General features: G+C 38.7%; 1 protein-coding gene and 1 non-coding gene across 2 annotated transcripts; one reads left to right on the forward strand and one right to left on the reverse strand.

The window, feature by feature from the left end:
- Window positions 1–4,197: 4,197 nt before the first annotated feature.
- Window positions 4,198–886,061, reverse strand: ADGRB3 (adhesion G protein-coupled receptor B3). Its single transcript, XM_052651548.1, has 30 exons — window positions 885,305–886,061; window positions 551,659–551,769; window positions 545,712–545,873; window positions 539,214–539,378; window positions 518,849–519,013; window positions 518,236–518,400; window positions 501,670–501,771; window positions 501,229–501,335; window positions 473,385–473,579; window positions 449,557–449,625; window positions 444,381–444,489; window positions 410,021–410,170; window positions 408,908–408,983; window positions 387,780–387,882; window positions 374,699–374,742; window positions 177,461–177,587; window positions 175,741–175,844; window positions 171,760–171,862; window positions 70,687–70,837; window positions 67,956–68,025; window positions 64,985–65,051; window positions 62,390–62,475; window positions 55,102–55,200; window positions 54,613–54,784; window positions 39,881–39,976; window positions 38,058–38,097; window positions 31,978–32,621; window positions 21,535–21,570; window positions 11,239–11,343; window positions 4,198–4,386 (listed from the first exon to the last, which is right to left on the reverse strand). The coding sequence occupies exons 1-30, from the start codon at window positions 886,059–886,061 to the stop codon at window positions 4,198–4,200; spliced, it is 4,569 nt and encodes a 1,522-aa protein (XP_052507508.1).
- Window positions 886,062–1,012,116: 126,055 nt separating this feature from the next.
- On the forward strand, window positions 1,012,117–1,012,223 carry LOC128059682 (U6 spliceosomal RNA). Its single transcript, XR_008200611.1, has one exon. It is a non-coding gene; the product is annotated as a U6 spliceosomal RNA (small nuclear RNA).
- Window positions 1,012,224–1,153,433: the final 141,210 nt, after the last annotated feature.

A 1,153,433-nucleotide genomic window follows, 5' to 3' on the forward strand; every position in this document is an offset into this window, starting at 1 on the left:
AAGGTGATTTTTTCATCACTTAAAACTCTGTGTAGACTGACATGCCAGAGACATGTTTGTCCCATGTTCTTCAATGAAGTGCTCCAACATGATAGAATTTCATGAATTAATTTTGACATAGATACCTCTGGAAAATTAAAACTAATAAAGTTTTCCTAAGAAGCTGAGAATGATTCAAAATTTACAAGATGAATTTTCTGAAACAATGGCTTATTGACTACACCTTTAAAAAAGAAAAAGTTCTTGTGATTGTGTATTTTTACTAGGTGTCTGAATCCAGTCTAACTGGATTGGATTCTCTCTTCTAACTCCTGTTGCATGTGTCCAGGTAATAACACAATGAGAGGAAAACTAAACACATTTCAAGTGGGTTTGAGAAGTCAAGCAGGTGCAAGTAGAACCACACGATGGATTCTAGATCCAAATCTCTTTAAGACCACCTGTTGTTTTGGATCAGCCATGCTTTCCTGCTCCCAGAAGCTCCCAGTCTCAGCATCCCCAGGGCACCTAACACATGTTTTCAGTTCTCTGCCTCTGTGATTTGCCTGAAAAACATCTCCACTTACCATTGTTTGATTTGGGAACTTAGTAATCTAGAAGAAAAAACTGGAAACACTATGGCATCACAGGAGTGGTCCCAGAGCAGAAGTCAGAAGACCTGGGCCCTAATATTGGGTTGTATTTATTTATGGTGATCTTAGGTCACCTGCTAAGGTGGTCAGCTGCTTCTGAGCTGCATCTTGGATAATTAATTCTTTCCCATGTGGTAATCTGAAGGACAAAATGATAATATGGGGGTTATAGGAGCTTCTTAATATTTAAATAATATGAATACTTGTTTCACACGCGATCTCATATTTATTTATTTATTTATTTATTTTTGGTTGCACTAAGTCTTCATTGCTGCTTGTGGGCTTTCTCTAGTTGCAGCGAGTGGGGACTCCTCTTCATTGTGATGAGAGGGCTTCTCATTGTGGTGGCTTCTCTTGTTGCAGAGTGCATGCTCTAGGTGCAAGGACGTCAGTAGTTGTGGCTGTGGGCTCTGGAGAGCAGGCTCCGTAGTTAACACGGGCTTAGTTGCTCTGCAGCATGTGGAATCTTCCTGGGCCAGGGATAGAACCCTAAACAGAGTATAGACTTACAGAAATACACACATAGTGACTGTTCAGTAAACTTTTGGGGACATGTGACTTGATATGTGCAACTGTAAGCAATACTAAAATAAATTCCACAAATAATTCAACACATGTTTATTGTGTGCACATTATTGTGGTAGATCCCTTATGAGGTACAAAAATGCATCAGACATGAATCCTGCCCTCCAGGCACTTACAGTCCATCAGAGAATATCAGAAATGTGTATAAGTAACAAGGTAGAGGATCTAAATCTTAAAAGTCCCAGGAGAGGTACAGAAGCAGCGCCGTAAGAGTTCACAAGAGAAATTATTTTCTAGCTTGGTAAATCATGAAAAAGTTGGTGTGGATGAAATATAAGGTACAACTTGAAGTGAGAGTGTTAGTCGCTCAGCCGTGTCTAACTCTTTGTGACGCTATGGTCTGTAGCCCTCCAGGTTTCTCTGTCCAGGAATTTTCCAGGCAAGAATGCTGGAGTGGATAGCCATTTCCTTCTCCAGGGCTCTTCCCCACTCAGGGATCAAACCCTGGTCTCCCGCACTGCAGGCAGAAACGATACCATCTGTGCCACCAGGGAGGCCCCATAGGTCAAATCTGGTCATGAGGCAGGGACTGTCCAGTCCAAGGGCACCAGGACTCTGGCAGGTGCTGAGTGGGCTTTGAGGTACGTGCCCAGATTGTCAGGAGACCGCTGTACTCAGCACTGTGACTGAGTCCATGTATTTAAGGACAGTACACACTCAGAAGGCATGGACTGGAAGAGGGCTGCCTTAAAATTATGATTCCGTGATACTGACTGATTTGCATTTTCTTCTTACAGATTAAAAAACAAACAAAAGCACCACTATGACTTGGCATCCTTCTTAGAGTAACCAAAATATTTACCCTAACATTTTTAAGTATGCAATTTTTGGTTAGGTTTCATGTATTACTCTAGTATTTAGAATTATCAAAACTAGGGAAAAATGGTGAAAAAAAGTAAGTTTTTGTTTCATGCCCTTGAATATTATGATTTTAGAAGAAATATTAGTCTAATATATTGAATTTATGTTTTAAACATATAGAATTTTCAAACCTATACTTGTGGTTTTTTACTTTCCATCAATATTTTACGGTTTGGAATGGAGAACTGTGTATATGAATTTCATTCTCTCTAGAGGGTACTAAGATGGAGCTGAGTGTTATGGATTTTATATACATACACACACCTATGTATAGGTGTATATATGTATATGTGTATGTATATATGCACACATGCATATATGTGTGTGTTTATACATAATAAAGTGAGAGAAATTACTAAATATTATTCCTGTCACCAGAAAGTCACCTGATAAATTTAATAAGCATCAAATATTACAGTTACATTATAATTAGCATCAAGTTTATTTTATTAAAAAACAGTGCTTTGTTATATTATATGCATTTTAGCATGATTTTGTCCCTTTATTTTTAAAATCTGTTTAAAAATATACTTCTCACACCTGGAGCACAGGAAAGGTGTCTGACAGGAGTTGGGTTTTAAGGCTCGGCTCAGAGGCGCGCCTGAGATTGAAGCACCTTGGCGTCTGCCTCGTGGCCCGTGGGCTGGGGTCCCCTGGTCACTGGTAGCAGGAGCCCACCACGGAAGACCACGCAGTGCAGGCTTAACCAGCAAGCTAATCTGAATAAACATCCGAGAAGTTTTGAAGCCCCCAATCTCCTCCCCACTCCCTTTATTTTTCCCTCAGACTGTAAAGCACAATCTCCTCATCCCCTGAAAGGATGAAGAAATTGCCCGAATCCTCCCCACCCCAGGGCTCCCAGGTTCCTCTGGTGCCGCTCTGCAGGCTGGGGGGCATCACTGTGCAGCTCCAAAGCCAGACAGAACACCAGGAAGCCTTCTGCAGTTGGCTCATCTCAGACTCTTCACATCAGATAAAGCATCTGCCAAGTACATCCACTCCCCTTTCCTTCTGCTAGAGGATGTACAGATAGGAGGGTTTTTTTTTTAATCCCAAGTTAAGTTCATCTTCCCATATGCTCTGAAGAACAGCAGTACAAGTAGTTTCTTTTGTGGAACATGCAGTGAGCTTCATTACTGATAACAAACATTGTCTCTGCATTATTTTTTTGTATGGTAACTTACTGTTTTCTATTAGCAGTTGTCTTTTTTTTTTCCACAAGAATAGAAAAAACATGATATTTATGTAAGAGTATGATGCCAGCAGATTTCGGACAAGCCCCATGTACATGGTACATTGTTCCAAAGGGTGTTTGAGTAGAAAATACAGAAGCACTATACAAACCTACTATTACATTGGAGAAATCATAAGCCACAAAGGAGTAATAACGGTATGCTATTAAAACCATGAATACATTTTCAGTATCTGTAATGAAAAAAAAAACTTTATAAATATGTAAATTTCTGTTCAACACATCCAAAATAAAATGCACTAAAAAACTGATATGTAGACAAAAGTTTATTTACACCATACAACATTTTAAATATTTTATACACAGCTGCAGCAGAGAAAGCTACTCAGAGCTTTCTAGAGAAAACTGCAATAATAAAGATGTGAAATATATTATTCATATAAAAGTGAGATTATTACTTTATTGCATTTAAAGCAATGAAGAATGTAGCTCAACAAACATTCATTTAATGACAAAAACTTTGCTTTTATATTATAAAGTAAAAAGTGTAGTAATGGCCAAACAGACTGTTATAAACTTTAAAAACTGCATAAATATGTACATTGTGCTTCATGGTGAAGTTTTTTGAAAACTAAACCATATGAAGCGGTTACAACATGAATCGTTGCTTGAGGTTTATCTATAAAGATTACCTTACAAATCCATTCCACGGGTACTTACAACACAGGGCAGTCAGGACTGTACACCTGGGCCTCTCTCCATTTGCCTGACCAGGGAGAAGTTACCGAAACAAACACCACTGACATTTGGCACATGGAGGTGCTGACGTAGGAGAGTCGCATTGTCTGGAGAGAAATGTCAGGCTTCCCAAGTCTTAAGCGTCAGTGCAAATACATTTTGTCTCCACCACAGTCCATTTTGATTCTGTTAAACTTCTGTTTGAAAGTCCCCCTCCTGCACGTCCAGAGGCAAACTCAGACATTTCTCCCACTCTGCTGGTCTCAGTTCCAAAGCATCTTTTGCCTCTGTGTCTAAGACATTGATTGTGGTGTAATGTTGGTATTCACTGGGGTTTTTGAAAGTGTCCCATGGATTCTTGTTTGGTGCTGGGTTTTCCTGTCAAGAAGAGAGGGGAAGGGAATCATTTATTTGATGACTTGGGTGGCCACTTGTTGAAATTTCCAGGAAGAGAGCCAGTTTTAAGCTTAATCCAGTTTATGTGATTCAGAGATGACTGGAAATTGTGGCCAGCTGCAGGAAATGGTTTTGATTTCAGTTTTCTTTCATTGAACAAACTGATGAACACCTTCTTTGAGTTACCCTAAAATGTTCCAGCAATCACAGGAAGTGAATAGTGATATAGAAGGCAAGGTAGATCATGTTTTGTTTGGGAGCATGTTGTGAAGTGTCAGGATGGCTGTAGGTTCAGGTGGGAAGGAGCATTAACACAAAATGTAGAACACTTACATATTTTGGCAGAATCTTTGGTGTGATTTAAAAAAAAATTGAAGCTGTGTCATAGGGAATGTTGTGTAATGTTAAAAACTATAACCCAAACTAGCCTTATTTTATAAAATAAAATTTTAGATCTCTATCTTTGCTTGGTTTTTCAAGAAATTACCCTTTTTAGAATATGAAAATGCTATGTGTGATGTATTTTTTTCTGCTGTATATTGTTCACAATTTCCTATATACCTGTATGACACACTACCAAAAATCCTTTCAAAGAGCACAGCTTTTTGGAAGACATATCCAGCAATATAAGGGTTTAAAAAGAAATATCTACAAGCCATTTCTTCTGAAGTTTCATAGTCCACACCCTCTAATCACTTAAGATTTAAGATCTGCCTAATTATAACTCCACCAAGAACTTCAGTGTTGTAGGTGCTTGAGAAATGTATGAACAGACATCATTTGTGGTTTTTATATCCTGATATTGGCTAGAAGTTAGCAGTAAAATTGCTTTATTTTAACTGCTAACTTCTAGCCAATATATTGTAAAGTAATTAGCTTCTAATTAAAATAAATAAATTTATATTAAAAAATAAATAAACACTACAAAAAATGAAAAATAAATGTCATTTAAAGCTTTCTATAAAGTGAGGGGCTTTGGACAGGATTTACTAAACTGCGTAACATCGAAGACAAGAAGAGAATCATGACTGAAATCTCCTTAGGAAGAAGAAAACAGTTCATGGTTGCTGAATCCGTTCCTTACCCCTCCACACACAAATTCTGGCCTTCAACTAACTACAATCAATTAGCAGGGGAAATAGAAAACATGTACTTGAATAATTGTTTGGATTCCACTCAGTAGATTAAACATCATTCTCCAGTATAGTCAAAAGACACGGCTTATAGAAATATTTATAACTAGATTCTTTTTCTTTTTTTTTTAATTGCTTTATTTTTAACTGGAGGATAATTGCTTTACAATATTGTGTTGATTTCTGCCATTCATCAGCATGAATCAGCCATAGGTGTACATATGTCCCCTCCCTCTTAAACCTCCCTCTAGAACCTCCCACCCCATCCTACCGCCTAGGTCATCATGGAGCGCCAGTGTGAGCTCCTTGCATCATACAGCAAATTCCCACTGGTTACCTGTTTTATATATGGTAATACGTATATTTCCATTGTACTCTCTCGATTCATCTCACCTTCTCCTTCCCTCACTATGTCCACAAGTATGTTATCTATATTTGCATCTCCACTGCTGCCATCAGTACCATCTTTCTAGATTCCATATATATGCGTATAAGTAGAAATGACATTATTAAAATTCTCAATATGTTAGCTATTTCCAGCACTTGTTAGCCTTAATCATGAGGACATACAAGAAAAAAAATAGCTAATAGTAAAGATTTAATAAAAAGTAAAACTTTAGGGCATGTATAGGGGGTTAATTCTGATTTAGTGGAATACTCTAAAATCTCATGAATTATAGTCCTAGAACTCTCCCCTTCTCTCTCTTTTCTTTCCCTCTCTCCCTCTTTGCTTCCTTTCAATCCATGTTTATGTATCAGCTGCTCTATGCTGGCATCATGTTAGGTGCTCGGGAGAGAAAGGTGATACATCAAATATAGAAAAGCACATGGTCCACGAGGGAACATAGATTTAGAGCTCAGTACACACAGGTCCAAATTCCAGTTGCTCCATTCCATATGAACGTGACCTGCAACAACTGACTCCATTTCTCTGAACCTCAACTTTAACATTTGCAAAACAGGTATGCTTTGTCTTTTGGGCCCAAGGACTTGGCAAAAGGTGCAGCTCATCACCTAATTTATGGGTTGCAAAGATTAAAAAAAAAATGTGGAGAAGCTGAGCATAATATTTGATTTCAATAAATACTCACTAGATAGTAATTATACTTGTTATAAAGGTGTCGATAGTTAAGTGGAGGTATAAAATATATAGATATAAACATACCTACAATCCAGAAAAAGTACTGTGGGAGTTTGGAGGAGGGAGGCAATACAGCTTCCTTTTGTGGAGAGCACAGAGACCTTTTTGAGGAAAGTGACTTTAGGCCTGGCAGAGAAGGATGCACTTTGTCAGGAAGACATATGAGTGGCTGGAGGTCAGGTGGCTGGAAAAGTATGTGTACTAACTTCAAATCCAGACAGCGTAGAAATGGCCTCTTGGAACACAGACTAATTTATTTCAGTTGTAGTGAAAAAGATTATTAGAAAAATAAAAAAACAAGCAAAGATGACTGAAAGTCAGATCATAAGAGGCTTTGTCTGCCAGGCTACTTCTCAATTTGGAATTTATTTTGTAGGCAATGAGGAATGGTTGGACCTTTGGGGGCACTATAGGGATCAGAACCATCAGTCATCAATGGAAGGGTTCAAGGGCAGAAATTCTGCTGAATCAAGCCACGGGGTGGATTTATCCATCTTGGAGGAGGGCTGTCTCAAGGAGCTTTCAGGGAATCTTAAGTTTGACAGAGAGGTAATTAGTTCAATCATAAAAGAAGTCAAGATATGTAAAGTGCTAGTTTATTTGCTTTAAAAATGACTTTCATAAATATTGTATATTAACGCATATGTGTGGAATCTAGAAAAATGGTATAGATGATCTATTTGCAAAGCAGAAAGAGAGACACACATGTAGAGAACCAACATATGGACGCCACAGGGGAAGGGAGGGTGGGAAGAATTGGGAGATTAAAAGTGACATATATACCCTATTGATATTATGTATAAAATAACCAGTGAGAGCCTACTGTCTAGGACAGGGGACTCTACTCAGTGTTCTGTGATGACCTACACGAGAAGGAAATCTGAAAAAGAGGGGATAGATATATGTGTCTGTGTGTGCATAGCTGATTCACTTTTCTGTACCGCAGAAACTAACAACATTGCAACATTGTAAAGCAACGATACTCTAATAAATATAATTAAGCATTTCATCACGTTTAGAATAAGTGTGATTTTCCTTTTATGTTTTAAAGATCTAGCACTGTGGATACAGGAAATACAAACACTGTCAGAATGTCTTGTTTCTAATTTCAAAGAGTATTGTTGCCAGTACACAGATGATTGAATTTCTGAGTTAGGAATACATTAATGAATGAGGTTTATCTCCTCTGGCAACCTACAGCACTCCCTGCTGAGCTGCGGTTCCCACCACGGCTCATAAGCGTGCAGGGCAGAGAGCCGGAAGTGGGGGATAGCGCCCCTGGGCCACCTATCTTCCTCTGTGGTAGGCAGGTGATGGACTGTCATGGAGAGACGGTGACCTGTTCAATGGTCCAAGGAACGATCAACCCTGGAACAGCCTATGGGGGTTACTGAATTCAACAGGGAGAGCCACCTGGGCCAGGAAAGCTTTCAGTGGAGGCCTGAATCTTGATACAAAATTCAGAGTTAGAATAAGTTCCTGAATTGATGCAGTTGTATTACGTTTATGTTTTTGAGCTCAAGTGTAGAATGGAGATGTACTTAAACTGAAGCACGTGTGATAAAGGACTAATAAATTATAAACTCAATATAAGCCAACATGCATGAGGCTTCCAAAAATGCTAATGTGGTCTTAGGCTGTACAAATAGAAAGAGGACATTCATAGACTATGAGAATTCAGAGCCACCCGAAACATGCCTGTTTGTTTCCCCAAATTTCCTCACCAGGGCAGACAGGTAAGTAAGACAGATGGGTAAGTCCCTCTCGCCTCCATCCTTCCTTCTTTTCCCCCTTCACTGATCTTTTCTTCCCTCCCTCTCTTCTTTCTTTCCTTCTTCCAACCTTTTTTTCTGGGGGAAAAGTGAAAGACCCCTATACTTATTCTATATGATGATGGGGCTGTTAACCATACCTATTCCTTGTAGGAGATTCAGGTGCTGTCCTGCCTAGAGGCAGGGAGATAGAGAGGTCTTCTGGTTTCCCTTTTATTCCCCAGATTCTACATAATTACAGTCATTTGCATTGAAAGGCAGGTGTTGTGAGTTAGTAGCCAGAAAAAAAAAAAAAAGGAAACAGACTTTATTGAGGTTTGTGTTTTGAAAATCTCTTTCTTCACCTAATTAGGCACTGTTTCATTAGCAACATGCCACTATGAATTATAGGATAATAAACTCACTCACATGTTCCTTATTAATCAAAATGGAATAAGGGTGTTTTTTCCCTCTGTTCACATGTATTTAGGACAATAGTGAAGCAGCATTGACAACTATCCTCCCCACTCCTAACCTCCCAAATGATAAATATTTATAAATCTTTTCTAGAAAAGGCAGGCTGCTGCAGAGATGTGCTGTAATTAGGATGCTATTTTGGTTGTCAGGAAACTGAGATACAGATATTTGTGCCATTAATGATTTAATATCCAGGCCATACAAGGGGAAATTACAATCATATTATAGCAGTCAGCCAGCTGTATCTGTTGCCCAAGTCTTTCAAATTTGTAAGCATAACCTTCTCCTTTTAAAAAGAAAACAAGAACTTTCTTCAATTCATTTCAATGTTAGCTTTCAGGATTTCAAAATGAGTGGCTAATGAGGTTAGAGCTAATCTCAATGGTGCAATTTTCATTTTCCTGCTACCTAAAAATTGACAGTTTAATATTTGATGGTGTGTGTGTCGGGGGGGGGGGGGGGGGGATGAGAAAGAACCACTCACTACATACAGTGTTTTCTGTATGCTTCTTGTTGACAATTTCACATAATGCATGATTCTTGCTGTATGGAGGAAAATAGATTGATATACACAAGCTGTTTAGAGACCAGTGAAGAGTTAAAGTCTGTAATATTTCATTTAACAAATGCAGATTAAACTATGTGACACGTAAGAAATCAAGAGTGGCCATTTATTGATAACTTACCATGTATGGCCATCATGCTTTTTAGTACTAAGAGGAATACAAGCGAAACACAAAGACACATAAATTCTTCCTCTTGATAAGTGAATAGCATTAATTAGAAAGCCAGGACTAAGACTCATACATATATGAAAGAATTACTAGCATGAGAAGGTGACCAGAAACACCTCAAAGGATGTGTATTTCAGAACACCAGAGGTTGGGAGGAGGACAGCTGGCCAGGGTCTGCAAACGTGTGAAGCTGAGAAAAAGTGCCACACTTGGAGAGAAGAGTGGTCAGAGGGTGGGCCATCCCAGCTCTAATTCTCAGAGCTGAGTCAGAGAGTTAGCCAGTGGCTGGTAAGGCCACTCCGCTTTGTCAAGGTCCAAGGGGCACATTATCAGACTACTTTCTATGCTCAGTTTAGGAGAAAACTGAGCTTCAGAAATTGAGCTGGGTAACTTGCTCAAACTCAGATAGTTCTTGGCTGAGCTTTCTAGTACAGGTCTTCCTCAACTTACCATGGATAAATGGTAAGTTCATTCCCATGAATCTCATCACAGTTGAAAATAACACAAGCTCAAAGTGCATTCAGTACACCTAATCAACTGACCACCATAGCTTAGCCAGGCTTTGTTGTTGATCGGTCACTAAGTCATATCCAACTCTTTGCGAGCCCAGGGACTGTGGCACACTAGGCTTCCCTGTCCTTCACCATCTCATGTAATTTATGGAATACCGCACTGAAAGTGAAAAACAGGGGGGCTGTCTGGGTAGAGAACGGTTGTCAATGTGTGGTTGTTCATCCTTGTGGTCTCAGGGCTGACTGGGAGCTGTGGATTTCTGTCCCTGCCCAGCATCATGGAAGAATACTGGACCACACATCACTAGCCAAGGAACACACCAAAATTCAAAATGTAAAGTGTGACTTCTTCTGAATGCACATTGCTTTTGCACTATCATAAAACTGAAATATCTTGTTGAGACATCATACTGATTTCTAGACCCATGATCCAGTGCTCTCACAAATAATGACATAGCCTTCTCTGGAGCTCTGACCGTGCCACGCACATAGCAGTTGCCAAATATCATTGTATTTGATTAAGTCCTATGCTAGGATTATAGTTAGAAGAACTGAGTGAAGAGAGTGGTCAAAACCAATGATCAAAGCCCCCAGTGCTGATGTGTATCTGAAACTCTGGGAGAAAACCTACCTCTCGAGTTTCAGGTAATAACTCTCTTTCTACAGATAGGCGTGCTTATTATCTACATGTTATATATTTATAATACATCTTATTTATATTATATAGGTTATATACATTACATGTTATGACCTTAAAATGCCAGGCATTCAAATGAAAATATTTAATCAACTCTTTGGAAATTTGAATTAATTGGCTTTTAGCTCTGATTATAAAAGGGCCAGGTGAATCCAGCACATTTTTTAAAAAATATATAACTCATTTTTTAAAAAATATATAACTCATTCCAATTAGACCTTATACTTGAGAACATTTGAAATATGAACAAAAAACTTTAAAATTCTGTTATTCCTAATTTGCCTTTGAGTACAATTCAAAGCACTATCGGGGGATTTTTTTTTTTTTTCAATTTTCCATTCTTGTATTCCCAAGATAGCATCAGCACCAATGAAGCGATGTACACTCACCAGACTGCTTGTATTTGGTATATCCCGAAATCTGTCCAAAGTTTGAAATTTCTGATTGAGTTCCTGAAACAGCTCCATGTGCCTCTTCCTTGTATGCATAACCTTCTGCAAAAGAAAGTATGATGGCTCACATTTCTAATCTGATTTATGCATTTAAAAAAGAGATTTAATATTTTACTACACTAATAAGGGAGGGAAATCAAGTTTTGCAGGTACTAGGAGGTCCCATAAGATGCCACGAAGGCAAACGAGCTGCACCAAGCCCTTGTCTTATAGTCAGCACTTCTAGAACATGAAGAATTGGCTTTTTCTTCCACTTACAAGATTAGCAAAAAATAGTTTTCTCTTGTGGGTGAGTAAAAATGTAGCAGTCTTTTCTGTGTAAGATTTTCATCATTTAAAGTTAAAGCTGTTTTACAAAAATTGCTACAATATAAAGAATGTTTAAAAATTTCAGACTGTAAAGCACCAGAGTCTCTCAGTGTTTGTCATGGGAAATATTACTTTTTATGTTTCATTTCTATGAACACTAAAATCTTGGCTGGCTCTACTAAAGAGGGAGCAAAGTCCCAGGCTATGCCAATTAAAGCTAACTCAAAGCAATAAAGTGTCTGAAATATAATGTTAGAACTAAAAATCTTACACTTTCCCTGTGAATAATGACTGAGCTTCACAGAAGGAAAATCTGACCCAGAAGTTTCATATATTTGTTTACAAAATGGTACAGAATCTTAACAATCAGAATTCAGAGCATAAATTGTGTGGTTGATGAGGTTCTAAAACCACAGATATAAATACATTAATATTCTTCATCCCCAATTATATCCTTTCTTTCAACTTAATCACAACTCAACAAATAGAGTCAGAAATAAAAATGACCTTGGGGTAAGTATCATGAGCTGAATCTTTTTCTATTACAGAGCATTTAAAAGAGTACTAACAAAGGAGGGCTGGGTAAAAGTTCCCCTGTATTTATAAGTGTTATTTTAAAGGAGAAAATACCTCCCTCAATTGTGATATTTGAAAGTTTAAAATATCAAAGTTTTGGTGATTCTCCAAGATTATGCCCTCATGCTTACATAAGATTTTATAGTCTTTTTAAGCATGGGCTTCATAACTCACCATTTGCTCTTGCAGACTGAGTAGGTATACCATATTCATGTCTGAGCTATGATTTGAACATTTGGTCTATTGTTTTAATTACCAAATATTTTCAAAAGTAAGAATTTGTTTTGAAAAAGAAATGCAACTTTGGGGAAAGATTTACAATGCCCAATTTTGTTCTCAAAAGACACGTGTGTAGAAAACTTTATCTCCTGGAGAACAAAAAAGGCAAAAGAAAAATGCAAATGGTATCTTTAACATTTGAAAAAGGCCTGTTCTCTCTTAAGCCAACTTTAATTTCCTATATTTAATGAATCTGTGTTTAGGCAATGCTTTGTTTAGCTAATTTTTCTTTTTTCACTAGCCTACTTTACTATGAGAGTATTCGGCCGTTTTAAGCGTTGCTCTCCCGGATTATTTCCACCTCGGCTCCTCTGAGTTCCAGGAGTTTGCTGTTGATGAATCAGGTGGGGAGGATGGGAACATGGCATCATCACTCATGAAAGGAGCATAAACACAGCATGAAGCTGCAGGGTGATTTACCTCTCTTCAGTTTTGGGGAGAATACAAGAAACAGATCTGTAGGATTTGCAGAGAAACACTGGGCATACACCACCTGACTAGTGATGGCTGATGCAGATTGCTGTGAGGCGAGGATTTGCAAAAGCAACACAATGGAGGGATTCTGAGGACCAAGGAGCTGGCAAACAACGCTGTACATTCTATCCTGGGGAGGTAAATATTCCCAGGCAGCAGCTGGTCCTAAGACATTGTCTAAATTATGGGTCTGAGTTACAATGAGTGCTTTAAAACAAACAAACAAAAAAACCCCTACAGTTGTCAGTATACTGACTTCGGCTTGAACTACCATATAGTGCTTTTCATGATAATGAATCTTATCACACAGTTATTTTGTGTTAGGGTGCAGTAGGAGTGATGTCATAGTACCGACATTTCTCTAAAGAGATTTCATTCTGTCAGCTAATACATATTCATGACATCACATATTGAACTAGACACTGAAGTAACAATACTGTGCAAAATCTGGTAGAGTCGCTGCCCTGTTATAGCTTGCACTATAATGGGGGACACACTTCAATCACATAGTTTAATTAGACTATGGTGAGGAAAAATAAGACATGCTGTTATAGGAGTAAGTGATTGGGGAATTTGCTAAGAGCAATCCAAGTGACTCAGATTCCAAAATATTTACATATTAATTTTTTTTTAATTTGGCCATGCTACATGGCACATGGTATCTTAGTTACCTGACCAGGGATTGAAGCCACATCCCCTGCACTGGACGCATGGAGTCTTAACCACTGGATGGGCAGGGAAGTCCTACATATTCATTTTTAGGTTGCGAATTCTCAAATCAGTTATTCCTGCATTTTGGTTTTTTTTCTCCTGTTTTATAAAAGAGAATTCCTACTGCAATTTTTAATCTTATGCCCCAATCCCCTTTCCTCAGGGAGATCATTCCTTTCCGAAGAGGACTCATTCTCTTCTAAGATGGTTGATGTTATTGGTACCACTTGCCCGCTCTGAGGTGGCCCTGTGCTGAGTTGGTCTGGGCTGTCTCTTTCCACTCATGTTTTATCTCATGAGAGGGGTCTGACTTTGTTTTGGGAAACTGTCAATCAAGGTCATGACCATCCCCTGCCAAGAGGTGAATTTTTACGTATCCTTCCAACAAATTTCTCTTTTGTCTATCAGTCAAAGTCACTCTGTCTCTTGCAACCAGATATCTGTAACGGATAAAGCATCCGTTTAATAAAGCCAAGCATCAAATATATCCCATGGAAATAAGGATACTGATAGGCGTTTTTAAATCATATGCTCTGATGGAATGAGGAGCACCTTTTTCTGAATCGGGTGGATTTTGAAGAGTTGGATTGTTATGACATTCTTATGTATATGGTGGGCACCAATCTGATTGGTAACCAAAGTTTATGATGTTCTCCAGAAGCTCATAAAAGCTACTCTGAACAATAAAGCTCAAGGACCCTGAAATGAATATAAAATCAAATGAAAAATTTAGATGCTGAAATCTGGGCCCCTTCCTACCTAGAAAGATAACTGCAAAAACATCCTCAAGCCAGATCAGCCTCGTTTGAAACTGCCACCTTGTCACGGCCTGAAATCACCATAGCAGTGATGGCCTGCTGGTTCCGAGAAGAGTACCACATTACGGTTGCCAAGGGACAGCTCGTGTATCAGTCTCAGTCTCAGTGTGACCTTCCAGGCATGATTGTCTTGTTCAAAGACTCAAGTACATCTTTTCGCTTTTTTAGTGGGGAAAGATCCATTGACAGTAAAGCCAGCATCACAGTAAATACTGGGGAGTGTCTAACCCAGTGATGTTCTGGGATAAAAACTTAAGCTGCAGTTTTAGTTGTCACAGGTGATACGGGATTCGCCTTATTCGTTTGCCTAAATATTTAATTATTTGAAGCAGTTACAGCTCTGATGATTTTAATTACCTAATTATAGAGTTTCATACTTATAAATCTTACTGATCCATTTTGATGGCTCTTTCTGAATTTCGCTTTTTTGCTGTTGTTGTTCTTGGGGTTTTTTGTTTTTTTCTTTCTCGACTTTTACTGACCTTAGGGTTTATCCATTTACCTTTGTCATTCTTTTGTGAACCAAACATCTTGTGTTGCAAAGAAATTGATTTCTGTGACAAAACTGCAACTTAAATAAGTGGAGTATTTAAATAGTCAAATATATTCTAATTGGCAACACCACATAAAAATCAGTTCCTTTAGTTATAATGCCTGTCAGATATTACAGGCATCTTTTGCAATAAAGACAGCTACTAGACAAAGCTCACTTTCACGTAATTATCACTATTCCTTTTTTCAAAGCTGTGCTGCTCTCCCATTCTAAAAGGACCAGCCACCTAACTGCACAAACGTGGTGTCTCCCAAATAGCTTTTTTAATAGGACTTTTATCCTTCATTTATATCTTTGTAACTTAAGGAAGACAGTCTTTGTGGCCTTTTAATTTTGAAATTAGGGGGGAACTGATATGCTGTCAAGGACTTTCATGAAATTTCAGATATTTGAGAAAAATTAGGATGCAAATAAACTTCATGTCTTGAGGTCCTACTATATTCCAGGTGGTCTCCTTGATTAAATGCTTGTCAAAGCTAGTAGTTTTAGATCTGGACAAGCTTGGATTTGGGTCTTAGTTCCATGGCTTTCCAGTTGTATGGTAAGAGACAAAAAACTCAAATCTCCTTTAGCTAGAGTTTCAGTTGTCAGAATAACCTTGTAAGATTGCTTTGAAGATTTAAAAAGGGTTCTAAATCACTTATCACTGGAGCACACAGATAAGAGCCACTTAAGAAAAGGTAGCTGTTATTATCTTTCCTAATCCTCACAATAACACTGGGAGGTAGTGGTCATTATCTCACTTGACTGATTAGGAGATTTAACTTGAGAGGTCAGTAAAGCTTGCAGTTCACACAGGTGGTGGGAAGCTGAATCCATTCTGAATCCAAGTGAATTCTCTCTGCATGCTGCTGTCTTAGGTGGACCCCATGGATTCAGGGAGCATCCTTTATCAGACTATCCAAGTTTGTGATGATGCCATCTCATTTTTCAGATGAAAAAGAGATTAAAAAATTGAGGGTGGATGAGAGGGCTTCTGTTGAGAGCTCATGAACTCTGTGAATATCAATCACCCTGCAATGGTCTCATAGCAAGCACTGCAATTTTGGCTTGAAGGCTATTCTCCTCATCTTGTTCTCTGAACATCTTGTGGGCAGTAACTGAATCCCTGACACCCAGCACAGTGCTTGGCATTCAGCTGGTGCTCCACAGACAGGTACAGAATAAATTAAATGAATGAGGTGTCATAGATACATAGGTAGACAGACACAGAAGGCCATCACAAACCTCACCTTCGCTCCTGTTTGAAGGTTTTCTCTTCCAAATTCAGAGTCTAGAATTATAGAGTTGGAATCTCTTTAACTTTGAATTACAGATTAGGTATTACCACTGCATATATTAATTTTTTAGAAATGGAAGGAAATGATTAGAAAAAGTTGGAGAATCTCCCAACTATAAACTTTAGACTATGGGGCTGGGAAATCGTGTGCTGTTAGGAATTAGACACCACTTGGCCTTATAGAGCTCTTCTGCCATTGTCCATATAATTAGTATAAAATTAGGGTTATTTTTCTTCTTCTTGCTGCTTTGCATGTGAGGCTTTAATTCAGCTGCTGCTGCCGCTGTGGCTGCTGCTAAGTCGCTTCAGTCGTATCCGACTCTGTGCGACCCCATAGACGGCAGCCTACCAGGCTCCCCCGTCCCTGGGATTCTCCAGGCAAGAACACTGGAGTGGGTTGCCATTTCCCTCTCCAATGCATGCATGCAGGCAAAGTCACTTCAGTTGTGTCTGACTCTGTGCGACCCCATGGACAGCAGCCCTCCAGGCTCCTCTGTCCACAGGATTCTCCAAGCAAGAGTACTGGAGTGGGTTGCCGTTAATTCAGTGTGGGCTGTTGAATACTAGTCTGCAGTGGTGTTAAAACTCATGTGAAGGAAACAACACATACCACAGGAATTAAACTTGATTCTCAAAGTCATATTGTGGGAAGGGGATGACTTAAGTACCTTTCTTTGGTCAGAGTCCCAGTGTACCCATAAGACAGAATCTGTTGACCCTTGAAATGCCTGGCATTACAGTGTCAAATATGTTTCTATTTGAATAAATATGTACCCAGGGCTTAAAAGAAACCAGACAAAAAAATGAAAGAGGTGTGTGTATATATATATGCTGCTGCTGCTAAGTCGCTTCAGTCATGTCTGACTCTGTGCAACCCCAGAGACGACAGCCCACCAGGCTCCCCCATCCCTGGGATTCTCCAGGCAAGAACACTGGAGTGGGTTGCCATTTCCTTCTCCAATATATATATACATACATACAAATATATCTGAGTGACAGTTGCTATCACTCAGAGTATACTTGGTTACAGATAAATAATTTTGCAACAGTAGTTTGAATTTAGTAAGCTAGAAGAGAAGCATATAGCCAAGTTTTCAGTGCACAAACTTTTCCTCCCAAAATATACTGATTGCATAACAGAAGGCACACATGGCTAGGGGTTGGGTCAAAGCATGAAGGGGTCTTTTGTGAATAAGACATTTCTAAGAAATCATATGCTTTCAATTTAGAAATTAATATAAATATTTTCTTTTATATCACAGCTTAGCTGCATTCATAAATAATACAAAATTAGTATAAAATAATATTTTATCTTACTTGACTATATTCCCCCAAATCTTCCAATAAAATCAAGTGCCCACCGAGACAGGTCACAATCACCCAAGGTCTGTGCTGTCTTGTGCCCTCTGCCAAGTGGGAGAAGCGTGGATTGACTGGGTGTGGGGACTCACCAGGAACTTCAAAGGCACATTCTAAGGTGTGTTTAAGAGGCTGCATGGTTCCCATGGAAGAATGTGACAAGGTTTATCCCCACATTTTTGCAAGAGAAGATACAAAAAAGACACCTCTCTCTATGTATTTTTAACATGGAAATGATAAATATATATATTACAGTTTCAGGAAGGGAGTGTATAATTGTATTCTTAAGAATTCTTTGAGCTTTGTCCTCACTCCAAGACAGACAGTTTAAACCACCTGCCAAATATTTTTAGTTTCACATAATATGAGGCGCCTTAATCCCCCAAGTATTAAAATACAACTCGTCCTAGCTAGATGTCTCCTTGGCTTCCCTGGATCTGTTTGTGCTACTAGCAGAAGCTCAGGCTCAGACCTGCAGAGCTGTCTTTCTTTGGCTTCGCTGCCCTTTGACCTTGACTCTTCAGTGTCCTTTTATCCTACCACCTCTGCCTTCCTGGGCTTCCCTGGTGGCTCAGAGGGTAAAGCATCTGCTTGCAATGTGGGAGACTTGGGTTCAATCCCCGGGTTGGGAAGACCCACTGGAGAAGGAAATGGCAGCCCACTCCAGTACCCTTGCCTGGAAAATCCCATGGATGGAGGAGCCTGGTGGGCCACAGTCCATGGGGTCACAAAGGGTAGCACATGACCGAGCAGCCTCACTTCTGCTTTCCTACCACCTCTAGGAGGTGGCTGCTCATTTCTTCTTTCCTTGATTAGTCACTCCCTAGTTTATATTTCAACTTCCTCCCTCACCACACTACCATCTCTCCTCCCTATTACTGCCATATTCATCTTTCCATAGCCCAGATCAGAGCTACAAAAATTCCTCATTAAAAGTAAACAAAACAAAATACAACAGAAAAAACTCAGGGACTTTTAGTCATGAATTAGGTAAAAATTGTTCCTAAGGTATACAAGCCCTTCACTAGATGGTTTATAAACTGCCGCCTCTTGTCTGCTCTTGTCTTCCATACGCTCCAGGTTACACTGAATTTTGACGTGCTTCTTGCTCGCTAAACATGCAAGGGCAACCTCCATGCCTTTTCCCCTTCTGGGGATTTCTATGTGACATTACTAGTTCCTTGAGTTATATATGACGTGGATATCTTTGAAGTCTAATGTGGCTATCTTTGAGGTGTTGCCTCCATTGTGGTCCATTTTCTATACTGCTCTCTGCTCCAACTCAGATGTAGTGTTTGACCATGTTTTATTAAAGTGGATCAGATTAAAACTTCAAGTTTTCATCACTCACGTGACAAACATTTACTGGAGGGTTACATATGTATTGTACCACCTCTCTGCTTAGAGTTGGGAATACAAATTTAATAGACTGTTTGGTCACAAAACATAAGGTCAATACTACAGCAATTTCTGTATACTTTCCAGAAAGTAAGACTCTATATTCTACAGTTTTATGACAAGTTAACTTGCCGTGTTCTTTGCTCAATGCTGTCTTGGAGATCAGCACTGTGAAACGGCTCCTCCCATGTGTGATACTTACCCACAGGGTTTTTTGGATATGTGAGTTAAGAGAATGTTGTTATCATGTGTGGATTCTGGGGAGTGAGTGAGGCCTTCACCTGAAGGAAAGATGCTTTTAGGCATCCAGGAGGCAAAGTTTGTCAGGCAGTGGTTTAAATGTCTGAGTTGGCCATTGCGTGGTAAAACTCGCAGGCTCAGGTGGGCGTTATCAGAAAGCTTGACATCAACATGTTTAATTTATCCAGCCTGAATTAAAACAGGGAGGAGACAACTTGGACTCATCCTCAAGGACTATCCATAGAGAACAGATAGATTGTATTAAAATTCATCAGCATTTAAATGCAGCAATAATTTCTCTGGACACAGTCCATGAAACATCTGTTATATAATTGTGGTTGCACATATACTAAGGGAACTAAGGGGAGCAGTATTAAACCATTCAAATCATACATCAAAGACATTTTCTGGCAAAACTTGACACCAACAGAAGTCATGCAAGAACCAAAGTAATTAGAGAGCACAGGAAAATATCCAGAGTTGCAGTGCTGCAACTTTTTGTTATCTTTTTGTTATCAGCAGATGTTTTGATAATAACCTGGTTATATGTTGGAATCCAAAGCACAGGAAGAAAGATCAGCTTAAGGAGTCTGTTACCAGTTGCCACAGAGAAAATTTAAAAAGAGAACAGTTTTTCTAATTTTCCAAAGGACATAGATTTCTTTTCAGTGCTGGCAATTACATAACTTTAGTTGGTTACACTAAGGCTTTTTTAGATCTAGATTTTTACTATATTTTATCGGTGATGCCTAGTGGGATAATCTCACTTCTTCCCTTCCCTACTAACACAACTAACTGCTTTCAGGAATATGTATATATGCAGACACACACACACACACACACACACACACACACACACAAATATATATATAAATATATACACACACATACATACATCAGGAACATATACAGGATGGTCCTCTCTTTTGGCTACCTGAAGAATTAATAGGAAAAAACCCTAAAATATCTGTTCCTTAAAAGGTACTAAAGAATCTAAAAGTGAAGAGTTCTGCTTATTTTCCCTTTGAGTTTACAGTCTTGATACTTTTATCTTAAAAATTTAGGCTATAAAGAAATATCCATCCTGTGCCAGTTTAATATTGATGCAATTGAGCCACATCATTACTAAAATTTGCCATATCATCATTGAAGTCAGACTCATCATCACTATCTTGTATCTTGTACAAATTCTACTAAAATATGTCTTTAAAAAGTCCAATTCTTCTTAGACTCTATTCAAGGTAAATTCTGGGCTTGCTCACCACTGTAGTAAACAGAAACTACTGTCTCCCTTTTGATACTTGATATGCATTGCTGGGTTACAATAGTCATCTACATAAATGAAATGACTGAATTATGAATTTCCATGTTCTGGGAGGCTTCTAAAATTTTAGGATATCAACTAAAGAGTATTAGGTTCTATGTAGGCATCACAACAGTACAAATATGCTGGAAAAATTGATAATGCTTTATATCCAATTATGTCAGCAGGCTATGAATCATATCCAATTATCAAGATGCATAAGTGCATTTTTTGTGATGCTCAAACATCATTAATTTTGTGCTTAGCACAAGCTGCTCAAATGGTATGATTTCAGTAATTTCTAGCATCAATATTACAGCATCAATATAAATTCAATGCAAATTGGAAAATGAACATCTTCATCTTGTTTATATCTGTGAAAAAGCATTTACCAAACAGAGGAGCACATTGAAACAACACTTGCTATTGGAAAAATGAGTCTGTAATGTACCACAGGGAGCCTGAGTCTGGCAAGTCAGTCCCAAGGAAACCTAGCTACTGAGCCAAACACCCCTCACAGGTGCTCTTCACATCATCACTGAAGTAGAACAAACATGACCATTTTAAATATGAAAAATATTTAGAATATCAAGGAGCTAAAATGCCTGCTTCCCAACAAACTGAGGGATTTAAACAAATTGACCAGATTCAACTCTCACCATAAGTAGCCCACGTGTCTTAGCATTATGAAATGGAATCTTTAATTGTATGTAATATCTCAGACTCAGCACACATTTAAAGCAATAAGAACTTACATTTTTTTTCTCTAAAACTAGTTATACATTATGGATTTTAATGAAAAACATTGGACTTCTCGTTTTAATTAAAAAATGTACAACTCTTACATAGCTGCACAGAGTAATATGCTTAAGTAATTCTACACCAATTTCAAATTCAAGTAATTAAAATAAAAACAAAAATAATTCTTACTTACCTCAAAGTCAAGGTCTGAATATCGTGATTTTCTTCTCTGTTAGATATTTTTTAAAAAGAAGAAAAACCAAAAAAGTATATTTAGTATTAAAATAAAAATGATTATTTTCAATCCCGTTTCTTTGTGATATAAACATTTCCTTCACAAAAGAATCTCAACATTTTTATGATCTCAATCTATGCCATCCACATTATTCCATTTTCACTTTGGATGTCCTTTAAAATTGAAGAATATAAATGTATAATATATTTCTTATCTTGGCCTCAAGTCTAATTTTTTTTTCAATACAGAGAAGTTTTTAAGGGAAAATTCACTTAAAAAGTTCAATCTTGAAGGGAACTTGAGGCCTACTACAGCAAAACTACTTTACAGACACAAAGGATTCAAAGCTGTGGAGGAAGAACATCCAGTCATCTCAACACTTTCCAGCCATCATTCCCCCCAACCTTCATTTCTACCAAATTCTACCTAACCTTCTGTCTACATGCCAAAATTCTCTATAGGTCTCATCCACAAATTTCTCCATATTTGGTAATCTTCCTGGACAGCACAATCTTTCTCAGAGCTAGGCATGAAAGTATTTGCTCTTATTTTTCTTGCCTGCAGAATCCCCACAGAGGAACTTGACAGGATGCAGTCCATGGGGTTGCAAAGAGTTGTACACGACTGAGCAACTAAGCACAGCACAATAAAACAAGAACAAACAGTCTACACCCCCACAGAACACAGGTGTAGACGCAGATACCTCACTATGCCTCAGAATCTGTTAAACACTTCCTGAATCTAGCTATAGATAAATGTCTTGATAAAATCAGGAAACATGGTTAAAATGAAATTAATGTGATTATTTAATGTTAATATAGGGCAGGTATTCTTAACATCTTCTCTAAAGCATTCACTGAATTCTTAGAATTATTAGATATAGAAGGAGCTATCTGATAAATATAGAAAATGTCCACCAAATTATTGGAGCTCAAAAGTTTCCAATACAGGCTTCTTTTGTTTGTTTGAGAAAGTAGGAATGAAAAACAGAGGAAATTAATAAATATTAAAAAGATGAACTATCCAGGCAGTAGGGAAGATATATAAAATTTCTTTTTTTTTTTTTCTTTCCTCTTCTCCTATCCTAATAGCTATAGTGTGAAATTCAATAACCTGAGGGAGTCATGTCCAAGATAAGGGAGAGATTCCTGTAACTGTTGAATATTAGGAGAGAAAGAAAGGAACTAATGCAGCTCATTGGAAAACATGACTAAATTTCTGCAGCCAGAGTTAAAATTGTTCCTATACACCCTGAACATTCCCTGATAACCAACTTTCCAAAGCATGTTGCAGTAAACGGAAGGTGATGTAACCAAAGGAAGATTATGTTTTAAAAAAAAAAAAAGGTTTAAAAGTTCTGAAATAATTTAATTTTGGTGAGCTGCTTAAGATTGAGTATCAAATCCTTCAGTACAGTCAAAGAGAGGCAGAGAAGGAACTGCTTTATTCAAAGGAAAGTCACCTTGCTGACCCAGCTCTGCTCTGTGTCCCAGTTCTGGGGGCATTCTGGAAGGAGAGGTGTGTGGGGGAAGCCGTGTAACCCAGGCTTCCTTGGCCAACCCCCACCGCTGTTTCAGCTGCCCGTGATGTATGAGCCAGGCCGCAGCGCCCTGCATCCACTTTGCTCTGAGATGTTAGACCAAAGGTCAGGGCATCCCTCCTGTTGTTGGGCGCTTTGCCTTCTCGGTACTGTGACTCACCAGGACACTTTTGCAACTGAACATTAAGCAAATTTCTTTCCTAATACAGCAAAATTCAAGCATGGAAACACTTAGTGTTAAGCAATTACTACAGAACATTAGTCACGCGCTTTGGGTTTCATTTAAAAATTAAATAGTGAGACCTGATGGAAAAGGTTCAATTATCCAGCAAAGAGGCCCTTCCACTGCATGGGCTGAGGGCTTCTCTGTTGCAAAGATCCTAACAGCTATATGCTATTCTCTTGTTTCTGAATGCAACGGTGTGTTGCCTAAGAACCGGAAATGCGGATGGATACATATTGCTGTAAGCTCCAGATTTCAGGCCCAACAACAAAAGATGGGAACCCAGAGGAGCAGCAGAGAGGGGTTCTCCCTGAGAGAGCAGGTGCCGGTTATGCGGCTGTGAAATATGGGAAAGAAAATGGATATACATCCATAAATAAGTTTCTCTCTGTTTCATTTCATTAAAATCACATTATAATGTAAAGGTGTAACAGAACTAGCAACTTTGAGGGATTAGGCTAAGAAATGAGTACGTGAAGCAGACTTCAATTAAATAAGTTCAAAAGATAGTTGGGGGCAAGGGGGTAGGTAGGCTGGAAAATTCAGCAGTGAAGACTTGAAATTCAAGAGTTGAAAAAATGTGGCAGATTTTTAGAGCCCAAGGGTAATAAAATATCTGTAATATTGACCAAGTGTTTCAACCTTTTATAAAGTGCTTTCACGTTTGAACGTGCTAGCTGGCCTGTGGGTTGGTTAGGAAAGAATTATGCATTTTCCCTGTTGATGAATGAGGAAAGCTGAGGACCAGAGTTCAAATAACTCGCCTGCTTCACCAGGGTAGTAATCGCATGAGCTAGGATTCCCACTCACCTCTCTGACCGCAAAACCCTGTGTTTTTTCTCCACTGTTGCTCAGTGACTACCCCATGGTACAAGGTTCAGCCAAGATTCATATGATAGTTTGCTGACTTTACCTGGGACTCAGCAAGAATAACGTTATAGGATCCAGTCAACCCCAGGATGACAGCAGGAGAATGAGATGCTTTGCAAGCCTGAAGCAGAATCAAGCATATGAACTGCTACATGTCAATTATATTTTAAAAGAGAAAAAAGTCTGATAAAGTGATTCTAACGTGGGCTAGTTTATGAGCCAAGATGCAACAACACAGTGGCAGACTTCACTCCGTGATGGGTCTCCCATTGCAAAATCAATTTTATCTTAAGGAAGTATTTGCATTGGAAAATCTGTGATGGAATGGAAGGACCAGAGTGTTAACTTCTGTTCTTCACTTCCTCATGATAACACTCATCATCTCTCAGTCTGTTTTGCAGTGTGTGGAAGAGTCTTTCAAAGCACTGAAGTCTGTGGAAACTGTGACTGCCTTACATGCTTATTCAAATATACCTCTGAGCTCTCTGAGTGTTATTATAAGGTAGGAAAGTGGTTAGAAATAACTGTCACATGTTTAAAAGATGAGAATCAATGAAGAAAAGTGATCAAGTCCAAACACCTTTTCTGATATGTTGATAATTGAAGAAATGCTACATGTAAATTTAAAATAAGTCAGGATGTGGCTGCAGGCATACTCAGTCATGTCTGATTCCTTGCAACCAGATGGACTGTAGCCTGCCAAACTCCTCTGTCCATGGGATTTTCCAGGCAAGAATACTGGGGTGGGTTCCTATTTCTTACTCCAGGGAATCTTCCCAACCCAGAGACTGAAAAGTCAGGATGGTGCCAACATATTTTATGAAGATAAAAATACTCCTCTCTCTATGCCCCAAGTTCCCAAATAACTTGATACAAATTATCCTTTTTGCCATAGTAGATGATGTTTCTTCTATGCTCTTTCCTTTTCTTAATTTCCCACTTAGAACTCATCCCAACTTGTATTCTGTCCTCAATATTCCATTAAAATTCTTCTTATCGAGGTCTCAGAAGAGATCCATCTGGTCAATTTCCAAGGTTATTTTTCTCTCCTCATATTACTGGACTCTCAGAAGCTTTTGAGAGTTAATCACTTCCTCATTAAAGCACTCATCTGTCTCAGCTTTTCCATTTATTTTCTTTTCCTCCCTCTTATGTACTGCAGCTCAGCCAAGTCTCCACTGCTGGTTCTTTCTCATCGCCCTGCCTTCTAAATGGTGAGCTGCACAGCTGTCTTTTTTCTCATATTCTCTTTTGGATGAACTCATCCATTCCCATGGTTTTAAATACCATCTCTTAAGTTGCAAACACCTTTTATTCCCATGTCTTCCCATCACAGGAAATGTTGCCTATCTACTTTGTCGAGTGAGACTCTTTGGCATCACTCTTCACCCCTTCTTACTTCTCATCCTGCACATCAAATCCACCAGCAGACCCATCTGTTCTATGTTCAAAACACATCTTGATCTGCCCAATCTTCTCCACCTCTGCTTCTCTTGCATAGTTAAAGACATCCTTATCTCTCATCTGGATGACCTCAGTGGTCTCCTAACTGTCCTCCCGTTTTCTGTTCTACACCTTCTCCCATTGCCACGGGATCCTAATCCTCTCTCTTCCACACTATCAAAGTGATAGACAAATGACCAGGACAAATGCTTCTCTCTGTCTCATTTGCTTCTCTTCTTTTACAAGGCTCTAAAAAGTCTGGTCTCTTCTTCCTACTCCAACTCCATAAGAAGCTTGCCCCTCACTTCACAAGTCTTCTAACCCTATGAGAACATTCCAAGCTCTTTCCTACCTCAGAGCCTCTTCACTTGCAGTTTCTTTTTCTTGAAACATCACCTGATCCCTTAGCACCTCACAAACCATGTTCCTTCTTAACTTCACTTTTCACTCTATGGAGGTTTGGAAGCCTTCTCAGGGCTCCTCATCTAAAGAAGCCCCTCTCTCACACATTCCACGGTTGTTGCCCAGCACAGCACACTTTCAGATTATTCATTTGTTAACAGTTCACCTTCTATCTCTTCCACAGGGTTTATTCACCAAAGGGGCAGGATCCACATCTGTTTTGACCACTTTTATATCTCAAGCACCTTAGCCTAGGGCCTGGCACAGTAGTAGACATTCACAAAATTATTGCTGAAAAATTGAAGGAGCTACACTATGGAAGCCAAACAAATTCAAAAGAATGTGACCTGTTTTTTTGGTTTTATTTTTCTCAGGAAGACTCCAGGAGATTTTGTATAAGCAGGTGGACTATATACACAAAGGAAACCATTTTGAATAGATCAGCTGACAGCCAAGTGGATTAAGACCATTTAGAGGAGTGCAGGCCTATCACTAATAGAAGGAAACATTCTTTAGGATGAATTCTGAGTAAGAAAATGCCCACCAGTATGGGGCTACTCAGGGGAATAGAATGTGCACAGAGGTGTCTCTGCACAGTGAAATCTTGTAGAAAGATAAATAATTTCTCAAAGGGAATACTTCATTGTCTGTGTCTTTGCAGATTAAGCTGGACAAGATCCTAGAAGATTCACAGTGAGGAATAAATTCCATGGACTAATAAATGCCAATATGACTGCCATTAAAAGTTTCCATTACAGACTGAGCAATGAACTCACTCAAGTGAAAAAGCTTTGATGTCATATCCATTCAAAATATCTGAGGAAATGAAACTTGAGAATCATTCATTTTGAAAAATGACTTATTAGAGCTAATTTTGCTTGCCTAATTTTGTGTGCCTGCATAAAAGACAAAATCCCCTAACCCAGCAGCAAAAACAAAACACTGAAGAAGGAAAAGGCTTTCTTTCACCACAGCTACACGTGGGAAAAAAGGTTACATAAGAAAAAGGTGCTTCTGCCCAATGGTCAGTTCTATAATTGTTTCCGTAAGTGATGGGAGTCTCTAGTTCCCAAGCATGGCCATAATATTTTGTCTAATATCCTGAATATTGACTTAATTATAGCAATCAAGTTTCTGCAGCAATATTCAAGGTATAATGGTAATCAAATAATAACCACACAACCTTACATCTAAAGTGCTCCTTACAATTTTCAAAGGATTTTTCACATACATTATCCAATTTGATGTTCACTGCAGCCATAAGGGAGGCACCTATGATGTGACATTATAGCTAAAATGTTTTACCTTTCAAAACCATTATATTGAGATCTCCAGAATTCATGTCCAGAGGAAAACTGGCATATAAAAAGTTAGCACAGAATGCTGCCCCTTTTTACGCACTTATAAACTGAGAGAGATTTGGCTGAGCATGTTTTGAGATACATCATTAAATTTATACCTGAATACTCAGAAAACCTGGAGCAGCAAAACTTTGTTTAAAATAGCAATTGTACGATTGACCATCTAATTCTGTTTAGTTATGAGAAAAGCTTAGGTCAGATATGTCAAGAGAATAAGAGAAACCACTTAACGTGCTTACCCTGGAGCAAAGCATTTCACAGGAATTCAAGTGATGGAGGAGCCGAGAAGCCACATAAGGGGCCACAGAGGAACCCAGGGATTCACAGGAGAAGCAGCTAGTGCCCCCCTCCCACAGGGACAGACAAGGGAGATGGCACAGCGACCTGACCCCGGGGGCTGAGGCATCTAGCCAAGGCTGGAGGCACCACAGAACTGCAGATAAAGACACAAGGTGCTGCCCAAAGCAGAGTGAGGAGAAACACCTTGGCTTCCCTCTTCTAACCAGCCTCCAGCCTCACAGTGTTCCCTCACGGCCAGTCCTCTCACCTAGCCAGAAGCCTGCATCAACCCCCAAGAGACCCAGGGGCACGGAGGTCTCTTGACTTGGAGCCACACCCAAGTTGAGAAGAATTTTGAGTGAGGAAATATGTCCTATTTAGACATACCAGCTACCAGACACAGTGTAAAGAGCAGTGTGCCATGAGTCCAAACAAATACTGACTTATCTTCTTACACTGATATATCTATAATTAAAAAAAAAAAAAAAAATGGAGCCACAACCCAAGGTTTAAACTGTATCTCACAGTCCTCAATGGCTTGAGAATACAGACCCTTCTTTTCCTCGCTTGCTTCACGGTGCCTTGTAGTTGTCTATATACACACCATTCACTCGACACATTTTGTTCCTTAACTGAAAGGCAAGGACTTAAATCCTAATAATAACCTCATCTTTCTTAGCTTTAAGAAAAGCAACTAGATGATATCCAGGCCTGACGCCATCATGAGAAATTCTACCATGGGCATATTGCAATGAATCCGTAATTGTGGAAATTAAAAATTTTCAGAATTGCTTAACAAGTCCGTTCTGGGAATGGATACAGTTTGGAAAATGGCAGCTAACATATTTCGTGAAAGAAAGAAACCAGAAAGTATTAAGAGGGGAGAGAAGTTGGGTGTGCTTTTATGCCCCAAACAAAACAAAACAAAAACACAACTCGATGCATTTCTGAAACTTTCTGCATGGAATAATTGGAGGTTAGCTGCACAGGCTCCCCTGGCGGTCGAGCCTGCTCTGCGGGCACTGCCTTGGCTTTGGGGAGCCGCCCTCTCGCTTTGGTGCCTCCTCCTTACTTGAATAAACACTTCCACCCACTCTCCGGCTTTGTTTTCTCTCCTTTGCCTCTTGCTGATCCTCGCCTGCCCTTCTCCTCAGCAACACTGTATTCTGGGCAGCACTGGCAGCTTTCACCCTCTTCTCTTTTTTCCCCCCACCACTTCCCACCTCAGCAAATTGTGAACACCCACTCCTCTGGAGGCAACTTTCTGAATCACTGTGAACATCTTTTCGTGACACCCTTGAGAAGCTCCGGCGGCATCTGGCTGTCCTCTGCTGCCCCAGCTTCCCAGGCAAGAGGCCCCTGAGGCTGGGCCCTTCTTTCTCACTCCGGGAAGACTCAGACTGCGCCACAGCCTCATGCCAGTCGGAGGGCCGCTCCCTTCTGTCTTCATACGCTCTCCAGGGCTCAAGACACCTCCTGGCTACTACTGCTCCCCACGCTCCATGTTGATGCTCTAGGCATCTTTCCGCTTCTCCTCTAGCGTCAGAATATCATCTTTCCTGACGGCTGGCTACAGACAGTGTGGCAGTTAACCACTCACTCTGTCCTCAGAGGAAATCACACCAGACTGGACCTTCATTGCCACAGTCCTGTTCCCAAACTCTGCTATAGCTGTACACATCTACGCTTCATCCATTCCATGTCATTATTCCATATGACCAAGTGTCTGACCTGGGTTAAATGAACTTGGTAAAGTGACTCTCATGCTAACATTCAGGCACATGACTGTCTCTTTGAGTCAGTGTAAAATTGGTCAGGATAGAAAGATTCAGGTCCCGGCCTCTCTGTGCACTTGCATGGTAACCTTGAACAAATGACTTTACTTCAAGGATTAGAACAACTTATGCATTGTACAGAGATGTTGTGAAGATTAATTAATTCATATTTTAAGGTGATTTGATGATCAGCTAATGAAAGATGCTATATAAATGCTAATTTTATTATTCATTCCCACATCTATATATTCAGCTGCCTCCTAAAATGGTCACCCTAAGCAATTACTATTAAACTCTTTGAAAGAATGAAAATGAAAAGCAGAATTTTCATTCTGAATCCTGAATTTTCTTCCTTTTCAAGATGTGAGCCTTGTGATTTCTAAGTCATTTAAATGCAGAGCTTTTGGCTGAATCATACTTATACATGATGCTTATATTTAATACAGAGATTTGGAAAAACTACCATGGAACAAAGCAGCACTTGGAAACCCAGTCTATTGTTCAAGCACACACAATCTATACAATATCAAACCCAGAAAGGTTTTTAGGCTTTTAGACATAAAACATTTTTAGGAAAAGCAAAATATTGTAATGTTTCCATTCTAACCCCTCTAGCACACTTTAAAGAGTCATTCTATGCAGAAAAACCTCATATGGTCATTATGATTATTTATGGCGTTATGTTCTTATATTCATAATCACTGATATTCTTTGAGAAACTTTTCTGACTTTGAATAAATGTTATGTGGTTTGTGTTTACGTGGTCATTATTGTCACAGACCTGCGACTGTCGGGGATATGCCAGTGAGAGACAGCACAGCAGCCCTTCTGCTAGTTCAGAATGATGGCCTGTTTTGGTCTTGAGGGAGCTCTAGCCACTCAGGACTCAACTTGGACTCACCGCCCCTGTGCCTATGGTTCCAAGGAATGACTTTCCTCAGAAACTGTATTTTGTTTAACACTGATTTAGAATTTAGGGATTTATCCTAGATCTCGTCTGCATGCCTATTTTGGTCTAGAATTTCCTCAACTCAGTTGGGAAGAACCTCAAAATTATACCACACAAGTTACTATAAACTTTCAGGATCTCTCTTCATCTTGACATAGTACAAGGCACAGCTTTGTGGGGAGAAGGGAGGGGTAATTTGCTCTGGGCACTTTTGAACACTAGAACCTAAGATTATCAGCAAACATCTGATAGAAAGAGCAGGCAACCAACTATAATGTAATGGGAAATAATTTGTTACGTTAAAACAATTGGAAATGCATATAAAATAATGCATGTATCGCACTGTATACTGAACATATGCAGTATATCAGTAGTGTCGTTGTTGTTGTTTAGTTGCTAAGTCATAACCAACTCTTTTGTGACACTGTGGACTGCAGCCCACCAGGCTCCTCTGTTCGTGGTACTTCCCAGGCAAGAATACTGGAGTGGGTTGCCATTTCCTTCTCCAGGAGATCTTTCTGACCCAAGGAATAAACTCATGTCTCTTGCATTGCAGGTGTATTCTTTACCACTGAGCCACCAGGGGAGCCCATATAAATAGTGGGTTTATAGAAAAATTTCAAGGTAAAGAATATAAAAGTCACATACAAAACAGTAACAGGGTATCTATCAAAGACTATTATACATGAGTTGTCTTATTTGACTTAGATATTACTTGATTAATTGTTATAAAATATGAGTGATATTGATACCTATTGACTACTCTTTGCATCACTTTGTGGGTAAGAAAGAAGCTGAGGGGGGCTTGCTTTATTGCAAAAGTCATGTGGTTGGACCTCAGAGTCCTGACTCTTGGCCTGCTTAATTTACATGCCTCCCAAGAGTTCACAGTTTAAGACCAAAACATTTAGTGGTCATAATTCTGCAAGAGCTAAAAGCAAAATACTTATTCTGAGAGATATCAATCTATGGTAATCATATGTTTATAATCAGTGTAATGGTAGACCTCATTGAGACATTCCAATTTTGTTATTTCAAGAGCTGCCATCACACAAGAAGTCCAGACCTTGGTTAAAGTCTTTAATGTCATCCAGAAACTACTTTAACCATCAAAGACCTCTGGTACCCAAGAAACATCAGGAGGGTTTTCCGTTTGTTCAGGAAGGCACTTATAGTTCCCACTATGACCCAATTATTACATATAAGTATCTTTTTAAAATAAAGAGGGTTTCTTTAAAAAAAATGTAGTCTTGATAAAGGGGATTCTGATGCTCTACTGGAAAAAAACAGAATTTTTATCCCAACATAGCAATACAAAATTGCAAAAGCTAAAGCTAAGGGTGCCACACTTCTCCCCAGTGCAGTGTCCCATGACTCAGTTTATCTAGCTATCTATATCTACCTATCATCTATCAATCAGTCTATCTACCAGTCTCTCTATTGATCTATCAATCTATTTATTGACCTATTTATTTATCTATCAGTCTATGAATCTATCAGTCAGACTATCAGTCTACCTGTCTTTCAAATATTAAGGGAAGACTTGGTCCATTGCTTACTTCTAAAGAACTCATCGATATTGTTGATCCAGTTTCACTTCTTGATAATCCTGCATTTTCATCCAACTCAGAGGCCATGAAGTTCTTCACAGCTGTGCGAGGCTCAAAGGGCAAATTCTGCATATGTTCCTGGGGTGCGAGATGTTGCTCTAAGTTCATATTGAACTGGTCCATGACAGGAGGATTCATGTTGAATTCAGGATTCACTTTGTAGTGCAATAACCTTTCATGGGGCAGGGTTTCCATGCCGATATTCATTTTGCTTTCTTCTTTCATTGATGGCTGGGTATTTACAGAACTTCTGGGCATCACAATATAGTCACTCTCCATCATTCTCTCTTGAGGATGGACGATGTCCATATCCGCCCCTCTCAAATTATCATCCGTACATAAGTACACAGTTCTCCGCAATTCACTGTTCTCTTTTTTCAAACATTGATTGCCTAGCTCATTCATACCCATGGGCATGTGTAGACCTGTGGGCTGCTGAATAATGACTTTGGAAATGACGTTTCCAGGCAATGTTGAATAGCTAAGTGCTTCAGTGTTTGTTCCTTTTTCTTCTTCATCATCATTCAGAGAAATCCTAGAGAGGGTGCCTGTTATTGTTGCTGCTCTGCAGGGACCAATATCCTTATGAAGAACTGTGAAATGGAACATAAAAGCAAAAAAAGAAAGTTAATGCATGCTTATCATTTATTATTATATTCTGTTGTTCCTCATTTTACTAAACATTTTCCTTAATAAAATAAAAATTATCAAAAATTACATTTCTATTTTTTGTACCCAGTCCAGAAAACTGAATCTTTGTACATTGATTCTGATATGCTCTGATTCTGATATGATAGATCTCAGGTGGCTAAAGCATGTCTGAAAACTGATAAACAGATTTTCAAAAATCTCAGTGCCCTAATCTTAAATAACTCTGCCTTACTTTCACAGGAAAGGAAGTTTCCCTGAGAAATTTTCTCCGTCAGCGTACTGCAAGGGCTTTATAAAATTATGGCTATATTCACAAGAGTTTGACCTTTTCTTAAAGGGTTCCCCTCTGAAGTATTCTATAAGTTCTGCTCATTAAAATACTTCTTGAAAGAGGTAATCAATGAGAATTTCATCCCACTGTGTCAGAAATACCTTCAAACTTTATGTATGTGGAAAACTAAGGAGTATTTATCTATGAAGTCCATATGGTCAAGTAGATACAGGGTTCAAATTATTCATAATTTTCAGTCCCATGAAAAGCCAGGTCTTTTCTTTTTACAAGATCAATCCATCCATATACTCCAATGCTCATGAGGGGGTATTAAAAGTGCCAACTGACTTTAAGCAGAAAAAACTGTATGAGCCTCTAAAACTTCCATTTTAAGACTGTGAAATAATGGCTTAGAAAAGTTAAAAATGCGTGATAGCTTGTAGTAAGAAAGAGAACAAAATGAAAACATAAACCACATCAAAGGAAAAACCATCAACAGAATAGTTCAGAATTGTTTATTAAAATAGATTTTAGTTGTTTCTCTTTCCTGCCTCTCTATAAAGGAGGAAGTCATATTTTATGTGTAATGGAGGCAGAATGACTTGAAGTCTGGTTAGTTGTGAACAGCTGTCAGTTTCAAAGTCTAAGAGAATGAAGTTCTGAAGAAATATTCTTGGTGATGGACATGTTGAAAACAGACAGACCAGCACTGTGTGCATATTGGTTCAACATGGACTTCCAGTCTGCCTTATCAACAGGCAGAGCCATTTTCACTGATTGTTTCGTTAGGCATAGATAACTAAAGTATTTGGTTTATTATCTCCTCGTGAAAAGTCTCAGATATATTCAGGGTTACCCATCATTATCAAGTTTTCAAATAGCATCCTAATTATTATGCATTAAAGCAAGGGTTCAGAGAAGGCAATGGCACCCCACTCCAGTACTCTTGCCTGGAAAATCCCATGGATGGAGGAGCCTGGTAGGCTGCAGTCTATGGGGTTGCAAAGAGTCGGACATGACTGAGCAACTTCACTTTCACTTTTATGCATTGGAGAAGGAAATGGCAACCCACTCTAGTGTTCTTGCCTAGAGAATCCCAAGGACGGCAGAGCCTGGTGGGCTGCTGTCTATGGGGTCGCACAGAGTCGGACACGACTGAAGCGACTTAGCAGCAGCAGCAAAGCAAGGGTTGAAAATAGAAAATTCTGAATGTCTTTCCCTAATACAAAGAAGAGACTCTTTCAAATTATTTCAAGACAGGTATCATTCACGTAATATCTTTTATCTTAGAGTTACTGTATGTAATTTTGCACTAGGTTTCTTTTTCTTTTTATATATTAAAGGTGTTATTTAATTATAGTCCAATAAAAGTATTTTAAAAGAGCAGAAAAAAAGCAAAAAACAAAACAAACAAAGATGTTAAATCTACATCGCATAGTTTTATTAATCCATAATTTGGTGTGACTTTTTATATTTAACTATTCTATTTAAGAATTAGAATAATTTCATTAAAAAAATTATTTCCAAACATCTTAATGTAATATATAGGTAATGAATTGGGATTGTCAGGAGCAATTTACATAAAAATATTCAGAGATAAAGTATGTTAAATTAATTCATTTAGTAATATTCCAAAAAGAAGCCTTAAAAATAATTCCAAATTCTGGCAAGAATATTTTAAATCTTTAACTGTAAGCAAATATTAATCCAAAATTTATAGCAATATAATTTAAAGGCTAGTCATGGGGACCTATTATATTTTATTAAGTACATATAGATAATTTTTTACTTTTGTGAGTACCTCATAAACAACAATTAAATCTTGGTACTGGATATTGATTTCATAATCTGCATTTCCCTGGTGTCTCAGTAAAGAATCTGCCTGCAGTCAAAGATACCCAGGTTCAATCCCTGGGTCAGGAAGATCTCCTGGAAAAGGAAATGGCAATCCACTGCAGTATTCTTGTCTAGGAAATCCCATGGACAGAGGAGCCAGGTGGGCTATACTCCATGGGGTCGCAAAGAGCTGGACACAACTGAGCGAATAACACTTTCAATTTCAATCTGGATTTGTAAAACATATATTTAGTTTGTATAAATATAATTTGTAGTTATAGTAGCACATTTTTATCAGTGATACAGCCATCTTTACTGAAAATTTGTATATCAAATATTTGGGGAAATACAATTCTTCTTATGAAGTAGTGTTGACTCTATATGAGAAATGTAACTATTTCTTTGACATGCTCAAAATGTGGATATCCAACTTTTGAATATACAATGTTTGTTTATAAATCGACACCACCTACACATACAGACACGATGCTGAAGTGATGAGACTTTTGAGAGAAATAAATCAAGTAGTGAAAGACAAAATGCAGACAAAACCAAAACAAAGCAAAAAGCACTTGAATATTTTGCATAATCAGATATATGCACCACTCTTTCAGAAAGCAAATTTCAACAAAACTTGGAGAAAGATTATTCAGAGACCAGGAATTGAGGCTTTGACACTGAACATACAACGTGGAAGGAAATCTTCAGAAAAACACAAGAGCAAGTTCTTGATAAGCTCAGTTAAAAAAGGGCACAGACTGAAAGTGAAAACATTAAAAGATATTTTTTCTAATAAAATAATGGTACCGGCCTAATATTAAGAATACTAAACCTCTGGATACAATGAATCTGGGAAAATGCATAATTTTAACAAAAGAGAACAAGATGAGTATCATTCCTTTATTTGTAAAGTTTGGAAGAAGGCTTATTTAGAAGGCATTCTTATCAAAGTTTCAATGGCCAAACAATTTCAAATGGATAGAATGGTAACTTACAACTGCTGCTAAGTCACTTCAGTCATGTCCAACTCTGTGCGACCCCACAGACAGCAGCCCACCAGGCTCCCCTGTCCCTGGGATTCTCCAGGCAAGAACACTGGAGTGGGTTGCCATTTCCTTCTCCAATGCATGAAAGTGAAAAGTGAAAGTTAAGTCGCTCAGTCGTGTCCGACCCTCAGCGATCCCATGGACTGCAGCCTTCCAGGCTCCTCCGTCCATGGGATTTTCCAGGCAAGAGTACTGGATTGGGGTGCCATTGCTTTCTCCGAACTTATAATTAATAAGATAATAGCAAATAGAGATAAATGCAAAGGCTAGTTTTTCTTTAAGGGAAAAAGAAAAAAAAAAGCAGAACCTTTACATAATCATAGACTAGGAAATCCCTGACAGCTACTACAAAAAGTCTTGGGGATTTTAAATGATAAGCAGTTGACATTATTATTTTACCAGCTGCTATGAAATCAGATGTGAATGTACACAACGTTGATATAAGGAAAAGAGGCAACTGTGATAAATGTTGGCTAAAATGGGCACCATAGTTAAAATTCGGGTACCATAGTTTTAAATGACTGACCCCAGAGGGAGGGTGCTGAGCAATGAGTGAAGGAACACAGTTTGCTTAATCTTAAAACAAACAAACAAACAAACAAACAAAAAAACCACAAAACCTGGATTGAGCTAAATAGTATTTGCTTTCTACCATCTGGATGAAGGTTAGGTGGATATTCACTCTTATTCTCAAAGGCGCCATTAGAACAAATGTATAAAAAATAAAAGAAAATATATTTTTTCCCAGTATAAAGAAGCATTATTCATCTGCTTTTGGTGGTGTCTACAGGCTGTATATTGTCACCCTGCTTATTTAACTTCTATGCAGAGTACATCATGAGAAATGCTGGGCTGGATGAAGCACAAGCTGGAATCAAGATTGCTGGGAAAAATATCAATAACCTCAGATATGCAGATGACTCCCTCTTTATGGCAGAAAGTGAAGAAGAATTAAAGAGCCTCTTGATGAAAGTGAAAGAGGAGAGTGAAAAAGTAGGCTTAAAGCTCAACATTCAGAAAACGAAGATCATGGCATCTGGTCCCATCACTTCATGGGAAACAGATGGAAAAACAGTGAAAATAGTGTCAGACTTTATTTTTTGGGGGCTTCAAAATCACTGCAGATGGTGACTGCAGCCATGAAATTAAAAGACGCTTACTCCTTGGAAGGAAAGTTATGACCAACCTAGACAGCATATTAAAAAGCAGAGACATTGCTTTGCAAACAAAGTTCCATCTAGTCAAAGCTATGGTTTTCCCAGTGGTCATGTATGGATGTGAGAGTTGGACAATAAAGAAACCTGAGCGCCGAAGAATTGATGCTTTTGAACTGCGGTGTTGGAGAAGACTCTTGAGAGTCCCTTGGACTGCAAGGAGATCCAACCAGTCCATCCTAAAGGAAATCAGTCCTGAATGTTCATTGGAAGGACTGATGAAGCTGAAACTCCAGTACTTTGCCCACCTGATGTGAAGAACTGACTCACTGGAGAGGACCTTGATGCTGGGAAAAGTTGAAGGCAGAAGAAGAAGGGGACGACAGAGGATGAGATGCTTGGATGGCATCACTGACTCAATGGACATGAGTTTGAGTAAACTCTGGGAGTTGGTGATGGACAGGGAGGCCTGGTGTGCTGCAGTCCATGGGGTCACAAAGAGTCTAACACGACTGAGCAACTGAAGTGACAGGATGGAGGGCAGCTATTGGGGACATGGTCACCAGGATCCAGGTCTCTAAGCAGGGCATGCGCATGCTCTGTCGTGGTCCCTTCTGCAAATACAGCAATAAAGCTATAGTGTGTACACACACACACACACACACACACACACACACACACACACACACACACACAATGGTGTTTCATCCTTCCAACATGGATGATGAACCTGAGGTACAGAGAGACATCAAACTGACTGGCCTTGCACATGACAACCAGTGAGAGATGGATGGAAGGCGTCTGTCTCCAAGTCAGTGCTTTCCTGGGATCTGTGCTCCCAGTCAACCATTTTCACCTCCTCCCATTCCCCGTTCATATTCTCTCTCTCTCATTCCCTCCTCCTCTCCCACATTTGCTATTACAGTGCTTCCATCTGACTCAATTTGCTCATCTATAGTAAGATATGATGTGTAAACTACAGCACTTTCTTTAAAACCAAAAAAAAACCCCACAAACATAAAAATGATTCAACATCTAATGATTGCATTTTAAAAATTCAAATATTCTTACCTGATCGACAAGCAATGTCTACATCCTTTTCAAAGTCTGTCTGTAACAAGAAATAATAAGATATAGAATCATCATTTAATGAAGGCCTCAAGCTTATACTGATCGGAGTATCTGAAGTTAACAAATATCTGACTAGGCAGTACCAGGATATTGTTAATACTTTGTTCAAAGGAAGTTTCTCAAGGAATAATCAAATTGCTTTCAAGAGTATTTTCTAGCAACCATATGTTGGGTAAAATCAGTTGGAAATATGTTGTACAGTTTTAATAAGGCAATACTGTACCTAATGGTCCTCTAACACCAGATATGAAAGAACAGAATTTTAAGGCAATTCCTTAATGAAATTAATTAAGGAATTTCAATTCCACGTGAAAATACTAGAATGTGAAATATTGTGAAGATACTTAAATAAATGTCCTTGTTATTTACATTTTTAAAAGTTCACTTTGAATATATTGTTAATAATGTAATATCTTATAGCTTTGTCAAATCTTCAACAATCAAACTAGGGTTTTCTGATGATCCCCTTTTATGCAAATCTGACAAAAGACTTAGGGTTAAGGGATTAAAGTTGAAGATTAAACAATACTAATCTGGCCCAGAACCTACTAGAGTTTAGTTCCATCCTCATATTTTCTCCAGACTTTTATTGTAAACAAATAGTTGTTGCTATTCAGTCACTAAGTTGTGTCCAACTCTATGCAACCCCATAAACTTCAGCATGCCAGGCTTTCCTGCTTCACTATCTCCTGGAGTTTGCTCAAACTCATGTCCATTGAGTCAGTGATGCCACCCAACCATCTCATCCTCTGTCACCCCCTTTTCCTTCTGCCCTTAATCATTCCCAGCATCAGGGTCTTTTCCAATGAGTCAGTGCTTCACATCAGGTGGCCAAAGTATTGGAGCTTCATCTTCAGCATTAGTCTTTCCAATGAATAATCAGGGTTGATTTCCTTTAGGATTGACTGTCACTATTTGATTAGTTTATTTTTAATGGTGAAATTATATTAGCCTGTTTTAATCAATGTTTAGATTCAAGATATCAGTATTTATCTCTTTATTTTTAAAAAGAAATTAATTACTCTTTCTCCTGTTTTAGTTACTAGCATATCATTTAGGCTATTTTTGTGTTGCTTAATACAAACACGTTGATAATAAATCAGGTATATTATGAAGAAAACTCTATTAAGCCTTGCTGTTAATGACACAGCTTAAAGCTCCCTTCATTTCTAAAACATAGAGAAGTGGTTATGTGTAAAGTATCTCTTATCCGAACAGCAGTCAGAACTCATGTACAGTGGTTGACTGTTCTGCTGGGAGCATGTTTGCCCTTCCTGCTTTTAGGGCAGTGGTCCTTGTAGTGGGTCTCCCCCCAGGCCAGGTCCCACCCCAGGGATCCTGGTTTCCTTGGTCTAGAGTGCAGCTCCTCTGAGGAGTTTGAAGGGCAGGCAAGGTGAGGACCACGGCAAGTCTGGCTTTCAGGCCAGAACTGCAGGTGCAGCATGCTTTGATCTGTAAACAAACATGATCCTACAGATATACTGCTAACCCTAATTCTGTGTGAGGATGAACATACCCCACCCCCACCCCCCGCCCGGTGTTGCCCAGAAACCCCACACTCAACACACCAGTCTGCCAGTAACACATCCAGGACTCCCAACCAGTCCGTACGCAACCATCATCTGGTATCAAAGCTCCAAGTCTGTGACTGAACTAGAGTTAAACTCAGAGAAATCTGACACTATTTTACTAGTAAGAATAATTGTTTATTCCCTTGAGAAACCATGACAGAATCAACACTCAGAGGGGAAGTTAAAGCTCACCATGATTTGAGCATGCCCATTAGGAAACGAACTGGAAGAATCAGCATTGATTGGGTCCTGACAGTTTCTTAATCGACATCTAAATGCATCCTGAACCTGTGAAAAAAGGACAAACGTTCATTTTCGTCTCTCTTGGTAATTACCAAATACAGTCTATATTGGCAATTGACTGAGAAAACTGTTATTGCTGTATTCATGATCTAACACACATTTTGTTTGCTGTTTTCTATGACCAGAGAATTCATCACTTGCCATCATCATAGACAGAGATGCTGGGGACTCCTGAGCTGTGCCTATGGCTGTGTCTGGCTCAATACTAATCATTCTTGCCAGAGGGCAGGCTTATTTCCATTGCTACAAATAATATGCCTGTCTTTCAAGGGGGCATTTACTATTTGGTATGGCATAATCTTCATAATGGCTTTAAACATTGTGAAAAACGAGATGATCTGTTGGCCAAAATTGATTTGGGATTTCCCTTTTGTTGCCTTATGTAAGACATACTGGGGAGACCCTTTCTCGTCTCCCTTCAAGTACTATATGCCCTGATGTCCAAAACAAACAAACATATAAACAATGACACACAAAGATAACAAAAATGACTGTTTCTGGTTGAGCCTCATTAAAAAAAGAAAGAAAGAAAGAAAAGAAAAAAAAGCACTTTAGCAAAACCAAACTTATTTACAACTGGATTCTGAGCAGAGAGCAAACACATTGAAAGGAAATGAAGATCGTTAAAGCCGTCATTAAACACAATGTGGGTAAACCTGAATAGATGAAAGCAAACACACAAATCAACGACAGCTACTCTGATCCCCTGGCGCCCCCTGGCCAGCCAGTCCTCTAGATCCTGTGACTCACCAGGTGGGTGGGCATGAGCATAGGCTGAGTCAAGGGCAAGGTCATTTTATGAACTTCTGGCTTTTCCAACCTCATACCATCAATATTTCCTCCTTGTTTATTATGATCTGTCTTTTGGGGTTACAAAACAAAGCACAGATGATGTGGCATTTTGCTTTCCTGAAGCACATGGTTGAGACCACACAGGGAAACACATGATGATGCCCAGTTTTGAGAAGCACTGGTATAAAATATCCTATCATGGTTTTGTGTGTGAGATGTGCAGAGCTTATCTATTGGCCATGGCAAACTCTGAGCCTATTGTTTTCAGCTTCTCTCATCCATTTCATAAATTGTGAGCAGCCTCCTTCCCAAATGGCAAGACTTGGAAAGTGATATGAAGCTTAGTCACCACTGAGCCCTGGCTGAGCTCCATCATGAGAGCTCCACCCACATGGATTTCACCCCTCGGGTTCTGATCCTGGTGATGCAACCACCGCGTGCGTACTCAGTCGCTCAGTCGTGTCCAGTTCTCTGTGACCCCCATGGACTGTGGCCCACTAGGCTCCTCTATCCTTGGAGTTTTCCAGGCAAGAATACTGGAGTGGGTTGCCATTTCCTCCTCCAGGGGATCGTCCCGACCCAGGGATCAAGCCCCTGTCTCTTTGTGTCTCCTGCATCACCAGGCGGATTCTTTACCACTGCACAACCTGGGAAGATGCTTACTTAATACATTGCTCTGTGTTATTACATTATAAGGCTTCCCGAATAGTTCAGCTGGTAAAGACTCTGCCTGCAATGCAGGAAACTCGGGTTTTATTCCTGGGTCAGGAAGATCCCCTGGAGGAAGGCATAGCAACCCACTCCAGTATTCTCACTTGGAGAATCCCATGGACAGAGGAGCCTGGCAGTTTACAGTCCATGGGGTTGCAAGAGTCGGACACGACTTAGCAATTATATTCTAAGGTGTCTGCTAATCAAATCATTTTGAAAAGCAAACTGAGTCACTGGCAGTACCAGCTATGATTTCATAGATATGGTTCAAACTTACATCTCCTGCTCTGGCAGGTAGATTCTTTACCACTGCCCTACCTGGGAAGCCAATGTAACCACTATAGCTGTGAATTAAGAAAGGTGGGGCTGGGCTCCAGATCCTCTGACCTCTCTTCCACTCTCTGATTCTAACTTTTCTTTTTTCAACCATTTTTAATTGAAGTACAGTTCATTTACAATGCTGGGTTAGTTTCAGGTGTACTGTGGGGTGATTCAGTCATATATCCCTATGTGTATACGTGTGTGTTAGTCACTCAGTCGTGTCCGACTCTTTGCGACCCCATGGATAGTAACCTGAAAGGCTTCTCTGCCCAAGGAATTCTGCAGGCAAGAATGCTAGAGTGGGTTGACATTTCCTTCTCCAGGGGATCTTCCCAATCCAGGAATTGAACCTGGGTCTCCTGTATTGCAGGCCGAGTCTCTACTGTCTGAACCACCAGGGAAGCCCATATTTATATATACTTTTTCAGGTTCTTTTCCATTATAGATTATTACAAGATATTAAGTATAGGTCTCTGTGCTATACAGTAGGTCCTTGTTCATCTATTAATATTTTATATATAGTAGTGCGTATATTCTAACAGTTTTTCCAGGTGGTATGCAGGAGACATAAGAGACCCTGGTTTGGTCCCTGTGTTGGGAAGATCCCCTGGAGGAGGGAATGTCAATCCACTCCAGTATTCTTGCCTGGAGAATCCTATGGACAGAGGACCCTGGCGGGCTACAGTCCATAGGGTCGCACAGAGTCAGACACGACTGCTGCGGCTTAGCATGCACACATATTCTAATGTTTCTAAATCTGGAATTTTCTGGAAAAAAAGAACAAGGAGTTGCCTCACCCAACCAGGTGAGGCAATTTCCCAGTCTCTTTCAGACACATCAACAGAAGTTTAGGCTCAGGGAAATTTAGCCTGAATGTGTTTTCCTGAAGAACTGGATAAACGTTGGGAAATAAATCATCCAGCTTCTCCTTTGAAGGAGACATCATGTGGACAACTAGACTCTTTAGAAGCAAATACTTCTTAGATTAAGAAGTCATAGCTGTAGGTCACAAAAAGATACCATTAATAAAAAGATCATTACACACTAGGGTAATGAGCCTACTGTTAGATGATCTGTGTTTCTGTTTCACAAAAATTTGCATTTGGGGGACAGCACTAAGAAAGTATACGTTTGTAGACGAAAAATTCTAAGTACTAATGTCAGAAAAATAGGCACTTGCTAATTTTCTGTTTGTGCCCCAAGGCAACTGTTAAAGAAAGACAACTTATAAAGGAAGTTAAGCAGTATGTTAGAAATGTTGCCTGCCAGGGGCTGGTCACATGAATATTTTTCAAGTCTGCTTCTAAACACCAGCATATATAAAATATGAAAGTGGCCCCTGGTGAAACAAAAATGATAATTTAACTCTTCCTCACCAGCCACTCTTAGGCCTTTGAAGTGCAGCTGTCAAATATATTTTTGTCTGACAATGAAACATGGAAAAGTAACTCCTCTAAGTTTCTCCTCAAAATCCACTCTCTGATTGCTTGAAGGAAATATAAAAGAAATCTCTTTTTCATAACACACATACAAAAACTCGATACCTTAAACTACCAAACTTTCAAATATGACAATGGATTAAGGGTATGTCTATCCTGGAGAATGATGTCAGCTGCATGAGTCAGTCAATGCTAGTCAGAAGAAATATAGAACAGAAAAGCATAAAAATTCTGCAGTAAATTCAAGGTTATTTTAATGGTCATATATCAATAAATGCCATGATTTAAGTGTTGAATTCTCTGACACTTTTAGTGCCTCTGTTCCTTTTAATTCAGAAAGATTTGTAGCAGAAATTCCTCTGATTTAAAAAAAAAAAAAATCTTAAGATTGCATTCAGGCAATCTAGATGAGCTAGCCTTAAATATTTCTTGAATACTGACAGGGAATCACACCACATACTTTATCACAGAAAAGGATGTTTCAAGCAAGACAGTACCTGGAAGATGCATCTGTAGTTATTTGGAAACATTTTGATAATTAAATGAACGTTCTATCAAGTAAGCAAAGAGACTTTTATCTTTGGTGAGTTAATTTAAATTGTTTTTGTGAAGAACAACTAAAAGTTTAAAAAAAAACAAGTCTCTGAGGACTTCAATTCCAAACAAGGAGAAAGCATAAAAACAAACAAAAGACAGAATTCAGATATGACTACTGCATGCTGAAATTAAAGTTTTCTGTGTCAAAAGTCATATTTACAAGACTGGACAATAGTCCTGACGTTTTTCCTGCCTCGTGATTAAGATGGAAGAAAAAGAATTATTGCTGCTGCTGCTGCTAAGTCGCTTCAGTCGTGTCCAACTTTGTGCGACCCCATAGATGGCAGCCCACCAGGCTCCTCTGTCTCTGGGATTCTCCAGGCAAGAACACTGGAGTGGGTTGCCATTTCCTTCTCCAATGCATGAAAATGAAAAGCGAAAGTGAAGTCGCTTAGTCATGCCCGACTCTTAGCGACTCCATGGACTGCAGCCTACCAGGCTCCTCCGTCCATGGGACTTTCCAGGCAAGAGTACTGGAGTGGGGTGCCATTGCCTTCTCTGAAAGAATTGTTAGAAGATTCATATTCACTATTTAAGCAGAGTCTTCCCTAGTGGCTCAGATGGTAGAGAATCCACCTGCCAATGCAGGAAACCCAGGTTTGATCCCTGGGTCAGAAAGATCCCCTGAAGAAGGGAATGGCAACCCATTCCAGTATTCTTGCCTGGAGAATCCCATGGACAGAGCGGGCGCCAGTCCATGGGGTCGCACAGAGTCTGACACGACTGAATGACTTTAACTTCACTTTACTCCTTAAGTTGACTATCTGTGGAGAACAAGTCACTTACTTTAGGTACCAATTTAAAGGTTCTTTTTAAATATTAAAAGCATTATACCTCTGAGTTCTTCCAATATCAATCAAGTTTTAAACTTATGTAGGATGAGTAAATATAATTCTTGAAACTGTCTAGAATAATTATTTAACACAAATTGTGGCACAGTTAATATCTAGATTTCAAAATGTCCTATTTTTATAATACTCTGCCACAGATATTTCACCTTAATTGACAGCCAGACAGAGGGTTAAAAAGCATCTGTGGTGCAGCAAAGAAGAGATATGTGAATAGCCTTGGAATATTTAGGGGACTTTACAGAAAGCTGACATCATGTTGTGAAATAAAAAAAGAAGTGTCAAGAAACATCTTCAAATATATAGTGAGGTGACCACAGCAAGGTATCAGGTGTCTTCTGAGGATCCGCCAGGCACAACCAAAGTTACCTTGGCCAGATCTTTCTGGGGGCGGCTCTAAGATCTCCTGAGAAAGCTATCCCCCCTTTTCCTGTGGATGGGTTCCTGGGAAAGAACAGTGTTCAGAGGTCTGCCGGGTGTATCTCGCTCCTGCCCCTCCCCTGGGGACAGTGACTCAGTTCATCTCAGCAGCAGCTAGCAAGAGCATCTCTGATGGTCCTTGCTCTGAAGACAGCGGGCAATGTCATCATGAAAGTCAGTGCCAGATTTAGAGTCTGCTGGGGAAGAACACGGAGCAGTGCTTGGCGGAGCTGCGATTTAGAGGGAGCTCCGGGAGAGAGCTGCACTGCTGGAGACTGGCTCTGTATTTAGCTACAGGCCCCAAATCTTCACCTTTTACGAAGACAGCTTTACCTCTGGGTTGTCTCCCTTACTTTCCAATTTCCGAGGATCATTTATTTGAGATTGTTAGACTAGAAGAGCTTAACTTTTTTTTTTTTCCTTTCTGAATCTAATATCAACTATTGTTTCTATTGATTCATAGTTGAACAAATGGCTTTTAAATTACATTAAATTTCATATCATTTCACGAGTAAATGAATGAGCATTGTCAGTTTCATGTGTATTATACCAGTTCACAGAATAACTACACATAATTAAAGTATTATTTGACCTCTCTGATAGGAAAGGAAATGAACAAACATGGTTAATCATTTCCTATATGTTGAAGGAAAAATATGGACTCTGGTCCCAGATTTCAGTCCTAATGACTTTCTATTGGAATTCTCTAACACTCAAGGGATTGTCACTTAGCCTCAAAATTGTTGCAGAGTTCTACGTTTCCTTGTATTGGATTTAAGGGTCACAGGAGCTGTCCTCAACAGCATTTCACATGTGTGATCTGAAAAAGTGTAACAGCATTTCTTCAGCACAGGAGGAGAAAAGAAGGAAAGGGAGTCACAAACCAGACACCTCCACCCACGCCTTCCCCAGAAGATACTTTGAGCTTCTTGCTGTCCATGTCAAGGCAGAAAACAAAAACTTTATTTGTGACCTCTTACTTCTTACATTTATTTTAAACCTTTATTCCAGATGTACTCAACTTCTCCTCACCGGTTTAACACTGTTGCAAGCTGGGGCTCTGCGGTCTGAAAGGAGAGAGAAGGGAGCTAGAAAGCCGTGGCTGGATGCTACCTGGCAGACATGCCAGAGTTTGCCAATCTCTGCCATGACCTCTGTGTCTTAACTTGTTCACTGATGCTATCCTGTGAGTCAACCTGGTTTCACCCTCTTGCGAAGCTCCCTGTATGGAGTTGGAGAACCAGAATGCGGATCAAGATGGACAGAAATATTCATGACAGAACTGAAAGTATGCTCCAATCAGAAAAACCGAACTTGGAATGAAAGATAAGACTAACAGTCTGCTGACTAAGAAATGGGATCACTCCTGAGTGCAGGGAGGCTGCTGATATCTGGGAGAAGGTCCTTGCTTGCTCCTGTCCACCTGCCTATTTAAAGGCATCTCTGTGTTTCCTACCCCTTGTTCCAACTAAAATCCGGCTTTATTGTGGTACCTTTAGCCATTCTCCCATTTCCAGACACACATTCTGTCTTATTAAAAACTAGACAAACAAAATAAATCTTTAAATGCATTTTTTTTTGAAGCTTCAATTCAACCTGACAAAGATGAAACTCTTAGCAACCCACCTCACTCTCTTTAACCCAACTCCCCTCCGAGCAAGAACCCTGACCCTCCCCACCCTGAGCTACTCACGCATTTTCTGAAATCTCTTCCTTGTGACATACAGTGGCCTCTTTTCAAGGCCTCTGCTCACCATAAAGAGAAAGCTCTAAAACACCATTTAGTGCTGTGCCCTTAAATGTTGACAGTTCTGTTTTTCTCTTGGTGCCACCCAGAGACATTAAAAAAAAAAAAAAAATCATCCTGATTTCCAGGATCATGTCATCACTTGCTTTATGCCTCCATGGGCCCCAGGTGGTCTCAGAGGAGAAGCAACTCTCTGCAACTCACCACAAGCTTCATTTCTAGGAAGCCGTACATCCATGACCCTCTCGATTTTCCTCCACGTGAAACTTTCACTTTCTTCCTCAGGACACCTTCAGGTTCTGAAGTCTTCTATCACCCGCCCCCTCATCTTCCAAGACCACTGAAGCCCCTGCCCTCCTTCCACAGGGGACTACGATGTACCTTTTTCTGTGGTACATGGGTCCTACCTAATTCCCCTGCAAATCAGTCTGGGAGAGTCATTCAACTCTCCATCTGAACTATATTATGCGCAATACACCTCTTTTCAAATTGCCATCAAGTACCACTACTGGTTTCATTTTTTAAAAAAATAATATATTTGGAAGAGAATATTCGTTTTAACTGAGATAGTTAAGGTGGCTTGTCTGCTTCATATATTCACTGTCATATGCTTGTAAATAACTTTGCTCATCTGTATTTTTATGAAAATAATAAGTCAAAATGAGAAGTTGACAGAAAAAAAACAGAAGGGGGACTGGGAGGGAGTTGGGAGAAAGAAAGAAAACCCTGTTCATGTTTATTTTAAGCATTTGCCTCAAAATCACTTCCCAGGTTTGGATGAAGCTTCTGGGACCTCATCTGGTGCAGCCCAGCCCTCCTGCCAGCAGCAGGGAAAGAAGAAAGACGGGCTTGGCCCTGCCACTGAAGCTTCGGAGCGGCCCCAGCATCCTCACACCCCGACACGACAAAATGATCCATTTAGGCACTCTCTGTTCCCCCTTCCTTTCAGCGAGAGGGTTTTATTGTAGCTTATTTCGTACCACAGTCTTGTTATTTTCCCCCTCTGCCATCAAGCTGTACGATTGTCTTAGATCCAGGCACAGCCAGAGACAGCAGCCATGAGAAGAATGTGCAGCACCAGGGAAGCGGTTTCCTAGCAACCGACACTATTTGAAAGCGTTCATGGCTCTGGTGTAGTTAGGCCTTCCATAGCAATGCAGAGAATAGTAAACAGTGGGTATGTCGTTATGTGCTTAATGCAAATGAATTCTAATCAAGAAAGCACACGGAACTCTCCTCCGTGCTCTGTGGCGACCTAAATGGGAAGGGAATCCAAAAAAGAGAGGATACATGTAAACATACAGCTGATTCACTTTGTTGTACATCAGAAACGAACACAACATTGTAAAGCAGCTCTACTCCAATAGAGATTAATACAAAACACTAAGATGGAAAAAAATGATGGGTAAATGAAGGAAACACCTCTTTTTTCTATTTTCTATTTTATCCTTATTATTTTCTATTAGATCCTTATCCTTATTAGGTATGACACATTAGCTTTCAAGATGTGGGTTTCTGAAAGTCATGTGTTGTGATCAGATGGTTTAATTTTTTAAAAATTCTCATTCCCTCTTTGCATTTTCTCTTTTGTCAGAGACATCTGCTAAAGCAATTTAAAAGAGAAAGGGGCTTCAGAAGAAGAAACCATACTTCAAGAATATACATGTTATGAAATTTAAACATTAAGATCTCAGTTTGGAGTCACAACCAACTACTAGGCAAATAATCAATCTGATTTATTTTTTAGAAAAGTGAAATATAATTAAGTTGAGATCATACCAGAATGATCCTTTCTCCTTTCTTTCTTGACTTGTAATAGTTTAGAAAAATTTGACCTCATTGAAAGCCGTGGTGCTTTAAAAATGAATGAAGAGACTCCCCACCCCCCCCACCCATGCCCCCCGCTTAACATTTAAAATGTCAGTGTTTTACAGTATTTTATTTCTTTTCTCCTTCTTAACCTGCAAAGCTCCCTTCCTCCCCTGTGCACACCCACCTGGTTCAGAGAAGACTGTGGAAATAAACATGGGGAAAGCATTTTGAATCATATTGGATGAAACATTAAGGACTAAAGACAACCAAATTATGTTAGCATATACCAAAATATGCAGACACAGAAATATGTTTATTTTTATCCAGCCTCTCTCTACATTGAAGGAAATATTCCTTAGTTTGCTCATATACTTTTTTTTTTGTTCTTAAAAACAGCTTTATTGGGATGGGATTTACATATCGTAAATGTCACCCATGTAAGGTGTATAAAGGCTCTTAGTAACCACCCTAGAATCCAATTTGAAAATATTTTCATCACCCTCAAAAGAAACCCAATGCCCACTGACAGTCGTCCTTTATTTTCTACCAATGTGCACCCCAGCTCTAGGCAACTACTGATGTCCTTTCTTACTATATACTTTTAAGAAAGAAGACGTCCAGGGAATTCCCTGGCTGTCCAGTGGTTAGGACTCTCTGCTTTTACTGCTAAGGGTCCAGGTTTGATGGCTGGTTGGGGAACTAAGACCTTATTAGCCATGTGACACAGTCAAACAAATAAATTAATTAAAAAATAAAAAAAAATAAACATCTAGCATAGGTGCTGGTGCATAGCAAGAACACCATAAATTTTAAAGAAATAAAAAAAACGAAGAGTACATATAAATTATTTTGAATTGTGAAGGAAATGTTTTAAAGTGAAAAAAAGCAGTAGATATAAAACTCCTATCAGATTATCAAGTAGAGTGATAGATCTGAGTCATTACCCAATATTTTACAGGTAGCTATTGAATTCATTTGCTCTGGTGTGTTTTTATGAAATGTTTGTTCACAGGAGACACTAAGGACATGGAAAGGTGCCTTGTTCTCCTGGACTGTGGTTAATGCTAGAGCTGTGTGTCCACACACAGCCAGATAGACACATTGCTAGTGTCTGGCAATACACATTTAGAAGGTCAAACAAACAAACAAACAAAAACTTCTATGAATTCAGTAAGATATGCTTATGATGCATTCTTTGGAATTTGCAAAATTTAAGAGGCTCTTTTGGTTTTCCAGTAACAATTTCCACTGAAGAATTCTGAAAGAGACTTGCCTATAACTGAAATATTCTCTGTGTATTTTAGCAATGTTACAGGGTATTTTTAAGGGTCAATGCAAAACTACTGAATGTGAAATTTATGATTTCAGTGTTAAAATGAGAGACATGATACTCTGTTATTAATTTATCAACAATAAATTATTCAATTTGAACTAATCATTGAAAATGCAACAACAGGGCCAAAAGTCCATATTTTGCTTCCTATTAATACAGAAAATATATATTTACAGACACGTATTTAACAGAAGTATTTATATATGATTTAATTTAATTACTCTTAAGAGAGTCACTTCGACAGTAAGGAGATCCAACCAGTCCATCCTAAAGGAAATCAGTCCTGAATATTCATTGGAAGGACTGATGCTGAAGCTGAAACTCCAATACTGTGGAGTTTCAGATGTGAAGAACTGACTCCTTGGAAAAGACCCTGATGCTGGGAAAGATTGAAGGTGGGAGGAGAAGGGGATGATAGACGATGAGATGCTTGGATGGCATCACCGACTCAATAGACATGAGTCTGAGTAAACTCCGGGAGTTGGTGATGGACAGGGAAGCCTGGCGTGATGCAGTCCATGGGGTCGCAAAGAGTCGGACATGATTGAGCAACTGAAACTGAACTCTTAATTCATGTTTTTGATAATTTTTAATCCAATTAGCAAGTATGGAAAAGTTCTGGTTGAACTGAATTTTTGTGCCAAGTATTTTTCTTCATGTAAGCAGCACAAATTTGATAATCAGCCAACAAAATATCTGTCACTTTAAAACCTGAATATTTTGATCATAGCCTAAGGCTTTTTAGAGAGCTTATTCTTGAAGAAAAATAAAGACTTAATTTAGAGATGGGACATTTTCTCCTCTTTAACACCTAAAGTATTAATATCTTCTGAAAATCTTATGCAGATAAATCATGTATCTTCCTTACAGCCCACATTGTTCATCCTGAATCATCAATCAAAAAAGTATAGTGTCCACACACTTAGAACAATTTTGTTACATAAACATTTTAGAGATAATATTAACACAGAAAACTCTCAGGATAGTGAGAGAGTCAATTCCTAGGCAGACTGATAAGAAGTCCAGGATCCCCAAGAAGGGGAAAGGGGTCTGGGGCTCTCGAAGTGGAGATGCGGCTGCTTCTGCTGCTGCTAAGTTGCTTCAATCGTGTTCGACTCTGTGCGACCCCATAGGCGGGGGCCCACCAGGCTCCCTGGGAGTGGAGATAGGGGTCTGGAATTCTCAAGGAGGAGAAAAGGACAAACTTTTTTTTTTCCCTCTATATTCCTCGCTGCTGCTGCTAAGTCGCTTCAGGCGTGTTCGGCTCCCCTGTCCCTGGGATTCTCCATAGTCTTAGTCAATTACACAACTCAATTTAAACTGTACTAGGGATTATAAAACAACAATGTATTGGGCTGGAGGACAGTTTCTCCTTCCTGAAAACCTGACTAATCCTGATATTTTACAAGGTATTATGGGAGTGGGTCCGGCAAGATCTATTGTTAAATCCTAATCTTGTCATCCTAAAATGTAAATTGTGGGAGTGGGTCTGGTGAAATTTTCACAAACTTGAGACATTCTTTTGATTCATTGTAATAACGAATTAAAAGGTATATAACTCCATTGCTAACACTAGCAAGAGGGTACTCTTTCCACCCCTTTGAATGTCTATGTCAGAAGCTTTCTCTGTCTCTTTCATACTTTAATAAAACTGTATTACACAAAAGCTCTGAGTGATCAAGCCTTGTCTCTGGCCCTGGATTGAATTCTTCTCCTCTGCAGACCAAGAATCCCGGCATCTTTTTGTGGTTCAGCAATAACCTTTTAATAGTTATGGTCGGAGAAGAACATTTTCATGCAACTTTGGTCTATGAAAAATTCAACACTTAAAATGTTTTTAATGCTGATATTCTAGGCAGTAATTTGTGATGTCCTGGCAATGGTGAGCTAGATCAGATCTTTTAAATGATGAAATTCCCTTTCCCCTTGAAATGTGAAGTCATTCTTCTGTTTTCCTTGTTTTTCATCATACAATGTTATTGGAATATACTTGTGGGTTTATGGCTGACACCTGTATTATACTAAAGGAGCTCAGAAACATTGTTCTCCTCATTTGGTAAATGAGGTAAAAACTTTGCTTACCTTCACACATCACTGTAAAAGCTATGGGATGTGTACTCAGATGCACATGCGTCATTTTGCAATATGCACATCATAATAAAGTTCTCATGAAAGCTAGATAATACAAATGACAGTGGATAATCTAGAGCCAGACATCTTGGAATGTGAAGTCAAGTGGGCCTTAGAAAGCATCACTACAAACAAAGCTAGTAGAGGTGATGGAATTCCAGTTGAGCTGTTTCAAATCCTGAAAGATGATGCTGTGAAAGCGCTGCACTCAATATGCCAGCAAATTTGGAAAACTCAGTAGTGGCCACAGGACTGGAAAAGGTCAGTTTTCATTTCAATCCCAAAGAAAGGCAATGCCATAGCATGCTCAAACTACTGCACAATTGCACTCATCTCACATGCTAGTAAAGTAATGCTCAAAATTCTCCAAGCCAGGCTTCAGCAATATGTGAACCGTGAACTCCCTGATGTTCAAGCTGCTTTTAGAAAAGGCAGAGGAACCAGAGATCAAATTGCCAACATCCGCTGGATCATGGAAAAAGCAAGAGAGTTCCAGAAAAACATCTATTTCTGCTTTATTGACTATGCCAAAGCCTTTGACTGTGTGGATTACAATAAACTGTGGAAAATTCTGAAAGAGATGGGAATACAAGACCACCTAACCTGCCTCTTGAGAAATCTGTATGCAGGTCAGGAAGCAACAGTTAGAACTGGACATGGAACAACAGACTGGTTCCAAATAGGAAAAGGAGTATGTCAAGGCTGTATATTGTCACCCTGCTTATTTAACTTCTATGCAGAGTACATCATGAGAAAAGCTGGACTGGAAGAAAGACAAGCTGGAATCAAGATTGCCGGGAGAAATATCAATATCTCAGATATGCAAATGACACCACCCTTATGGCAGAAAGTGAAGAGGAGCTAAAAAGCCTCTTGATGAAAGTGAAAGAGGAGAGCGAAAAAGTTGGCTAAAAGCTCAACATTCAGAAAACGAAGATCATAGCATCTGGTCCCATCACTTCATGGCAAATAGATGGGGAAACAGTGGAAACAGTGTCAGACTTTATTTTTTTGGGCTCCAAAATCACTGCAGATGGTGACTGCAGCCATGAAATTAAAAGACGCTTACTCCTTGGAAAGAATGTTATGAGCAACCTAGATAGTATATTCAAAAGCAGAGACATTACTTTGCTGACTAAGGTCCACCTAGTCAAGGCTATGTTTTTTCCTGTGGTCATCTATGGATGTGAGAGTTGGACTGTGAAGAAGGCTGAGTGCCGAAGAATTGATGCTTTTGAACTGTAGTGTTGGAGAAGACTCTTCAGAGTCCCTTGGACTGCAAGGAGATCCAACCAGTCCATTCTAAAGGAGATCAACCCTGGGATTTCTTTGGAAGGAGTGATGCCAAAGCTGAAGCTCCAGTACTTTGGCCACCTCACGCGAAGAGTTGACTCATTGGAAAAGACTCTGATGCTGGGAGGGATTGGGGGCAGGAGGAGAAGGGGATGACCGAGGATGAGATGGCTGGATGGCATCACCGACTCGATGGATGTGAGTCTGAGTGAACTCCGGGAGATGGTGATGGACAGGGAGGCCTGGCGTGCTGCGATTCATGGGGTCACAAACAGTTGAACACGACTGAGCGACTGAACTGAACTGAACCATCTTCTCAAAGTTACTAGCATGGCACTGTGTCACTGTGTGTTTTAGTCACCACCATCCCCAGAGTAAATGCTAAAATGACTCAGAAACCTTGTAAACACTGTGTCACTGCTTGCAAGCACTCAGAATAATTTTTGCACCAGTTGGAAAACAATATTTTATCCCTAAACAATTTAAGTGTGAACTCCATCACTCATCTGGATAGATTTGGTGCAAGTCAGTCTCAGTACATGAAGGATGACTTCCTTCTCTCAGTGCTACCAGCAAACCTCACCAGAACCTGGAGAAACGCTGTGATTATAGACCTACAGTCCTTGGGGACTGTCCATCATGCTCCACTGTGGCCATTTTTGGGGGTGCCTGTGTGTTTTCTAAGCACCAAATCCATATCGAAATCATCCCTTTTGAGTAACCTTAACCATACCTTAGTACAGAGACAAAAGAATTGCTCATTCATCTTCAAAATTTTCTATCTGAAACAAGATTAGTTAAGTATGAGGAATAGGGTTATGCCGTGTGTAGCAGCACAAGTTAGGGAACAGCTTTAAGAAACAGCACCATATTATCTTTTACAGATAGGCCGCCCACCCTCTTATCTATACCTGTGATTGTATCATAGCCTCTCTTGGCACCTCTGCTGGTGTTTCTCCTTGCTTGGTGCCATTTGTTTTAATCTGTCATTTTCAGAGTCCAAGGAGTCCCCTTTGCCTTACCCTTTTCCTTTAGCATTGATGCTCCAACAATTGTCTTTAGAGGAGACCGGCTTTAATCTCAAGATCCAGTCATTAAAAGAAAAGATCCTATTTATTAACATGGAAAATACTCTTCTAAGGATCATTCCTTACTCCTGCAAGAATGATCTTTCTCACCTCTCTTCGAAGAATGCAGTGGACCATGACTATCACAAAGCCTTGTAATGAATCAAACACAGCAAAAAGAATCTGAAACAGGATGGAGCGTTTGTCTGTCATGGCCAGAACTGCAGACATCCACGTCAGAGCCAGAAGGGGCAACACCACACAGGAGCTCCAGAGAGACGCCCTGTCGGAAGAGAAGAAGCAACATTATGTAGCTGCAAGTACGCCTCAGGCCATAACCTAATCCCCATTCAACAAAGCATTCTTGTATGTGGCACCAATATCTTAACTTGGAAGCCACAACGCAGATAAGATTTCACAGTTTTACTTATTTTTTGATAAGCAATCCCACAATAGTTATAAAAGCAGTTGCAAATTACAAACATTTACGTATGTTCTTAGTTCTAACGTTAGCGAATATGATTTATTTTCCATCATAGCATTTTCTCACATGCACGGTAAAACATTTGTAACAAGAAGATGTAAATGATTGGGACTAACATGGCATTACTGGCGGTGGTGGCTGATAAAGCTGTTGTTGAAACTACTCCACACTTGGCACATTTGAGCGTCAAACCGCTATGAGGCTCACTCATCTGACTGCAAACAAACAGAACACCCACAAAAAGAACAAAATATTGAATTGTCACCAAAAAAAGTTGCTGCTATAAGTTAGCTTTTAAATATGATTTCATGCAGAAAAGCATATTTATCAAAGAGGAATTCTCTCGGTCGTGTTTAAAGATGCATTTACACTACACATTATTTTTGTAACATTTACCTCTTAATAATATGGGCCTTTGTTACATGCAAAGCATATTTTGATCATTTATACCACAAATGGGCCTTGTATCTACAGGTCAAAGTTGCCCAATACACTGAGTTAAACGTAAGTATGTATTTGTGTGGACATACAGTGAAAACCCTTTATTCAGAACCTTGATAATCAAACAGGTTAAGGATTCCTAGTTTCAGAGATTTTCAATGTCATTTACAAGAGGAACATAATATCAATTAAAACCTTCTGAAATACACACAGGTATCTCAGAACTCCAACATAAGGACATACATATTATAAGCTTTTAGTCCTATGAGGAAGATGTAGCCTTTAACCAAACATATTTACATTTTGAAATTTCATTTAGCATCAATGAATTGATCCTATATTTTAGGATGATCTGAATATAGAGATTGATAAATTTGATGAAATTAGTTGCTAATAAACAGAGTGACAGTTTAACTTTAATAAGACACATTTAATATAGTTACTAAGTTCAAAACGTTCCTTCTGAACATTTGTCACAGACATAATATAATAGTTTTTAAATGGTATATTCAAGTCTAGAGGATTCTGCGGATAAATTCAGATACACGATGTAGAAAAACTTGACATATTTTTCTTTAGAAAAGAGTATTTTGTAAACGAATGGTTTAACACAACCTTACCCTCTTAGGAGAAACCAAAATGAAATTATTTGAATCAAACTTCAAAACACCTTGAAATGATCTTCTGTGGTCTCTCATCCATTACCATGTGATGTTTATGTGTAAAATACAGGCTTTCCCTGTATTTCGACATTTTAGGAATCAGTGAACTAAAATGTATTGGAATGGGTGAATTTAATTCAGATGACCATTTTATCTACTACTGTGGGCAAGAATCCCTTAGAAGAAATGGAATGGCTCTCATAGTCAACAAGAGTCTGAAATTCTGTACTTGCGTGCAGTCTCAAAAATGACAGAATGATCTCTGTTTGTTTCCAAGGCAAACCATTCAATATCACAGTAATCCAAGTCTATGTATGCCCTGACCAGTAATGCCAAAGAAGCTGAAGTTGAACGGTCCCATGAAGACCTACAAGACCTTCTAGACCTAATAGCAAAAGAAGATGTCCTTTTTATCATAGGGGACTGGAATAAAAAAGGAGGAAGTCAACAGATACCTGGAGTAACAGGCGAATTCGGTCTTGGAGTACAGAATGAAGCAGGGCAAAAGCTAACAGAGTTTTGCCAAGAGAACATACTGTCATAGCAAACACCCTCTTCCAATAACACAAGAGAGGACTCTAAACATGGACATCACTGATATCCATACTGAAATCAGACTCATTATATCTCGTCAGCCAAAGATGGAGAAGCTCCATACAGTCAGCAAAAACAAGACTGGGAGCTGACTGTGGCTCAGATCATGAACTCCTTATTGCCAAATTCAGACTTCAATTGAAGAAAGTAGGGAAAACCACTAAACCATTCAGGTATGACCTGAATCAAATCCCTTATGATTATACAGTGGAAGTGTGAAATCAAATCAAGGGACTAGATCTGCTAGACAGAGTGCCTGATGAACTATGGACGGAGGTTCAAGACATTGTACAGGAGGCAGTGATCTAGACCATCCCCAAGAAAAAAGAAATGCAAAAAGGCAAAATTGTTGTCTGAGGAGGCCTTACAAATAGCTGAGAAAAGAAGAGGAGTGAAAGGCAAAGGAGAAAAGGAAAGATACACCCATTTAATGCAGAGTTCCAAAGAACAGCAAAGAGAGATAAGAAAGCCTTCCTCAGCAATCAATGCAAAGAAGTAGAGGAAAATAATAAAATGGGAAAGACTAGAGATCTCTTCAAGAAAATTAGAGATACCAAGGGAACATTTCATGCAAAGATGGGCATAATAAAGGACAGAAATGGGATGGAGCTAACAGAAGCAGAAGATATTAAGAAGAGGTGGCAAGAATACACAGAAGATTTTCATGACCCAGATAACTATGATGGTGTGATCACTCACCTAGAGCCAGACATCCTGGAGTGTGAAGTCAAGTGGGCCTTAGGAAGTATCACTATGAACAAAGCTAGTGGAGGTGATGGAATGCCAGTTGAGCTATATCAAATCCTAAAAGGTGATGCTATGAAAGTGCTGTACTCAATATGCCAGCAAATTTGGAAAACTCAACAGTGGCCACAGGTCTGGAAAAGGTAGTTTTCATTCCAACTTAAAGAAAGGCAATGCCAAAGAATGTTAAACTACCACAAAATTGCACTCATCTCACATGATAGCAAAGTAATGCTCAAAATCCTCCCAGTGAGGTTTCAATAGTATGTGAACCAAGAACTTACAGATATTCAAGCTGGATTCAGAAAAGGCAAAGGAACCAGAGATCAAATTGCCAACATCTGCTGTATCATAAAAAAGTGAGAGAGCTCCAGAAGAACATCTACTTCTACTTTGTTGACTATGCCAAAGCCTTTGACTGTGTGGATCACAGCACACTGTGGAAAACTCTTCAAGAGATGGGAATACCAGACCACCTGATAAGCCTCCTGAGGAATCTGTATGCAGGTCAAGAAGCAACAGTTAGAACTGGACATGGAACTATGGACTGGTTCCAAATTGGGGAAGGGGTATGTCAAGGCTGTATATTGTCACCCAGCTTATTTAACTTATATGCAGAATACATCATGAGAAACGTTGGACAAGCTGGAATCAAGACTGCCGGGATAAAAATCAATAACCTCAGATATGCAGATGACACGACAATTATGGCAGAAAGAGAAGAACTAAAGAGCCTCTTGATGAAAGTTAAAGAGGAGAGTGAAAATGTTAGCTTAAAACTCATATTCAGAAAATTAAGATCATGGCATCTGGTCCCATCACTTCATGGCAAATATATGGGGAAACAGTGGAAACAGTGACAGACTTTATTTTTTTGGGCTCCAAAATCACTGCAGATGGTTACTGCCGCCATGAAATTAAAAGACACTTGCTCCTTGGAAGAAAAGTTATGATCAACCTAGACAGTATATTAAGAGCAAAGACATTACTTTGCCAACAAAGGTCCATCTAGTCAATGTTCTGTTTTTTCCAGTAGTCATGTATGGATATGAGAGTTGGACTGTAAAGAAAGCTGAGCAACAAACAATTTATGCTTTTGAACTGTGGTGTTGGAGAGGACTCCTGAGAGTCCCTTGGACTGCAAGGAGATCCAACCAGTCCATCCTAAAGGAAATCAGTCCTGAATATTCCTTGGAAGGACTGATGCGGAAGCTGAAACGCTAATACTCTGGCCACCTGATGTGAAGAACTGACTCATTTGAAAAGACCGTGATGCTGGGAAAGATTGAAGGCAGGAGGAGAAGGGGACGACAGAGGATGATATGGTTGGATGGCATCACCGACTCAATGAACATGAGTTTGAGTAAATTCCGGGAGTTGGTGATGGACAGGGAGGCCTGGTGTGCTGCAGTCCATGGGGTCACAAAGAGTTGGACTGAACTCAACTGATCAGGTTTTCCAAGTAGGTTTTTTAAAAGACTAGTATTGTGGTGGACCTGCAGTGCCATGTTTAAACTAAAAATGGTAGAACAGAGGAAGTGACAAGGGGCTCATAATTCAGAATGTCTGGTTTCTTTTAAAGAGGTGCCTTCATTGGTGAATCAAACTTTGATAAGATGATAAATATGAAAGTTATTAAGGAAGCAGATTAATCAGTAGACCCCACGAGAAAGATCAAAACTCTCAGAGTTAGATGTGGGGGTGGAGAATATGATTCTAAACTATTCACTTTACTAATTCAAAATAGGGCAAAGGTACTAGCCACAAGTATCCAGACTTTTCCAAGGAATAACTAATAACAGTCTACCCAGTTCGGTTCATGAATGGTTCAGTGGCCAGTGTGTTTGCATCTGCTTCCAGGAGAATGCCTAGACCAATATTCTTCACATTATATACTTCATAACAGTAGATAAGAAAGTTCCATTGCAGGAAAAAAGAAAATGAAATACCTTGTTTGAGATGTTCTAAAAAGACACATGTCATTTTATCTTATGTTCACTCTTTTCCAAATATCACTTAATATAAGATATGTTGATATTTGCAATAAATTCCCCCTTGGTAACTAACTATACTTTATGTATTAGAAAAAGTTATACTAGTTTGGGTATTATAAAACTTGTCAAATTATTGTATTATTGTTTTAATATTCAGTCACCCATTCTTTTATCAATCTTTATTGAGCATAAACTATTTGCTTGGCAATAATTGACGATGAAAAGAAGAAAGGAGATTAAGAAGTAGGTAAAATGGGGGGAGGAATATGTTGATACAATAGAACATGTCGCTCAGTCATGTCCGACTCTTTGCGACCTGTGGACTGCAGCCCACCAAGCTCCTCCGTCCATGGGATTCTCCAGGCAAGAGTACTGGAGTGAGTTGCTATTTCCTTCTCCATGTTGGTACTATATTTGATTCCAAATTATAATGTTTCAAAAGAAACACTTGGTGTATATATATATATATATATATATGTATATATACACATATATATACATATATATATATACACACACACATATGTATATTTGCATTTATGTAGGTGTATATATATATTCTAATAACCTGAAATGGTCTATATTTACAATTAGAGTATCAATTAAATTAATCAGTTAGCTTCTTGACTGATGTTTCTTTAGATAATTCTGATTATCTGTTCTTCACTGAAGTCTGTGTTATTGGCCTCACTGCTTCTCTGGGAACTAAAAATTCGCTGCAAATGTTCAGATCTGAAAAATTCATTCAGTCACACATTGGAATAGAGAGCAAATTTCAATCTTTAAGCTAAAATAGCATTTTCTATTATAAAAAATTAAGCCTAGAATCATTAATTTATTAATAATCTTTTTCTGCTTTGGACAGTAACCAACATTCTGCTGTTTTAACTTGTATTAACTTTATTTGTATTTCTCTAGTAGTGGCCTTTGAACAAGGAAAAAAAAAAAGAACTGTTTGACTCAGTTTTCCCAGTAAAACAGATGCAACTTCTATGACATTTTTAGAAACAGGGATTTTAAAATTACTATGTAGACTGAAATGGATAATTTCTATATTCATAAAGATAATGTCATTTCTCCTAAACCTATGTTCTGCCTTACAAAGAGTTACATGAATCAAACTGCATATTACATATAAAACAATCAAATGAGAAAAACAATACTGACTTTAATAAATCCTTAGCATTATGCTTATTCTGATAATCTCATCTCTTTTTCTTTTTTTTCATCTCTTTTTCTGATCTCAGTGTCATGAATAGTGGTATCATGGGTGCTTGCTTGACAGAAGTTCAGGGTCCTTTGCAAACAAGCTGTCTAGCCTGGCTTCTTCATCTCACCCATCATAACAAGAGTCACCAATGGTGAGTGAGTGCTTGCTTGCTATTTGCTAGATACTCTAGTGAATGCTTTATACACATTTTTTTTTCATATACTCTATCATGAAGCAGGAGTTACTACCCCCATTTTACAGGTAAGAAGACTGAGCTGTAGAAAGATGAAATAACATGCCCAAAGACACACAGAGCTAAGAAATTGCAGAGCTAAGCATGATTAGCTGATTTTCTGAGCATGATTTTCTCTTTTACTTCTAAGCTTTATCTTAACCACTAACCCACTCCACCCTCAATTTTAGCAAGTAATTATATAACTTTACACCACTAGTGGCAGAAATGAGCTTCTATATCTAGTACCCAGTATGAACAATTTATTTTAACATGATTAACCTAGGCAGAAATAACTGAAGTAGCTGTTGCTCCAATTTAACCACTTCAAACTATCAATTAATAGTGTGAAACTTTCTAATTTAAATGGCATAGGAAGCTCAGTGTCTATGCAAGCTCAAGTCTGCCTGTTTCAAGTTGCCTTAGAGACTTATCTGAAATGAAAGAGGTCTCCAGATGGGAAGTGATTCCCGCTCAGAAAGGAATCGCCAATTATGTGTTTATTACATCATTGCAGTTCTAATGTTTGATTTAAATGATATCTAACTTCATATTGAAAGCCACTAAACCTAATCTTTTAATAGGGGGAAAATGCCCAGCCTATCTTGTCTCTTAAATTCTTACATAGATTATAAACACACGAACGATTTAAAATTCCCACCAGCCAGTGATAAAATACTATGACCATTAAGGATACCATAGATTATTAAAGAAATGAGAACATCTGGGGTAAGCTTTGAATGGGGATACAGTTAAACAGAAAGAGGAAAGCTATAAACTTTTTATAAGAAAAGATTCAAAGGGGAATTCAAAAACATTACTATTTCATTCAAGGTTTTACAAATTTATGAGTCAATGATATAACGTTAAAAAGATGCTACCAACCTGCTTATAAAATGTTATTGTCATCAGATATGATGATATTATAATAACAGTAAAATTAAAGGAGATATTTTGCATTATTTTATAAGTGGTTAAAATGTACAAGTGAAAATTATGAGTAACTTTCTAGCAAGTTATAGTGAAAACATCATAAAAATGAATGTATGATAAAACTAGTGCTTCCTAATTATTTCGAGTGAAGAATTTTTCTGATATATACAACGAACAAATAAAATGCAATTTTTTGCCCTACTAAGGTTTGCTTGTCCTTATTCTGTCATGTTCCATACTGTAATTAGGTTCAATCTATCCTCCTGTCCTTTGGGACTAAAACTAGGAGGTCTTTGGAACTCTCACCCAAGAACAATTATTTCAAGTCTAGCCTTAATATTTAATCTTCTTATCTTACAAACAGGCAATACACACAAACAAATCCAGATTTTCTTAATGGACTCTTCAATTATTTTCAGATTTTGCTGACACCTCTTAAGAATAGCCCACTGGAAGCTCGAATGGCATAGTCCACCATACACACCAGTTTCTCAAGAACAAAATCCAAGGCCCAGTCAAATGCAGTCAGTGATCTGGGACTGGTGTATGGGACATGCTGTAAACACCCTTCAGAATCCACCAATTGCAGCTTACCCGGCTCTGTGTTTGAGCTTTTTATCTAGGATCCCATCTCTTGAAACAAGTTTATTAAATACCAAAATGCCAATCACCATGTTGACCTGTCAGACAGAAACAAAGGTTGAAGGGAATCAGGTCCCTGATTTTTCTTGAGAACCCACTTTTATCCATTCACAACCTTGGCAGAATTCTATACTCACAATGGTAGTGACCAGAAGCCCTTCTCAAATATTTTATAAGTGCATACAGGAAAACAGGGCAATTTACCAGTAGTGTTAGTGTCCATCTCTTAAAGGATTCCCGTGAGTTGGCTAGGTGGGTTACTTTAATGTTCTGAAGTATTTTCAGCCCATTTACTGTCCATGTTTTGCAGTTAACACTGAGGAAATTAATATTGCACGGCCTAACTTTTAAATTGCCATATTATGCCAATCTAGCATTCTTTTCTCTGAATCATCCCTGAATAAAACAAATGGACTAATGAGCTTTACACTATGTCTGGGTATCAGAAGATTTTGTCTTGCAAAGTGCAGCCAGGGTGAGTCCTGCCAGGCAAAGGTGCTAAGGTTTGTCATTGCCCGGAACTGGGAGAACAGAATGCCTCAGTTCTTCGTGCTGCGCAACTGTTTTCTCCCATGAGACTGGGGGCATTTTAGTGCACCTTGGTTTTCTGGACAAAGGGAAAAGGCTATTCAATTCACCAGCATCCTTTCAGACGGACACTTACACTAATTTTTATAATGTGCTCTATTGAACCAGTCTCAGCATCTCTAAGACTCTTCTATCCATTTAAAAGGTCTCTTGCATAACACAGCTGAGATGAAATCACACATATTCATCTTTCTCAAGTCAAACTGTAAAATGCTGTAGAGAGAGCTGTGGTCTAGTTGCAGCGGCTTTATTATAAGTGTGCTGGGTTCTCTAACCTACTGGCACTTCCTGATAAAGGAATCCAGTACAATGCTGAAACCAAGATAATCGAGGAAAAATATTTTCTCCTTTTTGCCTTCCTGTCCCTTACCCTCCACGGTCAAAAGAATCTTGGTGCGACACCCACTGCAAATGGTGAAGCCTGTATATTGCAACTAGTAGCTTGTGAAAAATATGTTTTAAATGAAGCAGGATGACTAGTTAACAAAAAAGAAACTTCTACTCCTCCAATATACTTTGAGCAGATGGAATATAAAGCTAGAGTCTGCTTAATGACTGGTGTAAAGAAGATCCAAAGAAACTGTTAGGTGAAGACTTAGAAGGGGCCACTCTTCATAGCTCCCTAACAAGATAGCATTTGATCAAGCGCAAGTCTGACTCATCTTCGTATATCTATATTTGAACTAAAAAAACTGTACTCTGTGGATTCTATTAATCTACAATTTAAACATGAGAGAATTCATCACCACTCCAAAGACCTTTTGTCTTTCAATTATACACATACTCATTGTTTCTTCACTTTAGGGTTATGTGTATATTAATCTAGAAGCCTAGGGAAGTAATTCAGTCGATTAAATAAAAATTCAATGCAGTGGCTAGAACTATGTCTGATAGTTTTAGTTTTCCTATGCTCTTCTAACACTCATGCCTAGATTGTTCTTGTAAATCACCAAGTTTCTGCTCCCTTTTATAATTTAGAGGAGGAAGAACAAACTTTAAAGAAAGAAAACCACATAGAGCTATTAAGAAAGATATCTCCAGCTTCCAACTTATTGAATGATTCAAGAATCGAAAAGGTAACTTTTCAATTAGAAATCTGATTGTACAGTGAAATGCATCTTTGTATTTAACTCAGATTGTTTCTTTTTTCTCTGACATTTTTCAAAGATTTATTAGATAAGAAAGATCTGTAATCAATAAATTCAGAGACACAGAGGAAAGGCAAGTTTGTGGAAAATTTTCATGTTCCTATAAATAAACATGCAAAGGAATTATTTTGTGATTCAAAAAAGAAAAATTTATAAAACTTCATGCATAAATATGGTAGGGGTTCTCAACTAGAGGGGGGTGACTTGTACCCTCAGTGAACACTGCAAAATCTCTGGAGACATTTTCTGATTATTACAACTTGAAGGGTACCATTGCTATTTAGCAGGTAGATGCCAGTGGTTCTGATAAATACACAGGACAGCCCCACAACAAAGAAATGTCCAGTTCTAAACATCTGTAGCAGTGAGGAGGAGAAACTTTGACACATGAACATACACTTTCTTGTTGATATTTGGTGTCAGCTCCAGACACCAAATTAAGAGATTTGAATAATTATGTAGATCATATTATGAAAGTATAAAGGTGTAATAGTGTAAAGGTGAAATAATAATAAATGAGGAAATTCTATATGTTAACAAGGAAGAATTTACTGAAACTTACTCACACTTCTTCACAAATGTGAAATTCCTGAAAGAGAAATCCCATACTCTCATACTTAGTATTCGTCAGGCTTCAAAATAAGAATATTTTAGTGTAATAAAGCACTGGATAGACATCAACATTAAAATTTAAGTAACAATTCATCAAACTTTAAAATTTCTGCACAATCAATACGAAAGTGTCACTCTAATGGAAGCAAAGTAGACTTTCTTTGTTAAGAAAAACAATTAAGCTGATTTTGGTGTTTACCAGGACAACAGCAGCTGCAGGTCCCACAAAGGCGTAGAGTAGACCTCCTTCAAGAGAGAGCCAGCAACTGGAAAGAACATCAGATAAAAACTAACACCAATTAGTGACATGTATTAGATCACTAACATGTGATACAAATAGCTTGGACTATGTGCTTAGTCTTGGAATTCTGGCATATTTCAAAGGTTCATAGTTTTTTAAAAAATACATGGAAGATATGACAAAAAGCTAAAATTAGCATACTTGGTGAGTAACATATACCACATACCTCTCACAGGAAAGAAACTCTGATTATAAGGCTTTACTGTCAGGCAGTTAAAACATTTTAGACAAATTACTGTTGCAGTGAGATTTTTACAGTGACTTTCAGTACAAACGTAACTATTAAGTTATGCAAAATGCTGCTTTATATCCATTATGGAATTTTTCAAGTATACTCTAAAGCAGGAACGGCGTGTTTTTAGAGACTTATACATGCCATTTACCTGTTCTTCCTTGAGGCCATTGAGATAGTGGAAGATATTGGTTTAAAAGCCATCATTGTAGGGAACAGATAATCTACATTTTGCAGGTTTTTTTTTTTTCTTTCTTCCAATTTTACTTTTTCCCAGACTGCTAAAAAATCACTAAAGATAAGCTTTTGAATGAAAATAAGTCTAGCTGTGTTTGTTTCAATTACTAGATTCCCCAAGAAGTGCAGGTTTTCATGGACAAAGACAGTAACCATTTAGGTACAAATGCTCATTCTGTCACAGCAAAGGATGTCAAGAGGTCTTCCGGATCAGAGTCATGTCTACCACTTCATGCACCTCTCCTTGACCTCTGACCCTTTCATATTAGCTCTCAGTCCCCTGAATCAGCATGCTGCCTCCAAAATGAACAGCAATCAACAATCAACAATACCTGGGGCTTCCTTGGTGGCTCAGTGGTAAAGAGTCCACCTGCCAACGCAGGAGACCCAGGTTCGATCCCTGACCCAGGAAGATCGCACAGGCCACAGTGCCACTAAGTCTGTGCGCCACCACTGTTAAGCCTGTCCTCAAGAGCCCGGGCGCTGCAACTATTGACCCCACGTGCTGAAACTACTGAAGCCATTGCTCCCTAGAGCCCATGTTACGAAACAAGAGAAGCTCCCCCAGTGAGAAGAACCACAGCTTGAGATGAGCTCCTGCTCACCGCCACCCGGGAAAAGCCCGTGAAGCAACAAAGACCCATCACAGCCAAAATAAATAAACCAACTTATTAAAAAGAATGCTTAACAATACTGTTCTCTCCTCTTCTAAGAACTTTTTTATATTGGCTGTGGTGGTGGTTACATGATTCATGCATTTGATAACTCACAGAATTATATACATTTAATAGTGGATGCTACCATGTAAGTCAGTGTGTATGTATGTGTATGTGTGTGTGTGTGTGTGTGTGTGTGTGTGTGTGTGTGTGTGTGTGTGTGTGTTTTCAAAGTCTGCATCTAGTTATTGCTCCTTGGTCATAACAGCAAATTAATAAAATTCTACTTTCCCACTTTGAGATCAACAATTTAATGTCTATTTTTAAAACAAAACACCTAGAGGAAAAGCCCTTAGGTATGACAGAACACTTCAGTTTGGCGTCTGCAAGACTGCTACTAAACTTCTGCAGTTTTGTGTAAATTCATCTTCAAATTGGTACTCTCCTGCTTGTACTGTATTCATTTTCAATCATACACTCCTTGAGAGCTGGAACTGTGCCATCTATAATCCTACTTCTTTCCATATCCCCACCACAGTGGCTTTCAAAAAGAGTCATGCTATTTCGAAACATAATAGATTAAAGATAACAGTGCTATAGGAAGAGAGCTCTACAGCATACACTATCAGTTCCATCCCGTAGGTTATATGAGAAAAGTGCTCTGATGATGTTAGTTCTTGCAATTCTTTGGAAGTTTCCTTGGGGTGGCAGGTCCAGTGGCGTCTCTTGGCACACTTTCTACTTAGATGAACCCACCAAGGGCCTAATTAGCCCCAAATCCTATCTCTAACCCGAGGATAATTAAATAGGATATCTCCTTTTAAGACTTACACTTCTAACAAGATGCCATCCTTCTCCCCATTCTCAGCTGTCTCCTCTACTTTAAAGAGCAGATGAAGCAAAATATGAGACTGTACTGCTTTACAGTTGAAATATTACATATAAACTTGACAAATTCTCCCACGGAATGTTCTCAGTATTACAGGTCTGATTAGGGTAGGCTGGTACCACATCCCCCTTTTACTCCCTTCTAATTTCTTCTGTAGCCTGGGCATTCTATAATGTGATCTACGGATCCCCTGGCCTTTGAATTTGAATACATATCTCCCTAATACAGTAACAAAACTTGAAGTAACATGATAAAATATGGTTGCTGCCAGTATATATTATCATCTGTGAAATCAGAAGCTCAGATCAGAGTCCTATTTTAAAATGTAAACGTGTCAAGATTTATCCAGGTCTTTAAAAATGCATCTGAGATGGAACATGCAAAGTAAATATAGAAATATTTTACAAATTATGATTCTACTTAATCATTAATACTGGAATGACCTATATGGGAATATAATATAAAAAAAGAGTGCAAATGTGTATATATATATATATATATATATATATATATATATATATATAACTGATTCACTTGTTATACAGCAGAAACTAACAGAACGTTGTAAATCAACTATATTCCAACAAAAATTAATTTCAAAGAAAGAAAGAAATTAAGACTCTGGTGTTACAAAGAAACGGGAAATTGAAAGAATTCTGAACAGCCCTGCAGCATTTAATGCCGAACTTTTGTGCATTTAAGGCACCTTACATCATTCCTCGTAATGTGACTTCAACCACTGTTAATGACTCAGTGACAGAGTACAAGCCATCAGCAGTGCCAGCCAAGACTAATGAAGCATATTTGACAGTTTACTTAATTATAAATAAGATTTGTCACCGTGGACGGACTTACTAGTGATCAGTGCCATATCCTTTTGTCCTGGTGAAGCCTACGGATGTGGCCACCACTAAAGCTGGTAAACCTGCAAGAAAAGCATTGTCACATTTCACATTTGGCTACCACCACTGTGCACACAGGCTCAAGCAAAGCCAGGAAAGACCTGGGACTCCAAAACTGGAGGAACTACCTATGGATGGATCACTTTACAAAGCAGTAGAAATTTTTTTCCAAGTACAAAAATATGAGCATGATAGCTGGGTTTTTAAGTCAGTGCATTTCTCTGATGTTGCTAGGTTACCACTGCATTTGACATGGGTTTAAAAGAAACTCATAACAGAGATTTAGTATATCTTTTTAAGTTATTTTTTCCCTAGGGGTTTACATTCCTATAAAGGAATTTATAGTTATAAAATCAGAAAGGCAAAAAAAAAAAAAAAGAAAACAATGGATGTTCTGGGGTGATGGAATATCACGGAAGTGGAATGTACAGTTGACCTCTTATTGATCCACATCAAGCTGTACTTGTAATAAGACAGAAAAAATATATCTCATCATTTAACTCTTTATGATTTACTTATACTAACAAGAATGTAGGAACAAGGTTAAGGGCCCTGAGGAATGGGCTTCCTACCCATCCTCTTTTCACAATCCTGATTGAAGGTCAGAGATTTATACCAATTTTTCTTCATGAACCTCTAGGTAGGTAACACTCCATGCCTTAGTCCCTCTTGGCATTCAAGTGCCAGCATCCCTGCAGCAACTCTGACCTGACATCTTTTACTTTATGCTTCTATGAATCATGCTTACCTTGCTCAAGTTCAACAGAAACTCCCTGTGTTTGGTGAGTGGGATTCAGTCTGACCTAAGCTGCTAACTTTTTTTTTTTAAAGTTCTAGAAGACCATGCTTTTTTTCAGGAAGCCCATGCTTGTTTTTTTCCAATTGAAAAGTTCATCTTCTGATCATCTACCTGTGTCCCCTCCACTCATCATTTTCCCTCCTATCATTTTTCCTTATTCTGGCTATTTTCTTCTGGAAATTTTCAAATGATACCACACCCCTTCACGAGGTTTAAATGATGGGAACCCCAAGGGACACAACATTTTTTTAAAACAAATACTGGTCTGTGTGTGTGTGTATATATAATATATACATATACACATACACATAATATATAAAGTATATGTGTGTGTATGTATATTTATACATGTGTATATATACACATGTGCATGCATGTGCGTGCACACACACATATGTAAAATATCTCCTCCCTTTTTCTTTTCTTCCTTCTGTCCTTCTCCTTTTCAATATAGTTGACTTTTTTGATTGACTAGACCAAGTTTGTCAGAAAAAAATTCTCTTCTTGGTCCTAAGCTGAAAAGCTAACAGTCTTCATTCCATATAATTCAGATTAATTTTTTTCTAAATGATTATGTTGTACTTTGCCATCATGAAACTCATATGCCACTATTCTGCCCACTCTCAGACTTCCTCACAGTCTAGAACCACTGGTTTAGCTTTTACACTACCCAGAATAGTTTAATATTAGCTGTAAACCTGGAGACCCTATAAAGCTGTACACCCTTCTCCTCAAGATCACCTTTGGTGATGATGCTAAATAATTTAGCTAAGGTTCCTGTAAATTGCTATTCTTCATACTGCAAGGGAAGCCTTCATTTCTCTACATACTGTAGTTCTTGGATCTAGTCAAACCCTGATTCAATACCATTCCAGCTTTAGATGGTCTTTATCATGAAATTCAGACAAAAATTGTTACACAGTGTAAGAATATTGCATTCTCCAGTATCTTCTTAATGGCTTTCCCACTTGCCTGTGCAGACACAGTAGCCCCTGGCTGAAATCTGATGGATAACCTTGGTGCTCTTGGTCTTGTGTTTTTCTAGAATGAATTATTCTGACATGGTAATAAGTCCACTTATTTGTGATTCTTCAGGCTACCTCTAGCATTCATTTGTTATATCTTTGGTCCAAATTTCCTCATTTTTTTTTAGTGCAAGTCTTTTGAAACTCAAAGACAAACGTGAAAAAATCCTGAGCTTTTCCTAAAACTAGTTCTTTAATTAATTAATTCTAATTAAAGTAAATGAATTCATTAATTCGAGTTAAACTTTAGAACTGGCCCTCTGAAATGTATAGGTCCTCCAGATTCCCATTTCATATGGCACTGTGCAAGGAACGTTTTCTAATGAAAAATTAATTCATCCTCATCCTGTCAGCAATTTTTGTGTTTCCTTTGAGAACTCCACGGACTAGCCATGTGGTTTCATTCATGGTCTAGATGGCTTTCTCTTGTGTCGTGAATAGCTCTCTTGAAATGGACTCTTCAAGGCTTTCTTGTGGGCAGTACAAGGTTAGTGTATAAGACAAGAACATCATGTTTTGAGCACTGAACTTCTTAAGACATTTTGCATTTTCAGAACCTATAGTAGAGAATAGTTCTGATTTCTTGCTTGTAGATACCTTAGATCTCATTTACTACCATGTGGGCACTATTGATTACCAACTGACCAGCTACGTGGCCATCCAGTATTCACTCTTTTTAAAGTTCCACAACCTCAAAGAATGTTCCAATGTGACTAATATACTATATTTCCACTTCGACATACTGAATTAGACACAAAGAAAAATAGCCTGGGGATAATCACAGTTTCCAACTTCATTCATTACAGCAGTGTTCAAAGTCATTTTAACAAGAGTACAAAAGGGAATAGCAATATGCTTACCCCATCCAAGGCACAAAAAGCGTTTCCTTATAAGCCGTGTTCTAATTTTTCCGGTTACAGCCATATATGATTGCCACGCTTCAGTCAAAACCCAACAGAATGAAGCCAGGAAGAAAAAGTGCAGAAATGCTGTGGTGGTCGTACAGATGCTCTGTGGAAACAGAAAAGACTCAGCTCAACACGGTGGAGGATCATGTGTCTTTCAGGGGGTTGTTAATCTCCAACTCATTGCTTTTACTTCAAATATCTACTTCTTTGTGACAGAATAATTGTTTACAGAAATTAGAAACCCTGGAGTCTTTAAGTATACAGTATCTTACAGAATAAAAGTTCTAATGTCATTCAATTCTTTATGAGAAGAAGCTTGAATGTAAATTTAAACTCAAGGGAGATTAAAATTACTACTTTCCTTGATGTTTTTTGTCTTGAATCATAATTATGGGGATGGTCCTTTCTTTGGTTTAATATAAGTTACAGACATCTTGCATAATTCTTTTGGCTACACTGTTCATCCCTCCTTTTAAACCAATAATGCTTTGCTGTTTTATCTGTTGATGTTCAGATTATCTCACCACAGTTTCTCAAAAGAAAAAAAATTACTTTGCTTTCATACAATGTGATATTCAAAGTATAAGAGCAAAGTACAAAATGAGGTTTGGCTAATAGCCTAGAACACAAATAACATACGTATTTTAAAGTACTCAATACATTGTGTGTGTGTGTGCACAGTCGTCAGTCATGTCCGACTCTTTGCATCGCCATGGACTGCAGCCCACCAGGCTCCTCTGTCCATGAAATTTTCCAGGCAAGAATACTGGACTGGGTTGCCATTCCCTTCTCTAGGGGATCTTCCCGACCCAGGGATCAAACCTCTGTCTCTTTGCGTCTCCTGCCTTGGCAGGTAGCTTCTACCATTGCACCACGGGGGAAGATACTTACTTAACACATTGCTCTGTGTTATTATACATTGCTCTGTGCTATTATATTATAAGGTGTGTCATGATCAAATCATTTTGAAAAACTAATCTAGTCACTGGCCATGATTTCATAGATATGTTTCTTTCTGTACTTAATCAATTAACTGTGTCACCATTAGTTACTTATGACTCATCTGCAAAGATGAGCAGCTTCATTTGGCTAAAGGCTGCTACTTGCTTCATTACTGGTATAATTTCTTTGTGTAAATCTTGTTAAAATGTAAGTCTTTGTAAACTTTCCTTTGTCGGTTTCAGTCTTGATTATTTCCAAAAATTGAAAAAAGGAAAACATGGAGCTACAAAAAAGATCACTTAAATCTCATAACAAAGAATTAAAAGTATTAATACAATCCCACCCTTCTCCCTCCACTCTGATCCACTGTCTTTAATACCTTAGCCCAAATTATTCATGTTTTTAATTCTTTCAAAATTCACCAGATGATCAGTCCTTCTTATCCTACAGAAAGACCTTGATCATGTTTATCTCATCAGGTTGTTTTAATGAGGAGGGATAATATACAGATGCTGAGTAGGACTATAGTAGGCACTCAGCAAGTGCTTAACCAATTATGACCACAGTCATCATTATTTTAAGTAGAACAAAAAAAGGGTGTTATCAGTTTTCAGCATGGGGTTCCTTATCGCATGTGGTACTAAATATACTTGGTGCTTAAGCTTATTCTTATAAAACTAATAATTTTCAGTCTGAGAAAGTCATGGATTTCCAGCATCCTCTTCCTCATCAGTTTACTCCTGTTTCAGCCAGAATGTAGGCGATTTACCCAACTCTGATTCCTTCTGTACTTGAGACACTGAGACTTTTTCCAAGTTGAAGTTTAAACGTCTGCAGGCTGCTTACTTTGCTCATTCCTGATCTGCAGTCTCTTGCAGATTTGAACTTCAAAGATAACTTTTCATTCCATTTCTGGACTAGTTGCATGTTATAATTTACGTGGCCTTTCTTTCCATCCTTTTGGATCACCTCAGTAGGTTGTGTTTATTGATTTATAAACTGTCAATACAGGGTTATCAAAAACAATGTAAAATCCTGAATTATTTAAATGCTAAGTTTTCACTTTCCTGCATTGGAGAAGGAAATGGCAACCCACTCCAGTGTTCTTGCCTGGAGAATCCCAGGGACGGGGGAGCCTGGTGGGCTGCCATCTATGGGGTCGCACAGAGTCGGACACGACTGAAGCAACTTGGCAGCAGCAGCAGCAGCAGCAGATGCATGGAAATTTTGTAAGAAATAATAAAATGCTCAAGATCTCAATACAGAGACTTTTAATTTGCTCTCTCTATATTATGTTTATTAGTTTGGGATTTCCTTTAATTCTGATACAAATTGACATACTACTAATAAAAATAATTTGGGGCTATTGACATTCATATTTTAATAATTCATGTCTCTCTTTACAAAGATATGGCCACAACATGTAGGGGAAATAAATAGTAACTAGAGAAGTAAGACCCTATGGGTGACTGCATTCTACTATGGTCAGGTGAATATTCATAAATGGCTAGAAAGTGCTCCAAGTATGGAGTTAAGCTGTCTCAACCTAAGCAAAGTGTATATGTGAATTGAGAGGTCTAAAGTCAAGGGTGCAGCAAAAACCCATGATGCTGGGAGAGAGAAGGAGCTACATTCTGCTTTATTATCATATGAAGGGTCAGTATAAAGTCAGATACCACACTTCACGAAACACACATTGATCTTTCTACTAGTATGGTGAGGGAGGAGGGAGGGGGGTTCAGGATGGGGAATACATGTATACCTGTGGTGGATTCATGTTGATATATGGCAAAACCAACAAAATATTGTAAAGTAAGTAACCTCCCATTAAAATAAATAAATTTATATTAAAAAAATAAAATAAAATGAACAAAAATATAAATAAAGTACAACTTTTATAAATAGCAATCTTCAAGTAAAGTCTGTTATTTGCACATTTGTTACATCAGTTTCCACAAAGTGGCTATTCTAAGTTTGGTGCTCAGGATTTTTTAATTTCTTCTCTGGTAGAACCTAAGTCCCACCTCGGTAACCCACAGAGATCAACCATCCTTTGGATCCTGCAGATTTTTCCACTTATAAAGTCAAACTTTGACGTTCCTTTTCTGCAGATGGCAAGTGTTGACATCTTGCCATCTGCTCACCTCTTCCTACCCAGATACACTAAGGTGACCTTTGCTCTCACACGGTCTTCTCATTCAGCCTGGGTGTCTGCTCTCAGCTCCACCGCAGCTGGGAGTTCACAGCTCACCACTCCGAACACAAGACCCACCGGCTCCTCCAGCTCCTCAGTCAACTTTTCGACTCCTCGCCAAACCTCAGTGTGGTCCTGCTCTGCAAATGACGAGTGTTGCTGACAAACATTAGAAAGCTTGGAACGGTACTTAAAGTGGAAAAATGATGGTGGTTTATACCATAGACTTCACATACACTCTTAATCCCAAATCCATAGGAATGATAGAAAATGTTTCATAAAATGACTGGAAAGAAAAATATGTAAACAGTGGTAGACTAACTACTACAAGGAGTGCCTGAAAAACAGAAAGCCAATGAAGGCAGGATGAATACCAGGGTTAAAGCCACCCATTAGGAGCAGAGATTAAGACGTGGAAAGTAGGAGATTTAAGATATATGGATGGCACAGAAGTTCAACATCTGTTTAAAAGTATTTTCAGAGGGGAGAAAAAGGGAATTCTGGGGAAATGGAGCATTTAAAGAAATCTTATGGGGAAATTTCTCAATAATATTAAAGATTCTTTAGCTGCAAGATAGCTAACACACACACACATACACCCACCCTAAGATATATTGCAATGAAATTTGTGAACATTGGTGGATTCATGTCAATGTATGGCAAAACCAATACAGTATTGTAAAGTAAAATAAAGTAAAAATAAAAGTTTAAAGTATGAAAAAAAAGAATAAAGAGAAAATCTTAAAAGCTGTCAGAATCCAAAGGAAGATCACTTACAAAAGGATAAGAATCAAAATGACATCAGACTCCTTGTGAGCAACCCAGGATACAAGAAGACAATAGACTATCTTTGATACTTTAAGGGAAAATAACTTTGTTGAATTCAACACATAGCAAAACTATTATTCAAGAAGAGGTAGAAATAAAGATATTTTTAGAATGATAAGGAACTTTGAAGTTTATTACCTTAAGATTCTCTCTGAAAGAATTGCTAGACAACATAAACCAATAATAATAAGAAATCCAGAAGTGCAGAATGAGACAAAAGCTAGTCTCATGAATATCAATATTAAAATATATTCAGTCTAAACAAATGCTTATTAAACAATAAAAAATATATTGATAACATAGCCACTTGGTTATAAAACTCAATTTATATCCAAAAATAAACTCAGTCTTATTTTATCTGCAGGAATATTTCAGATACTGATTAACTCTAGATTAGAAAAGGATGTTTGAACATCTATGTTAATAATGTTAAGGTTACCACAAAACGCAGGAACAAATAATACATTTGCAAAATAGTAGAAAAATAGAACTAAGAAAAATTTACCAGTCCAATTAAAGGTAAGCAAAAGGACAACTAGAAAATATAATAAACAGAAAAATCAAATGATGGTACAGAAATTTCCAATTATAGAAATCACAATAAATAGGAGTGCTTTAAATTCACTAGTTAAAAGTTAAGAATTTTTATCCTGGATAAAAAAATCCAGTAATGAATTTATAAGAGACCTCAAATGCAATGACATAGGAAGACTGAGAATAAAGAGATGAAAGAGCTATATTAAGCAAATGCTAATATGCAAAAATCAGATGTCACGATGTTAATATTGAAAAGAGCATTAAAAGAGATGAAGGACTTTTCATACTGACAAAAGGAGCAAGCCATAAAGAAGTTTCCAAAGTAACATATATCTATGAAACTCATAAAAATTTTCCAAAGTCAGTTCAGTTCAGTCGCTCAGTCGTGTCCGACTCTTTGCGACCCCATGAATCACAGCACACCAGGCCTCCCTGTCCATCACCAACTCCCAGAATTCACTCAGACTCACATCCATCGAGTCAGTGATGCCATCCAGCCATCTCATCCTCTGTCATCCCCTTCCAAAATATATGAAACAAATATACAGATATACTGAGAAAACTGCAAGGATAAATGTCAAACTAAGTTTAAAATGAAATACAACCTATAGCTCTCAGAAAGTCATGGAAAAAGTGGAGGAAAATAGTAATATGGAATACTATGACAATCATAAAAGTGATTAATCTTTTAAAAATATTATAGATAAGAAACAGAGCATGTGCAATTCTTTAAAATGCAAATAGAATATTTTCAGAAGTTAACTAGTCCTAGGACAGAAAGGAGAATAAGATAAACTTCAGAAGTTTGATAACACATAGAACATTTTTGCAAACTACAGTACAATGAATTTAGAAATCAACATTAAAATTCTGTACATCTTGGGGGGGGACTTTTAATAACTAATTATTTAAAGAGAAATTAATATCCAAATTACAAACTATTTAGAACTGAAAAACAAAAGAAAAATTTGTGCAATTTTGGTATGACAGTACTCAGGGTTGTAAAAGCTTTAGATAGAAAACAATACAAAATGAAAATAAATAGGCCACTTAAAGAAATCAGAAGGAATTTAACACAGGCAAAAGCAGAAATTACAAATGAAAAATCTTAAAGACAGTAAAATTGACCCATAAAATCTAAGCTGATTTGAGAGGCTGACAAAGCAGCTAAATCTTTGGCTATTGTGATTTTTTTTTTGAGGGTAGAGGAGAATGAAAAATAAGTGACACTGGGAATATAAAAAGTTTTTTAAATTATCATAAAAGAACAGCAGGCACTGTATATATAAAATTGAAAACCTACGTAAGATGGACATTCTTCAAGGAAAACATAAATGATCTAAATAAGACTGAGGGATGAAATATTAATCTTACATAAAATGGAAAGTTAATAAAATGTAATAAAAGAAATCTTCAAAAATGATAAAAATTGCAGAAAATTTTACAGGCAAATTCTAACAAATGTATATATAAGCCCCATTTTATAAAATATTACCAGGTCAAAAAAATAAGAAAAAGATTAGATGTACCTGACTCATTTGACAAGGCTAGTGTAACAATGACACCGAAATGAACAAGAAAAATATAAGCTTTGATACTTTCACTTATCTACATAAATGTGAAAATATTAAGTAAAAGATAAAATCTATAGATACAGAAAAAAGATAATAAATCACTATCAAGTAAAAGTGTGTTTACTAAACCAGGATGATTTCAATATTAAAAATGTCCTCAATATAATTTATTATATTAACAGACTAATGAAGACAAGTGATCATATCAATAAATGTGAAAGAATTTGATAAAATTCCAGTTATCACTCAAAATATCTTCATTACATATTATGAATAAAGGAGAACATTCATACTTCATAACTATTATCACTCCAAAACTATGATGAAAATTGTACTTAACAGTGAAATATCAGAAGCAGTCCCATCGCAAATAAAAGCAGTATGGCCAACATCACCTCAACTATTCTAAGTTGTTATACGAGGTCCTCACCAAAAGAATACAAGAGAAAGCAATGTGAAAGGAAGAAATCATGTTGTCATTATTTTATAAATATATCTCCTTACTAGAAAACACAAGAGGATCAATTTTTTTAAACAATGGAAACAATAAGGAGAATCAAGAATGTGGCTGGAAATGAGATCAGCAAAGTTGTGTTGTACAATGAGATCAATACAGAAAACTAACTTCCTAATGCACCAACAATGTCCACCGGAAAATGTAATATGAAATACATAATGAATCATGAAAGATTCATATCTCTTCTCCTTCCCACGCCGTGTTGAAATGACCAAGTTTCAAGCCCCAGGAAAAAAGAGACTAGGTTGAAGATAGGAGTGCTGACATTCAGAAGATGCTGAGCGAAGAAGGGGTGACTGACTTAGAGTGGCAGAGAGAGTTACATCCTAAGTGCTTGTAGGGGGTAGACAGCGGGGGTGGAAACGAAAACTGTAATGGAGCCAATTCACTCTGAAGACCTTCTGTGGGTTTAACACTTACACATAACACTTTACTCCTCCAGAAGCAGAAGGAGGACCTAGTTTTGCATGGGACTGAAAAAGAGCCAGGTTGGCTGAAAAATCTGCATACAGAAGAGCTGAAACTGTTCCCTTCCTGCTCAGGGCAGCCTAGTGTAGTCACAGTGAGGTTTAGTTTCCGGAAAATTCAGCGGCTGGGTTCTGAATCCAGACACCAGTTTCATTAGGGGTACAAGGCAGATACAAATGTCTGCATTAACTATTGGCTCCTCCCTCTAATTCTCCTTCATTTCTACTCTCAAATTGCCAGCAGGTCAGAGGTTAAATTTCTCCCCAAAAGGGGAAAATTCTTCATACTCTGGCTCATCTTTGATTAACATACTACACGACCTTTCAAAAAAAATCCATCGACCATAGTAGAGAGCTTCAAGTCACTTTTGAGGACCTTGCTTTTATATATAAATATACAGTCAAGGATAATCAGATAGCTGAGGTTATCTTCCAACATGAGAGGAAGAACAACAAAGCCAAGCAAAGAAAAAAAAAGAGGAGTGAGGAGAGAAAATAGGGGCAACCAAAAAATAAAAACTTCTAAAACAGATTGAGTTATTCAGAAGCCTGATAAAAGATATTGCACCAAAAACCAAAATCGCTAGGGAAAGATTATCAGATGAAAGAAAAATTCCTTATTCATATTAACAACTACAAAACACCTCAAATACATTTAAAAAAATGTACAGGAGGTTTACATAGAAAATTATAACATTTAATAGAAGAACATTAAACAAGACATTACTAGCATGTGAGATTAGTGCAATTGTGCGGTAGTTTGAGCATTCTTTGGCATTGCCTTTCTTTGGGATTGGAATGAAAACTGACCTTTTCCAGTCCTGTGGCCACTGCTGAGTTTTCCAAATTTGCTGGCATATTGAGTGCAGCACTTTCACAGCATCATCTTTCAGGATTTGAAATAGCTCCACTGGAATTCCATCACCTCCACTAGCTTTGTTTGTAGTGATGCTTTCTAAGGCCCACTTGACTTCACATTCCACGATGTCTGGCTCTAGGTGACTGATCACACCATCATGATTATCTTGGTCGTGAAGATCTTTTTTTGTATAGTTATCCTGTGTATTCTTGCCACCTCTTCTTAATATCTTCTGCTTCTGTTAGGTCCATACCATTTCTGTCCTTTATCGAGCCTATCTTTGCCTGAAATGTTCCCTTGGTATCTCTAATTTTCTTGAAGAGATCTCTAGTCTTTCCCATTCTGTTGTTTTCCTCTATTTCTTTGCATTGATCACTGAGGAAGCCATTCTTATCTCTCCTTGCTATTTTTTGGAACTCTGCATTCAGATGCTTATATCTTTCCTTTTCTCCTTTGCTTTTCATTTCTCTTCTTTTCACAGCTATTTCTAAGGCCTCCCCCAGACAGCCATTTTGCTTTTTTGCATTTCTTTTCCATGGGGATGGTCTTGATCCCTGTCTCCTGTACAATGTCACGAACCTCAGTCCATAGTTTATCAGGAACACTATGTATCAGATCTAGTCCCTTAAATATATTTCTCACTTCCACTGTATAATCATAAGGGATTTGATTTAGGTCACAGCTGAATGGTCTAGTGGTTTTCCCTACTTTCTTCAATTTGAGTCTGAATTTGGCAATAAGGAGTTCATGATCTGAGCCACAGTCAGCTCCCGGTCTTGTTTTTGAGAACTGTATAAAGCTTCTCCATCTTTGGCTGCAAAGAATATAATCAATATGATTTTGGTGTTGACCATATGGTGATGTCCACGTGTAGAGTCCTCTCCTGTGTTGTTGGAAGAGGGTGTTTGCTATGACCAGTGTGTTCTCTTGGCAAAACTCTATTAGCCTTTGCCCTGCTTTATTCCGTACGTATTCCAAGGCCAAATTTGCCTGTTACCCCAGGTGTTTCTTGACTTTCTACTTTTGCATTCCAGTCCCCTATAATGAAAAGGACATCTTTTTTTGGTGTTAGTTCTAAAAGGTCTTGTAGGTCTTCATAGAACTGTTCAACTTCAGCTTCTTCAGTGTTACTGGTTGGGCATAGGCTTGGATTACTGTGATATTGAATGGTTTGCCTTAGAAACGAACAGAGATCAAAGAATCCTCAAACTACTGCACAACTGCACTCATCTCACACGCTAGCAAAGTAATGCTCAAAATTCTACAAGCCAGGCTTCAGCAATACATGAACCATGAATTTCCAGATCTTCAAGTTGCTTTTAGAAAAGGCACAGGAACCAGAGATCAAATTGCCAACATCTGCTGGATCATCAAAGAAGCAAGAGAGTTCCAGAAAAAAACATCTACTTCTACTTTATTGACTATGTCAAAGCCTTTGATTGTGTGGATCACAATAAACTGTGGAAAATTCTGAAAGAGATGGGAATACCAGACCACCTGACCTGCCTCTTGAGAAACCTATATGCAGGTCAGGAAGCAACAGTCAGAACTGGACATGGAACAACAGACTGGTTCCAAATAGGAAAAGGAGTATGTCAAGGCTGTATATTGTCACCTTGCTTATTTAACTTATATGCAGAGTACATCATGAGAAACGCTGGGCTGGAAGAAGCACAAGCTGGAATCAAGACTGCCGGGAGAAATATCAATTACCTCAGATATGCAGATGACACCACCCTTATGGCAGAAAGTGAAGAGGAGTTAAAAAGCCTCTTGATGAAAGTGAAAGAAGAAAGCTCAACATTCAGAAAACTAAGATCATAGCATCTGGTCCCAGCACTTCATGGGAAATAGATGGGGAAACAGCGGAAACAGTGGCTGACTTTATTTTTCTGGGCTCCAAAATCACTGCAGATGGTGATTGCAGCCATGAAATTAAAAGATGCTTACTCCTTGGAAGGAAAGTTTTGACCAACCTAGACGGCATATTAAAAGGCAGAGACATTACTTTGCCAACAAAGGTCTGTCTAGTCAAGACTATGGTTTTTCCAGTGATCTTGTATGGATGTGAGAGTTGGACTATAAAGAAAGCTGAGTGCTGAAGAATCGATGCTTTTGAACTGTGGTGTTGGAGAAGACTCTTGAGAGTCCCTTGGACTGCGAGGAGATCCAACCAGTCCATTCTAAAGGAGATCAGTCCTGGGTGTTCATTGGAAGGACTGATGCTAAAGCTGAAATGCTAATACTTTGGCCACCGCATGCGAACAGTTGACTTATTGGAAAAGGCTCTGATGCTGGGAGGGATTAGGGGCAGGAGGAGAAGGGGACCACAGAGGATGAGATGGCTGGATGCCATCACCGACTCGATGTACATGCGCTTGAGTGAACTCCGGGAGTTGGTGATGGACAGGGAGGCCTGGCGTGCCCCGATTCATGGGGTTGCAAAGAGTCGGACACGACTGAGTGACTGAACTGAACTGAAACAAGACATAAATAGATGGAAAATATGTACATGAATTGGGAGCTTCAATGTCATGTAAATGCCAATCTTCCCCAAATTGATAAATATGCTCAGTGCAATTCCCATCAAAATTTGTTAAGCTTGGTAAGTCAATTTTAAGTTATGGAGAAAACCAGATATAAAGAATTGTCTAGAAGTCTAAAATGAAGAATAAAGCAGGATAGAGGTTTTCCTAAAGGCATAAAACAGAATAACATATAATCAGATGATTACCACCTGTACCAGGCACACAATGCTTTAGAGACACTAAATAACTTGGCCAATGTCTCATGGTTACGAAATGAGGAGGAGGGGTTAACACTGACTCTAGAGCTTGTGAAAATTGCTCAGTCTGTCTGATTCTTTGTGGACCCATGAGCTGTAGCCTGCCAGGCTCCTCTGTCCATGGAATACTCCAAGCAAGAATACTGGAAAGGGTAGCCATTCCCTTCTCCAGGGGTCCTTCCTGACCCAGGGATCAAACCCCAGTCTCCTGCATTACAGGCAGATTCTTTACCATCTGAGACAGCAGGGAAGCCCCCAGAGTTTGTGCACTTCCTCAACTACCATAAGTACACTGCCTTTAGATGATATTTTTTGCTCATTAATAGCCTAATCCTCAGTTTTTTTCATTCTTTTCAGGCCTCAATTTCCTCCTAACTCTTACATCAGATGAGTTTGCCTTCAACATTGCTGATGAGGTACAGACCACCAATAGTACTGACACTCTTCATATTCCCTGGGACCCTTAGCTTCCTCTACACCCTCCTCCTTTCCAGAGCTGATGTAATAGAGCTAAGACAAAGGTTCACACACTGCTTCGTTTACTGTAAAAATGAGGATACTGACAGCACCTACATTGTAGGATTGTTGCAAAGATTAAATTGATATGATCTATGTGAAGAGCTTGATACACAGTAATTACTCTGGAACTTACATCTGGTCAACTCTATACTCTCTCCCTTTAATTAACTCCTATATGCTTATAAACATAATCTCCTAGCCTACAAATCTGTTAAAATATTTATCTTCAACCAACAAACTAATCAATCAACCTTCTTTTTATTGCCTTTTTTTTGCACTGGTTCTCATTGGGTTGTTTTCTCTCTTTCCAACTGTCAAATTTCTTGAAAGGATAATCTATCTATCAATTTATGACCAGCTAATGCATTTTCTTCCTGTCATCCAGCATCAGCCCTGAATTGCCCTTCCACAAGAATCACCCACAACTTCCTAATTTCCAAAGCTCATGAATGAAATTTCTTTTCAGTTTGCCACAAAACTTTGGACCTCAACATTCTCCCTTGTGAATCATGAGATCTTTACTATATGACCCTTAAAGGCTTCCCTAGCTCTTAAATTCTACAGAATTATGAAACTCTCTAATGAAAGATTTTATCAAGATACTTCTTCTTGAACTAATGTAGTTCTTAATTAACTTTGGACATTTATGTTTTCCCAGTAAATTATTGGGACTTCCCTGGTGGCTCAGTAGTAAAGAATACATGTGCGAATGCAGGAGGCAAAAAAGATGTGGGTTTGATCCACATGAAGTTTCCTTGGAGTAAGAAACATCAACTCACTCCAGTATTCTTGCCTGTGAAGTCCTGTGGACAGAGGAGCCTGGCCGGCTTCAGTCCATGGGGTCACTAAAGAGTCAGACACGACTTAGTGGTTAAACAACAAATTATCCATTTCATATATATTTTCCAATGTCTTACTATCTGATTGTTTATAATGTTCTCATAAGTTTTAAGAAATACCATTTGTTTATTTCTAAGATTGCATATCTGTTACTTCTTACTAGGTTTATCAAAGATGTCTGTTTTACTAATTTATTTCAAACCTTAATGATTCTTTAATTCCAACTTGAAAAATTTTTTACATTATTACAGTGATGAATTTTTCAAAGTGTGAAATATAATTATTTACTCTCTTCATTTGGCAGATCTTCAAAAATTCTAAGAACAAAATACTGTGTTTACCTTATTTTCAACATTCAAATAAATCAGAGAGAAGGGTGTTAACTCTGAAAAGTAAGTAATCTTAGAAAATTATTTTACAAATGTTTCAAAAAGCTAACGAGAAAAAATGCTTTTGATGAGAGATACATGATATAATAAAACATCCATGGAATAGAGAATGCAGATAAACCTGATTTTGTTACAAACATGAAAAACAGAATATTAAGATGAAGCATTCCAGTAAAATACTTATAAACTCTCAAATGCTATCAATATCTCTATACTTTAATTGCAGTATTTATGGAAAAATCAAGAATTATTGCAGTGATCACATTTTAGCAACATTAGACAAAGTGAAATAATCTTTACTATAAACAAATTCTTGTTTGAATTGTTTTCACTTTCCTGTATTCACACACGGAATTGTCCATAATAAATGAATTATAAATATGTATACTTTGCTATTACCATGCAATAAAACATGTACAAGACACATACAATCTAATTTTTGGATGCACCTATAACTCTTTCCATATGAATATTGCTATGGAAAGAAATTACAGCTCATCACCATCATGATTTCCAAAGACAGTTCTTTCGAGGCTACACTAATAACTTCCTATTTATAGTATTCAGAAAGTGGTAGTTCTTAGACTAAAATGAATTATTGTGAGGATGAAATAAGATTATGGATAAAAAGGGTTTTACAAAAAGGAAATAAGTAACCACACATACAGTAAGTACACAATAAAATTCTAGGTGCTAATTTGGCAAAACAGACTTATATAAAGATGTTTTACTACATTGTAAAAGACGAAGAGAAAACTAACTTGTCAAGACTCTCCTCTGTCTTAAACATCAATTTTACAGCAATGCTACCGTGTCAATATTTATGACCAAATGAAGCCCCAGGAGGTTGCGTCTGTAGCTGCACAGGTAGCAGGTGAAGAAGCATGGGATCTTTTCATGCAATACACTGCCTTGTGCTGAAAAGGACCTGATTTCACTAATATTTATAAATATAAATATGGTGTTACCATATCATTTCAAGCCACCAAAAATTCTTTTTGAAATTAGTGTATAGGTTTTAAATAAACAGATGTTACTAGAAACTAACAAGATGATATTATATGATTTGTCCTCACTGTTCAAATCACTATCAACTCAAACAAAAAAATGCACCATTTAAAAGTATAACTTATCAGTAACAAACTTTGGTGAGGATGTAGAAGAGGGAACCCTAGGACACTCTTGGTGGGAACGTAAGTTGGCGCAGCCATTGTGGAAAACAATATGGCAGTCTCTCAAAAACCTAAAAGTAGAGCTGCCCTATGATTCGCCAATTCCACTCCTGAGTTTATGTCCAAAGAAGATGAAAACACTAATTCTGAAAGGTACATGCACCCCAATATTCACTGCAGCATTATCTACAATAGCCAAGATATGTAAGCAATCTAAGTTTCCCTCAACAGATGAATGGATAAATACTACTCAGCCATAAAAGCAAATGAAATGTTGCCACTTGCTATAACATGGATGGACCTGGGGTATCATGTTTAGTGAAATGTCAGATAGGTAAAGACAAATAATGTATATTACCACTTATGTGTGGAATGTAAAAAATAAAACTAAAGAATATATAAAAGAAAACACAAATAGACTCACATATATAGAGGACAATCTCGTGATTAAAAGTGGGGATAGTGCTGGGGCAGAAGCTGGGGACTAAGAGTTAGGCAAGCTAAAATCTTAGGTAAACTACAAGGACATATTGTACAGCACTGGGAATCCAGCCAATATTTTTAAGTGGAGTGTAATCTAGAAAAAGATTGCATCAGTATATTGTACACCTGAAACTAATACAGTAATGCAAGTGAAGTGAAGTGGCTCAGTCATGTCTGACTCTTTGCAACCCTATGGACTGTAGCCTACCAGGCTCCTCAGTCCATGGGATTTTCCAGGCAAGAGTCCTGGAGTGGGGTGCCATTTCCTTCTCCAGGGGATCTTCCCCACCCAGGGATCAAACCCAGGTCTCCCACATTGTAGGCAGATGCTTTACCATCTGAGCTACCAGGGAAGCCATAGTAATGTAAATCAGCTATATTTTAATCAAAAGAAAAAACTGCTGAGAGTAGATTTCATATTAAGTCCTCTATCAAACAAAACAACAACAAAGGGACACAGGCAACTTTGGAAAGCGTTTGGTGTATCCACTACCTTGATGGTGCTGATGGTGTCATGAGTATTTGTGTATCTTTAAACTCCTCATATTGTGCACATTAAGTATGTACAGTGCTTTATTTATCAGTTAGATCTCAATAAAGCTGTTCTATAAAAGCATAATTCTTGTTATACAGATTTCATTGACACATATGCAAATATTGAATGGGATGAATCAATAAAACCAGTAAGCACTATGGCCTTCAGTTCAGTTCAGTTCAGTTCAGTCGCTCAGTCATGTCCGACTCTTTGCGACCCCATGAATCGCAGCACGCCAGGCCTCCCTGTCCATCACCATCTCCCGGAGTTCACTCAGACTCACGTCCATCGAGTCCGTGATGCCATCCAGCCATCTCATCCTTGGTCGTCCCCTTCTCCTCCTGCCCCCAATCTCTCCCAGCATCAGAGTCTTTTTCAATGAGTCAACTCTTCGCATGAGGTGTCCAAAGTACTAGAGCTTCAGCTTTAGCATCATTCCTTCCTAAGAAATCCCAGAGCTGATCTCCTTCAGAATGGACTGGTTGGATCTCCCTGCAGTCCAAGGGACCCTCAAGAGTCCTCTCCAACACCACAGTTCAAAAGCATCAATTCTTCAGTGCTCAGCCTTCTTCACAGTCCAACTCTCACATCCATACATGACCACAGGAAAAACCATAGCCTTGACTAGGTGGACCGTAGTCGGCAAAGTAAAGTCTCTGCTTTTGAATATACTATCTAGGTTGGTCATAACTTTTCTTCCAAGGAGTAAGTGTCTTTTAATTTCATGGCTGCAGTCACCATCTGCAGTGATTTTGGAGCCCCCAAAAGTAAAGTCTGACACTGTTTCTACTGATTCCCCATCTATTTCCCATGAAGTGATGGGACCAGATGCCATGATCTTCGTTTTCTGAATGTTGAGCTTTTAGCCAACTTTTTCACTCTCCTCTTTCACTTTCATCAAGAGGCTTTTTAACTCCTCTTCACTTTCTGCCATAAGGGTGGTGTCATCTGCATATCTGAGGTTATTGATATTTCTCCCGGCAGTCTTGATTCCAGCTTGTGTTTCTTCCAGTCCAGCGTTTCTCATGATGTACTCTGCAGAGAAGTTAAATAAGCAGGATGACAATATACAGCCTTGACGTACTCCTTTTCCTATTTGGAACCAGTCTGTTGTTCCATGTCTAGTTCTAACTGTTGCTTCCTGACCTGCATACAGATTTCTCAAGAGGCAGGTTAGGTGGTCTTGTATTCCCATCTCTTTCAGAATTTTCCACAGTTTATTGTGATCCACACAGTCAAAGGCTTTGGCATAGTCAATAAAGCAGAAATAGATGTTTTTCTGGAACTCTCTTGCTTTTTCCATGATCCAGCGGATGTTGGCAATTTGATCTCTGGTTCCTCTGCCTTTTCTAAAACCAGCTTGAACATCCGGGAGTTCACTATGACCTTAAACATCATCATTTCACACAGTTAAATGAAAATTGTATAGTATTAAGGATTCAATCAGAAACTTTCTGTTAATGTCACTTTATTTGACCTCCCTCAATCTATAGTTGCTGTGACATGCTACATCAACAGCAATGCCACTTGTAAATAACAGACAAATGTCTCTCATAGTCCCAAATACTTAGATTATGCATTCTTCTCTTTTAGGCAATGGAAAATATCAACAGAAGAGATGTGATGCACTTCAGTTCTCTCTTGGAAACTCTTGGCTCACCATTAAAAGTTGTAATACCCACTTAAAACCAGTGGCACAAAACTACGATGAGGAAACATTATATTATTATCTCTCTGATTCATCATTTCTGACAAAACATTGAAGAACAGAAGACATTGCTAATAAAAGAAATTGCTGAATAGACATGTATGATATGCAATAGTTGATGAGTGCTGCTGCTGCTGCTGCTAAGTCACTTCAGTCGTGTCTGACTCTATGTGACCCCACAGATGGCAGCCCTCCAGGCTCCACCATCCTTGGGATTCTCCAGGCAAGAATATTGGAGTGGGTTGCCATTTCCTTCTCCAATGCATGCAAGTGACCCCACAGATGGCAGCCCACCAGGCTCCTGCGTCCCTGGGATTCTCCAGGCAAGAATACTGGAGTGGTTTGCCACTTCCTTCTCCAGTTAATGAGTAAAGGAACCATATCACAATTTGCTAAACATGAATACCCCAAACAATGGTAACTCTTATTTCCTAGATTTATATAATTTCATATTAAAATAAACCAGTACTATTAAAAAGAAAATAAATGCTAGATAGATGTCAGAGACAAAAGTCTATTCCACAGATGTCAAAAATATGGATCTTGCAAAAAATATGCTCATAATTTGCAGACCTTGGAAAGTTTGTCACATGTAACAGGGAAATCTGGTTCTTTGAAACATGTCCTTTGGGAATCCAAACATTTGTACATCACACACAGCAGATGCTTCATTATATACTGGTATCTCCAGGCTTAGGAAATAAAAATTTTATTCAAAATAAAATTTAATTAGGCCACTTACTAAATAAGGCCAAGAGTTCATCTAAATCTTTACTAATAACTTGAAATCTTCAAAATGTGTTATAATCTCTAGGATATCCTTAAAAATAACTCACATTATATTCTGTATCTGTAGAGGAAATCATTCATCAGTGAGTTTGCATCCTCTGGTGTAAGCAAGCACCATATACAGTTGCTCAAAAAGGGGTAATAGTAACTCAAGTGTAAAGTTGCCTTCAGTGTATAATAGCAGAGCAAATAAAACCCTATAGCCTTGTTGCTAAGGTTTCTATGTTTTGAAGACAGTTCTTCAATGACTTGGAAGGCAGAGGACAATGACAAGAAGACATTTTTATATCAAGAAGACATTTATTTATTTACTGCTTATCAAGTTTAATCAACAGTCTATTTTGGGTTATGAGACTATTTCAGTATGGACTGAAAACAATTTTTGATCCAGAGACACAAACCATGGTGTGAAAGGGTCCCAGATTTTGGAAGCAGGCCAGTATTTATCAACCTTGAGTGGACAGTGTTATCACCTAGGGAGCTCTGAAAAAAATATGCATCTATTAGTGCTATTCCCTAAGACTCTGATGTAATCAGTCTGGGGTATAACCTCACCATTTTAAAATTGCTAAGGCCCCCCTTATGATTCCAATATGCCTGTAATATAGTCAATAGCTCCAAACGTGACCCTGCACCAATTACTCAACCTCTCATAGCTTCAATCATCTTTCATCTGTCAGATAGAAGTGAAATATCCACTACATAGGTTTGTAAAATTACATATAACAGATGCAAAGTGCTTAGCTCTTTGTGGGTTCTAAAAAGGATTAGTGACAATGACTATCCATGAGAATTCTCAACCCATTACAGTAACTTATCTAATCTTAGTTGGTTCCTAAAATTCTAGAAAGACTAACAAAAATGGACCCCTCTGCTATGCATTCACGTTTTAATTTAGAATGCCATTAGAACTGATACACTTCTTTATAGAAACTCTTATGAAAAGAGAATCAAGCACCTACCAATGAACAGTGTGGAAAACAAAAACAAGCAGAGTAATGCTGTCCTTCGTGGTGTTGAGGCAGAAGACACACTCTGCAAATACCTGAGGGAAAAGGCCTGATGCTGAACAACAACCCTCACAGGTAAGTTGCACAGTTCACTCAACCAATTATGGGACTCTGGGAATGACAAGTTACAGAAATCCCAAAGAACTCCACAGGACCAGTTTTGATCTTGAGATTGATTGCATGGTTCCATTTGTGCTTGCTTTTTAGATATCTATTTCCTTATCTCTGAGCCATTCAGCTCCAGAGATTTGAAGTCCAGTACGTCTAAAAACAAACCCTTTTACCCTTCCTCTCTAGTTAGCTTCTCTTTCTGTGTTTGCTATCAGTGAAACAAAACCCTCATGCTCAAGTAGAAGTCTAGATATCATCCTTATAATACCACCACGTCCAACCAATTACCCATTCCTATTTGAATACATTCAATTGGGAATATCTTTCCCTTTCTTGCTTGCTTTTTTTTTTTTTTCCCTCAGCTATTTTTAAAGCATCCTCATACAACCACTTTGCCTTCTTACATTTCTTTTTCTTGGGGATGGTCTTGCTCCCTGTCTCCTGTACAATGTCACAATCCTCCATCCATAGGTCTTCAGGCACTCTGTCTACCAGATCTAATCCCTTGAATCTATTTGCCACCTCCATAGTATAATCAAAAGGGATTTGATTTAGGAGTTCCAGGGGATAGCAAGGAGAGATAACAAGGCCTTCTTCAATGTACAATGCTAAAAATTAGAGGAAACCAATAGAATGGGAAAGACTAGAGATCTCTTCAAGAAAGAGATCAAGGTAGCATTTCATGCAAGGATGGGCACAATTAAGGACAGAAATGGTATGGACCTAACAGAAGCAGAAGAGATTAAGAAGAGGTGGCAAGAATACACAGAACTATACAAAAAAGGTCTTAATGACCCAGATATCCATGATGGTGTGGTCACTCACCTAGAGCCAGATATCCTGGAGTGCAAAGTTAAGTGTGCCTTAGGACATGTTGCTACAAAAAAAAAAGCTAGTGTGGGTGATGGAATTCTAGCTGAGCTATTTATATCCTAAAAGATGATGCTGTTCAAGTGCTGCAATCAGTATGTCAGCATATTTGGAAAACTCAGCAGAGGCCACAGGACTGGAAAAGGTGGTTTCATTCCAATCTCAAAGAAGGGCAATGCCAAAGAATGTTCAACTACTGTGTCATTGTGCTCCTTTCACATGCTAGTGAAGTTATGCTCAATATATTTCAAACGAGGTTTCAACAGTACATGAACGGAGAACTTCCAGATGTATAAGATGGATTTAGAAACGGCAGAGGAACCAGAGCTCAAATTGTAACATGCGATGGATCATAGAACAAGCAAGAGAATTCCAGAAAAACATCTACTTCTGCTTCATTGATTAAGCTAAAGCCTTTAATTGTGCAGATCAAAAGAAACTGTGGAAAATTCTTAAAGAGATGGCAATATCAGACCATCTGAGAAACGTGTATGCAGGTCAAAAAACAATAGTTAGAACAGCGGACTGTTTCATAATTGAGAAAGGAGTACAACAAGAATATGTATCACCCTGCTTATTTAACTGCTATGCAGAGTATACCATGCAAACTGCCAAGCTGGATGAATCACAAGCTGGAATCAAGATTGCCAGGAGAAATATCAATAACCTCAGATATGCAGATAGTATCATTATATGATGGCAGAAATTGAAGAGGAACTAAAGAAGCTCTTGATGAGGATGAAAGAGGAAAGTGAAAAAGTGGGTTTAAAACTCAGCATTAAAAAAAAAAAAGACAAAGATCATGTCATCCAGTCCCATCACTTCCTGGCAATTAGAAGGGGAAAAAGTGACAGATTTTATTTTCTTGGGATCCTAAATCACTGTGGATGGTGACTCCAGCCATAAGACTAAAAGACACTTGCTTCTTAGGAAAAAAAGCTATGACAAAACCAGACAGTGTATTAAAAAGCAGAGACATCACTTTGCCAACAAAGGCCCATATAATCAAAGCTATGGTTTTTCCAGAAGTCATGTACCAATGTGAGAGTTGGACCATAAAGAAGGATGAGTGCAGAATTGATACCTTTGAACTGTAGTGCTAGGGAAGATTCTTTGAGAGTCCCTTGGGCAGCAAGGAGATCAAACCAGTCAACCCTAAAGGAAATCAACCCCGAATACTCATTGGAAGGACTGACTCTGAAGCTGGAGCTCTAACACTTTGGTCACCTGCTGCAAAGAGCCAACTCATTGGAAAAGACCCTGATGCTGGGAAAGACTCAAGGCAGGAGGAGAAGGTGGCAGCAGAGGATGAGATGGTGAGATAGCATTGCTGATTCAATGGACATGAATTTGAGTAAACTCCAGGAAACAGCGCAGAAAAGAAGAGACTGGTGTGCTACCGTCCATGGGGCCACAGACAGTCAGACACAAGCTAGCGACTGAACAACAACAAAAATTTGAATACATGAAATAACATATTGACTCCACTGACCTCTTTCTCCAACCTTAGCTGGAACCACTGTGCCCTCTCTCCTGAACTCCTAGTGATGGAGTGAGATTTCCCTGGAGAGAGCACCCTTCTGCTGGCTGCACCTCCAGCTCCTTCAGCAGCTCCAGAGTAACATCAGCAAGATACCCCTGTCCCCTCCCCTCAACAAATTAATCAAGGAAAGGTTTCAGGATATCCCGGGCAGGTACAAAGAGGAAAGATGAAGTCGAGTTCTCAGTACTTTCGTATTTGTTCGAAGGGGGTATGAAGACAAGATTTATTTTCACAATCAGAAATGCTAAATTCTGTGTGAATGTGATGTGAAGAATCCAATAGAGAGGGCAATTGTGAATCTGGAGTGAGAGAAAACTGATTACATCAAGTTTGGGAAAAAATTTGACAGAAATGCAATCTGAAGCACATGAGAAGAACAAACCTTTGAGAAGGTCCTGGTTTAAACCAGGGGAGAAGAAAGACTGAGTGAAATGTAGATAAGGTGGCATATTTGTGGTGGAAAGGTAAGATCATTCCTCTGTGATGGCTGGCAGGTTCTTTCTGGAGGAGGGGTTAAGACAGTTTAAGTAGGAAGGGGGTCAGAGGTTTGAGTACATTCAAAGAGTCAAATTCTCTCTGTTGAAAACTGGAGAGTGAGATAACATGGAATTGCTAGACAGCTTTGAAGTCTCTATCCCGCGGAAAGACCATGCATGTATCTGCTCATCACCACCAGAAAACCAAAGACCTAGAGCGCAGACCCCTGTCCAACTCTGAAACAAGAATTCCAGCCCCCTGCAAAGGATTCTTTCTGGGTATTTTATTGGGTTCCATCTTCTGTGTGTGGACCACCCAGTACATTCTGAAATCACACTGTATCAAACCCCTCATTCTGAAGCAGGATGAAGATGTGTCTCAAGCTGCTTATCTTTTAATAAAACAATTACTTTTGAAAGTTCGGAACCCTACCAGGCTAGGTTCTCAGCTTCTCAGCATGTGGGACAGGCAACTATGGTCAGAGTGCTGTAGTCCAGACTGGACAAAAATAACAGCTGGCAGAACAAACTATTTCTAGTATCATTACTTTTATAAGAAATGACTAGTATTTATGGAACACATTCATATATTGGGAAAAGATAGTTTAGCTCAGACAAAACCAAGGTAATCTTTTCTTTTTCTTAACCATGTCTTACTAGGCTTTCCTGTTGAGGAATTTAGGGTCAAATATTTCTTGAGGATCCAGTGTATGGAAAATCTTGTATTAGGCAAGTTATAAGCATTTTATACAAGAACATAAACATACAAATTATTTAAGTATAACATACACCTGCAAGCAGTTATTACATATGTGTGTATTTAGAAGGATTACTAAAAGGAGCAAGATCAAGACGGTAAGGACACTTCAAATACTGAATTTAAGTTGTTGGGGTTTTTTTGTATGTGAATAAAACACATTCTTAAAATCACTTAGTTTCTTTTGTCAATACAGAATAATAGCTAAATTTTATGAGGACAATTTACTTTTAAATCTGGAGCTCAAATGACACTAGCAAAAAGTTGATTGAAAAGAAGGAAGTAAAAACATTACTTTGCTTTATTTCCTGGGCATTAAAAATTAGCAGCATATTACATAATAGCCTCACATTTTTTTTTAGAAATGGTGACAGCTGAATCACAATGTTTCTGGGTTGGCCAAAGTTTTGTCATTAAGTTCCTTTGGTTTTAATATGACATGTCATACCTATACCATTTGCTTTTATCATAGTTAAATTTTTTATGTAAAACCAAAAAAGCAAAAAAGTGTCAACAGGAAAAGAAGCAAAATTCAAAAGGCCATTAAGTCAAAAATAGGTCTCACTAAATATTTTAAGTGTAGTCCTTTATTCTTATATCACGACTTTAAATTATACAGTTTAAAGCAACGTGGATGAGCTGAGAAACTCCCTGTGTTTACTGGCAAGGAAGAGCACACATGAGCGAGACACGGGCTCAAGGCTGAGGGGGAGAGTGTGAGGGGGGGAGGAGGAGGAGATGAAATGTGTTCCCAGTCTCCTCGAGAGAGCTATAATTTCATTCCCCTCATTCTGAGAGGGTAAAAACTGCTCCTCTCAGCCCACCTCCGACCTTGCCTCCTTCTATTCTGCTGCACGCATTTTGGCCTTCTTTGGAGAGGCATGGCAGCAAAGTTAGTATTGGAGGAAGAAAGAGAGAAGAAAGAAAACGCGCTTACATCCGGCAACCTGTCCTGCTCCTTTGACTACAACGTCTTAATGCCAGGATTCCTTAAGAAGAGAGCTTTGCTGCAGAATCAACTCAACTCCAAGAAACCAGATGTTATATAAATAATGGTATCATTTCAAATCCAGCTAATATTACATAAATAATATCTGTCCTTTCTAAGTACCTACTTATTTATCTTATTCAATTCAAAATGAATCACCAAAAAAAAAAAAAAAAACCAAAATGAATCACCAAGTGTATGTTTCTAAGAGAAATCAGATTATGATTCATATTCAGTTCTGAATTAAAGGCTCTCAGTGCTTGTAATATTCTCTTGTAGTAAATGAAGCATTTTCAGAGGAATACACATTCTTTCAGGTTTCTAGGATCCCATTTAATCCATGACTATAGCAAATAATGATTTTATCTCAGAATAACATAACACCTATGAATTGAAAATAACTTTTCTGTTGTTTATTATTGCATAATCTGCTGGAAACATATTTTTATGCCAATTTCATACATTATTGCTTCTAAGGATCAGGGAATTTTCATTTTTTTTTAATGTCCAGTAGAATATCTGGCCCATAGATTTTATCTACTAATTATTTGCAATATTAAAAAGTTAAGAAAATAGCTCTGTTATCAATAATTTTATTTATTTTTTAGGATTTTATTTTTATATGTTTTTATTTTTTACATATATTTTTTTACTTTACAATACTGTATTGGTTTTGCCATACATCAACATGAATCCGCCATGGGTGTACATGTGTTCCCAATCCTGAACCCCCCTCCCGCCTCCCTTCCCATACCATCTCTCTGGGTAATTTTAAAATTATTGGTCTGAATATTTAATCTGTTCCTTGGTGGTGATTAAGTGTGAGCAGTTACCTATCATTACTTTGTGGGGACGATAAGCTTCCTTTGATACTTGTTCATACCTTGCTTTCATAACAGAATCTCAAAAGCAAAACAACAACAACAAACCATGTGGGCACGCAGGGCTCCAGAATAAAGACTGAATTTCTCAATCCTTTAAGATTATATGATTAATCTTATAATTGTAAGGTTATGATTCTTGCCAATGGAAGATACATAAAAGTACTGTGGGAAAATAGTATGGGAAGTGTGGAAAATGTCTTTTTTTTTTTCCCCTTTTCCTTTTTGTTGTAAGATGGGAGGTTTACATCATGGTTAGAGCTGGAGCAGCCAGCTCCAACTCTAACATTGGGAGGAAGTTGCAATGACAAAAAGTAGTTGGTATGACAGAAAACAGTCTGAAGGAATTTGGTCCCTAATGACAAGGAGCTGCCTACACTTCTGTTAAATATGGAAAAACTTTTATGTCTTTTAAATCACTCTTGTTTTGGGTTTTCCCGTAACTTAGAGCCAAATTTAAGTCTAAATATTACATTTGGCTGTTGCTGTTCAGTCGCTCAGTCAGGTCTGACTCTTTGTGACCCCATGCACTGTAGCACTCCAGGCTTCCCTGTCCTTCACCAACACCCAAAGCTTGCTCAAACTAATGTCCATTGAGTCGGTGATGCCATCCAACCATCCACCCTGTCATCCCCTTCTCCTGCCTTCAGTCTTTCCCAGCATCAGGGTCTTTTCCAATGAGTCAGCCCTTTGCATCAGGTGGCAAAGTACTGGAGCTTCAGCTTCAGCGTCGATCCTTCCAATGAATAGTCAAGACTGATTTCCTTTAGGATTGCCTGGTTTGATCTCCTAGAAGTCCAAGGGGGTTTCAGGAGTCTTCTCCAACACCACAGTTCAAAAGCATAAATTCTTTGACGTCAATTTCTTTATGGTCTCACATCCACTCATGACTAGTGAAAAAACCACAGCTTTAACTATGCAGACTTTCGTTGGCACAGTAATGTCTCTGCTTTTTAAAACGCTATCTAGGTTTGTTGTAGCTTTTCTTACAAGTAGCAAGCATCTTTTAATGATATTTGGTATCAATATGTAAAAGAAAGACATATATTACCATGCTCTTAATTAATAAAATACTATATATTGCATTTAATGCAATCTGTGAACCAGTTGGAATGAATTTCACAAACTTGCCAAGCACTGAAGTAAATCCAAATATCTGCACCCCATTTAATGTACTCTGAATCATATCATCCTTGACTCCACTAAATCTCCCTTTCAGTTCAGTTCAGTCACTCAGTCACATCCGACTCTTTGCAACCCCATGAACTGCAGCACGCCAGGCCTCCCTGTCCATCACCATCTCCCGCAGTTCACTTAAACTCACCGACTCGAGTCGGTGATGCCATCCAGCCATCTCATCCTCTGTCGTCCCCTTCTCTTCCTGCCCCCAATTCCTCCCAGCATCAGAGTCTTTTCCAATGAGTCAACTCTTCGCATGAGGTGTCCAAAGTACTGGAGTTTCAGCTTTAGCATCATTCCTTCCAAAGAACACCCAGGGCTGATCTCCTTTAGAATGGACTGGTTGGATCTACAACACTACAGTTCGAAAGCATCAATTCTTCAGTGCTCAGCTTTCTTCACAGTCCAACTCTTGCATCCATACATGATCACTGGAAAAACCATAGCCATGACTAGATGGACCTTTGTTGGCAAAGTAATGTCTCTGCTTTTGAATATGCTATCTAGGTTGGTCATAACTTTCCTTCCAAGGAGTAAGCGTCTTTTAATTTCATGGCTGCAGTCACCATCTGCAGTGATTTTGGAGCCCCCAAAAATAAAGTCTGACACTGTTTCTACTGTTTCCCCATCTATTTCCCATGATGTGATGGGACCAGATGCCATGATCTTAGTTTTCTGAATGTTGAGCTTTAAGCCAACTTTTTCACTCTCCTCTTTACTTAGCAATAAATTATATTTGTGAAGTTTGGTAGGCTTTACATAGTACCTTAAAACCCAGTATCTGTATTCATGTACAGACGTAAGAGTTGGATCATATAGAAGGTTGAGTACTGAAGAATTTAATGCTTTGAAATTGTGGTGTTGGAGAAGACTCTTGAAAGCCCTTTGGAAAGCAAGGATATCAAATCAATCAATCTTAAAGGAAATCAACCCTGAATGTTCATTGGAAGGACTGATGCTGAAGCTGAAGGTCTGACACTTTGACCACCTGGTGCAAAGAACTGACTTACTGGAGAAGACCCTGATGCTGGGATAGATTGAGGGCAGGAGGAGAGGGAGCAACAGAGGATGAGGTGTTTGGAAAGTATCACCGACTCAATGGACATGAATTTGAGCAAACTTTGGAGGATGGTGAAGGACAGGGAATCCTGGCTTGCTCCAGTACATGGAAATGCAAAGAATCGGACATGACTTAGCAACTGAACAACATTTCCTTTGATTCTTTCACTTCACAGAAAAAGAAGATATACTTACTATAATTTTCATTTTTTTAAAAAAATAGAACTTGCCCAGTGAAACTGAGTGACTTTCCCAAAGTCACACAGTAGGGGCTAAGTGAGGATCCAAAGCCATGGCTTTTGATTTATTCCAGATCTCATTTGCTTTTCTGGATTTGTTTCAGTTGGAAATGACCAATATAATCTAAAATTTATACACTGGAGCAGATCCTAGACATCTAAAACTTCTTGCTAAGCAAAATTCTCACCTTGTTACTCCCTGCCTTTCTAGCAGATGGAAGTCAAGATTCCTGGGCTTCATATTTTTCCTAGTGTGATACTGCCACCAGAATTTACACATAGTTTCAAATTTAGTTCATAACTTGGGATGAATATTTTACCAATATATTTGAGACTGGGTTCTCTGTGGCAAAGAGAATAACATTTGTGCAGCCATATACCCCAACTATTCCCCCATCTGCAGGACCAGTGACCCGAGTTCTTCCAGTGGGGTGACCAGTTGGGTTGGACTATTGTAATGGATTAGAGCAGCTGGGTATGTGATCTTTATTACAGATCTCCAACCCAGAACTTGGTAGGTTCCTAACGAAAAAAGTTCTTACTTGCTTCAGCATATAAAGGCAGAACTAGGACAAACAGAGAATTTCCAAAAGGGTCAGGGAAGGGTGAAGAAGAGCCATCCAGAAGATGTGGTTACAATTCAAGCTCCCTTAAGCAATTAGTTTAAATAGGATGCTGCAGGAACTCAAAATGTATCAGTGTTCAGATTATTCAAAAACCAGAGATTATGATATTTGATACTTTTTTGACCCGGCTTATTTTTAATGTGGATTACTCAAGCATGAAGACATCTCTTAGCCTTGCTTAAAATGTAACACTTAAAAAAAAAAAAATGTAACACTTAGCACAAGTGTGACTCTGAAGTCCATTAGAAATTTAACTACCTTTTTAATCAGTTTCCATGTAATTGGTTCTTTAATATGACAACTTTACAGAAGATAATGACATTAAGAGAGTTTTGGAATCAAATCCATGCCGATGAAAAGGGGTAATTGCTGAGAATGCGATGAGACCGGGTTTAGAACTCCAGCTTGAATAGAGCAAGAGCACCATCAGGAAAGCAAGAAAGCTGTCAGTGGCATAAAACAGTGATATTTACAAATATGACCTATACAGCGCCTTGAGAACAAAGCACAGAGTAAGCAGAAGGAGTGGGTAGCACTGCCCTACAACGTGACAGGGCTGTAGCAAGAAGCTACAGTCTCGCAGTGAGTCGGAATGAATGAGATGGGAAACTGGGAAACCTCGCTGGATCTCCAAAGTCTACCACCTGTCTTTCTATGTTCCTAGGCCCCATCCTTTAGCATAAGCACCAAGGCGTTATCACAGCTTGTTTAATTTTCTGTCCACCCCTAGCCACATACACATTAAGATGACAGGACCATAGAAGGAGCTTCCGTTTGCTGTAATTTTACTGCTGTTCATCATGATTAGCCTAGAATCAAACCTAACCTGTGTTAAGAAATAAAGACCTGCAGTTGCTGAATGAATGAGTAAGTGAGTGAGTGAATCACTGAGTAAATGAGCACTTTCTCTCTTCCTGCTGCTGTTTCTAGCTGCTAAGGTGCCCGGCTTCTCTCCCTGGACACAAACCTCCTGAAGCAGCTCTGTCTCTAGTTCCCTTCTCTATATGTTCCTGAGTCTAGCATACAGGTTCTCAGTTGATGAACCCGTGATGAGAAGATATTCTTAGCTTTCCCATAACTGGGAAGAGGCAGCATTTTATGTTCTATGTTTGACAAAGACTGATGACTTTGGATAAAGGCAAAATGAAAGATAAGTGTTATTGGTCTTGCTTTTACAAAGAAATTATATGCTGGATGACAATACATCAAGACATCACTGAGCTTATGGAGATAATACTATGATGTGCTGGGTGATTACCAACACACTCCGGATTTCTATGGAATAAAAGAAAATGCATGGTGATTTACCAATCCCCATGCAAACAGCAACAAATAGTTAGAATCAATGAAAACAGACTATATGAGGAATTGAAGAGCAGGAAAAAGCTCTGTGGTCAAAGAAAAAGCCTGATAGAGATTACTCTGAGGTCAGGTGGACTATTAACCTGCAGCTCCACAAATGTGACCACAGCCCTAGGTCTGGTCCCCGTGTGGGCTGGTTGACTCTGTTTTACTCTCCCGCTGCTTCACACACTCTGATACACTTAAACTTGATGGGCCCAGAGTAACTATGAAGGAATTTATGTGTAGAAAAGTGTAAATCTAACCTGAGTTCTAGAAAAAAGATTAAAGTGACCTGGGAGCCTCTACTTTTCAGCAGAAGGGCTACAAGCAAAGAGAAATAAATGATGACCTGATCATTCCAACAGAAAAGTAACTCATCTTATATCAGCCAGTCATCTCTATTAACCAGGAAAAAAGCAGACTCTGGAGTTGTCAAAATTTGAACATCTTGTAGTTAATAATCAGTTCAGTTCAGTTCAGAAACTCAGTTGTGATGGAATAAATGATGTTACTTTGTCTTAGGATCAAATATATTTGGAATATGAATAAATTTAGGAATATTGTATCTTCATTAAATGCCTTTGTTTTATTTTTATTTTATTTCATTTTGAATGGCTGCTCTGGGCTTAGACTTTACAATGGTCCTTCAAGGAAGTATTATCACTTGTTATTATTATTACCATATACAGATGGGGATAGTGAGGTCAGACAGGTTAATCAACATGCTCAAAGTCCAGTAAAATGTAATGAGCCATGTTGAGATTCAAATCCAGACTCACAGAACTCCTTAGGCCATGCTCTTATATGACTATACTTCCTTTGAAGTATTTGAAAATTATGATTAATGTATGGTACACAACAGGCGTAGACACCAGAACATGCTATTAATTAGAACACCTCATTTGAAAGCCATTTTAGAAAATAGACTACTACATGCCTTCAAAACTGACAATGCTGATAAAAGAGCTACCCTTACTCTAGAGGCAGATAAACTGAGAAAAACAAAGAAATACTATACCTCCAAATATGCAACAAGCTAAAATAGGAGTATAATTCATTACCAACTTATGAATAGTCAACTGTAGCACTCAGTATGGCAAAAATGGAATAGTATAAGAAACAACTGTTTTGACATACAAAGACTGATCAATATAACTACCAAAGAAGAAAAAAATTAACTTTCACTTGAGTTTAAAGTAGCCAAGATTTCAAATCAATGGCCAGCTGGTTCCAGACTTATGGTTCAATTTACAATTTTTAAACTTTATAATGGCGTGAAAGTGACAGTATTCACTTCACTTTGAACCTTACCTCAAAGTTTGATTTTGATCTTTTTCTGGGCTACGGACATGTGGTCCGATACTCTTCCATGATGCTGGGCAGGGGCAGAGATCCATAGCTCCCAGTGAGACCCAAGGTCACGAAGGTGAACAACTGATACATTGACAACTATTCTGTGCCCAGAGAGCCATTCTGCTTTTCATTTTCAGTACAGTGCTCCAGAAATTGCATGAGATACTCAGCACTTTATTATAAAACCGACTTTTCATTACATGGTTTTGCTCAACTGTTATAAATGTCTGAGCATGTGTAAATTCAGCTGGGCTAAACGATGATGGTCGGTAGTTTAGGTGTATTCAGTGCACTGTCAGTTACAATATTTTCAATGTATGATGGGTTTTTCAGGACATAAGCCCATTTTAAGTCAAGGAAGACCTGCAGTTAAAACAGAAAGAAGACAGCTGCAGCATCTAAGATATTTATTAATAATTTCATTTTAAGCTCCAGGAGTTGTACTTGCACTCCCATATGAGTAGGAAAAGAGTCTAAGAAACAGACTGTCCAGGGAGAAGAGAGAACATTTGATTAAAAAAAAATTATTTGAAATCTTAATATCAGAGGATTGAATTTACTTAATATGTTCAAGCCACATGGATGATATATTTTTGTTTTGATTCAAAGTCTGGAGAAAACAAAGGTTTTCTATGAAGATTTAATAATGCACTAAATAAAAATTTGAGAAGAAAACCTACAACACTAATAACCCAAGGATTAAAAGTTTGAGTTGCTTTGCTATTCAGTTATGAAAGTGGTAAAAATGTGGTTAAACTTGGAAATTAGAAGTGTATAAACCCCTTTTCTTTAAACTTATGATTTGTCTAAAATGTTTTGATTAGAAGAATATTATTGAAAGGAAAAAAAAAACCAGAAAAGTCAAAATCATATAAAATTAAAAGTCTACAGTGGAGCTATAGCAGCATTTGAGCCTTGAGAACAATTACAGTGTAAGGAAAGTGCACTGAGGTCAAGGACAATGTCCTTCAGAGAAGACGCACAATTCATAGATTATAATTAAGCTAATGATGTGGTTCTAGTTTATGACTAATGCAAACACCAAAGTCTTGAAAAATAAAAGCTGTTATTCCTAGGGCTCCCACGAAACAAAGGTCATCTAGAGATAGGTCAGTTTTACAGATCATTTTAAAAATAATACTTTTTATTGCATAGGACAGAAGACCTAGAATGAAAGTCAACAAAACAAAACAACCAAGAAAAGCTGAAGAAAAAATGGACTCCAAAAGGATCAGATGATGTGAAAGGAAGTGAATAAAAGCCACAACTTTGTGAGATGGAAAAACGCTGAGTGTAAGGTGCCCAGGATACCCATGGTGAGAAGGATCACCAAGGTCTTCCCACCCTATCCTGGACTAAACTTGCTCTAACTGCAGGGAGGCCCACCTCCCTTTCCTTAGACCATTCACTTTAAAAAACTTGTAATTGCAACTGTTTCTCTGACTCCTGGAGATGTAAATCTTTTCTGCCACTCAGGAATGTCTTTCTCAAGGACCTGGGAGCCATGTCAGGAAGGCAGCACTTGCTCCCAGTCTCTGTGGGAAGAACAATTAACCTTCCCCACCATCCCCCAGGGCTTCTCCAGCCACTAACCCCAGTGTTCAACAATCCTCTCACTTTTTGACTCAGCAGAGTTGAGTCAATCTCTTTGTCCCGTTGCAAGTGCCCTTTTCCTCTATTTCAATAAAAAAGTCATCCTTGACATTTTTAATGACTGTCCAGTGCATTTCTTTCTTTCTCTTTTTAAAAATTTATTTATTTTAATTTACAAGAGGAAGAGACTTAGTGCCATGGACTGCCTTGTGTATGGTTTCATATGACTTACAACAGAAACTCCCTGAGGCCAAGTAACAAAACTGAACATACTTAATAAGTGGAGGAACAGGGTTTAAACCATGAGCTCTCTCTATAGAAGGCCAAAACTAATGGCAGGAAGGATATACATTTTTTAAAAAGTGATTTGACAGAAACTTACTTGGAATGAATCTTTCCTGTTAAAAACAGTATCATAAATAAGCAAAACTAAAATGCCTATTTCAACTGCAACTCAGAAAGGACCCCTCCTGTTCATTCGCTTGGCTCCTTCTCCTAAAAACCAGCTGGTGCCCTTCCTTCTGAGTCCATCTTATAGGATACATGAACCATCTCTTGCAAATGTGCAGTTCTCCTCTCATTTGAGGCCAAACCCAACATCCATCCTCCCTCTCTCTATACCAGCTTTAGCCAACTGACTGCTGCGGTGGGGGGAGATGTCAGAGCTTTTCCTTTGCCTTCCTCATGCCCTAGTGATAGGAAATGAATGAACTTTAAGTAACATAACCTTAAAAAGCATCCTCCAATAGAGTTTTCTTGAGGTAGAGGTTTCCATAAACTTTTAAAAGTGATCCATAGTATTTTATTAATTAAAAGCAGGCAAGAATTTACAGACAAATTTCCTTAGTATTTATTGGGCTGGAATATATTGGCTCTGTCAATGTCACATAATGAGAAACGCTGGACTGGATGAAGCACAAGCTGGAATCAAGACTGCCAGGAGAAATATCAATAACCTCAGATATGCAGATGACACCACACTTATAGCAGAAAGTGAAGAAGAACTAAAGAGCCTCTTGATGAAAGTGAAAGAGGAGAGTGAGAACCTTGGCTTAAAGCTCAACATTCAGAAAACTAAGATCATGGCATCCGGTCCCATCACTCCATGGCAACATGAAACATGGGGAAACAGTGGAAACAGTGGCTGACTTTATTTTATGGGGCTCGAAAATCACTGCAGATGGTGACTGCAGCCATGAAATTAAAAGACACTTACTCCTTGGAAGGAAAGTTATGACCAACCTAGACAGCATATTAAAAAGCAGAGACAAAGGTCCATGTAGTCAAGGCTAAGGTTTTTCCAGAGGTCATATATGGATGTGAGAGTTGGACTATAAAGAAACCTGAACAGTGAAGAATTGATGCTTTTGAACTGTGGTGTTGGAGAAGACTCTTGAGAGTCCCTTGGACTGTGAGGAGATCCAACCAGTCCATCCTAAAGTAGCTCAGTCCTAGGTGTTCATTGGAAGGACTGATGTTGAAGCTGAAACTCCAATACTTTGGCCACCTGAGGCAAAGAGCTGACTGTTTTGAAAAGACCCTGATGCTGGGAAAGATTGAGGGCAGGAGAAGGGGACGACAGAGGATGAGATGGTTGGATGGCATCACAATTCAATGGACATGGGTTTGGGTAAACTCCGGGAGTTGGTGATGGACAGGGAGGCCTGGCGTGCTGTGGTTCATGGGGTTGCAAAGAATGGGACATGACTGAGTGACTGAACTGAACTGAACTGAACATATTGACAAATAATCTCCATAATCTCTATTGGGGACAGCCATGATCTCCACTATCATCACCACAAAACTCAAAGTACCAAGTGTTGTTGACCAAACTTGTAGTTTCTATGGTTGATTCAGATGTGCATCAATCAGGTTGCATTTATCCCCAAGTAAAGGTCCAAAAAAGATGGGAGTTGGGCCAAATGTTGCTTCAATGTGGCAAGACAATAATCTAAGCCTGTGATAACCAGGTTTCCCGGGTGGTGCTAGTAGTAAAGAACCTGCCTGCCAATGCAGGAGCCGTAAGAGACGTGGGTTGAATCCTCTGGTTGGGAAGATCCCCTGGAGGAGGTCATGGCAGTCCACTTCAAGATACTTGCATAGAGAACCCCACAGACAGAGGTGCCTGGCCAGCTACAGTCCACAGGGTTGCAAAGAGTCAGACATGACTAAAGTGATGTAGCATTAAAGTGATGTAGCTTGTAGCATGCATGATATAACCAAACTCTGATTTTACTCTGTGGACATGCACTTGATATCCTCAGAACAACTTTTTAAAAGGTCACAACTTTTCACAATGAAGAATGTATATGAATGGGTCAATTGTAATACTAGTATGGGGTCTAATGAGCCGTGAAAGTGAAAGTGGAAGTGAAGGCGCTCAGTCGTGTCTGACTCTTAGCGACCCTGTGGACTGTAGCCTACCAGGCTCCTCTGTCCACGAGATTCTCCAGGCAAGAATACTGGAGTGGGTTGCCATTTCCTCTTCCAGGGAATCTTCCCAACCCAGGGATCGAACCCGGGTCTCCCGCATTGGAGGCAGATTCTTTAACCTCTGAGCCACCAGGGAAGCCTAATGAGCCATGAGGTCCCATGAAATTGAGGACAAATTGCAAGGTGGTTTCAGACTTTTCTCTTGAGGGTGCCATCAAGTATCATATCTTGGTCTCCTCTTCCTTATGAAGAAGGAGGACAGCACAGGTATGAGGAAAACACAATTCAAGGGTTTTTTTTTTTTTTTTTAAGCTTGGTAAGTAAGGGGAGTTATTTTTATTACTTTGAGAGTGGCCATCTGTTTTTGAGGAACTCAAGTGAGAATATGACCATTCACTTGACACGGAGTAATTTTCAGATAATAAATTTTCATCACCTTCTGTGCTGAAATGTTACTTGAGCTGAAAGATACTCTGTCTCATATTTCTCTGACATGTTGAGGGATCTAATTATTTTTAAGAAAGACATAAATTCCTATTAGAGCTTGAAAAATATTGCCATGTCCCAAAATGTGCATTTGGGAGAAGTGGGGTTAGCAAGAAGAAATAAAATAAGTAAGAAAATAATGATGAGACTGGAAATAATGCTGAATCTCTTGTTTGTAACATTATTATAGGAAATAAACATCTATGCTGGTTATTTAACATGACTAATCTTCATGAGTTCATTTAATTTCTTGAAATGTGTAGTGCAATTCTGTCGATTGTACTTATTACAGCTATTAACAATAATAACCTCATCTCACTTTGACAATTCATCAACTTAGTTAACATGGATATTATGACAGATGGTTCCATGTTTGGTGGGAGTCACCAACAAAGCCCAATTTATCAGTTGGCTTAAATGCCAACAGAAGTAGTGAGGGTAACACAGAAACTCAGACTAGCTGGAAGATATCATTAACACTCTACATATGCAAACATGATGCTACTAGTCCATCCAACAGGAAACACATTCTCTGATCCCCCACCAAGATGTCAACATGACTGCTGGCCAACATTTGGAACAGGACAAACAACTGGAGAAAATAAATATAAGCACACAACTCTTCATGATTTTGCAGTAGCTTATAAATTATTGATTTTCCTTCTTTGACTCCTTGAAGAATGGTCTAGTACTGTCAACAGTAAAGGTAGAATATTGCATATCTTTAACAGTTCAGGAGGAGGAAATGGCAACCCATTTCAGTGTCCTTGCCTGGGAAATCCCGTGGACAGGGGAGCCTGGTAGGCTGCTGTCCATGGGGTCACAAAGAGTTGGGCATGACTGAGTGACTATCACACACTTAATAGTTCAGATACAAGTGTTATGGAGCTCTGCTCCCTGCCCTGGTGTTGGCATGAGGAAGCATCTTCTCCCAGGATGGAAGAGTAACCATGGTGATGATTACAATCACCTCTTTTCTCTCTCTGCTGAGTGGTTTAAGGGGTTAAACATTATCGTTCCCATATGGTATGCCTTCTCTCAGCCTTGGGGGCAGGCTGCCCACTCTCAGATCACTCAGCCCTCTGGTGAGAAAACTCAGGCCCTCTCTCTGATCTGCCTGTGTGTCCAGGAGAGGAAGTTCAGTTTGGAGACGGTGCGGGGAGCAGGATTACTAGTCACCTAAAAATGAAGGCCCATTTCCTCAAGCCAGTTTTACCTGCCCCAGTCCTGACCTACAGCTTGATCTGTTTCTCAACCACAAGGCTCTGATGACTACTTCAGAAATCCTGACTAAAAAATACAGGAAAAGTCTGTGACTATTGATCACATGCAGCTCTAGTTGTTTTGTTTCTATTGTTGTTTGTTATTTATAGATTAGGTCTTGATTTCAAAGATCTTTTCATCTCCTAACACGGATAATTGAAAATTGGCTGCAGTTTTTAGTATTATCCAGCAGTCAAGCTGATTACTTTCCTTTCACCTCTACTGTCAAGTCTTGGCAGTGTCTGCCGGGTCAGCAGAGCATGCATGCTGCAGTGAGAAAGGGTTATGAGCAAAGACACAGAAGAGGAGAAACAGTACACGAAAAATAGATCATGATTTTTATCAGTAACTATGTTCCCAGTGATGATTTGGATATGGTGACATAGAATACAGAATAGAAGTTTTAGCACTCAAATTAGGATTTTTTAAAAATGTAAAATCTTATTCTTTAGTAAAAAAAAAAAAAAAGATCAGAAGTCAGATATATGTCAAATTCTTGTGCCTTCCAGGAAAAAACAAAGAACAACAAATCTAGGAACTGAATCATTATGTAATTCAGGCAGCATATCTCCTGAAGCGTTATCAAGAGAACAAATGTGAACATTTTCAGGCCCACTGCACAGGTTTTATTTCCATTATATAAGTACCATATGTGTAAGTCTTATTTTAAGAACTAGCAGTGCACTGCCCCAGTAGAATGACACGTGAAAGAGGGCCAATGTGGGAAGTGTCAGAGCGAGTTGCAGAGAACCCAAAGGCTGCTGCTCACCATCAAAGGCTCTATATTAGGTAAGAGGCAGCATTTAGTTGAATCACTACCACTTTCCCACCCCTCTGCCTGGCATGCTGAAATATCCCACTTCTATTTTTCTCCATCTGTCCTATTTACCTTGTAACTGCACAGCAAATTTAGGTACATCTAAATATATAATGCCTTCTGAAATATGAATTATGAAATGTGCATGTGTTGGTAAAAGATTTCAATTGTCAGAAAACATTTTATATCTCTGACTATCTCTATCAAGGGGCCTGTTCTCTTTAGTTCAGATACATGCACAGAATGACCAACTGTGCACAGAAAAGATCACTGCAATCTACACTTTTTAAAAAGCTTTTCAATGAGCTATATCAATGATAGTGCAGTCAGGAAAACAGAAAACTTTCTAAGTGTTTCAAATAGAAGTAATTCAGTACAGGGGACAGGTCAAACACGGGTGAGACGAGCTGAGGAGACCAGCAGAGGACAATGATGTGACCCAGATGGGACACGTGTGGGAAGCTGCCATCATCACCATCTGCAGGGGACTCCTCAAAGCCTTAGACCTGGGCAAAGTGAAAGCTGTTCTGGGCTCTTCACGTTATAAGGCCTCTCTCTGCTCCTCCTCAGTGATATTTCTTCCTAGCTGGAGAGAACTTTCCTACCTTTCAGAGGAAAAAAAAAAGAAAAAAAAAGACCTCTGAGTCAAGAAGACATACCTTCCCAGAGCACAAGCTTGCCCCTTTCTAGGCCATGTTCTAGGCAAACAGGTCCCGGCCTTCCCATCTGAATGGACACAGCTTGCTTCTAGGGCTGGAAAGGGTCTTTCGCCAGGGTCTGTTCTCCCTCAGATGGCACAGATCCCTGGAGCCAAGAGCAGGCAGTTATTCTCAAGAGAGGAGTTGCTGGTAGTGTTCGGCAGGGTGAGTGTGGGGTCTGCAGTATCCATGTAAGTGTCCCTGAAGCTCCTCACAGTGTGGACAGGAACCAAGAGAGACAGGGAAGGGGGTGGGTTGCAAGCTTGTGGCCTGAGAGTTCTGAACCTGAACCTGGCCTTCCAGCTCCAGGTTCCTCTGAGGAACATAAAGCGTCAGTGTCAATGTGATTAGGGGATTAGTGGACACCTGTGGGCAGATAATTCTTGGATTGGATTGGCTAGAGTAAGGCAAAATCTCCACTCACGGAATTCCCAGAGATCCTAGATGTAGAGAAGAGGAAGGACAGACATAAACTGTAGTGTGTGGGAAGTAAATGCCCCACCCAAAGGAGCAAGGAAAAAAGGGGTATTTATCCTATGGATTCCCAAGCAAATGATTTTATTTTTAAATCTGTCATCATACAGGTGTATTTGTCAAACAGGAAAGTGGGAAACGCTTTGAGCTTTTATTTGCTTCATATAACTATTGATTATTTGCCATATTTGGGGGCATCATTTTGCAGCCTCACCCTGGGTCCTGCAAATGTTGAGACAGGCTGGCCAAAGTCCATTGCTGGAGCCTTCCAGTTGGAGCTGAACACACGTGAGGGCTGCTGGGTGGGAAATGGGACAGCCCAATGCGAACCAGAATCCCAGAGGTGGGGCAGCCACTGTAAGCAGAGAAAGACTGTCTTCTCACCACCTCCTCTCTCTAATCCTCCTCCAGAGTGTCCCACGGGCCAGCCTGCCCAGGAGGCAGGAGGCAGTGGAGTGTGACAAGTACAGTTCCCTGAGATCTGGAGCAGAATAGAGTGGAACCAGGGGCAAGGAATGGAAGTGAGAGGTGACAAAGCATATCCCACAACACAAGCAAATAAACTAATGCATTCTGTTCAAGACTCCTTGATCTGCTTCAGAAACCTTCTGAGACCAAAATAGATACTATGTACACATTCTTTTCAAGTCTACATTGGAGCAGTCTCCAGGACAGATCACATGCTAGGCCACAAAACAAATCTCAACAAATTCGAGAAATTTAATCAAGCATTTTTTTTTCTGGCTACAATGGTAGGAAACTTGAACTCAGTTACAGAAAAAAGAGGAGAAGAGAAAATATCTGCAGACTAAACATGCCACTAAAAAACAATCGGTCAAGCACAAAATCAGAGAAGAAATCACTTATATGTGGCATTTAAAAGATAAAATGTATATAGCAAAACAGAAACAAAGTCAAAGAAAAAAACTACTGGTTACTAACCGTGAAGAGAGCAGGAAAGGGCAAGATGGGAGTACAAGATTAAGAGATATAAACTACTGTGTATAAAATAGATGAGCAACAAGGATATATTGTATTAATACAACACAGGAAATTACAGCCATAATCTTATAATAATAATTTAATGGAGTATAACCTGTAAAGATACTGAACTACTATGCTGTGTACTTGAAATTAATATATTATAAATCAACTATGCTTCAATAAACAAAAAGAACTGTACACACACACACACATACACACACACACACACACACACACACACACACACTATGTCTTCTGTATTTATTGTTTTCTAAACAAGGGAGAGAGTTGGGGTGACCTAGGGAACAATCTGCAACCTCTCTTAATAAGAAGCTTTCATTCTACTTCCACTATCTCTAGGAAATGTTTGCCATTAATTTAGGGGTTGCTATAGGCTTACCTCATTGAAGAAACTACAATCTATACAAAACTGGGGAATTTCTGTAAACTGGGCTTCATGTTAGAAAAATATGGAAAATATTGTGAGTCACTCCATTCTGAATATTAAAAAATAAATGCAGTTATTTAATTCTGATGGTACTAAGGAAGCTGAATTCATAATAACAATTAAGGAAATGTAAAATAAGAAGCAGCGGGAAAACTATGTATTTCTATGTTTGAATCCTAGTTCTGCTGCTTAACAGTGGGCATTGTATATCTTTCAATGAAATACTAAAACTCCTTTAGCCATTGTTCTCTACTCCTTCAAATAGGGTTAATAACATCCACCTGTTTAGTGACAAGTTATAATCCATGCATGTAAGCACACATCTGTTATGTAGCAGACACACTCAAATGATGGTTATTAATATCTATGATGATAAGAATCACATTCATAATAGAGATCATTGATAGAATTCTGAGGTTTATCACAAGGAAGACACATACCCACAGGCTAAAATAGCCTTCATTTCTATTTTCCAGAAAAGCAAACAAAGCCATTCTCACAAAAATGTGAGAAACATTAAGAAGAGGATGACTAAGTTTCCTTAGAAATCCATTTCCAGTGTTCAATATTTTATTTCTCATTGCTAATCTTAATGCTTCAGTCAAAGCTTTTTCTGTCTATACAATCAGTTTTGACTAAAGTGAAAGCTGAACATAAATGGAATATCTGCTATCATTCCAGTAAAGGTCATAAACTTTGGCTTAGAATTATCCTAGGGGAAGAAATACTAGATGTTTAGAAAATGTATTTTGAGTAAAGGTCAGCCTTTTTAGGAGCTTGCTTTAGATATTTTCATGTTAACGTTAACTTTAACATATCTTTGACAAAATTATATTATTTCCTTAATGGGTGTCACAGGATTTTGCTTGCGGAACTGATATATACGGTAAACACATATTTAGAAAATTCCTTAGCTAGGATTTTAGATTTTGCTATGAAATGTATTTACTTATTTGTTTGATATAAAGACTCTGTTTTTATTAGAACACTAATGCTTGTCAGAGAGTAAAAAGGAGATAGAGCTACATGAGTGTGTTTGAACATCACACACTTTTGAATTTAAGGAGCATTAGTTGTATACTGATGAATTAAAACCTTACTCAAGTCAGGGAGTGGTTATCCATATCTGCAGAGCAAGCAAAACGTGAATTGAAGCCACTAGTGACCTATGCTTGGGGTGTCCTAACTGTCTCCTGGGCTTTTTCCTCTGCATCTCCTGCCTTCAAGGGTTAATGTTTTGACAGCCTCACCACCAACCTTGTTACTAAGTATGCTGCAGCACTTCTGCTGGGTGTGATTGCTGCTTTCCTGTTTCTGCCACTCCCTTCTGTAATTAACCTTGCTATTTTTAGCCACAAAGCACAAATCTCGTGCCAGGCTCCTCCAGGATTCTATTTTCTATTTCACTGGCCTGTTCTGTCTGATTTTCTCCTGGGAAAGGATCTGTAATCACTCAGTTATATTAATGATCTTGCCCCATCACACCCTTTCACTCTGATAATCTTCCACACAATTCATCCTCTGAATTTACCAACTGGAACTGAATCGTTGACTTGCAGCCACAATTCTGGTCCTGAGGTGTGTGAGCATTAATAACTGGTGACAATTAAAGTGCCTACTAAGAAAATTCAGTGTTTCCGTGGGGTTTTAGCAGGTTTCTTTCCTGTTAACCAAGAAGATGAGGTCATTTTGCAATGGTGGTATCTTGCACAAGCGTGCGTCATGCAGCTGCTGACCTTCTGTAAATGAGGTGCACAGGACGCAGGGCAATTTGTTACAGACAGAAGCATACCTGAAGGCCAGGCCCTCTTCTGGGCTTGGGCTGCAAAGCCCTATTTGCAGTGGAGCCAACAGTGCATGGCCGGGGGTGATGTGGGAGGTTATGGGATGGAAAGGCACACCTGCATTTGTTGCAGATCCTATGCTGAGGCCTGGGGGAAGGGGCAACAAGACCATGCACACCTGGCAGAAAGTCTCTTTGGTGCCATGTGCACGTAAGTATCAGTGAGTCACAAAGAGGCTGTGTAAATGGGTAGCTGGGAGATACAGCTGCAAAGAAGTCTGAGGCAGAGCTACAAAGCTTGAAACAAATCTATTCTTACTGAATTACGAAGGGGAACAGGCAGTGAAAAACATCCCCCCCAACCCTTTTCTTTTTCCTTTTGGTCAGAGAAATATAAAAGTGCAAAGATGGAATTTTAGCGGTTTTGACAACTTGGGCCTTGACTGAGGTCCACCCTTGTCTAAGGAGTAGCAGCTCTGTCAGGGCTCTGGTGCCTGGAAGTATATTCAGGTGACTTAGGCTGCGAGGTGTGTGGCAGCTGAGGCTCTAACAGCTGGCAGCATCTGATTCCCTCCTTCCTCCGTGATTGGTTTAAAATTCACACAATTGAGGTCACACTCTTGGGGAGAAAACTGGGCTCTGTACTGGGAGGGAAGTCAACGATGGAGAGTCCTTGTCTTACTCGGGAGCCACAGGACAGACATGGTTCTCTCAAGCTATTTTCGTATTCATCAGCTACCTGCTTTTTCATTTGGTTGTTGTTTGAGGAGGTTGCAAACATACCACAAAGGAAATGAAGGTATGCTGGAGACGGTTTGCATTCGGAGTAGGGGTGCACATAGGGATGGAAGGCCATGGAAGTGAGGAGGAGGTCAAACAGCGTGGGCTCGACTGCAGGAGAGATGGCTCTGCTTGTACCAGCCATGGTGCCTCAACACAGTAAGAAAAGCAACTTGGTAGAAGACATTTTTTTCTACCATCCCACATACAGAGGTGCCATCATTATCAACAAAAATTGTGAAGCAGGTCTTTAATTTCAAACAAATAAATGAATAACCACAGTGGGAAAGGGATAACCACAAACTTGCCCAGAAAGTACACCAGTGTTTAAGCTAATGACTCCCTCGGGGAGATAAATCTGCAAGAATTGTCATTAGACTGTTGAACCTTAAGCCAATCCATCAAGATGTAATAATGGAAGAAGATTAGAGGGAAACTTCATTTCAGCCTGTAGAGAATGGTAACAGTGAACCTGAAGGAAAGCAAACATTTTCAGTCGCAATGTAAAAGGTACTGTCAGAAAACACATTGGACTGCTGCACACGGAGAATTCAAATATCCACCTTTTTTTTAAAAATGCTGTTTCTGAAAGTTGCCCTGTGTTTTAAAATAATTTACCCTAGACATTAGAAAACAAAATGATTGCCCTGAGACTTTTGGAGATATACTTTTGGGTGTTGCAATTACAGATTCACACAGAAATTCAGGCAATCATACAATTTACTTTGATCCACAGACCACAATTTGGTTTACTGGAGGAGAGACTGAGGCAAGTTAATATTCAGAGAGGAGTGTACAGTGGAAGAGAGTGTGGGCTTGGGGTCCAGGTGACAGGATTAAGCCTTGACTCTCACATGTATTCCCTCTGTGACCTTGGCCTTTATGAGCCTCAGTCTTCTCAAGAGGGGAAAAATGGGGCAATTACACTGTCACTGGGTTGTTGTGGAGTTTCAATAAATCAACACTTGCGAAGGTACTTGGCTCGATGCCCTCCACATAATCGCCTCATTTTTCTTTCCTACTGCAATAGTTTCTTCCACAAGAAATGGTGGTGAGTGCTGATGCAACTTATTTCATTTTTTAAACAGAATCCAGATGTAAAAATGTTCCCATTATCACCTCTGCTCAGAGGAAACTTTAATCCACTTGGAGACTAGAGTTTGTGGCCCTTCCTCACCTAGGGTCCTCTCTACTCTAGGGCAAGTGTCCAAGGCCAGACACAGCGCCCTCAGTCAGTGAGGACACAGCACAGCCAGAAAGAGCCTCCACACGTGCACCACACACACATCAAACCACACACACCACACACACGTCAAACCACACACCACAGACACACCACACCCTCCCACACATGCCTCATACCACACACACCACATAGTACACACACCACACACGCGTCAAACCACACACCACAGACACACCACACCCCCACACACATGCCTCATACCACACACACCACATAGTACACACACCACACATGCGTCAAACCACACACCACAGACACACCACACCCCCACACACATGCCTCATACCACACACACCACATAGTACACACACCACACACGCGTCAAACCACACACCACAGACACACCACACCCCCACACACATGCCTCATACCACACACACCACATAGTACACACACCACACACGCGTCAAACCACACACCACAGACACACCACACCCCCACACACATGCCTCATACCACACACACCACATAGTACACACACCACACACGCGTCAAACCACACACCACAGACACACCACACCCCCACACACATGCCTCATACCACACACACCACATAGTACACACACCACACAAGTGTCAAACCACACACCACAGACACACCACACCCCCACACACATGCCTCATACCACACACACCACAGACATACCACACACACACCACACCCCCACACACATGCCTCATACCATACATACCACACACACGTCAAACCACATACACCACAGACACACCACACAAACCACACCCCCACACACATGCCTCATTGCTTCACACTACACATACCACTCACCCACCCCCACACACATGCCTCATACCACACACACCACACACATACCACACACACACCACACCCCCACACACATGCCTCATACCATACACACCACACACGTCAAACCACATACACCACAGACACACCACACAAACCACACCCCCACACACATGCCTCATGCCTCACACTACACACACCACTCACCCACCCCCACACACATGCCTCATACCACACACACCACACACACATCAAACCACACACACCACAGACATACCACAGCCCCACATGCCTCATACCACACACCACATACCACACGCACTCCACCTACACCATACACACACCCCTCCCACACATACCACTCACACCACACACACCATACACATAAAGCCTCACACCACACACACTACAACACCCCACAAACCCCACACACACACCTCAAAGCACACATACCACACACATCCCCCACACACCCCCCAAAACCTCCCCACATACATAACCTCATACCACACACATACCTATACCACACACACTACACACCATACACACATCTCACATACCACACAACTTCCACATCCCACACACATCCCACAAACACCACACACACCTCAAATCACACAAACCAATACATACCCCACACACTCACACACCACATAACTCCCCCACACCCTGTATCTCACACACACACACACACATACCATATACACCTCTCACCAACACATGTACTGTACACACAAACATACTCAAAAACTACAGCCTTCAAAGCATTTTCATTTTTCTTTGAGAGCACCTAACGTTCATATATTATGAACAAAACATTCTGTGATGTGGGTATAAGATCTAAAGCTGCAGACTTTGAAATGGTTGCTCACGTGCAATGACTGAACAGACTTCACAGAAGCTGTATGCTACATGGGCTTGATAAACAGTAAGTTAAAGAAAAATGAGCAACATGTTAGTCATCCCAACTTTAATCTCATCAGAGAGGTTAACAGAGTTGGTCACTAACACTATGTATGTAATAGAACAGGTATTATATGGTCATTTAATTCCTGAGAAGACTGTGAAGATTTTACAGGAACTCGATTTGACCTCCATTTTTTGAGTTATATTTCTGATTCCTTTTGCTTATAATAAGTTACTCCCAAACTAACAGTAAAATGGATTCCATGGTAGATTTAAATATTAAGGCTTTGAAAATAAAGCATTTATCCACATTTCAGTTTTGAAAAGGCTCCAACACAATTTCTCCTGGTTTAATACTTGTAGGGACAATAACTGCCTCCTCCACTTGGATCCAAGGGTACTCGCTGGCAGCCCCTTTTCTGGATCATTCTACCTCACCTGACAGTCCAGTCCCCTGCACTGGGGGTGTCTGGCACACATGGCCGTGGTGACAGAGCTAAAAAGGGACAGGTCAGCAGCATCTCCTTTTCAGCTTGGGGCTCCCACAGTGCCATCAGAAATGAGCCCTTGTGACGAGGAGGAAAGAATATGCCCAGCATTAATCGTGGAAGAATTAGGATAAACAAGTCGGTGAGGAGATATTAAAGCAAAGGATTAAGAGAAAGAAAAAAAGATGTAAAGTGTATGAGCGACAGTGAGATCAGGCAAATGTTAAAGAGAGATGGGAAAATATAAGGTTTATAAATGAAGGGTATACTTCTGAAAGGTGTCTAGAACCAGAAGGAAAAAAATCATGATTAAGAATGAGGACTGCCAGGAAAAGCTAGCCAATGTCAGCCTTTCCTTGGAAAACCTTTGTTTGTTTGTTTGTTTATTTATCTACCCCCCTCCTTTTTTTGAGCAGCCTGTCTTGGAGAAGTACTAGTGGAACAAGAGTAGGCCAGGGTAACAGGGAGGCCCATGATTCAGAGGTGAGAAACCAAGTTTGGGCAGAAGCTTTATAAGGAAGCAGAAACATGATTCCTTTGCCTCCTTTCATCAGGGAAGAATTTAATCAACGTAAAGCTCTTGATTTGCTTGGGGAGACCAATGTTGGTGGTAGAACTAAGCTGGTGTCTGCCTCAAGATAACAAGCAAGCACACAGGCCCAAGTCCAGGAGAAGGTTCATGTAAGGAAGAAGTAAGAGGAAAGGCTGGACAGGGGAGCTGTGGATGGTGATGCAGAGTCTCAAAGCACAGAGAGAGGCTAGCAGGTGCTGTCACTGGTGCTTCTGGGGGAGGAGACCATCACATCGAAGCCCTACTTTAATAACCCAGGTGTTCATCGACAGAGGAGTCAATAAAGAAGATGTGGAACATAGATACAATCAAACTCAACATAAAAAAGAATGAAATCTTGGTATCTGTGACAACATGGATGGACCTAGAAATTATCATATTGAGTGAAGTAAGTCGGTCAGAAAAAGACAATATGATATCACTTATATGTGGAATCTAAAAAGTGATACAAATGAACTTATTTACAAATCTGAAAAAGACTCATACACATAAAGAAAAAAGCAACTTATGGTTAAAAAGGGAGAAAAATGGGAGAGGGCTAAACTAGGCATTTGAGATTAACAATATATGTTGCTGCTATGTCGCTTCAGTCGTGTCTGACTCTGTGAGACCCCATAGATAGCAGCCCACCAGGCTCCCCTGTCCCTGGGATTCTCCAGGCAAGAACACTGGAGTGGGCTGCCATTTCCTTCTCCAATGCATGAAAGTGAAAAGTGAAAGTTTAGTTGCTCAGTCGTGTCCGACTCTTCGCGACCCCATGGACGGCAGCCTACCAGGCTCCTCCTCCGTCCATGGGATTTTCCAGGCAAGAGTACTGGAGTGGGGTGCCATTGCCTTCTCCGAACAATATATCCACTACTATAAATAAAATAGGCAACCAACAGGGGCCTACTATATAGCACAGGGGACTAGACTCAGTATTTTTTGATAATCTATAAGAGGAAAGAACCTGAAAATTTTATACATTCAGTTCACATATATAAACTGAATCACTTTGCTGAACACTTTAAACTAACACAGCATTGTAAATCAACTACATTTCAATTAAAAAAAAAAAAAAAGATTGGGAAGTGAGTGGGGTGGAGGACTGTGTGGAAGCAGGGCTGTGTTGAGGCTGCTGCTGGAAGACGGGCCTGTGGAGATGCAGGTAAAGGAGCCAGGCCACAGATGAACTTGTGAGAGGAGGTTCACGTTCTCCTCCCTCACCACTCAGTCTCCAGAAGCAAAGTCACTTCTGTTTCCTTTGGCAGAATTTCTCTTTAGACTTCTAAATACTGGAAAGTGGTACCACCATCTCAGTCTCCATGGAATATTTTAACATTTATGCCTCTTGAGCAAACAGACCTAATTGAAGAACCCATAAATTGTAAAACTTTCTGTGAGTAGCTTATCACTCCCCAAGGTGTAAATTTTTTTATTATCAACTTTAATCATTTTTTTTTTCATTTTCAGTGAGTAACTATAATCTTAACGCTTTTTTCTCTGCAATTTCTTGCCAATTTCATTTATCAAATCCAACTTTTTATTTCCTTAGTGTTTTCCTTATAATTCTCCATTCTCTCGATTGGTTTTACACACCTATCACAAAGCCTTAATAATGATATTTTTTTTTCTTTTCTCCATGTTTTTAATGATTAAAGGTAAACTAAGTCACACTAAAAATTGGTACATACCCATGACTAGACATTTCAGGAAGCCCCTTTAGTCAGGTTAAGCGGCAAAGTTCAAATAAATCTAAATAAACCCAAGTTATTTTTGAAAGCAAGATACACAATGCCAAGAGAAAGTTCCACTTCAGTTTGCATTTCTGCTCCTTTAGAAAGATTCAGATAAAGGGCCAGATGTTGAAAAGCCATAACCAGGACTCTTTGCCCAATTTCATATGATGCCGACTCGGTCTTAGCTGGGTAAGCTATCTTCATTCTGACAGTTTGCAGCCCTCTCAAGTTGCCCGTGTGGGAATCATGATGCTGCTAGTTAAGCAGTTTAAGTCAGCTGGTATGATTCTATTCTCTGACCTTTACCAAGAATACAACAAGGATCAATTATTTTCATTACCCAGTAGAGTCCAGAGAAAAGCTGGACTACACACGTAGTGGAAAAATATGATGACTTTGCACAAATTATATGCCTAAAGGAAGTGGCCGGAGGAAAGAGGTGGAAAGCGGGAGCAGAATGGGGGCAGCCAAGGAAATCTCAGGACTCTATGCCAGGCCAGCACTGCCAGCTCAGGAGAGGGCAGATGGACCTTCAGTTCTGCTCTGCTGGACAAGGCTCCAAAGAGAAATCTTAAGAACAAAGGGGATTAGAGCTTCGTCACCTACGGATAACAGAAGCAAAAGTAGTCTTGGGTAGAAGAAGCATCATTCCAGCGCCCCTTTTTGTGGAATAAACCAGTAGCTGATGAGTCACTGTTATTTTTCTTTTCAGGGAAGAGATTACAGATTCTAGGAAGTGTATCATGCTCTGGATTTTAGCAGGGGAGTATATGTGAAGTTCAGCTGTTGCTTGACACCACTCTGCCGGAATATGCTTGCTTGGTCTACAGTGTCACAGTTCAAAACATGAAGGCCTTACCCACTTGGACTGAGACTTCTTTGGGATATCTGTGAATCTCTCGGAATCTGTATCAAATTAAGGAGAGTGCAGTAAACACTGAGAGTTCAGTAAATATTGGTTTACTGAAAAGGATATTCATGGACCCAATGTGAATTTACTGTCTATAGTTCCTACTTGTAGTCATAGTTGCTAGCTACTGACTTTTCTCCATACGCCAACCAATGTGCAAAACCTTCTGATCAGAAGAAAACTGAGATGTGAAGAGCTCTGTAACTTGCCCAAATTCAAACAGTCATGGTCTGTCTGAATATAGGCTCCACCATAAGAAACCAATACAAGGTCCAGCTTCTCCAGCAGGTCTTCCCTTGTGGGATGGAGAAGCCCCACTTCCTGCTGCACCTCGTCTGTCTGCACAGACACGGCAGCTGTTACACAAGCAGCTGGGTGGCATGATATTCATGCTCTGACCCCTGAGGAGAAGGCTGAAGCATGCATTGTCTAAGCACTAGGACTTGCCAGCTCTGTGCTGATATCATTGGTAGATCAATCTTGATTTTCATTATAGTCTCACCTCTTGCTCAAAGCATTTTCTAATTGTGTCACTACCCTGTTACCAGACAGAAGCAAAAAAAGATATATCTTTTAATATGTCTCCCAGTCCCCCTGGCAATCTTCTAGAGAGTAAAGTTCCAATAATTTTTCCAGGTGCATCTCTCTTTGTCCCGTTTCTGACACCCTGTGTCTGGAACAGCCACCAGACTGCTAACCATAGCTCTCTTCCTGCCTTGTTTTTCTCCTTTGCACATTTTCCTCATTCATCTACCTCAATATATTTATTTTCTGTCTACCCTTTCTTTGCTGGGTCACAGAATTTTACCTGAACTGCCCAGCTTCCATGTATCTTAAGATGATTTGAATTGCAATATCTCTTTGCATTTCTATGTTTAAGCCACTTTTTAAGTCAGATACTGACATCTGTCCCCTTTTCCAAGTGACTCTCATCCAGTGCCCTTTTGCTGGGAAAACTGAAGGGGAAGTAGAAGCAGGACCCTGCTGGGGGGTTGGGAGAGATGGATCGCCATCCTATGCCTCCGAGTTCCTAGTATTCAGGCAGGGTCTTGGTGTATCCATGTTGTGAACTGCCGTTGACGCCTTGTGAGCCCTGATTGCTGAAGGCAAGTCCCCTCAGTGAGCCCCTATTGAGCTTTGCTTGTTCCCTTTCCCAAGAACACATCTGGATAGAGACCTGAATAAATTCACAAGGAAGCTAGCTTACCCTCACCATCAGGGAATTTATGTTTTGTTTCAGGGATATGATCTGCCATGCAGAACACAACACATTTCACCCTTGGTCATAGCTTTCCATCATGTAGCTTTATTTGGCATACAACAGAGGGCAAGGCTTTTGTATTTGCCTAAGAGTGGATTCTCCCAAAAGGAAACCTCCCACACTGTGGGTGGGAATGTAAATTGGTGCAGCCACTATGGAGACAGCATGGAGCTTCTTTACAAAACTAAAAATAGAGCTACCACCTGATCCAGCAATCCCATTCCTGGGCGTATATCCAGAGAAAAGCATAATTTGAAAAGGTACACGCACCTCAATTTTTCACAGTAGCACTACTTACAAGAACCAAGTTATGGAAACAACCTAAGTGTTCATCGACAGACGAATGGATAAAGAGGTAGCACATAGACCCAATCAACTATTACTCAGCCCTGAAAAGAGTGAAATGATGCCATTTGCAGCAACATGGATGGACCTAGAGATTATTCTCGTAAGTGAAGTAAATCAGACAGAGGAAGACAAATACCATATGATCTCTCTTACATGTGGAATCTAAAAAATGATAAAAATGAAAATAGGTGCAAAACAGAAACTCACAGATTTCAAAAAACAAACTTATGGTCACCAAAGGGAATGGTAGAGGAGAGTGGAGATAAATTAGGAATTTGGGATTAACAGATAAACACTACTATATGTAAAAGAGGAAAACAACAGGACCTACTGTATAGCACGGGGACCTATACTCAGTATCTGTAGTAATCTATAATGGGAAAGAAACTGAAAAAGAATATATATATGTATATATGTGTGTGTGTGTGTGTGTGTGTGTGTGTGTGTGTGTGTGTGTGTAACTGAATGTTTGCTGTACACTTCAATAAAAAAGGAGTGGATTCTCCTAAAATGAGCCTTTCTCTGTGGCCCCCTTTATCTGGCCCTCTTTGGACCTGCTTTCTCATCCAAAGCAATTCTGGAGGGCCATGGGTGGTTCCTGTTTAGCGGAGCTTGGAGCTGGGCAGCACAGGCACTCTGAGAAGGCGCTACAGGGGCTTGTCGTCGCTAAGTCATGTCTGACTTCTTGCGACCCCTTGGACAGTAGCCCACCAGGCTTCTCTGTCCATGGGATTCTCCAGGAAAGTATACTGGAGTGGGTTGCCATTTCCTGCTCCAGCGGATTTTCCCGGCCCAGGGATCGAACCTGCGTCTCCTGTGTCTCCTGCATTGGCAGGCTGGATTTTTACCACTGAGCTACCAGGGAAGCCTACAGGGGCATGAACGCTTCCCAACCTGAGTTGGGCCGCTGGGGTCTGCAGAGAGGAGACCCCTCCATGCTGGTCGCAGCTCTTCTACGTGAAGTGCCCACAGCCACAACACATTCACTGTGGGTGCCATACTTTCAAGACACTCTTTTACCAGTTTCCTTCCTCAGTCCCCACATGCTCTACTACCTGTTTCTTGGAAAGTGCGTCAAAGCACTCATGCTCTGAGAATCAGTATATGGGTCTGAAAGTGGGTTCACTGTTGTTTAGTTGCCAAGTCATGCCTGACTCTTTGCGACCTTATGGACTAGCCTGCCAGGCTCCTCTGTCCATGGGATTCTCCAGGTAAGAATACTGGAGTCGGTTACCATTTCCTCCTCCAGGGGATTATCCCGCCCCAGGCATCCAACCTGTGTTTCCTGCATTGGCAGGCAGATACTTTACCTCTGAGCCACCGGGGAAGCCCATATCCCCTTGTAAGTAGATACCAGAGCCTGGTAGTAGATGCTGTTGGTCCCTCCGGGTGAGCAGAGAGCGCTAGGTAAGTGAAAAGCAGATCGGAGAAGGCCTGCCTTGGAGCCCACGCTCCAGTGGCCAAGGATGCTCTAAATTACTATCAATGCTCTTCCTTGGTCTATAGCTTAATTAAATGCTGCAAGGCTGCCTGAATTGCTCAGTTCTCCAGGTAGCATTGTCCTTTCCACTGAGCTTCATATTAATTAATTGGCCTGCTGCTGTATTTCAGGAGGGGATTCAGAAATGCTAGTTACTAGGACATTTTAGTTTGATAGAAAGGAGATCCCACTGAGATTCTGTTTCTTTTTACAGAGAATTCGGTTCCCCCCCTTCTCTTTCTTTTTTCCTTCATTTTCTTTCTTATACACTTTGGGCTTTTTTTCTGGTAGTCACAGAAACATGCAATTTTATTTTGCTATTAAAGCCTGCTGGGGTGTTTGCTGTTTGGAGATCACGGATAGCTTTGTCTTTGAGAACCAAGTTCGATAGTCATTGTGTGCCAGTCATCATGCTGGGTTCTTGGGATGAGAGAGATTGATTAAAATTTGCTGCTTTCCAAGAAAGTAACACAGACCCTTGGCTGGCACTTACTGTGTGCCAGGCACTCTTCTAAGTGCTTTTCACATATTAAGTCATTTCATCTTCACATTAATATTACATAGATATTATTCCCATTACAGATAGGTAGATGGATAGGTAGATAGGTAAACAGATGCATGGACAGACAGAAAGATAGATGGATAGATAGACAGACAAGGTAATTGGGCCTAGAGAGGTGAAAACACATGCCCAGGGTCACAATGGTCAGGGGTGACGGAGCCAGGATCCAAAACCAGGCATTCTGAGGCCAGAGTCCTCAATTTTAACCATAACACAATACTGCCTCTCAGGAAGACACAGAGAAACGAACATCTGTACAGCACTGACTTTGGTTCCTCAGTGGGGTGGGACCCCAAATGGGAGCTGAAGGGTCAGTTCTACCTGGCGAGGTCAGGAAAGGCTTTAAGATTTGTGAGCTACAAATGTGAAGTGTCTTGTGGCTTTGCCCATGAGATCCGTAGGTGATCTGGCCTCGGCCTCCTGTTATAAGGAAGACTATTGCTCTGCAGAAGCAGAATAGAGAGCCAAAGTGAAAACCAGGAATGCTTACTTCTAAAAGTCCCATATCTTGCCCCCGCTCCTTCTCTGGTCATCATCCGGCCCCCGAGGAAGGCATTTCCTGCCCATCTCTAGGGGGCCTGGCCAGGAACCAGGGGCACAGACACCCCACAACCATGGGAGGCTGGTGACTCAAGCAGCAAGGGACTTTTCTCTAATATATTTTTTCCTCCTTGGAGGTTTTGTGGAAGGACAAGATACAAAGTGGGAGTACTAGCTGCCAAGTATAAGAAGATGAGACACGAAGGTGGTTTTAGTAATGCAAGTGAACAGATCCTTCCCAACCTCACATGCTGCCCTTTAATTCTGGGCACAGGAAAAACTTAGTGTTTTTCCTTAAGAGGGCTGCATTTTATAGGCACTGCAATTTTACTATGTGGTCAAAGGGGTTCATATTCCAATTGAATTGGTTATGTTAGCAGGTATTAACCTTGACATTAGTAATGTCAAGATGAAGCCCGTTAATCACAAATTTCAAAATCAGTTGCCCTGGGAAGTACAGAAATATATATATATATATAAAACCAAAAGATCAGAATCAGAGTCAAATGTAGCAAGGGGACATTATTTGAGAAATAGCTAGATAAATATACACATATATTTTAAACGCCATGTGAGGTATCAAGGAATCAAGGAAGGGAAGTGAGAAGTGAATTCTTGGAATAGAATTCTTGTTATAGGACTGTGAAAATCAGAACACTGAAATAAAATGCTTTCATTTTCTTTCCTAAGAATTCCGTGAGAGTTCTTTACTTTGGAATCATATCTAAATGTGCTATTAGTGAGAGTTTAAATACAGTGAGTACTTTTCTCCATGCCAGGGACTGCTAGGTATTTTATATATCTCTTTGATTATCTTTAATCCTCCAATAACTCTATAAGACAGACAGTAGTAGTACCCCCACTTTACAAATGAGGAAATTGATACCAAATCAGAGTAGGAAAGCAAAGATACAGGAGTTTGAACCTGGAACCCACACTCTTCACTAGAATGCTGAGTTAGCTCTCATAGCTGACTATGAACACATGTTTACTAATTTTTGTAAATCTGGTTGTCATATCTTAAGTCCAAAAGAATTATAGATGCAAGAAGATTGATACAGGATTTATTAAATTCATGTTATGATTAGCTGTAAGTACTATTCTGCAAAAAAAAGATGGGATGAGGTAAAGAACAGTGCATGCGTGTGTGCATGCTGAGTCACTTCAGTCCTGTCCAGCTCTTTGCGACCATATGGTATGTAGCCCACTGGGCTCCTCTGTCCTTGGGCTCTCCAGGAAAGAATACTGGAGTGAATTTTACATGCCTTCCTCCGGGGGCTCTTCCTGACCCAGGGATCTAACCCACATCTCCTGAATCTCCTGTATTGCAGGCAGATTCTTTACTGCTGAGCCACCAGGGAAGCCCAAAGAGCAATACAAGGTATCAAACAATGAGGGGAACATAATTCATGAGATAACACAGGAACTGTAATACACCAATTGTCAAAACAAACTAATTCATCACTAATATTCTACTGTTTTGCATCATGAAGAATTTATCAAAGTTCACTAAATTCAAATGTGTGATGATTAACTCTTTTCTAAGACCTTGAAATGAGGAAGAAGTTACAGTGAAGTTACTTGCTTTCTCATAAAAGCAACTGATCATAAGGTATGAATAATTTTAATGCATGAATATATAAACTGCCTTTCCAGAATTCTACAGGGTTGGAAAATGTTAAACATCAGCCATTTTCCACAGTGTCTGCATGGTGCATTGACATTGGAATTCTGTGAAAGTGGTTATGAATTTTGTATTGCAAAACCCAATTATTTGAAGACACATCTTATTAAAATACATTATTATAAAATACATTTATTAAAATTATTAAATTATTACATTTATTAAATTATTAAAATACATCTTATTTTCCCTCAAAAACAAGTTCATCAAGCATCAATAAGAAAAAATGACATAGTGTGTGCAGAGCAGGATATTAGTAAAATGTAGCATGAATGTCTCCAAGGATAGAACATTATTCATGTTATATGATAAACAGCCATAAGAGTAGTCATTAACATCCATCAAATAAATTCCTGCCACATTCCAGATATGATTTAAGCACTTCATTGAACTATTTCATTTAGTACTTAACACTACTACAGATGAGTTCTATGATCACCTTCCTTTTACAGCTCCTGAAACTACAGAAAGGGTGACCAAGTAAGTCGCCCCAATTCTCACTGGGGCAGCCAGTGAGCCAGACGACTGGCTTTGTTTTTAATCATCATTGCTTCTGTTTCCTAATGATAATGATGGGGATGATGATGGTGGCGATCAGAGGTGAGAGGAGCATTAGCCCCCTGGAAGTCATCATTAGCAGACCACAAGTCTAAAGCGTGACAACTCATACCGTGGCAGTTTCTGAGATGACAGCGACAAACCCCTATGAAGTCCTTTGGAAAAGCTTACACTCCAAATCCACAGCCCCACTTGAACTGAGCCAGCTCCATGACAGGCCACACAATCTGATGTCCTCTCTCCATCAGTGCATAAAATGTGTTTATGCTGATACTGGACATGAAGGACAATGATCCATTCAGCTCATGAGAGGAACAGTGCAACCAGTTAAGAACAGTGTTCCAAAATCCATTCTGGGTGCACAGATGGAGCGGGGGTTTAAGACTATAGTCATGATTTTGTGTTCCTAAAGCATCCTATAAATAAGAAGGCGCCAGAAGGCCAGAAGGTCCTTAGGTGGATAGACGATGAGGGGAAAGCAGTGAGGTGAATTAATTCACATCATCTGCATATGAGCAATGAATTCCTCCTCAGAAAAGTCCTATTGATTCCCCACTGGTGGCTGATGAAAAGACCTGGAAAGTCTTCTATGGGCTCCAGAAGAGGAAAGGTTAAATATAATCTGTGGTTGCTGTTCACTCACTAACTCATGTCCAACGCTTTGCGACCTCATAGACTGTAGCACGCCAGCCTCCTCTGCCCTCCACTATTTCCTGGAGTTTGCTCAAACTCATGTCTACTGAGTCAGTGATGCTATCTAACCATTTCATCCCCTGCTGCCTTCTTTGGCTTTCATCTTTCCCAGCATCAGGGTTTTTCCAGTAAGTCCTCCCTTTGCGTTAGATGGCCAAAATATTGGAGCTTAGCTCCAACATCAGTCCTTCCAATGAATATTCAGGGTTGATATCATTTAGGATTAACTGGTTTGATCTCCTAGCAGTCCCAGGGACTCTCAAGAGTTTTCTTCAACACTGCAATTCGAAACCATCAGTTCCTTGGTTCTCAGCCTTCTTTATGACCCAATTCTTACGTTCATACTTGAAACTTGAAAAACTATAGCTTTGACTACAGGGATCTTTGTCAGCAAAGTGATGTCTCTGGTTTTTAATGTCTCTTCTTTTTATGATAAATGCTGTCTAGGTGTGTCATAGCTTTCATTCCAAGGAGCAAGCATCTTTTAATTTCATGGCTGCAGTCACTGTCCATAGTGATTTTAGAGCCCAAGAAAAGAAAATCTGTCACTGCTTCCACTCTTTCCCCTTCTATTTGTCATGAAGTGATAGGACCAGATGCCATGATCTTAGTTTTTATTTAATGTTGAGTTTCAAGTCAGCTTTTTCACTCTCCTCTTTCATCCTCCTCAACAGGCTCTTAAGTTCCTCTTCACTTTCCGCCATTAGGGTGATATCATCTGCATATCTGAGGTTGTTGATATTTCTCCCGCAATCTTGATTCTGGCTTGTGATTCATCCAGTGCAGCATCTCACATGATGTACTCTGCATATATACGGCCTTGTTGTAGTCCTTTTCCAATTTTGGACCAGTCAGTTCTTCAATGTAAGGCTTTTACTATTGCTTCTTGACCTGTGTACAGGTTTCTCATGAGACAGGTAAGGTGCTCTGGCATCCCCATACCTTTAAGAATATTCCACTGTTTGTTATGATCCACACAGTCAAAGGCCTCAGCAGAATCAATGAAGAAGAAGTAGAAATTTTCATGGAACTCCCTTGCTTTCTCCATGATCCAATGAATGTTTGGCAATTCAATCTCTGGTTCCTTTGCCTTTTCTAAACCCAGCTTGTACAACTAAAAGGTCTAGGTTCAGGAACTACTGAAGCCTAGCTTGAAGGATTTTGAGCAAAATCTTCCTAGCATGTAAAGTGAACGTAATTGTATGACAATTTGAACAATCTGTGGCATTATCCTTCTTTGGGATTGGAATGAAAACTGACCTTTTCCAGTTGTGAGACCACTGCTGAGTTGTCCAAATTTGCTGATATATTGAGTGCAGCACTTGAACAGCATCATCTTTTAGGATCTGAGAAAGCTCAAGTAGAATTCTATCACCGACACTAGCTTTGTTTGTAGTTAAGGCCCATTTGACTTTGCACTCCAGGACGTGTGGCTCTAGGTGAGTGATCACATCATTGTGGTTATCTGGATCATTCACATATTTTTTGTACGGTTCTTCTGTGTTTTCTTGCCACCTCTTCTTAACATCTTCTGCTTCTGTTAGGTCCTTACAGTATCTGTCCTTTATTGTGCCCATATTTGCATGAAATGCTCCCTTGATATCTTGGATTTTTCTGAAGAGATCTATAGTTTTTTCCACTCTTTCTTCCCTCAATTTCTTTGCATTGTTCATTTAAGACTATTATTTCTCCTTGCTGTTCTCTAGAACTCTGCATTCAGTTGACTATATCCTTCCCTGTCTCCCTTGTCTTTTGCTTCTCTTCTATTCTCAGCTATTTGTAAAGCCTCCTCAACCACTTTAGCAGTGTGTGTGTGTGTCCTAGTCGTGTCCAATTCTTTGGGACCCCAAGGACTGTAGCCTACAAGACTCCTCTCTCTGTGGGATTCTACAGGAAAGAATACTGGAGTGAGTTGCTAATTCCTCCTCCAGGGGATATTCTTGACCTAGGGATTGAGCCTGTGTCTCCTGTGTATTCTTCATTGAAAGCTGAATTCTTTACCACTGAGCCACCTGGGAAACCACGGACAATCACTCTGCCTTCTTGCATTTCTATTTATTTGGGATGATTTACTTTGGGATGTTTTGCCTCCTATACAATATTATGAAGCTCTATACAGTAAGCAAAAACAAGACTGGGAGCTGACTGTTGCTCAGATCATGAACTCCTTATTGCCAAATTCAGACTTAAGTTGAAGAAAGTAGGGAAAACCACTAGACCTTTCAAGTATGACTTAAATCAAATCCCTTATGATTATACAGTGGAAGTAACAAATAGATTAAAAGATTAGATCTGAAGAACTATGTGTTCTTCAGAACTCTCTGAAGAACTTCTTAGTGCCTAAGGAACTATGGGCAGAGGTTTACAACACTGTACAGGAGGCAGGGATCAAGACCATCCCCAAGAAAAAGAAATGCAAAAAGGCAAAATGGTTGTCTGAGGAGGCCTTACAAATAGATGACAAAAGAAGAGATGCTAAAGGCAAAGGAGAAAAGGAAAAATATAATGAATGCAGAGTTCCAAAGAATAGCAAGGAGAGAAAAGAAAGCCTTCCTCAGTGATCAGTGCAAAGAAATAAAGGAAAACAATAGAGTGGGAAAGACTAGAGAGCTCTTCAAGAAAATGAGAGATACCAAGGGAACATTTCATGCAAAGATGGGCTCAATAAAGCACAGAAATGGTATGGACCTAACAGAAGCAGAAGATGTTAAGAAGAGGTGGCAAGAAAACACAGAAGAACCATATAGAAAAGATATTAATGACCCAGATAACCACGATAGTGTGATCACTCACCTAGAGCCAGACATCCTGGAATGCAAAGTCAAGTGGGCTTTAGGACGTATCACTACAAACAAAGCTAGTGGTGGTGATCTAATTCCAGCTGAGCTATTTTAAATCTTAAAAGACGATGCTCTTCAAACACTGTACTCAATATATCAGCAAATCTGGAAAACTCAGCAGTGACCACAGGACTGGAAAAGGTCAGTTTTCATTACAATACCAAAGAAAGGCAATGCCAAAGAATGTTCGAATTGCTGCACAATTGCACCCATCTCACATGCTAGCAAAGTAATGCTCAAAATTCTCCAAGCCAGGCTTCAACAGTACAGGAACTGAGAACTTCCAGAAGTTCAAGTTGGATTTAGAAAAGGAAGAGGAACAAAAGATCAAATGGCCAACATCCACTGGATCATCAAAAAAGCAAGAGAGTTCCAGAAAAACATTTACTTCTACTTTATTGACCACACCAATACCTTTGACTGTGTGGATCACAACAAACTGTGGAAAATTCTTAGAGAGATGGGAATACCAGACCACCTGACCTGCCTCTTGGGAAATCTGTATGGAGGTCAAGAAACAACAGTTAGAACTGGACATGGAACAACAGACTGCTTATTTAATTTATATGAAGAGTACATCATGTGAGATACCAGGTTGGATGAGGCACAAGATGGAATCTAGATTGCCGGGAGAAATATCAATAACCTCAGATATGCAGATGACACCACCGTTTTGGCAGAAAGTGGAGAGGAACTAAAGAACCTTTTGATGAAAGGAAAACCGGAGAGTGAAAAAGCTGGCTTAAAACTCAGCATTCAAAAAACTAAGATCATGGCATCCAGTTCCATCACTTCATGGCAAATAGAAGGGGAAACAATGGAAACAGCGACAGACTTTATTTTCTTGGGCTCCAAAATCACTGCAGATGGTGACTGTAGCCATGAAATTAAAAGAAGCTTCCTCCTTGGAAGAAAACCTAATGCAAACCTAGAAAGCATATTAAAAAGCAGAGACATTACTTTGCCAACAAAGGTGTGTCCGGTAGTCATGTGTGGATGTGAGAATTGAACCATAAAGAAAGCTGAGCACTGACAAATTGATGTTTTTGAACTGTGGTGCTGGAGAAGACTTTCGAGAGTCTCTTGGACTGCAAGGAGATCCAACCAGTCAATCGTAAAAGAAATCAGTCCTGAATACTCACTGGAAAGACTGATGCTGAAGCTGAAGCTCCAATACTTTGGCCACGTGATGCCAAGTGCCAACTCTTTGGAAAAGACCCTGATGCTGGGAAAAACTGAAGGCAGGAGAAGGAGACAACAGGCGAGATGGTTACATGGCATCACTGACTCAATGGACATGAATTTGGGTAAGCTCCATGAGTTGGTGATATACAGGGAAGCCTGGCATGTTGCAGACCATGCAGTCACAAAGATTCAGACATGACTGAGTGACTGAACTGATATTGATACAATGTTATTAACCTCCATCCATAGTTCTTCAGGCACTCTGCCTACTGGAATCATCTATTTGTTACCTCCACTGTATAATCATAAGGAATTTATTTTAGGTCATACCTGAATGTCCTAGTAATTTCCCCTATTTTCTTCAATTTAAACCTGAATATTTCAAGAAGGAAATCATGATGAGTTACAGTGAGTGTCACGTCTTGTTTTTGCTAACTGTATAGAGCTTCTCCACTTTCATGTGCAAGAATATAATATACTCTGTCTCATTTTAGTGCTCACCATATGGGGATGTCCATTTGTAGAGTTGTCTCTTCTGTTGTTGTGAAAGGTTGTTTGCTATGACCCGTGTATTCTCTTTACAAAGCTCTGTTAAATGTTGCCCTGCTTCATTTTGTACTCCAAGGCAAAACTTGACTGTCATTTTGGGTATCTTTTGACTTTCTACTTTTGCATTCCAATCTCCTATGATGAAAAGGACATCTTCTTTTGGAGCTAGTTCTAGAAGGTATTGCAGGTCTTCATAGAATCGGTCATATAATATGATGTATGTTAAAAAAAAAAACAAAAAAACTTTGGTCATCATTAAAATGTCTACAAAGAACAAATACTGGCAGTTGTGGAGAAAAGGAACTCTCCTGTACTGTTTGTGGAAATATAAATTTGTGAAGCCACTATGGAGGTTCCTTAAGACACTAAAAATGAAGTTGCCATATGATCCAGAAATCCCACTTCTGGGCATACATCCAGACAAAACTATACTTTGAAAAGATACATGCACCCTTATGTTCATAAGCACTATTCACAATACCAAAGACATGGAAGCAACCTAAAAGTCCACTGACAGATGAGTGGATAAAGAAGCTGTGATATATATATTATTGAAGATATACTATCGACGATAACTGAACCATCAAAAAGAATGAAATAATGCCATTTGCAGTAACATAGATAGACCTAGAGATTGTCATACTAAGTGAGGTAAGTCAGAGGAGAAAGACAAATACCATATCGCATCACTTATATATGGATTCTAAAATATAGCAACAATGGTCAACAACAAAACAGCAATGAACCCACAGACATAGAGAACAAACTTGTGGTTGCCAAGAGGGAGGAAGGTGAGGGAGGAAGGTGAGGGAGGGAGGGCTGGGAGCTGGGGATTAGCAGACACAGACTACTATATATATAGGACGGATAAATAACAAGGTCCTCTTATATAGCATGGAGAACTGTATTCCATATCCTGTGATAAACCATATGGAAAAATATGAAAAATAATATTCATATATTGAGTCATATAACTGAGTCACTTTGCTGTATAGAAGAAATTAATACAACATTGTAAATCAACCCTACTTCAATAAAATTGAAAAAAAACAAAGCTTTGACAATAATTCAACCATCTTCCTCTTTTATAGAAACTCCCTTCCTCTCCACCCGCCTTGGAGTATTTTTATTTTGGATTAATTCAAATGTGAACTAATATATGCCTGAGAGGTTGTCTACTAGCTTCTTTTTTAACCTTGTTTGAATGCTACCTGATCACAACCCTGATTTAATAAGATAGCTTATTTCTTTTCTTCTCCTCCATTTGGCCCTTTGCTAATTTCTAGGTTTTCATGTCATTTGTGAACGTACTTAAAATGATTCCAGTTTTCCACTTCCTGATGGTGTCCACTGTCTTTCCTAAGTATAAATGAAGACATTTTATGGAAATAAGGTGAATACCAGATGTGCTAGAAATCTAGGGGAATCCTTTTCCAAATTACCATTATCTTTTTCTATGTGCTGACTACATTTTTTACCTTATGAGAATGTTCAGTGGGATACAAAATTTGAATGAAGGGATATTTTATTATTTAATACAATTCAGGGCCATGCAAAGGGCCACAACTAACACTTGACTACCATGAAGATGTTGCAATTCGAGTAAAAAGGAAGAATGGCTAGGACTTATTTACTTGGATTTGGTGAAATGATACTGAAAGAAATCTTGTAGCATATGTACTGAATATGCTTACCTCATTTTTTTTTTGTATTCTTCTTTCCTTTATAAAGTATTGACCACTGAAACTCAGGAGAAATTATTCCATTAACCTCAAAACACTCAGAGGTCACTATAAATAAGTATTTTCAAATAATTGCATGTGCTGAGAAAATGTCTGCACATCTGCTGAATTTTGTAGAGTTTCACCTAGCCCTGGACACTATTTGACTTACAATTATCATTTTTTATCTGAAAGGTCTTCTTTAACCACAATATATCAAAGATAAATGAAGGGATGGATCATGGCATATCTTTTACAGGAAGAGACTTTCTGACTGTGTTTCACAGTGGTAACTAGATCATACAGACCACAAACTCAGATCCTTCCCCTCCTTCCCCCAACCCTGAGAGACTGAAGTTTAAGAAGCACCCTACACAGAGGCTACTGTTGGGGTTTCCAGACCAACGAGGAATTATCATTACTTACATAGTGATATGTCTTCCTCCCCTTCCCCCTCTTTTTATTTATCATGCTAATTTTAGTCTCCTGAGCAGTTTTTTCCAAAAGAATTGCAGTTGAAGTAAAGATGGATGAGAAAGCTATAAAGTAGTGACAACTCAAGATCTGAAACTTTTGAGATTTTGAACAAGGATTTTGAATTTGATCTGTTCCACGTAGTGGTCAGTAGGATTCTGTAAAGAGGCAATATTGGTCAGATCTCAATGTTCTTGGCATGCTAGGTATACATTGCAACTTTGGGTTGCCTACTAGAAGCACAGGATGGTTAGTCTCTATAAGCCCATGACAGCCCAAAGTGTTCACTTTCTCTGTGAAGAACAACTCTCCTCCAAATCAAAGAGGACCGTGTGCGATCTCATTAGGGAGTCCACTGAATGGAGAATATAAGTGGGGAGGATTTGCACAGTGATACATTTCTAAGACTTGGTTTCATTCCTCAGTGAAGGGTTCCATTGATGTTTTACTGTGGCTCTTTCCAGACCCTCCTCAGTGAGTGCCATGTGGCTTCAGTCGTGCCCGACTGTGCAATCCTGTGGACTGCAGTCCACCAGTCTACTCTGTCCATGGGATTATCCAGGCAAGAATACTGGAATGGGCTGCCACTTCCTTTTCCAGGGGATCTTCCCGACCCAGGGATTAAACCTGGGTCTCTTACATCTACCTGCATTGGCAGGCAGATTCTTTACCACTAGTGCTACCTGGGAACCCTGCTCAGTAAGATGATACAAAAAGCATTCCCCTTCCTTTTTTTCTGATTGAATTCTATCTGTCCAGTTGGATTTAACTCCACAGTTCTTTGCTTCTTGGAATGAACATTGCAAGTCAGGTAGAAACGTTTAGCCACGTGTGACCTGGGGATGGAAGGGTAAAATCTCACAAAATTGGTTTGGCTTAGAACCCAAAGAGTTTTCCCAGAGGTGAAAGGTTTGTGTTCCAGCATCACAAACATTGATTTTTCTTTCTTTCTTCGAAGACATTTTAAAGTACAACTTGAAACTGTGAACATTTCAGGGTACGGATGTTTTCATCTCCTTCACCTTGTTTTGCTCAAAATGCCCATTTCAGCTCCTTTTAGGTTTAAATAGAAATTCGAGAACCTGGGATGTCTCTATTCACAATTTCACTCCAATGTCTAAAGAGACCCTCCAGCATCACACCTCCTAGCTGACTCCCACAGACACAGCTTAGAATCCAGAGCTGTCCTTCCTATTCTAACTCAATGCATCATCATCTGTATCACTGGGTAGCTGGTGAGTGATGTGAATTTACCCCAGGAAGAAATGGTTTTCCATAATCACAGTCCATATGGAGATAAAGTTCCATGGATCACGACCCTGTCCTTCACCAGAAATGGAACCGCATCACATCTGAAGTCTCTGTAAAACCTTCCACAACTACCTGAGGCTGTCTTCTTGATTTTCTTCAGCATTAGTGATTGCAGAGTCAGACAAAAAACCCTTGAAAGTCATCACATTATTTTTAAGTGTTTAACATGCAACATTTCCAAAATGGGCCACCAAAGAAAATGACCAAAACCAAGGGAAGAAACGGCTTCTGACGCTGTTTGCCCCTACACCCACTCACTGCCCAATTCTATCTTCTACACACTGACCCCAGCTGCTGGCCTGAGTCTTTGAATTCTTGGGTAACACCAACGGCCCAGATGAAGTATTTCCAGGTGTATAATAAAACCCACATAAAACTACACTTTCCATTTTTCTAACTACAAGCATTTATCTTTCTCATCATGCTGGATGTGGTCAATCAAATTGCAGTTCTAAGCGGCCTCCTTTTCTTTTAGAGAGAACTGAATGTGGTAAATGGGATTTATACACGTTCCCATAGGTAAACTGAAACTTGAATTAGCAGAACCCTGGTGGCTCAGACGGTAAAGAATCTGCCTGCAATCCAGGAGACCTGGGTTCAATATCTGGGTTGGGAAGATCTGGAGAAGGGCATGGCAACCCACTCCACTATTCTTGCCTGCAAGATTCTGTGGACAGAGGAGCCTGGTGGGCTACAGTCCACGGGGTCGCAAAGAGTCGGACACAACTGAGTGACTATGCACGTGAGGCACAGAAGTGGGTTTTGACAGAAAAAAAAATTTTTTTTAATGGTAATAAAGCAAATAATTATCAGGAATATAATAGAGGGGAAACCTGACTTATGAAATAACTGAAAATTATTTGCTCTGTGCCCACATCATACCAGACGCAGGGGAACGGGTGAGGGTCAGGATGATGGTGAATCTTTCCGTCCACTCCTCTACCCCCCAGGCACCCACCCCTCTAGCCGCTAGGCCTGGGGCTCATCTCTCACCTTCTGTGGCACAGGCCGCCCTTTCCTTACCCGTCTCTGCTCTCTTGACTCAAGCTCCTGCCACACACTGCAGCCAGCTTGGTTTCTCTCTAGCTCACTTCCCCCCTACATCTGTACCACAACACTGGGATCATGTGAACCTGGCTCCCCTCCTCCCCTCCAACACACGCTCTGGGTCCTGACTGCACTTCGATGCTGGGGAGTGTTTACTGTTTACCCCACTGTCCTTTCTTGTCAGGCAAATTGCCATCGATATATACCGGTTGAAAGCGTTAGTCGCTCCACTGTGTCCAACTCTTTGCCACCCCATCAACTGTAGCCCTTTAGGCTCCTCTGTCTATGAAATTATCCAGGCAAGAGTACTGGAGTGGGTAGCCATTCCTTTCTTCAGGAGATCTTCCTGACTTGGGGATCGAACCCAGGGCTCCTGCATTGCAGGCAAATTCTTTACAGCCTGAGCCACCAGGGAAGCCCCTTTGAAATGCCGAGTCCTTTGCTAATACCATGCCCTTCGTGGAGCGTTCCCTAACATCTTTCTCCTCCCCACTCCCGCTTGTGCTGTGCAGATTGACTTCCCATCTCTCTTGAGCTAGACAACAGCCACACTGTGTCCTAATTATCTGCTGACCAGCCTGTCTCCTCCAGGGCAGGAAGTAAACCCACTTGTTTCTGCACACTTAGGACCTGAGAGAAAGGAGAGCTAAAACAATAATTCTCGGCACATGTTCCAAGTTCAGATGGAAATTTCTACAACTATTTGGACCAGATTTTCCTGTACCTATCTACTGGCCAGGATGTGTGTATGTGTGTGCATGTGTGTGTGTGCACGTGCATGCCCACGCAAGTGTGCACGTACATGGGCATGATTGCTTTGGGTTTATACTGATTTTTCTTTACTTCTTTTTATTCTTAATTTGTTCAGAAATATTTTTGTGAGTCACTTTTCACCTTTCAGATAAAAAGAGATGTGTGGTATCTGCAACAATAAGAAATGCCACAATTTTGCTAATAAACAACGAAAGATTCAGATCTTCTTACTATACTGTGCTAAGTCAGGAATGAATTCTTATTTAAGAAAGCAAGTCCAAATAACAAGGCTGAAACAAAAAGCCTTTCTTATGAATCTGAAACCCTAATTATAATATTTTATCCCGATATTTGAAGGATGTGGGTTTACCTGAGCTTTCAAACAGGACAGATATTCAGCCATAGTAAGGAGAAGGGGTGAAGGGTGGGGAAGAGAGAGACATGGGGTGGGAGAGGCATGTTGGGGGAGAGAGATGAATTCATTTATATCCTTTCTGATCTGAAATAAGTTAGATAATATATTTTACATGATGCTTTGGCTTTAAATAGAAAACTAAACTTCAGAATAAAATGCCATACTGCTACAGAATTAAGGGAAAGCTGATGCTATCTTGTTGACTTATATTCTACCCCAAATATTATTTATAAACAGAAAAAGAATCTGGATGAATACATTTTTTAAAAAAATTATCTAACTTTTCGGACCTCTTGGCTTAATCTTAATCTGTGGTCTACAAAACAGTCTCATCACTGTGTAGTTCTCTCTTTTCATTCATTGACCCATTCATTCATGAATGTATTAGTAATGTAGCATGTACTTATGACCGAGCCACCCAACAGAAAAGACAGAACCTTTAAAATACTTTTTATATAGCCATCTGGTCATCTACCAACTGACCCCCCTTGGATCTTACCCTATGGTAACCAAATCTAAACACATGTTTACTGTGATCACTCTTTCCTTATTCAATTTTATTTTACTTCATATTAATACTTTCTCACATTTAATACCTCTTCTGTGGGTAAAGGATGCTCTTTCAGTTTTTACGACAAAAACTGAAGAATTCTTCCATTAATGACACAGTTTGTAGCTTTTCTGATTTAAGGCAAATTACACATGCCTTTATGATAACTTAGCATTTAAAGGCAATGGCACCCCACTCCAGTACTCTTGCCTGGAAAATCCCATGGACAGAGGCTCCTGGTAGGCTGCAGTCCATGGGGTCTCTAAGAGTTGGACATGGCTGAGTGACTTCACTTTCACTTTTCACTTGCATGCATTGGAGAAGGAAATGGCAACCCACTCCAGGGTTCTTGCCTGGAGAATCCCAGGGATGGGGGAGTCTGGTGGGCTGCCATCTATGGGGTCACACAGAGTCGGACATGACTGAAGCGACTTAGCAGCAGCAGCAGCAGTATTTGAAGGAGATTGCTGTCAACTGATCTAAAGCCAAGAAAGAGACTTCTCTCTGTGTCAGCCTTTCTTCTTGTTGCTGCGTAGCCAACAGAGTGCTCCTTTACCATTAATTCATTTAACTGGTGAACGTACTTGATGTTATGTACCTGAAACTCTAATCTGAAAAGCCTGGTGATCTAAAATCCAACTTTGACAAGAATTCACTGCTGGAAGTCTAATCTCAAAACGTCAGCCACAGTGGAGGAACCGTGCTCATTAAGAGTAGCAGGCCTGTCACAGACTCCAAAAGCTGTCATAATCAAGCATACAACTCTGATGAACCGAGATGTATAGAAAAGAAACAGTGTCTTTTATACCTTTGCATTCTAAAATACTGTCCCTTAATTAACAAAATTGCTCTCAAACCTTTAATTTTACATGCTACTTCTCATATTTAGAGAAAGGATTCTATAGGACATTGAAGTGTGATGTAGCTTCTAAAACACATCAGTTCTTTGTGTGAAGGGAGGAAGGAAGTTATTTCAGAGGGAAGTTATTATATAGAGAATCCTATTTAATAAATGTAAAGTACCAAGGATATGATATAGTAACTAAACGAAACATTTTAGTGATACAAATTTTACTTCTTGGACCATTTCTTAGTTCTTTTCCATAAAAATCACACAATACTACAAAATGATTATTCCTGTAAGCACAGCAATAATGAAAATTCTGGATTTGGTTGGAGATATAAATGATTTAATGCTAGTATTGACTATTTTAGAAATGTCAAAGCTAAACCTGTTTGATAGCTGTGCATTTATGCAATTCAAATTCTGATAAAGGAGAACCACTTGAAATATAACTAGTGTTGAATGAATGATTATAAGTGTAAACTACTTTGTCAAAATGTACATATCAGCTTATTTCAAATTACAGGAACAACTATCACTTTTAAGATGAATTTTTTACATTTAAACACATTTTTACATGATGGATCTTTTTAAAATTTTTTTTAATCCTCTTCAAATGAAATCTCAAGGAATATCTGCATTTGATGAAGATAATTTACAATACCGCATTTTTCTCTGTCTAATCTAACCAGCACCTTGGCATTCTGCTGTAGCTAGACAACTGTTCAGCTGTTTCTGGAGTTCCACAAACTTAAGTTTAATACTTGGTTCTGTCTGAACAGCTGTATGACCTTGGGAAAGATTGTTAAAATTTGTATGTTTCAGCATGTTTATTTATAAAAGGGGAAGGGATGAAAGAACCTATTTGAATGGCTAGTGGGAGGACAGAATGTGATGATTTCTGAAAATGCTTAGCATGGTGTGTCCCAGAAAGTAAATGCTAAACACATATTGGGTGTAATAACAATGCTTATGGTGATGATGACTGTAAGTAGCAGGAGTAGCAGACCAACTGCACATTCGAAATATCTGAACCAAAAGAACCTTTTGACCATCTGTTCATCTCCTTTTAGAAATGAAAACATCAAGACGCAGACAGCTTCAGCGACAACCCCACCTTGTCAGCCCTCGTGTGCTCTGTAGAGCGCTCTGTTAACTAACCAGCCAACCCCGTGCTAGTCTAATTGGTGGCTCAGGTGGTAAAGAATCTGCCTGCAATGAAGGAGACTACCTACCATGCAGCAGACCTGGGTTTGATCCCCGGGTCTGGAAGATCCCCTGGAGAAGGAAATGGCAACCCACTCCAGGATTCTTGCCTAGGAGATAGATGGAGGAGCCTGGCAGGCTACAGGCTATGGGGTCATGAGAGTGGGACATGACTTAGCAACTAAATGGTCACCAATGCAGGGAAATCAGCACTAATGTTAAGGTAACAATAGGCTTTACTCTAATGAACAAAGAGAGATCACGTATGATGGAAGAGCAAAGTTAAATCACTCCATAAATTGTTCAGAAAATCAACAGAAAGTTTCTCTCTAAAGAGCTGCTTCAGAGCTCAGAAAAAGAGGTCGCAAAATCTGAGTAAAAAGGGCACAGCACCCCCAGAACAGGATATGTCAACAGTTGCCATGGACGCCCACGATGCCCTGGGTGTCCGAGAGCAAACCAGCCCTCCGGCTGCTCTAAAATGTGGGGTCATCTTGTCAAAATGGTGATGGCTTAGAGAGAAGTCTAATAGGAACAGTAATAAATTCAACTTGATATAATGTCATAACCATTTAATGTAATACACTGGGCCTGACTTGGACTTCTTACTTAACCAAAAGGAAGCAGGCTCTTTGAGAATATAGCTCTTCTTCAGTTTATGATGGCATTACCTCCTGAGAAACACATCATAAGTTGAAAATACCGTAAGTCAAAATGCATCTAATACACCTCACCTACCAGCCATTATAGCTTAGCCTAGCCTATCTTGTACGTGCTCAGACACTTTTATCAGCTTATAGCTGGGCAAAACCATCTAACATGAAGCCTACTGTATAATAAAGTGTGGAATATCTTGTGTAATTTTTGAATACTGTACTGAAAGTGAAAAACAGAACGGCTGTCTCATTACATAATGGTTGTCAGCGAATCAACTGTTCAACCTCAGGATCTTGGGACTGACTGGGAGCTGCCCAGTATCATAAGAGATGATGGGACTGCACAGCACCAGCCCACGAAAATATCAAAATGCAAAGTACAGTTTCTACTGATTGCACATGGCTTTCACATCGTCTTAAAGCAGACGAATAGAAATTCAAAACTTTATAGTTGCGGACTGTCAATGCTTAGTTCAACACTCAAGAAACGAAGATACGGTCATTACCTTGGCTTTCAAATAAATCTACTCAGAAGTTGGATTTAAATATTAACAACTGGACATTAGGAAAATATAAAAATAGACTCTCACATTTAAAAACATAAAAATTATATAACACATCTTCAGCTACTTATCCAAATGCTATCACTGGACTATTCAAATTCTTGATGTCTGATTTTTAATGAGATTCAAAAAGCTGAAAAAAATAACACAAACACACATAGATATAAAAACATTCTAAAGGCTTTCCAGGGTCAGTTATTTTTAAAAAAGGGAATCTTCACATCTTCATATTTTTTTTACAAATTGAGAGAGTTGATTATGCTTTGGGTTTGTAAATAAATATTCTACATTCCTGAGTATTTTAATACAAATCAGAAACAGACAACAATAGTGAATCAGGATTTATTTACTGATGAATCAACCATCACACAAAAGTACCATTATTATCCTCAGGCCATAATTCTCAGAGCTACTGTCAAGGTTTTACAGTTAATCTAAAGGTGGCCGCAGCACTGCCAACCCTGCCAGCAGACTCACTGCTCAGTGGCCAGGCAGGGAGCGTCAGTGCTCAGTGCAGGGCGACCTGAGTTCCAAACCTAGTGAAAACTGCTTAACCTAAATCTCACTGACTAGTAAATGGAACGAAAATGAAGTTTTCAATTGTGTTAAACAACATTGATTTTATTACAGCAAGAGTTTTAAAGTCTCCAGTGGCTTCTACATAAAATAAGCATTTTATTTGATATTTCAAGTTATATGATTATATATAATTTATGCAAGTATACATATATAAATAAAATGTGGCTTTTACAAATAGTTTAATGGGAAAAAGATTATTGACTAGCTTACTGTTGAATAAAATGCGACATTGAAACTGGGGAACAGATTAATACCTGGACAAGTACAAATGACTCTTACGTTCTGTCTGTCACAATAAATCTTTTGTAGACTGAGATTAGCCTATTATGCCAAGATCGCCAGAGAAAATCATGTGCATTGGCCCTCAAGGAGGGATGTTCTATCTATATCTCAGTAATGCTCCCAGAGACTCTGGGCTGTTCCCCCACTGTTGCAAAGTGTACATAGTACTGAAAAACTAAAATAAGTACCCTTGAATTAAAAACAAGCAAATATGCAAACACATTCAGATTCTGCTTTCTTTTTCTTCAACACAAAACAAGGAACACCATTCACAGCCCTTTCACACACAGATATCTAATTATATTCTTTATCTATCCAGTAAATATTTCAAGTCAGTCAATAGCTCTGAACCATATTTGCCTTTTCAATTTCCTCTCTTTTCGAAATTATCAGGCAGAAAAATATAAACATAAAACTTATTGACATAAAAGTACTACTCTTTCAAAAAACTATTTCTGTAAACTCTCTTTTTCTTAATATATTTTTTGAAAAATTCAAGCAACTTGAAGAATTTTTTTATGTACATTTTTTAAAAAATGTAATTTTTTTCAGTTACTAAGCATGTAAATAATAGTCCATGGAATGAAGCAGGGAATGAGGTAAACAAGCTGCATTTGCCTTGAAGGAGTCATATGTCTTCTGTAGAAAAGCAGGTTATTTCCAAAAGGGAGGGCAATCCGTTTACTTCAGTCCATCACAGATTTGGGTTAAGCTAATTGAAAATGTGCTTCAGGACACATGTGGAGATAGCATTTGCAGAAAAGTGAAAGAAAGGAAGTGACCAGGAGCAATTTCTATTTTTAAAATTAACCAGTAAGCTCAGGTTTTTGAGATCTTGGACTAGAGAAATCATATTTGAGAGTTTTAAAAACATTTGGTCAAAATTATTTATTTTTGGAACGTGTAATTTGGTAATATTCATCTAAATCGGGGTTAGATTTAGAGATGTTTTCATAAGTAGGTTAAATTTTAATCAAACTTACAGATTTTCTTTTAAAGAAATACATCATGTTAGGCAGTTTTCTCCACCTGGAAAATGGGGGTTGTTGGAGGAATGAAATGTGAGAGGCCTTTCAGTCATGCTAAGGAAGATTTTCCTTGCGGAGGCTGGGTAGGTGCTGAGGGATGCTATGTGTGACTCTCTGGTCTATAGATAACTGACTATCCCATCCATGTCAATCATGCTTGTAACCTTACAGGGTCTGTTAATAAACTATGTGCCCCCCTGGCTGCAGAGCAGTAACACTTGTGATGCTTTGTACGGCCCTCATTCCCTGATCTCAGCCCCACAGGCTCTAATTTAGACAACTTCATGGATCAGTCCCAGGACTCCCAGCTTTAGAAAACTCAGTGAGTTAACTCCAAGGAGCAACCAGAGTTGAGAACCACTGTCAAAGGCAATGTTTCAGTTTATTTGTCCCTGCTGAAAGGCTATTATTTGGACTTTAGCAAGAAATAGAAAGAGGGAGAAAGAGAGAGTAGGAAGGCTAATTATATTTTGGATAGTGATCTTACAAAGAGAGAAACCAAAGGAACCATATTTCTTGAAAGTCACGATTGAATTTTCAGAAATTTAGTGCATCAATAGAACATAAAAAATGAATAAAAAGTTGAGAATGCTTTTGGACCTCTAGTTTATAAACAAGTGGATATTTTTCTGGCAACTAGGAGAAGATGTTTCATTTTCATGTTGGAAAGAACTCTCATTTCAGTCCATTGTTGTTACTTTACATCCTACAGGATAGCTTGGTGAGTGTATGAGGCGAGCTGTGATGCCTGCCACTAACAGGCACTTTTGAGAGAAGACCTAGGGAAAGGATGCTAGTAAGAGTTCATGCAGCAATCTGCAATAGAGCCGTAGCACCAAATGGGTTTTGTAGCAAAATATTCAAGTTATTTTATAAATCCCAAAGAAAGGGAAGAGGGAAGACACGCCTGTCTAGGGAGAAAGATGGTCACAGGACAAAGAAGAATAGAGAATTAAAAAGGTAAAAGATATACTAAGAAGATACAGTAATAAAAACAGAAGTGAGAAAGAACATATTTTTCAGACTGACAGTTCAAGTTAAGACTGATCACACTGAGAGTTTTTAACACAAGAAAGCAAAGCCCCGCTGGGCTTGAAATAGCCATGGTGGTTTCCAGGTATAAATTTCCTTAGTCTATGGATCACAGATGTACTACTTGTAATTTAACTTCTGTACTGCGAGTAAAATAAATTTCCCTAGAGAGATTTCCTCCTCACTTTGTAAATTGGTTTTTCCAAGAAATTTTAATTGGATATAGTTTTTGCATAATATCTTAGATTTGATTTAGAAAACGGGGAGAAGCAGTGAATAACGATATGTCCAATCCTGATGAGCACATTTCTGTGTCCAAGGATGTTGTTCCTGAGCCTTCAGTTTTGACTTCAGAGTTAAACTGGCTGCTATGAAACATAAGGACATCAATGGAGTGGGAGGAATATTTTATTTACACAGCAGATATCTAAGTGAGGTTCACCTGGTCAGCATACCAATGGAGGAAGATGAGTTTTTTTTTTCTTTTTCTGTTGCTGGTTATTTCCTTTGATCAACTATCTACCTCTCTGCTTACTCATTTGTAAAGTGAGGTGATTTGAGCAAAGTTAATCATTAAGACATTACAGTGAACCCTTGACGATGTGGGAGTGAGGGGTACTAAGCTTCCTCACTGCCGCAAACCTCTTATAATCAGCCCTCTGAACGTACAGTTCCTCCATATCGGGGATTCATCTGCAGGTTCATCTGACTGCACGGAGTAGTACTACAGTATTTACTACTGAAAAAAATTGCTTTATAAGTGGACTCAGGCAGTTCAACCCATGTTGTTCAAGGGGCAACTGTATGTAAATTCCTGTGAGACATCACATCTACTTCCTTTACCATTCAATATACCCAGAACCTCACTTTCCCATGAAGCTTCAAATTAATTAAAAAGCAGACAAGTGACCTGTCCACATTTTTAACATGAACTTGGAACTTTGAGGACTACAGTTCTTGAATTTAGCCTTAACTGATAAACATAAAGGTAACATACACAAAACTGACATATAGGCAGCTACAAAGCAAGTATCTCCGCTGGATCGTGTGGGGTCCAGAACGTGGTGCACAGAGAGGACCTGAGAATGCTGCTTAAGAGAAACTAGCTCAACCCAGGACTCATGCGACCACTCTGTGTCAAAATGCAAAAGTCCTTTAGCGGCCACTGTGCACAAATCTCCCTTATCATCATCATGATCTTAGAAAGAAAAACTTGAAGTTTTTTGGAAACATAATTATCAATCTTAAGTGTTAGTCACTCAGTTGTGTCCAACTCTTTGCGACCCCATGGACTGTAGCCTCTGTCCATGGAATTCTCCAGGCAAGAATAATGGAGTGGGCTGCCATTCCCTTCTCCAGGGGATCTTCCAGACCCAGGGTTCAAATCTGGGTCTCCCGCAATATAAGCAGATTCTTTACCATCTGAGGCACCAGGGAAGCCCACATCTATCTTAAATAACTCCTTAAATATCTTAAATTCCCCGGTGGCTCAGTTGTAAAGAATCTGTCTTAACTAGCTTAAATATCTTAAATTCCCCGGTGGCTCAGTTGTAAAGAATCTGTCTGCCAATGCAGGAGACACAGGTTTTGATCCCAGGGTTGGGAAAATCCCCTGGAGAAGGAAACAGTAACCCACTCCAATATTCTTGCCTGGGAAATCACATGGACAGAGGAGCCTGGCAGGCTACAGGGGTCCATGTGGTCCCCAAGAGTCAGGCATGACTTAGCAACTAAATAACATCAGTCTTAAATTCAGCAGATGCATGAGAATGAGGACTTGTGTCCCCTACAGGCATCAGTAGTAGCATAAAGAATACTCACTGAGTCAGTGACACATTACTGCGTAAAGACAGAGCCGCTTCCTTCCCTTGTGTCACAGTGAACTGAAGAAAGTCCCAGAAAAGTGATGTCCATAGCTTCCCAAGAGCTACTTTCCACTGAAGATAAATGATACTTGCAATTAACTCTAACTTTAGACTCTACTTTTGAATAAATAGATTTATTATACTTGAAATCTTTTCAGTTTACCAAATGGCTCCCTTTGGGGGGAATTTGACATCTGTATTTAGAAAATGCTATGTCTAAAGTCTCAGATACACTCAAAATAGCCTCAGATATACTTAAAACAGTTGTTGGAATTTTCATGTGAGACTGATGAGAAAAACTGAGGACCTGCCAATAAGCGATAATTTTTTTTTTGAAAGATAGTTAGAAGCAATTAAAAAGAACATGTCATGAAAACATCCTAATCACCCACAGAGAATATCATTTGAGTAAGGAAAGAACTGGTATTAATAAGAACAAGAATGAAAAATATATAAAAGTTCTCCTCCTTGAAATAAAAAAACAAAACTCATCTTTCATATGCTTTTAAGTCTGCTTATGCTTTCTACTGAAGACTTCTGATTTCTAAGGTACCAAAAATTTATATGTGTCTAGGGAAAAAATGAAATAAAATGAAGATTCCAGAATTAACACAATAATAAAATTATCCATGTTTCTTTAAGGTAGTTCTATGACCAACAATGAAATTCTAAAGAAGAGCACTCTATTCTATTCACCAGAATTCATGTATCTTGGACCACATCCAAAGTGTGATGCCTTACAGAACAGAAAGGACTGGTTATGTCTGACCCTCTATGACAAATTATGTTACCTTTCCTCTTACAAAAGTTACTTTTCCCCCTATGTATTCCTAGGAGATATGGAATGCCTTTGAAGACAAGGCATGCTAACACTGACTATAAATGATTATAGTCTATTAATACAGACCCTCTAATTTAATCTCAATTGTGTGATAAACATTCAATGACACTATATTTTTCTAACACTAACAAATAAATGCCAATGTACATAAGGAATTCACAGTCAGTCCTGGGTTCTTTCAATTCTGGTCATGTTTGATTGTATACTATCAAATCTTCCTTTATTCAAAACCAGTGCAATATTAGAAAGCAATTCCTCCAGTTTAAATAAATTAAATTTCAAAAAACTGTTAGAATGCTTTGGCCTTCATTGGTATTGTTCAATATGAGTGATTCAAATAAATTCTACATAATCTAAACCTGGGCTTCCCAGGTGGCGCTAGTGGTAAAGAACCCACTTGTCATGCCAGAGATGTAAAAAATGTGGGCTCAGTCCCAAAGTTGGGAAGATCCCTTGGAGGAAGGCATGGCAACCCACTCCAGTATTCCTTCTTGGAGAATCCAGGATTGAGGAACTTGGTGGATTACAGTCTATAGTGTCTCAAACAGTTGAACAGGACTGAGAGACTTAGCATGCTTGCATGAAATATAATCCTACCATTAACGACCAGTATAAAATGTCATTATATATAATGACTTGGAAAATCATTCCATCACATGAAACATGGATTCACATATATGCATGTGTTTATTCTTTTAGGGTTTTGTCATTTTACATGACACCTGAACAGAAGCATAAAAAGGTTCTTGAATAAAACACTTGAATGACTTAACTGAGACTCCACAATTTTCTAAAATATGAAATAAACATATAGAAATTGGCCTATTTATATAATAATTGGAGTTATCCTGGCAGCTCAGACAATAAAGAATCTGTCTGCAATGCAGGAGACCCATGTTCAATCCCATGGTCAGGAAGATCCCCTGGAGAAGGGAATGGCAGCCCACTCCAGTATTCTTGCCTAGAGAATTCCATGGATGGATTCAGCAGGCACTGAATCTATATTATGAGGTCAAATTTATTTTCAGATCCATACAACTGATAGTTCTTCATTCTAGATGAGCTTTGATTCCGAAAGAATATATTAAAAATTTTTTTCATTTCTGCTAATATAACATAAAAAAAGAGTCCAAAAATCAGTACTGGATGCAATCTCAAAAACGACAGAATGATCTCTGTTTGTTTCCAAGGCGACCCAATCAATATCACAGTAATCCAAATCTATGCCCCGACCAGTAACACTGAAAAAGCTGAAGTTGAATGGTTCTATGAAGACCTAAAAGATCTTCTAGAACTAACACCCCCCAAAGATGTCCTTCTCATTACAGAGGACTGGAATGCAAAAGTAGGAAGTCAAGAAACATCTAGAGTAACAGGCAAATTTGGCCTTGGAGTATGGAATGAAGCGGGACAAAGGCTAAAAATTTTGTCAAGAGAACGCACTGGTCATAGTAAACACCCTCTTCCAAAAACACAAGAGAAGACTCTACACATGGACATCAATAGATGGTCAATACCAAAATCAGATTGATTATATTCTTGCAGCTAAAGATTGAGAAGCTCTATACCGTCAGCAAAAACAAGACCAGATCATATCATGAACTCCTTATTGCAAAATTCAGACTTAAATAGAAGAAAGTAGGGAAAACCACTAGACCACTCAGGTATGACCTAAATCAAATCCCTTACAATTATACAGTGGAAGTGACAAATAGATTCAACGGATTAGATCTGATAGACAGAGTGCCTGAAAAATTATGGATGGAGGTTCATGACATTGTACAGGAGGCAGTGGTCAAGACCATCCCCAAGAAAAAGAAATGCAAAAAAGGCAAAACGACTGTCTGAGGAGGCCTACAAATAGCTGTGAAAAGAAGGGAAGTGAAAGGCAAAGGAGAAAAGGAAAGATGTACCCATTTGAATGCAGAGTTCCAAAGAATAGCAAGGAGAGATAAGAAAGCCTTCCTCAGTGATCAATGCAAAGAAACAGAGGAAAACAACAGAATGGGAAAGACTAGAGATCTCTTCAAGAAAATTAGAGATACCAAGGGAACATTTCATGCAAAGATGGGCTCGACAAAGGACAGAAATGGCATGGACCTAACAGAAGCAGAAGATGTTAAGAAGAGGTGGCAAGAATACACAGAAGAACTGTACAAAAAAGATCTTCATGACTGAGATAATCACGATGGTGTGATCACTTACCTAGAGCCAGACAGTGAAGACAAATGGGCCTTAGTAAGCATCATTACAAACAAAGCTAGTGGAGGTGATGGAATTCCAGTTGAGCTATTTCAAATCATAAAGGATGTGCTACACTCAATATGCCAGCAAATTTGGAAGCTCAGCAGTGGCCACGGGACTGGAAAAGGTCAGTTTTCATTTCAATCCCAAAGAAAAGTAATGACAAAGAATGTTCAAACTACCGCAAAATTTCACTCATCTCACATGCTAGCAAAGTAATGTTCAAAATTCTCTAAGCCAGGCATCAACAGTATGTGAACTGCGAACTTCCAGATGTTCAAGATGGATTCAGAAAAGGCAGAGGAGCCAGAGATCAAATTGCAAACATCTGCTGGATCATCAAAAAAGCAAGAGAAACTTCAAAAAAACATCTACTCTGCTTTACTGACTATGCCAAAGCCTTTGAACGTGTGGATCACAATAAACTGTGGAAAATTCTTAAAGAGATGGGAATATCAGACCACCTAATCTGCCTCCTGAGAAATTTTATGCAGGTCAAGAAGCAACAGTTAGAATTGGACATGGAACAACTGACTGGTTCCAAATCGAGAAAAGAGTACATCAAGGCTGTATACTGTCATCCTGCTTATTTAACTTATATGCAGAGTACATCTTGAGAAATGTTGGACTGGATGAAGCACAATCTGGGATCAAGATTGCTGGGAGAAATATCAATAATCTCAGGTATGCGTATGAAACCACACTTATGGCAGAGAGAGAAAAAGAACTAAAGAGCCTTTTGATGAACGTGAAAAAGGAAAGTGAAGAGGCTGGCTTAAAACTCAACATTCAGAAAACTAAGACCATGGCATCTGGTCCCATCACTTCATGGCAAATAGACAGGGAAACAATGGAAACGGTGAGACTTTATTTTTTGGGGCTCCAAAATCACTGCAGATGGTGACTGCAACCATGAAATTAAAAGACACTTGCTCCTTGGAAGTAAAGTTTTGACCAAACTAGACAGCATATTCAAAAGCAGAGACATTACTTTGCCAACAAAGGTCCGTCTAGTCAAAGCTTTGGTTTTTCCAGTAGTCATGTACGGATGTGAGAGTTGGACTATAAAGAAAGCTGAGCACTGAAGAACTGATGCTCTTGAACTGTGGTGTTGGAGAAGACTCTTGAGAGCCTTGGACTGCAAGGAGATCCAATCAGTCCATCCTAAAGGAAATCAGTCCTGAATATCGTTTGGAAGGATTCGTGCTGAAGCTCAAACTCCAATTACTTTGGCCACCTGATGGGAAGAACTGACTCATTGGAAAATACCCTGATGCTGGGAAAGACTGAATGTAGGAGGAGAAGGGGACGACAGTGGATAGTTGGATGGCATCACCGACTCTGTGGACATGAGTTTGAGTAGTATCTGGGTGTTGGTGAAGGACAGGGAAGCCTGGCGTGCTGCAGTCTATGAGGTCGCAAAGAGTTGGACACGACTGAGTGACTGAACTGAAATGAACTGAATAAAACCAAAAAATCTACTGCAAGCTGAACTTATGGCATTTCTGAAACTCTATCTGTTCTAACAGCTTGAGATTTTTGTGTTACAAAAACATGCATTTCCCTGCAGGGTTTTGAAAAGTTTCCCAGCAACATTCATTAGGAAAGGCCACAGCTATAGATTAGCTTTGCTGCTACTATTTCCTTTAAAAATAGACAATTTTCTATTCAGTTCTGCATCTGCATATTATTATTCAAATACAAAAGTCTGTTGTAGAAGAATGTGAAGATGATGTAAAACCACCAAAATCAAGTGAACTGCTATGACTTTAAGACACAATTTTGTCCTTCACTGTATTTACTGACAATTACCATTAGGAAAGATTTCTGTTTAAGAGAATAGGGCAGATTTGGTCCATATGCAGATAGACAATATTCCTAAATAAATTTTAGATTTAGGAACTGATTTCAGACGTATAAGAAACAAAATAATTTGGATCTCTAGTATGCTGATATATCATTACCAAGCTGTTAGGGAAATGAAATAGCAACTGCTAAAGTCCACATTTTAATACCAGGACACAAGGAAATTAGAATATATGAATAAAACATGCTAAGATGGAGTTTATAGAAATCACAATAAAAATGTTAGACAAAAAATCATTTTTGCTTCTAGGTAGGAATCCTAGACTCTTAGAGCCATAAAGAAATGAAAGGCAGCTTCCATTTAACCCCTCCAAGCAGAGTCCAACTCCCCCTTACTTCATCCTGGCCATCCAACCTTCACCAAACATACACACACATATTTCCATTTTGCTGTTAGGCAAACTGCTGTTGAGATGAGCTAGATTTGCCTAAGATCATCACTTGATGAGTGACATGGTTAAGATTTGGGACTGGGACCCCTTTTTGCTGTGCCAAGCCTACTGAGAAAGGACGTCTGGAAGGAGGTCTGAATACTAAGTAAGACAAGGCTAAAAGACATTTCTGCTCCCAATGAGTCAGGTCACTCCTTAGAGAAAGTCTGGTGAAACATATGGAAGTAAATGGCCTCACTATATAAAAACATAGACATGATGGACTATAGCCCACCAGACTTCTCTGTCTATGGAATTTTCCAGGCAAGGATACTGGAATGGGTTGCCATTTACTATTCCAAGGAGTCTTCCTGACTCAGGGATCAAACCCGTGTCTCCTGCATTGGCAGCCAGATTCTTCATCACTGAACCACCTGGGAAGCCCCTTACACACAAAACAATTCCCCTCAAATCTGCACTTATCCAGTCTGGTCTGCTATGTATTAAAAGAAAAAGATACTTTGAAATTTATTTTTAAGTTTAACTTTTCATATGTTCCTCCCTCACATCCTCTCTCCCTCTGTAATATAATTACCAAGAAAAAAATAAAACCCTATAACTCAGCACAAAGTATAGCACACATACATATATACATTCATGAATATTATTTTATTTAAAAATAGACTTTATATAAGGTATCCCAAGGAAGAGATGGTTTCTGTTCTCAAGAATTTGAGTTTAGAAAGATTAAGTTTTTTTTTAACTTCTAGTTAACTTTTCTCCAGTTGTCAACTATAATTTTTGTAGTCAGGAAAATATGGATTATCATAATCTAAAAGCAAATGATTACCTAGCTTAAAAAATTCTAGAACTTATTTTTATTCTCTGATATATTCAATGCCTTCTTATGTCTGATTTCAGAAGCATATATAATATTTATATGTGTATATAATATTTATATATTTGGACATTATTGAAAACAGATAGGTAGGGAGAAAAATCTACCAATATATTTTTGTTAAACTTTTCAAGGTGAAACTAAACATATGTTCCTGAACACAAGCACAGGAGAAATATTAATAATTGCAGTCAGAGGGCTGACAAAGTTGGCTGCAGCAAGGTTAGTCATAGAAGATGTCTAGCTTTTAGTTAAAATTATTCTCCATGTAGGCCCAGCTATTGTAGAGTCTCATTTGCTTGGAGCTTAAAACTTGCATTAATTTTCTGTGAAAGTACTGACTCACTTTCTTATTAAGCAAATTTGAAATGATAAGATATTTTTGGCTTTGCCGAATTCCTTTGTCTTAATACCTAGTGTTTTCTCCAGGAAGGTCAAAGAGTTAATATTAATCTTCATGACACTGCTGTGACATATTCTTATCCTTATCTGACACATGGTAAAGCTGAGGTCAGTAGAAGATTACACAGAATTGACCAAGACTGGAGAAGTACTAACAGCAGAACTTCAGCCTTGCATTTCTTACCCACCTTTCCATTTTCTTGTACAAGCTCTGAGACTAGTAATTCTGAACCAGGATGCTCATCAGAACCACCTGCAGGGTATTTTCAGTTTATTCACGACATCTTGAGGGCAAAGTTTGGGGAGGATTCAGGGACAGTGAAAACCCTCCATGTGGTTCTAAGTGCCTGAGCTCCTTCACCAGAGTTGACCGCCACTGCTGTCTCGGTAGTTCCCTAATATATGCACTTTGGTTATTTGCGATTGATATGTACATTCGTATATTTTAAATGGATAATCAACGAAGACCTACTGCATGGCACAGGAAACTCTGCTCAAAATTCTGTGACAGCTGAAACAGGAAAAGAATTTGAAAAAGTAATAGATACATGTAGATATATAAAGCCAAATCTCTTTGCTGTATATCTGAAACTAACATAACTGTTAATCAACTATACTTCAATATAAAAGTTTAAAAAACATATTTCCCTTTATAAATCATCCTTTAAATGCTTATTCCATTATGACAATTTAATAATTTCTACATTGGGACCCTGGATTATACACTGTTTAGTCTTTAGAAAAATGATTGTGAAATCTAATATTTTTGACATATAAAGGTAACTTATTTTTATTGACTTTGTAATATTCACTTAATTGAATGTATTAACTTTAATATTTTCATACTCTGCATAATTCTCAACCTTCTTCATTTCTATATACATGTGGATTCAACATGCAGGCATTCTGTATGTCGACAAGTTGTCTCTTTTGTGGCTCAGACTCAGTTGTGCCTGATTCTTTTCCTGACTCAGTTGTGTCTGAATCTTTTGCAATCCCATGGACTGCAGCCCACCAGCTCCTCTGTCCATAGGATTCTCCCAGCAAAAATACTGGAGTGGGTTGCCATTTCCTCCTTCAGAGGATCTTCTGGATCCAGGGATCGAACTCATGCCTTTTGCTTCTCCATCATTGGCAGGTGGATTCTTTACCACTAGTTCCACCTGGGAAGCCTGTCCCTTTAACTAGCATTCTGTGAAAAGGACTCCAGAATTATATCTTATTCATCTTCCCTTAAAGTTACAAGAATAAGAAATAAGCATGGCTGGGTGGGATTACTCTTTATATTTAAAAATATAAAAAAGCAATTCTTCTCTGTTAACAATATTTTCAACTCTGAAACTTGGTAGTTTTTCTGCAATCCTCAAGAAGTTCTTTACTGATCTTAGAATTCTCTCTACCAGCAGAAGCAGTTGTCTCTTTTCTCTCCTTCCTTGTGAATACAATTCCATTTCTGAAAATGGAGCCTTGAACATTTTCTTTATGTTGCTAGCTATGGAGATTTCATTCAAAGTCCGCTCTTTTCCAACAAATGGGCCCTGGAGGCTCAACTCGGATGCTTTTCATGACTGGACTTGAGGCTGGGGAAGAGGCGTAAACACACTCCAGCAATCTCCACCGTAGACTAATGACCACATCTCTAGAAATAGATAGATTTGCCAACAGGCATTAAGGATACTGTTTGAGTTGCCCTGTGTGAATCCCCAAAGAATCTCATTTCCCCTTGATGTGCATAGCTGAGCTCTATTATCACCACAAGAAATTACACGTGGGCATCCAAGAGAGAATGCATGCTGAAAATGCACTTTGCTCACAAAAATCACACCATCTCCTTTGGAGACACAAACGCAGACCAGTCAACTCAATCTTGAATATAAAAAGCAGACAAAAATGGAAAATAATTAACTTTTCCCCCATCTTTGGAATGCATTTTTGTCATTTGTTTTCAATCGAGTTTATCACTGCTTGCAAGTCGTGAAAATAGGTAAACAGTATTTTGTTTACTTCAGATGGCATTTGTTTTTTACTTACAACCAATAGTTAACAAACCCCAAAATGAGAGGACTGCTGGATGCAGGACTGCCAATGATGCACATGCGTGCAAGATGGAATCTATGCACATTTCAGGGAGAAAAAAACAAAACATATGTCCTTATTGAATAACAAAAAACATTCAGCAAAGAAAATCTGGGAAATAACTATAAGCTTTTTAGCTGTAGGATTTAATGATCAAAGAAAATGCATCACTTTTTCTTGACCATATAGAAAGCAAAAGGAAAAATGATAACATAGAAATAGCTATGCTACATATTCCTATTTCTCTATCTCTGAAACAGCCTCTCAGGGAAAAACAGAAAAGGCTTTCTCATAGTAAAACACAATTTATACTCCATGAGGTCCTTTCTAGTATTTGGGAAAAAATAGGCACACTCATGGTTGCACTTTATTTGGAAAAAAGGAGCAGGCCCTATTAATGATACATGGGTAACTGTCTTATTTTACCTCTTGAATAACAACATTCATTATGTTTGCATTAATAGGCAAAGAGTGGCTATTTTCAAATATGTGGATGCTGAGAAATTTACAGGAAGTCAGAGAACAAAATATTACCTACACTTCAAATAAAAAAGTCAGTGAAATTTGAAACATCAATGGTTTCCAGACAGAATAGTCACTTACTGGATTTTTAAGCTTATTCTCATTCATTGGAAATGAAGTCAAAGGTGGTGGTCTGCTTGGCACAGATTCTGTTTCTTATGCTCTTTTCTTCCCCTCAATCTGAGAACTGCTTTGCTCCCATGCAAAACTGTGCCTCTTACTCGCTGCAGGGGAACACAGCTGCTCACACTCTGATTCTCTGCAAAGACTTTTTGTGCCTAGTCATTAAAAGCATCAAAAGACAGGCCTGCATGCCTAAAGAGAAAGTGGTCTGTGAACTTTTGATCTTAAGACACAATTTTGCCTCAGATGGTAATTAACAAGCTCAGGAAATGTAAAGCAGATAAATTCAGTCTGTAATTGCATATGTTTTGATGAAAACAGATGCCACCTTGGAAGGAAAATGCTCCACATTTTAAAGGAAACATATGTAGGAAGTAATCAAGCGAAAAGTCCCCAAAGAGTGAAGGATTAAAAACAAAAGCAAGGGGAAAATTGGTTGCAGAAGAATATTTTCCCTAGAGCAGGACACAGATCCCCCGATGGACCTATGATTCCTCTCAAATGTTTCTCCTGTTGAAACAGGAACATTACATGAGACAAAACAACACTGCAGTTTATAACTCTATTTTCTTTCTCAACATCCTATCCAACTGGTCACAAAATCCCAATGATTCTACCTCATGAAGTCAATCCATACCCACTGCTACTAATTTAATAACAGCCACTAAAAGCAGATACCAGTTCTTTCCTACATTAACCAGTAGCGTCAGTGCAATGCCAGCAAAACAGCAAGCATTTTTGTTGCTGTTGTTGAAACTGACATGTTGATTTTAAAGTGTATTGGGATATTTAAAGCTTCTGGATTAGACAAATCTAGGAAAGGATCTAGATTAGATAACAATCTTGAGAAGGAATGAAATTCGGGAACTCAACCTTTGATTTCCAGACTTACTATAATTTTATTTTCTACAAAGTTACCAAAGTAATTCAAAGGCAAAAGAAAAGTCCCTTCAACAAACGGTGCCAGACAGTTGGGTATCCATATGGAATAAAACTGGACTCCAACCCCTATATGTACAAAATAATATAAAAACATTATTTTGTTATACCAAAGACCTACATAAAAGCTAAGACTATAAAGTTCACAGAAGCTAATTTAGAAGAATATCTTTATGACCTAGAGGAGTGAGTAAGGATCTCTTACAGAACACTCACAAAATAATAATTATGAAAGAAAAAAGGTGATAAACTAGACAACATTAAAAGCTACTTAGCAAAAGATGCCATCAGTAAAATACAATGGCAAGCCACAGACTGAGAGAAAATAATATGCATCTATATATATCATATATATGAAAAAAATATACCCAGGTCTCCTGCATTACAGGCAGATTCTTTACTATCTGAACCATCAAGAAAGTGCCAAAGTGAAAATGTTAGTCGCTCAGTCATATCCGACTCTTGGGACCCCATGGACCATAGCCTTCCAAGCTCCTCTGTCCATGGAGTTCTCCAGGCAAAATACTAAAGTGGCTATCCATTCCCTTCTCCAGGGGATCTTCCCCACCTGGGGATCAGACCTTGGTCTTCTGCACTGCAGGCAGATTCTTTACCATCTGAGCCACCAGGGAAGCCCATAAATGTGTGTGTGTGTGTATATATATATATATATATATGTATATATATATACACTTTCTGGTGGCTCAGATGGTAAAGCGTCTGCCCACAATGCAGGAGACTGGGTTCAATCCCTGGGTCAGGAAGATCTCCTGGAGAAGGAAATGGCAACCCAGTCCAGGATTCTTGCCTGGAAAATCCCATGGACAGAAGAGCCTGGTAGGCTACAGTCCATGGGGTTGCAAAAAGTCAGACACAACTGAGCGACTTTCTTTCTTTCATATATATATATGACTTGCATTTAGAATACTTTATTTTAAAAGCCCCTTCAAAGCAATAATAAAAAGACAATCCAAATTTTAAAAGGGAGGAAATACTTAGAGACTTCACAGAAGTGGCTCTAAAATGGCATACAAGCACATGAAAAAGAGCTAAAAGCTCTTAATAAGCTACTACTTATTAAGACGTAAATTTAAATGTTCACAAGGGTGAATATGAACTATCTTGACTGCTGGTACAAGTGTGAAACGGTACAACAATTTTTAAAAACTGTTCTGCAGTTTTGTTTTGTTAAAAAAGAAAACTATTAATATTCTGTGATAAACTGTATGAGAAAATAATCTGAAAAAATGGATAGATGTACTAACTTTGCTGCACACCTGAAATTAACAAAGCCTTGTAAATCAAATATACTTCAATAAAATTGAAAAAAATATAGTCTACTTCTTTTTAACCCAGCAATTCTACTCCTAGGTATTTAACCAAGAAAAATGAAAATACTTGTCTGTCCACAAACTTTTATAGGCAATTTAAAGCAGCTTTATTAAAAAAAAAATTAAAGCTGGGAATAATCCAAATGTCTCTTAATTGGAGAATGGATTAAAGAATCGTGGTACAGTCACACAATGGAATAACACTCAGCAACATAAAAGAACTAACTCCTAATAGACACAACACGCAGCTCAGAGACACTAAGACGAATGGAAAAGGGCTGAATGGAAGGCACTCATTCTTAGACTCCATTTACAGGAACTTTCAAAACAGACAAAACTAAGGTATGATGACAGAAACCAGACCAATGGCAGCCTCTGGGCGGAGGTGGTTGGAGGCAGGCAGAGAGCGTTCCAGGTGGGCGGAATGTTTCCAGTCTTGACTGTGGTGTTGCTTACTTGATGCGTGTCAGTAACAACACCCATTCCATCCTTCACTGTACCTTCCCCTGTATGTACACTGTACCTCAAGTAAAAGCTTGCTGTTTGCCAGACATTGTCTCAGGTATCATTTTATTTGATCCCCATAACGTCTCATCCCCAACTGTAGAAGGGAGTGCTAGACCTCCTTTTCATCCATTGAAGAACATTCGAGAGGTGTCTGCTGTTACGCTGCGGGCGCTATGCTGGCACTGATTACACAGCAGACAATGCCCCCTCCCTTCTTACAGCAAGATAAGATGACCAGTCACAGTGATTATGATGAAGAAAAATAATGAGCTCCTTCAAAAGAACACTGAGCAACTGCACTACAGTGAAGGAAAAAAATAAATGAGCAAGAAGAAAACGTGAGAGTGTTCTGGGTCGAGGAGTGGCATTCTAGGGAAGGTCTCTGAACAGGTTAGATGTGAGCTGTAGCCCTCTGTCAGTTCGCTCAGCTGGTCCAGGAGTGAGAGGCCGAGACAAAGGCAGGGACCCAGCCCCAAGATGGCAAGAGAGCATGGCCAGGCCCCACAGACAGAGGTGAACGCGTGTGAATGGCCTGCGGGCCACTGGGCCAGGACTGGAAGAGAAGCATCACTTCTTAGCCAAAGGATTTAAATCAGACAAGTTTCACAGTCTGATCTACAACTTTAAAACATCATGAGGCTGGTGTGTGGAGAAGGGTTAAGCAACTGGACAAAGGACACAGAGCCAGTGGGTGATAGAGCTTAAAGACTGTTCACTTGAGGATGAAGGAAGCTTCCACTCCACCTGCAGGGATGAGCCAACTCACAGCTCGTCCTCCATCCAGGCAGCCTCCAGATGACCGCGGCTCTCACATCTAACTGCAGCCCCAGGACAGAGGCTGAGCACAGTGGCCACTGAGGGAAAGTGAAAGTCACTCAGTTGTGTCCAACTCTTTGGGGCCCCATGGACTATACAGTCCATGGAATTTTCCAGGCCAGAATACTGGAGTGGGTAGCCTGTCCCTTCTCCAGGGGATCTTCCTGACCCAGGAATCAAACCAGAGTCTCCTGCATTGCAGGCAGATTCTTTACCAACTGAGCTATCAAGGAAGCCCGGCCCACTTACATCATACCCAAATCTGTGACTCAGAAACTGGGAGGAGGGCAAATAATTCTTTGTTTGTAGGGCCATTAAATTGGAGGGAATTTGTTTCACAGCAATTGATTAACCATTTCATCTGTACAAAAGGTTCTCTTCCTTTGATATACAGGATTAATTTTGTAGCTTTCTTTCAGAAATTATGGAAATATGTAATAAAAGTTTCTAAACAGGGAAACAGATGCTCTTATTTTTAACAAAAAGAAACAAAAGTAAGTATCTGTTTGAGTAAAAAAACAGAAAACCAGAACCAATTTAAAAAGTAATGTATGTCATTCTTTTCTATTAGGAAAAATCATTTAAAAATACAAATAGAATTTAATTAACAATAAGAATGTAAAATAGACACCGACAACATTCATTCAAAATTCTTTGTAGTCCTATGTGTCATCTACCACAGACACATTTATAGAGATATGCAAAAACTATGTGTATTATAGTTTGACATAGAACATATATCCAGGTCCTTATCATGAATATTTGTGAATTAAAATTTAATTTCACATATCATTTAATATTATATGTAATTAAAATGATCATTTTATCATACAGTTCTACTGTTTAAGCTAATGATTTCTTCTTTACATTATAGTTGAAACTTTAATCTTTTAGTTTGGTAGCAGCCTAGATAACTATAAATATTTTAATTTATGCACTTTGAATATCATAAATCTTAAATTTCATAGTTAGGACCTAAATGCAACTCAGTCATATGCCTAATTCATTTTTTTAAGGCTTAAGATTTTAAATGAGCCAACTAGCATCACAAAAGAAGTTTAATCTTCAAATGTGCTCATGTTTTTCTGGTAAGAGGCATTAGTGTTTGTGCTTTAGTTCTAAGTTTTGCTATAGTAATGCTTATGATCTAATATACATAATAATTATTCAATTTTTAGGCTAGAGTGAGGACCAGAGGCTGGGAGGTGAAAAAGGCCACTTATGGTTGAATTCAGTGGGATTAGCTGGACTCTGCCCCCTCCTTCCTGCATCAGCTGTTACCTTTATGCCCAAGACTATCGGATGAGAGACACTCTTTAAAAGGGGCTTTACTACTTATTGCTGTACTGTAAGAAGCTTTCTTTTACAAAAAAGCTAGTTTTGTTGCCTGATGCACTGGGCAACTGTTAGCTGCTTTCAGCTTCTTCAATTCATAAAAGGTCCTGGTTGGTTGAGAGTGATTTGATTCACATTTTATTCTAATTTTGTATATACTGGTAACCAACAGTCACCATATGTGAAGAAACTCTGTGTTTAGTCATTGTTCCAAAGAAGGAATTCAAAGTGCTTTCCCCTCTTTTATCTTTGCAGAAGCCTTTCCAAAAACTGTCAAAACTCTCCTGTTCTAGTTCTGCAGGATATAGAGACAAATCCTTGGGTGGAGATTCAGAACTGAAGGTCATTTTTACATAAAAGTATCAGCCTAAAAATGGATTGGCCTCAACTGACATTGTAGTTTTTCCATTTACTTGTACGGTAGATGGTTCTAGAAAACTCAAATTGCCCACAGTTGGCAAACAATGACTTCATGCCGAATCCAACCACATCCGTGTCCTAATGCACATGCTGATGTAGTTTTTGAGCTACAACAGCTATGCTGAGAGTTGTGATGGAGGATACATGGCCCACAAAGTCCCAAATATTTATCACGTGGCCCTTTATCTTCCAGACTTACAAACCTTTGAATTAGATTCTGAATTATTTACGAAAGGAGTTCTCTTTGGACACAAAGTTAGCATAGCAAACTATTGAAAAATTTGTTATCATCTTATCTCAAGGGACTTTCACTTTTGTGAGAATGTGATTTAAAACGGTTCATTTTAAGGGGTCTTTTTTCAGTATTTTAGGATGTATTCAGAATTCTCATAAACATTATGAGCCATAATTATACAACACAGTTCTCTTGTTGACATTAGACAAACTTCTAACCATTTCAAGTTATGTACCAAGAAGCAAGAAAGTGAAAAAATCATACATTGGGATAAATTTGTAATTCATCTGCTGGTTTGATTCTAGGAGACAAAAACAGACAATCTTTAACCTTTTGTCATACTCTTGGAAAATCATTCAACATCTCAAATTCTCTCTTAGATAACGCAGAATCAAGTTATAATCTGACTTAAGGTCATCATTAAAAACACCATAAATAACAAATGTTGCCAAGGATGGGAGGAAAGGAATCCTTGTACATGGTTGGTGGGAAAGCAAATTGCTACAGCCACTATGCAGAGCAGTATGGAGATCCCTCAGAAAACTAAAAGTAGAGTTACCATATGATCCAGCAATTCCACTTAATGGGCATATCTGGAGAAAAGATACAAGTACCACAATGTTCATAGCAGCACTATTTCTAATAGCCAAGATATGGAAGCAACCCCAGTGCTCGTCAACAGACGACTAACCTAAGAAGAGGCAGGATACACACACACACACACACACACACACACACACAATTACAAAAGAATGAAATAATGAAAAAGATATAAAAAGAATGAAATAATACCATTTGCAACAACATGGATGGACTTCGGAGGATATTATGCTAAGTGAAATGTTATACAGAGAAAGACAAATACTATATGTGGAATCTAAAGAATAAAACAAACCAATGACTATAACAAAATAGAAGCCGAGTCACAGATGTAGAAAACAAACTAGAGGTTACTACTGGAGAGAAGGAATGGGGGGGCAAAAAAAGGGGAGAGCACCTGAAGGTACAAACTGCAATGTATAAACTTAACTACAAGGGTACATTATACCACAAGGGGAATATAGCCAATATTTTATAATAACTGTAAATGCAGTATAATCTTCAATAATTGTGAACCAGTATGTTGAATGCCTAAAACTTTCCTAATACTGTATATCAACCATACTTAATTTCCAAGTAAGCACCCAAAAAAAAAAAAAAGACAGCAAACCACAGCACTATAAGCTGCCCCAATATTTTGCAAAATATTTTAGCTCTCTTTGGAGAGAGGACACTAGAGGAATGTGAAACCAAGTCATTTCTAAGTTTATTTGAGACTTAATCACAATCTCTTTCCTACTGTCTCACTATGCTCTAATCACTGGAGAACTTGGCACTGCTAATTGTAAATCATATGACATTTAAACCAAAAAGAGTAGATGAGATTCAGAATGTCATGGAACTCCCAAATTATTTATTTTCCATGTATGCAAGGCTAGTATATCAAGAGAATATACAACCCAGTACTATTAGCCATGATATGTCTCCCCCTCCAAAAAAAAAAAAAAAACCTCCAAAACTTATCAAAAACAAATTAAAAATTGAACAGAAAGCAGATGAAACCTGGAGTCAGATGCCCTACTGTTGAGTTACAAGGTCCTTAATATATGATTCAACTAATCATCTCTTATCAAAGAAAGGTCTCAGAACAAGCCTTTAGTATTTTTCTCAACTTTTTTCTCTTATCATAAAACAATAATAACACAAAAATTGATCTAGGCTGAAAGTATTCCAAATAAGCCCCCCAATGTACAAGTGACTTTACTGCTGTTATGCGACCCCTCATTTTATAGATAGAGCCACAGCTTCATTCATTCAACATTTATTGATTCCATAGCATGTTTCAGTTCAGTTCAGTTCAGTTGCTCAGTCATGTCCGACTCTTTGCTACCCCATGAATCGCAGCACATCAGACCTCCCTCTCCATCACCAACTCCCGGAGTTCACTCAGACTCACGGCCATCAAGTCAGTGATGCCATCCAGCCATCTCATTCTTTGTCGTCCCCTTCTCCTCCTGCCCCCAATCCCTCCCAGCATCAGAGTCTTTTCCAATGAGTCAACTCTTCGCATGAGGTGGCCAAAGTAGTAGAGCTTCAGCTTTAGCATCATTCCTTCCAAAGAAATCCCAGGGCTAATCTCCTTCAGAATGGACTGGTTGGATCTCCTTGCAGTCCAAGGGACTCTCAAGAGTCTTCTCCAACACCACACTTCAAAAGCATCAATTCTTTGGCACTCAGCCTTCTTCACAGTCCAACTCTCACATCCATACATGACCACAGGAAAAACCATATCCTTGACTAGACGGACCTTAGTCGGCAAAGTAATGTCTCTGCTTTTGAATATACTATCTAGGTTGGTCATAACTTTTCTTCCAAGGAGTAAGCGTCTTTTAATTTAATGGCTGCAATCACCACCTGCAGTGATTTTGGAGACCCCAAAAATAAAGTCTGACACTGTTTCCACTGTTTCCCCATCTATTTCCCATGAAGTGATGGGACCGGATGCCATGATCTTCATTTTCTGAATGCTGAGCTTTAGGCCAACTTTTTCACTCTCCACTTTCACTTTCATCAAGAGGGTTTTTAGTTCCTCTTCACTTTCTGCCATAAGGGTGGTGTCATCTGCATATCTGAGATTATTGATATTTCTCCCAGCAATCTTGATTCCAGCTTGTGTTTCTACTAATACTAGAGGTTTTACAACTTAAAATCAAAAAAAAAAAAAAAAAAAAAAACCACTCGAGAATCACAGTGAGTGGGCAAAGTTGATCAGTAAATGAAAGTTATAGAATAATGTTGTTGGTGCTAAATACAGAGGTATATACCACATGCTAGGGCTGCCCTTGTGGCTCAGAAGGTAAAGAATCTGCCTGCAGTGCAGGAGACCTGGGTTCAATCCGTAGGTCAGGAAGATGCCCTGGAGAAGGGATACGACTCCAGCGTTCTTGCCTGGAGAACTCCATGGACAGAGGAGGTGGGCACAGAGAGACTGACATGACTGAGTGACCAATATGTTCACTTACTTTCCAGCACATGCTATGGAGGTGTTGAAGGGCTACACAAGGATGATTTACCAACTTCCAGAGGGTGGTAGGAGTTTTATCAGGCGAAGTGAAAAGTAAGCACAGAGGCAAGGATGCGCCCAGTGCACATGGGCTAGGATGCTCCGGGAAGCACAGAAATGGGCCTGCAGAGTGGGCCAGAGAGCAGATGTAGGAGGCCAGATGCTCTGCTGGAGGCCAACTCAGCCTGGAGAGACATGAGTGCTTTCATAACTCATCAGCCCCGAAAGAGTGCCCTTTTTTATGTCCTGCAAATCCAGTTTACATACTAGAAGCAGCTCGGAATGTGGGAGATGTTCAGAATGTGGGGTAAACCTCATGAGTCCTACAGACCCACTGTAGAGTTAGGAGAAAGGCTTAATCAGGTGGGTGCTTGCTTTTCCCTTACATTTAGGAACTTTTGCACAGTAATATACTAATACAAACAAAGGCTAAGTGAGCAAACCAAAGCAGGAAGAATGTTCTGGCATTCTAGAACTAGAAATCACGAAAACCAAGTCTAAGGTGGGATGGCTGGGATAGACACCAGTGATTGGCCAATTTGAGGAGTTTCTAGGTTATCTGGAAAATATTTGTGTACAACTGCCTAAGAATAAATGAGCAGAAATAGCTGGAGTATGTTTGACACTCTCCAAAGCCCTGCTAGCACACAAGTCTCCCTGATTATTTCTTGGGGAGTTTTGTCCAGCTCTGGAGACTGACCCAAGCACACAAATTGAATGTCCAAACTGGCTTCCTTGTCCTTCAAGATTATCTGCTTCCTGATACTGCAACCATCTGAGTCACTCCTTATTGTCACATCATTCCTCTTTCATCTCCGTTGCTTGTTCTAAACCCATTCTTCACATTTATCTTTTGCTCTGTTTTGAAGTTGACTTCGATAATGTGATCCTTGGCTCATGCCACACAAAATTGGAACCATAGAGTCAGGGGGCAAGAAGGTTGAAGTGGGTCAAGAGAAAGTCTCTCTAATCCCACTGCCTCCACTCTGTGAGCCCCATGCCAACAGGATACAATAAACCTGACTGCCAGGAGCCAGAGGAAATCAGGAAACTAACCTACTCTTCAGTTCTGTGGTCTAATGGTTTTCAGGAGCCCAGGAGAACCCTGGTAGAGTGAGTAAGATATCTCAAAATGGACTCAAATGAATCACATGTAAGCTTACTACATCCAGATCCTTTTACAAACATCATAGCAAGTCAATAAATGGGATTCAAAAAAATCTAAATAAGAAGCTTCGACTTCAGCCACAGGGATCACAAACACATTTGAGACAAAATAGACCGGCATTTGGGACATTTCTGGCAGGAAGTGACTTCTATGAGTGAAATTATGAAAAAGCACATTTCTTTTGAAGGATGACAACATTATTTTACATGACTTCTCAAGTGAGAATATTCACATTTGTGGGCTTTCAGAGTTTCTTTAACTAAAACCCAGAAACGAGATTGCCTTTACAGCAAGTCATCAATCACTTGGAGCTTAAATCAGGTCTTAAGAAAATAGTCTTGATCACCATGTTGGCCTAGATTCTGTCTAGAGTTGGGGACCCAGATCCTCGTAAAACTAACCACAGCTTTTAGTTCCATAGATACGAGCCTAACTGATGAATTCAAATAAATGCATTTACTCATTCAACCTAGCCTTGCCCTAAGAAATGGATAGCCTGGTTGGAAACAGGTAATAGAGTACAAGACAGTAGTCTTGCACCAGGAATCACAGAGTCTCAGAGCTGGTGAACCTAAATGTGGAGGACAGTGAAGGGCTTCCCGCAGGAGGAAGAGTATCAGAGGATGAGTACGAGTCAGATGAAGATGTTTTGGAAATCGGATGGAGTGCAGGGGAGTAACACTGTTCTAAGTTGGGAGGAAGCAAGGAATAAGCGACCTCCATGATTCTGATGAACTATAAGTAGATTGGTATTGCTACTGTGATAAAACAAAAGTCAATAAAGTAGACCAAAAATGGAAAGGTCAGCCCAGGTCATGTTTAACATTTCTCAAGTTTCATAAACTGCAGAGCTATTTCTGAATACAATTTATTCCTGAGCCCCAATATATTAATGCAAGAAAATCAGTGACTAGAAGCCTTCATAGATAAATAAAACATGCTCACTTGTGTCTGAGCAGAGTTTGAACATCACTTCTGCAGTGAGTGAGACAATAACAGATGTTTGTCCAAGGGAGTGGAGCGGTCAGATTTCACTTTTAGCTCCATGACTTGTGTTACAAGGTAAAGAGTGGGGTTCATGATGCTGGAAGCAGGAGACTAGTGAACGTGATTCATAGCTGACGGAGGCAAAAATCTGGATTTGAGAAATAGGCGAGGGTACACCTGGCACAGGGCTGGCTTATTCAATTTACCAAGTGAGGGAGAAGGCGATAACTCTCTAGAGTTCCAACATATGTAGCTGGGTTGGAGAGGACAGAAAACACATTCAATTTATATTGTATAAGACACGGACATTTCTATATAATTTGTTTGAGTGTGGGGTGGAGACAAAAGGGGGGAATTTAGTGATGAACAGAAAATTTGACACAAGGATATCTGAATCTCAGATGCATGTCCATGAGGCATCGTCATCACCATCACTATGATCACAGCAACTGTTTAAGGAGGCTTATAAAGTGCCTCATATGTACTGTCATGTAACCTTGACAGCAATACTGTAAGGGAGATACTGAGAAGAAGCTAAGGTAGGGAGGCTGAGTATCAAGCCCAAGATCACACAAATAGAAAGCAGGAGAGGTAGGATGCTTGGGTCCCTCTGGCTTAAGATGCCTGATTTTTACTTTTACCCCCAAGAGATGGATGTCTCCAGGGAAACCTAGAGAGCTCTGACCTTCAAGAGATGGGCAGACTGTTTCAGAGGGTATCAGGAGAGACAGATGGGTGGATGAAAACACACAGTCAATACTTCTTCCCAGAAGCTGAACACTTATACATTCAGAGGCCAGGCATGGAAGCAAACGTGTAAAGAATGTGGGTCTCTGGCAAAAGGCGGCCATGGGAGAAACGGCTGAATTAGAGAGTGCTTCGCCCAGTGAAGTGACTTCCCTGGTGGCTCAGACGGTAAAGCGTCTGCCTACAATGCGGGAGACCTGGGTTCAATCCCTGGGTCGGGAAGATCTCCTGGAGAAGGAGATGGTAACCCACTCCAGTATTCTTGCCTGGAAAATCCCATGGACCGAGAAGCCTGGTAGGCTATAGGCCATGGGGTCAAAAAGAGTCGGACACGACTGAGCGACTTCACTTTCACTTTCGCCCAATGAAAGTATTCAAATTCAAGACTTTATTTTAGAAAAACACAATTCTGACAACGTAAAGACATCTTCCATTAGAATAATGACAGCCTTCTAGTTTGGCTCAGTTTTACTGATTATCTCTATACAAACTATGTTATAACAAAAATATGACAACATAGGAGTGCCAATGCCTTCTCTGGATAAAGATGAAGTAAGCACCAAATGTAGGAAGAAAACTGTGTACAGTTTGTGACTTTTAAAAACTGCTCCAACACAGTTTTTGTATTTTTTGCAACACTGAATTAAAAGACATGGCCTATGATATAATTCAGTGGTCTAAACATAAGGAACTATGAGAGAAATTCCTTCCAAAGAGTGATAGAGATGTGTCTGCATATCTGAAATAATTTGTGGAGCTTCCCTTGACTTGTCAATAAGAACTTCTGCTAGGTCTCCTAGATCTCCTGGGATTAAAGTTAGTATCTATCTTCACCCTCTCACATTTAACTATTATTTTTTAGAAAAAGGATGTCTATTCAGGATGTCTTTATTTTATAACACTTTGGTGTTCTTGGTATGATACTATATTGGTGCCTGTTATTTTAATCTTTAATTCTAGGAGCTGTCTAGGAATGCACAGAACAAGGTGTTCAGCTGGCCTTGTATTTGAAAGGGTCATACTCCTGAGTCTTGCAGAGTCAGCTGCAAGACCTTTTGATTTAGGTAGATCTATCTACAGTCAACCAGAGAAGGCAATGGCCCCCCACTCCAGTACTCTTGCCTGGAAAATCCATGGACAGAGGAGCCTGGGAGGCTGCAGTCCATGGGGTCGCTAAGAGTCGGACACGGGACTTAGCGACTTCACTTTCACTTTTTACTTTCATGCATTGGAGAAGGAAACGGTAACCCACTTCAGTGTTCTTGCCTGGAGAATCCCAGGGATGGGGAAGCCTGGTGGGCTGCCGTCTACGGGGTCGCACAGAGTCGGACACGACTAAAGCGACTTAGCAGCAGCAGCAGCATCCATAGTCAACACTTCAATTATGAGCTAAATACAAAAGATTGATCTTTACTGATAAACTAGTGTCTAGGCAATTATTATGGTGGATGTATCAATGGCTTCCCTTTGGTGAACATAAAGGTATTCAACATATGCAGATGAGATATTATAGCTAAACATGTCTTAATCTAAATGGACTGCATGGAAGATTCCATTGGCACCTATATCCCGTACTTTTTAGAGATGAGGCCCATAGTTTTATCCCCAGTTGTACTGAGTTCAGACACTGGGTTAGGAGGATTCCTGATTGAAAGATGCTGACTAAAGGCACAGATGCCTGCTTCTAGAGTGTTGCTCTGTCCACCTCAAATGAGTGTGCTTATAAGATGTGATCTAAGTATCTAAAATGACAGAGACCCACAGTTTCACTGTGTTTACAGAACAGGTTTTGCTCTTGATTTGCTCATAAATGTTTATCTAATAAATATCTGACTGTCTGATTCAAATTAGACTTGGCTTGCTTTCATTATAACCTGGTAGTGAGTTTGTGGTTGTGGGGAGAAGCTCTCTCTCAGAATCTTCTTGGGTGTTCACTGCTATCTAACCAAAAAAACAATTTCGCTAATTTTGGCTTCCATCAGCAAAAAGAATGCTATGGAATGGTTAATATGATAAATCATCTCAAAGCGTTCTGGAAAAAGATAGGTATACATTTTTGTGATAAAAAAAAACTATTCTCTGAAAATATGTTTCCAAAATACTAGGTCCAAAATAATCTACATGGCTCAACAGAAAACATTTGCATACTTTAAAGTACAAAGGAAATTCTAAAAATAAACAACATTTGAGTGATAAAAGAACATCCTGGTTGAAATTTAAAATGCACAAAGAAATCAAAGGGCAATGACATTTTATGAGATAGCTTGAAATACAACGAAGTCAGTATAATTACATTTTATCACTGCATTTTAAGAAGAGATATAAGGAATTGCATTTGATTTCTCTCTCTGCTGCCAGCAATTGAATCTATAGTTCAAAGATTTGAATACATCATATTTTAAACAATGGATCATTTCAGCTTGTTTCTATCCCAACTCAAAAGAAGGCAGAGATACTCAGTAGTGAGATAATTGGATCAATTATAATTCGGAAAGCAATTCAGAGAAAATTCAGTCTGACACTTCAAAACTATTCTAGACCTCAGCATCAAATACAGGTTTCTACAAAAACTACCCATGACACCTCTCAGAGGCAATACCAAAGAACCTGTTCATCAAGAAGCCCTCTCAGATGTTTCCAAGTATGGAATGGTAAAGCATTAGTCAGAGCTTATCAGGGGAATAAAAGATAGGAATTTGATCAATTACAAAACACCCAGGGCAGTGATGGGATCCTTCACACAACCTAAAAAACATACTGTACTCACTGATCATATATTACTTTTTAAAAATATTCTTTTGGAGTTTATATAGATCATAATTTCATACAGATATTTCATTTTGCATATTTTCTTTTTTTTTTAATCATTGATCTCGTAACAGTGAAGCAGGTACAGCTTTTCACAAACTGCTATTTCACATAAAAAATAAAGTAAGGTGTTTACTTTTTAAAAAATTTACAAGGCAATCACACTTGACCTAGCTAGATTAAGTTAAAAAAAATAAATAAAGTTTTCATAATAAAATTCAAAAAAAATAATAAAGTAAGGTCGATTAAATTGAATTCAGCACGTGTATCATAATCAAATATACAATTATTTCCCCTGGAAACCTGATATTGTTGAGAGTGATTACAAATAAAATCCTAGTGAGTTACATTTCTATTTCAAAGTCACTCCATAGTGGATTGTCCTAAGCTAAGAAGATCATTTATTCAGACTTAATAAAGCAAAATTAACATAACATGAGAAAAAAAACAATAATTTTTCATTTTCTTCATCATCACCACCACTTACCACCCGCTCCTCCCCACAAGCATAAACAACTGTAGGAGCAGAAATCAGCACAGTCTGTCTGGAACAGAACCACCAGGATCCCAAAACCACATAGAATCTATTCTGCAAAAACAAAACTATGCTGACTTTTTTTTAAAACCAAGCCCAATGTCAGTCATGCTGCATAATCAGAAATGAAAAGTAAAATTAGGCTTGTCTTATCTTGCCTTTGATGTCATAATAATCACAGATATCCAAAAGACATTCTAACTAAAAAAAGAAAAAACCAAAAACAGGACATTGAGAAACTGGAAAAGCCCAAGTGGGCAAGTAGAATGTAATTTCTCAAGACTACTCTAGTTTCTAAGTATTACTATGATTTAGACCTATTCAACATAGCACTCACTTGCTACATGTAGCCACTGAGCACTTGAAATTCACCTGGTTCAAACTGATATGTACTATAAGTATAAAATACAAACCAGATTCTAAAGACTTTATTTAAAAATGTTTTAAAATATTGTATTAACATCTGAAAATGTTACTTATGTTAAAATGGTCATCTTTTGGATATACTGAGTTAAATACATTATTAAAATTGATTTAGCTTATTTATTTTTACTTATTTTAAAGTGGCCACTAACATATCACTATCAGATATGTAGCAGGCATGTGTGGCCAACACTGTATTTGTATTGTTCAGCAATGATCCAAAAGAAATAGACAATAACCATTACAACATGTAGAAAACCTCGTGGGAAATTCTACTAGTCAAACCATTTGGCTCAGAACTTGTAAAAACTTTGGCACATAGTATAAAACAGTTTTTACAGCATATTTCCTACGGAAGACCATGATGTTGGGAAATAAGAGTGTTTGGAGGGTAAAACATGACAGAAAGGGAGGCTTTGGTGGGAAAAATCCCAACATCAACCACCAGCTAAAGCTAACTCTGGCTCAACTTTTTCTGGTGCCCAGATCCAGTAGGTGACTTCTGCTTTAGAGGGAAACTCTCTTTTTGCGGGGAGGTTCAAGGATGAAGAGTTAAAAGAATTATGACCAGGTGAGAACAAGTATAGGAGTTCTTCTAAGATCCTGCTCAGGGAACAGTAAGAACAGGGGTGAGGTGGGTGATGATTGCCTGATCAGCATTCTTGGGCTTCCCTAGAGGCTCAGCTGGTAAAGAATCCCCCCGCAAAGCGGGAGACCTGGGTTCAATCCCTGGGTTGGGAAGATCCCCTGGAGAAGGGAAAGGCTACCCACTCCAGCATTCTGGCCTGGAGAATTCCATGGACTAGTCCATGGGGTCGCAAAGAGTCGGGCATGACTGAGGACTTTCACCCCACTTCACTTCCAGGCCCCTGGGGGGTGGGTGTTTCCCACGCTACACCCGTACCCTTCCCCGTCACTGCCCCTCTCTCCTTTCCTCCCCAGCTAGTTTGAGCCCACCCCACTGCCCTGTGCCGCCCAGAGGCCCCTTGGCTGGCTGCTTCTCACACTTCTTTCTCCTCTCAGTTTCAACTGCACCTCCCTCACTCTGGCCTTTCTGTCTGACTTTCCTTTTCCCATGCATTTCTTTGCAAACTTATGTTAAACAGTCAGAAGGGGGATCTGAAATATATTTTAATAGACTTTGCATTTTCTTATCTCATCAAAGGAAAGAAATGGGGGGGGGGGCGGTTGGGAAACAAACCCTAGGCACTCAGATACATGAAAGGTGGATGCACCTTTTACTTCTGCAGGGCCCCTTGCTGAATGCTTACTTCTGTTCCCTGTTTTGTTTCTGTCTGACCCTTCACTGTCTCCCAGTCTTCCTGCAGCCCAAACAATACAGGTCAAAACAAATCTTCATGAGAATCATCTAAGTAGTTTTCCAGGACTCTCAAGACCTGAAATCAGTTCCTTTGGGTGGGAATCAGATTCTGAGGAGTGCAAGTTTAGTAAAATAATAAAACTATCCATAATTTTCTGATGTTGATATCTGTCCTACAAATACCTAATATATTAAAAGAACCAATTGAAAAGTATATTGGATGTTCCAAGAATGACAGGGTATAGGGAAAAAATTTCAATTATTGACCTTAGTATTTGAAAAAAATTAAGAACAGGCCCAAATTGACAGATATTATCAAAGCATTTTTCAACATGATTTCTTTGAGATTAGGGTCATTTAATTTAAGATTTCTATTAGTGGTTTCTTGGAATGTGTTTCAAAGTCATTTAGTAAAAAGACTGATAATCATTTCTCAAAACACACGGTTATTTAACTCAAGTCATATATTTTTACATTCTGCTGAAAGTGATTATTCAGTTAAAGAACTACAATACTGTTTAAGTATAAAACTACTTTTTGGTTAAGTTAAATTTTTTTGAAGGGCATAACATGTAGAGTCACTTTCACCTAATGTTCTCTTCGATTATTGTCTAAAAAGCTTTTTGGTGGATTTTCAAGAGCTATGTTACACTTGTTAGCAATTTACAGTTGAATTTAGGAATCAAAATGTTAATAAATTAGGCCAAAACACAGGAAATCTTATTACAATTAGGATAATGAATTAAAAATTCGTGCTTTTGATGTTTCAAAGTTTTGAACTCACAGAGCTTTGATATAATATTTAATAAACACATATTTCTACTATTATAAACAGCCTCTCAATCCCCAAGAAATTAAGTCAAAGGCACATATTTCTACACTGGAATACATAATACTTTTATTCAGAACAAGATATTTTTACTTTTAAAAATAATTTTGTCAGAAATTCCCCATTTTATTAAGAAAAAAACATTTAGATTATCAATAAGCAACTTTAGGTCACAACATAAACACAGAAAGAGAATCAAAATCATCACCAACCATACCTTATTATGTGTCTGAGTCTGTCCAACCAGGATGAGGATGTTGGATGAGATGATAGACAGGCAGAAGTTAATTAGAATTATGGACCTCTCAGAGCGGATGTACCTAACCAGACAGAGAAAGAGTGCCCAACTTTAAAGTTCAAAGGAAAGATAAAAAATTCTCTATTACACAAATTGGCGAAACTCATCCAGAAAAAGATACACTAAGCTGCAGGCTTTACATGAGAAAACACATAAAAAACAGTCATTTTTAAGAAAGATTATGGCAAAAACCACCACAATATTGTAAAATGATTAGGCTCCAATTAATATAAATAAATTAATTTTAAAAAAGAAAGATTATTCTTTGAGACTTAATTTTATAGTGACGTGATATCCAAAAGACCTTTAAATTTTCTTTTCTTTAGACCTTAGTGTAGACAACATGGCATTTCTGACAGAGGCTAAGTTGTACCTCTGTTATCACCATACATTTTTTTTTACTAGAAATAAAAAATTTCTTTGAACTACGTAAATTAGTATAAGAACTTTTACTACATATGTATATGTAATATGCTAATTATTACCAAACTCATCAATGGGTAAAACTCTAGAACCAAAAAGAAAACAAATCCACACAAATTCTGAAATATCCCCCCATCCTCGCACCATTTACTAGAAAGATGCCATTACTTTCATGAAACCACATTTTCATCCACTACGTCATTATCTCAAGTTTTTTTAAGTACTTAGGTTGTTACTCTTTACATTTTTCTTTTCCTGAGTAATTGTTCCAAACCAAAACAGAAAAGGAATCTTTATTGCTAAAAACTAACCCAGTCCACAAATTATTCATCATTAGGCTAGAAAATTACTTGGCGTCTGCCATATTTTACCCTTATGAAGAAGAGTTTATATACGGTCTGTCACATAATTTTTAAGTGCATCAAGAATGTTATTCATGGAGAAAACTGCTCAGAATCAAATGTTCTACCAGCTGTTTACCCTAACAGGGTAGAAGTTATTTTGCTTTCCTGTACCCAGTGGCAAATCACTGAGTGACAGTTAAAAAAAAAACAACAAAAACTAAGATGTATTTGGTCTTGCTGTGTATTAAGACTGTTCGATTTGTATTAGAACATGAAATCACTGTCCACAGCAGTCATGGGCTTCCCTGGGCAGGGTTACATGGGGGTGCGAGAGAGCGGGAGACACTTTAGAAAGTAAATCTATCAAAGTTCTTTCTCTCTGTTGTGAGGAATATGAAGGCAGAGGCCCTACATTCCACCACATAGTTCAGAAAAGAGTGCAGAACAGAAACAAGAGTAACAATAAAATATAAAAAGCAATTTTTAATATAAGAGAAACTTCCTTTCTTCACAGAACACAGAAGGAGCCTAAGGTGACTCTCAATTAAAAAGGAAAAATGGGCTCAAGAGTAGGTTAATCTTGTCCTTGCACCATCAGTATCTAAAAATATAATAAACCACACACTGGGATACTGAAAACATCATCAAATGTTAAGTTGCTTCTTATTTTGTGGGTGGGATATGTATCACAAAAAGTTTAAGGACTACGCAAAACTGACCCTTTATGTGATATTAAAGGCTTCCATGACACCACAAGTACATAGATATTATTTAAAAGTTTTCATTGATATTATTTAGTCAGTAAATAGAAGAATCAGGGTAATAAGGACCTAGACTGACCAACCTGCAGAGTTTTTCCATTTTCATTTCCATTGTAGTATTGTTGCCTTAAAATTGTATTAGCTATCTCACCTTTGAAAATTTTTTATGAAAATGTTTTATGTCTTAAAAAAAATTTGTGAATGCATCATTTCAATATATGGGCTGAAAGGACATGCTCAGTTACTCTTTGATGTAATAACATAACTCCACAGAATATATTTGTAGGTGGAGAGAATGTCACAGTGGATTCATTTTTTGATGAACATTTATAATAAGCTATATGAGATACCAACAAATTTCAAAGTAGTAATTATACATAAAATAATTCTGATATTCACACATTTTATATATCATTAGGAAAGCAAAAATTATAAATCTCTTAATTAAAAAAAAGGCAGTTGGATCCTGAGCATTCATGCTATGAGAGCCACTTAATATCAATAGTTTTTGAATCTTGAAACTTCTATCAAATTATCAATATTACTTCAATTCTTCTACCTGTAGACAATGAGCTGATGGCCACTGTTAGGAATTCAAATTTATGTTGTTTCTGGGTACTGTCTTTTATACTTCTAAGTGTCATGTCAAAATTAGGTAGATAATTTCGGTTGGTAATTCCTGGAAAACTCTTACAATAGGTGCTTTTCCTGGATTTTCTGTACTAGAAAACTTTACTAGGGACTAATTAATCCCATACTTCTTGGATAAACTTTTTATATCATTTATACCAGCAGTGTTTGTGCTAGCATTAGCCACATGTGTTGAGGTGTGAAGAAAAGGTGGAACTGGTGGTTTAACTCTATGCAATGAGAAATGAAACTTAGTCCTGAATATCTCAGTGAGTATGAATTATGATGCTACTGATGAACTGTGATACTATTACCTAGTATCCTGGCCTGTAAACACTGCCTCATTTCCTTAGAAGAACATTTTAGGCAACTGTGGGAGAAAAAGGCTTCTTTCCAGTCTTTGCCTGTCTTGCTCTTGTATTATCAGGACAATGCCTGATTGACTGAGCCCTGAACCCAGGATTCTACTGTCTACTATGCGATGCCTAGACCAAGCATCTCTTTCATTTCATGAGACTGATCATAGATTATTATATTGTCTTTCTTAGCATTTCACTACCCTTCATGGGAAGGCAGAACTTCTGTTACATATCTGCACCAACAGACCAAGAATGGATACATACTTCAGTTTTGTATGAAGCGTAAAAATTTTAATACCTTTGATAATATAATATCCTGGACAATTAACTTTTGTCTTCAAAAGAGTAAAAAATGCAACAGAAAACATTTTTTTTCCAAAAATAGATGTCAATCAAATGACCTTTCTTTAATAAATTATAATTAATTTTTAGACAGAATTTTTTTTATATTAAGTAAAAGATAAGTAAAGTACTATGGCTGGAAATCTTTACAATTTTAATATTTCAGATATTCAAACAATAATATGCAATTATGTATTTATTAATATAGCAACTGTTTTTAGAATAGTTTTAACTAATAAAAATGGATATAAAAATGTTTAACATTTAAAAATTTATTGGGAAGTTTTGTTACATACTAGCTAACAATATGTTAGTAGACATAATAAGCCTTACAAGTCTAATGTCCTCATTAATAGAATAAGAACAAATCTTAGGAAAATACTATATTTTTACATAATATCAAGCAGATGCAATTTCACATATGATAGAACAGTATTTTTCAATCACTTCCTCTTGTCCATGTATTTTTTCTGACTTTTTTTAATCAGTTTGTCAAAATCTGACTTATTGGAAACATTCAACCAAGAAACCTTTTCTAAAGCTTTATAGTATTTATTATGTTAATATATTAATACTATAGAAGATTTTACTCATTGTCTGGGACACATTGACTCTATGTGTTTAAAACAAGAATTTGTAGACCATATTTCTATAACAGAGAAATTAATTTGACTGTATCAATTAAACTCTCAAACTCAGTAGCAGTTGGGATAAATAGGAACCACTCATAGACTGAATTTGGGGTATGAAGAATACTTGGGGATAAGCAACTTGTTGAAGACTACCATCATTTGAATTGAGTGTGTGTGTATGCTTCGCTTCTTTTCTTATCATAGGAAAATATAGAGAAGAAAATTAAGTAAACACCTACTTAGCACTTTTGAGTTCATTTATTATAGTTCAATCAAAGCAATTATAGCTGTTTTAAAGGTACATTTTCCAGTAAATCAAGAAAACATGAGACATATAATAGTTATCATAGTCTCTGATTTAACTCTGAATAACAGCACTCCATTTGAAGTGTGTTAACTGATTACATACCTCCATAACGCTGCATAGACAACTGCTAGGGTGACCAAGGCCAAGCAAGAAAGGCCACTGCCTACGATCAGGGTAACTGAAGGTGTACTAGAGGATTCCATGATCTGCAAATTAAACAAAAGTAGCACACAAAAAAGAGAGAGAGAAAGAGGATTTTTAAAATAAATTAAAATAACTTCTCAACTCAACCAAACTACCATAACACTCAAAAATAGCCAATATAGTTGTTATAGTAACCAGATAATTACCCAGTAACCACTCTGTTCACATATTCTCAACCCCTAAAATGACTAATTCTAGCTACTCCCTCTCTCCCACTGTGAAGTAATGAAGGCCTTAGGAGTTTTCAGTGCTTGATTGTGGCATATACCCACTTATTGCTTTCTAAAATAAATCACTGAAGTTACAACTTGGTCAGCATTAATGTGTTAAATTTTCTCTAGCTGATATTTGAAGCAGTACTCATTTTTCTTCAACTAACAACAGTTCAGTTATTTCACAATATGCGTTTTTAGCAAAATGTACCTTGATCCTCCTATTTACAATGCATTATGTTATACAAATCTGGTAACTAGATATTGAAAAATGTTCAAACTTTCTGACTTTTGACAACTTTGCTTTAAGTCAAGTAACCTCTCATTTAATTTCAGTAGCTTGGCCTCCTAGAATATAGAGGAAAATCAAATTTCAGATGTAAGAGCTAGAATATATTTTGTGATTCTTTTTTCTGTGAACAAAATACACAGTTAATTTTCACAGTCAATATCATTCTCTAAATATATGACCTTGAAAAGTAAAACCTTATATATATTTTTAAAATGTATAAAGATCACAAGTAGTCACTGATTTGAGAGATTTCTTTCTTCAGACACTAACATGGTACTAACTAGTAAAATCTACTGTTTTTTCATATTTTTAGTATTGGAAGTTTAAAGAAATATACTTTAAGATCAAGTGTGTTCCAAATCTTAGATATGCACAATGAATTTTATAGATATTTTTGGTTATCAAAATAAGTAAGAGTGATGCATATTTAGGCCAGATTTAGACAGAAAGTCACACTATCTTAATAATTATTTCTTACCATTTCAATTTCTGAAATAATTTTTCAAAATACCTTTGATGAGGATATTGTTTTTCTTTCAGACAGTTTACACAGTTGCCTGTTTCAGAAACTAGTTCTGCAAACCTATATACTTCTAAGGAATGATTTTACAGTTTCTGATAGTCCATACTTTCACAAAAACTTCATTTAATGTTTTAAAAATAAATACCCAAGGACATCCCAGAAAACCTGTACTGAAAATATCCAATGCAGATATGCAATGTGTTTGGCTATAGTGTCTGGGGTCTTCATTCTACTACTAACAGTATCCTTACAAATCCCCCAGAACAGATTTTGAGTTCTAAAATAAACGTTAAGCTGACAATTATTTTTATTTGAAAGTTTGCAGCATATTAGCAATATGATTGGACTACATACTTAAAACTATACTGCAGAAATTTCAAGTTAGAAGACATAAAATTGAGTAGAATTTAGTTATAGCACACTAACTAGAATTCATTTCACCAAGCCACTGTAGCTAAGGAGGAGACGAACCCAATTTTGCCACCCTGCAACATTTTCCATTTCCCCATTTAAAATGCAGTTCCCTGGAGAAACACTCTCCACAACGTCCCTGCCTTTGCATTAAAGCCGTGTTTTCCCTTTGTTACTTACTATTTCTCTAGGTTGCTGAGCCAAAATGGCGAAGGTAGAGAGACGATCACATAAGCATTTCGTATGGGATGCATCGGTAAGCACAGTTTTACATCCCTGGGTGGACCACGTTCCCAAAGAATCGTTCCTGCAAAGTGTAGGGGGAAGATCGGGATAAATATGCCTGACGGCCAATTCCGTAAAGAAGAAAATGCAGTTTAATTGAGAGAATCGTCTACTGTAATTCCCGTTCAGGAAAAAGGGAAAAAAAAAAAAAATCTACTTGTTGTTGAATAGGACGTAATTTAGATGCATCTCCAGTAAGGCAAAGCGAGAGTGTTTGGAGGAAGCAGGCGGGCGGCGGTGCAGCGTGCAGAGAGCTGTCCAGCGCCGGAGGTGCTGAAACCGGGACTGACTCTGTCCAGCCCTCTGCGAGGAACGGCGGCAGCGGCGGCGGCACGAGCAGCCGCCAGAGCGTTGGCAGCCACTTCCTATGCTCATCGGATCGTTTCAAACACTCAGAGTGTAAAGAGCCTTTTCACATTTCATACCAGCTTTGATTCCCGTCCCGTATTTTTGGATCGTGAATGTTGGCTTTTAAAACGAGGATTTCTCTGAAAAGCCTGCCTAAAAGGTTAGATAGCTCGTGTTGGGTGATAGAATCTTCTCCGCTGTTGGTTAGGGATTTTTTTTTTCCTCCCCTTAGAATTAGCTGCTGTGAAAATTTCACCCTGGAAATGGGAAGCAGCAGCAGCAGCAGCGGCATCAGCTGGTTCCGACTCTCATTGCCTTTGCCTGGTATCCAGGGGAGGGGTGGGTCTCAGACAGAAGCTTCCCACTCCACACTTCACTCAGCCCAAGCTCTTCTGAAGCCCTTGACATTGCTCCCCCCATCCCCACCCACCTCTCTTCCCGGGGTGGGGCATTAAGCATTAAGCTAACCTGGAGTCTGCTACAACATTTAGCAGAATAACTCCACCTCAAAGTCTGGTAGGAAAGGGGAACGAGGGCCTGCTTCAATGTTCCCTTTGGTGTAGCCATTCAAAATTCTAAAGCATATGGTTTATTTCCCACCCCAGCAGAACAATAAAAATGGTATCAACCTACGTCTTCTTGAGGGGGTTAAAGATGGGGTGGAAGGATTCTCCCCCAACTACTCCACAAGAAGAGGAAGGAAAAAAAAAAAAAAAAGCTATGGAGTTCAACCAATCAACTTGATTACCATTACACGTGTTATATACTGAATGCACCAATTGTCACCTCCCCTCCCTCAGGCATGGAAACTCTCCGACTAGCAAACCTGTGTGTATGCGTGTGCTTAAATTTCAAACCAAGTTACTATCTATCTTAAAAATGACTCTAAAATTCCAGAAGCAGAACACATGGCTTGATGTTAATTTTGATCAGGTACTTTTTATTTCACCTACTCCATATCTCTGAATGCCTAAAGCTATTGGGCTAAATATGAATGCAGTCTATTTTGAAGCTATTTCAATGACAGAGGTTTCACTGTGATAGCTGGACCTCCAGGTTGAGTTGTAGAATATAATTCACACTCTCCCTATTTTGGTATTTAGATGCAACATCTGTTTAACATTCATTAATTTTATTTTAATATTGATTTGATATCATTAATATTCATTACTCAAAATACTGTTAGTTACAACTTTTTTTAAAAAGAAAGAATAGACTATATTTGGGAAGAGGCACATAAAAATTATAACTAAGGTTACCTGAGTACTTCTAAGTATTAGCCAGCTAATATGAGTCAGTTAAAAATTTGGTAGGTCTCTTTTCCTTCTCATGATGTCATAGAACCATATATATATATATAATTGACTGTCTGTCTCTTATATCTTATCTTCTTGTGACAAACAGTTAAGGCCAAATAAAAAAAATGTTTATCTCAGTAGATTAAAGTTTAAAGAAGAACAATACAGTTAAGAGAATCTGACAATTTTTAAAGCATAACATTGCATTATTCATCCTGGATAGCAGCTTATTCATCCTGGAAAGCAGTATTTCTACTCTCAAAATGGAGTCCAATACTTACACTTTTCACATTATGTAGCTATGACCAATAAAGCAAAACAAAGTCTTAACCAGGAAAGAAAACTTTACTGCAAATAAGACCTCAATGAGACAAAATGGCATGTTTATATTAAGGTAGCCGAAAGCTTGTTTACTCAAGAAAATGTTAGGTATCACTAGCCTTTGACTGTCAAATATAGTCTATGTTCAATATAATGTTGCTATACTCTGAAGATCATGTAAATTTTATATGACATCTTTAGAAAAGTAGGTCAATTTACTTTGCTCTGCATAATGATGTAGTGCTGACCTGATCCAGCCCCAGGCAAAACTGGGAAGTAAGTGACACTGGTTTCCATTTTTTAATCTTTCATACTCCCCAAGCATGAAATGTTTCTAATCTCACTGGGCCCCTTTTGATGGGTCCCCTCTTAGGGTTACATAACCTCTGTCCTTAGTTTTCTTTGGAATTATTATCCCTTTGTTGATGTTAGCTGATTAAACTAAGATAATAAAAATGACTGAGCACAGTTTGATGTGTTCTCTTCAGTTTAACACAGTCATAAAACACAAAATAATGCATCTGATGGCAGAACATCAGAATATGATCAGATGGGTAGGAGTGAAAATTTTGATAGGTGAGGGATAACTAGCAACTTCTATACTTGGTCACTTTCAAGAGTTGAGTAATAATAAGTGTGATGCCATCAGATGTTAAATTTTATACTGTTTCATAAAACCTCTTGATATTATAAAATCACTAGCATACACATTACTATTATTACAAAAACCATATGTGTCACCATATTTTCAAACAGTTCATAGCTATTCCGACTGTACAAAATTCTTTGAAAGAATGGCACATGTATCTGATTGATTTCAGGGAGACCTTGTAAAACAAATTGTTATGGTGGTAGAGATAATGTGAAGCAAAACAGCTTCCTTAGTCTGCACAGAACAAGATTTTAAAACACGTGGACTATTCCAGCAGTCACATTATTCTTCTAATTTCAGAGATTTGCATGCCATGATTAATGGTATAACTGTGAATTATTCTTAGTTATTAAGTGTACCTTGTCATCAATGGGGCAAGCAAATACAATGAAATATGTATGAACATTAAAGATATAATAAGACTAACAGACTGAGGATGTCAGAAACAAACACAAAATAGTGATACTGAAAAATTACATCTTTTTTCTTTTCATAGTGTCTTTTCTGGACACTAATTTCTTTTCAAATAGTTTTCAAAAATAACTAGGCCTGCACATATAACCAGCACATTCTTTGTTGGCTACACCTACATTCACCCATGTTAGCCATTAGCTGTCATCTGTACTTCTTTTCCTTCTTCCTATTATTAGGCTGGATAAAAGAAGAAAAGAGTCTGCCTGTCCCAAGTACTTGAAAATACAAACTCACAAGCACAGAATTCTGTGAAAATATAAGACCCCAAATCTATTACTTCCCAGCATACTATTTATTTGAGGCCTTTCCCAATTTTCTAAGAGTTTATATGATATTTCTCTGGATCTGAATTCATTGTTGGGTTCTTGATTTCATGGGAGAATTAAGTAATATAGCATACAATTATATTCTTTAGCATTTAAGATTAAAGAAAAAGATTATCCATTCACTCCAATGAAAAGTTGTTAGTAAAAAACTTGATAGCAAAAACTCACAGTGACACATTTTAAAACTGTGTCAAGAAAACAAACTTGTATCTTTTGAAATACCAATACAGCTAAATATTCCTCTCAAATCAGTCTTTGATAAACTGTTTATACTGCTTCATGGAACATCACTATGTAAAGTATTTATCATGAATAAGTGATACACTTTGGGAGGTTTATTATAAAATCTCAGGATTTTGATGGTCAGTTTATTCAAAATCAAAATAGCTACAATATCACTTCAATTGGCATGCTTCAATTCATGGGGCCGCAAAGAGTCGGACACGACTGAGCGACTGAACTGAACTGAATTGAAAAAATTAATACATAGCTTCTGAGTACACTGTCCTTAAAACGTATATGCACTGAAGGAACGTGTTTCCCAATAATGGTCATTAATGTCTAAGAACTAGGTGAATCTGTATCACTTTTAATGTATATGATACACTCAAATGTATGTCTCTTTGTATAAATTATTCTCATAATACAGAAATTTTGGAGTACAGATAAGGAAATGTTCTCAGTTTTGAGTAGAAACAGTCTTTGTGGGTATCTAGTTTCCAGGACATTGGAAATACTGAGAAATTTATCTCTAGCAACCATTACTATGTCAGAATACAATGAATCATAAAATTAGGAAGTTTTGTGAGAAGTAACCTTAGTGATCACCTAGCCCATTGGTTTTCAACATTTATTGTATATTAAAGCCATCTGGAGACCTTTAAAAATTAAAGTCTGAGGTGGGGCCTGGAATTATTTCTTTCCCCCAGATGATTCTAGTGTGCAGTCAGGGTTGAGAAGCACTGATCTATCCCAAAAATTTACTTTTACAGATGAGGAAACTGAAGCGCAGTGAATCTAGGAAGCTTGTTGAAGGCACAGAGTGAGACACAAGGTTGTCTTTCTCATTCCTAGAGATTTTTTTCAATATTAAATTTTAGATGTAATCTGTTTTAAAACAGAATTAATGAAACAGTCCTATGAAGTATAAGGTCTGCATGTCATGTTATCTACACTTGCAAATAACATGGCCCTTGTGTAGTGGTTTTTACCAAGAATGATTTATCAGTGGATGAAGACAGTTTATCAAATTGTTGTGTTCATCTGGTTTTTTAAGTGAAATATACTATGACATGTAACAAACACTATTTTATATCCAGTTTTTCATGACATAAAGCAACTTTCATATCTAGTGAGATCATTTATAGTTTTGGATGATATAAAAGTTGAAATTCCAAATACTGAAAACATGATAATAAGTAAAAGTAATAAGCTCCTTTTCTTTCTAAAAGTGATATCCTCTGTATTTAGGTTCAGTAGCAGATGATTTAAGATTTCATAAATTATCATAATGGCTGCATATAGTATTATATACTAGTATACACATACATATATAAATCATTTTTACTGTAAAAAGAATAAAAACAACATAAAACATTAATATTTCATTCACTGTCAAGAAATTTAGGAGTGAGTAAGGAAGAGCACTTATCATCCACTACTGAACCTGAAATTAGTAGTGACTTCTCCATACCTTAAATACCACCAGAATCCCAATTTTTCACCTCAGTTCAGTTCAATCGCTCAGTCATGTCTGACTCTTTGCAACACCATGGACTGCAGTATGCCAGACTTCCCTGTCCATCACCAACTCCTGGAGCTTACTCAAACTCATGTCCATTGAGGTGGTGATGACCTCCAACTAGTTCATCCCCTGTTGTCCCCTTCTCCTCCTGCATTCAATCTTTTCCAGCATCAGGGTCTTTTCCAAGGAGTCAGTTCTTTGCATCAAGTGGCCAAAGTATTGGAGTTTCAGCTTCAGCATGAATCCTTCCAATGAATATTCAGGAATGATTTCCTTTAGGATTGACTGGTTTGATCTTCTTGCAGTCCAAGGGACTCTCAAGAGTCTTCTCCAACATCACAGTTCAAAAGCATCAATTCTTCCGCGCTCAGCTTTATAATTAAACTCTCACATCCATACATGACTACTGGAAAAACCATAGCTTTTGACTAGACAGACCTTTGTTGGCAAAGTAATGTCTCTGCTTTTGAATATGCTGTCTAGGTGGGTCATAACTTTCCTTTCAAGGAGTAAGCGTCTTTTAATTTCATGGCTGCAGTCACCATCTGCAGTGATTTTGGAGCCCCCCCAAAATAAAGTCTCTCACTGTTTCCATTGTTTCCCCATCTATTTGCCATGAAGTGATGGGACTAGATGCCGTGCTCTTAGTTTTCTGAATGTTGAGTGTTAAGCCAACTTTTTCACTCTCCTCTTTCACTTTCATCAAGAGGCTTTTTAGCTCCTCTTCACTTTCTGCAATAAGGGTCGTGTCATCTGCATATCCAAGGTTATTGATATTTCTCCCAGCAATCTTGATTCCAGTTTGTGGTTCATCCAGTCCAGCATTTCTCATGATGTACTCTGCATACAAGTTAAATAAGCAGGGAGACAATATACAGCCTTGACATACTCCTTTTCCTATTTGGAACCAGTCTGTTGTTCCATGTCCAATTCTAACTGTTGCTTCTTGACCTGCATACAGATTTCTTAGCAGGCAGGTCAAGTGGTCTGGTATTCCTGTCTCTTTAAGAATGTTTCACCTAGATGTGAACTATTTCCAGGAACACCCTACAGTTAGATCTTCCCAACACTTCTCTGTGCCTATTCATGCTTTCTGTCCAACACTAGGATATTAGTTGATAAATTCACCTTACTTTATTTATAAAATTAACACTCTCCATGCCACAATAAAATATTAGTGCTTTTGAGAACTGTATCCTGTATGAATTTGAATCACTGACCGACCACTTTTCGCATGCTGCTGCTGCTGCTGCTGCTAAGTCACTTCAGTCGTGTCCGACTCTATGTGACCCCATAGATGGCAGACCACCAGGTTCCCCTATCCCCAGGATTCTTCAGGCAAGAATACTGGAGTGGGTTGCCAGTTCCTTCTCCAATTCATGAAAGTGAAAAGTGAAAGTGAAGTCGCTCAGTTGTGTCTGACTCCTAACGACCCCATGGTCTGCAGCCTACCAGCCTCCTCTGTCCATGGGATTTTCCAGGCAAGAGTACTGGAGTGGGATGCCATAGCTTTTCACTTAGTAAGGACTTAATGACAATTTTTTTGTTCAGTTAATTTAACAATCATTTATATTTCAAGGGATGGATTTTTAATACTTTTAGACCCAGACAGACTGTCTTAGCTCCAAATCATCTGCTGTCCTTCAGCATATCCTAGAAATGCAATCTGAAGACTCAATGAATCTTAATAGGCTTATCTATTTGCTTATGGTCGTTAAACATCATCCATTGATAAATTCCGAAAGATTTAGCATCTTGCAGTGATCATGCTCAATCCAGCAGTAAGGCCTAAGTCTTCACTAACTGGTCAGTAAGTATTTAGTGAGTGTTTTTCGAATACCAAAGTGGAAGACACATACAAAAAAACAGTCTAACATTTTCTTTCCTAGGAAAGTTGACCTTCTGGTTGGGAAGACTATACAATCCAAGAATGCTTTCTGTCTGATTAGTTTTACAAATTGTTCCAGAAAATGCTTCCAGTACTGCCCTTCTAATTTAAGGCACTATCATTTTCTCTTGAGATAATATTATTTATTATTGGGCTCCCTGTTCCTTCCTTGCTATCTACTCTCAAGTTCAATTTCAACACAGCAACCAGAGATACTATTGACACATATGTGATCTTTTGTCACTCTGTTAAAAACTCTCTCAATGGTTCTTCTCACCTCACATGGGGTGTAAGACATGCCTGTAAGCTTGTTGTTTCCTCACCATGGCATTTTTGTGCTGTGAATTCTCAGGGCCCAGAATGCATTCCTCAAAGACAGTCATGTTGCTGATTCTCTCACATCACATAGGTCTCTGCCTTTATGTCATCCTTCCAGAGATGTCACTGACTGTCCAGCTTAACATAGTAACTCCTCCTCTGTAGTAGGCTAAAATGAGCTCAACTCCTATACAGTTCTTGTCATCAAGAGGTGGAGGTTTTCCTTCCTCTTGCTGTGAATCGTGGTAAGCCTGTGACTTAATCTGGTCAGAAAAATGCAGTGTAAGTGGTCTGCTTGAGCGGAGGGCTCAAAAGTTCTTATGGTTTCCAGCCTCATCCTGAAAGTCAGCTTTCCTGTGGGGTGGCACAGCCTAGCTTCACTGAGGGTGACAAACCAGCACCAACCACCAGGTATGTGAGTGAGCCCAGATTAGGTCATCCACCCCTAAGCAGAGCTGTTAGTTTACTGTAGCCTCGTGAATGAGACCAGATGAAACTGCAGAAGAACCAACTAGCTGAACTCAGTCAAAGAGCTGAATCATGGAATTATGAACAACATGAAACTAAGCCACTAAGATTTGAGGTGATTTGTTATATAGGAAATGATGCATTACCCAATACTTTCCTACATGCCCTGTTCTTGACATTATTATTGATCTACTGTTGTCTGTAGCATTCACTACATCTAACACACTTATGTATGTACTTTTTAATTCACTTTTTCCTATCTTTGCTTACTAGAATGCAAACTTCCAGAGAATAGTGATATCTATACATTCATTTGTCTTCTTAGATCCTAAACAGAGCTTGACACACAGCAAGTGCTCAATAAATATTTGTTGAATGAATACCTGGTATAGATTTTGACCTAGAGTAGCTGGACTTTCTGACTTCATCACTTCATTTCTCAACAAATATTATTAATCTTCAAAGACATTCAAACACTGTGCTAGATTATTTTATGGCCGTACAGATTTCCACTTTGCCTTTTGGAGCTTGAGAGCTTCAGTGGTAATTATTTTGCAGGTGTAGTGTCATTGCCATTTTGTCATAAAATACACATTAAAATCAAGAATATGTTGCTCTTGAGGGTGACTGAATATCATTTACAAGAATGGTAGCACCAGTTTTATTTCCAGTAATGGTATTTGTTCATTTACTTACTTATGTTTAAAAGTGTGGTAAGAACAGTTGACATGCGAGGCACAGAATACACAGCTGACAATAGCCAGAATGTTGTACACAGATCTCTGGAACTTAATCATCTTGGATAACTGAAACTTTACCCCACAGAACAGAAACTCCATTTCCTCTTCTCCCAGCTGCTGGCAACCACCATTTCCAAAGTATAAGCAACAAAAGCAAAAAAAAAAAAGACAAGTAGATGATATAAACCAAAAAAAAAAAAAAAATCTGCTCAACAAAGGAAGCAAGAGAGTGAAGTGGCAGCCAACAAAATGGGAAAAAATACTCTTGAACCACATACATGATAAGGAGTTAATATGTAAAATATATAAGGAACTCTTGCAAATCCAGAGCAAAAAGCAAAACAATTAAAAATAGGCAAAGTAGTATCTTTTTTGTTATTTTGTAAACTGGAAGCACTAAGAGTAGAAAGGAGTATGGGAAGTGATACCATTAAAGGGAATCAATCTACTGGCTTATAAATATGTATAAATATCTTCACCATGATGTATTAATAACTAAAGGTTAAAATATGCAAGGTGCCATCATTAATTAGTCAATAGGCAAATAAAAATAATCATGCTAATGAAAATAACAGCTAACATTTATTGAGTGTCTATTCAATGTTAGGTGCCGTGGTGGATACTTTAAACACATTTACAAAAAAAAAAAAACCTAAAATGAAATATCAAGGTTGATAGTATTGACAAAGAGACTTAATGCCTCCATCCAGGATCATGAGGATCCTGGAGACAGAAAAAAAGCCTACAGTTGGAAGGTACCTGGATATCTCCATCTGCCTAGGATCCATGTAACCATGGAGGCTTACCTTTGTCCTTACTATATATGTTTAAAATAAATAAATGTCACCAAGAGATGCTGACATTCCTAACGCCATCCAGCTGGTGCAGAGCTACACCAGGAGCTAATACTGAGCCTGTATACCTTCAGAGCAGATTCCCAACCCTCAGTTCTCTCAGCGAGGGAGACACAGGGGAGTGCACAGCTTGAGCTAGGAACATTCAAGGGGGTACTCAGAAAGGACACCGTTTTGGGAACTGAAGTCTCAGATCACCATACTGAATGAAGTAATTCAGATGGAGAAAGAGAAATATCATACTGCATTACTTGTAGGTGGAATATTTAAAAAATGGTACAAATGAACTTATTTACAAAACAGAAATAGAGTCACAGATGTAGAAAACAAACTTAAGATTATCAAGAGGGAAGGAAGGAAGGAATATATTGGGAAAATCAGATTGACATATACACACTACTGTATATAAAATAGATAAATCAACAAAGACCTACTGTATAGCATAGGGAACTCGTTCCTTAATACTCTGAAGGGCCTATATGAGAAAATAATCTAAAAAAGAGTGGATATATGTGTGTGTCTAACTCGTCCACTTTGCTGTACAGCAGAAATTAATACAACACTGTAAAGCAATGGTCTCTGCTGTTGTTCAGTCACTAAGTTGTGTCAAATTTGTTGTGACCCCATGGACTGCAGCATGCCAGGCTTTCTTGAATTTCACCATCTCCTGAAGCTTGCTCAGACTCATGTCCATTGTGTCAGTGATGCCATCCAACCGTCTCGTCCTCTGTCGCCCCCTTCTTCTTCTGCCCTCAATTTTTTCCAAGCATTAAGGTCTTTCTCAATGAGTCGGCCAAAGTCGCATCAGGTGGCCAAAGTATTGGAGCTTCAGCTTCAGCATCAGTCCTTTCAATGAATATTCAGGACTGATTTCTTTTAGGATTGATCAGTTTGAGCTCCTTGCTGACCAAGCGTCTCTCACGAATCTTCTCCAGCACCACAGTGCAAAAGCATGAATTCTTTGGCACTCAGTCTTCTTTAAGGTCCTGCTCTCACATCTTACCAACCTACTGGAAAAATCATAACTTTGACTAGATGGGCCTTGTCAGAAAGTGATACCTCTGCTTTGTAATATGTTGTCTAGGTTTGTCATAGCTTTTCTTCTAAAGAGTAAATGTCTTTTAATTTCGTGGCTGCAGTTACTGTCTGCAGTGATTTTGGAGTCCAAGAAAATAAAATCTCTCACTGTTTCCACTTTCCCCCCATCTATTTGCCATGAAGTGATGGGACCAGATGCCATCATCTTAGTTTATTGAATGTTGAGTTTTAGGCCAGCTTTTTCACTCTCCTTTTTTACCCTCATCAAGAGGTTCTTTAGTTTCTCTTTCTGACATTAGAGTGGTATCATCTATATTTCTGTACTCCTAAATCAATTTAATTAAATTAATTTTTAAAAGTCTCACAGAAAACATGTGAGAAGGATTTCATGAAAAAGTGACTGGAAAGGGCAAATACTTAAGAGAATAAAAAGAATTGTGTTGAGAATGGTCACTGTGGGCACAGAGGCCAGTAAGAACATTTTAGAGAATGATTTTAGCAGAGGGCTCACATGGAGACTAGATTTCTGGAAGTTGAAAAAGGAAGCCTGTCATATCAAAGAGTTTAGCAATAGAAGAAAAAAGATTGCATGTGAGTCAACATATGAACATAAAATTTTATCAATTATGTTTTTACTTTGAGGTAGGACTAAATCTCCTAATGTCTTCCAACACAGACCATAACAGTTCAGTGAGAGATGATTCTGATAGGATGTAGCAATGGTGAAACAGTCACTCAGTCGTGTCCCACTCTGTGCGACCCCATAGATGGCAGCCCACCAGGCTCCGCTGTTCTTGGGATTCTCCAGGCAAGAACACTGGAGTGGGTCACCATTTCCTTCTCCATTTTAAAAGAAAAAAAAAGGAGAGAGTCAAAAACAGAAGCAATGGACAGAAGAAAAAAGAGAGAGAGAGAGTGAGGCCATTTGAGGGATATGGAGTTTTAATTTTGAATGTAACTAAAGGGGCCTGCTTTATATGTTGTAGTTTATAGATAAATTATGTAGGGTATGTCTACTAAAATGCAAAAAGACAATTTAGTTCTATCTATAACTAATATAAGACAGATTTCCAAAGTCATTCTAGGGTGTGGGTAAGGAAAGCTCCTAGAAATGATTGTTCTTTGCATTTCTTTCTAAAATACTTAAACATTCCTTGAACCACTGAGGGCGAGTTAACCTCAAAATCACAAAACAATTCATTCTATTTGGATATTTTCCTCCTTCAAAAAACAAAACAAAACACAACTGTTTATCTAGGCTAGTAACCAGTTTTTAGTCTGATATAATCTATAACAACTGAGTGTACAACCGTGAAACAGGAGTATTAATGAAATAAAATAGAGCAGATTTAAACATAAGTTCCTTTCCCCACTAGTTCTCAGATAATCTGGACACAAAGCAGTCCTGTGTATCCAACTAGATTGCTCATTTCCTGATTCTAATGGCTTTTGTTTCTTTTTGCAGAGGATTGGACTTCCCCGGTGGCTCAGACGGTAAAGCCGGTAGACTGTCTACAATGCCGGAGATCTGGGTTCTATACCTGGGTCGGGAAAATCCGCTGAAAAAGGAAATGGCAATCCACTCCAGCACCATTGCCTGGAAAATCCCATGGACAGAGAAGCCTGATAAGTTACAGTCCATGGGGTCACAAAGAGTCGGACACGACTGAGAGACTTCACAGATTTCACAATTCCAAATATGTAGAATACACATATAAAAAAGACTAAATGTATATTTGACAAATTAATTACAGTAGTTGCTTCAGGATATTGAATTATAAGTATTATTTATTGCTTCTTTATATTTTTTGTACCTTTGTATTTCTCCCATTACTATATTACCTCTATAATAGAAGAAAATTCTTTTGTAATTAAAAAAAATTATGTGAAATAAGAGGAAGCTAATATATTATTACCATAAGATTAATTCTTTCATAGTCTTTACTTGTAAAAAATGAATATTTCTTTGTAAGTACTTTTATAATTTGAACCAAAATAGTCCCCTTACCAGAAAGCTAAAAGAACAACTTTAAGAAAAATATATATATGTAGCTTTCAATATGTACATGTATTAATGTGTGACTCAGGAATATAAGAGTTTCAATATTAAATCGATTATCTAAGTCTTTTATTCTCAAGTCATTTTGTAGTATATAAATATTTTCTCTTAAACTAAAGTAGCATTATGGCACAATGAACTGAATTAATAATGACTGGGTTCATAAACCAATATTGAGTTTTATTACTTTTCACTATTTACCAAGGAGGTGTAATATAATGTAAACTTCTGCTGAAGTTATATAAATAATCTATCCAGGTTTATAGTGATAAAGCAGAGTTTGCAAATTGATATTTAACCACTGACTTACAATGGTCATCTTGGAGCTTTAGCCAGAACATCCAGTTATTACTATTTTGCAGAACATCCAGTAAAAAAGAGACAACTTATAAGAGAGCATGAAGTCCTGTGCTTGCAAGTGAAGGTCTACTGTTTATCCTGGAAATTTATGCTACATATTTTGGGATGAGATGATAAGTGTTGTGAATTCTTAGAGTTCCTAGCACCATGAAGTCAAATCACCATACTGTTAACAAATTATCAACCAAAAACAGTTCATAAAACATTGCAAAAGGTACAATAGTTTTCTATATGAGAAAATCCTGGTTAAAAAAAAAAAAAATTCAACAGCAGAATTACTGAGTAAGTGTCTAAGGCAGCTATTTGTATTGCATAACTTTTTTTTATTCTATTTTATTTGAGATTATAATTATGATATGGTTTGGCTGTAAACTGGTCTAGTCATGCTTTTGGCACTGGGTCACAGGTCAGCTGTTTTCCAAGTTAAAAACTGGAGTACATGCCTGCAATGTTAATCCAAATTGGAAGAGTTGTTCTCAAAAATTTACTGTTGAGACATGAAACTGAAGCACCACTTATGAGTGGGAGCTTAATTCACTCGAAAGTCTGATGCATTCATTCTGGAACAAAGCTAGAAATCTGTTTTTTAATATCAGAATTATCATTTCCAAGAAACAGAAATTTTAATTATCAGGTTAATCATACCTCAAAAATTATGATTCATCATTGATTGCCTACACAAAAAATGGAAAAAAAATGAGAATTCACTGAACATATATATATATAGATATACACACATATATAGTCAAAGTGACTATCTGGGTGGTACAATATTCTCAGAACTCTGAGAAAGGGAGCCCTGCATATTAGCGGACTGTTTCTCTGCTCACTTCCACAGTGTATTATGTGCAATTAGGGAACCTGGATATTAGTAGAGAGGAAATAGAAATTACTGGAGTGGCAGAACAAATTATTAATGTGTACAAACATGTGTCCATGAAATTACCTAGTCTCTGAAAAAACTGAAATCGATTAAAATATAAACTAAGAAAATAATCTGTTAACCTCAACCAAGTGGTTCCTGAAAAGTGAAAGTAAAGTCGCTCAGTAGTGTCCGACTCTTTGCAACCCCATGGACTGTAGTCTACCAGGTTCCTCTGTCCATGGGATTTTCCAGGCAAGAATACTATAGCGGGTTGCCATTGGTTCATGGTCATACATTTATTCAACCAACAGACTAATTTTGCATCAGCCCCCAATTCCACTCATTTGCAACTATTGAATTCTTTACAAACAAATCAATATCTCAGCATTGCAGTGTTTAAAGTGAAAAATCTCACTCAATGAAAACCAAGCTGCAAACGTTTTATGCCTACTTGATGACAGAGATGAGCTCTTATACCAAACCAAACTTTGTAATAATGGCTTCAGTAAATATTCTTTTCATCTGTTCTCTTCCCTTTCTAATTAAGATTACACTTAGAATTTACTTGTGATCAGTTTCAAAAGAGCTTGCCAGTTCTCCTCCCTTCTGTATCATTTATAGACTTAATTGGAAAACCAATGCCCTTGTCCTGCATAGTTGCACTGTTTTTGTTTTTTAAAGTCACAGATGTGGCAACAGGAATCATGGTTTCTGATTTCAGCACCACCATAGTCTTGTTATCTGGAGGAAATTTTTAGCCTAAATTGGGACTCAGTATCCTCACTGATAAAGTTAAACAATTGTATGTTCTATCTGTTTTGGGAGGATTGCTGCTGAAAACACAGAAGATAACAGACATCCTTGTCCTCAGTCTCTTCAGTTGTGTCCAGCTCTTTGCTACCCCATGGACCATAGCTTGCCAGACTCCTTTGTCCTCGGGGTTTTCCCAGCAAGAATACTAGAGTGGGTTGCTGTGCCCTCCTCCAGGGGATCTTCTTGACCCAGTGATTGAACCCGTGTTTCCTGCATCTCCTGTACTGCAGGTGGATTCTTTACCACTGAGCCATTTATTTAGTGGTTATATTGCCCAAGCATTATTAATGGGAACAAAAATACTTTTCTGAAAGTTAAACACTTTATATAAATGTTGTGTATCACCACAATGATGACATGTATCATTTTACCAACAAGAAAACCATATCAAAGGAGTCACGTGACATTAACAAGATTATCCATTAAGGATTACTGCTCTTGTTATAAAATTTCCAGGCTTCAGAGTCCTGGTTTGGAAGACCCAAAGTTAAAAGAAGTAAAGTCATTAATGTCCTCCATGAAGAGGAAAAGAGATGATATGAACTGATTTTTCATGAATTTTTTGATACTGTAAAGACCTTAAGAATTGAAAACAGAACCCTGAATTAGCAAATCTCTTTGTGATCACAGAATCAAACAGCCAACAGCTAAATTACATATTGTTTTTAAGTCTCGGGTGGCTAATGAAACATCAAGACAAAATATGTATATACAACCAGGGAAAGAAGCAATGTCAAATCCTTAAATGAAATGCAAAGGATGTGATCTTTCTATCTCCTACACACTGCCAAGAAATTATTAATGGAAACCTCCCATTCAAACTAGTCTCTCTGGAAAGTATGAATATTTAAAACAAATGCCCTCATAAGTATGATCAAGAAGAACAATGTGTAAAATTACAAAAATGTAGTAATTTCTACAAAATTCTGGCTTTATGGGAATTTGAAGATGGATCTCTTTTGTGCAAGGCCATAGATTACCCACCCCTCACAAAACAAAAGGATGTTAGGATAGAAGACTTCTACTGCTGACCAGAGTTCGCAGGGAAAGCGTTGTTCCCAAAACATCCTAGATCACCCACCTGGTCAGGCATTTGCCAAGCTGACCACTCCTGACTGTGTGTCAACATGACCAGAGAGAACCAATGGACGCCCGTGCTTAATTTCTCAGTCATAGCACAAGCGAAAGGACAGTAAAGAGGCAGGAATGGCTTTGCGTGAATTATGTAACGTGGCTTTTTAAAGTTCGGTGCTTAATGATGCTTAATATGTAAGCTGATTTTTAAATTCTGACATAAAATGTGAAAGAATGGTATTTTATGAATTCATGGGTAAGTGAAATTAAGGCTTTTTCAGTGCTGATTTAAACACCATAAAATACTGACTTTTGTAATTTAGAGAATATGAAATTCTTCTTTAACCTCACTCATTTGTAAATTTATATGAAATGTTTTAATGCCTTTTTTTGTGCTCTGCACAGTATAGGTTACAGAGATTTCAGAGACTGAAAGGTACACATGGTATAAAGTGAAGACAAACACGTAGCCTGTCCACTTGCATCCCCAGTTAAGAAAACTTCAAAACTCTGTAACCCAGTTAGAGTCTGTAATGGTATGGTGAGTGAGCTGGTGATAAAGGGGAAGAAGGGCATGAATTCATTTCTCCAAAGATTGGCATTTAAAGAAATATACTTAAATGTATATGTACTTAAATGTACTTAAATGCATATTCTTAAATAAGTGTGCACTATCTTTCTCTTGTGCGTGATTCTGCTGGTACTATGGCTTCTTTATACATTAATAGGTTGAGATGTGAAAATTCACAGTTGAAGGACAAGCCCTGAACCATCCATTGCATAATTAACATTTTAATGAGCAGTCAAGACCTTTCGTGTTTTGGATCTCAACCATTTGTCCCCTGAGTGGAACTCAATCTGTTGAGCTCAGAGCATGAAGTGATTCTGTCTTTGTGAGATTTTTAAACAAAAGTAGATCACACAGGCCACTGTTTTTGCTTGATACTGCTCTCTCCTTTGTCAGCAGAGCTCACTTATATTCAAAGGGGCCATGTCAGAATCCAACAACTAGTTTTCAGCTTAGCTTCTTTTCTAATAGGTTCAAAAACTGTATCTACCACACACATTTTGAAAGTGGCTAATTTTCAGTTACTGACCAACTAAATGCAGTTCTCTTCATTTGCAAAGTGCAGTGGGCAACTGCTATTTGGAAACCCCGGCAACTTGAAGAGGAAGCATTGGGTGATGCTTGTAATTTAATTATCTGAAAATCAAACTTTGCCTCACACATGAAAGGCAGTAAAATTCTTCATTGGAGACAAGTTTGAAGGTCATTAAAAAGCTATTTGGTTTGAGGTTTCAGAATACAAAGTAACTTAAAAATGTTCTAAAAAAATACTTTTACTCCTAGATAAAATCTTTCAAAAACATTAAAAAACCAATCTCCTGTTTTCATTACTAGGCAAAAAAAATGTTATGAGAAAAATTCCTGTGGGAAAGTTTCAAGCATCTGAAAAATGAAGCTTATAACAGGAAAGCCTTCTCTGTCATAATTAATACAATATCACTAATATAAAACTCAGGTTGCATCTCCTGTCTTCATATCTCATTTCTGACTACTGCAGACCCATAACTACAATGCATGTTACATGTATAGCACAATATTTGTTATATTATTATTCTTATTAGATAAAGGCTGCAGAATCTCAGGGAATTTTAACATTTATTTCTTAGTGACAAGAAAGCATAGCTCTTGTTATCTCTAAAGATGTGAACATTAATAATGCACATAGAAATTGAAGCAGTTCAACCACTGCTTTAAATTTCGCTTACTGATTCAGGCATAAAACCAAGGACACTATGCACATTTTACCCATGAGTTACATAATCGTTTAGCCAAGTTGCAGACTCCAGGTGTGTTCATTGTACCCTTCAGCTTTCCTTTTTTCCTTTAAACCACAGTCAAGGATATTAAAAATTAAATAAATAAATAAAAAACATAAATATAGAAATGTCTGCCATATTTAGTTGACTGATTTTATGAAGAATAGTTGTCACATGGTATCTGACACTGAAGAAATATCATCTGGAGAAGAAGACTCCAAGTTCTCAGAAGAGAACTTCAACATAATGCTCCACAATACGAACTACCTATTTTTGTAGCTGACTATCTAGGATACATAGAAGATTCCAGGAAAGCAGAATTGTTCCTATTGAGGATACAGTTGGGGAGACTGGTATGGAGACTGCTCATTCTCAGAATGGCACATAAAACTCACTTTGTGCAATTTCCAACACTGCAATTCTAAAACGAAGAGACAAATTACCTACATTCAAACTTCTCTAACTCAGGCCATTACATGGATCTTCATGTTCTAGGGTTTAACCGTGGCCACTCAGAGGGACAAACACAGGTTCAAACACAGCCCTAGAAAGTAGAATAAAGACAGTCTGGAGCAGTGGTTTTACATTAGTAAGGTGGTTTCTGGACACATGAGACAAACACTGATAGAAATACTGTCACTTCCAAGTAAGAGTAATGGTATTCCATGAATTGGTTTGGGAAAATATTTAAGGACTCAGTAAATGTACAGAAAATCTGTTGTGGGTGACCTTGCAAATTCCTGTAGACTCCAACTATACCTGCTGAGGGGTACCTCCTCCCCTTCCAGAGTTGTCTTCACTTAATTAGGCTTCTTTTGCTACCAGTCTTGCCAAACAAAGCCTCCTCTGAAGGCAACAGATTCTCCATGGAAAGTCAAGCCCAAAAGAAGAGGAAGGAGAGGGAGAACTTGCTTTTGGAATCCCATGTCTATATCCCAGGAATTTAGGATAATTTCTTTCAGGTTCTCAGTACAGACATCTTATGGTAACTTATTTATTCATATGCTTGTGAGTTCACTTTCTTCCATATCTTATACGAACTGTTCACTGCTACTCAGAGCCAAAATACAGATTAAACAGAGTCTTGTTCATATATATCTACTCCGGGATGCCAACTACCCAGAGCTGCAGTGTAAACAGAATGCTGTCACAAATGGGGCTTTAGAGATGGAAGAATATTACTAATGGATTCTGAGAATGGACTGTTATTTAAAATAAGAGCAACCCCCATTTGTACAGGACTCAGTCTTAATGTTAAGGGGTTCAAACATTCGAGGACATGTACTTACGGACCATTTTGGACAGAAGAGTTCATATTAATTTAACACGGCTGCTTCTTTTGCAATATAATACTTGAAAGACCTAGTTTGTTGTTGTTGTTGTTGTTGTTGTTGTTGTTTTTAGGAGATAAGCTTTTACAAGCACACCAAAAGATACTGAAGTTAAGTGCAGAAAGAACTGTCTCAGACTGTCTCCTAGCTATCAGAGGCCTTGAATCCCTATTTGAAACTAAATACCTGTGTACTCCAGGGCTTCCCTGGTGGCTCAGTTGGCAAAGAGTCTGCCTGTGTTCAGGGAACGCAGGTTCGATCCCTGGGTCAGGAAGATCCGGTGGAGAAGGAATGGCCACCACTCCAGTATTCTTCCCTGGAGAATCCCATGGACAGGGGAGGCTGGTGGGCTGCAGTCCACGGGGTCACAAAGAGTCAGACACGACTGAGCGACTAACACTAACTGACTAACTAAGCTATGTAGCTGCAAAGGGGCACATGGGGAAAAGGGCTAAGCCTTTGAATTTTTTAAATTAATTATTCTTAATTCTCCCAGATTCAAATCTCACTTTCAGATACTCCTCAGGGAAGACTCAAGGACGGAGAACTCTCTCCCACCTGATGGGCAAGGGAGCTGTGACAAGAAGCAAACTGGCTTTTGAATCAACTCAGCAGCACAAAGGAGGAAACATGCTAACGCCAAATTGCCCATGTTGCCAGGCCTCTTTCAGCCAAATCGAAGGCCCTTGCAGGGCCAATGCTGAGATCCATTCCTGCAGCTCACGGGTGCTGGGTGACACCTTGACTCCTTTGCCTTTCTGCCAGGCCACCATGGACATACCACTGCCTTCCTGCTGCATCACACAGCCTTCCTCACCAGCCATACTACTGGCTGGAGGTAATCTATGACTGCCACACTCAGGAGTAAGCGACAGGAAAAACAAAAACAAAAACAGATGCTCAAGGCTGGGTTTTCCCAGTTTTATTCTGTGTGTGCTCTATTGCTTCATGGAAACTTTTCCCCCTAAGTTTTAACTGCAACCACTGAGCAGATGTCTTTAAGAAAGTAGGTGTGAGGAGACCAGCCACTGTCACAGACTGGCCTTGGACACCTTGCTGACAAGCCTTTGCAGGCTGCCTGCAGCAATCATGCAGAGTCTCAGAGGCTTTGTCTGTGCTGATGAGGACCAAGTCTTTGGAAAGACCCTTGTGGATACAGTATCTATAGCCACTCGGGACTCAGAGAAGCTGAGGGCTGGCTGGATTGGATCCAGAGTGGCTGCAAGGAGGTGTGAAGATTGACATACCCCTCTTGTTCCAGGAAGAAAGACTTCTTGAGTGCTTTGATCTTTTCAATGAGGCCCTTCCTGGTTCCAGGACAAAACAGGCTGCGGCTTCCTTGTGAAGCTGGCTGTCCTGTGCCATCCCAACTCTAAACCTGAGGACCTGCAGTTCCTCTGTTGACTGACAACTGATTCCATCATCCCACTGAAGACCACTAAACATCGAAGCCCCTGGGATCCCCTGGGCCCGAAATTTAAACACAGTCACTTTCACTACTTTCAGGTGGACTCTTCCTGGTTATTCTGTCCACACAGATTCTTTATACATTGGGATTCCATGGAACCCTTCTAGGGCTTTCTAGGTTATTTTTCTATTGACGCAGAACTGGTATCCACAGGGGTTTCCTTTTATATGTGCTTGGAATTCCTTTGCTCAGAGTACTCCATATCCCAAGGTTTTCCTGTCCTCTGGTCTTTCACGGCGGACATTCATGCAGCCCTGGGCTCACCAGGCATTGCACACAGTGTTGGCAAAGCTCACCTACCTCTGCCTCCGTCTGGACAGCTGCAGCAGGCATGCATGATGGAGGGGGGCTGCACCACTGTAACCCCAAGTCCTGCTCTTCCCTCAACAAGGTGTTAAAATCCCTTCAAATCCCTTAGCCTCCTGATTGGAACCTTCATCTTGAAACAGAGGAAGCAAATTTTCTCACTACTTCCGGGTATTCAAATGCAAATGCCCCAGGCAGTAGTCTTTGAGGATGTAAAGTAGTTCTGTTTAGACCCATTAGCGCCTCTCAAAGAAGTCAATTCTTTGGCCTAGGGCATCCCATCCATCCATCCACTTAAATAAAGTGTCCACTATTGTCAGGGATTTACGAGAGTTTGGGGAAGATGAGAAAGATACTCTGTCACCAAAATCACCATAATACTTAAAGTAAGGTCAATATTTAGCAACAGCTTAAAAATATGATGGGTAGAATATACATTTATTTCTAATATAATTTCCTTTGCCAGTAGAATATTTTGCATATAATCTTTGTATTCTAGAAAGTCAAGACAGATAAATCAGTTCAGGAGATTTAAATGTATTTTAACAATCTAGGTCAACTGTGAAAAAGAATTAATGTGTAGGCAACATTCTGCTTGAGTATTACTGGGACCTAAGAAATTTATTTCAGTGTGTTGTAAAAGACAACTACCCACACGTCTCCTCTAATAAGAAATGAAAAAAATTTTGTTTTAATTCTGGGAGGAGGTCTTTAAATCAGTAACAAAACCCACCACTAATATATCCTATTATGATTTTTTTGCTTTTTTGTACTTTTTTTCCATAAGTCTTTAAAATGTTTAATGAGAGGATATATCAGGTCTCTTGTAGGTTCTATAATCCTTTGTTCAAGCAAAAAAGGCTTGAGTTTAGTGAGTATTTTCCTGAAAAGAAAATGCCTAACTTTTGAAAGCAACAGACATTTTATAAGATTAAAAAGTTGAACAAAATGTATATGTATGTGTATACATACACACACACACACACACACACACACACACACACACACACGCCATTTCCTCCTCCAGGGAATCTTCCTGACCCAGGGATCGAACCTGTGTCTCCTGCACAGGCAGGCAGATTCTTTACCACTGAACCACTTGGGAAACCCCGAAGCCAGGACTAAGAATAAAAAGAAATGGGAAGGATCATAGCTTATTTGTTCTCTCTCTTTAGCATTTTATTTTGAAATAATTTTAGACATAAAAAGTTGCAAAACAGTACACAGACTTCTTTTTTTTCCCCATAGAATTCCTGTTTCTCCTTCATCCAGCTTTGCCTAATAGGTTCATCTGACACAACCACACGAAATTAACCTGAATCATGAAATTAACATTAGAACATACTATTTCTATGCTACCAGAACATACTGGTCTGCAAAGCTTATTCCACACTCAGCACTTGTACCCCAGTGTCCTTTCTGTGATGGACCCTCCCGTCCAGGGTTCAGCCCTGCAATTAGTTATCCTGTCTCCCTCGTCTTTGGTCTGTGTCCGTTCTCATCCTTTGTCTTTGTGATCCAGACCACTGGGAGAGTACTGCCCACTGACTTTTCAGAATGTCCCTCAATTTAGATCTGTGTCCATTTTCTAAAGAGTAGGTTGAGGCTGTGCATTTTTGACAGGAATGTCATAGAAGTGATGTTTTGTCTAACTTGGTACACTGCTTCAGAAAAGTATGTGACGTATATAGGTCTTCTTACTGGTGAAGTTAACGCCGATCACTTGGTTCAGGTTGCATCTACCAGATTTCTCCACTTTTTCCATTTGTAATTAAGAAATATCGTTGAGGCAATATACTTTCTTTTGAGATATGTATGCCCTCTTTTTGAAATTAAAACATGGGTGATTCCAGGGCAACTTTTATAGGGAAAGGAAGCGTATTTCCTTTAACACCTAGCATGTCCCACAGTCATCCTTAAGGCTCACCGGAGAGTATTCGTCTTAATTTTAAACCTCAACAGATTTGGGAGTCAAGTCTGTAGAGCTAATGTCACCAGTCTGGCTGTCATTTCAGTCACTTTTTAGGTGACTGAATTTCTCTGGTGAATTTCTTTGCCAGAAATTCCTTCCACAAATACGGTGGAGCTCTGAAATAGAATCCATGGCTCAACAACATAAAGATAGTCTCTTTGGCCTAGCATGAAAATAAAATAGATCTGAATCAGGAGGAACTCAGTACCTAGTCAAGCAGTCAGTCGACAGTGTTCAGGGGCTGCTGAGAACCCAGATCAGGTACCAGACATGGTCATTTATTATCAAGCTAACACTCCAAGGCAATACTAGCCCCAACTGACAACTGGCACAAAAAGGGGAATTGAAGATTTTCAAATCCATTGCGTGCATGCATGTCTCTGTGCCTTTGCTAATGCTGTCCTTCCTTCTTCTCCCCTCTGTGTTGGTCAGATGACATCTCCTCTGGGAAACCTTCCTTGACCTCTCACCTCAAGGATGCTGGGACCCTCCACGTCTGGAGAGCATTTATATCAAGTCACATGCTGTACAGTGGTTGTTTACTGAAGCCTGTTTCACCCCTACTCAGCTTTCAGGTCCTTAGTATCAGAAACTGTATTATTCTACTTGGAACCACAATAAATAGCTTGGAACATATCAAGTGGTAAAGATGGAGAACTTAATTACAAACTTCAAAAACACTGAAACAGCAAGTCTTACACTTTTGCTAGGAATGAGGTCTAAATTAAGCCTTATGATAAATATGAAAAAAAAGTAGTTCAAAAAATGCCATGAAACCTAAGGAACCATCCTGTGCAGCTACAGAATGTTCTGTTTGATGATGCTATAAAAAATTAACAAACTGAAACCTGACTTAAATAGAGGGGGTAGACCAGAAGAGGAACTCTCACACTTTGTGATGATATCAGAGTCCCATAGGAAAGAGACAGTCTCTTCTTTCCTGGCAAGGACTCAGCCAATGCAAAGCCATAGACAATTTGTTCATTCCAGCCCTCTGACCTTCCTTTCCCCTCTATAAGAGGGTTTCTTTCTCCCACCATGACGGAACTTGCACATGTTTCACCGTGGTGGCAGACCCTGAATTGCAATATTCTGCTGATCCTGAATAAATTCATCTTTGCTGGAGAAATATTTGGCAGTCTATTTATTTTAGGTAAACAATTTCTTTACCCCAAAGTCAATATATGATAAATGTTAACTTTTAAAAACAAACACAAAAATAATCCTGTGTTTGTGTAAAGGTATTTAGAGACTGCAGGTCAAGGTTGGTGAAACAGTGCACACACCTGCCTCCCATTCACAATGATGATTTTGGAACAAGGCTTCCTGGAAACCAGACATAGGAATGTCACCCATGCTGCTGCTGCTGCTGCTAAGTCGCTTCAGTCGTGTCCAACTCTGTGCGACCACAGAGACCGCAGTGCACTAGGCTCCCCCGTCCCGGGGATTCTCCAGGCAGGAACACTGGAGTGTGTTGCCATTTCCTTCTTCATTGCATGAAAATGAAAAGTGTAAGTGAAGTCGCTCAGTCGTGTCCAACTCTTAGCTACTCCATGGACTGCAGCCTACAAGGCTCCTCCGTCCATGGGATTTTCCAGGCAAGAGAACTGGAGTCGGTTGCCACTGCCTTCTCCAATGTTGCTGCTGCTGCTGCTGCTAAGTCGCTTCAGTCGTGTCCGACTCTGTGCGACCCAATAGGCGGCAGCCTACCAGGCTCCCCCATCCCTGGGATCCTCCAGGCAAGAACACTGGAGTGGGTTGTCATTTCCTTCTCCAATGTATGAAAGTAAAAAGTGAAAGTGAAGTCGCTCAGCCGTGTCCGACTCTTAGCGACCCCATGGACTGCAGCCTACCAGGCTCCTCCGTCCATGTGAGTATTCAGGCAAGAGAACTGGAGTGGGGTGCCATTGCCTTCTCCAATGTTACTCATCAGTTCAGTTCAGTTCAGTCGCTCAGTCATGTCCGACTCTCTGCGACCCCATGAATCACAGCACGCCAGGCCTCCCTGTCCATCACCATCTCCCGGAGTTCACTTAGACTGACGTCCATCGAGTCCGTGATGCCATCCAGCCATCTCATCCTGGGTAGTCCCCTTCTTCTCCTGCCCCCAATCCCTCCCAGCATCAGAGTCTTTTCCAACGAGTCAACTCTTTGCATGAGGTGGCCAAAGTACTGGAGATTCAGCTTTAGCATCATTCCTTCCAAAGAAATCCCAGGGTTGATCTCCTTGCAGTCTAAGGGACTCTCAAGAGTCTTCTCCAACACCACAGTTCAAAAGCATCAATTCTTCAGTGCTCAGCCTTCTTCACAGTCCAACTCTCACATTCATACATGACCACAGGAAAAACCATAGCCTTGACTAGATGGACCTTAGTCAGCAAAGTAAAGTCTCTGCTTTTGAATATACTATCTAGGTTGGTCATAACTTTTCTTCCAAGGAGTAAACATCTTTTAATTTCATGGCTGCAGTCACCATCTACAGTGATTTTGGAGCCCAAAAAAATAAAGTCTGACACTGTTTCCACTGTTTCCCCATCTATTTCCCAAGAAGTGATGGGACCGGATGCCATGATCTTCGTTTTCTGAATGTTGAGCTTTAAGCCAACTTTTTCGCTCTCCTCTTTCACTTTCATCAATAGGCTTTTTAGCTCCTATTCACTTTCTGCCATAAGGGTGGTGTCATCTGCATATCTGAGGTTATTGATGTTTCTCCCAGCAATCTTGACTCCAGCTTGTCCTTCTTCCAGCCCAGCGTTTCTCATGATGGACTCTGCATAGAAGTTAAATAAGCAGGGTGACAATACACAGCCTTGACGTACTCCTTTTCCTATTTGGAACCAGTCTGTTGTTCCATGTCCAGTTCTAACTGTTGCTTCCTGGACTGCATATGGATTTCTCAAGAGGCAGGTCAGGTGGTCTGGTATTCCCATCTCTTTCAGAATTTTCCACAGTTTATTGTGATCCACACAGTCAAAGGCTTTGGCATAGTCAATAAAGCAGAAATAGATGTTTTTCTGGAACTCTCTTGCTTTTTTGATGATCCAGCGGATGTTGGCAATTTGATCTCTGGTTCCTCTGCCTTTTCTAAATCCAGCTTTAACATCAGGGAGTTCACCGTTCACGGATTGCTGAAGCCTGGCTTGGAGAATTTTGAGCATTACTTTACTAGCGTGTGAGATGAGTGCAATTGTGTGGTAGTTTGAGCATTCTTTGGCATTGCCTTTCTTTGGAATTGGAATGAAAACTGACCTTTTCCAGTCCTGTGGCCACTGCTGAGTTTTCCAAATTTGCTGGCATATTGAGAGCAGCACTTTCACAGCATCATCTTTCAGGATTTGAAACAGCTCAACTGGAATTCCATCACCTCCAGATGGTCAACACCAAAATCAGATTGATTATATTCTTTGCAGCCAAAGATGGAGAAGCTCTATACAGTCAACAAAAACAAGACCAGGAGCTGACTGTGGCTCAGATCATGAACTCCTTATTACCAAATTCAGACTCAGATTGAAGAAAGTAGGGAAAACCACTAGACCATTCAGGTATGACCTAAATCAAATCCCTTATGGTTATACAGTGGAAGTGAGAAATAGATTTAAGGGACTAGATCTGATAGATAGAGTGCCTGATGAACTATGGATGGAGGTTCGTGACATTGTACAGGAGACAGGGATCAAGACAAACCCCACGGAAAAGAAATGCAAAAAAGCAAAATGGCTGTCTGGGGAGGCCTTACAAATAGCTGTGAAATGAAGAGAGGCGAAAAGCAAAGGAGAAAAGGAAAGATATAAGCATCTGAATGCAGAGTTCCAAAGAATAGCAAGAAGAGATAAGAAAGCCTTCTTCAGCGATCCATGCAAAGAGATAGAGGAAAACAACAGAATGGGAAAGACTAGTGATCTCTTTAAGAAAATTAGAGATACCAAGGGAACATTTCAGGCAAAGATGGGCTCGATAAAGGACAGAAATGGTCTGGACCTAACAGAAGCAGAAGATATTAAGAAGAGGTGGCAAGAATATACGGAAGAACTGTACAAAAAAGATCTTCACGACCCAGATAATCATGATGATGTGATCACTAATCTAGAGCCAGACATCTTGGAAAGTGAAGTCAAGTGGGCCTTAGAAAGCATCACTACAAACAAAACATGTTACCCAGAAGTAAATGCAATATGAGAGTTAAAAGCAAAATGACTCTCTGGTTTGTTGGACTGTTCTCATTCCTAGAATAAGTATAAAGGGAAGAAAATTGTAAGCATTTGAGAGCTTTTTAAAAGTATGAGAGATATGAACAAACAGCATAATTTGTTTACATATGTTCATTTTAATCTTGTGCTAAATATTCACATTCATCACAATATAAAGTGATTTCTCTGTGAAATGAATGCTTACCTATAAGCTACTCAGGTATCTCATTAGATTCCTGGGTTAAAGTGGAACATTATTTCATCACACTAAGGAACATTTTTGTCAAGTTATATGTCAACTCTGTTACATACGATAATTTTTTCCTCACCTTTATAAATTTAAAACTAAAATAATGTCTGCTACCTCCTACCACCGATCTATTGCTGCAAAGAGGCATCTCAGGCCCACAGGTCAATGAGACATTTCTAAAACCAGCAAGATGAAACACTGGTTCAGACTTGCAGATAAAGGTTACTTGCAAAGACCCTCAATCAAACACTGACCACTCTTCTTTCCCAATCATTAAGTTTTCTTATCAAACTAGTGCTTTCATTGTCTGCAATGGGATCTGAAATATGGATAACTAGCCAATTAAATATTTCAAATATTCTGCTTACCAAATCAAGGAGAAGTACAGTCAAGGAGTATAATTTTACAAATGTTCATTAGTTTGGAGGAATAAAAGGGCTTATTTCAGTTTCTACTGGGGAGTCTTCCTTTTTCCCCTTCTTCAAATAAAACTTTTATGGAAACAGTTGTAAATTAGCCCTCTCTTGTTAGGCTACTTTTTGAAAAATTCGTTGCTCCACATAAAGTGAGAATTCAGAATAGTCTGGTCTGAATTACTCTTAAATACAAAGTCTAGCATTTCTTCCATTTCAGGCTGAGGATATCATGCATTGACTTAAATTTTTAAATGCAGCTACATGTGACTTATGCTTTCTCCTATTCAGCAAAATAACTGGAGGGCAATGCTGGAAAAGGCCAGCATCGAGCACATTTCACAGGCAAATAAGCAACAAGTAGGATGAGTTTTAATTTTCTTTTTAAGATGTTTTATTGTTCTCAGTGTGGTTACTTTGAACTTATTTGATTTTCTGCAAGTTTATTATGTTAATATTGGAAATTAATTGTTCTCTTACATCAGAATTTATACAAGTCAGAAAATATTAAACTTCGCAACTCCACTAAAGAGAATAATAAAAGATGGTCTTGGGTTTCTCTCTTCTTCTCTTGATACATCTCTCCAGATTATGTAATTTCTGAACATGTATCCTCAAATCAAAAAATGCTGAGATATGTAACATGTGCAGCCAAGTTGTAATGCACACAGAATTGGTCTCACAAAATCACAAGATGGAAAGTGATATAATTTGGTGGCTAAGTATTTGGTTTTTTAAGTCATGTACTCATATAAGCAACAAATACTGCTCCAGGCTCAGCTGTAGATTCTGAGGATATGGTAATGAACAAAGCAACATTCCTGACCATACATTTGAGTAGGAAGAAGATGACACTAAAAACTGATAAATATTTAGTACAATGTAAACCAGAGCAGGATATGAAATTAAAAGATACGTGCTCTTTCGAAAAGCTATGGGAAACCTAGAGAGCGTGTTAAAAAGCAGAGAAATCACTTTGCTGACCAAGTTCCATCTAGTCAAAGCTATAGGTTTTTCATAGTCATATATGGATGTGAGAGTTGGACCATAAAGAAGGCTGAGGGCCAAAGAACTGATGCTTTCAAATTGTGGTGTTGGACAAGACTCTTCGAGAGTGCCTTGGACAGCAAGGAGGTCAAACCAGTCAATCCTAAAGGAAATGAACCCCAAACATTCATTGGAAGGACTGATGCTGAAGCAGACGCTCCAATATTTTGGCCACCTGATGCAAAGTGCCAACTCATTTGAAAAGACCCTGATGCTGGGAAAGATTGGAGGCAGGAGGAGACGGGGACGACAGAGTGTGAGAGGGTTGGATGGCATCACTGACTCAATGGACATGAGTTTGAGCAAGCTCTGGGAGGTAGTGAAGGACAGGGAAGCCTGCATGCTGCAGTCCATGGGGTCGCAAGGAGTTGGACACGACTGAGCGACTGAACAACAACAAGAGCAGGGTAGGACCCAGTCACTGACAGAGGGTCCAGGCTTCTACATGGGTGAGACTGGCCTCTTTAACACAGTCCTCACATTGTTTATGATATGCCTACCTCGCAGGGTTGCTGTAACACATTAAATAACATAATCCAGGAAAATGTTTTGGCAGCACCTGGCACTTAGATGAACTGAAAATGTATACATATATTATAGACTTATAGGATTAGGTTTGGCAGAAAACCCCAGATAATATTCTTTTTCACTTACAAACTGATGGAAGGTCACCCAGGGCTATGTCAGGGACCCAAATCACTTCATCATGGGTGACCTCTGGTTCAGCACAAAGATCCAGCTACAGGCAGACCATCTCTGTTGCAGCCAGCATGAAAAAATAAGTGGAATCAGAATTTTCTCTTTTTCTTGAAGGGTATTTCCTCGGAGTCACACACATCACTTCTGCTTATGTCTTCTTGACTAGGATGTGTTCAGATTTAGGTGAAAGTGAGGCTGGGACATGTAGAATTTTCATTGTTGTTTGTTTTTAAAGCATAATATTGTGTTCCAGCTCAAAAGGAAATTGGCTATTTATCACAGAAAAGGGGAGAACAAGGGTAACAGTTAAAATATCAAATATGGGGGGACTCTATTACTGAAAACATTTTACGTAAGAACCCAGGCAAGAAGAGCATCTTCTTGAGCAGCTTGAGAACCTCCTAACATCTTAGAGAGTAGAGAAATGTTGTAACAATGAGGACCCCATACGGTGTGAGTTAAATAAAGCTTTATTGCATGGAGTGGACATTAGCTAACTATTTGATTCAGTGTTTTTATAGTAAGTGCACTGCGCAATCACCCATTATACAATGATGTTTCATTAAGGGCTATTTCAGGCTGGGTTTGCTGTAAAAATTACACAAATTATTTCCATTAACTTGAGGGATGTTTTAAATGAAGAAAATATTTGAACATATAATATGAAAACATAAAATCAAATGAATCCAGCTTTATTATACTAGATTTTGCTGAATATTACATTAGGTACATGTTAACAAGCACATCATAATTTTTAGAAATTGAAAATTCTATAAAGTATATGACATTTACTATCTACTTTTAGATGTTCTTAACTTTGTCCATTAGTACCAGAACTATAAAAGAAACTGGTGGTAATTTACAACAATTCCATAATTTTACAGTCTTAGAAACTAGGGGTCAGGGAGGTTAAAAGTCTTGCTCAAGGGAAAAACAACTAACGGTGGCAACTGGAGGGTAAATCTTCTGATTATTAGATTAGTTGTTTTGCCAAAATAATATATATATAAAGTAGAGAAAAAATAGACCAAGCAGATGAATTTCATGAGCCCAGTTCTTATCAGTTTCCTTAGAACACTTAATTCAAGAGCAGAGAGCACACAAGACATCCATTTATCAAACATATATACATAGACATGCATATATGTAGCTCAATTTCTTATGAATAGGTTGTTCAGATCTTTAAATACTTTGGGCTTTTCTTAAGTAAGAATTTAACCATTTTCATTAGTATTACAGGAAAAAAATATGATTTAAGTGCCAACTAAAAAATTTAATGTCCAGTGAAAATACTTTCACCTCATGAGAAAGGGAAAATATTTTGAGGGCTCTGGGCTTGTGTATTGTACACAGAATATTCAGGCTTGAGAGCCAAGATAAGATGTAGAGAGGCTTTGGAAGTTTAAGTTAATGTGTCCAAGATAAAGGACAGGCTTGTTCTTAGTGCACTACTGGATAGCCAGCCAGTTGGTCCAACACCATTTATCTAAACTGAGTATGTTTGGGGTGCAGCTTTGGAATGTTAAAAAAATATGAGAGTTCTGTTTCTCCTATCAGAACCATTAATTATTGTAAAGGTAACTGAGAAACTTCTCAAATGAAAAACCAGAGGCAACATATATATATAATTAGTAGCAATCCTCTTAGCCTCTGTAGGTAAGACCAGAGGGATCACTGGAATTTCTCAATACAAAATTTTGGCAGTGAACTGAAGACAATTAAACCATGAGATTGAAATGGATACATCTCACCGAAAGAGATTTCCAGGTCTTCAGAATGAGGCATAATGTTCAGTTTATGCAGAGTTGTGTGCAACAATACTGATATGACTGCTAGGTTAGAAGAAAGATGTGTGAGACATGAGAGGGTAGGGGTCTTAGAGAACAATGCAAGCGTGGGAAGTAGAAAGCACTGTCCTTGGAGAAGTGATCAGGGGCTAGTTGCTGAAGGAACTTAAGGGCCATATTTCTGAGACTGGCCACCTTTTAGATGACTGGTCAACACTGAGAGGTTTCAAAGGAGAAGGACATGACTTCTACCAACTCCAATAACTCCTATAACTCCTAACATGTGTGCAGTCCTAGTATACTTAATCATGGGTAGAATAAAGGGAAGGGTGAAGACAGAATATTTAAAAAAGTAACAGCAAAGACAAGAGAAAGGGCTCTGTCATTGTTTAGACTCTAAAGTCAAGGTCTCCACTCAGTCCTAACGATGCCTCCTTTTGCTGATAAATGATGTTGAGCAAAGTATAGTTGTTCAAAACCTACTCAAAGATAATAACGGTAAAACCACGGCACCAGAAAATGCCCTTGTATCCTCCCAGATTAGAGAATGACTTAAAACGGTCTCCACAATGTCTCTGCATAACGCAGTGCTAATTTCACAAGAAATTTTTGATGAAATACATGTTTCCTTAACTGAGCTCCTCTCAAGCCTCTGCACTCGCATCCTTCAGTGCTTGGGATCAATACGTTACATTACATGATTACTATCTGTCATGGTGTTAGTTTTCACATACTATTGGCTGTTAATGATTATTCACTAGCAGCTGGGAAGACTAATTTATTACTTGGCTATTTTCATTGAAGGTCATGTAACTCCAACATTCTGTCAAAGCATTTTATCACATCCTGCAGGCTCTGCCAGAGAAAGGTTTTCTTCTGGAACACCTCAGGTTTCTGTGGAATGTATCACTTTTTCAACCAGCAAAGTTAAACAAGTATGTACTTACTTCTGGTGGCTGTCAATAAAGTATCTGATTTCTCAAATGCCTCTGCTCTCATATGCAGCTTTTTCTTAATTCAATGAGTTGTAAGAAATGGGGTTTATAAAAATTCAGCTATCTATGCCCTCAACTTTTACCTATCAGTTGGAGACTACCTTAGATTTAAATATTATATGAAATCTCGACTAGTAAAATTCACTGTATTATTTCAGTACATAGAATACTTTCAACTCTGCCTAATAAAAAGTCTATTGATATTGCAAGTGTAAATTTTGGCTTATAGGATTTTGAGACAAGCAGAGAAAGGATTTATCTATCTACCTGCCTATATAAATAAATGGAATGGAAAGTACGGATTGGAATGTTGTAGAACTTAAGATAAGTGAAATAATGCAACTGGTTAAGTGTTCATGTTCTAGATGCAAAAGACAAAAACAAAATCAGAATCCACGTCAGGAGATGGAAAAAGTATAGAAGTTCTTGGGATCTGTCATAGAAACTATAGAAAATGTTGCAATTAGACATTAGTTCAATTTCAGAATTCCTAATATTGAAAAGCAGAAGATGACTCAAAAGCATCAATTTCATGAGACAGCTTTCCCATAAATATTAGGATATTTATAAATAAAACATGGCCTTACTAGATTAAATGTGTGAGATAACATAAGCAATATATCCTCAAAACAAGCCCAAGTTTAACTTCTGAATATAGAACCCTCATGAACCTGGCCTCATCTGGGTGAACCAGGCTGGAACGTCAGAGTCATGTCCTGCTGGCATACTTTGAACGGAGTTCAACACAAAAATAATATGTTTGTATTCAAAAAAACATACAACATACAAACATATAGTAGAATTCAGCTTTTACATTGAAAAGATATTTGATTAAGATGGTAGTGTCATATTTCTAGATACCTTATTTCTGTAATTTTAAATTAAAAGAAGACAATAGAAGACATATTGGTCCTGGGGTGGCTCAGAGGTTAAAGTGTCTGCCTCCAATGCGGGAGACCTGGGTTCAATCCCTGGGTCGGGAAGATCCCCTGGAGAAGGAAATGGCAATCCACTCCAGTATTCTTGCCTGGAGAATCCCATGGACGGAGAAGCCTAGTAGGTTACAGTCCACGGGGTCGCAAAGAGTCGGACACGACTGAGCGACTTCACCTTCACCTTCATACCTGGAGAAAACCATAATTTGGAAAAATACATGCACCCCAATGTTCATTGCAGCACTATTTACAATAGCAAAGGCATGGAAGCAACCCAAATGTTCATCAATAGAGTAATGGATATAGAAGATATGATATATATATACATTGGAATATCAGCTCAGTTCAGTCGCTCAGTCATGTCCGACTCTTTGCGACCCCATAAGTCGCAGCATGCCAGGCCTTCCTGTCCATCACCAACTCCTGGAGTTTACCCAAACTCATGTCCATAGGGTCGGTGATGCCATCCAGTTATCTCATCCTCTGTCTTCCCCTTCTCCTCCTGCCCCCAATCTTTCCCAGCATCTGGGTCTTTTCAAATGAACCAGCTCTTCGCATCAGGCGGCCTAAGTATTGGAGTTTCAACTTGAGCATCAGTCCTTCCAATGAACACCCAGGACTGATCTCCAGGTTGGATCTCCTTGCAGTCCAAGGGACTCTCAAGAGTCTTCTCCAACACCACAGTTCAAAAGCATCAATTCTTCGGCACTCAGCCTTCTTCACAGTCCAACTCTCACATCCATACATGACCACTGGAAAAACCAGAGCCTTGACTAGACGGACCTTTGCTTGCAAAGTAATGTCACTGCTTTTTAATATGCTATCTAGGTTGGTCATAACTAGTCAATCATAAAAAGAACAAAAGTATGCCATCTGTAGCAACATGGATGAACCAAGAGGTTGTCATGAGTAAAGTAAGCCAGACAAAGGATAAATATCACATGATATCACTTATATGTGAAATCCAGAAAAGGATGCAAATGAACTACTTTACAAAACAGAAATAGAGTCAATGGATTGGAGAGCAGTGGGAATATTATGAGGTGGATGAAATAGTCTGTTTGGGGAAAGAGTAGGCTCCAAGCAGGAACTCTGGTATATAAGGAATCTCATGGAAAGAGAGATACAGTATAGGGGGACCTGATGCTGATGTTATCTGTGTAGCTATAATCTAGAGTGGACAAGAGTGTGGTAATGCTGACAGTGATGGAGTTAAGAACACAGCATATAAAGAAGGCAAAAGGGTCTACTTCTGATAGTTTAAATCAATAAAGGAAAGATGTATAGAAGAGAATGAAGCCAAGAACAGAACCCCAGGAGACAGACACTTAGAGGAGTTAGAAAACAAAACAAAACAAAAATTGTAGCCATCAGAGAAAAAAAGGAGGAGGAAAGGATCAGAGAGAAAATACTATGAATGGGGCAAGAGGCACACAGATAGATGCAGACACAAAGGAGGCTGGGAAAAGGCAGCAGAGACTTTGAAGACCCGGTAGTCAACAGTTCTTACATGCCCCAGGGGAGGGTTCAGAAAGAAACAGCTGAGACCAGGCCCCCGGGGCTGGGCCCTCTAAGGAGTCAGAGGAGGAAGCGAGATCCAGCCAGGGTGGGGTCAGTGTGAAAGCAGCAGGTGTCAGACCATCCTGGGAAAACTGCTCAGGAAAGCCCTTTCAGAAATGGGGTGTTAGTTCACTAGGAGCCAGGGAAATGTTTTAATATAACTGAGAAACAATGAACGTGCTATGTATTGTTCATGTATTTCTTCAGAGGGAAAGAATGTGGAAGTGTGTTTAGAAACAGAATGATTTATGGGGCAAAGTCCTGTGAGGAAAGACTCAGTGGAGGCAAAGCAGTGATCTCTGTGTTAAAACTGCAAAGAGGCATGCTCTGTGAAGCATTTTTGTCATCTTACATCACATAAACAAATGTACATATTTCTCATTTCTTCAACAAACCAATAACCATAGGAAAGCATGGAAACTACACAGATACTGGGTTCTAGCTTTGGCTTAACAAAACTTCTCTTCCATTTCTTCATCCCTAACCGCTTTAAAAATTTCACTTTGGGCATATGGAACTGACTTCTTCTAGTTTTCCCAAAGCCACCTGCTTGCAGATTTGGGGGATCTCCCAGGAGATGCAGTGAAGCAGTCTTTCTGAGGCTGCCATAGATCCATCTTCAGCTGCTCTTCTTAGATCACAATGGCCACTTGCTTTTCTACAGATGCTTAGGTTTCCATTTTGAATAAAAACATTCTATCTTGAGTCAGAATTTTCAGCTGGACAAAAATTGCATTTAGACAGCATCTTTTTGGGAGCTTAGACTCTGACACAACCTTTTTATTTTTCAGGTGTCATCAGAGTTTCTGTTCTCAGGCCTCTGCGCCTTTCTACTCCACACGTGTTTCTGTTTAGTAATTTGATCTGTCAACGTGGGTTTAATTTCATTTGTATACTGATGACAACAGATTGATGTTATAAAATTAGCCTTAATGTTCTCTCTGCCACATCTGTGCTATATGCTTGCCAAACTAATGTCAAGGATAGGGTATCTAGAGATTGTCTTCAACTGATCACTACAAAAATAGTTGTTTTCATGAAATGCAGGCACATTCTCACTCCTTGGTTTCTCCTTCCCAGTTTCTTCAAACTTCATATTGTAAACCAACACTTTGAACATGAGAATACCAGGCCCAATTGAGTTTTCTCTTTTAATTTTTCTAGTTAAAAATTAATTTCTGGTTTAAAAAAGAAAAAAGCAGTATGCATAGAGCAGAAAACAGGTGACATCAAGTTTTAGCAATTCAAATATAAAAACAACACTTCATTCATATTTCAGAAAGCAAACACCAGGGGGTAAAGCCAAGATGGCAGAGTAGGAGGGCCCTAAGCTCACCTCCTCCCAGAGGCACACCAAAATTACAACTATTTGCAGAACAATTCTCTATGAGAAGGATCTGAAGACTAGCAGGAAATATTTCCCACAGCTAAAGACATAAAGGAGGAAAAACACAAGACGGGCAGGAGGAGCAGAGAGAGGCATGGTGTAGTCAAGGCTCATGCTCCTGGAAGCAGATGACTGGCCAGTGGGAGAGGAATCACAGTGAAGAACCCCGAGGAGTGAGGGACTCAAGGCTTACACAGGGCTCCCCAGCTCAGGAGTCCAGCACCAGAAAGGGGAGCCCCCAGGATGTCAGGCTTTGAAGGCCAGTGGGGCATGCATTTAGGAGAGCCAGACGGTGGTGGGAAACTGTGACTCTGCTCTGAAAGGGCACAAGGAAAATTTCACATGCCCCAAGTTCCACCGCTTGAAAGAAGCCTGGATCAGACCCATTCTCTGGCATTGGAGAGCCTTCCTGAAAGCCAGGAGGCAACAGAGACTCCTTCTGGAAACAACGATCCTAGTGGCAGATGTTTCTGGGAGCTTGTTCTGGGAGCATGAGGACACTGATACTGGAAAAGACCATTCTGGAGAACTCCCATCAACCTACAGTACTCCCTCCAGTAGGCCAGAACCAGCCCATGCCCTGCTAGCCCTACAGTCAGCTTCTGTGAGACTCAGCCCCATTAATCAGTGGGCTGGCAGGTACTGCACAAGTCACTCTGGCAACCAACTGGGCCAGGGGAAGATCCAGGCTACCAGGGCACCCACAGTAGTCAGTACCACCAACAGAAGGGCCCCTGCAGCCAACATGAGGGGCATCCTTAGAGCACAGATCTGGTAACCAGAGCAGAGGGTGCTTCTGGGCCCCATCAGATGTCTCCTGCATAGGGCTACTTCTCTAGGTTGAGAAATGTAACCAAGCTACCTCAAACATAGAAATAAACCCAGAAAATCAGGCAAAATGAGGGGAAAGAGTAACATGTTCTGAAGGAAAGAACAAGACAAAACTCCAGAAGAAGACCTAAGTGAAGTGGAGATAAGTAATCTGCATGACTGAGAGCTCAAGTAATGATCATAAAGATGCTCAACAAACTCAGAAGAATAATGTATACAGTGAGAATTTTTAACAGAGAGTTAGAAAATATAAAGAAGAACCAAACAGAGACTGAAAAATACAATAACTGAAATAAAAAATATACTAGAAGGAATCAACAGTTGATTAGATGACACAGAGTAGTGGAAGAATTATAACTGGAAGACAGAGTAATGGAAATCATCCAAGATACACTGAATAAAGAAAAAAGAATGAAAAAATGAAAATAGTTTAAGAGACCACTGGGACCATTTCAAGCACATTAACATCTGCATTATAGTGGTCCCAGAAGAAGAATAGAGAAAGGAGAAGGTAATTTATTTAATAAAATAATAGCTGATAAATGTCCTAACATGGAAAAAGAAACAAATACCAGTCACACAAAGAACAGAATATCCCAAATAAGATAAACCCAAACAAGTCCACATGAAGAAATACTACAATTATGAACATTAATTATAATTAATTAAAAATGAAAAATAAAGATTAAAGGAGAATATTAAATGCAGAAAGATAAAGTGAAAGTGAAGTCGTTCAGTTGTGTCTGGCTCTTTGTGACCCGTGGACTGTAGCCCACCAATCTCCTCCGTCCATGGGATTCTCCAGGCAAGAATACTGGAGTGGGTTGCCATTTCCTTCTCCAGGGGATCTTCCTGACTCAGAGATCGAACCCAGGTCTCCCACATTGCAGGCAGACGCTTTAACCTCTGCACCACCAGGGCAGCCCAAAAGATAAAAAGCAGAAAGATAAAAGTAACTAATTATCAATATATACAAGGCTACTCCCATAATGCTATCAGCTGACTTTTCAGCAGAAACTTTATAGGACAGAAGAGATCAGTTCAGTTCAGTTGCTCAGTCGTGTCCAACTCTTTGCAACCCCATGGACTGCAGTACATGGAGCTTCCCTGCCCATCACCAACTTCCAGAGTTTACCCAAACTCATGTCCATTGAGTTGGTGATGCCACCCAGCCATCTCATCCTCTATCGTCCCCTTCTCCTCCTGCCTTCAATCTTCCCCAGCATCAAGGCCTTTTCCAGAGTCAGTTCTTCCCATCAGGTGGCCAAAGTATTGGAGCTTAAGCTTCAGCATCAGTCCTTCCAATGAATATTCAGGACTCATTTCCTTTAGGATGGACTGGTTGGGATCTCCTTGCAGTCCAAGGGACAGAAGAGAGTGGCATGATGTATTTAAAGTGATGAACAGGAAACACAACCATGAATACCCTACCTGGCAAGGCTATCAGTCCTATTTGAAGGAAAGAAAAACAGAAGCTAAAAGAATTCAGTACGACTAAACCAGCATCACCAAAAAATGATACAGGGGTTTATCAAAGTAGAAAATAAATAATAACAACGAGAAATATAAAAATCATGAAAGGATTTTTCAGCTGCTAAAAGCAAATGTACGGTAGAGGTAGTAGAACATGCACGTACAAAATTGGTAGGAAAGCTAAAAGACAAAAGTAATAAAATCATCTATACACACAGTAAGTAGCAAAGGGAGTCACAAAACAAAAAAGATGCAGAACATTAACAACAAAGATAGTAATCAAATCACAAGAGGAAGAGAAGAAAAACGAATAACAAAGGAAACTACAGTAATCATCAGAAGAAAGTGAATAAAAAGACAGCAAGTATGTGCCTATCAATAATTACTCTAAATATAACTGGACTAAATGTTCCAATCAAAATACACAGCGTTGCTATATAAATAAAGAAATAAGACTCATATATGCTGTTTACAGGACATTTATTTCACATCTAAAGACACACATAGACTGAAAGTGAACAAACGGATAAATGGAAAAAGGTATTCTATGTAAATGAAAACAAAGAGAAAAGTGGGGTAGCAATAGTTTTTATATCAGACAAAATAGACTTTAAAACAAAGACTATAACAAGAAACAAACACTATAACAAAAAACAGAGATCAATGCATAACGATGAAGGGATCAAACCAATAAGAAGGTTTAACAACTGTAAGTGTATATGCACCCAACACAGGAACACCTAAATGCATAAAGCAAATGTTAACAGACATAAAGGGAGAAACTGATAGCAACACAATGATAGTACTGGATTTTAACACCCCACTTACATCAATGGACAGGTCATCCAGACAGAAAATAACAAAACTTTGGCCTTAAACGACACATTAGACTCAATGAACTTAATGGATTTATATAAAGCATTCTATCCTAAAGCAGGAGAGCACACATTCTCCGTAAGTGCACCAAGAACATTCTCCAGGATACATCACATGCTAGACCAGAAAACAAGGCTCAGTACATCTATAAGACTAAAATCATATCAAGTATCTTCTCTGACCACAATGCCATGAGACTAGAAATCACCTAAAGGAAAAAAATAAGTGCCGATAACGAACATTCGAAAACCAAACAAGCATCAGTCCTGATGGTTGCTGCTGAAGAAATCAAAATAGAAATTAAAGAATACAAATGAAAATGAAAACACGATCAAAAATCTATTGGATGAGGCAAAAGCACTTGTTAAGAAGGAAGTTTATAGTGATTTAAGTTTACCTCAGGGAATGAGAAAAGTCTCAAAAAATAAATAAATAAATAAATAACCTCACCTTCCATCTAATGAAACCAGAGAGAGAACAAAGTAGAAGGAGACAAATAAGAAAGATCAGAGTGAGAATAAATGAAATAGAGATAAGATAGCAAAAGAGACGATCGACAAAACCAAGAGCTGGCTCTTTGAAAAGATAGACAAAATTGTGCCCATCGATGGATGAGTAGATAAGGAAGATGTGGTAAATTATATGCAATAGAAAATTATTCAGCCATAGAAAAGGATAAAAACTTGCCGGTTGTGACAACATGAAGATGTGGTGATCTATATACAATATAATATTATTCAGCCATAGAACATAATAAAATCTAACCAGTTGTGATAAGATGTTTGGACTTACATTAAGTAGAGTAAGTCAGAGAAAGAAAGACAATTACTTCATGATTTCACTTCTATGTTGAATGTAAAAAGACAAAAAAAAAAAAAAAACACCAAAAAACCAACGAACAAACAAAAGAGAAACCAACTTATAAATACAGAGAACACACAGATAGTTGCCAGAAGGGAAGGGAGTGTGGGCTATGAATTAAGAGGAACAAACTTCCAGTTATAAAACAAATAAGTCAAAACACAGGAATATTGTCAGTAATACTGTAGTAACTTTGTATAATGACAAACAGTAGCTAGACTTACTGTGATATTCATTTGTAAAGTACGAAAATATTGTATCAATATGTTGGATGCCTGAAACTAATACACTATTGTAAGTCTATTATATTTCAATGAAAATAAAGAAAGCAAATGCCAGGACTGATTGACTATATACCTTCATCTTAAACTGTCTTTTGATCAATATAGAAATGCTCAAAAACTTTAAAAACAAAATAACTAACATTTGAATAAGGTTACAAAGATTTCCAAGGACACTGATGAAAATGCTCACTTTGACTTCATATAAAAACCTTGCAAGAGAGATGTTATTTTCACCCTCACTTTACAGCCAAAAACATGGAGAATAGAAAGGTCAGATAACCTCACAAGACCAACAATAGAGCAGGTCATTGATAAGGACCAAGTCCAGGATTTTCAGGTTCCAAGCTCGAGTTGCTTTTGTAAAAATCAGTGGAGATTTACATGGAGCATCTAATATACCACAGTTATTCCTTTTCCATGAAATAGCATGTCCAAGGATACATGTGTTTGTGCACACTTTCTTATCCGAAAGCCCAGAATTCAAGGTTTTCATTTAAGTCTATAACTGGGTAACTGAAAAATCCAAGTGTAAAATAAAAAAAAATCCTTAGAATAATGATCATAAGAAGAAAGAACTTCTGTTAACTACTCTTATTCTACACACAAGAATAATAAATAAGATGTTGGTAGGAACTTTTGGAGGTGATGGATATTTTTACGGCATGGATTATGGTGATGGTTTTAAAGGTTTATACTTATCTCCAAAATCATCAAGTTGTCTACATTCAATATGTGCAGTTTTTTGTGTATGTCAATCATACCTCAATAAAGTACTTTAAAAAAATAAAGCACATTGCTTTCAAAATTTAGACCAAACTTAAATCTAGTTACTCAATGTAATATGCATGTATATGCAACATTATAAGCAATTACCATTTGTAAAATACATGAGTTGGTATGTAACAACCAATACTGGAATTGGTGATGGACAAGGAAGCTGTGAAAGTGCTGCACTCAATATGCCAGCACATTTGGAAAACTCAGCAGTGGCCACAGGACTGGAAAAGGTCAGTTTTCATTCCAATTCCAAAGAAAGGTAATGCCAAAGAATGCTCAAACTACTGCACAACTGCACTCATCTCACATGCTAGTAAAGTAATGCTCAAAATTCTCCAAGCCAGGCTTCAGTAATACGTGAACCATGAACTTCCAGATGTTCAAGCTGGTTTTAGAAAAGGCAGAGGAACCAGAGATCAAATTGCCAACATCCACTGAATCATGGAAAAGGCAAGAGAGTTCCAGAAAAACATCTATTTCTGCTTTATTGACTATGCCAAAGCCTTTGACTGTGTGGATCACAATAAACTGTGGAAATTTCTGAAAGAGATGGGAATACCAGACCACCTGACCTGCCTCTTGAAAAACCTATATGCAGGTCAGGAAGCAACAGTTAGAACTGGACATGGAACAACAGACTGGTTCCAAATAGGAAAAGGAGTACGTCAAGGCTGTATATTGTCACCCTGCTTATTTAACTTCTATGCAGAGTCCATCATGAGAAACGCTGGGCTGGAAGAAGCACAAACTGGAATCAAGATTGCCGGGAGAAATATCAGTAACCTCAGATATGCAGATGACACCACTCTTGTGGCAGAAAGTGAAGAGGAACTAAAGAGCCTCTTGATGAAAGTGAAAGAGAAGAGTGAAAAAGTTGGCTTAAAGCTCAACATTCAGAAAACGAAGATCATGGCATCTGGTCCCATCGCTTCATGGGAAATGGATGGGGAAACAGTGAAAACAGTGTCAGAATTTATTTTTTTGGGCTCCAAAATCACTGCAGATGGTGACTGCAGCCGTGAAATTAAAAGACGCTTACTCCTTGGAAGAAAAGTTATGACCAACCTAGACAGCATATTGAAAAGCAGAGACATTACTTTGCCAACAAAGGTCCGTCTAGTCAATGCTCTGGTTTTTCCAGTGGTCATGTATGGATGTGAGATTTGGACTGTGAAGAAAGCTGAGTGCTGAAGAATTGATGCTTTTGAACTGTGGTGTTGGAGAAGACTCTTGAGAGTCCCTTGGACTGCAAGGAGATCCAACCAGTCCACTCTGAAGGAGATCAGCCCTGGGATTTCTTTGGAGGGAGTGATGCTGGAGCTGAAATTCTAGTACTTTGGACTCTTCATGCCAAGAGTTGACTCATTGGAAAAGACTCTGATGCTGGGAGGGATTCGGGGCAGGAGGAGAAAGGGATGACAGAGGATGAGATGGCTGGATGGCATCACTGATGATGGCCGTGAGTCTGAGTGAACTCCGGGAGTTGGTGATGGACAGGGAGGCTTGGCGTGCTGTGGTTCATGGGGTCGCACAGAGTGTGACACGACTGAGTGACTGAACTGAACTGAACTGAAGGAAGCCTGGCATGCTGCAGTCCATGGAGTCACAAAGAGTTGGACACAACTGAGTGACTGAACTGAAAATATATACATTTTAAATTAAAAATGCTTATATATTTTTGATTTGAAAAAGTAGCAATAAACTAGTTGAATAATAGCATCATTGAATATGAAAATAGAGAATTAATATTAAGTTGACCAGTAAAAGTTCAATTTACACCAAGACCAACTATCATAATTGTCATCTTTTATCTTCTGTCTTGCATTCAAAGGATCCCAGTGTATACAGTATTAACAGTATGACAAAAGAGGGTTAAGAGCAATTATTTCAAATTCTCATAGCAACCCAGCAGGACAGGAGTAGTCTCTCTGTTGTAGCTGAAATACTGGAGCTCTGAGAGATAAAATATTTGCCTGCATTCAAGTGCAGGTCCGTCTGATCCTAGAGTCTGTGCCTCTTTCATTCTCCCTTACTGCCTTTCATTAGATAAAAAAAATAACCATTTGGAAAAACCAAGGATTTCTCTTTTTTTAAGAGAAAAGGCATAAGGGATAGCAAATATGTATGAAGAATTTCTCTTGTGGCAAAGCCTTCCCCATGACTAGGGTGTAGACAATGAAAATCTTTCTTATATGCCAAAATAAAATGTTTGGGTTTTATTATATGTAGAGGGTTGTCATTGATCAGTGGCACCACCTCATCGGGATAGTTTGCAGGAGTTAGTGTTTGTGAGGTATTCAGAACAGAACTTGGCACCTAAAGCTGCGTATGAATTAAACAAACAAATCCTTCATCTTACGTTTTAACTATTTGCTAGAGGAACTCTCTTACACATGTTACTTTTTTCCTCTAGGAAATCTATCCAGCTAAATATAAAATAGTATGCCCACCTTCTGTAAAGACTTTAATTAGTTTAATCATGTGTAATTTGTTTTTATTGATGTATCATTGACCTATGACATATTTTTCTCAGGGATACAATGCAATGGCAATATTTGTATATATTGCAAAATGACCCCCACAGTAAATCTAGAGTATCTTTTTAAACAAAAACAATGGAACCACAGAAACCTCATTTGCTCTGCTCATCCATCATGCAAATGTTATGGACTGAATCTTTTACTCTCCAAATTCATATGTTGAAGTCCCAAACCCAAGTGTCTCAGAGTTTTAGTTGGAGAAAGACTTTCAATAGGTGACTAGGTCAAAACGAAGCCCTTATGGTGAGTCCCTGATCCAACAGAAGTAGAGCCCGTACAGGAGGAGTGAAGGCCACAAGAAAAAGGCCACAGGAAGAGACAGTGAGAGATGGGACTGTCTACTGGAGGAGGAACCAAATCTGTTTACACGTGGATCCGAGGCTCGCAGCACCCGGAACTCTGAGAAAACAAGCATCTGGATGTTTGAGCCACCCAGTTCACGTCGTTCTGTGACAGCGGCTCTAACAAACACCACCCAGCTAGTGTGGTTCTGTGATGGCAGCTCTAACAAACACCAGCAACAGAGTTAAACTGTGTGACATTTTATGAGGATCAACATGATGGATCTATTACTACCTGGAATGTGAGTTAGGACTTTGGTTCGACATTAGCAATGGAGAAGATCTTTGCTATGCAAAAGTTTAGGAGTTCACATGCTGGTGCTTACGCTATACGTGTCCCAAGAAGGGAAACTTCTGTTTAGCAGTGAATTGAGATTCTCTGGGCAGTGTGCAACTTTTATCAGAAGAATATTCATTTCTCCTTTAAAATCAATAGCTGTTTCCTAAACTCCAAATTTCTCAAGATAAATAAGACCCTGTGACATGTTTATACTTTTGTGAAGCATTTAAAAAGGAGCTGGTTTAGACTGGTGTTTAGAAAATTGGTCAAGGCCAGGGAGAGAGACAGGGACTGTATGTTCAGCCAGCATTGGCACAGTGCAGCCTTGTCTGGCCTTGTGTATGGAAAATCTGTTTGTGCACTAGTTGCTCCAAACGGAAACCAACTGGTGCAAAACGTACTTCCCTGGATCCAAGAAGCATGAAGAAGGGGTGGGAAGAAGAATGAGAGAAAGATAGGTGAGATCTGGGCTTTCAAATGCTTCATGCTGTATGAAGATCAGCCAGTCTCTTAAATTTTGAGGAGTACACTTTGCCATTTGTACAGTTTTGAAACAGTTCCACTAACAAAACTGAAACCTGAAAAAGTCTGATGTTTCCAAGTTCAGTTCAGTTCAGTCATTCAGTCATGTCCGACTCCTTGCGACCCCATGAACCTCAGCATGCTACGCCTCCCTGTCCATCACCAACTCCCGGAGTTCACCCAAACCCATGTCCATTGAGTCGGTGATGCCACCAACCATCTCATCCTCTGTCGTCCCCTTCTCCTCCTGCCCTCAATCTTTCCCAGCATCGGGGTCTTTTCAAATGAACCAGCTCTTTATATCAGGTGGCCAAAGTATTGGAGTTTCAGCTTCAACATCAGTCTTTCCAATGAACACCCAGGACTGATCTCCTTTAGGATGGACTGATTGTACCTCCTTGCAGTCCAAGGGACTCTCAAGAGTCTTCTCCAACATCACAGTTCAAAAGCATCAATTCTTCAGTACTCAGCTTTCTTTACAGTCCAACTCTCACATCCATACATGACCACTGGAAAAACCAGAGCCTTGACTAGATGGACCTTTGTTGGCAAAGTAATATCTCTGCTTTTCAATATGCTGTCTAGGTTGGTCATAACTTTCCTTCCAAGGAGTAAGCGTCTTCTAATTTCATGGCTGCAGTCACCATCTGCAGTGATTTTGGAGCCCCCAAAAATAAAGTCTGACACTGTTTCCCCATCCATTTCCCATGAAGTGATGGGACCAGATGCCATGATCTTAGTTTTCTGAATGTTGAGCTTTAAGCCAACTTTTTCGCTCTCCTCTTTCACTTTCATCATCTTTAGTTCCTCTTCACTTTCTGCCATAAGGGTGGTGTCATCTGCATATCTGAGGTTATTGATACTTTTCCTGGCGATCTTGAATCCAGGTTGTGCCTCTTCCAGCCCAGCATTTCTCCTGATGTACTCTGCATAGAAGTTAAATAAGCAGGGTGACAATATACAGCCTTGACGTACTCCTTTTCCTATTTGGAACCAGTCTGTTGTTCCATATCCAGTTCTAACTGTTGCTTCCTGACCTGCATACAGATTTCTCAAGAGGCAGGTCAGGTGGTCTGGTACTCCCATCTCTTTCAGAAATTTCCACAGTTTATTGTGATCCACATAGTCAAAGGCTTTGGCATAGTCAATAAAGCAGAAATAGATGTTTTTTTGGAACTCTCTTGCTTTTTCGATGATCCAGTGGATGTTTCCACGGATGCAGTGAAAAGTAGGTATAAGAGGGCAGGCTTGTCCCTTGATTCCTAGGACATCGAGATGTCTCTTTCTTCACCACTCAAGCAGAGTGGGGTCAAGGTGCCTGCCAGCACTAAGTTCTCCCCATAAAGAAGCACCCATCTCTGCAATGGAATCCAAGCCTTTGTCCACAGGATGAATGAGAAACATTAACAGCTAACATTTAACATTAACAGGCGGTGGTCCCAGCACTTTACACATAATAGCATGTTAACATCTCATAATCTTGTTAGTACATTATTACGATTACTCATTATATGATTGCTATTATGTATTATTATTACAACTCCCTGTTCAGAGATGAGAGAAACTAAGTGCCCGAGGTCACACAGCCAATAAGCACCGAGTTGGTCCCAGAACCAGGCAGTGTAGCCCCAGAGACTCTGCTCTTAAATATCAAGCTCTATAGACTCTAAGAGGGGCTACCCAGGTGGCACAAGTGATAAACAATATGCCTGCCAATGCAAGAGATGTAAAGAGATGTGGGTTTGATCCCTGGGTTGGGAAGATCCCCTGGAGGAGGAAATGGCAACCCACTACACTGTTCTTGTCTGGAGAATCCCATGGACAGAGAAGCCTAGAGGGCTGCAGTTTATGGGGTCACAAAGAGTTGGACACGACTGAAGTGACTCAACATACATGCAGACTCTAAGAATAGTGAAGTTCTATTTATGAGCACCCAAATCCCTCTAGTATGGTTGAGGGGTTATCCTAGCTAGGGATTAAGATATTTGATCACCATTACCTGGAACTGGATCTAGAAGCTAATACATCTCACACTCACTCCTTCTCACACAACCAAAAGCTGTTTTGGGCAAGAGGATGGAACTCAATGCTACTTCACCTCTTTGCCTTAAGCTGTCAAACCGTGCCCTTACTAAGAAGGAACCAGATGGGTATTAAGAAAGCCTGCCTATCTTCATTCTGGAACACCTGGAAAGGATGTAGTGACAACATCCAGGCCCAGAGAGAAAGGCCTCCTCAGCACTGATCCAACCCAGCCAGCATCTCCATCATGCCGGGTCCCCATGGGAGACAGGACGGAGCACCAAGTACTGCCACGCGCAGCCCCACGCTCTCAGTGCAGGTCTGCATGGAGATGCTCGTTCCCACCAAACTTGGGTTTGGATGAAACTTCCTTCCCCTTTTCTTCACCATCAGTCATATGCCTTATATGTCAAAGAATTAAAAGGGAATCCACGTTTCTTCTCTTGTAGACATTTACAGCGAATCCTCAGGGCTTCCCTGGGGGCTCAGATGGTAAAGCGTCTGTCTGCAAAGCAGGAGACCCGGGTTCGATCGCTGGGTTGGGAAGATCCCCTGGAGGAGGAAATGGCAGCCCGCTCCAGTGTTCTTGCCTGGAAAATCCCATGGACGGAGGAGCCTGGTAGGCTACAGTCCATGGGTTCGCAAAGAGTCAGACACGACTGAGCGACTTCACTCATATAGCGAGTCCTCAGGTAAATGGAGAAGCAAGAAGGAGAGAAAATCTAAAGTGGAATTCGTTGGCTTGAAGATTCACAGAGTGAGAAGGAAGAGAAAGACAGGGAGAAGAAAACATTCTGAAAATACAATGAATACAGTGGATGGAGGAGACGGATAAGGGATGTACTGGGAGCTGGAAGGACAGTGAGCACCAGGGGTCAAGGACCAGAACATGCTACAAATGGATCTCTTCCACTGGCTTTATTTTTCCCAACCAGACTTCACCCAGGTTTCCCATGGGTCAAGTTCTGAAAATGTGTCATCTTAATGTATGCTATATTTCATAGTTCACATGGACCTTCTCATTCCTTAATTCACAGAACAAATCTATGACATACTCAAAGTAGGTCATTATTTGACTTTCAGGGTAGAAAAGTAAGATCCAAAGGGTCAAGTAGTTTTACAAAGGTCACACGGCTGGTCTGCTGACCAGCTCAGTTATCCCACAGCCCAGGTATTCCACCCAGCTCAGGTTCTCTTTTCCAAAGGATGCTCCCTTGGGGTGGTACTCTTCCATGTGGTCTCACAATGTCAGGAAAGGTAACCAGCATCTCACTGTCTCCAATTGTCTCTGTCTCTCCTGATGCTGTATGTGATTGAGCTGAGAAGACAGAACTGAGAAAAAAGTACATATACCAAAGTGTACCTGCATCCACCAACTGAGCTATTCCTTCACAAAGTTCTCCGCTTCAGGACAACAAAGGTTAAGGGTCATAAAGTAAGCGAATACTTAATTCATTTCAGGCATTTTTTTTTCTTGCTGGTAGGTACCTACCATCTTGCCATCAAGCTGCTTTATCACACTCCTGCATACTCTGAGAGAAGAGGGAGCCACAGAAGTGGGGTTGCTGAGTTCAGGGGGAGCAAAAGGCCTATTCAAGGAATGCAGAAGGTAGGAGCAGGCAGAATGGGTCTCACAATAACCTTAAAGAGTCAATTCAAGTCTTGGTTTAAAAGTGAGAAGAAATCTAGTTTAAGGTAGCTTAACTTCACAGTTTGCTTGGACTCATGATATTGAAACATAACAAAAAGGATGATCATTAGCATCAATTCCCCATTTAAGTTCCAGGGAAATAATAGCTTAGCCAAGGATGTTTCCTCCCCCAAATAATGAATTCTCAGCAAAAACCTTGCAGTTGGCAGTGAAAAGTTATAAGCATCTGTAGACAAAAACTCTCAGTGGGTTGGGAACGTGTCTGTCTTGTTCATAGTTGCTTCAGTCCTACCAACATTAGTGCAGAATATAATGAGCTCTTGAAAATCTCTCTTTAATTAATAAAAATGAAAAAACAACTATGAAGGAAACAGAAAAAAATTTCAAAATATAAGCAAGATCTCATAAGTGGGAATCAGTACCATACACACAAAGAAATGGATAACCCAGCTTGGTCTTCTTTGAAATAAGAAAAACCAATCATTGAAAGACTTCAAGTCTTAGCATCATTTTACTGTTTCCTACTGTAGATGACAGAGGACTTGCAGGTCAGAATTCCTGAGGCTCAGATGAAAGCTAAGGATTATCAGGTTGCCAGGACCATGCTTGTCAAGTTGCCCTTCCCTTGATCCTCACAACCTAGTTTTAAATTTCCTCCTATAGACTTAGATAAGGAAATATTCAGTCACAATTCTCGCAAGAGTGCATGGAGCTTACTATACAGGCAACAAGGTGGGGTGGAAAAAACATTTAACTAGGAGTAGGAAGCCTAGATTCTTGTTGTAGTTTCACCACTACTGACTGTATAAATAGATATAAAATTCTTAATATTTGGAGGCCAGAAGTATTTCATTTCAAGGAAGTAGCAATATTTGTTGAGAGAAACACATGCAATTAAGTATATGAAAACATTCTGTAAATGCAAAAAGTACCATACAAATATAAAACACTATTATGATTATATTCGCAAAGGACCTCTCTATCTTAAAATAGGATCAGATGCCATTAGTAAATAAGATTAAATAAGTTGTATGTATCTTACAAAGTAAAGAGACCAGAATTTTATTGATGAGCAGTCTAAGGTCAACTGCTGACTCACTTTAGCAGAAATTGGCCTAAATTATAATAGATGTGTCTATTTATAATTCTGAGAGATTCCCTACAGAGTCTCATATTGAATAGAATGGCATTTTTACCAGACAGAATTCTTTTCCACAGAAATTAATTTGAATATTAATATGAGCTACTCTGGTGATAGTCACTTTAATAATTCCACAACATTTCTAACAAAGCAATAATAATAGATGTTTATGACTTTTCTCGTGCTAAGTCAAGATAAATCCTGAAATCATTCATTGCTGATGAAAAATCTTTAATATGAAACAACTCCATTGTGGACAAACAGTAGAAAGAATTCTATACATAAAAAGTGCTGGTGTAAAGGCAAGCATTAAAACATAGTTGGACCAGTAATTTTTAGGTGAATATTTCCCAAAGGGACTGACCCTTTGGTGGTCAATAATGAACCATTCAAGTCTTGTGACTTCATGAGAAAGACATTCTTGATAAATTTGACAGTTTCTGGCATTCCTGTATTATCCCCCATTGTGGAACCATAGTCATTCTTCTATTTCTATGTGTTTCTAAAGTACACACAGGGCAAAAATAAACAGAACATTATAAAGCAATTATCTTCCAATTGAAAAAAAAAAAAATAAAGTACACACAGTTCTCCAGAACAAATGATGTTAACTTCAATGGGCATCATTTCATGAGTGACCGTGAAGGAAGAATACAGACATTATTCCTGTCCCATTAAATTCAACAATTTACCTTTTACCATAAAATACCACAGAACATTTGTGATATGATTTTTATTTTATCTTACTATATGTACTTAATTATATTATATATGAAGAAGCATTGAAAATTAAATTTCACTTATTTGTGAAGTTCCGTAAAGATAAATGGAGGCAAATGGTTTATTCAGAGGTGCCCCTTGCAAATAAATTTTGTTATACTTTTAAAAAAATTTAAAATCCTTAATCTCGACCACATAGATAATTTTAGATGAGTTTTATGATTTTTGTTTTTAATATGGTTTGGACATACAATGGCACCCCAAAATGTACTTGTTGTGAAACATCATGAATCATAAAAAGAGACTCTGGGAGGGAGACATAATGAAAATGGCCTTCAAATATTTCATGGATAGTAATCCCCAGAGTAGAAGGCTTTTTTTTTTTTTTTTTTTGCTACACCTTGCAGCATGCAGTCTTAGTTCCCCAGCCAGGGATTGAACTTGTGCCCCCTGTAGTGGAAGTGGAGAGTCTGAGTCACTAGACCACCAGGGAAGTCTACAGTAGAAGGCACTTCATGGAGAATGCTCCTTGTTCTATCAGGGTAGAAAGCAAAAAACAGGAAAAAAAAAAAAAAAAAACCCTTAAAGTTTTATGAAAATAATAATTCACTGAATCTGAACCTCACTCCCTTCTGCAGCCACAGCCAGAACAAGGCAATATTGATCACTTAACCTTCCTGAGAACAGAAACAGAGAAAGACGGGAGTCTTACAAAAGAAATCACTTCTCGACAGGACTGCTGAAAAGAACCAGTCTGAGTGCCTTTGGTTTACCAGTACTTTGGTCATCACTTGGACAAGCCATAGAACAATTCATTTTCTGAGTGACCCCAAACTAAAGGGAGCCCACAGCCTCCAGCCTGCTTGCTTTTTGCTGATGTCAGGACTGTCCTGGCACAAGGAGCTTGGTGAGCGGCCAGGCTGGCTCATTCCGGGTCTCTCGCAGCTTTTCCCTTTCACATCTGCTATGCTCTCCTCTCAAGAGCCTGCTCTGCAAAGTTATGCAAGCCTCATAGAGAGGTGGGCTTGTGGGAGTGCCTACACGCAGAACATCTCCCTAGACGATGCTCTTCTTTGATTTGTGCGAGAAGTGATTTTCATTCTGCCTTGAAACTGGCTAAGTTCCAGGAAACCAAACTCATCGGGTATCAGCTTCAAAGGGGACGTGACGTCGCAATATGAAAATGTTATTGATGGCATATGACTGCCTAAACGTCGATACTACATGAGTCATGTAATTTCAGTTGACAATCGTTTTGTTGCTGTTTTATTAGGTCACTCATTTGAAGAATGACTTGAATGCCCAATGGAGCACTGGGCACCCAGCTTCCTTTATCCCTCTGACCAGGCTTTCCCCAACTCCCTCTGTAGAAGAAACCTCTGACAAAGCTAAGTGATTACCTTCTCCCCCATCAACACACATGCATGCACATTCACACACACACAGATTTACTCTGTGTATTTTAAAATCTAGCATTCTGATTTCCTTTCTCTGTTTGATCACTTTGGTCCTTCTGGCCTAGTATGATATGCTGTTACTAATAAAGGGACTTCTTACACAAAGATATTTTTTTGGAAATATAAATCCCAAATGCATCAGTTGCCAGATTCTTGTATAGGGCTGTCATTTAACATTTAGGAGTTCACAATATGCTAATTGGTTCTCAGATCATACAGAAGTCATCTGTATTCTTTGCATCCTAAGAGTCAATGGTAAGTAGGTTCTGCCTTTGAAAGATAAGGCACAGACACATATTTTATTTCTTTCAGTTACAGGAATAGAGCCCTAAATAGAGCCTCATGAAATAAGATCAACATATGCTTCTTGTAAAAGAAACGATAAGAACGAGTTAAGAGTTCAGGAAACTCTTCACTATTCAGGGGGTATAGACAGAACAGAGGGAGATAGAACGCAAGAAGCAATTCTGAGAGAGAGGACTCTGGTGCTTGTATCATTATGCCATGTTCTGTTCTGCACTGTGCTGAAAATGTTCCTGGATTGGTTTAACCTGATGCCTTAGCTGCATAGCAGTTTTTCTTTCATGAATGATGTGGGAGGGTTTATACACTCTCCTACCAGTCCTGTGGCCAAGCAGAGGTACAGTCCAAACTTTCAAACAATACATCAGTGAATAAAAATCTGTAAATCTATAAGAAGAGTTTCCATGCTGTATTCTTCTCTGTTCTGCATTTTGTTAATACTAGAGTTAGATGAGGCAGGTGACATGTACAGTACAATCATAGATTTTTGAATTTTCATTACACCCAACTTCCAAAATGGCTATACAATAAATTTTCTGCCCTGTTTTCCCATACATGTTGTTTTCCTCTAAAGAAGCATTGGGGGGCTAATTCCAATTTAGCACAAAATAAGAGAATTTATGTAATATTAAAAAATAAAACAATGAAGTGAGAATGTGAGTGCTTCAAGTCTATGAGTGTGTAGTGTTTGAATGGCTCCTGTGCTTAATTTAAAAGAAAACAATCTTTTTGCTAGACTGCATATGAAGAAAATAACTTAAAACTTCCAAATCATACATTTAAAAATTAAATCTCAAGTATTCTTCAATGGCATCTGGTCCCATCACTTCATGGTAAATAGATGAGGAAACTGGAAATAGTGACAGACTTTATTTTATTGGGCTCCAAAATCACTGCAGATGGTGGCTGCAGCCATGAAATTAAAAGATGCTTGCTCCTTGGAAGAAAAGTTGTGACCAACCTAGACAGCATATTAAAAAGCAGAGACAGTACTTTGCCCACAAAGGTCCATCTAGTCAAAGCTATGGTTTTTCCAGAAGTCATGTATGGATGTGAGAGTTGGACTGTAAAGAAAGCTGAGCGTTGAAGAATTGATACTTTTATTTATTTATTTTTTTTGAATTGATACTTTTGAACTGTGGTGTTGGAGAAGACTCTTGAGAATCCCCTGGATTTCAAGGAGATCCAACCATTCCATCCTAAAGGAAATCAGTCCTGACTATTTATTGGAAGGACTGATGCTGAAGCTGAAACTCCAATACTTTGGCTACCTGATGTCAAGAGCTGACTCATTTGAAAAAAGCCTGATGCTGGGAAAGAGTGAAAGTGGCAGAGGATGACATGGTTGGATGGCATCACTGACTCAATGCACATGAGTTTGAGCAAGCTCCGCGAGTTGGTGATGGACAGGGAGGCCTGGTATGCGGTAGTCCCTGGGGTTGCAAAGAGTCGGACACGACTGAGCAACTGAACTGACTGATTCTTCACATACCCCAAAAAATACATCCCATGTAAATTGTTAATTGAGAATGACAAGGGTATTTTCATTTACATTGTTTTCTCTTCCATCAGCAGTTTTTCTTCTGGGTTCATACGAAAGCATTTCTTATTCTTTCTACAGATCCATGTATGCATTTTTTAAAAGAAATCAATAAGATAGAAATATATCTTGAAAGGTCAAATTCTTCCAGCAAGGCAACAATGTCAGGCCAGTTTATAACATTAAACATAAAAATAATGCTTCTTTGAACTTGACAAATATTTTAGGATGGTAAATTCTACATGTGACAGAAAATTACAAAACTCCATGTGCAACTAAGGTACAATAGATTAATGATGTATTTGGCATAGGTTTTCTTTTTTTCTTGTACATTATTTTTAATTTGTTACAGTTTTTCTTGATGGTAGTAGAAGCTATGATGGCAACAGTCATTTTTATTTGGAATGGAGGAAAGAAAGATCACATTTGCATTTTTCCAAGTCGTATGAGAAAACTCAAACTGCCACATTCATTTTCCTGTTTCTTAGAGCACATAGGACATACACAAACAAATGACGAACATGACACTGAAAGCTGGCAGATAGGGACCCGTTTCTTTGTAATGGATGGACCTACACAGAGTCACTGGTTTCAATCATGGTTTGTTAAGGTTATTAGGATTCAAGAGTGCTTTGAAACGGCTGCATCCATTTCCTTATGGACAAACTGTCACAGCCACCAGCCTCAATTGTTATTTGATTTATGAAGAGTAAAATAGTGTTACTCCCTTTTGTCTACACGCCTAACATTTTCTAGAGTTATTGCACTAGCTTTTATTGAATTTATTTTTATTTCAACTGGAACAAGATGGCTATGTTAATTAATTTTCATAGTAATTTTATCATAGGAGCATGGAGGGTGGAAGGCACAATTTTTTACATTATCTATACTCATAAGGTGCAAGAAATAATATTAGGATATTTACTTCCATAAAATGAGTTTATTCAGACCTATGAAGTTTGTTTTCATTCCTATCTCTGCAAATCTATAGTATTTCATCCCCCTCCAGCAAGTGCTCAGTCATATTCAATTCTTTTGTGATCCCACGGACTATAGCCTGTCAGGCTCCTCTGTCATTTTCCCAGGCAAGAATACTGGAGGGTGTCGCCATTTCCTCCTCCAGGCGAACTTTCTAACCCAGGGAACGAACTCACATCTCCTGCATTGGCAGGCAGATTCTGAGCTACCTGGGAAGCCTGTAGTATTTCAGAAATATAAAACTTTATATCTCAAAGGATCAGAATTTAGGGATGTGAGTTAACATTAAAGATTGAAATTTGGATCTACTTTTATTTTTCACACATATCGTATAAGTTCTTAATTGCAGATTGAGGAAGAAAAGAAATTAGTAATGTGACCATGTCCTCAGAGAAGTAGCTGAAGGATTTTTAATGTGTAATACTTCTTTGGTAAGGAGCTCTGTACCAGAATTTTGAGTCTACCGCATTCAGCAATTTAAACTTACTGGAGCACTTCACAAATTGGAATTCCAATTTGAAAGAATGAAGGTCTCCTAAAACTCCAAAGCACTCCAGTAATTTTAAATTATTTTCTACTTCATAAGTTCAGAGTCCCTACTTCTTATAAAGAGGCACTCATAACGAAAAGGAAAGTACCACAATAATTTCAAATCACCATGTATGGTGTAGGACAATTTTAAGACTGAAGTACTTACAGGTTTTCCTGTTTCATTTGAAGACTTTCAATTTGAAAGTAAGTCAAGCAGTTTTTACAATGGAACAATGCAAAATACACTCAGTGATTTCAAACTGAAACAAAATCTATGGCAAAAAATAGAGTGCACAAGGTTATGGAAAAATATAAACATATCACGTATCCCTTGAAATACAAAGGAAACTTAAACTGCCTTATAAATTAATTGGTATAAAATAGTGGGAATTTGGGAGGGCAACATTCATCTAACAGAAATGTCATGTTTAAAGTGATAACTCAGAGGCAGCTACTGAATTTTATAATGAAGGATTAGAACAAGATCTATATGCCAAGGTTGAACGTTTGATCCAGTGCTGCGCTGGGATCAGCTCCTTCAGGCTCAGAAGAATTGACCATGCACACCTCTTCCTCATTCTGGGCTATTATGTAACATTATGTTGGTAGCTTGAAAGAAGGCATGATAGCAGTATTTATACAATGGAAATTGATAAAGGCTCTCAATGAGTTCCTTTTTCTCTGAAGAGTTAGTTGTTGGACATGTATCAACACATCACTGGTGCATTACATCCAATTCGTTTCTATGTTAGGCTCTTTCAAGTCACAGGAGCAGGGACCCATGCAGATTGCCTCAGATAATGGAAAGGATAACGGTGGTTATGTGAAGAACAAGGGGAAAATGACTCTCAGCCAACTGAAGAGTCCCAGGCCAACTGGGACAGAGTGACCCAAATAGTGAAGAATCAAGAACATCACACAAATAAGTGAAAGGTCCATAGCTAAGAATGCAGGGTAGCCTAGGAGCCTCAGCAGGTGCATCTTAGCTTAGTTTTCCTTGGCTAGATTTCTGTTTCTGTACGCAACTCCATGCTCATCTCCCCTCTATACCTGGTTTCTTCAGACGCTGCTTTGCAATTTTTCTCTATGTCATAATTTATGCTTACTCATGGTTTTGAATCGCTCACATCTCTGACATGTCTCTTCAAGACTCCTTATGTGTGTATCTATGTGTGTCTATCTTTTCATTATATGTCCTTGCTTCCTACCAAACATGATTATTTCTACATTTCCATGTCAAAATTACTGAGTTTGGAAATCTGTGAGCCAATTTCTGCCATGAATATCCTCTTACTAGAATCATGGAATTTTGTAGAAGTGAATTATTTATTGTATATCTTCTCTAGGTATTAATGGAAACACAATGCCCAGTAAGAATACCCTTAAGAGAAATTATCAATATTTTTGAATATAAAAATCTACTTGGCTAAAGAACTATAGTAAAATGTACATGTGATAAAATAGAAGAGATGCAAAGATAGTGCCCTGGACATTCTGAAGGCAGTTTTAAGGGAAATAGTTTAAATGATATTTGCAGATGGATAATTTGGAGTAGGAAACGGCAACCCACTCCAGTATTCTTGCCTGGTAAATTCCATGGACAGAGAAGCATGGTGGGCTGTGGTCTCTGGGGCCACAGTCAGAGATGAATGAGCACACACACAGATGGATAATTATTAATGACACAACGCTTCAGGAGATGGCATCCTAGGCAGAAGGAGGAATCTGTAAATTTTGGGGGTGAGTGCAATTCTCCATACGTCTGTCACATTTCTCCACACACTGGGAACAAATCACTGATGGCAATTTTTTCTGGAATCTGTTTCAAGATAGAGACAGAATCCCACTTTGGAGCAAGGGGTGGGGATTCCCCCTCTTCAGTGTAAAAACTATTGAAGCTTCCTAAGCTCGGGGTTGGTGCCTCTCCTGTAACACAACCCATCTTTACTGTCCCACTCTCTGTGCCGATCTATATAAAGTGGGGCTTGAGGAGTTAGCCCCCAAAATGCTGACACTCCGCATTTTTTCTGTGCTATATGAAGTGGGGCTTGAGGAGTTAGCCCCCACATGCTGACATTCTGCAATTTTTCGGCACTGAAACATCAGGCTTCCTTTGTTTCTCTTCCAAAGACTCATGGAACCCACCAGCACTTATGAAACTATAGTAGGCCACCTTACTTGGCTGCAACTGGGAGGGAATCTTGGATTCATTACAGTTCTTGACAGAAGCGTGATGTATAGGCCATGTTCCACGTACAGACTGGAACCTGCCTATGTATGCAGGAGACCTGGAAAAAAACACTGGACAATCCACCAGGAGCCCCTCTTCCTTTGACTGTCAGGATAAGGTGTTTGCATTCAGTCAAGTAGTTGGTGCTGAGCCACTGAGAGTTTTTTGAGAAATAGATGGTTTCAGAGACATAGCTGAGAAAGGTTAGTCTGAGACCAGTGTGCATATAGGACTGATTTGAGTGAGACGAGGAAGAATTAGGGAGTAGAGAAAAGAGACAGCTAAAGAATGAAGACACCCTTGTCTTTTAGGTCTCTACTGGACCGGTGGCAAGGTAAATAAAGAGGTGGCTTGGCTTGAGGCTCAGGGCAGAAGCAGGATTTACAAGAATTCATTCCCTATTGGCCAGACTTAAAAAGGAAGGAAGAACCCAGTCAATCCCAGGAGAGGCTTAACAGAGCCGACATGTTTGTAGTAATTCTTCTCTTGCAAATCAAACCTAAGGAAATAATTTTGAAGACAGAGGTTTATACAGAAAGATTGTACCTCAATAGTATTTATTACAGTGAAAGATCAAAAATAATTTAAATATTCAAGTTTTAGGAAGTAATAAGAGAATTATTTCATAACCATGCAACTAAAATAGTTACTAAAATATTCAAACTAAAATATTTTGTGAAATATATTTCCTTAATGAAATATTTTAAAAACATATTTACATGTAAACTATTTAAATATTAAAAGTATATTTATTTGATAATATATAGAAATAAAGGAAAAAATGGTACGATCTTGTATGTGCTGTGTGCTTAGTTGTTCAGTCATGCCTGACTCTTTGTGACCCAATGGACTGTACCCCGCCAGGCTACTCTGTCTGTGGGGATTCTCCAGGCAAGAATACTGGAGTGGGCAGCCTTTCCCTCCTCCAGGGGATCTTCCCAATCCAGGGACTGAACCCAGGTCTCCCGCACTGCAGGTGGATTCTTTGCTGTCTGAGTCATCAGGGAAGCCCATGAATACTGGACTGGGTAACCAGTCCCTTCTCCAGGGGATCTGCCTGACCCAGGAATCTAACCGGGGCCTCCTGAATTGGAGGCAGATTCTTTACCAGCTGAGCTACCAGGGAAGTCCTTCAATTGTATAAAACTCTTCAAAAACTTCTGAGGGAATTTAGCCTCTAGATAATGAAATTAAGAGTATTTTCAACTCTACACATCTTTACATCTTAGACATTTTTATAATGTATTTTCAATACCTTTATAAGCTTACAAAGTTATTTAAACCAAAAACTGAGTTTATGAATTCAACCTGTGTGACTGTCAAAATGTAGTCTTATCTGTTAAAGAGGTATACTATAAAGGAATAAAACATCAATAAACCTAAATGAACCATTTCATTTAAAATAATGAGAGTTTTACATATTATTTGTTTTCCAGTAAATGACAAAAAATCCTTTTCTTCAGTTGTCTGGATTCTGCAGCCTACCAGGTAAAGTATCTTCTGTGAGAAGGGGTTAGATAAAACATGGAAGTGAACAAATGCCCCTTCTCCCATGTCCACTCCCAGTTCAGTCAGTTCAGTCGCTCAGTTGTGTCTGGCTCTGCGATCCCATGAACCACAGCACACCAGGCCTCCCTGTCCATCATCAACTCCTGGAGTCCACCTATACTCATGTCCATTGGGTTGACGATGCCATCCAACCATCTCATCCTCTGTCGTCCCCTTCTCCTCCTGCCTTCAATCTTTCCCAGCATCGGGGTTTTTTTCCAATGAGTCAGCTCTTTGCATCAGGTGGCAAAGTATTGGAGTTTCAGCTTCAGCATCAGTCCTTCCAATGAACACCCAGGACTGATCTCCTTTAGGATGGACTGGTTGGATCTCCTTGCAGTCCAAGGGACTCTCAAGAGTCTTCTCTAACACCACAGTCCACCCGCATTTTCTGCTTTATCCTCTCTTCTCCTCCTGGCCACAAAACCCTCAGGGGTACTCCCAGCATCATTTCATTTGCCTCCCATCCTGAGGCTTTCTACTAGCAGTGCGGATTCACTTATTGTTCCACTTCATGACCTTATTTTAATCTACTTCCAATTATATTTTCAGTATTTCTGCTGCTCTTTCCAGGTCCTAATCTCTGTTAGGTAATGACAATGAATAGTAATGACTTGGATAGAAAAAAGAGAATCAATCCTATAAGATTAATGACCTATTGGAATATTTCTTCCATTTACCCAATATTTTCATTGTATGGAAATATATGTGTCCATAAACTTATGGTTACCAAAGGGGTGGGTGGATAAATTAGAGTTTGGAATTAGCATAGGCACACTACTATATAGACAAACTGTGCTGTGCTGTGCTTGTCAGTCAGTCGTGTGCAAATCTTTGCCACCCCATGGACTATAGCCCACCAGGCTCCTCTGTCCACGGGGATTCTCCAGGCAAGAACACTGGAGTGGGCTGCCATGCCCTCCTCCAGGGGATCTTCCCAACCCAGGGATCGAATCCAGGTCTCCCGCATTGCAGGTGGATTCTTTACCATCTGAGCCACCAGAGAAAACCAAGAATACTGGAGTGGGTAGCCTATTCCTTCTCTAGGGGATCTTCCACACCTGGGAATCAAACCAGGGTCTCCTGCATTGCAGGCAAGCTCTTCACCAGCTGAGCTACCAGGGAAGCCCATATAGACAAAAAACTATACATAAGATGATAACCTACAAGGGCCTACAGGGAACTGTACCTGTAGTAACCTGTAGTTTATAAGGGAACTACAATATCTTGAACTCAATATCTTGTAATAACCTATCAGGGAAAAAATCTAAAAAGAATAGTTATATATGTATAATTGGATCACTTTCCTTTTCATCTGAAACTAACACAATATTGTAAATCATCTATATTTCAATTAAAAAATAAAAGAAAAAAACATAAAAATAAGTAAATAGGGTTTTCCTTGGTAACCCAATGGCTAAGACTCTATACTCCCAAATCAGAGGGCCCAGGTTCAGTTCTTGGTCAGGGAGCTAGATCCCACACACAGCCGCCGTGAGCTCCCATGCCACAAGTGAAGATCTCTGTGCCGTAACTAAGATCAAAGATCCCATGCGCCTCAGTTAAGACCTGGCACAGACAACTAGATAAATAAACATTAAAAAAATTAAATAAGACTCAAAAAAAGAAGATACACGTGTCCATCTTTATCTCTGCCGCTTCCGTCTTAGTCCAAGATGTAGCTATTCTTCACTTTCTCCTACACATAGTTTTCTTACTCCTGTCTTATCCACTAAGTGATCCATCAAAGTATAAATTATAAGTAAATAAAAAGTTACTTTAAAAACTAGATCATTTATTCTTCTGTTTATAAGATTACTTAGTGGCTTCCCGGTTTCCTTAGGAAAGAATCTGAATAGCTTTCCTGACCTGGAGGCTAGATTTGGTCCATGCATTCCAGGCATACTCTTACGTGGTCTTCTCTCTACTGTGGTGGGCTCCCCATCGCTCTGCAAACCACTGCTCCCCATGGAGACCTCCCTAACTGTACCGAGCAGCCTTTTTCTGCTGTTAAAGTCTCTCTTGAGCTTGTTCACTTCTTATCTTTCTTTCGCCCAAAGTGGATCACGTTTGTGTGGGCCATTGCTGCCTGCCAGAGAAAGGGCATGGCTAAACGCAGGTGGAGCTGTTCTATAATGGAAAAGACTCGAAATATCAGTGGTTAAAGGAAAACAGATGTGTATCCCCTCTCCTGTAAAAGGAATGTGGTTACAAGTGATACGGAGGCTTAGGCAGTTAAGAGTGATACGGAGGTCCCAGGATCTCATCCGGAGCCCAAGCTCCGTGCTTTCTGCTCTGCTATCCTCAGCACACAGCCTCCAACCTCAAGGGCACATCACAGTCCAGAAGGCGGCTATAACTCAAGCTATGAAGTGTGAGACCTCCAAGAAGTCACAGGGGACATTCTTGCAGCTCACTGGCCAAACTGAGTCACACGGTCACATCTCTCTTCAAAGAGGACCTGGAAATGTAGTGTTAATTCTGTGTGGCCATGTGCCAGAATCAAACATCAACTTGTCTTTGTAACCTTGCCAAAAACCCCTGATCATCACTAACAACCTTCCTGACTCCCAATTAAGTAAAGATGCCCACTCCAGTAAATACCCTATAGCGTCCCAACCAGCCACTTAACACCAAACTTCCAGCAGGAATTTTCTTTGTCTTGACACTATAAAAATTGGCTATTAACCCATGAAAATGGTCAACTTCCCCCGGTCTGTCAGGAGGTTCACCCACTGTATTTGCAAGGCCCATTTTATCTTTGCTCTTTGCTCTTAATAAACTCACTGCCTTCTGGGAAAAAAAAAAACAAAAAACTTGTCCATAACTAACTAAAAAGAAGAAAATGGATCCATGGATCCAGGGTTATAATCTCTCGCATGGGATACAGAGTTAGACCAGGCTTATTGATGCAAGCAAGGCTTCTCTCTACGTTTTATCCAGGCTCGCTCCCTGAGTTGTTATAAGACAGCTGCTTAAAATCCCGTTGTTCACATTGAGAGAGAAACAGAGTTAGGGGAGAGAGTGAGGCATGCACCTCGGGCTGCTTTCTCAATAGACACAGGAAGCACCTTTCTTCTCCAGGCCAGGAAATATCTCCTCCAACCTCAGCAGTCACAACCAACAACTATATCCAGGGGAAGTGACTCAACACATTATTGTGGGACTAAGTCTTCTGCACCTTTCTATAGAACCAGATGTTGAATTACCAAGGCTCTAAGCAAATGGACTGTGGCTGGCAGCCGAACAATGAGAACAGTTACCTACAGCAGGAGAAGACGGTGAGCAGGCCATTTTGGGAGCTGCATGTATTTCTCAACCTATCACACAATATATACATGATGTGCATTATCTCTTATTTTTATTCAATTATTTCTTTATTTCTTGTCCTCATTAGTTAAAATCCTCTCAAGAACTACATTGTTTAATATGAGAGCCACCAGCCACATGTGATTGCAGGAACTGATATGTGTTCTGAGTGTAAGCTACATACTGGCTTTCAAAGACTTAGGGTGAGAAAAATAATGTAACTAAGTATCTCCTCAATAAATTTTACATTGATTGTGTGTGTTACAATTTTAGATCTATTGGGTTAAATGAAAATTATAATTAAAATTAATTTTACTTTTGAATGTAGTTACTAGAAAATGGCAAGTTACATAGGGGGCTCATGTTGTTCAGTTGCTCAGTTCTGCCGACTCTTTGCAACCCCATGAGCTGCAGTGCACCAGGCTTCCCTGTCCTTTACTATCTCCCAGAGTTTGCTCAGATTCCAGTCCACTGAGCAGGTGATGGTGGCTCATATTATATTTCAATTAGCATTCATCAAAAAGGTTTTCAATTGTCTTCTAAGACCCTGTCTTACTTGAGCTTTCCACCTGGACTTCCTCTGCCTTCAAGCAAACCAGAGTTACTTGCAGCTGACAGGCTCTAATTCCATACCTAAAACCCACTCCCTACTCACTTTTCAAGCTCTTTGCACCAAGGCCATGTCTTCCAGAAAGTGGTACCGTGATACCTTTCCAACTTTCTTCCCTTTCTCTGACTACCATCCAATTTACCTGTGCAGATTTATGTCAGGGAACACCACTTACTATCTATTACAGTGGATGGTTTACACGGTTCAGCACCTATATAGACATCACGCTTTCTTTTCTGGGCCAAAGTTTGGCTTCTAAACATTTGTATCGCCCCTTTAATCCCTTCCTTAGGCTCACAGGCTTCAGCACTTGCGCTAGGGAACTCTAGAGGTTGGGCTTGGCAGTTGTGGCGCAGGCGCTTAGCTGCCCCGCGGCATGTGGAGTCCTCCTGCAGCAGGGATCGAATCTATGTACCCTGCACTGGCAAGTGGATTCTTAACCACTGAATCACCAGGGAAGGTACTGCGAGTCCTACTCTTGAAGAAAAGCAGTGAAAATGTTAGTCGCTCAGTCATGGCTGACTTTTGGTGATCCCGTGGACTGTAGCCCGCCAGGCTCCTCTGTCCATGGGATTCTCCAGGTAAGAATACTGGAGTGGGTAGCTATTCTCTTCTCCAGGGGATCTCCCTGATCCAGGGATCAAACCCAGGTCTCCTGCATTATAGGAAGATTCTTTACCGTCTGAGCCAGGAGGGAAGACCACACTTGAAGAAAGGCTGAGAAATTCAAGAGTGATGCTAATGAAAAGCAAGGGCCTCGAGGGATTTTGAAAGCGATAAAGTACTAGTTATGTGGCTTAAAGGAAAAGCACTTCTTATGAAAGCTAAAAGTATGCAGTTAAGAATCCACATTATATGGAGCATACAGATCCAGATTTTCAGCCAAATGCCCTATTTTTCACATACACTTAGACTGAAAATGGTTCAAGGGAAAGAAATCATATACTTGGCCTTGTTATAAAAATTTGGAAAATTACTTTTGAGTGTCTCAAAGCAATTCAGTCTAAAATACTAGTAAAAATGTTCTGGGCCCCTTAAGAGCAAGGTAAAGAAAATCCATCCAAAGCTTCTCCTTTGGGTCAACTTTTGCTCATCAACGGTACTTAGAAACTGCTGTGTTCCCTGAAGTCTGAATGGTCTTCTTGAGCTGACTTTCTCGTAGAATTATCAGGTTTCAGAAGTGCACTAGAGAGCCTTCTAACCGATTCTAAATTTTTCTGCACTTAGTCAGTTAGGGACCCCAAGGCTGCTAAGACAGAATAGAAGCCGTGAGAAGCATGCAGCCCAAGGACAGGCTGTAAACTGTCATCTAATCAGGCCATAGCTGCCAGGAGAAAGTTCATGAGCCACACTGCATTAGACAAGGTTGAACCTCCCAGAGCTTTAAATTGGAAACCAATAGTTCTAAAATATCATCCTTCATTGTATTTTCCCCAAATCTTTATATTTAAGTTCAAAACTATCATTTGTAGCAGATAAGCAGGTAAGGTCCTTAATACCTATCGTATTTGACTTTTTTTTTTCATTTACAGCACACATGTTTTGAGATAGCTTACAGCATTGTACAATATAAATTTAAAATAAATAAGAGCAACAGGCAAAGAAAATAAGGGTAGCTAAACTATAGTAGACATCACATTGAGCACATTGTACATGCCAAGAAACCTGAAAGCGAAAGTCACTCAGTCTAGTCCGACTCTTGGCGACCCCATAGACTATACATCCATGGGATTCTCCAGGCCAGAATACTGCAGTGGGTAGCCTTTCCCTTCTCCATGGGATCTTCCCAACCCAGGGATCGAACCCAGGTCTCCCACACTGCAGGCAGATTCTTTATCATCTGAGCCACAAGGGAAACCCAAGAATACTGGAGTGGGTAGCCTATCCCTTCTCCAGGGGATCTTCCCTACCCAGGAATTAAACTGGGGTCTCCTGCATTGCAGGCAGATTCTTTACCAGCTGAGCTACCAGGGAAGCCCCTAAGAAACCTAGATAGTTGCTAAATGTGGGTGACATCTCAAAAGAATCTGCATTTCTAGTAGTCAGCTGTAAAATTGTATAATGAGGGTTTATGGTAAGTGAACAATTTCTACCAGTTCATCCATCTGATCTCGTTTCTCCCACAATAGCATTTCCTTCCTTTTAGGGTATATTTGTACCCTGGATAGAATGTCTGCAAACTAATTGTCTTTTTTCCTGCATAAACTTAGATGGAAGTTTATTCACTACAGCAGGTATACATTACAATATTAGAAAGAGCCAGTGAAACTGAACTCCTTTGAAACATATCAAATTTTCATGCTAAATATCACAAAACAAAAATATCAAGTTGAGATGTTATCTTACAGTAAAATAATTAATGATATGCTTTTTAAATAAATTTAATTTATAATTCAACTATATATCACTTCTTATAACCACTGTAGACTGAATTAGATACTGATTTTTCAAACAGAAAATTAAGATAGAGCAAAAGATATTTTGTCAATAATTCTGGTATGATATAAGCAATTCTGCAACTTTGCTCACAAAAACTTCATGAAATCAGATATTGCAAAATTTGAAATTTCAGTTTGTGATTGATTTGCATCAAAATTAAATTTTAAGTTAGATATTTAATATGTAATAACCAATGAGAGACTGACTTATTAAAAGGATCTGACTGTCCTGGTGCAGATAGACGCTACTGTGAAGTGGGCAGGTTGTTTCAATAGGGGCCAGTTTCATAGAACATGACTTTATTGAGGAACATTTTCCTTTAAGCAACCCATGGTTCTCTATCATCATCACCATAACTTGGGTACTCAGATGGTGACAATTTGGTAATTAGTATGCCCCAACATTAAATAGTCATTTAACTTCATTTGTTGCATCTCCATAGATTTTGCTCATTCATCCTAGAATTCTGCTTTTACTTCCACATTTAATTATTCTGATAACCATAGTCATCTTAGTCTGACACTGCATTTTAACTGGTGAAATCAAACTTGGCTTTTGCCTTGTGCTCTCCTAGTTGGTGCCATGCTATAACATTCCATTGATTAAACACCTTTCCTTGACAGTCGCTTGGTTGCAGTTTATTGGATTCTTAAGTGTGCATCAAGTCAGAGTTTCAGGACACATAGTGAGGTACAGACAATGTCAAACTTCCTGAATTTTCTAAGAATGACTTGTAATATGTGTCTTGATTCTGTATCCCTGCTCCAGGGATGAAAGTAGTCTTTAATGCGAGCAGATCATTCATTGTCTCGCACTCTGGACTGCAAGGTGATTCCAATCCAAGTCCCTACCAGTTATTTCTCTGACCCTTCTTGGGCAAAAACTCTGCTGCTGTGAGGACCTCTTCGAACTTAAACTCTGTCAGCACTAGGCACCCCGACCCCTTGCACTGGCAACTAAGAACTCTGGAGACTGTCTTAGACCCTCTGTCCAGCTCCTGTCCAGGGTGCCCAGCATTTCCATGGCACAGCCTTTGGACCTGCTGGGGGACAGAAGAACCCTGGGCTCTGGTTACTGTATTGGACTTTCTTTAGGAATATGGCCCATGTCCCTTCTGTTCACAAAGATATCTGAGGAGATGTATTCTCCTAGCCTGGAAGAGCTTATTTAAAATCAGAGGAAACCAGAAAAGCCCAAATTACTAAATCTAGATGGTTTGGTAAAGAAATCCAGGAAAAAAAAAAACAAACAGTCAACAATCCTAAACAAACTGCGATTGAGTTTTACACACTGGAAGGATAGAGGCATGAAACAGAAAGGACAATTAGCTTTAGAAAAAGAAAACGTATGTCTTGCATATCTGAGGTTTTGTCCTGAAATCTGTATCTTCTAAAAATTCATATCGCACTGTATCATTTGTTTTCTAAAACCAGCAATGACTTTCTCCAAATACAGACTGAAGTTCCTACACATATAGGTCCTCAGAATCCTCCTGACTTGGCCCAAAGCTACATTTTCAATCCATTCTCTCTGATTATAAGCTAGAAACACAATTATCTATTTGCCAATTTGCAAACATGTACAGAGCACAGTTCTACTCGAGCTTGTAATGCGTAGCCCCAGCAACAAAGGATGAAACACTTGGAAAGAAGGAAGTAAGGTTTCTGCCTTCCTGAGAGTTAAACTCTAAATATGCAACAGAACAGAGAAGGTATGCAAAAAAAACAAAAGAAAGAAAAAAAAAGAGAATGTCATAAGATCAAGACTTGAGTATAAACTAATTGTTAAAATAAGCATCCCTCAAGACAGAATTTCTTTTTTAGTATATATATTTTATTGATGTCCAGCTATACAATATGTACAAGATGTATAATACTATACGACTTACAGGTATTCAATTCGGTTCAGTCGCTCAGTCGTGTCTGACTCTTTGTGACCCCATGGACTGCAGCACACCAGGCCTCCCTGTCCATCACCAACTCCCAGAGTTTACTCAAACTCATGTCCATCGAGTCGGTGATGCCATCCAACCACCTCATCTTAGGTCCTCACTGTCTCCTCCTGCCTTCAACCTTTCCCAGCATCAGGGTCTTTTCCAATGAGTCAGTTCTTCACATCAGGTGGCCAAAGTATTGGAATTTCAACTTTAGCATCAGTCCTTCCAGTGAATATTCAGGACTGATACCTTTAGGATGGACTGGTTGGATCTCCTTGCAGTCCAAGGGACTCTCAAGAGTCTTCTCCAACACCACAGTTCAAAAGCATCAATTCTTCGGTGCTCAGCCTTCTTCACAGTCCAACTCTCACATCCATACATGACCACTGGGAAAACCATAGCCTTGACTAGACGGACCTTAGTCGGCAAAGTAATGTCTCTGCTTTTCAATATGCTGTCTAGGTTGGTCATAACTTTTCTTCCAAGGAGTAAGCGTCTTTTAATTTCATGGCTACAATCACCATCTGCAGTGATTTTGGAGCCCCCCAAATAAAGTTTGATACTGTTTCCACTGTTTCCCCATCTATTTCCCATGAAGTGATGGGACTGGATGCCATGATCTTCATTTTCTGAATGTTGAGCTTTAAGCCAACTTTTTCACTCTCCTCTTTCACTTTCATCAAGAGGCTTTTTAGTTCCTCTTCACTTTCTGCCATAAGGGTGGTGTCATCTGCATATCTGAGGTCATTGATATTTCTCCCGGCAATCTTGATTCCAGCTTGTGTTTCTTCCAGTCCAGCGTTTCTCATGATGTACTCTGTATAGAAGTTAAAAAAGCAGGGTGACAATATACAGCCTTGACGTACTCCTTTTCCTATTTGGAACCAGTCTGTTGTTCCATGTCCAGTTCTAACTGTTGCTTCCTGATCTGCGTATAGATTTCTCAAGAGGCAGGTCAGGTGGTCTGGTATTCCCATCTCTCTCAGAATTTTCCAGTTTATTGTGATCCACACAGTCAAAGGCTTTGGCATAGCCAATAAAGCAGAAATAGATGTTTTTCTGGAACTCTCTTGCTTTTTCCAAGCTACATTTGGGGTACACAAATCTTTCTGAATTAATGTGTTTGTTTTTAGTTTTGTTTTTTTTTTTTTTTTGGATATATTCCCTAGAGTAGAATTGCTGGGTTGTATGGCAGTTCTATTTTTAGTTTTTTGAGAAATCTCCATAGTGTTTTCCACAGTGGCTGCATCAATTTACATTCCCACCAATAGTGTACTAGAATTCCTCTTTGTCCACATTTGTGTCAACATTTGTTATTTCTGTTCTTTTTAAAATTTATTTTTAATTGGAGGATAATTGGTTTACAATGTTGTGTTGGTTTCTGCTGTGCTGCTACTGCTAAGTCACTTCAGTCATGTCCGACTCTGTATGACCCCATAGACGGCAGCCCACTAGGCTCCCCTGTCCCTGGGATTCTCCAGGCAAGAACACTGGAGTGGGTTGCCATTTCCTTGTCCAATGCATGATAGTAAAAAGTGAAAGTGAATTCGCTCAGTTGTGTCCAATTCTTACCGACCCCATGGACTGCAGCCCAGCAGGCTCCTCCGTCCATGGGATTTTCCAGGCAAGAGTACTGGAGTGGGGTGCCATTGCCTTCTCCGGTTTCTGCCATACAACACCATGAATCAGCCGTAAGTATGCACACATCTCCTCCCTCTTGAACCTCTCTCCCGCCTCCTAACACCCTGCCTTTAGGGGTCACAGAGCATCAGGTTGAGCTTGCTTTATTTTACAGCAACTTGTAATGTCTCGCTGTGGTTTTGATCTGCATTTCCCTGATAGTTAGCAACCTTGAGCATCCTTTCATATGCTTATTGGCTGTCTGCATTTCCTCTTTGGATAAATGTCTATTCAGCTCTTCTGCCATTTTCTAATTAGGTTGTTTTTTTGATATTGAGATGTATGAAGGTGAAGTGAAAGTTCGTGGCTCAGTCATGTCTGCCTCTTTGTGACCCATGGCCTATAGCCCACCAGGCTCCTCTGTCTATGGAATCCTCCAGGCAAGAATACTGCAGTGAGTTGCCATTCTCTTCTCCAGGGGATCTTCCCGATCCAGGGATCAAATCTGGGTATCCGGCATTACAGGCAGATTCTTTAACGTCTGAGCCACTTTAGATATTAATCCTTTATTGGTCAAATTGTTTGAAAATATTTTCCCCCTGAGTGTAGATTATCTTTTCATTTTGTAGATTGTTTCCTTTGCTGTGCAAAAGCTTTTAAGTTTAATTAGGTCCCATTTGTTTACTCTTGCTTTTATCTTTATTTTCGGAGGCTGATCCAAAAAAAAAAAAAAAAATCCTGCTTTGATTTATGTCAAAGAGTGTATTGCCTATGTTTTCCTCTAGGAGTTTTATGATTTCCAGTCTTACATTTAGGTCTTTAATCCATTTTGAGTTTATTTTTTGTGTATGGTGTTAGAGAATGCTATAATCTCATTCTTTTACATACAGCTGTCCAGTTTTCCCAGCACCACTTATTGAAAAGACTGTCTCCTTTCCATTGTATATTCTTGCCTCCTTTGTCATAGGTAAACTGACAAGAAAGAATTTGTTAAATCTCATGTGAATCTGTGATTAGTGATAGAGCCTCGATCGAGCAGGCAGTCAGGAGCAAACGCTGACTGAGAGCTGACTGTACTGCTCACAGGACGGTTCCCTGTCATCACTACCAGCACAAGATGGGGCTATCCCTATAATGCAGATGGAAGAACAGGTATACAGGATATAATGGTGCAACCCCAGGATTAGGTATCTGTGAGTGTAGATCTCTGCCTCTTTTGATCACTGTAGTCCTCAGTGCAGTGAGTGGCACACAGAGGGACTCGACATTTGTTGGGAAATTATGTGCTCCTGGTAATCTTTTAGTTATGATGTAACTCCTCGTGAATGTATACATCAGGGAATGGATGATGAATAAATAAAGTACCATTTTAATTTATGTATTAATATATTGGCTTGTGATGAATTTTTTTTTCTTTTTTTTTTTTTGGCTTGTGATGAATTTTAAGTTGAACAAATCTTCTAAAAACTGATGACCTCTAGAAGTATTAATATTCAAGTTTGTGAACCTATAAAGCTCAGAGCAAGACCATGTGCCCACACCGAGGCCCTCCTTACTGTGGGAATCTGAGAGGTCAATTGATCCTCCCTATTCAACATCCCTTCTCCAAGCTACCAGGTGGCGAGAGTGCTAAAGAATCCCCTTGCCTATGCAGGAAACCTAAGAGGTACAGGTTCTATCCCTGGGTCAGGAAGACCCCCTGGAGGAGGGCATGGCAACCCACTCCAGTCTTCTAGCCTGGAGAATCCCATAGAGAGAGGAACCTGGAAGGCTAGAATCCATAGGGTCTCGTAAAGTCCAATATGACTGAAGCTACCTAGCACAGCACATAAAAAAGGAAGTGGATGAATAATTCCATTAAATATTTAATAACAAGTATACACACACACAGGGGCTTTCCAGGTAACTCAGTGGTAAAGAATCTGCCTGTTAACGCAGCAGACATGGGTTGGATCCCTGGTCTGGGAAGACCCCTGGAGGAGGGCATGGCAACCCACTCCAGTATTCTTGCTTGGAGAATCCCATGGACAGAGGAGCCTGGAGGGCTACAGTCCATAGGGTTGCAAAGAGTCAGACACAACTGAAGCTCCAAGCTACAGAACCTTCCATTTTCATCATTTTTCATCCACAGACCAGGCTCTCCTAGTCTTCCCAAGGTTCACTTCTTCCATATACAGACTGCATAGGAAACACTATATCAGAGAGTTAACAGAGGGTGTTCTCCCCACACTGTTACAGGCGGACACTAAAATGTGCCTTGCTGAAAGATGATTAATATTACTGATGACAAAAGGTAAACTTCAAAGTGCAATGAAAGTATTTGGTACTCAGCAAATGGCAGCTATTATAAGTATTATTTCAGCAATTTGCTGGTATCGCTAACACTGCCTTTTAATTCAGTTCATTCTAATAAGCTTTTCAGATAAACTTCTTGACTCAAGGAATTAAAATTTAACTTCTCTGTGCCTGGTTTTTTTCCAACTATAAAATATACATACAAATAATACCTACCTCATACATTTTTGTGGGGTTTAAATTGTTACATGTATGTATGCATCTATATATTTATATATAGGTATTCCCTGGTGGCTCAAAGAGTAAAGAATCTGGCCTTATGCAATTACAAGCCTGGAATAAATATTAGCCATTATTATGAGTACTATTAGCAATACTTCTAAAGTTTAAAGAAGTGGCATGTGAGTGAAGATAATTATGAATAAGACAATTATAATAGTAAGACAAGGAACCGCAGAGCTACGTGAAAGGACCAGAGGTAACTCAAAGAAATAAGGGATGACTTTCATTAGGGCCCACTGAAGGAGACTTCCTGGAAGAGGTAAAATGCTAGCTTGTTTGTGAAGGCTGATTAAGGTTCGCCTAGCAGATAAGTGAAGGGGTTACAAGACGACAACACCAATCCAAGGAAGACGCGTGGAGTCTAGGAGACTATGGTAAGGCTGTGTGCGAGGTGAGCTTGGGAGTATGACTGCTGGGGCAGAGGGTCCTGCCTGATGACACAGAAGTGACATCTAAACAGCTTGTGTCCTACTAAACAGTCTGCATTTTATCTTGGAATTCTTAAGGTAAAGTTCCTGGATGTCTATCAGGCGAAGGAAATGGGCTTCAGGAAGATCACAGCCACCTAGAAATTAGGTACAAAGACTTGTGTTGTAGCTGCATTTTAAGTGGGAAAACGATACTTGGCTTTCATCAGCATTCAAAAGGGTTTTCATGACCAAAGTGGAGGACCCCTGTTACCTGCTGAAGATAAAATTAAGGATTTGAAGCAGGATCGCCCATGGTTTTAGAAAGGTCCCTCTACTGGCAGCAAGAAAGAAGGCTGGTGAGAGATTGGAGGGATGCGTGAGAGCCTCTGAAGGGTTCAGGCAGTGATGAGGGCCTGCGGGAGGAGACAGTGGGCATGCGCCAGAAAAGATGGCCACGTTCACTTGGTTTTAGAAGGACTCATCATTCTGCAAGAACCTGTGGATGCCTTAGATGGTCCAGTCACTGTGCTAGCTGCCACAACAGAAGATCCTAGTCCTCACAGAGCTTTGAAACTAAAAGAAGACACAGACAATGGAAAATCACCTAATTATTACTGTGATAGGTGCTATGCCTAACCCTTAGATAGACATTTCCAGAGTTCAGGGACTATGTCTTAATCCTCTGTTTTCTAACAATGACTTGCCCACAGGAAATGCTTGATTAATGCCTGTTTCATGGAATAAATATCTCAATTTATCCCTGTGTGGTGACCTGTTCTGAGGGTCATCTTTCCCAACAATAAACACATCCCCCCTTATCGTGGTGATGGGGTTTGAATCTCAATGAAGCTATGGCCCATAGAAGGGAGAAAAGTGGAAACAGTCACAGATTTTCTTTTCTTGGGCTCCGAAGTCACTGCAAACTGAAGCTTCAGCCATGAAATAAAAAGACACTTATTTCTTGGAAGGAAAGCTATGGCAAACCTAGAAAGCATATTAAAAAGTAGAGACATTACTTTGCTGACGAAGATTTGTAGAGTCAAAACTATAGTTTTTCCATTAATCATGTACAGATGTGAAAGTTGGACCATAAAGAAGACAGAACTGAAGAATTGATGCTTTTGAATTGTGGTGCTGGAGAAGACTCTTGAGAGTCCCTTGGACAGCATGGAGATCAAACCAATCAGTCCTAAAGGAGATCAACACTGAATATTCATTGGAAGGACTGATGCTGAATCAGAAGCTCCAATACTTTAGCTACCTGATGCAAAGAGCCGACTTATTGGAAAAGACCTTGATGCTGGGAAAGATTGAAGGCAAGAGAAGAAGCGGACGACAGAGGATGAGATGGTTAAATAGCATCACTGACTCAATGGACATGATTCTGAGCAAACTGCAGGAGTTGGGGAAGGACAGGAGACTGGTGTGCTGAAATCCAGGAGGTCACAAAGAGTCAGACACTTAGTGACTGAACAACAACCAACAACACAAGCTTCCTAGCTGGTGCCCACACTTGCCTTCCTATCCTTTCGGGACAGTGTTTTGCTTTGAGAAAAATATCTTTCCCTAACCTAAAACGTGCAGGTTATAAAATAATGAATTCATTTCTTCAGGTACATCATGAAATCATTTCAATGGCTGGATATGTGATTACATCTACATGCCTCCTTTCTACTTTGGGGAAAAAATACAAGAGATATAGAACTGAATTAGACATAACTTCTACCTTCAAAGATCTCACAACCACATGTGGATGATTCTGCCTTTAAATGAGACAGGTAATACTGAAGAAGGAACATGTTCAGACTTGTCAGTTGTCTCATTAGGCACTTAGAAATACTGGTCTAGACTTTAGGAAACATTAGAAGAAGTCAGGGGTGAAACTAGAAATGGCTCAAATAATGCAATATTTGCTCTTAAGCTTACTTACTTACTCAAATAATGGAATACTCTCTCACTTTTATTGAAAGGGTTATGCAATATTTACAATTCAACCAGCCCCTTAATCTACCCTCAGGTGATGGGAATCTATCTTACCTGGGCTTAGGGTTGCTTTAAAGCAGTGGTTCTATTTCCTAAGTGAGTTGATTAGCATCTATAAGGCCAAACTAAAAATGCATCTTGTCTCTGCCTCTTTTAATTTTTTTCATACAGTTTGCATGGTTTCACTTGGTGATTTTCTGAATAATACTTGACCTTTTCAAACTTATGTCCATTTGTACTTTACTGAGCATTAATTATCCATCTCATGGCAACATGGGGAGTACCTGGTTTCAGGGGAGTTAGGAAACATTGCTTGGTTAAAAAAAAGAATCGGGTCTTTGAAATACTTTCTGACAAGAGCTAACTCTTCTATTATTTTTGCTAAGTCTGAAGTAATGCTAAAGAAAACGTTCCCTTACACTCGGGCTGCTGTCTGCAGAACAGATTACCTGAACCTGTCTTGTGCTGACATGATGGGTAATGGTTAGGGCGTCTCTGCTCCTGTCTCTCTTTTGGAGATGGTTTAAAAAAAAAAAAAAATTGATAACACAGTGAACTAAATGTCAGCCAAAATCAATGACTAGGAGGTGAGAACAGACTGAAGCAAATAAGCAAGCCAAAGAAACTGAATCCTCAGTCAGAGGGGCTAACCTGCCCCCTGCTGCCGCGAAACTACTGTTGAGACTGGATGTCTCAACAGTGGCCATTACTGATGGGGTGAGGCAGGCTGCCCACCGCAGCTTATAGGATAGTTTCTTGGTGCAGAGTCTCATCAAACTGCTGAGCTTTCAAAAAAAAATTAGAACATCATGCATTCCCATGCAAAAATAATGTTATTAAAATAACATTCAAGTCTACTTATGAATTTCCCACACTTTGAAAGCCACTTATTTCTACTTGTAAATTAAAATCACTTTCCCTTTATTTTATGAAATGTTGCTCCATTTTTTTTATGTCCATTTTCTTAGTAAATTTAACAGTCATTGTGTCCTTGAATATATTCCTAATTCACACCCTACTCTAAGCTTTCAGAGAGACAGAGATGTGTTGAAAGTCTGTACTTATGTATTTAAAACCATCAAGTACCTTTATCTTGGAATGTTGTTAGTGGTCAAACTTAAAGTACCTTTTCTGATAGTCTAGGTTGAAGCCCCTCTCGATTTAAATACATGCTTAATGGTAAATAAGGGGACAAAAGTGTACTGAAACCCTTAATGGAATCTAACTCCACACAAACCTTTTCATATAACCTTGAAAGCTATTTTCAAATATCTTATTTATAGAGAAAGTTTAGACCAAAACTTGGAGGCATAATTATTAAGTATGTTGATTAAAAAGAGCTAATTTTCAAAATGAAAAGAATGTTAATTATATAAAAATAAAACTCATCATGTAAATTATCAAAATAGCTTTCAGAAGTCTCACCTCTTCTTTCACCTCTTCTTCACGTGGCATGCTTCCCTGTCACTCACTAACTTAAAACTATTTACAGCAATGGTTCTCAATCTATTGCCTCTAGACAAGCACAACCATAATCACCTTGGCCACCAAAGATTCCCACCTCCTGGTGTTCACAGCCTTCCACTGAGTATGGCTGGATCAAGTGACTTATTTTTACCAAACAGAATATGGTGGATATAACGGGATGCCACTTCCAAGATCAGGTTAGAAAAACACAGTGGCTTTTATCTTGGGGCTGCTCTCCTGTTTGCTGGCTCTGAGGAAAGCCAGTTGCCATACTGTGAGGTGTTCTGTGGAGAGTCTACATGATAAAGAATGATAGGAAATCTTAATAACAAACAATGCAACCAAATAATTGGCCTAAGACTCCAGAAAAGATATTTTTCCAAAGGAGACATACAGATGGCCAACATTGCTAATTATTAGAGAAATGCAAATGAAAATAACAATAAGATATCATCTCACACCTGTCAGAATGGCCATCATCAAAAAGTTTACAAATAACAAATATTGGAGAAAATATGGAGAAAAGGGAATCTCTGTACACTCTTGGTGAGGATGTAAATTGGTGCATCCATTATGGAAAACAATATAAAGGTTCCTCAAAAAAACTCCAAAACAGAACACCACGTGATGCAGCAATTCGACTCCTGAGTATATATCCAAAAATATTAAAGCACTAATTTGAAAAGATACATGCACGCCAATGTTCACAGCAGCATTATTTATAGCAGATAAGACATGGAAGCTACTTAATTGCCCATCAGCAGGTGAAAAGATTAAGAAATGAACAATGGAATATTACGTGATCATGAAAAGAATGAAATTCTGCTATTTGCAACAATGTAGATGGACCTATAATGTATTATGCTTAGTGAAATAAGTCAGACAAACACTGGATATCACTTATATGTGGGAGATATAAATAATACATAATGTATAAGCAAAACAAACAGATTCACAGAAAGAGAAAACTAATTTGTTGTTACAAAAAGAAGAGTGAAAGAAACAGGGACAAATTAGGGGTACAGGGTTAACAGATACAAACTCAGTTGAGTTCAGTTCAGTCGCTGAATTGTGTCTGACTCTTTGCGACCCCATGGACTGCAGCACGCCAGGCCTCCCTGTCCATGACAAACTTCCAGAGCTTACTCAAATTCATGTCCATAGAGTCTGTAAGGCCACCCAACCATCTCATCCTCTGTCATCCCCTTCTCTTCCTGCCTTCCATCATTCCCAGCATCAGGATCTTTTCAAATGAGTCAGCTCTTTGGATCAGGTGGTATTGGAGTTTCAGCTTCAGCATCAGTCCTTCTAATGAATATTCAGGACTGATTTCCTTTACAATTGTCTGGATGGATCTCCTTGGAATCCAAGGGACTCTCAAGAGTCTTCTCCAACACCACAGTTCAAAAGCATCAATTCTTCAGGGCTCAGCATTCTTTATAGTTCAACTCTCAAATCCATAAATGACTACTGGAAAAACCATAGCTTTGACTAGATGAACATTTGTTGGCAAAGTAATGTCTCTGATTTTTAATATGCTGGCTAGGCTGGTCTTAACTTTTAATTTCATGGCTGCAGTCGCCATCTGCAGTGATTTTGGACTCCCAAAATATAAAGTCACTGTTTCCACTGTTTCCCCATCTATTTGCCATGAAATGATGGGACCAGATGCCATGGTCTTAGTTTTCTGAATGCAGAGTTTAAGCCAACTTGTCCACCCTCCTCTTTCACTTTAATCAAGAGGCTTTTTAGTTCTTCTTCACATCCTGCCATAAGGGTGGTGTCATCTGCATATCTGAGGTTATTGATATTTCTCCCGGCAATCTTGATTCCAGTTTGTGCTTCTTCCAGCCCAGCGTTTCTCATGATGTACTCTGCATATAAGTTAAATAAGCAGGGTGACAATATACAGCCTTGATGTACTCCTTTCCTGATTTGGAATCAGTCTGTTGTTCCATATCAAGTTCTAACTGTTGCTTCTTGCCCTGCATACAGATTTCTTAGGAGGCAGGTCAGATGGTCTGGTATTCCCATCTCTTTAAGAATTTTCCACAGTTTGTTGTGATCCACAGTCAAAGGCTTTGGCATAGTCAATAAAACAGAAGAAGATGTTCTTCTGGAACTCTCAAAAATCACTTCAGATTTTGACTGTAGCCATGAAATTAAAAGAAGCTTACTCCTTGAAAGGAAAGTTATGACCAACCTAGACAGCATATTAAAAAGCAGAGACATTACTTTGCCAACAAAGGTCTGTCTAGTTAAGGCTATTGTTTTTCCAGCAGTCATGAATGGATGTGAGAGCTGGACTCTAACGAAAGCTAAGTGCCAAAGAATTGATGTTTTTGAACTGAGGTGTTGGAGAAGACTTTTGAGAGTCCCTTGGACTTCAAGGATATCCAACCAGTCCATCCTAAAGGAGATCAGTCTTGGTGTTCATTGGAAGGACTGATGTTGAAGCTGAAAGTTCAATACTTTGGCCACCTGATGTGAAGAGCTGACTCATTTGAAAACACCCTGATGCTGGCAAAGATGGAGGGCAGGCGGAGAAGGGGATGACAGAGGATGAGATGGTTGGATGGCATCACTGACTCAATGGACATGAGTTTAGGTGAACTCCAGGAGTTGGTGATAGACAGGCATGGCATGCTGGGATTCATGGGGTCGCAAAGAGTCGGACACGACTGAGCAACTGAGCTGAACTGAACTTGCTTTTCTGATGATCTAGGGATGTTGGCAAGTTGATCTCTGGTTTCTCTGCATTTTCTAAATCCAGTTTGAACATCTGGAAATTCACGGTTCACATACTGTTGAAACCTGGCTTGGAGAATTTGAGCATTACTTTGCTAGTGTGTGAGATGAGTGCAATTGTGAGGTAGTTTGAACATTCTTTGGCATTGCCTTTCTTTGGGATTGGAATGATAACTGACCTTTTCCAGTCCTGTGACCACTGCTGAGTTTTCCAAATTTGCTGGCATATTGAGTGCAGCACTTTCACAGCATCATCTTCCAGGATTTGAAATAGCTCCACTGGAATTCCATCACCTCCACTAGCTTTGTTTGTAGTGATGCTTCCTAAGGCCCACTTGACTTTGCATTCCAGGATGTCTTGCTCTAAGTGAGTGATCACACCATCATGATTCTCTGGGTCATAAAGTTCTTTTTTGTATAGTTCTTCCATGTATTCTTGCCACCTCTTCTTAATATCTTCTGCTTTTGTTACATCCATACCATTTCTGTCCTTTATTGTGCCCATCTTTGCATGAAATGTTACCTTAGTATCTCTAATTTTCTTGAAGAGATCTCTAGTCTTTCCCATTCTACTGTTTTCCTCTATTTTTTTTACAATGATTACTGCAGAAGACTTTATCTTTCCTTGCTATTCTTTGGAACTCTCATTCAAATGAGTATATCTTTCCTTTTTCTCCTTAGCCTTTCATTTCTCTTCTTTTCTCAGCTATTTGTAAGGCCTCCTCAGACAACCATTTTGCCTTTTTGCATTTCTTTTTCTTTGGAATGGTCTTGATCACTGCCTCGTGGATAACGTCATGAATCTCTGTCCACAATTCTTCAGGCACTCTGTCTATCAGATCTAATCCCTTGAATCTATTTGTCACTTCTAAACAGATAAAAAATACCACGTATAAAATAGGTAAGCAACAAGGATACACCGTACAGCACAGGGAACTATACATGCTATCTTGTAATAACTTAACGTGTATTTGCCAAGTCAGAACTTAGTCGTGTCTGACTTTCTGCAACCCTATGTACCGTAGCCTGCCAGGCATCTCTGTCCTTCAGGTTCTCCTGGCAAGAATATTGGAGTGGTTTGCTCTGCCTTCCTCCAGGGGATCTTCCCGACCCTGGGATTGAACCTGCGTTTCTCAAGTCTCCTGCACTGGCAGGCAGGCTCTTCACCACTAGTACTACCTGGGAAGCTTGTGATAACCTACAATAATCTGCAAAAATGCTGCATCACTGCATTGTACACCTGAAGCTAATATAACATTGTAAAGCAACTTTATTCCAAATGAAAAAAAAAAAGCAAAATGAGAAGGAAGTCTTGAAAGAAAAGAAGCAAGTTGTCCAGTCAAGCTTTCCTTTCCAATAAGACCACAGCACTAGCTGACACTTGATTGCAATCCTCACTGAATTCTTCATCCACAAATCTGAGATAATAAATGTTTGCTGTTCCCAGCCAGTCAGTTTTGAGATGGTTTGTGAAGAAGGCAATGGCACCCCACTCCAGTACTTTGGCCTGGAAAATCCCATGGGTGGAGGAGCCTGGTAGGCTGCAGTCCATGGGGTTGCTAAGAGTTGGACATGACTGAGAGACCTCACTTTGACTTTTCACTTTCATGCATTGGAGAAGGAAATGGCAACCCACTCCAGTATTCTTGTCTAGAGAATCCCAGGGATGGGGGAGCCTGGTGGGCTGCCGTCTATGGGGTTGCACAGAGTTAGACATGACTGAAGTGATGTAGCAGCAGCAGTGATGCAGCCATAGTTAATGAATATATCCTGATACTTGTTAGATATGCAAACTCAAGGATCTACTGCACACCTACTGAACCAAAAGTTATGGGGGTAGAGCTCTGCAATCAGTGTTTTAACAAGTCCTCCAAGTGATTTTAATGTGCTTTCAATGTGGAACCACTGCATTACAGGAGAAAGCCTAAAATCCTTAGTGAAGCCCACAAGACCCTTTCTATGGGCAAAATACATTTCATAGAGAAAAGTAACATGCCTAAGATCACGAGGAAAACTTAAGAGTGATGATCCGGCAGGAGTCTGACTGTAGCCTTTGCACATGGAGCCTCCCAGAACATGCACTGACAGTTCTGTGAGCTCCCTGTATTCTCTCAAGTCCTGAGGCCCCTTCCCTCTCAACGGCAAAGATATGTGCTCATTCATTTATGTTTATTGGAAGCTTATTATTTGCCTGGAGATATTCCAGACATTATAAATTTAGCACGGGAAGAAAAGTACACAAACCAAAAAACAAAAATTATTCCTTTAAAGCCTACATTCTAGTTGGGTATTGGGGGAGACAGCCTGAAAGGAAATACGTGAAAAACAAATAGTTATTCTTGATGATTATTTTAAAATAGCATACAATAAATCAGCAAATGTACATAAATGATCTGGTGGTGGTGGTGGAGCAAGGGTGTTAAAAATAATAACTTGGAAGGTTGACACTAAAATATAACATTGGAGCAGATTCCTGATGTAGGCAAGGGAGGCATTTTCTGGCTTGGGTAGGTAAAGGATTTCCACGGTTAGAAATAAGCAAGTCATGTGCAAAAGTCCTGAGGTAGAGATGCCTGCCACATTGGGAAAACGCCAAGGAGACCTGAGCAACTGGACTTAAGGAACAGATAGAGGGAGAGGAGGACAGAGAGAGAAAGACAGATGCCAAGAAGGGCCACATAACATATTGTAAGGAATTCTGGGTTTTCTCTGCTTGGGATCGGAGGCCATGGAAGGGTATTGAGCAGAGGAGACGGCTCAGTTTAACGTACAGTTCAGTAGGTCACTTAGGCTGATGTGTTGAGACTAAACGGGTAAGGACAAAAGCAAGAAGCACAGTCAGAGTAGGTAGAAACCTATTTCAGTAATCTGGGTCAAGGAGGCTTGGGTCCTTCAAGGATCATGGAAGCTTGGGGCATGATGACAGCAGTGGGATTCATAAGAAATGATCAAATTCTGGATACATTTTAAAGACACCTGAGAGTAATTACTAAATGATTAGATATCGAGTGGGAAAGAAAAAGGGTCACATTTTCTGGTTTGAGCAACTTGAACAATAGAATTGGCTTTTACTGACATAGGGGAGAATGTGTGAATTGTAGGTCTGAGGGAAAAGTTCAAAGCTATGGGTTTGTAATGTTAAATTTGTGAAGCACGGTAGCTATCAAAGAAATGTCCAAGTGGAAATCAGATATACAGAGACATTCAGAGGAACAATTGATGATACAGATATAAATCCAGTAGTCATGTTACTAAATAATATACAGTATTTAAACCACAAGACTGGCTGAGGTTATTAAGAGAATGAATACAGATGATATCCTTGGGACTCTGAAAACAAACATGTCTACTTAAATATAGCCCTTTCTCCCTGCTTCCTGTCCTTCCTAAACGTCTACATAGCAAACATCTACTATCTGCTTGGCAACCAGCTGGACCTGCTTGGTCCTAATTGTTCATTTCTCTCCCCAGCTACAGCAAGAGCCCAACGAGCCGGAGCTCATTTTTATCCACCTTTCTATTCCAGGTAACTGGCATATAATAAGCCTTTATTCTATGTTTTTTTGAACACGTTGTTAAATATAATCAACACTACTAAGACTTAAGGTAAGAAAATAAAACACAAAAACTTAAAAAATCAGTTATAGTCTGTACATAAGATTATGACCATGATTAAACTGCTGGTGGCATGTAAAGGAAGGCCATTCATTTTTACTTTAGAAGCTCTAAGTTCTACTAAATGATGGAAGGCTCTTATTAGGACATGAAACAAAAGTGGGTCAAAAAGTTATGGAAAGAACTTCAGGAACAGTGAAGGAGATACACCAGAGGGAGTTGATTTATAGTTACTTATGGACATCTACATTTCAGATTCTCTGTCGAAGACTAAAGGATATTTTGGAACTCTAGACTTTAGACTGAAGCCATACTTCCTCAGTTTCCTTCACTTGCAAACAGGGAATAATTTCACAAGATGAGGGGGTTTGGAGCATGAGAGAAATAAGAGGAGATGAATAATGTTGTAAGCAAACTGGAATTAGGAGTTTGGTTCTGACTTATTCAGATCTTCTAAAAGACTGAAAAATTGTAATAATCAAGTGATATTATAGTCTGTATTACTGTATTCTTTCCTTTGGTGTTGGGCGAAAACCAGCTCACTCTGGAAAGTGCTCTTATGTTCACTTTGAAGTAGATGAGAAAAAGCTGAGTGGAAGCAAATGGAAAAAAAAAAAAAATGATGTCTTCAAGCAGTTTTCCAAGAAAGCTCTCCTGACAGTTTAGCAATGTTGAAAAACCTATAGACAGGAATATTTCTTTCCTCATAAGATCCTCCAATGAATGGTATCAATAAGAAAAGCTTATTAGTAAGGTAAACTCAAAATAAATTTTCTTTTTCTTTCCCTACTTTTATAAAGCTTTATTTATAAGTGAAGCATAATTCTTAGTTGTAATGTCTTTCAATTAGAACAATACTCATCTATTTACACTCTTCCTGAAACTGCTCAAGCCTTGTTTATATTGCTTTCTTTGACTGAACTTTAGCTGACGGTGTGAAAATTAATACTTAATGTAATGTGTGTTTTCCAATCTAGGTTTAATCATCTTCAGTTATATGGAATTACAGATGGGAAAAGAAGATTCAATTATCTAAAGCTATTCAAACAATTCAATAAATATTAATCAATTTCATTTAGTACCCAAGGAATTTTATTAGGTGTTATAGAGGGGAAGGGGAGGAAGAAATGAAGAAAACAACCCATGTGTTCAAATTATTTACAATATAATACGGAGGAATCATAGACTTAAATAGTGAATAAGAAAAGCATCATAAATGCTATTAATTTTCATACCTATTTTACTTGTATGATAAAATTAAGTATAAGATGGCATTAAAGAGGTTCAATTACTATTTGCTGAAAAAAAAATGAATGGCTTTGGAGAGTATTTCAGACAGGATGATTCTACCTAAATTAAAAAAAAAAAAAAAAAAAAAACTAGTCAAAAGAGGCCCAGACAAGAGAAATTTGTTAATAAATTGCACTTAGAAATAACTTCAGATATAGGTAGTTCTCTGGTTGAAGAATTCAGCAGTTCAGTGATTACAGGACTTCAGTTATTCTTTGATATACATGGGCTTTCCTCATGGTCACAAGGTGGCTGCCACCACTCCAGCCATTGATCCCTAATTCATAAACATTCAAAACCATGCATGGATGGGAAAAGAGAATCGTATCAGGAGGATTTATCTTTCTTTTTTTTTTATCAGAGAGAAAATTTGTTAACAGAATCTTGAGCCTCCTCCTCAGCTACACACACGCACACACACACACACACACACACACACTCTCTTCCCTGCAATCCCTTGCCAGAATCAGATGGTCAAACCCAGAAATGAAATCTGAGAAAGAATATGTATGGCATTTGAGCTTTTGTTGTTAGACATGAGCTCCACCCAAAAAAAAAAAAAAAAAAAAAAAAGGAAAGGAAATTGCTGCTGGGTAGGAAGCCAATAGGGGATTCTCTCAGAAATGGCATCATAAAGTACAGTAGTTGCTTAGAGCAATGTACAATATCCCTTTCTCTTCTTGCTGCCCACCTCCTCCCAAACTCACTCAGGGAGTATACAAGCTCTCACACATACATGCACCCCAGGGCCTTGGTGCCTGGTGCTTGCAATATTTCACACCTCTGTACTTCTGTGGCCTACCTTTTTATATTTTGTGTGACCATTTAATAGTGTTTATCAAGTACTGTTCTTAGCATTTTACAAATTTCAACTCATGCTATTCTCACATCAACTCTATTAAGTAGAATTTTGCTACTATCTTCTCTGCTTATAGACAAGGAAACAGAGGCCCGGTAAAGTAACCTTCCCCCTCTTACACAGCTAATAAAGGTGCAGGGCAGGATGTGAAAAATAGAGTGGACCCAGAGTGGGCAACTTGACCACTTTGTTGGGCTACTTCCTCAGTGGCTTGAGGAGACCTGGTATCTGCTCTGACCTGAAGCTGAGGCCTCTTGGAAGAGAGGTTGGTTATCTGCTGCTAAGTCACTTCAGTTGTGTCCGACTCTGTGCGACCCCATAGATGGCAGCCCACCAGGCTCCCCCGTCCCTGAGATTCTCTAGGCAAGAACACTGGAGTGGGTTGCCATTTCCTTCTCCAATGCATGAAAGTCAAAAGTGAAAGTGAAGTCGCTCAGTCATATCCGACTCTTAGCGACCCCATGGACTGTAGCCCACCCGGCTCCTCCATCCATGGGATTTTCCGGGCAAGAGTACTGGAGTGGGTGCCACTGCCTTCTCTGTTGGTGATAACTAATAGACATGATGATGACACAGCTTGATCAGGAAGTAAGTTGTGCTGCCTAACATCCCTGGGCTTTATTTATTCATTTGTAAAGTGAGAAAGAAACGTGACCTCTAAGATCACTTCCTTATTAAATATTCAGCAACAGAATTGACAATTATTAACAGGAGTAAGTCTGACAAAAGTTGAAAGTCAGCCTTTATTTTCTTAGCAACACTGGTCTTTCTAATATTTCCACTTGTGTCTCTCTATTGTCCACACAGCCACCTAAGGAATCTTTTAAAATTAAACCTATCATGCTGCATCTTTAGCTGAAGAGTCCCTGTTGGTGATGATGTGGAGAACAGGAAACCCTCCTACACTGTTGGTGGGAACATAAAATCGTGCAGCCACTACAGAGAAGAGTAGTTTCAGAAAACTAAAACCAGAACCACCACGTAATCCAGCAGTCTCACTCCAGGGCATGTATCCAAACCGAATTATAATTTGAAAAGATACATGCACCCCTATGTTCATAGCAGCACTATTTGCAAGAGCCAAAATACCAAAACAATCTAAGTGTCTCTCAACAGACAAATGGATAAAGACAATGTGCTAATGTAGTATTACTCAACTATAAAAAAGTATGCAATTTTGCCATTTGCCCAACATGGATAGACTTGGAAGGCATTTTTCTAAGTGAAACAAGTCAGACAGAGAAAGACAAATACTGTATGATATGACTTATATATAGAACCTAGGAAAACAAACTTATGAATATAACAAAGAAATAGACTCATAGAGAACAAACTAGTGGTTACCAGTGTAGGGAAGGATGGGGGAGGGCCAGCAAAGAGGTGGGAATTAAGAGGTACAAACTACTGTGTGTAAAATAAATAAGAGACAGGAACATATTGTACAACACAGAGAAATATTGCCAATATTTTATAGTAATGAAAAATGGAGTAGAACGTTAAAAAATTGTGAACCTCCATGTTGTCTACCTGAAACATGTAAGTCAGCATACTTCAGTAACAATAAAAAGAACGCACACATGCACAAAGTACACACTCACACACAAGTATCTTCACAGACGGAAGAAAACAACTAATCGTGTTGTTCCTTTAGCTAAAGGGCCCATGTGACTTCTCGTTGCTTTTAGAAAATATCCAAAACCCTTGCAATGTCCTAAAGACGCATGATCTGATGCCAGAGAAAACCATTCTCTCACCTAATGTGTCACTCCCCACGGTGGCTTGTCCTGACCTGCTGTCTCAGCCCTGCCCTCTCCCCCAGCCTCTCTGCCAACTCAGCCATTCTTCATCACGCTATCCTGCTTTTTCCTTCACAGCAGCTTTCCAAAATCATCTTGTTCATTAACTTGAGGGCACAGACAATGTCCATTTTTAAACCAACACCTTGAATAGTAATACCTTGTTGAAAAGGAGCTTCTCATTTCTGTGAAAGATAATTACAATATTTGGAGACTTAATTGAGAATAAGTTCTCAATAACATATTTTTAAATTAAATCAATCAACATACATAAAAAATATGAGTGTCTCCCAAAATTATCTTTATATTTTTATTTTTTGACTTTCATTAAATATACATAAAAAACATAAGGACATAGACAGTGTCATATTGCCAAATTAGTGAAAATGACTAATTTGCCTTGGGGTTTTGGTCACGTTTCAGTATTCAAATAACTACTATCATGCAATTTCTCTCATTTGCAGCTTCTGAATGAAGAAACAAACTATTCTCCATCTTAATTATGTCTTCCTCTTCTCAGAAGCAGTTGAAAGTTTTGCAGTTTTTAGATATAGATTGGTTTATGAAAAATTTTTAACTCATTGTAATTACTTATACTTAGCTACCATGGCTCAGAACCTGGTAAAGAATCTGCCTGTAACACAGGAGACCAGGGTTCGATCAGGAAGATCCCCTGGAGGCGGTCATGGCAACCCACTCTGTATTCTTGGCTGGAGAATCCCATGGACAGAGGAGACTGGCGGGCTACAGTCCATGGGGTCACAAAGAGTCAGACATGACTGAGCGACACACTCACTTTTCTTCATGCTTCAGAAACGGCTCCCTTATGAAATGACAGCATTACACTGACTGGGATTGATGGCTGCTCTCAACTCCCTACTAGTGATGACTCAATTTATTCCTGCATTGAACAATCCTTTAAAGATACTATTGGCTTCAATTTTATAATGATATAGAATTTACAATGTACCTTGGTACAGGGCAAAAAGTATGTACACTGAGATATTAATACATGATGGCATAATGTGAAATTTATATTTTGTTGGAATTTGATTTCTTGGACTCAAAACATAGTGAACTGTTATTTTTATTTTTTCAGCTAGAAACAGCCCACACCACCTATCTGGTGGCCAGCACCAAAATGTAGAGGTTTCTCTTGTCTTAAAGTTAATGGAGGCAGGATTTGGGGGAATGTGTCTGCAAGGGAAACACTGCCAAGGAGTGAGGTATTCAATTGCTTTCTTTCTTCCTTCTTCTTAAATATACTGGACACATCCTTCCACAGGAGACAGTTTGTCACATTAGGTTATTAACTACATGACAATTAGCTCTCAAATCCCACTTAATAAATTAGCTCTTAGATTTAGAACACTTGTAAAGACTATTAAGAGTTTCAGGACTACTTAAGTAACCAGACGCCAGTGAAATGCACTTTCAATGTTCTCTGTTCTCTTTATCACTTTGAAACTGTCAAAGCTACTACAATTTTAAAACCTTTACAGTAGGCATTCTTTACTTATAAGAATATGCCATCTCAGCAAGGAGCAAGGGCCTTGATAAACACGATGAAATTCAATACCTGCTGTCGGAATGAGTGGATAGATGGATGGATGGATGGATGGATGGAGACTGCTGGTCAGCTCACGTGCACCGTTCCCTCCAGCTCAGCAGACAATGAGCATCTAAGGTGAGTCCTCAGGTTACTGAGTTGAAGGGTCTTTTGACATTTAGATCCGCCCTCTAGGGTGGAGACTGCTGATAACACAGAATCTCCTTACCACTTGCTGTGAGCTAAATTAGTGGTAGGTATAAGCTCTGGAACCTTCCCAGGTGGCTCAGTGGTAGAGAATCCACCTGCCAAAAGGTGATGTGGGTTTGGTCCCTGGGTCACAAAGATCCCCTGGAGAAGGAAATGACAACCCACTCCATTATTTTGCCTGGGAAATCCTATGGACAGAGCCTAGTGGGCTACAGCCCATGGGGTCACAAAAAAGTCAGACATGATTTAGCGACTAAATAGCAACAAAAACAATGTAAGTTGCTCTGAGCAAGCAGAGGGATAGACTGAAGGTGTGACCTGAATTTGCCAAGAATAGATAAAGTATATGGAGACAGCCATTGACAGCAGACAGAATAGCAGGGAGAAAAGTGTGAGTCAGCATGACTGTCGTGGAAATAACAGCAAGTTGACTGCTGGGATGCTGAGGCAGGTGCAGCAGGAAGAGAGAGGAGGATGGAGTCGAGGCTGGACCACAAAGGCCTCCTAAACCACACTGAGGAGCCTGCTAATTATTTAAGGAGCAAGAGGGGAACCAGAGAAAGAGAAAATAGTATGGTGGAGAAATGGAAGAAAGATTCGAAATCCAAAGACCAGGGGTCAAATCACGAATCTTACTGCGCCTGTGGATTATAAATGCAGCTCTCTCACCATCACAGAGAGAGCAGGAACTGTCCTTAAACCTCAACATTGACCTCTTAGGCAGACAACGAATAAACAAAGAGTCATGTGCCAATGAAGCACACGTATAAAAGGTGACTACAAACTCACCAGAGACCAGTTTTGATGTGTGGATGCAGTAGTGAGGGTCGTCAGTGGGTCATTACGGCTCAACTTGTTTTATTAACATTTTGCAAGGCCTACTTCCACTATGTCTCTAATGCAGCTTATTATTATTATTATTTTTTAATTGGAGCATAGTTGCTTTACAATGCTGTGTTAGTTCCAGTTGGGCAACAGAGGGAATCAGCTCTATGTGCACGTATAGCCCTTACCCCTTGAGCCTCCCTCTCACTCAGCCCCCCATCCCACCCATCTCAGTCATCACAGAGCGCTGAGCTGAGCTTCCTGTGCGTTACACCAGGTTCCCACTAGCTGTCTATTTTGCACATGGTACAGGACATACGTCAGTGTCGCTTTCTCAATTCATCCCACTCTCTTCTTCCCCTGCTGCGTCTACATGCCTATTCTCATGTCTCCATCTCTATTACTGCCTTGCAAATAGGTTCCTTTATATAATTTTTCTAGATTTCACATAGATGTGTTATTACAGGATACCTGTTTTGCTCTGAGTTATTTCACTCTATATGACATCCACGTCTCTACAAATGACCCAGTTTCACTCCTTTTCATGCCTGAGTAATACTCCACTGTGTACATGCACCACGCCTTCTCTGTCCACTCCTCTGTGGATGGGCACAGGGTGCTTCCACGTCTTGGCTGTTGTGAGTAGTGCTGCTGTGAACACTGGGATGCATGTGTCTTCTTACCGAACTCCAGTGTTGGACTTTTCTTGGGGTGGGGGTCTGAGATAAGTCAAATGACATTTGTCTGTTAGAGTCCATTGGAAATGTCCCTATTTTCATAGAGGCACGATTTGACTGATCCCTCTTGAGGACAAAGAGACTGTGTCCTACGCCACTGAAAGAGCTTCCCATTTCTGTGAAAGACAACCACAACTTCTGGATGGCAAATGCCACCTCCTCTCTTCTTGACTGTTCCCTCCATTTACCTTTCAGCCTGCTTTTCTATATTCCTTCTCAGGCTTCTAAAAAAATTCCCCAACCTCCCTTTCCCCATATTACTCCCTCTGTTATCAACCTTGACAAAATACCCCATACGATTTCTTGAACGACAGTCTCCCACCACAGGTAGATCTTTGTCTCTATGCTATCCTTTCTGGCTTTTGTAAACTTTTTTCCTTTTCATAGAGCTCATACTTGAAGATCCAATTCTGTGCTGGGTTTCTTGGTTTTTAACCTTTTAGAGATACTTCTTTCAGTATCTGGGAGGACACTGCATGCAGATTTCACTTCTAGGGCTACATATTGTTGATTATGACTCTAAACTCAGCACCTGAATTTGTTCATTGTCTTTTCCTCAAAACTATGGCTAAAACATATATTAGAAAATAAGTGTGATCATAAATTGTCTCAGTGCAGCTCCAGGACCCTCGGTTCAGCCAGAGATACATAAACGATCCCCTTAAACGATCCCCTTAAAATTTACTTAGACTTTACCTATGTTATTACAGTACAGCATTAAACACATAAACTCAATTTCTCTACTTGCTCACAACTAGTCTAAATATTAAAGTGGATACTATTGTAGAATACTATATAAAATCAATGTAAATGTGTCACTGAAAATATCTTAACTGTGTCTCAGCTGTGAAGGGTCAAGTTTGATGTCTATAAAACAAAACGAATCCTGAATTCTGCTTCTGAATTCAGGTACTTAAATATTGTAGCTTGAAAAACTGTGTAGCCAATACAACTTCCTCTCTGAGTGACTTGGGACATACAGAATTAGCTATTTGTTTCTGTGATCAGGGGCAAGTCACTAACTGCACCTGTAATTAACCACCTGTTCACCTAATTACAGAATCACAGATCAGGTATTCTGGAAAGCAATTCACTTTTTACATTTCAGATTAAAGATACAGATTTACATAATAGGAGAACATTTATCCCACTAATGGTTTCTAATAAATTCACATTTAATTTGCATTCAGGAGAGTCACATTTGGGACATGAATTTAAACTCTGTTTCCAAGATTTCTCTCTGGTGGTAGCTGTGGAAGCTACAAAAAGTAATAGCTCCACCAGATAAATCCATTTTGAAGAATTAAGCATGGAATAATGCCTATATTTTTGACATAAAAATAAGATTTAGAGCTTGAAAAGAAGTACAGTTACTCTTTCTTCACCCCAAAAGGCCAGCTTTAAAAAAGAAAAAGAAAATTTGCTCACTTTGGTTGGGCCCTTCCAAATACATAATGTAAACAACTAGCCAAACTGTTCACAGTATCAGAAATATATGAACAAGGGCCCCTAGACAGAGATCAGCTGCATTCATTCATTCAGCAAACACTTAATGAGTACCTGCTCCATACCAGGCACTGGTTTAAATGTAGCTATAAATATGAATAAGACAGACACAAACTCCTCCCCTAATAGCGCTTGCATGAGGGCAGGAACAAGTAATAAACAAAATAATCAAGAAAAATAATCCAGTATTTGGACAGTAAATGTTAAGAAGAATAGAGAAAGTGAAAGAAGGCAGATAAGGAGCCAGTGTTGGGGCAGGGATTCATATTTCCGAAGGGTGGCAGAGAACGCCTCCCTGAGAAGGTGATATGTGAGAAACTGCTAACAGAAATGGGAGAGCAGGTCCCACAGCATCCAGAGGGAAAACCATCCAGTCAGTGCAAAGGTTGCTCTGGAAGGTGCCAGTGTGCAGGGGAAAACCAAGGAGGCTAGAGAGACGTGGAGAACAAGGAAGAGAGAAGTAGGAAGCCAGGAAGAAGAGGAGATAAGGGGAGGGGAGGTTTCATGTACAGCCTTGAGGGTCATAGCACGGACTAAATATTTCAGTGAATAGTCTGCAAGATGTTTTGTCAACTCATAAACTGTAGTTGTAAAGCTTTAGAAATTGAGAAATTGGGGTATCTGAGCTGTGAGCAAAGCTGAGTCCTTTAAGACTATGAAATAAAAACTCAGAGCAGGTGGGATTTACCCACGTGTTATCAGTCAAAAGCTAAATTCTAATTAGACCACATATACTGTCTGAGCGTCTGAGAGATAGGTTCAGGAGGGTGTGTGTCTTAGCTTCAAGGAGGCTCGAGATTTGAAGGTCAGTATCAGTGAGTTTAGAGTCAGCAACCTAAGCTGGACAATCACAGTAACAAAGTATTGAGGGGAGAAGGAATTCTCTAACATTATGCTTTGATCTTGCTTTTGGCAAGTATTTCCTAACTTATTGAAAGTTTTTAATCAGATCATGTTCCATGAGGAGATTTCAAATAGTTAGACTGATCTAAGTTAGATTGATCTATCCCTACATTTTCTCTCCTGGCTTAACTTAGACTGGTCTCAAGAACTGTTTACAGGACATTTGACAGTGGTTTGTATGTGCAGAGTGCATTTGTTTTGTCTACAGTTAAGTATGAGTGACATGCGTAGATGTGCAGAGCTTTCTGGGGAGTGCTCCATGGCCGTTTGGCTCAGTGTGTGAGGCTTAAAGCTAATTAAGTTGAGAGCGTGAGTTCCATCCCATGTGGGCATGTACCTTGGCCCTGTCACAGCTGTAGAATTCATCCCAAACCCTGGCCAGCTGTCTTGAAAATGGATGTCCTTGATCAGAAGGACAGAATCACACAAGTCAATCACTGTGGATGAAAAAAAGATTGCTCAGCGCACGTGCCATGCTGATAGTGGAAAGCAACATCCTCGTAAAGCTCACGGTGATCAGTCTTGAGCTGGAGGAAGCTGGAGACTTTCCTAGCTCAAGACAACAAAGGCAGACGAGCAGCAGCGCTGGTTTTTGGTGTGGGTGCATTCTGTCCTGTGCAGGGGCCTCTGCTGAGAGTGTCTTTCTCAGTGGGTCTCTTTCTGTTGAGTATGTACACGCTCTAATCTGGGATGCGGTCAAGTAAGATTGCATATTTGTTTGTTTTCCTCAATGCTCTACTTAAAAGTCTGGGTCCAGTTACTATTTTCATGAATTATCCTATTTAATCTTATTTATGAGGCTCTTGAATTCAGAGTATAAAATTAATGATATAGTACTACCAAATAGTATGTTGCTATGAAGCTTAAGAGTATTTCCACTAAGAATCTGAAAGGACAAGGTTTGAAAGAGATCAGATTCTAAAATGGCATATTCACTGAGTCATCTAGGCTATAGAACAGGAGGTAAGGTCATAGCGGCAAGAATATTCATTCTAGTTCTCGTCTGTGCTGTGCGGCTGACTAATTTAACTTATGGTAAAAGGGGGGCATTTCATATCTGTGGGTCTCAGTTAAAAAACTGCTTTAGATGAAGTGATCTTTTTTTCCTTCAAAATATGAAATATTTCTAGTTTGCTCACTTCATACTGAGAGTAAGGTGAAAATATGTAATTGAAGTCAAGATATACTAGTCGTTATTGACACAATGGGCATTGGCCCTAGACAATCCTGTGATCTAGGCTTGTCTCTTAGTTAGTAGTTAACTGGGTGAGCTTGTGCAACTTATTCAACTTTGAAAACTCATCTTCTCATCTGTAAAACAAGTATACAAATATAAAAATGCAGAAACCATTTTGGGGAGGATTAACTTAGGTAACATGCTTCAATAATTGAATGGAACATAAAAGTAAACAATGGTAGCTGTAATGATCTTTGCTCACATATTTCTACATACAGTTTATGAATATAAATCATTTCATCATTAAGTAAGCTCCAAATCAAAACAATTCTTCACAAGAGATGACCGTATCTAACAGATGGGTCATAGTTGAGTTACAATGAAGATACACCCACAATAAAATGCCTCACTGAAAGCAGAATGCCCTGAAATTCCCGTGTCAGCAGGTACTCTCGACACAGTGAAGGACAGGGCGCAGAAGGACCAGGCCTAATATCAGTGAATGGCACAGTCATTTTGGGCATTTGACCTGCTGCAGAAACAAGTCTTAGTGGCTCTGCTACTGGGCAGAGGGGCAGTGACCGAGCAGGAAGGGGCATGGGTGAGTGGAGGAAACTGGCAGGACACTACTTGGGGAAGCCCAGCTGCCCGTGAAACCAAGCATCTGCTGTGGGGAGAGGCTGAGATGAAAGAGGCATGAAAAAGGGGTTGAACAGTTCCCAAATCATGACAGTCATGATATTCTGAGAGGCTGAACCTGGTAAGGTACCTGCTTTCATAACCACACGAGACACGAGGGGCCCTCGTCCCATGATGAGTCATCTTCCTCAGTACTGCTCAGTTTTCAAGCAGAAATTCCTGGACTTGTAAACTCACAAATCAAGATCTGCTTGTTCTGCACAGCGCCATGCACTGGTTAATTTTAAATTAAAGTAATATTTTCCTCTAGAGTCTTCTGATGGGCGTAAAGCAATTTTTCTCCGTGAACATTGTGCCTCTTATAACCTTTGCTTTCCTTAGTCACTTGAATTACAATGTGAACTTCATCACAGAGCTCTCTCTTTCAGTCTTAATGGCAGCTTTTCAAAAGAATATTTTTATTCCTCATTATAATTCATTAGCTTAGCATTTTATAAACTTAATGTTAATAAATCTCATTAATTTGGAATTCAAGGAAGAAAAAAAATAGCAACCCTCAGTAAAAAAGAATTCATAGTATACTGTAATTCACTTTAACCACCAGAGAGCCAGCCTCTTTTCGCCAAGAAAAGGACTTATGAAATAATCAAGTAAGTTGTAGATGAGTGTGTGGAAGTCAGGGGTCGTTAGGCAAACTTTAAGTCTCACTCTCACTTGGGCACATTTATGTGTGAACGCTGGCTGCCACTGAATAAGTTTTTCAGTAAGCCATGATGATGCCATGATGGCACCAGGTAAGGACAATTAGAGAGCTGCACCTGAGCCCTAGACAGCTCTGGAAGTTGGCAGCTGAATATACCCAGACACATGGAGACACATGGAGAACCTTGAAGTAGTTACACCAACTGCCCACAGCTAGTGTCTTCCAACTACGCCTTTCCTGATGCTGAGACAATGTCACTGAACAAAGCAGATGTGACAGAGACTGCCAGCTAGCTTTCCAAAAGCTTTTCTTTCTTTCTTTCTTTCACCTTCTTGGGGATATAACCAATTAGGACCCTACAGGGACTTCCCAGGACAGACCTCCTTTCCCACCCACATGTCCTCTGCCAGCCTTCTGTCTGTAGAAAAGCTTTAGTCAAAGAATCAATTTAATCAGAGAAGTGAGACATGCAGAAAGGAAAGCAGTCTGATTAAGACAATAATATTAGCTTCAGCCATTGAACAAAGTTAAGGATCTTTAGTTTCTCCTCAAGGGCTACAGATATTCTGAGCCGTGTCCTTGAATTGTTTTGCAGATTGTGAAACCTCCATTAGGTAGGAGAAGTGAACTGAATACTGCCCCTAGACTGGCCAGAAATAGAAGGTTGATGATGTTGACTCCTGATTACCTCACCACCAACCAATCAGAAGAATGTCCAAAAGCTGACCACACATCTCACAACCCTTTCCCTCACCTTGTCTTTAAAAACCTTTCCTTGAAAGCCTTTGGGGAGTTTGGGCCTTTTAAGCACTAGCTACCTGCACTCCTTCCCTGGTGCCCACGGAAAATACTGCGTTTTCCTTCACCAAGACCTGGTGTCACTAGACTGGCTTCACCGAGCATGCTGGCAAATGAATCCAACTTTGGTTCAGTAAAAAGAATATCAGTTCAGTTCAGTCACTCAGTCGTGTCCGACTCTTTGCGACCCCATGAATTGCAGCACGCCAGGCCTTGCTGTCCATCACCAAATTCCGGAGTTCACTCAGACTCACGGCCATCGAGTCAGTGATGCCATCCAGCCATCTCATTCTCTGTCGTCCCCCCTTCTCCTCCTGCCACCAATCCCTTCCCAGCATCAGAGTCTTTTCCAACGAGTCACAGTACACCATAAATTTCTAGCTTCTTCCTTGTAGCTGGGTATGGTCATTATTTTGTCATTATCTTTCATACATCATGCTATAATGTTACTTTATATTATTATATGTAAATATATATATATAATATATATATTATTATATTTATCATTGTTTGTGCACTTGCATGTATGTTGCATGTTTGTGTATTTTGTTTTTGTTTGTGTACTTTATTTAGGTTTGATACAGTTTTCACCAATAAAATGTACCTAGAAGTGGTGGGTACCACTTTCAGGCCTGGGTCATTGAAACCTCCCATGCTTGTTCTTCCCTGTTACTCTCCACTTTCTGTTGCATCCAGTGGACTTGGTTCCAAAGCAGCTTCTGCAGATACATTGCTAATGTAAACACATCCTCCCCTGCATTGCTGCATGACTGGCTGGAGGACGGCCATCCTGTTAGCCTCTTCATTTGTCTTCACCAAATGAAATTTCAACAGAAGGGGAAAGGGATCTATTGGGTCTGAGCCATGGTAAATTAAGGGATTCTTTCCTACAGCAACTTGCGTACTGAACCTAATATGGAGAATACTATTATTTCAGAAGCTGTTCTTTTATGTCTTTGATATTTATTTGTGTGTTTAATTTACCATAGCATAAACTGATCATATAAACTAGACAACTAGCCAGAGGAAATATACGTTCATTGATTCACTTTAGCATTTTATGAAATGATGATGTCTTAGAAAAGGATAAAACTACTGCATAGAACATATTGGGCAAAGAGTAACATATTTGAGAGAAAAACAAGTCTGTACAGAGACAAAGGAAAAGTATTCAGACATTTGTCAACTTTTACATGGGTCCATGTATGACACACAGAGGATACAAGAGTTGTAAGGGATCATGGTGCTCAGTAGCTCAGTTTTGTCCGATGCTTTGCTACCTCGTAGACTGACTGTAACCCACCAGGCTCCTCGGTCCAGGGGATTTTACAAGTGAGAATATTGGAGTCAGTTGCCATTTCCTGCTCCTAGGGATCCTCCTGAGCCAGGGAATGAACCCACGTCTCTTGTGTCTCCTACACTGGCAGGCAGATTTTTTACCACTAGTCCACCAGGAAGCCCATAAGGGATCATATTGGTCATCTACTTTAATTTCACATTGGAGACGCAAAAAGATTTTATAAAAAAAGAAATGTTACTGCATATGTGGTGTAGAGAGAGAAAAAATATTTTTTACTGGAAAATGTATTTTTTAAATTTATTTTTTTGTTGAAGGGTAATCATGATGGTGTGATCACTCACCTAGAGCCAGACATCCTGGAATGTGAATGGGCCTTAGGAAGTATCACTATGAACAAACCTAGTGGAGGTGACGGAATTCCAGTTGAGCTATTTCAAATCCTAAAAGATGATGCTCTGAAAGTGCTGCACTGAATATGCCAGCAAATTTGGAAAATTCAGCAGTGGCCACAGGACTGGAAAAGGTCAATTTTCTTTCCAACCCCAAAGAAAGGCAATGCCAAAGAATGCTCAAACTACCGCACAATTGTGCTCATCTCACACGCTAGTAAAGGAATGCTCAAAATTCTCCAAGCCAGGCTTCAGCAATACGTGAAGCATGAACTTCCAGATGTTCAAGCTGGTTTTAGAAAAGGCAGAGGGACCAGAGATCAAATTGCCAACATCTGCTGGATCATGGAAAAAGCAAGAGAGTTCCAGAAAAACATCTATTTCTGCTTTATTGACCATGCCAAAGCCATTGACTATGTGGATCACAATCAACTGTGGAAAATTCTGAAAGAGATGGGAATACCAGACCACCTGACCTGCCTCTTGAGAAACCTGTATGCAGGTCAGGAAGCAGTTAGAACTGGACATGGAACAACAGACTGGTTCCAAATAGGAAAAGGAGTATGTCAAGGCTGTATATTTTCAACCTGCTTATTTAACTTACATGCAGAGTACATCATGAGAAACACTGGGTTGGATGAAGCACAAGCTGGAATCAAGATTGCAGGGAGAAATATCAATAACCTCAGATATGCAGATGATACCACCCTTATGGCAGAAAGTGAAGAAGAACTAAAGAGCCTCTTGATCCAAATGAAAGAGGAGAGTGAAAAAGTTGGCTTAAAGCTCAACATTCAGAAAATGAAGATCATGGCATCTGGTCCCATCACTTCATGGCAAATAGATGGGGAAACAGTGGAAACAGTGGCTGACTTTATTTTGTGGGGTTCCAAAATCACTGCAGATAGTGATTGCAGCCATGAAATTAAAAGATGCTTACTCCTTGGAAGGAAAGTTATGACCAACCTAGACAGCATATTAACAAGCAGAGACATTATTTTGTCGAAAAGGTCTGTCTATTCAAGGCTATGGTTTTTCTAGTAGTCATGTATAGATGTGAGAGTTGGACTATAAAGAAAGCTGAGTGCCGAAGAATCGATGCTTTTGAACTGTGGTGTTGGAGAAGACTCTTGAGAGTCCCTTGGACTGCAAGGAGATCCAACCAGTCCATTCTAAAGGAAATCAGTCCTGGGTGTTTATTGGAAGGACTGTTGTTGAAGCTGAAACGCCAGTATTTTGGCCACCTGATGCAAAGAGCTCACTCCTTTGAAAAGACCCTGATATTGGGAAAGACTGAAGGCAGGAGAAGGGGATGACAGAGGATGAGATGGTTAGATGGCATCACCGACTCAATGGACATGAGTTTGGGTGAGTTTCGGGAGTTGGTGATGGACAGGGAGGCCTGGCATGCTGTGGTTCATGGGTTCGCAAAGAGTCAGACATGACTGAGCGACTGAACTGAACTGCTTTATAAATTTTGTTGTTTTCTGTCAAACCTGAATATGAATTGGCCATAGGTATACATATATCCCCTCCCTTTTAAACCTCCCTCCCATCTCCCTCCCCATTGCACCCCTCTAGGTTAATATGGAGCCCCTGTTTGAGTTTCCTGAGACATATGGCAAATTCCCATTGGCCATCTATTTTACATAAGGTAATGAAAATTTCCATGTTACTCTTTCATACATCTCACCCTCTCCTCCCTTTTCCGCATGTCCATAAGTCTATTCTCTATGTCTGTTTCTCCAGTGCTGCCCTGTAAATAACTTCTTCAGTACCACTTTTCTAGATTCCATATATATACATAAATATATATATATATATATATATATATATATATATATATATATATATATATTAAAACAGAAGGATGCTAACAGTGAGGAATTGATATCTGTTCTGTGAGGAATTGGAATCATTGGCCCTACAGAAGATTTTATCCTTTTATATTAGATATTATGTCTATTATATAACCTTAAAACACTACAAAGAGCTGGGCATTATTCAAAGTAGAAAGAGTAATGATTTCCTCTCAGTTTACATAAAAACAAAATAGGCTGTTACTTGAAGTTCTAAACGTAGTTCTAAATGTAAAGGTTCTAAATGTAGTCTGGGTATTAGAATAAATAAAGACAATTCAAAGAGGAACCAAAATAATCAAACAAAAAGGTTAAAGACTGAAAAATTCTTCATTATGAAGATAGAAAAGGATAGTAGGTATGGTATAACCAAAAGGGATACAATTATGAAGGGAATTTTTAAAAGGAAATAGATGTGCTTGTGGAATTCCAAATTTATTGACCTATAGAAGTCTACAGAAAGTTTAATATTAAATATAAGAAGGCATTTACTTTCAAAAGCGTAGGATGCATATTCTGTAGTGAAAAGCATTGTAAATATTTCCTGTGGACCAGCCACTACATAAAGAAGGACTTATCTGTAATTGTAAGTGATACATTCATAGAGAAAACTAGATGTTAGATACATATTCCTAATTTGAGGGCAACTATAGATGTATAATCCAGTTCATGGGGTTGCAAAGAGTCAGACACGACTTAGCAACTGAACAACAACAATCGTGGGTTATAACTCTTTTCCCCTAGAAATTATTTTATGATGATTGTTACTTATAGAATATGGGAATGGGGAAAAATACAATTCTTTATTCATGATGATGTTTCTTATGTTCTACAGTAAGTCTCCCTCATACGAACTTCCAATTGTGAGCTTTCAAAAATGTGAACATCCCCTGGTATGTCAGCTGTTATATGCACTGCTGTACTTTTTAAGGTACTGTGGTGCTGGTTTAGTTGCTAAGTCATGTCCCATTCTTGCGACCCCATGGACTGTAGTAGCCCACCAGGCTCTTCTGTTCATGGGATTTCCAGATAAGAATACTAGACTGGATTGCTGCTTCCTTTCTCCAGGGGATATTCCTGACCCAGTGTCCTGCACTGCAGGCAGATTCTTTACCAGCTGAGCTATAGATGTGCTGAACTGTAAGTTTAAAATGTTTCTTTGTTTTCTGTGTTTGTTTTTTAATATATTATTTGTGTGAAAAGTATCATAAGCCTATTATAACATGGTACTATATAGCTGATTGTGTTACTTGGGTACCTAGGCTAACTTTGTTATGGACTTATGAACAAACTGTATTCTTGGAACTGAACTTGTTCATACACAGGGCGCTTACTGTCATTTTTTATAGCAACAGTAGTTTACATCATATTTACAATAACGCAGATATATTTTTATATGCATTCACACAGTTGTACACAGACACACATGCACACACATGGATACAATACACAAACATTTAAATATATATAGAACCCTTGTGTATGCTCAGTTATGTCTGATTCTTTGCAACCCCTCCAGGCTCCTGTGTCCATGGGATTCCCCAGGCAAGAATACTGCATTGGGTTGCCATTTCCTTCTCCAGGGATCTTCCCATCTCAGGGATCAAACCTGTGTCTCCAGCTTGGCAGGTGGATTCTTTACCACTGAGCCACCAGGGAAGCCTCCATATATGCATACATACACATATACGTATACTATGCTAACTAAGGGCATATTTCTGAAATTGTTTCTTTTCATTAAAGAATACGCTAGGAAAGGCATATCACAGTTATTATTCAGTTTTGCTCCCTGTGATTTTCTTCCCTCTTCAGTGAAGACTAAATCAAAGTTATGTCTTGGTATATTTCCTTGTATTTCATTCCAATTACACAGGGAGTTTCTTGTAGAGGGAAAATTTTCTGTTTTACATTCAGTTTATTGCTGCAGACTAACCTGTTATGACTTTACCAAATTCAACATTTGGCATTTTTTTCTTGTCTTAATTGTCCCTATCACCTCTTTTCTTGGTTATTATGGACCTTTTTATCCTGAGGCAGATTTTGATAATCATAAGCCAAAAACTACAAGTTGCTGAATTTTACAAGACAGACTCAAAATGGGTCCTTTGGTATCATTTAGACACAAGATACTGCAAATTCCTAGTAATTAAGATGCTCTAACTTGCCAGACTTTTCTGTGCAAGCACACAATTTTTTTTCAATGACATAGAAACGTAAATACCATGTAATATGTACTTACAAAATTGATATGTAGAAGTTAATTCTTTCTCCTTGCTTAATATGACAGAACATTTGTTTGATTGAATGAAGAGAATTTTTGGAAAAATAACTACACTTTTATTGGCATTAAATTAGCTGATAGAGGACATTTTTATGGGCCTTATTGAAATCAATGTCAGAAGGTAAAAATCTGAATATACTTCACTTAAAAAGGCCTGATTAATGTATCAAATCCTTTCCACATAAAATGTAGCTGTTATTTTTGCTAAATAGTACTTACACAAGTTAGGCTACTTCTGGAAGAAACCAGAAGATAAGCCCATAATGGACAAATAAAATCTCTAACTTAGCATAACCAGTTTTGCTACTTATTTGGAATTTACAAAGCTCCTTCCTATTTTGCTTTCCTGGAGAATCCCGGGGACGGGGGAACCTGGTGGGCTTCTGTCCATGGGGTTGCACAGAGTTGGACATGGCTGAAGCGACCTAGCAGCAGTAGCAGCAGTTCCTATTTTGACATCTGTTGATGACCCTTCATTTTGCTAAGTACTTCAAGGCTCCTCTTAAATGAAGTTCTCAATGTGTTGAAATTTATACCCCTCAGAATACACTGTAAAAAAAAGATGATCTTTCGAGAAAACCAAAACCAACATTGTCAACAGGATTGTTTGTATGCCAAAGGTGCAGTTTACATTTAGAAACATATACATTAAAGTATATGTAATCCACCTTGTCTGACTAAATGTACTCTATGGAAATGCTACTCTTTAAATTCTTTTGATAACTAGCTTATATTTCCTTATTGTCCATCTGCTCATGTATGCTCTTAAAATTAATTATTCTCCCATTATATTAGTTATGTAAATAGAGATGCCCCCTCAATAAGAGAAGCCACTTTACTATGCTCATTAGGGCAAAAAACGTCCTTTTTTTTTCAACTTGTATCCTCCTGTCCTCTCTTTTCAAAGGTGTTAACGTTTACTACTGTACTTTAAAAAATGCAGTGAAAATCATATGTGGGACATGACACAGGAAGAGCCATGATAGTCAAAGAGAAGCAAAACAGTCTTGAATTTCAATTGTGTTCTCACAATTCAGTTGGCAAATAAGACTCACAAAGCTATCTGTCAACAATGTAGTGTCTGGTGACCAGAATAAACCACAAGTGCTCTAAAAGATACCGAATTTTATGGTGATGAGGAAAAGTTTTCAAGAACAAGTGGGACTAAGCCTGACCCCTCAACAGAAAGTAGGAGTTGAATATACAGCGAAGAGTAGAGAACATAAATAAATAGTGACAGCAATATGTAAAGGGAGAAGATGGTCTATAGGGAGAATGTTTGTTTGAAGGATATGCATGTGAAGAAGGCTGAGCGCTGAATAATTGATGCTTTTGAACTGTGGTGTTGGAGAAGACTCTTGAGAGTCCCTTGGACTGCAAGGAGATCCAACCAGTCCATTGGCATTTCTTTGGAAGGAATGATGCTAAAGCTGAAACTCCAGGACTTTGGCCACCTCATGCGAAGAGCTGACTCATTGGAAAAGACTGTGATGCTGGGAGGGATTGGGGGCAGGAGGAGAAGGGGACGACAGAGGATGAGACGGCTGGATGGCATCACGGACTCGATGGATGTGAGTCTGAGTGAACTCTGGGAGTTGGTGATGGACAGTGAGGCCTGGCGTGCTGCGATTCATGGGGTCGCAAAGAGTCGGACACGACTAAGCGACTGAACTGAACTGAACTGAATGCATGAGTTCAAGATAAAATAGTGGAGTAGAAGGATTGAGCTCACCTCCTCTCATGAAAGAGGAGCCTGGTGGGCTACAGTCCATGGAGTAGCGAACACTGGGACACGACTGAGCAACCACCTTTTTCTTTCCTCTCATGAAAACACCAAAATCACAACTAACTCCTGAAGAACCATTGACAAAAAAAGACTGGGATCTACCCAAAAAGATATTCTACATCCAAAGACAAGGAAGAAGCCACAAGAAGACAGCAGAAAAGGCATATGCAGTATAACCAAACTGCACATCCCCTGGGTGTGCAACCCAGAAGCTGGAAAATAATGACATTACAGAGGTTCTCCCAAAGGAGTTAGAGGTCCATGCTCCACGTCAGGCTCCCCAGGCTGGGGCTCTGGCACTGGGAAGAGGAGCCCCTCAGAGTACGTGGCATGGAAGGCCGGTAGGGATTGATCACAGGAATTCCACAATACTGGAGGAAACAAAAACTCCACCCTTGGAGGACACACACAAGGTCTTGTGCACATTAAGATCCAGGAAAAAAAGGCAGTGATTTTATAGAAGCCTGGGCTAGATCTACCTGTTGGTCCTGGAGGGTCTCCTGGGGAGGTAGGGGGCAGGGACAGGCAACTGCGGCCCACTGGTGGGGACAAGGACACTTGCAGTGAGGTACTGGGAGTGCTCTTTAGAATGAGCCCTCCTGGAAGCCACCATCTTGACAACTAGATCTGGCCCAGCCCAATGGCCTGAAGGCTCCAAGGCTGTGATGCCTCAGGCCAAACAACTAACAGGGAGGAGCACAGCCCAACCCATCAACAGCTCAGGGCTGCCCAAAGTATTCCTGAGCCCACAGCTACCTCCAGACATACCCCATTACATAGCCCTGCCCAACTGAGGGACAAGACCCTGTTCTACCCACCACTGGGAAGGCACTAGTCTCTCCACCAGGAATACTGCACAAGCCTCCAGACTAGACTCACTCACTTGAGGGCAGACAGCATAAGCAAGAAGAACTACAGTCCTACAGCCTGCAGAACACAGCTTGCAAACACAGATGTTACACAAAATGAGATGGCAGAGAAATATGTTCCCAAAAAAGGCACAAGATAAAACTCAAGAAGAATAAACCAAGTGGAGACAGGCAATCTTCCTGAAAAAATAATTCCAAGTAGTAGTACTAAAGATGATCCAAGATGTCAGAGAGAGAATGGAGGCACAGACTGAGAAGATACAAGAAATATTTGACCAAGAGATAGAAGATTTAAAGAACAAACAAAACTGAATAATACCGTAACGGAAATGAAAAATACACTAGAAGGACTAGCAGAATAAATGAGGCTGAAGAATGAATAAGTGAGCTGGAAGACATAAGGGTGGAAACCACTGCTGCAGAACAGGAAAAGAAAAAAGAATGAAAAGAAATGAGAGTGTAAGAGACCTCTGGGACAACATTAAAGGCACCGACATTCACATGTTAGAGGCCTCTTATAAGGAGATGAGAGAAAGGACTTGAGAAAATATTTGAAGAGATAATAGCTGGAAACATCCCTAGCATGGAAAATGAAACAGTCACCTAAGCCCAGAAGTGCAAAAAGTCCCATAAAGACTCACAAGCTCCCCAACCTTTTTGGCACCAGTTTTGTGGAAGACAATTTTTCCAAACATGGAGAGTGGGGGTGGTTCAGGTAGAAATGCATAGACCAATACTGGTCCATGGCCTGGGGGTCGGAGACTCCTGCCAAACAGGAAAAACAGAATGAGGCACACACTGAGACCTAAGGTAATTCAATCGACAAAAGTTAAAGACAAAGAAGAAATATTAAAAATAAAAAGAGGAAAACCACAAATAACACAAAGGGAATCCACATAACATTATCAACTGATTTTTCAGCAGAAACTCTGCAGGCCAGAAGGGAGTGGCACAGTATATTCAAAGTGATGAAAGGCAAAAACCTACCATAAAGAATACTCTACTCAGCAAAGCTCTCATTCAGATTCAGTGGATAAACCAGAAGCTTTACAGACAAGCATAAGCTAAGAGAATTCAGCACCACCAAACTAGCTTCCCTACAAATGCTAAATGAATGTCTCTAGGGAGAAAAGAAAAAGCTGTGACTAGAAACTGTAAGATTACAAATGAGAAATTTGTAATCTTAAAAGTAAAGTCAAAATATACAGCAAAGGTATGAAATCATCCACACAAAAATATGACATCAAAACTGGCAATCATGAGGACAGCATAAATGCAAGATATTAAAAATACATCCAAAATTAAGAGACCAGCAAGTTAAAGCAGTCTTGTGTGTGTGTATGTATATATGTGTATATATATATATATATATATATATATAGTTACTATACTATATCAAAACTTCATGGTAACTGAAAACCAAAAATCTACAAAAGATATACACAAAAAAAGAAAGAGGATTACAAACTCAACATTAAAGATAGCCAGACAATCACAGGAGAAAATAATTAAAAAAAAAAAAAGAGAGAGGAAGGGAAGAAAAAAGACCTTCAAAAACAAACCCAAAAAATGAATAAAATGGCAATAGGAACATACATATCAATATTTTCCTTAAATGTAAATGGCTTAAATGCTCCACCCAAAAGATACACACTTTTTGGATGGATACAAAAACAAACCCATAAGTGTGCTGTCTATAAGAGACCCACTTCAGACCTAGAAACACATACAGACTGAAAGTGAGGGGATGGAGAAAGAAATTCCATGGAAAGAGAATTCAAAAGAAAGCTGAAGTAGTAATACTCACATCAGACAAAATAGACTTTAAAGTAAAGACTTTTATGAAACAAAGGATAGTACATAATGATCAAAGGATCAATCCAAAAAGGAGATATAACAATTATATATGCACCCAGTATACGATCACCTTAATATTTAAAGAAAATGCTAATAACCATACAAGGGAAGAAAATCAGTAACACAGTAACACTGAGGGACTTTCATCAATGGACAGATCATTCAGACAGAAAATCAATAAGGGAACACAGGCATTAAATGACACATTACAGCAGATGGACTTAATTGATATTTATAGAGCATTCCATCCAAAAGCAACAAACTACACATTCTTCTCAAGTGGACATGGAACATTCTTCAGGATTCACCATTTTCTGAGACACAAAGCAAGTCTTGGTAAATTCTTTTTTGAACACAACACTGTGTATGAGATTAGAAATCAACTACAAGAAAAAAAAAAAACTAAAAACACAAACGTGGAGGTTAAACAATATGCTACTAAACAGCTGATGAGATCATAAGAAATAAAAGAAGAAATTAAGAAAGTATCTAGAGACAAATGAAAATGAAAGCATGACAATCAACCTATGGGATATAGCAAAAGCAGTCTAAGAGGGAAATTTTTAGTAATACAGTCTTAGCTCAAGAACTAAGAAAAATCACAAAGAAAAAACCTAAATTTACACTTAAAGCAAGAAGAGAAGAAACTAGCAAACCCAAAGTTAGTAGAAGAAGAGAAATGATAAAGATCAGAGCAGAAATAAATTAGAGATAAAACAATAGAAAAGGTCATTGAAACTAAAAGCTGATTCTTTGAAAAGAAATAAAATTGACAGAACTTTAGTGAGATTCATCAAGACAAAAAGTGAGAGGACTCAAATCAATAAAATCAGATATGAAAAAGGAAAAGTTACATCTGACACCACAGAAATACAAAGGATCATAAAAGATACTAAAAGTAACTATATACCAACAAAATGGACAAACTAGAAGAAACAAATTTTTGAAGGTACAATCTCCCAAGACTGAATGAGAAAGAAATAGAAGATATGAACAGACCAAATACAAGTACTGAAATTGAATCTGATTTTATTTTTTTAAGTAATTAATTTTAATTAGAGGGTAGTTACTTTACAATATTGTGGTGGTTTTTGCCATACATTGACATGAATCAGCCATGGATGTACATGTGTCCCCCTTCCTGAACCCCCTTCCCAGCTCTCTCCCCATCCCATCCCTCAGCGTGGTCCCAGAGCACCGGCTTTGAGTGCCCTGCTTCATGCATCAAACTTGGACTGATCATCTATTTCACATATGGTAATATACACGTTTCAATGCTATTCTCTCAAATCATCCCTCCCTTGCCTTCTCCTAGAGAGTCCAAAAGTCTGTTATTAATATCTGTGTCTCTTTTGCTGTCTCATATATAGGGTCATCATTCCTAAATTCCATATATATGCATTAATATATTGTATTGGTGTTTTTCTCTCTGGCTTACTTCACTCTCTATAATAGGCTCCAGTTTTGTCCACCTCATTAGAACTGATTCAAATGTATTCTTTTTAATGGCTGAGTAATATTCCATTCTGTATACGTACCACAGCTTTCTTATCCATTTGTCTGCCAATGGGCATCTAGGTTGCTTCCATGTCCTACCTATTGTAAACAGTGCAGTGATGAACATTGAGGTACACATGTCTCTTTCAATTCTGGTTCCTTGGTGTGTATGCCCAGCAGTGGGATTGCTGGGTCATATGGCAGTTCTATTTCCAGTTTTTTAAGAAATCTCCCCACTGTTCTCCATAGTAGCTATACTAGTTTGCATTCCCACCAACAGTGTAAGAGGGTTCCCTTTTCTCTTGAATCTGTAATTTTAAAACTCCCAACAAACAAAAGTTCAGGGCCAGATGGCTTCACTGTTGAATTCTATCAAATATTTAGAGAAGAGTTAACACCTATCCTTCTGTTCCAAAACATCCCCTCAAATTCAAAAAATTCCAAAACATTGCAGTTGAAGAAACACTCTCAAACTCAGTCCATGAAATGACCATCACCCTGATACCAAAACCAGACAAAATCACCACGCACACACAAAAACAAAATTACAGGCCAATATCACGATGAACATAGACACAAACATTCTCAACATGATACTAGCAAACCTAATCTAACAATACATTAAAAGGATCATACACCCTGATCAAGTGGGATTTATTCCAGGGACACAAAGAGTCTTCAATATATGCTAATCAATCAATGTGAGAACACCACACTAACAAACTGAAGAACAAAAATCATATGATCATCTTAGTAGATGCAGAAGAGCCTTTGACAAAATTCAACACCCATTTATGAAGAAAACTCTCCAAAAAGTGAGTATAGGGGGAGCATACCTCAACATAATAAAGGCCCTATACAACAAACCCACAGCTAATATCATACTCAATGGTGAAATGTTGAAATCATTTCCTCTAAGATCACTAAAAAGACAAAGATGTGATGTGCACTCTCACCACTTTTATTCAAGATAGTTTTGAAAGTCCTAGCCACAACAGAGAAGAAAAAGAAATAAATGGAATCCAATTGGAAAATAAACTGTTACTGTTTTCAGATGACATGATATTATAGATAAAAATTCTAAAGATGCTACCAGAAACCTACTAGAGCTCATCAATGAATCTGGTAAAGTTGTAGGATACAACATTGATAGATACAAATCTGTTGCATTTCTCTACACTAACAATAAAAGATCAGAAAGAGAAATTAGGAAACAATCCCCTTTATCATCACATCAAAAGTAACTAAATGCCTAGGAATAAACCTATCTAAAAAAGCCTACCTAAAAGGAGGCAAAAGACCTGTACTTCACAAACTATGAGAAATCAAAGATGATACAAACAGATGGGATGATACATTATGTTCTTGGATTGGAAGAATTAATATTGTGAAATTGACTATACTACCCAAGGCAATCTACTGATTCAATGCAATCCCTATCAGATTACCAATGCCATTTTTTGGGCAGATTTAGAAAAAAATATTAAAATTTGTATGGAAATACAAAAGACCCCAAACATTCAAAGCAATTTTGAGCAAGCAAAATGGAGCTGGAGAAGTCAAACTCCTTGACTTTACCCTATAAAGCTGCAATAATCAAAAAAGTGTGGTACTAGCACAAAGACAGACTTACTGATCAAAGGAATAGGAATATAAAGCCTAGAAATAAGGCCATGCAATTATGGTCAATTAATCTGTGACAAAGGAGCCAAAAATATACATTGGAAAAAAGACAGTCTCTTCAATAAATGGTGCTAGGAAAATGCACAGCTACACGTAAAAAATGACATTAGAACATTCTCTAACTCTATACACAGAACTAAACTCAAAATGAATTAAAGATCTAAACATAATGCTGGATGCTATAAAACTCTTAGAGGAAAATACAGGCAGAACACTGTTTGACATAAATCACAACAAGATCTTTTTTGATCCCCTTTCTAGAGTAATGAAAATAAAAACATAAACAAACAAATGGGACCTAATTAAACTCAAAAGCTTTTGCACAGCAACTGAGGTATCAGGGAAGACTCTGCACAGCAAAGAAAACCATAAACAAAACAAGGCAACTTACAGAATGGGAGAAAATATTTGCAAATAATGGGACTGACAAGGAATTAACCTCCAAAATATAAAAAGAATTTCATACAGCTCAATATTGAAAAAACAAACAACCCAATAAAAAATGGGCAAAAGATTATTTTATAAATAGACATTTCTACAAGGAAGACATACAGATGGCCAGAAAGCACATAAAAAGATGCTTACACTGCTGATTACTACAGAAATCAAAGTCAATGTACAATGAGGTCTCACCTCATTTTGGTCAGAATGACCATAACCAAGAAGTCTGCAAACAAAAAATGCTGAAGAGGGTGTGGAGGAAAGAGAACCCTGCTATACTGCTAGTGGAGCTATAAACTTGTCCAACCCCTATGGACAATAGTATGGAGTGTCGTTTAAAAACTAAAAATACACCTGCCACATGATCCAGCAATCACACTCCTGGGCATATATCCAGACAAAAGTGGATATATAATTAAAAGATACCTACACCCCAGTGATCATTGCAGCACCATTAACAACAGCCAAGACATGGAAACAACATAACTGTCCACCGAAAAATGAATGGATAAAGAAGGTGTGGTGCGTATAAATGATGGAATATTACTCAGCCACAAAAAGAATAAAGCAACGCTATCTGTAGCAACATGAAGACCTCGAGCTTATCATAATTTACGAAGTCAAACAGAGAAAGAGAAATATCCTGCGACATCACCTGTACGCAGAATCTTTAAAAACATAGAATGAACGTATATACAAAACAGAAATGACTCAGAGACATAGAAAACAAATTTGGTTTCTATGGTTATCAAAGGAGAAAGGTGCTGGGCAGGGGGTTAAATTAGGAGTTTGGCATTAACATATATATACTACTATATATAAAATAGATAAACAACAAGGGCCTACTGTGTAGCACAGGGAATTCTACTCAATATTCTGTAATAACCTATGTGGGAAAAGGCTATGAAAAAGAATAGATACATGTAGATGGATAAGTGAATCACTTTGATGTACACCTGAAACTAACATAACGTTGCAAATCAACTACACTCAAAGATAAAATAAAAAATAAAGCATATGTGTGAATGACTTTTCAAATAGTCCCATTTTAAATTTTTGTGCTTCAACTGCAAAGACCCACATGGCACTAGACTTATTGCTATTACACACACTATGAACTTGTATTCAAATTTAAACTACTTTTTTCAATATCATTTGGTGCTAGACATAATGAGAATATTCAGTGTCATCTCTCTACTCTATTTTAAATATAATTTCCAATATTAACTTTCAGTACTCTACTGTTTGACCTCCATGATAATGCCATGATTTTTAATTAAATGTCTCATGCTGAAAGGCTATTGAGTTAAACACTCTTTTTTCTGATTTTGAGCTAATTTACATTAGGTTTTAACTTTGAAATAATTAATGGCTATCTTCCAACACTTGAAGTGCATGGCTTCTTTTCAGAACATCTTCTGTTTTAATGATTCTTAATTCTCATCTGGAGATTTTCATAAAAATATAATTATAAATTGAGGGAAAATTAGCAAAAAACTATATCTTATATCTTTTGCTATTGAACACAGAATAAAAACATGTGCCAGAAATAGACTGAGAGAGGTCTCTCAGTCTTCTTGGTGGAATAACTAGTGAAGAATGTCTCTCAAGCAGAAGAAAATGATACAGAAGGAAGGAGTAGATTTAGAAGGAAATAATGAGTAAAGAATTTATTAATCAGATGTAAGTAATTTTACTAATCATGACTTTTAAAAGAAAAATAACAATGGCTAAATTTGGAACATATAAACATAATCTAGATATAAAAGTCTAGAAAAAAATAACGAGTAAGTCAGGATGGTGTGGCAGGTGTTAACATTACAAGTCTTTGTAATGTTCTGGAAAAGGGCTGAGATACTGATCACAATAGATTCTATTAAATCAAGTTTATAATTTACAAATAATGGGCAACCATTAAATGAAAAGAATGTACAATTACTAAAACCAGAGGTGGGGCAAAAAGGGATTACAAAGCTTCAAATTATCTAAAAGAAAGAAAAAGAAGGAGAAAAGAAGTCAAGGGCATAGGACACTTCTAAATCTGCTCAGTCCATTCAGGAAGCACCCTCTGCTTCCTTGGCAGGGTGTTGGTGTCAGTGGGTGATGTAGGCATGTCAGAGGGCACATGAGCATTGAATGAATCTGAGTTTTGAACCCTGCGGGCCCAGGTAGTCAAGACGGCACAGAGCAAGAATGATAACCAGGGATTTCTCATTATCTTTCAGGCCAACTGATCTCTACAAAAACTGGTTACATAATAAGTAGATTACTTACTGGGAAGGGAAATCTGTATTTAGACAGAGTCTGGAAAAGGTATTCATGTTGAGGATAGACTGTATTTCTGCACTGACAAGGATCCTTAGTGAACATTTCTTTTTCTGATTTTATAGAATATCAAGACTCAGTGAATAGTAAAAGGCCATTGCTCAGTGAGACAATTCTCCTAGCATCTCACATGAACTGTTGTCTGATATTGACTGACATGGGACCAAGATTGGGAATCTGAGTGATTATGGCAGGTGTGACTCAGGTAGCAATAATGTAACAAGTGTGTAGCTATTTAAGAAGAAATTTATTTTACATTTCCAAATTGCGCTACGTTTCTGATTTTACATTTCCAAATTGTGCTACGTTCCTGTCCCCCCGACACTGTTTTTCTCAAGACTTTTTCTGTTTAGTATTTTCTTCTTCCAATATTCCTTTCCCCTGTCCCCCAGCACTCCTTATTCTTTTTCCAGTGCTACCCTCCAACTTCATACGTTAGCTTTTTCTCTTTCACTTTTGTTTTCATCCTGTCTGCATTATCTACAGCCTAGTGGCTCAGTTGGTAAAGAATCTGCCTGCAATGCAGAGACCTCGGTTTGATCCCTGGGTCAGGAAGAGCCTCTGGACAAGGGAACGGCAACCCACTCCAGTATTCTTGCCTGGATATTCCATTGACAAATGAGCCGGGCATCCTACAGTCCATGGGATCACAAAGAGTTGGGACATGACTGTGTGACTTTCACTAAAAGTTATATTAGCTTCCAGAGGAGTTTATTTAATTTCACACACATGCTCTGGATTCCTACTTCCACTAGTTGACAGTATAAAGTAGAACTCAAGAGTTGCCTGGTTTCAAATGTTTGTTACCTTACCTAATAGTTGTGTGGGTTTGGCCAAGTCACCTTGTGTATTTCAGATTAGGGCTTCCCTAGTGGTTCAGCGGTAAAGAATCTCTCTGCCAATGCAGGAGATGCAGGTTCAATCCCTGGGTCAGGAAGATCCCCTGGGGAAGGAAATGGCAACCCACTCTAGTATGCTTGCCTGGGAAATTCCATGGACGGAGGAGCCTGGTGGGCTACAGTCCATGGAGTCACAAAACAGACACAACTTAGCAACTAAACAACATTTCAGATTAACTTCAGGTTAACTCAACTGTAATGATATTAATAATAATACCTATTTCATTAAGTTGTAAAGATAAAGTAAATTAATGCATGTAAACAGTGCGGAACAGTACCTGACATACAGTCAGCATATACATGCTATCTTTCCTCACATACTCTATGTACTGTTTCAGTCTTTTTGCACACACAGAATTCAAATGTAGTTCCACGTTCATGGGGAATTTATAACCTACTGATGTTCCAGAAAGCTAAATTATCTAGCGTAGGAGGAGGATGGCTGAAACAAGCACTACATGGAGAAAAGAACTGGTCTTCTAAGTTCATTGTATCATTATTCATAATAGCTAAGAGAGGGAAGCAACTTGAGTCCATCAATAGAAGAATGGATAAGGATGATATAAAGTATTATTCAGTCATGAGAAATAACAAAATCCTGTCACTGTGACAACATGGATGGCCCTTGAGTGCACAATGCTAAGTGAAATAAATCAGAGAAAGACAAATATTATATGAGATCACTTACATTTGGTATCTAAGAGAGATGAGCTCATATAAACAGAGAGTAGATTGGTGGTTACCATGGTGGGAGGTGAGAGAAATGGGGTGATGCTAGTCAAACAGTACAAATTTCTGATTAGAAGATTAATTCATTCTGGGGGATCTATACATAGCATTATGATTAAAGATAATACTGCACTATATACTAGAAAGTCACTGAGAGATTAGATCTAAAATGTTCTTATAACAATAAAAAGGTAATTATACAATGTGACGGAGGTATTAGCTAACGCTACAGTGGTAACTGTATTGCAGTATATCTGTATCAAGTCGACACTGTATATCTTAAATTACATGACTCTGTATATCTTCAAATTATATGACTCTGTAGATCTTCAAATTATATATCAGGTATATTTCAATATACTGGGGTGGGGGGAGACTTAGATGTGACCCAATTGATAGCAACCCAGAGTAGGAAAATACCTCAAGTTCATCCTTCTATTTTATGAATGCCAAGTTGTGTTGTTCAGTTGCTAAGTAGCGTCTGACTCTGCGACTGTATGAACTGCAGTATGCCTGGCTTCCCTGTCCATCATTATCACCTGGGATTTGCTCAAATTATGTCCACTGAGTTAGTGATGCTATCTAACCACCTCATCCTCTGCTGTCCCCTTCTCCTTTTGATGAAAGTCGAGTATTGTAAAGCAGTAAGAATTGTGGAATTATGATTAATGTCCAACTGGGGCATTAAGGCCCCCAAACTGGAGTAACTAAGTTCTTTGAAGATAGTCTGAAAATAAACAATTTAAACAGCATCAAACTTGCACACTGAAAAAAGGTGAGAGAAGCAAGTAGCACCATTCCATTTACATTTTTATTATGTGGCTTGTTGAGAAAGCACTAAAAATAGATTGCTTGGCTTCAAGCCTGGATCAATGATTCTTGGAGCTTTTTTTTTTTTTTTCTCTTTTCCTTTGGGGAAGAGGTAGGTTTATATCTGCCATGTAGTTTGCCAAAGAGCAGAAAAAGACTTTAGAAGACATTCTATGATTATAGTTACTATCTATTAAAGGCAAAGAGGGAACATTTTAAATTATCAGTATTATCCCTGCAGAATAAATAACTGTCTTCAAATCATGGACTACAGGATCCCATAACAGCTTTCTTCATTTAAATGGAGGGTTTAAATTTTAATAAATGACTCTAAGCTGTGGATTTTGCCATTTTGGCTTTGGAGAATTAAGTCTTTTAACTAAGATTGATGTAGCAAAGATATAGAAATATATTTGACTGTCAAATAAAGGGTAGCCCTCAGATACTTTTTCTTATGAGCAGACAGGTGACAGAGAGGATAAGCAGATGTGTCTTAAATACTGATAATAAGCACACAAAGTATTCACAGGCGGCCTGTGCTTTTCACAGGTTGGGTGCAGCCTAGCTACAATGACTCGCTGGAAACAGAGTACCTGGATTTTTTGCTCATGGAGAATTTGTCCATATGTGAACACATCATGCTGATGCTTAGCATTTGATTTCTTTTCTCTGTAGGGAGACAGCTCTAGTGCCTCTTTAGGGGTGAGTATGAAGGAGACGTTCAAAGGCACCTGCGTTGAAAAACCATGCCAGAAGAAACACTGTTACCTTAGCTGTAATCTTGCCCTTGCCTCACTCAAATTCCCAGGCACTGGAACACATCTGGAGCAAAATTTTAACATTTTTCTGTTGGTAGAAGCTGATACCAAGGTGTTCACAGTATCAAGACATTTTGGAATAAGAAATCACACCTAAATATGAGGTTAATATATTCTGGAATAAAATATGCTCTGTAGTGCAAACAAGTAAAGGAAACAAGGTTGCTTTTTAAATATAAATACACATTAATTGGTTGATAGTATACCCTCCATTTTATAACAGAGGGAAGGTAGACACAGAAGGCTAAGTGATATGTCACAAAGCATGCAGTGATTAAGTAGAAACTGGATTAGAAGCTACATTTGTAGTATCAAACCTAGAAATAACCAGACCATCACAATAAGAAAGGATCACAAGAACTGACTTCATATATTTGAAGATACCTGGGAAATTGTCTAAGGCTCAGAGTTTATTTATGTTCAAAAATGAGAAACTAGGAAGCCACACGTAAGTGATATAAATATAAAACAGCATAACTTTTTCTTTTAGGATAAAGAAGAAAACAAAAATTATAGAAGTTTCCATTTAGGTGTAAGTATCAGTAGTTAGATTGAAAACGGGAGGAGAAGGGGTCGACAGAGGATGAGATGGTTGGATGGCATCTTTACCTCAATGGACATGAGTTTGAGTAAACTCCAGGAGTTGGTGATGGACAGGGAGGCCTGGCGTGCTGCAGTCCATGGGGTGGCAAAGGGTTAGACACAACCGAGCGACTGAACTGAACTGAACTCATCAGTAGTTAATTTCCAAAAGAAATACACTATGTGATTTATAAAACACATTTTCTCTTAGCATTTTCAAAGCAACACTGTCTATCAAGACTTGAATATGAGGATGAAGGTGGTAGTAATTACTGTGGGACAGACATCACAAAGCAAAATTTAATGGCAGATTTAGACATTATCTGGTATTAAGGCTTCAGACCTCAAAAACAATTTTATGTAGTGTATGGGTCAGACTGACTTGTACAGGATCAATTTTAATAGGAGTCAGAGATCAGAAATAGACTTATAAAGAGACAGAACACAGCTTGGGAACTGTCATGATAGAAACATGTAATTTTGAATCAGATTTGCAGACTGCCATGCACTCTTCATACAACAGATGGCAAAGAATCCAGTTTGAAAATTGCAACTTAGGAATACCATCTTCAATGACAAATAACTCAATTTGAAGGCAAGAGTCGTAAAATTTGCTTTGTTTCAAATTCATGTCAGCCAATACATGGATTGATCGTTAATATGAGGATGTCAAGCAGGAAATGATGCCAGCAGCACTATGTTATCATTTTCCCTCTAGTGCTGAATCAATTCATATTTACTGATTTGCCTAAAATATGTTAAGGCAGAACCTGATTCAAAGTCTAAATAGAAATAATAATAAACAAAATGTATCTTAGTGAGTTTGAAGTACATGTTTTAACACTACTTCTAAGCTTTGGAATTTAGTATTGAGAATGGGAAGAAAATCTGTTTCTAACCTACTCTTCAGTTTGTAAAGGTCTGAGGTAGATGACTTTGGGCATCCTGTGAGTGATTTTTGATGAGTCCGTGTGATAATCACATTTGGGCCTCAGTGATTGCTGGGACATTAATGAACTGCCATGATGGTGTACCTAAACCCAATCTCAGAGGGAGACATGTGGAATATTTTACCTCTTAGCACTGAAGCACAATTATTGTTTACTTAGTGGTAAATTAAGCATTTTATCAGACAATATTTGTAAAGCACCCTACTATAATGTACATTACTAGGTATGAAGAGCTCAAAACTTATATAGTCAACATTAAGCTATGGGTAAACATGAAACTCCTTTATGTATTTATGTTAGAATTGTTCTTGGTTTTCTCTGACGTGGGCTCCGTCTTTTCTCCAGCCCTACAGTTCCCTCAGTCACTTCCAGATTAAAATAGTGTCCTTCGGGTGAATACAGTCATATTCAAACATTTCCAGGATCTCTTTCCCATTCAAGTATCTCCCCCAATTCCCTTTCCTCCAACTCAAGCTTGATGTAAATATGTATCAGAAAAGTCCAAGGAATGTTTTCACAAAAGGAGCCTGTAAACAAATTGGTGACAGGCTGTGAGTCTGGTTCAGGCCACTTCTCTGTTGGCCAGTCTTCATCTTGTTTGTCCTGTGAACGCATCCAGCTTCTGACTCCAGGCTGGCTCATTTGATGGCTTTGGGGCACCCAGCTAAGTGATCATCTACAGTCTCCTGACCTCACGGATCTCCCATCTCTCTACAGCCTGCTGGAGGTGTTAGGAGAGTGGATTAACAGGCAAGGTCCCTTCTAGCCAGGGAATAGGCGGCTAAACTTCCTTTGAGTTGAAATCCTGAAATTCGCTTTCAGGATTTCACATCCACAGGTGGGAACAGGGAAGACTAAACGTCTCACTTTTCCTCCCCACACACTGTTCTCAAAATTTCTTTTCCTCTCTCTTCCCTGTGCTCTTTCCTAGGATTAATATCTTCCTAGCAGCAAACTCCAGGAGAAGGCAATGGCAACCCACTCTAGTACTCTTGCCTGGAAAATCCCATGGGCGGTGGAGCCTGGTAGGCTTTAGTCCATGGGGTCACGAAGAGTCAGACATGACTGAGTGACTTCACTTTCACACACTGGAGAAGGAAATGGCAACCCACTCCAGTGTTCTTGCCTGGAGGATCCCAGGGATGGGGGAGCCTGGTGGGCTGCCGTCTATGGGGTCACACAGAGTTGGACACGACTGTAGCAACTTAGCAACAGCAGCAGCAGCAAACTCCAGTGAAACCACCCTGCCTTATTTCACCTGTGGAAGAAGGGAGTCTAGTGTGAGGGGATTAAGGTTCTCTGATTTTGGAGCTGAAGAGGTAGCCACTATTGTTCTCAGCTTGGAGATCCCACAGTGTAATCAGGGAAACTCATCTTGGAGGTGAAAGGTCAAACTCTATGGGAAGAGGAAGGAGGAAGGGAAGCTCTTGATGATCTGACCCCCTTGTGCTACAAACTACTACTATGTTAGCCCTTAGACCTCTGCCACTCACAGTCCCGATTCTGAAACCCTTGCTGTGGAATGCAGGCTAAAAGATGTGGACTTGCCTTGTGTACCCAACTGTGGGACACAGTGCAAGCTTCTCATCATTGTGCTGTTTCCCCTGTTCACTGAAATGACACCAGATATACTCTGAGGACAGGTCCTGAAGGCTAGGTAGGAATTCTGACACCACGGGTGCAGATGGGATGAGACTGGAAGGGGAACCAGCAAAGCCAGCTGCCATCAAGGTGAGAGGTGAGCCTTGTTGTTCTCAGAGGAGCTCTGGGGAGCTGTCAGAGTCACAGGAGAAATTAAATCAAAAGGGGCTGGTCAGGTCCGTCTTCCTGTTTAGATACATGTGGAATGATCGAGTTACCCTCTGAGAAGTCCCCAAGGAAAGTGACCGATCTGCCTGGGGAAGGATCTGCCTGGGGAGGGCTCTGAGACGGGGTTTGAGAGCTGGAGCAAGAACAGAGTGGAGGCAAAGGGGAATCTGGGTTCCCACAAGTGGTGCAGATGGAGGGCTCACTCAGGGAAAGGGAGCCCCTCCAAGAGGGACGTCAGAGGGCAGCGGCTCTCAGTCTGCCTGCTTGTCCTTCCCCGGCCCTCGGAGGAAGCTTGTCTTCCTGCTATGCCTCCTCTGGTAATGGAGACCCTGCAAGGAGTCTTCCCAGCCAAGGGGAGACTATCCAGAGGATTCCCCCATGTCAGATATCTATATACAAGATAAACCTTCATCTTTCTTCCATTAATATGGACTGACAACTGAGCACTTCAAGGCCTGTGAAGAAAACTCATGGCAAATGAAAAAAAAAATACTAAGGAACACACATAGATTGGCAGGCTCTTGAGGAAACAGACAATCTGGGGAAGAAAATAACTTCCCATTTTTCTAACTGTTTTCCCCAGGGGGATCTGATAGCATATTGCATACAGAGAAAAAGGATAGGCTTCTTTGTAGAAAGAATGAGTCAAAAAGTGAGAAAATATCCTTGCAAATTGAAATTTTAATTGCTTAAATTTTTCAAAAAAAAAAAAAGGAACTTCTCAATGATAGAATGAAGATACTGAACACTGAAGATAAAGAGCTAACATTAATTTATCATTTCCTATGAATTCATTCATACCAAACAACATTCCTACAAGGCAAGTATCATGGTTATTATCCTCATGTTATAGATAGAGAGTCACAGACAACACGGAGATTAAGTAACTAGCCCAAGGTCATAGAGCGAGTAAGTGACAAAGAAGAAAATTCTAACTCTGGCAGTCTGTAGTGTAGAAAAAGATAAATATGTGGTAATTATAGCAAAGAAAAGTTAGCAGACATGGGAGGAGCTAGAAAATCCATCATCTTTCTTTTAGGAATGTTAGAAAGGATGAGATAATGAAGAGGAAATAATCCAAGAAATTTTCATAGAATTGAAAGATTAGAATCTTTAGCTACATGAGAACAACTTTTGGAGGCCAAAAGAAAAAAAAAAGAATGAAAACACCTACCTGGGCACTATGTAAAATATAAAGATACTGAGAAATGCTAAATATGACAGGGAGATGAAAGTCTCATCCATGAAAGATAACAAACCAGAGTGCTCCCACGTGATGATACATGGTTTGGGGCAACTGTGACTTCAGAGTTTATAGGGAGAATGACTTAACCCCAGAAGCTTATTTCCAGGCAAGTTTTCGGTCAAATGAAAATACAAAAGAAAGAGATCCTTGGACGGAAGCCAGATCATGTAAGCCCTCCGCCAAAACTCTCCAGTTCCTATTTCATACCAGGTATTTCAGTCCTGGAAAATGCCCACAGGGCTCTCTATATTTTGCATCTTATTGTCCCCATCTCTGAAATCGCAATCCCCCTCTCTGATCATACGGGCCGCCTTGTTGTTCTGAGATGTGTTGCAATTCCAGGACTTTGCAGTCCCTCCTCTGAGAAGTCTCTTCTCCAAATATGTACCGGGCTCACTCCTTCACACCTGTGAGGTCTAGACTCAAATATCACACTCTCAGAGATTCCTTCCCCAGGCTCTGTATGTAGAATTACCTTTGCCTTACTTCTCCATTATTAATCTTCTTCTTGTTTAATCTCCCTTCATAGCATTTATTACATAGCACATGCAGCCTATTATAAAACCTACTGATCTTACTTATCGTCTGCCTGCACACACTGGAATATAACTTCTAGACGTGTGTCTATTTAGTTCCCAGTTTAGTTCATTGCTGGGATCCCAGGTATCCAGAGCAGTAACAGATATATATGAGATGTACATTCTTTTTCTGAATGAATGTTGAACACACGGCATGAATATTATTAGAGAATTCCAGAGGCAGGAAATAAGTTTCCAAACCAGGCAGATAAGTATTGACTTAAATTATACTTGTGTAAAACAAAACTTTGTAATACTATTATCCAATATCTATTACCTTCACTCTCTACTGAATATGTAAAAATAAAAAACGGTAGTTAATTCTTAATTTCCAAGACTAGTGATGTTAATCTGTGTTCTGAAAATTTATTCATTTCTATGCAGACCATAACAGCTCATCAATCACAACCCTAGGTTAATTAAGATTAGCATAACCAACTATGAGGTGACACTTCTGTCCAGTAATCAGTCTGGTCAGCTGTCATGGCAAGAATATGTTAGTGACTTCAAATATAAAAACTCACGCTATATGACAAGTCTTTTAAACTTTAAAACATTGCTTTGCCACCATGTAGACTTGGTTTTAGCAGATAACTTGATATCTTATAACAAAATGAAAGAATAATGAGTTTCCCTGGAAAAAGTGGTTCCAAGACTACATTTCTCTTTATTTTTAACTTATATGCAGACTTTTTATATATAGATGTCATACCCTGTGTTTTCTAGAAAAGTAGAAAAATAAACCTCAGGTTTGCAAACCAAATGTAAACAGATGCTAAATGATAAGCACATACACTTAGAGAAGCAAATTCATATTGAAGTAGGTGTTTCTATTTTGTAGTAAAAATACAGACTTCTATTTTCTTCCCATATTAATTCAACCAATTCTTCTTTCTATTGGTTCACACAAGTAGCATCATCAATCTGAGATCTGTTAAGCAATCATTTTTTCTTAAGTGTTAAAAGTCTAGCAAAGTTTCAAGAAAAACTCTGATCTTCCATGTAATCCTTACTATTTCTTGTTGAAAGCAAGAGGATATTAGTGAAAAGTACTATACCTCCCCACTCCCAGCCTCTTGTCTCCCTTCCTAATTCTTTGAAGATGCATAGGGTTGTTAGCCCACCTTGTTTGATCAGGTTTCTGATAGCAATCCAATGGCGCAGATATCAGTATCTACCCTTTAATGAAGTGAAGTGGAAGTCGCTCAGTCGTGTCTGACTCTTTGTGACTCCACGGATATAGTCCATGGAATTCTCCAGGCCAGAATACTGGAGTGGGTAGCCTTGCCCTTCTCCAGGGGATCTTCCCAACCCAGGGATCAAACCCAGGTCTCCCACATTGCAGACAGATTGTTTATCAGCTGAGCACAAGGGAAGCCCATCTACCCTTTAAAGATAGAGAAATTAAGACTCAGGTGGAGAGACCATCTTGCCCAAGTCAGGCAGGATTTTAAACCAGGTCTTCTAACTTCAGAACCCGTGGTGTTTCCATTCTGCGACAGTGGCGCAGGGTCCTTGTCAACAACACACAGTGTTTCTCGAATTTGAGAAAGCATCAGAATCTCCTGGAGGGCTGGCTATTGCACAGACCACTGAGCGCCACAGCTCGAGTCTCCCACTGAGAAGGTTTAAGCTGGAGTTCAAGAGTATGAGTCTCTAACAGGTCCCCAGGTGACACTTCTGCTGCCAGTCCAGGGACCACACTTTGAGAAGCACTGCAGTAGACAAAACATAACCTCCCACCTTCTGGACTCGAGCTCCTGTTCCCATCCCACAAACCCAGTCCATGTGTCACTTTCTCCATCCTGCTTAATGGCAACGCCATTCATTCATAGTTTTGACCTGAGTCTCTGAGGTCATTCTGGAATCCCCTTCAGTCCACACACTGTGAATCCAGTCTTTCAAACATCCTATGGTCTCTGCTGCTACAGTCTGGATAGGGACACCCAGGTCACTGAGATGGCCTCTCATTTGACCTCTCTGCTGATACCCCCCACAGCCTGTTGTGAATGCAGTAGCTCCAGCGAGATGCATTTAAAATGAAAGCCTATATCACTCTTGTGCTCCAGGCCCTGACATTTTCCCAGAGCCAAGCCCTGAGCCCCTGTGATGGCCTGGGAGGCCCTGCATGACGTGGCTTTCAGAGTCCCTGAAGCCCACCTCCGGTTCGTCTCCCCGTGGTGCACTCCTGCCGCCCGGGGCTCCTTGCTCTGCTTGGGCAAGCCTGCTGCATTCATACTTAATGCCTTTTACCCCAGGGCCCCCCTGGCTGATATGCTCTGCTTCAGATGACCACACGAATACATTTCCTAACTGCCTTTGCATCTGCTCCACTCAGCCATCTCCATGAGGGTTATGCTGAGGGTACTGCCCCATGATCCCCACCCATGTCCCACTGCTCCTTTGCCCCCCACCCTTTTAGCCTCTCCAAGTCATGTGTTGCCTTCTATAACCCAGTCTGCTCATGCATGAGGTTTCTTATCGCCTCTCTACCTGTGTTAGAGTTGGGGCTCTGGGAGGACTGAAATCTTTGTCTGTCTTGCTCACTGCTATGTTCCAAATCCCGACTAGGGTCTCACACGAATCAGGCATAAATAAATACTGTTAACTGAAATGAGTGAATTTCAGTGGGAATTCCTATGTGTATTCATTCCTATACACAATAGGAAGGAATTCCTATTCACCTAACATGTCATCAGATTGATAAATGTCATGCCAACAATCTGCTCTAGAATCAGCCCTCATCAATATTCTCTCTGAAATGTTTTTGGCTCAGCTAGACGCAGAAAATAAAATTATCAATAATTTGTGACTTCTATGTAAATCAGAGGTTTTCTGTGACAGTGAGTAACTGGCAAAAAGGCATCTGTATAGGGGCATGTGGACTCAAACCATTATTAATAACAAATGCCAGTTTTGAGAAGTCTGTAATCTAAAGTATCAGAATATGTCCATTACAGTAGCAGCTCTAATTCTTTTTGAGTAGAATAAAATATGAGCAAATTAAAGCTCAACTCATATTACTTTAGGGCATATTTATCATATACTCTTCATTTCCAGGCAAAAACAACATTAAAATATTGTCACATAAAAACAGTTTTATTATAGACAGATCAAATATAAACTTGACTATCACATAATCACTTTGAAAACTTTGTATGGTAATGTATTCCCATGTAAAATAAGTATATGCACATATTCAGGCATATTTTTTGATAAAACAGTGCTCTATGGGTTTCGGGCACCAATCAGGTATTGAGAATATCTGGGACTGCAGTCTGACTCCCTAAATAATGAATCCATCCTTCAGTCTGGGGTGATACCTTCTCCTGCAGAGGCTGGAAACCTGAAATGAAACATGTCGGACAAGCCTGTAGGCAGGGCTGAGAGTCACTTAGGTTTCATGCATCACTCGCCCTCACATGAGGGCTGAATTTAGAAGTGAGGGGAACAAGACGCCAGGCATGCAGTCTGTGGTGCAGACGGGTGTCTGACTTTCCTGCAGGCTTCTCGATCATATTAGAAGCATCACTTACCCAGGTGGCTGGCTAAGTCCTGTGCTGAGTCCTTGAGGATCTCTTCTAGGAACTCAGCTGGTGGATTCAGTGAGCCATTTAATATCACATGCTAACCTTGGGAAAGTGAACAGTTTCCTGGTAGTTTGGCTCTGATCAGAAAAGAATCCCAGGTCCAGTATCCAGTCACCAATGCTTTGGGTAGAAGAACCTTCTGGCCTCCAAATGGGTGAATCATACTAGAAATACACTACCTGGAAGGTTCTCAGTGCTCATTTAGTTCAACTGTTTCATTTTACACACAATGAAAGTGGGAGCCAACTGCTTTCTCAATGTGATTGATGACTAAGCCACAGCTAGATGTCAGGTGCCCCTGACTACCTGTTCAAAGTAATTCTGGCTATAATCACATAGACTTGGGCCCAAATCATTCATTATACTGCTACTCTGTGACTGTGTAAAATGCATATATTGGTAGAAGAGTCAGAAAAACAGGAAAGGAAAATCTGGAGGTTGCAATCAGACAATGCTGTTACCTTTACATGTCAAGAGAGTTATTCTAGAAATGGATGATTCAGCTTTGCACTGAAAACATCAGTAATTTCTGAAATAGGCAGTAGTGAAGGGGCATGCATGAAGGGATGGTGAACTCTTTCGTGACAACTATTTCATAAGTTCCTGAACTTAATTTTAATCTAATTCAATGAAACACATCATACTCAGACACAAGAAGACAACTGTCACAGGGTATTGAAAACTTGTCCTGGGTTTGAAGCCTGCTGCCATAAAGCTCAAGATAATAATTATAAAAAAAAAAATCTGAAAAGCAAGTTGTTCTTGATTTATCACTCTTATTTTGGAACTGGTTGAGATAATTAAATTTTAAACTAATGTTTACTCCTGAAGTATTACCTGTTGCCAGTGAGAGTTTGGCTTACTGTAATACGGCTATGATATTACTTATTAGAGATGGTGATTTAGATGACAGAGGTGTATCTTTTCTCTTCTTGCTTTCTAAAGACAGAAAGAGAAATTAATCTATGCCTGATGGTCTGGGAATCAGAAAAACATCAGGAATGTATGCTCTGGAGGAATAACATATCTACGCTTTATCAAGGGATGATACACTTCAACAGTACTAGGGACTATAAATATAATGGAATTCTACACACCCCTACCAACAGTTGTAGAAATATATCCATTGACATGGAACTATATTAATTGTACAAATAATTGAGAAAGCAGGGCATAAAACTATATATAAAGCACAAATCCATTTTTGTAACTATATTCTCCTTATATCCATAGCCAGATCTATAGGAACATCCTGGTTAAATTTTAGAAGTTTTGAGACTGTGCATCAGCATAGGTGATGGGACTACAGGTAATTTTTTGTTTGGATTTTTTTTCCAGTTTCTTCCAGACAATATATATTGCTTTTGGAATCAGAAACAAATAATAGTTGGAGGAGAGGAAGGAGATTTAGAAAAGGCAGAGGAATCAGAGATCAAAGTGCCAGTCTGTTAGATCACAGAAAAGGCAAGAGAATTTTTTAAAAAATCTACTTTTTCATTGACTAAAGACTTTCACTGTGTGGATCACAACAAACTGCGGAAAATTCTTCAAGACATGGCAATGCCAGACCACCTTGTCTCCTGAGAAACCTGTATTCAGGACAAGAAACAACAGTCAGAACCAGACATGGAACAATGGACTGGTTCAAAAATGGGAAGAGTATGTCAAGGCTGTATATTGTCACCCTGCTTATTTAACTTACATGCAGAGTACCTCATGCTAAATGCCAGGCAGCATGAAGCACAAGCTGGAATCAAGATTGCTAGGAAAAATACCAATAATCTCAGATATGTAGATGATACCACTTTAATGGTAGAAAGCAAAGAGGAATTAAAGAACCTCTTGATGAGGTTGAAAGAGAGTGAAAAAGCTGGCTTAAAACTCAACATTCAAAAACCTAAGATCATGGCATCTGGTCCCATCATTTCATGGCAAATAGATGGGGAAAAAGTGGAAACGGACTGATTTTATTTTCTTGGGCTCCAAAATCACTGTGTAAGGTGACTGTAGTCATGAAATGAAGATGTTTGCTCTTAGGAAGAAAGGCTATGAAAAACCTAGACAGTGCCTTAAAAAGCAGAGATATATATTCAAAGCTATGGCTTTTCCAGGAGTCGTTTTTGGATGTGAGAGTTGAATCATAAAGAAGGCTGAGTGCTGAAGAACTGATGCTTCAAACTGTGGTGTTGGAGAAGACTCTTGAGAATCCCTTGGGCAGCAAGGAGATCAAAGAAATCAATCCTAAAGGAAATCACCCTGATATCATTAGAAGCATTGATGCTGAAGCTAAAGCTCCAGTACTTTGGCCACCTGATGCAAAGAGGTGACTCACTGGAAAAGACCTTGATGCTGGGAAAGATGGAGGGCAAAAGGAGAAGGAGGCGACAGAGGATGAGATGGTTGGATGGTATCACTGCCACAATGGACATGAGTTTGGGCAAACTCTGGGAGATGGTGAAGGACAGGGAAGCCTGGTGTGCTGCAGTTCATGGGGTTACAAAGAATAGAACACGATTTAGTAACTGAACAACAACAACAATAGTTTGAGGTAGAGGAGGCTTTGACCAATGGCTTTGACTTATGAGGTCAGCACAGCCCAGGTGGAGTGAAGGGCCAGCTGGCCAGGAGTGTGCCAGTCGAGGTACAGCCCTTCAGTGCCCCTTGAAGCAGTCATGCAGCCGCACATCAGTCAGGCACGTTAGAGCAACTGGCCTGCCTGCTGCTGTAATGTGCCCGAGGAGTTCTGCTGCCTGCCCAACAACCGTCTGTCCGTTAATGAAAGCTATCTTCTGAAAACCATACTCCCTTATTTGTTTATTTGCCCTGGCAACAAAATTTGTTTAATCGCCCATTTATTTTCAAATTACATTTTGTTGGGGTCTAGTTGATTTGTAATGTTGTGTTAGTTTCAGGTGTACAGCAGAGTGAATCAGTTGTACACATACCCCCTCTTTTTTTACATTCTTTTCTCATATAGGTCATTACAGAGCATTGAGCAGAGGTCCGTGTTTTTAGATTCCACATATCACATGATGGAATCTGGATGGAAAGCAGCGTCATGTGCTATTTCCCTATCTGAGCTACTTCACTCATTATGACAGTCCCTAGGTTCACCCATGCCACTGCCAATGGCATCGTACCTTTATCTCGCTCTCGAGATGTTACCCCTAAGGAACCCTATAGCTCTCAGAAACCCCACCTTCCTCATACTACCTGGGACAAAACACCGTCTCCAGGTTTTACCACAATCAGTGACACCATGATTCACAATCCCCGTTTTCTCCTGTTCCCTCCTACAGCTTGTTTGGTCTCATCACAGAAGCAACCAGCAGCACCCATTGGGGCCTCTCCCACCCTCTACAGGACCTGCAGTCCCCCCCCCACCCCCCTGCACACCTGAAGTCTCTCTCTCTCTCTGTTCCAGTGTATCTGTCAACATACTATCGGTTCTGTTCTTCTAGAGAACCCTGACTGACATATCCACACCCACCTTGACTTAGATGTAGTAAGAGCTAGGTAATATTTAAGGTTTTTGGAGCCAGAGAAAGGAGAGCAAAGCCATGGTCTTGAATGAGCTCATCACTTTTCCGAGCCTCAGGGTCTCTACCTGTGAAATGATGCTAATAGTCCTCACCTAAGGGTTGTTGATTCTGGAGAAAGAAATGGAAACCCCCTCCAGTATTCTTGTCTGGAGAAGTCCATGGACAGAGGAGCCTCACAGGCTATAGTCTACGGGGTCGCAAAGCGTCAGACATGACTAAGCATGCAAAGGCTGTCGTAAGGATTAAAGTGAAGTACTTAGTACACAGCCTGGGATAGGGGACAATCTCTTGAACCAAGGGAGTAGTGGCTTAAAAAAAAAAAAAAAAAAAGCCATGTTGAGGTGCTACTGGGATGCTCCATTTTTCCTTCCAAAATGTCACTGTTTGGGCCTGTCACTCTCCTAGGCACCAGAAATCTGCAGGATTTATATGCTAGTGTTACACTAGGGGCCTAAGAGACCAAGTAATGCAAACGTCTGTTTTAAGATGCACTTGAAAGAGCTTCCTTGCTCCATAAACTCCAATACCCAAGCTGACTCAGGTGACATGATTAATGACTATCTAAATCAGATCTAAAGTAACAGTCATTGAATTATTTGAGACTGCAAAACAATATTAGGAAAAGCTGTAAGATAAAAACTAAGTTCATTGTAGCGCAGAAAAAGACTTTGAATACATCACTTAGCAGAACAAAATAATTGACTAATGGCCTTAATCATGTAAGTTTACCCTCTCATTTTCATGCCAGGAAATGTTTCAACAGTTAACATAAATTTCAGAACGAGGTAATATGAAAACATATTTAGTCATTTTGTATAAATATTTACAATCTATTGAAGTGAAAACCTGCTTTCTCGTTTAATTTACTCAGAATTATAAAGAAACTGTAGTTATGCATTCTATTGCAGTTATTAATTACAACTTTCTCTTATCTTAGCTTTTTTAGAACTTGAATTTTTGTTAGTTTGTAAAATCACATACGTATTAGAAAAATATTTCTCTGGGAAGTAACTGGAAGGGTGCATATATGTATGTGAATGCTATGTGCATGATACATGTAATATACACATAGATATGGGTATACAGATAAGTACATGAATAAGACAAATATTTTATGGTATTAATGTTATGGAGACATGGAAAAATATGAAGGAGTTCCATACTTAAATTGTTACCAGTGCTCTCATTTCTCTAGTATTAGAGTCCTAGAAGGTTTCAGCCAGAGACTACACTTCTCAGCCTTATGGCTACCTGGTGGGACACATAGTTTAGAGTGAGTTTTGGTCTGGTCAGTGGGATGCAGTGGTTAGAGAGGAAGCAATCAGAACACCACATTCCGTAAAGGCAAGTGTTTACCATCTACCCCTTTTCTTTGCCTTTCTGCTATTCTGCTGGGTTAAATGGAGTTTCAGTCTTTGGCGTAGAGACGGAAGGGAAGCCAAGGACGACACAGTGGCACCCCCAGTCTGGGGGTGGTCCTCAGGTGAACTCCTGGACTGAGGCAGCTACTCGCTCTGGCCTGCCTGCCCATTCACAGACTCTTAGGAACAGACAAGGTAACTTCTTCCTTGCTTGAAGCCCTGCACTTTGGGTTGTGTTTGTTCTGGTAACTTAGTCTATTTCCTAAACATCACAGAGCCCATCTGTAATCGGGAGATCCCCAAGCCAAATGATGAGATCACTGCTGATTCTGAGAGGGCCCCACACCCCTGGGATCTAGAACTGGTTACTGCATGGCTACTGCAAGGAACCCGCTCATCAGCACACTGAGAGGCCACCCAGGTGGCAGGCGACTCTGTCACTGAAGCTGTCACAGACAGGTTTTGAAACTGATGCTTATGTGCTCAGTGGTTCTGTTTCTTCTGCTGTTCACAAGTCGGGAGTGAAATGCCATTTTCATTAAAAACTCTTCATTGCATCAGCTGCAATTATCTTGGTTTCATGTTACAGAAAACTCAACCCAAACTGAGTAAACGAAGGGTCAAACATGTTGAGCTATTTACTGGAAGAATCCACTGTTTAAATGGAAAGTGCAGGGGTGGCTTGAGGCAGACACTCATGATGTTACTAAGGATATACTCATATTCTTCTCTTTCCTCCATACTGTTTCCTACATGGCAGTTTTATCCCAATGCTGGCTCCCCGAGGTCACAGGATGGTTGTAGGCAGCGACCTGGGCTCCATTCCATCTTATTCAGGCCACAGAAAAGGAAGGCACGTTATTGCAGAAAAAGCCATGAGGTGCACTTTTACAAACAATGCTAGGTCCGGTACCCACACCACATCAGTCAGTTAGCTTTGATTCAGGCTAGTCAGCATCTTGGAGAAGGCAATGGCACCCCACTCCAGTACTCTTGCCTGGAAAATCCCATGGATGGAGGAGCCTGGTGGGCAGCCCATGGGGTCTCTAAGAGTCGGACACGACTGAGCGACTTTACTTTCACTTTTCACTTTCATGCATTGGAGAAGGAAATGGCAACCCAGTCCAGTGGTCTTGCCTGGAGAATCCCAAGGATGGGGGAGCCTGGTGGGCTGCCGTCTATAGGGTCGCACAGAGTTGGACACGACTGAAGCGACTTAGCAGCAGCAGCAGCAGCAGTCAGCATATACCATTGCCGTGGTCAGGAATGAGGTCAGCCTTACACAAAACCTGTGGCTTTATCTGGCGGAATGAGTGGTTTCCTAAGGACAGTGCGAAATTCATCCCAGAAAGGGGTGAGAACACATGCTGGGGAGCAAAGCAGCACTTAATGTATTTCAGCCCCAGCGTGTATATCTGGAAGGTCCCTAAGTGACTGTAATGTGCCTAAGTGAGATATGATTCTAATAATGCTTCTGTGTGGAGAACATCCTATTTGTTGATAAAAGAGAGTCTCTTTATAGTACAATATTATTTCCTAAAAATAATATTATTTCATAAAGATATTAAATCATCAAAAAGAAACCAAATCCATTTGGTATCAGAGTATACTCTGATACTCTGAATAATGATAAAAAACATAATGCATTTTTGAGAAAATTTTGCTAAATATATGCAATTTTTGTGAGGTTGAATATCCCACAAATGGAAAGTTTAATGATGCATATTCCACAGAGAAGCTAAGAGCAAGATTTCAAAATGTTCATCGTATGTACACTGAAGATAACAAGCATGAACATCAGGAAGGTTGTTAATTTTTCTGCTTTCTTTGTATACCCCTGGTACTATCAATGGACTGAAAATTGGGTACTAAATGTTTATAGTTTACCACTTTTGATGGCTTTTGTATTATTATACAAAATAAATGGCATTTTAAAATTACTGTAACTTTAAAAACAACTTATCTTCTACCATTTTAATAAGAAAAAGGGAAATGATAAGGATGAAAGAGTTGTTTAAAGAAAAGTGTTAGTGATATGATTATATACTTGGTATCAAAATAAATTCTATGATAATAAGATTTCATCAATATAAGGTATTTTTAAACTTCTTTATTATAAGTTCTATTGCAATTTCCTATGTAAATTATGGTGACTTAACAAAGTCACAGCAGAGGGTACTATGTTTAATATTCTGTGATAAACCATAATGAAGAAAAATGTAAGAATAATGTGTGTGTGTGTATATATATATATATATATATATATGACAGAGTCACTTTGCTATAAATAAGACATTGTAAATCAACTATATTGTTTAGTTGCTAAGTTGTGTCCAATTCTTTTGTGATCCCATGGACTGTAGCCCGGCAGGCTCCTCTCTCCAAGGGATTCCCCAGGCAAGAATACTGGAGTGGGTTGCCATTTCCTTCTCCAGGGGATCCTTCTTCTCGACCCAGGGATCAAACCTGTGTCTCCAGCATTGAAAGACAGATTATTTACTACTTAGCCATCTGGGAAGCCCATATTTCAGTAAAAATTAAAAAAAAATTATACTGACTTTTTTTTCCATTTTTAACACAGAGTGACTTGGCTATCATAAATTATTCACTGCTACTAGGGATATATATCCAAAATATGGGCACATTCCATCTTCAGCTCAATACGTGAAATGTTTTAATCTCATTGTTTAGCATGGGAGCTATTCCAGAGTTCATACCACAGACTAAAATAAGTAGCAACAGTTCATATGATTTTTTAAAAAAGAAGGCAATCATTGTATCACTGTGCCATTTTCCTTTTGAACCCACCATGGCTATTATAAACAACAGCAACAATAACACCTTAAGACAGCAAACTTGCACACAGAATCGACCTTAGAAACTAGACTAGGTACACTAAGCCTGGCAAATAGTAGTTAATCTTATCACCTTCTCGCCCCAACTAGGTCACCAAAACAGAGCTCTGAAAGTCACTCACCTGCCACCCCCAATTCAGGGAGCTGGAGCAGGGAATTTGCCATCAGACATTCTGGAATGAAGCTCAACTCTTCCACTGCTGGTTGGGCAAGTCACCTAATCCCGAGAAAGCTCCATTTTCTCTTCTATTAAATAAGGCTAATAGTACGTACCTCACAATTCAAGAATTAGATAATGAATATGACACCCAATAGTAAGCTTTTTGGTAATCAACATTATCTATTACTACTTTATTATTCACTTTATTGAGTTATCTCATGTCCAGCACAGTCACATACTGAAGTACAAAGGAAACTGAGGGTCTGGGATGGGTAGGGCTGGAGCCAATATTCATTCTCACCGGCCTTTGGCCACCGATTTTGGAAGCATACCCAAACAGTCGTCAGCAGAAAATGACTTCTCCACCCCTCTTTAAAACACAAAAGACACTTCTTCTCCACTGTTTCATTAACGAAACATAACAGAAGAAATCCATCCTTGGCTAAATCATGTCATCAAACTGGCTCTTCCTTTGTTTATGCAAAGAGAAATAAAATCCCAGAATCTTATACACAGGCCTCTATGGTGGGTCATTTTACTAAAGCGCAGATCCAATAATGTCTCCCTCTAACTGAATCCCCTCCAGCGGCCTTTCGTCACCCTTGGACACTGCCAACCAGGAGGTGCTGTGCAGCCTCTGTGCCCAAGATGTTCCCTGTGGCTTCATAACGACCCACAGCACCCCTCACGCAACATTTACTCTTTACTGAGTTTCCCAGCTCAGAACATACATTATGCAATCAGCTCCAAATGAGGCCCAATTTCTTCCCCACCACACTCCATCCCCACCACACACACAGCTAGCATCTCAGATCGCTGAGGGCATCGAACGCTGTCCTGCCTGAAGGGTCTACCTGCATCCTCCAAATCCCTCCCAGAATAATTCTTATCTATCATCAGACCTCAGTTTGACTTTATGTCCTCAAAAAGACCCTTAGATTTCCCCAAACTAAATTGTGACCTCCACTGCATTCTCCCCTCCCCTCTCATCTTGTCTTTACTGTCCCGGCCCACAACACAATCTCCTATCTCAGTCTGTCTGTCTGTCTCTCTCGCACACACACATCAGACGTTGAGGGCCTGTCTCTCATTTCTATGCTATCTGCTCAAAAGTTTAGTTGTTTTGCATGTGCTATTTGATTTCCAACTCCTCAAATCCACTGCATAGACCATATCCTCATTTCAAAGACGAGACTCAAGAAAAACGAGAAGTTCACCAGCTACAGATGGACCTGACATCAGAACTTCATTTGATTTCATGTCCCCGCCACACATGCTAACATGCTGATCTGATACTCTAGGTACATGCTCAGTTTTCCTACACTCACTGTACCCAATCTCAGGTGTGTAAGAATCGCAAGGTCAGGGAATCTCTTGGCCAGGTTTGGCATTTACAGTCCTTCCTAAAAGAAGGAGATATATCAGCCTCTGTGATCTGGAGCTAAGATTCCTAATCTTTTCCACTGATTTACTCCTTCAGTTAAGTTCAGTTCATTTCAGTTCAGATCAGCTGCTCAGTTGTGTCCGACTCTTTGCGACCCCATGGGCTGCAGCACACCAGGCCTCCCTGTCCATCACCAACTCCTGGAGTTTACTCAGACTCATGTGCATCGAGTCGGTGATGCCATCCAACCATCTCATGTTTTGCTGTCCCCTTCTCCTCCTGCCCTCAATCTTTCCCAGCAACACGACCTTTTCCAATGAGTCAGTTCTTTGCATCAGGTGGCCAAAGTATTGGAGTTTCAGCTTCAACATCAGTCCTTCCAATGAATATTCAGGACTGAATTCCTTTAGGATGGACTGGTTGGATCTCCTTTCAGTCCAAGGGACTCTCAAGAGACTTCTCCAGCACCACAGTTCAAAAGCATCAGTTCTTCGGTGCTCAGCTTTCTTTATAGTCCAACTCTCACATCCATACATGACTATTGGAAAAACCACAGGCTTGACTAGACAGACCTCTGTTGGCAAAGTAATGTCTCTGCTTTTTAAAATACTCTCTAGGTTGGTCATAACTTTTCTTTCAAGGAGTAAGTGTCTTTTAATTTCATGGCTGCAGTCACCATCTGCAGTGATTCTGGAGGCCTCCCCCTCCCCGCCACCAAAAATAAAGCCTGTCACTGTTTCCACTGTTTCCCCGTCTATTTGCCATGAAGTGATGGGATCGGATGCCATGATCTTAGTTTTCTGAATGTTGAGCTTTAAGCCAACTTTTTACTCCTTGGTCTACACAAGCAAGCCAGTGTCTTCTTCCTTGGCTAATGCTTTTTAGCTCTGTGATATTAAAATAAAAAAAGTATATATTTTGTAACTGCTAGTAATCCACACACTCTTGGTTCACTTCTCACAATGACAGAGCTAATGTAATCTAAGACAGGAATAAGTAAGAAGGAAAATTCTTTTACTCCTGGAACCCTGTATAATGCTTTACACACATTAGATACAATGAATATTGGTTAAGTGAATAATTTTCAAGGATTCTAATGTATATTTAATGTGATAGATTTAAATAATGTAGGTTTGAATGTGATCTTTTTATATACATTCAGTGTACTTAAAAAAGAAACATCGACTTTAAGAAAGCTGGATTTTAAAAACTCTCGCTTTTTAAAAAACTCATACCTAAGCAGAAATGTATTTAAGGATTTTGCTATTTAAAAGACCCTAGTTAATAAGAAAAAAACACTTAAACACACCATGTAATTTTCCTGTAGAAGGTTAACAAAGATTAGTCATATTCTATTGCTTTGCTATTTATGAAGAGCATCAAAGATTTATTTAGACATTCTTTGATGAAGATAATTATTGAACAGACTCATGAATAATAGTAGCGTGAAGATCCTCAAGGAAGTAATACAAGTTTTGAGAGACTGGAGAATCAGGCCAGATTTATGTTCACACGAGTTCACGTGATTGTATCTAAACTGCTTCCACTTGTTTCTTTCTGATAGGAAGTTTTTATCCTGGCCACATGCAGAGGCCACAGATACAGGGTAAAGATCCTTCTTGGGGCACTCTAAGCACATTGAAATCCTGACGTGACCTCCTTCAGCTCTGCAGACCACTCAGTTACTCTTTTCCATGGCCACTGGCATGCCAGTCATTCTTATACTACTGCATGGTTCAGTGGGAACAAATAATTCATGATGAATGTTTTCCAGCCACACTGGTGTGTACTCAGTTGTGTCTGACTCTTTACAACCCCATGGACTATAGCCCACAAGACTCCTTTGTCCATAGAATTTTCCAGGCAAGAAATATTGGAGTGGATTGGACTTTCCTGCTCCAGAGGATCTTTCTGACCTTCGGACCAAACCTGCATCTCTTGTATCTCCTGCACGGGCAGTTAGATTCTTTACCACAACAGAGTCCCTTGAGGAAAGTGCCTTTTCTGGCTTTCCAGTATAGAATACTACTAAAGCCTCTGGAAAACAGCTGAATCCATTGAATTCTCCTGGAGAACAAACAGATCTGACCAGCGACGATAACTGAAAATAGCTGACTGAGGAACAAAAGCTTTCACTGACTTAGTTACTCTTCAAGCAGTGACTGACTTCCTCTTGGGAGGGAGGGGGAAATAGAAACGTGCTTTCTCACATTTTTGGTGTTGTTGGGACAGGAAAAATAAGGCCCAATAAAAGTAATAGGTGACAGAACTATGACTCTATCTCCACCTGTCGGGCTCTGCACACCACCATCCAATTAAATGTAATTTACACCTCTTTACAATCTTATGACTGAAACTGCACGGCTAGATGGGCACACCTCAGCCGGGAGATGAGGACAATGGCAAATGCCAAAATGCAAAATGTAAATGACGTCAACACATGTAAAAAAGAAACAAAATCATTATCAGATTTGATAATACTGTTATGAAATAATGTCCTTCAGGTTATTGCTATTTTTGACACAAAACTTAACTTTTACAGATGTATCTAGTTCTCATAGTTTGGTTAAGAAAAAACCTTCTTAGAATCACGGTTACCTGTGTTTTACTTAAACAAGACTATTTCCATGTTCTCTAGTGAACTTTGCTTCATACTGTATTTATTGATTTCATAGCATTTTAACAACTGAGGAAAAAAATTAGTGAAGAAAAAACATATATTAAAAGTATATGATTTTCTGCAAACTAATCTGCCATGTGGGAAGGAAAACCAGTGCATGGCAAGAGGCTGAGGGATGGTAAAATCAACCTTAGATTATTTTAGCTACTGTGCTGAGGCACATACATGGAGATGTGAGCTTTAGGTGAGACATTTCTTGCAATCCAGAGTGTAGAAATTATACCAACTATACAGCCATTCTATTTACCACTGCTATTACTATCAACTGGCTTCCTACTTCACTTATTTAAGGATCTGTTCTTAAGCCATTTGCTATAAACCACAGCATTAAAGCAAATTCACCTTCCAAATGTTATCAGAACCATAGAAAGCTCATCTGGTGTGATATTCAGCTTCTCCCAATAAGAAGGTACTTTATTTTCATTTTTTAAAAGTAATTGTACGGGAGTATAGTTGCTTTACAATGTTGTGTTACTTCCTACTATACAGCAAAGTGAGTCTATCATACACATACATATTTCTCCTTTTTTGGGGATTTCTTTCTCATTCAGGTCACCACAGAACATTAAATAAAGTTCGTTATGTACTTTATACATAGTATCAATACTGCATATATGTCAATCCCATATTGTATTATTAATGCACACATATGGAATCTAAATGGTATAGATGATCCTATTTGTGAAGCAGAAATAGAGACACAGACATAGAGAATAAATTATGGATACCAAGGGGGAGAGGGGAAAGGTGGGAGGAATTAGGAGATTGTGAAGAAGGTATTTTAAAAGAAAAATATCTTTTAGATAAAAATGGATGAATAGTAAAACAGAATATACATATTTGCATAAAATTCTTTGAGCAGGCAATAAATAACTTATTTAAATATGAATTTTTGTAGACATTTCCAGGAAAGTAAATTACCAGAAAATGGGTAGATAAAAAAATATATTGAATTATTCAGTTACTAGGGAAGTTGTACTGAAATAAATATTATGTTTTCAGTGTTACCTTTTAGTTTGTTATTACAAATGTCTTTGGTTAGGAGTTGCCATGTATTTTCTTTATTATATTATAGAAAAGGGAAGAATATTCTTCACACAATAATTTTATTATGTTCATAGATTTTTATATCAAAGGCTTCAAGAAATCTAATAAAAACAAACAAAACAGCTCAAATTAAAATTTAACAACAAGCAAAATTTATGTTCTGTCTTAGACCTTTAACAAATTAAAATCTGAAGTTTTAGGGAATATCAGATACAAATAAAAATTTCATAACATTATTATCTAGTGCCCGCATTTTCAGGTGTAATTTAAATATTAATAACAGGACCCACGAACACCTTGAGAGATAGCTCCTAATTGTTAATTAGTTTGCCCACAACTTCTCCCCCTGTTACCACTTGGTGATTGTTAAACACAAATGCTTCTGCTTTATAATTATAAATACATTTTGCAGAAGTTCACTTGGAAATATAGATGACAAAGAGCTTTTCTGAGTGCAAATGTAAGAAGATCCATGCAATTTTCTTCTTCATTATTTCCACAGTTCATTACAGGGTGGAACTAAGGATGGCAGCTGTAGGAAAGACTTTAAAATCTTTAATCCATTTTAGGAGCTCAGAAAACACTTTTAAAAGTTGGAGAAATGCCATAGATTTGTCATAATTAGTAAATATCCAAGGGTTCATTGGTAAATGAGATTTTTTTTTCTTAACCATGTATTAAGAAAATGTGATTATGGAGACAGAAGGTAAGGGCTTTTTACTTGATTGACAAGGGACACACTCTAGTTATGTTGTGTATAATTAAATATATACAAATAACCTGTTTAATGTAGTCATCTAAGCAGAGCTATATAAAAGTTTTCTTGATGCCTACTTTGTTTAACAAAAATTAGCTTCTCTTGATATACTCTGTGTGTGTGTGTGTTCAGTCTCTCCGTCGTGTCCGACTCTTTGCAGCCCTACGGACTGTAGCTCACCAGGCTCCTGTATCCGTGGGATTTTCCCTGCAAGAATACTGGAGCAGGTTGCCATTTTCTCCTCCAGGGTCCTGACCCAGCGATCAGACCCATGTCTCCTGCATTGCAGTTGGATTCTTTACTGCTTAGCCACTGGGAAGTTCCCTTGACATACTCGCATGATCTAAATTTCATTTCAATAAATAATGTAACACTTTCATAGTTGTGACTTATTTATTTCAACTGAATGACATATAATTTTAGTATACCAGAAATACTCGAACTCTTCTAAAGATCAGTTTACCTGAATTTCGTATTTTATGCTCAAACATGAATTGTGCCATTTTCCTTACAGAGGTCAGCAGCTTTTTTATTTGTTAGTTGTTTTGAAGACAATATTTGAACACTTTGTAATTTTCATTTTGAGAATACCATGGAAACGAATTCAGTCTGAGCATATTTTCCCTCTTGGAATTTTAGTCATGAGAACAAATAAACAATATAACACAATGCTTTTTTTTAAAGTAAAAAAATACAAGAAGAAAAGAACAATAGAAGAATGAAATGAATTACACTTTGGGTTCTATGGGTTGTCTATTCTTATGGAGAAATTTGAATACATTTAAACATAAGAATAAGCTTCAGTATAAAATGAAAAACTGTATAGTGATAATTTATTCATGAACCGACACAAAGTATATCAAAAAAGGTTACAAGTTTCTTTGAAGGAGGTCAGCTATATCTGGACTCTCATTACCAGACCAATCTGTTCCATAAATCAGATGTGGCACCAGGTAGCGTCTTTTCTACCAAGTAATCAGTGCAAAATTACAGAAGCTCTCTTTTCCCTTTGGGCTCCACCAGGCTCCCTTATTTGTCCCACTGTTCAGTGATCCATAACTTAATACCACCTTATACTTAGGTAAGCCCCTCTGCTCCTGTTAGCCCAGGAACTCGGCCTCAATCACGGAGCCAGAGACCTCTGATCCCTAACACCATGTATTCAGATGGCTATTTCTTAAAACACATCATAGACACAAGTTTGGATTTCTTGCAAGGAAATTCAGATGTACACGAAAACCATGAAACATATACAAAAACATGCATTATTTGTAATATCTTTGGAGGTTTATTCTAAGATGCTCACTATACTGACTTATTTAACCTTATTTGTAAAAATTTCAGGACAGGTGCATCTCTTATGTTTGAGATCACTTTATATAGTTCACTCCAGCAAATTAAATGATTCTAATGTGAAGGCTTCAAGTTAACTAACTGGGAAAATTTTGTACTTAAGTGTTTCAAGATGGAGAGTCTTAATATATCAGGAGAAAATATAATATTTGTGCTGGAGTAGGTTGTCTGGGTTCAAATCCCATTCTACCCTTACTAGCTTAGTGATATTGTAAGAGCTTTTTAATTCTCTGTGCTTCATTTTCTGTTCTATAAAATGGTACTACTTTATCAGGCTTTATGAGATTAAACATATTTATATACAAGAAACATTTAGGAAAGTATCCTGCACCTAGGAAGTACCGTATAAATGTTTCTTGGAAGTAGAAACTTCCAAGAAGTTTGAGTCTATTCTTTCATAGTCTGTTATAAGAAAGCTATAAACAGCATGAAGACCCAAAGCTCAGTTCATCTCCAACTCTTGTGTTTCCCTCTCTAGCCCATTTTTCTGTAGCATACCTTTGTGATAATGACGGTATCCAACATTTGCACTTCAAAACAAGCAGATAAAGTTGTTTTAAGAAAAAAATACACACAATTAATTTTGCTGTAAAGAGCTATAATCCATACACCTATATGTATAACCCTCAGTGAACCAAATTATCCAAGTAAAATTTTTCACGCTGTAAGCATTTTAGATTTCTTGAAGGGCATTGTTAAAGTGATCATATCCAATCTACCCAAACAAAGTAGGAGATAAAATCTCATTTTGAATTTTAGAAGATACTCTATCTTCTGAGCCAACTTTGAGAGCATATCAGTGGTTTCTATACTTCTGGGGGTGCTTGCCCAGATCTGCATCTGGGACTTCACAAGGCTTCTTCTCTCTTTCTCCCTCCTTCCTTCTCTTTTTTTTCCCCTTTCATTAAATATACACTTTTTCTAAGAAGGAAATTGATCTTAAAGTCTTCTGAAATTTAACAGTATTTATCTCTGAAATTATGATACCAATTTTTAAGATATCTTCTGAAAAAGTTCAAGCGATTGGAATAGTATCAAGGCCTTATGTTACTTGAAATTAGCAACCAGTGTAATCAAGGAGACATCTGTTTATGTTCCCCTGGCCCATATACCACAAAGCATTTATTTTAGGAGAAAGGCAACTGTTTTACTTGAGTAAAAGCTCCCCAGTTATTAAAAAATTGGATAATTTAGCTTTTGCCTTTCCTTCTTCTTCCTTTCTTCCTGAAAATGAAAGCAAATTTTCTTAGGAATCTAGGTCACACACATACAATGTTAGTTTAGAGAAGCAGGCATTTTTCTTCTTTCATGTTAGATGCTGAAATTCATAGCTGTGAATATCATTGTTTCTCTGGTTATCATTCCACGTACAAAGGACATAATATACACTGCAGTGAATTGGATATACCTCTTAACTGTACAATAGAATAAGCAGAAGCATAAAATACACAGTTATTTGTTGGAGGTTATCCGTGCCTCAGTATACAAATAACTTTTCGAGATTTATTCTGAAGACATTATTTTCTCAGTGAACACTTTATGGACTGAAACAAATTTTTTGTTTGTTTTTATTTTCTAGCTATTCTACATCCAGTTGCAGCCCTTCAGGTGAATAACGAATATGTGTTTTTCAGAGAATATAAAGGACAAAAGCAACCAACCCCCAAAATAAGAAAGACTGAAGGAAAACATTACCATATGAGATATATTTAAGAATTACAGATGTAAAAAGAACGATTTACAGGGAATTCTGCACCACAGTGGAGGGAAACTCATCCACACATATTCCTCTGCAAATGATTATTTCTAATAAAAGTTAAAATGATATCTAGAGGGAGATCAGTAGTTGTTTATTTTTTATAGGAGATACTCTTTCTTAATTTATTCAGGTAAATGACTTATGTGTTTAAATCTAATAACAAAGTTTATAAAATTGACTTTAAAAGAATTGTCTTCATTTGGAATGACTCCAGTTTTTCCTTCCTTGTTCTTTATGGATATTAATTCAAGAGCCACAAATATTCACATAAAGAAACAAAGGACTAAGATATTCCATAATTCATGTGTAGATCTCTGTGGTTGATGATTTACTTAGTTCAGCTTACACGATACTGGGTGAGGACTAGTTAAGCAGACCAGCCCTTGGATGGTCTCACTCAGAGTATGTCCTTGCATCTAGTGGTGATGAAGACCGCATTTCTGCCTTTGGGGAATGAAGGAAATATATTTTCATCGCAAATCCCCATAGGTAAGCACAAATGTGTTCAGAGTGCATATATTTTGGGGAGGACTAATGAATGAGCACCAAGTGGTAGGAAGTATAGCAAAATGAAGGTAGTCACCCTTTTGGGGAATATGTTGGATAGAAGCAGGGCCGCCCTTGGAAACTAAGGATGAAAGTTTTACTGAAACTTGAGACTTTCTGCTAAGGGTCCATACTTGCCATATACTGATATAAGGAAATCAGAACTAGATGTAAGTTTTAGTAGAATCTGAAAGCAAAGAAATTTAGGTTCCGCCAGAATAGAAGCTGTCACTCTGTTTGGCAGTGTGACTCTATGGTATCACCAGTACCTCGAGTTAAACTATAACAAGGGTTCAGAATCCTGTCACTATTGCCTTTTAGACTAGATAATTCTTCTCCATCGGGGACTCTCTTGTGAATTGCAGGGCATTCAGAAGCATCTCTGTCCTCTACCCACTAGATGCCAGTGCACCCTACTCCTGTGTGACATTGTCAGACGTCCACTGGGTGGACATTCACACCCTCAGCTGTGAACCTCTGGAACTGATGCTGATATCAAAACTGCACACAGTATTTTTATAGATGTAGGAATTTAAAATTAAGTTAGTTACAGATTCCCCAAAACTGGTTCTTAGAGAGGGCACTGGTGAAGTGCCCTAATGAAGTGCACTAACAAAGTTTTCACTGAAATGAGATTAAATGAGAAAAATATAAGACAGCATGGTGACCTTCTGTCCTAAGTAAACATACTTCACATTTTTCATTAACAATTTAAAGTTATCATTTTATATGAAAATTGTCCTTTCTTTAACGTTCTTATCATAATAATGTACAATTTTATTTGGATTTTATTCTAGTAAAATAAGAAACTAATAGTTATTTGTTGGGAGCCAGTAATATTCCAAGCTAATACCTCCTAAGTATGATTATGTATCTCATGACGGGAAGGTTATCTCATGATGTGCTTCACTCATTCTCAAAAAAATTATTGTGCAGTTTTCCTAGAGTCCCAAGTGAATAATATTTGAACTTGCTGGTTCATTTTAGTCATAATTCTGGTACTTAAAGTACTTAAAGTAGTAAAACTTAAGTAAAACTTAAAGTAGTAAAACTCAGGTAAGCTGTATTCCTAATTTAATTAAAGTTGTTCATGTGTGTGAACACAGAATAAAATAAAAGGCTGGGGGAAAATAACTGAGAAAATAGAAGTAGTTTATTCAAGTCAGAAATCATTCATTTGGCAGTTCAAGAAAATAACCTGTTTTACCTAAATGATCCAGCTGTGTAAATGAGGCCACAAAATATCTGTTTCATTGCTAACATAATTATGCTTTTTATTTTTATATAGATTATTATAACTACTTCATTCAAAATAACTCATAAATGTTTAAATCTGTTTTCTAGGTTCTTTGGAGGGAAGACTATAATTTTTAGCTACAGTAAATATAATTGCGTATTTAAATAATTCTGGGAAACAGTTTCAAAATCCTTGGTAGTATATGTAGCAGCCTATGATGCTAAAGCTGAAACTCCAGTACTTTGGCCACCTCATGTGAAGAGTTGACTCACTGGAAAAGACTCTGATGCTGGGAGGGATTGGGGGCAGGAGGAGAAGGGTACGACAGAGGATGAGATGGCTGGATGGCATCACTGACTTGATGGACGTGAGTCTGAGTGAACTCTGGGAGGTGGTGATGGACAGCGAGGCCTGGCGTGCTGCGATTCATGGGGTCGCAAAGAGTCGGACATGACTGAGCGACTAAACTGAACTGAACTGAACTGATGAGATACATACTTATATCACAGGAACAAACTATTTCAAGCACATAGACAGGATGGGTTAGGTATATTACATTGATTTCCATAGGAAATACTTCTTATTGAGCAATTCTAGGGATTACAAAAAAAATGCAACATGTTTTCAGCAAAAAATTAGTTATTTCATTCATGATCTAGCAGTTATTAAAAAAAATGCATTCTTTAAGTAAAATCATTTGACGTAAAGCTGTTCATTGAGTAATACTGTTGTTCATTTGCAATGTTTAAATCCATAGAATCATTTATATTATTCTTATTAATTTGACCATTCTATAGAGCTTAACGTGAATCATAGATATTCTAATCTCATGGTGTGGTGATACCCATATGACCTATCTTTAAAAATTATTCAACATTCTCAAAGATAAAAGGAAATAGAATGTAATATCTACCTCCTATTACTAGTTAAAGCTTTTAAAGTGAAATTGCATTCTTAGTGTCCTCTTTTAATCTAATACTTGAGGACATCAGTATTTATATACTGCAAAAATTCAAACGGCTAACTCACAGAGAGAGCTTGTGAGTTTCTTTGACTCAATGCAAATTCCATCTGGATTCCTGAGAGAGCTTGCATTTCACTAAACATGTCATTTGAAATGCAGTGTGTAAGTGTGGTTAAAACACAGAACGGAACCTCTGGGTCTCTGAATGGTTCCCTAAGATTAAATGAGGCTCTTACAAGAGATCAGAAAGATATCACCCTCTTCTATGGCAAAGATAAGATTTAATATGTTTGAACAGACTACCAGTGACTTTCAAAACTGGGTAACAGCTATGACAACAAAGTCTTATGAGTAGAAATGAAGATTTTTACAAAGGAGAAAGTTAAGCACAAACAATAAGCAAAGTTATATGGCTTGAGCTTAGGAAAGTATCAGATTTTAAGTCAAAAAGCTGAGAGTTTAAGTACTTAAGGCAGTGGGAAAGCTAATATTTAGGGTTTTAATAAATTATAAGCATTTTAGTGGCATCGAATAGTTAACATAATAGCTAATGCTCCTCTTATTCTAGGGGAAATCTGTGTGTGTGTATAGATGCATAGAATAGATGATGATATAATAGGTGATGACCATGGAAGCAGAAGAAGTTCTCCTCTTTTCTGAGCAGAAGACCATCATCAGAAATTAAGGCAAGCTCATAGAGCTCCAGGATTTGCGTTGGTTTTATGTCCTGATGTGAGGCATTGTCACGTTAAAAAAAAATTTTTAAACGTCCAACTATAGCAGTTTACAGTGAAAAGTTAGGAAGCCTAAGATATTAATTTATGACCTAGAGAGACTTTCTAGACTTTGTCACATTAGAAATATTTCAAATGAGGTCTTTAGAAAGTTCCAGAGACAATGAAGATGTGGTACATGTATACAGTGAAATATTATTCAGCCATTAAAAGGAATGGAATAATGTCACTCAAAGCAATATGGATCGACGTAGAGATTATCATATAAAGTGAAGTGAGTCATACAAAGGAAGACAAATATATAATATCGCTTATATGTGGAATCTAGAAAAAGGGTACAAATGAAGTTATTTATAAAACAGAAATAGAGTCACCGAAGTAGAAAACAAACTTACAGTTACCAAGGTGGGGATGGGGTGTGCAATGAATTGAAAGATTGGGATTAACATATATACACTATTGATACTTTATTTTAAATAGATAACTAATCAACAGGAGCTGTGTACAGCACAGGGAACCCTATTCAATGCTTTATGGTAACCTAAATGGGAAGGAAATCTTAAAAAAGAGTGAATATCTAGTTCTCCCTGCTGTACAACAGAAACCAACAATTGCAAATCATCTATACTTCAATAAAAAGTCATTTTAAAAAATAAATAAAAATGTAAATTTCCAGAAAGAAATGGAAAATTCCACTAAAAGGTACAGTCAGTCACAGAAAATTCAGACAAAACAATGAATACAAATGTTGATTTTTTAAAATAATCTTTAGAGCTGTTCTAGGTATCCTGATCTTTATTGTATATTATTGTTCATTATTTATATCTGTTCTATGTCTACACAATATTAAAAAATCAATTGTCTGAACTAGTGTCATATGGGACATATAGCAAAGGAAAAAAAATCTACTCAATAAAACAGTACAAACAAGGGAAAGTTTGTAGGGGGGTGGGGGAGTGGAGGGTGTACCATCCCAGGTTATTGAAATATTAAAGTAATAAATTGCAGTGGGCATCTGTTTGCCAGGTTTGGGGAACCACTTTGTCTTTCATGAGCCCAGAATTCATTCACTAAAAAGTGAAAACAATACTAAAGTGTGACACTTTTTTTCCAGACAGTCAAAGCTATTAAAACATTTTGGTAAACTAAAAATCTTACTGCTAAAACCTATTTTGTTAGCCTGGACTTTAAATTTACTCACTAACCAGTCTTCTCTGACTGATCGTATTAACTATCATCATTTTCACTAGCTCAATATGTTGGTTGTGACTCTGAGCAAACTTACTGACTACCCACACCCCAACGTTACATATAAGCTATTGTCAACCATGCCTCCCAAGGACCTCGCCCCTGTGCCTCTGCAGGGTAACACTCAACTGTCATAAAATTTAATTCAGAACTCTTTGCTGAAAGCCTTCCATGACCAAACTTTGCACTCTTACTGCCTTTTTAAAAAAATTTTACTTTACAATATTGTATTGGTTTTGCCATACATTGACTTGAATCTGCCATAAGTGTACATGTGTTCCCCATCCTGAACGCCCTCTTACTGCCTTTTTTTAAATTAGAAATTGCAAAACCAATTCAGTACGTCTACTGTTCTTCTGCTTATTCTTGGCATTTAATCCAGATTTTCTTGATTGTTAGAGTGAGTGCCACATGTGAAAAGTAACTTGCAGAAAACCACAGGTCATTCAAAAACACAGAGTTTATTAATTCTGACTTGGATAATTAGAATAAAGGTATACACACTAAAGAGGGAATGAGTAATGAAACATCCCTGTGCTTAACAAAATCCTGAATGTAAGGCTGGACTGATGCCTTCTGAGACACCCACAGCTTTGGTTTGCTTCATGTAGCTCACTCATGTCAGAGGCAGCTTGGGATCTGCATCACTGTAAGCCCTCCTAAAAGTGTTGACACCTGCATCTTGAAATTCTCTAAATTAGTTTTCTGCCTCACACAGGAGAGGTCTAGGCTTTGGTGATTTCTCTGCAAATGGGCAGGTATCCAAATAGAGCTCTTAAACCACATTATCTGACTAGAAATTTAGATTTTTCAATGTACATAAGCCATTTACTTAAAAAATAAACTATGATTTTATGTTCTATATAGTCAACCATGAATATCTGATTGATATATCAGAAAGAAAGTGTATTTGAAGGAATAGTGAAAGCCAACATCTGATAACCATGCTATAAACACAGAATGGTACATTGCTTTCAGTATCTGGTGAGTATTTCAATCTTTCTTCTTCTGGGTATCAACTTAACTTGGATGTATGCATACAAATGCTCAACATTAGCATCTGTGGGTTAGTCTACTAACTGATTTGGGATTTATGCTCAATCAGAACATAGTCTAGACTAATAAACACCAGTACTAGCACCTTTGTTAGCAAACACAGTAGCAACTAATAAAAAGAGTTTTGAAAAGAAAAATCTTCATCTTTAATCATTTAAATCATTATTAGGTCAGAGTATGAGAGAATCATAAATTTGGATGTCAAAGTAAAACATATCAATTACACTTCCCTCCACGAGAGAAAAATGGTCCTCAGAGAGAAGGTGAGGCAGACTCTCTGCTGTGGAGATTAGAAGCATCCTCCACTGTTCTCCGTCCCTCTGCCCTGTATCCAGGTGGCCACCAGGTCCTGTTGGTTTTCAGTCACAGACACTCTTCCTACCTGTCCACACCTCCTCATCCCCTTCTGTTGTCCAGACTCCTTCCTGTCTCGCCTGGATTTCTATGGGGCTCTGAAAAACTTTTCTGCCTGCTATCTTGGTTCCTGTGGTTCAGTTTCTTTCTCCATCACTATCTAACTTAAAAAAATAAGGTTTCTTTGTATATTTCTTTGGTCTAAACATTTTTTGTGTGTGATTTTCTGTACCTTTGCTCTACCCTCTCTTTTTCTGACCACCTTAATTCTTAGGTCTGCTTATCTCCTATATTTAGGCTCCAAGCATCCCTGAGAGGCTGGATGCTCCAACACCACCATCCACACCCTTACACATGTTGCTGACTCTGTGTTGTAAACTTCCTCTGCTCCCTATTCAACACTTCCCTACTTAATAGGATAACACCTTCAGGAAATAATTCAGGCATCACCCGCTCTGAGAGATAATCCCTGGATCTCCAAATCCTACAAGTTCTGTATGCACAATTCTGCTTTAAAAATGTATCCATGTGCTCACTTTTCTGTTTTTATCACTAATGATACCTTCTTGAAGGAAGGGTACATGATTCAGTAGATATGAGTTCGGGCAAAATCTGTGTCTTTAACAAAAGTTCTCCAATATCAATGGTTCTCAACCAGAAATGATTCTGCACCTCCCCATCCTTGGGAGCACTTGGCAACATGTGAAGTCAAGTGGGCCCTAGGAAGCAGCCCTAAAAACAAAGCCAGTGGAGGTGATGGGATTCTAGTTGAGCTATTTCAAATCCTAAAAGATGATGCTCTGAAAGTGCTGTACTCAATATGCCAGGAAATTTAGAAAACTCAGCAGTGGCCACAGGACTGGAAAAGTTCTGTTTTCATTCCAATCCCAAAGAAAGGCAATGCCAAAGAATACTCAAACTACTGCACAACTGCACTCATCTCACAAGCTAGAAAAGTAATGCTCAAAATTCTCCAAGCCAGGTATCAACAGTACGTGAACTGTGAACTTCCAGATGTTCAAGCTGGATTTAGAAAAAGGCAGAGGTACCAGAGATCAAATTGCCAACATCCATTGGATCACTGAAAAAGCAAAAGAGTTCCAGAAAAACATCTATTTCTGCTTTATTGACTACACCAAAGCCTTTGACTGTGTGGATTACAATAAACTGTGGAAAATTCTTCAAGAGATGGGAATACCAGACCACCTGACCTGCCTCCTGAGAAATGTGTATGCAGGTCAAGAAGCAAGAGTTAGAACTGGACATGGAACAACAGACTGGATCCAGTTGGGAAAGGAGTACGTCAAGGCTGTATATTGTCACCCTGCTTATTTAACTTATATGCAGAGTACATCATGAGAAATGCTGGCCTGGATGAAATAAAAGCTGGAACCAAGATTGTCAAGATAAATATCAATAACCGCAGATAAGCAGATGACACCACCCTTATGGCAGAAAACAGAGAGGAATTAAAAGAACCTCTGGATGAAGGTGGAAGAGGACAGTGAAAAAGCTGGCTTAAAACTCAACATTCAGAAAACTAAGATCATGGCATCTGGTCCCATCACTTCACGGCAAATAGATGGAGAAACAATGAAAACAGTGACAGAATTTATTTTGGGGGGCTCCAAAATCACTGCAGATGGTGACTGCAGCCGTGAATTTAAAAGACACTTGCTCCTAGGAAGAAAAGCTATGATCAAACTAGACAGCATATTTAAAGCAGAGACATTGATTTGCCAAATGTCTGTCTAGTCAAAGCTATCGTTTTTCCAGTAGTCATGTCTGGATGTGAGTTGGACTATAAAGAAAGCTGACTATCAAAGAATTGATGCTTTTGAACTGTGGTGTTGGAGAAGACTCTTGAGAGTCCCTTGGACTGCAAGGAGATCCAGCTGGTCCACCCTAAAGGAGATCAGTCCTGAATTCATTGGAAGGACTGATGCTAAAGTGAAAACTCTAATACTTTGGCCACTGATGAAAAGAACTGACTCATTTGAAAAGACCCTGATGCTAGGAAAGGTTGAAGGCAGGAGGAGAAGGGGACGACAGAGCATGAGATGTTTGGATGGCATCACCGACTCAATGGACGTGAGTTTGAGCAAACTCTGGGAGTTGGGGATGGACAGGGAAGTCTGGCATGCTGCAGTCCATGGGGTCGCAAAGAGTCGGACACAACTGAGCGACTGAACTGGAGATATTTTTGTTTGTGACAATTGACGAGGAGTGGAAGGCTCCCAGTGTCTTCTGGGTAGAGTCCAAGTCACCACTACACATCGTATAGTCCAGGTGGAGAGAAGCTGCATGTTGGGAGAGAGAGTGCTCTAGGGGCGCAGGACTATCATAGCCTGGATCACATCCCTGAGCAGATAGGAGGAAGTGAGGTGCATTCTAGAAAGATGTAGCTTAAATGAACACGACTGCAAAGTGCCTCTTCAGTTAACCATAAATCTTTAACCAGGAGCACTATTTCTCCAATAATGCTGGATAAATGAGGTGTCAGTAAATCATTAATTTGCTTAATGCTCACAACAGAGGCTCAGAAAAGTTTCCGACATTCCCAGGTATACTGCAAGGGAGATACTAGTTCAGACAAAAATGATCTAATGGTTCATTCATTGATTCTTTCAACAAAATTCCTTTTGATGTCCATTTATTGAGTACCTAATTGACATATATCAGAAAAAACTGTAATAGTCCACTTTCTTTATAAAGTTAATGATTGTGCTTAAGTTCAGGGTGCATCTCAATAAATACCCTGTGTTAATAATTTTTGACATGTTTAATGACAGTTTTAACTGATTTCTGTCCTGTTAGCATCTTATAGTACTATATATATACTTTAAAGTACTATATATATAGTACTTTATATATATATATATATATATATAATCCCTTACTGACAGTTTTAACTGATTTCTGTCCTGTTAGCATCTTATAGTACTATATATATACTTTAAAGTACTATATATATAGTACTTTATATATATATATAAAATCCCTTACTTTCAACAGAAAGCACGAAATTTCAGATAGAAATCTGCAGATGACTTAATTGAGCATTGTAAACTTCAGAGAGCAATACAATGCTTGATGTTTAGGACTTCAGAGAATTTCCAGTAATTAACCCTTTCTCTCCATAAAATGAACATATCACTCCCTGGCATCTCAAGACAACTGTAAGCCTCTGTAATATCAAATCATAAGAATCTTTTCTTTCACCAACTGTGGTTGATTTACCATTTAGCAGAACAAATTAAGAACTTATCAGTAATTATGAAAATAATTTCCTTCTTTTATTGAAATGCTTTGCAGCCACAGCAGCTTAGCACATTATTATTCTGGGTGGTGTAGGTGTTGTTGAAAGGCAGTATGAAAATAAGAGTCTGAATTATGAATTCTTCCCATGAACACTGAATACAAAGTGTTGTATTTTCTGTGGCAAAAGAGAATGCATTTTTCTCTTGAAGGGAAAAAAGAATGAGAACATTTTAACTTATAGGAATAGATAAGATTGCTATATTGAGCTAGATGATCTATCACCACTGAAATAATATTTTTCTTTATATGCCATAAAACTTACATTGTTTAACATATCTATTTGGACAAAGGAATAACCTGCACAAATTTACCATAAAATTGAACACTTCAGGTTCAACTTGGTAAGTATTTATTAAATGCCCTCTCTGCCTAGGAACTGTTCTAGGTGCTGAAAAGGCAGAAATGGCATGATAATCGGATTCTCAGAAACCAGGGATGAGGAGAGGTCTCCTAAGAAAGTGCATGAAACTGTAGAAAATGTACTTTTCTTGTCCTTAGTTTTTGAAAGGTATCTTACATTTCAGGAACTTGTCATCTGTACACAGAGCAGGTTGAAAAGACCTGTCAGGATAAGACCTGCATTTAGCTGAGGCATAAATACCTTTTAGTTACAGTGATTACTCAAAGGACAGCAGCTCAGCTGTGACCTACACTCATGCATGGTCTGAGGTCATTTCAGAGGTGTTATATTTCTTTAGCTGCAACATAGGCTAATTGCCCATAAGTTGCTTTCCAACTCTATCTATAGTGTTTACATAGTTTCTTTTATTTTCCCAGCATCAGTTCAGTATGTAACAGCTATTTAGAAACCAGATATTCTATTTTCCACATGTTTCTAACATGAGATGGTGTATGGTAATGGATTCAGAACAGTGACATTAAATTCTACCTTGTAGAATTCTACCTCAGCTGTCTTGTCCTGAGACTTTAAGCTGACAAAGATTAAAGAACCTGAATCAGGTTCCCTCTGTACGCAGCAGATATGGAGGAAGACTAGGCCTGTTCTCTGACTTCAGTGTTAGTCTAGGCTCAAGTCTCAAGTTTTAAAAGGCCCATATATGTATATGATTCCCCAAAAGGAGCTTACTGGTTGTAGACTTCGGTAAGTATTATTTTATTGAGATACAATTTACATTACAATTATGTCTGTAGTAAAATAGCTCAGAAGTGTGCAAAATTTTCCTTGCTACCAGAACACTTTTGTGTGTGTGTGTGTGGGGGGGGTGCCCTGCTGAATTAATAAAACTTTAAAATCTGCTTAGTTGAATGCATGTTTCAAACACACAGGAATCCACAAATAGCAATTATTTAAGTGGCCGCAACTATGATCCTGGAAATAGTTTAAAATATACTCTATTGGAAGACTTCCTTCAATGCTACTGTTATTCTTCTCCTCCTACTATGCATTATGCCCCCCAAAAGCCCAGCACCGGGTTTCAAGACCTAACTATATTCTCAAATATGGTTTTTTAAAACCTAGTAAACTAAACCACATTTTTAAAGACTACAACCACTCCGACTAGTGAGATGGAACAATACCACCCACTTTGACTTAGGCTTCTGAGTAAGCGACTTAGAAGAGTGCTTTTATGACACTGGTGACAATTCAGGGCAGTGAAACTCGCCCAGTTCTTGTCAAAGCCCAGTAGTATAAACAGTGTTAAAAAGTGATCACACAACAAGACATACAAAAATAGCCACTTTGTAGAAAGCACAGAGTGTCCAGAAAATCTGTGTATTTTATATTGCTAATACAGTGTTTTAATCTTATATTTAAGATATTAACCTTATTCATTATAGATTTCCAAATTGCTTTCCTTTCTATAGGCCACATTTATATATATTTTTAAATGAGTTATTTTGTTTTCCATCTTTTCAAGGTAAGGCAACTTCAATAAAAACTCAATTTGACTCCAAATAAAAATTTTAAACTATTGTGGTCATAGTTGTTACTTGATTTATACCTCTTAAGTGTACTTACGTCCATTATATCAAACAAATAAAAATGATCAGAGTAGGTTAACTTTTTAATGAAAATCATAACTACTACACATATTCTTATGCTGTTTCTGCTCAGTGTTCCCCACAGTTCAATCAACAACTGTGTATTATCAAATCTGAAAATTATTTTCCATACCTTGATATCACATTCTCTAATGTTCATTTGCACCTATATTTCAGATAATTTGGAAGAGAATATTATTTTAAAATTTTAAAGATATTAACAGATATATACTGAGTGTCTTGGTTAATGGGGTCTAAGGAGAGATGATATTACCTATCTTTAATTACTGAATGTCTTTAACACAGAAGTTGGCAAACAATTATTAACTATGGCACAATTGAACAGTTCTGAGACTTAAATTTTTTAAATTAAATAGCAAATTAAGAAATGTCCCGCCTGTTGTTTACAGGATATATAAGTAGGGGAAAATTTTGCTTATGTCATACAAACAACTGGGAAAAGAGTGGGGTTCTAAAATTATCTAATACAGATAACTGGTAATTTAAACCTGGACCTTTTCAGAAACAGAACCACTAACATCAGTGAATTAAGAGAGGTTCAGTAGTGGTCTGTCCTAACCAGCCAGCTCCCTGTTAATACCAGGAATATTTTAACTGAATTTAAAGCTAACATTTAAACCTAATTTTTAAAATCCTGTCAAAAGTAATTCCTGGAATCATTCCAGGGCCCGTAATAGCAGTATAAATTGGAGAGAAATGTTGGATGAATTACCAATTTTGCTATTATTGATTTTTAAAACATTTAGTTTAAGTAAATACTTTGAAAACTGACTTCAGTGACTGTGAGGATGGCTGGGAGAAGAAGGAGCTATGGGTAAGGGGCAGAGCAGGTTCAAATACCAATGAGAGTTTTCATGGTACAGACAAGTTTCTGGGCAGCATTGCTTGGCTTTACTTCATTCAGGCTATTTTTTTTTTTTTTTTTCACTTTCTGTCCTATAATCCTACCCAAGGTATCTCGACATCTTAAAAGACTATTTTTCCAGATACATGAGGCCCATTGTTGAGACATGAGAGTATGCATAGTTATCCTTCCCTGCCAGGATAGCCCACTAACTAACCAGTAGACCAAATAGCTCACTCACCCCTCCACAAAACTTTACTGAGCTTCTGCCACGTTTAAGTCACTGAACCAAGCATGTTAGAGCAGTTTTTCTGTTGATTCTCATGATCTTATGCAATAATCAATATTATGTTCATTTTAACTTTTTAATCATCTGTGTTTTAGAAAGATTTATTTTTATTATCATATTTTTCCTAAATTATTGATTAAAAAGTTGAAGTTAATTTTCAGTTTCATATCCTCAAATAGGTAGACAGCTTTCCTGATAAACTGAGAGCCCCTCATGGCTATAATACTTTTAATGAACTTTAAAGAGGAATATTGTGCAATATTTAGAGTAGGCAATGGCAACCCACTCCAGTATTCTTGCCTGGAAAATTCCTTGGACAGAGGAAACTGGAGGGCTACAGTCCACAGGGTCGTAGAGTCAGACGCAACTGAGCACACAGGCATTGTGCAATACTCTTCCTTCAAAAATTGTAGTCTTTCGAGTGGGTCTGAAAAAAGTACATGAGGCCTTGAAAAGACTAGCGAGGGAGGCACTCTCAGCCTCCTTCTGATGTCTGTGTCAGAAGCTTTCTGTGTTCCTTTTTGTACTGTAATAAAAATGCTGCACACACACATACACAATTGCAGTCTTTCAAGATCATTATTCATATAATAAATAATTGACTGTAGAAAATTATAAATCTAGAAATCATTTGCAATATTTTGGATCCAGAATGCCTATGGATAAGGTCAAGGAGATTTTCATTTCTAAATTTTAGTGGCAAGTATAAAATGAATTGATTCTGCCCCTTTAGTAATTTTTGAAAATTTTTCAACTGTTTCAATTTCAGAAAATATTTAAATTTAATAGTTTATGTCTACTACTTCTAAGGGATTACACAATTTATAGCTGGGATAACGAGTGTGGTGCGGCCAGAGGGACAGACATTCAGACCAAAGACTGTGTAGATGAAGAAAGGTCATTCATCATCGATGTCACAGCTATTCAGGTAACCTAGAAAAGCATCTGATCAAACCTGAAGACCCAGGGATATATGTTGAAGTGCTACTTTGGAAACTTGTTAAATAAATATTATATAACAAATGGTAGCATCTTGGAATAAGTCAAAGGAATAGAAAAAAATCAACTGAATTAAATGACATGCTCTATTCTCTTATCTTGATAAAAGCTATCACGACATTTTTACCTTTTAACACATTATATAATTTATACATTATGTTCTTATCACCCCTCCCTCACCCATCCTCCCATTTAAGTTCCATGATTCAGGTATATCTGTCTGTTCACTAATACATGTGTCAGGCACCTTGAGCATCAGAACAAATAATCGGGTCTCAAGAAACATTTGTCATATTAATTAATGAATTTATTCAGCACTATTTGCAAATCTTTTTGCTACCCATAAAATCTAAAAAGGTGAATAAGACACACTTCCAGTCTTCTAGATACTCAGCTCTAAGGAAATATTAAATCGCTATAATGAGGGCGGGAGGAGCAACCCAACGTCCAAGGAGTGGTGGCTGCGTGGGCGTAGGAGGGCCTAGAGGAGCTATTCCACGTTCAAGGTCAGGAGGAGTGGCAGTGAGGAGATACCCCTCTTTCAAGGTAACGAGAAGCGGCTGCACTTTGCTGGAACAGCCGTGAAGAGACACCCCACATCCAAGGTAAAAGAAACCCAAGTAAGACGGTAGGTGTTGCAAGAGGGCATCAGAGGGCAGACACACTGAAACCATAATCACAGAAAACTAGTCAATCTAATCACACTAGGACCACAGCCTTGTCTAACTTATTGACACTAAGCCATAGCCATGGGGCAACCCAAGACAGGTGGGTCATGGTGGAGAGGTCTGACACAATGTGGTCCACTGGAGAAGGGAATGGCAAAACCACCTCAGTATTCTTGCCTTGAGAACCCCATGAATAGTATAAAAAGGCAAAATGATAGGATACTGAAAGAGGAATTCCCCAGGTCAGTAGGTGCCCAATATGCTACTGGACATCAGTGGAGAAGTAACTCCAGAAAGAATGAAGGGATGGAGCCAAAGCAAAAACAATACCTAGTTGTGGATGTCACTGGGGATAGAAGCAAGGTCTGATGCTGTAAAGAGCAATATTGCATAGGAACCTGGAATGTCAGGTCCATGAATCAAGGCAAATTGGAGGTGGTCAAACAAGAGATGGCAAGAGAGAACATCGATCTTCTAGGAATCAGTGAACTAAAATGGACTGGAATGGGTGAATTTAACTCAGAGGACCATTATATCTACTATTGCAGGCAGGAATCCCTTGGAAGGAATGGAGTAGCCATCATGGTCAACAAGAGAGTCTGAAATGCAGTACTTGGATGCAATCTCAAAAACGACAGAATGATCTCTGTTCGTTTCCAAGGCAAAACATTCAATATCACAGTAGTTCAAGTCTATGCCCCAACCAATAACTCTGAAGAAGCTGAAGTTGAACGGTTTTATGAAGACCTACAAGACCTTTCAGAACTAACACCCCCAAAAGATGTCTTTTTCATTATAGGGGACTGGAATGCAAAAGTAGGAAGTAAAGAAACACCTGGAGTAACAGGCTAATTTGGCCTTGGAATATGGAATGAAGCAGGGCAAAGACTAATAGAGTTTTGCCAAGAGAATGCACTGGTCATAGCAAACACCCTCTTCAAACAACACAAGAGAAAACTCTTCACATGGACATCACCAGATGGTTAACACCAAAATCAGACTGATTATATTCTTTGCAGCCAAAGATGGAGAAGCTCTATACAGTCAGCAAAAACAAGACCAGGAGCTGACTGTGGCTCAGATCATGAACTCCTTATTACCAAATTCAGCCTTAAATTGAAGAAAGTAGGGAAAATCACTGGACCATTCAGGTATGACCTAAATCAAATCCCTTATGATTATACAGTGGAAGTGAGAAATAGATTTAAGGGACTAGATCTGATAGATAGAGTGCCTGATGAACTATGGATGGAGGTTCATGACATTGTACAGGAGACAGGGATCAAGACAAACCCCACAGAAAAGAAATGCAGAAAAGCAAAATGGCTGTCTGGGGAGGCCTTACAAATAGGTGTGAAAAGAAGAGAAGCAAAAAACAGAGGAGAAAAGGAAAGATATAAGCATCTGAATGCAGAGTTCCAAAGAATAGCAAGGAGAGATAAGAAAGCCTTCTTCAGCAATCAATGCAAATAAATAGAGGAAAAGAACAGAATGGGAAAGACTAGAGATCTCTTCAAGAAAATTACAGATACCAAGGGAACATTTCAGGCAAAGATGGGCTCGATAAAGGACAGAAATGGTATGGACCTAACAGAAGCAGAAGATATTAAGAAGAGGTGGCAAGAATACATAGAAGAACTGTACAAGAAAGATCTTTAAGACCAATATAATCACGATGGTGTGATCACAAATCTAGAGCCAGACATCCTGGAATGTGAAGTCAAGTGGGCCTTAGAAAGCATCACTACAAACAAATTCCAGTTGAGCTACTTCAAATCCTGAAAGATGATGCTGTGAAAGTGCTGTACTCAATATGCCAGCACATTTGGAAAACTCAGCAGTGGCCACAGGACTGGAAAAGGTCAGTTTTCATTCCAATCCCAAAGAAAGGCAATGCCAAAGAATGCTCAAACTACCGCACAATTGCACTCATCTCACATGCTAGTATAGTCATGCTCAAAATTCTCCAAGCCAGGCTTCAGCAATACGTGAACCGTGAACTTCCAGATGTTCAAACAGGTTTTAGAAAAGGCAGAGGAGCCAGAGATTAAATTGCCAACATTCGCTGGATCATGGAAAAAGCAAGAGAGTTCCAGAACAAACATCTATTTCTGCTTTATTGACTGTGCCAAAGCCTTTGACTGTGTGGATCACAATAAACTGTGGAAAATTCTTAAAGACATGGGAATACCAGACCACCTGACCTGCCTCTTGAGAAACCTCTATGCAGGTCAGGAAGAAACAGTTAGAACTGGACATGGAACAACAGACTGGTTCCAAATAGGAAAAGGAGTACGTCAAGGCTGTATATTGTCACCCTGCTTATTTAACTTATATGCACAGTACATCATGAGAAACGCTGGGCTGGAAGAAGCACAAGCTGGAATCAAGATTGCCAGGAGAAATATCAATAACCTCAGATATGCAGATGACACCAACCTTATGGCAGAAAGTGAAGGGGAATAAAAAGCCTCTTGATGAAAGTGAAAGAGGAGGGTGAAAAAGTTGGCTTAAAGCTCAACATTCCGAAAACAAAGATCATGGCATCTGTTCCCATCACTTCATGGGAAATAGATGGGAAAACAGTGGAAGCAGTGTCAGACGTTATTTTTTTGGGCTCCAAAATCACTGCAGATGGTGATTGCAGCCATGAAATTAAAAGATGCTTACTCCTTGGAAGAAAAGTTATGACCAACCTAGATAGTATATTCAAAAGCAGAGACATTATTTTGCTGACTAAGGTCCATGTAGTCAAGGCTATGTTTTTTCCTGTGGTCATGTATGGATGTGAGACTTGGACTGTGAAGAAGGCAGAGCCCCAAAGAATTGATGCTTTTGAACTGTGGTGTTAGAGAAGACTCTTGAGAGTCCCTTGGACTGCAAGGAGATCCAACCAGTCCATTCTGAAGGAGATCAGCTCTGGGATTTCTTAGGAAGGAATGATGCTAAAGCTGAAACTCCAGTACTTTGGCTATCTCATGAGAAGAGTTGACTTATTGGAAAAGACTCTGATGCTGGCAGGGATTTGGGGCAGGAGGAGAAGGGGACAACAGAGAATGAGGTCGCTGGGTGGCATCATGGACTCAATGGCCGTGAGTCTGAGTGAACTCTGGGAGTCGGTGATGGACAGGGAGGCCTGGCGTGCTGCGATTCATGGGGTTGCAAATAGTCGGATATGACTGAGCGACTGAACTGATCTGATAATCAGGCAGAAAATATAGAGTTATTAAGAGCAGACAGAAAATACTTCATGCAGTGCTTCTCAACAAACATGCAAGGGGATACGGTGAGCTGTTCAGGGAATATAGGTGTGACAAGGCATTGATTTAGAGTCTAATTTCCAGCAATGAATTCTTTTTCAGATCAGTCCTTCTATGTGAATACCAATAGAAATGCTGGGATACATGAGGAAAAAAATGTGCCAATGATCCTGCCCTCGTGTAGAATTGCAGCTTATGTTGACATTACATGCATAAGTCAGGTAGCCTCAAGAGTGATTGAAATCCTGGGTAGTAATATCACCAAGGGCTCAGAAGAGGCAAAAACAAAGCATCCTTGGAAGATTATACCTTAATAACAGGCATCAATCCTCACAAATAATATTTTATGAACAGATAGCATAATGTAACCTAGCAGATTTGGAAATAAAGTCCTATGATAAAAATTAGAGAAAAAAAATGCAGAATAGACCCACGAAAATTCAAACATAGAAATCACTAATCACCAATTATGAAGCTGTACTTACTAAGTTAAAATAAATAAAACATAAATTTAAAAATACCTGCATAAGCTAGGAAAGTCTAAAAAGTAATCTAAAAGATAAAAATGGAATTTCTAGATATGAAAAATGGCAATAAATTAAGATCAAAACTCTGTGGATAAACAAATAACAAATTAGACAGAAGTGAAGATAGAGATAGTAAACTAAATTGTTAAGATAATTTTTTCCCCAAAATACATTACTGAGGGAAAAAAGAAACCAGAGCAGAAGATCAGGAAGAGAGTTTATGATACAAGGAAAACAGGAAAAAATATTATCAAAAACTCTAGATGCAATGAAATATTATAGGTGAATATGTATTTGAAATGAACAATGATGGAGAATTCTCCAAGACTAATAGAGTAATGGTCCCCTCACCCTTGGGTACCTTAACCTGACTCAGCTTGCAAACATTTCATTTGTTTGTCCCAATGTGTTGAGTAATTATTTTTTAATGTGTGCCAAGACATGAAAAATGCCGGAAAACATTTTTGGGGGCAGGATTTGGCAATTTTTTTTAAAGGATCAGATAGTAAATATTCTAGGACTTGTGGGCCACATGATTTCCATTGCAATGACTAAAGGCAACAGATGCAGGACAAAAGCAGCCATGAACAATATGTAAACAAACAGACGTGGCTGCGTTCCAATAAAACTATACTGAAACAGCTATCAGTCTGGATTGATCCCATACGTTTCAGGCTATACTTTCTTGAACTTGTCCTGTGAGTGCTCAGTTGTGTCTGACTCTTTGTGACCGAATGGACTGTAGCCCACCTGGCTCCTCTGTCCGTGGAATTTTTGAGGAAGGAATACTGGAGAAGGATGCTATTTCCTGCTAGAGAGGATCTTCCTAACACAGGGATCCAGCCCATGTCTGTTGTATCTCCTGCATCGGCAAATAGATCCCTTACCACCAGCACCACCTGGGAGGCCCCAGGTATACTTTGCCAACCCATATTTTAGAGCATCAAGGATTGCAATGAAGACTATGTGATTTCTCTCCCCATATTGGTCCTGACAGACAGAATACCTGAAGATCTGTGGACGAAAGTTCATAGTATTGTACAGGAGGTAGTAATGAAAGGCATCCTTAAGAAAAAGAAATGCAAAAAGACAAAATGGTTGTCTGAAGAGGTCTTACAAATACCTGAGTAAATAAAGGCAAAAAGCAAAGGAGAAAAGGAAAGACATACTCATCTAGATGTAGAGTTACAAAGGATACCAAGGAGAGACAAGAAAGACTTCCCATGTAATCGATGCAAAGAAATAGAGAAAAACAATGGAATGGGAAAGATTAGAGATCTCTTCCAATTCGCCAAAATGAACAAATTTAATTCAGATGACCATGACCATTACATCTACTACTGTGGGCAAGAAGCCCTTAGAAGAAATGCACTAGCCCTCACAGTCAAAAGATTCCAAAATGCAGTACTTGGATGCAATCTCAAAAGCAACAGAATGATCTCTGTTTGTTTCTGAGACAAAGCATTCAATATCACAGTAATCCAGGTTGATGCCACAACCACTAATGCTGAAGAAGCTGAAGCTGAATGGTTCTGCTGCTGCTGCTAAGTTGCTTCAGTCGTGTCTGATTCTGTGCAACTCCATAGACGACAGCCCACCAGGCTCCTCCCTCTCTGGGATTCTCCAGGCAAGAACATTGGAGTTGGTTGTCATTTCCTTCTCCAACGCATGAAAGTGAAAAGTGAAAGTGAGGTCGCTCAGTCGTGTCTGACTCTTCACTACCCCATGGACTGCAGCCTACCAAGCTCCTCTGTCCGTGGGATTTTCCAGGCAAGAGTTACTGGAGTGGGCTGCTATTTCCTTCTCCTTGAACGGTTCTATGATGACCTAAAAGACCTTCTCGAACTAAGACCAAAAAAAAGGATGTCCTTTTTAGCACAGGTGACTGGAATGCAAAAGTACAAAGTCAAGAGATACCTGGAGTAACAGGCAGGTTTGGTCTTGGAGAACAAAGTGAACCAGGGCAAGGGCTAACAAAGTTTTGCCAAGAGAATGCACTGAACATAGCAAACACCCTCTACCAACAACAAAAGAGACGACTCAACATGTGAACACCACCAGATGGTCAATACCAAAATCAGACTGATTATATTCGTTGCAGACAAAGAAGGAGAAGCTCTATACAGTCAGCAAAAACAAGACCGAGAGCTGACTGTGGCTCAGATCATGAACTGGCATGCGACAGCCAGAGCTGGAAGGCAGAGGGCAATCTTGGCCCCAGAGACCAGCATCCTCCACCAAACTGTGAGCAGGCTCCCAGTTGCTAACCACGTATTCCTGATATCCTGGACAGTTGACATCTTCCAGGTGGGTCACAGCCTGAGGTCAGCTCCCCAGAGGAGGCACTGGGCACACTTGAGATGGCGCTCTAGCGACACACCCAGGTAATTGAGCGGCCAGGACCAGGGAGGTGATTAAGAAGCACCGTCCAGAGGGCGGTCCTAAGATGGCGGAGGAATAGGACAGGAAGACCACTTTCTCCCTCACAAATTCCTCAAAAGAACATTTCAACGCTGAGCAAACTCCACAAAACAACTTCTGAATGCTGGCAGAGGACATCAGGCAACCAGAAAAGCAGACCATTGTCTTCAAAAACAGGTAGGAAAAAATATAAAAGACAAAAAGAGAGACAAAGGAGGTGGGGAGGGAGCTCCGTCCTGGGAAGGGAAGCCCGTCCCGGGAAGGGAATTTTAAGTAGAGAGGTTTCCTAACACCAGGAAACACTCTCCCTGCCGAGTCTGTGGCGAGCCTTGGAAACACAGAGGGCAACATAACAGGAAGAAAAAATAAATAAATAATTAAAACCAGCAGATTACAAGCCCGACAGTAACTCCCCCAGCGGAAAAGCAGCACAGACGCCTGCATCCGCCACTAGCAAGTGGGGGCAGGGCAGGGAAGCGCGGGAGGCGCGGGCTGCAGTGCTTTGTAAGAATCGGGCAGGAATGCCCCACGCGCAACCAGAACGATCTAACTTGCGCTAGCAAACCAGACTGTGGGATAGCTACCGCACAAAAAGCTCGAACATAAGACACCGCCAGGACCGCACACAGAACAAAGGACGGAACGGACATAGCCGCTGCATACCATCCCCCACCGGGGACAGGCAGCCAGAGCCGTTAAGGGCTGGAAAGGGGCAATTGCAGACCCGGAGAGACTCTACCTACTAAACTGCAAGCAGGCTTCTTTGCTAAGACTTCTGGGGGTGCTGGACAGTCACCATCTGCCTCACAAGGGGCGCCAGCGGTCCACCCAGAAAACTGAGCAGCAGAGACAGAAAAGGCGACCAGTCGCAGCGACCGTGCTTGCTAAACTCCTGAGCTACTGGGACCTGGGAAGGACACAAAATGCAGTCCCAACCGAATCTGAGCCTCTGAGGGCTACCTGAGCGCTGAACCTGAGCAGCTTAGACCGGGGAGGTGCACGCAGCCTAGGGCCGGCCTCAGACGGTTCCCGGCTGAGCATCGTAGAACCGGAGAGGTTTGTGCACCGTGAGAAGGGACAGGTCCAGCAGGGCTGAGACACTGTGTGCACATGACAGTGCTATTTGTTTGCAGTATCCCCCCTCTCCCCACAGTGCGACTGAACTAGTGAGCCTAAAAAACCAGCAAACAGAAGAAGTTAAACAGAGGGAACTGCCTTGGAAGTGACCCCACACTGCCCACATCAGAGAAGGGCCAGATATATCTTTATTATTTTTACAATCATTCCTTCCCTCCCCCCTTTTTTTTTCTTGCTTTTTTAAAAAAAAAATTGTTAAGTCTTCTATTTCTCCTCTAATTTTTATTTCTATAACCTACCATTACTTTTCAAAAAAAAGATTCTATTCTTTTAAGGCAAACACCATATATAGTCTTTATCTGGTGTGGTTGGAGTTTTTTAATAATTCTTGTGGCTTTTTTTTCTTTTTTTTTTTCTTTTCTCCTTCTGCTTCTTCTCTTTAATACTGTATTTTTGAAAATCCAACATCTACTCTAGATTTTTAATCTTTGCTTTTTGGTTTTTGTTGTCAATTTTGTACATTTAAAAACCCAAACTTCACTACCCAATTTTACCTGAGAGCGAGATTACTGGCTTGACCACTCTCTCCTCCTTTGGACTCTCCTTCTTCTCCACCAGGTGGCCTCTGTCTCTTTCCTCCCCCATCTCTTCTCTATCCAACTCTGTGAATCTCTGTGTGTTCCAGACGGTGGAGAACACCTAAGGAACTGGTTACTGGCAGGATTTGTCTCTGTCCTGCTCATTCCTCTCTCTTATCCTCCTGGCCACCTCTGTCTACTTCCTCCCTCTCATCTTCCCTGTATAACTCCGTAAATACCTCTGAGCGGTCTAGACTATGGAGCGCACATAGGAAGTGACTACTGGCTAGCCTGCTCTCTCCTCTTTTGATCTCACCGCATCTCATTCCAGTCACCTCTAATTACCCCCTCCCTCTTCTCTTCTCCTTGTAACTCAGTGAACCTCTCTGTGTGCCCGTCAATGTGGAGAAACTTTTCATCTTTAACCTAGATGTTTTATCATCGGTGCTGTATAGATGGAGAAATCTAGAGGCTACTGCAAAAATAAAACTGAAAACCAGAAGCAGGAGGCTTAAGTCCAAAGCGTGAGAACATCAGAGAACTCCTGAATTCAGGGAACATTAAGCAATAGGAGCTCATCAAATGCCTCCATACCTACACTGAAACCAAGCTCCACCCAAGGGCCAACAAGTTCCAAAACAAGACATACCACTCAAATTCTCCAGCAACACAGGAACACTCCCCTGAGCTTCAATATACAGGCAGCTCAAAGCTACTCCAAAACCCTTGATGTCTCATAACCCATTACTGGTCACTCCACTGCACTCCAGAGAGAAGAAACCCAGCTCCACCCATCAGAACTCCAACACAAGCCTCCCTAACCAGGAAACCTTGACAAGCCACTGATACAACCCCACCCACAGTGAGGAAGCTCCATAATAAAGAGAACTCCACAAACTACCAGAATATAAAAAGGCCACCCCAAACGCAGCAATATAATCAAGATGAAGAGACAGAGGAATACTCAGCAGGTAAAGGAACAGGAGAAATGCCCACCAAACCAAACAAAAGAGGAAGAGATAGGGAATCTACCTGAGAAAGAATTCCGAATATTGACAGTGAAAATGATCCAAAATCTTGAAATCAAAATGGAATCACAGATAAATAGCCTAGAGACAAGGATTGAGAAGATGCAAGAAAGGTTTAACAAGGATCTAGAAGAAATAAAAAAGAGTCAATATATAATGAATAATGCAATAAAAGATATCAGAAACACTCTGGAGGCAACAAATAGTAGAATAACGGAGGCAGAAGAGAGGATTAGTGAAATAGAAGATAGAATGGTAGAAATAAATGAATCAGAGAGGAAACAAGAAAAAAGAATTAAAAGAAATGAGGACAATCTCAGAGACCTCCAGGACAACATGAAACGCTCCAACATTCGAATTATAGGAGTCCCAGAAGAAGAAGACAAAAAGAAAGACCATGAGAAAATCCTTGAGGAGATAACAGTTGAAAACTTCCCTAAAATGGGGAAGGAAATAATCACCCAAGTCCAAGAAACCCAGAGAGTTCCAAATAGGATAAACCCAAGGCGAAACACCCCAAGACACATATTAATCAAATTAACAAAGATCAAACACAAAGAACAAATATTAAAAGCAGCAAGGGAAAAACAACAAATAACACACAAGGGGATTCCCATAAGGATAACAGCTGATCTTTCAATAGAAACTCTTCAGGCCAGGAGGGAATGGCAAGACATACTTAAAGTGATGAAAGAAAATAAACTACAGCCCAGATTACTGTACCCAGCAAGGATCTCATTGAAATATGAAGGAGAAATCAAAAGCTTGACATACAAGCAAAAGCTGAGAGAATTCAGCACCACCAAACCAGCTCTCCAACAAATTCTAAAAGATATCCTCTAGACAGGAAACACAAAAAGGGTGTATAAATCCGAACCCAAAACAATAAAGTAAATGGTAACGGGATCATACTTATCAATAATTACCTTAAACGTAAATGGGTTGAACGCCCCAACCAAAAGACAAAGATTGGCCGAATGGATAAAAAACAAGACCCCTCCATATGCTGCTTACAAGAGACCCACCTCAAAACAAGGGACACATACAAACTGAAAGTGAAGGGCTGGAAAAAGATATTCCACGCAAATAGAGACCAAAAGAAAGCAGGAGTGGCAATACTCATATCCGATAAAAAAGACTTTAAAACAAAGGCTGTGAAAAGAGACAAAGAAGGCCACTACATAATGATCAAAGGATCAATCCAAGAAGAACATATAACAATTATAAATATATATGCACCCAACATAGGAGCACCGCAATATGTAAGACAAATGCTAACAAGTATGAAAGGGGAAATCAACAATAACACAATAACAGCGGGAGACTTTAATACCCCACTCACACCTATGGACAGATCAACTAAACAGAAAATTAACAAAGAAACGCAAACTTTAAATGATACATTAGACCAGTTAGACCTAATTGATAGGACATTTCACCCCAAAACAATGAATTTCACCTTTTTCTCAAGTGCTCATGGAACCTTCTCCAGGATAGATCACATCCTGGGCCATAAATCTAACCTTGATAAATTTAAAAAAACAGAAATCATTCCAACCATCTTTTCTGACCAGAATGCATTAAGATTAGATCTCAATTACAGAAGAAAAACTATTAAAAATTCCAGCATATGGAGGTTGAACAACACACTTCTGAATAACGAACAAATCACAGAAGAAATCAAAAAAGAAATCAAAATATGCATAGAAACTAATAAAAATGAAAACACAACAACCCAAAACCCGTGGGACACTATAAAAGCAGTGCTAAGAGGAAAGTTCATAGCACTACAGGCATACCTCAAGAAACAAGAAAAAAGTCAAATAAATAACCTAACTCTACACCTAAAGCAACTAGAAAAGGAAGAATTGGAGCACCCCAGAGTTAGTAGAAGGAAAGAAATCTTAAAAATTAGGGCACAAGTAAATGCAAAAGAAACAAAAGAGACCATAGCAAAAATCAACAAAGCCAAAAGCTGGTTCTTTGAAAGGATAAATAAAATTGACAAACCATTAGCCAGACTCATCAAGAAGCAAAGAGAGAAAAATCAAATCAATAAAATTAGAAATGAAAATGGAGAGATCACAACAGACAACACAGAAATACAAAGGATCATAAGAGACTACTATCAGCAGTTGTATGCCAATAAAATGGACAACGTGGAAGAAATGGACAAATTCTTAGAAAAGTACAATTTTCCAAAACTGAACCAGGAAGAAATAGAAAATCTTAACAGACCCATCACAAGCACGGGAATTGAAACTGTAATCAGAAATCTTCCAGCAAACAAAAGCCCAGGACCAGATGGCTTCACAGCTGAATTCTACCAAAAATTTCGAGAAGAGCTAACACCTATCCTACTCAAACTCTTCCAGAAAATTGCAGAGGAAGGTAAACTTCCAAACTCATTCTATGAGGCCACCATCACCCTAATACCAAAACCTGACAAAGATACTACAAAAAAGGAAAACTACAGGCCAATATCACTGATGAGCAAAGATGCAAAAATCCTCAATAACATTCTAGCAATCAGAATCCAACAACACATGAAAAAGATCATACACCATGACCAAGTGGGCTTTATCCCAGGGATGCAAGGATTCTTCAATATCCACAAATCAATCAATGTAATTCACCACATTAACAAACTGAAAAATAAAAGCCATATGATTATCTCAACAGATGCAGAGAAGGCCTTTGACAAAATTCAACATCCATTTATGATAAAAACTCTCCAGAAAGCAGGAATAGAAGGAACATACCTCAACATAATAAAAGCTATATGTGACAAACCCACAGCAAACATTATCCTCAATGCTGAAAAATTGAAAGCATTTCCCCTAAAGTCAGGAACAAGACAAGGGTGCCCACTTTCAGTGCTACTATTCAACATAGTTCTGGATGTTTTGGCCACAGCAATAAGAGCAGAAAAAGAAATAAAAGGAATCCAAATTGGAAAAGAAGAAGTAAAACTCTCATTGTTTGCAGATGACATGATCCTCTACATATAAAACCCTAAAGACTTAACCAGAAAATTACTAGAGCTAATCAATGAATATAGTAAAGTTGCAGGATATAAAATAAACACACAGAAATCCCTTGCATTCCTATACACTAATAATGAGAAAGTAGAAAAAAAATTAAGGAAACAATTCCATTCATCATTGCAACGAAAAGAATAAAATACTTAGGAATATATCTACCTAAAGAAACTAAAGACCTATATATAGAAAACTATAAAACACTGATGAAAGAAATCAAAGAGGACACTAATAGATGGAGAAATATACCATGTTCATGGATCGGAAGAATCAATATAGTGAAAATGAATATACTACCCAAAGCAATCTACAGATTTAATGCAATCCCTATCAAGCTATCAGCGATATTTTTCACAGAACTAAAACAAATAATTTCAAGATTTGTACGGAAATACAAAAAACCTTGAATAGCCAAAGCAATCTTGAGAAAGAAGAATGGAACTGGAGGAATCAACTTGCCTGACTTCAGGCTCTACTACAAAGCCACAGTCATCAAGACAGTATGGTACTGGCACAAAGACAGAAATATAGATCAATGGAACAAAATAGAAAGCCCAGAGATAAATCCACACACATATGGACACTTATCTTTGACAAAGGAGGCAAGAATATACAATGGAGTAAAGACAATCTCTTTAACAAGTGGTGCTGGGAAAACTGGTCAACCACTTGTAAAAGAATGAAGCTAGAATACTTTCTAACACTGCACATGAAAATAAACTCAAAATGGATTAAAGATCTAAATGTAAGACCAGAAACTATAAAACTCCTAGAGGAGAATATAGGCAAAACACTCTCCAACATAAATCACAGCAGGATCCTCTATGATCCACCTCCCAGAATTCTGGAAATAAAAGCAAAAATAAACAAGTGTGATCTAATTAAAATTAAAAGCTTCTGCACAACAAAGGAAAATATAAGCAAGGTGAAAAGACAGCCTTCTGAATGGGAGAAAATAATAGCAAATGAAACAACTGACAAACAACTAATCTCAAAAATATACAAGCAACTTATGCAACTCAATTCCAGAAAAATAAACGACCCAATCAAAAAATGGGCCAAAGAACTAAATAGACATTTCTCCAAAGAAGACATACGGATGGCTAACAAACACATGAAAAGATGCTCAACATCACTCATTATTAGAGAAATGCAAATCAAAACCACAATGAGGTACCATTTCATGCCAGTCAGAATGGCTGCGATCCAAAAATCTGCAAGCAATAAATGCTGGAGAGGGTGTGGAGAAAAGGGAACCCTCCTACACTGTTGGTGGGAATGCAAACTAGTACAACCACTATGGAAAACAGTGTGGAGATTCCTTAAAAAATTGCAAATAGAACTGCCTTATGACCCAGCAATCCCACTGCTGGGCATACACACCGAGGAAACCAGAATTGAAAGAGACACATGTACCCCAATGTTCATCGCAGCACTGTTTATAATAGCCAGGACATGGAAACAACCTAGATGTCCGTCAGCAGATGAATGGATAAGAAAGCTTTGGTACATATACACAATGGAGTATTACTCAGCCGTTAAAAAGAATACATGTGAATCAGTTCTGTTGAGATGGATGAAACTGGAGCCGATTATACAGAGTGAAGTAAGCCAGAAAGAAAAACACCAATACAGTATACTAACACATATATATGGAATTTAGAAAGATGGCAGTGATGACCCTATATGCAAGACAGCAAAAAAGACACAGATGTATATAGCGGACTTTGGACTCAGAGGGAGAGGGAGAGGGTGGGATGATTTGGGAGAATGGCATTGAAACATGTATACTATCATGTAAGAATCGAATCACCAGTCTATGTTCAATGCAGGATACAGCATGCTTGGGGCTGGTGCATGGGGATGACCCAGAGGGATGTTGTGGGGAGGGAGGTGGGAGGGGCGTTCATGTTTTGGATCGCATGTACACCCGTGGTGGATTCATGTCAATGTATGGGAAAACCAATACAGTATTGTAAAGTAAAATAAAGTAAAAATAAAAATTAAAAAAAAAAAAAGAAGAAGCACCATCCACCAGGGACAGTGCATTCGCCAAGCATCTGGTCACCTGAGCTGCTCAGAACTGCAAAGGACACAAAATGCACACCCAACCGAGTCTGAGCCCTTGCAGAGTACCTGAGAATCAGAACCTGAGCAGCTTAGACCTGAGAAGTGCATGAAACACAGGGTCTGCTTTCGACAGTGCCCTGCAGAGCACCCTGGAGCTTTAGCAGTGTAGACCTGGAAAGCACACACGGCTGTGAGCTGGGGCAAACCCAGGGTGGTCCACAAACTGTGACCACTCTCCGCACATGCCAGTGATATTTGTTTGCAGTGTTCCTCCCTCCCCACAACACAACTGAACAAGTGAGCCTAAATAAGTGACCACCTTCGCCCCCTTGTGTTAGGGTGGAAGTTAGACACTGAAGAGACTTGCAAACAGAGGAAGCTAAAATAAACAGAGGAAACACTCTGCAAGTGACAGTGGCAACAGAGTAAAACCCTGTAGTTAACATTGATTAAGCATTGGAATTCCAATTGAGTTGTTTCAAATCCTGAAAGATGATGCTGTGAAAGTGCTGCACTCAATATGCCAGCAAATTTGGAAAAGTCAGCAGTAGCCACAGGACTGGAAAAGGTCAGTTTTCTTTCCAACCCCAAAGAAAGGCAATGCCAAAGAAAGCTCAAACTACCACACAACTGTACTCATCTCACATGCTAGTAAAGTAATGCTCTAAATTCTCCAAGCCAGGCTTCAGCAATACATGAACCGTGAACTTCCTGATGTTCAAGCTGGTTTTAGAAAAGGCAGGGGAACGAGAGATCAAATTGTCAACATCTGCTGGATCATGGAAAAAGGAAGAGAGTTCCAGAAAAACATCTATTTCTGCTTTATTGACTATGCCAAAGCCTTTGACTGTGTGGATCACAATAAACTGGAAAATTCTTAAAGACATGGGAATACCAGACCACCTGACCTGCCTCTTGAGAAATCTGTATGCAGGTCAGGAAGCAGTAGTTAGAACTGGACATGGAACAACAGACTGGTTCCAAATAGGAAAAGGAGTATGTCAAGGCTGTATATTGTCACCCTGCTTATTTAACTCATATGCACAGTAGAAACGCTGGACTGGAAGAAACACAAGCTGGAATGAAGATTACTGGCAGAAATACCAATAACCTCAGATAAGCAGATGACACCACCCTTATGGCAGAAAGTGAAGAAGAAATAAAGAGCCTCTTGATGAAATTGCAAGTGGAGAGTGAAAAAGTCAGCCTAAAGCTCAACTTGAATTCAGAAAACGAAGATCATGGCATCTGGTCCCATCACTTCATGGCAAATAGATGGGGAAACAGTGGAAACAATGTCAGACTTTATTTTGGGGGGCTCCAAAATCACTGAAGATGGTGACTGCAGCCATGAAATTAAATGACACTTACTCCTTGGAAGAAAAGTTATGACCAACCTAGATAGTATATTCAAAAGCAGAGACATTACTTTGCCGACTATGGTCCGTCTAGTCAAGGCTATGGTTTTTCCTGTGGTCAATGTATGGATGTGAGAGTTGGACTATGAAGAAGGCTGAGTGCCGAAGAATTGATGCTTTTGGACTGTGGTGTTGGAGAAGACTTTTGAGAGTCCCTTGGACTGCAAGGAGATCCAAGCAGTCCATTCTGAAGGAGATCAGCCCTGGGATTTCTTAGGAAGGAATGATGCTAAAGCTGAAACTCCAGTACTTTGGCCACCTCATGCGAAAAGTTGACGCATTGGAAAAGACTCTGATGCTGGGAGGGATTAGGGGCAGAAGGAGAAGGGGACGACAGAGGATGAAATGGCTGGATGGCATCACGGACTCGATGGACGTGAGTCTGAGTGAACTCCGGGAGTTGGTGATGGACAGGGAGGCCTGGCGTGCTGCGATTCATGGGATCACAGAGTCGGACATGACTGAGCGACTGAACTGAACTGAACTGAACTGAAGCATTGGAAGGGGCCTATAGACCTTGAAGATCCCTTGGAGAAGGGAATGGTATCCACTGTAGTATTCTGACCTGGAGAATTCCATGGACTGACTGTATAGTCCATGGGGTCACAAAGAGTCAGACATGACTGAGTGACTTTCACTATAGAACTTGAGAACAAGTATAAGCTAGAACAAGGAACTATCTGAAACTGAGCTGACCCCACACTGCCCACAACAACTCCAGAGAAATTCCCAGATGTATTTTTGCTATTATCAGACTTTTTAATGATTTTTAAGTTCTTTATTACTCTTTTAATTTTCATTTTTATAACCTACTATTAGCTTGAAAAAAAAAAGACCCTATTTTTATAGAAAATTTCATATATATTTATTTTATAATTTTGTGATTTATTTTGTTTTGTATTTTTAATACTGTTTTTTTTGAGAGTCTAACACATACTCTAGATTTTTAATCTTTGCTTTTTGGAATTTGTTATTAATTTGGTACCTTTAAGAATCTAATCTACAATATCCATTTTCACTTAGAGGTGATATTACTGCCTTGACTGCTCTCTCCCCTTTTAACTCTCCATTTTTCCCCAGGTTACCTCTATCTCCTCCTCCTCCTTCTCTTCTCTACTTAACTCTGTGAACCTTTCTCGGTGTTCTGGGTTGTTGAGAGCACATAGCGAATTGATTACTGGCTAGATTGCTCTCTCCCCTTTTGATTCCCCCTCTTCTCCTCCTGGTCACCTCTATCTCCCTCCTCCCTCGTCTCTTCTTCATGTAACTCTGTGAACGTCTCTGAGTATCCCTGGCTGTGGAGAATTGTTTCTCCATTAACCTAGATGGTTTAACATCTGTGCTGTATGGATGGAGAAGTCTTGAGGCTATTGTAAGAATAAGACTGAAAGCCAGATGCAGGTCTGGGAACATCAGAGAACTCCTGATTCCAGAGAACATTAATAGACAAGAGCTCAACCAAAAAACTCCAAACCTACACTGACACCAAGCTCCACCCAAGAGCCAACAAGTTCCAGAGCAAGACATACCATGCTAATTCTCCACCACAGCAGGAACACAGCACTGAGCATTAAAAAGACAGGCTGTCCAAAGCCATGCCAAACCCATAGACACCCCAAAACTAACTACTGGACAGTTCATTGCACTTCAGAGGAAGAGATCGAGTTCCACCCACCAGAAAATAGATGCAAGCTCCCCTAACCAGGAAACCTTGACAAGCCACTCATCCAACCCCACCCACAGGGAGCAGGCTCCACAATAAAGAGGAACCTCAAGCTTAAGAAATTCCAGCCTACAGAAAGGGCACCCCAAACACAGCAATCTAAACAAAATGAAAAGGCAGAGAAACATTCATCAGGTAAAGGAACATGATAAATGCCCAGCAAATCATACAAAAGAGGAGGAGATAGGGAGTCTACATGAAAAAGAATTCAGAATAATGATAGCACAGATGATCCAAAATCCTGAAAACAAAATGGAGTTACAGATGAATAGACTAGAGACAAGGACTGAGAAGATGCAAGAAATATTTAACAAGGACCTAGAAGAAATAAAGAAGAGTCAACCAATAATGAATAATGCAGTAAGTTAGAACAAAAGCACTCTAGGGGAACCAACACAAGAATAACTGAGGCAGAAGATAGGATAAGTGAGGTGGAAGATGGAATGCTAGAAATAAATGAAGCAGAGAGGAAAAAAGAAAAAAGAATTAAAAGAAATAAGGACAACCTCAGAGACCACTGAGACAATGTTAAATACCTCAACATTCGAACCACAGGAGTCCCAGAAGAAAAAGACAAAAAGAATGGGCATGAGAAAATGCTTTAGACAATAATAGTTCAAAACGTCCCTAAAATGGGGAAGGAAATAGCCACCCACGTCCAAAAAACTTAGAGCATCCCAAACAGGATAAATCCAAGGTGAAACACACTAGTACACAAATTAATCAAACTAACGAAGATAAAACACAAAGAGCAAATATTAAAAGCATCAGGGGAAAGCAACAAATAACACACAAGGGGATCTCCTTTCAATAAAAAGTCTTCAATCAGAAGGGAATGGCAGGACATATGAAAGTGATGAAAGGCAAAAACCAGATTACTATACCAAGCAAGGATCTCATTCAAATATAAAGGAGAAATCAAAAGCTTTACAGACAAGCAAAAGCTGAGAGAATTCAGCACCATCAAATCAGCTCTTCAACAAATGATAAAGGATCTTCTCTAGACAGGAAACACAGAAAAGATTTATAAACCTGAACCGAAAATCACAAAGTAAATGGCAATGGAATCATACTTATCAATAATTACCTTAAATGTAAATGGGTTGCATACCTCAACCAAAAGACAGTTCAATTCAGTTCAGTTGCTGAGTCGTGTCTGACTCTTTCTGACCCCATGAATTGCAGCACACCAGACCTCCCTGTCCATCATCAACTCCCAGAGTTCACTCAAACTCATGTCCATCAAGTCAGTGATGCCATCCAGCCATCTCATCCTCTGTCGTCCCCTTCTCCTCCTGCCCCCAATCCCTCCCAGCATCAGAATCTTTTCCAATGAGTCAACTCTTTGCATGAAGTGGCCAAAGTAATGGAATTTCAGCTTTAGCATCATTCCTTCCAAAGAACAGCCAGGGCTGATCTCCTTTTGAATGGACTGATTGGATCTCCTTGCAGTGCAAGGGACTTTCAAGAGTCTTCTCTACTACTGTGGTCAGGAATTCCTTAGAAGAAATGGAGTAGCCATCATGGTCAACAAAAGAGTCCAAAATGCAGTACTTGGATGCAATTGCAAAAACGACAGAATGATTTCTGTTCACTTCCAAGGCAAACCATTCAATATCACAGTAATCCAAATCTATGCCCCAACCAGTAATGCTGACGAAACTGAAGTTGAATGGTTCTATGAAGACCTACAAGACATTTTAGAACTAACACCCAAAAAAGATGTCCTTTTCATTATAGGGGACTGGAATGCAAAAGTAGGAAGTCAAGAAACACCTGGAGTAACAGGCAAATTTGGCCTTGGAATACAGAATGAAGCAGGGCAAAGACTAGTAGAGTTTTGCTAAGAAAATGCACTGGTCATAGCACACACCTTCTTCCAACAACATAAGAGAAGACTCTACACATGGACATCACCAGATGGTCAACACCGAAATCAGATTGATTATATTCTTTGCAGCCAAAGATGGAGAAGCTCTATACGGTCAACAAAAACAAGACCGGAAGCTGACTGTGGCTCAGATCATGAACTCCTTATTGCCAAATTCAGACTTAAATTGAAGAAAGTAGGAAAACCACTAGACCATTCAGGTATGACCTAAATCAAATCCCTTATGATTATACAGTGGAAGTGAGAAATAGATTTAAGGGACTAGATCTGATAAGTAGAGTGCCTGATGAACTATGGATGGAGGTTCATGACATTGTACAGGAGACAGGGATCAAGACCATCCCCATGGAAAAGAAATGCAAAAAAGCAAACTGGCTGTCTGCGGAGGCCTTACAAATATCTGTGAAAAGAAGAGAAGCGAAAAGCAAAGGAGAAAAGGAAAAATATAATCATCTGAATGCAGAGTTCCAAAGAATAGCAAGGAGAGATAAGAAAGCCTTCCTCAGAGATCAATGCAAAGAAACAGAGGAAAACAACAGAATGGGAAAGACCACAAGACAAAGACTGGCTGAATGGATACTAAAACAAGACCCCTATATGTGCTATCTACAAGAGACCCACCTCAAACCAAAGGACACATACAGAGTGAAAGTGAAGGACTGGAAAAAGATATTTCATGCAAAGAAGACCCAAAGAAAGCAGAAGGAACAATACTCACTTCAGATAACTAGACTTTGAATTAAGACTGAGAAAATAGACAAAGAAGGACACTACATAATGATCAAAGGATCAATATAAGAAGATGTAACAATTATACATATATATGTACCCAACATAGGAGCACCTCAGGACATAAGGCAAATGCTGACAAGTATGAAAGGGGAAATTAACAATAATACAATAATAGCAGGGAACTTTAATACCCTACTCACACCTATGGATAGATGAACCAAACAGGAAATTACCAAGGAAACACAAACTTTAAAAGATACAACGAACCAGTTAGACCTAATTGATATCTATAGGACATTTCACCCCAAAACAATGAATTTCACCTTTTTCTCCAGTTCACACAGAATATCTGCACACAGAACATTCTCCAGGTCAGATCACATCACTATAATTCTAGCCTTGGTAAATTAAAAAAACCAAAATAATTTCAAGCATCTTAGCTGATCACAACACTGTAAGATTAGATGTCAACTACAGGAAAAAAACTATTGAAAATAAAAACATATGGAGGCTAAACAACACACTTCTGAATAACCAACAAATCTTGCAAGAAATAAAAATGGAAATAAAAATATGCATATAAACAAATGAAAATGAAAACAGGACAACCCCAAACCTATAGGATTCAGTAAAAGCAGTGCTAAGGAGAAGGTCCATAGCAATACAAGCTTATCTCAAGAAACAAGAGAAAAATCAAATAAATAATCTAACTTTACACCTAAAGCAACTAGAAAAAGAAGAAATGAAGAATCCCAGGGTTAATAGAATGAAAGAAATCATAAAAAATTAGAGCAGGAATAAATGAAAAATGAAAGAAAGGAGACTATAGCAAAAATCAACAAAACTAAAAGGTGATTCTTTGAGAAGATAAATAGACAAAGCCAGACTCATCAAGAAAAAAAGGGAGAAGAATCAAATCAACAAAATTATAAATGAAAATGGAAAAATTACAACAGACAACACAGAAGTGCAAAGAATCATAAGAGACTAATATGATCAACTATATGCCAATAAAATGGACAACTTGGAAGAAATAGACAAATTCTTAGAAAAGTATAATCTTCCAAAATAGAACCAGGCAGAAACAGAAAATCTTAACAGACCTATCATAAGCATGGAAATTGAAACTGTAATAAAAAAATCTTCCAACAAACAAAAGCCCAGGAACAGATGGTTTCACAGGTGAATTATACCAAAAATTTAGAGAAGAGCTAACATCTATCTACTCAAACTCTTCTGGAAAATTGCAGAGGAAGGTAAACTCCCAAACTCGTTCTATGAGGCCACCATCACCCTAATACCAAAACCTGAGAAAGATGCCCCCAGAAAAGAAAACTACAGGCCAATATCACTGATGAACATAGATGCAAAAATCCTCAACAAAATTCTAGCAAACAGAATCCAACAGCATATTAAACAGTTCATACATCATGACCAAGTGGGCTTTACCTCAGGGATACAACGATTCTTCAATATTGGCAAATCAATCAATGTGATACAGCACATTAACAAATTGAAAGATAAAAACCATATAATTATCTCAATAGATGCAGAGAAAGCCTTTGAAAAAATTCAAAATACCATTTATGATAAAAACTCTCCAGAAAGCAGGCATACCTCAACATAATACAAGCCATATATGATAAACCCACAGCAAACATTATCCTCAATTGGTGAAAAATTGAAAGCATTTGCCCTAAAGTCAGGAACGAGACAAGGGTGCCCACTCTCACCACTACTATTCAACATAGTGTTGGAAGTTTTAGCCACAGCAGTCAGCAAAGAAAAATAAGTAAAAGTAATCCAGATTGGAAAGGAGAAATAAACCTCTCACTGTTTGTAGATGATATGATTCTCTACATAGAAAACCCTAAAGACTCCACCAGAAAATTACTAGAGTTAATCAATAAATATAATAGAGTTGCAGGATATAAAATTAACACATGGAAATCCTGTGCACACTAGTAATCCCATACACTATCAATAATCCTATACACTAGTAATGAGAAAACAGAAAGCAATAAAGGAAACAATTTCATTCACCATTGTGATGAAAAGAATAAAATACTTAGGAATAAATCTACCCAAAGAATCAAAAGACCTAAAGATAGAAAACTGTAAAATACCGAGAGAAGAATTCAAAGCAGACACAAATAGATGGAGAAATATACCATGTTCACGGATAAGAAGAATCAATATAGTGAAAATGAGTATACTACTCAAAGCAATCTACAGATTCAATGCAATCCCTATCAAGCTACCAATGGTAATTTTTCACAGAACTAGAACATATAATTTCACAGTTTCTATGGAAATACAAAAAACCTCAAATAGCCAAAGCAATCTTGAGAAAGAAGAATGGAGCTGGAGGAATCAAGCTGCCTGACTTCAGACCACACTAAAAAGCTATGGTCATCAAGACAGCATGGTACTGGCACAAAGACAGAAATATAGATCAATGGAACAAAATACAAAACCCAGAGATAAATTCATACAACTATGGACACCTTATCTTTGACAAAGGAGGCAAAAATATACAATGGAGAAAAGACAATCTCTTTAACAAGTGGTACTGGGAAAACTGGTCAACCACTAGAAAAGAATGAAACTAGAACACTTTCTAACACCATACACAAAAATAAACTCAAAATGGATTAAAGATCTAAATGTAGGACCAGAAACTATAAAACTCCTAGAGGAAAACAGAGGCAAAACACCCTCTGACATAAATCACAGCAAGATCCTCTATGACCCACCTCCCAGAGTAATGGAAATAAAAGCAAAAATAAACAAATGGGAACTAATTAACCTTAAAAGCTTTTACACAATGAAGGAAACTATAAGCAAGGTGAAAAGACAGCCTTTAAAATGGGAAAAATAATAGCAAACAAAGCAACTGACAAAGAATTCATCTCAAAAATATACAAGTAGCTCATGCAGCTCAATACTAGAAAAATGAAAGATCCGATCAAAAAATGGGCCAAAGAACTAAACAGACATTTCTCTGAAGAAGACAGACAGATGGCTAACAAACACATGAAAATATGCTCAACATCACTCATTATCAGAGAAATTCAAATCAAAACCCCAATAAGGTACCATATCTCACACTGGTCAAATGGATGCTATCCAAAAGTCTACAAGCAATAAATACTGGAGAGGATGTGGAGAAAAGGTAACTATTGAGAACAGTATGGAGATTTCTTAAAAAACTGGAAGTACAACTGCCATACAACTCAGAAATCACACTGCTGGTCATACACACTAAGGAAACCAGAATTCAAAGAGACACATGTACTCTAATGTTCATCACAGCACTATTTACAATAGCTAGGCCATGGAAGCAACCTAGATGTTCACTGGCAGACGAATGGATAAGAAAGTTGTGGTACATATACAAAATGGAATATTACTCAGCTATAAAAGAAAGAACACATTTGAGTCAATTCTAATGAGTTCAACGAAACTGGAGCCTACTGTACAGAGTGAAGTAAATCAGAAACAGAAACATCAATATAGTATACTAATGCATATATATGAAATTTAGAAAGGTGGTAACAATGACCCTATACATGAGACAGCAAAGGAGACACATATAATGAATAGACTTTTGGACTCTGTGGAAGGGGACGGTGGGATGATTTTAGAGAATAGCATTCAAACAGGTATATTACCATATGTGAAACAGATGACAAGTCCAAGTTCTATGCATGAAACAGGACACTAAAAGCTGGTGCACTGGGAAAACTCAGAGGGATGGGATAAGGAGGGAGGTGGAAGCGGGGTTTGGGATGGGGAACACATGTATACCCATGGCTGATTCATGTAAATGTATGGCAAAAACCACCACAATATTGCAAAGTAATCGGCCTCCACTTAAAATAAATTAATTTTTTAAAAATTCTCCAAGCTAGGCTTCAAAATTATGTGAACTAAGAACTTTCAGATGTTCAAACTGCATTTAGAAAAAGCAGAGGAACCAGAGATCATATGGACATCATCCGTTGGATCATAGAAAAATCAAGAGAATTCCAGGAAAGCATCTACTTCTGCTTCATTGACCATACTAAAGCCTTTGACTGTGTGGATCTCAACAAACTGTGGAAAATTCTTCAAGAGACGAGAATACCCTACCACCTTATCAACCTCTTGAGAAATCTGTATTTAGGTCAAGGAGAAACAATAAAAGCTGGACATGGAACAATGGACTGGTTCCAAATTGGGAAAGGACTATTTTGAAGTTGCCTATTGTCACCTGCTTATTTAACTTATATGCAGAGTACATCATGCAAAACACTGGGCTGGATGAAGCACATGCTGGAATCAAGATTGCCAGGAGAAGTATCAATAACCTCAGATATGCAGATGACACCACCCTTTTGGCAGAAAGCAAAGAGGAACTAAAAAGCCTCTTGATGAAAGTGAAAGAGGAGAGTGAAAAAGCTGGCTTAAAACTTAGCATTCAGAAAACGAAGATCATGGCATCCAATCCCATCACTTCATGGGAAATAGATGGGGAAACAATGGAAACAGTGACAGACTTTATTTTCTTGGGCTCCAAAATCACTGCAGATAGTGATTGCAGCTGTGAAATTAAAAGACACTTGCTTCTTGAAAGAAAAGTTATGACAAACCTAGACAGCATATTAAAAAGCAGAGACATTACTTTGCTGACAAAGATCCAAAGATTAAAGCTATGGTTTTTCTAGTAGTCATATATGGATGTGAGAGTTGGACCATAATGAAGGCTGAGCATTGAAGAATTGATTGTTTTGAACTTTGGTGTTGGAGAAGACTCTTGAGAGTCTGTTGGTCTGGAAGGATATCAGATCGGTCAGTCCTAAAGGAAATCATTTTGAATAGTCATTGGAGGGACTGATGCTAAAGCTGATACCTTGGCCACCTGATGTGAAGAACTGACTCCTTTGAAAAGACCCTGATGCTGGGAAAGACTGAAGGCATGAGGAGAAGGGGACGGCAGAATATTAGATGGTTAGGTGGCATCACTGACCTGATGAACACAAGTTTGAGCATGCTTTGGCAGTTTGTGATGGACAGGGAAGCCTGGTGTGCCACAGTCCATGGGGTCGCAAAGATTCAGACATGACTGAGTAACTGAACTGCACTTATCAGTCTTCAGAATGCATATTAAAGGCAGAATGCAATATATCTTGAACTTTACATCTCACAATAACGGACATAACAGGTTGTTAATAGTATTAGATACACTTATGTAAATTTTATCAGTTAAAAATGATAATTTATATACTAACAAATCCAAAAATATGCTTTAGGAAACTAGATTAAATTGCTTAGAGTTTATGATGTAATTTAAAAATGTCTATGTTTTTATTTTAAAGGATGAAACAGGAAAAATATTCTTAAATAAAGGTGGAAAAATGTAATTTTAAATTATAATGGGTTTATGAGAAAACATACAACTGTGGATACATGGAACTTCAAAAAGTAATGCACAGTCTAAGAAAAGCAACAGTGAAGAAAGCATCACTTAATTTCATACCAAAGAATCTTTAATTATATTGATAGTTTCTCAGAAAATAAGTTTTTTCTATCGCTTTTTGCAGTGCTTTTAGAATAGTATTTGTGTTTTGTGAACAGAGGCAAAAACTTTATCAATTGTAAATGTGAACACGAGTAACTATTATGACTTTGGGCATGGTTGTTATTGACCACAGTAATATACTTAATTTTTTAGAGATTGGTTAAATTTTAATTTATAAAACTCATATTTTGATAATGTAAGCATCTAATAATCTTTTTTTCTGTTACCATGTGAATATTTAAGGGGAAAAAGCACATTGGCTTTATTTTACTAGAGAACTGATCGTTGAACTTGAACAATTAATGGTAAATTCCATGAAATTCTGACATCTTAAGACACAAACACTGATAATATAACTGCTTCTGCGGTTGATCCATATGGGTCCTGAATATGTCAACTGAGGCGGAATTACATCAAGCGTCATTCAGAACTAGCTACTTCTTCCAATTCTAACTGCAGAGAAGCAGACATGTACTCAGACACTGTCCAGTAAAATTTAACTGACACCTAGGATTTACATTGGACATACTAGAAATTGTGAATAACAAAGTCAATTTGGAATACTGAATGTCAGACATTTATTATATATGCATGTAATTTCTTTCCAAAGTAGTGATTTCTATGAGGTACTCAGTTAAATTTTAACTAGTTTTCAAAGATAAATCTACCCAAAAGAGTAATAATGCTTCTTGAAGCTAAATAGTTTTAAAATCCTGTCTCTGGTTAATTGTAAAAGAAATTCTAGAAGTACTGATCTACTGGAATCATGACTGTAAGTATGCAGAATATTTTGAAAATAGATTTTCTTTTTTTGTTGCTTCTGAGGAAAATGTTTCAGTTAGATAGCTGCAAGGCTGTAAAAGATGCTTCCCTTTTACCATAAAAAGAAGACCATACATTTACTGTTTTACATAGCAGTTCTTGTTCTTTTTTTCTTCCAGTTTTACTGACATACAATTGACATGCAGTACTATATAAGTTTAAGGTATACAGCATAATCATTTAGCTTTCATACATCATGAAATAATTATCACAGTAGTCTGGTGAACATCCATCCATCATCTCATATAGGTAGAAAATAATTTTTCCCTTGTGAAGAGAACTCTTAGGATTTGAACTCTTAGCAACTTTCATAATAACATCTGGCAATATTAATTACATTAATCACATTCTACATTATATCCCTGGAACTTATTTACCTTATAAACTGGCAATGTTGTACCTTTTGACTGCTTTCATTCAATTCACCTTCTTCTCACTCCTGCCTTTGGTAACCACAAATCTGATGCCTTTCTTGTATAACTTTGTTTGTCTGTTGGTTGGATTCTGAAGTATAATTGATCTCTTTTCTTTCTTAATTATTTTATAAAATTTCTCCAATAAGATCTCTTCGTTCTTCCTTTTGTTCCCTTATAATAATTGTAAGCCATTGCTATTATTAAGTTCTGCCTTTATCAGTTTTTCCCATCTATGTGTCAGTTCAGAGAACAATTTGAATAGAGCACATAAACTATGCCTTATCATTCAGTTATTATTCAGAGGATAAAGGTTGTTTGAAGAAGGCCTTCTTGTCTCTCCTGCTATTCTCTGGAACTCTGCATTTAGTTTGGCATACTTTTCCCTTCCTCCCTTGCTTTTTTTTTTTTTTAATAAATATTATTTTAATAATAGTTATGCCTCAATCCATGGGGTCACAAAGAGTTGGACATGACTGAGCAACTAACCCCACACACACACACTGTTATCATAATAATTTAAAAGCCTGTTTAAAACCACATCCTGATACCAAGGAACCTCCCTTGCTTTTCACTTCTCTTCTTTCCACTGCTATTTTTAAAGCCTCCTTAGACAATCAGAAAGGGTAAGACTAGAGATCTCTTCAAGAAAATTTGAAATATCAAAGGGCCATTTCATCTGAAGATGGGCACAATAAAGGACAGAAATAATAAAGACCTACTAGAATCAGAAGAGATCAAGAAGAGATGGAAAGAATTCACAGAAGAACTGCACAAAAAACACCTTAATGACTCAGATAACCGTGATGGTATTTCTCATTTAGAGCCAGACATTCTGGAGTGTGAAGTCAAGTGGGCCTTAGGAAGCACTGATGCCAGTAAAGCAAGTGGAGGTGACAGAATTCCAGCAGAGCTATTTAAAGTCTTAAAAGATGATAATATTAAAGTGTTGCATTCAATATGTCAGCAAATTTGGAAAACCCATCAGTGACCACAGGACTAGTAAAGGTCAACCCTCATCACAGTTCCCAGGAAGGGCAGTATTAACGAATGTTCAAGCTACCAGATAATTGCATTCCTCTACCATGTTAGTAACATTGCACAAAATCCTCCAAGCTAGGCTCCAGAATTACTTGAACTGAGAAATTCCAGATGTTCAAGCTGGGTTTAGAAAAGGCAGAGGAACCAGAGATCAAATTGTCAACATTCGCTGGATCATAGAAAAAGCAAGGGAATGCTAGGTAAACATCTACCTCTGTTTCAAGGACTATGCTAAAGCCTTTGACTGTGTGGATCATAATAAACTGTGGAAAACTCTTAAAGAGATGGGAATACCAGACCATCTTACCTGTCTCCTGAGAAACCTGCATGCATGTCAAGAAACAACAGTTAGAACCTTACATGGAACAACTGACTGGTTCAGAACTGAGAAAGAAGTATGACAAGGCTGTTTATGGTCACCCAGTATTTTTAACTTATACACAGAATACATTCTGTGAAATACTGGGCTGGATGAGTTACAAGCTGGAATCAAGATTGCTGGGAAAAATATCAACAGCCTCAGATATGCGGATAACACCATTCTAATGGCAGAAAGTGAAGAGGAACTAAAGAGTCTCTTGATGAGGGTGAAGGAGCAGAGTGAAAAAGCCGGCTTAAAACTCAATATTTAAAAAGCTAAGATCATGGCATCCTGTCCCATCACTTCATGGCAAATAGAAAGGGAAAAGGTGGAAGCTGTAACAGATTTCCTCTTCTTGGGCTCTAAAATCACTGCAGATGGTTACTGCAGCCACAGAATTAGAAGACAATTACTTCTTGGCAGGAAAGCTATGACAAACCTAGACAATGTGCTAAAAAGCAGAGACATCACTTTGCTGACAAAGGTCTGTATAGTCGAGGCTACGGTTTTTCCAGTAGTGATGTACAGATGCGAAAGTTGGACAATAAATAAGGTAGAGCACTGAAGAATCGATGCTTTCAATTTGTGGTATTGCAGAAGACTCTTGAGCATCCCTTGGAAACAAGATCAAACAGTCAATTTTAAAGGAATCAACCCTGAATACACTTTGGAAGGACTGATGCTGAAGCTGAAGCTCCAATGCTTTGGCCACCTGATGTGAATCGCTGACTCAATGAAAAAGACTTTGATGCTGAGAAGGCAGGAGGAAGAGGGTGATAGAGGATGTGATGGTTCAATGGCATCACCAATTGGATGGACATGAACTTGGGCAAACTCTGGGAGATGATGAGGTATATGGAAGCCTGGCATGCTGCAGCCCATTGTGTCATGGAATTGGTCATGACTTGGAGACTGAACAACAACAACAAAGGTTGGTTATCCAATAGTAGCAATGTTTTGTATAATGGCTTTGAAATTCTAAGAGCTAGCATATCTTTCTTAAAGTGTATTTCCTGACAGTATATGTTTCCCTAACAACACAGGTATGTCTGTCACCTGAAGATCAAGAACAGGGATAACAAGCTCCCTGGAATGATGAGATTTGGCTAAGGTGTTAGTTTTATATTTTCTAGGAATCATACTGTGAGATCAATGAAATGATGGCTTACAATATGAATAAGAGAGAAAGATTTCATTGGTATTAAGAAATAAGGATAGCAAAAGTAAAAGAGAAGAACACTTCAATTACATGATTTTGAGATAAAACAAGCCAGTGTCAGTCTCAGTCAAGATGTGACTATTGCTACTTGCAACTCCAATAAATCAATTTGAAATGTAGAGACGTAAAAGTCTAGTCTGCAAAAGCTTTTGGCTTCAACTATAAGTCAAGAAAATAAGTTATAAATGGATTTATGAACTTGTTTATCAATGATTAATAAGTTACAATGAAAAGCCATGCAATTAAAACTCTGGAGAGGGAGATCAAGATTGGTGACTAGGAAACTGTGGAACTTACCTTCCAGGAACACATCAAAAAGACATCTACATGTGGAGCAATTCTTACTGAAACTAGCAGAAAGGCTCCTGCACCACCAAGGCTGTAAGAAAGATTCCCATATAATCAGGTAGGATGGGGACAGAAGAGAGTGGGTGGGGACCTGGGCCCCTTGGAGGGGACTCAGAGGAACAGGAAGACTACACAGATGGAGATCCTCCCTTGGGAGTGAGAAATGTGAACCACAGGTCAGGCACCCCAACCATAGGGTCGAACATTAATAGACTGGTTGGTACGCCAGTGGGAATAACAGGAGAACTATGGGAAGCCTGAATTCTGCTTGTAAGGAGTGTGAACATGCTTGCCTACTCCCAAAAAAGAGTGGAGAGTGTCAACTGAACACTGGATTTGCTGGTTAGCTTTCCATGACCACCCTGACGTGTGCCTCAGCCTGAGATGTGCGATCACTCTGGATCCTCTTGCATCCTGATGCAGGTGATCCTCCCCTTCCTGTGGGGAGGACTGCTGTGGCCAAACAGAACTTGGCAATAAGGCTCAAATGCTGCTCAGACTTGAAGAAGCATCTGAGCAGGGTGGAGGCAGCCATTACTAACACTCACAACAGGCAGTGCACCAGAAGCAGCCTGGGGCACTTACGGCCAGGGCCACCACACCCCATGTCTAGATCCATGTCGAGCACACACAGCAGTGGCTTTTGTTTGAGCACCTCTGGGGTGATAGTACCAGGGCTGGGAATGGGGAGAATACACACTTAGAGGAAACAAAGCCAGCTAAGATTTGCCCACAAGGGCAACTTGCGACTTGCCCCTGTCCCCGATATAGTGGTGTGGCCACTGAGCACAGGAGAAGCCCCACCTCACACCTTGCCCTGGCCCTAGGTCTTCTATCTCCAGCCCCATCTCCTACGAAGGTGGTAGGCACCAGCAAACCCCAAGGAAAAATTTGACTTGTATTCACATCAAATTCAGCCCTTCCACCAAGGCCACTGGGCACATGCAGACTGTACAGGGAAGCTCCCACATAAGGACACCCCTTCATCACTATAATAGGTAATGATTTCACCCACACAGGGACAGAGAAAGTTAAGCAAAATGAAAAGGCAGAGGAACTACTCTCAACTGTAAGAAAAAGAGAAAAACCCCTGGCGGGGGTGGGGGGTGACACAGAAGTTAAAAATTGATCAGATGAAGAGTTCAAAGCACTAGGAATGCTAACTGAATTAGGGAAAATAATAGATTAACACAGTGAAATTATAACAAGGAACTAGAAAATATGAGCAAGAACTAATCAGAACTGAAGAATATGATAACTAAAATGAAAAACACATTAGACAGTATTAGCAGACTAAGTGACATAGAAACACACTTACATGAACTGGAAGACAGAATAATGAGAATCACCAAATAAGAACAGCATAAAGAAAAAAGATAATTGACAACAGTTTAAGGGACCTCTAAGACAACACTAAGCATACCAATATTTGTATTATAGGGGCCCCAGAAGGAGAAGATAGACCTGTGGTGGGGGGCAGGGGTGTGTCTGTCAAAAATGTATTCCATGAAATTATGGGTGAAAATTTCCCAAAGCTGAGGTATCAAACAGATATCCAGGCATAGGAATCATAGAGGGTCTCAAAGAGCATAAACCCCAACAGGCCCAGATCAAGACATATCATAATTAAAATGGCAAAAGTTACAGAGAATTCTGGAGGCAGGAAGAGTAAAACAAAGAGCCATACACAAAGTAACCCCCATAAGGCCACAAGCTGATTTTTCCCCCAAAATGTTGCAAGCCAAAAAGGAGTGCTTAAAGGAAAATACTTGTAACCTAGGATAATTTACCCAGCAAGATTATCAGTTAGAATTGAAAGAGTGGTAAAAAAAATCTCTCATTCAAGCACAACTTAAAAGTTGTTATCAATACTAAACCTACCTCAAAGAAATGTTAAGGGTCTCTTATAAGTGGTAAAAAAGATTATAGCACAAATTAAATATATATGTATATGAGAAATGAAAAATTCTACTGTAAAAGTAAGTATATGGTAAAGGCTGATGTTCAACCACTTAAATAAGCTAGTACAAAGATGAAAAGAAATAAAGAAAAAAGGCAAATATAACAATAATAATCAGTATAGGGATAAACATGAAGAAGTAAAACATGTAAACAAAATGTGAGGGAAGGGAGTTAAAAATGTAGATCTTTTATTTAAAAAATTTTTTTAAATTTAAATTTATTTATTTTAATTGGAGGCTAATTACTTTACAATATTGTATTGGTTTTGCCAACATCAAGATGAATCTGCGACGGGTGTACACGTGTTCCCAATCCTGAACTCCCCTCCCACCTCCCTTCCCATACCATCCCTCTGAGTCATCCCAGTGCACCAGCCCCAAGCATCCTGTATCCTGCATTGAACCTAGACTGGGGATTAGTTTCTTATATGATATTATACATGTTTCAGTGCTATTCTCCCAAATCATCCCACCCTCGCCCTCTCCCACAGAGTCCAAAAGACTGTTCTATACATCTGTGTCTCTTTTGCTGTCGTGCATATAGCTATCATTACCATATCTTTCTAAATTCCATATATATGTGTTAGTATACTCTATTGGTATTTTTCTTTCTGGCTTACTTCACTCTGTATAATCGGCTCCAGTTTTATCCACCTCATTAGAAGTGATTCAAATGTATTCTTTTTAATGGCTGAGTAATACTCCATTGTGTATATGTACCACAGTTTTCTTATCCATTCATCAGCTGATGGACATTTAGGTTGCTTCCATGTCCTGGCTATTATAAACAGTGCTGCCATGAACATTGGGGTACACGTGTCTCTTTCAATTCTGGTGTCCTTGGTGTGTATGCCCAGCAGTGGGATGCTGGGTCATAAGGCAATTCTATTTCCAGTTTTTTAAGGAATCTCCACACTGTTCTCCATAGTGGCTGTACTAGTTTGCATTCCCACCAACAGTGTAAGAGGGTTCCCTTTTCTCCACATCCTCTCCAGCATTTATTGCTTGTAGACTTTTGGATCACAGCCATTCTGACTGGCATGAAATGGTACCTCATTGTGGTTTTGATTTGCATTTCTCTGATAATGAGTGATGTTGAGAATCTTTTCATGTGTTTGTTAGCCATCCATATGTCTTCTTTGGAGAAATGTCTGTATAGTTCTTTGGCCCATTTTTTGATTGGGTCATTTATTTTTCTGGAATTGAGCTGTAGGAGTTGCTTGTATATTTTTGAGATTAATTGTCAGTTGCTTCTGCTATTATTTTCTCCCATTCTGAAGGCTGTCTTTTCACCTTGCTTATAGTTTCCTTTGTTGTGCAGAAGCTTTTAATTTTAATTAGATCCCATTTGTTTATTTTTGCTTTTATTTGCAGTATTCTGGGAGGTGGGTCATAGAGGATCCTGCTGTGATTTATGTCAAAGAGTGTTTTGCCTGTGTTCTCCTCTAGGAGTTTTATATAGTTTCCGTTCTCATGTTTAGATCTTTAATCCATTTTGAGTTTATTTTTGTGTATTGTGTTAGAAAGTGATCTAGTTTCATTCTTTTACAAGTGGTTGACCAGTTTTCCCAGCACCACTTGTTAAAGAGATTGTCTTTTCTCCATTGTATATTCTTGCCTCCTTTGTCGAAGATAAGGTGTCCATAGGTGTGTGGATTTATCTCTGGCCTTTCTATTTTGTTCCATTGATCTATATTTCTGTCTTTGTGCCAGTATAATACTGTCTTGATGACTGTGGCTTTGTAGTAGAGCCTGAAGTCAGGCAGGTTGATTCCTCCAGCTCCATTCTTCTTTCTCAAGATTGCTTTGGCTATTAGAGGTTTTTTTGTATTTGCATACAAATTGTGAAATTATTTGTTCTAGCTCTGTGAAAAGTACCGCTGGTAGCTTGATAGGCATTGCATTGAATCTATAGATTGCTTTGGGTAGTATACTCATTTTCACTATATTTATTCTTCCGATCCACGAACATGGTATATTTCTCCATCTATTAGTGTCCTCTTTGATTTCTTTCACCAGTGTTTTATAGTTTTCTATATATAGGTCTTTAGTTTCTTCAGGTAGATACATTCCTTAGTATTTTATTCTTTTCGTTGCAATGGTGAATGGAATTGTTTCCTTAATTTCTTTTTCTATTTTCTCATTATTAGTGTATAGGAATGCAAGGGATTTCTGTGTGTTGATTTTAAATGTGTTTGAACTTGAAGGACAGGTAAGGACTACCTGTTTAAAACAAGTAGATACGGTTATAAGACAACATGTATGAACTTCATGGTAACCAGAAATCAAAAAATGTACAATAGATATACAAGAACTATAGGAGAAAAAAAAAGCATACCACAACAGAAAATCATTAATCCATAAAGGAAGAAACTAAAATGAATAAAAGAACAGAGAAAAAAGAAAAACAATCAGAAACAAGTAATACATGGCAATAAGTAAATAGTTACCAATAATTATATAAATTTCAACAGACATTGCTCTAATCAGAATACATAAGGTGGTTGATTGGGTTAAAAAGACAAGACCCATCTCTATGCTGCTTATAAGAGACTCATCTGAAATCTGAAGAAATACACAGAATGAAAGTGAGAGGATAGAAAAATGTATGTCATGCAAATGAAAATTATTTAAATAAGGATAGCTGTACTCATATCTTATAAAGACAAAATACTTTATAAGAAACTCAAAACAGACAAAGAAGAGCACTATATAAGAATAAAGTGATCAATAAAAGAAGAGGTTATATTTATTAGCATATATGCACACAATACAGGCACACAAATATAAAAAGCAAATATTAATAGATTAAAGACAGAAATTTACAATAGTACAATAAAAATAGGGGACTTTAGCACCCCAGTGACATCAATGGACAGACAGGTCATCCAGGTAGAAAATCAGTAAAGTAACAATGGTCTTAAATGACACAATAGACCAATTGAACTTAATAGATATGTATAGGACTTTACAACCCAAACCAGCAGCATACACATTCTTCTCAAGTGCACATGGAATACTCTCCTAAACAGACCATATTAGACCACAAAACAAGTCTCAAAAAATTATAGAGTGAAGTGAGTTAGAAAGAGAAAGATAAATACTGTATTCTAACACCTATATACAGAATCTGGAAAAATGATACTGAAGAATTTATTTACAGGGCAACAGTGGAGAAAGAGACACAGAGAATAGACTCATGGACATGGGGAGAGAAGAGGGGAGGCTGAGATGTATGTAAAGACTACACATTACCATATGTAAAATAGATAGCCAACAGGAATTTGCTGAATGGCTCAGGAAACTCAAACCAGGGCTCTGTATCAACCTAGAGGGATGGGATGGGGAGGGAGATGGGGGTAGGTTCAAAAGGGAGGGGCTATAGGTATACCTATGGCTGATTCATATTGCAGTTTGACAGGAAGCAGCAAAATTCTATAAAGCAATTATCCTTCAATAAAAAATAAATTAATTATACAAAAAATTGAAGTTTATAGAAATTATATTAAGTATCTTTTCCCCAAAGAAAATAATACAAAACTAGAATTTGACTACAGAAAGAAAAGAAAGAAAATATGGAGATTAAAGAACATGCTACTAAAAAAGCAGTGGTTCAATGAAGAAATCAAAGGTGAAATCAGAAAACATGCAAAGATAAATGAAAATGGAAACACGGTTTCCCAAAACTATGGCATGCACAAAAGCATTTCTAAGAGGGAACTTCATGGTTTGCCTTCCTCAGGGTCTTATTTGGTGGCTCAGCACTAGAGAATCTGCCTGCCAATACAGAAGGAAATGGTAATTGACGCTAGTATTTTTGTCTGGAAAATCCCATGGATAGAGAAGCCTGGCAGGCTACAGTTCAGAGGGTCACAAAAGAGTCAGATACGTCTTAGCTATTAAACAACAAAAACAGCTACCTCAAGAAACAAACAAAAATCCCTCAAATAAATAACCTAACCTACCACTTCAAAGAAGTAGAAAAATAAGAACAAAAAAGCCCAAAGTCAGCAGAAAAGAAGAAAAATTTAAGGATCACAGAGGAATTTTAAAAAACAGAGACAAAAAAGAAGAAAGAAGAAATAAAAATCAATGAATCCAAGAGTTGGTTTCTTAAATGGATTAAAAAAATGAAAAAATTTTAGCTATCTCAGCAGGAAGAAATGAGAAAGGAATGAAAAAAAACAAAGTGAGATATAAAAGAGGAAGAGTAACCAATATTACAAAAATACAGAAAAATTATGAGAACATACACCAACAAATTGGACAACATAGAAGGAATGAACAAATTTCCAGAGACAAACACTTAGCAAGAATGAAACAAGAAGAAACAATTTGCACAGACCAATTACGAATACTGAAATTAAATTTGCAGTTAAAAAAAAAACATTCCCAGAAAACAAAAAATCTAGATCTGGACATCTTCACAGGTGAATTCTACCACACATATAAAGAAGAACTAATACTTATCCTTCTCAAAGTATTCCAGAAAAACTGAAGAGCACAGAACACTCTCCAATTCATTCTATGTGGCCACTTTGTAACAAAACCAGGCAAAGATACTACAAAAACAGAAACTTAAAGACTAATACCTACAATGAATATAGATGTAAAAGTCCTAAGCAAAATATTAGTAAGCCAAATTCAACAATATATAAAAAGTATGACACACCATGATCAATTTTGGATTTATTCAAGGATCATAGGACAGTTCAATATTCACAAATCAACCAATGTGATAGACAACATCAACAAAAAGAAGGGTAAAAATTACATGATTATTTCAATGGACACAGAAAAATCATTTGACAAACTTCAGAATCCATTCATGATAAAAACTCACAGTGGATATAGAGGGAACATATCTCAACATAATAAGGGCAAGTTACGGTAAACCCACAGGAAACACTCAGTGATGAAAAGCCTTTCCCCTAAAATTAGGAATAAGAGAAGTATGACTACTCTTACAATATCTGTTTAACACAGTACCAGAAATCCTAATTACTGCATGAGACAAGAAAAGGAAATAAGAGACATGTAAATTGGCAGAAAACAGGTAAAGTTGTCAACTATTTGCTGATGTTATGATGATATACATAGAAAGCCCTAATGTTTCCACCAAAAAATCTATAAGCATTAATAAACAAATTCAGTAAAGTTGCAGGATAGAAGACTATAGTGAACTATTTAAAAGAGGAAGCAGTAAAACAATTCCACTTAAATTATCCTCAAAAAGAAATAAATTTAGCACCTAGACTCTGAAAACTACAATATATTGATTAAGGAAAATAAAGATGATACAAAGAAATGGAAGCATACTTCATGTTCTTGAATTGGAAGTATTGTTAAAATTGCCACAGTAGCCAATGAAATCTACAGATTAAATGCCATACCTATCAAAATCAAATTTTTCATAGAACTAGAACAAATAATCCTAAAATTCATATTAAACAACATATTAAACAGCAATCCCTGAATTGCCAAAGGAATCTTGAGAGAAAACAACAAAGCTAAAGTTATCATGGTCCCTGAATTCAGACAATAACACAAACCTACAGTAGTCAAAACAGCATGATACTGACATAAAAACAAACACATAGATTAATGGAACAGAAGAAACAAACTCAGGAACCTATGGTCAATTAATACACAACAAAGGAGTGAAAAATACACAATGGAGGAAAGACAGTTGCTTCAATAACTGCTTCTTTGAAAACTTGACAGCTAAGTGGAAAATATGAAACTAGAACATTTTATCATACCATGTACAAAAATAAACTCACAATGCATTAAGACCCAAGTGTAAGGCCTGAAGCCATAAAACTCCTGGAAAAGAACACAGGTATAACACCCTGACGTAAATTACAGCAATATTTTTTTTTTTTTTGATCTGTCTACTAAGGAAAAAGAAACAAAAAGGAAAGTAAATAAATGTAATCTATTAATAACTAACCTTAAATGTGTTTGCACAGTAAAGGGAACCCCTGACAAAACAAAATGACAACCTATGGAACAGGAGAAAATATTTGCAAATGATATGACTGATAAGGTGTCCATTTCTAAAATGTATAAATAACTCGAACAACTCTATTTTTAAAAGCTAACAATTTAAAAATGAGTAGAAGACCTGGATAGACATTTTTCTTAAAAAAAAAAAAAGATGGCCAACAGGCACATAACCGCTAATTATTAGAAAAATGAAAATCGAAACTACAATATGGTATTACCTCACACCTCTCAAAATGGTTATCATCAAAAAGTATACAAATAACAAATACTGGTAAGGAAAGAAAAGGGAATCCTAGCACACTGTTGTAGAAATGTAAGGTGGTATAGAAACTATGGAAAACAGTATAGAAGTTCCTCCAAAATGTAAAAATAAGACTACCACAAGATCCCACAATTCCACTCCTAGGTATATATCCAAAAAAAAAAAAAGGCCCCAAATACTAATTTGAAGATACATGCACCACAAATGTTCATAGCAACAATATAAATAATAGCCAAGACATAGAAGCAACCTACACACATCAAGGACCTCCCTGATGGTTCAGTGGTGAAGAGTCTGCCCGCCAATGTAGGAAACACAGGTTTGATCCCTGGGTTGGGAAGATCCCCTGGAGAAGAAAATGGAAACCCACTCCAGTATTCTTGTGTGAGAAATTGCATGGACAGAGGAGCCTGGTAGGATACAGTCCATTGGGTTGCAAAGAGTTGGACATGACTTAGCAACTAAACAACAGCAACAAGTTCATTGACAGATGAATGGATAAAGAAGATGTGAACAATGAAATACTGAAATATTACTCAGCCATGAAAAAGAATGAAATTTGCCATTTGCAACAATGTGAGTGGATCTAGAAGGCATTATGCTTAGTGAAATTAGTCAAAGAACTCTGTTTTCATTTATATATGAAACATAAAAAATAAATCCAATTACATGCATATAACTGAGACTCACAGATACAGAGAACTAGTGGTTACCAGTGAGAAGAGGGATGAGAGGACCACAAAGTTGGGGTATAAGATTAAGAGATACAAACTATTGTGTACAAAATAATAAGTAACAAGAACATTTTGTACAGTACAGGGAAATATTGCCATTATTTTATAATAAATTTTAATTGAGTACAGTCTTAAAATGTTGTATCATTATGCTGTACTACTGAAACTAATATAATACTATAAATCAACTGAAATAAAATAAAGAAAAAATGAATCTCTAAAACATTTTCTGAGAACAAACATAATATTTCACAGGCCTGTTAGCAACAAATAGTGTTGCTGAGAACAGGATAAATATTATAGCTTCAGATGAAAGGAAGACTTATGGATTTTCTAAGGAATGTCATCAACACAAGATTCAATATCCAAAAATACAAATTTGGAGTAGCGCCCAAAATGTGCAAATTATCAATCACACAAGTGTAAAAAGAAACATTTTTTATAACTAAAATAAGCCTTTTTGTGATGTGAGCAAAATATTTTCAAGTTATTCCTTGGGTCAGCCACAAAGAAGCAAGTGCCTTTTAATTTCATGGCTGTAGTCACCATCTTCGGCGATTTCGGAGCCCCCCAAAATAAAGTCTGTCACTGTTTCCATTGTTTCCCCATCTATTTGCCATGAAGTGATGCGACCGGATGCTATGATCTTAGTTTTCTGAATGTTGAGTTTTAAGCCAACTTTTTCACTCTCTTTCACTTTTATCAAGAGGCTCTTTAGTTCTTCTTCACTTTCTGCCATAAGGGTCGCGTCATCTGCGTACCTGAGGTTATTGATATTTCTCCCGGCAATCTTGATTCCAGCTTGTGCTTCATCCAGCCTGGCATTTTGCATGATGTACTCTGCATATAAATTAGATAAGAAGAGTGACAATATACAGCATTGACATATTCCTTTTCCTATTTGGAGCCAGTCTGTTGTTCCATGTCCAGTTCTAACTGTTGCATCTTGACCTGCAGACAGATTTCTCAGGAGCCAGGTAAGGTGGACTGGTATTCCCATCTCTAAGAATTTTTCAGTCTGTTGTGATCCACACAAAGGCTTTGGCATAGCCAAGAAGGCAAAAGTAGATGCTTTACTGGAACTCTCTTGCTTTTTCGATGATTCAGCAGATGTTGGCAATTTGATCTCTGGCTCCTCTGCCTTTTCTAAATCCAGCTCGAACATCTGGAAGTTCATGGTTCATGTACTGTTGAAGCCTGGCTTGGAGAATTTTGAGAATTACTTTGCTAGTGTGTGGGATGAGTGCAATTGAGTGGTAGTTTCAACATTCTTTGGCATTGCCTTTCTTTGGGATTGGAATGAAAACTGACCTTTTCCAGTCCTGTGGCCACTGCTGAGTTTTCCAGATTTGCCGGCATATTGAGTGCAGCACTTTCACAGCATCATCTTTTAGGGTTTGAAATAGCTCAACTGGAATTCCATTTTCTCCACTAGCTTTGTTCATAGTGATGCTTCATAAGGCCCACCTGACTTCCATTACAGGATGTCCGGCTCTAGATGAGTGATCACATCATCGTGGTTATCTGGGTCATAAAGCTCTTTTTTGTATAGTTCTTCTGTGTTGTCTTGTCACCTCTTCTTAATATCTTCTGCTTCTGTTAGGTCCATACCATTTCTATCCTTTATTGTGCTCATCTTTGCATGAAATGTTCCTTTGGTGTCTCTACTTTTCTTGAAGAGCTCTCTAGTCTTTCCCATTCTATTGTTTTCCTCTATTTCTTTGCATTGATCGCTGAGGAAGGCTTTCTTATCTCTCCTTGCTATTCCTTGGAACTCTGCATTTAAATTGGTATATCTTTCCTTTTCTCCTTTGCCTTTAGCTTCTCTTCTTTTCTCAGCTATTTGTAAGGCCTCCTCAGACAACCATTTTGCCTTTTTGCATTTCTTTTTCTTGGAGATGTTGTTGATAACTGCCTCCTGTACAATGTCACAAACCTCTGTCCACATTTCTTCAGGCACTCTGTCTATCAGATCTAATCCCTTGAATCTATTTCTCACTTCCACTATATAATTATAAGGAATTTGATTTAGGTCATACCTGAGTGGTCTAGTGGTTTTCCCTACCTTCTTCATCCCACTTTCTCATCATAAGAAAAAAAGTTTGTAACTAAATAATGGTGACAGATGGCTTCCCAGATGGCTTGGAGGTAAAGAATATACTTCTAACCAGGAGACATGGGTTTGATTCCTGGGTATGGAAGATCCCCTGGAGAAAGAAATTACAACCCACTCCAGTATTCTTGCTTGGGAAATTCCATGGACAGAGGAGCCTGGCGGGCTACCTTCTATGGGGTCACAAAAGAGTCACACATTACTTAGCAACTAAAAAACAAAACAGCATTGCTGACAGACAGTAACTAGACTTATGATGGTGGTCACTTAGCAGTGTAAACAAATATGGCATCATTACGTTTCATATCTGAAACTAACATAACATTACATGTCAAATACATCTTAATAAAAATTTAAGGTAATTTGATTACTTACACCAAAATTTAAAAAAAATGACTTCTAATTTCAACTGTGCTACTGCAATCTTGAAAACATCATTTAGATTAATCTTTTTCTGATAAAAACACAAGAGCCATGTCTCTTCATTATTAACTATGCTTGGTGTCTTATACTCAAAATTAACATCACTGCATCGATAAAACTATTGTGTATGTGAACATGATCAAAATAGAAGAACAGGTGTGAAGAAACAAACAAACAAAAAATTGTCTTAACCTTCATTGTTTCAAACTCACCCAGAAAAACAATTTAATGATGAAGCAGTCTGTTAAAAAGTATGACAGGATGGAATTTCTGTCACAGAGGAAAGATTTTTGATCACTCTTCAGATACATCAAGGAAACACGAACTGCACTGATCTCTGGAGATAAGATGATTTGAAAGGCAGCTAAACACACTTCTTCTCACTGAATAGTTTTCTTCAAGGACAACTACAAAGTTGAAGTTTGTAAAACCAAGACATGTTCTTTGTGATGGATAAGAGTCACCAGATGTTAGAGAAAGTAGAATGTGATTGATTTGTAAACTCAATGCTGACCTCAAGCACCAATAGTTCCATAAATTAAACTTAACACCTTAGAAAAACTGAGAAGGCACACCAAGAGATACATAAAATAAGGGAATGCCCCCTTTTCTATAATATTCCTGTAAGTCTCAAAGGTCTTTTGAAATAACCAATGCATTCTCCTACTTGGATCAATATAGAAACATATTCTATCTACTAAAAAGATAATGAAACTAAACAAAAGTTGGTTATTATTCATGGAGATATGCAAATGCCTGTAATCATGTGTGTAAGATGGCATGCTTTTCTTGAGTGGAAAACAATTAGTTGTTTTTAGTAGACTTTTATATTTCCCTTGGCTATACAACATACTAAACAGTGACTCAGAATATACTATGAACATCTTCTCCAGCTATTGGTAAAGAGGAAATCTGGCAAAAATTTTACTACAGTGGATTTCTTCATGTGGTTTTAAAAAGCAAAAAAAAAAAAAAAAAAAAAAATCACATCAATGAGAGCATCCAACTCATGTTATAACCCGGCAAGTTGAGACTCTCTTTATGCACTAAGATTCCTAGGAAAACAGGATCCTAGAATATCTGACTCTACAGAAAAAAAACAAAACAAAACATGATTCATACCACTGAAAAGAAAAAAGGAAATAAAAAAACGTGATTCATATCATTTATTTTTCACCCACATAAATACTATTTTAACTTCCATCACTATCCTAAGAATTAGCACATTTTTTACCTAGAAATCTAAGAACATCCCTTTTCTAAGCTCTCCAATAACTACAAATAGGAGACAAGCAACATCATAAAACCCTGAATACACATCCAATTAAGGGGGAAGAAGACTGGGAAAATTCTTAGAATACATAGAATGTGGTGCGTTAACTGACAGTATACACATGGTGGTACTACTTTTTGAGATTGATTGAAATTTATCTCTCCTCCATGCAAAACAAAGAAAAAGAAGATTGTATAATCTGGCTACTACACTGAAAGAAACTCATACAAGTACTTAAAGTATGGGAGTCTAATTAAGCCTTAATCATGAATTTTTCTGCTCTTTAAGACCTTAAAATCTCATAGCATTACCAATGAGATTAAGATGATTTTGACCACATATATTGCAATTACTTGTACAAACAAAGCAATACACGGAAGAATAATTCATCCTTATTTATTGAAATTATTTTCTTTTGTCTTCATGAATTCATAAAATATAGAAAAAGAAAATTAAATGTCACTCAATATTTTCATAAGAAAACAATTTGAATGGCCATATAAATATTGCATTACTCTGATAATAGATTCAAGGTCATGCAAGTAATGTATTGGCTAAATGACCATAGAAATTGCTATTTTATTCTGCAATGCTAAGTGGAATCACTAGGGCAAAATGTTGAAATAGCATTTGAGCTACTATAATTTCAAAACAGTAAAGCTTTTTTAAAAACCTCATGGAATTCACATCGCAATATGCCTTACACATTAGGTAATGCAGTCCTATCTTGGGATATAACCTGATGGCATCAACATACACACAAACACATTCATCATGCTGTCTTACAGCTTCAAAAAGGAGACTCTTCTCAATGAGTGTAACTCCATCCCACTAACTTATCATATTCCTGTGGACTAGAAGGCAGCTGAAATAACTTAACGTGCTTTGAATATTTAGTCCAAAGTAATGTAAAGAAACATCAGTCACTTACGTTTTTGAGTCATCCCATAACACACAATAGGGATTCAAAGTACCCTAAAAGTAAGAGAAAGAATAAATGTATTTGGAATAGGTGTATTAAAAAAACTGAAGTATTCTGTGAAATGCAAACAGAATGGCACATTTCTTATCTTGCAGTAAGATACTTTCCACCTCTGTTTTGAATAAAAATTTGCATGTCCTTCCTCATAGGTTTAATGGCTCATTTGATGCAATTCTACTCAAGAAAACATATCTATTCCAAATATCATAACCCATATTTCATTTTTTAAATTATAAGTGAAAGTTTCATTTACAGCACAGTCTATACTTTTATATTTATACATATTTTCATATACAACATGGTTTATATTTTTATGATTTCTGTTTGATTTTTTTCTCTAAAATACTAACTGCTGGATTATTTCCTTTAAGAAATACTTGCAATAGTTAAATCACAGTAACACATTCTGTATTAGGCACCCCCCTGCCATGTCCTATTCTGTTTCCGGGGGTGTAGCTTCCAAAAGACAAGAGCACTTCCAGAGAGTCTGTGGACTTGCAATATTTTCTTAACCAACAGAGCATAGTTTCATAGAATCACATCTAATAAAGCTATGGGGGAAACACGCTAAATTTTTATTTAGTTTAATAATTATGTATGGAGTAGCCAAGATGACCTTCAGGATGACACAATGAGTTTTCCACATTGGATAATCCACCAGGCACACAGTTTTGAAGAGCTCTGATGGTTGGAATGTTTTATTTGTTGTTTTTCTGTCACCTTCATGGGGCCTTATTGTTCCCTTTGAAACTAACCTAGTAATTCTTCTTCTCTGTGATATCTTTAGCTATCCACAGATCCTCTTGTCTCTTCTGTTAAACATACTCTGTCACTTCCAAGTTCTCTCACTCTCCATGACACTCATCTTCTGGAGTGCTTCCTTTACAGTGTGCCTAGGAAAACACCCACCTGTGCTACATGCACAGGACAAAGCGGAACTTTGCCTCTCCAGCATAGGTGCCATATTCCTAATAACACACACCAACAGTATATGGGATATTTTGGTAGTTTTCTCCTGAGCTTGACACATTGAAGTCTCTCAGGAAAGATTTCTAAATCCTGATCTTGACATCCCACCCACTTACTACTTCTTCTAAACTTTGGGTCACTGCAGGATGAAGACACATCACATCTATGGGCTCATCCACCTAGTCACTGATATCAAAATGATGAATAAGCCAAGGCAGGTGAAAGTTCCAGTCCTGAAATAGACTACAGGCACCTTCCTGTAGGTGGACAAGCTCCCTCGGTGACTGCCAGCTATGAACTTGCCGTCAGTCTTGTTTCCAAATAGATAATTACTGGGGTAGATCTGGCAAAGCAATATCTTCAAAATCTAGGCAAGTTCTTTGGGAAACACTGCCTCTCTAAGTACTGTTCACTATGTCCATTCTAGAATTCTATTAGAAAAAGAAAAAAAGAAACATAACTTTGGCTCATTATTCTAAAAGTGGTGAAATCTATCCCTTGGACTGCAAGGAATCCAACCAGTCCATCCTAAAGGAAATCAGTCCTGAATATTCCTTGGAAGGACTGATGCTGAATCTGAAACTCCAATACTTTGGCCACCTGATGTAAAGAACTGACTCATTTGAAAAGACCCTGATGCTGGGAAAGACTGAAGGCAGGCAGAGAAGGGGATGACAGAGGATGAGATCCTGCAGTTGGATGGCATCACCAACTCAATGGACATGAGTTTGAGTAACCTCCAGGTGCTGGCGATGGACAGGGAAGCCTGGCGTGCTGCAGTCCATGGGGTTGCAAAGAGTCGGACATGACTGAGTGACTGAACTGAACTGTTCCCAATTTTACTAGCATTTTAATTGGGACATTTGACTAACTCCCATATGTTAGCACTGTTACCATTCTTCAGAATCCTTCATAGACCAGATCTCTAAAGTATCTTTCTTCTAATCAGACACTCATACCTATAAACTATGCTCTCAGAGCATAAAAAACATCCCCTTCCTTGAAATGGGTCTTATAGTCTTATAGAGATTGATGAGGAACACGTGGAATGTTCATATAACAATAGAGACATGCTCAAAATAAATATCGCTAGTCATAATTTATTTTTTAGGGGACAAATGATGGACAGAGCATCATGGCCTGTGTTACAGAAAGTCCCATGAAAAAGTGGATCCTTATCTAGTCATAACGTGAGGCAGAGATATGTAGATGTTCATGAGATGAAGAGGTGATGGCATTTCAAATTTGTTTCTTTCTCTGTTCTATGAGACCCTGTCTAGTTTTACCTGAAATTCCGACACAGTTTCTGACTTCCTAACAAGTCCTCAGCAGAAATACAATATTGTATCATAAAGTTATTTTATATATATCTAGAGTCCTATTCAAAAGAACTCAAGGCAATTTATAGAAAAATTGTCCTTGGAATATGACAATAAAGGGCATGGGAGTGTGTACACTGGATATAGGCAGTAAGCATAAAACCTTGAAATTACAGGTCCTCTATATTGAGCTCACTTCGTTAGGAATGGACGAGATTAAGGTCAATCTCTATATAAAACAGCACAGGATACTGATGATAGGATTAATATTTCATAATTAAAATTCATAACAAGTTACAATAAAGTTAGAAGAGAAATAGAATATAAGCTTAATTGTTTAGATATTTCTTTCTGTTTCACCCCTCTAAGAAAACTAATTTTCACTTGGGACAAAAGTATAAAGGTGAGTAATGCCTTTTCTACTCTTACCCATACCTCTGTCAAATCTTAGTTTCACCCCTATCTTCCGCACTCTCACCCCTTAGAGCTCATGCTTTTCTCTCTCTCTGTCCTTTTGAAAATTTAGAAACAATCCACATGAGAAAGATTATAGGTTCTGATATGCACCACTCCATCTTGCTTTTTACTGTACATTCTGGGACCTACACAAAAGACAGATATGCCTCTGTGAATGTTCATTCCAGAACAGTCACCCTGTGGGGCTGTGGGCTGAGGTCAATTACATAAACATCTGAAGTTTATAGAAATATGCAGAACAAGCAGAGTAGAGGATCTTAGTACCTCGATAGACCAGTCCCTTAAGGAATAAGAATGTGAGATGGTAAACAAAGCAAAAACCAATGATGAATGAATTCTAAACATGGAAAAAAAAAAAAACTGGCTAAAAGAAACCACCTGTAAAATATTTGTTATAATTTTAAGATACTTTTCTCAAAGGCACTCTGCTGTAAGATCTGTTATGAGGAATTTATGGGAAATCAATAACAGGAAATGGTGAGCTTGACAAAACGGAGGAACATAATATAATGGCAGAAGCAAGGGGAAATAGTCAGGCTGTGAACTAACTCACAGAAGTGGATTTAAGGAATTCATGAAACTAAAAAAAATAGATTGTCGGGTAAATGAGCCAAATGGACCAGAAATTAATCTATAGAGCAGTCAATATAATTGATACTTAAATATTAAAACTGAATATATTTGAAAACTTTTGGAAAGAATATGCTGTTCTTTAAAAATAAAATTTGGCCAAAAAACTGTCTCCTGACTCCATTCAAAACTGTAAAGTTGAACAGTACAGTTGAGTTAAACATTACCACTCACCCAGTTTCAAGCATTTGAAAAGTGTACCAACAGTCACATTTTCTAGTTACCATAGATGTTCTAAACATATCATTGTACTATCTTTAATAGTCTTTGATATTTTCTTTTACTTCTTTCCTCTGTCTCAACATCAAGCAAATCAATACAGAGCATCCTTGACTGATGATGAGTGGGTTACATTCTGATAAACCCATTGCAAGTTGAAAATACTGTAAATTGACAATGTATTTCATATACCTAACCTATCGAACATCATTGCTTAATGTAGTCTGCCTTAAATGTGCTCACAACACATTAGCCAAAATTTGGGCAAAATCATCTCATGCAAAGCCTGCTGTACTGAAAGTAAAATGAAGATGGTTTTATGGGTACAGAATGGGTGTATCACAATTGTTCACCCTCATGATTGTGTGGCTGGTTGGGAGCTGTGGACCACTGCCCAGCATCACAAGAGAGTAACTGCATATCTCTAGCCCAGAAAAAGATTGAAATTCAAAATCCTAAGTGTGATTCCTACTGAATGCGTATCACATCCCACCATCAAAAGGTGAAAAATCATGAATGAGGGGCTATCTGTATATCTATTTAACAGTATAATACATCACTGTTTTTGTCTATGTGTTTCCATACATGGTCCTCTTTTCCTTCGGTCTTACATAACTTCCCTAGTTTCTTGTTTGTAAAACGGGGAATTTAGACATCTTTTCTAGCCCTACCCCATAGAATTTTCCTAGAATGACATTTATTAATGATTTCCTTTTCTTTTTGAAAACTCTCATCCAAGTCTTTTTTTTTTTTCACGTATGTAATATTTTCAGTACATCTCACAATGGTAAATCACTCTCACAAAGAGAAGTCAGGAGAGAGCCAAGATGATGAACAAGTTCATCAATTCACGCAAAAAATCGCTTAGCAAATATCTGTTATGTTCCAGATAACTTGGAGGCACTGGGGACACAGCATTGCACAAAACAAGGCCTTTGCCTCAGAGACTTACCTATAATGAAGAGAGCAGGGAGAGAGACAAAGAAGAACCCATGGAAATACATAAGATACTAGGTGGCAATATGTGCTGTGTTGAAAAGTAGATTACACTGAGTAGGAAAGACTGGGAAGTGAATGGATTGCAATTTTGTATATTGAGAAGGCTTAACCAATAGGCTTGCCAACAAAGGTCTCTCTAGTCAAGGCTATGGTTTTTCCAGTAGTCATGTATGGATGTGAGAGTTGGACTATAAAGAAAGCTGAGCGCTGAAGAACTGATGCTTTTGAACTGTGGTGTTGGAGAAGACTCTTGAGAGTCCCCAGCCAGTCCATCCTAAAGGAAATCAGTCCTGAATATTCACTGGAAGGACTAATGTTGAAGCTGAAACTCCAATACTTTGGCCACCTGATGCGAAGAGTTGACTCATTTGAAAAGACCCTGATGCTGGTAAAGATTGAAGGTGGAAGAAGGGGACAACAGAGGATGGGATGGTTGGATGGCATTACCGATTCAATGGACATGAGTTTGAGTAAGCTCTGGGAGTTGGTGATGGACAGGGAGGCCTGGCGTGCTGCAGTCCATGGGGTTCCAAAGAGTCAGACATGACTGAGCGACTGAACTGAACTGAACCGAACCAATAAGATGACATTTGAACAAATACCTGAAGGAGCTTGTTTACAGAAAGATAATAGTCATAATAAACATGAATTTTGCCCCAAGTTACTTCAAGTTTTCCTTGGAGTTTTTAAGTTCTGAATAAATTCAATTCACATGAAATCTTAATTATGTTCTTGTTACCTTAATGTTCTCAAGGTGTTTTCTCTGGATTTTCTCTCGAATCACCTGGGATGTTGATTAAAAAGGTAGGTTCTTTGGCTTCAGGAACTTTGAGATTGGGGCTTAACCTAGGAGCAGGCATTCTAACAACTACTCCCTCCACTCCTCATAATTTTTAATCCACATTACACTGTAGAATCATGGACACAAAACAGGGGCTTCCCAGCTTGTTCAAGTGGTAAAGAATCTGCCTGCCAATGCAGAAGCCACAGGAGACACAGGCTCAGTTCGATTATCCTTGAGGGGATAATCCCATGGACAGAGGAGCCTGATGGGCTACAGTCCATTGGGGCTGCAAAAGAGCTGGACATGACTGAAGTGATGGCTGAGCATGCACGCACACACACACACCAGAAATAACATGGCTACTTCACTCTGCTTTTCTTTGAAGTGTTCAAATGTTTAGACCTCATATTTCACAGTAAATTCCTAATCTGGAAACCTCTTAACTTCCCTGTACCTTTCATAGCCCTCTTGAAACAAAAAATGTCCTCTCATCTGTAGAGGAAAAGCAAGCTTGTAGACACAGCTTCTGAGGACACGGAAAAGGGCAGTGACCTCCTTGTGATTGTTCCAACATTTCCAGGGCTCTGGGTCACATGTTCCAGGGCAAGTTCTTCTGTCACATCTTCCTGTGATTGAGCGCATTGAGTTCTTGTACATGAAGAGGAGAGAGACTGTTCAAACTGACATTACAAAGCCTCTATTTCTGATATTTTATATGTAAAAGCATTACATTAAAAAGACCTGGATTTTGCTAAGCTTATCCTCCACTTCCATCACACTTTTAATTGTAATTGTTAAATAACTGCATAAACAGATTTTGGGAATTCCTAAGAACATTCCCCAAACACCTGATCTGACCCACCAACGACTAGTTTATATCTTGCCTATAATTCAAATACTTCTTGAGAAGAGCCACATCTTAAAATGCTCAGGAATGCATTCTAAGGGAAGCAGAATTCTAGTACAGGTAAATCTTTCCACACTCATATCTCTGACAGGTCACAAAAATGGATCAGTGAGCGGGAGCCCTTTCTGTATATCTTTTAATAAATAAACATCTTTATAATCCTTGAACGTGTAATACACCACCTAAGGGGATGATGCCATTGAAAATAATATGCAGCTTAATAACAGGAAACCGTTTGTTCCTTGTTCTCCACACTTCTTCTTAAGGTTTTCAAGAATATTTTAGTATTTTTAAATGATACTTAAAAACATCTATGTCTGGGTCTAACTCTCCTTTTTTGTTAGGGTAGCTGAGATACACCTGGAGTCCAAAGAACCTCACTGAGAATGCAACACTGTGTTATTGATTAAAAGGGCATGGAGACAGAATTTTTCCATTTATTTGCATGCATTTTATAGAAGGCAAAGCATTGAGAATCAGTTAAATCAAGAAGATGGAAAAGAAAGAGCTGTCTTTAGGAAAAGCAGAATGGTATATAGGGCAGTGAAGTGAGAAATGCAGAATATGGTTCTATCAGGACAAGTCACGTCCTCCAGGAGCTGGCAGCTGTTCAGTTAGTATATGGGGAGGGCACGCATCTAATTCAGCTTCTGCTATCTAGATACTCAGGAATCCACACTAACCAGATGACACTGATTTTGTGGATGTGATAACAGCTTGCTTCTCTGATTCCTTAGCTATATCACCAATCACAGAATGTACATTATTTCCTGACATATATTTTTCTATTGAAAGAGAAAGTAGCAAAAGAAGAACCAGTATCAAAAATTATTTACATGTATATCTTTCAAAGAAAATCACTGTCTTCACATATATGTCTTAGAGTAGTCTTCCTCGTATGTGACTGCTAACTAGATTCCATATAGATATAGCATACAGCTTTGCCTTCTTCCTTTAAATCCAAAAGGATGTAACAATGTGTCCCAGTAGTATTTTCATGGGGTCCTGGCAGAGACAAGAGCTGGCTGGACTGTTTTGGATAGTTTCAATGTATCAGCTGCCAGCAGAGAAGTTTCCTCAGCTGCTTTAAGAGCACAACACATCTACAAATGTCAGAGCTGCTCCTGGCATCCTCCAATCTTCCCTAAGATCCCACTATCAGCTTACAGTGGCCATTCTCATTGTCTGGCATGATAATCACCAGGCCAAAATGTAATCTGTAGTTGCTGACTGATTTTCACTGGGAAATATATGATGATTATTGTAGTTTATCTGTTAAGGTACATATATGTATTATTTTCATAATAAAAACTTGATTTTGCAATGTTCCAATGCAAATACAGGTTGTTAGTTTTCTATTGCTGCTACTACAAATTAACACATTCTTAGCAGCATCAGTTCAGTTCAGTTCAGTCGCTCAGTCCTCAGTCGTGTCCGACTCTTTGCGATCCCATGAACTGCAGCACACCAGGCCTCCCTGTCCATCACCAACTCCCGGAGTTCACTCAAACTCATGTCCTTCGAGTCAGTGTTACCATCTAGCCATCTCATCCTCTGTCGTCCCCTTTTCCTCCTGCCCCCAATCCCTCTCAGCATCAGAGTCTTTTCCAATGAGTCAACTCTTCACATGAGGTGGCCGAAGTATTGGAGTTTCAGCTTTAGCATCATTCATTCCAATGAACACCCAGGACTGATCTCCTTTAGAATGGACTGGTTGGATCTCCTTGCAGTCCATGGGACTCTCAAGAGTCTTCTCCAACACCACAGTTCAAAAGCATTAATTCTTCAGTGCTCAGCTTTCTTCACAGTCCAACTCTCACATCCATACATGACTAATGGAAAAACCATAGCCTTGAACAGACGGACCTTTGTTGGCAAAGTAATGTCTCTGTTTTTCAATATGCTATATAGCTTGGTCAAAACTTTCCTGCCAAGGAGTAAGTATCTTTTAATTTCATGGCTGAAATCATCATCTGCAGTGATTTTGAAGCCCCCCAAAATAAAGTCTGACACTGTTTCCACTGTTTCCCCATCTATTTGCCATGAAGTGATGGGACCGGATGCCATGATCTTCATTTTCTGAATGTTGAGCGTGAAGCCAACTTTTTCACTCTTCTCTTTCACTTTCGTCAAGAAAGAGACTTTTTAGTTCCTCTTCACTTTCTGCCATAAGAGTGGTGTCATCTGCATATCTGAGGTTATTGATATTTCTCCCGGCAATCTTGATTCCAGCTTGTGCTTCTTCCAGCCCAGCGCATGGAACAACACAAATTTATTATCTCACAGTTTCTCTGTGTCAGGAGTCTTTGTGAACCTAGCTAGATTTCTGCTCAAGAGATTCACAAGGCTGGAATGTTAACAGGATTGGAGTCCTTTCTGGATATGGGGATGAATCTGCATCTAGGTTCATTCAGGTCTCAGCATAATTGAGTTCCTGTAGTTGAAGGACTGAGGTCATGCTTTCTTCTCTGTTGACAACCAGGGGCTGTTTTTAGCTTTTAGAGTCTGCTCATATGCCTTGGCTTTCGGTACTATTTCTTCATCTTCAAATTCAGCTATGGCAGGTTGAATCCTTAGTACCTTGCATCTCTCTGACCATAGCTGAGAAAGGCTTTCCAGTTTTAATGGTTCATGTGAATTGGACTGACTCACCTAATTTAGGATATTTGCCCCATCTCAGTGTTCTTACCCTTAATCACATCTGCAAATTCCCTCTGACCTATAATATATTCAAGTTATGGGGCCTAGGATGTGGGCATCCTGGTGGGGGCACATTGTCTTTACCATACAGGGGGTGATAATATACGCAGTCCAGGGACTGAATCTTTCTACCTACTTTGGTAAATCATATTTTGTTGTAACAGAACCACACCCATTTTTACATACTGTCTACGGTTGCTGTCACACTACAATAGTATAACTGAGTAGATATGACAAGGACCATTATAACTCATATGCCCAAAATGCCTGACTCAACTGAAACTGTTTGCTCCCACAATAGCATAATTAGTCTAAACCATTTTGAAGAATAACAATGTTATATTATGAATAAAAATAAACTGAATTTGAGATGTAATTGGGAAGAATGCTTATTCAGGTTTAGGAGTTTAGGATATAACCAAAAAACTGTAGCTAGAGAATAATTTCTATCTCAACTTTAGCCGCTGGCAGAACCATCAATCTGCTTGTCTAGTTAGCATTTCAAGACTCTCCCATTAAAACTACCAAGAGTTTTGAGCAGGCAAAACATCAGAAATCTCTTCCAACTGGACACAAGCTAGGGTAGAAAAGTAACTTAAAAAGTAAAGGGATACAAATATCCCTCTGTGGAAATTACAATCGCATAGACTGAATGCATTCTTTAAGCTTTGCCAAGTGATTTCTAATTCCTTGGATTGTTATTGGCCTGTGCTATTCATGAAAATACCCACTAATGAATGTGGGGATTTCTCTTTATTGTTTCTCATGCTCCCTAATGGTAAAAAGGGGAAAACACAGTTTTCCATTGTGTTTTCCACTATGATTTACAAAGCCATGGCTCATGACTAATTTTAGTTTATAAACATGAAACAAACTCCTTAATTTGTTAGGTAGATCCTATTAGTATACAAGCAAATATGGCAAAGAAAATAAAACCTACAAGCCCAATTCCCATGAGATCATTTGTAAATATGATCAATTTGAGAACTACAAATAAACCCAGTAGATTTTTCTTAATACTGAAGGATAGCAGGTTCACCCTACCTAGACCATGAAAGTTGTTATTCAGGGAAAAAAAGAAAAGGAAAGAGAAAAATTGACTGCAGAGACTGCAGTCTAGTGTGGGCCAATCTATCCCTCTACCAGAAATGGAACTCTATTAAGACATTTTGTTTGGAAAAAGGGGACTGCAGGCTTGCAAAGCTGATAGAGCACAAGATAACCAAAATTCTTCTAACTCATCTTTAAAGATAAGGATGTTTCATATCTTGGAAAGTCAGCAGGCCCAGATCAGTCAGAACCAAGGCATCTTAATGGTGGGTGTATGTGTGTTTGTGTGTGTGTGTTTCCTTATGTGTGTGCTTACAGACCCACTCGACTCCCCTAATTTAGGTCCCAATAATTACTTTCAATAAATGTATTAACTTTCCTTGCACATTATAGAGTCTAACAATACTTAAGTAATATAACATGGAAAACAAAATTACTTTTCTCAGAAAAGCAAATTTGGTATTTCTAATAATCAAGCAATTTCTGTGTGCAAGTGCTAAAGACCACAGAACTGGACTCTGCAAATTATAATAATAAAGTCATAAGCCTAGGAAACTGAACTAAAAATAGTGTCTTACTCTTTAATGACTTATGAGCTGGTTAAAACTGCACATGGCTTTGCTGAACACAGTATGGAATTTCAAGATTCTATGTTCTATTAGCTAGTCCTACTAGTTCCCAAGGGTCTCATTATATATAACATGCTTTAAATGCTATTTGTTAAAAAGCCTGTTTTTTTTTTTTTAAATCAATGAAAATAAAATAAAGTCAGAACATACTTTATAAGACATTCAATAAACCAGTCATATATTCCTTCCCTCAGTGAACAATAAAGTCTTTAAGACAGTCTGATCTTCACGGTGGGTATAAATACAGCAGGCAAAGAAACTCCAAGCAGTAGAGCGTGAAGAGGTGTGTGAGGGAGGGATTTATAAAGCGGAGGAAAGACAAGAGACAAAGCAGCAAGAGCGTCTCCACCACGTGGCCTGGAGTCAGGTGGCCTCCGAGGACGTGCACAGGTGGGTGCTGCTCTGACCGGGGCACGCCTCGAGGAATTTCTTCTCCAGAGTAAACTTCTCTTCTTCTCCGTCAGCCCCTCTGTGTAACAGACTTGTCTATATTATCTCAGATCCAGGTCTTTGGCGCTGGGATAGTATTGTTTTGGGAATCTAGTCAACTCACTCAAAATACTGAAAGAACCAATTCTCAGTGACTTGGTAATCAGCTCATCATGCTTATACTCTGACTCACTGCCACTCCAGAATCTAGCTAGGGCTTCATAAAATGTATTGACCATATACTCTAGTTTCCATACGTAGAAAATAAATTTTTAGATGTGCTGTATCTCTTTGAAATTGAATTGACAAAATAGGCTGCCAGAAAAGTGTGACTCAAAGCTTAAATATGTTCATTTCAAACAGTTCTATTCAATTGAAATAATGAGACTGTTTTATCAACACTATTTTAATCTTTCTTAGATTTATGAGAAAAATACCATTTAATTAACATGTTCTTTGAATTCTCAATAGTGATTTAATCTTTATTTAGGAAAGTTTTGTGAATGCTCATTTAGAGAAGTGTTGTCTCCCTAAGAAACAGAGAGCAATGCAGGCAATTAATATCTCTTAATATTCTTCACCAATGCTTATAACTCAATAGACATTACCATGATAAAAATATATATACAAACAAATATGTAAACAAATATTTTATAATACATGTGGGACAAGCAAACAATTTCCTTATTCAAAAGTAATGTCGAAAGTATCTCTTAGTTTTCAGTACAGTAGTGATATTAGAGCCATTATAAGTTATGAAGAAGTACATATAATAGAAATAAGACACATTGTCAAAGTTAGACAGAACCAGTATGGACACATTTTGGCAAAAGTGGGAAAAGACCTGATAGTTAAAATATTAATCATAATGTTTAAAATCAGTGCTGAGAGATGTGAGGTTTACATTAAACCTCACAAACCAGAACAGCTAAACCTAAGAAGCCAGAACAGCTTTTTAAAAACTGGTTTATAGGAAAGATGATTGTCATTTTTTAATAAAATGTATCTGAGTTCTTTAATATCAGAAATTATAAAATACTGGGAAAAGTACAGGTTTTATAACTAAAGGATGTGGGAATAAATTCCATTATGTCTTTCACTTTGGGAAAATGACAATCACTTTGTGCTTTCATTAACCGTGTGTAAAAGCCAAGTTCAAAGAAAATTTGCAAGGAGTAATAAAAAAAAAAGAACTATGTATGTGCAACATTGGAGATGGTCTTACTCTAACACAGGCATTGTAAAAGCATAATTAAGAAAGCCTTAATAGGAATCATCTTCTTTGCTCTTTAAATCAATGAGTTAGGTATTTGAGGTGAATGTATAAAGGATAAGTATATGGTTTAAATTTCCGTATATGGCCTAAACAAGGTCTGAAGAATTTCATTTGCAGTTGGATGAGTTCTTATCATTCTGGATGGAAGATTTGGATTTTGATCACTGCAACACCCAGGTAGTTACAAGGAGCCTCCTCTGATCCTGAGTGTAGAACTTTAAAAAGCCACTCCACCCACTCTCCAACCCTGGGGTCCCCTGCAGGACAACACTCCCCTTTGCATTATGTCTGCAGCTTCTGTCGCTGCATGCATCTTACATGGTAGTCTTCCTCACCAGGTGGCGAGATTGGTTCCCACCTTGACATCCCCCACTGCCTAATTTAGAGCCCAATAAAGATGTAGGAACTAACAAACTATTAAGTACTATATTGGAGAAACTGAGAGTCCTATTATGAACAAAAACATAGGATAATATGTCATCTTGTTTCTACATAACACATATCTTCATAACAGATAAATTCATTTGCAACTCTGAAGTGTTTAGAAAATGTGTTCTGGTCTTATTTGTCAACAGAATGACTATTAACCTTTTTAAAAGGTCAATTCTATAAGAAACTCAAAGCTAAATGAATGATACTTACATTAGCCAAATGAGCTAGCTCTATCTCCAGGAATGAATCCGTTGTTTTGGGTTCAGGCCTTATGGTGACCACGATGATTTTGGAATTGACGACAGTATAATTTCTGAAACAGAATAATTATGATTAAAAGGAGAAAGGATTGAAAAGGAATATTAATTTGTATGCTCAGTACATGTTATGAGGACACTTTTAATAAATGTATCTAGGCAAAGACATAGAAACTGCACAAACAGATTTAAAACACGATCCTGAAGTAGTATTCATGGAAAGATATAATTGACTTCTTGTTATAAATATACCCTACCTGGAACTAGAAAGCTTTAGAGGGAAAAAGCTATTGGTGACTGTTACCAGTTTAAATGCAGGAAAGATAGAAAAGCAATAGCGCTGACAAGCTTTCGATTACTTAAAGCTGATTCACCTGTGAGATAGATGCATTGTGAATTCAAACCTTCAGGCAATCTTTAAAGGAATATAATCCATTTATCTCAAGGTGGACTTAACAGTTTTGCTATCCAGGAAACCAGATACTTTTCTTGCAAAGTGCAGTCTTGGCATTTTTTTTAAACTTTTTCAAAATTCATTAAGATGAATGACTGGTAAGTAGTGTAGAATGAAAACAAGTAGAATTTAAATATCAATAAATGTTGCTAATTACTGACCATCAATCATTTCAACAAAATAGATTTTCAAGCCATTTCTTTATCTCAATATGCTAGATAGAAGGAACACATTTGCATTTTGAAATATCTCACCAATATAGTTCACTCACAAAGAAGTTTTCAAAATAATAAGCTACAAAAAAATACCTATAAGTATATAAACCTATAAAACTGAACCAGATGTTTCTTGCACATGTTTTTATCCAACAGGTATAAAGTGTTTTACACCTTCTATTATATAGAAATTTAAAGATTTTATTGTATTTGAGCTATTTGAAGATGTATACATTCCTTCCTTCTTGATTTGAAATAAAGCCCCTGTTCTTCGATAGATCATTTACTATTCTGGGGAACTCATAACAGGTATCAAGACAAACTCACTTAATTTTTCCATATTTTTTTGTTGTTTAAGGCAATATTTATAGTTAATAAAATTAATCAGTTTTAAGTCAGTAGTCAAAAGCTTTCGGTAATTGTACCAGCAAATCCAGACAACCCTCCAGTTTCCTTAAGACTCTTTATACTTGATCCTTTTTCATCTCCATGGTTCCAGGAAACCACAGACAGGTTGTCACTATAATTATGCCTTTTGAGAATTTCATTTAAATAAAATCATACAGTACATACACATGTGTGTTTGATTTAATTCACACACCATAATGCTTCTGAGATGCATCCATCCTGTTTCTCTTTATAGCTAAGTAGCATTTCATGACATGCAATTTCTGATCTACTCATCATTTCAATGAGCAGCATTTAGGATGCTCCTGATTTTTAGTTTTTCTGATTTTGAGTAGCTATTCCATATTTGCCTATTATGAATAACTGGTACACATACATTCTAGATGACACATATTTTCACATGTCTTGAGTATGATTAGAATTGCTTGCTCATGTGGTAAAAGCATGTTTAATTTTTTAAGTTACTGCCATATGGTTTTCTAAAATGTCTGTATCATCAAAATCATATAATTCCAATATTGTAGAATCATGTTGAACCTCACATTCTTTGTGAAAATCATTTCTCTAATGAGATAATCTTTGCCACAAGATTTAACCAGAAAAAAAATACCAAGTATACTACACTTATCGCTCAGTCGTGTCCGACCCTTCGTGACCCCATGGACTGTAGACTACCAGGCTCCTCCCTCCATGGGATGTTCCAGGCAAGAGTACTGGAGTGGGTTGCCATTTCCTTCTCCAGGGGATATTTAGTAGCAGAGAGACTATAAACAAATTCTGAGTGGGATAATATTTTAACCCATCTCTCATGTATTTAGCAATGTCAAATAACAAAATTCTTAAACACTAGGAAGCTTCATTGTATCCAGTCTAACAACAAATAGTGAAAAAAAAAGTAATTTGTTTTTAATATTTTTTAGAGGAGTGTGTTTGCAAACAAAGAAGGGTGGTTCATTGTTATTTATTTCATTTAATATTAATGAGTCAACTGAAGATAAGATACATTGAGAAGGATATAGAATTAAGCTCTAAAGGCCAAACTTCCTTTGCAAACTGACTTTTTCCTGTTTCCCATGAGCAGAAGTGATCAGGGGACCAAATGTGAGTTGATGCTAGATGATTAATTATATTAGCAGATCTGACATGATTCCCAGAAATAATATATACATATATATATATCATCATACATATGTGTGTGTGTGTGTGTGTGTATAAGACATTGGAGTTGGGGAAAATGTTGATGTGTTACCACCAAAAAGAAAAAAAATAATAAAATAAAATATGGAGATTTCTCCCACAGGACAGTCCTAGGACACAGACACAAGTTTCCTTCTCAGGAATGAATATATTTCAGTTCAGGGAGTTTACCTGAAACAAAAATATTTACACATTAACAAATTCAGTATACTCCTTTATTCTGGTATTGTTTATAATCCTGTTTTCCTGCTATAAAGAAAACCAAAATATTATAAAATGTTAATTTTAACAACTTTAATTTTAACAAATTTAATCAATTAAATTTAATTTTAACAAATTTAATTTAATCAATTAAATTGGTATTATTTTAGAAGATGTATAAGTGAATAATTTATTGGAATATACAGATGTGAGGATTCCAAATAGGAATTCATACTTTGTTAAGATATTTATGAAGTTCTTTTTGTATTTGGGCTTGTGGAGATTTTAGCCTCAGGAAACTGGGCCATGGAGAACCAAGTGATTTAGATAAGCTACTTTCTGTAGGGTATTTAGTCTGTTGCTCAATTAGCCTGGTGGAGAACGTTTCTAGAAGATTAATTCCACCTTATGGCTTTTGGTAAGTATGTGTGTATATGTTAGGGTTAATTTATATGCAGAGTACATCAAGAGAAACGCTGGGCTGGATGAAGCACAAGCGGGACTCAAGATTGCTGGGAGAAATATCAATAACCTCAGATATGCAGATGACAGCACCCTTATGGCAGAAAGTGAGAAGAACTAAAAAGCCTCTTGATGAAAGTGAAAGAGGAGAGTGAAAAGTTGGCTTAAAGCTCAACATTCAGAAAACTAAGATCATGGCATCTGGTCCCATCACTTCATAGCAAACAGATGGGGAAACAGTGGAAACAGTGGCTGACTTTACTTTCTTAGGCTCCAAAATCACTGCAGATGGTGACTGCAGTCATAAAATTAAAAGACACTTGCTCCTTGGAAGGAAAGTTATGACCAACCTAGACAGCATATTAAAGAGCAGAGACATTACTTTGTTAACAAAGGTCCATCTAGTCAAGGCTATGGATTTTCCAGTAGTCATGTATGGATGTGAGAGGTGGACTATAAAGAAAGTTGAACACCAAAGAATTGATGCTTTTGAACTGCGGTGTTGAAGAAGACTCTTGAGAGTCCCTTGAACTGCAAGGAGATCCAAACAGTCCATCCTAAAGGAGATCAGTCCTGGGTTTTCATTGGAAGGACTGATGCTGAACCTGAAACTCCAATACTTTGGCCACCTGATGTGAAGAGATGACTCATTTGAAAAGACTCTGATGCTGGGAAAGATTGAGGGTAGGAGGAGAAGGGGATAACAGGGGATGAGATGGTTGGATGACATCACCGACTCAATGGACATGAGTTTGAGTAAACTCTGGGAGTTGGTGATGGACAGGGAGGCCTGGTGTGCTGCGGTTCACGGGGTCACAAAGAGTTGGATATGACTGAACAGCTGAACTAAACTGTGTATGTGTAGCAGGGAGAGAAACTGTGTATTCATATGTGTAATAACTTTATTCAGAATACATTTGGGAAGGGATATGCATAAATGTATTTATGCAGTTGGATGTTCTTATCACACTTATGTGTGATAGTTACTAGCTCTATCACAGCATCCACTAATACTATGCATGTCTCCTTCCATAAGATTTTAGTTCAAGGAGGACAATATTAGTATCCAGCATTTATGTATCCTGAGTACATCACATTGGGCATATTTTAGTGATAACACATATTTGAAAGACACTGATAATATACCAAAAAATATTAAACTTTTGACTAAGTTTTAAAATATGTCAGTATCACAGTATCCAAATATTTAGTGAAGGAAAAGCAAGCAAATACACAGTATACAATAGTTCCTTTTAAAAAATATGCAGTGTACAAAATTACTTTAATTTATTCCATTAACTTATTCTAATTTGCATAAGTGAATAGCTGGCTCCTTGTGTGTCATGTCAGACTTTGTGATCTACTAATGCTTCCTGGCTGGGTTCACATTTGTATTCACTGCTAGAAAAGCAGATCTTACAGCTAAATGGATTTCATGACTCAAGTAATAAAGTTCTTTCTTGTCCTTGAGATTTGTGCTAGTCAGAACCTAAAACATTTTAAAATGTGTAGAGCTCTTTATTCAAAGAAGGCTCAAGTTATTCTTCACATTATTAAAAAGGCTTAAAGTGCATAGGGTACATGAACCATATCTTAAAGAGAGTAAAAATGTGAGGACAAAATGCAATGCAGCTCTTTACAAGAGACTCACTTTAGGTATAAGGTCATAGACAGGCTGAAAGTTAAAGATGTAAAATGATACTCCTTAGAGACGGTAACCAACAGAGAGCAAGAATGGATATATTTCTATCGACAAAACAGACTTGAAGGAAAAACTATACTAAGAGAAAAAGAAAACATTAGTTAATGATAAAAGGGTCAATTCACCAGGAGGATATATAACAATTATAACATATATACCTAAAAAGAAGTTCTCACACTGTTGTAAAAGTTCTACGGTCCAAAACAGGTTCCCCAACCTGAGGATCTGGAAAAGGAACTGAGAAGCCCCAGGAAAACTTGACTTTGGAGGCCAGTGGAATTTGATTACAGAACTCCCACAGGACTGGGGAAACAGACTCTTGGAGAGCACAAACAAAACCTGTGCACCAGGACCAAGGAGAAAGGAGCAGTGACCTCACAAGAGACGGAGCCAGACTTGCCTGTGAACATGTCTCTGGTGGAGGCGTGGGCTAACAATGGCCTGCCATAGGTCAGAGGCACTGAATACAACAGTCCTGGGGGTTGTGGGGGAGTGCTGGCATAAATCCTTTTGAAGGAGGTCACCTACTATAGTTTGGTCTCAGGCCTAACTCCTGGGAGGGAACACAGCCCTGCCTATCAACAGAAAATTGGACTAAAGATTTCCTGAGCGTGCCTCCCCTGCCCCAGATCAGAGCAAGACCCAGATTACCCAATAGCAAGTCCCCCCATCAGGAAGTTTCCACAAGCCTCTTAACCCTCAGAGGGCAGACAGAATGAAAACCACAGTCACAGAAAAGTAACCAAACTGATCACATCGATCATGTCATGTCTAACTCAAAGCAACTATGAGCCATGCTGTGTAGGGCCACCCAAAATGAACAGGTCATGGTGGAGAGTTCTGACAAAGCACAGTCCACTAGAGAATGGAATGCCAAACCACTTCAGTATTCTTCCCTTGAGAATCCCATGAACAGTATTGATAGGTAGTTAGAATAGGAAAAAGGAGTCCAAAATGGTGGTAGCTAAAAGACACAGGGAAAGCATGTGAAAAAGGAACAAAAGAAAATCCATTGACTGGAATGAGAAACACACCCCCTTCCTGGCTAACCCTAATTTGCATAGAGCAAGAGAGGGGGAAGGAAAAACAAACTTATAAAAGAGGGAGCCAAGTCAGGTTGAGGTCTCTCCTTTGGGGGTGACCCACCCTCACGCCTTGGGGGCGTACTATCCTTTGTTTGCCAAATAAAGCTCTGAGCTGTAAAAAAGCTGTAACACTGGTCCACCATTTCAAATCTTTGTTGCAGTGCAACAGAACCGAGGAAATTAAACCACTCACCCAACAATATGAAAAGGCAAAAGGATATGACACTGAAAGAGGAACTCCCCAGGTCTGTAGGTGCCTAATATGCTGCTGGAGAAGAGTGGAGAAATAACACCAGAAAGAATGAAGAAACAGAGCCAAAGCAAAACAACACCCAGTTGTGGATGTGACTGGTGATGGAAGTAAAGTCTGATGCTGTAAAGAACAATATTGCATAAGAACGTGGAATGTTAGGTCCATGAATCAGGGTAAATTGGAAGTGGTCAAACAGGAGATGACAAGTGTGAACATCGACATTTTAGGAATCAGTGAACTAAAATGGAGCAGAATGGGTGAATTTAATTCAGATGAAAACTAAATCTACTACGGTGGGCAAGAAGCCTTTAGAAGAAACGGAGTGACCCTTATAGTCAACAAAAGAGTCCGAAAGGCAGTACTTGGGTGCTGTCTCAAAAATAACAGAATGATCTCTGTTTCCAAGGCAAACTATTCAACATCACAGTGATACAAGGCTATGCCCAAAACAATAAAGTCAAAGAAGATGAAGTTCAATGGTTCTATGAAGACCTACAAGACCTTCTACAACTAACACCGAAAAAAGATGTCCTTTTCATCATAGGGGATTGGAATGCAAAACTAGGAAGTCAAGAGACACCTGGAGTAACAGGTAACTTTGGTGTTGGAGTATGAAATGAAGCAGGCCAAAGGCTAACAGAGTTTTGCCAAGAGAACACACTGGTCATAGAAAACACCCTCTTCCAACAACACAAGAGAAAACTACACATGGACATCACCAGATGGTCAATACTGAAATCAGATTGATTATATTCTTTGCAGCTGAGGGTGGAGAAGTTCTATACAGTCAGCAAAAATAAGACGGGGAGCTGACTGTGGCTCAGATCATGAACTCCTTATTGCAAAATTCAGACTTCAATTGAAGAAAGTAGGGAAAACAACTAGACCATTCAGGCATAACCTAAATCAAATCCCTTACAATTATACAGTGTAAGTGACAAATAGATTCAATGGATTAGATCTGATAGACAGAACTATGGACAGATGTTCATAACACTGTACAGGAGACTGTGATCAAAACCATTCCCAACAAAAAGAAACAAAAAAAGACAAAACGGCTGTTTGAGGAGGCCTTACAAAGTGCTGAGTAAAGAAGAAGGGCAAAAGGCAAAGGAGAAAAGGAAATATATACCCATTTGAATGCAGAGTTCCACAGAACAGCAGGAGAGGTAAGGAAGCCTTCCTCGGTAATCAATGCAAAGAAATAGAGAAAAACAATAGAATGGGAAAGACAAGAGATCCCTTCAAATAAATTAGAGAAACCAAGGGAACATGTCATGCAAAGATGGACACAATAAAGCACAGAAATGGTATGGACCTAACAGAAGCAGAAGATATTAAGAGGTAGCAAGAATACACAGAACTATACAAAAAAGACCTTAATGACCCAGATTTCCATGATAGTGTAATCACTCACCTAGAGCCACACATACTGGAATGTGAATCAAGTGGGCCTTAGAAAGCATCACTAAAAACAAAGCTAGTGGAGGTGATAGAATTACAGCTGAGCTATTTCAGTTCTAAAAGATGATGCTGTGAAAGTGCTGCACTCAATATGCCAGCAAATCTGGAAAACTCAGCAGTTGCCACAGAACTGGAAAAAAGCAGTTTTCATTTCAATCCCAAGAAAGGCAATGCCAAAGAATCTTTAAACTCCTGCACAATTGCACTCATCTCACATGCTAGCAAAGTAATGCTCAAAATTCTCCAAGCCAGGCTTCAACAGCACGTGAACCAAGAACTTCCAGATACTCAAGCGAGATTTACAAAAGGCAGAGGAACCAGAGATCAAATTGCCAATATCCACTGTATCACAGAAAAAAAAAAAAAAAAAAAAAACCAAGAGGATCCCAGAAAAACATCAACTTCTGTTCTACTGACTACGCCAAAGCCTTTGACTGTGTGGATCACAACAAACTGTGGAAAATTCTTAAATAGATGGGAATACCAGACCACCTTACCCACCTCCTGGGAAATCTTTATGCAGGTCAAGAAGCAGTAGTTAGAACCACATATGGAACAATGGATTGGTTCAAAATTGGGAAAGGAGTATGTCAAGTCTGTATATTATCACCCTGCTTATTTAACTTATATGGAGAGTACATCATGAGAAATGTCAGGCTGGATGAATCACAAGCTAGAATCAAGATTTCCAGGAGAAATATCATAACCTCAGATATGCAGATGACACCACCCTTATGGCAGGATGTGAAGAGGAATTAAAGAGCCTCTTGATGAAAGTGAAAGAGGAGGGTGAACATTATCCTCAATGGTGAAAAATTGAAAGCATTTCCCCTAAAGTCAGGAACAAGACAAGGGTGCCCACTTTCACTGCTACTATTCAACATAGTTCTGGAAGTTTTGGCCACAGCAATCAGAGCAGAAAAAGAAATAAAAGGAATCCAAATTGGAAAAGAAGAAGTAAAACTCTCACTGTTTGCAGATGACATGATCCTCTACATAGAAAACCCTAAAGACTCCACCAGAAAATTACTAGAGCTAATCAATGAATATAGTAAAGTTGCAGGATATAAAATCAACACACAGAAATCCCTTGCATTCCTATACACTAATAATGAGAAAGTAGAGAAAGAAATTAAGGAAACAATTCCATTCACCATTACAACGAAAAGAATAAAATACTTAGGAATATATCTACCTAAAGAAACTAAAGACGTATATATAGAAAATTATAAAACACTGATGAAAGAAATCAAAGAGGACACTAATAGATGGAGAAATATACCATGTTCATGGATCAGAAGAATCAATATAGTGAAAATGAGTATACTACCCAAAGCAATCTATAGATTCAATGCAATCCCTATCAAGCTACCAGCGGTATTTTTCAGAGCTAGAACAAATAATTACACAATTTGTATGGAAATACAAGAAACCTCGAATAGCCAAAGCAATTTTGAGAAAGAAGAATGGAAATGGAGGAATCAACCTGCCTGACTTCAGACTATGCTAAAAAGCTATGGTCATCAAGATAGTATGGTACTGGCACAAAGACAGAAATATAGATCAATGGAACAAAATACAAAACCCAGAGATAAATTCACACAACTATGGACACCTTATCTTTGACAAAGGAGGCAAGAATATACAATGGAGAAAAGACAATCTCTTTAACAAGTAGTGCTGGGAAAACTGGTCAACCACTTGTAAAAGAATGAAACTAGATCACTTTCTAACACCATACACAAAAATAAACTCAAAATGGATTAAAGATCTAAATGTAAGACCAGAAACTATAAAAATCCTAGAGGACAACATAGGCAAAACATTCTCCGACATACATCACAGCAGGATCCTCTATGATCCACCTCCCAGAATACTGCAAATAAAAGCAAAAATAAACAAATGGGATCTAATTAAAATTAAAAGCTTCTGCACAACAAAGGAAACTATAAGCAAGGTGAAAAGACAGCCTTCTGAATGGGAGAAAATAATATCAAATGAAGCAACTGACAAACAACTAATCTCAAAAATATACAAGCAACTTATGCAGCTCAATTCCAGAAAAATAAATGACCCAACCAAAAAATGGGCCAAAGAACTAAATAGACATTTCTCCAAAGAAGACATACGGATGGCTAACAAACACATGAAAAGATGCTCAACATCACTCATTATCAGAGAAATGCAAATCAAAACCACAATGAGGTACCATTTCATGCCAGTCAGAATGGCTGTGATCCAAAAGTCTACAAGCAATAAATGCTGGAGAGGATGTGGAGAAAAGGGAACCCTCCTACACTGTTGGTGGGAATGCAAACTAGTACAGCCACTATGGAGAACAGTGTGGAGATTCCTTGAAAAACTGGAAATAGAACTGCCTTATGACCCAGCAATCCCACTGCTGGGCATACACACCGAGGAAACCAGAATGGAAAGAGACACATGTACGCCAATGTTCATCACAGCACTGTTTATAATAGCCAGGACATGGAAACAACCTAGATGTCCATCAGCAGTTGAGTGGATAAGAAAGCTGTGGGACATAAACACAATGGAGTATTACTCAGCTGTTAAAAAGAATACATTTGAATCAGATCTAATGAGGTGGATGAAACTGGAGCCTATTATACAGAGTGAAGTAAGCCAGAAAGAAAAACACCGATACAGTATACTGACACATATATATGGAATTTAGAAAAATGGTAATGATAACCCTGTATGCAAGACAGCAAAAGAGACACAGATGTTTAGAACGGACTTTTGGACTCTGTGGGAGAGGGAGAGGGTGGGATGATTTGGGAGAATGGAATTGAAACATGCATACCATCATGTAAGAAATGAATCGCCAGACTATGTTCGATACAGGATACAGGATGCATGGGGCTGGTGCACAAGGATGATCCAGAGAGATGATATGGGGTGGGAGGTGGGAGGGGGGTTCAGGATTGGGAACTCATGTACACCCGTGGCTGATTCATGTCAATGTATGGCAAAACCAATACAGTATTGTAAAGCAAAATAAAGTAAAAATAAAAATTAAAAAAAAAAAACAAAACAAACCAACACTGAACATTCAGAAAACCAAGACCATGGCATCTGGTCCCATTATTTTAATGGAAAATAGATGGGGAAACAATGGAAAGAGTGACAGACTTTATTTTCTTGGGTTTCAAAATCAATGTGGATAGTGACTGCAGCTGTGAAATTGAAAGATGCTTGCTCCTGGAAGAAAAGTTATGACAAACCTAGACAGCATATTAAAAAGCAGAGACATTATTTGGCCCACAAAAGTCATATAGTCAAAGCTATGATTTTCCAGTAGTTATGTATGGATGTGAGAGCTGGACAATAAAAATGGCTGAGCAAAGAAGTATTGATGCCTTCCAACTGTGGTGCTGGAGAAGACTATTGAGAGTCCCTTGGAAAGCAGGAGATCAAACCAGTCCATCCTAAAGGAAACTGGTCCTAAATATTCATTGGAAGGACTGATGCTGAAACTGAAGCTCCAATACTTTAGCCACCTGATGCAAAGAGCTGACTGATTAGAAAACACCCTGATGCTGAGAAAGATTGAGGGCAGGTGGAGAAGGACGACAGAGGAAGAGATAGTCGTATGGCATCACCAACTCAATGGACATGAGTTTGAGCAAGTTCTGAGATGGTGAAGGAAAAGGAAGCCTGGAGTGCTGCAGTCCATGGGCTTGGAGGGTAGGACGTGACTGAGTGACTGTACAACAACAATAATTGAAAGAACAAAAACTACATGATCATCTCAAGTGACGCAGAAAATTCAGTTGAAAATTTCAATATTGTATCATGATGAAAACCTGGAAATAGAACTGCCATATGACCCAGCAATCCCATGCTGGGCATACACACCAAGGAAACCAGAATTGAAAGAGACACATGTACCCCAATGTTCATCACAGCACTGTTTATAATAGCCAGGACATGGAAGCAATCTTGATGTCTATTGGCAGACAAATAGATAAGAAAGCTGTGGTACATATACACAACTGAGTATTACTCAGCTATTAAAAAGAATGCATTTGAATCAGTTCTAATGAGGTGGATGAAACTGGAGCCTATTATAAAGAATGAAGTAAGTTAGAAAGAAAAACACCAATACAGTATATTAATGCATATATATGGAATTTAGAAAGATGGTAATGGTGACCCTATATGTGAGACAGCAAAAGAGACACAGATGTATAGAACAGTCTTTTGGACTCTGTGGGAGAAGGCAAGGGTGAGATGATTTAAGAGAATTGCATTGAAACATGTATATTATCATATATGAAACAGATGGCCAGTCCAGGTTCGATGGATGATACAGGGTGCTCGGGGCTGGTGCACTGGGATGACCCAGAGGGATGGGATGGGGTGGGAGATGGGAGGGGGCTTCAGCATGGGGAACACATGTACACCCATGGCTGATTCATGTCAATATATGGCAAAACCACTACAGTATTGTAAAGTAATTAGCCTCCAATTAAGGTAAATTAATTAATTTAATAAAAAAATTTAAAACTTAAAAAAATAGAAATGAAAATCAATGTAAACCTTAAAAAAAAGTTCACCCATTAGGTTTAGAAGGAATGTACCTCACCATAATAAAGGCCATTTGAAAAGCCCTGAAATTAAAAGACGCTTACTCCTTGGAAGAGAAGTTATGACTAACTTATATAGCATATTGAAAAGCAGAGACATTACTTTGCCAACTAAGGTCCATCTAGTCAAGGCTATGGTTTTTCCTGTGGTCATGTATGTATGCGATAGTTGGACTGTGAAGAAAGCTGAGCGCCAAAGAATTGATGCTTTTGAACTGTGGTGTTAGAGAAGACTCTTGAGAGTCCCTTGGACTGCAAGGAGATCCAACCAGTCCATTCTGAAGGAGATCAGCCCTGGGATTTCTTTGGAAGGAATGATGCTAAAGCTGAAACTCCAGTACTTTGGTCACCTCATGCGAAGAGTTGACTCATTGGCAAAGACTCTGATGCTGGGAGGGATTGGGGGCAGAGGGAAAAGGGGATGACAGAGGATGAGATGGCTGGATGGCATCACTGACTCAATGGACATGAGTTTGAGTGAACTCCGGGAGATGGTAATGAACAGGGAGGCCTGGCGTGCTGTGGTTCATGGGGTTGCAAAGAGTCAGACACAACTGAATGGCTGAACTGAACCGAACTGAAAAGGAAATTAGGAAAGCAATCACATTTGAAACAGCATCAAAGAGAATAAACTATTTAGGAATAAACTTAACCAAGGAAGTGAATAATTGTATGCTGAAAACCAAAAAACATTGTTGAAAGAAATCAAAGACGATAGGAATAAATGCAAACACATCCTGTGTTCATGAACAGAAAGACATAATATTGTTAAAATTTCCATAATACCCAAAGCAATCCACAGATCAAGGCAACCCATTTCAAAATCCTAATGACCTTTTTGCAGAAATAGAAAAAAAATTCTAAAATTCATATGGAATCTGAAAAGATTCTGAATAGTCAAAACAATCTTTAGAAAGAATATGAAAGCTGGAGGTACTATACTCCTTGATTTTAAAACATGTTACAAGGTTATAGTAAGTCAAAACAGTATGGCACTGGCATAAAGATAGATGATAGAACATACAAACATCAGTTGAATAGAATAGAGAGCCTAGAAACAAACCCTCACATACATGGTCTAATTATTCTTGACAAGGTTGACCATAAAATTTGAAACAACAAAACTCTGAGATTAAAACATAGGAGAGCTTTATGACATTGAATTTAGCAGTGATTTCTGAGATGATACCAAAAGTACAGGCAGTAAAAGTTAAAATAGACATATGACACTACACCAGACTTAAAAATAGTATAGTAAAGGAAATAATTGTCAGAGTGAAAAGTCAAGTATGTAATAAGACAGAATATTTATAAGCTATATACATGATAAATGATTATTATTGAGAATATATAAATAAATGCTAAAGTGAAAACAAAGAATAAGACTGAGAAATGGACAAGAGACTTAATTATCTCTATGAAGGTTATATGTGAAAGGTCAATAAGTATATGCAAAGATACTCAACCATCACTAATTACCATGGAAAGGCAAATCAAAATCACAAGGAAATATCACTTAACATCCATTAGGATGGCCACTGTCAACAAAACAGAAAATCATAAGTGGTGAGTAGGTTGTGGAGAAATTGGAAGCCTTCTGCACTGTAGGTGAGAATGTGAAATGGTGTAGCTGCTATGCAAAACGGTACACAGATTCTTCAAAATTCAAAAGTTTAGTTACCATATGATCTAGAAATCCCACTCCTAGTTATACATCCTAAAAAAACTGAAAACAGGATCCTAAATAGATATTGATACACCCATGTTCACTGCAGTACTATTCACAGTAGCCAAGAGGTGGAGGCAACCCAAATGTCTATTGACAGATGACTGGATAAAGAAAGTAAGTTAATACAAATGATGGAACATTACCCAGCCTTAAAAAAGAAGGAAATTCTGTCCTATTTTACAACATGGATAAGCTGTGAGGGCATCATGCCAAGTGAAATAAGCCAGTAACAAAAAGACAGATACTGTATGATTTCACTTATACAAGGTAATCTAAAATAGTCAAATTTTCAGAAGCAGAAGGTAGAATGGTGGTTTTAGGGGTTAGGAGGTGGAGGTAAAAGGGGAGTTGCTGTTTAAGAAAAATGCAAAGTGAAAAAATTCTAGAAATCTGTTGCATAATAGGTATCATAGAGTCAGCACTACTATTCTGTACACTTTACAGTGGTTAAGATGGCAAATGTTATGTGTTTTTTACTACATTTTGGGCTTTCCAGGTGACACTAGCGGTAAAGAACTTGCCTGCCAGTGCAGGATATATAAGAGAGGTAGATTCGATCCTGGGTCAGGAAGATCCCCTGGAGGAGGGAATGGCAAGCCACTCCAGTATTCTCACCTGGAGAATCCTATGGACAGAGGAACCTAGTGGGCCTATAGCCTATCGGGTCACAAAGAGTCAGACATGACTGAAGTGGTTAGCACTAAAAAAATGTAATGCAGTGTTACAAAACAAGTATCAGTAGAAGGGATTGTGGTACTAATCATGCAAATAACATATAGCCAGATAAGATACAGTAAAATGGAGTTAATGAATTAGAAAACATATTAAAACTACTGTAGCCTCTTTCTATTTTTAAAAGTATAGTTCGTGCAGCTTCTAACCTGAAAGCTTTCATAATTGTTTTAAATGAGCTTTTCAATTAAAATAAAACCAAAATAAAATAAGTGATTTCATAAATTCTAGGAATGAAGACTGCATCGAAATCATTAAGCTAAATACATTTACTTTAAAAAACTAGTTTTATATTGAAGTATAGCTGATTTACAATGTTGTGTTAGGTCAGGTATACAGCACATCCATTCAGTTATATATATAAATACACCAATTACTTTTCAGATTCTTTTCCCATATAGATTAGTGCAGAGTACATTGTATATCTTCCTGCATTATATAGTAAGTCCTTGCTGATTATTTACTTTATATGACATAGTGTGTATATCTTAATCCCAAACTCCTAATTTATTTCTCTTCCCCTTTGCTCTTTGGTTACTATAAATTTGTTTTCTATGTCTGTAAGTCTGTTTCTGTTTTCTAAATAAGCTCATCCCTATCACTTTTTTATATTACAAATATAAGTGATATATGATATTTGTCTGACTTATTTTACTTAGTGTGATAGCCTCACTTATGCTTAATACTAAAATCAGCTGATGGCTGCTAAAATTAGTTGGGCTAACTTAGAACTTGGAAAACAAATGACAATTTCAAGTTAGGTAACACCTAGATCCACAGTGAAGCTAAGGGATCAGAGGTTTAAATTAACTTTAAAACAGTGTGCCCAAATTAAACTCATTAAAAAAATAATATACTGACTGTAATATTACAGTGTTTATAGTATTAGTCATACAAATTTGTTACCCCATGGATAATTTTAATTTCTAATGTCCTCACCATAAGATATTATAAAAAGATACAGACTATTACAAAACTACAATATTTCACTGCAAACTCAGAATGAAGAGGCAAAGTTCAAAATCTGGTCCTCAAACTGAAGAAAACATGTTCTTGGTGCAACTCAGTATTTCAGATCGATTACGTTCAAGATGTATTGGTATAAATGTGATTATGTTTTTGTTTTTCTATTATTTATAATATTTTCTGGTTCATTGCTATTCCTGTTTGCTTTTAATTCCTATAATATTAGGAACTCAAATGGGCTCTATTTCCTAAATATGAAAAAAGTTAGCATCATTTATCTTTTATTATGTTGGTGTACTCGACAGCAAATTTATGTGATTTTGCATTATTGAATTTTTTTTTCCTTTTTGAAAAAATAGTTTTCATGTTACTGGCTAATGAAAATGTTAGTTTGTTTTTGGTTTATCCATATTTTTCCCAGCACTTTAATACTATAGTGTAATTTGCATATAATTTTAATTAGGTCCTTTATAATGAATGTTAATAGCTTCGTTTATGCACATTTTTCCTTTTTTTGTAAAGCAGGACTACATCTTCCATTTGGAGGAGGAGGACATGGCAACCCATTCCAGTATTCTTGCCTGGAAAATCCCATGGATAGAGGAGCCTGGTGGGCTATAGCCTATGGGGTCACAAAGAGTCAGACATGACTGAGCAACTAACCACAGCACAGCACATCTATACATCCTACAAGGAAAAGTACACATTACTCCCATACTCAAAAGTACTGTAATTTTCCTATATAGCTGGAACTTGGCTTTATTAAATGAATTAGAAAATGGGTTGATTACAACTGTTTCTTGAACTCTTTGGCTTGAATGCATGCTTGGATATACTTTTCTTCCTTAGAGATAATTTCTATTAGATAATCATGCATTTTTACAGGCTCCTGGATTTACCAAATTGTCCTACTAAAATGTACTGCAGTTAAACCCTCAACAGGGTAAGAACTCACCAGGCTGTGGGTGGTTATTAGTTCCCTAATGTGCACAGAGCCTGTGTGGGTGCTCTCAGCACCCCCAAAGGACGCCCGACCTTTGCTGGTCAGCTTTCAGCGATCAGTTTCAAAAGCGGTCATGAGAGGTAGGAAGAGTCTGGCCCTTGGTGTCAATAGCCTTGGCTAGGGCCACCAAATTGACCTCTAGCACTTTGAAGTACCCATGCTCAGCTACCTCCCCCTGGGCCTTTCAAGTTTTTCTGCAGAAGATACACATGTATCCAAAGGAATGCAGAAGTCTGTACTACTCAAGAAATAGATATGTGAGCATCCAGAGGCAGCAAGACAGTGAAAGATAATGGTTTTGGAAAACCAAAGACTTGAGATGGATTAGAACCCACCCACCTTTGGGACATAACATCTTGGGCTCAGTTCTCCTGTTGGCAGAATCAGATTCTGACAGAACTAACCTTTAAAGGGCCAGTGACACTGGCTCTATGCTTTTTATTGTGACATGTTATTCTGAAGAATACAATTGGGAGGCTGAGAATAGCCCTTACTTAGTTTAGACTTGAGTAGAGCACATTTCCTTCGGATAAAGTCACAATCTGAATCCACTTAATTGTAAAAGGAAAAACAATCCAACAGTAAAATTGAGGTTGCAGTTTGAAGCAGAGTTGAAGGCATATTATAGGGCAAGAGAAGAAAAACAAATATCTAAATGCAAGAGTCAACATTCAAAGTTATTGTTGTCTTTATATTAAGGGAAAATTCTAAATGGTATCTATTCGAAACATTATCAAGTTCTTCTTGGTCTGCACCAGGGCAATTATGCAAAGTATTATTTTAAAAATATTGTATTAAAATACAAAATTCCTGGAGAATTTTTGTCAGCAAGCCTGACATTATTCTGTGTATGGGAAACTTGGCTCCAAAATATTCAACACATAGTTATTAGTAAAATGATCTCAGAAGAAAATGTGTCATGAATATCTGGTAAATAATAACTAAACATATAGAATAAATTTGTGTATTTTTCATGTTGAATAAGAAGATATGTCTTTTTCTATTGTATTCAGATCACAAAGTCAAATTTTACATTGAAGCAACAAAATATATGTATTTTATTCCTTTGTTCCTAAAATATTTTCATAGTATAAAAAGAAGGCAAAAAGGCAAAGAATTGATGCCTTCAAACTGTGGTGTGGGAGAAGACTCCTGAAAGTCCCTTGAACTGCAAAGAGGTCAACCCAGTCAATCTTAAGGGAGATCAACCCTGAATACTCTTTGGAAGGACTCATGCTGAAACTGAAGCTCCAATATTTTGGTGCAAACAGCCGACTCATTGGATGCAAACAGCTGACTCACTGGAAAAGACCCTGCTGTTGGAAAAGGTTGAGGGTAGAAGGAGAAGCAGGCATCAGAGGATGAGATGGCTGGATGGCATCAGTGATGCAATGGACATGAACTTGAGCAAACTCTGGGAGATGGTGAGGGACAGGGAGGCCTGGCGTGCTGCAGTCCACGGGGTCACAAAGACTTGGACACGACTGGGTGACTGAACAACAACATAAACACTAAACTTCTTTGTATCTCAATTTTTTTTTAAACTGGCTTTTTATATAGAATATTTTATCATATAAGACAATAATTCCAGTAAGCATTTCTTGTGCATTTATTATTTATAACAATAAATATAATGCACTGTTCTGGGAGTTCTAAGAATAGAGGAGATTTTAAAGAATTAAGACAGTTGGGTGAGGAGGGATGCTGCAGAGGGAATATTTGTCTAGTGACTATATAACAAAGCCATCACTCTTGTCTTCTGAAAGGCTTCTTCTACCCACTAGACTTTCTGAAACAATTTTTGGAAAGAAAACAAAGAAAACAAAACTGAGATTGCTTGGTGGTTTCATCATTGTACAGTGTGAAAGGGAAGAAAATGAGGAGGAAATGCTAATATTTCACCTTTCAAACAGTGCTTAAACAAACTTTTTATCCTAAGTATTCTATGGTCATTATTTCTAATGAATCTAAAGGTGAATATTGTCTTCCTATAGTCGTTTACCTAATTACTTTATTCTTAGGAAGTATAAGTGGGTGTACATAGTCACAATTCTTATATAAAGGTTATTAAGAACTTCAAACAAATGTGCCAGAACGTTAAAATTCTACATTTTTACTGAAATAAAGACAAGGAATTTTTGAAGTTGAAAAGAACCTTTGAGTTCAACTGCACGATTTACACACAGACAGTCAGTGACTTGCCCAGAGGCTAATCTGAATCTCTGTCACAGGTCGTACCAGTGGAGTACAGTTCTGGACTTTTTCAGTTTATGCATTAAACCGCCCACAATGTTGCCATTAATCCTCCCACAAGTGACCACTGCTTCTGTTATGATGTATAAAATTGTTGAGTTTCTATTTTACAAAAAGGCCCATATCCCTAGATAAATTTCCAATTCCCTTCACTCTATGAATTTATGAAACTGACTTTGTGTAGGTGAGCAAGTTCTATGGTGTTATTCAAAATAAGATCAACCATAATGCAACTCTGTTTAACATGTAGCAGTGAAACTAATTCACAGGCTAAAGCATTACACACAGTGTTTCATTTGCATTCACTATGTCCCTCTGCAGCAAACAGAATGAATGTTGCACATAAAGGTGCTTCTATTTTAAAGTTGAACTGAAGCAGATGATGACCGAGTGACTGAAAAGCTTATAAATTTCTTGTTATGTTCAACTGAAATCAAAACCCAAATCATCTGATTCTGAGTTAGTGCCTAATCTAGAATTCTTGCAAGATTAGCTTTATACTAACAAACTGCCAATGGAAATAAGAGGCTAACTTTGAGTATCTTTTAACTTTAACTTTCTCCTCAAATAAATATCATACACAGAGATAGAGGCAGTGTAACTATAAATTAGTTTTAGCTGCGAGTAACTGTACAGATCAATGTGTTTTAATAAAACCCATGGAAAAGCTGAAAGTGAAAGAATTAGCTTTGAAAGGTATTAGTAGAACCAAATGAACCACAAACCTATTTAAATTTAGGAAGCCCAATTTCCATCCAGAGAAGAACAGAGTTAAAAGAAAGCCAGATTTCTGAGTTGTCTCTGTGGGGATAACTTATGACTCCCCTTGGATGACACACCAACTCTGTCAATTTGCTCCACATAGATTTTCTCCAAATATCTTGAACAGTCACTGCAACTGATGTTTCTTTCTTGAGAGGTCTTTTCCTACTGGACTGAACTCTAATTGTTTTTATTTATTAGCCCATTTATTATACCCCTGGTATAATGTATACATCAATTTGCAGTCTCTCCCCTCGAAAAACAGCGCTTTACTCACAGGGAAGTGAGGAAGCGCTCACAGCCCTGGGGCTGTATTTAACTAAAATACAGTTATGTCTCAGTTCTCCACTGCGAGCTATGGTGGAGGAAACAGGTTTTCAAGAGTGAGGACAGCATCATCCAGACAGATGGACACCTTGCTTTCTGTGTGGGTGAGTGCTCAGTAGTTCCGTCCTGTCAGACTCTGCGACCCCATGGACTGTAGCCCACCAGCCTCCTCTGTCCATGGGATTCTCCAGGCAAGAGTACTGGAGTGGGTTGCCGTGCCCTCCTCCAGGGGATCTTCCTGACCCAGGGACTGAGCCCGCGTCTCTTGTATCTCCTACATAGCAGGCAAATTCTTTACCACTGCACCACCTGGGGAGCCCATGTTTTTGTTTCTTTTGTTTTTTTCTCTGAAGATGAAGTGAAAGTGAAATTCATTCAGTTGTGTCCGACTCTTTGCGACTCTATGGACTATACAGTCCATGGGATTCTCCGGGCCAGAATACCAGAGTGGGTAGCCTTTCCCTTCTCCAGGGGATCTTCCCAACCCAGAGATCGAACCCAGGTCTCTCTCATTGCAGGCAGATTCTTTACAAGCTGAACCACAAGAGCAGCCCAAGAATACAGGAGTGGGTAGCCTATCCCTTCGCCATCGGATCTTCCAGACCCAGGAATCAAACCAGGGTCTCCTGCATTGCAGGCGGATTCTTTACCGATCTGGTAAACCAGTTAAGACAGCAGAGCAAATAAATTAATGTTGGTAGAATTACTATTTGTAATTGTTTCTTTCTAACATCTGGGAGGAAAGAAATCAATGTATTTCTTCCAAAATTACTCCTCTAATTGAACAGCAGCATTTTTTCTTAATGTAACTGTAATTGGATATTTATTTAGAAGCAAATTGAGATCTTGTGACGATGAACAAAACGTGTGTTCTCAGCCATCATGACACTGCTTTAATTTCGTGTCATGCTGGTGAACGGTAACATTAAGTACAAATAAAGCAAGAAGACAGATTAATTTTAAAATGATCCATTCTATTATAGAGCCTTGAGGTTTTCTTTTTCTTACTTTTTTTTCCCTCAGCCAAGGCAAGTCAGAATTACAGGGCTATAATCAGGAACCAAAATTATCTTTCCTACTTATTTTGCAATGCCATGATATGCTAATAAGCTGTTCATTAAATTGGTATTTTCTATTTCATCTAAGAAGAGCCCTTTGTATTACCAAAGCTTGTTTGACTATTTTCATAGAATGAGCTATAATCACATTTTTGGAATAATTTACAGAGATTACAACAGCTTATTACTTTGTAGCTTACCTCAGAGTGGGCAAAATTAGATCTAAGTTTTTGTACAGGACTGCTCCAAGAACAAAGACCGATGATTCATCTAATTCTAGAAAGAATAAAATTTAAACATATTAGCAAAACAGCAAGAAAAATACTATGTCCTATAAAACTTTTAATCTCCTAATTACAAGGGGATTCCAGTATTTATCGATGCAAAGCCAGGAAGGGCATTGAAATATATATAATATCATGTAAGAAATGAATTGCCAGTCTAAGTTCGATGAAGAATACAGGATGCTTGGGGTTGGTGCACTGGGATGACCCAGAGGGATGGTACAGGGAGGGAGGCAGGAGGGGGTTTCAGGTTTGGGAACACATGTACACCCGTGGATTCATGTTGATGTATGGCAAAAAAAAAAAAAAAAAAAATACAATATTGTAAAGTAAAAAAAAAAAAAGGAAGAAAGAAATGCCTTCTTAACCATGCCAGGCAATTGAGCCCACACACTCTATGTGTTAATCATGACCCCAGAAGATATGTTTTCAGTGGGTTTTGTCATGAAGGAACCTTCCTTCAAGCTGAGACAAGAAGTGGCTGTAGCTATAGCAAAAGAGCTTAAATTCCAGGTGATGTGGGGAGACAGCCTATGCTCTTTGGAGCTCCCAGTTAAAATGTCAGACCTCCAAGGTAAGAATTGAGACCACAGTGTCACTACTGAAAAGGGTCATTCAGTTTAAGAGGCTACCTAAGATGTTCTTAAAACTCAATTCTTTCCTTAGATTTGTTTTCATATATCAATTTTTTAAGTGAGGCAGAAATTATTTTTCACAGACTACAAAACACAACCTATTTCAATACCTAAACTTAAAATGCTGTGCCACATGCTTTATACTGGGGGTGAGACTGTCAACACTGAAAATCTGACCATGTCATCAGCAGGTCTGTAATTTGCACTTGTTTTTTTTTTTTTTTTTACTTTTTAATAGATCTTCTACTCAAGTAAATTAAGATTCAGGCGACATCAAATTGAGTTTTCTATAGTAACAAAATGACTTTAAGGTCATGATTACAGACTAAATTGCTGGTGTAGTATTGAACTCATATACTTTTTGCTCAAGGCCTAAATCGCTTCACATATTTACCTTTTGATGACACAGGAGTGAAGATGCTTTTTGGAATGACGACTCTGTCTTCTGAGTTTCTTGCCCAGTCAACCATCCCCTTCCGTCCTTTCATTGGGAAGTTGATGTCTGTTAGAACAGAGGCTGCAGGAAGCTTCTGAATGCTAGCCACTATTAAAAAAGAAGCAATGATGTCAACTAAAATCTTTCAGTCTTATCAAAACTGACCAAATTAAACCTTTCAGTATAGTCAAAAGAAAATTTCTAGCCCAAATTATGTTTATCAGAGCTCTGAAACATACATACTTATTCCTTCATATTAGATGATGCTCATTAAGGCTGTGACTGTTTTTCTTATTAATTTGGTTTCTGTTGCTTTCAGCGGGGATCATACAATGATGGTCAGTGGTGCACAGTCAGAGCACAAAACGTGCAGACATACTGATTGTTTAGGATGGGCCTCCATTCTAATGGTTAGCAGCCCATGCCGTATTTTTTGTTAAATATTTCGATTAACACACTTGACTCACAGACTGACATTTTCATTTAAATCTGTACTTTGTCTTCAGAAGAAGTTTTCTGTGCTCACCTCTGAACATTGCCATTGGAACAATTATTGCACGGATTGGCTGGGGTTCCATGAACATGAAAAACAAGCATATTGCTCTGGGAGACAGAACTGTCAGAATTCAAACAACCAAGCACCAATGCCAAAACCACAGAGACAATATAATAAGCAGAATTATTTAACAAGTAGAATAGCAAAAACAAACAGTTCTTAAAATGCACACCCATAATTGAAGATAATAAATGTAATAAATATGTGAAAAGAGAATTCTGTGTGTACTCAATGAATAATATATTTGGCAATGCTTTGGTTGGTTGGTGGTGGTGGTTTAGTTGTTAAGTCTGTCTGACTCTTGCAACCCTGCCAGGCTCCTCTGTCCATAGGATTCTCCAGGCAAGAATACTAGAGTGGGTTGCCATTTCCTTCTCCAGGGGATATTCCCAACCAAGGAATTGACCCAGGCCTCCTGTATGGTAGGCAGATTCTTTACCAACTGAGCTATGTCTTAATATACTTTTATTATATATATATATATATATATACACATTAATATATAACTATATGTAACAAAACCATGATAGTAAATACTCAAGCAGTTATTGATTATATATATTTTCCATGATTACTTAATTTGTAACTTTTACTTAGGTCCATACTTGACTTACATTAAAGTTTCAGATGTCCTATGTATGATTGAAATGGAAAGATAGTGGGGAAACCCTAAAAGCTATCACAACAGAAAAGCTGTAGTAAGAAACCATTAGGCTCCTCATAAACGTATTTCATTTGAAAGAAACTTGTAATTTAAACAAGAAAGAATGAAAATTATGAATTCAACAATATTAGTTGTATAAATATATTACTTCACCACTGGCTTAGTTGCAAATTAAATTGGTTATGTATTACTATACTTTATGAAAGCTCTTTCAGACTATTATACACATCCATTATCAGAACAGAACAGAATTTCATTTGGCCTGTAATTTGACATAATAACATTAAAAAAGGATTTTGTAACTAAATGTTGAAGGAAAGGGGTGCTGGGTAACATAAATTGTTATGGATATGAAATGCTTTGGGGATAGCATCTCTAATTATTTTAGTCTCTTTAATAATTCAAACAACATAGTCTTTATGGTCTAGAAGTCAACTCAGTTTATCTGTCCTAAAGAGTCCAAAAACTCCAGTGCAGGTAGATGGACAGACCAGCACATTGGCAGCATGCTCTTTCTTAAGGGTCCTCCAGGCTTCATTCAATATCCAAAGCTAAGTGCATCTATTTCCAAATTCCTTGATTCTAACTTTGGTTGTCTTGGTGTTGAGAGGACATTTATTTCACTTCACTGGTCTAAAAACTGATGAAAAATAATAAAGCCTTTTCTGATTTCTAGTTTCTATTATAAAGGAAAACAAAAGATAAACTGTTGGATTCTGAGGTCTAATAATTCTTATGGCTTCTATATACATTGAAAAGAAAACAAAACAGAAAAAATAAATAATCAAGAAGAAATAGATGTCATATGGAAGAAGCTTATTCTGTATCAACTGTATATCACTTGATCCTGAACAAATGTGGATTCAATACATTACTCAAATATATAAAAATGAGATAATTATGCATGCATGCATCTCACTTTATGAAGTGCATTCATTCTTCAGTTGGAGGTACACTGGGTGTTAAATGACAACCATATAGATTTGATTGACTTCTGAGTCTTGACTAAAGGAATACAAAATTAGAATCACTTATCTAACTTCTGTAAGAAGTCCTTTAAATTGTGCAGTATTGCGCATAGGAAGTGTATAAAAACAAACATGTATTCATTAATTTTATAGAAATGTAGTTCATAAAGTAAGATGGCATTTTAGATAAATATATTATAAAAAGAGATATGACTTCATAGACTGACAAGAATCAAATACAGCCTTCAATTACCAGTATACAACTTCTTCAAAATATGCAGTATTTAAATGTGCACATTTTTACCTTAAACCTACGTACGAAGATGCTTAAGGTGACACTGTCGTTCTTTATGATGGTGCCGTGATTACCAAGAAAGCCTATTTCCATACAACAAAAATGATTTAAAGACGACTTTTATTTTTCCTTTCTTTCAGTCCCTGTAACAGACACTTGGACCAACCCAGTCCTCAATTCCTTCCCTTTTTCACTCAGTTTCTCTAAAACCTTCATGTAAAATTTAAATGCAATTAGTCTTTAGGGAACCAGGGAACTCAAAAGAGGTAAGATTAAAAACAAACACCTTATATATATATCCAGAGAAAACCACAGTTTGAAAAGATACATGCACCCCAATGTTCATAGCAGCACTATTCACAACAGTCAAGACACGGAAACATCTTATATGCCCATGGATAAAGAAAACGTGGTACATTTGTGCAATGCAATATTACTCAGCTATAAAAAGAATAAAATAATGCCATTGCAGCAACATGGATGGACCTAAAGATCATCATACTAAGTCAGACAAAGACAAATACTGTATGATGTCACTTACATGTGGAATCTAAAAATAACACAAATTAACTTATTTTTACAAACCAGAAATAGATTCACAGGCATGGAAAACAAACTGACAGTTATCAAAGGGGAGAGAGGCGGGGGCAGGATAATCTAGGCAGCTGGGATTAACAGGCCTAAAATACTAATAGATACTCAACAAGGACCTACTGTATAGCACAGGGAGCTATATTCAATATTTTATAATAACTGATATGGAAAAGAATCTGAAAAAGATATAGATATATATATGTATATATTAATATATATTTGACTCACAGTGTTGTATACCTGAAACTAACATGACATTGTAAATCAACTATAGTCAAGGATGTCTTAAGACATGTCTAGAGTATATACGTGTCTAGTGCTGCCAAAGAGCATCAGTGCAGAGCATGAGAGCACAACCTGCATGCTTCGCTTCCATAAGTTGCTGCACAAAATCCCGTCATGAGGATTCAAATAATATAGTGTCTTTCCTCAAAAACTGAGAATATGTGTTTCTTACAGAAGATTCAAGTGGTTAGAAAAAAATCTCCAAGGACACAATGTCCTTGAACACACAGGTGAGTCTTGAATGCTCGAAGAATTACCCCAAATTCACTGTGTCGTGTCATTACAATACCAGACCTTATTTCTCATGCAATAAAAATAGGTGACTCATCATGGATAAGCCTTGGAGCAAACCCGGCTGCCTTTCATTTTGCATGTTCACTGCTTTCATTCTGCATTTGGAATACAGCATGAAACCCCCTGGGAGCACCATGTCTGTTACTGGCCAAGCTCCCAGGGGATTCAGGTTTGGTACAGATTTCTGCTCATCAGAAAGCATAAGGGAGGGAGAGGGTGGGATGATTTGGGAGAATGGCATTGAAACATGTATAATATCCTACAAGAAACGAATTGCCAGTTTAGGTTCAATGCAGGACACAGGATGCTTGGGGCTGGTGCACTGGGATGACCCAGAGAGATGGGGAGGGAGGTAGGAGGGGGGTTCAGGATTGGGAACATGTGTACACCCATGGTGGATTCACGTTGATGTATGGCAAAACCAATACAATATTGTAAAGTAAAAAAATAATAATAATAATAAAATAAAATCTGAAAAAAAGAGAAAGAATAAGGGAATTTTTACAAAGGATCTAAAAGCACATGAGTCATTCTTCTTCTTCTTTTTTTTTTTTTTGTAACCACTGAGCTCTTCTTTGGTTCATCAAAGTAGATAGGGTGCCTCTAACTTGTTCCTGAGAAAAATCATGACGTTTTAGCCCTGTGTCCTATTGACTGAGGTCCTGGACAATGGGGATTCTGTCTGATTCATCTTTGTAATGTGTGCGGTCCACTACAAGTTCAATCAGCTGCATTATGAATAAGAAAAAAAAAAGAATAAATTAGGAGCTTGGGCTTAACATATATACACTACTACTTTAAAACAGGCATCTTCCTAGATGGCTCAATGGTAAAGAATCTGCCTGCCAATACAGAAGACACAGGAGACATGAGTTTGATCCCTGGGTGTGGAGGATCCCCAGGAGGAGGAAATGGTAACCCACTCCAGTATTCTTGCCAGGAAAATACCATGGACAGAGGAGTCTGGTGGGCAATAGTTCATGGGATCACAAATACATATATATAAACCAGATAAACGGCAGAGACCTATAAGGGGAAAGAATCTGAAAAATTATATACATATACATATACGTGTGTGTATGTATACACACACACACACACACCCACCCATATATATGAAATACTTGGTTGTATACCTGACACTAACACAACATTATAAATCAACTATACTTCAATTGAAAAAATACACAATGAGAAAAAATAAGGCACCTGGAAAGAAAATGCTAAGGACTGAAGTGTACAGATAAATGCTGCAGGAATGAACAGAAATGGGCAAATGAGAGCCAGTGGAGAAAAGGGACAGTTTACTAGAGTCAGATAAGCGTAGACTCTGGATCTGGGCCTGTATTCAAATTCTGGATATTTTAGGCTAACTATGATGTCCTGGACTTTCAGGGCCAGTCCCAGTTCATTTCTGTTATTTTATACGATTATGATTACCACCACCCATCACTCTCCAAAGTCTCATTTTAGAGGATAAATTTCAAGTTCATTTTACATGCTGTGTGACCTGGGGCAAATTGTCTAACCTCTCTGTGCCTCCATTTCCTCCTCTGTACCATGGGGATAATAATATTATCTATCTCACTGGAATGTTGGAGGATGAAATAAATAACTACATGTCAAGCAGTGAGAGCTGGGTGCTGAATCAGTACCTGAAGCATGAGTGGTCCTATGGAACTGTTGGCTATTCTAGTAGGTTTCCTCATAATTACTTCCAGGCGAACTAGGGAACTACCTCATCGTACATCCATAGTATGATAAAGCATTTGAATTTTGCATTGAACATTCCTTTTTGCTTGTCCTTCAGTGATCTTAGGCATGAAATTACATAGTCAAAACTTAATGTTGAATATATTCAGACCAAAGGCAGGAATTGCACTTAAAATAAATACAGGTCATTCTTCAGTACTTTAATGCATCAACTTTAATGTACCACCTCAGGAGTGACTAACAGTTCCCTTTAAATTTATCCTTCCTGTTCCTTCCCTCCTCTATTCATCCCTTTCTTTATCCCTTCCTTCATTCCTTTATTCTAGTAGCTTCTGACAGAGGCAAGGCACTGCCTTCTCTGGTTATTTGATTACACAAGGTCAGTCAAGTTAAAAATCTATCTCCTCCATTGAGAAGGGAAACTACTGTGTTGTGGATGACAAATTCAGAATTTCTGTTGCAGTCATGGCCACTGCCTGCACCAAGAACTTCGAAAGCACTACTTTTAGGCAGTGACCTAAGTGCTGAACGCAATGACTCATGACCTGTAATGAACAGAGGAAACTCCCCAGGGAAGGCACGTCATAATCATAAACACAAGTGGAGGGGCATACAGAAGCTCTTCATGGATGCCCTAAAAGCTGTCTTTCTCACTACCTCCTACTATTGATGCTTCCAATATATTTAAAATTCACACTATATTTCATGTCGATTCAGAGGGAACAACTCACAAACTGGATCCTGACTCACTAGTATTAGAAAATTGGCCAGTTATCCAAATGAAAGTGCTTGTGGAAAACATCACTCAACATTACTGGATGGCCACCTGCACAGTTTCAAAGTCCCGCACATAACACTTGGGAGGGAGGGAATGGTGCATTGCATAAGTGTTAGAAAGCAACTCAACCATAATGGAAAAATATGAAAGGAAAATGTAAATATATATATATGTACATATATATGTATAACTAGATCACCTTTTATATGGCAGAAATTAACACAAGACTGAAAATCAATGGTACTTCAATAAAATAAATTAAGAAAAAATAACATGACTCAGTTTTGCTCAGGAGCCCATAGCAAGCACATGGGAGCTGAGCAGAGCCTATACGTAGTGTGACCTCTGTGGCACTTAGCAAGTTAAGAAGCCATTGCTTTTATACTTCTATGGCAATGCTGAGTGGCTTGTAAAATACTGAGGGTATTTGGGAGATAAGGGAAGGACAGCTGACTTTTATTGCATGCTTGCCATGGTCTTGGCACTTGCCACTGTTCCTTAAATGATTCAGCATGTATTAATATTTATTATGTAGTTCCTCTGTGTTAGGCCCTGTTCCTAGTACAGCACTTGGCTCAGATGCCTTAAACATGATACACTATTTAATATTTAAAACAACCCTAAGAGGTACTGGTTTTATCAGTATCCTTATTGTTATTATCTGTGCTTTCAGTTTAAATGAGGAAGAGGGCTCTAAGTGGTCACATTGTGATTCAAATCTCGGTTTGCCTACTCAGAAGCACAGGATTTTGCACTGTGTGGTGCAGTTTGTACCTAACGCATAACAGCAAATTTACTTTGCCTTACTCTAATATTTTTGTGCTAAATACAAAAGACAGATATAATGATTCAATTAGAGGAAATGAAACTATCTTATTTGCCCAACAGAACCGTGGTTAGCAAAAGGGGATGCAGATACTATACCTACACATAGCTTAATTCATCCATCATAATCTTCATGTTCTAATATCTTTATGAACAATCACATTTCAGGTTTCTCCAACAGTGTTTACAGGAAACAGACATTCAAACGGACAGATTTTTTGGTTTCCCGTTTCCCCATCCAACTTCCCTCATTTATGCTGTTTCCTTCCCAAAGGGACTGGAGTGTTAAGGGTCTTGGGGAAAGAACAGGCAGTCCTGGAATAGACTGCAGCCTCCGTTTCCTAGGAAACAGAGCTGGTGGGCGGGGCGTCTGCAAGGAGAGGGTGCTGAGCTCTGAGAGCATCGATCAGTTCGGCCTCCACCATCCCGGCTACAGGGTGCAACTACCCCACAACCCAGAGAGGCACACAGAGATTTAGATGAGAAACATCTTTCCTATTAGGGAGTTCACTGATTTGCTTGAAGAGAGAATGCAGGACCCTCTGATATTTAGAAACAGACAAACTCAACAGGCAGCTGAGAAAGTGGCAAGTCAAAGACCATATACACCCTGCTACTTTCTCATGACCTGCTGTATATATATTGAAACCTTAATTACCTGTTTTGTATATTCCTTTCTGGCATTAAAATCGAAAATCTTTTAAATTAATTGTGGATTATCAGCTTCAGATTCTATTTTTTTAATCCATTAGCCATTTCAAAGCCTGAGAGTCTCTGCACTGCAGGACACTTTTCTGATTTCTGCTCTTGAACTTCTGGCTGAACTTCAGTGATCTCTGCAGAGGATTCCCTCAGCTTCCTCTCAGATACTACTCCTTGGCATGTATTCCTGCTGATACCCATGGTCACCCCCAGCCAGACCAACACATCACTTTGTTCAAGCTGAACTCTCCTAACCAGGGGCTGGCAGACTACAGCCCACAGGCTGGATCTGACCTTGCAGCTATTTGTGTATGATCTGTGAGCTAAAATTGGTTTTCAGAGGTTTAAGTAGTTGAAATAGTCAAAAAGAAGAATCGTATTTCTTGGCACATGAAAATTAAATAAAATTCAAATCTCAGTGTTCACAAATTAAGCTTTATTGGGATACAGCCACACCATTCATCCACGTGAAGCCTACGGCTGCTCTCAGGCCTCAGTAATAGACTTGGACAGTTATCACAGAGATTGTACTGTCCACGAAACCTGAAATATTTAGTACCTGGCCCTTTACAGAGAAGGTTTGCCTACCCCTGTTGCAGACAAATGTTGGAGAAGCTATTATTAAATATTATAATCTTTCTTCAAAGAGAAATATATTGTAAAAGCATCTTAATTTCTGTACTTTTTCTGTTAACTACTGCATGTTCTGACTGCCATTTTCATTCCATGCTTTGCAAAATTTAATGAGGGAAATTTTAAGCTGATTATACCAGTTTTATTTCAGTTTTTAAAAAGGGTATGTTTTGTGTACTTTTATAAAGAGGCACTTATAAATGGTGATCTTCTCTACACAAGTAGTTCATGATTTCATTTCTAACATAAATAGAAATAAAATATGATAGGCAGGTCATTTTTGCATGTATATCTGAATTTTAAAGCCAAATCGATAAATAAAATGCTTTAGGAAATAAATTTTCCCTCTTCTCCGAACCTGTGAAATGAAGAGCAGTATTCTTGCAGAGGAAGGACCTTTAGATGATGATAAACCAAGAGCAGAGAAATAGGCGTGCTTGTGTATACATCATTGTGTGATGTATTGTTTTGAGATCTATGGTTATTTAAACCTTACTAGAGGAGTAAGAATCAGGCACCCATACAGGCACGAAATAGCAACTGAAGTCTAGAATCCCAGGGCTTCCCAAGATAGTGAATCATCCATCCCCAGAACAGTAACAGCATTGCCAAGTGCCAAGACTTGACAAGTGAATGATCACTGTGGACTGGAGTTCTCTCTGGAAATTCATTCCTCTAGCAAACTTCTGTTGAGCCCAGGAACTGTCCCACCACTGAGGAGCTCACAAGTGAGAAAGAGATGCCCAGTCTTTGCCTTTAACGAAAGGCAAAGTCTTTGCCGTCTAGTGGGAAACACACATTTGGTAAGTGAAGAAACAATTTGGATGATTCGAGGTGTGACAGGTGGTATAAAAGAAAGAACCGATGACGTGGCATGTGGTCAGTCTGCCAAAGATGGCCTCTTTGAAGAGGTAGAATGTGAGCTGAGATCTGATGGATAAGCATAAGTGAGAGAAAGAAGAAAGAGCCAGTGCAGACTCAAAGCCTGGAAGAGAGCCAAGATGTCCAGGAGCATCAGAACAGCAGTGTCTGGGTATAAGGTGAGGAAACTACAATGACCTTGAAAAAGAGTAACATTTTTAATAGAGCATAAAGGTTTAAGTAGAGAAGTAATCAAAGAAAAGGTTGAAAATGAAATTTTGGACTAAGTGACCTGAGATCTACAGCATGATCAAATTTAGAACTTGGAGGTATGAACTGGATGTCTTCTAGTAAGAAGTAATAGTTGATAATGCAAACATGGATAAGTTCCCCCAAAGAGAGAGTACAATGAACAGATTCATTCATTCAACAGATATTAACTGAATATCTACCACATGTCAAGCACAGTCTGAGCACCGGAAATACACCAGTGAACAAAACAATCTAAGCCCCTGCCCTCATGTGACCAGCATCATATCAGAGGAGAGACGGAGAGCAAACAGACAAGCAAAACCAGACCAAATGTCAGTAACAGTAAGTGATCTTTGGGAGAATGGAGAAGCTTCCTAAATACAGGAAGCTTCAGTGGTCAGGTGGCTTCTCTGCAGACATCAAGGAGATGACAGAAAAGAGGCTTCAATGTGTATAGGAAAGATTCACTCTTAGAGAGTAAAGAGAAGCAAACAAGGAAAGATACCAAAAATAAATGGAGGGCAAAAAAAGAAAAAATAAACCACAATAGTAAAGTACCTGTGAATAATAATGACGTGTGATAAGTCGCTTCAGTCACGTCTGACTCTGTGCAACCCCATGGATTGTAGCCTGCCAGGTTCCTCTGCCCATGGAATTCTCCAGGCAAGAATACTGGAGTGTGTTGTCATGCCTTCCTCGAGGGGATCATCCCAACCCAGGGATCGAACCTGCATCTCTTATGTCTCCTGCATTGGCAGGCGGGGTCTTCAGAACTAGTGCTACCTGGGAGTTCAGTTCAGTCGCTCAGTCGTCTCTGACTCTTTGCGACCCAATGAATCGCAGCACGCCAGGCCTCCCCGTTCATCACCATCTCCCGGAGGTCACTCAGACTCATGTCTCTTGAGTCAGTGATGCCATCCAGCCATCTCATCCTCTGTCGTCCCCTTCTCCTCCTGCCCCCAATCCCTCCCAGCATCAGAGTCTTTTCCAATGAGTCAACTCTTCGCATGAGGTGGCCAAAGTACTGGAGCTTCAGCTTTAGCATCATTCCTTCCAAAGAAATCCCAGGGCTGATCTCCTTCAGGATGGACTGGTTGGATCTCCAAGGGACTCTCAAGAGTCTTCTCCAACACCACAGTCCAAAAGCATCAATTCTTCAGTGCTCAGCCTTCTTCACAGTCCAACTCTCACATCCATACATGACCACGGGAAAAACCATAGCCTTGACTAGATGGACCTTAGTCGGCAAAGTAATGTCTCTGCTTTTGAATATACTATCTAGGTTGGTCATAACTTTTCTTCCAAGAAGTAAGCGTCTTTTAATTTCAGGGCTGCAGTCACCATCTGCAGTGATTTTGGAGCCCCCCAAAATAAAGTCTGACACTGTTTCCCCATCTATTTCCCATGAAGTGATGGGACCAGATGCCATGATATTCGTTTTCTGAATGTTGAGCTTTAAGCCAACTTTTTCACTCTCCTCTTTTACTTTCATCAAGAACTTTCCTCTTCACTTTCTGCCATAAGGGTGGTGTCATCTGCATATCTGAGGTGATTGATATTTCTCCCGGAAATCTTGATTCCAGCTTGTGTTTCTTCCAGTCCAGAGTTTCTCATGATGTACTCTGCATAGAAGTTAAATAAGCAGAGTGACAATATACAGCCTTGATGTACTCCTTTTCCTATTTGGAACCAGTCTGTTGTTCCATGTCCAGTTCTAACTGCTGCTTCCTGATCTGCATACCGGTTTCTCAAGAGGCAGGTCAGGTGGTCTGGTATTCCCATCTCTTTCAGAATTTTCCACACTTTATTGTGATCCGCACAGTCAAAGGCTTTGGCATAGTCAATAAAGCAAAAATAGATGTTTTTCTGGAACTCTCTTGCTTTTTCCATGATCCAGCGGATGTTGGCAATTTGATCTTTGGTTCCTCTGCCTTTGCTAAAACCAGCTTGAATCAGGAAGTTCACAGTTCACGTATTGCTGAAGCCTGGCTTGGATAATTTTGAGCATTACTTTACTAGCATGTGAGATGAGTCCAATTGTGCAGTAGTTTGAACATTCTTTGGCATTGCCTTTCTTTGGGACTGGAATGAAAACTGACCTTTTCCAGTTCTGTAGCCACTGCTGAGTTTTCTAAATGTGCTGGCATATTGAGTGCAATACTTTCACAGCATCATCTTTCAGGATTTGAAATAGCTCAACTGGAATTCCATCACCTCCACTAGCTTTGTTTGTAGTGATGCTTTTGAAAGCCCACTTGACTTCACATTCCAGGATGTCTGGCTCTAGATGAGTGATCACACCATCATGATTATCTGGGTTGTGAAGATCTTTTTTGTACAGTTCTTCTGCGTATTCTTGCCACCTCTTCTTAATATCTTCTGCTTCTGTTAGGTCCATACCATTTCTATCCTTTATCGAGCCCATCTTTGCCTGAAATGTTCCCTTGGTATCTCTAATTTTCTTGACGAGATCTCTATTCTTTGCCATTCTTTTTTTTTCCTCTATTTCTTTGCATTGATCGCTGAGGAAGGCTTTCTTATCACTTCTTGCTATTCTTTGGAACTCTGCATTCAGATGTTTATATCTTTTCTTTTCTCCTTTGCTTTTCGCTACCTGGAAAGCCCTTAACAATGACAGACTGGCTTTATAAGGAGACAAAGCCTTTATAAAGATTATTGAAAAGGGCCACTGGTTTAGAAAAATGAGAACCATACTCTAAAATTAGGTTCCAGCCATGCTCTACTGCAGAGCTAATCAGTTTTTTAGATAGGGCCAAACAAGTAAATATTTTCAGCTTTGAGGGCCAGCAAACTTATGTTGTAACCACCCAACTCTTCTAGTAAATGTGGAAGGTGCCACAGACAATTCATAAATGAATGGTCATGCAAGAAAACATTGTATTTAACTGTAGAAGAAAAAATATCTGATGTGACCAACATAGTGGCTCTTTCATTTAGTAAACAGTGTTTTGTATCAAACTCCCAATTTTCTGTACCAAACACTTCTTCATCTTCACAGAAGGTGATGCCAGGTACTCAGATATTCAAATAAAAACCTAAGGGTTGTTCCAGCTTTGCTTTATTCCTAAAACCATATATCAACACCTCCTCTCAATATTATCTCTAGCAAGTGTCTTAAGCCACCTCTCTTCCCTCTGTCCCCATTCCAGATCCCTCTTGAAGCCTCCAGTATCTCACCTGTAAAACTCTCATTGTTTGCAGAACACATGATCCTCTAGATAGAAAAGCCTAAAGATACCACCAGAAAATTACTAGAGCTAATCGATGAATAAAGTAAAGTTGCACGATATAAAATTAACATACAGAAATCCCTTGCATTCCTATAAACTAACCATGAGAAAACAGGAAAAGAAATTAAGGAAACTATCCCAATAATCACTGTCATGAAGAGAATAAAATACTTAGGAATAAATCTATCTAAAGAAACAAAAAACCTATATATAGAAAACCATAAAACACTGATGGAAGAAATCAAAGATGATACAGATGGAGAAATATACCATGTTCATGGATAGGAAGAATCAATATAGTGACAATGAGTATACTAACCAAAGCAATCTATAGATTCAATGCAATCCCTATCAAGCTACCAATGGTAATTTTTCACAGAACTAGAAAAAATAAATTCATAATTTGTAGGGAAATTAAAAAAAAATCTTGAATAGTCAAGCAATATTGAGAAAGAAGAAAGGAGGAATCAACCTGCCTGACTTCAGACTATACTAAAAAGCTACAGTCATCAAGACAGTATGGTACTGGACCAAACCAGAAATATAGATCAATGGAACAAAATAGAAAGCCCACGCACATATGGACAATATATCTTTAACAAAGGAGGCAAAAATATACAATGGAGAAAAGACAATCTCTTTAACAAGTGGTACTGGGAAAACTGGTCAACCACTTGTAAAAGAATGAAATTAGAACACTTTCTAACACCATGCACAAAAATAAACTCAAAATGGATTAAAGATCTAAATGTAGGACCAGAAACTATAAAACTCTTAGAGAAAAACAGAGGCAAAACATAAACTGACATAAATCACAGCAAGATCCTCTATGACCCACCTCTCAGAGTAATGGAAATAAAATAAAAAATAAACAAATGGGACGTAATTAACCTTAAAAGCTTTTGCACAACAAAGGAAACTATAAGCAAGGTGAGAAGACAGCCTTCAAAATGGGAGAAAATAATAGCAAACAAAGCAACTGACAAAGAATTAATCTCAAAAATATATAAGCAGCTCATGCAACTCAATACTAGAAAAAAGAAAGACCCAATAAAAAAATGGGCCAAAGAACTAAACAGACATTTCTCCAAAGAAGACGTATAGATGGCTAACAAACACATGAAAAGATGCTCAGCATCACTCATTATCAGACAAATGCAGATCAAAACCACAATGAGGTACCATCTCACACAAGTCAGAATGGCTCCTATTAAAAAGTCTACAAACAATAAATGCTGGAGAGGGTGCAGAGAAAAGGGATCGCTCTTACACTGTTGGTGGGAATGCAAACTAGTACAGCTACTATGGAGAAAAGTGTGGAAATTCCTTCAAAAACTGGAAACAGAACTGCCATAGGACATAGCAATCCCACTGCTGGGCATACATACCGAGGAAACCAGAAATGAAAGAGACACATGTACCCCAATGTTCATCGCAGCACTGTTCATAATAGCCAGGACATGGGAGCAACCTAGATGTCTACCAGCAGATGAATGGATAAGAAAGCTGTGGTACATATACACAATGGAATACTACTCAGCTATTAAAAAGAATGCATTTGAATCCGTTCTAATGGGGTGTATGAAACTGAAGCCTATTAAACAGAGTGAAGTAAGTCAGAAAGAAAAGCACCAATACAGTATACGAACGCATATATATGAAATTTAGAAAGATGGTAATGATAACCCTACGTGTGAGACAGCAAAAGAGACACAGATATATAGAACAGTCTTTTGGACTCTGTGGGAGAAGGTGAGGGTGGGATGATTTGAGAGAACAGCACTGAAACGTGTATTATATGTGAAATAGATGACCAGTCCCAGTTTGATACATGAAGCAGGGCACTCAAAGCCAGTGCACTTGGACAATCAGGAGGGATGGGGTGGGGAGGAAGAGAGATGGGGTTCAGGATGGAGGACACATAAGCACCCGTGGCTGATTGTTGCCAGTGTATGGCAAAAGCCACTAAAATACTGTAATATTTTCCAACTAAAATAAATAAAATTTTTTAAAAAGAAAGAAAAATGTAAATCAGAGCATGTTGTCCTCATACTGGGAGTAATTCAATGGCTCATCAGTGCTTTTAGAGTAAACCCACACCTACCCGATGGTCTTCTTGTAGCTGGCGCCTGCCTGTTTGTGAGTCATGACTAAAGCACCATCCACTCCTACCCCCTGGTCGGCTGCACACCGTTTTTCCTCTCCACCACAGGGCTCTTCCTCTCCACCTAGAAGATTCTTTCTCCTCTAATCCTTGAATCTCTGCTAAATCGTGCTTTCCTTAGCTCAGTCTACCTGAATGACCCCATCTAAAGAGGTTCAACTCCCCCATTTCCTATCTATCATATAACTTATTTATTTTTTATGGCTCTATTAACAGGTAACCTGGAGAAGGAAACGGCAATCTACTCCAGTATTCTTGCCTGGAGAATTCCATGGACAGGGGAGCCTGGTGGGCTACAGTCCATGGGATTGCAAAGAGTTGGACACAACTGGGCACACAGCACACTGACAGGTAAATATTACTCAGTTTTACAATTGATTCATTTATTATTTGCCTCCCACAGTAGACTATAAGCTCCCAAAGGAAAGGAAGTGTCTGTTTTACTGCTGTGTACCAGGATCCTAACATCTAGTAGCTTCTAAGCTACTAGATGTTTTTATGTTTTTAATAAATGAGGTGTTCCAAAGGCTCAGTAGCATGCACTGGAGTTTAATGTGATATCTTTGGGCCGTGAAGACAAATACACTTGGTTTTCCAATTACTTTGTGATCTTTGGCAAGTCATTTAATTTCTCTTGCTTTTGACCATCTGTAAAAAATCAATAACAATTCATGAGGATTAAGCCAAAGAGAGTTACCACTTTGCAACCTTTTGGCTAAGATCAAGTGAAGCCAAAGACAGCTCATTTTTTATACACAGTATGACATGACATATGCCAATTTCCTTCTGTCCTTCACCTCAACCATTCTGTACCTTGTGTAAAATACTGTGGAAGATCCAAAATTTTAAAAGAAAATAACTCTTATATAGAAAGAAACTACAATAAATGCTGGAGAGGCTGTGAAGAAAAGGGAACCCTCCTACACTGTTGATGGGAATATACATATTTACAATGTGTGCATATATATATATATATAAAACATATGTATGTTATATATATGTATAACTGAATCACTTTGATGTACATTTGAAACTAATATAACATTGTACACCAAGTATACTCTGTTAAAGTTTTTTTTTTAATGAATACGTAAGTTCTATATTTGTGAACATCATTTCTTTCTCTTCAAGCTCCAAAAAAAACTCTTTTGTTTTTGGATTGTGAAATCAAAAACCCAAAAATAATCCGTAAACAATAATATACTTTTACTCCTCATTTGCATGCATGCACAAATAAAAATGTACACTCTGAGAATGAATGCTCTATTTACTACAATAATCTATGTTATTAAAAACAGCATATAAACCAATTACTTCACCTATGCAGTCTAAATTATACTGCTCAATATTATACTTACTTTGCAATTAATAGATATTTTAGAAGTAAATATTATATACTTTAATATACTATGATATTTTTGAAATATTAAGGAGTATTAGAATAAGTTTTAAAGATGATTATCCTCTTTAATAAATACTAATATATTTTAGGGAATGTAAAAGAAAAAAATGAAGGAGTTAGAAAAAGTTAAAAGAAAATTAATCAGGCAATGAGTCTGGGGAAAGCAAACAGAAATTGTCTGGAAAAAAAGGAGGTAGAGATTAATGTTCTCAAATAATGAAGACCAGATGCTTCACAAGGAGGAAGGTTCATAATTCTAAAAATAATAAAGTAGCTCAAATGGATATCAAAGTTGGATATCATTAAAATGTTTTGTAGTGGCAAAGAAAATGTTTCAGTATCTTCATCTTAACTATATCTCCTTTTTAATAATTTCTATGTATCAAGCTTTATTTCAATTCAGAACATATATTTGGATATATAAGCTACTGTCCAATATAAATCATTCCTTTGTGAATTGTTAAGTCCCTGTTATAACATCCTACTTTGTGGTTATCAGCTACAATTTGAACAAAATATTGTTCAGCATAGAAAGTTATGTGGTTTTCAAAGCCTATTGCTATTGGGTTTTCAATTCAGTGTTAACTTTTCTTTAAAAATATCTTTAGTTTTTGATATAACTTTAAAGGAAAAGAAACACTAATTTTCCCCTAAGCCCAGAATATCTTAGAACATATACACACAAGCACATTCCTTCACATCTGCTCTCTCATATTCATAAGCCACAGACAAAAACAGAAGATAAAATCAAAGGGAACATATTAAACTAGCCACATGTCATTACTACCTTTCTAAAGTTAAAGTTCTTCCCATGAAAAATTTAAGTGAATAATTAATGCAAAAAAGTAGTTTTTGACTATTCAAAGACATCATTTAAGAATAAATGAGAACTAATTCACTTATGAATGCAGGAGGTTTTAACACTACAGAATTATTTAATGCATCTACAGAGATGGTTTATACAATTTTGCAAACAACAGGTGATGTATTACATGTTAAGGGACAGAAATTATAAAATTAAAGCTGAAGTGATTTGCCTCTAAAAATCATTTAGAAGAGCTAGGATTTGACTAATGAGAAATACATACATGGAAGAGAGGAGCTTCTTAAGATAGCGAAGTGCAAGTACCACTGAAATGTTTGTGGACCATTAGTGGCATTCTACTACAGAAGACAGCCCTAGAACAAACACACTTCCAAACAGACAGACATGACACCAGTGACTTTCCAGATTTAGTTATTGCATAAACCTGTAAATACAGGAATTGGTTGCCTTGTGAAGTAAACAGTATGTGTACTCTTGAGATTAAAAACAACTACAACCATTCATCTCTCAGTGGACATTTAGGTTGTTTTCATGTCCTGGCTATTGTAAGTAGTATGCAATGAACATCAGGGTTCGCACATGCTTATGTACTGTCGTTTTCTGAGGCTATATGCCCAAGCAGTGAGATTGCTGGGTCATATGGTAGCTTTAGTTTTTAAAAGAACTAACACAACATTGTAAAGCAATTATATTCCAAAAAGTGTTCATAAAACAAACAAAACAACAATCAAAAACTTAGAGTCTTAAAGAGTAGGTAGGTTGTAGAGCAATTATCCTTCAATTAAAAATAAATTTAAAAAAAGAGAGAGTAGGTGGGAACTTTAGAAGCTCCCTAGAGGAGCAGACTGTGCCTATGGGAGTGGAGTGACCTAACCAAAGTCCCACATTTCATCAGTATCAGAGCCCACACCCTGCTCTATCTTGTCCACTCCCACTTACTAAGGGCCTAAAGGTCTATTACATGCCAGATGATGTGTATATATGTGTGTGTACATATACATATGTATATATATAGATGTGTGTGTACCTGTGTACAGATATATATATTCATCTACATATCTTTAATTTTTACTGTAACTCTTCAGGAAAGAGACCATTACTTCTACTTTTGAAAGGAGCACGCTGAGGGGTTTGGAGAGGAAGTGACACAGAGAAGTTCAGCTAATTGTGACACAGCCAAGATTTGCAGCCAGTCAGGCTCCAAAGCCAGCAAGTCTTTCTCGGTAGAAAACAGCATCCCAGCATTCACTGAAATAAAGAGCATCAGTCTTTAATTTGGGTCAGAGTTCTCTGTCAGACTCAGATGACAACCTTTTTATTTTTATTTTTGGAATTCAGTGAAGGAAACAATGGAGACGAGGAACAATTTAGTAAATAACTCTTGGTCTGATCAAGTAAAATATTTGGAAAGGGGAAACCATAAAAAGAAAAAAATTTTTTAAATGAAAAAGGAATTTAGCACTTCTTTTCACTGGTTATTGTTGTAGAGGCAAACCAGTATTAGCCATAGAGATATGCAATTATTGCCATGGAGACAGTTAAAATAGGACTGTTTTTCATATTCACACAAACTCATAGTAACATCCTTCTAATTCAGTTGAACAGCAAAATCAGAAAGATGGCCTGTGTGTGACAAATTTAGTGATTCCAAATCCTTATTGCATAAACCAGCAGAGACCAGACATACACAAATGTTACTTTTAGTTAGCTTTAGGTTTTCTATTTCTATTCCAGTCTATAAATGAGCCTATCAGAGTCTGATGTTACTGTTTCAAACAGAAGAATGAAGTCAGACTGAGAAGACCTATCATTCCAGCATCATATATATATATCATATATATATATATATATATATATATATATATATATTCTTTTTCAAATCCTTTCGCCTTTAGTTATTGCAGAATGTTGAGCAGAGTTCCCTGTGCTCTACAGCAGGTCCTTGTTGGTTACCTATTTTACATACAGCAGTGTGCACATGTCCGTCTTTTAGAGGCAGTGTCTCAGGGCACTAGGAAGCCATTCCGTCTCCAGCATGGCCCTGTGCTAATCTGAAAGCCTTTCCCTGACTAGAATCTTCCCCCTGATCTCCAGCTGATGGACTGAAACAAAGCACTGATCCCTTTGGGCAAAGCTCTTTACAGCTTCCAGGGGGCACAAAAGGGCCAGCAACTTCTTTGCTAAAACTCATGTTCTTTACCAAGAACAGTTAAAATTCAAATCCAGAATGTTTGTGGTTAGGTCTAGGTGCCAACATGAGTGAAACCCAAGAAATCTCAGTCTCGTTCTCACCAGAGATCTTAATTTCTGAAACTGTGGCTTTCTGTCTCAGGGCAGCTTTTACCATCTGTGTCTAACACACAAAGATGTAGCCCAAGGACACACTTCTTCATCATCCCTGTAACATGCCTTTCATACTTTCAACTTTTTTTAAACATAATTTATTGAAGTGTAGTTGATTTAAAATGCCATATTAATTTCTTCTGTACAATCAAGTGACTAAGTTCTACATATATATGTATGCATATGTATATGTATATACATAAATTTACACTTACATATTCATATTTTCCATTAGAGATGATCACACCAAGCAAAGTCAGACAAAGACAAATATCACATGATGTCACTTACATGTGGAATCTAATATACAACACAAATTATCCTTTAGGCTTTAAACTCTGCTTTCACAGACACGCACAGCAATGCTAGAAGCCAGCTTGTCCTCTGCTTTTCCTGTTCCTGCTTCTACACTGCTGAGCATCCCTATGATCCTATATGTTGTACATTTAAAACTGAGCTTTGTATGACCTCATTAGATTTTTTCAGACAATGAGCATTTTCCCAGTAAATACGAAAATCCAAAAGAAATCCCAGGACTAGGCCAAAGATTTGGTCTTCATCTGGGCATTCTCTCCTGGACAGTTACTGAAGGGGTGGAGAATGAATGAATGACAAATAAGCTTACGAAATTTTCCCCAGCCAAGATATGTCATAAAAGATTCAGAGAAAAAGCATTATTCAAGCATCCTTTAAAATGTGCAACTGGTCAGAAAAACAATTTTGAATTTTCTAATAAAATAGAAATATATGAAAATGATACAGTAAAAGAATACAAATGTTAGGACTCATTTTACTTTGATGCATAATAGAGACTGTATGAGTAAGATTCCCCTAGAATCATATCAAAGGCTACACTGAAGTTCTTTATATAAAAGAAGTAGGTTAGAATGTGGTTGGCTGAGCAAGATAATGCAACCAATCCTTAACTTTCAATTACTAAGATGCCAAGGGATAAAAATGCATCCACTCTGAATGGGAAGCACTGATGAGATCACACTGCGTGGGTGCCCTTAACGCTCCGGTAACAAGGCTGCATTGGGAGCATTTGTGAAAGAGTTAATTTGGGAAGCACTCTAATACTAGGGATGCTTTACCAAAACATTTCCTGGAAAGCCTGAGGAATAAAAGTAGAAACAAACTAACAAAACCATTTTCCTATGCATGGTACTCAAATGGCTCCACTGAAAAGAGTTCTTTAGAATAACAGTCACTTTATGGCTAGGGAATTCTCATTAAAATGTGTAGTCAGATAATGTATATATAAGGTATTATAAGAAAGGAGATATGCCAAAGTAGCAACATGCTGACTCTCTATTCTTTCTTCTTGAATATATACATCTTGTTAATAGTCTTTTGGAGTAGGGTAGGGATGGTTTGGGAGTTTGGGATTAGTACATACAAACTATCATATATAGGATGGATAAACAACAAGGTCCTACTATATACCACAGGTAGCTATATTCAATATCATGTAATAAACCATAATAGAAAAGATTCTATTCTTTCTTAATGGTAAATTGAACCAGGATAAAGAACAGGTATGACAAACTGAGACAGTGTATTAAAAAGCAGAGACATCACTTCTACAACAAAGGTCCATATAGTAAAAGCTATGGTTTTTCCAGTAGTCATGTATGGATGTGAGAGTTGTAATACAAAGAAAGCTGAGCACTGAAGAACTGACACTTTTGAATTGTGGTGTTGGAGAAGACTCTTGAGAGTCCCTTGGACAAACAAGGAGATCAAAGAGTCAATCTTAAAGGAAAGGAGTCAATCTTAAAGGAAATCAATCCTGAATATTCATTGGAAGGACTGATGCTGAAGCGGAAGCTCCAATACTTTGGCCACCTGATGTGAAGAGCTGACTCACTGGAAAAGACCCTGATCCTGGGAAAGACTGAAGGCAGGAGGAGAAGGGGTGACAGAGGATGAGATGTTTGGATAGCATCATCGACTCAATGGACATGAGTTTGAGCAAGCTAAGGGAGAGAGTGAAAGAGAAGCCTTTCGTGCTGCAGTCCAATGGTGTCCCAAAGAGTTGCACACGACTTAGCCACTGAACAACAACAAAAGTAACAGACGCTATTAAGATCAGGAGACCACATGAGAGATTTATAGCATAGCAGTAGTCAGGACTAGAGCTAAGAGTTGGCACAGCACAGGGACACTGGAGAAAACGTTTAGGATATCTGGGTTACTTGAAATGAGAAAGAATAGTTATTAACAAGGTTTTCTAGTTTGAGTTTTTTCAGGGACAAGAAACATTTTAAAATGAATTCATGAGTATGGATATATAAAACAGATCAGATAGATAAACCTGGAACTATGTAACTATTATTATATGTAACTATGTAACTATGATGTAACTATTTTCACCTCAGTTAACTTATAAAAGAATACAGTTCTACTGTTAATTTGAAACACAATCACATGATAAGAATTTTCTGTGTTAAGGTCCACAGTTATAATTATGAGAGCATTACTACTAGAAAATAATATTTTTTATTTGGAGAGAAAAAAAGTGCCTTGCAAAGACCTTTCCAACTCAGATAATAAACTTACTTATTTTTTATGTTCCAAAAAACTTTTTAAAATTACAAAGTACTTGAAGTAAGATGGACTAACAAGTTTATGGCTGGACTTAGTTGATTCATAAGTGTTCTTTCATTCTTGAGGTCCCGTGACTTTATGAACAGAAGAGAAAAATACAAAAATGGTAGGAAAGGTAGAATTTATTTAATATGTTACCTGGCAACTCAATCTGACAGCTTTAAAAAGTCATCTTAAGGAACAGCTTCATTCTAGATTTTGACCAAGGAGTCAGAGGTGGTAATGATGACAGGATGCTGATGGCTTCAATGGGTAAAGCTGCTTAAACTGTAAGAGCAAGTATCTGTGTCGGCCTCAGGAAGCAAGAGTACGTGCAAAAGAAACAGCATGGCAGCTAAACAACCTCTATTATATATCTGAAATTTGCTAAGAGAGTGGATCCTAAAAGTTCTAGTCTCACACACACACACAAATTGCAACTGTGGTCATGAATGTTAACTGAAATGATTACCTTAATCATTTCATAATAAATACATATATCAAATCATTATGTTGTATACCTCCAACTGATACAATGTTATAAGTCAACTACATCTCAATGAAAAGAATTTAGGAAAAAATAAACCAAACAACTTATTTTGGATCCTCAACTGTAGAGACATTTACATGGTCATTGAAGTAAGTTTTAGATGTTTGGTTATAGTATACAGATTTGGAAATCAACTTGTCTTATTTTTGTTTTTGGGTTCTTGGAGACATAATGGAGACGTTTCCTTGACTGTATCTGTCACACCCTATTTCTGTCAGGACACTTGGTCAGATCAACCACTGAAATACCTCCAGCATCTGACTTCTTGCATTATTTCCACTGGCATCAGGTCCAAAGCACAGAGCTCTCTTGCCTGGCCTATTACAATAATTACCCTCCCATCTCTGCATGTCCATTCATAACCTCGACTGTCTCCATAAGTCAGAAGGGTCCTTTCCGGACAGGCATCAATCTGGTCTGGTTCTTCGGCTCAGATTCTTTGGTGGTTTTGCATCTAGTTCAGACTTACGGTCAAAAGCCCTCCAGGGTCTGGTCCTCAGCCCCTTTCTGACTCCAGCTCCTCCACGGCCCCTCTGTCAGCCACCCCCCCATCACTGGCCTCCTTCAGGCTCCTAAGATGTCGAGCAGAAGGACACATCAGGGCGTCTGTACTTATTCCTTCTGCTGGAAATGTTCTGTCACTACAGGTCACCACGCCTCAGACACTCAGGGCATCTCTTCAATTAGCACTTCTCCACCGTCCACCCTCTCCTCTCTCCCCTTTCTGACCCATCCTGATGGATTCCTTTACTTGTCTTCATATCACTTAGTATCACTGGGCATGTTAGGCGGTGCTTGATTGACCTCTGTCTCTGTTATAAAACACAGGTTCCACAGAACAACAGCTTCATCTGGTCTGTTCACTGAGAAATCCCCAGAACCTAGAACAGAACCTGACACTCTCTTAATGCCAACTAAATCTACGAGTTATTGCCAAATTAGTATACTGACACTAGAGAGCATCTGAAGGGGTTTCAGTTGGGTTGAAAGGAGAGCATGAAATCCCCAGGAGGAGTAGGTCTTTCCTGTCACTAGAAGCATCAGGTATGACCTTTTCTCAGCAGCCTCCCCAGACACTCACCCCCAACCATTTGTAATAATTGGATCATAGAAAATGCAATAAGGTAATTCCTATTAAATGAGAAATTATTCAAAGAACTCAATGCTGCATATCATTCCAAACCATAGTTTTAAAAACAATGTTTGAACTATCTATTTTCTCAAGGAAACTGGTATGTTAGCATCATTAAAACAAACAAACAAACAAAAAAAGACAAGTATTTTTAGTTTGTTCTTTCTGACCTAAAGAAACATATACCACATGCTTCACATGTCTAGCAAGAAAAAGTGTAGTGAGCCAGGCAGATGAGGTAGAATCTGACGCTTTCAGACTCAAGTCTAGCTGACAACCTACATCAGGTGCTACAGATAAACAACCAAAAAGATGTTAAATTATGCATTTTTCAGGCTTGGTGTCAACTGACTACAGGCATCTGTTTTTCAAAAAAAGAAAGCGAAACAAGTGATGGAGATGTACAAACAACACATGGAAACAGTGACGGGAAAATAAACCGAGAAAGAGAAGCCACTTTATTTTTATAATTACATCATCAGATTGAAGGTGGGTTTCTCAATGGAAGAACAAGATAGTCTACGAAAGAAATGATGAAACTTATCTGTGAGTATAAGAAGTAACACAGATGTGATGATGATGAGACAGCATTGTGGAGAGAAAGGAGATGCCAAAATTGTATTATGCCATCCTTGAGACTGAATTTGGATTCGATTCCAGAAAATATCAAGTGTGAATGCTCATTAGGAAAAGCCCAGTGTCTCGTATTTCTAAACCAAGAACAGACAGCAATATCTAGCTTGGCAAAGAAAAGTGTCTTAACGTTAATGTTTTAAAGGCATTGGCCTTATTGGATTAACAAGGGACAATGGAAACTATACTTTTCAGAATATTCTCTTAGGGTGTATATAGGAGTGACTTCTGAAATTCCTTAATAAAGCTAATAATTATAACATATATTTTGAGACTTTTTAGCCTAATAATATTCCTTTTTTATTTGATATTGCCAACTTTGAATAGTTTTGAAAGAATAGCTGTGAGACAGCGGTAAGTAACATTGATCTGTGCAAAGTAAATCCTTAGAGACAACTGTATCAGAATGTTAAGGGTGAATCCATTTCCAAGCTAAAGAGCTTGGAAATATAGTTCTTGTTCATTGGGTATGCACTTTTCCTGTAAAACTGTTATGTTACACCATCAGCTATCAGGCAAGATGTTTCTTAACTCTACTGTTCTGAACTTTATTAGCAATTCATATTAACTACAGTATTCATTTTGACATGTTCTCTGTCTCCTGTTGATTACATGACATTGATTTTCTACTGTCTTATTCTGGAACATTTTATACTGACTATCTCTTACTATTCTTATTCTGACACCAGCAACCATTCTTTGTTTTTTTATTTTCCCCGTCGACATTGATTTCTGTTTAATAACTTATATGATTTCCTTCCAGTAAAATGTGTAAATCTTATCTGAACATAAAGTATATTTCTTAACCTGGTTTATTACTATACCTACTTTTCCAGGTGACAATATATTCTAGAGATCTCTCCATACTCATACATAGAGAAAATTTTTATTTGGATATAATTGAAATATAACATTAGCTTCAAGTGCACAACATAATGATTCAATATTTTTATATTTAGTGAAATGATGACCACAATAAGCATAGTTAACATCCATCACCACACATAGTCAGTAGTACTCTTTCTGGAGAATCCCATGGACAAAGGAGCCTGGAAGCCTACTCTCCATAGGGTTGCAAAGAGTTGGACATGGCTGAAGCAACTCAGCACACACGTGCACACACAGGCATCATCTTCCTTCCTACCCTCTTCTTCCTGTTCTGAGAATTGAAAAAGCTTCTTTGGCCTCAACTATCACTCCTCAACATTCAAAAAACTAAGATCATGGCATCTGGTCCCATCACTTCATGGGAAATAGATGGGGAAACAGTGGAAACAGTGTCAGACTTTATTTTTGGGGGCTTCAAAATCACTGCAGATGGTGACTGCAGCCATCAAATTAAAAGACATTTACTCTTTGGAAGAAAAGTTATGACCAACCTAGATAGCATATTCAAAAGCAGAGACATTGCTTTGCCAACAGAGGTCCATCTAGTCAAGGCTATGGTTTTCCCAGTGGTCATGTATGTGAGAGTTGGACTATGAAGAAAGCTGAGTGCCAAAGAATTCGATGCTTTTGAACTGTGGTGTTGGAGAAGACTCTTGAGAGTCCCTTGGACTGCAAGGAGATCCAACCAGTCCATTCTGAAGGACATCAGCCCTGGGTGTTCTTTGGAACGAATGATACCAAAGCTGAAACTCCAGTACTTTGGCCACCTCATGCGAAGAGCTGACTCATTGGAAAAGACTCTGATGCTGGGAGGGATTGGGCGCACGAGGAAAAGGGGAAGACAGAGGATGAGATGGCATCACCAACTCGATGGACGTGAGTCTGAGTGAACTCCAGGAGATGGTGATGGACAGGGAGGCCTGGTGTGCTGCGATTCATGGGGACGCAGAGTCAGACATGACTGAGCAACTGATCTGATCTGATCTGCTCACTTCTCTGCAGTTGACTACCAAGCATATATAATAACTGTTGCTGCTTCTCTACCGATGCCTAAGACTGTTAAGTAGAAAGTTAGGCATGAGCAAGGAGGGGTAGCCTCCCAGATTCAAGCTGATCTTTAAACCCCATCTCAGACAGGTCCCAGTGCAGTCCAGGAGAGCTCACAGATATGCTACAAAATAACCAGAGACTGTTCCAACTCAGGTACAGGTGCCCTAGGCACACAATGGATACAATCTAACCACAGGGCCTTCTCCAACTCCTGGACATGTGCTGCTGTGTTCTCCCAGTGACCTTTGCCAGGATCCCATTAAGCATTCATAAATATTCTATATATACATATATCTTATATGACAGACTGAATTACGGGAAAAGCATGCACAACAGAGCCTGTTGTTATGTAGCTTGTAACTGTCAATCCAAATGGTCAGTCCACACCTGCCTAGATGAATATGTAAAAGCCCTCTCTTGAAAACCCCCACACCTCATCCTTCTGAAGCCAGTGCCTCTCTTGGCTTGGCCCGCCTCTCCCTTGAGGTGTTCTTTCTATTCTTTCCTTAATAAACTTGTTTTTGCCACATGTAAGACCTCAGATTCTTTGCGTCCTTACCAAGAGCCAAGATCCACAAAGGAGGATCCTCTTTGACATTCCTAAAACTGGCAACAAGACTAAATTTTATTTTTCACTGGAGAGGTACATTTGCATTTAAACACTAATGTAAAAGACATTCTCAAATATTTGTTGAATGAATAGGATTCCAGTTCCTTCCTTCTTTATGACACTTCATTCAGTTATGGAATGCCATCATTTCTACCTTCAGAGTCCCAAACCAGTGACCACGTTTTGGGTTCTATTCTATGATCAACTCTTAATTATCTCCTGCATGGAGAGATTATAAAATAATATTATTTAAAAGGATATTATAAAAAACCTTCTAGTCTTCAAGTCATTCTCAATTTCAACAAATTCTATTGCTGCTGTAACTGGTGTCTCTCCAGGGCACAACTCTTGCATCTGGCCGAGCCTCAGGAGCTCCCTATTCTCTTCAGAACCAGAAACTGTCTTACACCAGGCCTCAGCAGGCCTCTCCAACTTAGTCTCATTTCCTTGACTTCCGTAAATGGGCATCTTTATCAAAATAGACCACTTAGCCTCTAAACACTATCTCAACTTTGAGAACTCTATTCTGTTTTCACTAGAAGAACATTCTGGAATGTCACCACCTCCTTGCCACTCACTGTCCCTCAGATTGCTACCCTGTCAACAATCCAGCCATCCTTCATGGTATACTTTAAATGATTCTTTCTTTAAGAAAATTTTCCAATTCTTGGCGTGGAACAGCATCTCTAGGAATGAATCTCTGTAACGTTTGGTTTACAAGACACCACATACCAATGTATACTTGGTATTTTGTTCATCTATGAAATCCTTTTAGGGGCACAACTAGACTGTAATATCCTTGTAAGATCATTCATACATTTTAATGACATGGATCACTGAGGAAAGGCTTTGCTTAAGAGATAAATTCTTTTCATTTTTAATTGAACACAGTCAGTAGACTGCAACATGCCTCACATCACTGATCATTGAATTCAGTTTCATGAACACAATTCAGGTTTTAAGTTCAAAATTAAAACAAGTAATTTCTAAAGAATAGGGTATTCTTACCAATAAATAAGGCAAACACAAGATGTTCCTTGAAGTGATTATGGAAATGACTAAAAATATAACAGGAAACTATAAAGCAGTCTGCAGTGACTTGCATGCAGAAAGTGAAGAGGAACTAAAGAGCTTCTTGATGAAAGTGAAAGAGGAGAGAGAAAAAGTTGACTTAAAGCTCAACATTCAGAAAACTAAGATCATGGCATCTGGCCCCATCACTTCATGGGAAATAAATGGGGAAACAGTGGAAACAGTGTCAGACTTTATTTTGGGGGGCTCCAAAATCACTGCAGATGGTGACTGTAGCCATGAAATTAAAAGACGCTTACTCCTTGGAAGGACAGTTATGACCAACCAAGATAGCATATTCATGATTTGATGCTTTTGAACTGTGGTGTTAGAAAATACTCTTGAGAGTCCCTTGGACTGCAAGGAGATCCAACCAATCCATTCTGAAGATCAGTCCTGAGTGTTCATTGGAAGGAATGATGCTAAAGCTGAAGCTCCAGTACTTTGGCCACCTCATGCGAAGAGTTGACTCACTGGAAAAGACTCTGATGCTGGGAGGGATTGGGGGCAGGAGGAGAAGGGGACGACAGAGGATGAGATGGTTGGATGGCATCACCAACTCGATGGACATGGATTTGGGTGGACTCTGGGTGTTGGTTTTGGACAGGGAGGCCTGGCGTGCTGCAAATTCATGGGGTCGCAAGGAGTTGGATCCGACTGAGCGGCTGAACTGAGCTGAACTGAACTGAGAGCAGCTGGAACGCACGCACTTGCCCTCTCACTCTGGTCATGTGAGGCTGCACACGCCCTGTTCTGTCTGGGACTGCAAACAGTGTCCCATCTCCTGCTCAGTGACTGGCTTTATGCTACTGGCTCCAAGAATTCTAAATAGTTCTGAGCCATGAGTTTGACTTTCATCCCCAAATTCTATTTTCTACTATAATAAATATGCAAATGTTAAAAGAATGGACAGTTTCAAGAGAGAATGGTGAACAAGGCACAGGGGACCTGAGGCTGAAGTATGAGGAGAGGTTTGATTTGGCCATAGGGAGATTCCAGAAGGTTTTTCTGAGAGGCATTTCAGGAAAGTGATGAAACATGGGGCGGAAAGGAAGAAAGGAGAAAATGTTTGAAGACAAAGGGTAAAAAGTCAGTTTAAATTCCTCAAGGCATATTTTTCTTGAACAAAAACAACTTTAATGCAAATAATAGTAAGATATAGCCACACTGAGGTAACTGATAATAATATTTTTAAAAATATATTTAAAACTTCAGATTTTTACTCAAAAAAATCAATAACTTACCTATTCAGTATATTTAGAACATATACAGTATATTTAGAATATAACAGTTTAATAAACTGAGGCATACTGAAATTTAAGTCTCTCTGTAGACATCAATATTTCATATTCATTCATTTATTCAGTAATTACATAAGCTATTTAATCGTGTTTACTAATTGCTCACTAAATTTTATTCATTACAACTTATCATTTGTCTATTTTAATGTCATACTCACACATGACATACAAAAAATATTCAATTACCTTATAAATTCATTGGCTTGTTTAACATCTTTGTTCTTGGAATATTTTTCCCGTCTTATGTTAATAAACTTCTTCTTGAGGTCACAAGTCTTTTGAGAAAGTGATCAGGGCAAGGGACCTGTTCCCACAGTAAACATGCTACATTTATACGAAAAAGTTCACAGATTTTTGGCATGTAAGAGCATTTCAGTTATCAAACATTGATACAGGTAGGGACACTTTTCAGATAAAAGGAGCTTCAAAAGTTTTCATGTGAATTATTTCAGAAGAAAGTCTAAATCTTTCTAAGACATGTCAGTCATTTTCCTGCCATCTTAATCTATTACAGGAACTTTTATTCTGATAAACAGTGCTGCTCCCACAGGCAGTATCGGCTCCACCCTGCTAATTTCTTTCAGAGCTTCTTTTTCATCATCTCAGCTATTCCATTTACTATGCATGTGATTCTAACAGCACCATCTCTGCTCCTAAACCCTTATACCTAAACCGGGAACCAGGAAAAACAGAAATACTGAACCTATATTTAACGTTGAAATAAACTAAGCTATCAGCAAGGTTCTGAGACTCTTAATCATATGGTCTTTCTTTTATATGTGGTTATTTAACTCTTTTTTTTTCCCTCAAAAGCTTATCTCTATTCCCAGAAAAGTGAGGAGGCTGTGCATACTGGCTTTATTTAAAAAAAAAAATTGTAATCTCTGAAAACATGATGATCTTTTAAACTTCTTTGTGGCGTCTTACTCTAACACACTAAACAAGAATAGCCAGAGGAATAAGCAAACTTTATTAATTACTACTTTATTTTTCACTAACATGCTGTGTGTGTGTTTGGAGGCTTGCTGGCATGTGTGTTTAAGTTTCATGTTGAATAATTAATATTTGGACTTAGGATATAAAATGAATGCTAACTCACACATTTCACAATTTGTCACTGCAAATTATTCTCTCTGGTGTCCTTGTTGTAAAACATTGGACATACCTGATAAGATAGTATTGTCATGTTTTATTTATATAGTAGTATCAAATATGATAACATGAAGAATATGAATAGTAAGTAATTATTATTGGTATCCTCCAACTTGATATAACTGGGTTGTGATGGCTAATTTTATGTGTCAACTTGACTGGGCTAAGGGATGCCCAGGTGGTTGGTCAAACAACATTTCTGGGTGTGTCTGTATGTGTATTTCTGAAACAGACTAGCATTTGAATCAGCAGACTAAGTATAGATCTCCCTTACCAATGCAGGTGGGCATCATACCATCCACTGAGGGCCTGAACAGAACAAAAATGCAGAGGAAGGGAGAATGTGCTTTCTGTTTAAGCAGGAACATTCATCATCTCCTACCGTTAGACTCCAGCACTCCTGATTCCCAGGTCTCTAAATTCAAACTGGGACTTACACCATTGGCTTTCTTGGCTCTGAAGCCTTCAGGTTTGGACTAGAACAACACCGTCATCTTTCCTGGCTTCCGGCTTGCTCAGAACTTCTCAACCTCTGAAACTGCATAAACCAGTCTCCCAAAATAAATCTATTTCCATGTATCTACATATATTCTACTGATTCTGTTTCTCTGGAGAATTCTCGCTAATATATGGATATTCTTTGGAAAAATCTTAAATATTATTGAGGATAACCTTCTTCTGGTCATCAAACAACAGTAAGTCAGTTCCTGTGCTAGTATTTGGAACAATAACAATGAATAAAATCTCTTCTGGCTAGTGTAATAATTGGGGGATATTTAGGCACAGGACATAACCTTTTCTTATATGGACAGTCAGTGCTGCATAAGCGAGCAGAAGGCCAGACAACCACACTGTCCTTACACAAGGCTGAAGGCAATATAGGACGATATTGGTTTTATTTGCAACATTAAACTGCTTTGAGTTACCAAGCTTAATATACTTCTTTAATAATGATAAAGGAAGTAGGCGAATGTAGGTAAAGCTTAATTTTAATACAAAAAATACACAAAGTTTTCAAAAATCTATTTGGGAAGTCAAAAGAAAGGTAAAGAGGAATAAACATCTGCAATTGATGGCTATTTTTGGAATTTTTGTTGTAAACAATACAAGTAACACAGGGAATTTGACATGCTACTATTCAAACAGCCTAGTTACTAGACTCTAAGACTGGCTCTATTTTTTAAAGTTTTCTTCCAAACACATTTTGAACCAGTGCCATGTTTTGATCTGATAATACTTTTAGTCAGTAATGCATTTTAGAATTAGATGTTAACATTTACAAAAATCAAGAAAACAATAGCTCTTTGCTTTTACCCTTTATTTTTTTTTCTTTGTAAATTAGTTTGCAAATTGTCCAATTTTGCATAGCACACTTCCTGGTTCCTTCCTCCCCTCAAAAGTCACAGTCCTTTAGATGAATGGTTCCATCTTGAGTGATCGGCAACCCCAAAATCTCTGGAGGGTTTTCCTTTCATGTGCCCCCAATTCACAAACCAACATGTCACCCCCTTTTCCCAGAGACATTACCTTTCCTCTCTTTGCCCAGACACTTTTGAATGGATATTTAATTTGAATTTTCTCTCATTTCTGAATTCAACTTACTGAAAAGATACTATTTTCAGTCATTTTTTTTTTTTCTCATTGCTCATAGCAAAGACTGCTCCCTTCATCCTTGAACCAGCACAAGATGCTAGACATGCACTCTGGGGAGAAGTCTGGGGTCTCCACCACCTCCAGAAAGTGGACTAAGACATAAGTCTAACTCATAAGACATAAGTCTAAGCCTGGGTTCGATTCCAGGGTCGGGAAGATCCCCTGGAGGAGGAAATGCCAACCCACTCCAGTATTCTTGCCTGGAAAATTCCATGGACAGAGGAACCTGGCAGGCTACAGTCCAAGATATCACAAGAGTCAGACGAGACTGAGCAACTAACACTTTCAGTTTCTTTCTAACTCATAAAACCTTGAGCTGCATAAAGATGGCCTAAGGGCAGGGAACCCTCTCCAGACCTTTGAGTACTCCACTATACAGGTTCTTCTCAACTGAAGAATACTCCCGGTAGTCAACCATCCATACCTGTTACAAGTTGAGGCTACCCTGCTGGAAGATATCTCAGAGTCAAATGAGTCCCTGTAGTTCTAAGGAACCTTCAAGTATAGAATGAACCACCATGCCATAACCATAAGGAAGTTATGTTCTATATCAGTTGAACTCCCCTAGTTAATCCCTCTACTAAGTTAGGTCTCTTTCTGATCTGCAAACTAAAACTTACAAAGCTTATGAATATGAATGTGAGGTAAGATATATGGATTTAAGCACATCATTACCTACAGTCAGGGGTCTTTATGTGAAGACTGCAAAAACATGACAAGTGAAAGAAAACGAGAGTCCCAGTAACATCATGAGAGGAATCTTTAAAGAAACAAAACTGTAAACAGTGCTGCGATGAACACTTGGGTACACGTGTCTCTTTCAATTCTGATTTCCTTGGTGTTATGCCCAGCAGTGGGATTGCTGGGTCTTATGGCAGTTCTATTTCCAGTTTGTTTGTTTGTTTTTTTTCCAGTTTTTTAAGAAACCTTTAAGCCAAGACAAGGAAGCAACCTAGATGTCCATCAGCAGACAAATGGATAAGAAAGCTGTGGTACATATACACAATGGAATATTACTCAGCCATTAAAAAGAATCCACTTGAATCAGTTCTAATGAGGTGGATGAAACTGGAGCCTATTATACAGAGTGAAGTAAGCCAGAAAGAAAAACACCAATACAATATACCAATACATGTATATGGAATTTAGAAAGATGGTAACAATAACCCTATATGTGAGACAGCAAAAGAGACACAGATGTATACAAGAGTCTTTGGGATTCTGTGGAAGAAGGCGAGGGTAGGATGATCTGAGAGAATAGCATTGAAACACGTAAATTATCTTATGTGAAACAGATTTCCAGTCCAGGTTCGATACATGAGACAGGGTGCCTGGGGCTGGTGCACTGGGATGACCCAGAGGGATGGGATAGGGAGGGAGGTGGGAGGGGGGCTCAGGATGGGGAACACATGTACACTCATGGCTGATTCATGTGAATGTATGGCAAAAACCACTACAATACTGTAAAGTAATTAGTCTCCAATTAAAAAAAAAAAAGAAACAGAACTATAAACCTGTATTCACTCAATGCATATACTATTTAGGAAGAATATTTCTTTGCTCTTGCAGTTTTTCTTTTAACCACAAAGAGAAATGTGCCATTCAGTTAACATAATTGCTGGAGGCAGCAGCAGCAAACGGACCTGCGGTTTTGCTTCTCAGTGTAATGTCTCCTTATGGAAGACAGTGTTGTAGGTGGCTAAAGGAGGAAAGATGCTACAATTTTACCTACGCTAACATTATGGATCTACTACAGAGGGATCTGAGAGATACATGGTGTCCAAGGACTCACTCAAGAAAACTTTAGTGGCAGCAGCATTGTGACAACGACCCCTAAAGGTCTCTCAAATGTCATCCCACCCCCATGGAGATTGAGCACTCCCATGGGACACCCAGCAAGACAGTGGCTCCTCATCTTTGAGAACAGTGTTCAGAAGCCCACGAAGGTTTATTCTTTATATAATCACACAGCATATACTATATATTTTCAACATGAGATTGGACAGTAATAAATGCTTGGTATATTTCTGTGCAGATAAATACAAGTAGGCCTATGTAAATGTATACATACACACATATGCATGCAAGTGTGTGTGTGTATGTGTGTATAACACATATGTTGTTTCGCCCATAGAAAAATCAGACACAAAGTATCCATAATACATTATCCACATTACTCAAAGATATAGCAATGGGTATGACACTTAGAAATATATGGCTCAGATACCTGCAATGATTTTTTAAAATTTCAGTAAGATTTTGGGAAAACATCCTATTTCTTACCTACATTTCCAGTCATTAAGTATGAATTCTGAAAGTCCATCATCCCCATTCCAACAATGTGTATAAAATCTTCAATCACCTGCATTAACTCTATCGAGCCTGGATAAATCTACAAAAGTAAACAAAGGTTAGATGGAATAAAAAAAATCTACATAACATAAAACATAACTCGAGTCAAAAAATGATACATGAAATCATAAATCAGCTCTGATTTATTTGAACACGTTTCTACAACTAGCAAAGCTGTAATTTTTGTTACTTAAATTTATGTTTATTAATTTTATTTATTAATTTTTAAACCATCTAATAGTTGTATTTCTTGAACTAGTAGTTGATAATGATAGCAAACATCATACAACAAGAACTCTGGAGATGATATGATACCATGATGGAAGAAACCTAAAATATTGTACACTTAGAAGTAACATGTCTTCACTTTTGATGGGCTCCTTTCCTCACTTAATTACAACATAGAACAACCACAAACATAGAACAACCTCAAATAAGAAATTTGAGGGCATTTTACATTTTCTTGTTTTGTTTTTTTTTTTTACTTAGGATCTACATGATGAACCCTAAGAGGAAAAAAACCAATTATCAATACCATCATAAATATTTACATACTGCGAAGTTCACTGCAAAATAACTATCTTGGGAGAGACACATTTCTAATAATTATAATAGCCACTGTATCAATAATAATGTTGGCAATACTTGCAAGATCGTAACAGCTCTAGTGTAGGTATCTTACACATACATACACAAGATAGCCAACACCAGACACTTCACAACCCTGGAAACAGATGTGTGTTTGCTAACAGATGACCTGATTCTGGCAATAGCTCATAACGAGTGGAATGTGAGGTCCATTTAAAAAGACACATGAATTTTAGCATGTGTAACCCATCATGCTGAAGAATTCAGCCCACATTATATAACCATATTAAAGCAGAAAGTCTTTTGAAGTTAGGTTCATTTCTTTTAGTCATTCAGCTTCACTGCAGCTTCTAGCCATAAAAAAGTCAAGTGGATTAGACAGTCTTAGTGGCTTCCTATTCAAAAAAGCTTGTGCAGAAGGACACTCTGATTAGCAGAAATACATGTTGGGCAGGGTGGCCAGTAGAACGGTATGTATATTTTACAGGAGCTGTGGCTGCACCAATCCAAAAATCAGACACTTCAAATGCATTATAGACTTACATATAGCTGAGGACATGAACAACGGCATAGATGTATGGCATAGATAGCTGTAATTTTTTTTAATTATGGGAAGATTTGGGGAGAAATGCTATTTCATTCCTACAGTTACAGTCATAAGCTATGAATTCTGACAGTTCATCATTCCCATTCCAAAAACGTACAGGACATTTCCATCAGCTCCAAACTTCCTCCTGCTACTGTATTTTTTTCTTCTGTTTTTGTGTAGGTGTATGTGTCTATGAGTATGTGTAGTATGTGTAAATACACATTAAATAGAAGAGGCTTAATTCTCCCTGTTGCAAATAGAGAAGAGACTCCCTCTGTAATTAACCCCTTGCTCCTCTCCCTTTTCTTAGGAGCATTTACTTTAGAAAATGTTGTTGTTCAGTTGTGTCTGACACTTTGCAACACCATGGACTGCAGCACACCAAGCTTCCCTGTCCTTCACTATTTCCCGGGGCTTGATCAAATTCATGTCCATTGAATCGTGATGCTATCCAACCACCTCATCCTCTGTTGCCCTCTTCTTTTGCCTTCAGTCTTTCCCAGCATCAGGATCTTTTCCAGTGAGTCAGCTCTTTACCTCAGATGGCCAAAAGCATTGGAGTATTAGAAAATGAGTAACTGTTAGATCCTTTCTATGTCTTCTTTGCCGCTAAGTCACTTCAGTCGTGTCTGACTCTGTGCGACCCCATAGATGGCAGCCCACCAAGCTCTGTCGTCCCTGGGATTCTCCAGGCAAGAACACTGGAATGGGTTGCCATCTCCTTCTCCAATGCATGAAAGTGAAGTCACTCAGTCGTGGCCGAATCTTAGCGACCCCATGGACTGCAGCCCACCAGGCTCCTATGTCCATGGCATTTTCCAGGCAAGAGTGCTGGAGTGGGGTGCCATTGCCTTCTCCTGTCTTCTTTGAAATGTATGTAAACATTTTTGAAAGCTAAATAGCTTCTTCCCAACTTAAAGAGCCAGGGATGTCTCTCAGTGGAAAGTGGTCATCAGGGAAGGCAGGGCTCTATCTTGCATTGCTTTTGGGGTCCTAATTCAGAGTTGCAAAACTGTCTGCAGGCATTAAGATACAAGAGCTTATTTTTTTCTTTAGATAAAGTCAATTAAATAACAAGATGGTCATCCCAATTGTCAAGTGAATTTAGGATGAACTGCCTGTGACAAATGGTGTTAAGCTACTGCTAAGTCACTTCAGTCATGTCTGACTCTGTGCGACCCCATAGACGACAGCCCACCAGGCTCCCCCCCGTCCCTGGGATTCTCCAGGCAAGAACACTGGAGAGGGTTGCCATTTCCTTTTCCAATGCAGGAAAGTGAAAAGTGAAAGTGAAGTCGCTCAGTTGTGTCCGACTCCCAGCGACCCCAGGGACTGCAGCCCACCAGGCTCCTCCATCCATGGAATTTTCCAGGCAAGAGTACTGGAAAGTCCACTTAAGCAAGAACTAGTTACTGTTTATCTTGAGGACAGAGTGTAATGATTGCATCCGGTTTGGCTGTTTGAAAGGGTGAAGTTACTCTGTATCTCTTAGCAAATTGTCAGTGATGCACACCACATTCTGGCTTAATGCTTGTTCAATAATAAAACTTTCTTTGTCATCTACCTTTGGGGAGAGGTTTTTCTAGGGTGGCAGCAGATTTTGTTTGTAGCAGATTTTGTTTTGTTTATATTTTCCAAACAGATTTCAAATGTCATAGAACAAGGGCGGATATATATTTTTTTTTCTTTTTTTTTTTTTTCCTGTAAAGGGTCAGAGAATGGCTCTGTGGGTCATGCAGTGTCTGTTGTTCCAACACCCAGCTGTGTCCTTGCTGTACCAGAGCAGCCACAGATCCTGTGACTATGCTCCCAAACTATTTACAAAATAGGTGTCAGGCTGGATTTGGACCAATGGTCACAGTTTGCACACTCCTGTAGAGACACACGAGCTTTCAGTACAACAAAGAAATGCCAATCACAGTATCATGATTGAAAATGACCCGTCCATTCCAACTACTATCTTGATCTATAAAACAGTGCTATGTAAAATGCAGCCTTTTTTCCCCTACTTTAGTATCCTGAGGTTTTGGGCTTCCCTGGTGGCTCAGGTAATACAGAATCCACCTGCATGAAGGAGATGTAGGTTCGATCCCTTGGTTGTGAAGATCCCCTGGAGAAGGGAATGGCAAGCCACTCCAATATCCTTGTCAGGAGAATTCCATATACAGAGGAGCCTTGCAGGTTACAGTGCAGAGTTGGACATGACTGAGTGACTAACATATATACTGTGGTTTTAGTAGGATGCTTTAGCTAAACATAATGGTCCTTCATAACTGGGGCTGATGTCCCATAAAAAAATTCTGAAATGACAGTTTATTGTCCAAAAGTGTGAATTCTTGATGGCAAAACCCTTCTGACTTCAATATTTACCATTTTATGCAGCTAGTTTTCTAAGTGCACCCAGGGCTATGTTTTATTGAGCTATTCCTCTAAAATAGATACACAGTTCTCTTTGTAGATTTTAAACAGCTCTTATTTTCAAAGAGTTCACCCTTAGTGTCAAAAACCTGCAGATTCTTTTATTACGTGGGGGCATTTATGACAACACTGCTACAAAATAGTTGATTTCTTTCAAATAGTTATTTCAAAGAAGTATTAAAGATAATGACTACTGAAAATATATTTAAAAGATAAGAATATAGCAAACTCAAAATCACAAGTAAATAGGGAGATTATGAATTTAGGATTTTCCATTGACAAAAGGTTCTGCCACTGTTCGTTGATTGTTCAAGTTGGGATCTCATCGTAAATAATACCATCTGATGAATTGCAGTCTTCTTTTAAATAGGGTAGTATTCATTCGATCTAAATATATCCATAGTGAATAGTCACCGGAATTCTGATGCACTCAGCCTTTGTGGTGTATTCTACCGAGAGACACCGTTTTCTCACAGTGAGTGAAGGAGGCTCGCCTCTAGAAGGAAGCCAAGGGCAAGTATATAATTCAACGTAGTAGGAAAAGATAGATTTAGGGCCTTAGACTAAGCAGTGATTTTTTTTTTTTCTTGCTACAGCCAGAAGCACAGCACGTGTACCTGATAACGAGGTAGACCATGCTGGACTATTTTTAGAGTTCCTATGATGACAGAAATAGTGAGCTTTACTGCTGAAGGCCCAGAGCATGATTACAAAAGGAAAAGCAGAGAGAAGAGCCCCCCTGAACCTCAGTAAATACTCTCAGTTTCAATACTGCATTGCTGTCTTGGATTTTTTAACAAGGGTCAAGTATCAACAGAAAACTTAAAGACATTTAACATTCACTTAAGTTAAATTTCCACAGGGTTTTTAAAAATATGCTTATTCTCCCTTCGTTAACTTCTAACCCACTTTTTCTGTTTAAGAAAAAATATTATTAACCATGCGTCAGTCAGTATGACACAAATGGCATTTTTAAAATAATAACTAAACCGGTAAGGCTATTTGCTACAGTTACAATGCTTAACAGAAAGAGAAAAAAAGCAGAATACATTTTTTTTAATAAGAATTCATTTTTACAACTCTTGGTGTTGAATCGAAACACACATCTCTATACGTAATTCAGATTACACATAACATTTCAGTAAATACAAATGATTTAACTAGTTAGTTAAATTAAACCCCACAGTTTAGTTTGCAATGTCTCCTTTTAGATTTGTTGTTTTCCCTATCGTCTGTAGACAGCAAAGAAAATGATGGCTGAGTTGCATAGTTAATACCTCAAAGTTAGATATTAAATCTACACTATTTTTTCACATTTTAAATATCATTCACTCCATAGATTGTTATGATAAAGGAGGTTACTTGTTTTCTCTAAATTTAGTATGAAACAATCTAGAATGACTTAAAATTTTCACTTTATGCTCTTGGAACAGCAAGCCATTCCTTTTTTCACAGATTAAGAAGCTTGATTTAGCCACTTTCACTTTGAGTTCTGAAATAACCCGGTCTTACCTGCTGTGCATCTTCCCATTTTTCCTTGTTGTCTTCATCGAGAAGGTTGCTAACTATTTGAAAGAAGTTCTGTAAATTAAATTAGAAAAGAGATTTAATGTTACATGAGGGAGTATACTTGCTGACAACATCTATTTGGACTGATAATGCGCCGAAGGTCTAAACACTTTGCCATATTGCTCGATGACACCAACATACTATCCTGGAAGATCTCTGAGGATTCCCTCAAGATCCTGGGATTTCCAGTGACCTTCCTACATATCTATCCACCTCAGAAGACATCAGAATACGTACAACAGTTCTTTTCTCTGTTATTTGTCCCGGATTCTGCTGTCTCATGCCATCATATGATTATTCCTTACAAAGAAGCCCTCTTTGCGAGCGCCTGTAAGACAGCTCCATGTTTGTCTGATTCAAGTGGCCCACTTCCCTGGGACCCACGTTCGCCTCTCACACAGCTGTGTTGAAGGGCAAAACAGTGAAGGCACAGCTGATGAGTGAAGCCTTCCTCAGTGGACCCTGGCTCTGCCCTTTTTCCTGGCTATATTAACGGTTACAACTACATATCATAAAGATGGCATGCAACTTTTCAAGTTCCTGGTATAGAAAGCACTCAGTAAATCTTGGTTCTTTCCAAATCCTTGCTTTTGATTCCCCTGTCCCTTGCAGCAAGTCAGAACCAAGGAAGGAATGGTCATGTGGTCCTGGGGATGTTCCAAATCCTTGCCCTCCCCCATGTCCCTGATGACCCGCTGGAAACCCACTGATGGCATCGTGTCCTGGGAGTGCTCACCACTAGTTTCAGAGTCCCCTTGCCAGGCAGGCAGGCACCTTGCAGGGTTCACTTTCTGTGTCACACAGCCACATGGGCGGCATTAGTGCCTGGCGCCTACACGAGGGGTGGTTACCAAGGATGGACCTCCCCTTCCTCTCATCCTCTCCCTGTCCTCAAAATAAGGGGCCAGGAGAAGAAAACCAGGGTGCCAGTGACAGGGGTCACGGGAGGCCCAGGAAGTGTACAGTGAACCTGCGATGTCTGTGTAAAGCAACACGGATGGTGGTCCGTGCTGCTTCGGAGCCCACCTTTTCCAACTAGTCTGTCTGGAGTTAGCAGGATCACTGCCTCACTGATCAACTCAATACATTTGCTTGGGAGAGGTCTCCCTTTGTGGGGTGGGGGGTGAGAGCCAGAACTTTTTCACCTCCTTAGCCCTCCTCCCTCTCCAGCTGGCTTTTCAAAACAGGCCTTTATTCAAATTCTAAATAAATTCACCTGGGTGTTTTTAGAAGGAAAACAAAGCTGCTCCATTTCCTCCTGTGCTCTGAATCTGTTAGTATCTATATTTAATTGCCCTATTTGTGCTATTTATTTTAATGGTTCCTGGAAATCACATGGTTGAAACATGTTTTGAGTCACAGCCTCAATAAAAGTTACAGAATATTTTATGCAACTCTTGGGGGGGGGGGGGGGGAAGGCAAGTCTGTGTGAGACCAGTTTTCTAATTCATTTAACCTTTTTGTACTACCAGCCATTTTTTCCACTTAAAATGTTCTGGTTGGAGTGATAACATTTTAAGAGCTCTGTCCACTGAGTTGTAACTCTTCATAGGAGCAGAAAGAATTAACCTTCAGAGTTCTCAGATTGCCTGTGGCTGGTGAACTCAGCAGGGGATGTGATGCTGATGAGACAAAAGTTGCAGATTGTATCTCTGTTCACACCAGTGAGCAGAGCTGAAGTCCATGACCGTGGTTGTGTCTGAGCCCCTGCCAGCTCTCACACAAAATTCACCCCGCTTCTAACGAGGGTGCCACAGGAATGGGAAGCAATTTGTGCAAATGCATCTCCATTTCTGGGAAAGCATTTCACAGAACGTGTTTTATTAACAGAGAGGGTCAGTGACTCTGTGCTGTATGCCAAGGCCAGTGCGAGCACACGTGATTCCTTGATCAAAATGATAAATTCAGAGTTAGGTTTTTCAAAATCACCAGAGAGCATAATGTAAAAAACACTAATTTTTAAAATATACGTTCAAGCAAGCTGAGAGTCTATGAAAGGCTGTTGGACCACTCTCCAAAGCCAGTAAATAGTACTGGACTCTATTGGCGAGGGGAAATAGCACAGACTAAAGCTCTCCTTCCGTCTTCCTGTAGCTTAGATTTGGAAATGGCAGTTGTGGGGACATGCAGGTCACTGGAATTTTCACTTTCATGCATTGGAGGAGGAAATGGCAACCCACTCCAGTGTTCTTGCCTGGAGAATCCCAGGAGCGGAGGAGCCTGGTGGGCTGCCGTCTATGGGGTCGCACAGAGTCGGACACGACTGAAGCGACTTAGCAGCAGCAGCAGCATGTCACAGGGGCTAAGTCAGAACATCCCAGGTGAAGGGGTGAGTAGGCATTTATGGGGATACTGAACTTTTCCGGTTTCTTAGTGTATCTTCCTCACCATGTAATGCCTTTTCCACAGCAGGTGGTTAGTAGGAAATAACAGAGTTACAAAGTCAGTATACCTGCATTTCTCCAAGACTCAAGCATCATTCCTTTAAGTTGACCCTGCTCTAATCTGTCTCATAGACACTGGGGAAGATGTATATGTATGGAATCTGGAAAACTGGGGAGAGACAGACATAGAGAATGGATATGTGAATGCAGGAAAGGAAAGGGGGAATGAGCTGAGAGAGTGGTGTTGACATATATACACTACCAGGTGTAAAATGTTAAACAGCAAGTGGGAACCTGCTGTCTAATACAGGGATCAACTCTGTGCTCTCTGATGACCTAGATGGGTGGGAAAGGGAAGTGAAGGGCGGTCCATAAAGGAGGGGATATATGTACACATACAGAGGATGCTAATAGCTCAGTCGGTAAAGAATCTGCCTGCCATGCAGGAGACCCAAGTTCGAACCCTGGGTTGGGAAGATCTCCTGGAGAAGGGAGTGGCAACCCACTCCAGCATCCTTGCCTGGAAAATCTCATGGACAGAGGAGCTTGGTGGACTACAGTCCATGGGGTCGCAAAGAGTCGGGCATGACTGAGCGACTAACACTTACTTACGGCTGACTCATGCTGTTGTACGGCAGAAAGCAACACAACATTATAAATCAAGTATACCTCAATTTAAAAAAATATATAAAGGAAAAATGTATTTCAATAGATCAATTCACCTTGACCTCTGCTCAAAGACCAGTGTGAGAGAACAAGGCAAAACCAAACAGAACAGAATTCTTAAGAGGGGACTCATAACATTTAGGTCACTGGATTGAATTTTTGAGAAAAATATAAAGAAACTGCCACAGCAGCAGATGTGCTCCTTGTAGTTTTTTTTAAGAGTGCTGCTAACTGTGGTCAGATCGCTCTTTTGATGAATTATGGATCAAGTCCCTTAGCCCCGGAAGTTCATCAGACAGTGGGTTTCTGTTTGGTTTTGATCAAGCTCTGATCTCTGACTTACACCAATTTGAAAATTGAGAGTCCTTGGCAGAGTCTGAGTTTGGAGCTTGAACTAGCTGACCTAGTTTAAAATTCCCCTACTTATTACTTATTACTTGTGTGGTTATGGTTTTATGTGGCCCACCACCGCTTGTCTTCTCTGTAAGGCAGGGATGCCAACAGCTGCTGGGCAGAGCACTTGCGAAGCTCAGAGCTCATTCTCCACACAGTTATCGGACACAAGCTAAGTACTCGATATGCGGAAGCTTTATGATTTTATCCCCTTGGTGCTATCTTTTCTATGACTGGCTGCATGATTTGTATTTACAGCCACATTATGGCCCGTGATTTGTTCAGCAGAAAACTCTCCTTCCTGCCCTCCCCTGGGAGGGGTTTCAGAGTTGTGATGGTGAAACACCCACCGCATGGCAGGCCCTGTGCCAAAGTGTGGGCACCGAGTCAAGGAGGCAGGACTCTGCTTGTCTGGGCAGGAAGTATTCTGAAAATCAGCACAAGGAATGCACGTCACAAAGAGAAGCGCTGATGTTCCCTGACACATTCAAAGTGCAAGTCCTAGATTTAGCCACGTGAGACTAAAAGGACACTCACTTTTATGGAAAGCAGTAACTAACTAATTCTTTGCTCTTGCCTGTCTGGCTTCCACTTGACAAATTTCTTAGGGACTGTCTATGATTTTCTATAAACATACTGAAGCACATCTCAGCACATGGCTTTAGCTGAATTCCTTAGAGAAGGAGAGCTGTAGATGAGGCTCCTGATCTGAACATCTGAGCCATGGGAAGCATGTTCTCCTCCCTTCAACCCAGCAGCAAATGCCTGGGCACTGAGCCACATAGATGGGCCCGAAGGAGTAAGAGTTAGTTAGCAGAATGGAACACTTTCACGGATTGTGGTGATCCGACTAGAAATATAAGGGGATTGTAAGAAAAGCTTCAAAGACAAGCAGGGACGCAGGGACACTCCACTAGGATTGAGATAAACACCTCAGGACAGTCGTCTATCCTCAGTCCAGACAGCAGCTGCAGGTCTAGTGTGATCCAGCCCCTTCCTGCCTCTTCACCCCCTCTTGAGCTATCCTGCCCCCAGCTCTCTCTACTCCAGGCTCAGTGGAATACTCAGCACATCCCAAACATGATTCTACCCAGCCTCTGGACCCATACAATGTGGCTCCCTTTCTTCAACCATGTTGCTGTCTGTTTGTTTACTCAAAGAGCCGTTTTTTTGTTTCCTTTTTTTTCCTTGCCCTCCACACATATTTTACATGCCATTTCCTCAAAAAGGCTTTCAGATCACCACCACCCCCTAAAGCACATGAGGTCTGCATAGGCTCTTTATTTATTTTTTTCTGATTCAGTTCAGTTCAGTTCAGTTCAGTCACTCAGTCGTGTCCGACTCTTTGTGACCCCATGAATCGCAGCACACCAGGCCTCCCTGTCCATCACCATCTCCCGGAGTTCACTCAGACTCATGTCCATCGAGTCCGTGATGCCATCCAGCCATCTCATCCTCGGTCGTTCCCTTCTCCTCCTGCCCCCAATCCCTTCCAGCATCAGAGTCTTTTCCAATGAGTCAGCTATTCACATGAGGTGGCCAAAGTACTGGAGCTTCAGCTTTAGCATCATTCCTTCCAAAGAAATCCCAGGGCTGATCTCCTTCAGAATGGAAGAGCTGGATCTCCTTGCAGTCCAAGGGACTCTCAAGAGTCTTCTCGAACACCACAGTTCAAAAGCATCAATTCTTCGGCGCTCAGCCTTCTTCACAGTCCAACTCTCACATCCATACCTGACCACAGGAAAAACTACAGCCTTGACTAGACCATTTTATCTTTCACTTACCAATACTGTCATCCTTCATGACTGGCAAAAAATTCATGGAAGAAGGAAACAGCCAGTCCATGGAAGTAATCACCTATAAGAATGTGACGTGAAGGAAGGGGTCCTATCTAGTTGAAGGGCCCCTTGTTCTCTGTTCTGTGAGCTGGTGTTCCCCCAAACCTGGAGAATCAGTATGACAGTCTCTGACTCTCTCTGTCTCTGCACCCAGGCATGAGCACCCCAGCAAAACCACCATGAACTCACCCAGCAACAGGTAAGAGCTCCTTCACCCTGATGTCAGGCAGGCAGCAAGCAGTTGTAAGCACCACATACAGGGCAGCAAACACGATGAGCTGCAATTGTATTGTGTAGCTTTTTTGTGTGATATACCACAATTCTTAATTATGATGCATTTGTGTGATGATCAGCCTATCATTTAGTTCAGATTATTTCTATTTTGCTCACTCTCATGCCCCCAGCATACAGCACAAGGCCTAGGAAAATATAAATACTCAAATATTTCAAATTGACTGGCTTCATTCCTACTGTGTAGAAGACCCTGGGATGAGCACTGCGAGAATAAAGATCGTGGATAAACGGTCCCCTCCCCAATGTGCTGCCTCCTTTTAAATTCAACACCGTCCTCTGATCTATACCCAGAGCTCTTGTATGTCCAGGGAAGGAGATAAGAGTGCTTAGTTTTACAAGTAAGGAAGCTGGTTTTCCTGATTCAATATAGGATCAAACTCTTCCCGTTTCAATGGCATTTAAAAATTTATTTTTCTTGGAATATAGTTGCTTTAAAATGTTGTGTTAGTTTCCACTGTACAATAGAGTGAATCACCCACACATATACATATATACCCCGTTCCTTGTATTTCCTTCCAGTGTAAGTTACAACAGAGTGTTGACTAGAGCTCCTTGCGCTATACAATCTGTTCTCATTAGTTTATTTTATCCATAATATCAATACTATATACATGTCAATCCCAATCTCCCAATTCTTCCCACCTCCCACTTGGTATCCATAAATTTGTTTTCTACAGCTATGTCTCTATTTCTCCTTTGCAAATGAGATCATCTATACCATTTTTCTAGATTCCACATATATGCATTAATTAAAAAAAAAACATTTACACACTACTATTTATATAAGGTGGGCTTCTCTTGTGGCTCAGATGGTGAAGAATCTGCCTGCAATGTAGGAGACCGAGGTTCGATCCCTGGATAACCAACAAGGCCCTACTGTATAGCAGAGGGAACTCTAGTCAATATCCTGTAATAACCTACAAGGGAAAAGAATCTGAAAAAAATGAATAAGTTTATATGCGTAACTCAATCACTTTTCTGTACACCTGAAACTAACGCAACATTGTAAATCAACTATACAAATTCTTTGAAAATGTCATTTTCAAGTCTCAAGGCCATCATGAGCACAGACACCCACTTTTGGGTGCCAAAATCATTGCAGATGATGACTGCAGCCATGAAATTAAAAGATGCTTAAGAAAAGTTATGACCAACCTAGACAGCATATTAAAAAGCAGAGACATTACTTCGCCAACAAAGGTCCATCTAATCAAAGCTATGGTTTTTCCAGTAGTCATGTATGGATGTGAGAGTTGGACTATCAAGAAAGCTGAGTGCTGAAGCATTGATGCTTTTGGACTGTGGTGTTAGAAAAGACTCTTGAAAGTCCCTTGGACTACAAGGAGATCCAACAAGTCCATCCTAAAGGAAATCAGTCCTGAATATTCATTGCAAGGACTGATGCTGAAGTTGAAACTCCAATACTTTGGCCACCTGAAGCAAAGAGCTGACTCATCTGAAAAGACCCATATGCTGGGAAAGATTGAAGGCAGGAGGAGAAGGCGACGACAGAGGATCAGATGGTTGTATGGCATCGCCGACTCAATGGGCATGAGTTTGAGTAAACTCTGGGAGTTGGTTATGGACAGGGAGGCCTGGCATACTGCAGTTCATGGGGTCACAAAGAGTCAGACATGATTGAGCGACTGAACTGAACTGAGGGCCATGGCGAATACAGAAGAGGATGTGTGGCCTTGATTCTTTCCCGGGAAGGAGCCACCCCTCTCACACACAGCTTGTTCTTTGTCCAATACTGTAGGCCTCGCCCATACACTACATCATTGCCCATCCCTAGTGGAGTGAGAGCTGCTTTGTTTAGCAGCTGAAGGGCATCAGGAGAGAGAGAAAAATCCACTGAAGGTAGCAAAGCCAGGGGCTTTGGGGAGTAAGAAGGCTGGAGGGAGGAATGTCCCTGGGAGAGTTTACAGCCCAAGGGAGAGACTGTGAGGGTGGAAGGGGACAGTGGACGTTGGATGGGTGTGCAGAAAGATGCAGGGGACACTTGTGAAGCACAAATGAATGCACTCTTTCCAGAATACTTCCTGCATACCTGCTATGTACTTGTCCCAGTTCCGAGTGCTGGGAAAACAACAATGAGCAAGACATTCACAGGTCCTGCCCTCACGGACCTTACATGGTGCTGTGTAAGGAAAGTAAACTTAGTAGCAAGTAATCATCTAAAACATGACTTAAGGTGATGATACAAAAATAAAGTAGTGTATGGGGCCAGGGAGTCACTGGGGAGGGGAGGGGTACGCGTGTGCATGCTTATGTACATGTGTGTATGTGTGGATGGTGAGGGTGTGTGCTGTGCTAAGTCGCGTCAATGTTTCTGACTCTTTTGTGAGTCCATGGACTGTAACCCCTCAGACTCCTGTGTCCCTGGGAGTCTCCAGGCAAGAGTGCTGGAGTGGGTTGCCATTTCCTCCTCCAGGGGATCTTCCCGACTCAGGGACTGAACCCGTGTCTCTTATGTCTCCTGCACTGGCAGCTGGGTTCTTTACCTCTAGCACCACCTGGTGTATATGTGTGGGTTTTTGTGTATACGTGTATATATGTGTATATGTGGGTGTGTGTATAAGTGTGTATGTGTGGATGTTTGTGTAATGTGTCTGTGTGTGTGTATGAGTGTATATGTGTGGGTGTTTGTGTATATGTGTGTCTGTGTGTATGAGTGTTTATGTGTGGGTATTTGTGTACAATGTGTATATGTGTGTCTGTGTGTATGAGTGTTTATGTGTGGGTATTTGTGTACATGTGTGTATATGTGTGTCTGTGTGTGTATATGAGTGTGTATATATGCGTATTTGTGTATATGTGTGTCTGTGTGTGTGTATGAGTGTTTATGTGTGGGTATTTGTGTACATGTGTGTATATGTGTGTCTGTGTGTGTATATGAGTGTGTATATGTGGGTATTTGTGTATATGTGGGTATTTGTGTATATGTGTGTCTGTGTGTGTATATGAGTGTGTCTGTGTGGGTATGTGTGTATATGTGTGTCTGTGTGTATGAGTGTGCATGTGTGGGTGTTTGTGTATATGTGTGTGAGTGTGCATGTGAGGGTGTTTGTGTATATGTGTGTCTGTGTGTATGAGTGCGCATGTGTGGGTATTTGTGTACATGTGTGTATATGTGTGTCTGTGTGTGTATATGAGTGTGTATATGTGGGTGTTTGTGTATATGTGTGTCTGTGTGTGTATGAGTGTTTATGCGTGGGTGTTTGTGTATATGTGTGTATATGTGTGTCTGGGTGTGTATATGAGTGTGTCTGTGTGGGTATGTGTGTATATGTGTGTCTGTGTGTATGAGTGCACATGTGTGGGTGTTTGTGTATATGTGTGTGTGTGTGCATGTGAGGGTGTTTGTGTATATGTGTGTCTGTGTGTGTGTATGAGTGTTTATGTGTGGGTGGTTGTATATATGTGTGTATATGTGTGTGTATATGAGCGTGTCTGTGTGGGTATGTGTGTATGTGTGTCTGTGTGTATGAGTGTGTATGTGTGGGTGTTTGTGTATATGTGTGTCTGTGTGTGTGAGTGTGCATGTGAGGGTGTTTGCGTATATGGGTGTCTGTGTGTGTATGAGTGTGTGTATGAGTGTTTATGTGTTGTTTGTGTATATGTGTGTCTGTGTGTATGAGTGTGTCTGTGTGGGTATGTGTGTATATGCGTGTCTGTGTGTATGAGTGTGCATGTGTGGGTGTTTGTGTATATGTGTGTCTGTGTGTATGAGTGCATATGTGTACACATGGGTCGACGTGTGTGTACAGTGTCTATATGTATGTGCGTGTGAAAGGCTGCATTAGGTTGAAGAGCCAGCAGGAAAGAACTTTCTGAGGAGATGACATGTGAGCTGAAAACAGGGTGAGGAAGGGGCCATCAACCAGGGGCAGGCTCAGGACGGTCCGGGAAAACGACAGGCAGGTGGGCAACCTGAGATGTTTAAGAGAGAGAGGAAGCAGATGCAGCCACGTGCCCTTCAGTAGGAGCCGAGGGGTGGAGGAGGAAGACTGTTAACACAGGATGAGACAGAGGCAGGGGTTAGCTCAGAGGGGCCCAGATCCCACCACAGTCTTGTCACACAAGTTTCAGGAAAACACAAAATCCAACAGTGGCAAACAGGGGACAGGAAAGTGAGAAGGAAAACGAGGGGTCCAGGAAGGAGCCTATGTCATCCACAGAGGCCAGGGGCAGTGGCTTCATCAGGGGGACAAGGCCATGTGGTGATGCTGGTGATGCCCCCTTAATCAGGGGATGAGGCAATGGGGCGATGCTGGTGATGCCCCCTTAATCAGGGGACGAGGCGATGGGGCAATGCTGGTGACGCCCCCTTAATCAGGGGATGAGGCGATGGGGCGATGCTGGTGACGCCCTCTTAATCAGGGGATGAGGCGATGGGGCGATGCTGGTGACGCCCCCTTAATCAGGGGACGAGGGGATGGGGCGATGCTGGTGACGCCCCCTTAATCAGGGGACGAGGCGATGGGGCGATGCTGGTGACGCCCCCTTAAACAGGGGACGAGGCAATGGGGTGATGCTGGTGATGCCCCCTTAATCAGGGGACGAGGCGATGGGGTGATGCTGGTGATGCCCCCTTAATCAGGGGATGAGGCGATGGGGCAATGCTGGTGATGCCCCCTTAATCAGGGGATGAGCCGATGTGGTGATGCCCCCTTAATCAGGGGACGAGGCGATGTGGCAATGCTGGTGATGCCTGCTTAATCAGGGGACGAGGCGATGGGGCGATGCTGGTGACGCCCCCTTAATCAGGGGAAGAGGTGATGGGGCGATGCTGGTGATGCCCCCTTAATCAGGGGACGAGCCGATGTGGTGATGCCCCCTTAATCAGGGGACAAGGCGATAGGGCAATGCTGGTGATGCCCCCTTAATCAGGGGAAGAGGTGATGGGGCGATGCTGGTGATGCCCCCTTAATCAGGGGGACAGGTGCCCAGGAGGCAGACGGCAGCAATGCCAGGCCCAGGCTCGAGGACGGGCAGCCCCATGCGCACATGGCAGACCCGGCGGGGCATACCCAGGCTGGCTGGGAGCTCCGCTGTGGTGGAGCTGAGGCTCCAGGGTGGAGCTGAGAGCACATGTCCAGCCTCCACTGCCCCATAAGCCTGAAGCTCAGAATCTGTGCGTCTGTAGTGGAAATCTGGAGCCTCTCGCAGAAAAATAAAATTACCAAGAATAGAGCCGAATGGGATAAAATCAGGGTTCAAACACTGGAGATAAAGCAGACAGAAAGAACCAGGTGAGGGAGGTGATGGAGGAGGCGGGGGAAGGAGAGAAGACTCTCCCGTGGGGAGACCGATCCAGATGAGACAGGCCAAGCCTGCAGCAAGGCAAGCATCCAGAGACTCCAGGCTGCAGTCTTGGTCACCTGGGAGGGTGCATGGCACACACCTCTCTTGGCCAAAGGGGAACTCTCCCAGTCCTGCAAGATTCCCTCTGGTGGGCTCAAACTGATGTGCCTCCTGATCCTTACATTGAAGCTTTCAACCCTGCAAACGTCAGAAGGCAACTGTATTTGAAGGCAGGGCCTTTGAACAGGTGATTAAGTGAAAATAAGGCTGGGTCCTAACCCAGCCTGACAGGCGTGCTTGTGAGAACACACAGCAACATCGGGGCGACGCACGCAGGGAAGAGAGCCCTGGGAAGCCACAGGGAAAGGCAGCCACTGCACGCTGAGGAGAGAGGCCTCGGGGAAGCACACCTGCCCACACCCTGACCGTGCCCTTCCAGCCTGCAGAACTGTGAGGCAACATGCTCCTGTTGCTCAAACCACCCAGTTCATGGTATCTATTATGGCAGCCCCATGACTTGACACATTCCCTGATAATTTCTTCAGAGGAAAATTTGATAATAAATGAAATCACAAGAAAAGACTATCTGTACACTGTGCTTGTGCAAATGCCAACGTTTTCTTGAGTCTGAAGGAAATAACCAGGGGTTCCAAAAGGGCAAGACTGCTTATCAGGTGCCTCATCTTTTTCTCTTGAGCTCCACCAAAGCCGTTCATGTACACCACATGACATGTACCAGTTGATAAGTGGCATTCCACAAACACCCAACTTTCCTGAGTTCCTCTCAGCTTGCAGCCATCTCCCAGATTCTGTGACAGTAGGATTTACTCATGTTGATGGGTGAAGCAAGATGCATTCCTTAATATCTCCTCCACTGAAGGCAGGTATTCAGCACTGAATTTCTTCTTTCCTTCTATATAACAGGGAAACACCCTCAACACTATCTAGAGACAGCTTTGAGTTGCATAACTTCTCTGTACTCTAGAGAAAGAATAGGAATGTTCTCAGGCTTCAAGCATTGAAAACAGCATCTGTTGTGACTCAGATTGATTGTCAGCTGGACTCAAACTGGCTTCCACAGAGCCAGGAATCCTGGCTACTGATTCAAGCCATTCTCTCATCCACTTGCTGGTTAACTGTGAAACGGTCTTGTGGTATCAGCCTTTAGGACTAATTCTTCTTTTCTGACTCCCATGCTTCTTGACACATTCCCTGCCCTTCTCCTGTGCTAAGAGTAGGGAAAGAAAAGAAAAAAAAAAATGCAGCAACCCATTCATCCCTAGGTAGTGCTGTGAGGAACACTTGACCTTCCTCTGTTCCCAGGAGAGACAGCAAAACATATGTCTGCAGCGGCAGCAGACACGTGTGGTCCAGAGACGCTTCAGGTGTTTGCTCCGTCAGAATCTCACTTTCCCCAATCATAAGGGTTGGCAGTTTTCTTGACCTTTTACTGTGTGCCATGTACAAAATTAAAAGATGCTTACTCTTTGGGAGAAAAGTTATAACCAACCTAGACAGTATATTAAAAAGCAGAGACATTACTTTGCCAACAAAGGTTCATCTAGTCAAGGCTATGGTTTTTCCGATAGTCATGTATGGATGTGAAAATTGGACTATAAAGAAAGCTGGGCGCCGAAGAATTGATGCTTTTGAACTGTGGTGTTGGAGAAGACTCTTGAGAGTCCCTTGGACTGCAAGGAGATCCAACAAGTCCATCCTAAAGGAAATCAGTCCTGAATATTCATTGGAAGGACTGATGTTGAAGCTGAAACTCCAATACTTTGGCCACCTGATGTGAAGAACTGACTCATCTGAAAAGACCCTGATGCTGGGAAAGATTGAAGGCAGGAGAAGAAGGGGATGACAGAGGATGAGATGGTTGGATGGCGTCACTGACTCGATGGACATGAGTTTGAGTAAACTCCGGGAGTTGGTGATGGACAGGGAGGCCTGGTGTGCTGCAGTCCATGGGGTCACAAAGAGTCAGACATGACTGAGCAATTGAACTGAACTGAACTGATGTGCTATATAACTTTTAGACAGTGATTTAACCCTCACATCAGCACTATACATGGGTACCAGCATTCTACATGATAGAAGAGAATATGGTGGCACACAGAGAGCCAGTCACTTGTCCAACATCAGACAGGTGACAAGTAGCAGAGCCATGACCAGAAGCTCAGGACTCTGCCCACAGAGCAAGCACTCTGAGTCATCATCCTCTATTACCTTCCCTACGTCCCCATGAAATTATTAATTTATACCAATTATTATTTATTATAGGAAATAATTAGGTGTTAGTTTTAAAAGGTCTTGTAGGTCTTCATAGAACCATTCAACTTCAGCTTCTTCAGCATTACTGGTTGGGGCATAGACTTGGATTACCGTGATATTAAATGGTTTGCTTTGGAGACGAACAGAGATCATTCTGTCATTTTTGAGATTGCATCCAAGTACTGCATTTCGGACTCTCTCATTGACCATGATGGCTACTCCATTTCTTCTGAGGGATTCCTGCCTGCAGTAGTAGATATAATGGTCGTCTGAGTTAAATTCACACATTCCAGTCCATTTTAGTTCGCTGATTCCTAGATTGTCAACGTTCACTCTTGCCATCTCTTGTTTGACCACTTCCAATTTGCCTTGATTCATGGACCTGACATTCCAGGTTCCTATGCAATATTGCGCTTTACAGCATCGGACCCTGCTTCTATCACCAGTCACATCCACAGCTGGGTATTGTTTTTGCTTTGGATCCATCCCTTCATTCTTTCTGGATTTATTTCTCCACTGATCTCCAGTAGCATATTGGGCACCTACTGACCTGGAGAGTTCCTCTTTCAGTGTCCTATCTTTTTGCCTTTTCATACTGTTCATGGGGTTCTCAAGGCAAGAGTAATGAAGTGGTTTGTCATTCCCTTCTCCAGTGGACCACATTCTGACTGGAATGCAAAAGTAGGAAGTCAAGAAACACCTGGAGTAACAGGCTAATTTGGCCTTGGAATGCAGAACGAAGCAGGGCAAAGACTAATAGAGTTTTGCCAAGAAAATGCACTGGTCATAGCAAACACCCTCTTCCAACAACACAAGAGAAGACTCTTCACATGGACATTACCAGATGGTCAACACCGAAATCAGACTGATTATATTCTTTGCAGCCAAAGATGGAGAAGCTCTATACAGTCAGCAAAAACAAGACCAGGAGCTGACTGTGGCTCAGATCATGAACTCCTTATTGCCAAATTCAGACTTAAATTGAAGAAAGTAGGGAAAATCACTGGACCATTCAGATATGACCTAAATAAAATCCCTTATGATTAGACAGTGGAAGTGAGAAATAGATCTAAGGGCCTAGATCTGATAGATAGGGCGCCTGATCAACTATGGAATGAGGTTCATGACATTGTGCAGGAGACAGGGATCAAGACCATCCCCATGGAAAAGAAATGCAAAAAAGCAAAATGGATGTCTGGAGAAGCCTTACAAATAGCTGTGAAAAGAAGAGAAGTGAAAAGCAAAGGAGAAAAGGAAAGATATAAGCATCTGAATGCAGAGTTCCAAAGAATAGCAAGAAGAGATAAGAAAGCCTCCTTCAGCGATCAATGCAAAGAAATAGAGGAAAACAACAGAATGGGAAAGACTAGAGATCTCTTCAAGAAAATTAGAGATACCAAGGGAACATTTCATGCAAAGAGGGGCTCGATAAAGGACAGAAATGGTCTGGACCTAACAGAAGCAGAAGATATTAAGAAGAGGTGGCAAGAATACACAGAAGAACTGTACAAAAAGATTTTCATGACCTGGATAATTACGACGGTGTGATCACTCATCTAGAGCTAGACATCCTGGAATGTGAAGTCAAGTGGGCTTTAGAAAGCATCACTACGAACAAAGCTAGTGGAGGTGATGGAATTCCAGTTGAGCTATTTCAAATCCTGAAAGATCATGCTGTGAAAGTGCTGCACTCAATATGCCAGCACATTTGGAAAACTCAGAAGTGGCCACAGGACTGGAAAAGGTCAGTTTTCATTCCAATCCCAAAGAAAGGCAATGCCAAAGAATGCTCAAACTACCGCACAATTGCACTCATCTCACATGCTAGTAAAGTAATGTTCAAAATTCTCCAAGCCAGGCTTCAGCAATACATGAACCGTGAACTCCCTGATATTCAAGCTGGTTTTAGAAAAGGCAGAGGAACCAGAGATCAAATTGCCAACATCTGCTGGATCATGGAAAAAGCAAGAGAGTTCCAGAAACACATCTATTTCTGCTTTATTGACTATGCCAAAGCCTTTGACTGAGTGGATCACAATAAACTGTGGAAAATTCTGAAAGAGATGGGAATATCAGACCACCTGACCTGCCTCTTGAGAAATCTGTATGCAGGTCAGGAAGCAACAGTTAGAACTGGACCTGGAACAACAGACCAGTTCCAAATAGGAAACGGAGTATGTCAAGGCTATATATTGTCACCCTGCTTATTTAACTTCTGTGTAGAGTACATCATGAGAAATGCTGGACTGGAAGAAACACAAGCTGGAATCAAGACTGCCGGGAGAAATATCAATAACCTCAGATATGCAGATGACACCACCCTTATGGCAGAAAGTGAAGAGGAACTAAACAGCCTCTTGATGAAAATAAAAGAGGAGAGTGAACAAGTTGGCTTAAAGCTCAACATTCAGAAAATGAAGATCATGGCATCCGGTCCCATCACTTCATGGGAAATAGATGGGGAAACAGTGGAAACAGTGTCAGACTTTATTTTTCTGGGCTCCAAAATCACTGCAGATGGTGACTGCAGCCAAAGACGCTTACTCCTTGGTAGGAAAGCTATGATCAACCTGGATAGCATATTCAAAAGCAGAGACTTTACTTTGCCGACTAAGGTCCATCTAGTCAAGGCTATGGTTTTTCCAGTAGTCAGGTATGGATGTGAGAGTTGGACTGTGAAGAAAGCTGAGCACTGAAGAATTGATGCTTTTGAACTGTGGTGTTGGAGAAGACTTTTGAGAGTCCCTTGGACTGCAAGGAGATCCAATCCATCCATTCTGAAGGAGATCAGCCCTGGGTGTTCTTTGGAAGAAATGATGCTAAAGCTGAAACTCCAGTACTTTGGCCACCTCATGCGATGAGTTGACTCATTGGAAAAGACTTTGATGCTGGGAGGGATTGGGGGCAGGAGGAGAAGGGGACGACCGAGGATGAGATGGCTGGATGGCATCACGGACTCGATGGACATGAATCTGAGTGAACTCCGGGAGATGGTGATGGACAGGGAGGCCTGGCATGCTGCGATTCATGGGGTTCAAAGATTCGGACACGACTGAGTGACTGAACTGAACTGATAGGAAATAATAAACTATAGGAAATATTGTAGTTATTAATTTATTACAGGAAATTATTAATCTTCCTGGTTGCACAATGTTCTTTGAGCGGAGGACCTCAAGGCATCAGGTGAGGTCTTGGATGTTAGTTAGCATTATAGTACCATCCCAAACCTAAAGAGTCCTTAGTAGATCCTATTTGGTCAAGAAAATTAGGCTAATCATTACATGAGGGCTTGGATGATCACAGTCATAGATGCATCCCCATCTGTCAATCCACTCTTTAGTACACAGAAAACAAAAGGGCCTCATACTGAAAGCCGAAGAGAAATGATACTTAAGGATCCTCGCCTAATTCTTGATGGTACATGAGAAAGATCCAACGTACCTGCTTTCTCATCAAGTGTTTTAGGAGAGAAGATGCTTACCTTATCCAAAATCATCAACTCTATTGAGAATTTAATTTCTTTCTGTTTTGGTTGTGTTGGATCATCCTTGCTGCACTAGGGCTTTTTCTAGGTGCAGTGAGTAGGGGCCACTCTTTATTGCAGTGTGTGGACTTCAGCTTCTCATTGTGGTGGCTTCCCCTGTTGTGGAGCACAGAACTCCTCTGGTGCTTGGGCTCTAGAGCATGGTTGCTCAGGCTAGAAAGCATAGTTGCTCTGCGGTATGTGGTGTCTTCTGGACCAGGGATGGAACCCGTGTACCCCGCACTGGCAGGCAGCATCTTTACCATTGAGTAACCAGGGAAGCCCTCGATGTGATTTCTTGACCTCCTAATTCTGAGAATTTTCCTAAGAATATGGTTTGCATTTAAGAAACAAATTGGAAGTGGAAGTTTGTGGCCTCCTATTTAATTTAAGTTATTGGAAAAATGAATTTTCAAGCCTTAGGAGTATGTTGGGCAAACAAGTGATTTTCAAACATTGAGGTGGGAACATGTTTGAGGGTCCTGATCAACTTTTCCTAACTCGATAGAAAAAGAATAGAAAATACAAGATTACATTACCTACAGAATAGGTAAATATTTTGCAAAAGTCTATTTTGCAGTTATATATTGATGTTAACTGTCTGTCTCACAGTGGGTCACAGTCAAAAACATTTGGAAAACACTGAGTTGGGCCAATAGAAGTTTCATCAGGGAACAAAAAGATGCCTGAAAAGAGATAAGTCCTCATATTCGTCAAGTTTGAGATCCATTGTACATGAGGAGTCTGGGGATACTCCATGTGTGTATTTTTTCCAATTTTTCTTCCTTTACTTCCACTGATAAGCCATCTCAGAGGGCTGCCTTTCAATCCATTAAGTGGATCTTGCCTCCTTTTCTGATCCACTATTGCTGAAACATGCTTGCTTTATTTTCTCGGAACCTCTAAATAAGTGATGTGGCCAAGTCTTCCTCAACTCACGGATCCCCCTTCTCTACCTCAGCCAGACCACCTTTCAGAAACATCACTCAGGTTTAGTACTTTGTTTATAGAGAATCACATCCAAACTCTTCTCTAGCCTTGGTTCTCCTGCCTTCATGACCGACATTTTCCAATGTGAATCTCATTTTTTTACAAAACTTGGTTTTCTGAATGTGCCACATGCATACCATTACTATGTCTTTTCTTCTTCTTCTTTTTTTTTTTTTAAACTTTTTGGCCACTCCCTGTGGCAAGTGGGATCTCGGTGCCCATATCAGGGATTCAACCCATGTCCTCTGCATTCAAAGAACTGAGTCTTAACCAGTGGACTGCCAGGGGAGTCCCAATTTCTACACCTTTTAGAGTTTGATGGACACCTATTGGAGTTTGATGATTGTTTCTGCCCTAGCTTTCTTCTCCAAATTCTATCTCAAGGCCCAAAGTTCTTTTTTTGTTGCTGCAGTTCAGACTCTATGTTTTGAGAGTTCCTGGAAGGGAGACACTGTAATCTCTCTTCCTCATTACTGACCTAGCCTCATTCCTAAATTATCTTTAATATTGTAAGCAGCTTGAGAGCAAGGCCTTTCTTTTATGTTAAGAGTTACAACACCAGTACTAATGGCATTACAGAGAACCTGCTGTCTGCCACATGATTCATAAATGGGTTGTTACATATATAATCTGCATTTTTTCTAAGCCTCTCAACAACCCTGAAAAATAGATATCACTGGGCTTTGTTATTCATGGATTTTGTATTTGCAAGTCCAATTACACACTAAAATTAATTCCTAACTCATAAATCAAAGTTCATACCTTCAAGAACATGCATAGCGTGGTGAGTTTGAGTCACCCCATGCCTACATACCCAGCTTAGGTCACAGTGCCATGCTCTGAGTTTTGGTCTCAGCCCACATACTGTAAACAAGTGTGTCTCATGGTCAATTTAATGCCCACGGTTTTTTTTCCCATATATTTTGTGCTTTTTGATGGTAATTTCACTGTTGAAAATGGCTCCCAGCATAGTGTTGGAGGATTATCTAGCATTCCTAAATTCAAGAAAGCTCTGGTATGCCTTAGAGAGAAAATATATGTATTAGATAAGCTTTGTTCAGGCATGATATGTAACAATAATGATGTTTTATATAAACAAATATATAATAATGAATATATGATAATAACATATATATTGTTATATATACATAAATAAGTCAAACAAGGTCATGTGTTAATTGGTTGATGAAATTATACTACTAGATTCTTGTAGGAATCCATCCTGTATTTTCCCTGCTAGTAAATGATTCAGTATTCTTTCACTTATAGAATATAACTGCCATGACTGATGGGAATAGACTCTACTACTATTTACTCTTTAGATATGAAGAAATAAGGTACATAAAGATTAAGCAGTGTGTCTGAAAACATCAACATAGTTATTGCACAAATTTCAACTTGCATGTCTGATTCAATTTTGTAAGTTCCATAGTTCCAGGTGTGGGTGGTGTAAACTCAACTTCCATTGATAGAATGCGACTCGGTATGAATTTTCCCAGGGGTGAAAAAACAAGTAAATGGATAAATCTTCTCTTTTTTTCTTTCTTTCTCTTAATTGGAAGCTTAGAGTACTTTTCTTGTTTGTAAAGCAAATTCCTCAAATATTACTATGTTATTCATACTCACTAATTACTTGAACAAATATTTGCATGTCTACTATTCTCCAAGTGCCAGCTTAAGCCCCAGGGACCTAATTGTCTTCTCAACAAGTTTAAAATTTACTGCTGAAAAGAGGCCTGGAAACAAATAATTTCACTGTTATGTGAAACACCTGCTCTAATAGGAGTATTTTTGTTGTTTTTTAGTCACTAAGTTGTGTCTTAGTACCAACAGAAAGACTCTTTGTGACCCAATGGACTGTAGCCTGCCAGGATTCTCTGTCCATTGGGTATTTACAAGGTTTCAAAAGTCAAGACAATTAGGAAAACACTGAATTCTGCCTGAGATCTGAAGAGAAGATTTTTGGACTAGAAATGCTTTTTGATCTGCATCTTGAAGGAATCCGCATCAGATTAGAAACAGGAAGACCCAACTACAGCAGAGAACCAATAAGAGCGGAAATATGGCCATAAGGCCAAACTCCAGGGTTTGGAAAGAATATGCCTGAAGGGAAAAAGCTTTGGAATAATTTTCTACTAGCCAGTTTCCCAAAATAAAATTATTACTATGCTCTATCCCTCCAAGACATAAAGGCACACCTTATTTTTACCCTAATTTCAACAGATTGTGGCTATTCTATCTCACTTTCATCAATGTATCAATGGAGATAGAAGATTGATCAATGTATTAATCTTTTACTGAATCTAGCCTTACTAGGCATTTTACATAAAAAGCCTCGCACAGAACTACACTTAAAAGAATGTATTCTCTCTAAAGAGTTTTACTTAACATCTCTTTGGTCTTTGCTCTTTCCCCAGTTTTTAAAAAAAGGATAAAAATTCAGTGGTGTCTATATAATTATTAATTTTGCTGTTAATTCAACAAATATTTGTTACACACCTTGTATAGTCAAGAATCTGCTAAATCCTATTTGGATGAGGGGGACCTGGAGCTAGGCTAGGATCCAAAGATTGATCAGGACTATTTCTTCCTTTGCAAAGATTCACAAATGACTGCTAATAACTCAAGATGTAAAGAGATACAGGAGGAAATGTGCTTCTGGCATGCAGAGGCTCAGAGTATCGAGAGATTAATTTAGAAGATGGAGAGAGTCTAAGCCAGTCTGAAAGCACAGAGGAAGCTAAGGCCTGGAGCCAAGAGACACAGCACATCCAGGAGGCAGGAAGTGGTTGATTTAGCTCTAGGTCTGTGAAGGGAGAGAGTGGTTCATGTTCATGGCTGGAGAGACAGGTGATCCAGGTACTGCGTATATACTAGAAGGCAAGATACAGGCTTTGGGTTGTCTTTAAGGCAACCCTGGAGCCCAGGTGAAGGGTTCTCACTTAATCATGACATAATCATGGCCATCCTAGGAGAGCCAATGGGGCTTCCCTGGTGGCTCAGCAGTAAAAGAATCCGCCTTCCAGTGCAGGAGATTCAGGTTCAATCTGTGGGTTGAGAAGATCCCTGGAGAAGGAAACGGCAACCCACTCCAGTATTCTTGCCTCGGAAATCCCATGGACAGAGGAGCCTGGAGGGCTACAGTCCACGGGGTCGCAAAGAGTTAAACCTGACCTAGCAAGTAAACGAACAGGACAGCGCACCCACAGCAGGGATGTAGGGAGAGATCTGAGGGAGTATGGAAGGAAAGAGGCCAAGGAACTAATGCAGGCTGGGGTCACTGAAAGAAGGCAAAGTTAGGGTACAGCAGTGGGTTAACAGAGGAAAGACAGATGGAAGAAGCACAGTATTGGCTGACCCATCAGGAAAGGAAGAGAAGGGGAAAGAACAGATGATATTACAGGAGCACCCTAAGGACCAGTAATTCTACCAAGGTGAAAATGCAAGAGAACATGGCACTTATGATGAATTTAATTTATGTCATATGAAGTCTGATGAGCCAAGCCAATCACAGGTGCCCAGAGCCCCAGGGAGTAAAGGCATAGAGGTGCTGGGTAAGGTTGTCATCAAGCAAAGACAACAAATACATCCAAAAGATTTGTGCAAAATGGTTTGTGGAAGGTAGAATAAAAGAGGTGCAAAGTCCCCTGGGATTTTAGAGATGAGAAAGGTCATTTTCAGATGAAGTCTGGGGCTTGCAGGACTGGCCTTCAGAAAGACTTGCAGCAACTGCGCCTAGAGTGGGACAGGCAGAGATGAAGAAGGACTTCCAGAAGAAGAAGGCTTCCAGGTGCCTAGAAAGACACCAGTCAAGACAGCAGAGTAGAAAAATGCAGCTCATTTATGTGAGAAATGACTAGGACAGCAGCCTGCTGAGATTTTGTGTGCATGCCGAGGACTAACTACCGAGTAGGACAGAAAATCAGGAAGGTGTTTCTGACCAAGATAAAACAACACAATCACATTGCTCTATTTAAGTCAAACCAGCTGATGTCCATGACAAAGCCTCTGGTTACACTAATCGTTTACAGAGTCCATGCCCTCCAATGAGAAGTTCATTCACAACATGACCCCAACACAACCTGGGTATTGTAATTTAAGTACGATTAAAACCTTAAAGTCCTACATTCTCGACAGTACAGAGAGGCCCAAGAGCTCAATGACTGCAGCTTTCTGCCTGATGTTTCCTTTGTAAACACAAGAATCTGACGTTTTTTGAAATTACAACTTGTACTTTACGTCAAGGAGTTCGCATGTAATTTTTACAATGTAAATGCTTGGATAGAAGTATTTCAGAACTAAGGAGAAAAGTTGTACTTGGCTTACTTTATTACATTTTTAAAACTGGAAAACTTTCATTCTTTGTAAAGCAACAAAGTGTTAGTTGATTAGTCATGTCTGACTCGATGCAACCCCATGAACTGTAGCCTGCCCGGCTCCTCTGTCCATGGAATTCTCCAGGCAACAATAGAATGGGTAGCCATTTCTTTCTCCAAATCCTACTGACCCAGGGATCAAACCCCATCTCGTTGGAAAAGACCCTGATGCTGGGAAAGATTGAGGGCAGGAGAAGAAGGGGGCAACAGAGGATGAGATGGTTGGATGGCATCACTGACTCAATGGACATGAGTTTGAGCAAACTCTGGGAGATAGCTAAGGACAGGGAAGCCTGTTGTGCTCCAGTCCATGACAGCCACCGAATAACTACAACAAAGTAATAAAAGTTTTGGGAGTTCCCTGTTAGTCCAGTGTGTTAGGAACAAGTACTTTCACTGCAAGGGCCTGGGTTTAATCTTTGGTCATGGAACTAAGTTCCTGCAAGCACTGCAGTGCAGCCAAAAAACCAACAACAACAACAACAAAAAAAGAATCGAAATGCTCAAATGACAGTATCTTCTACTCTTCCTCCCTGCAATGTATTTTTACAGTTAAAAATGTATTCCCAGACACAGGTAATATAATATTGTATATACCACAGCCCCACTAATTCTTATTGCAGCTACTATGAACAAAATATTTATATAATTTAAGTACTATATGAATCTCTATACAAATTAGGGCATAGGTATTATTTATGAATAATTCCATGATACCAAAAAGCATTCTATTCCTCTTTCCCTTCAATCTCTGGTCAAAACAAAGCAAAACAACAAACAAACAAGCAAAAACACTGAAAAAACCCACCCTCTGCATTCTCTAAGTGAAATGCAAATAAAACTCCCAAAGGAAGAGTGGGCTGAAAGAAAATTACCTGATGTGGGAGTATTGCCCAACTTTTATGTTAATGAACTTCATGCAGAGATACAGAAGAACATTATGCTGGAAACACAAAAACTAACTCAAAAACCAACTCAGTATTCTTGGCAGGAGTACATCTTAGCCTACAGCACAAGAAAACTTGAACCGAAATCCAAACTAGTGTTGCATCAAATATGCTTTGTTTGCCATTCAACAAGCTTGGTCTTAATGGCAAAGACAATTCTAAAATTGGATGAGTACTTAAACTGTACTATGGAAAAAAAATGATGCCATTCTAGAAGTTTCCCATAACAAACAGGCTGTTGAGGAGTTAATGAACTTATTTTCCTATCCAGGACAATTCTCTACTTGCCCGGCATTTTCAGGCAATAATTCCACAAAATTAAGTATGGCCTTCCCCATTCTAATAACAAAACTCCAAACAAAACTTAAACCATGTCTTCTTTGCATGCTATAGTCAATGTGCTTTTATTATGCTTAATGTACTTTTAATAGTCTCCTATGGCAAGCTTGTGTTATCAAGTGTGGGAATAAAAGATCCATGCTACAACCCTGAATTTGCTATTGTGTCTTTTAGCCAACGGCTCAAATCACTTCACACACATTCTTACTCACTCTCTCCTTGAGGTGCATTATGTTTGTTGAGGACACTGAAGGGCAGAATGACTAAGGAATTGGGGTCACTTCCAGAGCTCGCACTGCACACAGCTTGGATTCTTCCCCAACAGGAGGGAGCATGCCCTGCGCCAGACCAGGAATCCTCCAAGGGGGCTGTACCGGCTTCTCAGGCCCATAAGTGACCCAAGCTCACTTGGTGTTCCTTTATGGAATTGCCTCCCTTACCTGGATGCCATCAGAGGCAGGGATGTAACTTGCCCTTTTAAAGGTGTCCGTCACATTCCTGAGGATTTCAACCGACATCAGAAGATCGCCCGCATAGAAGTTTTTCCTCTGAGTTAAATCCAGCAGTGTCTTGGTGACCTGGGACATCCCATCACCCGCCAGCATTCTCTGCCCCTTTGCAAGGTGTTCTTTGATCTGTGATGGTCAACAGAACAGAATAAACATCAGAATCTTCATTACTGTTTCTCCACATAGCTTCATCAGACAAATGTTTTAAAACTACAGAGCTGACTTTCCAATAGCACTGCAAAACTTGGGAAGGTTTCAAAACTAAGTTGCATGTTTCCCACCCTAGTAAGGATAAACTGCCAGAATCTGTGTCCACATTTTGGCAGGCTTGATGGACTTGCTTTTTCTAGTTTTCAGAAAACATAATTTAGCATTTTGCAGGAAGCATGTATTAATTTATGGTTTTAACTGAAATAAAAATTAAAAAAAATAGCTTTGCACATGGTAAACATGGGAGGTTGTTCAGTGAGGTGTGAGCAGAGATGGGAGACTATAAACACGTCAAAATATCCTTTTGTATTTAAGAAGCTGAGTTTAATGATTTTTGCCTTACTTCTTAAAGTAAACACGTCTTTATGTAGCAGCAAAAAAGTTTTCACAATGGCATTTAGCTTAAGACAGACATTTAGTTAAACTTTAGAGGTCTACTATGATGAACATGACTGAACACTAGATTAAGTTAGCTTTATTTTATAAAGGAATAAACAACAACAAAATAAAAATCTCCCAGCTAGGTTTTTAGCAGTGGAATGAATCATTGAGAGGCAAGACTTAAATTAGTTTGATGACCAGAGAAATACACTGTCAGTTTTCATATTTGTTCATCATCCAGTCCAAGGGAAGAAAAGCATCTTATCACATGGAAGAATGTTACAGTCAAAGCAGGTAAACTCATAGCAAGGATACACTATATGTTTACTTAATAGAAGGTTAATCTTTATCATCCCATTGCTAAATTTGTGATAACATTAACTTATCAAAAGATCATGAAATACTTAGGAACTAACACACCAGAGAAAGACTGGCCTAGAAAGGTTCAAGTGTAATACTATAACCATCAATTTCCCATTAAGAAAAGTGTTAACAAATCCTTTGAGGTACAGCAATCAATCTGAATTAATCTCGGAGTCAGGAATTTTCTTTAAAATATATTTTTAAAAGTGCTTCCTTGACACTTCAGACATTTAAATATTCCTTAGTCTCTAAAACTCTAAATATATTTTGGGAAAATAAAAATCTTCAGAGACATGCTCTGTTCTTTGTGTTACATTAAAAACAAAACATGTTAATGGAGTTTATTTCTTTCCATTTTCTAATTCCTCTCTGGTCTCCCCTTAGTGCCAGCCATCAACACCTGACCCAGAGAATGGATGGTCCAGCAATGATCCAGCGGTTGCTTATCTCTACGGTCTCAATCCTCATCACTATGGAGTGATACTTAATCTAAGATGCAGACACTGTGTTGGCCAATCAGAAAGAATGCTGATCCCCCAATAGAAGCAGGCTGGGGTACTGTGATGATGTGTGCTACCAGGGTGAACTCCAGGCCTGCCTCTAAACTAGTGATAACTCAGGTTACGCATGCCATAATGTCATATTGTTTGCACTGGATATGCCACCCATTCCTCTCTCTTTTTTTTTTTTTTACCACTCAGGTAGTCCTAGTTCTTCTAAATATCTAAACTGAGTTAATCAGCTCCTTCTGTGTGTTCTTAACTCATACATCCATCAGCTACTCTATCATGTTGAATTAAATATAATCATTTGCTTATATGTCTTCTGTCCCATGTTGAATTAAATATAATCATTTGCTTATATGTCTTCTGTCCCATGTTGAATTAAATATAATCATTTGCTTATATGTCTTCTGTCCCAGTAGTCTTTCTGAACTTTAAGGGTAGGTTTTCTGCCTTGTTCATAGCCTTAGAATATAGCACAATAAAAGCATGCTAGAGTGAACTCAGCTATGATATTCCGACTATATCTTTATGATGGAATGCGATGAAATGGGCTTTGAAGCCAGGGTTGCCTAGGTTTTTATTTAAATATTTCAACTTACTATTTATATAATTGAAGTCATAAGAGACAGTTTGTCATGTCTCTTCTCAGCCTTGAAAAATATGCCTATACGGTTTCAAGTTTTAAAAATATATATATTTTTAATTAAAATAAACCCACACAAGCCTACATAGTCAGCACAGCTATAGCATACAGAAAAGCTCCCAGTTCATCGTGATCTGTGTGCCCCAAGTGATCTAGTTCCTGGAGACTCTAACATTTTTCCTCTGATTCACTGTGTTCTGGTCACTCTGGTCTTTTTCATCTTCCTCAACTTTAAATACGCGCTTGTCTCAGGGTCTTTGCCCTGCTTTTGCTTTTGTCTGGAATAGTCTTTCCACAGAGATCCACATGTGTTCCTGTCATTTCCTCACACAAGTCTTACCTGACTTCCTATCTAAAAGGCTTCCTTGTCATTCTCAATTATCTTACCCTTTTATTTATTTAGGTATTAATTTAGCTTTTCAAAAAATATCTTACCTTCTCTGTGCTTAACCTTACCTACCTTTGTGCATCTATCTTATGTCTCATTTATTTTTCTGCTTCCCACATTAAAACAGGAGCCATGTGAAAAAAGAGATTTTTGTATATTACGTGTACAGTTATACTCTCAGTACCTAGTGGACTTAATATGTTTGACAAATTAGTAAATGAATTATTGAATGATTCCTTCTAAGCTCTTTAAGTTCTTGGATTAAGTTGTTGTTGTTCAATTGCTAAGTCGTGTCTGACTCTTGGTGACCCCATGGACTGTAGCACGCCAGGCTTCTCTGTCTTCTCCCATCTCCAGAAGTTTCCTCAAATTCATGTCCATTGAGTCCAGGGTGCTATCTAACCATCTCATCCTCTACTGCCCCCTTCTCCTTTTACCTTCAATTTTTCCCAGCATCACGTTTTCTTTTTTCCCAATGAGTTGGCTCTTCACATCAGGTGGCAAAAGTACTGGAGCTTCAGCTTTAGCATCAGTCCTTTCAATGAATATTCGGGGTTGTTTTCCTTTATGATTGATCCCAGGAACTCTCAAGAGTCTCCAGCATCACAATTCAAAAGCATCAATTCTTTGGTACTTAGCCTTCTTTAAGGTCTAATTCTCATGTCCGTACATGACTACTAGAAAAACCATAGCTTTAACTAGTAGGACCTTCTTTGGCAAAGAGATATCTCCATTTTTTAATATACTGTCTAGGGTTGTCACAGCTTTCCTTCCAAGCAACAAGTGTCTTTTAATTTCTGTGGGATTAAGTTAGGCACACTTGGAAAGTTTTCCTAAGTTGTCTCGCAGCATAGTCCATAGAAAACATGGTATCAGATAAAACAAGATAAATAAACTCCCTGACCTGCAGAGACAGTGCAGCTCCTGGACTCAAAAGTATCTGCTTCAGTAGGTACAGTGCGAAATGGTGAACAAAAATGAAGTTAATAAAATCTACCCTAAATCATTTTGTAGACCTCAGTTCTCAGTTTGGTGCTCGTAGTACAAATCACAGCTGAGATGTTCAAAGCCAAGGAACACTTAGACAGTTCTCCACTAGGAACATGATGCGGCAATGCTTGCCAAGGTAAACAGCTGACTATTCAACTCAGCTGACCATCTATTGTTTTGTCAATCCCCTCCTATGCCCTGGAGGAGGAAATGGCAACCCACCCCAGTATTCTTGCCTGGAAAGCTACATTCATGGAGGAGCCTGGTGGACTATGGTCCATGGAGGCACAAAGAGTCAGACACGGCTGAGCGGCTGAGCATGAGCACCTATACCGGTGAGGGTCTGATTCATATGGACATAATGCATTCTTCCCCTCAGACAAAAGCATCACAACATTGACTTGAATCTTGAGGAACCATTCAGACATGTTTTCTGTTTGCAATAAAAATAATACAGAGAGCTTCGGATGCCTCAACTAATCAGAGCTAGGAAAGGCAGACTTTCATGTCTGGGTCAGTACCAAATTTGGCCCAGTCAGTAGAAATTAGTCATTGCCAGCTGACAGCTGCTTAGCAGGCTTATGTAGGATGAGCTGTTCTCAGTCCTGATCTTTGAGACAGATGACCAGACCACAAACCAGCTTTCACAACTGGTACTAATTAGCATCCTTCCTGGCATTGTCTATATATGGAAGGTGCTCAGGACAAATACCTTGTAATATTTGTACACAGTAGCATAGGCTACTGGGAGCATTTATAAAAGGTATAAAGGGTATTTGGGTAAGACACATTAAGAATGTATTTAGGTGAAAAACAATGACAGTTTCTTGACTTTCCTTCCATAACACAAGAGTTCCTACCTTGGGCCTACCCTTTCACCACTTTTTTCCAGAATGATGAATCCATGTTTATCTCCTGGACTCCTTTTCTCCTTTCTGGATCATGAAGAAATAGAGTTCAAAGTGGGTTTGCTCATCTCATCTTTCTCTGTTTCATACTGTTCCTCACTATCATCTTGTTCTCATCTCTATGATATAACCCTTTGGTTAAACCTCAATGATTTTGAATCCCACCCATTTTTCAGTCTTCATTCTTTTCCAGTCTTTCCTTCTCTTAAAATATAGCCTGACTTTGGTACCTTATTTATATGCCAATACTTTATCTTGTTTGGAGAAAGGCATGGCAACCTACCCCAGTATTCTTGCCTGGAGAATCCCATGGACAGAGGAATTTGGTGGGCTACAGTCCATAAGGTTGCAAGAGTCAAACATAACTGAGAAACACACACAAACACATACCCCTCATCTTGCTATTTCCTTTCAACTAATCTTCTTTGTTTGTCTTCAAAATCAAAATCAGAAGTATGAAATCTGACTTGAATCCCACAACTCTTTAAGCTGTAAATTAAACTCAACAATTACCTACTAAGCATTCTCTCTGAAAACCTTACGAGCATACTATGTTTAAAGAACAGTTGGAATCATCAAACCTGGATTTCAATGTCGTCCAAGGCCTTCCCTGGTGGCTCAGTGGTAAAGAATCTGCCTGCCAATGCGGGAGACATGGGTCAGGTCCCTGATCCGGGAAGATCCCACATGACTCACAGCAACCACTGAGTCTGCTCTAGAGTCCAGGAGCTGCAACAACTGAGCCCACCTGCTCCAACAACTGAAGCCCATGCGCCCTGGAATCCCTGCTCCACAGCAAAGAGGAGCCGTCACGATGAGAGGCTCTCACACCACGACTAGAGATCAGCCTCCACTTGCCTTAACTGGAGAGCAAAGTCCGCACAGCAAGAAAGACCCAGCACAGCCAAAAACAAACAAACAAATTAACGAATCATTTGATTTGTCTGCTAAAACAACAAAATAGTTGCTAGGGTGGGCTAATACAAAGAGATTAAAAATGGACACAGTAACTGTTTTCCCTTCTTATCTTCAATTTCTAATTTCTCTAAATACTAGCTATGTTATGTTTCTCATATCCATTCTTTTTACCTGTGAACAAGATGGAATCTGGTACAGGATTCAAGACCTATCATCACACTCTTAAGAATACTCTCCTAACTGGTTTAACTGAGTCTTTCCCCAAGCTAATTATCCTACCTTTCACATCTTTGAACAAGTTGCTCCTCTTCTGGGGCGGGGGGGGGGGAAAGTCCACCAAAAAATCCATCCATTTTCATATTAAATCAAATATACCCTTTATTATTTAACTTACAAGGCCAAACAAATATAATCCTAACTGACAATTCCAATCTTTTATCTATCTCATTTTATTCATCCAAACCTATTCTCCTATTATTTCTATCCAGTGAGTTATCATTTCAGTCTTTACATCTTTATTGCTCATTAATAATTCAATCCACTTTAATTTTGAACTCTTCATACTAGTCTTTACTTTTATTATTGTTGATTTTTAAAACCAGCAATACATTTAATCTATTTATTCACTACTGCTTCTCAACCATTGATTCTTAAATTCTCTTCTTCTTTCAGAGCATATTTTCCTTTTTTCTAATCTTTTAGTAAGGTCCTATGAATGGTAACTTGTTCAATCTCTGATGTACTTTGTATAAAAATTATACTCATTTTCAATCGATCTTTTATGTGAGAATGTTTTTATTTCCCTTTTAGCATTTTTACAATGTGATTCTGTGTCTCTCTTGTTGCAAGTTACACAGTTGATCTTTTGTAGATTACCAGTCTTTTCTTAGTGGTAGTTTTTAGTATTTTTCATTTTGTTTTTAGTACAATGCAGATTAAGTTACTATGGACTTGCATATATTTATTCACAATTCTTTTAAATCTGAATATATTATCTGTCTTCCACACTGGAAAATTCTTAAGTACTAATTCATAATGCAATCTCTATGTACTCTACTTCTGGACTACATTTCCATTATATTATATACATTTCTATTAAATGCACACTAAACTGTCTCATTTTACTCTTATTTTTCTAAGTTCTCTATTACTATTGTCATTTCTGTATCTATTCTGGCTTCTGAGTGATCTTTTTCCAAACTAACTTCTGATCATTAATTCTTTCTTAACTATATCTAACTGGTTCTTTACTCTGCTCATTAGTTTCAATGACATTATTTTCCACTTATAGAAGTTCTAGATCATTGTTTCACAGTGCTGCATTTTTTAACTGTGTCTTCTGTTCTTTTATTGCTCAAATTATTTTCAACAAATACATTATCATTTCTTTCATATTTTCTAATATTTCTACTTGCAACACTAATTCCCTTGATTCTTGTGTTTGCTAACTCTCCCTCATGATATTTGAAATTATTGTAACTCATATTCATTGAGGTGTGTTTATCCTCTGGGACCCTCATGCTGTTGGTTTGTGAAAGAGTTGTTAGGGACTAGCTTTGAGTGTGTTTCTCTGAGGGAGAGGGCCTCAGGCAATTCAATGATACTGTATCACTTTATGTTAGTCTCCATGTTAATTCCTTCTATTTATAGTTCAGCTAGCCTTTCAGTTTCTGAAAGGTAATTTCTTCCCTCTTTTTCCTAAAATTTTGTATAAACTTAATTTTTTTAGACCCATCATAGATCTACAGAGTTTGTTTCATCCATGAAGCCAGAGCAGTCAAGATAGTGCCAGCTAGTTGCAGGGAGCTTGATTCAGCTTGTTCCACGACTTAGCCTTGTGCTGGCCAGCTTGCTCCACGACTCATGTGGAAGGTGCTCTTGTCACCAGATCTAACAAAGCTTTAGAAACTCAACCTCCAGTACCCAGGATTCATGTATAATCAGAAACCCTGCCAGGCTGCTGTGGTATCAACTTCCCCCTATGACACTCGCATTCATTTCTTCTTTTCCTTCACTCCTGATATCTAAATATTTCTGTCTTTCTTTTGAGCTCAGCTATCATGCACCTTTTAAAAATAGTCGTGACATAGTTTATGCAGAATCTCAGCAAGATCTGTGAAGTATTATGTTGGTCCACCCCACTGTTCCTCTGCTGCCGCGGGTCCCTAATGCCAAACAGAATGAAATACACACCATTCCCAAAGAAAGCCCAGGGATCCTGCTGTTACTCCCTGAATTATGCACTTCTATGACTTTAAATGTTTTCCCCAAATCCTTTTGTTAAATTGTTATCTTTCTTTTCTCCTTCCTGAATTCTTTGCAGATAACTGCAATCATGATATGATCTGTACCTTCAAACCTCATAGAAGTAATCTTGCTCTGTCTTACAATATTATAGTGTTTGTGTTCTTATCTCATCCATTCTATTAGACTGTAAACTCTAAAGGGCCTGTAGTTTCTTTTTCAATTTGTTTACCCTGTAATTTCCAGCACATTGTCTGAGGTGCAAAGGTATCTTCTCAAAGTGCTTGTTAAATGAAACCAAAACCATAGAAGAATTTTCTTTTTTCCTTCTGTAGCTGTGATCTTCAAAAGTAGACAATGCAAAAACATAGCTGTCCATGATTATTCAAAACAAAGAAGTATGTGATAATTAGGGAATATTTACATTTCCTGACAGAACTGCCTTTTAAGAGCTATCCAATTAATATAAATAGGCAAATTTTAAATTTCTACAGTTGTTAAATTTCTACAGTTGGAAACCTTTTGAAAAATCATAGCAACAATTACCACAAAATATAATAGCATTTATTAAGTGCCTATTTTATGGGAAACATGGGACTAAGCGTTTTGCCTGATTTGAGTTTTAAAACAATTAGAGGTGCTGTAATTACCCACATGTAACAGATGAAGGAACAGAGACATGCTGTGGTGAGATGCCTTCCTCAGGAACGCACAGCTCCTAAACTGTCCTGAGATTTGAGCTCAGGCAGTTAAGAGTCCAGAGTCCATACACTTTACCATTACACATTTAACTCAGGTTTTATACAACACTTTTGTTAGAAACTGTCAAAATGCTTTAATAGTTAGAAGTCATCCTCAAACATGCTTGTTTTGACACTAAATCTTTTTCATATGAAAAAAGAATATAAAAATAAAGAGGCTTGGCAAGCAACTTTCCAGACTGCTGAGATGCTGTCAATTATTAAGTAGTGGTCATTAATTTGAAATGCAGTGTGGAGGTGTTCCTAAAGTCATTTACCAATCTATAGAAAAGACTTTATAGATATTGGAGTGGCAGCTGCGTGGTGCTGTGGCAGCTGCGTGGCACAGGAGTGACTTTGAGGAGATATCCCATATCCAAGGGCAAAGGAGAAGCCCCAGCAAGATGGTAGGAGGGGCGAAATCACATTTAGAATCAAACCGCATACCTGCCAGAGATGCTCAAAGGGCTCAAACATAGCTTGCGTGCACCAGGACCCAGAGATCCCACAGAGACTGAGACAGACTGTGTTTGAGTGTCTCTTGAGGAGGTACAGGTCAGCAGTGGCCTGCTGCAGGGGCAGGGGAACTCGGTGCAGCAGACGTGGGTATGGTATAAGCCATCTTGGAGGAGGTCACCATTAACCCCACCATAGAGCCACCAGAACTTACACAGGACTGGGAAACAGACTCTTGGGAGGGCACAAACAGAACCTTGTGCACCAGGACCCAGGAGAAAGTAGCAGTGACCCCACAAGAGACTGACCCAGACTTGCCTGTGAGTGTCCAGGAGTCTCCAGCGGAGGCGTGGGTCTGTGGTGGCCTGCTAAAGGGTTGGGGGCACTGACTGGGACCTTCTGAAGGAGGTCAATATTATCCTCATGACCTCCACCATAGTTTGGCCTTAGGTCAAATGGAGGGAACATAGCCCCACCCTTCAACATAAAATTGAATTAAAGATTTTCTCAGCATGGATCCACCCCTTAGAATAAGACCCAATTTTCCCCTCAATCAGTCCCTCCCATCAGAAGCTTCCATAAGTTTCTTATCCTCCTCCATCAGAAGGCAGACAGAATGAAAACCACAGTCACAGAAAACTAACCAATCTGATCGCATGGACCACAGCCTTGTCTAACTCAGTGAACCGTGCCACGTAGGGCCACCCAAGACTGAAGGTCATGGTGGAGAGTTCTGACAAAATGTGGTCCACTGGAGAAGGGAATGGCAAACCACTTCATTACTCTTGCCTTGAGAACCCCATGAACAGTATGAAAAGGCAAAAGGATAGGACACTGAAAGATCAACTGCTCAGGTCGGTAGGTGCCCAAAATGCTACTGGAGATCAGTGGAGAAACAACTCCAGAAAGAATGAAGAGACTGAGCCAAAGCAAAATCAACACCCAGTTGTGATTGGGACTGGTGATGGAAGCAAGGTCTGATGCTGTAAAGAGCAGTCTTGCATAGGAACCTGGAAGGTTAGGTCCATGAATCAAGGCAAATTGGAAGTGGTCAAACAGGAGATGGTAAGAGTGAACATCGACATTCTAGGAATCAGAGAACTAAGATGGACTGGAATGGGTGAATTTAACTCAGATGACCATTATATCTACTACTGCAGGCAGGAATCCCTTAGAAGAAATGGAGTAGCCATCATAGTCAACAAAAGAGTCTGAAATGCAGTACTTGGATGCAATCTCAAAAATGACAAAATGATCTCTGTTCTTTTCCAAGGCAAATCATTTTATATCAAAGTAATACAAGTCTATGCCTCGACAAGTAATGCTGAAGAAGCTGAATTTAAATAGTCCTATGAAAACTTAAAGGCCTTCTAGAAGAAACACCCAAAAAAGATTTTCTTTTCATTATTGGGGACTGGAATGTAAAGGTAGGAAGTCAAGAAATACCTGGAGTAACAGGCAAATTAGGCCTTGGAGTACAGAATAAAGCATGGCAAAGGCTAATACAGTTTTGCCAAGAGAATGCACTGGTCATAGCAAACACCCTCTTCCAACAACACAAGAGAAGACTCTACACATGGACATCACCAGATGGTCAATACTGAAATCAGACTGATTATATTCTTTGCAGCCAAAGATGGAGAAGCTCTATACAGTCAGCAAAAACAAGACCAGGAGCTGACTGTGGCTCAGATCATGAACTCCTTATTGCCAAATTCAGACTTAAATTGAAGAAAGAAGGGAAAACCACTAGACCATTCAGGTATGACCTTAATAAAATCCCTTACAATTATAGAGTGGAAGTGGCAAATAGATTCAAAGGATTAGATCTGATAGAGTGCCTGAAGAACTATCGATAGAGGTTCATGACACTGTATAGGAGGAAGTGATCAAGACCATCCCCAAGAAAAAGAAATTCATAAAGGCAAAACAGCTGTCTGAGGAGGCCTTACAAACAGTGGAGAAAAGAAGAGACAGGAAAGGCAAAGGAGAAAAGGAAAGATATACCCATTTGAATGCAGAGTTCCAAAGAATAGCAAGGGGAGATAAAGCCTTCCTCAGTGAGCAATACGAAGAAACAGAGGAAAACAATAGAATGGGAAAGACAAGAGATCTCTTCAAGAAAATTAGAGATACCAAGGGAAAATTTCACGTAAAGATGGGCTCAATAAAGGACAGGAATGGTATGGACCTAACAGAAGCAGAAGATATTAAGAAGAGGTGGCAAGAGTACACACAAGAACTATACAAAGAAGAACTTAATGACCCAGATAATCATTGGGTCATTGTGATTCTGTGTGATTGGTGTGACAACTAACCTAGAGCCAGACATCCGGGAATGCAAAGTCAAGTGGGCCTTAGGAAGCATCACTATGAACAAAGCTAGTGGAGGTGATGGAATTCCAGTTGAGCAGTTTCAAATCATAAAAGATGATGCTCTGAAAGTGCTGCACTCAATATGCCAGCAAATTTGGAAAACTCAGCAGTGGCCACAGGACTGGAAAAGGTCAGTTTTCATTACATTCCCAAAGAAAGGCAATGCCAAAGAACTACCACACAATTGCACTCATCTCACACGCTAGTAAAGTGATGCTCAAAATTCTCCAAGCCAGGCTTCAACAGTACATGAACTGTGAACTTCCAGATATTCAAGCTGGATTTAGAAAAGGCAGAGGAAACAGAGAACAAACTGCCAACATGCATTGGATCATCGAACAAGCAATAGAATTCCAGAAAAACAACAACTTCTGCTTTATTGGCTATGCCAAAGCCTTTGACTGTGTGGACCACAGAAACTCTAGAAAATTCTTCAAGAGATGGGACTACTAGACCACCTGACTTGCCTCCTGAGAAATCTGTACGCAGGTCATGAAGCAACAGCTAGAACTGGACGTGGAACAGACTGGTTCCAAAAAGGAGTATGTCAAGGCTGTATATTGTCACCCTGCATATTTAACTTATATGCAGAGTACAACATGAGAAATGCTGGACTGGATGAAGCACAAGCTGGAATCAAGATTACTGGGAGAAATATCAATAACCTCAGATATGCAGATGATACCACCCTTATGGCAGAAAGTGAAGAAGAACTAAAGAGCCTCTTGATGAAAGTGAAAGAGGAGAGTGAAAAAATTGGCTTAAAGCTCAACATTCAGAGAACGAAGATCATGGCATCCGGTCCCATCACTTCATGGCAAATAGATGGGGAAACAATGGAAACATTGAGAGACTTTATTTTGGGGGGCTCCAAAATCATTGCAGATGGTGACTGCAGCCATGAAATTAAAAGACATTTACTCCTTGGAAGGAAAGTTATGACCAACCTAGACAGCATTTTTAAAAGTAGAGATATTAATTTGACAACAAAGGTTTGTCTAGTCAAGGCTATAGTTTTACCAGTAGTCATGTATGGATGTGGGCATTGGACTATAAAGAAAGCTGAACGCTGAAGAATTGATGCTCTTGAACTGTGGAGTTGGAGAATACTCTTGAGAGTCTCTTGGATTGTAAGGAGATCCAAGCAGCCCATGCTAAAGGAGATCAGTCCTGACTATTCATTGGAAGGACTGATGCTGAAGCTGAAAGTCCAATACTTTGGCCACCTGATGTGAAGAACTGACTCATTTGAAAAGACCCTGATGCTGGGAAAGACTGAAGGCAGTATTAGAAGGGGCAACAGAGGATGAGATGGTTGGATGGCATCACCGACTCAATGGACATGAGTTTGGATAAACTCCGGGAGTTGGTGATGGACAGGGAGGCCTGGCATGCTATAGTCTATGGGGTCACAAAGAGTCGGACATGACTGAGCGATTATCTCAACTCAACTCATAAAAGATGTTGTCTGTAGTTTTATTCAAATGGAGAGAAAAATCCCCCATGGGTACATGAAGGCTTCTATTTTCCTTGGGCTGTATTTTTTAATTCTCTTCATTTAGTCACTGAAGTAGTTTACAAACAGTTATAATTTTAACATTTCTTGTAAAGTTACAATCATCACTGTTTATATCTGTACATCTTGCAGTACTTTGTGTGCATTTTTGCTCCAAAGGACAATCCTTAAAAGTTTCTGTGTCATTCACATTTAATAGTGTTGGCAAGAGCAGCAGTGAAGGGCAAACATACAAACAAAACACCTGAAGTCTAAAGATAGTAGCTTTTGATAGTTTTGGATTAAGCCTCCCTGCTATTTCTGTAGAGAGATGTGGTGAGGGTCATGGTTTAAGGAGTAGCTGTGTTCCTGAAATAACCTTATTCTTTTCACTTTATGCCTCCTACTGCCAGTCACAGTTGCCTCTATTGTGTGAATCCTAAAAAAGGTTTATCGTAGTCGCTCTGTGCAAATGACACACTTTAAAATCATATATTTATATATTATTTTCAGCATCAACTCCTACAGTCCATCTGTAAGTTATATTAAAGGTTTTTGCACCTCTAAGTGGCTTCAATTAAAATATAATTATAGAAGAAACTTCTTTTCCTAAAGCAATGGTCTAAATATGTACTTTTTGCTTCAGTTCATAACTGCCCACTTTTAAGACAAAAATCATTCCCTAGATGATGGTCTTGAATGGTTTACAGATCTATCTGATGTCTCCGTGAAAGACAGAGATCATCCTGTGTAAAAAAGAGGGCATCTCTTTTGTTTTAGTTACATGAATACTTCTTAAGTTGCTCTATATTTGATATAAAAACACATATTCATCTTAGGGCTAAGAGTTCAAATTTGAAGAGAAAATTGTTTAATGACAACATGATGGGGAGATTTAGCTAAATATTCCCTGCATAAATTAAAAATGTACTGCCCAGAATCCAGGATGGACAGCATTTGACCACAGTGCATCAAGTACCCCAATTTCTTGCCCCAGGAATTTCTGAAGTGAGAGAGATGCCATGAATTTGAAGATTGCAAGGTACTATTATGAGAACAAACTGAGTCTTGAAAACGGAGCCAGGTTTATATCCATGGCCTCAGTTCAGTTCAGTTCAGTCGTTCAGTCGTGTCCAACTCTTTGCGACCCCATGAATCGCAGCACGCCAGGCCTCCCTGTCCATCACCAATTCCCAGAGTTAACTCAGACTCACGTCCATAGGGTTGGTGATGCCATCCAGCCATCTCATCCTCTGCCGTCCCCTTCTCCTCCTGCCCCCAATCCCTCCCAGCATCAGAGGCTTTTCCAATGAGTCAACTCTTCGCATGAGGTGGCCAAAGTACTGGAGTTTCAGCTTTAGCATCATTTCTTCCAAAGAACACCCAGGCCCGATCTCCTTTAGAATGGACTGGTTGGATCTTCTCCAACACCACAGTTCAAAAGCATCAATTCTTCAGTGCTCAGCCTTCTTCACAGGCCAACTCTGACATCCATACATGACCACTGGAAAAACCATAGCCTTGACTAGATGGACCTTTGTTGGCAAAGTAATGTCTCTGCTTTTTAACATGCTGTCTAGGTTGGTCATAACTTTCCGTCCAAGCAGTAAGTGTCTTTTAATTTCATGGTTGCAATCACCATTTGCAGTGATTTTGGAGCCCAAAAAAATAAAGTCTGATACTGTTTCCACTGTTTCCCCATCTATCTGCCATGAAATGATGAGACCAGATGCCATGATCTTCATTTTCTGAATGTTGAGCTTTAAGCCAACTTTTTCACTCTCCTCTTTCACTTTCATCAAGAGGCTTTTAATACTCTGTAAAACCTGGACATTTACAAAGTAAGAATAAGAGTACAATAAACTTATCTCCTTGTAAAAATAAACAAATAGAAATAGTCTTAATTTCTAGTCAAAATGAAGAAGCACCATTCCTGGGCAAAGGCCTTTGGTAGGTGGAGTTTTCTAACACCAAACAAATCTAGAATGATTATTATATTCTGAGCCAGTACTAGGCCCTGTGCTTGAGCTCAAAGCACTTTAGTGGTCACAGGCGGGGACCCAGACTTTCAGAGACCTGCCCAGTGGGACGCAGGGCAGTAACTGATCTTCCTTTCTGGAGGCTTTTTCAATTCTGTTTCTGTTACTGGAGTTTCCTAGTTCTAGAGACATTGCATCAGTTAGAATGGGACAGGTTATGCTGTGACAACAACTCCAAAATCTCAGTGCCTGAAAGCAAAGCGATCTATTTCTCAGTCACACTACTCAGATCATCAGGGAGGCTCTGTTTATCCTAGTCACTCCAGTGCTTGGCATGACAGAGGATGAAGGAGTTTGCACTGGCAAGGACATTCTCAGGCCTGGAATAACAGAGGTCACCTCCACATACAAGCAGTGGCTGGAACTAGTCACATGTGTATGCCTAACTTCAAGGTAGTGAAGAAGCATGATCCTTCCACGTGCCCAGCAGAGGAGACTTAGGGATTACTTCACATAGCACGTCTTGTGATGGTACAGAGCCAGCCAGCAACTCACTTAACTTCTCTGCATTCATTTACCAAAACTGCAACCCTAGGCAAAATCTACCACAGTGTATCTTAAATTTTAATGTGTATATGAATCACAAAGGCCAATTTTTAAGTGCAGGTCTGGGACAAGGTCTAAGAGTCTGTATTTCTAACAAGCTCCCAGGTCCTGCTTCTACTTACAGTTTTGGGAAAACATGTTAGTTCTACCACAAGCATTCATTACGCTCGCATCCAAGAAACTCAACTTTGCTAGAGAAAAGTCATGTCTATTCTGGCCAGCTGTACCCTGAGTTCTTCATGTAACCTGTGGCAACCCCTAAGCCTACCTGCTTCAAGCTATCCATTATGTTTATCAGCCTGCCTTCTCATTTCAGAAAAGGACACAGCAACAGTCGCATGTGCTCACTCAGCCTTAATAAAGGGCACCGTCCTAGCTCTTCTGGATTTTGCAGTGAGCTCCACAGCCTGCCGTCCTGCCCCTTCAGCCTATCTTCAAGAGCCCTACGACCCTCTTTCATTATTGAATCACATCCCTCCTTACTGTCAATGGCTTCCACTGCCCTTAGAATAAAATCCATACTCTCAGCAAAGGTCTTTAAGGCACAGAAAAAAAAAATAATTTTTTCCTTACCTAGTTCTCCAACTTCATCTCATGGCACTCTCTTCTTGCTCACTACCTCTGGCTACTGGATCAAGTTCCGCTTCCTTAAAGACCTCAAGGTTTTCCCATGTGCTATTCTCAACAGAGGGCTGCCCAGATGGCACATTGGTAAAGAATCCACCTGCCAATGCAGGAGAGGGAAGAGATGCAGGTTTGATCCCTGGGTCGGGAAGATGCCCTGGAATAGGAGACTGGAACTCCAGTATTGTCTAGAAAATTCCATGGACACTCTCCTCAGTAGAATGTACACTCTCCTCAATAGAATGTACACTCATGCCCTGAAAAACTCATTCTCTGCACTCCTAGTATGTCTGAATCTATCTTATCTTTCAAGTCACAGTTGTAATGCCATTTTCTCAAAGATACATAATGCCCTTCTTATCTCAATCAGTCCCCAAACTTTATTCCCTATGTTGGCACTTGGTTAAGTTCCTCTGACATGTCACGGTTTGGAATTATTTTCTCTCTTTTCTGGTCTAGTTTATTTTGTATTTGTTGCGTGTATCACTCTCATATTGTATTCTTACACTGTGCTGCACCTCGATAAAGTTCAGTGTGTATTTGTAGAATAACTTACTAGGTAGTTGAATGGATGGAGGAACAATTAAATAATAGAGTAGGCTTTCTTTTACAATATTTTCCTTTGGTATCAGCCTAAACAGGCTGCTCTGTACAGGTTTATTCTACTAAATCATTCCATGGATAAATTTCAAGTCAGTAGATTTCAATCCCTAAAGACTAACTCTAATATTTTTTCATCAAGCCACTTAATTCATAACTGGGGAGAAGCTTCAAATTGTCCTGGGATTTAGAGATATGATCAATAAGTTTTCAGAAAAGAGGAAATAAAGTATAACTTTAGAAGTATTTAATTATACATCTATTTAATACACTCCCTTACTATTTCCTAGGAAACACTATCATATGTGCCTAAAATATTTTTATATTTTATTAATATAATACAGTGACAAATTATTATTTTAGTAGAGTATAGAACATATACAGAGTATATATTCCTGTAAGGCCAATGTATTTGCCACTATAAAAAAATTAATGGATTATAAAAATAATTTTCTTAAGAGCTTCAGAAAGTTATGGAAGAGATAAGTTACATTTCCAGGAAGAAGAGATCCTTTTTGAGATAGGAAAACAATTTCAGCCAGTTTTCTCCCTGCTTTGGAATGTCTGCTAAATTTTGGCAAGAAATGAGGGGCAGGTGCAGCCCAGGCAGAGGCTCTCTAGGGTAGAAAGAGAAACTAATGCTTTTTGGTTGCTCAGGGCTGGAGAGCTATAATGGGAACTGGTGGGTCCCTAAAAAGTCTAACCGGGATTTTTCCCAGTGAAACATTTGCTGGATGTTTGGAATGTGTAGGAAGCTGAGGATACTCCTTTTACACTTTTAAAAGGCGGAGTGCACTTTTTCCATCCTTAAGTATGCCTTTTTTTCTAAATCTGAAGAAGGAGTCCAGCTTTAAGCAACCAGTTGTCTCTCACTCACGACATCTGATGCATTTGAAGTTGCCTGGATAGGAAGCTTGGACCCTCTGAAGGGTAGAGCTGAATCTTCTACACTTTCGCAGGGCTGATGGGATGGCCACACATAAGCTCTCTGTCTAAAGTGTATAACACACACAGCGGAGAAAGGAGACTAAGGGGATATAGTCTTAAGAAAACTGCGAAACTTCTTGACCCAGGTCAATCGTCGGCTACATTAAAATTTCAGTTCCTCATTATATCTGAATAACCAAGGAAAACAGGAATGCTTTTTGGTTGCCCTCAATATCGTCCCCAAATCCTACATTTGTTTTACACAATGCCTGAGATTTAATAAAAAATGATTAGATATGACAGATTACATAACTGATGAAATAAAACAAGTCCTTCACAGATTATCCAAACAATAGATTTTGCTGATAAGAAATGTAAAATGATTGCTTAAAATTTTTAAAAATAAAGAAGAAGAACAAAATAAAATCTGTCCATTCTTTGATGGAGAATTCTCATAGAATTGAAATGTTACAAAAGAAAAATAAAAAACTTAAAATGTATACTACAGACCAGGAGTCAGTGAACTACATACAGCCTGTGGGCCAAAGCCAGCACATTGCCTGCTTTTGTAAGAGTTTTACTGGAACTCAGCCACGTTCACTAATTGTCTATGGTTGTTCTTATGCTACAAAACCAGAGTTGAGTATTTAGAACAGAGACCATATGGAATACAAAGCCTAAAATATTCTCTATCTTGTCCATGTAAACTTTGACATATGAATTGCTTAAAATAACAAGATTTAATTAACATCTTCCTTCTGATTTTTTTTTTCCCCAGTCAGCCCCTCAGGGCAGATACCATTCAATAAATGTTAGCTATTATCATTTGATGAACACTCAGGAAACTTATAATTTTATTCAAGACCTCATGTTAAAAATTTGGGGATTGTGAAGTTGAACTCAGATAACAAAACCTTAACATGTGGCCTCGAATAAAAGTAAGAGCCTTCTGTCCATTTTAAAGGTAGTAATGTTTTTCAACTTTTCCTTGGTATTGTTGGATTATGCAATAATTATCTGAGCTCTGGAAGTGAGGACTCTGACAAACTTGGCAGAAACTTGAAACTTCTTGAAACTTGGCATCAAAAATAGAAAGGCAGTCACATGCTATGTCTTGAGTACTTAAAAGGAGAGAAATAACGTGAACATCCATTTTTTATACATGTAAATAGAAATACATTTATATGAATGCCAAATTAATGTAATTAGTAATAATATTAACATACAGTTACTGAGTGTGTTCTGTAGACTGGTAATAACTCCATGTTATTGGCCTTGAGTGAACTTCCCATTGGTATTTTTTAAGAACTCCCACATGGTTGCAATGTTCAGCCAGGATTAAAAAGCTATTGATCTAACTTCTCCCAGAATTACCCCCATTGTTTGCTGTGTTCCAGCCACATAATACTGCAAAAAGAAAGAAAAAAAAACACACACTGGGAGAACAAATTCTTGTTCTCTCAGGCTCACTCACCTTTATTTAATTAGTGAATATTCAAAAATTAAAATCAGGCTAGTTCCCCTGGTTGGCTAGACCATGCTGCTACTGCTGCTAAGTCGCTTCAGTCATGTCCAACTTGTGTGACCCCATAGACCACAGCCCACCAGGCTCCCCCGTCCCTGGGATTCTCCAGGCAAGAACACTGGAGTGGGTTGCCATTTCCTCCTCCAATGCATGTAAGTGAAAAGTGAAAATGAAGTTGCTCAGTCATGTCTGACTCTTCACAATCCCAGGGACTGCAGCCTACCAGGCTCCTCCATCTGTGGGATTTTCCAGGCAAGAGTACTGGAGTGGGGTGCCATTGCCTTCTCTGGGCTGGACAATAGCATGAGGTTATTTGTCCCAAAATTACTCACTCAAAAAACAATAAGCAAATGTAAACAAAACTATGGTACCTATTGTTTTCTTCTTTTACTGTAAATAAGCTGTAGTCATCAAATGTATTATTCTTTTTTAGGCAATGTGATGGATATTTGTGCAATGAGGTGGCAGCCAACAAAGTGTGATATGTAAGAAGTTTTGTTGCAATGGAGCAAAATTCACCTGGAAGGCAGGGAAAATATATTAATATAAAGCAAATGTTATGATGTGATCTGTTTTGTATTGTGACTCCTACTCAGCTTCTACGAAATGGAAGGACAAGCTACCTTAAAACATGATGAGAAGCTCAAAATGAATCAGTGGCCAGTGTGAACTTCCACACTAGTAGTTTTGAAACATCCTCTACAGGACTGTGATTGTCTTGGAGTGATAAAGACTGTTACTTTAGACCAGAAGGTAATGGGTAATGTACTTTGCTAGAAGAGAGAGAGCAACTGGGAAGACCCCTTTTCCTGGAGTAACCATTACTCCTTAAAAAGAGACCACCAAAAACAAATATATTAACACATATATATGGAATTTAGAAAAATGGTATTGATAAACCTATTTTCAGGGAAGGAATGGAGACAGATGCAGAGAACAGACTTTTGAACACAGTGCAGAGGGAAAGAGTGTGACGAACGGAGAGAGTAGCATCAGCATACATACACTATCATATTTAAGAGGCATAGCTGGTAAGAAGTTGCTGTGTACCACAGGGAGCCCAGACTGGCGCTCTGTGATGAGCTGAAGGGATGGAAAGAGGGGAGGGGAAGGGAGGCTCTGGAGGCAGGGGATGATGCATAATTATGGCTGTCTTGAGTTGTATGGCAGAAACCAACACACCATGGTAAAAATTAAAATGAAAAAAGGAGTTCACTAAGTTGAGTGATATGAATTAACACTCTTCCCTCGAGAACCTGAGAGATGTTCCTGCTGGACAGATGGCAACTTCTAATTCACAGTGACTCCCAATTCACACTGTCCAAGACCTGTGCCAGACCAGAAATCATTGCTTTCTTCGTGGACTTTTCCAGGAGAGATTTGTTACCCCCTTTCTATTTTCACATTTGAGGAATCAGTGGACTAAAATGGACCAGAATGGGCACATTTAATTCAGATGACCATTACATCTACTACTGTGGGGAAGAATCTCTTAGAAGAAATGGAGTAGCCCTCATAATCAACAAAACAGCCAAAAATGCAGTACTTGGGCACATTCTCAAAAATGACAGAATGATGTCTGTTTTCAAGGCAAATCATTCAATATCACAGTAATCCAAGTCTACGCCACAAGCACTAATGCCGAAGAAGCTGAACGGTTCTAAGAAGATCTAAAAGGCCTTCTAGAATTAATATCAAAAATGGATGTCCTTTTCATTAGAGCAGACTGGATGTGAAAGCAGGAACCGAAGAGATTCCTAGACTAACAGGCAAGATTTTGGCCTTGGTAACAAAATGAAGCAGGGCAAAGCCACACAGTTTTGCCAAGAGAATGCGCTGGTCATAGCAAAAACCCTCTTCCAACAACACAAGACTGTAAAAATGGACATCACCAGATGGTAAAAACCAAAATCAGACTGATTATAGTCTTTGCAGCCAAAGATGGAGAAGCTCAAAAAGTGAGCAAAAACAAGACCAGGAGCTGACTGTGGCTCAGACAATGAACTCCTTATTGCCGAATTCAGACTGAAATTGAAGAAGGTAGTGTAAACCAGGAGACCATTCAGGTATGACCCAAATCAAATCCCTTACGATTATACAGTGGAAGTGACAAATAGATTCAAGGTATTAGATTTGATAGACAGATACGGAAGCTTGTGACATTGTACAGGAGGCAGTGACCAAAACCATCCCCAAAAGGAGAAATGCCATAAGGCAAAATGGTTGTCTGAGGAGGCCTTACAAACAACGGAGAAAAGAAGAGACGCTAAAGGCAAAAGAGAAAAGGAATGATATATCCACCTGAATGCAGAGTTCCAAAGAGTAGCAAGGAGAAATAAGAAAGCCTTCCTCAGTGATCAATGTAAAGAAATAGAGGAAAACAATAGAATGGGAAAGACTAAAGACCACTTCAAGAAAATTAGAGTTATCAAGGGAACATTTCATGCAAAGATAGGCTCAATAAAGGACAGAAATGGTGTGGACCTAACAGAAGCAGAAGATATTAAGAAGAGTGGCAAGAATACACAGAAGAACTGTACAAAAAAAGATCTTCATGACCCAGATAACCATGCTGGTGTGATCACTCACCTATAGCCAGACATCCTGGAATGTGAAGTCAAGTGGGCCTTAGGAAGCATCACTACGAACAACGCTAGTGGAGGTGATGGAACTCCAGGTGAGCTATTTGAAATCCTAAAAGGTGATGGTGCTGCACTCAATATGCAAGCAAAATTAGAAAACTCAGCAGTGGCCACAGGACTGGAAAAGGTCAGCTTTCATTACAATCCCAAAGAAAGGCAATGCCAAAGAATGTTCAAACTCCTACACAATTGCACTCATCTCACACACTAGCAAAGTAATGCTCAAAATTCTCCAAGCCAGGCTTCAACAGTATGTGAACCGAGAAATTCCAGATGTTCAAGCTAGATTTGGAAAAGGCAGAGGAACCAGAGATCAAATTGCCAACATCCACTGAATCATCGAAAAAGCAAGAGAGTTCCAGAAAAACATCTACTTCTGCTTCATTGACTACGCTAAAGCTGTTGACAGTGTGGATCACAACAAACTGTGGAAATTCTTCAAGAGATGGTAATACCAGATCACCATACCTCCGTCCTGAGAAACATGTATACAGGTCTAGAAGCAACAGTTAAAACTGGACATGGAACAACAGACTGGTTCCAACTTGGGAAAGGAGTATGTGAGGCTGTATACTGTCACCCTGCTTATTTAACTTCTATGCAGAGTACATCTTGAGAAATGCCAGGCTGGATGAAGCACAAGCTGGAATCAAGATTGCCGGGAGAAATATCAGTAACTTCAGCTATTCAGATGACACCACCCTTATGGCAGAAAGCGAGGAGGAAGTAACGAGCCTCTTGATGAAAGTGAAAGAAGAGAGTGAAAAAGCTGACTTTAAACTCAACATTCAAAAAATGAAGATCATGGCATCCGGTCCCATCACTTCATAGCAAATAGATGGGGAAACAATGGAAACAGTGACAGACTTTATTTTTGGGGGCACCAAAATCTCTGCAGATGCTACTTGCAGCCATGAAATTAAAAGACACTTGCTTCTTGGAAGAAATGCTATGACCAACCTAGACAGCATATTAAAAAGCAGAGACATTACTTTGCCAACAAAGGTCCATCTAGTCAAAGCTATGGTTTTTCCAATAGTCATGTATGGATGTGAGAGTTGGACTATAAAGAAAGCTGAGCGCTGAAGAATTGATGCTTTTGAACTGGGGTGTTGGAGAAGACTCTTTAGAGTACCTTGGACTGCAAGGAGATTCAATCAGTCCATCCTAAAGGAAATCAGTCCTGGGTGTTCATTAGTGGAACTGACGCTGAAGCTGAAACTCTAATACTTTGGCCACCTGATGCAAAGAACTGACTCATTGGAAAAGACCCTGATGCTGGGAAACATTGAAGGCAGGAGGAGAAGGGGACGACAGAAGATGAGATGGTTGAATGGCATCACCAACTCAATGGACATGAGTTTGTGCAAACTCCAGGAGGTAGTGATCACAGGGAAGCCTGGCGTGCTGTAGTCCACGGTTCACAAAGATTTGGACACAACTAAGCGACTGAACTGAACTTCTGTTTTCACAACTCTGTGTTGTGTGCTTATCATGTGTAATAAACTGAGGGACTAGTGAACAGAGTGTCAGCACTGTTGGGTGAACCTCCCACCTTCCTTTCCCTGGACCCTCGAGATCCAGCAAGTCTATTCTCCCCCTCAGCCTCTCTGTCTCTGTTGTGCTCTATCTCCCCTGACTTCCCATTCCATCCATCTCTATCATTCTCTCTCTCCTAATAAACAGTCATAAATGTAGAGCAAAACAGAATAAACAAAGTCCTTAAACCACAAATCAAGTTCCTTGACATCCTTTCCCACAAAGTCAACCTTTCCGTGACTAGAGAGATTATTGCTCCAGCTTCTGTATTTATTCACTGTTAAATGACAGCTTGAAAAATAGAAAGCAGAGGTTATAAGGCACAATGACTTTAAAGGAAACATTTATACCAATTCTTTCCATTTCTGCGAATATAGAGGAATATCTGTGAGCTTTTTCAGTCCCCCATCACACACTCCTCTCCATGGAAGAAGTGACTTTTCTGCCTGATGAATTTATGAGATGACATTGGCATGCCTGATTCCACTCCTTTTATTCTAGAGCTGCTAGTTCCATGTCATCTGTCATTTCAGGTGTGTGTATGTGTAAGTATGAATTTGAATGTGAATAAAACAGAGTGAGAGGGAGAGAATGAGAGAGAGAAAGAGAGAGGAAGAGAGAGAAAGAGTTATCTTCATTGTTCAGTTGTAAGAAAGACTAAATGGTCTATTTAATTTGGGTGTGGGGAACTGGCCCACTTGGCCCGCAGTACCACCCAGTTTCTCCAAATAATTTAATAAGTTTTTTTTAAAAAAAGCAGTATTCTTAATGTCCCTGGCCCCTGTACCTAGTTCTCAATAGGTTCTGAAATTATTTCTTTCTTGCTGGTATAAAATTCAAAAAGTATCCCAGAGTATGAAATTAAATATTAACATATGGAAAAAAAACCCTGAAATGTCCAAAAATCCCACTACATTAAACACTCTATTCCTTTATTCTCACTTTTTAAAATCTGTCACTTTTTTAATAAGCAGCAGTTGGATCACAGTGTTCAATTTTGTATCTTACAAAGTTTCCAAAACGACTTCATGAAGTGGAGCTTATTGAAATTCTTCTTCAATGACCAAATTATTTCATAAAGTAAAATTGTAAATCACTCCACATTTCTAGATGGTTTTGGACTAGGAAAATTGCAGGTGAGGGATAATACTATTAATTTCATGTGATTAAAATTCACAAACATGAAATTTTATGTATTACCTTCTTAGAACCCTCCAACTGGCACATCCCCTTTCTGATAAGAAAAGGTGCAGTCATTTATGGAATATCTAGAACACATTTAGCACTATGTTGAACACTAGAGGAATAAAGCTTCATAGAAATGATTTCTGTCCTCAAAGAATTCAATAAACATTCAATATGGCAGATGAGTAAATTCATAATATTAAACTAATTAATGATTCCTTTTTACCTCAGCTGGTTTGTAAGAGGTCATAGAATGCACTCAAGTAATGTTTGTTGACAATACGTCATTTCAAACTTTGTCTTCATATAATTTTATAAAATAGGTATATAAAATATTGTAATCTGTGAGTGTGTGTATACATATATTGTGAACTATATGTGAAAAGTTGGAAAATACAGATCTACTTATTTTAAATAAGTCTCTGCAGTGGGTGACAATTAACATTTAGTGAGTTTCACAAATGTAGAGCAGCAAGAAATTAAATACCCCAAGAAAAATAGGACATTAAACTGTGAAACAACAAACTCTACTAGAAAAGAAGATACAGAATCATCAAAAGCAATTTCAGAAGTTTGGGGAATCAGAACTAGTCTACACTGAAGACTACCTAGCTTTGTTACTCAAAGTATGTGAAGCCAAAAGCGTACAAGCATGCAAAGGAAAGGATTTAATCCTCATTTCCAACTGACCTTTGAGAGTACATATGATGAGCTCCATGTAGGCATCCTTCGGTGCTACACACCCCTGAATTTGTAAAGGAGAAGACCATGGTCCCCAGGCAAGTAGTAGATGAGTGTTTGTATGCATGTATAACTATATGTATGTTTTATGTGCATATAAACCGTATTCACATGCAAAAACACATATGACATCAATCCTATCCACTGATCTATCCATTCAATTATCCACCTGCCTGCCTTTCTAATGATCCATTCATCTGTATTTGTCCATAATTTTTTCACATGTACATTTCAACTTAAGCTGTAAAATTTTACTCTTTTTTTAACTCAATGCATTTTCTGTACCTGTAGATATTAATACCTCATAGTTATACAGCACATTGCAAACATCTCACATACAATATTTCATCTGCTCTTATTCAAAACCTCCAGAGATGCTAAGATGATGCTATCAATTTCATCTTGCATAGCAAACCAAGACTTGAGTGAGATCACATGACTTTTCCAAAGGACACACAATCAGAAAATGGTGCCTATAGCACCAGATTCTAGGGCAGAGGATTTCAAATCAAAGACTCAGAAGGGAGCATGACTTCTAGAAAGAAGGTTAAGCTTTGGAACAATTGCACCTGGGATGCAGCCTTCACTCTTGCCTCACTTAACTGGACTGCTCCCAGGATCTTCAATTTCTTTTCATGGGACTAAGGCAAGGATGGCAATATTGCAGGTGGTGGTGGGAACTGGAATTAATCTGTGAAAGTGCCCAGCAGAGTTTGCTTGGTCGTCTGTGGGAGCTGAATGCCCTGAGGCTGTTTCTTATGCTGCAAAAGCGTGCACTTGATTTCTGCCTGCAAGTGAGCAGGGGCACAGACACATGGGCTGTCCAATCACTAACTGAATGATTTCTACGTGACTCACAACATGAGACTATCTCTCCTATTTCACAGTGGGTTTCTATTTCTCTCCATTAGCAGATGACAAGCACTCACAGAAGGCAAGTACATTTAAATATTACTGTACAAAATGATGAATTTAAAAAGCAAACATTTTGCGCCAAGTGATATTATTCATTCTTAACAAATTTGTAAGACTTGACCTATGGTTTACTTAATCGATACAATTATTCTCATTTATTACCATGAATAAATAAGAACTAAATATGAATATTAAGATTAAGTAGATAAAGTATCATGTGTAAAATTAGGTGAAAATAAAATTCATTTAAGATTAAATTCATATGAAAGTCTTTGGTTATACTTAATTCTGAAATATTTTAATTTTGACACAAGTAAAGCTCAGTGAGGTCAAATATCACCAAATACTTATATGCACGTAAGTATATATTATTAAATATATGTATTTGTGTATAATTGTATTAATGTGTATATATAATATCATGTAGGTATATACACATATGTGTGCTATGCTTAGTCGCTCAGTCATGTCTGATTCTTTGTGACCCCATGTACTGTAGCCCGCCAGGCTCCTCTACCCATGAGGATTCTCCAGGCAAGAATACAGGAGTGGGTTGCCATGCCCTCCTCCAGGGGATCTTTCCAACCCAGGAACTGAACCTAGGTCTCCTACATTGCAGGCAAATTCTTTACCATCCGAGCCACCAGGGAAGCCCATGTACACATATAGGTGTATACATTAATGTATATACACACAACAGAAATAAGGCTCTACGTAGCCAAATAAATCATCAGTTTGATTACTGACTTGGAAAGTAAACATACTAAACAGCATTTGCTTTTCAGATATTTTTAAAATGTGCTTTTTTGGTTTTCTGATAACGAGTCAAATACATTCACTTCTTTAATAAGGGTTCTACAAGCTACTTCTCCATCCACGAGTAAGAATGCTCTTTAGTTTTTATTTTTTTTAATTATGTTTACTTGTAAGCAACAGTATCAGTACCATATTGTAAAGTAATTAACCTCCAATTTAAACAAATAAATTTATATTTTAAAAAATAAAAAGTAAATAAATAAATAAATAATAATAATAAAAAAGAAAATATAAGCACAACAAAACTTCAGGGCTCTTAACTGCACAGCACCCCTCCAATGTTGGGTTCTCCAAGGCTCTGTCTTGTATTTTGTTCTGAGCCCCATAATGTTTGTTCACATAGGAAGCTTTCTCGACTGTCAGGATGAATGACAACAGTCTCTGAAAATGACAATGACTTGCACTGGTAAAAAACCTAGCAACACTTCACTGTGCTCAAAATATTCATACAGCATATTCTGAATAATTCAATGATGTGTGGGAGAAGAGGGGCTATTTCTGGAAATTTGTCCCATGTCATCTTTTGTGAGCAACTAATTTTCTCTGATAAAATAACTGTCTTTTTTTTCTTTTTGGTATCTTAGTCTTTTTTTTTTTTTGGTATCTTAATGTCAAAATGCAGTGAAATTTTTGATACCTATATGACACAGCTTTATTATTTCCTGAGTACTAAAATATTGAAGAATTTAATTGAAAAATGTATGGTATTTTGAAATAAGTCTTATGCACTAGGAACTGATGTGCCAGTCATGATATAGTTTAACTTATATAGATAAACCCAAGTAACAGATTTTATTCAGGACTTTCCCCCAATAGACAAGGGATCCATTCATTTAAATAGCAGGATTCAAGCAGGATCCATAAAATCCCAAACCCTTGAAATAAAACAGTTCAGCACTGATTTATAAAAGTTTGCTTTCTAGCACAGACTTTTTTACTTCAGGTGTTATTTTCAGAGATTTTATCAATCTGACTATATAGCAGCAGACTAAACTCTCACACAGAGATCATTAACAGGAATTAAACAGAGCAAGTACTAAAGCTGGCTTTGCACCTACTGAATGCTGCAAGTGTCTGTACTCATTTGATATGCATCTTGCAAAGCTCGGCTGTTCCCAGAAGGCCACTCCGTGAAGACTGAGCGAGCAGCGTCTGCTAGCGGTGCCTGCGAGTCACAAAAACAGAGAGCTTTACGACAGGGAGGCTTGGAGGCAGGCTGAAAACCTGGGTTTGTACATTTTCACGCCCTAAACATGCATGTAAATTGTTCCTTTGATTATTTCCACAATGCACATTACTCACACTGAGAAACCATTGAATCGGCAAGATTTTCCAGATCTCTTCATAGGCTCCACTTAAAGCCCTTTACTAAAATTGCTTTATTAACTGCTTATTAGACAGACTTAGTTTTAGATATAGGACAAAACACGACAGAAGAACACAGCAGGCTGCTGTTGGTGGGTGGTCATTGTCTGGGTTTGAGAGTCATCCTACATTACCTGTGGCATTCATTGGGCACTGATTGAAGGCCAAGTCGCCTGCTGGAGTCCTCTTCCACACCATCGACATCAGATAATCCTCTGGGCATATTTCATAAGGTGCTGCAATTTAAAACAAAGGGACTTTAACACCCGTGGTGTTTATTTTTTAAATGCTGGCAATAAGCAATCCTGAAATGCAGCTCTCTGACTGCAGAGAGCTGTCTTTTTTTAAGTGTGGTGTTTATTGAAATGTTAGAGATGTCTTCAGAAAAAAACCACCAACTTTCATTTCATTCTCTACAAAATCCTCACAGAAAAAAAGCACTTTTCAAAGAAAGCTTAGGCTTAAAAAAAAAAAGTCATTTGAACATGCCTATTGTGGGGAAGAGAGCAAACGAACCAAGATGGCGTGGTCAGGCTCTTTCACCCCACGTTTTGTAAATAATGACTATGTAACAGTTGAGCTCATTTATAGCACTGCCCATGTGCATCACGAGTTACCCGCTCAGTCATTTGTGAGGTTCGCCTGTATATGCTTCACCTGGAAAAGCCCAGCAGGGTTGTGTGTGGTTATGTTGTGTTATGTATATCTGCTGCTGTGGCTGTCGTGTCACTCAGGAGAGAATAAATGTGTCTGCAGTTCCTATGGATCCTTGCATTTTCTTCCAGCCTCTTAGCTCATGCCTTACCTACCATGGGTTCAGTGAACAGTGTGAACAGTGAGACAGCTGGTGTCATGAACAGGATCAGCAAAACAACTGGTGTAGTCAACAGGATACCCAGCTGGTAGAGGAGCCTGAGGCTCCACAGAAGAGGTGGCAGGATACCCAGCAGGTAGAAGAGCAGGAGACTCCACTGGCTGGAGGGAGCCAGCGGCCACCACATAGCATGTGGTACCATGTGGCTACGATCCTCTCGGCATGGATTCCAGTGGAAGATTGGGAGGTGGTGGACGGCTCACCGGATAGCACTGAAAAGATGTTACAGGCAAGAGTTCCCACCTGCCGAACAAGGCAGCAAGGGCTGCTGCTGGCACCGTGGGGCAGATTTTGTTGACTACCTGCAGGTGAGTATGGATAGTGCTCCCCATGATGCTGCGTCGGTGTGCAGTCTCTTGGAAGAACTAGGGCAACGTACATTGGCATTAGAGCAAGAACCCGGTGGCCCTGAAGAACCCAGCATCTCTGACAAGACGGTAAGTGATGGTGATAATCAATGCAATGAGACCACGGGTCCCACTTGGCAGCAATGCCTATTGCGCAGCAGAAGGTGAAACATGAGCAGCCTATGGCCCGGGGTGGGCATCCTCAAGGGGCCCCGTCTGTGACTGAGTTCACAACATACAGACCATATATTCAGGTGGAGTTGGTCGACTTGGGTATGCCATTTTGGCAAAGGCGAGGGGAACCCTTGGCAACACGGCTCTTGTGACGTTGGGACACAGATGGACAGTATCCTGTGTTCTGGGGATGGGGCAGAACGATTGGCATCTATCACCAGTCACCCCTCGTCGAGACAAAGGCTGCAGAATGCTAGGCAGCTCATGCAGGGGTCGCTCACGCAGCGCACACCCTCATGGAATGGATTAACACTGCCATCTGCACCCTGTGGGTGAATGTGGGGGAGCCCCAGCATATCGGGAGTAAACAGTGTAACTATGCTGCATTGACCCAAGTGGTAGGAGAACTGGGCATGAGGCAGTCGATATGTAACCCAAATACCTGAGGCCCAGATGATGAGCGTTTCACTGGTGGCACTCCAGACGCCATTTGAACAGTGCCCCGTTGACCTCTTCTGGATCCCTGACTGCTATTCCTGCACCCTGTTTGGGGTGCCCCATCTATGAGGTGACCTCCATGGTTGCTAGCTTGGGAGAAGTAGTGGGATGGCGTGCCAGACACCATTTTGAACAGTGCCTACTGACCTCTTCTGGATCCCTGACTGCTATTTCTGCTCCCTGTCTGGGGCGCCCCATCTATGAGGTGACCTCCATGGTGGCTAGCTTGGGAGCGGTAGAGGGATGGCGTGGCAGATGCCATTTTGAAAGTGTGAAGACCCTGAAGGGGGCCTGAGCTAGCAGGTATGCAGATGCCAATGTGGGCTGATTTGTGCCAAGGCATACCGTAAGGGCTGTGTCCTATGGTGTATAATGTAAATTTAGGCTGTGTGTCCCATGCTGAAGATTCAGTAGAACAGCTGTATTGCTAATCCTGTTGGGGATGCCAATTATCTCTCTGTTCACACTGCTGAAGGCAAGGCATGAGCTAAGAGGCTGGAAGGTCTCTCCCCACAACAGTGTATAAAGGCTGTGTCCATGATGTGCTACTAACCTCTGACTGTCTTGCAGATTTAGAACACTGTGAAAGAATCTTGTGGGTGAGCTGTGAATGCCCTCCTTGAAGGGGTGGGCCTGGCACCTGTGGAGTTTTCTAGGTCCTTAATAAAATCTCATAGGAGTAGATTGCCCCTTTGGAGGATTTCCTGCAATTTCACAAGGACAGATGGTGGACTGGACTTGGCCACGCAAGATAAAGGCACTCACATATGGTGGGTGGTTCTTCTAGCCCCATGAGGGCAAGGACTGCAACATGAGTTCCAGGCGATACCTGGCATTTTGTTTTGCTATGTATTGGGAGGGATTGGGGGCAGGAGAAGGGGACGACAGAGGATGAGATGGCTGGATGGCATCACTGACTCGATGGACGTGAGTCTGAGTGAACTCCGGGAGTTGGTGATGGACAGGGAGGCCTGGCGTGCTGCAATTCATGGGGTCACAAAGAGTCGGACACGACTGAGCGACTGAACCGAACTGAACTGAACTGGGGATGTAACTGTTGTTGTAGCTAATGCTGCTGCAAGAGGTAAATCCAAGGGTCAGTGTCACTCACCAAGGGAAGGAATATCACAGAAAATGGACTGCATATCAAATGTAAGGTGAGAGAGCTTGAAGGGGTGGACTGTGGGAGAGGGCAAATTAGCCAAGATGGTGTGGTCAGGCTCTCGTGCCCCACGTTTTATGAATAATAAGATTTATTTGTAACTGCTGAGATCCTTTATAGCACTGCGCATGTGCGTCAGGAGGTTTAGGCTACAGCTGAGCTTGCTTAAAGCACTGCGCATGTGCATCACGAGTTACCCACTTGGTCATGAGCTACTTTGTGTTCGCCTGTACATGCTTCACCTAGAAGAGCCTAGAAGGGTTCTGTTGTATTATGTTATGTCTGCTGCTAAGGCTGCTATTCCAGCCAGGAGAGAACAGATTCATCTGCAGTTCCCACAGTTCCTGGCATTTTCTTCCAGCCTCTTAGCTTGCGCCTTGCCTACCGTGAGTTCAGTGAACAGTGTGAACAGCGAGACAATTGGTATCACGAAGAGTATCCGCAATACACCTAAAAACTGAACATTATATCATATTCAAATGTATAAATAGTCTTTCTAATACTCATCATTATTCATACAGTTCTGGGATATTACAAAATAAAATGATTTCTAATAAACTGAAAGTCATATCAGAGTTATTAAATGTAGGTGTCAACAGTAAATAAACATAAGGGACAAAACATATAACTTTGTTTTTCTTCATATAAGAGCAATAATGGCAATCACACTACATCATATAAAAATAAATGAATTATTTTCTTTTCCTTCAAAAGCTCAATTTGATTACCGAGCCAAGAAAGATAAAGGGAATTTCAAGAATAACAGATGCATACGACAGATAGGAAAGAATTTGTGAAAGAAAAAAAGCATATGTTGTACTAAACCTGACACCTTACTCCTAGAAAGAGCAATTGTCTCTTTTCCAGACACACCTACTGTTCTGCTCCCACACAGCATTGACATTTATATGTTCATATATTTATCCTCACAACTTGCCCGGGATGTTAGGTCCTTTCTATCTTAGACATAAAGGTGTATCTGGCACAGAGATGTCGTCCAATGTTGAATGAATACATGAATGCCTATATATGAGTGTGATACTGGTGAGAAATTTCTTGTTCTGGGGACAATATACTATTTAAGTCACTCACAATAAACTGTGGAAAATTCTGAAAGAGATGGGAACACCAGACCACCTGACCTGCCTATTGAGAAACCTGTATGCAGGTCAGGAAGCAACAGTTAGAACTGGACATGGAACAACAGACTGGTTCCAAACAGGAAAAGGAGTACATCAAGGCTGTATATTGTCACCCTGCTTATTTAACTTCTATGCAGAGTACATCATGAGAAACGCTGGGCTGGCAGAAACACAAGCTGGAATCAAGATTGCCGGGAGAAATATCAATGACCTCAGATATGCAGATGACACCACCCTTATGGCAGAAAGTGAAGAGGAACTAAAGAACCTCTTGATGAAAGTCAAAAAGGAGAGTGATAAAGTTGGCTTAAAGCTCAACATTCAGAAAACTAAGATCACGGCATCCGGTCCCATCACTTCATGGCAAATAGATGGGGTAAGAGCAGCTGATTTTATTTTTCTGGGCTCCAAAACCACTGCAGATGGTGCTTGCAGCCATGAAATTAAAAGACATCTACTCCTTGGAAGGAAAGTTATAACCAACTTAGACAGCATATTAAAAAGCAGAGATATTACTTTGTCAACAAAAGTCCATCTAGTCAAGGGTATGGTTTTTCCAGTGGTCATGTATGGATGTGAGAGTTGGACTGTAAAGAAAGCTGAGCACCGAAGAATTGATGCTTTTGAACTGTGGTGTTGGAGAAGACTCTTGAGAGTCCCTTGGACTGCAAGGAGATCCAACCAGTCCATCCTAAGGGAGATCAGTCCTGGATGTTCATTGGAAGGACTGATGTTGAAGCTGAAACTCCAATACTTTGGCCACCTGAAGCGAACAGCTGAATCATTTGAAAAGACCTTGGTGCTGGGAAAGATTGAGGGTAGGAGGAGAAGGGGCCAATAGAGGATGAGATGGTTGGATGGCATCACCCACTCGATGGACATGGGTTTGGGTGGACTCCAGGAGTTGATGATGGACAGGGAGGCCTGGTGTGCTGTGGTTCATGGGGTCGCACAGAGTCAGACACAACTGAGTGACTGAACTGAACTGAATCCAGATACTAATTCTACTTCAGAGTTTAGGAGATCATTAGGACCCATTAGAGTTGTTAGTAGATGAAGAATGCACTTTGAGACATTGCCATCTTGAAATAATACTTTCTTGAATCACTGAGATGAGTGGTTTAAATGTGGGCATTCAGAACTGAGAGTAACATTGAAGAGCACCTAATCTATCTCCTTGTTCTTTATGGTTGCGGCACCAAGGGCCCCAAGGCAGAGGCTTGTCTAAGTGATGGGACTGGTAGAAGTATCAGCAGGACTGATTCTGGAACTCTGACTCATGCACACCCTCTTTGCTACCTCGATAATCTCCCTCATATTGCGTTTATTTTTGTGTGTATAACATACATATAATCTAGATTCTCATTAAAATCTGCAGGCACCTGTCTCTGAGTCATGGAATTTTTGTTTGGCGGGTGGTTTAGCCGTTGGTCCAACCTTCACCAGCCCCATATTTATAAATGCCCTGTCGTCACCCACCAGTGATCTCTTAACAGCCAAACCCAACACAGTCACCTTGGTCATCACTCACAGAACCTTACCCATGGCACTTGTTCCTTTGACATCTCCCTCCTACCTGGAAACACTTTCTTTAAGGTCTTAGACGGCTCTTTTGTCTCAAGCACTTGTACCATTCTTTCTCCCTGTCTCATTTACTGCATTTTTGCAGAATCATCGACCCCTTACATTCTCCTTATGTTAAAAGCTTTCCTTAGACAATTTCAAACTATTAAAAGCAGTAACATTTTTGAGCCCTTACTAACCATCTTACATGAATGGACTCATTTAATTTCCCCAACAACTTTATAGGATAGAGACTATTAACTGCATTGATCAAATGGGAAAACATGCTCAGAGAGGTGAACTGATTTTTTATTCCAAATATAGATATATTTATTACATGTAAGATGCAGGATGTAAAGTACTTCTATTCTTTAGCATCTTTCCTCTTCAATGCATTTTTTTTTCCTTTTTTTAAAAATTCATTTTAATTGGAGGCTACTTTACAATATTGTAGTAGTTTTTGCCATACATTGACATGAATGTTCAATGCAATTTTTATACCACCTCAATAAAGTAATCTTTAAAATGGAGAGTAATCCCATAACATGCTGCATGAAATTTTCCATGGTTTTCCAGTCATCTGACAGGATAAAGATAACTGTTCTGGCTGTGACAGAAAAGGCCCTTCCAGCAAGCCCTAGCCCCGCTCTCCAATTACAATTCATATTTATTCTACCATGAACCAGCCAGCCACATAGAATTGTAATCCTCCAGATACTCCATACAAATTCACATTTCCTTGAGTTTGCAGAAGCTATATCCTCTACTTAAAATACTCATGTCCCTCCTTGTTTTTTGTTAATATTCCTGGTTATCTTTAAAACACATCTTAAATTGTGGATCCTCTGGGAAGCCTCCTCAGTACCTCAGTCACCGGATCTGCAAGTATTATAGCTCTTCCCACCGTGGATGGAAAGCATCTGGTTACATTTGTAAACGTTCTCAAATCCAAAATTTTGCCTTTTAGGAGACTAATTATGTTTTATTAAATAAATCTTCACCTGCTGTAATGAACTATTATGATGTCTAGCATGTAGTAAAGATTCAAAACATGTTTGTTGAGTAAATCAGTTTTACTGAGGAAACAATATAAGAGTAGTGCCGAACAGTAGGACTTTCCGCAATGATAAAGGAGAATTTCACTGTCCAGTATGTGGCTTCTAGTCAATGTGGCCATTAAGCACTTGGAGTGTGGCAAGTAAGACTGAGAACTGGGTTTTCAACATATCTAATTTTTATTAATGTAATTTAAAATTTTAATATCTACCATCCTGGATAATACTGTAACAGATAATTGTGTTTCTGTAAATGTCAACCCAAACTGCTATAGAACATGAAAAGGAAAATTACGTGTTAAAATGCACAGAATGGATCATGTACAGTTTATTCCATAGTTGAATTCTATATAAAGCTAGTCTATTTTAAGAAAGCTAAAGCAGTGATCAATCTAACATTACCTGACATTTGACTACTCTTTTTGCTTATCTATATACCAAGCTTCTGCTCAACATCACCTAATTAACTCTTCCTTTGTAATCTTTCACTTCACTTGTACCTTTTTATTATTTTCAAACCCAAATTTTCATCAGTTCCATTGATGAAATTTGAAATACATTTCATGAAACTTGTTGCTATAGCTTTCAGTTTTCTTTCCTGATTCAGTCTTGACGTAAGTCAACGATAGAACCATCTGCACCCTGATTTCTTCATTTCCAGGTAAGGTTTCTGAAAGTTTCTCACATCCATTGTTATTCCCAAGAGCGCCCTGCCCCAGTCCACCTTGGGAGTAAGAAAATATGGTAATTACAAGCACTCACCGATAGCTCAGCTGGTAAAGAATCTGCCTGCAATATGGGAGACCTGGGTTCGATCCCTGGGTTGGGAAGATCCCCTGGAAAAGGGAAAGGCTACCCACTCCAGTATTCTGGCCTGAAGACTTTCACTTTCCCCACTAGATGGCAAGAGTGGGCCAGCAGGGTGAAACAGTTACCCAGCTCACACCTGGAATTGATGAAGTTCAAAATCAAGGTGGGCTAGGATCAGTGCTCAATTTTTTAAAAAGGTACAATACTTGGGGAAAACTTCTCTCCATAAAAGTAGAACGCTGAGCAATTTAAGGAGCATCAGTTACAAGGCTCTACAGCCTTGCTCCTTCGTCAGCTCCTCCACTTCCACTCTAACTGCCCCCTGGAGACTTCTCCAGCTTCCGGAGGACCCCACTCTAGAGCCTGTGCACCTCTTCTTTCTGCCCAGGACACCGCCCTGCTTCCTTCCCTAAACCTCCTCCTGGCTCCTCTCCACTGCCTTCAAGCTCCTCTGTAACCCGTCTTCTCAGAGACAGCCTGCCTGCCTGCCCTATGCATCCAGTCCTTCCTCTGCCCTTGTGTTCTCCAAGACACTCCTAACCACATACATCTGCATGATTTTCTGCTTTATATATATATATATATATATATATTTTGCCTCCTCCTGCTAGAATGTGAGCACCATGAAGAGAAGGATTTTTGTTTCATCCTTAGGACACATAGCACTTAGAGGTCTGCTAAAAGATAGTGGAAAACTACTCCCTGGTAGCTCAGTTGGTAAAGAATCCTCCTGCAATGCAGGAGACCCCAGTTTGATTCCGGGGTCTGGAAGATCTGCTGGAGAAGGGATAGGCTACCCACTCCAGTATTCTTGGGCTTTTCTTGTGGCTCAGCTGGTAAAGAATCTGCCTGCAAAGCAGGAGACCTGGGTTCGATCCCTGGGTTGGAACGATCCCCTGGAGAAGGGAAAGGCTACCCACCCCAGTATTCTGGCCTGGACAATTCTATGGACTGTGTAGTCCATGGGGTCGCAAAGAGTCGGAAACTACTGATCGACTTTCACTTTCACAACTATAAACACACATGTATTTTTAACCCAAAGCTACCAAATATGCTCAAAAGCTCTGTTTTCCCATTACTCCAGTGCCTAAGATGACAGAGAATGAGGATGACTTGCAAAGTACTGAGGACTCTGTGTGTGTGTGTGTGTGTGTGTGTGTGTGTGTGTGTGTGTGAAATAAGTCAGTAGTAAATAATAAATTTCATTTAGAAGCAATAATAGTGAGCAGTTAGCTACTACACTTTTCCTAAAAATTAGCCAAAATGGGTTTCCATGGTGCTGGATAATTACAAAAATTGATCTTGTATGGCTGTGCCTGACTTGGTAAGAGTCCCAGGGACCCTATTCAGAATCCTCTGATATGATCTGCATATAGCCTAACTGGTGAAAGAAAAAGCTGATTAAAAAGCTATTTTTCCAACCACACCAAGTAAGTACTAGTTCCCATTTGCCTGGTGACAAGCACAAGGGGGTACTTCAGCCAGTTCAAAAACAAAAACAAAAAAAATCACAGTAACTTTATAAACCCAGAGAAGTCAACAAACTTTGTTCTCTGCCCTGCAAATTCATGAAGCTTAGGATTCATCATGCTTTTTGTACTGAGTTTCTGCTCAGTACACAAGTGATAAGAAAGGAAGATGCCAGGGGAATCAAAGATTCAAACTTGCAAATTGGTCCAGGATTCTCAGCTTTTTAGAAGGAATGTCGAATCCCTCAGCTGTTTTAAATATTTCATCAAAAGTTATTTGGCATCTTTGAAGATTAAATCTTTAAAAAAATTAGTTCGGAAAATCATACCTAAAGCAGAACAGTGTAGATAGTAAAATGACATTTTATTTTCTTCCATCTTAGGTTGATGAAGTTCCCAAGAGTGAGAATTTTTCTGGGGTCACATCTCAGTGGCAGGAATGGAACTCATTCATTCTATAAATATTTGAGCCCCTATCATGCCCCAGTCTCCTTGATAAATACTGCACACACACAAAAACAAACAAGAACAGTCAGGGCTTCTCAACTCCATGATAGTGAAGGACACATAAGTAGAGAAAAAGTGCAATGCAACTGGGCACCCACTATGATTTGGGGAGTCAAGGCTGCTCTAGGAGTACATCAGGGGAGGACTTCCTGAAGGATGATCAAGTGGAAGTGTGAAGGACAAGGAAGTGCCAGCCAGTGAGGATGGGGAAGTGTGCCTTGGGAACCCCGTGCAGCAGGATCAGCAGGGAAGGAAGAGCCTGGTCCATCCAAATCTTGGGGAACCTTTCAGGATGGCAAGGAGAACTGGGGATGGTCAGAGGGGGGTTGCTGCAGGAGGGTGGGTCGAGGGAGAGCGAAGACTGAAGTCAGGCAGGCCTGTGACAATTGAAATGGTGTAACCAGGGAAGTAGGGCTGGGGGAATCACAGAAGTGGCCAGGGAAGTGGGTGGATTCCAACCCGCTTAGGAGGATGGCAGGCTCTGCTCCACGGCTCATGTAGGAGGTGAGGACGAGAGAGAGAGCAGAGATGGAACTCGGGTTTCCAGGAAGAATGTCTGGTGTGCTCTGCCCTGAGTTACAGAACACGGGGAGGATGCAGCTTAGAAGAGATGCTGAAAATAGTTTTGATGTGGAGTTATCTAAGCGCATCCTGGCATCAAAAAGCTGGTTGGTGTATGAAACTAAAGTGCAGGAGAGAAAGAAAAGCTGGAAATAGAGATTTGAGGTTTTGTTTTTTTTTTCCCTGTTTAATGCTACCTGTGTGCATTTTGTAAATTACAAAATATATAATTAGTTCAGGCCACGGTTCTGTGCTCAAAATAAAAAACATATTATTGTGTAGCAATGTGAACCACTTGCTTTTTTCTGCCTCAGCAAAATGGAACCACGACTCTGTTTTATCAGCTGAAAAATCCCACTGTTTACGCTCACTAGTGTAAAGATATAAAAACCCATCTGTAAGATACAACTGTACTTGAAGACACAAGTACACAGTTAGCATGCTCCCTTAAAACAAGGTAGCAATTACCTAGTGATTAGCTGTTAATCTGTCTATTCAAACTGATTTTCTGTCTCTTAAAAATAGCAAAAATTATACAGGACTTAAATCAATTTGATGTGGAAAATTAGTTTTCCCCACTTATGCTAGAATTTCAGCATTAAAGAGAAATTGATTCTACACTGTAGAGCAGCATGCAGAAAACAGAATAAAAAATTCAAATCTGACTTGCTGGCACTTCTCTAATTCTAATGTTTCAGGAGCCCCCTGTGCTGGGGATGCAGGGTAAAATGAGATCGATTCTGCCTCTGTGCTCACACTGCTCTAATTCAGCAGTGGAACCAACACATATGAAGACTTCATGGTGCTGCTAAGGTCTGAGGGAAGAAGAGGGGTATTTATCAAATATGTTTCTTAAGAGCCTTCCTTATATGGAGAATGACTATTATCAGTCTCAAGCTGATACACCGTCACAACAGCAATATTTACACACTCCTATGAATCAAGTAGTCTTCCAAGCGCATTAAATATTTTTAATTCAAATAACTGTCATAACAACCTTCAAAGCGGCTGCAGTTATTTTCGTCTCTATGATCATGGGGAAAAGAAGGGCGAGAGAAATCGCTCTGTGAGGAGGTAGTAGATCTCAGTCCATCAAACAGCTCTTTCAGCCTACACGACTTAGAAGTCTGACTTTTTAACTTGTTAAACTTGTCTCTAACAAAGGCACAATATTTGTATTGATAGTGATTAATTAATCCCCAGTCCTCCCCCTGGGAATGGAGGAGACTGTAAGTCGATATGAGTGCAGACTCCATCCTCCTTCCTGACAATTCCCTGCTCCAGATATGACACAGCTGTGTGTGTCTGCAGAGTAGCTCCAAGCATGGGGACAGGCAATGAAAAAGCACCTCTGCTACAGAGGATATGTGTCCTTGAGGCACACGACTTCACCTCAAATGGGTTCCAGTGACACCCCAGTTCTTCCTGCACCAGGACTGTACAACCAAGTGCCCTGCCTAAACCATTCTTCCTCGTCCACAACAGCTGGCTAATTGCGCTACGTTTCTATTTTATTTTGGTTGAAACAAGAGTTGGGTAAGGGAACGTGAAATGCACCACCTGTATTTTTGTTATGAGCAGATTTCAGAAATAATACCTCCTTACTTATTTTTTTTTAATTTTTATTTTTACTTTATTTTGCTTTACAATACTGTATTGGTTTTGCCATACATTGACATGAATCAGCCTCCTTACTTTTGAAGTGTGAATACAATAAAATCCTGTAATCTTATGAAGGTGATTTTGCAACTTGCAGCAGTGTGGCTGAGGGTGAGAACCATTTTCCATTCTTTGCTAGTTTTGTCATTTATATTTACTTACTTATACTCAAGGCCAGTGAAACCTATTGGGTCATCTGCAGCGTTACCACCAACTCCTGGGAGCTTGTTAAAATGCAGATTCCCAGGCCTGGACCAGACCTACTGAATCAGAACCAATCTCCATCTTAACAAGCTCTCTGGGTGATTATTCTGTCCACTAAAGTTTGAGGTGCACGTATCTTTTTGAATTATAGCTTTGTTTGGATATATGCACAGGACTGGGATTGCTAGATTATGTGGTAGCTCTATTTTTATTTGTTTTGAGGAGCCTCTGTACTGTTTTCCACAGTGGATGCACCAATTTACATTCCTACCAACAATGTGGAAGGGTTCTCTCTTCTTCACACCCTCTCCACCATTTGTTATTTGTAGTAATAGAATTTTTAACTATGGCCATTTTGACTGGTGTAAGGTGGTATCTCATTGTAGTTTTGATTTGCATTTCTCTAATAATTAGTGATGTTGAGCATCTTGTCATATGCCTGTTGGCCATCTGTATGTCTTCTTTGGAGAAATGTCTATTTAATTCTTCTGCTCATTTTTTGATTGGGTTGTATTTTTCTGTTACTGAGTTGTATGAGCTGTTTGAACATTTTTGAAATTAAGCCCTTGCCTCCGTTGTTGAATACTAGTTGTCCATAGGTGTAGGGGTTTATTTCCAGGCTCTACGGTTCTGTTCCATTGATGCATATGTCTGTTTCTGTGTCTATATCATGTTGTTTTGATTACTGTGGACTTGTAGTATTATCTGAATTCTGGGAGGGTTATGCCACCTGGTTTTAAATTTTTCCTCAGGAGTGCTTTGGCAATTCTGGGTCTTTTAAAGTCCCATATACATTTTAGGATTATTTGCTCTAGTTCTGTGAAAAAATGCCATGGTAATTTGATAGGAATGCACTAAATCTATAGATTGCTTTGGGTAGTATGGTCATTTAACAATATTAATTCTTCTAGTCTAAGAGCATGAGATATCTTTCCATTTCTGTGAATCATCTTCAGTTTCCTTTATTAATATTTTATAGTTCTTAGCATATTTTTTCACCTCCTAGGTCAGGTTTATTCCTAAGTGTTTCTTGATGCATTTAAGAATTTCTTTTTTTGTTTTAATATAAATGTATTTATTTTAATTGGAGTCTAATTACTTTACAATATTGTATTGGTTTTGCCATATATTGACATAAGTCTGCTACGGGTGTACGTGTGTTCCCCATCCTGAGCCCCCCTCCCACCTCCCTCCCCATAACATTCCTCTGGGTCATCCCAGTGCACCAGCCCGGAGTATCCTGTATCATGCTGGATGCAATTTTAAAAGGGATTTGTCAACTAAAGTTTGAGGAGCACAGCTCTGGACAATTCAGAGAGGCACTCAGAGAAGATAAAAGCTCAAAAAATGCAAGCGCAGTGATGTTTTCTTCCTACTAAAAGAAAGTTACTCAGAAACCAAATAAGTGGCTCTGAATATCTAGAGTTCAGAATCACAATAACTGCTCCATCTCTGTTTAAGTTGCTGTTATAAAGATATTCTCAGCACATTCCACTTGCAGGCTTTGCTCATCATTTGTAGACAAAGCAATGGTGACTCCAAGAAGAACATTTTATATATAAATTAAGTGTAACATCTGCCTGTGCATGGCAGGTTCCAATTTAGCAACTAATGACTAAAGATTCATGGATCCTAGAACTGGGCTCTGGGAAGAGCAAGCCCTTCCCTGGAACAGGGCAGAGAGGCCTTGGGAAGCCTAGGCTAACATAGGCGAATCACCAGTAACTCTGCTTTCTCAATGATATTAACCAGGGGAAAATTGGGGGGGGGGGTGGAAAAACCAACCACACAAAGACTAAAAATAGTGTGTTTTCACATTATAGCAATATAACAAAATTATTCCACTAGTTTAAGCCAAAAGCTTGGGTATATAACGAGACTGAGACCAATAAAATCATTATTTGGTGAGTTTGATCAATTTAAAATTTGGGCAACTTAACTATCTCCCCTGTAGCTCCTTTATTTCTTGACTAGCAGTAGTTTTTTAAATAACATTTTTCTCATTCTCTTTCTTATGAAGACAGGGACATTGATGATGCTCTTTTTAATACTTTTATTTGATCTATTTACCAGGAAAGAAATATCCTAATCTTGTTAGGAAAATATTTTATATTTTCCATTTTTAGTAGATGTGATAAGAGCTTTTGATTAAATCCAGATAATTAATCATTATTTTCATTAATTACCCAAAGATGTGCATATATTATACTTTCGTTTCTTGACAACAGAGGGTCTCTTGGCACACTTGATTAATTTGTTTTGTATCCAAATTAAGTGAAGCATAAAAATAAATACTAATTTATTTGTTTCCAGCAGGACGAATAAAATTAAGAATGAACAGTACTATAAATAGCTCTAGAAAAAGCATATTATTTCAAGAGAAACCTTCACCTTTGACAAAACAAGAAAAAATGAGTTAGCAACTGTTAAGATAATTTGAAAGTCTTCTCAATTTATATTGCCTGTGTGCAAATTAGGAGCAATCTAGTGGAAGAAATTAGAAAACCTATGCTCCTAATTATAAAAGGAATATATACTGACCATAGAGAAACAACTGCTCTGAGTTGAAAAGCCAGTATATCGTATAAATCAAGTCCACTGTGGAAAACTAAGTTATTTATTATCCCTGCCTTTTTGAAAAAAATAATCTGGAGATGACATTGATGTGCATGGAGAAGTCAAAGGATATATATTGAAAGAACCCTACTTTTATTTTGATAAAATTTCTATACAGAGGCAGAAGTATTGTTGAAATTAATAGTTACATGTTAACGGACAGTCTGATTTGTGTGAAGGTGAAAGATCAGGATATATTTTCAAAAGCTTGGTACATATGATTATCTTTTTACCCCTGTACAAGCATTAATTTGTGAATTGTTTAGCTAACTCAATAATTCATTTTAATTAAAAAATGTTATTTACATACTTGGAGATGATTTAATTAAAAAATGTTATTTACATACTTGGAGATGATTTAAATCACAGTTTTGAAAAGAGAAAAATTAAAGTATCAAGGTTAATGTCAAAAATATATATTTATATAATCGAAAGTGTTTACAGTTTCATATAATTTTTCAATCTCCCTGAAATCACGAAAGACAGCAAATAAGCCTAGCAAACAAGGTGTAATATCTTTTTTTTGTAAATAGATATGTAAAATGTTTTCCAAACAGCAGGTGGCAATCTTTTTAAATCTGGTTGCAAGCAGCACCATCTTATATCTGTATTTGCGGATGAAAGTCAGTGTTAAAGGACTGGTTAAGAACCTTGGCATGCTCAGACTAGTTTAGATAACTTCAAATATTAAAAAGGGTCTTATTTAATTATGCTTACTGTTCCAGTGAAATTTCTCCCTGGGCAAAATAAATGCCTTTGTTTAACGCTTCTTAATTTTTATGAAGCACAGGAGAAATTTCACAGTGCTAATTGGTGAAGATATCCTTCTTAACAGAATCCTTCATGCTGGTTAGTTATCATTCAGGATTCATATGGTTTTAAGAATGAACAAAACTAATTTTAGATTTTTTAAAGCTCTAAAAAGAACACAACTGACTTATTGTTGCCCTCAGAGTCTAGTTTCTGTTGCTATTATCTCTGAACCATGAAAAGTCTTTAGAATTCTCAATATGGAGAAATACAAAGTTTTGATCCCAGATAACTCTTAGAATTCATTGAGTTTTTTTTTTTTTAACTGAAGTTTTCATGTTAGATAAGAGACAGAAATCCATAGTTGTCTGAACTGAAAAGGAATTTCAAACAGGGGCAGTCATCACACCCAGCAGGACCAGACAGCCTGAGTTGGAGAGCTTGCCCACAATTAACAGTGGCAACATCAACTCTAATTGGGTCTTCAAATTTCTAAGTTCAGAGTTTAATACACAGCAATGAAATCTTAAAATTCCATGCTATTTGCTTTTCTATCATGTTTACAAAATTTTGCCAATGATATCATTCTAAAATCCTAATTTTCACTTATTTACTGAGTGTTGAGTATTAACAGTATCTTATGAAATGTACACACTCATAGGAAAGAGTCTCTGTTCTACATGAATTTTCAGATATATGTGATTTATAATATGGTCAATTTCTGACCTTTCCCGTATGCTATGCTTATGTGTAAAATCCTCTAATGTAGCAATACTTCCAGGCTTTCTCTATGAATTAAGACCTGATGCTGTCATTTTAAAGTGAGTTCCTCACAGGGATTTCCTTTTGCAGTGGGAATGGGGCAGGTAAACCGAGGTGTCCAAGGTCACACATCAGGATGGATTCACAGTGAAATTTAAGTTTCTGAGTTTCAGCCTTATATTTGTATTTTCTCGCACATCTATTTTCTACTAAAGTAATCTAAGGCAACTTGTTCTCTCAGTAAACAAATATTTCGTAAAGATAGTTACAAAAATGATACCCCAAACTATTAGTAATTTCAAACTTGTCTACCCATGTTATTGTTCAATATGCCTACTCATTTTGCAGCAAACAATTTAAAAACATACAGAAAACAGTCTATGACAAACAGAGGAAACCTCATACATTAGGGAAAGAAGTGAATCACCATTTATCAACAGCAATACTTTAACTGAGGAAGCATTATCTTTAACCAATGGCAATATTTTTCATCTTTTTTTTTTTGAGGGCCCAGCACATCTCCCGGGGACACTCTGAGCGCACTCACCAGGACAGCGCTGCTCACTGCATCTCCGCACTTCCTCGCCTGTCCCTTCGCAAGGCTGCCCAGTCATGGCCGCGCCCTGGCAGGTCCTCATCCTTCTCTCCCAGCCTCCGTCACAGGACCTGGAGCAGCCACTCCAATGACCCCATTGATTCCACTGCCCATTGGCTGAAAGAAACATGCCACCACAGTCAACAGCGGAGTACAGTGCTCAGCGCTTCAGGTATTCAAAAGTCTGAGGACTATGACTGTTCAGTTTTTATTAATCCAACACCATGAATAAAGTATACACAAATATTTGACTTTCCGGCCAAATTTAGAGCACTGTGATGAACAGAAGCTTCTATGGACATTGAGTTTTAAAAGAGTACAAGTTCAGCTCTAGACTTCACCGATTTACATCAATATTTAGTATAATCGAATTAATATGATCTAATTTAAGAAGCTGCTGAATTTTGTTGCCTTCTTAATACAACATACAGTAGAATGAGCTTTGGTACAATTGGCTTCATTGAGTAGAAATGTATAACGATCGGTTTATCCCATGACTGTCCTGCATGGCTCTGTCACAGAACCTAATGGCAGGCATCCTTAAAATGCAATCCTCAGGCCTCACCTGTGCACTCGGGGTTGTAACACTCTCTGCTCTCTGCCCAGGGCCCCCTGCACTCCGAGCCCCCGTGCGCAGCCGCAGTGCACAGCCGACTCCTCTGCTGGGTCCCATTCGAGCAGGTCGCCGAGCACTGGCTCCAGGAGCTCCACTCCTGCCACTGTCCGTCGACTGCAAGGCAGAAGCAGAGATGGTATGAGGAGGTTTCCAGGAGACAAGGCTGTACACAAAGTAGACGCAGGTCTTTACTGCACTTTTCAGATGCTGCACTTATGACAAATTAAAGTTCTTTAGCGACCTTGTGTACAGCAAGTGTATCAGTGCCCTTTTTCCAACAACATTTGCTTCCTGTGCCACATTTTTAGTAACTCTGACAATAATTCAACCTTTTTATGATTATTATATTTGTTATGGTGGTCTATGATCAGTGATCTTTGATGTGAATGTTGTCATTGCCTTGGGGCACCAGGCAAATACGAGACAGGGAACTCAACAGGTGTTCGGCAAGTGTTCTGACTGCTGCACCCGGCAGCTGATCCTTCATCTCTCTCCCTCTCTTTGGGCCTCCCTATTCCCTGAGACCCAACAGTAATGAAATCAGGCCAATTTGTAACCCTACAAAGGCCTCTAAGCGTTCAAGTGAAAGGAAGAGTCACACACTTCTCACCTGAAATCAAAACCCAGAAATTAATAAGCTTAGTGAGGAAGGCATGTTGAAAGCTGAGGCAGGCCAAAAGTCACACCTCGTGACAGTCAGCCAAGTTGTGGATGGAAAGGAAACTTTTAAAGGAAATAAATGTGCTACTCTTGTGCACACTGGCGTGAACAAAGACTTCCTGCTTATACAGAGAAAGTTTGACCGTTCTGGAGAGAAGGTCCAACCAACCACACCATTCCCATATGCAGAAGTCTCATCCAGACATAATAGGGCCCTGAAGTGAAGTTCCCGGTCGTGTCTGACTCTTTGTGACCCCATGGACTGTAGCCTACCAGGCTCCTCTGTCCATGGAACTTTCCAGGCAAGGGTACTGGAGTGGGTTGCCATTTCCTTCTCCAGGGGAATCTTCCCCACCCTGGGATTGAACCCAGGTCTCCCACATTGCAGGCAGATGCTTTACCCTCTGAGCCACCAGGGAAGCCCAAACTACGTTCCATTCTATGAGGGCTGAGAGAGGTGAGGAAGCTGCAGATGAAAAGTATGAAGCTGGCAGAGACGGGCTTGTGAAGTTGAAGTAAAGAAGCTGTCCGTAACATCTAAGTGCAAGGTGCAGCATCAAGTGCTGATGTAGAAGCTGAAGCAAGTTATCCAGAAGATGTGGCTAAGATAATTCATGAGGGTGGCTACCCTAAACAACAGATTTTCACTGTATACAAACAGCCTTTGATTGGAAGAAGATGCTAAGACTTTCATATTTGGAGACGAGAAGTAAATGCCCGGATTCAATACTTCAAAGGACATGCTGACACTCTTGCTAGGGGCTAATGTAGCTTTTAAATTGAAGCCAGTTCTCATTCACTATTCTGAAAATCCTAGGGCCCTTAAAGTATGCTAAATCTTCTCTCTCTGTGTTCTATTAATGGAACAGCAAAGCCTGCATGACAGGACATCTGTTTACAACATGGTTTACTGAATATTTTAAGCCCACTCTTGACCTACTGCTCAGAAAAGAGATTTTTTTCAAAACATTACTGCTTACTGACAATGCACTTGGTCACCCAAGAACTCTGATGGAGACAATGAGACTAATGTTGCTTTTTCATGCCCGCTAACATAATGTCCATTCTTATGGATGGAGATCAAGGAGATATTTTGACCTTTAAGTCCTATTATTTAAGAAACACATTTTGTAAGCCTACAGGCACCAGCTATAGTGATTCCTCTGATAGATCTGGGCAGTGAAGAAGAAACCTTTTGGAAAGGATTCACCATTCTAGACGCCATTAAGAATATTCATGATTCATGGGGAAGTGCTCCAAATAACAACACTAACAGAAGTTTAGAGGAAACTGATTACAATCTTCATTGACTTGAAGGGGTTCGAGACAAGTGGAGGAAGTAACTGTAGATGTGGAAACAGCAAGAGAATTAGAATTTTATGGGGAGCATTAAGATGTGACTATTGCTGCTACTGCTGAGTCGCTTCAGTTGTGTCTGACTCTGTGCGACCCCATAGACAGCAGCCCACCAGGCTCCCCCATCCCTGAGATTCTCCAGGCAAGAACACTGGAGTGGGTTGCCATTTCCTTCTCCCAAGATGTGACTGAATTACTGCAATTTCATGATAAAACTTGAAGGGTTGAGGAATCGGTTGTTGTAGATAAGTAAAGAAAGTTTCTTGAAGTGGAATCTACTCCTGGTGAAGATGCTGTGAAGATTATTGAATGACAACAGAGGATTTACAATATGACATAAATGTAGTTGCTAAAGCAGAATGGAAGTTTGAGAGGACTGACGTCCATCTTGAAAGTAGTTCTATTATAGCCAAGATGCTATCAAACAGGATTACATGCCACAGAGAAATGTTTCATGAAGAATCAGCCAATGTGGGAACTTTTCTGTCTCATTTTAAGAAATCGCCACTTCCATTTGAGCCCTCAGCAACAACCACCTTGACCAGTCAGTAGCCACCAACATGTGGGCAAGACCCTCTACCAGCAAAAAGATTACAATTTCCTGAAGGCTCAGATGATGGTTAGCATTTTTTAGCAATAAAGTATTTTAAAATTAAGGTACGTGCATTGCTTTTAAGACATAATGTTATTATTGCACACTTAAGAGACTACAGTATAATGTAAACATAATTTTTATGTGCACTGGGGAACCAAAAAATTGGTATGACTTACTTTATTGTGATATTCCCTTTATTGAGGTGATCTTGAACTGAACCTGTAATATTTCTGAGGTGTGCCTATACAAGGTGAAACCAACCTTGAAAATGAATGCTAACCAAGAGACTCTAAATGAACCCAATTAGATGTTATTACCCTCCAAACAACTATTACCTCATTCTTCATTTCTATTTACTTTTATGTATCTATTATTTCATTTATTGATTGATTTCTTCAAATATATTTACTGACCACTTAAAAAGACAAGACCTTGATTTTGGAGATGGGTACAGGTAGCAATGAATATAATAAACAACGATAATTACAGAGCTCATATTTTAGAAAAGGACTCCCTAGAACAAGTTAAACAGTTAGGTACACGCCAAATAAATTAATTCTATAGCATTGCTGCAAAGGATGATTTCAAGACAGAATGAGACAAGAGTTTGCAGGGTCTTGGGAGCCTTCCCTGACAAAGCAAGTTTTCAAGTACACTTAAAGGATAATAGGAAGTCCCTAAGAAAGTGCTTATTCCATGAAGATACAGAGGTACTGGGCAGGACCGAATGAGAGGCATTGTGAGCACCACTCAGACAGCCAGGTGAATAACTACCAGGGAGGTCAGGGAAGAGACAGGGGCCAGATTTCACACTTTTTGTCAGCCGTGTTAAGGATTTTAGCTCTTTGCTCCGATCGTTAAGCAGCCATTGGAGGATTTCAATGGGACTCGGATGGTATCTGGTGCAGGGCAGAGAAAGAGCAGCAGGAGAGCAGGGGAGGGTCTGAGCTGGAGGAGGAAACCTGCCAGGGTGGCATCCTGGGGAGATCAGGGAAGCAAGGGAAGGGCCCTGAGCAGAGAGAGGGCCAAGGGGACACCCAGGTGTCCATGCTGGGATAGAATTCAGATGGTTGAGCCTTAGAAGTTCAAACTGAGATGCATTTATTTATTCACTAATTCAAATGACTATTGAGAATCTTTCAGTCACCAGACACTGTGATAGGTGTTACAAGAAATACTAGAATTTGATTCCAACCCCTCAAAAATCTTTTAGAACTCATCAAAAGAATTACTCTATTTACATAAATAAGTAAATAAAAAATGAAAAGTAATACCAATTTAACACAACAATAAAAACACTCAGGAAACTCATCACACCTACTAGGAATAACTGTGTTAGACTAGTATGGTAAGATTTGGATGGTTTAGACAAAGGAGAAGCATTCATGAAGGTATAATCCCATAGGCCACAAATGAAAAGTGAGCAAAGGAACCAGGCAAAATATTTACCTCAAGGCATTAACTAGCATAGAAGTGTTAAAAATGCACCAGGATATTACTGTCCACTTTTTTTCCAATGTCATTCCATTGCTTTTCATCTATTTCATAAATCCAAAGTTATAAACTAATGCTTCTGTGAAGACCCACCCTGGCAGAATAGGAATGAGTACTTTCAACCTCATTTCAGATTGTGCAGGGAGCTTTTAAAAAGAAAGTTATTTAATATGTACCTAGTGGTACTGTGTGATTAAAAAAAAATCATAAAAGGCCAATTTAATCATCCCATTCATGTCATTAAGCATCTCACTTTTAGCACCTGACACAGTCTTATTGACTATATAATCCATTTGCCAGACAAGAAAGAAGTCTAGTGAATCCATTTCCTCTAGATGTTGGCTTTCAAGATGAGTGTGTTTTCCATTTCAGAAGTTTGCCTTTCTAAGATAACACTTTTTAAGTTTGCATTCAGAGGAGAAAGGTTTTAAAAAAAATAAGATTCATACCTGCACTGTAGGTACCACCTATTTGGCCTAAAACTGTACAGGTATTCAAGTTACTGAGAACATTCAGAAAGCAACACAGAAAGAAAGATGAATTAAGTGATACCAATCAGTTCAGTGCTAAGTGACTAGAATAAAGGAATATGTGATATCCTTAAGAATTCTGCTTTAAAGTAAAAAGATTAGTAGTTTTTAGGAATGTAACACTTGTACACTCACTACAAAGAAAAGAGGGTAAGTGTCTACAGCTAGGAAGATGTAAATTTAGGAAAGAGTGAGATAGAGTAAGACTCAAGAGTAGATAATTCAGCAGGGGGCTATATTATGGGTGAGGAGAGAAAATATCTTGCTGAAGACATATTAGACATATTAGAAAAACAGATTATTTGTGAAGTGTTTTGCTCAGTTGAATTTGTTTTTGAAAGAAGACTTTGCATCAGTTCAATTCAGTTCAGTCGCTAAGTCATGTCTGACTCTTTGTGACCCCACGAATCGCAGCACGCCAGGCCTCTCTGTCCATCACCAACTCCCGGAGTTCACTCAGACTCATGTCCATCGAGTCAGTGATGCCATCCAGCCATCTCATCCTCTGTCATCCCCTTCTCCTCCTGCCCCCAATCCCTCCCAGCATCAAAGTCTTTTCCAATGAGTTAACTCTTCATATGAGGTGGCCAAAGTATTGGAGTTTCAGCTTTAGCATCATTCCTTCCAAAGAAATACCAGGGCTGATCTCCTTCAGAATAGACTGGTTGGGTCTCCTTGCAGTCCAAGCGACTCTCAAGAGTCTTCTCCAACACCACAGTTCAAAAGCATCAATTCTTCGGTGCTCAGCTTTCTTCACAGTCCAACTCTAACATCCATAATGACCACTAGAAAAACCATAGCTTTGACTAGACAGACCTTTGTTGGCAAAGTAATGGCTCTGCTTTTCAATATGATGTCTAGGTTGGTCATAACTTTCCTTCCAAGGAGTAAGCATAATCATTGTTAAAATTTTTTTAAACATTTTCAATCCATACATTTGTAACATTAGTTCAGTCTTTCTGTCAAAGTACACATTTTATGTTGTGGCTAAAGTTCAAGAACGAGTAAAATTGAGGGAATTTTGAACTTTGACACCACTATAAACATCAGCAAAACATATACTTTATACAGAAAGTTTTGTTTATAAATCAGTTACATAAAATAAATAATAATGAAAATGCATCAAGTGTAAGTTTCTGATGTTTTATTTTACACTGAGAACTAGAAGTCTCTTTTTGTGAATATTCCCTGCCCAATATGAAAGAATGGCTATGACAAAGTAACTGATTACATACTTTCTTAGAAAGAAGAAAAGACCAGTATTCCCTTAGTGTGTTATATAGTATGATAAGTCAAATTTCCATTTCCAGTGGGAAAATGGAAAATTGAGAAGTCAGAAAGAGAGGGGTATGGGAATTTAATTTGAAGGATTCGATAATTGATCATATGTATACGAAAGAATTTCTTTTAGTGTCAAGTGTGGAACATTTATTTTGTTATCTTGGAATTTAAAAAAAAAAATCATTGATTATGTTCTAAGGTGGCAGAAAAGGTCACTTTTCATTCCAATTCCAAAGAAGGGCAATGCCAAAGAATGTTCAAACTACTGCACAATTGCATCCACTTCACTGGCTAGCAAAGGAATGCTCAAAATCCTTTAAGTTAGGCTTAAACAGTATATGAACTGAGAACTTCTAGATGTACAAGCTGGATTTAAAAAGGTGGAGGAACCATAGATTAAACTGCAAACATCAGCTGGATCACCAAAAAAGCTAGAGAATTCCAAAAAAAAAAAAAACCAACAAAACTGCTTCATTCACAATGCTAAAGTCTTTGACTGTATAGATCACAAGCTGGATTTAGAAAAGGCAGAGGAACCAGAGATCAAATTGCAAACATCTGTTGGATCACCGAAAAAGCTAGAGAATTCAAAAAAAAAAAATCTGCTTCATTCACAATGCTAAAGTCTTTGACTGTGTAGATCACAAGAAACTGTGGAAAATTCTTAACGAGAGAGTAATACCAGACCACTTTACCTGTCTCCTGCGAAACCTGTGTGCAGGTGAAGAAGCAACAGTTACAACTGTACAAGGAACAGTGGACTGGTTCAAAATTGGGAAAGAAATACGTAAAGGCTTATATTGTCACCCTGCTTATTTAACTTATATGCAGAGTACATCATGCAAAATGCCAGGATGGGTGAAGCACAAGTTGGAATCAAGATTGGTAGGAGAAACATCAACAACCTCACATATGCAGATGACACCACCCTTATGGTAGAAAGTAAAGAGGAACTAAAGAATCTCTTAATGAAGGTAAAAGAAAAGAGTGAAAAGCCTGGCTTAAAACTCAGCATTCAAAAAATGAAGATCATAGAATCCGGAATCCAGTCCCATCACGTCATGGCAAATAGATGGGGAAACAATGGAAAGCGACAGACTTTGTTCATTTTCTTGGGCTCCAAAATCACTGCAGATGGTGACTGCAGCCATTAAAGACACGAACTCCTTGGAAGAAAAGCAATGGCAAACCTAGTCAGTGTGTTAAAAAGCAGAGACATGACTTTGCTGACAAAAGTCCATCTAGTCAAAGCTATGGTTTTCCAGTGGTCATGTACAGATGTGAGAGTTGGACTATAAAGAAAGCTGAGCACCAAAGAATTGATGCTTTTGAACTGTGGTGTTGGAGAAGACTCTTGAGAGTCCCTTGGACTGCAAGGAGATCCAACCACTCCATTCTGAAGGAGATCAGCCCTGGGATTTCTTTGGAAGGATTGATGCTGAAGCTGAAAACCAATACTTTGGCCACTTGATGCAAAAAATTGACTCATTGGAAAAGACCTTGATGCTGGGAAAGATTGAAGGTGGGAGGAGAAGGGGATGACAGGATGAGATGGTTGGATGGCATTACCGACTCAATGGACATGAGTTTGAGTAAACTCCAGGAGTTGATGATGGACAGGGAAGTCTGGTGTGCTGCAGTCCATGGTGTCACAAAGAGTTGGACACAACTGAGTGACTGAACAACAACAAGGGTGGGGGGCAGAGGATAAATTAGGAGTTTGGGATTAAGATATACACACTATTATATATAAAACAGATAAGCAAGAAAGACCTACTGCAGAGCAAATGGAACTATACTTCCCTGGTGGCGCAGTGGTATGAATCTGTCTGCCAATGCAGGAGACACGAGACACAATGTAGGTTAGTTCTCTGGGTCAGGAAGATGCCCTGGAGTAGGAAATAGCAACCTACTTCAGTATTCTTGCCTGGAAAATCCCATGGACAGAGGAGCCTGGCAGGTTACAGTTCATAGGGTCACAAAAGAGTTGGACATGACTTAGTGACCAAACAACAACCATAATAACTGATAAGAGGGAAGAATCGGAAAAAAATATTGGTATATATGTACATATAACTGAATCACTTGCTGTACACCTGAAATAAACTAAATCAACTATACTCCAATAAAACTTTAAGAAAAGAGTATCACAATATCATGAAAATATCTGAACCAAGAAGAAAAAAAGAAACGTCTTTCAGAAATGGTAGTGTTATTTCACTAAAAAAAAAAAAAAAGTTGATGTTTTTGAGAGGTGGAAATTAAGAGCTCTGTTTTGGACATTTAAGCATTTCCCAAGCTGACATGTACATTACACTTCAGGGATAAATGTTGAGATCCTTGAAAACCAATTATCATATAATACACCTTAGGTTTCTTTTTCATAACCACTTAGCTAGGTACCACACAAGCCATGAAGAGACTTTTTTCTTCTTATCTGATGCTTGCTGGAGAATCCAAAGCAGTGCTGAAGCTGCCTCTCCCAGATGCATTTAGGTTTGCTCTCCACCCGGGTGAGTTCAGACCAGAGAGACTATCAAAGCACTCCCCACCCCATCTCCACTTACTCAGATGGGACTGTTCTGCACACTTGTAGCGCGAACCCAGACTCTGCAAACCCATGAGTTTGAAAACACCTCGAAGCTTTCTTTCTAGAAATCTGTGCTTGCTGCTGTTGCTGCTAAGTTGCTTCAGTCACATCCAACTCTGTGCAACCCCACGGACAGCAGCCCACCAGGTTCCCCTGTCCACAGGATTCTCCAGGCAAGAACACTGGAGTGGGTTGCCATTTCCTTCTCCAAAATCTGTGCCTATTGCAAGCTAATTAGTATCTGTCGTTCTGTCAGAAAAGTCTTTCTGATGGTTGGGGGAAATGCAAACAATCCAACAGACTGGTTCCAAATAGGAAAAGGAGTCCATCAAGGCTGTATATTGTCCCCCTGCTTATTTAACTTATACGCAGAGTACATCATGAGAAACGCTGGACTGGAAGAAACACAAGCTGGAATCAAGACTGCTGGGAGAAATATCAGTAACCTCAGATAGGCAGATGACACCACCCTTATGGCAGAAAGTGACAAGGAACTAAAAAGCCTCTTGATGAAAGTGAAAGAGGAGACTGAAAAAGTTGGCTTAAAGCTCAACATTCAGAAAACGAAGATCATGGCATCCAGTCCCATCATTTCATGGGAAATAGATGGGGAAACAGTGGAAACAGTGTCAGACTTCATTTTTTGGGGCTCTAAAATCACTGCAGATGGTGAATGCAGCCAAAATTAAAAGATGCTTACTCTTTGGAAGAAAAGTTATGACCAACCTAGATAGCATATTAAAAAGCAGAGACATTACTTTGCCAACAAAGCTCTGTCTAGTCAAGGCTGTGGTTTTTCCAGTGGTCATGTATGGATGTGAGAGTTGGACTGTGAAGAAAGCTGCGTGCCGAAGAATTGATGCTTTTGAATTGTGGTGCTGGAGAAGACTCTTGTGAGTCCCTTGGACTGTAAGGAGAGCCAATCAGTCCATCCTAAAGGAGATCAGTCCTGGGTGTTCATTGGAAGGACTGATGCTGAAGCTGAAATTCCAATACTGTGGCCACCTCATGCGAAGAGTTGACTCATTGGAAAAGACTGTGATGCTGGGAGGGATTGGGGGCAGGAGGAGAAGGGGACAACAGAGGATGAGATGGCTGGATGGCATCATCGATTTGATGCACATGAGTTTGGGTGAACTCCGGAAGTTGGTGATGGACAGGGAGGCCTGGCTTGCTGAAATTAATGGTGTTGCAAAGAGTTGGACACGACTGAGTAACTGAACTGAACTGAATTGAACTGAAACAATCCAGTATGTGCTTCCCAGGTGGCACTCGTGGTCCAGAATCCACCTGCCAATGCAGGAGACATAGAGGCCTGGGTTCAATCCCTGGATGGGGTGGATCCCCTGGAGGAGGAAATGGGAACGTACTCCAGTATTTTTGCCTGCAGAACCCTATGGACAGAGAAGCCTGGTGGACTACAGTCCATGGGGTCGCATAGAGTCGGACAGGACTGAAGCGACTTAGCACGTAAACATGCATGCAGACATTCCAAAACTGGTCTTGCAGGCTGCGGACACCGTCCTGAGAATCCACACTGTGATTGGCCTGGCTCTCCTAGACTCATGGACAACTGTGCGCATGAAGACCCACCACGCTCTGCCCTCCTGGAACCCACAGTCTGAGGGGCTGTGGTGGAGACAGATGACAGTAAACAAGGAAACAAAGGAGAAACAACAGTTTCAGCGGGAAGAGTTATGAGGACGAAATGACCACAGAAGAGCTGAGTTCCCATCACTAGGAGGAGCCAGAGACCTGAGCTCCATGGAGGGCTCCACCCAAGGAGGGCTTGAGGGCAGGAAGGCTTTGTGCATTTCAGGAAAGAGATGAGTTTGGGGCTCATGAAGAGGGAGACACAGCAGGAGGTGGGTCCTCAGGGCAACAGAAGCCAGATCTTGGGGAGTCCAGCAGGTACAGGACCAAAAAGCTGAGACGCCACGAGAGGACTTTATAGTTGTGAAGAGACATGGCGTCATTCACATTTGAGCCCTTCTATTTTGTGGATCTGTGCAGACTGGGCTGCAGAGGGCCAGGAATTAATGTGGCAGATGTTAGCGGACTAGACTACAGCCCAGACAGGGGTAAATGGTAGGACCTGTTACTGAACTGAGTTAGAGGAACTTTCGAACAGGTCAGCAGGCATATAGCCCTGAAATGAAAATGTCTATCTGGAACATGTTGAATCTGCAGTGCCATTACAGACATAACCCAGGGAATCCTGCATTGAATAGACTTTGTTTAAAGTCGTCTCTCCCAAATTTCCTCCCCCCCTCTTCTCTTAGTTTTTCTTTCATGGAACACCATTTGACATCACATTATAAGGCATAATTTCTTCCGTGAAGAGTCAACATTTTCTTGGGCTTTTCATTTTTCTCTTCATTTCTATCATCAGCATTTGCAGTTGGGCTTTTTCAGTGTCCTTTTTCAATTTAAAAACTCCAAATGCCTATCACTTGTGAACCATCGCACAAAGGCATCCAATGATGGAGAATAGGAGGCCATATTTTAAAGCTGGGAAGATGCTAAGATCAGCCAGTCCTACCTTCAGAGCAGCACTTCCTTATAAAACAGCGCCACTCTGCAGACACAAAGTTTTTTTTTCAGTAATGTGACACATGAAGACATTTTCTGGACACAGAAAAATTAAAATTACCATGTTTAAATTGTTAGATTCCTGGGTTTTACTTTGTTATATAAGCTTCCTTCTGCAGTTGTGTTCACTTGGAAGAAAAATCTGTCTCCCATACGCAGGGGACAAGTTAGTTCCTATGATACATTTTATTTTATTTTATAACTTTAAAATTTTTACTGAAGCATAATTGATTTAATGTTGTGTTAATTTCTTTTTACACCAAAGTGATTCAGTTATACATAGATATACATCCTTTATTATATTCTTTGCCATTATGGTTTATTCAAGAATGTTGAATATAGTTCCTGGTGACTATGATACATTTTAATGAAAATACTATGCTTCAGTCTATTTTCTTATTTGAGAATAACTAGTGACACTCCAGAATTGGCTGGATAACAATAAACGCAAGTCATGAGTATTTTGTACACTAAAACAATCATTTCAACAACTGTTCTGGGTTGATTATTGCCGGCTGATTAAGTTACCAATAGGGAAGAGTTGGGGGAGAAAAGCTGGCTTTTAGGCTATCCGACTTCGGAATGGCAAAGTTGGAGAGCCTTGATTTTTATTGAATTGAGAGTTACCCAGGAAATGGGAAAGACTCCTTTGGAATACAAGACTGAAATATGGAAGAACCATATGCTGAAGAGCCTAAACTTATGTTTTGTATCTGCCATTTTTATATAAATGACAAGAGAGGAGATATCAAAATGAAATACCCTTTTAAATAAATAGAATTAAAGATAGAAGCAAGTTACCATGGTAAGACTAAGGATTTTAAAAGTAAGTTAAGATGAAGTTAACATAAAGTTTAAATGAGAAAAATATTAAATAGTAAAAGAAAACAATCCAGAATTAACACAGACATAATGATTTTTTTTTAAAATTTCATAAGCTAAGCACTGAAAGATCACCAGAATAGTGCTTAAAAATCTGAAATGACACAAAATGAATACAATCACTACATAATAGACCAGAAGGTTAAGATTATAAAATATAACTTAATTAAAGACCAGGTTAATGAGGTATCATTTGTGTTGTAAATTATAACATCCTCACGCTGAGAGATCAGGGGCCTCTCAGATAGTGAGTCAGATAGGGCAAAGTCTCAGCATCTTTCCACTCACTGTCTCCTCAAGAGCTCCCTGCAGAGGGACAGTGGGAGGTCACCCTCTCACAGATGCTGAAGACTCAAAATACTAGCACCGCAGGAGACTGAAGCCTCGTGCTCACGGTTAACAAACATTTGGGTCCAGCTCTATTCCTCAGGACCTACTATTGGGTGGTTCTTTCCTTCTTCTTGGAGTTTATAAGAGTCTGCAAACGTATCTGGAAAGTACAACCAAATCATATCTCTCTAGAAAGGCTCTGGATCCTAAGGAATGGATTTCTCAAATGCAGGACTGCTCAGTCCCATAGACTGACACGTACCTACTTCTCCTTAGAAAAATCCTGCCCAAGGAATCTCTTTTGAGTATCCGGTTAAATGTGTCCATAAGAAGCAAAGCTCAAAAACTATCATAATATCCTGAGTTTATTTCACCAAATCCCTCGCTTTTCAAGTAATATTCTTATCTAAATCATGATAAATACCCTCAACTTTATGTTATTTTATACTTTTCAAGATTCTTAACCTAACTTTAATCGTAGAACATTCCTAAGATATGAAGGGTAATGAATACTGGCTCTGCTTTACAAATCAAAGTGGGGAATAGAAAAGAGGAAGAAGTTGCCAAAGTAAATATTTACAATTAAGGACTGGGCTGAAACCTTCATCCATGTCTTGTGAATTCCAGACCACTGAACCATATTTATTCATTCAGACATAGTTCTTATAGATAAATGAAAACTTGTCAATAATTCCTTGTTTCAGTCTCCTATCTGCCACTTACATATTATTTACCCCTGCCTATCTTTGCTATTATTTATCCTCTACTTCATAAATGTATACCAGAAAAAGAATTGTCAAAACAGAAACAAGTAGAGCCAAACTTGAATCACTTGTTTCTCCAGTCTTCAACTTTGGACAAAGGGAAAGAATTATTACTATTACTATAAAGTCAAATACTATGAAGGAAATTATAATGAACCTTGAGACTTTGAAGTGAACACTTAAACATTTATTTTCCCCAAATAATTTAATTTTGGAAAAGATAAGGTAGATTTTATTTTGCAGATATACATCTATATAATGTTAAGGGAGGGCCTTACCTAGGAAATGTAAACATTTCATAATGTCTGTTAATCTTCTCCAGCTGAATATTAATCAAAATCAATAAAAACAGAAACATCTAAAGTGATCCAGTCGCCATGGAGGAGGGGTCACCATCTAGGGGACACCCAGGCAAGGGCCTGACAAACTTAGCCAAACTTCAGTGCTATTGGCAGCCTCCTTGGTGTCGTAATGATGTGTTATCTCTTGTTGGACCTAAAACCATCACAGAGCACATGAATACCAGACAAGGTCACTTTGAGACTGTGATCAAAATGAGGTAAACCAAAACTGCTTCATGGACAAAGACAGGTCCCAGTGGAACACACATTCTCAGAACACACATTCTGAGAGAGGAGCTGCGTTTTCCTCTCTCAGCTAAGATGAGTGACACACCAACTCAGCTGGTCTTCACTTGTCCTACGTATTTACTAAGATACTAAATCCTAGAGTTGCCCCCCTCACCCTGACACCATCAAATGTGAAGCAAAGTCCTACTTTAATAAACTTTGTCTGAAATCACCCAGCACAAGCCCAAACCATTGGCAAGTCTTTCCTAATACCCTCTTGGGCTTCCCTGGTACCTCAGTAGTAAAGAATCTCTCTGCCAATGCAGGAGACTTGGGTTTGATCCCTGGGTCAAGAAGATCCCCTGGAGAAGGAAATGTTAATCCACTCCAGTACTCTTGCCTGGGAAATCCCATAGGAAGAGGAGCCTGGTGGACTACAGTCTATGATATCGCAAAAGAGTTGGACATGACTGAATGATTAAACAGCAACAACACCACCCTCTTACTAAGATGCCCTGGAGTTCCCTATATTAATTCCCCCTCACTGTGGAGAGTGACAAACCCAACTTGTTCAACTATAAGTGTCATCCTGATGGACACTCACTGGAGCACAGGGACGTGATAATACTACTAATATTTATTAATAGCATTTGCTAGTTTGCTAACTACCAAGTTCTCTCCTTTAGAGCACCTCATGCGGCCTTCTCGTGAGGAGGGTGTTACTATTCTGTCTTCAATGTGCAGCTGAAGAAACTGAGACCAGAGGAGCAACACAGATGTGAAATGTAATATCTAAATTCAAATATGTTTTCACTTGCAGAAACCAAAGATCTTTCCACTACAACACATTAATGTATTTTTAAATAAGAACAGAAATGCCCTACAAAACATCTGGATGAGCATTAGAAATTTGGATATGTATAGGTGGAAAGAATCCACTTAACAGTTATTCTTTGGATACGACCAGGTACAAAGTTGCACAGAGAGGTAAACAGGAAATACAAGAGCACTTCTTTGTTGTCAAATATATCAACTAATATCATTGTGAACTTGATGCTCAATTAGTGACTGCAATGAAAATTTGGAGAAAACAGAAAACACAGGTTGGACTTCCAGAAATTCTGGGTATGGTGAGGTAATAGAAACAGATCACAAATACCACTGAACACACAAATACATACATACATCCTTCTATAGTATGACACTTGATTGGTACTATAGATGAGAAAAGAGGCTACTCTGTCTATGGGGATTCTCCTGGCCAGAAACTGGAGTGGGCTGCCAGGCCCTCACCAAGGAGATCTTCCCAACCTGGGATCAAACCTATGTTTCTTATGTCTCCTGCACTAGCACGTGGGTTCTTTTCCACCAGTACCACCTGGGAAGCCCATAGGAAATTCATGTGCTGTGCTAAGTCGCTTCAGTTGTGTCTGATTCTGCAACCCTATGGATTGTAACCCACCAGGCTTCTCTATCCACGTTCTCCAGGCAAGAATACTGGAGTGGGTTAATGTGTTAGCCAACCAAGAAGAAACACTTATCATCCCAATAACGGAGTGGATGCTATGTAGGAATGACGAGTGTTGTTCACACTAAATAATGAAATGTGTTTTATTTATGCAAATTCTGATCAGTTCAGTTCAGCTGCTCAGTCGTTTCCAACTCTTTGTGACCCAGTGGACTGCAGTAGGCCAGGCTTCCTTGTCCATCGCCAACTCCCGGAGCTTACTCAAACTCATGTCCATAGGGTCGGTGATGCCATCCAACTATCTCATCCTCTGTTGTCCCCTTCTCCTCCTGCCTTCAATCTATCCCAGCATCAGGGTCTTTTCCAAAGAGTCAGTTGTTCACATCAGGTGGCCAAAGTATAGGAGTTTCAGCTTCAGCATCAATCTTTCCAATGAATATTCAAGACTGATTTCCTTTAGGATTGACTGGTTGAATCTTCTTGCAGTCCAAGGGACTCTCAAGAGTCTTCTCCAACACCACACTTCAAAAGCATCAATTCTTCAGCGCTCAGCTTCCTTTACAGTTCACCTCTCACATCCATACATGACTACTGGAAAAACCATAGCTTTGACTAGACAGACCTTTGTTGACAAACTAATGTCTCTGCTTTTTAATATGCTGTCTAGGTTGGTCATAGCTTTTCTTCCAAGGAGCAAGTATCTTTTAATTTCATGGCTGCAGTCACCATCTACAGTGATTTTGGAGCCCCCCAAATAAAGTCTGTCACTGTTTCCATTGTTTCCCCATCTATTTGCCATGAAGTGATGGGACCAGATGCCATGATCTTAATTTTCTGAATGTTGAGTTGTAAGCCAACTTTTTCACTCTCCTCTTTCACTTTCATCAAGAGGCTCTTTAGTTCTTCTTCACTTTCTGTCATAAGGGTGGTGTCATCTGCATATCTGAGGTTATTGATATTTCTCCCAGCAATTTTGATTCCCTACTGATAATACATGACATCCTATTCTTTTCTGATACTTTCCTTAGTCAATGTCCAACTTTCACCCATTCCTTTTGAGCAAAGTTAAATCACTTGCCTCCTTGCCATACAAGGAGAGAAGGAAGGAAGGAAAAGTTAAATATGGTATTTCCTAGTTTGAGTCATTAGTAACTGATTTGTGTACTATACCTAAACAGTGACTAGTGTTGGCTGGGGGCAGTGGGCCAGCAATATACAGAGCAATATGTGTTTCTTAAAAGCTGGGAAGCTGTTCTCACAGGACCCTACACTAAAACATCACTGCCCATGATCAGAACTTGCATGATCAAATCTTGCAAAAGTGGTGACCAGAGACCCAATTTTTTGTTTTGAATGTTCCCCTGCTTTCTTCTGCTCCGTGGCCCATGTCAGCCTAACCAAGGAGAACCAAGTGTGGGTCTTACCTACACTCTTCATCACGGACACGTTTCTTATCATAGTATTTTTTTTTTTTCTTTAAGAGGATAAAACATAGGCAAAACACTCTCTGACATAAATCACAGCAGGATCCTCTATGACCTACCTCCCAGAATATTGGAAATAAAAGCAAAAATAAACAAATGGGACCTAATTAAAATTAAAAGCTTCTGCACAACAAAGGAAACTATAAGCAAGGTGAAAAGACAGCCTTCAGAATGGGAGAAAATATAGCAAATGAAGCAACTGACAAACAACTAATCTCAAAAATATACAAGCATCTCCCACAGCTCAATTCCAGAAAAATAAACGACCCAATCAAAAAATGAGCCAAAGAACTAAACAGACATTTCTCCAAAGAAGACATACAGATGGCTAACAAACACATGAAAACATGCTCAACATCACTCATTATCAGAAAAATGCAAATCAAAACCACAATGAGGTACCATTTCACGCCAGTCAGAATGGCTGCTACACAAGTCTGCAAGCAATAAATGCTGGAGAGGGTGTGGAGAAAAGGGAACCCTCTTACACTGTTGGTGGGAATGCAAACTAGTACAGCCACTATAGAGAACAGTGTGGAAATTCCTTAAAAAACTGGAAATAGAACTGCCTTATGACCCAGCAATCCCACCGCTGGGCATACACACCAAGGAAACCAGAATTGAAAGAGACACGTGTACCCCAGTGTTCATCACAGCACTGTTTATAATAGCCAGGACATGGAAGCAACCTAGATGTCCATCAGTAGACGAATGGGTAAGAAAGCTGTGGTATATATACACAGTAGAGTATTACTCAGCCATTAAAAAGAATACATTTGAATGAGTTCTAATGAGGTAGATGAAACTGGAGCCGATTATTCAGAGTGAAGTAAGCCAGAAAGAAAAACACCAATACAGTATACTAACGCATGTATATGTAATTTAGAAAGATGGTATTGATAACCCTGTATGCAAGACAGCAAAAGAGACACAGATGTATAGAACAGTCTTTTGGACCCTGTAGGAGAGGGAGAGGGTGGATGATTTGGGAAAATGGAATTGAAACATGTATAATATCATATATGAAACGAATTGCCAGTCCAGGTTCGATGCATGATACTGGATGCTTCAGGCTGGTGCACTGGGATGACCCAGAGGGATGGTATGGGGAGGGAGGTGGGAGAGGGGTTCAGGATGGGGAACATGTGTATACTGTGGTGGATTCATGCTGATGTATGGCAAAACCAATACAATATTGTAAAGTAATTAGCCTCCAATTAAAATAAATAAATTTATTTTTTAAAAAGAGGATATCTTAGGAATCTCGGGTAGGATGGCTATAAGAAATGCATGTTGAAATCACTTAATATTCAAATTACTACCTTTTATTGAAACTAGAGCATTTATTTGTGTTTTTCAGAATTGCATTCTATTTTTCACATGCATGGGCCTCCCTTATGGCTCAGCTGATAAAGAATCTGCCCGTAATGCAGAAGACCTCAGTTCAGTCCCTGGGTTGGGAAGATCCCCTGGAGAAGGGAAAGTCTACCACCCCAGTATTCTGGCCTGGAGAATTCCATGGACTGTATAGTCCATGCGGTGGCAAAGAGTCAGACAAGACTGAGCGACTTTCACTTTCATTTTTCACATGCGTGTTTCTAAATCCTCAGAAGACATTGCAAATTTCTAGAGATCAGGGATTCTACATTATGCTCAGTAGTGTTTTACATCTAGTTGATAGTTAATAATGCTTTATATTCAGTGACAATCCCTGAAATTAGCCATAAGATAATTAGTTCTAATGCTTCTTATATCTAAGATATCCAACTGTAAAGATCTTAGAATGATTTCAGTGATAGTATAATACAGGTAAAACACTACTAGCTTGAAAATACACATGGTTACTACGTGAGTGACATTTGGTGTATGTGCTTGCAAAGCAGCCAGTGGGGCAAAGCTGTGGAATTATGACTGAACATCTCTAAGTCATAACTGTATCAGCTTAGAAAAATGAATTTTCTTATCTGAATTCTAACAACTTAGCATCTCTATGTACTCATAGCTAAGCTTTTTATGTCTAGATAAACTTATGGAAAATGGTCTATGAAAAACCTGGCTGACAACATTTTATTGATCAGCACCATTTTATCTTTGTACTTATGGGGATCAACTGAGGTATAGAATTAATTAAAAACAAATATATCAAAAGATATCCCATAGTTAGCTATTATTCTTACTTCCCAGTGTTGTCTATTTTTTTCACATTCCATAGAAAAATGAGTGAACACTGACTACCTATAAATATCACAGCTTAGTTGTTAGAAAAAAATTCTAAAATTTGCATAAATTAAATCTTTGGGGAAAAGGCAGAGCATAAACATACATGCATATGTCTGGTGTGCCTATCTGTATATTTATATAGAGATAGAAATAAGAACTTAAATAGATTTTCTGGGAATGATTTGAAAATAAGGAATCATGATTTTGACACCTTAGTATTCATAATACCTGAATACTGAATCATATAGTTATATTCACAGTTCATAGAATTTATAAAATTATAAAAGTAAAAAGTATATTACTCAATATAACTGCTACATATTTACATGTATACTCCCAAGTGTAGGAACCCTAGTCTTTGTCTGAATTAAAAGGGAACAATTAAGCTTGTTAGATGACTGTTTCCTCTCTGCATTTTCAGTGTTTTTCATAGTCCTCAGATACTTTAGATTCTTAAAATTTCCAGAATAACTTTAAAACATTGTATTATAAGATAAGATATTAATGTGGGGAATTTAGAGGGCAAATGGGACTCAATGTGAGTTAAGTAATGTATCTGGAGTTCACTACTGGGATCCCAGCTGTTGATTGCATGGAGAATATGTCACTGCATGGGCCAGTGAGAAACTCTTCCAAATAGAAGATGCTGCTTGTTAATACTGGTCTGCTCATTTTTGTTAGACTTTGCCTTTTGCCACTCATACCTGTCTCTTCCTTTAAGAAGTGTCTTTGCTTTCCTGGGAGATTCTATCATTGTTTGTATTCATTTTCTCCCATACATTGCAAACCCCTTCAAGCTAGAGATCAGTCTTTTTCATTTTGTAGGTATTTGTTTTATGTGTGAATGTTTCAGCATCCTAAATAACAGCAGTACAAAGACTTTTCTCTGGAGCAATGGGGGAAATTATCAAAAGGTAAAACAGAATTGAAACATTTTAAAGGAAAGGAAAAAAATGTAAATACACTTGAAGAACAGATTTTCCAGTCCTCATAATCACATCAGTATTATATATCACTTATGATCTCACCATTTTGAATATCTAGCAGTGAATGCAGAAAGTCTGATTTTCTAGCAAATGTCTATAATCCTCATATGGAAGGACCATCTCTACACCAGACTCTCTAGTTACAATGTGGAAGCAATAGTCCATTCAAGTCTTTGGGACGTCTTACAAATTTTCCAGGAGAGAAATCCATGTATAGGATAAAAGACTTAGTGGGAATCATTAATATGCATATTTATAGAATTTCAATAAAGGTGAACATCCCCTGGTACACAGTATTATTAATACTTCAAAATAAATGAAATATTAATATACACAACTGCATACAATAAAATCAAGGAAGGTAGCTGGTTTTATTTAAGCAAGAATCAATAAAGAAAAGGCTCATTTTCCAATGTGGCTAAATGAAGGTTGTACTCTTAAAATCTCTTAGGTATACTGGGGACCATATACAAAGATCAGAAACACAGTTCACCAAATGCAGAACAGGCTCACCTGGGCAGAGGGCGATATTACACGGCTTATGATGCGTCTCCGGCCCTTCGCACGGCCTCCCCCCATACTGGGGCGGAGTGCACGACCTCGTTCTGGTTCTCTGGCCTCGACCACAGGTGAATGAGCAGAGACTCCACGGAGACCACTCCTCCCAGACTCCATGGACTGCAACAAAGCAAAGAAGCTTCAACAACAGGAACTGAGACACGAAGTCAAAGATTACTTTTTTAAATACATAACTCAGAAAGAAAAATCATCAAATAGACAAGTATGAAGATATTTTAAAACTTCAATTGAATTACTCTTATTTGCCATAAAATGTAAGTTAACTCAAAAATCATTAAAATAATATAAACTTGCATGTACCTTTGTATTTGAACAACTACTTACATCATATAGTTTATTATCTTTTTTTTTTAATGGAAATGTACCCCTCTCTGTCATGGTAAAACAGTCATGAGTTACTTCACATCCATGTAAAACTAACTAAATTTCTTAGAGTAACCTTCTGGAGTTAAAGCTGAATTTAAATAGAGAGGGTCAATTTAATTTTTTCAACATTTAAAAAGTTTCAGGATTAATAAACTTGATTAACAAATTTAGTCAATTTATTAAATTGATTAAGATTAAATTGATTAAACTGTCAGAGAATTGAAGGTACATATTTTAAACAGTCTTTTAACCTCACATTTTAGAAAATATATTTTTGCCATTTAAAATCTGTGGGCTTTCAAAGTCGCTGTTTTTTGAATAAGAGGTAAATTTCAAAAACTCTATTTATTTGCTAAGAGTCCCCTCCTTCCCTAGGTTTAAAATGAGGGACAAATATTAAGACCTATTTCTAACAGCCAGGAAACCAGAAGACACCTTTCCTCCTCCAATAACTAAATGACACTGGTAATTCTACTAAGTAAAACTTCTTGAAAAAACAAATGATTTAATTAAGATAATGTTTCATGTAACTATCAATACATCAGTACTTCAAATATGCCATTATGAGTAATTCAAACTTGATTGGAAATACTAACATAATTTGTGTTCCTCCATAATAACCACTTCTAAATACTGATATCTTTTCCCAAAAGTCCATTAGGGTTCAAAGTTGAGGTCCCTTTCTTGAACTGTCAAATCACCAATTCCATCCCAGTTTTTAACATTTGGGGCAGTAAGCAGTAGCATTCCATGGATAATACATGTATTATATCTACTCCATGGATAATACAAATCAAAATAAACCAGGCAAAATGTGCTCTTCAGGTCAAAAGTTCTTGTCTTGATATTGAAACTACCTTACACTTGAAAGTCCATGAGCAAATGCTTGATATAACACCTACAGACATGAGTAGGGGGAGTAGAAATTTATAATTAAATGACAAAAATAGTGCTAATTTTCTCCTCAACATTGGTCAGGGCAAGTAGAAGTGACAGAAGAGTTATCCAAATAAACATAGTACGTCTAGAATCTTCTTCACTTATCTGCTGACCAAGTTGTTATTTTAAAAACACAGATACAATACCCTTAATTATGAGGCAGTCTGTTCTATTTATACTATTTATTTGCCCCAACTTGGAAGATGTGTTCAAATATTGGAAAAATTAGCCAAATGTAGGCAATATTCAATGAAATATTCTTTAAGATACTGTGAAACTAGCTGGTAAATATATTTCAAACATCCTGTATAGAAAAAGAGAGAGTGAGAGAAATTAAAATGCTTTCATTTTTCCCATTTAAGTTTAGGAACACCAAAATTAATTTGTATCCATTGGTATAAGAATAAATAGTAAGTCTGAATTTAAAGTCTAAGGAAAAAAATACTCAAATACCTATATTTACATATAGGAATATATGATTAATTATAGCAAAATATTTTAAAGTAACATAAACAAAGATTTAGTTATGTAAAATGCATACCTTTAAGCAATTTTTGCATTTATGTTTAGTTACCAAGTTTCTCCATTTAAAAAACACCATTTCTCCCTTATTTTTTGTATAAGATGTTAATAGGCTATATAGTATTTTTATTTCTTCTTCTGTTCATTTTCTCTTCTATCAAAATGCATTGTTCCAAAAGCAGTGAACAATCTCAGAAGAAAAAGCTGCTAAACTGGCATGTTTTTCTCTAAAATCTTACTGAAATGTTAATTAATCTTGATGACTTAGTTAAATTATGAAGCTAGAATCCTTTGAAAAATAATCTTACCTCCTATTTTTTAAGTCTTTATTGTTTCATCGTGAAACTTCATGACTCCTCCACATCATTTTTAAAAAGCAAAATTACTTGTTTTTTATTTGAAACAGACATAAAATTATCAATAAGTTTTATATATGATACTATTGAATTAGTAGGAAATTGGGGCACAATTTTTTAAATAAATTTTACAAATTCTCTTCATAAGATTTAGGATAAAGGTTAAATATTTTCATTTTAATGGGAATTTATTATATCAACTTTTATTTTTAGAAAAGTATGAAAAGTGATCTAGTTCATTTGAAAAATACGCCTAGATGCAAATCAAATTAATCTGTTTTTATTGTTTCCTCTTTAGACACCAGCTGTAATATTTCTATTTCATCTCTATTCTATCTAGAAATAAAATGAAGAATATACAATATGCAAATTATATTACCACCAGATTTTGAAATAAGTATACAAATTATGTTGTAATTTAGATTGGAATGTATAAGATAACTCTGCTAAGTGAAAGTTTTCTTTTATTTTCATTTATTTTCAAGAAAATAAATGGATATGAAAACAAAACCATTCCTTAGCTTAAATAAACATTTTTTCTAAAATACTGCAGTGCATACAGAGTAGGTTAGTAGTTCTCAACCAGGGGCAACATTGCCTCCCCAGGGAACATCTGCAAACATCAGAGACATATTTGGTTGTCACAGCCTCAGGAGAAGAAGGAAGTCTCCTGGCATCTGAAGGGTAGGGGTCAGGGATGCTGCCAGACATCCCCACACCTTCAGGCCAGCTCCCCACAATAAAGATTTATCCACATCAAAATGTTGATAGTACCAAGGTTTGAGAAACCCTGGAAGAGATCATAAAAGTGTAATTCAGCAAATAGAAAGAAAGTCGCCCAGTCACGTTCGACTCTTTGCTACCTCATGGACTGTAGCCTACCAGGCTCCTCCATCCATGGGATTTTCCAGGCAAGAAACTGGAGTGGGTTGTCAAGACCAGGTCAGTAAATACACAATCTCATGTAGCTCTCTAATTTTCTCAATTTACTTTCTGTTTACCTCTAGCATTTTCTTCTCTGAGCATAAAAGTTTCTAAGAAACTATGATGTCAAGGCAAAAATTTTGTAAAAGGCTGTGTATTTTAGGATTCATATTAGAAATAACACATTATTATGCAATTTAATTTAAAAAACTCTTTAAATGTGAATAATATGGGTGAATGGTAACTAATATATAACACTATTGATTAACCTTTAATAGAACAAATAAATATAAGCTCTAGTTCTATCATTCCATACATTTTGTGAAAAGTGACATTTAACATTCAATTTTTCCTTGTGTCATTTTCATTAACTAAATGGCAAATGCATTTCCTTATACACAGTGTGACAAGTAGGTTATTTATTTCTGAGGTAACGTTCTTCTTGTGAATAAGCTATTATTTCAGAAAAATATTTATACTATTCAAAGTACTATCTCAATTTCAAATTCATCTTTCTTTTTTTTTTTTTTACTGTTTTCATTGTATGTTGTATAAAATCCTACATATTTACCAGCATGGCAAATAAGTGAAAAAAAATGTTGAACAGAAAATATTTCATAAGAAGCACAATCACCATCTGAAATGTATCACAATTTCCTGCAGTGGGATAACTATTCCACATTTAAAAAATAATAAAGTTGCTAAGTTATTATTCATGTTTGGAAAATTAAAAAGAAATCAACAAAACTCTTGTCAAGATCTTTGATTCAATATCAGAACTATAACAGTGGTTAGATGATTAAAAGATACAGATTTCTTATCATCCTTCCTATTTACAAAGACAAACCTCTATGAATGTGGAGGTGAAGAGGAACCAATAATTAGTATGTACTTCTTCAGTAGGCATCATGGTAGGAGGTTTAAGATAATGAGGACAAACTTGACCATCATAGAATATTATTGTTTTCTGGACCTGAGACGCAGAGTGAAAGGGAGAGCATGCTGGTCCCACGACAGATGGTCTCCATGCCCAGGGAGGGGTGAATCAACATCATCTGGTAGGAAGATGAAGGTTTTCATCTGCCAACAAGGTGCATGTTTATGGCTAGTGTCTGGAAAGTAAGCTCTGAACAGAGAACTGTGGGGAACTCCTTAGCCCCACTCAGACCTGCACTTAGGGATCTGTTAGTCATTAGATTTTATTCCTGTACCTTGAAAGGATCTTGACTCTTCAAAAGGATGCTGACAAGGTAAGTGTATAGGTCAAGTACAACCTAAGTCTCTGTTGACAGTTCTCTCCTTGTCCAGTATAGAGCCCTTAACATAAACACTGTTAAGTAGGGGCCAGATTTAAGTACTAGTCCAGACAGTGCGCTGTGCACTTAACCTACACTCAGCAGAAAATCCACTAGCATTTCCTCATGAGGTCCTTTTACCTACAAAATTTAGAAATGTTATAATCCCTAAAATGCCCATCTCCTTACTATTTGCTTTTCTGCTCTTATGTATTGGAGTCCACTTTGCTCTGTGACTCCTGTTTTTGTCTTTTTCTTTTTTTGTCTTCCCCATCCACAACTTCCTTAAGCATTTTCCCCTCTCTTTTTATTGTTCATTTGATGTTCCTTCTCATCTAGTCTGATTCTCTCTGATGCGCATTGACTTTTCTTGTTTTTAGTGGAATTATTGCTCTTTTCCTGCTAATTCTACCTTCCATTCCTCATAGATTTCTGCCCTGTTTCTCTTTTTTTTTAATTGAAGTAGAGTTGATTTACAGTGTTTCAGGTGTACAGCAAAGTGATCCAGTTATATATGTGCGTTATGTATATGTCTATTCTTTTTCCTGTTATTCTGCTCTGTTTATTCAGTTATTTTTTACTTTTTATTTTTGGCTGCATCGTGGGGCATGTGCGATTTTAGTTCGGTGACCAGGCATCAAACCCACTGTCCCCTGCAATGGAAATGTGGAGTCTTAACCACTGGATCGCCAGGGAATTCCCACTGCTTATTTTTTAATTCTACTGCTATGTGCCTTCGAAGCCCCTGACAAAGGGATCGCCCAGCTCACCAAAGCATTCCTTCTTCAGGACTGCTCACCACTTTCTTCCCTTTTTATTTTTACCAGTGTGTCTTTCCTTTTATTGTGATAAAAATATACCAAGTGGAAAATTTATCTTCAGATCCTTTCTAAGTATACAATTCAGCAGTATTAAGTATATCCATATTGTTGGGAAACAAGTCTCCAGAAAATTTTCATTCTGCAAATCAAAACTCTGTCCCTATTAAATAACTCCTCCTCCAACTTGTTTTTGAATGGGTTGCCCTTGCCCCTTCTGGGAAATCAGGGCTACCCCTCCCCTGGGCTGCCCACTCTGTACTTTGGCTTTTAGCAACTGCAGAATCAGCCTTCTCTGGAAGTGGAACTCGCCAGAAGCCTTAAGCACACTTAACCAGATCAGTGCAGTGCCAGGCCTTTTCCTCGTGTCCATCTCACTCCAAAGGATCTAGATGGGCTGTCAATGCAAGTCCATCGTCAGCTGCAGGGGACAATGAATTTGCATCACCCATCTGTCAGATGGCTGAGCATAAATATAAACCTGGAGATTCACAGGATTATGTGCTTTGGACTTCTTGAAAGAATCCTGTTGGTACTCATTTTACATGAAAGTCAGAGGTCTGAGAAGAAAAAATGCTTATAATATGCATCTATGCACTGCCTGACAAAAAATGAAGCAACATGGAAAAATCAGATCCTAAGTGGGTAAGCTATTATGCTATAAAGAAGACCATCTTTTTCCATTAGTGACTTTAGGTTTACAAAGCAGAGGATGGCTTTGATGAGAGCAGTCACTTGAATGAAATAAACTAACAGAAAGTCCTTTGGTCAGGGGCACTTTTTTCCTGATGGGGTTAAATAAGTGGTATGAAAATAGCTGACTGCCTTAAAGGTTGTATTAATCACTGCCTAAACAGTGCCTACTGATCACATTTCAGGATTCTGGCAAATTTCACTGTTCATCCAACATTCAATTGGACTTTTTCACCTTTTAAAATAAGATTTTGAACCTTAAATACCATGAGAAACAGATACAGAAATATCAAGCGTATAGTTTCAAGTGGGTAGGGAGTCACTTATATAATTGCTTGACTGCTCTGAAAGCAGAAAGAAGCACATACATAAAAAAATTTCACAGCTGAAAACAAATTACAGTTATTCACTCTTATTAAAATGTCTATACCCAGTTCATATGAAAATAACATATTGTTCCAAATGCGTAGCATGACACAATTCAATAACATCCACAGTTGTAGTTGCTGCTAACACTACCTGGACAGAGGGCAGTGTTATTGCAAACCCTTGATTCTCTTAATGGGCCGCTGCAGTGTGTCCCGTAAGGTGATACACAAGTTCTGGTTCGCACCTGCGACCCCTGACCACAAGTAACTGAGCATGTGCTCCACTGGGACCACTCTTCCACGCCAGATTCACCTGTGAGCAAGACAACAAATAGACATGAAATACCGTCTTGAATATTCATCTAGTAAGCATTATACCAAAGTGACATTATGACATGCAAGAATAATTTCAATGTAAAAACATGACAGTACATCAAAGCCATACAAAAACATTTCAGAGAAAAAGAAATGTAAATAGAGATACTATTACACTGATGCAAGGTTCACGTTAGCTATAACCTTGTTAGCAAGACTCTGCTTCACAAATCCACTGGGCCATGGATGCTATGAATGGACCAGTCAGTGTTTTTCAACCAGGAATGAATGATTGTTGGAGCGATTCTTTTCAAACCAGTTTAAGGCTCTGCACTTGCTTGGAAGAGAAAGCAAAATGCATGGCTAAACTTACTCTGGCTTTGGTGAGCAGGCATATATTGAGGCATCCTTCCCCAATTCTTTGTTGCATAATCTCCTTTCTAATGTTGAATTAGGTAGGGCCCTGGGAGTTTGGGCATATCTAATTTTTATTGTGTTGAACACTGACACTTATTTATAATTTATTCCTAGTTCTAGTTTCTCATCCTATAACAGTTATTCATTTGTGATAATTTGTTTTAAAATGTTCTGCTCACAATTTTCCTCAAAATGAATTTTAATTGAAATAAAGGAAAATTCCTCTATGATTTCTATTAATCTAACCTGGAACTAATTTTTACTAAAAACTAGGGTTTTTAAAAAAGTCATTGAATGTCTGAATTCATTAATTTTCTTGGAGTAGGCATTACCCTGAAACTGTGTCTCCATTCTATTATTATCCAAAGTCACGTCCCAAGGAGATGTAAAATCAAGAATTTTAAAGAAAATCTCAAGAGCTCCTATTGATAATTATAATCTGGTCATGGTGTTCAGAATAGATTTTTGAAAACTGATTGGAAAAGTTATAGTTACTTTTCTCCAAATACAAAGTTGGGCCATTTACCTACTGGAAGATACTAGTTAAATTTAGACTTTGTTGAAAAGTACTTTTCCATCATTTGGCAAAGTATTTCTGAAAGCTTTGTATCACTGATTATATACACCAAGGAGCAATTTATATTTTATAGGTTTTGTTTAAAATTTGCCTTGGGAATAGAATTCAAAGGATAGAATGTGATAATCCATTTGTCCACCTTCTGTGGAAAGGTTAGTAAATGACTTGGAGTGTAACTCAAGGCAGCTGATCCACAGGCGGGGACTTTAGGACAGAAGGAGATTGGATCAGAATGTAACTCAATGTTCTGATTTCTTCACTGAGAAGTTATCTTTTCCAAGAAACAGAGAATCAGCTGAAATAAAACATGCATTTGATAAAGTAGTTTAAGTGACATTCTGTTGTAAGCTTCTTATCTCAAGGCCCAGGACAATTAGGCCACAGACAAGCATGGGTCCACCCACCACACTTTGAGTATGTAGTAGAAACATTTGTTCTTATATTGGTCTGCATTATGTACCCAGAAGTATAAATAATAGAATGCATTTATAACTGGATGTATGTCATAGAGTACAGTGGTAACTGGGATGACATTTTATGTTAAGTAGGACATCTTTTCAGTGTTGTGATTAATGTTCGTCTTGGTCATTCTTGAATCATCACCCTTGATTATTCCAGTATTTTTTGCCTCTACCAATTAATATATTACTAGTCCAAAAAAATGTTATTGAATGATATTTGAATAATATTTAAAGCTATGACTAATAGTTTATGCATTTACATTAAAGAATACTCTATCAAGGTTGAAAATCATTATTTTAGAAACCAAATAATATAACAATGGTTAAAAATATCTATACATGTATATATACATGCATATATATATATAGTAATAAAAGTTTAAATTAAATTTGGGGAAAGTATAATGAAATTTTTTTTCTTGTGATAGTTGAACCGGTGTTTATGATAAGACTAAGTGAAGTAGAAATATCACGGTTGAATATTATTAATTAAAAGCCAGAAAACTTTGAACATTGTGAATTCTATTATAAGTCAATGATAAAAGTTATGAATATAATTAGTTCTATTTTTCCACAAAAGCACTGCATTGTTATCATAGCAGGAAAAAATGTTTTAATTAAAGTGAGCAATGAATCAGGATCACAAACTACTTTTAAGTGCATTTTTGTACAAATATTTGAAAATTCAGGTTGTCTCTGTATGTAAGAAGCTACAATGTTGTTGAACAAGCTAGACAGTGATGCCTAGGTTGGAGGGACTGATTTCTTCAGAATTGGCTAATTCACTCTTTCAAACTGATGGTTCCTTTTGTTGATCGAAACCAAAGTAAATAAATGAATAACATATATATGGGCTTTCAAATTACTAATCAAACCTTGCCATTAAAATATTGGTCAACCTATAAAAATGACCTTGTTATATCTCCATCTATAATTTCAAGTAATACTTCCATGCACTAGTTATATTTTCCATTCTGCCATGGCCTCATCCCAGAAAGGCATGAAGGCTGTTTTAGTCACGTACCTTGGGGCTTTGTGAGAAATACTTTCCAGCAAAATTATTTTATAAAAAATTCACTGATATTAAAACAGTAAAGTATAACACCATGTATACTCTTTTTAATATATGTGTCTTTGGAGATAGCACAAACTACTAGAATTTGATTCCTTAACTCATAACTGAAGGCATATTACACATCGTGTAGAAGGATTCAGTATCTACGGAACTTTTAAGGCTCTTTATTGTGACACAAAACATGAAGGGAAACTAGAAAAGCACTGCAAGCAGAGTCAGAAGACCTGTGTTTGATGGAAATCTAATGCATATTAGCTCTGAGACCTGGAGAAAGTTACTTTATTTCTCTGAATCTCTCAGTCTGATGAGTAATACATCTACCTCAAAACCTATTTGTGAGAATTAAATGAGATAATGTATGAGAGTGTGTTTTAAGCTATAAAAACATATTAATATAAAATGTTGCTAGTATGTAAAAATTATGAAATTAGAAATATATTTACAATTTTATTTTTCTGTTTTAAATAACATGCTACATATTAGTGTATGCTATTTTCTCCACTGAAATAAAAGCTTGATTTCCTAACCATTTTTATAAGATCATTTTATAACTATGATGTTAAAAAAGCATCAGTGAGTATAACTAAAATGGCTTAAGCCATTTTGTTGGCATTTAATTTAGATGTCTATGTATCTTATCCCAGCATTTCATTTCATTCGAACATTGTACATGTATGCCCAAACTAACCTATCTCAATTACCTAACTGACTAAAATGATCAAGGTATTTTGATAAAGTAATGCAACCTTACTAAATATTACTCTTCTAAAAAAATTGCCACTTAATTATTATTTCATAAAAGGGCTAGTGATCATACTGGTTGAAGAAGCCAGGTTACTCATTTTGAAAGGAAGTCTTAAATTTTAAGGTCTGATAGCTGCTGCTTTGTTTTCCCTCAGGACTAATATACAAATATATTGTATTTTATTATTCAGTTTTACATCCATTTTATTATTGTTTTTAAATTAATGTTAGCAAATGCTTATCATTGTTTATATGTAACACTCATTTATTTTGTTTTATAAATAGAAAAGTTTTATATGGTAAAATAGATGTTTTATAAATAAAAGTTAACTTTCATAAAATTTTATTGTGTGATATTCAGCTGTATTTATTCCAAATACCTAAACATCTAGAGAAAGTATAACTCAAAAAATATTTAAGGGAAAAAAACCCTCTCCTTTTAGCTTTACAACTGCGAGTGTCAAATTATGAATTTTAAAAACTAATAATGCCGTTTTCTAGTCTTTTATCAGTATTATAGTAATTTAAATTTAAAATCAGTCTTATACCTGTATTTATAATTGCTTATCTTTGGATTAAAATGAAATAAGAACTATATACTAGTTACCAATTCAAGTGTTCCATCAATATTTTCAGAAGTTTAATTCTGAAGTTCATTGACATTTCCAACTTATTGTTCACAGCATGGAGAAACAGTTTTAAAGCTCTTCATGGATCTATTTAATAAGCATTTCATCTATTTTACCAAATCATGTGTTACTATATAGTAGATACAAAACAATTCTTGGAAAATAATGAGTAAATTAAAAGGGAAATTAGTAATAAATCACTAAGAAAACATAATGTTCCTTGTGATTTGACTTTGCAAAAAGGTTTTTGGCTTAAAACTCTGAATTCTCTTGGTATGTGTCAGGCAAATCCAAAATTTGAGTTTATATAAAAACTCCTGCTACATTCTTGGAAAATTAAGACTGTGGTTCATCATTTTATTAATAAGTGACTGTAGTTTTAGGAATTTTAGTAAGCCAGTGTCTGCCACTTCCTTTGCAAAAAGTCAAGACACCTCTAATCTTAGAAGGCTGAGTAGTCAGCCCATGGTCTATGCTTTATTTAGAGACAAAAACTCCCTAATCTCTGGTCAGTAGTTGAACTTTTGATCCCTGTAAGGGAGAAAAATACATTTAGAAATTTGAAAATTTGCCCAAACCTAGTCATGCACTTTTGCTTTTGCACAGTCAAACAGTAAAAATGTAAATAAGCTTTTCTTAAACAAGAAGCTGCACAAAAAGCAATCCAGATAAGCAAGCTTTCTTCATTTCTGGATTTGGCTGTAACATGTAGTTTTAAAAAGCTAAAAATATGTTCTTAATTGTAGAATTTATTCTAAATGTTCTTCCTGTTCTGAGAATTCATTGACCTATTTGCCACTAATATATTCAAGTCTACAACTACTAACCCATTACCAAGAGCACAATTCATTAAGAATATTTGCATTTTTAAGTTGTAGATAAAAATCTAGTGTTCTGAAGAAATGTTATCTGAAGAATATATGAACTAAAAGAAACATTCATTTTTTAAGAGAATTTCATCAAAATTTGTCTGAATGTTATATTAAAAGTTGATCACATACGTGAAACTTCTGTAAGAATGGTAAGACACATCGTCTAGATTGGGACATATAAGACTTTGTGACAACATAAATAAAACCGTTAGTTTGCAATTTCCTAAAATAAAAGTGATGGTTGAAAATGGTCACAATACAGTTTAATCATATTTTCATCTAAGAACATTCTACATGCAGAACAAATAGGTGGAACTATAGCCCACTTATTATGCTGAGCCAAAAGAAGAATGTATCTATGTTTGGGGGGGGGGATGTATTTAAGAATAATCTAATTTATTTAAAATTAAAATGTTATAAACCAAAAAGTTATTTTTATTGATATTAAATTATTAGGAGTGTTTTACAGCTATGAATGAAGACTGTCAACTTTTTATTATTTAGCTCATATAAGAAAACTCTTCAAATTAAAAATACTAAATTCTAAAAAAATTTCTAATTGCTATACACTTTAACAATCAATTAATAGTTAGATGATGCAAGACATTTAAAAAATATTAACAATATTAAACATTAAATTTCATCATCTAAAGTCCTACTTCAAATTTTAATTTCTGAAAAGTCAAAATAATCATTTGTTGATGAAATAACTTTGTTGACTTTCTGTAAAAGTTTAATAATACATTTTAATTAGTTAATTCACATTAAGTAATAATATGTAAATCCTAAATGTCTCGCACTGAAAGCAAAATAAATCTTACACATTTTTGTGCACTTTCAATTCACAGCTACTTCATTTATGGACTTTAACTGGTGACAAAAAAAAAAATGGCTCAAAAAAAATATCAGCTCCAAAAACTGACAAATGTGCAGCAAAAGATTATGAAAACATGCAGTGGTTTCATTAAATTAACAACAATAAATAGAAAAATGTAACTAACGTATTACCAGTTTGTGCCATAAATTTAGCAGCATCAGCTTGTTCCTGAGGGACCCTTTTTTCATGAACAGATCGAGGTCGCTGACTTTTAATTGTATGATCTCCCATCATTCCAAATTCTAAAGACAGAATAAAGGTATATGAAAGCTCGTGTGTAGACATTTCTCACAAATCACATCACTGTCTCATGCAATATGTTCCTACACGGATCTAGAAGTTACTGATTCATTCCATGATTCTAAATTTTCTAGGCTCATCTGCTTGGAATATTTCTAAACTCCAGTCAAAAAAAAAAATCTATAAACAAGAACAAGATTTCAAGAGACAATAATAACAGTCAGTGAAATGAAACATCGGGTTTTAAGTCAGCTTAATTAACAGAAGTAGTGTATTCTTGTCTGATCATGTTTTGAAGCAATGCATCAGAAAAAATACAACCACAGTGCTAACTTGTTCTTCAGAGAGAGAATCCTGACTGCAAAGCAGTTGCTGCTTTGCCGAAGAGTGATCACCCCCACAGGTTTTTTCAGCACTTTCTTGTGGAGTGAGTAATCCTATAACCTAGCTCACCTAAGGCAAACATTCACTTGATGAACTATTTTTCCAAAGAGGAAGTTGACTTTGGTGTCTTCCAAAGCTTATAGAAAATGGTAGCTTAAGTAATTTTCATCCTCTCCTGCCTTGTCCCCACGTAATTCTTCACCTCTTCTCTAAGAACTTTTAAAAGTTATGTTTAAGAATGAGAATGACTCCAGGTTTTTTCATTTAATCCTTTCGATGTATACCTCCTAAGAAAGGAAGAAAAATCTGGGCATAACTCAGAGACAGATGGGGGAGAGAAAAAAATAAGCTGAACAAAAGAATAGATTCCACATAATATTTATTTTTAATCTATACGCTTAGAACTCTGTAAGAGTTCCATACTTTTCACTGCTACCGTAAAATAATTTTTGTAGCCTTCCAGGCTCCTCTGTCCATGGGATATTCCCAGGCAAGAATACTAGAGTGGGTTGCTATTTCCCCCCACCATGGGGATCTTCCTGATCCAGGGATTGAACAGGCGTCTCCTGCATTGGCAGGCAGATTCTTTACCACTGAGCCACAAAAAATAATTTTAATAAAAATAAAGCCTCATTAATGGTATGTTTGGTTCTGGCTCACCGGAGTGCAGGTGTTGGGAGGGCATTGCTGAGGGCCAAGGGTCAGTGGTGCTCAATGTTACAAGAAAATTGCTGGGCCTTTAAGACCAGGTCTTTTATACATGACACAGATGATTGGGTAAAATATGTTCTAACGACAGTGCAGGTATATTGCTAGAACTAATAATGTCAACATTTAGGAATGGGTAATTTCACCAGCTTATTGTTTTGGCTTTTCCCATCCATATTTAAATAATCTTCTGCTAAAATATTACAGTGAACTTTGTGCAATTAAGCAGTGCATTTTTGTATGCACAACTCTGATCTTTTGTGTGAGGAGAAAACATTAGCACGTGTTTTGTCCAGCCTGGCAGCTTTCCTCATAAATATTAAAAGTGTGGCACCTGACAGATTGATTTATCAGAAATCCTTGCCAGACACTCTACACAAGTGAACATCCCAGGAGAAATTTGAGAAATTTAAATGTGTGTTTTTGTCAGTTTAGATAGAATCCAAGGCAGGAAATTGAAATTTTCATAAAATGTCAGTTGGTTTAATCTTGTAAAATCCATCACTGTTTCCCATTGCTGCCAACAACCTTTCAGTGCATTTGTTTATGTGCACTGTAGGTTCTGCCTAAATTATGCTTCATTCTGCTAATAAGAAGCATCTAATCACATATCATTTAATGATTTTGGAAAGTGACTACTTTGAAAATTTATATCTAGATTCATGCACTACCCAATATTTTAAAATATTAAGTATAACTGAAATTTCTCTGGATCTGAAATAGCAAAGGAAATTTAGTAGTAATTTTTATTAACAGTATGCTTTACCTTCTGTCCCCTTGAATTTATCATTTAAATTGTGTATGTGTGTGTGTCTATCACTTAGGGCATCTGAATCAGAGCGCAGGTTCACGAAAATAATCTGGAGGCTCTGACACCTAGACTAAGGCAGTTTGGGCACTCGGAAAGTAAAGGATAGCAAAAGAAATTATTCCATGCCCACAACATCCTAACTAATAGGTAACTTTATTACCTGCTTTAGAGAAGGCAATTCTTCAACTCAGTGGCAGTGTGATAATAGCCTGCAATTTATTTTATAAGGAAAAACAGTTTACTGTACAGGGACAATGATCCTGAAATTTAGGAGTCTGAGGATTTGGCTGACACTGCTGAGATCATTTTAAAAGTGTCATATTCAATTTTTAATAATTCTGAAGTTTAAAAATGAGTTTACTTATTTTTTTAAGATAGGCATTAGTTATTTCAGTGAATATGTCATATTATTAGCTGGAATGTGATTGAAGTATCCCAAATATATTTATATTACAAATTAGATTTCTATATTCTTCAATCTAGTCAATTCTACTTATTAATCACCAATGCTATAAAATATTAGTGCTAATGCCTTATCATGGGTCACAGTATTTAAGAAATTCTTCAATCATATATGGACCTTATTATATAATTTTCATACAACCAAAAGTTTAAATGAAATTTTTATTATTGCCATCAAAACAACTTATCTAAAATTACTTTAAAAATTAAAACTATTATGAAGTCTTGATGTAACCATATTCCTTATAAGACAGATGACATGTAGGCCATTTGTTTCTTTTTCTCAGATGGAAAAGCAACACTATGGTGGTATTTTTTTTTTAATGTTCTAGACTGACTGTTTCAGACCTAAAATAATCCCAATTTCTAAGTGACATATGTAAACTCTTATCTAATTAAATGACTTTCTTTTGCCAGTGTTTATGTGCTGAGTGCTTGGAAAAAAATAAACATCTTTGTTTAAGTATTATTATCCATGGTGAGGTTTAACAACAAACGTCATGGCTCCATCCATATCTCACAATGGGATACTTTCAAATATCGGTGTTCTCTCTCAAGATGATCTTATCTTCTTGACTTCTTATGAAAGTTAAGGCCAATCAAATCATCCAAACTTTAAAAATAACAAGCTATTATGTTTGCTATTATTCTCTTACTTGGTGAGTGTGAGTGAAGGGAAACCTTTAGCGTGTTATACTTTGAATAAGTAAGTTCTTCGTGATTGTTGATTCATATTCAAATGATTCAAAGATCATATACTACATTAGTTACACGAGAAAATAGCATAGCCAAATAAAAAGATGATCTGCTTCGGTGAAAGCAATGAAAAGCAAGTTATGGAATCAGATGAAGTCATGTATAGCATAATATTGTGTATATACATATGGTATATGGCTTATGAAAATACAGGGTTATTTCCTATATCTTTATGCTGATACCATCAATGAAGGGGTCAATAAACAACTGTGTTCATGTATAAAACTTATATGGCTTCCGTGTTTAGGCACATTTTCTCATACAAACTCTTTCACTGCACTTCAAAAAAAAGCAGTAGCCTCTGGAAGTTAGATACAAATTTGTTGCTTTAAATATAGTTTTATGTCTTTCATTCCCCCACCCAGGACTTATAAGTAGATGACTAAGAAACAAATACACTCGTAAACTGACTCTTGGTGTTCGATTTTCAGTTATGAATTTTTTTCTGGAAATCAAGGGTTATAATAAAGTGAAATCATCAATAAGTTAAAACACACACATAATTCATTATTTTACCATGTGTTTATTCTTCAATGTATGGACAAGTAGAACATCAGATTATTTGATAACAATTGTTACTGCCATCTAGCTTGCAATATAAATATTAACTTCACATTGTCAGATAGCTTTCCCTCATCTTTCCACAGAAACTATTCTAGCTTACTATTGCTTTTCAAGAAACTCTCAAATTTATGCTCTACTTTTATGCTACAGCCCCCTTGCATGACTTTTGGTCATGGAAATGGTCAGGCCAATACACCCTTTCTCTTCATTTCCTTCACTGGAAACACCTGTTTTTCCAGGCATGCTTGCTAAAAAGCCTCCCCAAGTCCCACCTCCAATGGTACCACGGCCATGAACTACCCAACCAACCAGCATCAGCCTCCGTATGCCTTGACTTCTGTCTGTTTTATGTCAATAATGGATTTTCAATTATTAGATTAGGTGTTTTATTCCCCCAACTAGATTATAAACTTCTATGAGAAGGACGTATACCTTATGAGATTTAAAATCACCTCCTGCTTTGCATAGCTAGGGTTCAAAATTTATTCTATAAATAAATTTTATTCTATGAATTGCTTCTTCAAAATGCAAATTTTTAGATGCTGAGAATCATTTCTTTAATATTCTTTGGTGAACACTTCAATGGGTAAAAAATAAAATTCTTATAAAGTACTTAAAAAGTTAGGTATATATGATTATGACGGTCAACATTTCTTTTGTCAACAGCATTTACTATATATTTTAATGTATACACATATTCAGGTTATGAAAATAATTAAAATACTTCTTTATTTAGGACCTAAATCTCAGTGCCCTAAAACAAAGCTTAATGTTTTAAAATATCACTTAATTTTTGTCAATTATTTACTATGTTAAGTGTTAAAATTACAAAGGTAAGTAAGAAATAGTCTCTGATACTTTCATACCCAAGAAAAGCCACTAAACATGGCTTGAGCCTTTCAAGTACATAAAATTACTTATCTTAATCGAAGTAATTAGCTACACTTACATGTTATTAAATTTGTTTATTTTTACACTTATTGGAAATAGAGTTGGCACAGTTATTTTTATAGCAAATTATTTTGTGTGCGTAAGATTGCTTGGCTTTCTCTAGGTAGTGACAAGGAGCCAGATTATCAGTCATTATAATATCCTTCTGTTTTCTGAGATTTTTTAAAAAACATTTAATGTGATTAGACTTAAAAATTGTATTTTCTCCCTCACCAAGTATTCGCTGAGTGCTTGTACAAGCAGGTGATTTATGGGAACAAACAGATGATTGAGGAAAAGACTATTATCTTCTGTAGTCTGTATCCTCAAAGACATTTCTAGAACTTACATGAACCATTGGAAACAAGGAATTTTAAGATTAGGGATCATTAGTTGAAATTCTAGAGGACACTGGTTAGGATACAGGATACAGGATGCTTGGGGCTGGTGCACAAGGATGATCCAGAGAGATGATATGGGGTGGGAGGTGGGAGGGGGGTTCAGGACTGGGAACTCATGTACACCCGTGGCTGATTCATGTCAATGTATGGCAAAACCAATACAGTATTGTAAAGCAAAATAAAGTAAAAATAAAAATTTAAAAAAGAAAAACCTTTTACTGTTAATTATAAATGTTGCTGTTGAGTCACTCAGTCGAGTCCTACTGTGTGCAGCCCTTTGGACTGTAGCCCGTCAGGGTCCTCTGACCATAGGACTTTTCAGGTAAGAATACTCCTGTGGATTGCTACTTCCTCCTCCAGGGGATCTTTCTGAGCCAGGGATTGAATCCATGTCTCCGGCCTGTCCTACACTGCAGGAGATTCTTCACCACGGAGTCACCGGGGAAGCCCCAGTTTTAAACATACTAATACTTTAATTTCCCCAACCAAACAGGAATAGAATAAGTGAATAAATGACAATTTGCAAAGAATTAATTCAAGAATGACCACTGCATAATAAATATCAGGATATATTTAAATAAAATACATTTTTAGAGGATCACAAAATTAATGCTAATATTTAAAATAAATTAATTTCTATTAAGAAACACTAGAAATCTGAGCAATCCATTCTTAAAAATTAAAAGATTACTTGATATCCTTTCCTTCAAATTACTTCTTGGTTTCATTGACATAATCAGATACTTGGTTATAGGAACCAAGATGCTGTGTATTATAAAAATAGAATCTTGCTTTTGAAAATACTACCACGGAAACGATATTTTTCAACATTGGCCATTTCTCTGTTAAGTAAATGGTGATTATCCGGCACTTCTAAATTGGACAAAAGATAGTATAATCAAAGGGTATACTGTTACTATGTCCACAGAAAAACTAAAAATGATCAGGTGCTTCAAGTTGCTAAATTACAAAAACCAAACTATTTTACAGAAACAATTGTCAAATATATTTAGTATGGTTACTCTTAGACAACAATGATATATTCTAATTTACTGTATTTCCAAATACAAGCTTTGAAAAATAATTACATATAATAATAGATTTTTTAATCTCTTCTCAAACATGTATTCAAAAATTATATTATAAAGCATCTTATCTAGAATGATTCCAGGACATTTGGGGTATAAACATTTATATCATTATTTTTATACTAACTCTGACTTCTGGGAAATGTTAGTAAGTTGGGTGCACCATTCCATGTAAGAAATCATCAATGTCGGAATTATTTTTTAATATTTAGTTAGTATATATTATCCAATTGCATTTTATGATCTCATCTCTTTCTGGGATAAGTTGAATTTTTATAAACTATCAGTAATTATTTGCTTGAAAAATACTTTATTTGTTGGAGACGAGTAAAATAAATATAGTGTGTGTGTTAGTCGCTCAGTTGTATTTGACTCTTTGTGACCCCCATTGACTGTAGCCTGCCAGGCTCCTCCATCCACAGGGTTTTCCAGGCAAGAATCCTGGAGTGGACTGCCATTTCCTTCTCCAGTGGGATCTTCCCGACCCAGGGATGGAACCCGGATCTCCTGCACTGCAGGCAGACTCTTTACCATCTGAGCCATAGTAAGGCTTAAAGTACATATAGAAACACATAAATAATAAAAGCAATTATACTTCCAATATCAAACTAGTAGTATTCATCTCTTCTTGTTGACCTGCATTAGAATTTAATTTAACATTTTAGCACAACAGTGGCAAAATAAAATGCTATGCTCTAAGTTTTGGCACCTTGGTAGGGAACTAAAACCATCACACTGTAAAATGAATCTTATTGCTAACGTGACCCAATAAGATCTTAGGGAATCTGAATGAAAAGAAAGTGAACTGGGCTGTCCATGGATGAACCATTTCTGTATTTTCCTAACAATAACAAGGCTGGCTGGCTTTCTGCCAGTCTCTCTGACATGAGAGGGAATCAGGCGCACAGAAAGCCTTTTTTGGGCCTTATGAAGAACACTGGAAAGTATCTCTATCTAATAAAATGAGAAACTCTTGTAGGATTTTAGAGGCAATGAGTGAGAAATCATGGTTTGATTTGCATTTAGGTAGATTATGATAACTGAAGAATGGAGAGCAGACTGTAGGGAAAAATAATTAGAGGCAGCATAAACTATGAAGAGTGGCTGCAATTGTCCACATACAACCATCTGTGATTGGGCAGAGGGTCAGGTTCGATCAACAGGTTTCTGGCAGCTCCTAAAGATAGAGGAGTAGATAGATGGGGTACCCCTATTAGATAAGAACCAGAAGGACACAGAGAATGCTGGCCAGCCCCAGCTTACTGGAGGCTGAGTGCATCTTTGGGTCCAAATCATCGACAATTAGAGCACACTTCAACGCCCCAAATGCTTATAGGAAAAGTGTTTTATAGAAAAGTTTTACGTTTACAAAAGTCACACATTTTAGTATAATAGTTTTATAGATGCCAACTTTGTGTACATACATATATATTATGCATATTATATAATCTATATATATTATGTATTTGTTTAAAATGTTTAAGAAAAATTCCTTTATGAATTTTTAATTAAAGCACATATCCATTTGGGACTTTTCAACTTGCTAAAGTTCCATCTCATTTACTATAACAGTATACGTGCATGTGTGATCAGTTGCTTCAGTCGTGTCCGACTCTTTGCCACCCTATGGACTATAGCCTGCCAGGCTCGTCCGTCCATAGCATTCTCCAGGGGAGAATATTGGAGTGGGTTGTCATTCCCTCCCCCAGGGGATCTTCCCAACTCAGGTATTCAACCCAAGTCTCCTGTGTCTCCTGCATTGTGGGAGAGTCCTTTACTGCTGAGCTACTGGGGAAGCCCACTATCACAGTAGAGCAGAGAATAATTTAACTGAAAGAAATATCACCCTATGCATATTTACTGAAAGAAATAATTTAATAAGATACTCCATGAAAATAATTAGTGCATTCAACATTCCAACTGAACGTTAAAAGATTAGGTAAGTGGTTGCTTGACCAAAACAGTTGAACATATATACATGGTGGATATTCCATGAAATGACTGTTTGTTTGTTTGTTTTTATAAGCACTGATAATTCAGAAACATCTTTATTGCACTTAAATTACATTCATTTGATTCACATGATCTCAAGGTTGTATCTGGAAGTAAGAAAACAGAATTTCCTCTGACATTTACAATTTTTGACCTATCTATTTTGTTCCTACATAATCTATTTTTTAAGTAAATAGTTCTATTCACAGTTTGCTACTGCTAAGTCACTTCAGTCATGTCCAACTCTGTGTGACCCCATAGACGGCAGCCCACCAGGCTCTCCCGTTCCTGGGATTCTCCAGGCAAGAACACTGGAATGGGTTGCCATTTCCTTCTCCAATGCATGAAAGTGAAAAGTGAAAGTGAAGTCGCTCAGTCGTGCCCGACTCTTAGCGACCCCATGGACTGCAGCCTACCAGGCTCCTTCATCCATGTGATTTTCCAGGCAAGAGTACTAGAATGGGGTGCCATTGTCTTCTCCATTCACATTTTACCATTTATCTATTGCTATATTTCTACATTTTATTACATAATATTTTAGTTTAAAGCATTATTTATACATAGTTACTGAAAGAAATAACAAAACTGACTTATTTAATGAAAATGATTAAGATGTATATAGAGTATTTATAATTATTTCTAAAAATAATTATAATACTATCTTTACTAATCCCTTAACACAGCTTATTTCTAAGGGATATGTGAACACATGTGAATGATATTTTCAGAATTTTTCTAGGATAAAAACTATCCTTATAATCAATTAACATATATTCAAACTTGTTTCCATCAGTTCAGTTCAGTTCAGTTCAGTCGCTCAGTCGTGTCCGACTCTGTGACCCCATGAATCTCAGCACACCAGGCCTCCCTGTCCATCACCAACTCCCGGAGTTCACTCAGAGTTGCGTCCATCGAGTCAGTGATGCCATCCAGCCATCTCATCCTCGGTTGTCCCTTCTCCTCCTGCCCCCAATCCCTCCCAGCATCAAAGTCTTCTCCAATGAGTCAACTCTTCGCATGAGGTGGCCGAAGTACTGGAGTTTCAGCTTTAGCATCATTCCTTCCAAAGAAATCCCAGGGCTGATCTCCTTTAGAATGGACTGGTTGGATCTCCTTGCAGTCCAAGGGACTCTCAAGAGTCTTCTCCAACACCACAGTTCAAAAGCACCAATTCTTCGGCACTCAGCTTCCTTCACAGTCCAACTCTCACATCCATACATGACTACTGGAAAAACCATAGCCTTGACTAGACGGACCTTAGTCGGCAAAGTAATGTCTCTGCTTTTGAATATGCCATCTAGGTTGGTCATAGCTTTTCTTCCAAGGAGTAAGCGTCTTTTAATTTCATGGCTGCAGTCACCATCTGCAGTGATTTTGGAGCCCCAAAAAATGAAGTCTGACACTGTTTCCACTGTTTCCCCATCTATTTCCCATGGAGTGATGGGACCAGAAGCCATAATCTTTGTTTTCTGAATGTTGAGCATTAAGCCAACTTCTTCACTCTCCTTTCACTTTCATCAAGAGGCTTTTAGCTCCTCTTCACTTTCTGCCATAAGGGTGGTGTCATCTGCATATCTGAGGTTATTGACATTGTTTCCATAGGTTGTCCTTATTAGTATTGAAGCCCAAGAGGCATTCAAAAAAGAGAACCAAAAACAGTTTGCAGTATCAAAGAAGTGCTTCACATACCTACAGAGAAGGAAGACCACTGAAACTCAGATGGAAGCTACAACTTAATGTCACAGTGGACAAGTGAATGGGCTACCAGCAGAAGCAGCTTCTATTTGAGCATCACACCTGAGCTTCTCTTAACCTGCTTCCTCCTCTTGCAAAAGGGCATTCTAGGAACAGGTTTCTGAGGTCTTCTGAAGCACTAAAACTGCATCATTTTCTCAGGTCAGAAGTTGGTAAATGGACCTGTGGGCCATCTCTCAGCAGACCCAGAGGCCTAGAGGCTGTGCCAGCTTGCCTGGAGTGCCCAGAACAACCAGGCCCCAGAGTCTAAGGAAAACATGGAGCTGTAGCTGCTTCTACACCTTGGGACCTGGAATGCTTTGCTGAAATGCTTATACCTGGATGCACCTCTCTTGGGTAACAAAACACAAAGAAACTGTATGGGACTAAGTTACTGTGTGCACGCACATTTAAGGCAAATTCTGGACCCAAAAGATACAAAGAGATGGAAAAACCCAACTGCCACTTTTGAAGAGACTGGAGCAAAAACCAGGTTTCAGAAGCAAAGGCAGGGTACCACACATGCCCCTGCATGCAGCACCACCTAAGGGGTGGGCAAAGCACCTAAGCCCCTCTCTGGGTGGACTCCTCTATACACCCCTTCCCTCACCCCTCACTGCATATAAGGAAAAAGCTGACTTCCCCACCTGCCTTCTGAAGAAGCAGTAAACAGTTGCTTGTTCTCCCTCCCTTCTGCCTCAGCAGGGGCCCCTACAAAGTTTGCCTGAATTTCTTGGCTGGCCTCTAACAAATTCCTTTAAGGAAGCAAAAAGTCCTGGACAGTAACAGAACAGGTCCTTGGGTGAATGAATTCAGTGGTTCAGTCTTATCTGACTATTTGCAACACCATGGACTCCAGGACACCAGGCTTCAATCTACTTCACCATCTCCCAGAATCTGCTGAAACTCATGTAAATCAAGTTAGTGAAGCCATTCAACCATCTCATCCTCTGTAGTCCCCTTCTTCTCCTGAATTCAATCTTTCTCAACATCAGGGACTTTTCTAATTAGTCAGTTCTTTGCATAAGGTGGCCAAAGTATTGAAGCTTCAGCTTCAGTATCAGTTCTTCCAGTGAAGATTCAGGACTGATTTCCTTTAGGATGGACTGGTTGGATCTCCTTGCAGTCCAAGGGACTCTCAAGAGTCTTCTCCAACACCACAGTTCAAAAGCATCAATTCTTTGACGCTTAGCTTTCTTTATGGTCCAACTCTCACATCTGTACAGGACTTTTGGAAAAACCATAGCCTTGACTAGACAGACCTTTGTTGGCAAAGTAGTATCTCTGCTTTTTAATATGCTGTCTAGGTTGGTCATAGATTTTTTTCCAAGAAGCAAGCATCTTTTAATATCATGGCTGCAGTCAGCATCTGCAGTGATTTTGGAGCCCAAGAAAATAAAGTCTGTCACTGTTTCCATTGTTTCCCATCTATTTGCCATGAAGTGATAGGACTGGATGCCATGATCTTAGTTTTCAGAATGTTGAGTTTTAAGCCAACTTTTTCACTTGCCCCTTTCACTTTTATCAACAGGCTTTTTAGTTCTTCTTCACTTTCTGCCATAAGAATGGTGTCCTCTGCATATCTGAGGTTATTGATATTTCTCCCGGCAATCTTGATTCCAGCTGTGCTTCTTCCAGTCCAGCATTTCTCATGATGTACCCTGCATATAAGTTAAATAAGCAGGGTGACAATATACAGCCTTGACATACTCCTTTCCTGATTTGGAACCTGTCTGTTGTTTCATGTCCAGTTCTAACTGCTGCTTCTTGATCTGCATACAGATTTCTCAAGAGGCAGGGCAGGTGACCTGGTATTCCATCTCTCTCAGAATTTTCCACAGTTTATTGTGATCCACACAGTCAAAGGTTGTGGCATAGTCAACAAAGCAGAAATAGATGTTTCTTTGGAACTCTCTTGCTTTTTCGATGATCCAATGGATGTTGGCAATTTGATCTCTGGTTCCTCTGCCTTTTCTAAATCCAGCTTGAACATCTGGGTGTTCACGGTTCACATATTTTTGAAGCCTGTCTTGGAGAATTTTGAGCATTACTTTGCTACCTTGTGAGATGAGTGCAATTGTGCAGTAGTTTGCGCATTCTTTGGCATTGCCTTTCTTTGGGATTGGAATGAAAACTGACCTTTTCCAGTCCCATGACCACTGTTGAGTTTTCCAAATTTGCTGGCATATTGAGTGCAGCACTTTCACACCATCATCTTTTAGGATTTGAAATAGCTGAACTGGAATTCCATCACCTCCACTAGCTTTGTTCATAGTGATGCTTCCTAAGGCCCACTTGACTTTGCAAAGATGTCTGGCTCTAGGTGAGTGATCACACCATCGTGATTATCTGGGTTGTGAAGATCTTTTTTCTATAGTTCTTCTGTGTATTCTTAGCACCTCTTCTTAATATCTTCTGCTTCTGTTAGGTCCACACCATCTCTGTACTTTATTGTGCTCATCTTTACATGAAATGTTCTCTTGGTATCTCTAATTTTCTTGAAGATATCTCTAGTCTTTCCCATTCTGTTGTTTTCCTCTATTTCTTTGCATTGATCACTGAGGAAGGCTTTCTTCTCTCTCCTTGCTATTTTTTGGAACTCTTCATTCAAATGGGTATATAGTTCCTTTTCTCCTTTGCCTTTCACTTCTTCTCTTTTCACAACTATTTGTAAGGCCTCCTCAGACGACCATTTTGCCTTTTTGCCTTTTTTTTTCTTATGGATGGTCTTGATCATTGCCTCCTGTACAATGCCACAAACCTCTGTCCATAGTTCTTCAGACACTCTGTCTATCAGATCTAATCCCTTGAATCTATTTCTCACTTCCACTGTATACTCATTAAGGGATTTGACTTAGGTCATACCTGAATTGGTCCAGTGGTTTTCCCTAATTTCTTCATTTAAGTCTGAATTTTGCAATGAGGAGTTCATGAACTGAGCCCAATCAGCTTCCAGTCTTGTTTTTTCTGACTGTATACAGCTTCTCCATCTTTGGCTGCAAATAATATAATCAACCTGATTTTGGCACTGACCATCTGGTGACGTCCATGTGTAGAGTCATCTCTTGTGTTGTTGGAAGAGGTGTTTGCTATGTACAGTGTGTTCTCTTGGCAAAACTCTGTTAGCCTTTGCCCTGCTTCATTCTGTACTCCAAGCTCAAACTTGCTACTTCCTCCAGGTATCTCTTGACTTCCTACTTTTGCACTCCAGTCTCCTAGGATGAACAGGACATCTGTGTTGGTGTTAGTTCTAGAAGGTCTTCTAGTTCTTCATAGAATCTTTCAACTTTAGCTTCTTCAGCATTAGTATTTGGGGCATAGGCTTGGATTACTGTGTTACTGAATGGCTTGCTTTGGAATCAAACAGAGATCATTCTGTTGTTTTGAAGATTGCACCAAAGTACTGCATTTCAGACTCTTTCGTTGACTATGATGGCTACTCCATTTCTTCTAAGGGCTTCTTGCCCACAGTTAGAGATATAATGGTCATCTGAATTAAATTCGCCCATTCCACTCCATTTTAGTTCACTGATTCCTAAAGTGTTGATGTTCACTCTTGCCATCTCCTGTTTGACCACCTCCAACTTACCTTGACTCATGGACCTAACATTTCAGGTTCCTATGCAATATTGTTCTTTACAGCATCAGACTTTACTTCCATCTTCAGTTACATCCACAACTGGGCTCTGTTCTTGCTTTGGCTCAGTCTCTTCCTTCTTTCTGGCGCTATTTCTCCACTCTTCTCCAGTAGTATATTGGGCACCTACAGTCCTGAGGAGTTCATCTTTCCATTTGATAACTTTTTGCCTTTTCATACTGTCCACAGTGTTCTCCAAGCAAGAATACTTAAATGGTTTGCCATTCCCTTCTCCAGTGGATCACATTTTGTCAGAACTCTCCACCATCACCCATCCATCTTGGGTGGCCTTATACAGTGAGGCTCATAGTTTCATTGAGTTAGACAAGGCTGTGATCCAAGTGATCAGTTTGGTTAATTTCCTGTAACTGTGGTTTCCATTCTGTCTGACCTTTGATGGATAAGTGTAAGAGACTTGTGGAAGCTTCCTGATGGGAGGTACTGGCTGTGGGGGAATCTGGGTCTTGCTCTGATGGGCAAGGCCATGCTCAGTAAATATTTAATCCAGTTTTCTGTTGATGGGTGGGGCTGTGTTCCCTCCCTGTAGTTTGGCCTCAGGCCGAACTATGGTAGGGGCAATGGTGGTAATGACAGCTCCTTCAAAAGGACTTAAACCAGGACTGTTGTATTAAGTGCCCCTGACCCCACAGCAGCCCACTGTTGACCCACACCTCCGCAGCACACTCCTGGATGCTCACAAGCAAGTCTGGCTCAGTTTCTTGTGGGGTCACTGCTCCTTTCTCCTGGGTCCTGGTGCACACAAGGTTTTGTTTGTGCCCTCCAAGATTCCGCTTCCCCAGTCCTGCAGGCAGAGAAGGCAATGGCAACCCACTCCAGTGTTCTTGCCTAGAGAATCCCATGGAAGGAGGAGCCTGTTGGGCTGCTGTCTATGGGGTCACACAGTCGGACATGACTGATGCAACTTAGCAGCAGCAGCAGCAGTCCTGCAGGAGTTCTGTAATCAAATCCCACTGGCCTTCAAAGTCAAAGTCCCTGGCGGTTCTCAGTTCCTTTGCTGGATCCCCAGGTTGGGAATCTGCTGTGGGCCCTAGAACTTTCACAACAGTGTGAGAACTTCTCTGGTATAATTGTTCTCCAGTTTGTGGGCTGTCTGTTTGGTCATTCTAAAGTGGGGCTAATGTCCTCCAAGAGGACTCAGGCCACACACCACACCTCCCAGGTCTGCTGCAGCCAGAGGTCCCCATCCCTGTGGCAGGCCACTGCTAACCTGTGCCTCCACAGGAGACACTCAAAGGCAGGTCTGGCTCAGTCTCTTGTGGGGTCCCTGGGTCCTGGTGCATACAAGGGTTTATTGAGCCCTCCAACTGTCTCTGGTGCATATGGGGTTTGACTGGAAACGTGACTTCACCCCTCCCACAGTCTTTCTCCCTGGGTGCATGTCTGAGCACTAAAGCAAGGTTTACTTTGCATGTGAGGCTTCAGATTATGCAGTTTGGAAAGCTGTAGCCAGCATCCTCATTGGAGAGGGATTTTTTTTTTTTTTTTTAGAAGACAATATGTTTTCAAAGGTTTCTGAGCATTAATACATTCCATTCATTTAATAAACATTAAATTGGCACTTATTATATTCCAGTCAGGACTCTAGACACTGGTGATACAGCCATGAACTGAATAGACAATAATTTGTTTTTGTGAGAGAAAAATTTACAGTTATTCCTAGTCTGATATACAAGGCTTATAAATCTTACATAAATATTAAACTTATTAGCCAGTCCTTGGACAGCTTCATTATAAGTGGTCAACATACATTAGTCAGATTCATAACTATTAATGTCATTCTTTCATTCATAAACTGCTTCAGATAAAGGGAATTTAAGCAATATCTCATCCGTATCATTTGATGGAAGATGATTAAGAGATCACTGAGATGAAAACTTGACACAAAAGCCAGGTTACTATGTCCAAAATCATGCTGTGGTCTCACTGGCTTCTCTTCTGTTGTCTTAGAGCTTTCTTTCCATTCAATCTTAATCGATTTGGTTAAACATGGATCTAGTCTCTATGTGCACTATGAGAAAACGCTTGCTCCCTCATTCCATTCACTACTGTCATATTCTACCTCTTAAATGCTTTTATTTTTGTAAATTGCCCAAGAAGACATAAACATAGTTTCATTATAGCATGCCTCTCTATTTTCACGTGGTCATATATTTACATTTATGCAGTCATCAAAGGTTTGCTCTCAGAGGAAGGAGCCATAGACACAGTTTTGATGTCACCTCCCCTCCCAAATATCCTTCACAACTAATAGTGCAGGGAGGGAAAATGTTAGATTTTTTTTGGTCTACTATCTTTCAACATACATCTCTCTTCAACCTGAGTGGTGCTTTCCCTTGTCCAATTTTCCTTGATATTAATACTGTTTTTGCGGCTTTGGTAACACCTTTGTCTGTGACATCTTTTCCTATATGTTTTCTACTCTTCAGTATCATTTTGCTTTAAGCATATATCGTATATAAAACATGTATAGCTGTATTTTAAAAATTACATTGATCCTCTTCCTTTTAGTAGGAAACAAAATCACCTTAATTTATCATATGTATCATAATACTGGGCTTATTTCTTGTATCTTAAGATTTTTCTTTAGCATATTCTTTTTGTTTTTTCATTTTTCCCCTATTTAATTTTTTTGGATTGATAGCAATTTTCACTGTAATATTTTTTATTTAGATATCCTTATTGGTGTTCACCAATTTTATCACATGCACTTAAATAAAGTTTTGAATCTATCAATACCTATAGTTAATTAGTGTTTGTACTCATTACCAAGCCAAGACAAGAATTTTAATGTGTCATCCATGCTCCTCTGTCTTGATACTCATGTATCATTATTTTCCATATTCATTTCCAAATTATTGTACATCATTCTTCAATAATTAGACTTGACTATTAGTCCCAACTTAATCTAACGCTAAGTATCAGTTTCTTTGTTGATCTCCTTTCTCAGATTTGCTTAATTATGTTCAAGTACATCCTTTAACAGAGAATGGTCTAACATTGACCCATCTGGCTGTAACATTTGAATGCTGGTTTTACTAGACCTAGAAACTTAAGGTCAAAGATTTTCATCTTAGTTTCTGAGGCAGGGATTGAACCTGGACCCTGTCAATGAAAGTGCTGAGCCCTAACCACTGGAACACCAGGGAATTCCCGAGGTTGAGAATCTCTTTTCCTCAGTGAACACTGATGATAACTGGAACACAGAATGCAGGTATCCATCGTTGCCTGTGAGATGTCTACTGGTAAAATGGCAACCCACTCCAGGACTCTCACGTGGAGAATTCCATGGACAGAGGAGCCTGGTGGGCTCCATGGGGTCGCAAAGAGTCGGACACGACTGCGAGAGTAACACATACAAGAGAATCTGCTTTTCTTTCTGGAAGTTTCTTTGGGGATTTTTCCTTTTATCACTGGAGTTCTGAAATTTTACCAATGCATGTCTAGATATGGGTCTTTCTCACTCAGCTTACTTGGAACTCTGTTCCCTTTCCATACAAGGACCAGCCCTTTAGCTGAGTATACTCAGCAATTCTCTCTCAAGCTAACCTCCCCTTTTCTTGGTTTCTGTCCATATCTGGTGTGGAAGTTTGAAGGTGCTGCAAGCTGCCCTCTGCTTGCATCCCAGCCTCTCTGTATCCCTTAAGAGTCTCCTCTGAGAAAACTGAATCCTGATTTCTGACTATTAAAGTTAAGTGCAAACTATATCACTTTCCCTGTCAGTCTCCGAAGAATTCTCTCTCCTAGTTACATAAACCTTTCAAAAGAGTGTCCTCTGATTCCCCACTCTCTCCTCGTCCAATTATGTCAGGCAATCTGACTTCAACCCTCCTTCCCTGAATGAAACGGCTCTCTGGAAAGGCAGTTGCCTCAGAAACTGTCACATTCATCTTAATTCCTCCAGCATTTGACATCCTCCCACCCTGGCCCATCCCACAACTTTTCCTAAAATGTTCATCCCGCTTGGTTTGCAAAGCTGACGTTTTGATTTTCTTCCTCCTCTTGACTGCTTTCTGTTTCCTTCACTGCCTTAGTGAATCTTCATCCTCTAAAGCTAAGTCTTCCCCTCAACATTCTCTCCTTGAGACATTCCACCCATTCCTACAGACTCAGGTATCACTTTTGGAAAAACAACCATCAGTCTCCCACTCCTGTGGGCTGATCTACATCTTGAGGCCACCCACACTACAGTGCCTCCCAGTTACAGTGATACAGCTAGGATATATGAAAAAATCATTACCACCTTGGTGAGAGCTGGTCCTAGGCATGCATTCCAAATTTATTTTTCAATAAACGTATGGTGCTCAGGATAAATCATTCAGGAATAAATAAAGAGCAAAATTAACAATAAAAGTTGTCTGGAAATAATGCAGAAAGTTTTCTTACAGTTATCAAAAATTTCTTGATGAACCAGTTTGATTATGTAAAGATAAGCCCTAAGGTAAAATCTGGAAAACTGACAGTGATAAAAGAGAGAGGTTAGTTTGCATATTAACAAGTAATAATTTGAACTTTACTGAGGCTCCCAGGGAGACAAAGTGAGGTTTCCTGTGTAAAACAGAGGAAGGAGGTGAGACTGAAAAGAGGATTAAGAAGTAAGGAGAGAACCATCCAGAAAATGCTTGAAAATTGAGACCGCAGGAGGAAACTGTGAGATTCCACATGGAAATAATATCAGAAGCAATTTTAATAACAGTGATATTTAAGTATAAAGGTATATACTGAGAAATAAAATCCTTCTAAACCACAACTAACTTTTATTAAAAGCCTATACCTTATATTCAGAGAAGGCAATGGCACCCCACTCCAGTACTCTTGCCTGGAAAATCCCATGGACGGAGGCGCCTGGTAGGCTGTAGTCCATAGCATCATTAGGAGTTGGACATGACTTCATTTTCACTTTTCACTTTCATGCATTGGAGAAGGAAATGGTGACCCACTCCAGTGTTCTTGCCTGGAGAATCCCGGGGATGGCGGAGCCTGGTGGGCTGCCATCTATAGGGTCACACAGAGTCGGACACGACTGAAGTGACTTAGTAGCATACCTTATATTAGTAACATTTAAAAAGAGGTGATTACAGAAATTAAAGACTGATTTCACACTGAGGTTGGCAAGGGGCAGAATAAAGAATAGCCCCACCGGCAAAATACAAAGCAATGGTCAATGATATAGCTAAAATACATGTAAGATTGAACAGGCAGGAACACACATAACTCCTCCCTCAAAACATCCTTAGGGATATCGAGAGTATAATGAATTTATAGTTGCAAATTATGTAAAAGATCAAGCTAAGTGTTTGCTTAAAAATTACACTAAAAGTAGCATTTGAAAGGATGGAGAATTTGGAAACATTGATGGTAACTTTAGGATTACAACCTGACATTCTTATATTGGGTTCTGCATGGCTCATGCTATAATATCCATTATACACAGTCTCTCAGCTGATTTTGTATTTTCTGTACCAAATGCAAACACCACCCTGATATAGAAGGGAGTCTAAAGTTGTTTACTAGTCATTGCTGGGTTCTACTGAACTGGTGGCTAAGTGGCCAAGTGGCCAAGGATTGGCAGAGGGAATTAAGGATGGCATCTCTTATTTGCTAATTCTTCCTGATTTTGGTTTTGGGCTTTTTCTTCTTCCCTTACCCCAACCTTCACAGGGCACAATAGTCCTGATTAGCTAATTATTGCAAACTGCTCCAACAAGACTTAAGTGAGAGATGTAATTAAAATTTTGCTTCTCAGAAGGAAAAACAATGTTATCTTTGTGCTGTAGCTTTAAGTTTTTAAATGTTTTCCAATTAATTATAATATCTCTTCAAATCTATGTATTATATAAGTTATTATTTCTTTGCCAGAAGTCTATATCAGGATATGTCTTCTAGGCTGGCATACACCTGGTGTAACAAGTTATTTTAAAGTGAATATACTGGGGTTTTTGATGACTAAAGTCTGATGAGTCAACATTGTAAAATAGCTGTCAGTCAGTCAGTTCAGTTCAGTCGCTCAATCGTGTCTGACTCTTTGCGACCCCATGAATCGCAGCATGCCAGGCCTCCCTGCTATACCAAATCTCAATTTAAACTTTTGTTGCATTTTTTAAAGTATAAAATTCAGAACTTTCGGTCCACTTTATATTCAAATGTGGCCATTAGTGTTTTTAACGGAAATACTGATAAAGTATAATACATGGAAAGAATAGGAGAATTGGCTCAAAAAATTATAGTCTCATTTTGGAAATAAATTTTGAGTGCCTAATGGAAAAGGTGCTTTAGAGAAGAGAAACAGTCTAACTTCACTATAGAACTATAGGGCTCCAAATGTGATAAAAATAGATTCTTAAAAGAATTAAAGAAAAAAAAAACTGTATACTTAACTTGGGAAAAAATTCAGAAAGAAACTGATTTTCTTTGAATATTTGGAAATTCATGTGCTGAAGGATTAAAAATAAATGAACAAATAAGAAGGAACACAGGGGAAAGGGTCAAATCCATAGGAAGAATTTTCTGACAACTGGGAGTCCGTAAAAAGGAGTGAGTGTCAACATGAAGTACCAGAGTGTTGGACTAGTGGAGGTGCTTAACTAATGGTGTGACTAGTCAGTATTCCACAGGGATGTATCTCTGATTCCTAGAATCTATGATTCTACCCATTCCGCAACATTGTATTCGACTGATTTTTCAACTGTCCTGTGTCCATCCAAACCATGTCCCAAACTTGTCAAGGTCTCTTGATCTCCACCATCACCACGCAGGTACACAACCAACTAGCTTCTTGCACTGGGACCATTGCAATGACTGTCTAACTGCCTCTTCTCCACCTCCACTTCTGCTCACCATGCAGTCTCCTCATAGCAGAAAGGCAGATAATGTAAACCTCCTCTCTAAATTCATTTCATATCTTTCCAACTCTTAGAATAAAATCTAAACTCCTTACTCTGGGTCTTACTAATAGGCCTGTGTAATCTGCCCAGGCTACATCTCAAAAACCATCTCACATTCTTCTCCCTATGATTAACCATGTTCCAGCCATACTGACCTTCTTTTATCGCCTAAAACATACACTGATTTCTTCAATTGGGAAACTCTTCTGGTCTTTGCATGGTTGTTTCATTCCTGTCATTCTTCAATTCAGTTCAGTTGCTCAGTCCTGTCCAACTCTTTGCAAACCCACAGACTGCAGCACACCAGGCTTCCCTGTCCATCACCAACTCCGAGAGCTTGTTCAAACTCATCTCCATGGAGTCGGTGAGGCCACCAAACCATCTCATCCTCTGTCGCCCCCTTCTCCTCCTGCCTTCAACCTTTTACAGCATCAGGGTCTTTTTCAGTGAGTCAGTTCTTCACATCAGGTGGCCAAAGTTTTGGAGTTTCAGCTTCAGCCTCAGTCCTTCCAATGAATATTCAGGACTGATTTCCTTTAGGATTGACTGGTTTGATCTCCTTGCAGTCCAAGGGACTCTCAAGAGTCTTCTCCAACACCACAGTTCAAAAGCATCAATTCTTTGGTGCTCAGTTTTCTTTGTAGTCCAACTCTCACATCCATACATGACTACTGGAAAAAACATAGCTTTGACTAGATGGACCTTTGTCAGCAAAGTAATGTCTCTGCTTTTTAATGTGCTGTCTAGGTTCATCATAGCTTTTCTTCCAAGGAGCAAGCATCTTTTAATTTCATGGCTGCAGTCACCATCTGCAGTGATTTTGGAGACCACAAAAACAAAGTCTGTCACTGTTTCCATAGTTTTCCCATCTATTTGCCATGAAGTGATGGGACCAGATGCCAAGATCTTCATTTTTTGAATGTTGAGTTTTAAGCCAGCTTTTTCACTCTCCTCTTTCTAAGAGTGGTGTCATTTGCATATCTGAGGTTATTGATAATTCTCCCGGCAATCTTGATTCCAGCTTGTGTTTCTTCCAGTCCAGCATTTCTCATGATGTACTCTGCATGTAAGTTAAATAAGCAGGGTGACGATGTACAGCCTTGACATACTCCTTTCCCGATTTGGAACCAGTCTGTTTTACCATGTCCAGTTCTAACTTCTTTTTCTAACCTCCAGTTCTAACTGTTGCTTCTTGACCGGCATACAGATTTCTCAGGAGGCAGGTAAGGTGGTCTGATATTCCAGTTTCTTGAAGAATTTTCCACAGTGCGTTGTGATCCATAAAATAAAGGCTTTGTCATAGTCAATAAATCAGTAGTAGATGAGAGTTGGACACGACTCAGTGACTTCACTTTCACTTTTCACTTTCATGCATTGGAGAAGGAAATGGCAACCCACTCCAGTGTTCTTGCCTGGAGAATCCCAGGGACAGTGGAGCCTGGTGGGCTGCCATCCATGGGGTCACACAGAGTCGGACACAACTGATGCAACTTAGTAGCAGTAGCAGGTGTTTTTCTGGAATTCTCTCGCTTTTTCAATGATCCACCAGGTGTTGGCAATCTGATCTCTGGTTCCTCTACCTTTTCCAAATCCAGCTTGAACATCTGGAAGTTCATGGTTCACATATTATTGAAGCCTGGCTTGGAGAACTTTGAGAATCACTTTGCTAGCATGTGAGATGAACGCAATTGTGCAGTAGTTTGAACATTCTTTGGCATTGCCTTTCTTTGTGATTGGAATGAAAACTGACCTTTTCCAGTTTGTCATTCTTAGTTAAAATCTCACCATTTTCCACAAAGCTCTCCTTGATCACCAAATACAAATACAGTCATTCTCTATGACCTGATTTTAATTCTTCACTGAACGTATCATTATCTGTGTTGTGTTTGTTTCTGTTTTGTTTAATAACTGTATCCAACAATCCACTAAAATGTGAGGTTCATAAGACTAGGAGTCTTGTCTGTCTTGTCCATCACTGTATCATGTGCCTTATAAATGACTGCAAAGTATGTTGCAATGTTGAGAGAGAGGAAAAACAGAGAAAGGAGAGAAAGCTATTATTACTGAATATCATGATCTTAATCTTACTGCACTCTGGGTGACATCCTCTAAATCTATTTTCTGTTATGTTGCTCTGTATTTCTTCTTTATTATTTCTATTCTTCTGGAAAAATCACTCTAAACGTATCTGTTTTGTGACCTATTTAAGTATTTTGCTTGCGTGTTTTCTCATTCAGAGTGTGCCCCTTGCATTACATCTGCTGATTCTCCTGCATGGTTTTTGCTTTCTCCTGTATTTTATTTTGTATGATTCGGTGTTATTTCTACTGAGGGCTCATCTTGCACAGCACTTTCCCTGTCCATGAAACTCACATAATCGTCACTGTAAAAATATCCTTCACAGCTATAATTTCTTGGCTGTAGGTTACTATATCACAAAACCATAAACGGGCATCATATACTTGCATGGCCTGTGCTGGTGTTTGATCCTTTTGTTGGGGTGGGGGTACCTTTCTTCTTTCCATCAAGGCTCTTGAGGAAGGCAAGCTTCTTTCTCACTCTTTCCTGCAGCCATTGAATAAAATTTCTCTAAACTCCCTTTGATAGAAAAGGGAATTTGGTGAGGCCTCCAGCTTTACGTAGTTTTTTTTTTTTTTTTTCCCCTGAGCCTATGCAGGCTGAGCATACTCTCCTCTCCATGCAGCAACACTGAAGTCATAAATTCTTAACCATCTAGAGCTTATACTGGCCCAAAACACTCAAAAGTGCCAACTGACCCTTATACCTCGCTTTGTCTTTTTATTGTTGCTGCTGTATTTTATGGATACCTATGTATATATATAGGTACCCATATATATATATACACACACACATTATTTTCAGGATGGCTCATGTTTGTTATCTTAACATTTATTTAGCCTTTCTATGAGTTTTCATCAGGGCGAGGGGCCATCCACCTCAGATCATTCTGCCATGTTGTTCAAATTCTTTCCAACAAGTTAGCTACTCTATTTAAGTGCTATCATGAGTTAAGTTCTATTATTATTCCCCTTTTAGATGTTGAAATGATGAAGTTTCAAGAGGTTTCTTGACTTGTCCATCATTATACAGTTGAAGGTATTTTGGGTCTGGGATTCAAACAGTCACATATAATCGATGATCACAGCAGGCTCTCAAGTATAAGGCCATAGAGTTAATATAAACCCTTTCAAACTTAAAATTAATTTTGATATCTCTGCACTTTGAATGGCTTATTTTCCTAAGTTGAAATATGTGGTTTCATGGTGTTAATCATGGTGGAATACATAATCAGGCTAATGTTTGCTCAGAGCTTTTATAATCTCAGCTGCAGATCCCTTCCAATTGCTTTGTGAATTTTCCATGGTACACCACGGGAAGGAAAATATGTCAAATTAACAGTTTCACAATGTGAATGAATATTAAGATGCCTCCCAAAAAGTGTAATCTCACAGTGTCATTAACATGAGTTTGGATATAATGGAAATATTTTAATGGTAAGTAACATATCATACTGCTCCTTTCCTAAAATTTTCAATCATCGCAATATTAGTCTTTTTAATTTGTGTCTAACAAAATTTTCTTTTTTAAGCATGAATAAAGAGATGCATTTATATTTTCAACGAAGAATTTAGAAGTGTGAGTACTAGGCCACATTAGATTCACTCTGGAAGAGGCACATTAAAAAATCAGAGGAATTTATATATTTAATCTTTAAGTTACTGAGAGTGGAAAGGCTTTAGTTTTGGTTCCTCTACAGACTGCAAAGGTTTTCTGACTCCAATTTTAATACAAGAATAAAATTCTCACAACAGTACTCAATTCTTCTTGGTAAATGGCTGAGAAAGAACTGAACTCTTTTACCAGACAAGCAATCTGTTAATCACATGTAAAGGTCAGGACTGATCCACACAAGAACTTGATTTTTCATTTGTGACAATGCTCTGTTCTTTCCATACCCTATGGTTTCAGAGAACCAGAATTTCCCACTACCTCAAAACACTAGGTTAATCTCAAAAACAAGTCTGAAAAATAAATTCTTTCAGATATTAAAAAACATGAAACACGAACAACTACCAAATGATGTTTGACATTTAAGAATGACCTTCATGCAGCAAATAAAGCCATTTTCCAAAAAGCCAACGCTCAAACATTCCCAGAAACACATTTGCAAATGAAAAGACATCACCAGCTAAAAAAGTAATTACTAGCCATAAACCTTTTTTTTTTTTTTGCAAACACACCACTGAAATTAGTGAAGTTAAATGCTCAGATTAAGTAGAAATCCTCCATCAATTCTCATGCCACTTCTGTAACACTCCTGAATCAGATTTGGCAACTTCACTGAATGAACATTTTCCTTTTACTAAACCACCTTCTCTTGCAGCCTCCTCTGAAGATGGAGAACATGTTTTGCTGGTATCCAGAGAGTCTCAGTGAATTTACTGACTTACAGATTTAAAGTAGCTTCATGGTTGACTGTCTTGACCTCAGGTTTTGAGGTCAAAATCTCCTACTGCTTCCATAAAAGGCAATCTCTGGGCTTCCTGGAGCAGATTATCTGGAGAAGTGTAGATGGAAGCATTTTGGTCCTATCCTAAGACCAGCCAGTAAGTGATATCAGTAAATACATTAACACAGTTACCATAAAATGATTATATGAAATTAATTTCAGAGTCCACATACATGTGTCAGTGTTTTCTTTCTCTGGTGCTTAAATAAGGATACCAACATTTCTTTGGCATTTACTATGTCACCACCCTTTGGTGAAAAGATGGAATTTGTTACCTCTTTTATATTTAAGAATTATGACCCCCCTCACCCATGTAGAGATGAGAAATCAAATGATAATGTAATAGCATCACTTGCACTATAAACAGTGAACACTCAAAATCAGGTGTGACTATGTTCAAAGCCTATGTTTTTTTCTTTAAAGTATTAAACTAAAACAGAGGGCACAGTATCCATCCCCTGAGTAAAAGCCATTCAAGTTCATTATGATAAATAAAGATGTTAGAAAAAATATTATGTTTATCCCTATTCCACCACCAAAAAATTCTTACCATCGTTATTTCCAAGTTTTAAATGCTCTTTTGGGGAGAGGCATGTGTAATAAGATGTTATGAGGTTTTTCTTGAGAACTTGTACCAGAGGCAAGTTAACAGTGCAAAGATTTCACTGTTGAGAATACATTCACTGAATTAAAATCTCCAATATCTCCCACAAACACAAAAACAGATTTACAATTGGAAGTCATCCCAAGGTAAGAGTATTGACAATTTTTTTTTTTTTTCCCAAAAGGAGAAAAAGAGGCCTCTGGAGAGTCACTAATAAATTTAGGGGTGACTGAAACACTTCCTGATTGGACATTCACTAAAATCATCAGGCTCTCTTATCAGCTGGGTGCTCTCAGATAAAGAGGACGAAGCACCAGTGGAAGACACTTCTGTGAGACCACATCAACCACAAATGCAGAGTGTATTAGATTTTGCAGCTGAGGGAGGGGAATGAGGATCTGGATAACCTCAGGGTTTAAGGATAAGATTTAGAAAGAATGGAAATGGTACACTCAGCAAGTCACCGGAAGTCACAACACAGAAGTACTTTCGAGAATTTTATGACTTCACTTTGAGCTTAAGGTGAGAGTGAAACTTCTTAGTGGAAATGCTAGCAGATGAACTAAGGAAGTCAATATGAGGATATAGGTTTATTGACTTTTTGCTGTGATAAAGGTTGGGTAAGGTCTACAAAGCAAAGAAGGACCAGCAGCTGCTTTTGGAGAGAGCCCACACTGGGGTGTGGAGGAGGAAAGTGGAACATTGAAATAAGATTATGAGAAACAGCGAAAGGAGACAGAACTTAAGAGGGTGTTTTATCCAAGGAAGCCCAGCCTTCAGTTAATAAAAGGGAGTTGAGAATGTTACTGGATTTGAATATTAGATAATCACTGGTGATCTTCAAGAATCAAATAATTTCCAAAAAAGGTAAAAGAAATATAACTTGATTAGAAATAGAAATATTAGAACTGAATACTGATCAATAATAGAATCTCAATCTGTTTTTGTGATTTTAATGAATGCAGTGAATAAATAAAATATGCATAAAAATTAAAAGGGGAAGAGATAACTAACACTGATTTTAATATTAAGCAGACTATTATATTTATAAATATTAATCTTACAATTTCATTGAAATTAATGATTTTGAGAAAACTTTAGCAATGTTAATTCAAGAAGCAGGAAAAATATTTAATTGTCCAATAAACAAAGAGGACAGAAAATGTTGTTAAAGGACTATATGCCAATAAGGACCAGCTTCATAAACAACGGAAAGAGGCAGCTTTTAAATTTTTATAACGAAATTATTTCCTAATATAGACAAAATGTTATAGAACTTGCAAAAGATTTGAAACAACCTAATTTGTTTTATCAAGTTAGGATAACAAAGGTAGTAACATATAACAAATATGGTTAAAAATAAAAAGCATGAAGCAAAATGTAGGATGAAATTAATGGTACATGAGTGGAAAAATCTCTCATAATTGGGTAGGGTCCATTTGAAGAATTAATTATGTATCAATGTTGGAAAACCTTTGAGAAAAAGTATAACTGAAACAGATCTAGAAAAGCCTAAAATTCATCAACTGCTTGTAATTAAAATTCTTTTAAAACTAGTATAAAACAAAGACTGTTGCCCACCCTCCAGTTCTCCAATGATCAAGTCATTAGCCAAGGCAGTTGCTGACACAGTGCACTGGAAAGGAATTCAGGATGAAAAACAGGATAAGGCTCTCTGTACTTCGAAAAAACAGGCCCCTTAGATAGTTAGGATGTATTTCTCAGGAAAAAAATCAAGTGAGCCTAGGCTTGCATCTTCCGATAACAAGAGAGCACTGAAACTGTTAACTGAGACACCTGTTCCTCATGGCCAGCAGTCAGAGAAGGCGATGACACCCCACTCCAGCCCTCTTGCCTGGAAAATCTCATGCATGGAGGAGCCTGGTGGGCTGCAGTCCATGGGGTCACTAACGGTCGGACATGACTGAGCGACTTCACTTTCCCTTTTCACTTTTACGCATTGGAGAAGGAAATGGCAACCCACTCCAGTGTTCTTGCCTGGAGAATCCCAGGGACCGGAGAGCCTGGTGGGCTGCCGTCTATGAGGTCGCACAGAGTTAGACACAACTGAAGCAACTCAGCAGCAGCATGGCCAACAGTAATCTTTCCCCGTGATGTATGCTCGGCTTCATGTGCCATCTTCTCCAAGATCATATAGACACTGGTCTCTCCCCTTAACTCTGGAGGAATAGCTCCTCTAAGTTACTGACCAGCTGTCTCCCAGGCTATAGTCCCCTGAATAGAACTAAAGCTCATAGCTCTCACATTGTGTGATTTTGTTTTGTTGTGCTATTTCAGTCAAAACGGAGAATCTTCAGATAAGGAAAAATAACTACAAAAACATCAAGTCAATTGTTCCATCATACTTAGAAATGAGACTCTAGAGACACCCTCATAAATAAAAAGCACAAAACAAGGATGCTCATAATAACAATGACTACTTTGCATTCAGTTCAGTTCAGTCACTCAGTCGTGTCCAACTCTTTGCAACCCCATGAACCGCAGTACACCAGGCCTCCCTGTCCATCACCGACTCCCGGAATTCACCCAAACCTATGTCCATCGAGTTGGTGATGCCATACAGTCATTCCATCCTCTGTCAGCCCCTTCTCCTCCTACCCTCAATCTTTCCCAGCATTAGGGTCTTTTCAAATGAGTCAGCTCTTCACATCAGGTGGTCAAAGTGTTGGAGTTCCAGCTTCAACATCAGTCCTTCCAATGAACACCCAGGACTGATCTCCTTTAGGATGGACTGGCTGGCTCTCCTTGCAGTCCAAGGGACTCTCAAGAGTCTTCTCCAACACCACAGTTCAAAAGCATCAATTCTTTGGCGCTCAGCTTTCTTCACAGTCCAACTCTCACATCTATACATGACCAGTGGAAAAACCATAGCCTTGACTAGACAGACCTTTGTTGGCCAAGTAATGTCTCTGCTTTTTTGCACTGGTTTGGAAGTATTAATAGAATCAGCACAACCAGATTCAAAACATTTATACACCACAAAATAATGGAAAAAGAAATTAACTGTCTTTATTTGCAGACAAAATTCTTTACCTCGAAAGACCAATTTTAAAACTAGTAGAATTAATAAGATTTCATTATGTCTGCATATGTGATAAAAATATCCAAAATAATAGCCTTACTGCAATAAAAAATAATAAAGTAGAAATATTTTTTAAAATATACTAAAAATAAATTATAACACAAGTAGTTAATTTAGCAATACATATGCAGAGGCTATCTGAAGCAAAACTACAAACGTCAATCAGAATTATAGAGTGTGCTAGACACAGCGCTTCATAATATGATAATATGACATATTTATTCCTTACAATTACCCTTTGTATATTATTCCTGAGAGGCTTATAAAGATAAATAGACATGCCTAATATCTCAGAGTTAAGTGGAAGGATGAAGAGAATGGAGGCAAGAAAATGGGAGGCAAAAGATAAAGTGGAGATTACAAAGGCAAACATACATGGACATAATAGATTTTATTGTAAAATAGTTTCTAAACACAATATTTTATTTATTATAAACATAATCAATATAATCTAAGGTTTAACAACAAACCAGTGAACATAATTGTGGTGCTATTACATGAACACACAATTAACAGACAAAAAATGATAATAACTAATACACATACTGACTCCATTAGCAACGTAGATACAATAAACTGTAAGAACAAAAAGTTATTTTAATGTATTAGATAAGCAAAAATTAAATGTTAGACAATCCTTTTAAGAGCTCATTTCACAAAATGAGCACTCAAAGAATGCTGCTGCTGCTGCTAAGTCACTTCAGTCGGGTCCGACTCTGTGCGACCCCGGAGACAGCATCCCACCAGGCTCCCCCATCCCTGGGATTCTCCAGGCAAGAACACTGGAGTGGGTTGCCATTTCCTCCTCCAATGCATGAAAGTGAAAAGTGAAAGTGAAGTCGCTCAGTCATGTCTGACCCTCAGCAACCCCATGAACTGCAGCCTACCACGCTCCTCCATCCATGGGATTTTCCAGGCAAGAGTACTGGAGTGAGGTGCCATTGCCTTCTCTGCAAAGAATGCTATTGGAATCCAAATTATTTCCACCTTTGTCTTTAGCAATGTGGCAATTTTTATCAGGAACATTAATACTGTCAATATTGTGTATTGACTGGGCAATTCCATTTTCCTGAATATACCTGATTAAAAATATTGGAGATGTTATCAAACATTATGATCAAATTTTTGTTAATTTCTAATAGCAAGCAATTAGAAACTAAGGAATTAGTAATTAATGAAATTAATGTAGCAAGTAAAAACTATTTCCAAGAAATTTTAGTGGCCAAGGAAAATGATCTTGCTATATTTGTAAGCACAGTACAAAAAGAAATAAACAAAAACTTAAACAGAAAACCCCAAGGACAAAAATATGCCTCTATCTATCTCTGTGACATTATAAACAACTTCTGTGTATCTTTATAATTGACTGTCTTTTCCAAGTGATCCACAATGATTATATGTTATTTCTAAAAGTCAGGAAGGGAGCATTTGAAAAAAATTTGCTTTCAGCACAATTTCTCTAGAATATACAGAGGGAAACTAAATTCATGTATTTAAGGAGGGTAGGTGGGGAGAAAATGGAGACTGTGGTCAAGTTTGTGCCTTCTATAACTGTGAAAAGAGAGGAAGAAATTGGGACAACTGCCAGAGGAAAGAATAGAGTCTGAATATTTGGTGGGAAACTTTTTAACCTAATTTATAAAATACTTCCAGATTGAAGACAATCAAAGAATTGCTGTGAAGCCAGGAGCCATCCAGGAGGGGAGTGGGGGCTCTCCATCCCTCTCTGAGCTGAGCAGTGATGACGTGGGGGATGGAGGTCATGGGAGCCTGCAGCAGGTGTCTCTGAAGTGGGACACCTGTAATTATTTGCTTGACCAGCCAAGCAGAACAAGAAGCCTGCTAGAGCCCTCACTGCTTAGTGATTAAAAGAGATCACAGCATATTTTGCTACAAACGTATCCATTCCCAAGTAGCCTTACAGCTTAAGTCCATAATAAAGGAAGTGTTTTTGCTCAATCCTTATGAACAGACAGTAAATTATGAGACCTCATGGAGTAAGAAACAGGATGAACTTATTATTTATTATTCTTAACGTCAGAGTCTTGGAAAGAGGCTTTGTGGAGTTTAGGACAGCTGTCAGAAAAGGTAAGAGTAGCATTAATAACACAAGCTTAAGGACTAACAAGGGTTTCCCCGGTGGTTCAGCAGTAAAGAATCTGCCTGCAATGCAGGAGACGCAGGAAACACAGGTTCGATTCCTGGTTCAGGAAGATCCCCTGGAGGAGGGTAAGGCAACCCACTTAAGTGTTCTTGCCAGGAAAATCTCACAGAGGAGCTTCACAGGGTACAGTCCATGGGGTCACAGAGTCAGACACAACCGAAGTGACTGAGGTCACAAGGACCAGTAAGAGGGGCCCTTATTAGTACCCTAAATCATATGCTGTTCACTTTTAGGAATGGAGCTCTGAAAATACAACATAGCCCTGGACCTATTATTTGGGACTGTTACTAAAGGTATAAAGTATAATGATGCCGTACACTGGCCAGATTTTAATAACTAAGATATAGGAAACAGCGATGACAACCCAAACACACATTTTTCTTCATGGCAATGTCAACCAGTATGAGCTAAAGTTGGCAGCTACACACGGTGGTCATGTCCCTCTTCACAAATGGAGCAAAATTCAATTCTCATGTAACATTAGCAATTTTATAAACGTGCCTCACTTTAAATTAGAAGAAAAGATACACATTCTTAAGTGTCCTAACATCACTGAAGCGATGGCAATGACAACAGCACATCAGGCTGTATGCTCGAGGAAGGGATGACTCTGAGGATTACTTTCAGTATTTGAGAAAGGACTGTGAGAGAAAAGGACAAAACAGAAAATCACAACAGAGGGTTTTTGGACACTCATGGTTGGAAGTATGCCAATGAAAATATCCTAAATGTCCATCAATAAGCAAGGGTGAAATTAGGATTCAGCTAAAATACAGACTATTCACAAGCAATGAATGATGAAATAGATGCATGTGTATGGACTTGGAAGGACCTCCGAAGTACACTGTGAAGTGAATAGTGTCAGATAATTTCCACCTGATTCCATTTATTCAAAACTTCACTAAAACCTGAGTGCACTCGTGTGTGTGCGTGCGTGAGCATGTATCAATGTCTCTAAAGAATCACACCAACTGTTAACATTGGTTACTTCTTTGTATCGAGATCAGATGGAGAAATAGCAAGGTATGTGGTCAATATATTCCTGCACCGTTGGGGTTTTTACAATAAATGTTACAATACAGATTTTACAATAAATACTAACATTCAAGGATTCACTAGGATAATAGCATTTAAAAACCGTCCCTGAACAGCTTTTGAAAAAAGCCCATGGATTACATAAAAAAAGGTCAAGTACAAGAAAACTCAGAAAGGTTCTAATCTTTGTAAATCTACATAAAAGAATGGGACATTGAGCACCTCACAGGCAATTAATTGTAACCTGGAGGTAGCTCTGGAACGCAGGTACATACCGGAAACATCCAAAAGCTGAGCTTTAGGGAACTTAACTGAAGAGAGAGGTTCTCAGACAAGGAGGCCACAGTGCAGATTCACTCTTCATTTCTACAACACTCCCCTCATTTCGGCAATGATGTGGGTATTTCTTCCAAGTGAGACCAACTCATTTCTCCAGTGAAAGTAGAAAGAAATTCTGGTCCCACTGAGCCCTGTGTCACTTCCACAGACGTGGTTATACGCATTATTTTGTTTCTAGCATAGGTGTACTTATATGGACATTCTCACACAGTTCTTTGCAAAATATGTTTCTCAAAATGAGTATTTTCATGCCTATTTTGGCACTTTTTAAACATTTTTATTGGAATACAGTTGATTACAATGTTGTAATAATTTCAAGAGTACAGCAAACTGAATCAAACATATATATATATCCACTCTTTTTAAGATTTTTTTATAATATATTGAGTAGAGTTCCCTGTGGGTACTTTTCTTAATGTTAATAATTAGACCAGGTTGATATGTGCTTTATCAGAGATCGTGTGATGCTGAAATCACTAAACCAGAAATGTGAGCTCACACAGAAGAATGTGACATTCCCATCATATCAGTCTAAAGATTTTAAAATTAGAAAAATAAAATAAAAAATAAAAAATAAAAATAAATAAATAAATAAATAAAACGTCCTGTGACTTAAATTTTTCTCTATTTCTTTTCATTTTCAAATGTTGAGAAGAAATAAACTTATACCATGTTTTTAAAAGTTTACATTGCCAGGGAAATATCTGTTATAGTGTTTTAAATGCTTCTCAGTGCCTAAGTCAGATCTATTGAATTTATGTTGGGGAGCCCCAGGAACAAGGATTTGTAACAAGTACCTGGTGATTCTGCAGCCCATCTCTACTTCCAAAGAATCACCGGCTCCTGAAAATCATTTATCAGCACCACACACTGTTTACAAAATTATTTTGTTTGGTTTAAAACATGCCTTAACAATTTCACATGAAATCTGTATTTCTGACCTCTACCTATATGTCTGATATCTGGCAATTAAACCTTCTTCTATGACAGAAGAAAATCTTTAGATAAAATATATCCTTTTCCAGTCCCTAGTGTCTCTACCAGTTCCTAAATGCCTTCCTTCTTTCTTACTAGTTTCACTAATTAATTTTACCTGTTAGAACTTGTGATTGCCAAGGGGAAGGGGGGTGCGGGAGGGATGGATTAGGAGTTTGGGATTAGCAGATGCAGAGGAGTACATAGTCGTGCAAGATGTTACTGTACAGCACAGGAAACTATATTCAATACCCTGTTATAAGCCACAATGAAAAAGAATATATATATATGTGCATACACACACACACACACATATATATATTAAATTACCACACAATTGCACTTATTTCACATGCTAGCAAGATAATACACTAAATCCTTCAAGCTAGGCTTCAATAATACTTGAACCAAGAACTTCAAAAGGTACAAGCTGGATTTAGAAAAGGCAGAGGAACCAGAGATCAAATTGCCAACATATGCTGGATCACAGAAAAAGCAAAGGAATTTCAAAAAATAATCTACTTCTGTTTCATGGGCCACGCTAAAGCCTTTGACTGTGTGGATCACAACAAACTGTGGAATATTCTTAATGAAATGGGAATACCAGACCACCTTACCTGCCTCCTGAGAAACCTATATGCGGGACAACAGTTAGAACCTTACATGGAATAATAGACTGGTTCAAAATTGGGAAAGGAGTATGTCAAGGCTGTATATTGTCACTCTGCTTATTTAACTTACATGCAGAATACATTGTGCAAAATGCTGGGCTAGGTAAATCACAAGCTGGAATGGACTGCCAGGAAAAATATCAACAACCTCTAATTTGCAGATGACACAGCTTTAATGGCAGAAAGTGAAGAGGAACTTGATGGAGATCAAAGAGGAAAGTGAAAAAGCTGGATTAAACCTCAACATTCAAGAAACAAAGATCATGACATCCAGTTCTATCACTTCATGGCAAACAGATGGGGAAAAGGTGGAAAAAGTGTCAGATTTCATTTGTGTCAAAGAGGACAGTAACTGCAGCCAAGAAATTAAAAGATGCTTGCTCCTTGGAAGAATAGCTACAGCAAACCTAGACAATGTATTAAAAAACAGAGACATCACTTTGCCCACAAAGGTCCATCTAGTCAAAGCTATGGTTTTTCCAGTAGTCATGTATGGATGTGAGAGTTAAACCATAAAGCTGCACGCCCAAGAACTGATGCGAGAGTCCTTGGACTGCAAGGAGATCAAACAACGCATATACACCCGTGGTGGATTCAAGTCAATGTATGGCAAAACCAATACAGTATTGTAAAGTAAAAAAAAAAAGAAAGAAAGAAAGAAAGAAAGAAACAGAATAAGTGAAGTAGAGAGCAAGGGAGCACGATAAAAAAAAATAATAATAAAATAAAGGAAATCAACCCTGAATATTCATTGGAAGGACTGATGCTGAAGCTCCAATACTTTGGCTAACTGACGCGAAGAGCTGACTCAATGGAAAAGACTCTGATGCTGGGAAATATTGAGAGGAAGAGGAGAAGGGGGTGACAGAGGATGAGATGGCTGAATGGCATCACTAACTCAATGGATACAAGTTTCAGCAAATTCCGGGAGATAGCGAAGGACAGGGAAGACTGGCATAGGGCAGTTCGTGGGGTCGCAAAGAATCAGACAGGACTTAGCAACTGAACAGCAACCATAAATATATATATATATATCTCCCATGTGGCACTAGTGGTAAAGAACCCGCCTGCAAATGCAGCAGGAGATATAAGATACGTGGGTTCGACCCCTGGGTCGGGAATATCGCTTGGAGGAGGGCAGGGCAATTCATCCCAGTATTCTTGCCTGGAGCATCCCCATGGACAGAGGAGCCTAGAGAGTTATTAGTCCATAGAGTCACAAAGAGTTGGACATGACTGTAGCTACTAAGTGCATGTACTTAGTCGCTCAGCCATGTCAGTAATTCATATATATATGAATATATGAATTACTTTGCTATACACAGAAATTAACACATTTTAAAACAAGTATACATAATAAAATTATCTTTTAACATGTTAGCATCTAGACTTGAAATTTCTCACATCTACATATGATGTGGCTATTCCATTTCATAACTCAAACCTAATCCCTGCCTTTCAGACTGAACCTGGTAGTTCAGTTTAGTTCAGTCACTCAGTTATGTCCGACTCTTTGCAACTCCATGAACCGCAGCACACCAGGCCTCCCTATCCATCACCATATCCCGGAGTCCACCCAAACCCATGTCCATTGAGTCGGTGATGCCATCCAACCATCTCATCCTCTGTCATCCCCTTCTCCTCCTGCCCTCAATCTTCCCCAGCATCAGGGTCTTTTCAAATGAGTCAACTATTTGCATGAGGTGGCCAAAGTATTGGAGTTTCAGCTTCAACATCAGTCCTTCCAATGAACACCCTGGACTGATCTCTTTAAGGATGGACTGGTTGGATTTCCTCGCAGTCCAAGGGACTCTCAAGAGTCTTTTTCAACACCACACTTCAAAAGCATCCATTCTTCTGCGCTCAGCTTTCTTTGTAGTTCAACTCTCACATCCATACATGACCACAGCCTTGACTAGATGGATCTTTGTTGACAAAGTAATATCTCTGCTTTTTAATATGGTATCTAGATTGGTCATAAATTTCCCTTCCAAGGAGTAAGTGTCTTTTAATTTCATGGCTGCAGTCACCATCTGCAGTGATTTTGGAGCCCCCCCCCAAAATAAAGTCAAACACTGTTTCCACTGTTTCCCAATCTATTTGCCATGAAGTGATGGGACCAGATGCCATGATCTTCGTTTTCTGAATGTTGAGCTTTAAGCCAACTTTTTCACTCTCCTTTTTCACTTGCATCAAGAGGCTCTTTAGTTCTTCTTCACTTTCTTCCATAAGGGTGGTATCATCTGCATATCTGAGGTTATTGATATTTCTCCCGGCAATCTTGATTCCAGCTTGTGCTAAAAGCTGTAACTAAATTATTTGGTTTGATTCATCAAAAGGGCCTCAGAAGATCACTAGAATTTCTTCAGATTGAATAAGTGAGTGAGATTTAGTTATGGCTCCTAGGCTGTTATAATTATTGCAATTGTTATCAGGATTGCAGGCAGTAGTATCATTATATCAAGGTTCTGATAGCAGCACTATACTTGCAGGTATCTTAATTAAGTAGGACTTCCTATTAAAAAATACTAGTAGGCACTGGGTGATTAGCTGTTTTATAATGATTAAGTCTGATCTCTAGAATAATAAATACATAATGAAGCAAATGTATGTGTTGGATAGGTTATAATGTTTTTAAAATATCAAGATCAAATTTGTACTCTTGTTCCACTCATTATACAAAGAAAACATACAGATTACCATCAAAAACACGAAAAAATGCTCATCACTCAGTATTAGAGAAATGCAAGTCAAAACTACAATTGAGGTATCACTTTACACAGGTCAGAACGGCCACCATCAAAAAAATCTACAAAAATAAATCCTGGAGAGGATGTGGAGAAAAGGGAACCCTCTGGCACTGTTGGTGGGAATGTAAATTGATACAACCATGATGCAAAACAGTAAGGAGATTCCTTAAATAGCTAGGAATAAAACTACCATGTGACCCAGCAATCCCCCTACTTGGCATACACTCTGAGAAAACAGTAATTTAAAAATGCATATGTACTCCAATGTTCATTGCAGCACTATTTACTAAGGCATGGAAGCAACTATCAACAGATAAATGGGTAAAGAAGATATGGTACATCTATACAATGGAATATTACTCAGCCATAAAAAGGAATGAATTTGAGTCAGTTGAACTGAGCTGGATGAATCTAGAGCCTGTTATGCAGAGTGAAGTAAGTCAGATAGAGAAAAACAAATATTGTATGTTAATGCATATATATGGAGTCTAGAAAAAATGGTACTGATGAACTTTCTTGCAGGGCAGGAATGGAGATGCAGACGTAGAGAATGGATTTGCAGATACAGCAGGGGAAGGAGAGGATGGAACGAACTGAGAGAGTAGCACTGAGATATATATATTACCATGTGTAAAACAGACTGCTAGCAGGAAGCTGCTCTCTAACACAAGGAGCTCAGCCTGGTGCACTGTGATGACCTAGAGGGGTGGGATGGAGTGGGGTGGAAGGCAGGCTCAAGAGGGAGGGGAAATAAGTATACTTATGGACGATTCCCACTGTTGTATGGCAGACACCAACAAAATATTATAAAGCCAAAAAACATTATAAAGTATTTTAAAACAATAATATAAAAATGTTATAAACCAACAAAATATTATAAATTTATATTAAAATTAACCTCTAATTAAAAATTAATAAAAAGACATATGTGTTCAGTACTTTTATGATAGCTGTTCATTACAACATAGATCATTTTGGCTATTTCTCAATTTTAAGTTAGAAGATGTTGAGAGACACAGTACTTTTAAATGTCATCATTATTCTCATTATTATAACCTTGAAGCTGTTTAACTTCAGAATATTAGATCTGTTATGTACTGTTATCTTTTACCACTGACTGTTAACTTCAAAAGTTGTTTTCTCCCCAGACAATTCATCTCCTTTCCACAAAGACCATTTTAATGTTGGATCACTGGGCTTATTGATAGAAAGCTCATCAGAAAGGGGAATCATGGGCCAATCAGTTTTTCTTAATCTTTAACCCAGATTAAATTATATGCCCTGGATTTCTAAAGAAGTCCAAATTTAAAAACTGTATAATCATAAATACATTCATACATATCAGAACATATGGATTGATGTGCTATACAAAAGCTGCTTCAGTCGTGTTCAACTGTTTGAGACTCTATGGATTGTAACCTGCCAGGCTCCTCTGCCCATAGGACTCTCCAGGTAAAAATACTGCAGTGGGTTGCCATGCCCTCCTCCAGGGGATCTTCTCAACCCAGGGACCAAATGCATGTCTCTTACATCTCCTGCATTGGCAGGCGGATTCTTTACCACTAATGCCACCTGGGAAGCCCCACATGGATTGATGCTTATTTCTACATTCCATATTCAGAGAGCCTTCACAGGCAGCAGAGATCTTGCAAAGGAATACTCCCTGATATTAAACAATGTAAAAAGTACATCAAAAGCATATTACATGAGGCCAGTTGTTGTTGTTCAGTCGCTCAGTCGTGTCTGACTCTTCGTGACCCCATGGACTGCAGGATGCCAGGCTTCCCTGTCCTTCACTATCTCCCGGAGTTTGCTCAAACTCATGTCCATTGGGTCACTGATGCTATCCAACCATCTCATCCTTTTTCGCCCTATTCTCCTCCTGCCCTCAATCTTTCTTAGCATCAGGGTCTTTTCAAATTAGTCAGTTCTTCGCATCAGGTGGCCAAAGTATTGGAACTTCAGCCTCAGTACCAGTCCTTCCAATGAATATTCAACATTGATTTCCTTTAGGATGGACTGGTTTGACCTCCTTGCAGTCCAATGGACTCTCAAGTCTTCTCCAACACCACAATTCAAAAGCATCATTTATTCAGTGCTCAGTGTTCTTTATGGTCCAACTCTCACATCCATACATGTCTACTGGAAAAACCATAGCTTTGACTAGGTGGACCTTTGTTGGCAAAGTGATGTCTCTGCTTTTTAATTCATTGTCTAGGTTTGTCACAGTTTTTCTTCCAAAGAGTGTGTGTCTTTTAATTTTACAGTTGTGGTTACTGTCTGCAGTGATTTTGTAGCCCAAGGAAATAAAATAATGCAGTCAGAGAGACTGAAATCATGTTGTCTAAGTCCTTCATTCTATTCAGTCACACAGAGGTTAAGTTGAGAGTTCTAGTGCCAAGATCACTAGGTGGAATGTTTCTTCAGTTCATCAGCCAAATGGGAAAAGCAGCACATAATTATATTTGGAATTTCTTTCACATTTATAGCAAATAATATAGTTAGTCCCTCTGATGCCTTATCTAAACAAGATTCTAGGCTTTTTCACTGTTTTTTTTTTTTTTCAATATTATCATACAACCAAGTATATTAATCACAATTTGGTGCTGAAACTCAATGAACAGTATCTTATCTGCTAACTTTTTCTTTATATTATTTTATTCTATGGGTAAGTTTAGGGACATTTCTGAATTTTTTTCTGGTGTAGTATGTAGAAGGACAGTGGGCAAAATTATTTCACTTTTTCACAGCGAATAAAACAAAGAGTCTCCAGGCTACTTAAGAGATGACATGCTATTTATTTCTTGCTTAATGAAAGATAAATTCAAATAATCTGACACTGCCATATGTTAACAATCATATTCTAGACAGAAAAATAATTACTACAGATGGTTTGATTTAGTGTCCTACAGAGGTTGAGGGAATAAACTCTCTGTTGTTAGTACAGTTTTCGGTGTAATAATAGACACACTAGTCAGTGAATAAAATATCCAAAGTACATGTGGCTCTTCCTGTCATTTTGAATCAGAGGTGGCAAAATGAATAGTGCCTAATTACTTGGAGACTGGCCTCAGAATATAGATAGAAAACATGTGGTACAAAATGTGGATTCTATATACACCAGGATAATGTTACTAAAATCCTGATGCCGTGAGAGATAAAAGGTGTGTTGGGAATCTTTATTTCATCATGTCCACTTTATGACAGTTCTTATGCTGAACTCATGCATTAAGAATAATATGTTTCTTACCCTTAGGACATATAAAGGAAAGTGAAGTTGCTCAGTCATGTTCAACTCTTTGCGACCCCATGGACTGTAGCCAACCAGCCTCCTCCGTCCATGGGATTTTCCAGGCAAGAGTACTGGAGTGGGCTGGCATTTCCTTCAAGTTAATATTAAATATTATCAATATAGTGGGCTTCCCAGGTGGTGGCTAGTGGTAAAGAACCCACTTGCCCATGCAGGAGGCAAACAGACACAGGTTCAACCCCTGGGTCGGCAAAATCCCCTGGAGGAAAGCATGCCAACCCACTCCAGTATTCTTGCCTGGAGAACCCCATGGACAGAGGAGCCTGGCGGGACGCAGTCCATAGGGTCTCAAAGGGTCGAACAAGATTTAAATGACTTAGCACGCACGCATTATCAATAGCGTACCACTTCTCTCATTTTATAAAATATTTAAAATATTTTTAAAATGTTAAATATTTTTGAAGGAAAAAGAAAACACTTAACCATAATACTATCATTCTAATTCAACACACTGTTTTGCCTTTTGTGACCTGCCTTCCAAGTTTTGTCCTTTGGAATGTCATAGCTGTGGATGGTGGTGGTGGCGGTTTAGTCACTAAGTCATGTCCGACTCTTGCCATATCATGGACTGTAGTCCGCCAGACTCCTCTGCCCATGGGATTTTCCAGTCTAGAATATGGTCATTTCCTTCTCCATGTAACAGTGGATAAATAAATAAATCCACAGATGACAGTGTTGGCAGGAGCCTTGTGTCTGTTCTAGGAACAATAAGTGTTGCCTCTTCTATGATGGATGTGTTTCCACTGGTAATCCTTCTGAGGAATCCTGGCACATTGTAGCCTCAGCGTTGGTCTCTACTGCTGGCAGCCAGGTGTTGTGTTAGTGTGTTAGAGGCCCATGTCGCTGAGCCCATGTACAAACTCCTTCCTTGTCACCACGGCCACTTCAGTCATAAGCCACTTTGGCAATGAAAGGAATGGCTGGGGACAAAGACTGAAGTTCACAGAATGAGCCATTCTATCCCCTTGTTTATTAAAATTCATCTCTTCTGAGTTTACCCTTTAGTGAGCCTTCCAGTGAGAAACACATATCTTCAGACTCGTCTATCTTGAGAGGTCTATCCATGTACCTCTTCCCCAGACTTTCTTGTGATCGATTTTTCAGGTACATTCCTCCCAAGTCCCTGATAACCTAGTCAAGAATTTAGCCATGATCTGTGGATCTCAACTGACTTGTACTTTGGGTTATATAGCAGTAAGTATCAAATACACTTAAGAACATCCTCAGAAACGAGATTACAAGGCTGAAGGTAATAGTTAATGACTTTGAGTTATTATTTTCACACTACCATCAAGTTTTTTCACTGCCACCAACCAGTATGTGAGCATATTCATTTTATTGCCATCTTACTGGTAATTATTATATATTTTTTAAATTGACCAAACCATTGCATGCCAGGCACTGTGTTCAATGTTTCACCTTCTAAATTTCCTTTATTACTTCCAAGACAAAATATCAAGTTTCATTTTTTGCTGTTTACCCTCAGTATAGTGTTCATGTCTTCTTAGTCACCTGTTGAACTCCCCATTTAAAATTATTAATTCACTGGAGTCTTTAAACAGTGTATTCTAATTAGTGTTACAAATGTTTCACATTGTTTAGTCAAAGCTTTAAAAATATAATTTTTCACAAAAATTAAATTACAAAATATACAAATTATACTTACAATTATATAATTATAAAATAGAAATATACAACTTATTTAAAAGGGAATCATTTATAACTTATCCTTTCTAAGATAATGTGTTGCCCTGTGCTGTCCAATCTTTGCAGTCCTGTCCAATCTTTGCAATGCCCTGAACTGTAGCCCTCCAGGCAAGAATACAGGAGTGCGTTACCATGCCCTTCTCCAAGGGATGTTCCCAAACAGCAGATCAAACCCAGGGCTCTTGCACTGCAGGTGGGTTCTTTACCAACTGAGCCACCAGGGAAGCCCTTGTAACAGATTAAAATCTGGAAAATATTTTTCTGAGCCATATTTGATCCTATTATTATTATATTTGATTTTTTTACATTTACATTTTTTACATTCTTTTTACATTTGGCTTACAGTTTGCTTCCTAATGATATAAGAATGTCAGAAGCATTTATCTAAGGAATTTTGCTATACACAATTTTTTTTTCCAAAAGGCTTTTAATATTAAGTTGTAGGTAACTGTCAGTTAATTTCTTAAATAAATATTTTGAGAGTAGTCTTATTTTTACAGAAAAGTTGGGGAGACAGAACACAGGGTTCTTACCACCACAGACCCAGTTTGCTCTGCCATTAAAATCTTTCATTACTATGGTACATCTGTGACCACTAGTAAACCGATGTTGCTATTAATACATTATTAATAACAGTATTAATACATTGTTAATAAGTCCATGTTTCTCAGATTGCCTTAGATTTTAACATCTATTTCTTCTGTTCCAAAATCCTAACCAGGACACCACATTTGTTTCATATGTCAAATCCCCTAAAGGTCCTGTTGTTATGATAGTTTCACAGACTTTCCTTGTTTTTGATGACATTAACAGCTCTGAAGAGCTCTTATCAGGTACTGTATAGAATGCTTCTCAGTTAGCATTTGCCTGATATTTTCCTCACGATTAGACTGGAGTTACAGAACTTGGGGAGGAAGGTCGGTGGTGAAGCGCCATTCTCAAAACATCATGCCAAGGGTCCAGGCCATGTAAGTGCCTGGTCACCGCTGGAACTGACCTTGGCCACCATCTGAGGCAGTGCTGACTGGTTCCTCATCTCCATTGTGAAGTTATTCCCCTCTCCTTTTCAAACTATGCTCTGGAAGAAAATCGCTTTGTGCCGCCCACACCTAAGGAGTCACGCTAGCTCTACTCTTTGTAAAATAAGAGCCCAAAGTAACTTTTCTCTCCAAACAAATACTCCGGGGCTTTGCTATAATGTGTTTCTCTGCATTTCTTGTAGTAGATACGTTAAGTATCAAGCGCCAATGTTTCACAATGACGTTATCTTCACTCCTTTCCTTCTGCAATCTTTTCTTTACAGTATTTAACCATGCTTCCCCCAGCAGCACACACTAGTTTAGATCACTTGGTGGGCTTATTGCTAAATGTGTCCTACCCTGGGAAAAGCAGAGCTGAGATTAAAATCTAAAACATCAAAGAATCTGGGAGAAAAATTTAAGTCAAAGGTTGATCTGGGAATCTAGGTGAGGTACCTGGAGCAGCAGCTGGGTAAGGCCAGGGGGCCAGGAGATTTATTGACTTTCAGATAAATTAGTTTTTTTGCCTTGTTCATTTGTTTATTTAAAGCTATTGGCTCTGATTCCACAAATCATGTGTTAGAAACCATTTTCCTTATTGTTGAGGGCAGCAACAAAACCAAGGTGCCTAGCCCAGCAGACAGGTTCTTTATCTCTGATGATCAGATGGGATCAGGTGACAATCAAGAACATCACTTTTCTTTAAAATTCTTAATAAAACATCAGATATTCAATATTCATATACATTCTCATTCCCTTTACTGATTATCTCCTTTCCCCATATATTTTATGCTTTCCAATCAAGAAATAGGTTTGTGTCTGCAAAACTTCACACCCACAAGATTTTACCTTTGCAAGTAGGATTAACTAAGGCAGGATGACAGTTGGGAGAAGTTATAGTCAATTAAAAAGAGAAGAATTGGTTTTGACTAAAGGGAAATTCATGTCATAATTTTCTGCTTGCTCCATAACTTTAGAATTGCAACTGTTTAAAGAAGTAGTTTCTCTCTCTGTTTCTTTCTCTCTCTGATCTCTAAGGACAATCTTTTTCTTTGAAGGCCAATGAATTGTCTGAACTTATTTTATTAATGCCACTGGCTTACTGTTACATATTATAATAATTTGCATATTTTAGCCATTAAAATTTAAAATATGTAAATATTTTATAGATACACATAAAGAATTTTTGAAAAGAGAATTTTCTACATCATTTTACGGTAATCTCAGACCATGGTTCCAGGGTAATATGGATTTTTCATCTGGTCTTCCTTCTATAAAGTGTGTATCAAGATATAAGGTACTTTAAAAAACTATTTTAAATTCTCCAGTTCTTTCATATATTTTTCAAAACTCTTTGTGATTATTAGCAGCCAGGTCAACCATTTCTAAGGGAATTATAGCTTTCAAGGGTTACTTGTACCTGAATCCCTATCCTTCTCTTACCCATCATTAAGACTTTATGTCCCCTTAAAAGAAGCTTTCAGTTCCATTAATCTTTTCAATCCACAGAAAGGCTGTCCTAACCTTATTTCTGACTCATCTTTATACCAGAACTTTAAGTTCCCCATGAAACTGTTGCCCACACAAAGATTTACTGCTGTTTTCATTTTGCTCAACTCCATAAATTCCCTTTAATAACAGATGACATATTTTGTTTTTAAAGGTATTACTTTGATTCTTTATACAGCTTTTTTTTGGTCTGCTAGTGGAGAATCTGAGGGATGGGGGAGCCCGGTGGGCTGCCGTCTCTGGGGTTGCATAGAGTCTGACACGACTGAAGCGACTTAGCAGCAGCAGCAGCAGCAGCAGCAGCAGTGGAGAATCCGAGGGACGGGGGAGCCCGGTGGGCTGCTGTCTCTGGGGTCGCACAGAGTCGGACACGACTGAAGCGACTTAGCAGCAGCAGCAGCAGTGTAGTACAGTTTTATTATAATATAAACTGTCTCTTCAAGAATATATGCACTGATGATCATTCAGCAAAGACATGGCATCACAACATTCCTGCCACCCCCAATGTGTTCAGATCTCACTTACCTGCTCTGGGTCTTGGATATGTTGTGTTTCTAACAAGTTTTTTGGTTACTTTATTCACCAGGAGATACTGGGAACCGCTAATCTGAATACTTGGCATACTGTGTAATACATTCATTCTCTACCAATACCTTAAGACTTGATTAATGTTTAGAGAAATGGAATATTTTCTCTATGAGAAATTCAGTTTAATCCTCTTAAATGATCTAGTGCAACAAACACTCCTCCCCTCCTATAGAACACATGGCAGATCTATGGGATAGATCAAAGACAGATTTGTTCAATTTTATCCTTCTGGTACATTCTAGAACCCCAGACTAATAAAGATGCCTTCTTAAGCATCACAAAAATTTGCAAAATCCTGGACACTAAACACACATTCCATAAAACTTGCAAAAACAAAACAAAGAAAAGTTCAAATGCAAAAGACATTATATTTCAAATCAGTGTGACTCATTACAAATATTTAAACAGGAACTATAGTCTGCACATATTGAACTTAGGAAGAAAATCAGTCTCAGCAGAATCAGCTTGTGAAGTCAATGAAATATTTTCTGAATTAAGAAAACGGGGATGTAAGTACTGCTACATCTGGGAAAGGACTATTATGCTAATGATTATTGTATGTTTCAGAAGGGAACATCTTCTAGAGTTTTTGTTTCCTGTGTTTAAAAAATACGTTTAATGTCACTTCAGTTATTTTTCCCACTAACTCTCTTTACCTATGAGATCCAGGTTTTGACAACAGTGTTGTTTATTTCCAAAATGATCCTTTTTGATAAACTAAAGATGAAGTCCGTTAGGATTCACCAAATGATGATGGACTTCCGTCTAATTATTTACACAATAAAACACTGAAATAAGGAACAAGTTAATTCACATAGCAGTTGAATTAATTGCTATTTGAAGTAACAAATTAAGCTTCTATCTTAACTCTTATGATTTGAAGTGAAATGTTTATGCCAAAATGACTGGGGTATACCACATGTTCCTCAGACTCATTTAAATTTTTGAGATCAGAATGAGTTAGTGTTTTGATGGAATGATCTAAATAATTACCTCATCTGCATTTCACAGGCTATTAATGCAATTTTTTTTCATACTAACCAATCCATCTGTGTATATAACATGAGTTCACATGGTAATTATCTACTTTCTGACATGCCCCTTTGGGCAAGGGAGGAAGATAAAGGAAACACATGAGTCTTCTGAGGGCTCATGTTGTAATTCTCACCACTTGAAAGTCATCTGCCTTTTATTTACTCAAGTTCTCTACCTAAGGAGGCACAGTCTAGCAAGAAATTAATGATACAAAATTTGTAACTCATGCAGCACAGAGAATCCTTCCCCAGAAGAGACATTCTAGAAGTTAACTGTTACATCAGAAAAATATTACAAAGCTCATAAAGTATGTCCCATTTTTATGTCCCAAGTTATCATTCAGAATTCTAAAACAGAGACCCATTTTGCTTTCATTCTTTAATGTAGGACATTAACAAAATGTACCATATTCCTATGGGGGGAAGTTTCATGATTATCTAATTTAATAGGCACTACCTGGTAAGTAATGGGTCATGCAGTAACTATGTTTAATCCACGGGGAAAATGAAGGAATTAGAAAAAGATTTCAAATGAAAAGCTATTTTACAGTATTATTCATAAGAGTGTCTTCAATTTGGGGATAAGTTTATTGGGATATTTTTTATACTTAGGCTTAATTTTATATTACTAAAATATGTCATTTAAAAATCACATATTTTATTTATACTTAAAGACACTTGCTCCTTGGAAGAAAACTTATGACCAACTTACACAGCATATTAAAAAGCAGAAACATTACTTTGCCCACAAAGGTCCCCCTAGTCAAAGCTTTGGTTTTTCCAGTCATTATGTACTATGAAGAAAGCTAAATGCCAAAGAATTGACTTTTGAACTGTAGTATTGGTGAAGACTCTTGAGAGTCCCTTGGACTGCAAGGAGATCCAACCAGTCCACAAATCAGTCCTGAATATTCATTGGAAGGACTGATGCTGAGGCTGAAACTCCAATACTTTGGTATTTCGCATCGCAATACCTGATGCAAAGAACTGACTCATTTGAAAAGACCCTGATGCTAAGAAAGATTGAGGGCAGGAGGAGAAGGGGACGACAGAGGTTGAGATGGTTGGATGGCATCACCGATTCAGTGGAGTCACCTATTTGGGTGTGGCTCTAAGTTTCAGATGAAGGAATATATTTAAGTTCTTGAATAGAGTTCTGATGGCTCAGTGGGTGAGGAACCCACCTACAATGCAGGACACACAGGAGAAAACAGGTTCGATTCCTGGGTTGGGAAAATCCCCTGGAGAAGGAAATGGCAACCCATTCCAGTATTCTTGCCTGAAAAATCCCATGGACACAGACTGGCAGGTCACAGTTCAAAGGGTCGCGAAGAGGTGGACACGACTGAGCACCTAAGCATGCGTGCACACAAAATTAGAATTAGAAGGTATTTTTTAAATCCAATTTTATTTCCCAGAGACTTCGTATTTATAAAAGCTACATATCAGCATAAAAATTAAATACACAGGATTTAACTTTTAACTTAGATTTGGAAATAAAATTAGAATCCAGTAAACACATACTTTTGAGATAAAATGTGCTCACTTCATACTAGCATACTCAGTTAAACATTACTTTTGTTTTTTCCTTTATTTCCTTCTTCTTTCACTGCCCTTTTCCTTTTGTATTTTTAAAACATTCATAGCAATGAAACAGGAAGCATAACAGGTCGGGGGTAGGGAAGAGCTGCTTGCCCTGGAGGGGGATTTCTTCTCCTTTTAAATCAGTAGATATGAACCATCATTTTAAATACTAAGGAAAACTACTAGGTTTCATATACACAATTTCTTTATATTTGACTTAGACAAAGGTCTTTAAAACAGAAAAAATGCACCATCCATTTCATTCCTAGTGAAATAAAATTTTATTAACAGTATCATTCTCTGGTTATTTAAGTAGTAGAAGCAGTTCAACAGGGCAGCTACTTTATTTCACTTATACAATGAAGGTAAACAACTGTTTTTTGAGTGATAAATTGGTCCTTATTTCTCATGCATTTTCAAGCCCAAACTGGTCTTTCTCTAACAAACTGCCAGTCTGAGACCCAAAGGTTTTATTTCATTTTATTTTCTAATTGGTAATAATGGCAATGTCTACCTTACATTATTATTGACAAAATTCAAAAAATACCCTAAGAAAATACAGAAGCGCTTTTAAGGATCGTAGATGTCTAAAAATAGGCACTGGAGGGGTAGCTAAGAAATAAAATCTTCCTCTGGGGTAGGAAGAAACTGAGAGGCTGGGAATTCCAGATGTGAGGTTTTTATGAATATACCATTTTATTTGACATGAAGTACTACTCAAATTGTATCATTTAATATATAATTATCTTAGTTTCTTCTTTTTAATGGACTTTTCAGCTATACAATTTACCATACTGTCTGTGTAAGTTTCTCTGAGCAATCGTTCGCTGAAATGGGCTCATTTCAGAGCAACAAGAAGTTATTTATGGAAACTTGCTTGCAGTTGCATAGTCTTTGTCAGGCAATCCTTGTTGGTACTTGATCAACATTTGCCCAATATTTGTTGCACACACACTATATGCCAGGGGTTCTGGGAGGTTTGAGAAACAGAACACCTGCCCTCAGTTTATAGTCCAGTGAGGAAGGTGAGGGAAATATATAGATTATTGAATACCAATTTTGACCAGTGGCATAAAGGAAATAACACCTACACAGAGACTCCAGTACACTTGCCTGGAAAATTCCATGGACGGAGGAGCCTGGTAGGGTCGCTGAGGGTCGGACACGACTGAGCGACTTCACTTTCACTTTTCACTTTCATGCATTGGAGGAGGAAATGGCAACCCACTCCAGTGTTCCTGCCTGGAGAATCCCAGGGACAGGGGAGCCTGGTGGGCTGCCGTCTATGGGGTCGCACAGAGTCGGACACGACTGAAGCGACTTAGCAGCAGCAGAGACCTGAAATACCGAGAAGTGACCCCAGAAAGGACAAGAGGAAATGGAGGATGTGGAGGGGGTAGGCATTCGAGAAATGAGAACACAGGCCAGGCCTGCAAAGTTTCAATCTGTGCAGGGAGCTGATGGGGTTGGGGCTTTGGCGAGGCAGGCGAGATCATAGATTTCTCCTTGCAGCCATGATGCAGTAGCTTGGATCTTACTCCAGACACTGAAGAGCCTTTGGGGAATTTTAAGCAGGGAAAGGACACATTACGCTTTATATATTTGGAGTGTCACTTGGTGGCTGAGTGGAAATGTGATTGCAGTGAGACAACAGTGTGGGAGAAGCCTCAGAAATACTTATCAATGCAGCAACCATCAACCACATGTGGCTGTTATACTTAAGTTTAAACCAACTGAAACTAAATCCATTGGATCATCGAAAAAGCAAGAGAGTTCCAGAAAAACATCTACTTCTGCTTTATTGACTATGCCAAAGCCTTTGATTGTGTAGATCACAACAAACTGTGGAAAATTCTGAAAGAGATGGGAATACCAGACTACCTGACCCGCCTCCTGAGAAAACTGTATGCAAGTCAAGAAGTAACAGTTAGAACTGGACCTGGAAAAACAGACTGGTTCCAAATAGGAAAATGAGTAGGTCAAGGCTATATATTGTCACTCTGCTTATTTATCTTATATGCAGAGTACATCATGAGAAATGCCAGACTGGATGAAGCACAAGCTGAAACCAAGATTGCTGGGAGAAATATCAATAACCTCAGACATGCAGATGACACCACCCTTATGGCAGAAAGTGAAGAAGAACTAAAGAGCCTGTTGATGAAAGTGAAAGAGGAGAGTGAAAAAGTTGGCTTAAAGCTCAACATTCAGAAAACTAAGATCATGACATCCAGTCCCATCACTTCATGGCAAATAGATGGGGAAACAATGGAAACAGCGAGAGACTTTATTTTGGGGGGCCTCCAAAATCACTGCAGATGGTGACTACAGCCATGAAAATAAGACACTTACTCCTTGTAAGAAAAGTTATGACCAACCTAGACAGTTTATTAAAAAGCAGAGACTAGTTTGCCAACAAAGGTCCATCTAATCAAAGCTATGGTTTTTCCTGTGGTCATGTATGGATGCGAGAGTTGGACTGTGAAGAAAGCTGAGCACTGAAGAATTGATGTTTTTGAACTGTGGTGTTGGATAAGACTCTTGAGAGTCCCTTAGAATGCAAGGAGATTCAATCAGTCCATCCTAAAGGAAATCAGTCCTGAATATTCATTGGAAGGACTACGCTGAAATTGAAACTCCAATACTTTGGCCACCTGATGCGAAGAACTGACTCATTGGAAAAGACCCTGATGCTGGGAAAGGTTGAAGGCAGGAGGAGAAGGGGGCGACAGAGGATGAGATGGTTGGGTGGTATCATCAGCTCAATGGACTTGTGTTTGAGTAAGCTGCTTGGAGTTAGTGATGGACAGGGAGGTATGGCGTGCTGCAGTCCATGGGGTCACAGAGTTGGACACGACTGAGAGACTGAACTGGACTGAACTAAGATTTAAACCTCGGGTCCTCACTTGTCACATGCTGGCCACCAACCTGGATGGCACAGATGGAGAACACTCCCATCAGTGCAGGACCTTAGTGGGCAGTGACATTCGAGTACCGCATCCTCGTCTTCCCAGGCTCCATCCTCTGCTTTCCACCTTCCATGGAACCTGCCGGTGGTAAGATCCCTCTGGACGTCCCCACCTCACTCCCTTCTTCCCCACTCTGCCACTTCCATGCCCCCTGCTATGCCTTCTGCTTCATCGGCTCTTTCCTCTTCTCTTCTCTGTTCCAGACACAGCTTTTCAACAGCCTATTGCAAGCTTCCTAGAGCTGCTAGGATGGCAGTGTAAACTGAAGATGGCCATTTGCTGTTGTTGTTTAGTCGCTAAATCATATCCGATTCTTTGGTACCCCATGGACTGTAGCCTGGCAGGCTCCTCTGTCCATGGGATCTTCCAGGCAAGAATATTGGAGTGGGTTGCCATTTCCTTCTCCAGGATATCTTCCTGACCCAGGGATCGAATCTGGGTCTCCTGTATTGGCAGGTGGATTCTTTACCACTGAGCCGCTTGGAAAGATGTCCATAATCATATTTTTCCCCTTGACCATTAACTCCTCCTGATCTATTTGATTGATGGTACTACGAATTTCCTAGTCACCAGATCAAAGTGCTCTGCATTCCTTTCTCAGGGAGCCATTCAATCATACATAATCTACTTTCAGGATTTCTCTTACATACTTCTCATTTCCAATATTGCCTAATTAATTACTGCCTGGGCTAATTTAAAATTTCCCTAATAAAATTCATTACAAATCAGCATGGGAAGATTAATCTTCTCAAATTAAAGTCTCAAAGAACTCCTTGCTCAAAGATGCATACTCTTCTTCCAGTACAGCTTTGAAAATAACATTAGACTTCCAACTTTCCTGTTTTGACCTCTTTTCAACAGCTTCTTTCCTGTTGCAGGAACTTGCCCCATACATTCCACCCTCAGACTCCATTCTCTCAATCCCTTTTCCATCCACTAAATATCTCCCCTCCACTTATGACTATCCAAACTCGCCTTTAAGATCCATCGTATAACAAATGCTACTTGCTCTCTGAATTAATTCTTTAGATTAAAAACCTGATATTTACTCTGTTTAATCTCCAGGGCAATTTTAATGTCCTTTCCTTGAATTTAAAAATTTTCACCCACCATTACAGAGTTTATTAACATACTATGTTTGATAATTTCTAAGCTCAAGAATAGTGTAGACGTATCTGAGGCAACATCTAGCACATATTGCACTGAATTAAGTAGAATTCCACATTCATTACATATCTGTAATGATTTGTAATGAATTTTATTAGGGAAATCTTAAATTAGCCCAGGCAGTAATTAATTGGGCAATATTGGAAATATGCAATGCACTGAATTAAGTAGAATTCTACATTCATTACATAATTCCACATTCATTACATATTTCACTGTGGCTCTCAAGCAATACTCTGCCTTGATTTATCCAGGTATCAAAAAAGTCTAACATCCTTGTAAAAATTGCTCAAGTGTAGTGTCGATGAGCAGCACTGATATGCATCAAGATATACTGACATCTTGATGAACTAAGTGCCTTATTGTTTCCTTAGGACTTTACTGAAAGAAAGGATTTAAAGAACAAATACCTTCATCATTTACATCGTAACACATACAGAAAATATCACTGAAGTTTTATTATTTGCATATTCCTTCAAAGAAATCACTTGGACAATTCTGAAATTCATAATTAGCTGATGGTCAGGTGTAAATGAGCTTCCCAGCTGGTGCTAGTGGTAAAGAATCCACCTGCCAATGCAGGAGATGCCAGAGATGTGGGTTCAATCCCTGGGTCAGGAAGATCTCCTTGGTAGGAAATGGCAACCTGCTCCAGTATTCTTCCCTGGAAAATTCCATAGACAGAGGAGCCAGAGGAGTCCATGGGGTAGCGAAGGGTCCGACATGACCGAGCATGCACGCACACACGTGTAGACAGATGGATAGACAGACAGATACAAAAGAATATGGGAAGTTTGCTCCATGGTGTTGGGTCAATCTTGCAAATACTACTAATGCCATCAGCACTGCTCATTTAAATGCCAGGGATATTTATTTGTTGTCAGCTGGAGCACCAACAATATAGCCTCAAAGGCAGATATCATATACCTGGTTCTGTTAGGTACTACTGGATAAACTCATAGTCTCAGGTCAATTAGCTGTCCATCAAAATCCAGGAATCCAATGTGGGTACAACTTTATAAGACTTATTGTTCCAACATGCTACTTTTTGTTGTTGCTGTTATAACTTAAATTCGGCATGGAAATCAAAATACTGAGTTGAAATAAAGTCTCAATTTCAATTTTTGGATAAGCAGAATAATGTTGATTTATTTAGTCACTACAGGTCATTAGTCACATCACCAAGGCATTTTTGTTAAAATTTATACCCTAACAAATCCTACTTTTGTCCCACTATTTTACCTATCCTATTTGAGCATATCTTCTGCTGATATCTACCTTACCAGTCTTGCCTTTAGTCATTTCTAACATTAAAAAAATGTATACCTAAAAGAAAATACATTAGTGAATATAATTTTTATGTTTATTACTTTCTATTCATTTGGGCCCATTAATGGGTTTCAAGTTAAATGTGAACTATTAATTTGATAAGAAATTGAGGGAGTAATAAAAAGTTTCCAAATAATCTCTGAACATGTACACTCCTGTTTCCATACCTCGTCATGTGCTCTTCACTCAGACTTAGATACACTTCAATCCAGAGATCTGTAGAGCCCTCCCAGGATGAGCTCCACTGCCAGTTCCTCCAAGTGACCATCACTGACCATCTACACAATACTAAGAACCTCAGTTTCTCTCTAACTCCTGTAAATTTTTCTTCACAGCGCTTATCATCACCCTTCATTATCTTTTTTAACAACTTATCAGTTTGCTTGTTACTGACTTTCCACTTAGAATGTAGGTAGAGGTCAGAAGCTTTATTATCATGTATCTGACACCCAAAATGTGTGCTTGACACCTGATAAACATAAACTGAATAAATAAGGAGAACAAAATGATTTAATCTTTGGACAATGCAAATCTACATAATATCTACCTGTTCCATAATCAGAAAATGTATGTTCTTGAATGGTAAACTGTTAATTATGGAATGGATCATTTTATATTATTACCATATCTCTTATTAACACATGGACACAATTATTAAACTGCATTAATAAGTCAAGGCTATATATAGTCACCCTGCTTGTTTAACTTACATTCAGAGTACATCTCTGATATCTCAGTTGGTAAAAAAAATCCACCTGCAATGCTGGAGAACCCGGTTCGATTCCTGGGTCACAAAGATCCGCTGGAGAAGGGATAGGCTACCACTCTAGTGTTCTTGGGCTTCCCTTGTGGCTCAGATGGGAAAGAACCCACCTGCAATGCAGGAGACCTGAGTTCGATTCCTGGGTTGGGAAGATCCCCTGGAGAAGGGACAGGCTACGCACTCCGGTATTCTGGCCTGGAGAATTCCATGGACTGTATAGTCTATGGGGTCGCAAAGCGTTGGACATGACTGAGTCCACCTCACTTTCTTCACTTCACTTTAGAGTACATCATATGAAATGCCAGGCTGGATGAAACACAAGCTGAAATCAGGAGTGCTAGGAGAAATATCAATAACCTCAGATACGCAGATGACAAACACCCTAATGACAGAAAGTGAAGAGGAACTAAAGAGCTTCTTGATGAAGGTGAAAGAGGAGAGTGAAAAAAACTAGCTTAAAATTCAACAGTCAAAAAGCTAAGATCACGGCATCTGGTCCCATCACTTCATGGCAAATTGATGCGGGAAAAATGGAAACAGTGACAGACTTTATTTTCTTAGACTCCAAAATCACTGCGGACAGTGACTGCAGCCATGAAATCAAAAGAACTAGATGAAAAGCTATGAAAAACTTAGCGTATTAAAAAGAAGAAACATCACTTTGCTAACAGAAATCTGTAGAGTCCAAGCTGTGGTTTTCCCAATGGTCATGTACAGATGTGGGAACTGGACCATAAATGAGGCTCAGCAGCGAAAAACTGATGCTTTCAAACGATGGTGCTGGAGAAGACTCTTGAGAGTCCCTCGGACTGCAAGAAGATCAAAGCAGTCCATCCTAAAGGAAATCAAACCTGAATATTCATTAGAAGGACTGATGCTGAAGGTTTAATATTTTGTCCACATGATGCAAAGAGCCAACTCATTGGTAAAGACTCTGATGCTTAGAAAGATTGAGAGAAGGAGGAGAAGAGGGCAACAGAGGATGAGATGGTTGGATGGCATCATCGACTCAATGGACATGAGTTTGCGCAAACTCTGGGAGATGGTGAAGGACAGGGAATCCTGGCGTGCTGCAGTCCATGGGGTCACAAAGAGTCAGACACGACTGAGAGAGTGAACAACGACAACAAGCCTACTTTTGTCACGAATCTCCTGTACATACTTGAGAAGGGTGGTTATGCATGCTTTGCAAAAGTATTTTCTTCCTACCCCTCATTCTGTCTCCTCTTTTTGCATCTCACTGGTTCCTGAACACCATCAAATTCTGATCTTCCACTGTCAATCTCACATTGTTCCTCTACCCCCAAGTTTCCACCAACAGCTTCAGTTTTAACCAGGACACATTTTCTTTAAGAAACTACAGTTCTGTGTAAGAGACAGAAAGGGCCTGTTCTGTCCTGCAGGAAGCAGAGCTCTTAGAAAGGGGGGCCAGAGAGAAAAGGGAAAACTCAGTTTTTGTCAACCACCAGGTGGGGGATCAGAGATTCCAATTTCTATGATTACTCACGTTAACTAACATGGAAGTTTCCCACCCTATGCTGTCTGTTCAAATACTGGTGAATATAAGTTCTACCTTCAGTGGCAGTGCAGGGCTACCACTTAAATTTTGGCTTTTACATAAAAATCTCTGTTGATACATTTGAGGTGTTTTCGTGAAGACAATCCCCATAAGAGAATGGTAAAATAAATTACATAAGATAATGTTGGAAATATCACCACATTTTTCATTTTAATTAAAACAGACATTGAATAAAGAGCTTAGGAAAATAAGAGCTACTGATGTTAAACAATACCAGGTGCTTAACACCTGGAAAATGCAAAATCATTGTTTTACAATAAAAGAATAGACATTAAAAAATCTAATTATTTAAGTAATCTTTTAAATCTAGCTGTGTTGGCTGATGCTCATAAAAACATTTAAGCAATTGGTTTGAACTCTTGTGGAAAATGGGCAAAGAATAAGAACAGGCAGTTCAAAAAGGAAAAATACTAATGACCAATGAACAGAAGAATATAATGCTCACCTACAAATAACTTACAAATGCAAATTAAAACCCTGAGATATATTTATTCAGCTAATAAGACTCCTTATGGTTTTATTGTTGAAAGAGTGAGGAAATCAGTACTTATATATTCTACCCAGGGGATTATGACTTCTGTAAGACAGTTTGAAAATATGTATGATAAGACTTAAAATTGTACTTTGAAGTAACATAGTCTTTAGAAATTTACAATTTACTCCAAAGAAATAATCAGACAAGTGTGTGAATACATGCACACGTGTGTGTATACATATACGTAGACATATATATATATATATGCACCTATACATGTGCCTTTCTCTATGTGTGAGTATGTAAACATTTTATGATAATAACATTTACAGTAGAATATATTAAGAATCATCTGAAACATACTAGAAATGGACTGAAATAAATTTAACAGAGGTTATAGGGATGATGATGCCTGCAATTATTCACTGAAAAGACATTCAACAGCTTATTTTGATTTGAGAAAAGCAGGTCACACACAGTAGATACAAATATTACATTTTGAATACAAAAATATGATCACATTTCTGTAACAAAAGATATTTTATGTGCATTCAGAAGCTATAAGCTAACACAAATCAGTGGTTATGTCTGGATGGTATGATGATAGCTGATTTCAATTCTATTTTTTTTTTTCCTGTTTCAGTTTGCTTAATTTGGATGAGTTTTTTGAAAATAAATTTAAAGGCACTTGGAAAAACTGCCTAAAAAATGAACAAGATATTTTGGTTGGAGACAGCATGTTAAACGATGAACTATTGACCTCACTGTTTGGAAAGGAACTGTGGATAGTTCCAACTCTCATTTTGGGAAGCTATTACTAAAGGAGAAAAAGACAGTGTATATGTGACACAGTCCATATTTCTGACCAGTGGTCCATTTTACTTTCCAGGAAGAGAAAGGTTATCACACTTAAGGGTTATCATGGCCCAAGCCATTTCCGATGGAAGAAAACCATACAGAGGACCAAGTACAGCCACTAAGCCATGAGCACAGTCCTCCTGGTTTATGAAAAACGTTAAGCAGAGAGACTGTAAGGGAACGACGCCAAGCAGGCAGACACCAGCCCGCTAACACTAGCGAGGCTGAACACCAGGATTTGAGAGCAGCAGGAGAAGAAATGCTCTTCCCTACTGTCTTCACAACTGAGTGGCGGTGCAGGCTAGGACTGGACCACGTCTCTAGGCAATGGGTAAGCTCTATATCTTACTGGACAGCACTGCTCTGCTTAACTTACTGAACTAGCATGTGTCCAACACTCCAGGGGGTTAAACAGTGACAGAAACTGTTCCCCAGATTTACGAGGTGCAGATTTTCGCTTTCTTGGACTCCTCACTTTCCCCTGAGTTCCATATGCAAACAATTATCCAGTCCTGTCTCATCTTGTGTTGTTACTTTCATTTGATCTGTCAAAAATTCTCCTTACTTTCCATTTTCATATTCATCACTTCAAGCTTTATTGATGCAGGCCAGGATTCTGACTCCAGGCTTCTAAATGTGATGATGATTTCTTCCTTCCAATCTGTTTGTTAAGTTTTCACTGAATCCTTTTGACCTATTTGATTTCAGCATCACCTGTTCCAAAGCTAACAAGGGGTCCTGTGACCTGCGTAATGAAGCACACATCCGAAGGCAGGCATTTGATATGATTTGCAGTCAAACTGCCTGACTTCTGATTATTTCATCAAATTGCAGTGATCTCAAAACATCTTGATTCCCCCTTCTATAATCTCCACTATTAGCTCTGAGATGTCCTAACTCCTCCACTCATTTCATTCAAACTTTGTTTTTCAAGATCCCAAAAGAAATGCCTGACCACTGCAGGCCTCTGAGGCATCATTATCTGCTCAATTGACTAAGGCATTATACACGGCTTGCATATTATAGTTCCTCTATGCCTGTCCTGAATTGTGCTTTAAATTGGTTATGATTAATTACCATTCCCTAAGTTCCAGTCTTTTCTATTCAGTGAGATTGCAAACCTTCTGAGATCAGGCACAGTGGTCTTTACATAGGGTATGAGGACTCCCAGGTGGGAAAGGAAGCCTTTGAGAAAACATCTTCAGATGATTAAATTCCTCACATCTGAAAGGATGTCCTTGAGAACCCCGCATTTTCAAAAAGGTGTATCTTCACAAAGCAAACCACCAGAGTCTCTCTTCCTCTCGGACTGCCCTTGTATTTAATGAAAGCCCTAAGCTGGCCTTCGTCATCCCATGACATACTCTCTGTCCTCTCTCTGCAGACTCATCTTCTTAGACACAGACTAGGTCCTGGATATCTAGGTGATTTCACCGCTCTGCCTGAAGCCCTGGTTTTGCTTTCCTCCACCCCCTGCAGTGTCTCATTGCTCAGATGTCTATGCTGTCAGAGAAAGTCCCAACTCTCATTCAAGTTCAGGTCACCCCACTATTGTCTTAGGACATCCCTGGCCGCAATGTCCACGCAGCGGCTCATTTCTGTGATGCTGTGCTGTGTCTCTTCCTGGACCCCGGGCCCCGCAGCACAGAAACTGTGTCTGTCTTCTCCACCGCTTCATCCCTGCACCCAGCAAGGTCCCTGGCATGAAGAAAGTACTCAGAGTATAGAAAAGGCTGGTGTGATTCCTAAAATTACACCTGCCTTAGACTTAGATGAACTTTGGAGATCATGAAAACCACACTGAGTAAGAGATTCAAATGCAGCACTTGAGTTCCAGTCAAATCCTCTTTGAATCCTGCCACTCTTACTCACAATACCTACCTCACTGAACAAATATCCATTGACCAATCGAAGCAGCATGCTTAACGTCTTGTTTGGATATAAGCATCATTAATTCTAACTGCAATTAAATAAATGCAATGTCTATGCTATTGAAACACACATTACCATAGGTAAAATTAGGCAGCCAGTGGAAATTTACCGTATGACACAGGGAACTCAAATCCAGTGCTCTGTGGTAAGGTAGAGGGGTGGGACGGGCTGGGTGGCGAGAGGGAGATTCAAGAGGGAGGGGACATACATATATCAATGGCTGCGTCATGTTGGTATATGGCAGAAACCAGCACAATACTGTAATTATCCTCCAATTAAAAATAATTTTTTTAAAAATGAAATGTCTACATTTTTAAAGGTATCTTGCCTCAGTTATTTCCATCTGTATACTATAGTGATTCTTCTAGAAAGCAGCTTGGGGAAAGCTTATCAGAAGTACAGGTTATAAAGTATCTAATTTCTTTATCCCTTTATTACTTTGAGAAGAAGGATTTTGATCTTTCTTTTAATCATTTGCCTGAAAGAAAGATAAATATTATAACATGGTCAACTAAGAATTAAGGATAATGATTCCTCACATATGCCTTTCTATATGAACAGTTTTGGAGCATCTCAGAAAGACACGTTTACCATCCTGAACATTTTTCCTGCTCTGAAGGCTGGTTCTTCACACCTAACTCACAAAACCAGAAGTAGAAGCAGTAGTTAATGGGACTATTTTCTTTCTTACCAAATTAATCTTCCAAGGAAATAAACTTTAGAGGCCTCTTTGGTATTCCATTATTTCAAAAAGTCTTTTCAGGTGTTGTTTAAACATGCTTACAGTAAAAGCAATGAAGAGGAGGAAATCTATATTGCCACAGAAAATACCTGATGTAATTTGTACAAACTAGCACAGTCCATGACGTCCATGGGATGGCAAAGAGTCGGACACAACTTTGTGACTCAATAACAACAAAAAGCATAGTTGAGGTTCCTTATGCCACAGGATAAGGGAGAAGCCTACAAATCATTGAAAAGAGGGGGTAAGCCCATCTATAGAGAAAATTCAATTCAGAGAGAGAACATAAAGGATATTATCACAGAATAGAATAAGGTGATGCAATGTGAAAGAAGGGCAACATTCTTTTAAGACTGGAAATAATCTATTTTTTAAAAATCACAACACAGCATTAGCATTCTACTGCTCATTCAATACAATAAAATGGGAACCTACAGCTGTTCACATGGAAGAACAGCACCACATTTACATGGAAAACTCCCAACAGGAAATGAGACTTCAGTGTCCTGTGGCTTAAATGTTACACATGAAAGAATAATAACTATTATTTGCATGCAAACTACATGCATTACCTATATTGAATCACTACTTCAAAAGAATTTTCTGAAACGCCTCAGGACTCTACAATCTAAATATACTTTTCCCTTGTGGTAATGGAGCAATTACTGATAATATCCATAATTTTCTGGGAAATAAGATCCATATTATGTCCCAGGTTTAGAAACAGCATTAGAGGAATATTTATGAAATTAATGGGAATGTAACATTTCTATGTCAAAGTCAAATAATCTGTAAGAGAACATTAAAGATTTTTAATGGATCCAGTTTATCAACACTTACGAGGATACGGTAGTGTACGGAAAAGGATTCATAGATTTCACACAAGCAATTATGAATGGATTATCATAATCACAGACCTGCATACATAAAATCGGGATGTAATTTGTCGAGTGAAATAAAAACCATAATTATAGTAATATTTAAATATACATCAAATATTTTGTTTATTCCAGGAGGGAGCAGATGAAGATGATAATCATTTTTACCATTTTAAACTAAAACACAAAGATAAAGGAAGTGAATCCTTGCTTTATTCATTTATCAAAATCGCTAAATAAAAACTATCTATCAAAAGAGAGAGCTAATTTCCAAAACACAAATCAGAATGTTCCACAATGAACTCTAATCTCCAAGAGACTCCATGACCTCTAACCTTTGAGACTAAAATCTTCCAGCCCTTTGTTTAGACTGCAGTGTTGCCTTTTAATAAGATTTCTGTCATGACTTATCCCCAAACACTTAGGCACACTAACTGGAAAACTGCATGAAGAAAAGAAATGTGTCATAGAAAGAAATGTGTCATAGCATAGAGCCTTATCGACCCAAGCTCACTTAGGAAGTATTTCCTGAAGAAGTCATCGTTCACCATTCAACATATACTAGCCAAGCACTTACTTGGTGCCCAAATGTGCAAATCACTGAACAGAACAAACATTGTCCTTGCCCTCAAGGAGCTGTTATAGGGAAGAACAAATCTGGCTCCATATTCAATCTGTTCCTTTTATTTTAACCCTTGCACTCTGTTGACTGACCGCTGCACCTTTTGTAAAAGAATGTTGCCTATAGCCTGAAATACACAGGATAGCCCATTCTTAAGGCTCTGACCTTTAAAGGTATAATACTTTTCCATTCATATAAAGATAAAATGTTTCAGAACAGAGAATAATATTTGTCTTGGAGGTTTGTTTACAGGAACATTGTGGCGTGACCTACAGGGACAATTGCAAGAGAAAAGGATTCCTACACCAAGAAGTTTGCAATAACCAGCCACTGCCTACCCACTCCCCAGCCCCTTTAAGTATAAAAGAAGACTGAATTAACCTAGGTAATTTGGTTCTTTGGGACACTAGTCCACCATCTCCTTGGTCTTCTGGCTATTCCTAGGCCCTACAACTCATCTCGCGATTTATCGGCCTGTTGTGTGCAAACAGAACAATTCTGGACTTGGTAATTGCTACTGCTAAATGTTGCCAACAAGTAAGAGAGAAATTGGCATAATATGTGTTAGGTGCTCTGATACATGAACTGATACATGTCAGGGATACCTTTCTGAAGTCAGCTTTCTGAAGTCAGGCATCATGGCAAGTTGAACCCTGGTGAATGTTAAAGACCTTGACAGGTAAAGGTGGGTGCTTAGTGACAATGATAGGATGCTGTAGAGTGGAACTAACAGAATGCAAAAGAACAGGATTTGAGTGGAGAGATGAGATCTCAGCTGAGGCTGCAAGGTTGGGCCTTGCAGTACACACTGTAGCACACACTTGTTCTACAAACAAGGAGCCGATATTAAAACCCAAATGTATGTGTCTTCTGATGTATCTTCACAAAAACGATAGAAATCATGAATACTGCATAGGTATCATTGAAATAAAGGCATCTTCATAAATACAAAGGTAATTTAGGTAATTAATATAGGTAATTACCTCTTTCCTGAAAGGTCATATTTACTAGAAGGTAGATCTAATAATTTTAATAATGATAACCAGGTTGGTTTTTGAGAGAAATCACCCTGCAATGTAGAGAAAAGAGAGCAAGGAGGTAGAATTTGTATTTTTTAGTCATAAAACTGGATTTGACAATGAGTAAAAATATCCAATGCATAGTTTTCAGGACTCCTTTTAAAGAACTTTTAAAAGCTGAGGCTACAGTAGTGCTGGGCAACTTCCCCCCAACTCAGTCCCCAGGTAGTAGAGTGCCAGCCCACAAACCCTTATCAGTGCCCTTCCTGATGAAAATGGGAAATCAGATTCTCCTCATATTTTCTAACCAATAAAAGTTAGGAAAATAAACCACAAAGATGTCTTTTTTCATTATTAAAAAAAATTATTTTCATTATTAATGACATTTATTTTTCTCTAATTTTAACACAAAATTTTAAAACATTCTATGTTCACTGCAGACACCTGAAAGAACACAAAAGCATAAAGTAAGAAAATATCAATTGCTTTTCATCATCAACGCCTCAGAGATAACCACCAGTAGTATTTTGATGCATCTTCTTGTTAATGTCTCACAAACTTGACAAAGATAGTATTGGACTATTGATTAGCTTTATATTCCTTTGTCTTTTTACCTTTTAAGTAAGGATCTAAACTTTTATGATTAAAAATAAAATGATCAACAACAATGCCTAGAATATTACAGGCAGCCAATATTTGTTGAATAAATATATGCATGAACTATATTAACTTTTTCCAGAGGATGATGGCTCTTTTGATTTTCATTTTCCTGTAAATATACTATAAAAAATGCCCCGCCTTCTATTTGAATTGCAAAGTCCCCTCTGGTGTCTTCTTTAAATTTCTTCTTTATACAGTCCACACTCTTCAAAAAGCACTGATTTGGTAGCTACTTATACTCTAATATGAGTTAGGAGAGTGTGGTTCCCTCATGATAAGGTATCTATCTAGCAAGCCTAAAATGAGAGTGTTGTTAGATAGCATGGGAAGAGTGGCTTTGGAGAATGGGGTAGCAAAAAAAGATAATTTAATGCAAAGGAAACTTTGACTGTATAAATTTTTAAAGAAATTTAAGGGAAAAAACTGACTTTCAATGTCCTCTTTTGAAAGTGATAACATTATGTAATAGTACATCCCTTCTTAGAAATAAGAAGGGATGATGCAGGCCATCTTTAACACTACAACTTATGGCCAAGACTCGATTTAGTTCTAGGAGTTGTTATCAGTGGGGGTGGCCCATCCTTCTGAGTCAATGTCACAGCCAGAACCCAGTCATATCCTCCTCTTAATCCCAGGGAGCAGCTGTGTAAATCTGGAGGTCAAAAGTCAGGACCTCTGGCATACTAAATCTTTTGGCTATATAACAATATCCCACGACTTAGAAATCTCTCCTCTTTATATAGTTTCAAGCAGTCTGATCGTAGCCAACTACTATTATAAAGGTGCACCAACTATACATGACCGTTTTATAAGAACTAGTTTGCATCTCACAATTTGTGATGCTGTCATGTAGACATGCTTTGAGTACAACTGGCCTGGGTCAGCATGCCAGTGGGAAGAGTGAAAAGCCTCAGTATCTGCTTTGGCTCAATCGGCCTAAATTTTACTGAACATAAGAATTAACTAGTATCCCAAGATGACTTGGATGGTGCATGAGCTATAATTTTTCAAGGCCTGATCACAGTTTGAATTCAGAAAAGAAGCACATTGAAAGACTGACTCTCTGATGTATTCTTCTAATAATTGTTTTATATATACTGTAATTTTATTTCAATCACCCAAAGTTAGCATGTCGGAAATTTAAATGAAACAGCAAGGTAGAAACAGCAAAGAACCAAAGACTCTAAAAAGGAAGTATACCTAAAGCATGAGAATTCAACATTCACTAGTGTTTCACTGTCAGTTTTGATAGACACTCGACTCTCTCGCAAATTTTGAGACAAACTTTGCAATCATGATGACTAGTCTGAAGAGATTTCAGAACCAGCACTAAGATTCGCACATTCAGTTGGTTTGCAATTGACTTGTTATCCATTTACATAGCTTATAGATAGTGTATAGACTTTTACCAATCAGATCAGATTTTAAGGAAAGAAGTATCTTCCTGCTGATAGTTCTTAGCACATAAATTTCTAAAGTACGTCAGAAAACCAAAGGCTACTGACACAAGGCTCTAACATTTGAAAATAGCGGATTCATAGAGACAGAAATATAACGACAGGAAGCAAGCTACTGAATGCGGAGGTCTCTGAGTAAGAAGTTCACCCATCAGTAGTGTCCCTCTCCTTCCCCTCTCTCTACCATTCTTGCCTGTTGCTCTTTTTTTCTTTTCTTTTTTTTTTAATATTTATTTTTAAATTGAAAGATAATTACTTGACAGAATTTTGTCATTTTCTATCAAACCTCAACATGAATCAGCCATAGATATACATATATCCCCTCCCTTTTGAACCTCCCCCCTCTCCCTCCCATCCCACCCCTCTAGGTTGATATAGAGCCCCTGTTTGAGTTTCCTGAGCCACACAGCAAATTCCTGTTGGCTATCTATTCATCTGCTGCTTTCTAATCTTCTTTTTTTTTTTGTATTTTTTAAATTACTTAAATGTATTTATTTTAATTGGAGGTTAATTACTTTACAATATTGTATTGGTTTTGCCATACATCAATATGAATCTGCCACAGGTATATCTTGACTTTAAACAAGTCAGCTACAAAAAAGAAACCGTTTAATTTAGATGAGTCCAAAAAGGTTCTGACAGGTTTATATTTCAAGAATATACTGCATCTTAATTTCACTGTTATTAAGTATTAATTTTACTGTCCTTAATTTTATATCTGTATAATTAGGCATTAGTGGTAAATAACCCACTTGCCAAAGCAGGTTCGATAAGAGACACAGGTTCGATCCCTGGGAAGATCCCCTAGAGAAGGAAATGGCAATCCACTCCAGTATTCTTGCTTGGAGAATCCTATAGACAGAGAAGCCTGGTAGGCTTCAATCCATTAGGGTCACAGAGTCAGACACAACTGAAGTGACTTAGCACACACACACATTAATTATACAAATACAAAATTTTGTTTTTTAAACTGATTTAAAATCTAAAAGGTGAGTTTAATAATTTTTATACTCTTTATCACAAAACTGTTAACTCTGTCACTACCATTAAGGAAAATGTTCAGTGTATAAGTTTTTGTGAACTCATATCTTATTTAACCCTTATCTATATATTTTTGTATTATTATATCCCATCTTGCTGAATAGGAAGCTGGGTTTTAATCTAAACACTGTATGTAACTCTATAGCAATTACAGTTAAAGTAGATGAAAGTGAATTTGAATATTGTACGTTAAGCCTCACCAATTTATAGGATATTATCTTCTGCCATCATGCCCCTTTTACAATAGTTATATTAATACTTGCATGGAATTCTCATAGTATACATCTTTTAAAATAGTATTCTGAACCATAACTTTTAGCATGCCAATAGATACAGTTAAAATTGCCACAAATTGCTAATCATAAGTTTAATATAAGTATAGTGGAACTTTATTAAGATTTGTGCATTTTAGTAATATAGTATGATATATACAAACATGCAATGTACTCTAATTATGCTTGACTTCAGCTAACTGTCTTGCTTTTGCAGCTGGCTTTAGTCATCAATATTTGATTTTTGTACTGGCTATGTGATCATAATGGAGGGCCCTTTCTCATCTCTGTCTCTGTCTCTCTGATGGTATAAAAGAGTCTGTTATTTCATTTTATAGGTGCCATGGTAGACACCTACTTTTTTAGTTCTCTGCTATATACAATATATACTCCTATATATATACCCATTCTCCAGGTGGAAAATTCTCCTATTTCCTCTGGGGAACCACATTTACTCCTGCGTTAGTCCACGTCGTCTGGGTGACACTGATGCTGCCTGTCTTCCTCGGGGTTGCGGAGTGGATGGAGGCCTGGGATCCTGGCCCATCCATCAGAGACTCCTTGCTGGTGATAAGCTCACGGATGGGGATGAATCTCAGCCTGAGACAATGAAACCCTCCCTGGAACTTTCACTGAGGTCACTGGGAAGATGCTCGCTTAGGTGTTTTCTGCCAGGGATGCCAGCCAGAGTGGTGGAAAACTGCTTTGTCACCAGCTGGAAGAGATTCACTAAGAATGAAGCCAATCAAACGGAAATCAGAGGAGAGGGACAGAGAGTCAGATTTCTGAGCGCTGGGCCCAGTCAGTAAACAAACAAATACTCTCTCTTGTTGAAGCCATTTTAAGTAACTCATGCAAATGAAAGAATTCTGACTAAGACTGAAGTGGCCACAGAATACATAGATTTATACACTTTTGTATCCTGGATTTATCAAGACTACAAACATCTCATAAAAGTAATTACAAGATTAGCCATTATCCTACATTTGCTTCTTTAGTTATCTTCCAAAGTTTCTTTAAATAGCACAGGAAAAAAACATCTAAAACACGAAGGACTTCCTATAGTTTGTCTTATGCCTATAAATCTTTATATAATTACTAGGTAACTATTTTTTTGCAGTTTTTCAACAATCCATCAAAATCACTGCAAACACTACACCCTCGGCAAAATTATTTAATTTTTTTAGACAGACAAAATAAACAGATACACATTATTTAATCTTCTATACCAGGCAGCTGTATATAAACACAGTTTTAATTAAGTTCCTTGAAATTTTGTCTCTCTTATCATACTAGAATAGGCACTTAAAATCCTCTGAACTTAAATCAGGGTAAAAATATTGAAACATTTTCAAATAAGCACAACAATCAAAGAATATAAAACTATTATTTAAAAAGTTACTCTACAGAGGAATGGATAAAGAGTAGATTCCTGCAGTGAAATACCACTCAAGCGTTAAAATGAATGAAACAATGCATCTGCAGCATCATGGATGGACCGAGAGAGTGTCATACTGAGTGAAGTCAGGCAGAGAAGGAGAAATACATGACACGGTCTATGAGTGGAATCTGAAAATAAAGGATACAAATGAACTTACTTACAATCCAGAAGAAGACTCACAGCCTTACAAAATGAATTTATGGTTGCTGGGGGCAAAGGATAGTTAGGGATTTGGGGTAGGTCATGTCCACACTGCTGTATTTAAAATGGATAATCAACAAAGGCCTACTGTACAGTACATGGACCTCTGTTCAATGTTGTGTGCCAGCCCGGGTGGGAGGGGGCTTTGGTGGAGACTGGATACATGTGTATCTATGGTTGAGCTCCTTCCCTGTTTGCCTGAAACTACCACAACATTGTTAACTGGCTACACCCCAATACAAAATGTTTTTGGTGTTAAAAAAATTAAAAATTAAAAAAAAAAGTTACTCTAAAAAGTTCTCTTGAATATATTAAAATCTAAAAGGAGTAAAATAAAAGAAATTTTGAGTTTTAATGTAATGAGAAGTTATAGCAATGAGAATTATAGCTATCGTGGAACAGTTGACATGATCCTATGTGAAATTAGACACTGAAATTCCACTAAATATCATAGCCATTTCTTCTGATCTTGATCTTCTGATCTTGATCAGGTATTTGAATTGTGAAATAAAATTACTTGATCCCAATTTTTAAAAAAGGAAGGAAGTTTAGAGTGACAGATTTACTGAGTTATCAATTTTGCAAAACAATTTACCTTTGTGATGATAATTCTAGTTAATAACTAAGATGGTCTATGACCAGAACTGCTATAAATTAGTTGTAAACTATATTTTCCCCTTTCCTCTCTCACTATATATCAATGTAAAATGCTTGTCAGCCAATGAATTGCAAGGAAGGAAATATCATTTTATCTTCAATTCTTCAGAAGGAATATTCAGATACATTTAATGAGGTAAAATTCATTAAAACTGGGGTTCTGCTGGGAACAAAGGCTACTTAGGAATCTCCATTTGGAAACACCTTCCCCCTGCTGCCTTCAATGAAATCATGATCAGTGAAGAAATACCAGTTAAAAAAAAGATGAAAGGCTTTTTATGGGGATAAAAGTCTTATGTGGACAGGAAATATTTTTTATCTCCAAATTATGAGGTTATACAATGGCTTGTTTAGGGATTGTCTTGAATCTAAATAAATAATAAACTTTAAATAATAATAAACTTTAAATAATAAATAAATCTCTAATCCTTTCTTTTGAATTTATGTATTATGCTTCAACATATTTTTCTCAATGGTGCCAACTTTCTATGTAGACATATAACTGTTCTCAAATGCTGCCACCTAAAGGTTAAAGTTGGGCACAGCCTAATAATGTCTAGAAATCAGAAAAGTTATCTTTCTTTACCTAAGATACACAGAAACCCAATCACTTCATTATATCCAAGTACTAACTTACACATATATTTGTCTATATGAATGCTTCTGAAGAGAAATACAGCAGTCAAATATTAAATAATTAATGAGTATTTTATCAACGGCCTTACCAAAAAAAGGAAAAAAAATTTTAAAGAATGACTTAAATATGTACCAAAACAGTATTACTGCTACTACGACTACTAAAAATTAATGCTTTGCAAGTCATTTTACAAATGAAAAAGTTTGAAGTATGTTTTCTGATTAAACATGTAAGGTTACATTATAAATAAATGAGACCCATTTTCGGTGCTGGTTACAAATTGATATTTCAGATTTTCAGAAAAGGTCAGAAAAATTCATTTATGTAAACTAGTTAAAACCATCAATAAAAAGCAACCTTAGCCATATACAAAAATATTGAAGACACTCTGAAAACATTTTGCAGAAGACAAATGCCCAGGTCAAACCCAGCTGACATCCAGAGAAAGACAGTACTGAAATTGAACTGTTAACCTATGGAATGTTTTTATAATGGTGCTTTTGGCAACCCACAAGAATAACGATAATACAACACAGTAATCTTACACAATGGTATATGTCAATATACCTCAATAAAACCTGGAAAAATAAATTATGTAAACTTTAAATTATATCAAATATAAAGAAAATAAACAACAAAGCAAAATAAACATTTTGCAGTGTTTATTCACGATTTCTCATAAGGACTAACATTATCTGGAAAATTTTGTCTAGCAAAAATGTATTCTAGCAATAGATTGGTGATATTTATAATTCCCTAGAAGAAAAATTAATTATACACCTGCTGATACCATCAAAAACCATTTGGTATGATTATTTACCAAAATCTCCAATAATTTCCAGTCCCAGGCACTACCTATGAAGATATTACCTAATGTCACCTTTAGAAATCAATAAAATACTATTTTGGCTTTTATATCTCTGTCTTATGAGTTTAATTAAGACAAGTTTATTTATCAAGGATTTTTGATCATCTCCTGGTAGAATAATACGTTCAGCTTCAGAACTCATAAAGAAGGCTCTGCAGACTTCACCAAGGGACTAGGACACCAAAGAGCAGGTCACCTTTCGGCTGGATGTCTTTTTAGCCGTGAGTCGTTGTGTGAGTGTGACAGCCGTCGTGAGACAGGAGGCTCCTTGAAGGCAGAGACTGTCTGCTTGGTTCATTCAACCTCTAAGCTCTGGTACACTCCATACACATTTATTGATTGATTGGATAAATAAATATACTGTTTATATTTAAGTTTTTTTACTATATCATATATGGACGGAAATAATTTTCAAATATAAAATTTGTATCCAAAATAACTTTTACTAAGCTTCAGCTGAGTTTATGCTTTAGCACTGAATATTAATGGAAAACATTGATAAATTACTTTCCACATACAGCATATGGACAATAACAGTGCTTGCACTTTTCTTGGGCAAACATGATATACATTATTAGCAAACTTTCTTCTTCCCCTCCTTCCTATTTTTGTTCTTTTAAAAATTAAAACTGCTTGCCTAATAAAATAGTCTCAGAAAAATTTTCACCTATTGACGTCAAAACAATTTACTTGAAATAAGCTAATTTTTCTTAAATGTGATTAAAATAGTATCAACAGAGTTAATACTTAAAATACTTTAACCCTTTGAAACCCAGAAGGCATAGACTCAAATCCCCCTTTTCTGTTATTCCAACAAAATACTCAATTTTCTTAATTCCTAAAACAGCAATAATAATACCGTAACCCACAAGGAGGTCGTGTCAGCAGAATGACTGAAACAAAATAAAATCTGAATAAATAGCAGGCATATATCAGGAAGAAGAATGTCTGGAAAGTGACTCGGGCTCTTTCTCATAGTTCTAAGTGGACACGTGCCCTTGTTGCTAGATGTGGTCCTAGAACATGTCATCAGCTGGGGGAAACCACTTGTTTTAAGTGCAATGGCTCATTTTCAAGCTTGCCATTGAACTCTAACAAAAGTGTCACCTGGTTTAGGCAAGTATTGCTAAGAAAGAGAGCTAAGACCCATTTTTTTAAAAACGGTTTTGCTTTGGAGAAAGAGGAGAAAAAACATTTGTACCCACATTGATACTTGTCATCAGGCACTGCTCTGCCTCAGGACCAGTCATCCTACCAACCAGGCTCTTACTGGCAACATGAGGCATCATGGGACCAAGACTGTTCTCAGCAAATATCTTGGCTCCACTAAAAATAATGTTCAGTCACCAACATACTTCACTCATGACTCTGTAATTCACATTTCTGAAGAGCACATGTACACTGTGAATCATAATCACCAAGCCATGACATATTTGCATGGATGGACTGATTGATTGAACAATTTAATGAAAAATTCCATGAAAGTCACTAAAAGTTATTTAATACCCAGTCATCAATGTTATGTCAATAACATAACACAGTCATCATGTTAATAATTAATAGAATGTGACTTCATTTGAATCTCATGTATGGAATTCTGCTAGGATCTGGCTGTATACATATATGTCACTAAAATATTAATACTGGCCTTCTCAATCTTCCTAAAATCATGCTGTTTTTGTTTTAGGTACATAAACAGGATTTGCAAGTTTGCCTAAATATGAAGCTTAACATACCAGTGCACAGAAAGCTAATTCGAGCACAGACAAATTTTTATTTATTATTAACTTTCTAAGAGGCTGGGTGTAATCCGGACTAACTGCTCCATGAGGTAGGAATCTTAAAAAGCATATTTAAGAGTCTACATTTAAATAATCCATAATCTATAACTCATAGTTTTGAAAAATTTATAGTCATGAGTCAAGCTTAGAAACTTGAGTGCTACCAGAAAGAGCAATAATATGTCATGAAGTTGTAACATGTTATTTCCCAGAAGGTTATGTTTTAAGAAAACAGTTACAGTAGTAATATTTATGTGAATTCATACATTTTCGTTCTTGTCAAAAGCACCTATATAAAACAGAATATTATCCCATCCTATTAGAAAACCCTGACATTAGCAATAATGTCACCTGACATAAAACATATGCGCAGGCAGCATTTCTGAAAATGAAATCTCAGAGTTGGTACCTACTGTGATGTGTGGTATGTTAGCACCCAGAGATCTTCAGTCTGGAATCATTATATTTATACTGCTGAATAACCAATATAATTTAAGCTTTCATTTAATATCTAGGATTTTCTGAGTAATGTTAATGAGCTCAGAATGAAGAAAGAATACATGCTAAATTTTTATAAAATAAAATAATCTTTAAAGAAATGTAATACAGCATTTTGAATATTTAATAAATTTCCTAGTATCATGAAGTTATGATTCCTTCATACTCCCCTTCCTAAGAGTGAATATTTTATTAATGCTGCTTCTTTGGTGAAAAAATTTAGATCTTGTAAGATCTTACGCTTTTCACTGCTGGGATTTAGAGTTAGAATTTTAAGGTCAAATCTTACGTATTATTACTTCAATATTCTTGAAAATAACAAGTGAAAGCATCGAGTTATCATGACATTGCCCTCAGGGCAAACAGAACCCACCTGGCCCCATTTCTCAGCTTCACTTATTTAATCCTTCGTGTGGATGAACTGACTCTTGTCTTATCACTGGCACTTACAGCACCCACATCTGTTATCCTAAACGTTGCCCCAGTTATTTCTTCTCCAGGGATTAATGGCATTACATCCACAAGATTTTCATTAGCTTTCTGGGAGAAAAATACATGAAATACAGCTGTAATCCAAACTACAATCTTACAGAGAGTAGCCAAACCTAAATCAGACTGTGTTCACCTGCTGTTCAGAAATGATTTGCATCCATTTTCTTTGCTGAGACTGGTTCAGAATTAAACAAAGCTAATGCATTTATCATACTACATATTAACACTGTATATTTTAAGGCATCTTGAAGGATTTTTCATAATTTTAGTCATTGCAAAGTCTTCATCTGTAAAGGGCTAACTCAGTTCTTTTGATTTCCAGCAACGCCGTTTTCCAAAAGCCTGCATGTTTTCTAGGAGCTAAGGACACAGAGAAACATGGGGTTGTGGGTTTGTCGAAACTAGAGCAGGATCAGTCTGTGGCCGTTAGTGCATTTATGAGTCCAAGCACCCAAATATTCAATACATTTCTCTCCTAATTCCCTTTCTTTAGGAATATATAAATATATATATATAATTTTCATTATATATGTGTGTGTGTGTGTGTGTATATATATATATATATATATAGTGCTTGTGTTTGTGTGTGTTGTGAATTGATTCTAGAATATTTGAGCTTCCTCAATCAAGAATCAAATACATAAAAATTCTAACTGTGGTCCTAGAACTTGGCAAAATGTCTCAAAATGGGTCACCAATTCAGAACCAATGTTCTTGTTCAGGGCAGCTAAGCACCACAAAGTCCATTGGAAGTCATATTTTGGGTTACACTTAAGAGCAAATATAGCCACATAAACCACAGCTTGACTACAGTTATCTGGTTTTTTTTTTCCAATTTCAAGAAGTATATCCTTAATTCAATGACAAGGTAAAATAAACCACCAAATTTAAGAACTCATCCTCAGTGTGACCAAAAGTTTTGGTGTACACAAAACAGTAGATACTGACAAAGCTTAAGCTGGACACTCACAAAACACTATATGTAGGTGAATAAACAAAATGAAGCTTAAAAAATATGACAGACTTCTGATGCAAAGAATTGATTGCTCTTCTATTTCTTGCTCTTCTCATCTATTTATTTTTTTTTAAAATCCCTTTTCTAGTTGTTTCTTCTGTTCAAACCGTACCTTTCTGACAATTGTTTTTACCTTCCCGATATTTTTTCTTTTTTCCTGTGAGTAATTCAACTTAGCTATTGCATTATTTAAAGTATGTAACAGGTGGCTAAGTTAGCTCACAGTATTTCCACAGGCAACAAATGCTACCTAAGCCTGGCATGCACTTAGCTTCAAAGAGGCTCTCATTTCCTGCAACCTGACAGGAGGCACTGACTGCTACAAATACAATACGTATTGCCTTATCTGAATTATAGTAAGCTTTCCAAGCACTATCCAAGTGTCAGAGCCTCATATGTAAGGATATTTATAGCTTTTTTAAACCACTTTTTGAAGTATAGTTGATTTACAATGTCATGTCAGTTTCAGGTACACAGCATAGTGATTCAGTTATATATAGACATATATAAATTCCTTTTCAGATCCTTTTTCAGTATAGATTTTAGTAGACTGAATACAGTTCCCTGTGCTACACAGTAGGTCATTTTTAACCTGTTTTACAAATAGTGGTGTATATATGTTAATCCCAAATTCCTAATTTATCTCTTTGGTTTACACAGCTTTTATTTATATGGAAAATACAGGAAGAGAAAATGAATTCATCAAATGTAATTAAAATTATACAAATTACTTATAATCACTGAAAATAATTTAATTTGTTATATAAAATCTTAGCACAAATTTAAGCATCAGAGATGATCTTAGGAAGACACATGCTTAGTCACTCATTTGTGTCTGACTCTTTGTGACCCCATGGGCTGTAGCCCACCGGGCTCCTCTGTCCAGAGAATTCTCCAGGCAAGAATACTGGGGTGGGTTGCCATTTCCTTCTCCACAGGAAGACACAGACCTTGTCAAAAGAAACAGATGAACTCAAGTGAAGTACTATTTACTCCACAAAAATGTTCTGTCTTGCTTCCAGGTAGATGTCGGGGTGATAAAAGCTAATATGACCACAGGGTAATGTGGAGTCCCACTGAGTATAAGTCTGATATGGTTGCACACGTACCCAATATTGCAATTTACTGTTTGCAAGGTTAAGGGGATAACAGGGGCTGTGTAAACCTGACAGGTACACACCCCCCTAGAGGGCTCAGTTGTGGACTCAGCTTCACCAGTGGCTACACAAGCCCATTGTATTTTCATGCTGGTTTTGATTTTTCAAAACAAGCTGAGAATCAAGATTTCTATGTGAAATTTCCAAATATTTAAAAGATTTTTAAATTTATTTTTAATTGGAGGATAATTGTTTTACAGTGTTGTGTTGGTTTCTGCCATACAGCAATGTGACTCAGCCATAAGTATACATGTATCCCCTCCCTCAAGCACAGCTACTGTTGAAAGCTGCCTATGAGTCATCAATTGGTTTTTTACAGAGTCAGTCCCCTAAACCCCCTCTACGATACCCATTTGGTGGTATATTTAATGGTTATTTCTCATGGGAAACTCAAGGCAATGATACCACTGGTTTCAGACACAGGATATATACAGTAAAAGTCTTGTAGGTACTTACATCAAGGAAGATGGGCTTGCCTTACACGGCACAAGAATATTGTTGGGTTTTTTCTTTCAAAGCTCTGTTTATGTGTGTGTCTCTTACATAAAGTTGGATTTTAAAATAGCTCTTTATGATTTTCCATACGCAAGAGTGATTTCAGAACTCTAAATAAACTGAAAACATAGATGTTTTTTCCTATTTTCTGTATATTAGAAATGTAACTTTTGCTTTTATATTGTATCCATATTGAATGATCTAGCTGACTTGACTATACAAACATTGTTTACTAGGTTTTACTGTCAGCTTTTACTCTGTGCATCATAAATGCTCAATTTGATCTTTGATTTTCCTGCATGATTTCTCTCCTTGTTTCCAGTCTAGAAAATTTAAGCTTCTACAGATATAATTATCACTCTAAATTTGAAGTATGCATATGGCATACTCAAAAGCAACCAAGGGTACTCCTTAAAATTTCTATTGCAGAAAATCTCTCTGAATAATTTGAACTGTAGTTTTAATCACAGTTAAAATGATAAATATATAAAGAACTCTATATGTCAACTATAGGCTATTCACATTTCTGAAATGACTCTGAATGTGAGGGTGTTTTTCCTACTCCTATATTTAGCAAGGAAATGATAGATGGAATCAGTAATTGCAATGATAAATGCAGAATAGTTGAAACGCAAGCATCTTGTGATTAGCTTCTCTCTGATGTACTTTAGCTTCCAGTTGACTGCTGAGAAGGATAAAATCTTTGAGGTTAAACTCATTACATTGGAATCTTCTGGAAATGATTCATTTTGCTTTGAGAGGCATCAGGAAAGCCAAAACATAAGAGTTTTAGAGCTGGATGGGATGCTGAGATGAAGTTCAAATGTGTGTGCATGTGCACGCGTGCGTGCGCACGTACACACACACACACACACACAGAGACACACACTATCTGCCAGTCTTGTCTCCAGAGTTAAATGCAGGATATGAAACACTTCACGGTTACTGCCCTTCCAGGAGTTTGTATTTTTGGATTGCAAAGCTGCATGTCATCTCACATCTGGCATATGCCGACACAGAAATATTGCACAAATGTGTATCATAATATTTATTCAAAACATCTCACAGGATGATAATAGTAGTTATCAAGGTTATGACAATTCCTTAACTAGACTTTCCAAAATAAACCTAAACATAGCAGCACTTTATGCTCCCTTCAAAGCAGGCATTTGGGAAGCAAGGGAAAATAAACATGTATTTTAAACATGTGTTGTGAAGCTACTAAATAACTGCTGAAGCCAATTCTGTGGTTTTGGCTTACAAATTATATTCTGCATGAAATGATATATGGTCCCCACATAGGAACCTCAGCCTAGAAGCAACAGCATGAGAAGGGGGACCAGTGCCAAACCTGGAAGGAACTCCTCTCTCTGAAGAGAGGGCCTGGATCTCTCCCCCATGTGGGAGATAACAGGACCCCGTCTGTTCCCATTCTGGAAACAGAGGGGAAGAAGGGACGTGGTGTGCCTGTGGGGAGGTCCTGTGAAAAGCTGGTGCTGTTGCTAAGGGGTCACGGTGGAGAGGAGGTAGCTGTTGTCTGACTAGCTAATCCGACCAGATTTACTCACCTGACTCAGACCCTCTGTACCAAAGAAACCAGAGGGAGACAGCAGGCAGGGTGAGTGGAGGGGGCAGGACGGGCAGGACTGTCACGCTCAGCATCTGGCAAAGGAAGATGCCCGTGGTCCATGCAGACATGCAAGAGGCTGAGGACCAGGGTCCCTGGCTGGCAGCCTGCTCGGGACGAGCCTTCATCTCCTGGATGCAGGTGTCTCTGTGGCTGGAGAGTGACAGTGCCCCTCGAGGGGTGCGGGGTCACATTCCAGAAGGCTCTTGCCACAGGAAGGCCCTGCAGGACCTTCCCACGAGACACCAGCACCGTTTCCTCCCTTCAAGGAGCAGGTGGAGTGAGATGGGCTTAGAAAAGGCAGGCCCATCTCTTCCACAACACTCCAGGCTCCTCAGTGGGGCCCAAGTTAGTGCTTCGAAAAGAAGAGAAAATGAAACCTAAGCATGAGAACTGAACTGCAGTTTTAATTACCAAATTCACAGGAAAAGCTAGCAACATCTCCAAAACGTTGTTAGGGGCCAGGAAAGGGTTTGTGGGCAATTAAAAAGATTAAAGAACTTAAAACCACCTATTTTATTTTGAATTTCCTGCTGGGTTAAATGTCTCTAGAAACAGGGATTTCAGCAAGAGTCAGGTTACTTTTGGTCTCTCTTCTCTTCTATTCCATTCTATTTTACTCCATTCTGTTGTGTTCTAGTCTGTTAATCAACATCTGAAGAGGCAGCTGAAACCAGAGGTACAGGTAACTCTGCAGACCAAGGTTTATGGGAGGCAGGCAAGTCTGTCAGTCCTTCGAATCATTCAATAGGCCAAATATCTAAAAGAACTTAGGGTATAGTGTTTACGTTTTCAACTGGAGTCAGAGCCTAAGAAGACAAGAAAAATAAATAGTCTTGCTCTAAACAACACCTCATTCAGGCAGTACCTGCTTTATTTATCATCTAGTGAATTAATAACCTAATAACAACCAACTATCTTCAGAAAACGAATGTTTCAAACGTCAGGGCCTGAGCAGATGAGACTGAAATAAAATCTACTGCGTTTTTACTCGGAACAGATGAACCAGCCAGTAGCTTGAGCAGAGAAGCCATCTTTACACAGTTAACTCTTCAGTTGCACTAATTAGGATTAACGAACAGAAGCCCAAAAGAGTCCAACTTAAAGAAAAAAGAAAACATTTACTTTGCCCTTAGTTTGGGGTATCTTTGTCAGCTTTCTGCTCCACCGTCTTTAGGGATGGTGTGACTCTCATACTCTCCTCGTCGGTCGGAGAGTTGTGAGTTCCAAGCAACTGGGCAAACAAGGCAGAAAAGCACACAGCTTCCTTTAAGGCTGAAAACGGTGCCCTCTCCCTCCACGTCTTTGCCCAGAACTCCAGGCACATGGCTGCCCTTCCTGGTAGCCAGGGCTCAGCTGAAGGTTCTACTACAGTAGAAGGAGGCAGCGTCTAGGGGCCAAGTAGCAACCAATAGTTGCTACACACATACACCACTTTTACAACAAATTTAACTAGACACAGATAAAGTCATATTTAGGGACTAAGTAACCATAAATTCTGGGCAGTCCAAATAAGTATTACAAGCCCTGGTACTAAGCTTTTATTCACACTAGAGCCCTTATATCCATACTATTGGCTTTCAATCTGATCAAATAATTTTGATTATATGGAATAAAGCCCACAATTCAAGAGAAGCAACCAACTGTGAGAAAGAACAGGAGATGAAAAAGGAAGAATTACTGAATTATAATGAGCCTTGGTAGCCTGAAAGTAAATGTAATTAAGAAAAATGAACAATGAAGTTCATGACGAACTTTCAAAAAAGGCAGGGCTAGTTTATAGAAGGCAGAGCTGAATGTGATACAGTTTTGGAGTGGCTCAGTTAAGCTAATTTCTGTGCTTACAGACAACAATAACCAGGCATTTCAAAAACTCAGTTATTCAGAAAAATTCATTCTTCATCTGAGCATTTCACCTTAATATGTCCTTGTGTACATTCTTAAATATGTTCATCAGTAAACAGTTTTTATATTTTTGGACATACAGATTTTTTTTAATGCTTGAGATTGTAAATTATTGCATTACACTTAAAGTGAAGTGAAGTGAAGTCACTCAGTCATGTCTGACTCTTTGAGACCCCATGGACTGTAGCCCACCAGGCTCCTCCATCCATAGAATTCTCCAGGCAAGAATACTGGAGGGGGTTGCCATTTCCTTCTCCAGGGGATCTCCCGGACCCAAGGGTCGAACCCTGGTCTCCTGCATTGCAGGCAGATGCTTTAACCTCTGAGATTAAAAATAATATTCAATGTCAGTAACTAGGATCCATAATCATAGATAATAGATATATTCATTTTACCCCAAAATGACATTATAACTTATCCTAATTGCTAAAATATTCAGTTACCTTACACTTGTCAATATACAATGAGAAACATTACAGACCATTCTTATTTTATAAATATAAGGTAGTTTTAATAGCAAATATCTTTTAACATTAACCTAAGAGAGAATTTCTATTAATGTATTTCTTTTCAGTGAATACATGTGATCATTTCTTCTCATCCATACTGATAAAATTGGATTTATGAGTATCTAAAATATCTCTGAAAATCCAAATAGGTGGCCAATACAATGTGCCAGTTAATGGAAAGAAAAGGACTCCTTTATTTGCACATCCCTTATAGAACATCTTGTGGGAAAATGGAGACAACTGGGAGACATTTGGAGATTAAAATGGTAGAAAATATGCACCAAGCTTACAATTTAAAAATCACAATAAAAATGAAAATTATATAATTATTAACTTCAGGGAAGGCAAAAAGTAGTGAATAGAAGGAAAAGTAATCACTCTGTAAACAGCATCTACATAGTCATAATAATGTATACATTTGACACTAACCTATACCAGAATTATGACCCATCCTATAAAGAATTTTGGAAGGCTGCACATTTGTGACCAAGCAGGGAAATGGGTACCTATCCTAATCTTCTGTAGTGAAAAATTACAAAATCATTTCTAAACCTACAAATCAAGAGGAAGCAATGCAAATATGCCCTACAAAGACTTGAAGGTAAACAATCAGTGGATCAACCAAGAAGTAGTGGCCTTAATGGTAAGGAGAGGGAGAAGGATTCTTATTGTCTGAACAAGCTTTTAAATATGTTTGTCTTTTAAACTTCCCTGTGGCTCAGCTAGTAAAGAATTCACTTGCGATGCAGGGGACCTGGGTTTGATCCTTGGGTTGGGAAGATCCCCAGAGCAGGGAAAGGCTACCCACTCCAGTATTCTGGCCTGGAGAATTCCACGAAATGTATAGTCTGCTGCTGCTGCTGCTGCTGCTAAGTCGCTTCAGTCGTGTCCAACTCTGTCCGACCCCAGAGACAGCAGCCCACCAGGCTCCGCCGTCCCTGGGATTCTCCAGGCAAGAACACTGGAGTGGGTTGCCATTTCCTTCTACAATGCATGAAAGTGAAAAGTGATAGTGAAGTCATTGAGTCGTGTCCAACTCTCAGCGACCCCATGGACTGCAGCCTACCAGGCTCCTCCGTCCATGGGATTTTCCAGGCAAGAGTACTGGAGTGGGGTGCCATTGCCTTCTCCAAATGTATAGTCTACGGGGTTGCAAAGAGTCAGACATGACTGAGCAACTTAAACTTTCACTTCACTTTAAACTAAAGGCAAAAAAATAAAGGAAAGTGGTTGTTGTTCAGTCACTCAGTCATGTCTGACTCTTTGTGACCCCATGGACTGTAGTACTCCAGGCTTCCCTGTTCATCACTATTGCTAGGAGTTTGCTCAAACTCATGTGCACTGAGTCAGTGATGCCATCCAACCATCTCATTGTCTGTCATCCCCTTCTCCTCCTGCCTTCAATCTTTCCCATCATCAAAGTCTTTTCTAATGAGTCAGCTCTTCAGCTCAAGTGGCCAAAATATTGGAGCTTCAGTTTCAGCATCAGTCCTTCCAATGAATATTCAGAGTTGATTTCCTGTAAGATTGACTGGTTGGGTCTCCTTGTAGTCCAAGGGACTCTCAAGAGTCTTCTCCAACACCACAGTCAAAAGCATCGATTCTTTGGCACTCAGCCTTCTAACGGTCCAACTGTCACATCCATACATGACTACTGGAAAAACCATAGCTTTGACTATATGCACCTATGTTAGCAAAGTAATGCCTCTGCTTTTTAATATGCTGTCCAGTTTGCACAGTTTTTCTTCCAAGGACCAAGGGTCTTTTATTTATTTTTTTAAATAATTTTTTTTATTTTTTATTATTTTTTTAAATTTTAAAATCTTTAATTCTTACATGTGTTCCCAAACATGAACCCCCCTCCCACCTCCCTCCCCATAACATCTCTGTGGGTCATCCCCATGCACCAGCCCCAAGCATGCGTCAGACATAGACTAGCGATTCAATTCTTACATGATAGTATACATGTTAGAATGCCATTCTCCCATATCATCCCACCCTCTCCCTCTCCCTCTGAGTCCAAAAGTCCATTATAGACAGCTGTGTCTTTTTTCCTGTCTTGCATACAGGGTCGTCATTGCCATCTTTCTAAATTCCATATATATGTGTTAGTATACTGTATTGGTGTTTTTCTTTCTGGCTTACTTCACTCTGTATAATCGGCTCCAGTTTCGTCCATCTCATCAGAACTGATTCAAATGAATTCTTTTTAACGGCTGAGTAATACTCCATTGTCACTGTCCACAGTGATTTTGGAGCCCAAGAAAATGAAATCTGTCACTGCTTCTACTTTTTCCCCCTCTATTTGCCATGAAATGATGGGACGGTATGCCGTGATCTTAATTTTTTGAATGTTGAGTTCTAAACCAGCTTTTTCACTCTCCTGTTTCACCTTCATCAAGAGCCTCTTGATGAGATGAAATATGGGGAGGGAAATTTAACACAGAGAAGCCAGGTGAGCTTGGCTAAGGTAGCTGGGGCAGACATGGGCACCTATTGATGCTTTCCATGATGAGCAGTAAGTTACTCAGTCTCTATCATTGGTGTCCCACCCCCCAACTCCCCTGCTATAAGTTGTGATAATACCGTCTTCATGGAATCATGCTACAAATGAAAGGAGGTTATGTTGCTAAAGAGTTAGCACTGCTTGCTGTCCAGTAAATACACAGGGTCTTGCTTAGTTTCATCTGCTTTCTCCTGAGTTGTTACTATTGATAGAGGATAATACACAATATTATTGAATACCAGGATGAAACACTGACTGTTCCCATTTCATTCATGGTGTCTACAGAGACATTACTTTGCCAACAAAGGTCCGTCTAGTCAAGGCTATGGTTTTTCCAGTGGTCATGTATGGATGTGAGAGTTGGACTGTAAAGAAAGCTGAGCACCAAAGAATTGACTCTTTTGAACTGTGGTGTTGGAGAAGACTCTTAAGAGTCCCTTGGACTGCAAGGAGATCCAACCAGTCCATCCTAAAGGAGATCAGTCCTGGGTGTTCATTGGAAGGCCTGATGCTGAAGCTGAAACTCCAATACTTTGGCCACCTCATGCAAAGAGTTGACTCATTGGAAAAGACCCTGATGCTGGGAGAGATTGGGGGCAGGAGAAGAAGGGGACAACAGAGGATGAGATGGCTGGATGGCATCTCTGACTCGATGGACATGAGTTTGGGTGAACTCCAGGAATTGGCAATGGACAGGGAGGCCTGGCGTGCTGTGATTCATGGGGTCGCAAAGAGTCGGACACGACTGAGTGACTGAACTGGACTGAACTGAACAGGCTAAATGCAAGTGTGCATGCTAAGTGGCTTCAGTTATGTCTGACTCTTTGTGATCCTATGGACTGTAGTCTGCCAGGCTCCTCTGTCCATGGGATTCTCCAGGCAAGAATACTGGAGTGAACTGCCATGCCTCCTGCAGGGAATCTTCCTGACCCAGGGATCAAACTCGCATCTCTCATGTCTCTTGCATTGGCACGCAGGTTGTTTACCACTAGCACCACCTGGGCAATTACATAGAGTCATTTCTACTTTATTTAATTGGTCACACAAGTCAGTCCTGATTCATTGTAGAGGGGGCCACACAGGGAGTAACTAGCAAGAGGCTGGTTACTGTGGGTTTCTAGGGAAAAATTCATCCCCTATAGGGATTTATACTTCCCTGGTGTCTCAGACGGTAAAGCGTCTGCCTACAATGTGGGAGACATGGGTTTATCCCTGGGTTGGGAAGATCTCCTGGAGAAGGAAATGGCAACCCACTCCAGTATTCTTGCCTGAAAATCCCACGGGCGGTGGCACCTGGTAGGCTACAGTCTAAGGGGTTGCAGAGAGTCGGACATGACTGAGCAACTTCACTTCTTCACTTCATAGGGATTTATGGGAGAAATGCATAGAACAATAGCTTCCAAACTATGTTGGGAAGCATCCATTGACTGGACAAGCAGAAACATTTAAAATGTCTTTCTTGTTTTCTAATTTCCCATTAGGCTCGTTTGTCTGTAACTTTTTTGTCAAACATTCTAAAACCCGTAGTAAAACTTTGTCCTGATATCAAGGTGGAAATTTCTCACAAACATGTAAATCAAGTCATATTTGAGCATTAACAGAGAGTTTTGCTTTTGATATGGAAGAGTAAGCTCTCAGTTCAGTTTCGTTCAGTCGCTCAGTCATGTCTGACTCTTTACGACCCCATGAACCACAGCACGCCAGGCCTCCCTGTCCATCACCAACTCCCAGAGTCCACCCAAACTCATGTCCATTGAGTCGGTGATGCCATCCAAACATCTCATCCTCTGTCATCCCTTTCTCCTCCTGCCCTTGATCCCTCCCAGCATCAGGGTCTTTTCAAATGAATCAGCTCTTTACATCAGGTGGCCAAAGTACTGGAGTCTCAGCTTCAGCATCAGTCCTTCCAATGAACACCCAGGACTGATCTCCTTCAGGATGGACTGGTTTTCTTCTGAAACCTAAAAACCACATCTTCTCAGAGATTTAAATCAGAACCCTAAACCACAGAGTCAGGCTGGGCCACAGGGTGGGTGTGGCTCCTTGTCGTGCTTTCTGGTCCAGAGTGAGGCTACACAGTGGAGCATTTTGCTGTGTTCCGGGCAGAGGCTGTCCATTGACCGGATTGATTCAGGGCTCTGTTTCCTGAATTTCCCATACAGGTTTTACCACCTGGTGGACAGAGCTCTCCTAAACAAACAGGCTTCCTGCATCCCAGCTTTTAGCTCTGTATTGAACCCAGGCTACAGAGATGGATCATAGACTTATCATCAATGGAAGCAAAAGTTCTACATTGGTTAAGTCCTTGCTACCAGAGGTCAAGTTCCAACTACAGAAATCGGGTAAAATCCCCAAATCTAAAGAGGTGGCATTGAAAGAAACCAGGGAAAAGGAAATAGTAGCTACTGACATGCTGAGCTTTATTTCTCAGCCATAGACATACCCTGGGAACCCCGCTCTTATCTTCTAGTAAGAAGTCTTTTTAGCCATTCAAAAAATGAAATAAAATTACAGTGCTATGGTATGTTCAAAAATAACAGTGCTCTGCATAGGGAACTCTGCTCAATGTTATGCAGCAGTCTGGATGGGAAGGAAGGTTGGGGAAGGATAGATGCATGTATAGGTATGGCTGAGTCCCTTTGCTGTCCAGTTGAAATGTATAATTACAACATTGTTAATCAACAATCAACTATACTCCATATTGGAGAAACATTGTGTAATTGTTACTAATAAAGTGCATTTTTAATATTTAGTAAATGAAGCCTATAATGTTATCATTTTTCCATTGCTCTTTGCAGAATAGTTTGTGATCATCTAACACCCAGGGGAGCCTGGCGGGAGGCCGTCTATGGGGTCGCACAGAGTTGGACACGACTGAAGCGACGTAGCAGCAGCAGCAGCAGCAACACCCTGTTACAAGATTATTTTGTTTAATAATGCTGCATATTGGAGAATAAAAATGTCTGATCATCTCATATACAAAGGCAATACACTTTTAACATAGTACATTTATTTTAAGAAATTGTTAATAATATAAAGGCTTTAAACTAGAAATTATAAGTGCTTTTAGTCGTCAGATTTTTTTTTATTTTTTGGTTTTCTTTTTTACTTAAGTATTGACATTTTTATTTTACGGTCACACATCCTATGTTCTGGCAGACTCTCATTCAGATAGTAGCCATGAAGCTATCTGAAGACACATAAAGCTCTATCTGCTCTTTGGCAGTGGGGGCTTAGTTTCTAAGTCATGTCCAACTCTTGTGACCCCATGGACTGTAGTCCACCAGGCTCCTCTGTCCATGGGATTTCCCAGGTAAGAATACTGGAGTGGGTTGCCATTTTCTCCTGCAGAAGACATTCCTGACTCAGGAATCAAACCCATGTCTCCTGCACAGAAGGCAGATTCTTTACCACTGAGCGACCTACGAGATCCTACGTCTGCTACTTATAAGTATTCAGAATTAGAGTTCTTCTTGTCTTTAAACAGCCTAGTCCACAATCATCTTGGTTATAGATATTTAAAGATGTTCAGAGTTTGTATCTACTAAAAGGCAGGGGTCAGAGAGTTAAACAGAAGACCTAAACTTTCTTAAAGGAAATAATTAATAATGAAACACAAAGCAAAAGACATGGGACTCAAGGGAAGTTTTTATGTCAAAATAAGTTTGGAAGCAGGTTCCTTCTGTACCTGTTCCTGGGGTCTAGCTCCCCAGGCAGAGACAGAAGTGAGAAGCTACATGCAGGTGGAGGGTACAGCGAGTGGTTCCCGGGGCAAGTTCAGCAAGAGCCAGGATGCCCTCCCCAGATATCCTGCCCCGAAGGAGAAATGCATCCAGCTGGGGAGAGCCTGAGTCTGCATCTGTGGGGACCTGATGGTGGAGGGCAGAAACTGGGTCATGCTCAGATCAGAAAGGCAAAGCAACCAACAGAGAGGGAAATGTGCCCCAGCTTCAAAGCTGGAGGGAAGGAAGTTGACTATACAGTGGATAAGAGGTGGCAGTTGAGACTCTCAATCTACAAAACCCTGGCACAGACAATACATTACTTTTCTGCATAGCCAAACCCCTTGCCAGGTTGAAAACAATTCCTCATGGGCGAGTCCTCTCTGCACCACCCAGCCCAGCTCTAAAAGCTGAGTTCTTGAACTTGCAAACGTGAAAACTAAATAGAGAAAAAAAACTATTTCCAGAAAACTAGCAGCCATGGGCAGTGGTCTGCAGAGATCGCTCAAGAGAAGGAAACAATAAGTGCTTTAGAGGGACTGTTGACAGGGTGTGTGTCCACAGACTCTCTCATCATACCAAGACAGGAAACCTTTAGAATGAGTCTTGATAGAGAGAAGTGGCTGTCCTTATATAGATCACTACAAAACAAACACAGCAAGAAACGAGCAGATGGTACAGAATTAAGAATCAGGATGATTAATAAAAGGTCTGTAAAGGAAGAGGTTGAAGAAAATTCCCTCTGCACACGCGTGGTTAAGGATTTCAGCAAGACTGAAAGTAAACATCACAGCTTTACTATCTGTAATCTATGCTATTCTTATTCATGTTTCAGTGAACTCTCTAATAAACTGTACACATTCTGTTCCACGTGTAATTTCAGTCATTCTCACATCATTTACCTTGTATTTTGCAAATCCAAGTTAGAACAATCTCTTCAGTTAGTGTTAAATAAAGACATAAAACAGATTCCAGGTTCACAAATACTGAGAACATTCCCAAACATAGCATATAGCAGTGCTGTACTCCTCACAGAGCTATTAATTACATTTCTTTACTCAAAATATTAACACAAATATTTCAGATTTTAGTCAGTGTCCCCATTGCCCACACGTTTCTCTGTGTAATAACATCTTTGATTTCACAGTTTTTCCAATAACAAAATCCAGCTTGTATTTTTACTTACAAAGATAAAAATCACTATAGAATGAAAAATGTTATAGAGTGTTTTTTCAACAATTGAATGAAACCCCTAATTTATTTCAAATTTATGGTTATTAAATATTGGTATTCAAAGTCTTGGTATTCAAAATATTGGTATTCAAAACCTGAAAACAATACAGTTTATGAAATCTCTACTCAATTATAACATAAGTTAATTGCATTCTTCCCAAATGCATTTTTCTTTTTATTTACTCTGGGTGATTCTGTCAGAAATTACTGTACAAAGATATATCATAATTTGTTCTGCTTTGGCTTGTCATGATTGCAGCAAAGATTAAAAGTTTACCCATGGGTAAAGATAAATTATATACACTAATGAATTACAGTTTCAGGAGAAAAAAATATCTGCGCTCTAGAAGGTACAGAAAGGAAAGGATACATGATTTCAGGGATGAATGTAAATACTGATCCTGGTCAAATTGATCCCATCTGCACTGAGGACATTTTTGTTGCTGAGTGATTACACACAGCTCCTCATTTAATATTCTAGTCACAAAGGTAACATGGTTTCCATTCCTGGCATTTTATTCAATTGAGTCTAAGAAGTAACTCATTATTCTATACTCAGAGCCAACATTTTCTACTTGAGACACAATTTTAACAAAATTAACTGGAGAGGAGGATGGTATTAATTCATTTCCAGCTAAATTAGTTCTCCCGTCTCTGACAGCCTGCATTGTCACCATGCGCATCAGTGAAAGCTGCAGGGTTTTAGTTAAAGAAAAAATTAGCACTTAAAAGACACGAGATCATGCTTAGGTAGCATTTTTTGCAGAGGGAGACCACTAAAAAGATGCCACTAATGATGTTGACATAAATCCTAAAAGGTGGATCTTTTTTAGATGAATATGTCTAATCAAGCCAAAATGCATTTATTTACCCCTGAAAGAAAACAATTTCACATGACCTTAATGAGTTTTTTGTCAACAACTCAAACGTTTATCAACAACTCATTTTGTCAACAACTCTTTAAAGACACACAAGTTATTGGGTATATACTTACATAGTTTTCTACCAATTATATAAAATAATTTGAGCATTTTAATCAGAGCTCCATTACCATAATTCTTCTATTTTTCCATATTAGGCTAACTTAATGTGTTCATATACTAATTTAACTACTTAAAAGACTCCTAGATCCCTGTACAAAGTACTTTTATCTGTACCTGCTACTGCTAAGTCATTTCAGTCGTGTCCGACTCTGTGCGACCCCATAGACGGCAGCCCACCAGGCTCCCCTGTCCCTGGGATTCTCCAGGCAAGAACACTGGAGTGGGTTGCCATTTCCTTCTCCAATCCATGAAAGTGAAAAGTGAAAGTGAAGTCGCTCAGTCATGTCCGACCCTCAGCAACCCCATGGACTGCAGCCTTCCAGGCTGCCCCGTCCATGGGATTTTCCAGCCAAGAGTACTGGAGTGGGGTGCCATTGCCTTCTCCATTTATCTGTAGAGACCTTACTAATTAAATATAATACACATGAAGTACAAATATGATTTTTCAAATATAGAGTTTAAGGCTGTAACAAAATAGCTGATAAATCTAGACACTCATGATTAGAACATTTTTGTAAGTCCCTGATCTTTGAATATGATTTAATTTCATTTTTTTTAAAAATAAGAAATATAAACTATCAGTTTATTTAAAAAGTAGAACAGTAACCACTGGATTGATGCTAAAGGATTTAAAAATCTACTGTTAATAGATTATAATAATCAATGTTAAAATGAATAATAAATAGAGATTTTATATATGTGCTCTGCCTCACTCAGGTAAGAAAAGAAAACTTGGTCTTCGTACAATGCAAATAAATTGCTTATGTTTTTATGAATCAGTCAACAATACTAAGAAGAGTATAAACTGTTTCCATGAAAGTCATGTTTAGTACAACTTGTATGTACTATGCTGAAACTTTGCAAAGTCATTTTACCTACCTATCAGAGGAAAAAAATTCAAAGATATATTTGAGGACCACCCACATTCGCTATGATAAACCTTCTGTCATTAATGAAGGACTATTTTTTTAATGCAAGGTGTTTTACTTATTATTTAAAATTATCTATTAGTTTATTTTTGGCTGTGCTGGGTCTTTGTAGCTCCGTGTGGGCTTTTCACTAGTTGCGATGAGCAGGGGCTACCCTTCGTTTGCTGTGCAGGCTTTTCTGGCTTCTGTAGTTGTGACATGTGGTTCCTTAGAGCCAGGATCAATAGTTGAGCACAGGATCAATAGTTGAGATGCACAGGCTTAGTTGCCCCATGGCATGTGGGATCTTCCCGGACCAGGGTTCAAACCCATGTCTCCTGTATTGGCAGGTGGATTCTTTACCACTGAGATGCCAGGGAAGCTGGCAGATGTTTTAAAACGCCACAGTCCATGTAGCATAATTGTCTCTGAAATATAATGACCATTAAAAATCACATGTGGTGTTGGGAGAATCATTTGACGATGTATTGCAGAACATTAAATACTAAATAGGGACCTCGAGGTTAAGAGCACTTAAATAACTTCAGCGTTTTAGAATTCCCTTCACCAAAATCAAATATTGAACAACAAAGGGTCATACAAAGAAAAAAATAACCAACATACCCAGACAAGAAACTAGGCCAACATAATACAATAATCTTCAAAAATTAGCAAGCAAAACAGGGCAAGAGAGAACACTTAGATGAAAACGAGGAAGGGGTGAAGAAGGCGGGGGGAGAGACAGAGATAGAGTAAGGTGAGCCCGGCACAAGCCCTCTGGAGTGTGGTTCTGATATCAGCACTCGTGCCTTCCTCTGCCTCTGAGTCACCACTGAGTCACACACACCCTTGATCTAAAGGTGCTTAATCTGCAGGGAAGCAAACTTGAACTGCCATCCCTTCAGGACTTCCCTGTAGCTCAAAAGGTAAAAAATCTACCTGCCATGCAGGAGACCAGGGTTCTATTCCTGGGTTGGAAAGACCCTCTGGAGAAGGGAATGGCAACCCACTCCAATATTCTTGTCTGGAGAATCCCACGGATGGAGAAGCCTGGCAGGCTACAGTCCATAGGGTCACAGAGTTGAACACAACTGAGCAATTAACAGTTAGAAAAGTGGAGTAGAAGTGAAGATTCTGGAAGGTATGAAATAATTGGAGGGATGACTGACGTCCAAGATTAACCTTTTGAAAATCATATATGCCCTCATCCATAGTTAGATATAGTGAGTCTATACTGAATAACTGACAACATTTCAGATGGAGAGAAAAATCTAAAAAAGACTGTGGGTCACCTCAGCTCACCCTCCCACCTCAGGTTTTAAAAATTAGCCTATTTTTCAATAGATTAAAGAAGGCAAGAATACATAGAAAGAAAAAACAGTCTCTTCAGTAAATGGTACTGAAAAAACTGGAGAGTTACATGCAAAAATGAAATTAGAACACTCTCTAATACCATGTACAAAAATAAATTAAAAATGAATTAAAGACCTGAATGTCAGACTATAAAACTCCTAGAGAAAAACAGGCAGAATACCCTTTGCAATAAATAGCAGCAATATTTTTTGGATCCATCTCCTAAAGTAAACCCAGAGGGATAGAGTGAGGAGGGAAGCAGGAGTGGGGTTCAGGATTAGGGGACACATGTATACCTGTGGCTGATTCATGTTGATGAATGGCAAAAATCATCATGATAATATAATTACCCTCCAATTAAAATAAAATAATTAATGAAAAAATAAAAATAAAGTTATTCTTTTCACTCTAAAAAAAGAAAAGAAAAGCAGGAATTAAACTTAAAACTAATAAAACTTGAAAGCTTTTGTACACTAAAGGAAAGCATTAAAACAATGGAAAGACAACCTATTGAATAGGAGAAAATATTTGCAAATGATATGACTGATAATGGGTTGATATCCAAAATATATGAACAGCTCATATAATTCAGCATCCAAAAAAAAACAAACAATCCAATAAAAATGGGCTGAAGAACTGAACAGACATTTTTCCAAAGAGGAAATGATGATGGCCAACAGGCATATGAAATCAACAGGCATATGCTAATCATCAGGGAAATGCAAATCAAAACCACAATGAAATATTACCTCACACCTATCATAGTGGCTGTCATCAAACAAACAAACGAAAAACACAAAAATTAAAAAAAAATGTCAGCAAGGATGTGTAGAAAAGGGAATTTCCTACATTATTGGTAGGAATGTAAACTGGCATAGCCATTGTGAAAACCAGCATGTAGGTTTCTCAAAACACTAAAAATAAACTACCATATGACTTAGCAACTTTACTTCTGAGTATGTATTAAAAAAAAAAAACTAATGAGAAAAAAAAGCAAAAACAAAAGATATGCTATGCTCAAAGCAACATTACAAAAAATTGTGAAGCTATGGACACAACCTGAGTACCCATCACCAGATGAATGGATAAGGAAGAAGCTGCGTATTTATACAATGGAATAATACTGTAATCTAGTGAATAAAACAACAACAAAAGACAGACTCACAGGGAACAAAATAATGCTTATCAGTGGATTACCAGTGGTTACCACAATACAGAAGTGGAGGAGTGTGAGTCACAAGCTACTGTGTATAAGATGAGCTTAAGGATATATTGTACAGCATGGGGAATATACCTAATATTTTGTTGTAATTGCAAATGAGAAGCAATCTTTAAAATTGAATATATATATATATTTTTTTAAATTTTAAAGCACATATAACTAAAATAAGGGGATAAGAAAACCAAAGGTATAGCCCTTGATCTGTAGCTCTAAAAGAAAACTTAACTGAAGTCAGATATAGTAGACAGAAGAGAGCAAACATGTCATCTATATTTTATCAGAGCAGAGAACATCTCTGCAGAATTCCCAATATGGCAAATAAAGACAGAAGGACCAAGTTTCTAACAACAAAGAAAAATAACTCATGGAACAAAATGCAATTCCTCATAATTATCTCATGATATAAAATAACACTGAGAATGAGAATTCTGCAAAAATGAGCTCAAAGATGAGATGAACAGACTACATAAGATTTAAATGTCTATAAAAAACTTGATCACACAAATCAAGAATCACTATTCCACCACTATATAACAATACACACAGTTTAGGAACAGTAGAAAGAAAACTGATTAAAGATCAAATAATTGATATTTAGGAAACAATGAGGTTTATATAGGGAATGCTGACTTTTTTAATGCAAGGAATTAAAATGATTAAAGTAAAACAAATATGGAAGCAAGACTATACTCGCAAGGGAATTTTACATAAAGATCAGTAATGTTTGTGCAGTAGTGAAAAAGTCAAAGTGTTAGTGGCTCAGTGGTGTCCAACTCTTTGCAACCCCATGCACTGTACCCACCAGGCTCCCCTGTCTATGGAATTCTCCAGGCAAGAATACTAGAGTGGGTTGTCATTCCCTTCTCCAGGGGATCTTCCCAACCAGGGATAGAACCCAGGTCTCCTGTACTGCAGACAGATTCTTTATCATTTGAACCACCAGGGAAGCCCAGATGCCCACAATACAAGAGAACATGCCTTTTAGCAAATCTGCAATATAAAATAGTCCCCTCCATGAAGAAGTAAATCTGTACATTAAAGAATACACTGTGTTTCAAACAAATTTAATACAGAATCAGTTCAGTTCAGTTCAGTTCAGTTCAGTCGCTCAGTCGTGTCCGACTCTTTGTGACCCCATGAATCGCAGCAGGCCAGGCCTCCCTGTCCATCACCAACTCCCGGAGTTCACTCAGACTCATGTCCATCGAGTCACTGATGCCATCCAGCCATCTCATCCTCGGTCGTCCCCTTCTTCTCCTGCCCCCAATCCCTCCCAGCATCAGAGTCTTTTCCAATGAGTCAACTCTTTGCATGAGGGGCCAAAGTACTGGAGTTTCCGCTTTAGCATCATTCCTTCCAAAGAAATCCCAGGGCTGATCTCCTTCAGAATGGACTGGTTGGATCTCCTTGCAGTCCAAGGGACTCTCAAGAGTCATCTACAACGCCACAGTTCAAAAGCACCAATTCTTCGGTGCTCAGCCTTCTTCACAGTCCAACTCTCACATCCATACATGACCACTGGAAAAACCATAGCCTTGACTAGACGGACCTTAGTTGGCAAAGTAATGTCTCTGCTTTTGAATATACTATCTAGGTTGCTCATAACTTTTCTTCCAAGGAGTAAGCGTCTTTTAATTTCATGGCCGCAGTCACCACCTGCAGTGATTTTGGAGCCCCCAAAAATAAAGTCTGACACTGTTTCCACTGTTTCCCCATCTATTTCCCATGAAGTGATGGGACCGGATTCCAGAATAGTCAAGGCCAAAGCATGGCCCAGTCAACTGACTGACTCTACAGTCCTATATTCACCCTTAAATAATTTCTTATTAAACCTCATACTGGCAGCAAATATTTCCAGCTTTCAATGCAAGAGGTAGTAAAGCAATGTCTACAATGTTCTAGGGCAACAAAAGTGAAACCTGAGAATTCTATAACCAGTAACAATATTATTTATGTAAAAAGGCAGTAAGCAGACACTATTCTTAAATGGGAAAACACTGAGATAATGTCTTGCTCAGAAGCCCTTGTTGAGAATGCAAAAATGAAACACACAATAAAAGGTAGACCATTAATACATCCAATTAGGAGATAAATGAAAATTAACAGCAAAGAACTGAAAACCTATGGGAAAAGTACTGGTGAGGGAAATGAATCCAGTTACGCACAGATCACTCCATGGATCTGAGGTTATGGAACGAAAGATGAGAAAGGTAAAAACGAGCTGTTATATGCTTGTTAACATATGCATATATATGTTAATATGCCTTGTTAAAACAAGTCGGAATAGATTCATCTTTTAATAGAGCATTGAGAGAGTTAAAATGGAAGTAGATATTGCATTGGCCAAAAAGTTTGTTTGTGTTTTCCCGAACAGCTCACGCAAAATCCCAAACACGCTTTTTGGCCAACCCAACAGTTTGGAACAAATGACTCTACCTTAAAAAGGGTACACTTTCTTTTACCTTCTCGCCTGTCTTCTTCTCCTTTGCCTTTTCCTCCTTCCCTGACCTCCTCCCCACTCCCTCTGCCCCCTCTCTTTAACCTTACAGGTATATTTTAACTGGTACTACACTGCAGTGTAGAATTGTTAAGGCAAGCACACTGACTGAAACTGCCCACCATGGACAGGCACCATAGATGCCATTTGCATGAGTTCCTTTACAACGGGTAGTCCTGGTAAGGAACACGGAACTAATAAGCCTCCACCAACCAGAAGAGTTCAAGAAAGGTCAAAAGGAGACACACATGTCCGACCACCTCCCAGAATCCTCCTCTCTGGTGTCCATCTTGGCTGAACAAGGCCTGCACCACCAGGAAGGACTGACTCTGAGTCAGAATGATTGGCTAAAGACAACCCAGAGACTAATCCTGTCACCATAAAGCCCAAGACTGCAAGCCACATGGCAGAGCTATTCTCCTGGATTACCCTCCTGCTCTCCACCCGGGCGCCCTTTCCCAATAAAGCCTTTTGCTTTGTCAGCTTGTGTGTCTCCTCGGACAATTCATTTCAGTGTTAGACAAGAGCCCAATTTCGGGCCCTGGAAGGGGGTGCCCCCTTCCTGCAACAGAATCATCTATTGAACACTAAAATTTTTCTTCAATTTCATGTCAGTGTATTTTTCTTCTATGAAACTCAAATGAAACTAAAGTTGAGTTTTTAACTTAAAAAACTATTTATACTAGGCTTCCCATGTTATAAAAATATTTCCATGTTTTCATCCATCTATCCATCCACCCATGCACCCAGATGTTCGGCTGTATTTCTGGCACAGAGGGGAAACTGGTGAATTGAAAGATGGGCTGGTGGTCAGTTTATGTTAAAAATGATTATTTTAGAGTGGTAGAATTTAATTTTTCATCTTTGATTTTCAGTATTGGTTGTATTCTTTAAGCATGTATAATTATGGCCAAAAACAAACTTTTTTTTCTTTAAAAACTGGAAGCAAATGTGTCAGCTAATTTTCAATAGCTGACTCCTAATGGGAGATCAGTGACAGGTTTGACTTGGATAATGTGGGTGCTTAATCCCTATGTGTTTACAGCTTGGCTACTCATCCTTTGCTATTTCCTCTTCTAAGGAAGAGATCATTTTAAATTTTATGAAACCATTGTAAAAACTGTAAGTCTGAATTTAACTGTGCAATTTAGCTGCCAGTATCTGGATTCTGGTCATTCCTTAGACTCTACTGCAAAATCCCCAGACACAGATTCTAAAATGATATTAACAAGAATATGTCATAAAGTACCTCCACTGGGAAAGATTTAATTTAAGGAGATTGATGTTTTCCAAAAGCCCTTTTTCATGATTCAAGAACCATTTTTCACCTACAAAACATCAAAGCAAATATCATTCCTTTTCAAAACATGTAAGAATTAAAGATTTTAAAATTAAAAAAAAAATTCAAAAAAAAAAAAAAAAAAACTTCCTGATAAAAACTCAAACATTTCATTCACCACAACAAGCCTGACAGAGCATTAATATTTTAAGAAATTAATCAACCTTAGAGAACAATCTTCTGTTTTACATCTAAAAAGATTAAGTCAGGTTATGGCCTTTTTATTTACCAGGAAAATACATCAAAAATTGGGTTAGCCTTTGAACAGTCAATGTTCAAAATTCAACAGACAATTCACAGGATGCTAATATCACCTCAGAAAAAGCTTTTTAATGTTATTATACGTGTAATAATTGTTACATTTTATTAAATTTTGCTAGCATTGATCATTTAAAGAGTAAAAACTATTAGGGTGAAATAAATTTCAGCAAAACAAACAAAAGCATTTTAACATTATTTTGTTCCTCAGAATTTTCCTTTTCCCTGTTGATTTCAAAACTGTGAGTCTATAAACCACAAAAACAAGCATATTTTAGTAGAATTATGTAAAACATGGTACAAAAAATGTTTTGAGTCAGAAAGAAGACCCTGTAAAAACAAAAATGGCATCTTTGGCAGCTAGTTTCTTGGATTCATGCAAAACAATAGCCATTGTGTTGTTTCTATAACGTTTTACTCTTAAGAGTTAAACCTGACTTTCTACCTGTCTTCCTAATTAGTACTTCTTAAGAGTAAAAATTAGCATTTTCCACCCATTTTTTTTAGATGAAAGTATTTATTGTTGTTAATGGGAATAATAACATGTCCTTTGTTCATACAGTAGTTACTAAAGTGCAAGATAAAGTCAAGAGACCCTGGGGAGTGAATATCCAGCCTGGAAGATTTATGCTTTTCCTTTTACCTCTCTTTATTGCTTTTTAAAAATGTTGTTTTTTTTAATAGTTATCACTGTGTTATTTTATGTTTTAATTGCCCTAGTCCTTTTTAATGTATAAATGTTTTTCAATTCTATTCAAAATCATTTAATTTTACAATACAGTTAATAAATTTTAGCTCTTTCATTTTTAAAAACTTTTATTTTGAGACCTTTTTTGGACTTAATTTCTCAGTAATATGATTCAAGTTCTTAAATTTTTACTTTGTTAATTTCTCTCCTTATCTTCTTTCTTCTTCTCTTTTGCAAATGTCATCCTCTACTGGTTCCTGTTGAACTTGTCTTTTACATTTCAGTTATGCCTCTTGATTTCATATGCTTTAAAGTGGCCATTTTGGAACAGGATTGCAAGCCTACAATTAGACAAAGTCTACACCACCAACAGGAAATTCGAACTTTCTTTTACAAGGATTCAAACTTTCTTCTAAAAGCATCTGTCTAAAATTAGCTCATCAAAAAGTTATATCCCTGGGTACTGCGAAGAATGATAGAGCAAACATCCCCAGGACAGTAACTGCTGTTCACATATAAATGGTAAATTTGACCTTTTAGATGGCTCTGCCTGACATTCTACATAATCAAGTCGCCATATAAGAAGCTGTACATTCTGAAGTTCATGGTTTCAGATAAACTTGGAACAAATGCGCTACAACACTAAGGTGGAATGATGGCAGATTAATATATACAACTTCACCCGACCTTCCTGAGAAGCAAGGTGATGACTAATTCCTATGAGAAAATGACATAAGAGGCTCTTGGATTTCTATCATAGGATGGATATAAAGGTCATATTTCTAATTTGCACCACTCTGTTGACAACTCGTCACAGCAAGGGAGAGAGAGACTCTCAGATCATGTGTCCATTTAGCCTTTCTTTTTCTGTTGACTTCTCAGAACTGACAGCAAGTTTAGACCCATTTTTATGCTAGTATTTACCTTGACTTATTTTTGTTCCATAGGCATGGCTCAGATGGTAAAGAGTCTGCCTGCAATGCTGGAGAACCAGGTTCAATCCCTGGGTCGGGAAGATCCACTGGCGAAGGAAATGGCAATCCACTGCAATATTGTTGTTTGGAGAATTCCAAGGACAGAGCACCTGGCAGACTACAGTCCATGTGGTCGCAAAGAGTCGGACACAACTGAGTGACTAACACTTTTGTTACAATTATCTGTTCAAATTCTATACATCTCTGTAAGCTGTTTCAAACAGATTTTGGAATATAGTATGGTTAAAAAAGCAAGCATACACAGACCCATGAAATCATCACCAAATAGCCCTTTAAATTGGTTGAACCATCTTTCCCACTTTGCTTATCAAGATAACAGATGTAGAGAGGTGAAACCACTTACATAGAAGTCAGGGTATAAGTAACAGATCTAGGATGCTAAAATTAGGACCCTGATTCCTATTTAATGAATGAGCTATTTCAGTAGCTCATCTGGCTATGCTACAATTTTAATCTTCTTAACAAAACAGTTTACCAAATCAAAGAAATATATTGTTGCTTGCTGTTACAACCAATCTGAATAGGTGGTATTTGCCAAAGGAGGTAATGGTGGAATGAGAAATGGGGACAATAAAAAGTTGTTGTTAGTGTTTGTCTCCTTCAATACTTTATTAGGAGCAAAAAAGAAAGTGAGGCAAATTGGTGCATTATGTGTTGTGTTAGCCGCTCAGTCGTGTCCGACTCTTTGCGACCTCATGGACTACAGCCCACCAGGATCCTCTGTCCGTGGAATTTTCTAGGCAAACATACTAGAGTAGGTTGTCATCTGCTTCTCCAATTGCTGCATATGCCCCCCAAAACTACATTTCTGCATCTGGTGTGGTAAACAGGTGAGCTACAAGGAGAGACGGGACCAGGAATGGAGCAGGCTGCTTGTTCTGACAAGAAATTATCACGACAGAGCTGATGTCACTTTCTCTGTTTTGAGGGGATTGGGGGAAATGAGCCTGATAACACATTAAGTTTCTGAAAACCAGGTTTACTGCAGCATCTACGGACTGACAGACTGACGGACTGACTGACATCCTGGTAACAGTGTGCAGAGACCCTGGCACCCCTTTACCTATCATAGTTCATAGTTCAGGTTGGCATTTCTCCTGTATATATGTATTTTTTCTGACTATTTCTTTTTCCCTCTGGTTTTTTTTTTTTTTTTTTTTTTTTAACATAAAAGTGAAAATGTAGGTTTTGAAAATTCAAAATCCAGAACGAAAGCAATGTCAGAATGGCCTTGGAGGTTAACACGGATGGGAGATCCAACAGGTCAGCTTGAGATACTGTTTGGTAGTTGCTACTACAAATAGCTATTAAACCTGGTTAAACCCTCAGACAGCAGCATCCTCCTTAAAGAGCATGAGTGGGAGTCTTAGTCCAAGAGTGGCTCTAAATGAAAAACCCACTCAGACGGCACTGGGCCTTCAGAAGCCATGCAGCAGAGTCCAGGTCAGCGAAGCAATTTTTCGAATGAGAAAGAGTATAATCCCGCTGTGGAAGGCTGTCTTTAAGCTCATATTTATTTATTTCCTGGGCTAGGACCATAAGCGATCCCTGAATGATATGACTCAGTTTTTAGCCCATGTAAGAATTAAAGATTTTAAAATTTAAAAAAAAAAAAAAAAAAGAGCAAATGAAACTTTTTCTTGTTACCCTTCTTTCTTTAAAGGACATATACTTCAAAGAGATTCTGGCACTTATCTATCTTACACTGTACAAATTACAGATTAATTTTACCATATTATTTCTTAAAATATTCTAATAGTTGCACAAATAGTATACACATGCTATATATAAATTATTATATATATATACTATATATAAAGTATAAAATATAATATATTATATAAAAGTTAACTTAAGGCAAAAACATATCAACTATTACTGACTTCTACAACCTTTGGTGCTTATAGTTTGAATTATTAGCATCTGTATTCATTCTTATCCTCTCACACATCTCATGGTGCATCACATAACAAAAGGAGTGGTCCTAAGAATCAAGATTGTTAATTAATTGCCACCCCCCAGGAAAGCTTCTTAGGCAGCAAGTTAGTTACAGAACAAAGCTCTTTTTGTTTTTCATCTCATTCCTGTTTTCTGGTGTGTATGATTCTAGGAAGTCATGCATTTCCTTCCTGTCCAAGGGTCTGTGCAGGAAAGAGCTGGTGAGGTAGCAGGGTCAGTGGTTGGACTGATGAGTGCGAGTTGCAGAGGGGAAGGCTAAACAGTTTTTCAAGTTCTCTAAATTAGGGTCCTCACAAAGACGCTTCCTTTTTCTGAGACACATGGACTTTGAACACCCCGAGTTCACAATCAAACGAAAACGAACGTTTAAGTTATACACAGCAAATCTGTGTGTTCACTCACTCCACACATCCTCTTTCACAGACATTTTACTCTGGAAATAAGGTCTATGGAGATGAGGAAAGAGATTGTGCATTGTTGATTGTTATTCTTTAAAAGAGACTGAGAAAAATAATTCTTCCCCAGGAGCCTAAACAGCTATCAGCACCTACAGCAAGTAACTCCTAAGAATTGCCAAGGACCCGATGTGCAAATGTAATCTGGAATGTCCAGTTAAAGATGCAGAAGTAAGGCTCTGCTTTCTGAAACTAACCAACAAGAACACAAATACAGGGAAGAAAAACGTGTCTTGGTGAAGCTAGAAAATGGCCACAGTCCTGAACCACAATCTAGGAAGATGAGCAGCAAACTGGAGAAGTAAAAACTGGTCCAGGTCCAAGGAGGAAATAGAGTGAGTCCCTGCCCCTGCAGCTCTCAGGCAGCACAGAGCCCACAGGCCAGCCCGGCATTCCTCATCTGGAGAGGAGACAGAGGTGGGTGGGCACATAGGAGGGAAATCCCTGAGCCCTCATCACAGGGCAGAAGGCCAGACGGGAAGACACTCATCTGTGCCAACTCCAACCCAAGGAAGGCCTTCGACTGGTCACGTGGAGGAGAAAAGTCACCTCTGCACCTGTGTTTCGGTGCATTAGCGAAAAGCAAGGTGAGATGCCCAGGACGGGCAATATGTAATAACTCACTGGGAGCCTACCCACAGCGCCACTAGCCAAGAGCAGAGGGCTCTCCCTGCAGGGTGGGGGCTAGAGAGGTGCAGCCCCCACAGGAAGGAGCTAATAATATCCCACCAGCCCACCTCCCCCACCACAATAACTACAAAATTGCTGGGCCGGAGAAAAGAAACAACCTCCACCAAATGATGAGAAGTATTTGGGAAGAAAATAGATCTCAACCAAAATCAAATTTTATAAATGCCACAAGAAAAACAGAGAAAAGGACGTGAAAAACTAAAGACAGATGAAGAAGCTATGGCCGGAAACTTATGCTGTAAAATAGACAAAAAAACTATAAAAGACTCCTTGAAATCCAAGAAATTGCAGAAGTTTATGACCTCTCTAATACATGGGAGAGAAGAAAAAAAAGAGCAGGAGACAAAATTTGAGCTGGAAGAGCCAGAGTAAAAAGAAAAAAATGGTAATAGGATTATACCTCATGCTATGTGGGGTGTAATTTGGTTTCTTAATAGCTCATTTAGACAATTTTCATTTACATTTAGGATAGTTATTTTTTTCCTATGATAATTGAAAAAGAAACATAACACACATTTCTTTCTTATGAAAGTAAGAGAACAAAGAAGCACTGCACATCATTTGCATATATTTTATCTAAAAATAAGCTCCATGGGAAGATCAATCACTTCAAATCACCGAGCAATGTCCTAAGTTGATTCCAGTGATATCAATTCAAGATGAATCAGAAAATTAGTGTCAGACAGTGATAGTAAGACAGTGTTTCTGCCTGCTCTGTGCAGCCTGGCAAGACCCAGCCTTGTCCCCAGAAAGCAGCATGTGGATACATGGAAAACATCTCATACCTCACCTTATTTAGCAGACCCAACAGCAAGCATCTTATCTTGAAGTCCCTTGGTATAAGGTCATACTATTTTATTTATATCTAAATATTAAATTTACTTTTAAAAATAAAAAATATAAAAGGTTTTAAGGTAGTCTGATGATATCATTCTGTAACTAGTGTTGACAAAAATTTTTGAAGTTTCTTTTAAAATTCTCCACTACTAGGTATGCTAAATATTCTGAGGGTTGAAATTATATAAATAAATGTATTTTAAAAAACTTAAATGGCCTAGATGTTGGTTTCTTTCAACTGAAATATTTTCAAACTAACCATATAGTAATGCTTAGTTTGAGGAAAAAAATAACATTTATGCCCAATTTCTCCAAATCTTGAAGGCTTGAGGTCTGACCCAGATCTTCAAAACAGAATCTTGAACTTCATTTTATAAACAGTATTTCACAAGCCCTTCTGATTCCGGACGTGATGTTAGTACTTTCTTGCTTTAGTGACTCATCAGATTGAAGCAAGAGGCCACCCATAAATATATCCTTCTACGGTCCCTCCACACTGAACAGATGGAGTATCCATGAATAAATTCAACAAATTTAACTCAGAAAATAAAAGACTGCAGAAACACTGGCTGAAGTATTTTCCTGAAGGAGTTCAAGTTGGCTGCAGTCTTCTAGATTTCTGGTCCTCCACACAAGGTGGTTATTCTTTTAATTTGCTGTGTTTTATAACTTTTGAAATCAGATACACTAGTTACAGAATGGAACCATCAGACTACCCTGAAACCTTTGTATTATTGATTTTTATTTTTATTTTTTTTTATTATTATTATTATTTTTTTTTAATTTTAAAATCTTTAATTCTTACATGTGTTCCCAAACTTCAAAAGTAAATTTCATGTATGAGTGAATTTGCTCAGTCGTGTCCGACTCTGCGACCCCATGGACTGTAGTAGGCTACCAGGCTCCTCCATCCATGGGATTTTCCAGGCAAGAATACTGGAGTGGGCTGCCATTTAAACTCTTAAGCACAGGGCCATTTATTTGCCCCAAATCCAGAGACTTTGAAGTTCACACGATTATTCATACAGGGTTGGTTATTCACGTTGATCTGCACCTCGGCCTGGTTGAAATCTGACCGCTGTACATTATGAATGAAAGGCAGCAGAATCCGGGGATGTCAGAGCCCGCTGTGAGAGCCTGTGACTAGGTATGCTACAGAAGGGAGCTAGACAGAGCTGCACAGAGTGCTGTCAAAGAATTTATTAGTCTCTGTTTACTCGTTACTGTTCTTTGTATGGCACAATTATATTGATTTATAAAAAGGAGATAGTTCCCAGATTGTCAGAGTCATTTGTATTTATTGATTGATTCTTACTAAATGCTTGTATATAAGCACTTTTCTTGGTGATGAGGGTATTGCAGAGATCAAAAAGGATAAAAATCCTGCCCATATGAAACTTACCCTTGGGTGCAGAGGAAAAGGTCTTCCTCTTGACTGGTTATAACACCAAATAAATTAACATTTTTTCTCATTTTTAAAATAATTTATAATTCCAGAAAAAAAAATTGCTTTAATTTTTTGATGTAATAACTGTATCTTTTCTTCCAACTATACCAGAATTAAATCATGTGTAAGTTTTGAATCTTTTTGCAGAGTAATTGTCAAAAAACTAGGTATTTTTTCATTTTTAATAAATTTGCAATAGTATTAATAAACTACTGTTTTAGTAAGTTAAATAATATTTACATACTGATATATTGATTTCAGGAAAACAGAAAGATAATAAAAATTCTGAGTTCAAATACAGTTTCATGTAAAAATGCTTCACTAGCTAAAATAATAATGAATATTTTTCTTTTAACTACTTGAAAATATGAATATAATAATACTTTACCCAATGCTTAGATTTCAACTTTTGGACTTGATCAAAACCACCATGTGAATGACTTGATATATTGTGCTCCTTTGGCAGTAAAAGGCCTTCAAAGTACCAATAACATTAATTTAATAATTATAATATTTTCAAGTTTTTGTTTCCATACTCATTAATTTTTTTAGTTTATGTACACTTCCTTAACATTATTTTTAATAAAAAGTTTTGCATTCTATCAACTTGTTTCATTTATAAAATAATTGAAATTTTTCTTAAACTAATTCATCATGAAATGTTACATAGAACTGGATCAAGAAACATTACAATATCTTAGATTTTTATATTGCCTACATTTACCCTTTCCTGTACAAAATGGAGATGGCTATTTTGGTTTGAAATTAAAAGCTTTTGAAATAAACATGCCTTTTTTAAAAGTCACGTTTTAAAACTTACACTTTTATAAGTTTTAAGGACTATAACGAGACATCTTTATATTCCTTAGGTGTGGGCTGAGTGAATTTCTGAGCACTTTGCTGGAAACCGTACTCAGGAAGGTACATGGCAAGCAGATGCTAGCAGGTCAATATTGGAGGATCATCAATGCAGGAAATCCAGATATCAGGCAGGACAAAGACAAGGTGCTGCTCCTCAGAACAAATGTGCTAGCGACCAAAAAGACAACATTCTTTGAGTTCATTTTCCAGGTATATAAATGGATTTGTAAATAGTCTATCCACTTCTATCCACCCACTGCCCCTTTATTTTTAATCAATAATGCAAATTTCACCATGGCTAAAACTTAATTTGTGTCTCTGAGCAAAGAGTTAAGTTTCACACAGAACTCAAACCTTAGGTTGATCGCATTAGTACCATTTTAACCAATCGAATCACTAGTCAAAGTTGTAACAAGAAAAATAAAGAAGCTAATTTTTAAAACTGTAAAACACTCACTGTGCTTTGTTTTAATTTCATTTGCTGTTTCAGGAGCAAGACTTAATCTTATTCAATTAGGTAACCAATGTGTACTGATATTCTGTTGATATGATACATTGAGAAATATTTTACTGTATCTCTAATTTTGGACTTTGGGTGTGGAGGCAAAGCAATGTGGGAAACTCAGAGATGAGTCAGAAGACTCCTCTCACCATGGAAATTAAAGTTTGGCTGAAGAAGTAAAATACCTAAATGATTACAAAACAAAGTATAAATATTATGCATATTTATTAAACACAGTAATGATAGTGACTTTTAAATAAATGGTAGCTTAATCAGCATTATAATTTATTGATGTTTTAATACTTTATTCATGAAGCATAAATAGTTATTTTAATAACTGAGTTGGATTTAGATGTAACACCGTTATTTTAAAATACTTTTTGGGGACTTCACTGGTAGTCTAAGACTCTGTATACCTAATATAGGGGGCCTGGGTTCTATCCCTGGTCAGGGAACTAGATGACACATGCCTCAACTAGGACCTGGCAGAGCCAAACAAAATATTTTAACAATAAAATAAAATACTTTCTGAATGTCCTCAGTCTTATTTTCTTTTTTTTAACAAATACTGTTATGTCAAATAACTTTAAGGATTCTAATGTTAATTCTATTCAGTTCTATTGGTTCTGTTGTTCAGTTGTTCAGTCATGTCTGACTCTTTGTGACCCCATGGACTACAGCACGCCACGCCTCCCTGTCCATCACCATCTCCCAGAATTGACTCAAACTCATGTCCATTGAGTCTGTGATGCCACCGAAACATCTCATCCTCTGTCGTCCCCTTCTCCTTCTGGCTTCTATCTTTCCAGCATCAGGGTCTTTTCAAATGAGTCAGCTCTTCGCGTCAGGTGGCCAAAGTATTGGAGTTTCAGCTTCATAATCAGTCCTTCCAGTGAATATTCAGGAGTGATTTCCTTTAGGACTGACTGGTTGGATCTCCCTGCTGTCCAAGATACCCTCAAAAGTCTTCTCCAGCACCACAGTTCAAAAGCATCAATTCTTTGGCGCTCAGCCTTCTTTATGGCCCAATTCTCACATCCATAATGACCACTGGAAAAACCATACTTTGACTAGATAGACCTTTGTCAGCAAAGTAATGTCTCTTCTTTTTAATATGCTGTCTAGGTTATTCATAACTTTTCTTCCAAGGAGCCAGCACCTTTTAATTTCACAGCTGCAGTCACCATCCACAGTGATTTTGGAGCCCAAGAAAATAAAGTCTGATACTGCTTCCACTGTTTCCCCATCTACTCCCCATGAAGTGATGAGACTAGATATCATGATCTTTGTTTTTTGAATGCTAGGTTTTAAGCCAGCTTTTTCACTCCCCTCTTTCACCTTCATCAATTGGCTCTTTACTTTAGTTCCTCTCCACTTTCTGCCATAAGGTTGGTTTCATCTGCATATCTGAGGTTATTGACATTTCTCCCAGCAATCTTGATTCCAGCTCGTGCTTCCTCCAGCCCAGCATTTCCCATGATGTACTCTGCATATAAGTTAAATAAGCAGGGTGACAATATATAGCCTTGACATACTCCTTTCCCAATTTTGAACTTTCAGTTATTCCATGTCCAGTTCCCAACAGATAGACTGTAACCCACCAGCCTCCTCTGTCCACAGAATTTTCCAAGCAAGAATACTGGAGTAGGTTGCCATGACCTCTTGCAGGGGATCTTCCCAACTTGGTGATTGAACCCAGGTCTGTCTCCTGCACTGGCAGGCAGGTTCTTTACCATCAGCACCACCTGGGAAACATTCAGGGTTGATTTCCTTTAGGACTGACTGGTTTGATTTCCTTGCTGCCCAAGGGACTCTCGAAAGTCTTCTCCAGAACCACAGTTCAAAAGCATCAGTTCTTCGGTGCTCAGCCTTCATTATGGTCCAACTGTCACATCCATACATGACTACCGGAAAAACCAAAGCTTTCCCTATACGGACCTTTGTTGACAAACTGATATCTCTGTTTTTTTTAATATGTTGCCTAGGTTTGTCATAGCTTTTCTTTCAAGGAGCAAGCATTGGATACTAAGTCCAATTTAGACTATATGCTTTAAAGTATGCACAGTTTACTAAAACAAAAGCCTCTGATTTAAACTCCTTAACATTAAGCCATCAACAAGAAAAAGGCAGCCACAAAGTTCATATTCAGTCACTGCCCATGATCCTGTTAGCAATGTCATCAGTGACTCTCCAGTCCATCTGGACTTAGATCACAGTAGGAACAGTCAAAAGTGATCTGTAAGAGGCCTTGGCATTCTAATGATGGATGGGTGGAAATATTTCTCTGGGGCAGGGGATATAATTTACAACATAATTAGTTTAAGTATAGGTTATTTTCCCTAATTTTTGAAGTACAACTTTTTGTTTCATTTGACTTTTTCCCTCTTCTGAACACTATCCCCTCTTGACTTCCCAACTTCATCTCTCCTGGTCCTATTCCCACCATTGGATGACTTTTTCAACTAAAAGCTTTCCCAGGGATGCACACTTGACCATCTTCTCCCCAGAGCCCCATGGGCTGTCTCCAGCAGATCTCACTCATTACCTTATTTAATGACTCTGAAACCTTAACAAGACAGCTGCTGTGTCCCATAGACGGAAAATCACAGTTTTGAGTAATCTGATGAATACAACTGAGTCTTCTCTCTTGGGTTCTGCCCTCATTTTCTCAACTGCTCAATGACCTTTCACCTAAATAGTCCAGACAAATTTGCAATGCTTCGAAGTCAACTGGTCTAAAATCACTGAAACAAGGCTTTCCTAATGTCTTGTCCACTTTAACATTCATCATTCACCTCAATGGGAAGCAGCCTTGGGGTCACTGTGCCATTTTTGCTCTCTATGCTCACAGCTGGTTCATCACAGTGGTTCTTATCATGCCTCTACAACTTTTCCAAGTGTGTCCTTTCTCTATACTCCTTTTTGGTTGGGCAGTCCATTACTGACATTTTCACGACTATGGTATGTTCAAGTATATCATTTCTGGCCACCTAGGCACAACAATTGTCAATGAAATTACTGAAAGTTCAAGAAAGGAATTCACTTTGCTTTTCCAAGTTTTTATACACCAGTTGCTTTAATTTAAACTAAAAGACATCACTGTTGTCTCTAAAAGCAAGTAACATCTAGATGTGAGAGCTGGAACAGGAAGTCCAAGTTCTATTAATATAGATTGCTTTTAGACATTGCCTCTGTGGATAGAACTGAAAAATCTAGGTTACAGAAAAAGTTGACTGACATTATAAATTCCAAATCTGAATATTAACCTTTTCTTACTTTGAGTATTTCTGCTTTTGCCCCCTTTATCTAGCATTTAATTGTCCATTGGACAGTAAAAGGCAAGGTATTTCCAGGTCTGATACCATCATAGATCTTAAAATGTCAAAAGTAATATTGTTAATGGAGACTGTTAACTGGCTCTGGTTATGAAATAATTATGATTCACAAGAAATCAAAACTTTTTTTCAAACCAGCGTCATATATTACTAGTCTGTTCAAAGGTGAAAGTTCAGACAGCTCATACTCCATCTGCTGCGATAGTAAGATCTTAGTAGTTTATTGCACTTCTTAATCAAGGTATAATTCTACTCACTATGGATAATTTTGTAAACTCAGTATATCTAAAGAGCAGATGTAACTATTTCAAATATTCATTCTTCTCATTATGTTCTATTTCATTTGAGATTATTTCATCTTCTAATAATAGCAAATTCCATTTAGAACTTGCTCTAATCAATGTGCAAAATAGTACTTCTGTTTTGAGATAGTCATTTAGATATGAATGTGGTAAAATTAATAAAAACCTGAAAAATCTGACTTCTAAGTGAGGTCTTTTGACTATATTTCAATTTAAAAGCAGACCCCAAGAAATAAGTGCCTGAAGTTACTGAGTGTATTTGTCAACAAAAAATGCTTTATATTTTATATTCATCAAAAACAGGACATGCTAAGTCAATTCAGTCAAATCCAACTCTTTGGGACACTATGGACAGTAGCCCACCAGGCTCCTCTGTCCATGCGATTCTCCAGGCAAGAATACTGAGTGGGTTGCCATTTCCTGCTCAAGGGGATCTTCCCAGGGATTGAAGCAATGTCTCTTATGTCTCCTGCATTGGCAGGTAGGTTATTTACCACTAGTGCCACCTGGGAAGCCCAAAAACAGGACACTGGATATTAATACAGTTCTACAAATGCATGTTGAATAATTAGTATTTTCTCTTCCTCACAACTTATTAACTTCTAACAAGGCACTGCTAAGCATGATGATTTTGGTATGTTAATATTCTTCACTGAATCAACACAGGTCAAAGAATATAACCAGCACATGACATACCAAAACACTCAAATAAGCAAAATTAATACATTTTTGAAAGTAGACATGTCTTTTTTATGTTCTTTCTAAAAAATTAAATTAGTTCTAAATTAAGGAGAATACTGGTCCCATCACTTCATGACAAATAGATGGGGAAACAGTGGAAACAGTGACACACTTTATTTTGGGGGGTTCCAAAATCACTGCAGATGGTGACTGCAGCCATGAAATTAAAAGATGCTTGCTCCTTGGAAGGAAAGTTATGACCAACCTAGACAGCTTATTAAAAAGCAAAGACATTACTTTGCCAACAAAGTCCATCTAGTCAAAGCTATGGTTTTTCCAGTAGTCATGTATGGATGTGAGAGCCGGACTATAAAGAAAGCTGAGCACCAAAGAATTGAAGCTTTTGAGCTGTGGTGTTGGAGAAGACTCTTGAGAGTCCCTTGGACTGCAAGGAGATCCAACCAGTCCATTCTAAATGAGATCAGTCCTGGGTGTTCATTGGAAGGACTGATGTTGAAGCTGAACCTCCAATACTTTGGCCACTCATTTGAAACGACCCTTATGCTGGGAAAGATTGAAGGCAGGAGGAGAAGGGGACAACAGAGGATGAGATGGTTGGATGGCATCAATGACTCAACAGACATGAGTTTGAGTAAACTCCGGAGTTGGTGATGGACTGGGAAGCCTGCCATGCTGCCAACCAGGAGGTCACAAAGAATCGGACATGACTGAGTGACTGAACTGAACTGAAGGAGAACACCAAATTTTCCTCCCCTCCCTCTATTAATGCTAAAATAATATAGAATATTGTATTAAAGATCCAAGTACTTTTATACAACAACTCACCCTATCTCAAGCCCTTCATTCTCTTGACTTTGTGGCATACACTTCTCTACTCATTTTATATGCCAGAAGCTGACAGGACTGAATTTTGCTTGGATACCACCACAACAACTCTAGAGCAGTTATTTAAAAGGAACATGGATTAAAGCCTCTCTGTTCTACCTGTGATGTAGGCTATGTGAGGGATCAATGAAGGGATAGCATGGACCTTGGGGCTGCATATTTAGGGATGGAACACTTTTTAACTGAATGAAAGACTCTCTAAATTCTGTAGTGCTTTGCTTCCCTGGTAGCTCAGCTGGTAAAGAATCTGCCTGCAATGAAGGAGACCCCGATTCGATTCCCAGGCTGCAAAAATCTACTAGAGAAGGGATTGGCTACCCACTCCAGCATTTGTGGGCTTCCCTGGTGAGTCAGAAGGTAAAGAATCCACCTGCAGTGCGGGAGACCTGGGTTCAATCCCTGGGTTGGGAAGATTCCCTGGAGGAGAGCATGGCAACCCACTCCAGTATTCCGGCCTGGATAGTTCCACGGTCTGTATAGTCCATGGGGTCCCGAAGATTTGGACATGACTGAGTGACTTTCACTTTAGTTTGCTCGGTCTTTTTGATTCTACACATATATGGTGTCATACAGTAGTTGCCTTTTTCTGTGTGACTTATTAATATTTTACTGGGCACAATGTCCTCCAAGTTCCTCTGTGTTGTTTCATTCTCTTTTAGGGCTGAGTATTCTATTGCATGTATATACCACATCTTCTTTATCCACCCACCTGTTAATGGAAATTAGGTTGTTTCTACACCTTGACAGGTGCCTGTATCTTTACAACTTAGTGTATTTGTTTTATTCAGATATATACTTGAGAGTGGGATTGACAGATCATATGGTAATTATATTTTTCATTTTTTGAGAAACCTTCATACTGTTTTCCATAGCAGATGCACCAATACCACCGTGTATAGGAGTTCCGTATTCTCCGCATCTACAGAGCCAACATGTGTAGGGTTTTTTGATAACAGCCATGTTGACAGATGTGAGCTGATAGCTCACTGTGGTTTTCATTTGCATTCCTCTGATGATTAGTGATGTTGAGAATCTTTTCATTTGCCTGTTGACCATCTGCATTCCTCCTTGGAAAAGGATCTATTCAGTTCTTCTGCCCATTTTTAAATAAACTGTGAGTTTCTTTTTTTAATGTTGAGTTGTGTGAGCTATCTGTATATGTTGCATATTAATCCCTTATCAGTCATACCATTTACAAACAGCTTCTCCCATTCAGTAGGTTGTCTTTTCATTTTGTTGATGGTGTCCTTCATTTTTAAAAGTTATACAGCTAAGTTAGTAGGCAATCTGTTTCTGTGGAACTCAATACTTTTAATTTCCCTTTCTGTCCTGTAAACTCAATCCAGTCACACAGTGAGCTCACAGAAAAGACCAGTGCAGCCCCCACTTCAGCTGCAGAATTAGGTCTGACTAACCCTCTATTGATAACCACACAAGGAGCAAGCCTCAGAACCAACACTATTATTTGATTCCTGACTTCCCTGGTGGCTCAGATGGTAAAAGCATCTGCCTACAATGCAGGAGACCTGGGTTCAATCCCTGGGTTGGGAAGATCCCCTGGAGAAGGCAATGGCAACCCACTCCAGTACTTTTGCCTCGAAAATCCCATGGACGGAGGAGCCTGGCAGGCTACAGTCCATGGGGTTGCAAAGAGTCGGACACAACTAAGCGACTTCACTTAACACTTAAGGTTTTAGTTATTGTTGAAATTCTCCTGATTTTTGGGTATCAGTAAAATATTTTAGCTATACTGTTTTATTCCTCATTTTGCTGTCTGTATATCATTTGAATCAATGTGAAGCCACTGATTTAATTTTTGTTTAAATATAAACACATTTTCAACCACTTGCTCCCACAAGCCAGCACCCACTTTAGGCTCAGAATCAACATGCTTCACTAAAGGTATGCTTCACTAAAGGCCAGTGAATGCTTTATTTCAGTCGGAAATTATTTTACATATTTGAGGCAGGGCTATCTCTAAATTGCAGAAGCACAATTAAAAGTTCTTAAACTGAAGCTTACTTTTGGATGTCTAAATAACTTTTGCGGTATGAGTGCTTTTCTTTCTTCTTTGAACAAAGTGGTGGAACATCTTCTTCCAGTGTAAAACAACTTGCTGGCTTATTAAGACTGCATTTTACTCATTAAAATATGCTATCCAGGAAGCTCAGAACTAAGTACAATTATGAATATAATGAGCTTAATCTGTATACCACCTAGGCAGCCAAACTGAATAGCAGGAAGCACCTGCCTCATGTACTTTGTATAAGTTAAAAAACAGACTAAATTAAGTACATTTTTTAAAAACAAAAATGTATTTCATTCATACTATACTTGCAAATAAACAAATAACGAATGTCACTGTTTGCTACTTAATATACTCTGTGCTTTTTATACACTGTAAGAGATGCGGTCCAGCCTCATGGGATTAAAGCCTCATGGTAAAGGCTGTTGTTAATCAATGAACCCAGGACTGCATAGAAGGTTACATCTGCGGAAAGTGCTCTGAAGATCTGAATGAGTCTTGCAGTGGGTGCCCTTGCAGGCAGATGTAACTGACATGCAAAGGTTCATGGCGAGTCGGAGGCTCCCAGGGACTGAAAGGTCACTGTGGTTGGACCACAGAGAAGGAGGCTGGACTACACAGAGTGCTTCATGCTGCACTACCAAAGAGGACGCATTACATTTGTGAAAATATATGTCCATTTCTGACAATATTGTAGATTATAGGAGCAAAATGCTCATCTGCGTAATGCCTCGGAACATCCCTGTAAACCCTGGGTCCTGAGCACAGGCTCCTCCACTCAGGCTGCGCTGCATCCACACCTTCCTGTCTACTCCTGATCAGGCTCCTGGAAGTCTCCGCTCTCTCCTGCATCATTGGTTTTCCTCTCTCTCCACTTTTCTCCATCTACAAACATGCCACCTGAATTTTCACCACCTGAGTAATACCCTCTTTCATCCCCACTTCCCTCTCTAGCTAATGGCCCCATGTTATGCTCTGTTAAAAGAATCTTTCTTCTTCTCTCCTGCACTCCCAGCAATCAGCCGTGCACACCCCTCTGGCTCAGACACGAAGGTCAGATCACACCCTCTGCTCCACAGTCTCAGCTGCTTGCTCACTTGTCAATGCACCACTGCCCTCGATTCCAGGACACCTGTCTCCTGGGCTTCCTTCTAACACGGGGCCTCCTCACTTTCAATCCTGTACCCTGTGCCTTAAAGGCAGCTCCAGAAGCTGGCCGCTCCTCTCCACCTCCACGGCTCACTCCAGTAAAGGCACCGCTGCCATCTGGGCACTATGAGAGGCCCCCAGCAGACCTTCTCACTGTGTCTTTGCTCGATCCCAGCAGATCTCAACCCACCAAGCAGGTAAAATCCCTTTAAAACAGACCAGATGACACCATTTCTGTTTTCAAAACCTGCCCAAAGCTCCCTGTCCCCCTAGGAGATGATGCCCACCTCCATCCAGTGCCTCCGCAGCCTGGCCCTGCCCTGGCTCTGAGCCCACCTTCTCCTGAAGCTCACTCCACTCCAGCTGTGCTCTCTGTGTTTCCTGGTCCTAAAGCGCGTTGGGGCTGTTGCTCTAATGTTGCTCTGCCTCGGGTGTCCTCCCACACAACTTCCCTGCTCAGTCCCTCACTCCCTTCAAGTCTCTCTTCTCAGCGAGGCCCTCCCTCTCTCAGTATAGTTTTCAAAGCATAATTCCTGCTGTGGCTAACACTCTCCCCACTCTGCTATTTTCTCCTCTGTGACATCTGTCCCATTGGACAAGGGCTGTGTGTTACCTACTCCCTCTAAGTACAGCCTCGACCCTACTAGAATACAAACTCTTTAAGGACAGAGGATTGTGTCTGTTTTGCTCATTTCTGAGCTTGGAACACATAAGATCATATCTGGAACACACTGGGCATTCAGTAACTATCTGCTGAACATGTAAATAGATGAAAGATTTCCTTGTGAGAGAAAAACTGCTGGCACAAACACACGGAGGAAACACCACCAGTGTGAACTGTTAGTGCTGAAAAGTTACTGTAAGTGGTGGTCATATAAAGTTCTGCTTCTTAACCTATGGGGAGTGAAAAATGTATTAATTTCATTATTCTATTTTATTTACATATAATATGTATTACATATGTATGTATTCCTTTATATATATGAAAATCCTGTATTATATATATGAAAATCCTATATTGTATAGATATGTGAAGTATTACACAATGTGAACGGTAAAGTGATCTTGGATACCTGTGGAGCACCTAGGAAAAAAAAAAAAATGCAAACTGTCCCTCAAAGACCACTTCCACAGCAAATGTCAGATAACTGACAGGAGAAAATGAGCGAAATTATACACTCACAGTGCACATTTACAAAATACACAAGCAGTAAAGCCACCATGAGCATAATTCATCAAAAACAACCAAATAAAAATCCAACCATAATTAGGCCACAAGAGGTTCAGAATATAGAACCAACTGGATGTTCATCACAAAACAAACACACCTAATATTAAGCAGGTGAGTTAATATTTATAACATACTTGGACCAGGGCTTAATACATAAGTACTATTCAAATATTTTTTACATAAACTTAAATACATGTTATCTTCACTAACTTACCAATCACCTGGACATTTTAAAATTTATTTTTAATTGGGGAAAAACTGCTTAAAAAACACATTGAAAAGCAAAACACACAAAACAATGAATGAAATAGGTGAAGGTAATAAGATGCCATCAGAAAAGAGAAATGTTAGGAAATATACACAAAAATAAGCAATGAAAATGATTTCTATTGTGTGTGTATATATATATATATATATAACTGTATACCTGGAATCTGTAAAGTTTATTTGATGTAAATTATATCTCAATAAAGGTGACTTTAAAGAAAGCTATAGAAAGGAAAAACTGCTATTGAAATAAAGATGCAGAGAACAGTGTAAACTCTAGGTTAATCATGATATGAAAAGTAGTGAATTAGAATGAAGTTAAAGATGCAACTCAGAATTCTTCGAAGAGACCAAAAGAAATGGAAATATAAAGAAAGGTTAGGAGACATGGAAAACAGGTACGTCCTGCCCAGCTCTAATATGACTTTCACAGAAGTTGGTACAAGGAAAGATGGGACATATTCAAAGTGAAAATGGATAAAAGTCTCATAAACAATGAAAGACATGATACCTCAAATGTAGGAAGGATCAAGTCCACAGCAAGTCAGACAGTTATAAAGAATTCCACATGTAGGCACACAATGCTAAAACTTTGACACAATAGGGCAAAGGGAAAAAAGTGTCAAAGAAAAAAATCCTATGAAGGAATAACTATTACAGAAGAAAGAAACAACAGAAATCTAAAGATAGTGGAGTAAAATCTTTTTTCAGAGAAAATAACAAAATCAAATACGACACTAAATTGTCATATAACAATGAGGGAATCATTATGAGTTTTTTAAAATATAAAACCCTAGAAAGTTTACCAGTAACAGAAACTCATTCGGAACTTCTAATGATAGAAAGAAGCAATGATTACTTAGTTTAAGAATTTCATTTCTTATTTTATTACATGATCCCTTATTCAAAACATCTTTTCATATTTTTCCTCACATCATCAAACAGAGCACATCAAGCATGAATGGTTTTACATGAAGACTACTAGTCACTGACATGGTTATTAACCAAAATATGACTAGTTCTTAAAAAAATCATCCCATAAACAAGTGGAAATAATATCCATGAGAGAATAAAATGTCCATTATTATTTATAATGAAGGCCTTTAAAAAAACGCAGAAAAAGAACATAGAAAGGCAAACACGTTTTCTTCCACATTACCTCAGTATCTTACTGCTTAAATAAATCATGGAATAGAGAGTCAGGAGAATTGCTGTAATATTTTTGAGGTAAATTCTTCTTCCATCTTCTTTTCTAGCACAAAAGTAATACTTCCAAGTGTAAAAACGTATGAAAAGTACCTGTACTTCTTGACTTGGTCCATTTTTCTCTATGCCCAATTTTTCAGAATCATGATCATATTCCTTTCAATGAACATTAAGAGTGCTTTTTAGTGGCTCCATGATATTCCACCAAGAAGACGAATTAAACCTGCCTGCCTCTGCCCCTCAGAAAACCTCTTTAGTTGCCGTGAATTATCTAAGAGTAGCAATCATTTTGGTGTCTAAAACATTTTGTGCTTAACGTTTATTTCTTCCAGTCAGATTCCTAGAAGTGGAATGACTTATTCTTTAGCTCGGAAACCAATACAGCTGTCCTGTCCAATGTAAAAGGAAATGATGCTTCCAAAGACTCTTCACTTAGTGGAAACATAGCCTCTTTGAATTATTACTAACTCCAGTGAGCAGAAGGTCATTTAATTCAGGGTCTAAAATGAAATGCCAAATAAAATGCTTGGATGACAATTTATATTTCTCAAAATCACTTATAGAGCTTCTTAAGGTACAGTCCAAGGCTCTAAGACTGAAACTTTACACAGAACCTTTTAAAATTGTGTTTATCTATGACAAACTATTCCTTTGGCACATCCTTGGGGATCTGGTTCAAATAGAGATCAAATGGACCTAGCATGGCAGCTTTTGAATTTTAACAAGAAAAAACTGCTAAACAATAGGAATATTATTTTTCAGAGGACACAATAACTCTATTTGAAGACAGCTCTTAAACTATTCTTATTTGACAATGCACCTCAAATATAGCAAACAGTAGGTATTTCAAATAGAACAAAATGTCAGAAAAGAAGGAAGTACTCAAAAAGGAGCCAGACCCTCTAATATCAGAAAGATCTCACCAGGCTGCTGATGACCACTGTGCCCTGACAAATTCCAGAATTGTATATATCAAATTATAAATAAGTATTTCTTTTACCCCTAACTTCTCTTTTTATCCTTCTCCTTAACTTCATTATTCATAGATTTGGGGATGATGAAATTGGTTACATAAAAAGCTGTCTGTTAAATTGTGCCTAATGTATTAGGAACACACTTGAGATCAGCCTCTCATCTCTTCATTTCCTTATGGCCATCAGCGGTGCTTTTCCTCATCTCACAGGCACATACATCCCTAGGCAGAGCCAGGAGAGCGACTTCCTAACGGCACAGAATCTAAAGTTACAACTTGGTAGATTCTGGAGTTCTCTAAAGTTGAACAATTAACGTGAACTCCTGGTTCTTCATGTTCTCTATCTGTAAACATGAACAATAACAGTGCTGAGCATCTAGGTTTGTGGTAAAATATTAAATGGGTTAGTATTTGTCTTAAGAGTATAAGACACATATACAAAGTACACCCTTCGTTTTAACTAGTAATACCAATATCTTTCCAATTATCCAATTGCATTATGGAACTAAATTATTTTGCTTCTTAATAAGATACATGTCACAAATTTATAAATAATTTCACGAATGCAACACAAGTTTAGATAAAACACTGCAGCTCTGCTATCAATTGAGTTTACTAAAATTATCCATCTTAGCCTAAGATTTCTCGATTTATACAATAGTGTATTTTGTCAAGATTGCAAAAATAAGAAGCAAATTATATATATATATATATATATATATATATATATATATAGTTCATATCAACCACACAAGAGCTTCCAAGAACTTCCAGATATACAAGCTGGGTTTGGAAAAGGCAAAGGAACCAGAGATCAAATGGACAACATTCACTGGATCACAGAGAAAGTAAGAAAATTTCAGGAAAAACACCTACTTCTGCTTCATTGACTATGCCAAAGCCTTTGACTGTGTGGATCACAACAAACTGTGGACAGTTCTTAAAGAGATGGGAATGCCAGACCAGCTGACCTGTCTCCTGAGAAACCTGTATGCAGGTCAAGAAGCAACAGTTAGAACCGACACAGAACAACAGACTGGTTCAAAATCAGGAAAGGAGTATGACAAGGCTGTATATTGTCACCTTGCTTATTTAACTTATATGCAGAGTACATCAGTGGAATGGTGGGCTGGATGAAGCACAAGCTGGAATCAACACGGAGGGGAGAAAAATCAGCTGCCTCAGATATGCAGATGACGCCACTCTAATGGCAACAAGTCAAAGAGGAACTAAACAGCCTGCTGATGAAGGTGATAGAAGAGAGGAAAAAGTTGGCTTAAAGCTCAACATTCAGAAAACTAAGATCATGGCATCTGGTCCCATCACTTCATGGCAAAAAAAGGGGAAAAAGTGGAAACAGTGACAAAATTTTCTTGGGCTCCAAAATCACTGCTGATGGTGACTGCAACCATGAAATTAAAAGACGTTTGCTCCTTGGAAGAAAAGTTATGACAAACTTAGCATATTAAAAAGCAGAGACATCACTTGCTAACAAACGTCCATAGAGCCAAAGCTATGATTTTTACAATAATCATGTATGGATGTGACAGTTGGACCATGAAGAAGGCTGAGCACTGAAGAATTGATGGCTTTGAACTGTGGTATTGAAGACTCTTGAGAGTCCCTTGGACTGCAAGGAGCTCAGACCAGTCCATTCTAAAGGAAATCACCCCTGAATGTTCTTTCGATGGATGTACTGGATGTACTCGATGTGCTGGATGGATACTGAAGCTCCAATATTTTCTTCACCTGATGTGAGGAAGTGACTCATTGGGAAAGACCCTGATGCTGGGAAAGATTGAAGGCAGGAGGAGAAGGGGATGACAGAGGATGAGAAGGTCAGATAGCATCACCGACTCAATGGACATGAATCTGAGTAAAACTCTGGGCGATAGAGAAGGAAAGGGGAGCCTGGCATGCTGCAGGCCATGGAGTCTCAAAGAGAGATTAAACAACAACAATCACAAGAAATTTTTATAGAGACAAATAATAAACAGATGAGGTCATTAACTCACGCTATTGAAAACGTATATCAAGCACCAAAATGAGGCCACTTCCAATATATGACAACAGCATTGACTAATATTTTATCTAAGCAATAATATTTTATCTAAGCAATAATATTTTATCTATTATTTTAAGCATTATTCTAAGTTTTACACGAATATTGCTTAGTCAATTTAATAAATATTTCAGAGCATTTTCTACTGGGCTAACCATGCCAAGGTTAGAAAAATAAGTAAAATGTAGTCCCTGACTTTTTGGTGCTTACCTACTGAAGGGGAGATGAAATAAATATACAAATAAACACAGCATAAAGCACTATAACATAGATTCCAAAAGACGGGATAAAAAAAATAAATAGAAGATTCAATTATTTATTTGTTCAATTAATATTTATAGAGCATTCACTATAACCTCAAGATATTTGAAGTTTTATAAGAGAGAAAAATGATACAAGTTGAGATATATATAACTACAATAAAAGTAATTGGGTTAAATTAAGTCAACATGAAGGCAAGTAGTGGGTACAAGGCAGATCAGCTTTTCTGTGTAGGGCCTTGAATGCCAGTCAAAGCAGAAGGTCATGGAAGCTACTCTGAAGGAAAATTAGGCAAGCAATCTGAATCTTTAATAAGTCTAGCCTAGCAGAGATGTAGAATGGCTCAGGATAGGAAAAGAGATGATGTGGAACCAGTTATAATGGTATTTATTACAACAGCTCAGGCTAAACGTAATAAAAGATGGAGGGCAATAGCAGGGGGGAAAAACAAGTAACAACTCTGAAACCAGTCAAAGATGAAAATTCCATAGCAGAAAGCAAACAAGAAGCAAAAGGGAATGAGTAAGTGAAGATTTGCTTTGTAAGTTCAAAGCTGTTATCTATCACCCGTGTAAAAAAAGGAAGGAGAAATCAATTTCTATGGGGATATAGTGAGTTTTGTGTTGGGACTTTGGGCACTGAGGTGTCCAGTGGTACCTCCTGGCAGAGATACCCAGAAGCAGCTACATGGACACAGGAGATGTCAGTACCACATGTAGATATTCAGAAGACATTGCCCTAGGGGGAACTGGCTAAACTCAATTTATGGGCGTGAGTGAATATACCAAGAAGGAAGGCTATAGAGAGAGCAGTCATCTGAGGATGCAATCTGATCGCAAGAAAGAGAAAGGCAGGGTAACAGAGCAGACAAGGAATGGACGGCAAGTGCACAGTGGTGCAGAGGAGAAAGCGTGTGCGTGCAGAGCAGGAGGCCAAGAGTGCAGACGCGGAGGAGAAGAGGCAGAAGCAGCATTCAGGCAGCAGAGGGCTGTGGCAGTGGGAATGATCGGTTTTAATGGAGTGAAGCTGGCGAAAGCCAGATTTAAAGGGGTGGGTGAGTGTCATGGACATGCGCCTGTGATTGACAATAAGCAGCTAGTTACACATGAAGCAAGGTATGTCCCATTGCTTTCAGATATCAAGGTGAGAAAAATGAAAGACATCTTTATACTCAGAAGGCTGGATAATTTCTTTCGTGGAATAAACAATACTCTACTCATTCAACCATTATTACTGTAACAGATGACAGCTGTGAAATTCCAGGACAAAGAAGCATCTGCCACGTGCTTTGTTCCTTCTAAGTCAAATGTTTTATATACTGAAACATGTACTTATCAATCTTTTATAGAAACACTGTTGATTTATTTGAAATACATCTTTCCAAGGAGAGCTGACTTTCTTTAAGAATCTGAAAGAGAGAAAGTCTGGAAGATTAAATAAAGAACGGAAAGACCTTCTCGTCCTCGAATTTTCCATCTTTCAAAATTTTGTTTTGGCAAAATATTGTAACATTTCTTTGGGTCTATCAGTTGGGGATACGAAGACTGGCTTGTTTATTCTGGAATGGTAGATGATGAGAGCTGCAAGTAGTAAACAGACATTTTATGGGAAGAAAATGAAGTCCAAAAATATCTGAGGGTCCAAGGTCACAGAGCTAATGGAAGAAAGCCAGGACTAGAACTTGTTTTCTTCTCCCAAGAAAAGTTTCATGCTAGTTACACGAATTCTAAATTCTCCTCCTTAGTCTTCCCCACCAAAGCAAGCTGTTTCATTTCCCCAGTAGCGTATTCTTAGATCACCGCAGCTTGGGCAGAGGGTCAGGTAGAGGATAGAGGAGGGAGAAACACTGGAGTGCCTGCCCTGTGCCGTGCTGGGTGCTGCTGGTTGCGTATGTCTCAGTGTGTATGCGTCCCCTGCTCCCTCATCTCTCACTCGGGGAGGTGGGCACCAGCTTCCGATTTTACGTAAAACAATGGTGGCTTTAAAGGTGTGAACCAGTAAGCGGTTTGTGCGGAATTCCACTCACACTGCAGCGAGGATGTGCCGATGGAGAGGCTTCAGGGCCCAGGGAACCAGACCTGGGATTTGCATTCTTCCACCTCTAAAGTCTTTGTTCTGTTCTTAGCAAAGGAGGAGGAATGGGCCCCAGTTGCTAGAAGAAAAGCTACTCTATTCCTCAGAAAAATAGTAACTCAGTCACTCACTTTCTTTTCTACCGCCTTGGACCTCCAGCCAAAGATACAAATCATGTCACTAAACATTTAAATGACAAGCACCACAGTCATTCTGCAGTAATAAGCAGGTTGTTATTGTTCAGTCACTCAGTTGTGTCCAACTCGTTTGCAACCCCATGGACCGTAGCCCACCAGGCTCCTCCATCCACGTGGATTCTCCACGTAAGGTCACTGGAGTGGGTTGCCATTTCCTTCTCCAAATAAGCACGTAGATGGCAACAAAAATGGTGAAACTAGATTATTTTTTTTTCAAGGTTCTATCATAAGCTGTTTTTAATTGACTCTCTGCTACTCCCAAATGCACTTGGCTCGAAATACAATCATAGCCACACTTTTATTTTTTGAATTTTTATTTGAGTATAGTTTTCTTCACAATGTTGTGTTAGTTCCGTTAATTCCTGTTGTACAACAACGTGAATCAACTGTACATATACATATAACCCCTCTTTTATCATGCAGCCATAAAAAGGAATCAAATTGCGCTGCATTTGTAGAGACATGGATAGACTTAATGACTGTTAAACAGAGTGAAGTCAGAAAGGGAAGATCAAATACATATTAATTCATATATGTGGAATCTAGAAAGATGGTACAGATGAACCTATTTTCAAAGTGGAAATAGAGACAGAGATGTAGAGAACAAACATGTGGATGCCAAGGTGGGGTGGGAAGGCATTCAGAACAAATTGGGAGATTGGAATTGAAATACAGAAACTACTATGTATAACATGGGGCTTCCCAGGAGGCATAGTAGGTAAAGAATCCACCAAGGCAGGAGACGCAGGTTCGATTCCTGGGTCGGGAAGATCTCCTGGAGTAGGAAAGAGCAAACCGCTCCAGCACTCTTGCCTGGAAAAATCCCATGAGCAGAGGAGCCTGGCAGGCTTCAGTCCATAGGGTCGCAAAGACTCAGGCATGACTGAGTATGCAGGCACATGTATAAAAGAGATAACTAAGGAGAACCTACTGTACAATTTACTGAAAGCTTACCACGGATGCTAGACACTACCCCAGAAACTTGACATAAATATTTTAACTGGAACTTGTAACCATCTTAAGGATTATTAGAAGACCCATTTTGCAGAGGTATTTTGGGTGTTGCTGGGTGTTTTGCTAGGTAATTTCTACACACAAGACTTGTATTCTTTAACTCAACAGCCTTCATTTCACATTCCAGGAGCAGCCTACATTCAACACTCTTTTTATACTATACAGTGGTACCAGCTGGAGACGCATAGCGAGAAAAAACTAGCTAGAAGAATAAAAGTAATGCCTTAAAGGAAACAAAGGTGAAATACAGCATTGTAGATCTTACACATACAAGGGCAAGTAGAGAGAATAAATACCTTCTCACCATTTGTTATCTCCGGATTGATTAAATAAACCCTTGATCCTCGGCATTTATATCAAGATAATTTCTGAGTCTTTTCTTCCACTCATTTATTCAAGAAATACATATAAAATGTCCACAGTAGCCAAGAGCCTAAGGCTCCTGTGGGGTTAGCCTCTGAGGAAAGTTCAGAAATGTTTAGTCTAACAGGGAGGAATGTGTGGAACACAAAGATTTTTATGAAAGATATAAAAAGTATGTTGTGACAATTACAGGAGTTATTGTAACGAGTCTCTTTGGGTTAGAAAATCATCTCAGTGTATTTCTCGAATAATATTTGAGAGAATAGCACTTGGTGAATTCACAGTGGAAGAATGAGCTGCCAACAAGAAATCTAGAAGGACATGGAAGGATGGTATTCAACAGAGCTTTGAGTTTAGATGGGGCCATGGGCGTCATGAGAAGCCTGCAGGCCTGGCTGAGGGGTGCGGGCTGGGTGCTCTTGCAGGGAGCTGGAGCTGATGCCCAAGCCCCTGAAGGCAGCCTACAGGGAAGGGTATTGGACACAGGACTAAAGGGGGTACAGGCAGTGTCAGCGCTGTCAAAAGCAACTTACAAACATTTCTTGATTTAGGTTTGGGTCTGTTTTCGTTTTCTCATTCACTGTAGCCTTTGTGCAATTCATGGAGAACTTCAAGGCCAAGAAGGGAGAAAACTGAAACTTTCTTGCAATAGAAAAGGTAGCTTGGAATCCATAAACGTTGAAAGGAAAATAAATGATGTATTTGTATCAATAAGAATTTACAAACCAAACTAATTAGGAGAAAAAAAGACCTTTCCTCTTTAATCTGGTTGTCATTAATACTACAGGAATTACTTTTGCACTCCCATAGAGCTAATTGCAAATCAATTTTATATAATTAGATATTAATACTGTTATGTTTTCTAATAACTCCCCATTTAACAGTGTCATAATTCAGTACAGATTCTTAATCATTTTCATGATAATAAATAATCATAACTTTTATTCCAATAAGTGTTGGATACTTATTTTAAACTAAATATTTCTAGGTTTATTTCAGATTTAAATATATCTCAGTATATTCAAGAGTGCTTAAATTAGTTATTCCAAGTCAATTTAACTTTGTTTGCTAATTTAAAATCAATTAAATAGCATTTATTTTCCTGTATCAACTAATTTTTATATTTTCATGGAAAGGCTGTGTGCACTGCATTTAATATTACTTGATCTTTGCCTTCTTCCAGGGATGGATCATTGTTCTTCAGGAATTTTCAAAGCTAAAATAAAAAAAATTAATTAAAAACAAAAAGCTAAAATCAGAAGAAAAGATGTTGGAAGACACGTCCCCCTGTCTGCCTACGCTGTTGAGGGTTTCCTTTCAAGCCGCACAGTTTTATCACAACTAGTTTAAAACCAAAAGCACATATGCTCCAAAAAATAGGAAAGGAAGCTGACATACCATGAATAGATCCTATTTTAAAGGCTGCTTAACTTTTAAAAATTGTAATGTCAAAAGGCAATTGTCTCTTATTACCATATTCTTTTTAAAAATATTTTGTTCCAAAGTACTTTTTTATTTTTTTACTTTACAATACTGTGTTGATTTTGCCATACATTGACATGAATTCACCACGGATGTACATGAGTTCCCAATCCTGAACCCCCCTCCCACAACCCTCCCCATATCATCTCTCTGCTTAAAATTATGACATACTGGGTCATTACTATTTCCGAGAAACTGCAAAAGATTTTAGAAGTTCTTTATTCTGAGGAGAATAATTTGCAGCTTAAAGCTTAATACTGCACTAAAAGAAACTATATAAAATGATTCTGAGTCTGGTAAATAAATCAATGTGAGTGTAATAAATATGTGTAATATTATGACATTTTTAAAAAGCATCAGATATAACATATATCAACCAAATTCTTACAATTTTTTGGAAATATGCAAAGCAATATTAAAGTTTTGTGGAAGATTTTTGGCTCTGTATCTTTAACATATGCCTATTTTGTGCAATTATATATGCAAAAAAGTTTAAGGGCAGTGATTATTTTCTTTGGCTGAGTTTCATAATTCAAGAAGAGTTTTCAAGGAACCATTATCTTAAGCATGGATGACACACACATATATTCTCACAAAGTCACATGTCAACTTTCTCACAAAGTCACAAGTCAACTTTCATGAAACTTGAAAGTGCAAAGCACTAACATTTTTTGTGGATTAGCAAAACGTACACTAAGAAAATAAATATTTCTTTTGGGAAGTTGATAAGAAGCATCTCCTAACTCAATTAAATTAGACAGAATGCTGTTGTTTTACTTTTTCATAAAAATTAGACTATTTCAGTTGACTGACAAATTTAGCCTGTTGGCTAATAATGCCAGTGCTATAATTAGCTTATATAAAGTTTCAAACTATATAAGGTCCATCTTTTGAGATTCAGTATCTAGTCTGTGAAGACAATAAATAAAGACAGAAAGTAAGAACTGAAATTAAGTCCTGACTTAAATTCTGTATTGAACACTTAAAGCATCTGAGTAACACTCTGAAGGGCTGGCTAAAGGGTATAAAACAAAGCATCCCTGATTTCTCCAGTGGTCATGTATGGATGTGAGAGTTGGACCATAAACAAAGCTGAGCACAGAAGAATTGAAGATTTTGAACTGTGGTGCTGGAGAAGACTCTTTAGAGTCCCTTGGACTGAAAGGAGATCCAACCAGTCCATCCTAAAGGAAATCAGTCCTGAATGTTCATTAGAAGGACTGATGTTGAAGCTGAAACGCCAATACTTTGGCCACCTGATGAGAAGAGCTGACATTTGAAAAGACCCTGATGCTGGGAAAGATTGAAGGCAGGAGGAGAAAGGGACAACAGAGGATGAGATGGCTGGATGACGTCACTGACGTGAAGGACATGAGTTTGAGTAAACTCCAGGAGTTGGTGATGGACTGGGAGGCCTGGAGTGCTGCGGTCCATGGGGTCACAGAGAGTCGGACACAACTGAGTGACTGAACTGAACAGAATTCATGGCAAGTCAAATTCTTTCCAGCATCTGGTTCCTTCATGTGCTAAGTTAATGTGAGCCTATATACCTGCTACAAGGTGATAGTAAGTCCACTATCTGGTATTTTTAGAAGCCTAATTATAACTGTGACTAACATATTTAGCTTATGCTACATAGCACAATTTAGCCCAATAGGTACAAAAGTGTGCTGTATTCAGGACGCTAAGAACCTTTAGATTCCACGGGCTCAATTCTTTTTTTTTTTTTTTTTACCATGTTATTTATCTTTTTTTGTTTTGTTTTTGTTTTTGTTTTTGTTTTTAATTTTTATTTTTACTTTATTTTACTTTACAATACTGTATTGGTTTTGCCATATATTGACATGAATCCACCACGGGTGTACAAGCATTCCCAAACATGAACCCCCATCCCACCTCCCTCCCCATAACATCTCTCTGGGTCATCCCCGTGCACCAGCCCCAAGCATGCTGTATCCTGCATAAGTCTCACGGGCTCAATTCCTAAAGAACACTAGGGAGCAGTCGTTGTACATGCCCTGGTGCAGGCAAGGTTCACCGTTAAGCACCCAACAAATGACTCTTTGTGATGTGAATAAGCCTTCATGTGCTACACAGGGCACCGACTTGTATACACATTCAGAAATAAGAATTCAGGCAGACTAATCTACCCTCATCATATTTAATAATGTAAATATTTCTATTATCCCTAAGGCTTTCTTCTGCCCACAGGATAAATTTCAAGTCTACTAGGCTGGCATTTAAGGCTATTTCTACCTCAGTCCCAGACATATATACCGTCCCTCACATGAGGTCACTGCAATAGCCAGGTTCATCTGCTAATCTCCGTGTCTCCCAAACCACTTTGAGTTGTTGTGTCCAACTCTTTGCGACCACATGAACTCAGCACGCCATGTTTCCCTGCCCTCTACTACCTCCCAGAGTTTGCTCAAACTCACGTCCATTGATTCAGTGATGCTATCCAACCGTCTCGTCTCCCGTCATCCATTTCCCCTGAAACCACTTTCCACATTGCACACCCCTACTTTTATTCATGCCTTTTCCTTTGCAGCTCTTGGCACCTGTTCAAATCCCAGGTTTGACTGGCCAAATAATTCTAATTTTTCCATTAAATAGTTTATTTACTACAACTGAAAATGATTCCATCTTCACTAAATTCTTAGAGTATTTATTGACTCAATCACTCAAAAATATTTATATGTTTAATAATAGATCAGCCTTGTGGCTCAGCTGGTAAAGAATCGCCTGCAATGAGGGAGATCTGGGTTCGCTCCCTGGGTTGGGAAGATCCCCTGGAGAAGGGAACGGCTACCCACTCCAGGATTCTGGCCTGGAGAATTCCATGGACTGCACAGTCCATGGGGTCACAAAGAGTTGGACACGACTGAGCAACTTTCCCTTTCTTTTCACTTTGTGTATGTGTGATTCTGTCTGTCATCATCATCTATTTCTGTATCTGTAGCATATCACACTTCTCCCACAACATCTTGAAAAGTACCTGGTCCATTCTGATGATCCATAAGTAACTACTAAAACAATAATTGATTTGGCATGATAGAGAGATATAAGAGTAAAAACTTATAATTTTTATAATAAAACATGAAATACAAGCCTTAGTCAGATCCACATGATCTATGCCATACATAAACTTAGTACTTTGGTTTGTTTACACAGATGTAGAAAACTCAAAAGGTTTCCAACACACAGAAAATGCAAGTGCCTAGGAATTAAAATTTTCTTATCATTATTTTACAGACATGAGTGTAGTCTAAAAGAATGGAAGTAGAATTAGATGTTAAATTGTATTAAGATTGGATATAGCAGAATATTCTGACATCAAAAAATTATTGACCATGTGAGGTTAAGTGGGGCTGTTTGTTTTTAACCGATTTTGGAAATTTGTTTTTAATATTGAAAATAACTTCCATAAAAAAGAAAAGGTGAGAAAATACAAAATGAATCCACATTGCTATTTTTGTTAAATAACTTTAAAAAACATAGTTTAAATTCCTAAAGCATATGTGTTGAAAAGCATACTTTAAAATATCATTCCATTAATCTTCTACCTACTTGCATACAAGCTTGGAAAAACACATTGCTATTCTTTTTTCTTAACGTGATCCCTCTACCAAACATTGTCTATCATTTTACACTTTTAAAGACACTCTGGTAATACATTTTCCTATTGTTCTCACTCTTATCTCTTTCCTTTCTACCCCAACATGTTTCATATTTAGATTTTTATAACATTTTTCTATCTTTTCTTAATTTTTATTCACATTTAACCTCATTATGATCTGATTATTGCTTATCTTACCACCACATACTTTGCATTTTTCTTATCAACTCAGATGTATTGTGCAACCAAGGAAAATTCTCAAAATTGTCTACCTCAAACCACCTTCCCGAAAATGAGGAAACGGAGGCCCTTTCTCAGAATCTAGAAATGAGTTTCCCCACTCTCACAACCCCACCTGGCCCACGAAGCAGAACCCAGTCATTTTGGGATGAGCGCCTGTTTTGTTTGGGAAGGGCCCACAGTAAGTAACTGAAGGTCTTGTCATTGCTGGTGGTGTTCAGGGCAGTGTTTCTAAATGGGCTGGTGTTTTTGACAGTGTGAGAGCTTTCAGAAGCATTTACGGGACAAGCTGAGTTACAGACAACATTACTCCATCCTAGCCTAAGGGCTTCCTCCCAGGAAGCACAGTCCACATTATTGGCCAGGAGTTAGGTGCATGTCAACCACTGATCCTTTGAGTAATTTTCCATTTATGCTCCAACATGAGGTAATAATAACAATAACAACAGAATGAAAATGAAAACTGGTACAATTACAGGAAAAAAAAAGTCAGATGCTAACATCTTTAGATATCCATGAGGAAGTAAACTCTTAAATCATGTGGTAAAACCAGGAACCCACAAAATTCTCTTACTCCAAAGCTTAGAGCACTTTTGCATAAAAAATAAAAATGAACTTTTCACTAAATTATGTATGCTAAAATATGTATTTTTTGACATTAAATTTTCAGAGCTGTGGAAAGAATTGTCTTGATTTGCATAATATCCTGGTGTTGTGATTCAGCTTCAAACATTGGAGGGAAAAGAAGCAGAGACTAACATGTTTTTAACAGAGATTAAAATGTACAAGTCAAAAAGAGCACCATAGGAAATGTATTTTTCACTAATAATCAATAGTTTTGACACTGATATTGGGAATATTTTTTTTAAATTAAGGAAACCCAAAATTAGCATTTGACCTTCGGGGTTGTGAATTCATTTCTTGCTTTTTTTAATGCTATTTTTTTCTTAGATGAGAAAAAATCTTTTACAGTGTATAGAGAAATAAGCTTATGCTGTCAGAAGTTATAATTATCATGTATACTATCATGTAAGAATTGAATCGCCAGTCTATGTCTGACGCAGGATACAGCATGCTTGGGGCTGGTGCATGGGGATGACCCACAGAGATGTTATGGGGAGGGAGGTGGGAAGGGGGTTCATGTTTGGGAACACATGTAAGAATTAAAGATTTTAAAATTAAAAAAATAAATAAAATAAAAGCCAGAAGGTAAAAAAAAATAAAAAAAAAAGAAGTTATAATTAAAATATTCCCTCAAATATATTAGCAATGATCAATCAGCACTATCTGTTATTTAGATGATATTTATAATATTTGCCTGGGCAAATTATGTTTCACCATCAATAGATTTATAGTAAATATGTTGGCATGCAAACAGCATTTGGTATTCAAATTCTTCAAATAATTTGTATGCTTCAGCAATTCAGAGAGAGGCTATACCTACACAGTTTAATTATTGTGTTACTTAAACATTAATTATACTTATCATTTAGGTTCACTTGAAAGAAAAGCACTCTGTAGGTAAATAGTCATTCTATCCTAATATGCTCCTGCTTGCATCTCAAGGATGAGCCTTCCAACAGGAGTGAACAATATAGGGTGAATAAGTCCTCATCAGTTTCTGCTTTCCAATGCTTTTCCCATGGAACATTTATTTTCTTAGCAGGTTCTGTGCATTTACACTGCTCTTAATGCTTGAGAACAAGTCATAATATATGACTAGGTTTTCTCAGCCAATACCATTTTTCTAAATCAGGTTATGGGTCAGAATTTTCAATTAACTTTATTTACACTTTACTGCAACAGATTTCAAACTTTAGTGGACACAAGATCATCTTTGGTGCTCCTGAAAAATACAGGTCCTTGAGTTCCATCCCAAGGGGAGCTGACTTAGCAGATATGGGCCAGCATTCAGGAAGCTCTGCTTCTAACAAGCCCAGTTGCAGGCGGTCCTCCAACCACACTTGGAAAAAAAAAAACACTGCTGTAGCTGATTCTCTAGAGCTACTATGCAAGAACCTTCTTTTATTCATTATGCATTCATTCTATTCCTCTCTCCCCTTGTCTTTTCTCTTTCCTCTTTTTTGCCCTTTCCTCTGCCCTCTTTCTTCCAGCTGATATCCACATTGAATGGATACAAAATGCACTTTTTGTGAGATACCTAGTTTAGTATCTAAGGATGGTAAGGCATTCTGAGGGAAATTATGAAATATACAAATATTGAACCTGGAGTCTAACTTGATATATCCCATTTTATCCATTTCTAGTATACAGTATTTTGAGGCAACAGTTCAGTGAAAGAAAGAAAAAAAGAAACCATCTGCATATATTGAAAATGGATTAGATTAAAAAAAAGAATCTTAAGTGTAGCCAATGTACAGTTAGGGACAGCAAGCGAAAAGTTTTGAGAAGTAAGGTGGTTTTCTCTTGCCAGACGTAAATAGATAACAGTGCTGTGGGACTGAAACCAGTTTCAGAGGTATTATCTGAAATAGAAGCCCAGTTTCGACTTTGTGTCCAGCTGACAAGGTGACAGATGACATCACCAAAACAAGCACTGCTCCCTTTGATTGATCTGGCTGGACTTTTGACACTTCTAAATGCCAGGTCAGAAACTGCCATCCTGGAATCCCTGGAAGCCTGATTTAATTTTATTAAATTAAAAAAAAATTGTAATGGCTTCATTTTTATCAGAGATGAAGAGAAAATCAGATCCAACTGACCTTGAAGTATTCTTACTGAAATAATTTTACAAATATTTTAGAGCTTTCTTAATGTACAACAAAGTTATCATGACTAGGTGTTAAAGGAAATGCAAGTTGAAATTTCATACTTATATGTTTTTTTCACTCTCAGTCCTGGAAATTCTTTCAACTATTAATTAATGATACATTTAACTCACCCACCTATGTAAGTGGTTCCACTTATAAAGTGGCACAGTGTCCTAGACAAAAAGTTCTAGTTGCTTTTTTAAAATGTTTCATTGAGTCCTTACTTAAGTGAAATGGAGGTAAACAGTTTAAAAATTAATTTGGAAAAACTCTGTATACAGCTTACGGATAACTGAGATGCTACTGCCTGGGCATGATTACTATACTGTCTTTATTTTTATGGAGGAATTTATGCTCAAATGGCAAACAGAGGCTACATCACTAATCACTGTCGTGTTAAGAGAAATGAATATTTATTTCAATTTGATACAAAAAAGTCCAATATAACCATTATCTAACCTTATATACAACTAAAACTGGGTTTTATTTGAGATATTTTGAACATACTTAAGCAAATTTAGCAATTCATGCTAAACAGTTCCTTTAAAATAAAAGGCTAAGGTGTGTTACATCTTTGATGTTAGAAATATAACTTTACATAACCTTTTCTTGATCCTTTCTGGTGCAGATAATAAAGCCTTAAAATATGCATACCTTTAACTATATTAGAATTTATTTTAAATAACTAATAAGACAGCTGCATAATGATATGGATACTTAACCACTGCAATGCAACAAAGTATATTCTAAGTGTACAATAACATATTCTAAAAAGGAAGTACTATGCAGATAACTCTGATTTATAAGTGCAAAATTGCTCAAAATATACTATCAATAATATTTGATTATAATTTTTATATTCTTATTATATATTATATGGTCACATTAAAAAAACACACACATAATATATATTAATGTGCCTGTTTGTATGAATATTTAATAAACTAACTACATATATATAACATTCAAAATATATTCTAATATATTAATTGTGATAGTCTGTGGGAAGTGAAATTCTAAGTACTTCTTCTTCTTAATTCAGGTTGCTTGCTGATTTATAATTCTACAATAAACCTGAATATTTTGTAAGTAAACAGTAATGAGAATATTATGTAAATTTTAGAATATCAGATCTCTAGACTACTATGTCGGAGAAAGCAATGGCAACCCACTCCAGTACTCTTGCCTGGAAAATCCCATGGACAGAGGAGCCTGGCAGGCTGCAGTCCATGGGGTCTCTAAGAGTTGGGCACGACTGAGGGACTTCACTTTCACTTTTCACTTTCATGCATTGGAGAAGGAAATGGCCACCCACTCCAGTATTCTTGCCTGGAGAATCCCAGGGACAGAGGAGCCTACTGGGCTGCCGTCTATGGGGTCGCACAGAGTCGGACACGACTGAAGTGACTTAGCAGCAGCAGCAGCAGTTACTACTATGTAACCATTAGAATAATAATATAAAAGATTTTGACAATGCAGACAATTCTGTTTGGCAATATACTAATACACAGAACACTAATCTGTATATATGCTAAGATTACAACATAGTGTTATAAACTTATCTGAAATGGAATACAGAAAGGTAATACCAATGATTTATAGGTTCTGAAATTGTAAGGGCTTTTTCTTAATATTTTAAATGTTACTAGTGCAATAGTTTTTTAAAAAATCTGAACTCAGATGCATAAATCCAGACATAATCTATAATATGAAATGCCTATCCTTAAGTTCAGACATTGAGAACCTAATTATTCTGAAACTCTGATAAACAGGTAAGGTCCTTATTGACTAAAAAGAAGAACGTGGGCTGTAATTACATAAGTCAAAGTGTTCAGAGAAAAGTTAACAACTGTAATCATGAGGACGTTTTATTCATATTATGCTTACAGGAAATGCCACAGGGTCTGTATTTTTTGTTTAAAGACAAAAACAAATCCTCAGGAGTTAAAAAATAATCCATCTTAACTTTAATATCCTAATTTCAGCAAATCATGAACACTGATTTTGCAAACACTCTTATAATCCTAAAACTACACAGGAAATATAATGTAATGAATGTAAGTGTGTAAAATAATTACCATGGTCATCATTCATTCATTCACATCTATAATCATAGCCCCTCTGCTGAGCTCTGGCATGTAACTGCCTTATGCAGTCACGTAAGACTTGGTTTCTACAGTTGAGATGTGACCTGTTTGGTGAAGGTAAGCTCCAAACACCTCCTCAAAGGCTATAGATAATCTGAACTTTAATCTCTGGTCTCTAGGATGCAGTAAGTGAGCACTGCAGAATGTGTCAGTTTCCCTTTCGTGGGTTAAGGTAAAATAAGATGGAAGTTGCCCCATATTAGGCTTTCTTAACCATTCAATTCCATCATTACAAGACAGAGTTTAATTCAGTAAATCCAATAAAATTAGACTGAGAAAAGAAATAGCTATCAGGTGAATGACCAACATTTGGGACAGAGTAAGAGTTTCTAAAATGTTCACATTCTGTTCTGTAGAGTATACAGTCAGTATAAATTCATTTTAAGCTGGCATTTTTCAGAATATGGTCTACACATTTTAACAGAACATGACAAACCAGAGAATAGTCAGAGATAAATCATGAAAGATGAAAAAAAAAAAAAAAAAACAAGAGCTACAGTTAATATTAACTGAACTTGAATGACTGGACTACAAACTAAAAATTTAGAAATTATATTTTAAAATACTAATTTAAAATATTTTAATTCTGTTGTCATCATTACAACAAACACTTTGTCCCTAATTACTTCAAAATCACCACTTAAACTGTAGAAAAACTATTTTTTATCCAATCTGTTTCATCAATTTATTTTATAGAGATATGTAATTGGAGGAATATGGCAAAATTGTCCTCACCAAAGGGCTCTGATTGAAGACAAACTATTATTAAATAAATCAACATTTAGTGACCACTTACAGTGTGCTAAGCATTGTGAATGTAAAAGTGAATACCGACCCTAACCTGAGGAAATAGCATGATAGGAAAGATAAAGTTTTAAAAATACTTTCAATAGGCTTCTGCTGCTGCTGCTAAGTCACTTCAGTCGTGTCCAACTCTGTGTGACCCCAGAGACGGCAGCCCACCAGGCTCCCCTGTCCCTGGGATTCTCCAGGCAAGACCACTGGAGTGGGTTGTCATTTCTTTCTCCAATGCATGAAAGTGAAAAGTGAAAGTGAAGTCGTTCAGTTGAGTCTGACTCAGCGACCCAGTGAACCGAATCCTACCAGTCTCCTCTGTCCATGGGATTTTCCAGGCAAAAGAGTACTGGAGTGGGGTGCCATTGCCTTCTCTGCTTTCAATATGAGACATGTACTATTACCGAAAATTTGTAATGCACATTAAAAAGTGTAAAAGCAACACAGAGGCAGTTACTAATTCTCCAGGTAATAATTAGAGAAAGCAGGTGGTATAGTGGGAGTGACATTTGGGAGATAATTTGCAAGATAAGCATGACTTTCTCAAGTTGAAAAGTGTGAAACAGCATTCTAGACAGAGAGCAACAGCATTATCCAAGGCCAGAAGGTATGAGTGTGTGTGGTATTTTGGAAGCCTTCTGGTGTGGTTCTAAAAGGCTGTGCAAAAGTTAGATTGTATTAAGTTTAAGAAAGTCCAGGAGATTCATTATGTAGGTAATCAGGACCCACTGACGATAGCTCAGGAATGGCGTGTCCAACTATATTTTCAGCTCCTCACAAACAGGAAAAAAAAAAAATCAGAAAAGTAGGAGAGGATAGTGGATAATCCATATTCTTCAAACTGGAAGAAGGTAGTATTTCATGAAAGATTGTTGGCGAAAAGTGCAGAGAGTGATAACAAAGTCAGAAAGGCCGTGGATTTGGACTTCAGAAGCACGGCAGCCATACAGGGTGACTGACATCTGAGTGTGTGGACAGGAGGAATACACAGAACTGATGTGGTGTCACAGACACCCACTCCAGGATTCTTGGGCTTCCCTTGTGGCTCAGCTGGTAAAGAATCTGCCTGCAGTGTGGGAGACCTGGGTTCGATCTCTGGGTTGGGAAGATCTCCTGGAGGAGAGAAAGGCTGCCCACTCCAGTATCCTGGCCTGGAGAATTCCACAGACTGTATAGACCACGGGGTCGCAATGAGTCGGACACGACTGAGCGACTCTCACTTTCATAGATAACCACTAATATTTCCACACATCTGTAATCAAATAAAAAGCAAGCACTAAGCAACACAGCAGCTGTTTGAAAAAGAAGCTGAAATAGGGGGAAATACTGTGGTTTGAAATGAACAAAAATAAAAACCAGGATAGTGCAGGTTGACAGGAAGAAGGCAGTGGTAAGAAGATACAAAGGCATGGGAGAGTAAAGGGCCACGTTCCAGACAAGGAAAGGAATGCGGGGGGAGCACAGGCCAGTGATCTGGAAGGGGACACTGCTAAGTGTGGAGGGAACTGGCGTGAAGGCATGGGTGAGCCTCCTGGGCATGGGGTACAGGTTGGTGGGGCTTGGGTCACACAGCGGGTTTCTCAGTGAGTCGTCCGCTGAACGAGCCGTCAGGGCAGTAGGGCTGAAAAAGGTGGTACCTATGAAACAGCCACTTGGGAGAATGAAAACAGAATGCAGGCTTGGACAGGGAAAGCGAGAGCTGAATAACCTGCAAGTCCTGTGAATAAGGGTCGACGGATTATAATGGGGGCCAGAAGGAGTCACTGGAGTCTCAGGGAAGTTGACATCTGATAGGAGTCTTTGGCGTCAGAGGCTTTCAGCTGGTCAAGAAGAATTAGAGGAGCATTCCAACAGGAGAGAGAAAGAGAAAGAGAGGTGGGAGGCAAGTGTGTGGTGTGCACACATGAAATAACTTGGAGGCAGCTATTAACAGGCATACCTGTCAATATAGGTAGGTAGTATAATAATATAAAGAAAGAAAAAAAGGATTTGGCTAGGAAAAAACCTGAGGAACAGGGGCCAGTGACACCATTAGAAAGGTAAGTCCAGTTAGATGGAGAGGACCCTGACTTCTTTAATGTCATATAAAGAAGTTTGACATTGATTCTGCGGCAAATAGGGACAAAGATTTTACACAAAGGGACTGAGTTAAACAAAGGATTTTTAAAAGGTAACTCTAGTAGGAATGTGGAACCCAGACAGGATTGGTGGAGATCGAGCTTATAACCACCTAGCAGCAAAATCTAGTCCCCAGCTATTTACGCAAATAAATTTGAAAATCTCTTAACATTATCTGCACAAAGTTGATTCCTTAACTAAACGATTAGTTCAGTTAGATTTATATTTCGCCTAACCAGTTGTTTCTGTAAATACACATCTCTATGATTACTGTGATACTCTGCTACCCTACACAAGATTCATGAACTTCAGAAATTCAGTATTAAGATTTTATACTACTTTTCAGTATTTATTACGTTTCCCATCCTCTAAGCAAATCTATTCAAAACCATTGCTTCTCCATTACAAGTTCATACAATTTGAAGTTTGAAACATACAGAGAAATTAGCCAAGCATTACTGTCCTTCTCTTTCTGAGTCTGCAGTATGATATATCCAGTTATCACCATGTTTGTCTCCCAAATAGTTCTCTTGTTTCCAAGAGTACAGTAAAATTTATCAATCTACTCAATGGAAACAGTTAGACCGTATTCAAAATTCAGTTACTGCGGTATTTCCGTGTGTATCTGTGTGTTTATGCTTTATTGGAAAAGGAAATAGCCCAAGGTTTGGAAACTTGGATACATGTCTGAGTTTTACAAAATTCAGCTTTGTAGCTTTAGATGCATCAGTTAAAATTATTAGATTTCAGTTTCTTCAAGTAAAAGATAAAGAAGTTGGATTATTTCCTTTTCTTTCCTAAGAACAGAAGATACTATTCATGTTTGTTTTTCCTATCTGCTTCATTTTCTATCTGCTGTAGTTCAGACATGTCTGGACATATTTGTCAGGCGAGGGGGACAGACTGGAGAAGAGCAGATTTATCCCTTCCACGTGCACCTCTTTCTTTGGCTTAACAAGGAAGGCGCAAGTACTGTGCTCTTGGCTGAGAGGTATTGGGGAGGTCAAACATGGAGAGGGCAGGACTGAGGCACTCTGTTGAATCTGAAGTCTGTTTGCAGTCCCAAACTGAAGTACAGTGATGCTAACACAGCCTCCAGGGATAAAGGATGACTCTGAGCAGGGGAGAGAAACATTTCTGTAAAGAAGAGAGTATCTGAGGAACTCGTGTTCTCTGAATGCCCAGAAATAACACAGGACAAAGGTGACTGAGATTTACCATCGAGCACACAGGTAACAGCAAGTAAAATATGGACCGCAGCCCGCCAGGCTCCTCTGTTCATGGGATTCTCCAGGCAAGAACACTGGAGTGGGTTGCCATGCCCTCCTCCAGGGGATCTTCCGACCCAGGGACAGAACCCACATCATTTATGTCTCCTGCATCTGGCAGGCGGGTCTGGGAAGCCCAACTTAGCACATGCGGGAGCTGAAGAGAAGCCAAAGGAACTCTGGCTATTATCTCAGTAGCACACAGAGTCCTTCTGTCTCAGAATCCAGTGTTTGCACCAGGCAGCTGGTGAAGTGGAGGCAGGTCTCCGTGGTCCCAGGAGCCCTGGGCTCTGAAGACAGCTGCTTGCTCCTTCTTACCCACCAGCTGCCTGTTAGACACATTCCCCTCTTCCCTGTGCTCCGAACACAGTGGTTTGTACACAACGGGAGCAATGATACTCTTCTTTTTGTACAATAATTTTATATGCACTGGTCTTCAGTAATTTCTTTTCATTTTTAACATCTTCTGTGGTAATTTTTTATAAGGGAACTTCTAAACTTAAAAATGAAAACCAAATACAAAATAGCTATGGTAAGGACACAGGAAAGCAAGGGAATACTCTCCCAAATATGCTTGGGTAAGAGCCAAATGACTTATTTTATTATTAAGTTACCAAGTACAGTTATTTACAGTGTTATATTAGTTTCAAGTGTACAGCAGGGCCAATATATATATATATATATGTTAATACACACACATATATTCTTCTTCAGATTATTTTCTATTATAGGTTACTATGAGGCATTGACTATAGTTCCCTGTCTTGATATATACCTGTTTTATATATAGTAGTCCATGTATGCTATCATAATTACAAATTTTTAAACTAGCTCATTCAAAGGCAAAATCCAGCTAATTTTTAAAATTCTGCAGGAACTCGAGATTTAATTATCTGACCTGTTGGTAGCAATTGATATAACTGATCCATACTCTCCTTCCCGTGATATTCTCATTACTGAAATTCATCAATAAGATGCCTCAACCCTCTCTGTGTTTCTCCCCACCCCTCATTGCCAGCATCTTCTCTGACTTCTGTGTGCTTCCAGGCTTACTCCCCCCTGCCCTCTTCCACCCTCTATCCTCCAGTCCAGAAGATTCCATTCACATCCAGGCTGATGATTCACAAGTTCACACATACAGTTGGGACTTGCTCAACACTCCTGGTATCATGTTCCAACCATGGACCCGACATCTCTCCATGAATGTCCAGAGGCACCCCAGGTTTCACAGGTCTGAAAATGAACTGTTCATTTCTCTCTTCCATATCCCACCAAAACTCTTCCCACGCCTTAACTGCTGAGTTCAACCATCTAGCATTCCTCCTCAAGTGGTCCTTTTCCTCACTTTGGAACTTATCCATCCATACGGCCATGCACTGAAATACATATGGAACCTAAAGACTGCTCAAATCCTCACCATCCCCCTAGCCTAAGACATCATGATATCCTCCTGAGCTGCTGAAACCGCTTCCTAACTTGTCTCTCTGCGTCTATGTTACCTTCCAACAATCCGTTCTCTGTGCTCAACAGTTGGATAATTTAAAGACATAAATCAGATCTTGTCACTCTGATGGCCAAGTTCTTCAGGGTTTCATTCAAATGACATAAAATGCCAACTGTTCTCGACAGCAAGGCCACTTCCTCTCTGAAACCTACCTACCCGTTCCCCACACTGGCTGTCTCCACGGTCTGATGAAATCAGTCCTGCTCCCCAGGGCTTGGAGTCACTGCGCTCTCTTCCAGACCTTCATATTGTTTTCTGCTTCCTACATTTCTCCAATTAAATATCACCACCACAGAGAGAAGGCATTTAGTCATTTTCTAACCATCTTGCACACAGACTGTTGTAACAGCCTTCCCAGCCTACAGCCTCTATTGGCTCACCTGCTTTAGTTTTCTCTATGGCACTAACCACCACCTGGAATTACATTATACACTCTTCTTGCACACTACCTGTTTTGTCTACAGATTGTAAACTAAGAATAGGAAATTTGCCTTTGTTGTTTTTTTTATATGAACAGCACACAGCAACGCTGGCATTTAGTAAACACTTGATGGTATTTGTTATATTCACGGGTAATTTTTCCCTCTACAACTGCTTCACTCTGCACCCCCTGTCTTGTGGTACCACTTCCTCGTCTTCCTCTAGGACCAGAAACCTGAAAGTAATCTTCAGCTCTGTCTTTCTCACTATTCAAATCCAAGGAGGCACTAGTTTCTGGAGATTTTTCTTTCTAAATACTTTTCTTCTCCCTTCTCCACGGCACTGCCTTAGTGGAATGGTGGCTGTGCTGGGAGTTTATGTGTATTTGAGTTTTATATTTTATTATCTGCTTTGGGATTTTGTAACCATTTCCTAACTCAGAGGTCTCCAACCATTTGGGCAGCAGGGATTGGTTTTGCGGAAGACAGTCTTTCCAAGGATGGGGTCGGGGTGATGGTTCAGACAGTAATGCCAACAATGGGAGCAGCAGATAAAGCTTCTCTTGCTAGCCCAGGGTTCATCTCCCGCTGTGTGGCCCGGTCCCTAACAGACCAAGGACTGCTGCTGGTCCACAACCCAGGGTTGAAGATCCCTGTCCGAACCAGTCTCCCTTATGTAAAATGGCACATCTTTCCCTCCACTGGTGCTATGCTCAATCACTCAGTCCTGTTCGACTCTTCGAGACCTCATGGGCCGGAGCCTGCCACGATCCTCCGCCCATCGCGCTTTCCAGGCAAGAATGCTGGCATGGGTTGCCATTTCCTACTCCAGGGATCTTCCTGACCCAGGGATCGAACCTGCATCTCTTGCATCTCCTGCACTGGCAGGAGGATTCTTTACCACTGCGCCACCTGGGAAGCCCCTATTACGTAAGTTTGTTCAATTACCTTTTTAGCCTTAAACCCTCCTGTCTTCCCACAGCCCAGAGGGTTAGGTCAAAGCAGTCAGGTGGGTATATAAGACGTTCACTCAGCCTTGCCAGGACCCAACTTCTGCTGTTGTCCTTCCACAGCTGAAGTTTAAGGCTAATGCACTTAACCATTCCTGACCAATTTATGGCATTTCACCCATCAATGTAATTTTTTTAATTTAAGTATAGTAGATTTACAATGCATTGTTAGTTTCAGGCATATAGCAAAGTGATTGTTATGTGCGTGTCTGTGTGTATATATATATAGTTGCAACTGAGCAACTTTCACGTGTGTGCGTGTATATATATATATATATTTTTTAAGTATAGTAGATTTACAATGTATTGTTAGTTTCAGGCATATAGCAAAGTGATTGTTATGTGTGTGTGTGTATATATATATGTATATAGTTGCAACTGAGCAACTTTCACATGTGTATGTATATATATATATTTTTTTTTAAATTTAAGTATAGTAGATTTACAATGCATTTTTAGTTTCAGGCATATAGCAAAGTGTTGTGTCTGTGTGTGTGTGTGTATATATATATAGTTGTAACTGAGTAACATTCACATGTGTGTGTATGTATATATACACACACGTGAAAGTTGCTCAGTTGCATCCAACTCTTTGCAAACCCACAGACAGTAGCTCACCAGGCTTCTCTGTCCATGGACTTCTCCAGGCCAGAAGGCTGGAGTGGGTAGCCATTCCCTTCTCCAGGGGATCTTCCCAACCCAGGGATCAAACCAGGTTTCCTGCATTGTAGGCAGATTCTTTACCATCCGAGCCACCAAGGAAACCCAACAATACTGGAGTCAGTAGTCTATCCCTTCTCCACTTGAACTACCTGACCCAGGTATTGAACTGGGGTCTCCTGCATTACAGGTGGATTCTTTACCAGTTCAGTTACCAGAGAAGGCTCTCTTCTCTCTCTCTCTATCTATATCTATATATCTATATATATATATTTACACACACAAATAAAATTTCCGATTATTTTCCATTATAGGTTATAAGATATTGAATATTATTTCCTGTGTCACACAGTAAATTCTTGTTACTTACTTGTTTTATGTATAGTAGTTCGTATCTGTTCATCCCATTTCCTGCTGCTGCTGCTGCTAAGTTGCTTCAGTTGTGTCCGACTCTGTGTGACCCATAGATGGCAGCCTACCAGGCTCCCTCATCCCTGGGAGTCTCTAGGCAAGAACACTGGAGTGAGTTGCCATTTCCTTCTCCAATGCACTCATGCATGGTAAATCGCTTCAGTCGTGTTCAGCTCTGTGCGACCCCATGGACAGCAGCCCACCAAGCTCCTCGGTCCACAGGATTCTTCCTGCTAGGATATCCTAATTTATCCTTTCTCTGATCCCTTTTCCCTTTAGTAACTGTACATTTGTTTTCTGTGTCTGTGAGTCTATCGCTGCCCCATTTCTTAGATTTTACGTATAAGTGATATCATATAGTACTCGTCCTCTCTGACTTAGTATGGTGTTTTCTGTCTCCATGCATGGTGATAACGGCTTAATGAGTCCTATTATAGTTATCTCCTTTAAAAAAGCTTACATTATGTATTGGATCAATACCTAACGATATGGTCTATAAAATTTAAATATCCAGTATATATTTGTTTAATTTTTGACAGGTCTGCATATAAGCATCTACACATAAGTAATATCATATGGCATTTGTCTTTCTTTGTCTGGCTTACTTCATTTAGTATGATAATATCTAAGTCCATCCATGTTTCTGCAAGTGGCAAATTTTCACTTTTTATGGCTGAGTAATATTCCATTGTATATAGGTACCACATCTTCTTTATCCATTCATGTGACATCACTCATCAACATCTTTAGAAGAACATTCTTTCTACTGGGAAGATCCTATTCAGAATAATTTGCTCCTCCTAAAAAACTCCTTTGCTCAAAGTTTTGAAAGCATAATTTTGAGTTCCTTTCCCCAGGAAGCTTCTCCTTCCTCTCCAGGCTGAGTCACCCTCTCATCAGCATCCTCTTTGTATTTTGAATGTGTTCCCACTGCTGCACTCTGTATTCAGGGTTCCAATTCACTAGCTTAAATATTTGGTTTCCCTACCCATCTCAGAGTCCTTTGAGGGTGGGGACAATGTTTTATTCATCTTTTAATCCTCTACATGAAGACAGAGAACAGACTCAAAGCATAGAAAGCTTGGGAATACATGCATATTTGCCAAATGTAATGAAAATACACTTCCGCAAAATTTATATCATGTATAGGTTCACTGTTTTTCAATAAACCATCCATTTTAATGAGTTTATTTTAAATTTTATTTAAAACATTCAGCCTTGACTTGAAAAGCAAGTCTGTCGCTGAGGAAGGGGCAGCAGGAAAGATGTTCTTTAATCTTCAAAGCATCTTGCAGAGAACTGCTTCCAACTAGAAAGGGAACAATGGCAATGTCACACTGAGATAAGACGAGTAGGTGGAAGGAAGCCTGATGGGCATAGAAAACACAGAGTTACCTCCACTGGTGACAGGTTAAAACCCATCAAATCAAAATGCTTTTAAGTGGCTCACTGATAAATCAAATGCTATTACATGGTTTCAGCTCTCAGCTTAAGGCCTACGGTCCAACGGAGATGAAAGGAACAAGACTGAAGAGAAATACACACATGAGGAGCATCCTTGACCAAAGAAGGGCCACTTGCCCCTAGAAGCCACAGTGGTAGGAGCACCCAGTGAGATGACCATATCACGAGTGCAGGACCTAGAAGCCTTGAGCTCAAGGTCAGTGACTTCACAAACAGAAGTCAAGCCCTTCACCACTCAGAACCTCTACCCACGCATCTGTCAAAAAGGAATGTGATTCCTAGGGGTTTCGCAGCCGGACCCGGAGCTCTCCCACCAGTGGAGGGGTGGCTTCCACGTTTTGGGGGCAGCAAGAAGCCCTTTTTTGCTTCTGCTGAAAATGGTATCCTGACGCCAATCTCTACCTTCTGAGACTCAAAGGGAGAACAGCCCCAGAAAGCTTCCCCTTGCAGCTCTAGGAAGGATGGAATGCTTCCATATGTGGTTTGTTTTCCCCAATATACCTGTTTGTACGTCTGCCTCCTCCTCCCCATAACCAGAAGCTTCTATCTCAGCGTTTGAAGATGCTAGACACCCAAGCCACGTATGTGGAGAGAACAGAATCAGGAATGACAGATATAAGCGGCCATCATCACGGTTCATTCCTTTCTGAGAATGTCTCACTCCAGCTGCCAGACAGGCCTTCAGATGAGGACAGGTGGACATTCTTGGTATCGAATATATCCCCTAAAAACCCTTGAAAATTAGGGAGACAAATACTCTTCCTGTCTCTGAAAATATCTTTAAGTAGCTCTTATCACCTGTGAGATTCCTTTCTCTTAGTTTACAAAGCAGAATGTACAGCAGAGACACAAGCATACATAAGATGCGTATGTTTCGTTCTCCTGTAATAATTTTCTTCACAGAGGCTACCGAAGAAACTGCACCCTGTGGTCTGGCAAACTCATTCTACTTTAGTTTATTTCCAAAATGAATTATGCCTAAGTTCTTATAAATGGGCAAAGGTATTACCTGGACTGACTGTATCAGAAGATATAGAAGCAAACATTTCATTTCACGCTTCTCTGAATCCGGGCCATAATAGTAGGACTGTCACCAAGAAAGCAGAGACGGATGGAGTGAACCTCCAAGACGGGCCCAGCATATTCCCAGAAGATCCACATTCAGAAAGTGCTTAAGCTAGGCTATTGGAGAAAACAGGACATTCCCAGAAATCACTTGGAAAGACTGGTGGCAAAGTGACTAAAGACACTGGACAAATCTAGACACCCTGAAAGAAGTGCAAAGAAAATGGGAACACTTGTACCCCAGAATAGTAGGAAAGAGTGGAGGAGCTGTCAGGCAGAAGAAGGTTTAGACTTGCAATCTGTGAATGCAGTGCTTCAACAACAACACTGGAGGCGAATGATATTTCTGCAGATTCCAGTCAATAGAGTATAAAGAAAGCATATTCTGATAAATGGTAAAACACAGAATGGAATATGGAATATCTTGGACTGAAAGTTCTGTCTGGATGCCAAATGGTATCATATATGTGTGCGTGTGTGTGTGTATGTGTGTGTACATATATATGTATGTGTGTGTGTGTGTGTGTGTGTGTGTGTGTATATTCCAATGCAATGGACATGAACTTGGGCAAACTCTGGGAGATGGTGAGGGACAGGGAAGCCTAGCGTGCTGCAGTCTATGGGGTCATGAAGAGTCAGACACAATTTGGTGACTGAAGAAATGCATGTGTTTGTGTGTATGTGTACGTGCACTCAGTTGTTCAGTCATGTCTGACTTTTTGCAACGCCCTGGACTGCAGGCTGTTAGGTTCCTCTGTCCATGGAATTTCCCAGGCAAGAATACTGGAGTGGATTACTATTTCCTATTCCAGAGGATCTTCTCCACCCAAGGATCAAACCTGTGTCTCTTGCATCTCCTGCACTGGCAGATGGATTCTTTACCACTGTGCCACCTGGGAATACATATACATATGTATACACACACACACACACACACACACACACACACACACACACACACACACACATATATATATAAAATCTATGTTACATTTGTTATTGTTCAGTCACTAAGTTTTGTCCAACTCTTTGCAACCCCATGGACTGTATGGAGTACACTAAGCTCCTCGGTCCTCCACTGTCTCCCAAAATTTGCTCTAACTCATGTCCATTGAGTCAGTGATGCCATCCAACCATCTTATCCTCAGCTGCCCTCTTCTCCTCTTGCTCTCAATCTTTCCCAGCATCAGGGTCTTTGCAATGAGTCAGTTCTCCACATCAGGTGGCCAAAGTATTGGAGCTTCAGTTTCAGCAACATTCCTTTCAATGAATATTCAGGGACTGGTTTGATCTCCTTGCAATCCAATCTCAAGAGTCTTCTCCAGCACCACAATTTGAAATTATCAGTTCTTCGGTGCTCAGCCTTATTTATGGTCCAACTCTTACGTCCATACACAACTACTGGAAAAACCATAGCTTTGACTAGACACACCTTTATCAATGAAGTGATGGTCTCTGGTTTTTATTATGCTACATAATCATCATTATTACAAGTAAGGAATGATGAAATTCAAAAACTTATGAAATCTAACCAGGTAGCAGGGGGAAGTTTGAACACAAATCTACCTGGCTCAAAGGCTTTTTTCTCCTTTCACAAGCATGATTCTTAATCATAGGCTTATTTTCACTTGGCAGCAAAAGAGAAGTGATTCACAAAAATGGAACCTGAAATTCTAGGAGCCCATGATTACAACTTTATATAAAATCATCAACACACAGTGAGTATGAAGACTTCAAGCCAGTCTAGTTCACAGCCAGGTAAAAAGGGGAAAAAAAATACTGTTCTTAAGCAATAATTATTAAGAGTTTTTGGACTCTATTTGAAATCTAAAGAAAGAGACAGACTTTCTCTTCAGATGGTTTGCATTTTAATTCAAGGTGTTCTTGGACACCTTCAAGCTCACTCACAAGCATTTTCTGTTTACTTATTCCTTAGCTTAACCTTTTCCCAAGGACTTATGGCAATTACAGTTTTTAGATTCCCCATAAATATTCAACCTTTAAAAATTAAAATTGACTGAGGAAAAATTCTGATGTTTTGATTTGAAGAAAAACATTGATTTAACCTCTAGCTAGCTAAGAGCACCTTAAGATTTGCATTTCTATCCCTGTATACTTGCATCTGATTATTTTAAGAAATATATAACTGCTCCTATTTCTCAGAGCATCCTCTAGCTTCTTGAATGTCTTATTGATCTATATTTTAAAAGAATCTATTTCATTTATCTTAGCATTCTGTGCCTTTCTATACTGTGTTTTATTTCAAGATACATATATTTTTTTCCTTCAGGACTATTTCATTTGCCTTTAGTTTATAAAAGAAGACTTTAACTTCCTATTTTATCTCTCTTTTTTCAAAATGCCATGGACCAGTTACAAGTCTTAAGATGTTGTAAGTCACACCACACCAGATACAAGTCTTAAGACTGCTGAAGTGATGAGTGCCCAGGGCACGTGCATGAAAGCCCAGGCAACAGTGAGCATCCCTGAGCTCACCTGATGGTTTAGGGACTGTGGTTCTCAATGCTACACACATGTTCACTTTCACGTTCATGGAAATGTTACTGAAAGGCCTGGCCACTTGGCTTCACCTGGGTACTTTTGGCTTTAGTCAATATTTTACATAATTACAAAGCTGGCAAAAATAATGATGGTCAAGAGTAATAAAGTTTATGATATTTTCCATAAACTTTATGAAAAGTTTATAACCTTCCTCAGGAAATCAATTGAGAATGTTCTTGTTGATATATGAAAATTGAAGGGAGATATATAATATTCTGCCATCTAAGGATTCCAACAATGCCTGGTATTAAACGTTTAAATTATCTGAGCAGAGTTAACACTCAAATACAGGACTCACTCAAGCTGGATTTAAGTGATGGGTCTCCAAAACCCCTGTGATCCTTCCTGTACACAGACCTCTTGGGGAGGGCCATCTATTGGACAAGGTGTCCAATCTCTGATTCACGGTCTTCCTGAACTGTGTTCCTAACAGGCATATAGTTCTTCACGGTAACTCTCACTGCCTTCAAAACTACCAAGGGAGATAAAGCCACTAAAATAGACAAGTGGGTGGTAGATGTGCTAACTGCCGTATCTTCGGTGAAATACTTAATTTCTTTAGGGCTCACCTCATATGTAAAGTGGGAATAACAACAGTACTCGCTTTATAGGGTTGTTGTGAATATTAAATAGATGAGCATATAAAGCGGTATGTGCCCTGAGCTCAATGTGCTGGAGCTATTACCACAGCATCAATTTCTTTCCCAGGTAGCATCTCATTCTGCAGAAGAGTAAAACATAAATGCTTGCATTTCAAAATGACTCTACAGCTTTGATAATTCTTATTTTTCATTGATCTATGTTTATATGTTACTATAAATACACACATAGTATCAAAACACGAGTTAATATCACATAGCTCTCCCTTAAGGGATTATACTTCGATTCATCTATTCGCTCTGGCTAGAGCTTTGAATCATTTCCAAATTTAAATGATACATAAAATCTGCTAATATACATAAGCAATTTTTACCACGGAGGCCCTCCAATGTTGGATTGGTTATATTGTATAAAGTAAAATACAGGACATTTGAGCTGAAATACTGCTTCTCACATACAATTCCCATACTGTGATTTTTTAACACAGAGTCCTAATGACACAGGTTTACACACATCTTGAGAAAGCAGCAGTGGAAAACTTCACTCTGTCCTGGATGCAAAGCTAGTAAATAACACACTAACTGCAAACAGTTTCCAGATTTAAAACATAAAAGACTGTTTTCAATGATGAGTGAGATTGTAACTAATACAGACTGGTTGGTAAAAGGGTGATATTTGTATCCAATTAAATTTTAAAGGACAGAGTATAACCTTGAAGAAAATTATGACTGTCCTAAGAATAAATTCATGCATTGAGCTAAGAAAGCAATTCACACTGGACTGTGGAGATAAAGGGACAACCTATGGTTGTAAATACAGTTGACCCTTGAACAACACTGGGGTTAGTGATGCTCATCTTTCATGTAGCTAAAAATCCAAGTATAAATATAGTCAGCCCTCTGTATACATGGTTCCTCCGTATCCACGGTTACACATCCCAGCACTCAATCAACCCTGTGTTGCAGTGCCGTCTTTGCTATTAAAAAAAAAAAAAATCCACTTATAAGTGGACCTATGTAGTCCAAACCCATGCTGTTCAGGGGTCAATTGTAGTGAATAAAAATAGACACACACACACACACACACACAGAGAATACAAAAGATACAGACTAATCTGACTTGGCAAAACACTGAATGTAGACACGATGTGTGATCTGTGGGTTGCTAGAATTATAACAACAGACAGCAAATTTTAAAGATCAAAACCCTAACCTCTTATGGGGCTAGGATGCCGGCAGCAGGGGCAGTAAGAGCTTGGAAGACCCACTAGGCAGGCTCCAACCACCTCCCTCTGTTCTATCACAGCTATGTGCCCGTGAGATCTTCTTTTAGGTTTATCAAGGATCCCATTTGAATCATAAAGCCAATTTTTTTTCCATGGAAAAATTTACCAGAAATAATTTCAAATGCTTGATCATGAAAAATGAGGCGGAAAAATAAACAAAAGAAAAGCAGTCACTATCTAAAATGACCAGGAATAAACACATTCCCTGGAGGTAAATGACTACATTGGCTGAGGGTTTCTTTCCTGGGTCTCCTCGGCCTGTTGGTAGTGACGCTGTCAGGAAGCGGGGAGCCCAGCCCTTTGCTCAGCTCTCTGAATGTGAGCACTCTGTCTGGGTGATCAGCACTCTTCTTAATAAGGTAGGGAAAAGTGTACCCGGAGCAGGGCTGCAGCCATCAACCAGGGTAAGCGCCAATGGGGCCCCACAACAGATTACATGATGGCATCTCCTCCTTCTTCCCTCATCCCGGTCTTGCAGCTTCACGGGGCCCATTTAGCTCCTAAATAACAAGGAGGCATATAGCTGAACAGGGAGCAGAGATGCTCCACCTGGGATACATCCCAGCTATCACAAGGGCGAGGCATGGGGGCATAGAGAAGAGCCATTTATTGTTGACAGAATACGTGTCATCGGAATGTAAGTGTCATTGTTTCTGCTCAACGTGAGACACATTTATAGTAAACTGCTTCTGCTGAGGGGGTTTAAACAGGGAGAGGAAATGTTGATTGTGCGGAACAAACGAAGCCAAGCCGCCAGGACATCATGGATACAGACATGGGAGAATTCATATGGGAGGGTGGAGGGCTTCAGAACTATGGACAGCGTCACTGTGTAGCTCACAGAGAAAGAAAACCAAGGGTTACTCAGGTTCTATACCACTAAACAAGAGACCAGGCACTTAGCACTGTAACTTAGCACTGAGAACCCCGAAGCAATCCCGGGCATCCTAGCTCCCAGGACAGGGGCCACACTGGCCACTGTAAGGACCACGAGAGAAGCCAAAGTCCACTGTCTTCTCAGGAAGAGAGGAGGAGAAGGGGACAGACAGAGTCACAGACAATTAGCACATTTCTCCAAAGAAGACATACAGATGGCTAACAAGCACATGAAAACATGCTCAGCATCACTCATTATCAGAGAGATCCAAATCAAAACCACAGTGAGGTACCATCTCACGCCTGTCAGAATGGCTGCCATCGAAAAGTCTACAAACATTAAATGCTGGAGAGGGTGTGGAGAAAAGGGAACCCTCTTACACTGTTGGTGGGAATGCAAACTAGTACAGCCAATATGGAGAACAGTGTGGAGTTTCCTTAAAAAACTGGAAATAGAACTGCGATATGACCCAGCAATCCCACTGCTGGACATACACACCGAGGAAACCAGAACTGAAAGAGACACATGTACCCCAGTGTTCATCGCAGCACTGTTTACAATAGCCAGGACATGGAAGCAACCTAGATGTCCATCAGCAGATGAATGGATAAGAAAGCTGTGGTACATATACAGAACGGACTATTACTTAGCTATTAAAAAAAATGCATTTGAATCCGTTCTAATGAGGTGGATGAAACTGGGGCCTGTTATACTGAAGTATGTCGGAAAGAAAAACACCAAGACAGTATATTAACACATATATATGGAATTTAGAAAGATGGTAACGATAACGCTACATACGAGACAGCAAAAGAGACACAGATGTATAGAACAGTCTTTTGGACTCTGTGGGAGAGGGAGAGGGTGGGATGATTTGGGAGAGCAGCACTGAAACATGTATATTACCATATGTGAAACAGATCGCCAGTCCAGGTTCCATGCATGAGACAGGGTGCTCAGGGCTGGTGCTCTGGGATGACCCAGAGGGATGGGATGGGGAGGGAGGTGGGAGGGGGGTTCAGGATGGGGAACACATGTACACCCATGGCTGATTCATGTCAATGTATGGCAAAACCAATACAATATTGTAAAGTAATTAGCCTCTAATTAAAATAAATTAATAAAAAAACCACCAATAGTCAAAAAAAATTTTTTCAGTAAAATAATGTTTACTCAAACTCCAGAATATTCCATATAACACTTTTACTCAAGACTCTAGAGTCTAAAGGTGATAAAGTAGGAAAATAATGTTCATCTTTCTACCAAATTCTCTCTTTTTTTAAATTGGAGCATAGTTGCTTTACTGTCTGAGCCAAGGTTGTGTTAGTTTCTACGGTACAGTAAAGTGAATCAGCTATATGTGTACATATATGCCTTCTTGTTTCAGATTTTCTTCCCATCTAAGTCACCACAGAGCATTGAGTAGAGTCCCCCGTGCTCTACAACAGGTCCTTATCAGTTTTCTATTTTATACCGAGTAGTGTATATTTCCGGAGAAGGTGATGGCACCCCACTCCAGTACTCTTGCCTGGAAAATCCTATGGACGGAGGAGCCTGGTGGGCTGCAGTCCATGGGGTTGCTAAGAGTCCGATATGACTGAGCGACTTCACTTTCACTTTTCACTTTCCTGCACTGGAGAAGGAAATGGCAACCCACTCCAGTGTTCTTGCCTGGAGAATCCCAGGGACAGAGGAGCCTGGTGGGCTACTGTCTATGGGGTTGCACAGAGTCGGACACGACTGAAGCGACTTAGCAGCAGCAGCAGCAGCAGCAGTGTATATTTCACTTTCACTTTCATGCATTGGAGAAGGAAATGGCAACCCACCCACTCCAGTGTTCTTGCCTGGAGAATCCCAGGGATGGTGGAGCCTGATGGGTTGCCATCTATGGGGTCACACAGAGTCGGACACGACTGAAGCGAATTAGCAGCAGCAGCAGCAGTGTATATGTGTCAGCCCCGCTCTCCCAGCTTACGCCACCCCCTTCCCTCTTTGGTGTCCATATGCATGGCCTTTTTTCTGCTTTGTAAATGGGATCACCTATACCATTCTTCTAGATTTCACAAATACACATTAATATACGCCATTTGCTTTTCTCTCTCTGATTTACTTCACTCTGTACGACAGTATTTCCAGGGACCTGATGGACCTAGAGACCAAATTCTTTCTTAACACAGGTTCTTTCTCTGGCCAAGCTACAGGTTATGCTGGCCCTGCTCCAGTGGACCACTTTTCCAGCCCTTCTGTCAATACTTTTCAGACTTTGGACTCTGATTTTCATTCCTAGAACTTGTCTTTCTGGCTTTCCAAACCATAATTTGGATTTGCTAACAAACATTATTATAATACCCTTGACTTGTATTGTCACATTTAAGTGACTTCTAATTGACGTGGTTTAAACTGTACAAAAAAAAAATCCAAAATGTAACGTGAATATTTTGTTCACATTTTTTGTTCACATCAAAGTCTCACATTTTTTAAATATAAATAAATATATATATATATATATATATATATATATAGTTACCTTCAAAAAACCATTTTAGGTCATAAATGTGATCACACTCTTGCTTATGTGGAAAATGAGGCACAGTTTCCTCATTTAAAGTCAGCCAGCTCGTCTTCTAACTCAGAGAATCTGTCTATACTATACGGCATTCAGTCTTTCCCAGTAGGAAATTAAATTCTCCTAAATACTCAATTTCCATAGAAACAACAGCAAACAAAGGAATGACAAAAGGAGTAAAAAGCATCAACTAGCTTTCTTTATATTTTATATTGTACATATTCATCATACTCATATTGCATATATTTATAATTTGCACACAGAGTTTTCACTCTTTTTAAATCAACACTTTCTAATTGTTACCTGCACAGTCATGAATCACTCTGTGAATATATATGCATATGAATACAGTGTAGAAAAGACAGAAATGAAAGTTCATTTTAGAATCATGACACTGACAATTTTAACTCTTTCCTTTAAGTAAGGCCTATTGAACGTTTGATGAAGCTATTGCCAAGGAAACTTAGACAGTAGAGATATAAGTTGTCATTTAAGGATCCAAGTCCCCCCCCCCCTTTTATCAGGCCTGAAAAGTGAAAGTGAAAGACTTAGTTGCTCAGACATGTCCCACTCTTTGCAACGCCATGGACGGTGGCTCCTCTGTCCATGGACTTCTCCAGGCAAGAATACTGGAGGGGGTAGCCATCCCCTTCTGTAGGAGATCTTCCAGACCCAGGAACTGAACCCTGGTCCTTGGCGTTGCAGGCAGATTCTTTACCATCTGAGTCAAGTCAATTCCAATATAAGCTCATTAATACTGAATTATTTCACTAAATTAATAGTGCTGATGAAGGTATAAGAGAATCAGAATGTCTTGCATTCCTCCCAACTGTGGTTATTGACCATAATTAAATCCAGCCACTTCCATTCTCTGCTCACCGAAACAACTTTAATCACAAGATGTGCCAGCTATTACTATCTAGAGAACTTTGACATTCAAATAAATAAAATGGACACTATTAAACTCTGTGAAGAAAAAAAAAAAAAAACAAGAAAAGGACATGCACTATTTCAATACTAAGAATTCTCTCTGCTTTGCTGATATGAAGCTGCCTACATTATAACACAGATGATGCATAACTCAAATGAGTGCCTACAAGGAAGTAAATCAAAGAAGCTGGGAAAACCATTTTTCTCATGCGGTAGTGAGCAGGCCAGAAATGCATTTGTACCTCTAAAGCACCTTGCAACATAATGGAAACCAGGTGAAGCTAAGTTTAAAGCACATATAAAAGTATTCAATAGCTTTCTATTTGCTGAAGAAATTGATATCCTTGACAAGTGACATTTCTGAGACGTAGACAATTGCCAAACGAAAAAAAATTAAATCCATCACAAAGTCCATTACTGAGAAGTAATAAATGTGTATGTGGATATAAAAGGAAATCAATACCCAGAAAAACTGGAGGAATTATATGGAAATTTAATTTCTTTAAATAAATACATGGCACAATTATAAAAGAATAATGAGGGATAATTCAATTTTGAACAAAGTTAATAAAGAGCCCAACCAAGCACTTAGCAGAAGCCTATTCAAATATCACCAACACCTTATCAAGAACATCTATTTCCAATGATTGAGAGGAATGAACGGTCAGTGGTCAGATGGAGCTGGTGGCATTTCTACTTGACTAGCGTAACACTTAGGCTCAAGTCTGTCTTTCCAGGACTTCCTCTGACATTCACCCAGTGCCAGAACAATGACTAAGCATTATATGAACATGTCATAACAGCCACCTAGCTGCAGGCAGGGGAGATCTAAAGCAAAGTGGGCCAGAGGCTGACATCCCTCTTGACTGCCCCTGCCTCTTAGTCCCCCTGGAGAAACCCTCCAAGTTCAACTTGAGTGCACTGCCTCCTCTGAAGTCTCCTCTGCCCCCTGGGACAAACTGGTCACTTATTCTTTGGTACCTACCCTATACCTTGAACATAGACAAAATCCTAGAAATTGACTTTATCATACTTAAGGAGGCAATGTAGCGTAGGCCAAGGAGCATGGATTTGAAGTTCAGAAGGTTTGGGTCAGAATCGCAGCTATGCAGTGTTGTGACCCTCAGGAATGCATCTGACCTCTGGAAACCTCAGTCTTATCAACTGTAAAATGGGAATAATAAGCACAATCCAAAGGGTTAAATGAAGAACTGCATTTCAATAGTTAATTATTGTTCCTGGCACATAAGTGGTACTCAGTGGGTAGTAAATACAAGTTGAGTAGTAAATACAACTGGATAGTAAATACAAGTTGGCAGCAGGGATAAGGATAGTCATTGTTTATATGATGCCCCCTCCCTTACAAAACAGAACCATTTCTTCCCTGCAGAGATAATGTGCACTTCACTGCTGACCTTCAAGCTGAGCAACATGCCAACGCGTGGTGTTTCTGTTTACGAATGAGTACACCTGCCCAACACTATTTGGCCCATTTGCTCTGAGATCAGCTCCCCACACTTCCTTTCTTCCACTTAGAACCCCTGTGAGTGTGAAACTCCATTTCCCTTCCTCACCAGCCTTCAGGTTCCGGCTAAGCTTGAGCTTCCCGGGTGGTGCAGTGGGAAAGAATCCCCCTGCCAATGGCAGGAGTTACAGGTTCAGTCCCTGGGTCGGGAAGATACCCTGGGGTAGGAAATGGCAACCTACTCCAGTATTCTTGCCTGAAAAATTCCATGAACAGAGGAGCTTAGTGGGCTACAGTCCATAGGATCTGCCAAGATTTGGACACAATGGAATGACTTGAGCACAGCAGCAGTCTTGGCTGGTGGAAGACAATGGTCTAACAAAGTACCTCTGCTTCCTGGGACCAGCCACCCCATCTCGGCTTTTTACCACTGCAGGGAAGGCAGACAGTGTCTGGTGCCTGCCAACCTGTTTGCTTCACTTTCCCCTCGTTGTTCTTGTTGCTCTCCCATCTAGTTTTAGCCATCCTATTTTAAATGCTCCATATTAAATTTCCTCTATTGATTTATCTGGCACATATATGTCTTCCTGGCTGAACCCAGTTTTTTTTTCCCCTGAATGGATCTGATATTTAATCTCAGGGGCCCACAAAGCTTAAGTGGAAATAATAAAACATTTACTCAGCCTATTTCACAAGGTCCCTGTATAGGATCCAGGAAAATGCTGCCCATGAAAGTATTTTGAAACTATCAATCGTTGCACAAATGTAACATTTTGCTCTTAATATTTTCAGTTGCAAAGGAAAAGCTTAGTTTCACTGATCTATAGCGGCAATGTTCCAAATGATACTGATGGCTTCCAGTGACATCATGCTTGTAATTTGCACAGTTGAATAAAGGGGAGGATGAAGTCCAAGAGATAACTGTGTTTGGCATAGCAGAACTCCTATGAGCTCATAAGTCAGAAGACACTGATAGAAACAGTGAAAATCACGGTTTTGCGGAAGACAAGGAATTATTTGGAAGACAGCCACCTTAGAGATTTGCTCCAAGTCTTAATTTTGCAGATGAGCAATCTCATTAAACTCCACAAGAATTCAGGCAATGTCAGGTTACAGTATCTGCTTATTTGAGAACAACACAAAAACAAAGGCAAAACATAAATGCAGATAGGAAAGATTTGCTTAGGAAGTCCAATTTTCAAGCAAAGTTTTGAATTCTGAACCAAGGTATATTAGTTTAAGCAGCTATCTGAAACACAATAAAATAATTTAAAAAACAATCATTAAGACATGCTAAATAATGTTTTTCAAACTGCATACGTCTGAAATCTAAATGAAGTCTGTAGTTAATGGTAGCGTACCAATGTCACTGTCCTTGTTTTGGTAATATATTCTGATTATATGTCATCACCAAAGGAGCTTGGAACTCTGTACTATTTTTAAAGCTTCTTTTAAAACCAAAACTATTTAATTCAAAATAAAAAGTTTGGTTTTTTTTTCTTTGTATGCCAAGGAGAATGTATCACACAAGAAAAAATCCATTAAAATCTGAAGTGCAAAGTTTGCAGCCTTAAAAAGACTATCTGGATGAAATGAGAAATACAGTTCTTACTCTGCTACACAACCAAGCTACTTATGCATTTTTTGAATCACTCCACAAGCACATACCATCAAGTCATTAAGCGTGGTGCTTTGTCACATTTTCCTTCTTAGCTCTTTTATCATTCGGGAGACATCCTACCTTCTTTAATGAACCATCCTTCAGTTGGCCATGGGGTTCAAGCAATTTAAACTCCTGTGTTTGAAGTTTACTTACTTCCCCCAGGAACAACCAAGGACAACTAGTCACCAAATACCCTAACTCACTTCTCAAAATGTCAAACAGACCACAAACCTATCAGTCAAACATGAGGCTCTGACCATTCCCCACTGATATTCACCTCTTGGTTCGTACGGAAAGTTTGTTTGAGGAATAGGAAAAGAAAACATCTGGACAAATGGCACTGCTCCGTTCTCAACCATGTGAATGTTTGGGGACAGACTCTTAGGGAGGGTCCGCCCTGGGTCCACAGATGCCTGCGGTCACTCGGAAGGATGCCTGGAGTCCGGCTCCAATGGAGAACACGGTGATGTGATTTCTTATAACCGTCCTGACTTTCCTCCAGATGAAAAAGCTACAGCAACCTTTTCTTTGTACAATGAAACCCTTCAGCCTCAAAGACATTACTTTCAAAGAAACAACCATAGTCTTCGGGAGAACTGCTCTATAGGATATGAAAGTGTCTGTCCTGGGGCTTCATCTCCTTCCGAAATGTGACTTTCCCACACAGCACAGCCTGGGCAAGAAGCAGGGAGGGTGAGAAGCCAGCAGTTTCCCTCTCATACCCTTCCTCAGACACAGAGTTGCAGAGGTTCAGCACATCCACCATCCTTGCTGCCCTCGGCTGGGAACGTTCTTATCTCAAGCACTCTATGTTTAGTATCTGTGATTAGCCCAGATGTATTTGGCACAGCTCTTGGCACACAAGATGCCTTTTGCTCCCTGAAAACTCGGCAGTCGGAGGTAGACCTATTATTCAGAACTACCTGGGCCCTGACTCCGCTTTCTCCGCCCTGATGAGCGATGCTGATTTTAGTGTGAGATCAGGTGCGCCGCATGCCGTCGAGGCTTCCGTCACCTAGCCCTCCGCCATGTATCAGGGCAACTCTTGTGCAATGTCCACATTGTCCCTGAGAGTCAGTGGGATGCACACCAAGAAGGGAACCCTCCACGGCTTCAGAGACCCCCTACTGCTGAGGCAGCATCACATGGCCAATGTGGGGATTCCAGGGAGTGTGCCTTGTGGCCGGGGGTGGGGGGGATTGCATGTTTGTGGGAAGGGAAAAGGGGGAAGGTAACTTTGCTCTATCTAGCTTTAAGCACACTTTGCTTCCACTGGGATTGCCTTTGCCTTGTCTAACACACAAACACATATATAATGTGTATACACATCCACTGTGTGTGGATCAATATAGTAAATTTTTAAAAATCTTGACAGTAAAGTTGAGCATGTGATCACTTCTCACCTGTCCCCACACCCCCACCATAATCACTGAGGCCCTCAGAGATAGTTTATAGCTGCTCTCAGCTGTACCACTATCTCCTTTCTTCACTGCAGGCTTATCTACATTGGAAGGCTCCCATTTTTTATGCCGGTCCTTAAGACTTGCCTGGTGGTTCAGACGGTAAAGCGTCTGCCTGCAATGCAGGAGACCAGGGTTCGATCCCCGGGTCAGGAAGATGCCCTGGAGAAGGAAATGGCAACCCACTCCAATACTCTTGACTGGGAAATCCCATGGATGGAGGAGCCTGATGGTTTACAGTCCATGGGGTCACAACAAGTCAGACACCACTGAGTGACTTCACGTTCTTTCTTTGGAAACCTGAGCAATCATGATCACACAGTTTTGACGAAGTCCAAATCAGAAGTGCCTTCTGTGTTCCACCAGATGGCAGTCCCGCATCAGGGAAAAGAGGGGGGTGGTGGTGGTGGTGGTGGTGGTGGTTGTATTTTGGATACAGAAGTATGCGATTCTGGTATTTCCTGTGATGGGAAATACCGACAAGTATACAGGTTGGTTCAGTAGAAAATGAAGTGTACGTGTTTTGTACAAACTCATCACAAGTGTTCTGTAAAAATACAAAAGCAAACCATGTGAATTCCCCAAATTAAAAATATTTTGATGACTAACCTAAACTTCTGGTCCATGACATAGAGTTGAAAACAAAACCCACAAAAGATAAAATATGTTCAAGTATGCAGTTATAGTCACTCTCTGGATTTGGTTAATATCCTAAATATACCTCTGCTTCATAGCTACAAACTGCTTCAACTTTTTCATTTGGAAAGTGTTATGACGACATATTGCATAGCGCTAAGTTAAAACGCCAGCACACGTATGAGTAAGCAGCAAGGAATTATCTTTCCATGGTGATAAAGGGATTCTTTAAAAAAATCTAGTTTTACCCAGTCACATGGGTGAATGAAACCTTTCCATCTGTCTCTCACAGCAACCTTTACCAAGGACCACACAAGACAGTTCTCATCCATTCCTGGGGAATCCAGTCCAGAATCGAACGCATCTCTTGTGCCAGTAGCCTGGCTCTGCTCCAAGACCGTGTCACTCCCTGGCAGTAAGTGATGCTAATGAAATAGCATCTACTTCAGAATGCCTGATGTGATGTCCATGACGGGCTAAAGGGCCAGCTCCACAGATAAGAATGGGCAGGCTCACACTTGCAGCCTTCTGCCTGCAGAAACTGAACATGGCACTGGACCTGAGGCTCTCTGGGTGCATTGCTTTCATGATGTTTTAAGCTGACTGACAGGTGGTCTGGCATTACCCTGTTTATCAAGATAGCGTTTTTCAGGATACTGTGGACATCACCTAAATCAACGTTTCACGTCAGATTCCAATTGGGTATTTTTGAAGCAAACTATTATCCATTTCTGTGAATGAGTCTTCTGGATCTTCATCTACTCTTAGCTTGAAGTCAGCTGTAAACCCCTGTGACAGATGGCTCAAAATCTTTTCTGGGGATCGGTGCTAACATATCATGCTTATCTTTAGTCATTTTCTTACTTCCCAAAGAGATTATTTAATTGTTCCCTATTCCTTTTGGTCCTACCAGCAGCTTTCCAGTATTAAAGAAGCTTGTGTTTCTTTCTTGCAGCCATTTGCCACCATTTTTCACATGTCCAGAGACACTTTTCCCTTGATCTTATGCCTCTTACCATGGATTATTTATTTATTCTGTTTATCAGTGGTAGGTAATATAAGTTTGTACTTTCGTTTCCTAATATATATTTATCTTGTAGCGTCCAAGTGTGGAGATATTTAGAGAGAGAAATTGTTTGGAAAAAGAAGTATTTTTACATTTTTCCCAGAACTTTAAGTCAGGCATATTTCTCTGTTTAGCTTATTAACAACCAAAATGTTAATTTCTACAGATACTTGTTATTTGCATCATTGCACAAGTGAACTAAAGCTAATTAACACAAATTCTATGAGCAATGGTAAAAGTACTCTACCACTATGTTTTTGGAGACAACACACACTTTTGTGCACCATTACAGTACATGATTTAATTTGCCCTGCACATACAGAAAGGCATAAAAATAGAGCTTATCAAAGCCTACGTTTACGGCAATTGAATTACATCATATCACAAAAACAAATTTCACATACTAAAGATTCAATCTTAACAAAAGAAAATGTAGGTCTGCTAGGCTGTTTTGAAAGATTATCTATAATCAAGTAGCTAAATGGGTCACAATGTAACATTTTATATATTTTTCCTAACCCAAAGGCCCTGTAGAAAATTGACCTAATTAAGGCTCTGTAGAGAGCTTTTAATTTTTCCACTACTGTGAGTTTTACTTAGTTATGAAATGAAGCTTAATGATTTATTTTTTATTATTTCCTATAAAAATCCTCAATAAAATCAAAGTCGATGAATAACTTTAGAAACAAAAGTGCTACCCAACAGACTCCAGCCTTTCATTGTGAGGAGCCATTATAATCGGCAGTATCATTTTCCTTAGATTTGTTTATTTTCCATTACTCATAACTGCTTCTTTTAATTGGACCAAGCTAGCTTCCTTTAGACTCCCCTCCAGAGTGATGTTGGCAGAAATGATTGGCAGTTCCTTCTCCCACACGGTGCCATCCTGAAATTGCAAATGTCAGTTAACAGGCTTCCTTCTCTCTCCAGTGTTTTAAGAGTGGGAGTCTGCATTTAGCAGAAAGTAGTCTGGGTGCACATATTTCTGAATAAATGCATGTGAATCTATGCATTCAAATTCTGGAATCAAGGGCTTAAAGGAAGCCAGAAAGGTCAACCACTCCATCCACGGCTTGCGTTCCCATCTGTCATCTATTTGTCAGCCACTCCAGGCAGGCGAAACTATAGCCTACTTTCAAAAATGATTACATTTAACCCCTTCTGAGTTACTTGTAGTAGAGGGTTAAGAAGAGCAGCACTGACTTAATTTTGCAAAGCATTTTGCACTAAGGCTCTTATTAGATTTTATGGCCAGGAATAAAGTGGCATTTCGTTGTCCCTCGCCTCCTTACTTTTTTGTATCCAATTAAAATTGAGGGACTATTAGCAGTGAAATGGCCAATAAGTGCAGGTAGTGTGATAAGCATAAGCTATCAAGGTAACAGAGTCTGTGTTTGGCCCAACATCTGGCTCCTAACTGAACCTGTGCTCACCATGTACTAAAGCATGTAAGGGAGCCTCAGTCATGCCGGAGTGACAACACAGTCCCACCCTTATTTCCAAATTCTTATTTATCACACCACTAAAAAGAAAAAAAAACTAAACTAAACCTATTATTAAATAAATGTGATATGAATAAAACGTTTTCATAATAAATTAGCTAAATGTTTCTTTTAAGGAAAAGAAAGAAGAAAAAAAAGTATTTTGGCCGCCCAGGTTAACAGAAGAGGCAGCTCCCCAAGTTTAGGTCATAATTAGCGTGTCTCAAGGAGAGAAATCCGCGACCAGGTGGATAAAAAGCAAGGAGATGCACAGAAAGGAGCCTTGCTATCTTTGCCATCGTGGATGACATCAGGGAGAAGCTTTGATCAGTGACTGTTACTTTATTTGAAATGGTTCCCACTTCATGGCAGCAACTGTTCTGAGTACTTTATACACAGTAAATCGTTTAATCTCGGGCGGAGAATGAGGATGAGGACGAGGTTCAGGGGCTTCCTGCCGCCATCGGGAGGACACGTGCGCAGCAGACCGCAGGCCCGGCCTTAAGCTCACTGCTGCTTCCTCAAAGCAGGCGCTGTTGGCCAGCAGGCCCCGTGGCCGTCTCCAGGGGCCTGCGGCGCCAGGGCCCGTAAACGGCCTGTGAGGTGCAGGGTCGGCCTCACTCTGTGCCCCAGGAACGGGGTAGTGTCCCCTCAGGTCACACACATGCAGAAAGGCACGAACGCCCCACTGGCCCTCACTCTTTTCGGCTCCCATTGCTCTTCCTTCAACCCGCTCCCCCATCCCACGTCAGGAGCCACTAGAAAATGCAGGCTGGATCTTAAATGGATGAAGGAAGGAAAAACACACACACACACACACACATTTTTTCTTCCCCGTGAGCAATTAGCTTGTGAGAGGCATGGATAAGGGTTTGTGGGATTTATCTCATTTAATCCTCATAAGAAAGGTTCTTATTCCCGCTTTACAGGCAAGGCTGTGTTAGTCATAAGCCTTTCTTTCCCACCCGCTAGACCTCCCTGTCTCCTACCCAATTACTCTCTTAAAAAACTGAAATGTCTCTTGCCTACAAAAAAAAAAATATGCTCCTTTCCAGAACTCCTCTTCCCAAAACCTTACAAGATGAGGGCATATTTATAGAGCAGGATTTTGCTTAGGGGCCGGAATATATTTGCTAAATCCTGAACAGGTCTCTGCTAGAAATGTGTTTACTGCTATGATAAATACACTTGTTGATAAAATGTTGCTGTCGTAACTTTCACGTGGGTGAAAAATGTTTCAAAACAACATATTTGGGGAGCCAATTGGGATACATTCCCAGGATGCCTATTATATTTCACATCTTTAGAAACATTTCTGAGAAACAAATGTGTCCTGGAAGCATGACCTTTTTCTGAACAGAATAATCATTGGAAAAGAAAATAGCAATCAACATAAAAAGGCTACATTCCCCTGCATATCCTGTCTCCATAATCCTTTTCCTGTAATTAAAAGCATCCGAAAACCTGCTACAAAATAACTACAAAAGCAAAATTGGGGGAAATTAATTCCATCTGAGGTTGTTACAGCTAAATTCACCTATTCCAGGAAGAAATCCTGAGAATACTGACACCAAGGAAGTTTAATCAAAACTTCAGTGATTTCACAGCCTCCCCACCCAGCAAGAAAAAGGAAATGGGATAAAGCAGATGATTCAACATCGGTCTGCAGAAAAAAGGCATTAAAATACACAGACAGACCATTAGAATTCTGAATCCAATTCTCATCCTGTTCCCTACCCTTCTTCTGTTCCTTTTTTACGACCTATGACTTAGCAGATGACAATACAAGGTATCACAGGGACACCTCACTTATTCAGGAATACCTTATTTCATACAAGGTCATTTTCCAGAAAAGTGAAAATTTAACAATACGCTTTACAAACAAAAAAGAAAAGAAACCTGAAATGTATTAGACACCATTCAGTTCTCTTTAGAGAGAATTCATGACATGCAGTTTTACAAATTTACCTGAAGTTTAGGTGTCAAGGCACCACTTTGTCTTCCCTTCTTATCTCTTTAGCGTTCACATGTGGACAGCTCACCATCCAACCCTTTAGGTTCCTAAGCCCTCTTAGACTTCCCATCTTTATGTCTTGCTGCTTCTTTAACAAACCCAACTCGTCACATCACACTTCTGGTCGCAGCTGTCCAAGACACTGGTTAGAGACTGTCTAACCAGCAGGACTCCACAGAGCCTTCCCAGGACAGACTCCTCCCCCATAACCCCTGCTTTAGCTCCTCTATCAAGTAAACAGATAAAAGTGTCTGGTGCACACTTTTGAGTAGTTTTACAAATGCAAAGACCCCCACCAAACAGAAGAACTTAATTTTTTGACCATGAGCATGTAGCCCCCATACTTGCTAGAGCCTGTGGACTGATGATATTAACCCCTGTGACCCCACTCTGTTACCACACCATCAACCAACCATCAGCTAGGCATGAGCAGATCATATATATCCTGCAACCCCTTCCCTCACGTGGCCTTTAAAATGCTTCCTGGAAGCCCAACTGGGAATCCAGGTGTTTGGAGCACAAGCTGTCTGTTCTCCTGGCTGGGTGCCTGCAATAAATGCCACACTTTCTTCACTACAACCCAGTGTCAGTAGACTGGCTTTATTGTGCACAGGAGAGTGGACCCACATTTGGCTCTATAACAACATTGCCTTCCATGAGAAATCTTCCCTGACCCTCCGAATCTGGGCTCCAGGTTACTCATGAGTTCTCACAAGCACTATGGACTTTCCAGGAAAGAACTGACCACACAGTCCTTATAACTGCCTGTTTACTCCTCGGAACATTTCACTGAACACCAAGCAGACCAGGAAAGGATTAATTTCTATTGTACACGCTTTCAAACCTCTAGAGTTAGTACACTGCCCAATGCATGGATATTCAACAAATGCTTATTGAGTGAATGAAATAAGCTACCTCACTATGCACTAATATTGGCTTCTATCAAGGTATGTGAACTGGACAGGTTGGTATTGGTTTAGGTGTTAGGTTCTAATTCAGGAAGTTGGCAGTGTTTAGGATGACATCAATTGTGTGAGGACAAGTCCTAACTCCACCACGTATGAACTGGGAAACTTTGGGAAAATTGGTCCATTTCTTCAAACCTCAATTTCCTTCTCAGTTAAATGAGAAGTCATATTGAACCCACAGCTTGCTATTGTGGAAAGAATTAGATAATTTATGCAAATTTTAATAAGCTACGAATAGCTACTTATGTCTTACCTGTAATTACAATTACTAACTAATATAGGGCTATCTTCAGAGAAGGCAATGACACCCCATTCCAGTACTCTTGCCTGGAAAATCCCATGGACAGAGGAGCCTGGTGGGCTACAGTCCATGGGGTCGCACAGAGTTGGACACAACTGGGCGACTTCACTTTCACTTCTCAGTTTCATGTACTGGAGAAGGAAATGGCAACCCACTCCAGTGTTCTTGCCTGGAGAATCCCAGGGACGGGGGAGCCTGGTGGGCTGCCATCTATGGGGTCGCACAGAGTTGGACACAACTGAAGAGACTTAGCAGCAGCAGCAGAGGGCTATCTTTGCCTACACTATCCTGAGCTGCCTTAGTTTTATTCTAATATTTTAAATGTCTTGACTTTTCCCATTAAGAGTAACTGACAGAATAGCTTCTCTCAGAATTGATTACTTGTATGGTAATTCATTACTGGCACTTTTAATCACATGTCCCAGCTATTTCTTTTTATGCTGAGCATCTTCAATTCCAAATTTGCATCCTGAATTCCACACTTTCTCACAAAATCCAGCCCATAATTGCATGGGATTCCTGGGTACCTCAAGTTAAGGGCCATATCATTACCTCAAAAGTCTGCATTGAAAATTATCTGTCACGTTTCCAGAAACCTGCTCCAGTGTCCGCTTTCCAAAAGTCCCTTGATGGTTACACAACCCCTTCCTGTGTTCAGGTTCAACACCTCAGAAGCACTTCCGGTGCCCTTGTGCACACATCCAGCTGCAAGACTCAGCTCTCTCCGTGATGGCCTTACTACTCAACTGCTGGGGAGCCACTACACCCTTCTAACTGATCCACCTCAGGGGGCTTTCACAACTCTAATTTCTCCCACAAAGCGAAGTGGAACATTTTCCATTTCTTGGTAGAGCTCTCTTCACAGGAACCCTCCACTTATAAATAGAAGCAAGCATAAGCAGAGCTGTTAGAGACTTTCCAGGCCCTCGGAAGGGCCACACTCCATTCCCAAGCACTCAGGATCCCAGGCAATCTGATCCACGGTGCCTGCGAAACAACCTCTTCTCTTTCAAGTTCCATTTACTTTTTTCTGTGCTTCAACCTTCCCTCTGCCTGCCAGTCAGATGCTGAGAGGCTTAGAGACCCCTTCCCTACATATGTTATCGAGCCAAGCACACCAAGAGCGCACTATCTCCATCTCCTTTTGCTATTAAATTCTCTCCATGGCACTGGAAACTACATGATATGAATAATCTGTTTACTTGCTCCTTATCTGTCTCTCCTTTTTAGAATGTAAGGTCCCTGTACTTTGTTTTATTCACTGGTGTATTCTCATAACTTGGACTCAGTGTAGGCACTCAATACTTTCTGGATGAATGGATGCACATGGCTATTATCACATGAGGCATTAAAATACAATAGCTGCTGTATTTAAATCTCTTTAAACGTATGACAAATCTCTTTATTTTTTGAGTTGTTGTTCAGTCACTCAGTTATGTCTGACTCTTTGCAACCTCATGGGCTGCAGCACGCCAGGATTCCCTGTCCTTCACCATCTCCCGAAGCCTGCTCAAACTCATGTCCGTTGAATCAGTGATGCCATCCAACCATCTCATCCTCTGTCATCCCTTTCTCCTCCTGCCTCCTATTTTCCCCAGCATCAGGATCTTTTCCAATGAGATGGCTCTTTGCATCAGGTGGCCAAAGTATTCGAGCTTCAGCTTCATCATCGTCCTTCCAAGGCATATTCAGGGTTATTTCCTTTAGGATGGATGAACTGGTTGGATCTCCTTGCAGTCCAAGGGACTATCAGGAGTCTTCTCCAACACCACAGTTCAAAAGTTATCAATTCTTCAGCAGTCAGCCTTCTTTATGGTCCAACTCTCACATCCATACATGACCACTGGAAAAACCATAGTTTTGATTATATGGACTTTTATATGGACCATTTTTGAGTTGAACTTTTTAAATGAATCATTTATTTAAATCATTAATTCCAATGATTTAAATAAATGTTTAGAATGTAATCTACATATGAGCATAGTCACATGTCTTACTTATATATCCATCAATACTCAGCATGGTCTTAGCATGTTATAGATGTTCAATAAATGGTGAATTCAATCAAATCATATGCAGACCTTGGTTATATGATTTTTATGACTGCTCACATTTCAATCCCTTAAGGAAAAACATTTCCCACACTCTGCTTATTCTGTTTTTGAAGTCACCAAAATCTGACATGTGGAAACTGAAACAGTTCGATAATTAAAGTAAAAGTTTACATAGCAAAAGTATACGTTAAATATTTAAGATAATTCATTACAATCTGCTCATGTCCGTGTTCTTCACTTGATCAATGTAAAAGAGCTTTCACTCGGCATCCGTGGACTAAGAGACTAAGAGAAAGAAATGTGCTGTTCCAGCCGCACCACAAGAATCACCTCTCTAAATGTATAGCAATGGTAAGATGACCTCCAACAGGGGCAATTAGCTTTTCAGTGCCTAATAAGGAAGTCGTGCAAAAATGTTTGCTGAATGAAGTCCCCAGTGTAAAAGCAACGAGTCAAGGATATGAAGCTGGGCGTCTCTGCCTCCAGGAAAGACCCAGCTCCCCGCGAGGCCCCCTCCCCACACCCATCCTCAGGGATCATGGCATGCAGGCTCCAGCAGTAGGCTTATGTCTCATCTCAACTTCTCTGAACTCGGTTTTCTCTTATTAGCAACTAACAGGTTGGCGATATTTGGTAAGTACTTTTCTAGTTATAATAAAATGAGACCCAAAGAATAACGTTACATTATAGTTTCAAAATGGTTTGAATAAATTTTACTCCTTTTCTAAAGATGTTCTATAATTTTATGAAGATAGGATTATTTATAATTCAAAACAATTTTAATTAAATACTCATATTCATATATATCATATATTCACCAACCAGAAATGAATTAATAGCTGCTCCCTTTGAGGGCCTTTTTTAAAAAGCTGCTTGGCAGTCTATGTTACTTGATTCTTAGAATTCAGCCTATCAACTTCAATGCCTTACTTACTCTTATGGTAAAATTAATACTTTCATATTACACATGTTTCTTTCAACATCTTCAACCCTACTTTAAACTATTTGAATTATAGTCTACACAAGGTTATTATGGCATTTTGCAAACTTGAATTTATTTTTTTATTTTATAGAGGAGAAATTTCTTCGCATATTTTTAAAAATTCTGAGCTATTTACATAAACTTGATGTGTTCAGTGTCATAGAAATAAACTAATGTCTTCTGAATTTTCATTAGAATAATCTTCAAAATAATCTTCAAAATAATCTTCATGCTCACTAATTCTGAGAAACTAAGGTGAAGACTGACCAAAACAAAATTCTTTTTGAAAAACAAGGAGGGCAAGTCTGAGTAACAGGAAGAGCAAAACATGAGTCTTCCTTGTCAATTACCAACAGCCCATCTGAGTAACAGGTTCTCTCACAGAGAAAAAAATTGTTTATTCCATCTAGATTGCTTTTAGGTATGGTATTAGCAGTTTTGAACCAAGTAAAAAAAATATACATATAAAGTTTGCCAATTGTTCTATCAAAATTTTAGTTTTTGTTTGTTTGTTTGTTTGTTTCCTGGCACACATTCTAGATTGCAGATGCTAATGAGAGGCAGAAAGGCAAAGAGTGGTTAGAGGAGGGTCTACCGACTCCCAACCTTAGAACCTGGACAGAGACGTGCAACACCGAAGTTACAGTATCAGTGATTCTGGCAACCACTTATCAGACAGTGAGTGTTGCTGTTCCCCTAATGTATTCCTTCCAGAGTGCCTGTTTTACTAGCCAAAGAATCAGTAAGAGCCCTGGGATAAAAACGAGAATGAAGTCTCAGAATCCAATTGCTGAGGTTTGTGTATAAAACAGCAGAAAACAAAATACGCAGATTTCCTTTTCGCATTCTATTAGGATGATAAAGACAGTAGTTGTCTGTTCACAATAAAGACAGCCAGAGTAACTCAAAATAACTGAATGCACAAAGAAATGCCATGCCATATTTTTAATGAATGAGCTTCAGTTAATTTCAATAGGAAGTCATTAAAAATTTAAGGCATTTTCTCAAGGGTGAATTCTCAGCTTCCCCCAACCAGACTTAGAATACATAGAGTTTAGAAATTACTTATTACCAGATGGGTAGCTATACTTTTAAATTTCTTTAATAAAATCTATTTCAAACATTGTTATCAGAAATTCATTTCCTAAACACGGCAAGAAAAAAATACTGTTATGTGTTATTTGTTTTCATAAAATTTAGAACTTAATTTTGAATATTTAATACTTTCAAGAACAATAAACTGAGATTATACTAGATCAAAATTCATACCAATATATTTCAAATGTATTATGAACCTCCATGTTAGAGTACTTAATGTAGATTGAAATGTCTTTTATAAGTTTAATTATGCCATATATCAAGTGAATTTGTTTTATAAACAAAGGCTTGCAACCAGAATAGGAACAAAAAATTGACATTTGTGCTTTGTAGATATTTTATTTGAATAAATGCTTTTTAAGTTTTGAAAATGAATACACATCTTTCTTCTTCTTCTTCTCTAACCTAAAGGAGATTTACACACAGTCACTAAGAAATAAACTGAAATACAGGCATACTTTAGAGATTCAGGGCAGGCTCAGTTCTTGACCACCACAATAAAGCAAATAGGACAATAAAGAAAGACTTTTTGGAATGTCTGTCTTTTCTTGTCTATTTGGTAAATTTTTACTCATTCTTCTACACTTTTTTTTTTTTTTTTTGACAGGAAACAGCATTTATTGGTGAGCATGATTGAGGAGGGGACAGCGCTGATGCTCTCCTGCGTGCAGGGCTTGCCATCTGTCCAGGGGACCACGATTAGGGATGTATCTGACCCCACAGCCAACCAGGATGAGCAGCTTTTCTGCCACCATGTTTTCAAATTCATCCGCATTAAACTGAGTAAATCCCCAGATATGGATCTTCTGGTGCCCCGGGAGCTTGAATTCAACCTGGCCGAGGGCTTGGATCACATGCTCTTCGTTCTGCAGCCTGGTGCCGTCGGGCGCTATCACTTGGCCAGTGTGGACCCTGGCCACTGTGCCCTGGGGCTTTCCAAAGGCGCTGCGCATATCTGTCTGGAGTCTATCAGCTCCAGCACAAACAACATCCTGTTGATGCAGATAACGTGGAAGAGGTGCAGCCACAGTCGGATGTGAAAAAACCCTCTTTACCACCGCTTTTAGCCATGTACTGTTGGCACAGATACGGGCAGCCTCCAGGGCTTCAGAGAGCTGCTCATGCGCATCTGACACCGTGGGCCACAGAGTGGGAACTCATCCAGTTAGGCCTTCTTATGCCCAAGTCGAAGATGCAGATTTCAGCATCAGGGACACCTCGGCAGAAGCGGGACTTTGGGTACAACTTGTTCTTACAATACCGGTAACATCGGGCGGGGCGGCGGCCCATGGCAACACTAGGATCTTCAGCGACATGCCCAAGGGAAAAAGCACACCTTAGGGATACTGTGGGCATGGCTCCTCACTACTGCAATAAGGTGGATATTGCAATAATGTGAATCACAGTGAATTTTTGGTTTCCCAGTGCATATAAAACTTATGCTTATATTATGCTGTAGTCTATTAAGTGTGCATTATGTCTGAAAGACGATGTGCATATGAATGTTAAAGTATTTTGTGCATACGAATGTTAAAATATTTTATTGCAAAAAAATGCTAACCATCATCTGAGCCTTCACCAAGTTGCAATCTGGTTGCTGGTGCAGGGTCTTGCCCTGAGGTTAATGACTGCTGACCAATCAGGGTGGTTGGCTGCTCAAGGGTGGGGTGGCTGCAACAATTCCTTAAACTGAGACAGTGATGAAGTCTGCAGTATCTTCTTGTTTCAGGAATGATTTATCTGTAGCAAGCAGTGCTGTTTGACAGCATTTTACATACAGGAGAAGTTCCTTGAAGTCAGTCCTTTCAAACTCTGGCAATGCTTTATCAACTAAATTGATGGAATATTCTAAATTCTTTGCTGTCATTTCAGCAATCTTTACAGCATCTTCACTAGGAATCATTATCTGTGCTCATCCATAAGAAGCAAATGCTCAAATGTTAAAGTTTTACCATGAAATTGCAGCAATTCAGTCAACACCTCAGGCTCCACTTCTAACTCTAGTTTTTTTTTTTCCATTTCCATGACACTTGAGTGACTTCCTCCACGAAGCTTTGGACCCCTCATCCATGAGGGGAGACATCCATGAGGACTGAAATCAATCTAAAGTCCCTGTTAATGCTGATATTTGGACCTCTTTCCTGTGAATCACAATTTTTTTTAATGGCACCTAGAATGGTGAATACTTTCCAGAATGTTTTCAATTGATTTTACCCAAATATATTAGAGGAATCACTGTCTAAGGTAGCTGTAGCCTTAAACATGCATTATTTAATATAATCTGAAAGTCAAAATGACTCCTTGATCCATGGGCTATAAAATAGATGTTGTGTTTCCAAGCATGAAAACATTCCTCTTGTCCATCTCCATTGGCGCTCTTTGGGGACCAGGTACATTGTCAATAAGCAGCAACACTTTGAAAGGAATCTTTTTCCTGGGCAGTAGGTCGCAGCAGTGGCCTTAAAATATTCAGTAATCCACGTTGTAAACAGACATGTTGTCATGAAGACTTGTTACATTAACAGAGTTCAGGCAGAGTAGACTCAGCATCGTTCTCAAGGGCCCTAGGGTTCTCAGAACTGGTGAGTGAACACTGGCTTCAACTTAAAATACCAGCTGCATTAGCCCCTGACAAGAGAGTCAGCCTGATCTCTGAAGCTTTGAAGCTACGCAGTGTCTTCTCTTCTCCTGCTATGAAAGTCTTAGATGGTGTCATCTTCCAATATGAGACTGTTTCATCTAAACGGAAAATCTGTTGTTTAGGGTCGCCATCTCCATTTATGATCTTAGCTAGATCTCCTGCGTGACTTGCTATTTCACCTTACACTTCCGTGTTATGGAGATGGCTTCCTTCCTTCAGCCTCAGGAACTGACCTCTGCTAGCTTCAGACTTTTCTTTTGCAATTTCCTCAGCTCTCTTAGACTTCATAGAATTAAAAAGAGTTTGCGCTGGATTAGGCTTACGGGACTGTTGTAGCTGATTAGATCTTCTATCCAGAACACGAAACCTTTCTCCATATTGGCAATAAGGTAATTTGCTTTCTTATCCTTTGTGTGTCCACTAGGGTTGCACTTTTAATTTCCTTTAAGACTTTTTCTTTACATTCAAAACTTAGCTGTTTGGCACAAGAGGCCTCACTCTTGGACAGTCTTGATTACAACACATCTTCCTCACTGCTGCTGCTAAGTCGCTTCAGTCGTGTCCAACTCTGTCCGACCCCACAGACGGCAGCCCACCAGGCTCCGCCGTTCCTGGGATTCTCCAGGCAAGAACACTGGAGTGGACTGCCATTTCCTTCTCCAATGCATGAAAGTGAAAAGTGAAAGTGAAGTCACTCAGTCGTGTCCAACTCTCAGCAACCCCATGGCCTGCAGCCTACCAGGCTCCTCCATCCATGGGAGTTTCCAGGCAAGAATACTGGAGTGGGGTGCCACTGCCTTCTTCCTCACTAAGCTGAATCATTTCTACCTTTTGATTTAAAGTGACAGACATGCGACTCTTGCTTTCAACTGAACAGTTGTAGGGTGATTAATTGTCCTAATACAATATTGTTGCATCCCAAGGACAGGAAGAGAGACAGGAAATAGTCAGTGGAGCAGTCAGAAGAGGCTTGATGTTTATCATTTAAATTCACCATCTTACACTGGCACAGTTTGTTGTGCCCTAAAACAATTACCATAGTAACAACAAGAATTACTGATCACAGATCACCATCAGTTCAGTTCAGTCGCTCAGTCGTGTCCGACTATTTGCGACCCCATGAATCGCAGCACGCCAGGCCTCCCTGTCCATCACCAACTCCCGGAGTTCACGCAGACTCACGTCCATCGAGTCTGTGATGCCATCCAGCCATCTCATCCTCTGTCGTCCCCTTTCCTCCTGCCCCCAATCCCTCCCAGCATCAGACTCTTTTCCAATGAGTCGACTCTTCGCATGAGGTGGCCAAAGTACTGGAGTTTCAGCTTTAGCATCATTCCTTCCAAAGAAATCCCAGGGCTGATCTCCTTCAGAATGGACTGATTGGATCTCCTTGCAGTCCAAGGGACTCTCAAGAGTCTTCTCCAACACCACAGTTCAAACTCATCAATTCTTTGGTGCTCAGCCTTCTTCACAGTCCAACTCTCACATCCATACATGACCACTGGAAAAACCAAAGCCTTGACTAGACAGAGCTTTGTTGGCAAAGTAATGTCTCTGCTTTTGAATATGCTATCTAGGTTGGTCGTAACTTTTCTTCCAAGGAGTAAGCGTCTTTTAATTTGATGGCTGCAGTCACCATCTGCAGTGATTTTGGAGCCCCAAAACATAAAGTCTGATACTGTTTCCACTGTTTCCCCATCTATTTCCCATGAAGTGATGGGACCAGATGCCATGATCTTCGTTTTCTGAATGTTGAGCTTTAAGCCAACTTTTTCACTCTCCTCTTTCACTTTCATCAAGACGCTTTTTAGTTCCTCTTCACTTTCTGCCATAAGGGTGGTGTCATCTGCATATCTGAGGTTATTGACATTTCTCCTGCCAATCTTGATTCCAGCTTGTGTTTCTTCCAGTCTAGCGTTTCTCATGATGTACTCTGCATACAAGTTAAATAAGTAGGGTGACAATATACAGCCTTGACGTACTCCTTTTCCTATTTGGAACCAGTCTGTTGTTCCATGTCCAGTTCTAACTGTTGCTTCCTGACCTGCATACAGATTTCTCAAGAGGCAGGTCAGGTGGTCTGGTATTCCCCTCTCTCTCAGAATTTTCCACAGTTTATTGTGATCCACACAAAGGCTTTGGCATAGTCAATAAACAGAAATAGATGTTTTTCTGGAACTCTCTTGCTTTTTCCATGATCCAGCAGATGTTGGGAATTTGATCTCTGGTTCCTCTGCCTTTTCTAAAACCAGCTTGAACATCAGGGAGTTCATGGTTCACGTATTGCTGAAGCCTGGCTTGTAGAATTTTGACCATTACTTTACTAGCATGTGAGATGAGTGCAATTGTGCGGTAGTTTGAGCATTCTTTGGCATTGCCTTTCTTTGGGATTGGAATGAAAACTGACCTTTTCCAGTCCTGTGGCCACTGCTGAGTTTTCCAAATTTGCTGGCATACTGAATGAAGCACCTTCACAGCATCATCTTTCCGGATTTGAAACAACTCAACTGGAATGCCATCACCTCCACTAGCTTTGTTCGTAGTGATGCTTTCTAAGGCCCACTTGACTTCACTTTCCAGGATGTCTGGCTCTAGATGAGTGATCACAGCATCGTGACCATCCAGGTCGTGAAGATCTTTTTTGTACAGTTCTTCTGTGTATTCTTGCCACCTCTTCTTAATACCTTCTGCTTCTGTTAGGTCCATACCATTTCTGTCCTTTATCGAGCCCATCTTTGCATGAAATATTCCCTTGGTATCTCTAATTTTCTTAAAGAGATCTCTAGTCTTTCCCATTCTGTTCTTTTCCTCTGTTTCTTTGCATTGATCACTGAAGAAGGCTTTCTTATCTCTTCTTGCTATTCTTTGGAATTCTGCATTCAGATGCTTATATCTTTCTTTTTCTCCTTTGTTTTTCACTTCTCTTCTTTTCACAGCTATTTGTAAGGCCTCCCCCAGACAGCCATTTGGCTTTTTTGCATTTCTTTTCCATGGGGATGGTCTTGATCCCTGTCTCCTGTACAATGTCACGAACCTCATTCCATAGTTCATCAGGCACTCTATCTGTCAGATCTAGGCCTTTAAATCTATTTCTCACTTCCACTGTATAATCATAAGGGATTTGATTTAGATCATAGCTGAATAGTGTAGTGGTTTTCCCTACTTTCTTCAATTTAAGTCTGAATTTGGTCATAAAGAGTTCATGATCTGAGCCACAGTCAGCTCCTGGTCTTGTTTTTGTTGACTGTATAGCGCTTCTCCATCTTTGGCTGCAATGAATATAATGAATCTGATTTCAGTGTTGACCATCTGGTGATGTCCATGTCACCATAGCCAGTAATAAAAACGTTGGAAATATGAGAATTACCAATATGCAACAAAGATGCAAAGTGCAACGATGCTATTGGATAACCGGTGCTGACAGACTTGCTAAATGCAGGGTTGTGAAGGTTTCTTCAACATGTAAAAAACACATTATTTTAAAAGTGCAATAAAACAGGCTTTGTCTGTATTATAGGATAAATTCAGCTTTATCTCTAGAAAAAGGAGTTTTAGTGTGAGCTAGAGATTCTGAAATACACCAAGCATGGTATTTTAATACAGATTCTCTTGTCCAAGGTTACATGTGCTGCAGCTCAGGACAGGCTGCCCCCAAATGTGCCAAAGTGGCATATTGATTATTTTGAATTAAGATTAAAGGAGAGCCAGCTGGAACAAAAAGAACACTCTGGCCCTCCTTTGTCCCCATGAAAGCAGGAAACAAAGCTCCCATGGGAAGGTGCCCTACCTTTGGCAATGGACGGAGGGCATCCTTATTGACAGAGAGAGGGGATTTAAGGTCCCGAAAGCTGTCTGAACAAACTGTGTTACTTCTTCATTTATCTGCTACCCCAAGGAAGACCTCTTAGTGTCATCAAATATTCACAACTACTTGATTCTTCATCTAAAAGGTATATCAACATCCTGAGGAAATCACTTCTTAGCCCCCTTATGTACAGGGCCTCCACATTTATACAAATTAAATTTATTTTTCTCCCTTTAATCCATATATGTCAATCTGATTATCAGATTAGCCAAAAGACCTCAGAAGGGTAGAGGAACACCCCTCCCTCAAAACATAACCCAAGCTTCACAGTGGAACTGTTGTATCTACTAACACTTTACAATTTCAGTTCCTTTTCTTTATTGTCAAAACCTACAAAATAACCTTTGACATACAAAATGTAACAGCCATGATTTTTATCATACATGTGCATAGTACACATTTTTAAGTTTAATGATTTTTAATTTAAAGAACTGCAGATTTTTTCAACAAAAAGTTTTAGTACACTATTATTTTAAAGGGAAAGATTATGCACAACTTTTCCCCTGAAAATCTTTTAAGTTGCAACTTCCCAAAGGGTAGCTAAATCAGTATTATAATGTTCTTTATTCTAATTCATAAAACTTAAAAGATGGGCCAACATATTGATTATTTCAACATCAGTGATATGAAGATACTAAACAAATAATTTACGCTTCTAGAAACATACAATTAAGGAGCAAAAAATAAATGACCTTTAAAAAAGCACTTTTATTTTAAGGATAGCCAAGAGTTTCAGAGAATATAGACTATTAGAGAGAATGTAATTCATCCAGCACTGGAAAATATGACCATGTGTAGTCAGAATGTCCATGAGAAACCTAGAAAAGCAATTTATGTTGGGAACCAAGGATTATAAACCAGTGCATTACGAATGAATTATTGCTCCTTAATCAGATTTCATCAAGTTGATCTCTCCATCAGTGGCTGATTTATGTATTTATGACTCACAGTACTGTATATTTGCATCATAAATAAACTATAACTTTTTCCTATAGATAATTTTCTATTGATATCTCTTTTGGAGATTGTTCAAGTAGGATTAGTGGTTGTAGCTAGTAGTGAAGTATCTAAGAGAAGTTGGACAAGAAATAATAAAAATATTTTTAAAATGACTACTGATTTGGGTCCTTTCATGGACTTGTTAACAGTAGTCTTTAAGGGAAATGGTTCATTAAAACAATCAAGAAAACATAAATCAAGTAAGTATATAATTATGTTCAAAATAGCTTTTTCTAAGAAGGCTTAAAAATTGCATCAAAGTGAAATAATGTTATTTTTGTTCATTAGGTGGCAAATTATCTATACAATCCATAATTCCAGGTAAAATCCATGCATTTCTATATGTAGAGCTATCGTGTATGAACTGCTGTGGACTCTGTAAAACAGTGCTCAATATGTGTATACTCCTGTGAAAAGTGCCTACTACATAGGAAGCAGCTAGTACAGTAACCCCAGGAAAAGGTTTAGCCAAAAGCTCATTTAAGAGAAAACATAAAAAACTGAAAATAAATAATCTGAGCATTCAGTAGAATAAGCTATAAAATAATACAAGACATGTAAGGAAGAGAAATGACTGAGGGAAAAAGTAATTAAATGAAATAGAACCTGAGAACAAAAAAAAAAAACCACAATTGATATGGTCAATAAAAATAATTTCCTGTATTTTGAAGTAGAACCTAAAATATATCTGACAAAATTGAACAAAAATAACATAATAGCTCATATAATATAAAAAGGTAGAACAGATATGTGTCTCTATATAAACTTTTTATTTTAAAATATGTTATCATTAAAATATTCACTATATTTGAAAACATGAGTGAAACAATATGTTTCTAGAAATTTCTTAATATTTAGGAATACACAAGTTACCAAAATTGACCGAAGAACAAAAACAGGTGTCTCATCCAGAAGCATTTTGCAAAGATTATTTTTCTAAAATTTCAACTAACAGATAATGCTTATATACATTGTTCCATAATATAGAAAAAAATCCAATATTATCCAATTTTATGAAACTACTATAACTTGATCTTAGGATAAGGGATCTCATGTAAAGAAAATTGTAAGCTTGTCAAACTTATAAATAAAAATGAATTAAAAAGGACAAGAACCTTGCAGGGGTTGATACTGATAACACACTGTGAACTGTGCAGATTGAATGGCCCAACCTTCGACTGCAATCACATTTTTAAAATATTTATGTATCATAGACAAGAAAGTTTTTTCAATAATGCTCCAAATTTAGAAAATCTACCAATGCTATTTCATCACATAAATGATATGATCAAAGTTAACAGATGAAGAAATATATTTGATAAACCTTAGTGCCTATTCACGGAGAAGGCAATGGCAACCCACTCCAGTACTCTTGCCTGGAAAATCCCATGGACGGAGGAGCCTGGTAGGCTGCAGTCCATAGAGTCTCAAAGAGCTGGACACAACTGAGAGACTTCACTTTCACTTTCATGCACTGGAGAAGGAAATGGCAACCCACTCCACTGTTCTTGCCTGGAGAATCCCAGGGACGGCGGAACCTGATAGGCTGCTGTATGTGGGGTCGCACAGAGTCGGACACAACTGAAGTGACTTAGCAGCAGCAGCAGCAGCAGCAGCAATGCCTATTCATGACTAAAAGCACCATAAAAAACCTAGGAGTGAAAAGTTACTTCCTTAGTCTATGAAAGATAGTTCTCCCTCTTCCTCAAGAAGAAAAATCTAAAGTAAAGATCATCTCTGACTGGTGTAACTTTACTAGTATTCAGTAAGAATAAATGTGTAAGTGCCTGGTATCACTTCTGCTGTTCAGCACTGTCCTAGAGCTCCGTCTCAGAAGGACAAAACTATGGTGAAAGTAAAGAAAAGGTATGAGAATCACAAAGCAGAGTCAAAACTGACATGTTCTGCAGAAAACAGATATTTATGATCATCATATGAGCCCAGAGAATCAACAAATTCTTAGAATGAATAAGAAAGTTCAAAAGTTGCTGGATATCAGGTCAGCATGTGAAATTTAGTAGCATTCCATTAAACCAGCACTAATCGAATAGAAATTTTAGTAGAGAAATGTTGAGGAGTAAAATTTTGTAAAATAAAATGGGATAAAGTTTACCAAACTGCGATACATTTTGGAAAGGAAATTATACATTTTTATTTAAGAAAGGAAGACATGATTAAATCAGGCATTGCAATATGTTGATATATTTAAAATGAATTAATCAATGAACTCTGTTCTAATCAAAATCCCATCAGGATTTATTTAGAGAACTTTTTTTTTTTTTTCTGATACAAGGAAAACATTATTAAAGCAAAGAATGGGATAGAATTTTATTTTTTTGGCCATGCTGTGCAGCATATGGCATCTTACTTCCCCAACCAGGGATGTAACCCGTGCTTTCTAAATTGAAAGCACAGTCTTAACCACTGGACAACCAGGGAAGTCTCGGAACATAATTGTAAAGGAAGTTTTAAAGGGGACTGCACCTCTACCACCTTGCTTCTTACATCTTCCTTGAGGAAGCGTGCAAGATTACTACGACCTTTTCCAGTGCTGCTGCTTTGGCTGCTCTTAGTAAAGTCATCTTCCTTTTGATTCTGGTTCTTCAGGAGTCATATATATTTCTTTACTCTTTTTTCATTTTGAATAATGGTCTTAATCTGTTTGGCATCCTACAATGTTACAGCTCAGTTATCATATTTTGTATCTCTTTTTTTCTAACTGAATCTTGATTTTCTCTAAAATGCTGACGTGTTTTAACTTTTACTTGCTCTAGAAATTTATTCAATAAAAGTGAAGGTATTTTGCAGGCAAGCCTTTGCAAGAACATTAAATATTGATTGTAAGAACTGTATGAGAGAGCAATTGTACACGTAAGTTTTATAAAGCCCAATTTCTGCTCATATCTAAAAATATTATTTTAAAAAAGGAAGAGAGACAACTAAGGAAAAGTAACTTTTTTTTTTTCAAAAACAAGCAAATAACATGAAATAATCCTTAGTAATCAATCCTCAGGTGCATTTCTATTAAAAGCAGAAATAAGACATGAATACTTGCTATCATTGCTAATAAAATCTCATTAACATTTAAAATGTGCATCCCCAACATCCAGTAATTCTTGCAGCAGGAAGAAATCCTTTAACAGGTGGGTACATGAAAATGTTTCTTTGTAATAAGGAACATAAAAAAGCAATATAAAAGTCCACCAATATGACACAAAAGAATAAAATAAGTAGTCCATTTCTATGAATCATTAAATTACAACAGTTAAATGCAGATTTCTCTCTTAAACATGTGTTTGTGTGTATCAAAAAGTTCATCTGAATGTCATAGTATTAATAAAGTAAAACAACCTAAATAACTACCTACAGGAGTGTTTTATAGAAACATAAAAAGTTAGGCTAAAGTTTAAATTATGACAGAATTTAGTGAGTTACCTGAAATCTAAGATCTGTGTCCCTCTCCTGGAAATCACAGAGACTGTAATGTGAGAGTCACAGAGGATTAAATGTGATATTACAAGTAAACCACTCATTAGAGTTTCTGGCACTCTGATAAGGTTTCAGAAAAGGACAGGTGCTATTATTATTGTTACTATAATTCTTACTTTATTATTTATATCCATAAGTCAAATTATTTGATCATTTTATTTGGATTCCAATTATCAGTGATCATATGATAACATCATTTAACTTCATTTATAATATTGCATTTAAAATATATGCAAATATGCTTATAATTTATTTAACTGCTTTCTTGTTTAGGTGAAAGGTTAGAATACATTACCTTTTTTACTTCTGTTTACTTTTCAAATAGTTATTTATCAGTCCTACTTAAACAATTCATTGATTCATCAATTTGGGGGTCACATCTATTACTTGTTACCTGTTTACTCACACTTGGGCTTATGATGCGGTGGATTTATTTTGACTGAAGCTTAGGCTTCATCTGTATAATACCAATTTAATTATTGTGCCATAGTAGGTTTTAGCACTGAGATCAAGTTGCTTATTATTACTTTTTTTTAAAAAAAACATAGATGTATTTCTCACTTGTTTGCTCTTCCATATAAACGTCAAGATTCCTTTTACAAGTTCTTAAAAAATGAATCTATAAAAACAGAGGAAAGGAAGGATGGCAAAAAAGTAGAGAGGTTATTAAAAAGAAAAAGGAGAGGAGAATGGGAAAGAGGGCAAAGATCAAAATGCTGCAATAGTAGCTAGGGTTCAGCTTCCCAGGAGGCGCAGTGGGAAAAACACCTCCACCAATGCAGGAGACTTGGGACACACATTTCCTGGGTAAAGAAGATCCCCTGGGGAAGGAAATGGCAACCCACTCCAGAATCCTTGCCTGGAAAAGTCCGTAGACAGAGAATCCTGGTGGGACTGCAGCCTGCGGGGTCACAAAGAGTCAGACACCACTGAGCAATTACGCACACACACAAAAACTCAGGGTAGTTTGGAGAGCAGTGATAGTCGTGCAATGCGCAGCTTATCCAGCAAGGGACATGGTGAATCTCTCTACGATATTTAAATAGATTTGCATATTTTAAAGCAGATTTTAAATGTGGTGCTATGGCTAAAATCACTGGATGAATGATGAGAACAGAAATCTGTCATTCTTTAAATACCACTTGATATATTGCACATCACTCATATGTGGAATCTAAAATATGACACAGATGAACTTATCTTTGAAACAGAAACAGACTCACAGGCACAGAAAACAGACTTGTGGTTGCCAACAGGGAGAGGAGTGGATGAGAGTTGGATCGGGAGTCTGTGATTAGGGGATGCAAACTAGTATATAGAGAATGGATAAACAACAAGGCCTTACTCTATAGCACAGGCCTTGCTCCTATAGCACAGCACAGGAACTATCGGCAACATCCTGTGAAAAACCATAATGAAAAAGAACATGAAAAAGAGTGTATATGTATGTATACCTGAATCAAATACTCTGCCGCACAGTAGAAATTATACAATATTGCAAATTACCTCTACTTCAGAAAAACAAATTAAAAAAATAAATAGGTCATTTTTATACAAAAGTATTGGCAATAAAATGTTCATATACAATACTTCTCAGGTAACCACAAATTTGACCACATATTATCTAGTTGGTCTCATAAAAACATTTCCCATCTTTCCATTACTATTTTGGAAGACAGGCAAGTATGATGATAAGGAGAAAAATCTGACAGTAAAATAGATTAGCAGTTTTATATTTAAAAAACTTAAGACTTAATCTGAGGAAAAACAAGTTGGATCACACACCAGAAAAAGAACCTAAAAGAAGAGTAAGGAGAAAATAAACAGGCTACTTAACACCAACTGCAGTCTATACAATAAAACAGACCATACATGGACATGAATCAGCCACGGGTGTACATGTGTCCCCCATCCAGAAACCCCCCCACCTCCCGCCCCATCCCATCCCTCAGGGTTGTCCCAGTGCACCAGCTTTGAGTGCCCTGGATGGCAAAAACCACTATAATAGTATAATTAGCCTCCAATTAAAATTAATTAATTAATATAACAAAGAAAACAGAAAATGTATGGGTGAGCCATACACAATGTGATCACAGAAGCATAGTAATGCTGTGGACTCCCTGAAGGATACCTACTCAATATTCTCTAATAATCTATATGGGGAAAGAATCTGAAAAAGAATGGATTTATCTGTATGTATAAGTGAATCACTTTGCTGTTTCCTGAAGCTAACGGCAACATTGTAAATCCATTACACTAGTGTTGTTGGGGTGCTTCCCTGAGAGGTCAGTTGGTAAAGAAGCCGCCTGCAATGCAGGAGACCCTGGTTCGATTCCTGGGTCGGGAAGATCCACTGGAGAAGGGATAGGCTGCCCACTCCAGTATTCTTGGGCTTCCTTGGTGGCTCAGCTGGTAAAGAAACCACCGACAGTGTGGGAGACCTGGGTTTAAACCTAGGTTTGGAAGATCCCCTGGAGAAGGGAACTTGCTACCCACTCCAGTACTCTGGCCTGGAGAATTCCATGGACAGAGGAGCCTGGCGGGCTACAGTCCATGGGGTCACTAAGAGTCAGACACGACTGACTGACTTTCACTTCCACAGTTGTTATTTAGTCGCAAAGTTGGGTCCAACTCTTTCGCGACTCCCTGGACTCTAGCCCGCCAGGTGCTTCTGTCCATACTTCAATATAAAATAAAAACTAAAAGAAAAAAAAAGAAAAGAAAACCAAGCAACGCCCCTACAGGTACTCAGAGGGGCTGCCAGGGATACTGAAGGACTGCGCAGACCACAGTAGATGTGGAGAAGACACATCAGTGGAGGCAGAGTCCAATTCAAGCCCAAGGGAGCCAGCACCAGAGACTGGGCAGACAGAGCCTGCCCCCAGGAGGTGCCAACTAAGCACTGGTTGAGTCAAAAGATGGAACCGAATAGGAAAGTTTAGGGTGTCTGTGTAAAGTTACAAATCCGACTGGGAGGAGGGGAGCCCTGCCCTGAAGGGCATGGATCTGAGCTGGCTGCAGGAACCTCCCCAGAACTTGCTGCTCTGAGCAGCAACCTCAGGACCACCAGGCAGGAGCCAGAACACTGCGGCAGGTTGCTGGAAAGGAAACCTGGTGAACTGACGTCTCCTTTCTCAACATGGAAATAGCCCAAGCTATTTAGCTAGAAGGCAAGTGGGGGGGAAAAAAAAAAGCTGATGTATCTTAAAAATTATGTTTGGCAAAAAGAAAAATGAGAGTATTTGAATAGTTTCCCTTGCTTCCCCTCTATATTATACATCTAACTGCAACTGGCAAATGTATTCAGGGAACCAAATATGCTGCTCCTACAGTGTCTGCACGTTGGCTCCAATCAGACGCCAAATCCTGTTAGATTTCCTTTTTTAAATTTATTTTACTTTACAATACTGTATTGGTTTTGCCATACATCAACATGAATCCACCACCGGTGTACACGTGTTCCCAATCCTGAACGCCCTCCCACCTCCCTCCCCATACCATCTCTCTGGGTCATCCCAGTTAGGTCTTACTGAGGGGAATATCACGGCAAATGGCACAGTCTTCTCTCGCTGGAATGCAATCAATAAAAGAGTCAAGCCCACCTGCACTGCAGCTGCTGCTTCACAGACCCTTTGCCAGAAGCCACTATTTAATAGAGCTGTGGGTATGTTATGTTTGTGGTTTTCCTTCTGACAAAAAGTAAGACGAGTTGGACTGAAGGTTTGCCTTGACTTGCTTTTATAGTTTATAATTTTCTTTTTTTTTTTAGGAAACAATACTTGGTAGTGTCATTTTATTTAGTTCTCTTGAAAGCAATCCTTTGATATTTTATGAATTACTTATCTCATTCTAATAAGGCTGAACATGGAAAATTAACCTCCTATATATTCCTAATTAGTTTATAATGAATTTTAGTTTCTCTGTTAGGAAAAGATCTATCCAACTAACTACTAGGAATTTAATCTCATTACTGAAGCATATGACAGCCATCCCAAGGGGAAAAATGTCCTTGAGGTGTGTGTGTGTGTGTGTGTGTGTGTGTGTATGTGTGTGTGTGTGAGTGAGAGAGAGAGTGAGAAAGACAGTCATTCTCAGAAATAACTAAAATACCTAATTTTTTCCCTTCAACTTTGATGGCTTATTGAGCCAGGATCATTTACAACTAATGAATGACTTCATTATGAAACACTGAGAAAAACAAAAATTATGATATTCAGATATACTGAATTGCTTGCTTCTGCTTATGCCCTATGCTTTTAATCAAGATTTAATAAAAAAATGAAACTAACTAGCTAATTACATAATTAAATTGAATTTTCCAACTTAAAAAGACATTGACTAGAAGGAAACCAATGGCACACTATATGAACAAGCATTCATGAGATTTTCTTAGGCTACATTTTATAATGTATGGTAATGTAATGCAATAATTTGTGCTATTAACATTCATTTTCTTCAACTATAACCCTTGTTTATTTACCTCTCAATTGACCTAGTTTCTTTGACTTTTCTGGAAAGAAAAGTTCATTTTTACATATAGAGAAAATTTTCATTAATACAATAATCTATGTTTGAACTGTATTTTAGTTTAAGAAATATTGGATATGCATTTTGGAAATATCTTGTACACAAAAGAATCAATTTGATTTAAAGACTTCATAAGGACCATTTACATAACACTACGCCATGTCAAAAGTGAAATGTAAAAGTAATCTGGAATAAGCAAAGCAGTGGCCAAATATTTCACACAATATACAAAAAATAAAAAGAGGCCAGACTGCAACTAATACAGACAATGGAGAAAAAGGATTTGCCAAGAATGTTAGTTAATGAGGAGCACATGTTTTTTAGGCAAAGACAGGTGAGTCATCTTTTAAGAACTGAATGGAATACCTAAAAAAGTTCAGAGTAATATATAAATCTTTTCTACTCATAAATAAATAGAAAATTAAATATTTTAGAATATATTGATTACATTCTCATTTTGTCTCAAATATATGGAAAATTAAATGCTTTTATTGAATAGATATGTACTCTATATAATTATAAATAATAATAGGTCACAAGCCATCAAAAAACCACATATTTAAATTACCCAGATTGTGTGTAATTTAGTATCTGTTATTTTCTCAGCTGGTAAGGAAAACGTCAAGGTAGGCTGACACCTTATCACGGGGAGCCTCTCTCAACTGAATGATCTTTCTGGCTTTGTAAGCCATAAGAGTTCATGGCATAGAATTTCATATTCTGGGTACCTAGTATATTTAAATAACTTTGAAATTATGCGTGTTTGCAGGCATGTATATGTAAAACTGTCAGTCGCAGAAATCACTCATTTGAGATTAAAAAAAAAAATGGTTCAAATTCAAAATGAATGAATCAATGTAGTTACCCTAAGCAGCTTTTAGGATTAGTAGAGGGGTGTTCTGGAGAAGGCAATGGCAACCCACTCCAGTACTCTTGCCTGGAAAATCCCATGGGCGGAGGAGCCTGGAAGGCTGCAGTCCATGGGGTTGCTAAGAGTCGGACACGATTGAGTGACTTCACTTTCACTTTTCACTTTCATGCATTGGAGAAGGAAATGGCAACCCACTCCAGTGTTCTTGCCTGGAGAATCCCAGGGACGGGGGGAGCCTGGTGGGCTGCCGTCTATGGGGTCACACAGAGTCGGACACGACTGAAGCGACTTAGCAGCAGCAGCAGCAGCAGCAGAGGGGTGTTCAGACAGACAAATAAGTGACTCATTATCCTACAAGCAAAATAACATATATGTCATAAAGCTCAAAACAGTTCTGAATACACACAATGGAAGGAACCCTTAATCATTCATTCAGTATGAGGAAATGAGTTACAATCGAAAGTTTTTTAACAATAAAAGTGACACAATGAAATCAGTTCTCATTACTGATTTTGTTACAGTTGTGTTCCTGAAAGTGGACGCCTATCAGCAAACAAGGGATAACAAGTGAAAGAGAAAACTGGTGCTCCAATAACTAAGGTGCTGAAAATGCCAGTGGTGATGATAATGGTTTGATAGGGATGCTGGGATGATGCTGCTGCTGGCGATGGCTGGACTGACCACTTACTGAGTGCTTCATGTGTATCAAGAGCTTGCTAAGAGTTAATATCCATTACCTCTAATCTTTATAGCAATTTTACAAGGACAGTTTTTCTCCGCTACATGAAGGAATGAGCCTTAGAATAATTAAATAGCTCTCCTCGGGTCACATTCATGTATAATCAGAGGCCAGAATGGAAAGGTGGGTCTGCAAAGCTCCACAGCCCACATATGTAATCTTTCACCAGGATACTTTCTGTTAGTGCTAGGAGAGGGACACATTCTAAACACCAGGAAGACATAATAAGGAGTTTCTCATCAAAGCTGCAAGTGAAATCAAGCAGCAAGTAGCATCAATACTGTAAACAAGTAACAAAATCAGTAACTTGAGAGGTCAGTGGTAATACTGGAGAGCATAGCCAGGAGTAGTAACCATGGCAACCAGACTGTACGCGACTAGAATGGTGTTACGCTTCCAAGTAGTTCCAAGAGATAAGGAGACGTGGTATTATTTTGAGGGAGGAAAACAAGACTAAAAGAAAGTTCTTTTTTTTTTTTTTTTGCTTATTATAATAGGAAATTCTCAAGCATCTTTAGAGTTGGCAGAAAAAGAGCTGTAAAAAGCGAGGCTGAAACTTGAGGAGCATATAGGGAAATGAAGGGGCACAGAACTAGAGAAATGAAACTGCGTGTGAATAAAAGCACTGGTAGATAAGCTGGCGAAACCCAAGGATTTAGAAACTCTGGATATTTTATTTTCAAATCAGTGGTCAGGTAGATAAAGAATCTTAGATTAAGAATCAGTCAGACCAATAGATGGAGATCAGGAAACTATCAAGATTCAGACAGTAACTTCAGAGGTTCCACTTAGCAAATAGAGAGTGCCCAAGAATGATTTTTTTTTTCAAAGTACAGACAAATGGAGAGTCCATACAAAGATGAAGAGGGTGAACAAAACACAATGATGGGGGAATCGGACGATGCTCACACATCTGGGCAGGTCAAGGTCCTGGTTAAGAGCGATTCTGCTCTGGAAGAGGTCGTGCTCCTTCTGATACAAAACAGAAAGGCAGGGAAGGATGACTACACACAGATCTACGACCAAATTGGGGGGGAGCTGACGGCATTCTCAACACTTTGCTGTTTCTAAAAGCACAGGGTAGCAGGGATCTGGGAGTGTGCAGAAGAAGGCGTGAAGACTGGAGAAGAGCCAGGAAGTGTGTCCCAGGCATCCTGGGGATGAAATGAGAGCCCCAGGCGTGAGAACTGGAGCTCAAAAGGGAAAGCACATGTTCTGTGATTAAATGTCCATTATCACACTGCGAGGAGCACCGTACACAAACAATCATGATCACTCCTGAAAGCAAAAGCGTCCTCCGCGCAGAAGCAGTGTGTGTGCAACTATTAGAAGATTGGGGGTTTGGGAATAAACAGTCAGTGTTCCTTGCGGCAACTTCTTCCAACATTAGATACAAACGTGTGAGAAACAAGACTGCCCTGAGCTCCCATCTGGTTTCCGTGCAGGGTGGGTAGCCCGTGCAGACCTGGAGAGATTTGTCTGGTATTGAATATGGCCTACAGGAAAACAAACACCTACACGACATCCTAACAAACAGATTTCCTTTTTTAAAGACTTTAAATTATTTGTATTGAAATATAGTTGATTCATAATGTTGTGTTAGTTTCAGGTGCAGAGCAAAATAAATTTCAGTTTATATATATATAGGCTTCTCTTGTGGCTTAGCTAGTAATCAATCTGCCTGCAATGCAGGAGACCTGGGTTTGATCCCTGAGTTGGGAAGATCCCCTGGAGAAGGGAAAGGCTACCCACTCCAGTATTCTGGCCTGGAGAATTCCACGGACTGTACAGTCCATGGGGTCACAAGAGTCGGACACGACTGTGCAACTTTCACTTCACTTTATATGTGTGTGTGTGTGTGTGTGTGTGTGTGTGTGTGTGTGTGTGTGTGTTTTAGTCTCTCAGTTGTGTCCAACTCTTTGCAACCTCAAAGACTGTAGCCCACAAGGTTCCTCTGTCCACAGGGTTCTCCAGGCAAGAATACTGCAGTGGGTTGCCATTTCCTTCTCCAAGGGATCTTTCCAACCCAAGTATCAAATCTGGGTCTCCTGCACTGCAGACAGATTTTTTACCGTCTGAGCCAAATTTTATATATATATATGTAAAAAATAATGAATCTATAGACTGAACAATATATATATACACACATATTATTTTGTAGATTATTTTCTGTGATAGGTTATTACAAGATATTGAGTGGCATTCCCATGCTATATAGTAGATCCTTTTTGATTATCTATTTTATATATTGCAGTGTGTATATATTAATCCCAAACCCCTAATTCATCCCTCCCACCTTTTCCTTTTAGGAACCATAAGTTTGCTTTCCATGTCTCTGAGTCTATTTCTGTTTGGTAAATATGCAACCCACCATCACTCCAGCAAACAGACTTCCTAAACAATGAGCCGGAGGCACTGAGTTCCCGCGTTGTGTCCGTACCTGAGCATCCGCCTGCTTCCACAAGCCCAGCTTCTGGTGCTGCCTCTGTGCCCACTGTTCCCCCTGGACTGCAAGTGCTCTCTATGCTCCTGAAATATTATCCTATTAAATTGTTTTAGTTCTTAACTCTCATATCCATGGGGTAGATAGGAAGGAAGCGGCGTTATTTAATTATAAAGTAACTCTCCCCTTAACCAAATGCTTTAAATCATACCAGGGCAATTTTTTCACGGTGGCATTTAAATGAAAGTTATATACAGCTGTCTCCTCAGCAGGAGTACTCTGTCCCCTACCCTTAATTTGACCTGAAGAGATTTTCCAGAGCTGAGTTAGCCAGCATGCCCATCAACCAGAACCCTAGACTTGGAAGACACATCGATCACTGTTTTGTAAAATCTCTTTCTAACAGGGCCTGGGAAAAGGTAGAGGGGTTTTTACCCTGAGAATTACCTGCCTTGAATGTGCTCATATACGAAAAGCATTTTATCTTAGTGGAAATTTAAACAAAGGGACCATGTCTACAGCAGAAGGTTGACACAAACAGCAAAACACCATTTATCAGAAAACAGAACGTCTTAAGAGGCAATGTTCCAAAGCAAATGCCCTCAGTTAATTCTTCAGAAAAAACATTTCCCCTGTGGCTGCAACCTTCCCACGTCCAGACAAGCAAAGCGCTCAGCCCCTGCTCGCCTCTCTTCTATCATAAAGATTTTGAATCTCCCCTTGCTCTTGTGGGTTTTGCCTCCTTCCTTTAATTCCCCAGCGCTCAGCTTTCTCTGGGCTGCTCTGTGTTCCCTTCGGACTCCAACCATCCTTTTTCATCTTCAAACGGCCACCTTCCACAGGGCTCCCTGCTGGCGTTTCCTTCTTCTTTCAGGTCTGTGAGTCCTGGGCAGACCTCACCATTTAATTCTCCAAGAGAGACTGAGGCAGACCATCCCATCAATCATGAGCTCGTTCCTAGAATCCCCCCACTTCAATCAGTGACCCTACGGTTTCTCTTCCTTCTCTCCAAGGTCAAAAAATACACACACCCTTCCTGTTTGCTGGGGCCCAAGCTGCCACACACTGGCCCACACCCCCTCCCCAGGGCGCATCTCAGGGAAACTCATCAAAGGCAGGACATTTGCTGTCTTATTTGTCTGGCACCTTCCTTCACAGGTTTGTTGTTGTTGTTGTTGTTTTCATAATGTGCATCTATTTATTATTTTTAAATTCACTTTATTTTATTGAAGTATAGTTGATTTACAGTGTCCTGCTAGTTTCAGTGCATAGCAACGTGATTCGGTTACGTGCAAGTGTGCTAATAAGTCTCTCAGTCTCTCTTTGCGACCCCAGGGACTGAAGCCTGGCCAGCTCCTCTGCACATGGGATTCTCCAGGCAAGAATACTGGACTGGGTTGCCATGTCCTCCTCCAGGGGATCTTCTAGACCCGGGGTATTCAGTTATATATATCTATGTGTCTATTCTTCAGATTCTTTTCCGTTATAGGTTATTACAGATATTGAATATAGTTACCCTGCTCTAATCAGTAGGACCTCATTATTTATCTCTTTTATATATAATAGTGTGTATATGTTAATCCCAAACTCCTAACTTACCCCTCACTTCCCCTTTGTAACCTTAAGTGTGTTTGTACATCTTTCAGTTCAGTTCAGTTCAGTTCAGTCGCTCAGTCGTGTCCAACTCTTTGCGACCCCATGAATCACAGCACGCCAGGCCTCCCTGTCCACTACCAACTCCCGGAGCGCACTCAAACTCATGTCCATCGAGTCGGTGATGCCATCCAGCCATCTCACCCTCTGTCATCCCTTCTCCTCCTGCCCCAATCTCTCCCAGCATCGGAATCTTTTCAAATGAGTCAACGCTTCGCATGAGGTGGCCAAAGTATTGGAGTTTCAGCTTCAGCATCAAGCCTTCCAATGAACACCCAGGACTGATCTCTTTTAGGATGGACTGATTGAATCTCCTTGCAGTCCAAGGGACTCTGAAGAGTCTTCTCCGACACTACAGTTCAAAGCATCAATTCTTCGGCGCTCAGCTTTCTTTACAGTCCAAGTGTCACATCCACACATGACCACTGGAAAAACCACAGCCCTGACTAGACAGACCTTTGTTGGCACAGTAATATCTCTGCTTTTCAATATGCTATCTAGGCTGGTCATAACTTTCCTTCCAAGGAGTCAACGTCTTTTAATTTCATGGCTGCAATCACCATCTGCAGAAATTTTGTACATCTTTACACATAATCGTATCAGCAAACAACTCGAGGAAATCTTACCCTCCATCCTCACAATGTGCTTGAACCTGCTGTCCACTCACTTGTCCACTTAAGGACCCTCCACCCTCAGATCCATTCTCGTTAGTGCCCAAAAGCCAGCTCTGCACCAGCTCCCTTGTTCCAGATGCAAAGGAGCGTGAGGTCCGTTCCACCACCAGCATGTGCAGTCACACGGCACACATGAACTCCTGAGCGCACGCACATCCTGTCTTCTGAGGACGGCACCTTTGATGCTGTCACACCAACTTGTCTCGTGTCCTGTGACACCTTTAAGGCCTCATCTGTGCAGCTGGAGGTTCTCGTTAGTGATGTCAGCCTGTGAGGTCAGCCCGCATTTCTCACCCAGGCTCCTAGCCCTTCCATCAGGAAAACAGATCAGCGCTCTGCACCCACAGTGAACACCCACACGTGTCACATGTCTACAATCATGAAACTTCCCAAGTGCCGGTTTGTCTAACTGCCCTCCTCCTATTCCCAGCACATAACATTCCACATGGAAGCTCCCTCCTAGATGAGGGTCTCCTCTAGATTTCCTTATGAGCTATTGAGGGCAGGACCCATATTTTCTATTTCATACACTTCTTACTTCTCAGGTCCCCTTTGCAGACCGCATAATAAGGAAGAACAAATCTGACTCCATGTTGGGTCTGTTTCTCTGTTGTTTTCACTATAAGTTAATCACTAAAGGCAGGCTGTCTATAGCTTAAAGCATACATAATGGCTACCTCCAGGAACCCTGCCTCCCATGCAACGAGCATTAACCTAAATACCTATGTTTAGCTCACAGCAAACATTCTGACCAGGCCCACCTGCGAATGGCTGCAGAAAAGAAGAAATTAACACTTCCCCTCTGGAGTCAGCAGGAACCAGGAAACATTTGCCACCACTTACCACCTTGCTTTTGCTTTGCCTCCTCACCTCCCACACCTCTTTGTTCTATTAAAAAATAAACAAAACAAAACAAAAGCAACAACTAGCATCCACAGCCAGGGAAGATAGTTCTTTGGGACATTAGTCCACTGTCTCCTCAGTCTGCTGACTTTCTGAATAAAGTCACTAGTTCTTGTCCCAATAACTCCTCTCTCGATTTATTGGCCTGTTGTGTGGCAAGCAGTAGGAGCTTAGACTTGGTAAAAATAGTGCATATTCATAAAAATTTGTGAGCCACCTGAATAGTACTATGTTAAGTCCCAAGAAGAGAAGACAAAATACGGAGCATGGTTGGTGAGTCCCCCAGCATGGATGCAGCTCTTGGGATGGTGCAGACCTGTGTAGAGCCTGCTGTGAGAGGGAGCAGGAGGGCAAGCCCTTTCTCCTGCCTTCTCAGTTAGAGCTGGTCTCCGTCATCACCTTTAATTTAGACTCCCTGCCCCTTGACCCCCAACTTCTTGGTCCTTAAGATTCTTTTCTGCTATGCAGAGGGCTGGCAGGAAAGATGATAAATGTCTGCATTTCCTAATCCACCATGAGAATAACAATGTTTGTTCTGCCTTAGTCATGATTAACATGAAGATCAAATACGAATTGTACTTGAAAGCAGTTTGTAATGTTTTATCCTTGGTTTTAATCTCTGACCTTCAGAGAAAAGTAAAGCTTGCTTCCTAAGTCACGGACCCAAACCACAACGTGACGCTAAGCTTTTCCCATAGGGACTTGCTTTTTTTATAGAATTCACACCTCCTCTGGATTTATATTCACTTCATATTTTCATCTGTTACCTCAAATAATATACCTTCTCTGGATACCAAAGTCCTTCTATTCAAAGTGATTTAATTTCTAAACCTCATTTTTAAATGGCCTTGTGCTTTTAAAACTTGCCTCTCTGACAGTCTAACCAAAATTTCCAACTTGGTACTCTTCTAAGACCTCCAACCAAATCTGATATGTTGCCTTAGGGATACGCCAGCCCCTCCAATGAGCACCAGGAAGCTCTGCTTTTGTCCATGACATACTACCTTAAAAATGCACCCAGTTAGGAAAAAACGACTTTACACTCTCTCTCCTACTCTCAGTTGGTTACTGAAATTATTTTTTAGACTGCTTTTTTTTTTCTTTATTTATATTTTAAATGTATATATATATCTCCTTATGTAATCTTTTGTATTACTTGACCTACTGTTAAGACAATCGATAACGAAAAGAAGAGAGTGTATTAGCACGCACAGTGTAATCAGATGAGTAGCCAGGAAACAATACCAAATGGTCCTTTGTCCACTGTAATTTCTAGAGAAGTAGATCTCATAAACTCACTTACAAGTCCAGAAATAATGACTTCTAAAGCCTTAAATATCCAGAGACAAACGATACCAATCGTAATCTCTCATACATATTCAAACTGCACAAAGATAAAGCTTTAAATGTGATCATTTTAAATTCAGATCTAAATTTTCTTAGATTAAAACTACAAGGGAGTAAACAGCAAAGCCAAATGACTTAAGAGCAAAACTCATTTAAACAGCACTATATGTATCTAAATATCATGACCACAATAACATAATACATCAAACTGTGGAAGTTGGTAGAATTCTAAACAATTTAGTTAAGCACAATTTTGCCATATAAACAAAGATCAAATCAAACTTTAAGTTAATAAGATATGATTTTTATTTTTAATCTTTTAAATATAAAAAGCAATGAAAATAAAATACAGATCACAAAATCCTCAGTACGATTATTTTGAAATGTAAAAAATTTGTAATAAGGTAGCTTTCTACCCCACACCAAAAGGTAAATAAAATATTTTCCCCAGATTTATACTCCAAACTTGGGCTTCCTAGGTGGTGGTGGTGGTGCTGCTGCTGCTGCTAGGTCGCTTCAGTTGTGTCCGACTCTGTGCGACCCAACAGACAACAGCCCACCAGGCTCCCCCGTCCCTGGGATTCTCCAGGCAAGAACACTGGAGTGGCTTGCCGTTGCCTTCTCCAATGCATAAAAGTGAAAAGTGAAAGTGAAGTCACTCAGTCCTATCCGACTCTTAGCGCTAGTGGTAAACAATTTGCTGTCAATACAGTCAGTGAAGTTGCTCAATCCTGTCCAGCTCTTTGCAATCCAATGGACTGTAGCCTACCATGACTCCGCCATCCATGGAATTTTCCAGGCAAGAGTACTGGAGTGGTTTGCCATTTCCTTCTCCAGGGGATCTTCCCGATCTGGGGACCGAACCCAGGTCTCCAGCATTGCAGCCAGACGCTTTGCCATCTGAGCCACCAGGGAAGCTCAATACAGGAGACTAAGAAATGCAGATTCAGTCCCTGGGAAATGGCAACCCACTCCAGTGTTCTGCCTGAGAAATTCCATGGAGAGAGGAGACTGGTGGGCTACAGTCCACAGGGTTACAAAGAGTTGGATATGACTGGGTATCTGAGTAAAAATCTCCAAACTTAGTATAACCTAAAAACTGTTCAAATCTATGAAAAAAAAAAAGACCGATTTAAATTACCTGGGAAAGGGTAAGGAGATGAGATTAATCATCAGAGTCAGTTGCATACAGATGGAAAAAAACACTTGCAGTCACTTCCAAATATAAACCTACATATTATACAAAAGCATTAGTGTCAGTCGCTCAATCATGTCCAACTCTTTGAAACCCCATGTATCCTCTGTCCATGGAATTCTCTAGGAAAGAATACCAGAGTGGGTTGCCATTCCCTTCTCCAGGGTATCTTCCCAACCCAGGAATCAAACTCCAGTCTCTGGCATTGCAGACAGATTCTTTACAGTCTGAGCGACCAGGGAAGCCCCATTATATAAATCACAATGCAAATAAAAGCGCCTAAATTATGGAACTGTGACATTTGTCTAAAAATAACATTAATAAAAATACACAGAAATCATTGGTGCACAAAGACTAATGTAATGTTGATAAGGCTGGGAAATACTGAAATACAGTTAAGACTCAAAACACAAGTTTACCCAGAAAGAGTTTTCCAGAGAAATAAAATGGTAGATAAGAAAGCAGAACTTTTCAGCAGGATGGCCTTTTAGACCAATTTGAAACACAGACATATTCTGAAAGTGGAAGCGAAAGTCGGTCTGCTGCTGCTGCTCGATCGCTTCAGCCGTGTCTGACCCCATAGACGGCAGCCCACCAGGCTCCCCCGTCCCTGGGATTCTCCAGGCAAGAACACTGGAGTGGGTTGCCATTTCCTTCTCCAATGCATGAAAGTGAGAAGTGAAAGTGAAGTCGCTCAGTCGTGTCCGACTCTCAGCGACCGCATGGACTGCAGCCTACCAGGCTCCTCCGTCCATGGGATTGTCCAGGCAAGAGTACTGGAGAGGGGTGCCATGAAAGTCGCTCAGTCATGTCCAACTCTTTGCGACCCCATGGACAATACAGTCCATGGAACTCTCCAGGCCAGAATACTGGAGTGGATACTCCAGTATACTTCTCCAGGTGATCTTCCCAACCCAAGGGTCGAACCTAAGTCTCCTGCATTGCAGGCAGATTCTTTACCAGCTGAGCCCCCCAACCCACCATACATCCTAGTTGATATAAAAAGATAGGGGGAGGTTAAAGCAAAGTAAAAACTTCTTCCCAAATCTCCTGCTTCAGTGAATTTAGGGGACAAAGTCCCCAACACTGAACTCTGTCCACCTGTCGTATTTCCCTTTAGCAATCCCACCTCCCTTTCTCTCTTATCACATTTTGTCTGTCTCTCCCAAGCAAACCCTGGCTCCTGTAATCAGTGCTTCAAAATCATATGAGATTATTATCCCAGAGTCAACTGAAGGATGTACATTAACCAAAAGCTCTAAGTTAACTATTAAGAGTGCAAACCTCAAATTCTTACTCTGAGTCCAGCATCTGATGATCAATATTTGGCACTAACTAGATAAATGCAGGTGTAATGAGAATTTATGAGCAGAGTCAGATGTAGTTAAATCAGAACCCAATATCTGCAGCTTATGATTTGGTGTGAAAAGCAAAAGAAAGGATTAGATAGCCACAACTCAAATGCTTTTAGAATTGGACAGGGAACATTAAGAACAAAATAAAAACAAAACTAGGCAAAGTAGTTTGACAAATAAAAATTCTTGTTAAAAAAAAAAAAGCAAATGTCATATCCATCTGATAATTAGAAAAACTGCACATTTTCCTGCCCTTAAATTAGTTTAAACACGGGCAGATACCTTTCTACTATACTAAAATTTTTCTACATGTTTTTCCTAATTCTCAGAGCTTAATGAGACATCACTTATTCTATAAAGAAATACAAATATGGCCATATATATGGCCACAGTCTAAAATATGCTTATGATAATATGAAACTTCAGTCACTTTAAAGATCCTGCACTATTACATCACGGGTCTATGGTAACCCACATGGTGCAGGGTCTGATTTCACCAGAAAGCATGGCCGGCAGGGCCCAGGGTGGATACTAACACTGCACACAGAGATACAGGAACCGCAAAGACTCTATAGAACTCTTCCTATTTATTCTACTTTGTAGGCACACTCAGTTAATGTTCCCAAATGAAAACAGTGCTGTAAATGCAATTTTAATGGAAACCAAGAAGCTGTGATGCCAGCGGCCACCTGTCCCTGCAAAGCGGGACAGAGCCCATCTGCGTGGAAAATCTGGATGGGGAGAGGCAAGCAGGGAGGCACAGGAGGCAGACTTCAGACAGACAGGGACACAAAACTGCTGTGCTGCTGGAGGTTTCATTTGAAGACGTCCAAGCTCAGGCTGAAAACACATTCCAACCTCCGCGGGTCCAGCCGGACACGCTTCAACAGGCCACGCACAACCAGGGTGGCAGCAGGTGAACAATTCATCAGCAGAGCAATTTCTCCAAAACAATCTTCCCACTTCAACAAATTCTCCATTTTCTGACCGACGGCTCAGCATAGCAGCTGAACCCTCTAAAACAAAGACAACTCCTTCTCTGGTTCTCCCTGCACCAGTCTTCTGCCTGTCTTTAGCCTGGACCGGTTCCATGGCACCAACTACCCTGAGATGTTCCCACTTGTCCAGAGATGCTAAAATAGATCCTTTGCTAAAAGACTCCTCACATATCTTCAGGTTTCTCGGCATGCCTCCTGGGAGGATCCTTCTAGAGTTGTCTTGGGGCGATGCCTCACAACTTCACATCTGTCTCAGCCTTGCAAGTGGCTGCTCTAGGTGCTTCACGATCGAAGCAATTTCCCCAACGCTCCTTCCTTCCCCAACACTGGTTGCCCATTCACTGTTGACACAGACTTCCATTTCTCCTTGATCAATCACAAAGTTATTCCCTTCATGATCCTGCTGAATGACAATCTCTCCAGCAATAAAGGAAACTGGAAACACAGCATCAAAATGATTGCTTCTCTCACTATCATCAAGCTGTGAAAACAGCACATTCTTTTCAACAGCTTTAGCTAAAGCAGCCATTGCTCTTATAACCTTCTGGTCCAACCTTCCTAACATAGGATGCAGCATCTTGCTTAGTGTAGACCTCAGCGTGGATGGCACCTTGTCACCACCAACCCCTCACCGCTGGGTTGGTTGGAGGGAGAGATACTTCATCCTTCCCTGAGTCTGCACAAGAGCTTGCTTTCTGCAGATTCTGGATCCGTTTTGCCTCCTTATTCTCCAGTCTCTCAAAGTATTCCCTGACGAATGCTGTGGCCTCTCGGGCCATGCAGTGCACAGCTGCATGATGGAGTCTTTGAACAGGGCCTGCATGTGTGCTTCTGGTCGTAGAGCTCACGTTCTCAGGGGCTGCGCTCCTCCTCAGCAGAGGTGCCACCAGGAGCCAGGGCTCTCTTCCATCCCAGCGGTGGCCAGCGGAGCGCCCTCTCCTGGCCTGTCTTCACTCGGTGAGCATCACTGATACTTGTGTCTATGGATTCTGTTCGCCCCATAAATCATGGATGGTGCATGAATATTGGATATTAATTTGCTTCTTGTTTCTCCCATCACTAAAAAGTTTTGCAGGTATGTACCAGATTTACTCATTGCACTAGAACTTAATCAATCAAGACCAGAAAGTCACACATGTATAGCATATGCTTGACTCTTGGGTCAAAAACATCAGAGGTGCATCTTGAACTTGACCTGCAAAGCTCAAGAGTGCCAGACAACTGGACCTATCTTCCCATTTCACATATTTCTCTTTATTTAGACTGTATATTCTGAGACTCCCTATACCTTCCTATATCAGGAATATTCTACTATAACTGAAAAGCCTTTTTTAGGCTAAGTCAATTCTTAAAATTCCAAAAAACCTTTTTTGGGCTAAGTCAATTCTTAAAATTCCTAATTAAGCTAATTTCCTATGCCACTTTTAATTTCTTATAATACTTATAATGCATAGCTTGTGATTTATTTATATATTACCTACAGATCACCTCAATTTTTCATGTACACATTTTTATCCAATTACATAGGTTCCTGAAAGCTAGAACTTTTGTTATAAATATATTAATTTTCTATGCTATCTGGCATAGGCTGATGTGAGACGAATAGTCAGCTAATGATAATTGAATTAACACAGAATTATAGAAAATACATAATTAGCAGCCAGTTGTTCATGTCGCTACATCACATCCTTAGGGCCTTTACGTTACACACACAGAGGATTTACAGTGGTGTCACACACAAAGTTTGTACTCATAAATATACACTTAATACATACTTATATACTTATTAGCAATACTTAATAATAGAATGTGAAGTCACCCAGTCATGTCCAACTCTTTGTGACCCCATGGACTGTAGACCACCAGGCTCCTCCATCCATGGAATTTTCTAGGCGAGAGTACTGGAGTGGGTTGCCATTTCCTTCTCCAGGGGATCTTCCCAACCCAGGGATCGAACCCAGGTCTCCCACATTGCAGGCAGATGCTTTACCATCTGAGCCACCAGGGAATCCCAATAATAGAATATATATTACTTTAAAAAATAATTGCAATATGTCTTCTCCCTTAAATTCTCTCTCTACTTGAAACAGATTTTTCTAGCAGTGAATGGACTCCAATTTCGACAATGGCTACAAACAGATGTGGTAAAGAACCCTCTTGCCAATGCAGGAGACATAAGAGAGGTGGGTTTGATCCCTGTGTCAGGAAGATCTGCAGCAGAAGGAAATGGCGACCCACTCTGGTATTCTTGCCTGGAGAATCCCATGGTCAGAGGAGCCTGGAGGGCCACGGTCCATAGAGTCGCGAACAGTTGGACACAACTGAAGGACTCAGCACACACATAGCTCAAACAGATGGGAGCCTATGGATAGGATGTATTTTTCTTTTTAAAACTGTCAGGTTTTCCTAGTTCTCTACAGGTTGTACTTTAAATAATTTCAGTGCAAAATGCTTCCTTGATATGGGGGAAATTTTAATAAGCCTTTTGGTTATGTAAATGTGTTATAATACCTAGGAGACAGGCATTTTGCATAATAATATGTTTTAAATAAGTTTCTTCCTTTCTCCATGAATTTACATGTCTGCCGTTTTATCATTTTATTTTATTTAACTTGGAGGCTGCGCTGTGACTGGGCAAAAGGGAAGTGAGGGGACTTATTTTCCTCTGCTTAGCCTTGGCAGATTAAGGTCAATGCAGCAGGGGGTGCGCATGGGGTCGGGGTGTGCACAGACTGGGGGCAACCTGGGTAAGGACAGTCTTATTGACAGAGGATGAACTGGCCTCTGAAATACAGAAGACGACTCAGCAAGGAGTGCCCGGCAAGGGACAAGTCTTGTCCTATGCAGCCTGAGAGCAGCAATATGGAGCCTGGAGTTGGAGTCATTCTTGCCCATGTGGTGCTTTCTGGAAGTCGTGTGAGACAGCAGAGCTTGGATCCAGCTATGCTCTGAGTCATGCGCTTGGTGAGACAGCTGTCCAGGAGAGAAACAGCCACCCCAGGAGAGAGAGGCTGCACATGAGGGGCAAGAGAAGCTTCCAAAAAGGGTCAGTTCTCAGTAACCCAGTGCAGATGGGTGGGATAGGGGAGAACTCCAATTCCCAGAAATACATGGGGAATGGAGCCTGGTAAAGGCCACACTTCCTGCAGCCAGGCCTGCTGCAAATTAGACAGTGGCTGTTCAGGCATTAAAGGCTGAAGGCTGCAACTGCAGTTACATGCTTTGAAACTGTACATTTTTCTGGCTCATATTATACACATCATCCACCAACCCATACCTCCCTTTAGTCAGCTCCTGCACCACCAGTCTCTCCCTTTGTCAACGGTGGGTAAGAAAATACATTAAAAGAAGGCCTGAATGAATCATCCTCATGATTTATTTACAGATACCATACAGCGCTCTGATTGCAAGATCCCTATATTATCCATTATAACTGTTTCAAGGCAATCACACTCCAAGGGTTCTCTAAATATGGGTCCAAACTAACAAAACAGGTTATAAAAAGAAAGGCAGAGGTGAATGGAAGTCTCCCAGAATAAAGAAAATTGTTAAATGCCAGAGAGAAAAAAAAATGCTATGGCCAAAGTTCTATGCAGAGATAAAATTAAAAATTAATTGACAAGGTATCTGTTCATACAAATCTCCTGCAGTGCAAATACACAGAAGAACTATATCTGATAACACAGACAAATAAAGGTTAATGTAATCTATGCATTCATTTATTTATAGGCTGTAAACAATGGGAATGGGTCTTTCCTGGTGACTCAGTGGTAAAGAAACTGCCTGCCAATGCAGGAGACTTGGGTTTGATCCCTGGGTTGGGAAGAGCCCCTGGAGAAGGAAAGGGCAACCCACTCCAGTATTCTTGCCTGGGAAATCCCATGGACAAAGAAGCCTGGCAGGTTATAAAAGAGAGGGACACAACTTAGCTGCTAAACAACAACAGCAGCAAACAATGCGAAAGCAGAGGCATTCTTCTTGTGGTAATAAATAACACAGAGGCCCTATTTTGATTGACCTTCTTCCACTAATTCCTCCGATCCTCAGTTACGTAGGCTGAAACTGTGTACTCAATATTGTATAGTTCAGAAACATATGCTGCTGCTGCTGCTGCTGCTGCTGCTGCTGCTGCTGCTAAGTCGCTTCAATCGTGTCCAACTCTGTGCGACCCCATAGACAGCAGCCCACTGGGCTCCCCCGTCCCTGGGATTCTCCAGGCAAGAACACTGGAGTGGGTTGCCATTTCCTTCTCCAATGCATCAAAGGGAAAAGTGAAAGTGAAGTTGCTCAGCCGTGTCCAACTCTTAGTGACCCCATGGACTGCAGCCTACCAGGTTCCTCCGTCCATGGGAGTTTCCAGGCAAGAGTACTGGAGTGGGGTGCCATTTCCTTCTCCTTCAGAAACAAATAAAACCTTTTATAGTAATTCAGTGATCACAAGACTCAGTATTTAATGAAAGACCCTTGTTTAATATGAACTTCAATATAAAATATTCTGAAACTCCCTACTTCCTTTTAGAGCAATGGTTTTTATTCTTACCACAAAACGTGGATAGCGATGTTCATGGAAGCAATGTCAATTACTGAATTTCAGTAAAGCCAGTTTCATAATACATATGCCGAAATTTTAATGTAATCTTTTTTTCAGTGAGTAGCATGGCATAAAATGGAAATTCAACCAAATATTCTGGCTACCAGAGATATTTTATGTCTATTAATTGGGTTACCAATTAATCAAGAATTGGAGCACACTATTATAGTCAATTCTTCAATTTTGATAAAGTTTCATTGTTTATGAAAATGATTGTGCTTCAGAAGCTTAAATTACTATACCATCATATATGTCTATAAATATCCTTAGAGATGTTTAGAAATACTATACACCAGGTATTGAAGGCTTTACCCTAAGTTGACTACTCTGACTTGTTTTTCAGTAGTCACAAAATTTGACTTAGAATGCTTTATATTCTGCAACTATGAAACTATTATTGCTGCAAATGTTAGCAGTATTTCTTTTTTCCTGACAGCCAGCCTGTCCAGTGTTACTGCACAGATTCACACAGACATAAAACTTAATCATGATACACGTATTTGCAACCACTTTTATTCAGCGTTACAATACTAGACTAATTTGCATGCAGCATTGCCAACGAAATGCTAATACTGCTAATGACAATTTTTACCAAATGATAATATGAATACCGTGGGCACTCTGTTGCCAAGAAAACACTCAGCTAGATAATTTTATTTCTAGGTTTCACAATCTCCCATAAACTATTCACAGATTCTTTCATTTCACATATTTTTTTGAAAACATTAACATTCTTACCTACTCTGACTACTGCCAAATGTGCAAATGCCATTGGCTAAAATGGTTCCATTTATAGTACTTAGACGAATTACGCTAAAGTATATGGAAATGGTGTATCAGTTTCTGAGTCGATTCTAGGAAAGTCCTTCTGTCACTTGAAAATGCATAGGTTCAAATGAATGAAAAGAATAATTGATTAAAAAGCATGTCATCAGACAGCAAAGCATTCTGAATGAATTGCTCCATTACCACAAACTCTGCCTCGAATACGAATGTTATAGGAATGCTTGCCTTTGAGTGCCTTTACTACTTTTGCTGCTCACTACACATGTATGGTGGAGAAGGCAATGGCACCCCACTCCAGCACTCTTGCCTGGAAAATCCCATGGACGGAGGAGCCTGGTGGGCTGCAGTCCATGGGGTCGCTGAGAGTCGGACACGACTGAGCGACTTCACTTTCACTTCCATGCATTGGAGAAGGAAATGGCAACCCACTCCAGTGTTCTTGCCTGGAGAATCCCAGGGACGGGGGAGCCTGGTGGGCTGCCGTCTATGGGGTCGCACAGAGTCGGACACGACTGAAGCGACTTAGCAGCAGCAGCAGCAGCACATGTATGGACGATTCATTACCCTGAGAAGCAAAGGAGAGGCTCACATTCTCATAAGACTATTTTTCTGTCCACATGGCCAGAGTCTTCATTTAGATAGGCTATTTTACACCAAAAGCATTTTTTCATATATAAAATACAGATTAATATATAAATTCATGCATCACATGTGACTGGATAATTTAATTCACAGAAGGTAATTTAATGTCCTGTTTCCATGGGCCTCCCTGACTCTTGTCTGGTCCAGCTGAGCCCTGTGTAAGCCACCCTAGTACATGCTGCCATAACAAGACAGTGACTTATGGCAGCTGTGAGATGACTCGGAGCCTCCTGCTTTCATGATTCATATTCTGTCCAACAGACACAACAGCCCAATGAGAAAGCAAGCTCACTGATCCACGGGGGGAAACACTGGACCACTGGACTAACAGCATGAAGTGGAATATGAGAGGATGTGAAAGTCAAATTATCTTCAAAGAGTATTAAATAAAATTAAAATCTGTTTAAAAGGATTAGGATTAGAGAAAGTCAAAACAGTTACTAAAGAAATCAAATGAAAGTTTTCCGAGACTCTAGAAAAACTTAAAGGTGAAAAAAAAAAAAAAAAATAGAAGAAAGCCCAGGGATAAATAATAAAATGCTCTACTAGAAACAGAAGAGTGAAAACAGAGAACATTTTCACACCAAAGAAAGACAAGGCTGAAGGGCCAGTGAGATAACATTCATGTCCCAAGACTCTGTGGGTGAGCTGTATTAAGATACCAGAAGTAGAATTCTAATTACAACTGAGTATCACATGTCCCATTAAACAAACTCCAATTTCATTGATTATATAAAGATCACAAGCATTTCTATAAGCATTTCTAGATAAAGTTACATAAAGGGTTCCTATAAAGTAATAAAGAGATAGTAACAACCATAATTCAGAGTCCTTTAGACTGGATGAAGCACAAACTGGAATCAAGACTGCAGGGAGAAATATCAATAACCTCAGATACTCAGATGACAGCACCTTTATGGCCGAAAGCGAAGAACTAAAGAGCCTTTTGATGAAACTGAAAGAGGAGAATGAAAAAGCTGGCTTAAAACTCAACATTCAGAAAACTAAGATCATGGCATCTGGTCCCATCACTTCATGGCAAACAGGTGGGGAAACAATGGAAACTGTGAGAGACTATTTTTTGGGCTCCAAAATCGCTGCAGATGGTGACTGCAGCCATGAAATTAAAAGATGCTTACTCCTTAGAAGAAAAGTTATGACCAAACTAGACAGCATATTAAAAAGCAGAGACATTACTTTGTTAACAAAGGTCCGTCTAGTCAACTATGGTTTTTCCAGTAGTCATGTATGGATGTGAAAGCTGGACTATAAAGAAAGCTGAGTGCTGAAGAATTGATGCTTTTGAATTGTGGTGTTGGAGAAGACTCTTGAGAGTCCCTTGGACTGCAAGGAGATCCAACCAGTCCATCCTAAAAGAGATCAGTCCTAGGTGTTCATTGGAAGGACTGATGCTGAAGCTGAAACTCCGATACTTTGGCCACGTGATGCAAAGAACTGACTCACTGGAAAAGACCCTGATGCTGGGAAAGATTGAAGGTGGGAGGAGAAAGGGATGACTGAGGATGAGATGGTTGGATGGCATCACCGACTCAATGGACATGAGTTTGAGTAAACTCCAGGAGTTGGTGCTGGACAGGGAGGTCTGGTGTGCTGCAGTCCATGGGGTCACAGAGTGAGACAGGACTGAGCGACTGAACTAAACTGAACAGAACAATCATAACAAAAAAGCATAAGTTGGAAATGAACAAGAGGTATCTAGAAAATATACAAATCATATGATACATTAAAAATTACATTAGGAAACATTTATATTATGTCTTGTTAAACTACTGATATTATCCAGTATTGGCAAGATTATACCAGATATGCTCAGGTTTTATGGAGGTTAATTTTTAGTACTGATTTTAAAAAAAGAAAAAAATTATAAATATACAAATCTGTGATTGAGAATCACCTTACAGGAATGCATCAGTAAGAAAATTTGTACTGAACTGTTGACTACAATAAGACTTTACAATAAATATGCCCATCAATAGAGGAATGACTGACAAATGCCATGCTGTCAGTAACTCTGACATCACTATCATCAATATCATCTTTCTTACAAACTGTAATAAACAGACATAGAAAGAGAGCTGTATTATATTGTCAAGTGCAAAAGGCCAGCCACAACACCAAAGAAATAATAAGCTCTCACTGGGAAGAAAAGACTAGATAAATGCGTGTGTATATGTATATATTTGTGTATATATATTTTCATATGTGTATATATTTATGTAATATATAGGGATTTTCTAAATTTATTTCAAAATATACAGAGATATAAGTACATGATGTAAGATATACAGGTGTATATGTACATATATGTGTGTATGTGTATATATAAATGTGTAAGTATTTATACAGATATATAAAAATGACATATATATGTGTATATGATTTACAAAAATCCTGTAGATAGAAATACATACTTATTTTTAGTTTTTTTTTCAACTTCACAAAAATATTTTATCTATTTTTTGATGTTTATAACAACTTTATTCATAATCATCAAAACTTGGATGCAACCAAGATGTCTTTTTAAAAATTTATATTGGAGTACAGTTGATTCACAATGTTGTGTGAGTTTCAGGTATACAAGAAAGTGATTCAGTTATACATATATATGTATCTATTCTTTTTTAAATTCTTTTCCCATTTAAGTTATACAGAGTATTAAGTACAACTTTCTATGTAGTTAAGAAACACATAAAGTGAAGTCGCTTAGTCGTGTCCGACTCTTGGCGACCTCGTGCACTGTAGCCCGCCAGGCTCTTCCGTCCATGGGATTCTCCAGGCAAGAATACTGGAGTGGGTTGCCATTTCCTTCTCCAGGGGATTTTCCCGACCTGGGGATCGAAGCCAGGTCTCCTGCACTGCAGGCAGACGCTTTAACCTCTGAGCCACCAGGGAAGCCCCTAACACAGAATGGACCATCTTAACTTCTATTAAGTATGCAGTTCAGCAGTGTTAAGTATATTCACATGGTTGTGAAATTGCTCTAGAACTTTTTCATCTTGCATATCTGAAATTCTATGCTTAATCTGACAGTAAACAACAGTTCCCCTTTCCCTATCGTCTTTCCATTATATCAGCTCAATTTTCAAACAAGAAACCCTACTTCTGAGAATGAAGTGTACAGACAGTGTTTTTATTGTCCTCTTCTCCCTCTGTCAGAGTCAGGTCCCAGAGGAGGCAAGAAAACTATCAGATTCATTGTTACATGTACATCACCTGTGATTGGAAGGCTCTGAAGCCCTTTTACATCATGAAGAAGCTACTCATTAGCAATGATCTGTGTTAAGACTGGGAAAAAAAACACCTAAGTAATTTATTTTCTAGGATTTCTCCAAAAGCCTGTTGCAAGGTAATAGTAGGGAAAGAAATCACTGACTTATAACTCTCATTTCAGAGAAAGTGTTGCTGTATTATTTTCTTCACGTTAGGTGAAACTCTTCATACAAGATATATGCATATTCAGCCCTGTCATTAAACTTTCAACAAAGGAATCTGTTTAAAATCTTTATGAGCTTTTTCATGTTGCCCTGCTTATCAAAGCAATATCACCCAAGAATGATGATGAGAGAGTTTACACACTTAGATAAAATACCATAAGGAAAAGAATGCAAAGAAGATGGGAAAGATTTTTGAAGGCATTTCATCAGAAGCAATGGAGAAGGACATGGAAACCCACTCCAGTAGTCTTGCCAAGAGAATCCTGTGGACAAAGGAGCCTGGTGGGCTGCTGTCCACCAGGTCACGTAGAGTCCAACACGACTGAAGCGACTAGGCGTGCATGCGTGCTTTGGAGAAGGAAATGGCAGCCCACTCCAGTGTTCTTGCCTGGAGAATCCCAGGTATAGAGGAGCCTGGTGGTGCCATCTATGGGGTTGCACAGAGTCGGACATGACTGAAGCGCCTTAGCAGGAGCAGCAGCAGCATCAGAAGCAAATATATTGAGGTTCTGAGGAATTAGCAACATGAATTCACGGTGCGCCCTCAAGAAGCCAGTTTGCTGCTGTAGCCCTTCTCATCTGGGATCAAAAAAGGGACATGCCATGGTGTGTAGGAAGGTCAGGCTGCTTGTGTTCAAACGCCAGCACCACTCCGTGCTAGCGGTGTGACCTGTGTGACCTTGCGAAGCTGCCTTTATCTCCGCTGCCTCAGTTTCATAATCTGAGTCATGTAGATAAAAATAGTGTTTCTCAGAAAACCAAACTAGTTCATTTTTGCTGACAGTTCAGTTCAGCTCTCCAATTCCTTCAGCTAAACTTCAGATCATTGCTGCATGACAGAATGAGTGAAGTCGCTCAGTCGTGTCCGACTCTTTGCGACCCCATGGACTGTAGCCTACAAGGCTCCTCTGTCCATGGGGTTTTCCAGGCAATAGTACTGGAGTGGATTGCCATTTCCTTCTCCAGGGGATCTTCCCAACCCAGGGATTGAACCTAGGTCTCCTGCATTGTAGACAGATGCTTGACCATCTGAGCCACGGCTAAAAAACAACCACCAGCATACTCTCCAACTATGCTTCAGGTTCTACAAACTCACTCTTCGTTAACAGTGTAAGAGAAATGGAAGACAAGGTTGTGTTCCAAATTAAATTTTATATATTAAAAATAATTACTTCTGTCCTTCTACAGATACACTGAAGCTAGTTTTCCAAGACACACAGACACAAGTAACTACTACATTTTAACAACACATGATCTTGTAAAAGGATAATGTTGCAACTATTACGTACATGCTTTTAAAACAAAAGCTCATGTAAGAATAGACGCCGACATTGGGGTCCATACAAAACCACAGTTCCCTGAGGTTAATGGTAAAAGCTGATTTTTTATAGATTTTATTATTTTATTTTAGGTCATCTTTAGTTGATCTTCATCTTTCTTCAAAAGATATTTTATCTCTTTTTTTCTGTTTGTTTTTCTGTTTTTATTGAAGTATACTTGATGTATAATGTGTTAGTCACTCAGTCGTGTCTGACTCTTTGCAACTGCAGACTATAGCCTGCCAGGCTCCTCTGTCCATGGGATTTCCCAGGCAAGAATACTGGAGTGGGTAGTCATTCACTTCTCCAGGGAATCCTCCCAACCCAGAGATCGAACCCGGGTCTCCTTCACTGCAGACAGATTCTTTACCATCTGGGTGTACAGCAGAATGATTCAGTTATACATACATACATAGAAATTTTTTCAGATGCTTTTCCATTATAGGTTATTACGAAATATTGAGTAGATTTCTCTATGCTATACAGTAAGTCTTTGTTGGTTATCTGCTTTATTTACAGTAGTGTGTATATATTAGGAGTTTGGGTTTAACATACACAAGTTGGTTTTTAAGGTGTTTTTATTATCTAACTTTATAAGAATGCTTTTGTTTGTTTCTCGTTGCTATTTGTTTTCTCTTTATCACTTTATGGATTTGTGTACCCAGAGCCCTTCGAAAAGCTTGCCCAAACATTTAACACTGTATATAACTATAACGCTGAATATTCATGGGAAGGACTGATGTTGAAGCTCCAATACTTTGTCCACCTGATGCGAACAGCCAACTCATTGGAAAAGACTGTGATGCTAGGGAAGATTCAAGGCAAAAGGAAAAGATGGCAACAGAGGATAAGTTGGTTGGATGGCATCACCAATGCAATGGACACAAATTTGGGAAAACTCCAGGAGATGGTGAGGAAAGGGAAGCCTGGTGTGCTAGAGTTTGTGGGGTCGCAAGCAGTCAGGCACAGCTTGGGGACTGAACAGCAACATGATTATAAGTAGTACAGACTCCCACTCACTACAATATACCCTGAGATTTGTTCTGAAAAGAATTCTTTATTGATCAGCAGAAAGCAGCAGAAACAGAAACCATTATATGTGCCCCGTCAACTGTACAACATCTGATAAAATGGAGATGTTAGCAAGCTGTGTGAGGATCTCCTACTCTTGGATATTGGGATTCATCTCCTATGGTTATACTTGTGTAGATAAATATTGTTGTTCACTTGAAAATGTTAAATCAGCATCTCCCTTAACAAGCTACAAACTTTGGCTACCAGTAGTCCAAAAAGTTGAATAAAAGCAAAGAAAACTACAGTAAGTCTCTTACATACAAAAGTGTTTTATTCCAATAGCACATTTCTAGACCCAATTTGTTCCCATGTCCTACAAAGTTAGACTAGGTATCCAACTAGCACAATCAGCTAAATAGTACTGTACTGCAATAGGTTTGTAACACTTTTCACACAAATAATACATTTAAAAAACACAAAAAATCAAGAAAATATTTTCAGTCTTACAGTACAAACCTTGCAAAGTACAGTAGCACAGTACAACAGCTGGCATACAGGGACTGGTATCAAGTGAACAGGCAAGAAGAGATACTGACTGAAGAAGGGAGAGGAAGTGAGAGACGGTAGAGCTGAAGGATTGTCAGCTACAATTGTAAGCTGCAATTCAATTCATGCCTGACATTGATAGCTCAAGTTCTGGTTCCTTGCTGGATTCAATTCTATCTAACCTTTGGCAAAAATGATTCAATGGTACCTGGGTAGCAGCTCTTTCTGTCCTTGTCATAGACGACATGGTAGCACTGGTTTGCACTCTGAACAGCTGTTGCAGCCTTCATGTACTGTTCTGTGTTCAGGTCCAGTGCCTCAAAAACTAACAGCACCTCCTCAGGTAAAGAAAACCCCCTGCCATTTCCTGCATCCGGAATCTCTTCAGTTCTTCAGTCACTTCTTCTTCCTGCTGTCTCTCTTCATCTTTTCTCTGGGCCTCCAATTCCATCAGGTCTTCATCAGTAAGCTCCTTGTGTGCACAGCAAGGAGATCAAGGAAGTCTTCCTCTTGCAGTTCTGGCTTCAGCTTCTTGCTGAGGCTCCGTGAGTTGCTCAAGACCTCTCTGGCCTCCTCACCCACCTTCTCAAATCCACAAAAATTGTGCCCAAACTGCAGACAAAGATTCTCCCAAACCCCATTCATGGTGATGGCTGTAACCTGACACCAAGCAAAGTTAATGTTCTTATCACCTTGCAGTTGTTATAGTCCTTCCAAGTGAAAGTGAAAACCACTTAGTCATGTCCGATTCTTTGTGACCCCATGGACTGTAACCCATCAGGCTCCTCCGACCATGGGACTTTCCAGACAAGAGTACTAGAGTGGGTTGCCATTGCCTTCTCCATGGGATCTTCCCAACCCAGGGATCAAACCCAGGTCTCCTGCATTGCAGGCAGACGCTTTATTGTCTGGGCCACCAGGGAAGCCCATAGCCCTTCCAAAGTTGTTGCAATGTTGCTCCTGATTCATCACTCACCTTGCCTGACAAAAAGCATGACATGAATAATATATCTCCAAAGTCACTGTAACTCCCTGATTCACAGGTTGGATAGGCAATATAGTATTCTATGGCAGACACACCGCTGTGACGTTTGGATGAGTCATGCATGGATGACAGCCCGGGAGCACCGTCAAGCAGCAAAGTGGTGCTAAATCGGGTGTCCTTCTCCAACCAGTTCTTCTCTACCTTAAAGTGGTAGAAAAACAAATCCTAGAAAATGGCTCATGTAACCTTGGCTTTGGGGTGACTCTTCCACACAACAGGAAGAGAGCCCTTGGCTATGTTTTCAAGGCTCCTGGATTCTCTGAATGATAAACTAAAAAAGGCTTGAGATTCACATTGTGGAAGCCTTGCCACTAAATTATACAGTTAGCATACCCTTTGCTGTTTTCAGCCTGGCATCAACTTTTCCTCCTTACTAATGTAAGCGGTCTGGTATCTTCTTCCAGTACAGTCCTGTCTCAACCACATTAGAAACCTGCTCAGGTAAACATGCGCCTTCATCAGTAATTTCTCAAAGCATTTCAGGATGCTCTCCGGCAGCTACCAAATCTGCACTCGCTGCCTTGACATTTAGCTTTACATTGTGAAGGTTGGCTCTAGCCTTAAACTGATGAAACCAGCCATGGCTGGCATTAAAAGATGCTCTGATGCTTCACCATGTTTCTTCTTCAAGTCTTCATGAAGGCTTTCAGCTTTCTCTTGAATCAGCATTAAGCTGAGTAGGACTGGAGACTGATACTGACCCTGCATCTATGCACTGAAAAGTTTCTCCATCTCCTCCGTCACTTCTCCAAGCCTCTTATATTATCATCAACGTCACTGGCACAGCAGACTTCACATGTTCCATGATTGTGTCCCTGTTCTTTAGAATCTTGCCAGCAGTTGAATGATTCATGTTATAAGAACAAGCAACAACTACCATCTTTTTGTCTCACGCCGCTCTCTCAATCATTTTCACTTTTGTTTCCAAGCGCTTCTTAGCAGTACCAGCTACATCACCAGTGCTTTTATACTTGTTCCATACATCCTGGGCTTGAAATGAAGATACTGTACTGCTGTACTCTATACATAATACACAGTAAAGTGCACAAAATCATAGCCACTTATAAAGGATGCACACACGTGACAATGCATGCCAGAGACATGAACTAATTTACATGATTAGACATGCAACTGCATGTTCTCATCTCTGCAAGTCTGCAACTTGAAGGTTCGTATGTAGGAGAATTACTGTATTTAAAACGAAGCAGGGGATATAACGAAACAAAATGACCACTGATATTTTAAACTCTCCAACAAGTAACAAGGTATTGCATGAGATCTATTAATAATTAACCTACAATTTGAATATGTAAATATATGTTATGTATTTTAGTCCCATGATTTTTGAAAAATAAGTCAGAGTTAAGGACAATTCATATTCCCGGACAACTAACCATACCATATGTCTTTTTTTCCTAGAACTTCAACATCTCCCTGCTTCACCTGCAGCTGAGTTTATAATCACGAATTATAAATAGGCAGAAAAGAGTTTCCAAGGGCTCTTATCTGTGTCTCTGCCATCCACATGCACACATACATACAGACTCGGGTGCTTTCATCTCCTGCAAGCTCCTAACTGAAGAAGGGCTCCCCAGTTGTATACCAGGATCCATTCTTTCCTCATCTGTTTAAAAATAAGCTTTTATCCTCTTGGCTCATTATATCATCAAACTGTTCTTCTCTACAGAAAAATTCTCATCAGCATACTAAATTATGCTCAACTTTCTCCCACCTTAAAAACAAATCACAACAAAACTGCATGAACGTACATATTTTGCCAATATCTAGCTCACTGTCCCTTCCGAACAAAATGCCCAGAAGGAGTTGGTTCTTCCAATCACTCCCTTCCTATTCATTCTTCAAACTAATCCACTCAGGCAGTGCAGATTTCTATCCTTGTATGAATCATCTCACTCAAGATATATGCAACAAAGAAGGAAAAAGGGACATTTTCAGGGGTGTCACTCCAGACATCATAAAGGTGCTTCCTGTTGCATATATTGGCTATGTGACTTTTGAAAAAGTGAAACGATATTTGGGATTCACTTATAAGAGATATCAATTTTTTTTTTCATTACTATTATCACCTATACTATAAGCACTCTTAAAATCACTGGAGATGGTGACTGCAGCCATGAAATTAAAAGACACTTACTCCTTGGAAGAAAAGTTATGGCCAACCTAGATAGCATATTCAAAAGCAGAGACATTACTTTGCTGACTAAGGTCCGTCTAGTCAAGGCTATGGTTTTTCCAGAAGTCATGTATGGATGTGAGAGTTGGACTGTGAAGAAGGCTGAGCTCCAAAGAATTGATTCTTTTGAACTGTGGTGTTGGAGAAGACTCTTGAGAGTCCCTTGGACTGCAAGGAGATCCAACCAGTCTATTCTGAAGGAGATCAGCCCTGGAATTTCTTTGGAAGGATTGATGCTAAAGCTGAAACTCCAGTACTTTGGCCACCTCATGCAAAGAGTTGACTCATTGGAAAAGACTTTGATGCTGGGAGGGATTGGGGGCAGGAGGAGAAGGGGACAACAGAGGATGAGATGGCTGGATGGCATCACTGACTCGATGGATGTGAGCCTGAGTGAACTCTGGGAGTTGGTGATGGACAGGGAGGCTTGGCATGCTGCAATTCATGGGGTTGCAAAGAGTCGGACACGACTGAGCGACTGAACTGAACTGAACTGATGGCAGAAAGTGAAGAACTAGAGAGCCTCTTGATGAAAGTGAAAGAGGAGAGTGAAAAAGTTGGCTTAAAGCTCAACATTCAGAAAACTAAAATCATGGCATCTGGTCCCATCACTTCATGGCAAATAGATGAGGAAACAGTGACTGACTTTATTTTGGGGGGCTCCAAAATCACTGCAAATGGTGACTGCAGCCATGAAATTAAAAGACGCTTACTCCTTGGAAGGAAAGTTATGACCAACCCAGACAGCATATTAAAAAGCAGTGACATTACTTTGCCAACAAAGGTCCATCTAGTCAAGGCTATGGTTTTTCCAGTAGTCATGAATGGATGTGAGAGTTGGACTATAAAGAAAGCTGAGCACTGAAGAATTGATGCTTTTGAACTGTGGTGTTGGATAAGACTCTTGAGAGTCCCTTGGACTGCAAGGAGATCCAGTTCATCCTAAAGGAGATAGTCCTGGGTGTTCACTGGAAGGACTGATGCTGAAGCTGAAACTCCACAACTTTGGCCACCTGATGCAAAGAACTGACTCATCTGAAAAGACCCTGATGCTGGGAAAGATTGAAGGTGGGAAGAAAAGGAGATGACAGAGAATGAGATGGTTGGATGGCTTCCTGACTCGATAGACATGAGTTTGGGTAGACTCCGGGAACTGGTGATAGACGGGAGGCCTGGCATGCTGTGGTCCATGGGATCACAAAGAGTCGGCCACGACTGAGTAACTGAACTGAACTGATAATCACCTAATTGTAAGGTAAAACTTGGGTTGTAAAGAGAAATTTCATTTTTTCCTGAAAGGAAAGAAGTAACAAATAATTGTTAAAACATTTCCTCTATATTTTATCTATTACAAAATCTACATATTAAATAATCACTTTGGTTAAGAAAAATTGCACGGAAGGGAAGAACACTTAGTGAGTTCATCACTGACCAGCATAATGCTAGGTCATTGGTCATTGTTCATTTTACTGACCAACAGCAGAATGTGAAATGTTACCTCACATCCATTCCCTATTCTTCTCTTTCTTTTCCCCGTGGAGGCGTACAGCCTGTTTACTGCCAATAAATTATGTCTTGTTCATCACCATTTTCTCGGAACCTAAAGCACCCATGAATGGTTTCATGCTGCTCAAGTAATATTTTCAGTAATTTTTCTTTGGGTTTTACTGAGAGAGAGTTGACATATATAACACTGTGTAAAGGTGTATTGCATAATGATCTGACTTAAATAGATCATGAAATGATTATCCCAATAAGTTTAGTGACCATCCATCATCTCATAAAGATATGAAATTAAACAAAAATTATATTTTCCTTGTCATGTGGTCTCTTAGGATTTACTCTAATAAAAACTTTCACATACAACATACAACAGTGTTAATGATATTAATCATGGTGTACATTGCATTCCTTTCCCTTTCTTGATTGAGAACAGAGCAGTAACACACTTAGTTTTCTATCTTAGGAAGAGTTCCTTTCTGTCTCCTTTGCTGTATCCTCTCAATATCTCCAAATGTTAACGTTGGACAGACCCAGCTCATACTTCTCACAGCTCTTCCCTATTTAGAGTCATTTTCTTCTTAACACCACACAATTACATTTTAAATTTTAATCTTAACTATGCACTGACAATGGCAATAGCATTGCCATGGTAATGTCAAGGAATGTTCAAACTCCTGCAAAACTGCACTCATCTCACACGTTAGCAAAGTAATGTTCAAAATTCTCCAAGCTAGGCTTCAACAGTATGTGAACTGAGAACATGCAGATAGTCAAGCTGGATTTAGAAAAGGCAGAGTAACCAGAGATCAAATTGCCAATATCCCTTGAATCACAGTAAAAGCAGAAGAATTCCAGAAAAACATCTACTTCTGCTTCACTGACTATGCTAAAGTCTTTGACTGTGTGGATTACAACAAACTGTGGAAAATTCTTAAAGAGATGGGAAGGAATATCAGACCACCTCACCTGCCTGCTGAGAAACCTGTATGCAGGTCAAGAAGTAAGCATTAAAACAGGACATGGAACAATGGATTGGTTCCAAATTGGAAAAGGAGTATGTCAAGGCTGTATACTATCACCCTGATTATTTAACTTATATACAGAGTAGAGATTATTTAACTTATATACAGCCTGGCAAAATGCCAGGCTGAATGAAGCACAAGCTAGAATCAAGTTTGCCGGGGAGAAATATCAATAACCTTAGATATGCAGATGACACCACCCTTATGGCAGAAAGCAAAGAGGAACTAAAGAGCTTCTTGATGAAAGTGAAAGAGGAGAGTGAAAAAGTTGGCTTAAAGCTCAACATTCAGAAAACGAAGATCATGGCATCCCAACACTTCATGGCAACTAGAAGGGGAAACAATGAAAACAGTGACAGACTTTATTTTCTTTGGCTCCAAAATCACTAGAGGTGGTGACTGCAGCCATGAAATTAAAAGATGCTTGCTTCTTGGAAGAAAAGCTACGACCGACCTAGACAGCATATTTAAAAGCAGAGGCATTACTTTGCCAACAAATGTCCATCTAGTTAAACCTATGGTTTTTCCAGTAGTCATGTATAGATGTGAGAGTTGGACTATAAAGAAAGTTGAGTGCCAAAGAATTGATGCTTTTAAACTGTGGTGTTGGAGAAGACTCTTGAGAGTCCCTCTGACTACAAGGAGATCCAAGCAGTCCATCCGTAAGGAAAGCACTCATGAATATTCACTGGAAGGACTGATGCTAAAGCTGAAACTCCAATACTTTGGCCAACTGATGCAAAGAACTGACTCATTTTAAAAGACCCTGATACTGGGAAAGACTGAAGGCGGGAGAAGGGGTTGACAGAGGATGAGATGGTTGGATGGCATTCCCGACTCGATGGACATGAGCTTGAGTAAACTCCGGGAATTGGTGATGGACAGGGAAGCCTGGCGTGCTGCAGTCCATGGGGTTGCAAAGAGTCAGACACAACTGAGCGACTGAACCTATTCACTGACAACTTCACATTTTCATTTCTCCTTGAACCTTTGTGAAACTCTAGATTAGTGTACACAGGGACCTCTGTTATACATAGACAATGTGAAATATGTTTCCCAGATTTATTATAACCCAAACCAAATATAATCTTCTTGCAAAGATTGGGCTTCCTTATCTCATTAAGGTCAGCTTCCTTCTTACAGCTGCTCATCCCAAAGTCCTCAGGCCCTTCCTCGTTGGTTATGCTCTTTCCTCTATATTCCATATTGACTATTCAGGAAATCGCTGGCTCTTGCTTCTAAATATAGTAAGTCTCTAGTAATGTCCCACTGTCTCTACCACGTCTTATCACCACAGTTACTGCTCTCATTCAGTCCATCAACATGTTCTGTCCTGGGTTATATGAATAGTCTCCCAGCTGGTCTCTTGGCTTCCGCTGTGGTCCTTCAACGGTTCTTAGCTCAGGGGCCAATGCAATTAAAATGTTTGTCAGATTACATCACTTCTCCGCACAAAATACTCTGAGAATTCCCATTTTATTGGCCCACTACAGGGACCTGAAGATGATACAAGTCCTGGACTCCGCTCATTACTCAGACTCCACCTGTGACAACTCCCTCCCCTACTCGGGTCATACACACCATGTAGACTCCCCTTCAAATCACCAGCAATGCTCTTATTTTATGTCTTTACACTTGTCATTTCATAACCATCTACCCCCAAATCTATCTGTCACGTCTACTGTATAACCCCTCAGGGATATGATTTAGGTCATACCTGAATGGTCTAGTGGTTTTCTCTACTTTCTTCAATTTAAGTCTGAATTTGGCAATAAGGATTTCATGATCTAAGCCACAATCAGCTCCTGGTCTTGTTTTTGCTGACTGTATAGAGCTTCCCTATCTTTGGCTGCAAAGAATATAATCAATCTGATTTTGGTATTGACCATCTGGTGATGTTCATGTGTAGAGTCTTCTGTTGTGTTGTTGGAAGAGGGTGTTTGCTATGACCAGTGCGTTCTCCAAGCAAAATGCTATTAACCTTTGCCCTGCTTCATTCCATATTCCAAGGCCAAATTTGCCTGTTACTCCAGGTGTTTCTTGACTTCCTACTTTTGCATTCCAGTCTCCTATAATGAAAAGGACATCTTTTTGGGGTGCTAGTTCTAGGAGGTCTTGTAGGTCTTCACAGAACCGTTCAACTTCAGTTTCTTCAGCATTACTGGTTGGGGCATAGGCTTGGATTGCTGTGATATTGAATGGTTAGCCTTGGAAACGAACAGAGATCCTTTGATCGTTTTTGAGATTGCATCCAAGTACTGCATTTTGGACTCTTTTGTTGACTATGATGGCTACTCCATTTCTTCTAAGGGCTTCTTGCTCACAGTAGTAGATATAATGGTCATCTGAGTTAAATTCACCCGTTCCAGTCCATTTTACTTCACTGATTCCTAAAATGTCGACATTCACTCTTGTCATCTCCTGTGTGACCACTTCCAATTTGCCTAGACTCATGGACCTGACATTCCAGGTTCCTATGCAATATTGCTCTTTATAGCACTGGACTTTACTTCTATCACCAGTCACATCCACAACTGGCTGTTGTTTTTGCCTTGGCTCTGTCTCTTCATTCTTTCTGGAGTTCTCCACTGACCTCCAGTAACATATTGGGCACCTACCGACCTGGGGGGTTCATCTTTCACTGCTATATATTTTTGCCTTTACAGGCCGTTCATGGGGTTCTCTAGGCAAGAATATTGAAGTGGTTTGCCATTCCCTTCTCCAGTGGACCACATTTTTTCAGAATTCTCCACCATGACCTGTTTGTCTTGGGTGGCCCTACAGGGCATGACTCATAGCTTCACTGAGTTAGACTAGGCTGTGGTCCATGTGATCAGATGGTTAGTTTTCTGTGATTGTGGTTTTCATTCTGTCTGGCTTCTAATGGATAAGGATAAGAGGCTTATGGAAGCTTCCTGATGAGAGAGACTGAGGGGGAATCTGGGTCTTAATCCAATTTTCTGTTGATAGCTGGGCCTGTGTTCCCTCCCTGTTGTTTGACCTGAGGCCAAACTACGGTGAACGTAAGGAAGATAATGGTAGGTAGTAAAGGTAATGGTAATGAAGAAACCTCCTTGAAAAGGTCCCATGCATGCAATGGGGCACTCAGTGCCCCCAGCTCTGCAGCAGGCCACCACCGACCCATGCTTCCTCCAGAGACTCCTGGACACTCACAGGCAAGTCTGGGTAAGTCTCTTGTTGGATCACTGCTCCTTTCTCCTGGGTCCTGGTGCACACAAGGTTTTGTTTGTGCCATCCAAGAGTCTGTTTCCCCAGGCCTGTGTAAGTTCTGGTAGCTCTATGGTGGGGTTAATGGCAGCCTCCTCCAAGAGAGCTTATGCCATACCCAGGTCTACTGCACCCAGAGCCCTTGCCCCTGTGCCAGGCCACTGGTGACCTGTAAATCCACAGGAGACACTCAGACACAGTTCTGGCTCAGTCTCTGTGGGGCCTCTGGGTCTTTGTGCACACAAGGTTTGTTTGAGCCTTCTGAGCATCTGTGGTGGGTAAAGGGTTTGAATCTAAACACAATTTTGCCCCTCCTACAGTCTTGCTGGGGCTTCTCCCTTGCCCTTGGATGTGGGGTGTCTTTTTTCGGTGGGATCCAACATTCTCCAGTGACAGTTGTTCAGCAGTGAGTTGTAGTTTTTGAAGTTCACGCAGGAGAAGATGAGCACAGGTCCTTCTACTCTGCCATCTTATGCAAGATTAGCTCTGATAGACAGAGTGCCTGAAGAACTATGGATGGAGGTTCACGACACTGTACAAGACACAGTGATCAAGACCATTGCCAAGAAGAGAAAGGCAAAATGGTTGTCTGAGGAGGCCTTACAAATAGCTGAGAAGAGAAGAGAAGTTAAAGACAAAGGAGAAAAGGAGAGATGTACCCATTTGAATGCAGAGATCCAAAGAATAGCAAGGAGAGATAAGAAAGCCTTTCTCAGTGATCAGTGCAAAGAAACAGAGGAAAACAACAGAATGGGAAATACTAGAGATCTCTTCAAGAAAATTAGAGATACCAAGGAAACATTTCATGCAAAGATGGGCTCAATAGAGGACAGAAATGGTATGGACCTAACAGAAGCAGAAGACATTAAGAAGAGGTGGCAAGAATACACAGAAGAACTGTACCAAAAAGATTTTCATGACCCAGATAATCACGATGTTGTGATCACTCACCTAGAGCCAAACATACTAGAGTGGGAAGTCGAGTGGGCCTTAGGAAGCCTCACTACAAAGAAAGCTAGTGGAGGTGATGGAACCCCACCTGAGCTGTTTCAAATCCTAAAAGACGATGCTGTGAAAGTGCTGCACGGAATATGCCAGCAAATTTGGAAAACTCAGTAGTGGCCATAGGACTGGAAAAGGTGAGTTTTCATTCCAATCCCAAAGAAAGGCAATGCCAAAGAATGCTCAAACTACTGCACAATTGCATTCATCTCACACACTAGCAAAGTAATGCTCAAAATTCCCTAAGCCAGGCTTCAACAGTACTTGAACTGTGAACTTCCAGACGTTCAAGCTGGATTTAGATAAGGCAGAGGAACCAGAGATCAAATTGCCCAACAATATTTGGATCATCAAAAAGACAAGAGAGTTCCAGAAAAACATCTACTTCTGCTTTATTGACTACGCCAAAGCCTTTGAGTGTGTGGATCACAACAACCAGTGGAAAATTCTGAAAGAGATGGGAATACCAGACTACCTGACCTGCCTCCTGATAAATCTGTATGCACGTCAGGAAGCAATAGTTAGAACTGGACATGGAACAACAGACTGGCTCCAAAGAGGGAAAGGAGTACATCAAGGCTGTATATTATCACCCTGCTTATTTAACTTATATGCAGAAGACATCATGAGAAACACTGGGCTGGATGAAGCATAAGCTGGAATCCTCAGTTAAGTTTACTCCTAGGTACTTTTTGTTTTGATGGATACAAATTTAAACAAGATTATTAATTTTTTTTTAACTGTCTCTTCCTGGTGAAAAATTATACAACTGACTTTTAAACATAGGGATGATGTGCAACATCACTAATAATGAAATAGATAAAAATGGTACTGATAGTATTTTTCTACTAAAAAACAAGTTACAAAATACTCAGTGCTATGAAGAATGGGAGGAGCTGGTTCCTATTTGAAACAACTCTTCTACTTTATTCATAACTCCTAATACAGTAATTCCAGTTACGAACAATAATAAACTGCTGCTGCTGCTAAGTCGCTTCAGGCGTGTCTGACTCTGTGCGACCGCATAGATGGCAGCCCACCAGGCTCCCCCGTCCCTGGGATTCTCGAGGCAAGAACACTGGAGTGGGTTGCCATTTCCTTCTCCAATGCATGAAAATGAAAGTGAAAGTGAAGTCACTCAGTCGTGTCCAACTCTTAGCGACCCCATGGATGGCAGCCCACCAGGCTCCTCCATCCATGGGATTTTCCAGGCAAGAATACTGGAGTGGGGTGCCTTTGCCTTCTCCAACTAATAACCTGAGACTTACATAAAGATTTAAGCATAAAAATAGTCATTGTTACATTATAAAGAAATGTTGGAAAACATCAGTAATTTTTTTTAAGTTAAACTAATTATGATGTATTCACAGGCTAGAGTATATCATAACCACATGTAGCATTTCCTATTACATAGAAGAAAGCTCATTATGTCTCATTGAGGGAAATATTCTTATTGAAAGATACATGAGACATTAAAATGCTATACATGACTAACTCCAGTATGGTTTGAAAAAGAGAGACTTTCAGAAAATACAACAACTATTAGCAGTAAGTGATTTTGGGTGCTGGGACTACTTTTCCAACGAATATAGTTTAATATATTTTTATTTTCATGGAGATATTCAAAGTGATCTATATTATAAATTTTTTATGAATTATTTTTCAACTTCCTGTTACTGCTAATAAGAACAATAGTCACTCTTGCAATCATTATTATCACGATATCAAATATAATTCATTTCATTTTGTTATAAAACATTGATAAGCTATTTAAAGTCATATCATTCTCCATCCATAATAAAAATTTCAAAGCCAATAATAGTAAAATATTTTTAGAGGAAAAGGAGAATTCAGTAGCTGTTTTATTATAAAAATTTTAAAATCTTTTCACTGAAATGCTTCCATCAAAACTGAAGCATTCATCTATTTTAAGACAGAAGGACAAAAAACAGGTTTCCAGAGTTTGCCCCTAATATGGGATTATGCAATATCTAGTTCTTTTTCTCCATAAATTAAATCCAGTCTAATGCCTTAAGCCTCCATTGAATAGCTGTTTCAAGTAAGGCATGGTGACAGGATAACCCTTAGTATCCAGGCTAGAAACCTTCCCAGAGAATAAATTTGAGGGTGGAATTTTTCCCTCCCAATTTTGTTACATAACTTTAAAGCTTAGCATGCTAAGAAAAAACTCTATATAATCAATTCAATTAAGCTAAAATTTAGTTTCCAACGTATTTTATTTTTTCCAATATATTTTAATATAGGCACAATCACACTGTTCAACCATCACAACCTTCTCAGTACTTTCCACATTAAAAGATGTATTTCTATTTTTCATTTGAGCTTATGTTTACCTGTTTTCTTCTCTATCATATACATTTGTTGTTGTTCAGTCACCAAATCGTGTCCAACTTTTTGCTACCCCATGGACTGCAGCATGCCAGGCTTCCCTGTTTTTACACAGCCTACAACTGTAAGCCAATTTAATCAATTTCTCAGATGCTAACAAATCATCATTGTACCCTACATCATAGAAAAGTAAAATTGTGTTAGATACTCTCAGCAGGCTTTTAGAAACTGGAGTAAGCCTTTTTTTTTCATGTCAGACGCGTTTTAGATTTAACTATATATATTTTATAGTTTAATTAATAACCTCAATTCTAGAACTCGATTATTCATTCTTTCAAATAACTTTGTATCACATGCTATGTGTGTACTAAACATGACATGTTGAGCAGTAAATTAGATACATTATTTCCTGAAAGTATCAGGATAGAAGTGAATAAAGGAAAAAAAAAAAAACAGAGCAGATATTCCCAGGTATGTTGTGTGTTATAGAGATGGTTATAGAGCTCATAACCAGTGATCCTAAGTAGATACATCAGTCTCAGGCAAGAGGTGAAGTTGGCAGTATCCAAAGCAAAGAGAACAGTAAAGACCATGAGGCAGAAAAAATCTCCATGAATTTTTAGTACCTGAAATGAGTCCCAGATGGTTTAAGCACATTATTTTGAATGAGGTGAGTCAACAAGATTGAGGATGCAGATATACAGATTTTTTTTTTTTAGTTTTTACCTACAATGGGAAACTAAGAACAGTAATTAGGAGTACTTGGGCAGTGAGATAATTATCACAGTTTTTGAGATTTTTCTTGAGCTTTAGCATTAGCATCAGCCATTTTCATAGCAGTATTGACCTTGTGTGATTTCTGTTATTTTATCACTTCACTTCACTCAGTCAAGTACCAGATGGCCCAGAAGAAGCCCAGGTTAAACTCCATCAATAGGGTAAGAAGTAGGAAGCCTCGCATGTGGCCTGATCAACAGACCTAATCTGAACCAAATCCTGGACTCTCCTTCCCAAATTATTCCTATAAACACTTCCAAGTTGAAGAGCTGACTATTCTTCCAAATGTTTTGTTAAAAAGGCAATCCAGCGTCCTCCTCAGTCTTCCCTGGTGGTCTTTCAGTGATAAACATGCCTCTGGCTAGACTGCTGAGGAGCCTCCTCTCCACAGAATGTCCTTGTCCTCTGTATACATCCACCTGTTCCCATTTTTAATTACCATCCTCCAGTATCTGGGACACTCCTCAGTGTTCTTACAGAATGTTCTTACAGAATCCACATTTTTCTTCTACATTACCATCACCCTGACATTTAAATATCCATATGGTGCTTTCAAAATTTCATGTCAAATTCAGTGTCTTCTTGTATCTACTCCTTTTGCACATCCCCGGACTGAAACCACATCTTTAGGATAACAGGCAGAACCTCTAGCACTCAACACATTTTGATCTTTTGCCCTCTGAATTTTCAAAAACCTCAGAACTCCATTACCATTAACTTCTTTGGTATTCTTGATAAGTTATAGCATTGATAAGTATCACTTTCTCCAAAGGTATCCCCAGCATGGGTAAACTCCAGTCAGAATAAAGGGGAAAGATGCTAAATTTCAATATGAATGCCTAGCTATGAATAGGTAGTAAGAACTTGACAGAAGATAATCTGTAGGTTCGCAGAGCTCAAAAAGCAAAAATGGAAAAGAAAAGTTCAAAAATGAAATGCTCTGACGCATACTAGGCGAAGAAGGGAGGATGTCTTTAGTCCTATCCATCTGTATTCTACATTCCTCTGATACAAGCTGTAGTGAATAGTCCTTTCTTTCTCAAGTCCTGTGAGGAACTTCTGCCCACTCTACAATTTATTTAATTAGTTTTCTGGTACTAAATATTTCTATGAACCTCGTTTTATTTTCAAGTTCATATTAATATATCTATTTGTGATCTCACCTTCTTCCATGAAAATCCCATGGGTAGAAGAGCCTGGTAGACTGCAGTCTACAGGGGTCCCAAAGAGTCGGACATGGCTTAGCAACTGAGCATGCACGCACATACACTTCTTCCATGAAGAATTTGAGAAAGATCCCTCTCTGTTTACTGATTAGCACTCTTGCATCTTCAAAGCAAAATTCTCATAAGGATGGCAAGTAGTGTTCTCAGAGTATGGACCCAGATCAACGGCAAGTCATGTATTTCTGAGATGATATCAGAAACATAAATTTGGTCCAGTCCCGGGTCCAATCAGAAACACTGGGGTGGGGTCCTGTAACTTGTACTCCGGGTGAATTTGATGTTCTCCAAAGTTGGAAAACTATCAATACTTTTCCTTAACCCTGATGGCACATTAAAAACATCGGGGCTATTTATTTATTTATTTATTCTTGGTTTCACTGGATCTTCGCCACTACCCACAGGCTTTCTCTAGAGGTGGAGAGCAGAGCCTTCTCTTCCTCACGGTGCATGAGCTTCTCATGCTGGTGGCTTCTGTTGTGGAGCAGGGCTCCAGGGCAGGTGGGCCTCATTAGTTGTGGCACACAGGCTTAGCAGTTGTGACACAGGGCTTTTAGGTGCTCTGCATGCAGAATCTTCCTGGACCAGGGATCGAATCCACACCCGCTGCGTTGGCAGGCAGAGTTCCATCCACTGTACCACCAAGGAACTCCCCCAGGCTCTTTCAAATAAGACCTTTGCCTGGGACTCACCACGTACCATGCGAAGCCCAATATGGCCGCAGCCCAGTTTTCCCCAAGACTCTGATAAACAGCAAGGGTGGAGCCTCGCCTCTGCTTCAGCCCTGACCCCAACAGAGCTCCTGCACTCCAGCCTGAACCCTGTCCACCTCAGAGACACACTCTGTGAATCCTCCTGGACCCCCTGACCCCAGTCCTGCAGACCTCTTCTCCATCTGCTGGTCACACACTGTCTCTCCAGCCCCACACCACATTCCTAGCAATTGTCCTATGATAGGACGGTATTTAGTCATCTCTGAATTTCAAATTGTTATAGCTTTTATAACTCAAAACAGCTTCCTTTAAAAATAGTTCAATGTTTAAATACTTTAAAACAATTAAAGTTTTAAAACTAGTGAATTGTTTTTAAATTATCAATTATGTAATAAGGAATTATTTCACTATTATAAGGCCTAATACTCATATTAATTGATTTACAAAATACACCTATAAGGAGATAAGCTAAATATACCCATGAAGTTAGTACTGAATGTTTTTTTACACTATTAAAGAAATAAAGTCTTCGAAAACAACTTGAAAGTACAGAATAGATAGGAGTATATATGAACATATGGCAAGGTATATTGATATGCATTTAAGTTGTCAATGAACACTATTTAATTTATTCAAGTCTATTACTTTTATAAACTGATCAATATCTGCATATAGTGATAATGTGATCCACACATCTGTAAGTTGGGAATATCCAAATATATCTCATTTCTTTTTCATTCTTGGAATTAAATCTAATTTTACATTGTCAAAGTGACTAAAATTATATTATTCATCATTTCACTATAAATGAAAATAATTTAATTTAGGCATATGTCAGTACAAGCTATAAATTATGCTTCTGACTAAAACATGAGTAAGCCAACAAGTTCATAAAAATCATGCGTTTGATCATTAGTGTTACTTCATATTATTAGAAAGTATATTTACTTGTAGAATACCATTTTTAAAAACATTTATGTTCTAATCTTGAAGCTTCTTAATAAAAGAATCGGTACTGTAGATAATACTGTAATGTCATAGTTTGAAATTTTAGGCTTTTGTTTTTTTCAGAAGTTCTTTTTGTGTGACTGGTCCGTACTCATCTTGATATCTTGAAATGCAACTTAAGTTATGCATTAAAGTATAAGTACATTATCCGTTCAGTTCAGTTCAGTCGCTCAGTCGTGTCCGACTCTTTGCGACCCCATGAATCACAGCACGCCAGTCCTCCCTGTCCATCGCCAACTCCCGGAGTTCACTCAAACTCATGTCCATCAAATCAGTGATGCCATCCAGCCATCTTATCCTCTGTCGTCCCCTTCTCCTCCTGCTGCTGATGCTATTGCCTTGAAGCATAATACATAATCCTTATAGAAGACTCAAACAGAAATAATATAAACTCTAGTGAAGCCATGTGATTTTTTTCACTAAATAGTTGACTGATAGTAAATCAGTACCACGAGAATTAAGATATCTATGGGAAAACACTCTTTTAAGAAAAAAGAAAGATTAGTTATGAGATTACTGATCAAATATTCACTTATGTATATGTCTATCTTATCATCACTATTATTATCAAGTCTCTCTCATCTTCAGCAGACTTGAAGAAAGGACTTCTATATCATTTGTATTTCTTTCTGATACTTTCTTAAACTTGCTCAAACAATACATCTGACTTACTTTTTACTTGGCTGTAATCCAGACAAACCATTAATTCCTTCTTGTTTCCTTCCTAAAGATTTTTTTTTTCCCTTGTTTATGTGACTAATTAAGATTTTTCTTCTTCCTTTCTGAACATTACCCTGCAGGTCTGTGATTGACATCAAAGCAGTGTGCTATCTCAATCTGTGGATTAACATCTAGGGAAAAAATTAACAGCCTCATGACTAATGAAAACAAGGACTCTCACGCATCAAGGGAAGCTACATATAATGAAAAACCCATTTAATCCATTCGTTTTAGCATCTTCTACTACTACTTCCCCTTGTAACTGAGCTGTTGAAGATTATGGAATCTACCCCTGAGTATTACCTCCTTCTTTGCAGCTCTCCTCCCAGAAAGGTGAGAGCCCAACAAGGACCACAAGGAAGAAAACGGGAGAACGAGAGAGGACTGCATAGCCACAGCCCTTCATCAGCCAAGAGGCAAGTGCGTAGTGTTCCTCTGGGTGGCGGGGAGCATTTCAACACTAATGAACACTGATGTGCCCATGTTTCATTCTTCCTTTTGGCTCCACAGTGCTTCTGTATTGGATGTTTGCTAGATGTGTGTTATAACGCCAACATCTTAAAATGCAAATTGCTAAAGGAAAGAGACATTACAGTGTTTAAATTCTATACAGCAGCACAGACATATATATAGAAACAAAATGCTACTCCTCTTGTGGGATTAATTTCATTCTCTTTCCTGATGCGTCATCAACCTGTTATCATGGATCATTCCAGAAGTTTAGGGAATGGGAATGACTTGTACAAGATCAAGATTCACTGTTTACAGTTAAAAAGCTACTAAAATTTTAAGTATAACATTACCACTGTACATTTAATTGAAGATAAGAATTTAGATATATACCTGATACAGCTTTGAAAAGATTTTAAGTGCCAGTCATTTATAAAGATAAATAACACACTGGCCCTGTTTCCCCAAACTTTACTGTTTAATCATAGAAGGAGACAAGTAAACAAATGGAAAAGGATACAGTCTTATTTCCAAACATCAACTGCCTTATTCTTCAAGCATACTTCTGCTACTAGACTATAGACTTCTCTAAGGCAAAGGCCATTTCTTATTCATCTTTGTATTCCCAGAGCCAAGGAGACAGCTTTTACCAGTTCATAACTTGGCACAATAGATTTTTGGCTTCTAGAAGTGGGATCCATACTATAAGAGTAAGGAGGAAAAAAATGTGTATTTGTAAATGGAGAATCAATAAAGCAAGGAGAAAAGCCATTATCTGACTATGCTTCCCTCAGCATGGCACTGATGTTAACTGCTCTGAAAAGTGCTACCATATCAGCAACAGTAATTGCAAGAACTACAGTTGAACAATAATGGAAACTTTGGCCCTGATTCTGTAAACAGTGCGGGAAATAGATTCTCAGGGACTCTTATGCCTGCATAAGCTAGCTCAGGGCCCTTCACTGCCTGCCCCAGAGCACAGAAGCCCCTGGGTCTCCAGAAGTCAGAGACATTCCTCCAGGCTCGGCTTCACGACAGTCACTCAGACACCCCTCCATGCAGCTTTCATCTGCAGCACCCACCCCAATCTCGAGCACTGGATAGGGCACTCTGCACTGGAGGTTACTTGGTTGAAAAATCCAATGGTGTATGTTTCCTTAAAATAACCAAGGTTCCTAAGAGAAAAAGGGTCCTAACCATAATTAACAAAAGCTCATCAATACCTCGATACTGATTCCTAGGGTGAACTGAGCATTTAGAAAGGATTTTAAGTTCAAGAGGACACTTTCCAAAGAGACATTATATTTTCCGGATGACTCGTCCAAGAGGTTTCAGGGACTGACCTCTAGACTACGCATCAGCAACACCAAAGCTTCTAACAAAGGGAGCTTCCAGGGCAGCTCCGCTATCCAAGGGTGTGGCCAGGGCAGGGCAACCAAGTGGATGAACAAGAATTCCTGTGGGAAGACTAATAGACCTATTAATGCTTTAAAACACACACACACACACACACACACACACACACACACACACACTTGATTAGAACGCAAAAAATTTTCTCCATTTACTTCTAGTTTAATGTTTGAATTACTCTATCTTTATGTCTTCTTGGCCTAGATCAGAGTGGCTTAGCTTCGCATGTTTCTCCCTAATGGAAAGGAGAAAGGTTCATCAATGTCTGTTAACAGAAAAAAAAAAAAAAAAATAGTACATTGTGGAATTCTGGTTTCAGTAAAAACTTCCGATAGTATAGTTCTTTTGTCTCACTGGGAGCTACACACTATTTTCCTCATTTAAGTCATATCTGCACAGCATTGTTTAGTGGTTAGGTTCAGAGGCCCTGGGGTCAAGTTATCCTGTTTAATCCTGCTCTGTCTCGTGCTGACCATGCCAAATTGAGCTTCAGTTTCCTCACCTGAGAAGTGGGGCAACAACAGTCCCTATATCCTAGGGATGCTGTCGAAAACAAATGATATGAATTACATACATAATTTAGAAGAATGCCTGGCACAGTGCTAGGAAAGTGTTTATATTTGTGCGTTTGTGTTTTTGCAAAGCAAAATATTTTGAAAAGCAACTTCAGTTCACTTCAGTTGCTCAGTCATGTCCGACTCTTGTTACCCCATGAATTGCAGCACACCAGGCCTCCCTGTCCGTCATCAGCTCCTGGAGTTCACCCAAACTCACATCCATCAAGTCCGTGATGCCATCCAGCCATCTCATCCTCTATCGTCCCCTTCTCCTCCTGCCCCCAATTCCTCCCAGCATCAGGATCTTTGGCAATGAGTCAACTCTTCGTATGAGGTGGCCAAAGTACTGGAGTTTCAGCTTTAGTATCATTCCTTCCAAAGAACACCCAAGGCTGATCTCCTTTAGGATGGACTGGTTGGATCTCCTTGCAGTCCAAGGGACTCTCAAGAGTATTCTCTAACACCACAGTTCAAAAGCATCAATTCTTCAGTGCTCAGCTTTCTTCACAGTCCAACTTGCACATGCATACATGACCAGTTGAAAAACCATAGCCTTGATTAGACAGACCATTGTTGGCAAAGTAAGGTCTCTGCTTTTGAATATGCTACCTAGGTTGGTCATAAATTTCCTTCTAAGGAGTAAGCGTCTTTTAATGCCATGGCTGCAATCACCATCTGCAGTGATTTTGGAGCCCAGAAAAATAAAGTCTGACACTGTTTCCCCATCTATTTGCCATGAAGTGATGGGACCAGATGCCATGATCTTAGTTTTCTGAATGTTGAGCTTCAAGCCAACTTTTTCACTCTCCTCTTTCACTTTCATCAAGAGGCTCTTTAGTTCCTCTTTGCTTTCTCCCATAAGGGTGGTGTTATCTGAATATCTGAGGTTATTGATATTTCTCCCAGCAATCTTGATTCTAGCTTGTGCTTCTTCCAGTCCAGTGTTTCTCACGATGTACTCTGCATATAAGTTAAATAAGCAATGTGACAATATACAGCCTTGACGTACTCCTTTTCCTATTTGGAACCAGTCTGTTGTTTCATGTCCAGTTCTAACTGTTGCTTCCTGACCTGCATATAGGTTGAAAAGCAAAGTAGACTCTACATTGTCTGGAAATTCAGTGGCTGCAAAAAAGATGCCTTCATAGTTTCAGAAAGTTTTTTTTTTTTTTTTCAGTCCCACATTGCTAGACTGGGAGAGGAGGTTTTTGTGGTATTCACAGGCAGCCAAGCACTCAATTTGCATACAGAAATCCAGATACAGAAAGATGTACTAAAATATTACCCAATATCATCTGGACATAGAGTGGGAAGTACGGCTCTGAGAGCTACCAGACAGCAGCAAATATGTTATCAAGCTGCAAAGGAAATCAAAATGTACTTTAAAATGTCCCTTTGGTGTACTCTGTCAATATTTTATTTTTCAAAGAACACAGCCTATCTTCTAGAAATTTCATTAATGTGTTAAACCATCAAAATGTCAATTTGAATGAAACTTACAAGCAAAAAGCCTTTTCACAGAAGAGTTGGAGAAATCAAATCAAGTAAAATTCAATAAAAATGCCCAGATAAAATCAAAAGAAAGAAATTTATATTAAGCTTCTGACAAATACATGCCTGATTATTTCATTCTCAGAAACTATTAAAAGTTCAACAGTCCTCTTGGCGAAGGAGCTCAGCTTCACTCGGAGAATTGTTTTATGTCATCTGACTGAAATGACAACCCTTTTATCACCAAGAAAGATGTGTTGTCAACTAGTTGGATGCAGTACACTTAAGGGAATTCACAGAAACCATTCCTAGCATGAATTTCTAGCTTTTTCACATTAGATTTTTTATTTCCAAGGTTCATCAATGTCTGTAGAGAACTAAAAGCCCCAATGTTCCTTGTAAGACAAATATTATGACCCTTCAAAAGTAAACTGAGAAAGTCCCAATGAAAGATAATACAGAATTGCAGTTACGCCTTATAATGAAAAACTATACCTTAGCCTAAAAAGTGAGTTTTGGGAAAAGGGGGTTAAATTACAATGTACCACCACAGATTTCTGGCTGTACTTCTTTTTTTTGTTTGTTTTCTCAAATTTTATGGAACAGTATTGAAAATAATTCGGAAAGTCTGTTTAAAAACAATCCAACCAGGAAAGAGCATCCTGCTAATTACATTGTGCTATAATTTTTAAATAACCTTTAATGTTCTTTTTTTTTTAAAAAAAGTATGTATCTATTTATCTCTGGCTGCACTGGGTCCTCATTGCTGTGAGTGGGTTTTCTCTAGCTGTGGTGAGCGGGGATTCCTCTGCAGCTGCAGAACATGTACTTCTCGTTCTGGAGGCTTCTCCTTGCTGTGGAGCAGGGGATCTAGGGTGCTTGGCTTCAGCAGCTGTGGAGTGTGGGCTTAGCTGCCCAGCAGCAGCATTCGGAATCCTCCCAGAGGAGGGCACGAATCTGTGTCCCTTGAATTGGCAAGACAATTCTTAACCACTGGACAACCACGGAAGTCCAAATATAACGTTCTGATGACCTTTGATAATTATATTAAATGATATATGCTTCTCTAACCTAAAGGATTTTTTTAAATTTTTATTTGATTGGAGTATAGTTGACTTACAATGTTGTGTTAATTTCAGGTGTACCGAAACATGATTCAGTTATCCAAATACATGTATCTGTTCTTTTTTCAGGGGCTTCCCCAGTGACTCAGTGGTAAAGAATCCATCTGCAGTGTAGGAGACCCAGGTTTGATCCCTGGGTCGGGAAGATCCCCTGGAGAAGAGAATGGCAACCCGCTCCAGTGTTCTTGCCTGGAGAATCCCGTGGACAGAACAGTCTGGAGGGCTACAGTCCAAGGGGTCCCAAAGAGTCAGACACAACTAAAGTGACTGAGTACGCATGCATGCACATATTCTTTGTCAAGATTTTTCATTTCTAGTCTTAAAGCAGTTTTCCAGGAGTTTGCAACTCTGTCACTACGGGCATTTTGAGCAACAAATAACAAGCCTGGACAACAGTTCCAGGACTCGGAATGCTGTAATGAAGAATCACGGAATATCCAAGCTGAAAGGGGGCTGGACATCGGGGTTCACAAGCTCAGTCCTACAGAGGCCGTTACCTGGATATGTGACAGCAGGACCTAAGCTAACCTAGTGGGGGCATTTCTGGTTGAAGATATTACAACTCCAACAGGTATGTGGGTTTTACCAAACAAGTCTTCAAGGGACTTCAAAAGATCTCAGTTTCAAATGCTGACCTAGTCCAGTAAGAAAACTAAGGCCCACAGAGTGTGAAGGGTCCATGGGCACAAAGTACCACACCTGGGATCAGAATTCAGCTTTCCTGAATTCCACCCCAAAGCTCTCTCTGCTTTATCCTTCTCTTCTGCTAAAAGCAATACATTCTACTCCATTTTTAACACATACAAAGCACAGCAGGTCTAATGAGAAGACACAGAAGTCCAGAATCATATACAACAAGAAGTCCACGGCAGTCCTGAAAAATCCCACAGCTCTAGCAATTTTCTCAGAAATATTTTGTATCTTCCATATTCCATATCTTGAAATAGCCAAACCCCTCAAGTACAAGAGTTTCCTTGCCCTGTCCACACGGTCCATCTAAATTCAGCCTGGCAGTCTCAATTCCTAGGAGTCCAGACTGAGGTTCAAAACAGATGGCTGGAAACCATGCAGAACATTTCTGCAATGACACAGCTCATTTGTTTTCCTCTGCATAGAAATGACCTCTATCTTTCTGTTCACGGAGTAATGGATAATATACCAGACCAGGAATCAAGAAGATGATTGCAGAATTGGTTTTACAACTGACTGTGTGCACATTCTGGACAAGACCCTTAACCTTTTTGATTCTAATTTCCTTCTAAGTTGAATAGGTAGATAAGGTAATCTATAAAGTCTTTTTCTGTATCCCTCTTTTGTTTTTATGTGGGTGTACATACCTTTGGGTGAAAAATATTCACTCAGATGACAACAAAGAAAAAAACTTTCTAGCAAATAATCCTCATTGCTGCTGTTGCTGCTAAGTCGCTTCAGTCATGTTTGACTCTGTGCGACCACATAGGTAGCAGCCCACCAGGCTCCTCCATCTCTGGGATTCTCCAGGCAAGAACACTGGAGTGGGTTGCCATTTCCTTCTCCAATGCATGCATGCATGCTAAGTCACTTCAGTCATGTCCGACTCTGTGCAACCCCATGGATAGCAGCACACCAGGCTCCTCCATCTCTGGGATTCTCCAGGCAAGAGCACTGGAGTGGGTTGCCATTTCCCTCTCCAGCAATCCTCACTAGAGAAAATATAATCTAGACAGCATCCCTCCAACACTTACCCTAACTCAACAATCTGCCTTTTACCCACAGATGTTATGGAAATATTTATAGTCAATAATATAAACAGCTTCCTAGTTGCCAAAACCATAGGCCTCTGTCATAGTCTTGCTCTTTCTTAGACTTCTGCAAAATTTGACACTGCTATTCATCCTCCAGTTTTCCTTTATTTCCATCTTGATGTATGTGACAACACTCCTGGAATCTATTTCCTTAATTAATTTACTTTCAGACTCTCAGGTCCTTTCTGTCAGCCCTCCCCTTAAACTTCTGTCAAATCTCCCCCTTCTCACCCTGTGCTGGCAACAGATTCACCCCTCCTCAGCATCAGCACTGCCATCTGAGTTACTAATGATTCTCAGATCCGACCCCCTCACTCTGTCCTCTCTCCTGAGAGATCCTCCCAACTGCCTCCTAAATGCTGCACAGTTCAGTTGAGTTCAGTCGCTCAGTCCTGTCTGACTCCTTGCAACCCCATGAACCACAGCACTCTAGGCCTCCCTGTCCATCACCAACTCCCAGAGTTTACCCAAACTCATGTCCATAGAGTCAGTGATGCCATTCAACCATCTCATTCTCTGTCATCCCTTTCTCTTCCTGCCCTCAATCTCTCCCAGCGTCAGGGTCATTTCAAATGAGTCAGCTCTTCACATCAGGTGGCCAAAGGATTGGAGTTTCAGCTTCAACATCAGTCCTTCCAATGAACGCCCAGGACTGATCTCCTCTAGGATGCTGTGCAGCCAATGATGCACAGCCAACTGAAAACCTGCCATCTTGAAAATAGGTCTTTGGTTCGCATCCTCCACATCACCCAGGGTCAATCTACAGCATCATTCTCAAGTTATCTTGTTCTTACTTCTGACATCCAATTGTCACCAATTCCTTTCAATTTGTGACAAAAATGTTGAAAAACACCCCTTCTGGGCACTGTCTCCTGTTCTTATCTTCAGCGTGTGGATAGCTACCATAAGCTTATAAATAATTTCTATCATTCTAGTTTTTCTCCTGTCTAACCCCTCAACTCAACTCCTGAATTATCATTCTAAAACAAAAATCTGATCATGTCATTCCCACTGCCTTAAAAATTTAGGATAATCTAAACTCCATGAAATAAATCCTAAAATTCTCAGTGCATCCTAGGTGTGCACGCAATCGCTCAGTTGTGTCCGATTCTTTGCAGCCACATGGACTGTAGCCTGCCAGGCTCTTCTGTGCATGGAATTTTCCAGGCAAGAATACTGGAGTGGGTTGCCATTTCCTACTCCAGAGCATCTTCTGGACCCAGGAACTGAACCTGTGTCTCTGCATTTCCTGAGTTGGCAAGCAGAGTCCTTATCACTTTGCCACCTGGAAAGATAATGCATCCTCTATCATCCTTCAGATTCGAGACTGAGCCCCCATTTTGCTTCCTCCTGCTTCTCCAGTGAGTAGAGGGGCACAACTTTACTCTTTTTGAAATTTGTGATGCATGATTCTATTACACTTCCCATCCCTCTGCCTAGAATACTTCAACCCCTTCCTAATCTATGACGCTTTCTTAAGTTCCCCGAAGCAACTGATGGCACGATTCTCTTGACTCCAGCAAGACAACCAGGACATCTGACAAATATAAATATATTCATGGAAACTGAAGACTGAAGGAAGGAGGAGAAGGGAGTGACGGAATATGAGATGGTTGGATGGAATCAGGGACTCAATGGACATAAATCTGAGCAAACCTCGGGAGACAGTGAAGGACAGGGAAGCCTAGCGTGCTGCAGTCTGTGGGGTTGCAAAGAACTGGATGCAGCTTAGTGACTGAACAATAAGTCAGATTATTACACATTAAGATAGCATCATCAGTGCTGGGACGTATAGCGGCTGCACACGGCTGTGTGGCAGCACTTGTAATGACTGTATTTCTGTCTAGCGTACAGGCCATGTCTCACCATGGTGTGCGCTCCCTCGACTAACACACTGCCTAGGCACCTTCTCCATAAACTTAAAAAAAAAATGGTTCCTGGATAGTTTCTTCCCAGTGACCAAAGTTAAAAAATAGAGATAAATTGGAAAGACTCTTCCTAAGAACTCATAAAGAACTGTGAGTTTTTAAAACTGCAAGTTAAAAAAAAAATCACCTTTTAAATAAAATCTGTGCATTTTTGTTATATGCTCTAGCTTGAATCTGCCATGATCATAAATCTAAAAAACAAAAGGACACACAGTAATCAGTTTTCTTCTTTTGACATGTAAAAGTTCAAATCAAAATTTTATAGTTATTTATGTATCTATTTCTTTTACTCCTAATACACAGTTTTGTGTGTGTGTATGTGTTTCAAGACATGTTGGTATCCAGGAGGTAGAAAAGCTTGTTTTCACCATGAGCAAGAATTATTAAATTAGACAGTTTTTCCCAGGACAATGAGCTTTTGAGATTTAGAGAACTGACCTACAGTTGACCGATATTTTGGCCATTCCTAAAAGTCAATAAAAGTCCACTGAACCTCTAATTTAATTTCATATTCCTCATTTTGCAGTTAAAATCTGTTTCTAGTGAGAAATTTGGAATCCATGCTGACTAAAAAGAATCAGTGTATGAAATCTGAACTTCTTCATGTGATTCCAGGACATCCACAGTTCTTGAAAGTATTTCTCAAGATTTCAGTGTTTATTGGGCCAGAATATAATAAGCAAAATATAAAATAATCAACCTGATAAAAACAACCTTTCCACTTACACTATTTCCTGAATACTTCACATGCAGAAACCTAACTACATTTTAACATTCAGGTCAAGGTTTCTCAACCTTGGCACTACTGGTCTGGATATCTTTTTGATGTAGAGGGCTGGCCTCTGCACTGTACAATGGTTAGCACATCCTTAAATGGCACTATATGACAATAAATGTCAGTACCTCTCCCAGGTGTGACACTCAAAGATGTCTCCAAACGTTGCCAAATGTTTCTTAGGAGGCAAAATGCTCTCCAGTTGAGAATCATTGCTTCAGATAGTGAGCAAATTGGCTTCCTTTGGTATCCACCATATAGCACCTCATTTAGCACTTAATAGGTATTCAATAAATAGTTCCTGGAATAAATCGGTGTGAATTACACTTAAGACTCTATGTCATATTCTATCTCAGCAGTCCTATAATTATATATGTCTTAGCCCCAATGATTATCCATGGCCTCCCTAGTGGCTCAGAGGGTAAAAAATCTGCCTGCAATGCAAGAGATATGGGTCCAATCTCTGGGTCAGAAAGATCCCCTGGAGAAGGGAATGGCAACCCACTCCAGTATTCTAGACTGGAAAATTCCATGGACAAAAGAGCCTGGTGGGCTACAGTCCATGGGGTCATAAAGAGTTGTACATGACTGAGTGACTCACACTTTCACTTCACTTTAGCCCCAAAGAATATCCAGTCCATATATACTGATGAAAAATGAGCAACCCCCACCCCCCACTCCAGGGAACAGTTAAAAAACCAACAGCATTTGACTTTCTTATGTGTAAGTATGCTGTGTAATTTTTTATCTGAGCGAGAACACCATTTACCATCCGTCTTCTTCAGAGAGTACAGACTCCTCATGCAACTGGGAAATAACACTGTCTTCTAAGAGTTAAACCGTCAAACCATCACTGAGCAGATATGACAGAAGTCATAGAAAGTCATCTTAAAGGGGTCAGATGTCTCCAAGACAGGCAGACCTTGGCTGTAACTTCACTAAATGTATTAACATCGATGGAAGATGCCAGGGAAAAGAGAGCTGCTGAAGCTGGGGAAATATCTTGAAGGTAACCATGGGGTCAGACCAGTCCAGAGATGGACTACATGTAGTGTATCCCTCTGCAAGTCACATCTTCATATTATGTTTTTACAAGTAAACTACACGTGGAGGCAAATTATCAGAAGTTTCCTTGTTGAGCATAAAATCTGAGCAAAAGAAGTTGTTTATACAACAGAAAGCTTAATATCTGCAAACATTCTTATTTGAGTATAGCCTTGGCCACAGGCAAAAATTCACCAGATGAATGTCACCATAGAGAGACCTCCAAAGACCACAGGTTGCCCTCAAAAGCACGGTGCCCTACGGGCCTTTTGTGCAAGTAATTTCTTTCTTGGGTCTTCTAAAATATTTTTCCTTGCTTTTTGAAACTGCTTGCTTGTTTTCTTGGCTCATTTGTAAATGAACATCATCATGTGCAAAAATTAAACATAGACAAGGTGGGTCACTCCTTATAGTATCTTTTAGGAAAGAAAGAATTGATTTCTATTTTGAGACATTACACACTGTCTCATATTATGGGGCAACTTCTAATCACTTATTTTTCAAATTAAAGAGCTGTTTGGGAACACACGCCAGCCTGAAATGACATCAAGCAGTGACTTTGAGACACAGAAAGAACCTGATAGAAGCAAATAAAACGAGGGAAAAAATTTTAACACAAGTCATTATTCAAGGCAGTATAACCTCAACTTTGAATAGTAATAAAATTCTGGGCATCTATGAACATATATCTCATGATCAATTTTTTAAATCCCCACACTATGCAAACTGGTATCTGTGGTTTGCACTGAAATTATATATAGATTCAAAGAGTGCTGTATTTCAAATAATTTGGTAGGAAGCAATCATATTGTCAATCTACATTATATAACTCACAAAATAACCCTGGTGATGATAACGAACACATAGCTCTGCACAAGATACATATAAAAATTGCTATTTCCTAAAATATGAGTGGAGAAATTATAATAAAATTTTATTGCATAGTCAATCACATTAATAAATATGATGAGTTAAAGAGATGCTTAATCTATATTTCTAAAAGTGTATTTAATTTGTCCTTCTCTTTCCCATTTAAAGAGTTTCACAGTGGAAAGGGAGAATTTACCTAATATTAGGGGATGACACCTTTTGAGCTCATGGATCAATTTAGTATGGCCTTCCCTTCACTTTGCTTGGATGACTTAGAGGAGACCAGAGCACTTTATTTTTCATACATACATACATGTATTTTAAATATACGTATTAAATGATAAGAGATACATGCATGGTAAGTTGTTTTAGTTAAAGCTAACTCTCTGCAACGCTATGGACTGTAGCCTGCCAGGCTCCTCTGTAAATGGGATTATCCAGGAAAGAATACTGTAGTGAGTTGCCATGCCCTCTTCAGGGAATCTTCCCAAACCAGGGATTGAACCCATGTCTCTTATGTCTCCTACATTGGCAGGCATGTTCTTTACCACCAGTACCACCTGGGAAGCCCCAGTGATAGAGATACCTATCAGTTCAGTTCAGTCGCTCAGTCATGTCCGACTCTTTGCAACCCCATGAACCGCAGCACACCTGGCTTCCCTGTCTATCACCAACTCCCAGAGTTTACCCAAACTCATGTCCATCGAGTCGGTGATGCCATCCAACCATCTCATCCTCTGTCGTGCCCTTCTCCTCCTGCCTTCGATTTTTCCCAGCATCAGGGTCTTTTCCAATGAATCAGAATTTTGCATCAGGTGGCCAAAGTATTGGAGTTCCAGCTTAAACAGTAGTCCTTTCAGTGAACACCCAGGACTTATCTCCTTTAGGATGGACTGGTTGGGTCTCCTTGCAGTCCAAGGGACTCTCAAGGGTCTTCTCCAACACCACAGTTCAAAAGCATCAATTCTTCGGCGCTCAGCTTTCTTCACAGTCCAAATCTCACATCCATACATGACCAATGGAAAAACCATAGCCTTGACTAGATGGACATTTTTTGGTAAAGTAATATCTCTGCTTTTTAATATGCTATCTAGGTTGGTCATAGCTTTTCTTCCAAGGAACAAGCGTCTTTTAATGTCATGGCTGCAGTCACCATCTGCAGTGATTTTGGAGCCCCCAAAATAAAGTCTGCCACTGTTTCCCCATCTATTTGCCATGAAGTGATGGAACTCGATGCCATAGTCTTAGTTATAGATAAATACAAATGGGTTCAAAAAACAATTCAGACAATGACTGCAGCCACGAAATTAAAAGACACTTGCTCCTTGGAAGAAAAGCTATGATGAACCTAGACAGCATATTAAAAAGCAGAGACATTAATTTGCCTACAAAGGTTTGTACAGTCAAAGCTATGGTTTTTCCATTAGTCATGTATAGATGTGAGAGTTGGACTATAAAGAAGGCTGAGCATCTAAGAATTGATACTTTCATACTGTGGTGCTGGAGAAGACTGTTGAGAGTCCCTTGGACAGTAAGATCAAACCAGTCAATCCTAAAGGAAATCAACCTTGAACATTTATTGGAAGGAATGATGCTGAAGCTGAAGCTCCAACACTTTAGCTACGTGATGTGAAGAGTCAACTCTTTGGAAAAGATCCTGATGCTGGGAACGATTAAGGCAGGAGGAGACGGGGAGGCAGAGGATGAGGTGGTTGGATGGCATCATCCACTCAATGAACATGAGTCTGAGCAAACTCTGGGAGACAATGAAGGACAGAGAAGCCTGGTGTGCTGCAGTCCATGGTGTTGCAAAGAGTCAAACATGACCGAGGGACTGAACAGCAATAGGTAAGAGATCTATATATAGGTATATCTATATCTGTGGATGCCTACTAAGATTGAGCTGGAAATTCAGGTAGAAGCCTCACCTAATTTGAAGAAGAGAAAACATTCAGAAAGCTTGAACACCATATTATAATGACCAAGATGTGAAAATGACTGCTACAAAGGAAAACATCATTCTCATTTTTCCAATGTGAGCTTTGTCTACACTGGTTGACATGACAATTCTAAGAACCCCATGAAACAAGATTTAGTGGATGTTTGACTGCCCTGCTTACTTTGCAAAGTAACATCAGGAATAGCATCCCTTCCACCCTTCTCCTCTTCATGTGCTGGGCTCTAAAACAGGTGCATACGCTTGATCAATCCTTTAATTTGTATTTTCCATACCTACACAGCTCTCACTAAATACACTCATGGCACAGGGAAGTTTAATTCAAGTTCAGTGAATACAAGTGCAGAGATGATAACTACACATGTGAGAGCCCCCCTTTCTTCACCACCAGTGACAATGCACACAAGCCCTGAGCCAGCCTCTCCACCTTCTTCTCACTTTGCCTTATGGTTTCTCTGCACTCAATCTTAGCACAAGCACACAAACTCACACATATAATTTATGTGTGAATCTTTAGGGGTCTCTAATGTCTTTCTTTCATATTTATCTTGGCATATTTCATCTTTGAAAGAAGCCAGTTCTGTAAATGCTGAAGAACCCTAGAAAAAAAAAAAAACAAAAACGCTAACTTAAAGACTTTATATCTGTAAGAGTGGTGGTCTAACTTCTGAAATCAATTTCTTTATTTTCCAAATCACAGAATTCATAGCCAAAATACATCTAGGGATCATAACAGAGGTGTAAGAGCTACCTTGTTAATTTTATTCAGTTAATTCTTCTCTCCCTCTCCCTCTTACTGCAGGCAATTTGTCCTTGGGTAGAACTATTTATAAACTTGTATGTTTTCCCTCTACCTACACGGTCCAATATGCCTCAACTAGCTATCATATATTAACTGTGTATTAACTTAAGTTAAAATTCAGGTATTAGGTTACACTAATCACATGGCAAGTACTCAACAGCCACTTGGGCCTATGAATTTGAAGCACATATAAAGAATACTGTCCAACATCACAGAGAGACAGAAGCACTGAATGACACCAAGGACAGGGACTCAGACACAAAGTAAGGCAGGAATGGGAAAAGACTTTAAGTCTGTGTTATCTTTGCTGCCATAATAAATTTATTTCCCAACTATTTCTTCATTCTTTTCACCAATTATTTTATACAGACTGTGTCCATGCTCAGTCACTCAGTCATGTCTGACTCTTTGAGGCTCCATGGACTGTAGCCTGCCAGGCTCCTCTGCCCATGGATTATCCTAGTAAGAATACTGGAGTGGGTTGCCATTTCCTCCTCCAGGGGATCTTCCCAACCCCGGGATCGAACTCACATCTCCTGTGGCTCCTGTATTGGCAGGCAAGATTCTTTACCATTGAATCATCTGGGAAACCCTTTATACGGCTCACAGGAGAGCAAATTTCTACAAAACATTCTCTTAAACACTAATACATAATTAGTATTCTGTGTTATATACAAATACAGCACATATTCTTGTTCTGGGCTTGCCAAACTCTAAGGAAGCCTGTGGTATCTACCTTTGGACCACTGGCCCCTGTTGACACTACTCAGCTCTACTGTCTTAAATGATGTACCATCAAGTGGGCGTGGCTATGTTCTCAAAGAAAGGCAATGCCAAAGAATGCTCAAACTACCGCACTATTGCACTCATCTCACATGCTAGTAAAGTAATGCTAAAAATTCTCCAAGCCAGGCTTCAGCAATATATGAACCGTGGACTTCCTGATGTTCAAGCTGGTTTTACAAAAGGCAGAGGAACCAGAGATCAAATTGCCAACATCTGCTGAACATTAAAAGAGCAAGAGTTCCAGAAAAACATCTTTTTCTGCTTTATTGACTATGCCAAAGCTTTTGACTGTGTGGATCCCAATAAACTGTGGAAAATTCTGAAAGAGATGGAAATACCAGACCACCTGACCTGCCTCTTGAGAAACCTATATGCAGGTCAGGAAGCAACAGTTAGAACTGGACATGAAACAACAGACTGGTTCCAAATAGGAAAAGGAGTACGTCAAGGCTGTACATTGTCACATTGCTTATTTAACTTATATGCAGAGTACATCATCAGAAAAGCTGGGCTGGAAGAAGCACAAGGTGGAATCAAGATTGCCGGGAGAAATATCAATAACCTCAGATATGCAGATGACACCACCCTTATGGGAGAAAGTGAAGAGGAGCTAAAAAGCCTCTTGATGAAAGTAAAAGAGGAGAGTGAAAAAGTTGGCTTAAAATACAACATTCAGAAAACGAAGATCATGGCATCTGGTCCCATCACTTCATGGCAAATAGATGGGGAAACAGTGTCAGACTTTATTTTTCTGGGCTCCAAAATCACTGCAGATGGTGACTGCAGCCATGAAATTAAAAGACACTTACTCCTTGGAAGGAAAGTTATGACCAACCTAGATAGCATATTCAAAAGCAGAGACGTTACTTTGTCAACAAAGGTCTGTCTAGTCAAGGCTATGGTTTTTCCAGTGATCATGTATGGCTGTGCAAGTTGGACTGTGAAGAAAGCTGAACACCGAAGAATTGATGCTTTTGAACTGTGGTGTTGGAGAAGACTCTTGAGAGTCGCTTGGACTGCAAGGAGATCCAACCAGTTCATCCTAAAGGAGATCAGTCCTGGGTATTCACTGGAAGGACAGATGTTAAGGCTGAAACTCCAATACTTGGCCACCTCATGCAAAGAGTTGACACATTTGAAAAGACCCTGATGCTGGGGGGGATTCGGGACAGGAGGAGAAGGGGATGACAGAGGATGAGATGGCTGGATGGCATCACTGACTCGATGGATGTGAGTCTGAGTGAACTCCAGGAGTTGGTGATAGACAGGGAGGCCTGGTGTGCTGCAATTCATGGGTTCGCAAAGAATTGGACACGACTGAGCAACTGAACTGAACCGATGTTCATAAAATATAATTTATAAACCAGGCATGGGCTAGATTGCCCACAGACGACATTTTCCAAATTCTGGCTCTAGCTGAAGGACAGCACTTATATAATAGGTAAATAATTCTATATAGATGCAAGATACACTGTGGTAAATGCTGCTGCATGTTCAGTATCTTTAGGAAACATAGAGTTGAGAGACAAATTTTGATTGAATGAACTGGAGATTTCCCAGAGGAGGGGAGATACAAAATGGGTCTTGAAAGATGAACATGAGCTCGGTGAGTAAATATGAAGAGAAGGGGATTTCAGGAGGAGGAAACAACTTGCAGAAAGGCTGAACAGCACAGGACTTGCTCAATGAGTTGGTGGCAGATCACTATAACTGGCGCTGACAGAGGCACTGGGACACATACTCGTAGGAGGCCATCAGGCTGTCTAAGACTCCAGGATGTTCTTTCCTAGCATCAACCGGAAGCAGGATTTCTCTAAGTGGTCTATGGCTCAGCTGCATTATCTCTGTTGTTTATTAAAGTTTATAGTCATGGCCCCAAGTCCCCAAAGTGTCAATTTAGTGGATTTGTAGTGCTGCTTAGAAAGTTCTATCCTGAGCAAGCACTGCTGATTCTGAGACACATTTTGAACATGTGAGAACCACTGACATACATGGTTAGTTAAAATATCTTTAAATGCAATTCCTGAATCATTTAACACAGGCTGAACAATATTAACATTTTACATGGGCTGAATATTGAATACAAGCTGAAGAGTCAGAATTATTATTGAGCTTGTTTCCAGCCTTCATCTTCCCTTCAAGTGAAAGTCAGTTTACTCTTCACTGTTTAAAGGAGTTTCAAGAAGTCTGTCCCCGAGCTAACTCATTTCAATTCACTGTAGGAGCCTGTGCTCACTGTATCTCTCCACTCCACAGATGAATTTTTATACTTTAGCTATTCCCTTTTCCAGGTCTCAGTTTTCTGAACTGAAATAACTCCTTAAAATGACTCTCACTTGCATCCCTTACTCACATGTTCTTGATCAACTGACTTGTCCAGCAGAATTTTTCCATAAAACATTCTTGAGATATATTACTGGAGTTTATGTAACATGGCAGAAATACACTATGCTTTTTATTAATTCACAAAATCATAAGAAAAATACAGGTGAATTCCATAGCTTCATTAGAGATAGCTAGTGATGTGAAGACCTCTCCAATCAATAAAAATCCATCAAATCCTTTAAAAAAAGAACAGCTTCTTCCAGCCTTCTCTTGGTACAAAAGTTCTCTTGGACCCAGGTATCTTCCAAGTAGAATCACTTTTCCATAAAAGCATCACCTTGCTTATCTACATTAAAACTCATTTTATCTTACCCACTCAGGAAAACTTTCTATAAAATAAATTTCATTTTGAACATTTAAGACATTTATAGACCAAAATTTGTTATGATGGTGTAGCATTCTAAAATCTATCATTTTTAATGCAAAGGCTTTCATTTGAATTAGAGAAACTAACATCTGCAACTGGGGCTCTAAATTTGGAATTATTATAAAATACAGTGAATTATGTATAAATATCTCTATAAGGACCTTCTTAGGAGCTATGCATACTTAACATTTAAAACTGTTGATACAGCAGAATTAAGAACTTTTCTTAAAGATGGTCCATTATTGAAAGGCTGTTCAGGCAAATTGAAGCATTTATAAATATGTTCTAAAACAGAGTGGCACTTTTAAAAAAAGAAGGTCCTTTCAAACAAAACATTCATGGGGAGAACTTGAAAACTGCTGAATATCCCACATAGAGAGATAAGCACCTAAGTGAGAAGTGAATAAAGCCTATCACCAGGTCTCTTCATGGAAATAAAGAACATGAGAAAATTAATCCTATAATAAAGCAAAACATTTGAATCTTAAGTTTACAGGCTCAGAGAAAGTAAATCACTTCCAAAAGTCAGAGCTTATCTCTAGGAAACAGGAGGGTAAATTGTTTTGCTTAGATGCAGACTCTTCACAAACATCCCAAACAGTCTAGCAGACTTCCCAGCAAGAGTTAAAAGCAGGGATGAGCTTGAAAAAGTTTAACAACTGGTTCTCCTGGGAAGTGAGGAAGTAGGAAGCTAGGATTTGCAGTGTCTGCCAATTTCTATGGTATAAATATTCCTAGTGGGTGATATCAAGCCACCAGTATGAGGTCACTGAAAGTGGAGTCAGAAAGAAATGCCAGCTCTGTGAGCTGGTACAGAATGGTTCCACTACACCTCTAGAAAAGAAACCAAGACTAAGCTGTGATACTAATTTTAGCATGTCCAAATGAATACCGAAAATGTAGTCTGCACTATAAGACCAGTGAAACACAGGTCCACAACTGAAGGGGAATTTTAATATCTCCAGGATTCTTTCATGAGCATGAACATACTAAGCCGCTCAGGCAGTTGATCAAATAGAATAATAATATTTCAAATCTACTAGATTGTACTTATACATACAGTACTTTTGAGTATATATATGTATACACAAACACATATATGTATGTGTATGTATGAAAGTGAAAGTCACTCAGTTGTGTCTGATTCTTTGTGACCCCATGGATTATACAGTCCATAGAAATCTTCAGGCCAGAATACTGGAGTGGGTAGCCTTTCCCCTCTCTGGGGGAATCTTCCCAACCCAGGGATCAAACCCAGGTCTCCTGCATTGCAGGCAGATTCTTTGCCAGCTAAGCCACAAGGGAAGCCTAACAATACTAGAGTGGGTAGCCTATCCCTTTTCCAGGAGATCCTCCTGACCCAGGAATCAAACCAGGGTCTTCTGCACGGCAGGTGGATTCTTCCCTGAGCTCTCAGGGAAGCCCTATGTATATATGTACATGTATGAACTGTTCTGTTTTTTTTTTAAGTTGTTAAATCATATCCAACTTTTTGTGACCCCATGGACTGTAGCCCATCAGGGTCCTCTGTCCATGGGATTTTCAGGGCAAGAATACTGGAGTGGGTTACCAATTCCTTCTCCATGTATATTAACACATATTATACATTCAAACAAAATAAACAATGAAAATTTACCCTACAGCTTAATGGAAGCTTCCCTGGTGGGGTGGCTCAGATGGTAAAGCATCTGCCTGCAATGCAGGAGACCTGGGCTCGATCCCTGGGTCGGGAAGATCCCCTGGAGAAGGAAATGGCAACCCACTCCAGCATTCTTGCCTGGAAAATTTCATGGACAGAGGAGCCTGGTAGGTTACAGTCCATGGGGTTGCAAAGAGTTGCACACAACTGAGCAAGTGCACTTTTCACTTTAATGGAAGCAGATGACAATCTGTTCCCAAGGCATTTTTATAGAAGAATGGTGGTATGGCCACTGGAAAAAGCACAGATTTTAAAATCAGAGAGACAAATTGGAATGCCCTAATTATCAATCATGATTTGTGTAACCCTGAACTCATTCGACCTAGTTGTACCTATGAGTTCCTGTATTTAATCTAGATAATGCCAATTCTGATGGGATTATATAGTAAAAATGCTTGGCACTAAGAGCTCATAAAGGTTTAATGCCTTAACTGTCAACAAGCCCCAACAAACACACACATCAACACACACATTCCAGGAAAGAGTACTTAATCTCCATGTTGTCTACCATTAGTCATTTCTGCTTTTACTTTTGGATGCCTTGTTATGTCAAATAGCTTCCTTTTTTATTACAACATTTGAGTTCATTTATTTTCTGTCAGATGTAGCCAATACTGTCCTAATAGAGACCAACAGGAATAAAATGGCTGATTTATAGGATCCTGGTGAGATTTATCACTATACACGTAAAGCACTGAGTGAAATGCCTAAAATACGGTATACTAGGTGCCCACACATTTACCAAAAACTTCTGTCCTTCCTTTACACATCTGGAAGGATTAGTGGCAGAAAGACCATGCAATGAGAAAAGGCAGGGCCCTAACACAGGTACACCACATATTAGTCCCATGATCTTCCCCAGCTCCTCAGTTGTTAAATTATTTAATAGAATCCAGTATTATCGACTGCAAAATATGATTGTGAGAATTAAGCAAGAAAAAGCAAGTGAAAAGGTCTTCTAAATTATTGGTGCTTGATAAACATCAGTAAACTTGCTTCTTCAAGGCCGACCCTACATAGATGGGCACAGAAGCTGGATAAAAATACCACAGGCTCAAGGATGTACTGTACAACACTGGGAATATAGCCAGTGTTGTGTAATAACTGCAAATGGAAAACAACCATTAAAGATAGTAGAAAGGTTAAAAAAGATTTTTAAAGAAGAATGAATAAAATTGCATATATATCTATATCTATATCTATATATATATATAACTAAACATACACAGAAATAAAAAACAATGAACAGCAAACAGGATAAAAAATTCTGCAGAGCTACCAACTAGAGGCTTATAGAGACAATTACAATTCCTGGTAATTCATTCAAGTCTCTGATGCATTTCTATGCAGAGGATGTAAGGTTTATTAATATTAAAGCGCATTCAATTATTTTATCAGTTTACAGCTTTGCCCTCCTACCTGCTCTTTGCCATGAAAGAAACAGCCTCAAGGCCTTGCATTTTCTTCATAAATAAAAATCATTTATTTAATGCATAAGTTTAATGATGATAAAAATTTTGTACACTTTGCTAATATACTTTGTATGCTTTAACTCATTTGATTCCTTATAATTTCAAATGTGACATGGGTCATATTAAGCTTATTAATATAACCAGATAATATTTTACATATTAACCTTATTTTGTAATTTCTGAGAACTTACTTTCCAAGGATTACATAGCTGGAAGTGTCAAAGAAACAGAAGGGAATTCAGATCTAACTCCAAAGTCTATATATTTTCAAACATTGACTACAGTATAATAGAAGCCATTTTAAAATTCAAAAAACCAATGTTTTTATAGTTCCCCATGGCTTAGAAATAACTCATTGTTATTCCTAAGACATGCCATATATCAAACTATAAAATATATCTCCCACAAGCCAGGCATTTTACAGACTTTTCAGTATTCTCCCCTTTATCCTGATTGCATGTACATTTTAAATTGAAACACCCTCCAAACAATGTTTCAATATGCCAACTGTATTGCGGTACACTGAACATTCCATCAAGCTGGGTTTTCCTATCTGATCATTATTTCTCATTGCTATTTTCCAGAATGTGTACTAGGGAAAATAAACAAAGGAACCTAAGTGTGGTTAGTGCACACCTGTGCATCACCAACTGGTGATAAAACTTTTGTGTAAACACTAACAACAGTGCCACATGACTTGGACAGAATGAAAAATACCACATTTAGTAAGTTTTAGACAAAAAGGTCTTTCCATAATTGAAATTCTACTTATTGTTTTGGATATAGCCTCTCTTCTATCTTCTTTCCTTTTGGAATTAAAGAAAAAAGTTGCCTAGACTGCACTGATGAATGCTCAATTTTTTTGAAAATAATATACCATAAACAGTAATATTTTCAAATTCGAAGGACTGTATCAGAAATTAGAGCCTTAAGTATAGATTAAAACCACACAGGCACTCAAGTATTTTACAGATGTTCCCAAGCAACTGTTTACAGTATATAGATAAGAACAAAGTACAAATTGTTTAGACTGTATGTAACCAAAGAATATTGTTTTAGACATCACTTAGCAAGTAGTTACTGCCCTTCTAATGAACATAAATCATTCCATAACGTTCCTTCCACTGAAAGCATATTATTCATATTTTAAATGTATAATATATATTATATATTTCTTCAAATAATAATATAAAATTTTAATGCATTAATTGGATATAGATAAATTTTATTGGGATTAGAGACATGAATTTCAACTTTTTTAGATGTAAAAGCACAGTTGTAACTTCAGTTTAAGTCAGATATGAGAATACCTAGACGGAAAGCAGTTGCCTTTGTTAGCCTTGGACTGTTCCAACTGAATATGCCTGGTGGTAGCTTATAGCACAGGGGCCAAAAGCAGGCCATCTCTCAACAACAATGCTGGCAATGGAAGAGTCACAATGGGTAATGAAAGTAGAAGTCAAGTTGGCAAAGCAAATGCTAAAGTAGAGATGAGAAGTTTCTATTTGATCCAGAAAGTACAGATAGTCAGAGGCAGAGACACAGACACACACAACGTGCAGAGACAGAAAGACAGGAAGGCAGAAATGAGCAGTGACTCTGGACAAAACGCCTTCAGAAGTCCATCTGGGAATGATCTGGTTATCATATAAGACATACCTAATAATTAAAAAAACATGAACTCCCAGGGTACCAGTGGAAAGGGAACTGGAATCTCCCAGGTAGGAGGGCACAGTGTTTCAGCGTGAGAAGGTAGAACAGTATCTGGCTTTATGACCCAGAACGACATTCTCTGAATGATTTGTTCACAAAAATTGAAAACTGTGGAAAAGTGCCCAATCCGTTTACCTCTGAGCCTTTCTGTTTCCATCAAGGCGTCGTTTTGTTATTGCTGTTTACACCACATGTTATCTATAATTAGACCGCAGACATGAATTTGATTTGAAAGAAAAGGCTGAGAAGTACAAAAGTATCTGCTGATTCAAAATATAACCTTCAGCTATTTTTGGTACAAGGTAGCCTTAATAATCCAAAAACAAGAACAATTAAAAAAAAAATCTGCCAGTGTTTGAAAGCCAAAGGTATTTAAGCTTATATAATAAACTGACCAAAATCTATAAAGCTCCAAAACTAATTCATAAAAAAAAAAAAATTCTCATTCTTCAGCAAAACCCATCAGTATTCAATAACATTTAATTTAGAAACATAAAAATTTTGAACTCTGAAATTAAAGCTGGCAAACTGCTTCCAAGGAAGAAAGTGGTGTTTTTAACTATTATTGACTATTCCAAATAAGTGATTAAAGTTGAGAATCGTTATTATCCAAGTAAATCGGAAAGAGAAAATTCCATTCAACTAGTCTAAGCATCCAAAATCACAATTTACTGAACTTCCATGTTTTTCTCTGTTTCTTCTTGCCTCTGTAGTTCTCCTTTTCCCCAAGTCCTTCTTCCTATATTTCTACCTCTTTGTTTCTATCCATCCTCATTTTCACAACACTCCATTTCATGCCCTCTCATTTTTATCCCTATATTCCTTCTCCTCCTGAAATTCTGAGTCATGCAGGGTACTAGTATTAAGAAAATAGATTCCTAGTGATTATGAACAGGTAAAATAGAATACACCCCAGGGAAAAATTCATATTTGCATTCTAGTGTTAGAAGTAGAGCTATTAAAATGCAAAAAAAAAAAAAAAAAAGGAGTTAAAAATTTTAAATAGTAACTACTGAAATGCCTGTGGTGAAGATCAAGACCAAAACTGCTAATATAGCTGTGCCCTTCAAACTGAGCAAGACCCTAAGAGGCCTTACCCTCTTTGGGTCCCTTTGCAGAAACCAAGACCCTAGCCCAGGTGGAAGTTGCTGATTACAATGTTAACCCCAAGAAGATAGACTCCAGACTGGTTGAAACCGGAAACATCACCCTGTTACCTCATCACCAACTGACAAATTTATGATTACCAAAGAGTATAGCAGTGGGGGGAGGGGTAAATTAGGAGTTTGACATTAACAGGTAACATTAATACACATAAAACAGGTAAACAACAAGGACCTACTGTATAGCACAGGAAACTATATTCAGTATCTTATAATTACCTATAATGGAAAAGGATCTGGAAAAGATTATATATATATATGTATCATATATATACATATCATATATATGTATGTATAACTGAATCATTTTGCTGTACACCTGAAATCAACACACTGTGAATTAACTATAATTCAATTTAAAAAATTATAACTTTGTAGACAGAAAGTCTAGGACCTGCAACGCTTGTCCCAAATCTTGCCATTAAAAACCCTTCCCTGAAACCCATTGGGGAGTTCAGGTCTTCTGAGCAGTGTCTGTCCTTCTCCTTGCTTAGTGCCCTTCAATAAATGCTGTACTTTCCTTCCCCACAACCCCATGTCATGCCTTGCTACACAGCCAATGAGTAGACCCAAGTTCAATTCAGTAACACCCTTAGGCTTCTGGACCCTTTCTGGGTCCAGTCACCAGAAATTGCTACCTCTTTAAAACCTTTAAAAAACATTTTTTTTTTAAACCTCTGCTGAACTCAGACAAGGTGCAAAATAATGATACTCCACATATAAATTAAGCCTCTGTTCGACTTCTATTTCATAAAAAATCTTGTGCACTTAGAAAGTCAATGAATGTATTAAAAATATTTTGGCCTCAATTATTTTTGGAAGTCTAATTCATACTTTTAAAGGACATTTACCCCAGAATTATTTTTTGTTTCCATAGCATAATAATTTATGCCAAGGACAGACAAAATCTTTAAGATGTAGTCACATTAAAGCTATTGATAAATTGGAAGATTGGGATAGACATAAACACACTGCTATATATAAAATAGATAACTAATAAAAAACCCCTGTATAGCACAGGGGCTATACAATACATATATAACTCTATGCAATACTCTGCAATGGCCTACATGGGAAAAGAAGGTAAAAAAGAGTGGATATATGTATATGTGTAGGCATAGGAGAAGGCAATGGCACCCCACTCCAGTACTCTTGCCTGGAAAATCCCATGGACGGAGGAGCCTGGTAGGCTGCAGTCCATGGGGTCGCGAAGAGTCAGACACGACTGAGCGACTTTACTTTCACTTTTCCCTTTAATGCATTGGAGAAGGAAATGGCAACCCACTCCAGTGTTCTTGCCTGGAGAATCCCACAGTGTTCTTGCCTGGAGAATCCCAGGGACGGGTGAGCCTGATGGGCTGCCGTCTATGGAGTCGCACAGAGTTGGACACGACTGAAGCGACTTAGCAGCAGCAGCAGCAGCAGCATGTATATGTATAACTGATTCACTTTGCTGCACAGCAGAAACGAACACAACATTGCAAATAAATTATATTTCAATTACAAAAAACAACACCTTTCCAAACTAATGTATTACTGTAAGTCAACTACACGAAGAAAAATAAAAATTAACAAAACAAACAAAAAATGTGCCTTCTCAACAAATCACGTTTCCCTTTAAAGCCATTCCTTCCAACTCTATCTCATTAAGTAAGGTTATTTCCCAGCATTTAGTTCACCACGAAAAAAGAACATTCATGCTAATAAGGGACAAGAAGCATGCTTCTTAGGGTAATGTGATGAGTCACTGCGCAGATATAAGTTGGGTGGTGACTAGGGCCATGGCTGTGAACTAATCAGAAAGGCTGCAGAGAATGAAAGCAGCAGCGGGCCACTGGACAGGAAGGGTTAACAGCTGACCCAAAAGCCAGGTCAGCCTCATTCTGCTGGAGCCAAAATCTCATTGGCTTTGCTAGGCTGGCTGAGCCCCAGCTAAAAACCAGAGGCTGGCAGAGGCACCAGTGCAGGAAGTCAGTTGTGGGAAATAGTAGAAAGCGCATTTAGCTCTTATTTCAATTTGAATTAAGACTTCAGAGGGTTTGCATCTCTATGATACTCATTATTTGCTAATTTTGTCAATTCTGTTTGCTTTCCTATGAACTAACCATGAAAACTCATGTAAAATAGAAATCATCTTGTGTTGTTTATAAAAAGCTGCCTTGTGAAAGAGGGATTTGAAATTATAAACAGTTTACCAACCTTCTGGAGGGGAAAGGAGTCCAAGACAAAGAAAAGGCTTGAATAGGTATAAAAGGAGAGAGAAATGCAAGCAGTTCACAGCCTTGGTGGAAGGAAGGAAACAAGGCCCTGAGTTGTGGATCTGGGATCTGGAAAGATAATGATCATATCAACTGTCTTCATTCACAAGGATGAAGAGACCTGGCCTGGGTGAAAGATGGAGAGTCCTGGGGTTAATTCACAGCAGTGGGAGGGGTCAGAATGGAGAGACAACAGTGAACTTTCTCACCAAAGTCTTTCATTTATTTCGAGAAATGGAGGGGAAGGAGGAAAGATAAGAAGGTCCAAGAAAGCAAACCACTGCAGGGAGGTGAGGTGAGACCTCAGGAAGATTTAAAATGATCAGTGCACACATCTGGGAGTTCAATTTCCATGAAGTACAGCCAGCTGAACCTAAGGTAGGGGAGGGATGGGAAGCCTGCAGGCAGAGCTGTCCCCAAATCTAAGGCTCTGAAAGGAGGGTGGAAGCCAGGGATGCCCTCTGATCATTAGCAGCTTCTGTAAAACAATGGCCTACAATGGGAGTCCCCAGCCCCTGCTGGGGCCTGTCAAGAACTGGGCCACAGCGGAGGTGGGAGGTATGAGGGTGAGAAGCTCCACCTGCGAATACAGCTGCTCGCCATCCCTTGCTTTACCACCTAAGGTCCGCCTTCTGTCAGATCAACAGAGGCATTCGATTCTCCTAGTAGTGTGAACCCCTACTGTGAACCTCACACGCACGTGAGGGATCTAGGTGGTGCACTCCTTATGAGACTATAATCCCTGATGATCTGAGGGGGTGATGCTAGTGCTAGGCAATGGCTGCAAATACAGATCATTAGCACAATATTGGAATGTGCTTGAATCAGCCTCAAAACATCCCACACCCCCAGTCCTTGGAAAAATTGCCTTCCAGGAAACCAGTCCCTGGTGCCAAAAAGGATGGGCACCGCTGGCCTCTGGGAAGATCCCTACAGACACACCTTCTGGGGTAGGGCGGTGCACCAGCACTCTTCCCAGGCCAGCCCTTCGAATTCCTTGTGGCAGCAAGAAAGAAGATTCTGCTCTGAACTAGAAACATCGGAACAGTGGTGTACAAGTGGGAAACAAAAGCTCGTTCTTCTTTAAACAAAAGCAAAAGCACATCCACCACCAGGACAAGAGCCAGATAAACCCAAATAACAGATGGCGCTAATAGCTAGAGTGCTACACTCAATACAAACTGGAGTAACAAGAGCAGAGACTCAGAACCACTCAGGATAAAAGGTGCTGCAGACAGAACAGGCAGGAAACGGCGAGCCAGGGGGCAAAAAAATGGAAATCACAAAGAGAAACCGGAGGAAAGGGGCTTGCAGGGGGTGAGGGTTCTCTGATTCTTCTGATAAGAGTGTAGGTTAAAGGTTATATTTGAAACACTTTTGAAAAAACACGACCTCCATCTGTGACTCTGCTCTCTCAGCATCCACCCGCCCCTGTCAGCTCAGGATGATGGAGAAGTTGACAGTTGGAGTCCTGGAGCCAGACTAGCTCTGTGCACATTTGCTGCAGGACATCAGGTAAGTGACTCCACCATCAGTGGTCCTGGGCTCTTTGCTTAGAAAATATAGATAATAAGAATATCCCTTTTATACGTTTTTTGGTGAGGACTGGGGCGGCAAGCTTTCAAAGGATTAAGCACAGAATCCATCACTCAGGAAGTATTCAGTAAGTGTTAATATGTGTCAGTTATTTTTTACTATGGTTTTTACTATTATTAAGGTAAGATTTGAGATAATAGGACATAAACAAGCATTAAAATAAGGGGCAGGAAGAACTAAGTGGTTTTTAGCTTCTTAGGAAACAAAGAGCATAATAATCTTCACCAAAAGGAAAACCGATTTACCAGAAGTATTAATAGTTCTTTAAGAAAAATCATATATTTAGGTCACTTCTATAAACAGAAACTTCCGTTTGCCTATGTAGTCTGATATAAACAACATATCCAAGTTTAGTATTTTAATATAGGAGCTGTGTCCCTGATGAAAATGATATACCCCCTCCAAAATATCACAGTATTTTGAGAAAATAGATGCTTTCTCCTCTTGGCATAGCCAACCACACACCCTCCAAGTCCATAGGCTCTGTACTCTCAGCCGAATTGCTGAGGCCCATTTTAAACACTGAAAGTTTCTGCAGCTTGACAAAGCTAATAAAAAGCCTCCTGATTGTAACAACAAATTCATTAGTGAGAAAGCATGCACTTAGTATTCAAGTAACCTGATTGTTATGTAAAATTATTTTCTTAAATCTGATGCATATTTTCATGGGATGAAAGCAACATGTCATATAATTATTATAATTTTTGCGAAGTTAGATTAATTAAAACAGTGTGATAGGGCTTCACACACATTTTACCTCTTATAAAAGGCATTAGAATACGATTAGTATGCAGTACTTCTACCTCACTGGAAAAGAAAGGAATCAGTGTGACCAATGGGAACGCGAGTCCCTATTAACAGGCAGACACGGCAGCGGGGCTAATGTGTTGGCATCTCATTTTGGATTTAATTATTGAAATAACATCTCATTTGCTTCAAGGTATTACAATTATCTCCTGTTTTAAATTGAAAAGTATTTCAGAATGAATGCGATTAATGAAGCAAAGGGTTCAAAATGTTCAGAGCAGTGAGCTTTAAAGCAGAACCACCTACGTTTTAAACAAATCCCCACTCAAGGAGTGCCTGAGAAATGCATTTCCTTTCATTCCAGCCCCAGTGTATGTGCCCCTGACTGAGGCAGAACAGTTTTTTCTTGCTGCTATTAAGTAAAAAAAATTAGGTACAGATTGATAATAGGCACTGATATGAGCCAAGATCTTTAAAAAAAAGAAAAAAAGCTCACTTTCAGAAGTTAACACACCAGTTATGAAACATTTGCTTAATTTTTTGTAAGATAAAACTATTTTAAAAATGAGAACAAGTGAAGCTTCAAATCTGACATATATCAAGAGTCAGCCATTATCTTTTCTTTAGTTACTCTTGAAATAATTCAAAATATTTTTTAAAATATTCAGCACAGGTGTCAGTGGTTCAGATCTTTCAAAAGGCAGAACTCTTTCATTAGAAGTATCTTTAATTTCTGTATTTTAAAAACTTACTGGGAGATGTTCCAAACTTCTGCTAACTTTATGGACTGTACGTGTCCATGAACTGAGCCCTTTAGAACTGTTGGTGGAGAATGTTTTTCTCTTAGGTGTGCACAACAGGCCAGTGCTCTTGAGGCAGTCTGGGACCAGGGACTGGGGACACTGCAGTGCTGTACCTGGACAAATGTCTCCTGAGTCAACAGAACACACAGAAACTAAAAGGGACTAAAAATGACTGTGCACTTGTGCAGTCTTGGCAAATTATGGGCAACAAGATACAAAACAGTCCAAAAAAAAAATCTGTCACTTCCGAAAAGCAGGGGCAGAATCAGGGTGTTGGGAGCAAAAGCAGGGTACTATGCATTTGGCCCTGCACTCAACACCACTGACCCCTGGAAGCACTCCTACCTCATCCTATAAGGAACCCACTCACCTCACCCTGGGGAGACAGCAAGGGAACCTGCTACTCATTTTTACTGCCCCTCTGCTGGGTGGCTCAGATGGTAAAGAATCCACCTGCAATGCAGGAGGCCTGGGTTCGATCCCCGGGTTGGGAGGATCCCCTGGAAAATGAAATGGCTACCCACTCCAGTATTCTTGCCTGGAGAATTCCATGGACAGAGGAGCCCTGGGGCTACAGTCCGTGGGATAGCAAAAAGTCAGACACGACGGAGTGACTTTCACTCACTGCTGCAGCGGGGATCCCAATAAAAGCTTGCCTGAATTTCTTGTCTGGCCACTTAGCAACTTCTACTGACTGAGGTAAACCACGAATCCTGGGTGTTACCACTCTGACCAGGGTGCAAGTGGGGCTGGGGGTGGGGGTCAGAATAATTTCTTACAGATCGTAATATTGCTAGAATTCCTCCTAAAAATAACTCACCTAACTTTATTTTCCCATTTATCAGTTAATACAATTATAATGACTTGATGAATTTATTTTGAATAAGAACAAGGTTATTTCTTAATAATTTGTAAGTATAATCACTTCATCTCATACTTACATGAAATTCTATTTTAATCTTTAGCCTGTTTGATTGGATTATATTACTTGAACATGTAAACTAGAAACAACTGATATAAGGGTAAATATAAACTCATTTTCAGAGTGTAGTTTTTTATAATAATAAATTATATATACCTGAAAATCATCTCTTATAAACATACACATGCACACACATATACACACGCATGCATAAATACACTAATGATTTTACTTCACATTAACAGAAAAATGTTTAACCAAAGGAGTTTCTTAAGGCATTTGGATATATAATACAGATGCAATGCTAGGAAGAAAAATATCTACAGAGCATAATTAATCCAAAAAGATGTAATTTAAACTCCATTTCAGCTTTGTTTCAAGGCTAATGTCAGTATAATCCATCAGATGATCAATTCAAATAGGCTATATAGAAACAAAAAGAGACCTGTTTGTCACTGGTATAGTTATTGTCAGCAAAATCCTCTATTCAAAACAAGCTTAATTATAAGTGAATTACTTATGGGTGGATCTATAACAACATGTATGCATTAAAATTATTACATATCTGTGGAATAATAATAACATCAAATAAATCTTTATTACATCCCAGGACTTGTTCTCAGAACTTGTATACCTCATGTTATTCCATGACAAATGACATCGTTACCCGTATTTACAAAGATGTGGAAATGAGCACACAGAGATGTTAAGTAACTTGCTGAAGGTCACAGAGGTAGTAAGTGGCAGATCCAGGATGTGAACACCCCCAGCCTGGCTCAGAGCACCATCCAATAGCCCCCGTCACACAGACACACAGACGGACATCTGTTCTGTACACACACAGCCCCTGCCTTGTTCACAATCAGCTTCTCTTTCTCATGGGCTAGGTAAAGCAAAAATTTAAATTCACCAAATTAAATTGTTTTTCTACGTTAATCACACTGCCGTATCTTTAACTTCAGCCCATTCTTGATATTTTTGAAGTATGTGGTAACTCTCCAATCAGAGGGAAGTTCAAAGTTTAGAAGCTCAGAGATTCAAAATATGCCTATGCTCAGAACACCAAGAACAAGGAAATTATAGAGACTTATGCTAAGTAAGAGTTAGACTATAAAGAAAGCTGAGCACCAAAGAATTGATGCTTTTGAACTGTGGTGTTGGAGAAGACTCTTCAGAGTCCCTTGGACTGCAAGGAGATCCAACCAGTCCATCCTAAAGCAGATCAGTCCTGGGCGTTCATTGGAAGGACTGATGTTGAAGCTGAAACTCTAATACTTTGGCTACCTGATGCGAAGAGCCGACTCATTTGAAAAGGCCCTGATGCTGGGAAAGATTGAAGGCAGGAAGAGAAGGGGACGACAGAGGATGAGATGGTTGGATGGCATCACCGACTCAATGGACATGAGTTCGGGTGGACTCTGGGAGTTGGTGATGGACGGGAGGGCTGGCGTGCTGCAGTCCACAGGGTCGCAAAGTAGGACACAACTGAGCGACTGAACTGAACTGATGGTAAGTGTCATATATTTTCTTTCTTTCAACCTTGCCATTACAAATTAGGTTTTACTGTTCACATTTTATTGACAGGAAAATAGCTTTCAAGGCAATGAACAATCTGTCTAAAGGCAACAGCCAGTCAGAGTATGCCTGATCCTTCTCCACAAACCCCTCCTATCTCCTATGTCCTCCTCTGTTTGGCTTTCACTCTGGAGAATGACCTCTACGCATGGGCTTCCTCACTGCCTGGCCTCCTGTTGGGTTGGCCAACTAGGGTTATCTACTCTCCACTCCCCAATTCCTTATCCTTACTGGGTCAGAATTCTGGCAGTGGTTGCCTCCCATAAGCCCCAGCTTCCTGCAATGACCTTCCCTCTGCCTCTCAGGTCTGCAGGTGGTAACAGCTTCCCTCCAGCCAGATGCCTCCAAAACCTCAAATAGACCTCGACTTTTAGACTTCCATGTCCATGTCTGTGTTGTCTATTGTAGCAAAAGTTCTGCTAAGTCACTTTACAGTGAATTTCCCATCTTCAGTATCTGATCACCTTGATATCTGACCAAGTTCCTCATCCCTGGATCCCCCAGGTGATACCTGATCACTGTAGCCCACCTTCAGCAAAAATCTTGTTGGGTCAGTTGAGCCAAACATTCCCCTTCCTCCACTTAGTAATTGTCCATCGACTGACCCCACCCTGGTCAATAAATCCCCACTGTCCATGCTGTATTCAGAGTTAAAGCCAGCTTTGTTCTGAGGACCCTCTTCCTCTATTCAACAGCTCCTGAATAAAATCTGGTTTTGCCGCCATAAGTATTGTCCAGTTTTTTTTCCTTTAATACTAGTTAGTCCCTGAGTGAACACTTCCTATCTCAGGTTGGTCAACAACCCTTTCCACCTCTAAATGACCCCTCCCTTAAACTTTCTTCCATGAAAACTTCACGTATGCATCTGCTTCCTGGAAGACTCAGAGAGGCTTAGAATCACATACCCAGACTCCACCATGATTTTCAAATAAACACACACATTACGGAGAAAGAAAGAGGAGGACCCTGACACCAATTTTCCCTCTTTTGAGACCACTGCAATGCTGCTTGACATCAAAATGACCCTGGAGAAGAGGGAGGCTTCAGAGGGTAAGTCAGCCCTCTGGAACATGAGAGGGCATTCCAATCCACTGAGCACTTACTGTGTTCAGAGGGCTGGAAACAGTGGCCAATGAGCCATGCATAAAAGAATACCTGCCCAAATCGGGCTAGTGCAGAAAATACAGGAGTCAACATGGTAGTAAGCACTACAGGGTGCTTACTTGGGAGGAAAAAAACATAGAGGAACCACGGTTTCCTTCAGGGACAAGGAGACAAACCAAGAGAAAGTGACTCTAAGCTGGTACCACAGAACAAAGCAAGCACATTCCAGATAAAGGAAACCAGAGTCAGAGATCTGTTCCAGCCACAGCATTTCAAAAATATAGCCCAGTAACTAGTTTTAAATGTATTTGTGATCTCAAAAATAATTTCCAGTATTTCTCTAGAGGAATCTACACTAGTAAAATATACTGATAAATACATGTAAAAGATATTGTGTGATATCACTAAATTACTAAGATGTTACAGCTTTCATTGACTGGTTTTTATTTTTTCATTTAAATTCAAGACAAATGTATACTTCTTATTACAGGATTTTATTTTTTAATGGAATTCAAAACTTTCACTTTTAAAAGGTGCCCTTTGCCACAAAGTGAGGCTTCCACACAGCAAAATATTTTCACCAAATCAAAGCATAAATATATACACTTGAGGACTGTCAATTAACTGAACACTCTGAGACTTTGGTTGTTTGCTTCTTTGTTATTTAAAGCAAACCTATATACTCTCCTTCTCTGTCTGGACTGCCCTTGAAGAGCAAGAATTTGGTTCTCATGAATTTAGTCAAGATGCAAAAATATCAGAGCATTGTGAGATGGGTCTATAAACTGCGACCTCAATAGACTTATATAATCTAAAAATTATTGACAGAAATATTTTCTAAAAAGAGTGAAAAGCTTTAAACTAGGTGAATTCAAATTTGGTTCTGTTAAAAATAGCTGCTTCCTAGAGCATGCTGTTCTCATCTTAACTTTTAATGAACTCTTGAAAGCTCACTTGAGAATGATAATCAGGTTAGCATTATTCTCTAAATGCCCCAAATTTAAAAACAGAGCAAAATTTTTACAACAACAAAGATATATGACACATGAGGTTAATAAGCCTTGATACTTGATACCATACTTACCTCAGTATTCCAGGGGTATCTTTCTTATATTTTGTTTAAAAAAAATTTTGGGACGACCTGTAAATTAAATGCAGACAAATAGAAAACAGTATGGCGAGTCCTCAAAAAATTAAAAGAACTACAATTTTCCTCTAATTTTTAAACTCTCTGTAGTGTGTGCTCATCACCTTCATTTTTATATCTTAAATTTTTCTAACTATAAAACTAATACATTGTAAAATGTTACCACATGCATATTGTAAAATATTTCAGGAATTCAAGCAACTATAAAACATTTCATTTAGAAAACTGAGGACTGACATTTTAAAACTTAAAAGAAAATAAAACTACCTTACGATCCAGCAATACCACCTCTGGGTATATGACCAAATGGGATGAAAACAGGTTATTGAAAAGATATTTGTACTTCCATGTTCACCGCAGCATCATTCACAACAGTCAAACATGGGAACAACCCAAGTGTCCACCAACAGATGAATGGATAAACAGAGGACCTTTTTATCCACCTCTGAGAAATTATGTGAAATGAATAATAATGTTAATTTCTTACATTTCAATTATGAATCTGGCCTTTATGAATATATGATGATGCTCCCAAAATTTCAAAGTTACAGTTATTTGAAGTCCTACAAATCAGTGGTAATATATAAAAAAGATTGCTTAAATTGTATTTAAGCATGCTTTTCTTATTAACTTTTAGCTAATTAGGAGCATCTCTGGTGGCTCAGACAGTACAGAATTTGCCTGCAATGCAGGAGACCTGGGTTCAATCCCTGGGTCAGGAAGACTCCCTGGAGAAGGGAATGGCGACCCACTCCAGTATTCTTGCCTGGACAGTCCCATGGACAGAGGAGCCTGGTGGGCTACAGTCCATGGGGTTGCAAAGAGTTGGACACGACTAAGTGACTAACACTTTCACTTTTCTTCCAGGAGAACAAAATATAGATTATGAATCATAAATCATTGATTCTGAGTGCCAAAATTGAACTTGTTTTGGAATCTACAAAATTTGACTTTTTCCCAGAATTTTATCATGAACTTTTCAAACATACAGCAAATCTGAAAGATTTTTCCAGTAAACAGCTGCAGCTGTAGCTTAACTCTACCATTACTATACTTGTTTTATTAATATCAAGCCCTATCAGTCTTTCCCAACAACTATCAAACCATATCATTTTTATGCCTTTTAAAATAAACTGAGAATATCAAATTATAAATATAATGGTTTATTGTATGTGTGTATGTATGTTCAGTTGTGTCTGATTCTTTGTGAGCTTGCGGACTAGCCAATCAGACTCCTCTGTCCATGGAATTTTCTAGGCAAGAATACTGGAATGGGTTGTCATTTCTTTCTCCAGGGGATCTTCCCTACCCAGGGATTATAACTGTATCTCCTGCATTGGCAGGTGGGTTCTTTACCACTGAAACACCTAGGAATCCCCAATAATGATTTTTTTGCATTTAATAAATTCTTTGAATTATTTTTAAAATCCATGTGTTACTAGAGGCACTTTCAATAATATTGGTACAAGTTCAACTTTTATATATTTTAAAAAAATCACTCATCTATTGTAAGTACTCTGTGAAATAATGGTCAGAAGGACACAATGGTATGCCAGTTCTAACTACATATAAATGTATCCAGAATTCTTACATATTTTATATTTCAGCCAAGTGCATCAGACAATTTCCAAAACAGAAACACTGTTAGGAAAACAGAAACCACTCTGAGTGGTTCCAAAAGATGAAAATATTAACATGAGAAATTTATGATATTAATACTTTTACCTTGGCTGATTAACTAGAGTCTCTCAGCTTCATACACATTTATGGGTCAGAAATATTGAGACTCTTAACACTGAACTCTAAAGAAGCTCATCAGTGTTCCCTTTTGGCCCTCAGATCCCTCCCTAGCCCATTCCTGTGCTAGACTGGGTTGTAGGGGGCAGTGGTGGAAGGATTGAGGATCTCCATAACAGGCTGCCTCTCAACAAGCAAGTCTTAAGGAGTTTAAAAATAACTGGATGAATCAAGTAAATGTACTCAAAGACTTATAAAGTACATAGTGCAGATTGAAAGACAACTTACAGCTGCTTACAAACCAGAATCAATTCTCCCCAGCCTCGTTTGTTTCTTCCAGTTTGGAACAAAAGTAACTCAAACTGAAAACCTCAAGTGTGTAGGAACACCATCTCTATCTTTAAAGAGTGACTAGACAACGGATGAAAGTGGAACAGGTGAATTTTCCTGGTGTCATGTGTCTGTGGCATTTCATCTGGGAAACTTATGATTTCTTTTTTTTTTCTTTTTGAGGCAGAACAATAATGAACAGCCAATTTAAGTGGCTTTTACGGCACAGGAAAAAAAAAAATGAGTTGCCAATCAAGAACTCAGAACCAAGATGTGGTTAAAAGAGAGAGAAAAGTGAAAATCGCTCAGTCATGTCGGACGCTTTGCAACACCATGGACCGTACTGGAACTGCAGTCCATGGCATTCTCCAGGCCAGAATACTGGGGTGGGTAGCCTTTCCCTTCTCCAAGGGATCTTCCCAACCCAGGGATCGAACCCAGGTCTGCCACATTGCAGGCGGATTCTTTACCAGAGGAGTCACAAGGGAAGCCCCTCCAAAGCCATAATTTACACAAATAGATACATCAGTCTAAAAGTGGCCTGAAGTGTCTGCAAATTGTACAGCATTAGTTCAAAGAATAAGTTTCCCCAGCTGTATTAAATAGGGAAGAGCTTGCGTCCATTCATATTACGGAACTCGATTCTTCAATATTTGTGGTCCAAAATACACAGTGTGTAAGGAAATTATTTCATTACAGGTAAATCTTTTCCTTTACAAAAATATTGTTAATATTCATTTGTTTTTCTGGAGGGAAAAAACTACAAAATAGTTAGAGATTTCTATGTTGAACTGCACTAGACAGGCATAAAAATCACCTGGGAAGCTTAGCACAAATTATATATGTGCCCGGATCTACTCCTATGCCTGCATCCTTCTTGCTGCTTTGTTTTACCAGAGTCACAAAGGCTGATCACATCACTGTATCCTCCATGGACCTTTCCCTAATCCACAGACTGGAATAAATACCCATGCTATTTGCTCTCCTACCAGCCTCTCTCTCCAGTATAGTTTTATGCCATTATTAATAACCACATTCTCTCTATATTACCGGTTCAATGCCCCTGTGCCCATCGCTAACCCTCAGAAAGGTACAATGTTGCATTATGTCTATCTCGTGCTATGATGTTCAATATCATTGAAATAAACAGGAAGATTGAAAAAAATAAAATAAATGATCTAAGATGATTAAACAAAATAGAATGATTAATAAGACAATCTCATCTATGAATAAGAGTTTTCTATTTCTTATGAAAAATTTAAGTCACCATGGTATAAATTAACTTTTTTACAATCTGGTCTTTTCTCATTAATAGCAATTCTTTGTATTATAATCTACCACATTCTTCAAGGCTTAATGTCCCATTTCAACTTCGTATACGACTTGCTTTTTCTGTTTTGTTGACCTTTCCAGTATTTCTCACCTCCAGTCACATAAAAGCTTTAAGTTCAAAATTGTTCTACATTGGAAGGCAATTCAGTAAAATTAAAATATAATTAGTATTCCATTTGTTAGTTATAAACACAATTATAATTATGTCATCATTATAATATTATACTATAATTTAACTGTAATAGCTATAACAACTTACACTTAGTAATCTATATATATGTATGTGTGTGTGTGAATCTATATACCCATTTGACCTTTACAATAACCTTAAACAGTAGGTATTATTCCAATTTTACAGATGAAAAAACTCAAGTTTACTTTACAAACAACATGCACAATATTGTCTGAATATTACTTGGTGAAGCCACAATTCAACTTCAAATTCCTCTGATTACAAATTACATTAACTTGAAAATATTCAACAGCAAAGAAAAGTAACATGTCTGGGAATAAGGGCAATATGGAAAATGCTGGAAGTGTCTATTAAACAAATAGCTAGGCCATTCCACTAGGATGATTGGAATTATTAATAAAATAACCAGAATCATTTATTAGAATGGCCAAAATGCAGAACAGTGACACCACCAAATGCTAGTGAGGAATGGAGCAACAGGAACTCTCATTACTGGTGGGACTGCAAATGGTATCACCACAGTGAAGAGCACTTTGGCAGCTTCTTAAAAACCTAAATATAGTCCTACCACACTGTCCAGCAATCCTATTCCCTGGTGTTTACCCAAAGGAGGTGAAATTTTATGCCAATCCCAAAACTTACACACAGATATTTATAGCAGATTCATTCTTAATTGCCAAAGCTTGGAACATGTCATCCGGCAGATAAACAGATAAACAGATAAACAAAGTGTGGTCCATCCAGACACTGGGATATTATTTGGGGCTAAAAAGCAATGAGGGCTGCACTGGTGGCTCAGCGGTAAAAAATCCACCTGCAGTGCAGGAGACGTGGGTTCAATCCCTGGGTCGGGAAGATCCCCTGAGAAGAAACTGGCAACCCACTCCAGTATTCCTGCCTGGGAAATCCCATCGACAGAGGCTCCTGGCAGGCTACAGTCAACGGGATCACAAAACAGTCGGACATGACTTAGCAACTAAACAATAACAATGACAAAAAGAAATGAGACATAAATTTAAATGCATACTAAGAGAAGGAAGCTAATCAGAAAAGGCTATATGCTCTATAATTCTAATTATTTGACATCTTAGAAAGGGAAAATCTATGAAGACAGTACAAAAAAAAAAAAAAAAAATCAACATTTCCAGGGCTGGTTGGGGCAGACTTCAATAGATGAAGCACAGAGGATTATTAGGGCAGTAAAAATAATCACTATGATACAATAATAATGGATAATTGTCATTACACATTTGTCTAACCAAAAAATGTATGACACAATGAGTGAACTGTCATCTAAACTATGGACTTTGGGTGAATATAATGCGTCAAAGTAGGTTCATCAATTTTAACGACTGTGCCCCTCTGGTGTGGGATACTCATAAAGGGGGTTATGTCTCTGAGGGCAGTAGAAATGTAGGAAACTTCCATGTCTCTCTCTCAGAGGCATAACCCCCTTTATGAATATCCCACACCAGAGGCGCACATTTGTTACAAATTGTTGTAAATCTAAACTGCTCTAAAAATAAAAGTCTTAAGAAATAATTTTAAAAATCCACAGATGGGTCAACAACAAAGAACGTTATTATGAGGGACTGAGCCTCCTAAAATTAAGATAAATGAGAGAAAAAAAACAAACCAGCATAGAAAGGCATTTCATGTGTTTTAAGAGCTCAAATAACATAACTAAACACCATTCTGCATGTTCAAAGAGAAAAAGTTAGTCATTTAACACTTGAATTAATATAAGTAAGAATATCAATTGCAGATGACAAAAAGCAGATTGTATGTAAAAATTTTTTTTTTTTAATTTTAAAATCTTTACTTTGAGAGGTCCACTCTGAAATGAACCATGAAACAATTGGTTAATTAAAATGAAATAGCAATTTTATGAAATTTACCTGTGTCAACATAAATGTAAAAATCATGTCCCACCAAAAATAATAGTATTGATTTTTAGGTTTAAGTACTGAAAGCTGTATTCTTCTTAATATAAAATCATGGTTGGATATTTTGATCTCAGGCTTGATCCATCCCATGCTCAGTCCCTCACAGAGTATCTTCATAGGATTCTTTACGTCATCTGAAGCCTTTTTATTATTCTCCAACTGACTAAGCTGACAGGTGATAATTCTCCAAAATAACAAGCACCATACTATGATGGCACCAATTTACAAGACAATAAGCTGTCCTTTAATTAATCAAAACAATCTGGGGTTTTCTAGACTTTCTTTAAAGCTCAAATAAAGTTAACTTCATTTTGGCTAAATGTGCTTCATATCAATCTTCTATAATGTACAAATAAATGGCTAATTTTCTCAACAAAAGGACTATACACTTTTTGATCTCTAAAACTGTTTAATGTTCAACCATTTACAGCCAGATTGGAAATTGTCCCTTCATTACTTAAAATCATTAGGGCTAAAATTACATGTTTATGATTCAGAATTTTTCATGAAACGTGAAACATTTGACTCTCATCATTTTAAACATTTTAAAATGAAGCTCAGGAGATTTGCTTTTTGTCAAAACAATAAGATATCAAATTCCAGGAGCTTCTTTAGCCTGTTTCATCAATTCAGTTGTGGTTTGTACTTTACTTTTAAACGAGGTGGTAAAAAATTTCATAACTTTCACTTTTAGATTTTCTCCTTTTTTAGGATATAAAAGTAACAAGAGTCAATCTTCAAAAATATAGCAAAGTATAAAAAATTTCAAACCCCAAATTCAGAGACTGCAGACTGGAAAAGGTCAGTTTTCATTCCAATCCCAAAGAAAGGCAATGCCAAAGAATGCTCAAACTACCGCACAACTGCACTCATCTCACATGCTAGGAAAGTAATGCTCAAAATTCTCCAAGCCAGGCTTCAGCAATACACGAACCATGAACTTCCTAATGTTCAGGCTGGTTTTAGAAAAGGCAGAGGAACCAGAGATCAAATTGCCAACATCTGCTGGATCATGGAAAAAGCAAGAAAGTTCCAGAAAAACATCTATTTCTGCTTTATTGACTATGCCAAAGCCTTTGACTGTGTGGATCACAATAAACTGTGGAAAATTCTGAGAGAGATGGGAATACCAGACCACTTGACATGCCTCTTGAGAAATTTGTATGCAGGTCAGGAAGCAACAGGTAGAACTGGACATGGAATAACAGACTGGTTCCAAATAGGAAAAGGAGTACGTCAAGGCTCTATATTGTCACTATGCTTATTTAACTTATGTGCAGAGTACATCATGAGAAACGCTGGACTGGAAGAAACACGAGCTGGAATCAAGATTGCTGGGGGAAATATCAATAACCTCAGATATGCAGGTGACACCACCCTTATGGCAGAAAGTGAAGAGGAACTAAAAAGCCTCTTGATGAAAGTGAAAGAGGAGAGTGAAAAAGTTGGCTTAAAGCTCAACATTCAGAAAACGAAGATCATGGCATCCGGTCCCATCACTTCATGGGAAATAGATGGGGAAACAGTGGAAACAGTGTCAGACTTTATTTTGGGGGGCTCCAAAATCACTGCAGATGGTGACTGCAGCCATGAAATTAAAAGATGCTTACTCCTTGGAAGAAAAGTTATGACCAACCTAGATAGCATATTCAAAAGCAGAGATGTTACTTTGCCGACTAAAGTCTGTCTAGTCAAGGCTATGGTTTTCCCAGTGGTCATGTATGGATGTGAGAGTTGGACTGTGAAGAAGGCTGAGTGCCGAAGAATTGATGCTTTTGAACTGTGGTGTTGGAGAAGACTCTTGAGAGTCCCTTGGACTGCAAGGAGATCCAACCAGTCCATTCTGAAGGAGATCAGCCCTGGGATTTCTTTGGAGGGAATGATGCTAAAGCTGAAACTCCAGTACTTTGGCCACCTGATGTGAAGAGTTGACTCATTGGAAAAGACTTCGATGCTGGGACGGTTTGAGGGCAGGAGGAGAAGGGGACGACAGAGGATGAGATGGCTGGATGGCATCACTGACTAGATGATAAATTTTAGAAGTTCCCTTTGATTACTGGGTTGCTCAAAAAGTTAATTCAGGCTTTTCCACACAATGTTGCAGAACCCAATATTAAGACTCAAGCTTGTCTAATTCAGATCATGAGAGGTTACTGTAAACCACTGACAACAGAATTTCAGAGAAGTTCTACCCAGGTAGGAAGATGAAGAGAAAGCCTCCAAAGGAGAAGAGGAGATTCAGTTAAACAGACCCCATCAAGTGACTACCACTTTGACCTTAGCCAGATATCATAGGGGCAGAGAGAAGCCACAATAGGAATTCCACAGGTGTAGACGCCAAGACCACCTGAGCCAGCGGCTCCTTCTCCCACTGCATTTTATGTGCTACAGGCTGTTTTTTGCTTCTATAGGATCCAAAACTCTGGGAAATGATTCAGAGACTATTTAGACTCTCAGAGATCTTCATCAGTGCCAACTGAGACACCAGAAGTCCGATCCCCTCAGACTAGCAGAGGTGACCAACAGTAGGCACCACCGAGAACAGACCGTGAGTCCCAGCTGCTGCGGACTTTGGCACGGTGGGGGAAGCTATGCCCAGAAACCAGACCTCTCCAGTCCCAGTGTCTAGGATACCAAGAGACAGAGAGATTGCATGCAATCCAGGGGACCCGTTCCCATCCCCAGAACACCTATGCGTAGGCTCTCTTTCACATCCTGATACCTTCTTGGAAAATAAAGGAAAGGAGTCGCATGAAAGATGGGGAATTTAGTCAGAAGAGATCTCTCACTGAAAGTTGAGATTTGTTCCCATCTGCTCCCCCTCGGCTGCCTGCACCCATCAGTGACAGAGGAGCACAGGAGTATCTACTGAGAAAGAGGGACAAGGTTTTCTTGCAAGCAGTCTCAGCCGCAATGAGTCAAATTCATACCTGACACGCCATATAGCACTTCCCAGACACGATTTTAGGACTGCAAGATATTTAGCAATATAGTCATTTCTTTAAAAGCTTTGTCCTTTCTCCACATTCCAGCAGTTACCTGTGCTAGATAGTGGCCACATATGGCAATTTACCTGTAAATTAAAACCAAGCAGAATTAAAACTTCAGTTTCTGAGTCACACTGGGCACACTTCAAGCGACCATCAGGCACACGTAGCCAGGGGCTGCCATGCGGGATGGCTCAGATAGAGGATCTTCACAACACATCAAATGGACAGCACCATGACAGACTATGAAATTAAAAGACGCTTACTCCTTGGAAGGAAAGTTATGACCAACCTAGACAGCATATTAAAAAACAGAGACATTACTTTGCCAACAAAGGTCTGTCTAGTCAAGGCTATGGTTTTTCCAGTGGTCATGTATGGACATGAGAGTTGGACTATAAAGAAACCTGAGTGCAGAAGAATTGATGCTTTTGAACTGTGGTGTTGGAGAAGACTCTTGAGAGTCCCTTGGACTGCAAGGAGATCCAACCAGTCCATCCTAAAGGAGATCAGTCCTGGGTGTTTATTGGAAGGACTAATGTTGAAGCTGAAACTACAATACTTTTGGCCACCTGATGTGAAGAGGTGACTCATTTGAAAAGACCCTGATGCTGGGAAAGATTGAGGGTGGGAGGAGAAGGGGATGACAGAGGATGAGATGGTTGGATGGCATCACCGACTCAATGGACATGAGTTTGGGTAAACTCTGGGAGTTGGTGATGGACAGGGAGATCTGGAATTTCCCACAGCGTGCTGCGGTCCATGAGGTTGCAGGGTCAGACATGACTGAGTGACTGAACTGAACTGAACAACAGACTGTACTACGCCTGCTGCCTGAGAACAGGAGATGGAAAATAACCCAACATAGAAAAGAAGTATTCCTGATTTTAAGTTTTGAAAGTTTAAACACATGGGCACATAGAAGTCCCAGATGTACCCACAATATTGAGAAGAAGAAAACTTAACAAGACTGATGCGTTCTCTAAAGACAGAAACCATGGTCTGGGGCAGAAGAAGATTCCAATTCAGGGATCCTGAGATGCAGCAGAAGTAGGCAATTGCTGGAATTTGAAAAGCACAAAGGATCTACTTCCTTTCCCTGATGTAGCTTGGGAGCAGTCAAATGACTGCCAACTGTGAAAAGGGAGAGGGCACCAGACCTGAAGAGGCTGATCTGACACAAACACAGCATGTTCCTGAGGTTCTATGGGAAGAATGATCAAGGGCCGTATGGCATGATGGCCATCTCAGCAGACCTCTGTGTGCACAGGCAGAGGACTGCAAACAAGACGGATAAGCCCCCCCACACACCTTCCCTCCACCCCACTTCCATAACAATATCTAAACACCAGTTACCACAAACTTGGATAAATCTCAGGGAGCTGAGAGGCAAGGGCTGGATGAGAAAGTCACTGAAGTTGGGTTTCTGCCATTCTAATTGATGGTGATTCCAAGTTAGTCTGTATGTCTCACCACCCAAGATGAGAAATGATACTCATACCCTTCATCAGTTCAGTTCAGTTCAGTCGCTCAGTCGTGTCCGACTCTTTGTGACCCCATGAATTGCAGCACGCCAGGCCTCCCTGTCCATCACCAACTCCCGGAGTTCACTCAGACTCATGTCCATCGAGTCCGTGATGCCATCCAGCCATCTCATCCTCCGTCGTCCCCTTCTCCCCCTGCCCCCAATCCCTCCCAGCATCAGAGTCTGTTCCAATGAGTCAACTCTTCACATGAGGTGGCCAAAGTATTGGAGTTTCAGCTTCAGCATCATTCCCTCCGAAGAAATCCCAGGGCTGATCTCTTTTAGAATGGACTGGTTGGATCTCCTTGCAGTCCAAAGAACTCACAAGAGTCTTCTCCATCACCATAGTTCAAAAGCATCAATTCTTCAGCGCTCAGCCTTCTTCACAGTCCAACTCTCACATCCATACATGACCACAGGAAAAACCATAGCCTTGACTAGACAGACTTTTGTTGGCAAAGTAATGTCTCTGCTTTTCAATATGCTATCTAGGTTGGTCATAACTTTTCTTCCATGGAGTAAGCATCTTTCAATTTCATGGCTGCAGTCACCATCTGCAGTGATTTTGGAGCCCCAAAAATAAAGTAAAGTAAAAAATAAATAAATAAATAATAAATAATAGTAAAGTAATGCTCAAAATTCTCCAAGCCAGGCTTCAGCAATACACGAACCATGAACTTACAGATGTTCAAGCTGGTTTTACAAAAGGCAGAGGAACCAGAGATCAAATTGCCAGCATCCGCTGGATCATGGAAAAAGCAAGAGAGTTCCAGAAAAACATCTATTTCTGCTTTATTGATGATGCCAAAGCTTTTGACTGTGTGGATCACAATAAACTGTGGAAAATTCTGAAAGAGATGGGAATACCAGACCACCTAACCTGCCTCTTGAGAAACCTATATGCAGGTCAGGAAGCAACAGTTAGAACTGGACATGAAACAACAGACTGGTTCCAAATAGGAAAAGGAGTACGTCAAGGCTGTATTTTGTCACATTGCTTATTTAACTTATATGCAGAGTACATCATGAAAAACGCTGGGCTGGAAGAAGCACAAGGTGGAATCAAGATTGCCGGGAGAAATATCAAGAACCTCAGATATGCACGTGACACCACCCTTATGGCAGAAAGTGAAGAGGAACTAAAAAGCCTCTTGGTGAAAGTGAAAGAGGAGAGTGAAAAAGTTGTCTTAAAGCTCAACATACCCTTCATACTTCCTTAGAAATAGTGTTTAATATGTCAGTTCACCAGGGCCCTGGCATTATGCCTTGTCCAAAAAAAAAAAAAAGGCTGTTTTGTCAACAGTGCCAAATTCACAAATGATACTTTTGAATGCTTTCCAAATTTGGGGGTAGGTGCCATGTGTTCCTGGTGATTAATGTGCATCTAATTTGTCGATTAGTATAGAACATCCAGTCCTGCTGATATCATAAGTTCAGGATGAAAAAAAAATTATTTTAGCAGTTCACAGGCACAAATATACATGAAAATAAAAAAAAAAACAATGTACATAATTAGAAAAAACAGTAAAGAATAGAGGATAGCATGCATTACTTAATTTTAATCAAATCCAAAACTGTTCCTAAGGAATCAGGAGTGACTGTGCTATGTTCTAGTTAACTGATTAATATTATAAAATATGGAAGATTCTAGCACTGTCTTTTCAATAATTTCTTAAACATTGAAGACTATCCGTGAAATACTGCAATGTTCCTCTCACGAGACTCATGACATACAGGGTATGTTTCAATAGATGGCCAAATCCCAAGCCTGGTAATTCATTTCATTTACTCTCTCTGTTATACAATTCATTTTCATAAGCTGAAGCCCTAGAGTTGGAATTATAGGGACATATGAGGAAAAATGCAGTCAATGAACTATATCACCCATTAAACTCACAACAGAGTGGAGATTTTTATTAAGAAAAATCTGATCTCCAGCAATTTCCCACTATTATTTCCTTCCTTAAACTCAGTTACCTTTAAAATTGAACATGCTGTCTGTTTGCAGCTTCTAAATTTCCTTGAATTGATTCCATGAAGCTGAGCAGTCACAGAACCAACCAACAGCCCTTTTGTTTTTCTGTACGTGGTTTTAGATATGTCATCTCAAGAGCCCTTTTGAAAACATTATTTCATTGTTGACATTTTTAAGAAGGGAACGCTCTCTGCACGAGTAGCTTCCACTTTCATTTCGCTTTACAGCCCCCTCTGCAGTAGGAAAAATTATTTTCCAACATCTCAAAGAAGTGAGAGTGAAAAGGCAAACTTTTTAAATTGAGTTTCAAAATTCTATCAATTTCAAATTCTAGTAACACATACAGCAATGAAATGTCTGATAAATTCCAACGGACAATATTGGTCTCAAACAACCACCACAAAATATCCCTAAGGTTTCCCTTGCTAGTTTGATTTCAACATTAGTTAAGGATCATTGCTGATGAATCTGTGTTTCATGGGCTTTCGGGTAGCTACAGCACAACTTTAAGTAACCTCTGGCATATTTCAGGTACGTTCTAACCAGAAATGGTATAACATCTGGAACATTTCAATGTAGTTCCTAACTTCTTTAAGAAAAAAGCACTTGAAGTTTAGTAGCATAAACAGCATTTGAGAAGCATGGATCACATTTTTTCAATGTCCAAGCTTTCAGTAGTACTCTTCTTTGCCTTTTTTTTTTTTCCCTCTGCAATTTTAAATGTGGAAGAAAACAGATTTCATTACTCTAAACACAAAATTAACATCCTAGGGAATAATCAAAGTAGTTATTCCATATGTAAACAGCATTTTAAATGACATCAAAGTTAATGGACTCTAAAAAAACTGATTTCAAGAGATTTTGCATAGTTACTTGAAACATTATGAAATGTTTACCCTATTTTAAGTTTCCTAGGGAATATATTTGAAATTATTCTAGGAATAAATATTAAAATCCTCTTTCTTTCATAATTATAGTGTGATCTAAATATTGGAATTAATACATCATAGATTTAGTATATATGAGTGTGTGCATACACAGGTGTGTAATTGTGTACATACAGCAATTTTTCTGTCAGTTCTCTATATGCTATCATTTGTGCATTAAGATCTAGCTTCTTTCATTGAATTTATTAGTATCTGTTAGAAAAAGATATTGCATTTGAAACTTGTAAGCAATCCAGATATGTATTTTAAATGAGGGCAAAATTTACTTAGATATTTATAAATTGTGGTCCTTTTAATTAAGGCCTAGGATAGTACTCACTCTCACACATAGAAATTGGCATTTTAATAAATGCTTGCTGTTAAATGCTTGCTATTATTATTTCCTGTTAACATTAGACCCTATTGTAGCTCTGTGTGCTGAAATAATCTGTGATTTAAAATATGTACTTATGAATTTATTAATGACATGAAATATGAATTTAAGAAAATTATATTAATGTCTTTCCAATGACTGCCATCATACCTAAGATTGCTGGATATGAAAGTAACAAAGAATCAATGCTTTGCAAATCCGTTACACTTGGGTGGGTGCATATTTAATACATTAAATTTAAATACATGGTCTTCAGTCTGGGAAGTCCACTAACTGAGATAGTTGGAGGTAACGAAATTTCCACCAGTGTATATAAGCTTCTGAGTCACAGACACATAAACTTTAAAATTTCCCCTAGAGGAACACAACTCAGACACTGAATATTCATCTATCAATTGACCAAATGCAAGTTCCTTGCTCCGAGGCTCTGGAAGATTCCTGCAGCTGTGCCTAAGGTGCTTGCAAAGTCAGCAGCTATTTTCAGAGAGAAGAGAGCAAACATGATGAGAAAACCACCACAATGCCTACCAGGATTCAGACAGTATTTAAGAAAAATAGTCATGTCCTCTATACAACACATTCCATTTTAAGATCCATTCAAGTATTCAACAGATTCCCCTACAACTAACATGGGTACATGATTATATCTAAACCTATGAGTATTTTAATCTACTTTGTCCTAAAGTCTACAGCAATAATAAATGAATGAAAATCAGTGAAAATAATTTTTGGCAAATATTTATCAAGACCTTAAAAGACGTAAAGTAATGTGGCATTTTTAAAGCACCTACTTGTCTAGAAAAAAATATTCTCTTCATTTCATAAAATGATTATTGCTACTCTTTTTTAATTGTTTGAATAATTTATTCCTTTCGTTAAGAAAAGTATAACCCAGAGGTGGAGATCAAGATGGTGGAACAGAAGGACATGGAGGTTATCTCCTCCTAAAAATACTCAAAAATACATCTACGTGTGGAACAACTCTCACAGAATACCCACTGAATGCTGGCAGATCTCATACAATCAATGCTGCAAGAAAGATCACCACGTAACCAAGTAGGATGAAAGAAAAAAGTAAAATAAAGCAGAACCCAGAGTGGCTTCTTTATGAAATGAACAGGAAAACAGACATAAAATAATCAAACATGGTGAAAATATTAAAGAAGGGAACTGTCATATTTGAGGTGCCCATTGTATGCTACATACAAAATAGAATTATCAATAGTTTAATCTATGTAAATGTATTTGTTCCTATACAAGGGAGTTCCTGTCCAAGTGCATAATATTAAAGTTAGGCCTGGGGGTCAAACTCAATCTCAGAAAACCAGTCAAGTGAATCAAATTGAAGCTTTTCTAAATCAAAGATCTACATTCATCCATAACCCCAAGTGAACCGATGATTTAACATTATTCAGGGGTTAGAAATGCGAACTTTTCTTCTAAGTTTTTCTATATATTTAAAACATAAAGGAATTTGATTTTGTTTATGGAAAGCATACCAGTGGGCAGAAACATTCATTCTGATGGCAGCAAACCTATTATTATGTCACCCAAAAAGGAGTCCTTTCAAGATTTAAATTTTTAGAGGAGGAAACTTGTAGCCCCTAAATATATGTTAAGCTATATTTCCATGCTTCAAAAACACACAAACTAACAAAGGAGCATTATAATATCTCCAAACCTTTCAGGGACAACCCTCCCACATACACACCAGAATTGCAGTTAGCCCCACACATTGCTACCAGCAGCTCAGTAGCACATAAAGGCTAAGATTTGCACCCACACTAATTATTCACTTCTTCTCAGATTGCACTATCCAGGAACTCAGGGAGGAAAGGGAAGGCCACCTCTCTGTGGCTGAGAAGGGCGTTTCTGTCACACAAATGAAAGCCTATCCTCATCAACACACTGGACAAGGACTCAGGAATGATCTCTAGGAAGTCGATGGGGCAGGTCAGACCCTCAGTCGTGTCCGACCATATCCAACCATATGGACTGTAGCCTACCAGGTTCCTCTGTTCGTGGAATTTTCCAGGCAAGAATACTGGAGTGGATTGCCATTTCCTCCTCCAGGGATCTTCCCCACCAGAGATCAAACATGCATCTCTAGCATCTCCTGCATTGGCAAAAGGATCCTTTACCACCGCGCCACCTGGAAAGCTGATGGTGCAGGAGCTGTAATTGTAAGGACCAGGAATGTCAAAGGACATGAGAAGAGGCAGTCAAAATGCTGTCCGTAGGCTGGCCAGGATGTCAGGGGTCTGTGTTTGCAGGAGGATTCATTGTGTGCTTAAAATCTAATTCACCACCCTTTGATAAATATGCATTCTTCACAAACATGTTTAGTAATAAATCCCTCAATATTGCATGATTGTCAACTTCCCAACTCAGGGATGGAACTCCTGCACTCACACTTCACATTATAACCAAGCAGGCCCCTCTGGGCCTTCCCAGGACAGACCTCTCCCCACATGTCCTCTGCCTGCAGAAGAGCTGAAGTCTCCCGGGCCCCGCCTGAGTCACAAAGTCTTGCCTGCATACTTAATGACGGAAAGGATGTGAACAGGTAGTGAACAAGAGTAGCAGTCAGATCAGGAGAATAAAGAACAATGCAAACAGGATATCAGCCAAATGCAATCACAGAATCTTTGGTTTCTCCATGAAGTACACAGATAACAGTATGTAATGCACATTTCCTTGGTTGTTTTATAAATGCTAAAACCTCACCCAGCGGAAGAAGTTACAACTTGACCATGAGCATGTAACCCCCAGACTTACTGGAGCCTGATGTTAACCCCTGTAGACATCACCCTGTTACCTTACCATCAACCAGTCAGAGAACTGTGCATAGCTGATCACATACCCTGCAACCAGCCTCCTTCAACTGGCCTGTAAACGTGCCTTGCTGAAACCCCAGCAGAGAGTTTGGATTTTTTGAGCAATAAGTACCCCAAGCTCCTTTTCTGGTACCCTATAATAAACGCTGCCCTTTCCTTCACCACAAGCCCAAGTCAGTAGACTGGCTTTACTGGGCACTCTGGGAAGTGGACCCAATTTGGTTGGTAACAGTACCACCTATGAACTTCTTTTTGTATCTTTTTCTTTTAGCCCCTATCATCAAAAAAAAAAAAAAAAAATAGGCAACAAAATAAACCAAATAAAAGCTGTAACAGTGTTGGTTTCTTTTTCATGGCGTTTCAATTAGTGGTGTGCATATGTGTGTGCTCAGTTGTGTCAGATTCTTTGCAACCTTATGGCTCCTCATGGAATTTTCCAGGCAAGAATATGGGATTGGGTTGCTACACTAGGGGATCTTCCCAACTCAGGGATGGAACTCCTGCACTCACACAAGCTGATTCTTTACCTCTGGGCCACCTGGGAAGCCCTTCGATTATGGTAAAGAGAGCTTAGTTATGGTAATGTTAAAAATTCACATAGACATGTACCCAGGTAACCAAACAGCAATCTGCATTATTCAAGACTTTACTGTAGGGTATTTGGTACCTATACTGGTTAATTCTGGTTTGCCCCCCACCCAACATTTCATTGCCTGCCCTTCTCCGCTCTGCTTTATACTCAATGAACAGCAGCATACAGGGTCCCCGAGGCTCCAGCCGACCACTGCAGCAGCCAGTCAGGAGGCGGCGACAGGAGACTGTAAGTCCAGGTTCCAATTCTAGATGAGTCTGCATCTGCCCCCTTAGGGGCCTCAGCCGCCCAGGCTCTGGGGCTCGGACTGCCGCATCGGCCCTACCAGACCTGGGGTGGTTGTTGACAACTTTCCTCCGTGCTACACTGGGCACTTCACTTGAACCCTGGCCATACCTCCCTTCCTTAAACTGCATCAGGAAAAGACTCTGAGGGTGTCTTTTGTGTCTGCACACAAAGTGATAGAAGAAAATAAGCACAATTAAGACAATGGGAAATCATCAATAAAAGGATTACGTAATCGTGGAGAAAAGCTTGTGTTTCTGTGTTAGTTGCTAAGTCATGGCTGACTCTTTGTGACCCCATCGACTCTAGCCCGCCAGGCTCCTCTGTCCATGGAATTTTCCAGGCAAGAATACTGGAGTGGATAATCATTCCTTTCTCTAGGGGATCCTCCCAACCCAGGGATCACACCCAGGTCTCCCACATTGCAGGCATATTCTTTATCATCTGAGCCACCAGGGAAACTGGAAAAAAGCTTAGACTTCAGTAATAAACTCCAATCAGGTTCCATAGTCCACTAATAAAGGTAGGTTGCAAATCTGATGTCAAACTTTCAGAGGCCAGAGGAAATTTCAGCTTTTGGGTCCTTTTCTTTACAGGATCTTCTGCCTTTTTTTTTTTTTTTTTAATCTTTAAATTGAAGTTTAGTTAATTTACAATATTGTGTTAGCTTCAAGTATATAGCAGTGATTAGTTATGCATGTATATGTTCTTCTTCAAATTATTTTCCATTATAGGTTATTATTAACATAAGACATTGGATATAGTTCCTGATGCTATAGAGCAGTTCTCCATTGTAAATTAGGATTTTGAGACTAACATATATTCATTACTGCCTATCTCTGGAGTCGGAAAAGGCAACCTACACCAATATTCTCGCCTGGGAAATTTCATGAACAGAGGAACAGGGAGGGCTACAGTCCATGGGGTCGCAATGGGTCAAATTTGCATAAATAAGATACTTCAGTGGCAATCAGTTAAGACCACTGTCTCTTTCTAAGTCAGTCTATCATACTAGGTGACAATATAATGACCACAGGCAATCTGAGATCCAGCTATGATGAAGGTAATTAAAGGATTCATTTAGTTTTGGTCTTCTGGGATCTATGCAAGCAGTCAGAATAATCAATATATTATCATTTCCTTCCTCAGGTAGAAATGGATTCCTGGGATCCTCCTACTGGTTACTTTCTAGGCACTGTGACACAAAGGTTTAATCACAATAAAAGCATCTCCTACCGTGCCTAGCAATGGAAGGATGTGGGTAGTGGAGGAGAAAAAAGATTTAGAATTGTACAGCGCATGATATGACTTCGGTGGAAAATTATTCCAATCATCAGGTCTATAAAACTCTAAGTGGAGAATGTGGTTCTCATCAATGCCTAGTCAAAACAGAAGTTCTCTGCTATCAGCAATAAACTTGATAAACAACCATACTTCCTCTCTTATGGATGGGAATTGTATGAAACAGAATTTATCATAACCCCAGGGTTTTCAGAGCACAAACCTGAAGCAGTACTACAACAGCACATCTGACGTTGTGCAAAGTTGCATGTTTTATTCATCTAGGCTATCAATAATAAGATACATGCTAGAGGGAAGAATGAATTAAGCTTCTATTTTTCTTGGGGGGGATAAATATAAAATCAGTGTCTTATGAAGAGGAGATTAAAAAGCATGCAGTCAAACATTTTGGAAAAAATGTTTTAAAAATCTATCTCAGTCATTTCACTTCTGAAATGATTAAAGTATTGTTCTGAATTTCATGACGTGTGTGGCATTTATCAGTTTTTAAATTTGCATTTTCTTATGAATTTGTTTCCTTGTCTCAAATATTCACATTCATAGTCTTTCTTTTAAAGAGACTTCAAAATTAATTAAGGATGCAGATGCCACAAAACCCATTTTGTTCTGTTTCTTATTTCTCCCTGCCATGGTAAAGCTAAGATTACCAATTACATTAAATTATCCCTAATATTAAAAATTATGTGTATTTTTGTAAACAGGAAGTATATGTTTCCTTGCATTAGTGTCTAATCCACAATGGTACATTAATAAAGGAATAAAGAATTCAGATCAGTAATAATCATTATATTAAAAAAAAATTTAAGAATGAATATATAATATCCAGGAGAGAAAAATTGAGTTAAAAAATTCCAGGAAATTAAACATGGAATGTTATATTTGGGGCACCGCTCTATTCAACACCCACCACATAGTTTATATGTTTGTTGGGAGTTATTAGAGACATAAATTTAGGACAGGCCCTCAAAGGAAACCAAGACAGAAACACAGGATGCATTTCTACAATCTTACAGTGAAACCTATGATTGGACAAAAATCAGTGCAAAGGACAAGCTAAGCTGTGAGCCTAAATGAATATGAAATAGCCTGGGATTTGGGGAAGAACAAACTGGAGTGGGTGAGGTGGGTACCCTCCTTCTAATAGAAATTCCAGCAGGAGTAGAAAGATAAACATCATGGCTCAGAGTAGGTATCTTAGGCGCTACACCTCCACTGAGTCTTTCAGGCTTGGGTGACTACCAAGAATTACACCCAACAGACGGATGAAGAGAAGATTATTCTCTGTTACAGAATGGAATACTTCAGTTTAAAGAGAAAGTAAAATCTTCAAAAGTTAGATGCAATCTACAATTAACCTTATTGATCCTGGCATAAGGTCACAGAAGAAATCAAAAGCCTTAAGGTCAAGTCACCTTCATACGTATTCAGCTCCTGCACTTTTCTGATAGGGGACAAGTTCCTTGAGGTAAACGTTCTCATCTGCAAAATAATGGGGCTGCAGTTGAATTTCTTAGGTTCTTTCTCATTCCAAAAGCCAAGCCTGACAACAAGGTCCTATGACTGGTGCCTGGCTCTAAAGAGCCACAGCTTTCCTGACTTAATTTTCTTTGACAAGTTACTCAATCTCCCCTTGACTCAACTTCCTTAAGGGCCAAACAGAGATAACAATATCTTTTTATCTTTCTAACGTATTTGACAGGAATGGTGAAAAGTTACACTGTTCTTAAACTAAAAGAACACACTAAACTTAGCATGCCATAGTGAATACTGCACCTCAGAAGGTCACTTTATAAATGCTAGTTTTTAGGGGAAAAATATGCTTGGGGACTTTCAGGTATTTTACATGTGAAATCGAAGTATATTAAAGCACATTTGTTAGCAATCATAGCACTCTCTCACAGAACTTACCAAATTGCTAGTTATATAATATGTTTAAGTTATTAATATGTATTCAACATCTTCTCCTCTGAAAGGTAAGATACACAGTCAGTTGTTCCTTGTTCTTCAGTCGCTCAATAGTGTCCTACTCTTTGCAGGACTGCAGTACACCAAGCCTCCCTGTCCTTCACCATCTCCTGGAGCTTACTCAAACTCATGTCCATTGAATCAGTGATGCCATCCAACCATCTCATCCTCTGTCGTCCCTTTCTCCTCCCGCCTTCAGTCTTTCCCAGCATCGGGGTCTTTTCCAATGAGTCAGCTCTTCACATCAGGTGGCCAAAGTGGTATATAATAAATATCCAATGTGTTTTTACAAACATACATGGTTGAAGACGTATGTTACATTTGAAGAACTTCAGAAAGAGAAATAGAACAATCTTCCACAATAATACATTTCATCAAAAATTTTTTTAAAAAATTTTTATCTCTGCAAATTGCGGCACAGAAATGTTAGATTTCCACCTTGTACACAGGATTCTCAACTACTTGAAAATCAGCTTTATGCTTGTGTGTATGTGTGTGTGCCCAGTTGTGTCTGACTCTATGCAGCTCCGTGGACTGCAGCCCTCCAGGCTCCTCTGTTCATGGAATTTTCCAGGCAAGAATACTGGAGCAGGTTGCCACTTCCTACTCCAAGGGATCTTCCTAACCCTGGGATCAAACCCACATCCCTTACATCTCCTGCATTGGCAGGCAGATTCTTTACCACTGTGCCACCTAGAAAGACCATCATCTATCCTAATGGTATCTTTAATTACATCTGAATTCTGCAAAAGTCCCTTCACCTCTCCCCGAATTTCCAGTTTTATGGTTCCCACATCTTCCTTTCTCTTGGTTTACATGTCATTTCACTGTATACCACTTAGAAGCTTCCTGAGAAAGAATACTGGAGGGCAAATTTTTTCAAATACTTGGCCTTAGGGTGTCTTCAGGCAAACATGTGGCATTGACCACTCAGTTGACTACGGAATTCTCAGTGGAAAATCATTACACTTGAAAAATTTGAAGTAATTTATCTTGTACACAGTTTAGAATGTCTCCATGAAATGACACTCTTCTTTTATTCACTTGATAACAGAGAACTCTTTGTCTGTTTATTTGAATTTATTTTTTAAAGTTTTTTAAAAATTTATTTTTATTGAAGTATAGTTGATCTACAATGTTGTGTTAGTTTAGGGTGTACAGAAAAGTGATTCAGTTATACATACATATATTTTTTTCAAATTCTTTTCCCTTACACAAAATATTAAGTAGAGTTACCTGTGCTAAACAGTGAATCTTTATTGGTTATCTATTAGTACATAGTAGGTGTATCTGTTAATCCAAAATTCCTAATTTATCTCATACACACACACCCATCCCCTTTGATAACCACAGGTTAGTTTTCTATGTCTCTGGATTTGTTTCTGCTAAATTCATTTGTATTTTTAAGATTCCACATATAGGCACCATCATGCGATATTTTATCTTTCTCTGTCTGACTTACTTTGTTGCTGTTATTCAGTAACTCAGTCATATCCGACTCTTTGCGACCCCATGAACTGCAGCACACCAGGCCTCCCTGTCCTTCACCATCTCCTGGAGTTTGCTTAAACTCATGTCCATCCATGATGTCATCCATCCGTCCTGTCCTCTGTCTACCCCTTCTCTTCCTGCCCTCCATCTTTCCCAGCATCGGGGTCTTTTCCAATGAGTCAGTTCTTCGCAACAGGTGACCAAAGTATTGGAGTTTCAGCTTCAGCATCAGTCCTTCCAATGAATATTCTGGGTTAACTTCCTTTAGGATTGACTGGCTGGATCTCCTTGCAGTCCAAGGGACTCTCAACAGTCTTATCCAACACCACAGTTCAAAAGCATCAAATCTGTGGCGCCCAGCCTTCTTTAGGGTCCAACTCTCACATTCATACATAACTACTAGAACAACCTTTGTCAGCAAAGTGATGACTAAGTTTGTCATAGATTTTCTTCCAAGGATCAAGCAAGTCTTTTAATTTTATGGCTGCAGTCACTGTCCGCAGTGATTTTGGAGCCCAAGAAAATAGTCTATTTCCATTTTTCCCCATTTATTTTCCATGAAGTGATGGGACCAGATGCCACGATCTTAGTTTTTTGAATGTTGAGTTTTAAGTCAGCTTTATCTACTCTCCTGTTTCACCTTATTTTGCTTAGTATGATAATATCTTGGTCCACCCATGTTGTTGCAAATAGTATTATTTCATTCCTTTTTTATGGCTGAGTAACATTCTACTGTATTTAAATACCACATCATCTTTATCCATTCATCTGTCAGTGGACATCTAGGTTGCTCCTATCTATTGGCTATTATAAATAGTGTTGCTATAAACACTGGTGTGCAAGCATCTTTCTGAATTTTAGATTTCTCCAGATATATGCTAGAAGAGTGGGATTGTGGACCACAGTTTATTAACTAAAAATGACGTAACATTTGAATTTTCTATTTTCTCTACTATTTATATGCCAGTTGTTTCTCTGCTATGCTTTTTTTTTCCTGGAAATTTTTAAAATCTTGCTTTTATTTCCAATGTTCAGAAATTAATAATGATGCATGTATCACCCACATCCTTCAAATCACTGTCCTGGGCAATTGGGCCTAAATCTGGATACCATGTCCTGGTACTATTTCTGAAAAACCTAATAATCAATTACATACTTATCTATTTATGTATTTTTTCCCCATGATATTTTTCTACTTTTGGAATTCCCATCAGTCATTATTTCTTATAGATTGACCCAATACCTTTTTCTTTCAGTTCTCCCTATCCATCTTTGTACTTTTCCTACTTTCTATTATCTTATTTTTATAGTACCTTATATTTTGAACTTCTATTTTGCTTCTCATATCTTTAATTTCTCAGAGACTTTCAGATTCGTCAATTTTTTAAATTATTATAGAGAAACAATATATTCTTCCATTCTCTCAGGATAATAATTTACAGCTTTCCTGAAGCTTTCTTTGCTCTCTGAAAGTCTTCATTTTCTGTGTTCCCTCCCTTTTTATTTGGATTTGTAACATCAGAGGTTTTCCGTAGCTCACTGAGGAGTAAAGCTGAATAAGTGGCCTGTCACTGCAGCTTGTGTCCAATCCATGGGGTTTACAACATGCACTTTGAGCTTTTCCACCAGAGTTGAAGGTCCATGTTCAAGTGTGTGAAGCTCTTTTGTCTGAGCTGGTTCAGTTCCTGCTCAGTTTCCCTGAAGGCTGTGCAAGTGTAAGAATCTGGGGTCTTGTGGAGACTGAAGGACCATCTCTTTCTTGACAAATTTTCATGCTCTGTTTTGCCGGGCACATCACCCTACCCCACCCCATAACTGTGAGACCCAAATCCAAACATTCCCTGGTTCCATATTTGTGTATTTTTAAAATACACAAAAGTATAGGCTCCTATTTTAAAAGAAAGATTATTTTCAAAAAGGACATTTTATGATTATTTTAATGACAAGAATTAACATAAAATTAAATTATATGGTATATAGCATCAGTTCTACTCCAAAAGAAAATCTATTTATGTGTGATTGTCTACTATTTTAAACACGTCCTCAAAATTTTTCTGAAAAATTACCCTTTTATTCATATTACAATCTTTCATAATTGCAATTTATACCATATTGCTCTCATTTTCCTCCCAGTGGAATCAAGTCCCTCTTAATAAAGGCTATATTAAAAGAGTAAGCCCTCATTAAAAGTAGGCCAGACATCTCAATTCAGATTTCAATGACCCTATTATACAATGCAGAATTAAATCTTAAGAAAGGACCATATTCTGCATTTCTTAAGTGTTGGGAGGTCTAAAAAATACATCTTTTGTCCCTTTTTTTGTCTCTGAGCTAAAAGGTTATTATTAAAAAAAATCAGATTGAGGGTTTTTGTCTTTTTTTTCTGACTTTGAATGAACTGAAATAAACAATGCAGTGTAATCAAAACTAAGATTTGCAAAGCAAAAAGTCATTGCAGAGGCTGAAGAACAAACCAGATTAATAAATAAGACAGACTGGTAGACAAACCAAGTACATTAAATCCAGAGTGACAGAGAAAACCGGAGGGCAGACGTGAGAGCTATCAGGGAACTACTGGAAGAACACAAATTATTGTAAAACACAGGGAAAAAGAACAAGACAAAGCCTGCAAACGAACCTTCCAGAGCTAGATTTCTCCCACATCTGTGTCACCACATACTGCAAAATTTTAAAGTCACAGAAAAATCTAGAGTTTTCAGCTCTTCTTGACAGTATGAGATCAGTCAACACTAGTCCCATTTCCAACCAGGGATTAAACCTGCATCCCCTGTATTGAAAGGTGGATTCTTAACCACTGGACTACCAGAGAAGTCAAATCAAGTCCATTATTTTTAATATGAATTTTACTCAATACAAAGAAATGCACACTCACTGCAGAAATCGTTAAAAATATACAATGTGTAAAGGAAAAATACTCATAATCTCACAATCTAAAATAATCACCATGCTGTTTGCTTTTAATACACATGTATTTTTGTTAACTTGCTTGCTAAAGTTTAATAGCAATTATACAAACAGAATTTACCATGTCAGTAAAAGTTTTTGAAATAATTTTTTTCTATGACTATATCGTATTACCTCATATTGTGTCATAATTTATTGCCCAAGGTTTGGGGACTATGTTTCTGATAGAGCATATTATAAATATTGCCATCATAAAATTATTTACTAGCATCTCAGATTACTTTTGTATACAGATAATGGAAAGAAGAATCACGAACCAATTTGTTTGAAGCTATACAGGTAAACCAACTTATATGATTTTAGCCGTGTATAACTTAAGTCATAATCTAACCAGCATTGATTAGTTTTAAATTTTTAATTATTTGGCTTTTGGAAATCACTGAATCAGCTACTCATGTGTCACCTGTCTTTTATTTTATTTATGGTATTTAGTATATACCAATATATTTTAATCTTGAGGAGTCAAATATATTTTATTTTGTTAATGGTTTCTTCCTTTGCTTTCTATGGTAAAATGTCCCAATGCCACTAAAACCAGAGAATCAATAAATCTGTTGAAGAATTATAACTATTTGTTCTTTTTGAAAAAATTTATTAATACTTCTGAAATTTTATTTGGATATGATGGAGAGCTTCTATACTACCTTTTTTTTCGTGGCCATTAAATTTAGAGTGTATGGCACAACTGAAAGTTAACAATATAAATAAAAATATTAAAGTAATTTATCATTCTGAATTTATTTTCTTAGGCTTAATTTCTATCATCAGGCTACCCTTATTGTTATCTTCATTTATGTAATAGGTTTAGTCTTTAAGGATATTCCCAATTTGGAGTAAAACAAAAATGAGATTATGTTGAGTATAAAGGCTGCATTAATTGAACACTTTAAGTATTTTTTGATCATCCAAGTGTCTGAAATATCACTGTTACGAGATTCTTGTAAAAAGATGGTTAAAAGCCAGTAGAGTATATGTACCACATCTGGGTTCAGGAAAGAGAACTTTACCTGTCACTCACTGAATAGAAAGACACCCATCCGCACGTGGTTCCCCAAGCACAGTGCCCAGCAGTTTCATCCCTGGATCCTTGGTTTCACGGTAAGCCTTGACAGAGGAACTATCCTTGCTGGGCTGGCAAAATCTCCCAGGCACCTGCTTGTATTTGATCTGCCTGTCTCCAAAAGCCGTTCTTTACTATTGATGCCTGTTTCCTCCTTACCTGGAGCCCAACACTTCAATACCGTGTCACACTAGGGCAAACATCTGACAGTATCTAAATCTGAAATGGACAGCTATAGAATCTCTCCTGTATTAAATGGAAAAAAGTTCTAAAGTGCACTAACCTAGTATCTAGTCCAACTGCAGTCTGATTGCTATGGTTGTTCTTATAATTATCATTACTTACTGCCAATATGCTACTGGGGAATAACGGAGAAATAGCTCTAGAAAGAACGAAGAGGAGGGGCCAAAGCAGAAATGACACTCAGCTGTGGATATGCCTGGTGGTGAAAGCACTTCTGATGCTGTAAAGAACAACACTGCATAGGAACCTGGACTGTTAGAGCCTATGAATCAAGGTAAATTGGACATGGTCAAGCAGGAGATGGCAAAAGTGAAAATCAACATTTTAGGTATAAGTGAACTAAGATGGATGGAAATGGGTAAATCTGATTCAGATGATCATTCTATCCACTTGTGTAAAAGAATCCCTTAGAAGAAATGGATAGTCATAGCCCTCATAGTTAACAAAAGAGTTTGAAATGCAGTACTTGGATGGAATCTCAAACACAATAGAATGATCTCGATTTGTTTCCAAGACAAACCGTTCAACATCACAGTAATCCAAGCCTAGGCCCAAACACTAAAAAAGAAGCTGAAGTTGAACGGTTCTATGAAGACCTACAAGACCTTCTAGAATTAACACCAAAAAAAAAAAAAAAAAAGATGTCCTTTTCATCATGGGGGAATGGAGTGAAACAGCAGGAAATCAACAGATACCTGGAATAACAGGCATGTTTGGCCTTGGAGTACAAAACAAAGCAGGGCAAAGGCTAACAGAGTTTTGCCAAGAGAACACACTGGTCATAGCAAGCACCATCTTCCAATATCACAAGAGACGACTCTACACATGTACATCACCAAGTGGTCAATATCGCAACCAGACTGATTATATTCTTTGCAGCTGATGATGGAGAAACTCTACAAAGTCAGATCATGAGATACTTATTGCAAAATTCAGGCTTAAATTGAACAAACTACAGTGAATCACTAGGTCTGTCACGTACGGCCTAAATCAAATCCCTTATGATTATATAGTGAAGATGACGAATAGATTCAGGGATTAGCTCCAGTAGACAGAATACATAAAGAACTATGGAAGGAGGTTCGTAACACTGTACACAAGATAATGACCAAAACCATCCCCAAGAACAAAAAATGCAAGAAGGCAAAGTGGTTGTCTGAGGAAGCCTTACAAATAGCTGAGAAAAGAAGAGAAGTAAAAGGCAAAGGAGAGAAAGAAAGATATACCCAACTGAATGTCAAGATCCAAAGAATAGCAAGTAGAGATAAGAAAGCCTTCTTAAGTGAACAATGCAAAGCAATCGAGGCAAACAGTAGAATGGGGAAGACTAGAGACCTGCTTTGTGAGAAAGCAATGGCACCCCACTCCAGTACTCTTGCCTGGAAAATCCCATGGACGGAGGAGCCTGGTCAGGCTGCAGTCCATGGGGCCGCAAAGAGTCGGACACAGCTGAGCGCCTTCCCTTTCACTTTTCACTTTCATGCATTGGAGAAGGAAATGGCAACCTACTCCAGTGTTCTTGCCTGGAGAATCCCAGGGATGGGGGAGCCTGGCGGGCTGCCATCTATAGGGTCACAAGAGTCAGACACAACTGAAGTGACTTAGCAGCAGCAGCAGCAGAGACCTCTTTAAGAAAACTGGAGATACCTAGGGAACATTTCATGCAAGGATAAGCTTGTGCCTAAAGATAGAAACAGCAAGAACTTAACAGAAACAGAAGAGATTAAGCAAAGATGGCAAGAATACACAGAACTATACAAAAAAAGTGTCAACGACCTGGATAACCACAGTGGTGTGGTCACTAACCGATAGTCAGACATTCTGGAGAGTGAAGTCAGGTGGGCCTTAAGAATCATCACCACAAATTAAGCTAGCGGAAGTGATGGAATTCCAGCTGAGTTATTTAAAATCATAAAAGAAGATGCTGTTAAAGTGCTGTACTCAATATGCCAGCAAATTTGGAAAACTCAGCAAGGGCCACAGGACTGGAAAAGGTCATTTTTCATTCCAATCCCAAAACAAGTAATGCTAAAGAATGTCCAAACTACTGTACAATTGCACTCATTTCACAAGTTAGCAAGGTAACGCTGCAAATCCTTCAAGCTAGGCTTCAATAGGACACGAACCGAGAACTTCAGATGTTCAAGCTGGATTTTAAAAAGGCAGAGGAATCGGAGACCAAATTGCCAATATCCTTTGAACCACTGAAAAATGCAAGGGAATTCCAGCATAGTATCTACTTCTGTTTCATTCACTATGCTAAAACCTTTGACTGTGTGGATCACAACAAACTGTGGAAAATTCTTAAAGAGATGGGAATACCAGACCACTTTACCCACCTCTTGAGAGGATCTGTATGCAAGTCAAAAAGCAACCGCTAGAACCAGACATGGAACAATGAATTGGTTCCAAACTGGGAAAGGAGTACATCAAGGCTATATATTGTCACCCTGCTTATTTAGCTTATATGCAGAGTACATCATGGGAAATGCCGGGTTGGATGAATCTCAAGCTGGAGTCAAGACTGCTGGGGGAAATATCAATAACCTCAGATATGCAGATGACACCACCCTAATGGCAGAAAGCAAAGAGGAACTAAAGAGCCTCTTGATGAAGGTGAAGAGGAGAGTGAAAAAGTTGGCTTAAAGCTCAACATTCAAAAAACCAAGATCATGGCATCTGGTCCCATCATTTCATTGCAGATAGAAGGGGAAAAAATGGAAACAGTGACAGACTTTATTTTCTTGGGCTCCAAAATCACTGCAGACAGTGACTGCAATCATGAAATTATTGAGTCTGCATCACAGACTAAAAAGACATGAGTTTGAGCAAACTCCAGGAGATAATGTAAACATGTAAGCCTGGCTTGCTGCAGTCCACGGGGGTCGCAAAGAGTTGGACACAACTTAGTGACTGAACAACAACTGAAGAATCTAAGCTACTCCATTTTGTTAACAGAAAAACTCCATTTTGTAAGGTTCCAGGAAAAGAGCCTTTGGAAATCCCCTGACCTCACCCCACCGCCCACAAGCCAATCGGACCCCAGACCAAAATCTCCTGACTTAACGTTCAGGAACTCATGGTCTACCTAGGTAATGGGAACCAATCAGAACCTGTGGCCAGCCCAGGAAATGAAAACCAATCAGAAACCAACACCTAACCCTTCCACAGAAGGTAACCAATCAGACGTCTCCCAACCCGGAAACTCCCGTTTTTCAAATTTCTCGCGCGAGAATACCCTATATAAGCAATGTAACCCAGAGCTCAGGGCTCCTCCCTATAGCCGCTGCGTCGATATCGGGGGGAGCCCCAGCTCGAGCTTGGTAACGAAAACTCTCTTGCTTTTGCATCGGATATCAGCTCCCTGGTGGTCACTGGGAGGTTTCGCGACTTGGGCGTAACACAACAACCTGCCTAGAGGCCAGTCTGGATTTAATCCAGCTCTATAATGAATACGCTGATACCACATTTAAAGAGGAAAAAGGAGAAAAGAGAAATAATACATCTTGAGAAAGTCATTTTTAATTGAAAGTAGTGACGAACTGTAACCTTCTTTACTCTGAAAACTAGTTAAGTATATTTATATGTGGAGTGTTTAATACTGTTCTATAATTAGATTAATAATGACTCAAAAGTCAGTACTGATGCAAATTTTCCTACAAGTTTCTGATGGTTACTTTTATGTGCCACCTTGACTAGAACACAGGGTGACCAAATATTTGAATAAACATTGTTCTGGGTGTGTCCCTGAGGGTGTAGCTGGGTCAAATTAACATCTGAATACACAGATCCAGCAAAAAGCCATGGTCCTCCTCAGTGTTGTTGGGCTGCACCCAATCCACTGAAAGCCTGAATAGAAAGAAAAGGCAGAGTAAATCTCACTCTGCCTATGTCTAAACTGAAATAGTCTTCTCCTGCCCTAGGACTCAGATTGGTACTGGAACTTACACCATCTGCTCTCCTGCTGGTAGACCATGCATCCTGGGACTTCTCCTCCAAGCCAATTCCTTATACATACGCGCACACACGCATGAAAATATATAAGAGAACAAATCTCTCTATTTATACCTGTATATATAATAGAATGAGCAAACAAACACTAATGGTGCTGTTGCTCTGAAGAACCCACACTAACACAGAGTGGATAACAACAACATGAAAATTTTTTTTAAATACTTAGATAAAATGTGTAATTATTTTTTCTGCATGCTCAGCTGCCCAGTTGGGTCCAACTCTTGCAACCCTAAGGACTGGAGTCTGCCAGGCTCTTCTGCCCATGGGATTATCCCAGCAAGAATATTGGAGTGGGTTGCCATTTCTTCCTCCAGGGATCTTCCCAATCCAGGGATCTTACTCAGATCTCTTGTGGCTCTGGCATAAGCAGGTAGATTCTTTACCATGAAAGAGTTCTTGAGTGTGCTTATACATGTAGTAGTCATGAAATGTGCTTTTTTTGAATCAATATAAATGTCCCAATTAATTGGAATTTTCTCATTTAAATGCCAACAGATTGCATTTAACTTAAATTTTTTCTACAAAAAGTCCTTTGGAAACACATTTCTTCATTTTTAAAACTATGCATACCAAGTATACCATAGATATTTCTTACTTCACATCAGCATTTTGCCCATGCACTAATGAACTGTATTGTAGTGAAGTGAAGTCGCTCAGTCGTGTCCAACTCTTTGCGACCCCACGGACACCAGGCTCCTCCATCCATGGGATTTTCTAGGCAAGACTACTGGAGTGGATTGCCATTTCCTTCTCCAAGGAACTTCCCGACCCAGGGATCGAACCCATTGAACCCAGGTCTCCCACACTGGAGACAGACGCTTTACCGTCTGAGCCACCAGGGAATGTAACATGAGCATTATTCTCAGACTAGGGAATAGACTGGTGTCACTGGAAGAGGTCAGGTTCTGGGCACAGACAATCCTTGGTTGTATGTCCAGACCCACCTTTGGGATTTAGGAAGTCACTTACTTCGGGAATGGCTCATTTTCCCTTCAGAATTATGGAAAGAGCATTAGCCCTAAACTGTAAAGTGACTAGAAAATTTCAGATATAATGTAGACAATATGTGCCACGTTACAAGACATTATTAGCAGGAGAGTTTCTATTACCTCTAATCTGAAAAATCAGATGACCAATATTATTAGAACTTTTAGAAATTAAGTTAACCAATCAATCAATATAACAGCTTTAAAAGCTCCTCTGATAAAGAATCTTTAGTAGCAACTATTATGATGGTCATTTCAGCCCGATTAGAAAGTTTTTTCCCTTCTTGCAAATATCCAGTTATCTTTTAAAAGGGCTGAATAGCTATAAATTCAACTTTATGAAAAGATCCTAACTTTCGTAACTAATTTTACTTTAACTAATGTATTAAAGATATTAACTTATTACATCTCAAAAGATTTTGGTAAAGTTTTATGTTTTAGAATAGTGACACAATTCATAAAGAGAATTTGTTTTAGAGGAAAAAAAATTAAAGACGTATAGTTTTAAAAATGTCCTAACAAGTTTCCAACTTTATCCCCCAGACAATTTATATTTAATTTCTGTTAAAATAATTACATCACAGAATTTGAACAAAATGTAACTTTATTTAGATAACAGATTAAGAAAGCAGTAAAGATTGAAATAGCATTACTTCATGGAATGGTTTAGAGATTTCAAAGGCAGCTATGTAACTCATTTAACTATCACGTGTAGGCAAGAAAATTTGCAAAGGTAATAAATAAGAAAACAGAGGCATTATTCCATAACTAGAATCTCTTTCCTTTTTGGGTGATTTTAAAGCACTGTATTGAAATCTCTTTCTCTGTGTGCTATGTCCACATATTACTGATAAACTGATCCCTTATATTCTATCTAAATTATGGGATAAAAGCTCTGAGTTATTGGATGGTAACCCTATAATTTTGAAATAGAAAATAAATTTAGCAATATCTAGCTTAATTGCCCGGAGAAGGCGATGGTACCCCACTCCAGTACTCTTGCCTGGAAAATCCCATGGATGGAGAAGCCTGGTAGGCTGCAGTCCATGGGGTCACGAAGAGTCAGACACGACTGAGCGACTTCACTTTCACTTTTCACTTTCATACATTGGAGAAGGAAATGGCAACCCACTCCAGTGTTCTTGCCTGGAGAATCCCAGGGACGGGGGAGCCTGGTAGGCTGCAGTCTATGGGGTCTCACACACAGTTGGACACGACTGAAGCGACTTAGCAGCAGCAGCAGCAGCAGCTTAATTCCCAAGTATTACTTATTTATATATATTTTTTATAAATATGAATTCTATAAATCCACATAAGATATATACAAGTTATATGTATATAAAACATTCATATTTTGTTGACGTTATTCACTTGTATTCACCTGTTAGTAGGTATCTGAATGTATGCTTCAAGAGAAGGGTAAACTAACTATGAGACCAGTTTTAAATGATTTCATTCAGTCCTCCTGGCTCCTGATCCCCAGGCTTGGAAATTATTTTCTACCCTGTTGGGTCAGCCTTGTGATTCTATTCAGAGTGGCCTAAAGACTTCAGGATGAAAGGAGATGAGGCACTCGGCAGCGTTTCAGACACAGACTCTCCACAGTCCAGGATGCTCCACAGCCTGTTACCACAGTACACAGCAGAGGCTGTACTCAGGCCCTCGCTCCAGAATTTCCCTTCTGTACCCTGTCCGCTGTCAGCCTTTCGTGCCCCTCTCTGCTTGGTGTGTGTAGGTCTATTTTTACTGCCTCTATCTTTCCTTCTTTGTTCTCTTTTTTCCTGTTTTCCAGTTTATTGTTTTTTCCAGCTTTATCATGGTATAATTGATAAAATAAAAAGTCTATATATTTAAGGCATAGAATGGGCTTCCCATAGAATGGGCTCAGATGATAAAGAGCCCACCTCCAAGACAGGAGACCCGGGTTTGATCCCTGGGCTGGGAAGATCCTCTGGAGGAGGGCATGGCAACCCACTCCAGTATTCTTGCCTGGAGAATCCCATGGACAGAGAAGTCTGGTGGGCTACAGTCCATGGGGTTGCACAGAGTCAGACATGACTGAGCAACTAACACACAGGCACACAAGGCATAGAATATCCTTTTTCATATATGTGCATGTGTGTTCAGTCATGTCCAGCTCTTTGCAACCCCACAGATTGCAACCCGCCAGGCCCCTCTGTTCATGGATTTGCTAACAAGAATACTGGAATGAGTTGCCGTTTCTTCCTCCAGGAAACCTTCTGGGTATCAAACCTGTGTCTCCTGTCTCTCCTACATTGTAGGCAGTATCTTGACTACTGAGCCACTTGGGAATCATTGTTTCACATATGCATACCTTGTGAAATGATGGCCACATCAAGACAGTTAACATAGCCTTCACCTCACATAGTTACAAATTCTTTGCGTGCGATGAGAACAAACAGGATCAAGCCTCTTAGAAAATTTCAAATCATAGAAAATATATAAAATCATATTAATAACTGCAGTTACTATGCTGCACAGTAGATCTTTAGATTACATAACTGAAACATAGTACCCTGGGACCAAAATCTCCCCACTTCCACCTCCTAGAATCTGGCAACCAGCATTCTGCTCTCTGCTTTTAGATGCTCCATATTTATTTTTTGGATTTCACGTGTGAGATCTTACATATTTGTCTCTATCTAGTCTATTTCCTTTAGCAAAATGCCTTCCAAGTCCATCCATGTTGTTGCAGATTTACTTCTTTTTTAAGCCTGAATATATACATATACGCGGGCTTTCCCCAGTGGCTCAGAAGTAAAGAACTCATCTGTAATACAGGAGGCACTGGAAAGGCAGGTTTGATCCTTGAGTCAGGAAGATCCCCTAGAGAAGAAAATGGCAACCCACTTCAATATTCTTGCCTGTAGAATCCCATGGACAGAGGAGCTTGGCAGGCTACAGTCCACTGGGTCACAGAGCATCGGACATGACTAAAGTGACTGAGTATACAGGCACACACATATATATACATACATACATACATATATATATATATATATATATCTCACAGTTTCTTATATATTCATCTATCAACAAACACGTAGGCTGTTTCCATATCCTGGATACTGTAAATATTGTTGCAGTTAACATGACGATGCAGATAAATCTTTTCAAGATACTAATTTCATTTATTTTAGAGAGATACCCAGAATTGCGAATGCTGGATTACATGACAGTTTCATCTTTAACTCTCTGAGGAACTGCCATGCTGTTTTCCATAACAGCTATACTAAAGTACATTCCTACTAACAAGTGCAAAAAGGTTCCCTTTTCTCTACATCCTTGCCAACCAACTATCTAAAAGAGAAATTAAAAACGAGTCCCATTCATAGCAGTGAACAATAAGCATAAAGTATTTAGGAATAAACTTAACCAGAGTTGAAGGAATTAAAGAAGAAACAAACAAATGAATGTCTTTACATTTATCTCTGTCTTCTTTAACTCCTTCGTTAGTATTTTGTAATTTTCAGTGTACTAGTCTTTCAACTCTTTGAACATTTCATGGATTACAAAATTAGTATTGTTAAAATGTCCATACTACACATGGTGGTCTACAGGTTCAGTGCAATCCTTATCAAAATCTAAATGACAGTCTTTACCGGAAAGAGAAAAAAAACAATCTTCAATTTCATGTAGACCCACAAAAGACCCAGAATAGCCAGAGAAAACTTGAGGAACAACTGAGCTGGAGGCATGATACAAAATACATTACACAGCTATAGTAATCAAATCAATATGGTACTGGCATAAAGACAAAGACCAATGGAACAGGATACAGAGCCCAGAAATAACAATACACATCTACAGTCAACTGTTCCTAGACAAGAAGCCAAGAAAGAAAAATAGGGAAAGAATAGTCTCTTCAATAACTAGTGTTGGGAAAACTGCACAGCCACCTGCCGAAAAATGAAATTTTATTCTTATCTCCCACTATATAGATATTCAACTCATAAATGGTCTTAAATATAAGACCTGAAACCATAACACAGAAAAAAATATAAGTAAAAAGCTTCTTGACATTTGCCTGGGCAATGATTTTTTTTTTTTTTTTTAGCCATGACACTGAAAACGCGGGCAGCAATATCAAAAATAGGCAACTAGGATTGCATCAAGCTAAAAATCTGCACTCTGCATATAAGTTAAATAAGCAGGGTGACAATATACAGCCTTGACGTTCTCCTTTTCCTATTTGGAATCAGTCTGTTGTTTCATGTCCAGTTCTAACTATTGCTTCCTGACCTGCATACAGATTTCTCAAGAGGCAGGTCAGGTGGTCTGATATTTCCATCTCTCTCAGAATTTTCCACAGTTTCTTGTGATCCACACAGTCAAAGGATTTGGCACAGTCAATAAAGCAGAAGTAGATGTATTTCTGGAACTCTCTTGCTTTTTCCATGATCCAGCACATGTTGGCAATTTGATCTCTGGTTCCTCTACCTTTCCTAAAACCAGCTTGAACATCAGGAAGTTCACGGTTCACGTATTGCTGAAGCCTGGCTTGAAGAATTTTGAGCATTACTTTACTAGCATGTGAGATGAGTGCAATTGTGAGGTAGTCTGAGCATTCTTTGGCATTGTCTTTCTTTAGGATTGGAATGAAAACTGACCTTTTCCAGTCCTGTGGCCACTGCTGAGATTTCCAAATTTGCTGGCATATTGAGTGCAACACTTTCACAGCATCATCTTTCAGCATTTGAAACAGCTCAACTGGAATGCCATCACCTCCACTAGCTTTGTTCGTAGTGATGCTTTCTAAAGGCCACTTGACTTCACATTCCAGGATGTCTGGCTCTAGATGAGTGATCACACCATCGTGATTATCTGGGTCGTGAAGATCTTTTTTGTACAGTTCTTCTGTGTATTCTTTCCACCTCTTCTTAATATCTTCTGCTTCTGTTAGGTCCAGACCATTTCTGTCCTTTATCGAGCCCATCTTTGCATGAAATTTTCCCTTTGTATCTCTAATGTTCTTGAAGAGACCTCTATTCTTTCCCATTCTGTTCCTTTCCTCTATTTCTTTGCATTGATCGCTGAAGAAGGCTTTCTTATCTCTTCTTGCTATTCTTTGGAACTCTGCATTCAGATGCTTATATCTCTCCTTTTCTCCTTTGCTTTTCGCATCTCTTCTTTTCACAGCTATTTGTAAGGCCTCTCCAGACAGCCATTTTGCTTTTTTACATTTCTTTTCCATGGGGATGGTCTTGATCCCTGTCTCCTGTACAATGTCATGAACCTCATTCCATAGTTCATCAGGCACTCTATCTATCAGATCTAGGCCCTTAAATCTATTTCTCACTTCCACTGTATAATCATAAGGGATTTGATTTAGGTCATACCTGAATGGTCTAGCAGTTTTCCCTACTTTCTTCAATTTAAGTCTGAATTTGGTAATAAGGAGTTCATGACCTGAGCCACAGTCAGCTCCTGGTCTTGTTTTTCTTGACTGTATAGAGCTTCTCCAACTTTGGCTGCAAAGAATATAATCAATCTGATTTTGGTGTTGACCATCTGGTGATGTCCATGTGTAGAGTCTTCTCTTGTGTTGTTGGAAGAGGGTGTTTGCTATGACCAGTGAATTTTCTTGGCAAAACTCTATTAGTCTTGCCCTGCTTCATTCCACATTCCAAGGCCAAATTTGCCTGTTACTCCAGGTGTTTCTTGACTTCCTACTTTTGCATTCCAGTCCGCTATAATGAAAAGGACATCTTTTTCGGGTTTTAGTTCTAAAAGGTCTTGTAGGTCTTCTTAGAACGGTTCAACTTCAGCTTCTTCAGCGTTACTGGTTGGGGCATAGACGTGGATTACCGTGATACTGAATGGTTTGCCTTGGAGACGAACAGAGATCATTCTGTCGTTTTTGAGATTGCATCCAAGTACTGCATTTCGGACTCTTTTGTGGACCATGATGGCTACTCCATTTCTTCTGAGGGATTCCTGCCCGCAGTAGTAGATACAATGGTCATCTGAGTTAAATTCACCATTCCAGTCCATTTTAGTTCGCTGATTCCTAGAATGTCGACGTTCACTCTTGCCATCTCTTGTTTGACCACTTCCAAGTTGCCTTGATTCATGGACCTGACATTCCAGGTTCCTATGCAATATTGCTCTTTACAGCATTGGACCTTGCTTCTATCACCAGTCACATCCACAGCTGGGTATTGTTTTTGCTTTGGCTCCATCCCTTCATTCTTTCTGGAGTTATTTCTCTACTGATCTCCAGTAGCATACTGGGCATCTACTGACCTGGGGAGTTCCTCTTTCAGTATCCTATCATTTTGCCTTTTCATATTGTTCATGGGGTTCTCAAGGCAAGAATACTGAAGTGGTTTGCCATTCCCTTCTCCAGTGGACCACATTCTGCATATTTAATTTATATGCAGAGTACATCATGAGAAACGCTGGACTGGAAGAAATACAAGCTGGAATCAAGATTGCCGGGAGAAATATCAATAACCTCAGATATGCAGATGACACCAGCCTTATGGCAGAAAGCGAAGAGGAACTAAAAAGCCTCTTGATGAAAGTGAAAGAGGAGAGTGAAAAAGTTGGCTTAAAGCTCAACATTCAGAAAACGAAGATCATGGCATCCAGTCCCATCACTTCATGGGAAATAGATGGGGAAACAGTGGAAACAGTGTCAGACTTTATTTTGGGGGGCTCCAAAATCACTGCAGATGGTGACTGCAGCCATGAAATTAAAAGATGCTTACTCCTTGGAAGAAAGGTTATGAGCAACCTAGATAGAAAATTCAAAAGCAGAGACATTACTTTGCTGACTAAGGTCCGTCTAGTCAAGGGTATGGTTTTTCCTGTGGTCATGTATGGATGTGAGAGTTGGACTGTGAAGAAGGCTGAGTGCCGAAGAATTGATGCTTTTGAACTGTGGTGTTGGAGAAGACTCTTGAGAGTCGCTTGGACTGCAAGGAGATCCAACTAGTCCATTCTGAAGGAGATCAGCCCTGGGATTTCTTTGGAGGGAATGATGCTAAAGCTGAAATTCCAGTACTTTGGCCACCTCATGCGAAGAGTTGACTCATTGGAAAAGACTTTGATGCTGGGAGGGATTGGGGGCAGGAGGAGAAGGGGACGACAGAGGATGAGATAGCTGGATGGCATCACTGACTAGACGGATGTGAATCTTGGTGAACTCCAGGAGTTGGTAATGGACAGGGAGGCCTGGCGTGCTGCGATTCATGGGGTCTCAAAGAGTCGGACACGACACAGTGACTGAACTGAATTGAAAAATTCTGCACAGCAAAGCAAACAACTGACAGAATGAAAAAGAGAAAATATTTGCCAACTAAGATGTCTGATAAGGAGTCAATAAAAAAAATGTATAAGGAACTCAAACAACTCAATAGCAAAAATAAATAACCCAAAATAAAAACATGGGTTTTGGACATGAATAGACTTTTCTAAAAAGAAAATCAATAGGAATTTCCCTGGCAGTCTAGTGGTTAAAGTTTCACCTTCCAATGCAGGGGGTGCAGGTTCGATCCCTGGTCGAGGAGCTAACACCCCACCTGCCTCACAGACAAAAAGTAAAAAGGCAGAAACAATACTTAACAAATTCAATAAAGACTTTAAAAGAAAGATGGACAAATGACTATCAGTATATGTAAAGATTTTTCCTTCTCTTGCATTATATTTTCCTCCTAAATTTATCTACCAATAAAACACCTATGAAAACTAAATGTTAACATTCATCATTCTCAATATTTTCTTATAGGACAAATAACTGAATTCAGTTTTTTTTTTTCTTTTGATGATGTCTTTCTGTGAGTGTGTCCTGAAGTTGCTTTTTGTTTATTTGTTTCTCCTCAATACTGTTGACCTCTTTGCTTATCAGAGCCACTGGGATCAGTATAGAATGAGATTTCAAACAGAAGGTTACAGGAACAGTGAAAGGTAGAAGTTTAACTATTTCTGCCAATAAAAATGTAAGCAGAAGTGATAGTCTTCGTCCATAACAAACTTACAAACTTTTCCTTTCCTCTGCTTGGGTACAAGAATCTCCATGTCCCTATGGGGTGCAAAGCCACAATAAAGGAATCTGAATCCTAATATCACCTCCTGAAGGAAAGCCACCCACAAACCAGGAACATCTTCACTGAACTGTTCTGTGAACAAGAAATAAATGTTTATTTTGTTCAGCTACTAAAACTTTGGAGTTTGTTACAACAGTAAACATTATCCAATTAAGATACTATCAGTCTCTTTTATGGTCTAGACTTAAATATATTCATAGTAATCTAACAAATATTTAATTTTATGCAAGTGCCTTCTTTACAATTTGAATGTTGAAATCCCCGCATAAATATTCACAAGATGATTCATAGAAAAGGTGAAAATCTAAACAATAAATAAACTGGAATAAAGTTTAAAAGAAAAGGTTATAAAAGTCATTCATTTGTATTTATGTGCATAATACTAAAACATCTGTCAGGTAAGTCACTGGAGACTTTAAAATAACATCCTTTGAAATTTTTTATTATAGTTATAATGTTCATTTTATTTGTTATTAGCATTATTGTTTTAATTTACATATTCTGATTTTCTGAATCCTGGAATTAAAGGAGTGTTAAGATTGTTAGCCTACTGACAACCTTGCATATTAAAAAATCATACTAAAGTTCAGGAGTACGAGAAATGCTAACAAAGGTAGATGAGAAACTGGCTATTAGACTCAATAAGGAGGAACCCTGAAAATAATGATCCGAACCTGGATGTACTCCCCAATGTCATACATTTCACTCCACCTAATTTTCTTCTGGTCACATCCACATTCCAAATTCCAAATAATGCAATTGTTTTTTTAACCATCATTTTTCATTCTATACATCTGTTATCAACCTGTTCTACAGCAGGGCTCACAGATCCAAAAGCTTACAGTGTGTAGTGGCCTTGCCCAGGACTTCTGGTTATACTTCCCAAACAGCAGTGAGTCTGTGATGAAGCACGGGAGGCATTTCTATAAGAAGCAGATACCAGGCTTCAAGCAATGCTTGGTGGAAATCCCTGTCTAGCGATTCTGAATCTTCTGATTTTTTTTTCCAGAAAAATTAACAATTCAGAGCTACACATGAAACTAACTTTTGAGACACTGCAAAGCAACCAAAATACATAGTGAGCACAGCCCTGACCTGTGTTCTAAAGATTCTAACTGCCTGTGAATGAATGAGGTATATTTTTAATTGCTGAAGAAAAAGCAAAGCAATGCTTTTGCTCCTCATTCAGGGGCAAAGATACTTTGGTCTCTCTTTTGATTCAACATGACCTAAAGAGACAAGATGGCATTTTCCATGACAATTTTATTAATGAAAGATCACCCACGAACAGGGGAGCCTGGTGGTGCATGGGGCCACAAAGAGTCAGACACGACTGAGCTACTAAGCACACACACATCAGTACTGTTAACTTTTTCAGTGTTATATAACTGATGGCATCACTTTTTTTTTTTCACATAACTGAATAAAAAATTTGGATGCATCTTTTTGTGTAGTCCCCTCTATTATGACTTGAAATTACATTTTAAATTCCTATGACTCCATGTATATGAATAAATTCTGAATGTTCCACTGAAACATTCAGGTGGGGAAAAAACACAAAAGGGAAAAGTAGTGACATCCCATAAAAAATTCTGAGCTAGTGTCTGCAGTGACAAGAAGAAAATAACTTTGGCAAGTAATTCTTCAGAAAACTGAGAGTTATCAAAGATTTGTATTGAACCAAAAGCCAGTAGAAATGCACTGAGGACAGCAAATATTTCACCAGTTAAGAAATCTATATGCAGTATAAAAAATATCTGTTGTGAACCTCTTAAGAAATGCAAATATCTGAATAAAAGAAAAGTACAGAATGTTGCCATATAAAGAAAACATTCTTGCCAAAAATTAATGTATGGCGTACTTCCTGTTTATGTATGCTCTTCGCCAAAAAAGAAATGATGAGCACTAAATAGGATTTATTTAATATTTCCGGAGTCAAACAGCAAAATTCACTTAGAACAAACAATATTCTGAAATGGTTGGGTCCTGAGTAACTGCATCATTTTTTCTGCAAATTGAATTACAGACTCTTGGAATTTTTCTAAAAGCATCCTTTTAAGGAAGCTGTTTGTATTTAAATGCAGGATTACTAGACTGGAAATCCTTGGTTGCTTGACTCCTTATATGCATAGAAGAAATGTATAATTAATTCAACAAAGATACATTAAAAAGCACATGGTACGCATCACTATACCAAGAGCTATGGAGAACATAAAGGCAGTAAGATACTGTACTTGTCCTGGGGGATTTTACAGTCTGTTCTGTAGGAACAGAATACTACAGAAATATTAGAAAACAAAACAAGTGCCTAATAATGTAGCTTGAAAGAGATTCACAACATAGGTAGGTGCTTAAACCACAGTTCTTTGGCTGTGAATTAGCTTTATTACAGTTTCACTACTGCATTAGCATTCCAGAAAGACAATACCATCCATAAAAATGGCACACTTTCCTTTGGGAAACAAACAACAAAATGTTGGAAGATAATTTTAAAGGAAAGTACTCTGTAAGTCTAAAACATTTTGAATAAACAAATACAAGGGTTTTTTTTTAATATATAAATGATAAAATGGGACAAAGAAAGTAAAGCACTTTGGGGGGGGTGGTGAATGGAAAACAAAATAATGAGTTGGATAAGAGCATGGACCTTTCTATCATTTTACATACATGTTAAATAATGATAAATCTAACCAGAAAAAAGTAAAACTAAAGAAAATCATCAAAGAGCAGAAGTGACATTCAAAACAATGAGTTTGTCAACTATTACTTATCTGGGGATTGGGTGATTAGAAAGGATCCAAATAACAAAGAGAGGACTTTTCCTAAGCTCCCCTTAGGGAGAAGCAGGGACCCCCATCTAGGTAAGGGGCTCCATCACCCAGGGCTTCTACTCTCTGCACATTATAGGCACATTTTAGCCTCTTACTTCACTTTGGTTTCATTTTTTTCTTCGAATTATCACATTTATTTCCCTCAACTTTATTTCTCAGCTCTAACTACTATTTTTAGATTTTAAACCCAGTTGCAGTTTTTTTTTTTCCCCTCCTTGCTTTTGATCCTTTAGATAGCCAATCTTAAATCTTCTGTGTACCTGTTTCTTTCACTACATTTTATTCTGGCTACTGGCTTTAAGCCTGAATTTAAATTTCATAGCAATAATTTATTATTTACCTCCTTTGCTTTCTCATCTTCTTTGAATTGACTACCAGTGAGACATAAGCTTAGATGAAGCAATGTCAACATATCAGACGAAGGACAATGGAGCTTATTTTACTCCCCACTACCCCGTGCTTTGCAATCATGGCTTCAGAAGAAAATGTTTAATTTTCCCTGACAATACCAACTGTTTGTAACTGCCAAATAAAAACTGTTTCTCCCATCTAGTTCTTGAAGAAGGAAGTCACTGGCCTCTGTAGTCACAGACCTTCAAAACCACCTGAAAGGACTTCAGAGAAGAGATCCGGAGTAAGGCACTCTGGGCTCTGGGAAAAACTGGCAGAACGGGTCTTCAGACAGTTAAATATTTTCAGAATATTTTATGAGCCCAATTTCTTGCCTCTTCTCATGTATAGAAAAGCACTAAAATCATTAATGATGATATCGGTTCTTTGTGACTAGCAGCAAGCCTCTGCCAAAATGTGTGGTTGACTGCAGGCCCCCTATTCACCAAAATCACACGTAACACTGATTTCCACCCCTGCCCACTCCACCGGAACTCCACCCCCTCTATGGAGCCTACCTGAGAGGTTCTCTCCTGGGCGATAGTCCTCAGTTCAGTTCAGTTCAGTCTCTCAGTCGTGTCCGACTCTTTGCAACCCTATAGACGGCAGCACACCAGGCCTCCCTGTCTATCACCAACTCCCAGAGTTTACTCAAACTCATGTCCATTGAGTCGGTGATGCCATCCAACCATCTCATCCTCTGTCGTCCCCTTTTCCTCCCACCTTCAATCCTCTCCAGCGTCAGGGTCTTTGCAAATGAGTCAGTTCTTCGTATCAGGTGGCCACTACAAGTATTGGAGTTTCAGCTTCAGCATCAGTCCTTCCAATGAATATTCAGGACATTTATAAACAATGATATCCTTTACCATTATACTGGTTTGATCTCCTTGCTGTCCAAGCAGTTCTCTCTCAAGAGGCTTCAGAGTCCTGATTAACTAATCTCTTGCCCTCAGGGAGTGATTCATTTCCTCTGCTGGAGTTTGGGGGAAGGGGCTGGTGTTGTCTACAGAAACTTCTAATCTTGCAATCACACTTTCTCCAAGCAACCATCCCCCTCAGGTTACCTAAGAGTTACCTCACCTAATTAACATAAAAAAAAATCTTTTCATGCTCTAATAACAGAAATTCTAAGGGTTTTAGGAGCTCCAACAACACAAGAGAAGATTCTACACATGGACATCACCAGATGGTCAATAGCAAAATCAGACTGATTATATTCTTTGCAGCCAAAGGTGAAAAGCTCTAAAAACCCAGCAAAAACAAGACTGGGAGCTGACTGTGGCTCAGATCATGAACTCCTTATTGCCAAATTCAGACTTATATAGAAGAAAGTAGGGGAAACCAACTAGACCATTCAGGTATGACCTAAATCAAATCCTTTATGATTATACAGTCACAGAGACAAATAGATTCAAGGGACTAGATCTGATAGACAGAGTGCCTAAAGAACTGTGGACAGAGGTTCCTGACAGTGTACAGGAGGCAGGGATCAAGACCATCCCTGTTGGGCAGTTAAAATAGGAAAACGGAGTCCAGAATGGCAGTGGCTGAAAGACAAAGAAGGGAAAAGCCCACAAAAATAGAACAAAGGAAGGAGTGAGGAGGTCCTTACTCCAAGGACCCGAGTGACGACCTCAGGTAGAACGAACTGCAAATTACACAGCAATTTAGCTAGCCAATTTACACAGGCAGGCCCAGAGGTGGGGGAAAAAACATAGAAAAAGAGGAGCCAAAGGGCCGGGCGTCCCTCTCCCGTGAGCACACGCTCTCGCTCGCTTTCCTTTATTTTCTAAATAAAACTGATCTGTCCAAGCGCTATAACATGGACTGTCTGAGAGCTGTGACGTGCCGAGGGCGTTAACGTCCGTCACTTCAAATTTTTGTTGTGATGAGAGAGAACCGAGATTACACACCCCTGATAATCCCCAAGAAAAAGAAATGCAAAAAGGCAAAATGGTTGTCAGATGAAGCTTACAAAAAGCTAAGAAAAGAAGAGAAGCTAAAGGCAAAGGAGAAAAGGAAAGAGATACCCATTAGAATGCAGAGTTCCAAAGAATAGCAAGGACAGATAAAAAAGCCTTCCTCAGCGATCAATGCAAAGAAACAGAGGAAAATAATAGAATGGGAAAGACTAGAGGTCTCTTCAAGAAAATCAGAGATAACAAGGGAACATTTCATGCAAAGATGGGCTCAATAAAGGACAAGAATGGTAGGGACCTAACAGAAGCAGAAGATATTAAGAAGAGGTGACAAGAATACACAGAAGAACTATACAAAAAGATTTTCATGACCCGGATAATAATGATGGTGTGATCACTCACAAAGAGCCAGACATCCTGGAACACAAAGTCCAGTGGGCCTTAGGAAGCATGACAATAAACAAAGCTAGTGGAGGTGATGAAATTCCACTTAAGTTATTTCAAATCCTAAAAGATGATGCTGTGAAAGTTTTACACTCAATATGCCAGTAATTTTGGAAAACTCAGGACTGGAAAAAGGTCAGTTTTCATTCCAATCCCAAAGAAAAGCAATATTAAAGAATGTTCAAACTAATGGATAATTGCAATAATCTCACATGTTAGCAAAGTAATGCTCAAAATTCTCCCAGCCAGGCTTCAACAGTACATGAACCGTGAACTTCCAGATGTTCAAAGTGGATTTAGCAAAGGCAGATGAACCAGAATCAAATTGCCAACATCTGTAAGATCACCACAAAACCAAGAGAATTCGAGAAAAAACATCTACATCTGCGTTATCAACTACACCAAAGCCTTTGACTGTGGATCACAAAAACCTGTGGAAAAATCTGAAAGAGATGGGAATACCAGGGCACCTGACCTACCTCCTGAGAAATCTGTATGCAAGTCAAGAAGCAACAGTGATAACTACACATGGAACAACAGACTGGTTCCAAATAGGGAAAGGAGTACGTCAAGGCTGTATATTGTCACCCTGCTTATTTAAATTATATGCAGAGAACATCATGTGAAATGCCAGGCTGGATGAAGCTGAAGCTGACATCAAGATTGCTGGGAGAAATATTAATAACCTCAGAATGCAGATAATACCACCCTTATAGCAGAAAGCAAAGAATAACTAAAGAGCCTTTTGATAAATGTGAAAGAGGAGAATGAAAAAGTTGGCTTAAAACTCAACAGTCAGAAAACTAAGATCATGGCATCCAATTCCATCATTTCATCGCAAATAAGATGGGGAAACAATGGAAACAGTGACAGACTTTATTTTGGGGGGATCCCAAATCATGGCAGATGGTGACTGCAGCCATGAAATTATAAGATGCTTGCTCCGTGGAAGAAAAGCTATGACCAACCTAGACAGCACATTAAAAAGCAGAGACATTACTTTGCTGACAAAAGTCCATCTAGTCAAAGCTATGGTTTTTCCAGTAGTCATGTATGGATATGAGTCCTGTATGGAATATAAAGAAAGCTGAGCACCGAATAATTTATGCTTTTGAACCGTGGTGTCCAAGAAGACTCTTGAGAGCCCACTGGACTGCAAGGAGATCCAACCAGTCCATCTTAAAGGAAATCAGTCCTGAATATTCACTGGAAGGACTGAAGCTGAAACTCCAAAACTTTGACCACCTGATATGAAGAACTGACTCACTGAAAAAGACCCTGATGCTGGAAAAGATTGAAGGTGGGAGGAGAAGGGGACGACAGAGGACGAGATGATTGGACGGCACCACTAAGTCGATGGACATGCGTTTGAATAAGCTCCAGGAGGTGGTTATAGACAGGGAAGTTTGGTGTGCCGCAGTCCACAGGGTCGCAAAGAGTTGGACACTACTGAGGGACTGGACTGAACTAGGAGCTCCGTGTCAGGAACTAGATCTAAGAAAAAATAAACATTTCTTATTATAAATTATAATATCACACCTTCCTCATATGAATTCCTGCACCATGATTCTGGAGTACTAAAATCTACATTTCTCAGACTTTTCTATGTGTAGAGTTTTTGGTTTAATTTAGTTTCACATTATTAGACAGCTGCATACAGTATTTGAAAGAGAGGTGCTCTCTGCCATAAGGATGCCCATGAGAGCATCTGCCTTCAGGGCCGTGGTCCCTCAATGATGGTTTCTGAGAGACAGCATCAAGCTTCAGATTATGGCTTTAGCAATCGCTGCACAGTTTTGAGCCAATATCTGATTTAGTAAATTCCTATTCTCTTACTCGTACCAAAGGGATTATCTTGAGTTAACTTACACTCTACAGTATTTATCAGCTTAAAAACACAAACATTTATCATATCTCAAGATTACTTGGATCATCTGTGTGGTTCTTCTGAGCCTCGGGCAGTTCCAGCTTCAGCTAGATGGTCACACACCTGAGCCCGTGGTGGGGATGGCGGGGAAGGCTCAGTACCTGAGCCTATCCAGCGTGGCTGGATCCTCTCTCCTATGGTCTCAAATTTTGCAGGAGGCTAGCCTAATTACAAGCATTTTCAATGCCCCACTGGCCAAAGCAAATCACACAGCACAGGTGATGAAAACACAGCAACACTATCACGCAGCTTCTCCAGTCTAGCATCTATTTCCCTAACTCATGGATCTGGGCTGCCCACAATGAGATGCTTACTTTGACAAATAAAATATGGCAGAAATAACATGCTGCTTAGAATCCTAGGCATAAAAATGTTGTGGGCACACAAGCCTTTCTGTGTTCCCAATTTATTGATTATAAGCAATATGCTTCATCCAGCCTTAATGACCTTCCCCTGAGTTCTGAGAGGCAGGCTCAGACACTTGTTAATCAGAGAATGGAGGGGATGCCAAACAAAAGGAAGAACAGTAAGGAAACAACAGCACAGCCTTGGATGCAACCTCAAAAATAACAGAATGATCTCTGTTCTTTTCCAAGGCAAACCATTCAATATCACAGTAATCCAAGTCTATGCCCCGACCCGTAATGCTAAAGAAGCTGAAGCTGAATGGTTCTATGAAGGCCTATAAGACCTTCTAGAACTAACACCCCCAAAAGATGTCCTTTTCATTATAGGAGACTGGAACGCAAAAGTAGGAAGTCAAGAGGTACCTGGTGTAACAGGAAAATTTGGGCTTGGGAGTGCAGAATGAAGCAGGGCAAAGGCTAATAGCGTTTTGCCAATAAAACGCAATGGTCATAGCAAACACCCTCTTCCAACAACACAAGAGAAGACTCTACACATGGACATCACCAGATGGTTAATACTGAAATGAGATTGATTATATTCTTTGCAGCCAATGATGAAGAAGCTCTATACAGTCAGCAAGAAAAAAAAAAAAAAAAAAGACTGGGAGCTGACTGTGGCTCAGATCATGAACTCCTTATTGCAAAATTCAGACTAAAATTGAATAAAGTAGAGAAAACTACTAGACTATTCATATATGACCTAAATCAAATCCCTTATGATTACACAGTGGAAGTGAGAAATAGATTTAAGGGACTAGATCTGATAGACAGAGTGCCTGATGAACTATGGATGGAGGTTCATGACATTGTACAGGAGGCAGTGATCAAGACAATCCCCAAGAAAGATGCAAAAAGGCAAAATGGTTGTCAGAGGAGGCCTTACAAATAATTGAGAAAAGAAGACAAGTGAAAGGCAAAGGAGAAAAGGAATATTACACTCATTTGAATGCAGAGTTCCAAAGAATAGAAAGGAGAGATAAGAAAGCCTTCCTCAGTTAATTAACATGAAGAAATAGAGGAAAACAACAGGATGGGAAAGACTAAAGATCTCTTCAAGAAAATTAGATACCAAGGGAACATTTCATACAAAGATGGGCACAATAAAGGACAAAAATGGGATGGTCCTAGCAGAAGCAGAAGATATTAAGAAGAGGTGATAAGAATACACTGAAGAACTATAGAAAAAAGATCTTCATGACCCAGATAACCATGATGGTGTGATCACTCACCTAGAGCCAGACATCCTGGAATGTGAAGTCAAGTGGGCCTTAGGAAGCATCACTATGAACAAAGCTAGTGGAGGTGATGGAATTCCAGTTGAGCTATTTCAAACAGATGATGCTGTGAAAGCACTGCATTCAATCTGCCAGCAAATTTGGAAAACTCAGCAGTGGCCACAGGACTGGAAAAGGTCAGTTTTCATTCCAATCCCTAAGAAAGGCAATGGCAAAGGATGTTCAAACTACCACACAATTGCACTCATCTCACAAGCTAGCAAAGTAATGCTCAAAATTCCCCAAGCCAGGCTTCAGCAATACATGAATTATGAACTTCCAGATGTTCAAGTTGGTTTTAGAAAAGGCAGAGAAACTAGAGATCACATTGCCAACACCCACTGGATCATCAAAAAAGTGAGAGAGTTCTAGAAAATCATCTGCTTTACTGACTACACCAAAGCTTTTGAGTGTGTGGAAAATAACAAATAAATTCTTAAAGAGATGGGAATACCAAATCACCTGACCTGCCTCCTGAGAAATCTGTATGCAAGTCAAGAAGCAGCAGATAGAACTAGATATCAAACAATAGCCTGATTCCAAATTGAGAAAGGAGTACGTAAGGCTATATATTGTCACCCTGCTTATTTAACTTATAGGAAGAGAACATCATGTGAAATGCTGGGCTGGATAAAGCACAAGCTGGAATCAAGATTGCAGGGAGAAATATCAATAACCTCTGATATGCAGAAGACACCACCCTTATGACAGAAAGTGAAGAGAAACTAAAGAGCCTCTTGAAAATAAAAGAGGACAGTGAAAATGTTGGCTTAAAACTCAACATTCAGAAAACTACGATCATGGCATCCAGTCCCATCACTTCATAGCAAATAGATGGGGAAACAGTAGAAACAATGACAGACTTGATTTTTATGGCCTGCCAAGTCATGGCAGATTTTGACTGCAGCCATGAATTTAAAAGAAGCTTGCTCTTTGGAAGAAAAGCTATGACCAACCTAGACAGCATATTAAAATCAGAGACATTACTTTGCCAACAAAGGTCTGTCTAGTCAAAGTTATGGTTTTTCCAGTAATCATGTATGGATGTGAGAGTTGGACCATAAAGAAAGCTGAACACCTAAGAATTGATGCTTTTGAACTCTGATGTTGGAGAAGACCCTTGAGAGTCCCTTGGCCTGCAAGGAGATCAAACTAGTCCATGTTAAAGGAAATCAGCTCTGAATATTCAATGGAAGGACTGATGGTGAAGCTGAAACTCCAATACTTTGGCCACCTGATGGTAATACCTGATGCAATGGAAAACACCCTGATGCTGAGAAAGATTGAAGGTGGGAAGAGAAGGGGATGACAGAGGATGAGATGGTTGGACGGCATCACCGACACAATGGACTTGAGTTTGAATAAGCTCAGGGAGTTGGTGATGGATAGGGAGGCCTGGCGTGCTGCAGTCCATGGGGTCGCAATGAGTCGGACACCACTGAGCGACTGAACTGAACTAGGGCAGGGTGCTGGTTCCCCCTCAAGGGCTACATGTAACAATGTCGTTGAGCAACTTCACTGATACTAAGGCCCCCACCAGGTGGGAGAAGCTAACTGTATGCTCCGCATAAGCATGCAGACATCGAGCAGCTGGAATCGGAAGGTTGAGGATGAGGACTCCAACTTACCTCACCGCTAATCATGTCCACAAGCTGAGCACTCCCTCCTCTTTGGACCATTGCTATAAAACTCCTCCATACCCTCTCCAGGAGGGGACACACAGTTTTTAGGGCATTAGCCCCGGTGGCCCCCTTTGCCTGGCAAAGCAATAAGCCTACTCTTTTGGCTACTTCATTACCCAAAACTGTGTCCTGGAGATTTAATGTGGAGTCAGGGTACAGAGGTCGCATTTGGCTTCAGCTTCCCCCATTGCTGAATCATGCTGTGATGAAATGCGATCCAGTCTGTGAGAGACGGAGGGCACATGGGGGAGAGTCGATGTGCGGTCAATCAGCTGATGTGGGAAAGCCACCTTACCTCCTCCAACTCTGTTGGGACATCTGAAGAGAGCTGTTGTGCCCTTAGGTTAGCTGTGTAACCATCGAACCTTCTCAAGCCATTTATGCTTAAATTGCTAGTTATTTAACTGAACTTACTGCAACTTTTATCATAATATATATGTATTTCAGCAACAAAGTATGTCTTCTGGGAGTGGAAAATTTTAACATTACTACACAGTACTTTCTTCTATACTCTTTGTACTCATCAGAAAAAAAAAAAACCACACATGGAAGCAAATGAAACTGATCCATAATCCTAGTAGAAGTCAGACAATAACATTTATGTGTGTTTCTATATAGTCTATACATGTAGTCATAATTTAAAACCAACCTCTGGCATCATAGTTAAAATTTTCTATCTTTTTTCACTTAACATTATATCTGGGTCATTTTTCCATTATTACATTTTAAAAACTATGAATTTGAATATTCATATAAAATATAATTGAATTAATCATCTATTTATTACTGGGCATATGAATTTTTCCAGGTACTGACAAGCATAAAAAATACAGAAGACTATTACATAAGGGTTCTGTTAAAATTCAGCTATATTCTTAGAATGACAAATTATTGGTTTAAATCTATTGGTACATACTGCCAAAATCCCTTTTATATATTTTTTACTAATAGTAGTCTAAGAAAAGGCACCTATGACCTCACTGTTATTATCAGTATTATCTTAACATTTTTTTATTTGATAGATTAAAAAATTGGTATCCTAAATGGCATCCTAATTACTGTATCAGTCATATTTCATTATTAGTGATGTTATGTATTCTTATATATTTATTGCCCATTAGGGTTTAGTTTTTTATTTTCTATTCATATCCTTTATTCTGTCATTACAGTATTTTTTGTCTATATTAATTTAAAATAATGCTATCCAAGCAGAGTGAAAAGCAAAAATTTGATTTAAAACAGAGCTATTTATGCAGTAAGGACATTAATCTATATATTTAAAATCTCTTTCCCATTTGGAAATTTGGCTTTTGATTATAACGTATTCTGATATGTATTAGTTTTCTTTTCCTTTTTTTTTCAGTTTTTGGTAGCCAATTTTGTTAAAATTTTCTTTGCATTTTCTTCTAATATTTTTTCTAATATTAAATATCCTGAGATTAAATATAAATATTTTCTTTCAAAGTTTGAAGTTATTTTTTTTACATTTAACACAGTGACTTATTTACTCCATCTATACTTTTTTTTCCATTAGCATAAGATTTGAGGGGAGATTTTAAATTTATCGTTTTCCAAATAGCCTAGCCCTCCAACACTATAGGTTGAATCTTTGATTAAATGTGTATTTGTTAGCAGTGCTTCTCTTACTGAATATTAAATTTCTAAGTACATTAGGGTTTTAGAGCTTTATATTAAATATCACTGATAAATGTTAATTGTTGGGTAAATACAGACACTTTTTACTTATAACTTTACAATTACATGATAATTAAATTTTCTTCAGAGCTCTTTCAATAAGAAGAACGTTATTAGAATAACATTTGCAAAGTTTACATTTTAAAATCCACCAGATTAGTAATTTGACTTTGGAAAAATTAACATTTTCATAATTCTTAGTTATATCAACTAAGAAAACAGCATAGTTTTACATTTAAAATATTGTATTTTCTCCAAAGTGGTATACTTCCTCTTCAAATTTTCCTAATAAACTTTATTAAGGTTGTCTGTTGTTATGTTATGAAATTTTGCTATTGTTGCTATTGTGAATGGACTGTTTATCAAGTTGATTTATTTTAAATTTGATTTGGAAGACATATTAATTCTAAGAATTGTTTGATTCTCTAAGGTTGTATGGGCTTCCCTCATAGCTCAGTTTGTAGATGCAAAACTCATATTGTCAGAGTTTTTAAAGTTTGCTTTATGAGTTTGTTGCCTTGAGTTAAACAGAGGAGGTACCACTGCTGACTTTGAGCAGATAAGGATCTATGAATCAGCATTTTCACATTTAAATTCAATTTCAGTAGAAGTGTGAAATCTCCAAGCAGTTTGATACGTTCCCTTAAATGTGTACTATGAAATGTTTGTTTGCATCATACGATGAGCAAATAATCACTGTAAAACTTAGCAAATTGCCCATTTAATTTTTAAGCCATTCTAGAATTATAAATCAAACTGTAACTTGATCTCAGCTAACAAAACCAAGTTTGATATTTCTGTTTTAGTTATATTACCTTACCCTCAAAGTAAAAAAGAAAAAATCATATCTATATGGAACACTGTCATTTGTTACAAGGTAGTTTGACTATAAAATAATCCACTGCTGCTGCTGCTGCTGCGAAGTCGCTTCAGTCCTGTCCAACTCTGTGCGACCCCATAGACGGCAGCCCAACAGGCTTCCCCGTCCCTGGGATTCTCCAGGCAAGAACACTGAGTGGGTTGCCATTTTCTTCTCCAGTGCATGAAAGTGAAAAGTGAAAGGGAAGTCACTCAGTCGTGTCCGACTCTTAGCGACCCCATTGACTGCAGCCCACCAGGCTCCTCCGTTCATGGGATATTCGAGGCAAGAGTACTGGAGTGGGGTGCCATCGCTTTCTCCAAAAATAATCCACTAGAAGCAGATAAACACTCTTAATTCTACAGGTAGTACTACTGACAGCTCTGGGTCAGCTTCACATTTATAGAATACTAAAAATAATCATTAATTTGCATATGACAACTTCTTTTCCAAAGAGTATAAACCACAGTTCCTTTTAAATTACCTCATTATTTTGACCTTTAGCCTAACAAAATTCCATGACTTTTATATCAAGATATTTTACCATTTTTCTTAGAGTAATTATACTTATGGACTTCAAAAAACAATTTTGACAATCACAAGTCTTCAAAAATTAAAAGAAAAATGAAAATAGCTAATGGGAAAATTAATAATGTCAAGATAAAATCTACAGTTATTACTTTTTTATAGTGAATTAATAACACATTCTTTTCCTTGAAATACCTTTATAGCTTGAAAAATAATGAGCACTTACAAAATCATAATATGTTACTTTCTGGGGCCCCTGACCAAAAGAGAAACAGCCATTCTTCCCAAGAGGATTATGACAGGTAAAGCTATCCACCAAAAACTGTAATAAACAGTGCAGATGGGTACAAATAAAGACCTATTTGTTCACTTCTCTACCACAGAGGAACAGTCACATAGATACACAAAATTTTTAAAGTAGGAAGTGAGCTCCAAAATACAGGTCTAGGAGTCAAAACCTCTATTTTGGCAGTGGTCACACACCTAACATAAAAGTATGAAAGAGCTGTAGGTAAGCTGTTGAGAGTGAAAAGAACCGTGACTCCATGCCCTGATGAAGGCATTTAAACTAAAAAATGCTTTGAACATTGTGCTAAAACATCAAAACATTTCTCTAGGCAGATTCAGGTCTGCTAGTCTATGACTCTAGAACTCATCTATGAGATATGTCAATAATGAAGAACAGGAGACTCACAGAAGTGTCTCATTTAAGGTGAGAATAAATAAAGCCTATAAATATATTCTGAGATAAATTATCAATAATTAAAAGATAATGATTAATGATATTAAACCTTAGAATACATCTATTCATGTGTTAATGTTAGTTAAACTTTCAAGAGATATTGAACCATTAAACTTGGGAATACAGAAATTAAACACTAATATATTGATGCTTCTGTGATATAAATTTACTTTATGGCTGCAGCTTATAATAATATCAAATTACATTTTATGTAATATACTTCATGTATCTATCCATTGTCATTAACTTTCACTCCAAAGATTAAAGATGAACTATTGAAATTATTTCAAGTATTACATTCAAAATATTTAGTTATTTATTTGAATTGATTCAGAATTTAAAGTGAATTCAAACAAAACAGACACATGATATTAGCCCCCCATCATCACAATGATGGTGATGATGGTGACAGCTAAACATTACTGTGCAATTATTAGAGTACATGTGTGCATGCTCCGGAGAAGGCAGTGGCACCCCACTCCAGTACTCTTGCCTGGAAAATCCCAGGGATGGAGGAGCCTGGTGGGCTGCAATCCATGGGGTCACTAAGAGTCAGGTACGACTGAGCGACTTCACTTTCACTTTTCACTTTCATACATTGGAGAAGGAAATGGCAGCCCACTCCAGTGTTCTTGCCTGGAGAATCCCAGAGACGGGGGAGCCTGGTGGGCTGCCGTCTATGGGGTTGCACAGAGTCGGACACGACTGAAGCGACTTAGCAGCAGCAGCAGCAGCAGCAGCAGCAGTGTGCATGCTCAGTCACATCTGACTCTTTGTGACCCCATGGACTACAGCCCAACAGCCTTCTCTGTCCATGGGATTCACTAGGCAAGAATACTGGAGTCTGTTAGCCATTCCCTTCTCCAGGGGACGTTCCAGACCCGGGGATCGAACCTGTGTCTCCTGAATTGGCAGGCAGATTCTTTACGACTGAGCCACCTGGGAAACTCATTATAGCATACGGTTCTTGGCTAAGCCTCAATGCAGTTTTGGGCTACAGCTACTGTTATGTTTTTTTGTTGTTGTTGTTTGTTTTTTCCCTCCAGAGGTATACAAGTTGTACTAAGATATTATAATTTTAATTTGGGGAAAATTCTTCTGAGAAAATATTTTGGACTACAGTTAAAGGCTGCAGGAGAGCTGCATTTTTCTAAAACTTCCCTCAACCCCTGAAACCCAATGAGCACAATGAAACATATACAGGGCAAGACTGACTCCATGTTCATCAAAGAAAAGAAACCACCATAACTCCCAAACACCAGCCACAGAGAGCCTACAAATACCACGAAGTGGGGAGTGTAGAGACAGAGTGATACTTCACTCCTCACCCTCCAGCAGGACACAGAGTTCCCTAGAGGGTCCTGGCCGAGACAGAGGGCTGAGCTGACGCCTGGTGAAAGTGAAAGGGGTGAGATCCTATGATTTAAACGATCTCATCTGATCCACACACTAGGCATCTGAACACACAAAAAAGAGAGACAGACCCTCAACCAACCATTGAAAAGGAATTAAATAAAATTACTAAGAATTAAATAAAATTATTAAGAATAAAATTACTAAGACTGTGAATTCTGATGCTGCTCCAATAACTCGCTTATAACCACAATCTCTCCACTCCCCAAATCAATCACTAGTCCCCCTCCTAGGAGACTTTTCAGCAAGTATCTGGGGGCAGTGAAGTGTGGAGCGGTGAAGACGGACTGCCCTGGTACAGACCAGCGATCTGCCCGATGAGTCCAACATTAATTATCACACATAACCACTGGTCCTCAACTTCCTCATTTGGGTCAGAGCAACATGAAACACTAGGAGGACAAGATATATTATTCTAAACACCAAACACATCTTACATATTTTCATACTGCTCAAATACAATTTTGAGAATGATGGTCCATCAGCTTTATGAACTGATGATACTGTAAAATATAAAAAATGTAATTAAGCTTATTCTATTTTTCAAATGTAGAACACACTAGGGGAATTAAAATAAATTAGGGCAAATGAGAACACTGATCATTAACAAAATGACAAATATCACTCAGCATATTTTGCTCCATTTACAAATAATCCTTTTATCCCATGAATGGAACTTCTATGTTCAAATTCTGCTGACAGGGTGATTTTCCTATTGACTCTCATGCTTTTAGTGAAAATTAAATTTCACAGAAACTGCCACAGTGCAGATGTTTTAGTTGGGTTACTTGTAATATATAGATAATGTAACTCTAAAGATCACAATCTGTGGTATGCTAAAATGCAACACTTGAATCATCTGGCTTTCACTTAATACTGAAGTTTCTAAATGAAGAAAGCACAGCGGACGGCCAAGGACTCAGTTCAGTTCTTTGTATTTAATTCTAGTTGAAATCAAGGCAATGTGCTCATTGATAGCTGGAAATCTCTATTTTAAAATTATTTCTATTCAAAAGCCTTTAATACCTTCCAAAGAAAGAAGGAAAACATTTCAAGCAGGCAACACTGAATCCTATCTTCTTTAAAGGCAAAATGTGTCTTTCAAAAATAACTCTCAGTTCTTATATATAGGCAGAACACATACAGATATTAATGGCAGATTTTAGCAAACGTAGGCAATTTAATGAGCATAAGAGTAGCTGCATAGGTTTGGCTGGATAATTTAATTCTATCAACCTCAAATTGAAAACTCCGAAAATATAAAGATTTCTTCAAATATGAAAATGTGATATACGTGTATGCACAATTTACTGTGCAAATTTTTGTCAAATCAAGTTTTTAATTTCTAAAAAGAAAAAAAATGTGATTCCAAAATCAAGAACTACTTTCAACAGAGTTTCAAAATACAAAACTGATGGGGAAATGGTAGAGTTCTAGGTATAAATTATGTAATGAATACAAACTATATTGTATAAAATACACCATTAAAATTACTTCCTAGAATCTAAATAGTATACTTCATATTTATGAAGCTCCGAAAAATTGGAATAACAGAGGTAAGTTAAAAGAAAATATAAATCGTCTAAATTTTTTCTTATCCATTTTAGTTTTTTTATTAGTTTGAATAACTTGTTGAAAACTGATAAAATGATCAAAATAAAAATTTCTTGTTTATTTGACAAACAGGATTATATCATATGTGGGAAGAAACTTATAACATCTTCTTTTATGATATAAATAACACCAATTCTTAGAATTCCAGGTATTAACTTTTTTCTCTTTACATTTTACCCCTTAAAGTGACTAGCAGATCTAAAAGAGTGATTTTTTTACTTTATGAAAGAGTGCTAATAAAGATAGGCAACAAGCACTATTTTCATGATTCCCTTGTAATAAAATTAATGTTCATGCATAAGATATTTTTAACAAGACTAAAAATGATATTTTTATATATGACACATTGTAGTATAAACTTTCTATAATGAATGGATTTATATACTAACATCATTTGAACAGTACTTTTGCAATTTCTATATAGTGTCACAAGAATAAAACCTTTAACTTAATTCAGTGACCCTTAAAACATGGTGCTTAAGAAATACTGAAATTTTGATTTGCATTTCTTTAATAATTACTGATGTTGAGCATCTTTCTATATGTTTATTGGCCACCTGAATATTTTCTTTGGAGAACTGTCTGTTAAGGTCCTCCGCCCAACTGCTGTATGGCAGAAACCCACGCAATGTTTTAAAGCAATTTTCCACCAATTAAAAAATAAATTAAAAAAATAATGACAGAAGAGATATATTTTGACTATTCATGGCTCTTTTTGCCTTGCATAGCACCATTTTGATTTTAAACATTAGATTTTAAGATGCTTTGGGAAAAAACACAATTTCTGAAATGAATGTCCTATGATAACAACTTCAATATCCTCACCAAAAATTCTTTTTACCTTTGCCTTAGCATCATGTTTTTACCTCTCACCACTTTGCTACCCTTGAAGACTTTCACTGATCTTGCCCTAGACTCTAGACTTGACCTTGGCTTTCTAAGTTATTGCCAATTTTGATAATATGAAATAAATTATTCTTCTGAAAATTAACTTAGAGTACTTTCTCCAATTATTTACTGTTTTCACCAAAGTTATTAAGCAGAAATTACATGCAAAGAACCATTCTAAGCTTCTTAGATTAACTGATTGATTTATGTGGTAAATATCATAGCTATTAAGTGACTGAGCTACAATATAAAAGTCTATTTGCTTTTTCACAGAACAAGCCCAATTTAATTATCTGCCAAAACCACAGACTCATCATTTTTGAACCATACTGTGATTGAACTTGAACCAGGTCCCCTTTGCAAATTATGAACCTGTCCCAGTGCCACAACCATCAAAAGTCAAGCCTTTTCTTTCCCTCTGGTACTTTAGTTGAAAAATGTATCACCTCATGCCATTTTAAATCTCTCAAACTGATCATATAGTCTTCACCATTTTTTTGTTTTCTGGTTTTGATTCATCTTTGCCTTGGGGCTTCCCTGGAGGCTCAGACAGTAAAGACTCTGCCTGCAACACAGGAGACCTGGGTTCGATCCTTGGGTCAGGAAGATCCCCTGGAGATGGAAACTGCAACCCACTCCACTCCAGGCATATAGGACCCAAGCTCCCCCTCCAGAGACTGAACCTGTGCCCCTGGCAGTGGAAGCACAATCTCAACCCCTGCACCACCAGGAAAATCCTCAAAGGCCATGTCGCTCTTTTCTTTCTGACCTCCTACAGTGTTTGCTTCTTCTCAACAGTGGCTAAAATCTTAAATACTCTTCTCATCTGTGATATACTAAGTGTACTCCCTATTTCTATTGTATGGCTCTGATTTCAAGGCCAAGAACATGATATATGCAATAAGTACCTGTTCACAATACATGTGAGACCTTACCTGAGACATTTCTTAGAAAGTAAAGTTTCAAAACAGATATTTTGTACGTAAGGTAATTCAACTCAGCAGATCACCTTGAGATATTATGTATATGCCAACAATTATGTACTTGTGAACTATGATATACAAACTACATATAATCTTATTTTTGAAAAATTGTCTTAGGGAAGGAAAATTCCAAGGATCTTTTCCCTTTTTTCAGCAAATCCCTATAGCAAAAGGAAGCAAGAATTAATAGCAGTTAATACTTCCTAGGGTTTGTGAGTGCACTGGAGATCAGTGTAAAAGACGGTCACTGCTGCGTTAACTCTCATTACTCCAGCTGTTAACCAGATGCTCAAAACAAGCAAATTGCCCTGAAATGTTTTTCTAAATTCTTTTTCTTAATCTGCTAAATTATCCAAATGCTAGAATATTTTTAATTATGCACCTAAAGTCCTGCTACAAAATTTGCATGATATAAGAATTCAGAAGTAATTTAAATATATTTTTTGAAATAATATAGTATAAAAATAATTAGTATTGGAGCTGACAGGATATAAGATATATTAATATTATAATAAGACTGTAATATTATAAAATTCAATAAGAAACACATAATAAAAAGTTATGGGAGAATATGTTTTCCTAGTACATACAAACGTGAAAGAAACTCAAGGAAATATAAAAGGTAAAAGGTAAATGAAGAGAAAATGGAAATCAACCTTAAGTCTTCTGATGTGTCTGAACTTTTCAGAGAATTATTTTTCAGTTACTTTTCCATTTTGTTTTGTGACTGACATTTACCTACATAAACTCTGTGAATTCCCCTTTTTTAGAATAAATGGAATAGCTGTTCTTTTTAAGAAAAAAAAAAATTTTATTTTGATTACTTCCTCTCAAGAAACTCTTAAATCCCCAAGACACTGAATCACTACCATTCAGAAGGAAAAGTTAGCATCAGCTTGATTTTCAGTATTTGAAAATTATCACAACTAAGAAAATTCCACAGAGGATGATTTTAGTCAGACTGGATCAGGATTTATTCTTTTTCCTAGTAGGATAGTATTCATTTTCAATGCCCAAGCATATGAAAATTGAGAATTTCAAAAGAACATATCAAAATTAATTTAAAGACAAAGATTAAATATTCTCTGAGCAAGGAATTGAACTTTTCACCTGTTTCTTTTTTATAAATATTCTGTATTTTCTAGTATTAGAGACGTCTAATCTAACTATAACCTATTTTTGTCTCATATAAATGACATCTTCCCAACTTAAAATCATTAACTTATACTAGAAAAGATAACTGTCATTCTAATTTTATTTTGATCTTCTACGATCGTAATTACAGAAAAGATTAAGCACCTCATTGTGTTGATATGGTACTAAGTAAAGTTCAAGGTAATTAAGCTGTAGTTTTTACCAACCATACACTTGAAATCTACGAAATTCATATTTTATAGGAAACTATTAAAACAGACTATACTTAAATCTAAATGAACATTTTATTGTTGCTCAGTCCCTCATCCTCTCTGACTTTCTGCCAGCACAAGGACTGCAGCCCACCAGGCTTCCCTGTGGGAAAGCCTTTACTATTCCCCGGAGTTCGCTCAACCTCATGTTCACTGACTCGATGATTGCAATATAAACATTAAAAGTTGTATATTTATGAGCAGAAAGGATTTCATAAGCATTGGATGTCTCAGAGCAAGTCAAAATCAATACTCCTATTTTCATCACTTGAGGTTTCCTGAGAGAGTTGAGATTGAAGGGTTCTGTGAATAATGGACTCGGTTGGAGAAGAAAGCTCCTTTACTACGGACTCTGACACAGGCGATAGCTTGGGAAAGACTGAGGGCTAGCAGCATTAGCAGATCAGAGGCTACCCAAACACAGGAGGAAACGGACTTTGGAGGAATTAAAATAAAACGTTATACTCTTTAAAAACATCCTATAATTCAAGGATTCTAAGAGTCAAGCACCTTTGCAATTACTCAAAATGTTAAATTGTTTTCATCTGCACAGAGTGAGGGTATATTGTAAGGATTAAAAGAGGGATTATTTCAGCTTTTGCCCTTCTCAGTGTGATCTTGGCAGGTCAGTCAGTCAGCCCTGCTGTGTCCCAGACACCTCATCTGGAAACTGGAGGCAGTAATAACAATACACATCTCACAGGAGTTTTAGAACCTTGAAAGAGTTGAGATCTAAAATTATACTGGACACACAGTAAAGTATCCATTACTCCTATAATTAGAAAATAAACACACAAATAGATTTAAAAATTTACAAAAAACAAAGTTAAAAATTATATAAGCTTGCTGGACTATTTTGTTCCATTTGGATTCTCTTCAAAATATCCATTATGCTTTCTATTAATGGATTTCTAAAGTATACACCCCCTACTGAAGTCAGGCTACCTGAAAAATTTACATTTAGTGGTTAGGTTGCGCAATACCAGGTGTAGGAAGCTCTGAGTCAAAATAAATGCTTTGTTAAACCTGTATTAAGGTTCATTTTTAAAATCTGAATATAGTTTTACTGATTCAGTTTGCTATACTTGTTCAAAAGCACAAAACTGAATGTTTTTAAAAACTGTTTACCAAATATTAGGTTTGCCGAAACTCTACAAGTTGATAAACCATTTCAAGTCGGCATTTTACCTAGTAAATTTGATGCGTAATCCCATCAGAACAATTGCATGTCTGGCTAGCAGATCACATTTGACCTTGGAAATATTCCCAGCTGTGACCTAGAGAAAACAGACTCCAAACTGTTGTCTCTTCAGGACGGATACAAAAATACTTCATGAAATTATGAAGCTCTCTCAGCATGTTTCTTTCCATATTTTACTCTGTTTCAAAATCCACCTTGATGCAAAATTTACCTAATTTGTATTCCTCAAAGATTAATTTCAACTACTTGATATGGCATAGAAATCTTGCTTATTTATACGTAGTCTTTGTCCCCTTGAGAAAATAAGCAGTTCTGTAAAATTACAATTTCTCCCACAGTATTTTTGGCACCGGGGATAAGGTTTTGGGCAAGCATTCATCTCATTCTCCTCCAATGCTAACTCTTGACACAAAAGGGAAGAAAGGATGTGTTTATTTTCAGACTGTTCCTTTGACCAACATGGAGTGGAAAGCTTATTATGAAGTGACTCACTGTACTTCTGATCTTCATCCACAGAAGAGGAAAGCTAGACCTGCACACAATTGAAGTCATACTCAAACTTACAATGGGCAGCTGAAAACTTAAAGCTTGATTACCTAAAAGGCAGCATTAAGAGAAACTGACCACTTCTGCATTTTTCATGCATTTATCTTAACAGTGTTGGGTTGTTTTTTTTTTTGGTACAGAATACATTTTTTAAAAAGAAATGGCATAGAGATGATCTCTATTTCACAGAGACAGAAAATGTGATTTACAAATATGAAGCAAATTGCCAAAGGTCACCAAGCTGGCGGAAGGCAGGGATGGGAATCAAACTAAAAGGTTTGAATGTGCAGCTCAAATTGTCTCTGCTTCCACTGACATCGAAAAGAAAAAGAAGAGCCAAGGGAACAGAGTTTTCCCAAGGACAAATCAGTCTTGTCTGCAAATAAGTCCAACAATCCATCCAACCATCCATGATATTTATTATTGCAGGACAGGGACGTTATTTCACATGCACATATGCCAATGAACTAATGAATTTAATCAAATTTACATAAATAACAATAACATTTTTGGATGCCACTGTTCATTTTCTTAATGGCTTTCATACATGGTACAGTTTTACTTGCCACAGAATCCTATGAGTTTCAGTCAACCAATTTTATTTTCTATAACTGAGTAAACTGGAGCTCAGACTGACTTGCCTCAAGTTATGGCAAATCTCATCCAAAAGGCAGTTATTCAGTCTTCTAAGTGCTCTACTAAATACAAAGGATTCTAGAGAGTTAAAAATATTAGTATCTAATGCCACATTGCTAATTCCTCTTGTTTATAAAGGCAAAAGTAAGTTTCAGAAAACCAAAAGTAAAAGGGTATGGTATTTTAAAAAATATAGTATGGATTTATATTTTATTGATATTTTCTTACAGTAGCCTTTAGAATAAATGTTAAGAAGCAGGCAGCAAGCAAGATATTTTTCTAGGATATCTGACTCTGCTCAGAAGAAAAAAGGGATTCAGTGCAGGCCAGGAGGTAATTACAGATTGCTTCATTTTAAACATGCATACCAGTCATGAGAAACAAATCAGAATACAGATTTTAACTTGACTTAACCAAAAAAATGGGAATCCATTTAAACCATAATGTTATGAGGAAAGGACTCACCCAAGATACAAAAATATTTTCAGGAAAATACCCAGAAGTTGAAGCTGCTTAGGCAGACAAAATACAGTCCACAATGCTTTCTGATTCTGATTTAGAGTGGACCCGGGCCTTTGAGAGAAAATCATCTGGGGGCAATCACTATTTGTCAGACAATCTGTGAATATCACTGGCTAGTCTGTTTTAAGAGGAAAATGATGATGTGGGGAACAGAGTGATTCACTTCTGAAATGAGTAAGAAAGAAGAGATACGGCAGCTTAAGTCAGACTACTTTTCCCAGGAACGTGAAGATTCAGAGGGAAGAAAGGATTAAAGATACAGCGTGTTTTTCCAGAGTGAACGACCCAGAAGGCATTTTAGTTTCTTGGAGGTGAATTAAATAAATTACTTTTTATTACAAATCAAAGTTTTATTTGTTGCACTAAAGAAAAAGCTAATGCAGGGTTTCTAAAGGGTTCCAAAACCATCCAATTAATGAAAGTTCATATTTATTGAGCCTCTATTAAACAGTCCAGGAATCATGTTAATTTTTTGCTAATTACCTCAATCTCTCAAAGAAACTGAGGTTTATAGAAATATGTAATATTCTCCATTAGAGGTTGAGAAAATGAGATTTGAACCCAGGAAGTCTGACTCTTTAATCACTATGAAATGTTGACTTGAAGCAATTTCCATTTTATATTAGGTTCTATAAGGAAATATCTAAATTAGTGGCTGTCAGATGTGTGGGATCTAATATGGAACAAGTTCCGAAGGAAGAAAATAATCAATGATTAAAGAGAATTTGAAAGTGTTACTTTGTTATGACGTGATACATGTAAATTTCCCAGAAATGGAAAAGTGTGCACTTTTATGAATTGACATTTGTTTTCAACTTTTAGAAACCTGATTGGCAAATGATTTTTACTCTTAAATCCTAAGTAAAAAAATTAAATAATTTCTGATAATTAAGAAGATCCACAGAATACTGATCTTAATGTATTTATTAAAAAGGCTCCAAGTGAATTTTCAAAATATCAACTTAAATGTTAAAGCTTACCTTGCAAAAGGCATCTTTATTCTTTGCCATTCCTGTGATCTTCTCAGTAGTGACACTAGTTAGATTTACATCTGGTAAATATTTAGTTAGTAAATGCAGTTTAGCAGGGAATATATCATCAAGCTATTGAGAAAATGCTCATCTTTTCAAATCACATTGCATATAATACCTGTGTTTAATGCCACAGATTCATGCATAAGTGACTGTGTATGTGTGTGTGTCCCAAAGATCAGATATAAAAAACACAGGAAGGAAAAAAATTGATAATTCACTGCATACCTAAATTTTCTTCAGAACACAATATAAAATGGGAAAAAAAAAGAATATATTTGTGCTCAATTTTTTTTTAACTTCTCAACTGCTAAGTGTTCTCTATACCCCCATCGGAGTCCTGGAATGTGTCTCTTATAAGTAACGAGCATATTATAATGAAAACTTGAGGACAGGAGAGTCAGGAAAATAAAGCAAGGCTCAGGCCAGTATAGTAAGATTTTCCCGAGTACCACCAACATTCACTCCTGAGAAGTAGCATTCAGAGGCGTGTTTAAAGTTCACAGCAGCCCAGTGCTCCCTCCCACCTCTCCTGGAAGGGAAGAACGCTTCTCAACATGGCAAAAGCCCACCTACTCACAGGGGAGGTTAATTACCGCTACATAATTAACCTCACAAGAAAATTGTTAAGATTAATGAGGCAGTGCTTACTAAGTGTTTATAAGCTCCCTTTGAACGCCCATAGAAATATTTGTTTACCACAAACACCTACATGTATATTGATAACCGATTCTGTGCAAACTGTTGTGGTACAGGATCTGGGTGAACACACATACATCATGGCCTATGTATCTGGAGGGAAAAGAAGTACCCAAGGAGAAAGCGAAGAAGCGGGGAAAGGAGGAAGCAGGAATGAAGATAAAGGAGGGTGAAGGGCAGGTAACGGGCCACGTTTTCACCTGTCAGTAAGAACCATCAGACCACAAGGAATGTCTGCTACTCAGTTCTTTGACAATCATGACTCAGCAAAAGCCCACGAACACTTTCTAATCTGGGTGAGTTTGAACATATATAAAAATCCAATAGCTTTTAAATGTATGTCAAAAGAATGGTCTCTTGTTATCTAAACGTACAACAGTAACTGAAGTTGCTCTGTCGTGTCTGACTCTTTGTGACCCCATGGACTGTAGCCTACCAGGCTCCTTCGTCCATGGGATTTTCCAGGCAGGAGTACTTCAGTGGGTTGCCATTTCCTTATCCAGGAGATGTTCCCGACCCAGGGATTGAACCCGGGTCTCCCGCATTGTATGCGGATGCTTTACTGTCTGAGCCACCAGGGAAGTCCAAACATACAATGCCTGTAGTTAATTTGCTATTTTAATTAGGCTATGACAATTAAATATTGATAAATTAATACCTAAAATGAGGTCCAGAGTGTCGTTAACAATAAATTGAAATTCAGCTATCCCAGAGTACACTGTAGAATATTCAGGTAGGCGAGATCCTCCCCACAAAATATCACAGACCTGCCTGGCCACCACATCTTCACAGCTGAATTACACAACAGGTTACCAGTGTGCCCTGTCACCTTTTAAAACCATCAGTTAATGCCACTGTGCCCCAATCCTCCCTAACTGAACATTTTGTTATCAGCTAGAATATGCTAGGTTAGGCTGTAGTAACCAAGACAAATCCGAATACCCAGTGTCTTGAAACAGAAATTCCTGGCTCAGCCTTCAGGCCACGGGAGGGGGCTCCTCTCAGCTCACATGGTTAAGGACACAAGCTGCCTGGGGAGGCCCTTCTCTCTGGCACAGGTCCCCTGCCAGAGGCAAAGAGACCACTCTAGTGATCTTACTCCAGCAATGAAATAACCCAACTCAGAAGCAAGCAGTAACACTTCTGCTCACCACTCATTGGCCAGAGCCAGTCACATGACCCCATCCAGGCACAGCTGGTCCAGAAATCAACCCTGACCCATGCCCAGAGAAAGGGAAGGCTAACACTACTGGAAGAGCATTAATAACACCCCAGTGTCCACAGAACAGATGTTAACATGATTTTGGTGGTTGTTTTAATAACCTGCTTCTGTTGCAGATATCCATTATACGTGAACAAAGGACCTCCAAAAAAGTTTTATGCCCTAAAAACTTTAGTTTACTCCAAGATGTTTGACAGTCTGCAGCTGAATGGTTTGGGGAGTCACTAAACAATCAGGAAGATGAGTAACACCCCAAAACAGTATATTTATAAAGATTTAACATGAGGGCTTCTAATTATTCATCAGATAAAGGTCCAAAAGGATCCTAATACAATATCCATATTTATCTGGGTAAACTCCAGTCTATGAGCAAGAGGTATGATTGCAATAAGCGAATTTGCAGGTTTGGAAACCTCAGGTGGAAGAGGCTCGGAATCCAGATGATGAGACAGAAAGATGGACAATTCAGGTACTAGTTCTGAAACACGACACGCAGCCCCAGGACAAACTGACCCCAAGGAAAGAGAGCCCAAGGAAAGTGTTCACAGGACAGGCAGTAGAGACAGGTCATGAGCAGGTCTCTTATTCCACAAGTGTGACAAAAAGCGGAAGAGATGGGGGGGGGGTGTGTGTCTCACCTACGGAGGTGGATTAGGCAAGCTCTGGGCTTCCTGCTCACTTCACCCAAGAAGTTCTATTTTTAATAAACTTTTTCATATATTGACTTTTAATTTGGAAAAAAATTTCCATTGCTAAGGGGGAAAAAAGCTGTATTGATTCATATCCTATACATACTTACTTCTTTTGCATTAATCAGTTCTTGCTACTTAATGGATTAACTTCTAGTCAGCCATATCGCTGTGGTTTCTCTCCCCTCAGGATGCAGAGACCAGTGGCAAGTATATGTAATATTTATTACTGCCTAGAATTCACTTATGCCCTTTATCATCAACTGGACACCAAAATATGGTCATAAGAAAATTCCAGGAAAACCACTAGCCAGAGGGAAGCCATACATTTTTAAGAGAACAGACTGTTAATGTATTACAAGCTAAGGAAGGCAATTAAAATGCTCTCAGTGGTACAAATGGAACCAACAACCGTGCTTCATGGCCATTTACTTCATTGTAGTTGGAAGTAAAGCCCATTGAAAAGGCTGCATTTGGTTAATATCTCAGGCACCACTTAAAAAAATATACATAGTTTGCCCTCTAAGCTACAAAAACCAAGGCCAGCCAAGGAGAGCAGACCACAAGCTGACATTTCTGTAAAGGAAGCTGACCTCTCTGGGAAGCCAAAATAAACTGAAATTTCTCAGCCCACAATGCAGAAGCAGATCTTTGAAAATTCGCCAGATTTATGTGGAAAGATTATATAAAGTAAACAGATTTCTATCTTCTCAAGGTGCCCTCTTTTCCACATTACAATTAGTATGAGGAGCTAACATTAGAAAAAAAATATTTCCAAAAGCATTCACTGTATAATAAATATTTGTTATGTATCACCTATTCAGAAAAATCATAAAGCTGTATATCAACAGAAGGTCAGAAAAAAATAAAGGTTAGCCCACTTGTTTCTTTGGAAGTTATTTTCCTTTTTCCTTCTCAGGACTCTTCTGTGATGTGAAAGGCAACCTAAACACAGAAAAAGAGTTAAAACTGCAATTTTCTTAATGAAATTAAAAGGGTAAACTTAGCTGCCTTGGTTTTTTTTGCAATGAAATGAAAGAAAAAAAAATAAAGTTCTGTGTTAGTCTTGTTTTTTTTTTTTTTTTTTTGCCTTTGCTTGGAGTAGGAAATGGCCACCCACTCCAGTATTCTTGCCTGGAAAATTCCATGGACAGAGGAGCCTGGGGGGCTGCAGTCCGTGGAATCACCAAGAGTGGACACACGCACTTGAGATGTATAATGAAATCAACAGGCAAAAGGATACTTACATTAGCAACTGAAATTCGGTTTTCATTTTATATTTCCACTATTTTAATGATGTAAAATGAAAACTAAATATTAACCTGTCAGGATTTTTTACATTTTATACGTGAGCCTTGAAATGACCAACTCACAAAACTTTCCTTGAATATCCAGGCCAGTTCAAATGTTCTGTGGCCACATCACTGAAAAACTGTATATGAATGTACATGTTATGTAATTTTAAAACAGGCTAAGTAGTCAACAAGTCAACATGTCTTATGGAAAGACTATTGGAGGAGTTCCTAAACTCAATGGAGTTATGAAGATGAACATATACTGATCCTGAGTTAGGATCAAGTGTAAAATAAACCGTGTCAACTAAGCTTCTTAAAAAATAGCCAATTGGTTTTCACTTTGATTAGCTCAACTCTTTCAAGTGAAAGTTGTTCATTCATTTCCGACTCTTTGCGACCCCATGGATTTTAGCCCTTTAGGCTCCTCTGTCTATGGAATTCTCCACGGAAGAATACTGGAGGGGGTTGCCATTCCCCTCTGCAGGGGATCTTCCGGAACCAGTGACAAACCAAGGTCTCCTGCATTGCAGGTGGATTCTTTCCTATCGAGCCATCCGGGAAGCCTAGCTCAATCCTTTCAATTAGTAGGGTTAGCCAACCTGCAACTCTGCAAACGGCTAATTATTACATAAGACTGTTAGCACATTAAAAGGAACGATTTCAGACCAATCTCAACGTAATTAGTTGACAAAATCACATACTCCTGTACCAGTAAATGTCCCAGTAAGAAACAGACGATGTCTTGTAGTAAAGTAATTTGAGAAGAGAGTAAGGCATGGATAAAGCTTGGAGAAACCAGGGAGAGAGTACAGTCCTACGGTTAGAATCAGGACATGGGCCTCAGGAGTGAGAGAAGAGAGTGGTTTCCACAGAATCCAGGGAAGCCCACCCACAGGAGCTGTGACCTTCAAAATAGGAGTGGGTTCTGATCTGTTTCCCACATGTAACAGCATTTCTCAACGTGCAACGCGATAACTAAAAACTAGAACATGTTATTTCTTTAAAGCACAGATTGCCCTAGAGAATGATAATAAAACGAAAATCCAAGATAGACCTTGGTAAATCATCTTTCTAAATCTAGACAGGCTCTGCACTTGAAACACACTGCTCTTTAAACTTAATGTGCTTAGACTGAAAATCAATAGATTTTTGAAACTTACATCACATTTGTTTAAATAATATATACCAAATAGGGGAAAAAAAAAAACCTAATGAATGAAAGTTCTGATTTGTAAAGACAAGTCTATATTCAGTAGTAGAGCAATATACTCTGATTATTGTTCCGGCTGGATACCAGGTAATTTTTTTTTTAATAATTAGATCTATCCAACCATCCTAAATGACTGTGTCTCTTTTACATTATAGAAATGGCATTAAATATAAACTCCAAGAACACTTATGTTCAGTTGAAGTAATGTTCCCATGATACATCTGCAGATTGGAATTCCTTTAGTCAGGTAAGATTTGGACGAGATGATGCTGAGAGGCCCTTATGAATCTGAGAATTTGTGATTCAGATTCAGGTGTTCCAGAAACAGAGAGAAACTCATAGCTCTAAAATTCTGTAGTTTTTCATTTGGACCAGTCTATAGTAAAATGATGAGAAAGGAAAGCCATGGTCTTTAAGGTATAATCGGCCCATGTTGATGGAGCGAATAATAGGTGCCTCACACAGTTACTGCTCAAGTAGAATAATTTGTGCCGCCACAGACCTCTGTGAACTGGAAAGCACTGTCTCAATGTCAGGTTACCTTACATTCTTTAATTTATAAAATGTTTAGCAAAACACTCCACATCTTTATTTTCTTAAAAGTGATACATAGATGAAGTTTTCTCTTTAAAAATAGTTATTAGAGAACAAATTATCTTTATTTATATATGCAGTATAGATACTAATTTTTAATAAAATTTTCATCAAAACTTTAAAAATTATTTTTAAATGGAAGAACACCAATGGAAATGTCATGAAATAGATACTCTATACCATTGACCCAGGAAAGCAAATATTTCTGTGCGCTGTTTCCATCTTTTTAACACATTCATTACTAAAAAGTAATTCACCAAGGTAGACTCTGGTTAGGTCCACAATTGTTTTAATGCTTTTGATTATATCTAAGTGCATGTAAATTGCATCCTCAACACTGTAATCTGGTTCCATCAGTGTTTCAATGTCTTTCCCATACACATATTTGCTCTGTTTTCCTAAACAATTCTCAGTTTTTAAAGAATCTTGGTATCTAGAAGTAATTTGAGAATATAATATCCAAGATTAGGTTAGTGGATAAATTATTTCACTTAATATGGGAGAAACTAAGCAGTAACCATTTTGCCTTCATATTTTATAACACGCTTTAAGCATAAGGGATGTGTCATAAGGGGAAAATGCATATCAGCAAACATGTCCAATTTCAGAAAAGATTCCTATTCAGGGAATTATTTTTGAGACAAATAGCTCCACACTAATGTTATTTACTATGCATTTGTTACTTATGGCACTTTCTGTGCAAACTAGAAACATATTACTTTATTAAGAATATCTTATTAATAATAAGAAGAAATATATTAACCTTTAATAGATAAGTATTAGCTAGGTCATTCTCTGCATATGAGCAAAATTCCTGAATGACAGTTGAAAGATAATGGAAAATAGAGCATTTAGCATTTAATTGATCACAGAATAGTTAGCATTTTATGCAGTCTTATAGATGGCATTCTGTAATTCAACTTTAAGAAAACATCAGAATCTTCAAATGAGTTCTAACAAATTTTTAAATTTGTTTTCAATATCTGAATATATAAGCCTTTGGAGGACTCTGAGGGCTCATTAGTCTATAACAACTAAACACAATTCAGTGAAAAAAATTCCAAAAATGTTCTACTTCTTTCCAAATGATTTAATATAGATTTAATTGTTTCAGGATAATTCCTTTTCAAAACAGAACTAAAAACATGAATTTAATTTTGCATAATGCAGCAAAGAGTAAAACACTTGGAAACTCCTTGATTTACATTTAGACTTTACAGACTTTAAAAAGGATCAGCAATGATATCCAGAGGACAGCTTCCCAGCCCTGGGATGACTCACATTCACTGGCTTGATCTATTTGATGTATTAGTCATGCCTCCATCAACACAAACGTATCCAGATGCGACCTTTTCTTTACATAATACAAAACAGACATTCAGTCAACAAATGACCCTTTGTTAAATGCCCTAAATTCCTAAACAAGTTTTATATGGTAATCTACTTCATTAGTTATTATCAATCTTCTATCATTTATAGCCAAAAGATAAGAATAAAAAAGAGGTGTCAAAAACTGAATTGAGGGCCTAGCAAAACTTGAGGATTAGACCAAGCACCTTCCATATGCAATCTCATCTAATTCAGCACTTCACTACAGTACAGTCAAGCTCAGTGAAGCACTGTCCCTTGTCCAGGATGCTACAAGGTGGCTGAGTCACTCTCAGGACCCAAGGACATCTCATATCAAAATACACCTTTCATTTCAATTCAGTGACACACTTAGAAAAACTGAACACCTCTCTGATCTATATTAGTTAATTGAATTAGTAAGAAATTTCCACAGGGCTGACAGGAACTAAAATATTCCAAGCCATTAATTTCATTAGTTTTTTGGGATAATTTTTTTTTTAACTACATGTCACATCCTGTTCTCTTGTACCCTGAGGAATAAGCATTTCTAACAACCCAAGAAGGGAAGCGAGGACACAGAAGAGGTTCTCAGGTGAAGGTGTGGATTCAAACCCAGCTCATGGTATTTCAAAAAAGTAACAAATGTTGATTTTTTTAAGAAACTATGATTTCAGATCCAAGGGCCAGATGACTTGATCTGTATTTGTAGGTAACACAGGTCAAACTGACTCTAAGGAACCCTGTATTTACTAACGTATTTCGTTTAACAATAAAATCACTTCTATTAGGAAATGAAGTATAGGAATACATGAAGTTGGAATCTAAATAAATGAAATTCCCATCTCAGTTTTGAAGAAAACTAATGTGTAGCACATTTATCTGCAACTAACACTAAAACTGGAATGATACACATGTGTACACACAGATTTTTCTGTTAATATTTTAATTTACTGCCTCCAAAAAAAGTTGCCATATAATGGAGTTTTCATTAATACTACATATCTGAGCCAGTCCCTAAACTGCTTGACAAAATTCTGAAATGGCAAAAGTAAAAATTAGGGCCTGTTACTTGGCCAGGCCTAAAATTTTAGTAGTATTCTACTATTACTATACATATAGATCATAATCAGGAATAAGTAACAGAAGCTCAAAATGGCATCCAAATATTCTTCCTCTTTCTTGGAAAGACTTTGCATATGTTTCTCTTCAAAGTGTGGAAAAAAGATTTGGAAAATGTCATTTCTGGATAAGAACTGCTAGAGCCAGAAGAAAAAAACACAGATAGAAATGAAGAAAATTTTAAAAAAACAGGTAAAAATTGGCAAATTTTCTTACTACTGTTTTTGTAGACAGCTGTATATAGAAAGTTATATTTATCGCTAATCTATTATAAGAAATGCATATGGAACTAACACTATTTCTCAATGACTCCATTCTTGTTGTGCTTTTAAAAATGTTATTAGACAATACTTTGAGATAAGGAGCTGGCTAAATAACACCTTAATTGTACTGGAAATGTTATAAATGTTATTAACCTCAATTTATTGGTATATTTCTTATTTAAATTTTATATTTTGTTTAGCTCACTTCACATTCATTTCAACCAATCTTTATTGAAGCTCTGATTAGACTGCTAGACAACTGGAAGACCAAGTCTGTACACTTGAAGAACTCACAAGACTAGCAGAGGAAGACAGAAAAATAAATGGAAATTTCAATGCCATATGATAGAAGCTAGAACAGAAGTACAGTGTGTGCAAAGGGCTATGGGTCCAGCCAAGGGGAAGGGCAAACTGACAAGATACCACTGACTCAGGAGATCTCTGTACATTCTGATACAGGGTGGGATCACTGCATTCAAAAAGGAAGTAAGAGCCAGGAGGCTAAAGAAGCAAGGGAAAAGTGAGTAAAAGAGTGATGAGGCAAAAAAAAAAGTAGAATGAAATGAAAACACTTGAAATTGAAGAGACACAGAACTTGCTCTGGGTTTGTGCCTACAAGCTCAAACACACACACACACATACAGGCTAGACTTTATACAGGCACATGGTGAGACTTCCTTTGGGTGGATGATTATCGAGGATTAGCAGGGGCAGAATGAAAAGACAAGGAAGTGTGTGTGTTCAGATTTCCTGGAATCTATACAGGGATCCCAACTCCCTGCACATAAGTAGCGCCATTGATGTTAACTAGGAAACAAAGCTTCCATTAAGGCTTATTACATGATTTAGACACCCTGGTATGCAATTTCTCTCTCTTAACTCTTTTAATTATTTAAGTGAAGTAGTAAGAAATAAGATCATATATGATCTTTTATACTTTAGCTATATAGTTAAGGATCATCTGTGGTAAAAGAAAGGTATAAAACATATTAAAGACCTCATGAATAAATACCAGTCTTGCCCCTAGTCACATCTGAAAAAGAGGTAAACAGCAATGTTACTTTAGTTTTCTTTTAAAAACAGGTATATAGACTGTACATAAACAGTTCTTTAATAACTGCCTGAAATAAGACATTATTTTCAAGAGAGTCCCTTTTGCTGATTTACTAGACTTTCAAAATTAAACATAAAAATTAGGAAATGACAGCTAAGTTTCTATAATCACATGGCACCCTCAAATCTGTGAAATGTGATCTTAAATAAGAAAATATTTAAATATAATAAAATTCACACTTTAATGAAGCATTATTTAACAATTTACTTTTATAATATATTCAAGATAACACCTGTAATTGTCAGTGTTGTCATTTCAAACAGTAATAGTCTTCTTACTGTTTTCTGGCTATGAAATTCTTAAGTACATGAATGTTTGTTTACAAACATCTTAGTAGAAATCCTATCTCAAAACTGACATTCTATTGCTGGGAGCCTATAGTTTTCTCAAATACAACTAAATATGATAACTCCCATGGACAGATACAAAATATTCAGTATTCAGCATATCTTTTACCATCACTAGCAGCATTACATAAAAAAATTCTGAAACTGTATCCACTGAGCCTAAAGACCATTCTGTCAAATTTGTGCCACCTCTGTGACATAATACACTGGAAAATAGTTCTACTCAAGGCTTCTGAGTCAGTACTGAAAACAGCAAATAAAATGGGAGGCAAAAACTATGGAAGATAAACTTGTAAATATTCCCCTTATGATTTACAGGATAGTTTACTTTTCACAGAAAATAGAAATCATAAAGTAATATACAAGTGGGACTTTTAAAATCCCATTTTAGAAGTTGAGATTACATGTTACCAAATACAATGAAGACATTTTGGAATTAAATTAGATACAAGTAGCACCACTGTATGTAATTATTACATATAGCCCTCAAGCCCTGTGAATATCATTATTATCATTATTATATTATTCAAAATAGTATTAAACAATTATTTCTTAAGATTTTACATGTCATTTGTATTGACTAAGATTTAATGTACTTTTTGCATAATCTGACTAAATTAAGCATCTGCAGATTTTCACATTCCTTTCCTACAATGTAACATGGCCTGAAAGGCCTTCTTTGAATGAAGTAAGGAGTACTATATACATATTTTATAGGAATTACTTACAAATGCATCAGCCACAATTATGTCATCAGGAATTACTTATCCTTATCTTTCTGACTCAGAACACCTAAGCAATTCAAGACCACAACTGTAGAAGACAGAGGCTGTACAATTCTACTGATATAGCACATACTCTTCCCCTATTATATAAACTTTTCCTCTTCAGCTCTATTAACATGTTAACAATTTTAAAACAATCACTGATTTCTCTATGGAGGCATTTCTTTCTCATTTCACCAGCTAATTAGCCAAAAGAAGCATATTGCCTCCCCTAGGATTCAAACATCTAATGTCTAAAATCACTCTTAGTCATTTACTGAAACGAATGACAATCTAGTCCAACTTCTATAAATCTCAGCCCTTTCCTAACCCACACCTCATGATCATGACTAGCAAAATCTCTAAAAATCATACTCAGTGAGCACACAACAACTTTGGTTTTGTCACTTGCTACCATTCACAAAAAAAAGGGTTGTATATATACCAAGATTCTTTTTCCACTGTCATCAGCAGTCAATTTGATGATAAAATTTTAACCACTGAAGATACAAATTTTCTCCATTTTCTTAGAACAGCAATAAAACAGACAAGCAAAACCTAGATTCTGGTGTTAATTGTCTTATTAGCCAGCTTATAACATCACACTTTCCTCATGTACTATAGCTTCTTATTCTAAGGGACACTAATCGGTTTTAAATGGTGTTAAATACCATCCCTGCAGTTGCAAGTGCTTCTCTGGGATTTTTACTAGAGAAAAGAACTCCTGTAATTTAAAACCACTTTGCTTTCTTCAGTCACAGCTGTTAGGGAAACACTGACCTGTAGAAATCTTAAAGGTTTTATACCCTTCTCCCAGCGCCATTAGTCTGAATTTATTTCCTAAGGCTTCTTTGCCCCGAGTGCCATGCCTCTTCCATAATTCCCATCCCCCAAAAGGCTTTCAGCAGAAAAATCAAGGCTTTTTGCTGGTTAAGCCATTTTCTTTTTTTTTCCCCACCGCCCCCCCCCCCCCCTTACAAAACCTTGGCTACTCTTAAAATTCTCCAACAACGTGTCAATTTTATGTTGGCCACAAAGACAACTTCTGTTGGGGGAGGAGAGCAAGGAGGGACTGGAGCTTGGCTGTCCCTTTCCACAGACAGAGATCTTTGTGGCAATCAGAAAACATTTCCTGCATAAAAATTCAACATGCACTCTGGGTGCAGGGTTGGGGAGCAAGAGAGGCTAGATACCAGCCGTGCCCTCAAATGAACAGAATGCATCCAATAACCTTCCAAAGGGGAAGGCCGTTTTCTCAAAATGTGCCAGCTTTCCAACCTTATTAAACATAATCCACAATCTCAGATCCTGGGGCAGCTTCCCCACTAGTCTGCGTCAAGTTATAAATCACTCCTGTACTTTTCCCCTTTTCTTCTGCATTTCCGCTGCACGGCTTTCCATCTAGCTCGGCTCTGACAAGCTCAAGAGGGGACCAAGAAGACAGAACCAAAAGTCATGCTAACGGGGTACCAGGTCTTGCAGGACCTGCCTGTGTTCGTTTGTAACCTCACAGTCTAGACTTCCAGTGGGCTTCTGTTGACCAAGAGCCTGTACGGGACTCACTGTGCAAAGCATCTTTGACACAATGCTGGGTCTCTGGGGGGAGGGGCACCCTTGCCATCCCATGTGGGGGAGTAATTTGGTCCACATCGACATGCCACTGAATCTGTGTCACCTCTCAGTAGCTTTTCCAACCCAGAAAGAGGCCGCAGATGAGACAGTGGGCTGAAGCCCCAGCGAGAAGCCTACAGATCCACTCCCAGGTCTGAGTGTCTCCGTCTCCCCCAGGGGCTGCAGCCTAAGAAAGCAATAAAGCATCACCCCCCAAGCCACCCACCTCCATCTCAAACTGACTCCACATTTTTGCACCTATTTTCCCCTGAACATTCCCACTGGCATCTAAGAGCAGGTTGCTGAGCACCACCCCACCCTGCCACCCGTCTAAAACCTTGAAACATAAAACTAGCTTGAGAGACCAGTGAGGACCACAAATCAATCCAGAGGTGACCCAGGGACATGGCAAGGATCCGGCTGGCATGGGACACAGCACGTTTCCGCCCTGTCGCCCCCCCGCCCCCGCCCAGGCACCCCCTCTTGGCTGACCTTACCTTCTTTGGGCGGTCGCTTGGCCTCCCTGGTAAGATTGCAGACCTGGGTGGTTTGCAGCTCTTGGGTCAGGCAGCCCTCAGTCTGCTCATTCAGGGGCAACACCACGTTATTTAACAAAACCAGTGCCTGGTCGTCGAGCCCCCACTCTCCCAAGTGCTGAGGGCAGGTGCACTTTGTATACATGATCCCGCAGGACTCCGTTCTCCCATTTTCTGACTTTAAGCAGCTCTCCAACCAAGTGCATAACACATGACAACCAAACTGGCTCGGGCTCACCTTGTTCAACACCAAAAATTCAAAAAAAGATTTCTGATCTTCTTCCCCTTTTTTCTGTAATCCTGGGAAATCGGTTGGAAAGACCCGACGTATTTGAATAAAATTTTTGTCATACTGTAGAAAAACGAAAGCATTCTTGGATTCGCAGAGTTGCATTATAGAATGATTCTTTCTTAAAAGATCCTTGATTTTTTCATGGGAAAAATGATCAAACTGGTAAGCCAGGAGGGAAAAGTTAGAGCAGCTAAGGTCCTTTTTGGAAAATTTCAGGTAAATGCTATATTTGGTTGGATCTGGATTTTCCAGCGTCCAAGTGCAGTTTGTAAAGTTTTTGGGAAACATTTCACTTACAGAATACGATCCATAAATGACTCCCTTCACCAAAGTTGAACACCAGAAGTCTTGGGCAGCATTAAATCCAAACATAACCAGGAGATAGGTGGAAAATATATAAATCAGCAGGTTACGAACAGCCTTCATCCTATGTCATTTGGCCTGTAAAAATGGCAATGAAAACGTAAAATGCAAGTAGGAGTCTACGCACATTGATAAAAAGAAACTCCTTCCAATATTACAGCCAGCTGTTTTCAAGATTTCAGTAAAAAAGCGTTTTTTAAAAAGGGCAGGTAATTTTTTTATAATGCCATAAAACTATCTGTTGCTGTGTGAACAGCGCCCTCACGTGGTCCTTCGCAATGGCCAAATTCTCTACATTCAATTTAAAAATAATATTCAATAGATTACTAATAGGAATGCTCTTATCTACCAACATTTCCTTCAAGTGCATTATGATTCTATTGAAAGAAGAGGAAAACTCTGCTTTTTAAATATAACAACCTAAATTTTAATTTCTGAGATATTGTTAACTAACCTAGACAAACCTTTTCTGCCCCTCAGCTCTCTGCCTGCAATAAACAACATCACACAAAATCTGATAATCTGGGAACAGCTGTCGTCATATTATTTCTTTTCTTTTAAATGTGAAAAGCACGTATGACAAATGATACCTCAATTTTAAAAGCACAAATCGTAATTGGTTGCAGCTGAAACACCATCGCCCAAATGCTCCTACTTGTCTTTGCAGGGGCCACTATGTGAACTGATGGGAAATTCCTATGCAAAACTACAGGCATTCATGTAGATTAATAGAATTTGTAAACTATCATCCGAGAAAGGGCAGATACAGAAGGAAGACTTGTTTTCGGACATCATCATTGAGAACCACGATTTAAGGCAGTCATTTCAATGTGACATGCCTCCTGGGATACATAAAGTAGACCATTGTATTAGTATCTGTTTCCAAAGGCGGTACTAGTGACTAATCCCAGAACCACAGGAACTGATCTGGTTTCAGTCTTTTTTTTTTTTTTAATTAGGGTGATTTTACCTAGAGTTATCTACTGTAATTTAACATTTACACATGGTAGATATAAGAATTAGCATTATCTCTTCTAGCAGATTTCAATTACTGAATTGTTGCTATGTCTACAATAACAGCTCCAAAGCTCTTTTCTTTTCCCCCTCTATTTTTTAACTTGGCCTTACATAATACAGTAATTCTTGGTTATATTTACCTCTGTAAGTTGTTATCCAAAAGTAACTTGAATCTTTTTCAGCTTTAACCTTTAAGAAGTTATTTCTTAGAATAAATGACACTGCTTTTTTGCTTAGCCTTTGAGCTGAGAAAAGTGATGCCAAGTTAATTTTAAAAGTCTTTAGGCTGCAGTCTCTTCCACTGTTCTGTAAACAGAGACAGACATACAGACATATAGATAGTTAAGACTTTTCATGTCTTTGCCTGGGTCCTCTCTGAACCAAAGGATAAAACCCTCTTCCTCCCCATTGCATAACACACACCAGTGCATGCACACAAAATCCAGTTTTGAAGTCCCTGAAGACAGATCTGCAATCCCCAGATCATGATTCCAATTCTATGTCTTCATATAAGCAAAAACAACTCCAATTCTAAATCTCCATATAGCAGCAGTTTAAAATAACATCAGAATTGCTGGGACTATCAAAACAGTGTTCTCTGATTCAAACATACAGCTCAATGAATAATGCATTTTCTTCTTGAGAAAATAAAGCCAAAGAGGATGTAAAGGTTAAAAAATAGGGACAGTTATAGGAAATTCTAGAAATAATCCCCCCTTTTTCCCCCTGCTGTAGCACTTTGCAGGCAATGCAGGTCTGCGCAGTGTTCTTCAGGATAGAGTGTAGGCGTTGAGCCCAATGTGACAGTGAGTGTCTAAATTAGGAATTCCATCCATGAAAGGGGGCTTCATTTTATAATCACTAACTCAAAAAGAGGTCGTATTTCTTTTCCTAATGAAACCCGGTACTTTTGCTTCCATCTATTTGACTGTGCATGTCTGCATTGCTGTGCCCATCAAAGATGAGAAACAGTGGATAAAAGGCTCTGATTTCATTCTTCGAGCCTACTCAAGAAAGCCCCCTCAATATAACGCTCTTTATTTCGATCACTGGTATACTCCTTCGCGTACGGAGTCTTCTTTTATTCTACATAATCACAAATGGATCGCCGAACTCTGTTACCCCCACCACCACCCCCATCCCCCGCCAATCCCCGACTGCAGGGCCACTTCCAACAATTACATCTTTCTCTTTAAGAAAGAAAGAACCGGGTTGCGGGTGTGTAAGGGGCCCGGCCTCCGAGGATTCAAGGATGTGCCATTTATTTATTTATTTTTCTCCTGCTGAGAGGCAAACTGGCGTTTAGTTTAGCTCCCCTCAAAACTGATTTTCTGGGTGACACTTTAGTTTAGTCGAACATAGACGGCGCCATCACTCCACTGATTTTTTTTTTCTTTTTCCCCCAATAGAAGACCCACGGCCTCCCCTTATCTTAACTTCCTTTTAACCTAACATTTCCCCCCACAAAATGACCCCGATCACACGCAACCTCCAGATGTTCCAGGTCTCTCAGCCTATCCCTCCTGACCGAGCACATCTCTGGAAAATGAGACTTGCCTAACTTTTCAACTGCGGCGTTTAAGTCAATGGAGACCGTCAGGTCTGCTCGCGGCCCCTCCATCCGCCAGCAACAGCCTTGCCTTTCCCGATCCTTCCTCCGCAACACCCCCTCCCCGGGGGGAAAGCTGGTGGCTAGCGACCCTGGCGGAGGGAAGGTGACCCCCGGACCCCAGTCCTTACCTTCCTCCCGGAACGCTCGGGGCGCCTAAGGCAGCAGCGCAGGCACGCGTCCCAGCAACAACGACGGAGAGACGCCCCTTCGGTCCCGAGCCCCGGAGCCCATCTTTCCCCGGCTGAGCTTAGAAAATCAGGATGGATTTATTTTTTTTTAACGCGCACATAAGAGAAGTAAAAGAACGCGGGGATCGGGGGTGGGGGGAGAGAGAATCAAAGAGGGGAGGGCTGGAGGAATAAAAGCCCCCCAGGAACCCGGAGCCTACGCCGTAGCCAAGTGAATCCAACCTCCCACCGAGGCGCCGGCGGGAGCGGGGAGAGCCCCCCGAAGACAGACGCTAAGGAATTAAAAAAAAAAAAAAGGAAGTGGCTTCATAGCCACTGGAGCTGTTTTTCCAGACCTGCCCCCCCACCCGCCCCCGCCCCCAGCAAAGCAATCGGCCAGGAAGCGCGCCGAGCAGAGGCGGCGGCGCGGCCGATGCGCCGGGGCGGCGGGTTCACTCCGCGGGCGCCCGCGGCCGCCTCGGGAGGCTGGGGCTCCTGCCTTCCCCTCTTCCCGTTCTCCTCCCGCCCCTCCGTCTCCCCCCGCCCCCCAGCCCGCAGGTACTGATGAGAGGAGCGGGGTAGAAAAAAAAAAAGAGCCTTGGTTGGGGATGCTGGTGATGTCGGAGAGCCGTGTGAATGCCGGGCGAGGAGGGAGGCGAGAGGGGAGCCAGATAGTAAAGCTCTGTGTCGGGCGTGCGCGCGCGACGCTCGCTCTCCCGGGCGCGCGGCGGCCGGAGCGCGCGGCCCCCAGGCGCGCGGCGGGCCCCGCGTGTGCTCGGCGGCGACGGGAAGAGCGCGCGCCGCCCCCCCGGGCGCGCGCCGGGCCCCCGCGTGTGCTCGGCGGCGCGCGCGTGCAGCGCGCCGCGCCCGGAGGCGGCCCGGGGCCGGTACGGAGCTCCTCCTGGCGGGGCGCGGGCGGCGGGAGGGTCGCGCGCGGGGGGACGGAGGGCGGCGCGCCAACCTCCGGGCCGCGGTGCCCCTCACGTCACCGCTGCTTCCAGCCCGCACATCCCGGGAGCGCGGCTGTCTGCGCCTGGGAGGTCTGTGCACCTGCAGTTCCCAGCGCCGCTGCCGGCGGGGACTGATCGCCCTAGGGAGGCCAGGCCCGGGCTGCGGAGCGCGGGAAGGCGACCCCCGGGGCTGGGGCGAAACTGCCGCACTAGGTCGCCTTTCTCTCTCTCTGTCTCTGTCTCTCTCTCTCTTTTTTTTTTTCCCAGCGCCGACCTGTCGCAGCTTTTCCTTTCCGCACCTGGACTCGGAGGGATGGATCTCCCACCGCGGAGGGGCAGGTCTCGCCCCCCGCAAACGGCGCGCGTACCCGGGAGGAACAATACTAGTTTGTGGGTTTTTTTTTTTTTTCCTCTGCGAGTCTGCAATTAACATCTTACTCGTTCTGGCTGATACGGCGACCGAGGTTGGGCGTCTGCTTTGCTTTTCTTCATGGCGATGGGATCGTGCCTATGGGGTCGAAACTTTTGTTTTCTTAATGCATCCAGTTCTTTTTCGAGTTTCCCTAGTAACAGTTTGGGCACGGGGGTGACAAGGAGGAAAGGACTGGAGGAGGAGAAGCGACCAGATTCTCGATTTAGCAGGAAAAGAGGGGTAAATGTCTGCCACTCCCCACCTTGGTGTTCTTGCCTCCTGGACAGTTGACTGACAAGTATTTGATGAACTAGCTTCCAGTAAGTGCAGCAAAAGGTTATTTGCCTACCGGGTATGCCTCTACTTGTAAAACGCGATTGTTACTTTGCAAAACAGGTGATAAAATAGTGCGTTGATGGAAGAGACCATGCTGGGGTAATTCATACAGCTCTCCTCTGGGTGAGTTGCTTGAGCGGCAGGTGAAGTTGAATAAAACACATTTCCATCATTTTCTGTCCTTACTTCTTCTGCATTTTTTTCTTCCTCATGTTGTTCCTCACTCCTGGGTCGATGGGATAGCCGGGAACATCATTTTAAAAGAGAATTGTAGTGAAAACAGGAAGGTGTCCACGATCTGTTCACAGGAGTTGTCTGAAATGTTAAAACTGGTCCTTTGCTGCTTAATACATATTAATAGGGTGACCCTCTTTAAGGCTTTTTCTTTTGGGACAAATGTTCAGAATAACACTCTGTAAGGGAAACAGTTAATCATTCCCCATCCAGCCGACTTTAACCGTGTTCCAGGAAAATTCACTGCCGAGAGCTGCCTGGGTGGCGTTTTGGTTTTGTGTCGTTTTGGGTTCGTTTCAATATTTTTTATTCATTTAAGAGACTGTGAAAGGAAAATAAGGTTATGTCCGGGGCGTAATCCAAAACATTGTGTTTTCAGCAAACACATTTTTTTTAATAATAATAAAAAATTAACAATACAAAGAAGCAGCACACATTTCATTTATTTCAACTTCCACAGAGATTGTGATTATGATACTTGCAAGACATTTCGGTCAATTCTGTTATTTTGCCAGAAGCGAAAAATAAAGAGACTAATGGCATGCAAAATAAATGGAGAAAAGGAGAATGTTGCGTATGATTTGTACATAAAAAGGAACCAATCTGAGGTTTAAATATACTTCTACTTTGCAACTAGAGGTTTCTCACATTATCTTGAATAGTGATTTAGTCGTTTCTTTCAAAATCTTGTGGGTCTCACGACAGTGACATGAGAATAACAGCCAAAAGAAACAATTTAAAAAGCCGTCATCCTGAAGGGAAAGGAGCACTCCCTCCCAGGGTCATTTATATTCCAGAGCAATGCTGGGCTGGGTCAGGGAGAAAGCCACCCTTAATAAAGCACTTCACCCTTCACACCGTCTCCCATAACCTTCATAAATTGCAGGCTACAGAGCCGGCCTGATGATCATCCTGCTGGGGTATATTTATAGCAGATGATTTGTGGATGTAAATATGCCAAGCAAGTGGCGGGCTCCAGTAACCCTAGGCTGGTCTGATTTGCTCAGGGAGTCAGAATCAAGAATCACCAAAAGAACGGTACGTGGAGAAATCTGGTCTCTGGCCCCTGACAACAGCACAGTCCCAAGAGAACCCAAGGGAGAACCACCCTGCTCCCGTCTGCAGAGTTCCACCAGGCGACGGCACTGCTGATACACGGACTCCAGCCCCCACCCCAAAAAAAGGAGTGCAGCAGTTGAGACTCTCTGTCCTGTCTCTCTCTTGGGATTGGACTATTTCATACTTTAATGCAATTTAAATTCACTATTTCAAAGAATAATCATCAGCGTTCCCGTGGCCTTTCACAAGAGACACAGTTTCAGTCCCTGGGTTGGGAAGATCCCCTGGAGAAGGAAATGGCAACCCACTCCAGTATTCTCGCCTGTCAAATTCCATGGACAGAGGAGCCTAGTGGGCTACAGTCCATGCATGGGGTCACAGAGTCAGACATGACTGAACAAGCACTCATGGTACTCTTGCCTCTAAACTGCCAGATTAATGTATAAAGTAATTTTCATTTAAGTAACCCCGATAACCACAATGATGTGGACTTTCACCTAAACCCAGACATTCTAGAGTGTGAAGTCAAGTGGGCTTAGGAAGAATTACTATGAACACAGGATTGTTGGTATCTAAAGCCTAGCTTGAAGGATTTTGAGCATTATATTGATAACGTGAAATGACTGTGATTGTACAGCAGTATGAACATTCTTTGACATTGCTGGTCTTTGGGATTGGAATGAAAACTGACCTTTTCCCATCCTTGGCCACTGCTGAGTCCTTCAAATTTGCTGACATATTGAGTACAGCACATTAACAGCATCATATTTAGGATCTGAAATAGCTCAGCTGGAATTCCATCACCTCCACTAGCTTTGTTCATAGTAATGCTTTCTAAGCCCACTTGACTTCACTCCAGGATGTCCAACTCTAGGTGAATGACCATACCATTATGGTTATTTGGGTCATTAAGACCTTTTTTGTATAGTTCTTCGGTGTATTCTTGCCATCTCTTCTTAATCTCTTCCTCTTCTGTTTTGACCATACCATTTCTATCCTTTGTTTTGCTCGTCCTTGCATGAAATTTTCCCTTAGTATTTCGAATTTTCTTGAAAAGATCTCTAGTCTTTTCCATACTATTATTTTCGTCTATTTCTTTGCATTTTTCATTTAAGAAAGCCTTTTTAAAATTATTTATTTATTTTAATTACTAATTAAAGGCTAATTACTTTACAATATTGTGATGGTTTTTGCCATACATCATCATGAATCAGCCATGGGTGTACATGTGTCCCCTACCCTGAACTTCGTCCCTGCTCCTCCCCACCCCATCCCTCTGGGTTATCCCAGAGCACCAGCTTTGGGTGCCCTGCTTCATGCTTTGAACTTGCACTGATCATCTGTTTTGCATATGGTGATATACGTGTTTCAGTGTTATTCTCTCATATCATCCCACCCCCACCTTCTCCCACAGAGTCCAAAAAATGTGTTCTTTACATCTGTATTTTTTTTGCTGTCTTGCATATAGGGTCATCAATGCCATCTTTCTAAATTCCACATATATGCATTAATATACTGTATTGGTGTTTCTCTTTTTGGCTTACTTCACTCTGTATGATAGGCTCCAGTTTCATCTGCCTCATTAAAACTGACTTAAATGTATTCTTTTTTATAGCTGAGTAATACTCCACTGTGTATCTGTACCACAACTTCCTTATCCGTTCATCTACCAATGGACATCTAGGTTGCTTCCATGTCCTGGCTATTATAAACAGTGCTGTGATGAACATTGCAGTACACATATCTCTTTCAATTCTGGTTTCTTCAGTGTATATGCCCAGCAGTGGGATTGCTGTGTCCTATCACAGTTCTATTTCCAGTTTTTAAAGGAATCTCCACACTGTTCTCCATAGTGGCTGTACTAGTTTGCATTCCCACCAACAGTGTAAGAGGGTTCCCTTTTCTCCTTACCCTCTCCAGCATTTATTGTTTGTGGACTTTTTGATGGCAGCCATTCTGACCAGCATGAGCTGGTACCTCATTGTGGTTTGGGTTTGCATTTCTCTAATAATGAGTGATGTTGAGCATCTTTTCATGTGTTTGTTAGCTATCTGTATGTCTTCTTTGGAGAAATGTCTGTTTAGTTCTTTGGCCCATTTTTTGATTGGGTCATTTATATTTCTGGAATTGAGCTGCAGGAGCTGCTTGTATATTTTTGAGATTAATTCTTTGTCGGTTGCTTCTTTTGCTATTATTTTCTCCCATTCTGAAGGCTGTCTTTTCACCTTTCTTATAGTTTCCTTCATTGTGCAAAAGGTTTTAAGTTTAATTAGGTCCGATTTGTTTATTTTTGCTTTTATTTCCATTACTCTGGGGGGTGAGTCATAGAGAATCCTGCTGTGATTTATGTCAGAGAGTGTTTTGCCCTTGTTTTCCTCTAGGGGTTTTATAGTGTTCCATTTAGATCTTTAATCCATTTTGAGTTTATTTTTGTGTATGGTGTTAAAAAGTGTTCTAGTTTCATTCTTTTACAAGTGGTTGACCAGTTTTCCCAGCACTTGTTAAAGAGGTTGTCTTTTCTCCATTGTATATTCTTGCCTCCTTTGTCAAAGATAAGGTGTCCATAGGTGTGTGGATTTATCTCTGGGCTTTCTATTTTGTTCCATTGATCCATTTTTCTGTCTTTGTGCCAGTACCATACTGTCTTGATGACTGTAGCTTTGTAAAATAGTCTGAAGTCCAGCAGGTTGATTCCTCAAGTTCCATTCTTCTTTCTGAAGATTGCTTTGGCTATTTGAGGTTTTTTGTATTTCCATACAAACTGTGAAATTATTTGTTCTAGTTCTCCGAAAAATACTGTTGGTAGCTTGATAGGGATTACATTGAATCTATAGAGTGCTTTGGGTAGAATACTCATCTTCACTATACTGATTCTTCCAATCGATGAACATGGTATATTTCTCCATCTATTTGTGTCATCTTTGATTTCTTTCATCAGTGTTTTATAGTTTTCTATATGTACCATAGCTTTCTTATCCATTTGTTTGCTGATGGGCATCTAGATTGCTTCCATGTCCTGGCTATTGTAAACAGTGCTGTGATAAACATTGGGGTACACATGCCTCTTTCAATTCTGGTTTCCTCGGTGTGTATACCTAGCAGTGGGATTGCTGGGTCGTATGGCAGTTCTATTTCCAATTTTTGAAGGAATCTCCACACTGTTCTTCATAGTGGCTGTACACACTACATACCCTCTCCAGCATTTATTGTTTGTAGACTTTTTGATAGCAGCCATTCTGACTGGCGTGAAATGGCACCTCATGGTACCCCAATGTTCATCACAGCACTGTTTATAATAGCCAGGACATGGAAGCAACTTAGATGCCCATCGGCAGATGAATTAATAAGAAAGCTGTGGTACATATACACAATGTATTGTTAGTCAGCTATTAAAAATAATGTATTTGAATCAGTTCTAATGAGGTGGATGAAAACTGGAGCCTATTATACAGAGTGAAATAAGTCAGAAAGAAAAACACCAAAACAGTATACTAACGCATATATATGGAATTTAGAGAGATGGTAATGATGACCCTATATGTGAGACAGCAAAAGAGGCACAGATGTAAAGAACAGTCTTTTGGACTTTGTGGGAGAAGGTGAGGGTGGGATGATTTGAGAGGGTAGCGTTGAAATGTGTATATTATCATATGTGAAATGAATCACCAGTCCAGGTTCGATGCATGAGACAGGGTGCTCAGGGCTGGTACACTGGGATGACCCTGAGGTATGGGATGGGGAAGGAGGTGGGAGGGGGGTTCTGGATAGGGAACACATGTGTGCCCGTGGCTGATTTATGTCAATGTATGGCAAAAACCACTACAATATTGTAAAGTAATTAGCCTTCAATTAAAATATATAAATTAATTTATTTTAAAAAAGACACCAAATATTTGCTGTTTCCATTTGTAAAGTTTGGGGATAGCTTGTTATGTAGCAATAGATAACTGATGCATAACCCTATAGATTCCATACCCATTACTATAGTAATTTATTTAAAACCTTCAGCTCTGGCTTATATTTTCCTGGCTGAATGTACTATAAAACTGCCTTCCTGAGCCAGCATCCATGCAGCAGAACATTGGTGAAGAAATCCACACCCTTGGGCACCCTAATGTCCCTGTATATTAACTGGGTTCACATGGCCTCACCCCATGGGCTGTTGCTCTGTCATAACTTAAGACTTGTAAGCTGACTTGCCCATTACACCCCTATAAGAATATTTTGCCTTGTCAATAAACGTCCATCTAGTCAAGGCTATGGTTTTTCCTGTGGTCATGGATGTGAGAGTTGGACTATAAAGAAAGCTGAGCACTGAAGAATTGACTCTTTTGAACTGTGGTGTTGGAAAAGACTCTTGAGAGTCCCTTGGACTGCAAGGAGATCCAACCAGTCCATCCTAAAGGAAATCAGTCCTGGGTGTTCATTGGAAGGACTGATGTTGAAGCTGAAACTCCAATATTTTGGCCACCTCATGCGAAGAGCTGACTCATTTGGAAAGACCCTGATGCTGGGAAAGATTGAGGGCAGGAGAAGAAGGAGATGATAGAGGATGAGATGGTTGGCTGGCATCACCGACTCAGTGGACATGGGTTTGGGTGGACTCCTTGAGTTGGTGATGGACAGGGAGGACTGGTGTGCTGTGGTTCATGGGCCCACAAAAAGTCGGACATGACTGAGTGACTGAACTGAACTAAACTGATGAATATTTTGTAATTTTTACTTGATCTCTAAAACATAAAACTTCAGTTCAATACATCAACTTTGATAACTTTCTGCATTCTTCATTGATAAAGAGATGTGGTTGGATGGGAGCTCCTTCATCTTACAGAGCATATGAATTTTGAGGGTAAATTATTTAACCCATGCATGCGTGCATGCTCAGTCACTCAGTTGTGTCAGACTCTGTGTAACCACATGGACAGAGGAGCCTGACAGGCTACAGTCCATGGAATTTTCCAGGTAAGAATACTGGAGTCAGTTGCCATTCCACTCCAGGGAATTTTCCTGATACAGGATTGAAGCTGTGTCTCCTCCATTGGCAGGCAGATTCTTTACCTTGGGCCATCTGGGAAGCCTATATTCAACCCATAAAACATTTCAAAGGCATGTATCTCAAATCTAACTAATTCTGCTTTCACTTACATTTTTATTTTCCAAAGCATGTCGTTTTTACTCAATTGACTGTAGTAAGCTTCTACCTGGTATCAAATATTCTTCATAATCCACTTTCAATCAATTATGCTCAAGGCAAAATGTGTTCTTTTAAAACATAATTTAAAATAGTCTTTTTGTTTAAACCCTAGTTGCTTTCCATCGTACATATATTAAATAAGTCCAAACCCTTAATCACAGCCTACAGGCCTCACATCATGTGACTCCTGTTTCCCTTTCATCCTGCTTACTTATGCTGCCCACACTACTAAATCTTTCAGTGTCTCAAAGACACCAAGCTTTTCCATTCCTTATAGCCTCCCCGCATAAGGAATGGACTTCCCGTCCCTTGATGTGTGACAAAATTTTATTGGCCTGTCCTATTCTCATTCTTCAGGTTTCATCTGAGAATCGTCTCTTTAGAGAAGCTTTTTTTTTTTAACCACCCAATCTATGGTTTCTTACTTTATATTCTTTCCAAGATACTTATTTGTCTGTTTCTTAGTATTTGCTAATTTAGGCAGAATGCCAAAGAATTGATGCCTTCAAACTGTGGTGCTGGAGAAGACTCCTGAAAGTCCTTTGGACATCAAGGAGATCAAACCAGTCAATCTTAAGGGAGATCACCCTGAATATTCACTGGAAGGACTGATGTTGAAGCTGAAGCTTCAGTATTTTTGTCATCTGATGCGAACAGATGACTCATTGGAAAAGTTCCTGATGCTGGGAAAGATTGAGGGGAAGGAGAAGAGGGTGTCAGAGGATGAGATGGCTGGATGGTATCACCAATGCAATAAACATGAACTTGGGCAAACTCTGGGAGATGGTCAGGGAGAGGGTAGCCTGGCGTGCTGCAGTCCATGGGGTCACAAGGAGTCAGACACCACTGGGTGACTGAATAACAACAACAATTTTTAATTATTTAATTGTTCTTTGATTTTTTAGTAGCCTACAAGCTCTGTGATTGTATACTCTTACCTAACACAGCACAAGGCACAAAATAAGTGATTGCTGCTGCTGCTGCTGCTAAGTCGCTTCAGTCATGTCCGACTCTGTGTGACTCCATAGATGGCAGCCCACCAGGCTCCCCTGTCCCTGGGATTCTCCAGGCAAGAACACTGGAGTGGGTTGCCATTTCCTTCTCCAATGCATTAAAGTGAAAAGTGAAAGTGAAGTCACTGAGTCATGTCCAACTCTCAGCGACCCCATGGACTGCAGCCTACCAGGCTCCTCTGTTCATGGGATTGCTAGATACAGTGAATTCCCTACATATGATCCTTTGAACTTTCAAAGATAAGAGCATGCCTTCTCATGTCAGGTCACATAAGTGAATCCACATGGCTGGTGTATATTGTCATGTATTGACAATACACATGTGATTTTGTGTATTTTACTGTATAGTACTACATAAAGTACAGTAGTACAGCATCTTTAATTCGTGCCCAGGATGTCTGGAAGCAGGTGTAAAAGCAGTGGTGATGTACTTGGTACTGCTAAGAACTGCCAAGTGATAACAATGGAAAAAAAGTGAAAATAATAGAGTGGAGCGAGGCAAAAAAGATGGTAGCTGTCACTCCTCCTTATAACATGAATTGTTCAGTGATTCTAAAAAACAAGGACAAGATTATGGAACATATGAAGCTTGTTGCACTAAGGATGTCAGCAATAATATTGAAAAAGTGTGGAAAAGTGATGAAGGCGATGGAGAAGCTTCTCCGTGTGCGGGTGCAGGATCAGCGTCAGCACTGAGTCTCACTCAGCTGAATGACGATTCAAGAGAAAGCCGAAAAACTTTACAAAAATGCGAAAAAGAAACACAGCAAAGAATCAGAGAGCTCATCTTTTAATGCCAGCTGTGGCTGGTTTCATCTGTTCAAGCCTAGAGCCAACCTTCACAATGTAAAAGTCAGGGGTGAGGAATCAAGTGTGGATTTGGCAGCTGCCTGAGAATTTCCTGAACTGCTTCAAGAAATTATTGATGAAGGTGGATATTTACCTGAGCAGGTTTTTAGTATAGATGAGATAGGACCAAATGGGAAGGGGAGAGGTTAATGCCAGGCTATAAAGCAGCAAACAGTAGGCTAAATCTGTTGTTTGGTGGCGATGCTTACAGTGATATGAAGCTGAAATCTCACTTAGCTTAATGAGTGGCAAGGTGGTGAATGCAGCTTCGGGAGCTGCACAGGAATTTCCTGAAATGCTTCCTGAAATTATTAATGAAGGCACATATATACATGAGCGAGCATTTAATGTGGATGAGGCAGGACTGTACTGAAAGAGAATGCCAGACCAAAGTTATATCAAGAAGGAAGAAAAGTTGAGGCCAGGCTAGAAGCAGCAAAGGATAAGCTAACTCCATCGCTTGGTGGCAATGCTTCCGTGATATGAAGCCGAAGCCTCTCTTAGTTTATCATGCAGAGAACCCAAGAGCCCTAAAAACATAGCCAAGGGCTCTCTTCCTGTTGTGTGTAAGTGTAACCCCAAAGTCAAGTTTACACAGGCCATTTTCCAGGACTTGTTTTTCCAGCTCTTTATCCTGGAGGTAGAGAAATATTTCTTGAGGAATGACATCCCATTCAACATTATTTTGTTGCTTAACAATGCTACAGGCCACCCTCCATTCATGAACAATTTTCATCCCAATATCAGAGTAGTATATCTGCCACCGAATACTACGTTACTCATCCAACCTATGGACCAGGGAGTTACAGCGACTTTCAAGAAATACTATTTGCATCACTCTTTGTCAGGCAGTAAAGGTGAGTGACAAATCAAGAACAGCATTGTGATAATTTTGGAAAAACTATAAAGGTCATAAAAAAATTTATTGGTGTGAGGATATGGCCATCACCATGAATGGGGTTTGGAAGAAACTCTGCCCGCAGGTTATTCATGATTTTCCTGGATCTGAGAAAGTGGGTGAGGAGTCCAAAGAGGTCTTCAGCAACTCAGTGAGCCTCAGTGAGAAGTTACAGTCAGCCTCAGCAACAGCTGCAAGAGGACGACTTCGTTGAACTCCTTGCTGTGCACACAAGGAGCTTACTGATGAAGACCCCATGAAATTGGAGGCCCAGAGAAAGGATGAAGAGGGACAGGGGGAAGAAGAGGTGACTGAAGAGATTCAGGATGCAGGAAATGGCAAGGGAGTTTTCTTTATTTGATGGGGTATTGTTAGTTTTTGAGGCACAGGGTCAGAACACAGAACAGTACAGAAAGGTTGCATCAGCCATTCAGAATGCAGTCCAGGCCTACCGTGTTATCTATGATGAGAAAAGGAGCTACAATCCAGGCATTACTGGATCATTCTCTCTCTTTTTTTTTTTTCCCAAGAGAGTCGATAGAATCGAATCCAGCAAGGAACCAGAATCTGTGCCATCAACCTCAGGCGTGAGTGAATTTGCAGTTTGCCCTCCGTCTTCTAGTGCTAAGGATATTTCAGCTCCAATACCTTCCTTCTCTCCCTCCTCCAGTCGGTATCTCTTCTTGCCTGTTCACTGGATGCCCGTCCCTGTATGCCAGCTGTTATACTGTACTACTGTACTTTTCAAGGTACTGTACTGTCAAAAACATTTTCTTTATTTTTTGTCCTTGCTTTTATGTGTTATTTGTGAGAAAAGTATTGTAAACCTACTATAGTACAGTGCTATATAGCCAATTGTGTTAGTTGGGTACCTAGGCTAACTTTGTTGGACTTATAGATAGATTGGACTTACAAACATGCTCTCAGATTGTTCATATGTAGGGGGCTTACTTTATTAAGTGAATGAGTTGGTTGGAATTTGCAACATGATAAACCCCATAGGTTGATATTAGCTGCGCCCACTTGAGTACTTTCTGTTTTAATAGCTGTGTAGCACATATATGTGTCACAGCTCAGCTAGAGTTCTCTCTTCCCTGGACTTTATTTCTTGCAGTCACTTCTCATGTGCCTTGTCTCCAGACTCTCCATCTATATGGCTGCTTTCAGTTGACTTTATTTCAGTTTGCCACATTTCTTGGATGCCCTGATTTTTTAAATTGCTCCATACTTTAACTTTCCCCTGTATAGTAAGGCTGTTTATTCAGTTTAAATGAATAAACGTTTACTGAGCATCTACTTAACCAACCTCTGTAGTTGCAAGATGAATAATATTTCATGTTCTACCATTTACAGAGAAGAAGGCTTTAAAGATCCTGAAACAAATCAATCATTGATCTATTTAACATATAATCACTAAGCAGATACTCCCCTTAAGGCATGTTGTAACATGTTGGGGAGTCAGAGGTGGTAAGAGTCCCGCCATTGCTATGATTGTCTCTGTTGGTAGAGGTAACCAGTGAATAACTAGCCACACTTAATTATATGTTGAAAATATATTGAATGTCTCAGAAGACAAAGAAAGCACCTTCTGAAAAGTGAGGAGCACATGTGGTGGGGGAGGAGGGCGTACGACCAGGTATGGGTGGGCAGAGAACAGTTTTCTGAGGAAGTGGCATTTAATCAGAGATCTGAAGGACAGTGAGAGGTGACTAGTCATCTTCACCAGGGGGAACAGAGGGTTCAAATACACTGAGGTGGGTGGCAGCAGAACAGGTTCAGAAAAAGAAAATAACAGTGTGGAGAGTGAAAAACAACAAACAAAGAAAGCTGTCATGGCAGTTGATGCTGTTGATAAAGATGAGAGTAAAAATCAGTAGGTGTTTATCTGATAGCAATATTGATTGAAGAATTGTAAACAGAGAAGTCATTCGTGTTTACATTTTTAATAGCGCATTCTCACCTCAACTTGAGCGGTTTGAGGAGGGTAAGAATGGACATGAGGAATCAACTTAGGAGGCTACTTCGTGACAATGGTGGCTTGAGTGAAGATGGAGAGAAGGAAACGTATCCAAGAGACATTTGGAGGTAAAATCAATAAAATTTGTCAATTATTATATGCAGCAAGAATGACGATTTAGATAAGGGCAAATTTGCATACCGCTGGTTCATATTCAGTGACAGTTTGATCGATGCATTTGTGTTTGTTTTTATTTATACAATTGAGTATTTTATCCTATGTGTGTGTCTGCACGTTTCTATGAGAAGAGAAAGCAGGGGGCCCCACATGTGGTTTAATAACAGTCACTTCTTTTCCTCATAAAGACAGTCTGAGGAGGGCTTGGCCGGTGGGAAGTCTTTCCTCTGGGCCTTGCAGTGCCCACTGGGATGGACCGTTGGCCGGTATCGCGATACGCTGCTTCCATGATGGTGCGCTCGGTAACTGGCGTTCGGTGTTGGCTGGAGATTGGGGCTCAGCAGGAGCCATTGGCAGAAGGTGTCAGTGCCTCTTCGCATTGGCACCGTCAAGGCTGCTCGGTCTTCCAGGTAGCATTACAGCTGTCTTCCCTGAGACAGGAAAAGAAAACTGCCGGGATCTCAACGCCTATATCCAAAAACATCACATCCAACATTATTCTACTAGTCAAAACAGTCACTAAGCCTGCCCGGATTCAAGGTGCCTGTGGAACTGGTACGGGAGATGGTTAAGAGGAATGTCTTGGCTTAATCACCTCTCAGTGGAAGGAGTGTTAAAGAATATGTGATATGTGGTGCCCACTCTGTTTATTGACATCTTGTTGATGGATAATATCATTCAACACTGTTCCACACTCAATGATGTTTGTACGTCTGATGTGCTTATCAAGTCAGCGGACTGTGTTAAATTGATCAAGTTCAAATCGAGTGTCCAATAAGATACCACTAGAAGCTTCTCCCCTTTGGAATGTAAATTTCTGGAAAGAAGGGATATTGTCTTATGATTTGATGAGTATCACCTGATGATAGTTTGTTGGCTAGTCCACTAACTAGGGTTTTCCTGATGACTCAGTGGTAAAGAATCCGCCTGTCTACACAGGAGACTAGGGTTTGATCCCTGGATGGGGAAGATCCCCTGGAGAAGGAAATGGCAACCCACTCCAGAAATCTTGCCTGGGAAGTTCCATGGACAGAAGAGACTGGTGGGCTACAGTCCATGGGATTGTAAAAGAGTCAGACACAGTTTAGTGACCAAACACCACCACCACCCAACTAACTGACATTCTTTTAGTTGTTATAGAATGCTTTTTAACCAAACAACCCATGCTTATCTTTCCTTTCTCCAAGAATATGCCAGATTATGCCAAAAATCTTGTAATCACAAGCATAGGCATTATTCTAATGACATTCCTCTCCTGTAACATCCTAATAAGTAACCATTAGATTAACAATATTGTTTCTTAGTATATCCAGGTTGGTTCCTATTTGTCATCATTTTATTTTCTATACAAACCACCTATTCAATAATTTATTCCATAATTTTTCCAGGGATCAAAATTGAATTTAACTATGATTTCTAGGAATTAGTTCTTTTTCCCTTTTAAGAGTCAATATGTACCATTTAAAGATGTATTCTTCCTGTGCCTATTTTTACTTTCCTGTTAGGTACAGTTCAGTCTCTCAGTTATGTCCAACTCTTTGCGACCCTGTGGACTGCAGCAAGCCAGGCTTCCCTGTCCATCACCAACTCCTGGGGCTCGTTCAAACTCATGTCCATTCAGTTGATGATGCCATCCAACCGTCTCATCCTCTGTCATCCCCTTCTCTTCCTGCCTTCAATCTTTCCCAACGTCAGGGTCTTTTCCAGTGAGTCAGTTCTTCTCATCAGGTGGCCAAAGTATTGGAGTTTCAGCTTCAACATCAGTCCTTCCAGTGAACACCCGGGACTGATCTCCTTTAGGATGGACTGGTTGGATCTCCTTGCAGTTCAAGGGACTCTAATGAGTCTTTTCCAACACCACAGTTCAAAAGCATCAATTCTTTGCTGCTCAACTTTCTTTATAGACCAACTCTCACATCCATACATGACTACTGGGAAAACCATAGCTTTGACTAGACAGACCTTTGTTGGCAAAGTAATGTCTCTGCTTTTTAATATGCTGTCTAGTTTGGCAATAGCTTTTCTTCAGAGAAGCAAGTGTTGTTTAATTTCATGGCTGTGGTCACCATCTGCAGTGATTTTGGAGCTCAAGAAAATAGTCTCTCACTGTTTCCATTGTTTCCCCATCTATTTGCCATGAAGATCTTTTTTGTACAATTCTTATGTGTATTCTTGCAACCTCTTCTTAATATCTTCTGCTTCTGTTAGGTCCATACCATTTCTGTCCTTTATTGTGCCCATCTTTGCATGAAATGTTCCCTTGGTATCTCTAATTTTCTTGAAGAGATCTCCAGTCTTTCCCATTCTATTATTTTCCTCTATTTCTTTGCAATGATCACTGAGGAATACTTTCCAGGATTCTTCAAAAATCATTGAAAATGCTTTCATATGAACACTTATTCTTTCTTTATACTGTGATGCAATTTTTCGAGACTAGGACATTTGAATCAATATAAAGGATTTAAGGGTCCTCTGAATATTTTCTTGATTTTTTGAGTATCATTTCACTCAAATATTGTCATACCATACTTTCAGGGTGAAAGATCATTTTCTTTTTAGTGGGAGATAAAAGTCAAGGAAGAGATTTAATAATGCTGCTTTTCCTCTATCTCTATTATCATTAAGCATTCTGAGCTGTGAAGGCAGTATCTTCTTCAAACTTTTTATTATTACACATTTGAACATTTTGTTTCTTTTATCTTTCTTTATGTGGTCATCTTTTTCTCATCCTTACAAAATTTTAAGTTATTTGTCCTAGTGATGCAACTGACTATCTCCTTTAATTTTGGCCTTACTGAACCAGAGTTACATAGATTACCCCACTGGGGCCAATTTACTTTTTTAATACATTTTTCCCTTTCTCTTGAAGTATTGTCAATTTACAATATTGTGTTAGTTTCAGGTATACAGAGTAATGATTCATTTGTGCATATGCATATATGTGTAATAACATTCCTTTTTAGATTCTTTTCCTTTATAGGTTATTACAAAACATTGAGTATTGTTTCCTGTGCTGTACACTAAGTCCTTTTTGGAATTTTCTTAATACTTTAAAAACATTTTTCCTCGAAGATAAAATGGTCTATTAAAAATTTCAGTGTCTTTTGGAGCGAGATTTGTTTACTGAAACCTTTTGTGCATTACCTGCATTTTAATACTATATAGAATTTGACAGTTCCAACTTACAGAGAATGCATTTCCTCACCTAGGCTGTTCTTTGATTTTGCTTTTGAAATTTAAGTCTCAGGCAAATCTGCCATTTCCATGTCAACACTGTCTCTCTATGATCTTAGTTGCTCTACTAAGGTAAAAATTGGTAAACAAACTCCTTCCAAAATTCTCTTTTCAAAACCTACCTAACCTTCTTAATTGATGCTTTCAGTGTCAACATCTGGAAGAATTTCTTTATATCCCAGAGTCTGCTCAGCAGTTTGTTTTCCAGATTGCAGGCAGGGCACCCAGGTGACATGTTAATCCTTAGAACACTAACTATAAAGGAATTATTGAGCAACTTAAAAAGACAAACAAAATACAAATATGGTATGAGTTATCTAAATGCATCTTCATATTTTCTTTTTAGGAAAGGGAATAAGACACACCATGGATTTTTAAAATCTTTTTTCTCTGTGCCTCTCTTGAATTACACTGAATTAGAACTGCTGCTACTGCTGCTGCTAAGTCGCTTCAGTCGTGTCCGACTCTGTGCGACCCCATAGACGGCAGCCCACCAGGCTCCCCCGTCTCTGGGATTCTCCAGGCAAGAACACTGGAGTGGGTTGCCATTTCCTTCTCCAATGCATGAAAGTGAAAAGTGAAAGGGAAGTCGCTCAGTCGTGTCTGACCCTCAGCGACCCCATGGACTGCAACCCACCAGGCTCCTCCATCCATGGGACTTTCCAAGCAAGAGTACTGGAGTGGGGTGCCATTGCCTTCTCCAAATTAGAACTAGTAAAACTCAACTTAAACTTCCAAAAGGATATAAAAATGCAGATTGCTACCAATGTATTAAGTTTTCTAATAGGCTAAAAATGAAGTATCCTCATTGAGTCTATTACCCTCTGAATTACTGAACATGTCAAACATAGGAAGAATTTAATGCTCCACACATTCAACTCTGTTTTATTTTACTCAAAATTTCATGCTGTCAATATGTCAGAAACTCCAGTAACAACAGAGTATATACTGAGTCTCAGTTTTGTTTTCTTCAAGAAATTAATTTATAAAATAGAAAGAAAATCTAGATTAAGCACAAGTATTAGCAGTGATAAATCATTCAGTTTATCCACTCTCCATTTTTCTACAGAAAACTCTATGGAATTATAAGATAGGTTATGGATTTTCATAAGTATAAGCAACACCAGAAGCAATTTACTCCTGAATTTCTAAAACTTGCCCCATCATCAGTGTCAATGAGGGTTTTCATTAAAATGTACACTCCTAAGACCCTTCCTCAAGGATTCTGATTCTCTAGATTATCCAGAGTTAAATTTTTGACCTTAAACTCAAGTAATTCTTATGATCAGACAGTTCAGTTCAGCTCAGTCACTCAGTCATATTCTACTTTCTGTGACTTCATGGATTGCAGCACGCCAAGCCTCCCTGTCCATCACCAACTCCAGGAGCTTGCTCAAACTTATGTCTATTGAATCAGTAATGCTATCCAACCATCTCATCCTCTGTCGTCCCCTTCTCCTCCTGTCTTCAATCATTCCCACTATCAGGATCTTTTGCAGTGAGTCAGTTCTTCTCATCAGGTGGCCAATGTAATGGAGCTTTAGCTTCAGCATCAGTCCTTCCGATGAATATTTATGACTGATTTCCTTTAGGGTGGACTGGTTGAATCTCCTTGCAGTTCAAGGGACACTCAAGAGTCTTCTCCAACACCACTGTTTTCTTTATAGTCCGCCTCTCACATCCATACATGACTACTGGAAAAACCATAGTTTTGACTAGACAGACTTTTGTTGGCAAAGTAATGTCTCTGGTTTTTAATATGCTGTCTAAATTGGTCATAGCTTTTCTTCCAAGGAGCAAGTGTCTTTTAATTTCATGGCTGCAGTCACCATCCACAGTCATTTTGAAGCCCAAGAAAATAAAGTCTGTCACTGTTTCCATTGTTTCCCCATCTATTTGCCATGAAGCAATGGGACCAGAGGCCATGATCTTTTTTTTTTTTTTTTTTGAATGTTGAGTTTTAAGCCCACCTTTTCACTCTCCTCTTTCACTTTCATCAAAAGGCTATTTAGTTCCTCTTCACTTTCTACCATAAGGGTGGTGTCATCTGCATATCTGAGGTTATTGATATTTCTCCTGGCAATCTTGATTCAAGCTTGAGCTTCATCCAACCCAGCGTTTCACATGATGTACTCTACATAGAAGTTAAAAAAGTAGGGTGACAGCGTACAGCCTTGACGTACTTCTTTCCCAATTTAGAACCAGTCCGTTGTTCCACATCCGGTTCTAACTGTTGCTTATTGATCTGCAAACAGATTTCTCAGGAGACAGGTCAGGTGGTCTGGTATTCCCATCTCTTTAAGAATTTTCCACACAGTTTGTTGTGATCAAAGGCTTTGGCATAGTCAATAAAGCAGAAATATATGTTTTTTCTGGAATGCTCTTACTTTTTTGATGATCCAGTGGATGTTGGCAATTTGATCTCTGGTTCCTCTGCCTTTTCTGAATCCAGCTTACACATATGGAAGTTCTTAGATCACATACTGTTGAAGCCTAGCTTAGAATTTTGAGCATTACTTTGCTAGCACGTGTGAAGAGTGTAATTGTGCAGTGGTTTTAACTTTCCTTGGCATTGCCTTTCTTTGGGATTGGAATGAAAACTAACCTTTTCAGTCCTGTGGCCACTGTTGAGTTGATCAGACAAATTTGGGAAATAACAGCATAGCTCAAAGTCCTCACTTTACAGATGAGGAAACAGACACAGGTTTGAACAGTGAACTGCCCAATGTTACCCAGCTGGGTGATAACCGAGCTGAAACGGGAAGATGGTTATTCATGGCCTCTTACTCTTTCCCATTTCCAAAATCATTTCTGTTTTGACAGTTATATCTCAATTCCTGAAACATAATTATTCATCCAGTTCTGCTAAGTAGACTTTTTTTTTCATTATATAAGATTATTTGAACAAAAAAAATACCATATTATTTTCTCTACTTGATGCTGGGATATAGGTACTGCTTATCTTGTTGCACTGGGACCTGTATTATAGCTCCTGAGAGTGGACAACCTTCACATGGCAGGAAGCCATCTGGTGACCCCTTTTAACCGAGCCTGGACAGAGAATTGCATAAATATCTTGTAACTACTGAGAGCTTTAATGGTGCACTTTGAAATTAATTAAAATTGTTGATGGAATTCATGGAAGTAGAAGAAGGCTGTTCTTAAAACTAATAAATTTTTAATGCTTTCATTTAAGAAGAATATTTATTATGTCTTTTTTCCTGAAATATCCTTGCTGTATTTGAAATTATTAAAAGATCATCATTATCTACAAGGCAAAGATAACCAAATGCGTTAGTGCTATAGCATGGATTTTGAGACAGACCAATATTTGAATTCTGACTTGGCTTTCTAGTGACTGTTTAGGCATAGGCAAGTCACTGCACATCTGAGTCTTAGTATTTTCAAAAATCAGTTATTAAAACATACCACTTATTTCACATCATTTTCTTGTAGATTAGTGATGACATGGAAAGTGCTAAATATCGTGGAGGAAAGGAGAAGGGCTTCATTTATAAGAATACATAATTATTATAATTATGGGTTATATAATTGTAATAAATTACTATTATAATAAATTGGAGAAGGAAATGGCAACCCACGCCGTTATCCTTGCCTGGAAAATTCCACTGACTGAGGAGCCAGGCCTGCTACAGTCCATGGGATCATAAAGAGTCTGACACAACTGAGCAATTTAACTAACTTTACTTCTTGTAATAAATGGTAAAAATTAGCACTATTTACAAGCATACTGTATAACTCTGAGTCATCTATATTGATGCACTCATGCTGAGTCAATCATTGGTGATATAAGTCTGAGAACAAGAGTTTCATGTTCTCAGGGCCAAGGAGAGGTTAGACTCAGAACACCAGAGCTGAAACCAAGTAGACAGGAAGAGGGGCTCATTGGAATATTGTATGAGCCCCAGTTATATTTTATTTAGACAATAGGCTGGGCTTGTTGTATCAAATATTCCAAGCACTTGGCAGAGAAAAGTTAAATTGAGCTAACATCACAGTGTTAAAATATAATTATTTAAGATTATTTGGCTATATATATTTTTTCCTTGAAAAACAAAATAAAATCCATATATAGAAAAATATTTGAATTATTTTTCTAGAGATGGTAGCATTCAGGTAATAAACTTTGCTATCTGAATTATTATCAATAAATCCTAAACATATTTAAATTCTTTTCAAAAATATTACTTATATGATAAGATATGAATTATGTTTTCATAGTTCTAAATATCTAAACATAAATCTGTCTTCATACACAGATATAGTATTCAGTTATTGTGTGCTTGCTGAGTCGCTCAGTCATGTCTGACTCTTTGTGACCCCATATACTGTAGCCCGCCAGGCTTCTCTGTCCATGGAATTCTCCAGGCAGAAATACTGGAGTGGGTTGCCATTTCCACCTCAGGGGATCTTCCCAACCAGGGATCAAACCTGCATCTCTTGTGTCTCATAAATTGGCAGGTGGACTCTTTACCAATGAGTCACCTGGGAAGCCCATTTAATTTTTAGTTACATATAAAACCTGCATTCAGATATGTTCCTATTTATGTTGAATATTTTTATATAATCAGACTAGGCTAATGAATAATAATTCAGGAACAATGTTATCATTTTAAACTTAAATTTTGTTTTATATCTGTGAAAATAAGAGAAATAAAATATCAAGAAATCTATTAAAATTCTTCTACAGGTAAGAAAATTATACTAGACTCTTTTAACCTACTTTTCATTTCTGATTATTTAATTATTTAATAAAACCTTAATTTTCAAGGTTGCAGAAGAATGGATTCAAGACATATGGTAGCTAAGAATTTTTATATTTTTCAACCTATGTGATTAAAAAGTTTGCTGAAAGAGACTTTGAAAGTAAAGTTCTGGTCTGAGATGAGCATTTCCAGCTAACGTCAAGCTATTCATAACCTCCTGAAAAACTTTCAGAGAATGTGACTTTGGTAGTATAATTGAGGGCTTCCATAATAAAACCCAAGTGATTGGAAAATTAAATTTCCATAGTGTTCTTACAGTAAAAAGTAGATTCTAATAATCATTGAAAACTTAGCCTATATGAAGTAAAATTTAATATTAAACTCTAGCTGTTTTTAGGTATGACTTTTAGAAGATGTTAGATGGTTTTAAGTGCCCACTGTTATGTGCTACTAAATAGTGACACTTTTCACGCAATTACTAGGGTAAGTGTTAATGGATATAACCACCAATATTTTCATTTTATAAAAATTGTTAAATGTATCAATTATTTTAGTGTGAAAAGAAAAAAAAGCACTCATGGGCACTTTTGAAAAGAATGTTTTAGAAATTGTCAAGCAAATACTTCTTACCCTTCTGCTGCTGCTACTGCTGCTGCTAAGTTGCTTCAGTCATGTCTGACTCTGTGAGACCCCATAGACAGCAGCCCAGCAGGCCCCCCCATCCCTGGGAATCTCTAGGCAAGAACACTGGAGTGGGTTCTCCATAAATAATCACCATGTAACCATGACATTAAATTCTTATATCATTGCTCGTGGAGTTCATAAGATTTCAGAGTTTCACTGAAATGCAATAGGAATTTTAGAATCAGGTTGTTTCCCTTGTTACCTAAAGAAAATGAATGTTGAGATCTGAATAGCATATCAGATCTAGTATACTGCAGCAGAAGACTTTTTGTTCTTCTTTGTAGTCTCATGTCTATTGCAATGTGGACTGGAGACAGATTTTAGGTTTAACAGACCTCATTTTTTATTAAAATCCTAAAACATCTGTTTTCTATTTTCAGTATTTTAATTTATGTTTTCTTTTTAACACAGGTATTTTATTTCTACTTTTTCTCAGCTTGTTTAGCTATAAATTTATCTAAGAGATATAGTTATCAGATAAAAGAGCACTTGAAACCTATGTATGAGAAGGAAATATCTGAATAAACCCCTAGTAATGAGAAAGAGCCAGTTGGCTTAAGTAATCTGGTAAATAAGGTAGCTGGAGCTTTGTTACCATAGCCTCTGCTATAACGACAGCTAGAGAAACTGATAGGTGAGAGATAGGTGACGGAGAGTGATGAGAGATGGATGGCAGGTAGATAGATAGATACGTACATACATACATGCAAACAGATGGATGATAAGCAGATGATAGACATAGATAGAGAGCCAGAGAAGATGTCATTAGGAGTATTCTATGGCTCCTGATGTCTTAAAAGAATACTTCAAAAACCCAATTTCACATCTGTGAAGTGATTAGATATCACAAACCACCCAACAAACAATTTGACGTTACATGTTCATGAGAAGGGCATGGCAACCCACTCCAGTAACTTGCCTGGAGAATCCCCATGGACAGAGGAGCCTAGCCAGCTACAGTCCATGGGATTGCAAAGAGTTGGACATGACTGAGCCTTGGAGTATGGAATGAAGCAGGGCAAAGGCTAATAGTGTTTTGCCAAGAGAACACACTGGTTATAACAAACATTCTCTTCCAACAACACAAGAGATGACTCTACACATGGTCATCAACAGATGGTCAGCACCGAAATCAGATTGATTATATTCTTTGCAGCCAAAACTGGAGAAGCTCTATACAGTCAGAAAAAACAAGACTAGGAGCTGACTGTGGCTCAGATCATGAACTTCTTATCAGACTTAAATTGAAAAAAGTGGGGAAAACCACTAGACCATTTGATTTAGGTATGCCCTAAATCAAATCCCTTATGAATATACAGTGGAAGTGAGAAGTAGATTTATGGGACTAGATCTGATAGAGTGACTGATGACCTATTGATGGAGGTTTGTGACATTGTACAGGAGACAGGAAAAGAAATGCAAAAAAGCAAAATGGCTATCTGAGGAGGCCTTAAAAATAGCTGTGAAAAGAAGAGAAGTGAAAAGCAAAGGAGAAAAGGAAAGATGTAAGAATCTGAATGGAGAGTTCCAAAGAAAAGCAAGAAGAGATAAGAAAGCCTTCATCAGCAATCAATGCAAAGAAATAGAGGAAAACAACAGAATGGGAAAGACTAGAGAACTCTTCAAGAAAATTAGAGATACCAAGGAAACATTTCATGCAAATATGGGCTTGATAAAGGACAGAAATGGGATGGGCCTAACAGAAGCAGAAGATATTAAGAAGAGGTGGCAAGAATACAAAGAAGAACTGTACAAAAAAGAGCTTCACAACCTAGATAATCACGACGGTGTGATCACTCATCTAGAGCCAGATATCCTGGAATGTGAAGTCAAGTGGGCCTTAGAAAGCATCACTACAAACAAAGCTAGTGGAGGTGATGGAATTCCAGTAGAGCTATTTCAAATCCTGAAAGATGATGCTGTGAAAGTGCTGAACTCAGTATGCCAGCAAATTTGGAAAACTCAGCAGTGGCCACAGGACTGGAAAATGTCAGTTTTCATTCCAATCCCAAAGAAAGGCAATGCCAAAGAATGCTCAAACTACCGTACAATTGCACTCATCTCACATGCTAGTACAGTAATGCTCAAAATTCTCCAAGCCAGGCTTCAGCAGTACATGAACCATGAACTTCCAGATGTTCAAGCTGGTTTTAGAAAAGGCAGAGGAACCAGACATCAAATTGCCAACATCCGCTGGATCATGGAGAAAGCAAGAGTTCCAGAAAAACATCAATTTCTGCTTTATTGACTATGCCAAAGCCTTTGACTGTGTAGATCCCAATAAGCTGTGGAAATTTTTGAAAGAGATGGGAATACCAGAACACCTGACCTGCCTCTTGGGAAACCTATATGCAGGTCAGGAAGCAACAGTTAGAACTGGACATGGAACAACAGACTGGTTCCAAATAGAAAAACGAGTGTGTCAAGGCTGTATATTGTCACCCTGCTTATTTAACTTCTATGCAGAGTACATCATGAGAAACGCTGGGCTGGAAGAAGCAGAAGCTGGAATCAAGATTGACGGGAGAAATGTCAGTAACCTCAGATATGCAGATGACACCACCCTTATGGCAGGAAGTGAAGAGGACCTAAAAAGCCTCTTGATGAAAGTGAAAGAGGAGAGTGAAAATGTTGGCTTAACGCTCAACATTCAGGAAACTAAATCATGGCATCTGATCCCATCACTTCATGGGAAATAGATGGGGAAACAGTGGAAACAGTGTCAGACTTTATTTTTAGGGCTCCAAAATCACCGCAGATGGTGACTGCAGCCATGAAATTAAAAGACGCTTACTCCTTGGAAGGAAAGTTATGACCAACCTAGATAGTATGTTGAAAAGCAGAGACAATACTTTGCCAACAAAAGTCTGTCTAGTTAAGGCTATGGTTTTTCCTGTGGTTATGTATGGATGGGAGATTTTGACTGTGAAGAAAGCTGAGGGCCAAAGAATTGATGCTTTTGAACTGTGGTGTTGGACAAGACTCTTCAGAGTCCCTTGGACTGCAAGGAGATCCAACCAGTCCATCCTCAAAGAGATCAGTCCTGGGTGTTCATTGGAAGGACTGATGCTGAAGATGAAACTCCAATACTTTGGCCACTTCATGCAAAGAGTTGACTCATTGGAGAAGATCCTGATGCTGGGAGGGATTGGGGACAGGAGGCGAAGGGGACGACAGAGGATGAGATGGCTGGATGGCATCACCGACTCAATGGAGGTGAGTTTGGGTGAACTTCAGGAGTTGGTGATGGACAGGGAGGCCTGGCGTGCTGTGATTCATGGGGTCGCAAAGAGTCGGACATGACTGAGTGACTGGACTGAACTGACTGAGCAACTAAGCACAGCACATTATACATTCATACTCCTAAAATTTATTTTAATTATATAGCCATCTTTCTCTCCTCATCTTCTATACTTTTTCCCTCTTCTCTAGAAACAATGGCCAAAAAAATTGTTTTCAATTATGTCTCTGTAGAGAAGACTCTTGAGAGTCCTATGGACTGCAAGGAGATCCAACCAGTCTGTTCTAAAGGGTGTTCTTTGGAAGGAATGATTCTAAAGCTGAAACTCCAGTACTTTGGCCACCTCATGTGAAGAGTTGACTCATTGGAAAAGACCTTGATGCTGGGAGGGATTGGGGGCAGAAGGAAAAGGGAATGACAGAGGATGGCTGGATGACATCACAGACTCAATGGACATGAGTTTGAGTGAACTCCGGGAGTTCATGATGGACAGGGAGGCCTGGCGTACTGCAATTCATGGGGTCGCAATGAGTCGGACACAACCTAGTGACTGAACTGAACTGAACTGAGCTGACCCCTATTTTCAAGTTTTACCTCTAAGTAGCTCACCAGTGTATTTTTCCAAATATTAATAAAAATATTTCCTCCCTTAGCAATGCTGTGGTATCAGCTATAAAGACTATTTAAATCTTATATAGTTAATTCAATATGAATATTAGAATTGGTATTGCTTGTTGTATTTTGCATATTGTATTGGCTAAGAGGTTGAATTCTGAAGAAAAGGATACTGGGTCTAATTTGTAGTTCTAACCCTTATTTGAGTTTCTTAACATCTGAGTCCCAGTTTCTCCATCAATAAAATGAAGAGAGTAATGCTTATCTTAATACAGTTGTAGAATTAATGGTAAAGTGTGTTAAGTACCAATTACTATCCTCAGTGTATCAAAAGTACTCAGTTACCTCAAATATAGAACAGAGGTAATAATAGTATCTACTTCAGAAGTGTTTTTGTGAGGAAAGAGTGAAAAAAATGCAACTAAAACACTCAGGACAGTAAGTATTACTAGCATAGGGCATGGTAGTGAGCAATATATTTTATTGGTATTGCTCTTAGGGATAACTCAATATCATTTTTTTACATATACATTTAATATGTACAGCAATTAATTGAAACAATAATTGTTCATGATTTATATTATTTAAATAGTACTTTCGTACATAATATTAAATCAGTTTATTATTGTCCAACCTATAAATAAGTCATTCTACTGGGTTCAAAATTTCAAACTCATACATTGGCATGTATTTAATAGACAATATGACATAATTATGATAGATCAGTTGATAAAGAATTCTCCTGCGATGCAGGAGACCCCAGTTTGATTCCTGGGTCAGGAAGATCCCCTGGAGAAGGGATAGGCTACCCACTCCAGTATTCTTGGGCTTCCCTTGTGTCTCAGCTGGTGAAGAATCTGCCTGCAATGTGGGAGACCTAGGTTTGATCCCTGGGTTGGGAAGATCCCCTGGAGAAGGGAAAGGCTACCCACTCCAGTATTCAGGCCTAGAGAAGTCCATGGACTAATTCCATGGGGTCGCAAAGAGTTGGACATGACTGAGTGACTTTCACTCACTAACTCACTCACAGAGTCTCCATTTCATAATTCTTAATGTCCAAACCATTATTTAGTAGTAAGCTTCATGTTAAGAAAAAAAGATAATCTGTGATTCTTATTATCTATTCAAATATTTATAATAGAATGATAATATTCTTGATATAGTCTTCATGAAGACCTCATGTTTCTTACAAATATGTATTTTATCAAGGCTAATAGAGGGAGCAATAAAATAGAAAAAATATATCAATCATGATAATAAATTATATCAAAATGGTTAACTTAAGAAAGTATAGGTCATCTTAAAGCTATCATGGAAGAAGATTCAGGCAAGTCTAGCATCTGCCAAATAGTCATCAGAAAGGAAAATAACTTTAGTGATATTCTAACTAAATCCTTTGGTTAGGTTCATACTCAGTTGCTTAGTTTAGCTTTTGAAGTAGTAACCTGGAAATAATTTGTAAAGGTCCTTGCTTATTAAAAAGATCTGCTATTATAGCAACAACACAATCTCATTCTAGATAACATCCACATGAATAAGTGCAATGCTCTCCCTGTTGCCTACAAGCTTTGGATTAAAAAAAAATTTTTTTTTTAATCTCATAGCTTTATTCTCTTAGCTAAGTTCATATCCGCCTGGTTTCAAGCCAATTTTTAATTGAATTCAGTTAGTGTAATTGCTCCTCAGAGATGTCCATAAAATGTGCTTTCCCAGATTTCCTAGCAGAAGCCCCATTATCTCTGTTCAGCATTCCCAAGCAGACAGCAAAATTGCCATCAAGCTCTATCTTGCTCAACAACGACTCGTTAATGTGGTCACTTCATGGGCTCTGTGTTTCAATTATAATTTAGAATGAATTAAAATTCATTTAAATGGATAACATCCTCTCTTACTACCCCAGTGGAAATCCATTTCAGAATGTTCTATCTCTTTAAGGTAGTTCAGGATAAAGTAGGTTATATTATATATCCTTAATTTTATGCCATCAATCTTATTCTCCTTTATAATTTAATCCTCCATTAAATACAGTCAAAGGTTTAAGACATATACTCTGCATAGATAAAACATCAAAAATTTACGTTTAAGATAATATTTAATAATTTAGGATTTTTATTTCACTATTTGAGTACATCAAGGCTGTATATTGTCACCTTGCTTATTTAACTTGTATGCAGACTACATCATCAGAAATGCTGGAATGGATGAAGCACAAGCTGGAATCAAGATTGCTGGGAGAAATATCAATAACCTCAGATAAGCAGAGGACACCACACTTATGGCAGAAAGTGAAGAAGAGATAAAGAGCCTCTTGATGAAACTGAAAGAGGAGAGTGAAAAAGTTGGCTTAAAACTCAACATTCAGAAAACTAAGATCATGGCATCTGGTCTCATCACTTCAATGCAAATAGATGGGGAAACAATGGAAACAGTGACAGATTTTATCTGGGGGGTGGGGGGGGCTTCAAAATCACAGCAGATGGTGATTGCAGCCATGAAATTAAAAGACACTTGCTCCTTTGAAGAAAAGTTATGACCAACATAGACAGCGTATTAAAAAGCAGAGACATTACTTTGCCAATGAAGGTCCATCTAGTCAAAACTATGGTTTTTCCAGTAGTCATGTATGGATGTGAGAGTTGGACTATAAAGAAAGCTGAGTGCCAAGAAATGATGTTTTTGAACTGAAGTGTTGGAGAACACTCTTGAGAGCCCCTTGGACAGCAAGGAGATCAAACCAGTTCATCCTAAAGGAAATCAGTCCTGAATATTCATTGGAAGGACTGAGGCTGAAGCTAAAACATCAATTCTTTGACCATCTGATGTGAAGAACTGACTCGTTTGAAAAGACTCTGATGCTCGGAAGATTGAAGGCAGGAGAAGGGGATGACAGAGGATGAGACGATGGCATCATCGACTCAATGGACCTGAATTTGAGTAAACTCTGAGAGTTAGTGATGGACAGGGAGGCCTGGTGTGCTGCAGCCCAGGGGCTTGCAGAGTCAGACATGACTGTGTGACTGAACTGACTGTAGCACAGATTTTAGAATCAAGTTGTTCAGGAAGTGAGTAAAGTTATTTGCTACAGATTGAAGGGGCTTCCCTGGTGGCTCAGAGGGTAAGAATATGTCTGTACTATGGAAGATCTGGGTTTGGTCCCTGGGTTAGGAAGATCCCCTGGAGGAGGATCTTCATGGCCACCCACTCTGATATTCTTACCTGGAAAATCCCCATGGACAGAGGATTCTTAGGAGTCATATTATGGTGTTTCAGCATATTATAAAAGTATCTCATAGAACGAATTCTAAGGTTGTAAAATCATGGATAGTAACATCATGCAAAGGTATAGAGAGTTACATTTAAGTTAGAATACATTCCCATGTATTAAATCATATATGTCAACCCTGCGAAAAACTGGTATTTTTATTCTTATTTCATATGTCACGAGTTGGCATACTGCGGGCTGTGGGCTAAATATGGCCAGCCACTTGTTTGTGTAAATAAAATTTATTTGGATAACAGGCATGTCCAATCATTTACATATTTTAATGGCTGCTTTGGAGCTACAAAGACTGAGTTAAATAGTCATGACAGAGAAGAATAGCCCACAAAAACCTAAAATATTTACTCTCTGATTCTTTACAGAAAAAATTTGTCCAATTTATTATAAATGACTAAACTGAAATGCAGTTTGACTAATGTTATAAATTTATATATCTAATTGAATACAAATGTGCAATCACTCAAATGTAAATCCAACTCTTTGAATCCAAATCCTGGTTTATTTTCTCCTTAACATCATGTGACTATTAGTCTAAAACACCTGACTCAAAAATGAAAAGCCTTAAGTTATATTTTTATTTGGTATGATTGCATAGATGCTATTTCAGTGTATAACTACTTAAATATCTGAACTCTACAAGGAGTAGAAATGATGTGAGAGGGAAAACCAAGACAACAGGAATCACATTCCATAACCCATGTATCGGTGTATATATGTTTGCCATAGGGAATGCAACTTTCAGAAGCCCAAACTTAGGAATGAGGTACTCAAACAGAAGGCTATTGATGGAAGATGGAGTCAGAGGGAACTCTGAAGACTGACACTGAAGTTCCAAACAAACAAACAGAAATATTCTGGATTCCAGGGCACTGCTGTGCCATCTGGTCAAACAGCTGCTTTTTAAACTCTTTGAGCACTTGGAGGCTCTCCTCTGGTTATTGTGATAGATTTTACTGTGCTAATAATAGCTGTCTGAGTTTTTGTCATAGAACTCACCTCATCATTTCAGCAATTACTATGATAATTAAATACATTTACTTTCTTATTCCAATCTCTGTGCGTGGCTTGACAATTTTAAATAATTTTACTGCCTTATTTATAAAGTTCAGGTTTTTTATGTGTCATTTTTTTAAAATATAAGCTACATTTTCTGTTAGCCCATTGCTTTCTTATACTTATTCAAATATTTTCTTTCTCTTTAGTGGACTAATATGCTCTATTATTATTATTATTATTTTTTGGCTCCAAGTTCACTTGATTTAATATATGTCAATACAGATCTCATATATGTTTAAATCACTTTGGCTTGTAAATTAAGTCCTTTGCAAAAACTAAAATTTCTGGACCCCATTCTCACTTGCATAATACTAACAGATGAATAAGTCCCTTAATTTGTATTTTCATATTATGGATATGATATACAAATAATATATATCATTTAATAAGAAACATGTTTGTGAAGACTATGATCAGTTTGAAGAAGAAAATATTGAGAACTAAATAAGGTAAAATTTGTATTTATAATTATTCACATTGTTGCCTTTGCATAAGTACATTTAAGTACCTTTGCACAATTGTATTATCCTGTGTATAATATTTTATATTTTTAATTAAAAATATTTTGAGATACATTAATAAAGTAAATGATGTAAAGAGATATACTTTTTGAATTTCAAAGCAATAAAGGGGAGAAACTAGCATTACACTATAAAACAATTTATGTAAAATTTCAAAATCATATAAAACATGGCAAACAATAATAAGGGTAAGGGTAAACAGCACAGTCAGAAAACAAATAGCAATTTCCAGGTAAGGGTTAACTCTGAATAAGAGGGAAAACGTAAAGGATAGTGATAGGAGGGATTTAAAACTGTATCTAAGTTTTATTTCTTTGTAAGATAACCTGTGGGATATATTGAAAAAATTTGACACGTTAAATCTGACTATAGTTGACATTCGAACAAAGATTTGAACTGTGCAAATTCAATTATATGTGGGTTTTTTTCCAATAGTAAATTCTTTAGTACTACACAATCCATTGTGGATACGGAGGAACTGATATTTGGGAGTCAACTACAAATTATATTTCGATTCTCAGTTGTGTGGAGAGAAAAAAAGCACCTAGGCATGGCATTGTTTCAAGGTTAATTGTATTTTTATTATTCTGTTTTTATGCCAGTGCCACACAGTGTTGATTACTACAGCTTTGTAAAAAAGTTTGAAATCAGAAAGTGTAATGCCTACATTTTTTTCTTTTTTTCTCAAAATCATTTTGAGATTTTAGAGTCTCTATTGATTCCATATGAATTTTAGTGTTTTTTTTTTTTTCTGTTTCTGTGAAAAATATCTGGGATTTTGATAAGGAGTATGTTGAATCTGCAGATGTTTCGGGGGTAGTATAAACTTAACAAGATTAATTCTTCCATGAATATGATATGTTTTTCAATATATTGAGGTCTTCAGTTTCTTTCAGTCTTATAATCTTCAATGTACAGATCTTTCACCTTCCTGGTTATATTTATTCCTCAGTACTTATTCTTTTTAATGCTATTAAAAATTGGATTATTTTAATCTCTGATGGACATTGTTGTACATTAAAATGCAACAGACTTTTGTACATTTATTTTGTATCCTTCAAATTACTGAATTTATTTATTTGTGCTAACTCATTTGTTGGATTCTTAAGATTTTCTGTATATAAGATTGTATCTACAAACCAGCAATTTTACATCTTCCTTTCTAATTTGGATATCTTTATTTACATTTCTTGCCTGATTACTCTGGCTAAGAGTTTGAGTACTATATTCAGTAGAATTGGCAAGAATGAGCATCTTTGCCTTATTGCTAATATAGAGGAAAAGCTTTTAGCTTTTCACAGTTGAGTGTTATGTTATCTGTGAGTTGTCATATGTCTTTTATTATGTTGCGATGCACTGCTTTTGAACCAATTTATTGAGAGGTTTTATCATTCAAAGATGGTGAATTTTGTGAAATACTTTTCTTTATTATTTGAGATGATCATAGGATTTCTATCCTTTATTCTCTTAATGTGGTGGATCACATAGTTGATTTGCATTATATTGATTCCATCCTTGTGTCCAGGGATAATAACATTTGATCATGATGTATGATCCTTTTAATGTTCTGTTGAATTCAGTTGCTTAGTATTTTATTGAAAATTTTTGTATCTATATAAAACAGGGATATTAATACTTTTATTTTCTTTAGTGTTTTAGGCTGACTTTGATATCAGTATATTCCTTGCTTTAAATTTTTGGGAAGAATTTGGAAAGAATTGATATTACTTCCTACTTAAATATTTGGTGGACCTCACCAGTGAAGGCAACTAGTCCTAGGCTTTTCTTTTTAACTTTGTTAGGAGAATTATGATTACAGATTTAATTTCCATACTCCCTAACAGAGTGTCCATATTCTCAATTTTTTCTTGATTCAATCTTTGTGGTTGTATGTTCCTAGGAACTTATCTGTTTTTCTCTACATTATACAATTTGTGTCATATAATTTTTCATAGTAGTCTCTTATAATCCTTGAAATTTCTACACTGTCAGTTATAGTAACTCCTGCTTCATTTTTATTTTGATTCTTCTCTCTTTCCCCCCTTAATTAGTTTTGCTAAAGTTTTGCCCAAGCAATAATGCTGAAGAAGCTGAAGTTCAATGATTCTATGAAGACCTACAAGACCTTCTAGAACAAACATCCAAAAAAGATGTCCTTTTCACCATAGGGGACTGGAAAGCAAAAGTAGAAAGAGATACCTCGAGAAACAGGCAAATATGGCCTTGGAGTACCAAATGAAGCAGGGCAAAGGCTAACAGAGTTTTGCCAAGAAAACACACTGGTCATAGCAAACACCCTCTTGCAACAACACAAGAAAAAAACTCTACACATGAATATCACCAGATGGTCAATCCTGAAATCAGATTGATTAAACTCTTTGTAGCCAAAGATGGAGAAGCTGTATACAATCAGAAAAAGACAAGATGTGGAGCTGACTGTGGCTCAGATCATGAACTCCTTATTGCAAAATTCAGACTGAAATTGAAAAAAGTAGAGGAAAACCATTAGAACATTCAGGTATGACCTAAATCAAATCCCTTACAATTATACACTAGAAATGATAAATAGATTGAAGGGATTAGATCTGATAGACAGAGTGCCTGAAGAACTATGGATGTAGGTTGGTGACATTGTTCAGAAGGCAGGGATAAAGACAATCCCCAAGGAAAAGAAATGCAAAAAGGCAAAAGGATTGTCTGAGGAGGCCTTACAAATAGCTTAGAAAAGAAGAGAAGATAAAGGCAAAGGAGAAAAGGAAGGATATACCCATTTGAATGCAGAGTTCTAAAGAATAGCAAGGAGAGATAAGAAAGCCTTCCTCAGTGATCAATGCAAAGAAATAGAGGAAAACAGCAGAATGGGAAACACTAGAGATCTCTTCAAGAAAATTAGGGATACCAAAGGAACATTTCTTGCAAAGATGGGCACAATAAAGGACAGATGTGGTATGGACCTAACAGAAGCTGAAGATATTAAAAATAAGGTGGTGATAATACACAGAAGAATTATACAAAAATAGATCTTCATGACTCAGATAACCATGATGGTGTTATCATTCACCTAGAGCCATACATCCTGAAATGCAAAGTCAAGTGGGCCTTAGGAAGCATCACTACGAACAAAGCTAGTGGAGGTGATGGAATTCCAGTTGAGCTCTTTAACCTCCTAAAAGATGATGCTGTGAAAGTGCTACACTCAGAATGTCAGCAAATTTGGAAAACTCAGCAGTGGCCACAGGGCTGGAAAATGTCAGTTTTCATTCCAGTCCCAAAGAAAGGCAATGACAAAGAATGTTCAAACTACTGCGCAATTGCACTCATCTCACACACTAGAAAGTAATGCTCAAAAGTCTCCAAGCCAAGCTTCAGCAAAATGCCAGGCTGGGTGAAACACAAGCTGGAATCAAGATTACCTGGAGAAATATCAATAACCTCGGATATGCAGATGGCACCACCCTTATGCCAGAAAGAGAAGAAGAATTAAAGAGCCTCTTGATGAAAGTGAAAGAGGAGAATGAAAAGACTGGCTTCAAACTCAACATTCAAAAAAACAAAGATCATAGCATCTACGTCACTTCATGACAAATAGATGAGTAGCTATGGAAACAGTGACAGACTTTATTATGGGGGGCTCCAAAATCACTGCAGATGCTGACTGCAGCCTTGAAATTAAATAAACACTTGCTCCTGGGAGGAAAAACTGTGACCAACCTGAATAGATTCTTTTGAACCTATAGAAGACTCTTGAGAGTCCCTTGGACTGCAAGGAGATCCAACCAGTCAACCCTAACGGAAATCAGTTCTGAATATTCATTGGAAGGACTGATGTTGAAGCTGAAACTCCAATACTTTGGCCACCTGATGCAAAGAACTGACTCATTGGAAAAGACCTTGATGCTGGGAAAGATTGAAATCAGGAGAAGAAGGGGACAACAGAGAATGAGATGGTTGGATGGAATCACCGACTCAATGGACATGAGTTTGAGCAAGTTCCGGAAGTGGTGGTGCACAGGACACCTGGTGTACTGGAGTCCATGGGGTTGCAAAGAGTTGGACATGATTGAATGACTGAATTGAACCGAAAGTTTGGCCAATTTTGTTTATATCTTCAAAAAACAAGTTCTTAATTTCATTAAACATTTACATTAATTTTTAGCCTCTATTTAATTTGTTTCTGCTCTGATACTTGTTGTCTCCTTTCTGCTGTTTGGGATTAGTATGTTCTTTTCATAGGTCCTTTAGGTGTAAAGATAAGTTTTTTATTTGGCATCATTTTTGGTGTTATTAATGTAGATATTTATTACTGTAATCTTCTCTCTTAGGATACTCTTTAATGTATACCTTAACTTTTGGTATATTGTGTTTCTATTTTGTTTATGTTTTTTTTCCATTTTGGTTGTTTCTAGATAGTTTTAAAATTTCCCTTTGACTTTATCTTTGATCTTTTTTTTTTTTTTTTTTTTTTTGAGGATTGTACTGTTTAATGTCTACATACTTGGGAATTTTCTAATTTTCCTTTTGCTATTTATTCTAGTGTCACACCAATGTTTGTGGGAAAGATACATGATATTAATTCAATCTTCTCGAATTTCGTAAGATTTGTTTGTGACCTAACATATGATCTATCATAGAGAAAGTTCCATGTAAAGTTGAGACAAATTTGCATATTGCAGCTTTGGGATGCGGCACTCTATAGGTGTAGGTTAGATCCGTGTGGTCTAAAGTTTAAAGTCCAGTGTTTCCTGATTGATTTTCTGTCTGGAATATCCATTCATTGCTAAGTATGGGTTACTGACACCCCCTACTTTTACTGCAGGTATGTCTACATCTCCCTTCAGAAATGCTAATGTTTCTTCAAACGGTCTCTTCAATAAGTGGTGCTGGGAAAACTTGCCAGCTACAAATAAAAGAATGAAATTAGAACCCTTCCCAACACCATACACAAAAGTAAACTCACAGAAGTAAACTCAAAATGGATTAAAGACTTAAATTTAAGGCTGGACACTATAAAACTTAGCAAAAAAACATAGGCAGAACAGTCTTGGATGTAAACCGCAGCAAGATCCTTTCTGATCCACCTCCTAGAATAATAAAAAATAAGCAAATGTGACCTAATGAATATTAACAGCTTTTGTACAGCAAAGGAAACACTAAGCAAGATCAAAACACAACCCTCAGAAAGGGAGAAAATATTTGCAAATGAAAAAAACTGACAAGGGTTTAACCTCTGAAATACATAAACAGCCCATGGAACTGAATATCAGAAAATAAATGAACAAAAAATGGGTTAAAAAGCTATATAGACATTTCTCCAAAGAAGACTTACAAATGGTCAAGGGGTACATGAGAAGTGCTCAACATCACTAATTATTAGAGATATGCAAATCAAATATCACCTCACACATGTCACAATGGCCATCATCAAAAAATCTGCAAACAATGAATGTTGGAAGGGTGTGGAGAAAGGGAACCCTCTTACAGGGGGTAGAAATGTTGATTGGTGCTGCCACTATAAAGAACAGTATGGAGCTTCCTTAAAAAACTAAAAACAGAACTCCCATATGATGCATCAATCCCACTCTTGGGCATATACCCAGAGAAAACCATAATTCCGAAAGATACATATATCACAATATTTATTGCAGCACTATTTACAATCACCAGGACATGAAGAAAACCTAAATGGTCATTGACAGAGGAATGAATATAGAAGATGTACCACATATATATGCATATATATGTATATATATACAGTAGAATATTAGTCGTATAAAGGAACAAAATTAGGTCATTTGTAGAGATGTGGATGGACCAATAGACTGTCACACAGACTGAAGTAAGTCAGAAAGAGTAGAAACAAATATCATATGTTAATGAATATATGTGAAATCTAGAAAAATGGTACAGATGAGCTTATTTGCAAAGCAGAAAGAGAGACAGATGTAGAAAACAAACATCTGTTTGGGAGGAAGGGAGGGTGGGATGAACTGGGAAACTGGAGCTGACATATATACATTTTGTGTGCTCAGTCACTCAATCATGTCCAACTCTTTGTGACTGCATGGACTGCATGTAGCCTGCTAGGCTCCTCTGTCTATGGAATTTTCCAGTCAAAGAATACTGGAACGGGTTTCCATTTCCACTCCATGGATCTTCCCGACTCAGGGATAAAACCGACATCTCTCACATCTGCTGCATTTGCAGGTGGATTCTTTACCACTGTGCCACCTGGGAAGCCCAATATAGATACACTACACTGCTGCTGCTGCTGCTGCTAAGTCGCTTCGGTCGTGTCCGACTCTGTGCAACCCCATGGACAGCAGTCCACCAGGCTCCGCCATCCCTGGGATTCTCCAGGCAAGAACACTGGAGTGGGTTGCCATTTCCTTCTCCAATGCGTGCAAGTGAAAAGTGAAAGTGAAGTCACTCAGTTGTGTCCGACTCTTAGCGACCCCATGGACTGCAACTACGTACAAAAAATAGATACCTAATGAGAACCTACTGTGCAGCACAGGAAAGGATACTCAATGCTCTATGGTGACCTAGGTGAGAAGGAAATTAAAAAAGGAGGGACTGTGTATATACTTATGAGGGATTCACTTTGCTCTATAGAGAAACTAGCACAACGTTGTAAAGCAAAAGAAAAATGTTATTGTTTCTTTAATACATTTAGATATCACAATGTTGGATGCATATATATTTACAACTTTTATATTCTCTTGATGAATCGACTGCTTTATCATTATATAATGATCTTCTTTGTCTCTTGTTATAATGCTTATTTTAAAGTCTATTTTGCCTGATATTAATAGAGTTATACCTGTTTTCTTTTGGATTTCATTTGTATGAAAAATCGTTTTCCATCCCTACACTTTCAGGCTATGTGTCCTTAAAACCAAAGTGAGTTTCTTATAGGCAGCATAATGTTGAATCTTTTAAAAAGAATTTTATTCATCCACTTCATCATTTGATTGGAGAATTTAATACATCTATGTTTAAAGCTTTTATTATTTATTATTTACCTATTTATCAAAAGATGATTATTTGCTATTACTATCTTGTTAATTATTTTATTTCTGTTTTATAGTTACTTTCTTTGTCTATGCTATCACTGTGGTTTGATGATTTTCGTGTTGTGCTTTGATTCTTTTATCTTTATCTTGTGTATGTCTAGTGTTGGCTTTTGCTTTGTGGTTACCATGAAATTTACATAAAACATTGTATTGTTACACTACTCTATTTTAATCCAATCACAACTTAACTTTTATTGCAAACAAAATCTTTACCCTTTTACTCCCCCCATTCCATGTTATGTTTTGATTTTATATTTGCATCATTTTATATTGTGTATTCATTAATAAACTATCATAGCTATTGTTACTTTCAATACTTTTATATTTAACCTGTTATAAGAGTTAAGTAATTACATACTACTGTCATGTTATTAACTTGAATTTGACCATTTACTTTCACTAGTGTATATTATATTTTTGAATGTTCATGTGTTATGATTTTGCCTTGAAGAACTCGTTTTAGCATTTCTCATAAGGTGGTTATAGTGGTGATGAACTCCCACAGTTTTTGTTTGTCTGGGAAAATTTTATCTTGGATTTATTTTTGAAAGTCAGATTTGCCAGATAAAATATGTTTGGTTGGCAACTTTTTCTTTCAGTTCTTTAAATCTGTTAGCCCACTCTCTCCTTGCCTGCAAGGTTTCTGTGAGAAACTCATCAGTAGCCTTAGAGAGGTTCCCTTGTACATACTGTTTCTTTTTCCTTGCTGGTTTCAAAATTCTCTATTTTTCTGATTTTTGCTAGTTTTATTATAATGTGTCTCTGTGAAGTCTTCCTTAGATTGAGTCTGCTTTGGACCTAGGAGCTTCAGTTGCCTAGACAACCATATCTCTCTCCAGATTTGGGAAGTTTCCAGCCATCATTTTTTAACATAATCTTTCTGTTCATTTCTATCTCCTCCTCACCTTTTGAGGTTTCTGTGATGTATATATAAAACTTGGATATATGTATACATATATCCAATTTTGATCCCTGGGTTGCGAAGATTGCCTGGAAAAGGGAATGGCTACCCATTCCAGTATTCTTGCCAGGAGAATTTCAGGGACAGAGAAGCCTGGTGGGATACAGTCCATGGGATCACAGAGTTGGACACAACTGAGCAACTAACACTAAAACTCTTCTGTGATGGTCTATTTTATTTTTCATTGCTTACAGTGTTTGCTTCAGCTTTGGAATTTCTTTCTGCTGATATTTTAAGATTTCTGTCTCTTTGTTCAACCTCTCATCTTGTTCATGTATTGTTTTCCTGATTTTATTGAGTCATCTGTGTTATCTTATAGCTCACAGATCTTCCTTAAAGCAATCAATTGAATATTTCCTCAGGCAGTTAGTAGATCTCCATTTCTTTGAGGTCAGATATTGTAAAGTTATTTTGTTCCTTTGATGATGTCATGTTTCTTTGACTCTTCATGTTCATTGGAGTCTTGCATTGTTGTCTTTGTGATTAAAGAAGCAGTCATGTCCTCCAGTCTTTACCAACTGGCTTTAGAAGAGAAATACTTGCAACAGGCAGTTCACCTAGTGATTCTGAGGCTTTATTTGGCCTAATTGATGGATATGCCTGCTCCAACACTTCTTGTTCTCTCTTGGGCCTTCCCTTGATCCTGCAAAGTGAGAGTATTTTACAACTTCCAGTTTGTTTTCCCTTGGGCAGTGCCCCCAAATGTTCAAGTTTGTGAATCTTCTTCCAGTTTCACAGAGTTGGGAGGCTTTCTGTGTGTGTTAACCAGCTGCCTGGAAAACCTTACAAGCGCTGTCCTCAGGAGTGTGTGCTGGGACCTGACTATGGTAGAAGAGATGTGCAGAGCACTGAGGTGTGCAGAGCACTGAAGCGTTGTGAATGCATGTATGCCACTGTAGAGAAGATGTCCCCAGGAGCTTGTGGCCTGGCTCTTGGAAGCAATCCATGAGGAGACTGATAGAAAAGAATTGTGAATTGATGAGGAGCATCACTGTAATGAGTCCTGAACTCTGCTCTAACTCTAACTCTGCTCTGCTCTAACTTCTCCTGATCCCTCAACTTTTCAGATCACCTCAGTATTCTGAGTAGGGCAAGAAAGAATGGCATCTTTGTGCAGTGTGCTGCAACAGGCTCTCACTCAAATATTCTCATTTTCCCCCACGGGAGAAATCATGGGCAGAGGGCTACTCTTTTGGTACTGACCTAGGACACTTGGAGAAAGGACTGATGTGGGTAAAGTGAACTGTTTTCTTACCATACTCAAATCATCTGTCTCAGACTGTTTGCTCCAGTGATGCATTGGAACTTCTCCACTGGACTCTTGAACTCCCACAAAGACATTCTCATCTGTGAATGATTGTCAAAACTAATGCTCTGCTGAGGGGCAGGGAAGTGATGGTAGAAAACTGTTCTGTCATCTTGCTAATGTCCCATTCTTAATCCTTGTTATGACATCTGAAACTTTTGTCTAACAACTTTTAAAAAAGGAATATGTGTTTGGCTGCTTTTAGAAAACATTATCTTCAAGATTACATTTAATGACAATGTAATATTACATTATATGAGTGCTCTATATCCATTTAAACTTTCTCTTATTGTTGATAATTTTGAAAGTTTCCAGTATTTTGATACTATAAACCATATCGCCGTGATCAAACCTTTTGCACATTTCTAGCAACATTTTAAGATAAATCCCTTCTGAGTGAAACAGATGAAAATTTGTAATGATTTCTGTACGTAACGCCAAATTATCAAATGTCATAAATGAATTTGTTTACTTTGTATACCAAATAACAATTGGTAAAAGTGAACAATTCAATAAGCCATCTCCTACTGCAGTATTTGTTTCTAAAAACATTTTTCTATTGATTAATAAGTAGGAAGTATCATGGTTTCTTTAAGAAATTTTACTTTTGGTCATTAGTAAGTATTATTTTTAATATGTATTGACTATATATCTTTGGTGCAGTAGAATGGTTAAGGAGACAGCCTGCCTCAAAGTGAGGGATGAGTTTGAGACCAAGCTCTGATATCATTGGTTATATTTCCTTTGACATGTTATTAACCTAAGTCAATATTTTATTTTATGTATTACTTTGTTGAAAGTGAAAGCGTTAGTCACTCTGTGGTGTCTGACTCTTTGCAACCCTATGGACTATAGCCTGCCAGGCTCCTCTGTTGACAGAATTCTCTAGGCAAGAATTACTTTGTTCAGGCTGCTGTAACAGAGTACCACAAATTGGATGGCTTATAAGCAGAAAGTTATCTTTTCACAATTCTGAAGTTAGAGATTTGAAATCAAAATGTCAGCAGTATTGATTCCTTTTGAAGGTTGTGGGGGAGATTCATTTGAGGCCTCTCTTCTGGATTATATATGGCTGTCTTCTCAATGTCTCTTCACATATTCTTTCTTCTGTGTGTATCTACTTCTATATCAAGCTTTTCCATTTTCTAATGCCACTGGACATATTGGATTAGGGCTCACATTAATGACTTCATTTTAACCTGGTTACCTTTCTAAGGACCCTAACTCCAGATAAGCTTACATTCCAAAGTACTGGGGTTAGCACTCCAGCATCTTTTGGAGGGGATGCAAGCAACTCATAACAGGAATAATATTATCTTATGATAAGCTCATTGTGAAGATTAATTGCTGGCATGTACTTAGCACAGAATGTGGCTGAGTAAAATCAATATCAATATCAGCTAGTATTATGAGTTAAGGTTCTTGCTCATAAAATCATTCCATTTTTCCACTAAGGTTATTTTTTTGAATTAATTTGTAAGAGACATTTCCATATGAACAATTAAATTATAAATGTAAACATATTTTCCTCAGTTTTCAAGTTTTTCTAGTCTCAATTTACACAATTCAAATGTATTTTATAAACAAATCTATTGTCCTCTTTTTGTGTGTGTGATTTCTGTCTGTCTCTTTTTTCCTTTTTTTTCTTTTACATTCAGGGAATGTTTTCCCCATAGTAGGATGAAGTTTAAATGTGCATCTTTATTTTAATCTGATTATTTAAGTATTTGATTTCCTTCTCCCATGCACATCTCCACGTACCTGTAAGATAATCCAAATCTTTGATTGTGGGTGATACCTGTGGTTATAATAAGAAAGTACTCCAATGATTAGATTAGGTAACGGGGCAAGATGAAAGTATTAATATCTTGAAGATGAAATTGGGATTTCTAATCAACTAAGTTAATCAGAAAGGAGATTATCCTGGATAAATTGGACACAAGTGAGCCCTTTGAAAGAGTGTGTAGAGGCCAGAGATGCAAGAAGTCAGAGAGATTCTAACAGGAAGAGACACTGTTGTCCTTGAGTGAAAGGTCTGGTGTCTTGTGGAGAAGGTCACGTATCAGGAACCACAAGTGAGATCCAAGAGTGCAGACCTCCTACAGCTGCAAGGCATTGAATTCTATAACAACCAGTTAGCTTGGATGAGCACCATGAACATTAAATAAGGTAGCAGGCTGGGTTACAGTTATAGTACAGCTTCCTGAGATCCTGAACAGAGTAACCAATGTGTATACAGCCTTCACATTCAAAGAAACTTAGATGATACATTTGTGTTTTGTAAAGCCACCAAACTTGTGGTAATTTGTTACTTCATAATGGATAATTAATACTCCTTATCATATACTTTCAGCACTATTCATGGATTCCTAATAGATAACCAAAACCCCACATTATCAATTTCTGAATATTTATATATCCTTGAGTCTCTAGGAAAAATCAATGTGTTTAAATTGCTTAACTTTATAATTATGACTTTATACATATATAAATCATATTATATGATTTAATCTGGTGATTCAAATTACACTCTTTTCTAAAATGTCTAGGCAGTTTTCAACAGTTTATTCAGTTCAGTTCAGTCACTCAGTCATGTCTGACTCTTTGTGACCTTATGAATCTCAGCACACCAGGCCTCCCTGTCCATCACCAACTCCCGGAGTTCACTCAAACTCACGTCCATTGAGTCGGTGATGCCATCCAGCCATCTCATCCTCTGTCATCCCCTTCTCCTGCCCCCAATCCCTCCCAGCATCAGGGTCTTTTCCAATGAGTCAGCTCTTTGCATGAAGTGGCCAAAGTATTGGAGTTTCAGCTTCAGCATCAGTCCCTCCAATGAACACCCAGGACTGATCTCTTTTAGGATGGACTGGTTGGATCTCTTTGCAGTCCAAGGGACTCTCAAGAGTCTTCTCCAACACCACAGTTCAAAAGCATCAATTCTTTGGCGCTCAGCTTTCTTCACAGTCCAACTCTTACATCCATCCATACATGACCACTGGAAAAACCATAGCCTCGGTATTAGGTATAGATAAAAGAGTGAATAAATTATTCTTAACAATAACAACAGCAGTAAGAAAATGAAAATGCAAGCCATGAGCAGGGAGAAATTATCCACAATATACATGGGAATAGTATTTACTAGCAGAAGTTAGTATAACATACAAAGACTTTTAAATGTTTTTACTAACAACCTTCCCCGGTGGTTCAGTGGTCAAATCTGCCTACAGTGCAGGATACACAGGAAATGCAGGCTCAGTCCCTGGGTTGGGAAGATCGCCTGGAAAAGGAAATGGCAACCAACTCTAATATTCTTGCCTGAAGAATCCCATGGACAATGAGCCTGGTGGGCTACAATCTATAGGGTCTCAAAGAGTTGGAAACAACTGAAGCAACTTAGCATGCACTAAAAGGCTAACATCAATAATTGCCTAGCTAATTGAACTTTGGATTCTCTGGTGGCTTAGATGGTAAAGAATCTGCCTGCAGTGCAGGAGACCCAGGTTCAATGCCTGGAACTTTTTCAATGATTTAAGAAAGAATCTGATTAAAATAATTAGCATAGTGCCTTATCTTTGATATCAAGTTCCTTTAAAAGCAACTTTTAAAACTTTTGTAAAAAGTTGAGAAAAAAAATCAGGTGTGACTATTGTTGAGGTCTTTTAATGGACTGGAACCTGGTGGTCTGGAGTTGACCAATAAGAAAGTAAAGGTGAGAGAAAAAGGCTGATATTCCTTGGTTTTTGCAGAAAGCCAATATCTCCCTGACACGGGGCTTGCTCTGTTCATGGAGGCCTCAGGCGCCCTCTCGACGGGTTGAAAGCACAGAGCGCCTTCTCGAGAGGGTCTTAGAAACTTGGGCAGGAAAGTGAACTGAGAGAGCCTCTGCACTCCAAAGAAATAGCCTGAGAGAGAGAGAAAGAAAGAGAAAGAAAGACACGAGGACCAAAGCTCTGATGGAGCAAAGGTGTTTTATTCAACATTGTGTCGGTATTTATACTGTCTTACAAGATAGCTATTTTCAGCAGAGATAAAATCAAAATTTACAAGGTATCAAGGAAACATCAGGTCATCCATATGAAAGAGAGAGGGTTGTAAATAATCACTTTTACCATATGGTTCATAAGAAGGAAGAGGATACTTATCACCATATAGAAAAACTAATGAAGGAAATGCCTGGATTCCTCAGCCCCTGAGAGAGGCTTGCCTCTCTTCTTCTGCTAAGTCGCTTCAGTTGTGTCCGACTCTGTGCAACCCCATAGACGGCAGCCTACCAGGCTCCTCCGTCCCTGGGATTCTCCAGGCAAGAACACTGGAGTGGATTGCCATTTCCCTCTCCAGCCTCTCTTCTTAATTCCTGAATATTCAGGAATTAATAAGGGACAGAGAATTCCTGACAGATCCAAAACAGCACACAGGAAGCCTCCTGATAAATGCTTCCTGGCAGACTATGAAAACTTTGACACGAGTAAAGGAAGAAATGACCAGGGTCTCACCTTTACCAGGGACCTAGTGTTATTAAAATAACTCAGTCACACAACCTCTGACCATACAGACAAAAGAGAAACTGGCAAAGGAACTTATTGAAGCCAGGAGAAGACTGATATATTAGGAGAGATGGTTTTCTGGATTATGCAATAGCTTCCAGTAGGCCTCCAGTGTACTCTCCTCCAATCAAGATCTCTTGCTGGTAAACTGCTGTTAAGAATTACATTTAGAATGTTATTTCCCAATTCATAGAATTTTAACCACATCAAATGTATAACAGAAAACCACAAAATTCTATAAAGCAAATATCCTTCAATTAAAAAATAAAGTGACAAAAAAAGAAAAAAATTGTACACTTTTCTGCTACTTCTTTAAGATGTTCAGAATCTTTCTTCACCCTATCTTCCCAGGCACAGTTATGTTTCTCTTGAGTCAGACTATTCGTTTTATAGCCCATAACTGCATTATGATAATTTCTGTCTCCATTTCTTTTTTTCTGGCTATTTCTTAGCCATAAATTAAATTGAGTGTAATAAATATATTCACTGAGCTCCTCTTCTATAGAGGAAACTGTGAGAGAAGCTAAAATGAATTCAAATACTGTCTTCACTGCTGCAGAGTCTTTTACATGCTGGCTACTGAGAAGATGTACAAGATAAAGAATGAATAAAATAATAATGCTAATATAAATATCTTTCTACCTTTCCATCTGCTCCTTCACTTTGAAAAAGAGTTATGAAGATTCATTTCCTCTCCAAAATCTTCTTTAGTTAATCTAATTCTAATTTAGTTATACTCTAATTTAGCTATTCTAATTAAAAAAATACATTTTATGCCTAAATACTGCCATTGAGCTCAAATAATTTATACAACTACAAACATTAAAATATTATCCATGGATGTAATTCAAGCAAGCGTAGGAGATGCTGTTTGTTTAAAAGTTCTTACCTTTTAACAAATGCAAACGATGAGTAATGGAAGTCAAATTGCTTTGCGTTTTTCAAATAGTTGTACTGTATTGGCAAAGAATTTTAAAGAAATTGAATTAATCTGTTAGCTTTAATTATAATTTGTTTTCAAGAAACCCAATGATATATACTCTAATTCCTAAAGATTTCTTTCTTCTATAACTTACATCCTATACCGACTACTTAAGTTGTGATCCAAGGGCCAGAACTAATTAGAAATGAAGACTATCAGGCCCTACTACAGGTCTGTGCAACCTGAGTGTGCCTTTTTAGGAGATCCTTGGTAATTAGTAGGTACATAAAAAATTTAAGAAGGTCTATACCATGAAACTTGATGTGTTGGGAGTTATATCGCCTGTGTATAATTGTTTATTGTTTCCTACCTATTTAACCTCTTAGCTGTCAGTCACAGAGAGTGTCACAATGCCTATGTGGCAATTGTTGACCTGGTACATAATAGGCTCTGAATAATTGCTTGTTTACTGATCATATTCAGACATTGCCAAGATGTTTATAATTCATAAAACTTGTCTTACTTGATATACAATGCTTGGCAACAATGGGAATTATAGTTATGAAACTCTATATCACAATAACCAGAAGAAATATTTAACATTGATGCACTCATCTAACATACAATTCATTTTGAAATTTTTTCATTTTTCTATCAGTATTCTTTTAGCTTCAAAAAAATCCAGAATCCAATTAAATTGAAAACACTGCCTTTAGTTGTAAAGTCTCCTTATTTAGAAGAGCTATCATCCCCTTTTTTAATGCCTTTCGTGATGTTGGCATTAAAAAAATAACATTTCAGGCCAGTTTTATAGAATGCCCCTCAAGTTGAATTTGATTAGTATCTTATTAGGACATTTGGATTAAATATTGGTTTGAAAATAACATTAAATATGTAGTGTCCTTCTCAGTGTATCACAGCAAGAAGCACACAATATTTAATTTTGAAGGCTTTCCATTGCAAAGATGTCCTTTTCACTTTTTAATTAACAAGTAATATATAAAAATAAAAAATTTCAGACCTATGTGAAAATCTCATCCCCAATACTCATTCACTTAATGGTTTTAGTATCAACTGATGAATCCTGTGTACATCATTTATTATTTCTGTGGCTTCTAACGGTAATTTTTGCGGTTTCTAAAGGTAATTTTTGCATGCTAGCCAGGTAATGCTAAAAATCCTTCAAGTTAGGCTTCAGCAATATGTGAAATGAGAACTTCCAGATGTATAAGCAGGATTTAGAAAAGGCAAAGGAACCAGGGATCAAATTGCCACATCTGATGGATCACAGAAAAAGCAAGGGAATTCCAGAAAAAACATCTACACTGCTTTGTTGACTATACTAAAGCCTTAACTGTGTGGATAACAACAAAGTGTGGAAAATTCTTAGAGAGTTGGGGATACCAGATCACCTTACATGTCTCCTGAGAAACCTGTATGCAGGTCAAGAAACAACAGTTAGAACCATCCATGGAACAATGGACTGGTTTAAAACTGGGAAAGGAATATGTCAAGTCTGTATATGGTCATCCTGTTTCTTTAATGTCTATGTAGAGTACATCATGTAAAATGCCTGGCTGGATGAAGCACAAGCTAGAATCAAGATTGTCAGGAGAAATATCAAGCAACCTCACATATGCAGATGACATCACCCTAATGGTAGAAAGCTAAAAGGAACTAAAGAACCTCTTGATAACAGTGAAAGAGGAGAGTGAAAAAGCTGGCTTAAAACTCAGCATTCAAAAAATGAAGATCATGGCATCCAGTCCAATCATTTAATGGCAAATAGAAGGGGGGAAAAGTGAAAATGGTGATAGACTTTATTTTCATGGGCTCCAAAATCACAGATGGTGACTGCAGTCATGAAATTAACTGATGCTTGCTCCTTGGAAGAAAAGCTATTACAAAACTAGACAGTGCATTAAAAAAACAGAGACATCACTTTGCCAACAAAAGTTCATATAGTTAAAGCTATGGTTTTACCAGTAGTCACATTCAGATGTGAGAATTGGTCCATAAGGAAGACTGAGTGCTGAAGAATTGATGGTTTTGAACTGTGGTGCTGGAGAAGACTCTTAACAGTTCCTTGGAAAACAAAGAGATCAAATTAGTCAATCTTAATTCCTGAATACATTTTGGAAGGACTGATGCTGAAGCCAAAGTTCCAATAGTTTGGACACCTGATGTGAAGAGCCTACTCATGGGGAAAGACCCTGATGCTGGGAAAGATTAAGGGCAGGAGGAGAAGAGGACAGAGAATGAGACAGTTGGATGGCATCATCAACTCAATGGACATGAGCTTGAGCAAATTCTGGGAGATAGTGAAGGGCAGGGAAGCCTGGAATGCTGCAGTCCATGGGGTCGCAAAGACTCAGACAAGAGTGAGCAACTGACCAATAACAAAATGTAATTTTTAATCCATCTTCCTTCTACAATTATGATTCACCGTTCTTCTATTAGGAACGCTTCTCTTACCCCTTCCATTGCATTTTTAAGTATCACTAATGGCTCAGTTAACACACACACACATTCCATGTATGATGCTTCATTACGGTCAATATTATTTGTGATGTTCAAAGTGTTTTGGATAGAAACTCCTTCAAGCTGGCTTCTGTCTTATGACATATCCTCTCACTCTCAGCATAATAGCATGATATTCTGGCTTGTCTTACTTTGCACCATTCACAGTTCAAATGCTGCCTTTTCGCCAGCATTCCTTCCCCACTCCCTTTTTTCTGATGAAAGGCATATAGAAAGCAAACATGGGCCCTGGATGTGTGCATTGCAATTGCAATATGACTGCTTGAGGACTTTCCAGGGATCAGAGTGTAGGAAGTCATGTTCATGTTCATATTTCCAAGTTCAATGCCAAAGTGATGGTATTTGGAAGATAATTAGGTTTAGATGAGGTGATGATCTTCAGTCCTCATGATGGGATTAATGTCCTTTCAAGAAGAGAAAGAGATGAGTTTGATTCACCTGTTTCATGTGAGGACACAGAGAAAGAGCAGTCATTCCCAAGTCAGGGTGAGGGCTCTCAGCAGGACTCGACAATGCTGGGTTATTATCTCAGACTTCCAACCTCGAGAACTGTGAGAAAATGAATTTCTATTGTTTAAGCCACCCCATTTATGGTATTTTATCATGGCAGCCTGAGCAGCTTGAAACAAGGACCTTCTACATAACTATCGTGCTCCTTATCTTATGTTAAAGAACCATGTTGCATGTTCCAAATTACCAGTAATAAAAATGTGTTTTCTTTTCCCAATTGCTAAACCATGCAAGAATGTAAGAATATAATCTCCGTGTATCTGTTTCAAAAAAATCTATAATAGTTAATAAATAAATAAACTATGAGGACATATTATTGTATAACACATAGAATATAACCAGTATTTTGTTGTAACTGTAAATGGAATACAAGCTTTAAAAATCGTGATTAACTATGTTGCACCTGTAACTCATGCAGTGCTGGTTGTGGTTTAGTTGTGAACTGAGCTGCTAGGAAAGCCCCAATTGATGTAGTATTGTACATCAATTATACTCTAATAAAAATATATATAATCAGTTCAGTTCAGTTCAATTGCTCAGTCATGTCCAAATCTTTGTGACCTCATGGACTGCAGCACGCCAGGCCTCCCTGTCCATCACCAACACCCAGAGTTTACTCAAACTCATGTCCATTGAGTTGGTGATGTCATCCAACCATTTCATCCTCTGTCGTCCCCTTCTCCTGCCTTCAGTCCTTCCCAGCATCAGGGTCTTTTCCGATGAGTCAGTTCTTCTCATCAGGTGGCCAATGTATTGGAGCTTCAGTTTTGTCATCAGTTCTTCTCATGAATATTCAGAACTGATTTCTTTTAGGATGTAGTGGTTTGATCTCGTTGCTGTCCAAGGGGCTCTCAAGAGTCTTCTCCAACACCACAGTTCAAAAGCATCAATTTTTCAGTGCTCAGTCTTCTTTATGGTCCAACTCTCACATCTATACATGACTACTGGAAAAACCATAGCTTTGGCTAGATGGATCTTTGCCGGCGAAGTTATGTCTCTGCTCTCTAATATGCTGTCTAGGTTTGTCATAGATTTTCATCCAAGGAGCTGGCACCTTTTAATTTCATGGCTGCGGTCACTATCTGCAGTGATTTTGGAGCCCAAGGAAATAAAGTCTGTCATGGTTTTCATTGTTTCCCCATCTATTTCCCATGAAGTGATGGGACCGGATGCCATGATCTTAGTTTTCTGAATGTTGAGCTTTAAGCCAACTTTTTCACTCTCCTCTTTCACTTTCATCAAGAGGCTCTTCAGTTCTTCTTTACTTTCTCTTATATGGGTGGTGTCATCTGCATATCTGAGGTTATTGATATTTCTCCTGGCAATCTTGATTCCAGCTTGTGCTTCCTCCAGCCCAGTGTTTCTCATGATGTGCTCTGCATATAAGTTAAATAAGCAGGGTGACAATATACAGCCTTGACATACTCTCCCAATTTGGAACCAGTCCATTGTTCCATGTCCAGTTCTAACTGTTGCTTCTTGACCTGCATACAGATTTCTCAGGAGGCAGGTCAGGTGGTCTGGCATCTCTTTAAGAATTTCTATAATAGTTTGGATTATTCAGAAGATTCTGACTCTCTTCTGTTCCCCCTTTGTGTAGAATGTACTTCCTGTCTCAGTATGTACTGCATTTGGCCACGTGTTTTTTCTTGGCCTCGTGGTAGGCTGAATGTAACCCTTGACTCTAGGTTTGGCCATCTGACTTGCCGTAACCATTGGATCGGAGTAGTCATGATGCATGGGAAATTTAGATTGTGTTCTCACAGTAGGGCTTGCTGTTCCACCACTGTCCCCCTTCATCCCAGGCCTCTGAATGAGAACATGTTGAGTGGAGGAGACATCAACAAGCCATAAGGAGACCCCTATCTGGAGTCAGTTTAACATAGATCCTCGGTGCAACTAGAGATTATATCAAACAAAGGAAGTCAGAGAGACAAATATAATGATATCATTTACATGAGGAATCTAAAATTGGCACAAATGGACTTATCCACAAAACAGAAACAGACTTGTAGACACAGAGAATAGACTTGTGGTTGCCAATGATGCCGAGCAAGGCCCCGTGGAGCTCTTGGACACAAAGCCCTTCTATGTCCCCCTTTTCTTTGATTATAGAAAACAGGCTTTATTCAGCCTCCATGACCTTCTCTAAGTTCCAACAGAGAGATTCAGGCAGTTGTTAATTAGTGAAGGATAGGGGGAGGAGCAGTCAGGAAACAATAGCACAGCCTTGGGGCAGGGTCCTGGATACACACAACAATATCTTTGACCTGATTTGCAGATATTGAAACCTCCTCCAGGTGGGAGAGTTCAGTTCAGTTCAGTTGCTCAGTGGTGTCCGACTCTGTGCGACCCCATGAATCGCAGCACGCCAGGCCTCCCTGCCCATCACTATCTCCCGGAGTTCACTCAGACTCACGTCCATCGAGTCCGTGATGCCATCCAGCCATCTCATCCTCTGTCGTCCCCTTCTCCTCCTGCCCCCAGTCCCTCCCAGCATCAGAGTCTTTTCCAATGAGTCAACCCTTCCCATGAGGTGGCCAAAGTACTGGAGTTTCAGCTTTAGCATCATTCCTTCCAAAGAAATCCCAGGGTTGATCTCCTTCAGAATGGACTGGTTGGATCTCCTTGCAGTCTAAGGGACTCTCAAGAGTCTTCTCCAACACCACACTTCAAAAGCATCAATTCTTTGGTGCTCAGCTTTCTTCACAGTCCAACTCTCACATCCATACATGACCACAGGAAAAACCATAGCCTTGACTAGATGGACCTTAGTTGGCAAAGTAATGTCTCTGCTTTTGAATATGCTATCTAGGTTGGTCATAACTTTCCTTCCAAGGAGTAAGCGTCTTTTAATTTCATGGCTGCAGTCACCATCTGCAGTGATTTTGGAGCCCCCCAAAATAAAGTCTGACACTGTTTCCACTGTTTCCCCATCTATTTCCCAGGAAGTGATGGGACCAGATGCTATGATCTTCGTTTTCTGAATGTTGAGCTTTAAGCCAACTTTTTCACTCTTCCCTTTCACTTTCATCAAGAGGCTTTTTAGTTCCTCTTCACTTTCTGCCACAAGGGTGGTGTCATCAGCATATCTGAGGTTATTGATATTTCTCCCAGCAATCTTGATTCCAGCTTGTGTTTCTTCCAGTCCAGCGTTTCTCATGATGTAATCTGCATATAAGTTAAATAAGCAGGGTGACAATATACAGCCTTGACGTACTCCTTTTCCTATTTGGAACCAGTCTGTTGTTCTATGTCCAGTTCTAACTGTTGCTTCCTGACCTGCATACAGATTTCTCAAGAGGCAGGTCAGGCGGTCTGATATTCCCATCTTTTTCAGAATTTTCCACAGTTTCTTGTGATCCACACAGTCAAAGGATTTGGCATAGTCAATAAAGCAGAAATAGATGTTTTTCTGGAACTCTCTTGCTTTTTCCATGATCCAGCAGATGTTGGCAATTTGATCTCGGGTTCCTCTGCCTTTCCTAAAACCAACTTGAACATCAGGAAGTGGGAGAAGTTAACGATTAATGATAGTATGCTGCCACAATCATTCAGAACCCAGACCAGTTGGAACATGAAGGTTGATGATGCTGACTCCTATTTACCTCACCATCAACCCATCAGAAGAACATCCGTGAACTGATCATGCCTTATTTGAAGGATCACTTCTCACTCTCCTCTCCAACTGAGGACATATAATATTTTTTTGAAGCAGGAGCTTGCCGTGTCCCCTTTTGCCTGGCAAAAAACCCCAAAAAACTATCCTTTTGACTTCACCTAAAACTCTGCCTCTATATTTGATTTGACACCAGTGCACAGAAAAGCTGAGCTTTCAGCTGCATCAAGGGAGAGGTGGGGAGGAAGAGGGATGGACTGGGAGTTTGGTTGATGAAAACTGTCACATTTAGAATGGATAGGGAACAGGATCCTAATGGACAACACAGGGGAATATATTCAATATCCCGTGATAAGCAATATGGAAAGAGTATTTAAAAAGAACAGATATGCATATAAAACTGAATCACTTTGCGTATAACAGAGATTGGCACAACATTGTGAATCAACCACACTTCATGAAAAACTTAAAAAATGAAATGGACGGAAGTTGAGCATATTAATAAATAGATCTTCAGATGTATGGAAAATAAATTCTTGCTTTTTATGCCATCAAGAGTTTGTGGTTGTGTATATATAGCATTAGCTCCTTTTATTCTGAAGCAGTTTAAGTTGTTTTTAGGTGTCAATGTTGAAAGCTTAATATGATGAAATATATAATCTATTACCTTTAGAGATAAGCTGATATTCATCCATTATTCCAACCTCTAATAATAAAACTAATACACAGAAACCTAAATTATAATTGCGAGACCAGCAGGGGGAGCTCTCACACCCTGTGATGATAGCTAAACTCAACAGGAAGGAGAAAGGCTCCTCTTCTTTCCTGGCAAAGGCTCAGCCAATGAAAAACCATGGACTCTTTGTTTACTCCACCCTCCCAGCTTCTTTTCCCATCTATAAAGTTATTCTCTTCTCCATTTTTGCTGGGGACTTGCTTGTGATTCTCCATGTTTGCAAATTAGGAGCTTCCCTTGTGGCTCAGCTGGTAAAGAATCTGCCTGCAATGTGGGAGACCTGGATTCGATCCCTGGGTTGGGAAGATCCCCCTGAGAAGGGACCGTCTACCCACCCCAGTATTCTGGCCTGGAGAATTCCACCGACTGTATAATCCCTGGGGTCACAGAGTCAGGTACAACTAAGCGACTTGCACGTTCACTTTCACTCCATGTTTGCAGACCCTGAACTGCAATTCTCTGCTGATCCTGAATGAATCAACGCATTCCTAATGGAGAAATATCTGGTAGTCTGTTGGTTTCAGGTCAACATATTTAACAATTTTTAAAATCTATTTTTGTTCAGTGCTAGGAGAAAGGCTTGAAAAGCAAATTGCTGGAGGGGAATATATATATAGTGTTATTAATTTCTTTTTTATACTAAGTGTACATGTCAGTTAAAAGCTGTGAGATAGGAAAGCCTAGTGGAAGGGGAAGCATAGTGTTTGAGTTCCTTGCTAGTACCAAGAAATATACATGTAACTCTAATGAACAGCTGGCTCTCTGTGGAATATTGTCACATGATACTGGTTGAAATCTGTTTGAATTCATATATAGTTCTTTGCAAAGTGTCTTTATCCTTGTATTTGTTTTAGAATGCATCTGGAAAAATCTGAAAATATACTTTCTTTAGAAGGTGAATTTGTTAAAAATTATTCTCTCATCAACTTGTTTTTCCCATCATGAGTTTATTTTCTTGTCAGTCACTTTCTTAATGTTGCATTCCCATTTTTATACCTCTCCACTCTTTTGAGAAAGTTGTATACACTGTATGTTATAGGAAAAATTATTCATAAAAAGACTCTGGATAGTTTAAAGATCTATAATGCAATATTTGTGGTCAATGTATGGGAAAATATTAAAAAATCTTCAGAAGCATACATTATGTAAAAAAAAGACCATTGGAATTATGTAAAAATTAAGAATTTTTTTGATGTGAAAGAGATCACACAGATCATAGAATGGAAGAAGACACTGTCATAACAAAACATAATGTTATTTTTATATACAATATAACATTATATTGTATATCTGAAATATACAATTGATTCTTATATTAAAATGAAAAAAGCATGCAAAACAGAAAATGAGCAAATGATTATGAAAAAGTAATGACCAGAAAAGCAAGCCCCAAACTTCACTAGTCTATGAAGGATTTTAAAGTTATTGTAATCATATAAATCGAAGTTAACAAAAACCTTGTAATTTCATTACAACTCTCTCAGCCTAACCCAAAATGAAAACTTTTGGTGTCTGTGTGCTCTGGTGGAGTTGTAGTTTGGTGCAGTTGTTTTTGACAAAAGTGTGCTACTGCTTAGTCATCATTTACCTTCCTGAACATAAGATCCAGAGTAACTTTTATACAGTTCCGTGGTGGATTGTGTATGTGTACCAAGTTAACTGTGGAAATGAGCAGTTGGAAGCATCTTGTATATTCATTTTAATGGAGTAAAAAAGGTGTACTTGATGCATAGTTAGATACAACTGATCTGAAGTCCCCATGACGATAAGGGTGAAAAAGCTGAGAAAGACTTAGCTATACAACACACAAGCTAGTCTCTTATGAAAGTGAAAAATAGCCGCACACAAAATGATTATATACGTTTTGAGAAACCATAGTCAGACAGATTAAAGGATTGCCTTGGTAGAGAGATTGAGGAAGAGTAAGGGATAGAACGTTTCACTTTCATGCATTGGAGAAGGAAATGGCAACCCACTCCAGTGTTCTTGCCTGGAGAATCTCAGGGATGGGGGAGCCTGGTGGGCTGCTGTCTATGGGGTCGCACAGAGTCAGAAACGACTGAAGTGACTTAGCAGCAGCAGCAGCAGCAAGGGATAGAAGGGAATCAATAAAGTTAAAAAGATGGTCAAATTAATTAAAATTACAAGCCCTGCTCCCACATACCAACTATGTGATTGAACCTTAATAACTGATGCAAAACCACCAAATAAGAGAAAGCTCCTCTGTTGTTACAGTAACAAAATGTGATGTGAACACAATCTTTACATTAAATGGCTGTGACTAGGTGATTGTCTGATAGCTTTCATAAAACAGAATGGATCCTTAAATATAAAGAATTTTTAAAATATGAATTATTCTGCTTGGAAGAATTGTTAAACGAGGCACAATCTTTCAAAAACATTTACATGCAATCTATGTTTTTGTGCTCTTAAATCACTAAAGGCTCATATATGGAACATCAATTTCTGAAATGTATATGCTGGGGAATGTACTGCACAAAGGCAATTGAGATACCGTTATTAAGCATAGGTTTTGAATTGGTCTCCAATAGGAAGTTAAAGAAGGGATTTGTGATTAATATTAAATTATATTTTCCCCCCAAAGAAGTATAAAACAAAGTGGACTGTTACTTCTATGCTGAGCATTCTGTACATAAATTATTTAAAATTTTCATGTCCCAGTTGAAAGAATGACAGTATTATTACTTAAGTAAAGGGGGAATTTCCTCCATGGATAGGCAATATCCAGTAATAGCTATGAGCATTTGCCTTTCTTCAGTGATGAACACTGTTTAAAGGAGAATTTGATGGACAAATGTTATTAGTCATTTCTTGGCCACAGAAAAAATTATCGAGCTTTCATCATAGAGTACCAAGCAGCTTGTGTCTTCTTGTCCAGGTACTCTACTTTGGATGTTGTTAGACTCAATTTAGAACAATTAATGCTTTCCTCATTTTATCTAGGCAACTGAAGGAGTTAATAATTGTTACCTCATTTGAAATGATTTTTCCTACTGATTTATGGAAATTACCAAAATATATAATGATATTTACTTCAGAACTGCAAAGCAATTAGCAACATTTGTCAGATATTTCACAGGATAAAATGTGTCTTGGTGATGGAACAACTATATCATTAAATAGTGGTTCTAGTAAGCTGTTCTTATTAAGAGTCAGTTTGGTCTTTAGCAAGGCCAAAATACACTCAATAGTTTGACCATAGAATGTTAGAAAAATGAAAAGAGTAATTACCCAAGTCCATGGCCACAGGTAGGTAAGATCCTGTGCTGAAACTAATTGGACAGAGATGAATATTCTCTGTTTTACCTAATGTATTATTTTTTCTGTCTCATAGTTAGATATGATTCTTTAACAAATACTACTACACCAGTGTAAGCACAGTTTCATATAGAATTCCTGTTGTTTTCTGCTTGCTAATTTCAAACTAAACCAAAGGAATGGGTCTAGGCTAATGTGCAGTGCTATTCTCCCCTCAAACCAGGGTGACATAGGGGTCTGGAAAGCTAGTAGCAGAAAAAAAGACTAATATCACCAAAATATTTTCATGCTATTCTTAGAATTTAACAAATGAATGTAACTGCACTCTTAAATCCTCCCTCTCAAGTATGGACGAGGAGAGCAGAAAAAGGATAAATTCTGAGAGTTAGTAAACAAACAAAAAAAATTGTTTCTCATCGCAGATATGTGACTTTTTAAATTTTGAACAAATGCTTGATTTAGAAGAACCGTTTCTGTGGAATGTAGCATAAGCTTTTAAATATTTTAAGATTGTTGTAGAACAATTATCTTTCACAGAATTAGTCCCTTTGTTGCAATTTTTGGCCTTACTCCAATGGGAATTCAACCAACTAAAATGTTGTGACAAAATGATTACTTAAGCTCACTGAAAACTTCTCTTTCTTTTTTTCTTTCTTTTTTCCTTTCTTTCATTAAAGCTGAGTTATGTGTTGCACTGAAGTTTGACTCATAGCCATAAAATTTAAGATGGCAGGCACTTAGGATATCTGTAGCCATTTGCATTATCACATGGTTGCCCACTGCTGAGTCCAGTTCAGAAAAATAGGAAAACAATAGGGAAACTGCATATTCTTCAAGTGCCAATTGCTATGTGTGTGAGAAAAATATTTTCTTCTACTACCAGCTATATTATATTCAGATATTTGGTTACTACTTTTGTTAATTTTTTAAGCCAAAACATATATTTTACTTCGATAAAATAATTAAGATATGGTTGCTTTAGATTACTTTTTAACAGAATACTGCATTTAAATTAAAATGTCTTGTGAATGTGACAATTTGAACATTGTGGGGAATATAGTCAATAATCATTTAGTATCTTTCTATGGTGACAGATATTAACTGGACTTATTGTGGTGATCATTTTGTAATATATAAAAATATAGAAACATTATGTTCTAACACAATGTTATAGATCAATTATACTACAAGAAACAAACTCTTAGAAAATGAGATCAAATTTGTGGTTATCAGAGGTGGGGGTCAGTGGGTGAGAAATGAGTTTAGATAGTCAAAACGTACAAATGTTTAGCTACAACTAGAACTTAATCCTCTGCTTGAGAAATTAAGCAGGCACTATTGCACTATCTAACTTAGTCTTTGAAATCTATAATTCAGTGTCATGAGGGAATTTATACTAGGCATGCATTGTAAAGATGCTAGTTTTATTCATTCTAAAGCCTCAGAATATGTTCTTTAACCTTTGAAGAAAAACTTTTATTGGTATCCATATTTTATAGCCAAAAACTGTGAATACAAATTCCATTTACAATTTTAATTGAGGTCACAGGAAATTGAAACAGTAGAATGTGAAGATTTTCTTCAGGAAAATAAAGTTAAATGGCACCATCAAACTATGCTACTTAGGCAGGAAATGATGCACTTACCTCAAAAAGAGGGAGGGAAAGTTATTAAGAAAGTTCAGCACAAGCTTTGGGCCTCCGTGGGTAACTGACATTAAAGTGGCATTAAACCTCAGGAGATAAAAGTATAGAGTTGTGCTGTCATTAGCTTGGACAAGATATTGGCTGATATAGACCTCAGTCTGGAGTCATATTATTTTGTAATTTTAAAACCTGAGAGATAGTAGCTGTAAGGGCTTTTTGCAATGGTCACCTGGAAATAACTGTCCCTGACAAGAGATTACCTGGTCGTTTTCATATGATGTTGATGATTATAATAACACCTTATAGTATTTTGCAACATTCAAATACTGTATCTCTTGCAGGTAGAACCCAACCAACCTTGGGGCAAAAGTACTATTTCGGCCTTTAATTTTTCAGCGGAAGAGACTGAAGTTTCAGCATGAATTGTCTATGATCATATAGATAATAAGTGACAAAAAAACATAGATCATGAATCTTGTTCCTTTGAGTCTAGGTGCTTTGCCTCTTTATTTCACTAGAGTTATTGCAAAGTGTTGTCCAAAAGGATGAACTTTGACATGTTTAGACAACAGAACATATTTTTTCAATAGCATGGTTAGGGAAGCATGGTTAGGGAAGATGCTTTTAAAAATTTTTATTGTATTTTAAGTGAAGTAAAATTGCTTTAAAATGTGTTAGTTTCTGCTGTACAACAATGTGATTCAGCTTTATGTGTACATATAGCCCCTCCTTCTGGAGCCTCCCTCCCCTCACCATCCCACCATCACAGACAGCAGGCTGAGCTCCTTGTGTTACATGCAGCTTTCCACTAACTGTCGGTTTTACTCACGCTAGTGTATATGCAGCAAAGCTACTCTCTCGGTTCATTCCACTCTCCTCCCCTGCTCTGTCCACAAGTTCATTCTTTACATTTGCTTCTCTGTTCCTGCCCCACAGATAGGTTCATCAGTAGTTGAAACTTGCTTTGAAATGGAAGTTATGGCCACGTGAGGTCAGGTTTTGAAAGCAACACTTAAGAGTTGAGTGACCAGCATTTGTCAATGTCTTTTCTAAATCTTGGTTTGCCTCTTTATGAAATAATAATGAGTACTAGCTCCATTTGTTTCTCAGGATCATTAGAAAATTCAAGAATAATATCTATTTTATTAAGAGATATAATATCTGTACCCGCATGCAGATATATGCTAAAAACTACTCCATGAAGATACGTCTGCAGACTTCACCTTTTGTTTGGACATCTAGATATTCAGTAAACAGCATTGTTGTATTGATGAGGAATCAGGGTTAAAATCTGAAAAATGCCTTCAGGGATACAGAAAAGATGCTGCTTCTCCCTCACCCATACTCTCCTTTACTTCCAAGTCTCTCAAAACTTATATCACTTTAATTTTTTAGAGATTTATATAAGAACCCATTTTGATAACATTTTAGATGATTTTGGTAATGGGTCTCAATGACACTGTTGGTGTCTAACCCAGGATTCTTGAGGATCTCTTTTAACTGTAGCTGCAGGGGTTGCTAAGGGCTCTACTTTCTGCAACCTTCTCTGGAGCTGCCTTACTTACTAGGCGGAAGATCCCCTGGAGGAGGGCACAACACCCCACTCCAGTATTCTTGCCCGGAGAATCCCATGGACAGAGGAGCCTGGTGGGCTATGGTCCATAGGGTTGCAAGGAGTCAGAGATGACTGAAGCGACTTGGCACACACACATGCACTTGTTAGGAGACCAGAAGTTTTCTGACTGTGCTGGGCTGCAAAAGTCCTTGCTTTAGAGAGAGAGACTCTGTAGTGAAATATGTGGGATTGGCCTCCCCTGAAATCACATCCTCAACTGCTCTTCTTCCCTTTCCTAACACAGCTGCAATCACACTCTTCTCCTGAGAACACGTCCTTGATACATCCATCTTTGGCATAGGAATCTCAGTCTTGGGCTCTTCTTCTAGACACTTGAAGTAAAACAGACTCTGAGCCCTGCTCCTTAACTCAAAGCTGCTTAAGGAGTGACATTTTAGGTGGTTTTCAGCAATAGTTATTTATCACAAGGCCAAACTTTGGTAGGAAGTAAAAAGAAGAACTGATTATTCAGATACAGATTAAGAAGGAAAACTTTGGCCCATTTTTCGATTGGGTCGTTTATTTTTCTGGAATTGAGCTGCAGAAGTTGCTTGTATATTTTTGAGGTTAGTTCTTTGTCAGTTGCTTCATTTGCTATTATTTTCCCCCATTCTGAAGGCTGTCTTTTCACCTTGCTTATAGTTTCCTTTGTTGTGCAGGAAACACACAAGTTTATTTAAGTTTAATTAGGTCCCATTTATTTATTTTTGCTTTTATTTCCAATATTCTGGAAGGTGGGTCATAGAGGATCCTGCTGTGATGTATGTCGGAGAGTGTTTTGCCTAAGTTCTCCTCTAGGAGTTGTATAGTTTCTGGTCTTACGTTTAGATCTTTAATCCATTTTGAGTTTATTTTTGTGTATGGTGTTAGAAAGTGATCTAGTTTCATTCTTTTACAAGTGGTCGACCAGTTTTCCCAGCACCACTTGTTAAAGAGATTGTCTTTAATCCATTGTATATTCTTGCCTCCTTTGTCAAAGATAAGGTGTACATAGGTGCATGGATTTATCTCTGGGCTTTCTATTTTGTTCCATTGATCTATATTTCTGTCTTTGTGAGACATTTCTCCAAAGAAGACATACAGATGGCTAACAAACACATGAAAACATGCTCAACATCACTCATTATCAGAGAAATGCAAATCAAAACCACAATGAGGTACCATTTCACGCCAGTCAGAATGGCTGCAATCCAAAAGTCTACAAGCAATAAATGCTGGAGACGGTGTGGAGAAAAGGGAATCCCCTTACACTGTTGGTGGGAATGCAAACTAGTACAGCCACTATGGAGAACAGAGTGGAGATTCCTTTAAAAACTGGAAATAGAACTGCCTTATGACCCAGCAATCCCACTGCTGTGCATACACACTGAGGAAACCAGAAATGAGAGAGACATGTGTACCCCAATGTTCATTGCAGCACTGTTAATGATAGCCAGGACATGGAAGCAACCTAGATGTCTGTCAGCAGATGAATGGATAAGAAAGCTGTGGTACATATACACGATAGAGTATTACTCAGCCATTAAAAAGAATACATTTGAATCAGCTCTAATGAGGTGAGTGAAACTGGAGCCGATTATACAGAGTGAAGTAAGCCAGAAAGAAAAACCCCAGTACAGTATACTAACGCATATATATGGAATTTAGAAAGATGGTAACGATAACCCTGAATGTGAGACAGCAAAAGAGACACAGATGTATAGAACAGTCTTTTGGACTCTGTGGGAGAGGGAGGGGGGGATGATTTGGGAGAATGGCATTGAAACATGTATAATATCATATATGAAACGAATCACCAATCCAGGTTCGATGCATGATACTGGATGCTTGGGGCTGGTGCACTGGGATGACCCAGAGGGATGGTACGGGGAGGGAGGAGGGAGGGGGGTTCAGGATGGGGAACACGTGTATACCTGTGTCGGATTCATGTTGATGTATGGCAAAACCAATACAATATTGTAAAGTAATTAACCTCCAATTAAAATAAATACATTTGTATTTTAAAAACTCATAAAAATTATCATTTAAAATGCATTCTTCTGTATGCATTTTTCATTTCTGCCTTTTCTTGTCTTTTTATGTTCTAATGTCTGGTAACCATAGATATGCATGACCTGTTTTCAGTGTAGAAATAGTTCATTCATGCACACATTTTGGCTTTTGGCCTGGGAACAATGATGGATGTTTGTCCACCCCAAGAAACAATATCCACCTTTGGAGGGAGTAATGGTATGTATAATTCTATAATTGCAGTGTTGCCACGTATTATAACAGTAACAATAAAACAGTCATTTCTGACTTTGTTTTCATGAGCCCAGACTACTTGTGGCCATGCTTCCTGTTTTGCCTAAACCTCAACTTGTCTCCAAGTCGTCCACTCAGCAGTATCTCAAACCTCCTGCTTAACATCACCATCAGAACTGCACCTGGTCACCTGCTTGTATTGTCCTCTCATATTGCAGCAAGTCATGTTAGGAGAGCTCCCTTGAATCCTAATAGTTACAATGACTCAAGTGTATCAGATAGATTTACTCTAATACTTCTCACTCCTTCTATTTATTTATTCTGTGCAGATGAGTGGATACTGGCTAAAGTCCTATGAGAAGGCAGAGTAAATCAGAGTTGATGTCTTATCATAGGGGATGTAAACAAAGGGAAAAAATCTTTAGCAAGGATGGATTGGTTATCTCATGGGGAGCAAGATGGTGAGGGATCCTAGCTTTGCTTCATTGTTCCTTTGTACTATAATTTCCTTGGCACTTTCTATTTAATCATTCAATCTGCAACATCATTCTGGAGGCAGATGTTACCATCTCCATTTTAAGATAAGAAAATTGGTTTCAGAAGGCTTAAATAATTTATAGTGTTGTCAACATTTAAAACCCAGATTTGTCTCACTCAAAAACATGGTTATTGTTATTATGTAACTTTTACAAATGTTCTGACCCAGACATTTGAGTTGCTTATTCTCGTGACATAGAAAGAATTAGTAGCTGAAAAATATAGGCTTCATACAAAGGCTCCTTAATCACCCCAACAACCTCTCATGCCTTTTTTCTTTTTTTCTACACTTTTTTTGGATCTTAATGTAGGGTTAAGGAAGTAGTATGAATGTTCTACTAATAATTTATTCACTTTCCAGAGTATCTTTTCTTCTCTTACGCATTCTTCTGTAGACTTACTCCCTCCCACCCCAGTTTTAATCAATTTTTTCTTCTTTCTTTTTTTCTAAGTGACAGTACAAGACTTTGTTTCAGTAAAGGACTTTTAGTTTGGAACTAGTTGTCTTTTTCGTCATTTGTTTCAAGCATTGTCAGTGCCTTTATATTTTTAACTCTGCAAAGACTAACGTTAGTCTTTGAGTAATTAGTTTAGTCAGTCATGTCCGACTCTTTGCGACCCCATGGACTGCAGCGTGCCAGGCTTCCCTGTCCATCACCAACTCCCAGAGCTTGCTCAAACTCAAATTGCCCATCAAATCTGTGATGCCATCCAACCACCCCATCCTCTGTTGTCCCCTTCTCCTCCTGCCTTCAATCTTTCCCAGCATCAGGGTTTTTTTCAATGAGTCAGTTCTTTGCATCAAGTGGCCAAAGTATTGGAGTTGCAGCTTCAGCATCAGTTCTTCCAGTGAATATTCAGGGCTGACTCTACAAAAACAGAGATGTACTGTAATATCCCCGCTTGCTTGGAATTGTTCTGGCTCATAAAGAAATGCTGTATGTCGTGTTCTCCTTCTAGTCTGCAATTTTTTGATATATACAATATGCACCTGCAATCCACCTCATGGGAGAGTGAAAGAGTAGTTTGATCACAGATATTATAGCTACCAAGATAGCTCTTAGAAAATAAATAATTAAAAGCAAAATGTGGTGTTTGAAAACAAGAAGAAATATTGCAGTTATTGGATACAGTAATTTGAAAATAAAGCACTAAATTATAATTGCTAGTGGAAGAAAGCCATCAGATTTTCCCTGGATATGCAGAAAACATCCACTGTGGAGTTTGTCATATCGTGTTTTCAGCTAAACTCTCATAAAATAAAGTTGATTCAATACTCATAAGTCAAAATATTTTGTAATTTTAAAAGGTGGCAATTTCTTGTTGCATAAGGAATAAGTCCATGCTAATGATCAGACTCGCTTCAAGTAGAATAAAGTTACAATGAAGGCATTAAAAAGTGATATAAAGACATTATACAATTCAAAATAAGATTTCACCAGGAGGAATACTTTGAGTCAATCTGGCGCAAGATAGTTAAACATCTTAATGTTATAGATTATCTAAAATAGAGATACTATAGAGAATCTAACCTTGCTGGCTTGTTTGGGGGGACAGGGGTTGAAATATATATAAAACACTTTGCATAGTGCTAGTGAGACTTTTTAAGTGTTCAGTTCAGTTCAGTTCAGTCGCTCAGTCGTGTCCGTTAAACTAGTGCTATTATGATCATCATCTGAAAATTTTATGGTTGGAATAAACACTGATTTGTTTATCATCACCCAGTGTTTAGATTTGAATAGTTTTGCATACAAAGTGTTACACTGAAAAGGTTTTTTTAAAATATAAAATTTCAAAATTCTTGGTTTCTTTTGAGTGAAAACTAAGAAATATTCATTGAGAGACAGTTTTACTCTCTAACAGAAAAAGTATATCATTTGTGAGCATCAAGAGATATGGGTTGAAGTGTGATCTCTAGTTTTCTAGCCCATTGGAGCAGTTTCACACCATTATCTTCAAGGGTTATGAGGCTATCACATATCTGTTAGTGCCCTTACCAAAGACAAAACAAGAAATTATTTCCACAGTTTATTCAGTAAATGATGAAAGCTCACAGGGATTTCCAGATGGAATATCAAGATTCTGCCGGGGAAAGGAAAGTTTTTATTTGGGGCATTTAGAAAACTTTAAGGAAGGAAAAAAACAACTGAGAAACTCATGATCTGGATAGAATCCCTAGTTCTAGAAAATACGAATAAACTACATGAGTTATGGTCTGTCAAGATGGAGATGTTACTAAAACCATTTTTTTTTTACATTTTTTTGTATTTAAATTTATTTATTTTTTATTGAAGGATAATTGCTTTATAGAAGTTTCCTGTTTTCTGTCAAACCTCAACTTGAAGCTTTTAAGAATCTTACACAATGGAAGATCTGTTACAATTCTTAATTTATATTGTAATATTATTTTTTTGTTTCTATTGTTGTTATAGATCTATAAAACCAAATTTCCAATTTGAAGTAATAGATGTGTACAAACATAAATCAGAAAAGTAAATAACTGTTCATGAAGCACAGATACATAGCTGACCTATCAAAATATGTAGTCTTTAGACAGGTAAATTCTATAACTGAATCCACTAATTTCTTTTTGACCAAATTCAAATAAAACTTCAAATTCAAAAAACACTTTTTTTGAAAGAGTCCCCTGTGCTATATAGTAGGTTCTCATTGTTATGTATCGGAGAAGGGAATGGCACCCCACTCCAGTACTCTTGCCTGGAAAATCCCATGGATGGAGGAGCCTGGTAGGCTGCAGTCCATGGGGTCGCTAGGAGTCGGACATGACTGAGCGATTGCACTTTCGCTTTTCACTTTCATGCATTGGAGAAGGAAACGGCAACCCACTCCAGTCTTCTTGCCTGGAGAATCCCAGGGACGGGCGAGCCTGGTGGGCTGCCGTCTATGGGGTCGCACAGAGTTGGACACGACTGAAGTGACTTAGCAGCAGCAGCAGCAGCAGCATTGCTATGTATTTTATGCATAGTGGTGTGTACATGTCAATCCCAATGCCCCAAATCATCTAAGCCTTCTTCACTTCCTTAGTATCCATACATCTGTTCTGTAGTCTGTGTCTCTATTTCTACTTGTAAATAAGATAATCTATATAATTTTTTTCAGATTCTGCATATATGCAACAATATACACATTAATTAGTATGTATATTATCTGCATTTGCTTTTCTCTTTCTGACACTGTACGACAGTCTCTAGGTCCATCCACATCTCCACAAATGACCCAATTTCATTCCTTTTTATGGTTGAGTAATATTCCATGGTATATATGTTATCACGTCTTCTCTTGTTTCCATTCCTCTGTTGATTGCATGTACTTTCAACACACCTCAAATGGCAGTTGTCCATTTAGTTAATCACTGCTTTTATGTATAAGCATGTAACATCAGTGGGCTGATGGCTCTGTGGTTAAAAGTCCACCTGCAATGCAGGACAGATGGAGTTGATCCCTGGTCAAGATCTCCTGGAAAAGGAAATGGCAACCCACTCTGGTTTTCTCGCCTGGGGAAGTCCAAGGACAGAGGAGCCTGGGAAGCTACAGTCCATGGGGTCACAAAAGAGTCAAACATGACTTATCCAGTAAACAATAGCAAACATGTGACATCTATATACTGTCTAGTTATTGTTGTCATTGTTGCCATTGTTTAGTTAGCAGTGACCAAAGGGCTCATGTGTTCATAATTTCTCAGCATATTTTCTGCTTGTATATTTGTGTGTGCTTTCCTACTGTAAGGAAGCTGCAATATATGCACTGTGTTACTACATAGAGAGTACCGTATTGTGTGATGTAAGATGCAGGAATGTCCACAAGAATGGTTCTGAGCCAAGAGACAGGCTCTCATAAACACACAGTTTGCAAGAGGTCTCAGCTCATGGGGGTTTTGTCACTGTGAGATTTCAGAGCTTTTATGAACAGTGTTTTGTGGACTTCTTGATCCTACCCTCTGAAGAAAGTCATCTGAAGGCTGGAATGACCATGGTCAGAATCAGAAGGTAACACTGGGCAAGGCATTGTCCCATCAATAGGTCTTGCTCCTAGAGAGACAGGAGATGCAGGACTGAATCCCTGAGTGTTGGTCAAGTTTGTGTGGGCACCTCAATCAAAGCACAGTGAAGGATCCAGATAAAAGTGGAAATCAGCCTTATCTGTGGGTCTTTCCTCTAAAAAAATGTTAGTGGAGAGCAATGATTAGAAATGAAACAATTACGTTAAAGTGACACATGAAAGAATGAAACTAGAACTCTTCTAGCATCATACACAGAAATAAACTCAAAATAGATTAAAGATCTAACTGTAAGACCAAAAATAATAAAACTCTCAGAGGAAAACTTAGGCAGTACACTCTTTTATATAAATCACAGGAAGATCCTCTATGACTTACCTCGTAGAGTAATGGAAATAAAATAAAAAATAAACAAATGGGACCTATTTCAACTTAAAAGCTTTTGCGCAATGAAGGAAACTATAAACAAGGTGAAAGTAGACCCTCAGAATGGGAGAAAATAATAACAAGTGAAACAACTGACAAAGGGTTAATCTCCAAAATATTCTAGCAGCTCATGCAGCTCAATACAAGAAAAACAAACAATCAAATCAAAAAGTAGTCAGAAGAACTAAATAGACATTTCTCCAAAGAAGATATAAGATGGCTAACATATGAAAAGATGCTCAACATTATTCATTATTAAAGAAATGGATATCAAAACTACAGTAAGGTATCACCTTACATGGGTCAGAATGACCATCATCAAAAAATCTACAAACAATAAATGCTGAAGATGTTGTGGAGAAAAGTGAACCCTCTTGCACTGTTGGTGGGAATGCAAATTGTTACAGCCACTATGGAGAACAGCATGGAGATGTCTTAAAAGACTTGGAATGAAACTACCATATGACCACCCAACAATACCACTACTTGGCATACACCCTGAGAAAACCATAACTGAAAAAGACACGTACCCCTGTGTTCATCTTGGCACTATTTACAATAGCTAGGACATGGAAGCAACCTATATGTCTATCAACAGATGAATGGATAAAGAAGTTGTGGTACAAATATACAATGGAATGTTACTCAGCCATTAAAAATAACACACTTGAGTCAGTTTTAATAAGGTGGATAAAACTGGAGCCTATTATACAGGGTGAAGTAAGTAAAAAAATGAACAATGAACATTGTATACTAACACATATATATGGAATCTTGAAGCATGGTATTGATGAACTTATCTGCAGGGTAGCAATGGAGACATTGACATAGAGAAGGCTCGTGGACACGGCAGGGGAAGGAGAGGGTGTGAGCAGCATTGAGGCATATACATTACCGTATGTGAAATTACATAGCCAGTGTGAATTTGTTGTGTGATGCAGGGAGATCAAATCCAGCGCTCTGTGACAACCTAGAGGGGTGGGATGGGGTGGGAGGTGGGGAGGAGGTTCAAGAGGGAGGGGACATATGTATTCCTATCACTGATTCCTGTTGGTCTGTGTCAGGAGCCAATACAATATTGTGGAGCGATTATCCTCCAATTAAAAATAAATAAATTTAAAAATGACAATCAAGTGAGAAAAAGAGCAATTTTCCTTTTTTTTAAAAAATTTCTTTCTGGCCTACTTCTGTAGGTGAAGATTAGTTTTCTCTTCAGTTTTTCATCTTTTATTTTCTCTTCTCTCTTTAAGAATTCCAACTCTTAAACATCTACCCCACCTGTGCAGACTACCTGTACCATTTTCTTTTCCATTCTTTCAATAAAATACCCATTTTCTTATCCCTAGAACTGTTACATTCTCAGCAGAGCTCTAAAATCTTATAATTGGGATTATGTTTTTAGAAAGTAAATACATGTTTGCAAGTCTTGTCACACTGTTGCCTTGTAGAGATTACTTGTGGTGACAGATTGTCAGCATCTAATGGGCTTAGAGTTACTTTAAGGTTTAAATTTTGAACAGTTCTTAGCATAATGCCTTGTGTTCAGTATATCAACTGGCGGGTGATATGTAACTGCATGCATTAATTGATACTTTTCTTTTTCCAAGAATTAGTAAATATCACCCAGAAAATAAAACTTTCTAGCTATTATGAATATCTTCATTCTTACAACTTTTTAAAAAATTAAAAATATTAACTTTTAAAAGGCAAAGATCAAAGTACTTTCATATGTATTAAAGGTATGAAATAGAAACAATATTTTATGGTTAGAAAGACACAATTTTTTAAAATTTGTCTTAGAGCTGAGTTAACTAAATAGAGATTTTGCTTTACAATTTTTAAAAACTATTTCAATGTGAAAAGAATATAATAATTAAATTATAAAAGACAAAAACTCATTTTATGATTGCTCTGAAATACCAGTGCTTTCTTTTCTTATAATAAATGCCAGTAAACATGTAAGATGTTCCTTAGTACAAAGTGCTGGTATCTGTTTATTATGCAATGGCAGGAAGTGCCAAGAAAACACAAATTAACAGTGTTTTCCATGAGTGAACAAAGGATTATACCTCCACTGACTCATCAGAGGTGAACAAAATATGTATTAAAAAGGTGCCCCTTCCTTTCAGGCCAACACAGCCCCATGCCTTCAAGAGCTGAGTGAGGGTGGATTTCAGCCCGCAGTCAACCGCTCAGACTAGTCCTTGCGCAGTTACTAGTGCTTACCAGTTAAGGCATCCCCGATGACTTTTGGGCATCACCTATGCATGTCTTAGGAGTTACAGAACATCAGAAGTATTCCCCCCTCTACCTGTACTTTCTAGCTTTATATTCATTTTCAGATTTTCTAGGCAAAATGTGGAATGGTGTGGATTGTAATTATTTCTTTTTACACAGCCTAACACTATCTTCACAAGTCTGAGGATTCAACCTATTGGTATTTTTCTAAACTGGTTTCTTCTGTGGGCTGGTAGCTGTAATATTTGTGAACAAATATTTTTCCTAAATGAATTGTGACACCCTTTAGTTCTTCAAAATTTAACTTCCTTTGGAGATTTGGGGGAGAGGCTTTCAGAGACTCTCAGAACAAGAACCAAAAATTAGGAATCAGCTCTTTAGAAAGTAGCAGCTACTACTACTACTAAGGCACTTCAGTCGTGTCTGACTCTCTGCGACCCCATAAATGGCAGCCCACCAGGCTCCGCCATCCCTGGGATTCTCCAGGCAAGAGCGCTGGAGTGGGTTGCATTTCCTTCAGCAATGCATGAAAGTGAAAAGTGAAAGTGAAGTCGCTCAGTCATGTTCGACCCTCAGCAACCCCATGGACTGCAGCCTACTAGGCTCCTCCGCCCATGGGATTTTGCAGGCAAGAGCACACGTTGCTAATCCTATTGGCATTGGTTTTACTCCTTTCTTGCGTCCTGGCCTCCAGGTCTGACTTTAATTGTTGCATACTAAACTCTCTCAGTTTCTTAGTTGGATATTTGCTGAAACTTGTCTCATGATTGCTACAGAATAACTCTGTGCTACTCTTCCATTTACAAAGCTCAAATTAAACAACTGATTCTAGTGAAATACTTTTCTGTCCTTCTTGGGCTAATGTGTTAGTATTTATTCCAGAGACTATCCCATTTCTGACGTCAGAGCAAACTGTTTCAGGTAACCAGACTTCTCATTTTTTTGCTAGTATTAGTGACCAGACAGAATCAACATATGACATCTTTGATTCTCCTGCATTAGGAAGCCTGTCATTCCATCATAAAATGGAATTTGATCAATTTGAAAAATATTATGAAGAAATTCTGTTCTGCTCTTCTTGCTATTACAAAATTCTACAAGCTGATTTTACTTGACATATTCTTATCTAATATTTTCAACCAAAATTTGTAACATATTGGTAGGTATCTTTCATGTTGTTAAAGGAGCAAAGATCAGGTTAAGAACTGGGTCATAAAAAAGAAAAGAACTGGGTCATGTATTCATTATTGCAAAGTTCAAGTTATAGAGTGATCATCTAACAAGTTTCTGTGGAATTGAATTTCTTTTCCACGTTCTAGATTATAGTTTCATGTACAGATATGGTGTACACTGAGGAACAGAAAATAGGAATCCTGCCTTAAAATACCTAGACATTCCCCCAGAAAACTCTTAGGCCTTAAATTCTGAATAGGTTATACTGTGACATTCAGGCAAGGATAATCTGCCCAAACTCAAAAAGTTATGTGTGAATGTATGTGTGCCTGTGGCGGTGTATAATATTTTGAGATTATATACCATATTTTTAAAATATATGATTAGGAAATATATCAAAGAAACAGAAATTATTTTCATGCTGGCGTATACAAAATGTGTAACAATGATGAAAATATTCCTACTCAATCTTCAAGAATATGGGAAAGCCTTATGTATTTATTTGCTCTTAGGTGTGATCTTCATTCCCTGATCAGGATTGAACTTGTGTCCTCTGCAGTGAAAATGGGGGACCTTAACCAGTGGATGGCCATGGATGTCCCAAGCCTTATCTGGATAAACAACTTAGAATTTAATTAGGAAATAGTGATGGATCTGTAGGACTGGGTCTAGGAAGGTTTTGTATTGCCTTGTTACAGACAGAATGAGATGGAGAGTGATTTGGATGGCAACTTGGAAGGGATCGGGTGAACAGGAATGGGCAGGAGTACAGTACATTTAATGGTGTAATTTACTTTGGGATGCAGCCTACTAATTAGCCCAGAGAGGAAAATCTTAATGCCATGCTATTTTTTTTTTTTCCTGGAAAACCATAGAAACAAAAACATTTGCCTTAATTTTAAATATCAGTTTAATTTTAGCTTTTGCTTGTTTTAGATGTTCATTTTCTCTGAATTCATTTTACTGACATTTTGCTTCTTTGCCTCATAGAGTTTAGGAAAAGATTGAAGATACTAAATCAGCTATCAACAACCATCCAGGACTTTGGAATGAAACAGGAAGCAAAGAAACACTCGACAAGTTATATTTAAGCTTGAGTGAAGTCTGTAGTATGGGCCACTCTTTAAGGGGCAGCTAAATTTTTACATGAAATAAGATGGCGTGACTATTCTGTAAACCAGAACTATAATATTTAATATTGTTATCACAACAAGGAATAAACAATTGCTTAAGGAAATGGGTGATCTTGGTTCTCTGAGCTACAGTGCTGACTCAGTCATGCAGAACTAATTTCCTGGCCGTCTCTGAATGCACATAAAGCTGCTCTGTAGCTGCCGCTGACAATGAACTAGTGACTGGAAAAAGGAATCTTAAACACAGTCACATCTCTTCACTGTTAAAATCCTGTTCACAAAGCGGCCTGATGTAATATGCTGCACGACAGGAATAGCATTTTTTAAAAATGGCTAAACAGTATACAAAATTTCTCATCTTCCTTTTGGGGGAGTGTTGCTAGGCAACTATATCATTTATATATATTTATTCCTCAGAGCACCAAAAGTCTGTTCTGGCTATTTTTTTCCAATGAATACTTAAATGTTGAAAAGTTTGTTGGATACATGATTTTATAGTAAATATTTGCCATGACATCTTAAATGAGACAATTGTTTAAATTTAGAATGACTTTTTTTAAAGTCCTAAAACAATTTAAGTAGAGAATTTTATAGGAAGAGAGCTAATATCTGATATGTAAAAGAAATACATCACTTTAACCAACTTGTAACTTAATTACAAAGGCTGACTTGCTAATTAGTGTTTATCGATTGGGATGCATCACATGACTGAGTTTGTTTAAATTGCAAATATTAGAGCCACACTGATTTCTCAGACTTTACTACTTGGCAGAAAACAAAGCTGAAAGTTGCGTCATACAGTCACCCCATGTGGGTTTTGCAAGGGACTGATTGTACTGGCGATCCTTCTGGGCACATAACAAGACTTTACTGCCCTCTAGTAGTTACAGGATTTGCCATGTTCATTTGACAAATTGGTTGTATTTAGGAATTTAGAGATATCTGAAAGAAACATAGCTTCAGTATCTAAGAGGAAAGATTAAATGTGTTAGATGTGAAGATAAGACTAGATAATTTTTTTTAAAATCATTCTCATCTGAGTTAAGCATTAATGTAAAATTCAATTAGGATATAGCCATATTGGCTCCTTCTTTCTTATCTTATTTGATTCACCTTTTCATCATGTGTGATACCTTCTAGTCAACATCAATTTTTGAAACAAATTTAATATAAGGAAATAGGTTCTTTTATGTATTAGAAAATATGGTATAGAATAAAACAAGTTGGGTTTATAAAATACACAATTGATTACAGCAGATTTATTAAATCCAAAATATGGGTTTAACATCTTTATTAAATTGGTTATTAATTTTAAACATGAATAAAAAATACTTTCACTTAATTTAAAAATACTAGGGCTTATTAACTTAATAACATACTCATCAGAGTATTTTTTAAATCCATAAAGCCCTGGAAACTTGGAGTTAAAAGGAATTTTATTTAGTCTTATAATTCAGGAAAATTGAAAAATTTTCAAGTGTTTGAATTTATAAACTGTAAATATTTGTTATTAACATTAATTCTAACAAATATATTTTATGTTTTGGAAATTTGAGGCTGTTTTTATTTGTATTCCTGTTTATAGCCATTTTTCTGATAATGTTTTGTGGAAAAATTAAAGACATATTTTCTATTTGGGAAGATCAAAAAATATATATATACTGACATTTTCCCTTATTTGTTAGGTTGTATAGGGCTACAGTCCATGGCGTCACAGAGAGTCAGACACCACTGAGTGACTTTCACCTTGCTTATAGTCCTATTTTTCTTCATATTTCTACTAGATCTCTCATAGAATGATTACTAGATTTTTAGTTTTTATACACTAAGGGCATTCCTCTCAAATTTAGTATTTTTTTTCTAACAGTTTTCTATCTATGTTTTGTTGTAATGTTGTTCTATGAGTAGAGGACTATCTATGTTATGCTCTCATTACGCATTTAGCTTTCATTAACATGTTTGTTACAGTTTTGCTTTTTGTGTAAATTCTTTTCTTGATGTAATATTCCAAAGTTTACTTATTTTCTCTGTAAACTTTTCACTTCTCTTTTCTTTAAACATTTTAATATCGTGGTCCTTTTGTGAGTGGTAGTAGTGGACTCTGTTACTGTTTTGTGTTTCAATTAATTAATTAATGTACTTTTTATTTCTTGGCCATGCTGCCAGCATATGGGATCTTAGTTCCCTGAACAAGGATCAAACTCACAACCCTGCAGTGAAAGCTCAGTGTTAACCACTGGACCAACAGGGAAGTCCCACATCTGTTACTCTTCATCTCTCTTTTTCCTAAAGTCTTCCTCTCCTGCTTGTGAGGCTGTGATGAACTCGACCTTTACTTTGTGAATCCCACATGCCCGGCTACAGTGCTCAGTTCAAAAAGGATTTGTAGCCATCGTTGGGCTGATCAGAGATCTGCTGTTGTTAATTGTTTATTCATATGAAAATAGAATCACTACAGTTCACTCAGTTGGCCTGACTCCTTGTGACCCCATGGACTGCAGCATGCCAGGCCTCCTTGACCATCATCAACTCCCGGAGTTGACTCAAACTCATGTCCACTGAGTTGGTGATGTCATCCAACCATCTCATCCTCTGTCATCCCCTTCTCCCGCCTTCAATCTTTCCCAGTATCAGGGTCTTTTCAAATGAGTTAGGTCTTCGCATCAGGTGGCCAAATTGTTGAAATTTCAGCTTCAGCATCAGTTCTTCCAATGAATATTTAGGATTGATTTCCTTTAGGATGGACTGGTTGGATCTCCTTGAAGTGCAAGAGATTCTGAAGAGTCTTCTCCAACACCACAGTTCAAAAGCACCAATTCTTCAGCACTCAGCTTTCTTTATAGTCCACCTCTCACATCCATACATGACTACTGGAAAAACCATAGCTTTGACTAGATGGACCTTTGTTAGCAAAGTAATTCTGCTCTCTAATATGCTGTCTAGGTTGGTCATAAATTTTCTTTGAAGAGGCAAGCATCTTTTAATTTCATGGCTGCAGTCACCATCTGCAGTGATTTTGGAGCCCCGCCCCCTCCCCCCCCAAAAAAAGGCCTCTCATTGTTTCCATTGTTTTCCCATCTATTTGCATTGAAGTGATGAGACCAGATGCCATGATCTTAGTTTTCTGAATGTTGAGTTTTAAGCCAACTTTTTCACTCTCCTCTTTTGCTTTCATCAAGAGGCTTTTTAGTTCTTCTTCACTTTCTGCCATAAGTGTATTGTCATCTGCATTACTGACGTTTTTGGTATTTCTCCAAGCAATGTTGATTCCAGCTTCATCCAGTTCAGCATTTCTTATGATGTACTCTGCATATAATTTGAAAAAGCAGGGTGATAATATATAGCCTTGAGGTACTCCTTTCTCAATTTGGAACCAGTCTATTGTTTCATGTCTAGTACTAACTGTTGCTTCTTGATCTGCATACAGATTACCCAGGAAACAGGTCAGGTGGTCTGGTATTCCCATCTCTTTCAGAATTTTCCACAGTTTATTGTGATCCATACAGTCAAAGGCTTTGGCATAGTCAATAAAGCAGAAATAGATGTTTTTGTGGAACTCTGTCTTTTTTGATAATCCAATGGATGTTGGCAATTTGATCTCTGGTTCCTCTGCATTTTGTAAATCCGCTTGAACATCTGGAAGTTCATGGTTCACGTACTATTGATGCCTGGCTTGGAGAATTTTGAGCATTACTTTGCTAATGTGTGAGATGAGTGCAATTGTGTGTGGTAGTTTGAGCATTCTTTGGCATTGCCTTTCTTTGGGATTGGAATGAAAACTGACCTTTTCCAGTAGAGTAGCCATTGCTGAGTTTTCCAAATTTGCTTACATATTGAGTGCAGCACTTTTACAGCATCATCTCTTAAGTTTTGAAATAGCTCAACTGGAATTCCATCACCTCCACTAGCTTTGTTCATAGTGATGCTTCCTAAGGTCCACTTGACTTTGTATTTATGGATGTCTGGCTCTAGGTGAGTGATCAACCATTGTGATTATTTGGGTCATGACGATCTTTTTTGTATAGTTCTTCTGTGTATTCTTACCACCTCTCTTTAATATCTTCTGCTTCTGTTAGGTCCATCCCTTTTCTGTCCTTTATTGTGCCCATCTTTGTAGGAAAAGTTCACTTGGTATCTAGTTTTCTTTAAGAGATCTCTAGTGTTTCCCATTGTATTTCTTTCCTCTATTTCTTTGCATTGATCACTGAGGAAGTCTTTCTTATCTGTCCTCACTATTCTTTGGAACTCTGCATTCAAATGGTTATATCATTCCTTTTCTCATTTGCCTTTCACTTGTCTTCTTTTCTCAGATATTTGTAAGGCCTCCTCAGACAACCATTTTGCCTTTTTGCATTTCTTTTTCTTGGGGATGGTCTTGATCCCTGCCTCCTGAACAATGTCATGAACCTCTGTCCGTAGTTCTCCAGCCACTCTATCAGATCTAATCCCTTGAATCCATTTGTCACATCCACTGTATAATTGTAAGGGATTTGATTTAGGTCATACTTGATTGGTCTAGTGGTTTTCCTTACTTTCTTCAATTTAAGTCTGAATTTGGAAATAAGGAATTCATGATCTGAGCCACAGTCAGCTTCCAGTCTTGTTTTTGATGATATAGAGCTTCTCCATCTTTGACTGCAAAGAATAGAATCAGTCTGATTTCTGTATTGACCATCTAGTGATGTCCATGTATAGAGTCTTCTCTTGTTGGAAGAGGGTGTTTGCTGTGACCATTGCATTTTATTGGCAAAACTCTTAGCCTTTGCCCTGCTTCATTTTGTACTCCAAGGCCAGATTTGCCTGTTACTCCAGGTATCTCCTGGCCTCTTACTTTTGCATTCAGGTCCCCTATAATAAAAAGGACATCTTTTTTGGGTTTTAGTTCTAGAAGGTCTTGTAGGTCTTCATAGAACCATTCAACTTCAGCTTCTTCAGCATTACTGGTCAGGGCATAAATTTGGATTACCATGATATTGAATGGTTTGGCTTGGAAATGAACAGAGATCATTCTATCGTTTTTGAGAGTGCGTTCAACTACTGAATTTCAGACTCTTTTGTTGACCATGATGGCTACTCCATTTCTTCTGAGGGATTCCTGCCCACAGTAGTAGATATAATGGTCATCCGAATTAAATTCACCCAATCCAGTCCACTTCAGTTCTCTGATTCCTAAAACATGTTTATTCACACTTGCCATCTCCTGTTTGACCACTTCCAGTTTGCCTTAATCATGGACCGAACATTCCAGGTTCCTATGCACTATGGCTCTTTACTTCCATTACCAGTCACATCCACAACTGGGTGTTAATTTTGCTTTGGCCCCGTCTCTTCACTCTTTTTGGAGTTATTTCTCCACTGATCTCCATTAGCATATTGGACACCTACTGACTTGGGGATTTCATCTTTCAGTGTCCTATCTTTTTGCCTTTACATACTGTTCATGGGGGTTTCAAGGCAAGAATACTGAAGTGGTTTGCCATTCCCTTCTCAAGTGGACCACATTTTGTCAGAACTGTCCACCACAACCTGTCCATCTTGCATGGCTCTACATGGCATAGCTCATAGTTTCATTGAGTTAAACAAGGCTGTGGTCCATGTAATTGCATTGGTTCATTTTCTGTGATTGTCGTTTTCAGTCTGTCTGCCCTCTGATGGAGAAGGATGACCCACAGAGATGTTATGGGGAGGGAGGTGGGAGGGGGGTTCATGTTTGGGAACACATGTAAGAATTAAAGATTTTAAAATTAAAAAAAAAAAAAAGTTACCCTATGACAGGTAACATCTTTCACGTCATTAAAAGTGAAAGTAAAAGTTAAAAAAAAAAAAAAAAAAAAAAAAAAGAAACTTCCTGATGGGAGAGACTGACTCTGGGGGAAACTGAGTCTTGTTCTAATAAGTGGGGCCATTCTCAGTAAACCTTTAATCCAATTTTCTGTTGTAGGGTGGGGCTGTCTTCCCTCCTTGTTATTTGACCTGAGGCCAAACTATGTTGGAGGTAATGAAGATAATGAAGACCTCCTTCAAAAGGTCCCATGCAGGCACTGCTGCACTCAGGGCCCCCAACCCTGCAAGGCCACTGCTGATCCACACCTCCACCAGAGATTCCTCGACACTCACAGGCAAGTCTGAGTTAGTCTCTTCTGGGGTCACTGTTCATTTCTTTTGTGTCCTGGTGCACACAGGGTCCTTTTTTTGACCTCCAAGAGTCTGTTTGCCCAGTCCTGTGCAAGTTCTCGAGGCTCTGTGGTGGGGTTAGTGGAAACCTTCTCCAAGAGGGCTTATGCCATACCCAGGTCTGCTGCACCCGGAGCCCCTGCCCCTGTAGCAGTCCTCTACTGACATGTAACTCCTCAGTTCAGTTCAGTTCAGTTGCTCAGTCATGTCCAACTCTGCAGCCCCATGGACTAAAGCATGCCAGGCCTCCCCGTCCATCACCAATTCCTGGAGTTTACTAAAATGCCCATTGAGTTGGTGATGCCACCCAACCATCTCATTCTCTGTTGTCTCCTTCTCCTCTCGCCTTCAATCTTTCCCAGCATCAGGGTCTGTTCAAGAGTCAGTTCTTCACATCAGGTAGCCAAAGTATTGGAGTTTCAGCTTCAGCATCAGTGGTTGGATCTCCTTGCAGTCCAAGGGACTCTCAAGAGTCTTCTCCAACACCACAGTTCAAAAGCATCAATTCTTCAGCGCTCAACCTTCTTCACAGTCCAGCTCTCACATCCATACATGACCACTGGAAAAACCATAGCCTTGACTAGACAGACCTTTGTTGGCAAAGGAATATCTCTGCTTTTCAATATGCTGTCTAGGTTGGTCATAACTTTCCTTCCAAGGAGAAAGCGTCTTTTAATTTCATGGTTGCAATCACCATGTGCAGTGGTTTTAGAGCCCAGAAAAATAAAGTCTGACACTGTCTCCACTGTTTTCCCATCTATTTCCCATGAAGTGATTGGACCGGATGCCATGATCTTCCTTTTCTGAATGTTGAGCTTTAAGTCAACTTTTTCACTCTCCTCTTTCACTTTCATCAAGAGGCTTTTTAGGTCCTCTTCACTTTCTGCCATAAGAGTGGTGTCATATGCATATCTGAGGTTACTGATATTTCTCCTGGCAATCTTGATTCCAGCTTGTGCTTCTTCTAGCCTGGCATTTCTCATGATGTACTCTTCATATAAGTTAAATAAGCAGGGTGACAATATACAGTCTTGACATACTCCTTTTCCTATTTGGAACCAGTCTGCGGTTCCATCTCCAGTTCTACCTGTTGCTTCCTGACCTGCATATAGGTTTCTCAAGAAGCAGGTCAGGTGGTCTGGTATTCCCATCTCTTTCAGAATTTTCCACAGTTTCTTGTGATCGACAGTCAAAGGCTTTGGCTGCATGGTTACCTCTGCACTATTATCTCTCCTGTACATTTGAACATCTTGCTTATTATAGTTCTCTTTTTTTTAGTCTTACTTTTTTTACCCAATTATTTTTAAATTTTAAAATAATTTAAAAGATTTTTAAATTTCATGTCAAATAGATGGGGGAAACAATGGAAACAGTGACAAACTATTTTGGGGGCTCCAAAATCACTGCAGATGGTGATTGCAACCATAAAATTAAAACACACTTGCTCCTTGGGGGAAGAAAATAAGATGGTGGAGAAGTAGGTGAGAGAAACTATATCTCTCTCCAAAGATACATCAGGAATACACCTTCAGACACAGAAGTGCTTGCAGAACACCAGCTGAGAGTTGACAGGAGTACCTGACCAGTGGAAAAGAGTGTATAGAACCATGCAGAAGTCAGTAAGATGAAGGAACTAGGGGGAAAAACAGGAGGTTAGTAGGCCTGGACCTGCCCTCAATGGGTGGGGGAACTGAAGCAAGGGTCTGATACCCACATTGAGGCAATTGTCTGAATCAGAGGGGTAACATTTAAGGCTTATAATTAAACAGCTGATCTGTGGAAGCCTAAATGGAATGAGAATCAGGCAATCCTTGCCAAAGCCATATATACCCCGGATAGGGATGCAGGTTCCTTAGAAGGTCCAGTGGCTAGGAGCTGGAGCATAGGGATTTGGAGAAATCCCAGGGCGAGGGCTGCTGTTGACTGTGGAGAGATGGACCAAGGGGATATGAGGGAGGTGATAGTGGTGGGAAATGCCTGTGGAGGAAAGCCAGTCAGCCATGGAAACAAGGCAATATTGCTGAGTCATGGGTCAGAGTGGGCCATCGCCATAACCTCTCGCTCCAGCTGGCCCATTAGGCGCCTTATGCAATGAACTGCAGAGTAGGACCCCAGCCACGGGGCCCCTCTATGTGCCTTAAATGCTGAACAACAGACTAAGATCCCAGACAAGGGAGCCCTCTAAGTGCCTAAATGTGCAGAGCTACAGAAAGGACTAGACAAAGAGGCTTTCTGATCTCCAGCTACCAAAGTATTGAAAAAAGACTCTGATAGGGCCATAGCTCCAGTGGCTGAGGCAGTCTGTGTCCCTACACACTTGGCACCGCCAGGGTCCCTGCAACTCAAGTGGCTGTGCCATCTTCACACTCAACTCTCAGTGGGGCAGAGCTGCCACAGGCAAAAAAAAAAAAAAAAAGGTCTTGTGTCTATGCACATAGAGTTGCTCTGGTCATGTCCAACTCTTTGTGAACCTGTGGCTATGGCCTGCCAGGCTTCACTGTCAGTGGGGTTCTCCAGGCAAGAATACTGTAGTGTATTGGTAAATACTGGTTGTCATACCCTTCTAAAGCACTATATTTCCTGCTGCTCTAGCCAGCAAGTCCCCTGAGTACCTGGTGCTGCCAGAACCCCTGTGACCTAAGCAGCTGCACCACCTGCACACCTGGCCTTCACTGGGGCAAACCTGGGTTCTCCAGGGCAGCCTCAGGAACAAACTCCAGTGGATGACCAACATGTGAAGGTGGAAATAAAAACACAATTGAAACCCAGAGGCAGTGTGGCTGAAAAAGAAGACCCAAAACCCTCCCACCCTCTATACAAGCTGCAGATTAAATCCACATGATCAACTAGGCAGACTCTGTCTATGGAAAGTATAAAAGAATATTGGGAGCTCCCACAAAAGAAAATAGTTCTGATAGCTGTGGACATTGGAGGCAACAACACTCAGGTGTAGGACGAGATTAGAATCTGAGCTGCCCCCACAGCCGGCCCAGAGACCAGCACAGGGCTGGTCTCTCACTCTCTCTCTGGTCTCTCCCTCTCCTAGGGAGGTGAGGTGAGCTGTGACTCTCAGCTAAGGAAAGGACCCTGACAGCAGTGACTCAAGAAAAACATTTATTATTCTTATGTTTTGACTTGTTTTGTAGTTTCTTTTGGATTGTTTCCTTTTTTCCCCTATTCCCACCCCCAACCCCACTGTAGTTGTCACTTTTATTAGCAGTATGGAAACTAATTAAACCAATTAAGCTTTGAGTTTTTTTTTAATCAACCACACTTTTTATTCTTGTTGTAAACCTCTGACTCTATGTTAGTCTTTTGCAGTTCTGTGGAGTTTTCCTTTCTGCTTCTTTTTTAATATTTTAATTAAAAAATTTTAAGCCTATTACTATTTTTCTACATTTATTCCTTAGTTTCCTTTTCCGACTATTCTTTCCCCTTTGCAGTAAATCTGTAATGTATATAAACTTTCTTTATATACCTCTATTTAACTTGGTGTGTCTAGTCTTTCTTTTCTTTCCTCTCACAATATTGTTAGTTTCATTTTCATTGCTTTATTTCCCACTTGGCACCTTGCCTTAGTTTTGTTTTCCAATTTATACTTTAGTTAGTTTTGTTCTGGTAGATATAATTTTTGGTCTCCTTTGTTCACCTGGTAAATCAATAGTACTTTCTTTTTTGTTGTTGTTGGACTGTTTTGATTTTGCTTATGGTGCATTGGAAAAGGTCAGTTTTCATTCCAATCCCAAGAAAGGCAATGCCAAAGAATGCTCAAACTACCACACAATTGCACTCATCTCACACACTAGTAAAGTAATGCTCAAAATTCTCCAAGCCAGGCTTCAGCAATACATGAACCATGAACTTACAGATGTTCAAGCTGGTTTTAGAAAAGGCAGAGGAACCAGAGATCAAATTGCCAACATTCGCTGGATCAAGCAAAAAGCAAGAGAGTTCCAGAAAAACATCTACTTCTGCTTTATTGACTATGCCAAAGCCTTTGGCTGTGTGGATCACAACAAACTGTGGATAATTCTGAAAGAGATGAGAATACCAGACCTCCTGACTTGCCTCTTGAGAAAACCTATATGCAGGTCAGCATGTAACAGTTAGAACTGAACATGGAACAACAGACTGGTTCCAAATAGGAAAAGGAGAACGTCAAGGCTGTATATTGTCACCCTGCTTATTTAACTTATATGAAGAGTACATCACGAGAAACACTGGGTTGGAAGGAGCACAAGCTGGAATCAAGATTGCCAGGAGAAATATCAATAACCTCAGATATGCAGATGACACCATCCTTATGGCAGAAAGTGAAGAGGACCTAAAAAGCCTCTTGATGAAAGTGAAAGAGGAGAGCGAAAAAGGTGGCTTAAAGCTCAACATTCAGAAAACAAAGATCATGGCATCTGGTCCCATCACTTCATGGGAAATAGATGGGAAAACAGTGGAGACAGTGTCAGACTTTATTTTTCTGGACTCCAAAACCACTGCACATGGTGATTGCAACCATGAAATTAAAAGACGCTTACGCCTTGGAAGGAAAGTTATGACCAACCTAGATAGCATATTGAAAAGCAGAGATATTACTTTGCCAGAAAAGGTCCGTCTAGTCAAGGCTATGGTTTTTCCAGTGGTCATGTATGGATGTGAGCGTTGGACTGTGAAGAAGGCTGAGCGCCAAAGAATTGATGCTTTTTGAACTGTGGTGTTGGAGAAGACTCTTGAGAGTCCCTTGGACTGCAAGGAGATTCAACTAGTCCATCCTAAAGGAGATCAGTCCTGGGTGTACATTGGAAGGATTGATGAGGAAGCTGAAACTCCAATACTTTGGCCACCTCATGTGAAGTGTTGACTCATTGGAAAAGACCCTGATGCGGGAAGGATTGGGGTAGGAGGAGAAAGGGATGACAGAGGATGAGATGGTTGGATGGCATCACCGACTCAATGGACATGAGTTTGAGTGAACTCCGGGAGTTGGTGATGGACAGGGAGGCCTGGCGTGTTGTGATTCATGGGGTCGCAAAGAGTCGACCATGACTGAGAGACTGAACTGAACTTATGGGTGTATATATACATATTCCATTATTTTGATTATTATTTGTCTAATTTTGTAACTGCCATTTGTTTGGGGTTCATCTTTGGTTTCTCATTTTTGGGTATTTATTTTATTTTTTTTGGGGGGGGTATTTGTTTTAATCTCACCTAATGCCATAACAAGCCACATGTGGAATCTTCATTCCTGGCCAGAGATCAAGCCCTGATCCTTTGGAGTTAGAACACTGACTCTAAGACCCTAGACCACCAGAGAACCCCTGATTCTAGGGAGTATCAAATAGTGAGAACTCCCACAAAGGAAGCCACTTGAATAAAAGACCCAACATCAACCAACCACTAGTAGAGCACCGTGTGCAGGATGCCTCATCCAAACAACAAGGAAAACATAAATACAAACTCAATCATCAGGATGCAGGATTACCACCTCACTCAGTCCTGCCCATCAGAGGAAAAAAAAAAAAACAAACAACACCTCAGCACAAATCTCACCCTATATGAAGCTTATATGAGCCACTGGACCTATCTTATGAGGGCAGGAACCAAAAAGAAGAAAGAATTCAACCTGGAGCTTGGGAAAAGTAGACCTCAAACACAATAAGTTTTTTTTTTTTTTAAATGAAAAAGAGAGATATATGGCACAAATGAAGGAACAAATTAGAAACATAGAAGCCCAAATAAATGAAGAGGAAATAGGCAAACTACCTGAAAAAGAATTCTGAATAATCATAGATGATCAAAAAGCTTGAAAACAGAATGGAGAAAATGCAGTAATCAATTAACAAAGACCTAGATGAATTAAAGAATAAGCATACAGAGACAAACAACACAGTTACTGAAATTAAAAATACTCTAGAAGGAATCAATAGCAGAATATCTGAAACAGAAGAATGGATCAATGAGCTGGAAGATAAAATGGTGGAAATAACTGCTGAAGAGCAGAATAAAGTAAAAAGAATGAAAAAAAAACCAGGATAGTTTCAGAGACTTCTTAGACAATATTAAATACACAAACATTTGAATTATTAGGGTTCTACAAGAAGAGAAAAAGAAAAGGTATGAGAAATTTTTTGAAGAGATTATAGTTGAAAAATTCACCAACATGGAAAAGGAAATAGTCAAGAGCAAGAGGTGCAAAGAGTCCCCTAGAGGATAAAACCAAGGAGAAACATGCCAAGACACAAACTAACAAAGATTAAACACGAAGAAAGAATATTAATAATAGCAAGGGAAAAGCAACAAGTAACATACAAGGGAAACTCCATATATTTAACAGCTGATCTTTCAGCAGAAACTCTGCAGGCCGGAAAAGAATGGCAGGATATATTGAAAGTACTGACATGGAAAAATGTACAACCAAGAAACTCTACCCAGCAAGGGTCTCATTCAAAATTAATGGAAAAATAAAAAGATTTTCAGAGAAGCACAAAAACAAACCTCAAACAATTAAGAAAATGGCAATAAGAACAAATATATCACTAATTATTTTAAATGTAAATGGATTAAATGTTCCAACCAAAAGACATAGACTGGCTGAATGGATAGAACAACAAGACCCTTATATATGCTGTCTACAAAAATTCTACTCTAGGTCTAAATACACTTATAGACTGAAAGTGAGAGAATGGAAAAATATATTCCATGCAAATGGAAAGCAAAATAAAGCTAGGGTAGCAATCCTCATATCAGAAAATGTAGACCTTAAAATAAAGAATATTACAAGAGATTAGGAAGGAAACCTTAAAATGATCAAGGGATCAATCCAAGAGAAAGACATAACAATTATAAATATCTAAGCACCCAACATAAGAGCACCTCAATACACAAGACAAACACTAACAGACATAAATGGAGAAATTGACAGTAACACAATAGTAGGAGACTTTAACACCCCACTTACACCAATGGACAGATCTTCAAAACAGAAAATTAATAAGGAACCACAAGCCTTAAATGATACATTAGATGAGATGGGTCTCATGGATATCTTAAGGACATTCCATCCAAATGCAGAGGAATTCACCTTTGTCTCAAGTGCACATGGAACATTATCCAGGATAGACCACATCTTGGGTCAAAGATAAAAAATCAGTAAATTTAAGAAAATAGAAATTGTATTAAGCATCATTTCCGATCACAATGCTATGAGATAAGGTATCAATAAAAATTAAAAAAAAGGACAGGTACTGCTAAGATGGCGGAGGAATAGGATGGGGAGACCACTTTCTCCCCCACAAATTCATCAAAAGAACATTTAAACCCTGAGTAAATTCCACAAAACAACTTCTGAATGCTGGCAGAGGACATCAGGCACCCAGAAAAGCAGCCTACTGTCTTCGAAAGGAAGTAGGAAAAAATTATAAAAGACAGAAAAAGAGACAAAAGAGGTAGGGATGGAGCTCTGTCCCAGGAGGGGAGTCTTGAACAGAGGGAAATTTCCAAGCACCAGGAGGCACTCTCACTGCCTAGTCTGTGGCGAGTCTTGGAAGCACAGAGGGCAACATAACAGGGAGGAAAAATAAATAAATAATTAAAACCCACAGATTACGAGCCCAACGGTGGCTCCCCCAGTGGAGAAGCAGCACAGATGCCTGCACCCACACTGGAAAGTGGGGGCTGGGCAGGGAGGCGCTGGCTCCATTGCTTAGAGTGGGGATTTGGCCTGAGCGCCCCGAGTGTGGTCTGGGTGAACTAACTTGGGCTAGCAAGCCAGACTGTGGGATAACTACCACGTGAAAAGCCAGCCCTAACCTAAGACACTGCCAGGCCCACGCACAGAACAAAGGACTGAACAGAGACAGCCAGCTGCAGACCATCCCCCTCTGGTGACAGGCAGCCAGAGCTGGAAGAGGGCAATTGCAGCCCCAGAGAGACATTATCTACCAAACTGTAAGCAGGCTTTTTTGCTAACTAAGACTTCTTGGGGTTCTGGACAGTCAACATCTGCCTGAGAAGGTGTGCTGGTTGTACACCCACAAAACGGAGCAGCAGGAACGGGGGAGGTGGTAAGTCATAGTGACTGTGCTCACCAAACACCTCATCACCTGAGCTGCTTGGACCTGGGAAGGGCACAAAACGCAGGCCCAACCGCGTTTGCGCCTCTAAGGACTACCCAATTGCCTGAACCTGAGCAGCTTAGACCTGGGAGGTGCATGCAGCCCAGGGGCAGCCTCGGACAGTTCCTGGTGGAGCAAGCTAGAGCCTGAGCAGTGTAGGCAGGGAGGGTGCACGCGCCTTGAGCGGGGGCAGGCCCAGTGTGGCTGAGGCACTGTGAGCACACGCTAGTGTTATTTGTTTGCAGCTTCCCTCCCTCCCCACAGCATGACTGAACAAGTGAGCCTAAAAAAAAGTATCCACCACTGCCCCCTTTGTGTCAGGGCTGAAATCAGACACTGAAGAGACCAGCAAACAGAAGAAGCTAAAACAGAGGGAACCGCCTTGGAAGTGACAGGTGCAATAGATTAAAACCCTGTCATTGGTACTGACTATATAGGAAGGGGCCTATAGATCTCGAGATATATAAGCTGGACCAAGGAACTATCTGAAAATGAACTGACCCCTCAATACCCACAAAAACACCAGAGAAAGTCCCAGATATATCTTTACTATTTTTATGATCATTCCTTAAAAAAATTTTTTTTAAATTAAGTCCTCTATTACTCCTTTAATTTTCACTTTTATAACCTGCTATTACTTTACACAAAAAAATGACCCTATTTTTTAAAAGCAAACTTCATATATATATATTTTTTTTTTAAAAAATAATTTTTGTGACCTTTTTTTCTCTCTCTCTCTTTTTTTTCTTCTTATCTTTAATACTGTATTTTTGAAATTCCAAACTCTACTCTAGATTTTTAATCTTTGCTTTTTGGTATTTGTTATCAATTTTGTACCTTTAAGAACCCAATCTTCAGTACCCATTTTTACTTGGGACCGAGATTACTTGCTTGACTGCCCTCTCTCTCTTTGGACTCTCTTTTTTCTCCACCAGGTCGCCTCTATCTCCTCCCTCTCCCTTCTCTTCTCTACCTAACTCTGTGAATCTCATTGTGTATTCAAGATGGTGGTGAACACTTAGGGAACTGATTACTGGCTGGATCTGTCTCTCTCCTTTTGATTCCCCCCTTTTATCCATCCAGCCACCTCTGTCTCTTTCCTCCCTCTCTCTTCTCTGTATAACTCCGTGAACATCTCTGAGTGGTCCAGTTGTGGAGTGCACATAAGGAAGTGATTACTAGCTAGCTTGCTCTCTCCTCTATTGATTCCACCTCATCTCATTTGGGTCACCTCTAAACCCCTCCTCCCTCTTCTCTTCTCCATGTAACTCTGTGAACCTCTCTGGGTGTCCCTCACTGTGGAGAAACTTTTCATCTTTAACCTAGATGTTTTATCAGTGGTGTTGTATAGAAGGAGAAGTCTTGAGAATACAGAAAAATAAGACTCAAAACCAGAAACTGGAGGCTTAAGTCCAAACCCTGAGAACACCAGAGAACTCCTGACTCCAGGGAACATTAATTGACAGGAGATCATCAAACGCCTCCATACCTACGCTGAAACCAAGCACCACCCAAGGGCCAACACGTTCCAGAGCAAGACATACCATGCAAATTCTCCAGCAACACAGGAACACAGCCCTGAGTTCCAATATACAGGCTGCCCAAAGTGACTCCAAAACCATTGACATCTCATAACTCATTACTGGATATTTCATTGCACTCCAGAGAGAAGAAATCCAACTCTGCCCACCAGAACATGGATACAAGCTTCCCTAACCAAGAAACATTGACAAACCACCTGTATAACCCCACCCACAGCAAGGAAACTCCACAATAAAGAGAATTTCAATGTAGCAATATAAACAAGATGAAGAGACAGCAGAATACCCAGCAGGTAAAGGAACAGGATAAATGCCCACCAAACCAAACAAAAGAGGAAGAGATAGGGAATCTACCTGATAAAGAATTCCAAATAATGATAGTGAAAATGATCCAAAATCTTGAAATCAAAATGGAATCATAGATAAACAGCCTGGAGACAAGGATTGAGAAGATGCAAGAAAGGTTTAACAAGGACCTAGAAGAAATAAAAAAAAAGAGTCAATAAGCAAAATGGCTGTCTGGAGAGGCCTTACAAATAGCTGTGAAGAGAAGAGAGGCAAAAAGCAAAGCGGAAAAGAAAAGATATAGGCATCTAAATGCAAAGTTCCAAAGAATAGCAAGAAGAGATAAGAAAGCCTTTTACAGTGATCAATGCAAAGAAATAGAGGAAAACAACAGATTGAGAAAGACTAGAGATCTCTTCAAGAAAATTAGAGATACCAAGGGAACATTTCATGCAAAGATGGGCTCGATAAAGGACAGAAGTGGTATGGAAAAGCAGAAGATATTAAGAAGAGGTGGCAAGAATACATGGAAGAACTGTACAAATAAGATCTTCAAGACCCAGATAGTCATGATGATGTGATCACTCATTTAGAACCAGACATCCTAGAATGTGAAGTCAAGTGGGCCTTAGAAAGCATCACTACAAACAAAGCTAGTGGAGGTGATGGCATTCCAGTTGAGCTGTTTCAAATCCTGAAAGATGATGCTCTGAAAGTGCTGCACTCAAAATGGCAGCAAATTTGGAAAACTCAGCAGTGGCCACAGGACTGGAAAAGGTCAGTTTTCATTCCAATCCCAAAGAAAGGCAATGCCAAAGAATGCTCAAACTACCACACAATTGCACTCATCTCACATGCTAGTAAAGTAACGCTAAAAATTCTCCAAGACAGGCTTCAGCAATACATGAACTGTGAACTCCCTGATGTTCAAGCTGGTTTTAGAAAAGGCAGAGGACCCAGAGATCAAATTGCCAACATCTGCTGGATCATGGAAAAAGCAAGAGAGTTTCAGAAAAACATCTACTTCTGCTTTATTGATTATGCCAAATCCTTTGACTGTGTGGATCACAATAAACTGTGGAAAATTCTGAAAGAGGTGGGAATACCAGACCACCTGACCTGCCTCTTGAGAAATCTGTATGCAGGTCAGGAAGCAAGAGTTAGAACTGGACATGGAACAACAGACTGGTTCCAAATAGGAAAAGGAATCATCAAGGCTGTATATTGTCACCCTGCTTATTTAACTTATATGCAGACTACATCATGAGAAATGCTGGACTGGAAGAAGCACAGCTGAGATCAAAATTGCCGGGAGAAATATCAATGACCTCAGATATGCAGATGACACCACCCTTATGGCAGAAAGTGAAGAGGAGCTAAAACACCTCTTGATGAAAGTGAAAGAGGAGAGCGAAAAAGTTGCCCTAAAGCTCAACATTCAGAAAACTAAGATCATGGCATCCGGTCCCATCACTTCATGGGAAATAGATGGGGAAACAGTGGAAACGGTTTCAGACTTTATTTCTGGAGGCTCCATAATCAATGCAGATGGTACTGCAGCCATGAAATTAAAAGACACTTACTCCTTGGAAGGAAAGTTATGACCAACCTAGATAGCATATTCAAAAGCAGAGACATTACTTTGCCGACTAAGGTCCATCTAGTCAAGGCTATGGTTTTTCCTGTGATCATGTATGGATGTGAGAGTTGGACTGTGAAGAAGGCTGAGCGCCAAAGAATTGATGCTTTTGAACTGTGGTGTTGGAGAAGACTCTTGAGAGTCCCTTGGACTGCAAGGAGATCCAACCAGTCCATTCTGAAGGAGATCAACCCTGGGATTTCTTTGGAAGGAATGATGCAAAAGCTGAAACTCCAGTACTTTGGCCACCTCATGCGAAGAGTTGACTCATTGGAAAAGACTCTGATGCTGGGAAGGATTGGGGGCAGGAGGAGAAGGGGACGACAGAGGATAAGATGGCTGGATGGCATCATGGACTCGATGGACATGAATTTGATTGAACTCCGGTAGGTGGTGATGGACAGTGAGGCCTGGCGTGCTGTGATTCTTGGGGTCACAGAGAGTCGGACACGACTGAGTGACTGAACTGAACTGATACATAGATAACCCTAAAGATACTATCCGAAAATTACTAAAGCTAATCAATGAATTTAGCAAAGTCATGGAATACAAAATCAATACACAGAAATCACTTGTATTCCTATATAGTAATAATGAAAAATCAGAAAGAGAAGTTAAGGAATCATTCTCAGGCACCATTGCAACAGAAAGAATAAAATATCTAGGAATACACTCTTTAAGGAGACAAAAGAACTGTACACAGAAAATTGTAATACACTAAGGAAAGAAATCAAAGGTGACATAAACAGTTGGAGAGATAGTCCATACTCTTGGGCAGGAAGAATAAATATTGTGAAAATGATTATGCTGTCAAATGCAATCTACAGATTCAATGTGATCCTTAACATTTTATCAATGGCATCTTCCAGAATGAGAACAAAATATTTCACAATTCATATGGAACCAGAAAACACCCCAAATAGCCAAAGCAGTCTTGAGAAAGAAGGATGGAGCTAGAGGAATCAACCTTCCTCACTTCAGATTATACTGCAAAACTACAATCATCAAGACAGTATGGTGCTGGCACAAAAGCAGAAATACAGACAATAAGATAGAAAGCCCAGAAATAAACCCATGCACCTGTGGGTACCTAATTTTCGACAAAGGAGGCAAGAATATACAATGGGGTAAAAACAGCCTATTCAACAAATGGTGATGTGAAAACTGGACAGCTACATGTAAAATAATGAAATTAGAATACCTCCTAACACCATACACCAAAATAAACTAAAAATGGATTAAAGACCTAAATGTAAGGCCAGAAACTATAAATCTCTTAGGGGAAAATATAGGCAGAACACTCAATGACATAAATCAAAGCAAATCCTCTATGATCCACTTTCCAGTGCAAGGAAAATTAAAACAAAAGTAAACAAAAGGTATCTCATTAAACTTAAAATCTTTTGCACAGCAAAGAAAACTATAAGCAAGATGAAAAGACAACCCTCACAATGGGAGAAAATAATAACAAATGAAACAACTGACAAAGGATTAATTCCCAAAATATACAAGCAGCTCATACAATTCAATACCAGGAAAACAAACAACCCAATCAAAAAGTGGGAAAAAGACCTAAGCAGACATTTCTCCAAAGAAGACACATAGATGTCTGACAACACATGAAAAGATGCTCAACATCACTCATTATTAGAAAAATGCAAATCAAAACTACAGTGAGATATCATGTCACACCGGTCAGAATGGCCATCATCAAAATGTCTACAAACAATAATTGCTGGAGCGGGTGTGGAGAAAAGGGAACCTTCTTGCACTGTTGGTGAAATGTAAATTGATACAGCTACTATGGAAGATGGTATGGAGATTCCTTAAAAAACTAGGAATAAAACCACCATATGACCCAGCAATCCCACTCCTAGGCATATACACTGAGGAAAGCAAAATTGAAAAAAACACATGTATCACATGTTTACTATTTACAATAGCTAGAACATGGAAACAACCTAGATGTCCATTGACAGATGAATGGACAAGGAATTTGTGCTATATATACACAGTGGAATATTACTCAGCCATAAAAAGATCACATTAGAGTCAGTTCTAATGTGGTGGATGAACCTAGAGCCTGTTATACAGAGTAAAGTAAGTCAGGAAGAGAAAGATAAGTATCGTTTTCTAATGCATATATATAGAATCTAGAAAGATGGTACTGAAGAATTTATTTGCAGAGCAGCAATGGAGAAGCAGACATAGAGAACAGACTTATGGACACAGGGAGAGGGGAGGAAAGGGTGGGCTGTATGGAGAGTAACATGGAAACTTACATTACCATATGTAAAATAGACAGCCAATGGGAATTTGCAGTATGTTGCAGTAAACTCAAACAGGAGCTCTGTGTCCACCTACAGGCCTGGGATGGGGAGGGAGACAGGAAGGAGGTTCAAGAGGGAGAGGATATATGTATACCAATGGAGAAGGAAATGGTAATCCACTCCAATATTCTTGCCTGGAGAATCCCATGGACAGAGAAGCCTGGCAGGCTACAGTCCACGGGGTTGCAAAGAGTCGGACACGACTGAGCGACTCATTTCAATTCACTTCACTTCATGGCTTATTCATGTTGAGTTTTGAGAGAAAAACCACAATATTATGTAAACAATTATTCTTCAATTAAAAAATTAATTAATGAAAAAGAAAAACACACTTGCTCCTTGGAAGAAAAGCTGTGACAGACCTAGAAAGGGCATTAAAAAGCAGAGATATTACTTCACTGGCAAAGGTCCATCTAGTCAAAGCTATGTTTTTTCCAGTACTCATGTATGGATGTGAGAGTTGGACCATTAAGAAGGCTGAATGTGAAAGAATTGATGCTTTTGAAATGTGTTGGAGAAAACTCCTGAGAGTCCCTTGCACTGCAAGGATATCAAACCAGTCAATCCTAAAGGAAACAAGTCCTGGATATTCATTAGAAAGACTGATGCTGAAGTTGAAGCTCCAATATTTTGGCTCCTGATGTGAACAGCCGGCCATTAGAAAAGACCCTAATGCTGGGAAATATTGAAGGCAGGAGGGGAAAGGCATGACAGAGGATGAGATGGTTGGATGGCATCACTGATTCAATGGACATGAGTTTGAGCAATCTCCGGGAGATGGTGAAGGATAGGGGAACCTGGCTTGCTGAAATCCATGGGGTTGCAAAGAGTGGGACATGACTGAGGGACTGAACAAAAACGATTTTAAAATTTTAAGACTTTATTTTTAAGGGTGGTATTCAGTTCAGTTCAGTTCAGTCACTCACTCGTGTCCAGCTCTTTGTGACCCCATGAATCATAGCGTGCCAGGCCTCCCGGTCCATCACCAACTCCCGGAGTTCACTCAGACTCACGTTCATCGAGTCTGTGATGCCATCCGGCCATCTCATCCTCTGTCGTCCCCTTCTCCTCCTGCCCCCAATCCCTCCCAGCATTAGAGTCTTTTCCAATGAGTCAGCTCTTCACATGAGGTGGCCAAAGTACTGGAGTTTCAGCTTTAGTATCATTCTTTCCAAAGATCACCAAGGGCTGATCTCCTTCAGAATGGACTGGTTGGATCTCCTCGCAGTCTAAGGGACTCTCAAGAGTTTTCTCTAACACCACAATTCAAAAGCATCAATTCTTTGGCGCTCAGCTTTCTTCACAGTCCAACTCTTACATCCATACATGACCACTGGAAAAACCATAGCCTTGACTAGACGGACCTTTAGACGTACAAAAACATTCAGAGGGAGTTAATAAGATTTCTTCTGTACATTCTACCCCCACAAAACATGGACTGTCTCCTTGTTTCATCAAAATCACTCACCAGAATCGTATATTTATATTTTTTAACATGAACCCAGCTTTGCACACCATAATCACCCAAAGTTCAGAGTTGACCTTAGATTTCACTCTTTTTAAAATTTACTTGTACTTTATTTTTTAATTGGAGGGAAATTGCTTTACAATGTTGTGTTGACTTCTGTCATACAATTCCCTCCCTGTTTACCCTCTCTCCCCCTCCCATCACACCCCTCTAGGACATCACAGAGAACCAGTAATATTTTTATAGATTACATACATATGGGTTAATATTTGTTTTTCTCTTTCTGACTTACTCCACTCTGTATAACAGTCTCTAGGTTCAACTACCTCACTACAACTGACTCAAATCTGTTCCTTTTGATGGCCGTGTAATATCCCATTGTATATATGCACCACAGGTTCTTTATCTATTCATCTGTTGATGGTCATCTAGGTTGCTTTGATGTCTTGGCTATTGTAAATATTGTTACAATGAACACTGTATATGCATCTTTTTGAATTGTTGTAGTTTTCTCAGGGTATATGTCCAGTAGTGGGATATACCGGGCAGTTTCATTCTCACTTGTTTTTAAAGGATTTTCTATACCATTCTCCCAAGTGGCTATATCAATTTATATTCCCATCAACACTGGAGGAGGGCTCCCTTTTCTCCATATCTTCTTCAGCATTATTGTTTGTAGATTTTTTAAATGATGGTGATTCTGACTCGTGTGAGGTAATACTTCAAGGTTCACTCTTAATATTCCATATTCTATGGGGTCATACACATATATAATGATGTATGGCCATTGTTATATTATCGTACAAAGAATTTTCTCTACCTTAAATCCCTCTGTGATCCACCTCTTCATTCTTCCCCTCATTCCCGGCATGGGGTAAACATTAATTTTCTTACTGTCTGCATGGTTTGCCCTTTCCAGAATGTCATATGGTTGGAATTAGGTGGTATGATGGCTTCTTGTCAGATTGGCTTCTTTCACTTGAGAATATGAATTAAACTTCCTCCATATCTTTTCATGGCTTGATAGCTCATTTCTTTTTAGCTCAGAATAGTATACCATTGTTGGAATGTGCTTCAGTTTACTTACCCCTTCAGCTGACATTTAGATTGCTTCCAAGTTTTGACCATGGTAGATGAAGCTGTTATAAACATCCCTGTGCAGCTTTTTGTGTGGACATAATCTTTCAGTTCCTTTGGGTAAATACCAAGGAACATGATCTGTATTGTATAGTAAGAGTTTATTTAATTTTATATGAAATGGCCAGAATGTTTTCCAAAGTGGGTGTACCATATCACATTTCTACCAGTAATGTAGGAGTGTTCTGGTTGGTCCACATCCTCACCAGTATTTGATATTGTCAGGATTCTGAATTTTGTTTGTTCTACTGAGTTTGTAGTGGTATCTTGTTGTTTCAATTTGCATTTCCCTCAATGTGGAAGATGGATAACATCTTTTCCTGTGCTTATTTGCTGTCCACTTATCTTCTTTGATAAAGTGTCTGCTAAGGTTTTGGGATCATTTTTAAAGTAGATGATTTGTTTTCTTATTATTGAGTTTTAAGAGTTCTTTTTATATTTCAATAATATTTCTTTATCAGACATACATTTTGCAAATATTTTCTTGCAATGTGTAGTTTGTATTTCTAATTCTCTTTACACTGTCTTTCACAGAGAAAAATGTTTTAATTTTAATGAAATCAGCCTTAACTATTTCTTTCATGGATTGTGTCTTTGGTGTTGTATCTAAAAAAGAATCACCACACTTATAGTTATCTAAAATTTCTCCTCTGCTACCTTCTAGGGGCTTGATAGTTTACATCTATGGTTCAGTTTGTGTTAATTTTAGTGAAGTTTGTAGATTAATTTCATTGTATGTGGGTGTCCAGTTGTTCAGGTGTCATTTGTTGAAGATGATCCATCATATTGTCTTCGCTAAGATCAGTTGACTCTACTTAAGGGGGTCTATTTCTGGGCTCTCTTTGCCCTTCCACTGATATTTGTTTTTATTTTTTATTTTTCTTTTTTCACCAATGCCACATTATCTTGATAACTATAACCTTATAATAAGTCTTGATTGAGTCAGGTAGTTTCAGTTCTCAGACTTCTTCAATATTATGTTGGTGATTTTGGATCTTTTTCTACTTCATATAAACTTTAGTGTATGTTTGTCTATACACATGGGGTTCCCTGATAACTCAGTTGGTAAAGAATCCGCCTGCAATGCAGGAGACCCCAATTCGATTCCTGGGTCGAGAAGAGCTGCCGGAGAAGGGATAGGCTACCCACTCCAGTGTTCTTCAACTTCCCTTGTGGTTCAGCTGGTAAAGAATCCGCCCACAATTGGGAGACCTAGGTTCAATCCTTGGGTTGGGAAGATCCCCTGGAGAAGGGAAAGGCTACCCACTCAAATATTCTGGCCTAGAGAATTCCACTAACAGTCCATGGGGTCGCAAAGAGTCTGACATGACTGAGCCAGTTTCACTTTCACTGTCTATATCCATAACTTGATGGGATTTTGGTGATTGTATTGAAAATATAGATTAAGTTGAGAAGAATTGACATATTACAATGTTGAAAGACTTGTTCTTACCCTTGAAAGTGGAATCTTTGTTCAGTTCTTTTTTTATACTTTTTTTCTTTTCTTAATTGTATTTATTTATTTATTTTTGACTGTGCTGGGTCTTTGTTGCTACTAGACTTTTCTATAGTTTCAGTGAGTGGAAGCTCCTCTCTAGTTGCAGCTGCAGTGACCTCTCCTATCATAGAGCATGGGCTCTAGGGTATGTAGGCTTTAGCAGTTGGGGTGCCTGGGCTCATTAGTTGTGGCCCCCAGGTTCTAGAGCACAAGCTCAGTAGTTGTAGCACATGGACTTTGTTGCTCTGTGGCATGTGGGATCTTCCATGATCATGGGATTGAACTCTTGTCTCCTGCATTGGCAGGTGGATTCTTTGCCACAGAGCTGCCAGAGAAAAACTATTCAATTCTTTAATTTTGTTCATCAAAGTTTTGTAGCTTTCTTCATATAAATCTTTTACATATTTTGGTATATTTATGCTTAAGTACTTCAGTTTTTTTTGGTGGTGATGTAAATGCTATTTTGTTTTTAGTTTCAGGTTCCACCTTTTAATTGCTGGTATATACCAAAAGCACTCATTTTCATTTCTTTTCTTTTTCATTTTATAGGATTTATTATATTTTTAATCAGTGATTTCTTTTCTGGACATAATCACCACTCAAGCAAATATTATTATTATTTTTTAATTATACATTAATGACAGGACATTTTGATTGCTACATTCTCCAATGCAATTTGGATGACTTGAACTTGGGGTTAAAATAAATTTTGCACTTCTTGGGAAAGTTGGTCAGACTCTCTTTCCTCAGATTCTTGTCACTTATTGTCCACCTAAGAAGATGACAGTAATATCAATTTCTTAATTGTTTTCTGGATGCTGAGTTACTTTTCTTTTTAGTTTACTGTTGTGGTGTCAGAGCACAGAAAGGGTGACTATTCTGCTTTTTAGTTATTATTATACTTTTTAATACTTAAGTGAGATATATACAAATGAAACTAGTAATATATCAATAATTCAGGTTAAGGAGTTGCAAGAAAATGGGGGAATATTTTTGTATTTTTTCCTCCCTTCCGTACATAACAAACTCCCTTGCTATGCATCAATCCTCATCTCGTACTGGTAGGGAGCTACCTTAGTGTAATTTCCTCTCATACCCCATTAAGTTAGTTTTGCCATATAAAATCTATGCTTATTTATTATAAAATTTTGGAAATGTGGGAAAATACAAAGAAGAAAATGAATATCATCTTATATCTACTTCTTTTCATTTTTTACGAGTCCCTATCAACCAATTAAACAAAACATCTACTTCTTTTAAGGAGGTTCATTATGTGATATTTAAAATATTTATTTCCTTGGACCCAAAATGAGTTATATTTCCTTAGACAAAATTCAGGTCCAGCAAATTGAAAACTTCACATTTTGTTTAGAGAGAACAGAAAAGCATTCAAGTAAAATAGTTCTAAATGTCACTTCTTTATTTTTACATAGTGATAAAAATACAATTCTAAGTTTGTTTGTTGCTGTTTCAAATGTCACTCAAACCTTGTTTTTTACATATTTTGACTGAAATACGCTGGAAGTCTGTAAAAAAGAGATTTTACAAGAGGGATTATTTTCTAAGATTACATTTTCATAACTTATGAAAGTTGGTGATGTTTGCAGTACTGCCCAGAGAAGTCATCTGAGTGATTCTGTGGTAAGAAATGTTGTTTTTCATCATTTCTCCCTAAAGCCAGATAAGTCTGTATTGATAAAACTTTAAATCTCCCTAAACATGACTTTAAGAGTCACCTCTCATAACCTTTTTGGCCTTTTATACAGTTCATGAGGTTCTCGCAGCAAGTATACTGGAGTGCTTGCCACTCCCTCCTCCAGTGTATCACGTTTTGTCAGAACTTTCTGCTATGCCCCATCCGTCTTGGCTGGTCCTGTTTGGCATGGCTCATGACTTCATCGAGTTATGCAAGCCTCCTCCACCATGGCAAGGCAGTGATCCTTGAAGGATATAAAGAGAGGTGGGAGAAACATCAACAACCTCAGGTACGTGGATGATACCACTCCAATGAAAGTGAAGAGGAATTAAGAGTATCTTGATGAGAGTGAAGGAGAAGACTTCAGACTAAATATTTAAAAAAAAGGTAAGATCATGACATCCTCCCCCTACTGTATGGCAAATAGAAGGGGGAAAGGTGGAAATAGTGACAGATTTCTTCTTCTTGGCTCCAAAATCACTGCGGATGTTGATTGCAGCCATGAAATCAGAAGACGATTGCTTCTTGGCAGGAAAGCAATGACAAACATAGACAGTGTGTGGAAAAGCAGAGAAATTGCTGACAAAGGTCCATATAGTCAAGGCTATGGTCTTCCTAGCGGTCATGTACAGTTGTGAGAGCTGGACCGTAAAGAAGGCAGAACACCAAAGAATTTATACCTTTGAACTGTGGTGCTGGAGAAGGCTCCTGAAAGTATTGGGGACAGCAAGAAGATCAAAGCAGTCAATCTTAAGGGAGAGTAAACCTGAATATTCAATGGAAGGACTGATGCTTAAGCTGAAGCTTCAGTATTTTGGTAATCTGATGCGAACAGACGACTCATTGAAAAAATCCCTGATGCTGGGAAAGACTGAGGGCAGAAGAGGAAGAGGGTATCGGAAGATGAAATGGCTGGACAGCATCACTGATGCAATAAACATGAACTTGGGCAAACTCCAGGAGATGTTGAGGAACAGGAAGGCCTGACATGCTTCAGTCCATGGGGTCACAAAGGGTCAAACACGACTGGGCAACTGAACAACAACAACAACTCATAACCTTTCAAAAATGGGAAAATATTGAGGCAAAAATAGGAGAAAACACACTTAAGCTTAACAGCGCATCCATAAAGCTGCCAAGTATCTAATGACATGCAAAAATTATCTAAGTTTCACAGTTCCTTTTCCTGAATTATACCGAAAGCAGTTGTATAGTGTAACCCTTTCAGAGCCAAAGTACAGGCAGTTCTTCAGAAGCTATAGTCTCAAAGGACCACAGATTTATTTTCCCTGAGTAAATGTTTGTTTCCCATTTTCACCTGTTCTTGTACTTAACACCTTACCTTCCTTTCTTTCTATTTGAAGTATAATTGATATACAATATCATATTCATTTCAGGTGTGCCTCAATACAGCTATTTGATACAATTAAAATTATCCTCTTAATAAATCTAATTATCATGAATCACGATACAAAGTTATTACAATATTATTGGCTATGTACCTTATATGGTAGCTTTCCTCCCCATTACATTTCTTTTATAGCTGGAAGTTTGTGCCTCATTAATCCCCTTCACATTTTTCACCTGCCTCCCCAATACCCCTTTCCTTTGGCAACTACTAGTTTGTTTCCTATACCTGTGAGTCTGTTTCTGTTTTGTTGTATTCATTTTGTTTTATAAATTTCACACATAAGTGAAATTATACTCTAAATGTCTTTGTATGACTTATTTCACTTAGCATAATATACTCTAGGTCCATCCATGTTGTTGCAAGTAGCAGAGTTTCTTTTTTTTTATGGGTAAATTATATTCCATTATGTGTGTGTATGCGTGTGTGTGTGTGTGTGATGTATAGAGATATATGTATCACACCATATCTTCTTTATCCATTCATCTATTAATGTACTTGCAGGTTGCTTCTGTACCTTGGCTATTGGGAATAATGCTACAATGAACATCGTTGGCATATATATATTTTTCAAATTAGTGTTTCTTTTTTTTTTTTTCAGATAAATACCTGTGACTGGAAATGCTGAATCATGTGGTACTTCTATTTTTAATTTTTTGAGAAAACTTTGTAAAGTTATCCATAGTGCCTGCACTAAGTTATGATCCAATCAGCAGTGTACAAGTGTTCCCTTATCTCTACATTCTTGCCAAAACTTAATGTTTCTTATCTTTTTGATAATAGACCTTCTGACATGTGTAAGGGGATATCTCATTGTAGTTTTGATTTACATTTCCCTGATGATTAGTGATATTACTTTGCCGACTAAGGTCCGTCTAGTCAAGGCTATGGTTTTTCCAGTAGTCATGTATGGATGTGAGAGTTGGACTGTGAAGAAGGCTGAGCGCTGAAGAATTGATGCTTTTGAACTGTGGTGTTGGAGAAGACTCTTGAGAGTCCCTTGGACTGTAAGAAGATCCAACCAGTCCATTCTGAAGGAGATCAACCCTGGGATTTCTTTGGAAGGAATGATGCTAAAGCTGAAACTCCAGGACTTTGGCCACCTCATGCGAAGAGCTGACTTATTGGAAAAGACTCTAATGCTGGGAGGGATTGGGGGCAGGAGGAGTAGGGGACGACAGAGGATGAGATGGCTGGATGGCATCATTGACTCGATGGACGTGAGTCTGAGTGAACTCCGGGATTTGGTGATGGACAGGGAGGCCTGGCGTGCTGCGAATCATGGGGTCGCAAAGAGTCAGACACAACTGAGTGACTGAACTGAACTGAGCATCTTTTCATATTCCTGTTGGCTATCTGTGTGCACTTTTTCAAAAAATATCTATCCATGTTCTCTGCCCATATTTTAATGAGGTGGTTAATTTTTTATTAAGTTATTTGTGTTCTTTTATATTTTGGATATTAACTCCTTACTGAAAATATGAAATACAAATGCCTTATCCCACTGAGTAGGCTGTCTCTGTGTTCTGCTAGATTTTTCCTTTGCTGTGCATGAAATTTTTAGTTTGAAGTATCCCATTTGTTGTTCATTTGCTTTTATTGCCCTTGCCTGAGAAGGCAAGGACAAAAAATAATGCTGGGACTAATATCAAAGATGATATCGCCTTTATTTTCTAGGACTTTTATGGTTTCAGGTCTTACATTCAAAGTCTTTTATGCCTTTTGAATTTATTTTTGTACATGGTGTGAAATAGTGGTTCAGTTTCATTCATTTGCAAGTATTTGTCCAGTTTCCTCAATACTATTTATTGAAGAGATTACCTTTTCTCCATTGTGTATTTTTGCTTCCATTTTTGGAGATTAATTGGCTATAAGTGCATGGATTTATTTCTGGACTCTCTACTATACTCCATTGATGTATATGTCTCTTTTCATGCCAGTATCACACTGCTTTGACTATTATAGCTTGTAGTAAAATCAAGAGTAATAAATGTCCAGGTTTATTCTCATCTCTGAAGATTGTCTTGGCTATTTGGGGTCTTTTGTGGTTTGATACATACTTGAAGATTCTTGTTCTACCTGTGAAAATTTCCTTTGGTATTTTGTATTGAACATATAGATTGATTAGGGTTGTATAGCCATTTTAACAATTTTAATTCTTTTGATCAATGAGTATGGTTTATCTTTCCATTTATTTGTGTCATCTTCCATTCTTTCAATAACGTCTTATAGCTTTCAGAGTATAGGTCTTTCACCTCTTTGGTTAAGTTTACTCCTAGGTATTTTATTTTTTTAATGTAAATGAGAATTTTTTAATTTTTATTTTTATTGAAGTATGGTTTATTTACAATGTTGTGTTATAAATAGTTTCTTGTGTGAAGCAAATATATATATATATATATATATATATATATATATATATATATATATATAACCATATTCCCTTCCATTATGGTTTATTACAGGATATTGAATATAGTGCCCTGTGCTATACAGTATGATCTTGGTTTTCTTAATTGATTTTATGTATAGCAGTTTGTATGTGCAAACTCCAACCTCCTAAATTGTCCCTTCCCCACCCTACCCCTTTTCTCTTCTGGTAGCCATAAATTTGCTGTCTGTGAGTCTGTTTCTTTTTGTAAATAAATTCATTTGGTCATATTTTAGATTCCACATATAAATCATTATGGTATTTGTACTTCTCTTCCTGACTTACATCATTTCATATAATAATATCTAGGTTTATTCATGTTGCTACAAATGGCATTTTTATGGCTGAGTAATACTCCATTGTATATGTGTGCCACATCAAATATGACACCATATGCCACAACAAAATTCAAAAACTGAAGATCATGGCATCCGCTTCCATCACTTCATGACAAATAGATGAGGGAAAAAGTGGAAACGGTGGCAGATATTATATTCTTAAGGGTCAAAATCACTGCGGACAGTGACTGCAGCCACAAAATTAAAAAGATGGATGATCCTTGGAAGATAAGCTGTAATAAACTAGGACAGCATATTAAAAAGCAGAGACATCATTTTGCAGAAAAATATCCATATAGTCAAAGCTATGGTTTTTCCAGTAGATATATATGGATGTGAGAGTTGGACCAAAACGAAGGCTGAATACTGCAGAATTAATGCTTTTGAACTGGGATGCTAGAGAAGACTCTTGAGAGCCCCTTGGATTGCAAGGAGATCAACCCAGTGGATCCTAAAGGAAATCAATCCTGATTTGTTGTTGGAAGAACTGATGCTGAAGGTGAAGCTCCAATACTTTGGCCATCTGATGTGAAGAGCCCACTCATTGAAAAAGACCCTGATGCTGGGAAACACTGAAGGCACAAGGAGAAGGGGATGACAGAGGATGAGATGGCTGGTGGCACCATTGACTCAATGGACATGAGTTTGAGCAAACTTATGGAGATGGTGAAAGACAGGGAAGCCTGGCTTGCTGCAGTCCATGGGGGTTGCAGAGTTGGATATGACAGCCTCCTCAGACAATCACTTTGCCTTGTTGCATTTCTTTTTCTTGGGGATGGTTTTGATCACTGCCTCCTGTACAATGTTATGAATCTCCATCCATTGTTCTTCAGGCACTCTGTCTATTAGAGCTAATCCCTTGAGTCTATTTGTCACTTCCACTCTATAATCATAAGGGATCTGATTTAGGTCATACCTGAATGGCCTAGCATTTCTCATGATGTATTCTGCATATAAGTTAAATAAGCAGGGTGACAATATACAGCCTTGACATATTCCTTTTCCTATTTGGAACCAGTCTGTTGTTCCATGTCCAGTTCTAACTCTTGCTTGCTGACCTGCATATAGGTTTCTCAAGAGGCAGGTCAGGTGATCTGGTATTCCCATCTCTTTCAGAATTTTCCACAGCTTATTGTGATCCACACAGTCAAAGGCTTTGGCATAGTCAATAAAGCAGAAGTAGATGTTTTTCTGGAACTCCCTTACTTTTTCATGATACAGAGGATGTTGGCAATTTGATCTCTGGTTCCTCTGCCTTTTCAAAAACCAGCTTGAACATCTGGAAGTTCATGGTTCACGTACTGCTGAAGCCTGGCTTGGAAAATTTTGAGCATTACTTCACTAGCGTGTGAGATGAGGGCAATTGTGTGGTAGTCTGAGCATTCTTTGGCATTGCCTTTCTTTGGGATTGGAATGAAAACTGACCTTTTCCAGTCCCGTGGCCACTGCTGAGTTTTCCAAATTTGCTGGCATAATGAGTGCAGCACTTTCACAGCATCATCTTTCAAGATTTAAAATAGCTCATCTGGAATTCCATCACCTCTACTAGCTTTGTTCGTAGCAATGCTTTCTAAGGCCCACTTGACTTCACATTCCAGGATGTCTGGCTCTAGGTGAGTGATCACACCATCGTGATTATCTGGCTTGTGAAGATCTTTTTTGTACAGTTCTTCTGTGTATTCTTGCCACCTCTTCTTAATATCTTCTGCTTCTGTTAGGTCCATACCTATGGCGAAGAGTTGACTCACTGGAAAAGACCTTGATGGTGGGAGGGATTGGGGGCAGGAGGAGAAGGGGACGACAGATGATGAGATGGCTGGCTGGCATCACCGACTTGATGGACATGAGTTTGAGGGAACTCCGGGAGTTGGTGATGGACAGGGAGGCCTGGTGTGCTGTGATTCATAGGATCACAAAGAATCAGACACGACTGAGCGACTGAACTGAACTGAACTGAATGATCTAGTGGTTTTCCATACTCTCTTCAATTTAAGTCTGAATTTTACAATAAGGACAAAGCCAGTTTTATGTCATTATTACCAATTTTTATACTTTTAAATTATTTTTCTGTCTTTATTGCATGAGGAAGGACTTCCAGTATGACGTTGAAAAGGAATGATGAGGGGGCATTCTTGCCTTCTTCCTGATCTTACTGGGAAACCATCAAGTTTCTCAATATGAAGAGTGATGTTAGGTGCAGGGCTTTTTGTTGTTTGTTTTTTGTAGCTGTTTATTAAATTGGGGAAGTTCTCTTCTATTCCTATATACTGAGATTATTTTTTATCATGAATAAGCATTGGATTTTGTCAATGGTTTTTCTGCATCTAATGATATGATCATGTGATTTTTATTTTTTAGTCTGTTGATAATATGAGTTGCATTAATTTATTTTTAATATTAAGCCAGTCTTAAATACTTGAACAAATCTCACCTGCATGTGTTGTATAATTGATTTTTAATGATTTAGGAGGTTTGATATGCTAATGTTTTGTTGATATATTTTGCACCCATGTTCATTAGAGATACTGTTTTTCTTTTCTTAACCTTGTAATATATTTTTCTGGTGTTGAAATTAGGATAATGAGCCCTACTAGTGGCTCAGCAGTAAAGAATCCACCTGCAATGCAGGAGATACATATTTGATCTCTGGGTCAGGAAGATCCCCTGGAGAAGGAGATGGCAACTCACTCCAATATTCTTGCCTGGGAAACACCATGGACAAAGGGGTTCAGCACACTACAGTCCATGGGGTTGCAAGAATCAGACACTACTCAGGGACTAAACACCACCACCAGTGTTGGCCTCAGAAACTGAGTTAAGAAGCATTTCCTTAACTACAACTACCCTACAACTGAGATTCTACCCTACAACTGAGATTATAAAGAATTGGTATAATCTCTTCCTTTAATGTTTGATAGACTTCTCCAGTGAATCCATCTGGGCATGGTACTTTCTGTTTCAGAAGTTTCTTAATTAGTGACTCGTTTTGTTTAGAATATATAGGCCTATTCAGATTTTGTTTTTCTTTCTATGAATTTGGCTGGTTTGTCTTTCTAGACATTAGTCTATTTAATCTAAGGTTATCAGATTTGTTTTCAGTTGCTGCAGTGGTAAGGAGTCTGCCTCCCAGTGCAAGAAAATCCAGAGACTCAGATTTGATCCCTGAGTCAGGAAGATCTCCTGGAGTAGGAAATGACAACCTGCTCCAGTATTCTTGCCTAGAAAATCCCACGGACAGAGAAGCCTGGTGGGCTACAGTCTGTGGGGTTGCAAAGAGCTGGACAAGACTGAGTGAGCACACACACATATCAAATTTGTGGGCATAGATTATTTATAGTGTCCCTTTATTATTCTTATAATTTCCATGGAATCTGTCTTCTCTTTCATTTCTGATGTTACTAATTTATGCCGCTTCTCTCTTTCTCTTATTTAGCTTGGTTAAAGTCTTATTGATTTTATTAATTGTTTCAAAGAGCCAGCTTTTGTTTTGTTTATTTTTTTCAATGGATTTTTTATTTGCAGTTTTACTTATTTCTGTCCTAATATTTGTAAGTTCTTTTCTCTCTCATTTTGGATTTAATTCCCCCGCCCCCCCCTTTTTTTTTCTAGTTTCTTAATCTGGAAATTTACATGATTGATTTTAGATATTCTTTTCTAACATATGTATTCAATGGTATGAATGTCCCTCTATTCTCTGCATTTACTATATCCAACACATTTTGGTAAGTTGTGTTTTCATTTTCTTCCAAAATATTTTATTTCTCTTGACTTTTCTTCTTTGATGCATGTGTTATTTAGAAATGTGTTGTTTACTGTTCAATTCACTGGGGATTTTTCATTTATCTTTCTTATAGCAATTCCTAGATTAGTTCCATTGTGGTCTGAGATCAGACATTGTATAATTTTTACTACTTAAATTTGGTAAAAATTGCTTTTTTTAAATTTAATTTATTTTTTACTAAAGGATAATTGCTTTACAGAATTTTGTTGTTTTCTGTCAAACCTCAACATGAATCAGGTATACATATATCCCCTCCCTTTTGAACCTCCCTTCCATCTCCCGCCCCATCCCACCCCTCTAGGTTGATACAGAGCCCCTATTTGTGTTTCCTGAAACATACAGCAAATTCCCATTGGCTATTTTGCATATGGTAATGTAAGATTCCATGTTACTCTTTCCATACATCTCACACTCTCCTATCCTTTGCCCATGTCGATAAGTCCATTCTCTATGTCTCTTTATCCTTTGTTGCCCTGTAAATAAATTCTTCAATACCATTTTTCTAGATTCTGTATATACGCATTAGAATATGGTATTTATCTTTCTCTTTCTGACTCACTTCACTCTGTATAAGAGGTTCTAGATTCATCCACCTCATTAGAATGGACTCAAGTGTGTTCCTATTAATGGCTAAGTAATATTGCAGTAAGAATTGCTCTATAACTCACAATTTGGGCTATTTTGGTTTATGTTTAGTGTAAACTTAAGATGAATGTGTATTCTGCTATTGTTGGATAAAGTAGTCTATAAAGAATGTCAATCATACTAAGTTAATTGATAATGATGTTAAGTTCGGTTCAGTTCAATTCAGTCGCTCAGTCGTGTCCGACTCTTTGCGACCCCATGAACCGCAGCACGCCAGGCCTCCCTGTGCATCACCATCTCCCAGAGTTCACTCAGACTCACGTCCACAGAGTCCGTGATGCCATCCAGCCATCTCATCCTCGGTCGTCCCCTTCTTCTCCTGCCCCCAATCCCTCCCAGCATCAGAGTCTTTTCCAATGAGTCAACTCTTCTCATGAGGTGGCCAAAGTACTGGAGCTTCAGCTTTAGCATCATTCCTTCCAAAGAAATCCCAGGGTTGATCTCCTTCAGAATGGACTGGTTGGATCTCCTTGCAGTCTAAGGGACTCTCAAGAGTCTTCTCCAACACCACACTTCAAAAGCATCAATTCTTCAGCACTCAGCCTTCTCCACAGTCCAACTCTCACATCCATACATGACTACTGGAAAAACCATAGCCTTGACTAGATGGACCTTAGTCGGCAAAGTGATGTCTCTGCTTTTGAATGTGTTGTCTAGGTTGGTCATAGCTTTCCTTCCAAGGAGTAAGCGTCTTTTAATTTCATGGCTGCAGTCACCATCTGCAGTGATTCTGGAGCCCCCCAAAATAAAGTCTGAAACCATTTCCACTGTTTCCCCATCTATTTCCCATGAAGTGATGGGACCAGATGCCATGATCTTCATTTTCTGAATGTTGAACTTTAAGCCACCTTTTTCGCTCTCCTCTTTCACTTTCATCAAGAGGCTTTTTAGTTCCTCTTCACTTTCTGCCATAAGGATAGTGTCATCTGCATATCTGAGGTTATTGCTATTTCTCCCGGCAATTTTGATTCCACCTTGTGTTTCTTCCAGTCCAGCGTTTCTCATGATGTACTCTGCATATAAGTTAAATAAGAAGGGTGACAATATACAGCCTTGACGTACTCTTTTTCCTCTTTGGAACCAGTCTGTTGTTCCATGTCCAGTTCTAACTCTTGCTTGCTGACCGGCATATAGGTTTCTCAAGAGGCAGGTCAGGTGATCTGGTATTCCCATCTCTTTCAGAATTTTCCACAGCTTATTGTGATCCACACAGCCAAAGGCTTTGGCATAGTCAATAAAGCAGAAGTAGATGTATTTTGGGAAATCTCTTGCTTTTTCCATGATCCAGCAGATGTTGGCAATTTGATCTCTGGTTCCTCTGCCTTTTCTAAAACCAGCTTGAACATCTGTAAGGTCACAGTTCACATATTGCTGAAGCCTGGCTTGGAGAATTTTGAGCATTACTTTACTAGCAGGTGAGATTAGTACAATTGTGCGGTAGCTGGAGCATTCTTTTGCATTGCCTTTCTTTGGAATTGGAATGAAAACTGACCTTTTCCAGTCCTGTGGCCACTGCTGAGATTTTCAAATTTGCAGGCATATTGAGTGCAGCACTTTCACAGCATCATCTTTCAGGATTTGAAACAGCTCAACTGGAATTACATCACCTCCACTAGCTTTGTTTGTAGTGATGCTTTCTAAGGTCCACTTGACTTCACATTCCAAGATGTCTGGCTCTAGATTAGTGATCACATCATCATGATTATCTGGGTCATGAAGATCTTTTTTGTACACTTCTTCTGTGTATTCTTGCCACCTCTTCTTAATATCTTCTGCTTCTGTTAGGTCCAAACCATTTCTGTCCTTTATTGAGCCCATCATTGCATGAAATGTTCCCTTGGTATCTCTAATTTTCTTAAAGAGATCTCTAGTCTTTCCCATTCTGTTGTTTTCCTCTATTTCTTTTCATTGATTGCTGAAGAAATCTTTCTTATCTCTTCTTGTTATTGTTTGGAACTCTGCATTCAGATGCTTATATCTTTCCTTTTCTCCTTTGCTTTTCACTTCTCTTCTTTTCACAGCTATTTGTAAGGCCTCCCCAGACAGCCATTTGGCTTTTTTGCATTTCTTTTCCATGGAGATGATTTTGATCCCATCTCCTGTACAATGTCATGAACCTCATTCCATAGTTCATCAGGCACTCTGTCTATCAGATCTAGGCCCTTAAATCTATTTCTCACTTCCACTGTATAATCATAAGGGATTTGATTTAGGTCATACCTGAATGGTCTAGCGGTTTTCCCTATTTTCTTCAATTTGAGTCTGAATTCGCTAATAAGGAGTTCATGATCTGAGCCACAGTCAGCTCCTGGTCTTGTTTTTGTTGACTGTATAGAACTTCTCCATCTTTGACTGCAAAGAATATAATCAATCTGATTTCGGTGTTGACCATCTGGTGATGTCCATGTGTAGAGTCTTCCCTTGTGTTGTTGGAAAAGGGTGTTTCTTATGACCAGTGCATTTTCTTGGCAAAACTCTATTAGTCTTTGCCCTGCTTCATTCCGTTTTCCAAGGCCAAATTTGCCTGTTGCTCCAGGTGTTTCTTGACTTCCTACTTTTGCATTCCAGTCCCCTATAATGAAAAGGACATCTTTTTTGGGTGTTAGTTCTAAAAGATCTTGTAAGTCTTCATAAAACCGTTCAACTTCAGCTTCTTCAGCATTACTGGTTGGGGCATAGACTTAGATAACTGTGATATTGAATGGTTTGCCTTGGAGATGAACAGAGATCATTCTGTCGTTTTTGAGATTGCATCCAAGTACTGCATTTCGGACTCTTTTGTGGACCATGATGGCTACTCCATTTCTTCTGAAGGATTCCTGCCCACAGTAGTAGATATAATGGTCATCTGAGTTAAATTCACCCATTCCAGTCCAGTTTAGTTTGCTGATTCCTAGAATGTCGACGTCCACTCTTTCCATCTCTTGTTTGACCACTTCCAAGTTGCCTTGATTCATGGACCTGACGTTCCAGGTTCCTATGCAGTATTGTTTTTACAGCATCAGATCTTGCTTCTATCACCAGTCACATCCACAACTGGGTATTGTTTTTGCTTTGGCTCCATCCCTTCATTCTTTCTGGAGTTATTTCTCCACTGATCTCCAGTAGCATATTGGGCACCTACTGACCTGGGGAGTTCCTCTTTCAGTATCTTATCGTTTTGCCTTTTCGTACTGTTCATGGGGTTCTCAAGGCAAGAATACTGAAGTGGCTTGCCATTCCCTTCTCCAGTGGACCACATTCTGTCAGGTCTCTCCACCATGACCCACCCGTCTTGGGTTGCCCTGCAGGCATGGCTTGGTTTCATTGAGTTAGACAAGGCTGTGGTCCTAGTGTGATTAGATTGACTAGTTTTCTGTGAGTATGGTTTCAGTGTGTCTGCTCTCTGATGCCCTCTTGCAACACCTACCATCTTATTTGGTTTTCTCTTACCTTGGCATGGGATATCTCTTCATGGCTGCTCCAGCAAAGCACAGCCACTGCTCCTTACCTTGGACGAGGAGTATCTCCTTACCACCGCCCTTTCTGACTGTCAACGTGGAAGAACTCCTCTAGGCCCTCCTGTGCCTGCTCAGCCACTGCTCCTCGGGTTGCTCCTCCCGGCCGCCTGCCCTGGCCTCGGGCTCAGGGTGGCTCCTCAGGGTCATCGCCCCTGGCCTCAGGTTTGAGGTGGCTTCTCCCAGCCTCCCCTGACCTTGGACGTGGGGTGTCTCCTCCCGGCCGCTACTGGCCTCGGACTCTGGGTAGCTCCTCCTGGCTGCCGCCCCTGACCTCGGACGTGGGGTGGCTCCTCTCGGCCCTTCCTGTGCCATCACATTTGGCACTCTGGGCCGCTGTCCCTGACTTTGGACATGGGGTAGCTCTCGGCCATGCTTAGTGCACCAGCCTGCCGCCGCCGCCTGCACTTAGTGCGCCGGCCCCTGCTGAGTTTGTCCATTTTGGATAGAAGAGTGTTGGAGTCTCCAACTATAATAGTGGATTCATCTATTTCTCTTTGTCATCGTCATTTTTAAAAAAATACATTTAATGGGAGGCTAGTTACTTTACAATATTGTGATTTTTTTTTTTTTTGCCATACATTGACATGGATCAGCCACAGGTGTACATGTGTCCCCTCATTCTGAACCCCCTTCCTACCTCCCTTCCCACCCCATCCCTCTGGGCTGTCCCAGAGCCCTGGCTTTGAGTGCTGTACTTCATGCATCTAACTTGCACTGCTCTTCATGTTTTTGCTAGTTGATGCATTTTTTTTGCATGCATCGAACTTGCATGTCTTGTCAGTTTTTGCTTCAGGCATTTTGAAACTATTCTGTTAGTCATATATTGGGTTGGATTGGCCAAGAACTTTAAGTTTTTCATAGGATCATGAAGTGAAAGTGAAAGTTGCTCATCGTGTCTGACTCTGCAACCCCATGGATATACAGTCCATGGAATTTTCCAGGCCAGAATACTGGAGTAGGTAGCTTTTCCCTTCTCCAGGGGATCTTCCCAACCCAGGGACTGAACCCAGGTCTCCCACGTTTCAGGCGGATTCTTTACTAGCTGAGCCACAAGGGAAGTTCAGGAATACTGGATTGGGTAGCCTATCCTTTCTCCAGTGAATCTTCCCAACCAGGAATTGAACCGGGGTCTCCTGCTGGATTCTTTACCAACTGAGGTAACAGGGAAGTCCATAGGATCATATGGAAACATCCAAACTATATATAAAAAATTATATCTAATGATATCTTCTTGGAGAAGTCACCCTTTTATCATTTTTATTGCCCTTCTTTATCCCTGATATCTTTTCTTATTTTGAAACTTGTTTTGTTGGAAATTAATATAGCTACTCCTGTTTTCCTTTGATGAGTGTTAGCATAATATGTTTTCTCCATCCATTTAGTTTTAATATATATCTGTTTTTTATATTTAGATGGGTTTCTTGTAAGCAACGTATGATGAGTATTTTTGATCCACTCTGACAATCTCTTTTTAATTTGTGCATTTAGACCTTTAACATTCAAAATGATTATTTATATAGTTGGATTAATGTGTACCATATTTGTTACTGTTTTGCATTTATTGCTTGTTCTTTATTGTTATTTTTGTCTTCCACCATTTTTCTGCTTTTTATGGTTTTAATTGAGCACTGTTTATAATTCCATGTTCTCTCCTTTCTTAGCACATGTTTTATTTTTTAAAGTAATTGCTCTAGAAATTGCAGAATACATTTATAAGCAATCTAAGTCTACTTTTAATTAACTGTCATGGGTAGTGTGTATATCTTATAGCTACAAAATACTGCTAATATCTTTCATCTCTTGCATCATTGTTGTCATTCATTTCACTTATATATAAGCATGTATAAACATATATATGTCTATACATATAGTAATATATACACATAAGCATACACAATAAAGGTTACTACTATTAATATTTTGAAGAATTTTGTTAATTTTAATTTTATCATTTTGGAAAAAATGTTAGCTTAATTAAGAATAAGAAAAATAGAAGTTTTTTTTTTTTTACCTTAGTTTTTCTTCTTCAATTCTCTTTCTTTATGTTTATTATTCTCCTTCTCTCCAAAGAACTGTTAACATTTCTTGCAAGGCAAGTCTACTGGCAAAAATGTTCCTTGATTTTTGTTTGACTGATAGTCTTTATTTCTCCACTAGTTCTGAAGGATAATTTCACAGGTTACAGAATTTCAGATTGATGGGGTATTTTTTCTCTCAATACTTTAAGTATTTCACTCTTTCTTCTTGCTTTCATGGTTTTTGAGAAGATGTTATTTTTATTTTGTTTCTCTGTAGGCAAGGCATTTATCCAATCTCTGGCTTCTTTCAGGATTTTTTCTTTATTTTTGATTTTCTGTAGTTTGAAGATGAGGTGCATAAGTGTCTGTTTTTGTATTTATCTTGCTTGGTGTTCTGGGTTTCCTTCCTAAGTCTGAGTTTGTTGTCTAACATGAACTTGGGGAAAATTCTTAATCATCATTGCTTCAAATATTTCCTCTTTCCCCTTTCACTTTGATTTCTTCTGGCATTTCTATTACACGCAAGTTACCCCACCATCCATGGATATTCTATTCCATTTTTTTTCAATCTGTTCTGTTTGCTTTTTGGTTTACAAGGATTCTGGCTTTATGTTGTATAGCTCAGATAAGCTTTCCTTATTTGTGTCTAGTCTAATTAGTTCATCAAAGGCATTTTTCATTTCTGTTACAGTGTTTTTTTTTTTTTTTTTTTAATCTCCAGCATTAGTTTTGGTTCTTTCCTAGGATTTTCATCTCTCCGCTTACATGGACCATCTGTTCTCACATGCTGTCTACTTTATCCATAATTCATCTTTGTTTTAAATTCCTGGGCTGATAATTCCAAAAGCCCTACCATATCTGGTTCTAATGCTTACATTGTCTTTTTATTTTTATTATTTTTTTTAAATTACAATGTATTCTCAAAAAACCAGAATTTTGTCTTTTTAAAAATTGTTTTTTTGGTAATGCCTTGTAGTTTTTTCTGTGATAGCCAGAAATGTCATACTGGATCAAAGAAGCTGCTGTAAATAGGCCCTTAGTGGGGTAGTTCTGAGATGTAGGGGAGTTGAAGTGTTATTTACTTCTGTGTTATAGCTCTGGCCTTTTATCTAGTCTCTGCCTGTGGTTTGTAAATGTCACAAGTGTTTCTCAGTTTTCTCTCCCCTCTTCAGTGGGAGAAGATGCCTAGAGTTGGCTAAAGTTGGGTATTTCCTTCCTAGGTAAGCTAGGATAATACCCCAGGAGACTAGACTCTGGTTAATTAGTTTCCCCAAGCACAGACTTTGTTAAAAACAAAGTGCTCTGGGTATTTCAAAATAGTTTCTTTTCCCCCTCCTCCTAAAAGAAATACAAGGGAATATTTCTCTGATATTTACTGTGGAAATCTGGGTGGGCTCCTAGAAGTAAGTCTCACCAATTTGTGGCTACCCACCCACCCCTTTCCCTTTACTGGGATACCCTGGAGTTGTCCACACTCATGCTTCAGTGATTTATCAATTAAAATTCCATTTTTCTGCCCCAACAGCAGTTTCCACAGCAGTTTCTGCTCATAAGTCTCTGCCTTGGTAAACTATGACTTTCTTTATTTGCTGGTCTGCCCTTCCAATCTTGGGAGCAATGGTTTGCCTTGTGTCCAGCCTCTGTCTTATGAATACAAGAGGATCTGCTGGTCTTTCAATCTGTTTGGCTTTTCACTTGTGATTAGAATGAAGTTGCAACTTCTGAGCTCCTTACATGTAGAACCAGATTTTTTTTTTTGCTTATTTTTTTAATTGGTGCCTTAACTTTCTTAACTTTCCCAACCTTAAAGGAAAGTTTTAGATAAAAAATCTGTAAACTCTCCTTAGGCAACCAGTTAGAAAAAACATTTTCTATGCATTCACTGCCAAACTACTTGAATAAGCCAACTACATTCACTTCTTCATTTTCCATCATTCAGTACAATCTACTATGCCACCACTTTGTGAAGACAGCATTTGTTAGTATCAGCAATAACCTACTAACTGCCAAATCAGTGGTGTACTTTCAGCATAATCTTATTTAACCTTTCCAAATCATGAGGTAATGCTACCCCTCTCTTCTTGAAATTCTACTCTCTTCCATTTAGTGACACATTGCTTCTAATTCACATTTTTTTTTCTGGTTTTCATATTCAAGATATCAACTTTCCACTAGTCCTTTACCTGAAAGCCCCACAACACTTAAAACTCAACATAATCCCCAAATGACTGTATGGTGACCTGCTCCCATTCTTACTCCCCAACTTATACCTGGCTCTCCTTTATTCCTCCTGGATTTAATGATGGAGATTGTCAGCCTCTGCCTGTTTCTTTGCCTTTACCAGGCTTCTTTTGTTAGAATTGGGTCTACTGTCTCCCAGGTGCAGATTTTGCCACATGCCCCTTTGTAAACTAGTTCTAATTAAGGCAAGGAAACTATCAATAGTCTCAGAGACATATTCAGGAAGAGTTATACTCTCAAATCTGGGACTTAGTGGTGCAGTCATCCTTTTACCTAAGATTTTTCTACTAAACCCTTTGGGTTATCTCATCCATAGAAGTGAGTACCTATTTTTGTCCTTCTTCCTAGGCTTTTCCAATCTCTTTTCCCAAAGCTTCTCCCACTCTATTCTTCCATTCTCATTTCATTCTCCATGGAAACTTTCTAAATCATAAATTCTGCCACATTATTTTTTTCTTTAAATTCTTTTTCCACATAGGTTATTATAGAATATTGAATGCAGTTCCTTGTGCTATACAGGAGATCATTGCTGGTTATCTATTTTAAATAAAGCATTATTCATCTGTTTGAAAACCTTATGTAATTCCCTTTAGCTTATTATCATGTATGATTAAGAAGCTTAACATTTTTAAACAGTTATAAGTTTATTTTATTTATAAAATTTCTTTTATTTGTTTATTTTTGGCTTTTCTGGGTCTTCCTTGCTGCCCATGGACTTTCTCTGGTTGTGGGAAGTGGAAGCTATTCTCTAGTACTGGTGGGTGGGCTCCTCATTGCAGTGGCTTCTGTTATTGAAGAGCACAGGCTCTAGGCATGTGGGCTTCAGTAGTTGCAACTTGCAGGCTCCAGAGCACAGGCTCTGTAGTTGTGACACATGGCTTTAGTTTCTCCACATCATGTAGAATCGTCCCAGACCAGGGATCAAGCCTGTGTTCCTTGCATTGGCAGGCAGATTCTTTACCACTGGACCATTGGGGAAACCTTGTCTTAACATTTTAATAGCCATGTGTCTGTCTAAGCACTAGTGTCATTCCCTAGAACAACTCCCCAGATGCCTAACACAGTTTTTGCTTTCCATATTTTATTGGTGTGGGTGCTGGTAATCCCAATAGTAGGCATTTCTGGGTAAACAATGTAATTAAAAAGCTATTGTTTCCCAGTCAAAGTTTCTGATACAGTAGATAGAGTTGGTGCATGCTCAACACTTCAATAACAGTTAAATTTGAAGCTATAGCAATTTATAATCAGCCTTAAGAACACCCTCTCATTTAGGATCTTGGCAATCATATGATGGCACATGTCCTGGTAAATAGACATTGGCTTGGGATGTCATCAGCTCAATGGCAAGGAAGTTTAGATTGATGTGTAAGCACTGATATTCAACTGTATATAGTGAAAGCATTTATATAATATACAGTATCTCCATGTTTAACCAGACTTGGCATCAGGAGGTCAGAGAACCAGGACGAATCTGGGTCAGCCAGTGAAGATAATATTACCCTAGCTATAGAGAGTAGAGAAGACATGGATCATGGGAAAGAGGTATAACTCACCAATGAAAGGCTGGGTGTGATCCACATGTTAAAAATAGGAAGCAGAGTGTAGACCTAACTAGTTGGGAAAGGCACTGTTACGACAGTATATGAGCAGGATATACGGAGGCTCTGTGGGCTAGGGCCTCTGATTCAGCTTAACCTTTGCAAACCATTGTATCCATTGGGACAGGGAAGAAATCCGACAAGAACTGCTCTCATCAGCTTTGTAGGAGATTAATGGTTAGAACCTAATACATAAAAATGGGCTCGTTCTAGACACTACTTTTTCCTTGAAAGAATCCCAGCTTCTTGAAAAATAGTCAAATCTCTCCTAGTTTGTGAAATACAGTTCATAACGCTAAGGTTTTCATAGAAGAAGCCTGCAGTTCAAGGTGAATCTAATCATGTGCTAATGCAGTTCTAAATACTATGGTATTGATGCAAACATTTCTATGAATTTAAAGCATGTTCTTTATAAATCAAATTTGCAAGAGTATATTTCTCTCAGGGCTTCCCAGGTGGCACTAGTGGTAAAGAACCCACCTGTCAATGCAGGAGATGGTAAGAGATGTGGGTTTGATCCCTGGGTTGTAAGATCCCCTGGAGGTGGGCATGGCAACCCACTCCAGTATTCTTGCCTGGGGAATCCCCTGGACAGAGGAGCCTGGCTACAGTCCATGGAGTTGCAAAGAGTCAGGCATGACTGAAGCGACTTGAAGTGAAAGTGAAAGTCGCTTAGTCGTGTCTGACTCTTTGCAACCCCCATGGACTATACAGTCCATGGAATTCTCCAGGCTAGAATACTGGAGTGGGTAGCCTTTCACTTCTCCATTGGATCTTCCTGACCCAAATTAACACGCAGTAAGTAACTTCATATTTCTCTTAAAACTGTAAAACTATGTCTTGGGAATTTTCATTTTACAATAATTTCTTGCTATGTGCTTTTCAATGCCAAGAATAAAATATTAAGAGTGATCTAATCTAAATAAACATGGTGAGTATTCTAGAAGAGTTAACCCAAGGGTGGCTTGAGGCAAAAGGGAAACTATTTAACTGAGAGAAATTTTATTGCACCTCTTACAAAACACTATATGTGTTATCCTTTCCAGAGACTGTTGTCAAATCTCCTTAGTATGGCTAAGAACAGGAACTTTATCTCGTTAACACCCACTAGTGGTTCCTTACTTACAATAGAATATTCAAACTTCTTGAGGATACTCAAGTGCTGAACACAGCAGGTTAAAACATATTTACTATGTTTAAAATAACATCACATAGATAAGTGAATAATGTATTTATGACCTCCAAATACAACATAGACAAATGTTTCTTCAAGAATAGACTTTTGTATTTCAAGGTTATGGGCAGCTGGAAATGGTTATCTAAATATTTGCCATACATGTATTTATGGCCATTAAATCCACAGATTTTAAAAACTCCTAGACTGATGAATACATATAGAATACACATATTTATCATGGCAAGACAACTGTTTAATGAGAAATGTAATTTTTTCTAGATAAAAAACTTAACCCATGATATACTGCACATCCAGCATAAAAGAAAAGCATTCCTAAAGGCAAATTAAGTTACAAATTAACAAAAGAGTTTGACAATACAGAATACTATATCCAATATTTTCCAGATTTCCTCTCTATTACCTGAAGACTTAGAGTCCTGTTGCATAAGTGAAAGAGTGGTTCAAAGCTTAAAAAAAAAAAAAAACATTTCTGTGGAAAGAATTGCTTCAGACCTTATAGCAGGCTTTACAAAGGTAATATTAAATATTTTATATCAACTAAAATAAAGCCCACATGTATTTTAATAGGCCAGGTTTTAAAAAATTAATTTGATGATTATAATGTATGTCAATTCATTCATTAATTAATGCTTATGAACATCAAAATACTAAAAATTACTGAAAATAAGATAACATCATGAAGGCTTTTTCATAAAGTCCAGTTTTAATATACCTTATAGCTATTTGTATACAATGATTACATTGTATACAATGTAATACAATGATTACATATATACAATGATTACAACTAACTTTTTATTAATAGTACCTAAAGTACACAAAGTACTTTCATATATATTCCTTCATTTATATCTATATTCAAATTTGTAATTGGAATAAAAGCTTAGTTCAGTGCAATCTTTTCTGTTCTGGCTTTAGAAGATATCCTAAGGGAAGGACTTGTGCACACTATTAGTTTCATTTCAGCATTACTTTTCAAAGAAATATAAAAAAAGAGAAAGATATAAATAATCAGAGGGAAACTGAACAAGTATGAATTATGTGACCATGAGTTCTTCATTACATCATTCTATGTCATTCTGTCAAATGCAGGCAACCAAAGACATGGCCAAATATAATACACTTTGATATTCAACCTACCTTGAAATCACTTAAGAATTGATGAAGGTAAGGACAAAGGATATGCACATATTTAATGCGATAAAGGACAGAAATGTTATGGACCTAACAGAAGCAGAAGATATTAAGAAGAGGTGGCAAGAATTCACAGAAGAACTGTACAAAAAAGAGCTTCACAACCAAGATAATCACGATGGTGTGATCACTCACCTAGAGCCAGACATCCTGGAATGTGAAGTCAAATGGGCCTTAAAAAACATCACTGTGAACAAAGCTATTGGAGGTGATGGAATTCCAATAGAGCTATTTCAAATCCTGAAAGATAATGCTATGAAAATGCTGCAGTCAATATGCCAGCAAATTTGGAAAACTCAGCAGTAGCCACAGGATTGGAAAAGGTCAGCTTTCATTCCAATCCCAAAGAAAGGCAATGTCAAAGAATGCTCAAACTACCTCACAATTGCACTCATCTCACACGCTAGTAAAGTAATGCTCAAAATTCTCCAAGCCAAGCTTCAGCAATACGTGAAATGTGAACTTCCAGATGTTCAAGCTGGTTTTAGAAAAGGCAGAGGAACCAGAGATTAAATTGCAAACATCTGCTGGATCATGGAGAAAGCAAGAGTTCCAGAAAAACATCTATTTCTGCTTTATTGACTATGTCAAAGCCTTTGACTGTGTGGCTCACAATAAACTGAGGAAATTTCTGAAAGAGATGGGAATACCAGGCCACCTGACCTGCCTCTTGAGAAATCTATATGCAGGTCAGGAAGCAACAGTTAGAACTGGACATGGAAAAACAGACTGGTTCCAAATAGGAAAAGGAGTCATCAAGGCTGTATATTGTCACCCTGCTTATTTAACTTCTCTGCAGAGTACATCATGAGAAACACTGGACTGGAAGAAGCAGAAGCTGGAATCAAGATTGCCGGGAGAAATATCAATAACCTTAGATATGCAGATGACACCACCCTTATGGCAGAAAATACTTCCCTTGTGGTTCAGAGGTTAAAGCGTCTGCCTGCAATGCGGGAGACCTGGGTTCGATCCCTGGGTCGGAAAGATTCCCCTGGAGAAGGAAATGGCAACCCACTCTAGTATTCTTGCCTGGAGAATCCCATGGACAGTCCACGGGGTCGCAAGGAGTTGAACGCGTCTGAGAGACTTCACTTCACTTATGGCAGAAAGTGAAGAGGAACTAAAAAGCCTCTTGATAAAATGAAAGTGGAGAGTGAAAAAGTTGGCTTAAAGCTCAACATTCAGAAAATGAATATCATGGCATCTGGTCCCATCACTTCATGGGAAATAGACGGGGAAACATTGGAGACAGTGTCAGGATTTATTTTTCTGGACTCCAAAATCACTGCAGATGGTGATTGCAGCCATGAAATTAAAAGACGCTTACTCCTTGGAAGAAAAGTTCTGACCAACCTAGATAGCATACTGAAAGCAGAGACATTACTTTTCCAACAAAGGTCCATCTAGTCAAGGCTATGGTTTTTCCTGTGGTCATGTATGGATGTGAGAGTTGGACTGTGAAGAAAGCTGAGCACCAAAGAATTGCTGCTTTGGAACTGTGGTGTTGCAGAAGACTCTTGAGAGTCCCTTGGACTGCAAGAAGATCCAACCAGTCCATTCTGAAGATCAACCTTGGGATATCTTTGGAAGGAATGATGCTGAAGCTGAAACTCCAGTACTTTGACCACCTCATGCAAAGAGTTGGCTTGTTGGAAAAGACTCTGATGCTGGAAGGGATTGTGGGTAGGAGGAGAAGGGGACGATGGAGGAAGAGATGGTTGGATGGCATCACTGACTCAATGGACGTGAGTCTGCGTGAACTCCAGGAGTTGGTGATGGACAGGGAGGCATGGTGTGCTGCGATTCATGCGGTGGCAAAGAGTCGGACATGACTGAGCGACTGAAATGAACTGAACTGAATGGATCATAGTGCTAGAAGTTTAAAACATTATTTTGGAAAAAATAAATGAAATAAATCCACAGGTGAAAATAACAGAAAGTTGTTATAATATAGAATGATAACCTGGATATCTTGTCTCTTTCAGCCCGGCAGTTGCATTAGTCTGGTAGATCTCCAATAGTTCACTCCCATCACACATTTTAGAAAATCTCAGCACTTCTCTTCCAGACTTTAGATAAGCAGTTCCATTCGGTTCAGTCGCTCAGTCGTGTCCGACTCTTTGCGACCCCATGAACTGCAGCACGCCAGGCCTCCTTGTCCATCACCAATTCCCGAAGTTCACTCAAATTCATGTCCATTGAGTCAGTGATGCCATCCAGCCATCTCATCCTCTGTCGTCCCCTTCTCCTCCTGCCCCCAATCTCTCCCAGCATCAGTCTTTTCCAATGAGTCAACTCTTCGCATGAGGTGGCCAAAGTACTGGAGTTTCAGATAAGCAGTAGAAATGTACAATCTGCTAAGATGAAAATATACACAGATTCATACACATATCTGCTATTTAGTGTTTATACCACAGAACAATTAAAATATGTAATTACTGGATGACAAGGGATAACACAGTACTATCTTCTAGAATCAGTTAATAAAAATGCAAATTGTAGCCATAGATGTAATCAGCCAGCCTTTCCTCCATGGCCTGTAAATTCTCCAGCAAGGTGTTCTTGTGGATGGAGAGATGGAAAAATAACTGTTTTTGGTATTCTTAAATAGGCAAACAAGTGCTTTTGTTCTGTATTTCTTCAAAACATTAAAACGTATATCACATTTATCTTATTAACAGTAAAATTCCTTTTCCCTGTATTATTTCTCATGGAGTGAGTATACAGAGAAAACATTTGCTGGCCAGGATACTATCTATAACATATTATGCTCATCTTTTTAAAAGCTAATTTTCTAGACTGAAAATATGGTTTGGGGGGAGAAAAATTTTTCCAGGCTGAAAGTATAGCTTCGTGGTGGGATGGGGAGAAGGTGGATCACATGTGGGGAGACTGCATCATTTGGGAAGGTGAAATAAATTGCCATTGAAAAATATGAAAATAGTTTATTTGTATAGATGTATGTTAATTTCTTAATATGAAAACCAACTTGTACAAAATACTGTATTAAAACCCTAGATCCAAAGTTTCCCATTCTAAACACTTTATTGACAAAGAAACACCTTCAGAGAGGATCAATATCTGTGAATAATGAGTCCTCAAAAAAGGCTTTAATTTTCAAATATTTCTGCTTTTAAATTTGAATTAGAATTGTTTTCATGTCCCTATGTGTATATGCAATCATTTACATACAAGCAATTTTTAAAAAAGGGCTTCCCTGGTAGCTCAGCTGGTAAACAATCCACCTGCAATGCAGGAAACCCTGGTGCAATTCCTGGGTGGGGAAGATCCCTTGGAGAAGGGACAGGTTACCCACTCCATTATTCTTGAGCTTCCCTGATGTCTCAGATGGTAAAGAACCTGTATGCAATGTGGGAGACCTGTGTTTGGTCCCTGGGTTGGGAAGATCCCCTTGGGGAGGGTATGGCAACCCACTTCAGTATTCTTGCCTGGAGAATTCCCATGGACAGAGGAGGCTGGTGGGCTACAGTCCATGGGGTTGCAAAGAGTTGGACATGACTGAGTGACTAAGCACAACACATTGTTAAAAATAAAATAAATTTCTTCAGTGTCACAGATTTGAAGAGACTACACAATCACTGGGATGTAGTCAGTCATATCCAAAGTTTGTGCTATTAATATATTTCTTGTAACAGAAAACTACTAAATCAACCAGTTTTTCACTCAGGGGGACTGTGAAAGGGGATGAAATAACAGTGTAAATTGTAGGTTTTATATTGGACATAAATTGAGCAAAAAAATTTCCATCAAGCTAGGCTGCAGCAATATGTGAACTGATAACTTCCAGATGTACAAGCTAGATTGAGAAAAGGTGGAGAAACCAGAGATCAAATTGCCAATATCTGCTGGATCATAGAAAAAGCAAGGGGATTCCAAAAAAAAAAAAAAAACCAACCCAACCCTGCTTCATTGACTACCTTAAAGTCTTTTAATGTGTGGATTACAACAAACTGGAAAATTCTTAAAGAGATGGGAATACCTGACACCCTTACCTGTATACAGGTTTCCTGAGAAGCCTGTATGCAGGTCAAGAAGCAACAGTTAAACCAGACAATGGACTGGTTTAAAATTGGGAAAGGAATATATCAAGGCTGTATATTGTCACCCTGCTTGTTTAACTTGTATGCTGAGTACATGATGGAAAATGTCAGGCTGGATGAATACAAGCTGGAATCAAGATTGCTGGAAAATATTAATTACCTCAGATATGTAGATTACACCACCAAAGTGAAGAGGAATTAAAGTGCCTCTTGATGAAGTGAAGGAGCAGAGTGAAAAGCTAGGTTAAAACTCAACATTAAAAAAAACTAAGATTATGGCATCTATTCCCATCATTTCATGGCAAGTAGATGAGGAAAAAATGAAAACTGTGACAAATTTTGTTTCCTTGGGCTCCAAAATCACTGTTGATGGTGACTGTAGCCACAAAATTAGAAGACGCTTGCTCTGTAGAAGAAAAGCTATGACAAACCTAGACAGAGTATTAAAATCAGAGACATCACTTTGCCAACAAAGGTCCATAGTGTTAAAAATATGTTTTTTTTTTTTTTTTTTTTTTCAGTAGTCATGTAAAGATGTAAAATTTGGACCATAAAGAAGGCTGAGTGCTGAAGAATTGATGCTTTCCAATTGTGGTGCTGGAGAAGACTCTTGAGATCCCTTGGACTGAAGAAGGTCAAACCAGTCAATCCTAAAGGAAATCAACTGAATATTCATTGGAAGGACTGATGCTGAAGCTGAAGCTCCAATAATTTGGCCACCTGATGCAAAGAGCCAAATCACTGGAAAAGACCCTGATGATGGGAAAGACTGAGGGGAAGAGGAGAAGGGGGCGATTGAGGATGAGATGGTTGGATGGTATCACTGACTCAATAGACCCGAGTCTGAGCAAACTCTGGGACATAATGAAGGACAGGGAAGCCTGGTGTGCTGCAGTTCATGGGGTTGCAAAGTCAGATATGATTTTGCAACTGAAAAACAACCAAGAGCATTAGTTCTCTGGAGCTTCTGTAACAAAGTACTACAAACTGGGTAACTTAAAAATGTAAATCTTTAATCTCTTGTGGTTATGAAAGCTGGAAACACGAATGGAAGGTGTTGACAGGGCCAGGCTTGTTCTGAGGCTTTAGGGGCAGACCTTTGCATTGTCCTAGCTTCTGGTGGTTGCAGGTAATTCTTGCTCTTCCTTGACTTGTAGCTGCATCATCTAAACTCTGCCTCCTTCACACGAATGTATTTTCCCCCTCCTCATAAGAATGTATTGCATAACTACCCCACACCAGTAAAAACTTGTATTAACTGAGTTAATTACAGTTGAAATGATTTATTTTCAAATCAGGTGGAATCCTGAGGTTCTAGGAAAGACATGAAGTTTTGATTGACAATCTTCAACCTAGTACACTGAGCAATCTATATCATCTTTTTGTAACATTTATCATTGGTTAAAAAAAAACAAAACCTTCAAGACCATGTGGTTAAATATCATGAAATGTCACTTCTACTTTTAGGTTACAGTAAGTCCATGTGTCAAAAATTTATTGAAATCTTGAGATGGTACTTTATTCAATATGCACTGGAGAGTATATAAAATTACTGATATAAATGAACAGATCCATTTATTATAATCGCCTTTGTATGTTTGATAAAAAAGAAACAAAATTTGGGCCCCAAAATGGAAGAAGTGTTAACAAGTCTGTGGGATTAATGAGTCTGTGGATGGGAAAAGTAGCTGAAGAACAACAGCTGAAAGCAGTAGGCATGTATAAGCGGGCATTTGAAAAAATTCATTTTTAGTGTATTTGCATAAGTATTATTAAGAAATTTAGGTATATCTCAAGGTAACTCTCCTTATTCAATTATTGTTTAATATGTATTTATTAAATATCAACTATATGTATAGCTCTACTTAGGTACCATGCAGTACAGAGAGAAGTATAATTGTGTTTTTTATTTCTACTCCCAAATGTTAGAAAACTTTTACATCCTAGAATCTACACTGATAGCAACCTAAATTATGAAGGAATGAAGATAATGTCTTCTTTCTCCCTAGTCCTTTAACTTAAAAAAAAAGCAGTTTTAATAGTTGCATGTAAAAACCTAAATTATGGTGCTCACTTCGGCAGCCCATACACTAAAATTGGAACGATACAGAGAAGAGTAGCATGGCCCCTGCGCAAGCATGACACACAAATTCATGAAGTGTTCCATATTTTTAAAACCTTGAATAGCCAAAGCAATCTTGAGAAAGAAGAATGGAACTGGAGGAATCAACTTGCCTGACTTCAGGCTCTACTACAAAGCCACAGTCATCAAGACAGTATGGTACTGGCACAAAGACAGAAATATAGATCAATGGAACAAAATAGAAAGCCCAGAGATAAATCCATACACCTATGGACACCTTATCTTTGACAAAAGAGGCAAGAATATACAATGGAGTAAAGACAATCTCTTTAACAAGTGGTGCTGGGAAAACTGGTCAACCACTTGTAAAAGAATGAAACTAGATCACTTTCTAACACCGCACACAAAAATAAACTCAAAATGGATTAAAGATCTAAATGTAAGACCAGAAACTGTAAAACTCCTAGAGGAGAACATAGGCAAAACACTCTCCGACATAAATCACAGCAGGATCCTCTATGATCCACCTCCCAGAATTCTGGAAATAAAAGCAAAAATAAACAAATGGGATGTAATTAAAATTAAAAGCTTCTGCACAACAAAGGAAAATATAAGCAAGGTCAAAAGACAGCCTTCTGAATGGGAGAAAATAATAGCAAATGAAGCAACTGACAAACATCTAATCTCAAAAATATACAAGCAACTTATGCAGCTCAATTCCAGAAAAATAAACGACCCAATCAAAAAATGGGCCAAAGAACTAAATAGACATTTCTCCAAAGAAGACATACGGTTGGCTAACAAACACATGAAAAGACTCAACATCATTCATTATTAGAGAAATGCAAATCAAAACCACAATGAGGTGCCATTTCACACCAGTCAGAATGGCTGCGATCCAAAAATCTGCAAGCAATAAATGCTGGAAAGGGTGTGGAGAAAAGGGAACCCTCCTACACTGTTGGTGGGAATGCAAACTAGTACAGCCACTATGGAGAACAGTGTGGAGATTCCTTAAAAAATTGCAAATAGAACTGCCATATGACCCAGCAATCCCACTGCTGGGCGTACACACCGAGGAAACCAGAATTGAAAGAGACACATGTACCCCAATGTTCATCGCAGCACTGTTTATAATAGCCAGGACGTGGAAACAACCTAGATGTCCATCAGCAGATGAATGGATAAGAAAGCTGTGGTACCTATACACGGTGGAGTATTACTCAGCCATTAAGAAGAATACATTTGAATCAGTTCTGATGAGATGGACGAAACTGGAGCCGATTATACAGAGTGAAGTAAGCCAGAAAGAAAAACACCAATACAGTATACTAACACATATATATGGAATTTAGAAAGATGGCAATGATGACCCTGTATGCAAGACAGCAAAAGAGACACAGATGTGTATAGCGGACTGTTGGACTCAGAGGGAGAGGGAGAGGGTGGGATGATTTGGGAGAATGGCATTGAAACATGTATACTATCATGTAAGAATCGAATCGCCAGTCTATGTCTGATGCAGGATACAGCATGCTTGGGGCTGGTGCACGGGGATGACCCAGAGAGATGTTATGGGGAGGGAGGCGGGAGGAGGGTTCATGTTTGGGAATGCATGTACACCCGTGGTGGATTCATGTCAACGTATGGCAAAACCAATACAGTATTGTAAAGTAAAATAAAGTAAACAAACAAACGAACAAAAAAACACCTAAATTATGAAAAGGCAGTGGGAAGTGGTATGTCATTAAATCTCACAACTTTTAATTATATCTGGTGTTCAAAAGCAGAACAAATTTATAGATGTTTAATAACTTCATATTGAACTAGTATAGAATTTTAAAGTGAATTGTGCTGTGTTCTGCTGTCTTTCTTTTTTCCTAATGTACTTGTCAAAACACAGAATAATTTTTCACTGTCATGAAAACATACTTTTTTTTTTACAATAGTTTTTGCTGAGGGAATTTGTATTTCAGCAGAATATTTGTATGAAGTTCAGTGCTCACATGATTGTTTAAGGGGTCAGGAAATTTAGTTATATTTTAGGCTACTTTCTTCAGTTAGTAAAAACTTTTTTGCAAGTTTATGGGTCATTTCAAGTTCTTACTTCAATATTTTAACCTGAAAGAATTACCATTTTGAAAATGTGTTGCATTTTAGGAAGTTTAAAGAGAATTGGGCTCCAAACGATTGAAAAATATAAAGGTGAATTTGTTTTCTTCTACCTACATGATTTGAAGAGGTATTCATATGAATGACATGGTGTTGAGTAACAGGATGGGGTATTTTGCACATAGACTAACTGAAACAATAGCAAAATTAATTTCTTACACGTTCATAGTCAAGAAAATATTGCCAGATCCTGGATTTTTCATGTTACTTAAGTGAGAATAAATGACAGAGAATATGGATTAACTTTAATGTTAATTAATTTATCTATTAAGTTAGTCATTCAGTGAGTTGTATTGAAGGTGTATGCTGAAGTAGCCATTGTTCTGTATACTTGGGATACATCAGGGAGAAAAGCATTTCTTACTCAAGGAGCTTACTTTCCAGTATCAAGGAGACAATGAAAAATAAAAAATAATAAATAAGCAAAATTATATAGTTTATAAAAGGATTATAAGTATTAAGGAAAAAGAAAAAATAGAGTAGCATAAGGGGAAAAGAGTATGATATGTGGGAGTGTTTGCTTTAATTTACTAAATAGAATCATGTGGACAGACTGCACTGAGAGTTTGATATTTTATCACAAACTTGGAAATATATGCAGGAGAAGAGTATTCAAGTGAAAGAGTTAAGTAATCACTCTAAGACAGGGTGTCTGAGGTCAGCCAGGAGGCCAGCATGACTGGAATAGAGTGGGTGAAGGATAGAAGGGTGGAGACCAGGTCAGAAAAGGGAGGGGAGAGCCAGGCTAAGCAGGGCCTGCTAGGTAGGCTATGGAGAGACATTTTACTTACTCTGAGTTCAACAGAGAATCATTATAATCAGATGTGGCTTCATTTTTAACTTTTTGAAATTTTTAATTGGAGGATAATTGCTTTACAATGTTGTGTTGGTTTCTGTCATACAGCAATGTGAATGTGTATATAATCAATGTGAATATATACACTACCATGTGTAAAATAGATAACTAGTGGAAAGCTGCTATACAACATGGGGAGACCAGCCAGGGGGTCTTTGGTGACCTGGAAGTGTTGGATGGTGAGGGGAGGGAAGCTCACAAGGGAAGGGATATACATATATATGGACATGGGTTTGGGTCGACTCCGGGAGATGGTGATGGACAGGGAGGCCTGGCATGCTGTGATTCATGGGGTCGCAAAGAGTCGGACATAACTGAGCAACTGAACTGAACTGATATATACCTAAGTTGTGAGTGGATCTTATTCATGTGCTACCGGGTGACTAGGGAAGAGCAGGGTAGAAGGGGGGAGCTTTGGGTATTTTATCCTGGTGAGAGATAGTAGTGACTTGAACTCAGTTAGTAGTATAGTAGATGTGATAATATGTGGTTAGATTCTGGGCATTCTGAAGGTAGAACTGACATGATCCCCTTACACACTACATATTGGTGGTGAAGAGAAAAGAAGAGATTTGATGCTGATAAGAATTTTTGCAATCAGAGGGAAAGATTTGGTATCAAGTGAGGTGGGAAAGCTGAGCATAGAGCAGGCTTTGGGGGAAAGATGTTCAACTTTGGAAATACTGAAACTTTCCACAGGTAGATAGCATGTTGACAACTGAATTTCATGAAATAAATTCAGAAGAAAAGATGATAAAGAAGATTTTAATTCAGCAATGACATAAAAACTAAACAAAAACAAGTAATTTCTGAATATGAAGTGTATTTAAATACTTGGGAATGAGTAACATAATTCTATGTTTCCTGTGGCTGCTGTAACAAAGTATCACACACTCGATGGGTTGAGATAACACAAAACTATTCTCACTGATCTGGAGACCAGAAGTCCAAAGTCAGTTTCTCTGAGACAAAATCAGGGTGTCATCAGCCTGCTCTCCCTTTGGAGGCTCTAGATACTTTGTTTCTTGCTTCTTTCAGCTTCTCTTTTCATGGCATGGGACCACACTGCCTCATCCTCTTCTGTGTCTGTTAAATCTCCCCTTGGCTCCCTCATAGTTGAGTATATGTGAGTGCATTTAGGAGCCACAAGGGAAATTCAATAGCTCTTCCCATATCGTGGTACTTGAGCACATATGCAGAGACCTTTGTTCCCAAATAAGGTAACAGTGCCAGGTTCCAAGGATTAGGGCCTGGTATCTTTTAAGTGTTATTCATTTTACTACAATCACCGAGGGAAGGAACGTAGATAGACAAGGACCAAATAATGAGCATTCATTGCCTCTTTTATTGTTTATATTTTTATGGATAAAAATTGATAGATAATAAACCTTATTTATGTATCATTTGATGAGTTTTGACATTAATGTTCAAACTAAACAATGATTTAGTTTACATCATTATAGCTTACAGGCTTCCATGGTAGCTCAGTTGGTAAAGACTTGCCTATAATTCAGGAGACTGCCTGCAATGCAGGAGACCTGGGATCGATCCCTGGGTCAGAAATATCTCCTGGAGAAGGAAATGGAGACCCACTCTAGTATTGTGCCTGGGAAATCCCATGTACAGAGGAGACTGGTCAGCTACAGTCCATGGGGTCACATGGGTTGGACGCAACTAAACCACCAGCACCACCACTGTAGCTTACTTTGAATATTCTAGAATTTTAAATAAATAGAATTATGAAGACCATACCATGAGACCATTAAAAAATAAGACAGATATTAAAAAAGACAGAAAGACATGAACAGAAATGAATGAATCGTGACCTCAAGAACTGGTCCTTCCAGGTATAGGCTATGGCAACCGTAGGTCTCATCTTATTTGTTTCCCTTCTCTCAAGAATCATTTTCCTGTGCTGCCTGTCCAATATCTGAAAGCTGTTGCTTCATATACTTTGGCCAGTTTATTACTGTCGAGGAAATATAAATGTAAATCTGGTTGTTTACTATATCATGGCCAGGAGTGGAAATTCAGAAGATATTGATTCTGATCAGAGTTCTTACTATTTGGCTTTTACTTCATTTCCTTTGATCAAGTCCCTTCAGCTAGTTTTCACTTATATTCCCTCACGTCAGAGTTCATAATTGGTACTCTAGATATTTCAGAGATAGGAGTACTGCTTTTGATCTTACTTGTGATGCTAGACTAAGTTTTTTTTTTTTTTTTCCATTTCTCTAAGTAAGTCTTGCTAACTCCTTCCAGAATGCTCTGAAAACAATATGCCTTCTTAAACTTCTCTAACATATGCCATCTTCCTGGCCACGATCCTTTTTGCATTAGCTCATGGACCTAGTTATCTCAGTCTCTGAATTTCCCTCATCTCCTCCTCCAAGCCCAAATTGTGTGAGATCTGTCTTTCTGCATAGAATCCTCTGGTCCTTGCCAAAAGTCAGTCAGTCGTGTCCTACTCTTTGTGACCCCATGGACTGTCCACGGAATTCTCCAGGCCAGAATACTGAAGTGGGTAGCCTTTCCCTTCTCCAAGGAATCTTCCTAACTGGGGGATCGAACCCAGGTCTCCCGCATTGCAGGCAAATACTTTATCAGCTGAGTCACAAGGAAAACCCAATTTGCCCACAAAAATTCCTATTTTCTAAGATTCTTGCCATTTAGGGGATGTCATATTCTCTGAACTTGGGGATTTGGTTCTTTGTATAAATCTTGTTTGGAGATCTAGAGAGCAGTACATAATTAGGACTCGACTTTAGAACAGATGAAATATGGTGCTTGGTTTTCTGCATACTGAGTATATTTTTGTGCCAAAATAGTTTCCTCAAATCTTAGAACTTGAAAGGGAAAATGTACATTAATTTGAAAGAAATATGCTTTAGTCTTAAAAATCATTTTACTCACACATCACAAAGTAGAAAATGAACTCTGAAAGGGATAGGAACATAAACCTTAGCAACTATCACTTTGGCAAGAATTAGTTTCTTGGTTTGTGTGGTCTTCTCAGGTGGCTCAGTGGTAAAGAGTTTGCCTGCCAACGCAGGGGATGAGGATTTGACTCATGGGTCAGGAAGATCCCATGGAGGGGGAAATGGCAACCCACTCCAGTATTCTTGCCTGGAAAATCCCATGGACAGAGGAGCCTGACAGGCTCAATAGGGTTGTAAAGAGTCAAACACGACTGAGCAAGCCTACATGCACAGTTTCTTGGTTTAATTGTTGGTAGTTACTGAAAATGATAAGGGTAAGATTATACAGTAAAGAAATAGAAAAATCTTCAGGAATGACTGAAGTGAACAGGGAAGCCCTGATGTGAATATGGGCTAAAGATAAATCACCTATTTGATAAATTTGTCTTAAGTTGTTCCTCAATCTAAGAAAAACACTTGAAGTTAATGTGGTTTTCAGTAGCTATGTGGCTGAATGAATCCACAATGATCATCATAGGAATCACTAACAAATAGCAAAGAAAAAAAACCTTTTCCACCTAGTTAGCTACATTACTATATCTTCTTGAGAAAGAACGAGCAAGTTTATCTAAAAGTAAACAGATTTTAAAGATGTGTACTGTCTGGCAGCGTCTAGTTCAGTTTCTATCTCAGCTATGGCTAGTTATTTTAACAGATGTTTTCAGTTCCTTAAAAATGCACACATTAAGGAAACTTTTATCTAGGGAACAACCACATATCAAGATGTTTTGTCTTATATGGTAAAAGGACATCAAGAATAAGTGATACATCTGAGTAAGGAAGGTATACTGGTTCTCAACTAACTTCTTATCCCTGAAAAGTGTTGGGGAAGGAAAGGAGGCTAAAACAATAGTAGAATCCACCTACTCTGAATGGCTATCCGATTTTAGTAGCAGACCCAGATTTCCCTGGCAGGGCTATTAAGGGAAGCATATGCTTACTGAAATCGATTCATGTATGAGAAACATGGATTTCTTGATGACACATGTGGCTGCTAGAATCACAAAATTAATATATCTACTTTCTTTTTTGTGCAAAAAGAATCTTTCTCTAAAAATTCAAATACAGTTGACATACAATATTATGTTAGTTTCTGGTGTACAACAAAATGATTTGACAAATACATATATTGAATTTCAGAGAGAGAAGAAAACTTAAGGACACTAACAAAAACCTATTACTACCAATAAGTGAATTCATATAAATAGGATAGGATAAGTGCTGCTAAGTCGCTTCACTTGTGTCTGACTCTGTGCGACCCCATAGACCTCAGCCCACCAGGCTCTCCCATCCCTTGGATTCTCCAGGCAAGAACACTGGAGTGGGTTGCCATTTCATGCTCCAATGCCTGAAAGTGAAAAGTGAAAGTGAAGCCACTCAGTAGTGTCTGACTATTAGTGACCCCATGGACTGCAGCCCACTGGGCTCCTCTGCCCATGGGATTTTCCAGGCAAGAGTACTGGAGTGGGTTGCCATTGCCTTCTCCGTTTATGGATTGGAAGAATTAATATCATTGAAATAACCATATTCCCCAAAGCAATTTGTAGATTCAATGCAATCTGTATCACAATAACAGAGACGTTCTTCACAGAACTGAAAAAAATACTAAAATTTGTAGGGAAATACAAAATAGCTCCAAATATCTCAAGCAGTCTTTCTTTTTTATGATTTGAATTTCTCATCTTATTTTATTCTTTTATTTATTTTTTGGCAACACTATGTGGTTTGTGGGATCCCCACTTTCCCAACTAGGATTGAGCCCAGGTGCCCAGCAGTGAAAGCACAGAATCATAACTACTTGTTTTCCAGCAAGTTCCCAAGTAACCTTGAGAAAGGGGCATCATGCTTCCTGATTTCAAACTATAATACAAAGCTGCAGTATGCAAAACTCTACTGTACTGGCACAAAAACAGACACAGAGATCAATTATATATGGTCAACTTATCTATGACAAAGGATACAAGATTATACAAAGGAGAAAAAGACAGAATGTTTAGTAAACAGTGTTGGGAGAAGTGGACAGCTACATACAAATGAATCAAACTGGAATATTGTCTCAGTTCAGTTCAGTTCAGTTCAGTCGCTCAGTTGTGTCCGACTCTGTGAACCCATGAATCGCAGCACGCCAGGCCTCCCTGTCCATCACCAAATCCCAGAGTTCACTTCGACTCATGTCCATCGAGTCACTGATGCCATCCAACCATCTCATCCTCTGTCGTCCCCTTCTTCTCCTGCCCCCCAATCCCTCCCAGCATCAGAGTCTTTTCCAATGAGTCAACTCTTCGCATGAGGTGGGCAAAGCACTGGAGTTTCAGCTTTAGCATCATTCCTTCCAAAGAAATCCCAGGGCTGATCTCCTTCAGAATGGACTGGTTGGATCTCCTTGCAGGCCAAGGGACTCTCAAGAGTCTTCTCCAACACCACACTTCAAAAGCATCAGTTCTTCAGTGCTCAGCCTTCTTCACAGTCCAACACTCACATCCATACATGACCACTGAAAAAACCACAGCTTTGACTAGACGGACCTTTGTTGGCAAAGTAATGTCTCTGCTTTTCAGTATGCTATCTAGGTTGGTCATAACTTTTCTTCTAAGGAGTAAGTGTCTTTTAATTTCATGGCTGAAGTCACCATCTGCAGTGATTTTGCTGCTACTAAGTCACTTCAGTCGTGTCCAACTCTGTGCGACCCTGTAGACGGCAGCCCACCAGGCTCCCCCATCTCTGGGATTCTCTAGGCAAGAATATTGAAGTGAGTTGCCATTTCCTTTTCCAATGCATAAAAGTGAAAAATCAAAGTGGAGTCGCTCAGTCTTGTCTGACTCTTTGCGACCCCATGGACAGCAGCCTACCAGGCTCCTCCGTCCATGGGATTTTCCAGGCAAGAGTACTGGAGTGGGGTGACATTGCCTTCTTTGGAGACCCCCAAAATAAAGTCTGACACTGTTTTCACTGTTTCCACATCTATTTCCCAGGAAGTGATGAGACTGGATGCCATGATCTTTGTTTTCTGAATGTTGAGCTTTAAGCCAACTTTTTCACTCTTCTCTTTCACTTTCATCAAGAGGCTTTTTAGTTCCTCTTCACTTTCTGCCATAAGGGTGATGTCATCTGCATATCTGAGGTTATTGATATTTCTCCTGGCAATCTTAATTCTAGCTTGTGCTTCTTATAGCCCAGTGTTTCTCATGACGTACTCTGCATATAAGTTAAATAAGCAGGGTGACAATATACAGCCCTGACGTACTCCTTTTCCTATTTGGAACCAGTCTGTATTCCATGTCCAGTTCTTTTTTTTTTTTTTCTGAATGGTTTTTTATTTTTTATTTTTATTATATTTTATTATTTTTAAAAATATATAAATTTATTCATTTTAATTTGAGGTTAATTACTTTACAATAAAGTATTGGTTTTGCCATACATCAACATGAATCTGACACAGGTATACACGTGTTCCCCAACATGAAACCCCCTCCTACCTCTCTCCCTGTACCATCCTTCTGGGTCGTCCCAGTGCAAGAGCCCCAAGCATCCAGTATCATGCATTGAAACTGGACTGGCAATTCATTTCATATATGATATTATACATGTTTCAATGTCATTCTCCCAAATCATCCCACCCTCTCCCTCTCCCTCTGAGTCCAAAAGCCTCTTTATACATCTGTGTCTCTTTTGCTGTCTTGCATACAGGGTTATTGTTACCATCTTTCTAAATTCCATACATATGCATTAGTATACTGTATTGGTGTTTTTCTTTCTGGCTTACTTCACTCTGTATAATCGGCTCCACTTTCATCCACCTCATTAAAACTGATTCAAATGAATTCTTTTTAATGGCTGAGTAATACTCCATTGTGTATATGTACCACAGCTTTCTTATCCATTCATCTGCTGATGGACATCTAGGTTGCTTCCATGTCCTGGCTATTATAAACAGTGCTGCGATGAACACTGAGGTACACATGTCTCTCTCATTTCTGGTTTCCTCAGTGTGTATGCCAGCAGCGGGATTGCTGGGTCATAAGGCAGTTCTATTTCCAGTTTTTTAAGGAATCTCCACACTGTTCTCCATAGTGGCTGTACTAGTTTGCATTCCCACAACAGTGTAAGGGGGTTCCCTTTTCTCTACACCCTCTCCAGCATTTATTGCTTGTAGACTTTTGGATCGCAGCCATTCTGACTGGTGTGAAATGGTACCTCATTGTGGCTTTGATTTGCATTTCTCTGATAATGAGTGATGTTGAGCATGTTTTCATGTGTTTGTTAGCCATCTGTACGTCTTCTTTGGAGAAATGTCTATTTAGTTCTTTGGCCCATTTTTTGATTGGGTCATTTATTTTTCTGGAATTGAGCTGCAGGAGTTGCTTGTATATTTTTGAGATTAGATGTTTGTCAGTTGCTTCATTTGCTATATTTTCTCCCATTCTGAAGGCTGTCTTTTCACGTTGCTTATAGTTTCCTTTGTTGTGCAGAAGCTTTTAAGTTTAATTAGGTCCCATTTGTTTATTTTTTCTTTTACTTCCAATATTCTGGGAGTTGGGTCATAGAGGATCCTGCTGTGATGTATGTCGGAGAGTGTTTTGCCTATGTTCTCCTCTAGGAGTTGTATAGTTTCTGGTCTTACGTTTAGACCTTTAGTCCATTTTGAGTTTATTTTTGTGTATGGTGTTAGAAAGTGTTCTAGTTTCATTCTTTTACAAGTAGTTGACCAGTTTTCCCAGCACCACTTGTTAAAGAGATTGTCTTTAATCCATTTTATATTCTTGCCTCCTTTGTCAAAGATAAGGTGTCCATAGGTGCATGTATTTATCTCTGGGCTTTGTATTTTGTTCCATTGATCTATATTTCTGTCTTTGTGCCAGTACCATACTGTCTTGACAACTGTGGCCTTGTAGTAGAGCCTGAAGTCAGGCAGGTTGATTCCTCCAGTTCCATTCTTCTTTCTCAAGATTGCTTTGGCTACTCAAGGTTTTTTGTATTTCCATACAGATTGTGAAATTATTTGTTCTAGCCCTGTGAAAAATACCGTTGGTAGCTTGATAGGGATTGCATTGAATCTATAGATTGCTTTGGGTAGTATACTCATTTTCACTATATTGATTCTTCTGATCCATGAACATGGTATATTTCTCCATCTATTAGTGTCTCCTTTGATTTCTTTCACCAGTGTTTAATAATTTTCTGTATATAGGTTTTAGTTTCTTTAGGTAGATATATTCCTAAGTATTTTATTATTTTCATTGCAATGGTGAATGGAATTGTTTCCTTAATTTCTCTTTCTGTTTTCTCATGTTAGTGTTTAGGAATGCAAGGGATTTCTGTGTGTTGATTTTATATCCTGCAACTTTACTGTATTCATTGATTAGCTCTAGTAATTTTCTGGTGGAGTCTTTAGGGTTTTTTATGTAGAGGATCATGTCATCTGCAAACACTGAGAGTTTTATTTCTTCTTTTCCAATTTGGATTCCTTTTATTTCTATTCTGCTCTGATTGCTGTGGCCAAAACTTCCAAAACTATGTTGAATAGTAGTGGCAAAAGTGGGCATCCTTGTCTTGTTCTTGACTTCAGGGGAAATGCTTTCAGCTTTTCACCATTGAGGATAGTGTTTGGTGTGAGTTTGTCATATATAGCTTTTATTATGTTGAGGTCTGTTCCTTCTATTCCTGCTTTCTGGAGAGTTTTTTTTTTTTTATCATAAATGGATGTTGAATTTTGTCAAAGGCTTTCTCTTCATCTATTGAGATAATCATATAGCTTTTATTTTTCAGTTTGTTAATGTGATGTATTACATTGACTGATTTGCAGATATTGAAGAATCCTTGCATCCCTGGGATAAAGTCCACTTGGTCATGGTGTATGATCTTTTTAATGTGTTGTTGGATTCTGATTGCTAGAATTTTATTGAGGATTTTTGCATCTATGTTCATCAGTGATATTGGCTTGTAGTTTTCTTTTTTTTGTGTGGCATCTTTGTCAGGTTTTGGTATTAGGGTGATGGTGGCCTCATAGAATGAGTTTGGAAGTTTACCTTCCTCTGCAATTTTTATGGAAGAGTTGAGTAGGATAGGTGTTAGCTCTTCTCGAAATTTTTGGTAGAATTCAGCTGTGAAGCCATTTAGACCTGGGCTTTTGTTTGCTGGAAGATTTCTGATTACAGTTTCAATTCCCGTGCTTGTGATGGGTCTGTTAAGATTTTCTATTTCTTCCTGGTTCAGTTTTGGAAAGTCGTATTTTTCTAAGAATTTGACCATTTCTTCCACATTGTCCATTTTATTGGCATATAATTGCTGATAGTAGACTCTTATGATCCTTTGTATTTCTGTGTTGTCTGTTGTGATCTCTCCATTTTAATTTTAATTTTATTGATTTGATTTTTCTCCCTTTGTTTCTTGATGAGTCTGGCTAATGGTTTGTCAATTTTATTTATCCTTTCAAAGAACCAGCTTTTGGCCTTGTTGATTTTTGCTATGGTCTCTTTTGTTTCTTTTGCATTTATTTCTGCCCTAATTTCTAAGATTTCTTTCTTTCTGCTAACCCTGGGGTTTTTCATTTCTTCCTTTTCTAGTTGCTTTAGGTGTAGAATTAGGTTATTTATTTGACTTTTTTCTTGTTTCTTGAGGTATGCCTGTATTGCTATGAACTTTCCCCTTAGCACTACTTTTACAGTGTCCCACGGGTTTTGGGTTGTTGTGTTTTCATTTTCATTCGTTTCTATGCATATTTTGATTTCTTCTGTGATTTGTTGGTTATTCAGCAGCGTGTTGTTCAGCCTCCAGATATTGGAATTTTTAATAGATTTTCTCCTGTGATTGAGATCTAATCTTACTGTATTGTGATCAGAAAAGATGCTTGGAGTGTTTTTTTTTTTTTTAAATTTATCAAGGCTAGATTTATGGCCCAGGATGTGATCTATCCTGGAGAAGATTCCGTGTGCGCTTGACAAAAAGGTGAAATTCATTGTTTTGGGTGAAATGTCCTATAGATATCAATTAGGTCTAACTCGTCTATTGTATCATTTAAGGTTTGTGTTTCCTTGTTAATTTTCTGTTTAGTTCATCTATCCATAGGTGTGAGTGGGGTATAAAGTCTCCCACTATTATTTTGTTATTGTTAATTTCCCCTTTCATACTTGTTAGCATTTGTCTTATATATTGCAGTGCTTCTATGTTGAGTGCATATATATTTATAATTGTTATATCTTCTTCTTGGATTGATCCTTTGATCATTATGTAGTGTCCTTCTTTGTCTCTTTTACAGCCTTTGTTTTAAAGTCTATTTTATCTGATATGAGTATTGCTACTCCTGCTTTCTTTTGGTCTCTATTTGCATGGAAAATAGAGAGCTGGAGAGCTGGTTTGGTGGTGCTGAATTCTCTCAGCTTTTGTTTGTCAGTAATGCTTTTGATTTCTCCTTCATATTTGAATGAGATCCTTGCTGGGTACAGTAATCTGGGCTGTAGGTTATTTTCTTTCATCACTTTAAGTATGTCCTGCCATTCCCTCCTGGCCTGAAGAGTTTCTATTGAAAAATCAGCTGTTATCCTTATGGGAATCCCCTTGTGTGTTATTTGTTGTTTTTCCCTTGCTGCTTTTAATATTTGTTCTTTGTGTTTGATCTTTGTTAATTTGATTAATATGTTTCTTGGGGTGTTTCATCTTGGGTTTATCCTGCTTGGGACTCTCTGGGTTTCTTCTTGGACTTGAGTGATTATTTCCTTCCCCATTTTAGGGAAGTTTTCAACTATTATCTCCTCAGGTATTTTCTCATGGTCTTTCTTTTTGTCTTCTTCTTCTGGGACTCCTATGATTAGAATGATGGGGCATTTAACACTGTGCTGAAGGTCACTGATATTGTCTTAATTTCTTTTAATTAGTTTTTCTTTTTCCTCTCTGATTCATTTATTTCTAGCATTCTATCTTCTAATCCACTAATCCTATCTTCTGCCTCCCGTATTCTACGATTTGTTGCCTCCAGAGCATTTTTTAAATCCGATTTATTGCATTATTCATTGTATATTGACTTTTTAATTTTTCTAGGTCCTTGTTAAACCTTTCTTGCATCTTTTCCATCCTTTTCTCCAAGGTATTTATCTGTGATTCCATTTTGATTTCAAGATTTTGGATCATTTTCACTATCATTATTCAAAATTTTTTATCAGGTAGATTCCCTATCTCTTCTCCTTTTGTTTGGTTTGGTGAGCATTTATCCTGTTCCTTTACCTGCTGGGTATTCCTTTGTCTCTTCATCTTATTTATATTGCTGCGTTTGGGGTGTCCTTTCCGTATTCTGGCAGTTTCGGGAGTTCTCTTTATTGTGGAGTTTCCTCGCTGTGGGTGGGGTTGTATAGGCGGCTTGTCAAGGTTTCTTGGTTAGGGAAACTTGTGTGGGTGTTCTGGTGGGTGGAGCTGAATTTCTTCTCTCTGGAGTGCAATGAAGTGTCCAGTAATGAGTTGTGAGATGTCAGTGGTTTTGGAGTAACTTTGGGCAGCCTGTATATTGGAGCTCAGGGCTGTGTTCCTGTGTTGCTGGAGAATTTGCATGGTATGTCTTGCTCTGGAACTTGTTGGCCCTTGGGTGGTGCTTGGTTTCAGTGTAGGTATGGAGGCATTTGATGAGCTCTTGTCAATTAATGTTCCCTGGAGTCAGGAGTTCTCTGGTGTTCTCAGGGTTTGGACTTAAGCCTCCTGCTTCTGGTTTTCAGTCTTATTTTTACAGTAGTCTCAAGACGTCTCCTTCTATACAGTAGCATTGATAAAACCATCTAGGTTAAAGATGAAAAGTTTCTCCACAGTGAGAGACACCCAGAGAGGTTCACAGAGTTACATGGAGAAGAGAAGAGGGAGGTGGGAGTTAGAGCTGACCTGAATGAGATGACGTGGAATCAATAGAGGAGAGACAAGCTAGCCAGTAATCACTTCCTTATGTGCACTCCACAACTGGACTGCTCAGAGATGTTCACGGAGTTATACAGAGAAGAGAAGAGGGAGGAAAGAGACAGAGGTGGCTGGATGGATAAAAGGGGGGAATCAAAAGGAGAGAGACAGATCCAGCCAGTAATCAGTTCCCTAAGTGTTCTCCAACGTCTGGAACACACAGAGATTCACAGAGGTGGGTAAAGAAGAGAAGGGGAAGGGAGGAGACAGAGGTGACCTGATGGAGAAAAAGGAGAGTCCAAAGGGGGAGAGAGCAGTCAAGCCAGTAATCTTGCTCCCAAGTAAAAATGGGTACTGAAGATTGGGTTCTTAAAGGTACAAAATGGATAACAAATACCAAAAAGCAAAGATTAAAAATCTAGAGTAGAGTTTGGAATTTCAAAAATACAATATTAAAGATAAGAAGAAAAAAGAGAAAAAAGTCATAAAAATTATAATAAATAAATATATATGAATTTTGCTTTTAAAAAAGTGTCTTTTTTTGCAAAGTAATAATAGGTTATAAAAGTGAAAATTAAAGGAGTAATAGAGGACTTAAAAATTAAAAAAAAAGAATGATCTTAATAATAGTAAAAATATGTCTAGGACTTTCTCTGGTGTTGTTTTGGGTATTGTGGGGTCAGTTCATTTTTGGATAGTTCCTTGGTCCAGCTTATATTTCTCAAGATCTATAGGCCCCTTCCTATGTAGTCAGTACCAACGACAGGGTTTTAATCTATTGCACCTGTCACTTCCAAGGCGGTTCCCTCTGTTTTAGCTTCTTCTGTTTGCTGATCTCTTCAGTGTCTGATTTCAGCCCTGACACAAAGGGGGCAGTGGTGGATACTTTTTTTTAGGCTCACTTGTTCAATCATGCTGTGCGGAGGGAGGGAAGCTGCAAACAAATAACACTGGTGTGTGCTTGCAGTGCCTCAGCCACACTGGGCCTGCCTCCACTCATGGCGCGTGCACCCTCCCTGCCTACACTGCTCAGGCTCTAGCTTGCTCCGCCAGGAACCATCCGAGGCTGGCCTTGGGCTGCATGCACCTCCGAGGTCCAAGCCGCTCAGGTTCAGGCAGTTGGGTAGTCCTCAGAGGCACAGACTCAGTTGGGCCTGCGTTTTGTGCCCTTCCCAGGTCCAAGTAGCTCAGGTGATGAGGTGTTTGGTGAGCACGGTCACTGTGACTTATCGCCTCCCCCATTCCTGCCACTCCGTTTTCTGGGTGTACAACCAGCACACCTTCTCAGGTGGATGTTGACCATCCAGAACCCCAAGAAGTCTTAGTTAGCAAAGAAGCCTGCTTACAGTTTGGTAGATAATGTCTCTCCTGGGCTGCGATTGCCCCCTTCCGGCTGTGGCTGCCTGTCACCGGAGGGGGATGGTCTGCAGCTGGCTGTCTCTGTTCAGTCCTTTGTTCTGTGCACAGACCTGATGGTGTCTTAGGGCTTTTTGTGTGGTAGCTATCCCACAGTCTGGTTTGCTATCCCATGTTAGTTCGCTAAGATTTCCGTTATGGCATTCAGGCCAGATCCTTACTCTAAGCACTGCAGCCTGTGCCTCCCTGCCCTGCCCCCGCTTGCTAGTGGTGGGTGCAGGTGTCTGCACTGCTTCTCCACTGGGGGAGTTACCGCTGGGCTCGTAATCTGTGGGTTTTAATTATTTATTTATTTTTCCTCCCTGTTATGTTGCCCTCTGTGCTTCCAAGGCTCGCCACAGACTTGGCAGTCAGAGTGTTTCCTGGTGTTTGGAACTTCTCTATTTTTGAGACTCTCTTCTTGGGACGGAGCTCCATCCCTACCTATTTTGTCTCTTTTTTTTGTCTTTTATATTTTTTCCTACCTCCTTTCAAAGACAATGGGCTGCTTTTCTGGGTGCCTGATGTTCTGTGCCAGCATTCAGAAGTTGTTTTGTGGAATTTACTCAGTGTTTAAATGTTCTTTTGATGAATTTGTCAGGGAGAAAGTGGTCCCCCTGTCACATTCCTCTGCCATCTTAGGACCGCCCCTGCCCCCCCCCCGCCCCCCCACCCGCCATGTCCAGTTCTAACTGTTGCATCCTGACCTGCATACAGGTTTCTCAAGAGGCAGGTCAGATGGTCTGGTATTCCCATCTCTTTCAGAATTTTCCACAGTTTGTTGTGATCCACATAGTCAAAGGATTTGGCATAGTCAATAAAGCAGAAATATATGTTTTCTGGAACTCTCTTGCTTTTTCCATGATCCAGTGGATGTTGGCAATTTGATCTCTGGTTCTTCTGCCTTTTCTAAAACCAGCTTGAACATCTGGAAGTTCACGGTTCACATATGGCTGAAGCCTGGCTTGCAGATTTTGGAGCATTACTTTACTAGTGTGTGAGATGAGTGCAATTGTGTAGTAGTGTGAGCATTCTTTTTCATTGCCTTTCTTTAGGATTGGAATGAAAGCTGACCTTTTCCAGTCCTGTGACCATTGTTTAGTTTTCCAAATTTGCTGGCATACTGAGTGCAGCACTTATACATCATCATCTTTCAGGATTTGAAATAGCTCAACTGGAATGCCATCAACTCCACTAGCTTTGTTCGTAGTGATGCTTTCTAAGGCCCACTTGACTTCACATTCCAGGATGTCTGGCTCTAGGTGAGTGATCACACCATCATGATTATCTTGGTCGTGAAAATCTTTTTTGTACCGTTCTTCTGTGTATTCTTGCCACTTCTTCTTAATATCTTCTGCTTCTGTTAGGTCCATCCCATTCCTGTCCTTTATCGAGCCCATCTTTACATGAAATGTTCCCTTGTTATCTCTAATTTTCTTGAAGAGATCTCTAGTCTTTCCCATTCTATTGTTTCCCTCTATTTCTTTGCTTTGATCGCTGAGGAAGGCTTTCTTATCTCTTCTTGCTATTTTTGGAACTCTGCATTCAGATGCTTATATCTTTCCTTTTCTCCTTTGTTTTTCACTTCTCTTCTTTTCACAGCTATTTGTAAGGCTTCCCCAGACAGCCATTTTCCTTTTTTTGCATTTATTTTCCATGAGGATATTCTTGATCCTTGTCTCCTGTACAATGTCATGATCCTCAGTCCATAGTTCATCAGGCACTCTATCTATCAGCTCTAGTCCCTTAAATCTAATTCTCACTTCCACTGTATAATCATACTGTCTCACACTATATTAAAAAAAAAACACACAAAATGGATTCAAGACTTAACTGTAAGACTTGAAATCATAAGGCTCCTGGAAGAAAACTGACCTATCAAAATTATAGTGAAGTGAAAGTTGCTCCGTGTCTGACTCTTTGTGACCCCACGGACTATACAGTTCACGGAATTCTCCAGGTCAGAATACTGGAGTGGGTTTCCATGCCCTCCTCCAGGGGATCTTTCCAACCCAGGGATTGAACCTGGTCTCCTGCTTTGCAGCAGATTCTTTGCCATTTGAACCACAAGGAAGTCCTTTTTATTCATACATAATATACATATATATGTACATAATTTTAAAATGATGATTAACAAATTAATATAACACCTTTGAAAAATACATACTAGTATAAATGTCAAATTTTATTCTACTAGCATTAAATAAATGGAAAAATAAAATCTTCACAAAAATGTACAAAGTACATAAAGATAAATGTAATCAATAGAGATAAGAAATACATTGAAATATGAAGTACTGCAAAGAAAAATTAAAGACCCTATTAAATGGAGAGAAATATCATGTTTATAGATTAGGATGCTCAACATTTTCCATTATTAATTATCTATAAAATGATCTATAGATTTAATAAGATTATCACAATCAAGATATTTGCAAGACATTTTTGATAGGAATTGACAGGAGAATTTTAACATTTTTATAAGAATGCAAAAAATCTAGAATAGCCAAGACAATTTGAAATCATAAAGCCAAATTTGAATTACTGATATTACTTGTCAAGATTTACTAAAATCTGTAATAGTCAATTTAAACATGGTTTTGGTATAAGAATACAAAAATGGATCAATTGAACAGTAATTAGAGTTCAGAAATAAACCAACATATATCATAAAAAAGTAATTAAAATAAGGCTATGTAGTTTTTTTGGATATTTTGAGATTATCTTGGCAAATTTATCAGGGTAATAAAAATTAAGGGAAATCCACTCTTGTTTTACATGAAATGTGTACTAAATACAGGTTTACTCTTTCCAACACAGACACTTCAACATAAGTATTAAAAATTTTCCCTTTGATATTCTATCTGTAAAGATTTTTAAAAGCATAAAGATAGGCGAATTCCTATAAGATCACCATAGCTAAAAAGAATCCAAATTAAATATCCAGTTTTCCAGGTATTTCTGACAAATTGAGGGCACATAGAACAAAATTTAAGTGTAGGAAACAGGAAATTTCAGAAATTCTCTTTCTTACAAGAAGTATGGTGTCATTTTAGGTAAAGAGAAACAATTCTGTCAGAATCACATCATGGATCATAAGAGGAACAGTAAAGGTACTATAGATGACAGAAAGTATAGATTATAGAAATGGTGATGATAAATAGATGGAAAGCTCTTCACTTGAACTGAATTCAATGCTACAGAAGTTGAACTGACCTAGGATAAATTCAAAATCAATAATCTTGGTTTATTAAGGCCAAGTGTAGACACACAAACAGAACATAAGCTACATATTATACTTTTAAAAAGACATGACAAAATAAGAGAACTGTAGGAAGTCTTGAAATTACAGCTGAAAATGACTCATGACATGCCAGCTAAGAATTAGTCATATTGGGGGCATTTGTTTTATAATGGTAAAGATAGCATCATATAAATCACCAGGCAGAAAAGCAATAGCTTACCATGAAGGAACAAATGACTTTAGATTTTAGTCTGTAATATAAACATAAGAAGATAATGAGTCAAGTGTGTTTCAATTATTTTATATCTTAAAAATCTGTCTTTTTATATCACTTCAAACAAAAGTCTCCAGACATGTGAGAATCAATTCTGTGGTACTAGGGGATGTTGCTGGTCATTATATTATCACATATGGGCAATATTTTACTGGCATCAACTGAGTCTACAAGATCAGAATTTAGTCTGGAGCAGCCAGTTTTAAAGCAAAGATTAAAGGAGGGTTATGGGAAATTCCCAGGAAAGATGCCCAAGGGAGCCAACTAAACTGAAAAGATCACCGTTTGCACCTTTACTTTTTTTGTCAGTCCTGCAGACTTTTCATGTGATGGCTGGAGTCTCAGTAACCATCTTGGGTTATTTGGAGCTTTAGAGTAAAGGCATGCCTTGGCAATAAAAGAGAGGATAATTACCTTAGTTATTGATAGCCTTGTAGAGACTTCCTTGAACTGCTTCCTTCTAGGTCTCCTTTATGTAGTAGAGAGTTAAACTATAATATCTTTAACTCCTTATTCTTCCTTTTTTTTTTCTATATGCAATCAAATCATTTATAACTTGTAAAACTGGGTGTAATAAATAAGGAAACACAATTTTGTCCAGGTATATATTTACTGACCTCAAAGAAAAATTTTCACAATTTAGCTATGTGAATTTCTATGCAAATCATTGCTTATTGGAAGATCAAAGTGTCCTGTATTTTCCCTGATTACAACACTAACGCTTGTCACTAGGGAGCTATGTACTAAACCCCTGCGTTGTAGAACACTGATCCAAGCATCTAATTCTTTACATGAATTTTGATGTACTTTGCCTTTTCCAGGTAGTAGTAATTTCTGGGTAATCAAAGCATTCAAAATTAAAAGTTAAAGGCACCATCCATAAACACTGTTAAGATGCTGCCAGCAAATTTACTGTGCAATTCAAAATGTTTTCTTCCAACTGTGAGGAAATGAGTCATATTAGCTGAGAGCAAGCTTTTTGACTTACAGCAGTAGGAAGGGTCTGGCCCCAAACTACAACTGAAACAGGTTAGAAATACTACTTTCCATCATTCATTTAAAAAGTGTGTTTTCCTGTTTATAAATATCTTACCGAGGAGTTGTTTAAGACAAAAATTGTTGAAGTATTCATTTTCAAATATTTTTCAAAACTCTGTTATACTGGGGAAATTTGGGGGAAGCACATTGGAAAATTGATATCTGCTAGAGTGATCTGTTTGGAGAAGGCAATGGCACCCCACTCCAGTACTCTTGCCTGGAAAATCCCATGGGCGGAAGAGCCTGGTAGGCTGCAGTCCATGGGGTCACTCAGAGTCGGACACGACTGAGCGACTTCACTTTCATTTTTCACTTTCATGCATTGGAGAAGGAAATGGCAACCCACTCCAGTGTTCTTGCCTGGAGAATCCCAGGGACAGAGGAGCCTGGTGGGCTGCCGTCTATGGGGTCGCATAGAGTCGGACACGACTGAAGCGACTTAGCAGTAGCAGCAGTGGAGTAATCTGTTAATATCAACTACTAGTATTTTCAATATTGATGATTCTTACAATTGCTATTACGTCTGTGTAAAAATGCTTAATATGGAATAATTATGTTTTAAATGATTGGATAAAGATATATTAAGGATAAAAACCACTTCTGGGTGTAGGAGAATAAATTAATGGATATTAAAGTCAATCCTAAAGGAAATTAGTCCTGAATATCCATTGGAAGGACTGATGCTGAAGCTGAAACTCCAATACTTTGGTCACCTGATGCAAAGAGACAACTCATTGGAAAAGACCCTCATGCTGGGAAAGATTGAAGGCAGGAGGAGAAGGAGACGACAGAGGATGAGATGGTTGGATGGAATCACTGACTTGATGGTCATGAGTTTGAACAAGCTCCAGGGCATTGGTGCTGGTGTGCTGCAGTCCATGCAGTCGCAAAGAGTCAGACACAATTGAGTGACAGAACTGAACTGAAATGAAAGTTGATAATTTGTCTCTGCTAGACGTGAATTTAATGGAGAATTACATATATAAAATTGGAGTTTCATTCATGCAATTTATGCAAGATTTTAAGGTCTGAGAACATTAGTTTTAAAAATACAGTTGAAAGTTTCATTTTGGTTTAAGTAAGATCAAGATTGGAAAAGATGATGGAAATAATGACTCACAAGGCATTTATTTAAAACTATGGAAATACTATGCTTTAAATTAAAATCAGAAAATATTTTGAAAAAATGAAAATATTTTGAATTTTACATACATTTAGAAAAGAAGTAATTTCTCCATAAATGCCAGATATATTAATATCATCTTTATATTGTTAACATATAATTACTGCATCTTCTTACATTCTAAAAAGAATATAGATTTGTAATATATCCCTAAAAGCATATTGCTGCTAAAAGTCTTCTAAATTTGTTCTTTGTCAATATTTCTCTCTATTTTAAGCTCTTTGCATTTCAATAATAATCTTAGAATCAGTTATGCATTATCTACCAAAAAAACTTCCTGGAAATAGATTTGAGATTACTTCAAACCCACAGCTTAACTGCGGAAGAACTGAACTCCTTAAAATATTGTCGTCCAGTTCATGAGTGTGGTGTATCATTCAGTTAGATCTTCTCACAGTCTCTCATCAATAATCCCCCAGAGAGATGTTATGGGGAGGGAGGTGGGAGGGGGGGTTTATGTTTGGGAACGCATGTACACCCGTGGTGGATTCATGTCAATGTATGGCAAAACCAATACAGTATTGTAAAGTAAAATAAAGTAAAAATAAAAATTAAAAAAAATAATCTGGGGTTTTCATTGTGCTAATATTGTATTTTTTTTGCTAAAATTATGTACAGTTGTATTACTCCTTATGATGACTACTGAAAATGCATTCTTAAAGTTTTATTTTCAGATTTTTCATGTAGTTAAACATTCTTATTGAATGTTTTCCTTGTTGTTGAGTTCTGGAAGTTCTTTGTGTATTATCGATGAAAATACTTTAATAAATTGTTTTGCTGCTAAATCATGTCCAACTCTTTGTTACCTCATGGACTGTAGCCCGCCAGACTCTGTCCATAGAATTCTCCAGGTAACATTATAAGAGTGGGCTGCCATTTCTCACTTCAGAGCCACCAGAGAAGTCCCTTAATCAATTATGAATTTGCAAATAAATTCTCTCAGTGTACGACTTCTTTTTTCATTCTCTGCAGTGTTATTCAAGAAGCAGAGTTCTTTATTCTGATAAAATCAAACATCAATTTGTTCTTTTATGGCTTAGGATTTTGGTCTTGTTCAAGAAACTCTGCTGAACTCAAAATCACAAAGACATTTTCTTACATTAAAAAAAAAATCTTTGTTGTCTTTTTTTTCTGTTTTAGGTTTATGGTATATTTAGAGTTAATATTTGTGCACATTATAAGGGCCGAGTTCATTTTTCTACATTCATGGATAGCCAGTTATGTTCAATCATTTGTTGACAAGACTATCATTTTTCATTGATTTTCTTGGTTACTCATAACAGCAGTTTACAAGAGAAGATGGATGTGAACTTGTGGAGAGGATGAACAAACTGAAACACAAAGCATGAGGTGGAACCACTAGGACCAGTTGAAACCCATATCAATTCCCTTACTATCTAACCTAGATGGTAGTTTTTATTTTTAATCTCTATTTTGGCTTATTAGATGTTGGTGACTGATACATTTATCATTTACCCCATATGCTCCTTGACCATGTAAAACTATATTCATTTAGAAATTTTCTCTACTTTTGCCTTAATTTTCCTGTGAACTCAAAAATGCTCTAAAAATAAAATCTGGTTTTTTTAATAAAGCACATTCAGGGCCTTAAAGCGATGAGAGGTATGGAATCTGGAAATGGATAAAGTTTTTACTTATGACTTTGGCTTGTGTTCTATGACTGTGCTGTTCAGTCACTAAATCATGTCCAACTCTTTGTGATCCCATGGACTGCAGCAAACCAGGCTTCCATCTCCTACCAGGGCTGAAATAGTCACAATTTAATGTAATATATATAAAACATATTTTTGGGGAGAGGGAAAAGTTTTTTTAGTTGTTTTGGAGAAGGATGTACAAGTCCCCTACACACAAATGAATTTTGTTTACAGAGTACATTTGTAAGTACAATTTGTAAAATTAGAGATGTCAAGGGAATATTTCATGCAAAGATGGGCTTGATAAAGGACAGAAATGGTACTGACCTAACAGAAGCAGAAGATATTAAGAAGAGATGGCAAGAATACACAGAAGAACTGTACAAAAAGGAGCTTCACAACCCAGATAATCACGATGGTGTGATCACTCATCTAGAACCAGACATCTTGGAATGTGAAGTCAAGTGGGCCTTAGAAAGCATCACTACGAACAAAGTTAGTGGAGGTGATGGAATTTCAGTAAAGCTATTTCAAATCCTGAAAGATGATGCTGTGAAAGTGCTGCACTCAATATGCCAGCACATTTGGAAAACTCAGCAGTGGCCACAGGACTGGAAAAGGTCAGTTTTCATTCCAATTCCAAAGAAAGGCAATGTCAAAGAATGCTCAAACTATCGCACAATTGCACTCATCTCACACACTAGTAAAGTAATGCTCCAAATTCTGCAAGCCAGGCTTCAGCAATACATGAACCATGACCTTCCTGATGTTCAAGCTGGTTTTAGAAAAGGCAGAGGAACCAGACCTCAAATTGCCAACATCCGCTGGATCATCGAAAAAGCAAGAGAGTTCCAGAAAAACATCTACTTCTGCTTTATTGACTATGCCAAAGCCTTTGACTGTCTGGATCACAATAAACTGTGGAAAATTCTGAAAGAGGTGGGAATACCAGAGCACCTAACCTGCCTCTTGAGAAATCTGTATGCAGGTCAGGAAGCAACAGTTAGAACTGGACATGGAACAATAGACTGGTTCCAAATAGGAAAAAGAGTCATCAAGGCTGTATATTGTCACCCTGCTTATTTAACTTCTATGCAGAGTACATCATGAGAAACGCTGGACTGGAAGAAACACAAGATGGAATCAAGATTGCTGGGAGATATATCAATAACCTTAGATATGCAGATGACACCACCCTTTTGGCAGAAAGTGAAGGGAACTAAAAAGCCTCTTGAAAAAAGTAAAAGAGGAGAGTGAAAAAGTTGGCTTAAACTCAATATTCAGAAAACGAAGATCATGACATCTGATCCCATCACTTCATGGGAAATAGATGGAGAAACAGTGGAAACAGTGTCAGACTTTATTTTGGGGGGCTCCAAAATCACTGCGGATGGTGACTGCAGCCATGAAATTAAAAGGCGCTTACTCCTTGGAAGGAAAGTTCTGACCAACCTAGATAGCATATTCAAAAGCAGAGACATTACTTTGCCGACTAAGGTCCGTCTAGTTAAGGCTATGGTTTTTCCAGTAGTCATGTATGGATGTGAGAGTTGGACTGTGAAGAAGGCTGAGCACTGAAGAATTGATGCTTTTGCACTGTGGTGTTGGAGAAGACTCTTGAGAGTCCCTTGGACTGCAAGGAGATCCAACCAGTCCATTCGGAAGGAGATCAACCCTGGGACTTCTTTGGAAGGAATGATGCAAAAGCTGAAACTCCAGTACTTTGGCCACCTCATGCGAAGAGTTGACTCATTGGAAAAGACTCTGATGCTGGGAGGGATTGGGGGCAGAAGGAGAAGGGGACGACCGAGGATGAGATGGCTGGATGGCATCACTGACTCGATGGACGCGAGTTTGAGTGAACTCCGGGAGTTGGTGATGGACAGGGAGGCCTGGCATGCTGCGATTCATGGGGTCGTAAAGAGTCGGACATGACTTAGTGACTGAACTGAACTGACTGAGGCACTCTATTAATACAATTGGCTATTAGGAAATGGTTAATCCAGTGAAGAAGCAAGAAAGTCTTTGCAGTATTGATGTGTTATGTCTGAACTTTCTTCAGCCTCAGCTTTACTATCTGACAAATTTAAAAATTGAATGAGTGATACAACTCTTCTTTAGTGCTTAGATTATTCTTTTATTTCTGATATTAACCACAGAGTCCTAATATAAACTTTAGGCAACATAAATATCTTTAGCAATCTGTCAATGAAAATTCATTTGTACCAATTTTGATCATATGCAAAGTGAAGCATCCTGAAGTAAAGACACAACTGAAAGAGGAACTATTGGAAATACATTTTCGGGTTTTCCCAAATATGCAATATGACATTTTGTGAATAGTAAAAGCTCAGTATATGTCTATTAAATGCAAGCAGAGAGAGAATTGGGGAAAATATATTCTATACTGAAGAAAAACAGTATTAGATCACTATAATTCTTTCAAATCATTTTAAATTATATGAGTTATGTATGAGATATTTGCTTTAACTTAAAATTTTTATTTTTACTTAACTTAGCTGGAAAACAATTTTCAGGGCATGCATACCATAGTGAAAACCAATAAATGAGAATGTATAAGATCATGCTACCAATGGATTAAAGAGAAATTTAAAGTTCTTTATATTTGCTTTGTCTTTTACATGTCCTGAGAGGGATGGAAACATAAAAACATGTGACTACTATTTGTATTACAATTTTGGAAGAAAATATGTAAGTTAAATCAGTGCATTTTTATGATAATGGACCTCATTTCTTATGGTGTCTAGAACACACAAAAAGCACTATATAAATTATGGTAACTAATGAGTTTTCTTTTCTGTTTGATAGGTTCCCTAAAAATATTAAACTTCGGAATGGGAAGGGCCTTTGATAGTCTTCTTTGAAATTCACATTAAACCAGTACACTTATAGCAGTTCCATTACTCTAAGATTATAGCTCAGTCGTGGTTTTGCAGCATTCAGTGGTATTCAGAAAACTTTGGTGGCATTTTGACTACTTTGTCTGAAACTCTAATGAATCTAGTCAGCTGGCTTGGATCAATCAAAATTTAGTTTTAATTTTAATTCAGTGAGAAAATAGATATAGATTTTTAGTTTATGGTCAGAGTTTGTTATTGGAGACAAGTCTAACATAATTTAGAAGTTTTATTTTTCTTGTGTATGACAAAAATGAATAGAATAAAGAAAAAGGGAAAAATTGGTAAATTATTTTTATGGACTTATTAACTGTGTCTTGTAACAGCTGTAAATTTGTTTATGTAACTTTCTTCTCTCTTTAAGATGTTTTGCTTTTACCTTAAAATAAACTTGTTGTTGCTATTTAGTTGCTAAGTTTTGTATGACTCTTTTGCAACCCCATGGACTGTAGCCCACCAGGCTCCTCTGTCCTGGGGATTTTTTAGGCAAGAATACTGGAATGGGTTGCCATTCCCTTCTTCAGGGAATCTTCCAGACCCAAGGATTGAACCGTGTTTCCTGCACTGGTAGGCTGATTCTTTACAACTGAACCACCAGGTAAATCCAAAATAAATGCATACATGTATATAATCTAAACACACACACATATGTCAGTATAAAGGTAGACAATATTATACCTAGTTCTTTACCAAATCCCTATTTGTCAGCTTCTTTTACCCTTTTCACAATAATAAGCCTGAGAAACAGAGTCAGCAGAAATCAGAACAAGGCATGTTAGAAATCTTAAAAATTACTCTCTGGACCCATGAATATGAACACCTCACTTGTTAAATATATAATATTGGATAAAAAACTAAGTGCAGAATTATTGGGAGAAGCCACAGATATCAAAATATATCTTTACCCTTTCTCTTTTCTTTCAATTCACTTCAAAGATGAGTGCAGGCTTTGCAAGTATGGTAACAGTCATGATATTATTTCCAAATTACATTATCAGCCACACACATATTATATTTTAGCATTTACCTTTAAAATAAGTAATGCCCTTTAACATTATGATGTGCAGTTTTACTCCATTGAAAATGTTAAGGAGACTCAACAAATTATAAGAAATATAAAAAGAAGTTTAAAATCTATTTTTTGTTTAAAAATATCTAAAAGCACTACATAACTTCATTCACTTTTCACAGATAAATAATGTCTTTTTGGGACACAAGAAAAGCTGGAGGAAGGTAAAGGAACAATAAACAGAATGATAAAATGGTAAAAAAAAAGTTTTGTAAGAGTATATTCATATGGTAATTTGAAAATGTGATGGCAATTTCCTCACAGGATATTTCTTCCAGCCATAAAAATTAAAAGAAAGAACATAAAATTCAATCTGTATTAATGTAGAGTAGGAAACTCTAGGTTATAGAATTACTTTCAAGAGTAAAAAGTAACTGTATATGGAAAACAGAGAAGACTAGCAGAACCTGCCTATTTTGCAGTTGGAGTTTGGCTTTGGCTTTACATAAAGCTGTTATGAACAATTGTGTTTGGTTTTTCTGTAGACATATAGTTTTATTTCTCTTAGGTAAATACCAAGGAGTAGAATGATTGAATCATGTAATAGTATATATTTAACATTTTAAGAAACTGACTTCCAAACTGTAATATTGTACATGCCCACAAGAGTATATGAAAGTCCAGTCCTCCACCATCTTGTCAAATCATGGTGTGGCCTGTCTTAAAATTTAGCCAATCTGGTAAGTGTGTAGTGATATCTCATGGTTGTTTTAATTTTTCGTTCTCTAATTAATGGTGATGCTGGACATCTTTTCATTCAGCTATTTGCCATTTATACAGTCTCTTTGGTGAAATGTCTCTTCAGATATTTTGTCTGTTTAAAAAATTGGGTCATTTGATTTTTTTTTATTAGTGACTTTCAAAGTTCTTTTATTTTTTAATTTTAGACACAAGTCTTTTATCAGATATATGATATTAAAATATTTTCACCTAGTCTGTGGCTTGTCAGTTCATTCTCCTAACAGTATCTTTTGAAGAATGTGCATGAGTGAGTGCTCAGTCACTTCAGTCATATCCAGCTCTTTGTGACCCTGGGGACTGTAACCCGCCAGGCTCCTCTGTCCATGGGATTCTCCAGGCAAGAATACTGGATTGGGTCGCCATGCCCTCTTCCAGGGGATCTTCCCAACCCAGGCAACAAAACTACGTTTCCTGTAGGTCCTTCATTGAAGACAGATTCTTTACCATTGAGCTGCCAGGGAAGCCCATTTTTTGAAGAAGAAAGCTTTTTAATTTGGGGGAAGTCAAATTTATCAATTTGGTTTTTTGTAGAATGTGACTTTTGTGTAATAGCTAAGTAATCTTTGCCTAATCAATTTTAGAAAGATTTTCTTCCTTTTTCCTCTGAAATTTTTGTAGTTTTATAGGTTGTACAGTTAGGTCTATAAACTATTTTGAGCTAATTTTGATATGTGGTGATTTATTTATGCTTTTTGGATTTGGATATCCAATTGGTTCAGCAAAATTTGTTGAAAAGATGATCCTTTGCTGAACTGAATTTGTACCTTTGCCAAAAATAAATGAAGTGTGAAAGTGTTAGTCGCTCAGTCATGTCCGACTCTTTTTGCCCCCATGTACTCTTTTTGCCTGCCATAGAATTCTAACCATGAAATTCTCCAGGCAAGAATTCTGGAGTGGTCGGTATCTTCCCGACCCAGGGATAGAACCGGGTCTCCTACATTGCAGTGGATTCTTGACCACTGAGTCACCAGGGAAGTCCCCTTGTCAAAGATAAGTTGTTTATAAATATTGGTCTTTTCCTGGACTGTCTTTTATATTCTGCTGCTTTATCAGTGTTTATGACAATACAACACTGTCTTTGATTACTGTTAGCACTCTAAATTTGCTGTTATTTATCAAAGTTATTTTGGCTATTTCAGATCCTTTCCATTTCTACGTGGACATTGACATGAACTTCTCAAATTCAATCAATAAGTGTACTTCTATATTGATTGGGAATGCATTGAATCAACATATCAGTTTGAAAGAATTGCTGTTTTAGTGTTGAAGCTTCTCATCTATAATCCAGGTATGTCTCTACTTTTTAACTCATCTTTAATCTTTTCAGCAATACTTCGTAGTTCCATTGTACAAGCTCTCTAGAGTGAGCATTGAATATTTGTGTTGTAAGAAATTTATTTATTCCATTTATATGATTTAACTTATAGGCATAGTTTTACTTACCATCCATCTGCCATATGCAAAATAGATAGTAATATCACTTCTATTTATGAAATGATAATTTGTATCTTCTCCTTTTTTGTTGTTCTGACATGGAAAAAGATTTATCAATTTTATTGTCCTTTACAAAGAACCAAATTTTGGCTTTAATAATTTTTTACAATTTTAAAATATTTGTTATATTTTCCTCCTTGACTGTTATTTTTCCATTCTTTTGCTTAAGTTTAATTATCTCTTTTGCTAGTATCTTAACATAGAAACTGGTCTTTGGCTTTGATATTTGATATCTTCTAAAAAGAATGAGAAGTATTTTCCTAATACTGGTTTTCAATGACCTGTTTTTCAGTATCTGATATACTGTTTCTAAATAAGTTCAGAGTTAACTATAATTTGTAATTTTTATTTATTTTTGATCCATGGTTATATGAAAATATCATTCAGTTCAGTCGCTCAGTCGTGTCCGACTCTTTGTGACCGCATGAATCACAGCACGCCAGGCCTCCCTGTCCATCACCAACTCCCAGAGTTCACTCAGACTCACATCCATCGAGTCCGTGATGCCATCCAGCCATCTCATCCTCGGTCGTTCCCTTCTCCTCCTGCCCCCAATCCCTCCCAACATCAGAGTCTTTTCCAATGAGTCAACTCTTCACATGAGGTGGCCAAAGTACTGGAGTTTCAGCTTTAGCATCATTCCTTCCAAAGAAATTCCAGGACTGATCTCCTTCAGAATGGACTGGTTGGATCTCCTTGCAGTCCAAGGGACTCTCAAGAGTCTTCTCCAACACCACAGTTCAAAAGCATCAATTTTTCGGCGCTCAGCTTTCTTCACAGTCCAACTCTCACATCCATACATGACTACTGGAAAAACCATAGCCTTGACTAGACAGATCTTTGTAGGCAAAGTAATGTCTCTGCTTTTGAATATGCTATCTAGGTTGGTCATAATTTCATGGCTGCAGTCACCATCTGCAGTGATTTTGGAGCCCCCATAAATAAAGTCTGACACTGTTTCCACTGTTTCCCCATCTATTTTCCATGAAGTGATGGGACCGGATGCCATGATCTTCGTTTTCTGAATGTTGAGCTTTAAGCCAACTTTTTCACTCTCCTCTTTTACTTTCATCAGAGGCTTTTTAGTTCCTCTTCACTTTCTGCCATAAGGGTGGTGTCATCTGCATATCTGAGGTTATTGATAGGTTAAAAATGTTTATGAGTTTTTCAGATATATTTCTGTTATTGAGATTTAATTCAATTCCATTTGTTATTACTTGAATTTTCTTGACCATGTAAGGAAATTGTTTTGTAGTTCAAAACATGGATTATGTTAGTAAAATGTTCTGCATGCACTTGACAATGGAATGTAGTTGCGGTAGATGGCAAAGTGTCATAGATGTCACTTGGGTTGTTTTATAGTTTTGCATATGTCTTTCATATATTTATTTTATTTACCTTTTACTTACTATTTACTATTTATTTATATTTTTGAAGTTTTGCTTCATATATTTTGAGGCTCTTAGATGCATCCATTTAGAACTCTGATGTCATCTTGATTAATTGACAGCCTTTACTTTTTAATTAAAATATAGTTGATATAAATATTACATTAGTTTCAGATATACTACATAATTTAATATTTGCATACATTATAAAAGGGTAGCCACAATAAATCTAGGAACCATCTAACCCCATATAAAGTTATTAAAATATTGACTGCATTCCCTATGTTGTATATTGGATCCCTGTGACTTGTTTAATATATAACTGGAAATTTATGGCTCTCAATCCCCTACTCCTGTTTCACCTACTCTTATTTCACCCATAACTATCCCCCCATCCCTTCTGGGTACTATCTAGTTATATTCTGTAGCTATGACTCTGTTTTTATTTTATTAGTTTTTTGTTTTGTATTTTAATATGCACTTATCTATGAGATCATGTGATATTTGTCTTCCCTGATTTATTTCACTTAGCATAATACACTCTCATTACAACCATGCTGACCTCAAATGGCAAATTTTCACTTCTCTATGGCCAATACTCCATTATGTATATTTACCACATCTTCATTGTTCATTCATCAAACAATGGACACTCAGGATATTTCCATTTATTGAGTATTATAAATAAGCCTCAATAAACATTTGGGTGCATATATCTTTTTGAATTGGTGTTTTTGTTTTATTTGAGTAAATACCCAGAAATGATATTGCTGGATCATATTGAAGTTTTATTTTTAATTTGTTGAGGAAACGTCATACTCATTTTCAGCAGGACTGCACCAATTTGCAATCCCACCAACAGTATACAAGAGTTCCCTTCCCTCCACATTTTTGCTGTCACTTGTTACTTGTTGCCTTTTTGATGACAGCCATTCTGACATGTAAGGTGGTAACTCATTATGGTTTTGACTTGCATTTCTCTGATAATTAGTGAAATTGTTTATCTTTTCATGTACTTCCTGGCCATCTGTAAGTCTTATTTAGGTCCTCTGCTCATAGATTGTTTGTGGAGCGCTATTTTTAATGTTGAATTGTGTAAGCTTTTTTTATATTTTGGATAAATACCTAACTGGATTTGTTGTTTGCGAATTTGTTCTATCATTTAGTTGGTTATTCTGTTGATAGATTCCTTCATTGTGCAAAAGCTTTTTAGTTTGATATAGTCCTCTCATTTTTTACTTTCTTTTGGTTCCCTTGCCTGAGGTAATAGAAACAAAAAAAAATTGCCAAGAGTGTGCTGCCTATGTTTACTTCTAAAAGTTTTATGGTGTCAGGTCTTACATTTAATTCTTTACTCCATTTTGGGTTTATTTTTATATATGATGTGAGAAAGCTTACTTTGACTCTTTTGCATAGAGCTCTCCATTTTCCCCAATACCATTTAGTGAAAGTGTATTTTGCTTCATTCTGTACTTTTGCCTCCTTGTCATGGAATAATCGACCATTTAAGCAAGGATTTATTTCTAGGATCTTTATTCTGTTCCACTGATCTATGTGTCTGTTTTTGTACCAGTATCATGCTGTTTGATTACTGTAGCTTTATAGTATAGTTTCATATCAAGAAGTATGATATTAATACCTCCAGCTTTGTTCTTCTTTTCTCAAGATTACTCTGGCTATTTGGGGTCTTTTGTGCTTACATTTAAATTTTATAATTATTTGTTTTATTATGTGAAAAATGCCTTTAATACATTTTTAGTTTTATTGGTGTATGGTTAACTTAACAAAGTTGTCTTAATTTCTGATGTACAGCAAAGTGATACAGTCATACATGTATATTCTTTCTCATATTTTCCATCGTGCTTTATCACAGGATATTAAATATTCTTCTTTGTTTTATACAGTAGGACATTGTTGTTTATCCATCCTATATATAATAGTTTGCATCTGCTAATCCCAAACTCTCAGTTAGACTCTCCTTACCCATTCCTCCTTGGCAAATACAATTTTTTGTCTATGTCTGTGAGTCTATTTCTGTTTCATAGATAAGTTCATTTGTGTGTATTTTAGATTCCACATATAAGTGATATCATATGGTATTTGTCTTTCTCTTTTGGACATACTATGTTTAGCATGATAAACTCTAAGTCCATGCATGTTGTTGCAAAATGAAATTATTTCATTCTTTTTTATGGCTGGGTATTATTTCATTGTATATATATATACCACATCTTCTTTATTCATTTATCTGTCAAAATGTTCCCTTTTCTCTATATGACCTCTAACACTTGTTATTCATAGACTTTTAAATGATGGACATTCTGACTGGTATGAGATGTTACCTCACTGTAGCTTTGATTTGCATTTCTTTAATAATTAGTGGTGTTGAGCATCTTTTCATGAGCCTCTTGTCCATCTGTTTGTTTTCTTTGAAGAAGTATCTATTTATGTCTCTGCCCATTTTTTTTTATTGGGGTGTCTGTTTCTTTGTTATTTGGATTGTATAAGCAGTTTGTATATTTTGGAAATGAAACTTTTGTTGATTGTATCATTAGCAAACATATCCCAGCCTGTAGGCTATCTTTACACTTTTTTCTGGTTTGCTATGCAAAAGCTAATAAGATTGGTTAGGTTCCATTTGTTTATTTTTGCTTTCATTTCTGTTAGGAGACTGACAAGAAAACTTTGATGCAATTTATATCAGAGAATGTTTTGCCTATGTTCTTTTCTAGGAGTTTGATATTAAAAGTTAAGTCTTTAAGGCCATTTAAAGTTTATTTTTTATTTGGTGTGATGATGTATTCTAACTTCATTGATTTGCATGTAGTTTTCCAAATTTTCCAACACTACTTGCTGAAAAGACGCTCTTTTCTCCTTTGTTCATTTTTGTTTCCTTTATTAAAGATTAATTTGCCATGGGCATGTGGGTTTACATCTGAGTTCTATATTCTGTTCCATTGATCTGCACGTCTGTTTTTGTGCCAATAGCATACCATTTGATAACTGCAGCTTTGGGTCTGAAATTTATTAGGGTTATGCCTCCTGCTTTGTTCTTTTTCCTCAGGATATCTTTGGCAATTCTGGATCTTTTGTATAGTTTCATAACATTTTTAAAGGATTATTTTTCTAGTTCTGTGAAAAATGTCAGGGATAACTTGATAGAATTACATTAAATCTGTAAATTGCTCTGGGTGGTATGTCCATTTTAACAATACTAATTCCTCCAATCCAAGATAGTGGGATTTTTTTTCATTTCTTTGAATAATCTTAAATTTCCTTTATTAATGTTTTGTAGTTCTCAACATATAAATCTTTCACCTCCTTGGTCAGGTTTTTTACTAAGCGTTTTTTTGGGTGCCATTTAGGAAATAAAAAGTTTGTTTACATTCCCTTTCAGTTAGTGCCAAGAAATGCAACTGATTATTGTCTGTTAATCTTGCTGCTGCTGCTGTTGCTGCTAAGTCACTTCATCGTGTCTGACTCTGCGACCCCATAAATGGCAGCCCACCAGGCTCCCCATCCTTCTATTTTGCTGAATTTGCTTATTAGTTCTAGTAGTTTTTGTGTAGGTTCTTTAGGATTTTCTATATACATTATCATGTCATCTGCTTATAATGACAAGTTTACCACTTCCTTTCCAATTGAATATCTTTTATTTATTATTATTTTTTGTCTGCTTGCTGTGGCTAGGATTCCCAATAGTATGTTGAATAGAAGAGATGAAAGTGTGTCTTTGTCTTATTCCAGAATTTAGCAGACAAGTTTTCAGTTTTTAAACATTAATTATTATATTGGCTGTGGGCTTGTCATAAATAGCTTTCGTTATGTTAAGATATGTTCCTTACTCACTTTGGTAAGAGTTTTTATCATGAATGAATGTTGAATTTTATCAGCTGCTTTTCCTGCATCTACTGAAATAGTTATACATTTTTTCTATTATCTTTTGTTGATGTGGTATATCACATTAACTGATATGTATATGTTGAACCATCCTTGTATCCTTAGGATAAACCAAATTGGATGTGATGTATAAATTTTTTATGTTGGTGGATTAGGTTTGCTAACGTTTTGTTGAGAATTTTTGTATCTCTATTCATCAAAGATATTATTGGTGCCTTTTCTGGTATTAGTATTATGGAGATGGCTGCCTCATAGGTTGTCTATTCAGATTTTTCTTGTTTCTTGATGAATGCCTATATCACTAAGAACTTTTCTTTAAGAATTTATTTTGTTGCATTCCAAAAGTTTTGTATGGTTGCATTTTCATTGTCATTTGCCTCTTAAATTTTTTCTTTTATTTTAGCATCAACAAATTGTTTTTTAGTAGCATGTTGCATGTTGTTTAATCTTTTCTTTTGCTTCTTTTTCTGTGGTTGCTTTCTAGTTTTATGCCATTTTGGTTAGAAAAGTTCCTTGAAATAAATGATACAATAGAACAGTTAGACTTAATTGATGTATTTCTTAACTTACATTAAAAAAAAAGAATACATATTCTTTTCAGGTGTGCTTGGAACATGTGCTCAATCCCAGACCATGTTCCATGTGCACTTTAAAAGAATATGTATTCATATATATATATATATATATATATATATATATGGATGTAATTTCATGAAATTCATCATTAAGTCTAACTGTTCTATTGTATCATTTAGTATCTCTGTTACATTAATGATTTTCTGTCTCAAGGATCTGTCAACAAATATGAGTTGGGCATCGATTTATCCTTTTATGTCTATTAGTATTTGTTTCATGTATCTGGGTGCTCTTACATTGGGTGCATATATATTGATAAGTGTACTATCTTCTTATATAAATCCCTGGGCTTCCCAGGTGGCACCAGTGGTAAAGAACTCACTTGCCAATGCAAGTAGATGTAAGAGATGTGAGTTTGATCTCTGGGTTTGGAACTCCTTGCAGGAGTTCTTGGCAACCCACTCCAATATTCTTGCCTGGAGAATCCCATGGACAGAGAAGCCTGGCAGGCTAAAGTCCATACGGTTGCAAAGAGTCAGATCGATTGAAGTGACTTAGCATGCACACATGCATATAAATCCTTTTATCATTACACACTGTCTTTCCTTATCTTTTCTTATAACATTTCATTTAAAGTTCATTTTGGTTGCTATGAGTATTGCAATCCCCACTTTCTTGTCCTTTCCATTTGCAGGAAATATACTCTTCTGTCCCTTCACTTTGTATAGTTTGTAAATAGAATAATATCTATTATACATATTTACCATAAAGTAAAGTAAAGTAAAGTCGCTCAGTCGTGTCAGACTCTTTGCGACCCCATGGACTGTAGCCCACCAGGCTCCTCCGTCCATGGGATTCTCCACACAAGAATACTGGAGTGGGTTCCATTTCCTTCTCCAGGGGATCTTCCCGACCCAGGGATTGAACCCAGGTCTCCCGCATTGCAGGCAGACGCTTTAACCTCTGAGCCACCATATGTTATACATATACATTATTCTATTTACAAGTTTATCAGCTATAGATATAAGAAATTAGTTTAGATTCAATGCAAAGAAAATGTTTGCCTATATTTAATCCATAGAGACCATATAAAATATTGTCTATATTTGAACATATTGATAACATTTTTAAATCAGGAAATGTATTTTTCAGAATGTATGATAAAGACAATACAATATTTTAATGCTAAAGTGAAAGAATAGTATTTGATATAAATTTAGAAAATAAAAAAATTAGTAATTTCATTACCTAAATGAAATAGAGAAAAAATATAGAGCCAAATTAGAACTGTTTACTTAGATAAAGTTCTGTTTTATAAAAATACCATAACTATGGAATCATTTCTCAAACCAAAATCTTACTTGAAGTTCCCAATGTTAAGCGGGTAAAAATGAATTGTCTTTGGTTGAAAATTTAAGGAGGAATCAGGGCTTCCTCCTTTCCACTGTCCCTCCCATTCCCCAACCATACCTGCTGAATGTCACCTCATAATGTTTGGAAAAACAAAGATGAAGGCATTGATGCTTTAGGATCTTCTCTTGCTCAAAATACTTTTTTCTCCTTAAAGAATAAGTCATTGAGACAAAGCACAACTCTGAAGGTGAGGTACTAACCTAAGGTAGATGAAGTCTCTAAATAATATAGATTGGAGTGTTGAAAGTTTGATGAACCAGTTTGGAGTGTAGATCATAGCTCCAAAAAGTTTCCTTACTGAAGAGCCTGCTCTGTCGTAGTGGTGTTGAGTATTAATATTAGTTGGGAGCCACAGAGAGTGGCAACAAAACTGAGATGAAGAGGGAACAAAACATAACCTCTCACCATTTCAGAAAATGAAACTTCTTGAAATGAGTCTATTAATCTAGTCCAGGTATCTCCTACATTTGTTATATCATACATTCCTATAAGTTAATGCCTTTCAGTGTAAATGCTCTAAAAATAGGCATGTTTATGCATTATTTCAGTGTATTATAGTGTTAACAGTTTCATGGTAGCTAAGGTTATTTTAATTTTCATCAGAAATCATCTTGTAGAATTATTTAAACTCAAAGATATTTATATAGGATAACTGAATGAAAAGCAGTTTATAAGCATTTGGCACTAAAATTATAATGTATTTTTTGAGTGCTAAGTGATTCAGTTCAGTCGCTCAGTCGTGTCTGACTCTTTGCGACCTCATGAATCGCAGCACGCCAGGCCTCCCTGTCCATCACCAACTCCCGGAGTTCACTCTCGGGAGTTTTAAAAATTAAATATTTTTATTTATACTTGCCACATGTAAATCAAACAGAATTTTTCAAATAAGAAGTTGTTGCTCCTCGCTCTTATGGGTGATATTTTCTGTTGGAAGTAAGGGATGATTCATATCAACAGTGGACTGAAAAATTTTTAAACTTTATTAAAAAGCTCTCTCAAGTTTGTTCAGTCACTGTGCCCTTGTTAACCTATTAGAGGCACCCTGTGGTGACATTGCAGGATTATAGGACGTACGTGTGTAAGCAAACAGAACCACTGCAGATGGTGACTGCAGCCATGAAATTAAGAGATGCTTGCTCCTTGGAAGAAAGTTATGATCAACCTAGACAGCATAATAAAAAGCAGAGACATCACTTTACCAACAAAGGTCTGTCTAGTCAAAGCTATGGTTTTTCCAGTAGTCATGTATGGATGTGAGATTTGGACCACAAAGAAAGCTGAGCACTGAAGAATTGATGCTTTTGAACTGTGGTGTTGGAGAAGACTCTTGAGAGTCCCTTAGACTGCAAGGAGATCCAACCAGTCCATCTTAAAGCAGATCAATCCTGGGTGTTCATAGGAAGGACTGATGCTGAAGCTGAAACTCCAATACTTTGGCCACCTGATGCGAAGAACGACTCATTGGAAAAGACCCTGATGCTGGAAAAGATTGAAGGCGAGAGAAGGGGACGACAGAGGATGAGATGGTTGGATGGCATCACCAACTCAGTGGACATGAGTTTGAGTAAATTCTGGGCATTGGTGATGGACAGGGAAGCCCGGGGTGCTACAGTCCACGGGGTTGCAAAGAGTTGGACACGACTGAGCGACTGAACTGAAATGAACTGAAATGAAAAAGTGTTTTGCTATATTTTTTAGAAAGAAAAAGTAAAATTTTTCATTATTCTGTTCATGCGTTTGTCATCTATTACTGTTAAAGCAGAATGTAAATGACTAGAAGTTGTTTCCCAAATAGTCATGGTACACATGTATCTACCTCTAAATTGAATTGTTTGAAACTATGTGTGAAGAAGATAATTACACTCCCAGATTTAGGCCAAGATTCTTCTTTTTTTTTTTTTTTTTCTTCAAACTAAAAAGGAAAGCAAGCTGATCAAATAATATAAAATAGTTTGATTAATAGATTTGGGAAGGAAAAGGAAAATTTAATACCAATATACAGTTATTCTAGCTAAATTAATTTTTCTTTTTTATTGAAATGTAATCGACACACAACATTGTATAACATGTACAATGTGATGATTTTGTGCACATACTTATCGTGAAATGTTTACCACAGTAAGGTAAACACATCCTTCAACTCACATAATTGGTTGTTTTTATGGTGAGAATATTAAAATTTTGCTCTTGTAACACCTTTGAAGTATGCCTGAAGTATACACTACAGCATTGTTAACTATAGTCATCATGCTGTGCCTTAGATCCCCAGAGCTTATTTATTTTATAACTGAAAGTTTGTAACCTTTGACCAACATTTCCTATCTTCCTGACCCTTAATCCCTAGCAACCACCACTCCATCCATTTCTATGAGTTTAATGATTTAGATTCCATGTATAAAAAAGAGCATGTAGTAAAGACACAGTTCATGCTATTGTTTCACTTTATTATCCTTCACAGATATTACATTTTCCATGAATTGAAGGCCAGACGCAACCCTGTGCCAAACAAGTTTATCAGCATCATTTTTAAAAAAGCATCTGCTCATTGTGTGTCTCCATGTCACATTTGGTGATTCTCACATTTCAAACTTTTTCCTTATTATTATACTTATTATAGTGATCTGAGATCAGTGATCTTTGATGTTCCTATTGCACAGAGAATATGACTTGTTGGAGGCAGAGATGATAGTAAACATTTTAATCAATAAAATACTTTTTAATTAATTTAATTTTTATTGAAGGATAATTGCTTTACAGAATTTTGCTGTTTTTTGTCAAACCTCAACATGAATCAGCCATAGGTATACATATATCCCCTCCTTTTTTTAAATTAAGACATTTACATTGTCTTTTTAGACATAATGCTGTTGCATACTGACAAACCAAAATTAATGTGACTCATTCTATTGTAAAATTTGTTTTGTTATGATAGTTTGGAAGAAAAACCACAGTATCTTCCAGATATGCCTGTGATTTGTCTTTTTCTGTCTGACTTATTTCACATAGCCCAATGCCCCAAAAGCCCACCAGGCTCCTCTGTCCATGGGATTCTCCAGGCAAGAATAGTGGAGTGGGTTGCCATTTCCTTCTCCAGGTGATCTTCCCTACCCAGGGATCAAACCCAGGTCTCCCGCATTGCAGGCAGATGCTTTAACCTCCGAGCCACATGGACTGTGGCCCAAAAGTCCATTTACAGTGTCATAAATAGAAGGATTTCCTTCTTTTGTATCAGTGAATAATATTCCATTGTATGTATAAGTTATTTTGTATATTATTCATTTTCATAATTCTATACTTATAAATTTATTTGGGTATGTGTATTTCATGCACAAAGAATGCTTGAGGGGATGACCAACATTTTAACCTCAGGATGATGGGTAGGATTTACTTTCTTCTTTATACATTTATATGGTAATCAAATGTTTACAATGAGTATTTTTTACATGATGCTGATATAAAAATAATAATAAAAGTATTATCAGTGTGGCAAAAAGCAGAAAAAGTGACTTACATTAGTCACAATATCTATAAGGAAGCTTGGAACACAAACGTTTAACAAGATCTTTGTTGTTGTTCAGTCATGGAGAATTAGCGGTAAATTATAGGAGAAACCATAGGACTAGGAAAAGAGCAGTGATAAGGAAGAGTCTTCCCTGGTGGCTCAGACAGTAAAGCATCTGCCTACACTGTGGGAAACCGAGGTTCAATCCCTGGCTGGGGAAGATCCCCTGAAGAAGAAAATGCAACCCACTCCAGTATTCTTGCCTGGAAAATTCCATGGACGGAGGAGCCTGGTAGGCTATAGTCTATGGGGTTGCAAAGAGTTGGACTCAGTTGTGACTTTGCTTTCACTTTTCAAGGAAGAGAAGGAAGTCAGATAAAGAAATCTTAAAAAAACAAAACAAAACTGGCACAACTTTGAAATAAAATGCATGTAGATGGATGATAAAGCGTAAGAGCTAAACAGATTTCTGGATTACATTATAAGGTATACATTTTAGCAAAGGAAGCCTTGAAATTAATATAATCAAACTGTTAGATTCATGAAAGTTTAGCTCACCAGTTATCTAGTATCTATTTCGGTAATATATTCCCTAGGGCCTGGCATTACACCTGCCATACAGGAATTCTGTAAATATTTGTTCAATAAATGAATGAATAGATTGTGTTAAATTTGAAGTAATTGTGACTCCAAGGAAAGAGATAAATGAGATACTAAGGAACAAGTCTTGGAATGAATGTATGAATGTGAAAGTCATTAAAATCAAAGTAGTAGTTAAAACCAAGAAAGTGAACAGAAGTTCAAAGGTAAGCATGTTTGCAGAGATGAGCAGCAGATTCTGACTGATGGAACACAGGGATACAGGCATTAAGGTGGTATGGAAAGAACAGTACATATAGTACCTTTCCTTAATTTGGACTTCACTGTATTTAGAGTTCCCTCCTCCCCACAACAGCCCCTCTCTCTCACTCAACTGCTACTATTATGTTTTATAATCCTTGGAAACTAGCATGCATTTAAAAGAACACAACCACATAATCACAATCAAAATCAAGACTTTAACACTGATACACTAAAATCATCTAATCCACAGATTCCATTTAGACATAATGAATTGTTCCAATAATGTTTTTTATAGCAAATATCCCAGTCTAGATGATATGATATGTTTATTTGTCATGTCTCTTTCAAAGTGGGAAGAATTCCTCCTTTTCCCATGACTTCCATGATCTTGACATTTAATTCTAAAATAAAATATTCATTAAAAATCATGAAATCTCACAAATAGACCAATTAAGTGAAAATAAACAAATACTCCCCCTCAGCTGAAGAAAGTATTTTTTTCTGGAAACAACCTAAAATGTTTCTAGATGAAATAATATTTGGGTGGGGCTCTCTGAGGAGCTGGAGGTGGCCCTTCAGGGTTCTTTTCACTTGTGTTTAGAAATGTCTGTGTAAGAAAATGTTAAAAGAAATACATGTCAATTATTTTATAGAAAGGTCCTCCATTTAGTTCTGTATGTAGTTTTCTAAAAGTTAGATTTGGTTGGCCAGGCAACCTAAAAAAAAATAACAGCTGTAGAAGATGTTATTTTTTTAAAAAAATGTAGGTAAATTCATAGCATAAAAGTATATATTTTGAAGGGAACGATGTCTGTCTGCTTTTTGCTCCTTCTGGGAGTGCCATATTATTGATACATATGCTGGTTCATTTGATGGTCCCCACAGGCCCTTTGGCTCTGTCTTCTTTACTTCTTTTACTGCTCAATGGCCTGAACTTCACGTTCACTGGTTTGTCTTTTCTGCTTCCTTACATCCTTTGTTGAAGTTTTCTAGTGAATTTTAAAATTTCAGTTATTGTATGTTTCAGCTCTAGGATTTCTACGTTGTTCCTTTTTTATAATTTCTGTCATTTAGATGGATATTTTTACTGATATCCATTTTCTTCAGAAATTCTTTCTCTAATTTTCTTTAGTTCACTGTTCATATATATATATATATATATATATATATATATATATATATCTTTTAGCATATCTTGTATTCTTTGTCATGTGTGGCCACTGAAGTCACTGTGGATCAGCCAGTGACATGACAGGAATTTACTTAAATGTCTTGAGCTAAAAGAGAGAGAGAGAGAGAGAGAGAAAAGTATTACTTTACCTGGCCTCAGCAATTAGGCCATGAGCTGGAAATTCCTTCAATGCCAAGGTGGTCTACCAACACTCTTTTCCTCTCTGTGAGATTTTGTGGTTTTGTCCTTAATGTCCTCTTTGCATGGAGATCATGCATCCAAAGGTAGATGAGCAGCCTGAGCTGTGGACCCTCTCAGGTCCTTTATATCTGGACCTGGGGATGTGCATCCTGTTCTCTCTTACCCAGTGTATGTGCAGGCCCTGTGAGCTCTTATTGCCTCAAGAGAGTTCCTGCTCTACCTTGTTCTTCCCAGGTTTTGGGTCTCTGTGCCCCTTTCCCTGCTTGCTGCTTCATCACATGAGTGCAGACTATATATATATTTAAATATTTCAACAGCTTCCTGGAAAGCTTCTTTGCCTAAAAAGTATGGAGCAGAAGGGGCAAAAACAAAGGCCAGACTCAATGGATTATTACTCAGACGTAAAAAAGAATGAAAGAATCCCATTTGCAGCAACACTATGGACTGTCATACTGAGTGAAACAGTGAGACAAAGACATATCCTTGTGGAATCTAAAAAACATGGTGTAAAGGAACTCATTTACAAAATAGAAATAGAGTCATAGATGTAGAAATATTTATGGTGACTGGGAGGATACGGGAGGAGGGATAAATTGGGAGTTTGGGACTGACATATATACACTACTAAATGTTCAATCTGGTTTTAGAAAAGGCAGAGGAACCAGAGATCAAATTGCCAACATCTGCTGGATCATCGAAAAAGCAAGAGTTCCAGAAAAACATCTATTTCTGCTTTATTGACTATGCCAAAGCCTTTGACTGTGTGGATCCCAATAAACTGTGGAAAATTGTGAAAGAGATGGGAATACCAGACCACCTGACCTGCCTCTTGAAAACCTAGATGCAGGTCAGGAAGCAACAATTAGAACTGGACATGGAACAACAGACTGGTTCCAAATAGGAAAAAGAGTACATCAAGGCTGTATATTGTCACCCTGTTTATTTAACTTATACGCAGAGTACATCATAAGAAACGCTGGGCTGGAAGAAGCACAAGCTGGAATCAAGATTGCCAGGAGAAATATCAATAACCTCAGATATGCAGATGACACCACCCTTATGGCAGAAAGTGAAGAGCAACTAAAAAGCCTCTTGTTAAAAGTGAAAGAGTAGAGTGAAAAAGTTGGTTTAAAGCTCAACATTCAGAAAACCAAGATCATGGCATCTGGTACCATCACTTCATAGGAAATAGATGGGGAAACAGTGGAAACAGTGTCAGACTTTATTTTTTGGGGCTCCAAAATCACTGCAGATGGTGACTGCAGCCATGAAATTAAAAGACGCTTATTGCTAGGAAGAAAAGTTCTGACCAACCTAGATAACATATTCAAAAGCAGAGACATTACTTTTCCAACAAAGGTCCATCTAGTCAAGGCTATGGTTTTCCCAGTGGTCATGTATGGATGTGAGAGTTGGACTGTGAAGAAAGCTGAGCGCCAAAGAATGGATGCTTTTGAACTGTGGTGTTGGAGAAGACTCTTGAGGGTCCCTTGGACTGCAAGGAGATCCAGCCAGTCCATTCTGGAGAAGATCAGCCCTGGGATTTCTTTGGAAGGAATGATGCTAAAGCTGAAACTCCAGTACTTTGGCCACTTCATGCGAAGAGTTGACTCATTGGAAAAGACTCTGATGCTGGGAGGGACTGGGGGCAGGGGGAGAAGGGACGACAGAGGATGAGATGGCTGGATGGCATCACCGACTCGATGGATGTGAGTCTGAGTGAACTCTGGGATTTGGTGATGGACAGGGAGGCCTGGCGTGCTGCGATTCATGGGGTCGCTAAGAGTTGGACACGACTGAGTGACTGAACTGAACTGAACTGAAATATAAAATAGACAACTAATAATGACCTACTTATAGCACAGGGAACTCTGCTCAGTACTCTACAGTGGTCCTTAGAGGAAAATAATCTAAAAAAGAGTGGATATATGTGTACATATAACTGATTTACTATGATGTATACCTGAAATACAACATTGTAAATCAACTATATTCCAATAAAAATTTTTTTTTAAATTAAAATAATGGTGAGCCTCTGTGCTGATTCCTGATAAAAATGCACATGGTGTGAATTTGGAACAAGTGATCCTCCCCAGGAACACTAACTACTATATTTACCTGACTATTTACTGTATTTACTATATTTACTGTATTTCAGTTCAGTTCAGTCGCTCAGTCGTGTCCGACTCTTTGCGACCCTATGAATCACAGCATACCAGGCCTCCCTGTCCATCACCAACTCCCGGAGTTCACTCAGAGTCACGTCCATATTTATAGTATATAAATAAATTTTATAGTATATGAATAAATATATTTTATAGTATATAAAATTTATAGTATATAAATAAATTTATATATAATATATAAACAAATATATAGTATATAAATTTATATAGTATATGAATTTTATAATATACTAAATATTACTATATATTTATAATAAATATATTATTTTTACTGTAAACACACTGACTTCTGTATTTACCACCACTATGCTGAGGAATGGGAGATGGGTAAGTGAAAATACCACAGCAATCTCTTACTAACAACTAGCTGCTGTTTTCTTCAGTAAGCAGAACTTTAGTTGCCGAAAGTCTTGAATTAGTTTCCAGATTGAAAAAAAATGTGTCAGTCTTTGTGAATTTAATTTGTTTTAGTGGAGGGGGTGTTTTTCTTAAATGCCCTACCTTGTCATATTCCATAATGTCACTCCTATAGAAAGTATTCTCATCTATACATGTTGTTTTTTGGTGTGTGTGAGGGTGGGGGACTTCCCTGGTGGCTGGCTCAGACTGTAAAAAACCTGCTTACAATGCCGGAGACTCGGCTTCAATCCCCTGCTCAGGCAGATCCCCTGGAAAAGGGAATGGCTACCCATTCCAGTATTCTTCCCTAGAGAATTCCATGGACAGAAGAGCCTGGAGGACTACAGTCCATGAAGTCTGCATGAATTGGACACAACTGAGTGACTTTCACACATGCATTTTCTTGTTTATATGTTTGGCATTTACCAAGAAATATTAAGCTTTAGGATTTAAGAGAAATTTATGATTCTATTTCTTTTTTTTCACAAATGTTTATATTTTCCATTGATGACTATCATTTGCCTTTTTGACATTAAATCTCTCATATTTATGCTTTACATAGTCAAATGTTTGTTTCATTCCTCTTTGTTGATATTTAGGTTTAGTGTCTTGGCGTAGAGTCCTAAGTAAGTAAGTCCTTTTACAATGCTCTACACTGTTGAAATCAGGAAATATTAATTTTAGTCACTTACAAATATTCAAGCATTGTGGAAGTGGCATTGATATGATCTTGTGACCATTTATATGACTCCAAGAAGATTCTCATATATTTACTTCTAACATTTTAACAAAATATGCTTTGGTAGATTTAAAATTTGGACTATGAATTTCTATATAACTGATTATGAGAATGCAATGAGTAAGCATAACCTAAATTACTTAATATAGGATTGGAGAAATCTTATTAACATTCATTTTTACCTTAATGAAGGCTGATATTTTTCCCAACTTCCTGATACAGTAGCTTAACATAGAAAAAATGTTTTTTAACTTTAATTCTGAATGAAATTGTTCAAATTAGAAAAGAATTGCATTTAGTTAATTTAATTGACCACAACCAACCATTACCTCAACCATGTGGTAACCAATAAAATACCCTGGAGGAATTAGTGCAAGCAATGATGCTTGTTATTGTCTACATGCTATTGCTCACTTTAACATACACCTGGGCTGAGTAACCATGTCATGTAAGGATTCAATTTAGAGATTTAGATTCTAAATTATGTGCTGAGCTAATCAGAACAGACTCCCATTTTAATGGGAATAATAAATGAAGGGAGCTATAATTTCATTATGGAAAAACAGTTTTGGATTAATTGGATTGAGATATCAGTGTTTTCACTAAATTCTTGAGATCTATTTTTTCTTTTCATTTCTGCACAATTTTTACTTTATAACTGTACCTCACTCTATGACTTTCTTAAAATTAGCTGAAATATGACAATACTTATTTTTTGACCTACAAGGTGGACATGCTTTATAACTCTATCCTCTGCTGTTTCTTCCTGACAGCTGCCAGATGACAGAGGGCCGGCCCATTTGGCTTCTACACCAAGACTTGCTCCTTCTGTCCTTTGCTCTGCTGCACTGAGATCTTTTATTAACATCTAACTGCAGCAGCCTTATGTCTGTGGACTGCAAATAAGAATGAAGCTTGGAGAGGCCTGGAATTTGTTCCATTATACACTGGAATAAGGCCAAAGGCTGACTACTTGATTTTGAGTCTAGTGACAGATATAGTATCTGCTTTCTCAAGAAGCCAAGAGACTTGAAATATGTCCAAAGCCTGTCCTTATACCTAAGATTTGAGATGTTATAACTTAAAATCTCACCCATTATCTTCTGAGTTTAACAACAAATGGTGGTAGTGAATGGAATGATTATGTGTGAGTTCACAATGCACCTAAAGGAGAGGGGAAACAAAAGATTCTTTTTCCCTTATGTGGTTCATTAAAAAAAGGTCTTTAATCCCTAGACGAGGAGTTGCAGAAATTATAATTGAATGTTATTGTGGAGTCAATATGAATATTTTCAGATCTCTGTTAAAGTGGGAAAATTATAAAAATAGAAACCCAGTGTTAAAAAAAAAACCAGACTTCCTGGTTTCCTGGTTAAAATATACAGTCAATATCTTTCAGTTCAGTTCAGTTCAGTCACTCAGTCGTATCACCTCTTCATTACCTCATGAACTGCAGCACACCAGGCCTCCCTGTCCATCACCAACTCCCAGAATGCACCCAAACCCATGTCCATCGAGTCGGTGATGCCATCTAGCCATCTCATCCTTTGTCATCCCCTTCTCCTCCTACCCCCAATCCCTCCCAGCATCAGGGTCTTTTCCAATGGGTCAACTCTTCGCATGAGGTGGCCAAAGTACTGGAGTTTCAGCTTCAACATTGGTCCTTCCAATGAATACCGAGGACTGATCTACTTTAGAATGGACTGATTGGATCTTCTTGCAGTCCAAGCGACTCTCAAGAGTCTTCTCCAACACCACAGTTCAAAAGCATCAATTCTTCAGTGCTCAGCCTTCTTTATAGCCCAGCTATCACATCCATACATGACCACTGGAAAAACCATAGCCTGACTAGACAGACCTTTGTTGGCAAAGTAATGTCTCTGCTTCTTGATATGCTGTCTAGGTTAGCCATAACTTTCTTTCCAAGGAGCAAGTGTCTTTTAATTTCATTGCTGCGATCACAATCTGCAGTGATTTTGGAGGCCCCCAAAATAAAGTCAGCCACTGTTTCCACTGTTTCCCTATTTATCTGCCATGAAGTGATGGGACCAGATGCCATGATCTTAGTTTTCTGAATGTTGAGCTTTAAGTCAACTTTTTCACTCTCCTCTTTCACTTTCATCAAGAGGCTCTTTACTACATACTAAACACTGTACTAAGAACTTTATATGTGTTAGTTTATATGCTAAATTTGTAAAGTAGGTTGTTTTCTTCCACATTTTGCACAGTGTGAAACTGAAGTTTATAGATATTAGGAAACTTGGCCATACAACATTCCTCATGAGCAATATGCTAATCAGGGTAGAGTAAAAGTTCATCATCTTTTTGGTGTGAGTTTTCTATATCATAGTGTCTTTCATAGTAATAAAAGGTGAGATCTGCATCTTCCTTTAGAGATTATGGAGCAAAAGATGTGGGAGTTCATGGAATTCAGTAATTTCCCTATAAACAAAGCCATTCTAGCCAGAAAATTTGGGGAGCATGTCCATAAACATGCAGATAACTAAAGGATCAGTGCATGGTTTGGATGCTTGCCAAACAACAGTCTTGGAAAATTGGAGGCAGTGGTGTTGTCAATACAGAGAAGTTACTGTAGGCGAGAAGGGGGCCCAAAGTTAGATACTCAGCCCATTTCAACAACGACACCCACAGTCTGCCATATGCTCTTCTCTACAAGTATAAACCATAGTCTCAGATTTTCAATATTTCATAGCATGTTATATAAGCATATTGTGATGGTTAATTTGATGTATGAACATGATTGGGCTGTGGAATATCTAAATATTTATTTAAATCTTATTTTGGATGTTTCTGGATGAGGTTAACATTTAAACAAGTGGACTAAGTTTGCTCTCCTTAATGTGTGTGGGTCTCAATCAACCAGGTAAAGGATTGAATGGAAAAAGAAAGCAAACCTGATCATCTCTGAGTAGGAGGGAATTCCTTTACTTGGCTGCCTTTGATCTGTGGCTGGTTTTTCCTGCCTTTGAACTCAAGCATTGGGTCTTCCTGGGTCTTCAGCCTGACCACCACTGGACTAGAACTACACCACTGGCTTTTCTGATTCTCAGGCCTTCAGACTTACACTGAAACAGTACCACTGGTTCTTCTGGGTTTCCAGTTTGACATCTTACCCTGTAGATCTTGGGGTATGTGTATGTGTGTGTATGACTGTGAATACACAGAATTTCTTGGTTCTGTTTCTCTGGAGAATGCTAATGGATGATTGCTTACGTTTTTCTAGTTTTAGTATTCAGAATTTTATTTTCATTATTACTCTGATTTGAGAGAATATTCTATATGTTTAAATAAAATTTAATTCTAGTAAGAAAATATTATGAAAATGACAACATTCATAAATCGTATTTTTCATGTTAGGCTATATTATAAATGTGAAGTCAAGTGTAATATACTTTTCTTTTATTTTTGGCTTTTGTAATCTATATTACCACTGTCTTCCAAGTTACCAGATATGATCATTAACTATTATGACTTTATAAATTAACCCTATTAATAAATCTTTCATTTACAGAAAGTAGAAAATACCAAAATTCTTCCTATAACAATGAACCAATCCCTCATTAAAAAAAAAAAAAAAACCATTAGGAAAATACTTTGTAAATTTCATCCCTATCTAACCATTGGCCTTGCATAATTTTAACTATAATAAATATTTAATAGCATGACCTCAGTGTGATAGGCTTCCCTGATAGCTCAGTCAGTAAAGTATCTGCCTGTAATGGAGGAGGCCTAGGTTTGGTTCACAAGAGTTGGACACAAATTAGTGACTAAACTATCACTCAGTTTGTTATTTATGTATCCATATTTCAGGCTATACAATCTTATCTCATAACAAATCATGTTATAAATAAGCAAACAAATTATGTACAAAATGAGAACAGTTAACAAAGGGCATAAATATGACTGGTTCTTTGAAATTCCCCTTTGACTTAGTTGGCACATAAAACATAAAAGAATTCCAAATGCTTTACATAGCAGTTATTATTAATAATAGAAAGTGTATATACTTGAGAGAAATTTTCTGCAGATCTGCTAATAACTACTACTGTTAATTATAGGTGTGTTATGTGCCAAGCATTTCACTAAGAACTTTGTTACAGGAAACTAGAGGTGGCACCCCTACCTGGATTAGACGGCATACTGATTCTTTTAATGACTATTAAAAGGGATTTTAGGACACCAGGGAAGAGGCTGCTCAAAGGGTTTCTAACAAATATTTTATTCCATAATAAGCAATTCTTAAGTAATATGGTGATATTCCCTCAATTTCTTATAGTCTTGTGGCTGACGATGAGAGAGTCTTCAATTTAAGACTCCAAAATCACTATGGACGTGACTGCAGCCATGAAATTAAAAGATGCTTGCTCCTTGGAAGTCAAGTTGTGACAAACCTAGACAGAGTATTGAAAAGCAGAGACATCACTTTGCCAACAAAGGTCCATAGCCAAAGCTATGGTTTTTCCAGTAGTCATATATGGATGTGAGAGTTGGACCGTAAAGAAAGCTGAGCACCAAAGAATTGATGCTTTTGGACTGTGGTGTTGGAGAACACTCTTGAGCATCCCTTGGGCAGAAAGGAGATCAAATCACTCAATCCTAAAGGAAATCAACCCTGAATATTCACCAGAAGGACTGAAACTGAAGCTGAAACTCCAATACTTTGGCCACCTAATGCAAAGAGCCAATTGATTGTAAAAGGCCTTGAAGCTGGGAAAGATTGAAGGCAGAAGAAGCAGGTGACAGAGGATGAGATGGTTGGATGGCACCATCAAATCAATGGACATGAGCCTGAGCAAGTTCCAGAAGATAGTGAAGGGCAGGGATGTCTGGCATGCTGCAGTCCATGGGGTCACTGAAAAGCAACAAATTCAGAACTGGTGACAAATAAAGCCCTTACATTCTGGATCATGATTCTAAGCTCTGAATGAACTATAGAATCACCTGGACAATTTTTTTTTTTTACCTTTTTAACTTTTTAAACTTTATTTATTTTTTAAATATAAATTTATTTATTTTAATTGGAGGTTAATTACTTTACAATATCGTATTGCTTTTACCATACATCAACATGAATTTGCCACAGGTATACACGTGTTCCCCATCCTGAACCCCTCTCCCTCCTCCCTCCCCGTACCTTCCCTCTGGGTCATCCCAGTTGCTCAGGCCCCATTTCTGGAATTTCTATTTAAATCGTCTGGTGTTTGCAATGGCAAAATAAGTATCACATAATAATATAATGTACAGGTGGAGTTTAGAGGTACTGGCTTAGAAAAAAGGGCAATGTGACCTCTGTTTTATTTATCTTTGTAAATTTATTTTCAGCAGAAAAGCTAGCATTCAACTCTCACCCCAGGCTCCCCAGGGCTTATTTCTAGCAATATTGTTTCAGCAAAGACATATTATTTCTCATACTGTTGATGTTAAATAACCTTCAAGGCAAAAGCAGGCCTCTTCCCAAATAGGAGAGACAGATTCAAAAGGATAAACAAGCAAAATGCTTTAACATTAGGAGCTTTAAGCATAGAATTTGCATCTATTACTTACTATCCTCAAGTGTATATATAGCTCTTGTTCCAAATAAGGAATGACAGAAATTACAGGATGCATTAACATTTGTCATATTTAGTTTAGGATCAAGTGTAATATTATTCATGCTCACAAGAAGATCATTATATGACAGGTGGATAAGAGAAGACGGCTTAGAACTATGTAAACTTTTCCTAAGAATCAAAAAGAATACAGAAGGCAGGAATAACCTGACTGGGCAGTTAAATCCCTCTCAAGCTTCATTCAGCAGAACCTGTGCCCTGGCATGAACTGCATCAGTAGCAAGAATATGGTGCCTTTTCTTAATTGGTCTACCAGGACCAGAGGGAGCTGTTTCTTCTTCCTAACAATGCAGAAAAACATAAAGCTTAAGTTTTCTTAAACTATGGGATAGTTTAAGACCACTTACTGGTTTTGCTACCTCGGACAAAATAGTTAACATTTCTGAGCCTGTTTCTCATCTGTAAAATGGGAAGAATAATAAGTACTGATTAGGTAATTATAAGGATTGAATGAGTCATTATTTGGAAAGTGCTTAAAATAGTCCCCATCAAAAACTTAATCAAATATAAGGGCTCATTAAACAAAAAAAATTTTAAAATGAATAACTCAGTTTCTCAAGAGGAAACTGTTGCTCTTCTTCAGAAAGAGAGTACTGTATGTGCACTTAGAGATCTCCAAACAATTTTTTCCATTTCTGTTCAGTTCAGTTCAGTTCATTTCAGTAGCTCAGTCGTGTCCAACTCTTTGCGACCCCATGAATCGCACCACGCCAGGCCTCCCTGTCCATCACCAACTCCCGGAGTTCACGCAGACTCACGTCCATCGAGTCAGTGATGCCATCCAGCCATCTCATCCTCTGTCGTCCCCTTCTCCTCCTGCCCCCAATCCCTCCCAGCATCAGAGTCTTTTCCAATGAGTCAACTATTCGCATGAGGTGGCCAAAGTACTGGAGTTTCAGCTTTAGCATCATTCCTTCCAAAGAAATCCCAGGGTTGATCTCCTTCAGAATGGACTGGTTGGATCTCCTTGCAGTCCAAGGGACTCTCAAGAGTCTTCTCCAACACCACAGTTCAAAAGCATCAATTCTTCTGTGCTCAGCCTTCTTCACAGTCCAACTCTCACATCCATACATGACCACAGGAAAAACCATAGCCTTGACTAGACAGACCTTAGTCAGCAAAGTAACGTCTCTGCTTTTGAATATACTATCTAGGTTGGTCATAACTTTCCTTCCAAGGAGTACACGTCTTTTAATTTCATGGCTGCAATCAATATCTGCAGTGATTTTGGAGCCCCCAAAATAAAGTCTGACACTGTTTTCACTGTTTCCATCTATTTCCCATGAAGTGATGGGACCGGATGCCATGATCTTTGTTTTCTGAATGTTGAGCTTTAAGCCAACTTTTTCACTCTCCTCTTTCACTTTCATCAAGAGGCTTTTTAGCTCCTCTTCACTTTCTGCCTAGACAGTCACAAAAATTATATATGGTAGGTTTTTCATAATTTGGAATATGGAGAAACTGAAATTAGAGAAATTTAGTAACCATATACTTAATTTGTAGACCTGGCAATTATCACTGAGATTTAACTTAAAGATTGTACTTTTACCCTCAAAATGATTTACTTTATGAATCATGTATAATGACTTAGAATGAATGGCAAATGACATTAAATCACTAGTAAATGATTTTTACTAGTGATAAATAACCAACATAGCTATTTATAATTACAATTACTCTCACTTCTAACACTTTTTCTATCCTTTTTCTCTTCTTAGCATACTTTATAGTATAACTTGTTTTTCTGAATTCCTTTTAGAATGAAAACTCCATGAGGTACATATTTGGGGTCCACTTCATTCTTTGTCTAAGAGTTGGCAATCAACAAATGTTGACTGAAGGGATAATGTATGAACACTTCCTCAGCAAAGATGCAATTTTTAAGGAGCCATGAAAATACTTACTATTAATTAGAGCTTAAAAGTTCTAAATGGACGAATTCTAAAAATGACCATGACATGACACTTTCAGTGGTTCATGACTTTCTAAATCTTTGAAAGATAGGGAAGTTAAATCAGTTACTATTTGAAATATTTCACAAAATTATAATGGTTGTAATCCTTGTATAGTATTATGTGCCCATGATTATTCTAAATGCTTTATATTTATTAAATCATTTGATCCTCACATTAACCTTACGATGTAGATACTATTATACTCACCATTTTATAGCTTGAGACCTGAAGCACAGAGGTGGTAATTTATTTGACCCATTTCAGACTAGTAGGAAGTGGTGGAACCAGAATTGGAGCCATAGACTCTGACTCCAGAATCCATACTCTTAATCACTATCCTGTGCTGTCTATTGTATTGCTGTCAGGCAAAGTCAGATGTTTAGACTATCAGGCATGAAGTAAAAAGTTCTTTGTTTTCAACTTTTAGAAACCTGACATTTTATCACTCAAGAAGAAGACCAGTCCAGGTTAGTAGAAATAACTTTATTTCTAAAAAACTTAAAATTAATTTTTATTGGAGTATAGTTGCTTTGCAATGTTGTGTAAGTTTCTGCTGAATAGCAATGTGTATCAGCTATATATATATATACACATCCCCTCTTTTCTGGACTTCCTTCCCATTTAGGTCACCACAGAGCATTCAGTAGAGTTCTCTGTGCTATCCAGAAGGTTCCCTATTTTATACATAGTGTCAATAGTGTATATATGTATGTACACATGCACACTGTATGTCAAACCCAATCTGGCAATTCCTCTCACCGCCCCTTCCCTACTTGCTGTCTATACATTTGTTCTCTCTGTTTGTGTCTTTATTTCTGCTTTGCAAATGAGTTCACTTGTATGATTTTTCTAGACTCCACATATAAGTGATATTTATTTATTTTTCTTTTTGACTTGCTTTGCTGTGTATGATTGTAGTCTCTGCAAATGGCACAACTTTGTTTCTTTTTTTCACCGCTGAGTAGTAATCCATTGTATATATGTGAAAAGTGAAAGTGAAGTCGCTCAGTCATGTCTGACTCTTTGCGACCCCATGGACTGTAGCCTACCAGGTTCCATCATCCATGGGATTTTCCAGGCAAGAATCCTGGAGTGGGTTGCCATTTCCTTCTCCAGGAAATCTTCTTAACCCAGGGAATGAACCCAGGTCTCCCACATTGTAGGCAGACGCTTTACCATCTGAGCCACCAGGGAAGTGGCTCAGGGAAGTATATATGTACCACATCTTTATTAATTCATCTCTTGATGGACATTTAGATTGATTCCATGTCCTGGCTATTGTAAATAGTGCTGCAATGAATATTGGGGTGCTTGCATATTTTGAATTATGGTTTTCTCTGGATATACTCTTAGAAGTGGGATTGCTGGGTCATATGACAGTCCTATTTTTAGTTTTTTAAGGAATCTTTATACTGTTCTTCATAATGGATATATAAATTTACATTTCCACCAAAAGTGTAAGAGGTTGGAGCTAACATTCTCCATTATATAGAAACTTTGAATGTTATCAAGCAATTCAGAAGTACTTGAGTGAGTTGTATAATTCTTTAACAAATAGTACGAAAAGGTTGACTGCTATGACTTTCTAATTTTTAGAGCAAGTGTTAATTTATTATTTGCCTATAGTACAAATGCAGTAGCTTGCAGTATCTTTTTATGAAGACCTTACTTATATTTACAAGGCTCCTTTAATATAATTTACCTGTAAAGAATCTAATAAATTAATCTTTTGGATGGTGGTTTTGGTCATCAACATATATATGAGCACATACCTTCCAATTACACAAGTTGTAGTTTGTTAGTCGCTATAATACTGAAGGCTTGTCTTGCTTTTATTGAGACTAAAATTCTATAACAACACTTATATCATGGCTATAGCCAAAAATTGTTAACTTAGATAGTGTTGTCTCCTGTCTCCCTAGGTACTATACAGTATATATAATAAGAAGATCATTCTGTACTCTCTGCCCTGCAATATTAGGTAAAATTGCATTGAATCTCCACTTATATCTTTTATGCATGTTCAAATCCTTTTGATTGATTTATACAAAAACTCAGCTTGTGGCATAGATATCGAACGTTTCCTTGGGCTTGGCTCTGAACTGCATTGATCCAGAATAAAGTTCTGTGATTTCAAAGCAAATAAAACCATTATTTTTATACATGTATAAGTTTCTAAGAAGTGTAATAGATAGTACTAAAGAAACTGGGTTGAAGAAAAGAGGTTATACCCTACGTAGCACAATAAGTGATTTGTTAAGTGTTATTGTCCTGCAAGGTCCTTTTTGCTCTTCTACCCTTTTCATTACTTACTTTTCTCCATTACTACATTAATTTAATTTAAAATGAATCAAACCAAATAGAGAAGTAAAATGAAAATAAATCTGATAAAGCTTCCATTTATTATAATGTCAGGGTTACTTGCACTGGACAAATCAAATGCAGACAACACTCAAGAAAGGGCTAAAACCTCTAACTTTTTGAAGGCACTGATAAGTAAACAAAAACAGACAGAAACTGGAATGAATTCAACTCTTGAGAGAAGAGGTGATCACTAGGTGAGGTCTTACTTTAACTGGCTTTTCTTGGAGGATATTCTCCAGTCTACTGTAATGGCAGGAGTATAATCAAACACAAACAGAAATGAAAACTATTTTTACATCAAGCTATCAGAAGCTGGAGCACAGGGCTGTCAGAAGAACTAAACGTTAAGGGGGAAGTGTACCTACAACAGAGCTACACAACTTGGACAGTCACAATGTCTGCATATAAACCATGTTCAAATCCTTTGTGGCCCACTGAACTTCACAGGAGGAAGATTCAAGGAATCCTGTGAAAAATGGGCTTCTCCAGTTGTGCAGATGATAAAGAGTCTGCCTGCAATGCAGGAGGCCCAGGTTGAATCTCTGAGTCAGGAAGATCCCCTGGAGAAGGGAATGGCTACCCACTCCAGTATTCTTGCCTGGAGAATTCCATGGACAGAGGAGCCTGGTGGTCTACAGTCCACAGGGTTCCAAAGAATTGGACACTATTGAGCAAGTAACACTTTCACTTTCCATGAAAAACAGTAGATGGTAGGCTCAAAAACAGAAGAGATCTTTGCTTTTGTACATCACAGGAAAACACTTCAGTGTTTGAGTCCAGCAACATAAAAGAGACTTTTTAACAGAGCAATATAACTCCTTATTAAAAGATAAATCAATATATTTGAGAGTCTAGGGTTTCTACAATGTATAATCTACAATGTTCAATTCAAAATAAATGCTAGGTAGATTAAGAAGCAGGAAAATATGACCATCATCAAGAAACAGTTAAGAGAAATAGAACTGGGATTACATGCTAGGATGAGCAGATAACAAACTATAATGCATTTGTTTAAGGATTTAAGGAGAAGCATTGTTAAAAGTGTTGAACAGATGAATGAAAAATAGAAACTATAAAGTACAACTAAATAGAAATATTTTAACTAAATTGAAATACAGGAAATGAAAACTTTATGGCATGGGATTAAAACCAAATTGGAGGTAACCAAAAGAGTCAAGGAAGCATTCTTCTCAAGGACTGATGGAACATTCCCAGACAAGTCTTAATACAGTAAAAAAATACACAAAATATCAAGCATGTTTATGATGGTATGAAATAAAAAAGTAATTGCAAAAAGAAAACTGGAAAATTCACAAATATCTGGAGGTTAAATGTGTGCTACTGAACGATCAATGATCAAAGAAAAAAATAAAAAAGAAATCAGAAAATACCTTGAGAGAAATTAAAATGGAACCAAAAATTGCAGGATGTGGCAAAAAATAGTACTAGGTGGAAAGAAAGTGAAAGTGAAAGTCGCATAGTTGTGTCCAACTCTTTGGGACCCCATGGACCGTATAGTCCATGGAATTCTCCAGGCCAGAATACCGGAGTGGGTAGCTGTTCCCTTCTCCAGGGGATCTTCCCAACCCAGGGATCGAACTGAGGTCTCCTGCATTGCAGGCGGATTCTTTGCAAGCTGAGCCACAAGGGAAGCCCTTATATAAAACCATCTAACTTGACACCTAAATGAACTAGAAAAATAATAAATAAAACCCAAAGTTAGCAAAAAAAAAAAAAAAAAAAAAGAAAAAACAAGAATCAAAGTGAAAATAAATTAGATAGAGATTAAAAGACAATGTCAAAGATCACTGACAACAAGAGCTGGTTCTTTGAAAAGATAAGGAAAACTGAAACCTTTAACTAGACTCATTAAGAAAAGGAAAAGAGAGCATTCAGATAAATAAATCAGAAAAGAAAGAGGAGACGTTACAACAGATAACAGAAAAACAGAGGATCAAAGTAGACTACTGTGAACAATACACTAAAAATTTGGACACCCTAGATAAAATTGATAACATAAGACTTACCAGGACTGAATCATAAAGAGATATAAAATTTTAGTAGATTGATTACTAGTAAGGTGATTGGATCAATAATTAAAAAAACCTCCCAACAAACACAGCCCAGGACCAGAAGATTTCACTGGTGAATTCCACCAAATGTTTAAAGAAGTTAATAAAAATTTTTGCAAACTCTTCCAAAAATAGAAAAGAGGCAAAGTTCCAAACTCATCATACAAAACAGGGATGCCATAAGAAAAACATATCTGAGATCCTAGATTTCAAATTATATTATCTAGATATAGTATAGAGGTGTTGTTGTTCAGTCGCTAAATCATGTCCAGCTGTTTGTGACTCCATGGACTACAGTATGCCAGGCTTCCCTGTCCTTCACTATCTCCCTGAGTTTGCTCAGATTCATGTCCATTGAGTTGGTGATGCTATCTATCCAGCTCATCCTCTGCTGCCTCCTTCTCCTTTTGCCTTCAATCTTTTCCAGCTTCAGGGTCTTTTTCAATGAGTTGGCTTTTTGCTTCAGGTGGGGCAAAGTACGGGAGCTTCAGCTTCAGCATCAATCCTTCCAGTGAATATTCAGGACTGATTTCCTTTAGGAGACCTCCTTGCAGTCCAAGGGTCTCTCAAGAGTCTGTTCCAGCACCACAATTTGAAGGTATTGATTCTTCTGCACTGAGCCTTCTTTACTGTCCAACTCTCATATCATACATGAGTACTGGAAAAACCACAGTTTTGACTATACAGACCCTAGAAATATTGCAGATTCAGTTCTAGACTACCACAATACATTCAATATTGTGATAAATTCTGGTTTCCAAGGGCATATACAAGTTATGTGTACACTATATATATTCTATCATGTGCACAATAGCATTGTATCTAATAAACAATATAAATATTATAATTAAAAAATACTTTATTGCTAAAAAATGCTAACTATCACACGAGCCTTCAGTGAGTCATGATCTTTTTGCTGGTGGAGGGTCTTGCCTCAATATTGGTGGCTACTGGCTGAATATGGTGGTACATGGTGAAGACTGAGGTTGATTATTTTGTGAAAACAGTTATATTTGCTGCATTGATTGGCCCTTCCTTTCACTCATAATTTCTCTGTAATGTATAAGTCTGCTTGGTAGCATTTTGCCCACATCAGAATTTTTTTCAATATTGAGGTTATTCTTCTTAAAACTTGCTGCTGTTTTATCAACTAAGTTTATGTAATGTTCTAACTCTTTTGTTGTCATTTCAACACCCTTCAGTTTTTTCACCAGGAGTAGATTTCATCTCAAGAAACAACTTTATTTGCTTATCGATAAGAAACAACTATTCATCCCTTCAAATTTTATCATAAGATTTTAGCAATTCAGCCACATCTTCAGACTCCACTTCTAATTTTAATTCCTTTGGTACTTTCATCACACCTGTAGTTACTTCCTCCAATAAAGTCTTGAATCCCTCCAAGTCATCCAGGAGGGTTGGAATCAAGTTCTTCCAAACTCCTCTTTCATTGATATCTTGATCTCTTCCCACAAATCACAAATATTTTTAATGCCATATAAAATGGCAGCTTTTCTGAAAGATTTTCAATTGACTTTGTTTAGATCCATCAGAGAAATCACTATTTATGGCAGCATAGCTGCTATATCAAATCATAAAACTTGAAATTCAAAATTGCTTCTTGATTCATTGGCTGCAGAATAGATCTTGTGCTAGCAGTCATGAAAATATTAATCTCTTTGTCCATCTCTGTCACAGTTCTTGGTAATGACCAGTAATATGTTGAGTGGAATTTTTTTTTTTTTTCTGAGAAGAGTCTCAGCTGTAGGCTCAAAATACTTAGTAAACCATGTTATAAATAGATGTGCTATCATTCAGGCTTTGTTGTTCCATTTAGAGAGCACAGGCAGAGCAGATATGGCATGATTCTTAAGGGCCCTATTATGCTAAATCTACCCTGCCTGTGCAAAAAGTTGATTCCAGCCCTCCTGGATGACTTGGAGTGATTCGAGAGTTTATTGGAGGAAGTAACTGCAGGTGTGATGGAAATAGCAAAAGAATTAAAATTAGAACTAGAGCCTGATGATGTGGCTGAATTGCTGAAATTGTATGATAAAAGTTGAAGGGATGAGGAGTAGAGTAGATTTAGCATGATTCTTAAGGGCCCTGCTTCCCTTGTGGCTGAAGAATCCACCGCAATGTGAGAGACTTGGGTTCAATCTCTGGGTTGGGAATGATCCCCTGGAGAAGGGAAAGGCTACGCACTATAGTATTCTGGCCTGGAGAATTCCATGGACTGTATAGTCCAGGGGATAGCTAAGAGTCGGACATGATTGACTGACTTTCACCTTTGTTTAAGGGCCCTAGAAATTTGGAGTGGGAAATGAGCGTTGACTTCAACTTAAAGTCACCAGCCACATTCAGTTCAGTTGCTCAGTCGTGTCCGACTCTATGCGACCCCATGAATTGCAGCACGCCAGGCCTCCCTGTCCATCACCAACTCCCGGAGTTCACTCAGATTCACGTCCATCGAGTCAGTGATGCCATCCAGCCGTCCCATCCTCTGTCATCCCCTTCTCCTCCTTCCCTCAATCCCTCCCAGCATCAGAGTCTTTCCAATGAGTCAACTCTGCACATGAAGTGACCAAAGTACTGGAGTTTCAGCTTTAGCATCATTCCATCCAAAACACACCCAGGGCTGATCTCCTTCAGAATTGACTGGTTGGATCTCCTTGCAGTCCAAGGGACTCTCTCTCTTTTTTTTTTGTTTCTCAAGAGTCTTCTCCAACACCACAGTTCAAAAGCATCAATTCTTCAGTGCTCTGCTTTCCTCACAGTCCAACTCTCACATCCATACCTGACTACTGGAAAAACCATAGCCTTAACTAGATGGACCTTAGTCAGCAAAGTAATGACTCTGCTTCTGAATATATTATCTAGGTTGATCATAACTTTTCTTCCAAGGAGTAAGCGTCTTTTAATTTCATGGCTGCAGTCACCATCTGCAGTGATTTTGGAACCCCAAAAAATAAAGTCTGACACTGTTTCCACTGTTTCACCATCTATTTCTCATGAAGTGATGGGACCGGATGCCATGATCTTCGTTTTCTGAATGTTGAGCTTTAAGCCAACTTTTTCACTCTCCTCTTTCACTTTCATCAAGAGGCTTTTTAGCTCCTCTTCACTTTTTTCCATAAGGGTGGTGTCATCTGCATATCTGAGGTTATTGATATTTCTCCCAGCAATCTTCATTCCAGCTTGTGTTTCTTCCAGTCCAGCATTTCTCATGATGAGAAACGCTGCTTATATGCAGAAACTCTGCATATAAGTTAAATAAGCAGGGTGACAATATACAGTCTTGACGTACTCCTTTTCCTATTTGGAACCAGTCTGTTGTTCTATGTCCAGTTCTAATTGTTGCTTCCTGACCTGCATACAGATTTCTCAAGAGGCAAGTCAGGTGGTCTGGTATTCCCATCTCTCTCAGAATTTTCCACAGTTTATTGTGATCCACACAGTCAAAGGCTTTGGCATAGTCAATAAAGCAGAACTAGATGTTTTTCTGGAACTCTCTTGCTTTTTCCATGACCCAGCAGATATTGGCAATTTGATCTCTGGTTCCTCTGTCTTTTCTAAAACCAGCTTGAACATCAGGAAGGTCACGGTTCACGTATTGCCAAAGACTGGGTTGAAGAATTTTGAGTATTACTTTACTAGCTTGTGAGATGAGTGCAATTGTGTGGTAGTTTGAGCATTCTTTGGCATTGCCTTTCTTTGGGATTGGAATGAAAACTGACCTTTTCCAGTCCTGTGGCCACTGCTGAGATTTCCAAATTTGCTGACATATTGAGTGCAGCACTTTCACAGCATCATCTTTCAGGATTTGAAAGAGCTCAACTGGAATGCCATCAACTCCACTAGCTTTGTTCATAGTGACGCTTTCTAAGGCCCACTTGACTTCACACTCCAGGATGTCTGGCTCTAGATGAGTGATCACACCATCGTGATTATCTGGGTCGTGAAGTTCTTTTTTTTTTTTTGCAATTCTTCTGTGTATTCTTGCCACCTCTTCTTAATATCTTCTGCTTCTGTTAGGTCCAGACCATTTCTGTCCTTTATCGAGCCCATCTTTGCATGAAATATTCCCTTGGTATCTCTAATTTTCTTGAAGAGATCTCTAGTCTTTCCCATTCTGTTCTTTTCCTCTATTTCTTCGCATTGATCCACTGAAGAAGGCTTTCTTATCTCTTCTTGCTATTCTTTGGAATTCTGCATTTAGATGCTTATATCTTTCCTTTTCTCCTTTGCTTTTCACTTCTCTTCTTTTCACAGCTATTTGTAAGGCCTCCCCAGATAGCCATTTTGCTTTTTTGCATTTCTTTTCCATGAGGATGGTCTTGATCCCTGTCTCCTGTACAATGTCACGAACCTCATTCCATAGTTCATCAGGTGCTCTATCTATCAGATCTATGCCCTTAAATCTATTACTCACTTCTACTGTCTAATCATAAGGGATTTGATTTAGGTCATACCTGAATGGTGCAGAGGTTTTCCATACTTTCTTCAATTTGAGTCTGAATTTGGTCATAAGGAGTTCATGATCTGAGCCATAGTCAGCTCCTGGTCTTGTTTTTGCTGACTGTATAGAGCTTCTCCATCTTTGGCTGCAAAGAATATAATCAATCTGATTTCGGTGTTGACCATCTGGTGATGTCCATGTGTAGAGTCTTCTCTTATGTTGTTGGAAGAGGGTGTTTGCTATGACCAGTGCATTTCTTGGCAAAACTCTATTAGTCCAGCCACGTTAGTCCTTAAAAATAGAATGATCTTGTCCTTTGATGCGTTGAAGCTGAGCATTGACTTCTTTCTACCTATGAAAATCTTAGATGGCATCTTCTTTCAATAGAAGGCTCTTTTGTCTACACTGAAAACCAGCTGTTTAGAGCAACCACTTTCATAGGTTATCTTAGCTAGACCCCTGGATGACTTGCTGCAGTTTCTACATCAGCATGTGCTGCTTTGCCTTGAACTTTTACTAATATGGCTTCTTTCTTTAAGCCTCATTAATTTAACCCTGCTAGCTTTAAAATTTCCTTTTGCAGTTTTTTCACTTCTCTCAGCCTTCAAAAAATTGAAGGAAGTCAGGCCCTTGCTCTGGATTAGGCTTTGGTTTAGGGGAAAGTTGTGGCTGGTCTGATGTTCTATCTAGCCCACTAAAACTTTCTCCGTGTCAGCAGGAAAGCTATTTCACTTTCTCATCAATTTTGCTTTCACTGGAGTAGAACTTTTAATTTCCTTTAAGAACTTCTCCTTTGTAGTCACTGGTTGGCTAACTGGTGCAAGATGCTTAGCTCTTGGCATACATTTGCTTTTAACATGTTTTCATTGGGAAAATTAGTCATTTCTTATTTTTGATTTAAAGTGAGAGATGTTTAATTCTTCCCTTTACTTGAATGCTTGGAAGCCATTGCGGGTTATTAATTGGCCAAATTTCAATGTTGTTGTGTCTCAGAGACTAGGAAGGCTCCAGGAAAGAGCGGGCAAAGCAGATCATTCATTGGTGAAACAGTCAGTCAGAACACTCACAATATTTATCAAATTCACTGTCTTATAAGGGTGCAGTTTGTGCATCCCCCAAATAACTACAATGGTAACATCAGAAATCGATGATCACAGATCATAACAAATGTAATAATAAATTAAAAGGCTTAAAATGTTGTGAGACCTACTAAAATATGACATAGACATGAAGTAAGAAAATGGCATCGGAAAAAATGGTGCAGACAGACTTGATTGAAGCAACGTTGCTAGGAACCTTCAATTTGTTAAGAGAAAAACCCCACAACATCTGCAAGCACAGTGAAGTGGAGAGAAATAAAACAAGGTATACATGTAATTTAGACAGTATGATATTGTTATAAACACGTACATGTAGATCGGCAGATCAGGATAGAGAACCAGAAATCAATTTATGTATACATGATCATTTAACAGATGACAAAGCAACCAAGAACATATACTGGGAAAAGGATGGTCTCTAAAATAAAAGATGTTGGGGAAACTGGACAGGCACACAAAAAAGGATGAAACTGCACCACTCTATCATACCATACAGAAAATTTAGGTCAAAATAGGCTAAAGACTTGAATATAAGATCTGAAATCATAAAATTCTGAAGAAAAAAGGCAGTAAAGTTCTCAACATTGATCCTGGTGATAATATTCTTGAATTTGACACCAAAAGCAAAGTCAACAAAGGGATAAACAAGTAGACTACATCAAACTAAAAAGCTGCTGCACTGAAAAGGAAACTGTGAAATAAATGAAATGTCAACCTACTTAATGGGGGAAAGTATTTTCAAATCATATACCTGATAAACTGTTAATGTCCAAAATATATATATATAAAAACTCCTACAACTCAGTAACAAAAACAAAGTCCAATTAAAAAAAATGTATATTATGAGCATACATTTTCCTAAATATGATATCCAGTATCTGCATGAAAAGGTGCTCAGTATCACTAATCTTGAGGGAAATGCAAATCAAAGCCACAATGAGATATCACCTCACAGCTATTAGAATGACTATCATCATAAGCACAAGATATAACAAGTGTGAGTAAAGATGTGGAGAAGGGGGTTTCCCTCGTGCACTCTTTGTAGGAATGTAGATTGGTGCTGCCACTATGGAAAACAGAATGGAGTTTCTCTTAAGATTGAAAGTAGAACTACCGTAAGTGCTAAGTCACTTCAGGCATGTCTGACTCTGTGTGACCCTGTGGTCTGTAGCCCACCAGACTCCTCTGTCCATGGGATTCTCCAGACAAGAATACTGGAGTGGGTGGTCATGTCTTCCTCTAGGGGATCTTTCCAACCCAGGAATCAAACCTTCCTCTCTTATGTCTCTTGCATTGCCGGAAGGTTCTTTACCCCTAGTGCCATCAGACAATTCAGCAATTTTAATTTTGGGTGTTTACTTAAAAAATGAAAAAAAAAAAGATATATGCACCCCATTTTCAGTACAGTGTGATTTACTTTAGCAAAAAAATGAAAACCACCTGCTGCTGCTGCTGCTAAGTCACTTCAGTCGTGTCCAACTCTGTGTGACCCCATAGACAGCAGCCCACCAGGCTCCCCCAACCCTGGGATTGTCCAGGCAAGAACACTGGAGTGGGTTGCCATTTCCTTCTCCAATGCATGAAAGTGAAAAGTGAAAGGGAAGTCGCTCAGTCACGTCCGACTCTTCACGACCCCATGGACTGCAGCCTACCAGGCTCCTCCATCCATGGGATTTTCCAGGCAAGAGTACTGGAGTGGGGTGCCATCACCTTCTCCAGAAAACCACCTAAATATCTATTAATAGATGAATGGATGAAGAAAATAAAGTGTATGTATAGTGGAATATTGTTATGATAAAGAAGGTAGTAGTGCAAGTTGTGACAACATGGATGGGCTTTGAGGGCATTATGCTAAGTGAAATAAGTTAGAGAAGAACAAATATCATACGAACTCACTCATATGTGGAAACTAAACAGAACAGAAACAAAAGTAAAAGTTATAGCTACAGAGAAGTGACTGACACTTATGGTGGTTGCCAGAGGTAGGAGTTTGGGGATGGGCAAAATGGATAAAGCAGATCAAAGGGTAAAAACTTCTAGTTATTAAAAAAAATGAGTGAGGAGAATGTAACATGAGCATGCTACTAAAGTTTATAATACTATATTGCATATTTCAAATTTGCTAAAATAGTATACCTTAAAAATTCTCATGACAAGAAAAATCTTGTAATTATGTATTGTGATGGAAGTTAACCAGACTTATTGATCATCATTTTGCAATATATACAAATATTGAAGCAGTATGTTGCACATGTGAAACTAATATAATAGTATATATAATATTACATTGATACTATATATCAATTAAATCCTCAATTAAAATTAAGTCAGAGCTGAGAACAAAATAAATGGAAAGTGACTTTTTTTTTTCACACCAGAGTTAGGTTTAGCCCTTGATTTGTAACTATTAAAGAAATTACTAATGTCTCTGTTTCATAAATAGGCAGTCATTATTTTGTCTTTATCTAGATGTGTTCCTACATCATATATGTTTCATTCGACACTTGTGGTGTGTGTGCCCTCAGTCGCTAAGTCATACCTAACTCTTTTGTGGCCCCATGGACTATATCCTGCCAGGCTCCTCTGTCCATGGGATTTCCCAGTCAACTATTGTAAAGTAAATAAAGTAAAATAAAATATTAAAAAAAAAAATCAGCTAAGAAAAAAAAAAAAAAGAACACTGGAGTAGGCTGCCATTTTCTTCTTAAGGGGATATTCCCAACTAGCGATTGAACCTGCATCTCCTGCACTATCTCACTCTATACCACTGAGCCACCTTGGAAGCCCACACACTTGTGGAGGAAAGATGAAATGTTGGTTTTATGTGCTTGTTTTATCATCTCTTCCTCCCTACTTCCACTCCAGATTTTTGTTAGTAGAATCTAGTAGTGTATGTGTTTTCATTAGGCAAATGCTGTTTCAAAATGTTTCACTTTTAATTTTTAGGGAATTTATGATCTGTGAGCAGTTGTCCTCCATGAATTAATAATTAGTACACATTGATTCAAGTGATTATTTTATGTCTCTTCTTTATATAATAGTTCATATCTCTCTCTCACACACACACTCACATATATATGTGTATGTGTGTAAACTACCCAGAGATCTGAGCTAACTGAGAATAAGCATGGTGATATCAAAGAGTAATTTTCAAGAACTTTGAAAAAATAAGTACTATGCAAATAATGTATAAGTATACATGATAGATTTATTTAACTTATTATGAGGGGAGCAGGATGGTAAAGTGATTCAAAAGGCGGCTTAGGAAATGAGCATTATTATTATTATTTTTTAAGATTTCTAGGTTATGTAGAATCCTGAATAAAATCCTAAAGGGCAATAAATCCATTCCCTTTGGTTATAATTTCAACCAGACAAATTATTTGCATCTCTACCAAAGTCTATAAGGTAACATGTAACATTGAATAGTTTGGACTCTGATCAGTAATAAAAAGCATGTACAAAGGTTCATGACAATAAAGATTACAATAATTCTTAGCGAGACTATTAAATAATTCTCCAATGTGACATTGAAAGCACACATAATCATTTTTCTATCTTATTTCCAAGTTTTTCATATTTTTCATAAAAGCAGTGATACCATGATATTATGAAGATTAAATAAATAATACATGTGAAATGCTTTATACTATAGAGCCTTATAAAATGCAAAATTATTTTCTGTAGTTTACTACTAAAATACACAATATTCCAAAGGCAAGTCTGATATAAAGGAGTCAAGTTAGAGTTAATAGTTTTCTTCTGAAATCCTAAAATAGAGACATTTTTGTCTCCAATGCAGGATGGTAATGAATTTCTGTCAACTGGGACATTATAAGCACAAAAGATTAGAGGAATCACAAATCCTTTTACTACCCCAGGCAGATATGTTGCAAAATAAAATTTTCTTCCCAACAGCCTGAAAATGATGCTCAGCAACAACTGAATTTCCTGCTTTATTAATTCAACAAATAATGTGTTGAGTACTACCAAGGTGCCCCTTGTGTCCTGTTGTGGGGAGCTAAAAGGAAATAAGATTTTCACTCTCTCCATAAGGTTTCAGATTTAGCAGCAGAGACAACACAGAAATAGCCAATTAAATAAAAGGTAGGGGGATTAATTATTTCTTTTATAATAAGGGCAACATGAAGCTTTGATTAATTCAAGTGTTTTAAACTTATTTATAAGTTGGTGGCAGTATTTCTTGTCTTTTACTTGATACATTCATACTGAACTACATGTGAAACTACCTATTCCTCATTTTTTAATATTTTGTTCTTTTTTATTTTTTCTCATATATTTAAATATAAAGTAACTAAGTAAGAAGTAGTGATTAAAAATGATTATAATTTTTAAAAATTATTTAATAAGATGAGGTTTATTGTCTGATAAAATGTTAGTTTATTTAATTTCCTGGTAATAAAAATAAGAAAATAGATTTGTGTTTGGAGAACCACACCGGAAAAAAAAAAGAAAGAAATTTAAAAGGTGAAATAAGGGAACCATAAAAAATGAAAAGAAATCCCACAGAATGGGAGAAAATATTTATAAGCAAATATTCTGAGAAGGGATTAATCTTCAGTACATACAAATAGCTCAGGTAGAATAATATTAAAAAAACACAAAAACAACCCAATCAGAAAATGAGCAGATGATCTGAATAGACATTTCTCTATAAATGGTATACAGACTGCCAAAAAGTACACAAAAAGATGCTCACATCACTTATTATTAGAGAAATGCAAATCAAAACTACAGTGAGATATCAGCTCACACTGGTCACAATCATTTAAGTTCAGTCGCTCAGTCGTGTACGACTATTTGCGACCACATGGACTGCAGCACGCCAGACTTCCCTGTGCATCACCAACTCCCAGAGCTTGCTCAAACTCATGTCCATCGAGTTGGTGATACCATCCAACCACCTCATTCTTTGTCATCCCCTTCTCCTCCTGCCTTCAATCTTTCCCAGGATCAGGGTATTTTCCAATGAGTCAGCTCTTCGCATTGGGTGGCCAAAGTATTGGAGTTTCAGCTTCAGCATCAGTCCTTCCAATGAATATTCAGGACTGATTTCCTGTAGGATGGACCGGTTGGATTTCCTTGCAGTCCAAGGGACTCTCAAGAGTCTTCTCCAACACCACAGTTCAAAAGCATCAATTCTTCCATGCTTGACAATTTTTATAGTCCAACTCTCACATCCATACATGACTACTGGAAAAACAATAGCCTTGACTAGATGGACCTTTGTTGGCAAAGTAATGTCTCTGCTTTTTAATATGCTTTCTATGTTGGTCATGGCTTCCCCCCCGCCCCACCCAAGGAGCAAGCATCTTTTAATTTCATGGCTGCAGTCACAATCTGCAGTGATTTGGGAGCCCAGAAATATAAAGTCTCTCACTGTTTCTATTGTTTCCCCATCTATTTGCCATGAAGTGATGGGACTAGATGCCATGATCTTAGTTATTGAAATGTTGAGTTTTAATCCAACTTTTTCACTCTCCTTTTTCATTTTCATCAAGAGGCTCTTTAGTTCTTCTTTGCTTTCTGCCATAAGGGTGGTGGCAGTCATCAAATCTGGTCAGAATGTCAATCATCAAAAAGCTACCAACAGTAAATGCTGGCTAGGGTGTGAAGAAAAGAGAACCCTCCTACATTGGTGGTGGTAATGTCAATTGTTACAGCTACTAAGGAAGACAGTGTGGGAGTTCATTAAAAAACTAAAAATAGAACTATCATATGATCCAACAATCCCCCTCCTGGACATATATCTGAAAAAAAAATTTGCAATAAGATACATGCAACCCAGTGTTCACTGCAGCATTATTTATAATAGCCAAGACATGGAAGCATCCTAAATGTTCACTGACAGAATAATGAATTAAAAAAAAAATTGGTACACATAGGTAATGGAATATTTTTGTTGTTTTTTAATCGCTAAGTTGTGCCCGACTCTTTTGTGATTCCATGGACTGAAGCTTGCTAGGCTCCTCTGTCTGTGGGATTTCCCAGGTAAGAATACTGGAGTGGTTTGCCATTTCCTTTCTCTAGGGGAGGAGGAATTGACCCAGGGATCAAATACACACTGGCAGGCAGACTCTTTACCACTGTACCACCAGGGAAGCTCATATTGGAATATTCCTGTCGCTAAAAAGATTGAAAGAATGTCATTTGCAGTAACATAGATGTACCTAGATTGTCATACTGAGTGAAGTAAGTCAGACAGAGAAGGAGAAATATTGTATGACATATGTTTATATTCGTATGTTGAATCTAGAAATAAATTATACAAAAAAAGATGTGGTACATACATACAATGGAATATTACTCAGTCATACAAGAGAATGAAATAATGCCATTTACAGCAGCATGATGGACCTAAAGATTATCACACTGAGTGAAGTAAGTCAGACAGAGAAAGATAAATATCATATGATATCATTATATATGGAATCTAAAAATTTGATACAGATGAACTTACTTTCAAGAAAGAAAAAGAATCACACTTATGGTTACCAAAGGGGAGGGATAAATTAGGAGTTTGGTATTAACATACACACAGCACTCCATATAAAGTAGGTAATCAACAAGAGCCTCTCTATATAGCATAGGGGACTCTATTCAATATTCTGTAATATCCTATATGGGAAGATAATCTGAAAAAGGATGGACATATGTATAACTGAATCACTCTGCTATATACTTGAAATGAAAACAACACTGTAGATGGAATGGATAGCCTATCCCTCCTCCAGGGGATCTTCCTGACCCAGAGATTCAACCAGGGTTTCCTGCATTGCAGGCAGATTCTTTACCAGCTGAGCTACCAGGGAAGCCCTAAGTCAACTATACTTCAACAACAACAAAAAATTAGATTAAATATTTTTTTTAAAGTTAAGGATATTACATTATTATAAAAATATTTTATTTATAGCAATAAATTAAAGTGAATGGATAAAGGCCTTAATGAGAAGGTGTTTTATCAGATAAGATGGATAAGCATGATCAAAATATATGTTATCTATAAGGTATAAAGGCAAGTATAAATTGAAAGCAAAAGTATGTGAAAAGATGTCACCCTTGGCCAACCCAACATAGAGAGGACAGAGATGGGGATGTTTCACTCTCCACCACCCTCCTGCCCCTCCTGCCCACCCAGTCTAAGTCTGTGTCTGAACTTTTGTGGATCATGCAGAAGAAATTGCAGCAATAGTTACTTGACTGTATCTTGATGACGGGCTTGGAGTGCAAAGCCAGGCCAGTGTCACGAATTTCAGTACTATGTAAACATAAGAACACTGATTAACTATATTATTAGCAAATAAACTAGTTCTATGAAAAGGAAAACTATCAGATACAAAGAGAGACATTTATATTTGTCTCTCAAATATAAAATCATAAAACTATACAAAACTAGTAAAAGAAGTCCCTAATAATGGAACAAAACTGGACAGAAATAGATACATTTAGAAATCTACTATAGTAGGGTATTTTCAAATCTCTCCCTGAGCAATGGAGATACAAACAAGAGAAGAAGCTTTACTTAATTAATGTTTATAGGCTACTCTAGCCAACAAAATGTAGATAGAGCAATAAAGCTATGGCAAATTATATATTGATAAATTAGTGTGTATCCCAGGAAAACATAGTTTATCTAATACTTAAAAAACAAACTAAGCAAATTTACAGCACTAACAGAAATTCCAAAAACAGATTGATTATACTTTTTGCAGCCAAAGATGAAGAAGATCTATACAGTCAGCAGAAACAAGACCAAGAGCTAACTGTGGCTCAGATCATGAACTCCTTATTGCCAAATTCAGACATAAATTGAAGAAAGTGGGGAAAACCACTAGACCATTCAGGTATGATTTAAATCAAATCCCTTATGATTATACAATGGAAGTGAGAAATAGATTTAAGGGACTAGATCTGAGAGACAGAGTGCCTGAGGAACTAAGGACTGAGGTTCGTGAGATTGTACAGGAGACAGGAATCAAGACCATCCCCAAGAAAAAGAAATGCAAAGAAGCAAAATAATTTTTGGAGAAGGCCTTACAAATGGCCAGGAAAAAGAGAGAAACTGAAGACAAAAGAAAACAGGAAAGACATATCCATTTGAATACAGAGTTCCAAAGAAGAGCAACGACAGAGAAAAAAAGTGTTCCTCAGTGATCAATGCAAAGAAATAGAGGAAAACAAGAGAATGGGAAACACTAGAGATCTCTTCAAGAACATTAGAGATATCAAGGGAATATTTCATGAAAGGAAGGGCACAATAAAGGACAGAAATGGGATGGACCTAACAGAAGCAGGAGATATTAAGAAGAGGTGGCAAGAATACACAGAACTATACAAAAAGATCTTTATGACCTGGGTAATCATGATGGTGCAATCACTCACCTAGAGCCAGACATCCTGGAATGCGAAGCCAAATGGGACTTAAAAGCATCACTATGAACAAAGCTAGTGGAGGTGACGGAATTCCAGTTGAGCTATTTCAACTTCTAAAAGATGATTCTGTGCAAGTGCTGCACTCAATATGCCACAAATTTGGAAAACTCAGGAATGGCCAAAAGACTGGAATAAGTCAGTTTTCATTCCAATCCCAAAGAAAGGCAATGCCAAAGAATGATCAGACTACTGAGAGAGTCAATTCCTAGGCAGATTGATAAGAAGTCCAGGGTCCCCAAGGAGGAGAGAGGGATCTGGGGCTCTCAAAGTGGAAACAGGGGTCTGGAATTCTCAAGGAGGAGGAAAGGACAAACTTTTTTTTGGTCTGCATTTCTTAGTCTTAATCAATTGCACAACTCAGTTTAAACTCTGTACTAGGGATTATACAACATCAATGTATGCTGCTTAAGGACAGTTTCTTCTTCCTGTAAACCTTCTGGCTAATCCTGTTATTTTAAAATGTAAATTATGGGAGTAGGTCTAATAAGATCTTTAAAACTTCCAGACATTCTTTTGATTCATTGTAATAACTAAGTAAAAAGTATATAACTCCCTTGCTAACACTAGAGGCAGGGGGCATTCTCCATCCCCCTTCTGATGTCTATGTCAGAAGCTTTCTCTATCTCTTTTATATTTTAATAAAACTTCATTACACAAAAGCTCTGAGCGATCAAGCCTTGTCTCTGGCCCCAAATTGAATTCTTCTACTCCAGAGGCCAAGAATCCCAGTGTATTTTGTGGTTCAGCAACAACCTTTCACTACCACACCATTGCACTCATCTCACATGCTAGTAAAGTAATGCTCAAAATTCTTCAAGCCAGCCTTCAGCAGTACTCGAACAATGAACTTCCAGATGTTCAAGCTGGATTTAGAAAAGGCAGAGGAACCCGAGATCAAATTGCCAACATCCGTTGGATCATCAAAAAAGCAAGAGAGTTCCAGAAAAACATCTACTTCTGCTTTATTGACTATGCCAAAGCCTTTGACTATGTGGATCACAAGAAACTGTGAAAAGTTCTTAAAGTGATGGGAATACCAGACCACCTTACCTGCCTCCTGAGAAATCTGTATGCAGGTCAAGAAGCAACAGTTAGAACCGGACATGGAACAACAGACTGGTTCCAAACAGGGAAAGGATTAAGTCAAGTCTGTTTATGGTCACCCTGCTTATTTAACTTATATGCAGAGTACATCATGGGAAATTCTGAGCTGGATGAAGCACACGCTGAAATCAACATAGTCAGGAAAAATATCAATAACCTCAGATATTCACGTGTTACCACCCTTATAGCAGAAAGCCAAGAAGAACTAAAGAGCCTCTTGATGAAAGTGAAAGAGGACACTGAAAAAGCTGGCTTAAAACAACATTCAGAAAACTAAGATCATGGCATCCTGTCCTTTCACTTCATGGCAAATAGATGGGGAAGCAATGGAAGCAGAGAGATACTTTATTTTTCTGGGCTCCAAAATCGCTGCAGATGGTGACTGCAGCCATGAAATTAAAAGACACTTTCTCTCTGGACAAAAAGTTATGATAAACCTAGACAGCATATGAAAAAGGAGAGATATGACTTTGCCAACAAAGGTCCGTCTAGTCAAAGCTATGATTTTTCCAGTAGTCATGTGTGGATGTGAGAGTTGGACTATAAACAAAACTGAGTGCCAAAGAATTGATGCTTTTGAACTGCGGTGCTGGAGAAGACTCTTGAGAGACTCTTGGGCTGCAAGGAGATCCAACCAGTCCATCCTAAAGAAATCAGTCCTGAATATTCATTGGAAAGAGTGATGCTGAAGCTGAAACTCCAATACTTTGGCCACCTGATGAGAAGAACTGACTCTGATGCTGGGAAGGATTGAAGTCAGGAGCAGAAGGGGACAACAGAGGGTGAGTTGGTTGGATGGCATCATCAACTCAATGGACATGAGTTTGAGTAAACTCTGGGAATTGGTGATGGACAGGGAAACTTGGCATCCTGTAGACCCCAAGTCCATGGGGTCTCAAAGAGTTGGACATGACTGAGCGACTGAACTGAACTTTCATTTTTTAAAATTAATTAACTTATTTAATTTGAAGCTAATTACTTTGCAATATTGTGTATTTTTTTGCCATACATTGATATAAATCAACCATGAGTGTACATGTGTCCCTCCATCCTGAAACCCGCCCCCCCCCCCAACTTACTTCCACCTCATATCCCTCAGGGTCATCCCAGTGCACTGGCTTTGAGTGCCCTGTTTCACGCATCAAACTTGGATTGGTCATCTATTTCATGCTTACTCCTTGGAAGAAAAGTTATGACCAACCTAGATAGCATATTCAAAAGCGGAGACATTACTTTGCCAACTAAGGTCTGTCTAGTCAAGGCTATAGTTTTTCCTGTGGTCATGTATGGATGTGAGAACTGGACTGTAAAGAAGCTGAGCACTGAAGAACTGATGCTTTTGAACTGTGGTGTTGGAGAAGACTCTTGAGAGTCCCTTGGACTGCAAGGAGATCCAACCAGTCCATTCTGAAGGAGATCAGCCCTGGGATTTCTTTGGAAGGAATGATGCTGAAGCTGAAACTCCAGTACTTTGGCCACCTCATGCGAAGAGTTGACTCATTGGAAAAGACTCTGATGCTGGGAGGGATTGGGGGCAGGAGGAAAAGGGGACGACAGAGGATGAGATTGGCTAGACGGCATCACTGACTTGATGGACGTGAGTCTGAGTGAACTCTGGGGTTTGGTGATGGACAGGGAGGCCTGGCGTGCTGCGATTCATGGGTTCACAAAGAGTTGGACACGATTGAGCGACTGACCTGAACTAAACTGAACTGACTATACATGTTTCACTGCTACTACCTCAAATCATCCCACCCTTGCCTTCTCCCACAGAGTCCAAAAGCCTGTTCTTTATGTCTGTTTCTCTTGCTCTCTTGCACATCGGATTATCATTACTGTCTTTTTAAATTCCATATATATGTGTTAATATACTGTATGGGTGTTTTTCTTTCTGATATACTTCACTCTGTATAATAGGCTCCAGTTTTGTCCACTTCTTTGGAACTGACTTAAGTGCATTCTTTTTAATAGCCGAGTAATATTCCATTGTGTATATGTACCACAACTTTCTGACCTATTTGTCTGCCTATGGATATCTAAATTGCTTCCATGTCCTAGCTATTGTAAATAGTGCTGAATTGGACATTGGGGTACGTGTGTCTCTTTCAATTCTGGTTTCCTTGGTGTGTATGCACAGCAGTGGATTATTGGGTGTATGACAGTTCTATTCCCAGTATTTTTAGGAATCTCCACACTGTTCTCCATAGCGGCTGTATCATTTTGCATTCTCACTAACAGTTAAAGTGTAAGAGGATTTTCTTTCTCCACAACCTATCCAGCATTTATTGCTTGTAAATATTTTTTGATAGCAGACTTTTGTAGACTTTTAAAGATAGCAGCCATTCTGACAACCATGAGATGGTACCCCATTGTGGTTTTGATTTGCATTTCTCTGATAATGAGTGATGTTGAGCATCTTTTAATGTGTTAGCCATCTGTATGCCTTCTTTGGAGAAATGTGTTATATCTTTGGCCCTATTCTTTTTTGGGTGAGTCATTTATTTTTCTGGTATTGAGCTGCATGAGCTGCTTGTATATTTTGGAGATTCTTTGTCAGTTGCTTCGTTTGCTATTATTTTCTCCCATTCTAAAGGAGGTCTTTTCACCTTGCCTATAGTTTCCATCGTTGTGCAAAATCTTTTAAGTTTAATTAGGTCCCATCTGTTTATTTTCACTTTTTTGTCCATTACTCTGGGAGGTGGATCATAGAGGATCTTTGACCTCTGTAATTTATTTCAGAGAGTGTTCTGCCTATGTTTTCCTCTAGGAGTTTTATAGTTTCTGGTCTTACATTTGGATCTTTAAACCATTTGGGGATTATTTTTGTGTATAGTGTTAGAAAGTGTTCTAGTTTCATTTGTTTTCAGGTGGTTGATCAGTTTTCCCCCCATCACTTGTTAAAGAGACTGTCTTTTTTCCACTGTATATTTTTGCCTCCTTTGCCAAAGATAAGATGTCCATAGGTATGTGGATTTATTGCTGGGCTTTCTATTTTTTTCCCATTGTTCTATACTTCTGTCTTTGCCAGTACCATACTGTCCTGATGACTGTAGCTTTGTAGCATAGTCTGAAGTCAGGCAAGTTGATTCCTCCATTTCCATTCTTCTTTCTTGAGATTGCTTTGACTATTTAAGGTTTTTTTTGTATTTCCACAAAAACTGTGAAATTGTGTGTTCTAGTTCTGTGAAAAATACCATTTTAGCTTGACAGGGATTGTATTGAATCTATAGATTGCTTTGGGTAATATATCCATTTTCCCTATATTGATTCTTCCTATCCATGAACATGGTATATTTTTCCATCTATTTGTGTCATCTTTGATTTCTTTCATCAGTGATTTAAAGTTTCCTATATATAGGTATTTTATTTCTTTAGGTAATTTATTCCTAAGTATTATATTCTCCTAGTTGGAATGGTGAATTGGCTTATTTCCTTAATTTCTCTTTTTGTCTTCTCATTGTTAGTGTATAAGAAAGCAAAGAATTTCTATGTATTAATTTTATATCCTGAAACTTGACTATATTTATTGATTAGTTCTAGTAATTTTCTGATGGTGTCTTTAAGGTTTTCTATGTAGAGGATCATGTCATCTGCATACAGTGAGAGTTTTATTTCTTCTTTTCCATTCTGGATTCTTTTATTTGTTTTTCTTCTCTGATGCTGTGGTTAAAACTTCCAAAACTATGTTGAATAGTAGTGGTGAGAGTGGGCACCCTTGTCTTGTTCCTGACTTTAGGGGAAATGCTTTCAAGTATTTGCCATTGAGGATAATGTTTACTCTGGGTTTAATCATATATGGCATTTATTATGTTGAGGTATGTTCCTTCTATGCCTGCTATCTGGAGAGATTTTTATCATAAATGGGTGTTGAGTTTTGTCAAACACTTTCTCTGGATGTATTGAGATAATATTTTATTTTTATCTTTCAATTTGTTAATGTGGTGTATTACATTGATTGATTTGCAAAAATTGAAGAATCCTTGCATCCTTGGGATAAAGCCCACTTGGACTTGATATATGATCTTTTTAATATATTGTTGGATTCTGTTTGCTAGAATTTTGTAGAGGATTTTTGCATCTCTGTTCATCAGTGATATGGGCCGGTAGTTTTCTTTTCTCATGGCATCTTTGTCTGGTTTTGGTATTAGGGTGATGATGGCCTCCATAAAAATGTTTGGGAGTTTACATTTCTCTGCAGTTTTCTGGAAGAACTTGAGTAAGATAGGTGTTAGCTCCTCTTTAAATTTTTGGTAGACTTTAACTGTGAAGCCATCTGGTCCTGGGGTTTTGTTTTTTGGAAGATGTTTGATTACACTTTCGATTTCTGTGCTTGTGATGTGTACTTTAAGATTTACTATTTGTTCTTGGTTCAGTTTTGGAAGGTTATTGTTTTCTAAGAATTCATCAATTTCTTCCAAGTTGTTCATTTTATTGACCTATAATTACTGATAGTATTCTCTTATGATCCTTTGTATTTCTGTGTTGTCTGTTGTTATTGCTCCAATTTCATTTCTAATTTTTCTTTTACTTTTTTAAATATAAATTTATTTATTTTAATTGGAGGTTAATTACTTTACAATATTGTATTGGTTTTGCCATACATCAACATGAATCTACCACAGATATACATGTGTTCCCCATCCTGAACCCCTTCCTCCTCCCTCTCCACACCATCCCTCTGGGTAGTCTCAGTACACAAGCCCCAAGCATCCAGTATCATGCATCGAACCTGGACTGGAAATTCGTTTCATATATGATATTATACATGTTTCAATGCCATTCACCCAAATCATCCCACCCTCTCCCTCTCCCACAGAGTCCAAAAGACTGTTTATACATCTGTGTCTCTTTTGCTGTTTTTCTTTACTGAACTTAATGATGCAGGATTCAATATCCATTCAGACTAAACATCTTTTGTTTTCTGAAAAATGCTGTTAAGAACACAGAAATAACATATACATGTGTGTGCAAGTGTGTGTATTCAGTATTTATATCTGACAAAGTATTTTAATTCTAAATATATAAATAATTATTAAATATCAACAATGGACAAAATATTTAAACATACACTTCAGAACAGAAAACATTTGTGTGGCCCACAAGCATGTTAAATGATGCTTGATACCATTGGTTACCAGGAAATTTCAAATAAAATTACAGTGAGATAAAATTGCAGATTTCATAGAATGGCTAGATTTTTAAAGACTGGCAACACCAAATATGAGTGGAAACCTAAAGTGTCTGGGGATCTTTTAGATCGCTTATGGTGCAACCACAATTTGGAAATGTTTTCAAAGGTAATTATACACATATCTTTTGACACACTTAGGTGTCATTAACCCAATTTTACTCTTAGTTATTTACTCAAAAGGAACTCAAGTAAAATATTTTAATGACAAAATAGAGAAGAAAAAATCAAAATATCCTCAAGAATACTTGTATAGAAATACTTAGAAAAACTTAAAACAAAACTAGCCCCTAGTTGGAGATGAATCAAATACATATGAATAGCAAAATGGGCAACCAAATTTCAGTTTATTCATACAGTGGAATTCTTTACAAAAATATAAATAATGTATGATACACTCCACATATGATTAGAGCTCATACATATTATATTGGGAGAAAAAAGTTAGAAATCAAAGAGTAAACACTGTATGGTTCCTTTTATATGAAGCTCTTGTTTACTCACTATTGTTGTGTCTGGACTCTTTTGTAGCACCATGGACTGTAGCCTGCCAGGCTACTCTATCCATGGCATTCCTCACACAAAAGTACTGGAGTGGGTTCCCAGTTTTTTCTCCAGGGGATCTTCCTGACCCAGAGATTGAACACACATCTCCTGCATTGGCAGACATTCTTTACCACTGAGCCTCCAGGGAAGCCCATATGAACCTCTAAGGAAAGCAAAATGAATTCACAGTGGTAGAATTCAAAACAGCAATTGATTGGTTGCCTTTGTTGAGTAAGGATTGACTGGAACAGGAAACTTTCAATAGTGATGTTTTAAATATATTGGTTGAGGTAGTGGTTACTCTGGTTTATGTATTTATTAAGACTCATGGAATTGACCCTTTACAATCAGTGCATTTTGCAGTGCATTTTACTTCTAAAATAGAAAAAAAAAAAAAAAAAAGAAAGCTTTAAAAGGTTAGAAAAATCAGATGAAACTACTATGGTAGAAGGAAGCAGAAAAAGTTTAATGAGACCATAGAAAAGCAGAACACTTCAATAAAAACATATTTCCAAATTGCAAAATGTAAATAAAAAAGTTTTTTGGTTGTTAAAATTAAAAAAAAATGAGAACCAGCCTTAAAATTCCTTGGATTAATGAAACCAGTTTAGTCATACAAACAAAGCTTAATTTAGCTTATTTTGCAAGAATAACTTGACCAGATCATTTCTTGTTTATACCTATAGAAATCATAAGCAAAACTTAAACTGCTTCTCCAAACTAATTTGAAATAACCACTAGCCAATTCTCTGTAATTAAATTTATTTTTCTAATACTATAATCAACGACTGTGGAAATAAACAGTGCCTGCTTTCTCACTATATAAACTACTTTATAACAGTAGTCCTTAAGCTTCATTCCTCATTCCTTCATTTTGGCTCGAGTGCTCCTGATTTGTGAGCTGTCTTTTTGGTGTGTGCACAGTAAGCTTACTCCTTGGAAGGAAAGTTATGACCAACCTAGATAGCATATTCAAAAGCAGAGACATTACTTTGTCAACAAAGGCCTGTCTAGTCAAGGCTATCGTTTTTCCAGTGGTCACGTATGCATGTGAGAGTTGGACTGTGAAGAAGGCTGAGCACTGAAGAATTGATGCTTTCAAACTGTGGTGTTGGAGAAGACTCTTGAGAGTCCCTTGGACTGCAAGGACATTCAACCAGTCCATTCTAAAGGAGATCAGCCCTGGGTGTTCTTTGGAAGGAATGATGCTAAAGCTGAAACTCCAGTACTTTGGCCACCTCATGCAAAGAGTTGACTCATTGGAGAAGACCCTGATGCTGGGAGGGATTGGGGGCAGGAGGAAAAAGGGACAACAGAGGATGAAATGGCTGGATGGCATCACCGACTCTATGGGCATGAGTTTGAGAGAACTCCGGAAGTTGGTGATGGACAGGGAGGCCTGCCTTGCTGCGATTCACGGAGTCACAAAGAGTCGGACACGACTGAGTGACTGAACTGAACTGAACGGTAAACTTTTAACTAATTTCTATGTTGGTGATTCACTGGCTTTATTTCTGTTATTTCTGAAGATTTGACACAACTGAAAATCTGACATAAAAAAAAAAGTTTTGACCTAATATAAAATACTTAATACCAGGCAGTTGAACCTTGCAAATGGAATTCTGGAACTGGATTTCAGTTCCACTGCACTCAATCATATGGTCACAGATATCACTTGCCAATAGCAAGCAGATGAGTAGTGATCCATGGTGAGGTATGCTATCAGTATTCCTAAGATTTACACATACGTTAAATTTGGAAGAGATCCAGGATGAGAGCAATTGTTTTATAAGAATTGAGGAATTGACTGGCTCTTGTCACTGAGACTTGGAATCTCCACTGTCTTGGCGACTTTCCTGGTGGTCAGATGGTATAGCGTCTGCTTGCAATGCAGGAGACTCAGGTTTGACTCCTGGGTTGGGAAGATCCTCTGAGAAGGAAATGGTAACACACTCCAGTACTCTCGCTTGGAAAATCCCATGGACAGAGGACCTGGTAGGCTACAGTCCATGGGGTCGCAAAGAGTTGGACACGACTGAGTGACTTCACTTTCTTTCTTTCTTTGCTGTCACTGAAATGCAGAAAAGAGAAAATAACATAATCAAATCAGCCATTCATCAACTCAAGATGAAACTCCTGTATACAAGCCAATGTAACCTGTCTTTTGAAGTAAAAGTCTTTCTTTAGTCTCCCAGGTCTTTCTTGAGTTTCTAAGGGCTGGCTCAAGAGTTAATGATTAGGAAATGTGAAGACGTGAAACAAAAAATAGCTGTTGGGTTAGGACACTGGTAACAATTTAGACCATAAACCATTCATATAGAAGAATCACCAAACTTGGAGTTCACTGAAAGATAGAGATAAAGGTCTGACACACATTCTTACGTTGTTCTTACAGGAAGCAGACACCACCAGAAGAAATTGCTGACTACAAGCCCAGGAACCCTAGACTTGTTGAAAGCAGATTGATGATCCTCAAAACTTCACCTTGATGCCAACCAACACAATACTTATGTATAACCTGATCACACACCTTGCAGCTCCCTCCTTCCCACTGCCTTTAAAACTCTTTCCCTGAAAGCCATCAGGAAGTTTGTGTCTTTTGAGCATGGGCTGCATTTTTTCCTTGCTTGGTGCCCTGTGTTAAACACTATTTTTCCTTCACCACACAAAAAAGGAAAGTTGGAATTCTTAGATGACAGGGAATTCATCATGTGGAATTAAAACATGTGTTGCTGTTGTTCACAAAAGAAAGTGAACAATAAAATCCACCTAAGTCTTCCCTCTTCAAAATAAAATATTTCCCACCTTAAATTATGTAGAGTGTTTCATTGTCTCCATCTTTTATTCTGAAACTTGTCACATGTATTAAGATCCTCGGTAGATAAGAGAAACTTTTACTTCATGGGAATTTTCCTACTTGAAAGAATGAAAATTTACAGTTTCACAAGAATAAAGATAGCAATTTGTCTCATTTGTATAGAAAGTATTCCATACAAAGAATTTATAATATTTATAGCTTCAAACTTGCTTTTGCATCCTTCTACATACACATTAAGTTGTTTAGACAATGCAAAGCATGTTAAAGAACACTTTTTGAGTTATAAGAAATGAACGCATTTACCTCCATTTCTATAGATATGATCATCTACTCAAGTCCTAGAACTATAAGTGACATACTTAGAATATGGTTAGATTAAGTGACATAAAATAATTGTATAAATTGAAATTATCACTTTTCTAACTTTTAAACATTAAAATGGCAGATATGAATATGAGAAAATAGTTATTTTCCCTTAGCATTCTGAGTTATCTTTAAAGGCAGAGGTATTGCATTTATAGAACATGTTTTTACATTGAAATTAGGCAGAAAGTCAAGAGCTTTACATTTAGGTGTGGGGCTTTCAAACCTGTTTGGAGAGCTCATCTGTATTAGTACACTTTGTTCTTCCATTCTTGTCTGAAGTTATGAAAAATAAACTAAGCCAAGCAAACAAAGACAAAAAAGAAATCAGGGAAAATAAAAATGAAATACAGTATCAGAATATACATTATCCATACAAAAATAAAGATGTTACAAAAGGCCTGATAAGGTTGAACCTCTAAAAAATAACATTTAAAATGTAAGGGATGTAAATAATCATCTCTAACAATAGAAAACCCTAAAAATTAATGTTAGATTTATTGGGGAATATAGACTACACAGTTTTTCCTAATGTGAAACTTCAACAGTGTGTTATATAGAACCATTTGCTAAACTATTATGACTCCTCTGTTTGGCGTGTTGCAGAAGATGTATATATATATGTGATCAGTCAGTTCAGTTCAGTCGCTCAGTCGTGTCCGAGTCTTTGCGACCCCATGAATCGCAGCAGGCCAGGCCTCCCTGTCCATCACCAACTCCCGGAGTTCACTCAGACTCCCGTTCATCGAGTCAGTGATGCCATCCTGCCATCTCATCCTCGGTCGTCCCCTTCTTCTCCTGCCCCCAATCCCTCCCAGCATCAGACTCTTTTCCAATGAGTCAACTCTTCACATGAGGTGGCCAAAGTACTGGAGTTTCTGCTTCAGCATCATTCCTTCTAAAGAAATCCCAGGGTTGATCTCCTTCAGAATGGACTGGTTGAATGTCCTTGCAGTCCAAGGGACTCTCAAGAGTCTTCTCCAACACCACAGTTCAAAGCATCAATTCTTTGGCACTCAGCCTTTTTCATAGTCCAACTCTCACATCCATACATGACTACTGGAAAAACCATAGCCTTGACTAGATGGACCTTAGTCGGCAAAGTAATGTCTCTGCTTTTGAATGTGCCATCTAGGTGGGTCATAACTTTTCTTCCAAAGAGTAAGCATCTTTTAATTTCATGGCTGCAGTCACCATCTGCAGTGATTTTGGAGCCCCCCAAAATAAAGTCTGACACTGTTTCCACTGTTTCCCCATCTATTTCCCATGAAGTGATGGGACCGGATGCCATGATCTTGATTTTCTGAATGTTGAGCTTTAAGCCAACTTTTTCACTCTCCTCTTTCACTTTCATCAAGAGGCTTTTTAGTTCCTCTTCACTTTCTGCCACAAGGGTGGTGTCATCTGCATATCTGAGGTTATTGATATTTCTCCCGGCAATCCTGATTCCAGCTTGTGTTTCTTCCAGTCCAGCGTTTCTCATGATGTACTCTGCATATAAGTTAAATAAGCAGGGTGACAATATACAGCCTTGACGTACTCCTTTTCCTATTTGGAACCAGTCTGTTGTTCCATGTCCAGTTCTAACTGTTGCTTCCTGACCTGCATACAGATTTCTCAAGAGGCAGGTTAGGTGGTCTGATATTCCCATCTCTCTCAGGATTTTCCACAGTTTATTGTGATCCACACAGTCAAAGGCTTTGGCATAGTCAATAAAGCAGAAATAAATGTTTTTCTGGAACTCTCTTGCTTTTTCCATGATCCAGCAGATGTTGGCAATTTGATCTCTGGGTCCTCTGCCTTTTCTAAAACCAGCTTGAACATCAGGAAGTTCATGGTTCATGTATTGCTGAAGCCTGGCTTGGAGAATTTTGAGCATTACCTTACTAGCAGGTGAGATGAGTGCAATTGTGCAGTAGTTTGATAGCTTATAGTGAACAATTTTGGATTCCTGAACTAAAAGAATATTTAGCTTCAGGACCAGGGACCAGGCTTGATGACTCAGAGCTTTTGTGTAGCAGAGTTTTATTAAATTATGAAAAGGGAGAGAGAAAGCTTCTGACATAGACATCAGAAGGGGGATGGAGAGTGCCCCTTCCCCCCGTTGCTAGTCTTATCCAGGCCTTACATACTTTTATCAGACCCACTCCCACAACATACTTCTTAAATTAACAAAATTAAAGCTAAGAACAGAAAAGTCTTACTAGACCCACTCCCACATTTTAAGTCTTTAATTAACAAGATTAGTCAGAAGGTTTATGTTAAGGAGAAACAAGTCCTCAAGCAAGATACATTGTTATACTGACAAGACAAAGCATTGTGGAAAAAAACAATTTGTCCTTTTCTCCTCCTCAAGAGCCCTGGACTCCTTTCTCCTTGAAAGTCCAGACTCCTTATCAACCGACCTAAGGATTAGTTCTCTCATATGCTTGCTTCTTTCTTTTAACCATGTTCTTTAACCATCTTTCTTAGGATAAGAGGTTATGAATATGTTTTAATTTATTAATAATAACTACTTACATTAAATATAAATAAGTAAATGACCAACCTGATTGGCTGCACTGGAAAGTAGAGAAGTGGAGAGGAAAAGTAGAGATGGAAACACAAGAGATAGAAATAAATATATTTTGTCATTTTTGATGTGTTTACATACTGAAGATAGTGTGGTTGCTTTCCTTTTAAAACTGCACAGGAAGTGCTATTTACAGATAATCTTATTTGAAAAAAGTTTTGAAATATCATAAGAGATAATGCTGTTTTTTAATGTATGTATTTATTTTTTTATTATTATAACAATAAATATTTTTCAGCCTATAGGAAGAAAAGTTCACAAACAGCATATTTCTGCATTTTGTTTCAAAATACTGCATAGTTTTCTATAAATATTAGATATGATTCATAAGGTAGTAAATTTAGTCTGAAAAATAAAATATGCAAATGTAGGAAGTCAAGAAACACCTGGAGTAACAGGCAAATTTGGCCTTGGAGTACAGAACGAAGTAGGGCAAAGGCTAATAGAGTACTGGCCAAGAGAATGCACTGGTCATAGCAAACACCCTCTTCCAACAACACAAGAGAAGACTCTACACAGGCACATCACCAGATGGTCAAACCAAAATTAGATTGATTGTATTGTTTCAAGCCAAAAATTGATTGTATTGATGCAGCTCTATACAGTCAGCAAAAACAAGACCGGGAGCTGACTGTGGTTCAGATCATGAGCTCCTTATTGCCAAATTCAGACTTAAAATGAAGAAAGTAGGGAAAACCACTAGACTATTCAGCTATGACCTAAATCAAATCTCTTATGATTATATAGTGGAAGCGAGAAATAGATTTAAGGGACTAGATCTGATAGATAGAGTGCCTGATGAAGTATGGATGGAGGTTCATGACATTGTACAGAAGACAGGGATCAGTACCATCCCCATGGAAAAGAAATTCAAAAAAGCAAAATGGCTGACTGGGGAGGCCTTACAAATAGCTGTGAAAAGAAGAGAAGCAAAAAGCAAAGGAGAAAAGGAAAGATATAAGCATCTGAATGCAGAGTTCCAAAGAATAGCAAGGAGAGGTAAGAAAAACTTCCTCAATGATCAGTGCAAAGAAATAGAGGAAAACAACAGAATGAGAAAGACTAGAGATCTCTTCAAGAAAATTGGAGATACCAAGGGAACATTTCATGCAAAGATGGGCTCAATAAAGGAAAGAAATGATATGGACCTAACAGAAGCTGAAGATACTAAGAAGAGGTGGCAAGAATACACAGAAGAACTGTACAAAAAAGAGCTTCACAACCCAGATAATCATGATGGTGTGAGCACTCACCTAGAGCCAGATATCTTGGAATGTGAAGTGGAGTGGGCCTTAGAAAGCATCACTATGAACAAAGCTATGGAGGTGATGGAATTCCAATTGAGCTATTTCAAATCCTGAAAGTTGATGATGTGAAAGTGCTACACTCAATATGCCAGCAAATTTGGAAAACTCAGCACTGATCACAGGACTGGAAAAGGTCAGCTGTCATTGCAATCCCAAAGAAAGGCAATGCCGAAGAATTCTCAAACTACTGCACAATTGTGCTCATCTCACACGCTAGTAAAGTAATGCTCAAAATTCTCCAAGCCAGCCTTCAGCAGTACGTGAACTTCCAGATGTGCAAGCTGGTTTTATAAAAGGCAGAGGAACCAGAGATCAAATTGCCAGCATCTGCTGGATCATGAAAAAGTAAGAGAGTTCCAGAAAAACATCTACTTCTGCTTTATTGATTATGCCAATGCCTTTAACTGTGTGGATCACAATAAACTGTGGAAAATTCTGAAGGAGATGGGAATACCAGACCACCTGACCTGCCTCTTGAGAAACCTATATGCAGGTCAGGTGGTCTTTTCCAATGAGTTGGCTCTTTGCATGAGGTGGTCAAAGTATCAGAGCTTCAGCTTCAAGCATCAGTCCTTCAAATGAATATTCAGGGTTGATATCCTATAGGGTTGACTGGTTTTATTTCCTGGCTGTCCAAGGGACTCTCAAGTTTTCTCCTGCACCAAAATTCTAAAGGATCAAATCTTTGGCACTCTTTATGCTTCAACCCTTACATCTGTACATGACTATTGGATAAAAATATAAAAGAAGTATAGCTTTGACTATATGGACTCTTGTTGGCAAAACAATGTCTCTGCTTTAATATGTTGCCTAGGTTTGTTATAGCTTTCCTCCCAAGGAAGAAACATCTTTTAATTTCAAAACTGCAGTCATTGTCAATAGTGATTTTGGTGCCCAAGAAAATAAAATATGTTATTGCTTCCATTGCTCCCCTATCTATTTGCCTTGAAATTATAGGAACAGATGCCATGATCTTAGTTTTATGAGTGTTAAACTTTAAGCCGGCTTTTTCACTCTCCTTGTTCACTCTCAGCAAGAAGTCTTTAATTACTCTTCCCTTTCTGCCATTAGTGTGGTATCATCTGCACATCTGAGGTTGTTGAGATTTTTCCCAGCAATCTTGATTCCAACTTGTGATTCATCCAGCCTAGCATTTCACATGATGTAATCTGTATCATAAAAGTTAAATAAGCAGGTGACAGTATTCAAGCTTGTTTTACTTCTTTTCCAATTTTGAACCAGTCAGTTTTGCCATATTTGGTTCTAATTGCTGCTTCTTGACCCACAACAGGTTTCTCAGGAGACAGATAAGGTGATCTAGTATTTCCATCTCTTTAAGAATTTCCCACTTTTGTTGTGAGCCACACAATCAAGGGCTTTAGCATAGTCAATGAAGCAGAAGTAGATATTTTCCTGGAATTCCCTTGCTTTCTCTATGATCCAAGAAATATTGTCAATTTGATCTCTGGTTCTTCTGCTTTTTCTAAATTCAGCTTGTATATCTGAGAGTTTTCAGCTCACCTATTGCTGAAGCCTGTCTTGAAGGATTTTCTGCATAACCATTCTAACATGTGAAAAGAGTGCAATTGCACAGTAGATTGAACATTCTTTGGCATTGCCCTTCACTGGAATTGGAATGAAAACTGACTTTTCCAGTCTTGTGGTTTCTGCTGAGTTTTTCCAAAATGCTGGCGTATTGAGTGCAGCACTTTAACAGCATCATCTTTTAGAATTTGAAATAGCTCAACTGGAATTCCACCATCTATACTAGCTTTGTTTGTAGTGATGTTTCCTAAGACACACTTGACTTCATTTCCAGGATGTCTGGCTCTTTCTTCCTTGGTGGCTCAAAAGTAAAGTTATCCACTTGCAATGAAGGAGACCCAGGTTTGATCACTGGGTCAGGAAGATCCCCTGGAGAAGGGAATGACAACCCACTCCAGTATTCTTGCCTGGAGAATCCCATGAACAGAGGAACATGGCAGTCCATAGTGTCACAAAGAATCACATAGAACTGAGTGAATATACAAGCATGCACGTGAATGACCACGCCATTGAGGTTATTTGGGTCATTAAGACTTTGTGCATAGTTCTGTGTACTCTTGCCACCTCTTCTTGATTTCTTCCGCTGCTGTTAAGTCCTTACCATTTCTGTCCTTTATCATGCCCATCCTTGCTTGTCATGTTCCCTTGATGTCTCCAATTTTCTTGAAGAGATCTATAGTTTTCCCCATTCTTTCGTTTTCCTCTACTTTGCATTGTTCATTTAAGAAAGACTTCCTGTCTCTCCTTGCTATTCTCTGGAACTCTGCTTTCAGTTGGGTATATATTTCCCTTTTTTCCTTGCCTTTTGCTTCTCTTCTTTCATCAATTATTTGTAAAACCTCCTCAGACAACCTTTTTTGCCTTCTTGCATTTCTTCTCCTTGGGGATGATTTTGGTAACTGCCTCCTGTACAATGGTATGAACATTAATCCATAGTTCCTCAGACACTGTTTACCAGATATAATCCCTTGAATCTATTCATCACTTCCACTGTATAATCATAAGGGATTTGATTTAGGTTTTACCTCAATGGCCTAGTGGTTTTCCATACTTTCAATTTCAGCTTGGATTTTGCAGTAAGTGTTAATGAACTGAGCCACAATCAGCTCAAGTCTTGTTTTCTGCTGACTGTATAGAGTTTCTTCATCTTCAGCTGAAAATGGTATAATCAATCTGACTTCAGTATTGACCATTTTGCAGAAGAAAAATGGATATTTGGTTAGTTGATAAGGCAACATACATGGCTATTTCCTTGGCATTAGATGTATGGGGAAATAGAAATGGCACATGCTTTATTAAGTGGTGCTCAGCTGCTTGATCTCTGGTAATGAATGATTAGAAATGCAAAAGCCTATTTCATTCTGATATTGCAATTTGAAATCCACATGAATCTCATCTCTTAAAACATAATAAAGGATCACACTGGTCAGAATGCCCATCATACAAAAATCTACAAACAGATGCTGGAGAGGGTGTGAAGAAAACCCAACCCTCTTGCACTGTTCATGGGAATATAAATTGATACAGCTACCATAGAGGACAATATGTTAAGAGACTCCTTAACAAAAAAGAAAGCTAGGAATAAAGGTATCATATGACCCAACAATCCCATTACTGGGCATATACCCTGAGAAAACCAAAACTGGAAAAGACACATGTACCCCAGTGTTCATTGTGGCACTATTTACAATAATTAGGATGTGGAAGCAATTTAGATGTCCATTAGCAGATAAGCAGATACAGAGCTGTGGTATACATATACAATGGAATATTACTTGGCCATAAAAAGGAAAATGTTTGATGAGGTAGATGAACATAGAGCCAATTATACAGAGTGAAGTTAATCCGAAAGAACAAAAAACAAATACATACTAATGCATATATAAGGAATCTAGAAAGATAGTACTAACGAGCCTGTATGTGGGGTATCAGTGGAGGCATAGACATAGAGAATAGATTTGTAGACATGGGGTTGTAGCAGGAAAAGGAGAGGGTGGGATGAATGGAGAGAGTAGCATGGAAACATTTACACTACTCCATGTAAAATAAATACCCAATGGGAATTTGCTGTAAGATTCAGGAAACTCAAACCAGGGCTCTGTGACAACGTAGAAGGGTGGGGATGGCATGGGAAGTGTATATATGCATATATATAAATATATAAATACATATATATATAAAAATATATATATATACAGACCTATGAGTTATTCCTATTGATGTATGGCAGAAACCAGCATAATATTTTAAAGCAGTTATCTTTCAATTAAAAATAAATAAATTAAAATGTTAAAAAACATAATAACAGGATCAGAGAGCAATGGGGAGCAATAATTTCTCAATCAATAATGAAAGAGCAAGCATATTATTCAGTTGACAAAAGCACTATAAATATAGTACTTTGAAAACGTTGTGATCACCAAAGGAGCTCTTATATTTCTTTTTTGTTTTCCTTATTATCTAAATCATTTGGGGTGATGCATTTCACTGTTCCATCTGCTTAATTTTTCACAAGCCATTCTATTACCACATTTATTTGTTTAAACTTCTGTAGATTAGGGTGAATATAAAAATATAATTATCCCCTTGAGTTTTAATTGTAAAGTTTTCTTCTGAAACCTATACAATCACCAGCACTCTGCTAGAAAGAGCTTCTTTGATCCAATGAAACTTATTTTTAACTTATTTAATTATTTTATTTACATATTATTTCCATGTAAGTTAATATAGGTATCCTAAAAAAACCATTTCAACTTTCTTTCTTTAGCACTTTAAATCTTTAATACTGTTACCATTTTAATATTAACCAATCTTGTCTTTTGAACTGTGGTGTTGGAGAAGACTCTTGAGATTCCCTTGGACTGCAAGGAGATCCAACCAGTTCATCCTAAAGGAGATCAGTCCTGGGTGTTCATTGGAAGGACTGATGCTGAAGCTAAAACTCCAGTACTTTGGCCACATCATGCGAAGAGTTGATTCACTGGAAAAGACTCTGATACTGGGAGGGATTGGGAGCATGAGGAGAAGGGGACGACAGAGGATGAGATGGCTGGATGACATCACCGATTCGATGGATGTGAGTTTGAGTGAACTCTGGAAGTTGGTGATGGACAGGGAGGCCTGGTGTGCTGCAATTCATGGGGTCACAAAAAGTCAGACACGACTGAGTGACTGAACTGAATAAAGTGATGTTGAGCATCTTTTCATGTTTCTTAGCCATCTGTATGTCTTTGGAGAAATGTCTGTTTATTCCCCACTCTTTGACTGAGGTTTTTTTATGTATTGTGTTGTATGGATTGCTTGCATATTTTGGAAATTAATCCTTTGTCAGTTGTTTCATTTGCTGTTATTTTTGCCTATTCTGAGGGTTGTCTTTTCACCTTACAGCTTCCTTTGCTGAGCAAACGCTTTTAAATCTAATTCAGGTCCCACTTGTTTACTTTTGTTTTTATTTCTGTTACTCTAGGAGGTGGGTAATAGAGGATCTTGCTTTGATTTATGTCATAGAGTGTTCTGCCTATGTTTTCCTCTAATAGGTGATAGTTTCTGGTCTTACATTTAGGTGTTTAATTTGTTTTGAGTTTATTTTTGTGTATGGTGTTAGGAAGTGTTTTAATTTCATTCTTTTACATGTAACTGTTGAATTTCCCCATCACTATTTATTGGAGAGGCTGTCTTTGTGCCATCGTATATTCTTGCCTCTCTGGTAAAAATAAGGTCCCCATAGGTGCATGGGTTTATTTCTTGGATTTCTATCTTGCTCCATTGGTCTATATTTCTGTTTTTGTGCCAGTAGCTTTGTAGTATAATCTGAAGTCAGGCAGGTTGATTCTTCCAGCTCCATCCTTCTTTCTCAAGACTGCTTTGGCTATTTGGGGTCTTTTGTGTTTACATATGAATTGTGAAATTTTTTGTTCTAGTTCTGTGAAAAATGTCATTGGTAATTTGATAGGGATCATATTGAATCTGTAGATTGCATTTGATAGTATATTCATTTTCACAATATTGATTCTTCCTACCCAGTAACATGGAATATCTCTCCATCTGCTTATGTCAACTTTGATTTCTTTCATTAGTGTCTTATAATTTACTTTGTACAGTTCTTTTGTCTCCTTACATACATTTATTCCTAGATATTTAGTTCTTTTTGTTGCAATAGTGAATAAGTTTCATTCCTTAATTTCTCTTTCTGATTTTTCATTGTTAATATATAGAAATGCAAGTGATTTCCATGTATTGATTCTGTATCTTGCAACTTTGGTAAATTCACTGTTTAGCTCTAGCGATTTTCTGATACTATCTTTAAGGTTTTCTATGTACAATATGATGTCATTTGCAAACAGTGAAAGCTTTACTTCTTTTTTTCTGATCTGGATTCTTTTTATTTCTTCTTCTTCTCTGATTTCTGCAGGTAGGAATTCCAAAACTACATTGAATAATAGTGGTGAAAGTGGACACCATTGTCTTGTTCCTGATCTTGGGGGAATGCATTCTGTTTTTCACCATTGAGAATAATGTTTGCTCTAGTCTTATTATATACAGACTTTATTATGTTAAGTTCCTTCTATGCCCATTTTTGAAGAGATTTAATCATAAGTGGGTGCTGAATTTTGTCAAAGACTTTCTCTGTATTTATTGAGATTATCATATGATTTTTATCTTTCAATTTGTTAATATGGTGTATCACATCGATTGATTTGTGTATACTGAGGAATCCTTGCATTCCTGAAATAAACCCAACTTGATCATGGTGTATGAGCTTTTTGACGTGTTGCTGAATTCTGTTTGCTAAAATCATGTTGAGGATTTTTGCATCCATGTTTATCAGTGATATTGGGCTGTAGTTTTCTTTTTCTGTGTTGTCTTTGTCTGGTTTTGGTATCAGGGTGATGGTGGCCTCATAGAATGAATTTGGAGATGTTCCTTCCTTTGCAATTTTTGGAAAGAGTTTTAAAAGGATAGCTCTTCTCTAATTAGAAAAGCTAATTCTAATTATCTAATTTAGAAGGTACTAACTCTTCTCTAATGTTTGATAGAATTCTCCTGTGAAGCCATCTGGTCCTGAGCTTTTATTTTTTGGGAGATTTTTTTTTATCACAGCTTCCATTTCAGTTATTGTAATTGGGTTGTTCATCATTTCTATTTCTTCCTGGTTCAGTCTTGGAAGATTGAACTTTTCTAAGAATTTGTCCATTTCTTCTAGGTTATCCATTTTATTACCATATATTTGTTCATAAAAGTCTTTTATAATCATTTTTATTATTGCATTGTCTGGTGTAAGCTCTCCTTTTTCATCTCTAATTTTATTGATTTGATTCTTCTCTCTTTTCTTCTTGATTCTGGCTAAAGACTTGACAATTTTGTTTATTTTCTCAAAGAACCAGCTTATAATTTTATTTATCTTTACTGCTGTTTTTATTTTTCCACTTTGTTTTCATTTACTTCTGTTCAGATCTTTATGATTTCTTTCCTTCTACCATTAAAAAAGTTTTTTTTTGCTCTTTTTCCAGTTGTTTTAGGTGTAAAGTTAGGTTGTCTATTCGATGTTTTTCTTGTTTATGGAGGTAGGAATGTACTGCTATAAATTTCCCTCTTAGAATTGCTTTTACTTTCTCTCATAGGTTTTGAGTTGTCGTGTTTTCATTGTCATTTGTTTCTTGAAATTCTTTGATTTTTGTTTTGATTTCTTCAGTAATCTGTTGGTCATTTAGAAACACGTTGTTTAATCTCCATGTGTTTGTGTTCCTTACAGTTTTTTTTCCTTGTAATTCATATCTAGTCTCATAGCATTGTGAGATGATGCTTAATATGATTTCAATTTTCTTAAATATACTGAGGTTTGATTTGTGACCCAAGATCGGGTCTATCCTGGAGAATGTTTCATGTGCACTTGACAAGAAGGTGTATTTTTCTGCATTTGAATGAAATGTCCTGAAGATATCAATGACATCTTTGTCATCTAATGTATTTTTTAAAACTTGTGTTTCCTTGTTAATTTTCTATTTTGATGATCTGTCCATTGGTGTGAGTGGGGTGTTAAAATCTCCTACTATAATTGTGTTATTTTCAATTTCTCCTTTTATGTCTGTTAGTATTTGTCTTATGTATTGAGGTACTACTATGTCAGGTGCCTATTTACAATTGTTATGTCTTCCTCTTGGATTGATCCCTTGTACATTATGTGTTGTCCTTCTTTAGCTCTTGTAATAGTCTTTATTTTAAGGTCTATTTTGTCTGATATGAGGGTTGCTACTCCAGATTTCTTTTGCTTCCCATTTGCAAGGAATATATTTTTCCATCCTCTCACTTTCATTCTGTAGCTGTCTTTAGGTCTGAATGGGTTTCTTGTAGACAGCATATATATGGGTCTTGTTTTTGTGTCCATTCAGCCAGTCTGTGTCTTTTGGTTGGAGCATTTAATCCATTTACATTTAAAGTAATTCTTATTATATATGTTCCTATTGTCATTTTCTTAATTGTTTGGTGTTGCTTTTGGAAATCTTTTTTCTTCTATTTCTTGACTATATAAATCCATTTAACATTTGTTGTAAAGCTGGCTTGGTGGTACTGAATTCTCTTAACTTTTGCTTATCTGAAAAGTTTTTTATTTCTCCATCAATTTTGAATGAGATCCTTGCCATATTTTTTTTTGATATTTAGATTTTATCCTTTTAGTTCTTTAAATATATCCTGCCATTACCTTCTGATCTGCAAAGTTTCTGCTGAAAGATCAGCTGTTAGGTGTATGGGGTTTCCCTTGTATGTTACTTGTTGCTTCTCCCTTGCTGCTTTTAATATTCTTTCTTTGTATTTAGTCTTTGTTAGTTTGATTAGTCTGTATGTTGGCATGTTTCTCCTTGGGTTTATCCAGTATGGGACTCTTTGTGCCTCTTGGACTTCACTGACTATTTCCTTTTCCATGTTTGGAAAAGTTTCAACTATATCTTTTCAAAAAATTTCTCATACCTTTGCTTTTTCTCGTCTTCTGGGACCCCTATAATTTGAATGTTGTTCCATTTGATATTGTTCCACAGGTCTCTGAGACTACCACCAATTCTTTTCATTCTTTTTACTTCATTTGGCTCTTCAGAATTTATTTCCATCATTTTATCTTCCAGCTTACTGATTCGTTCTTTTGCTTTAAGTATTCTGCTATTGATTCTTTCTAGAATATTTTTAATTTCAGTAATTGTGTTGTTTGTCTCTGTATGTTTATTCTTTAATTCTTTTAGGTCTTTGTTAATAGATTATTTCATTTTCTCCATTTTGTTTTCAAGGTTTTTATCTTTTTTTACTATCATTATTCTGAATTCTTTTTCGGGTGGTTTGCCTATTTCTTCTTTATGTATTTGGACTTTTGTGTTTCTAGTTTGTTCCTTCATTTGCATAGTCTTTCTCTGCCTTTTCATTATTATTATTTTTTTAAACTTATTGTGTTTGAGGTCTCCTTTTTCCAGGCTTCAGGGTTGAATTTTTTCTTCCTTTTGGTTTCTGCCCTCCTAGGGTTGGTCCTGTGGTTTTTGTAATCTATATAGGATAAACTTTGTGTGAAGTTTTTGTTTATTTGTTTTTCCTCTGATGGGCAAGACTGTGTGAGGTAGTAATTTTATCTGCTGATGAATGGGTTTCTATTTTTGTTTTATTTGTTGTTTAGATGAGATATCCTGCACAGGGTGCTACTGGTTGTTGGGTGATGCTGGGTCTTGTAGTCGAGTGTATTCCTTTGTGTGAGTTCTCACTATTTCATACTCCTTAGGGTTAGTTTGCTGGTAGTCTAGGGTCTTGGAATCAGTGCTTGCACTACAAAGGCTCAGGGCTTGATATCTGGTCAGGAAAAAAAATTCCCCAAGTGTTTTTTAATGGCATGATGTGAGATGAAAATGAGTCTCCAAAAATGAGAAACCAAAGATGAACCCCAAAAGGCAGTTGCAAAATCAGACAAATAATAATTAAAATAATGGAATATACACATATACATATATACCCATGAAGAAAGTCAAAACAGTCCAACACAAGTAAAGTACAGTAGATTGACCCGGCAAACAAAACAAATAAAAAAAATTATTTACCAGTTAAGAACAAAACTAACTAAAGCACAAACTGGAAAACAAAACCAGGGAAGGTGCCAAGTGGGGAATAAAGCAACGAAAACAAAACTAACAGATATGTTGAGAGGAAAGGAAAGGAAAAAAAGAAAGAATAGATATTCAAAGTTAAATAGAAGTAGATGAAGAAGATTTATATTCATTAAAAATTAACTGCAAGGATAAAAGAACAGTAGGAAAGGCAAACAAAGGAATTAATGCAGAAAAAATATAATTGTTTTTAAAAATTAAAAATATAAAAAAGTGAAAAAAAAAAAAAAAAAACCAGAAGAAGAAAGAAAGAAGGAACAGAAAATAGGGGAACTCCACAGAACTGAAAAAGCCCAATGTTGAGGCAGAAGTTTATAACACCAATACAACATGTGACTGAATATACATATACATATACACCCATCAGCAAAATCAAAACAGTCCAACATAAATAAAGTAAAATTGATTGACCCAGTGAACAAAGGAAACCAAAATTTATATCTATCAGAACAAAACTAACTAAAGCACAACCTGGAAAATAAAACTAAAGCACGGTGCCAATTGGGGAATAAATAAATGAAAATAAAACTAGCAAATATGCTAAGAGGAAAGGAAAGAGAGCAAAGAAAGAATACATATGAAAAGATAAATAGAGGCAGATGAAGATTTATATACATTAAAGATTAACTGCAAGGGGAAAAGAACAGAAGGAAAAGCAAACAAAAAATAAATGTAGAAAAATAATGATAGGTTAAAAAAATTGAAAATTAAAATTAAGAAAAGAAAGTAACAAAGAAAACAAAGGAAAACTCCACAGAACTGCAAAAGCCCAATGTTTAGACAGAGGCTTATAACAACAGTAAAAAATTTTACTGAGGATAAAACAGGTCAAAAGGTTAATTAGATTTCATAGTGGCAGTAAAATCAACAACTATAAAAGAGGAGGAAAAAAAAGAAGAAAAAAAAAAAACCAAACCAAAGAATTTATAGAACAAGTCCAAACATAAGAATAATAAATGTTTTTCTTGAGTCACTGCTATCAGAGTCCTTTCCCTCAGGGGAAGGCACAGTCCACCTCACCTTCCCAGGATGCCCTCCAACACTGTACTGATCTCTAGACCTGCTATGGGGGCAGCTCAGATTCTAATCTGGTCCTACTCCTGTGTGTTTTTGCCTCCAATGTCCACAGTTACCCGAATAGTGTGTTTGCTTTTGTGGGAGCTCTCAATGACCTTTTATAAATTCCATGGACATAGTTTGCTTAGTTGACCATGTGGATTTAATCTGCAACTTGTACAGCTGGTGGGAAGGTTTTGGGTCTTGTTCCTTAGCCACACTGCCTCTGGGTTTTAACTGTCATTTTATTTCTGCTTCTGCATGTCAGTCGTCCACTGGGGTTTGCTCCTTAGGTTGCCCTGGAGGACTTGGGTTTGCCCCTGTGAGAGCCAGGTGTGGAGGTGGTGCAGCTGCTTGGGTTGCAGGGGTTCTGACAGCACCAGGTTCTCAGGGGAGTCGGCAGCTAGGGAAGCAGGAAATATAGTGCTCTAGAAGAGTATGAAAACCAGTATTGGCCAATAAACTCCAATATTTTTGCCTGGAGAACCCCCTTCCCTGACAGAGAATCCGGCCGTCTACAATCTACAGGGTCGTAAAGAGTCAGACACTATCAGAGTGACCCTGTGCACATAGACACAAGACTTTTTATGCCTGTGGCAGCTCTGCCACATCGAGATTTGAGTGTGAATGTGGCTCAGCTGCTTGGCTTGCTGGTACCCTGCTAGGGCCAAGTGTGCAGGGATATGGACTGCCTCTGTTGCAGAAGTTATGGCCCTATCAGAATCTTTTTTCTAGCTTATTGTAGCTGGTGATCAGAAGGCCTCTTTGGCCAGCGTTTCCCATAGCTCCACCCATTCAGGCACTTAGAGGGCTCCCTAGCCTGGGGTTCTTCTCTGTTGTTCGGTGCATCAGGCACATAGAGAACCCCCCCCCCCCCACCACCCCCTCCCCCGCACCCTCCCGGCTAGGGCCCTACTCTGTAGATCCTTGTGGTCAGGCACGTGGAGGGGTCTCCCTGGCTGGGGTCTGCTCTGTAGTTCAGTGTCTCAGGTGTTTGATGGGCCAGCCTCTCTATTGTTCAGCTGCTGATTCTGGCACGTGGGGAAAGAGAGGCTATAGTGATGGCTCCACACACTATGTGTGACTCAGTAGTATCTCTTTGCTCCCATGATTGCCTGACTTTCCTCCACAGGCATTTCCCACCACAATTTCCTCCCTCATATCCCCTCGATCTGTCTCTCTGCCATCAACAGCAGCTCCACAATTGCTCCACAATCCCTAAACTCCAGCTCCCAGCCTCTGCACCTTCCAGGGGACCTGTGCCCCGATCTGGGTTATGTATGGCTGCAGCAAGGACTGTCTGATTCTCATTCCATCTAGGCTGACACTGATCAGCTGTTTCACTCTCAGCTGTAAATGTTTTTCCTGTGATGCAGACATTTGCCCCAATATGGCAATTCGACCCCTGCTTCAGTTCCCCCACAGGCTGAGGGCAGGTCCAGCCCTACTAGCACTCCTGTTTTTCCCCCTAGTTCCTTCATCTTACCAAGTTTTGCATGGCTCTATATATTCTTTTCCACTAGTCAGATACTCCTGTCCAGTCTCAGCTGGTGTTCTGCAAGCACTTCTGTGTCTGAAGGTGTATCCTGATGCATCCATGGAGAGAGATGTTCTCCATGTCCACCTACTCCTCCGTCATCTTGTTCTCTCTCTAGTCTTGGTTTTTAACACTGATTCATTCTAGTGACTTAGAATAAAGGATGAGTTGTATGTGATTAATTTTGTAAGTTATTAAGAAAATATTTCTGCTTCAAGGAGTAAATATGAAAAATAGTAACATGTGGTGAATTCCCCTGAACTCATACTTTATAAAGACCTCACTATTATTAATTATAGTAATAAATGGGAAGGAAAAAAATATTCCACTGGGACTTCTAGAAATAAGAACGCTACCTGAAGTCATGCTCTACCATTCTTCAGATTTTTTTTAAAGGTAAAAGAACTTGCCTTTTTATACTGGTTATCCACAAAACTTTTGTTAGAAAAGAAATTATATGGGCAAATGATAATCATTAATTATTATTTATTTTTATTCAAAAAGAATGATTTTCAAGTCTGAATGTAGACCCCTGTTTTCCTAATTCTTTTCTTTTTGTATTTTTTGCTGTGTGAAGACTTTCTCTATTTGCAGGCAGTGGGGGCTACTATTTTTTTGCAGTGGGCAGACTTCTCATTTTAGTAGTTTCTGTTGTTGGGGGAGCACAGGCTCTAGAGCATGCAAGCTCTGTAGCTATTGCTTGCAGGCTTAGTTGCCCCACTACATGGGGGATCTTCGAAGACCAGGGATTGAACCTACCTCATTTGCACTGGCAAGTAAATTCTTGACCACTGGAACATTAGGGAAGTCCCTCGTTTCCCTAAATTTTATCCAAGAGAATTCAACCTATGGTTGGGCTTCTATTTTAATGGACTTAAAATAACTTTAAGCCTTTAGCACCTGAGTCTTTGAACTTAAAGGCAAAAAGATTGTGAAGGAGTATGTTCATATATATATGTATTATATATATATATATATATGTATTTTATATATATATATATATTCTAGTTCTTGGACCTTTATATACAAAGGCCTAAGATCTACAGAATTTTCATCTTAACATATTAGTATTATACTACCAAAACTACAATAAAAATTAGATTGGTTCTTCTATTCAGTTCAGTTGCTCAATAGTGTCCAACTCTTTGCGACCCCATGAATTGCAGCACACCAGGCCTCCCTGTCCATCACCATCTCCCAGAGTTCACTCAAACTCACGTCCATCGAGTCGGTGATGCCATCTAGCCATCTTATCCTCAGTCATCCCCTTTTCCTCCTGCCCCCAATCCCTCCCAGCATCAGAGTCTTTTCCAATGAGCCAACTCTTTGCATGAGGTGGCCAAAGTACTGGAGTTTCAGCTTCAGCATCATTCCCTCTAAAGAACACCCAGGACTGATCGCCTTTAGAAGGGACTGGTTGGATCTCCTTGCAGTCCATGGGACTCTGAGTCTTCTCCAACACCACAGTTCAAAAGCATCAATTCTTTGGCGCTCAGCTTTCTTCACAGTCCAACTCTCACATCCATACATGACCACTGGAAAAACCATAGCCTTGACTAGACGGACCTCTGTTGGCAAAGCAATGTCTCTGCTTTTGACTATGCTATCTAGGTTGGTCATAACTTTCCTTCCAAGGAGTAAGAATCTTTGAATTCCATGGCCACAATCAACATCTGCAGTGATTTTGGAGTCCAAAAAGATAAAGTCTGACACTGTTTCCACTGTTTCCCCATCTATTTCCCATGAAGTGATGGGACCAGATGCCATGATCTTAGTTTCCTGAATGTTGAGCTTTAAGCCAACTTCTTCACTCTCCTCTTTCAGTCTCATCAAGAGGCTTTTTAGTTCCTCTGCACTTTCTGCCATAAGGGTGGTGTCATCTGCATATCTGAGGTTATTTATATTTCTCCCGGCAATCTTGATTCCAGCTTGTGCCTCTTCCAGCCCAGCGTTTCTCAGAAAAGTTACTCTACATAAAAGTTAAATAAGCAGGGTTCTTCTATTATCACATTCATTTTTCATAGATTACTGACACTGGGATCAAAATACCCTTTGGCAAATTGACATGCATATTAGGTCAGGTTAGAAGTTAGAATCAAAGGTGAAATGACTTTATGATATTATATATCTATAGAGAAAAATGCAAGCAAACTTTTTTTTAAAGTAGGGCTCAATATCAACTCACTTACATATAGTTTAAAAAAGGTGCTTCCTTTTTTGTTTATTTTGAAAGAGTAGTTGTATGTACTATTTTTTCAAAAATTGCTTAATACAAGCAAGACATAATTGATATGGATGACATTAAGGTAAATTTAGACATTTTCTGGGAAATATGGCACCTCATAGAAGAATCCTCCCCTATACACACCTACATAGTCTTTGACCTAACATTTTTATGCCAAAAATTATTGAGTATCCGACATGCACAAATCCCCACCAGTTTTTGTTGTAAATTAAATAGGTACAACATTAGAGCCTGTTATAAAATATATTTCTGAAATATTTTGCTTTCTTGCTCCATTTTTACATCTCATACTAATGCTCCCCAAATGACATTTAATAGTCTCTCTATAATTACAACACAAACATCTGTGTATTTAAAATTGGGAATAATGATCAGTATTTACTCCAATTTGCTTGTTTAATGTGGTTTCCTAATAATTAGTTCTGTCCCTGATTAATAGACATATTTATATTAAATATGTAAGTCTGTGAATTATGTCAATTATCCATTTAAAAAGTTAAAAAAAAATCATTTCAAAATGAAAGTTGTCCATATATCTGCCAATGTTCCATTGTGACAGTAGCCTCCCTCAGCAGCATGGTTCTGCAGGCTCTTTCTAACAGCACATATTTAGCTTCTTTGTGGTGAACTCTTGGACCTGGACCTGCCATTTTGCATTCCTTTTTAGAGTTTATCTAGCTCAATAATATAATTCCAGTAAGTCCTCCAGGGAAGATTTCCGATGATTTCAAACTACCTCTCGTTTTTCTCTCCCAGAAAAATATAAAACACTAGGACTCCCACTATAAGCCATCAGGGATTTGCCTCAATATCATATGGATGCAGCAGTTTCACTTGCTCTTTTTCTTAAATTTTCTTCTCTGCTGAATAGTTTAATGAGGATCTAAAAGAAATTCTATAATATCAAGGACTGCACAAATGTTTAAAAACATAGCACTTTGTGTATATTGATTCACTCTTTGTGGTATTTGTTAAAGTATTTTATTTGCATTAACATAAAATTAAAAACATTAAAAATAAAATTTACAATAATTTAAACTATGCAAAAATTTTTAAAAATTAAAGGCATATAGAGACATACATAATTGATAGATTGATTCCTATATTTGGACTTAAGTTTAAGGATTTTACTACAACTCTTCAATGAATAGACTGTGTTACCCATGTTATGACACAAGTTGAAAATACATGTGCACATTCACTATAATTTTAATATGGCTACCTTTATTTATTTATTTAGACCATATTTATGGTCTATATAAATTATATATTCTTTGAGAAACAAATATTCTCTATATACTTAATGAGATGGACTCACCCATTCTTAAAAATGGTTTTAAAAAATGAGAAGAATTGTATTATTTATCTTAACAATTTCTACATCTATGTGCTGTGTTCTTTTAGCAATGCTGCTTCCCCTTCACCCTGCCTCATCACTGTGCTATCAGGTCTTTAATCCACAGGCAGCAGCTTCTAGAATGTTGAAAGTCCATTGAATAGAACAAGACACTTGTTTTTTGGAAAGAGAATGGAAAGAAAGTCTCTTTTAAAAAAATGGAGTATAGTTTCTTTGCAATGTTGTGTTAGTTTTTGCTGTACAAAGTGAATCAGCCATATGGATACATATGTTCCCTCCTACTTAGACCTCCCTCCCACCCCATGCCAACCCTCTAGGTCATCACAGAGCACTGAGCTGAGCTTCTGTGCTATGCTGGATAAATGGACCAATTCTTGGAAAGGTATAACCTTCCAAGACTAAACCAGGAATAAATACAGATCAATCACATGTAATAAAACTGAAACTGCAATAAAATACCTTCTGAGATAGAAAAGTCCAGGAAAAACTCTTTAAAAATGAGTTTGTGGCTCCAAGATTTAAGCTGCTATGACAGTCAGAGGGATATACATTAACAGCATATGCTGATAAAACAATTGTTATACAGGACCTATAAGTACACCAGTGAGACATTTAAACATGATTTTGAGGCAGAAAAATATATTTCAGCATTGACTTTTCTCTATTTGGTAGCAATGTGCCATTAACCCAGTACACTGCAAGCACGTTGGCCTTCTTGTCACAAGAACATGCTGACTTTGTTCATGCCTCTGTGTCTTGCCCTTAACTCTTCCTCATGTGGCTTGTCTCTCTGGGTCTAAAAATCATCTCCTCTGAAAGGACTACCCACCAGCAAACTGAAATAAGCTTCTAACATACTTCTCTCCATTTAACCTATTTTTGTTTAATTTTCTTCATTGCTCATCACTTTCTGAAATTATATGGTGAATCATTTCTTAAAATCTACTGGTTCCTGCTAAATGATTAGGCTCTGCAACAGTAGGTATCTTGTCTTTGTCCCCATGGTATCCAACTGTTGATAAGAAAGCCTGAAGCAACATAACAATCAATAGTGTCTTTTTAAATGAATGAATTTAATAAAGTCAAGTTATGTGGAAAACCCAACAGATGACCCTAAGTATGTAATGAACAACCTGGCTCACTTGGAATTTGCAGGCTGCTAAATTTCAAATTCTAAGTGAATCTCCAAGTTCTTCTGAAGTGTAAGTATTACTTTCCGTTTTCCTCTGGAGCCTGAAGAGAAGGTAGAGAGAAGCATGCCATGGGAGAACCAGCATGGTGGGAACAGAATTATGAAAACATCAGCCACCTTATTGTCTCTTCTTGGCCTCTCTAGATAGACTGTATTATCCAAGTTTTAATAAGCAATTATTTATAAGCCATATATGACTGCTGTGGGCTTCCCTGGTGAATCAGATGGTAAAGAATCTGCTTGCAATATGGGAGACCTGGGTTTGATCCCTGGGTTGGGAAGATCCCCTGGAGAAGGGAAAGGCTACCCACTCCAGTATTCTGGCTTGGAGAATACCCCCGACTTTATAGTCCATGGGGTCACAAAGAATCAGACACAACTGAGTGACTTTCACTTCACTATGGCTGCTATGGCTACAGTTCTATGTGTAGGATCTATGCAGTAACCCTCAAATTGGAAGAAGAATAGCTAATAAATCTTATAGGTAGCATAGGAAGTTTCAGTGATACTTTTCCTTGGGGGCATGCAGACTGCACGATATTATTCACACTTATATGATCTTTTGCTATGTAGAACAATAGGTTTTAAAATCTTAATGATGAGGTTAGGGGTGGCGGCCGAGAGGAGCTACCCCAAGACAGAGGTCAGGGTTGGCGGTTGGGAGGAGCAACCCCACGTCCAAAGAGCGGTGGTTGCATGGGTGCAAGAGGGCCGAGAGGAGCTACTCCATGTTCAAGATCAGGAGGGGTGGCTGTGAGGAGATACCCCTCTTCCAAAGTAAGTAGCTGCACTTTGCTGAAGCAGCCGTGAAGAGATATCCCATGTCCAAGGTAAGAGAAACCCAAGTAAGATGGTAGGTGTTGCAAGAGGCATCACAGGGCAGACACACAAACCATAATCACAGAAAACTAGTCAATCTAATCACACAGACCACAGCCTTGTCTAACTCAATGAAACTAAGCCATGTCGTGTGGGGCCACCCAAGACACGCGAGTCATGGTGAAGAGGTCTGACAGAATGTGGTCCACTGGAGAAGGGAATGGCAAACCAATTCCATTCTTGCCTTGAGAACCCAGGTCAGTAGGTGCCCAATATGCTACTGGAGATCAGTGGAGAAATAAATCCATAAAGAATGAAGGGATGGAGCCAAAGCAAAAACAATACCCAGTTGTGGATGTGACGTGACAGAAGCAAGGTCTGATGCTGTAAAGAGCAATATTCCATAGGAACCTGGAAAGTCAGGATCATGAATCAAAGCAAATTGGAAGTAGTCAAACAGGAGATGGCAAGAGTGAACGTCAACATTCTAGGAATAAGCAAACTAAAATGGACTGGAATGGGTGAATTTAATTCAGATGACCATTATATCTACAAATGTGGGCAAGAATCCCTTAGAAGAAATGGAGTAGCCTTCATGGTCAACAAAAGGGTCCAAAATGCAGTACTTGGATGCAATCTCAAAAATGACAGAGTGATCTCTGTTTGTTTCCAAGGCAAACCATTCAATATCACAGTAATCCAAATCTATGCCCCAACCAGTAATGCTGAAAAAGCTGAAGTTGAACAGTTCTATGAAGATCTACAAGACCTTTTAGAAAAAACACCCCCAAAAATGTCCTTTCATTATAGGGGACTGGAATGCAAAAGTAGGAAGTCAAGAAACACCTGGGGTAACAGGCAAATTTGGCCTTGGAATACAGAATGAAGAAGGGCAAAGACTAAAAGAGTATTGCCAAGAAAATGCACTGGTCATGGCAAACATCTTCTTCCAACAACACAAGAGAAGACTACACATGGACATCACCAGATGGTCATTACACCAAAATCAGATTGATTATATTCTTTGCAGCCAAAGATGGAGAAGCTCTATAGAGTCAGCAAAAACAAGACCAGGAGCTGACTGTGCTCAGAACTCCTTATTGGCAAATTCAGACTTAAATTGAAGAAAGTAGGGAAAACCACTAGACCATTCAGGTATGACATAAATCAAATCCCTTATGAATATACAGTAGAAGTAGGAAATAGATTTAAGGGACTAGATCTGATAGAGAGAGTGCCTGATGAACTATGGAAGGAATTTCGTGACATTGTACAGGAGACAGAGATCAAGATCATCCCCATGGAGAAGAAATGCAAAAAAACCAAATGGCTGTCTGGGAAGGCCTTATGAATAGCTGTGAAAAGAAGAGAAGTGAAAAACAAAAAGAGAAAAGGAAAGATATAAGGATCTGAATGCAGAGTTCCAAAGGATAACAAGGAGAGATAAGAAAGCCTTCCTCAGTGATCAATGCAAAGAAATAGAGGAAAACAACAGAATGGGAAAATCTAGAGATCTTTTCAAGAAAATAAGAGATAGCATAGGAACATTTCATGCAAAGATGGGCTCGATAAAGGACAGAAATGGGACAGACCTAATAGAATCAGAAGATATTAAGAAGAGATGGCAAGAATACACAGAAGAACTGTACAAAAAAGATCTTCATGACCAAGAAAATCGCGATGGTGTGATCACTCTCCTAGAACCAGACATCCTGGAATGTGAAGTCAAGTGGGCCTTAGAAAGCATCACTATGAACAAAGCTAGTGGAGGTAGTGGAATTCCAGTTGGGCTCTTCAAATCCTGAAAGATAATGATGTGAAAGTGCTGCATTCAATATGCCAGCAAATTTGGAAAACTCAGCAGTGGCTACAGGACTGGAAAAGGTCAGTTTTCATTCCAATCCCAAAGAAAGACAATGCCAAAGAATGCTCAAACTACCACACAATTGCACTCATCGCACACGCTAGTAAACTAATGTTCAAAATTCTCTAATCAAGGCTACAGCAATATGTGAACAATGAACTTCCAGATTTTCAAGTCAGTTTTAGAAAAGGCAGAGGACCCAGAGATCAAATTGCCAACATCCGCTGGATCATGGAAAAAGCAAGAGAGTTCCAGAAAAACATCTATTTCTGCTTTGTTGACTATGCCAAAGCCTTTGACTGTGTGGATCACAGTAAACTGTGGACAATTCTTCAAGAGATGGGAATACCAGACCACCTGACCTGCCTCTTGAGAAACCTATATGTAGGTCAGGATGCAACAGTTAGAACTGGACATGGAACAACAGACTGGTTCCAAATAGGAAAAGGAGTACATCAAGGCGTATATTGTCACCCTGCTTATTTAACTTCTATGTAGCATACATCATGAGAAATGCTGGACTGGAAGAAGCACAAGCTGGAATCAAGATTGCCAGGAGAAACATCAATAACCTCAGATATGCAGATAACACCATCCTTATGGCAGAAAGTGAAGAGGAACTTAAAAACCTCTTGATGAAAGTGAAAGAGGAGAGTGAAAAAGTGTGCTTAAAGCTCAACATTCAGAAAACTAGATCATGGCATCCAGTCCCATCACTTCATGGGAAATAGATTGGGAAACAGTGGAAACAGTGTCAGACTTTTTTTGGGGGGGCTCCTAAATCTATGGTTTTTCCTGTGGTCATGTATGGATGTGAGAGTTGGACTGTGAAGAAGGCTGAGTGCCAAAGAATTGATGCTTTTGTACTGTGGTGTTGGAGAAGTCTCTTGAGAATCCCTTGGACTGCAAGGAGATCCAACCAGTCCATTCTGAAGGAGATCAGCCCTGGGATTTCTTTGGAAGGAATGATGCTAAAGCTGAAACTCCAGTCCTTTGGCCACCTCATGCAGAGTTGACTCATTGGAAAAGACTCTGATGCTGGGAGGGATTGGGGGCAGGAGGAGAAGGGGATGACAGAGGATGAGATGGCTAGATGGCATCACTGACTCGATGGACATGAGTCTGAGTGAACTCCGGGAGTTGGTGATGGACAGGGAGGCCTGGCGTGCTGCAATTCATGGGGTTGCAAAGAGTCGGACACGACTGAGCGACTGAACTGAACTGAACTAAAATCACTGCGGGTGGTAATTGCAGCCATGAAATTCAAAGATACTTACTCCTTAGAAGGAAAGTTATGACCAACCTGGATAGCATATTCAAAAGTAAAGACATTATTTTGCCAACAGAGGTCCGTCTAGTCAAGGCCATGGTTTTTCCAGGGGTCATGTATGGATGTGAAAGTTTGACTGTGAAGAAAGCTGAGCACCAAAGAATTGATGCTTTTGAACTGTGGTACTGGAGATGACTCTTGTGAGTCCCATGGACTGCAAGGAGGTCCAACCAGTTCATTCTAAGGGAGTTCAGTGCTGGATGTTCTTTGGAAGGACTGATGCTAAAGCTGAAACTCCAATATTTTGGCCACCTCATGTGAAGAGTTGGCTTACTGGAAAAGACTCTGATGCTGGGAAGAATTGGGCACAGGAGGAGAAGGGGACGGCATAGTATGAGATGGCTGGCTGCATGGCATCACCAACTCGATGGACATGAGTTTGAGTGAACTCTGGGAGTTGGTGATGGACAGGGAGGCCCAGCATACTGCAATTCATGGGATCACAAAGAGTTGGACACGCCTGAGTGAGTGAATTGAACTAAGTTCACTTGTGACTCATATTCTTGAACCATACTAAAATGTTCACAAAATTTAAATTATAAATATAATGGTTATACAAGTACACTTTTCTGGTAGATTTAATACAAGACCTCAAATTCATATATAGCTTTTCATATGCTAACAAAAGTCTTCTGCTTTAACACATGTACATGTCTATGTATTTACCTTTATTCATATGCAAATGCTTTTCAGATAAATGTATATTACTAATAATGTGATGGAGATGGGTAATCACATCAATACTTGGTGTTCATTTAAAAGTACTATATTTTGAGAAAAGTTATGAGAAATACTTGCACATTTCTATTACCTAATTTCACTATGTATTAGAACTGCTTTTACTTAAGGCATTGAATTAAAATAACCCTAGAAGACAAAACATACAAATAACAAATCCATCATAGTAGTGTAAATGAAGAGCTTTAGAAAAGTTTCAGCAAATGACACTTAGGCTACATATGCAGAGAATTTCAGCTTGGCCAAGAGAACATGTTTCTTGATGAAAATGTTAACTGAAAAAGTACATTTTCTTTCTTCTTCCTGATGCTTCATCTAGGAAAAGTATTAGCAGATATAGTCTAGATGACTTTAATTGTCAGTGTAATGTTTAGATATTTGCCATTATTTTTATCCTGTACTGTTCTTAAAACGCATGTTAATTTTGTGATCAATCTTATATTCACTAGCATCTTATTTAGCATGCCTTACCACCATGATTCATTCATTGATTCTCTCTTAGAATGATGGTCTTAAAGTCCTTTTTGTTTATTTAAGCTACACAAAACAAGGACTTCAGCTGTAGGTGTCACTTTACAGAACCCATCACTGCAAAGCTATGGTGCATTGTTTGTACTGACACTTACTCTCTCATTCTCTGCTTAGAGACAACATGCAATTGATTTCAGATTTTTTTTTTTTTCAGTTGGAAGGGCATAGTATTTTGTCCTTCAACTCAGTATTATTTCTCCTACCTTTATACTTCAGTCTTTCCATTGCCTAATATAAATAACAAACAGCTTATGTGTCTAATCTGACATTAAAATTCTTATTTCAAGTGCCCTACCAGTCACAATTTTTCTCTCTTTTCATGGATGTTTATTTCTTCAACTTTAAAAATCTTCAGTAATTCCTCTAACAAAGTGGTACCTTTTACAAAAATAACCATTGGTTAAAAAATAGTATAACTAATACTAACTCTGCTAACTTATTGACTAAGATTACCATAATAATGAGTGTACACACATCATTGCTATTCTTTAACAAAATTAGTGTTCCTGCTCAGGCAATGAATAAACATATATTATCAAGTGTTCAGTCAGTTCAGTTCAGTTCAGTTGCTCAGTCGTGTCCGACTCTTTGGAACCCCATGAATTGCAGCACGCCAGGCCTCCCTGTCCATCACCAACTCCCGGAGTTCACTCAGACTCACGTCCATCGAGTCAGTGATGCCATCCAGCCATCTCATCCTCTGTCGTTCCCTTCTTCTCCTGCCCCCAATCGCTCCCAGCATCAGAGTCTTTTCCAATGAGTCAACTCTTCTCATGAAGTGGCCAAAGTACTGGAGTTTCAGCTTTAGCATCATTCCTTCCAAAGAAATCCCAGGGTTGATCTCCTTCAGAATGGACTGGTTGGATCTCCTTGTAGTCCAAGGGACTCTCAAGAGTCTTCTCCAACACCACAGTTCAAACGCATCAATTCTTTGGTGTTCAGCCTTCTTCACAGTCCAACTCTCATATCCATACATGACACCTGGGAAAACCATAGCCTTGACTAAACAGACCTTAGTCGGCAAAGGAATAACTCTGCTTTTGAATATGCTATCTAGGTTGGTCATAACTTTTCTTCCAAGGAGTAAGCGTCTTTTAATTTCATGGCTGCAGTCACCATCTGCAGTGATTTTGGAGCCCCCCAAAATAAAGTCTGACACTGTTTCCACTGTTTCCCCATCTATTTCCTATGAAGTGATGGGACTGGATGCCATGATCTTCATTTTCTGAATGTTATTCTTTAAGCCAACTTTTTCACTCTCCTCTTTCACTTTCATCAAGAGGCTTTTTAGTTCCTCTTCACTTTCTGCCATAAGGGTGGTGTCATCTGCATATCTGAAGTTATTGATATTTCGCCTGGCAATCTTGATTCCTGCTTGTGCCTCTTCCAGTCCAGCATTTCTCATGATGTACTCTGCATGTAAGTTCAATAAGCAGGGTGACAATATACAGCCTTGATGTACTCCTTTTCCTACTTGAAACCAGTCTGTTGTTCCATGTCCAGTTCTAACTGTTGCTTCCTGACCTGCATACAGATTTCTCAAGAGGCAGGTCAGGTGGCCTGGTATTCCCATCTCTCTCAGAATTTTCCTCAGTTTATTGTGATCCACACAGTCAAAGGCTTTGTCATAGTCAATAAAGCAGAAATAGATGTTTTTCTGGAACTCTCTTGCTTTTAGAATACTACAAATTCTATTTTAAAGTAGGAAATGAAACAAAGGCATAAATAATTTAAAACAGAAGCTTTAGCTTTCTCCTTAGTTGAAAACTACCAATATTACTTAAAACACTGTTATATTGATTTTCCGAAAAAACATTTTCTTTTCTTCATTGTCTCTTGCCAGTATTCTATATCTGACCCTTTTCTATTCCTGAACGCTTAGGAATCTCTTTGTCTTTTACTGCCTTCAATACATGGTTATGTGCTGTGTCAGTTTCTATTGCCTGGCCTCATGCTTTTCCATAAAAGCCCTTTTGTACACAGCAAATATATTTTCATTCTTGCTTTTATCTAATAGTTTTCATATTTCAAAATGCCTATGAATATTCACCTCTGCACACCCACTGTAATATTAATTAAAAACAACAACAACAACAACAACAAAGAGGAGTGATGTCAGCATAACGGACATGTGTGTCTCTTTTCTTTTCTCTCTCCTTTGATTTAAAACAATTGGACATCCATAACTGAAAAAAAGTGACTCAGCTCAGCAAAGCAGAACACCCAAGAGTCCATTCATCTGGACACCAGTAAATGGGTGGACTGGACCACAGAGGAGGTGAGGAGGCAGAGGAGCAAGAAAAGTGGTGGCAGAGCCAGCAGCAGCTGAGAAGATGACAACTAGTCTGAGAGCAAGCTAGCAAGGCCTTTCTGGTAGAGGAGGTAGAGGGTGAAGCCACATGGAGGTCTGTCAAGCTCACATTGCAGCTGGAGGGATAAGAGGCTTAGTCTGAAGAGACTGCAATAATTGGAAGAGGGAAAGTAAACAGAATTAGGCTAAGAGAACTGAGGAAAATGTCTTCTTTTCCCTGTCCCAGGAGACATGAAAATCACTCACTACAAACCTCTGGGATTCCCCTACTTCTGGATTCCTCTACTGAGCCATGGGAATATGCTCAGCTCCCAGTGAACACCACATCTCCTCTGCTGCTATAACTTTCCTCAGATATGAAGGAGAAATAAAGGCTTTCTCAGACAAACAAAAGTTGAGGGACTTCACCACAACTATATCTGTTACAAGAAATGCTTAAAAGGTGATCTATTTGAAATTGTAAGACAAAAGTATGCAAAACTCTGTTTAAGTTGATATGTACTCAGAATACTGTAACTAATTTTGAAAATAGTATGTTAAACTCTCAGCATAAAGACTAAATGAGAAGAGCATTAACCATAAACACAGCCACCACAATTTGGTAACAAAATTTCAGTATAAAGAGCAATATCTGTGACATCAAAAATATAAAAGAGGAAGAGTAAAATGATAGAACTTTCATAGGCTAATGGAGATAAATTGCTAACAGCAGAAAAATGACTACTTATGAGATATTTTATGTAAACCATGATGACCACAAAATACGAATTTAAAGCACACACACACACTCACACACAGAGACAAAGAGGTTGGGAGAATAAGAAAATTATCAACTTACAAAGGTAGACAGAAAGAGAGGAGAGAGAAATATTGGCAGGATAAAATAACTGGAAGACAAAAGAAGAAGGAAGACAAAAGAAGAAGGAAGACAAAAGATAAAATGGTAGTAGTAAATCCTTACACATCATGAATCACCCTAAATATTAATGAATTGAACTTAGTAATCAAAAGGCACATAATGGCTGGGTGGATCAAAAAACAAGACATAACTATATGCTACTTATCAGATGTTCGTTTCAGCTCTAAGATCACACGTAGGCTCAAAATGAAAGGTTGGAAGATGATATTCAACAAATGAAACAGAAAGAAGGAAGGTAGCCATACTTAGACAAAATAGACTTCAAGCCTAAAAGGATAACATGGGACAAAGAAGATCATTATAGAATGATAAGATAATCAATACATCAAGAAGATGTAATAGTCATAAACATACCTGCTTGCAACACTTAAGCACTGAAATATATTAAACAATTCACAACAGATATTAAGGAAGTAATAGACAGAAACACAACAGTCACATGAGATATGAATACTCCCCATTAACAATGGGTAGATTGCCAGACAAAAAATCAGTAAGAAAATCTGGAACTGAACCAGATTTTAAAACAGCTGGACTTAATGGGCATATACAGAACATTCTATTCAACAGTAGCAGAATTCATGATATTCTCAGGTGCACATGGAATATTTTCCAGGATTGATTATATTTGTTATAAAGCATATCTTATAAAATATAAGAAGATTGAAATCATATCAGCTGTCTTCTCTTGATCACAATGATATGAAAGTAGAAATCAACAACAGAGGAAAATAAAAAGATCTACAATTATCTGGAAGGTAGACAATATACTTCTAAATAACCACTGAGTCAAAGAAGAAATCAAAAGGGAAATAAATGATCTCCAAACAAATGAAAATGAAAATAAATTAAACATTGTGGGACACAGCAAAAAGCAGTTCTGAGAGGGAAGTTTATAGCAATACACACATACACTATTACTAAGATCTTAAATAAACAATGTAACTTTAAATGACAAGAAACTAGAAAAGCAAAACATATTAAGCCCAAGTTAGCAAAAAAAAATAATAAGAATCAGAGCATAGATAAATGAAATAGAGGCCAGAAAAAGGATAGATATAATCAATGAAACCAAGAACTGTTTTTTCCAAAATGATAAACAAGTTGAAAAACCCTTAGTTAAATTAAATGAGAAAAAAAGTAGAAAATACTCAACAAACAAAGACAGATGTGAAAGTGGAGACTTTACAGTTGATACTACAGAAATATACAGAATTGTGAGACTATATAAACAAATATATGCTAACAAATTATACAACCCAGAAGAAATGAATACATTTCTAGAAATACACAACCTACCAAGACTAAATCGGAAATAAGGAGGAAATCCAAACAGACCAATCATGGATAAAGATTGAATCAGTAATAAAGCAAACAAACAAAACACCAAACACAGAAACACCAAGATCAGATGATTTCCCTAGAGAATTCTACCAAAAATTATTAAAAAATTAACAATTCCTCTCAAATTCTTCCAAAACATTGAAGAGGAGGGAATATTACCAAATGCATTTTGTGAGGCCAGCAATACTTTGATACCAGCAACAGATATGATTACCACAAAAAAATAATACATAGACCAATATCCTTGATGAATATGCATACAAATATTCTCAATAAAGTTTTATGAAACTGAATTCAGGCAACAGGTTCAGTCAGTCAGTCAGTTCAGTCACTCAGTCATGTCGACTCTTTGAGACCCCATGAACTGCAGCATGCCAGGCCTCCATGACCATCACCAACTACCAGTGTCCGTTGAGTCAGTGATGCGATCGAACCGTCTCATCCTCTGTCGTCCCCTTCTCCTCCTGCCCTCAATCTTTCCCAGCATCAGGGTCTCTTCAAATGAGTCAGCTCTTCACATCAGGTGGCCAAAGTGTTGGAATTTCAGCTTCAACATCAGTCCTCCCAGTGAACACCCAGGACTGATCTCCTTTAGGATGGATTGGTTGAATCTCCTTGAAGTTCAAGGACTCTCAAGAGTCTTGGTGTTCTTCTCCAGTAGCACAGTTTAAAAGAATCAGTTCTTCAGCACTCAGCTTTGTTTATAGTCCAACTCTTGCATCCATACATGACCACTGGAAAAACCATATCCTTTAAAGGATTCAAATTAAATTGAAGAATATATTAAAAGGATAATACATCATGATGAAGAAAGATTTATTCCTGGAATTCAAGAATGGTTCAACATACATAAACCAATAAAATCACATCAATGAAATGAAACATTAAAAATCACATAATCCTATAACAGGTATAGAAAAGGATTTCACAAAATACATAAGCCTACTGTGATAGGGTATTTCATCTATCAAATGCTAAGTCATGCCTGAGTCTTGTGACCCTATGGACTGCAGTATGGTAGGCTTCACTGTCCTTCACTATTTTCCAGGGTTTACTCAAACTCATGTCCATTGAGTTGGTAATGCCATCCAACCATCTCATCCTCTGACATCTCCTTCTCCTTCTACCTTTAATCTTTCCCAGCATCAGGATGTTTACAATGGTCCACTGGAGAAGGGAATGGCAAACCACTTCAGTATTCTTGCCTTGAGAACCCCATGAACAATCAAGATTGCCAGGAGAAATATCAATAACCTCAGATATGCCAATGACACCACCCTTATGGCAGAAAGTGAAGAGGAACTAAAAAGCCTTTTGATGAAAGTGAAAGGGGAGAATGAGAAAGTTAGCTTAAAATTCAACATTCAGAAAACTAAGATCATAGCATCTGGTCCTATCACTTCATAGGAAATAGATGGAGAAACAGTGGAAACAGTGTCAGACTTTATTTTTTGAGGCTCCAAAATCACTACAGATGGTGATTCAAAGATGCTTACTCCTTGGAAGGAAAGTTATGACCAACCTAGAGAGCATAGTCAAAAGCAGAGACATTACTTTGTCAATAAAGGTCTGTCTAGTCAAGGCTATGGTTTTTCCAGTAGTCATGTATGGATATGAGAGTTGGACTGTGAAGAAAACTGAGCACCAAAGAATTGATGCTTTTGAACCGTGGTGTTGGAGAAGGCTCTTGAGAGTCCCTTGGACTGCAAGGTGATCCAACCAGTCCATTCTAAAGGAGATCAGTCCTGGTTGTTCTTTGGAAGGAATAATTCTAAAGCTGAAACTCCAGAACTTTGGCCACCTCATGCGAAAAGTTGACTCATTGGAAAAGACTCTGATTCTGGGAGGGATTGGGGGCAGAGGGAGAAGGGGATGACAAAAAATGAGATGGCTGGATGGCATCACCGACTCGATGGATGTGAGTTTGAGTGAACTCCGGGAGTTGGTGATGGACAGAGAAGCCTGGTGTGCTGCAATTCATGGGGTCGCAAAAAGTCGGACATGACTGAGCGACTGAACTGAACTGAACTGAACTGAACTGAACTGTGATAGGGTATTTCGTCTATCAAACGCTAAGTCATGTCCGAGGCTTCACTGTTCTTCACTATTTCCCAGGGTCAGCTCTTTGCATCAGATGGCCAAAGTATTGGAGCTTCAGCTTCAGTATCATCCGTCCAATGAATATTCACGGTTGATTTCTTTAGGATTGCCTCATTTGATATCTTTGCTGTCCAAGGGACTCTCAAGAGTCTTCTGCAGCACCACAGTTCAAAAACATCAGTTCTTCAGTGCTCAGCTTTCTTTATCACCCAAATCTCACATCCATATATGACTAGTGGGAAAATTGTAGCTTTGATTGTATGAACATTAGTTGGCAAAGTGATGACTCTGCTTTTTAATGTGCTTTCTAGTTTTGCCATAGTTTTCTTCCAAATAGCAAGCATCTTTTAATTTCACAGCTGCAGTCACCATCCACAGTAATTATGAAGCCAAGAAAAGAAAATCTGTCACTGTTTCCATTTTCCCCCTCATTTATTTGCCATGAAGTGATGGGAACAGATGTCATTATCTTAGCTTTTGAATGTTGAGTTTTAAGCCAGCATTTTCATTCTCCTTTTTCACCTTCATCAATAGGCTCTTTAGTTCCTCTTTGCTTTCTCCTCCTAGGGTGGTGTCATCTGCATATCTGAGGCTGCTGATCCATCTCCTTGCAATCTTGATTCCAGCTTGTAACTCATCCAGCCCAGATTTTGCATAATATCTTCTGCATGTAAGTTAGACAAGGCAAACCATTCAATATCATGGTGATCCAAGCCTATGCCCCAACCAGTAATGTTGAAGAAGCTGAAGTTGAATGGTTCTATGAAGATCTACAAGACCTTTTTGAACTAACACCCCCAAAGATATCCTTTTCATTATAGGGGACTGGAATGAAAAAGTAGGAAGTCAAGAAACACCTGGAGTAACAGGCAAATCTGGCCTTGGAATACAGAATGAAGCAGGGCAAAGGCTAATAGAATTTTGCCAAGAGAACACACTGGTCATAGCAAACACCCTCTTCCAACAACACAAGAGAAGACTCTACATATGGACATCACCAGATGGTCAACACCAAAATCAGATTGATTGTATTGTTTGGAGCCAAGGATGGAGAAGCTCTATACAGTCATCAAAAACAAGACCGGGAACTGACTATGGCTCAGATCATGAACTCCTTATTGCCAAATTCAGACTTAAATTGAAGAAAGTAGGGAAAAACACTAGACCATTCAGGTAGGACCTAAATCAAATCCCTTATGATTAAACAGTGGAAATGAGAAATAGATTTATGGTACTAGATCTGATAGACAGAGTGTCTGATGAACTATGGACAGAGGTTCATGACACTGTACAGGAGACAGGGATCAAGAATATCCCCATGGAAAAGAAATGCAAAAAAGCAAAATGGCTGTCTGAGGAGGCCTTACAAATAGCTGTGAAAAGAAGAGAAGTGAAAAGCAAAGAAGAAAAGGAAATATGTTCCCATTTGAATGCAGAGTTCCAAAGAATAGCAAGGAGAGATAAGAAAGCTTTCCTCAGCGATCAGTGCAAAGAAATAGAGGAAAACAACAGAATGGGAAAGACTAGAGATCTCGTCAAGAAAATTAGAGACACCAAGGGAATATTTCATGCAAAGATGAGCTTGATGAAGGACAGAAATGGTATGGACCCAACAGAAGAAGAAGATATTAAGAAGAGGTGGCAAGAATACACAGAAGAACTGTATAAAAAAGATGTTCATGATCCAGGTAATCACGATGCTGTGACCACTCACCTATAGCCAGACATCCTGGAATGTGAAGTCAAGTGGTCCTTAGGAAGTGTTACTACAAACAAAGCTAGTGGAAGTGATGGAATTTCAGTGGAGCTATTTCAAATCCTGAAAGATGATGATGTGAAAGTGCTGCACGCAATATGCCAGCAAATTTGGAAAACTCAGCCGTGGCCACAGGACTGGAAAAGGTCAGTTTTCATTCCAATCCCAAAGAAACACAATGCCAAGGATTACTCAAACTACCACACAATTGCTCTCATCTCACACGCTAGTAATGTTCGAAATTCTCCAAGCCAGATTTCAACAGTATGTGAATCTTGAACTTCCAGATGTTCAAGCTGGATTTAGAAAAAGCAGAGGAACTAGAGGTCAAATTGCCAACATTCAGTGGATCATCGAAAAAGCAAGAGAGTTCCAGAAAAACATATACTTCTGCTTTATTGACTACACCAAAGAATTTGACTGTGTGGATCACAACAGACTCTGGAAAATTCTTAAAGAGATGGGAATACCAGATCACCTGACCCGTATCAAAGAAATCTGTATGCTGAAAATTCTCCAAGCCAGGCTTCAGCAATATGTGAACCGTGAACTTCCAGATGTTCAAGCTGATTTTAGAAAAGGCAGAGGAACCAGAGATCAAATTGCCAACATCCGCTGGATCATGGAAAAAGCAAGAATTCCAAAAAACACCTATTTCTGCTTTATTGACTATGCCAATACACTTGAAGATTCTGAAAGAGATGGGAATACCAGATCTCCTGACTTGCCTCTTGAGAAACATATATGCAGGTCAGAAAGCAACAGTTAGAACTGGACATGGAAAAACACACTGGTTCCATATAGGAAAAAGAGGATGTCAAGGCTGTATATTGTCACCCTGCTTATTTAACTTATAAGCAGAGTACATCATGAGAAATGCTGGGCTGGTGGAAGCACAAGCTGGAATCAAGATTGCCGGGAGGTATATCAATCATCTCAGATATGCAGATGACACCACTCTTATTGCAGAAAGTGAAGAGGAACTAAAGCACCTCTTGAGGAAAGTGAAAGAGCAGAGTGAGAAATTTGGCTTTAAGCTCAACATTCAGAAAACGAAGATCATGGCATCTGGTCCCATCACTTCATGGGAAATAGATGGGGAAACATTGTGAGACTTTATTTTTTGGGGCTCCATAATCAGTGCAGGTGGTGATTGCAGCAATGAAATCTAAGACGCTTACTCCTTAGATGGAAAGTTATGACCAACCTAGATAGCATATTAAAAAGCAGAGACATTACTTTGCCATCCAAGGTCCATCTAGTCAAGGCTATGGTTTTTCCAGTGGTCATATATGGATGTGAGAGTTGGACTGTGAAGAAAGCTGAGTACCGAGAAACTGATGCTTTTGAACTGTGTTGTTGGAGAAGACTCTTGAGAGTCCCTTGGACTGCAAGGACATCCAACCAGCCCATCCTAAAGGAGATCAGTCCTGGGTGTTCATTGGAAAGATTGATGCTGAGACTCAAACTCCAATACTTTGGCCACCTCATGTGAAGAGTTGACTCATTGGAAAAGGCCCTGATGCTGGGAAGAATTGAGGGCAGGAGGAGAAGGGCATGACAGATGAGATGTCTGGATGGCATCACCGACTCGATGGACATGAGTTTGAGTGAACTCCGGGAGTTGGTGATGGACAGGGAGGCCGGTGGTGGTGCGATTCATGGGGTTGCAAATAGTCAGACCTGACTGAGTGACTGAACTGAACTGAACTGAAGTTAGACAAACAGCACGACAATACTTCTTACCCAATTTTGAACCAGTCCTTTGTTCCATGTCTTGTTCTAGTGTTGCTTCTTGACTTGCATACAAGCTTCTCAGGAGGCAAGTAAGCTGGTCAGGAATTCTCATCTTTTTAAGAATTCCCCACATTCTGTTATCCACACAGTCAAGGACTTTAGCCTAGTAAGTGAAGCAGAAGTACATGTTTTTCTGCAACTCCCTTGCTTTTTCTATGATCCAAAAGATGGTGGCAATTTAATCTCTGGTTCCTCTGCTTTTTCTAAACCCAACTTGTACATCTGGAAGTTCTTGGTTCATGTACTGTTTGAAACCTAGTTTGAAGGATTTTGAGCATTACCTTAACTGGCATGTGAAATGCGTGCAATTCTATGGTAGTCTGGTCATTCTTTGGCATTGCCCTTCTTTGGGATTGGAATGAAAATTGAACTTTTTCTAGTTCTGTGGCTGTTACTGACTTTTCCAAATTTGCTAGCATAATTTTAAATATCTCAGTTGAAACTTCATTGCTTCCTCTAGCTCTTTTTATAGTAATGCTTCTAAGAATTACTAAGGCCCATTCGCCTTTACTATCCAGGATGTCTAGCACTAGGTGAATGACCACACCACCATGATTATCTAGGTCATAAGACCTTTTTTGTACAGTTCTTCTGTGCAAAGGATAGAGAAGAGATAATTCATAATAATAGAGGTAATATGTGACAAACCTACAGCTAACATTATACTCAATACTATACTCTCCATTCCCATTCTGATGTCTATGTCAGAAGCTTTCTCATCTTTTATCCCTGTAATAAAACTTCTGCCACACAAAGTTTCGAGTGTTTGAAGCCTGGTCCTTGGTCCTGAAGCTAAATCTTCTTTGGAGATCATGAATCGAACATCATTCACTGTAAGCTATCAAATGCAGGTCACTCTTGTTAAACTAGAATCTCATTGGAATGGTTTTGAAATGAACTGTTTAACCCTTCTATAATATGTTTTTTACTCGTTGAAATTGTGTATTTTTAAAGGCATTTTTTCTGCAATACATCTTCAAGATACAGAAGCATATTCAATTAGAATTTAAGATCTTATTATTTGGAAGTCTATGGCATCTATTTTTTTGTTTCATAGCTAATTTTTCCATTTTTTCCTGAGCTTAAATAGAGTGACATTTCTGTTACATAGTTTTCTACTTTTATAACTTATTTCTTGACTGAATTCCAATACTGTGATATTAAGAATAGGACATTAATTATCATAGTTTATCAGGTTATGATAGTACCTATGAAAGCAATATAAAATAAATGCTATGAAAAGAAACTAAAGTTTTGGTATCAGAGAATCTAAATGACTTCAGGATATATTTTTCCTCTATTTCAAAGATTCAAATATTTTAGTACTGTTATTTTGCAAGAGTTTATATATTATCTCTATCAGACAGAAAGAGATTTTTCAATTAAAAAAAAGCAAGTTACCATCTAACATCATGTATGTAAGTTTTCTTTCCCAGAGGGTGAAAAATGGGATTAAAATATTCTGAACATATTAATATTTTCTCTTATTTTAAAAAACGTCTTATTTATTAATTTGGCTGTGCTGTGTCCTTGTTGCTGTATGCAGGCTTTGTGTCTAGTTGTGGCGAGTGGGGGCTATCCTCAGTTGTGGTGCACGGGATTCTCACTGTGGTGACTTCTCTTGTTGCTAAAGCCATTGTGGCTCACAGGCTCTACAGCATGGGCTCAGTAATTATGGCACTGGGCTTAACTGCTCCATGGCAAGTGGAACCTTCCCAAATCAGGGCTAGAATCCATGTCCCTGCACTGGCAAGCAGATTCTCAACCATTGAACCAGCACGGAAGTCCATATTAATATTTTTTTACTGAAAAGGGGCAATAAAAGTCCGCATTCATTTCCCAAATAAATAAAGTATAGAATGAAGTTTCCTTTACTATTATTGTAAGATTTGTATATAACAAGATTATCTAAAGGTGAAAAGACAAGGCTGTCCTATATATTTACCTATTTTATACTTACATAGTGGAGAACGTTCACTTTCTCCTTAGATTTCCCTTTTGAGATTTAATTGAAAAGGAATATTAATGTATTGGCTCACTGAATGCATTCCAATTTGTATGTATACATTTTTTTGCACCCACACCCTAACAACTTAGCCAAAAGAATATTTAAAAGAGAAATCTAAAGCATAAAAATAAATGCCCTTGTAGAAAATACACAGTCAATAAATGGAGTTAATAGTTTAAGTCTAAGGACACAGACATGTAAATTGCTTTTATCCCATTAAGAGAATAATAGGTGAAGTCAGAGAACACTACGCATATTTTGTAGTGTATTTGAGATGCTAAAAAACTACTCGATTTAGACATACTAAAGAGCTTTATAGTTTAATAATTATCCACAATTTCTATCAGAAATGTCTAAAACACAAACTTATGAGCAGTAATGTGCATCCAAAATCAACCAAAGAATGTATAATCATATTATACTATCAACAAAAGGATTATTTTAAGAAAATGAAAATAATAATAAAAAGAATTTTCAGTAGTGAAAACAATCTCATGGATATACAAGTCACAGGATATAAAGGAATACTGTAGTTTCTTAGCAATTAAGTGTCATCCAAGGATATGAATTTTATACCTCCAAGGCAATTGTTTGAACATACCAACTGACTAGGCTGAAATGCTTAGACTTTCATGCCTATTTCCATAAAGCAAACTGAATATTACATCAGTAAAATAAAGGAATGATTGCCTTATGCACATTGGAATCTTGCTCATTTAATGTATAAAGATGCTGCTCTTAAATGAAATAGCATGTTGGGAGATGCAAAGCAGAAAGTGTACTGGGCTTTTATGAGGTAGAGAACATGGCATTTAATGGTATGGTATAAGATATATAAGGATTGTTTAAGAATATCTAGATTTCCAGGATTTTGAATTAAGTAAGAGAGGATGCTGGGAGGGATTCGGGGCAGGAGGAGAAGGGGACAACAGAGGATGAGATGGCTAGACGGCATCACTGACTCGATGGACGTGAGTCTGAGTGAACTCCGGGAATTGGTGATGGACAGGGAGGCCTGGCGTGCTACGATTCATGGCGTCACAAAGAGTTGGACACGACTGAGCGACTGAACTGAACTGAATTGAACTGAAGAGAGGAAGGAGAAGTTAGTTTTACAGCATTAATCCATTTTAATGTTATTCCTATGAGGAGGAGTCTAAAAGGCCAAGGAAATAAAAATTTAAATAGATATTTTATGGCAGTGTTGGCTGAATGGTCCCTATCCTTAGCAATACTAATGACTGTGTAAAATTATATATTTGCATAAAAATAAGTTTACGACAAAGCACTTTGGTACAGCTTAATAGACAGATGTGCTTGGGGGTGGTGGTGGTGGTGTATGTGATAGGATGATAAAAGTTGGAATGGAAAGAAGGGGAGTGAAAAAAAAATCAGAAATGATTCAGTTCTCTTAAAGAATTCAATTTGGTTAAAAAGAAACACATATGCAGACAATAACAACAACACCAACAACGAATAATTACAGTGCAGTTCATCATGACATCAATGCCAAAAGCAGGTATATTCAACTGAGTTAGACCTATTCAAGAAAAGAAGAGGTTACTTATGGCTTTATGGCCCATATTCCTTAATGGAAGTTGTTAAATTTGACCTTGGTGTAAATGATTGCTTGGAGCTTTAATATGTAAAGGAAGTAGGGAGAAAATTCCAGCTGGAAAAGTGAGGGTAAAGAGAGTAAAAGTTGAGAGGAGATCAAGATAGAATAGGAGGATCTGGAACTCACTATTCCCTATAAATACATCGAAAATAAACCTACATTTCAAATAATTCTCACTGAAAACTAACTAGGGGTTGACAGACTCCTAGACAACATTGGCTAGGAAAGATTCACATGGGAATTAAGTAAGTAAGGAAGGAAAGTGAACTAGTTTGGAGCTGGTCCCTTGGGAAGAAGAAAAAGGGGATTGCACAGGCAGGGATCCCCTTGGGGAGTATGTGGTCCAGGCCCATATTGGATGCCCTATTCCTGGGACCCATCACTGCTGCTGCTGCTAAGTCACTTCAGTCGTGTCAGACTCTTGTGACCCCATAGACGGCAGCCCACCAGGCTCCCCCATCCCTGGGATTCTCCAGGCAAGAACACTGGAGTGGGTTGCCATTTCCTTCTCCAATGCATGAAAGTGAAAAGTCAAAGTGAAGTCGGTCAGTCGTGTCTGACTCAGCGACCCCATGGACTGCAGCCTACCAGGCTCCTCCATCCATGGGAGTTTCCAGGCAAGAGTACTGGAGTGGGATGCCACTGCCTTCTCCGGGGACCCATCACTAGGGAAGATAAATCCCCTTGTCTGATTGGAAGGCTTGGCAAGACAAAAAGAGGGCTCTGGGAAGCCTGGACTCTGCTTGTGAGGAGGGTGCACCTTGTTTTTGAGGACTCTGCTTGGGAAGAGAGGGTGGGTTGAAACTGCATAGGGTGTTGGTCTGTTTCTCACAGCCAACCAACCCAGCATACCTCAGCCTGAAAGGAGTGATCACTCTGACCCCACATGCTTCAGGATACAGCTTTAACCTGGCACAAAGTCTGCCGTGGTTAAGGGGAGAACTCAGTTGGACGAACAAAGGTGACTCAGACCCAGAGATGTCTGAGTCTTAGCAGCAGCCAGGTAAGACTGCTGTGAGGAGCAGCTATCACTGGTGCTTGGGCAGTCTATAAAGGGGTGCTCCAACATAACGACACCACTTCAATAACACAATAGGTAAATGTTTTGTCAACATCCGCTGGATCATCACAAAAGCAAGAAAGTTCCAGAAAAACATCCATTTCTGCTTTACTGATTATGCCAAAGCCGTTGACTGTGTGGATCACAATAAACTGGAAAATTCTGAAAGAGATGGGAATACCAGACTACCTGACCTGCCTCTTGAGAAACCTGTATGCAGGTCAGGAAGCAACAGTTAGAACTGGACATGGAACAACAGACTGGTTCCAAATAGGAAAAGGAGTACGTCAAGGCAGTGTATTATCACCCTGCTTATTTAACTTATATGCAGAGTATATCATGAGAAACACTGGACTGGAAGAAGCACAAGCTGGAATCAAGATTGCCAGGAGAAATATCAATAGCCTCAGACATGCAGATGACACCACCCTTGTGGCAGAAAGTGAAGAGGAACTAAAGAGCCTCTTGATGAAATTGATAGAGGAGAGTGAGAAAGTTGGCTTAAAGCTCAACATTTAGAAAACTAAGGTCATGGCATCTGGTCCCATCACTTCATGGGAAATAGATGGGGAAACAGTGGAAACAGTGTCAGATTTTATTTTGGGGGGCTCCAAATTCACTGCAGATGGTGATTGCATCCATGAAATTAAAAGACGCTTACTCCTTAGAAGGAAAGTTCTGACCAACCTAGATAGCATATTCAAAAGCAGAGACATCACTTTGTCAACAAAGGTCTATCTAGTCAAGGCTATGGTTTTTCTGGTGGTCATGTATGGATGTGAGAGTTGGACTATAAGGAAAGCTGAGTGCCGCTGGAGAAGACTCCTGAGAGTCCCTTGGACTGTAAGGAGATCCAACAAGTCCATCCTAAAGGAGATCAGTCCTGGGTGTTTATTGGAAGGACTGATGTTGAAGCTGAAACTCCAATACTTTGGCCACCTGATGAGAAGAGCTGACTCATTTGAAAAGACCCTGATGCTGGGAAAGATTGAGGGCAAAGGGAGAATGGGATGATAGAGGATAAAATGGTTGGATGGCATCAGCGACTCAATGGACATGGGTTTGGATGGACTCTGGTAGTTGGTGATGGAGAGGGAGGCCTGGCGTGCTGCGGTTCACGTGGTCGTAAAGAGTCGGACACGACTGAGCGACTAAACTCAACTGAACTTATTTAACTTCAAAATGTCAGAGAAACTTTAGGAAAAATGGTAGAGGAACTAGTCTCAATTGAAAGAGCAAAATAAATCCCCCTGAAAGAATGAATAATAAAATAGAAGTATACAATTGCCCAGATAAAGAACTCAAAGTATTAGTAAGAAGAATGCTAATTGAATTAAGGGAAAGAGTAGATTAATGTAGTGAGAATTTAAGAAGTAACTGGGAGACTTTAATACCCCACTCACACCTATGGACAGATCAACTAAACAGAAAATTAACAAAGAAACGCAAACTTTAAATGATACATTAGATCAATTAGACCTAATTGATATCTATAGGACATTTCACCCCAAAACAATGAATTTCACCTTTTTTTCAAGTGCTCATGGAACCTTCTCCAGGATAGATCACATCCTGGGCCATAAATCTAAACTTGATAAATTCAAAAAATCGAAATCATTCCAAGCATCTTTTCTGACCATAATGCATTAGATCTCAATTACAGGAGAAAAACTACTAAAAATTCCAACATATGGAGGTTGAACAACACACTTCTGAATAACCAACAAATCACAGAAGAAATCAGAAAAGAAATCAAAATATGCATAGAAACTAATGAAAATGAAAACACAAGAACCCAAAACCTGTGGGACACTATAAATCAGTGCTAAGAGGAAAGTTCATAGCACTACAGGCATACCTCAAGAAACAAGAAAAAAGTCAAATAAATAACCTAACTCTACAACTAAAGCAACTAGAAAAGGAAGAATTGGAGAACCCCAGAGTTAGTAGAAGGAAAGAAATCTTAAAAATTAGGGCAGAAATAAATGCAAAAGAAACAAAAGAGACCATAGCAAAAATCAACAAAGCCAAAAGCTGGTTCTTTGAAAGGATAAATAAAATTGACAAACCACTAGCCAGACTCATCAAGAAGCAAAGAGAGAAAAATCAAATCAATAAAATTAGAAATGAAAATGGAGAGATCACAACAGGCAACACAGAAATACAAAGGATCATAAGAGACTACTATCAGCAGTTGTATGCCAATAAAATGGACAACGTGGAAGAAATGGACAAATTCTTAGAAAAGTACAATTTTCCAAAACTGAACCAGGAAGAAATAGAAAATCTTAACAGACCCATCACAAGCACGGAAATTGAAACTGTAATCAGAAATCTTCCAGGAAACAAAAGCCCAGGTCCAGACGGCTTCACAGCTGAATTTTACCAAAAATTTCGAGAAGAGCTAACACCTATCCTCCTCAAACTCTTCCAGAAAATTGCAGAGGAAGGTAAACTTCCAAACTCATTCTATGAGGCCACCATCACCCTAATACCAAAACCTGACAAAGATGTCACAAAAAAAGAAAACTACAGGCCAATATCACTGATGAACATAGATGCAAAAATCCTCAACAAAATTCTAGCAATCAGAATCCAACAACACATTAAAAAGATCATACACCATGACCAAGTGGGCTTTATCCCAGGGATGCAAGGATTCTTCAATATCCGCAAATCAATCAATGTAATTCACCACATTAACAAATTGAAAAATAAAAACCATATGATTATCTCAATAGATGCAGAGAAGGCCTTTGACAAAATTCAACATCCATTTATGATAAAAACTCTCCAGAAAGCAGGAATAGAAGGAAGATACCTCAACATAATAAAAGCTATATATGACAAACCCACAGCAAACATTATCCTCAATGGTGAAAAATTGAAAGCATTTCCCCTAAAGTCAGGAACAAGACAAGGGTGTCCACTTTCACCACTACTATTCAACATAGTTCTGGAAGTTTTGGCCACAGCAATCAGAGCAGAAAAAGAAATAAAAGGAATCCAAATTGGAAAAGAAGAAGTAAAACTCTCACTGTTTGCAGATGACATGATCCTCTACATGGAAAACCCTAAAGACTCCACCAGAAAATTACTAGAGCTCATCAATGAATATAGTAAAGTTGCAGGATATAAAATCAACACACAGAAATCCCTTGCATTCCTATACACCAATAATGAGAAAGTAGAAAAAGAAATTAAGGAAACAATTCCATTCACCATTGCAACGAAAAGAATAAAATACTTAGGAATATATCTACCCAAAGAAACTAAAGACCTATATATAGAAAACTATAAAACACTGATGAAAGAAATCAAAGAGGACACTAATAGATGGAGAAATATACCATGTTCATGGATCGGAAGAATCAATATAGTGAAAATGAGTATACTACCCAAAGCAATTTACAAATTCAATGCAATTCCTATCAAGCTACCGGCCATATTTTTCACAGAACTAGAACAAATAATTTCAAGATTTGTATGGAAATACAAAAAACCACGAATTGCCAAAGCAATCTTGAGAAAGAAGAATGGAACTGGAGGAATCAACTTGCCTGACTTCAGGCTCTACTACAAAGCCACAGTCATCAAAACAGTATGGTACTGGCACAAAGACAGACATATAGATCAATGGAACAAAATAGAAAGCCCAGAGATAAATCCACACACATATGGACACCTTATCTTTGACAAAGGAGGCAAGAATATACAATGGAGTAAAGACAATCTCTTTAACAAGTGGTGCTGGGAAAACTGGCCAACCACTTGTAAAAGAATGAAACTAGATCACTTTCTAACACCGCACACAAAAATAAACTCAAAATGGATTAAAGATCTAAATGTAAGACCAGAAACTATAAAACTCCTAGAGGAGAACATAGGCAAAACACTCTCCGACATAAATCACAGCAGGATCCTCTATGATCCACCTCCCAGAATTCTGGAAATAAAAGCAAAAATAAACAAATGGGATCTAATTAAAATTAAAAGCTTCTGCACAACAAAGGAAAATATCAGCAAGGTGAAAAGACACCCTTCTGAATGGGAGAAAATAATAGCAAATGAAGCAACTGACAAACAACTAATCTCAAAAATATACAAGCCACTTATGCAGCTCAATTCCAGAAAAATAAACGACCCAATCAAAAAATGGGCCAAAGAACTAAATAGACATTTCTCCAAAGAAGACATACGGATGGCTAACAAACACATGAAAAGATGCTCAACATCACTCATTATCAGAGAAATGCAAATCAAAACCACAATGAGGTACCACTTCACACCAGTCAGAATGGCTGCGATCCAAAAATCTGCAAGCAATAAATGCTGGAGAGGGTGTGGAGAAAAGGGAACCCTCCTACACTGTTGGTGGGAATGCAAACTAGTACAGCCACTATGGAGAACAGTGTGGAGATTCCTTAAAAAATTGCAAATAGAACTGCCATATGATCCAGCAATCCCACTGCTGGGCATACACACCGAGGAAACCAGAACTGAAAGAGACACATGTACCCCAATGTTCATCGCAGCACTGTTTATAATAGCCAGGACATGGAAACAACCTAGATGTCCATCAGCAGATGAATGGATAAGAAAGCTGTGGTACATATACACAATGGAGTATTACTCAGCCGTTAAAAAGAATTCATTTGAATCAGTTCTGATGAGATGGATGAAACTGGAGCCGATTATACAGAGTGAAGTAAGCCAGAAAGAAAAACACCAATACAGTATACTAACACATATATATGGAATTTAGAAAGATGGCAATGACGACCCTGTATGCAAGACAGCAAAAAAGACACAGCTGTGTATAATGGACTTTTGGACTCAGAGGGAGAGGGAGAGGGTAGGATGATATGGGAGAATGGCATTCTATCATGTATACTATCATGTAAGAATTGAATCGCTAGTCTATGTCTGACGCAGGATACAGCATGCTTGGGGCTGGTGCATGGGGATGACCCACAGAGATGTTATGGGGAGGGAGGTGGGAGGGGGGTTCATGTTTGGGAACACATGTAAGAATTAAAGATTTTAAAAATAAAAAAATAAAAAACAAAAAAAAAAGTAACTGGGATATATTTTAAAGAGAAAATGAAATGAAAGATACAACAGCTGAAATGAAAAGAAAAAAAAAAGCACATTATATCAAATGAACTGCAGGGATACAGAGCACCTAGTGAAGTTTTCATCTATTATCGCCTCAAGTATTTTCTCATGCCCTTTCTTTTTGTCTTATTCTTTGGAACACCTATGATTCAAATGTTGGGGCATTTAACATTGTTCCAGAGATTTCTTTAGGCTGTCCTCATTTCTTTTAATTCTTTTTTCTTCTCTGTTTCATTTATTGCCACCATTCTATCTTCCACCTCACTTATCTTCTGCCTCAGTTATTCTACTCTTGGTTCCCTCCAGGGTGGTTTTAATCTTGGTTATTACATTGTTCATTATTGATTGACTCTTTATTTCTTCTAGGTCCTTGTTAAACACTTCTTGCATCTTCTTAATCATTGTCTTTAGTCTGTTTAGTAACTTCACTTTGTTTTCAAGATTTTGGATCATCTTTACCACCATTGTTCTGAATTCTTTTTCAGGTAGACTCCCTATCTGCTCTTTTGTTAGGTTTTGTGGGTTTTTATCATATTCCTTCACCTGATAAATATTTCTCTGCCTTTTCATTTTGTTTACATTGCTGTGTTTGGGGTATCCTTTCTGCAAGCTGGAATTTCATGGTTCCTCTTATTTGTGGAGTCTGCTCCCTCTGGGTGGGGTTGGACTAGTGGTTTGTCAAGGTTTCCTTGTTGGGAGATCTTGCTTCTGTGTTCTGGTGGGTGGAGCTGGATATTGTCTCTCTGGAGTGCAATGAAGTGTCCAGTAGTGAGTTTCGGGGTGTTTACAGGTTTGGCATGGCTTTGGGCAGCCCATCTTTTAATGTTCAGGGTTATGTGCTTGTTTTGCTGGAGAATTAGCATGGTATGTCTTGCACTGCAACTTGTTGGCTCTTGGGTAAAGCTTAGTTTCAGTGTAGGTATGGAGACTTTTGGGTGAGCTCTTGTCTATTAATGTTCCCTGAAGTCAGGAGTTCTCTGATGTTCTAAAGTTTTGGAGTTAAGCCTACTGCCTATGACTTTTCATCCTTTTCTTACAGTACCCTCAAGACTTCTCCACCTATACAGTACAGAAGATAAAGCCCCTAGGTTAATGGTGAAACAATTCTCCACAGCCAGAAACACCCAGAGAGATTCACAAAGTTATATAGAGAAGAGAAGAGGGAAGAGGGAGATAGAGGTGACAGGAGGAGGAAAGGGAGAGTCAAAAGGGGAGAAAGTAGTCTAGCCAGTGCCCTTCCCAAGTCTAAGCTACTCAGGTTCTCGGGTGCTCTGCAGGGGCACAGACTGAGATGGGCTGTGCATTTTGTGCCCTTCCAGGTCCAAGCACCTCAGGTAGCTGGGTGGGCCTAGGTGGGCTGTGTGTCTTATTCACCTCCTTGGTCCCTGCCAATCAATTTCCTGCCCAGCCCCCACTCGCTGTTGGTGGATGTGAGTGTCTCTGCCACTTTTCTGTCTCCAATTGTAATTGTGGTTAGACACATATTCTGCGGGTTTTTTTTTTTTTTTTTTCCTTTTCTCGGTTATGGTACACTCTGAGATTCCAAACTTCTGACAGACACACTTGTGAGAGGGTTTCCTACTATATGGAAACTTATCCTCTTTAATGACTCCTTCCCCAAGATGGGTCTATGTCCCTAAATTTTGTCTCTGTTTCCTTTTACATTTTCTCCTACCTCCTTTTGAAGAGATTGGGCTGCCTTTCTGAGTACCTGGTGTCCTTCACCAGCATTCAGAAGTTGTTTTATGGAAGTTGCTCAACATTCAAATGATTTTTTGACGAATTTGTTGGGGACACCAGCCTTTGGCAGAAAGTGAAGAGGAACTAAAAAGCCTCCTGATGAGAGTGAAAGAGGAGAGTGAAAAAGTTGGCTTAAAGCTCAACATTCAGAAAACGGAGATCATGGCATCTGGTCCCATCACTTCATGGGAAATAGATGGGGAAACAGTGGAAACAGTGTCAGACTTTTTTGGGCTTCAAAATCACTGCAGATGGTTATTGAAGCCATGGAATTAAAAGACGCTTACTCCTTGAAAGAAAAGTTATGACCAACCTAGATAACATATTCAAAAGCAGAGACATTACTTTGCCGACTAAGGTCCGTCTAGTCAAGGCTATGGTTTTTCCAGTGGTCATGTATGGTTGTGAGAGTTGGACTGTGAAGAAAGCTGAGTGCCGAAGAATTGATGCTTTTGAACTGTGGTGTTGGAGAAGACCCTTGAGAGTCCCTTGGACTGCAAGGAGATCCAACCAGTCCATTCTGAAAGAGATCAGTCCTGGGATTTCTTTGGAAGGAATGATGCTAAAGCTGAAACTCCAGTACTTTGGCCACCTCATGTGAAGAGTTGACTCATTGGAAAAGACTTTGATGCTGGGAGGGATTGGGGGCAGGAGGAGAAGGGGACGACAGAGGATGAGATGGCTGGATGGCATCACTGGCTCAATGGACATGAGTCTGAGTGAACTCTGGGAGTTGGTGATGGACAGGGAGGCCTGGCGTGCTGCGATTCATGGGGTTGCAAAGAGTTGGATACAACTGAGTGACTGAACTGAACTGAACTGAAAGTTGTCTCCTCATCATATTCCTCTGCCATCTTGGGACCTTGTGAAGACAGAATAATGAAAGTCACACAATCAGAATAGCAAAAAGATAAATTACAAAAAAATTGAAAACTGTTTAAGGAACCCTGAAATAACATCAAGTATACCAATATAGCCTAAAAGGGGGTCACAGAAGGAGAATAGATAAGGGAGTAGAAAATATATTTGATAAAATTATGGCTGAGAACTTCCCAATCCTGAGGGAAGACAAAGTGGTATAGAAAACACAGAGGAAACCAAGAAAGATAAACCAAAATAAATAGCATCAGGACATATTATAATTAATATGGCAAAAGACAAAGCTGAAGAGAGCATTCTGAGGGCAGCAAAGAGAAAAACAAAATGTCATATTCAAGGTAACCCCCATCAAGCTATCTGCTGATAGCTTTATTGTTTAATAAAACTTTTAAAAATATATATTTTTTTCTACAAAATTTTGTAGCAAAAAGAGAGTGATACATTCATACTGATGAAAGGACAAAACCTGCAACCTAGAATATTCTACTCAGCAGAATTACCCATTTAGAATTGAAGGATAAAGAACTTTTCAAAAGAGAAAATCTAGAAGGGTTCATCAGTAATAAAACAACTTTAAAATATTTAAAATGTACTTCTCCAAATGGAATAAAATTTCAATAACAAGAAGTAAGTATCTACCAAAAAAAAAAAAAAAAAAAGCACTAGTAAAGACAACTAAATACTAAAAGCTGAGCATCAATCTTTAGACTGAGGATCAGCATAAGCATGTAGAAAGGTTAAAAGATTGAACATAAACTTGTAGAAAGATTGAAAGACAAAATATAGTAAAATGAAATATAAATGCAGTAATCAGAAAATAGATGAAGGTTTAAAATATGGAATAAAAACACAAAATATTGGGGAAGAAATTTAAAAATTTAGATCTTGTAGAATGTGATTGAATTTAAAAGGCTATCTGTTTAAAACAGATAGATATAGTTACAAGAAAACCTAGATGAACTCCAAGAAGACCACAAATCAAATCCTACAATAGATATATAAAAATGAGAGAGAGAAATGAATAAAGCTTATAACTTTAAAACATCATTCAACTACAATGGAAAAAAATTAAAGAAAAAGTAAACCACAGAGAACTAGAGAATAACTCAAAAACACTTAAAACTTGACAATAAATATGTATCTATCCATATTCACTTTATTTTTAAAAATTTATTTTAATTGGAGGCTAATTACTTTACAATACTGTAGTGGTTTTTGCCATACATTGACAAGAATCAGCAATTGGTGTACATGTTTTCCCCATCCTGAACCCCCCTTCCACTTCCCTCCCCATCCCATCCCTCAGGGTCATCCCAGTGCACCAGCCAAGTGCCCTGTTTCATGCATCAGACCTGGACTGGCTAGTCATTTCACATATGATGAATGCTATTCTCTCAGATTATCCCACCCTCGCCTTCTCCCACAGAGTCCAAATGACTGTTCTATACATCTGTGTCTCTTTTGCTGTCTAACATATAGGGTTATCAGTACCATCTTTCTAAATTCCATACATATGTATTAGTATACTGAATTGGTGTTTTTCTTTCTGACTTACTTCACTCTGTATAATAGGCTCCGTTTCATCCACCTCATTCAATTCAATTCAGTTCAGTCTCTCAGTCGTGTCCAACTCTTTGACTGAGACCCCATGAATCGCAGCACACCAGGCCTCCCTGTACATCACCAACTCCTGGAGTTCACTCAAAGTCATGTCCATCGAGTCAGTGATGCCATCCAACCATCTCATCCTCTGTCGTCTCCTTCTCCTCCAGCCCCCAATACCTCCCAGCAACACGGTCTTTTCTGATGAGTCAATTCGTTGCATGAGGTGGCCAAATTATTGGAGCTTCAGCTTCAACATCAGTCCTTCCAATGAACACCCAGAGCTGATCTCCTTTAGGATGGACTGGTTGGATCTCCTTGCAGTCCAAGGGACTCCCAAGAGTCTTCTCCAACACCACAGTTCAAAAGCATCAATTCTTCGGTGCTCAACTTTCTTCACAGTCCACTCTAAATCCATACATGACAACTGGAAAAACTATAGCCTTGACTAGATGGACCTTTGTTGGCAAAGTAATGTCTCTGGTTTTTAATATGCTATCTAGGTTAGTCATGGAAAAACCATAGCCTTGACTACAGTGAACTTTGTTGGCAAAGTAATGTCTCTGGTTTTTAATATGCTATCTAAGAGTTGGACACAACTGAGTGACTTGACTTTCTCGTTTCACTTTCATGCATTGGAGAAGGAAATGGCAACCCACTCTAGTGTTCTTGCCTGGAGAATCCTAGGGATGGCAGAGCCAGGTGGGCTGCCATCTATGGGGTCGCACAGAGTCGGACACGACTGAAGTGACTTGGCAGCAAGTGGTCAAGGAAATGACAACCCACTCCAGTAGTCTTGCCTGGAGAATCCCACGGACAAAGGAGCCTGGTGGGCTACAGTCCATGGGGTCACAAAGAGTCAGACACGACTGAGTGACTAACACACATACACACACACACACACTCACACACACAGAGGTTGATCATAACTTTCCTTCCAAGGAGTAAGTGTCTTTTAATTTCATGGCTGCAGTCACCATCTGCAGTGATTTTGGAGCCCCCCCAAATAAAATCTGACACTGTTTCCACTGTTTCCCTATCTATTTCTCATGAAGTGATGGCACCTAATGCCATGATCTAAGTTTTCTGAATGTTCAACTTTAAGCCGATTTTGTCACTCTCCTCTCTCACTTTCTTCAAGAGGCTTTTAAGTTCCTCTTCACATTCTGCCATAAGGGTGGTGTCATCTGCATATCTGAGGTTATCGATATTTCTCCTGGCAATCTTGATTCCAGCTTGTGCTTCTTCCAACCCAGCGTTTCTCATGATGTACTCTGCATATAAGTTAAATAAACAGGGTGACAATACACAGCCTTGACGTACTCCTTTTCCTATTTGGAACCAGTCTTTCGTTCCATGTCCATTTCTAACTGTTGCTTCCTGACCTGCATATAGGTTTCTCAAGAGGCAAGACAGGTGGTCTGTTATTCCCATCTCTTTCAGAATTTTCCAGTTTATTGTGATCCACACAGTCAATGGCTTTGGCATAATCAATAAAGCAGAAATAGATGTTTTTCTGGAACTCTCTTGCTTTTTCAGTGATCCAGGGGATGTTGGCAATTTGTTCTCTGGTTTCTCTACCTTTTCTAAAACCAGCTTGGACATTTGGAATTTCATGGTTCATGTATTGCTGAAGCCTGTCTTGGAGAATTTTGAGCATCCACTTCATTAGAACTGATTCAAATGTGTTCTTTTTAATAGCTGAGTAATATTTCATTGTGTACCACAGCTTTCTTATCCATTCATTTGCTGATGGACATCTAGGTTGCTTCCATGTCGTGGCTATTATAAACAGTCCTGCAATGAACATTGGGGTAATGTGTCTCTTTCAATTCTGGTTTCCTTGGTGTGTATGCCCAGCAGTGGGATTGCTGGGTCATATGGCAGTTCTATTTCCAGTTTTTTAAAGGAATTTCCACACCGTTCTCCATAGTGGCTATACTAGTTTTCATTCCCAACAGTGTAGGAGGGTTCCCTTTTCTCCACACCCTCTCTAGCATTTAGTGTTTGTAGATTTTTGGATAACAGCCATTCTGACCAGCATGAGATTGTATCTCATTGTAGTTTTGGTTTGCATTTCTCTGATAATGAGTGTTGTTGAGCATCTTTTCATGTGTTTGTTAGCCATCTGTATGTCTTCTTTGGAGAAATATCTGTTTAGTTCTTTGGCCCATTTTTTGATTGAGTCATTTATTTTTCTGGTATTGAGCTGCATGGGCTGCTTGTATACTTTTGAGATTAATTCTTTGTCAGTTGCCTCCTTTGATATTATTTTCTCCCATTCTGAAGGCTGTCTTTTCACCTTGCTTATTAATGTCAGTAGATTAAATGCTCCAGGCAAAGACATAGGTTTTCCTTGTTGTTCAGTCGTTAAGTCTTGTCTGACTCTTTGTGACCTCATGGTCTTCAGTGCTCCAGGCTTCGCTATCCTTCATTATCTCCAGGAGTTTTTTTTTTTTTTTTTTTTTTTTATAATTAGAGGCTAATTATCTACAATATTGCATTACAGTGATATGAATCAGCCATGGGTGTTCATGTGTCCCTACATCCTGAAGCCCCTCTCAACTCTGTCCCCATCCCATCCCTCTGGGTTATCCCAGTGCATTGGCTTTGAGTGCCCTGTTTCATGCATCAAACTTGGACTGGACATCTATTTCACATATGGTAATATACATGTTTCACTGCTATTCTCTCAAATCATCCCACCCTTGCCTTCTCCCACAGAGTCCAAAATTCTGTTCTTTATAGCTGTGTCTCTTTTGCTGTATTGCAAATAAGGTTGTCATTATCCCATATATGTCGTTACATCTTTCTTTCTTTTTTTTTGTTACATCTTTCTAAATCCCATACATATGCGTTAATATATTGTACTGGCACTTTTCTTTCTGACTTACTTCACTCTGTATAATAGGCTCCAATTTCATCCACCTCATTAGAACTGACTCAAATGCATTCTTTTTAATAGCTGAGTAATGTTCCATTGTGTATAGGTACCATGACTTTCTTATCCATTCATCTGCTGATGGACATCTAGGTTGCTCCCATGTCCTAGCTACTGTAAACAGTGTTGCGATGAACATGGTGGTGCACGTGTCTCTTCTAATTCTGGTTTCCTCAGTGTGTATGCCCCGCAGTGGGATTGCTGGGTCTCATGGCAATTCTAGTTTGAGTTTTTGCAGTTCAAATTCCAGTTTTTAAGGAATCCTCACACTGTTCTTCTTATTAGCTGTATTAGTTTGCACTCCCCCCAACAATGTAAGATGTTTTCTCCACACCCTATCCAGCATTTATTGTTTGTAAACCTTTTAATGGCAGCCATTCTGACCGGCGTGAGATGGTACCTCATTGTGGTTTTGATTTGCATTTCTCTGATAATGAGTGATGTTGAGCATCTTTTCATGTGTTTGTTAGCCATCTGTATGCCTTATTTGGAGACATGTTTGTTCAGTTCTTTGGCCCATTTTTTGATTGGGTCACTTATTTTTCTGGAATTGAGCTGCAGGAGTCGCTTGTACATTTTTGCGATTAATTCTTTGTCAGTTGCTTAATTTGCTATTATTTTCTCCCATTCTGAAGGCTGTCTTTTCACCTTGCTTATAGTTTCCTTCTTTGTGCAAAATTTTTTAAGTTTAATTAAGTCTCATTTGTTTATTTTTAATTTTATTTACATTACTCTGGGAGATGGATCATAGGGAATCTTGCTGTGATTTATGTCAGAGAGTGTTCTGCCTGTTTTTCTCTAGGTGTTTTATAATTTCTGGTCTTATGTTTAGATCTTTAATCCATTTTGAGTTTATTTTTGTGTATGGTGTTAGAAAGTGTTCTAGTTTCATTCTTTTACAGATGGTTGACCAGATTTCCCAACACCACTTGTTAAAGAGATTGTCTCTTCTCTATTGTATATTTTTGCCTCCATCGTCAAAGATAAGGTGTCCATAGATGCGTGGATTTATCTCTGGGCTTTCTATTTTGTTCCAATGATCTATATTTCTGTCTTTGGACCAGTACCATACTGTCTTGATGACTATACCTTTGTAGTATCATCTGAAGTCAGGCAGGTTGATTCCTCCAGTTAAATTCTTCTTTCTCAAGATTACTTTTGCTAGTCATTTTTTTTTGTGTGTTTCCATACATATAGTGAAATTATGTGTTCTAGTTCTCTGAAAAATACTGTTGGTAGTTTGATAGAGATTGCATTGAATCTATAAATTACTTTGGGTAGCATACTCATTTTCACTATATTGATTCTTCCAGTCCATGAACATGATATATTTCTCCATCTATTTCTGTCATCTTTGATTTCTTTCATCAGTGTTCTATAGTTTTCTATATATAGGTCTTTTTTTTTTTCCTTTAGGTAAATTTATTCCCAAGTATTTTATTCTTTTCATCACAATGGTGAATGGGATTGTTTCCTTAATTCCTCCTTCCATTTTCTCATTGTTAGTGTATAGGAATGCAAGGGACTTCTGTGTATTAATTTTATATCCTGCAACTTTACTATATTCATTGATTAGGTCTGGTAATATTCTGGTGATGTCTATAGGGTTTTCTATGTAGAGGATCATGTCATTTACAAACCATGAGAGTTTTACTTCTTCTTTTCCAATATGGATTCCTTTTATTTCTTTTTATTTTCTTACTGCTGTGGCTAAAAGTTCCAAAACTAGGTTGAGTAATAGTGGTGAAAGCAGGCACCCTTGTCTTGTTCCTGATTTTAGGGGAAATGCTTTCAATTTTTCATCATTGAGAATAATGTTTGCTGTGGGTTTCTCACAGATGGCTTTTTATTATGTTGAGGTATGTTCCTTCTATGCCTACTTTCTAGAGAGTTTCTAAAAATCATAGACTTGTGTTGAATTTTGTCAAAGGTTTTCTCTGCATCTATTGAGATAACCATATGGTTTTTGTGTTTAATTTGTTAATGTAGTGTATTACCTTGATTGATTTGTTAATATGGAAAAATTTGTGCATCCCTGGGATAAAACCCACTTGGTCATGATGCATGATCTTTTTAATATGCTGTTGGATTCTGTTTGCTAGAATTTTGTTGAAGACTTTTGCATCTATGTTCACTGGTGATATTGGCCTGTAGCTTTCTTTTTTGTGGCATCTTTCTCTGGTTTTGATATCAGGTGAATGGTGACCTCATAGAATAAGTTGGATGTTTATCTTCCTCTGCAGTCTTCTAGAAGAGTTTGAGTCGGATAGGTTTTAGCTGTTCTCTAAATTTTTGGTAAAATTCACCTGCGAGGCCATCTGATCCTGGGCTTTTGTTTGTTGGAACATTTTTTATTAGAGTTTCGATTCTGTTCTTGTGATGGTCTGTTAAGATTTTCTATTTCTTCCTGGTTCAGTTTTGTTGATTTTCAAAAAGTTTTTTGATTTCTTCCAAGGTGTCCATTTTATTGGCATATAGTTGCTGATAGTAGTCTCTTATGATCCTTTGTATTTCTTTTTTGTCTGTTGTGATTTCTCCATTTTTGTTTCTAATGTTGTTGATTTGATTCTTCTTCTTCTTTTTTTTTTTTTTCTTGATGAGTCTGGCTAATGGTTTGTCTATCTTATTTACCTTCTCAAAGAATCAGCTTTTAGTTTTACTGATTTTTGCTACAGTCTCCTTTGTTGCTTTTTCATTTATTTCTTCTCTGATTTTTATGATTTCTTTCCCTTTACTAACTTTTGGGTTCTTCATTTCTTCCTTTCCTATTTGCTTTAGGTGTAAAGTTCTGTTATTCATTTGATGTTTCTCTTGTTGAGGTAAGCTTGAGGTAAGCTTGTATTGCTATGAACTTTCTTGGCACTGCATTTACTGAATCCCATAGATTTTGGGTTGTTGTGTTTTCATTTGTTTCTATGCATATTTTGATTTCCTTTTTGATTTCTTCCATGATCTGTTGGTTATTCAGAAGTGTGTTATTTAGCCTCCATATGTTTGTATTTTTAATAGCTTTTTTTTTCTTTCTGTAGTTGGCATCTAATATTACCACTGACATCCAATCTAACTCGTGTCCATCGAGTTTGTGATGCTAGTCAACCATCTCATCCTTTTACCCCTTCTTCTGCACTCAGTGTTTTTCAGGATCAGGGTCTTTCAGGTAGCCAAATTATTGGAGCTTCACCTTCAGCCTCAGTCCTGATGATAATCCAATGGATATTCATTGGATGAATATTGGTTTCCTTTAGGATGGACTGCTTTGATAATCCTGCAGTCTATTGGACTCCCAATGGTCTTCTCCAGCACCACAATTCTAAAGCATCAATTCTTCAACAGTCAGCCTTTTTATAGTCCAATTCTCATATTTGTACATAAGTAATGGAGAAGACAATGGCACCCCACTCCAGTACTCTTGCCTGGAAAATCCCATGGATGGAGGAGCCTGGTAGGCTGCAGTCCATGGGATCGCTAAAAGTCGGACACGACTGAACGAGTTCACTTTCACTTTTTACTTTCCTGCATTGGAGAAGGAAATGGCAACCCACTCCAGTGTTCTTGCCTGGAGAATCCCAGGGACGGGGGAACCTCGTTGGCTGCTGTCTCTGGGGTCGCACAGCGTCGGACATGACTGAAGCGACTTAGCAGCAGCAGCAACTGGAAAACATAGCTTTGAATGTATGGACATTTCCGCAAACTGATGTTTTTGCTTTTTAATACTTAGTCTTAGTTTGTCAAGGAGTAAATGTCTTCTTATTATTTAGCTATAATCAGTAACTAGTGATTTTGGATCCCAAGAGAATAAAACCTATCACTGTTTCCACCCTTTCCCCTTCTATTTACCTTGAGGTGGTGGGAATTGAGACAATGATCTTACTTTTTAAATGTTGAGTTTTAAGCCATTTTTTTTTCATTCTTTCACCCTCATCAAGTGTCTCTTTAGTTTACCTTCACTCTTTGCCATTTGCATGTCTGAAGCTGTTGATATTCCTCCCAGCAATCTTGATTCTAGCTTGTGTTTCATCCAGCCTCACATTTCTCATGATTTATTCTGCATGTAAGTTAAATAAACAGGATGACAATATACACCCTTATCATACTCCTTTCCCAATGTACAACTAGTACGTTGTTCCCAGTCCAGTTCTGACTGTTGCCTCTTGACCTGCATACAGGTTTCTCAGGAGACAAGTGAGGTGGTCTGTTACTACCATCTCTTTAAGAACTGTCCACAATTTGTTGTGATCCACACAGTCAAAGACTTATGGGTAGTCAATGAAGCAGAAGTAGTTTTTTTTTTTTTCTCCTGGAATTCCCTTGCTTTTTCTATGATTCAACTGATGTTGCCAATTTGATCTCTAGTCCCTCTGTCTTTTCTATACCCAACTAGTACATTTGAAGTTTCTTGGTTCAAGTACTGCTGAAGCCTAGTTTGAAAGATTTTGAGCATCATATTGCTAGATGTGAAATGAGGGCAATTGTACAATAGTGTGAACATTCTTTGACATTGCCCTTCTTTGAGGTGAAATGAAGCCTGAGATTTTCCAGTCCTGTGGCCATTGCTGAGTTTTCCAAATGTGCTGACATATTTACTGCAGCACTTTAACAGCATCATATTTTAGGATTTTAAATAGCACGACTGGAATTCCATAACCTCCAATAGTTTTGTTGTAGTAATTCTTCCTAAAGTCCACTTAACTTCATACTCTAAGCTATCTGGCTCCTGGTAAGTGACCACACCATTGTAGTTATCTGTGCCATTAAGATCTTAAAAAAAAAGAAAGTTAATCTGTATTTCTTGCTACCTCTTCAGCTTCTATTATACCCTTAATGTTTCTGTGCTTTATCATGCCCATCCTTGAATGAAATATTCCCTTATACTTCCAGTTTTGTTAAAGTAATCTCTCGTCTTTCCCATTCTATTGTTTTCCTCTATTCCCCTGCATTGTTCACTTAATAAGGCTTTCTTATGTCTCCTTGCTATTTTCTGGAATACTGCATTCAGTTGGGTACATCATTTCCTTTCTAACTTGCCTTTTGCTTCTCTTAATTTCTTAGCTATTTGTAAAGCCTCCTCAGACAACCACTTGGCCTTCTTGTATTTCTTTTTCTTTTAGATGATTTTTGTCACCATCTCCTGTGCAATGTTATGAACCTCTGCCCATAGTTCTTCACACACTCTGTCTACCAGATCTAATCCCTTGAATCTATTCATCACTTCCACTGTATAATCATAAGGGATTTTATTTAAGTCACTGCTGAATGGCCTAGTGGTTTCCCCTATATTCTTCAATTTAAGCCTGAGTTTTTCAATAAAGAGCTCATGATATGAGCCACAGTTAGCTCCTGGTCTTGTTTTTGCTGGCTATACAGAGCTTCTCTATCTTCAGCTGCAAAGGATATAGTTAGTTAGCTTGTTACTCAGTCGTGTCTGTCTATTTGCAACCCCATGGGTTTCAGCATGTCAAGCCTCTCTGCCCATCATCAACTCCCATAGTTTGCTCAAACTCATGTCCATTGGGTCAGTGATGCCATCCAACCATCTCATTCTCTGTCATCCCCGTCTCCTCCTGCCTTCAATCTTTTTCAGTATCAGGGTCTTTTCCAAGGTGTCAGTTCTTTGCATCAG

The sequence above is a fragment of the Budorcas taxicolor genome, chromosome 14 (genome assembly GCF_023091745.1).
Source record: "Budorcas taxicolor isolate Tak-1 chromosome 14, Takin1.1, whole genome shotgun sequence".
Lineage (NCBI taxonomy): Eukaryota > Metazoa > Chordata > Mammalia > Artiodactyla > Bovidae > Budorcas > Budorcas taxicolor.

Coding starts and splice junctions, on each gene's coding strand:
- ADGRB3 (XM_052651548.1), bottom strand. CDS start 886,061: ATGAAGGCTGTTCGTAACCTGCTGATTTATATATTTTCCACCTATCTC. Junction 519,014..539,213: donor TAATATCGCCCTCTGCCCAG/GTGAGCCTGTTC, acceptor TCTGCCTTGCAG/TCGACGGACAGTGGCAGGAG. Junction 374,743..387,779: donor AGCTAGCTCATTTGGCTAAT/GTAAGTATCATT, acceptor TCTTACTTTTAG/GGTACTTTGAATCCCTATTG.